Source organism: Pristiophorus japonicus, chromosome 15 (genome assembly GCF_044704955.1).
Source record: "Pristiophorus japonicus isolate sPriJap1 chromosome 15, sPriJap1.hap1, whole genome shotgun sequence".
In the NCBI taxonomy this organism is placed as follows: Eukaryota; Metazoa; Chordata; class Chondrichthyes; family Pristiophoridae; genus Pristiophorus; species Pristiophorus japonicus.
The window spans coordinates 36,124,064-37,277,496 of NC_091991.1; the positions used below are offsets into that span (position 1 = coordinate 36,124,064).

The following is a 1,153,433-nucleotide window of genomic DNA, read 5'->3' on the forward strand; positions in this document are numbered from 1 at the left end:
CTGCAGCCAAGGTTGAGGGGAAAAGTGTCTGGGTTCACCTGCACCACTGCAAGCTCATCACCATTTAAACAAATTTTGCTGGTTAGTCTAATTCCTGTTTCTGTTCCAGATCTCCTCCTCCCTATAGCTGAACAAGGCAGTTGAAGGAGGATCAGTTTGACCAAATACACTGACGGAGACCTGAAGGGAAACGTGAAAACAGAACTCTTTTTATCAGCTAAATAATTGGACTATTTATAAGATGAGATTGTGTCTGTATGCTACTGTCTGCATAATAGTGTTGATATATGACAGTTTTGGTGCACGGGAAGGAAGACAAAGGCGAGAGCTCCATGTAAACACCTTTTTGTATATGTCTTACGTTTATGCGGAAAAAGGGCACTTCACTAGATGCTGGGTGTGTTCACATATCCCTATACATTCCAAAGGGGGAATTCCTTTGCGCACCGTTCCCCTGACCCTAACTGAGACTGTTAGATGGATTCAAAGAAACGATATTGGAACAGGTAGCTCACCGCACTGCTGAGGCTCTGGAGGGCATCACAGCTGAAATGGTAGCGATAAGGACCGTAGCATTACAAAACCGAATGGCCCTCGATTACCTGTTAGCTGAGAAAGGGGGAACGTGTGCCCTGATAGGATCTGAATGTTGCACTTACATTCCTGATAGTTCAGAAAACATAACCCACCTTGCCGATCACATAAGGAGGGAGGTGAAAAAGTTATCCACACCAGCAAAAGAACTTAGCAGGTTTGATTGGTTTCTGGGTGGATCTTGGAGATCCTATCTAATACATGGGGCAATTGTTCTCATCATAATAATTACCTGCTGTTTGATTGTTGGTTGCCTTAACCTCTGCTGTAAAGCAATGACAAGGTTAGCAGACCCTCTTGTGGTCAAGGGTTCCCGGGTTATGATCCAACAAACTAGAGAACTACTCAACAATGCAATACTCATAGAATGATCCTAAATGTTATCATAGAATGATAAAAGGGGGGATGTGGATATCTGAACGGAATATATGGAATTAAGGACAGTAAAGTAAACGGGATATATGAAAATGTATAAGCCATGGAAGAATAGCTGGGAGAATGTCAGATTGCAAATAGTGCAACATCAGCATAGCTAACAGTCTGTCTCAAGGCTTCAAGTCACTAATCCTGCCAATAATATATAATTGTAACATGAAATACATCTGCAGAATTGCAAGGTCTCAGTAAATAGTCACACCATTAGATTGAAACATTTGGAGGCAATACTTGAGCTTTCAAGAAGAACATCTCATATAGATTGACTAATGAGTGGCTGAGTTAGACTGTCAATCCATTTGTATTTTGTTATCTGATTTCAAAACTGTATAACTGTTAACGCTTTACGATGTAACTTCACCTATCCGTAGGGAGTGTGTACGCTCTATCCAGAGAGTATACCTTCTGTCTGATAGGTCTTACTGGCCGGTAATAAAGACTGCTTTGTTCAAAGCACAAGAGGTATTCGACTCAGTAATTTTACTGAACCAGATTGAAGTAAAAGAATCCAGGAATTAACACGTGGAGTGGACGGAGCAAGCCCCTGGTCCATCTCCCTGTTCCAAAAATCAATTTAATATTTGGTCCCCAGATAGGGGACATATCAGATATTAAACTAACAAGAACAGATTTAAAAAAATTTTTTTTTTTAATTCATAGCCAATCGTTCCAATTCTTTGTCAAATCACAAACGCCAGAGGTCACCTTGCACACATCAAGGATCACTCTGCGCCAATGCTCTTAGCCAAAAGGCCTAGAGCCACTGCACCGTTCCTGGAAGTACTGCAATACCAGGTTCGTGCCATGGAGGTGGATGGGTCAGGCCCCCCACACACCTCGTGGAGGTGGATGGGTCAAGCCACCCCATCCACATCCTATTTCCAAAAAAGCAAGCATATACCTTCCTGATCCAGGGAGAACCACCTTGGGGTTATGGTGGTTACTCCCCTGTCAGGTCAGTTACGCATGATCTTAGCCAAAAGGCCGAGAACCTCACGATTCACAGAATAGAATGCCTTTACCAGGCCAACAAAAACCACACAGAGATTCTGATACTCCTCCTTACACGTTTCCTGGATTTGGCGGGCTGAGAAAATCATGTCAGATGTTACGCAAAATAAAAGCTTTTGACATCGGAAGCAAAATAGACAGCAATGCTGATCACATTTATTTTTGTAAGAATAATCTAATCGTCATTATATTTGAACTGCTTTGTGACATTTCTGAGAGGCTTGATAAAGCAACATGCAAATGTGAGTCTTAATTGCTTTGTTGATTGGTCGGTTTAATCGACAGCCAGACCTTTCTCCCTGTTGATGCAATAAGCTGCAAGTTGTCATTTTGACTTTAATTAAACACTGATAATAAAATCAACTTATAACTGGTATTTGAACATTAAGTATGCTGTACGATTTACACAGAAATCTGCAGTAAAAACATTTAATAGTAGAAATGATATTTCCCTGTTTCAGGTTTCTTCTCAAAACTGAAGCAGATAAAATAAAAGAAGCTCAAGTGCTCCCTCTACCAGCCTCATGGCTCACAGCACCATTGTTCCCTGTGCAGTACAGGTATTAACATTTAGAACTAAGTAACATGTTACAGCAGTGACCCGCATGATTCAACATACAATCTTGTTTACTCCTCGAATCCATATGGTGATGTGGTAAATAGTATACAAAATGTCTTCGCTGTAAATTCACTGAAGATTTTCTGTTATTGAGGTAAATTACATTGAAAACACAACATTGTCAGTTAAATATGATGTCCATGTCATTTGCAATTTTATTAGAGCAATTCAGTATTTGCCAAGAATCCACAGATTGATGAGCTGTTTAGTTATTGAATGTGGTGCAAGTCAGTAGATTAGAAATTGAAATTACAAAGCATGATGTATGGAATAATTGCATTTAGCCTAGTGTAAAACTTGTCAGAAGTATTCGCCTAATTGAAAGACACCAAGGGACCGAAATTGCCCCCCACTGGAAGCAGGGCGCGCGCGGGGCCGTTTCTGTTCTTTTCACCACCACAGTGGATGAGGTGGCCTCTTGAGCAAAATTATGCTCTTTGTGGCTTTATTTTCCGGCGCTCATAATGGGGGTGGTTGTGCAACGGAGAGCACACTTGAGGGACTGAAGTTGGGAGGTGGTGGGGGGGGGGGGGGGAAGGGGGGGGGTGGAGTTGCTGCCACTGTCAGTCATCAGCACAGTGCCGATAATGTCATCACGGCACCGCATCACCACGGCTCTCCCCTTCACTTAAAGGGGAGAGCCTGCACGCTTTTTATAGTCTGGTCCACTGGGCCACCAGGGAGGGTTTTGGCTGGGTCAGCGGCCTGGCACCCAATAAGGGGTGCTAGGCTGCCTGTTGGCGCCCCGGCCGAACCCGGGGCATAATTGTCGGCCCGACATGGCAGTCGGCCGACAAGAAAAACATGGTGGCAGTGGCAGTGCGTCCTCCCCTTTAATAGGAGCCGCACCGCCATTTTAGAAGGCCACAGCCTCACTGCACCATCTCAAAAAAGCAGGTTTTGACACCGCCCGGCAGGAGAAAGATTTTCTCGGCGGAATTTCGCCATTGGCGAGGGGGGGGGGACATCGGCAGTGTGCACGCTGATGACGCACTTAGAACGGCTCGGCAGCAACGGAGCGGGATGAGGGAGTGGTGTGGGGGGGGGAGGGGTGGGTGGGGGCGGGTCACTGCCGGGATACCACAGGAGCGGAATTTTGATAATGGCGGCCATTACACGAAAAATTGTCGGCCATCGCACTCTGCAGCATGGCCGCTGATTTCCGGTGTTAACAAGCCTAAAGGGAAGGGGCAATTTCAGCCCCCAAATGAGTTAAATTATTATATTTGAGGATTGGCAGCTATATGGATGAAAATATTAATTATAATCATGTTTCCTATTCCCTTCTAGATAGAGATAATGGCTTTAAAATTCCAGCCTCCCCAGGTCCGCACGGAGTGTGTACGGACCTGGGAAGGCATTGCAAAAAACGATTTACGGCGTGCGATGCGCATGTGCCGAAAGCAGGCTTTTCCAATCTATTAAGTTTCTGGCTTGACAGATCCAACGCATCTCGGGGAGAAGGACATTCCCACGGCAGAGATTGCGCTATTTTCCCATGTCTTGCCCAGCGAATGTCCTTGCGCCTGGTAAAAGCAGGTGAAGTGCATAGCCTACTTTTTATCAGCGTAAGAGTTTTAAAACATATCAAAAACATAAAAATAAAATTTTAAAATACATATTTATGTTAAAAACCCTGCCCACTCAGGTAATTTTATTTTAAACCATAAATAAAACTTTTTTTTTAAATCGCCAAATATTTTTTCAAAAACATTTCTATCAACTTTAATTTCTATAATGTATTTATGTGAGGTGTTTAAAAAAAAAATATATGTAGTGTTTGGGTGTTTGGGGGTGCTTCTCATCATAGTAATAGGAGTTTCAGACTATGAATGAGAAAATACTTTACCGTGATTGGGTGTCCAGGCCTATGTGACTCCTACGGACGTCCCAACGTGAACGTGCTCCGTTGCGCAAGAAGAGGAGGCCTCAAGTCCGGAATCTCTGGTGAGCGTTCGACCAAAAGGTAGGTGCGCATCTTCTCTCCTATTTTTAGTTGAACGCCTGCGGGAAGAAGAAACCGGGATTTCAGGCCCAATAATATGATCTGCTCATAAAGCATGATTAGTTACAAATGTGCAGTATTATTGAGTGGTAGGATGAAATTCAGCACCAGAATTCCCTTCACAGCATTTCTGATTCCCTACAGGAAGAAGGGAAAACTTAAGGACTGTTTGCATGTATTTCCTAATATGGTCTTGGCAGAGGGTTGTGAACAAGTTGCCTATGCATCATCTTGGTATGTTGTATGTTGTACAGGAATAGCTTAAAGAATGGAAGAAAATAAAAGTAAATAAATACAATTATACAAATATAATTATTTGTTAAGCCGCCTCCACGTCAGTGCATCGTTTATTGGTCTTCCCAATGTTTAATTGGAGTAAATGTCCGCTCATCCAGTACTGGATGTCGCACAAGCAGCCCAAGAACACAATGACAATGGAAAGGTTGAAAGAGGTGGTAATGAGGTAGAGCTGAGTGTCGTCAGATTATTTGTGGAACTTGAAATTGTGTTTTCGGATGATGTCGCCAGGGGATAGCATGTTGATGAAATATAGGAGGGGGCCAAGGATACATCCTTGGGGCCTCCAAAAGAAATGGTGCCAGAGCAGGGAGAGTGCATAATCAGCTTCCTTTGTGCCATGTATGACTCCAGCCACTGGAGAATTTTCCACCTGATCCTCATTGACTTCAGATTTACTAAGGCCCCTAGGTGCACACTGGGTTGAATTCAGCCTTTATGCCAATGACAGTCAATCTCACCTCACCTCTGGAATTCAGCTTTTGTGTCTGTGTTTGGACTCATTCATTCATAGGCAGTCCCTCGAATCGAGGAAGACTTGCTTCCACTCTGTAAGTGAGTTCTCAGGTGACTGAACAGTCCAATTCTGGAATTACAGTCTCTATCGGAGGTGGAACAGACCTCCGGAGGAAAGGGTGGGTGGTGAGGCTGGTTTGCCGCACGTTCCTTCTGCTACCTGCGCTTGTTTTCTGCATGCTCTCGGCATCGAGACCCGAGGTGCTCAGCGCCCTCCCGGATGCTCTTCCTCCAATTATGGTGGTCTTTGGCCAAGGATTCCCAGGTGTCAGCGAGGGTGGTGCACTTTATCAAGGAGGCTTTGAGGGTGTCCTTGAAACATTTTCTCTGCCAACCTGGGGCCCGCTTGTTGTGTAGGAGTTCCGATTGGAGCGCTTGCTTTGGGAGTCTTGTGTCCGGCATGCGGACGATGTGGCCCGCCCAACGGAGCTGGTCGAATGTGATCAGTGCTTCGATGCTGGGGATTTTGGCCTGATCGAGAAAAATGGTGCGTTTGGACTAAGGCTGTATTGAGGCCTGGAGTCGAGTAACCTTGGCAGAACCCAATCTGAGTATAAGTGAGAAGGTTATTGGTGAGCAAGTGTTGTTTGATAGCACCTTTGACAACTCCTTCCATCACTTTGCTAATAATTGAGTGTAGGTCAATAGAGTGGTACTTGAATTTGTCCTGCCTTTTATGGACAAGACATTCCTGGGCAATTTTCGGGTAGATGCTAATGTTACATAAGAACATTAGAAATAGGAGTAGGAGTAGGCCATTTCACCCCTCAAGCCTGCTCTGCCATTCAATAAGATCATGGAAGATCTGATCTTGGGCTTAGCTCCACTTCCCTGCCCGCTCCCCATAACTGTTCACTCCCTTATCGCTCAGAAATCTGTCTCTCTCCATCTTAAATATGTTCCTCCACAGCTCACTGGGGCAGAGAAGTCCACAGATTTACAACCCTCTGAGAGAAGAAATTCCTCCTCATCTCAGTTTTAAATGGCTGATGGTGGTTTTTGCGACTGGAGGGATGTTTCCAGTGGGTTTCTGCAGGGCTCAGTACTAGGTCCCTTGCTTTTTCTGATAAACATCAATGATCTAGACTTAAATATAGGGGGTATGATTAAGAAGTTTACAGATGATACTAAAATCGGCTGTGTGGTTGATAATGAAGAAGAAAGCTGCAGAATGCAGGATATATCAATCAATTAGTCAGGTGGGCAGAACAGTGGTAAATGGAATTTAATCCAGAGAAGCGTGAGGTAATGCATTTGGGGAGGGCTAACAAGGAAAGGGAATACACATTAAATGGTAGGATACTGAGAAGTGACTAGGAACAAAGGGACTTTGGAGTGCATGCCAACAGATCCCTGAAAGTAGCAGGCCAGGTAGATAAGGTGGTTAAGGCGGCATACGGAATGCTTGCCTTTATTAACAGAGGCATAGAATACAAGAGCAGTGAGGTTATGCTTGAACTGTATAAAACACTGGTTAGGCCACAGCTAGAGTACTGTGGCAGTTCTGGTCACCGCATTACAGGAGGGACATGATTGCACTGGAGAGGGTACAGAGGAGATTTACGAGGATGTTGCCAGGAGTGCAGAATCTAAGCTATGAGGACAGATTGGAAAGAGGAGGCTGAGGGGAGACCTCATTGAGGTGTATAAAATTATGAGGGGCCTAGATATCCTAGATAGAAAGGGCCTATTTCCCTTAGCAGAGGGTCAACAATCAGGTGGCATAAATTTAACGTAATTGGTAGAAGGTTTAGAGGGGATTTGAGGGTAAATTTATTTATGCAGAAGGCTGTGGGGGTCTGGAACTCACTGCTTGAAAGGGTGGTAGAGGTAGAAACCCTCACCACATTTAAAAAGTACTTGGATGTGCATCTGAAGTGCTGTAACCTACAGGGTTATGGACCTAGAGCTGGAAAGTGGGATTAGGCTGGATAGCCTCTTGTTGGCTGGCATGGAGACAATGGGCCGAAATGGCCTCCTTCCGTATTATAAACTTCTATGATTCTATGCTTCTATGAACCCCTTATTCTGAAACTACGCCCCTAGTTCTAGATTCCGTTAGAGGGGAAGCATCCTCTCTGCATCCACCTTGTCAAGCCTCCTCTGTATCTTATATGTTTCAATAAGATCACCTCCCATTCTTCGAAACTCCAATGAGTATAGGCCCAGCCTACTCAATTTTTCCTCATGTCAACCCCTTCATCTCAGGAATCAACTTAGTGAATCTTCTCTGAACTGCCTCCAATGCAAGTATAACCTTCCTTAAATAAGGAGCCCAAAACTGTATGCAGTACTCTAGGTGTGGCCTCACCAATACCCTGTACAGTTGTAGCAGGACTTCTTTGCTTTTATACTCCATTGCCCTTGCAATAAAGGCTAACATTCCCTTTGCCTTCCTGATTACTTGCTGTACCTGCATGCTAACTTTTTGTGTTTCATGCACAAGGATCCCCAGGTCCCTCTGTACTGCAGCATTTTGTAATTTCTCTCCATTTAAATAATAATTTGCTTTTTTATTTTTCCTGCCAAAGTGGATAACCTCACATTTTCCCACATTATATTCCATCTGCCAAATGTTTGCCCACTCACTTAGTCTGTCAATATCCCTTTGAAGATTTTTTGTGTCCTCACAACTTGCTTGTATCATCAGCAATGTTTGTATCATCAGCAAACTTGGCTACATTACACTCGGCCCATGTTGTAGCTGTACTGGTACAATGTGGCTAGAGGCACAGCTAGTTCTGGAGCACAAGTCTTCATCACTGCAGCTGAGATGTTGCTGGGACGCATAGCCTTCGTGTTTCCATTGCACTCAGCCATTTTTTGAAGTTACGTGGAGTGAACTGAATTGACCAAAGACTGGCATCTGTGATTTGGGGAATTCAGGAGGATGCCAAGAAGGACCAATTACTCAGCACTTCTGTACTCACATATAGGACAGAAGATTGTGAGGGGTGTGGCTATGATTTCTCAATAAGCACTTCCAGCATGGAAGGCTCCATGTTGGGAAAATGCATTCAGAAAATAGTCCCTCTTGAATATTGTGTCCAGTTTTGATCATTGAAACACAAAGGGAATAAGTTTGTAGTATGAGCAGGTAGTTGAGGAAAATTGCTTCAAATTAAACTGCAGGCGTAGGAAATAAATGGAAAATGTAGAACTGACATCTTAATACGAAGACTGAAGAATGGACTTCCAGGTAAAGTAGTGGAGGCAGAAACCCCGGAATAATTTAAGAAACTATTAAATGCCATGAGGGCGGGAGACTGTAAGATCGTCTTGGATAGATGAGCTAAGGTGGCTTATTTCATCTTGTGATCTGTAAGATGGTTTTCTGTATGAAAGAAGGCATTCCAGATGTTACAGATTGCTGTTTTTAGCCTGTTCTTAAAATCTCACAGACTTAAAAAAATTTCCTAAAATCTACATTGGGCCAAAAATTGCAGTCGGAGGCTCCCTGCCGGCGGACGCCTCCTACCACAAAAAAACCTGAAAGTACCTGGTGGTCCCACTCCAACGAAGACTTTGGGTCTCAGGCCTAACTGCGCAGCCCAGTGCAGAGGCCCACATATCCTGGGAGCGTAAGCGTTTCTTGGGATCACGTGTGCCTGGACCACCAATGAAAATGTAGTATTCTCATTCATAACAATGGGAGCTCCAAGCTCCCATTGCTATGAATGGGGAGACCCCTAAAAACAAATAAAACACAAACATTAATTTAATAAACACTTCACTTTTTAAAAATTGATAAAAATTGAATTAAATGTTTTAGAGAAAAATGTATTTTTTTGAAATTTAAAAAAAATATTTTAGTAGTGTTAAACATAAACTTACCTTCATGGGCAGGGTTTTTACCAGGCGTAAGCGTTTGAAGGACATTCGCTAGACAAGAGTTGAGCAAATAGCCCAAATCTCCGCCCACGAAAGCCCTTCTCCCAGGGATGCGTGCAATCTGTCAAAACACATTTTGACAGATCGCAAGTGCTAGGTTTAGTTGCATGGACACGGAATTTGGGGGCCTCTTTGGGCACATGCACACGTTGTACACACCTAGAGAGGCCGCAATTTACGGGCCATTATTTGATGCTTGAATGTGCAGCCTTGTTATAAATTTGTACTTTCTATTGTACTTAAAATTGTATCAAATGCAGCAGCTTCACCATACAAACCATTCAGTAAGACACATAGGCAAGAACATAATTTTTTGTCATGTGAGGAGCAAGGTGCCATCACTTGGAAAGTCTATTGTCCTTGTTCAATGGATTTGCATGTAGAAATTATAGTGATACTTTATTTATACAGGATGTTCAATCTTTACTTAAAGCTAACCTGCACCTCTTAAAGGCAGTCTGCACTTCTTAAAGGCGAGTTGCCTTCTGGTGATGAAAAATGTTAAAAGTGCTTCAGCACTAACCCAAATGGGAAAAGGCATCCAGGGTCTTGGATGCAGCACTCGGAGCCTTTGTGCAGGGGACCTTCCAGAAAGAAGGAAGATGGACCAGATCGCCAAGGCAGTCTCTGCCACCAATGTCATGCCAGGATCTAACTCCAGTGTCCAATGAAGTTTCATGACCTCAGATCAGTGGCCAAGGTCAGTGAATGCATCTTCAAAAGCTGTCTCCTACCAACTGCACCACTAGCCTCACACACTGCTCAATACAGGACTCACCCTATCAGTCATCTAACAACAATCTCTACCAAACACGAGGCACACATCACATTCTTAGCTTCACCTCACCCCCTTGGAGGAGACGGTGCTGGCCATTCTTGACAGGGGCTACCTCACATTCTCAGCTTCACCTCACTCCATTGGAGGAGACGGTGATGGCCATTCTTGACAGAAGCATGGCTGAGCCCTTGGCCAGCAGCGGGGCTGAAAGAAAAGAAAGAAAGACTTGGATTTATATAGTACCTTTCACGGCCACCTCAAAGCGCTTTACAGCCAACGGAGTGTAGTCACTGATTGTAATGTCGGAAATGCGGCAGCCTATTTGCGCACAAGCTAGCTCCCACAAATACCAATGTGATAATGACCAGATAATCTGTTTTGGTTATGTTGATTGAGGGATAAGTATTGGCTGAGACACTACAGATTACTCCCCTGCTCTTTTTTGAAACAGTGCCATGGGATCTTTTATGTCCACTTGAAACAGCAGACGGGGCCTCGGTTTAACGTCTCATCCGAAAGACGGCACCTCCGACAGGAATCAGTCTGGTGAACCTTTGTTGCATTCTCTCTATGACAAGTATATCATTCCATACGTAAGGAGACCAAAACTGTACACAATACTCCAGGTGTGGTCTCACCAGGGCCCTATACCTCAAGTCGCTGGAGAAATACCATCAACGATGTCTCCGCAAGATCCTGCAAATCCTCTGGGAGGACAGACGCACCAACGTTATCATCCTCGATCAGGCCAACATCCCCAGCATTGAAGCACTGACCAAACTTGATCAGCTCCTCTGACAGGCCACATAGTTCACATGCCAGACACGAGACTCCCAAAGCAAGCAATCTACTCGAAACTCCTTCACGGCAAATGAGCCAAAGGTGGGCAGAGGAAACATTACAAGGACACCCTCAAAGCCTCCATGATAAAATGCAACATCCCCACTGACACCTGGGACACCCTGGCCAAAGACCGCCCTAAGTGGAGGAAGTGCATCCAGGAGGGCGCCAAGCACCTTGAGTTTCATCGCCGAGATCATGCAGAAATAAAGCGCAGGCAGCGGAAAGAGCGTGCGGCAAACCAGTCCCACCCACCCCTTCCTTCAACGACTATCTGCCCCACCTGTGACAGGGACTGTGGTTCTCATATTGGACTGTTCAGCCACCTAAGGACTCATGTTTAGAGTGGAAGCAAGTCTTCCTTGATTCCGAGGAACTGCCTATGATGATACAATTGCAGTATCAGCTTAAATCTTTTGTACTCAACTCCCTGGGGTGGTACTTGAACCCACAATCTTCTGACTGAAGCGAATGTGCTACCCACTGAGCCACAGCTGACACACAAGAATACAAGCTGCCAGTATCCTCATACATTAACCTCTTTCTCACATCCCACTTCCCACTCATTCTACAATATCTTCTGATTTACAAGTTGCATATGGTGTAAGCATGCACCTTTTCCTTTACCCTGCCTCCCGTCACCACAACCCTAACCTTGTGCCTTCCTCATTTCAGGCACCCAAGAAATCCAGCCTGCCCAGCCAGTGGTTGACCAAGAAGAGGGAGAGGAGACTGATGAAGGAAAAGAAGAAACACCATCACTCAATTTCACACTCCCAGCCAACAGCTCCTCAAGTTTGTCCTGCAAGGTCATCTGCAGTGGCCCCCACTGAAAGTCAGAAACCTTCCACCAGCCATGCTGCAGCCACTGGGGGAGCACTGCTAAGTGCAGTGGAACATAAGAACGTAAGAATTAGGAGCAAGAGTATGCCATTCGGACCCTCGAGCCTGCTCCGCCATTCTACCTCAACTCCACTTTTCTGTACTTCCCCATATCCCTTGATTCCTTAATAGTCAAAAACCTATCGATCTCTGTCTTGAATATCCTCAATGACTGAACCTCCACAGCCTTCTGGGGTAGAGAATTCCAAAGATACGCCACCCTCTGAATGAATACATTTCTTCTCGTCTCAGTCCTAAATGGCTGACCCCATATTCTGAGACTGTGACCCCTGGTTCTAGACTCCCTAGCCAGGGGAAACATTCTCCCTGCAACTACCCTATAAAGACCTGTAAGAATATTGTATGTTTCAATGAGATCACCACTCATTCGTCTAAACTCTAGAGAATATAGACCAAGTCTCACCTCATAGGACACCTCATCGGACAAACCCCCATCCCAGGAATCAGTCTGGTGAACCTTTGTTGCACTCCCTCTATGACAAGTATATCATTCCATAGGTAAGGAGACCAAAACTGTACACAATACTCCAGGTGTGGTCTCACCAGGGCCCTATATAATTTCAGTCAGACATCTTTGCTCATTCTCAAATCCTCTTGTAATAAATGCCAACATATCATTTGCTTTCTTAATTGCTTGCTGTACCTGTATGTTAACTTTCAGTGATTCGTGTTCAAGGACACCCAGATTCCTCTGAACATCAACATTTCCCAATCTCTCACCATTTAAAAAATACTTTGTTTATCTAGTTTTACTACCAAAGTGGATAACTTCACATCACTCCACATTATATTCCATGTGCCATGTTCTTTCCCATTCAATTAGCCTGTATATATCCCCCTGAAGTCTCTTTGCATTGTCCTCACAACTTACATTCCCACCTAGCTTTGTATCATCGACAAACTTGGATATATTACATTTGGTCCCCTCATCCAAATCTTTGATATAGGTGGTGAATAGCTGAGGCCCAAGCACTGATCCTTGTGGTACCCCACTAGTTACAGTCTGCCAACCCAAAAATGATCCGTTTATTCCTACTCTCTGTTTTCTGTCAGTTAACCAATCCTCAATCCATACGAGTATATTACCCCCAATCCCATGAGCCCTAATTTTATTTAATAAACTCTTATGTGGCATCTTATCGAATGCCTTCTGAATATCCAAATACACCACATCCACTGGTTCTCCCTGAACTCTTCTGCTAGTTACAACCTGAAAAAACTGTAGCAGATTCGTAAAACATGATTTCCCTTTCATGGGTGACTTTAATCTACATATTGATTGGGCTAACCAAACTGGTAGCAATGCAGTGGAGGAGGATTTCCTGGAGTGTATTAGGGATGGTTTTCTGGACTAATATATCAAGGAACTAACTAGGGAGCTGGCCATCCTAGACTGGGTGATGTGTAATGAGAAAGGACTAATTAGCAATCTTGTTGTGCGAGGCCCCTTGGGGAAGAGTGACCATAACATTCTTTATTTGGATGGAGAGTGACACAGTTAATTCAGAGACTAGGGTCCTGAATTTAAGGAAAGGTAACTTCGATGGTTTGAGGCGTGAATTGGCTAGAATAGACTGGCAAATGATACTTAAAGGGTTGACGGTGGATAGACAATGGCAAACATTTAAAGATCACATGGATGAACTTCAGCAATTGTACATTCCTGTCTGGAGTAAACATAAAACGGGGAAGGTGGCTCCACCGTGGCTAACAAGGGAAATTAAGGATAGTGTTAAATTCAAGGAAGAGGCATATAAATTGGCCAGAAAAAGAAACAAACCTGAGGACTGGGAGAATTTTATAATTCAGCACAGTAGGACAAAGGATTTAATTAAGAGGGGGAAAATAGAGTACGAGAAGAAGCTTGCCGGGAACATAAAAACTGACTGCAAAAGCTTCTATAGCTATGTGAAGAGAAAAAGATTAGTGAAGACAAACGTAGGTCCCTTGCAGTCAGATTCAGATGAATTTATAATGAGGAACAAAAAAATGGCAGACCGATTGAACAAATACTTTGCTTCTGTCTTCATGAAGGAAGACACAAATAGCCTTCCGGAAGTACTAGGGGACCGAGGGTCTAGTGAGAAGGAGGAACTGAAGGATATCCTTATTAGGCGGGAAATTGTGTTAGGGAAATTGATGGGATTGAAGGCCGATATATCCACGGGGCCTGATAGTCTGCATCCCAGAGTACTTAAGGAAGTGGCCCTAGAAATAGTGGATGCATTGGTGATCATTTTCCAACAGTCTATCGACTCTGGATCAGTTTCTATGGACTGGACGGTAGCTAATGTAACACCACTTTTTAAAAAGGGAGGGAGAGAGAAAGCGGGTAATTATAGACTGGTTAGCTTGACATCAGTAGTGGGGAAAATGTTGGAATCAATTATTAAGGATGAAATAGCAGCGCATTTGGAAAGCAGTAACAGGATCGGTCCAAGTCAGCATGGATTTATGAAGGGGAAATCATGCTTGACAAATCTTCTGGAATTTTTTGAGGATGTAACTAGTAGAGTGGACAAGGGAGAACCAGTGGATGTGGTGTATTTGGACTTTCAAAAGGCTTTTGACAAGGTCCCACACAAGAGATTGGTGTGCAAAATCAAAGCACATGGTATTGGGAGTAATATACTGACGTAGATAGAGAACTGGTTGGCAGATAGGAAGCAGAGAGTCAGGATAAACGGGTCCTTTTCAGAACGGCAGGCAGTGACTAGTGGAGTGCTGCAAGGCTCAGTGCTGGGACCTCAGCTCTTTACAATATACATCAATGATTTGGATGAAGGAATTGAGTGTAATATCTTCAAGTTTGCAGATGACACTAAACTGGGTGGCAGTGTAAGCTGTGAGGGGGACGCTAGGAGGCTGCAGGGTGACTTGGACAGGTTAGGTGAGTGGACAAATGCATGGCAGATGCAGTATAATGTGGATAAATGTGAGGTTATCCACTTTGGGGGCAAAAACGCAAAGACAGAATATTATCTGAATAGCGGCAGATTAGGAAAAGGGGAGGTGCAACGAGACCTGGGTGTCATGGTTCATCAGTCACTGAAACTTGGCATACAGGTACAGCAGGCGGTGAAGAAGGCAAATGGTATGTTGGCCGTAATAGCTAGGGGATTTGAGTATAGGAGCGGGGAGGTCTTACTGCAGTTGTACAGGGCCTTGGTGAGGCCTCACCTGGAATATTGTGTTCAGTTTTGGTCTCCTAATCTGAGGAAAGATGTTCTTGCTATTGAGGGAGCGAAGGTTCACCAGACTGATTCCCGGGATGGCTGGACTGACATATGAGGAGAAACTGGATCAACTGGGCCTTTATACATTGGAGTTTAGAAGGATGAGAGGGGATCTCATAGAAACATATAAGATTCTGACGGGACGGGACAGGTTACATGCGGGTAGAATGTTCCCGATGTTGGGGAAGTCCAGAACTAGGGGAGTCTTAGAATAAGGGGTCGGCATTTAGGACTGAGATGAGGAGAAACTTCTTCACTCAGAGAGTTGTTAACCTGTGGAATTCCCTGCCGCAGAGAGTTGTTGATGCCAGTTCGTTGGATATATTCAAGAGGGAGTTAGATATGGCCCTTACGGCTAAGGGGATCAAGGGGTATGGAGAGAAAGCAGGAAAGGGGTACTGAGGGAATGATCAGCCATGATCTTATTGAATGGTGGTGCAAGTTCGAAGGGCCGAATGGCCGACTCCTGCACCTATTTTCTATGTTTCTATTTTTCTAAATCCGTGTTGACTCTGTACAATCCTATTATTATTTTCTAAGTGCCCTGTTATCATGTCTTTAATAATAGATTCTAGCATTTTCCCTACTATTGATGTCAGGCTAACTGATCAGTAGTTCCCCGTTTTCTCTCTCATTCCTTTCTTAAATAGCGGGGTTACATTTGCTCCCTTCGAATCCACGGGAATCTTTCTAGAATTAATGGAATTTTGGAAGATGACAACCAATGCATCCACTATCTCTATAGCCACCTCTTTCAAAACCCTAGGATATAGGCAGCCGGTCCAGGGGATTTATCGGCTTTCAGTCCCATTAATTACTCCAGTACTATTTTTTTGGTAATAATAATTTATTTCAATTCATCATTCTCGCTAGATCTTGGTTCTCCACGATTTCGGGGAGGTTTTTTGCATGGTTGGACCATTTTTCCAGTGGTGTTTTTATTCCTTAAGGGAATGTATATTCTTCCATGAAGACAGACACAAAGTATTTGTTTAATTTCTCTGCCATTTTTTTATTACCCCTCTCCAGAACCCTCAGATAGAAGCCGAGTATCGCTATAATGAGAGCCATGCAGCCACACGCAACATTGTCGAACAAACAATTGGAGCGCTTCCGATGTCTGGACCACTGTGGAGGCTGCCTCGAATACTCCCCTCAGCAGGTTTATGAGTTCATTGTGGTGTGCTGCATGCTACACAACTTAGACATCATGAGAGGACAGGACTTGCCAATGGGGATTGCAGGACAATCTCAGGTGGGGGAGGGGGGGGGAGGAGGAGGAGGAGGAGGAAGACGAGGAAGAGGAATCTGGCGAGGAACCCATGCCATTACTCCCACCACAGCCACAGAGAAGAAATGTCGCCGCTGCAAAAGCCTTACGTCAGCAGTTCATAATTGAACGCTTTGCTTGTAGAGTGAATGTCACGTTTGATCATTGCCTGGCCACTTTATCCCACCATGTTGACTATTCCCCCTTTTAATATGCAAATAAGACTCTACACAGGAATGGTTAAGGTGAACAAAAGAATTTATGAAACATTGTAAACTTTGTCAACTTTGTAAACTTTGTGAACTTTAATAAAATAACAAATTAGCTGCATCCAGCAGTGTGATAATTCATCATCAACAACAACATTATGAACAACATAAATCAGAACATAACAATAAAACATAAAACATAGCCTGCATCCAGCATCAACAACATAAATGCAGCAATCACTGCCACATTATCTTTTACCACTGGCTTTTGCCCCCGTTCCCCTTATCACCCTTCCTTGCTTGCTACTCCTAACCAAAGTGGCACCAAAATGGCGTGCAGCAATGTTGCCAGAGCGCTGCTGTGTTGGGGGGAGAGACAATGGAGACGCCGCATGGGTCACACTGGACCAGCTCGTGGCGTTGAAGGCCCGGCTTGTGACTAGCGAACCTCTTCATTGGTGACGCCAGTCACAGGTGGTTTTGGTTTGGATGGGCAATGCAGAGGGTATGGCGGGAGCGTTTATGGACTGCATCACCTGCCCAAGCTGAAGCAGAGCTTGTGCCTGTGATGCGCCACATTCCGCAAGGCTTCGCGCCACACTCTCCGGGACTCCATTGTCACTGCTGGAGGCCACCAGCCTCGTGTGGGTATCACGGCTAGCACTGACAATCTGCAACCCTACCTCCATAATAGTCGCACTGAAACTCTCGATGGTCGCGGAAATTCTACCCAAGACAGGTGAGGTGGATGCTCTCCCCGGACAGTCCCGCCATGTCCAGTTCCACGTTTGCCTGTCTGTCAGCGGATCAACTTTACCGACTCACCCTCCGGAGAGATGACATAGAGGATTTGAGCCCAGAACTGCGTTGCTGCACGCCACTTGTCCCAGGAGCCTCAGAGTTGTCGAACCCCGAGAAAGTCAGGTCATCGTCCTCAGACGAGGTGAGTGCCGGTAAAACAGGGGTGGATTGCATCTGCCCTGGAGTCGGCTGATCTGTAAATTCGTCCTCTTCTTCCTCTTCTTCCACATGATGGCCTGACGTGGAGTGTTGTATTGAGGGATGCGGCGCCTGTGTCTGGTCATCTGGAAATAGAAAGCAACAGACGAGTGGTTAGCAGCATGGGAGGGGGCAGGGTGACATGAGTAAGGTCGCATAGTACAGGCTCATTTGAAGGACCTCCGCTACTCCATTATATCTAGTCCACTGACACTGCATTATATTGCCCCAACCCTAGTCCACAGACACTGCAGTCCACAGTCCACAGATATTGCCCCACACAGTCCACAGATCTTGCCCCAATCCAGCCAAGGGAGGGTGCAGGACTTACCCTCAGTATCCGAGCAGGGGTCAGCGCCCCCAGTGGCAGTTGCCCAATCTCAGACACCGATGAGGCCTGCCACTCGCTCCTCAATGTCCGTGAGTGGCAGGGTCTGAGGCGGACCGCTGCCTGTCCGCACCTGCTCACACCGATTATGAGACTTCTTTGCCTGCAAAGATGAAAATGGGAATGCTTACAAGAGGGTCCATCTGCTCTTGTGGCACACACAGATAGCCACAAAAGCACCTTTACCATATTGTGTGAATGTAATACAGTCCTCTGTTTAATGGCCTTGGAAGTTACACGTCAAGAGGACATCGAAGTGCGGAGACATCTTATGAGATCTCAGAAAACAATCTTAATAATGTGTAAAGATCATTCATGGCAAATAGGGTGCCTAACTAAGCCTACCTATGTGTCATGCATTTTAGGAGACAACCCACAGAGTGCTGAGAGGCACCAACACCATGAGAACAAATAGTCAGATTTATAATTCAAGTAATGAAGGAGTGCATGAATGAAAATTGTACTCTGACCACTCTTGTCAGATTATTAAAAAAAATTCTGCACTGTGTTCCAGTCCCCACAACAGTTACCATTAATGTTGTGTGTGAATTTGTATTAGGATTTAGGTAACAAATTTAGAATGGTGCACTCTGTCCAAATTCTGTTGAATGTCCCCATCCCATGCCCACTAGCAAATCCATTTCTTGGAGGAATCAGGCATGATCCGTTGTTAAAAAAATGAATTCTTACATTAAAATGTTGTATTCAATATATTGTTAATACAATTTTTCATTCCACATTAATATGTTTTTGCAACCTTTTAGATTAAAATATATTTGGGTTTATCCATGTTCAGCAAACCAACCAAACCATCACTTCCCAAAAGTCACTTTCCCTGTTCTTGGAGGCTCACCCCTCCCATTCAGAGAAGAACTCTTCCCTCTATTCCCTCAAGTGACAGAAACAGTCTTACCCCATCCCCACTAGTTCACAGAACATGCTCCCTTTTTAACTCCTGCAGTTCAGAGAGATACTCCCCCTCTAACGAACCATGTTCCAGTTCACAAAGCCTCTATTCCTCGATTTCCTCCTACCAGGTCACAGAAATACTCTCCACTTCTAACATCCAATTTTCTCCTCTGCTTCCGCCACCACCCCCCCCCCCCTCCCCCCACCCCAGCCCAATTCACAACTACACACTCTTTCAACTCCTCCTGTTCAGACAGACACTGCACCTCTAACAACCCACCCCCTCCAATTCTTAGGGCATTGTTCCGCTCCAACTCCTAATAGTTCACTATTACTGTTCCCTTCTAATCTTCAATTGTCTCCTCTTCCAATCATCACCCTTTCATTTGCAGAAGCATTCTCCCTCCTTGGTGACATTCACACTGGTTATGGTTGCAGCTTCCAGATGCTGCTTTATCATTTCAGAAACAGACTGTGTGCAGTAGTAGGGATGGGCAATAAATGCTGGCCTTCCAGTGATGCCCACATCCCGTGAATGAATAAATAAAAGTAGGAATTCCTAACTGACTGCAGGACCAAGTTTTCCCACCTGCAACCTGCAGCACATGATCTATCCCTGGAGCAATGAAAAAACAGCAGCTGGGACCAGCAATGAGGAGCAGAACTACAGCGGCCTTTTGGCCAGATCCCTTGGAGCAGCTGCCCTGGCAACATAAAGTCTGCATGTTGGTATACATTGGGTAGGCCCCTGATTTTCACTTGTATTTATACAAGAGACAAACAGCAAATTATGAGCACATGATAAAAAAAATTACAGTGCACAGGAAAAGTGTGATCTAAGTGTAACATGCCCGCATCACCTGTAAAATTAAAAAAGGTCACCTTTCACTAGTATTGATGGGACCATGAAAATGCAAACGCAGAGGCCAAGGCTAAACAACGGAGAGTTTTAGGTGGATAGATATTGTGGCATTTACTGGACGACTGTGAGGAATTACGGTGTGTTCCCCCAAACGTTGAGATGACGGCTAAGTCCAGGGTGTGGCAGAGCCGCCCATTCCCCGAGTGCAGGTAAAATACCGCATTCTGGAGGGCAGCCGTCACACTGCAGACCTGGCGAGAGCCCTGTGCTCGGGGGCGTGGATCCAACCACAGGGCGCCTGCGCAGAGTGAGGGCGATCCTGCTGTCAAAGTGCTCGAGAACTGAGGAGAGATTGTGTGCACGACGAGGGCACCGCTTTTGGGCGAGTATTTGTTCAGAAAGCAAAAAGTGCAAGGATCGGAAGGCACAATACAGAAAAAAAGAGCTGCTGGGAGCTCGCAGAGTGAATGTAACACGGCGCTGCAATCTTCCTGCCCAGACAGAGGAGACGCCGCTAGGTACACCCACTTCCCAGATCCAGTAAGTTGCAACTTTGAGCTTTTCGCAAAGTTTTTATTGAGTTTTGCAACTTCTAAGGATCAGCTGGGAAGATTCGCATTTAAGGCATAATTTTTTTGTTTAATTTGGTGACTGGCATTGTGAGATTGCACCTGTGGTATTGAGTGTGTCTATGGTATTGTTAGAGTGTCTGTGGTATTCTGGGTGTCTGTGGTATATTGTTAGTGTGTCTGTGGCATTGTGAGTGTGACTGTAGTATTGTGAGTGTGTGTCTGTGTCTGTGATAATGTGAGTGTGCACGGTATTGTGAGTGTGTGTTTGTGGTAGTGTGAGTGATTGTCTGGTATTGTGAGTGTGTCTGTGGTAGTATGACTGTATTTGGCAGTGTGAGTATGTGCCTATGTTATTGTGTGTCTGTGATATTGTGAGTGTGTGTCTGGTATTGTGAGTGTGTGTCTGTGGTGGTGTGAGTGTGTGTCTATGTTATTGTGAGTGTGTGGCTGTGGCATTGTGAGTTTGTACCTTAAGTGAGTTACGATATTGATTAAATGCAACAAAGCAAACAGGTAGGCATTTTCTGATTTCTGCATCCCGATAGTAAATTGGGAGGTGAGGCATGGAGCTGGTAAATGAGTAACGGGCTGTTCGGGAGGACGGTTGCTGAGATTATTCATTGCCAGGCATTCTGGGTTAGGGTTAATCATCCTGCCGAGATTTACAGAGCAACTGAACCACTCGACCAGTGACAAGGTTTTTTTTCAATCGGGAAAGTTAGCAGAGGATTTCAGGCATTTAGAATTAGATATTTGTTCAGAAAGCAAAAAGTGCAAGGATCGGAAGGCACAATACAGAAGAAAAGAGCTGATGGGAGCTTGCAGAGTGAATGTAACACGGCGCTGCAATCTTCCTGCCCAGACAGGGGAGACGCCGCTCGGTACACCCACTTCCCACATCCAGTAAGTTGCAACTTTGAGTTTTTCGCAACGTTTTTATTAAGTTTTGCAACTTCTAAGGATCAGCTGGGAAGATTCTCCTTTAGGGCATAATTTTTTTTAATTTGGTGACTGGCATTGTGAGATTGCACCTGTGGTATTGTGAGTGTGCCTGTTGTATTGTTAGAGTGTCTGTGGTATTCTAGGTGTCTGTGGCATTGTGAGTGTGACTGTGGTATTGTGAGTGTGTGTCTGTGGTATTGAGTGTATGTCTGTGGTATTCTGGGTGTCTGTGGTATATTGTTAGTGTGTCTGTGGTATTCTGGGTGTCTGTGGTATATTGTTAGTGTGTCTGTGGCATTGTGAGTGTGACTGGTATTCTGAGTGTGTGTGTGGGATTGTGTGTGTGCGGTATTCTGGGTGTCTGTGGTATTGTGAGTGTGTGTCTGTGTCTGTGATAATGAGTGTGTCTACGGTTTTGTGAGTGTGTGCGGTATTGTGAGTGTGTCCACGGTATTGTGAGTGTGTGCCTGTGGTATTGTGAGTGTGTGTTTGTGGTAGTGTGAGTGATTGTCTGGTATTGTGAGTGTCTGTGGTAGTATGATTGTGTATTTGGTAGTGTGAGTATGTGTCTATGTTATTGTGAGTGTGTGTCTGGTATTGTGAATGTGTCCACGGTATTGTGAGTGTGTGTCTGTGATGGTGTGAGTGTGAGTCTGTGGTATTGTGAGTGTGTGTGTGTGTCATTGTGAGTTTGTACCTTTAGTGAGTTACGATATTGATTAAATGCAACAAAGCAAACAGGTAGGTATTTTCTGATTTCTGCATCCCGATAGTAAATTGGGAGGTGAGGCATGGAGCTGGTAAATGAGTAACGGGCTGTTCGGGAGGACGGTTGCTGAGATTATTCATTGCCAGGCATTCTGGATTAGGGTTAATCATCCTGCCGAGATTTACAGAGCAACTGAACCACTCGACCAGTGACAAGGTTTTTTTTCAATCGGGAAAGTTAGCAGAGGATTTCAGGTATTTAGAATTAGATAACTGTGAGCATAATAGAACAGCTCGGCAGAAATACGGTGGATACGTGAAACGGAAGGATACTTGAGCAAACTGGTGAGTTTCCAACTTTGTTTTTAAATGTAGCGATGTCCCAATTAACTGAGAAAAGCACTTCGTGACTTTCTATTGTATTAACAGTTTCTTAGTTTACATGTAAAATATAACTTTAGAGGCTGTTTAAAACGTCGATAGTTTGTTACTTGTTAACCCAGTGACACTATTTGAGAATCTGTTGTACCGTGGAAAGTTGTGTCGAACGAAACTAACCAACTTGCTGTTAACTCTTACTGAAGCGGTTGTTAGAAAACAAGGTTAACGCTAATATTAACTCTAACCCTAACTTTGACTGCCTCAAATAAGAATATTCCATAACTATAAAGCGAGATAGCGTTTCTAAATTGTACCGTCAAATTATTATGGAAGAAACCACATAAATACTCACTTCATTTCATTCCTATTTGTGTATTTAGAAAAACCGAGAGCTGAGCTATTGGATCAAGAATATATTTTAGAGTTTGACTTTTAATTGAAAATAATCTGAAATCAGCTATCAGCGAATGTTATGTGGTATCGTTTGATCATTTTGTGATCTTTTTCAGGTGACTGGGGAGGGATGGTCTGGTTGTGAAACAGAATGATGGGGTCAACCCTTGAGCTTCTTTCAGAATGGCCAGAGAAGATTCGGTTAAATGTCTGCGCTGCTCGCTTTATGCTTTGAACTTTCTTTTCTGGGTGAGTACGATTAAAAGGAACCAGATTCCTCTACGTCTGCACACAGCACACAGACAGCAATTACCAAAGGGCTCTGCAAGCTGTGGGTCTCTGGAAAATTGAGTACATTTTGGTAAGATTTACAACACCGCTCCTGCTATCTTTTCCACCACTGTGGAATCGATTTCCACCTGAACTTTGGATGTTGCTGAGGGGAAATGTTTGTTTGCGATAGTTTTAAATTAGCTGTTGATAGATATCCCATCAATGTGCTTAGACAGAATGCTCTTGTTTTTATTTACTTTGTGGTTAATTTTTGTAGTATACTGATACCATTGGTCAATAATTCTTAATATTTTACATAATTTGGAACAAATGGTATGTGCAATTCAAAGTTAGTTCATATTAGAGCAACATTTACCAGGTGCACCAAAAGATCCTATTACAAAAACTAAGATTTGAATTAATTAAATTTGAGTTGATTGGACCAGCAATGTTTCCGAAGGATATTGGGGCATTTCTATCAGGAAGATATTTTCATAATTTGATGCAGAATCTCAAGATTCTGAATCAAAAAGTAATGTAATTTTGCAGATTGAATCACACTGTAGAAATGTTCTCGTTTGATTTATACATTTTTAAAATTGAGTATTTTTGTTAATCATCTGCAATCTGAGAATAGATGCCTTTAAGGGGAAGCTAGTTAAACATATGAGGGAGAAAGGAATCGAAGGTTGTGCTGATAGGGTTAGATGAAGAGTGATGGGAGGAGGCTTGTGTGGAGCATAAACATCAGCATAGACCATTTGGGCTGAATGGCCTGTTTCTGTGCTGTACATTCTATGCAATTCTATGTAATTGAATAGGACTTTTTCTTGTGCCTTTTTATACATAGAAATCCATAAAAATGAATTGAGAATGTATAGCCATTCTGAAGTTTAGTTTCTTCACTGACAAACATTTTTCTTTAATACCTCACAATGTGCTCTGGAATTCTGAGTTATTGTTGGTAGTAAATAGATTGTAAATCTAGAATGTCTGTAATTATTTTTGTTACAAAACGTAACACAATTTCATGAGTGGTTTGCCTTTCTGATTTTGCAGACTGAGATCCTAAACAAAGTTGTATCATTGTGGGAAGAGGAAAATTGAAATAGGTGTTCGTCATTCAGTCTCCCCTTTCCCCCTTTCCCCCAAATCAATAGACATAACTTTGTCCACATCTGATCCTAACTGCAAAATCATATAACACAATTTTCAGCAGCTTAATTTGTTTAAGAAGATGAAAAAATCCATCTCTAGGCGTTGCAATGAAATACACTCATTTTCTTTTTTAAAAAGCACTAAACTACAGTACTGATACCTATGTCTGCATTTTAGTAAAACAGAGACGTTTGTGGCTGAAAGCCGATAAGCAATAATAATGGGAAACTAGTTGAGCAAAAGCAAATTACTGCACAGTTTTAAATATTTGCCTACAGAATAGTAAATAAAAGACATGCATATTTTACAGCTGATGTCAGTCTGTGTTCTGGGTGTGTCTGCATGGATGAGAGATTACCTGAATAATGTACTTGTATTAACAACAGAAACCAGGTATGTATAAACTAAGTACTAGATACATTCTATAAATGCAGTTATTTATTTAGTCTGTCAAACATGAATTGTAAGTGCATATTTAGAATGTGGAAGATGCCATGTAGAATCAACTCCCGAAAAGAGAAGCTTCTGCATTATATCTAATTCTTGTCGATACACGATTTCCTTTCACAATAGTGTTTTTATTATAAATATCATCCAGTATTTAAAATCAAAACTCCCAACCTGTAGTTTTATAGTAATTTGAGTACATTTCCTGCTCTCCTTCCTCTAGTTCAGGTTGCTTTTGTTAAAAGTTGACCATCAAATGGAATCCTTCAGTGTAACAAAAATGTATTAATACATCAGATTGTTTTTTGCTATTTAGATGAGTAGCAAACCTCAGTTTTGATACAACTTTCATTGCCAGTCTTATATTTTTGAGGTGCTGTTTGAAAATGTAAAATGCTCACAGCAACTGATGATACTCCGTTATAACATTACTCTAACATATTCTTTTTAAACTTGGTTCTAAACATGGTATTATTTGGTGCCAACAGAAAAAATGGTTTAAGTTGTTGCATGTCTAGTTTGTTTAAAAAAAGAACCTACACAGTCCTTGAACTAATTTTCAGAAAGTTTTTGGGCAAGTTGTACTGTGGGTTTTTGCATTATTTTTGAAGTTAAAATGAAAATATTTCTGGTTTGTGCCATAAGTTCAGCATCAAACTTTCATAAATGGTCTCCAATCACACCAGAAGCAACACTATACTATAATTTACACATTGCATCCAATATGTCAGGTGTGGTTAGATAACCTTAGGGAAAATCTTTGCAAATGGCTTGTTATGGAATTCACATTATAACTCAATACCTGGTCCTGTAGAGGCACAGCTTTTGGCAGCTAACAAAGTAGCTTTGGTGATAGCTGTGGGGAATTCGCCACTGGCTGGAACAAGTATCGTAGTTGAAGCAGTCATGAGTTTTAGACCTGAAGTGGAGAACCAAATTAGTTTTTCTTTTTTTTTTAAGTATTTTCAATCTCTTATTAGGTCTCCCTATACCATTCACCAGCCTAGTGTAGGAGCAATTGTCCAGCTTCCTGCCCACTGTCATTACTGCTCTTGAGCTGACACTTATGTGGCAATCTGAAGTGACAAAGCTCCAGATTTCTGCCTTGTGCTGAGGGTTAGATACTTAGCCTGTGCACAGTGATCTGAGACTGCACAGGTGAGATTGGAAACTTGGGGCATAGGAGAAATATATAGAACGTTTTTAAAGTATAGAGCTGAGTCATTGGCACAATTACCCCTTTTATAATGAGATTAGTTTTTAAAAATGTTTGAAAAAAGAACATTGTGGACAATCAGATATTTTTGTTCACTGTTGACATTGGTCACCAATGGTTATTGTGACCTATATTTTTGTAAGCATACATTGAAAATAAAAATATTATTCTAATTGTCATCAAGGAGGGAAGCCTCATTATCACAATACAGAATTGTGAAGTAAAGAACTATGATTAACATTAACATGTTTCTGTTCTCTCCATTCAATCTCAATGAATATTTTTTTTGTTTAAAGAATGATTGCTCGTTGCATCATTGGGAGTACTAGACTAATTTATTTCCTCTATCCGTTCTGAAATCAGGCAGGATAGCAACTGAAACATGGTGGTTCGGGGGAGGGTGGTGGGGTGTTGGGACAGTGAGGCCTACCTCCATATCCCCATCCCAACCTTGATTTCCTTCCTGTTGGGACCATTGCTAGTTTCCCTTCCCCACCCACATGTAAATGCTGCAGGGGAGAATGGCAGGTCCCAGGTTCCCAGAGGATTTCTTTCCCCAGAAGAGCGTTTGCCCCAGAGTAGCAGTGGGAAGGCCCTGGTGTCTGTTAATAGAAGGAGAGTGCTTGGTACAGGTCTCCTCTCCCTTTTGTTTGGCCCTAGCATTTATCTTTCTCGGTCTCTGCTTCAGCCTACGCAGCTGGGAGTTTCCTTGATTTTTGGGTCTTCTGCCTTTTTAAGGTGCTCATCTAGGATTTTCCAGTCTCGCAGCAACGAGTTTCCTCTTAGCAGTAGGAAGCTTGCTGAGAGTGCATCTGTATGCTTAATGACCCTGACCCAGGAAAATGGGTTGGGATAAGGGCCGAGTTGGAAGGGTGTGTGGAAGCTCTAACCTGCCGCTACTCCGCTTCCAAGCCGAAAATCCAACCAATTGAGTCTAATAGTATGGGACGTAAATGCACATTACTTCGATACAGACATAAATTAGGGATGATTTAGAGTCAAATATGCATAAGATGAACTGATGGCGATAGTCCCTCTTTTAATACGCAGTAGGTTATTTCTCAGTTTGTGCTGATCTCAACTAGAGCAGTCCTGCAGTTGCTACAATTGGCTGAAAAATCTCTGAATTGAGAAGGGGAAAATTGTCCATGGTTCCCTCTCCTGGTTGCCATACAGTACTCCCTGCTCAAGGTGTGTGTGTGAACCATAGATGAGGACGGCTTTAGGCCCAACTGTGGTGCCCTTCATGGTGAATTACCAGCTGACACTCACTATTTAGATTGAGAGATTAAAAATAGCCACTTACACAAGGTACTAAGGTGCACCAAGAGCCACCGGAACTGTAATCCAGCAAGAAGTCAATGCCCTCAGCAGAGGAGAAAGGGAGGGGAGAAAATTGGCAGAAAAATGAGGACGAAAATAAATATATTATTGGAATAATAGGTAGTTAAGACTAGACGAGGTACTTTGTAAACCTGAGAAATAAAAGATTAATATGTTGCTTTAATATTGGCCACGTCAGTTAAAGCCAGAGTCAGAACCATTGGGCCTAATATCAATTCTACCCCCAGTGTTAGTGCACTTCCACTAGATATCTATGTTAAATTGTATTAGTTTGTTAGCCCTTCTGAAGAGAGTCTTCAGCCCTCTCATCTGCAAAATCTTGCCTTCATTTCTTTAAACTTTATACCATTAAGTAGAATACTATAGACCGAGAATGTGTCAAAAATGCCAACACTTCAACAAACTTGTATAAATAGGATTGTGATTACAGAATATTACCACAACTCCACTTTCCTGCACTATCCTCATATCCCTTGATTCTCTTAATATTCAAAAATCTATCAATCTCTGTCCTGAATGTACTCAACAACTGAGCATCCACAGCCCTCTGGGGTAGAGAATTCCAGAGATTCACCACCCTCTGAGTGAATAAATTTCTCTTCATCTCAGTCCTAAATGGCCGACTCATTATTCTGTGACTGTGACCCCTGGTTCTAGACTCCCAGCCAGGGGAAACATCCTCCTTGCATCTACCCTGTCAAGCCCTGTAAGAATTTTATATGTTTCAATGCGATCACCTCTCAATCTTCTAAACTCTAGAGAAAATAGGTCTAATCTACTCAATCTCCCCGTCATAGGACAATACCCTCATCCCAGGAATCAGTCTGGTGAATCTTTGTTGCACTCCCTCTATGGCAAGTATATCCTTCCTTAGGTAAGGAGACCAAAACTGTACACAATACTCCAGGTGTGGTCTCACCAGGGCCCTATATAATTGCAGTGACATCTTTACTCTTATACTCAAATCCTCTTGTAATAAAGGCCAACATACGATTTGCTTTCTTAATTGCTTGCTGTACCGCATGTTAATTTTCAGTGATTTGTATAAAGGACACCCAGGTCCCTCTGAACACTAATATTTCCCAATCTCTCACCGTTTAAAAAATACTGTTTTTCTATTCTTCCTACCAAAGTGGATAACTTCACATTTCTCCGCATTATATTCCATTTGCCATGTTCTTGCCCACTCACATATCCTGTCTATATCCTCTTGAAGTCTCTTTGCATCTTCCTCACAACTTACATTCATCCTAGCTTTGTATCATCAGCAAACTTAGATATATAACATTTGGTCCCCTCATCCAAATCATTGATACAGATGGTGAATAGCTGAGACCGAAGCACTGAATGTTGTGGTACACCACTATTTACAGTCTGCCAACCCAAAAATGACCTGTTTATTCCTATTCTCTGTTTTCTGTCCATTAACCAATCCTCAATCCATGCTAGTATATTACCCCCAATCCCATGAGCCCTAATTTTGTTTAATAACCTCTTGTGTGGCACCTTATCAAATGCCTTCTGAAAATCCAAATACATCACATCCACTGGTTCCCCCTTCTCTATTCTGCTAGTTACAACCTCAAAACACTCTAACAGATTTGTCACCTTAAATAATTACATTGTCTAATAATCAGCCATTTTTCATGATTATGTTTGTGAGACTTATTCCATTATTGTTGATCATTGGAAATGCAATGCACCAAAGCAGCCATGTTCAGATATTAATATAGAAACTTCTGTTTTCATTATTATTGATTTTAATGCATATAATGTCTTTTGGATACCATTAACACAGATTTCATGTTCTTTTGCAGGCTGGAAGAAGCATTCATTCTGACATATTTTCCAGTGATCCACCCCATAATGATTGCTGTGTGCTGTTTTTTAATAATAGTTGGAATGTTAGGTTGCTGTGGAACGGTAAAAGGAAATCCACTGCTCCTTGCTTGGGTATGTATGCTTTCAGTAAAGAATAGTCTGCAATTTAGATAAATGAATACTCAAATGCCACATGCCTGATACATTATCTTCACATTTAATATTTGATACACAGTTTGTGTAGAATAAGTAATGGCCCAGATTTTGCTGGAGCAGGCTTGTTGCGTAGATATGTTTCTGCAACGTTTAGGGTTTCAAATTATTTGCCCACAAAGTTGCTGAAAGTGCAAGCTGATAACTGCAGCATGGGCAGTTGAACAACGGGGCAAACATTGTACTTCCTTAAATTGAAATTAAAGGATTGAGAAATAAACAGAGGAAGGACTTAGAAGGAGGATGAATTAGAGTCAACTCGGGTACAGAGAGAGAAATAAAGAGAGGGAAAGAAAGATTGGATTAAGAGTGGAAGAGAGAAAAGAGACAGAAAGGAAAAGTAAGAAAGAAATTACAAAAATTTTATATTTGACATTTTTTAAATTTCTAACAACAATTCACAACCTGAACGAATGAAACTCCACACTTTATGGGCCCAAGTTTCCACACGATAAAAAACGGGCGCCCCTCCGAGCTGGGCGCCCGTTTTTCGCGCCGAAAACGCGCCGGAAAAAAAACGCGTGATTCTGGAGCGCCCTGCAGCTCCATGTCTGCTTGGCGCGGCGCCCAGGGGGCGGAGCCTACCACTCGCGCCGATTTTGTAAGTGGGAGGTGGCGGGTACCATTTAAATTAGTGTTTTTCCTGCCGGCAACCCTGCGCGTGCGCGTTGGAGCGTTCGCACACGCGCAGTGTGAAAGAAACATTGGCACTCGGCCATTTTTGTAGTTCTTTGTAGCTGTTTAATTTTTGAACATTTTTTAATAAAAGCACATTGCCATCAGCACATCAGCACTGAGGCTTCTTGCAGCAGTGAGAAGGCTGCAGGAAGCCTCAGAAAGTTGAGGCAGCCCTTTCCCTCCCCCCCCCCCCCCCCACCAGCCCGCCGTCGGGAACAGCTTCCTCCTTCCCCCCGCGGGAACGAACGGCTGCCTCCCCCCCCCCCCCCCCCCGCGGGAACGAATGGCTGCCTCCCCCCCCCCGTAGGAATGAACGGCTGCCTCCTCTCCCCCCCCCCCCCCCCCCGCGGAAACGAACGGCTTCCTCCTCCCCCCCCCCCCCCCCGCGGGAATGAACGGCTGCCTCCTTCCCCCCCCCCCCCCCCCCCCGCGGGAACGAATGGCTGCCTCCCCCCCCCCCGTGGGAACGAACGGTTGCCTCCTCTCCCCCCCCCCCCCCCCCCCGCGGGAACGAACGGCTTCCTCCTCCTCAACTTGTGAGGCTTCCTGCAGCATTCTCCCTGGCTGAAGCACTTTCACACAGGTAGGAAGATAGTTTATTTAATCTTTTCTTTGCTTATAAATTTTTATTCAGGTTGGATTTATTTGTATAATATTTGTAGAAGTATAAATAAGGATTTATTATAGAATTTAATGACTCCACCCCCCCTCACCTCGTTCTGGACGCCTAATTTGTAACCTACGCCTGATTTTTTAATGTGTAGACAAGGTTTTTTCAGTTCTACAAAAATCTTCACTTGCTCCATTCTAAGTTAGTTTGGATTACGTTTTCACTGTGGAAACTTTCAAATCAGGCGTCGGTGGCCGGACACGCCCCCTTTTGAAGAAAAAATTCTGTTCCAAAGTGAAACTGTTCTACCTGACTAGAACTGCAGAAAAAAAAATGTGGAGAATTGCGATTTCTAAGATAGTCCGTTCTCCACCAGTTGCTTCTAAAAATCAGGCACAAATCATGTGGAAACTTGGGCCCATTCAATTACCACATTTGTTCAATTTCTGGGCAAGAAAGGTTGATTGGCAGTCATTAACAATTATCACATTGTTAAAAGGGTATACATGTTATTAATTACTACATATCTTTCTGTGGCGAGTTTAATGGCAATGAATGTGCAAATGCAGCAACTTCATGAAACTCAGGCAGAGGTTAAGGGCAAGATGCCGTTTTCGCAAAGCAAATCATCCATCAACTTGTGGCGATTCGCCATTCACGGGGTATTTTTTCTTCGCCACAAGTTGCTGGCTGATTTGCACATTAATAATGGCATGCATCGTTCAGATTGTAGCAAAATCTGGGCCAATGGCTTTTTAGTGTAATATATCTAAATATATTTTGCTTTGTGAATGAACGTTCTTTACTCACTTTGGTTAGGATTTAAAAATAACAAATGCTGATTTACATACCAAGATAATACTGAATCATAAGTGATACTGCAAGAGGTGAAAGACTCCCTGACTAATTGCTATGCAAATAGTTTGCAAAATCCTTTGGAACTAGAATCAGCTTCATGGCTCTTCTCTGCACCATCTCCATGGCTTCAATGTTTCCCTTATGACTTGGTGACCAAAATGGAACACATTACTTTTTCCAGCATTTTCTGTTTTTACTTTTTAAGTACTTGATGTGGGGTCTGACCAGGGCACTACACAGATTTAGCATGATTTATATTCAGCTGACCGAACAATATAACTATGCATTCTGATTGCTGTGTTTATTGCTGCTCTTTAGTGATTAGATAACTTAATACCAAATCCACCTCAGACCTCTTCCCACTTCACACTTAGCTATTTCTGTATTATTCATGTTAGACTTGTGGTATCCACTTTTCCACAAGTCTGCTAGCTTCCTGAGTGTGGGGTTTGTATACTAAAGAGTGCAATCAATAGGATTTAAGTGCACTGGTCTCTCTGTTGGTTAGACTCCTGTAATATAAAAGCTTATTCAGACTATTATTTTGTTCAGTATCAGAATACAAGAAAAAGAGGAATGATTGGGCCTCTCAGTTTAAAAAAAATCATACTTAAGGAACAAAACTAATCTGAATGAAACTTTATTTGTGATAAAATCATTTGCTTTATATGTTATGAATATGAGAGAAAGCTAACCAGTGACATGATTGTATGCATAATTGATTAGTACAAAAATAATAAGATTCAGAAAAATAAACTACCCTTGTGCAAGAAAAGCTGCTGATACTTTAGCTGAGTTGCCTCCACCAACCATTTCAGTACCATTGTTTATATGGAGAAATTAAAGCTCATTTAAACATTTTATTTTAAGCACTATTGCAAGCTCAGTGCTTGTGTCAAGGTGCAGGCTGTTAGTTACAGGTGTCAAAATACTTAGGTGTGGTGCTTCCATATAGTGAAATAACTTTAAGGTTTTGGGTTTAGATCCTGCTTATGTAAGGGGTGAGGTCAAATGGATAATAATATGTCTTCGAAGAAAATAAAAATAAATTGAAATATAGAAACAGAAACATAGAAAATAGGTGCAGGAGTAGGCCATTCGGCCCTTCGAGCCTGCACCATCATTCAATAAGATCATGGCTGATCATTCCCTCAGTATCTCTTTCCTGCTTTCTCTCCATACCCCTTGATCCCCTTAGCCGTAAGGGCCATATCTAACTCCCTCTTGAATATATCCAATGAACTGGCATCAACAACGCTCTGCGGCAGGGAATTCCACAGGTTAACAACTCTCTGAGTGAAGAAGTTTCTCCTCATCTCAGTCCTAAATGGCCTACCCCTTATCCTAAGACTGTGTCCCCTGATTCTGGACTTCCCCAACATCGGGAACATTCTACCCGCATCTAACCTATCCCGTCCCGTCAGAATCTTATATGTTTCTATGAGATCCCCTCTCATCCTTCTAAATTCCAATGTATAAAGACCCAATTGATCCAGTCTCTCCTCATATGTCAGTCCAGCCATCCCGGGAATCAGTCTGGTGAACATCGCTGCACTCCCTCAATAGCAAGAACGTCCTTCCTCAGATTAGGAGACCAAAACTGAACACAATATTCCAGGTGAGGCCTCACCAAGGCCCTGTACAACTGCACTAAGACCTCCCTGCTCCTATACTCAAATCCCCTAGCTATGAAGGCCAACATACCATTTGCCTTCTTCACTGCCTGCTGTACCTGTATGCCATCTTTCAATGACTGATGAACCATGACGCCCAGGTCTCGTTGCACCTCCCCTTTTCAGATAATATTCTGTTCCCTAACACAATTTCCTGACTAATAAGGATTTCCTTCAGTTCCTCCTTCTCACTAGACCCTTGGTCCCCAAGTACTTCCGGAAGGTTATTTGTGTCTTCCTTTGTGAAGACAGAACCAAAGTATTTGTTCATATGGTCTGCCATTTCTTTGATCTCAATTGGTCTGCCATTTCTTTGGCATTTTTGACTTAAGGAGAATTTACGCCTCTTGCACTGTGTCCGAAAGCGGATCAACCCCTAATTTGTTTTTGTTCTGAATGAACAAATCTGATGAGCTGCTCTGTGGTGTATTTTCTACAGCTTTGGTGGCTTGCACATCCACAGCGATAGCTGGCTACCTATTAGTCTACCAAAGCAATGTTACAATAATATAGAACATTGGTAGATTTAGATGAATTTCTTTGCAAAATCTAACAAGTCTGCCATTTTAGATTCTGTTTAGTTATGATACTTGATAACACATACTTTTCTGGACAGTATAGGGTTTTAATGTCAAAATAGACTCTCATGTCAGTCCTGTTGTATGCATCTTCCAACACAATGCGATGGGTGATGCACTAGATTTTCTATATGGAAGTACAGGTACATCAATAGGTTTAAAAAGACATGTTCCTTAACTTTATATTCAACTAGTACAAGTTACTAATTCTAGAGGTGGTGGGTCCTGAAGTCTGAGATTTTGGGGAGAGGGGGCAAAAGTGGTTTAGTCCTGGTGTGGGAGACTGGAATTCGGGTCATAAAAGCCAGTTACACCTAATCTAAAATACATGTTAAATTCTGGTAGATGTGGCTGCTCGTAGAAGATGCGCCCACTCCCGCAGTGAAGCATATTTGTAAATGACAGAATAATTAGGGCTAAAGCTGCAGCAACAGAAATTGGGTGGGGGGCGGGGGTCATCTCTGGAGTGGATGGAAGTCCCACCCTGTTGGAAATGGCCCCCAATCGGAAAGCTTAGACATGTTTGTCTGTATTTAATCCTTATTGGATGGTATGATTTTGATAATTGTCTGCCCCTTTCTGGTATTTTGTTTTGTGTCTTGCTTCAATTAATAAAACCTGAATGGCAAATTGAGTGAAGATGCCTGGTAATAAACTGTAGGGATTGAAATATAAAATAGCTCACAGGAATTTCTACTGATTAGTTCATACAATGTTTTAAGCTCATTCCATGTAATAGTTTGCAATAACAGATATGTGACTCAAGATATTTAGCAAATTAATTCAAAACAATATTTGCCACACAAAAAAGATCCGTATTGTCCTTTTGCAGTATTTTGGTATCCTGCTGGTAATCTTCTGTGTGGAACTAGCCTGTGGAGTATGGAGCTACGATCAGGATTATTTGGTGAGTTCCAATTAGCTGTTCTAAAATAATATTTATATTACATACTTTCATTTTAATAGAGCAGTTTGCACCCCTATGGTTTATACAATTTTACAATCCTATTAATTTTATTTTATGACTACTTTTGCATCTGTTGTTAGTACTGAGGATATGTATAATTTTCCAATGAAATATTTTAGGAATGTGGTAGGAGATGTGCAACAAAATATAATATATTTTTATTTGGCTGATGCTGTAACTTTGAAAATATTTTGTGTTTTCCTTTATCTTTATCTTTCTCTAATTCTATTACATTTTAGATTCAGCATTACAACAGAAAGTTTTCAGATATTTTCAATGCTAATAAGCTACAAGAACTAACAGCTAAAGAACAATTTTTGTTATTATAATACAGTTATTGTTGGTCACCTGTCTTTTTACAAGAAAATTGTTTCTGAAGATTTGAATACTTTCTGTCTATTAACTGCCCCTGTCTCTACCCTGCTGCTTCTGTCTGTCTTTCTTTTCTCTTCTGCTTCTCTTCCGAACTATGTTTGCTTCTCCATCTTTCCTCTTCTAGGTTTCTCTTTGTATTTTTCTTTCTTTTCAGGTGGGAGGTGATGTTAGTGTGGTGGGTCAAGAAACCCTGATGATCACAGGCTGCATATTCTGGTGGTGGTCAGGATGAAAATGTGACTTGAAGACCTCAGTGGCGCCCTTCCCATTCTCTCCCTCCATCACTCATGCTACTTCCTGCCCCTTAACTCCTATCGTTATCCATTCTTCTTCCCTTTTACATTACTCACTCAACCCATAATCCTTCCCTCCCCTTCACTCACTTAACCCTTTGCTCTCCATCCACTATTAATCCACTCCTGCTTGCTTCACCCAAGGGTGAGAAGTTTGAGACCCCCTTATTCTCAGTCTAAACCTGCTTCCCTCCGGTTCTCCCCCTCCTCCCCTTCCCTCTAATTGAATTCTCTCAAGCAGGCTTTGTTTGCTTTCAAAATTTAACAATGTCAAAAATAACTCAAATTAGGATGAAGAAACACACTTGAGACAAATTTCAACTTTGCTGTTTGGATGGTATCCTGGCAGAACAAATCACCCACTCTATTTTCATTTAATTAAAATCACTTACTGAAATTGGGTAGAATCTATAAAGGGCAGTAATGCTCTCCACTAGATTATCGCCCAGGCAGTCAAATTAAACATTACTTCCGCTATCTATTTGCCTTTCTCTATCTGAATCTCTTTCTCAGTTTTTTAAATCTCTTTCTGTGTCCCTGCCGCCCAGTCTCACAGGTGTCAGTAATTAGAAAGTTTATATTTTCGAGCTGTCAACGAAGCACGGGTGGTAATAAGAGGCTTTCTGCTTTTAGCTTCAGAATTCAACTTGTATTTGAGAGAGAGAGAAAGAGAGAGAGAGAAAGAGAATGAAAATGGCTTAAATTTCCGCACGGGCTCCTTCAATTTTCCATATTAATTGCCTTGATTTTGCCAACCGTGGCGGGTCCAGGGCGGCCGGGGTTGGTGACGGATTGCAACCCCGCTCCTGGCTCCAGCCTGTACTGTGAAAAGAATCTTCCATTGATGGGGCTTGTTAAACTCACCCTAAGATGTTCCCGGCCAATTAAAAGGAAGCGGGTCTGATGATGTCATTCGATGACGTCATTTGATGACATGTCATCAGTTGGTTTCCTTAAAGGGACCATGGTCACATTGATTTTGACAGTTGTCTGCAAACACTTACAAACACTGCACAAAGGTGCACGGCTGCACCCAGGCTCTCCCATGACTCCCTCCAGATGTTTATGAAGGGAGTCACTGCACACAGGGAGGTTCTTTTCCCTTTCAATGAGCGGAAGAGACCACATTAGGACATCAATGCAGCCTGGTTGCACATTGCACAGGAGGACACAAGCAGGGCTGTCATCAGGAGGAGCTGGTTGCAGTGGTGCAAACCTTTCGATGATCTCAGTAGAGCACGAAACGTTACTGCAAAGCCACACTCAATCTCATCCTGCTGTGCCACTCATCACATCCCCATTACTCTGCCTTCACTACCCTACTCCTGCACATCGTATCTCACACCTACTTACCTTGCACCTCCACCCATCCCTCTCTCTCTATCTACATTTTCACATCCCCATCTCACTAGCCACACCTCACACTCACCCTCATCCTTGTCCAATCATACCAACTAACAACACACAAGGGTAGGCACTTGCATATTTTAGCCAATGTTCATGTAGAGTTTCTGCTACTGTGTTGTCAAACATTTAAATATTTATCTTGAACACTATGCCATCTTGGACAGATTTGTGTGCACTTGTGGAAGTGGCTTAGTGAGTTGTAGTGAATGGTGAGATATAAGGGTACCCCCTGTTAGTGTTAGTGTTTGTCAGAAGAATCACTCAACACTCAGAGTCGGTTCCAATGCCAGTGCGGCCTTTATTTACGCCAGCGGGGAGGAAATCACAAGACTGAGTCCAGGCTTCTCTCCGCTGAACAAAGGTTTTCATGGATCTTTATATGCTTTACAACAGTTTACTACAGTTACATACAACAGTTTACTACAGTTACATTAGACCAATAGCGTTAGTCTCTAAACGTAAAGTGGCTCATGTGTTGCCAAGAGATGTGTTGCTAAGGAGTGTGTTGCTAGGGATGACTCATGTGTCTTGTAACATGGCCTGGGCCTCTCTTATCTTACTGTCCTTGGATGCTGGCATTGGGTAGCCTCCTTATCTCCATCCTGCTACAGAGCCATATTGTTACTAGAACATTTGGTCCTGAGGCCTAGCTGATTAGAGACACCTGCAGAGCTTGCTTGCTGGTCCTGTGTGTGGGAAACAACAAGTATCAGTCTCCAGGAATGCGGTCTATTTCAGCTAACATAAATCCCTTGAGGCTTCACTGGTAGCCATTTTATGGTACAAGTTACATATTTAATTCTAACCTTATCCTACAGGTGCCGTTGCCCTAGGGTGCCTAATACTTACAACAATTCCCTTCTTTCGGTAAGGGGACTAGTCCTAGTCCCCCTTTAACCGACTGCCCTACTTATGTTAGATTTTGTGCACGGCCCGGTACTCCCTGCCTCAACGTGCTGGCCAGTCACGCGGTTTCAGGAGTCCCGGTTGCTTAGATCAAATTAACTAAGGTCAAATCCTCCTTCTCCTTTATTAGATAGGCTTGTTTATTATTTGGGGACCGGTCATGGGTGCCTCTTCGTTGTGCATGGTGCCTGCATGCCTGGCAGGCCATTATGCCCCATGTTATTGTTAAGATGTGTGAAATTATACGAATCCAAGGATGGATGTTCACATTTATACCCCAGTCCCAGACCTTTCTCCACCAACTCTGACTTTGTAAGTCTATTTCGATATCTTCTTCCAGTAATTTGATTTTAGTTTGCAGTTGGTGGTAGAGCTTTACGGATTGACCCACCCTGAGCCTCAATAGGGACCTGATCTGGCTTATCATAATCCTGCAAATGATCGTGGAGCTGATCGGTTACATCAATAGCTTCAGGCTTCCGGCGCCTAACCTGGGTGATATGCGCTTTAACGATCGCGACAGGTCGTAGTGGCGTAAAGCAAAAGTTTGGCTGTGGTATAGGGCACTGCAGGTTATTATACTGGTATGAACACTCTGTGTTAGAGACGCAGTATCTTCCTTTTCCTCCATAACCTGACCTCGCGAAGTGCCTATGTGCGGGCACTGTTTCGAGTACACACCCGTCGGTTCGGTTAAACCCGCACTCGTCTAGCTCCCCTCGGTCTACCGGGTGAGGGCATCTCCCCCCTTTGCTTGCAATCTGTTAGGGAAATCCCGGTAAGTATGTTGTTTCGACGAACGGCGGAGGTGGTGGTCAGATAGTAACGCATGGAGACATTTTCCCGTATTACTCCGATATTCTCTAGTTGGTACAGGGGGAACGGCCCTGAGTCCGGCGTGGCTATAGGGATCATCAGGACTATCCCTATCCCAGTATTCCTACCCATCTGCAATCTGGAATTGCTGGGTATACTCGGGTCAGTCCCTTCAGAGTACAATTATCCAGTGTCTCCCTCTGGTTAGACAACTGAGCCAGATGTGAACGGTCTATCCAATCGGGTACTTCCCCGCGTTGGATCTGGTCGAGATTGTGGCGGATCTGTCCCACCATCCACAGACCATAAGCGTGACAGAGTTGCCCCTGTCTTTGCTTTCCTGTATCTTCTTTTTCTCTATCAATGAGGTGATTGATGGTTTTGGCGTGAGCTTCCAGGACTGAGATGCCATCCAACTGGATTTCGGCACCCGCCTTTCCTAGGTTGGCTTGGTCTTCCTGGTTTTGCTCCACCCTCTCTAATAACCCCTTCATCATCCCTCTAAGCTGTTCCACCCTCTCATTTAATCCTTGTATGTCTATCGAGTTTACTACGGAGGTCCCTGTATTGAAAACGGTAGCAATATCGTTAATTAGTTCCCTCTTTGTCCTGGGGGCTGACCCCTGTCCTCGGAATCTACTGGCACCCATTGCATCGGCAGCCTGTTGCATTACAACTTTACTTAATACATTGTACATTTTCCTTGACTGTTCTGTATAGTATTCCGGCATCTGGATGCCTGAAATATTGATCAGAACAGGCACAATTTCATGTTTAACATTATCATACAATAATTCCCCTTCGTTGTATATTACAATCCCATTTTCTGGTCCCTTAGTAGTCATGGGACAAGGCAGTTCCTCGTGCAATGTAGTGGTTCTTATGGGGCGCGGTGTCGGAGGGGGTGAGAAGCATACATACAATGATATTGCAGCCGCCCCCACCTCCTCGTAGTACCCACACAGCCCCACTCCCTTTTTGCGGATGACTGATTGCTGGGATTGTCCCGGAGGCGCGCAAATTATGCCGAAAGTACATTCATCGGGCCCTTTGACATCCCTCCGTTTAATGCAGCTGCTCCTTATACCCGTGGAGCACTGTACACAGACTCTTCTTCTTATTAGGAAAATAAGTCCTGTCCTTGCTCCAGTCCTTGGCTGCTGGGATGCACATTCCATCCGTTAAATTTCCTGAGTGCGCTGCAATCCGTCGGTGTCGTCCAGGGTACGCGCCTGTCGCAGGGCTATCCATATTACGAGGAGTGCCGTTCGTATTCCCATTCTGGTAGGTATTATCTGTAATTTTAAACAGACAGCCTGGTCGTCACCAGGGGTTAGGTTTTGCTCTACGAGTATCCCTGTCACCCTGCGAAATCAGAAGCACAAGGTTATAATCGAACCATTTCGAGTTGAATCTGTGGGGCGTGCGCCCGTGTCTTTACCCACTTAAATATTACCCAAACTCCTATTTTGACCAAGGCCAAAGCTATTCCTCCAAACATCGTTGTCTGCTTTACCGTTAGGTTGGGTTTGTGGACTACACCTACCCACCGTGGGGTACATTGGCTCTCTTGCCATAGGTGATGGTGCTATGGCTGCGCACTGCACTAACCGTCTAGTCCTATTATCTCTTCCAGCCTGTTTATCTTAGCTTTTAACTCTTCAATTTGTTTTATTGAGTATCTATTTCTTTATTGTATTAGGCAAGTATTATTACATAAGCTAGTTCTGTTTTTATTTCACGTTTCCTCTGTTAGGTGAATCTTTTTTTTCTATTAAGAAATCCAAACTAATAATGTTCAGTATCTTAAACGGCTGTCAATGGAAAGGGTTAACTCCTTTCCAGGTTCGTAAGAAGACCTGATGTCATTACGTGACTTCACGTAATTATCTGAAAAAAAAAGTCTTTGTGCCTTCAAAACTGGCTTAGAAATTAAGAATCCGTTAAACAGCATAAATCATTAGAGTAAACTCCAATGTTTTCTTAACTTCTAATTCAAGTACTTGCCAAAGAAATTTTTTTTAAAAAATTGATTTAAAACGAAACCACACATACAATAGCAATTTTGTTTACTGAAATTCAATTTTGTTTTTTTTTAAGTTTCTCTCTTTCTCCTTGTTATCTTCAAAACCCTCCTGCTTGTTTAGACTGTTCGGGACTTTTCTTGATAAACACTGTCCATTTTGGAAATCTTTTCAAACTGCATTGAAACTTTCTCATAATTTAAAATCATTATCAATGTTGAGTGTTTTTTACCTCTTCCAAATTTTTTTTCTTTTTCTAATTAAACCAATATCTTTTTCACAGCAAACATCAACTAGTATTTAGTAAGTTATGTCTTTTTCCATCACAAACACATTTTGTTTACTTTCAAAGTGGCGTCTTTATCTTTTTCTTTTTTTTTTCATAACTGGAATGGAGTCCAGCTTTGAGGGTTTGAGGGCTGCTTTTCGTTATTTTTCAAAAGTCCCTTTTACACCTTCGCAGATAGCTTGCCACTCGCCCAGGAGTTTGACCTGATCAGATTTAATTTAATAATTTTTTTTTAATCCACCTCAGTATTTTCTGTGCCTTCTCTGAATATCTCAAAATCCCAATTCAAACTTTGTAATTTCAATCTTTATTTAAAACCTTTTTTTTTGTGTTAGAAGCTCTTTTTTTTAAAAAGCATTCTTTATCTCATTCCGAGACTAAATTTATGTCTTTCAACCCAATCAATCATTGCATGTTTTCTTTCGACAAGTAAATTCTTTTTTTTAACCACCGAGACCATGTATTTTTTATCTTTTGCTCAACATCCTTTGTACATTTCCTAGCTCCGTAACTTATCATCCGAATCATCCGAATAAATCCACACCTGCGTTTCTAACTTAAAATGTCTTAAAACTTCCCACATACAGGACAACACTACAAAGGGTTAGCTAAAATAAACAGACACTTGCATTCCTCTTCCAACCAGGCTTTCAGAAACATGACAACATAAAAATTAATTCCGCAGTCACAAAATCACACAGGCACTTCTCATTTAAGACAGACGTTCACAAAAGTCTCTCTTCTTTCCTATTAATCTTTTTTTTTTTGGCCGGCTCTATTCCCCTTCCATACTTCACTTAAGACAATCACCGTCAGTTTTTTAAAATCTTAGCTTCCTATGTTAATTTACATGGGCTCGCAGTATCAAGACCACAGCCTTTTTTTTCTTTTTGACTTTCCGTTCCTTCTCCCACCATTCCCGTTGCTTTGCTGGTAGTTCCTGAGGATTCCACCCTGCTCTAGATTAGTTTCTTTTGCTTTTCCGCCAGATGGCGGGTAAGGGACCCTTTTGATCCCCACTCGAGTTTACTTGCTTTCATGGCCATTCCTGGGTAGGACTAGATCCGTTAGGTATCTACTCTCAGAGGTCCGCTTTCTACCTAGCGTAACTTATAGTAAACCGTCTCCTAGCTACTGTCAGGTCACAAGTTCTGCTGTTACACAGACTTATACAATTCTTAAAATGCGTTTAAGCAATTCCCGCAGTGCTTACGTTAACCTTAACGACTACCTACCACCGCTCTTGCCCGTTGGTCCGACCCTGTTCACAGGTTTGGATTCCGTTAGCCGCTGTACACTGCTTGGTTCTACCCCGGGGTATATTTCAAATTACACTGCTGGGTCCGGAAGATGCCTTTCAGTATCACGATCCCACGGTCCAAGTGTGTTCCCGGCACTGACTTAATTCCTGGCCGTCACGTGGGACTAAAGTCCTCTTAATTCAGGCTCAGGCTAGGTGTTTGAGATATTGGACCGTCTCCTCGTGTCGATCAACCAGCATCCACCTTCTGCACCCTTTATAATTAAAAATCGTTTTGTACAACACTCAGAGTCGGTTCCAACGCCAGTGCGGCCTTTATTTACGCCAGCGGGGAGGAAATCACAAGACTGAGTCCAGGCTTCTCTCCGCTGAACAAAGGGTTTCATGGATCTTTATATGTTTTACAACAGTTTACTACAGTTACATACAACAGTTTACTACAGTTACATTAGACCAATAGCGTTAGTCTCTAAATGTAAAGTGGCTCATGTGTTGCCAAGAGATGTGTTGCTAAGGGGTGTGTTGCTAGGGATGACTCATGTGTCTTGTAACATGGCCTGGGCCTCTCTTATCTTACTGTCCTTGGATGCTGGCATTGGGTAGCCTCCTTATCTCCATCCTGCTACAGAGCCGTATTGTTACTAGAACATTTGGTCCTGAGGCCTAGCTGATTAGAGACACCTGCAGAGCTTGCTTGCTGGTCCTGTGTGTGGGAAACAACAAGTATCAGTCTCCAGGAATGCGGTCTATTTCAGCTAACATAAATCCCTTGAGGCTTCACTGGTAGCCATTTTATGGTACAAGTTACATATTTAATTCTAACCTTATCCTACAGGTGCCGTTGCCCTAGGGTGCCTAATACCTACAACACCCCCCATAATGGTGATGAGTGTGAAAGCAATGACTTGGGAATTGTAGGGATGCTTTATGGTGCTAGTGTGTGATGGTGCCAACCTGGTACATCATGTGGCAGCCAGGGTGTACAGCATCACGTGAAGCAAATCTGGCTATGGTGAGGCCATCCCTGGCGTCCCGGGCAGCAATGTGGTCAGGTGCTGATGCCCTGTGTCCTGTGCAGAGAAGGTTGGTGTTGTTGTTTAGTGATGTTGGTGGTTGGAGCTGATCATGGTGGGATTCTGAAGAACAAGGTGATATTTTTTCAAGGCCCCCGATGCTGATGGAATAGATAGCAGTTGAAGTTTACATGACAGAAGCGATCTGTCAATGGTGAGAGCGGTTGCTCCAAGGATGTGAGAATGGATAGAGAGTTCACTGCAATCACTTCCAAACTGCATACAGCTCAAAAGTGTCTTCCAAACCCTGAAGGCTTCAGCTTCTGAGATTGGAAAGTGAACAGCTGTGAAATGGTAGTTTTTCTACCACCTCTGCAGCTATCAACTAATCAAAGCAATGGAGAGTCATTGAGAACCCAACACACTTACCTGACATGTTCCCTGAGAGACATGAACCTCGTAAGAAACTTGGAAAAATGGTAAGTACTTGGTAAAATTCTTTTAAAATACCTTTAAAGTACCTCCTAATGCTGTTAATTGGCTGGCCCGCTGCTTGGTGTCGTGTCTGTGAACCGCAGCCAGACCTGGCACTTTGGAAACTTACAAGGAGGCGGGTTCAGAGTGGACTTCCACCCCACTGTCAATCACAGCCATTTTGACAGCAGATTCACCTCCAAGCCCTCACTTGCAGGGCTGGTAAGATTCAAGCCTAACTGTGGTGGATGATCAGCAGTGGAATTTCTGGAGAAACGGCATAAACATCCATTTACACCATTTCTCTGGAGTTCCATAGAGTAGTTTTAGCAATGGAGGAAATGTGAGAGTTCTACTTGAGGTCAGCAGAGATATTGAAAATAAAAAAAGAAAGAACAATTTCCATTTATATATCACCTTTCATGACCTCAGGTCGTCCCAAAGCGCTTCAAAGCTAATAAAGTACTTTTGAAATGTAATCACTGTTATATTGTAGTGAGACTATGAATGTCGGTGGATAAAGAAAGCTTAAGGGTAAAGCTATTGAAAGCAAGAGGTAGTCGCTGTTGGTTAGATGTTGTTTTGGATCAATAATAATAGACCCAGGTTCGGGATCAGGATGAATGTTAAATAAGAGACAAGACAAATGAAGTAAAGAATAAGACACCATTTACTGAGAGAAAAGAAACATTAATAATACAGTTTACGAAGAAAAGAGAAGATGCAACAACGCTCACAGCCTTCCGCCCGTCGGGAACTCCACAAGCGACGGCTGGTTTGGAGCACTGGGGGTCCCGGCACCGCTCGCGAATTACGGTCCGAGGTGAAGTTCGAAGAGCTACAGGACACTGCCGCTTCTTTATACTATCAAACAAACATGGGTGCATGTGGCTTATGGCCAACTCCTAATCTGTAAGGCCCTAGGCGCTCGTCCACAAAGCATGAGATCTCGAGCCGGGGACCGTCTCATAACAAGCTGGTGTGCGTCCCAAGGTCGCTTTCTCTCTATATATAGCAACAACAATCCACGAAGCATGGAACAGAGACACATTGTGAATGACTAAATATCATAATTACCCCTATGTGATTAACTCCATACAATCCACCCTTGATATTTAGACATTCTAAGTAATATAATCAAGTTGAAGGCGTAATGCATCAGTTACACGTTGAGTATGCGCAAGCAACGCCCGCAATCTACACCTAAGAATACATACAAGCAGTAATAACGTGACGAGTAAAACAGCGATAGGATGTATTAACAGCTTCAAAGCGGCGGATGTTTTTTGGGGACCATCCGTAAAAGATGTCCCACCAATACAATCCACCCTTGATTGTCTTGAGCACTATCGGTGTTAGCTAACCGCCACCCTGTACGGCCATCCCATGCTGTGTTTGAGGATGGAAGTAGCACAGTCACAGATAACGAGGCACAGAGACTTGCCAGCACGAGTTGGTAAGTCGCCATTTTTTGGCAGAATTCCTGTGGGAGGAAGCATAAGCATATTAATTTCAGCCTCGTTTAGTCAATTTACCATTGTCAACACAGAGAGGAATATCTTGACCAGTCAGGAGCACCCAATAAGTGTTTCCTTCTCCTTTTGCTAAGATTTCCCCTGCTTGTAAGGGTTTCTGGGGGTACTGCACCCACACTTTTCCGCCTTCACAAACTGTCCTGAGTCTGATTTTTTTTTTCAATAGTAGGGACACTAACTTTGCCTAACATGTGGTTTATGGGAGTTTCCCCCCACAATGGTCAGTGATTCAGATTGCGCACTGCTTGTGATAAGACCTTTAACCACCCTTAGTGGTTAGTGGGAGTTAATATTTTAATCTGTTGCTGAAGTAGTCCATTCATACGTTCTATTAACCCTGCAGCTTGCGGATAGTAAGGTATGTGGAACATCCAATAGATCCCATTGTCTACCGCCTGCTGTTGCACTGTTTGACCTGTGAAGTGTGACCCATTACTTCTGCTGGCTCACCGTAGTATGTGATTAAATTCTTCAGTCCTTTAATCGTACTTTGTTGATTCGCTTTAGTCACTGGATAAGCTATCAAAAGTCCAGAATAGGTATCAACAGCAGTGAGCAAATATTGGAACCGTTGTTGCAATGGTAAAGGTCCTACATAATCAACTTGCCATATTTGTGCTGGTTGAGTCCCTCTCTTAATATGGGCACCGGTTTGTCGTTGTAGGGGAAAATGCTTCACCTTTTGATAAATTTCACAGGTGTTTATGACCTGTTTAACACCGTCCGTAGTCAAGTGTAACCCTGTATTTCGTGCCCATTGTATTGTACCCTGAATGCCCAAATGTCCAGATTTGTGGTCGGCCCACTTGCCTATGCCATATTCTTCCTCTTCTGTCTCTTTGACAGCCCGTACCTGGGCTATATTATCAATGGGGTTATTATATTCAGAGGTCTTTGAAGTGTTTTTCATGTGAGCGTCCACGTGATATACAGTTATTTTCATCTTCTGGGCTTTGGACCATATTTGTTCCCATAGGTGCTTTCCCCACGAGTTTTTCCCAGTTATTTGCCAGTTATGTTCATGCCAGTTTCGCATCCAGCTCGCCATACCTTTGGCTACTGCCCTTGAGTCAGTATATATGTGTACTTGTTGCTGTTCCTCTTCTAATGCAAGGACTACAGCTGCTAGTTCTGCTAGCTGGCTGGAGCCTCCCACGCCCTCATCATGCACAATTGTCTGGGTTTTTGAATTGAAGGCAGTGGCTCGCCATCGCCGAAAGCCATTTCGCCAGACCGCTGAGCCATCTGTGAACCAGGCATGGCTACGTTCTTCAGGTGTTAACTGTTCAAAAGACACACCCCAGGAGATCAGTGACTCTTGGGTTAAACTGACAGACGACTGCGCAAGTTCACTCTCAGCTGTTTGTGGGTATTCAGCCACATGCTCATGTAATCATGTGATTCCTTCTTTTCCTTTACTTGCTCTGTCTGCGATATACAATTTCCAGCGCACTATGGAGCTTTGCTGCGCTCGCCCGACCTTGTGTGTCTCATTTTCTGAGAGAACCCAGGATAATATGGGTAGGTCTGGTCTTAAACTAACTTTGTCGTCCCCTGTCTGTCTTTCTGGTTCTGTTAGGGCCCAATAACATGCTAATAATTGTTTCTCTAATGGAGTGTAACGAGTAGCAGCATCTGTCAATTTTCTAGACCAGAACCCTAAGGGTATACGAGTGCCATATTGAACCTGCCACAAACTCCATACTGCAGTATCATTGGTAACAGATACCTGTAGCTCAAAAGGCTGCCCAGGCACTCACGAGGCTAGGGGTAAAGCTTGAGCTACGGCTTCTTTGGCTGCATCAAAGGCCACCTGTTGTTCCTTTCCCCACTCGAAGTGTGCCTTTTTTCATGTTATGGCATACAGCGGTTTTAATAGCATCATGAGGTGAGGTATGTGCCTCCTCCAGTAACCCAATAGTCCCACGAACCGTTGTGTCTCAGTTTTATTCGTGGGGGTGGCCATTTCTTGAATTTTATTCTTCACAGGCTCGGGTATGATGTGCTCCCCCTGAGACCATTGGATCCCCAGAAACTGGATAATCTGGCTAGTGCCCTGCACCTTCTTTGGATTTATCTCCCAGCTCCTGTCTCGCATTTGTTGGACTAAAGTAGCTCGGGCTTCTGACATCACTGCCTCGGTGGGACCCCTTATTAGTACATCATCGATGTAGTGTGCCAGTGAGACAATAGGAGCCAACGTGCACATGTCCAGGTCCCGGGCCACCAATCCGTGGCATAGGGTAGGACTATGTAGGTAACCTTGAGGTAGGCGTTTAAACGTGTATTGCCTCCCTTCCCAAGTGAATGCAAACTGGTCCTGGGATTCTTCCGCTATTGGAATGGAGAAAAAGGCATTGGCCAGGTCGATTACCGTATACCACTCCGCACCTTCTTCAGACAGCTGCTCTGTTATAGTTACTACATCTGGGACAGCGGTTGCCAGGGAAAGGGCAAATTTGTTCAGTTGTCGGTAGTCCACAGTCATCCTCCAACTTTTGTCTGGTTTCTGCGCAGGCCAAACAGGGCTATTGTAGAGGGACACCGCATGTCTAATGATACACGCCCCCAAGAGCCCTTGTATGGTTTCCCCTGTAAGGTTCACACTTTCTGAAGACTTCCCACATACAGGACAACACTACAAATGGTTAAAAAAAAAAACCTTCACTCTGTTTGAAAAAGTGGGTGAAGCTAAAACAAACAGGCAGCTCCACTATTTTTCCAAACAGGCTTTCAGACACATGAAAAATTCATTCCGCAGTCAAAAAAAAATCACAAAAGCGCTTTCATTCACAGACAGACATTCACAAAGTCTTTCTTCATTCAACAAAGCTTATTATGGTTACTCCCCTGCCAGGTAAGTAATCGGAATGTGTGGCCTCAGATCCCCAGGAGCGTGAGTTGATGTGGTTCTAATGGGGGGGGGGATGCTCCCGGATCCTGGCCACAACCCTAGTCGAGGGGATCTTCTACATCCTCTAACTGTCCTAACAATAGGCAGGCGTGCCCCACCCGCTGCCCTTGGGCTGGTCCCAATAATGTGAGTAGCGCATCCCTCATTATAGGAGGGCCACTCTTCATCAGGCTGCTCCGCATTCCTGCCGTAAAGAGCTCCTGATCTGGCCCCCCAAGATTGTTGGTGATATATTCCTCCCTGTGTTGCCATGTTGCGCAACTGTATCGCACCCTCCGCCATAGTATTCCAAGGTTTTACCTCCCCTTTCCAATCAACGGCAGAGTGATATTTTTGCCAGACCCTGATAGTAACCATAGCGAACCTGTGCCCTGGACATTCCGTAGCACTGTTGTGATATGGTGGTCCGTAGTTACATTCCCCATTTTTGTTAACTCTTCGGGGTTAAGTATTTCTTGCAGCTCACTAGTGATGAAGTCACGCACCCCTCCAATGGTTACCGGCTTTTCCCTATCTTGCTGTTTCGTCTTATTTGTCATAAAGGGTCTAGCTTCCGTGCTCAGAGTGTATGGGGGAGGGTTTTTAATTTCCTCCCGTTCTCCCCCCTCTCCATTTTTTCCAGCTTGTATACATTCCCCACATGATTTTGCATTGGCTTTTAAATACTCACTGGGATCTAATTGAGCAAGCCCATACCACATGCAGCAGCAAATACAAAAGATATATTTCAAATCCAGCTGTAATTTCCGTCGTCTAGCTTTCTTTTTATTTTGTACTGTCGCCAGACAGCATATTAAAGTTTCTGATTGTTCATTGACCTTGTCCACCTACTCTTGTGCATTGCGGACCGCTTCAGTCAGGGTCGAGTTTTGAATTTCCAAAACCTTAACAGTTGTTTTTAACTGTAGGTTTTCTGCCTCACTTTCCTGAAGTTGTTTACACATCACCCTTAAGGCTGTCAACAAAACCCATCCCATTTGTGGGAAGCTCGCTTCCTCCAGGAGAGACCGTACCGCGTGGGGTACGGTTCTATCTTTGTTCTGTTCCAATAGCTGCGTATCCCAATGTTGCGGGGGTCCAAACCGGGCTAGCACATTGGCAAGAGAGCCAAAACCCTCATCCCTCGTGCTCCACCCTGGTAGTTTATACTTCTCTTCCGCAGGAGGAAACTGCTTCTTGTCTTTTCTCTTAAACATTTTACCAGATCCTGTTCGTGACGCCAAAATGTTTTGGATCAATAATAATAGACCCAGGTTCGGGATCTGGATGAATGTTAAATAAGAGACAAGACAAATGAAGTAAAATAAAACACCGTTTACTGAGAGAAAAGAAACATGAATAATACAGTTTATGAAGAAAAGAGAAGTATGATAAGATGCAACAACGCTCACGGCCTTCCGCCCGTTGGGAACTCCACAAGCGACGGCTGGTCTGGAGCATTGGGGGTCCCGGCACCGCTCGCGAATCACGGTCCAAGGTGAAGATCAAAGTGTCATGTATTCAACCAGCATTGTAACCCATGTATAATCTGACCTAAGTTGTACACTGTGAGAACAATGACCACTAGGTGGTGAACTTGTGGGAGACACTCCTAACCTGGACCTTCAGATATAAAAGGGGAAGCTCCAACCACTTCCATCACTTGAGTGCTATGGAATAAAGGATAGGTCACAGACTGACCTTCCCTCAAGCATGGGCCTCGTGTGCATTTATACTGTATAGTAAGGACGTATCAATGGCGACGAGAAACTGGGAGTTAAACCACACTAGCAAGGCCACGAGCAGAACAGACGAGAGGTACTGTATTAAGGAATGGTTGGGACAGAGATTCAACATTGTTAAAGCAGCACGCAGTTCTCCAAGCAGACAAGGGCAGTCGGGCATGCCCCGACATGTAGTCGAACCCAGAGGGGGAGTTCGACAGAGACAATAGCAAGCTGAACGGCGGTTCACGCCATTGCAAGAGACAATGCGGCCAGTAATGGGGCCATCAACACCTGTTAATGGCGCACTCAAAGACAATAACAGGGGCAGTCAGGGACGATCGATTGGCAAGGGACCTTTTGTTTCAAACAGCAGCTCATGTTGGAGGCGTGGAGGCACACACTCAGCCGGAGTTTGCAGAGATGAGCAAAATACCTGCAGAAATTGCAGAAATGAACGCTGGGGGAAATCGCTGGAAGCTGAAGTTCATCGAGTTCATGTGGAGCACGTATACAGTTCATACACCAGGACGCCACCGATAATGATGAAGGTGCTCCTCAATGGCATCCCAGTATCAATGGAGCTAGACACGGGGGTAATGCAGTCCCTGATGGGTATCAAACAGTTCGAAAAGTTGTGGGCGTCCAATGCCAGGAGGCCAAAATTATCGCCGATTGACACAGAGCTACGGACTTACACAAAGCAGATCATTCCGGTGCTAGGCAGCGCCACGGTAGTCGTGACCCACAAAGATTCGGAGAATAGGTTGCCACTTTGGGTTGTCCCGGGGGACGGTCCCGCACTACTGGGGGGGAGTTGGCTTGCTGTCATGAACTGGAAATGGGGCGATGTCAATGCAATTTCCTCTGTGGAGCGAGTATCATGCTCACAGATCTTGGACAAATTTGACTCATTATTTCAACACGGCATTGGCACTTTCATGGGGGCCAAGGTAGTGATTCACATAAACGCGGACGCCAGGCCAGTACACCACAAGGCCAGAGCGGTGCCGTACGTGATGCGGGAAAAGATAGAAGGCGAATTGGACCGCCTGCTGAGGGAAGGCATCATCTCGCCAGTCGAATTCAGTGACTGGGCGAGCCCGATTGTGCCGGTGCTCAAGGCGGATGGGTCGGTCAGGATTTGTGGCGATTCCAAGGCCACCATCAATCGGGTGTCACTCCAAGACCAGTACCCGCTACCGAGAGCGGAGGACCTCTTTGCGACGCTATCCGGTGGCAAACTTTTTTCAAAATTGGACCTGACCTCAGCTTACATAACCCAGGAGCTGGCGAGTGAGCCGAAGAAGCTGACCACCATCACGACACACAAGGGGTTGTTTGAGTACAACAGATGTCCGTTCGGGATTCGCTCGGCCGCCGCGATCTTCCAACGAAATATGGAAAGCCTCCTCAAGTCGATTCCAGGGACGGTGGTTTTTCAGGACGACATCCTCATCACGGGTTACGATTCTGAAGAACACCTTCACAACCTGGAGGAGGTGCTACGCAGACTGGACCGGGTAGGGCTGCGACTGAAAAAGGCGAAGTGCGTCTTCCTAGCTCCAGAGATAGAATTCCTGGGAATGAGGGTAGCAGCAGATGGGATCAACCCTACTGCGTCCAAGATGGAAGCGATCCAGAGAGCACCCAGATCCCGTAACACGACGGAGCTGCGTTCATTCCTGGGGCTCCTGAACTATTTTGGTAACTTCCCAAATTGAGCACGCTGCTAGAGCCGCTACACGTGCTCGTACGCAAAGATCGCGATTGGATCTCGGGGGACAGCCAGGAAAGGGCTTTTAATAAAGCACGCAATTTGTTATGTTCCAACAATCTGTTAACGCTATATGACTCATGTAAGAAACTTGTTTTAATGTGCGATGCTTCGTCCTATGGTGTCGGGTGTGTGTTGCAGCATGTCAGTGCCAAGGGTCAGTTACAGCCGATAGCTTATGCCTCCAGAAGTCTGTCCCAGGCAGAAAGAGGCTACGGGATGGTAGAAAAGGAGGCGCTTGCATGTGTATATGCGGTAAAGAAAATGCACCAGTACCTGTTTGGCAGGAAATTTGAGCTGGAGACTGATCACAAACCCCTAACGTCCCTTTTGGCCGACAACAAGGCCATAAATGCAAACGCACATCGGCCCGCATACAGAGGTGGGCACTCATGTTAGCCGCCTATGACTACACAATTCGGCACAGACTGGGCACCGAAAACTGCGCCGATGCACTCAGCCACTTAGGGGGCTACCGAGCATGCTGCTGAGATGGTCATGGCTGTTGAAGCTTTCGAAAGCGAAGGCTCACCCGTGATAGCCCGTCAGATTAAAGTCTGGACAAATAGAGATCCGCTATTGTCTCTAGTCAAGAAATGTGTCCTGAATGGGGACTGGGTAGCCACGTACAGGGCATGCCCTGAGGAATTTAAACCATTTCACAGGCGCAGAGATGAACTCTCGATTCAGGCTGATTGCCTACTGTGGGGAAACCGTGTAGTCATGCCCCAGATGGGCAGAGAGGTGTTCATCAGAGAACTCCACAAGGAGCACCCGGGCATTGTCACGATGAAGGCAATTGCCAGGTCACACGATTGGTGGCCAGGGATAGACACAGATCTGGAACTTTGTGTTCGCAGGTGCAACACGTGTGCCCAGCTGGGCAATGCGCCCAGGGAAGCCCCCCTTAGCCCCTGGCCATGGCCCGCCAAGCCTTGGTCACGCATCCATGTGGACTACGCAGGTCCTTTCATGGGAAAAATGTTTTTGGTTGTAGTAGACGCCGACTCCAAATAGATCAAGTGTGACATTTTAAATTCAAGTACATCGTCTGCCACGGTAGAAAGTCTACGGGCAATGTTCGCCGCCCACGGTTTACCGGACATCTTGGTCAGCGACAATGGCCCGTGCTTCTCAAGCACTGAATTCCAGGACTTCATGGCAGGCAATGGAATTAACCATGTCAGAACGGCATCGTTCAAGCCGGCCTCAAACGGCCAGGCAGAACGAGCAGTGCAGATAATCAAACAGGGGATGCTCAGAATCCAAGGGGGTTCCCTACAATGCCGTTTATCACGCCTACAGATCCCGACCACACTCGCTCACAGGGGTTCCACCCGCATAGCTGCTAATGAAAAGGTTGCTCAAAACCCGGTTATCCCTTATACACCCCACCATGAAAGAAATTGTCGAGAGCAGGCGCCAGTCACAATATGACAACCATGACAGGAATGCGAGGGCGCGATGTATTGATGTAAATGACCCTGTTTTTGTCCTCAACTACGCTGCAGGGCCCAAATGGCTCGCAGGCACTGTGGTTGCCAAAGAGGGAAATAGGATTCTGGTAATTAAACTTACCAATGGACAAATCTTCTGCAAACACGTGGATCAAACAAAAAGGAGGTTCAGCAACCCCACAGAAGAAGCAGAAGAAGAACACGATATAGAGTTCACTCCTCCACAGGTGACCGAACACAGGAACCAAAGGGAGGAGAGCCCATTCACTGTGGGCAGTCTGGACAGGCCTGAGGCACCGCAAACAGCAGACACTCAAGCCAGTGCCCAACAACCGGAGCCCCAACTCAGGCGCTCTACAAGAGAGCGTAAACCACCAGAGAGACTCAACCTGTGATCCCAATAAGACTTTGGGGAGGGAGGTGATGTCATGTATTCAACCAGCATTGTAACCCATGTATAATCTGACTTAAGTTGTACACTGTGAGAACAATGACCACTAGGTGGTGAACTTGTGGGAGACACTCCTAACCTAGACCTTCAGATATAAAAAGGGGAAGCTCCACCCACTTCCATCACTTGAGTGCTATGGAATAAAGGACAGGTCACAGACTGATCGTCTCTCAAGCATGGGCCCCATGTGCATTTATACTGTATAGTATGGACGTATCACAAAGAACTAAGGGACAGTTCTGTACCTTTATACTATCAAACAAACATGGGTGCATGTGGCTTATGGCCAACTCCTAATCTGTAAGGCCCCAGGTGCTCATCCACAAAGCATGAGATCTCAAGCCGCAGACCGTCTCATAACAAGCTGGTGTGCGTCCCAAGTTCGCTTTCTCTTTCACTATATATAGCAACAACAATCCACGAAGCATTGCGCAGAGACACACTGTGAATGACTAAATATCATAATTAACATTTATGTGATTAACCCCATACAATACAGATGTATATGAAGAAACTGGACCCAAAATTCCCAAGGATCTCTGGCCACCTGGACATAAAGATATGTATCCAGTCCCAAATTGCAGGGATTGGGTCATTGCTGTAAATAGAGTGGGTGGTCTGCACCTGTACAGGTGCAACAGAGGCACCAGTCCCATCTACTAGCTGAAAATTAGAACAATACCATGTTACACAGATGGCAAAATGTAAGGCACAATCAGAGCCAAAGAGGAAGACCGTGGGGGCCGAAATTGCCCCGCTGTCTCAGGCACTCCACCTCATTCGTGGGGTGCTCCTGAGGCATCAGCGCTGCGCGGAAGAGATCAGCACTCCGCGGAAGCTCACACTGATGCGTCACAATGCCCCTCCCCTTCAGTTAAAGTGGAGGGTTGCTGCGGACTCTGCAGGCCCTTTGATGGTCACCACTGGGCCACCAGGGACAATATTGACCAGGCCAGTGGCCCGGCACCCAAAGAGGAGTGCTGGGCTGCATGATTGTGGCCCGCCCAGGGCGCCCCTTAAAGGGGAGGCAAGTGTGCCCCGGGCCGCCATTGTTGGGCCAACGGATGAGTCAGCTGACAAAAAAAAATGCCAGCCTTGGGCGCATACAGCCTTCCCTTTAAGGGGCGCCTGGGCAGATATCCGTACCCCGTGCCAACTTCACTTCCCCCGGGGCAATTTCCCCTGTGGGGCGCAAAGGAATCGGCGCGCACTGCGATGATGTCACAGCTATTTTGACAGTGGGTTCACCTCCAAACCCGCACTTGCAGGGCTGGTAAAATTCCAGCCGAAATGTGGTAGATGATCAGCAGTGAAATTTCTGGAGAAATGACATAAACATCCATTTACACCACTTCTCTGGAGTTCCACGATCCATTATGGAGTAGTTTTAGCAATGGAGGAAATGTGAGAGTTCTACTTGAGGTCAGCAGAGATATTGAAAATAAAAAAAGAAAGAACAACTTGCATTTATATATCGCCTTTCATGACCTCAGGACGTCCAAAGCGCTTTAAAGCCAATAAAGTACTTTTGAAATGTAATCACTGTTATATTGTAGTGAGACCCATGATTGGCGGTAGAAAAAGAAAGTTTAAGAGTAAAGCTATTGAAAGCAAGAGATAGCCGGGTGCACGCCAGCCCGGGAGCTAACTTCAAATCGCCCGCAAAATCTCGGGGGCAATTTCGCACCAGGTGCGACTGCTGCCCGCCTCCAGGCGAAAAGGCAATTGTGCCCCATTAGCACCTCCCAGCAGCACTAACATAGTGCCAAAAAGGGGCAATTTCGGCTCCAGCTTTTTAAATAACTTTCCCTGAAGGGAAACTTTGCAATAAAATTTAAGGCAACTGATCCTTTATGGGATCAATTACTTATCCCAGAATGTCCTCAGACAAACTCCCAAAGCAGTCTTTGGATTTAAGGCGCAGGTAGGACTCACTTTCTCCTCCATCCCCCCACCCCTTCACAGGTAAATTATACACAACAGAAAGTTGGATTCAGGTCTACCCCAAATTGCTGCCCTCCTGTGAGCTATCCTCTTGCTTTGTGCACTCCAATCCTACCGAAACTTTGAGCCCTGTGTCTAATAAGGATTGAAAGAAATGATAATTTAATTTCCACATTGAAGGGCATGAAACATATCTAAATGTAGTGATTTAGCTGTTGCATTGCGAGGGGACTGAAGGTTGTTTGTGCTGAGAGCATGTTCACTATGATTAGCACCCTCTTACCTTGGTGAACATATAATGATTCAGGAAAATAATGTCCCTTTTCTAATCTTGAAATAAAATAATGGCTGTACAATATTAAATACATCTTGTGATGTGAACTCTCCCACCCAAAAAAAATAAAATGTTTATTTTCAAAGGACTTGTGACATTCGCAACAATTTGACTAAGTAATATGAAAATCCATGTAAATACATAGAAATGCTTGAGTAAGCAACCCCCCAGGGTGGCACAAGGTCAAGTTATCAGAAGAACATGTCATTTTGACAGAACAATTCCTCAAATAAACCATATAATGAAATACAATTGCCACATTCTGCAGAATATCTACTACAAGCATTGTACATTTAATATCAGAGTGTACATGTATTGTTTAATGAGACTCAACAATTTGAATTCCTTGTGGCAGAAGTAAGGAAATTGGAATATCAAACTAGTTCAATGTACAGCAAATTAAAAGAAAAAAATAGTTTTTTTGTATTTCAAACACACTTGTTTTTAAAATAATAATTGTTCATTATTAGAGTTTTCTGAGAATGTAACTAGCAGGGTAGATAAGGGGGAACCAGTGGATGTTGTATATTTGTATTTTTAAAATGCATTTGATATGGTGCCACACCAGAGATTGTTACACAAGATTAAGGGTCATCCGATTGGGGTATTAGCTTGGATTGAGGATTGGTTAACGGACAGAAAACAGAATAGGAATAAATGGGTTATTTTCGGGTTGGTAGATTGTAACTAGTGGGATGCCGCAAGGATCAGTGCTTGGACCCCAGCTATTTACAATCTATAACAATGACTTAGATGAAGGGACCAAGTAGAAACATAGAAACATAGAAAATAGGTGCAGGAGTAGGCCATTCGGCCCTTCTAGCCTGCACCGCCATTCAATGAGTTCATGGCTGAACATGCAACTTCAGTACCCCACTCATGTATCCAAATTTTCTGATGATACAAAGTTAGGTGGGAAAGTAAGCTGTGAGGAGGACACAAAGTGGCTGCAAATGGATATAGACAGGCTAAGTGAATGGGCAAGAAGGTGACAGATATTGTGATGGAAATGTGAAATTATCCACTTTGGTAGGCAGAACAGAAAAGTAGAATATCTTTTAAGAGGTGAGAGACTAATAAATGTTGGTATGCAGAGAGATTTGGGTATCCTCATACAGGAAACATAGAATTAGCATGCAGGTTCAGCAAGAAATTAGGACGTCTAATGGTATGTTAGCCTTTAGTGCTAACTGATCTACTTATCTACTGATATTAATTACTTCAGGTTCCTTACTCTTATTAGCCCCTTGAGAATGAGAGATGATCTAATTGAAAAGCGTAAAATTCTTAGAGGGCTTAACAAGATAAATGCTGAGAGGCTGTTTCCCCTGGCTGGAGAGTCTAAAACTCTCATGATAAGGGGTCAGCCATTTTAGGACTGAGATTAAGGTTGTGAATCACTCAGAGGGTTGTGAATCCTTGGAATTCTCTACCCCAGGGGACTGTGGATGCTCAGTCATTGAGTATTCTCAAGACTAAGATCAATAGATTTTTGGTCACTGAGAATCAAGGGATATGGGGATAGTGCAGGAAAGTGGAATTGAGGTGGAAGATCAGCCATGTGCTTATTGAATGGGAGAACAGGCTCAAGGGGCAAATTGGCCTATTCCTGCTCCTAATTCTTATACTTATAATTATTATATGTTGAAACAAAGCAGAAAGAGAAAAATGTATTATAGTTTTGCTAATGTGCTGTACACAGAGCCACAGGTTTTGTTCTCACTGGAGAAGTTACTTTGCTAGCAATTCCTAATGATTCAATATTGAAAAACCATTTCTATAGTACTTAAAAATTATTACCTGTTCCTTCAATTGTTGGAGGTTGTTTTTGCAAACATTAATGCATTTACTGATTATTTATCAAGATATTAACTGGGATATTCCTTTACTCCAATATTTCAATTGTTCTACCATTATATCTCAATAGCTTGGAAAACTTGTGTACTGTATGCATTTATCTATAAAATTCCCAGTAACACCAATGAATTTTAAACATAATAATTTGAGATTCCACTGAGCAGTAATAGAATATTTAAAATGTTACTGATTTTTTCAAATTATGAAGTAAAATCTTTGGGGGGTCGAAGTGCTGGAGACTGTCCCCAGTGGTACCCGTCTGCGGCCTTCTATTGCTGGCTTTACCTCCCGACCACCGGCCAGCCTCTCAAAAAAATACTAATGAGGTCCTGCTGTTAAACTCGTCAGGATCATTACATTCCCAGCATTTCTGGGTTACACCCCCCCTGATCTTGCTCATCTCGTGATCTCTCCCTTCCCCAGTCCCTGCTCCCTCTCCACCTCCCCGTAAATATCGGGGCCCTTGAGATAAATTACAGTTACGTGAAATATTGAAGTAGTATTACAACTTTTGTAATAGCAAAAGTACTTGGAGCAACAATATGTTCTTTCAGGTAACATAATCCAGTTGTTTTTACATAATGAAGATAATTTTGCGAGTCGACACTACTGGTGAGTTCCTCACCCACCTGAAGTACAGATTGGAAATTCTCTGACTAAAGGAACAATGCAAGCCCGAGTATGGATTTGCACTGCCAGAAGGCAAGGCTTCCCGCTAATGTGCATTTGTAAATTTAACCCCATTATGTAATTAGGGAGTCTGCGGGCCCGAAATTAATGAAGGCTCCCGCCCACGTGCCGCCCAAAGGACCGCTGATGGCCGCCGAAGTACCTGATGGTTCTTTGGGCGGGATTTTCATCACCAAGGTCCCTCGAAGGTCGACGGGCGGCAAATGAGGGACTTCCGTCGCCAATCTGGGTGGTAGCCGGCGGGAGCTCTCATTCTCGGCGGCAGAGGCACTTACTTCCAAAGTGCCGCCAAGGATGGAGTTGGCCCCATGGAGGATCGAAGATCTAAAAAATTTAAAAACCTTCAGGGGATCCTATCAAGGTAAGTTGCTGTGGAAAAAACAAATAAAACATGTTCACTAACCTTTTCTCCACGATCTTCCTACTTACTGTCGGGGACAGACCAGCCTTCAGCTAGCGGTCCACTCCCATTCTCCCGCCGACTCCCACCCACATGAATATCGCATCTTGGCAGGCGGGAGTCCACTTACGCTATTCGGCTGTCTGCTGACATCGGCGGGCACTTCCCGGCAGCTCTCCCCTCCCGCCCGCTCCAGGCCACATCGAAAGTGTCACTGGGCGGATGTTGCAGAGGAATGTCAGCGGCAGTGGGCGGTAAGTTCAGCAATTTCGGGCCCAGCATGTATAATGATTAAGTCTGAATTAGCAGTTTATGAAATTGATGAGAACTCTAATTAGCCAGATTCTGAACTTTAACTACTGCGCTATATTTTCTGTCCAAAAGTAGAAGTTCGGTAATTGGAATAATTAAAGGTAGGTCATGACACATATCTTTATTTTATATGTGGTACAACCTTGTGCAAGTAGGGTGAAATATTGAATCCTGGCCAATTTCTAACAGTGTATAGCTAACACCCAAAATGGGAAAATTGCTTGTTACCTCAACTGTGTCTGTAGTGTTTGTCTAGAATGATGTCCTAGCTCCATGCTTCCTTTAATGGAACTGTCAATGTTTGCTTTTGCCTCCTTGAAAGTGCTGATTCGAAACACATTTGCACTTCAAAGTTAATGCAGAAACCATTTATAAATGCAGTGGTGACTGTAACAGACATTCATCTTTGTTGCAAGCTTCTCGATTGTGCCTTTTGATCTATGCAAGATGTGGCTAAAACTATATGCAATACATAATTCTCATAATTTTACTGAAATTTCTAGCGGACTAGATGGTGGAACAAGTTCGCATACTATCCTTTCAATTCTGAGACTGGGGTTCAAATCCAACCCACATTGATGGAATTGAAACCTTGTACTGTTCTGGCTGTAAGTGACCTTCTCAAGGGAAACTAGGGATGGACAATAAATGCTGGCACTGCTAGCAATGACCATAATCCCAAGAACAAATAAAAAAAATATAGTTTGGACAATCTCAAGACTATTGCTAATGGGAGTGAGCCCACAGCAGAAAAGAATAAAAATGAGCAATCTCACTTGCAAGGGCCTGTGTGGAAAGTAGAAAGAATTCATACTGGAGCAGCAGGAGGCATTTTTCTCAGGTTGGGATGACGGTATTTTTCAAGTGTCACCTTGACTCTGGTAGCTCTCGTGCCTTTAAGTCAGAAGGTCATAGGTTTTAGTCCTATTGAAGGTGCTAGAGTACAAAATCTAGGCTGCCACTTCTGTGCAGTACCGAGAGAGTGCTACATTGTCAGGGTGCAGATGAGCTGTTAAACCATTTGCCTGTTTCAGGTGGATGTAAAAAGATCCCTTAGTAATATGTAAAGGACAAAAGAGTTTCTCCTGGTGTTCTGGCCAACATCTATCCCTCAACCAACACCAAAAAAAGGCCTGACTTTAACCCCACTCTACCTAGCGGGAATGGTGTGGGCAGGGGGTTAAGGTGGCATAGTGTGGGGGGGGGCGTGTGGTTTCACCGTGTTCCCAACACTTTCCCCATTCCCCCCCCCCCCCACCACCCTCCATCTTAAAGTCCTTGAATTCACTTGAAGTGTCATAACCTACAAGGTTACAGATCAAGAGCTGGAAGGTGGGATTAAGTGGACAGCTCTTTTTCGGCCGACGCAGACACAATGGGTCGAATGGCCTCCTGTGCCGTAAATTTCTATGATTCTATGATAATTGCTGCACCACTTTTATTTAAAAGGAATTTTGGGCTGTAATAAATGCTACAATTAAAGTCAAAATCTTCAATAAATGTCACAACTTCTTTGCCAGAAAATGCAATGCTGGAATTGGCAGAGAAATTTCCGTAAATACAGTTGACAAATACTTTTCATCAAAATCCATTTAATTATTCATACAATTGAACCTTAAAATAAAAATTCACAAAAACATTTTTCATAAAAGGGATTAGATTTCTAAAATCTGCTTCTAGGTGCCGTAATTATGCAGTACATAGATACAGCAACGTGCAGTTACACTGCATGACTTTGTACAGTGATTTCTTACACAGTAACCTTCTGTTCTCATTTATGCCATCTGGTGGAGTTGTTGAGCAGATGCCAAGCCAAGGTGGCATATCAAACAAATCACCTCAGCATCTAGATGAACAACTCAAAAGCAGCATTTATTTTTACTTTTCTGTTATATTCTCCCTGTTATTTTCATGGGCAGGGAGACAGGCAATCAGCCTTTTCTCGGGTCTCTGCCAGGACTGTATTTGAATTGATCACAATGAGATTGAGACATGCCAGCACGGCAAGGGGACTCACCTGTCCATTAACTCTTCTTCGGCAGCTCCCTCTGATGTCTCACAGAGATTGAATACTTCCTGTATGGAGAATCTGGACATAAATACAAATACTGCCAATTCAATCCTTGACATTGTTTTTACTCTCTGACCCGAAACATTTGAATGCTTGAATGCATCATTTGTTCATTGTCGATTTCAGAATATAGCTCGAGATGGTGTTAACTTGTGCTTCAATTAAATAAAATGTTGGGCATTTGCTAACACAAGTCATGCTGTACATGATCATTTTAATGTCAATCAGGACCAGCAAACAAAAGGATGAAAGGAGTTACTATTTAAAAAATAGTGTTCGTGAAATCCAACAATCGAGGCTTATATTTGGGAACAATGATAGACTAGATTGTAGGAAAAGACACGTACAGTTGATCTACAGATCAGCAATTGCAAATTAACTGCAGGAGCTGTGATATGCAGGGCATTCTTTGATTCTTAGAGATACTGGAAGGATAACATTGGCTGGATATTATTTCGTTGTAATAAGAAGTTAATTTCGATATATTTAACTTTCTGTCATTTAGAATAATGAATGTTGTTAAGGATAAACTAATTGATCGGTGCTCTTAAACTAGTGCCTGTTTTGAACCGAGTGATTACGTAATATATATATCTGGTTCATATATAGCATAATAATCTGTTGCAGACATCATTGAACTATTATAAAGATGTTGGTATGTGGTATGTGGTCGATATTTTGCACTTTGCCATACTGGCCCTAAAAGTCGCAGTTTAATTATAATGATGTCACTAAGAGGTCGTTCTTTGTTTCAGGTCTCCATACAAAGATCTGATATGCTTGGGTTGAAAACCAGAATGTCTTATTATGGTATGGCCAGGTACCAGTGGTTAACCCATGCCTGGAATTTCTTTCAGAGAGAGGTAGATTTTACAACTTCTCATTAATTCTACGAGTATGACTGTTAAGTTTGCTTCTGCTGTGGAGATGAGCAGAGCTTCACTAAATGGGAATGCATGTCAGAGAATTGGGGCCACTAATGTTACAACAACAAATTGCATTTACATATCACCTTTAATTTTCAAAAATGACCTGAAGAGCTTCACAAAGGAGAAAAGGGTGAGCACTGAGCCTTTGCAGGAGGGTTGGAAAGAGTAACCAAAATCTTGGTTGAGGAGATGTTTTTTAGGAAGTCTTTTAAATGTTGTGAGGCAGTTAGAGAGGCAGAGGCAGTTGGGCAAGGAGTTCCAAATGCAGATGCTGGAAATCTGAAATAAAAACGGAAAATGCTGGAAACATCAGACAAAGGGTCATAGACCTGAAACATTAACCCTACGTTCCTTCCTACAAAGAGGCTGCTTGATGTGCTGAATGTTTATAGCATTATCTGTTTTTATTCCAAACATACACCAAGGCAGCTCAAGGCTCTGCCACCAAAGAGTGATGAAGGAGTTCAGAATATTCAGGTATCCCGGATGACAGTTTAAGGAACCCTTAGAGAAATTAGGTAATGCTGAACGGAGCAAGCATTGGGCCTGCTCCAGTCGGGATTTGCATTGTTTGCTGCAGTCTACCCAATGGCGGTCAACAAACAGGCAAGTTAAAAAAAAACTTACTTTAATCTGGAGCTGTAAGGAGCAATACTGCTCTTCCTGGTTCTACAGCACTACTGTGAGTCACTGCGAGTCTTTACTAGCACCCCACCCCACCCCACCCACCCCCCCAACAAGGACTTACATAAGGGTCGCTGCAATCAAGGCAAGCAGCCCAAATTGGATCCTGGTACACTGCCGATTTACAATGAGGCCCAAGGCACAATTTCTGTTGCATCTTGGGCCTCCAAATTCATGTCCGCGCTGGAAATGCAGCAACAGTTATGTGCCAGGAAACTGATTTTTTTTACCCCATTGAGCCTACAAGATGTAGGTAAGGGTTTTGGCGGCAGTGAGAGTGAGGTAGAGTTGGAGGAGAGCAAGGTTGCGAAGGTGGAAGTGAGCATAATAGGATATAGGATTTGAAGCTTAGCTTTGGATCAAACAGAGCGCTAAGATTGTGTGCCTGAGTGAGTGGCCAGGGAAAGGGATGGAGTCAATTGCAAAGCTGCAGAGCTTATGGTAGCGCAAAAAACAATGGCTTCATTTTTCCTGCAGTTCAAATTGGAAGAAATTCTATCTCAACCACAACTTAATATCAGACAGTCAGTGGTGGAGAGGCAGAGGTGGTGAAATTGCCCCTTTTAGAGGTCCATTAGCACCTCCGGGGGGCGGTTAATGGGGCGGACGAGACTTTTCGTCTGTGGGAGGGGGTGCTACCGCCTCCCGGGAGTTTGCGGAGGCGCTACCACGGCAGCCGCACGACCTGCAGTTAGCGCCCCAGGCCGTCACACAACTGGCGATGACGTCATCACTGTGCGCGCCAACCCCTCATCGCTCCGTGCCGACGTCTCACCGCCCCGTGGGGCAAATTGCCCTGCAGGCCACGAGGCTGGTGCAAGCAGATGTCAATGCCAGCTTCGCGGGTCGCAAAGCTGGCCGGCATCTGCTCTCGGGCGCAAGTTAAAGGCCCCAGGCAGCCATATTTTTTGGATTACCGACTCTTGGGTCGTCTCCTAGGTGGCGACCCTATCGTGGTCTGGGCCACCATCATACAACCTGACACTCCATTCTGGGTGCCAGGCTGCACTCCTGGTCCCACGCTGCCCTGGTGACCTAGTGGAGGCCATCAGTATGGAGTGGTCTTCCCCTTTATGTGAAGAGGAGGGAGCCGCGTAGCGCTTGAATCACTGCCCCAGCAGTGCCCCGGGAACCGTCCCCAAAGTAAGTGGAGCGCGCGAGATTGCACTCCGCTTTCTTTGAGGGGCAGTAAGCCCAATTCAACGGCGGGGGTGGGACATCTGTACCGGGCGCAGGAAGTCCCAGCCCCAGATGGTTACCGCCCCCAATCGGGGCGCAGGGCAATTTCGCCCCCTGAGTGTTTTCAGTCGACATGTGGAAGCTGACAGGTGATGTTACTGAGGGGCAGCGTACAGATGAGGCAGTGAAAGGAATGAAGTCTGGACCTTTTTCAACTCTAGAAATGGTCATGTAAGAGCTAAGGAGAAATTATTATTGAAGATGTGCCAGCTTCATTGGGACAGGTAGAACTGGAGGGGACTGACCCACAGAGCAGAAGCAATAGAAAAGGATGGCATGATTGAGTGTGTCAAATTCTGTACAGAGGTTAAGAAGGACAAGAATAAAAGGAAATTAATGGACTTTTGGGAAAGAAGAGTAAATAGTCATGAGCCAATGACATATTCAAGGACCTTGGACAAGAAGGGGAGATGAAATGTTGGGGAGCAGTTGAAGAGAACTGATGGATTACACGTGGGCTTGTTGAGGAGGTAGTGGGTGACGATGATAATTGTGAAACAAAGAAAACCAACAACAATGTTCATAAGGCCTGGAAAAGCGTCTGGAGAATCAGGGATGGGAAGAGGATCAAGGGAGCAGAAATTAGGTCTCAGAAGAGAGAGCTTGGATAGAGGGCAGTGGAAGATGAGAGAAAACAGCAATGGTCTGGGCACAGGCCAACATGGACATGCAGATGATTTAGAGGAAAATCTTAGATTACATAAATAAGAAAGAAAGAACTTGCATTTATATAGAGCCTTTCACAATCTCAGGATGTTCCAAAGCGCTTTACAGCCAATAAATTACTTTTGAAGTGTGCTCACTTTTGCAATTTAGGAAACTGCGGTGTGCAATTTGCACACGGCAAGGTTCCACAAACACCAACATGATAAATAAGCAGATCACTTATTTTAGTGGTGTTGGTTCAAGAATAAAATGTTGGCCGGGACACCAGGAACTCCCTGCTCTTCTTTGAATAGTGCCATGAGACCTTCAGCATCCATATGAGAGGGTAAAAGGGGCCTTGTTTTAATGTCTCATTTGAAAGACAACACCTCCAACAGTGTAGTACCCCCTCAGTGCTGCACTGAAGTGTCAGCCTAGATTATGTGCTCAAGTTTCTGGAGTGGGACTAGAACCCAGGACCTTTTGACAGAGGTGAGAATGCTACCACAGAGCCAAACCTGACACCTTAGTTGGACATAATAAGGAAATCTGTAGAATAAGGGATGATGACTGGAGGTAATCAGTCCAGTGATTAATGAAGGCTCAGTTAGATAGGACAGAGAAGTTGAGAGTCTATGAAAGAGGGTGAAGAAAACTTACCTCCAACTCACACTTCTGTCAAATGGGGCCGCATTGGGGAACACAGGTTTACTACATAAGAACATAAGAAATAGAAGCAGGAGTAGGCCATACGGCCCCTCGAGCCTGCTCCGCCATTTAATACAATCTTGGCTGATCCGATCATGGACTTAGGTCCATTTTCCTGCCTGCTCCCCATAACCCCTTATTCCCTTATCGGCTAAGAAACTGTCTATCTCTGTCTTAAGTTTATTCAATGTCCCAGCTTCCACAGCTCTCTGAAGCAGCGAATTCCACAGATCCACAACCTTCTGAGAAAAGAAATTTCTCATATCAGTTTTAAATGGGCGGCCCCTTCTAAGATTATGCCCCCTAGTTCTAATCTCCTGCATCAGTGGAAACATTTTCTCTGCATCCACCTTGTCAAGCTCCCTCATAATCTTATACGTTTCAATAAGATCACCTCTCATTCTTCTGAATTCCAATGAATAAAGGCCCAACCTACTCAACCTTTCCTCATAAGTCAACCCCCTCATCCCCGGAATCAACCTAGTGAACCTTCTCTGAATTTGTTGAATTTGTCCTTATGTGGTACACTTTAACTTCTTATTCTAAAATACACCTCCTGCCTTAGTGACTTACAAAGGTTATTTCCAATATTAGAATATTGGTGAGCTTATCTGCCGCTTGATATGAACTGCTATTCCAGAAAATGCAAACGATTTAGCAATTGACAGGTTTATTTTAGGTGAAATTAGATGTATAACTTTTTATTTTATTTAGTAAAAGATCATTGAGTGTAGCTTAAGTTAGTAAAATTTCATGAAGCTTAAAATGCTGTCAATTTTATTTTTTCCAGTTCAAGTGCTGTGGAGTGGTATACTTTACAGATTGGTTAGAAATGGCAGAAATGGATTGGCCTCCTGACTCCTGCTGCATCAGAGAATTTCCAGGCTGCTCTAAACAAGCCCACAATGGAGATCTTATTGATATTTATCAAGAGGTAAGTGGGCCTATTCTTTCTAATGTTTAGTAAATAAATAGTAATATGTGGTTAACCAATGTGGTTTACAAATGGTTGGAAATGGGTGCAAATCTCATTTGAAGCAACGTGCACTCTTCCTACACAACTTTTTCATGGACAGTTCATTATCATAATTACGCATAACTCTAAATGCAGATTTGGATAGATGCTGGGAGCGGAAAATTATCTGTAGGTGACATTTAAAAGGAATGTGGACAAGTAAAGGGAAGTGTCTGAATAGAGAAACAAAAATATTTACAGCTTGGGAAAAGCTCATCGGGCATCTCATCCCATTGGCAGACTTTGCCAAGGCTGTAAAAGGAGGGGAGAAAGAAATATTACAAAAATATGAAGCAAAAGGAAATACAATGTGTGCAAGTGATGGAGCAGCCCAGCATTTGTCCCATTTGATGGCTGCTAAAATGGTGGACCATGGCCCTGTTTGCCACTCCGCTGCACCATCCCAGTAGTTTAACATTGTAGCATGTCTGGAAGAAGATGGCAGCACGTTTGAGGTCACAGCTGACTGGAGTGGTCACTGGCTGTTCCAGACATATGCTTCATGTTATCTCCGGGTGTATTTGCAACAGATGGTGTAGCTCTGCACCTGACTATCTGCTGATACAAAGCCTGTTAAGACAATTCCCTTATGGTCTTTGCCAGGTAGGCGTGCCAGGACCTGCAGATATGATGAGTGGTATCTCAGCAGATGCAGCCAATTAGGCAATGCTGGCTATTGATCACCCTGGCAAGCTTGCTTTCATATATACCCCTTAAAGTATGACTGCAATTGGATGCTTCTGAATAAGCATCCAGCAATACTAGTCAAGCCTTTACAGATCATATCTTGAGGTCCTCCAAAACTCTGCCGCCCGTATGCTAATTCGCACCAACTCCCATTCACCCATCTCTCCTGTGCTCGCTGACCTACATTGCCTCCTAGTTAAGCAATGCCTCAATTTTAAAATTCTCACCCTTGTTTTCAAATCCCTCCATAGCCTCACCCCTCCTTATCTCTGTAATCTGCTTTAGCCCTATAATCCTCCTAGACCTCTGCGCTATGCCTATCCTGGCCTTTTGAACATCCCTGATTCTAATGCTCCTCCATTAGTGGTCGTGCCTTCAGCTGCCTAGGTCCTAAGCTCTGGACCCTCCATAAATCTCTCTGTCTCTCCACTTCTCTTTCTTCCTTTAAGACGCTTCTTAAAACCTACCTCTTCGACCAAGCTTTTGGTCATCTACCCAAACATCTCCTTATATGGCTTGGTGTCAATTTATTTTTTGATAACACTCCTGTGAAGCAGCTTGGAACGTCTTTAAATTTCTTCTGTAGGTTTGCTGCCCACAGCTAGCCTGATTGACAGGCTAGAGGCCTGTCGGGCGGGAAATCCTACAGCACAAGGCCGCAGCCAAGCTGGCCTGAGAGCAGGTAGGTCTAATGGGATGATGGAAGAGATCACGAGGGTGGGGGGTGTCCATTCACGAGTGAGTTCCAATTGGGGGAGGGGCTTATGATCGCAAGGGGGAAGGGGTATCCGATGTTGGTTGGGTGGGTCCGATCGCAGATAGGAGGGGCAGATGGTGATTGGGGGGATCCGATGTTGGTCGGAGGGTGCCCAATGGTGGTTGGGGTAGGGGGAGGGAGGACAATGTGCTTAGGGGAGTTCGATGGTGGTCGGTGAGGGGGAAGCAGACAGATCGTGGTTGGGGAGGGTGTGCAGGGTTTATTGGGTAGCTTGTTGTGTCAGGAGGAAACACTCCTGCCCCTCCTGGCCCACAAGCAGGGCTGTAAAGGTACTTCTCGCCTCCTTTCATCTGCCGGGTATCCCGAGGCCTGGGGAAACCCAGCCAACGTGAGTTAAAAATAGAATGACTGTTAAAATGAAGTCACGCAGCCTTAATATAATATTTAAATGACCAGTCCGCCTCCTGCGAGCGATTGGTCGCCCAACCCTCATTGCGGCTCCGTTAAAACTGGAAGTGGATGGGTTCAATGTTGGTTGGGTTCCTGTTTCAGATTTTTGGAATTTTAACCTCTGACCTACCTCCAACCTGTTGTATATACAGACTATGGATGTACTCTCTGTGTAGTCACTGTGTGGTTGTATAAGATGGAGACTTGTTTACCTGCTGTACTATCAATACTGTGTATATACATGCTGGCACCACCAGAGGGTGCAACTGGTGGAGACCGGAGGTTTCCTGCCTTGGTGGTAGGGCCCAGTATGAAAGGCTGCACACCATGCTTGTGCCTCACTCTGGAGTTTGGAATAAAGGACCAAGGTCACTACAGTTTGAGTACAACACATTGCCTCGTGGAGTCATTCATAAGTACATTACAGACATAATAACTGGCAACGAGAATAAGGACTTCCACGCGATCATGGCTACCTTTGCCACACTAAAAGACTTCACAGAGGGTGATGATTGGGATGCCTTCACAGAAAGGCTCGAGCAATATTTTGTGGCAAACAACCTGGCAGGAGAGACGGACACATTGGCGAAGCGCAAGGCTATACTGCTGACCAGTTGTGGGTCCGAGGTCTACCGCCTCAGGGAGTTGCTGGCACCCATGAAGGTCAAGGATAAGACATACGATGAGCTGATTGAACTAATTCGTGACCAACTAAAGCCAAAAGAGAGCATCCTCACGGCCAGGTACAGATTCTACACTCACCGCAGACCTGAGGGCCAGGAGATTGCAAAATATGCTGCCAACCTCAGGAGACTTGCGGCACCATGTGATTATGGCACGCACCTAAACGAAGCATTGCGAGACATCTTCATTATGGGAATTGACTACCAGGGCCTCCTTCACAAGCTATTATCTGCCGACACCACAGTCAACCTGCAGAAGGCCATCAGCATCAGTCAGGTGTTCATGACCGTGACATGCAGCACCAAGAAAATCATTCATCCTGTGGACTCAAACCCAGCAAGTACTGTACATAGAATGGTGCCTTTCACAGGCAAGACTGTAGAATGTGGCTCTGCCCAGGGCAGAGAGCACAGACCTCAGGGTTCCAGAACTCAGAGACCACCAAAAGGTGCTAATCAAGTAGCACCATGCTGGCGTTGCGGAGGAAACCATAGGGCTCACCAGTGTTGGTTTGCTGAGTATGTATGCAAAGCCTGTAACACGAAGGGCCACCTCCAGCGTATGTGTAAAAGAAATGCGACTCACCGTCTAGCAGAGGAGTCGGTCGATGACTTTGAATCCAGCGGGGAGTATGATGATTTGGCCAGAGAGGCAGCTCAGTCCCAAGAAGTGCATGGAGTGTATACCTGCACCACCGATTGTCCTCCAGTGAAGATGGAATTCGAGATAAACACGTTCCAGTTTTCATGGAAGTGGACCTGGGAGCGAACCAGTCAGTGATGAGCCAGGATGCCTTTGAGAGGCTATGGAACGAAAAATGACCCGAGCTGGTTTCAGTACAGGAAAAGTTGCGTACCTACACCAAGGAACTGATCCCAGTCCTTGGTAGTGTGGATGTAAGTGTAATCCATAATGGCATGGTGCACAAGTTACCTCTGTGGATTGTTGCAGGTGATGGTCCAACACTACTTGGAAGAAGGTGGATGGGGAAGATCCAGTGGAAATGAGAAGACCTCTTCACTCCAGCAATCGATGTCCCCCGTGCTCAGAGGCAGAGCAAAACCTCACCATCGCTTGAGCCAGGCACCAGAGAACAGACAAGCGCAGCACCTGAGGCACAGACTGTCCATCGTGACTGCATGGCAATGATCCGACCGGAACGACCAAAAAGTACCCTCCCGGCTCCAGTGGCAGGACTCCTGGGGAAGAATATCAAATTCATAGGCATTCTTCCAGCTTTTCTGGCAGAATTGCGGGAGAGAAGAATCAAGGCAGTCGACCTCGAGGACAAGAGGCAAGATGGCATCCCTGCTGCAGCGAGGGGCAGCGTGGCTGAAAAAAAAGATGGCCGTGGCAATATCACGAGGTAATACAACCCACTGTTGTTGGAAGTTAAGATTCAGCCCATTGTGTCAGCTATGAGGAATACTAGCATTTATATATATGATCTGGCGCTGATGGTCATAGATGAGTTGAGATGAGTCAGTGAAATTCTTTCCGATTTATGTAGGTAATGACATTGTGTAAATGGACCACATAGGGCCAAGTGGAAGCAATTGGTAGTCTCTGCACTTTTGAAAATCCTGCCACTCTACAATGGCAGAGCCCTCTCAGGCAGCTCTCAGTTGTCCATGTGGAAGATGAACTGTGATGCTTGAGCAAATAATGCATTTGTGACCTACAAAAGGGCAGAAAAAAACCCAGCTGATCCATCAAGCCTGCCCCACACGCATGATGACTGGAGCATAGTCTAATGTTGAGCTGTTGCACTGTGAATGGCTTAGCCAGTCACATGATGTTGACAAGACTCAATAAAACCCCAATTCATTGAGTTCAGGATCTCCACGATGAGGTATGCAGTTGTGAGCCTGGTGGATGAACTGGTAGTGTTCAGGTTGATTGTTAAACCTTTGCTAAACCAGTTAGTTCTTTACAGCAAATGTGTAGCTATGAATTCTTAAGTAAGGAACCCATGAAGCAAATACACTACACATGATGACTAGACTGGCTTCACATGATTGGCTGACATATTTTATACTCCCAATGGCAGCTTGAAACAACCTAATGCATAACAATTGAGTCTAGGTGTGAATATCATAGCCAATAGCAATGTCCTTCCAGTGGGAGAGTTAGGCCCAGGTCTGCTTGCAGTATGTGGCATATCTGTGTTGCCTTCCCTGGTGTATTAAAATCTCTGAAGGCAAGTAGAATATGTGCACCTCTCCTGTCTGTATATTCCAGTGTAGTGCTACTAGTGCATGGTTGCAGAGTTCCCAGGGTGCAGATTGGCCTGTTTGACATCCTTCTGTGTAGATGAAGGTGAATTCTTGGTGGGAAACCCACTGTAACATTATGGCAGCAGGAGTAAAAAGAAAGAGGGTAACACAGTGCTAGCCACAAAGGTTTAACAAACACCTCAGTGACAAAAATGCAAGAAAAAACATCAGCAATGGACGGGTAATGTTCAAATCTTCATATTGATCTCTTGAAATGATTTCAGTACAGAGCAACCCTGAATGCCCAGTTTATATGGTTGGGTAAAGGAAACAGCACAAAATGGACAGAAATGATGGAAAATAAGATATAAGAGGTCATTAATTCATTGTGCGCTAACTTACATTTATCCACCACAAACTGGCAGGTCCACTTGCATCAAGTGTAATCCTGATGGTAGAATTGCAACAGAGGCAAAATGAGCAGAGATCTGATGTGATAGATTTCCACCCAATTTTCCAATCGGGAATACCCATTTGACGCTCAAATAATAATCATTCCCAATAGGAAGAGATAGGCTACTCTTCTTTCACTCCTTTTTGCCCTACTTAGGCATCTAACTTTTACTCAGTTCTGACGAAAGGTCATCGACCTGAAATGTTAGCTCTGTTTTTCTTTCCACAGACGCTGCCTGACCTGCTGAGTATTTCCAGCAATTTTTGTTTTAGTTTCAGATTCCAGCATCCGCAGTATTTTGCTTTTGGAACTTTCACTCATCCTCTTTCAGTGGTGCCCATCAATGCCAATACCTCTTCATTTTAGCCAATAGCAGACTTGCTAGGTACGGAATGACCTGGGACCGGATCAGCTTTTTCTTCTCATAGAAACATAGAAACATAGAAAATAGGTGCAGGAGTAGGCCATTCGGCCCTTCGAGCCTGCACCGCCATTCAACAAGATCATGGCTGATCACCCACCCTAGCACCTCTCCCCCCCACGCCCCCTCCACACCCTCCCGACCTCCCCAGCCGCAAGGACCACATCCAACTCCCTCCCGAACACATCCAATGAACTGGCATCAACAACTCTCCGCGGCAGGGAACCCCACAGGCCAACAACTCCCCCGAGTGAAGAAGTCTCTCCCAATCCCAGCCCCAAACAGCCCACCCCGCCCATCCCAAGAGCGTGTCCCCCCCCCCAGCTCCGGACCCACCCAACACCGGGAACATTCCCCCCGCACCCAACTTTCTCGCTTTGTCATCTGCCCTAATTTCTCCTTAAATGGCTCGGTGTCAAATTTGTTGTCTTATAATACTCATGTGAAACACCTTCAGATGTTTTACTGTGTTAAAGGTGCCATATTGTTGTTGCTGTACAAGTTGTTGTTGTATAGCAGCAAATGTGATGCAATGCTTTTGTGTGGTATCGCAACCAAGAACCTTATCATGTGTATGATGGGATTATTCAGATATGAAGTAGCGTAGGATCTCAAATGTATGACCTCAGGGAGATGAAGGTATTATTTTATCAGCTGCAACAGCTCACATTGAAATAGCCCTTTTTGGAAGAAACAATTACATGATCCAGAAGTGGAAGACCAAGTATAATTAACAGAAAGCTGTCCTTTCATGAGGTGGATACAGACTCACTGAATTCCTTCAAGCAAAAGCTGGATTTGTTTCTGCCTGTGGCAGAAATTAACTCTTACAGAAGGTAGGTACTGCAGGGAATTTGGCCAGAGTGATCTCCTGGACTAGTTTCAATCACCTAGATGGGTCGGAGAGGAATTTCCCAGATTTTTTTCCCCAAATTGGCCTGGGATTTTTATCTTTTTCTGCCTCTCTCAGGAGATTACGTGGTTTTGAGTGGGGTGGAGTGTACAAGTTGTAGGCTTGATGGACCTGTCCATCATTTTTCGTATGTTCGTAGAACTGCGCACCATAATTCTCCTAATAGTGACGTTTGCTTCTTACATTCATTATGTATCTCCCATGCAACTTAAGGCTAGAGTTATTGTCTTCAGTATCTGATGGAGCAGATCACCCATCCATTGTAAAACCTGCCTGACTTTCATTCCACTAAAAGTAATGGAATAAAAATCAGGCAAGTTTCGTAATGTGTAGACGATCCACTCCTCCAGATTACCGCCCAGGCAGCGAAGGCAAACGTTGACCTTGTGGACTCTCCCCTCCAGTACCCCACTGTGCTGAAATCATTTCATACTCTCAACTCCCGTTCTTTTCTAACTTTCCTTAAGTCTTTCCATCCTTCGACAACTTTCAGACTTTCAAAACCTAAGCTTAATATCACCTGGTCACTACTTCCCACTTTACTTTTTTCAGCATTGGTTCTGTCTTGATGGTTTTGCAATAAAAAAAAGCCTGCAGGTATTAGTGGCAGCAGTGTGAAGACCTGAAACCTGGCTCAAGTAATTCACTTTGCAGTAATATGATCATGAATGGGGTGTATTTCAATGAAGCTTTTTGTTAACTGGAAAGAAGTAAATCATCCACAACTTGTCAACAAATAAATGCCACTTGCCAAAGGAGGTCTCTTAGGCATTTCACAGTTGATGTAGAAGTGATTTCTGCCAGGAAATAATGAACTAAGCTTTTACATTTCCTTTTCCCTTTTCTCATCTTGTTTACATCAAGCATTGGTTAGTGTTCAGATTATACGTGTGAAATTTCCCACTGCAGCAGCATAAATACACAGTGGCAAATCAGAATTCACATCTTTGTAGTTCTTTTTCTTCCGCATATGACACATTTAAACTAATATGGAATATATACATTTTCCCAAATTTTTTTAGAAGACAACAATATTAAACTGGTACCAATCAATTATGTTGTTGATCTTATTGAAAAATACAAGGTTCAAAGGGGACTTGACAGGGTAGATGCAGAGAGGATGTTTCCCCCTCGTGGGGGAATCTAGAACTAGGGGTCGTTCATTTAAAACGGAAATGAGGAATTTCTTCTCTCAGAGGGATGTAAATCTTTGGAATTCTCTACCTCAGAGAACTGTGGAGGCTGGGTCATTGAATGTATTTAAGATGGAGATAGACAGATTTTTGAAAGATAAGGGAGTCAAGGGTCATGCGGAGCAGGTGGGAAAGTGGAGTTGAGGCCAGGATTGGATCATCCATGAACTTATTGAAAGGTGGAGCAGGCTCGAGGGGCCAAATGGCCTACTCCTGCTCCTATTTCTTATGTTTTTATGTTCTTATATGTGTGGAGCAGTGTAAACAGAAATATATTTTATACTGTGTCATAAATGTACTTTTATTTTTACAGCTATTCAAGCATTAGGGGCTCTATTTTTGCCGCCATTCTGCGCCGTTTTTTAGGCGTCCGCTGTTTTTTTTTGGAGCAGACCTAAATTTGCAAGTTTCGCCAAGGTTTCTGCACCATCCTAAACTACTTACGGACGATTTTTTTAATTCCCAATTTTTTGATGTTACTGGGGGTGCCAGCTGCCGGCAGTGCCATTTCTAGCCAGTTAAGCAAGTTTGGTCAAGTAGAACTTTTTCAAAAATGGTGTAGTGCACCGTTCTGAAAAACCTTACCTACACTTAAGAAAATCGGCGCAGAGAAGATGCCATTGTTTTAGCTGAGCTGAGTTAGGTTTTGGAGGGAGGGAAGTCTTTTTGCAGAGGGATAGGAGCGGCACCAGCACTGGGGGCGAGGGGGGCCTTTTGGCCCGGGATAGCCAGAGACACTGACACCAGGGGGGCGGGAGGCCTTTTGGCCCGGGATAGCCACCGGCACCGGGTGCGGGAGGCCTTTCGGCCTGGGATAGCACCAGCACCGGGGGCGGGGTGCCTTTCGGCCCGGGATAGGAGCAGCATATGTTTCACTTTCCAGTCTCAGCCCTTCAGTGTGTCCCTCGTTACCCTGGCAACCTCAGTTTTTGGCGCAAACCTTAAGCTCCACCCACAGAGCTTAAGGACAATCTGCGCCGCTCCAAAATGAAAGTTTATTCCGGCGAAATTTGCAACATTATTTGGCGCAGTCAGCCACTAAAAAATCAGATGTACCTCTACAAGTGTGCCAAAAATCGACCATGTGGAAAATTAGCCCCAAGATTTTTAAAGCAGTAACTTAACGGACACATAAACGTGGGAGTAAATTCGAAATGCGTAGAGGTTTTAAAGCTTGCATTATAAATGCTCATATTTCAAATTATGTTTAAAATGTAAATAACATTTTAAGTGAATATATGGCCCTTAAATTCCGATCGAGCTCTTCCCACGGGCAAACGACAGAAAAAGAGAAAAAAGATGCGCACTTACCTGTTGCTGCTGCATCTGTTGGAACTTCCGAGCCTGAGGCCTCCCGTGTCTGCGCGACACAGCGCAGGCCGGGAGCTGGAGACAGCAGCCAATCAGGTGTAGTATAGATTCTCCTTCATAGTAATAGGAGTTGCATAAGTCCGGAACTCCTATTACTATGAACGAGAAACTCTCCACAAACACCCAAAACACAATAAAAAATAGAAAATAAACTACATATTTAACATTCATTTAAATTAAAGTTGTTATGAAAAAATATATTTTCCCGACAATTAAAATTTTTTTTTAAATTAAGCCTTAAAATAAACTTACCATAGTTGGGACAGTTTTTAAACAATAAAATGTGCATTTATAACTTTATTTTAAAATGTTTTTGTGTATTTTTAAACACTTGCACCTGTAAAAGTAGGCTTTTTCAGGTGCAAGATTTTAAAGGACATTTGAAGGCAAGATATTTGTAAATATTAGAAATCTTGCCCTGCAAGTATCCTCGCTCCCGAGATACGGAGGATCTGTCAAGCCAGAAACTTGACAGATCGGAAAAGCCGGTTTTCAGCGCGTGCGACTGAAACCTGGCTTTTCTGATGTCTTTCTGGGTCCGTAGGAACATCGTACGGACCCAGGACATTGGAATTTTGATAATTTTTTTTCACAAGCATTTCAAGATGGAGTGCATCAGTATCATTCTCCCTGGATGGGGCATTTTTTCAGATTTTGGCTGAGAGTCTGATACTGAAAAATCCTTAATAATGCAGCAATATTGCTGGTACTGTTTAGATGCCCACAGTAGTTTTATCTCTAGATTACTAAAATAATACTTTAGTTGCTTAAAGGTATAAAGCCTGCTCTGGAAATATTTTCCCCTTATTCCTGTTGCTCCCTATTCTCTTTTTCTACCATTTTATTTCAACTTTATTATATTACTTTTCATTATTTTCTATGCACTATATTTTAACTTTTCTTTTCTTATTGAAGTTCAAGTATCAGTGTTGTGTGCTTCCCCTATCTTGCCATTTAGTTTTACCTGAGATCCACATAAATAAAATTTGCTTCTTGACTGGCTAAAACTGCCATTGGACTGAACCTGTCAATCCTTGACCTAATTTGCAGACCAACATTTGATAAAAGAGTCTGTTAACATAATGGATCACTACCACATGGAGCTGAGGGCCACAAACACAAAATGATTCAGTTGGTAGCTTTCAAGTTGTTAATTTACTGTGAATATTTCTGAGGTAGTGACTTATATACTATAGAATATTACTTTTTGTCAAACCCTGGTTATATTAATTGAAGTCTGTCAAGCAAAAAATGATACCCAAAGATATTATGAAAGTGAATCCTTTGGGAAATAGATCCAGGTGTCTAAAAGGCTATTCAAGAGACAAGTATGTTAGCACCACAGAAATCATCCCATCAGAGGTGAATCCAAATGCTCCCAGTGTATTTATTGTGTATTGAAGGGTATCACTAACCTTGAATATGTTTACACAGTGAGTGCTGCCAGCTAATAAAAACGTAAGGTCATTTGTTAGAAAAATGTACTTGCAAATGTGTGTCTTTGGGCAAGATATAGGCACATATTTATGATCCACGTTGTTTCTTATAGGGAACTCAAATATGTAGACCTACATTGTATTCAATTTATTTCACAGGAAAAGTGCATTTACATTAGATTTTGCAGTTTTTGCATATTTCAGATGATGATGTCATGTTGCATTTAACTTGCAGTATGGCACGGAGGAGGCAGTACTCATGTGATATCTGAGTTGCCCTCATTATTATCTTGTGCTGTTAAATGGATAATGTACAATTGCAGCAGACACGTCTTAAGCTCACTGGCAGTGACACATCAGAATGAAAGGAAGTAACCTCAGACAGCGTCTATGATCTGACATTTCATGAGTCCCAAAAACTGTCATGGAAAGTAGAGAAATATGAGAGCCTCTTTCCTATTTGACCTTCGGTGGGACCTACAGGGAGCAGAAACCTATTGCCAAAGGAAGGCCAGAAAATTATCACTCGTAGGTTTCAGGTGTCTGTATAAGGTCATCATCTTCATAGGCAGTCCTAGAAATCGAGGAAGTCTTGCTTCCACTTTAAACGTGAGTCTTCAGGTGACTGTACAGTCCAATACGGAAATTACAGTCTCCGTCACAGGTGGGACAGACAATGGTTGAAGGAAAGGGTGGGTGGGGAGTCTGGTTTTCCGCACACTCCTTCCGCTGTTTGCGTTTGGTTTCTGCATGCTCTCAGCGACGAGATTCAAGGTGCTCAGCGCCCTCCCAGATGCTCTTCCTCCACTTTGGGCAGTCTTGGACCAGGGATTCCCAGGTGCCGGTGGGCATGTTGCACTTTATCAAGGAGACTTTGAGGGTGTCCTTGAAACGTTTTCTCTGCCCACCTGGGGCTCGCTTGCCATGTAGGAGTTCCGAGTAGAGCCCTTGCTTTGGGAGTCTCGTGTCAGGCATGCGGAAGATGTGGCCCGCCCAGCGTAGCTGGTTGAGTGTGGTCAGTGCTTCGGTGCTGGGAATGTTTGCCTGATCAAGAACACTAACATTGGTTCGTCTATTCTCCCATTGGATTTGCAGGATCTTGCAGAGGCAGAGCTGGTGGTATTTCTCCAGCGCTTTGAGGTGTCTACTGTATATGGTCCACATCTCTGAGCCATATAAAAGGGTGGGTATCACTACTGTCCTGTAGACCATAACATTCGTGCCAGATTTGAGGTCCTGGTCTTCAAACACTCCCTTCCTCAGATGACCAAAGGCTGCACTGGCACACTGGAGGCGGTGTTGGACCTCGTTATCGATGTCTGCTCTTGCTGATAATAGGCTCCTGAGGTATGGAAAATGCTCCACGTTGTCCAAGGCTGCGCCGTGGATTTTGATGACTGGGGGGGCAGTGCTGTGAGACGGGGTCAGGTTGGTGGAGGACCTTTGTCTTACGGATGTTTAATATAAAGCTTCTGCTTTCGTACACGTCGGTGAAGATGTTGACGATGGCTTGGAGTTCGGCCTCTGAATGTGCGCAGACACGAGCGTTGTCCGCGTACTGTAGTTCGATGTCAGAGGATGGGATGACCTTGGATCTAGCTTGGAGGCGCTAAAGGTTGAACAGGTTCCCATTGGTTCTGTAGTTTAGTTCCACTCCAGCGGGGAGCTTGTTGAGAGTGAGATGGAGCATTGCAGTGAGGAAGATTGAGAAGAGCGTTGGCGCGATGATGCAGCTCTGCTTGACCCCGGTCCAGACGTGGATTGGTTCTGTGGTGAATCCGTTGGTCAGGATCACGGCTTGCATGTCGTCGTGGAGATAAGGCGGAGGATGGTGTCAAACTTTTGGGGGCAGCCGAAAGGGAGGAGGATGCTCCATAGTCTCTCACGGTTGACAGTGTCAACGGTCTTTGTGAGGTCAAAGAAGGCCATGTACAAGGGTTAGTGCTGTTCCTTGCATTTCTCTCTGTATGTGTCTCTCAGCACCTTATTGGCAATATAAAACTATCTTACCTGGTTCATTTATCTTTCTAAGGCAGTACACTTACTGTGACCATGATGCTTTGTAAAGATTGGAGTATTCATGGCACATACAAACTTTATTCAAATGTCATATGTGAGTCATGGAGCAGGTCCTCAACAAATATTTTTTTCAATTCTCTGGGCTAGAACCCCCACTTTTGTGGTCATTGCCCAAAAATGGCGTTATTTCTGGCCTGGGCGGTAAAAAAGGGTTTTCAGATCGCTGGCTTCTCGCCATTCTCAAACACCTAGTTTACATTTTTGAAAATGGCCGTTACCGCGAGCGATGTCAAATGGACGGTAGTGTTAAATTTTTCTGACCTTCTGCTGTAAAGTGTGGCCGTCCTTAGCAACGGCATGGCAACGCTTGATTCCCGTAATTCTGGAGGTCAAGGGTCAACATGACATGCGCAGAAGAGGAGACAGCGAGAGAGGGAGCTCAGAGGGACTGAAGGTGTGTCTGGGTGTGGTGTGACTGTTTTGGGAGGAAGGAGGGAGACTTTAGAGCTTCACAGCAAGTAGGCAAACAAAAAGTAGCTGTTACCAGCCACATATTTGACTGAATTTGCCCTATAATGGAGAGAGGAGGAGGCATCACAGCACGTTGTGGAGACTGACGCTGGAGAGAGCAGTGAGGTGGGAGAGGAGCACATTGGAGGCCGCAAAAGAGCCAGGAGGTTCTCGGACGAGGCAAATGCCTCCCTCCTGCAGGAGGTCGAGTTACGCTGGGGTGATTTGACACAGGGAGGGTGTGGGAAGCCCACCCCAAAGGCCTACCAGAAGATATGGACCGAGATAGCAGAGGTGGTCTCGTCAGCGACCAACGAGGTGCGTGAGGGCAACCAATGCCGCAAACGATGGAAGACCTTGTGGGATCCGCATGAGTATTACATTGATTTACATGTACTTATGTATTTTTATAATTTGATTTGTAACAGTCATGAGTGACTATCAGCAGATGTGAGGTCTTGCACTTTTACCTGGAATGTTTTACTCAAAGCCTGCGGTCACGGTGCACGTCTTTAGGTAAAGAATGATAATTATCATAATAATCATGATTACATCTGTCGGTTATGTCTTGTATCAGTGTCTGTGACAGTACCAAGCAATGATATTACGCAATGATCTCATACCATGTCGTCCGGGTACCTTTTTCAGAAGAAGCTATCGACGATGAGGTCCGAGCAGAGGCGAACGGTTGGGGGGGGCGGGGGGCACCAGTCCCCAGCGACATCACTGAGGTTGAGGAGCGGTTGCTCGCACTCATGGAGAAGCACCCCCGGACAGCCACGGACGCATCTGCAGACCCTTAAGTGATGCCACGTGAGTAAAGCTTACACCACTGCGTGATCTAAAGTCAATAGATGCCACACCCACTCATATCCAAACAATCATATATGATAGATGATTTCTAAAAGTGTCATAAATAATGCTCGCCTCATGAAAATCATTGCAATGCACAATGTGTTGATAGTCATGAAATGTGATGATTTTGAGAGCAGTGGTGCTTTTGTCGTACATATGCTATGTGTAGCACTGGACTCAACTTGTCACCCTAGCACCTCTAATAACCTCATTTGTGTTTTGCAGCTCAGCTAGTGGAACGGCCCCAGGTAAGGCCACAGATGGGAGCACGGGGCAGGAGTCGGCGGACGATCCTACTACATCTGGTGCTGAGGAGCTCCGATTGTTGCCTGTCAATCCGCTGGGTCTGTTCTCGACGGATGAGAGCGCGGACTTCGAAGAACCTGAATAGCCACGTTCCAGAAGCCATTCCACCCCAAGGCCATCTAGTGGTCCTCCGATCATTCCTGCCTCCATTCTGGAGGTGCCGGTCCGAAGCACCTCGCCACAGGGCACCCCATTTGTCCCCAGGACAGCGCCGACCCCGCGGAGGCCTCGTGGACATGGCAGATCTGTTCCACGAGCGCGACATGACAGTGGAGGGATGGTACAGTTGTCCAGAGGACTGTAGACATTGGTGACCAGCTCATCGGAGTTTTGGGAGGCATATCCCAACACCTGGCCACCATGACCGAGTACATTCTGCGCATGGCGGAGTCCCTGGATGTGATAACCAGGAACACTGCTGCCACAGGCCTCCCAGTGGTCTCCGAGCGCGGCACTCCACCCCTAGGTTCCGTCCCATTACTGCGAACGACAGATGAGAGCAAGGACCAAGATCCTGCTTCTGCATCAGAGAATGTTGCCCCCTCGGCAGCCCCCGCTCCTGTACCCGTGCAACCACCACAGCTGCATTCATCCCCCCAATGAGGCACGCCTGAGAAGCTCCTCAGCCAAGCGCCGTGGAGCGAGGAGGGGAAGGGGTAGAGGTGGGGAGAAGGAGGAGTGGGGGGAAGGAAAGTGAGGTGCATGTCCGCAGGTGATGGTTGTGTTATATCTCCATCTGGGTGTATGCAATTTATTGCAGTGTATGGGGGCTGGGGACCATGCTCCTGCTTTGCCTTTGTATTCTGTGTTGGTGGACATGTTGAACATGTGACTTATGTCAATGGTGGAAAAAGTGGGGTGTGGGCGGGGGTTAGGTGTTATTGGCTGTAACACTTATGATTTCAGACCATTGTTGCTATTAAACTTTTGTTATTGAACATAACCTTGTTGTGCATTGTCTCAGATAGCTGGACCATTACACACTGGTGATTCCTTACCATGAAAGGGTTAAATACAACTTAACATCAATCAACGTAAACTTTAACTGGCACCAAGGTGTTCGGCACCATTGATGTCTGAGCTGCACATGCAAAGCAGTGTTGTCACTCAAATCAGCGCTCTTTCAGGCAAATCTTTCAGATATCAGCTCTTCACGTAAGTGGGATTTAACAAATGCCAGCCACACCGCTGGTGTCCATCCCGGTTACTTCCACTATTTGTGGCCGTTTTTTTGAGCGGGCGATACTCTGGGCGATATGTGTACGAGGTGGTGAAATTGACGGTGGGCGATCTCCATGGCATTAAGCATGCAAAAAAAGTGGGTGTTCCAGCCCTCTGTCTTTAAAAAAAAAGATGGTTTCTTCCACTTGCAAGTTTCAAGTATTGTGTTCCTACACTCTCCCACGCATTCACAAAGAATGGCCTTGCCAATGGGTATACCGTGGTTCTGCATGGAAAAGGAAAGGAGCAAGAGAGACAAGATGTTCTTGGTAGTGAATCACCACAGCAGCAGACAGCAATCCACTCGCTATTACCCCCATTGGTGGTGCTGCATTTGTGCTTGTTTTACACTGGCTTTTTATGTTCTGATCTAGGCAAATGAGCTCGCAGGAAATTTAGCTGTAAGTTGCCGTCAGCAAGATTGGCAGAGAAACCGCTGTAAATTTCAACATAATTTTAATGTAAATATGATTGAGGAAATGCTAGGCCAAGGTGACTAATTTAAGATAGTTAAGATCTTGCTTAATAAGGGAGTATGTGAGCCTGTAAGCTTTGCATTCCCATGCATAAGGTTTATTTTTGTTCTCAACTGTTTCTGATTCCTGTTATGTTGATGGCCGCCTCAGCTGACACCTAAAGTTATGAAGGTTGGGTACCACTGTCTCAAAGGATTCACTTCACAAGTAAAAGACTTTTCATCAACACATAATACTGACCTGTTATGAATGAGTTAACCTGAACTTACTGACATAGTGTTCCATTTTTCTTGATAAAAATATTAAATTAAAAAGGACAGAAATTGAATTAATGGTTTCCAAGTAAAAAAAACATTAGCACAGAATTTTATGGAGGTGAGCATCTTGCAGCATACCCCGTTAGTTAGACATTTTCCCTCACCCTTCAGCTCGAAATTTTTTTGCACGGAAAATTGATGGAAGTGCGAGCTGATAATGGCGTGGCAAGGGGAACGGGGTATCTGGGAGCTTGGTGAATGATGGGACCACCAGTCTGTCTCCTTAAGCAATGAGAATTAAAGATTGAGAAAGAAACAGAGGAACAACGAAGAAGGAAATAGGGTGAATTAGAGTCAAATCAGGTACAGAAAGATAAAGAGAGGGAAAGAAAGATTGGATTAAGAGAGAAAGAGAATAAAAAGACAGAAAGGAAAAGTAAGAAAAAAAAGGTAATTAAAAATGTTAAATTCAAAAGCTCTCTAAGATCAATTTACTACCTGCAGGAATGAAATGCCACTGTTTTAATTGTTCCCTTTCTGGGCAGGAGAGGTTGAGTGGCATTGCAGGAACATAACTCGCGTCATAAAAAGAATCATAATGCTGTTAAGTACCAGTCATAATTTTCTGCAGCAAATTTAATTGATAATTAATGCGAAAATGCAGCAATTTCTTGAAACTCGTGGGGAGGTTGACGGCAAGCTGCTGTTTTTGCGAGACTAATCTTAGAGCAGCGCAAATTGTCCAGCAACTTGTGGAGATTCACAAATTATGGAATATCTCTTCCTTGGCACAAATTGTTGGACAATTTATACACTAATAATGGCATGCGCATTAAACTCTCTGTTATTTTGTCAGCAAATTCTGGCTCCTTGTTTAGAATGTATAAAAACAGTAATTGGGTTTAATTTTCTGAGTTTCACCCATAGCAAGGCACCTTGCATGCCAAGAATGTACATTGGAAAAATGAAGGTAGTGGGAAACGATCCCACTGTGAGTGAGGACTCAGAAAATGTGGTTGTGTTGATGCCAACAACTTTAGTGTTCTACAGTGAAAAAATATATCTTTAATGCAGGATTTTTTTATGGCTATTTTTTTGTTTTTGATACAGGGTTGTGGACTGAAAATGTACAGTTTCTTGCGTGGCACAAAACAATTACAAGTGTTGCGGTTTCTTGGGATTTCCATTGGAGTAACACAGCTACTGGCCATGATACTCACTATTACATTGCTTTGGGCCTTATACTATGACAAAAAGGAGCCAAGGACTGGTCAAATGATGGGTCAAAAAAAGACCACTTCTCAACACCTTGCCTGTCATTCAGTAGAACTAATGAAGCATGTCCCGAGGAACTGTGAACTGAGGCAGGCAGGTGCAACAAACAACTTCTGCACACACTTTGAAATAGAGGAATTGTAGCTGGAGTTGATCAAATCAGCTGACTGCTGGAAATATTGCACAAGAATTCCTTTTACCTTTGCACACAAATGTTACTATAGGATTTCTGAATTCTGTATGACAGCATCGTTCCAAGCATAGGGATAAGAGGCTGAGGAAAAAAGCTTTTCAGCGAAGATAATTGGAAAAGGGTTTACTTCGATTAAGGCACTTTTACATTGCTGCTACAGAAGACCTGCACTCTCTTGAGTACCCATCTCCCTTTTGGCTATCTTTATTTGTTGTCATTCTCTCAATGGAGGCCTCTTATCTTTGCCTCTGACTTCCATTCCAGGACCCCAAAAAGTTGGTTTCCCGGCATTGGTGTTTACCCACTTTAATGCTAAAGAGTACAAATGACAGCAGGAGTACTATGCATCTGTTGTCAATACCACTCTGATCAATGTAAAAGTACCTTAATTAAACATATTTTTCAGGTCTTTTAACAGGGTTGTAGCATACTGAAGCTACTGTAATGGATCAGGAGATTTGGCTTGGCAATAATCCTTGACAGAAAAGATTGATTACTGTGTTTTGAAAAAAAATCAGAAATATTGTTTTGATCAAAGCTGTTAACTATGTTTACATTCTGTGTTAATAGATATGGTGCCATTGATTCAATCGATGTACTGCTTTGTGTTATTTACTGATTTGTACAGTAATTACCTTTTTGATTCTTGGTCTTTGGAAATAGCTCCTTTATAATTTTTCTGACACCATGTCACAAATCTCCTTACTCCTATTAAAACAATAGATATGTGTATGGCCTGTTTATCTTCTGATTACAAAAATCCGATTTGTAATCACATTGATATTTATGGATTAGTATTTTTCAGCAGTGTGACTATTTGCACTGCACTTTTTTGACAGACATGTGTCTGTCAAGCCCCACAGCCCTCCCCCCCCCCCCCCGTCAAGTTCCGCCCCCCCCCCCCCCCCCCCCCGGGCCCCGAATCATTCCCTCCACGTGGTGCCGAAAAGCAGGACCTGAGGCTCTGACTCTCTTTGCCCGCTCAGGCCCTGAGCCTCTCCCCCCCCCCCCCCCCCAACCGACGATCCCCCTCCCCAACTCTCCCACCCCCGACTCCTGCTCTGACCCCGACCCCTCTCGGGGGGCCAAGAGCGGCAGGCCTGAGGCTGAGAGGGGCCGAGAGCGGCGGCGGCGGGCGTGGGCGACGGCAGCAAGCAGAGAAGTGGTGAGGGGCTGAGAGGGAGAGAGAGACTGGGGGGGGAGGGAGATAAACTGGGGGAGAGAGCCTGTGGGGAGGGAGAGAGGCTGGGAAGAGAGAGAGAGAGAGACTGGGGGAGAGAGAGGCTGGGAGGGGGGAGAGGGAGAGAACGGGGGAGCGAGAGAGATTGGGGGAAGGAGAGAGACTGGGGGAGAGAAGGAGTGTGGGAGAGAGAGAGACTGGGGGAGGGAGAGAGAGAGTCGGGGAGAGAGAGACTGGGGAGAGTGAGCGACTGGGGGACGGAGAGAGAGTGGGGAGGGAGAGAGACTGGGGGGGGCAGAGAGAGATTGGAGTGAGTGACTGGGAGAGAGAGAGACTGGGGGGGGGAAGAGAGAAGTTTGGGTGAGAGACTGGGGGAAAGAGAGTAGAGGGGGAGAGGCGGAGGCTGGGGGGGAGAGAGCTGGGGGAGAGAGAGAGGCTGGGGGAGAGAGAGACGGGGGGGGGTTAAGACATGGATGGTGGGGAGGAGAGACATGGGTGGGGGTGAGAGAGAGAGACATGGGGAGGGAAGTAGAATGGGGGCAGAAGCAAAAGATAGAAAGAAGAAAAGTAAAAGTGGAGGGCAGAGAAACCCAAAGCAAAAAGGGCCACATTACAGCAAAATTCTAAAGGGGCAAAGTGTGTTAAAAAGACAAGTCTGAAGGCTCTGTGCCTCAATGCGAGGAGTATTCGTAATAAGATGGATGAATTAACTGCACAGATAGCTGTTAACGGATATGATGTAATTGACATCACAGAGACATGGCTCCAGGGTGACCAAGGCTGGGAACTCAACATCCAGAGGTATTCAACATTCAGGAACGATAGACAGAAAGGAAAAGGAGGTGGGGTGGCGTTGCTGGTTAAAGAGGAAATTAACGCAATAGTAAGGAAGGCCATTAGCTTGGATGATGTGGAATCGGTATGGGTGGAGCTACGGAATACCAAAGGGCAGAAAACGCTAGTAGGAGTTGTGTACAGACCACCAAACAGTAGTAGTGAGGTTTGGGACAGCATCAAACAAGAAATTAGGGTTGCGATCAATAAAGGTACAGCAGTTATCATGGGCGACTTTAATCTACATATTGATTGGGCTAACCAAACTGGTGGCAATGCGGTGGAGGAGGATTTCCTGCAGGTATGGTTTTCTAGACCAATATGTCGAGGAACCAACTAGAGGGCTGGCAGTCCTAGACTGGGTGATGTGTAATGAGAAAGGACTAATTAGCAATCTTGTTGTGTGAGGCCCCTTGGGGAAGAGTGACCATAATATGGTAGAATTTTTTATTAAGATGGAGAGTGACGCAGTTAATTCAGAGACCAGAGTCCTGAACTTAAAGAAAGGTAACTTCGATGGTATGAGACGTGAACTGGCTAGAATGATACTTAAAGGGTTGACGGTGGATAGGCAATGGCAAACATTTAAAGATCACATGGATGAACTTCAACAATTGTACATCCCTATCTGGAGTAAAAATAAAATGTGGAAGGTGGCTCAACCGTGGCTAACAAGGGAAATTAAGGATAGTGTTAAATCCAAGGAAGAGGCATATAAATTGGCCAGAAAAAGCAGCAAACCTAAGGACTGGGAGAATTTTATAATTCAGCAGAGGAAGACAAAGTGTTTAATTAGGAGGGGGAAAATAGAGTATGAGAGGAAGCTTGCTGGGAACATAAAAACTGACTGCAAAAGCATCTCTAGACATGTGAAGAGAAAAAGATTAGTGAAGACAAACATAGGTCCCTTGCAGACAGATTCAGGTGAATTTATAATGGGGACAAAGAAATGGTGGATCAGTTGAACAAATACTTTGGTTCTGCCTTCACTAAGGAAGATACAAATAACCTGGAAATACTAGGGGACCGAGGGTCTAGTGAGAAGGAGGAACTGAAGGAAATCCTTATTAGGTGGGAAATTATGTTAGGGAAATTGATGGGATTGAAGGCCGATAAATCCCCGGGGCCTGATAGTCTGCATCCCAGAGTACTTAAGGAAGTGGCCCTAGAAATAGTGGATGCATTGGTGATCATTTTCCAACAGTCTATCGACTCTGTATCAGTTCCTATGGACTGGAGGGTAGCTAATGTAACACCACTTTTTAAGAAAGAGAGAGGGAAAACTGGTAATTATAGACTGGTTAGCCTGACATCAGTAGTGGGGAAAATGTTGGAATCAATTGTTGAAAGATGAAATAGCAGCACATTTGGAAAGCAGTAACAGGATCGGTCCAAGTCAGCATGGATTTATGAAAGGGAAATCATGCTTTACAAATCTTCTCGAATTTTTTGAGGATGTACCTGGTAGAGTGGACAAGGGAGAACTAGTGGATGTGGTGTATTTGAATTTTCAAAAGATTTTTGACAAGGTCCCACACAAGAGATTGGTGTGCAAAATTAAAGCACATGGTATTGGGGGTAATGTACTGACGTGGATAGAGAATTGGTTGGCAGATAGGAAGCAGAGAGTCGGGATAAACGGGTCCCTTTCAAAATGGCAGGCAGTGACTAGTGGGGTACCGCAGGGCTCAGTGCTGGGACGCCAGCTATTTACAATATACATTAATGATTTAGATGAAGGAATTAAGTGTAATAGCTCCAAGTTTGCAGATGATATTAAGCTGGATGGCGGTGTGAGCTGTGAGGAGGATGCTAAGAGGCTGCAGGGTGACTTGGACAGGTTAATTGAGTGGGCAAACGCATGGCAGATGCAGTATAATGTGGATAAATGTGAGGTTATCCACTTTGGTGGCAAAAACACGAAGGCAGAATATTATGCTGAATGGCGGAAGATTAGGAAAAGGGGAGGTGCAACGAGACCTGGGTGTCATGGTACATCAGTCATTGAAAGTTGGCAGGCGGTGAAGAAGGCAAATGGTATGTCAGCCTTCATAGCTAGGGGATTTGAGTATAGGAGCAGGGAGATCTTACTGCAGTTGTACAGGGCCTTAGTGAGGCCTCACCTGGAATATTGTGTTCAGTTTTTGTCTCCTAATCTGAGGAAGGACGTTCTTGCTATTATGGGAGTGCAGCGAAGGTTCACCAGACTGATTCCCAGGATGGCAGGACTGACATATGAGGAGAGACTGGATCGATTGGGCCTGTATTCATTGGAGTTTGGAAGGATGAGAGGGGATCTCATCGAACCATATAAAATTCTGACGGGACTGGACAGGTTAGATACAAGAAAAATGTTCCCGATTGGGGAAGTCCAGAACCAGGGGACATAGTCTAAGGATAAGGGGTAAGCCATTTAGGACTGAGATGAGGAGAAACTTCTTCACTCAGAGAGTTGTTAACCTGTGGAATTCCCTACCGCAGAGAGTTGTTGATGCTAGTTCATTGGATATATTCAAGAGGGAGTTAGATATGGTCCTTACGGCTAAGGGGATCAAGGGGTATAGAGAGAAAGCAGGAAGGGGTACTGAGGGAATGATCAGCCATGATCTTATTGAATGGTGGTGCAGACTCGAAGGGCCGAATGGCCTACTCCTGCACCTATTTTCTATGTTTCTATGACACTCTATTCATTTCATACCCAATAAACCTGCCTGCCCATCTATGATGTGGGGGGCTGGGGTAGGGAAGGATGCACTTGCGCTGCGGCAAGACACTTTAGCTGGGAGAGGCATGCACTTGGATTGGGGTAAGGCACTTCGACTGGAAGAGGGATGTACTTGGACTGGGGTAAGGCACTTTGGCTGGCCTTTGCTGTCTTCTCGGGAGCTCTGTCCTCTATCACTTCAGGAAGTCAAAGTGGATCGAGTTACAAATTGCAAAGTCAGTGAAATCTTGGCATGGGCGGTTCCAGTTACACATTCCTGTGAAACTTCAGGGTGTGGCTTATCCTCCAAGGGGACCAATCATAGACAAAGTGTGGAGCATGGTGGTCATTTTTGCTGTGCAAATAAGCACATCTATTTTTGAGTAATTTATTAAAATATTGCAGAGCAGTTGCATCGAAATGCTACACTAATTACAGTTTTTGCCTTTCAAGGAGGTACTGAAATAGGCTGCAAACAGAGGAGTTAGCGAGGAAAGCAATGTTCCCGCTAAGCTGCATGTCTTTTCTAGAGGAGAGTTTGCGTATGCACAAAATTGTGAATGGGTCACACAGCCCGTTAAAGGGACCACGCACCCTAATGGGAATGCTATAATTCATTTACTATTTTATTTTGAGAGTTAATAGAAACAGGTATTTTGAATTCATAATACAAACAGAAAATGCTGGAAATGTCAGTGGGTCAGGCAACATCTGTGGAATGAAACAGAGTTAACATTTCGGGTCTGTGACCCTTCATCAAAAACAATAGATTATTGTTGTTGGAGATTTAAAAAAATTAAATGGAAATTCTTTGTCTCCTTTTTTCTCTCTTAATCCAATCTTTCTTACCCTCTCTTTATCCCTCTTTTTGTACCTGATTTGATATTGAATTCACGATTTTAACATGTACTTCCTTCTCAGTCCTTGTGTTAATTTCACAATGCCTCATTCTGATTGGTTAAGGAGATAAAACGTTGCTTGCCGTGTAGAGGGCACCCCGCCGTTTCCATCTCTACATCCAGAAACTTGCAACGTAAAAGATCGTCGGCATTAAACAGGCAAGGACAAGTCTAACTAACAGCATTCGTTGCCCTGCCACAGGAAATTTTGGGTCATTATCTCAAATCAACATCCCTATCGGTAACCCGTTGAGATAAATTAATGAGAACAGCATGCCGCCCTTTATTAATTAAATTCTTCATACTTGTTCAGCAGGGTATTATGACTTACAATCCACACCCACCTTAACACTTTATTACAGCACGAAATGACTTGATTGTAATTGGTGTGCATTGATGATTACTCCCATCTCTGAATTACAAATAATACTTCAATATTGAAACGGGCAAAAAAAATACACATGTGCTATTAAATTGTTATTCCAAAAAATCCCTAGTGTTGGAGAGGAAACTCTGTAACCTATGGTTCTGACAATTAAATTGCAGCTTAATTGAACACAGGTATTTAGCATTAATGTTCATTTACACACCTGTCAACCAACTGAGCACTCTGCCCTTACAATATATTGCTGACTGAAAGTGAAAGTGAATTCCAATCATTAAATTTGCTATCATATATGACTTGCGTTTTCTCTGTTAATTAGGGTGTTCATTTCATTTAGATGTTGGGAACCCACTCAACAGCACCAGGGGACACCAATTTCAGTTTTGTTTCAGTGACCCAAATTAAAAATGTATCAAACCTTTTCAGAACTGATGTGTTTGTCAGAGGCTTCCGAGCATTCTGGGGGTGTTTTGTGTGGTATGAATTAATCATTGCTGAATACTGATAATTGTTCAATTATTGCCTCAAGTAAAGCCTGGTTGAATTTTCGTCAAGGTGTAACCCGAATAAGAAGTCAGTGCTGCTTAACGGCAAGAAGAAACAGGTGTGGCGGTTCACGCTCAATCTGTCCAACCCAGTAGAAGATGGCATCCTCGACTCTGGCAACTTTGAGCAGTTCCTGCCGGAGAAAGTGAAGGTCAGGGGGAAGGCCGGAAACCTGGGCAACGTGGTCCAGATCAAGCATCTGAAAAACAAGATCACAGTCACCTTGGCCAAACAATTCTCCAAGAGATACCTGAAGTACCTGACCAAAAAGTACCTGAAGAAGAACAACCTGCGAGACTGGCTGCGAGTTGTCGCCTCCGACAAGGAAAGCTACGAACTCCGCTACTTCCAAATCAGCCAGGACGAAGAGGAATCCGAAGCCGAGGATTGAGGGGGCACCGAGGCTGGCGGACCTGGACTCTCTTTTGTATAAAAAAAAGTGCGCGGTTTTCAGAGAACATCTATATAGAAAGTTATTAAATTATTCATAAATCGCTATTCACTGAAAAGCCAAAAAAAAAAGGAAGTACACTACCCGACTGCCTGCCTCTCTTCCGCGGTTATATCCGAGCCAGGGTATCCACCGGTACGCTCGCGGCCTTCCGCGAGAGGTGGGCGCCGGAGGGACTGGAGTGCATCATCACCCCCGGCAACCAAATTTAAATTTGATTTATGTCTAAAGTTTAATTTGTTTAATTTGCCGGTTTTAGTGCCCCCACCACCCACTTTTAGCCAGGGGGCACTTGTATAATTTCTGTTTTTAGTGCGCTAAAAAAAAACAAAAAAAGGAAAAAAAAGGGGGGCACTGGAAAAAAAATTATTTTGGAGTGTGACCCCCCTTGCAGAGGGGCATTTGTTTAAAGTTCACAACTAACATAGTTGAACTGGTATTGTGCAGTGTAATTGTTAAACCTTTGTTAATAAACCAACTAGTTCTTTAAAGAAAAGGAAGTACATTTTGGATGTAGTTATACTGAAGCCGTTTGATATATCAAATGAATTGAGCCATTTACCAGGTTCAGCAAAGTTTCACGAAGTGAAGTTTCACGAGATATGGCACATTTTCTGATTAAGCCCTTGATACATATTGGGCTCCAGTTGGAGCAGTAAAATGAGAACACCTTAACGTATTGATGATCTGTCACCATTATGAGACATTTGGTGATGTCCCCAAGTGATAAAGCTGGCACAAGGATGATTGCATTGTCACCTAGAACTTACTGTGGCATAGCCTGATGTATATTTGAGATGTGTACATTCTTCTAAAGCAGTTTGAAAAATAATTGACAGTGTTCTTTTCGTCTTTAAAGTTAAAAATAGATTGAAATACTCATGACATTTTGTGAGCCACAAGGTTGTTGCAGTAAAAGAGCAAAATCTTTCTGTCTAAAGAATACTATTTCTGATAATCATGACCTTGGGGAAAGCCACACAAGAGGACTGAGGACAATTTTGGGTAAAGAAGAGCAAAGAGCATATTTAATTAACATATTTATATTACATATAAAAAGTTAATTACACAAGCCTATTGGTTTGGACACCTCAAAATCAATCTCTTACTGGATTCAGTACTGAAAAATGTGAGGCTGACATGCCTATGTAACTGATGTCATTGTGAAGTGATAACAGCTAACATCTCTTCCTTCGATTACTTTACAGGTCCTGCATTGCTTTTCCCTTGGAATGATGCTTTTTTTGATGGAATACTTGTTCCTCTTTCTAAACTGAATTTTTCTCCTGGGCCATATATTAAGTTCAACAAAGAGGCCAAACAATTGCTCTCGTTGACTGCCCGAAAGTGCTCGAATGGCCCAGCTATGACTCCCAGATCCAGTGTATGACTTTCTTTTTATAATAAAACCTTAATTGTTTTCATCAAATATTATGGAATCCTAAATGTAAGTTTTTTTGGTTATTTCAGTTTGATGAATTAGGCCTAATCATACAAATCTGAATGAAAGCATAATAGGAGTTCAAAGATTATTAAAAAAATTATTATTCATTCTCAGGATGTGGGCATTGGTGGAAGGCTGCCGAATGTTGCCCATCCCTAGTTGCCCTGCAAAGGTCATGGGGGGTCTCCTTCTTGAACAGTTGTGTGTGTGGTGAAAGTGCCCCCACAATGCTGCTGGGTAGGGAGTTCCCGGATTTTGACCCAGTGGCGATGAAGTAATGGTGATATATGTCCATGTCAGAATGGTGTGTGACGGAGAACTTGGAAGTGATGATGCACCTCCTCCCCATATAATTCTAGTTGGTGGATTTGGGAGGTGCTGCTGAAGAAGGCTTAATGGGTTGCTGCAGTGCATCCTGTAATAATACATGTTGTAATCATGGCCGCTGTTGATGGATGGCAGTAGCAGAGGTAGGTTTGGTTGACGGGGGCGGGGTCATAGAGACATAGAAATTAGGTGCAGGAGTAGGCCATTCGGCCCTTCGAGCCTGCACCACCATTCAATATGATCATTGCTGATCATGCACTTCAGTATCCCATTCCTGCTTTCTCTCCATACCCCTTGATCCCTTTAGCCGTAAGGGCCACATCTAACTCCCTTTTGAATATATCTAACGAAGTGGCCTCAACAACTTTCCATGGTAGAGAATTCCACATGCTCACAATTCTCTTGAGATTTGGCTGACTTAGCAGGAAGGGGGCAGAGTTGAGAACTGGGAAATGCCAACTTGGGACCCACAGTCTTGCAAGCCAAACCTGGAGGGTGACAGAGATTCCTCAGAGCAAAATGGAGGTTGTATTCTAAAGCAATGTTAGTCAACCTTAAAATTCTTGCGGCTCTTCATAATGCCCCCACTCTCACTGGGGGAGGGGATGAATGTTTAGGTTAGTGAATGAGAAGTGCTTTGTCTTGGATGGTGTCAAGCCTCTTGAGTGTGATTGTTGCTACATCCATCTAGACAAGTGGAGAGTATCTGTTACATTCCTGATGTGCCTTGTAGGTAGTGGAGAGGCTATGGGGAGTCAGGGGTGAGTCACTCACCACAGAATACCTAGCCTTTGACCTGCTCTAGTAGCCAGGGCATTTACTTGGCTGGTCCAGTTGAGTTTCTGGACAATGATGACTCCTAGGATGTTGATGATAGTGGACTCGGCAATGGTAATGACATTGAATGGCAAGGTGCAATATCTAGGCTCTCTCTTGTCGGTGATGGTCATTGGTTGGCACTCGTGTGACACAAATGTTACTTGTCACATATCAGCCCAAGCCTGGATGTTGTCCAGGTCTTGCTGCATGCGGGCATGGACTGCTTCATTATGTGAGGAATTGCTCATGGCACGGAACACTGCAGCCATCAGCGAACAACCCTACTTGTGACCTTATGATTAAGATGAAGTAGCTGAAGATGGTTGATGCTGCCCTGAATATTTTTAGCTAATTCTTTAACAAAAATGTAATTTTTGTGAATAGTTATAAACACAACTCGTATGGGTTGAGATGGAATATTATAAATTATTACATCACTTCAAGAGTACCATTTTACATAGAAAACAATCTGAGTAGTCTGTTCCAGTTCTCTTTATATTTTTCCAGTTATTATAATTATAAAAATGCACTAACAGAGCAATTGAAAAAATGATGGAATGCTGGGATATATATAACCATAACAGGAAAAGTATAGAAATTACAAAATGGTATCCATAAAGCAAACCCAAATTATTATTTCAAAAACACCAATAAAGTAGAATCAGAGAATATAAATGAAAATGAGTGAAAAGTAGTTAGGAACAGGTATCATGAAAAAGACTTCTTTGCTCAAAAGAGTGATAAATATTTGGAATAATCTACCAAGCAAGATAATAAAGGCAAAATTGTTGGGGTTACTCAAAATATAATTGGATGCCATGATGGGGGAGAATTAGTGTACTGGAAGAATGGGCTTTGATGGGTCAAATTATGTTTTCTTGGAGTTTTAGCAGTATTGCATAAATGATATTCTTGTTAGTAATTCTAAATATATATGGTTTTACCTGGACCAAGTTATTATATGAAGCAGGCCTCTATTTCCAATTCGTCAAGGGTAGTTTTCTTTTTAAAAATAATTTCTCGACAAATGTCGCTCCTTCCCTTCTGGCATTGCTTTCTTGCAAGGTACAGCTCCATTGAGGTTGGGGACTCTTTATAACCCATTCAAGTGGACCATCTTTAAGTGTGACCCAAAGACAGTAAATATAACCAAGTTGTTTGACAGTGAGCAGCTTAACTGTTGAGCTTTATCTCGTCCTAACCTGATATCCACACTTCCATTTCTAGCAGGGATACTGAATAGCAATCAGGAGAGAGATCCGTGGTTGATTTTTCCCTTCCTTATCCCAGGGGCACTGAGGCCAATTGTAAGATCTCGAGCTGTTTGTTTGGCTGTTATACTAATTCAGCATAGACCTGGAATCAAACCTGGAACTTTCTTGATCTTTCGGGTGAGACGTTAAACCGAGGCCCTATTGACTCAGGTGGAAGTAAAAGATCACATGGCACTATTTTGAAGAACAGCAGGGGAGTTATCCCCGGTGTCTTGGCCAATATTTATCCTTCAACCAACATCACTAAAACAGATTCTCTGGTCATTATCACATTGCTATTTGTGGGAACTTGCTGTTTGCAAATTGGCTGCCGCGTTTCCTACATTACAACTGTGACTGCAAAATTACTTCAATGGCTGTAAAGTGCTTTGGGACTTTAGAGCTCAGCTAATACTGCCTTAATTAGCTGAACAGTCAGGAAGCCAAAGAGAGTCTTTTCATATAAAATTCTTATAATTATTAAATTTGAGGACTGTGAGGACTGGGAGCCAGTGAAAAGAATGAGAACCGGGGTGATGGGGAGTGGGATTGGGTACAGGCAGCAGAATTTTGGATGAGCTGAAGTTTACACAGGGTACAGGTTGGGTGGCTGGCCAGAAGAGCATTGGAACAGTCAAGTCTGGGAGTGACAAAGGCACGGATGAGGGTTTCAGTGGCAAATGGGATGAGGTAGGAGCAGGGATGAGCAATGTTACAGAGGTGGAAGTACAGCTAACATTGTGAAGTTTGTTTCAGCCTGATATTGTTGCTAAGGAGGGGAATGGAATTGGTGGTGAGGGTACAGAGTTTGTGGCTAAAGATGATAGCTTTGGTCTTCTCTATGGATAACTGGAGGAAATGGCGCTCATCTAAGACTGGACATCAGGCAAGCATCCTTACAGCAGAGTGGCAATGAAGGGATTGAGAGAGGTGGTAGAGAGGTAAGGCTGGGAGTCATCAGCTTAGTCAAGATATTACTTACATTAGGATTGGATATGATTGAGTTTTACGCTGTTGCAGGATGTAACTGTGATAGACCTTTCAAACAAATGGATCATACAGTGCATATACAAACAGTTAAAGAACCAGGATGCTTTCATTTTCTGATATTTTAATAAATAACTTCTTCGTTATTTTGTGGGGAACAACTGGCTCCAATTGAATACGGTTAATTGCATTACAGAGGTGACAGAAAACACACATGGCCAAAAATTAAAACACTTTAATCTCAACTTTTGTACATGGGAATCATTTTCTGTAACATGTGTCTCCAATGTGCCTTTGTTTTTTAAAATTATGTAAAATTCAGAATTTTTGATCCCTCATTCTATCGAATATTTGCATTTTAACAACACATCTTGCCATGTATATTTTACAGTTAAAGATGTTCAGCTCAAATATTCTCTGTATCTATTAAATGCATTCTATTTTCCAGTTGCACATTTTGTCTGCAAAAATACTTCATTGTTATCTCACATCATTCTTACACTATTTGCCCCATACAATTTATCTATGGATAGTTTTAGAAGACTTAACCTTTTCGTAGTTAAGAAAATGAATGCTGTTGATTTATCAAGCATTACTTCTAGTTACAATACCAACTCTTCCATTAAGCATGCAGAAACTTTATTTTTAGATGTCTAGTTATCCAGCATAATAGGTGGCAAATTATGCTGCTTCACGAAAATGGAACTTATGAAAGCTGTTTAAATACAAAACAGCAAAGTTAACAAAATCATATGATACACTACAAAACTACAACTAGTTTACAGCACAGATTGCACACTCCAACAGTCATTTTACAACCCAAGTCTGACAGAGGTTTTTGAGTCACCCTTAGAGCACAATCTTAAGGACACTATTATATAAAAAAATGTTCAGAAATGCAGAGAAAGAAAACCAAAAGGAAACTTTTGCATAAGTGATACTTAAGTGTACATGGGAAAGTTCCAGATGCAACTTCTGCTATCCTTTACTGTAAAAGTATGAAGCAAATAATTTTATATTTGCAACCAGGTATTTGTTAGATCTTTAAAGAAGTATTGCTGTATTACTTTGCAGTGCTTCAGCCAGAGACCAATCTATGAAAACCGTTGAACAAAAATGCAACATATTTTTATTTTGCTTTCCAAGCACCCTACCCCATTTAACAGCACGTCAACAATTTTCACATTTGTAAACTAGATATATTAGTCTAAATACAACAGCATTACAAAAAGAAAAAAAATATAGTGGAAGGTCCACTGCCTTGCCACAGAAATATCAATCATGCAAGCTTGAAGACTCTGTCCTTCTAACCTCTGTTTGAAGCACTGTATCATTCAAATATTTTGCTTTCCTCAGGGGTGAGGGGGCTAAATAGGTTTACTCTATTGAAACGCGCTCTGTCTACTGAGCATTGTCCAATGAGAGCAGATTATGGTTCTCTTTCCTTTGAGCTGTGGCTGAGAGTAAAGGACACTCTGTTACTCCATAATACCTTCCAGTGTGATTTTAAGGAAAATGGTTTATCCAAAGTCTAAATCATTTAAATATTACCACACCTTAAATCCCCAATTAAAAAAAAATTGCATTAATACTGCAATTCAGTACATTTAAAGATACTGACTCAAAAATATACATATATTTATAGCAGGAAGAACAACTTCCACAGCTACAGATGATAGGAGCACTTAGCTTGCTGAATAACCATCCACTAAATCCCATATAAATCTGGGAGTCCATGCAGAAAGAACAGTCTGTTAGTCTTGCTACAGCTGCAATGAAGAAGGATAAAATCTGTAATACACATCAATTGCAGTTCACTCATTCAAGTGCTTGCCTGAAAATTGTTCACACTCATTAGAAGCATTATAGTACAAGTTTGTACAGGAAAAAAAGTCTGGATAGAAATTTGGATTCTGCTCTGTTGCTGTGTCAGTCTCAGTACAACATTTTTAATTTGAGGCTTAATATTTGCAAGGTTTCATTGTAGTGTAAACGGTTAATATAAACAAATGACCAAAACTCATTACTGCAATCATTTTTTCCATCTTGTATCAACTAAACAGTCTTTTAGTGACTAATGACCAACTAGCAAAGGTTCTAAGGTAGCCTATACATAGTCCTCCGATAACAAACAGGTCCTGATCTTGGTAAAATATTTTACGTGCCCATTGCATTGAAAAACAAAGAATGTTAGGTAATGCCTCAAGGAAAATTTAACATGCATTTTTGTGGTCTTTGTTTAATTTAAAATACATCAGTCTTCAATGCAATATTTACAATTACTTCTGTCTAACTTAAACAAGATCATTTTATTTTTGCTGAATTCATTGTTGTTGCAAACAAAAAAATTCCAAATTCTATTTTGAAAAGTTGTTTTCGTTTTCTTTCCCCCCATGCACACTTTTCCAGTTCATGTGTACTTTTATAATAAAATGAGCCTTCAGGGCAGGAAATGTAGCATAAGTGGAAATATCTCATTGTGCTCAACTGCAAAGTAATCATTGCAGAGCTTTTTTCAAGCTTAATGGTACCTCCTTTTGCTCATCTCACTGTCAATGTTACATAACTTTGATGTCAAGCTTCACTGATAAATATCTTCAGTGCGATGATCATGGTTATCATGAACTGCACAATGCAAAACTATCTGGGAAAGCACTTATGTTCTCCTCTTGCTCTCCAATCTGTGATGTTCTTTTCTATTTCTTCAATAGCAGGAACATAACACAGGTGGTCAGATGACTTTCTAGGCTCACATTTGATGTGGTAAGATTTTTTACAGTGCTGACACTTTTACAATGTTGCGTTCTGCATGGCTTGGAGAGTCAGGCCTGTCGTCTTCTTCGGGTGATGTAACAGGAGGGCTGGGCATGCTTATTACTGCTGTTGTTATATATGATTGCTCACAATTTAGTTTGACACTTTCCTCCAACTTTGCATTCAAACTGGATCGGCTGGAAGAATGAACACAAATTGTTATAGCCTGTAAGGTACTGACAAAGCAAAAAGCCACCATAAGTTGAGCTATTTGTACAATGTTTCACAAAGAACTGAAAACAAATGTGATAAAGTCAGCTTTTGCATCAAAACGCTCATTAAAATAGATCAAGTATTGGTTCACTAAACCCTGTAATTTTTGATTTATTGTTAAAATGACTAGCAGAAGAAATAGTTAACTTGATTCACATTCTTTATTTTAAAAGGCCATGTCGTCAAGAATACTACTTTTTTTTTAAAAAAGGTTAGAATCGCTTCCCAATGATCACACCTGTAATCTTTTCTTTAATATAAATGATGCTTGAAGCTTGAAATGAGTCAACTGAATTTAAAGAAATGAAAAGATGAAAAGAAACTCAGAAATAATTCAACAAAAGAAATGATGGCGTAGATTTTGGTCTGGGTTCGTTTCCAGAGCAAGCACCCGCCTGAATCAAGAGGCCCAAGGATTGAGAGCAATTGGCCTTCAGGCCTCATCTACATATTTGGAACGAGCTGCCGGTGCCCGTCGCCACTCCACAGCCAGCTTGCTCAATGAAAAAAAACAATTTTGGGCTACCTGTCTTCCCAGCAGTGGTCCTCAGGTGAGTTCTGGGAGGGGGTTAAAGAGTGCAAGGGGCTGGGGGGGGGTGGGACAGATACGATTGGCAGGACTATGGAGTTGCGGGGAGCACTCCTACTCCTACTCCTTGTCTCTACAAAAAGATTTATTTAAAAAAAAATTAAATCTTCCCTTTAGTTGGTGGCTGCAGGGGTCACTGCAGAATTCTGAGCGGGAAGGCTATGGTGCCTGCTCTGCTCATTGGGACCAAATTTTACACAGAGGTCCTTCAACATTAAAGCCTTTCAGTATGAAACCTATTCTAGGATGCTGCCTCCCACTGGTTTGAATATGTCCCAAGTGCAGCTTAACACTCAGGCCACGATATTCCTCTTTGTAGCACCAGTGAAATGCCTGAAGAATTCCAGGGCTACCCCAAAGAAGTGGACTTGGGCCTGTGTCTAATAAGGTAGAGAAGGATGTTGCTGGCCCTCCTATCAAAGTTTCCTCTTGTAGCAAAAGAGCAGTGCCCATTCTGAGGGGTGCCTGAAAAAGCTGGCTCTGGGCCTTGCGCATGGGACCCGCTCAGGTTGAGGGGTCTATGTGCCCCAGGCAAAAAGGCAGAGGAGGGCTTCTGTTGCAGCCTCACCACAGATCTTCAGGTAGCAGCCAGAGGGCTCAAGGCCGGTGGCCAGCCCCACTCTTGTGGGCATCTTAGCCTTGCAAGTGCATTTATGCTCTAGCACACTGTTTTCCAGTTCAAGGCCAAGGGTGTGACTGAGTCATGCAAATGACCTGGCCCACTAAGTTTGTGAACTCTCTCGCAGCACAGCTTATTTCAAAGTTGATGGTGACCTTTTCACTTAATTGATATGGTCTTAGTTTCTATAATTTATAAATAATGCACATTTTTATCTTTACTTATTAAGTTAAAGAATTAGGTTATTAATCTTTGAAATAGTTACCTATTGGAGAGCGTACTCTGCTGCACACATCGAATCTGAATAGTACTAAGCTCCTGTACACTTCCAGGGTGACTGCAAGAAATATTGGAATTTGGGAGCTGGAAAGGCTTTTTGCTGCGTCTTGAGCAACATGTTCCAGTTAAACCATGTTGAGAGGAGAGAGAAGGGCTGTGTGAATTTGGTCGATTTCTTGTAGATCCGGCTAGACAATTCTCTTTGTATGTTTGTTCATCCACAAAGTCGTGATTCTAATTCAAAGAAAAGAAAGGGGCAGAAAAAGAAAAATATTTTATATATCAGCTTTAAGAAAACTTTGTCACTTCACCTCTTTTTAGAATAATATGTCAACAGGAAGAATCAGGGACTGACTGTCTAGACTCACTGCAAGTTCACGAATATGGATTGAAACTTGAGCGCGCGAGCTGTCACTTGCTGTTGAATGCCAATCTTGTTTCTGGCTGTCGAAGCTAATGTCAGAGGCTGAAAATAGCAAACCAAGTTTTCCAGATTTTGACAGTGCATTTCCTTCCTATCTGTGTTTAATATACTAACTCCGATTACATATTTTATTTTTCCTACTTTTTAGCTGAGATGATAAAGGTGTGAAATAAGGTTTTAGTAGCTCCTATACTAAGTAGCACTTAGTAAGTAGCCTGTCAGCACCACGAGTTGCTGAGCAGGTTTTTCACGAGTCAGGTGCTGGAGCAAACCAATTTCACAAAAGGGTTCTACAACAAGCATAGGATTACAAAATTTGATCAACAAACATGGAACTTCACGTGTCAGCAGCGCACATTGGGAGTGTGGGCACAGAAGTCAGTACGTGCCACAGAAAAGTTTGGATGTGAAATCCTGTTGGGTGTACTGATCACTGCACCCAATTCCTGATATGTGCTCCAGGGGGAATCATACTCTACACAGCTGCAGGAAAATGCAAGGAACAGTGCCAGCCTTATACATGGCCTTCTTCGACCTTACAAAGGCCTTTGACACTGTCAACCGCGAGAGTCTATGGAGCGTCCTCCTCCATTTCGGATGCCCCCAAAAGTTCGTCACCATCCTCCGCCTGCTCCACAGCGAATGCAGGCCATGATCCTTACCAACGGATTCATCACAGACCCAATCCACGTCCAGACCAGGGCCAAACAGGGCTGTGTCATCGCACCAGCCCTCTTCTCAATCTTTCTTGTCACCATGCTCCACCTCACAGTCGACAAGCTCCCTGCTGGAGTGGAACTAAACTACAGAACCAATGGGAACCTGTTCAACCTCTGCCGTCTCCAGGACAGGTCCAAGACCACCCCAACCTCTGTCGTTGAGCTACAGTATGCGGACGATGCCTGCGTCTGCGCACATACTGAGGCTGAACTCCAGGACATAGTCGATGTATTTACTGAGACATACGAAAGCATGGGCCTTACGCTAAACATCAGCAAGACAAAGGTCCTCCACCAGCCTGTCCTTACCACATAGCACTGTCCCCCAGTCATCAAGATCCATGGTGCGGCCCTGGACAATGTGAACCACTTCGCATATCTCCTACCAACAAGAGCAGGCATTGACAATGAGATCCAACACCGTCTCCAGTGCGCCAGCGCAGCCTTCGACCGTCTGAGGAAACGAGTGTTTGAAGACCAGGCCCTCAAAACAAGCTCATGATCTACAGGGCTGCAGTGATACCCTCCCTCTTGTATGGCTCAGAAACATGGACCATGGACCTCAAGTCGCTGGAGAAATATCACCAACGATGCCTCCGCAAGATCCTACAAATTCCCTGGGAGAACAGATGCACCAACATTAGCGTCCTCGCCCAGGCCAACATACCCAGCATCAAAACACTGACCACACTTGATCAGCTCCGCTGGGCAGGCCACATAGTTCGCATACCAGACACGAGACTCCCAAAGCAAGCGCTCTACTCTGAACTCCTTCACGGCAAACGAGCCAAAGGTGGGCAGCGGAAACATTACAAGAACATCCTCAAAGCCTCCCTGATAAAGTGCAACATCCCCACTGACACCTGGGAGAACTTGGTCAAAAACCGCCCTAAATGGAGGAAGCGCATCAGGGAGGGTGGTGAGCATCTCGAGTCTTATCGTCGAGAGCGTTCAGAAATCAAGCGCAAGCAGCGACAAGAGCGCGCGGAAAACCCACCCCTACCCTCAACGATTATCTGCCCCACCTGTGACAGAGACTGTGGTTCTCGTATTGGACTGTAAAGCCACCTAAGAACTCATGTTAAGAGTGGAAGCAAGTCTTCCTCAACTCCGAGGGACTGCCTATGATGATGATGATGATGCTCTACACTGGAGCGTGAATTTGTAAAATCTACTCTGTAGTACTTGAATGGTGATGGGTGGAAAATGACAACAAAATAGAAGGCACATAAGAGATTGTTGGGTAAAATTAGGCGGTGTGACGTTTGCTATTCTAATGAACAGTTTAACCTATTCAAAATAACTGGGTAAGCATTAATTCTTAAAATAGCTCACAAACGTATTTTATATCATTATGTTTGTACATTAATAGTGCACGATACAATTTCACCCACAAATCAGTGAAATCAAATTACTTGTTTCAGTGAAGCAGTACCACTGTTTTCAACATATTCTTTTGGTAGAAACATGGCATTCTCTACTGAAGTCCACCAACACATCTGGGCAATCATGATCAGAAAAGTCAATGAAGTTTCTGGAGTTGTCAGAAATATAGATGACTGCAGAAAACATGAATGATTTGAACTATATGTCCAAATTTAAAATAGTTAATAAAATAAAATATATTCTACACTGGACACACACAGATATGTGGCTCCAAAATAACCTTACCGAGGGAATCATTGCAAACTTGGAATTTTCCAATTTTAACAGGCATTATTAGACGCTACTTTTCTCCACTTAGTCATCGATAAGAAATGTGATAGGAGTTGCTCATAAAGTTTTCTTGTAATAGACTTCATCATATTTTATAAAGTCTTACAGGTCAAAGGTATAATGCTTCCATTGTTTACTGTGCACCAAACCACTAAATTAACCCTTCGACTGGCTGCAGCTCAGGAATTCCACATTTCAGGTCATGCATCATGATGCTGAAGCTAGTGCTACAATTACAGTGATAACATTATTCAAATTTCAGGCATATTAACCTATTGCAAGTAAATAAACACTTAAAAACAATAAACACATGTTGCCAGTCCTTCTATTATTTTTCTCATTTTAACTTTTCTTTTATTTGATTTCTGATTAATCTATCCTATTCTAACTTTTCTTTACTGTTTATCTGATTTTTAATTGTTTGATTATCTCTGCTTATCTCTGAGGTCCATTTTGGAGATGGGATATATATCCTGAAAACTGGCCTCAAATTGACAGGCAACTGATCCCAAGGCCCCGATATTTACTGGGGTGGGGTTTTGGAGAGGTGAAGGAGAGCAGTTATGGCCGGTAATCCCGAAAGTGCAGGATTTTCCGAAACACCATGGAGTTTTAACTCCACGACGAGTGTGCTTTTTTTGCAGGTTCCCCGCCCGAAAACCAGCCTGATTGACAGGCTTGGCTGCTTATCAGGCGAGGAAGGCTCCTGAAAAGGCCGCAGTCGAGGAGCAGGTATATTTAGTGGTGGGGGGGGGGGCGGGTTTGGGGGCTGGGTGGAGCATGGTTGGGACAGATGGGGGAGTGAAAGATCATGGAAGTGGGGAGAGATCGTGGGGGAGGGGCGGTCTTCAGGGTTAGCTTGTTGGGCTTAGGGGAAACACTCCTGCCCCTCCTGGCCCTCAAGTCGAGCTGTAATGGAACTTACCTTATGCATCCAGCCCTCCTCACCTCCTTTAACTTGCTGGGATTCCCGAGGCCTGGGAAACCCGAACGACAGCAGAAAAAAATACAAAGCTTGCTAAAATGGAGGCATGCACCCCCCCTTCAAAGATTTCAATGATCAACCCACCTCCTGAGTGCGGATTGGCCGCCTACCTCTCATCCCACCTCCGTCAAAATTAGTGGGTTCGAGGCAGCTTGGGTTCCTCTTTGAAATTTAACATTTTTTTTACTTCCGAACTGACCCAAACCCATCCGTTAAAATTACCCCCCAATGGTCAGTTTATCAGCCAGTTAAGGCTGAGGGGTGTAAAGATTGGCACGGTTACACTGCAAACATGATAACTAGTTCCTTCTTTGAGTCATGTTAACAATGCAAGCCATTTAGTTTCTGCAACCACAGTATAAGTTAAATAAACTGGCCATGAAACAATAATGACTGTGATAACACAGTAAAACAAAAGACCGTAGCAAGTAATTTTAACCTGGAACCAGAAAACAAAATAAACAGGAAAATAATTAATGATATCCCTCAATATTATAGTTATTCAAATCCAACATATGAAAATTAGACAAACTAGTTCTGTATTTAGAATAAATACTTTGCACATTATTTTCATGACAAAATCACTAGTGGTTACACAGTCCACTGTATTGAGATAAAATGCTGAGAAGCATGGACACTGTTAGATGCCCATTAAAAACACTGGTCCCAAAAATTGTTAAGGTAAGATCCCGGTGCAACCAGATTGCACGCACCTGTGGCCTCCAGTACAAATCATGGCAGAATTTGCAGGGTCAGTGGGAGGGTATGTAATCGGCATTGGGCAGGTGGGTGCAGGCACTACTGCAGATCCATCTCTGGCACCCATCTCTCCCATGCAGTCATAAGCTCTGGTATCTGCCTGACATGGGGGTGGATTGCTGAGACCCCTCTTCCAGATTCCAGTTATGTTCACCTCGGTCCTCTGAGCAAAGGTACGGATCAAGAATTTTTTTTTAAACTTCACTTTCTGTTGTCTAGTGCACTTTCTGGATTGGACATTCACTGGTGGGACCCATTTTAGCCCATCTGGAGGACAGTAGGCCCCCACCTCACTGGGTGTACCAGGCTCCAGTACTATATTGGATCCCAACTTAATTCCCATTGTAAAAAGTCCCCACTCCTGATGATATTTGCCTTGCAAGGGCCAAGTAGAGGTTCCACCCCGTACAAGGCATGCTGGAAATTCCCATAACAGTGGAGACCCAGCACAACCAGATCCCTGCTGTTGTACAATAGGTTTTGCTACTATCCTGCTAGAGTTACAGCAGAAGACTGGCAGGACCCCAGGGATTTTTGGAACCATTAAATTTGCCAAAAGATTTCATGATTAAATTAAAATTTATATATATCAATAAATGCAAATGGTATATTGAAAAGACATTAGAATTTTTCTTGGATCTGGCATAAGTTTATCCAGAAACCACTGTCCACAAGTTTTTGTAAATATACTTATTTTCCTCATTACTTTTTAATGTATTCTCATCAACTTTAAACTTTTACTGTGCAAAGTTTAATGTTAGGAATCATTTGCACTAACTTCCCACCATTCCTCCATCAGAAATAAATAATTGAATTTTTATAACATTCAGAGTGAAAAGATATGCGAAATTCGAGGTCATAAAACCCATGGATATACTACATGTACGTTGCATATTATTACCTGCTATCTTGTATTTGCCATTATTATTGCCTCATACATTTATCAAATGCTGGGCATTAATGCTAAGCTGAGCAATACTTTTTAGAAAGAATGACACACAAAATGTGGAGAATACTGAACCCATTAAGACAGCAAAACAAGTAACCAGCAGAAAAGCTTTTGCACAATCACGGAATAACAGCAAACAACACAAACATCTTCAGACTGTCGAAGCACTAACAGCTGCAGCACAAATACCATAAAATGCAGAGTTACAGACACTTAAATTCAGATAATTCTGACACGAACAATCAAACTGGTACCTTAATGGACGCTGAAGACCGAATTGATAAGAGGGGATCATCCACAAGATAGGACAATCCCTATATGGTAACATGCCAACAAAAAAGAAACAATGACTAATGCATCTTAACAGTTTAAAATGAGTATATTCAAATATCTGAACAAAACACCAGCATCCCTCTGACAGCTTCATTATCTGGGAGTAATACACAGTTAATCAATATATAAGATCTATGTTTACTTGATAGAAAAATTTCAAATATATTTAATAAGAAATCATAGGTAGGAGGATTTTTTAATGATTTTCTTAACAAGTTGCTTTAGGAAAATAAGACCTAAAAATAAATAGGCTATCATGAAGACAATAATCATCTTTAAAGAGCAAATTTAAGTATATATTATATATGGTTTGAAAGTCTCCTGTTTCATTAATGTATTGGGAGATGATTGCACTATATCTACTCTTTCCCAAGTAATATCTTTAGAGTTAGCCACGGAATGAAAAAGTAATTAAAAAGATTTCAATAGCTACTGTACTGAATGCCAAGCTTGTAAGTTACTTTTTTGGCATTTAGCTGACAATGAGATCTTGAGAAATAATTAAACGACACTGGAAAACAATGTCCTGATCAAAAAAGGCTATGTTACATTTCAGTTGTCTGCAGTGACAGTCCCCTGATGAGGGGAGCAATAGGCTAATCTGTTAAAGACTTTCAAGAATATCGCAAGAAACTTTCTTCAGATTTCAGTTGAACATTCGAGAAGCAAGGTAGGCTAAGTATATTTATTTCCATTCTGTGAGAAGTTTTTAACATAAATAAGGAATGCGTTGTGTGATATAGTTTCTGAGTTTGAACGTATGTTTGTATTAGGTGACTGAGTGGCATAGTGGGCTAGCACAGTAATCTTTCAGCTCTGGGTCTGACTGCAATGGCCCAATGTAAAATGAGCTTGGGCATTGTTAATTCTGTTTTTAGTAAATATGCATCCATGGCCAAAAATTGGTACTAAATTAGCAACTGTACTCAGAGACGCTATAAAGATGACTCAGGTGGAAAATAAAAAAAGTTACTGTGGTGCAGTAGGGAGATGTTAGGTTAACATTTAAGGCTCTTTGTTGAAACAGAGTAGAGCAGCCATCTAACAACCTTCTCATATCTGACTTGGAACTGATTGGTGCTGAAATTAGGTGCCTAAAATGGGAAATGTTATTCATTGTATCCATTTTCCATTACTAACATCTGTTACCTTAATAGACAGATACATATAAATAAAAATAACATCAGTGTTAGAGAGATACTATGCAGACAACAAAAAACTGCAGACACAGTACTACAAATAATAACAAAGATTCCTTTCACATTTCATCAGAAATCATTCCAAGACATGCAAGTCTTGCAACTTCAGACTCTGGTTGGCACAATGCTGACCTATAGATGTGAACACAGAGAATGTATAAAACGGACTGTTGGCTTATGCAAAATAATGTGATTCAGGGTGCATACCTCATGAGGAGGTTGAAATTTCTCTGTGCTATTTTTAACACTAGTTGATGTGTTTACAGGAATTTCCTGAATGCGCCATTTTAACAAAGTTCTTAGTTTATTTCTCATTAAATGTTTATTTCCCATTGTTTATTCTGTTCACATGGTATGATACTTTGGAAAGTGTTTTCTTTTAGCCAGTATTCAAGACTATTGCCAGACTGAAGTGAAACCAGTGTATGAAGTCCTGTAAGGTGACTGTGATAGTGTAACACAAAGAGCTCACTGCTCCAGCAGTCTGTGCATTGGTTGCAAATTACTGCTGCAACATCACCCGTCACATGCGCTTTTTTCTTTCTGAATTCAGTTACGGAAAGTTATGAAGTGGAAAACCGAAAGAGGTAAATCTCCATATTGAGTAACACAACTGTTGTTTGTGCACAGTACAAGATATTTGCATTTGCACACAAGGTAAATCATCTCAATTACCACCACCAACTAAAATCATGAACTGAAACTCATTCATGCCAGCTCTGATGATGGAGTGCCTCAAGAAAGGATAATGATCGGAAAGATTTCTGTTGCTATGAGCCCATGTGAAACTATGTATTTATTCTACGGGAATGATTGCTAGTTTTACTGCCTCCATGATTGATAATTCAAAAACTGATATTTTACTGAGCGTGAAATTCTATTTTCAATGTTTGACAGCAGTGAAGATGTAATTAAGCTGCTACTAGAAGCCACGTTCCTTTACAACAAACAGAACTGTCATGCTGGGGAGGTCCTGAAATTGTTTCATTCAAGCAAAATATGGGCGCAGCTCATTAGCACCCAGCTATGGATTTGTTACCCTTATGAAAGAAATGTGATAAGTTATTGTCATTGACAAGGTGGCTAGTTTATCATTCAATGACATCGCTAGGTAAATATCTGTCTTGGTTTGGTACCTAACAATAGAACTATAAATGCTTTTTTTTTAAACCCTTTGAGAACTAAGTTATTTTGCAGATTTCATAGTACTTTTTCAAATTTCCTTATTCAAAAATATTTTTAAACTTCTTCCTTTAGTTCCCTGTTTTATGTACAGTTCCTCAGCTGGAGATGTACAGTTGACCCGCTCCCAGTCCATTGCCAATGCTGCAGTAAACTGAGTTTCCATAATCTATCTACCTAGCCGAGGTAGGGCTCATTCATTCTTCAATTGTCTTCTTCCCTCCTTGTGAGGAACCACTTGGTCTCTGTTCTGTGGCTTCCCTTATGCCATGGCAAAAATTAGGAACTTTCCAAATAATTTACAATTTATAACATTTAGCCAAACTCTTCCCCCTAAAATATCTCCAGTTTTCTGGGTTTATCTTGGTTCCTGTTACTGAAATATTCCATCCATGGTTTAAAAATAGTTGAAATACCCAGGACATATTGTGTAAATAAAGTGATTATTTTTAAGCATGATAAAATTATTGGACCCTATAGTGCAGGAAGACTTTCCAACAAATGTAAATTATTTTTATGCAAAAAATATTTTTTTTTACAAATTTCTAAACAGAAGATAATACAGTCAAATCCAGTTAATGCTGAATTATTGCCAAAATTTAAATACAATCTTTTGCATTTTATGTCCTGGAGCAAAAAAGGATCTTCAAAGGGCTCATTTTTTGTCAGATTATTTCAGACATAACTAGATCTTATTAAATATTATGTTGAACATTCTTGTTTTGACTTATCCTTGTTCCCTATAAATATTCCCACAGGAGGTGATGACGGTGAAGCAAGAATGATATGTCCTGGGTATTTCAACTATTTTTAAACCATGGATGGAATATTTCAGTAACAGGAACCAAGATACACCCAGAAATCTTAGGATTAACTTTTTGTGCTTTCAGTGAATGAGCAGTATGTTTTTCTGCAAAACATACTTCATCATTTTAGGACAATCAGTTTTCAAACAAAAATGTTATAAATACAAAAAGCAAATTCTAAGAAGGTCAACTCATTTTAATTCCAAGTTCTGGTGAAGGCTCAGATGTAATTTCTTACCGTAGTTTTCTCCAAACAGTGCAAGAGATGGTGATGTTGCCTCTGAAACGTAGACCCTGACTTGCTAACTAGGGCTTGTTCTTCATCATTCGACAGCTGGAAAAATCAAGAGACAATGAATCAAAAATACTGTAGCCGATTAATGAATAGATTCCAAACTCCAGTTCAACGTAAAATGGATCCTACATTTTGAAGGATAAGGTGAAGTGCGAGAAGCTACCTGTGGCTTGTGAGGAGCAATAGGAGGTGGGCGGGGCGTGTTAGAGGGGCGTCAAAGAAAAGGGGTGAAGGAGGCTTTTAGAATACTGTTCCAAAAGCCTGCTGTGAAGGCAAGAGAGGGATTCAGTGAGGGAGAAATGACGGGGCGAAGGTGTAGAAAGAATAGGAAGGTAAGAAATAAGCAGAGCAAGGCAGGGAGGAGGAAAGCATAGAGATTGGAAAGCTCTAGTAAGGCCCAACAGCCACTTTGAAGGCTTGAGGGAACAGAAACAAATTAAATTACATCAGAGTAGAAAATCATGGAAAAGGAAACAACAACAGTAGGGCAATAATAATAGCAATAAGTAAAAAGCAGATGGGGAGCTGGCTGTTGGTCAGATGCTGGAAAATCAGGCTTCTTAGTAATAAAAATACCTACAGGAAAGACCATTTTATTGATTTTAATGTTCTTACATTGAGCCTTGGGACACAATATCCTCTAGAAATTCATATGTTCAGAGATACAGACATCTAACTGTTCAAAATGCTTCTGCTTCTTTCAAGTTTATTTAACTGGATATCTGATTGTTGATTTGATTTCTTTATTCTCTCTCCATCTTCATTGCTCTTATCTCTCCTGCAGTTCTTTTCCTCTCACTGATAGCTTTTTTTTTGCTGCAGTATCCTTCCTCTGCAGTGATTTTTTTTCTCCACGAAGGATTTTTTTAAAGTCCACTCTCTGCTCCAGTTTTTCCCCTCTCTTTCTACTTTGTTTACCTTTATTCTCCTCTTTTCTTTCTTTTGTAGTCTGCGCCTGTCTCCAGTTTGGTTTGTTTCCTTCTTGCACTATTGCACTACCTCATGACGGTGGGTGGCTGGGTTGGGGGGGGGGGGGGGGGCGGGAATGAGTGCTGGTGGCAATATCGAGGGGGGGGGTGGAGAATGACAGGATTGGGAGGGCTCAGGAAGGAGAACAAGGGCTGCTGGAACCGTTGGAGCTTTCACCACCAGGCACTGACAATAAACAAATGATACAAAAAATGTATATCTAAGGAAAAAGGTTGCTGATTTCCGGGTGCTGGAAGCAATGGGACAATTCATGTTGCAGAGTTGGTGCCTGGGAGTGTGTGGGTTCACCACCATTGTGCATAGGAATAAAGCTGTTGCTAATACTATTAAGAATTAATTATTTCCCAGTATTACTTATTTAGTCAAAAATGCAAGTTGGATTAACTTCCACTGAAAATGGCCCCAATATTAACAGGGGGCTGTGGGGGAGCCTGTTAATGGGCGAAGAACCCAGCAAGGCCGGCGATGTGGAGGCCCAGGCGAACTTAACAGCAGGACCTCATTTGAATAATTTTGGGCAGACTCCTGCCTGGCAGCCAGCCAGCGGGCGGTAAGTAGCGGCAGGAGGCCACAGCCAGGGGTAATCCCCAGTGGGTGGGGGGAAAGAGGGGCGGCTCCAGGCTGCAATCAGGGCTGGAAGAGGGTGGGGGGAGGGCGAGGATGTTGGGTGTTGACAGGCAGAAGCTCCGGTTTATGATGGTGGTGATGAAAGATTCCCTGCGATGCCCGGAGGTGGGGAGGTGGAGGGGAGCTCACCTGCTCCTCTTGGCCCGCAAGAAGTGCTGAAAGGAACTGATCCACAGTATTTACCTTAGGCAGTTGCTCCTCCAGCCTCCGATCTGCTGCTGGGCAGCCGACTGCGCAGGTCATCCCCTGACCTAGCGTTAAGTTTAATTCTCGCCAGTGATTATGTCATCGGGCGGTTGCATTTGAATGTTAAATAGGCCCCCACCTATCGTTTATGGGAGCTTTCTTGGATTGGGTTTGTAAAAATTTGCCAAAGGTCCATGTAACTCATGTTTAATGCTGATGGCAAAGGAATATATTTTGTACTTTAAGTTGTTCTTCGATTACATTGAGCATTTTTGAATGGATTTGAATTATTTGATATGTCCTTTTATTTATCTTTTTAAAAAAAGAATTGCGAAGTGACCAGGATTAACTGGGCGGCGAGTTTCTTTGGGCATTCTCCCGCTCACTGCTCTAACTTCAGCACAAGTTCAGTGGACATCTCGCTTGCTCTCGTAAATAGCATCTCCACCTAACTTCTGCGGAAGTTATGGTGGTGGAGCGGGATAAGCTGCATAATCACCAGTTGATCTCCTGCGTCCTTGTTTACGGATAGTCTGGGGTATTGGAGCTGGGCTGTGATGTTTAGTTGCTAATCTGGCCTGTCTCTTTTAAGCTCCTATTCTGAGAAGGAGGTGGTCTAACAAGGCACATCTTGAGTACCATTATAGGCTAATTACCGTTGCTGGTTGAAGTGTCTCCAGATTGCTTGGCTCCTTTCCTTGATGACAAGCTACTTCATCTCAAGCACAAAAAAACCTGATAGAAATAACTGGCCTTCTCTTTTTGTGTATAATTTTACACCAATGCACCAAACTCCTGTGGAAGTTATGACAGCAAAGCAGGAGAAGAAATTCATCTCTGTTAATCCTGGTCACTTATCAATCATTTTTTAAAATGATAGACAAAACAACATGGAAAATATTTCAAATCGATTCTAAAATCCACATCATAATTAAAGAACAACTTCAGGTACAGCATATATTTGATCTCCAAAAGGCCTTGATTTGGAGCATCACATGGAAACCATTGGTCTCCACATTTCCAGAACCCCCAACTCAAATGCAGCATTGCCTTAATAAAGCATATTGCTTTGTAACATGAATTAATGAAAGTCTTCAGGTCCTGCTCTGGGTGATGGGAGATCGTTGAAATGTTTCGAATGACCATTTTAATTCCTAAATTCTTACCGTTTTAATCGGCCATCTGTGGTATGCCCTAATTAATCCAGCCTTCCTCCTTCAGCAAGCCCAAATTGGTCAGTGAATGCTGCCCTTTATTTGTGCTGTTTATGCTTTGATATGCCGATTTCTAGTGGCTGGATTATGCCTGACTTTATGGGACAATGTGACAGCAGGAAACAAAAGGAAATGTTCCTAGAAATTCGATTCGGGCGGAGGCGCAAGCAGGTGTATCGGATCGGCTGCCCGTTATACACAGCGTTATATTCAGTTCCATTGACTGCAATGGTGACTGCAATGGTGCTGAGTATCGGGTGCTGTGTATGACGGGCAACCAATCCGTCACCGCCTGTTTTGTGCCACCGCTGAGACGGATTTCTAGGCCATGCTCTTATCACTAGTCTTTTCCATTTGATACAAAACGTATCTAAAACCCAGTGCAGCTACTGCCAGCTCATACCAATCTGGAACTGCTGCTATTAGATCCTGCTGTGCTCGTAACCTGTGCAGCTTGATGCTGCTCAATGGCTTTCTCTGATGTAACCCTCAGCGATTACCATGCATCCGTCACATATTGCCAGCTTGTAGTGAATCCTAGCTAGAACTTTCAAAAGATATGCAAATCAAAGGGTCAAGTTTTCAATCCTATCAGAAAACACACAATACACTCAAACAGCATATTCAGGTACAAGAATTCAGTTTCAGTGAAGGCAGTCTCTCTATGAACATGTAACTGAAAGACAACAAAATATCAGCAAACATATGTAGCTTTGGGTAATAACAGCGGAATTATTTTTGGCTCGATTCTGTTTCCTGCAGAAAAGAGAATAAAATGCAACACTGAGCTCTCAGCAGCCCATTACCTGCTCCAATGAGTCACTTAGTAAGCCATTGTGCTTGCTCTGCATATAAGCATTTGCACTCCCAATCTTTGACACGCGGATTCTTGCAAGTCTGGCTTTCTGTACAAACAAAAACATAGAAACCTATTAATAATTTATCCATGAATTTTCCTTCCTCATTAAATTTTGCATTAACAATAGAACACTCATATTGAAAACTCCTTACCAATGAATGAGATTTACAAGAGGAAATGATTTATTATTGATCATAATTTCAGAAGAGTAAATATTCACTCGTGGAAATTTTAGTCTAATGTGCTGCATTAATTTTAAAAAGTCCGGTTTATACACCAGGCAGCTGATAAACTCATTTTGACTTATTTTTACTTACCTACTGAATTGCTGAAAGTGTCCAGATCCTGCCCTGGAACAGGACCTGGGTGACGGAGATCGTTGGAATGTTTTGAATGACCATTTAATTCTTAAATTCTTAGCGTTTTAATTGGTCATCTGTGGTATGGCCTAATTAACCCAGCCTCCCTCCTTCAGCAAGCCCAAATGTCCCTGGCAATTGGTCAGTGAATGCTGCCCTTTCTTTCTGGTTTTTCAGTGGCTTTTTTTACATTGATAAAATCCGTTACAATACACACACTCATGCAAACCCTTACATCTACTGCTCTATTAATAAATGCACACACATAATCACATTCGGTCACCATTTCAACCCTCACTAACATTTACTGAATAACCAGGCAGCATGTTGAAAACAAACATATAGGTACTCACCCCTCCACAACAAATATAATTATATTGCACTGTATGAGACATTTTTAGACTGAACATGTAGATTACCTAAAATGATGGAATGATTTTCATAGGCTCCGTTAGGTGAAAACAGTACGGTACCGCCCTACTGCCCGAACTCTACTCCCAAACTTGAAACCATCATCTTCACAGGGGCCATCTGCTGAGTGGCTGGAATGCCTCCGGCTGTCTTATATTGCACCAGCCCAGAGCTGGTGAGCTATAGCTTGTCGACAACATGGTATTGAAGTCTGGCCTTCAAAAAGGATTGGACCACCCACCAGCATTATTGGGCAGCTTCGCCATAGATAGGACCCCAATATCCTCTGCTGTGCATGCTCTGCCCAGATTTTCCTGAAGGTACAGCCAAAGAGGACCAGAAACGGTATATTTCAAATTATTTTTGTGAGGCCAGTGGGAGCAGAGGTGTTCCTTCAGGCCCCACAGGAATAATCTGGGCCACTGCCACGCTGGGCTTTCACTCCCTTCAATTTCCCTTTGCCCTGCCCCGCCCCAAGATCTATCTTGCTGTAAGCGGGATCGGCCTCCGGCTATCTGATATTGCACCATCCCGGAGCTGGTGAGCTATAGCCTGCTGACAGCACGGTATTGAGGCCTGGCCTTCAAAAAGGATCGGATCACCCACCAGCACTATTGGGCAGCTTCGCCATAGTTAAAATCTACCCCAGTGTTTAACATAATACCCTGTTAAAAATACAAACCAGAAGATATAACTTGCTTTAATTTACTTGAGTTACATGATAAAAATAAGCAGCTTAAAGCTACAGATTAGCATGGTCACGTGCAAATTAAAGTCTCTGTGCTGGATCTTCTGCTTTGCCCATTTCAGGACGGTAATGGCGGCAAAGTTTGCGCCCGTGAAAAATTTGCGCCTCAGTCAGCAAAATTGGGCAGCAGGGCCCTGAGTGTGGGGTGGAGCGCTAAGGGAGGTGTTGTACACTTCTCTTTGGGCGTTTGCCGGCTGAGCACGCAAAAATCCCGAGCTAAACAGCCGGCCTTGGAGCGCTCTAAGAGAGGCCTGGGGAGAAAAAAAACCCTGAAAAAAACCCAGCAAAAACATTCCCAATAAATAACTCAGGCCACCACAACATGAATCGCAAAAAAAAACAATCACACTTACCTGAGGTCGACATTACTTACCTCACTGCAGCCGCTACAGTTTGGACCGCCCGCTTTCACAGGTGGTCCCAACACGGCGCTCTACGGAGTGCTATGGATCGGGCGGGAACCCAAAATTGAGCCATTGTCACAACCAGGGACAATGCACACCGGCTCGCCTGTATCTTCCGGGCGGTAATGCTCCACGCCCCATTGAAACTGGCACCAAAAACACCGGCAGGGTGCTGGAAGCTGGCTGCCCGCCCGGAAGAGTTCACTGCTGCCATTGCTGTCCCTCCGAGGCGGAACCAGAGGTGGCAACGAGCTGAAAATCCAGCCCTTTTTTTTATGGTACTTTCCTTTGCTAACTTACATAGAATGAAACAGCACAGAAACAGGCCACTCGGCCCAATAGGTCTATGCCGATGTCTATGCTCCATACGAGCCTCCTCCCACCCTATTCATCTCACCCTATCAACATGGCCCTGAAATTGCGGTCGGAGGCTTCCCGCGGGCAGATGCCTCCGACCGCAAAAATATTTACGAATACAGCTGGTGGTCCCGGAGGAATGAACACTTGCGCTACGAGGCCTCCATTTGCAGCCCAGCGCAGAGGCCCAAGTATCCCAGGAGCATATGTGCATCCTGGGATCACGTGGGGCCAGCCCAACCAACGAAAATGGCGTATTCCCATTCACAGTAATGGTGAGTTCCATTTGTATGGAGATCACCATTTCTATGAATACCCCCAAAAACATATAAACATTTAAAATAAATAAGAAAAACACTTCACATATTTAAAATTAATTGAAATTAAATGTTTTAGACAAAAAATTATTTTTTGAATTTTTTAAAATATGTTTTAATAGGAGTAAAAATAAACTTTCTTAATGGACAGGATTTTTAATATAAAAATTATTGATAACATTTTATTTTTCTATCTTTTAAAACTCTTGCGCTGGTAAAAGCAGGCCTTTTGTTTGTTTTTACCAGGTATAACGTTTTTAAGTACATTCGCTGGGCAAGAGTTGGGAATCCACCTGCGAAAGCCCTTCTCCCGTGGATGCATTGGAACTGTCAAAAGAAATTTTGATAGTTTGCAAGTACCGGATTTCGGCGCATGCACTTTGCATGCCTAACCCAGAACTTGCGAGGCCTCTTCGGGCACGTGCGCATATCTTACGGAGAGGCCGCAATTTCAGGGCCCGTATCTTTGTATTCCTTTCTCCCTCATTACTTATCCAGCTTCCCCTTAAATGCATCTGCTATTCGCCTCAACCCCTCCATATGGTAGCGAGTTCCACATTCTTACCAATCTCTGAGTAAGGAAGTTTCTCCTGAATTCCTTACTGGATTTATTAGTAACCAAGTGGCCCCTAGTTTTGGACTGTAATAAAGCTTCATGTTTTTCAGCTGCCACACCTGTGCTGAATAAAAACCTGAAGCTGCACTTACCTCAACTGGTTACTTATATCACACAGACAATTCAAATAAAATATGGGAAATTCAGATTTAGAAATAGCTTGGGAAGGTATGATTACATAACAGAAAAAAATCTACATGCATATTTTAAAACTGAATTACATTTGCTTTCTAAAGATAATAAAGCATTTTGTGTTTAAAATTAAATACATCTGTAAGCACATACTTATTTAGTATTCTAATCACTGCCCTGTAGACTCGAGGATGCAGGCGACACCTGCAATGCTGTTACCTTGGGCACTGTATTTGATCAAACATTTTGGCAAAGAATTTTAACAGATGGTTCCTGTTTATCTTGTCTTACTGTGTAACTAAAACTTAATATAAATTTTTTTATGTATTCACATAAATAACCAAAGGGAAAATAAGGCCAGTCAATTGAACACTGCTGCATAGTTTGTACTTCGATATGTGTGCGCACTAGGTCAGTGCAGCAGAGCTGGTCTCCGGTTGTCTTGGTTAATCCTTGCCACTGGACCAAGACCTGGCTCTGTCAAACCTGTGTGGTGGCTGGTGTGCAACAGCCACCACACGGAGGCATCTTCCACCCTTCAAGATGTAGTTCGGGACCTGGAATATCAGGTCCTTCATTGAAACACCTGCGAACTCATCCCTTTTTGGCGTGGAAGCAAGTCATCCTCGATACAAGGGACCGCCTAAGAGAGAGACTGCATAGTTTAGCAAAGGATTTATCTTGATATGAAGCCAATTAAGACAATGTTCTGTAGAACGTTGTCCCTCATATGTTACCGGTTAATAAAGTAACATAGTCTTTCAATCACACACTCAGCTTTATTTAATATTTCATGTTTTGTTCCTCCTGTGATAAGCATGTAGCACCACTGGACAGTTACAATTTTTCTGCTGCCAATGGCGAGTTTTAGTTTTCACTCAAGACAAACATCACACGATATATAGGGCAAAAAGTTCAAATACTTTATAAGGTAACAAAACCATTAGAAAGATGTGATCTTATTCCATAATACATCGCATTAGATGAAAGCAATGTTATTAGATTGAACGTGACAAAGCACCGTGAAAGATGATGAAGAAATTCATGGTATTTATATAGACTCGGCTAATATAAAATTGAATACGTTGGTGAAGCAATGCAAGTAACCTGTGCTTGGACATAGAATCATCATGGAAATGTACAGCATAGAAGGAGACCATTCAGCCCGTCATGCCTGTGCTGGCTCTTTGAAAGAGCAGCTGTGCCGAGTCCCCTCCAGCCCCCTGCATTTTGTTCGTAACCCTGTAAGTTTGTCATCCTCAAGTTCCTGTCCAACATCTTTTTAAAATTATTTACGGAATCAGCTTCCACCACCTTTTCAAGTAGCATGTCCCAGATTCCGACAACTCTGAGTGCAAATACTTCTCCTCATCTCCCCTCGAGATCTTTTCCCAATGATTTTAAATCTATGACCCCTGGTTATTGACCTCCTCGTCAGATGGAATAGATTTTCCCTATCACTTCTATCAAAATCTCTCATCATCTTGAAAACCTCGATTAGTTCACCTCTTAACCTTCGCTGTTCCTTGGAGAACAATCCTAACCTTTCCAACCTACGCTCATAACTGAAGTCCTTCATCCCTGCTAACATTCTGGTAAACCTCTTCTGTATCCTTTCAAAGGCCTTTACATCTTTCCTGAAGTGTAAATGCCCAGAATTGTCCACAATATTCCAGCTAAGGCCCAACCAGTGATTTACTGTAATTACTTTCCTAACTGCTTGACATTTTGTTCACACTGACTGGTGTCAGCAATATTCTTGCACCTGTAATGAAGTATAATTGAAGAAATCTATTCTATCCACTCTAAACTTTTCCTGCTTCATAGAGCATTCTAGGACAACTGTGATATTATAGACAGGAATTCAAAATTCAAGTGGAACATAAGAAATAGGAGCAAGAGTAGGCCTCAATAGATTCTGAAAACAATTCATGGAAAGAGTGGATAGACACAATATTTTCTAGTGCCTGAGACAAGGGCCCAAGTTTCGGCTTCAGTTGGTCCTATTTTTTTGGAGCAACTAGTTTAGTATGGAGTAGCTTAGAAATCGCAATTCTCGGCATTTAGTTTGCACCAGTTCCACTTAGTTAGAATAGTTTCGTTTTCGTACAGTTTTTTTTTCAAAAGGGGGCGTTACCAGCCACTTACGCTTGTTTTGCAAGTTTAGGCAGCGAAAAGTTACTTCAAACTAACTTAGAATGGAGTAAGTGTCGATTTTTGTACGTTCAGAAAAACCTTGCCTACACTTTAGAAATTAGGCGCAGGTAGCGAAAGATAGTGGGGGGGAAGGGAAGTTAGAGGGAAGTTAGGGGATTTTACAAAGCATTAAACACTTCACATTTACCAATAAAGAGCCATCATCAATAATAAATGATAAATAAATCAATAAATCAACCAATAAATCAATAAATCAAACAAAAAAAACATAAAAAATCAATCATTAAAGAAAAAATTTAAAGTTTTTACTCACCTACTGCAGCACCGGGAGCCCTCCAACAGCCTGCCGAAGAGCTGGTTGGGTGGACCCCGACACCGACGAAGTGTTCGGGCGGGGCCCGCAACCGAAGAGGTGCTCGGGTGGGCCCCACCACTGAGGAGGTGTTCGGGCGGGTTCCGCCGCCGAAGAGGTGCTCGGGTGGGTTCCGCCGCCAAAGAGGTGCTCGGGCGGGGCCTGCCACCGAAGAGGTGCTCAGGCGGGGCCCGCAACCGAAGAGGTGCTCAGGCGGGTTCCGCCGCCGAAGAGGTGCAGTTCGGGCGGACCCCACCACCGAGGAGCTGCAGTTTGGGCGGGACCCGCCACTGGGGAGGAGTTTGGGTGGGCCCTGCCGCCGAAGAGCTGCTGGTCGGGCGGGCCCCGCCACTGAGGAGGTGTTTAGGCCGGGCCCTCCACCAAAGAGGTAAGGGCAGTGGCGACGAGGCGAGGTGAGAGACGGTGAGGCAGGCAGGCCTCTCAGCCCGGGATAGGGGCGACGTCCCTTCGGCCAGGGATAGGGTCGCCCGGAGACAGGATGCGTTGGGAGGGCCAGGAGCTACTGCGCATGCGCGCAGATGCTGGCACTCGTTTTGGTGCAGGGCTGTAGCTCCACCCCCAGCTGCTTGTGTTGCGTTGCGTTGACCGTGAAACAGGCCTGCTGGACTTGGCGAATCGCAAGGTAAGTTTCAGGCTCCTTTTGTATTCTAACAAATTCTAAAAAATAGGCCCTCGGCCCGTACGAAGTTTCTACGGACCCGGGAATGCATCGGAAAAGCCGGTTTGCAGCGCGCATTGCGCTGTCAAGTTTCTGGTCCATTAAATACACTTAACTTCTACTCATTGTCAAACCACCTAATTGCAAATTAAAAAATATATGGTCCTAAAAGGATAAAGGTCAGGTTTCATAATAAAGCTGGTGTCAAATTAACTGTCTACCAATTTATAATGATCAATATTTGTCACAACTCTCTGTGTAAATAAGTTTTGTCTGCTCTTTGTTCTAAACTTCTTACATTTAATATTTTATCCATGGTCCACAGCACAGAGCTTGTTGTATTTTGTAACCAAACTCCACCACCTCACACTTACTGACATTGGTCATAGGACCCTAATGCAAATGCTTATTTTTTAAGCTTTTCTTTTATTCTACTACAGAATGTTAAATACTGGTGTGAAAATTGAAATTATAGAAACATTAATAGATATCCTGTGGCAATGCTCAATGTGAGCTGGAGATGGGGTGTTGGAGTGAGGATGTGTTGTACATTTCCACTGAAATGATTGAGAAAGGAGTCTGTGTGAAGATGCTCAGAGACAGTGAAGTAAGTATTTTTAATGGGTTTCTGAAAAATAAACAACTCGAGGTTGAATTCACAGCAGATGGACTGGAGAATTCCAACAGGAATTCAATCCCAGTGCTCAACTTACTCACTGAATATAGAAGAAAAAATTGTTCCCCTCACATTTTTTTTATTTGTTTCAGGACGTGAGCATTGCTGGCAACCCCAGCATTTATTGCCCATCCCTAATTGCCCTTGAGAAGATGGTAGTGAGCCGTCTTCTTGAACTGCTGCAGTCCTTGTGGTGAAGGTACTCTCATAGTGTTATAAGGGAGGGAGTTCCATGATTTTGACCGAGCGACAATAAAGGAACAGCGATATATTTCCATGTCAGGATGGTGTGTAACTTGGAGGGGAACTTGCAGGTGATGGTGCTCCCATGCGCCAGCTGCCCTTGGCCTTCGAAGTGGTAGAGGTCATGGGCTTGGGAGGTACTGCCGAAGAACCCTTGGCGAGTTGCTGCAGTGCATCTTGTAGATGGTACACACTGCAGCTATAGTGCGCCGGTGGTGGAGGGAGTGAAGTTTGAAGGTGGTGGATGGGGTGCCAATCAAGCAGTCTGCTTTGTCCTGGTGTTGAGCTTGAGTTTTGTTGGAGCTGCACTCATCCAGGCAAGTAGAGAGTATTCCATCACACTCCTAACTTGTGCCTTGTAGATGGTGGAAAGGCTTTGGGGAGTCAAGAGGTGAGACACTTGCCACAGAATACCCAGCCTCTGACTCGCTCTTGTTGCCACAGTATTTATGTGGCTGGTCCAGTTAAGTCTCTGGTAAATGGTGACTCCCAGGATGTTGATCGTGGGGGAATTGGCGATGGCAATGCCGTTGAATATCAAGGGGAGGTGGTTAGACTCTCGCTTGTTGGAGATGGTCATTGCCTGATGTTACTTGCCACTTATTAGCCCAAGCCTGAATGTCGTCCAGTTCTTGCTGCATGTGGGCATGGACTGGTTCATTCTCTGAGGAGTTGCGAATGGAACTAAACACTATGCAATCATCAGCGAACATCCCAACTTCTGAGCTTATGATGGAGGGAAGGTCATTGATGAAGCAGCTGAAGATGGTTGGGCTTAGGGCACTGCCCTGAGGAACTCCTGTAACGCTGTCCAGGGGCTGGGATGATTGACCTCCAACAATTACAGCTTCCTTTGTGCAAGGTATGCCTCCAGCCAGTGGAGAGTTTTCCTCATTATTCCCAATGACTTTGATTTTACTCTGGCACCAAGGGCTCCTTGGCACCAGACGTGGTCAAATGCTGCCTTGATGTTGAGGGCAGTCACTCTCACCTCACCTCTGGAATTCAGCTCTTTTGTCCATGTTTGGACCAAGACTATAATGAGGTCTGGAGCTGAGTGGTCCTGGTGGAACACAAACTGAGCACACCAGGATTACATCATAACAACAACTTGCATCTATATAGTGCCTTTAAGGTAGTAAAACGTCCCAAAATGCTTCATAGGCTGCACTCATGAAAAACCAGCTCTACTGAATGCCTGTCAACCTAATATGTCCTTACTATACGGTATAAATGCACACGAGGCCCATACTTCAGAGAAGGTCACTCTGTGACCAGTAACCTTTATTAGCCAGCACTGAATTGAAGAAGGTGGGTGGAGCTTCCCCTTTTATACCTGAGAGTCCAGGTTAGGAGAGTCTCCCACAAGTTCACCCCCTGTGGTCAGTGTTCTCAAGCTGTACAACTTAGGTCAATTTATACATGGGTTACAATGACAGTTGAATACATGACATCACCTCCCCCCCAAAGTCTTATTGGGATCACAGGTTAAGTCTCTCTGGTGGTTTACGCTCCCTTGTAGAGCGCCTGAGTTGGGGCTCCGGTTGTTGGGCGCAGGCCTGAGTGTCTGCTGTTTGCGGTGCCTCAGGCCTGTCCGGACTGCCCACAGTGACTGGGCTCTCTTCTACTTGGTTCCGGTGTTCGGTCATCTGTGGTGGAGTGAACTCCACATCATGTTCTTCCTCTGCTTCTTTGATGGGGTTGTTGAACCTCCTTTTTGTTTGATTCAGGTGTTTGCGGCAGATTTGTCCATTGGTAAGTTTAACTACCAGAATCCTATTCCCCTCTTTGGCAATCACAGCCATTTGGGCCCTGCAGCGTAGTTGAGGACAAAGACAGGGTCATTGACATCAATACATCGCGCTCTCGTATTTCCATCATGGTAGTCACATTGTGACCGACGCCTGCTCTCAACAATTTCTTTCATGGTGGGGTGTATAAGGGATAACCTGGTTTTGAGCATCCTTTTCATTAGCAGCTCTGCAGGTGGAACACCTGTGAGCGAGCGTGGTTGGGATCTATTGGCCAACAGGAGGCGTGATATGCGGCTTTGTAGGGAACCTCCTTGGATTCTGAGCATGCCCTGTTTGATTATCTGCACTGCGCGTTCCGCCTGGCCATTTGAGGCCGGCTTGAACGGTGCCGTTCTGACATGGTTGATACCATTGCCTGCCATGAAGTCCTGGAATTCAATGCTTGTAAAGCACAGGCCATTGTCGCTGACCAAGACGTCCAGTAGACCATGGGCGGCGAACACTACCCGTAGACTTTCTACCGTGGCAGAGGATGTGCTTGAATTAAGAATGTCACACTCAATCCATTTGGAGTAGGCGTCTACGACAACCAAAAACATTTTTCCCATGAAAGGACCTGCGTAGTCCACATGGATCCGTGACCATGGCTTGGCGGGCCAGGACCAGAGGCTAAGGGGGGATTCCCTGGGCCCATTGCCCAGCTGGGCACACGTGTTGCACCTGCGAACACAAAGTTCCAGGTCTGCATCTATCTCTGGCCACCAAACATGTGACCTGGCAATTGCCTTCATCATGACAATGCCCGGGTGCTCATTGTGGAGTTCTCTGATGAACACCTCTCTGCCCATCTGGGGCATGACTACTCGGTTCCCCTATAGTAGGCAATCAGCCTTAATCAAGAGTTCATCCTTGCGCCTGTGAAATGGTTTAAATTTCTCAGGGCATGACCTGTACGTGGCTGCCCAGTCCTCATTCAGGACACATTTCTTGACTAAAGACAGTAGCGGGTCTCTATTTGTCCAGACTTTGATCTGACGGGCTGTCACGGGTGAGCCTTCGCTTTCGAAAGCTTCAACAGCCATGACCATCTCAGCAGCATGCTCGGTTGCCCCCTTGGTGATGGCTAGTGGGAGCCTGCTAAGTGCATCGGCGCAGTTTTCAGTGCCTGGTCTGTGACGAATTGTGTAGTCATCGGAGGCTAACGTGAGTGCCCACCTCTGTCTGTGGGCCGACACATTTGCATTTATGGCCTTGTTGTCGGCCAAAAGGGATGTTAGGGGTTTGTGATCTGTCTCCAGCTCAAATTTCCTGCCAAACAGGTACTGGTGCATTTTTTTTTACTGCAAGTGCTTCCTTTTCTACCATCCCGTAGCCCCTTTCTGCCTGGGGCAGACTTCTGGAGGCATAAGCTACCGGCTGTAACTGACCCTTGGCATTAACATGCTGCAACACACACCCGACACCATAGGACGACGCATCACACGTTAAAACAAGTTTTTTTACATGGGTCATATAGCGTTAACAGATTGTTGGAGCATAACAAATTGCGTGCTCTATCAAAAGCCCTTTCCTGGCTGTCCCCCCAGACCCATTCGCGACCTTTGCGTGCTCAATTTGGGAAGAAAGTTACCAAAATAGTTCAGGAGCCCCAGGAACGAACGCGGCTAGGTGCTCTCTAGATCGCTTCCATTTTGGACGCAGTAGGTCTGATCCCGTCTGCTGCTACCCTCATTTCCAGGAATTCTACTTCTGGAGCTAAGAAGACGCACTTTGCCTTTTTCAGTCGCAGATCTACCCGGTCCAGTCTGCGTAGCATCTTCTCCAGGTTGTGGAGGTGATCTTCAGTATTGCAACCCGTGATGAGGATGTCATCTTGAAAAATCACCGTCCTTGAAATCGACTTGAGGAGGCTTTCCATATTTTGTTGAAAGATCGCGGCGGCCGAGCGAATCCTGAACGGACATCTGTTGTACTCAAACAACCCCTTGTGTGTCGTGATGGTGATCAGCTTCTTCGACTCACTCGCCAGCTCCTGGGTCATGTAAGCTGAGGTCAAGTCCAATTTTGAAAAAAGTTTGTCACCGGATAGCGTCGCAAAGAGGTCCTCCGCTCTCAGTAGCGGGTACTGGTCTTGGAGTGACATCCGATTGATGGTGGCCTTGTAATCGCCACATATCCTGACCGACCCATCCGCCTTGAGCACCGGCACAATCGGGCTCGCCCAGTCACTGAATTCGACTGGCGAGATGATGCCTTCCCTCAGCAGGCGGTCCAATTCTCATTCTATCTTTTCCTGCATCATGTACGGCACCGCTCTGTCCTTGTGGTGTACTGGCCTGGCGCCCGGGTTTATGTGAATCACTACCTTGGTCCCCATGAAAGTGCCAATGCTGGGTTGAAATAGTGAGTCAAATTTGTCCAGGATCTGTGAGCATGATATTCGCTCCACAGAAGAAATTGCATTGACATCGCCCCTTTTCCAGTTCATGACAGCAAGCCAACTCCTCCCCAGTAGTGTGAGACTGTCCCCCGGGACAATCCAGAGTGGCAACCTGTTCTCCGAATCTTTGTGGGTCACGACGACCATGGCGCTGCCTAGCACCGGAATGATCTCCTTTGTATATGCCCGTAGCTGTGCGCCAATCGGCAATAATTTTGGCCTCCTGGCCTTGGACGCCCACAACTTGTCGAACTGTTTGATACTCATCAGGGACTGGCTGGCCCCCGTGTCTAGCTCCATTGATACTGGGATGCCATTGAGGAGCACTTTCATCATTATCGGTGACGTCCTGGTGTATGAACTATATATGTGCTCCACATGAACTCGCTGAACTTCAGCTTCCAGCGATTTCCCCCAGTGTCCATTTGGCCTTGTAGGGCTTACATTGGGCCCATCCTCCTCGTACATCAACCTGACTGCAGGCTTCCTGCACATACACGCCAAATGACCGCTGATGTTGCATTTTCTGCAGGTATATTGCTGATACCTGCAAGCTCTGGCTGTGTGTTTGCCTCCACACCTCCAACATGAGCCATTTTTGGAAACAAAAGGTCCATTACCAGTCGATCATCTCTGACTGTCTCTGTAACTGTCCTTAAGCGCCCCATTACTGGCCGCATTGTCCCTTGCAATGGCATGAATCGCCGTTCAGCTTGCCATTGTCTCTATTGAATTCCCCCTTTGGGTACGACTACATGCTCGGGCATGTCCGATTGCCACTGTCTGCCTGGAGAACTGTGCGCTGCATTAGCAATGTTGGCTCCCTGTCCATTTGCTGCATTTAAACCAAGATTTTTGTCAAACATCATTCTGGTCTCTTCCTCCCCTGAGATAAATGTCTGGGCCATCAAAGCCGCCGTTTCCAGGGTCAAGTCTTTGGTCTCAATCAGTTTCCTGAAAACCCCAGCGTGCCCGATGCCCTCAATAAAAAAGTCTCACAGCATCTCCGCTCTGCATGCATCTGGGAACGTACATAGGCTCGCCAGTCGCCGGAGGTCTGCCACGAAGTCTGGAACGCTTCGCCATTCTCGCTGCTGGTGCGTGTAAAACCGGTGTCTCGCCATGTGCATGCTGCTCGCCGGTTTAAAGTGTTCCCCGATCAACTTACTGAGCTCTTCAAAAGTCTTGCCCGCCGTCTTCTCTGGCGCTAGAAGGTCCTTCATCGGGGAGTACGTCCTGGATCTACAAACCGTCAGGAGATGAGCTCTGCGTTTGTCGGCCGAATCCTGTCCCAGCCATTCCTTAGTGACGAAACTTTGCTGTAGTCTCTCAATAAAATCATCCCAATCATCACCAACACAGTACCTCCCGTCTGTGCTGTTAGTGGCCATGCTCGCGTGGTTTAAATCCCAGTTTCTCGTCGCCAATAATATGTCCTTACAATACGGTATAAATGCACACGAGGCCCATACTTGAGAAGCGGTCACTCTGTGACCAGTTACCTTTGTTAGCCAGCACTGAAGTGATGAAGGTGGGTGGAGCTTCCCCTTTTATACCTGAGAGTACAGGTTAGGAGTATCTCCCACAAGTTCACCCCCTTGTGGTCAGTGTTCTCATGGTGTACAACTTAGGTCAATTTATACATGGGTTACAATGACAGTTGAATACATGACAGTACCTAAATGTGGAGCCGGTAGGAGCAGGTATGCTCTTATTGAGCTTATCAGGGAGATCCAAAGCATTTGCAACTAAAAACAGGCATCAAAGCCAACTCAATAATTGGAAAAAAAGAAAAAAATACTTGCATTTATGTAATGCCTTTCACAACCTCGGGATGTTCTAAAGCGCTTTACAACCAATGAAGTACTTTTGTAACCAGTCACTGTTGTAATGTAGGAAATGTGCCTGCCAATTTTGTGCACAACAAGCCTCCACAAACAGCAATGTGATAGTGATCAGATAATCTGTTTTAGTGATGTTGATTGAAGGATAAATATTAGCTAGGACTCCAGGGAGAACTCCCCTGCTATTCTTCGAATTAGTGTCATGGGATCGTTTACATCCACCCGAGAGGCCTTGGATTAACACCTCATCCAAGAGATGGCACCTCTGACTATGCAGCACTCCCTCAGTACTGCATTGGATTGTCAGCCTAGATTTTTGAACCTCCAGGCAAGTACTCCAGTGAGCCTCAGGCTCGTGACACAGGAGTAGGCCTTTGCAAGCAAATACTTCTTGGGATTTACCCTGTACAGGCAGCTCTATGAGTAAAAAGAAACGTTTTACTCTTTTAATTTAAGTTTAATTTTTTATGGATTTTTTATGAAGATACTTTCGCCTGCATGTGACTGGACCAATAAAACAAATATACTGGCAGTCTCAGAAATTACTCTGACATAAATTAAGTAGGAAATTAGGAATTCTGAAAGGTGAGTTTTTACGGTCTAAGAATACCTGGACAGAGAAATACTGAACTGGATAAATTTGTGGTGCAGATGTTAAGGAACACCTAAACAGAAAACTACTGACCAATACATAACCAATTCTTTCCTTAAAATACCTATGTTATTTGTTACTTGCTATCAATCAGAACAAAGAATATTAGCAAGTTTACATCTCAAATGCTTGCTTGGCCTTGAGTTCCAGGTAATGGATCAAAACAGTTTGAAAACAATTTGGGTATTATTAAAAACATAAAAGGGGCTCCTATCTTCAAAGATCAGGTTGCACCTCCCTAGAACAAGAATGCGATTCAGTTCCAAAAGGAGTTAAAAGCAGTTTATCTGAGATTGCCTCAATTTATTTCTCATAGGACCCTTACAGCACACAAAGATGAGAATTTAATCTCATCATTCTGGGCTGAGTGTGATGTTAAAAATAAATAAATGATGTATAAGTAACTTCTTTCACTATATGGGTAAAAGGAAAATCACAAAAACTGTAAATCTGAAATAAAAGCAGAAAATGTGCTAGAAATGCACAGAAGGTGGATCAGGATCTGAAAAAAGATAGGTTAATGGCATGGGTGCAACTCTTCATCAGAACTGCCGCAGTCAGGTTGAAGAACTGTATAATAGAGGGTTGTCCAGTATGTCTATGGTAATTCTGCTGAAGGATATATCCAAAACTGTTTCCTTATGAGCGGCAGTCGGGAGTGGGAGATCGAGGATCGAGGCCTATAAAAGGCCAGCAGCAGCAGTTCGGGAGCGGCAGTCGGGAGCGGGAGGTCGAGGATCGAGGCCTATAAAAGGCCAGCAGCAGCAGTTCGGGAGCGGCAGCTAGTGCAGGGACAAAAGTAAACAAAGAAGTAAAAAGAAATCGAAGTGTGACGACACAGCCAAGAGGGTAAGTGACTGGCTGGTGGATTGGTGAGTATTTTATCTTTTTCTTTTCTTATCAGTAAGAAACCTTTGGCACTACTATGTGTGCAGGAAGTGTGTCCAGCTGCAGCTCCTGTCAGACCGCATTGCGACACTGGAGCTGCACATGGATTCACTCTGGAGCATCCGTGATGCTGAGGATGTCATGTATAGCACGTTTAGTGAGTTGGTCACACCGCAGGTAAAGGTTGCAAAGGCAGATAGTGAATGAGTGACCATCAGTCAGAGCAGGAGTAGGAAGGTAGTGCAGGAGTCCCTTGCGGTCATCTCCCTCCAAAACAGATATACCGCTTTGGATACTGTTGGGGGGAGATGGCTCATCAGGGGAAGGCATCAGCAGTCAAGTTCATGGCACCATGGGTGGCATTGCTGCACAGGAGGGCAGGAAAAAGAGTGGGAGAGCTATAGTGGTAGGAGATTCTATTGTAAGGGGAAGAGATAGGCGTTTCTGCGGCCGCAATCGAGACTCCAGGATGGTATGTTGCCTTCCTGGTGCAAGGGTCAAGGATGTCTCGGAGTGGCTGCAGGGCATTCTGGAGGGGGAGGGTGAACAACCAGTTGTCGTGGTGCATATAGGTACCAATGATATAGGTAAAAAATGGGATGAGGTCCTACAGGTTGAATTTAGGGAGCTAGGAGTTAGATTAAAAAGTAGTACCTCAAAGGTAGCAATCTCAGGATTGCTACCAGTGTCATGTGCTAGACAGAGTAGAAATAGCAGGATAATTAAGATGAATACGTGGCTTGAGGAATGGTGCAAGAGGGAGGGATTCAAATTCCTGGGACATTGGAACCGGTTCTGGGGAAGGTGGGACCAGTACAAACCGGATGGTCTGCACCTGGGCAAGACCGGAACCGATGTCCTAGGGGAAGTGTTTGCTAGTGCTGTTGGGCAGGGTTTCAACTAATACGGCAGGGGGATGGGAATCTATGCAGGGAGACAGAAGCAAAAGGTAGAAAGGAGATAAGGAAAAGTGGAGGGCAGAGAAATCAAAGGCAAAAATCAAAAAGGGCCACATCACAACATAATTCTAAATGGACAAAGAATGTTAAAAAAACAAGCCTGAAGGCTCTGTGTCTCAATGCGAGGATCATTCATAATAAGGTGGATGAATTAACTGCGCAGACAGTTGTTAACAGATATGATGTAATTGAGATTACAGAGACATGGCTCCACAGTGATCAAGGCTGGGAACTCAACATCCAGGAGTATTCAATATTCAGGAAGGATAGACAGAAAGGAAAAGGAGGTGGGGTAGCGCTGTTGGTTAAAGAGGAGACTAACGCAATAGTAAGGAAGGACACTTAGCTTGGATGATGTGGAATCTATATGGGTAGAGCTGCGAAACACCAAAGGGCAGAAAACGCTAGTGGGAGTTGTGTACAGACAACATAACAGTAGTAGTGAGGTTGGGGATGGCATCAAACAGAAAATTAGGGATGCGTGCAATAAAGGTACAGCAGTTATCATGGGTGACTTTAATCTACATATAGATTGGGCTAACCAAACTGGTAGCAATACGGTGGAGGAGGATTTCCAGGAGTGTATAAGGGATGGTTTTCTAGACCAATATGTCGAGGAACCAACTAGAGAGCTGGCCATCCTGGACTGGGTGTTGTGTAATGAGAGAGGATTAATTAGCAATCTTGTGTGCGAGGCCCCTTGGGGAAGAGTGACCATAATATGGTAGAATTCTACATTAAGATGGAGAGTGACACAGTTAATTCAGAGACTAGAGTCCTGAACTTAAAGAAAGGTAACTTCAATGGTATGAAATGTGAATTGGCTAGGATAGATTGGCGAATGATACTTAAAGAGTTGATGGTGGATAGGCAATGGCAGACATTTAAAGATCACACAGATGAACTTCAACAATTGTACATCTCTGTCTGGCATAAAAATAAAACGGGAAGGTGGCTCAACCATGGCTAACAAGGGAAATTAGGGATAGTGTTAAATCCAAGGACGAGGCATATAAATTGGCCAGAAAAAGCAGCAAACCTGAGGACTGGGAGAAATTTAGAATTCAGCAGAGGAGGACAAAGGGTTTAATTAGGAAGGGGAAAATAGAGAATGAGAGTAAGCTTGCAGGGAACATAAAAACTGACTGCAAAAGCTTCTATAGATATGTGAAGAGAAAAAGATTAGTGAAGACAAATGTAGGTCCCTTGCAGTCAGAATCAGATGAATTTATAATGGGGAAGAAAGAAATGGCAGACCAATTGAACAAATACTTTGGTTCTGTCTTCACTAAGGAAGACACAAATAATCTTCCGGAAATACTAGGGGACCGAGGGTCTAGCGAGAAGGAGGAACTGAAGGAAATCCTTATTAGTCAGGAAATTGTATTAGGGAAATTGATGGGATTGAAGGCCGATAAATCCCCAGGGGCTGATAGTCTGCATCCCAGAGTACTTAAGGAAGTGGCCCTAGAAAAAGTGGATGCATTGGAGGTCATTTTCCAACATTCTATAGACTCTGGATCAGTTCCTATGGATTGGAGGGTAGCTAATGTAACCCCATTTTTTAAAAAAGGAGGGAGAGAGAAAACAGGGAATTATAGACTGGTTAGCCTGACATCGGTAGTGGGGAAAATGTTGGAATCAATTATTAAAGATGTAATAGCAGCGCATTTAGAAAGCAGTGATAGGATCGGGCCAAGTCAGCATGGATTTATGAAAGGGAAATCATGCTTGACAAATCTTCTACAATTTTTTGAGGATGTAACTAATAGAGTGGACAAGGGAGAACCAGCGGGTGTGGTGTATTTAGACTTTCAAAAGGCTTTTGACAAGGTCCCACACAAGAGATTAGTGTGCAAAATTAAAGCACATGGTATTGGGGGTAATGTATTGACATGGATAGAGAACTGGTTGGCAGACAGGAAGCAAAGAGTAGGAATAAACGGGTCCTTTTCAGAATGGCAGGCAGTGACTAGTGGGGTACCGCAAGGTTCAGTGCTGGGACCCCAGCTATTTGCAATATACATTTATGATTTAGACGAAGGAATTGAATGTAATATCTCCAAGTTTACAGATGACACTAAGCTGGGTGGCAGTGTGAGCTGTGAGGAGGATGCTAGGAGGCTGCAGGGTGACTTGGACAGGTTAAGTGAGTGGGCAAATGCATGGCAGATGCAGTACAATGTAGATAAATGTGAGGTTATCCACTTTGGTGGCAAAAACAGGAAGGCAGAATATTATCTGAATGGTGACAGATTAGGAAAAGGGGAGGTGCAACAAGACCTGGGTGTCATGGTACATCAGTCATTGAAAGTTGGCATACAGGTACAGCAGGCGGTGAAGAAGGAAAATGGCATGTTGGCCTTCATAGCGAGAGGATTTGAGTATAGGAGCAGGGAGGTTTTACTGCAGTTGTACAGGGCCTTGGTGAAGCCACAGCTTGAATATTGTGTTCAGTTTTGGTCTCCTAATCTGAGGAAGGACATTCTTGCTATTGAGGGAGTGCAGCGAAGGTTCACCAGACTGATTCCTGGGATGGCAGGACTGACATATGAAGAAAGACTGGATCGACTAGGCTTATATTCACTAGAATTTAGAAGAATGAGAGGGGATCTCATAGAAACATATAAAATTGTGACGGGATTGGACAGGTTAGATGCAGGAAGAATGTTCCTGCTGTTGGGGAAGTCCAGAACCAGGGGTCACAGTCTAAGGATAAAGGGTTAGCCATTTAGGACTGAGATGAGGAGAAACTTCTTCACTCAGAGAATTGTGAACCTGTGGAATTGTCTACCACAGAAAGTTGTTGAGGCCAGTTCGTTAGATATATTCAAAAGGGAGTTAGATGTGGCCCTTACAGCTAAAGGGATCAAGGGGTATGGAGAGAAAGCAGGAATGGGGTACTGAAGTTGCAATGATCAGCCATGATCACATACTGAATGGTGGTGCAGGCTCGAAGGGCCAAATGGCCTACTCCTGCACCTATTTTCTATGTTTCTATGATCTATTGCAGCTTTACATGCATTCCTGAGTCCTCAACTATTGCTATAAATAACCAAAATAAAATATTGAAGGTAAAACTTCAAACAAATCTGTCACTGGTAGCTCAGTGAGTGAGTGCTCTGCGTGCTAGGAACCATGCGGACCAAGAAATTCCCAGGTTGATCTTTGGTCTCTGCTGAATTCACTCATCTCAGCTGGCTTGGCACAGCTGGTGGGACCTTACAATTGACCTCAATGTCTCCAGGCTAGAGCCGGAAAAAATAGATCGGGTTTCTGTTCCTGCTCACAATCCAGTGATTTATTCTGAAAAGTGGTGAGTATATGCACCTGTGTTGCAGTGCTCCCTTGGGAATTTCCTGGTCTGTATGACTCAGCATGCAATGCTTTCACTCACTGAGCTACTAGTGACAGATTTATCATTTTACCTTTTACATTTTACCTTCAATATATCACTCTACCAGCTGAAGTTTCAGTTAAACAATGTGTAACGAGCTCCTGAATTTTGTCACTTACAATTCTGTTACAGACTGAATGAAAACAGATATGACCAACCCAACCTATCCTCTCTAAAAATGGATGAAAGTGGCACGTATACTTTGCTTCATAATATATTATGTCTGTATCTTTCTCTTTTGAGTCTACTCCATCAACGGCCTCCACTGAGCACAGCAGAAACAGAAAATCCTTCCAAAATGAATTTTTTTTCAATTCTTTGCATTAATAACTATATGTGCTAACCTCTGGTTAAATTAGATTTTGAAGGCAGCACAAATAAATATTGAACTTGTAAGAAAGGCTGAAATACTATGAGCTATTCAATTAATTATGTTTGCAATTGCTACAGAACTGCACTCACTTTGAGAGTTTTTATAGCACCAAGCTTCAATGTGATCTTCCATGAAAATAGCACCTTAGTAATAGCCTGGCAAGAGGAATTGATACGAACTCTGAGACTACAATGCTTGAATATTGATATGCGTGACCTAAAACTCAGAGCTATAATGGGAAGAAAAGGAAATCTCGATGCCTAATTTTAATGTCTCTCCCCCACCTCTCCCCACCTCAACCCCGCAGGAACATGCCGTGAATCTCCCCCCCCAGTTAAAATAGCAGGGGGGGGCGGGGGGAGATTCACGGCATGTATCTGATGCAGTCCCACCATCCCACACCTTAACTTCCTTGAACAGGGACAGAAAGGCCACCTGCTCCAGAGAACTGGGGCTCTAATTTAAATGGCAAAGTTGTGTCCCAATTATGTAATTGGGAAGCACATGCCATTTTAGTAGCCTAGGATTAAAAGCCGGAAAGTCTTTGACCCACCAGCAAGAGCTGTCAGTAGGCAGCATCCTGGCCACTGGAGGCCCAGGTAAGTCCATTTTGTTTTACTTGTTAAAGGTTCCTTGTGGACCTCCCCTGCTCCAAGCATCTCTCACTGATTGTGGATTTTCCCGATCCATCCCCCATTCCTGATTTACTTTGCTGGGGACTATTTCCGTGCAAACAGAAATATTGGTCTGGTGCTTCAAATAGTAATATTTTACTGCATTACAATAATTACAATTTTCTAATATATAAAATTTTCATCCATGAACAATCTAAACAAAGCTGGAGTTTTGAACGAGATATGATAGCCAGTTAATTTCAACAATATTTGTATTATGAATTAAGAAATCCTAAAAAAAGGGAGTTGCCCTGATAACTCAGTGAATAAGTACATTGCATAGTCGTATGGCATTGATTCACATGGACAAGGATAGTTAGAATACTGCGTCCAGTTTTAAGTGCCCTACTTTAGTAAGAATGTCAATATCTTGGAAACAGTATAGAAAGGATTTACTAAGGTAATATCAAGGATGGGAGAATTTAGTTATCAGAGGTGGCTAGAGGAACTGAGGCTCTTTTTTGTATTAAATCAGAGAAGGTTAAGAGGAGATCTGATAGAGATGTTCAAAATTATGAAAGGTTTTGATAAGGTAAATAGGATAAAATAGTACTGTACTTCCAACTGATAGCCCAATGGCCTTGAGAAACCTAAAAAAGAGGTGGATGAAAAAACAAGGCAGGAAGCTCTAAAGCTATTTTGCAACATTAAGTATCAGGACCTTTCAATTTCAACTGTAAGGACCACTGGGTGGTGTGTATAACAAGCAGCCAATCCACTACTGCCCGTTTTATGTCCCCCTGGAGGTGAAAGTTCTGCTCCTGAAATTAGAAAGTATTACGTGGTGGATGACATACACTTTTTAAAGATCCAAAAGACATTCAATACTCAAAGGATTAAACTAGTTTTCCTCTAGTTGGGACCACCACATGTAAATCGGGGTCCTGAGCCACAACTACCAATAGCGAGAGGACAGTCATTCGTCTTGGTTAATCCTTGCCACTGGACCAAGACCTAGCTCTGTCAAGCCCATGTGGTGGCTGGTGTGCAATGGCCATCACACATTAAAAAATCCACGCACAGGCATCTTCCACCCTTCAAGATTTAGTTTCTTATATTAGGTCCTTCATTGAAACACCTGTGAACTTTTTGGTGTGGAAGCAAGTCATCCCAAGTCATCCTCGATACGAGGGACTGCCAATGATGATGATGAGTCATTCGTTTTCCAATTGATAACAGTTCCAAAATAATTGAAAATATTACTACTATTTTCATGGGCTCCTTTCATTTGATTAAATGGAGTTGTTACTCATATTCATAAACATTTTTTTTGAGACACTGTACTCACAAAGCTCGCTACTTACCTCACCCCAAAAAATAAAGTGGTGAAGCACTTTACTGTTGTTGATGGGATTAAACTATTATAACAGTTGGTGGTGTACTTATTGGCAGAAAAATATATTTGTGTCAGTAACTAGTACAAACAAGAGCGACCAGAAACACATCATAAATAAGTCTCGGGGCATTATTCGTATGTACATTGACCAGAAGAGAACTAAGCAACACAGTACCTTCTGCGCCTTGCGTTTATCTGCCCGTTGGTTCTGATGGTAGATGCGGCTGAAGTTTGAGACAATCACAGGGACTGGTAAGGCAATAACCAACACACCACTCAAAGAGCAGATAGAACCAAAAATCTTCCCAGCAATGGTCTTTGGTACCATGTCACCATACCTGCATCAAAAACAAATCGTCAGGTTTTAATAAGATATCTACCAGACTTTTAGAACAGATGTTTATAAATAAAAGATACACAGTGGGTTACAGCAGGATAACCATTTTGTTCTAGAGTGGGGAGAAACATTTACAATGTGAGTATCAGGATTACAAAAATCAAGTCCTATTTCAGGTTTAACTTTAAAGTATTTTTCCCATGCTCTGATTCTATCAAAATCTGACCAGCATGCCAAACAATGCGCACTTCCTTTCATTCTGTTTCTTAGGAAGTCGTAAAGGAGTTTTGCAAAAATAATATGACAAATTTATCAAAAAAAACCTGAAAAGTAAGAAGTTATTCTTCTATTCAATCCTGCCAACTTTTTACTGTATGGACCCGCAATATCCACTCCTTCAGATAATGGCCGCAGCACAAGAGGCACATTAGTGTACACATGTTTAAGCCAGCTTCCTTTTGGACACAGCAGGAGCTTTTGCCTTTCTTATGGAAATTGTTTCCTCATCCCAAACAATCCAGACTGTCTTGATAACACAGTTCAAAGTTCACTCTCTTTTCCAATTTTTCAGGAGGGAGAATCTCAATTCCAAATTCACAATAATTCAGTCTGAAGCATGTTTCAAGACAGCAATGCATCTTAGGATTGAGAGCTCAATAATAACCTGGAAGAATGGTGTAATCTGAACATTTCTCTGTGTTAGTGTGCATTATCCTTTACTAAAAGCTACACTTTAGCAACTTCCACCTTGCGTTGTATCAGATCATTTTAAAGAACAGTTTTGTGGTGCAATATAAATGAATTTACATTAAAAGGCCATTACTGATCTAGTAAAATAGTTGGCATATCATTTTACACAGTGCTTTTAAATAGAGATGTGTGGATAGAACTGGTGGCAGTACATAATTATAATATAATTTGTGTAAGGCTCCTAAAATAGCATGACACACTCCTGACTATGGTCATATGATTTTCCTACATGTGTATTGTTTCAGATACAATGCCATTTTTATTGAAGAGATGACACATTATTGACAATTATCCAGTTGCCCAGGTATAACCGGGAATATCATTACTGAATAATACATTAGCCTCAATCAAACTTACCTACAGTGATAGAGATAATCTCCTGCACCATCCATCGAATAAATACAGTAATTACCTACATATCTGATTTCTTCATAGAAAGGTTTTAATTCTGATGCTGCAGTTTAGCATTTATTTCCCCTTATATAGCCAGTTAACATTCCTAATGTACCATACAACAGAAAACATTTTCTGTGAAGTGTCTAAATAGAAAATATAAACAAGAAAAGTCAATTGCAGTAGCTAATAGCTTCCACAGGAGGGTACATGACCTGCATTTTAAGATGATTTTATAACCAGGAATAAGCACTGCTATTGCAAGTCAATCTAACTGAGATTAGTTTAGTACACAATACAGTATTTATCTTTACACTTAAATAGCTGATGCGTTAATTCTCAAAAACAAGTCATCTCTTCCTAGGCATACAAACTATCTCGAATTTTATTAGGGGCAATATAGTATGGCACATGATGGCCATGAGTCATCCCTGTTTGAATTTTCAACATAAATGGCACAACATTTGAACTGACAGATATATGCACTTCTGTTCCTCCTGGCCCACCAAAATACCTGCTGGGCACCCCTTGGGCTGGCCTATCAGCTGATATGGGCAGAGCGAGCATGGCGAGAGCACCGGCCACGACTGTCCTAACTGGAGTCCTGTGTATATCATAGGACCTCGATTTTAGTTTATTAAAAGGAGCTATAGCCTGACACAGGCAGCTTGGCCCTGCGGATGAGAGGGATAGCCGCACCTACGGCAGGATGGGGTGCCAAGTCATGCCCACCATTTTCGGGATGCTACAGCCCATTTGCGCCAGGTTGGAGGATTCAAAATCTACCCCAATGGCTGGAACTTCCAACTTTGGTGGGGAAGTAAAATGGGTGGTAGCAGATGGAATGCTTGTTTTACACCCATGCCTGATTTTCCTTTCAATGCTGTATAACGGGTGGCTGATTCGTTACCGCCCGATTCATACCCATGTCGGAGCTGAAAACTCCGCCCAATAATTCAGCATTGTGTATAAAATTTAACGTATATCAGCTGAGAAGATACAAAAGTCATTTGAAATATTGTACGTTGATTCCCATAAGTCCAGTGGTTGCCTCAAAACTTTGAACACAATGAAAAATTGAATTTTGTACTTCGGAATGTCGAGGTGCAGTGAAACATTAAGACCATTCATTTTGAGGTGTAGTCATTGAATAAATAGAGGATATATTCTGGAAATGATTAGGGAAATAATTTAGTGCTAGGAACATAAGAAATAGGAGCAGGAGTAGGCCATTTGACTCCTCGAGCCTGCTCTGCCATTTAATAAGATCATGACTGATCTGATCATGGACTCAGCTCCACTTCCCTGCCCGCTCCCATAACCCTTTATTCTTTTATCGCTCAAAAATCTGTCTATCTCCACCTTAAATATATTCAATGACTCAGCCTCCACAGCTCTCTGGGCAGAGAATTCCACAGATTTACAACCCTCAGAGAGAGGAAATCCCTCCTCATCTCAGTTTTAAATGGGTGGCCCCTTATTCTGAGACTATGTCTCCTAGTTTTAGTTTCCCTTATGAGCGGAAATATCCTCTCTGCATCCACCTTGTCCAGCCCCTTCATTATCTTATATGTTTCGATAAGATCACCTCTCATTCTTCTGAACTCCAATGAGTATAGGCCCAACCTACTCAACCTATCTTCATAAGTCAACCCCCTCAACTCTGGAATCAACCTAGTTAACCTTCTCTGAACATACACCAATGCATGTATATCCTTCCTTAAATACAGAGACAAAAACTGTACGCAGTACTCTAGGTGTGGCCTCACCAATGCCCTGTACAGTTGTAGCAGGACTTCTCTGCTTTTATACTCCATCCCCCTTTGCAATAAAGGCCAACATTCCATTTGCCTTCCTGATTACTTGCTGTACCTGCATTCTAACCTTTTGTGTTTCCTGCACAAGGACCCCCAGGTCCCTCTACAATGCAGCACTTTTGCAATTTTTCTCCATTTAAATTATAATTTGCTTTTCTATTTTTTCTGGCAAAGTGGATAACCTCAGTTTCGCACATTGTATTCCATCTGCCAAATATTTGCCCTCTCACTTAGCCTGTCTATATCCCTTTGCAAATTTTTTGTGTCCTCCTCACAATTTTCTTTCCCACCCATCTTTGTATCATCAGCAAACTTGGCTATATTATACTTGGTCCCTTCATCCAAATCATTAATATATATATTGTAAATAGTTGAGGCCCCAGCACTGATCCCTGCGGCATTCCACTAGTTACTGTTTGCCAACTGGAAAATGACCCATTTATCCCGACTCTCTGTTTTCTGTTAGTTAGCCAATCCTCTATCCATGCTAATATATTACCACCAATCCCGTGAACTTTTGTCTTGTGCAGTAACCTTCTATGTGGCACCTTATCGAATGCCTTCTGGAAATCCAAATACACCATATTCACTGGTTCGTCATTACCGCCCTGCTTGTTATTTCCTCAAAGAACTCCAGCAAATTTGTCAAACACGATTTCTCTTTCATAAAACCATGCTGACTCCAATTGATTGAATTATGCTTTTCCAAATGTCCTGCTACTGCTTCCTTAATAATGGAATCCAGCATTTTCCCAAGGACAGATCTTAGGCTAACCGATCTATAATTTCCTGCTTTCTGTCTGCCTCCGTTTTTAAATAAGGGCGTTACATGTGCAGTTTTCCAATCCGCTGGGACCTCCCCAGAATCCTGGGAATTTTGGTAGATTACAACCAATGCATCCACTATCTCTGCAGCCACTTCTTTTAGGACCCTAGGATGTAAGCCATCAGATCCAGAGGACTTGTCCGCCTTTAGTCCCATTATTTTACCGAGCACTACTTCTTTAGTTCCTCCCTCCCTATAGCCCCTTGATTATCCACTATTGGGATGTTTTTAGTATCTTCTACCGTGAAGATCGATACAAAATATTTGTTCACCTTCTCTGCCATTTCCCTGTTCCCCATTATTAATTCCCCAGTCTCATCCTGTAGGGGACCAACGTTTACTTTAGCCACTCTTTTCCTTTTTATGTACCTGGAGAAACTCTTGCTATCTGTTTTTATATTTCGTACTTGTTTACTTTCATAATTTATCTTCCCTCTTTTTATTATTTTTTTAGTCGTTTTTTGCTAGTGTGATATACACGATATCCCACAGCCTATAACCATAAAATCTGTTTATTGCGTGTATTTGGCAACAAATTAAAATGATAAAAATTAGTCTGAAATATTGGTCCGTAATTTGCGGCCCCTGCTGGTGCGTACGAGGTGCGCATGTGCCCGTAGAGGCCACGCAGGTTCCGGGTTTTGGCATTCGCTGTGCATGCGCTGCAACCCGGAACTTGCGATCTCTCTTGACATATCATCCGCATCCACTGGAAAACCGCCTCCACTGGTGGAGAGGTGGGCTATTTGCCCAACTTCTGCCCAACAAATGCCCGTGGAATTCTTACGCCTGGCAGTGTAATTGTTTAAAAAAAACATTAAAATTAAACGTTATCAATCATTTATACATTAAAAACCCTGTGCAATAATGTAAGTTTATTTTAAGCCCGTTAAAAATTTTTTTTTTTTTTTAATTTAATTTTAATTTTAAATATTTAATTAAATGCCATTTTAATTAATTTTAAATATGTAATTTTTTTATTTATTTGCTGTCTAGATGTATTTTTTGGGTATTCTCAGTCATACTTATGGGGTTTCCATATATATGGAACCTCCATAAGCACGAAAAGGGATCATCTTCTTTAATTGGTTGGGCCAGCTCACGTGATCCCGGGGCGCTCTTGAACTGCATGTGTCCCTGGGATACGCGGCCCTCTACGCAGGCCTACCCATAGAGGCCCAGGTGCGCAAGTCTCCGTGGATCCCAAGGCAGATGGTAAGTGCATAGATTTTTTGCTGGCGGGAGCCCCATTAATTTAAAAATGTCAATATGCTGACATGCATATTGTGGATGAATTCCAGTAATGGCAGGATGAAGTGTTGCCTCTGCTTCTCAGCTGCCATGTCATACCCAGAAAATATGAAAAATATCTCATGGAAATCATATCATATGTGCCATAAATATCTGATATCAATCTCTGATTTACGTGATTTATTTTGGTGCAATGACTTAGAACTAATTTCCAATCTTTACTGAGTCTCCTGAACAAGCCCAATTATTCATTTAATGCTTTGAAACAAGAGTGTATTTTAATAATGTCTCACTGTTTGTCTCAAATATCTCTCATTGTAAGTATAAATACATGTTGCAAACTAAATAATTTGGAAAAGATCTGAACCACATAGGTGGTGGCAAATGGCAATGCCACTAGCTTCACCAATAACTTTGTTACAAATATTCTTGAAATATTTAGAGTGCTGGAAGGTCAAAGAGCCACAAACTTAAACTAGCTTCATGACAAATGATTAAAACATGATTAAGGCTATGCATGCCCATAATTCTAACCTCTTGATCGTAGATAATTTCATTATCCAGCCTCAACTCCGAGCACCACCTCCACAGTTCATTGCTTACCTTGAGGTGGGTGGGAGAGTGAGGGATGTCACAATTCTGCGTAGGTTTTAAAATGCAGAGAAGGTTAAAGCTCCAATCAGAATGATAGTCACCTCTTGGTTCCGTCAAAAGCACATTTTTTTAAATCCACAAATGGAATGCATTTTTCAAACACTTGAGCACTGCTAGATTATATCTTGAATATCCCTTCAAACAAATGTATGATTTTATGATGTCGAAACAATAGATTTATGAAAACTCTCCCTGCCGACTACTAACATGACATGAATGTCAATAAATAACAAAATTATGCAGTTGTACTTTTAACATTAAAACTTGAATGTGGAGCATAAAGTAGAATTTTGAATGCTGGTGAAAATTCATGAGGCATAAAATATTTCACTGTTAACCTCCATTTACTTCCCATTTTTAAACACAATAGCTATGCACATAAAACTAACAGGATGTAACACAGATACAGATTTATTGCAGGGACTTGCCTATAACTCATTGCACTAAAACCTCAGATTAACGGGCCGGAATTCAATAACGTCCTGGCCAAAATTGGGGTTACCTCCCCCGAGAGGAAGTGGAGCGCAATGTCGGGCACTCCACTTCCTCTCGGTGGTGGGACCAGGGCGGTAAGCGCATAAATTTTCCAGCGCTCCATGGAGCACTGGCGGGAGCACAGGGTCCTCCCCTTCCGTTGCAGTGGGGCGAGGGGCCACCACTTCTCGACCGGGCAGTGCGGTGCCATGGCAGCAGCCTGGCATTTAAGTGGAGTGCCGGGCTGCAACATGGTGGCACAGACCCCGCAAAATTGACAATGAAAGGCCGTATAAAAAAATGGCACCATGCACCTCCCCTTTACTTTTTGCACCGCAAGCGGAGTGGGGCCCGATTTGCAACCCCGCGAGGCTGGCACGAACATCGCCCGCGGTGGCGGCTTCACAGAGTACTACAGAATTTCTGCCACGGGGCAAAATGGGGTCGCTGCGCACTCCGATGATGTCATTATCACCAGCGCAATAGACTGGGGCGCTGCGGTTTTGTGTCTCCTCTATCTTCCATGAAATTTCGCGGGAGGCGATTGTGGCCCCCCCACCCCGGGCAGGAAATCATTTTCACTATTGTTTCCATTCGCGCCCCCCCCCCTCCCCCTCATCCGGGCGCTAATGGAACGAGCAAACTATGTGAATTTCTTCCCCTAAGTGCCGTAATTAAGTGATATTTATATATTTTATATATATAACAAGCAGGCATGCACATAGCTTGGAATTGAAACATACAGTATTCCATTACATATAATGCAACACATTTGCATTTCATATTGTAGAAACTATCACAAAGAGAAATAGACATTTTACAAGGAAGCTACTGCAAAAAATTGACCTCCTTAGATCCATAAAGTATTACAGGAGGTACATGCAGTTCAGATTAATCTTCTAGACAAGATAGTAAGAATAAGGTACTTGGAGCACTCAAAATTCAGTTGGTGGTAGATGGGAGAATTTTAGACCTTTGAGGGCCTCTTCCTGACCTTTTATGTTGTATGCTAGCCTGAAACCATCTCAAATACTTCCCTGGCCAACCATAATTTTACACATACAGGATAATAGACACCAGTGTTTTGTAACAGAACGTTATAGAAGCATACTGAAAAACAAACGCAAGACATAATCCGAAAATAAAGGTGACCTTAAAAAATTAACAGCAGCAGTTGTTCTTCCCAGAATAATTTCACAATCTAACTGTTTCACTGCAGTAAGTATTCTTTCAACAGTTACTAGCAGGTCTGCCATGACATTCCTCATGGCTAATCTCAGGTCTGGAGTCAGTCAGTCAGTCATAGGCAGTCCCTCGAACCGAGGATGACTTGCTTCCACGTCAAAAAGTTCACAGATGTTTCAATGATGGACCTGAAATTCCAGGTCCCAAACTAAATCTTGAAGGGTGGAAGATGCCTGTGCTTGGATTTTTTTAACGTGTAGTGACCGTTGCACACCAACCACCACACGGGCTTGACAGAGCTAGGTCTTGGTCCAGTAGCAAGGATTAACCAAGATGACTGGAGACCTGCTCTGCTGCACGGACCTAGTGCGCACACATATTGCAGTGTGGGCTGGCCTGTGCTGCCCCTGGGCCCTCACCTCTTCTGGGCCCCGAACTCGCGCCTCTCCTAGGCCCTGATCACGTCCTTCTACAGACTCTCGCCGCTACTTCGCCTCGTCCCCGCCGCTCGTGCTCTATCTGCTCATGCTCCAATCACCGACCTGGACCTTGATGATGTCACTCTTCACTGCTGTTACTCTCCTGCTCCCTGGAGTTGGAGGCTGCCACGATGCTCCTTCCGCTCCCCGGCCTGCTCCGATGGTGCTCGCAGGCCGGGGGCCACGCAGAATGCTGGGCTAGGCTGCCCCGTGTGATGTAAAGCTGCTAACCTCGCCTGTGCCCCTAAATGAGCAAATCCAGGTCATTGGCCCGGAAATCCTGGCCTCCCCGGGTCCGTACGGAGTGTGTACGGACCCGGGAAGGCAACGCAAAAGCCGGTTTTCGGTGCGCGATGCGCCAAAAGCCGCCTTTTCTGATCTGTCAACTTTTATCTCGGCAGCCAGGACATTTGCATGGGCAAGATTGCGGTATTTGCCCATCTCTTGCCCTGCGAATGTCCTTAAAATTCTTGCGCCTGGTAAAAGCAGGTGCATAGCCTACTTTTACCAGCTTAAGAGTTTTAAAACATACAAAAACGTGTAAAATAAAATTTTAAAAACATATGTTAATATTAAAAACCCTGCCCGCTAAGGTAAGCTTATTTTAAACCATAATTAAAAACCTTTTTTTTTAATCGGAAAAATATATATTTTTTCTAAGACATTTATTAACTTTAATTCAAATTAATGTTACATACGTGTTGTTTTTTTCCTATTTTTTATTGGTGTTTTGGTGTTGGGGGATGTTTCTCAATCATAATAATGAGAAGTCCGACTTACAGAGTTCCCATTATTATGAATGAGAAAATACTTTACCTGGATTGGCTGCCCAATGTCATGTGACTCCAGCTCCAACAGACGTTCGTCCAGACGTGCACATGCTCCGATGCGTAAAAAGAGGAGGCCTCAGAACCGGATCTCTGGTGGGTGCAGCAGCAAAGGTAAGTGCACATTTTTTCTCTAGAATTGAGTCAAACACCCGCGGGAAGAAGGAACCAGGATTTCAGGGCCATTATTTCAGGGCGCTTATAAACTGCTCATGTCAATCACAGGGCAATCGTTAGCTATTTGTAAACGCGGCCCCCAGCTCAATGATAGGCGTTCTTTTTTTTAAAGATTGCTTGCATCTGTATCAAAGTGTGACATCTACCCCTGTGACAAACAGACACCAGACAACAACAACTTGTATTTATATAGCGCCTTTAACGTAGTGAAACGTCCAAGGCACTTCACAGGAGTATTACGAGATAAAAAATTTGACACCGAGCCGCTTAAGTAGAAATTAGCGCAGGTGACCAAAAGCTTGGTCAAAAAGGTAGGTTTTAAGGAGCGTCTAAGGAGGAAAGAGAGGTAGAGAGGCGGAGAGGTTTAGGTAGGGAGTTCCAGAGCTTCGGAACTAGGCAACAGAAGGCACGGCCACCAATGATTGAGCAATTATAATAAGGGACGCTCAAGAGGGCAGAATTAGAGGAGCACAGACATCTTGGGGGGTTGTGGGGCTGCAGGAGATTACAGAGATAGGGAGGGGTGAGGCCATAGAGGAATTTGAAAATAAGGATGAGAATTTGCTTAACTGGAAGCCATTGTAGGTCAGCGAGCACAGGGGTGATGGTTGAGCGGGACTTAGGTGCGAGTTAGGACATGGGCAGTCGAGTTTTGGATCAACTCCAATTTACATAGGGTAGAATGTGGGAGGCCGGTCAGGAGAGTGCTTTGGTATAGTCAAGTCTAGAGGTAACAAGGGCATGGATGAGGGTTTCAGCAGCGGATGAGCTGAGGCAAGGGCAGAGATGGGTGATGTTATGGAGGTGGAAATATGCGGTCGTAGTTATGCTGCAGATATGTTGACGAAAGCTCATTTCCGGGTCAAATATGACACCAAGGTTGCGAACAGTCTGGTTCAGCCTCAGACAGAAGTTGGGGAGAGGGATGGTGTCAGTGGCGAGGGAATGGAGTTTGTGGCGGGGACCAAAAACAATGGCTTCGATCTTCCCAATATTCAATTGCAGAAAATTTCTTTTCATCCAGAACTGGATGTCGGACAAACAGTCTGACAATTTAGAGACCGTGGAGGGGTCGAGAGAAGTGGTGGTGAGGTCTCCAGTCGTGCTGCTTATGAAAGGTCAGAGATGCCAGAAGTTTAAACTGTGACGATGATGTGAAATGGCCACCTGTTGTAAGCATTGCCCATTGAAGTCAATGGAAAGGAAAATTGTGTGGTGTGTACATTGGACGACCGATCAGGTTTATGTATGTTCTTATGTTATTCCCCCACATTCCATCCAGAATGTGTTGTCTATAAGGTCAGGAACATTATACGTATAAACCATATGATGTGTTGTTTGTTTAGGACTAGAAATTCTAAACTTTTAAGTGAACACTGGACTTCCACAGAATTCAACTAAGACTGTTAAGCAAACACTGAATGATTTCATACAGGTAACAACTAAGTGACTGCAGACATTGTGGCTCTGGTATGTTCTGTTCCTGAGTAGTTCATTTATTTCTTTATAGCTAGTTTAAAATCTGACACTTGAAGCACAGTCCCCACCGCTTATTGCAGGCGCAGTGGTGATTTGCCTGCTATGAACAGTAGGGACTGTTCATCTAGCATTCTTTTGTCTGAGTAATTGAGTGAGCTACCAAAGGTTTCATCAAAGAATTTGTGTTCTTAGATCAGTTCACTGACTCAAATTTCAAGATACCTGCTATAACGAGATAATGTATAGCGCCCTCTAGCTAGGAGGTATAGGGAGCTGTATTGAGAGAGAGCGTCTGTGAAGGAACGCCATCTTAAGCTCCACATGGCTGTCTGAGATCTTACAAATAAATAGAGTTAAGTTGAACTAAGAGTGTTCATGAGACTATAAAATACATGGTGTCAGAAGCGGAGACTGCCAATCTTTCGTCGAACGCATCTACGACCAAAATATTGGAACTGTAAGACTTTTTTGAGCCCATCAAAATCGACGTTAAGCAGTGCAGTGCAGAGCGTGTTTCCTACACGTCGCGCGTGAATCCGTGAAGGGCGATAAATAGTCATAAGCTTGTAAAATAATCCAGAGACATTAGTAAAGTAAACTTAAAGTGGCATAAGTTATTGTAAAGCCTCGATTGAAAAAGTATTTCTGCAATTTCATGGCCACGATATTTTACTATTAGACTTGTTCTAGTCCTCTAGGTATTTGAACTGTATACATGTATGTGACAAACTCAAAGTTCTAAACTGTAGCGAGCTATGATGACCACCACAGTGCCAACTCCCGCGTACATTCCTCTCCCACCTCCATTGCAGGTGACTAGCGATTTGAAAGCCAACTGGAAAAAATTCAAACAGCTGTGGGACAGCAATGAAATTATCACGAATATTGTGGAAAAACCAGATAGAGTTAGGGTTGCAATGTTGATCACTGCCATTGGCAGCGATGCCCTAGATATCCACAATAATCTTCCCTACAAATCAGAGGAAAACAAACAGGAAATTGAGATTATTTTGAAGCTTTGCGAAGGGCACTGTAAGGGTAAAAACCAATATAGAAACATAGAAAATAGGTGCAGGAGTGGGCCATTCGGCCCTTCGAGCCTGCATCACCATTCAATAAGATCATGGCTGATCATCTATGAACGATACCAGTTTAACAACTGTGTATAAGGGGACGAGCGGTTTGACAGATATCTCGTGAAAGTGAGAGCTAGCTTCGTTATGTGATTTCGGCAAATTGAGGGATGATTTCATCAGAGACCACATAGTCTGCGGAATATCTGATAACACTCTGCATAAGAGGCTGTTGCAAGAATCAAGCCTAACACTCGATAAATGTGTGATGCTCTGTAAAGCCACAGAGGCCACAATTGCACAAATGAAATCCATGATGCTCACTAAAACAGACTCTTAAGATGTCAAAGCTGTCAGACAGGAACCCCGACCCACAAAGAAAGAATTCAGAGACAAAGAGTTTACGAACAATTGCAGATATTGTGGCAAAAGACATGAGCTGTCAAAAACTAAATGCCCAGCCTATGGGAATACCTGCACAAGTTGCGGCAAACTAAATCACTTTTCTCAAAAGTGCAGACAAAGTGGATCGAGGCAGAAGTCTACACATAACCCTAAATATAAGGGCAAGTCAAAAGTTCATGCACTATATGAAGAGAGTTATGATTCTGATTTTGAAGTCATGACTGTAAAGATGCTTGGTAAAGTTAGTTTCACAATCAAGGACAAAGCTGACAGAAAGTATCCTGACAAGATTATGGCTGCCTTCTCCATTAAAGGTCAAATGGTAAAAATGCAAATAGATTGTGGGGCCACCTGCAAAGTGCTACCTCTTAAATGCTTACCTAAAGGATTAAAGATACAAGAATCTAAGACAATAATGTTACTATATGACAACCATGCAACCATTCCACTTGTAATGTGCCACTGGAAAATATAAAGAACAAGCAAAAGTACGTTGTGCCCTTTGTGATCATTGAGGGCCAAAGTGCACCACTGATTGGCTCAAATATTACTCAACAGCTACAACTGATAAAAGTGCAGCAACAAAATATCGTGGTAGTAAATGAACCACGCAAATCGCAAACTATGAACATGGCAAACGTCTCTCTAGCATCAAAAACTGATGTCAACAATGCATATCCGGATGTGTTTAAGGGACTTGGATACATGCCAGGGTCAGTTCACCTTGAACTTAATGAATCAGCGACACCAGCTGTAATGCCACCCAGACAGGTGCCAATAGCGATCAAACAAATGCTAAAAGAGGAATTCGATCTTTTGGAAAAATGACGAAAGTGGTTGAACCGGTGGACTGGGTATCCAGTCTAGTGACTGTACAAAAACAAAATGGAAAGATACGAGTATATATTGACCCTCAACATCTGAACAATGCCCTGAAACGTGGACAGTATCCACTTCCTGTGATCGATGACATCTTGCCAGATGTCAAATGTAAAGGTCTTCACTAAAGTAGACTGCAAGGAGGGTTTCTTGCAATGTGAACTATACACAGAGTCCTCCTACCTCACGACCTTCCAGACTCCATGGGGTCGATATCGATATAATAGAATGCCATTTGGCATCAGTCCTGCCCCGGAAATCTTCCAGCAGAAGCTAGACCAGAACCTCAAGGGTCTAGATGGAATCTACAAGATTGCAGATATTATCTTGATTACTGGACGTGGTGAGACACTTAAAGAGACCAATCACAATCATGATGCAAACTTACACAAATTAATGCAGAGATGTAGAGAGCGAAATATCAAACTAAACTTTGATAAGTTCGAATAGAAGACTCCCAAGTGAAATACATGGGACACATAGTGAGGGACTCAAAGCTGACCCAAGCAAAGTGGTCGTAATCAACGAAATGTAGAAGCGTGGGGTGTTGCAGGTGTACAACGATTTGTTGGCATGACAAAGTACCTCACAAAATTCTTGCCAGATCTTTCAGACCTCAGTGAGCATCTGCGATGGCTTACTCATAAAGACACGGTCTGGAAATGAACTGAAGAACAAGACAAAGCATTTGAAGCTATCAAACAACATGTGACAGATTCTCCGGTGCTCAGGTACTTTGACCACAAAACTTGCAACCGAAGGTCAAGGAGATGCTTCGAGCAAGGGCCTTGGGTCCATCCTTCTGCAACAGGGACAACCAATTGCATACGCAAGACAAGCGCTCACTCCAGCAGAAATGCGATACTCTCAAATCAAAAAGGAGCAGTTTGCTCAAGTCGTCAGAATGGAACAAAACCATCAATATGTATATAGTCAAAAGATCACGCAATGGACAGACCATCATCATCATAGGCAGTCCCTCGGAATTGAGGAATACTTGCTTCCACTCTTAGCATGAGTTCTTAGGTGGCTGTACAGTCCAATACGAGAACCACAGTCTCTGTCACAGGTGGGACAGACAGTGGTTGAAGGAAAGAGTGGGCAGGGAGTCTGGTTTGCCGCACGATCCTTCCGCTGCCTGCACTTGATTTCTGCATGCTCTCGACGACGAGACTCGAGGAGCTCAGTGCCCTCCCGGATGCACCTCCACCACTCAGGGCGGTCTTTGGCCAGGGACTCCCAGGTGTCAGTGGGGATGTTGCACTTTATCAGGGAGGCTTTGAGGATGTCCTTGTAACGTTTCCGCTGCCCACCTTTGGCTCGTTGCCGTGGACGAGTTCCGAGTAGAGCGCTTGCTTTGGGAGTCTCGTGTCTGGCATGCGAACTATGTGGCCTGCGCAGCGGAGCTGATCAAGTGTGGTCAGTGCTTCAATGCTGGGGATGTTGGCCTGGTCTTCAAACACTCTTTTCCTCAGTCGGCCGAAGGTGTTGGATCGCGTCATCAATGCCTGTTCTTGTTGATAGGAGGCTCCCGAGATAAGGGAATTGGTCCACGTTGTCCCGTGGATCTTGATGTCTGGGGGGCAGCGCTGTTCAGCGAGGACAGCGAGGACCATAAGCCTTTGGTTGCTATACGACGCAAGCCGTTATCTGCAGCACCCAAGAGTCTACAACGTCTGCTCATTCGTCTCAACCAATATGACGTCGAAATAAAGTATCAACCAGGAAAAGAAATGTACCTAGCAGACACCCTCTCGCACGCATACCTCGAAAACATGAAGTGATCACTGACAGAAATTGCAGTGGAATGCATCCACATGGTGGACTTTCTCCCACTCTTCAAACAAGGACTGACTACCATACAACACGCAACTGCAAGCGACTCCACACTACAACTGGTCATACAACAAATCACAACGGGATGGCCAGAAACGACACATGGATGCCCACCTGAAACGCATGCATACTTCTAAGTTCGTGACGAGCTCACAACACAGGATGGCAAAGTCTTCAAAGGCTAGCGCTGTGTCATACCAAAATCCCTGAGATCCGACATTCGGCAGCGACTTCATGCCAGAGAATCCGTTTACTGAACAGTGACATAAAAGACTATGTTTCAAAGTGTGAAACGTGTAACACCTATTAATCGAGCCAACTAAAGGAACCATTGATAAGTCACGACCTTCCTCAGAGACCGTGGGAAAAGATTGGTTGTGACATATTCACACTCGATGGCAAAGACTATTTATGCACAGTGGACTACTACTCGGACTATTTCAAGATAGACAATCTGCATGGAAAGAAAGATGCCACTGTCATCATCAAATTCCTCAAGAAATACTTCTCTAACCACGGTATTCCAGGCAAAGTTCCATCCGACAATGGATCGCCCTTCAATTCACATGAATTCACAAACTTTGCCACAGAATATGGATTCAATCACACGACAAGCTCACCAGAATATCCACAAAGCAACGGAAAGGTTGAGAACGTGGTTGATCTCACAAAGCGGTTAATCAAGAAGACAAAGAAAGACTGTGGTGACTTTTACATGAACCTTCTCATCTGGCAAAAGACAACAACTGAAGGCCTTGATAGTTCACCAGCGCAACGCTTATTCGTTCGCTGCACAAAGAAAAACATCCCAATCGCAAATGAACTACTCAAACCAAGGATCATACACGACGTCATCGTCAACAACGGAAGGAACTATGCCAAACAAGCACACTGCTACAACAAAGGTGCTACAGCACTTCTTACATTGCAGGAAGGAGAAACAGTGAGACTCAAACAAATGCGAGAAAGCAAAGAGAGGCAAAAAGCTCAGATTCAAAAACAAGTTGGCATTTGATCATATCAGGTCATTACAGAAGATGGCCATGAGTATCGCAGAAATAGGAAACATCTGAGAAAGAGCACTGAGACATTCATCGAAACTCCAGAGATCTCAATGACACCCACACGTGATCCGCTGACTACACAGCCAACTAACACGCGAAACAGCACTTCAACAACAACACATGAAAACAGGGATATGTTGCCTGATATTTCCCCTCAGAGCACTGATAAAGGGACTAAAGTGATCTGTACACAGAACACCACTGAAACAACCTGTTTGAGGTGAAGCAACAGAATCCACACAACACCAAAATACCTGGAACACTATGTACAGACATAAGAAATCATGGACACTAGACACTTGGATAAAGAATTAATAAGACAAGAGTTTGTTGTTGTTTGTTAAACTTGTAGTTGTTTAATACATGTATTCATAAGAAGTTAACTACCCGTTTATATTGAAGCTAACTTTAATTCATTTTTGTTTCTTATGAAAGGAAAGGTGTAATTAGATAATGTATAGCGCCCTCTAGCTAGGAGGTATCGATATAATGTATAGCACCCTCTAGCTAGGAGGTATAGGGAGCTGTATTGAGAGGGGCTGTGAAGCGACATATTGAGCGCCACATGGCTGACTGAGATTTCCCAAATAAATAGAATTAAGTTGAACTAAGAGTGTCACGAGACTATAAAAAGTCAAGAGACTATAAAATACACTAGCCTAGCCACATTAGTATCTGACTCCCATCGCTATACCTTCCTCAGTGTTATAAACCACTTTCTTAATGGTTAAACTGTTTTTATTAATTGAATACTATTTCGTTTCTGTTCGTGAAATTTTGAGGAAACTGGTAGTGTTTATAATATTTAAAGTCTCCAATGAATTTACTGGTATTGGCAGTTCTACTAAAAATAATGGGGAAAAAACATTAAAATCGGACTAATCCAGATTTGGAAATGGCTGTCACTTTCAGTGAAATTGTGCTCTCGAAAATAAGAAACAAAGGATTGATGGTGCTAATTCTAATTGGGCAGCTGTGGCCAAGAGAGAAACCCAATGCTCCCAGGACCTCTGCTGCTCAAAATTTCACAGCAATTGTAATCTCTAAATGTAACAATGGCTGGAATTTTCTGTACCTGGGCCGTGGCAGGTCGCCACTCCGTTCCTGATTCCATGCCTCTCCTCAGAGCGACTTTGCATTGATGGGCCTATTAAAGCCGCCCTGCGCATTACCCGGCCCAATTAAATGATGCGATGGCGACTGTAGGCTCTTCCATGGATAGGATGGCCACCTGCATGGAGCAGCTAATGCACCACTCACAGGAGCACATGGTCTCTATGGAGAATAGATGGCTATCTATGGAGACTGTCAAAGTTCTCCCCTGTTACCACCCACTCGGTCAGAGCCCCAGATGCCTCCCCAGATAACGATGGCTGAGTCTACCCTGCACAATCACAGGAGGAGCAAACTTTGGCGGAGCCATCAGAGGCTCCAAAACCCAGAGGACATCCGCCAAAACTGTCTAAGCAGTTGCAGCAAGAAAGTGAGCAAGTGCCTCTACTCTGCTGAAGCCACAGGGGTAGCATGTGTAAGAGAAAGATAAAACACAAGTAGATTCACAAGCATAGCCACTTGGATGTTTTGTTAAATCATTCGGTAAAGTTTCACAATGTCACACATAATAATCTTTATTTTCACCACTTTCCAGTAATGGACAAATTTGTGGTTTTGTGAGTTGGAGTGAATGGTTAGACATAAAGGCATGTCCACCCACTCCTCTGGGCTGCAAGTCTTGCTCCAGCAATGTGCAAATGTCTTCCTCTTTCCCTTATACACCAAGCCAAACCATCCTGACATTCTAATCCTGCCTGCCAGCCAGCTACCACCTCTCACTGGCTTTGAGAAGGGCAATTGATGATGCTCGGGAGTTAAAATCACCGAGGCCTTAAACTGTCATGGTCAGGAGGGTTTGCCGCCTGTTTTGGTCTCGGCACCCCCCAATTCCCACCCAAGTTATAATCGGGGCTATGTATTTATTTCGAAGTTACTTCAACTGGGAAAAATCCTGCTTAGATCTCCCTGGATGGCTAAGAACACAATGATTTATGCATTTATCAAATTGACATGCTATCACTTAAAACCTGCTGATCAATTTAGTCAATGAATCCTATTCATGGTGCATGGATGGATAGCACTTTAATGCACAATGACTCTTGCAACATTAATTACTAACACATCCTTGGAGGAAATAGTCTGCTTTAGCTTTCTGGAGACATGCAGTGCTAATGGAGCGCTGGCCCGGAATTTCTTCATCATTTTTGTCGCAACAACAGCATTAGAGCACTGTTTGTTTCAGAGCAAATTTGCATGTAAGTCATGTACTTTGGGTTTCTCCCAAAATCTTGTCACATGTGAATTTCTTCAATCATTTGGGCCGGATCAGAGTTACAGCTGCTGAAACTCTTCTTATCTCATTTACAAGCTCCACCCTCCATGCAAACCGACCCTAGAACGTACCATTTCTGTATTTACACCAGTTCTGAACGGACATAAGTTTACGCCCAAAACTTTAAGGGCAACATGACCCAAAATGATGCAACTGAGATTTCTGGAGTTTGATAGCGATTTCTGTTGCAATTCTTTTTTGGAAATGTTCTTACTGAGAACTGCTCTGTACTTAGCCAAAGCGATGACATTAATACAAAAGCAAAATACTGCGGATGCTGGAACCTGAAATAAAAACAGAAAATGCAAGAAATCTCAGCAGGTCAGGCAGCATTTGTGGAGAGAAAAACAGAGTTAACGTTTCAGAGTCGATGACCCTTCGTCAGAACTGCTGAATGTTCGAAAGTCGATTCTTAAGGAGCACTGAAAGGGGGAGGAAAGAGAGAACAAAATGGAAGGTCTATGATAGGGTGGAAGGCAGGAGAGATTAGAGAGACTAAAGGGATGATGGGCCGAATTGAAATGGTAATGGCAGAAGTTAGAAAAAGGTAGTCTAGATAGGGTGTGAATGGCGGAATAATGACCAGCTGCTATTCGAGACAAAGAGAAAAAACACATAAGATTGGGGGGCGAGGGAGCTAAAAATGGGCTGAGGTTATGTTGAGTCCAGAAGGCTGTAAAGTGCCGAAACGAAAGATGAAGTGTTGTTCCTCGAGCTTGCGTTGAGCTTCATTGGAACAGTGTAGGAAGACGAGGATGGAGATGTCGGATTGGGAGTGGAGCGGGGAATTAAAGTGACAGGTGACCGGAAGTTCAGGGTCACACTTAAGGAGTGAATGGAGGTGCTCTACAAAGCGGTCACCCAATCTGCGTTTGGTCTCCCCAATGTAGAGGAGATCACGTCATGAGCAGCGAATACAGTATACTAAATTGAAAGAAGTACAAGTAAATCCATGTTTCACCTGGAAGGAGTATTTGGGCACTGGATAGTGGGAAGGGAGGAAATAAAAGGGCAGGTGTTGCATCTCCTGTGCTTGCACGGGAGGGTGCCGTGGGAAGGGGAGGAGGTGACTGTGGAATGAGCCAGGGTGTCACGGAGGGAACGGTCCCTTCGGAATGCTGAGAGGGGAGGGGAGGGGAAGCTGTGATTGGTGGTGGGTTCACGCTGGAGGTGGTGGAAATGGCGGAGGATGATCCATTGAACGTAGAGGCTGGTGGGGTAAAAGGTGAGGACAAGGGGAACCCTGTCGTGGTTCTGAGAGAGAGGAGAAAGGGTGAGGTTAGAGGTGCGGGGAATAGAATGAACATGGTTGAGGGCCATGTTAACCATGGCGGAGGGAAATCCTCAGTTGAGGAAAAAGGAAGACATGTCAGAGGCACTAGTGTGAAAAGTGGCGTCATCAGAGCAGATGCGACGGAGACGGAGAAACTGGGAGAATGGAATGGAGTCCTTACAGGATGCGGGGTGGGAGGAAGTGTAGTCCAGATACCTGTGGGAGTCAGTGGGCTTATAATGGATACTGCCGATAGCCTATCCCCAGAAATGGAGACAGAGAAGTTGAGGAAGGGAGGGGAAGAGTCGGAGATGGACCATGTGAAGCTGAGGGAAGGGTGGAAATTGGATGCAAAGTGAATGAAATTTTCAAGTTCAGGGCAAGAACAGGAAACGGCACCGATACAGTCATCAATGTACCGGCAAAAGAGGTGAGGGAGGGAACCCGAGTAGGACTGGAACAAAGAATGTTCCACATATCCCACAGCAACACATTTAATTTGGAGAAAGTGAGTGGAGTTAAAGAAGAAGTTGTGTAATGTGAGAACAAGTTCAGCCAGGTGGAGGAGGGTGGTGGATGAGGACTGGTTGGGCCTCTGCTCGAGGAAGAAGTGGCGTGCCCTCAGGCCATCCTGGTGGGGGTTGGAAGTGTAGAGGGATTGGACATCCATGGTGAAAAGGAGACAGGAATCTGGAAACTGTTAAAGTGGCGGAGGGCGTTGGAGGAGTCGCGGATGTAGAGATGGCAAGAGAGTGGACAAGGGGAGTAAAAATAGAGTCAAGATAAGAAGAAATAAGTTCAGTGGGGCAAGAACAGGCTGAAACGATGGGTCTACCGGGGCAGTCCTGTTTGTGGAAGTTTTTTGGACCCTAACACCCACTCTGCACGGATTCAGAAGGACTAAGCAGCTGGAATGGCCTTCGCAATGGGTATACTCTTCTGGATAATAATAGAAGAGGAGCAGCAGAGGCAAGAGTCTCTGAGAGTGAGGCACCTTGGCAGAAGACCACGCACTTCTTTTTACACTTGAGTTATTACCCATATTGGTGGAGCTGTATTTGCGTTTGTTGAAGCCAGTTTTCATGTTCTGACATTAGGAAATGAGCTCCGTAGGATCGGAGTAGAAACCAATGTAAATTTTGGTGCAATTTTGTCATAAATGGGATCAAGGAAATTCCATGCCTATTAATTATCTGACATATATAGTTGCACAGGAACTCTATCAATTCTGTGTATGATAAATTCAGATTATATAACTGTTTCAATCCCTCATTAGTACAAACATCTGCAAATGCAAATAAAATGAACATTGTCAACTCATACACAAGCTCGTTTGCATTGTACATAAAATTGCAGCACAAAGGGCTCAATTTTCCCCAGGTATCTGCGCTGTTTCTTTGGCGCGCGCCGCTTTTTTTGGCGTTTCTCCAAAGTTTCTGTACCAGCGTAACTCAGTTACTATTTTTTTAGGTTAGTATTTTTTTGCGCCATAGGGGGTGTAACCGGATGCCTGCACCGGTTTTTCAGATTTAAGCAAGTTTGGCCAACATACATTTTTCCTAGGACGACATATATGACCACTTCCGATAAACCTTCTGGGCAGTTAAGAAAAACCAGCGAAAATTAAAAAATCGGCGCAGAAAGACGCCATTGCTTTTAGGCGAAGTTTTGGAGGGAGTCAAGAAGGCAAAGAATATGTATCGTGAAGCTTAATTGTTTCAAAGTCAAAAGGGAGAAAATGGAAGTCTAATGCAATTCTTTAATTTTTGATTTTTTCAAAGTACCACGCCACCACTGAACGACTCCTCACTGGGCTCGAACGTTGGCTGGCAGAATCGCTCCCTCGCCCGGACATAGTGGCTCAAGTTCAAAAGAAGACCGGGGTGGGGAGAGTGGAAGCTGAACTGAGATGAGACCGTAGACAAACAGCAGCTTCAAAAGAAAAGCCCGGGGTTGGGGCGGGGGGGCGGGCAGCGCGGGGGGGAGGGCTGGATGCTGAGCCTCTGTGTCCGGGCAAGGTCCTGCCACTTCTTTTCGCACTGGCCTCTAGACCTCGGGGTGGTCACCATTGCACAGTAATCTTCTTCAAGTTGGTTCCAGCATTTCTTCATTTCTTTTGGCGAAATTTTTATGTGACCTCTCCTGGTGTCCAGCTCGTGCCATCTGGCCTCAATTACAATAACTAGTGCCTCCACTTCGTCCTGTGAGAAATTCTTGGTCCTTGAGCCGCGTTGCATATTGCAGCTCCGATTTTTCCACTGAGAATTAAAATTCTCACACACAACTCGCTCTTTAAAAATGGCCGAATGCAGACCGGGAGGTGTATGGGCATGCGCATCCATAGCAGTCACGTAAAAAACGTCTTTTTGTTTTCGCGCATGCGCAGAAGGGGGGAGGCATCGTTTTTTCGGCGCAGACATTAGGCTGCACTCCCCCGAAGCTAAAGGACAGGCTGCGTGGTGCCAATTTCAAAAATTAGAATGGGGAAACTTGCAAGCTATTTTCTTGGAGTAGTCGGGGCCAAAAAAAACGGCGTAACTCTTGTAATACACCAAAAAACGGCATTGGGGAAAATTGAGCCCAAAGTACATACCTTACTTTAGAAGCTCAAACTACGGTTAATGATACTTTTTTTTAAATAAAAGGAAACCAATGCATGAAAAGCAAATGTATTATAGAACAACATTCATTGATAGAATAAAATTCTTTTTAATTATGGCAGCAGGAAAGGGGATTGAAATTAGTGCTGAGACGACAGGATCACTAAATTTAACGCAAATTAGAGGCACTAATATTACTATGCCAGAATCTATGGTATAAAGTAAATCTTAAATCATCTCTAAGATATATATTAATCTGAGTGTGAATTTCTTACAGTGAAAATGTTCAATATTGTACAAGGCATCTTAACCCAAGCCCATAGATTCAGGTTCAATAGAACATTCTGCTCATCCCTAGCTGGAATTATATTTTAAATGCAATTTTCAAGTTATGTTCCACCTTTTAATTTGTAACATCCATCAAAAAATATTAAGATAAAATCATTACAAAATTGGACATTAGCCATTTCATGGTTTTCCTCATTTGCTACATATCAAAATAATAATGGAGGTTTCTAGAGAAGTATGTTTATCTAATGAGTTAACATTACAGGATGCTACCATGGGATAAAGCTACAAATACCATTTTCCAAACAAGGAGGTTGCAGTGTAATGCTCAGAGAGTTTAAAAATCCATTTGTTAGCGATTTTAACAAATGCATTACTATAGTTCTCAATAGTCAGACTTTGATAGCACAGAGAAGATGGATCTATTTAGAAATAGATTAAAGATGAACTCTTTTGTCTATATCTGCTATTTAAAATTGAACCTCCATACATTGCATTCTCCTAACACACATAAAAGTACATGTTTTGGATTCAAACCATCTTTGACAATATGTTCAAGACTATGCCTTCATTCACATTTACATTTTTATCACCAGTCCCATGGCGAACCTTTTATAAATATAATCCTACTCCAAGGGTCTGTTCATTACCATTGAGAAAGGGATATGTGCAAAATGTTCTTAATTTCTTCTAAAGGCTAATAGAGTGTTCTTAAAACAGAATTCTCATCAACCGCACACTTTTAAAATAAAATTAGAGAGAACTATTATTAAATAGAACACTCTTTCCTATTTTATGTCTATTTTCTTTGATTTGTTTTGAATTGAACTGCTAGTGTTGGTGACATCATCAGGATCCTGCTTTGGAAGAATTGCTGAGCCTGACAGCATGAAGGAGTTGAATTAACAGCAGTGGGTGCAATTATTAACCCAGGGAGCATCAGCAATCTGGTTGTGGGTGTTAATTCAGCTGCTCAGTCACACTGCTGGGATGAATAATTGTGCCCGGCAAGTTTCCCAGATGATGTCATCAGCACAGTGTTTAGGTCATGAATATGTAAAAGACAACAGAAATAGAACAACTCCACCACTGATGCTAAAGTTAATCAGTCTTTTTAACCATTTACTTTGATTTTTTTTCAGGTTACTTGGAAAACAAAATGGGTGCATGGCATGCTGGCAGAGGAGAATGTTAGAACATGAGTTCGGAATGAGGATTTACACTGAAATAGTCACTTGTCTTTTCACTTTTGACATACCGATTGACCTTTTGTGAATTTCCCATACGTTTTGTTTTTATATCCGATTTTGATCATTTGCAGCTTTTTCTTTATTCGAGTGTTAGAAAACGTGTTCAGAGCCAGAATTTCCCATGTCACCGCTGTACTGTGCAGAGGGAAGCCTGAGAACTTATTTGTACCGCCTCAATGTGAGGAGCATTCATAATAAGATGGATGAATTAACTGCGCAGACAGCTGTTAATGGATATGATGTAATTGGGATTACAGAGACATGGCTCCAGGGTGACCAAGGCTGGGAACTCAACATCCAAGGGTATTCAATATTCAGGAAAGATAGACTGAGAGGAAAAGGAGGTGGGGTAGCGTTGCTGGTTAAAGAGGTGATTAACGCAATAGTAAGGAAGGATATTAGCGTGGATGAGGTGGAATCTGTATGGGTAGACCTGCGGAACATCAAAGGCCAGAAAACGCTAGTGGGAGTTGTGTACAGACCACCAAACAGTCATAGTGAGGTTGGGGATGGCATCATACAGGAAATTAGGGATGCGTGATATAAAGGTACAGCAGTCATTATGGGTGATCTTAATCTACATATAGATTAGGCTAAACAAACTGGTAGCAATACGGTGGAGAAGGATTTCCTGGAGTGTATAAGGGATGGTTTTCTAGACCAATATGTCGAGCAAACAACTAGAGAGCTGGCCATCCTAGACTGTGTTTTGTGTAATGAGAAGGGATTAATTAGCAACCTTGTTGTGCGAGGCCCCTTGGGGAAGAGTGACCATAATATGGTAGAATTCTTCATTAAGATGGAGAGTGACACAGTTAATTCAGAGACTAGAGCCCTGAACTTAAAGAAAGGTAACTTCGACGGTATGAGACTTGATTTGGCTAGGATAGACTGGCGAATGATACTTAAAGGGTTGATGGTGGATAGGCAATGGCAGACATTTAAAGATCACACGGATGAACTTCAACAATTGTACATCCTTGTCTGGCGTAAAAATAAAACGGGAAAGGTGGCTCAACCGTGGCTTTCAGGGGAAGTTAGGGATAGTGTTAAATCCAAGGAGGATTCATATAAATTGGCCAAAAATAGCAACAAACCTGAGGACTGGGAGAAATTTAGAATTCAGCAAAGGAGGACAAAGGGGCTAATTATGAGGGGGAAAATAGAATATGAGAGTAAGCTTGCAGGGAACATAAAAACTGACTGCAAAAGCTTCTACAGACACGTGAAGAGAAAAAGATTAGTGAAGACAAATGTAGGTCCCTTACAGTCAGAATCAGGTGAATTCATAATGGGGAACAAAGAAAAGGCAGACCAATTGAACAAATACTTTGGTTCTGTCTTCACTAAGGAAGACACAAATAACCTTCCAGAAATACTAGGGGACCGAGAGTCTAGCGAGAAGGAGGAACAAAAGGAAATCCTTATTAGTCAGCAAATTGTGTTAGGAAAATGGATGGGATTGAAGGCTGATAAATCCGCAGAGCCTGATAGTCTGCATCCCAGAGTATTTAAGGAAGTGGCCCTAGAAATAGTGGATGCATTGGTGGTCATTTTCCAACAGTCGATAGACTCTGGATCAGTTCCTATGGACTGGAGGGTAGCTAATGTAACCCCACTTTTTAAAAAAGGAGGTAGAGAGAAAACAGGGAATTATAGACCGGTCAGCCTAACATCGGTGGTGGGGAAAATGTTGGAATCAATTATTAAAGATATAATAGCAGCGCATATGGAAAGCAGTGATAGGATCGGGCCAAATCAGCATGGATTTATGAAAGGGAAATCATGCTTGACAAATCTTCTAGAATTTTTTGAGGATGTAACTAGTAGAGTGGACAATGGGGAGCCAGTGGATGTGGTGTATTTAGACTTTTAAAAGGCTTTTGACAAGGTCCTACACAAGAGATTAGTGTGCAAAATTGAAGCACATGGTATTGGGGGTGATGTATTGACGTGGATAGAGAACTGGTTGGTAGACAGGAAGCCAAGAGTAGGTATAAATGGGTCATTTTCAGAATGGCAGGCAGTGACTAGTGGGGTACCGCAAGGTTCAGTGCTGGAACCCAACTATTTACAATATACATTAATGATTTAGACAAAGGAATTGAATGTAATATCTCCAAGTTTGCAGATGACACTAAGCTGGGTGGCAGTGTGAGCTGTGAGGAGGATGCTAAGAGACTGCAGGGTGACTTGGACAGGTTAGGTGCATGGGCAAATACATGGCAGATGCAGTATAATGTAGATAAATGTGAGGTTATCCACTTCGGTGGTAAAAACAGGAAGGCAGATTATTATCTAAATGGTGACCAATTAGGAAAGGGGGAGATGCAATGAGACCTGAGTGTCATGGTACATCAGTCACTGAAAGTTGGCATACAGATACAGCAGGCGGTGAAGAAGGCAAATGGCATGTTGGCCTTCATAGCGAGAGGATTTGAGTATAGGAGCAGGGAGGTCTTACTACAGTTGTACAGGGCCTTGGTGAAGCCACACCTTGAATATTGTGTTCAGTTTTGGTCTCCTAATCTGAGGAAGGACATTCCAGCTATTGAGGGAGTGCAGCGAAGGTTCACCAGACTAGGTGACAGGACTGACATATGAAGAAAGACTGGATCGACTAGGCTCATATTCACTGGAATTTAGAAGAATGAGAGGGGATCTCATTGAAACATATAAAATTCTGACAGGATTGGACAGGTTAGATGCAGGAAGAATGTTCCTGATGTTGGGGAAGTCCAGAACCAGGGGTCACAGTCTAAAGCTAAGGGGTAAGCCATTTAGGACCGAGATGAGGAGAAACTTCTTCACTCAGAGTTGTGAGCATGTGGAATTCTCTACCACAGAAAGTTGTTGAGGCAAGTTCGTTAGATATATTCAAATGGGAGTTAGATGTGGCCCTTACGGCTAAAGGGATTAAGGGGTATGGAGAGAAAGCAGGAATGGGGTACTGAAGTGTATGATCAGCCATGATCATATTGAATGGTGGTGCAGGCTCGAAGGGCCGAATGACCAATTCCTGCACCTATTTTCAAAGTTTCTATGTTTCTATGTTATAGTGGGGAGGGGCTGTAGGAGAAGAGGAGTATGAGAAACAAGTTTATCTCTTAGTCAGGGATAAATGTGTAGCATGCAGTGAGGAAGCTGGAAGAACAATAAAAGTATCTTATTGCTAAGAATCCTTATTTAAAACTGACTGTAATATTACTTGACTCAGTCAGGTCACATTGTACGCTTAAGCATTTTTATTATTTGACCACAATAATGTGTTAAAATTGTTAGTTATCATATTACCAGAACTTGGGGCCGAAATTGCCCCTTTTTGTAATGGCTGTTTCTGTCTCTAAGAGGCAGTAATGGTTTGGTAAGGCCTTACCGACCGGGGGTAGGCAAAGGGTCCGACGCATCTGCAATTACCCCAAGGCTGGGGGCATCCCGCCCGGCTCTCCGAACCATCGTCAGCTGCATGAGGTGATGGCCACCGCCCAGCTCCCGATCTGAACCCGCTTAAAGAGCCAATTCCCTCTGCCTCTTCCCTCCGACTCCTGCCGGGCGGTAATACTTTGAGTAATTAAAATTATCCGCCCAAAATGGGGTGGAGGGTAATTCCCCTCTCCATCCCCGCTCCCCTGCCCCCTTTGATGCTTTAAGATATTATCTGTGCAAAACAAATCAGGTCTGAACATCTTAATGACATTTAAGAATAAATCTGATAGCTATATAAAAATGTCATTGCAGTCGATGATCATACTTCAGATGGAAGTATGGAAATCATGTCAATTTCATGCTAGAATACATAATTTTAATGAAATAGAGTGAATAAATGATATGACCTGAGGGCTAACTCAATATTAATTTCTTTACATGGTAACATCAAAGAGAAACCAGACTGGGCGTAAAGACTGAAATAGATTTTATACCTTGTACTTTTATAGCATCATGTACAACATATAGATTATCACCGCAGAACAGCAGAAACAAGGTGCAAGATGACTAGATTAGCCCCATTTATAATAGTACCAGATTGCTGTTCCATTTGGCATTGCTCAGAGGTAAAGAATGCCAAAGATTCACGACCCTCTGAGAGAAGAAATTCCTCCTCAACTCCGTTTTAAATGGGCAATCCCATATTCTGAAATCATGCCCCCTAGTTCTAGATTCTCGCACGAGGGGAAACATCCTCTCTGCATCTACCCTGTCAAACCCCCTCAGAATCTTATATGTTTCAATAAGATTCTTCTAAACTCCAATGAGTATAGGCCCGACTTGCTCAACCTTTCTTCATAAGACAACCCCTTCATCTCAGGAATCAACCTAATGAACCTTCTCTGAACTGCCTCTAATGCAAGTATATCCCTCCTTAAATAATGGAGAACCATATGGAACCAAAGAGGCAGAATCATAAGATTATACACAAAAAGTTATTTTTCCACATTATTTCAAACAGAATGTTGAGCACCTCAGGAGTGATGGAAATAATTTGTGAACTTATTCTCACATTGAACAATTTCTCTTTTGACTCCATTCAAATAAAAGGTGTTGCTATGGAACCCTGCCTTTTTGTGGGATATGATGAACATTCTTTATTCCAGTCCTACTCAGGTCCCCCTCACTCACCTCTTTTTCCAATACATGACTGTATTGGTGCCGTTTCCTGCTCTCACCCAAACTGGAAAATGTCATCAACTTTGCTTCCAATTTGCACTTTACCCTCGCCTTCAAATGGTCCATTCTCTGGCTCTTCCCTTCCTCGACTTCTCTGTCTCCATTTCTGGGGATAGGCTATTGACCAATATCCATTATAAGCCCACTGACTCCCACAGCTACCTTGACCACATTTCGTCCCACCCCGCTTCCTGTAAGGACTTTTTCCATTCTCCCAGTTTCTCCGTCTCTGTCGCATTTGTTCTGACGATGTCACCTTCCATACCTGTACTTCTGATATGTCTTCCTATTTCCTCAACCGAGGTTCCATTTCGTGCACATGTGCTCTCACCCCTTTCCATCCCTCCCAGAATCACAACTGGGTTCCTCTTATCCTCACCTTGCACCCTATCAGCCTCCACATTCAACGGATCATCCTCCACCATTTCCATCACCTCCAACATGATACCACCACCAAACACATCTTCCCCTCCCCTTTCAGCATTCCGAAGGGAACGCTCTGTCCGCAATATCCTGCTCCACTCCTCAATCACCCCCAACAGCCCCTCCCCTTCACATGCAATCGCAGAAGATGCAACACTTACTCTTTTATCTCCTCTCTTCTCACCATCCTGGGCCCCAAACACTCCTTCCAGGTAAAACAGCGATTTACTTGTACTACTTTCAAGTTAGTATACTGTATTCACTGCTCATGATGCGGTCTCCTGTACACTGGGGAGACCAAACGCAGATTGGGTGATCGCTTTGCGAACACCTCCGTTCTGTCCGTAAGCGTGACTCCGAGTTTCCGGTTGCCTGTCACTTTAATTCTCCGCTCCACTCCCACTCGGACTTTGGCCTCCTACACTGTTCCAATGAAGGTCAATTTAAGCTCAAGGAGCAGCACCTCATCTTTCGATTAGGCACTTTATAGCCTTCCGGACTCAACAATTAGTTCAACAATTTCAGATCATAACCGCTCCCTCCATTCTTTCAGATAGTAGGTGCTGTTGATGATTCTGCAATTCCCATTTACACCTCTTCTGGATCTATCTTTTGTTTTGTTACTTCTCCCATTACCATCTCCTTTGCTTTGCACCATCATCCCGTTTGTCATTTATGTGCCGAAATTGGGGGTGGTAACCTTTTCGAGGTCAGACATTCTGCGCCCGGCGCAGTGGTCCGACACCAGAAGCGAAATTGGGGTTACCCGGGCGCATCGCGGAGCGCAATGGACACTCTCCACGTGGTGCTGACGGGTTTCAATGCCCTTCCCCTTTCGCTAAAGGGGAGGGACGATGTGAGCTCTGCAGGCCCTTTGATGGCCTCCACTGGGCCACCAGGGATGCAGGGTTCCCTGGCCGCAGCCCGGCAGTGAAAGGAAGTGTCGGGCTGCACGATCGCAGGCCGGACCCTGCGAATGCAACGGCCCGACCGGTAAGTGGATTACATAAAAAGATGGCGGCCTGCGATGCAGCGTCTTCCCCTTTAAGTTTCTCCCCACGATCGATGTGTGGTCCAGCTCGCAACCCGCAAACTGTAAGGGGGATGGTCTCTATGAGGGGGTCAGGTTCCTTTCTGACCAACTTGAGCGGTTCAAATCGCTCCCACTCCCTTGGGTTCTGCACTCTGGATTTATTTGTGGGGGGGGGGGGGGGGGTGTGATAAAAGTGCAAAGGACACTGGTTTGATGCAAAAGAACTTTGGTTTTATTACAGTCAAGGTAATACAAGCTTATTACTCTAGTAAGAAAAATACAAGGCCAAACTTACAATCACTCGAATAAAGAACAATACACTACACATTCAAAGGGGGTTATGGTAAAATTATACCTCCCACCTCTCAATACTGAATTCTAGCTAGGTTGGACTCCAGGGCAGGCAGGGACCATGCTTACCAATCCTTTTTGATAGTTAACGGTAGATCGCGGTTGTTTTTCCCTTGATACCACGTTGACTATGATCGGTTGCTGCTGCGATAGTGATGTTCTTCCTTCCTTCAGGACTTCGAGGCTGGAGAAGTTAGTTTATAACTGTCGCGTTGGTTTCTCTACTTGTCGTGATGACATACTCGCAGTATAGCACCTGGTGAAGTATGGCATCTGAGGTAGTAGCAGCCTTGTAGCTACCTAGCAACCACCTAACCTCTGTTGAAAACAGGGGCCAGTTGTACAATTTCAGTGTTCTAATCTTGCCACCAAATTTCTTCAAAATCCTTTGTATAATTTTGGCGGGCTTGGTTCTTCTTTGTAATATTTTGGTGGGCTCGTTAAAAGTTGTTATGTTTTAGGTGAGTTGATGTTCGAAAACTGTTTCCTGATGGAAATATTAGTTTGGTAATTGCAATGTCCTTTTGTGCTTAGTCTTTCGCATACAGGCTGGATTTGGCCTCTTTTGCGATGTATATGCTGAAATGGTTGTCCAGACCCATGTTGATGGGTAGCTACCTCTGGATGATTTTGTGATGTTAATGTCTCTTGTGGGGGAAGGATTTTCGAATACTCATTCTTCCAGACAGGTTGACTTAGTCCTCACACCCAAGTAGCTTCACTTAATCAGTCTGTCTCTGCTAGTTCCGTCGGTCCGCCCACAGCCTTGAGTTTGTCTTTTAAAATCCAAAATTCTATTAAAGTTCATAGTTTCTTCCATAAGCACTTTAGAGTTCCAAACTTTTCGGTAGATAGTCCCAAATTAAATTTTCTTTTGAATGAGCCCAAACACAGGGAGGAGGGGGGGGTTTCTTGTGAATTTTGCATCCCTTCAAAGCCTGGCACCGGCATCACCCGTGGCGGATACATGGGGCGCTGCCCAATTCCTGCTGCGGGGCGAAAAGGGGTCACCATGTACGGTGATGACGTCATCAGCAGAGGTGCAGCAGCCCGAGTGCTACCAGCGGGGCAAGGCGCTACTGGATTCGTGCATCCGCTAACTCCCGTGCAAGTTCGCGGAAGCCAATAGCACCCTTCCCTCGCCCAGACGAAACACTTTCGTGCCCCCTTACCGCCCCCCAGAGGCACTAATGGGAGGAGCACAGCAGGGGAATTTTGACCCCTTAATCTTTCCTGCCTCCACCCTATCACAGACCTTCCCTTTTGTTCTTTCCTCCACTCCCGCCTTTCCGTGCCTCTGCCCTTGCTTAAAATCTGTTATATCTCTAACTTTTTCCAGTTCCGATGAAAGGTCATCAATTCTTTTGCTTGCTCCACAGATACTCCCTGACCTGCTGAGTTGTTCAAGCATTTTCTGCTTTTACTTCAGATTTCCAGCATCTGCAGTATTTTGCTTTTGAAATAATTTGTGTGGGGATGTCCTACCTCTGTACCGTCCGACTACTTGCCTAATTTACTGTTATGTATGGAGAAAGAGTCAGACTGAACACTGTGAGCTCAAAGTAAAGTGTGACCGTAGTCTTTTATTGCAGGTCTCCAGAAAGCCTCCTTTAATACCTGTGCTCCCAAGGGATTATGGGATCCCTTGGGACTCCAGGGGATGAGCCCTCTGGTGGCTGTGCAGAGTAAATACAAGTTTACATATTTAACACTTACAGTCTTGGATGAGTGGCAATTTCCTCCATCTTTTGATTACAGCTCTGTGAAGTGCTTTAGGATATTGTTTTCTACGTTAAATGTGCTATATAGGTGCACATTGTTGTTGTCCTCACCTTAAATCATGAAGTGGAAATGCTGCTGTGATCACACTGAGCGATGAATGAAAGTGTTGTCTGTCAACTGAGTGTCTGACTAAAGTCGAACACATACATTGGCAATCGAGACATCATCCTTTCCCTGTGGAAAGAATGGGTTGCCTATGCTGACAATGTATATAATTGGTTTTGATATATGTCAAGGATAGTGACACTTTCCCCTTCTTGGAATTCTCTGCTACTTTCTGAGCTTTAAAATGGAAATCTCATCAGCCATCAGAGACTATTCCTCCTATATCCTTTTCCTTCATTCATCCAATGCTCTATTAAATATTCAGTTAATTTGATTAGCATCTAGACAATTAATTCACTATTAAATTGTTAAGGAGCAGGTATTCTGTCATTATTCATTTGTCAAATCCAAAGTTTCTGGATGTTCCTCTTGAACAACATGATGAAGCTTGACAGTTTAGTATAATTTAGCCCACAGTATCACTGGGACAAGGAGGACTTAACGAGCTATATTAGCATATGGTCACAGTCTTAGGTGTACTCTTGTTTCAGGCACAATTCTACCAATATTTGTAGCAATTGGTAGCTGCAGGTAGTTTACACTGAAGAATTACAATTATATTAGGTTTATACCAGCGAAAACAGAGCTTTTGATTCTTTATGATTTATACCTTCAAATCCTTGCATTTGCTTTGATCTGACTCGAAAAACTAAAGCCACCTGTAAAAGGTCAATCATCTCAATTGAAGCTGCCTTGCTGTTGGGGATTTAGACAGTTCAAGCCAAACCTTTCAACAAAGAATCAATAGGATGAGAGGGCACATTTAAACACACATCAAAATATAATATGATCTGTCATCAATGAATCGTTTCAGCACCAAAGCAATTCAGGCTTTGAGTTTTGTAACGTAGATTCAGAGATTCAAACCTCAGCTGTTTTGAACTCAAATTGCTTCCAAAACTCCGCAAACAGTGATATAACTTAAATAGGTCCATGGGGGTGAATTTCCTTGGGGCTCTCCATCCATAACTTCAACAGAAACCCCCGTTTATGTTGTAAATAGGGTTTCTGCTGAACTTTCGCTGAAGTTACACTGACGGAGAAGAGGCCCTGAGGAAATTCATTCCCCATATATGATTTTGACATTTTTGTAGATAAGGTTTTGTCATTGTAACAAAAATACAAGCATCTGATCAAAATGTGTTTATAATCTCCACTAGGTCAGATACTGGGCCTGAAATCAAGTTCCCCAAGGGTGCACATGCCCGTGGGGTCCCCGCAAGTCCCGGGTTTGGGTAACCGAAGAGCATGCGCCTAAACATGCCACATATGATCTGTCAAAAATCCACGCATCCGAAAGAAAAGGGCCTCTGCGGACGGAGAGTTGGGCTATTTGCCCAATTCCTGCCCAGCGAATGTCCTTCAAATTCTTACGCTGGTAAAAACAGGTGTGAGGCCTGCTTTTATCAGCGTAAGAGTTTAAAAAAAATAGAAAAATAAAATGTTATCATTCATTTATATATTAAAAATCCTGTCCATTAAGGTAAGTTTATTTTTAGCCCTGTTAAAACATACACATTTTTTTTCCTCAAAATATATTTTTGTATAAAATATTGAATTAAATTGTATTTTAATTCATTTTAAATACGTAGGCCCCAAGTTTCCACATGATTTGCTCCTGATTTTTAGGAGCAACTGGTGGAGAACGGAGTATCTTAGAAATCGGAATTCTCCACATTTAAGTTTGCTCCAGTTCTAGTCAGGTAGAACAGTTTCACTTTGGAACTGAATTTTTTTTTCAAAAGGGGGCGTGTCCGGCCACTGACGCCATTTGAAAGTTTCCACAGTGAAAACATACTCCAAACTAACTTAGAATGGAGCAAGTGAAGATTTTTGTAGGCCTGAAAAAGCCTTGGCTACACATTAAAAAATCAGGCGCAGGTTACAAATTAGGCGTCGGGAACGAGGTGGGGGGGGCGGGGGGGGGAAGGGAAGGGAAGTCATTACATTCTACAATAAATCCTTAGTTATACTTATACAAATATTATACAAATAATTCCAACCTGAATAAACATTTATAAGCAAAGAAAAGATTAAATAAACCATGTTCCCACCTGTGTGAAAGTGCTTCAGGCAGGGAGAAGGCTGCAGGAAGCCTCAGAAGTTGAGGCAGCCGTTCCCGATGGCAGGAGGGGGAGGCCCCCCTGCCGTCGGTCAGGCCCGTCGGGAAACGGCTGCCTCAACTTCTGAGGCTTCCTGCAGCCTTCTCACTGCTGCAAGAAGCCTCAGTGCTGATCATGGAAGGGCAATGTGGTTTTATTAAAAAATGTTAAAAATTGAACAGCTACAAGGAACTACAAAAATGGCCGAGTGCCAATGTTTCCTTCACACTGCGCATGCGCGAACGCTCCAACGCGCAGGGTTGCCGGCATGAAAAAAAACTCATTTAAATGGTACCCGCCCCCTCCTACTTACAAAATCGGCGCAAGTGGTAGGCTCCGCCTCCTGGGCGCCGCGCCAAGCTGACATCGAGCTGCAAAGCGCTCGAGAATAGCGCGGTTTTTTTCAGGCGCTGTTTTCGGCGCGAAAAACAGGCGCCCAGCTCGGAGGGGCGCCTGTTTTTTCCGCATGTGGAAACTTGGGGCCGTAATGTGGTTTTAAAATTTATTTTCAGTGTTTCTGTGCTTTTTTAGGGTATTCCCATTCATATTTACAGCAGCTCCGTACATATAGAATTACCAAAAGTATGAATGGGGATCCCCTACTCTGATGGGCTGTGCTGGCCTTCACATAGAGCTCCAGGACCGCAAGTCGCTGAACCTCTGAGATCACGAGGTACTTTCATAGAAATTATTGCGGTCAGAGGCATCCGTCCACGGGAAGTCTCTGATCGCAACCTCTGGCCCACTGTCTTTAATGCTCCTAAAACCATTTTGAATGTTCAGCATTAATAACCTTCATCAATTCAAATAATATTTAAAAATGAAGCATTTAAATGCACACATAGTATAAAGACGACCTCGTTTTATGTAGTAGTTTATAATTATTTGGAGATACATAGACCCGGAATTTGCAGTCCAGATGCCGGTGAACTGGCAGCGTTTGCCGTCATTCCGCCTTTGAAACTGACCACAACTTTGGGATTTGGTGAATGTGCAGGTGAGTGCGGAAATCCTGAAGTTGCGGTCTGTTAATCATACCTTCAACACAGGCTGCGTTGTGCCCATCAACCCCCTACCCCACAGAGTCAGATATCAGAGAAATCACTCAAATCCAAGGAAACTGATGAAGGCTTTGTATTCTAACCAGTCTCTGGGTAAAGAAGTTTCTCCTGAATTCTTTATTAGATTTATTAATGACTAGCTTATGTTTATAGCCCCTTGTTCTGGTCTCCCCTACATGGAGACATCTTCTCCATGTCTACCCTATCATATCCCTTTAATTTTAAGGTCATCATCATCATCATAGGCTGTCCCTCGGAATCGAGGAAGACTTGCTTCCACTCTTAGCATGAGTTCTTAGGTGGGACAAACAGTCGTCGAGGGTGGGACGGGATTGCCGTACGCTCTTTCCGCTGCCAGCGCTTGATTTCTGCATGCTCTCGAGGACGAGACTCGAGGTGCTCAGCGCCCTCCCGGATGCACTTCCTCCACTTAGGGTAGTCTTTGGCCAGAGACTCCCAGATGTCAGTGAGGATGTTGCACTTGATCAGCGAGGCTTTGAGGGTGTCCTTGTAACGTTTCCATTGCCCTCCTTTGGCTTGTTTGCCGTGAAGGAGTTCAGAGTAGAGCGCTTGCTTTGGGAGTCTCATATCTGGCATGTGAACAATGTGGCCTGCCCAGCGGAGCTGATCAAGTGTGGTCAGTGCTTTAATGCTGGGGATGTTATGCTGAGGATGTTGGCCTGAACAAGGATGTTAATGTTGGTGCATTTGTCCTCCCAGGGGATTTGTAGGATCTTGCGGAGGCATCGTTGGTGGTATTTCTCCAGTAACTTGAGGTGTCTACTGTACATGGTCCATGTTTCTGAGCCATACAGGAGGGAGGGTATTACTACAGACCTGTAGACCATGAGCTTGGTGGCAGTTTTGAGGGCCTTGTCTTCAAATACTCTTTTCCTCAGGCGGCCGAAGGACCTGGCCTGGAGACGGCAAACGTTGAAAAGGTTCCCAATGGTTCTGTAGTTTAGTTCCACTCCAGCGGGGAGCTTATCGACTGTGAGGTGGAGCATGGCAGCAAATAAGATTGAGAAGAGGGCGATGATGCAGCCCTGCTTGACCCCGGTCCGGACGTGGATTGGGTCTGTGATGGACCCGTTAGTAAGGATCACAGCCTTGCATGTCGTCGTCGAGCAGGCGGAGGATGGTGACGAACTTTTGGGGGCATCCGAAAAGGAGGAGGACGCTCCATAGAGCCTCGCGGTTGACAGTGTCAAAGGCCTTTGAAAGGTCGAAGAAGGCCATGTATAAGGGCTGGCGCTGTTCCCTACATTTTTCCTGCAACTGTCGCTGCAAAAATCATGTCCATTGTGCCCCGTAGGGGATGAAATCCACACTGCGACTCCGGGAGGAGCTCCTCGGCCACAGGGAAAAGACGGTTGAGGAGGACTCTAGCGATGACTTTCCCAGTGGCTGATAGCAGGGAGATTCCTCTGTAGTTACCGCAGTCGGACTTGTCCCCTTTTTTAAAGATGGTCACGATCACTGAGATCTCCCAGCATGCTCTCCTCCTTTCAGATGAGAGAGATGAGGTCATGTATTTGCGCAAACAGTGCCCCTCCGCCATACTTCAGTGCTCAGCAGGGATTCCATTCGCACCCGTAGCCTTGTTGTTTTTACACTGTCTTATGGCATTTTCTACCTCGTGCAGTGTTGAGGTCTCACTGAGGTGGTGGCGGGTAGCATACTGCGGGATGGAGTCGAGAACACTCGGGTCAAAGGCAGTGTCTCGATTGAGAAAATCTTCGAAGTGCTGCTTACAGCGGGCCCTGACTGCCTCGGTGTCCTTGATGAGTGTTTCCCCGTTCTTGGCCAGCAGTGGGGTGGGGCCTTGGGAGTTTGGACCGTAGGTGGTCTTGACTGCGATGAAGAATCCTCATGGCTGTCAGCCAGCTGCTGTATCTCCTGGGCTTTCTCCATCCACCACCTGTTCTTTAGGTCCTGGGTTTTTTGTTGGACCTCAGCCTTGAGCTGGCTGTAATGCTGCTTTGCTGCTCCCGAGTTGGGTTGTTGTTTAAGGCTCAGAAATGCCCTGCGCTTGCGATCTATTAGCTCTTGGATCTCCTGATCATTCTCATCAAACCAGTCCTGGTGTTTCCTGGTTGAGTGACCGAGCGTCTCTTTGCAGGCACTGGTTATGGAGGCCTGGAGGGCAGACCAAGCGCTGTGGGCAATTTTAAAGACCTCCATTATGTCACGCCTCAACCTTTTCTTTTCTAGTTATTATTTCATTTTCCCTTTGTTCCAAGTAATGCATATCGTCACTTGCAGTATTTTGTTTACAATAACACTGCTGTATTAAAGGTACTTTCTCCTCTGCACTCACCACACTTCAGAGCCAAGAAAACACAGCAGGAAACACACTGACGTGCTTCATCCAACACCCAATTCTGCTCTCACTAGCAGCTAGGATGTGTGGAAGAGCAGGTCCTCTCCCATAATTGTACTTCTCTTCTTTTGGAAAAGTACCTGCCCCCGCTTGATCTTTCCCCACAAACTTGTAATTCAGCAACTTCCTCTCTGTCCACAATATATTGATAATTGATTATGCTTTGTCACCATTCTAACTTGTGAACCCTGAAATTCCTGGATTGTGGGAGGATGTAAATTGGTAATTATGCTTTTGTGGGGTTCGGAATTATTGACAGGGCTGATGAACTCCTGGGTACTGCTGCAGAAGCACCTTGTCGGAAATTCCATTCAGTTTCAGGGAACAGTAAACTGCCAGAGAGTTGGGCATAACTTGCTCATACTTCATGCTGGTGAATTATGTGCTGATGTTATTCAGTGATTATTTTTCAGTAAATCACTGGATTTCATTCTATATCTTCCACCTATTTTTTATGTATGTATTGGATGATACTTGAACAATAAAATACAGTGCATTTGTTGTCTCGATGGTCCAAATGATTGAAAAGATTACCATGTTAACGCCCTCTATTAAAGCAAAGCAGTTTTCTTTTATTTAAATGACACATTCCATGTCAAAAGAAAAAGTGAAATGTCAAACAGTTCTATTTTAGGTTATAGTATTTTAAAGAGGATGACATTTTCCAAAGGTAGCAAATGACTTGGATCAGGTTGAATGGACAGCCCTATTATAAGAATATAAGAACATAAAAAATAGGAACATGAGTAGGCCATACGGCCTCTTGAGCCTGCTCTGCCATTCAATAAGATCATGGCTGATCTGATCAAGGACTCAGCTCCACTTCCCTGCCCGCTCCCCATAACCCCTTATCCCCTTATCGTTTACGAAACTGTCTATTTCTGTCTTAAATTTATTCAATGTCCCAGCTTCCACAGCTCTCTGAGGCAGCGAATTCCACAGATTTACAACCCTCTGAGAGAAGAAATTTCTCCTCATCTCAGTTTTAAATGGATGGCCCCTTATTCTAAGTTCATGCCCCCTATTTCTAGTCTCCCCCATCAGTGGAAACATCCTCTCTGTATCCACCTTGTCAAGCCCCCTCATAATCTTATACGTTTCGATAAGATCACCTCTCATTCTTCTGAATTCCAATGAGTAGAGGCCCAACCTGCTCAACCTTTCCTCATAAGTCAACCCCCTCATCTCCAGAATCAACCTCGTGAACCTTCTCTGAACTGCCTCCAAAGCAAGTATATCCTTTAGTAAATATGGAAACCAAAACTGCATGCAGTATTCCAGGTGTGGCCTCACCAATACCCTGTATAGCTGTAGCAAGACTTCCCTGCTTTTATACTCGATCCCCTTTGCAATAAAGGCCAAGATTCCATTGGCCTTCCTGATCACTTGCTGTACCTACATACTATCCTTTTGTGTTTCATGCACAAGTACCCCCAGGTCCCGCTGTACTGTAGCATTTTGCAATCTTTCTCCATTTAAAAAATAACTTGCTCTTTGATTTTTTTCTGACAAAGTGCATGATCTCACACTTTCCAACTTTATACTCTATCTGCCAAATTTTTTCCCACTCACTTAGCCTGTCTATGTTCTTTTGCAGATTTTTTGTGTCTTCCTCACACATTGCTTTTCCTCCCATCTTTGTATCGTCAGCAAACTTGGCTACATTACACTCAGTCCCTTCTTCCAAGTTGTTAATTTAAATTGTAAATAGTTTGGGTCCCAGCACTGATCCCTGCGGCAACATAGAAGAAAAATGGAATACCATCAAAAACATCCTAATGCAAAACAAATCTGTGTAAGTCCCCATAGTTAAAAGAAAGGCACAGAGTGAAACAAATTGTTGAATGGCACTTCTAAGGGCAAATCAGACTCGAGCAAAAATATTTTTACTGATTTAAAGAAAAAAGTTCTCAGGATTAGCAGAATAGGTATCAATCTCAGCTACAGGCAACACAACAACAGTAGAGAAAAGGATTGTGGATAGCACTGGTAGCAATGGGAAAGTCCCTTTCAGCTATGTTAAGAATCAAAGGGCCATTGAAGATTCCTCAGGCCAGATTAAAGTGGAATCTCAGGATATGGCCATGATTTTAAATGACTACTCTGCATCAGTCTTCACCACCGAAAAAAATGCTGATATACAATTAATATATCATATGGTTGACGTTAAGTTGAAAATATCAGAGTGAACGTGGATGTTGTCCTGTTTAGAATATGGGGTCTCAAAGCAGACGGTGCTGCTGGTCCTAACGACATTCACCCAAGGATGATCAAAGCAATGGCAGCTCTGCCAGCCCCTTGCTTATATATTTAATAGCTCAGTAGGGTCTGAGTTAATTCCCATGGACTGGAGGGAGGCCGTTGTGGTGCCAATATTCAAAATGGGCAACAAGTCACATCCCGGGGAAGTTCAGACCCATTAGCTTGACTGTGCTTATATCAAGTTTCCAGAAGGGATCATTAAAGATACAATGTAGGAAAATCTTGATAGAGACTCTAAACATGGCTTCTCAAAGGTCATGTCTCACCAAGCGATGTGAATTTTTTGAGGAGGTTACCAGGTTGGTGGAATTAAGTAGCCTGGTTGACATTAGATGTTTTCATTTTAAAATAGCTTTTGACAAGGTGCTACACAATGGGCTAATTAATAAGACAGAGTTCTGTGAGATCAGTGTGCAAATTTTGGGTTGGATAAGGAATTGGTTTCACTCTCATAGGCATAAGGTTTTTAGTCATGTCGGTGGTTCTGTGTGAGGATCTATTGCTTATGGTGTCCCACAGGGATCAATGTTAGGATCATTGCTCTTCACTATCTTGATCAATGAACTGGATGAAAATGTTCACAGATGATACAAAGCTTTTTGCAGGTGTTAGGACCTTAGTTGAGAAAATTGAATTACAAACACATCTGGATATGATGAGGGAATGGGCCCCACATCTGGCAGATGTCATTTAATATAGATAAATATAGTGTTATACAGGTGGGTCGGGCTACCACCAAGCATGTGTACACCATTCAGGGTTGCAAACTTACAGCTGTTAAGCAAGAGGAAGACCTGGTTGTCACAGTACATGAATCTCTGAAGGTTCACGACCAGGGCTGCAAAACCTTTGCAAAAGCAAATAGAGCACTAGAATGTATTGCCAGGATGATCAAATACAAAACAGTAAAATTCTATACTGTCCTTGTATAAGTCATTGGTTGGGTCTCATGTAGAACACTGTGTCAAGTTTTGGTCCTCACACATGGTGGGTGATAGGCAGTCCCTGAAAAAGATTTAGAAGAGGCCATTAGATGATACCTAGTTTAAAGGCCCTTAGTTATTAAAATAGGATTAGAGAATTGGGGCTTTTTACTTTAGAAAAGCAAAAGACTTTGAAGAAATTTGATTGTATTCTTAAGAATAATGAAAGGATTAGATGAGGTGCATGTGAATCGGATATTTAAGTTAGATAGGTTAGCGAGGACTGGGAGCATGAGTATAAATTACAAAAGCAGAGACCAAGATTAAAAAGAAATACCTTCTGACATTTAAAGAGACTTGTCGACTTATGGAACAAATTGCTGGCTTGTGCAGTGAGTGAGGATTTGCTGCAAATATTAAAAAGGGAGCTGGACGAATTTTTGACTGTGATCAACTGCATACAGAAGATGGGTATTGGGGGATGTGTTGCCTGGTTTCTATGGTCTCCTGAAACTTGTTTGATCATCTTCAGAGGTCACAGAGGAATTTCCCAGAGTTTCTTCCTCCTGACTGACCTGAGATTTTTTCTCTTTTTTGTTTTGCTTTTTCCAGGAGATTGTGTGGCTGACTTTTGGAGTGTGTGGGGGGTGGGGGCAGGATTAGATGGGGGTCCTGGTGTGTATAAGTTGCACCATGACACTATGGGACAGGCTTTATGGACCAACTGGTCTTTTTCTGTCTGTTGTTTTCATATGTTTGTATGCTCATATTTGAGTGATAGGTATAGTTAACATGCACAAATTCAAATGAAGCTGAACTATATTGTAGCGAGACAGAAAAGGTGTGCTGCAACTATAAAGCGCATGTTATGAAATGGAGCCCAAGCTCAACCACAGCCTCGATTATTTGAAGTAATCAATTTAAATGGCATTTAAGAAAAAATTACAAATGCTTGACAAATTAATGGTTATGTTCTCTGATGGGAAAAATGATTTAAAATAGATCACACTAAAGTAATTAATGTGTTTTCAATGATATATAAACAGTTCTAAGTAACATCACCATCTGCTATTTTAATATCCATTTAGAATGACTACTAAAAAATTATAGCAACAACATTCACATATTGCGCTACAAATTACTTACATCAAGTGCTTTGGCTTCAAATCCAAACAAGGAAAAGGCTTATAGTTCCTTCCTTAATACTTAAGTTTATTTTGAAATACTACTGTATTCGAACTCATCATCATTTACTGGAGCATCCAATGGGATTCTACTCTATTAGATTTACAATCATCTGCATACAAAAAGATAAAAGGCCAGAATGTAAAATAACACACAAATCTGTTACCATGGCAAATGCATGCATCACCATTGCCACTTGGGGTCTTTGTTATTGATCAGAATACAAGTTATTTTTAGTTACTAATACAAAGATGCATGTGGTCCGCAATGGCAGTAAAATAAGGCTTATTTTCCTTTTAGTAAGCTTCTTTCGAACTGTACTCTCTACAGTGTGATCAGGGTAAAAATAAGCAGATTAAAAATATATTTCATCGATATAATAATCTTCCACATAGCTATATTACACTACGGCTGTCTCAAACTGTGATATGAAACAGAAGGCAAATGTAAATTAGAAACAGAGAAAACACACATACAGCACATGAGATCACCTCCTATTAGCGTCCATTCATTCACACTTCTGTCATGATTTTATTTCTTTAAAAAGCTTGTTTTGACAATTCTGGCAACAGTTTCCGAAGCTTGAAATGCCCCACAAAATAGCTGCAGTGGCTGTTTGTGTTATTGCTACAGGAGCGGATGGAATCCCTGCTGAGGCACTGAAGTATGGCGGAGAGGCACTGCTGGCGCGAATCATCTGGAGGGAGGAGAGCATGCCGGGAGATCTTAAAGATGCAGTGACCGTGACCATCTTTAAAAAAGGGGACAAGTTCGACTGCGGCAACTACAGAGGAATCTCCCTGTTATCAGCCACTGAGATAGTCGTCGCTAGAGTCCTCCTCAACCCTCTTCCCCCCGTGGCCGAGGAGCTCCTCCCGGAGTCGCAGTGCGGATTTTGTCCCCTCAGGGGCACAAAGGACATGATCTTTGCAGCGTGACAGCTTCAGGAAAAATGCAGGGAACAGCGCCAGCCCTTATACAATGGCCTTCTTCGACTTCCAAAGGCCTTTGACACTGTCAACTGCGAGGGTCTATGGAGCATCCTCCTCCATTTCGGATGCCCCCAAAAGTACGTCACCATCCTCCGCCTGCTCCACGACGACATGCAGGCCATGATACTTACCAATGGATCCATCACAGACCCAATCCACGTCCGAACCGGAGTCAAGCAGGGCTGCGTCATCGCCCCAATCCTCTTCTCAATCTTCCTCGCTGCCATGCTCTACCTCACAGTTGACAAGCTCCGCGCTGGAGTGGAACTAAACTACAGAACCAGTGGGAAGCTGTTCAACCTTCGCTGTCTCCAGGCCAGGTCCAACGCCAATCCAATCTCTGTCGTCGAGCTACAGTATGCGGACGACGTCTGCGTCTGTGCACACACACAGACTGAACTCCAGTACATAGTCGATGTATTTACAGAGGCGTATGAAAGCATGGGCCTTACGCTAAACATCAGTAAGACAAAGGTCCTCCACCAGCCTGTCCTCGCCGCACAGCACTGCCCCCCAGACATCAAGATTCACGGCGCGGCCCTGGACAACATGACTATTTCCCTTATCTCGGGAGCCTCCTATCAACAAGAACAGGCATTGACGACGAGATCCAACACCGCCTCCAGTGCACCAGTGCAGCCTTCGGCCGCCTGAGGAAAAGAGTGTTTGAAGACCAGGCCCTCAAAATTGTCACCAAGTTCATGGTCTACAGGGCCGAAGTAATATCCGCCCTCCTGTATGGCTCAGAGACGTGGACCATGTACAGTAGACACCTCAAGTCGCTGGAGAGATACCACCAACGATGTCTCCACAAGATCCTACAAATCACTTGGGAGGACAGATGCACCAACATTAGCGTCCTCGTCCAGGCAACCATCCCCAGCATTGAAGCACTGACCACACTTGATCAGCTCCGCTGGGCAGGCCACATAGTTCGCATGCCAGACACGAGACTCCCAAAGCAAGCGCTCTACTCGGAACTCGTCCACGGCAAACGAGCCAAAGGTGGGCAGAGGAAACGTTACAAGGACACCCTCAAAGCCTCCCTGATAAAGTGCGACATCCCCACTGACACCTGGGAGTCCCTGGCCAAAGACTGCCCTAAATGGAGGAAGTGCCTCCGGGAGGGCGCTGGGCTCCTCGAGTATCGTCACCGAGAGCATGCAGAAATCAGGCGCAGGCAGCGGCAGGAGCGTGCAGCAAACCAGGCTCCCCGCCCACCCTTTCCCTCAACCACTGTCAGTCCCACCTGTGACAGAGACTGTGGCTCTCGTCTTGGACTGTACAGCCACCTAAGAACTCATGCTAAGAGTGGATGCAAGTCTTCCTCGATTCCGAGGGACTGCCTATGATGATGATGATATTGCTCTGCTGACATTATTGTGCCTAAAAAATCAGTGTGGCATGGATGAGATCCATAACAAATTCTGAACCTGAGCAATTTGGATTATTGCAGGACAGTCTATTCTTCTACAAAATAGCATTTGCACTGTGACACGGAGGGGGTGGCTGCGATTTTAACTGCTAGCGGGTTTTCAGTGATTTCAGTTAGTTTCCCGCTTGCCTGCAGCAGTGGTGATTTTAAATGCTGGGTGTTACACTGATAATAAATGGTGAGACTGAGTACTGTGTGCAATGAGCAAGTGTGACCTTAGCTCCTTTATTAAGGTTCCAGAGTGCAGATACCTCGTGGGTGGCCTGCTTATATACTGTGCTCCCAAGGGATGCTGGGATCCCTTGGGACTCCAACAAGTGGGCCCTCTGGTGGTCAGGTGTGATGCAGGTTACAAGGGGTTAAATACGTAACATCACTCCCCCGTGAAGTCAATACTACACTTATTTACAAGATGAGACGATCTGGAGCTTTGCGCTCCCTTGTCGATCGTCTCGGTACAAATGCTGGTGTGAGTGGGTTGGTCAGTTCTTCACTGGGGTGTTGGGCAGCCGGCCTTGCCGGGCTGCTGGGGATAATGAGTTCAGTTTCGTGATCAACTATGATGTCAGTTGCCACTTGTGAGTGTGTTGGAAGATCAAAGTTGGTGGTGTCCTCTTTGGGTTGTTCGTAGCTGTTGGTGAATTGCAATTTGATTTGGTCCAAATGCATTCTGTGCGTTTGTCCATTGGTCAGTTTGACCTGAAACACCCTGCTCCCCTCTTTGGCTGTGACCGTGCCAGCGAGCCATTTGGGACCATGTCCATAATTGAGCACAAACATAGGATCATTGATCTCAATATTGCGTGACAAATTTGCGCGGTCATGGTACACACTTTGTTGATGCCGCTTGCCCTCCACGTGATCATGGAGATCAGGGTGGACAAGAGAGCGCCCTTTTCATGAGCAGCTCAGCTGGGGGAATCCCGGTGAGTGAGTGGGGTCTGGTGCGGTAACTGAGCAGCACTCGGGACAACCGGGTCTACAGGGAGCCTTCCGACACACGTTTCAAGCTTTGCTTGATGTTCTGCCTGGCCGTTGGATGCGGGCTTGAACGGGGCAGATGTGACATGTTTGATCCCGTCGCGGGTCATGAATTCCTTGAATTCAACACTGGTGATGCACGGCTGACTGGGACATCAGGCAGGCTGTGCATGGCAAACATGGCTCGTAGGCTTTCAATGGTGGCCGTGGATGTGCTTACAGACATTACTGCACATTCAATCAAGTTTGAGTAAGCGTCCACGACAACCAAAAATCTTTTTCCGAGGAATGGGCCAGCGTTGTCTACATGGATCCTCGACCACGGTTTGGATGGCCATAACCACAAACTTAGCGGTGCCTCTCTGGGTGCATTGCTCAACTGAGAGCAAGTGTTGAACTGGCGCACACATGACTCCAAATCTGAGTCGATGCCAGGCCACCACACGTGAGACCTGGCTATGGCTTTCATCATTACGATGCCTGGGTGGGTGTTGTGCAGTTCGCAAATAAATGTCTCTCTGCCTTTCTTGGACAAGACTGCGCGATTGCCCCACAAAAGACAGTCCGCCTGCAGGGACAACTCGTCTTTGTGTCTGTGGAACGGCTTAATCGCTTCCTGCATCGCCACTGGGACACTGGACCAGCTCCCATGGAGGACACAGTTTTTTACAAGGGACAGTAAAGGATCCTGGCTGGTCCAGGTCCTGATCTGGCGGGCCGTAACGGGGGACTTCTCGTTCTCAAATGCCTCCATGACCATGAGCAAGACCGCTGGCTGTGCCATTTCCATCCCGGTGGTGGGCAATGGTAGCCGACTGAGAGCATCAGCGCAGTTCTCTGTGCCCGGTCTGTGGCGGATTACATAGTTGTATGCCGACAGCGTGAGCGCCCATCTTTGGATGCGGGCAGAGGCATTGGTGTTAATCCCTCTGCTCTCAGAGAATAGCGATATGAGCAGTTTGAAGCTCGAACTTGCGGCCAAATAAGTACTGGTGCATTTTTTTTTTACCCTGTAAACGCACGCCAGAGCATCTTTTTCAACCATGCTGTAGGCCCTTTCGGCCTTGGACAAAATACTGGATGCAAACGCAACCGGTTGCAAAATCCCCGATTCATTAGCCTGTTGTAACACATACCCGACCCCATATGACGACGCATCGCAAGCTAACACTAATCGTTTACATGGGTTATACAGGACAAGCAGTTTGTTAGAACACAATAAATTTATGGCTTTTTTTAAAGGCAGCCTCTTGTGAATTCCCCCATACCCAGTCGTCTCCCTTGCGCAGTAGTGCATGTAGGGGTTCTAGCAGGGTGCTTAACCCAGAAAGGAAATTACCAAAATAGTTAAGGAGTCCCAGGAACGACCGCAGCTCCGTCACGTTCTGTGATCGCGGCGTATTCTTGATGGCCTCCGTCTTAGCGTCGGTGGTCTGATGCCGTCTGCTGCGATTCTCCTTCCTAAGAATTCGACGTCCTGTGTCAGGAAAACACACTTCGAGCGTTTCAACCTGAGCCCTACGCGATCCAACCGACTAAGAACCTCCTCCAGATTCTTCAAGTGCTCCATGGTGTCCCGACCTGTAATCAATATGTCGTCCTGGAAGACCACTGTGCAAGGAACCGACTTTAGCAGGCTCTCCATGTTCCGCTGGAAGATTGCTGCGGCCGACCGAATCCTGAACAGGCACCGGTTGTAGATAAACAGACCTTTGTGCGTGTTGATGCAGGTGAGGCCTTTCGAAGACTCCTCCAGCTCCTGCGTCATGTAGGCCGAGGTCAGGTCCAGCTTGGTACACGTCTTCCCTCCAGCCAGGGTCGCAAACAGGTCGTCTGCCTTGGGTAGCGGGTACTGGTCCTGCAGTGAAAAACGGTTAATCGTTACTTTATAGTCCCCGCAAATTCTAACCGTACCGTCCTCCTTGAGTAGCGGGACAATTGGACTGGCCCAGTCGTTGAATTCCACCGGCGCGATGATGCCTTCACGTTGCAGCCTATCCAGCTCGATTTCCACTTTTTCACACATCATGTATGGTACCGCCCGAGCCTTGTGGTGGATGGGTCGCGTACCGGAAACCAAATGGATCTGCACTTTCGTCCCCGAGAAGCTTCCTTAGTAAATGAGGTGTTGTCAACAGATGAAAGCGCTCGGATGTCGTCCCAGTTCCAGCGGATTTTCCCCAGCCAGCTTCTGCCAAACAACGTGAGGAGATCCCCTGGCACAATCCACAGCAGGAGTTTATGTACTGCTCCATCATAGGAGACTTTGACTTCAGCACTGCCAATTACAGGGATTAGTTCCTTGGTGTAGGTCCTTAGTTTGGTGTGAATGGGGCTGAGCTTGGGCCTGTGTGCCTTCTTTCCCCACAGCCTATCAAAGGCCCTTTTACTGGCTTGCCCCCATGTCCAGCTCCATAGATACTGGAATGCCGTTCAGTTCAACTTTCAACATTATTGGTGGGCATTTCGTCGTAAACGTGTGTACCCTGTACAATTCTGCCTCCTCAGTACGAGTTTCCAATTCAGTCTGATCCACTGTGGATCGATCTTCCTCTGCAACGTGGTGGTTTACAGGGTTTGCAGCTGTGCAGCTTCCTGCACATTTGCTGGAGGTGTCCCATTGTTCTGCAACCATTGCACGCATAGTGCTTAAAGCGGCATTGATGGGGCCGATGATCACCTCTGCAGCGCCAACAGGGTGTTAACTGCCTCGCATTAACAGATGATGGCGGACTCTGGGTCAATTGAGGTCGGGCCACAGCAGCCGGTGTGTACGTTCTGCCATGTACATTTCTGCTCAAAACCGGCAAAACTTCTTTGTTCTGCGAAATCTGCTTGGTGTTGTCGCTGGTGGACATAAATGCCTGGGCTATTATTATGGCTTTACTCAGATTCGGAGTTTCTACAGTCAACAGTTTGCGAAGGATTGTCTCATGTCCGATGCCCAGTACAAAAAAGTCTCTTGAGCATTTGTTCTAGAAATCCCTCAAACTCACAATGTCCTGCGAGGCGCCTTAGTTCGGTGACATAGCTCGCCACTTCCTGGCCCTCTGATAGTTGACATGTGTAGAACCGATATCTTGCCATCAAAACGCTTTCCTTAGGATTTAGGTGCTCCTGGACCAGTGTACACAATTCTCTTTTGGTTTTGCTGGGGCCAGGAGATTCTTCATGAGGCCATAGGTTGTTGCCCCGCAGACACTTAGGAGGATCGCCCTTCGTTTGGTGGCGTTCTCGTCCCCTTTGAGCTCGTTGACCACAAAGTATTGGTCGAGTCTCTCCACGAAGGCCTCCCAATCGTCCCCTTCTGAGAACTTCTCCAGGATGCCGACTGTTCTTTGCATTTTCGCGCGGTTGTTTGTTACCTCGTCTTCAATTGTCACATTCATAATAAATGGTGAGACTGAGTAGTGTGTGCAGTGAGCAAGTGTGACCTTAGTTCCTTTGTTAAGGTTCCAGAGTGCAGGTACCTCGTGGGTGGCCTGCTTATATACTGTACTCCCAAGGGATGCTGGGGTCCCTTGGGCCCTCTGGTGATCAGGTGTGATGCAGGTTACAAGGGGTTAAATACATAACATCAGGCCTCATTAACATGCTGCTGGCCTCCAAAAAATTGGGCTGTTGCACTCAGGCAAGTGTGGGGAAGGGGATGTTGGTGAGACTCGTGACAGATCAAGGAGAGGTGGGAGGAGTCCAGGGCAGGGGGCACCTAAACTTTTCTTGTGGGGTGAGGAGGTGCACTTCTGCTCCTCTTGGTCCCACAAAGGAAAGTAAAAACTTACCTGGAGGACGACTTCTTCTTGATCCTCCTCACGCTGGCCTCCATCTGACGGGAACACCGTGGCGGCCGAAGATAAAATCGCTGTTGAGGCCCGGTGAGTCCTGGGACCCCAATTAGCAAATGTGAATTAGGTCCCTGCCGACTTTGGGTGGGCGGCTTAGCCACCTGTCCAGAAGCGCACGTTAAAATCGGAAAGTGGCGGGTCCCAGATGGCTTTTGGCGGGTAAGTAACTGGGGAATTTTAACCGCCTTCGGCCAGTAGGATTAAAATCCCCCCCACAATATTTGTTGTGTGTATCTATGTATTTGTTTGCACATTCTGCTATAACATTTCCAACTGTAATTGTTTGTGGCAAATGAGGGACTGCCATCTGTGCCTGGAGCAACAACAACGAGGGTGTACTGAATAATCCTCCAGAACTGGGATCACTTGAAGCATTACAGCTTCAAAAAGGACATCAGTGTGAAAAAGTGAGAGAGATAATTATTTATAAATGGTGCAAAATACAAATGTTAAACTTCAGCAAAATATTTGACATCTTTTCCACTCCAATGTCAAACCTGCAGTATAATGCTGCTGGTTTTCCAGTGATTATAATCTACCTTTGGTAGTGGGTCCATTTGAAAATGGTTTTGCATCATTAGTATGGTGCTATTGTGTGTTGATGGGATGAGTCTGGCAGCGTTTCAACTTTTAAATTCAATAAAACTCTGAAAGCCCAATTACTCAATCTTATATGTCTCAAAAAAGCTGACTATTCCATCATCTCTTTTCTATGATTAGAAACATCAGCAGTAGGTGGAGGTAGGTGTATTTGAGAACGCATAAATAGAGTCATTCCTTTCCCCACTCAAGAGGAATGTGAGTGGGCAATATAACAAGAGCTATTGATTGTTCATAACGCTGGTTAAATGCAGCAGCAACTGGTGCACTATATGACTCTGGTGTAAATTACAGTATAAGAGTCGTGGGTGTATAATGCACTTGCAAATCTGCTTGGCTATGAAATTATCTAATAGGATGTATATTGTAACACATATAAAAGCATCTTGTGGTACTGTAGTGGGGTGGTATGGTGCTATGAAACACTTGCTGTCACAGAATGAAGGGATGCAGGTTTGATCATCTGCTGTGAGTCATACTATTGCGGAAAGCTGCTAAGCAGAAACCAGACATCTCACTGCAAGGGAGGGAGAAGGAGATGCCTGATCCCCATTGGACTAGTCAACTACAAGTGGCATTGCCAATAACCCAGGAGCAGACCAACTACTTTGTTTTCTTGGCCACACCAGTTACAGCACAGGGGACAATGAGAAGAAAATAAATGGGGTGAATGCATACAATGTTCACAAAATTAATGAATTGCTCACTGATTACAATTATCTCCCTCGAAGAAAAAAAACACCTGCTTGATGTTCCTTCAGACTACTTGACTGAGATGTGGAATGTAGCCTATAAAATTTGTGTTATGTATGTCATGGATCTCACACCACTGTCTATAACTGTATCTTACCATGCTATACATGACTGTAACTATATATGACCTGTAACCACAAGCTTACCTTACCACCAGGGGTGCACTTGCAGGAGACACTGCACACCTGTCCCACACAGGTATATAAAGGCAGGTCTCAGGCAAGTGCAGCATTCCAGAGCTGTGAAATAAAGGTGCAGGGACTTCAGCATGTGCCTCATGTAAGTCTGTACTGCAGTGGCGACCAGTTACGGGATAACAAAATCCACAGAATGGCTACCAACGGCTCAGATGAGAAATACAATGCTGGAGATAATTGGGAGGACTTTATGGAAAGGCTCCAGCAAAGCTTTGTAACCAAAGACTGGTTGGGCGACGATAAGGCAGACAAGAGAAGAGCCCATCTTTTGACCAGCTGTGGCTCGAAAACATACGCCTTAATGAAGGACCTGCTGGCACCCGAGAAACCAGCAAGCAAGTCGTTTGAAGAGTTGAGCACACTGCTGAGAGACCACCTGAAGCCAGCGAGCAGCCTACACATGGCCAGACACAGGTTCTATAACTACAGACGCTGTGTGGGCCAGAGCATACCCGACTTTGTGGCGGAACTTTGGAGGCTAGCTGGTTTATGTGAGTTCTCCGATGAACTAAGGAGAGAAGTACTGAGAGACTTTTTTATTGAAGGAATAGGCCACGCAGGCATATTCCGAAAACTCATAGAGACCAAGAACTTGACCCTAGAGGCAGCAGCACTGGTCGCACAGACATTCTTGGCAGGAGAAAAAGAAACGAGGTTGATCTACACTGTGGGTATGACAGCTAACGAAACTTTGGAACAAGGGGTTCACAGCGTGAAACAAGCCTCTACCCCCACACACAGACAAAGGCAGGAGAGCAGGCTTTCAACAGCAGGCAGTGGCGCCAGAAGCCATCAAGGGCCACATGAACGGCCATTCACACCTCATCAACCCACAATGCAAGCAATCAACTACAAACTGAGAGAAGCTCAAGAGAGATCAGCCAGACGCAGCTCATCCTTCGGAAACAATGGAAGCGGTCTGTGCTGGAGATGTGGGGGAAGGCACTCATCAAGGGGGTGTCGATTTCAGCATGCCGTTTGCAGAAACTGCAACTATACAGGGCATCTGGCCCGCATTTGCAGAAAAACAGCAGCTCGGCTGGTATACGAATCGGAAGGGTCGGAAAGCGGACCAGAAGACGGTGGGGACAGTGCCCGGGACACCGAGGGACAGCGGGTCAACACGATCAATGTCCACTGTTCTTACAACAAGATGCCTCCAATAATGATGAGGGTCCAACTCAACGGGATACCCGTCAACATGGAACTGGACACGGGAGCGAGTCAATCTCTCATGAGCGTTCAACAATTTGAACAGCTGTGACCGCACAAAAGCAACAGACCAAAACTCACAAGGGTCGACATCAAACAAAGGACCTATACCAAAGAAATCGTCCCAGTCCTTGGCAGCGCCATGCTCTCAGTCACACACAAAGGGACAGTGAACTGACTTCCCCTGTGGATTGTCCCCGGAGATCTCCCAGCACTGTTGGGGAGAAGCTGGCTGGCAAAACTAAATTGGAAATGGGATGATGTTCATGCCATGTCGTCAGAGGAACGGACCTCCTGCTCAACAGTTCTAAGTCGATTGCACATCTCTTTCAGCCAGGTGTGGGCGCCTTCAAAGGGGCTAAAGTTAAAATCTACATCACACACGATGCTAGACCAGTCCATCACAAGGCTAGAGCTGTGCCTTATGTGATGAGGGAAAAGATTGAACATGAACTGGACCGGCTTCTGCGTGCAGGCATTATCTCACCCATGGAATTTAGCGACTGGGCAAGTCCCATTGTCCCTGTCATGAAGCCTGATGGATCCGTACCAATCTGTGGGGATTACAAATCTACCATAAACAGAGTCTCCCTACAGGACCAATACCCGCTGCCCAGAGCAGAGGACCTATTTGCCACATTGGCTGGAGGAAAACTTTTCTTGCAACTAGATCTCACATCTGCGTATATGACGCAAACTGACTGAAGAGTCTAAGCTACTCACCACCATCAACACAGATCGAGGCCTTGTCATGTACAATCGATGCCCATTCGGCATCAGGTCGGCAGCTGCTATATTCCAGCGCAACATGGAGAGTGTGCTTAAGTCCATCCCGGGGATGGTTGTGTTTCAGACGACATACTTATCACGGGCAGGGACACCGACTCCCATTTCCACAATTTGGAGGAAGTACTAAAGCGACTGGATCGGGTAGGCATAAGAGTTAAGAAATCCAAGTGTCTGTTTCTCGCGCCCGAGGTTGAATTTTTGGGCAGAAGGATTGCCGCTGATGGAATCCGCCCAACAGAATCCAAAACCGAAGCAATTCGTCTGGCACCCAGGCTCCGGAATGTCACGGAACTGCGCGCCTTTCTCGGGCTACTCAATTACTTTGGGAACTTTATGCAAAACTTGAGCACGCTGCTGGAGCCTCTCCACGTGCTACTCAGAAAGGGGTGCGATTGGTTTTGGGGGGGGACGCCCAAGAACGCGCCTTCAATAAGGTACGCAACCTTCTATGTTCCAACAGTGTTTTGACTTTTTTTGACCCAGGTAAAAAGCTAGTTCTTACATGTGATGCGTCAGCGTACGGGGTCGGGTGCGTTTTACAGCATGTCAATGGTGTGGGTAAATTACAACCCATTGCTTATGCCTCCAGGTCACTTTCGCGGGCGGAGCGCGGGTACGGTATGGTGGAGAAGGAGGCGCTCGCGTGTGTGTACGGTGTCAAAAAGATGCACCAATACCTTTTCGGGGCCAAGTTCGCGTTAGAAACCGACCACAAACCCCTCACGTCCCTGCTGTCCGAGAGCAAGGCAATAAACGCCAATGCCTTGGCGCGCATTCAACAGTGGGCACTCATGCTGGCGTCTTATGACTACACAATAAGGCACAGACCTGGCACAGACAACTGTGCCGACGCGCTTAGCAGGCTATCCCTGGCGACCACGGAAGGGTCCGACGAACAGGACTGTGAGATGGTCATGGCAATCAATGCTTTTGAGTCCACAGGTTCGCCCATGATGGCTCGCCAAATCAGAGCCTGGACGACCAGCGACCCCACATTATCCTTAGTCAAAAGATGTGTTTTAACTGGTGACTGGGCAGAGGCTCGCGATGCCTGCCCCGAGGAGATCAAACCTTTCCATAGGCGCATGCATGTACTATCACTACAGGCAGACTGCCTGATGTGGGGCAGCCGAGTAGTCATGCCTTTGCGAGGCAGAGAGGCGTTTATCCGGGAACTCCACGGCGAGCACCCGGGGATCATTCTCATGAAGACCATAGCCAGATCCCATGTCTGGTGACCTAGCATTGACGCAGACTTGGAGCTCTGCGTCCGACGGTGCACCATTTGTGCCCAACTCAGCAATGCCCCCAGGGAGGCCCCCCTGAGCCCCTGGCCCACCAAACCGTGGTCGCGGGTCCACGTAGACTGTGCGGGCCCATTCATGGGCAAAATGTTCCTCGTAGTCGTCGATGCATTTTCAAAGTGGATCGAATGCACCATTTTAAACTCGAGCACCACCTCCACCACTGTGGAGAGCCTTAGAACCATGTTTGCAACGCACGTAATTACTGACATATTGGTCAGTGATAATGGTCCGTGCTTCACCAGCGCAGAATTCCAAGATTTTATAGTTGACCACGGCATAAATCACGTTAAGACGGCACCGTTCAAGCCGGCCTCCAATGGGCAGGCGGAGCGAGCCGTGCAAAATCCAAGGTCCCACACTGCAGGGCCGCCTGTCGCGACTGCTGCTGGCATACAGATCTCGTCCGCATTCATTGACTGGGGTTCCCCCCGCGCAACTATTGATGAAACGGACCTTAAAGACTAGGCTCTCGTTAATCCTCCCAGACATGTATGAAATTGTTGAGGCAAAGCGCCGGAAGCTAACTGAGTACCATGACCGAAATTCCAGGGGGAGGTGGAATGAGATAGGGAACAAAGTGTTTGTGCTAAACTATGGCAGGGGTCCCAAATGGCTTGCAGGGACAGTAACAGGCAAGGAAGGAAACAGGCTACTGGTTGTACAAATGGACAATGGCCAAACCTGCCGGAGGCATGTAGACCAAGTAAAAAGTAGATTCAGCAACAACACTGCAGAACCAGAGGCAGACTACAATGTGGAACTCACACCACACCTGGGGGACAGACAGGGGGATCAACCTGAGGAAAGGGCAGTCTCAACAGACAGCCCAGGCGAGACACCAGCAATCACACCGAATGAAACAGACAGCCCAGGCGAGATACCAGCAATCACACCGAAAGAAAAACAGGCACCAAGGCAAACAACTGAACCACAACTAAGACGCTCCACGCGAGAGCGTAGACCACCTGAGAGACTGAATCTATAAAGACAATAAGACCTTGGGGGAGGGTGATGTCATGTATCTCACACCACTGTATATAACTATATCTTACCATGCTATACATGACTGTAACTAGATATAACCTGTAACCACAAGCATACTTTACCACCAGGGGTGCACTTGCAGGAGACACTGCACACCTGTCCCACACAGGTATATAAGGACAGGTCTCAGGCATGTGCAGCATTCCAGAGCTGTGAAATAAAGGTGCAGGTCCTGAGTGACCTTGACTTCAGAATGTGCCTCGTGTAAGTCTGTACTGCAGGGTCAGGACTTTACAATATATATGTGAGGAGGGAGCAGGTTTACATCCAATGTTCAGTGCCTTAATAAATCAATGTGATGCCTCACCAGGCTGTTTCACCAGGTTTCACTCAACAACAGCTTGTATTTATATAGCGCCTTTAACGTACTGAAAAGTCCCAAGGCGCTTCACAGGAGTATTATGAGATAAAAATTTGACACCGAGCCGCAAAAGTGGAAATTAGCGCAGGTGACCAAAAGCTTGGTCAAAGAGGCATGTTTTAACGAGCGTCTTGAAGGAAGAAAGAGAGATAGAGAGGTGGAGAGGTTTAGGCAGGGAGTTCCAGAGCTTGGGGTCTAGGCAACAGAAGGCATGGCCACCAATGGTTAAGCGATTATAATCAGGGATGCTCAAGAGGGCAGAATTAGAAGAGTGCAGACATCTCACGGGTTGTGGGGATGGAGGAGATTACAGAGCTAGGGAGGGGCGAGGCCATGGAGGGAATGTGAAATAAGGATGAGAATTTTGAAATCAAGGTGCTGCTTAACCAGAAGCCAATGTAGGTTAGCGAGCACAGGGGTAATGGGTGAACAGGACTTGGTGCGAGTTAGGACTTGGGCAACCAAGTTTTGGATCACCTCTAGTTTACATAGAATAGAATGTGGGAGGCCAGCCAGGAGTGCGTTGGAATAGTGAAGTCTAGAGGTAACAAAGACATGGATGAGGGGTTCAGCAGCAGATGAGCTAAGTAATGGGGGAAAGCGGGAAGAGTTGGTTCACTAACATAAGAATCACTGCACTTTCAAATAATAAATTGTATGTGAAGGGGTTTGAGATATTTCTGAAAGATGTTATAAAGTGCAATATAAATGCACATCTTTCTTCCCCTTTCACATCAATGCTGATATTGTTCTGTATGAGCAATATATTGTCACCCCCCAGTGAGTGAAACAACTCATAGGCAATGCTGTTTCATTCACACGTTGCACACCACTGCTAATATGCTTTGAGCTTTGCGTTAAATGCAAAGCATTACTGCTGCATATATTCAGTGAATCATCGATTTTCAGATGAAACAAGGAGTGCACAGCAAAGATGGCTTGCTTCCTTTTGCCACACACACACACGAACATCATTACTGGTGAAAATCTGCTGACTCCGTTGTGCTGGTAATGTGGTTTCGGCTGCCCCCAAAAGTTTGTCACCATCCTCCGCCTGCTCCATGATGACATGCAAGCCGTGATCCTGACCAACAGATCCATCACAGACCCAATCTACGTCCGGACCGGGGTCCGTGCCAACCCTCTTCTCGATCTTCCTCGCTGCAATGCTCCACCTCACACTCAACAAGCTCCCCGCTGGAGTGGAACTAAACAACAGACCAGTGGGAACTTGTTCAACCTTCGACGTGTCCAGACCAGATCCAAGACTGTCCCAACCTCTATCGTCGAACGACAATACGCAGACGACGCTTGCATCTGCGCACATTAGAGACTGAACTTCAAGTCATAGTCAACATCTTCACTGAGCTGTACGAAAGCATGGGCCTTACATAGAAACATAGAAAATAGGAGCAGTAGTAGGCCATTCGGCCCTTCGAGTCTGCACCGCCATTCAATATGATCATGGCTGATCCTCTGTCTCAACACCATAATTCTTGCTTTTTCCCCAATTTACACGAAACATCCGTAAGACAAAGGTCCTCCACCAACCTGACCCCGCCACACAGCACTGCACCCCAGTCATCAAGATCCACGGCGCGGCCCTGGACAACGTGGGCCACTTTCCATACCTCGGGAGCCTATTATCAGCAAGGGCAGACATCGACGACGAGGTTCAACGCCACCTCCAGTGTGCCAGGGCAGCCTTCAGCCGCTTGAGGAAAAGAGTGTTCAAAGGTCAGGCCCTCAAATCTGCCACCAAGCTCATGGTCTACAGGGCTGTAATGATACCCATCCTCCTGTATGGCTCAGAGACGTGGACCACATGCACTAGGCACCTCAAATTGCATGCAGAAAACAGGTGCAGGCAGCGGAAGGAGCATGTGGCAAACCAGACTCCCCACCCACCCTTTCCTTCAACCACTGTCTGTCCCACCTGTGACTTTTCAGTCCCCTAAGAACTCACTGTTAGAGTGGAAGCAAGTCTTCCTCGATTTCGAGGGACTGCCTATGATGATGATGAATGTGGTTGACCGGACTTTGTTCACACTGTATCAGCTCTTACCCTGTGTCAGACACGTGTGGGTCTGACAAAAAGCAAAGCGGGCATCGAATTCAGACGAATTATTGCACAGTGTTGCACTGCCAATTTGGAGCTGGATTTTCATTGAAATTCGATTAATTCAGTACAAAATTGTCAGCACAACACCAGCATTATACGATCATTCACCACATTTGTTGAGCTAACTACATGGCATGTTGTTAATGAAAACCCAAGGGAAAAACTGGGTGCAGTTTAATTACATAGAAATTAAATCATGGAAACAAGTTGTTCAGCCCAACTAGTCCACGTTGGTGTTTATCCTCCACACGAGCAGTAGTCCTAATTGCATTGTTTAGTATGTAGGGATTAAGTACTAAACAGTGGGCAGGAATTTCCTCGGAAATGCTCCCGCTCCGTCGCCATAACTTCATCGGAAGAGCAAACGGGATTTCCGCTGCAATTCTGGTGGCGGAGAGAGAGCGCTCCGAGGAAATTCTCGGCCATTGAGATAGTAACATGCCAAAATTTATTGCTATCAGCAGAAACAGCCTTGAGTTGGGGCTTTTTTATTTGGAACGGAAGAGATTGATTTGAAAGAGGTGTTCAAAATGATAAAACAGACTGTTTCCAGTAATTGAGGGGTTTTGAACAGGAGACATACAAGGGGCTGGAGTTTTGTTCTGATGCCGCCTCTGTTCGCGCCCCAGAGGGTAATGGCTGTGGAAGTGAGTACTATCTGGGCAGCCAGCTTCCAGTGCCCCGCTGGGACATTTGGTGCTGGTTTTGCGGATGGACAATAATTGCGAAGGCCAGCAATTATTGCCCATCCCGAATTGCCCTTGAAAAGATGGTGGTAAGCCGCTTTCTTGAACCGCTGCAGTCCGTGTGGTGAAGGTATTCCACAGTGCTGTTAGGGAGGGTGTTCCAGGATTTTGACCCAGTGACGATGAAGGAACGGCAAAATACTTCCAAGTCAGGATGGCGTGTGACTTAGAGGGGAACTTGGAGATGGTGATGTTCCAATGCGCCTGCTGCCTTTGTCCTTCTAGGTGGTATAGGTCTCGGGTTTGGGAGGTGCTGCCGAAGAAGCCTTGGTGAGTTGCTGCAGTGCATCTTGTAGCTGTTACACACTGCAGCCACGATACATCAGTGGTGGAGGGAGTGAATGTTTAAGGTGGTGGATGGGCTGCCAATCAAGCAGGCTGCTTTGTCCTGGATGGTGTCGAGCTTCTTGAGTGTTGTTGGTGCTGCTCTCATCCAGGCAAGTGGAGAGTATTCCATCACATTCCTGACTTGTGCCTTGTAGATGGTGGAAAGGCTTTGGGGAGTCAGGAGGTGAGACACCCGCCACAGAATACCCAGCCTCTGACCCACTCTTGTTGCCACAGTGTTTATGTGGCTAGTCCAGTTAAGTTTCTTGTCAATGGTGACCTCCATCATCATCATCATCATAGGCAGTCCCTCGGAATCGAGGAAGACTTTTTCCACTCCTAAAGTGAGTTCTTTGGTGGCTGGACAGTCCAATACGGGAGCCACAGACCCTGTCACAGGTGGGACAGATATTCGTCGGGGGAAGTGCGGCGGGGGGGGGGGCGCGGTGGGACTGATTTACCACAAGCTTCTTCTGCTGCCTGCGCCTGAACTCTTCATGCTCGCGGCGATGAGACTTGAGGTGCTCAGCGCCCTCCCGGATGCACTTTCTCCACCTAGGACAGTCTTTAGCCAGGGACGCCCAGGTGTCAATGGTGATGTCGCACTTCACCAGGGAGGCTTTAAGGATGTCCTTATAACGTTTCCGCTGCCCACCTTTGGCTCGTTTGCCATGAAGGAGCTCCGCATAGAGCAATTGCTTAGGGAGTCTCATGTCTGGCATGCGAACTATGTGGCCTGCCCAGCAGAGCTGATCGAGTGTGGTCAGTGCTTCAATGCTGGGGATGTTAGCTTGGACAAGGACACTTAACCTCCAGGATGTTAATGGTGGGGGATTCGGCGATGGTAATGCCGTTGAATGTCAAGGGGTGGTGGTTAGACTCTCGCTTGTTGGAGATAGTCATTGCCTGGCACTTGTGTGGCGTGAATGTGACTTGCCTGAATGTTGTTCAGGTCTTGTTGCATATGGGCATGGACTGTTCCATTATCTGAGGAGCTGCGAATGGCACTGAACATGTGCAGTCATCAGCGAACATCCCCACTTCAGACCTTAGAGCTAACAAAGGTATGGATGAGGGCTTCAGCAGCAGATGAGCTGAGGCAAGGGCAGAGATGGATGATGTTACCGAGGTGGAAATATGCGGTTTCAGTTATGCTGCAGATATGTGGTCGAAAGCTCATTTCAGGGTCAAATATGATACCAAGGTTGTGAACAGTCTGGTTCAGCCTCAGACAGAAGTTAAGGAGAGGGATGGAGTCAGTGGCTAGGGAATGGAGTTTGTGGTGGGGACCAAAAACAATGGCTTCGATCTTCCCAATATTCAATTGGAGAAAGTTTCTGCTCATCCAGAACTGGATGTCGGACAAGCAGTCTGACAATTTAGAATGAAAAATAGGCATCCTGGGCATTAAATCACTGATTGGAGTCACTTGGATTAATGACACTGAACTCTGCTTTTACCCAGAATCAAATATTTTAGTGTCTTTTCCGAACATACAAGTATAAATAGAAATGTAAATAATAACATAAACAGCAGAAGTACAAGAGCAGGATAGATACATGGATTTGACTGTCTTTAGATACCTTCACAATGAAAATGGTATAAGATTTTTAAAAATTGAAAATTATAATGTAGGGGTACATAAAGATGAATTAGCAGATGTTCTTTTTGAGATGAAACGTGGCAATATACTTTCACCTGTCTTGGGTTCAAAAGTTTCCAAATAAAATGTATCCAATCAAATACAACTTGTCCAAAAGGGGGCACTAAACTCCAAGCAAGGACAGGTTGACTGTCGAGCTGAACTTGTTCTCTGTAGCTGGTGATTTTTTTCGATAACTAGGTACTGAAAAAGGAGGATTTTCAACTCGCCGAACCATTTAATGGGTTCAAATCTCATAGATTTGGAGGTTTTTAACACAAAGGACCTTTCATTCTGTGAGGACTAGACAAACTTCCCAGTTCATTCAGAGACGGTTTCAAATCTGTAAGGCCTCATTTGCTACTGCATCAGCTTTGTGGCAATGTTGTTTTGCCGGGAAAAAGAAAATCTGTTGGCCCCATGGAACCATTAAACAGAGATATTGGACCGAAAGCCCAGTGATGGTCAATTTTAAATTAACAGTACAGCATGGCAGAGTGATAGTTTCCTTCAACACATCCAGAAGGTCTTTTACCTCGAAAAAAAACTTGGCAATATCATTTAAAACAAATCGCTTAAACAGTTCTGCAAACTAGGACATGGCTGACCCAATGATACTTGTCATAGATAATTATGAGAACTGTCTGTGACATGGAACAGAAAACAAATAGTGGACATTAAAGTTTAAACAGTCCAGGAAGAAAGTCAGCTGCAATCTCAAAGATTAAAGCAAGTAAATGCTGCAACCTAAAAACATTTGGTTTCTATGGGGCCAGGTTTCCACCGACCCTCAGAACAGAGCAGCTCTGTGAGGTCCGCTGACTTTCTGGAACAAAAAGCGCGCCTAATCCCTCCCGTGGTATTCTCCACGCTCATCAGGCCTCCTTCGGACTCGGTGAAACGCAGCAGAACCAGCGGGGGGCGGAGCCAGGTACCGGCGCTGAAAACAGTGCCAGGACCTCTGCACATGCGCACTAGAGCGTGCGCGCATGCGCAGTAGCTCCTCGTCCCCAGATTCTGTGTGTGTGTGCTGCAGGCTGTGTGGGAGGGGCCCGAAGCACGCTGCCCCTAGCCCTGGCTGAGTGGGCTCCCCACCGCGACCTGCGAGGGAACAAACGGCAATGTCCGTCATCGGAGACTGGAGATCCCGGGAACAGAAAGCCAAACAAGAAAGGGAGAAGGAGCTGGCAAAAGTGACTATCAAGAAGGAAGATGACTGAGGCCATCGAGTGTTCCTTGGGACTGTCTCAGAGATGTTCGGCGGGGCGCGGAGGTAGCAAGAAAGCAAAGAGATTGGGGGCAAGATGTGAGTAGGATGGGACCTGGGCAGCTCGTATGTTTAACGTTGTCCCCCCTCCCCCCTTCCTCCCTCCCCACCTCCTCCCTCCCCTTCTCTCCCCCCCTGCTCTCTCCCATCTCCTCTCTTCCCCCCCTGGCCTCCTCTCGCCCCTCCCTCCTCCCCTTCCCCCCCCTCCTCTCCCTCCCCTCTCCCTCATCGGCGGCCCACTGCCTTCCCTTCACATAAAGGTAAGACTTCTAATTTTTATTTGTTACTGATTGATTGATTGTTTATTACTTTAGTCTTGGTGCTTTAGGTGCAGGGTTCCTTCTATTTTTTATTTGTTAATTAATTGCTTATTACTTTTTGTGCTTTGTTTAGTACTTTGTAAGTCTTGCTGCTTTCCTTGTATTTTTTATTTGTTATTGAATGCTTATTTTTGTGCTTTGTTTAGTGCTTAATGCTTTAAATGTACTTATGCTTCTTTAATGTTGTTGTGAAGGTGTTTAGTGCTTTGGAAAATCCTCTAACTTTCCTCCCCGCCCCCCCATCTCTGGCTACCTGATATCTAAAGTGTCCGCAAGGTTTTTCTGAACGTACAAAAGTGGACACATACGCTGGCCTAAGTTACTTTGGAGTAACTATTGGCTGACTAAACTTGTTTAAATGGCCAAAACAGGCGTAAGTGGCTGGTAACGCCCCCTTTTGAAAAAAAAATTGAACTAATAAGAAACTGAACTAACTCACTGAAACTGGAGCAAACTAAATGTGGAGAATTGCGATTTTTAAGATACACCAAAAAAAACTAGTTGCTCCAAAAAAATAGGAGTAACTCCTGTGGAAACTTGGCCCCTGTGTTTCTATTATTTTATTACTTAGAATATGTTAGTGTAGCATTAGATAATTATAGAAACTGTTCATTTGTTTCTATATAGAAAACATGCATTGCAGTACTAGATCCACCACTAATATGAAATCTATTACGATAAATCATATCAGTAGTTTTTGTGCAGTGAACATAAGGATTTCTCCAAAAGCAACACCCGCAGTCTCTAAAGCAGCATTCACTATGTACTGCATGGCAACGAGAGACTAGAAACAGAGTTGACAAGAGGTTTAACCAATTGCCCATCTTAATATCTTGTGGCAACAGCCTTATCAGAGAGAGTTTGTGCTGCACAGATATTCCCACTTCACTGTGATTCATAATGCTGCTGTATTCAAATAGTAAAAAATATTTATAAAAATATTTTTGTAATCTTGATATTCCTTATATGTACGTACAATGACTGATGGGATTTTAAAAAAATATCTTGGTGAGAAAACTGCTTTGGCCTATTCTGGTACAATAACTGGTTTTTATTATTAGATAGCTTAACAGAGCAAAGCTGGAGGCAACTGTACGAAAGCTCGATATCTCATAAATTTGAACCTTGTGGTTGCTGGGAACACAAAGAATAAGAAGCATCGTACTAGAGTGCTGTCCTAATGCCTGCTCCACCCTGGTTCAGCAAGCAATGATTAACTCTGCGTCTAGAATTCTGTATCAAGGAACATAGTTCCAGGCAACAGCACTGAGAGAATGTTTCACAGGCAGGGTAAGCAGTATGTGAAGTTTTGCTGCTGGCATACTTTGTAGGCTTTTTGTATTGATATAGTATTCAGCAGAGCTATCAACATTGAGAAAATTCTTGAGTGAGATTTCTGTCTGTATGCGCCAGGTGAGGTATCTGTGTAGTCACTGTAAATCTCTCTCTTTGAAGATGTGTACTGTTTCACAGGGCAGCTCTGTGTTCTCTCTGCTTGCTGCTCCACATTGGCACCTTGCATCAAGCCCCTTCGTCATGGCAACACATAGACCTGCTCCCGAGTCTCGCTCTCTGAAACACGCAGTACTTTAACTTGATATTTAACGGTTGATTCAGCGATCCTGGTGAAGTGGTGCTGGCAGCAGGCAATAACTTGACAGGGATGCACAGTTCAGGTACAGTTAACTGTAATGGAGGGCATGGTATTGTCCACAATAGGATAGGAATGGTTGTGTAGGGTCTGCATGCGGATTTAGGGGACTACCCTGTTAATCAATGATTGACGCTTGAGGTGATTCACACCGTTACCAATCTGCTTCTGGCAGCTCGTCTGCGACTAGATGTCCCTTCTATCTCATGATCATAAAATGCACTTAACTTCAAGAACCATATTATGCTGTACATACAGTACCGCGATCTATTGCAATCTACCTTAAGGATTTGTGAAAGCTCCATGATCCCATTACAACAAATGACTGCATTATAAAGTGCCACAGATTAAAGAACTATTGTTAATGCTCAATTTATTTCCTACAGGTTTTTACAGTATCATGCACATTGTTGCAGCTTCTGTATTGTGTTAAATGATTAATTCCTATTTAACCTCTGCACCTGAGCCGAAATTTCAATGAATCATTACATTTGTGCAAAATAAATGATATCAAAGATTTTCCCACACTTACAGATAAATAACGACAACTTGCATTTATATAGCGCCTTTAACATAATAAAACGTCCCAAGGCATTTCACAGGAGCGTTAGCAAACAAAATTTGACACTGAGCCACGTAAGGAGGTATTAGGGCAGATGACCAAAAACTTAAAGGAGCGTATTATAGGAGGAGAGAGAGATCGAGAGATGGAGAGGTTTAGGGAAGGAATTCCAGAGCTTGAGCCTTGGCAGCTGAAGGGCGTCAATGATGGAGCGTTTAAAACTAGGGATGCACAAGAAGCCTGAATTGGAGAAGGGCAGAGATCTCAAAGGGTGGCAGGGCAGGAGGAGGTTACAGAGAAAGGGAGGGCCGAGGCCATGGAGGGATTTGAAGACAAGGATGAGAATTATAACTGATGTATTGCTGGACCAGGAGCCAATGTAGGTCAGTGAGCAAAGAGTTGATGGGTGAACGGGATTTGGTGCGAGTTAGGATATGGGCAGCAGAAATTTGGATGAGCTCAAGTTTATGTAAGGTGACAGATGGGAGGCCGAGCGGGAGAGCATTGGAATACTCAAGGCTAGAGGTAGCAAATGAGGGTTTCAGCAGCAGATGAGTTGGGGCAGAGGCGGAGTCGGGCGATATCACAGAGGTGGAAGTAGGCGGTCTTGGTGTTGAGCAGATGTGTGTTTGGAAGCTCATCTTGGGGTCAAATAAGACACCAAGGTTGCGAATAGTCTGGTTCAGCCTCAGCCTTGCCAGGGAGAGGGATGGAATCAGTGGCTCGGGAACTGAGTTAGTGGCGAGGTCAAAGACAATGACTTCACTCTTAATATTTAGTTGAGGAAATTTCTGCTCATCCAGTACTAGATGTCTGACAAGCAGTGTGACAAATCAGAGACTGTGGCAAGGTCGCGAGAGGTGGAGATCAGATAGAGCAGGGTGACGTCACTGTACACATGGAACCTGACATCGTGGTTTTGGATGATATCGCCAAGGAGCAGCATAAAGGGAGGGGGCCAAGAATAGATCCTTGGGGGACTCCAGAGGTAATGGTGCGAGAACGGAAAGAGAAGCCATTGCAGGTGATTGTCTGGATAATACTGGATACATTATAATGGAACCAGGTGACGGCTGTCCCACTCAGCTGGACGACGGAGAAGTTCTGGAGAAGGATGGTGTGGTCAACTGTGTCAAAGGCTGCAGAGAGTTCGAGAAGGATGAGGAAGAATAGTTTACCATGGTCACAGTATTGTGGCAGGGGCGGAAACCTGATTGGAGGGATTCAAAGATGGGTTTGCGGGAAAGATGGGCACGGATTTGGGAGGCAATAACACACTCATTTGGAGAGGAAAGAGAGGTTGGAGACGGGGCGGTAGTTTGCAAGGACAGAGAGGTCAAGGGTGGATTTTTTGAGGAGTGGGGTGAAGACGGCAGATTTGAAGGGGAGGAGGACAGTACCCGAAGAGAGGGATCGGTTAACAATATCAGCTCATTTGGGGCCAGGAAGGGAAGTTGGGTGGTCAGCAGTTTGGTGGGAATAGGGTCGAGGGAGAAGGAGATGGGTCTCATGGACAAGATGAGCTTGGAGAGGGCATGATAGGAAATAGGAGAGAAACTAGAGAAAGGTGTGAATTCAAGGCCAGGAAAGGGGGAAACCTCAGGGGAAGTTTGGCCTGGTGGGGAATGGAGGGAAGCGGCAGGGGCAGTGGACACCATTGTCTCAATCTTTGTGACAAAGAAGTCAAAAAGCTCCTCACACGCTGTTGGATGTGAGGGTGGAGGAGGCAGGGTAGAGGGGTTTAAGAACACAGTTTGTACTGGTAAAAAGCCAGCTGTTACCTTTGCATTCCAGGATGATCTTGGAGTAGCGAGCAATTTTGGCAGATGAGAGCAAAACCCAATAGTACTTTATGTTGTCCAGCCAGATTTTTCCGCCACAGATGTTCAAGTCTGCGCCTGCTGGACTTCAGGGAGCGGAGATGAGGGCCAAACCAGGGAAACAACCAGGGTAAGAGAGAGTAATGGTTTTAATGGGGACAAGGGCATCAAAGATGGAGGTGAGGGTGTGATTGAGCAGATCGGTAGCTGCAGAAATATCGTGGGGAATGGAGGGCCAAAGGCTGGACAGTTAGACATTTGAAAGTGCATTTCTAAGTGGGAGTGTTTTTTTCTAAGGACATAGAAGGCAGTGGGGTTGGAAGGGCGAAGGTCGATGTGGGCGGAGAGGGAGACAAGGAGGTGATCAGAGATGGCCTTATCTGTAACTGACACGATGGGAGTAGTGAGGCCACATGAGATGGCCATGTTGAGGGGGTGACTGTGAATGTGGTTAGGGGAGTTTATATGGAAAGAGAGATTTAGGGAGGATAGGATGAGAATGAGAAATCGCTTGGCTCAAGGGTTGAGGGAGGAAAGCAGTGATGTTATCTCAGCGAGAAAAATGTTATGGTGCTTGGGTGGACGGTGGAGAACGAGGATTTTAAATGAGAGGTGAGAGGGGTGGAACAAGGCGAGGTGCTCAAAGGAGAAGCTATCTGAGGAGTGGGGGGGCGGGCAGACCAAGGTGTGATTTGATGATAAGAACCACACTGGCACCACAATGGTTTGGGCAGGGAAAATGGTGGAAGGTATAGCCAGACGGGGAAGCTTCATTAAGGAGGAAAGTGTCATCACCCCTCAGCCAGGTTTCCGTCAAGACCACGATGTTGATGCAATCATCCACAATAAGCTTAATAAAATAGAGAATTAAATGTTAAGAAATACGTTCTGTGATCAACCAGGTAGCCGTTAACAACTTCATAAGAACAGAAGAACATAAGAAATAGGAACAGGAGTAGGCCATACGGCCCCTCGAGCCTGCTCCGCTATTTAATATCATGGCTAATCTGATCATGGACTCAGTTCCACATCCCCGTCCGCTCCCCAAAACCCCTTAACCCCTTATCGTTTAAAAAACAGTCTATTTCTGTCTTAAATTTATTCAATGTCCCAGCTTCCACAGCTCTCTGAGGCAGCGAATTCCACAGATTTACAACCCTCCAAGAGAAGAAATTTCTCCTCATCTCAGTTTTAAATGGGTGGCCCCTTATTCTAAGATCATACCCTCTTGTTCTAGTCTCCCCCATCAGTGGAAACATCCTCTCTGCATCCACCTTGTCAAGCCCCCTCATAATCTTATACGTTTTGATAAGATCAACTCTCATTCTTCTGAATTCCAATGAATAGAGGCCCAACCTACTCAACCTTTCCTCATAAGTCAACCTCCTCATCTCCAGAATCAACCTAGTGAACCTTCTCTGAACTGCCTCCAAAGCAAGTATATCCTTTCGTAAATATGGAAACCAAAACCGCATGCGGTAAACCGCATGTGGCCTCACCAATACCCTGTATATCTGCAGCAAGACTTCCCTGCTTTTATACTCCAGCCCCTTTGCAATAAAGGCCAAGATTCCATCACTTGCTGATCACTTGCTGTACCTGCATATACTGCAGCACTTTGCAATCTTTCTCCATTTAAATAATAACTTGCTCTTTGATTTTTTTGCTGCCAAAGTGCATGACCTCACACTTTCCAACATTATACTCCATCTGCCAAATTTTTGCCCACTCACCTAGCCTGTCTATGTCCTCTTGCAGATTTTTTTGTGTCCTCCTTACACATTGCTTTCCCTCCCATCTTTGTATCGTCAGCAAACTTGGCTACGTTATACTCAGTCCCTTCTTCCAAGTTGTTAATATAGATTGTAAATAGTTGGGGTCCCAGCACTGATCTCTGCGGCACCCCACTAGTTACTGGTTGCCAACCAGAGAATGAACCACTTATCCCGACTCTCTGTTTTCTCTTAGTTAACCAATCCTCTATCCATGCTAATATATTACCCCCAACCCCGTGATCTTTTATCTTGTGCAGTAACCGTTTATGTGGCAAATGCCTTCTGGAAGTCCAAATACACAACATCCACTGGTTCCCCTTTATCCACCCTGTTCGTTACATCCTCAAAGAATTCCAGCAAATTTGTCAAACATGACTGCCCCTTCATAAATCCATGCTGACTCTGCCTGTCCGAATTTTGCTTTTCCAAATGTCCTGCTACTGCTTCTTTAATAATGGACTCCAACATTTTCCCAACCACAGTTTCCTGCTTTTTGTCTGCCTCCTTTTTTAAATAGGGGCGTTACATTTGCAGTTTTCCAATCTGGGACCGCCCCAGAATCCAGAGAATTTTGGTACAACCACTGCATCCACAATCCCTGCCGCTCCTTCTCTTAAGACCCTAGGATGCAAGCCATCAGGTCCAGGGAATTTATTTGCCAGGAGCACAAGAAACTCCATGGTAAAGCCATTATTAATGTGGCACAGCCTTTGTATTTTTTATAATGTTTACAATGATGTTTGTACCATCTTGATTTGATTAGATATTTTTGAAATGTTATTAATATTTGAGAAAAAATTGGGATCTTTTCACTCCTTAAGATAAGTTTCCTTTACAGTGATTCAAATATAGTACTCTAATCCATGGTTGAAGTGGGACAGAAAGAAAGGACCCATGCCAGGAAAGTTAGTAGACACCAAAATATATCTGTAAGCCATGGTACATAAACTATCCAATAACTGAAGACAACTGCTTCATTTTGCTCAGAGCATTGTCATCTGCAACCTGCAGCCAACCTCCAACATTGTTACAGTACTAATAGGGGACAACGGACATGATTTTTGCAGCGCGACAGCTACAGGAAAAATGCAGGGAACAGTGCCAGCCCTATACATGCCCTTCATCGACCTTACAAAGGCCTTTGACACTGTCAACCGCGAGGGTCTATGGAGCGTCCTCCTCCGTTTCGGATGCTCCCAAAAGTTATTCACCATCCTCCGTTTGCTCCACGACGACATGCAGACAGTGATCCTTACCAACGGATCCACCACAGACCCAATCCACGTCTGGACCGGGGTCAAACAGGGCTGCATGGCATCATCGCCCCAACCCTCTTCTCAATCTTTCTCGCCACCATGCTCCACCTCACAGTCAACAAGCTCCCTGCTGGAGTGGAACTAAACTACAGAACCATTGGGAACCTGTTCAACCTGCAGTGTCTCCAGGCCAGATCCAAGACCACCCCAACCTCGGTCGTCGAGCTACAGTACGCAGACGACGCCTGCATCTGCGCACATACAGAGGCTGATCTCCAGGACATAGTCGACATATTTACTGAGGCGTACAAAAGCATGGGCCTTACGCTAAACATGCGTAAGACAAAGGTCCTCAAGCAGCCTGTCCTCACTGCACAGCACTGCGCCCCAGTCATCAAGATCCACGGCGCGGCCCTGGACACCGTGGACCACTTCCCATATCTCGGGAGACTCCTATCAACAAGAGTAGGCATCGACGACGAGATCCAACACCACCTCCAGTGCGCCAGTGCAGCCTTCGGCCGGCTGAGGAAAAGAGTGTTTGAAGACCAGGCCCTCAAAACTGCCACCAAGCTCATGGTCTATAGGGCTGTAGTAATACCTGCCCTCCTGTATGGCTCACAGACATGGACCATGTACAGTAGACACCTCAAGTTGCTGGAGAAATATCACCAACGATGTCTCCACAAGATCCTACAAATCCCATGGGAGGATAGGCGCACCAACATTAGCGTTCTCATTCAGGCTAACATCCCCAGCATTGAAGCACTGACCACACTCGATCAGCTCCGCTGGGCAGACCACATAGTTCGCATGCCAGACACGAGACTCCCACAGCAGGCGCTCTACTCGGAGCTCCTTCACGGCAAACGAGCCAAAGGTGGGCAGCGGAAATGCTACAAGGACACCCTCAAAGCCTCCCTGATAAGTGCGACATTCCCACTGACACCTGGGAGTCCCTGGCCCAAGACCGCCCTAAGTGGAGGAAGTGCATCCGAGAGGGCACTGAGCACCTCGAGTCTCAACGCCGAGAGCATGCAGAAATCAAGTGCAGGCAGCGGAAAGAACATGCGTCAAACCAGTCCCACCCACCCCTTCCCTCAACGACCCTATCTGTCCCACCAGTGACAGAGTCTGTGGCTCTCGTATTGGACTGCTCAGCCACCAAAGAACTCACTTCAGGAGTGGAAGCAAGTCTTCCTCGATTCCGAGGGACTGCCTATGATGATTATGACTAATAGTAGTGGTCAATCACCACTATCCTCAACGGTTAAGCCGACAGCTCATTCCTGGCTAACACTGCAGCTAATGGACTGCTCACATAACAGACAATTGAGCAATATGTCAAACAATGGCCAGCACCTCTGTCTCATTCCCTACTGAATAACTTGGTACTACTGACCAATGCCACTACAATGCTGCATTTCCCAAAGTACGATGGCACAGATATGCCATCATCTTGGGTACTAGCAAGTGACCATGTTTATGTTACAAATAATATATGCCAAGGCTTTCAATTGTGAGTTACAGCTTAATGTGCACCCTGTTGAAGTGTTAGTGTACACGTGATGCAAGGAAAGAACTGTGAAGGTTACATGAGGGCCTGGCATGGCCAATCAATAAATAAAGTTGACAGGTAGTATTTTTGTGTCATTGAAACTTGTCACATGAGACTGTGCCAGTCTCCTTAAAGTATCTCGGGGCGGAAATTTGTTAGCTTAGCGCCCCTGAAAAGGGTCGGAACAGGGCGCTAAAGGGGTTCGGAGCTGCGAGAGCCGGCATTCGCGCCACTCAGCACATTCAATGTGCTGGCGCCGGTGGTGCTGACCAATACTGCTCGTAGGCGTCGAGCCGGTGTGCAACGCCCCAGTTTCGATATCGCAAGGATTTTTGTTTGCCGCTGACCCTGTAGCGGCGCGCCCTGGTGGGATCGCCTGAAAAATCAGGCTGTCAGAGCTGTTCCAGCTGCAGTGAGGGAAGGAATGAATACATTAGGTCAGTGTGATTCGCTTTTTTATTTTTGCGATTTATGTTTATGTGGGGTGAGCAAGGTATTGGGAATGTATTTGGTGTTTTTGGGCCGATTTTTTTTTCCAGAGGGAAGCCCCTCTGAGGCCACTCCGAAGTCGGCTCTTTAGCTCGGGATTTTCAGTTGCTCAGCCGGCCTAGCGCCCTAAGAGAGGTATGGAACATCTCCCTTAGCACTCCGCTCCACACTCGGGGCCCAGCTGATGAATTTTGTGGTTGCAGACACAAACCATTTCCTGGCACAAAATTTACCGTCCCACTGCCATTAGTGTCCTAATTCGTCTCAAAACGAATTTCCACCGCCTAATCTTTAATTGCATCAGTTTTCAGGTACTGGAGATAATCTACACAGCATTGAACTAGACTTATATACCCCTCAGACCATAGCAGAACTTGTTGCAGGGAGCGACATACGCCTGTGACAGTCTGCCTGAAAAAGCACAGCCTCGTTATGCATGGTCCTCAGAGAAGTGCAGGTATGCAATTACGGAACTTAAGGAACAGGAGCAGGAGTAGGCCATTTGGCCCCTTGAGCATACACTGCCATTCAACAAGATAATGTCTGATCATCTACCTCAACTCCACTTTCCTGCACTATCCATTGATTCCCTTAATATCCAAAAATGTATCGATCTATGTCTTGAATATACTCAATGACTGAGCCTCCACAGCCCTCTGGGGTACAGAATTCCAAAGATTCACCACCGTCTGAGTGAAGAAATTTCTCCTCATCTCAGTCCTAAATGGCCGACCCCCTTCTTCTGTGACCCCTGGTTCTGGACTCCCCATCCAGGGGAAACATCCTCCCTGCATCTACCCTGTCAAGCCCTGTAAGAATTTTGTATGTTTCAATGCGATCATCTCTAGAGAATATAGGCCTAGTCTACTCAATCTCTCCTCATAGAACAATCCCTCCCGTCCAGGAATCAGTCTGGTGAACTTTGTTGCACTACCTCTATGGCAAGTATATCCTTCCTTAGGTAAGGAGACCAGGGCAGAGAAATTGGGGTCATTTGTGCCTCCTGATAGTGCCCCGGGGCAAACGACATTTCGCCCGGGCGTGGCTCTGCTAACGACTCCGCGGGAGTTTAGCGGCGGCGGTAACCGATGGCGCACCCCTCCGCTGGCGATGACAACATCATCAATGTGCGCAGCAACCCGTTTTTGCCCCCGTGCAGAAATTCGGCATCGCCCCCGAAGCTGCGCCAGGCAGTGACAGCAACAGCTTCAGGGGGTGCATACCAGGCTGCAGTCCACATGCGGGGCACCAGTTAAAGGGGAGGTGACGTGCGCAAAAAGAAATCGTCCAACTTACGTGTCTCGGCCCGTTGCATCCTTCTACGCAGGGTCTATGCTGCGACCTGGCAGACTGGCACTCAAGCTTGATGGCACAAGCACCTGTTTCCCGGTGGTCCAGATAGGGACCCGCAGAGCCTGCAGCTTGGCCCTCCCCTTTAATGAAGGGGAGGGCCCCTTCTACGCGCCGGTGCTATGCGTCCCTTCGCGAAGCGCTGCGCCCCTCTCCCTGTTCTTCCACTCCCTTAGCGCGCCACAGAGGAAGTGGAGTGCGTTATTTTGCACTCCACTTCCTCTCGGGGGCGGTAACCCCAATATCACAAACGGGGCGGCACTTCCGCACCTGGCGCAGGAACACCCGCCTCGCGGCAGTTACAGCTCCCAAACGGGATGCTACGCAATTTCCCCCCCAAAACTGTACACAATACTCCAGGTGTGATCTCACCAGAGCTCTATATAAAAAGATGTCTTTACTCTTATACTCAAACCCTCATGTAATAAAGGCCAACATACCATTTGCTTTTTTAATTGCTTGCTGTACCTACATGCTCATTTTCAGTGTTTCATGTACAAGGACACCTAGGTCTCTCTGAACAATATTTCCCAAACTCTCACTATTTAAAATTTTATCTATTTTTCCATCCATCTTGTATATGGCTCCTGGGCTGGAAGCTCCTTTCTGACCTGCTCTTCTCTTCAACTGTATCCGTGGTCATCCTTTGCCCTTTGTTCCCCAAATCTACTTTCTTCCATTGCTTACGATACCCTGTCTCTGATAGTGAAGGCATTTCAGCCCAAACTACAAGTTCAACCTACAAGTTTAAAGCTACGTTCAAATCCTGCAGAGCCCACTGCCCATCCCCCGGCGTGCCTTTATTCTCGATTCTGGCTGAGCTCTTCAACTGCTAGATCTCTGAAGAAACTTGATTTCCATCACTCGCAAACAGGACTTCGTTGCTCTACGGACTACATGGTTTGACTCATTGGCTGTGGCTTTACTCTGCTTTCAGTTGATCAAGTCTCTGTTGCAGAATTCTTTTGTCAAATTGGTTTCCGGTCTCCTGGACTTCTCTGGACACCGAGACTTCATTTCTGCTTTGAACTACACTAGATTACATCACTACATTCCTGCACTAGACTACACTGGATTATACTGTAAGACTACCTGTTGTTTCTCCATCTTTGCTGATAAAGTTTATTTTGCCTTTTAACTGTGTTTGTGTCTTTGCTGAACTGGTCCCACTGGTTTTTCAGCTCTGCTGGCTTCTAGCTCGCAGTTGCTGCTTCACTTCTTCTAGCGGTTTTCAACTTTACTGGTCGCTGGCTGTGGTTTTACTTTTTCTCCGCTGCTTTGATCTACGGTGACCTTGCATCAACTTCGCCATCATCTTTCTGCACCACTACCGACTCTCCTTCCTATGGCACAACCGCGAATTCTCTACACTTCAGATGGCTTCTGGACTTCACTCGTCTGCTTTGGACAGCTCCATGCCGGCCCCATCCTGCTTATATCCGCTTTGTCCTTCCATGGGTCCTCTGACTTTGACCCTGGTCTCCCTACTATATCCCATTAACTACTACATTTAAAAAGGCCTATGTAACCTGAGCTTTTCCCGTGTGTCCATTCCTGTGCGCACCTTGGCTGTCGCTCCGGACCTGAGCCATTCAATATTTTCCACTTTTTCCCCCCTCTTTCCTTTTTTCTTTATCCCTCCCTAACTGCTCTCTCCTGTTGTCGTGCCTCCTTTCATCTCTCTTCTCTCGGATACTCTGCCCTCCCAAATCCCTACCTCAATCCTTCATTACTCTTCGACCTTCCTACTCTCCTGCCACAGTGCCAGGCTTAACTCCCTCTTAGATAAGCTTACAGCTTCCCTCTGTGCCTCTCTTGGCATCCTACGAAGGGCCCATCATCAAGACACTTGTCGCTGCCTCCTTACGAACAGAAACCCCAACTGTCCCATCCCAGTCTCTCGCCGATCCTCCCACCCAGCATGCCCACTACAGGCTAATTTTGCCAATCTCCTCCCCATCCAACTCACCCCCCAGCACTGACCCTATGGATGCTAGAGTGGGGCAGCCGTCAGCGACCGTCTCTGCATCTCCCTCCAGAACATCCGTTCACTTGGTGAACAAGGCCCTTCCCATCCATGGACGATGGCTTGACATCATGGCCCTGACGGAGGGGCGATGACACCTTACACTTAAATAAAGCCTCCCCGCCTGGCTATACCTTCCACCACTTGCTCCGCTCAGACCGTCATGGTGGTGGTGTGGCTCTCATCAGCAAATCACACCTTGGTCGATCCCCCTGCTCGTCTGGCACTTTCTCCTCCTTTGAGCATCTCACCTTATTCCACCCCTCTTGCCTCTCATTTAAAATTCTCGTTCTCTATCGCCCACCCAAGTACCATAATAATTTTATTACCAATATTTCTTCACTGCTTTCCTCCCTCAGCCGAGACTTCTTATTCTCGGTGATTTCAACCTCCATCTCAATTCATCATGCTTTCTCTCCTCAGAGTTCACCAGCCTCCTATCCTCCCTTAATCTCTCCCGCCATGAAAACTCCCCAACCCATATTCACGGCCACTCCCTCAACCTTGCCATCTCTCGTGGTCGCGTTACTCCCATCGTGTCAATCGCAGATAAGACCATCTCTGATCACTTCCTCGTATCGCTCTCCACCCACATCCCCCTATCAGAACCCGGGGACACAGTCTAAGTATAAGGGGTAAGCCATTTAGGACTGCGATGAAGAGAAACTTCTTCACTCAGAGTTGTTAACCTGTGGAATTCCCTACTGCAGAGAGTTGTTGAGGCCAGTTCATTGGATATATTCAAGAGGGAGTTAGATATGGCCCATACGGCTAAAGGGATCAAGGGGTATGGAGAGAAAGCAGGAAAGGGGTACTGAGGTGAATGATCAGCCATGATCTTATTGAATGGTGTTGCAGGCTCGAAGGGCCGAATGGCCTAATCCTGCACCTATTTTCTATGTTTCTATGTTTCTATGTTTTTTGCCACCCCTCCCCCTTCCCTACCTTACCTCCTCCTTTTTCCGCCCCTGGAAAAAACTCTCTCTCGACTCTCTTACAACTGCACTTATGAACTCCCAACTGTCCAGCCCTTTTGGCCCTCCATTCACCATGACACTTCTGCAGCTACCGATCTGCTCAATCACACCCTCACCACCATTTTTGATGCCCTAGTCGCTATTAAAACAATGACTCTCTTTCACCTTGGCCATTCCCCCGGTACAGCCCTCAGCTTTGCTCCCTTAAATCCAAGGGACACATACTTGAACGGATATGGTGGACAACGGTTTAGCCATTCACCGCCAGATCTGGCTGGACCACATAAAGTATTCTCGGGTCCTGCTCTCGTCTGCCAAAATTGCTCACTATTCCATAATCATTCTGAAAAGCTAAAGATAAACCCCAGCTTCTATTCTCCACTGCTAACCGTCTTCTTAAACCACTCTCCCCAGTCTCCACCCTCACCTCCGGCAATAAGTGCGAGGAGCTCATGGACTTTGTAAACTGCTGAGCACCTAACTTCCTTTTCTGGTTCCTGGGTTAGTTGACATTGTTAAAGATTCTCTCTCCTCAGGTACTGTCCCCCTCTCCCGCAAATCTGTCCTCATCACCCCTCTGCGCAAAAAAATAACCTTTGACCCCTCCGTCCTTGCAGACTACTGCCCCATCTCCAACCTCCTTGAACGTGTTGTCGCCTCTCAAAATCCATGCCCATTTTTCCCACAACTCCATGTTTGAGTTTCTCCGCTGTCACAGTACAGAAACAGCTCTCATCAAAGTCATAAATGGCATCCTCTGTGACTGTGACAAAGGGCAAACTATCCCCCTTCCTCCTTCTTGACTTGGCTACAGCCTTTGACATGGTTGACCACTCTATCCTCCTCCAAAGCCTCTCCACCGTCATTCAGCTGGGTGGGACTGCACTTGCCTGGTTCCATTCTTATCTATCTAATCGTAGCCAGAGAATCATCTGCAATGTCTTCTCTTCCTATCCTCACACAGTTACCTCTGGTGTCCCTCAAGGATCTATACTTAGCCCCTCCTATTTCTCATCTGCATGTTTTCCCTTGGCGACATCATCTGAAAACACAGCGTTAGATTCCACATGTACGCTGATGACACTCAGCACTACCTCACAATCACTTCTTTCGACCCCTCCACGGTCTCTAATTTGTCAGACTGCTTGTCCATTATCCAGTTCCGGATGAGCAGAAATTTTCTCCAATTAAATATTGGGAGGACTGAAGCCATTGTTTTCAGTCACCACCACAAACTCCGTTCCTTAGCCACTGACTCCAACCCTCTCCCCAACTTCTGTCTGAGGATGAACCACATTGGTGTCATATTTGACCCTGAAATGAGTTTTCGACCACATATCCACGAAATAACTAAGACCGCATATTTCCACCTCCGCAACATCGCCCGTCTCCGCTCTTGCCTCAGCTCATCCGCTGAAACCCTCATCCATGCCTTTGTTACCTCTAGGACTTGACTATTCCAATGCACTCCTGGCTGGCCTCTCACATTCTACCCTACGTAAACTTAAGGTGATCAAAAACTCGGCTGCCCGTGTAATAACCCGTACCAAATCCCGCTCACCCATCATCCCTAATGCTCGCTGATCTATACTGGCTCCCGATTACGCAACGCCTCGATTTCAATATTTTCATCCTTGTTTTCAAATCCCTACATGGCTTCGCCCCTCCCTATCTTTGTAATCTCCTCCAGCCTCACAACCCTCCACGAGATATCTGTGCTCCCCCAATTCTGCCTTCTTGAGCATCCCTGATTATAATTGCTCAACCATTGGTGGCCGTGCCTTCTGCTGCCTAGGCCCTAAGCTCTGGAATTCCCTGCCTAAACCTCTCCGCCTCTTTAACTCTCTTTCCTCCTTTAAGGCACTCCTTGTAACCTACCTTTTGACCAAGCTTTTGGTCACCTGTCCTAATTTCTCCTCATGGGGCTCGGTGTCAAATTTCTTGTCTCATAATACTCATGTGAAGCGCCATGGGACGTTTTACTATGTTAAAGGTGGTACTAAAGTGGATAACTTCACATTTCTCCATATTATATTCCATTTGCCATGAATCTTACCCACGCACTTAACCCATCTATATCTCTTTGAAGCCACATCCTTTCCCCGTAGTCCTGAATGTTTTTCTCCTTCAGATACTCATCCGAGTCCCTTTTGAAAGCCATGATTGAGTCTGCCTCCTCCACCCTTTCAGGCAGTGCATTCCAGATCCGAACCATTCTCTGTGTAAAAAGGTTTTCCTAATATGTCCTTACTATACAGTATAAATGCACACGAGGCCCATACTTGAGAGAAGATCACTCTGCGACCAGTTACCTTTATTACCAAAACCTCAAGTGATGAAGGTGGGTGGAGCTTCCCCTTTTATACCGGAAAGTCCAGGTTAGGAGTGTCTCCCACAAGTTCGCCCCTGTGGTCAGTGTTCTCAAGGTGAACAACTTAGGTCAGCTTATACATGGGTTACAATGACAGTTGAATACATGACATCACCTCCCCCCCAAAGTCTTATTGGGATCACAGGTTAAGTCTCTCTGGTGGTTTACGCTCCCTTGTAGAGTGCCTGAGTTGGGGCTCCGGTTGTTGGGCACTGGCCTGAGTGTCTGCTGTTTGCGGTGCCTCAGGCCTGTCCGGACTGCCCACAGCAACTGGGCTCTCCTCCACTTGGTTCCGGTGTTCGGTCACCCGTGGTGGAATAAACTCTACGTCGTGTTCTTCCTCTGCTTCTTCTATGGGGTTGCTGAACCTCCTTTTAGTTTGATCCACGTGTTTGCAGCAGATTTGTCCATTGGTAAGTTTAACTACCAAAACCCTATTCCTCTCTTTGGCAATCATAGTGCCTGCAAGCCATTTGGGCCCTGCAGCGTAAGTAAGGACAAAAACAGGATCATTGACATCAATACATCGCGCCCTCGCATTCCTGTCATGGTAGTCACATTGTGACTGACGCCTGCTCTCAACAATTTCTTTCATAGTAGGGTGTATAAGGGATAACCTGATTTTGAGTGTCCTTTTCATTAGCAGCTCTGCAGGTGGAACTCCTGTGAGCGAGTGTGGTCGGGATCTATTGGCCAACAGGAGGCGTGATAAGCAGCTTTGTAGGGAACCCCCTTGGATTATGAGCATCCCCTGTTTGATTATCTGCACTGCTCGTTCCGCCTGGCCGTTTGAGGCCGGCTTGAACGGTGCTGTTCTGACATGGTTGATTCCATTGCCTGCCATGAAGTCCTGGAATTCAGTGCTTGTGAAGCATGGGCCATTGTCGCTGACCAAGATGCCCGGTAGACCATGGGCGCCGAACATTGCCCGTAGTACTTTCTACCGTGGCAGAGGATGTGCTTGAATTTAAAATGGCAACTCAATCCATTTGGAGTAGGTGTCTACTACAATCAAAAACATTTTTCCCATGAAAGGACCTGCGTAGTCCACATGGATGCGTGACCATGGCTTGGCGGGCCAGGACCAGGGGCTAAGGGGGGCTTCCCTGAGTGCGTTGCCTAGCTGAGCACGTGTTGCACCTGCGAACACAAAGTTCCAGGTCTGTATCTATCCCTGGTCACCAAATGTGTGACCTGGCAATTGCCTTCATCATGACAATGCCCAGGTGCTCATTGTGAAGTTCTCTGATAAACACCTCTCTGCCCTTCTGGGGTATGACTACTCGGTTTCCCCACAGTAGGCAATCGGCCTGAATCGAGAGTTCATCCTTGCGCCTATGAAACAGTTTAAACTCCTCAGGGCATGCCCCGTACGTGGCTGCCCAGTCCCCATTCAGGACACATTTCTTAACTAAAGACAGTAGCGGGTCTTTATTTGTCCAGACTTTAATCTGATGGGCTGTCATAGGTGAGCCTTCGCTTTCGAAAGCTTCAACAGCCATGATCATCTCAGCAGCATGCTCAGCTGCCTCCTCAGTGGTGGCTAGTGGTAGCCTGCTGAGTGCATCGGCACAGTTTTCAGTGCCCGGTCTGTGACGAATTATGTAGTCATAGGCGGCTAACGTAAGTGCCCACCTCTGTATGCGGGCCGATGCATTCGCATTTATGGCCTTGTTGTCGGCCAAAAGGGACATTAGGGGTTTGTGATCTGTCTCCAGCTCAAATTTCCTGCCAAACAGGTACTGGTGCATTTTTTTTACCGCATATACACATGCTAGCGCTTCCTTTTCTACCATCCCCTAGCCCCTTTCTGCCCGGGACAGACTCCTGGAGGCATAAGCTACCGGTTGTAACTGACCATTGGCATTCACATGCTGCAACACACACCCGACCCCATAGGATGATGCATCACACGTCAAAACAAGTTTCTTATACGGGTCATATAACGTTAACAGTTTGTTGGAGCATAATAAATTGCATGCTTTATCAAAAGCCCTTTCCTGGCTGTCCCCCCGGACCCAATCGCAACCTTTGCGTAGGAGCACGTGTAGCGGCTCTAACAGTGTGCTCAATTTGGGAAGAAAGTTGCCAAAATAGTTCAGGAGCCCCAGGAACGAACGCAGCTCCGTTGTGTTACAAGGTCTGGGTGCTCTTTGGATCGCTTCCGTTTTGGACGCAGTAGGTCTGATCCCGTCTGCTCATACCCTCCTTCCCAGGAATTCTACCTCTGGAGTTAAGAAGACGCACTTCGCCGTTTTCAGTCGCAGCCCTACCTGGTCCAGTCTGCATAGTACCTCCTCCAGGTTGTGGAGGTGTTCTTCAGTATTGCGACCCGTGATGAGGATGTCGTCTTGAAAAACCACCGTCCTTGGAATCGACTTGAGGAGGCTTTCCATATTTCGCTGAAAGATCGCGGAGGCCGAACGAATCCCGAACGGACATCTGTTATACTCAAACAACCCCATGTGTGTCGTGATGGTGGTCAGCTTCTTCGACTCACTCGCCAGCTCCTGAGTCATGTAAGCTGAGGTCAGGTCCAATTTTAAAAAACGTTTGCACTGGATAGCGTCGCAAAGAGGTCCTCCGCTCTCGGTCGCAGGTACTGGTCTTGGAGTGACACCCGATTGATGGTGGCCTTGTAATCGCCACATATCCGGACCGACCCATCCGCCTTGAGCACCGGCACGATCGGGCTCACCCAGTCACTGAATTCGAGTGGCGAGATGATGCCTTCCCTCAGCAGGTGGTCCAATTCGCATTCTGTCTTTTCCCGCATCACCTACGGCACCGCTCTGGCCTTGTGCTGTACTAGCCTGGCGTCCGGGTTTATGTGAATCACTATCTTGGTCCCCATGAAAGTGCCGATGCCGGGTTGAAATAATGAGTCAAATTTGTCCAGGACCTGTGAGCATGATACTCGCTCCACAGAAGAAATTGCATTGACATCACCCCATTTCCAGTTAATGACGGCAAGCCAACTCCTCCCCAGCAGTGCGGGACTGTCCCCCGGGACAATCCAGAGTGGCAACCTGTTCTTCGAATCTTTGTGGATCACGACTACCGTGGTGCTGCCTAGCACCGGAATGATCTCCTTTGTATATGTCCGTAGCTGTGCGTCAATCGGCAATAATTTTGGCCTCCTGGCCTTGGACACCCACAACCTTTCGAACTGTTTGATACTCATCAGGGACTGGCTGGCTCCCGTGACCAGTTCCATTAATACTGGGATACCATTGAGGAGCACTTTCATCATTATCGGTGGCGTCCTAGTATATGAACTGTATATGTGCTCCACATGAACTCGCTGAACTTCAGCTTCCAGCGATTTCCCCCAGTATTCATTTGGCCTCGTAGGGCTTACATCGGGCCCGTCTTCCTCGTACATCAACCTGGCTGCAGGCTTCCTGCACATACACCGAAGTGACCGCTGACGTTGCAGTTTCTGCAGGTATATTGCTGATACCTGCAAGCTCTGGCTGGGTGTTTGCCTCCACACCTCCAGCATGAGCTAGATGCCCCATTGTTGGAAACAAAAGGTCCATTACCAGTCGATCGTCTCTGACTGTCTCTGTAACTGTCCTTAAACGCACCATTAACAGGTGTTGATGGCCCCATTACTGACCGCATTGTCCATTGCGATGGCATGAATCGCCGTTCAGCTAGCCATTATCTCTGTTGAATTCCCCCTTTGGGTTCGACTACATGCTGGGGCATGTCTGATTGCCCTTGTCTGCCTAGAGAACTGTGTGTCGCATTAACAATGTTGACTCCCTGTCCATTTGCCGCATTTGAGTCAAGATTTTTGCCATAAATCATTGTGGTCCCTTCCTCCCCTGAGATAATTGTCTGGGCTATCAGAGCCGCCGCTTCCAAGGTTAAGTCTTTGGTCTCAATCAGTTTCCTGAAAACCCCAGCGTGCCCGATGCCCTCAATAAAAAAGTCTTGCAGCATCTCCGCTCTGCATGCATCTGGGAACCTACATAGGCTCGCCAGTCGCCGGAGATCTGCCACGAAGTCTGGAACGCTTTGCCCTTCTCGCCGCCGGTGCGTGTAAAACCGGTGTCTCGCCATGTGCATGCTGCTCGCCAGTTAAAGGTGTTCCCTGATCAATTTACTGAGCTCTTCGAATGTCTTGTCCGCCGTCTTCTCTGGAGCTAGAAGGTCCTTCATCAGGGAGTACGTTCTGGATCCACAAACTGTCAGATGAGCCCTGCGTTTGTCGGCCGAATCCTGTCCGAACCATTCCTTAGTGACAAAACTTTGCTATAGTCTCTCAATAAAGTCGTCCCAATCATCACCAACACAGTACCTCTCTTCTGTGCTGCTAGTGGCCATGCTCGCGTGGTTTAAATCCCAGTTCCTTGTCGCCAATAATATGTCCTTACTTAACAGTATAAATTCACACGAGGCCCATACTTGAGAGAAGATCACTCTGTGACCAGTTACCTTTATTACCAAGACCTCAAGAGAGAGACGGTGGGTGGAGCTTCTCCTTTTATACCGGAAAGTCCAGGTTAGGAGTGTCTCCCACAAGTTCACCCCCTTTGGTCAGTGTTCTCAAGGCGTACAACTTAGGTCAGCTTATACATGGGTTACAATGACAGTTGAATACATGACATTTCCTTCATGTCGCTTTTGGTTCTTTTGCCAATCACCTTAGATCTCTTCTCTGGTTCTCAACCCTTCTGCCAATGGGAACAATTTCTCTCTATCTACTCTGTCTAGACCCATCATGATTTTGCACACCTCTGTCAAATCTCTTCTCAACCTTCTCTGTTCCAAGGAGAACAACCCCAGCTTCTTTAGTCTTTCAACGAAACTAAAGTCCCTCATCCCTGGAACCATTATCGTAAATGGTTTCTGCACCCTCTCTAAGGCCTTCACATCCTTCCTAAAGTGCAGTGCCCAGAATTGGACACAATACTCCAGTTGAGGCCAAACCAGTGTTTTATGAAGGTTCATCATAACCTCCTTGCTTTTGTACTCTATGGGGCCGAAATTCAGGATCGCCAGAAAGGTGGCGGACCTACCTTTTTCTTGAAGTTTTTTCCGCCGGGATCGTTGAGGCAGCCTTTCCATTTTGATTTACGGCACTTCGTTTTTTTTTACGTTGGACAGGAAGACGGTCATAGTGGGGGCGGAAGTATGGTGATAAGTGAGGCTGAGGAGCGGAAGTTGCGACGGGATCAGGACTCCGCCGATGTCACTCAGCGGCGGAGCGGTGGTGACATCACAGCACGGATGTGTCACCACACTCTCTCCCCTCTATTAAAGGGGAGAGAATCGGGCATTTTTTATCTTCAGTGACTGGGCCATCAGGGAGGGTTTCAGACAGGCCACCCAAGAGGGGGTGCCAAGCTGCCTGTTGGCAGCCCGGCTGAACTCATGGGCACTATTTTGCCGGCTGATCAGGAAGTCGGACGGCAAAAATAAAGTCATGGCAGCCGCGGCAGTGGGCCCTCCCCTTGAAGGGCTGCCGCTCCGCACACAGTGAGAATAAGGTGCACCATGAGAAAGCTGTTGAGGGCACCGCGCGGCGGGGGAATGATTTTTTCCACTAAATTTGGGGCGCAGTGTTCTGCAGATGCGGGACAGCGGCGGTGCGCGTTTTGATGATGTGCTTGTGCTGGTCATCAGCAGTGGGGCGGAATTGGGGACAGGCTGAAAAATCCCCGACCTGAATTTGGGTCGGGGTGGCCATTGGACTGCAACACGGCGGCCACTCGATTGCGCTGCATGGCTGTCACTAAACGGTGGAAACAGGCCTTATACAGACACTGAATTTTGGCCCCCATGTCTCTATTTATGAAGCTCAGGATCCTGTCTGCTTTTTTAACCACTTTCTCAATCTGCCCTGTCACCTTCAACAATTTGTGCACACATACCCGCCCGCCTCCCCCCCCCCCCAGGTCTCTCTGGTCATACACCACCTTTACAATTGTGCCCTTTAGTTTATATTACTTCTCCTCATTCTCCCTAACAAATTGTATCACTTGGCACTTTTCTGCATTAAATTGCATCTGCCACGTGTCTGCCCATTTCACCAGTTTGTCTATGTCTTCTTGAAGTCTATCACTATCTTCCTCACTGTTCACTATACTTCCAAGATTTTTGTGTAATCTGCAAATTTTGACATTGTGTCCTGTACATCCAAGTCCATGTCATTAATATAGATCAAGATAAGCAGTGGTCCTGGTATGGACCCCTGGGGAATACCACTGTATACCTTCCTCCAGTCCATAAAATAACAGTTCACCACTACTCTCGATTTCCTGTTACTTAGCCAATTTTGCATAAATGCTGCCACTGTCCCTTTTATTCCATGGACTTTAACTTTGCTGGCAAGCCTATTATGTGGCACTTTATCAAACAGCTTTTGGAAGTCTATGTAAACCACGTCAACCACATTGCCCTTGTCAAACATCTCTGTTACCTCATCAAAAAACTCAATCAAGTTAGTTAAACACAATTTGCCTTTAACAAATCCGTGCTGGTTTTTCTTGATTAATCCACACTTGTCCAAGTGATTGTTAGTTTTGTCCTTGATTATCATTTCTAAAAGCTTCCCTACGACCGAGGTTAAACTGACTGGCCTGTAGTTACTGGGTTTATCCTTACACCCTTTTTGAACAAAGTGTAACATTTGCAATCCTGCAGCCCTCTGGCATCAGTCCTGTATCTAAGGAGGATTGGAAAATTATGGCCAGTACCACACTGATTTCCACCTTAACTTCCCTCAGCATCCTAGGATACATTTCACCTGATCCTGGTGACTAATCTACTTTAAGAACAGCCAGTCTTTCTAGTACCTCCTCTTTATCAATTTTTATCCCATCCAGTATCTCCACTACCTCCTCTTTCACTATGACTTGGCAGCATCTTCTTCCCTGGTAAAGACAGATGCAAAGTACTCATTTAGTACCTCAGCCATGCCCTCTGCCTCCCTGCGTAGGTCTCCTTTTTGGTCCCTAATCGGCCCCACCCCTCCTCTTACTTCCAGTTTACTATTTATATACCCAGAGAAGACGTCTGAATTCTCTTTTATGTCAGCTGCCAATCTACTCTCATGCTCTCTCTTTGCCCCTCTTATTTCCTTTTTCACTTCCCCTTTGAACTTTCGATATTCAGCCTGATTCTCATGTATACTCAATCTGACATCTGTCATGTGCCCCCTTTTTCTGCTTCATCTCACTCTCTATCTTTTTTGTCAGCCAGGGTTGCACTACCTTTCCCCCGAGTAGGAATGTACCTCAACTATGCCCAATCCATCTCCTCTTTAAAAGGCAGCCCATTGTTCTAATTTTTTGTTTGCAATTTACTCAGGCTAGATCCGTTCTCAACTCACTGAAATTGGCCATCCTCCAAGTAAGTGTTGTTATTCTAGATTTCTCCCTGTCCTTTTCCGTAGCTAATCTAAACACTATGGCCCCAAGTTTCCACATGATTTGCTCCTGATTTTTAGGAGCAACTGGTGTAGAACGGAGTATCTTAGAAATCGGTATTCTCCACATTGAGTGTGCTCCAGTTCTAGTCAGTTAGAACAGTTTCACTTTTGAACAGAATTTTTTTTTCAAAAGGGGGCGTGTCCGGCCACTTATGCCTGTTTTCAAAGTATCCACAGTGAAAACTTACTCCAAACTAACTTAGAATGGAGTAAGTGAAGATTTTTGTACGCTGGAAAAAACCTTGTCTACACTTTAGAAAATCAGGCGTAGGTTACAAATTAGGCGTAGGGAACGAGGTGGGGGGGTGGGGGGGGAAGGGAAGTCATTAAATTGTACAATCAATCCTTAGTTATACTTATACAAATATTATACAAATAAATCAAACCTGAATAAAAATGTATAAGCAAAGAAAATATTAACTAAACCATCTTCCTACCTGTGTGAAACAGCAGCAGCTGCTGTGCTTCAGGCAGGCCTTTCATGTTGGAGACAGGCAGGAGTGTGGCGTCAGTGTCTCGTCTCGACGGCAGCGGCAGGCAGCAAGCAGCCTTCGAGCTGAGCTGCGGTGCTTGAGGCAGGCCTTCATTCCCCGCGAAGATGCAGCACCCGGACTGACTTGAAGCCATTCGGCCATGGGATTGCAGCGGCGTCAGTGGCTGGCCGGGAGCCGAAGAATGAACACAGGACACACGCAGCTGCAGATTTAAACATTTTTAGGCCGTTCGGCCACGCTTATGGGGCGGCGTCAGTGGCTCGAAGGCAGCCGAAGAATCAGGAGCGGACGTGAGGCCATTCTGCCATGGGATTGCAGCGGCGTCAGTGGCTGGTCGGGAGCCGAAGAAAGAACAGCAGCAGCCTTCGAGCTGTGAGGGGGACTGACTGAGGCCATTTGGACAGGGAGAGGCAGCTACATCGACATCTTTATATTTAAATTTGCAGAATGGGTGCTGCATTGTCAACACCACATATTATGCAATGGTTTGCTTCCTCATGCAAGAAATTCTTTGTTCTTGGTGGACGTTGATCCATTGCAAAGTTGAATTGGCACTTTTATTTCTCCAAACACACAGTCCTTAATTTGCAGGCACCGGTTCTGCAAGTTTAGCAGTGAAAAGCTGAACTCACTGATTTCAGCAGGTGATTTATTCAGCAGTGCTGCTAAAAGCACTCCCTCACACACAGAAATATCAAGAAAATTAAAATACAAGCCTTTGCAGGGGTCCAAGAAACAAATCTTCACTTTTTCTGCAGCACTTTTAAAAATGGCCGAGTGCCAATGTTTACTTCAGACTGCGCATGCGCGAACGCTCCAACGTGCACACGCAGGGTTGCTGGCACCAAGAAGCCTCATTTCAATTGTACCCGCCCCCTCCTACTTACAAAATCAGCGCGAGTGGTAGGCTCCGCCCCCTGTGCACCGCGCCAAGCAGACATCGAGCTCCTTGAATATTGCACTTTTTTTCCGGCGCCATTTTCGGCGCGATAAACAGGCGCCCAGCTCTGAGGTTTCCTTTTTCGCCGCGTGTGGAAACTTGGGGCCAATGATACTATCATCACTGTTCTCTAAATGTTTCCCTATTGACACTTGCTCCACTTGCCCCAGCTCATTCCCCAGAACCAGATCCAGCAATGCCTCCTTCCTCGTTGGGCCGAAAATGTACTGATGTCTATCAAACATTCGTAGTGATTTAAATGAGAGCAGGTAAGGACCCTTTAACTAACACTGGAAATGGCCACCTTCCACCCTGTGACAGCCATGATTTATGGGTGGGTTGAAGAAGGTAGCGCTGATTTACACAAAAGTGAGATTTGAATCCTATGAATGTTATAGGAGCCGCAACTGAAAATATCCACCTGTTTCCTGCAGGAGTGCTGGCTACCTACTTTGAAGTTTGCCTGAAAAACAGAATGGATGCATCTCCGACAGTAAGTCAGCAATTTTCTTTTTCAATTACTATCCCACTGCTGCCCGATTCACACTGAAAAATGTGGTGGTAGGCAGACAAAAATTGGCCCCTCTGTCTTCTACATTCTGATTCAGGCTTCATCTTTCTCGCAACCCCTAGCCTATAACTCTCTTGATGACAGTGAATTAGGACTTAACCCAATTTCATCTGAATACACTGTTTATGTCTATGCAATAATGTAAGCCTATAGTAATTAGGTGATCATTCAGAATTCTATAATTGCAACCTCTGTTTAAAGTTGCAAGAAAGAAATTCTACATTGCAGTTGTCTGTCTCAACACAGCTTCCTGTGACATCAGTAGGATTATGATCACCTATACTTGTCACCAAATAGGTCACCAGTATGGTACTGGAATTCGGTACAGGGTATTGCAAATGGGTGATATTTTTAGTATTTTATCAGCCTATATGTGTCACCACATTGTGCCACCTCTCCCACTCTCCAATCTTATGTTCAGAGATTTTTCTGAGTTTCTTTTTACAGTACACTAGCCAAGATTACAATCAAACAAGAATCTTCCAACTGGCATTTTCCAGATCTTCATTGTGGGCTATTGAGACAATTATTTAATTTTATTAGGCAGCGAGATTTCAGGCACAGGGCTGAGTTGTCAATATAAAAAAAAACATGGCTAATTTCAAACTTTCCGCACAGTGAAAAATATAAAATGGAATGTGTTGTGTCCTAGGATGCTCTGATAATGACTCCACGAGGCAATATGTTGTACTTGAACTGTAGTGACCTTAGTCCTTTATTGATAACTCCAGGGTGAGGATCACACCTGGTGGCCTGTCTTTCATACTAGGCCAGGCACACCTGTACAGGTAACCTACAAGTCTCACACTGTTGTGCCCTCTGGTGGCACACCTTGTGATAGTACAAACAGTAGCCATGTAGGATACATGACATCACTCTCCCCCAAGCCTTTAGTGCAAATCGCCTCTGCATTGACTGTGCTCTGGGCTTAGCTCTATCTGGTTGACCCTTAGTGGGTCGTTTCAATCTTGGGTGAGTGGTTGGTGTTTTGTTGGCAGTAGAGTGCTGGTGGTTGCTGTTTGTGTGTGTCCCTGACCACTCCATTCTCTCCCCCCACCCTCCCCCCCGCCACATATATATTATGCCGGAGGCTCATTGCATTCATATACGTTCAAGTCCAGAAAAACAAGTTTGCATTACATTTGTGGTTCAGTTATGAGACAAGTACATTAGGCTGGTGAGATGCATTATCGATACATACTGGGGATCGGTGACCGGTGTGTAAGGACAAGCTAGTTCCAGAACTGCTGGATGGTGCCTGGGCAATCTGGTGGCAGCGCGGTGCCCAGTGCTGGCAGTGGGAACCCGGTTGGCTCAAGTTGCCTGTTCTCGGGGCTATTGCCATTGCTCCTAGCGTCGGGCAGGTTCACAGATGACTGTGACCTCTCTGTCCTTTTTTAGCGCCCTGGGTCGCTGCTGCTCTCTGAGGAGCTGTCGTCTATCGATGCACAGGGAACTACTGACTCGCTAGCCTGGGCGTTGTTTGGTTGGGGATCCTGGCTAGTCCCGGTCCCCTTTGGGAGAACTGTTGCGGATGACCCTTCGTTCCTCGGTATGGCCTTGGTGGTGATGGGGTCTGGGGACTGCGCCTTAGCACAGTTTGCTCTTTCAGGCTCGTGGTGGTTGGTATCATCGGGTGCCTGAGAGACGAAGCCGATCGGGGGCAGGGTATCGATACAGGTGCTGTTGCCCTCCTGAGATCGCTTGCTCTGCAGCTTGTGTGTATTGGCTGCTTATGGCCACACTCCATGGTGCATAACTCTGGTCCCAGGGACGCAGGGCACAGCGTTGGGTAGCTCGCTGGACCTGTGCGCACCCGATGGGTGTTTGCCCGCTGCACTGGCTGTATGCAGTTGATATCCTACATCGCACAATGTTTCATTACTTATTGTGAATACCCTGTAGCTCCAATCAAGATCGCACGACTTTTCCTTGCTCGTTGCATGTATGCAACTCTGATCATCACTTACACATTTTATCTCTAACTCACAGTTGCTATTACATCACTTGAGTGTGTGGAACTGTTCCTTTAAGTGTGATGGGATGCAGGCCTGCTTTAAGAGAGCCTTGCTTTCTTTACCCCAATCCTCTTCTTCATTTGGTGCCACGTGTTGCTCCATCAGCACTGCATCTCGTGGTCTGGCCGCCGCCATCTTTTTCTTCAGCGCATCACCTCGTGGTTCGGGTACCATCTTTCCTCCATCCATGATGTTGACTGCGGTGATCTTATTCTCCCTGGGTTCTGCCACCGAAGTTGAGGAGTTGCCTTTGGATCCGATTTTCTTCCTCCGGAGTCCTGCCCCTGGAGCCTGGAAGGTGCACTCGGGTCGTCCCAGCTGGATCATCTCCACGCAGTTGTGCTGAGTGGTCTGTGCCTCGGGTGCTGTGCTGGTCTGCTCTCTGGTGCCGGATCCAACCTGAGGTGAGGGCTTGCTTTGCCTCTGAACGTAGAGGACGGCAATCGCTGGAGGGGTGAAGGCTTCCCACTTCCAATGGATCTTCTCCATCCACCTTCTTCCGTGTAGCGTTGGTCCATCATCTGCAACAATCCACAGAGGTAACTTGTGCACCGCGCCATCATGGAGTACCTTTACATCCGCACTACCAACGACTGAGATAAGTTCATCGGTGTAGGTGCGCAGCTTTGCCTGAACTGGGAACAACTTGGGTCATTCAGCTTGATTGTCCCACAGCCTCTCAAAGGCTTCTTGATTCATTACTGACTGGCGCGCCCCCGTGTCCATTTCCATGAAGATTGCAACACTCAGGATTGCTACCAGTGCCACGTGCTAGTCAGAGTAGAAATCGCAGGATAGCTCAGATGAATACGTGGCTTGAGGAGCGGTGCAGAAGGGAGGGATTCAAATTCCTGGGACATTGCAACCGATTCTGGGGGAGGTGGGACCAGTACAAACTGGACAGACTGCACCTGGGCAGGACTGGAACCAATGTCCGAGGGGGAGTGTTTGCTAGTGCTGTTAGGGAGGAGTTAAACTAATATGGCAGGGGGATGGGAACCTATACAGGGAGACAGAGGGAAATAAAATGGAGGCAGAAGCAAAAGATAGAAAGGAGAAAAGTAAAATTGGAGGGCAGAGAAATGCAAGGCAAAAAACAAAAAGGGTCACATTACAGCAAAATTCTAAAGCGCCAAAGTGTGTTAAAAAGACAAGCCCTGAAGGCTCCGTGCGTCAATGCGAGGAGTATTCGGAATAAGGTGGACGAATTAACTGCGCAGATAGCAGTTAACGGATATGATATAATTGGCATCACTGAGACATAGAAACATAGAAACATAGAAAATAGGTGCAGGAGTAGGCCATTCAGCCCTTTTAGCCTGCACCGCCATTCAATGAGTTCATGGCTGAACATGCAACTTCAGTACCCCATTCCTGCTTTCTCGCCATACCCCTTGATCCCCCTAGTAGTAAGGACTTCATCTAACTCCTTTTTGAATATATTTAGTGAATTGGCCTCAACAACTTTCTGTGGTAGAGAATTCCACAGGTTCACCGCTCTCTGGGTGAAGAAATTCCTCCTCATCTCGGTCCTAAATGGCTTACCCCTTATCCTTAGACTATGTTCCCTGGTTCTGGACTTCCCCAACATTGGGAACATTCTTCCTGCATCTAACCTATCTAACCCCGTCAGAATTTTAAACGTTTCTATGAGGTCCCCTCTCATTCTTCTGAACTCCAGTGAATACAAGCCCAGTTGATCCAGTCTTTCTTGATAGGTCAGTCCCGCCATCCCGGGAATCAGTCTGGTGAACCTTCGCTGCACTCCCTCAACGGCAAGAATGTCCTTCCTCAGGTTAGGAGACCAAAACTGTACACAATACTCCAGGTGTGGCCTCACCAAGGCCCTGTACAACTGTAGCAACACCTCTCTGCCCCTGTACTCAAATCCCCTCGCTATGAAGGCCAACATGCCATTTGCCTTCTTAACCGCCTGCTGTACCTGCATGCCAACCTTCAATGACTGATGTACCATGACACCCAGGTCTCTTTGCACCTCCCCTTTTCCTAATCTGTCACCATTCAGATAATAGTCTTTCTCTCTGTTTTTACCACCAAAGTGGATAACCTCACATTTATCCACATTATACTTCATCTGCCATGCATTTGCCCACTCACCTAACCTATCCAAGTCGCTCTGCAGCCTCATAGCATCCTCCTCGCAGCTCACACTGCCACCCAACTTAGTGTCATCCGCAAATTTGGAGATACTACATTTAATCCCCTCGTCTAAATCATTAATGGCTCCATGATGACCAAGGCTGGGAACTCAACATCCAGGGGTATTCAACATTTAGGAAGGATAGACAGAAAGGAAAAGGAGGCGGGGTGGCGTTGCTGGGTAAAGAGGAAATTAATGCAATAGTAAGGAGGGACATTAGCTTGGATGATGTGGAATCGTTATGGGTGGAGCTGCGGAATACCAAAGGGCAGAAAACATCAGTGGGAGTTGTGTACAGACCACCAAACAGTAGTAGTGAGGTTTGGGACAGCATCAAACAAGAAATAAGGGATGTGTGCAATAAAGGTACAGCAGTTATCACGGGTGACTTTAATCTACATCTTGACTGGGCTAACCAAACTGGTAGCAATGTGGTGGAGGATGATTTCCTGGAGTGTATTAGGGATGGTTTTCTCGACTAATATGTCGAGGAACCAACTGGAGAGCTGGCCATCCTAGACTGGGTGATGTGTAATGAGAAGGGACTAATTAGCAATCTTGTTGTGCGAGGGCCCTTGGGGAAGAGTGACCGTAATATGGTAGAATTCTTTATTAAGATGGAGATTGACACAGTTAATTCAGAAACTAGGGTCCTGACCTTAAGGAAATTAACTTCGACGGTATGAGGCGTGAATTGGCTAGAATAGACTGGCAAATGATACTTAAAGGGTTGATGGTGGATAGGCAATGGCAAACATTTAAGGATCACATGGATGAACTTCAACAATTGTACATCCCTGTCTGGAGTAAAAGTAAAACAGGGAATGTGGCTCAACCGTGGCTAACAAGGGAAATTAAAGATCGTGTTAAATCCAAGGAAGAGGCATATAAATTGGCCAGAAAAAGCAGCAAACCTGAGGACTGGGAGAAATTTAGAATTCAGCAGAGGAGGACTAAGGGTTTAATTAAGAGGAGGAAAATAGAGTATGAGAGGAAGCTTGCCGGACACATAAAAACTGACTGCAAAAGCTTCTATAGATATGTGGAGAGAAAAAGATTAGTGAAGACAAACGTAGGTCCCTTGCAGTCGGATTCAGGTGAATTTATAATGGGGAACAAAGAAATGGCAGAGCAATTGAACAAATACTTTGGTTCTGTCGTCACGAAGGAAGACACAAATAATCTTCCGGATGTACTAGGGGACCGAGGGTCTAGTGAGAAGGAGCAACTGAAGGATATCCTTATTAGACGGGAAATTGTGTTAGGGAAATTGATGGGATTGAAAGCCGATAAAGCCTGATAGTCTGCATTCCAGAGTACATAAGGAAATGTCCTTAGAAATAGTGGACGCATTGGTGATCATTTTCCAACAGTCTATCGACTCTGGATCAGTTCCTATGGACTGGAGGGTAGCTAATGTAACACCACTTTAAAAAAAAGAGGGAGAGAGAAAACGGGTAATTATAGACCGGTTAGCTTGACATCAGTAGTGGGGGAAATGTTGGAATCAATCATTAAGGATGAAATAGCAACGCATTTGAAAAGCAGTGACAGGATCGATCCAAGTCAGCATGGATTTATGAAAGGGAAATCTTGCTTGATGAATCTTCTGGAATTTTTTGAGGATGTAACTAGCAGAGTGGACAAGGGAGAACCAGTGGATGTGGTGTATTTGGACTTTCAAAAGCCTTTTGACAAGGTCCCATACAAGAGATTTGTGTGCAAAATCAAAGCACATGGTATTGGGGGTAATGTACTGAACGTGGATAGAGAACTGGTTGGCAGACTGGAAGCAGAGAGTTGGGATAAACAGGTCCTTTTCAGAATGGCAGGCAGTGACTAGTGGGGTGCCGCAGGGTTCAGTGCTGGGACCCCAGCTCTTTACAATATACATTAATGATTTAGATGAAGGAATTGAGTGTAGTATCTCCAAGTTTGCAGATGATACTAAACTGGGTGAGCTGTGAGGAGGACGCTAAGAGGCTGCAGGGTGACTTGGACAGGTGAGGTGAGTGGGCAAAAGCATGGCAGATGCAGTATAATGTGGATAAATGTGAGGTTATCCACTTTGGTGGCAAAAACACGAAGGCAGAATATTATCTGAATGGCGGCAGATTAGGAAAAGGGGAGGTGCAACGTGACCTGGGTGTCATGGTACATCAGTCATTGAAAGTTGGCATACAGGTACAGCAGGCGGTGAAGAAGGCAAATGATATGTTGGCCTTCATAGCTAGGGGATTTGAGTATAGGAGCAGGGAGGTCTTACTACAGTTGTACAGGGCCTTGGTTGAGACCTCACCTGGAATATTGTGTTCAGTTTTGGTCTCCTAATCTGAGGAAGGACGTACTTGCTATTGAGGGAGTGCAGCGAAGATTCACCAGACTGATTCCAGGGATGGCTGGACTGACATATCAGGAGAGACTGGATCAACTGGGCCTTTATACACTGGAGTTTAGAAGGATGAGAGGGGATCTCATAGAAACGTCGAAGATTCTGTCGGGACTGGACAAGTTAGATGCGGGAAGAATGTTTCCGATGTTGGGGAAGTCCAGAATCGGGGGACACAGTCTTAGAATAAGGGGTAGGCCATTTAGGACTGAGATGAGGAGAAACTTCTTCACTCAGAGAGTTGTTAACCTGTGGAATTCCCTGCCGCAGAGAGTTGTTGATGCCAGTTCATTGGATATATTCAAAAGGGAGTTAGATATGGCTCTTACGGCTAAAGGGATCAAGGGGTAATGGAGAGAAAGCAGGAAAGGGGTACTAAGGGAATGATCAGCCATGATCTTATTGAATGGTGGTGCAGGCTCGAAGGGCCAAATGGCCTACTCCTGCACCTATTTTCTATGTTTCTATCTATTTAGACTTCCATCCTCAACGGGGAACATTCGGTGGTACAGGTAAACATGCTGTATACCTCATCGTGGGGCTGAGCTGCCTCTCTGCCTACCATTTCATAATTTGCGCTGGATTTATGGCCATCTGCAGACTCTTCATCGACACAGTGAGTCATATTTCTCTTACACATTCGCTGGAGGTGGCTCTTTGTGCTGCAGCCGTTGCATAAATAGTCTTTAAAACGGCACTGGTGAGCCCTGTGATTCCCTCCACAACGCCAGCGTGGTGCTACTGAGTTACGCCCCCTCGGCGGACTCTGAGTTAAGGGACTCGGGGGCCTGTTCTCTCTTCCTTGAGAGGGTTTGCGTTCTACAGTCCAGCCTCTAAAAGGCGCCACTCTGTGCACAGTACTTGCCGGGTTTGAGTCCTGAGGATGAGTCATCTGCCTGGAACCACAGAACGAGGTCATGAATGCCTGGCTCACAGAGATGGCCTTCTGCAGTGTGACTATGAAGAAAGCCCACATGGCCGATTCCAATGACAAAAATGTTCCGCAGCACTTCGGTGAGGTGGTTGCCGAAATCACATGGTGCCGCCAGCCTTCTGAGGTCTGCAACGAATTTCGCGATTTCCTGGCCTTTGGGCCGTCGGTGGGTGCAGAACCGGTGTCTGGCTGCGAGGATGCTCTCCTTGGGCTTGAGTTGCTCATGGATTAGGGTTACGAGCTCCTCGTATGTCTTGGTCGTTGTCTTTGCTGGTGCCAGCAAGTCCCTGACGAGGCCATGGATGGTGGGCCCACAACTGATTAGCAGGTTAGCTCTGCACTTGCCAGCCAGTGTTGCCGAGTTGTCTCTGTCATGTATCTTACATTATTATATATAACTGTATCCTAACATGCTATACATGACTGTAATAAGATATGACCTGTAGCCACCAGCATATCTTACCACCAGGGGTGCACTTGCAGGAGACACTGGGATACCTGTCCCAGACAGGTATATAAGGACAGGTTTCAGGCAAGTACAGCATTCCAGAGCTGTGAAATAAAGGTGCAGGTCCAGAGTGACCTTGACTTCACTACATGCCTCGTGTGAATCTGTACTGAGGGGACAGGACTTTACAGTGGTGACGAGTTACGAAATTACAGAATCCACAGAATGGTGAACAACGGATCAGATGAAAAGTACAATGCTGGAGACAATTGGGAGGGCTTTATAGAAAGGCTCTAGCAAAGCTTTGTAACCAAAGACTGGTTAGGAGACGACAAAGCAGACAAGAGAAGAGCCCATCTCTTGACCAGCTGTGGCTCGAAAACATACGCTTTAATGAAGGAGCTGCTGGCACCCGAGAAACCAGCAAGCAAGTGGTTTGAGCACACTGGTAAGAGACCACCTAAAGCCAGTGAGCAACCTACACATGGCCAGACACAGGTTCTACAACTACAGACGCTGTGTGGGCCAGAGCATACCTGACTTTGTGGCGGAACTTCGGAGGTTGGCTAGTTTATGTGAGTTCTCCGATGAGCTGAGGAGAGAAATGCTGAGAGACTTTTTCATTGAAGGAATAAGCCACGCAGGCATATTCCGAAAGCTCATAGGGACCAAGAACCTGGCCTTAGAGACAGCAGCACTGGTTGCACAGGCATTCTTGGCAGGGGAAGAAGAAACGAGGTTGATTTACAATGCAGGTACGACAACAAATGAAATATCGGAACAAGGTGTTCACAGCGTGAAACAAGTTGCTACCCTCACACAGACAAAAGCGGGAGAGCAGGCCCTCGACAGCAGGCAGTGGTGCCAGAAGCCATCAAGGGCCACAGGAACGGCCGTTCACACCTCATCAACCCACAATGCGAGCAATCAACTACAAACTGAGAGAAGCTCAAGAGAGATCAGCCAGAAGCAGCTCATTCTTTGGAAACAATGGAAGCGGTCTGTGCTGGAGGTATGGCGGTGGGCACTCGTCAAGGGGATGTTGATTTCAACAGGCTGTTTGCAGGAACTGTGAATATACAGGGCATCCGGCCCGCATGTGCAAATAAAATGGCAGCTCGGCTGGTATACGAATCGGATGGGTCGGAAAGCGGACCAGAAGACGGTGGGGACAGTACCCGGGACACCGATGTACAGCGGGTCAACATGATCAATGGCCGCTGCTCCTACAACAAGACGCCTCCTGTAATGATGAGGGTCCTACTCAATGGGATACCTGTCAACATGGAGCTGGATACGGGAGCGAGTCAATCTCTCATGGGCGCTCAACATTTTGAACAACTGTGGTCGCATAAAAGAGACAGACCAAAACTCACAAGGGTCAACACCAAACTAAGGACCTATACCAAAGAAATCGTACCAGTCCTCGGCAGCGCCATGCTCTCCGTCACACACAAAGGGACAGTGAACCGACTTCCCCTGTGGATTGTCCCCTGAGACCCCCCAGCACTGCTGGGGAGAAGCTGGCTGGCAAAACTAAACTGGAATTGGGATGATGTTCATGCCATGTCATTAGAGGAACGGATCTCCTGCTCAACAGTTATAAAGCGATTTGAACATCTCTTTCACCCAGGTGTGGGCACTTTCAAAGGGGCCAAAGTCAAAATCTACATCACACAGGATGCTAGATCGGTCCATCACAAGGCCAGAGCTGTACCTTATGTGATGAGAGAAAAGATTGAAGATGAACTAGACAGGCTTCTGCAGGAAGGCATTATATCACCTGTGGAATTCAGCGACTGGGCAAGTCCCATCGTCCCAGTCATGAAGCCTGATGGATCCGTACGAATCTGTGGGGATTACAAATCTACCATAAACAGAGTCTCCCTACAGGACCAGTACCCGCTGCCCAGAGCGGAGGGCTTATTTGCCACATTGGCTGGAGGTAAACTTTTCTCAAAACTAGACCTCACATCTGCGTATATGATGCAAGAATTGACCTAGGAATTCAAGCTACTCACCATCATCAACACACATCGAGGCCTTTTCATGTACAATTGATGCCCATTCGGCATCAGGTCGGCAGCTGCCATATTCCAGCGCAACATGGAGACTCTGCTCAAGTCCATCCCGGGGACGGTTGTGTTTCAAGACAACATACTTATCACGGGCAGGGACACCGACTCCCATCTCCGTAATTTGGAGGAAGTACTAAAGCGGTTGGATCGGGTAGGCATACAAGTTAAGAAATCCAAGTGCCTGTTTCTCGCACCCGAGGTTGAATTTTTGGGCAGAAGGATTGCCGCTGATGGAATCCGCCCAACAGAGTCCAAAACAGAAGCAATTCGCCTGGCACCCAGGCCCCAGAATGTCTCGGAACTGCGCGCCTTTCTCAGGCTACTCAATTACTTTGGGAACCTTATGCAGAACTTAAGGACGCTGCTGGAGCCCCTCCACGTGCTACTCAGGAAGGGGTGCGATTGGTTTTGGGGGGACGCCCAGGAACGCGCCTTCAATAAGGCACTCAACCTTCTGTGTTCCAACAGTGTTTTGACTTTCTTTGATCCAGGTAAAAAGCTAGTTCTCACATGTGATGCGTCAGCGTATGGGGTCGGGTGCGTTTTACAACATGTCAATAGCGCGGGCAAATTACAACCCATAGCTTATACCTCCAGGTCACTTTCGCGGGCGGAGCGCAGGTACGGAATGGTAGAGAAGGAGGCGCTCGCGTGCGTGTACGGTGTCAAAAAGATGCACTAATACCTTTTCAGGGCCAAGTTTGCGTTAGAAACCGACCACAAGCCCCTCATGTCCCTCTTATCCGAGAACAAGGAAATAAATGCCAACGCCTCGGCGCGAATTCAACGGTGGGCACTCATGCTGGCGTCCTACAACTATACCATAAGGCACAGACCTGGCCCAGACAACTGTGCCGACGCGCTTACCCCTGGCGACCACGGAAGAGTCTGATGAACAGGACTGAGAGATAGTCATGGCAATCAATGCCTTAGAGTCCACAGGTTCGCCCATGACGGCTCGCCAAATCAGAGTCTGGACGGCCAGCAACCCCACGTTATCCTTAGGAAAAAGATGTGTCCTAACCGGTGACTGGGCAGAGGATCACGATGTCTGCCCCGAGGAAATCAAACCCTTTCACAGGCGCATGCATGAGTTATCACTACAAGCGGACTGCCTGATGTGGGGCAGCCGAGTAGTCATGCCTCTGCGAGGCAGAGAGGCATTTGTCCGGGAGCTCCTCCGTGAGCACCCGGGGATCGTTCTCATGAAGGCCATAGCCAGATCCCACGTCTGGTGGCATGGTATTGACGCGGACTTGGAACTCTGCGTCCGACGGTGCACCATTTGTGCCCAACTCAGCAATGCCCCCAGGAAAGCTCCCCTGAGCCCCTGGCCCTGGCCTACCAAACCGTGGTCGCGGGTGCACGTAGAGTATGCGGGCCCATTCATGGGCAAAATGTTCCTCGTAGTTGTGGATGCATTTTCAAAGTGGATTGAATGCACCATTTTAAACTCGAGTACAACCTCCACCACTGTGGAGAGCCTCGCAACCATGTTTGCAACGCATGGAATACCTGACATATTGGTCAGTGACAATGGTCCGTGCTTCACCAGTGCAGAATTCCAAGATTTTATAATTGACCACGGCATAAATCACGTCAAGATGGCACTGTTCATGCCAGCCTCCAACGGGCAGGCGGAGAGAGCAGTGCAAATCATTAAACAAGGTAACAAGGCATGCTTAAAATCCAAGGTCCCACGCTGCAGTGTCGACTGTCGCGACTGCTGCTGGCATACAGATCTCGTCCGCACTCATTGACTGGGACTCCCCCCGCGCAACTGTTGATGAAAAGGACCTTGAAAACAAGGCTCTCATTAATCCTCCCAGACATGCACAAAATCGTTGAGGCAAAGTGCCATAAGCTGACAGAGCACTATGACAGAAATTCGAGGGGGAGATGGAATGAGATAGGGGACAAAGTGTTTGTACTAAACTATGGTAGGGGTCCCAAATGGCTTGCAGGGATAATAACGGGCAAGGAAGGAAACAGGCTACTGGTAGTACAAATGGACAATGGCAAAACCTGCCGGAGGCATGTAGACCAAGTCAAAAGCAGATTTACCAACAACACTGCGGAACCAGAGGCAGACTACAATGTGGAACTCGCACCACACCTGGTGGACTGACAGAGGGAACAACCTAAGGAAAGGGGAAACAAAACAGACAGCCCAGGCGAGATACCAGCAACCACACCCAAAGAAAAACAGACACCAAGGCAAACAACTGAACTACAACTCAGACGCTCCACGCGAGAGCGTAGACCACCTGAGAGATTGAACCTATAAAAACAATAAGACCTTGGGGGATGTCATGTATCTTACATTATTATATATAACTGTATCCTAACATGCTATACATGACTGTAATAAGATATGACCTGTAACCACCAGCATACCTTACCACCAGGGGTGCACTTGCAGGAGCCACTGGGATACCTGTCCCAGACAGGTACATAAGGACAGGTCTCAGGCAAGTGCAGCATTCCAGAGCTGTGAAATAAAGGTGCAGGTCCAGAGTGACCTTGACTTCACTACATAGAAACATAGAAACTAGGTGCAGGAGTAGGCCATTCGGCCCTTCTAGCCTGCACCGCCATTCAATGAGTTCATGGCTGAACATGCAACTTCAGTACCCCATTCCTGCTTTCTCACCATACCCCTTGATTCCCCTAGTAGTAAGGACTTCATCTAACTCCTTTTTGAATATATTTAGTGAATTGGCCTCAACAACTTTCTGTGGTAGAGAATTCCACAGGTTCACCACTCTCTGAGTGAAGAAATTTCTCCTCATCTCGGTCCTAAATGGCTTCCCCCTTATCCTTAGACTGTGTCCCCTGGTTCTGGACTTCCCCAACATTGGGAACATTCTTCCTGCATCTAACCTGTCTAACCCCGTCAGAATTTTAAACGTTTCTGTGAGGTCCCCTCTCATTCTTCTGAACTCCAGTGAATACAAGCCCAGTTGATCCAGTCTTTCTTGATAGGTCAGTCCCGCCATCCCGGGAATCAGTCTGGTGAACCTTCGCTGCACTCCCTCAATAGCAAGAATGTCCTTCCTCAGGTTAGGAGACCAAAACTGTACACAATACTCCAGGTGTGGCCTCACCAAGGCCCTGTACAATTGTAGCAACACCTCCCTGCCCCTGTACTCAAATCCCCTCGCTATGAAGGCCAACATGCCATTTGCTTTCTTAACCGCCTGCTGTACCTGCATGCCAACCTTCAATGACTGATGTACCATGACACCCAGGTCTCTTTGCACCTGCCCTTTTCCTAATCTGTCACCATTCAGATAATAGTCTGTCTCTCTGTTTTTACCACCAAAGTGGATAACCTCACATTTATCCACATTTTACTTCATCTGCCATGCATTTGCCCACTCACCTAACCTATCCAAGTCGCTCTGCAGCCTCATAGCATCCTCCTCGCAGCTCACACTGCCACCCAACTTAGTGTCATCCGCAAATTTGGAGATACTACATTTAATCCCCTCGTCTAAATCATTAATGTACAGTGTAAACAGCTGGGGCCCCAGCACAGAACCTTGCGGTACCCCACTAGTCACTGCCTGCCATTCTGAAAAGTCCCCATTTACTCCTACTCTTTGCTTCCTGTCTGACAACCAGTTCTCAATCAGCACACTACCCCCAATCCCATGTGCTTTAACTTTGCACATTAATCTCTTGTGTGGGACCTTGTCGAAAGCCTTCTGAAAGTCCAAATATACCACATCAACTGGTTCTCCCTTGTCCACTCGACTGGAAACATCCTCAAAAAATTCCAGAAGATGTCAAGCATGATTTCCCTTTCACAAATCCATGCTGACTTGGACCTATCATATCACCTCTTTCCAAATGCACTGCTATGATATCCTTAATAATTGATTCCATCATTTTACCCACTACCGATGTCAGGCTGACCGGTCTATAATTCCCTGTTTTCTCTCTCCCTCCTTTTTTAAAAAGTGGGGTTACATTGGCTACCCTCCACTCCATAGGAACTGATCCAGAGTCAATGGAATGTTGGAAAATGACTGTCAATGCATCCACAATTTCCAAGGCCACCTCCTTAAGTACTCTGGGATGCAGTCCATCAGGCCCTGGGGATTTATCGGCCTTCAATCCCATCAATTTCCCCAACACAATTTCCCGACTAATAAGGATTTCCCTCAGTTCCTCCTCCTTACTAGACCCTCCGACCCCTTTTATATCCGGAAGGTTGTTTGTGTCCTCCTCAGTGAATACCGAACCAAAGTACTTGTTCAATTGGTCCGCCATTTCTTTGTTCCCCGTTATGACTTCCCCTGATTCTGACTGCAGGGGACCGACGTTTGTCTTTACTAACCTTTTTCTCTTTACATATCTATAGAAACTTTTGCAATCCGTCTTAATGTTCCCTGCAAGCTTCTTCTCGTACTCCATTTTCCCTGCCCTAATCAAACCCTTTGTCCTCCTCTGCTGAGTTCTAAATTTCTCCCAGTCCCCGGGTTCACTGCTATATCTGGCCAATTTGTATGCCACTTCCTTGGCTTTAATGCTATCCCTGATTTCCCTTGATAGCCACGGTTGAGCCACCTTCCCTTTTTTATTTTTACGCCAGACAGGAATGTACAATTGTTGTAGTTCATCCATGCGGTCTCTAAATGTCTGCCATTGCCCATCCACAGTCAACCCCTTCAGTATCATTCGCCAATCTATCCTAGCCAATTCACGCCTCATACCTTCAAAGTTACCCTTCTTTAAGTTCTGGACCATGGTCTCTGAATTAACTGTTTCATTCTCCATCCTAATGCAGAATTCCACCATATTATGGTCACTCTTCCCCAAGGGGCCTCGCACAACGAGATTGCTAATTAATCCTCTCTCATTACACAACACCCAGTCTAAGATGGCCTCCCCGCTAGTTGGTTCCTCGACATATTGGTCTAAAAAACCATCCCTTATGCACTCCAGGAAATCCTCCTCCACCGTATTGCTTCCAGTTTGGTTCACCCAATCTATGTGCATATTAAAGTCACCCATTATAACTGCTGCACCTTTATTGCACGCACCCCTAATTTCATGTTTGATGCCCTCCCCAACATCACTACTACTGTTTGGAGGTCTGTACACAACTCCCACTAACGTTTTTTGCCCTTTGGTATTCTGCAGCTCTACCCATATAGATTCCACATCATCCAAGCTAATGTCCCTCCGAACTATTGCCTTAATTTGCTCCTTAACCAGCAATGCTACCCCACCACCTTTTCCTTTTATTCTATCTTTCCTGAATGTTGAATACCCCTGGATGTTGAGTTCCCAGCCCTGATCATCCTGGAGCCACGTCTCCGTAATCCCAATCACATCATATTTGTTAACATCTATTTGCACAGTTAATTCATCCACCTTATTGCGGATACTCCTTGCATTAAGACACAAAGCCTTCAGGCTTGTTTTTTTAACACCCTTTGCCCTTTTAGAATTTTGCTGTACAGTGGCCCTTTTTGTTCTTTGCCTTGGGTTTCTCTGCCCTCCACTTTTCCTCATCTCCTTTCTGTCTTTTGCTTTTGCCTCCTTTTTGTTTCCCTCTGTCTCCCTGCATTGGTTCCCATCCCCCTGCCATATTAGTTTAAATCCTCCCCAACAGCACTAGCAAACACTCCCCCTAGGACATTGGTTCCGGTCCTGCCCAGGTGCAGACCGTCCGGTTTGTACTGGTCCCACCTCCCCCAGAACCGGTTCCAATGCCCCAGGAATTTGAATCCCTCCCTGCTGCACCACTGCTCAAGCCACGTATTCATCTGCGCTATCCTGCGATTCCTACTCTGACTATCACGTGGCACTGGTAGCAATCCCGAGATTACTACTTTTGAGGTCCTACTTTTTAATTTAGCTCCTAGCTCCTTAAATTCTTTTCGTAGGACCTCATCCCTTTTTTTACCTATGTCGTTGGTACCAATGTGCACCACGACAACTGGCTGTTCTCCCTCCCTTTTTAGAATGTCCTGCACCCGCTCCGAGACATCCTTGACCCTTGCACCAGGGAGGCAACATACCATCCTGGAGTCTCGGTTGCGGCCGCAGAAACGCCTATCTATTCCCCTCACCATTGAATCCCCAATCACTATTGCTCTCCCACTCTTTTTTCTGCCCTCCTGTGCAGCAGAGCCAGCCATGGTGCCATGAACTTGGCTGCTGCTGCCCTCCCCTGATGAGTAATCCCCCTCAACAGTACCCAAAGCAGTGTATCTGTTTTGCAGGGGGATGACCACATGGGACTCCTGCACTACCTTCCTTGCACTGCTCTTCCTGCTGGTCTTCCATTCCCTATCTGGCTGTGGACCCTTTCCCTGCGGTACGACCAACTCGCTACACGTGATACTCACGTCATTCTCAGCATCGTGGATGCTCCAGAGTGAATCCACCCTCAGCTCCAACTCCGCAACGCGGACCGTCAGGAGCTTGAGGTGGATACACTTCCTGCAGACATGCCTCGTGTGAATCTGTACTGAGGGGACAGAACTTTACAGTCTCCTGCCAGGTCATTTGCTGTGAAGAAATGGTCGAGCCTCTCCACAAAGGCGTCCCAATCATCACCATCGGTGAACTGCTGCAACGTACCAAGGGTAGCCATTTTCGCGTGAAAGTCCGTAATCTCGTCGCCAATTGTTGTGTCCTAGGATGCTCTGATAATGACACCACGAGGCAATGTGTTGTATTTGAACTGTCGTGACCGTAGTCCTTTATTGATAATTCCAGAGTCTCCCAGTAAAGTCAATGGAACCACGGTGAAGGATTTGTATCAACACAGAGACACAGGGGTTCAAATAAATAATTCGCTGAAAGTGCGAATGTAGGTAGATGAAACCATAAAAAAGGCCAACAGCATTTTAGATTTTCTAGCAAGGGGCATGGAGCACAAGAGTAAAGATGTTATACTAAATTAAAACAAGACATTGGTTAGGCCACAATCAGAGTACTGTGTGCAGTTGTTGGCACTCCATTATAGAAAGGACATTAATATCTACGATGATGTCATAGAAAATATACTGCATAGATTTACCAGGATGGGGCCAGGAATGGGAAACTATAGTAATGAGGAGAGACTTGTGATACTGCTATTATTTCCACTGCAGAAGGTTAAGGAGATTCAACTGAGATTTTTTAAATGATGAAGGGTTTTGATACAGTGAACTGGGAAAACTATTTCCTCTGATGAGGATTTGGTGATGAGGGATCCTCAATTTAAATTGTCACTAAGTAAGTGAGGAGAGAGATTAGGAGATTTTTTTTTTACGTTACGGATTATTGGAGTATGCATTGCTTTTCCACAGTCAGAGACCATTACATTTTCTGAAGGAAAGCTGGATGACTACTTGAAGGAAACAAAGATAGAGGGTTATGGAGAACAAGTAGGGAATTGGAATTAGTTTTGGATTGCTCGAGCAAAGAGCTGACTGTAAAGTCCTGTCCCTGCAGTACAGACTCACACGTGGCACATGCTGAAGTCAAGGTCACTCAGGACCTGCACCTTTATTTCACAGTTCTGGAATGCTGCACTTGCCTGAGACCTGCCTTGAAATACCTGTGTGGGACAGGTGTGCAGTGTCTCCTGCAAGTGCACCCCTGGTGGTAAAGTATGCTTGTGGTTACAGGTCATATCTAGTTACAGTCATGTATAGGATCAAAGTGTAATAAAAAGGCAAGCCTGAAAGCTCGGTGCCTCAATGCGAGGAGTATTCGGAACCCAGGAGAGGGCTCTGAGCTAGTTAGGGTGGGTGAGAGCTCAGATGAACAGGACCCCAAGAAAGAATGCAAAAGGCAGGAGGCAACAGAGCAGCGTAGCACTGGGGTAAGTGTAAACCCAAGGTGATAAGAAGGGACAATATGTATGAATATAAAGGGACTGCAGGAGGGGTCAAAACTAAAAATCATGGTTTAAAAACTCGGATTAAAACACTCTACCTAAACGCACGCAGCATTCGAAATAAAGTAAATGAGTTGACGGCACAAATCATTACAAATGGGTATGATTTGCTGGCCATTACAGAAACGTGGTTGCAGGGTGGCCAAGACTGGGAATTAAACATACAGGGGTATCTGACAATTCGGAAAGATAGACAAGAAGGGAAAGGAGGTGGGGTAGCTCTGTTAATAAAGGATGATATCAGGGCAGTTGTGAGAGACCATATTGGCTCTAATGAACAAAATGTTGAATCATTGTGGGTGGAGATTAGAGATAGTAAGGGGAAAAAAGCACTGGTGGGCGTAGTTTATAGGCCCCCAAATAATAACTTCACTGTGGGGTGGGCAATAATCAAGGGAATAATAGAGGCATGTGTAAAAGGAATGGCAGTAATCATGGGGGATTTTAACCGACATATCGATTGGTCAAATCAAATCGCACGGGGTAGCCTGGAGGAGGAATTCATAGAATGCATACGGGATTGTTTCTTAGAACAGTATGTTACAGAACCTATAAGGGAGCAAGCTATCTTAGATCTGGTCCTGTGCAATGAGACAGGAATAATAAACGATCTCCTTGTAAAAAATCCTCTCGGAATGAGTGATCACAGTATGGTTGAATTTGTAATACAGATTGAGGGTGAGGAAGTAGTGTCTCAAATGAGCATACTATGCTTAAACAAAGGGGACTACAGTGGGATGAGGGCAGAGTTGGCTAAAGTAGACTGGGAACACAGACTAAACGGTGGCACAATTGAGGAACAGTGGAGGACTTTTAAGGAGCTCTTTCAAAGTGCACATCAAAAATATATTCCAGTGAAAAAGAAGTGCGGTAAGAGACGGGATAACCAGCCGTGGATAACCAAGGAAATAAAGGAGAGTATCAAATTAAAAACCAATGCGTATAAGGTGGCCAAGGTTAGTAGGAAAATAGAAGATTGGGAAAATTTTAAACGACAGCAAAGAATGACTAAGAAAGCGATAAAGAAAGGAAAGATAGATTACAAAAGTAAAATTGCGCAAAACATAAAAACAGATAGTAACAGCTTTTACTGATATATAAAACGGAAGAGAGTGACTAAAGTAAATGTTGGTCCCTTAGAAGATGAGAAGGGGAATTTAATAATGGTAAATGTGGAAATGGCTGAGACCTTAAACAATTATTTTGCTTCGGTCTTCACAGTGGAAGACACAAAAACCATGCCAAAAATTGCTGGTCACGGGAATGTGGGAAGGGAGGACCTTGAGATAATCACTATCACTAGCGGGGCAGTGCTGGACAGGCTAATGGGACTCAAGGTAGACAAGTCCCCTGGTCCTGATGAAATGCATCCCAGGGTATTAAAAGAGATTGCGGAAGTTATAGCAGATGCATTCGTTATAATCTACCAAAATACTCTGGACTCTGGGGAGGTACCAGCGGATTGGAAAGCAGCTAATGTAACGCCTCTGTTTAAAAAAGGGGGCAGGCAAAAGGCAGGTAACTATAGGCCGGTTGGTTTAACATCTGTAGTGGGGAAAATGATTGAAACTATCATTAAGGAAGAAATAGCGGGACATCTCGCTAGGAATAGTGCAATCAAGCAGACACAACATGCATTCATGAAGGGGAAATCATGTTTAACTAATTTACTGGAATTCTTTGAGGATATAATGAGCATGGTGGATAGAGGTGTACCGATGGATGTGGTGTATTTAGATTTTCAAAAGGCATTCGATAAGGTGCCACACAAAAGGTTACTGCAGAAGATAAAGGTGCGCGGAGTCAGGGGAAATGTATTAGCATGGATCAAGAATTGTCTGGCTAACAGAAAGCAGAGAGTCGGGATAAATGGGTTCTTTTCGGGTTGGAAATCGGTGGTTAGTGGTGTGCCACAGGGATCGGTGCTGGGACCACAGCTGTTTACAATATACATAGATGACCTGGAAGAGGGGACAGAGTGTAGTGTAACAAAATTTGCAGATGACACAAAGATTAGTGGGAAAGCGTGTTGTGTTGAGGACACAGAGAGGCTGCAAAGAGATTTAGATAGGTTAAGCGAATGGGCTAAGGTTTGGCAGATGGAATACAATGTCGGAAAATGTGAGGTCATCCACCTTGCAAAAAAGAACAGTAAAAGGAAATATTATTTGAATGGGGAGAAATTACAACATGCTGCAGTGCAGAGGGACCTGGGGGTCCTTGTGCATGAATCCCAAAAAGTTAGTTTGCAGGTGCAGCAGGTAATCAGGAAGGCGAATGGAATGTTGGCCTTCATTGCGAGAGGGATGGAGTACAAAAGCAGTGAGGTCCTGCTGCAACTGTATAGGGTATTGGTGAGGCCACACCTGGAGTACTGCGTGCAGTTTTGGTCATCTTACTTAAGGAAGGATATACTAGGTTTGGAGGGGGTACAGAAACGATTCACTAGGCTGATTCCGGAGATGAGGGGGTTACCTGATGATGATAGATTGAGTAGACTGGGTCTTTACTCGTTGGAGTTCAGAAGGGTGAGGGGTGATCTTATAGAAACATTTAAAATAATGAAAGGGATAGACAAGATAGAGGCAGAGAGGTTGTTTCCACTGGTCGGGGAGACTAGAACTAGGGGGCACAGCCTCAAAATACGGGGGAGCCAATTTAAAACCGAGTTGAGAAGGTATTTCTTCTCCCAGAGGGTTGTGAATCTGTGGAATTCTCTGCCCAAGGAAGCAGTTGAGCCTAGCTCATTGAATGTATTCAAATCATAGATAGATAGATTTTTAACCAATAAGGGAATTCAGGGTTATGGGGAGCGGGCGAGTAAATGGAGCTGAGTCCACGGCCAGATCAGCCATGATCTTGTTGAATGGCGGAGCAGGCTCGAGGGGCTAAATGGCCTACTCCTGTTCCTAATTCTTATGTTCTTATGTTTAGCATGATAAGATACAGTTGTATACAGTGGTGTGAGATACATGACATCACCCTCCCCCAAAGTCTTATTGTCTTTATAGATTCAGTCTCTCAGTTGGTCTACGCTCTCGCATGGAGTGTCTGAGTTGTGGTTCAGTTGTTTGCCTTGGTGCCTGTTTTTCTTTCGGTGTGATTGCTGGTATCTCGCCTCGGCTGTCTGTTGAGACTGCTCTTTCCTCAGGTTGTTCCCCCTGTCTGTCCACCAGGTGTGGTGTGAGTTCCACATTGTAGTCTGCCTCTGGTTCTGCAGTGTTGTTGGTGAATCTACTTTTTACTTGGTCTACATGCCTCCGGCAGGTTTGGCCATTGTCCATTTGTACCACCAGTAGCCTGTTTCCTTCCTTGCCTGTTACTGTCGCTGCAAGCCACTTGCGACCCCTGCCATAGTTTAGCACAAACACTTTGTCCCCTTTCTCATTCCATCTCCCCCTCAGAATTTCGGCAATGGTACTCAGTAAGCTTACGGCGCTTTGCCTCAACAATTTCATGCATGTCTGGGAGGATTAACGAGAGCCTTGTCTTTAAGGTCCGTTTCATCAATAGTTGCGCGGGGGGAACCCCAGTCAATGAATGCGGACATGATCTGTATGCCAGCAGCAGTCGCGACAGGCGGCTCTGCAGCGTGGGACCTTGGATTTTAAGCATGCCTTGTTTAATGATTTGCACTGTTCGCTCCGTCTGGCCATTGGAGGCCGGCTTGAACGGTGCCGTCTTAACGTGATTTATGCCGTGGTCAACTATAAAATCTTGGAATTCTGCGCTGGTGAAGCACGGACCATTATCACTGACCAATATGTCAGGAATTCTGTGCGTTGCAAACATGGTTCCAAGGCTCTCCACAGTAGTGGAGGTGGTGCTCGAGTTTAAAATGGTGCATTCAATCCACTTTGAAAATGCATCGACGATACGAGGAACATTTTGCCCATGAATGGGCCCGCATAGTCTACATGCACCCACGACCACGGTTTGGTGGGCCAGGGGCTCAGGGGGGTTTCCCTGGGGGCATTACTGAGTTGGGCACAAATGGTGCACCGTCGGACGCAGAGCTCCAAGTCCGCGTAAATGCCAGGCCACCAGACGTGGGATCTGGCTATGGCCTTCACCTTCATGAGAACGATCCCCGGGTGCTCGCGGTGGAGCTCCCGGACAAATGCCTCTCTGCCTCGCAGAGGCATAACTACTCGGCTGCCCCACATCAGACAGTCTGCCTATCGTGATAGTTCATGCATGCGGCCATGGAAAGGTTTGATCTCCTCGGGGCAGGCAGCGCGAGCCTCTGCCCAGTCACCAGTTAAGACACATCATTTGACTAAGGATAATGTGGGGTCGCTGGTCATCCAGGCTCTGATTTGGCGAGCCGTTATGGGCGAACCTGTGGACTCAAATGCATTGATTGCCATGACTATCTCACAGTCCTGTTCATCAGACCCTTCTGTGGTCGCCAGGGGTAGCCTGCTAAGCGCGTCGGCACAGTTGTCAGTGCCTGGTCTGTGCCTTATTGTGTCGTCATAAGACGCCAGCATGAGTGCCCAAAGTTGAATGCGCGCCGAGGCGTTGGCGTTTATTGCCTTGCTCTTGGATGGCACAGACGTGAGGGGCTTGTGGTCGGTTTCTAACTCGTACTTGACCCCGAAAAGGTATTGGTGCATCTTTTTGACACCGTACACGCACGCGAGCGCCTCCTTCTCCACCATACCGTACCCGCGCTCCGCCCGCGAAAGTGACCTGGAGGCATAAGCTATGGGTTGTAATTTACCCGCACCATTGACATGCTGTAAAATGCACACGACCCCGTACGCTGATGCATCACATGTAAGAACTAGCTTTTTACCTGGATCAAAAAAAGCCAAAACACTGTTGGAACATAGAAGGTTGCGTGCCTTGTTGAAGGCGCGTTCCTGGGCGTCCCCCCAAAACCAATCGCACCCCTTTCTGAGTAACACGTGGAGGGGCTCCAGCAGCGTGCTTAAGTTCTGCATAAAGTTCCCAAAGTAATTGAGTAGCCCGAGAAAGGCGCGCAGTTCCGAGACATTCCGGGGCCTGGGTGCCAGACAAATCGCTTCGGTTTTGGATTCTGTTGGGCGGATTCCATCAGCGGCAATCCTTCTGCCCAAAAATTCAAACTCGGGCGCGAGAAACAAACACTTGGATTTCTTAACTCTTAGGGCTACCCGATCGAATCGCTTTAGTACCTCCTCCAAATTGCGGAGATGGGAGTCGGTGGCCCTGCCCATGATAAGTATGTCGTCTTGAAACACAACCGTCCCCGGGATGGACTTGAGCAGACTCTCCATGTTGCGCTGGAATATAGCAGCTGCCGACCTGATGCCGAATGGGCATCGATTGTACATGTGTGTTGATGGTGGTGAGTAGCTCAGACTCTTCGGTCAGTTCTTGCGTCATGTACGCAGATGTGAGGTCCAGTTGCAGGAAAAGTTTTCCTCCAGCCAATGTGGCAAATAGGTCCTCCGCTCTAGGCAGCGGGTATTGGTCCTGTAGGGAGACTCTGTTTATGGTATATTTGTAGTCCCCACAGATTTGTACGGATCCATCAGGCTTCATGACGGGGACGATGGGACTTGCCCAGTCGCTAAATTCCACGGGTGAGATAATGCCTTTCCGCAAAAGCCTGTCCAGTTCATGTTCAATCTTTTCCCTCATCACATAGGGCACAGCTCTAGCCTTGTGATGGACCGGTCTAGCATCCTGTGTGATGCAGATTTTAACTTTAGCCCCTTTGAAGGTGCCCACACCTGGCTGAAAGAGATGTTCAAATCGACTTAGAACTGTTGAGCAGGAGGTCCGTTCCTCTGATGACATGGCGTGAACATCATCCCATTTCCAATTTAGTTTTGCCAGCCAGCTTCTCCCCAGCAGTGCTGGGAGATCTCCGGGGACAATCCACAGGGGAAGTCGGTTCACTGTCCCTTTGTGTGTGACTGAGAGCATGGCGCTGCCAAGGACTGGGACGATTTCTTTGGTATAGGTCCTTAGTTTGGTTTCGACACTTGTGAGTTTTGGTCTGTTGCTTTTGTGCGGCCACAGCTGTTCAAATTGTTGAGCGCTCATGAGAGATTGACTCGCTCCTGTATCCAGCTCCATGTTGACGGCTATCCCGTTGAGTAGGACCCTCATCATTATTGGAGGCGTCTTGTTGTAAGAACAGTGGCCATTGATCGTGTTGACCCCCTGTACCTCGGTGTCCCGGGCACTGTCTCCACCGTCTTCTGGTCCGCTTTCCAACCCTTCTGATTCGTAAACCAGCCGAGCTGCTGTTTTTCTGCACATGCGGGCCAGATGCCCTGTATGGTTGCAGTTTCTGCAAATGGCATGCTGAAATCGACACCCCCTTGATGAGTGCCTTTCCCCACATCTCCAGCACAGACCGCTTCCATTGTTTCTGAAGGATGAGCTGCGTCTGGCTGATCTCTCTTGAGCTTCTTTCAGTTTGTAGTTGATTGCTCACATTGTGGATTGATGAGATGTGAACGGCCGTTCATGTGGCCCTTGATGGCTTCTGGTGCTACTGCCTGCTGTTGAGGGCCTGCTCTCCTGCCTTTGTCTGTGTGTGGGGGTAGCGGCTTGTTTCACGCTGTGAACCCCTTGTTCCGATGTCTCATTAGTTGTCGTACCTGCATTGTAAATCAACCTCGTTTATTTTTCTCCTGCCAAGAATGTTTGTGCAACCAGTGCTGCTGCCTCTAGGGTCAAGTTCTTAGTCTCTATGAGCTTTCGGAATATGCCTGCATGGGCTATTCCTTCAATAAAAAAGTCTCTCAGTACTTCTCTCCTTAGTTCAGCGGAGAACTCAAATAAGCTAGCCAGCCTCCGAAGTTCCGTCACAAAGTCAGGTATGCTCTGGCCCACACAGCGTCTGTAGTTGTAGAACCTGTGTCTGGCCATGTGTAGGCTGCTCGCTGGCTTCAGGTGGTCTCTTACCAGTGTGCTCAACTCTTCAAATGACTTGCTTGCTGGTTTCTCGGGTGCCAGCAGGTCCTTTATTAAGGCGTATGTTTTCGAGCCACAGCTGGTTAAGAGATGGGCTCTTCTCTTGTCTGCCTTATCGTCGCCTAACCAGTCTTTGGTTACAAAGCTTTGCTGGAGCCTTTCTATAAAGTTCTCCCAACTATCTCCAGCATTATATTTTTCATCTGAGCCGTTGGTCGCCATTCTGTGGATTCTGTGATCCCGTAACTCGTCGCCATTGTAAAGTCCTGTGCCTGCAGTACAGACTTACACGAGGCACATGCTGAAGTCAAGGTCACTCAGGGCCTGCACCTTTATTTCACAGCTCTCGAATGCCACACTTGCCTGAGACCTGTTTTTATATACCTGTGTGGAACAGGTATGCAGTGTCTCCTGCAAGTGCACCACTAGTGGTAAGGTATGCTTGTGGTTACAGCTCATAATTAGTTATAGCCATGTATAGCATGGTAAGATACAGTTATGTACAGTAATGTGAGATACATGACACTGACATAGACATAATATAGTTAAAATGGTGGCTTCCTCTGCTGTAAATTGTTATGGTTCTAAGAACTCTACTTTTTGTTACTTTGCTCTTTTTACTTTTTTTTAAACTTTGAGTGGCTGCATAGCACCTCAATTGTATTGCTGATGTATAATTGCATGCTAAAATCAGAGTAGAATAGCTAACTTCTGTAGCAACACGAGATATGTACATTAGCCATATTAGTGCAGGCCAGTAGAAAACATAGATATGCAGACAACAGTATCATAACTGTAGAATTACTGAGTAAATTCTAATACAATGTTAGTCTACTGAAAGAATCTTTATAATCATAGACTTTTACAGCACAGATGGAGGCCATTTGACCTGCTGTGCCTGTGCCAACTGTTTGTTATTCATTATCACCTGTTATAATATGTAAGTCTCCTGTCCAGAAAAATAGGTTGTGATTCACCACTTTTTTTCAGCAATGGTGTGGGCAGAGAGCTCTGTGACTATGAAGAACAACCACTCTTAATCAAATGGGATCAGCCCACGGAAATAATAATATTTTCAAACCTTTTGAAACTGTTAGCAATTAGAAGAGAAATGGAAGAAATACATGATTGTCATCTTGCTATTGGACCGATTTGGTGGTTCCAACTAGAGGAAAACAAGTTTAATCCTTTGAGTACAGAGTGTTCTTTTGAGCTTTCAAAGCATGTACGTCATCTGTCACTTAACATCAATATATTCTTTTCAAAGAATCTTCACAGTTTTTGATATTTAATATTATGAGACAGCATTGTCATCTATCAACTTTAGGTTTCTCAAGGCCATGTTGCTATTCCTGCCAAAAGGATAGAAAGGAGATCTCTACTGTCAATAGAACTCTTGAGCTAGGAGAAACCTGGGCTGATTTCTGCCCCCCACCCACTTCACATTGCCCAGGGATGCTGAAGTTAACTGTAACACCCTCACTAAGATTAACACATTTAGTATAGACCAAGGATTAAAACAAGGCATTTTCATAGATCATAGAGTTTTACAGCATGGAAGGAAGTCCTTCATGCCTACAGTGGTTTTCTGAAATAGCCACCAACTTAATAGCACTGCCATGCCTATTTCCCATACGCTTTTCATTTTTCTTTGTCAAATAGTAATCCACCTCTCTTAAAAGCGAGCACGGATTATGCCTCCATCACTGTTTATGCTAGGACATTCTATGTCTCTGCAAAAAATATCTTCTAATCTCTTTTGTGATGTTCTTAAATTTATGCCCTCTAGTTACCAACTCACTGAACAGTGGAAATAGTTTTTTTTTCCTATTTATCTTATCAAAGCCCTTCATAATCTTGAACAGCTCTGCCAGATCTGCGTCTCTGTTGCAATGAAAATTACTCAGTTTCTTTAGATTCTCCTCGTAACTAAAGCCTCTCATCCCTGGTACCATCACAGTCTCTCTCATCTCTACTCTCTCAGTGGATTTGTATGGATTTAGCATTATCCTCGCTTTAGTACTCAATGCCCTTATTTATAGAGCCTAGGATCCCATGTACATTATTTCCAGCTGTCCCGTCGCTTTTCAAGATTTCTTTAAAGATATTACTTCCATAGTTCAAATGAATGACTATTACAGAAATTGATATGATGTTGGGATTCAAGTTAATTACAATTTATTTAACCAACCAAAATGTTTAGAAACTTACAGATAGACAGCGCTGACATTTCTAGTCCAAGTTTCCATTGTATCCCTTAGTAACTACAGGTTGAACCTCACTTATCTGGCACCCTCGGGACCTGGCCTGTTCCGAATGAGGGATATTTCTGGATAAGGGGAGGTCACGTGTTTTCAGTATGTGTGTGCGCCGATTGACTGGAACGACTGTCAGTCAGACAGTAAGTCAGTCTCAGCTCATATTGGAGACCAAACTATTCTAGAGTTCTAGAGTTGGGATATTCTCAAAATCTATGGAATGGTTAGCTGATCCAAAATATTAAAAAGGTAAGTACTTTGAAAACATTTTCTGAACAATTTTTATTGGAATTTCCATCAGTGTAGTGTTGGCAGGCCGTCGGGACCCGAGTTGTCAGAGGGACGTCGGGCCCCGAGGTGTCGGGAGGGCCATTGGGCCCCGAGGTGTCGGAGGGCCATCGGGCCCCGAGCTGTCAGAGGGCCAAGCGGGCCCCGAGGTGTTCTAGGTTGAGGGTGCTTCTGCTACTGCTGATCACTTTCTTTCTAGTAAGTGTGTGGATTTTTGGTTCAAGTGAATGATTTAATTAAATAATAATGGAAAGGTATCACCGTTGTGCCTAAAAAGGGAATGGGAAACCTGGGGGGTTGGGTCGGAGTTCTGCGCATGTGCCACCTGGCGGCTGGGAATGGTGCCGGATGAGGGGTGGTGCCGGATAAGGGATTCCCGGATAAGAGAGGTTTAACTTGCAATGCCATTTACACTGCTTAGAATGATTTGTAAGGACACACTGCAGGAAACTCATTTTTTCTCTCCAAGGAAGACAAAATAAAATTTCTGAGCTCAAACGTTACTTATTTGCCGAATTCCGATTAAGAGAGAGTTTTCAGGTAGGGCCGGCTGCCAGAATAGCTTGCTCTGATTTTCAGACTTCTCTGTAATAACATCGCATCAACTGCCATGTTTGTGCTGCAGCAAAAGATGTTAGCCATAGGCGCTAATCAGACTTCTATTCTTCCAGTTGCTCCATTTGGTGCAGGGTTTAGAATGTGTTGTCACTTTATTCTGTACCACCTTCTAAATTAGTCTCAGTACCAACATTTTCTCAATTACTAAATGGGTGTTTTTGTTTTATGCTGGAAACAACTTATGCTGCATTCATATTAGAAACCCGTTTCTTCAAGTGGTGTTTCAAAATTGCCTCCCAGTCCTGCTGCTGCGGAAACTGTGTTTATGCTGCTGCCAGAAATCCAAAACCATCTATTTTGGTGGTCTACATTTCCTGCAATGGCTGGAATGCCACTTTGTTTACTAATGAGTTTGAGTACGCCACTGACAAGTGAGCTATCAAAATGCAGTAGCAGTGCAGTTTATACTGCTATTATCTTCAACAGCTGTGCAGGCAGATAGCCTCACACTTGAAACATTAACCTTTCTTTCTCTTTTAGGTGCTGTCAAGCTGCTATACATTTTCTGTGATGTCATTGTTGTATCTAAGGTGCGGTGTGGAGGCAGCAGTCCATCTATGTGCACGCAAATAAATGCATCGACAATGAAAGATGAAATTTAATGTAAAATACTGCACATAGGAAGGAAAAATGGGCAACACACGCACCCCAGTAATGGCAATGAAATGGCTAAGAATAAAATTGAAAAAGATCCAGAAGTCTTAGTAGACTCAATGCTCCACATGTCCAAATAATGCAAAGCAGCAAGCAATAAAAAATATTGAATTGCATAGCTAAAACAGTAAAATACAAGTCAGAAGTCACGATCAAACTGTATATTAGTCTGATCAGACCACACCTTGAAAGGATTTCTGGATAGAGCAGTGGAGGTAAAAACAATTGGATCCTGCAATGAAGGATTAAGGTGGGCTGAATGTCATCCTCATCTGTAATTATCTTGTCAGCTATCACTATTGGTGAGATTTCAAATCAAAGAAAAGGTGCCAATGGGATAGTTTGCTACTTTTGATCATTGGAAATGAAAAGCTGGTTTAGTGGGCCACCTTAGATTTACCTAAAGCCTATGGGGTAGATTTTAAACTTTGACTGGTGAATAGTATACTCAGTGTTGCTGATTAGCCATCCATTATACACCTTGCCTGGTTTCCTATCCATTCACTACACAAACTGCGAGTGCAGAGGTACAAAAAAATAATCAAATGGCTAGGTCTTTATTTCAAGAGGATTGAGAGTTCCAGACTTGTACTATCCTTTGTGTGAAAAAGTGAGGAAGTGATCCCTCAGTGCTACAGAACCTTGGCCAGATTCCATCTAGAGTACTGTGTTCAGTTTAGGGCACTGTATCTCAGGAAGGATATATTGGCCTTAAAAGGGTACAGTGCAGATTCACCAGGATGATGCCGAATCTTTGGAAGGGTTACACTATCAGGACAGGTTGCATAAATTTAAAATGATAAAGGGTTCTATCGGGTAGATACAGAGAAACAATTTCCTTTGGTGGGGCATCCAGACAAGAGAGCATAATCTTAAAATTAGAGTTAGGCTAGTTAGGAGTGAAATCAGGGAGCAATTTTGCAAACAAAGTACTGTAATAGAAATCTGGAATTCTCTCCCCCAAAAGGATGTGGATGCTGGGTCAACTGAAATCTTCAAGACTGCAAACAATAGATTTTTGTTAGGTAAGGATATCAAAGGAGATAGAACAAAAGTGAGTAAATGGAGTACAGATCAGTCATAATTTAATAGAATGGCAGAACTGGCTCAATGGGCTAAACTGCCTACTCTTGTTCCTATGCTTCCTATGTTTGTTCCCTGGACTCTGTTTATGGCCAGGACATGTCTCCCCTAATCTCTACCCAGCCTATTTAATTGGAATCTCTTCTGTAACCACTCAGATGTGCATTTTGGCAGCCTCTCCAGACCCGAGCCCATTACTTCTATCCACTTTTTTTCCTCTTGGTCCCTCTCATAAGAACATTAAGTATATAAGAACATAAGAAATAGGAGCAGGAGTAGGCCCCTTGAGCCTGCTCCGCCATTTAATAAGATCATTTTCATCTGATCATGGACTCAGCTCCACTTCCCTGCCCGCTCCACATAACCCATTATTCCCGTATCGCTCAAAAAGCTGTCTATCTCCGCCTTAAATATATTCAATGACCCAGCCTCCACAACTCTCTGGGGCAGAGAATTGCATAGACTTACAACCCTCTGAAAAAAGAAATTCCTCCTCATCTCAGTTTTAAATGGGCGGCCCCTTATTCTGAGACTATGTCCCCTAGTTTTAGTTTCCCCTATGAGTGGAAATATCCTCTCTGCATCCACCTTGTTGAGCCCCCTCATTATCTTATATGTTTCGATAAGATCACCTCTCATTCTTCTGAACTCCAATGAGTTTAGGCTATCTTCCTATCAACCTATCTTCATAAATCAACCCCCTCATCTTGTGAATCAACCTAGTGAACCTTCTCTGAACAGCCTCCAATGCAAGTCTACCCTTCCTCAAATACGGAGACCACAACTGTACACAGTACTCTAGGTGTGGCCTCACCAATACCCTGTACAGTTGTAGCAAGACTTCTCTGCTTTTATACTCTATCCCCCTTGCAATAAAGGCCAAAATTCCATTTGCCTTCCTGATTACTTGCTGTACCTGCAAACTAACTTTTAGTGCTTCATGCACAGGGACCCCCAGGTCCCTCTATACTGCAGCACTTTGTAGTTTTTCTCCATTTAAATTATAATTTGCTTTTCTATTTTTTTCTGCCAAAATGGGTAACCTCACATTTTCCCACATTATACTCCATCTGCCAAATGTTTGCCCACTCACGTCGCCTGTCTATATCCCTTTGCAGATTTTTTGTGTCCTCCTCACAATTTGCTTTCCTACCCATCTTTGTATCATCAGCAAACTTGGCTACATTATACTTGGTCCCTTCATCCAAATCATTAATATAGATTTTAATCAATAAGGGAATTAAGGGTTATGGGGAGCGGGTGGGTAAGTGGAGCTGAGTCCACGGCCAGATCAGCCATTATCTTGTTGAATGGTGGAGCAGGCTCGAGGGGCTAGATGGCCTACTCCTGTTCCTAATTCTTATGTTCTTATGTTCTTATAGATTGTAAATAGTTGAGGACCCAGCACTGATCCCTGCGGCACCCCACTAGTCACTGTTTGCCAACCAGAAAATGACCCATTTATTCCTACACTCAGTTTTCTGTCAGTTAGCCAATCCTCTATCCATGCTAATATATTACCCCCAACCCCGTGAACTTTTATCTTCTACAGTAACCTTTTATGTGGCACCTTATCGAATGCCTTCTGGAAATCCAAATACACCACATCCACTGGTTCCCCCTTACCCACCCTGCTCGTTACATCCTCAAAGAACTCCAGCAAATTTGTCAAACATGATTTCCCTTTCATAAAACCATGCTGACTCTGCTTGATTGAATTATGCGTTTCCAAATGTCCCGCTATTGCTTCCTTAATAATGGATTCCAGCATTTTCCCAACGACAGTTAGGCTAACTGGTCTAGTTTCCTGCTTTTTGTCGGTCTTTCAGAAGGCTTTCGACAAGGTCTCACACAAGAGATTAATGTGCAAAGTTAAAGCACATGGGATTGGAGGTAGTGTGCTGACGTGGATTGAGAACTGGTTGGCAGACAGGAAGCCAAGAGTAGGAGTAAATGGGTACTTTTCAGAATGGCAGGTAGTGATTAGTGGGGTACCGCAAGGTTCTGTGCTGGGGCCCCAGCTGCTTACATTGTACATTAATGATTTAGACGAGGGGATTAAATGTAGTATCTCCAAATTTGCGGATGACACTAAGTTGGGTGGCAGTGTGAGCTATGAGGAGGATGCTATGAGGCTGCAGAGTGACTTGGATAGGTTAGGTGAGTGGGCAAATGCATGGCAGATGAAGTATAATGTGGATAAATGTGAGGTTATCCACTTTGGTGGTAAAAACAGAGAGACAGACTATTATCTGAATGGTGACAGATTAGGAAAAGGGGAGGTGCAACGAGACCTGGGTGTCATGGTACATCAGTCATTGAAGGTTGGCATGCAGGTACAGCAGGCGGTTAGGAAAGCAAATGGCATGTTGGCCTTCATAGCGAGGGGATTTGAGTACAGGGCAGGGAGCTGTTACTACAGCTGTACAGGGCCTTGGTGAGGCCACACCTGGAGTATTGTGTACAGTTTTGGTCTCCTAACTTGAGGAAGGACATTCTTGCTATTGAGGGAGTGCAGCGAAGGTTCACCAGACTGATTCCCGGGATGGCGGGACTGACATATCAAGAAAGACTGGATCAACTGGGCTTGTATTCACTGGAGTTCAGAAGAATGAGAGGGGATCTCATAGAAATGTTTAAAACTCTGACGGGTTTAGACAGGTTAGATGCAGGAAGAATGTTCCCAATGTTGGGGAAGTCCAGAACCAGAGGTCACAGTCTAAGGATAAGGAGTAAGCCATTTAGGACCGAGATGAGGAGAAACTTCTTCACCCAGAGAGTGGTGAACCTATGGAATTCTCTACCACAGAAAGTTGTTGAGGCCAATTCACTAAATATATTCAAAAAGGAGTTAGATGTAGTCCTTACTACTAGGGGGATCAAGGGGTATGGCGAGAAAGCAGGAATGGGGTACTGAAGTTGCATGTTCAGCCATGAACTCATTGAATGGCAGTGCAGGCTCGAAGGGCCGAATGGCATACTCCTGCACCTATTTTCTATGTTTCTATGTCTGCCTCCTTTTTTAAATAGGGGCGTTACATTTGCGGTTTCCTAATCCGTTGGGGTTGGCCCAAAATCCAGAAAATCTCAGACCCTTCTCTTCTGTCCCCTCCCCCCTTTCCTGTCACCCAGTCATTCCACCTTTCATTTCTCTTCTCTGGAGTACTTTGCCCACCCCAAATCCCTACCCTAGCCCTTCACTACTCCTCTACCTTCCTACTCTCCTGTCACTTTCAGCTTTCCATAGTCCTTTCTTACCTGTGCACAATGATTCTCATATTATTTAGCTTTAGGAACCTAAAGTCAGTAAAAGAGCTCAAAATTTGATTAGATAAACCTGGTTAAGAACTACTTTGCTAGTTGCCATGAGTTTGTACTAATCAGGTTTGACTTCAATGGGGAGAAAGTCACCTGATTTGCACCTCCCGTTATCGTCTGCGGGGACGGTAACGGGCCGCTAAGGGGTTACTGACCAGGTGTGACGAATTCATCGACGCCCACGAACTTCCCTGGCAGTTTTGCGCTGGCGTTACCACTTACCACCTCGCTCTCTTGCGGCCATAGATCATGACACCATCATGTGATATTCACTCCCGCCCCCTGCAGCATTGCCGGGCGACAACAACGGCAGCTGCAGTAGGCGTTGTCAAACCTTGGCTGGCCACTTGGGGAGCGATATTTAAAGGCACTGGTGGTCAGGTAGGGCAAAATTTATTTCTCTCCCCATTCTGGTGTCTCCTGATTTATTTTGCCCTCGCGATTGCTCAGCCCTGCACTCTCTCAGAGTGCTTGAGGCTGCTATGCATGTAGCGCAGGTGCTGTGGCCCAACAGAGACAGCATGAAGATTCATTCAACCCATCATTGGCCCTACCCTTTAAGCGAGGGAAGGAGCCTGTAAAGATGGCAGCGCTGCACTGAACATTGCTTAGCGCTCTGGCAGTACCGCTCCTCTCAATCACTTTAGCGCTCTAAGAGAAGCGGTAGTGCTTGATTTAGCGCTCCACTTCCCTTTTGGAGCGCTAAAGTGGAAGTTCCCGGCAGCAGCAAATCTTTCTCGTCCGCCGATACTTTTGCGCTCCTTCAAAAGTTATCGCCCCAAACGGGGTGCTACGCAATTTCTAGCCCTATGTATTATCTTACCTATTCCACATTGCCTTTGTTAGCCCATTCGGTACAGCTTTGGATCCATTGGTTACATCTGCATAATTATAGTAGACACTATCTTCCCACAAATAGACAGCACGACAGAATGACAATAAATGACACCTTCAGCAGGAAATGAGTGAAGTCTACCTTTATTATTTTTGTTCCCAACAGTTATTTATTTCAATAACTACCATGGGTTTTGATGTTATGTAAGTGAAATATGTGATATTTTCACTGCCACGATCATATGAAAATTCTAACAAGCACTATTTTCAAAATGAGATGTATTTTTCATATTCAGATTTAATAAGTTCAGCTTATGCTGACTGACCCGATTGTGCTAGCTTTTTTCATTTTGCTGGTTATACGACTATATTTTATCATTAGTTACCAAATGACAGTGCTCGTTTCATGCAAATAATGCTTCATATTCTGCCCCATCCAAATTGTGGTTATGCACGAGGTTTACACCACACATTTAAGGAGACATTTGAGGTATTCAAACGAGGCCGAGGGTTTGAGGTAATATTAACTTGGATCTAAAGATGGCATCATTGCAATTTATTGATATATTCAGGTCCCAGCTGATCTCCACCATTTAAGTCACATGCCTGTAGCACACTGTTATGAATTAAGTAATTATGAAAAAAATAAAGATTTATTGACTACCCATGATCCTATCAGGAAGAAAATAACCTCAAACAGACAGTAGGAACAACCAAACGGTTTCTCCCTCAGTCGGCAAAGTCAGATTTAAAAGGCAGACACCGAGGCCACTGGGAGCATCAATCCAAAAGTATTAGCTGTTTATTTTAATGTTGGGATTATCTCTGGTGGTTTGGCACAGTAAAATAAAAGCTTGCTGAACATTATGTAAATTAAACAATTAATATGCACTCGAGGTGCTCAGTAAAATATTAATATAAGGAATCACATGCATGTGCATTGATCCTCCTCTCCCTACATAAAACATATTTTTAAAGATCCTAGCCATAATGAGACAGAAATCTATTCTGTGCACACTATAGTTACTGTACATTTTGCTTAGCATTTCAAGTGCAAACATATGTTCCTGTGACATAAGTCAGATCATAGTCTGCTCCCCCCTTCCCATTTGCTACAGTGCATTAAGTTTATGTTGCATCAGTAAAGAGGGGACAGGAACAGTATTTCTTATTTTTAGGTGTAAATATGAGAAGCCATTTGGTATTCTGATGAAATTCTATCATACTGATATGAAAATGCACTGCAAAGAGATTATAATGATCTCATCAATATTTATTTGTCTATCAAATAAAACAGCAGTCTCTGTGCACTGATGCACTGAAATACAAGGTATTGACAAAAGTAGGAACAGATGGATCAGATTAAATAAACCACATACTGATTATTTTAAAGGACAAGATACAGATAGGTATAAATAGAATTTGGTATGGGTGGAACATATAAAACTGATTTATTCCCTGTTGATTTATTAATATAATTCATTTGCTACATCATTGTTCATCATATAATTAGCCATAATATTCAATTTATTTGTTTCTCTTCCCACATATTGCACTCTATTATTCAGATTCATTTTTCTGTTTATCCATGAGTAATAGTTCCCATTCTAGAATTAGAAGTTCAGACTAGAACAATGCAATGCATTTCATGTGGCAGTCCCAAAGTTAGCTTGTATATTTTTTTCCTTAAATGTTCTCCGTTTCTGTTGAACAATGCTCAGATATGGTTCCAAGGGTGTTGGGGTAAACCTCTAGTACTTTACTTAAACAGTCATTTTTCATGTGCGAGCCTGTGTCAATTGGTTATTGAACTATCGAAGGCAGCATAGCTGAGTCTGATCCTGTCCTTTGCTGTTGTCCGCAGATGTGCACTTGCCCCCAAAAAATACACCAATCAGGTGCAGGAGCCTGAATTTTCTACCTACTAGCCCAGGGACACTGACATTAATTCATGCAACACTGACCAGAGATTGCATTTGGGGAGTTCCTGGTCTATATGACACTGTGTAATGCATTTACTCACTGAGCAATCAGGGAAAAATATGTTTAATAATAAAGGAATGCTTAAATTGCTTTGGGGAAATTGGATCAATTGCACAGTTAACATCGTTTTTTGTTTTCTGTTCTATGCTCTTAAGAATATATTTATGAAAAAGGAATCAGAAGAAACAGTTAGAAGTGAATGTGTTCAACTTAGAAAAAAACAGGACAACACAAAATTGGCTGTCATCATATCTTTTTTTTCAGCACAGCTCATCAGGAAACTGCCAGTGATGAACTACGTTGACAAGCCAGGATGAAGAAACTGTTGGGTTCTGGACCAGTGCACAATGAGTACATGATTTGCAAATATTCAGCAAGCTTTAGACTATCCCAATTTTGCATACTCATTGCACAACATGAAAATTCACCCCCCCCCCCCCCCCGGCATTTAAGTTTAACATATTCTGCAGTAGTTTTCTCACTAGATAGGATTTTATGAGGATACAAAAGGAGCAATACATTTTTTCTATTTCAATCCTCCCAATTTACATTCAACTGTTCCATAACAGTAAAAAATGTCAATTGGAATTTCTCTCCACATAACTTCAAAGAATTGGACAGATCAGAATAATGACATGGCAGAATGATGGGATGGAAATCTCATCTCTCTCTGAAGGGTGTAAGGTTGGTTTGAAGTGAAATGAATTGAACAGTTTCAACGTGGTGCCCAGTGGGCATGAACCAGCACACATAAGTGCCCATCATCTGGTGTGAAATTGATTGTTACATCCAGAGAGGCCACAATAATGACGAGCATTGCATATGGACACATATTCACTGGTCGATTATGAGATGATCTCCAAAGGTTAGGATTAAGGATCCTGAAAGTAAGTCCAGTTCCTTTGACAGGCCGTCCTTCAAAATATCCTCCTTAAAAAACCTAGCTAATGATGTAATATTGGAGGACTTGCATTCAATTCTGAATTACTTCTATGTTACAGCCCATTCAAATATCTTTCATGACACATTCAAACAATTGCAAATTCGTAGTTCAGAGGTTAGATAGAAAGTGTGGTTCAGGAGGTTAGCACATTCTTCCATCTGTGGAACCTATAGAACTGTATATGTTTACAGCACAGAAAGAGGTCATTTGACTCTTGTGTCTGTGCCAGCTTTCTGTTATGGTATCAAAATTAATCGGAACATAGCAATGTACCGCAACAGACAATTGGGCTGGTCCCAGCAATGCAACTATCCTGCTCTCTCCCTATAGGCCTATATTACCTTTTGTTTCAAATATTTACCAGTAATATGTTAAAAATTCAATGTGCGCATGCACTTCCTGTCTGCAGCATTTGACTTCTGGTTTCCTTGGTTTTGTCACAGTTTTGTGTCAACTTTTTTGCATTGTAAATTCCTATGGACACAATTAAAATGTGTATTGTGTCCAGGGTGTCTCTCATGTTTCCCTATATTACAATACTGACTAAAATTAAAAAGTATTTAATTTGCTGTAAAACGCTTTGGGCATTCTGACGTTGTGAATGGTGCTTTATAAATGCAAATTCTAGCTTTCTAAACTCAAGGGATTACAAGCCAAGTTTATGAAACCTGTCTGCAAAATTTAAACCTTTAAGCCCTGGTTTGTGCTATTAGATCTCAGTCGCCTGAGTTCAGACAGGCTAGAATTACGGTCACTACAACTGGGTTCAGCAATTCTGGTTTAGGGAATGGAAAATTAGTCAAGATTTTCACACCTGATTACTATCCTGCGACCCCTGCTGAAAGTACACCTACGTTGCTGCTTCGTAAGCTTAGCATTGGACTTGGTGGTTGTGTCACCCCTGCCGTTCCTTACAATATCAATAGGTCCATGGAAAGAAACCCTTACAAGGGGCCATGGGATCCAGGGCAAAATGGCAAGTTGGATCCAAAATTGGCTGAGACAGGAAGCAAAGAGTAATGGTTGATAGGTGCTTTTGAAACTGGAAGGATGTTTCCAGTGGGGTTCCGCAGGGCTCAGTATTAGGTCCCTTGCTTTTTGTGATATACATCAATGATCTAGACTTAAATAGGGGGTATGATTAAGAAGTTTGTAGGTGATACCAAAATCGGCTGTGTGGTTGATAATGAAGAAGAAAGCTGTGGACTGCAGGAAGATATCAATCAACTGGTCAGGTGGGCAGAACAGTGGCAAATAGAATTCAATCCAGAGAAGTGTGAGGTAATGCATTTGGGGAGGGCTAACAAGGAAAGGGAATACACATTAAATGGTAGGATACTGAGAAGTATAGAGAAACAAAGGGACCTTGGAGTGCATGTCCACAGATTCCTGAAGGTAGCAGGCTAGGTAGATAAGATAGTTTAGAAGGCATACGGAATGCTTGCCTTTATTAGCTGAGGCATAGAATATAAGAGCAGTGGGGTTATGCTTGAACTGTATAAAACACTGGTTAGGCCACAGCTGGAGTACTGTGTGCAGTTCTGGTTACCGCATTACAGAAAGATGTGATTGCAGTGGAGAGGGTATAGAGGAGATTTACGAGGATGTTGCCAGGAGTGGAGAATCTAGCTATGAGGACAGATTAAATAGGCTGGATTTGTTTTCACTGGAACAGAGGAGGCTGAAGGGAGACTTCATTGAGGTGTATAAAATTATGAGGGGGCCTAGATCATCATCATCATCATCATAGGCAGTCCCTCGGAATTGAGGAGGGCTTGCTTCCAGCCTTAAAATGAGTTCTTAGGTGGCTGAACAGTTCAATACAAGAACCACAGATTCTGTCACAGGTGGGGCAGATAGTCGTTGAGGGAAGGAGTGGGTGGGACTGGTTTGCCGCACGCTCTTTCCGCCGCCTGCGCTTGTTTTCTGCACGCTCTCGGCGTTGAGACTCGAGGTGCTCAGCGCCCTCCCGGACGCATTTCCTCCACTTAGGACGGTCTTTGGCCAGGGACCCCCATGTGTCAGTGGGGATGTTGCACTTTATCAGGGAGACTTTGAGGGTGTCCTTGTAATGTTTCCTCTGCCCACCTTTGGCTTGTTTGCCGTGAAGGAGTTCCAAGTAGAACGCTTGCTTTGGGAATCTTGTGTCAGGCATGCGAACAATGTGGCCTGCCCAGCAGAGCTGATCAAGTGTGTTCAGTGCTTCAGTGCTGGGGATGTTGGCCTGGTCGAGGATGTTGGTGTGTCTGTCCTCCCAGGGGATTTGTAGGTTCTTGTGGAGACATCGTTGGTGGTATCTCTCCAGCGACTTGAGGAGTCTACTGTACATGGTCCATGTCTCTGAGCCATACAGGAATGCGGGTATTACTACAGCCCTGTAGACCATGAGCTTGGTGACAGTTTTGAGGGACTGATCTTCAAACACTCTTTTCCTCAGACGGCCGAAGACTGCACTGGCGCACTGGAGGCGGTGTTGAATCTCGTCGTCAATGCCTGCTCTTATTGATAAGAGGCTCCCGAGGTATGGGAAATGGTCCACGTTGTCCAGGGCCACGCCGTGGATCTTGATGACTGAGGGGGCAGTGCTGTGCGGCGAGGACAGGCTGGTGGAGGACCTTTGTCTTACGGATGTTTAGCGTAAGGCCCATGCTTTCGTATGCCTCAGTAAATGCGTTGACTATATCCTGGAGTTCAGCCTCTGTATGTGTCCACGACGACATGCAAGCCATGATCCTTACCAACGGGTCCATTACAGACCCACTCCACGTCCGGACCAGTGTCAAACAGGGCTGCGTCATTGCCCCAACCCTCTTCTCAATCTTCCTTGCTGCAATGCTCCATCTCACAGCCAACAAGCTCACTGCTGGAGTGGAACTAAACTACAGAACCAGTGGGAAACTGTTCAACCTTCGCCATCTCCAGGCCAGGTCCAAGACCACCCCAACCTCTGTCAGCAAGTTACAGTACGCGGATGATGCCTACGTCTGCGCACATACAGAGGCTGAACTCCAGGACATGGGGCCTAGATATAGTGGATAGAAAGGACCTATTTCCCTTAGCAAAGGGGTCAACAATTAGGTGGCATAACTTTAAAGTAATTGGTAGCAGGTATAGAGGGGATTGAGGGGAAATTTCTTCACGCAGAAGGTTGTGGGGGTCTGTGCAGGGTTACGGACCTAGAGCTGGAAAGTGTGATTAAGCTGGATAGCCTCTTGTTGGCCGGCATGGACACAATGGGCCAAAATGGCCTCCTTCCGTGCTGTAAACTTCTACGATTCTATGTCTCATGGAGTAGAGAAAATTGACAGAGAAAATTAATGAGAATAAAATAGGAAAAATGCGGGCCCCAATACTTACGAGGAGCCGGGGAGGGAGCAGGCCAGAAAACCTGGAAATATGGGAAAGGTGAAGATTGTGATGGATGTAACGGCAGGACCTCATTACAATTTTTGTACTCAGTTTCCTCCTGGCAGCCAGCCAGATTGAGAGGATGGCCACTGCCAGAAGAGAGAGCCTGCGATACAAGGACACAGCCAAGAATGGAGAGAACGTACGGGGGTCTGCAGATCCGATTGCATTGGGGGCGTCTGCAGATCAGATTGCGGCAGGGAGATCGGGGGGGGTGAGGTCTGCAGATCGGATCTACAGGTTAGATCACCAGATATGACTTGACCACGCTAAGGACTACCATGTCTTACTTTCCTCAGCCAGATCTTCCTACTATTCCAGGATCAATCTAAAGCCGTAGTTTTTTTTTGCCATGATGAATTACCTCTTCAAACAAATTTCCTCGCCCCACCATTGTGCAAAGAACTTAAAGATTCTTTTATCTCTAAGTCAGAGAACACGGGAGTAATTTTACCCTAACTCGCATGGCAGGAAACTGAGGGATTGGATCGGTTGCCCGTTTTACACCCAGCCTGATTTTAGTTGCCACTAACTTTAGCTTCCCACCAGGCAGATTAGGTTCAAATTTGCCCCGATGTGAGCAGCTGTCTTTGCCGTTACTTCGTTCTCCACTCACCTGCTGCACCAGAACTTCCCCCAATCTCTCAATGTTTCCCCATCACTCTGGAGTTACTCTTCTATCGCCCCCTGCCTTCGGCAAGTTTGATCTTTTTTTCATGAGACTCACCTCGTACTCTCTGATCTCCTCCCCACGTAATTACTGATCACGCAGCTACTCCTCCAGGATGCTAAGCTTGTTGACATTGTAAATGGCTCTCTTTGTTCATATATAGTCCACCTCCTATCAAAACTGCTGCCATGAACCCACTCCTCAAAAAACCTACACTTGACCTATCTGTTCTCTCCAACTGAAGCCCCATCTCACTTTCCTCTTTGAGGTCCCAGCCCTCTGTAAACTTCTGGGGACCGTAATTGCCCCTTTCTATAAAGCCTCTGGCCACCTGAAAGTGGTGGCCATGGGTCGATGCGGACTGGCCGCTGAGTCTCCATGGAGGGGCAGGCATTAAAAAAATTGCCCTTCCTCAAATTTGGAGCAGTATAAGGGACCGCTCCGCCCGTTTTCCCGCCACGGCATGCACGCACCGACCCCTTACCAAATGTTGGGGATCTCTTTCTGAAATTGCCCCTCAGGAAATTGCCCCTTTCCCGGAATTGCCAGATTGGGCCGACAATTATGGTCGTGGGTTCGGCCGAAACCCTCCCTGGTGGTCCAGTGTTTGACACTAAAGTGGCTGCAGAGTTCGCAGCGGCTCTCCCCTGCTACCTGTGGACCCCTTCAAAAATCTATCCTTGGCCCTCCTCACTTCATCATCTACCAACTGTCCTTTGGTGACATCATACACAAGCACGGAGTCAGCTTCCATGTATGCTGATAACACCCAGCTCTACCTCTCTCCTTCTTCTTAGGCAGTCCCTTGGAGTTGAGGATGACTTGCTTTCACACTAATATGAGTTTTCAGGTGACTGACGAGTCCAATGCGGGACCTACAATCTCTGTCGCAGGTAGGGCAGACGGTGGTTGGAAGGACGGGTGGGTGGGGTGCTTGAGTTGTTTGGGCCATTAATTACAGAGAAACTGAACTAATGTTACATATTAGCCCCACGGTACTAATTATAGGATATCATTTTAATAGAATGTTGCACCATCTGTGACTGCTTACCTAATGTTCCTTTTCTAATTCTTCCACACTACCTCTCTACCATTTCTCTCACCAACCTCAGTGCTAACAAACTGCCTATCTGACATCATGCCATGGATGAGCCAAAATTTCCTCCAAATGAACATTTGAAAGACCTGAGCCATAACTTTTGATCCCCATCATAAGCTCTGTTGCCTTGCTGCTAATTCTATCCCCATCCTTGGATGTTAACTCGGTGTCCTGTATTAGCCAGAGCTGAGCTTCAAACTATACATTCTATCTATCTTCAAAACTGCTTACTTCCATCTGTGAAATATTACCTGTCTCTGCTCCCATACCTCACAGCCGCTGAAACCCTTCTCCATGCTTCAGTCACCTTGAAACTTGATTTCTTCAATGTCTGCCCTTAATCCCTCCATAAACTACAACATGCTTAAATTTTAACTGCCTGTCCTGTTTGTCAATCACTCTTGTCATCGCTGACCTACATTGGCTCTCTGTCTCCCAATACATTAACTTTAAAATTTTAGTCGTTGTCTTCAAATTCCTTAATGACCTTACAACCCTATCTCTAAAGCTCCTCAAGCCGTTGGTCCTCCAACTTTGGCATTTTGTGCAGTCTTTCTCCTAACAGATAACTCTAGTGACAGAACTACCCGAGTGAAAAGAACCTCAACAATTTGGACACCATCCGATCACCCCAGGAATATGAGAAAATGTCTCCAGATCACTAAGAATTCTTCATCACAGTAAACTTCTCCCAAACTGATCATTCTGTCGTATATAAGCTTTGTTGCTTGAATTGGTTGCCCTTCTGCAGGAACCTGGGAATCGGGATGTTGCAGAAGAACTCACTTAGGAACAGTGAGCTGCATTGTGGGATGCAGTAGTCTGAATGTTTATTTGCAGCACCATGTGTAAAAGGACATGAAGCCACTGGACGTTTTTGGCCTGCTAACAAAGCTAGACCCCTTGAGGAACTGCAAGGAAAAATTAGACGTATTCTATTTGGCTTCAGTGTTGAACTTTCCGTGGACTCCCATGTGAGAAAACCCGCTGGAATCCTGTTAACTACAGATTGAAATGTGTTCCTGGGCTAGTGATGACACTCTGTAAAATGTCACGGGTAATGGTTGTTCTGCTTAGAATAAACCAGTTATTTAAATATGATTGTCCTATGTGCACTATAGATTGGTGAGCATGATTTAAAGGTAACATGAATAATTATCAGGGCGGAGCAGCAGCTATGGTGTGATGGAAATCAGAAGATACAAGATAAAATTAAAGTGGGAAACTGTCACAAACATTACCGTGGTGCAGATCTGTGGGAGTCAAAGGAGGTGACCTTATGCCATGCTGTAACCATGGTCTAAACAATGATCTGTGTGTAGAACTAGTGGGCCCGAAAATCCACTGGCTTAAGTGTGGCTGAGAACCGCTGCTGGAGTATCCAGGGTCAGCTAATTAGAATAAAGTCAGTGGGCGCTGCAGGAAGGGGTGGGAATTGGGGTGCTGGATGGCTGATCGTGAGGAGCCACTGGCAGTTACCACCAGAATTTCAGGCAGACAAGTGGACACGAGGAGGAAGCTCACAACAAAAATTTCTAGTAGTCTCCCAGGCTGTGACCCTGACCTGGAGACCCTGGTGAGCTCCAGTTCTGCCAGGTCAATGACCTGTAGGCCAGGAGCATCTACCTCCGACGTCAGGGGCTATGTTTAGGGCAGATGGAAATTTTCTCCCGCTCCCCCAGGATATTTGGATCTTGCCTAATTTTATTCAGCTGCTTTGCACTCGTGCCCAACTTACGCCAGGAGTGTGCCTTAAGCCTTAAAGAAATTTGGAGCCATAATTTGTCAAATTAATGGTTTCAAAAATGAGGAATTGCCTGTACTATAATACAAAGGTTGTCACATCCTTATTACCTGCAAAGCATATTTATTCTAATTCTTACATTTATGTAATACGTTACCATGGTGTTGAAATATTTCAAAGGGCTTTTTACAAATAATTAGTTTTGAATTGCAGTGAATGTTATGTAGGTAAAACTAAAAAAGCTCACTGATATTATCCTTTGCCTTCAGCACATATTTAATTGGGTTCTGATAGCAACAGACACTTGAATATATGAAAGGGTTACAGACTTTATTTTCCATATAAAATGTTATAGATATAACTTTGAGTGTATTATACAGGTAGGTCATCACTATCACTTCATTGGGTTTCTCATTAACTTGTTTTTGTTAACTGAGAACAATGCAATCAAATCAAAATATAAAAATTTATAAAGAAACTGTTTAATAAAATAATTACATATGTATTGTCATTCCAAAAAAAATACAAGTTGAAAATACAATTTTTCCTTAAAATTACTAAAGGTTAAATAGTAAGTAAGTGCCTCAAATTTATTATTGAAATTAAAGTCATTTTAGATTGATAAGTCATGTTGGTATCTGGTAATTACTTTACTATTCAGAGAAATCAGATTCAAGAATTTAATCAAGTGCTTCTTCTCATGACTCCTGAATGTAATTTGTGCTTTTAGTAATTCTGTTAACTAGAACAGCTGAGCCAAGACTTCTATTTCAAAGCATCAATTGCTATACGAAATGCAAGAGACCATACACTTTCTCCTAATATAGCATGCTGTTATTGTGAAAGTCTAATGTGCGAATGTGTGCTGGCACAATATGTGTGCCAGCACTTCATGTTGTTAAATGCTACTTTGCTCATGTAGGATAATAGATGGATGGCAGCGAGTTGCAAGGCAGTAATTTAATTGAACCGTAATGATGACAAAGCCTAAGTGATTTATGAACGTCAGCAAAAACCCATGACAAAATTATGGTCTTGAGCTCACACGCAGGCATTTGCTATTCTTCATAATATACATTTCATTTTATAATCTGTTGATTTGTACTTTTTTAACTACTCTGTAGTTTTTAGCCTGTTAGAGTAATAAAGGACAACAGTGATATAGGTGGTGAAGGTAAAGGTTATTACAGAGCTACTATTTATAGCATAATGCAAGCTACTAAAGATGCTTTTCTAGTAGACTAATATACACTGCATTCTAATTTATTCATTTGCAATGTTGGTACACTAAATTCTGATTAATATATAATATAGATAATTCTATTAGAAACATTTACTGAATTGTATCTGTTGCAAGCATTCTTCATTCACAGATTGATACATTTGAAGGTATTCGCATCCATTAAGCAAAAAGACAGCTAGCATCACAGAACAGCTGCTTCAAGTCGATTAATGTTATCCTTGTGGCAGTTTGTTTAAACCAATACATAGACATTGGCTAACAGAAGGGTTAAATATGTTGCTGTTTAATTTTCAAATATTTAATGACCTTTTTGGAACATTGTACATTTACATTCAGTTATATGTAACAATCTTATAGGCTGTGCCTTGTGGGAACAAATTGAATGCTTAACATATTTACTCAGAGGTCATCCGGCAGACTAGGAGAGCTGTAAACAGCAACAAAGGAACACAAAAGAATTGATAAGAGGTGCAAAAAGGGAACATGAAAAAAAAGTTGCAAGGGGTCTCAAAGCTGACAGCAAAGGTTTTCATAACAATATTAAGAGAAAGAGAGCGGTAAAGGGGACTATAAAAGGCAGGTGAGGCTTAAATGGATAAGGAAATGGCAGACTTGTTAAATATGAGTATTTTATATCTGTTTTCATAGTAGAGGAAGAGAACAAAATGCCAGCGGAAACCTAAAAATGTGAAGGGGAGAAACTTAGTGAATTTAATATAAGTAAACAATATGGTAATGGAGAAAATAATGGGACAGTAATAATGGGACTTAAGATAGACAAATTTCCAGGACCATTTGGGACTTAAGATAGACAAATTTCCAGGACCAGGCTATTAAAAGAAATTAGAGGAAATTTTCAAGTACATTAGTTATAGCTTTTCAAAGCTCTATAGTGTCAGTAATTGTGCCTTTGGATAGGAACATTGCAAATGTCACTCCATTATTTAAGAAGGGAGGGAAAAAACAGGTAACAGCAGACCTATTAGTTTTACATCAATTGTATGAAAGTTACAGGGATCTGTTATCAAAGACAGAGGACTCATTAATGACAGAGGTAGGGGAGAGTTTTGGTTGGGAACTGTGGAGTTTTGTACGTCTTTCTTTTTCAGAAGGTCCCCACCCAGAAACCAGCCTGATTGACAGGCTTGGTTCCCTATTAGGCAGGGAACACTCTGGTGGAAGCTACCGTTGCAAGAGGTGAGGAACCTGTTGCTGCGTTAGTGGAAGCGTGGAGGTCCGGATCTTTGGGAGGGTGGGGGATTCGATCCCCGATTGGGGATGGTTGAAATTAAAACAACCTGTTGTTGGTGGTTCAAATTACATCCAAAATGACTGAGCATTTAGATAAATATCAGCTGATCAAAGAAAGTCAGCACGTAAAGGGTGTCTGACTAATCTAATTGAATTCTTTGAGGGCGTCACTAGCATGGTGATAGGGGATGTCTATGGATGTTGTCTATAGTGACTTTCAGAAGACATTTGCAAAAGGTGCTACACAAGAGATTATTAGCAAATATGAGAGCACATGGAACTGGAGGTAACCTTGTGATATGGACCAGTAATTGGTTGGGAGGCATGAGATAGAGAGTGGGGATAAAGGATACGTTCTCTAATTGGTGGGATGTGGCAATTATTGTTCCCAGAGTTCTGTACTAGGACCTTAGATTTTCACCATATTTATTAATGAGTTGGATGAAGGAATAAAGTGTTGGATATCCAAATTGGCAGATGACCCTAAATTACAGGCACAGTAAGTTATGTGGATGGGAGCAGCAAGTTACAAAGGAACATAGACAGAATAAGTGAATGGGCAAAAATATGGCAGATGGAGTTCAATAACGGGAAGTATGAAGTCATCTATCAGGGTAGATACAGAGAAACTATTTCATCTGCTGGAGTAATCCAGCACTTAATCTTAAAATTAGAGCTAGGCCATTAAGGAGAGAAATCAGGAAGCACTTTTTCCACCCAAAGGGTAGCGGAACTCTGAAACTCGCTCCCCCAAAATGCTGTGGATGCTGAAATTTTCAAGTCTGAGATTGACAAGAGTTTTGTTGAGTAAGGGTATCGAGAGGTATGGAGCAAAGGCGGGTAAATGGAATTGAGGTACAGATCAACCATGATCTAACTGAATGGTGGAACGGGCTTTACTCCTGTACCTATGATATTTGCTTACATCCTCCTTCACTCTTCACCATAGGTTTAGTTGGGTGTATTGCCAACATTTATTGGACGTTAACCTGTTTTAAGAAACCTTTCTACAAAGCAAAACAGTTTTCTATGATGGCATTCTGCTTAGAGCCAATTTAAGATATTTAATAGTTGCTATTTCAGACTGTAAGTTTGAATGTACTATATCTGCTTAACGTTAAGAACTATAAGATGTTTGAGCCATATCTATAAGAATTTAACAAATCTTGATTTTATCTTGGGGCGTTTGCAAGGGTTGCTGTGAACTGTAACCAGAAAATCGCAGCAAGCTGGTTAAACACAAAGTCAAGACTGAACAGAAGCAGCAATGTTTTCAACTCCATTGGATGTTGCCTTCTAGTTTTATAGGTATTTCTTCTTGTATCTATGTATTTACAGCAGCTTTTTATTAGACTAGTAATTAGAACAACATTTGATCTTTTCACTGAATTCATGTTGCAGTACATTTATCTTGAACTTTCAGAACAACTGGGAATAGTCCAAGCAAAGATTCACTCAGGGAACATCTTTTATAATGAAATTATATTTGTCATTAATCAGAAAGCAATAAACCTTTCCAAGTACATTTTCATTTTGCTTTAAATATGACTATGAAAGAAGGTGCAGTGCAATGTTGTGAAAGCAAAGGACTGATGACAAAGAACAGAAGATTATTAAAAAAATAAACACAATGATGCCAGTCAGTATGTGGCCATAGTTAAATGTTCTAATTACTAGTCTAATGAAAAGCTGCTGTAAATACATAGATACAAGAAATACTTATAAAACTAGAAGGCAACATCCAACGGAGTTGAAAACATTGCTGCTTCTGTGCAGTCTTGAATTTGTGTTTAACCAGCTTGCTGTGATTTTCTGCAGAAGTCTATTAAACAGTTATAGTTCTTAACTTGATATTTTTTCCCCCAGTCAATCAACTCTCACTTATATCATGCTCACATGTAAGTGAGGTCATGAGTTGGCACATTAATTACTTGCTAGTAGAAAACAAATATAAATAGACATTTTACAACCAACATAGTGAAAACGGTTTCTTCCGATCCATCTTGCCTCAATTTTAACTTGGGTCCCATCATAAAAAGGATAGCATTTTAACCCACTGTAATATCTGGTTGCTTTCTGTAGCACCATAACCACTAATGTGTTGCATTAAATTCTACAGTGGATCACTTCGCAAAATATGGAATAAGTTATTCTAATAAAATTCTGCCATAATCAAAAGGATTATTTGGAACCAGCACAAAATGGTTATTTTCTTTTTCTGGAACTTTTGAACCACAGAGTTCAACTGGCGCTTTAGAGCTCTTGCCAGAGGAAGAAGAATATCACTTCCATCATTTAGCCAAGTACCTAGGTGTTGCATCCAAGTTTCAAAGGGAAGTATTTCCATCCTCAGCTCTGCCAGATGGACTTTGGGTAGAGAGCTGCTCTGTGCTCATTTAAGAAGTTTGGACTTGATTTTGGCTTTGCACCTTCTAATAGTTTTGCATGGATGGGTTTCCATAATACAACTTGATAAGAGGGCACTCCTGGTGATATAAATTGGACTTGGCTGAAGGGTTGCATTTGATTAAATGTTACCATTTTACTTGAATCATTTCCTATGAAGGCCTGTTTAAATATAGCTCGCTCTATAATTCAGAAACATCTGTTTGGAAATTCAGCAAGTGCTTTAGAATTAATAACAGGAAATTGCTTTAACTGCGCTTATTTACTTTTTCACTGTTTTAATTCAGCGAGTATATAGTAGCCCTATTGGGCACAACTGTTATCTGCTAAATGCCACTGTGCTCAATCTGTGGCTCTAGAAATATATTGGCAATATACATCAGCTAATTAAAATACAGCAGTTTTAATGAAACCCCCAAGACTTATACAGTGAAATGCTGCCAAAATCCCATCCATCAATAAATTTCAGAGACCTCAACTAGCTTCAAGCTAATCATGTCGGCTAGTGGCTTGTCATTTTTTTACAGACTGATTAGCCACAGTGACTAAAATCCTTTCACTGGCCAGATGTGTTTCTGCAACACCACGTGTGTGATGCATTTTGATAGCCGATGCACAAGGAGGTGCAACGAGAAGCCAGGACCATTATGAGGGCTGGACCTTATTTAAATAGAACCAGAGAGCTACCCGTCCCAAATAGTCGTCCTTGCTCCTCCTGGCTGCACAAAAATAATTTTTTCATCTACCTTTGAGGGCAGCTTGGCCAACAGGTTCTATAGGGTGGAGTGTTCATGATGGATGGTCCGTCCTGTAGACCATAAAAATAGCTTTGGGGTCCTATCTTGGTAACTGGGCCTTGATTTAAATGTATTCCTGAGACTTCCACTTGAGTCATTCGGGGTGGAAAGTCTACCGCTTTGATTTGAACTTCCATACTGCCCAGTTTCCGCTAGGTGAAGGGAGTTAAAATCCACCCAACATATCTTTAAACTTTACTTGTGGGTGTTTATTACCAATAATTACTTTACAATATATCAATATAACTTTCTGTGTCTGTTGACTCATGCATTAACTTACTTATTGGTTAGTTATGCTCATTTTTCAGTTTTTTGATTGGTTCAGTGAAAAACTGTGAAAACACCCAGATCCAGGCAAAAAAAAAATTAAATGGCTTTTTAATCAACTTGACTGGATCCTGTTACCATCTTGACTAAACCTCTAACTGGTCTTGTTTCCTTGCTTCAAACTTAACTAGCTCCCCCGCCCCACCATCCATCACTCTCCATTGCTCCAAGTCTCGTCCTGTGACTCCTCAGCAACAGGCCCCACCTTCTTGCTGCTTTCTACACCTGTTCCGCAGCCCTCCCGTTAACACAATAATTTAATGTATTCAGACATGGATATTGTTCCATGTATTTGTATACATTTCCAATTTTTATCTATTTACTAGTTCTAATATTTACACGCAGTTTCCTTTCTTGTATACTATCTATGCTTCTGATTCTCAATTATTCTATTTTTACTTGTAATATAACAAAGCACCCAGGAGGCTCAGAATCACATATTTATCTATTTTTCTAACTGCAATCTATAACCATCAGTGATTTATTTCTTTATCTAACCATGTTGTGCGATGAAAGACACATAATCCATAACTAAGATACAAAAGACCCATTATAATTTCTCAATAAATCCAATGTAACAATTTGTATCCAGACTGGCCAAGTTTACATCCATTGACTTGAACCAAAAATCCGCCTGCACTTTTCAGCTCTACTGGCCACACGTATTCCAAATCACCTTTGAGCACTTGAGGAGATCTACTGCTTTACTTAAAATATTCATTCAACTGCATCTTTATTGTTTTTCATTCATAGAATAACAGGTACATTGGTAAGGTTATCATTTAAACAGGATGCAAAATGGATTAATTTTATAATCACGCTGGAAAGAATAGTTTCTGCCTATCCTTATGAAATGGCAAATCCCCCTGAATATTCAGTTCCCATCCTTGGTCACCTTGCAACCACATCTCTGTAATGGCAATCAGATCATACCATTTATTTCTACTTGTGCCGTTAACTCATCTATCTTGTTACGAATGCTGCGTGCGTTCAGATAAAGAGCTTTTTGTCTTTTGTGTATATGCTGTGTCGCTTCCTGTCACACTCTGGTTATCATTACCCCTATTGCTACCCTGCACTTTTGCCTTCTCCTTTCACATTTCTGCTCATCGGAACCCTCCCCCCCACTATTTAGTTTATCAGGGATTCCAAGATAGCTTGTTGGGGATGGTGCCACCGCCTGCCCCAAACATGGCTATTGGATAAGCGCAGAGCAAAGAATTGAGCACTCGTTATGCCAACGGTTCCTACTTTCTCGGTCCTCAGTGGCACTGGGCGTAGGGTTGGTCGAGGTATGCCTGGTGAGTCCTGGCACAGCATGCTGATGAGGAGTGGAAGTGGGGCCTATCTATAAAGAGGAAAACCATTTAAAAGCATTGTCTTCTTACAAAGGGGCTGCTGGGGCCAGTTTTGTCTTGTTTTTGGAGAGGGGAACTGACACAGCCTCTCCCGGCCTGGTACCTCTGCTGGTTTTTCTGGAGACTTCATTATAGTCAATGGCCTAGAGATGCCCATAGTGCCACGGGCACCCACCATTGCAATGTAAGGCAGGGAACCTCGTCCTGACTATAGTAAGTCTGGCAGGATTTGTGCTGAAGGTTCCCAGCAGGTGCATCTAGGTACTTAGGCAGGATTTGCCCTCACATGGATTTTTGGGGCCATTACTTTCACTGGCATCATGATGTATACTGCCTTGGCAGCATTTGAAATAGTTCCACAGGAGGGAGAGGCTGCCATCTCTTCTGACTGAGCAGCTTAGTGCATCTATACAGGCCAGGAAAGTCATTTGCACTAGTTGACTAGTAAGAACCTTCTTCAGCCTTTGGGGAAGGTAATGTGGCAGAAAATAAAGTTGCAAAACCAATACTCATGCATAAGTTTACAAACATTCTGTTCTTTTATTGATCCAAAGCTGTGGATACAGCCTTGCAAATAAGGCTAATTCCATTATAATAAAGACCCAGAATGCCAGTGACAAACAGCATAAAATGGTACAAAAGAATAGATCATTTTTGTAATTAAGAATAATGCATTATAAAATTGGTGGGAAGAATCACTGCTACACAAATCTGGTCTGAGGCTAGTGCAGGTTTTTGTAAATGACAGAATTGTGCTGGGGAATGGAGAAGACAATTTCAAATGCTACATTACTGAAAATTTCCTGCCTTCAGTTGCTTCATAGTGCCACTAAAATCCAATACTAATATTAATGGAAAACTAGAATAAGGTGCCTATGTTGCGTGCTGCTGCCAAATACTATCAATTTAACCCAAAAGTAACAATATAAATAGAAAAAAATTAAACATGGGTGAAATTCAACCTCAGCGAGTGTGCAGAATGGGCAGTAGCGAATCATGGCCCATGTACACGCCACACAATTTTCCTTTCCATTGACTTCATTTTATGGCTGACATTTGGTTTCAACATCAATATAGATTCAAACTGGTGACTGGGGTCCAAAAGTAGTATTTGTTTTGGCTTTCTTGATGCAGAGACTGTGGTGTCACACTTGGCTAAATCAGAAAGCTTCCAAGTTCAATTCATGGGGCCCAACTTTGCCCAACCTCTTTTCTCGGCGCACTTGCCTTAAGTGCGCCGACTTTGCGCGCTGGAAAGGACGCTGGAAAAAAGGGGCCCCATCCTGGCCGCTCTTCAGAGTCCCCGGAGTCCCGGCGTTGCGTGCATTCTGAAGTGGGGGGCGGAGCAACAGGCCAGCGCCAAAAACAGTGCCGGCACCTGCGCGAATGCGCAGTTAAGTCTGCGCGCATGCTCCTGCCCACCCAGCGTGTCCTGCGGGCTGTGAGCAGGACCCGATGCTCGCAGCCCCTATCCCCAGCCGAAGGGACGCCCCGATCTTGCCGCACCCTATCCCCAGCCGAGTGGCCTCCCGCACCGGCCGGCCTGCCCACTGAGTTCCCGGGCGAGGTAGGACTTCGGTTTTATTTATTTTTTATTGGTTGTGCTTGAGATTTTTGATTGGGGATGGGGGGGGGGGGGGAAGGAAGAGAGTTTTGCGGGGGGGAGGGGAGAGAAAGAGTGTATTGGGGGGGGAGGGGAGGAGAGTTTTTGGTGGGGGGGAGACAAAGATTGTATTGGGGGGGAGAAGAGTGTTTTTGGGTGGCGGGGGGTGGGGGGAGAAAGAGTGTTTTGTATACCAGCATCTCTCTCTCTTTCTCTCTCTCTGGCTACTCCCCTCACCCCCGTGACATCGCGGCCAGCAGCTCGCATTTCTCAGGTAGGATTTACTTCATTTTTATTAGTATTTTAATTGCTTGAGCTTTTCCTTGCAATGTTTGGTGCTTGGTTGTCGAGGTCCTCTCCAGTTCCCTTCCCTCCTCTATCCCTGCCCTAATGTCTGCTAAATGTGCACTGCTTTTTCTTCACTGCCCGCAAGGTTTTTCAGAGCTGGCCACATACGCTGACCTAAGTCGATTTGGAGTAAGTTTTTCTGGCCAAAGTGGCATAACTGGCCAAAACAGGCGTGTCTGGGAACGCCCCCTTTTGAAAAAAAAAACTGACCTAAAAAAAAATCGTACCTAACTGACTTACTCCAGAAAAACCAACTTACTCCAAAAGAATTGATGCAAGTCAGGCCAAAATTGGCCCCCTAGACTGAACTGATTAGCTGATCTCAGTCAGGCCAGCAGCTGGTGTGTTACAACTGGTTTCAGTATCTCAGAGAGAGTCGAAATGTCAGTCAAGGTTCCTGCTGCTAATTACTATTCAGTGAATACTGCTAGAAGTGCAATGGATGTACATGAACATAAGGCATAGACAGGATAAGGTTCATTTGTAGCCTGCCAACTTTTATTATCATGGATTCATGGCAAGGCTTCCAGCATCCATGAAACCATACCTCAATATGAATCACCTCTTTCAGGAGAGGTGGGTCGCAAAATTCGATAGCCCCTGAAAACGGGGTCGGGCATTGCGATGCGGGATTAACCCACATACATTGAGTCCGATGCAGGCAACACACCACCTTTGTGCTGCCTGCTCATTAAATGATTTTAGTATCCAGCCAGCACTAACCGTGCTATTCATTGGCTGGACACATCAGTAGGGGGCCAATATCGTGAAAGGCTAGCACCAGTTAAAGCTAGCCTGCTTTGCTTAAATCTAGCCTGCACCTCTTAAAGGGGAGATGCATTGTGGCCGCATCAGGTGCTGGAAGTCATGGTTGATGAGATTCCAACCTGGGAAAGAGTGAGGCATAGCACAACAGGGGTCAGAGTGGGCTCCAAAGTTCTCGGGCGCTGCTCTGGAGGTCTTGGTGAAGGAGGTTGAAAGGAGGAGAGATGTCATGTATCCGCAGGCCTGGGCGGGGAGGAGGCACACGGTCAGAAGGCAGTGGGAACAGTTAGACATGGAGGTCAATGCTAGTAGTCATGCCCCAAGAACACGGATGCAGTATTGCAATGCATTCACTGATCTTGAACACACAAGTGGTCAACGTCAGTGAATGCTTCTTCAAAGCTATATCCTACCAACTGCACCACTAGCCTCAAACACCACTCAAATCACCACACCCCCATCACTCGTCTACCAACAATCTCTATCAATCAGGCTTGGTACCTAGCATTCATCATACTTTCACACACTTAGAAATACTGCAAGCCTCACACTCACATCTCATAACTTGCACACACTGCCGGCTATTCAATCATGACAGCCACATCACCCAAATAGACTGCACGACACTTACTGACACACTTCCCTCTCTCTTGCAAGAGAAGGTGGCACACAACTGGAAGTAGCATGGGCGCACCTGCATGTCCTAACCCCCATTGAGTGCTGGCCATTACTGGGATGGATAATACTGAGCCCATGGCCAGTGGCAGGACTGAATCAATTGAAGATGACGGTATCCTAATATCTAATCCTTCTTCTCACATCCCACTTCCTCCTCATACCACAATCTTTTCTGACTTATAAGCTGCAGATGGTGTAAGCATGCACCTCTTATTTTCGTCCTCTCCCCTCATCACAATTTTATTGATACTGGCATTGCGTGTAATTTAGAGGATAGCATAGAGATGGGATTTGCGAGGGGTGAGACACCGGGCACGAGTGGCTTGCAGCCAGGGCAGGGATCAAGAATAACGCTGGTGCCAGCTTGCCGGAGGCAAGGTCACACTCGTGTTCTGCTGAAGAGGACTCAGATGAGGACTTCAATAGTGCAGGATGCAGAAAAAGGCTGATGGGTACGCACAATGAAATGCTTGGCACATTGGGATGCTACCCAGAAACCTTGTGTTCAAAGTTAAGGAGCATGGGGGAGTCCGGCACCAACTTGGCACAGGGCTTTGCCCAGAGCTTGGAGCGCATCCTTTCCGGCATGGAAGTGATGGCCAACTCCATTAGCACACTTGTGGACCCAACCATGGAGCAGCGTCTGATGGCCAACGTCTCAGCTTCCACTGCAGCACAAACAGCTTCCACCAAAAGTCTGAGTGCTGCATTAGAAGCTCAGATTGAAGTCATGCAAAGTCAGCTTGCTGCCATGCAAGCTCAGACTGCTGCCAGTGTTCAAAGGGGCTTGCAGACTGTCACAGCAATCTGTCCTCCAGCAGGTTATTAAGATTGATGAGGTGCCATCCCAGGGGTGTGGCAGTGGCTCCATGGAGCACAAACCTTCTGTCCTGTCTCAGGATGACAGCATTCATCCTCCCATCACTGCCACTCCGGCCAGTGTCCTTGCTGTTGCCTGTCAGCCAGCCAGCCCAAACTGCTGCTGCTCATGCCGAGTTGGAGCAGTCCGCAGCCGGGCAATCTGGACCCAGAGCTGCTTGAGGCCATCCTCCAAGGCCATCTGCAGTCTCCTCCAAAGAAACTCAGCCTTCCACCAGCCATGCTGCAGTCACTGGGATAGCACTGCGTAGGAACATTAGCACAGGCAAAGGCAGAGGGAAGACAGGCACTAAGAGTGATTAGTTGATTTTTGTATGCAATATGGCATGATTTCAATTATAAATTTGGTTTGGAATATTTATTTTGTGATGGCTTTTATTTTTGCATTGTGACCAAGATGAAGCTGTAATGATCAGTGACAGAGGGAGGCAAACATTTGGCAGATAGAGTACAATGTAGGAAAATGTGAGGTTATCCACTTTGGCAGAAATAATAGAAAAAAAAATTATAATTTAAATGATGAAAAATTGCAAAGTGCTGCAGTACAGAGAGACCTGGGGGTCCTTGTGCATGAAACACAAAGTTAGTATGAAGGTACAGCAAGTAATCAGGAAAGCAAATGGAATGTTGACCTTTATTGCAAGGGGATAGTGTATAAAAGCAGAGAAGTCCTGCTACAACTGTACAGGGTATTGGCGAGGCCACACCTGGAGTACTGTGTACAGTTTTGATCTCCGTATTTAAGGAAGGATATACTTGCATTGGAGGCTGTTCAGAGAAGGTTCACTAGGTTGATTCCAGAGATGAGGGGGTTGACTTTTGAAGATAGGTGGAGTAGGTTAGGCCTATACACATTGGCGTTCAGAAGAATGAGAGGTGATCTTTTGAAACTTATAATGAGAGGGCTTAACAAGGTGGATGCAGAGGATGTTTCCACTGATAGGGGAAACTAAAACTAGGGGACATAGTCTTAGAATAAGGGGCCGCCATTTAAAACTAAGATAAGGAGAAGTTTCTTCTCTCAGAGGGTTATAAATCTATGGAATTCTCTGCCCTAGAGAGCTGTGGAGGCTGGGTCATTGAATATATTTAAGGCGGAGATAGACAGATTTTTGAGTGATAAGGGAGTAAAGGTTTATGGGGAGCGGGCAGGGAAGTGGAGCTGAATCTCTGATTAGATCAGCCATGATCTTATTGAATGGCAGAAGCAGGCTCGAGGGGCCAAATGGCCTACTCCGGCTCCTATTTCTTATGTTCTTAGATTTTAAACCTGCTCACCAAAACTTAGTTTAGGTTTCACCAGAACCACTTGGCTCCAGACCTTATTACAGCCTTGGTCCAAACATGGACAAAAGAGCTGAATTCCAGAGGTGTGGTGAGAGTGACTGCCCTCGACATCAAGGCAGCATTTGACCGAGTGTGGCATCAAGGAGCCCTAGTAAAACTGAAGTCAATGGGAATTGGAGGGAAAACGCTCCACTGGCTGGAGGCATACCTAGTACAAAGGAAGATGGTTGTGGTTGTTGGAGATCAATCATCCCAGCCCCAGGACATCGCTGCAGGAGTTTCTCAGGGCACTGTCCTAGGCCCAACCATCGTCACCTGCTTCATCAATGTTCTTCCCTCCATCATAAGGTCAGAAGTGGGGATGTTCGCTGATGATTGCACAGTTTTCAGTGCCATTCGCAACTCCTCGGAAAATGGAGCAGTCCATGCCCGCATGCAGAAGACCTGGACGACATTCAGACTTGGGCTGACAAGTAGCAAGTAACATTTGCGCCACACAAGTGCCAGGCAATGACCATCTCCAACAAGCGAGAGTCTAATCACCGCCTCCTGATATTCAATGACATTACCATCACCGAATCCCCCACCATCAACATCTTGGGGGTCACTATTGACTTAACTGGACCAGCAACATAAATACCATGGCTGGGTATTCTGCAGCGAGTGTCTCACCTCCTGACTCTCCAAAGCCTTTCCACCATTTACAAGGCACAAGTTAGGAGTGTGATGAAATACTCTCCACTTGCCTGGATGAGTACAGCTCCAACAACACTCAAAAAGCTCGACACCATCGAGAACAAAGCAGCCCACTTGATTGGCACCCCATCCACCACCTTCAACATTCACTCCCTCCACCACCGGCGCACCGTGGCTGCGGTGTGTACCATCTACAAGATGCACTGTAGCAACTTGCCAAAATTTCTTCGGCAGCACCTCCCAAAACCGTGACCTCTACCACCTAGGGCAGCAGGCGCATGGAAGCCCCATCACCTGCAAATTCCCCTCCAAGTTACACACTATCCTGACTGGGAAATATATCACCATTCCTTCATCGTCGCTGGGTCAAAATCCTGGAACTCCCTCCTTAACAGCACATCATGATCTGTCTACCCTGCATATTTCCAATGGAAGTTCACTGCGCAAACTAATGCCCTTACCAATATGACGTCCGGGCAATTCGGACGCCATTTTGGAGCCAAAACGGCGCACACAGCGCGGGATAAAATCGGCGCTAAGGATCTGAATGTTGAACCTAAGGAGAGAAGAGCACTTTAATAAAGAAATTTGCTTTTGGTAAATAATTAAAAATATTGTATTGTAATTATGCTGTCATTTTTATCACTTTTATTGTCTAACTTCATTGGTAATGCGAGGCTATTTATTATGACTAATGCTTTTCAGCAGTTAATGAAATGTCATGGATGATAGCCCTACCGTAATAAGTGGACACTCTTTTTCTCTGCTAAGGTACAAAATTTGCAATGGGCCAGATATTGCGGCCTCACTGGGTGTGTACGATGTGCGCACACACCCAAAGAGGCCTCACAAATGCCGAGAACTGTTTTTTCCGATCTAGCTATTTGCTCAACTCTTGCCCTTCAAACTCTTATGCTTGATAAAAACAGGTGTGTAGCCTACTTTTACCAGCGTAAGTATTTTACAACATAGAAAAACTAAGTTTAATCACTCATTATTATATTAAAAACCCTGTCCATCGAGGCAAGTTTATTTTTAATTCGATTAAAACACACTCAAAAAAATATTTTTCTCTCTAAAACATTTAATTCCATTCAATTTCAATTAATTTTAAATATGTGAGTTTTACATTTTTTTAAATTGTGTTGGGTTTCTTGTTTTGGGGGGTATTCTCATTGATCGTAATGAGATCTCATAAAAACTGAGTTCCCATTATTATCAAGGAGAATACTGGATGTTCATTGGTGGTCCAGGACAACGTGATTCCAGGATACAAATACGTACCTGGAGGACATGTTCCCATACACTGCACAGCAAATGGAGGCCTCTGACTGGAATCCTACGTTCCTCCGGAACCACCAGGTATTTTCGTAAATATTTTCTGGGTCGGTGGCATTCGTCCGAAGGAAGCCTCCGATCGCAATTTTCCCCCCAATATTTTGCTTTGTACAAAGAGTTAACCATAGAAACATAGAAAATAGGTGCAGGAGTAGGCCATTCGTCCCTTCGAGCCCGCACCACCATTCAATATGATCATGGCTGATCATGCAACTTCAGTACCCCATTCCTGCTTTCTCTCCGTATCCCTTTAGCCGTAAGGGCCACATCTAACTCCCTTTTGAATCGAGCTGCTGAGAACCTGCTTTAATGTTAGTAATCAAGAGGATGTCAGGGCGATTTATAACTTACTTCTGAAATGGACATGAAGTCTGAGGAACAGCCACACGGCCTACCTAATGCGGGTGTTGCGACGCCTGAACCACTTTCAGGTTTGGGCCTCATCTGAATCTGACGGTGATCTGCGGCCACCAAGTGACCACTCCACAGCAGCTCACTGATTGCGGGAGGTTGGGAAATCGTCTGGTTCCTATGCTGAGCTGTCTGGTAGGTCAGGCATTATTGGAGGCGGGAGGAAGCTGATCCTAGAGGGGATAGGGCATATGCTGGCAGCGGCCCGCAGTATTTTTGTGGAGTCAGGAGCAACATTCCCTCTAAACTGCGCAGACACGTAGTTGTCTGCCGGTCCCGCGCAGATCGGGAACTGCTTTTCTAACATGAAATTTCAAACTTTGAATGGCCGTACAGCCAAAAAAAAAGTAGGGGAAATAATGGTCAGGAGGAGCACTCCACATTTCTGCTCTTTAGGGACCAGTGGACCCTTAGGCATCAGTGGGATGGCTGGGATGCCTATCCCCGATTTTCAACTGTTGGCTGACCATTTTTGAGGTGAGAAGCAGTTGAAAATCACCCCCCCCACCCCCCCCATATCATGAATAATAATTTTTAAAAATCAGTGGTTTTTTTGAGTAAACTGGCCTACTTTTAGTTTTTAAGACTTGTTTGGGTTTAACTTTATTAATTTGCATTTCTGAATGCAGTAGAAAAGAACTTGAATAATTTGCAGTTTCCTCGAAACTGTGAGCAGATAATGAGTTTCACTTAATTTATTTTGGTTCAGTTCAGTTGCGGACTCTTGATATAGATACCATGTTTAACATAACCTCTTATTGACTCTGTCTGCAAATACAATTAAAGCAAAGAGATGCTTCAGAGTTTACAACAGTCATCAGATACCAGATACATTACATTGACCTTACAATCCATCTTCAATCCTGCCTCATGAAACAAAAGCTCGAGAACATTCAATCAGATGCAATGATAGCTCTTTAGATATCCTAACACATGACTTGTAGTCACCAGTCGCACCATGTGACCATGATTCATTGTGGAGTAATATCTGACCTAAATTGGACTTTGTTTGTATTGAAAATAGTTTACAAATAGTATTATTTACCATGACAGGTCAATATTGTCCGAGACAATTATATCCCCAAAAGGCCACCATCAGTTAAAACAAAGCCAAATAATCCAAACAATCGCGCATTAAATTTATCAATTTATACACTGCCACTACAACAAGCTTTTTTCACTTTGCTAATTTGTCTAATAAATCTACGGCAACCTTGAATGCTTTGACTTGAACAGGCTGTACAAAGTGATGAGTCTGACCGTATTGCAGCTCACTAACCTGCACTTCAGCACCATGGAAATCTCAGCAATTTTCTTTTCCTGCAATGTACAACGCAAAAGGGAACACTGGTATCGTATAATATTTTGACATATTTTCCATATATTACACACAATGAATGTTTGCAAGACATGCTATGTTTATGGGAAGCATTTGGATGTTGACCCACGCGAGAGATTCGATTGATAAATGTAGATGCATCCAACACAGCAGGCAAGATTTTCTGCAGGAGTAACACTGGCTCTAGAGTTGTGCAGCCGAACATTCTTTATGAGCTGCTCTGCTGGCTCCATGCTAATCTCCACCACTTCTGACATTTTTTTACCACAAATAATCTTGGCCGTATATTAAACCTGTTCAAATACGGGAGGGTGTATTATTCCCACTATTTCGGGCGAGTTATATGCCACAATACTGGGAGTTCTCATATATCCAGCTCTCAGAGGTGCTCTGCATAGGATTCGAGGTGATACACCTGGTGAGACCAGGCATATGGATCTGTCAAATAGTAGTAGTGGAGTTACAGTACTACAGGCCGGGATTGTGGCCCTGGCCCTCAAAAATAAAGGAGTAAGTTTTTCTTTTAAATTTTAAAATCCAGCTCCTTTGCAGAGGGGCACTTAAGTTCTTTCTGGGGGTCTAGGAAAGGGTCGGGCATCACCAGAAATGTGCTCCCAATCCCAAAGTATTTAAACCAAGCAACCTCCCCCATAAGCCTGCAAATTACATTGGGACGTGTCCTCATTTCGCCCACAGATTTCCCTCCCCAGTCTTAATACAAGTTTTATCCAGGATTTACTCAATAATTTTGAAATGATCTACAATACTTAATATATTTTACATTTCTCTTTATATAGCGGTCTGTAAAATTAGTAAAATCTATTCTTAACGATAATTGTGCAGCGTTGTTTGCAATGAAGTCTCAGCTGTGCTTTTTAACCCACACCATCAAGACAGATTATCTGGTAATTTATCTTATTGGTGCTTCTGAGGCTTTGCTGTGCACAAGTTAGCTGCCTCATTTGTCTACACTTCAAATCTATTTCATTGGCTGTGAAGTGATTTGGAATGGCCTGAGGTTGTGAAAGGCGCTATGTTAATCAAAGTTTTTTTTTTTCTCTTTCTCCTTCCCTCTTTTACTTTCTTTCATTGCTTTTGTAGTGCATTAAGATATTTGGTCAGTTTTAATATTTTATTTGTAGTGACATAGGGCTCAATTTTCCCCAGTGATTTGTGCCGTTTTTTTTGAGCAGGTTGCTCTTTTTAGCCTATGTTAAAAAAACAGAATTTCCCCAATCAATTTGCACCAGTGTCACTCAGTTAGTTACGATTTTTTTAGGTCAGTTTTTTTTTCAGCCAAAGGGGCGTAACCAGCCACCCGTGCCAATTCTGGGCATTTAGGCAAGTTTGGCCAGTTGAGAGTTACTCCTGTTGTGCTTAGGCCAGTGCATGTGGCCTCTGCAGAAAAACCTTCCGGAGAGTTAAAGAAATCGGCACAGGTAAGGAAATTGGCGCAGGTAAGTGCAGCAGATGCCCGAACAGCAGCAGCAGGAAAGGTAAGAAAGAGGGGAAGAGAGAGGTGGGGGGAAGCCTATCGGGTGTAGTTAGATGCTTGGGCCGAGAGGGAGGAGACCATTAGGCCTGGGATGCGGTGAGGGAGCGGACCGGGAGGCCACTCGGACAGGGCTAGGGGCGGGAGAGCAGACCGGGAGATGACACGGCCTGGGCTAGGGGCGGGAGTGCAGACCGGTGAACGACTCGCCAGGGCTAGGGGCGGGAGTGCAGATGAGGAGACGACTCACCAGGGCTAAGGGCGTGAGAGTGCACCGGGAGACCACTCGGCCAGGACTAGGGGCGGGAGAGATGACCGGGAGACGACTCGGCCTGGGCTAGGGACAGGAGAGCAGAACGGGAGACAACTCGCCAGGGCTAGGTGTGTGAGAGTGCACCGAGAGACGACTCGGCCAGGGCTAGGGGTGGGAGAGCAGACCGAGAGACGACTCGGCCTGGGCTAGGGGTGGGAGAGCAGAACGGGAGACAACTCGCCAGGGCTAGGTGTGTGAGAGTGCACCGGGAGACCACTCGGCCAGGGCTAGGGGTGGGAGAGCAGACCGAGAGACGACTCGGCCTGGGCTAGGGGTGGGAGAGCAGAACGGGAGACAACTCGCCAGGGCTAGGTGTGTGAGAGTGCACCGGGAGACCACTCGGCCAGGGCTAGGGGTGGGAGAGCAGACCGAGAGACGACTCGGCCTGGGCTAGGGGTAGGAGAGCAGACCGAGAGACAACTCGGCCTGGGATAGGGACAGGAGAGCAGAACGGGAGACAACTCGCCAGGGCAAGGGGCGGGAGAGTGCATCGGGAGACCACTCGGCCAGGGCTAGGGATGGGAGAGCAGACAGGGAGACCACTCGGCCAGAGCTAGGGGCGGGAGAGCAGACCCGGAGACAATTCGGCCTGGGCTAGGGGCGGGAGAGTGCACCGGGAGATGATTCGGCCAGGGCTAGGGGCGGGAGAGCAGACCGAAAGACAATTCGGCCAGGGGTAGGGGCAGGAGAGCAGACCAGGAGACCACTCGGCCTGGGCTAGGGGCGGGAGAGTGCACCGGCAAGCCCTTTGGCCAGCTAGAGAGAGAGAGAGAGATCGGAGAATCGAACCGGTGGAGACCAAGAACGGGACCGGACCGGCAAGCCCTTCCGGCAGGATTGGAGGTAAATTGCTGTTCTGTGTTTTTTAATTCTTTTAATGTGTTGAGAGCTGGCTGTATGCTTCACTTTGCAGCCTCAGCTCGCATTGTGTCCCTGGTTACCATGGCAGCCCGATCTTTTTGGCGTAGATCAAGGCTCCACCCCCAAAACTAAAGGTCGGGTTACGCCAGGCCAAAATAAAGAAATCCAACGGGGAAACTTAGAATATTTTTTTTTGGTGTACTTGGGCCCCCCAAAAAAATCAGGCATAACTCTTTTAAGTACGCCAAAAAAATGTCTTGGGGAAAATTGAGCCCAATATATGGCACCAATGCACATTTTAAGTGCTATGCACTTGCCCATGTTCTAATATACAACATAATATATATTTGTGGTGTAGTTTTTCAGTGTATTCTGTGTCTATCAATCACTGGTCTAATGGAACTGTGTTAAATTAAAAACTCTAATCATCCGTTATAAAAGGTTGCCTTTGGCAGTGGAATCTCATAAAAAAAGTATACAGACATGAAAGGGAAAGATACAGAAGTGCAATAAAAATGTTTCTTCTCATTCTCAATTATGCTAGTGTTCTGTCACAGGCTTTCAGTAAAAGTATTAGACATGCTGTGTGCCCCATTTCATTTGGCAAAATTATTATACTTTATCTGTTATTTCAGTGATGCTATTCTTCTGATAGCATCTAGGTAAATCATGAATGAAGTTTGCTTTTATTTTTATTTTTTCCCAGTTTAACCTAGCTAAATGATCACACAGAAACCTTCAGAAGCTCCAAGTCTGTTTATGAGCATTAGGGATTCCTGAATAGGGCTGATTTTCCTCTCCTGTGCCTGAAGATTATTCAATTCCTGGGCACAGGAGATAATCCAGGTGTCCACATCCTTTCGGTTGGCTAGGAATTTCCTAGGGAGGGGTGTGGTGGTGTGCCAAGAGAGGCATAACCCACTTTATTGTCCTCTTCTGAAGCCAGAAGGGTTACCTAAAGTGGGTCTTAGCCCCTGTGCCCACAATACTGTGCTCAGAAAAAGACAAGTACCTTTTCTTGGCATTCTTGGATTGGGAGCCTCCTGGCTGCTAATTTTGAACAGCAACCAGAATGCCCTGCAGCTGTCACCCATTAACTTTCTGGTCTGGACTGAACTTTGACTTTGGATTCCAGGTACATGTCCTTGCCAAGGGCTACGTCTTTGCCAGGAAGGGTCTGCCTTAGGATAATCATCTAAACTCAGAAATTCCAGTGGGTTGTGTTTGGTCAGGCGGAAAGCATTTTGGGTGTGTTGCGCCTCACTCAAACGCCCAGGCTATTTGCCTTTGCGATAAGCAGTGAGTGAGGAGCTAATAAGTGGCAGTATTAAAAAGCAATGATTCAAAATGAAGAAATCACAGAATATACTCTTCATGGTATATTTTCCTCTGTGTGTCAATTTTGATGAAAAGATAGGTGTCAGTGCAATTGGGAGAGAATGCTATGATTAATATTGGGTTAGTATCAACACTACAGTTAGTGAATATAGTAGCTTACATTGGCTATACAATTTAGGTTGTCTACATCCTTCTGTGAGGTTGAATTAACTTTGCAAATGTGCAAAACCCATGGGTTATATTTTACATAATTACCTTGTGGCCATACAGCTACTTTTCGATCCTCAGTGAGACTCTCAGAATCATCTGCCTAAACCTCTAATAAGCAAAAAAACAATAAACACTTCCTTGATACTGTATAATGGCATTCAAAACCCCACTTAATATACAACAGATGAAAATGTTATTTAGCTCATTTGTTTTGAAATGTTACACCAAGGAAAATGTTTTATTCAGCCATCATTTGGTCTCTTGTGTATATGTTTCAAAAACAAATCTGTAACATGTTCGCGGCAGATTCATTTTCTAGCTTGAGACTGTCCAGCTCTGGAAATTCAAACTAAGTGCCACTGAGCAGCTAGCTAAAGACTAACTTCTGCATTCCACAGAATAGTTGACATGCAATGGCTTTCCAGGTGGAATACAAAAGGGCCAACGCATTACTCTGTTAGCCTCTTGCACCTGCAGCTAATTGCTGAATTCATTTGACCAGCTGTCTTACTGTGCCATTTAATCTAATAACAGGGATTGCATACCATGTTGTAAGAAAGTGTCCTCATAGTCTAGATGTTATTTTCAACAGTTCCTCATTCCAAATACAGGAACAACTTTATTTCTTGATTAGAAGCTGCACAATCTTGAGGTCAACTAGAATATAAGTCCAGTTAAATAATTATTTCCATTATAGAAGATATGTTAGATTTCATAAGTGATATTGATTATTCTTCACTATAACTCATAGGTCAAGCATTAATGTTACCATCTTGTGGCTGGACTTGTCCAATGCTATCCTAGCCAGTCTACATGCATCCACCACCCATAAAGAGCAAGTCAGCAAAAATGCCATGGTTCATGTTCTCACCTGCATGAAAGCCCACAGCCCCATCACACCTGTCTGTCCCAAGCTCCATTAACTTACCGGGGCTGAAATTCAGGCCCACCATAAAGCTGGCGCACTTACGATTTTTTTAAGTGTTTTTACCGCCATCTCGGAAGAGGTCGACTCTTGATTGATATTCAGGTCTTTGTGTTTTTTTTCAAGCAGTCAGTCATAATAGGGGCGGATGTGTGGCGGTAAGTGCTGGTGAGGGGCGGAAGTTGGGGCGGGACAGTCTCCATCGTTGTCACTCAGCGGCATGGCGGTGGTGACGTCAGTGCGCGTCACCACGTCTCTCCCCTCATTTAACGGGGAGAGAAGCAGTGATTTTTTAGATACGGCCACTGGGCCACTAGGGAGGGTTTCGGTCCGGCCAGCTGCCTGGCACCCTAGAGGCGGTGCCACCGAACCCAGTGCCATAATTGTCCAGCCAAACCGCTGTGAAAGTTGATCGGCAAAAAAAAACATGCCGGCTGCGGCAGTGTGCCCTCCCCTCGAAGGGGATCAAAGATTTTTTGAGGTAAATTTTGCGCAGAGTGGGATGGAGGTGCGGGAGATCGACAGTGTGCGCTTTGATAATGTGCTTGGGGCAGTCGGCAGCTGCGGGACGGAAGTTGGGACAACCCAAAAAATCCCCGGGATGAATTTGGATCGTGGTGGCCAATCGACTGCATGGCCGCCGCAAAACAGTAGACCCTGAATTTCGACCCTACCGTCCTCCCTTTCAAATCCCTCACTTCATCCCTGCCTACCTATTCAGACTCCTGGACCATTGTGTCCATGCATACACCCACTGCTCCTCCAGGTCACTTGATTGTTGTTCCTTCACCCACTGTGTATCTGTCCTTTGGAACTTTCTCAGCATCTCCATCTTCACATCTCCCTCCTAGCTTTCAAAAGCCTCTTCAAGACTCTCCTTTTTGACTGCTTTTGCTCACTCTTGTCCCTCTTTCCTTTCTCCCTCTTGCTCAGGGTCCTCTTGTTATCCATTGCCCTATGAAATGTTAAGAAATTTCTCTCTGTATAGATAAGTGCTGTAGAAGTGAAGTTTTGGTAAAACTGAAAGCCCTTAGTGTTATATATGTAAACTTGTATTTACGCTGTACAGCCACCAGAGGGCTCATCCCCTGGAGTCCCAAGGGATCCCATAATCCCTTGGGAGCACAGGTATTTAAGGAAGTCTCACAGGTTGGAGAGGCATTCTGGAGACCTGCAATAAAAGACTACGGTCACACTTTACTTTGAGCTCACAGTGTTCAGTCTGACTCTTTCTCCATACATAACAACTGGTGACGAGATACAGATAGCGAACCCAAAGATGCAGAGAACAGTAGGCATCCTGGAGAAATTCTCGGAGGGAGATGATTGGGAAACTTTTGTGGAGCGCCTTGATCAATACATCATGGCCAATGAGCTAGATAAGAACATAAGAACATAAGAATTAGGAACAGGAGTAGGCCATCTAGCCCCTCGAGCCTGCTCCGCCATTCAATAAGATCATGGCTGATCTGGTCGTGGACTCGGCTCCACTTACCCGCCCTCTCCCCGTAACTCTTAATTCCCTTATTGCTTAAAAATCTATCTATCTTTGACTTGAAAACATTCAATGAGCCAGCCTCAACTGCTTCTTTGGGCAGAGAATTCCACAGATTCACAACCCTCTGGGAGAAGAAATTCTTTCTCAACTCGGTTTAAAATTGGGGAAGAGAACGCTGCCAAACGAAGGGCGATCCTCCTCGCCGTCTGTGGGGCACCAACGTATGGCCTTGTGAAGAATCTTCTCACTCCTGCGATACCCACGGAGAAATTGTACGATGATTTGTGCACACTGGTCCGAGAGCATTTGAACCTGAAGGAAAGCGTTCTGATGGTGAGGTACCGGTTCTACACCTACAAAAGGTCTGAAGGCCAGGAAGTGGTGAGTTATGTTGCCGAGCTAAGACGCCTTGCAGGACATTGTGAATTTGAAGGACATTTGGAGCACATGCTCAGAGACTTTTTCATACTTGGCATTGGCCACGAAACCATATTTCGCAAACTCTTGATGGTAGAGACCCCAACCTTGAGTAAGGCCATAGTGATAGCCCAGGCGTTCATTGCCACCAGTGACAATACTAAGCAAATCTCACAGCACACAAGTGCTGCTACAAGTACTGTGAACAAAGTGATGTTGTTTTCGAATCGCAACGTACAGGGCAGGTCACACATGCCTGCAGCTGCACGTCTCAAAGTCCACCATCAAGGGTGATGGATGCAAGGCCATTAACACCTTGTTCACGCTGCGGGGGTGATCACCGTTTTCATTCATGCCAATTCAAAGGGTATGTTTGCAAGGGCTGTGGAACAATGGGACACCTCTAACGTATGTGCAGGCGAGCTGCTAATCCTGTTAAATCTGCAAACCACCATGTTGCACAGGAGGACAGATCCACGGAGGATCACGATGAACCAGAGCCTCAGACTGAGGAGGCAGAGGTACATGGGGTGCACACATTCACCACGAATTGTCCCCCGATAATGCTGAATGTTGAACTAAATGGACTCCCGGTGTCAATGGAGCTGGACACGGGCACGAGCCAGTCCATCGTGGGCAAAAAGACTTTCAAAAAACTGTGGTGCAACAAAGCCTCAAGGCCAGTCTTAACTCCAATTCGTGCGAAACTAAGAACTTACACGAAAGAACTGATTGGCAGTGCTATCGCAAAGGTCTCTTACGATGGAGCGGTGCACAAGCTACCACTCTGGGTGGTACCAGGCGATGGTCTCATGTTGCTCAGCAGGAGCTGGCTGGGAAAGATACGCTGGAACTGGGACGACGTCCGACCGCTATCGCCCGCTGACGACACTTCGTGTGCCCAGGTCTTAAACAAGTTCCCTTCTCTGTTCAAACCAGGCATTGGGAAATTCCAAGGAGCAAAAGTGAAGATCTACCTAATTCCGGGGGTGCGACCCATCCATCACAAGGCGAGAGCAGTACTGTACATGATGAAAGAAAGGGTAGAGATTGAGCTGGACCGGCTGCAACGAGAGGGCATCATTTCCCCAATCGAGTTCAGTGAGTGGGCCAGCCTGATCGTTCCTGTCCTCAAAGGAGACGGCACCGTCAGAATCTGTGGCGATTACAAAGTAACTATCAATCGTTTCTCCCTGCAGGACCAATACCCACTACCAAAGGCCTACCACCTCTTTGCAACATTGGCGGGAGGAAAGACTTTCACAAAGCTGGATCTGACTTCAGCCTACATGACACAGGAACTGGAGGAATCAGCAAAGGGCCTCACCTGCATCAACACGCACAAAGGTCTTTTTATTTATAACAGATGCCCGTTTGGAATTCTATCAACGGCAGCGATATTCCAGAGAAACATGGAAAGCTTACTGAAGTCGGTCCTGCACACCGTGGTCTTCCAGGACGACATCTTGGTCACAGGTCGGAACACAGCTGAGCAGTTGCAGAACCTGGAGTAGGTTCTTAGTTGACTCAACCGCGTGGGGCTCAGGTTAAAATGCTTGAAGTGCGTTTTCCTGGCGCCTGAAGTGGAGTTTCTGGGAAGGAGGATTGCGGCGGATGGCACCAACGCGAAGACGGAGGCAATTGAGAATGCATCGAGGCCACAGAACGTGACGGAGCTGTGGTCGTTTCGGGGACTCCTGAATACTTTGGTAACTTCTTACTGGGTCTCAGCACACTTTTAGAACCACTGCATGAATTACTACAAAAAAGGGTTCAGATGGGTTTGGGGCAAAAGCCAAGAAAATGCCTTTGTAAAAGCGAGAAAATTGTTATGCTCAAACAAATTGCTTGTGTTGTATGATCCATGTAAGCGTTTGGTACTGGCATGTAATGCGTCGTCATATGGCGTCGGGTGTATTGCAGCAAGCTAATGATTTTGGGAAACTGCAACCGGTTGCTTAAGCATCCAGGAGTCTGTCTAAGGCTGAGAGAGCCTACAGCATGATTGAAAAAGAAGCGTTAGCGTGTGTCTATGGGGTAAAGAAAATGCATCATACCTGTTTGGGCTAAAATTCGAATTGGAAACTGACCATAAGCCACTCATATCCCTGTTCGCCGAGAGTAAAGGGATAAATACCAACGCATCGGCCCGCATCCAGAGATGGGCGCTCACGTTGTCCGCATACAATTACGCCATCCGCCACAGGCCAGGCACAGAAAACTACGCCGATGCTCCCAGTAGACTGCCATTGCCCACCACGGGGGTGGAAATGGCACAGCCTGCAGATTGAGCCATGGTTATGGAAGCATTTGAGAGTGAGCAATCGCCCGTCACTGCCCGGCAGATCAAAACCTGGACGAGCCAGGACCCCTTATTATCTGTAGTCAAAAGCTCTGTGCTTCACTGGAGCTGGTCCAGTGTCCCAGTGGAAATGCAGGAAGAGATAAAGCCGTTCCAGCAGGCAGACTGCCTTCTGTGGGCAATCGTGTAGTAGTTCTCAAGAAGGGCAGGCACCTTCATCAATGACCTCCACAGTACCCAGCCAAGCGATAGCCAGATCCCATGTGGTGGCCCAGTAGCGATGCGGAGTTAGAGTCCTGCGTTCACAGATGTAATACATGCTCGCAGTTAAGCAATGTACCCAGGGAGGCGCCGCTAAGTTTATGGTCTTGGCCCTCCAAACCGTGGTCTAGGGTACACGTCGACTGTGCAGGCCCGTTCTTGGCTAAAATGTTCCTTGAGGTTGTAGATGCGTACTCCAAGTGGATTGAATGTGAGATAATGTCGGCTAGCACGTCCGCTGCCACTACTGAAAGACTGCAGGCCATGTTTGCCACACATGGCCTACCTGATGTCCTGGTGAGTGACAACGGGCCATGTTTTCCCAGTGCTGAGTTCAAAGAATTCATGACCCGTAACGGGATCAAACAGGTCACATCTGCCCCGTTTAAACCAGCGTCCAATGGTCAGGCAGAGAGAGCAGTGCAAACCATCAAGCAAGGCTTGAAGAGGGTAACTGAAGGTTCGCTGCAGACTCACCTATCCAGAGTCCTGCTTAGCTACCGCACGAGACCCCACTCGCTCATTGGGATCCCACCTGCTGAACTGCTCATGAAAAGAGCACTTAAGACAAGGTTCTTATTAGTTCACCTTGATCTACATGAACAGGTAGAGAGCAGGCGGCTTCAACAAAGTACATACCATGATAGCGCAAATGTGTCACATGAGATTGAAATCAATGATCCTGTATTTGTATTGAATTATGGACAAGGTCACAAGTGGCTTTACGGCACTGTCGTGGCCAACGAGGGGAGCAGGGTGTTTCGGGTCAAACTTTCAAATGGACTCATTCACCGGAAACACTTGGACCAAATCAAACTCAGATTCATGGACTATCCTGAGCAACTCACCTTGGACCCTACCTTTTGTGACCCCCCAATATACACACCAGTAGCGGCTGGCACCACGGTTGACCACGAAGCAGAACCCATCATCCAAAGCAGCCCAGCAGAACCCAACACACCAGGCAGCCCAGCAAGGCCAGCTGCACAGCAGCCCAGCGAGGGCCCAACAAATGATTCCACAACACCAGCTTTCACACCGAGACGATCAATCAGGGCAAAAAGGCCCCAGATCGACTCACATTGTAAATAGTTACACTCTTGACTTTGGGGGGTGGGGTAAGTGTTGTTATATATGTAAACTTGTATTTACTCTGTACAGCCACCAGAGGGCTCATCCCCTGGAGTCCCAAGGGATCCCATAATCCCTTGGGAGCACAGGTATTTAAGGAGGCCTCACAGGTTGGAGAGGCACTCTGGAAACCTGCAATAAAAGACTAAGGTCACACTTTACTTTGAGCTCACAGTGTTCAGTCTGACTCTTTCTCCATACATAACACTTAGTAAATCTCAAATTCTTCATTTATGTGTTTTTTATTTAAAGAGTTCAAGCGAAGGTAGATTAAGTGTTTCTTTGACTAAAGGCTACTGTATGAATGTTACTACCGATAATAGGGCACATAGCGAACCTACCACCATAATACCATTTATTCTTTTCAGATATATTTTGGCTGGTACACAACGATCTTCTCCCTCATATACTGTATGACTTTCCCTGGGTTCCAGTTTCAGTCCTTTTCAAGGAGCACATTTCAAGTACATCATGATAACAAGCTTGCACAGTAACAAAATGAATGGGGTATTCAGTTAAATTATTTACAAAGAAAACTAAACAAAGGGTATTATTAATAACTGTATTCAATGCCAAGGAAAACATTCAATGTGATGCTAAGTTGGATTGGGGGAAGCACTTGGGTTAAGACCTCCTCAATTTTTGTGGCCAGATTACTTTCAAAGAAGTGGGAACAGAAGGTTGTTAGAGTAAATTTGTACCGAAGAGGACACAGCCGTCATGGCATTGGATCTTTTTAAACAAAAAATCTTTGATAACATTTGTTAAATCATCAGAATGATTTATTATAATTGCTAAATACAGTAGTTTTTAAATTTTGAAGTTAGATTCTAACACTGACCAATTAAATTTGATTTAAAATATTTCGTTAAAATTGAAATGTGCTGTGATGAAAAAAGCATAATTCACAAGATCTTGGGTGTGAAAAAAATCCTACATTTTATCTAGAAGATTTCCCTTACTCAAACAAGCAACACCAATGCTACTGATGCTAACAGGAGAAAAAGAACCAAAGATTACCACTTGAGGGCTCCCTATATAGGGCAAAGGGAAGAGACTCGACTAGTTTAAGTTAGAATAGGCTGGCATAATGTGTCAATTCTCTCATCAATCTGCCCAATTTACTTATGAGATCTGCAGGATAATGAAGGAAGAAGAACTACAGCTTCCCCTTAATCCTAGAGATTATTCCAGTCACATCTTTTTATCTTGCTTTCTGCTTTGCCAAACGCATTCATCAGAAATCTGTGCCAGAAGCCATTTTAAAATGCATTCATAAGATTATCATTAAGAACAAATTAAGCCAGTAAATCATTTTGATGCTATATATTCAAGTGATTCTCGAATCTGAGCCTCACAAATAGCTCTTCACTAGTTGAAAAAAGTTATACAATTGAACTAATGTTGCAGTAAGCATACTAAATGAAACCGAATATTTCAGTTTCATGCAAATCATTTTTAAATTATTTGTATCAAACCTGATTTACATTATTTTGCAAAACTGATCACATGGGTACACTACACCATAAATACTTTTGTATAGATGTTGAAAAGTGTAATGTAAGACAAGGCACCAACCTGCAGATGCTCTTTTCTCTTCTTTGTTGGTTGTGACATGTGTAGTTAGAGGTTGCTATCTGTTGATTATATGCAAGCGCAGATAAGTAAAAATCAGGCAACTCAGCAACACTGCGCTGCAAATATAATTTATCTATTGCACTTTTCACTATCACACATAATCAGGTAATAAATCTTACATGGGAGCAGGAGCTGGGTTTATTTCTATTTTAGTCTTCCACTCATTTTCATCTTTCACTCTCCATAAACTTGAGCTCATCCAAAAACTCTGCTGCCCATGCTCTAACATGCACCAAGTCCCATCCAGCCATCAACCATGTGCTCACTGATCTACATTGGCTCACAGTCCGGCAAAGCCTCAATTTAAAAATTCTCATCCTTGTTTTCAAATTCCTCCATGGCCTCGTCCCTCCCCATTTGTTTAACCTCCTCCAGCCCAACGACCCTCTGAAATCTTTATGCTCCTCCAATTCTGGCCTCTTGCACATCCCTGATTTTAATCACTCCACCACTGGCGGCTGTGCCTTCAACCGCTTAGGCCCTCAGGTCTGGAATTCCCTCCCTAAACCTCTCCTCCTCTCTACCTTTATCTCCTTCCTTAAGACACTCCATAAAACCTACCTCTTTGACTAAGCTTTTGGTCATCTGTCCTAATATCTCCTTGTTCTGTATGCTATAACCAGCATTCTACCGCCACCAGAGGGGGCATCTGTTGGAGTCCCAAGGGATCCCAGCATCCCTTGGGAGCACTGTATATAAGCAGGCCTCCCATGCTGTACCAACATTCTGGAGTTAGAGTAAAGAGACTATGGTCACACTTACTCTACATCACTCAATCACATTACTTTATTCTGGATATAACAACTGGCAACGAGATAACGAACCACCACATGAAAATGCAGAAAACTGTTGGTATCCTGGAGAAATTCTCAGAAGGGGACTTTTGGGAGGCCTCCGTGGAGTGACTCGACCAATACTTCGTGGCCAAAGAGCTGGAAGGGAGTGTGAATGCTGCCAAACGAAGGGCGATCCTCCTCACCGTCTGCGGGGCAACAACCTATGGCCTCATGCAGAATCTTCTTGCTCCGGTGAAACCAACAACCAAATCGTATGAAGAACTGTGTACACTGGTCCGGGAGCACCTAAATCCGAAGGAAAGCGTTCTGATGGCAAGTTATCGATTTTACACATGTCAACGGTCTGAAGGCCAGGAATTGGCGAGCTATGTTGCCAAACTAAGGCATCTTGCAGGACATTGAGAATTTGATGGATTCCTGGAGCAAATGCTAAGAGACTTTTTTGTGCTTGGCATTGGCCATGAGGTTATCCTTCGCAAACTATTGACTGTTGAAACACCAAACCTGAGCAAAGCCATTACGATAGCCCAGGCATTTATGTCCACCAGCGATAACACCAAACAAATTTCGCAGCATAAAGCTGTTTCGGCAAGTACTGTACACACAGTAACGTCGTTTTCAGGCAGGAATGCATATGGCAGAATGTATACGCCTGCAGCTGCACAACCTCAGATGACCCAGAATCCGCCATCAAGCGTTAATGCAAGCCAATTAACACCTTGTTGGCGCTGCGGAGGTGATCTTCGAGCCCATCAATGCCACTTCAGACACTATGCATGCAAAAGCTGTGGAACAATGGGACACTTCCAGCGAATGTACAGATGAGCTGCAAACCCTGCAAATCACCACGTTGCAGAGGAAGACCAATCCATGGCGGGTCAGGCTGAACTAGAGACTCAAACCGAGGAGGCAGAAGTGTACGGGGTACACACCTTCACCACCAAATGTTCACCAATCATGTTAAAAGTCAAATTGAACGGAATTCCGGTATCCATGGAACTGGACACGGGTGCGAGTCAGTCTATCATGAGCAAAAAGGCCTTCGACAGGCTGTGATGCAACAAGGCACACAGGCCCAAGCTGAGCCCTATTCATACCAAGCTGAGAACTTACACTAAAGAGCTGATCCCTGTAATTGGCAGCACAGCAGTAAAAGTCTCCTATGGTGGAGCAGTGCACGAAATCCCACTATGGATTGTACCAGGAGATGGCCCCACACTGCTCGGCAGAAGCTGGCTGGGAAAAATCCGCTTGAACTGGGATGACATCCGAGCACTTTCGTCCGTCGTCGACGTCTCATGTGCCCAAGTTCTGAGCAAGTTTCTGTCGTTGTTTGAGCCAGGCATCGGAAGCTTCTCGGGGGTGAAGATGCAGATCCACTTGGTTCTGGTACATGACCCATCCACCACAAGGCACGGGAGGTGCCATATATGATGCGAGAGAAAGTGGGGATCGAGCTGGACAAGCTGCAACGAGAGGGCATCGTCACGTCGGTGGTGTTCAACGAGTGGGCCAGTCCGATTGTTCTGGTCCTCAAGGACAATGGGCGGTCAGAATTTGCGGGGTCTATAAAGTAACGATTAACCGTTTTTCGATACAGGACCAGTACTCGCTACCCAAGGCAGACGACCTACTGGCGGTGCTGGCAGGAGGAAAGACGTTCACCAAGTTGGACCTGACCTCAGCCTACATGACGCAGAAGCTGGTGGAATCTTCGAAAGGCCTCACCTGCATCAACACGCACAAAGGTCTGTTCATCGACAATAGATGCCCGTTTGGGATTCGATCGGCCACGGCTATTTTTCAAAGGAACACAGAGAGCCTGCTAAAGTCAGTTCCGCGCACCGTGGATTTCCAGGACGACATATTGATCACAGGTCGGGACACCATCGAACATTTGAAGAACATGGAAGAGGTTCTAAGTCGGCTAGATCGCGTGAAACTCGGGTTGAAACGCTCGAAGTGTGTTTTCCTGATGCCAGAGGTCAAGTTCTTAGGGAGATGGCATCAGACCCACCGACGCCAAGACGGAGGCCATCAAGAACGCGCCGAGACCACAGAACGTGACGGAGCTGCGGTCGTTCCTGGGACTCCTCAATTTTGGTCATTTCCTACCCGGGTTAAGCACCTTGCTAGAACCTCTACATGTGTTGCTACGCAAGGGAGCTGACTGGGTATGGGGGAAATCACGAGAGGCTGCTTTTGAGAAAGCTAGAAATCTGTTATGTTCCAACAAACTGCTTGTTCTGTATGACCCATGTAAACGTTTAGTGCTAGCTTCGATGTGTCTTCGTACGGGATCGGGTGTGTGTTACAACAAGCAAACGAATCGGGAACATTGCAACCGGTCGCTTATGCGTCCAGGAGTTTGTCCAAGGCCAAAAGGGCCGACAGCATGATTGAAAAAGAAGCTCTGGCCTGCATTTACGGGTTAAAAAAAATGCACCAGTATCTGTTTGGGCTCAAGTTCGAGTAAGAAACTAACCATAAGCCGCTCATATCGCTATTCTCAGAGAGCAAAGGTATTGATACCAATGTCTCTGCTCGCATCCAAAGATGGCGCTCACATTGTCTGCATATAATTATGTAATGCGCCACAGACCTGCCACACAGAACTACGCTGATGCTCTCAGTTAACTACCATTGCCCACCACTGGGGTGGAAATGGCACAACCTGCAGACTTGCTCTTGGCGATGGATGCATTTGAAAACGAAAAGTCACCCGTTATGGCCTACCAGATCAGGACCTGGACTAGCCAGGATCCTTTACTGTCCCTTGTAAAAAACTCCATGGGAGCTGGTCCAGCATCCCAGCGGAAATGCATGAAGAGATCAAGCCGTTCCAGTGGTGCAAAGACGAAATGTCCATACAGGCGGACTGTCTTTTGTGGGGTAATCGCGTGATTTTACCTAAAAAAGGCAGGGAAATGTTCATACGCGACCTACGCAGTACCCACCCAGGCATAGTAATGATGAAAGCTACAGCCAGATCCCATGTGTGGTGGCCCGGCATCGACTCAGATTTGGAGTCTTATGTGCATCAATGCAACATTTGCTCTCAACTGAGCAATGCACCCAGGGAGGCACCGCTAAGTTTGTGGTCATGACCCTCCAAACCATGGTCTAGGATCCACGTTGACTTTGCTGGCCCATTTCTAGGCAAAATGTTTTTGGTTGTTGTGGATGCTTATTCAAAATGGATTGAGTGTCTGTAGGCACTTCCACTGCCACCATCGAAAGCCTACGAGCTATGTTTGCCACGCATGGCCTGCCTGATGTCCTTGTCAGCGACAATGGGCCATGCTTCACCAGCGCTGAATTCAAGGAATTCATGACCCGCAATGGGATCAAGCACGTCACATCTGCCCCGTTCAAGCCCGCATCTAACGGCCAGGCAGAACGGGCAGTCCAAACCATCAAGCAAAGCTTGCAACGCGTGTCGGAAGGCTCTCTGCAGACCCGCCTGTAACTTGCAAATAGACTAACTTGCAGAAAGCATTTGGACCAAACCAAACTGCTATTCAGACTGTCACGAGCAATCTGAAGAGGACACCACCAGCTTCGACCCTCCGACACACACACACAAGTGGCAACCGACATCACGGTTGACCACGAAGCTGAACTCATCACCCCCAGCAGCCCAGCAAGGCCAAACCAACTCACCTGCACCTGCATTTGTACCGAGACGATCGACTAGGGAGCGGAAAGCCCCAGATCGCCTCACACTGTAAACTAGTGTACTATTGACTTTGGGAGGGAGTGATGTTATGTATGCAACACTATGTAACCAGCATTCTACCGCCACCAGAGGGCACATCTATTGGAGTCCCAAGGGATCTCAGCATCCCTTGGGAGCACTGTATATAAGCAGGTCTCCCATGCTGTACCAACACTCTGGAGTTAGAACAAAGAGACTAAGGTCACACATACTCACGTCTACAGCACTGAATCACATTACTTTATTCTGGATATAACACTCCTAAAGTGACTCGGTACCACATTTTTTTTTGATAGCTCTCCTGTGAAGCGCTTTGAGACGCTTTACTATGCTAAAGGTGCTGTATAAAGGCTAGTTGTTGCTGTTCAAATACAATCTCACATTCAACCTGTGTTGCGCCATGACACAGACTGCTCTGCCTTCCCTAAAAAAAACCTCATCTTTGCCTTGCTCATGCCTATACCATGATTTGAACAATAATTTTGCAATAAATTAGAAAACTGAACCAATTTGAAATACATTTATGGTATATATTTAAGGTGTCAGCTGTGGCTCCGTGGGTAGCACTCTCGCCTCTGAATCAGAAGGTTGTGGGTTCAAGTCCCATTCCAGTGACTTGAACATAAAAATCTAGGCTGACACTCCAGTGCAGTGCTGAGGGAGTGCTGCACTGTCGGAAGCACCGTCTTTCGGATGAGATGTTAAACCGAGGCTGCTCTCTCAAGTGGTCGTAAAAGATCCCATGGCACTATTTCGAAGAAGAGCAGGGGAGTTATCCCCGGTGTCCTGGCCAATATCTATCCCTCAATCAACATAATAAAAACAGATTATCTGGTCATTACAACAGTGACTTCACTCCAAAAGTACTTCATTGGCTGTAAAGTGCTTTGAGACGTCAGGTGGTCGTGAAAGGCGCTATATAAATCAAAGTCTTTCTTTCTTTTCTAAGTATAATACTCCATTGAAACATTGTGCATTGAAAGCCATAAGTGTTAATGAACTGTAATGAATTATTTATTTCAGTGCAGTAAATGATCACATCACATGATAGTGAATATGCTAAATGTCCACAAGATAAAAAAACAATGTTTCCATTGATCACTGTATATATGGGTAGATGTGGAAATGGGAGTTATGAGTGAGTGCTTCTTATTACTATAAAATGAACAATATGAGGTATCAGTATATTTTTATTTGTTATAAGTTACCAATTAGTACTATATAGGCTTGGTTATATATCATTTGTACTATGTTCCTCAAGTGTTGCAATGACCATATTTAGGAGTACTTTAACAAGAGTGAAACAAAACCTTTCACTCATCCTCCCCCAAAAATAAAAGTGTTATCGTAGACAGCAATGTTGAATAATAATTTTATAAAATGCACAGGATACAGTAACTTCAGCAGTTTCAATAGGTGGAAATGGTTTAGGTTTTAATGTACACTGTGCCTGCCAAAATAAAGAATATAAAAACTTAAGAAAGAGCACATTCTGACTGTTTGAAGCCAGTGTTAGCATCAAAGCACGCTAGGTCAGGTATAACATAGGTTAGAGGCACAGTGGCACTTTTGTGTTCTGCTGAACTATTCTCGTAACCGGTCTGAAAAAGACTGCCAATTACCGCTAAATTATGGGTTGTTTTATCATTTCTTTCAAGGCATTTCAAGCCTGCAGGGAAAGAAGGAAGTTTCAGTATACCACTCCAAGCTAGATCACTCGCCACAGGAGAACTAAATTTTGGACACGGAAGCTCCATAGTAAACCTTTCAGATGGGCTGCAAGATGCTGGAGCAATGTGGAAGAACAATGCTGATTTTATACCAGTATGATGAGCAGATTGACTGGCGTGATAATCTCCCCTGGTATCTGTAGCTAATCCAAATGCATAATATTACGTATTGCGGCCAGGTTGGCATCTGCATACAACCAGATTCTGCACGCTGTTATAGGTATCGCTAATGGTTTAATGAAGCAGTACCTTTTTTTAAACCAAGCTCCCGGATAGAGGTGAATGTGTTGAAAGACCAGCATCTATCATTTGTGATTGATGTTTAACCTGCCCTGTTATTGAAAACCTTGCTAAAAATGATGCATCAGGAGAAGATCTTGTGGAGGACTGAGTGACTGGTGATGAGTCTTCCTGCTGATCAGTAACACAGTGGACTCTTGTTCCCTGGGTGGTATAGTTTCAGTAGCTGAACATTGGTTTCTCCCTGCACAAAGATTTTAAATTCTCTTGTGCCTCGTCACTGCCCTCTTTTGAGATGATTATGGCCTCGGGGATAGAGGCAGTGAAGTTTTCTAAAGATAACACCACTGTAATTGCTCTTGCTGGTTTCATGGCAAAGAAAGCATCTTTAAATTTAATTAACTGCATGAATACGATTCTGCTGCAATATGTGGTTGTTTTTACTATTTCTATTCTGTGTTTCTACCACTGCCAGCACATCATGTTTTGTTAAGTTCATTATTGTTTTTATACATTCTACTTTGTTGGGATGGTTGATTTGAATTATTCCAACTAATTGTGTGTCCTAAACATATCAGCGTTGATAAGTTAGATGTAGCAAATTGGAATCTGCAGTATTCTTGCTTGGACTTACCCCTGTATAATTGTATAAGGTGTATTAACACCTGCAAGTAAGGATTTTGCTACTTTATACATCAATTGTGACTTCATGATAAATTTGCAGAAGGATGCTAATTTCTGCTACTCTTCAATTCTTCTGAGGGCACAACAGGAGTTACAGCCACTTAAAAAAATTACCATTTTCACTCAATCTTTTCTTCATATCTCTGACATTTTAAGGTTCCACTTATTTTTCTAGTTTACAGCTTCAAACAGGGACCTCAGACAAGATCTAGAGCAAATCTATTTTTTTCCTTGGGTCAACAAACTGTGTTAAGGCAGAACATTGAGTGGTTCAGTGTTGCTATGACAACAGTTTCTATTCATCTGTCACTGTCTCATTGCAATTTTTGAATGTTATGAGTTGAACTTAAGTTGAAATAACATAACTTGTAAATTATATTGTTAAAAAGCAACATATGGAGTAAAAGGTCATTAATAAGATGTTTCAATTAAGAAGAATGTTATGGTGTTACAGTGCAACTATCTCATGGGGAATGATTTATGTATCTCTGGATGCTCCATTTACGCTGTGAAACAGGGTGATAGGCGAGCAATTTTTATTTGAAAAAGAGACCTACCTCCTGGCCGCTTGAGGCCTGCCAACTTAATTTTCAAGTGGATCTCAAAATGCCAGCCACCGCAAGATCAAGCGGGATCCTATTTCAAATGGGGTCCTACACTTGTCACAGCAACTCGACGCAATATTTGTGGACCAATAAACTGGCTAGGGAAGGGAGTGAGAGGGGAGAATGGGTTTGGGTTTTACAGTGTGTACAAGGCTCCTTTTTAACCCAATACGTAACAAGCCCCATAAGGGATGAAGTGCTGTTAGCTCTATTAATGGCAAATGAACCAGAGCAGATAAGAGAAGTATGTGTGGGAGGGTATCTAGGAAATAGTGATTACAATATAAAAAGGTGCAAGATGATCATTGAGAGAGGTATAGATAGGAGAAAGACCAAAGCAATAGTTTGGGAAAAAAGGCAACTATGAGGGAACGAGGATGGAGCTAAGGAAGGTAAACTGGAGAAAAATATTGACAAAGAAGTAGACAGTGGACAATGTTTAAAGTAGAAATTAAGAGTTCAGAAGAAATATATTCCACTGAAATATAAGAATAAAACAGCCGAGAATGAGGTGCCATTGATAAATAAAGAAGTGAGGATAGAATTGAATCTAAAGAAAAAGGCATATCGAAAGTCATCATCTTCCTCATCATAGACAGTCCCTCAGAACCGAGGAAGACTTGCTTCCACTCTTAGCATGAGTTCTTAGGTGACTGTACAGTTCAATACGAGAACCACAGTCTCTGTCACAGGTGGGACAGATAGTCGTTGAGGGAAAGGGTGGGCAGGGAGCATGGTTTGCCGCACGCTCCTTCCGCTGCCTGCGCTTGATTTCTGCATGCTCTCGGCGACGATACGCGAGGAGCTCAGCGCCCTCCCGAATGCACTTCCTCCACTTAAGACGGTCTATGGTCAAGGTGTCAGTGGGGATGTCATACTTTATCAGGGAGGTTTTGAGGGTGTCCTTGTAACGTTTCCTCTGCCCGCCTTTGGCTCGTTTGCCGTGCACGAGTTCCGAGTAGAGCGCTTGCTTTGGGAGTCTCGTGTCTGGCATGTGAACTATGTGGCCTGCCCAGCGGAGCTGATCAAGTGTGATCAGTGCTTCAATGCCAGGGATGTTGGCCTGGACGAGGACGCTAATGTTTGTGAGTCTGTCCTCCCAGGGGATTTGCAGGATCTTGCGGAGACATCGCTGGTGGTATTTCTCCAGTGACTTGAGGTGTCGACTGTACATGGTCCACGTCTCTGAGCCATACAAGAGGGCGGGTATTACTACTGACCTGTAGACCATGAACTTGGTGACAGTTTTGAGGGACTGATCTTCAAACACTCTTTTCCTCAGACGGCCGAAGGATGCACTGGCGCACTGGAAACGGTGTTGGATCTCATCATCAATGCCTGCTCTTGTTGATAGGAGGCTCCCGAGATAGGGGAAGTGGTCCACGTTGTCCAGGGCTACGCCATGGATCTTGATGTCTGGGGGGCAATGCTGTGCGGTGAGGACAGACTGGTGGAGGACCTTTGTCTTACTAATGTTTAGCGTAAGGCCCATGCTTTCATATGCCTTGGTAAATACGTCAACTATGTCCTGGAGTTCAGCCTGTGTATGTGCACAGACGCAGGCGTCGTCCGCGTACTGTAGCTCGATGACAGAGGTTTGAGTAGTCTCGGACCTGGCCTGGAGACGACGAAGGTTGAACAGCTTCCCACTGGTTCTGTAGTTTAGCTCCACTCCAGCAGGGAGCTTATCAACTGTGAGGTGGAGTATGGCAGCGAGGAAGATTGAGAAGAGGGTTTTGGCGATGACACAGCCCTGCTTGACCCCGGTCCGGACATGAATTGGGTCTGTGATGGATCCGTTGGTAAGGATCACGGCTTCATGTCGTCGTGAAGCAGGCGGAGTATGGTGACATACTTTTGGGGGCATCCGAAACAGAGGAGGACGCTCCATAGACCCTCGCGGTTGACAGTGTCAAAGGCTTTTGTAAGGTCGTAGAAGGCCATTGTATAAGGGCTGGCACTGTTCCCTGCATTTTTCCTGCAGCTGTCGCGCTGCAAAAATCATATCCGTTGTGCCCCGGAGGGGACGAAATCCGCACTGTGACTCGGGAGGAGTTCCTCAGCCACGGGGAGAATACGGTTAAGGAGAACTCTAGCGACGACTTTCCCAGTGGTTGATAGCAGCGAGATTCCTCTGTAGTTGCCGCAGTCGGACTTGTCCCTTTTTTTAAAGATGGTCACGATCACTGCATCTCTAAGATCTCCCGGCATGCTCTCCTCCCTCCAGATGAGAGAGATGAGGTTGTGTATTCGCGCCAGTAATGCCTCTCTGCCATACTTCAGTGCCTCAGCAGGGATTCCATTCGCTCCCATAGCCTTGTTGTTTTTTAGCTGTCTTATGGCCTTTTTTACCTCATGGATGGTTGGGGTCTCACTGAGGTGGTGGCGGGCAGCATGCTGCGGAAAGGAGTTGAGAACACTCGAGTCAAAGGCAGAGTCTCGGTTGAGGAGATCTTCGAAGTGTTCCTTCCAGTGGGCCCTGACTGCCTCGGTATCCTTGATGAGTGTTTCCCTGTTTTTGGCCAGGAGTGGGGTGGGGCCTTGGGAGTTTGGTCCGTATGTGGCCTTGACTGCGGCGAAGAATCCTCGCACATCATGGCTGTCGGCCAGCTGTTGTATCTCCTGCGCTTTCTCCATCCACCACCTGTTCTTTAGGTCCCGGGTTTTTTGTTGGACCTTAGCCTTTAGCCATCTGTAATGCTGCTTTGCTGCTCCCGAGTTGGGTTGCTGTTTAAGGCTTAGAAACGCCCTGCGCTTGCAGTCTATTAGTTCTTGAATCTCCTGATCATTCTCATCAAACCAGTACTGGTGTTTCCTGGTTGAGTGACCGAGCATCTCCTTGCAAACACTGACTATGGAGGCCTGGAGGGCAGACCAAGAGCTGTGGACATTCTGCATCTCGGGGTCATCAAGGCACGCCAGGTTAGCTGTGAGGCGCTGACTGTAAAGGGCTCTGTTAGCTGGGTCCTTAAGTGCCCCAGCATTGACTTTTTTACGACACTGCTTCTGCTGCCCCCTTCACTTTGTGGCTATGTTGATGTCAATCATGGATTGGATTAGGCGGTGGTCCGTCCTGCAGTCATCAGCTCCTGTCATGAACCGGATGATGCGCACATCCTTACGATCCCTGGCTTGGACGATGAAATAGTCGTGCAGGTGCCAATGCTTGGAGCAAGGGTGTTGCCACGATGCCTTATATTTGTCTCTCTGGCGGAACAAGGTGTTGGTGATGAGTTCATGTTCTAGACATTTTGTCAGGAGTAGGGTACCGCTGGAGTTGGCTTTCCCTACCCACTCTCTGCCAATCACGCCTCTCCAGAGGTCTGTGTCCCTGCCGACCCTGACGTTGAAGTCACCAAGGAGGATCAGTTTGTCGCCCGCGGGGACGCAAGTCAAGGATTTTTTGAGGTTAGAGTAAAAACCCTCTTTGGCCTCATCTGTTGCATCGAGTGTTGGGGCGTAAGCACTGATGACTGTGGCGCACTGGTTCTGGGATAGGGTGAGTCGAAGTGTCATGAGGTGTTTGTTAGCCCCGCAGGGAGAGTCTTTGAGGCGGTCGGCCAGCTCATTTTTGATGGCGAAGCCGACTCCGCGGAGGCAGCGTTCTGCCTCTGGTTTCCCTTTTCAGAAGAAGGTGTAACCTCCACCATGTTCCTTCAGTTGGCCTTCCCCTGCCCGCCGGGTCTTGCTTAGGGCTGCGATGTCGATATCAAAGCGTCTAAGTTTCCGGGCAACTATGGCGGTCCGGCCTGTCGCTGTTGGGGTTGTCCATGAGGGTCCTGACGTTCCAGGTCCCGAACTTCATGTTAGAGGAGTGGAAGATGCCTGTGCGTGATTTCTTTTCACATGGGGTGATTGTTGCACGCCGGCTACCACACTGGCTTAGCTGAGCGAGGTCTTGGTCCAGTGGCAAGGGGGTCCAGGACGACTGGAGATCAGGCACTGCTATATGGGCCTAATTGCCTACAGCGAGGTATTGGCCGCAGGCTCGGCACCGGGTAGCACCCTTGATGATAGGTGGTCCAAGGTTTGTTTGGGGGCAGGCATTGGGGGGGCCAGCGGTGCACTGAAGTTCAGAATGGGGGGGCGGGGGGGGGGGCTCACAGCCATTGTACTCATCACGTGCTGGAGGAGGAGAGGAGACCAGGCCATCAGTGGGGAAAGAGAGGTCCAGATGGGGGGAGGGGAGGAAGCGGAGGCCCGATAGCCAGGTCCAGCCACCCAGGTGCCACAGGAGGTCCAGCCGGGAGGTCCAGGACGCATCGAGTTGTCCAACCGCCGCAGGAGGTCCAGCTGGAAGGCCCAAGTTGCGTCGGGTCGCTGCAGGAGGTCCAGCTAGGAGGTCCAGGTCGTGTCGAGTCGCCGCAGGTGGTCTAGCCGGGAAACGCCGATGTGCGGTGTGGCAGGAGGCCTACGGTAGGCCCGAACTTTTGGGAATCGCGGGGTTGGGGTTAGGGTGGGGATTGAATTCTTTAAGACCCTCTATTGGGGTCTATTAGGGCTAGGGCTGGGACTTGGGAAAGTTTAGACAGTGGGAGGGGGGAGGTTGAGGGCCGAGGAGCTGTTTAGCAGGGGAGCTCCCTGGGGAGCTGCTACCCCGTGTAGTCAGCAGATACCGAAAGTACATAAGCAATAAAGGAGAGAATGAGATATGGGACTACAATGAGCTTAGGAAAGGTTAATTTGACAAATGCTTTGAAATTATGAAAGAATATAAAAAGAAATAAAGTATTCTATGCCCACATATGTAACAAAATGAGAAATAAGATACAGATAGGTCCACTATGAGCAATATAAACTCACAAGATAAGATACTGAAATAGCAGGAATGCTGAATAGATTCTTTGCCTTAGTTTTCACTGAAAAAGCCATCAAAGATGAAATTATAACATTAGATGAAGTCAAGAGCAATATTACAACAGTTAGCCAAACTTAAGGAGGACAAGACTGGGTCCAGATGGATTTTACTTATGGATACTGAAAAAAACTAGGGAGGAGATAGCAGAGGCACCAGTATACATATAGAAACATCCAATCGCAAAAGGGAATAGTGCCAAAGGACTAGCATACAGCAATTATAATTCTTATCTTCAAAAAGGGAGATAGAACTAATTCAGGGATCTATGCATCAGTTAGCTTAACATTGAGTGGGATAGATATTGGAATCTTGTTAAAAGTTCAGATAACAAAACATGGAGAACACAATAAAAAAAAAAGTCAGCCTGGATTTCTAAAAAGGTCATGTTTAAACAACCATATTGAATTATTTGAAGAAATAATAAATAACAAGGGCAATACAGTGGATGTGGTATACGTGGACTTTCAAAAGGCCTTCGATAAGGTGTTAATAGACTCATGACAAAGGTCAGGGCATACGGAGTTAGGGGCTAGGTATCAGAATGGACTGAAAGATGGCTACAAAACAGGAAACTGAGGTTTGGAGCTAAGGGAAGAAAGTGGGAAATGGTGTTCCGCAGGGATCTGGGATCACTGTTTTTATGTTTGTTTTCTGAATAATTATACAAATCAGGTAGATGAGCTAAATGTGGGTGACCACCTTTGGTGTAGTGACCACAATATGATAAGGTTTAAGCTCCTTAAGATTAGAAAGGGAAAAGTCAATACAAGAACTGGATAAAGATAGATTTCAGAAAGATGAGTGAGCTAGCTGCAGTAAGGTGGAAGGAAAAATTGGGCCACAAGACTCTAGAGCAACAATGGGGTATTTGTTTTTAAAAAGATTGCAAAGTTACAGATAGTATACTGGTGCAGTGCCCCGAATCCAGAACCTTCGGGATCGAGGTCGTTCCGGATTTTGCATTTTGCCAGATTTTGGAACATCTTTCTGACGTAACAAATCCGGAAACACCTGAGCCCAGGTTCGGGTATTTCTGGATTTCGGAACGTTGGCGGGGGGGCTCAGCGGGCGATGAGGTCGTCGGGTGGGGCCTGCCACCGGGGAAGAGTTCGGGCGGACCCCGTCGCAGGGGAAGAGTTCGGGTGCGCCCCACCGAGGAGGAGCTGGTCGGGTGGGGCCCGCTGAAGATGTGGTCGGGCGACCCCATCGCGGAAGTGGTGTTCGGGCGGGCCGGCGAGGAGGCCTCGAGGTAAGGACAGTGGCGACGAGGCGAGGGACGGTGAGGCGAGGCCTGAGGTCGGGCAGCGGCGAGGCGAGGCCTGAGGTCGGGCAGCGGCGAGGCAAGGCCCGAGGTCGGGCAGCGGAGGGGCAATGAGGCAGGGATCAAGGTCGAGCAGTGGCGGGACCTCGAGGTCGGCAGGTTCGGTGGGTACGGATTCCGGAACATTTTACAGATTCCGGACGACCCTGCCACCAATCGGTCTGGAGTCCGGAACATTCCGGAACTCCGGATTTTGGACGCTCAACCTGTATTCCATTAAAAAAGGAAACTATTAGTAGTTTTACAATGCCACTGATAAATTAGAAACCATTTAAACTAAAACTACCAATTAACCGCTGTTCTGCATAAGCTTGCTATTTTGGGGTTGAAATAGAGATTTCAATAGACCTTACTGCTACAATAAAACATGCAATTACTCAATGAAAATAAACCAAATAGATGAAATACAGCACTAACAAGCCTCAACATTTCGACTTCTACATGTTTTACTGTGATTGTAAAAAGTGAAGCAGTTTAATTAAAATTACAATTCTGCATATATGATTACATTTTTAAAAAATCAAGTCCATATGAAGAAAAATTAATATCGGCATTATTGGTTCTCTTCTGTAAAACTGGCCTCTGTAATGCCCTAGCAAGCCACTCAGTTGTACCAAACTGCTACAACAAAGTATAATAAGAACAAAACCAGAAGGACCACCAGGCATCAGACTTGGACACAACAAATGCACACCAAGCCCAGTCGACTCTGCAAAGTCCTCCTCACTAACGTCTGGGGATTGTGCCAAGATTGGGAGAGCTGTCCCACAGACAAGTCAAGCAACAGCCTGAAATAATCATACTCACAGAATCATACCTTTCAGCCAACATCCCAGACTTCTCCCACCGGTAGGACAGACCCACCAGAGGTGTCGGAACAGTGGTATATAGTCAGAAGGAGTGGCCTTAGGAGTCCTCAACACTGTCTCCGGACCCCATGAAATCTCATGGCTTCAGGTCAAGCATGGGCAAGGAAACCTCCTGCTGCTTACCACCTACTGCCCTCCCTCAACTGATGAATCAGTACTCCTCCATGTTGAACCCCAGTCAGAAGATGCATCATCATAGGCAGTCCCTTGAAATCGAGGAAGACTTGCTTCCACTCCAAAAGTGAGTTCTCAGGTGACTGAACAGTCCAATTCGGGAATTAGTCTCTGTCGCCAGTGAGACAGACAGTTGTTGAAGGAAAGGGTGGGTGGGGAGTCTGGTTTGCCACAACCTCCTTCTGCTGCGTGCGCTTGCTTTCTGCATGCTCTCGGCGATGAGACATCAAGGTGCTCAGCGCCCTCCCGGATGTTCTTATCCACTTAGGGCGGTCTTTGGCCAGGGACTCCCAGATGTCGGTGGGGATGTTGCACTTTATCAAGGAGGCTTTGAGGGTGGGCTTGAAACGTTTCCTCTGCCCACCTGGGGCTCGATTGCCGTGTAGGAGTTCCGAGCAGAGCGTTTGCTCAGAAGAAGCAGCGAGGGTAGCAAGGCTACAGAATGTAATCTGGGTGGGGGATTTCAAAGTCCATCATCAAGAGTGGCTCGGGAGCACCACTACTGACCAAGCTGGCCGAGTCCTGAAGGAAATAGCTGCGTGACTGGGCCTGCAGCAGGTAGTGAGAGCACCAACACGATGGAAAAACCTACCTGACCTCATCCTCACCAATCTACCCGTTACAGATGCATCTGTCCATGATGGTATTGGTAGGAGTGACCACCGCATCTTGTGGAGACGAAGATCCGTCTTCACACTGAGAACACACTTCATTGTGTTGTGTGGCATTACCACCATGCTGAATGGCATAGATGCAGAACAGACCTAGCAGCTCAAAACTGGGCATCCATGTGGCGCTGTGGGCCATCAGCAGCAGCAGAACTGTATTCCACCTCAATCTGTACCCTCATTGGTCAGTATTTCCCTCATTCTACCATTACCATCAAGCCAGGGGACCAACCCCGGTTCACTGAGTATAGAAGAGCATGCCAGGAACAGCAACAGGTGTACCTAAAAATGAAGTGCCATTCGCTGGAGTCATACCTAGCACAAAGGAAAATGGTTGTGATTGTTGGAGGCCAATCACATCAGCCTCAGGACATCACTGCAGGAATTACTCAGGGCAGTGTCAACCACCAGGACAACCACCTTCAGCTGCTTCATCAATGACCTTCCCGCCATCATAAGGTTAGAAGTGGGTATGTTCACTGATGATTGCACAGTGTTCAGTACCATTCGCAACTCCTCAGATAATGAAGCAGTCGCATGCAGCAAGGCCTGGACAACATTCAGGCTTGGGCTGATAAATGGCAAGTGTAATGTATGTACATAAGGTCTGCTCACCACCAGGGGGCACTACATTTGGAGGTCCTAGGGTCATAGGTACACTCGTGCTGGGCCCGGTATATAACCTGAACTTCACCTTTGTATCTTCACTTCTGGAAGCCATTAAAGACTGACCAGGTTGCTGGCTCACAGTACGGAGTTCATTGTAACATTTCATACACTACAACTGTCGACGAGGAAAATACAAACCCACGCAAAAGTATGGCGAGCACAGCACGATCGAGTACTGTTGGAATTCTCGAGAGATTCAATGAGGGAGAAGATTGGGGAGATTTCACGGATCATCTTAACCAGTACTTCGTGGTAAATGACTTAAACAAAGATGAGGATGCAGAGAAGCGCAGGGCAGTTCTTCTCACCGTCTGTGGCCCCACGAGCTATGCACTCATCAAGAATCTGCTCTCACCCACTCTTCTTACAGAAAAGGATTACAAAGAACTGTTTGCTCTAGATCGGGAACACACATCCAGATATCGCTTCCATACGCACGTTCGTCCAGAAGGCCAGGACGTAGCGGCATTTGTTGCCAATCCAAGATGTTTTGCAGGGCCTTGCAAATTTGGGCCTGCGTTGGAAGACATGCTACGTGACTTTTTCGTGATCGGGGTCAACCACGAGGCAATCTTAAGTAAGCTGCTGACTGCAGAGACGCCGGACCTCAGCAAAGTCATCACCATCGCCCAGGCTTGCATGTCCATGCAGAAAAGCACGAAGCAGATATCGCGACAAAACAGGAACTCCACGGCAAGTACTGTGTACAAAATTGTATCAACGGCCGGCAGAGCTGCACATGGCAAGGCCTATTCGACTGCATATGCAAGAACGGGAGCCGCTCAAAGCCCACCATCGGGCGCCAATCTCAGCTCAACGTGTTGGCGTTGCGGTGGCAATCACCGACCCCATCAGTGTCTCTTCAGGCAGTATGTATGCAGAGGATGTACGAAGATGGGGCATCTTCAGCGGACATGTCCACAGCGGAGCAAGCGAACTGCAGCACACCACATGGATGATGATTAAGTCAGCATGGATCTGGCAATGCAGCCTGCAACATTTGAGAGCTCCGAGGAGGAAGTGTATAGCGTACGTGTGTTCCTAACAAAGAGCCAACCGATAATGACGGAGGTAAAATTAAACGGCGTGTCGGTATCCATGGAATTAGACACGGGTGCGAGTCAATCGATAATGAGCCTGAGGACCTTCGAAAAGCTGTGGGAGACCAAGACAGAGAGACCCAAGCTGAGTCCGATAAATGCAAAAGTTGCGTCCCTACACCAAAGAGCACATACCAGTGATCGGTAGTGCAGCAGTAAGAATGTCGTTTGAGGGAGCAGTTCATGACCTACCGTTATGGATTATCCCGGGCAATGGCCCATTGTTATTCGGCAGGAGTTGGCTCGAGAAAATAAAATGGAAATGGTACGATATCAAAGCTTTGTCATCAGCGGATGATGATTTGTGTGCTCAAGTGCTGAGCAAATTTCCCTCACTGTTTGAACCGAGAATTGGCAGCTTCAAGCAAGCCAAGGTGCAGATTCACCTAGGCCCAGACGCAAGGCCCATCCATCACAAAGCCAGGGCAGTCCCGCACATGATGAGAGAAAAGGTCGAGCTCGAATTGGACAAGCTACAATGCAAGGGGGTCATCTCACCGATCGAATTTAATGAATGGGCCAGTCCCATTGTTTTGGTTTTAAAGAGCGACGGCACGGTCAGGATTTGTGGAGACTACAAGGTCACGATCAACCAAGTTTCGAAACAAGATCAGTACCCACTACCGAAAGCTGATGACCTGTTTGCAAAGATAGCCGGGGGAAAATCGTTCACCAAATTCGATCTAACATCGGCCTACGTGTCACAGGAACTGGTTGAATCATCAAAGAACTGTTTATTTACAACAGGTGCCCTTTTGGCATCCGTTTGGTGGAGTCTTATTTCAGAGAAACACGGAGAACCTATTGAAATCGGTCCCCAGGACCACGGTATTCCAAGACGACATCCTAGTCACAGGTCGTGACACCGCCGAGCACCTGCACAATCTGGAAGAGGTTCTGTGTCGTCTTGACAAAGTGGGACTCGGGCTGAAACGTTTGAAGTACGTTTTCATGGCACCAGAGGTCAAATTCCTTGGATGAAAGATTGCTGCAGACGGAATCAGGCCTACAGACGCGAAAACAGAGGCCATCAAAAATACACCCAGGCCCCAGAATGTGAAGGAGCTGCGTTCGTTCCTGGGTCTTCTCAACTACTTCGGTAACTTCTTACCCAAATTGAGCACAGTATTAGAGCCTTTGCACAAGCTGCTCAGGAAAAGAGATGACTGGGTGTGGGGTGAACTTCAAGACAGAGCCTTTGAGAAGGCTAGAAATCTGTTGTGTTCCCACAAGCTACTGGTACTGTATGACTCATGCAAGCATCTAGTTTTGATCTGTGATGCATCGTCCTATGGGGTTGGCTGCCTACTCCAGCAAGTCAATGAGACAGGCAAGCTACAACCAGTTGCATACGTGTCTCGAAGCCTGTCCAAGGTGGAAAGAGCCTACGGCATGGTAGAGAAAGAGGCTTTAGCATGTGTTCATGGGGTAAAAAAATGCACCGGTACCTGTTTGGGCTTCGTTTCGAGCTGGAAACCGATCACCAAGCCGCTTATATCATTGTTCTCGGAACGTAAAGATATCAATAATAACGCGTCGTCCCGCATCCAGAGGTGGCCGCTGACATTATCTGCCTATGATTATGCCACTCGCCATAGACCAGGCACCGACAACTGCACTGATGCATTGAGCCGGTTACCATTGTCCACACTGGAGGTGGAAACGCCAATGCCCGCAGAGCTGCTCATGGTCATGGATGCCTTTCAGAGTGATGGGTCGCCTGTCACTGCTCAACAAGTTAAGACCTGGACCAACCAGGATCCGACCTTATTGGTTATAAAACGTTGTGTTCTTAACGGGGACTGGTCGACCATCCCCAAGGAAATGGGTGATGAAACCAAACCGTACAGCCATTGCAAAGATGAGCTTTCCATCCAGGCCAACTGTTTACTGTGGGGTAATCGTGTTGTAATGACCAAGAAAGGCAGGACGAGATTTGTACGGAAGTTACATAGTATGCATCCCAGTATTGTCATGATGAAGACCATCGCCAGGTCCCATGTTTGGTGGCCTGGCATTGACTCAGCCTTAGAGAGTCATGCGTGCATCAGTGCAGCACTTGCATGCAGTTAAGCAATGCCCCAAAGGAAGCTCCGCTCAGTTTGTGGTCATGGCCATCCAAATCGTAGTCTAGAATCCATATTGACTTTGAGGGCCCCTTCCTCGGAAAAATGTTTTTTGGTGGTGGATACATACTCCAAATGCATAGAATGTGTGATCATGTCATCCAGTACTTCCACTGGCACCATTGAGAACCTGAGAGCCATGTTTGTCACACATGGTCTGCCAGACATCGTTGTCAGCGACAACGGACCGTGTTTCACGAACCTGGAGTTTCAAGAGTTCATGAAATGCAACGGCATAAAACACATGAGGTCAGCCCCCTTCAAACCCGCATCCAATAGTCAAGCAGAGCGGGCAGTTCAAACCATCAAGCAGAGTCTGAAATGAGTAACTCACGGTTCCTTGCAGACACGGCTGTCACGCATACTGCTCAGTTACAGGACAAGGCCATACACGCTCACCGGGGTCCCACCTGCGGAACTATTGATGAAGAGAGGTCTCAAAACCAGGTTCTCTCTTGTCCATCCTGACCTTAACGATCATGTCGAAACCCGACATCAACGCCAGCAGTGGTATCACGACTGCGCCGCATGTCACGCAACATATCTGTAAATAACCCAGAGTATGTACTTAACCATTGTCAAGGGCCCAAGTGGCTCCCGGGCAATGTTTGGGATAAGGAGGGTAACCGGGTGTATATGGTTAAACTGAAGAATGGGCAGATGTGCAGGAAACACATTGATCAAATCAAGCTAAGACACACTGACGAACGGGAACAGTTGGAAGAAGACACCGCGAGCTTAGACGACCAACCAACTCATGTCCAGCCATCAGAAGAACCCACTGTGGTCAACGCCCAGCTTCAAGTCATGAGAGACTCGGAAAGCACTGGGATTGTACTGAGACGGTCAACCAGGGAGCGAAGGGCTCCGGACCGTCTGAACTTGTAATATGGACTTGTGCCAAGAACTGGGGGAGGAAATGATGTAATGTATGTACACAAGGTCTGCCCACCACCAGGGGGCACTACCTTCAGAGGTCCTAGGGTCATTGGTACACTCGTGCTGGGCCCGGTATATAACCTGAACTTCATCTTTGTATCTTCACTTTTGGAAGCCATTAAAGACTGACCGGGTTACACCTAGTCACTGGCTCACAGTACGGAGTTCATTGTATCATTTCATACACTACAGCAAGAACATGAGCACCACTATAGTACCAGGCAATGACCATCTCCAACAAGAGTCTAACTACCTCCCCTTGACATTCAACGATATTAGCATCATCGAATCCTCCACCATCAACATCCTGGGGGTCATCATTGACCAAAAATGTGACGAGCCAACCTTTGGACTCTAGGGGAATCAACGGCTATGGAGATTGGGTGGGAAAGTGGAGTTGAAGTCGAAGATCAGCCATGATCTTATTGAATGGCAGAGCAGGTTCGAGCCTACTCCTGCTCCAAATTCTTATGATCTTATAAATACTGTGGCTACAAGAGGCTGCGTATTCTGTGACAAGTGACTCACCTCCTGACTCCCCAAAGCCTTTGCATCATCTATCTGGCACAAGACAGGAGTATAATGGAATACTCCCCACTTGCCTGGATGAGTGCAGCTCCAACAACACTCAAGAAGCTCGATATCATCCAGGACAAAGCAGCCCGCTTGATCGGCACCACCTTAAACATTCACAGCCTCCATCACCAGCACACCGTGTCTGCAGTGTGTATCATCTACAAGATGCACTGTAGCAACTCACCAAAGCTTCTTCAACAACACTTCCTAAACTCATAGCCTCTACCACTTAGAAGGACAAGGGCAGCAAATACATGGGAACACTATCACCTCCAAGTCAAACAGCATTCTGATTTGGAAATATATCACCGTTCCTTCATCGTCGCAGGGTCAAAATCCTGGAACATCCTACTCAACAGAACTGTAGGAGTACCTTCAGCACACAGACTGCAGTTGTTCAAGAAAGCGGCTCACCACTTCTCAAGGGCAATTAGGGATGGGTAGCGTTGCCAGCGATGCTCACATCACGTGAATGAAAACAAAAATCTTCACTGATTGTATAATTAGTTATAGTTTTCTACTTTTCTTTTGAAGCAGTAAATCTCAATATATAGTTAGGTATAGATCGGGGATATTAAATAGTGTTCTGAATGGGTTATTAGGCGACACACACTTCTTCCAAACTGTAATTCCATTCTTGTGAGCACAGCAGAATATTCAGGTATGAAATGCCCAAGTAGGTTTGTAATTAAATGTGTTTTTAATTTATTTTAGTATTTATTAACTGTCGGGCAGTGAAATACTGTTGGCTTACTTGCCTTTTCCTTAGCTACAGATAAAAATATATAATATGCTGGGGTCCCATCGATTCATCTATGCATGGTAAGAACGATCAAAGTTTGACATTATTTACATTTAAACGGTTTCATTATACTTGCAGTGTTAACAGGATAGTATCTACAACAAGATTTGCTTATAACTATGGGTAAATAGAAAAGTATCTCAATCAATCTCTGCGAATAGTCACAGGAAGAGTTCATGTGAGAGACAAAACAATGTCGACCCTCTCGACCTGCATCCCAGAGTACTTAAGGAAGTGCCCTAAAATAGTGGATGCATTGATGATCATTTTCCAACAGTCTATCGACTCTGGATCAGTTCCTATGGACTGGAGGGTAGCTAATGTAACACCACTTTTTAAAAAGGGAGGGAGAGAGAAAACAGGTAATTAGAGGCCGGTTAGCCTGACATCAGTAGTGGGGAAAATGTTGGAATCAATTATTAAGGATGAAATAGCAGCGCATTTGGAAAGCAGTGACAGGATCGGTCCAAGTCAGCATGGATTTATGAAAGGGAAATCATGCTTGACAAATCTTCTGGAATTTTTTGAGGATGTAACTAGTAGAGTGGACAAAGGAGAACCAGTGGATGTGGTGTATTTGGACTTTCAAAAGGCTTTTGACAAAGTTCCACACAAGAGATTGGTGTGCAAAATCAAAGCACATGGTATTGGAGGTAACGTACTGATGTGGATAGAGAACTGATTGGCAGACAGGAAGCAGAGAGTCGGGATAAACGGGTCCTTTTCAGAATGGCAGACAGTGACTAGTGGAGTGCCGCAGACCTCAATGCTGGGATCCCAGCTATTTACAATATACATTAATGATTTAGATGAAGGAATTGAGTGTAGTATCTCCAAGTTTGCAGATGACACTAAACTGGGTGGTGATGTGAGCTGTGAGGAGGACGCTAAGAGGCTGCAGGGTGACTTGGACAGATTAGGTGAGTGGGCAAATGCATGGCAGATGCAGTATAATGTGGATAAATGTGAGGTTATCCACTTTGGGGGCAAAAACACGAAGGCAGAATATTATCTGAATGGCAGCAAATTAGGAAAAGGGGAGGTGCAATGAGACCTGGGTGTCATGGTTCATCAGTCTTTGAAAGTTGGCATGCAGGTACAGCAGGCGATGAAGAAGGCAAATGGTATGTTGGCCTTCATAGCTAGGGGATTTGAGTATAGGAGCAGGGAGATCTTACTGCAGTTGTACAGGGCCTTGGTGAGGCCTCACCTGGAATACTGTGTTCAGTTTTGGTCTCCTAACCTGAGGAAGGGAGTTCTTGCTATTGAGGGAGTGCAGCGGAGGTTCACCAGACTGATTCCCGGGATGGCTGGACTGACATATGAGGAGAGACTGGATCACCTGGGCCTTTATACACTGGAGTTTAGAAGGATGAGAGGGGATCTCATAAAAACATATAAGATTCTGACAGGACTGGACAAGTTAGATGCGGGAAGAATGTTCCCGAATTTGGGGAAGTCCGGAACCAGGGGACAAAGACTTAGGATAAGGGGTGGGCCATTCAGGACTGAGATGAGGAGAAACTTCTTCACTCAGAGAGTTGTTAGCCTGTGGAATTCCCTGCCAGAGAGAGTTGTTGATGCCAGTTCATTGGATATATTCAAGAGGGAGTTAGATATGGCCCTTACGGCTAGGGGGATCAAGGGGTATGGAGAAAGAGCAGGAAAGGGGTACTGAGGGAATGATGAGCCATGATCTTATTGAATGGTGGTGCAGGCTCGAAGGGCCTAATGGCCTACTCCTGCACCTATTTTCTCTGTTTCTATGTCTGCAGTCTTGGACATGGTTGACCACACCATCCTCCTCCAATGCCTCCCGTCATCCAGCTGGGTGTGACTGCACTCGCCTAGTTCCATTCCTATCTATCCAGTCACAGCCAGAGAATCATGTGCTATGGCTTCGCTTCCCGCTCCTGCACCATTACCTCTGGTGTCCTCCAAGGATCTATCCTTGGCCCCCTCCTATTTCTCATCAACATGCTGCCCCTCGACGCTATCATCTGAAAACACAGTGCCAGTTTTGATTAGTACACTGATGACATCCAGCTCTACCTCACCATCACCCTTCTCAACCACTCCACTGCCTCTAAATTGTCACACTGCTTATCCGACATTCAGTACTGGATAAGCAGAAATTTTCAACAACTAAATATTGCGAAGACCAAAGCCATTGTCTTCGGTGCCTGCCACAAATTCCGTTCTCTAGCTATTGACTCCATCCCTCTCCTTGGCAACCATTTGAGGCTAAACCAGACGGTTCACAACCTTGGTGTCATAACTGATTTCGAGATGAGCTTTTGACCAAATATCCACGCCATCACAAAGACCGCCTATTTCCACCTCTGTTACATCGCCCGACTCCACCCCTGCCTCAGCTCATCTGCTGCTGAAACCCTCATCCTCGCCTTTGTTACCTCTCGACTTGAGTATTCTAACACACTCCTGGCCAGGCTCCCATTTTCTGCTGCCCGTGTCCTAACTCGCACCAAGTCCCGTTCACCCATCAACCCTGTGCTTGCTGACTTACATTGAGCTATTGATTAATCAGGAGCCAATGTTAAAATTCTTATTCTTGTTTTCAAATCCCTCCAGAGCTACCCCTCCCTATCTCTGTCATTTCCTCCAGCTTTACAACCCTCTGAGATATCTGTGCTCCTCAAATTCTAGCCTCTTGAGCATCCCTGATTTTAATCGCTCCACCATTGGCAGCTGTGTCTTCAGCTGCCTAGACCCTCAGCTCCGAAATTTCCTCCCTGAACCTCTTTGCCTCTTTGCCTCTTTACCTCTCTTTCCTCCTTTTAAGACGCTCCTTAAAACCTACCTCCATCTGCCCTAACATCTCCTTATGTGGCTCGGTGTCGTTTTGTTTGATAATGTTCCTGTGAAGTTGTTGCTGTTGATGAAGGACAACTGGAGACTGGAATAAAGGCATATTTCATAGCAGATAACAGGGAACTTTACCCATGTTATATTAAACATGGATTACTTACTTTTTCAGTTTGACATTGCTTATAGTGGGCAGGTTAGTCTTTCCACTATGGGCCCAAGTTTGCCCCGACGCTTAGAACGGCGCACCTACGTGAGGTGCACCGACTTTCTGGAACAAAAAGTGTGCCTAAAACTTACCGAGGAATTCTCTCCGCTCCTCAGGGCGTCTTCCGGCTCGGCGTAGCACACCACATCCAGTGGGCGGGCGGGGGGGGAGGGCGGAACCAGGTCCCGGCGCTGAAAACAGTGCTGGGACCTCTGCAAATGCGCGCTAAAGTGTGCGCACATGTGCAGTCGCTCCTCGCCTCCGAATCTTTGCAGGCTATGTGGGAGGGGCCCAAAGCACGCCGTCCCTAGCCCTGGCTGAATGGGCTCCCTAAAGAAGGAACTAGGTAAGAAGTGACTCCAGGCAGTGGGATAGAAAATCAAGCTGCAAGGGAGCGATCAGAGCAGCGGAATGGAAAATCAATCAAAGAGGGAGTAATTGAAGATAACAGGGGCCAGCCTACACATCAATTTAAATTTCCCAGTTGCATTGTGAAATTTTCCTGCGAATATCACGATACACGCATTCAAACAAACAACTGGATGATTTTACAATGGCCTCCGACGCATCTCCCCTGGCTGTTGGGTGGATAGGCCTCCCTGCACCCCCCCTCTCCTTCTTCTCCCCTTCCCTCCTTTCCCCTTCACCACCCCCAACCACCACTACCGATGCCGCATTGAGCGTAAGCTCCCGGTGTGCATCTTACCGCCCCTAGCCCTGGTCAAATGGGCTCCCTCATCAGTGGCTCCCTGCCTTTCCTTCACATAAAGGTAGGACTTCTATTTTCTTATTTGTTATTGATTGATTACTTATTACTTTCATCTTGGTGCTTTAGGTGCGGGGTTCCTTCTATTTTTTATTTGTTAATTAATTGTTTATTACTTTTTGTGCTTTGTTTAGTGCTTTGTAAGTCTTGGTGTTTTAGGTGCAGGGTTCCTTCTATTTTTTTATGTTAATTAATTGCTTATTACTTTTTGTGCTTTGTTTAGTGCATGGTGCTTTAAATGTACTTATGCTTCTTTAATGTTATTGTGAAGGCGATTAGTGTTTTAGAAAACTTCCCTTACCACCCCCATCTCTGGCTACCTGCGCTGAAAACTTAAGTCTCCGCAAGATTTTTCTGAGCATACAAAAGTGGACACATACGCTGGCCTAAGTTAGTTTGGAGTAACTTTTCGCTGGCTAAACTTGCTTAAATGGCCAAAACAGGCATAAGTGGCTGGTAACGCCCCCTTTTGAAAAAAAAACTGAACTAAAAAGAAACTGAACTAATTCACTTAAACTGGAGCAAATTAAATGGGGAGGATTACGATTTTTAAGATACTCTTTAAAAAAAACTAATTGCTTCAAAAAAATAGGAGCAACTCCTGGGGAAACTTGAGCCCTATATGCGGTAAAACCAAAAAGGTAGGTAATCACATATTTTATTAAAACAGAAATCTCACTTAGCAGCTGCATCTCCTACTTGTTAGCAGTTGCATCCAGAATCTCATCACCAAAGTATTCGCACTTTAACGAGGTGTGAACAGCTAAGTGAAACTCCTTGAAGACCCGATAAATCGCTAAGTACAGGGTAAGAAATAGTTGGCCCGCTTGAGGAGGACACAAAAAATCTGCAAAAGGATATAGACATGCTAAAGTGAGTGGGCAAAAATTTGGCAGATGGAGTATAATGTTGGAAAGTGTGAGGTCTTGACAAGGTGAATGCAGAGAGAATGTTTCCACTGATTGGGGAGACTAGAACTAGAGGGCATGATCTTAGAATAAGGGGCCGCCCATTTAAAACAGAGATGAGGAGAAATTTTTTCTCTCAGAGGTTTGTAAATCTGTGGAATTCACTGCCTCAGAGAGCTGTGGAAGTTGGGACATTGAATACATTTAAGACGGAAATAGACAGTTTCTTAAACGACAAGGGGATAAGGGGATATGGGGAGTGGGCGGGGAAGTGGAACTGAGTCCATGATCAGATCAGCCATGATCTTATTGAATGGCGGAGCAGGCTCGAGGGGCCTTATGGCCTACTCCTGTCCCTATTTATTATGTTCTTAATGTGTTGTAAGCGCCAGCTTTTGGCTAGCACCACTTGCTTGATTATGGGGGCTGTTTGTGCTAAGCATGGACGATGTAAGTGGTGGATACTGTACTAAATACTGATGTTCAGTGAAAAAAGTGCAAAAATAATTATAATATTGATCAGTGCCTTAACATAAAAATAAATAAATCAGGTAAGTGATTGGTGAGTATTTCTCTCTATTTCTCTAAAACTGGGATATTGGTGTAAATTAAGAGCTGTGATTATAGATTAGAAACTGTAAATAGATAATTGAGTGATATTTCAAAATTAAAAAAAATAGTTAAATAAAATACAATGCGGTGGAGCAGAGCAGCAGGAAAAAAGAGCGCGGAGAGCTTGAACGACTCAACAGAGTCAAAAATCAAAAGTGTGACGTCAGAGTGACGTCGGCTCAAGGGAACCAGCTGATTGGTGAGTAGCCAGTGAGTGAGAGAAAAAGAGTGGCTAGAGTAAATATTGGTCCCTTGGTTGACCAGTCCGGGGAATTAGTAATGGGGAACATGGAGATGGCAGAAACTCTGAACAAATATTTTGTATCAGTCTTTACGGTTGAGGACACTAACAATATTCCAACAGTGGCTAGTCAAAGGGCTATGGCGGGGGGGGGAGGAACTTAACACAATCACAATCACTAAGGAGGTGGTACTCAGTAAGATAATGGGACTAAAGGCGGATAAATCCCCTGGACCTGATGGCTTGCATCCTAAGGTCTGAAGAGAAGTAGCGGCAGGGATTGTGGATTCATTGGTTGTAATTTACGAAAATTCCCCGGATTCTGGGGAGGTCCCACCAGATTGGAAAACTGCAAATATAACGTTCCTATTTTAAAAAGAAGGCAGACAAAAAGCAGGAAACTAGACCAGTTAGCCTAACATCTGTGGTTGGGAAGATATTGGAGTCTATTATTAAAGAAGCAGTAGCTAGACATTTGGGAAAGCAAAATTCGGTCAGGCAGAGTCAGCATGGATTTATGAAGGGAAAAACATGTTTGACAAATTTGCTAGAATTCTTTGTGGATGTAATGAACAGGGTGGATAAAGGGGAACCAGTGGATGTAGTGTATTTGGACTTCCAGAAGGCATTTGACCACATAAAAGGTTACTGCACAAGATAAAAGATCACGGGGTTGGGGGTAATATATTAGCATGGATAGAGGATTGGCTAACGAACAGAAAACAGAGACTGGGGATAAATGGTTCATTCTCGGGTTGGCAATCAGTAACCAGTGGGGTGCCCCAGGGATCAGTGCTGGGACCCCAACTATTTACAATCTATATTAACGACTTGGAGGAATAGACTGAGTGTAACGTAGCCAAATTTGCCGACGATACAAAGATGGGAGGAAAAGCAATGTGTGAGGACACACAAAATCTGCAAAAGGACATAGACAGGCTAAGTGAGTGGGCAAAAAATTGGCAGATGGAGTATAATGTTGGAAAGTGTGAGGTCATGCACTTTGGCAGAAAAAAATCAAAGAGCAAGTTATTATTTAAATGGGGAAAGATTGCAAAGTGCTGCAGTACAGCGGTACTTAGGGGTACTTATGCATGAAACACAAGTTATATTGCAAAGGGGATGGAGTATAAAAGCAGGGAAGTCTTACTACAGCTATATAAGGTATTGGTGAGGCCACACCTGGAATACTGCAGTTTTGGTTTCCATATTTACGGAAGGATATATTTGCTTTGGAGGCAGTTCACAAGGTTGATTCCAGAGATGAGGGGGTTGACTTTTGAGGAAAGGTTGAGTAGGTTGGGCCTCTACTCACTGGAATTCAGAAGAATAAGAGGTGATCTTATCAAAACATGTAAGATTATGAGGGGGCTTGACAAGGTGGATGCAGAGAGGACGTTTCCGCTAATAGGGGAGACTAGAACTAGAGGGATAATCTTAGAATAAGGGGCCGCCCATTTAGAACTGAGATGAGGAGAAATTTCTTCACTCAGAGGGTTGTGGATCGGCTGCCTCAGAGAGCTGTGGAAGCTGGGACATTGAATAAATTTAAGACGGAAATAGACAGTTTCTTAACCGATAAGGGAATAAGGGGTTAAGGGGAGTGGGCATGGAAGTGGACCGGAGTCCATGATCGGATCAGCCATGATCGTATTAAATGGCGGAGCAGGCTCGAGGGGCCGTGTGGCCTTCTCCTGCTCCTATTTCTTATGTTCTTATGTCTTCTAGTTTTAAATTTATTTCACAGTCAAATAGTTCATAGTTTATAGTTTAGTTCATTATCACATAACTAGAGGCATGGCAGGGCAGCTCAGTTCCGTGGAATCCTGTGCAATGTTGGAAGTCCTGGACACTTGGCGTAGCCTGGACGACCACATGTGCCGGAAGTGTCACCAGCTACAGCAACTCGAGCTCCGGGTTAAGAGTGTTCAGGCAGAGAGGAAGTGGGTGACCACCAGACATAAGAGGAGGACCAGGCAGGTGGTTTAGGAGTCCCCTGAGTGCATCTTGCTCTGCAACCAGTATTCTGTTCTGAGTACTGGTGGGGGCAATGGTTCCTCTGGGGAGTGCAACCAGAGCCAGAACTATGGGTGGCTCAGCTGCACAGGGGGGGTAGGAAGAAGAGAGGAAGAGCAATTGTGGTAGAGGATTCGATAGTTAGGGGAGCAGACAGGTGTTTCTGCGGCTGCAGACATGACTCCAGGATGGTGAGTTGCCTGCCTTGCCAGGGTCAAGGATGTCACCGAGCGGCTGCAGGGCATTCTGGGGGGGGGGGAGAGGGTGAACAGCCAGAGGTCGTGGTCAATATCAGTACCAATGACATAGGTAGAGAGAGGGATCAGGTCCTGCAGGCAGATTTTAAGGAGCTAGGAGAACATGACCTCAAAAGGTCGTAATCGCCGGATTACTCCCAATGCCACGTGCTAGTGAGTACAGAAATAAGAGGATAGGACAGATGAATGCATGGCTGGAAGGATGGTACAGGAGGTATGGTTTTTAATGAATACTTTGCGTCTGTTTTCACAAAAGAGAGGGACGATGCAGACATTGCAATCAAGGAGGAGTATGAAATATTAGATGAGAAAACATAGTATTAAGGGGTCTAGCAGCTTTGAAAGTGGATAAATCCCCATTCATTTAGAAAGACACGGATTAATCGAGGACAGTCGTGTCTGACTAACTTGAATAAATTTTTTGAGAAGGTAACAAGGAGGGTTGATGAGTAGTGCATTTGATATAGTGTGTATGGATTTTAGCAAAGCTTTTGATAAGGTCCCACATGGCAGACTGGTCACGAATGTAAAGGCCCATGGGATCCAGGGCAAAGTGCCAAGTTGGATCCAAAATTGGCTCAGAGGCAGGAAGGTAATGGTTAATGGGTTGTTTTTTGTGACTGGAAGGCTGTTTCCAGTGGGGTTCTGCAGGGCTCAGTACTCGGTCCCTTGCTTTTTGTAGCATATATCAATGATTTAGACTTGAATGTAGGGGGTTTGATTAAGAAGTTTGCAGATGATACTAAAATCTGCAGTGTGGTTAATAATGAAGAAGAAAACTGAGACTACAGGAAGATATTAATCAACTGGTTAGTTGGGAAAAACAGTGACAAATGGAATTCAATCCAGAGGAGTGTGAGGGAATACATTTGGGGAGGGCTAACAAGGCCAAGGAATTCACATAAAATGGTAGGACACTGAGAAGTGTAGAGGAACAAAGGGACCTCTTGGAGTGCATGTCTGCAGATCCCTGAAGGTAGCAGGCCAGGTAGATAATGTGGTTAAGGTGGCATATGAAATACTTGTCTTTATTAGCCGAGGCATAGAATACAAGAACAGAAAGGTTATGCTTGAACTGTACAAAACACTAGATAGGCCACAGCTAGAGTACTGCATGCAGTTCTGATCACCACATTACAAGAAAGATGTGATTGCACTGGAGAGGGTGCAGAGGAGATTCATGAGGATGTTGCCTGGACTGGAGAATTTTAGCTATGAGGAAAGTTTGAATAGGCTGGGTTAGTTTTCTTTGGAACAGAGGAGGACGAGGGGAGACCTTCTTGAAATTATAAGAGGCCTAGATAGAGTGGATAGCAAGGACCTAATTTCCTTAGCAGAGGGTCAACAACAAGGGAGCGTAGATTTAAAGTAATTGGTAGAAGGTTTGGAGGGGATTTGAGGGGAAACTTTTTCACTCATAGGGTGGTGAGGGTATGGAATTCACTACCTGAAAGGGTGGTAGAGACAGAAACCCTCACCACTTTTTAAAAGTACTTGGATGTGCATGTGAAGTGCTGTAACCTACAGAGCTACGGACCAAGAGCTGGAAAGTGGGATTTGGCTGGATAGCTCTTTGTTGGCCGCCGCGGACACAATGGGCCGAAATGGCCTGCTTCTGTGTTGTAAATTTCTATGATTCTATGAAATAGTATGGCGTGCATCATTCATAATTCTGTCTCAGACACTGTATAAAATAATGTCCCAATAATATCCTATTCACCAAAGCATAGTATGACTCCAAAAGATAACATTTTATAGACAGCACATGACATTTGAAATACAGATTTCCACGAAATAAAAACTAAAACACATGCATTGTTAGTTTAACTTCTTTTACTTTTAGTTGTCCGTGAACTGTTGTACATTTTTGACACTGACATTAAGTGGAGCGAGTTTATGGTGTAAACTTGTGGTCATTCAAAACTGCTGCCCATGTCTAACGTGCACCAAGTTCTGTTCACCTCGTGTGCTCACTGACTTACATTGGCTCCCGGGGAGGGGGGCGAGGGTAGAGACTGGGTTAGCAGTGGGAGACACGACTTTCCGTCTACTTCATCTGCTCCGAGTATTTTTAGAATTTGAGTACAATTATTTCAATTCGTTATTTTAATTCATCATAAGCCATGAATGAAAAATTAGGGTCATTACAATTATGCCACTGCGTGGAATCAGCAACATTTATGCAAAGGAAGAGACAGATATTAAATGAAACCATTAACAATGATTTTGTATACGCTTGTCTCTAAATAATTATCAGTTTTGAAAATTATCTGTATATTGATTTTGAGTTGTACATTATGCAGCACATTGCATAATGCATTATTGAACGTAGTGCATCTCAGTGGAGATAAGGCTATGTTTAATAGCATATTGACTAAGCAGCCAGTGGAAATTGAAGTTCTGAGTTACTTTGTAAAATGAAAAGAAGATGACAGCAACAGACTGTGCAGAGAGTGGCCTATCAGTGTAGCACAGTGTGCTGTGAATACAGAGTCACAGTGCCAGCTGGTCTGTGTACAGATCACTGGGATACTGCACTTATCAAACTTCTTTTTAAAAAGTACAGTAACAGCTAATGTACAATTGTGAGATCTGCATATTGTTACCTATTTGGGCATTTACTAATAACAAATGGAAAAAAAAATTCATTATTCAAATTATGCATGTCCCAGATACAATTAAAAGTATGCCAGACATGCAAAAACAGAACAAATTCCCAACAGGCTAAATTTCAGAATGAGAAAGAAAGCTTTGCAACAATAGCCTTGATTATGTTCTTTTCTTTTATGGCATGAGATAAACAATACAGGCATTGGGCCAAATTCCAAACAATGTGCATCTGTTTACACATTGATGTTTCTTATTAAAAGAAGATAAATCAGTGGTACTTAGTAACCGATTCTAAGTGTGTTGTAATCCAACATACAAACTATACAGGCATGTCCTAGTCATATATAAACTAGTTGAAGTATACAGATGGGCAAATATCAATAGAATCTACATCAATTCCTATCCTCAGAGATTTATTTATTGTGTTAACGATAGAGGCAGGTACAAGTGAGTAATATGGTAAAATTGTTTCATTTTCTCCCCTGCTCTATTTATGTTTCCACAGGCACTGACAGCCTTCCCATAACTCAACAAATGGCCAATCTTCAAGTGTGGACCTGGATATTTGACTATGCAAATGAGGACCTAATAGCCACAGCTAATTCTGACATTCACATACGTGTTCTTTGGGCAATAAACAGAAGAATCCCTCCCTAGCTCAGGGGCACTGATGTGACTTGTAGCACTGCTACCCATTTAAAATGAATGAATTTAGCACAAGTCAAGGGTCAAGCATGGGAGGTTCCCAGTCCGCATGGCTCATACCAAACAAGTGTCTTGAAACTGGACTCTTCAAATGTTAACATATATGAATTCTTTTGAAATTCCTTTTTGTCTAGTATTTCAATAGAGGCCCTAACCCATTTAAATAAATGGATTAAAATTGCTGTCAAAATAACACAAAGAAATTTCATGAAATCATTGGGCCCAAGTTTGATGAAGGCCTCCGCCCGCCCAAGTGCTGCCCAAAGCATCGCCGATGGCTGCCGAGGTACCCAACGGTACTTTGGGCGGGGTTTTCATTAACAAGGTCCCTTGAAGGTTGGTGGGCGGCAAATGAGAGACTTACACCGCCAATCTGGGCGGTAGCTCCCAATCTCGGCAGCATTCGAGCTCAGGCGACCCCATACAGGTGAGTCTCTGTAAAGAAAAAAATTTAAAACTGTTTACTCACCTTTTTTTTCCAGATCTTCATACCTGCCGAAGGGGGCAGACCAGCTTCCTTGCAGGAGTCCACCCCCGTTCTGGCGCCGACTCCCATCCGCAACAATCTGGCATCTCGCCGGGCGGGAATCCACTTACGCCACTCAGCCGTCCACTGAAGTCAGCAGGCGGTCCCTGGCGGCTCTCCCCTCCTGCCCGAGACCAGATCGAAACTGGCACTGGGCAGAACCCGAGGAGGAATGGCGGTGGCAGTGGGCGGTGAGTGCAGCAATTTCGGGCTCATTGAATTGAACCTAGAAGGATGCCATTCAGCCAATCGTGTCTGTGCTCATGTTAGTTCCACATGCAAGCTGCCTACTATTAAGCTTTTCTCTTGCTATTACCTTTAATAACTTCAAGTGTTCAACTAATTCCTTCTTAAATGTCATGATCGACACAGCTTCAATAGCTTCTTGAGGTAATGTTTCCCATTTTCAAAGTTATTTGTGTGAAAATAAATCTTTTTTATACTTCTAGTACTAATGTTTATTTTCTAAAAGAATTTCACATACAAACACAATAAATACTTGTGCACTAACATTCGAAGAGACCAATTTCATTGTATATATCTCCTTGGTGATCACAACATTAAAGCTTTCAGTACTAATAGACTTATTCAGCATTCTATACTGCATATGATTTTTCATAAAACAAGCACAAGTGACTGAAATATTTCAATAAAACAATATCATGCAGAATTAAAGAAATATAAAACAAAAACAAAAATCACAATATTGTTGGACTGAATTTAAAAAAAAATATATAATTTTATTGCAGATATTCCAATGCAGTTCTCCAAGTATTCTCAAATATTGACTGGTGCAATTTAGTCATAGGGATAGCACACAATGGGATCAAATACAAAGGTTAGTAGCCAAGGTTACAGTGACATTCATGGGTTAGCACATTCAGCTAAGCATATGGATACTTGATTATCTAAAACACAATTTGGCCAGGATTATAAATAGAATTGTACATGTCCCCAGGATGGAGTGCATCAAGGGCATTACCACATAATTTGCAGCAGCATGCTGTTCTGACCATATCGCCTCTGACATTCTGGTGATTATCCAACATATTTTTATGGCTGGATGCTCCCTCTCAAGCAGGAAAAAACTGTCAGACAGGTAAACAAGACATCTGCACATGCTCCTGGACCCCTGTAAAAACAATTCTACACACCAGTCACAGTAACTAACATCATTTTAATTATCTTATTTCTTTAGGTTTTTTTTCAGTAACATGGTAGGATGTATTTATATTTGGGACAATATTACATTGATTAGATTTTTGCTTTGAGTGTGTAAATGTTAAACAATTGAAGGTTTTCTAAAACTATTTTCTAAATTGTTTCACAACATTCCTCTGTGATCCAGAAATTGCAGCCCTGATTTTAACTTGGGACGTGTTTGGGGCGGGCGAGGCAGGTTGGAGTCACACACAGGCTCCTCGGTTCTTGAACTCCCAGGCCTCATTTAAACAGCTTAAGGCTGGCAGAAAGGACATCAAGGCCAACGGCCTGGAGCAGGAATTGGGGCAGGAGCTGGACACGCTGGGAATTGAAGAGAACAGTCCTGCTATAAGATAAGTGCTACGGGTGAGGTTGCAGAGCTGATGCCAGTCGGGGGAGGAAGCTGCTTTTTCACGCCGGGGTTTCACGCAGTTTTGGCACTGTCCGGTCCTCCCGAGATTTTAAGTTAAAATTGTGTTGTGGTGCCTATGTTGTGATTTTCAAATTAGGCCCCGCCTCCACACTGGGGAGAAGTATAGAAGCAAAACACGAAGGCAGAATATTATCTGAATGGCGGCAGATTAGGAAAAGGGGAGGTGCAGCGAGACCTGGGTGTCATGGTACGTCAGTCATTGAAAGTTGGCATGCAGGGTCAGCAGGCGGTGAAGAAGGCAAATGGTATGTTGGCCTTCATAGCTAGGGGATTCGAGTATAGGAGCAGGGAGGTCTTACTGCAGTTGTACAGGGCCTTAGTGAGGCCCCACTTGGAATATTGTGTTCAGTTTTGGTCTCCTAATCTGAGGAAGGATGTTCTTGCTATTGAGGGAGTGCAGCAAAGGTTCACCAGACTGATTCCCGGGTTGGCAGGACTGACATATGAGGAGAGACTGGATCGACTGGGCCTATATTCATTGGAGTTTAAAAGGAGGAGAGGGGATCTCATAGAAACATATAAAATTCTGACGGGACTGGACAGGTTAGATGCAGGAAGAATGTTCCCGATGTTGGGGAAGTCCAAAACCAGGGGACATAGTCTAAGGATAAGAGGTAAGCCATTTAGGACTGAGATGAGGAGAAACTTCTTCACTCAGAGAGTTGTTAACCTGTGGAATTCCCTACCGCAGAGAGTTGTTGATGCCAGTTCATTGGATATATTCAAGGGGGAGTTAGATATGGCCCTTACGGCTAAAGGGATCAAGGGATATGGAGAGAAAGCAGGAAAAGGGTACTGAGGTGAATGATCAGCCATGATCTTATTGAATGGTGGTGCAGGCTTGAAGAGCCGAATAGCCTACTCCTGCACCTATTTTCTATGTTTCTATCCCTCAGAACTACTACCTGCAGGAGCATGTGTGAATGTCAGGTTAAGATAATGGGCCAAAGATCGCAGTCTCTACGGGCGTGTACAATGTGCGTACACACTCGTAGAGGCCCCACAAGTGCCAGTTTTAGCCGTGCGATGTGCATGCGCCTAAAACCGGCACTTCCAGTCTGACAGATTGCACGCATCTCCAGAAGGGCCTTTGCGGGTAGAGATTTGGGCTATTTGTCCAACTCTTGCCCAGCAAATGTCCTTCAAACTCTTACGTCAGGTAAAAGCAGGCGTAAACACAGAAACATTGAAAATAGGTGCAGGAGTAGGCCATTTGACCCTTCGAGCCTGCACTACCATTCACTATGATCATGGCTGATCATGCAACTTCAGTACCCCATTCCTGCTTTCACTCCATACCCCTTGATCGTTTAGCTGTAAAGGCCACATCTAACTCCCTTTTGAATATATCTAACGAACTGGCCTCAACAACTTTCTGTGGTAGAGAATTCCACAGATTCACAATTCTCTGAGTGAAGAAGTTTCTCCTCATCTCGGTCCTAAATGGCTTACCCCTTATCCTTCGACTGTGACCCCTGGTTCACTTGCATCAGAGTTTTAATAGATAGAAAAAATCTTACTTATTTTTATATTGCCTATGAAGGTAAGTTTATTTTTAACACTATTAAAACATTTTTTTAAATTCAAAAAATAATTTTTTCTCTAAAACATTTAATTTAATGCAATTTCTATTAATTTTTAAAAAGTGAAGTATTTTTTTTAAATGTATGTTTGTATTTTATTTGATTTTAGGGGTATTCTCATAGATAGTAATGGGAGATTGGAGCTCCCATTACTATGAATGAGAATACTACATTGTGATTAGTGGTCCAGGCCCACATGATCCCAGGATACACATACCCTCTGGGAATACATGGGCCCCTGCACTGGGCTGTGCAACTAGGCCTCGGAACACAAGTCTACATTCCTCCGGGACCACCAGCTAGTTTTGTAATTTTTTTTCCGGCCTCCGACTGCAATTTTTGGCCCAATACATTAATTATACTGCACGCCTCACCTAGTCCAGAAATTCCACCCCTCTCTCGGAGACAAACGTAGGACGCCTGTAACCAGAAGGATGTACTGCTGACCTTTCAGGGCAACGATTTGGAAGGCAACACAGAGTTATAATCCTTGCTGATCTGAGCCTGCTTGGCCTACCCACTAAGGAGAAAATTCACCCTGCAAAACATAGGCTAGTCAAAGTGTTGTTGCTACCTGCAAGGCAATGAATCCTAACTGCGATGATTCACAACCCTCTGCATTAACACATGGATGAAACACTGTTGGGAAGTATACCAGTCAGAGAGGGTGATGTAACGAACTCATGAAATATGAGGCAATCTGGAGTTCATTCCTGCCATCCTATTTCAATCACTCATAACCTACACACACTTGATCCATCCCCAATAAATTCAGAACAAAGTCACAAACTAACAATCCTTTCTGAACTGCTCCACAAAAGACAAAAGCCGAGATTTTCCTGTCCACTGTTATTTCCTCCTACGTATTGCCCGCTTCTGCGGCGTCAGCTGACGAGAATGTTCCTTAAAAATTATTTTAAATCCCCCGCATTGCCTACTGCAATAGATCGCTAGGCAAGGCAACCATTTCATTTCTGAAACCCTCCTCTGTTGCATTAGCAGTGCTGGATGCAACAAACAAAACAACATTCCTGATCCCCAGCATTGAAGTTATCAATGACAGGAAGTTAATGTCAGATGTTGTTTTCTCATCGTTAATCTATTATTTGCATTGGCCCACCCTAAAGTGTGCATGTGTTTTCAATGACTGCCATCACTTCCACAAGAGGTTGGGAACTTGGTGGAATGGCTCCCTGACATATTTCCTGCTCCAGGCCATCCAGAAACATGCCAAACATGGGCAGTGAAAATGCAGAATATCTCACTAAATGTCACAACACAACAGGGCTATCTGGAAGATCTTTGATACCCCTGAACAAGACAAATCCCAGGAACCACCGCCAAATTAGCCTGATCCTAAGTCTTGGGTAGTCTGTCGTATCCAACAAAGACGTTGATGTGCTAATCATCAATGGCATATGTCTTCAAGTGGCTGTATAGGCCAATTCTGGATGCACATAGTCTCTTGCATGTCGGACAAGGGAAGTTCGATGTGCCTGATGCTGACAATACTGCCACCTGATGTCGTCTATCTCTAGTGTCCCGCAGGCGTTGACATCAGCTGTCTTCAAAGGTCTGGCAGGCAGTCCTCGTGAGGGTTCGCCACTGGATTTTATTAGCTGCTGTATTCAAGATCCTTTGGTCGGATGCCACAGTGCTGGAGGTTAGCCTTGATGCAATCTTTGTAGTGCTTGCGGGGGTGCCCCTGGTGCCTTCGACCTTCACAGAAGCTGACGAGGGATCCTTGACTCATCCATGCGGATGACATGTCCAGCCCACCGGAACTGGGCTCGCATGATCATCACCTCGATGCTAGTTGATTGTGCTCTCTCCAGAACCTCAAGGTTTGACACCCGGTCCTGCCAGCATATGTGAAGTATAGATCTGAGACTGCGCATATGGAAAGCTTCCAACTTTTTGATGTGATGCCTGTAGGGTGTCCAGGTCTCACATCCATAAAGGAGAGATGAGAGAACGACTCTCTATACACCAACAGTTTAGTTGACAGTCAGATGTGGTGGTGACTCAACACCTTAGTGCGCAAGCGACCAAGTGCCTGGCTGGCTTTGCAGATCCTTGCTTCAATCTCCTTGTCCAAGGACCCATCACTTGATCACTTGATAAGTACGGTGTTATAAATTGTACAGCAACATTGTAAGATATATTTAGGTTAAAAGAATTCAAAATAAAAGAAATTTGAAAAAAAGAAAAACACCTTTGTTGGCATTTAGGACAACCTTCGTCATAAATTCATAAAACTTTATAGAGAGAACATTTCTATATTTTTCACATTAAAAGTATCAAATGGGACCAGTTTTCACCTTCAGGTGCAAGTCTGTTCTAATTTAGTTTGTACTGTCTTAAAACTGCCTGAACTACAAGTCTAAACCTATTTGCATAATTACTCACATCTCCTGCTGCATACTCAGATGGGTCAAGGGATTATGCTACTGGCATGAGAGGAATATCCTTTGCAAATCAAGTTTAAAGAGAAGTGGACAATTAAAGGAAAGGAATAAAAATTCAGAAAGACAAACGATGGCACAGCCCAGTGCCTGTCCTCCTCTTTGAGGGCTGTTGAATTCTAAGTGGCGTGACATGAGATGCTCCCAAGGAGGGTTCCCTCAGTACCACTCTACAACACTATCCCATTAGTCAGCACTGCAGCATGCCTGCAAGTAGGTGTAGCCAGTCTTCAGGCCACAGCTTACCATTGCTGTCCCTGTACATATGCAAGATTTATGCTGCATGGTAGCCACAAGTATTGTTACAGCAGATGGCACAGCTCAACATATGCCCCTTTGATGACCCAGACTGTGAGAAGGCAGGTTGTCATGGTAATTCCCAGGTTGTTTTCTAGGGCCTGCAGAAATGATTGATGGCAGGTGTGATGTATTTGCTTCATGGGTTCTTTGTTTAAGAATTCATAGCGACACATTGTTTTTAAGAACTAGTTGGTTTATTAACAAAGGTTTAACAATCACTCGACACATTGCCAGTTCATCCACTAGGCTCACAACTGCATGCCTCATCATGGATGACCCTAGACCCAACTGACTGGGGTTTTATTGAGTCTTGTGAACATCACATGACTGGCTAAGCCACTCACAATGCAACAGCTCCACAACTATTTTATGTAAAATATAAAATCAAATGCCCCCTTTTGGCAAGGGCACTAGAACCCACAAATTAATAAACTTTGGAAACTCAAATCAAAATTAAAATTTGGTTGCCGGGGGTGATGATGCACTCCAGTCCCTCTGGTGTCCACCTCTCGTGGAAGGCTGCAAGCATACCGGTGGACACTGTGTGCTCCATCTCCAGGAACACCCTGGCTCGAATGTAACCGCGGAAGAGAGGCAGGCAGTCGGGCTGAACAATCCTCTTGACCGTCCGCTGCCTGGACCGGTTAATGGCCACCTTGGCCAGGTCCAGGAGCAGTCCTACGAGGAGGCCTTCCGACCTGCCCGCTCCCCTCTGCACAGGATGTCCAAAGATCAGGAGCGTGGGACTGAAGTGGAACCAGAATTTGAGGAGCAACCCCTTTAAATAATGGCAACTGCTCTACAACTATTTTAGTTGAACCTGTAAATCAAATGCCCCCTTATTAAAGGGGCATCAAAACTGACAAATGAACAAATTAAACTCTAGACATTAAACAGATCAAATTAAAATTTGGTTGCCGGGGATGATGATGCACTCCAGTCCCTCTGGTGCCCACCTCTCATGGAAGGCTGCAAGCGAACCGGTGGAGGCAACTGCTCTACAAACTTGTGAGCACATTACAGCAGGTATGGCCAAGCAGGTAACACTGGCTCCTGAACACCATGGCAAGGCTTCCTTTAGGAAGCAATATATAAAGGATGGCATGCTGTGATTGGAAGCTTCTGAAGAACCTTCCAGCGTAACAGTTAGTGAGACATTCATGTCTTGAGGTGAAGCCACTGTGGGAGGTCTGCTAGCACAGTCTTCTATGGGAAGAAAAGCCCCAACCAGCACAATGTCTGTTGAAGCAAGGCATGTTAACCTCTCTTTGCAAATGTGGTGGTGTAGATGTAGATGGGAAGGCATGCAGCCTAAGATGCCTGGTACCCTCTGTAGATCCTATTCTTCATCTGAGTGTATCACTATTGGCAAACTCTCTGGTGCCAATAGAGCGGGGTGGTGGGGGAATAAATAAATAATGACAACTTGCACAAAGACTCAGGGAAACCTAGGTGCTCGCAGTAAAAAAAGCACAAGAAAGATCTTTAAAAGACCTGAAAAACAAGGCCCACCCACCTATTGGTCTACCAATTTTCACAGGCATGCTAGGAGCTCGGAGTCTGGCATCCCTACAGGCTGGAAAATGGGTGGTGCTCTTCCCTGCCCCCCTTTCAATATGTAACGGGAGGCCCCATCTGTTTCAGAGGGGTGTTCTGGCCACCTGGAAATCTCTCCCCTACCCCAACCCCCACCGTCCCCTCATCTCTGGGCAATCTGGGTTGGGTCAAATCACATATCTGAGCAAAAACAGGGTGTAATAATAAGCCAAAAATTCCCTGCAGCATGTTTACAATATTAATATTCTGCAGATTTTGAAACATAGATATAATTTCACATCATTAATTCAGAAAAACACAGAAGTTGGATGAGGCACTGTAGGAGCTAATCAGGAATACAAGCTCAAATTGAAGACTAATTGGTTTACTAAAAATGCCACGGTTCTGTAAACTAGGCTCACATTATAAGTAGGGTTGTCAATTATTCTCAGTTAATTTCTGCAATTATCATGTTAATATTTTGTGGCGATTAATTTTTTAAACGCCCATTAATGGTGGGAGTTACACGAAGAGTGCTACTGACTAATAAATATGAGTTGAAATAGTGGAGTTCTATTATATTTTGAACATACTGTAATTATTGGGAATGGTAGCATAGTGGTTACCTAACTGGATGAGTAATCAAGAGGCCTGGAATAATAAGTCGGAGGCGTGAGTCCTAATCCCACTATGGCAGCTGTGGAATTTAAATTCAGTTCATTAAATAAATCTGGACTAAAAAGCTAGTGTCAGTAATGGTGACCATGAAACTGTCGTAACAACCCATCTGTTTACTCATGTCCTTTAGGGACATTTACCTGGTCTGGCCTATATGTGACTCCAAATCCACAGCAATGTGGCTGACTCTGAACTGTCCTCTGAAACTGCCTAGCAAGCCACTCAGTTGTAATAAACTGCTACAAGAAACAGCAATAATAAAGAATAAAACCGGATGGAACACCTGGCATCGACCTCGGCACGACAACAGCACACCCAGCGCAGTCCTGCAAGTCCTCCTCACTAACATCTGGGGACTTGTGCCAAAATTGGGAGAGCTGTCCCAAAGACTAGTCAAGCAACAGCTTGACATAGTCATACTCACAGAACCAAAGCTTTCAGCCAATGTCCCAGACCCTTCCATCACCATCCCTGGGTATGTCCTGTCCCACCGGCAGGACAGACCCACCCGAGATGGCGGCACAGTGGTATATAGTCGGGAGGGACTGGCCCTGGGAATCTTCAACATTGACTCTGGACACCATGAAGGCTCATGGCTTCAGATCAAACATGTGCAAGGAAGCCTCCTGATGATTACCACCTACTGCCCTCCCTCAGCTGATGAATCAGTACTCCTCCATCTTGAACACCACTTGGAAGAAGCACTGAGGGTAGCAAGGGCACAGAATGTACTCTGGGTGTGGGACTTCAATGTCCATCACCAAGAGTGGCTCGGTAGCACCATTACTGACTGAGCTGGCCGAGTCCTGAAGGACATAGCTGCCAGCCTGGGCCTGCGTAAGGTGGTGAGAGAACCAACGTGAGGAAAAATCCTACTTGACCTCGTCCTCACCAATCTACCTGTCTCAGATGCATCTGTCCATGACAGCATTGGTAGCAGTGATCACAGTATAGGCATTGTGGCGACAAAGTACCGTCTTCACACAAGACACCCTCCATCGTGCTGTGTGGCACTACCACTGTGCTAAACGGGATAGATTCAGAACAGATACAGCAGCTGAAAACTGGGCATCCATGAGGCGCTGTGGGCCATCAGCAGCAGCAGAATTGTATTCCACCATAATCTGTAACCTCATGGCCCAGCATATCTTTCATTAGCATCAAGCTAGCATCCCAACCCTGGTTCAATGAAGAGTGTAGAAGAACATGCCAGGAGCAGCACCAGCCATACCTAAAAATGAGGTACCAACCTGGGGAAGCTGCAACACAGGATTACATGCATGTTAAGCAGTGGAAGCAGCATGCTATAAATAGAGCTGAGCCATCCCACAACCAACGGATCAGATCACAGCTTTGCAGTCCAGCCACATCCAGTTGTAAATGGTGGTGGACAATTAAAGAATTAACGGGAGGAGAAGGCTCCATGTATATCCACATCTTCAATGATGGCAGAGCCCAGCAAGCAAGTACAAAAGACAAGGCTGAAGCGTTTGCAACCACCTTCAGCCAGAAGTGCAGAGTGGATGATCCAAATCGGCCTCCTCCCGAAGTCCCTACCATCACAGAATCCAGTCTTCAGCCAATTCGATTCATTCCACGTGATATCAAGAAGCGGCTGAGCGCACTGGATACAGCAAAGGCTATGGGCCCTGACAACATTCCGGCTGTCGTGCTGAGGACTTGTGCTCCAGAACTAGCTGCACCTCTAGCCAAGCTGTTCCAGTACAGCTACAACACTGGCATTTTCCCAACAATGTGGAAAACTGCCTAGGTATGCCCTGTCCACAAAAAGCAGGACAAATCCAATCTGGCCAATTACAGCCCCATCAGTCTACTCTCAATTATCAGCAAAGTGATGGAAGGTGGCGTCAACAGGGCTATCAAGCGGCACTTACTCACCAATAACCTACTCACTGATGCTTAGTTTGGGTTCCGCGAGGACCACTTGGCTCCACACCTTATTACAGCCTTGGTCCAAACATGGACAAAAGAGCTGAATTCCACAGGTGAGGTGAGAGTGTCTGCCCTTGACATCAAGGTAGCAGTTGACTGACTGTGGCATCAAGGAGCCCTAGTAAAATTGAAGTCAATGGGAATCAGGAGGAAAACTCCCCACTGGCTGGAGTCATAGCCAGCACAAAGGAAGATGGTTGTGGTTGTCGGAGGTCATTCATCCCAGCCCTAGGACTTCGCTGCAGAAGTTCCTCAGGGCACTGTTTTAGGCCCTACCACCATCAGCTGCTTCATCAATGAACTTCCCTCCAGGATAAGGTCAGAAGTGGGGATGTTCGCTGAAGATTAGTGTTCAGTTCCATTTGCAATTCCTCAGAAAATGAAGCAGTCCACGCCTGCATGCTGCAAGACCTGGATGACATGCAGGCTTGGGATGGTAAGTGGCAAGTAACATTCGTGTAACACTAATGCCAGGCAATGACTATCTCCAACAAGAGAGAGTCTAACCAACTCCCCATGAAATTCAATGGCATTACCATCGCCGAATCCCCCACCATCAACATCCTGAGGGTCACCATTGACCTGAAACTTAACTGGACCAGCCACATAAATACTGTGGCTACAAAAGCAGGTCAGAAGCTGGGTATTCTGCAGCATTTGATTCATCTCCTGACTCCCCAAAGCTTTTACTACTTCTCCACTTGCCTGGATGAATGAAGCTCCAACAACACTGAAGAGCTCAATATGATCTAGGACAAAGCAGCCCACCAGATTGGCACCCCATCCACCACCTTAAACATTCACTTCTTCCATCACCAGTGCACTGTTTGTGCAAAGTGCACCATCCACAAGATGCACTGAAGCAACTCGCCAAGGCTTCTTCAACAGCACCTCCCAAACCAACAACCTCCAGTATCTAAAAGGGCAACGGCAGCAGGCGCATGGGAACCTCCAAGTTCCCCTCCAATCACACACCAGTTTGACTTGAAAATATATCGCCGTTCCTTCATTGTCACTGGGTCAAAATCCTGGAACTTCCTCCCTAATAGCATTGTGGAAGTACCTTCACCACACGGACTGCAGCGGTTCAAGAAAGCGACTCACCACCACCTTCTCAAAGGCCATTAGGGATGGGCAATAAATGCTGGCCTTGCCAGCGTCGCCCACATCTCATGAATGAATTTTTAAAAATCCCCCTACACTCTATTTTACATTGCATAATGTTACATGTTTTATTTGCAGATAAATTTGGTTAAACCCCATCTGAATCAATGTATAATTCCATGTAAATAAATATGAAACTATAAAGAGGGACCAACAATGCGAATCTAAAAATAAGAACACAAGATTTTTATGCTGAGTTGTTTTTTTAGATAATAATAGCATCAGTAATAAAATAAACTTGAATGAGATGGATGCATTAATTGCATCAATTAAATACAGTATGTGATTAAAACCAAGATGAGGTGAAATTAAAAAACTTGCAGCCCTTGTGTATCACAACTCCCTTTCTCCCACTATTGGTGGTTGTGCCTTCTGCTGCTTAGGCTTCTGCTTCTCCACCCCTCTCTCTTCCTTTAAAATCCTCCTTAGAACTCATCACTTCGACCAAGATTTTGCATTCCCCTCCTAATATCTCCTTCTTTGGATTGGAGTCCATTTTTTTTACTTAAGCCTCTGTGAAGCACCTTGGGATGCTTTTCTACATTAAAGGCATGATATAATTGCAGCTTGTTGCTCAGTCCGGCAAACTTGATAGTGGTGGCTTCCACAGCTGAAAAGTTCACTGGCCCCCATTGTAGAGTGTCACTTCGATGACTATGAATAGCCATCTGAGTGAAGAACTGAGAAGCGGAAAGAACCATCAATGGCTTAGAAATATCATGCAGTGGCAGTATGCAGGTTTGTACTAATTATTGTCGATGCAACAAATTCCAGCTCTTGATCTGTCGAAAGCCACGAAATAGAAGTCAGGTAATCTAGGTGGAAGTCTAGAAATCGAAGCAGAGTCACCTTGCTCTCCTGCGTCTTTAGCACATCGGCACTGCAGCAGCAGTGGAAGTAGTTTGGCTACTCATCCTCACAATTGAGGGGTAATACATGACATGGGAGGACCCCCAAAGGCAGGGGAAAGAATTAACTTTCAAAAAAAGGGCTCAAAAACATTTGAAATCCTGAAATGTTTTCAATTTACATCATTAAAAAAAGATAAATATTACACAGACGTACAACTGACATAAACATGCAACAAGCTTAATATTCTGTCTGGTTGTTCAAGCTATAAAGTAAGGAAAAATCTAGATTTCAAATTTCACTCAAAGTACAAATCAAACTAGGGAGCACTTCAAACAAGGCAATGTTCAAAGAGGGTGTGTTTTTCATTCCTCTGTTTATCATGTTCTGTTTGCAGTTGCTTTCAAATACATTGTACTCATGATACAGATCTAAGTAGTATATTCTGTAGTGGAAAATATTGTGTATGAATAGTGCAAATCAGTAATGGTTTTTCTTAAATTAGTCTCTCCTTACTAAAAATATGGTGTTTCAGTGAGGCAGTAATGTGAAAACAGGAAATGTAATACAACTTTTAAACTCTGTAAACTGCAATGTGTGTTGAAAACATCTGCACCCCTTATTGTGAAACACATTTCTGAGGTTATCAAAGCTAGTCTAATCATATTTTGTATGTTTTAAAAAGGTACCATAGATGGGAAATTGGATGTTTCTTAAAATTTGATATGCATTTTACTACACTTATAGATCTACATAATGATACTTGAAATTGCTTTTCATTTTTTGAGTTTCATTTTTTGAGTTTCATTTTTTTTTAACATTCTGATTTTTTTTTAAATTTAAAGTTTGTACATATTACAGAACTCTAATCTGGTATTCTACTTATTTTTTGTGCACCTTCATAGATGCTGTTATCTTATTTGTTCAGCTTTGCATCAATGGAGGATGATTTCCACAGTTCCTTATTTATAATGAAACCATAAATGCTTGTTTTTGCTATAAATAATTGAACATTATTATACAAAATATTTTACCATAACTTTACAGAATAGCCAGCTGTATTTGTTGTAATTTTCCTGTGTGGTTTCAATTTTTGTTAACATGTTCAAGAAACTTTGTTATAAAATTGCAGTCCATTATTTGTCCCTAATGCTATTATCGACGTTACAGTATATTATAATGGCATGACTATCTTAGTATTTTATATTACTTTACATGACCGCTGTTTCTAGCTTATTTTAATTATGCAATATATTTTAAAACGTAATTTCTGCCATATTACCAAGACCGATCACAATCAATAATGCCCAAAGTTCCTTCCTCATAATTTGATTTCAAACTTTTTATAAAGAAACAAATTTTAAAAGTACATTATTTTTTTTCCGTTGCTCTTTTTGTTCAGTGAGTGATTTTTGTTTGGATAGCAGAGCAACTGTGGCACCAAATCATTTTGGAATACTTCTAAAAATTATAAATGAAACAGCTATACGTCCTCGAAAGCCTTAAAGCCTGCAGTTCCTGCACAGGAATAATACAGGTGCAGCGTCGAGAATCTGGAACCCTCGGGACCGAGGCCGTTCCGGTTCCGGGCTTTTTTGGACTTTCGATCATCTTTCTGACGTCACAAATCTGGAAAAACCTGAACCCAGGTTTGGGTATTTCCGGATTTCGGAACATCAGAGGAGAGAGAGGCAGGGCCCCACCGAGCACAGAGGGTCCGGGCGGCCGGGGCCCCGCCAAGGATGTGTTCGGGCCGGCCGGCGAGGAAGCCCCGAGGCAAGGTCAGCGGGGCGAGGCGAGCGGCAGCGAGGCGAGGCCTGAGGTCGGGCAGCAGCGTGGCCCTGAGGTCGGCAGGGTTGGCGGGTCCGGATTCCGAAACATTTTACGGATTCCGGATGACCCTGCCACCAATCGTCCCGGAGTCCGGAACTCCGGATTTTCAACGCTGCACCTATAATCAAATACAGGTGGCTCAACCGTGGCTATCAAGGGAAATCAGGGATAGTATTAAAGCCAAGGAAGTGGCATACAAATTGGCCAGAAATAGCAGCGAACCCGGGGACTGGGAGAAATTTAGAACTCAGCAGAGGAGGACAAAGGGTTTGATTAGGGCAGGGAAAATGGAGTACGAGAAGAAGCTTGCAGGGAACATTAAGACGGATTGCAAAAGTTTCTATAGATATGTAAAGAGAAAAAGGTTAGTAAAGACAAACGTAGGTCCCCTGCAGTCAGAATCAGGGGAAGTCATAACGGGGAACAAAGAAATGGCGGACCAATTGAACAAGTACTTTGGTTCGGTATTCACTGAGGAGGACACAAACAACCTTCCGGATATAAGAAGGGTCGGAGGGTCTAGTAAGGAGGAGGAACTGAGGGAAATCCTTATTAGTCGGGAAATTGTGTTGGGGAAATTGATGGGATTGAAGGCCGATAAATCCCCAGGGCCTGATGGACTGTATCCCAGAGTACTTAAGGAGGTGGCCTTGGAAATAGTGGATGCATTGACAGTCATTTTCCAACATTCCATTGACTCTGGATCAGTTCCTATGGAGTGGAGGGTAGCCAATGTAACCCCACTTTTTAAAAAAGGAGGGAGAGAAAGCAGGGAATTATAGACCGGTCAGCCTGACATCGGTAGTGGGTAAAATGATGGAATCAATTATTAAGGATGTCATAGCAGTGCATTTGGAAAGAGGTAATATGATAGGTCCAAGTCAGCATGGATTTGTGAAAGGGAAATCATGCTTGACAAATCTTCTGGAATTTTTTGAGGATGTTTCCAGTAGAGTGGACAAGGGAGAACCAGTTGATGTGGTATATTTGGACTTTCAGAAGGCTTTCGACAAGGTCCCACACAAGAGATTAATGTGCAAAGTTAAAGCACATGGGATTGGGGGTAGTGTGCTGACATGGATTGAGAACTGGTTGTCAGACAGGAAGCAAAGAGTAGGAGTAAATGGGGACTTTTCAGAATGGCAGGCAGTGACTAGTGGGGTACCGCAAGGTTCTGTGCTGGGGCCCCAGCTGTTTACATTGTACATTAATGATTTAGACGAGGGGATTAAATGTAGTATCTCCAAATTTGCGGATGACACTAAGTTGGGTGGCAGTGTGAGCTGCGAGGAGGATGCTATGAGGCTGCAGAGCGACTTGGATAGGTTAGGTGAGTGGGCAAATGCATGGCAGATGAAGTATAATGTGGATAAATGTGAGGTTATCCACTTTGGTGGTAAAAACAGAGAGACAGACTATTATCTGAATGGTGACAGATTAGGAAAAGGGGAGGTGCAAAGAGACCTGGGTGTCATGGTACATCAGTCATTGAAGGTTGGCATGCAGGTACAGCAGGCGGTTAAGAAAGCAAATAGCATGTTGGCCTTCATAGCGAGGGGATTTGAGTACAGGGGCAGGGAGGTGTTGCTACAGTTGTACAGGGCCTTGGTGAGGCCACACCTGGAGTATTGTGTACAGTTTTGGTCTCCTAACCTGAGGAAGGACATTCTTGCTATTGAGGGAGTGCAGCGAAGGTTCACCAGACTGATTCCCGGGATGGCGGGACTGACCTATCAAGAAAGACTGGATCAACTGGGCTTGTATTCACTGGAGTTCAGAAGAATGAGAGGGGACCTCATAGAAGCGTTTAAAATTCTGACGGGGTTAGACAGGTTAGATGCAGGAAGAATGTTCCCAATGTTGGGGTAGTCCAGAACCAGGGGACACAGTCTAAGGATAAGGGGTAAGCCATTTAGGACCGAGATGAGGAGGAATTTCTTCACCCAGAGAGTGGTGAACCTGTGGAATTCTCTACCACAGAAAGTTGTTGAGGCCAATTCACTAAATATATTCAAAAAGGAGTTAGATGAAGTCCTTACTACTAGGGGGATCAAGGGGTATGGTGAGAAAGCAGGAATGGGGTACTGAAGTTGCATGTTCAGCCATGAACTCATTGAATAGCGGTGCAGGCTAGAAGGGCCGAATGGCCTACTCCTGCACCTATTTTCTATGTTTCTCAACATGACGTGCAATATTATGGATTACCGATGATGTAAAATCTAAAATAAAATCAATTTGTTTTAATACTTTGGAATTTGTGTCAATTTAGTGCAGGAAACTCCTGTTTTGAAAAAAAAATTAAGAATGTTATATTATCCTAAAAAAAATTCTTAAAGTTTGTTTCACCACTGTAACATAGCTATAGTATCCATAATCTTGTATTTGCAATATTGTATGTTAGTGTGTCTGTAGTTAGCCTAAGTTGTTGATGACTGATCCATGACATTGGACCAAATAGAACCCCACAAAACATCTTTTCTATTTTTATTATTTAAGTTTCTATTTCTAAGTTGATTTTTGCGCCCTTCCCTTTTCATCATTTTGTTTTACTCCTGCATACCCATGCCCTAACTTCCTCGACCCATCTTGAATCTGCTCTCCCCTCTATCCATGAGCAACACCATGGGAAATCAACTAGTATTGATTTACTTTTGTAATGACAAGTAATCTGTTCTATCCACAAAGAACAAGTAGAAGCAAGATCTGTATGTCAGAATCACAGTCCCAAGGATCAGAATTATACTCCTTATATTTCTCGTCAGGTAACGCTTCAGTATGATGGAGATTAAAAGTTTTATGGGTGACTGAAGTTGAATGGCAGGTCAGCAGTCATGTTGGACCAAAAATAATACAAGGACCCCTGAGATTACTTTACAACATTTAGCAGATGCCTTCTTTGAAAACTAATAACTCACTGCCAGACTATAAATTTTCGTTCAGCTACCATGCACTTAAGCTGATATATACTTGCACAGCAGGCTTTTCTGTAGTGATTTATTTCCATTGATGTCTCATCTCATAAGTTCCAAATCACGATCAGCTTTTCATTATTGTTTTTTTACATTTGGCACATCAAGTTCTTCCTATTTTCATAATGTTTGTTGAATACACCTCTGGAAAGCTATATTTGTTTTTTCCTTCTACAGTTTTGACCAAAAAGTAGCTAGTGAACAAAATGCTCAACATTTCATGTCCTACAATATGGAAAGCATAATGGAACACATGCAATTTATTTTACTGATAATTTTATAAATTTTAGATCATGGTGTACTATCAATTAACTTTTAACTTAACCCTTAGCTTACCATAGTATCATAGATTCGTGCAACACAGATGGCGGCTATTCAGCCCATCATGCCGGCTCTCTGAAAGAACTATCCAATTAGTCGCATTTCCCTGTTCTTTCCCCATAGCCCTGCAAATTTTCCTTTTTTAGTATTTATCCAATTCCCCTTTGAAAGTTACTACTTAATCTGCTTCCACCACCCTTTCAGGCAGTGTATTCCAGATCATTAAAAAAATCTCCTCATCTCCCCTCTGGCTCTTTTGCCTCTGGTAATTAACCCTCCTGCCAGTGGAAACAGTTTCTCCCGATAAACTCTATCAAAACCCTTCATAATTCTGAACACAGTTTCAGTTCTTATATTTTGCAGGTCAGATCATAGGATTTTCCAGACTAATTTTGGTTCTGCAGATGAAGCATAAAACAAGAGGAATAATTGTGACAAATGTTACGAATCTTACCAGTTTCAGCGATTTGGGTCCATGCCACCAGTGACTTAATTTCACTCATAAAAGGCTTAAAGATAAATGGTATTGAAAATAAAAATGTCATAATGGCAACAGATCAGGAAGGTTCCGGTTTGAACCTATATCATACTCAACCGAGAAGAGCTTTGTCTTGCGACTAGGAAAATATTGTAAAATCCCTCAAAATTACCATCCTTCAATACAATGATATAAAAATTCTCACAAACAAAAATTTAAATAAGACTGCAATTATGTTTAAAATAGAAGACCTGATAAAAATTGAACTTTATGGTTTTTGAATGCCATTTGTTTCTGCAGTGTGGTTTTATTTAATTTTAACTTTCATGTTTTCAGCATCACATATTGAATTAAAATCACTTTTGTTCTCATTAAAATGATAGATGCAGTGCTACATTTTCTACTTTGTGTTATTGCTGTGTGCTTGTGCAGTAGTTTAGGTGCAATGGAAATCAGCTGCTCTGTCCATCCCCCACTGCAGCAAAGCATTTTACACTAAATAAAGCCACAGTATCACTCGAAAACAGTCTATTTCAGAGTTGTGACTGTTAATCAAAATACTGAACCAAAACAGAAAATGCTGGAAACACTCAGCAGGCCAGGCACATCCGTGGAGAGAGAAACAAAGTTAATGCTTCAGGTCTGAGACCCTTCGTCAAAACTGGAAAACAAAATACTGAATTAGAAATAAATTATGTCGATGACTTGTACACATCACCAAGTTGATTGACACTGGCAGTTATTTCCCTTTTTAAAAATTTGACAGCAGTTTCTAGGGCTGGAATTTTCCGGGGTGGTAGTAGGAGAGATTGGTGGCGGGCAGGAAAGTTGTTATTTTTGACAGCAGGTTGGGAACCTGCTGTCATCTCGCTCCCACGCACCTTTCCTCCGACGCATCTGTTATCGCAGTGCTGACCCAATCAGCAGCGGCGGGGGACCCAATTGAAATGATTATCAGGTAGTTTTCAGGCATATAAGAGCCTTTTTTCACTTACTTTTTAAATTTCCCTGCATGGCCACGTGAATCACACAGCTCGGGAAGCACCTCTGTCAACCTGAGGCAGGAGTTCCGTGGCCATTACTTCAGCTGATTACTTGACAGCATGAAATGTACAGTAAAAGCTCCCACCTGACAGATGATCACTTTCCTCAAGCAGAAGCTGTTGCTCAGTCCATTTCCAGCAAAGTCTCCATCCAGTCTCACCTCATTGAAAGAACTCACTCACCATTAACAGAATGCTACTGTCATCTGTACTTCACCTGCCATCTATTCCATCAACATGGGTGCCATTTATACTGTCTCACCTTGGTCCTCAGAATCAGACAATGATGAGCCCCAACACCAGCAGCACCAATACCACCACCAACCTTACCCGTAATCAACTGATGCTGTACATGACACAGGGCATCAGCACCTGAGCACATTGCATCATGGCCAGATTTAGTTAACTTTACATAGTACAATCATATGGCTGTCATATGATGCACCAGGTTGGCTCCACCCCACATCAACATCATAAAACATCCTTACAATGACCAAGCCATTCCTTTCACACTCATCATCATTGTGGGGGGGTGCCATTGTGTTTCACCATTCACTGCAACTCAATAAGCCACTTCCCAAGGTACAAACAGAGCTATCCAAGAATGCAAAATATCACGTTGCACATGCTGTGCAGGAAGCCTCATGCGGGATGCTGAAGGGCTGCTGACTACCTGTGAATCACTGCCATTTTTTTGTAACTACAGTGTTGACTTAAGCCTTCCTCAGGAATTGGCCATTCGGAGGCCAAAAACGAGGCAGAAAGGAAATGTGAAGTGGCCTTAGTTTTGCAGAGCCAAGAAGAGCATTCCTGCTCCTTCCAACTTCACAAAAACAAAGGCCCTGAAATTGCGGTCGGAGGCTTCCCAAGGGCAATTGCCTCCGACCTGAAATATTTCTATGAAATTACCTGGTGGTCCGGGAGGAGTGTGGGATTCCGGTGGGGAGGCCTTCTCTTCAGCCAATCAGGTACAGTATTCCACAGCTTTTTCATTAATAGCAATGAGAAAAAAAAGACACTAAACACATGTAATAAAAAATAAAAAACACACCTCACATAATTAAAATTTATTGAAATTAAAGTTAACAAATATCTGAAATAATTTTTTTCCCGAAGTTTTTAAGAAGTTTTTTAAATCATGGTTACAAATAAATGTGACGTGGTGAGCAGGGTTTTTAAAAATAATTTAAAAAAAAATGTAATTTAATTATATTTTTGTATGGTTTTAAACTCTTACACCTATAAAAGTAGGCTATGTGTCTGCTTTTATCAGGTGCAAGAATTTTGAGGATATTTGCTGGGCAAGATACGGGTAAATTCCACAATCTTGCCCTTGCAAATGTCCTCACTCCTGATATGCGTGAGATCTGTCAAGCTCCAGCTTGACAGATCGGAAAAGCCGGTTTTCAGCGCATGCGCATTGTGCGCTGAAAACCGGCTTTTCCGATGCCTTCCCGGGTCCGTACAAACTCTGTATGGACTCGGGGAGGCCGGAATTTCAGGGCCAACATCTCGGAAGTTTTGCAGCCTTTTTTTTGAGTGGCCTCCAGTGGTTCCTTTAAGGCCCGCTAGTTGGGTAATTCAACGCCCAGAAATATTAGTCATACTTCGACTAGTCCCAACGATCTTAGCCATAGCTGCCAAAAAAAAAGCCCCTGCCAATTTAGCAGTGGCTTGAACTCCCCTGCAGATTGAGTGCAGGCCTCAGCAGTACTATATTGGTTATCACTGCACTCATTTTATGCTCATAAAATGAGCGCAGAAATATTGAATTTGGCCTCTGTATGTTCCATGACAAATTAGACTAGTTGAAATGTACAGTATAGCACACATTCCCTCAGCAGTAAGAAAGCTATCCAACACAAAAATGCCAATTTAGCTGTGAGCTTATCATTCAGTAAGAGAGCCTTTGCTTCTGGCAATATTGAACTCATCACAGAGGTCCAGCATTGTTTGCTTGAGATACTTGTGTCAGTGTAAAATTTGGTACATCAATAGCCTGCTGAGAACTGAAAGAACTCAGCATGTTAGCCACTGGATTACTAAAAAACAGATTGTTTGTATTTTAAAACCACTATACAAATTCTGAGGTCGACTGTCTTCTGATTTTAGCTGGTAATGTTACTCAGGCATTGAAGCCATATTGGGCTATAGGTTTTCATATTGAACATTTAGATGGTGTGAAAATTTGTATGTCTTTTGCAATTAATGATATCAATGTGGAAAATTGCCCAGGTACATCCTGTCCACAAAAAGTAGGACAAATTCAATGCGGCCAATTACCACCCCATCAGTCTACTCTCAATCATCAGAAAAGTGATGGAAGATGCTGTCGACAGTGCTATCAAGCAGCACTTACTCACCTATAACCTGCTCACCGATGCTAAGTTTGGGTTTCGCCAGGACCACTCAGCTCCAGACCTCATTATAGCCTTGGTCCAAACATGGACAAAAGAGCTGAATTCCAGACAGAAGGAGAGAGTGACTGCATCAAGGCAGCATTTGACTAAACATGGCATCAAGGAACCCGAGTAAAATTTAAGTCAATGGGAATCAGGGGGAAAACTCTCCACTGGATGGAGTCATACCTAGCACAAAGGAAGATGGTTGTGGTTGTTGGCGGCCAATCATCTCAGCCTCAGGACATCACTGCAGGAGCTCCTCAGGGCAGTGTCCTAGGCTCAGCCATCTTCAGCTGCTTCATCAATGACCTTCCCGCCATCATAAAGTTAGAAGTCGGTGTGGAAGCGAAAGTCCGTATTACCCAAATACCTCGCTGATTCGATTTTGCACAGATTGTGAAATCAACACATGCTGGGTTAAAAGTTCAAGCAGCTTTCCTATGAGCATGGGTTGTAAACTGGGTACAAGATTAAAGCAGAGGTTGTCTTCACAGGAAAGAAGATACTAAAAGGCGAGAGAGTAATTCAGCTATATTTGATGTGTCAATTTGGTCACCTGTGTGTTATAGTAATAAAATCTATGGCAAGAGTCGATTGTGGCAATAAAGCAATTTGAGGAGAGTTCAGTGGCTGGTTCTTTAGTTTATATTATCATTCTGTTAGTATTTGTACCTTTGATGTACCAAGATAGCATGCATGGAATATAGAGATCAAAGACCTAAATTTGTCGAAGAAATGTGAGTGAATACTGTTATAGCAGCATGCACTGGAATTGAAGTGTGTCTCTCAGGAGCTTTAATACTGGTTTTGTGTAGTATGATGTTTCAATAAAGACCTGACCCTGCCATTACTATAACTGAATGTGTGTGTAATCTGACAGTTGGAATATTCACTGATGATTACAGTGTTCAGTTCCATTTGCAACTTCTCAGATTCAGAAGCAGTCCGTGCCCACTTGCAGCAAAACATGAACAACATTCAGGCTTGGCCTGATAAGTGGTAAGTAATATTCCCGCCACAGAAGTGCCAGGCAACAAGAGTCTAACCATCGCCCCTTGACATTCAACAGCATTACCATCATCAAATCCCCCACTGTCAAGATCCTGGTAGTTACCATTGACCAGAAACGTACCTGCAATAGCCACATAAATACTGTAGCTACAAGAGCAGGTGAGAGGATGGGTATTCTGCGGCGAGTGTCTCACCTACAAGGCACAAGTCAGGAGTGTAATGGAATACCCTCCACTGGCTTGGATGAGTGCAGCTCCAACAACACTGAAGATGATTGACACCATCCAGGACAAAGCAGCCTGCTTGATTGGCACCCCATCCATCACCTTAAATATTCCCTCCCTCTATCTGAGGACAGACCCACCAGAGGTAGCGGCACAGTGGTACACAGTCGGGAGGGAGTAGCCCTGGGAGTCCTCAACATTGACTCACAACATGAAGTCTCATGGCATCAGGTCAAACATGGGCAAGGAAACCTCCTGCTGATTACCACCTACTGCCCTCCCTTAGCTGATGAATCAGTACTCCATGTTGAACACCACTTGGAAGAAGCACTAAAGGTAGCAAGGGCACAGAATGTACTCTTGGTGGTGTACTTCAATGTCCATCACCAAAAGTAACTTGGTAGCACCACTACTGACTGAGCAGGATGAGTCCTGAAGGACATAGCTGCCAGACTTGGCCTGCGGCAGGTGGTGAGAGAATCAACACGAGGGATCTCGTCCTCACCAATCTACCTGTCGCAGATGCATCCGTCCAGGACAGCATTGGCAGCAGTGACCACCGCACAGTCATTGTGGAGACTGAGGACACCCTCCATTGTGTTTCGTCTTATTTTTTTCTATGATGTGTGAAGCACCTTGGAACGTTTTACTACATTAAAATGTGTTATACAAATACATATATAAATACAAGTTGTAGTTGTTGTGTGGCACTACCATATACAGTTGCTTGCCCTGTTCATTCTATTCAGGTCTCAGCTGCACTGGCCAGAATGAATGCCTCAAGCCGTTCATTACACTTACACTTACCCACCGACTTTCTATGTGTTTTTCCGAAACAGTGCAGCACACTCTAAAGGGGATCAGGGACCTGTATGATCAGGACAAGTAATGGTGTGCCTCCTTAACCAATCAGACTGAAGAATCATTAATGAGCAGTGCAGAGTCTGAAACAGGAAGTGTCAATTAGAATAGCTAATTCAATGCCAAATCATGTTCAGAAAGCGAAATCGAGAGGGACGGAAAGATGGGAGAGAGAAAAGAGACGGAAAGAAAAAGTAAAATAAAAAAATACATTTTTTTAAATCTCCAACAATAATTAAAATCTGAAGGAATGAGATTCTAAACTTGTAAAAGTGAATTTTCATTGCCAGAGAGCTTGTTTGGCAGTAATTAAGACTTATCATGCCGTTAAAAATTAATTTCACTTGAATGGAAAAGCCCTAACTTTTTCTGGTGAGTTTAATGGGTATCTATCACGCAAGTACCCCAATTTCACGACCTTTATCTGTTTCAATTCTGAGTCTTCCAGCAACATACTGTTATGGAGAAGCTTCTGAAGGTGAAGGGCAACTCAGAGAGCAACTTCTTGATTTCTACGTTCAACTATGCATGTGTGGGCGCTAGAAGTTGCTGTCCAATTCACTCTTTAATAATGGTGAGCGCTTTAGCTTCACTATTATTTTTACCACAAAGTCCGGGTCCATGTTTTCCTCGCTGCAATGTTATCAACTTGCACTTTCAGGAACTTGCCAGCAAAAAAATTAAAAAGCTAAAGATGCAAGGGGGCTGTTAAATGCCTTGCTACAGCAAATTCATTAGAAGAGGTAATTCATTAGAACAAGATGTAGTGCCAGAGAACTGGCGGATAGCTAACATAATACCTATATTTAAGAAGGGAGATAATACATGTCCAGGGAACTATAGACCAGTCAGCTTAACATCGGTGGTAGGAAAAATAATGGAATACCTACTAAAAGAGAAAATAGAAGAACATCGATAAGCCAAAAATATAATAATTAATAGTCAGCATGGATTTCAAAAGGGAAAATCTTGCTTGACCAACCTCAAGAATTTTTTGAAGAGGTAATAGAGAGAATAGACAAGTGTAATGCAGTAGATGTAATTTATCTAGATTTTCAAAAGGCCTTTGATAAGGTACTACATACTAGACTAATGAACAAGGTCAGAGAATGCAGAGTCAGGAGACTAGTAGCAGAATGGATAGATAGCTGGCTTCAACACAGAAAGCAGAGAGTAGAAGTAAAGGGTAACTATTGACAGTGGCAGAAGGTAGGTAGTTCTACAAGGGTCAGTGTTGGGACCACTGTTGTTCAAAATTTATATTAATGATTTAGACTTTAGAATCAAAAACACAATTTCTGAATTTGCGGATGACACCAAATTGGGGGTGGAGGAGGGGGGGTTGTGGGGAGGAGGACTGCAACAAATTACAGGAGACCATTAATAAACTTGCAGAATGGGCATATAATTCACAAATGAAATTCAACACAGATAAATGTGAGGTATTACATTTTGGTAGGAAGAATAGGGAGATCACTTATTACTTGGAGGGTGTGAATCTGGGTGGGGTAGAGGAGCAAAGGGATCTCAGTGTACAAATACACAAATCACTAAAAGTTGCGACGCAGGTTCACAAAGCCATAAAAAAGCAAACTTGTCACTTGGGTTTATTTCTAGAAGAATAAAATTGAAAACTAGTGAAGTTATGCTAAACTTGTATCGAACCTTGGTTGGACCACACTTGGAGTATTGGGTACAATTCTGGTCATCATATTATAAAAAGGATAGAGAGGCATTGGAAAGGGTGCAGCGAAGATTTACAAGGATGATACCAGAAATGCGAGGGTATACCTATCAGGAAAGGATGAACAGGCTGGGTCTTTGTTCGCTTAAAAAAAGGTTGAGGGGTGACCTAACTGAGGTCTTTAAAATTATGAAAGGTTTTGATAGAGAGGATGCAGAGAGAATGTTTCCACTTATGAGGATGAGCATAATTAGAGGCCATCAATATAATATAGTCACCAAGAAATCCAATAGGGAATTCAGAAGAAACTTCTTTACCCAGAGAGTGGTGAGAATGTGGAACTCGCAACCACAGGGAGTAGTTAAGGCAAATAGTATAGATGCATTTAAGGGTAGGCTAGATAAGCATATGAGGGAGAAGGGAATAGAGGTATATGCTGACAAAGTTAGATGAGGAAAGATGGAAGGAGGCTCAAGTGGAGCATAAATGCTGGCATGGACTGGTTGGGATAGAATGGCCTGTTTCTGTGCCGTAAATTCTATGTAATCCTATGTAAATTATGGCTCAATGAGACATTTTGGTTTAAATTATAGATATCTCGTGACAGTGTGTTCTTTGGCAGCATCCTTTCTGAAATACATTTCACACTATGTTTGTAGGTTCTTGTCATTTCCATGATGCTTTTAAAACTAAATAACAATTGAGTTGAAGTTAAAATTAGACCGTAGTGTTTTTGGTATATAAGAAATACAATTAGAAATCAGCTTAATCTTTCCATATATAAATATCAACATGCATTAGTTTTGTTATTGAGCATATTTCAGAATTATAATTTAACTTGCTAAAAGATAATTTTATAGATGTCTGCTTTGAAATTAACTGGCAAATAATAGCCCTTAATTCATTGAGAAGTCTAATATTGGGGAAATGGTATGACAAAATTGTTCAAGAACTCTGACCATTAATTTTGACATTCATTCAAAATTCCCAATACTGCAGTTGTAAGTGTACTGTCAGTGAGTAAAACAATACCCCAGCACCATTCTTTAATGGTCTAAGTGGCAGCGGTGATCAAAGTAACATTAATTCAGCAAACCTGTGATGGCCATCGATTTTAATGGGGCTGGAGCAATTAAAATAAACTGTTCACTGTTTCAACAAGGGAAACAGCGGAGCAGCACATAAGTCCCAGGAAATCATGGAGTGGCATAAGTTATGGCATAAGCCACTTACACCATAATTTCCTGGGACTTTTCTGCCGTAAATCAGGCCCCATAACAAGTCTCTAAGAGATTTTGGGCACTTGGTTTAACAAGAACAGTATTTGAACATAGTTAGGCACTGAAATTCATATGGAAAGAGTGGTGGAATGTCAGGAAAAAGCAACAATTATAATTTTTCGGTGTTTAGTACTGCTCTAGGAATTTCTACCCCTCCAAAACAATACAAAAGATTGTTAAAGTATGATGAAGACATCTTTAATTTCCTGGAAGCCTTTTAAAAAGATCTTAATGAGGAACTTGTATTGTAATTCAAAGCTGCAGAATTACTTGGAAAAATTATTTTATTCCTGGTCAACCTTAAAGTTTGTGCATTTAACAAAGGAGAAGGTTTTGCTTCCTCATATGAAGCCATCATGACATGTGTTTTGTTATTTGCAAAACCTTGTTATTTCTTCTTCTAATACCATACAAGCTACACCCTTTGTAACATTTTCCTTGCTTGTATATCAGTTTCTGAATCATTTACAGTACTCTCCTTTTAAGCTGTGCACCTCCTTCTAGATCCTCCACTAGGTCTTTCAGATCCAAGAAACAATATTGACGCTGTACATTATCGATTGCACTGCTTCTTACCTTTTGGCATGTTTTTACTTTGGCTTCAACAATGTGTTTGCATTGTTTCTTATTGCCATTAAAAAAAGGAATGCCCCTGCAGTTGTACTAGTAGTTTGTTAACGCCAGATAAAAGTATGTTTTTTTTCCAATTTTTAATGAAAAGAGGAATGTTCGGCTTGAAGTATTTGAGGTTGATCTTTGACTTCCAGTCAAAACAGGCACAAAGTTAGTGGTGCGGCCTTACCGCCTGCCCTGTCGACATTGGGAGGCTTCAATCATTTTTGGTTCAGGTCTCATTTGACTGTCTCTAGTGAGCTGCAGGTATCAAACACGCACCCACTGCAACTTGGCAGTTGTGAGAGGAGCGGAAATCGGCCTGTTCCCATGTAGCAGTCGGCGCAGACCCCATGGATTTTTAGATATACCCTTATTAAAAACTGGACAGACTATTTGGGGGAAGCAATGGAAAAACACTCAAGCTGCAGGTATCTGACGTAACCAAGTTGCATTCATATGGTAACGGGCTGTTCTTGGGAACAATGGCCCGAGAGGCCCACTCCCAAGGCATGGATAACGATGCTAGCGACTCACTGTTTCTGAGATGAGTTTGTTCAGCTAAATCGGCTGGGAGATCGAAGCCATCACCGACCATTAAGGATATTAAAACATATTAAAACTTAGACCATTAAAACAGAGACATGGACGATGTACAGTAGACACCTCAAGTCGCTGGAGAAATACCACCAATGATGTCTCCGCAAGATCCTACAAATCCCCTGGGAGGACAGACGCACCAACATTAGCGTCCGCGACCAGACCAACATCCCCAGCATTGAAGCACTGACTACACTTGATCAGCTCCGCTGGGCAGGCCACATAGTTCGCATGCCAGACACGGGACTCCCAAACCAAGCGCTCTACTCGGAACTCCTTCACGGCAAACGAGTCAAAGGTGGGCAGAGGAAACGTTACAAGGACACCCTCAAAGCCTTCCTGATAAAGTGCAACATCCTCACTGACACCTGGGAGTCCCTGGCCAAAGACCACCCTAAGTGGAGGAAGTGCATCTGGGAGGGTGCTGAGCACCTCGAGTCTCATCACCGAGAGCATGCAGAAATCAAGCGCAGGCAGCAGAAAGAGCGTGCGGCAAACCTGTCCCACCCACCCTTTCCCTCAACGACCATCTATCCCACCTGTGACAGGGTCTGTGGTTCTCGTATTGGATTGTTCAGCCACCGAAGGACTCATTTTAAGAATGGAAGCAAGTCTTCCTCGATTCTGAGGGACTGACTATGATGATGATAAAACATATCAAGAGGACATCAAACCTGAATCACCTTTTGTTACCACGGAGGCCTAGCCCCGGAAGGCGGGAAGAGGCCACAAAGGACTCGAGTGGATGACGCATCCAAACCTGGGAGGAAGTCTGGAAACCATGTCCTGAGGCCCTGCGTCCATTAAAACACAGATAATGGTCTGTGTATTGGCGGGGGGGGGCGGGGCGGGGAGAGGGCGTATATCAGTGAGCCTTTTTGGATAGCTCTCTCTCTCTCCTGCTCTCACCACAACGGAACGTCAAGAGGAGCTGAGCCTTGCTCTTCCAACCAAGACGGACTTCGATTCAGAATGGGACTCGCATACCGCAAGGCCGGTACGGAACCAGGTAGCCGAGACGTATTGGAAGAAGCGCAAGCAAGATCAAGGGCAATCTAGTTGAGCATTGCCAAGTCTACACCTCCACAAAATCATTTAACTGTGAAAGGGGGTGCCTGTATTTTCTTACCAAACCAGAGGGGGTTTAGTGTTGGAAGGGTCCGGTGATAGTTTAGTTTCGAGGGTGTCTTTAGGTCGTGGTAAGTCAGCACGACAGGGGCTTGTTGGACAAGCTAGGGTTGTACTGTTTTAAACTGTACTGTTGTGTACACACCGCTTGTACAGTATACGAGTGAGCTGGTTTTGTTAACCTTAATAAACAATGTACTGGTGAACCCGAAAACGCTGTCCGTGTTGAAGTCTGTCCTCAGTAATCCCTAGCGTCCAGAAATTGTAGTAAGGGTGTTAGCATGGTCGCAATGGGCGGGGCGAAACCACTTACAATAACCGGCGATTGCGGTGGGGCCTATTGGTTACCGCAAAGACCGGTTACACCCATGAAGAGCTAGTCAGCAGGTTGGGCCTAGCCTATTTCTACCTGGAAATTGCAGTCAGGGTCTTTAAACTTGCAAATATCTCAATTTGCATATTTAAGCAGACTCGTGCTTGTTACAAGAGCAAAATACTGCGCATGCTGGAAATCTGAAATAAAAACAGAAAATGGTGGAAGTACTCAGCACCTGTGGAGAGAGAAACAGAGTTAATGTTTCAGGTCGATGATCTTTCATCAGAACTGTAAAAGGTTAGAGATGTAACAGATTTTAAGCAAGTGCAGGAGCTGGGAAAGCGGGGAGGGGAGGAAAGAACAAAAGGGAAGGTCTGTGATAGGGTGGAAGGCAGGAGTGATTAAAAGCCAAAAGGGATGATGGGGCAAGGCATAAGGAGATGGGAATGGGACAAGTTAAGAAACAAAAGATGAGTCTAGATGAGGTGTAAATGGGAATGGCAGAATTATCAACAGCTGCAATGTGAAAAATTAGGGGCAGAGGTTATGGTCTGAAATTGTCACGCTTGTTACAACAAGTGGACAGGTTTCCTGCCAATTACAGGCTGACTGAAGACTGTATCAGGTAGGCCTTGGGCATGAATAGCACAGCCAAGGACCCCACCCCACCCGCTGATATATAACTGCTGGCATCCCATTTTTCAGGTGAGAAATCGTCAGTCAGCATTTGAAAATCGTCCACTTGGCATTTCAATTCAATCCAGTAACATATATTTTTCCTTTCTATAGGTTTCATTTTTGCCCTTTCCTAAGTACCCATCCAGCCACAAATTTCTCCAGCTAGGAGAATAAGCAGATCAGAAGGCCATGTCTTTCACAACTGTCTCAGTCAACAGGAATTGTGCTCCCAAAAGAGTGACAACATTAATTTTACATATGATGCAATAACCTAAATTGACCCTGAAGAGAACAGACTGACCTGATCATCTGGACTGGCAGTGAGGGATGAGTACTAACATTCAGCAGAACTTACACTTAGGGAATTATACTCAGAGAACATGTTTGAAGGTCTGTGGAATGCAAGTCCCAAAAATGGGCTGATGTTATACCTCATGGGCAACAAAGCTAAACTGAGTTAAAGGCTGAGCCGTGGGTGGAATATAAAGCAGATCTCATTGATCTTTATAACGTAATCTATTTACAATGCAGATTAAAATTTAATTGCATAAAGAATCAAGTATAATTCATTAGGTAAAGTAGTTGATAAAGCAGTTAAAAAGTTGGGCTTAATAATAAAGCATATTCCTTTGTGGTTTGGTTCTCATGCAGCTGGAGGCAGAACAAATGCTAAATAGGATATTATTGGGTGGTGTGGGTGCGAAATGTTTATGCTTTGAATATTTTCCATTTGGATAGATGTTATTATTTTATACATGTAGGTGCATCATGTATTTAAAGCAGCATTGTAATGGCTTCCAAATTCACGATACACTTAACGACTGCATGCATTGTATGCGCCTCAGATCAGATACCCAATACTTCAACTACCATTATGAATATGCTTCCTACAAAACTCCATATGTAAATTTTAGCAAAATTATTGTCGAAAGTGAGATTGATGAATAGTAAGATAGTAAACATAGTGCTCTCTAGTTTCCTGGTGTGCCAAGTTGAAAATTTTGTTTAATCTAACCAATTATACAAGCAATAGATGTGTGTGGGGAGGGGGTTGAAATTGCACTGTTTTTCAAATCTGAGTTTAAACCATTATATCCTAGACATTTATAAACTGTATTTTAACTACTTCAGGCTTAATTAACTGCATCGGAAAATAATACATCAGGACATGCATCACTCCCGTTAGGTTGTCCATTTTAGTGTGTCATGTTTAATAAATTAATTTGACAAATACCTTACAGGCTGACAGAAAAAAAATCAGCTGGAGATTAAACTAACTACTTATTGTTCCTTTCCGGAAAAAAAATGAATGGTTCGATTCTAACCCAACCAGCTCAGCAGAAACAGGGCGGGTAGCCAGTTAAAATTGACTAGGTGACTTAATCGATGATGTCCCGCTTGGATCCCGCCATCTTCAATTTAAATCTGCTCCACCAAGCAGGCAGCAAAAGCACTCGTCTAAAGCCAGTGGGATCCTTCTTTAAATATGCAGATTGGGGTCCAACCTAATGCGGCCTGCGTGGGGATGCCACTGAGGCTTTCCCGCCTGGTAAAGTCAAGTGAAAAGAGGATCGGAAAAAGAGGTCATTCAAGGTCAGTTTTTAAAACAACTTTGTTTGCTCTTCTGGGACCCAGAAAGGAAGTTAAAGCCACCACTGCCACCAACTCCCTCTCCCCACCTTCTGTGATCCCACCCTTCCCCAGTTGCGGAACGGGTGGGAAGCCTGCCGACAGCATGTTAATGAGGCCCGGTGATTAAAATTGCCCTAACCTTATTCTGCCGCGGGAATCTAACTGAAACCAGTGGGCTCCTGCCGGCAAACTGCTAGCAGTTAAAATCCTGCCCATGTCTTTAAAATTACTTGCTCAACTTTTCACTTTAAAGGTAATTAAAGTGTTAGTTTTACTTCAGTTTTTGATCTTGCTACTTCTACCTTTTTTTATTATACTGAGCCAGTCCTATTGCATTTATTCATGGTAATCAGACTTTCAACTTCGGCGGGGACGTGTAATGGGCATGAATGAAGTCACTGCCTTTGATGCATCACACTCGATTAATGGATCAGGCAAGGTATAAACCGAGCGGCCAATTCAATCCAGTTAGTCTCCTGCCAAATGGATTAGGTTAAAATGACCCCCATAGTGTGAGCTAAATGTACTTTACTTATTTTTTTCTTCCCCTTCTGTAAAGTGCCTTGGAACATTTTCTACATTAAAGACAGTATATCATTTTTAATTATTCATTCTTGGGTTGTTGGAGTGACTGACAATCTCTAGTTTCCTGAGAAAGTGGTGGTGAGATTTTCTTCTTGAACCGCTGCAGTCTGTGTTCATAGCAGTTTAATACAACCGAGTGGCTTGCTAGCCCACCAGCAGTTGAGTCAACAATGTTGGTGTGGGACTGGAGTCACACATAGGTCAAATCGGGTAAGGACGCCAGGTTTCCATCTCTAAAGGCCATTAACGAACGAATTGGGGTTTTACAACATTCCTACAGCTTCCTGGTCACTCTTATTGATCCCAGCTTTTTATTTCCATATTATTTCATGATCATTTTCAGAAATATATACTATCCCCTGGAATTTCTGCGAGAATTCCTCAATCCTGATGTAATTGCATAAGGCATGGAAAAATTACTGTAATGCAAAATATTATGTCCTATTGCTAATAAATCAACATATCACAAACCACTATTTGTTAAGTGAATAAAGCAGATTGGCTCAAATATACAATTGACTAGAAAACAAACCAATATCACTACAGCTCTTCCAAAAATTTCTAATAAATCGTTGCAAATGTTTCAACAAACTCCATTACACAGCTATATTAAATCATGTCCCCCCACTACATAGCTCTCTGAATGTGTGAACTAAGACCTGGCTCTTCCATAGGGAGTTCTGCCTTAAATAAAATCTGGCACAACCCAAGGAGGGATGTGACTGCAGAGTTGAAATCATAGAAATTTACTGCACAGAAGAAGGCCATTCAGCTCATCGTGTCTGTGCCGGCCAACAAAGAGCTATCCAGTCTAATCCCATTTTCCAGCTCTTGGTCCATAGCCTTGTATTACAGCACCAAATGCATATCCAAGTACTTTTTAAAGGCTATGAGGGTTTCTGTCTCTACCACCCTTTCAGGCAGTGAGTTCCAGACTCCCACCACCACCTGGGTGAAAAAGATTCTCCTTTAAATCCTCTCAATCTCCTACCAGTTACTTTAAATCTATGCCACCTGGTTATTGGCCCCTCTGCTAAGGGAAATAGGTCCTTCCTATCCACTCTATCGAGGCCCCTCATAATTTTATATGTCTTAATTAGGTCTCCCCTCAGCCTCCTCTGCTCCAAAGAAAATCACCCCAGGCTATTCAATTTTTCCTCATAGCTGAAATTCTCCAAAATCCTCGTAAATCTCCTCTGCACTAAAGAGGGTACAATCACATATTTCCTGTAATGTGGTGACTAGAACTGCATGCAGTACTCTAGCTGTGGCCTAACTAGTGGTTTATATAGTTCAAACATAACCTCCCTGCACTTGTATTCTATGCCTCGGCTAATGAAGGCAAGTATCCCGTATGACTTCCTAACCACCTTATCTACCTGTCCTGTTACCTTCAGGGATCTGTGGACATGCACTTCAAGGTCCCTCTGTTCCTCTATACTTCTCAGTGTCCTACCATTTATTGTGTATTCCCTTACCTTGTTAGCCCTCCCCAAATGCATTACCTCTTCAGATTGAATTCCATCTACCACTGTTCTGCCCACCTGACCAGTCCATTGATGCCTTCCTGCAGTCTACAGCTTTATTTGTTCAGCTTTGTTCCATTTATATTAAGCAAGCAGCTGACAGATATAGAGATCCTACTGCATGTGGAAATATCTGAGCTTGAAGAATGCATGAATCTGAGCTCCACTGATCAAACCTGGAAGAAGCAAGTGGGTCAGTATAAACAGGGAGCGGAGGTAATATGAATCATAATGCTACCAGTGGTGCACACCAACTGGGCCAGTAGATATTCAACTTCTAGCGGGGAGAACTGTCTCTTCAACAACCCCTTTCACCCTCAACTCTCTCACCCATTCGATGTGCTGTGAGCAAGGGACCAGTCTCTTTTTCTTAAATTCATTGAGGGTGTAACTGCTTCTTTTGATAAGCTTTTTGGTTTTTAATAACTGTAGCTGACTGCCTCAAAAACATGAAGTAAGATTACCTTTCTAGCAGTGAAGGGAGAATGTTTCTTGATTTACAGGAACAGTTTCTTTCACAAGAGTATTCCCATGAAAGACCAGAATCTGAATCTTATGAATTTTAAGTCCTGAAAAGTTTCCTCTGGGCTTTCTCCATGTTTATCATCTGCCCTAATTATTTTAACATGTATGTTGTCATAAGAGCTCTCCTCACTAAGGCTGGAATTTTGCCAGCGCTCAGAGGGTGGGTCCATTGTCAAAATATAAAATATTGACAGCGGGTCGACAGCCCGCTGTCAACCCACCTCCATGTCAGCTTCCTAAATGCCAGGTCTACCTGCGCTTTACAGACTCGACTCCCGAGTGGTAGGTAAGCCAATTGAAATCATTATAAGCTTGTCAAAAGGTACTTAAACAGCATTTTACTAGGTACTTATCATTTTTCTAGCTTTTTCACGAGGTTCTCAGCGCTCAGAGATCACGTCAGGTAAGTAGCTTGGGTTTTCAATTACTTTCCATTCTTTTGAATAGTTGACAGCTGCAAAAGTGGTATAAAAACTACCATTTCACAGCTGTTCACTTTCCAATGTTAGAAGCTGGAACCTTCAAGGTTTGGAAGACACTTTTGAGCTTTATGCAGTTTGGAAGTGCTCGGAGTAAACTCTCTATCCACTGTCATTTCCTTGGTACAACCTATCTCACCATCGACAGATCGCTTCTGTCTTCTCAACTTCAGCCATCTCAACTTCAGCTGTCATTTATTCCATCAGCATCGGTGCCCTTGAACAAAATCTCACCTTGGTCCTCAGAATCCTACCACGATCAGCCCCCAGCACTAATATCACCAGGCACACCAGCATCATCAACAACAACACCAACCTTCTCCACAATCACCTGGTGCTGCACAGGACAACAGCACCCGGCCACATTTCTGCCCGAGGCCAGGGATGTCCTCTCCATGGCCACATTTGCTTAACTTTATGCTGTACATCCTGGCTGCCACAATGCCCAACCCATTCCTTTCACACTCATTGCCATTGCACGTGGGGAGGGATTGGTAATCGTTATGTCTCATCATTCACTACAACTCACTAAGTCATTTTCAAAGGTGCATACAAATTCATCCAAGAAGGCAAAGGGTTGAAAATAAAGATTTCAATGTTTGACAACACATTAATAGAAACTTTACATGAACATTGGTTAAGAGACCCAAGTACCTACCCTTGTGTATTGTTAGTTGGTATGATTGGATGAGGGCAAGTGTGAGGGGTGGCTAGAGAGAGGGGGAAGTGGTAATGTAGATAGCATGGGTGGAGGTGCAAGATAAGTTGGTGTGAGTAAGGATGTGCAGCAGTAGAGCAGGGAAGACAGAGTGATGGGGATGTGATGAGTGGCACAGCAAGATGAGATTGAGTAACATTTTGTGATTTACTGAAATCATTGAAACATTTGCGCCACTGCAGCCAAGTCCTCCTGACGACATCCCTGCTTGTGCCCACCTGTGCAATTTGCAACCAGGCTTTGTTGATTTTGCGGGGAAGTCTCTGCCTCCCAATTGAAAGGGAAGAGTGCATGCTGTGACTCTCTCTATAAGCATCTGGATGGAGTCATGGGAGAGTCTGGGTGCAGCCATGCACCCTTGTGCTAGTCAGTGTTTGCAGCACCTCAATGCTGCAGAACATTGACAGCACAACTGTCAAAATGAATGTGGGCATGGTCCCTTTTTAGGCAACCGGCTGATGACTCGTCATCAAATGACGTCATGAGACCCGCTTCCTTTCAATTGGCTTGGAACTTCACAGGACGGGCTTAACAAACCCCATCAACGGAAAATTCTTTTCACAGAGCGGGCTGGAGCCGGGAGCGGGGTCGCTACCTCGGCTGCACTGAGCCCACTGGTGAAATCGTGGCCTCAGGCCACGTACACAAAACTCTTAGAAACATATGTGAGCAGTTAATCACAGATAAGTACCTGTACTTGGGGCTATAAATTTGGTTCTCGGCGAAAACGGTATATTTTTGCTTCGCTATCACTATCAGGCTGGAAATTCAACCTTTTAATTTGCGCAGCGGTAAAAATCGGCGTTGCACAACAATCGTGATCCTCGCCAACTTTAGTCCGAGGCGGATACCGCTGCGAGTTGGGCTTTGGGAGGGCAGAAAAACACCAAAAAATAAATTAGAAAAAACAAACACAAAAAATTCACACAACGTTTACAAGACACTTATCTATCGAATCGCTGAAAAAGAATGAAAAAAATAAAAACTTTAACTTAACTTTTTGCAGATCTTCATACTTATCGCTGCTGGCAGGGCTGCTATGAAGGGTTTTTTCCCTGTCGGTATTCTGGGCGCAGAATACGGTTGTGGAGCGAGTCAAATTTTAGGCGCAAACTCTATTTCGGATCTTGCATGGCGTCGCCCCTCTGCCCAGCGGTATGTGGAAAGCACCGCCACAAAATGTCACTGAATTTCCCGCCAACTGGGTTTTCGCCAAAAAGGGTGAAATAACTGCAAAAACCCGTTTGCAAAATCGCCGAATTTCTAGCCCAAGGTATTTAAACTGTTTAGTGCACAAGTAATTTAAGGCAGACATCGAATAAATGGAGGTGGGAGTTTAATGTTAATGTATTAAAAAAAGAAAATTGGCAGTATATTGAGATGGCAGTTGATAATAGACCTTGGAACTGAGGCTAAATTAATTGTGGAACACCCTCACACAAGCCTGGTAATAATTAAATAATATCTCTTCAACACAAGTATAATTTAATTTTCCTCTTCTGTAACTAACTCTCTTTAAAAATAACTTCTGATGACTCATAATGCCCTATATTACACTGAAATTAACACACTTTATAAATATGTCCCTTTCAAATAGGGAGCCTACTTGCATTTATGCAGCTCAGATTAACTTGCTGCTTGAATGATAGTAGCATACTTTTGCCAGTATGGCAGAATCAATGTTCGTTAAAATACTAACTGTGGTTGTCAGATAACACTTGACCTCTGAGATAATAGTCAAACGTATCCACCAGGTACATTTTGACCGTGACACTGCTATCTAAGCTACTTATTTTCCATTATGCAGAACTTTCAACATCCAATTACAAAGACTTCCTACTTCCACCTCCCTAACATTGTTTGTCTCTGCCCCAGCCTCAGCCCAGCTCCACTGTAGCCCTCATTCATGCCTGTGTCCCCTCCAGACTTGACTATTCCAATGCTCTTTTAGTTTCCCATTCTACACTCTCTATGTAAACATCAGTGTATCTAAAATTCTGTTGGTCATATCCTATCCTAAACAAAGTCCTGCTCCATGTCCTTGCTGACTACATTGGCTCCCAGTCCCCCAAAGCCTCAAATTAAAAATTATTTCCTTATCTTTAAATCACATTCATTGCCTCTCTAACCTCTTCCAGTCCCATATGCACCCTCAAATTCTCCATTCCTCTTAGTCTGACCTTTGTGCATCATTCCCCTTTCTCTCTACCATTGGTGGCCATGCTTTCAACTATGTAAGTCCCAATAACAAATGTAAAAAAACTAAGGGGCCAAATTGGGTTGCACCCTGTTTGGGGGCGGTAACCAATTCGGGGCGGGACTTCCTGCGCCCGGTGTGGAAGTCACGACCCAGCTGCGAAATTCGGGGTACCACCCCTCATGGGAAGTAGAGTGCAATGTCGCGAGCTCCACTTCCTGTTGGGACGGTGTCCACTATGTGGGCAGGATCGGCAGCACTATGCAGCTTCTGGGGCGGAGGTTAAAGGGGAGTCGCGCAATGCTGCGTGCCGCCATTTTTTTCTCGACCAACTCACCGGTCGGCCCCTGTTCCAGGGAGGGCCGCTGCAAACTCTGCAGGCCCTTTGATGGTCTCTGCTGGGCCACCAGGGCTGCATGGTGCCGTGGCCCAGACCATGTGATATCGCTGGAACAGGGGCTGACCGGTGAGTTGGTCGGAAAGAAAAGGGCGGCACGCAGCATAGCGCAACTCCCCTTTAAGCTCCGTCCCAGGAGCGGAGTTTGGCCCAGTCCGCGAGACTGGCGGGGGCATCACGGGGCGTTAGGCAATTTCCATCGCGGAGCGAAAAGGGGTCGGCGCATACGCCGATGATGTCATTGCCGGAGGCGCAGCGACCAGGGGCACTACCAGTTGGGCGCGACGCTACTGTGTTCGTGCCTCTGTTAACTCCCGCGCAATTTCGTGGGAGCCAGTAGCGCCCCACCCATCGGGGCGAAAACAATTTTGCGCCTCATTAACGCTTCTCTGGAGGCGCTAATGGGAGGCGCAGACCAAAGCAATTTCGGCCCCTAAATGTGTCTCAACAAATTAATATGCAGCGTGTAAAACCCTACAATCTTTTAATAAGGACAATGAGTACTATTGCCAATCTGCTGTATTTCTTACAGAAAAGGCCATTAAAAGTATACCACAGAATTTAGGTTGTAACGGTGTTGCGCTATGTATGCATGGCAAAAACATCGAAGTTAAACAATTTCTAGCAAAACTGAATATAAAAACATGATTTTTTAGCCTCCATTTACTTAAGTAAAATGATTTTATGTCACACCTAAATTGAATTAACTATTTTACACCCTTCTAAATTTGGAACACAGCAACATATAACTAAGTGCGATTTCTTTCTAAATACATGCATTACAAATGTAATAAAACTAAAGTGCATTATAACTGTACACATCGTTCCATTACAGCATGTATTCCTAATGAAATGCTCAAGTGGTTCATGTTTGGGAAGTGCTTGTGATTATACAATTTAGAATGGAAATTTATTGTGGGAATATCACATGCATGCTATTACCCTGTACAGTCAAAACACAATCTTAATACAGACCACTCACCACAACCCGTGTTTTAGCATTTACGTTTGATACTCTACTCAGGTCTGAAAAAAAATTACCCGTCTTTTCATAGTTTTAAATGTTTAAAGAATATTACTATAGATGGGAAAATACTCTCTGGTAATATTTCCACCTTTTTTAGGTCTCCTACAAAAATTGCATAAAAGAACAAGATGTACCCTGAACTCTGCAAATTAACGTCGATATTTGGACACTGGATTCCTGCTGTTCTGTTGTTACTGAGGTAGCTTTTTTTCCTTACAACCTGCTATTCTAGTGGGTGACATCTCATTCCTGACAGTCCAGTCTATGCTTTATATGGTCTTGGGAGAAGAGCTTTGACTCTGATGCTTACCTGTCCTGCAGTCAGAAAGTATTTATGTTCTCAAAAGATTCCACGGCACTATTCGAAGAAGAGCAGGAGAGTTCTCCCGGTGTCCTGGCCAATATTTATCCCTCAACCAACACTCAAGACAGATTATCTGGTCATTATCACATTGCTGTATGCAAATTAGCTGTCGCATTTCTGACATTACAGCAATGACAACGCTTCAAAAGTATTTAATTAGCCAATTAAATATCTGCGTTCTCGTACCTTCTCGTATCTGGTTAGGATCAAGCATTGGCTTTATAATTTATCTGAAATGTAAGTCTCCAAAGGCAAAGCTATCATGCCTCAAAAAAGCACACACTCATTCCTCTTTTCCAGGAATTTCTTTTGCACTTCTAATTTGATTTTCAGTTCAAAACAATGAAGTGGGAAACTCTGAATCAGTCTACTGTCCTAATCACCCGGATTTTAACTCTGGACCAGTTTTTGGCAGGCGAGTACCAGTGTGAGTTAGAAACTCACCCACTGCTCTAGAAAAGAGGTCCAAGGTATTTTAATTCCCAGGCCTCATTTAAATCCTGCTGGATAACTCCTTACATAAGAACATAAGAACATAAGAATTAGGAACAGGAGTAGGCCATCTAGCCCCTCGAGCCTGCTCCGCTGATCTGGTCGTGGACTCAGCTCCACTTACCCGCCCTCTCCCCGTAACCCTTAATTCCCTTATTGGTTAAAAATGTATCTATCTTTGACTTGAAAACATTCAATGAGCTAGCCTCAACTGCTTCCTTGGGCAGAGAATTCCACAGATTCACAACCCTCTGGGAGAAGAAATTCTTTCTCAACTCGGTTTTAAATTGGCTCCTCCGTATTTTGAGGCTGTGCCCCCTAGTTCTAGTCTCCCCCACCAATGGAAACAACCTCTCTGTCTCCATCTTGTCTATCCCTTTCATGATTTTAAATGTTTCTATAAGATCACCCCTCATCCTTCTGAACTCCAAGGAGTAAAGACCCAGTCTACTCAATCTATCATCATAAGGTAACCCCCTCATTTCTGGAATCAGCCTAGTGAATCATCTCTGTACCCCTTCCAAAGCTAGTATATCCTTCCTTAAGTAAGGTGACCAAAATTTGCATGCAGTACTCCAGGTGCGGCCTTACCAATACCTTATACAGTTGCAGCAAGACCTCCCTGCTTTTGTACTCCATCCCTCTCGCAATGAAGGCCAACATTCCATTTGCCTTCCTGATTACCTGCTGCACCTGCAAACTAACCTTTTGGGATTCATGCACAAGGACCCCCAGGTCCCTCTGCACCACAGCATGTTGTAATTTCTCGCCATTCAAATAATATTCCCTTTTACTGTTTTTTTTCCCAAAGTGGATGACCTCACCCTTTCCGACATTGTATTCCATCTGCCAAACCTTAGCCCATTCGCTTAACCTATCCAAATCTCCTTGCAGCCTCTCTGAGTCCTCTACACAACCCGCTTTCCCACTAATCTTTGTGTCATCTGCAAATTTTGTTGCACTACACTCTGTCCCCTCTTCTAGGTCATCTATGTATATTGTAAACAGTTGTGGTCCCAGCACTGATCCCTGTGGCACACCACTAACCACTGATTTCCAACCGGAAAAGGACCCATTTATCCCGACTCTCCGCTTTCTGTTCGCCAGCCAATTCTCTATCCATGCTAATACATTTCCTCTGACTCTGCGTACCTTTATCTTCTGCAGTAACCTTTTGTGTGGCACCTTATCGAATGCCTTTTGGAAATCTAAATACACCATATCCATCGGTACACCTCTATCCACCATGCTCGTTATATCCTCAAAGAATTCCAGTAAGTTAGTTAAACATGATTTCCCTTTCATGAATCCATGCTGCGTCTGCTTGATTGCACTATTCCTATCTAGATGTCCCGCTATTTCTTCCTTAAGGATAGTTTCAAGCATTTTCCCCACTACAGATGTTAAACTAACCGGCCGATAGTTACCGGCCTTTTGCCTGCCTCCTTTTTTAAACAGAGGCGTTACATTAGCTGCTTTCCAATCCGCTGGTACCTCCCCAGAGTCCAGAGAATTTTGGCAGATTATAACGAATGCATCTGCTATAACTTCCGCCATCTTTTTTAATACCCTGGGATGCATTTCATCAGGACCAGGGGACTTGTCTACCTTCAGTCCCATTAGCCTGTCCAGCACTACCCCCCTAGTGATAGTGATTGTCTCAAGGTCCTCCCTTCCCACATTCCTGTGGCCTGCAAATTTTGGCATGGTTTTTGTGTCTTCCACTGTGAAGACGGAAGAAACATAATTGTTTAAGGTCTCAGCCATTTCCACATTTCCCATTATTAAATCCCCCTTTTCATCTTCTAACGGACCAACATTTACTTTAGTCACTCTTTTCCGTTTTATATATCTGTAAAAGCTTTTACTATCTGTTTTTATGTTTTGCGCAAGTTTACCTTCGTAATCTATCTTCCTTTTCTTTATTGCTTTTTTAGTCATTCTTTGCTTTTGCTAAAAATTTTCCCAATCCTCTAGTTTCCCACTAACCTTGGCCACCTTATACGCATTGGTCTTTGATTTGATACTTTCCTTTATTTCCTTGGTTATCCACGGCTGGTTATCCCTTCTCTTGCCGCCCTTCTTTTTCACTGGAATATATTTTTGTTGCGCACTATGAAAGAGCTCCTTAAAAGTCCTCCACTGTTCCTCAATTGTGCCACCGTTTAGTCCTTGTTTCCAGTCTACTTTAGCCAACTCTGCCCTCATCCCACTATAGTCCCCTTTGTTTAAGCATAGTACGCTCGTTTCTGACACAACTTCCTCATCCTCAATCTGTATTACAAATTCAACCATATTGTGATCACTCATTCCGAGAGGATCTTTTACGAGGAGATCGTTTATTTTTCCTGTCTCATTACACAGGACCAGATCTAAGATGGCTTGCTCCCTTGTAGGTTCTGTTACATACTGTTCAAAGAAACAATTCCGTATGCATTCTATGAATTCCTCCTCCAGGCTATCCCATGCGATTTGATTTGACCAATCGATATGTAGGTTAAAATCCCCCATGACTACTGCCGTTCCTTTTTCACATGCCTCCATTATTCCCTTGATTATTGCCCGCCCCACCGTGAAGTTATTATTTGGGGGCCCATAAACTACGCCGACCAGTGACTTTTTCCCCTTACTATCTCTAATCTCCACCCACAATGATTCAACATTTTGTTCATTGGAGCCAATATCATCCCTCGCAACTGCCCTGATATCATCTTTTATTAACAGAGCTACCCCACCTCCTTTCCCTTCTTGCCTATCTTTCTGAATCGTCAGATACCCCTGTATGTTTAATTCCCAGTCTTGGCCACCTTGCAACCATGTTTCTGTAATCGCCACCAAATCATACCCATTTGTAATGATTTGTGCCGTCAACTCATTTACTTTATTTCGAATGCTGCGTGCATTTAGGTAGAGTGTTTTCATCATAGTTTTTAAACCATGATTTTTAGTTTTGACCCCTCCTGCAGCCCTTTTATATTCAGTGGCCCTTTTTGTTTCTTGCCTTTGGTTTCTCTGCCCTCCACTTTTACTTATCTCTTTTCTGTCTTTTGTTTTTGTCTCCTTTTTGTTTCCCTCTGTCTCCCTGTATTGGTTCCCATCCCCCTGCCATATTAGTTTAACTCCTCACCAACAGCACTAGCAAACACTCCCCCTAGGACATTGGTTCCGGTCCTGCCTAAGTGCAGACCGTCCAGTTTGTACTGGTCCCACCTCCCCCAGAACGAATTTGAATCCCTCCCTACTGCACCACTGCTCAAGCCACGTATTCATCTGTGCTATCCTGCGATTCCTACTCTGACTAGCACGTGGCACTGGTAGCAATCCCGAGATTACTACTGTTGAGGTCCTACTTTTTAATTTAGCTTCTAGCTCCTTAAATTCGTCTCGTAGGACCTCATCCCTTTTTTTACCTATGTCGTTGGTACCAATGTGCACCACGACAACTGGCTGTTCTCCCTCCCTTTTTAGAATGTCTTGCACTCGCTCGGAGACATCCTTGACCCTTGCACCAGGGAGGCAACATACCATCCTGGAGTCTCGATTGCGGCCGCAGAAACGCCTATCTATTCCCCTTATGATTGAATCCCCTATCACTATCGCTCTCCCACTCTTTTTTATGCCCTCCTGTACAACAGAGCCAGCCACGGTGCCATGAACTTGGCTGCTGATGCTCTCCCCTGATGAGTCATCTCCCTCAACAGCACTCAAAGCAGTGTATCTGTTTTTCAGGGGGATGACCAGATGGGACCCCTGCACTACCTTCTTTGTACTACTCTTCCTGCTGGTCTTCCATTCCCTAGCTGGTTGTGGATCCTTCTCATGCGGTAAGACCAACTCACTACACATGCCACTTATGTCATTCTCAGCATCGTGGATGCTCCAGAGTGAATCCACCCTCAGTTCCAATTCCGCAACACGGTCCGTCAGGAGATGGAGGCGGATACACTTCTCACACATGTAGTCGTCAGGGACACCGGAAGTGTCCCTGAGTTCCCACATGGTACAGGAGGAGCATATCACGTGACCGAGCTCTCCTGCCATGCCTTAACCCTTAGATACACTTAAATTGGTAATAACAATGTTACAGTTTACTTACTGATATAAAAATAAAAAGAAAAGCTACTCACCAATCACCAGCCAATCACTTACCCCCTTGGCTGTGACGTCACCTTTTGATTCCTTTCTACTTCTTTTTTGCTTTCTCTCCCGCTGTAGCTGCACAAGTCACGCCTTTATAGGCCGCTCCGACACTGCTCCCGCCTCTCACCAACTACCTGTTCTGGCTGGGAAATCATACCACCCGGAAGACGCCCGTCAAGTAAGTAACTTGGGCAAATTTACCTGCCCACCTACCCAGTTTCGCCAGGTAGGGAGGGTCAAAATGGCTGCAATGTCTTGCCACAAGAGATGTTGTAGTGAGATAACCATTTGGAATGATCGAATTGTGTGAATGATGTGCACTGCACAAGATGTTTGGATACTAATCAATCTATATTGCTCCACAACACAAGGAAAGGTTGCCATATTGAGTTTCCCATACCACTTATAAATGGCATTTGTACCTGTCGTTACTTTGCTCAGAAACAACTCCAATGAGAAAGGGAATCAATGCTCTTAATTGTTCTCCAAATGGCACAAGTTCAAAGTACAAAACTACTGGGAAATTTGTCTTAATTTGTAATATTTACAATACAAGTCAATTAAAAACCAATTATACCAGTCAATTGGAAAACATGTATTACAGAAGTACATACAATTGCAGGAAATCTAAAATGAAATAGAAACATCAGATCTGTGAACATTCGTAAAGACAGAATAATGTTTTCCATGTTAGCCCTTAATCAGAACTGCGAAATGGGAGATTAGGAAGCCCCTTTTATAGCACTGAACTAAACAAAAAGAGAGGTACGATAATTAATATTACATATAGAAGAACTCCACGAGGCTGAGTACTGTGAGCTAAACTTAGTGTGACCGTAGTCGTCTTTATTACAACTCCAGAGTGCCTAAACAACATGGCAGCCAACCTTTTATACTGGCCCTGCATGTGTGTGCAGGTGACCATTAGGACTCCAACAGTCGCGCCCTCTGGTGAAAAGTATTACATAGTTGCATACAGAACATCACTCGCCCCCACCCCGCCCCAAGGCGATCCGGAGCCCTTCGCTCCCTGGTTGATCGTCTAAGTTCAAACCCTGGTGTGTGTGAGTTGGCCGGACCACTGCTGCACTGCACCGGGGCTGGTCTGACCGGACTGTCAGGAATGATGGGTTCATCCTCGTGATTGACAGTGAGGTCGACTGCTGGTTGGGTGTGTGTTGGTGGATCGTTGATGGTGATGTCTTCTTCAAGTCGTTCCTGGTTGTCAGTAAATCGCAACTTGGTCTGATCTAAATGCTTTCTGCATGTTTAGCCATTTAACAGTTTGATTATAAACACCCTATTCCCTTCCTTGGCCAAAACAGTGCCAGCAACCCACTTGGGACCATGACCGTAATTCAGGACAAACACAAGGTCGTTAACATCAATGTCACGTGAAACAGCCGCGCGATCGTGGTACATGTTCTGCTGGTGTCGCCGGGTTTCCATGTGATCATTAAGATGCGGGTAGACTAGGGAGAGTCTGGTTTTGAGGGCTCTCTTCATTAACAATTCTGCCGGGGGAACCCCGGTAAGCGACTGGAGTCGTGTCCGGTAACTGAGCAGAATGCAAGACAAGTGGGTCTGCAGGGAGCTGTCTGTCACGTGTTTCATGCTCTGCTTGATTGTTTGGATTGCCTGCTCCTCTTGACCGTTGGGCTTAAACGGAGCAGACCTGACATGCTTGATGCCGTTGCGGTTCATAAACTCGTTTAATTCCGAGCTGGTGAAACACAGTCCATTGTCGCTAACAAGGATGTTGGGCAAGCCATGGGTGTCGATCATGGCCTGGAGGCTTTCAATGGTGGCTGTGGACGTGCTGAATTACATGATTATGCATTCAATCCATTTGAAGTAAGCGTCCACTACTACTAAAAACACCTTTCCTAGAAAGGGGCTGGCAAAATCTACATTGATCCTGGACCACGGTTTGGAGGGCCATGACCACAGACTCAGTGGAGCCTCCCTTGGTGCATTGCTCAGTTGCGAGCAAGTGTTGCACTGATGCACGCATGACTCCAAGTCCGAGTCAATGCCGGGCCACCAAACATGCGATCTGGTAATTGCCTTCATCATTACAATGCCTGGGTGGGTACTGTGTAGGTCACGCATAAACGTTTCCCTGCCTTTTTTTGGCAAAACCACGCGATTACCCTATAAGAGACAATCCAACTGGATGGACATTTCATCTTTGCGTTGGTGAAACGGCTTAATTTCATCTTGCATTTTGCTGGGAACAGCCGACCAGTTCTCATTTAGGATGCAACTCTTTACCAACGATAGCACAGGATCCTGGCTGGTCCAGGTCCTGATCTGGCGAGCCGTGACGGGTGACCCCTCGCTCTTAAAAGCATCCATGACCAGTAGCAAGTTTGCAGGCTGTGCCATTTCAACCCCAGTGGTCGGTAATGGTAGCCGGCTGAGCGCATCGGCACAGTTTTCAGTGCCTGGTCTGTGGCGGATAACATAGTCATAAGCGGATAATGTTAGCGCCCGTCTTTGGATGCGGGACGAAGCATTGGTGTTTATACCTTTTGCTCTCTGAAAACAGCGAAATGAGCAGTTTGTGGTCAGTTTCAAGCTCAAACCGAATTCCAAATAGATATTGGTGCATTTTCTTAACCCCATATACACATGCTAACGCCTCTTTCTCGACCATACTATTGGCTCTCTCAGCCTTAGACAGACTTCTAGATGTGTATGCAACCGGTTGGAGGTTGCCCGCTACATTGGCTTGCTGGAACACACCCATACGATGAGGCGTCACAAGCTAACACTAAACGTTTACATGGGTCATAGTGCACAAGTAACATATTTGAACATAGCAGGTTCCTGGCCTTCTCAAAGGCTGCGTCTTGAGATTTGCCCCAAACCCAGTCGTCACCCTTATGTAGCAACATGTGCAAAGGCTCTAACAACGTGTTCGACCCGGGTAGAAAGTTACTCCCTGGAACGAACTCAGCTCCGTCACATTCTGTGGTCTGGGTGCATTCTTGATGGCCTCTGTCTTTGAATCCGTGGGCCTGATGCCATCTGCTGCAATCTTTCTCCCCAAATTTCAACTTCTGGCGCCAGGAAAACACACTTGGAGCATTTAAGCCTGAGTCCCACTCTGTCTAGGCGACTTAGATCCTCTTCCAGGTTGTGCAATGGTGTCATGACCGGTGATCAGGATGTTGTCTTGAAACACAACGGTGCGCGGAACAGATTTCAGCAAACTCTCCATGTTTCTCTGGAAAATGGCTGCAGCCGAACGAATCCCGAAAGGGCACCTGTGGTATATAAATAGCCCTTTGAGTGTATTGATGCACATCAGTCTTTTCGAAGATTCAGCCAGCTCCTGTGTCATGTAGGTAGAGCTTAGGTTCAACTTGGTGAACGACTTCCCCTCTTTCCACCCACCCCCCCGGCTAATGTTGTGAACAGGTCATCCGCCTTGGGCACCAGGTACTGGTCCTGTAGTGAGACTCGGTTAATCGTTACCTTGTAGTCTCCGCAGATTCTGCCTGTGCCATCGCTTTTCAACACGGGAACAATTGGACTGGCCCATTCGTTGAACTCAACTGGCGTTGTGATTCCTTCGCGTTGGAGTCTGTCCAATTCGATCTCTACTTTCTCCTTCATCATGTACGGAACCGTCCGAGCCTTGTGATGGACAGGCTGTGCATCGGGGCCTAGATGGATGTGTATCTTGGTACCTGTGAAGTTGCCGATGCTTGGTTCGAATAGCGAGGGAAACCTGCTCAGCACTTGAGCACATGAGGCATCATTCACTGAAGATAGTGCTTTGATGTCATTCCAATTCCATCTAATCTTTTCTAGCCAGCTTCTGCTGAATAGCGTTGGGCCATTGCCTGGAACAATCCACAATGATAGGTCATGCACAGCTCCATCATACGATATCTTCACTGCCACGCTTCCAATGACTGATATGAGCTCTTTGGTGTAGGTACGCAGCTTTGCATTAATTGGGCTCAGTTTGGGCTTTTGTGCCTTATTGCCCCACAGTTTCTCGAAAGCCTTCTGGCTCATTATTGACTGACTCGCAGCCGTGTCCAACTCCATGAATACAGGAACTCCATTTAATTTGACTTTCAGCATTATAGGAGGGCTCTTGGTGATGAAGATCTTTACCCCATACAGTTCTTCCTCTGGTTGAGTTGCCTGTGCTGTGTGATCCGCGCCGGATCGATCAACCTCTGCCACATGGTATGTCGCAGCACGTTTGCACATTCGCTGGATGTGCCCCATTGTTGCGCAGCTTTTGCACACGTAGTGCTTGAATCGACATTGATGGGCCCGATGATTACCCCCGCAGCACCAACACTGTGCTAATGGATTCACATTCACTTCTGTTAGCGGACTCTGAGTCATCACAGGTCTTGCAGCCGCAGACGTATAGACCCTGTCATATGCAGTTCGGCCTTCTAACCTCATTTTATGCACAGTACTTGCTGGTGAGCTTCGATGTTAAGATATCTGTTTGGTGTTATCGTCCGTGGCCATGCATGCCTGGGCGATCGCGATGGCCCTGCTCGGGTCTAGGGTTTTGGCAGCCAGCAGCTTTCGAAGAATGACCTCGTGGCATATTCTAAGCACGCAGTCCGCAGCCTTTCCCCCCAACGCAGCTCCAAAATCGCAAGGTCCCGCAAGGCATCTCAGGTCGGCGACATAATCCGCCACGTACTGGCCCTCGGAGCGATGGTGCGTGTAAAAATGATACCTGGCCATGAGGATACTCTCCTTCGGCTTGAGGTGGTCCCAAACCAGCGTGCACAACTCTGTATATTCCTTCTCCGTTGGTTTTGTTGGTGCGAGCAGATTCTTGATGAGTCCGTATATTTTAGACCGACAGAGGGTGAGGAGAACCGCCCTGCGCTTGACTGCGCTAGTGTCTCCTTCCAGCTTGTTGGCCACGAAATACTGGTCGAGACACTCGACGAATGCTTCCTAATCATCACCCTCTACGAATCTCTCTAATATTCCAACGGTAGCCATGGTTGCGTGAATGTTTGTATTCTGTTACTCGTCGCCAATTATCATGTATAAAAGAACTTCGAGGCTGAGTACTGTGAGCTAAACTTAGTGTGACCTTAGTCTTCTTTATTACAACTCCAGAGTGCCTGAACAACATGGTAGCCAAGCTTTTATACTGGCCTTGCACTTGTGTGCAGGTGACCATCATGACTCTAACAGTCGTGTCCTCTGGTGGCAAGTATTACATAGTTGCATACATAACAATTGTTATCACAAAATAGCAGTCAATGGGGGAGAAATTGGACCTGCGCCTAAAATGGACAGCAAGTTGATAGAGCAATTGCTGACCTGAGGCCCGAGCTAATTTCAGCATTTAGCCTTATTTGAATGAAGCCAGTGAGTTGCAGATGCCAATCAGGCGTTCCAATGCAGCTCGCCAGTTAGGGCCCCAACAGAGCTGGCTTCAACACTTCGCTAATCTGCAGGTTGGTCCTGCGTGGGGGATGGGAGGGAGTAGCAAAGCAGAGGGAGGAGCAGAGTGAGCCCTGGCCATCAGCGGCCCGCAGCATTTTTGTGGAACCAGAAGGAATACTCCTGCTTCACAGAAATGTAATTTTTTTAAAGTTTTGTGGCCATTTCTTGAGTGGCCTCCAGTGTTCTTTTAGGATTATTGGTTAGGGCATTCAACCAGTTTGTATCAGGGTCCTAGAACTTGCATTCGGACCAAATTTGCAGATGTAAGAAGACTTTTTTGCCTGATTCAGGCTGGCACCTTGGAAGGTGTTTAATATAGCAACCGGCAAATTTGATCAGATTAGACACCGGAGGATGTCACACAAAATTTGCAACCACGTTGCGCCCAAGAAATGGGTGAAGGCAAGTTAAATTTCTCTCTCAATGTATTTAATAGCTTGTGAATAGTTTTTAAAAAAATCAAATGGTACGTAGACTTATTAGCTGTTTTTATGCCATGCTTTAGACGGTGCTGGGGCCACCGGCTTCCAACGCATCAGTCCCAACAGCCAACGGCAGCCTCAGAGTAAACTTGGCAGATTCACTGAAGAAGGCCATTTTTTATTGATAAATCGGACCTTTCAGGCGGCCAGTTTGGGAGGTCTATAACTATTACTTGGGGATTTCTGCTGGTTCACGAGGATCATTATGTAGATAACTGGTGCCCTTAGAAAATCTTTAAGCACAGTACAAATGCAGTTTTATTTCACAGGAGTTAGCTATGCACTTGTGTGTTACAAGTTGAGCAGCTTTTGTTAGCTTAAGATTGCTGAGGAAATAAAATGTTAAATCCCTCGTTTCTGTGTTTGTTCTTTGCTAGAAATTGCTTAACTCTTTGTCTACACTAAAAAGAACCTAGTAAATTCACACAGACTTAAAAATAAGCAAATAAATATTACCAACAATATACAAACTCCAATCCCCCAGGTCTCGGTTTTACTATTTGCCTCGTGCTATTAGTCCTGCTGGCCGAGTCCTGTGGACATTTAGCAGCTCTAATTGCAATAAGTTTTTCAAGTTCTCAGCTCCATAGCGTGAAAAAATATTTGGGAATGAATGCAAGCACTTTCTGCCTTTTGGTTCATAAAACATTATTGAAGCAGTGAGGGAGTCAGCAATACCTTCACTACTGCAGTAGCCTGCAGGATCATTAAAGGGATAAAAATATACAGCAACAAGCGAGAAGGAATAGAATGGAGATTGAAAAATGAGTGAAAAAGGGCACATTTTCACGCATTAGTTTGTGAAATATCACTGTCAGCAATCTGTTGTATTAACTGTCCAATCTTGTCTGCAAATGATAGGAAAGATAATTATTCCTGCCAGGAACTAAATGAGCCTATAGCACCCTTTTGTATGTATTTTCAGCATTTCGCTAGCAGATGCAGCATCGCACATATTGTAGATTCAGTTGGCAACAGAAAAAAACAAAGGGGGTGAAATTCGGCAGCACTGCGTTTTATATGATTGACCATTTAGCACCCGGTGAGATGGGCTGCAAAATTGTGGAAAATTGAGCACTTTTTCCTGAGAAATGCAGCGAGGCGGTATTTGAGGCACCTGGTCTCCTGGAACACTGCTGGGGCACTATTACTGGGGCTGCAGCCAATTTCAGCTGACTTTTATTCACTGGTAATGAGGCTGCTGTTCATTCCAGTTCTTAAAGGGGATGTCGCTTCAGGCAGCACCTGGTCATTCTCATAATTTCTTGAGTTGACTGAGCTGCAAGGAAGGTGTGCAATGGCTGCTTAGAAAAGCTCATACAAGGGCCACTCAATTCAACAATCTGGCATTGAGAGACATTGATGGGGGCAGTCAAGAGAAGGAGGGAGGCATTGTTCTCTCCCATCTGGGAGAAGACCAACTCCAGAGGTTTTTAGGGCCATGTGGTCAGAGGTGGCTGTGGAGGTTTTGGCCAGCACAGTAGTGGATAGAACCCCTACACAGTGTTTCCACAACTCTTACATACCAGCCTCTGAGCCTCTGTCTGTGCACACCCTGCAAACCAGCATGCAACCACCAACCATCTGTGCCTACTCACAGTCACAGCCTCATTTCACACCTTGCTTACGTTCACAGCTATTTAACCAAGGCAGGCATATCTTCCACACACACAACTGGACTCTTACTCACAAAGCTTCCTTTGTTTTGCAGGCCAAGATGGCACAAAACTGGATGGAGCAGAAGCAGGCTGGCGGGGGGTGGGAAGGGGACAGCTGAACTACGCCAGCTTTCCGAACTGGAGGAGCAAGTACTGCGGCTCATTGGCACATAGGTGGTGGACCCTGTGGCCATGACGTGTCGAGCCCGTTGGGGGCAACAATGGTATCTTTATCCCCTCTTCTCAACTCATTTGTCCCTTAAACCAGAAGGCCTTATTACTTTCCACCTCCTCATTCTGTCTGCCTTCCGAGCTCCATTCCTGCCCCCCTGCCCTCAACGCGACTGTTATACCATTCATGCTTTCAGATAATCAGCCAGCAAATGTTTCCCATTGCTGTTGTTTGCCAATATTACTGCCCATTTCATGTCCCCAAGTTCTATTCTCAGCCCCTCAAAATCTGCTTTTCTCCAATCCATTAACATGGATTCATCATACTTATGTCCTTCTCAATTATCATCTTATAAAGCGTATTGGCCGACAGAGGCATGCCGGGCCGAATGCCCTCCTTCTATGCTGTAAGATTCTAAGTACAGACGCAGGTCTAGGAGTAGCAAACACCAGGAATATAGCACAGTTATCACCACCTGGGAGTGGGCCACAACCCGTGCCCGTGTTTGTGGCAGAGATGCTAAAGGAGAGAGGGCCAGAAAGCAGCAAATCAAGAAACATAACTTGAGTGGTAGATAGATACTCTGGCTTTAATGGTGTAGGGTAGCATTACGGCCTACTTTATGTATTCTTCAGCAGCTAGGTTGGAGGAATACAAGGTAAGGAAGGAAGGATGTATGCATGGGCTGCGTTGGCTCTTGGGAATTTTAGTTTAATTGTTTGGCACAACTCCTGGGGCTTGCAACATGCTTTAATATTACATGTGCTGAAGGAGCTGAGCTGTGTACAGTCAGTGCTGAGATGCAAGATTGAGGTTTTTTGTGAGCCCCAGAAGCACTGAAATCACAAACTAACAGTTATCACCATCTTCCTGCTCAAGGTCCGCTCACTGCCATTTTGTAGTGGGCCTTGATGTAGTGGTTCAACATTTCAATAGGAAATAGATGAGAGTTTTAGTTCATGATTCAGTCAGGACCACAATGCCATTTTAGTCTGGGAATGTATGGCACACTTGCAGTGTACAACTTACCCACTGCCTCCAAGCAGAAAGTGGACACAACCAGTGGGAGGCCACGCTGGGAAAGTTAAAAGATGGGTGTGGCAAGGATTTTTGGCAAGAGGATGTGCATCATTGCTCTTCCTGTGCCTCTCTAAATATCCTTCCAAACATTACGGTGCCTCACCCCACTCGACCCGGCCTTCCTCTTTATTCTTTACTCGATTACGGGCAACTTTGAAGTAGAGCAGACTGTTATGCTGTTATGCTCATAATAAAGTAATGCAACTGAGTACTGCAGACAGTGAGTAAGTGTGATCTTAGCTCTTTTATTTAAACTCCAGAGTGTCGGTACAGCATGGGAGGCCTGCTAATATACAGTGCTCCCAAGGGATGCTGGGATTCCTTGGGACTCCAACAGGTAGGCCCTCTGGTGGTGGTATGATACAGGTTGCCTAGGGTTACATCCATAACATCACTCCCTTACAGGGTGAGACGATCTGGGGCTTTTCGCTCCTTTGTCGATCGTCTCGGTACAAATGCAGGTGTGGGTGAATTGGTTGGTTCTTCGCTGGGCTGCTGGCCTTGCTGGGCTGCTAGGGATAGTGAGTTCAGCTTCGTGGTCAACCGTGATGTTGGTTGCCACGTGTGTGTGTGTCAGAGGGTCGAAGTTGGTGGTGTTCTCTTCGGTTTGCTCGTGGCTATTTGTGAATCGCAGTTTGATTTGGGATTCTTCTCCCTAAGAACTCGACCTTTGATGCCAGGAAAACACAATTTGAGCATTTCAACCTGAGTCCCACGCGATCTAGCTGACTTAGAACCTCTTCCAGGTTCTGCAAGTGTTCGATGGTGTCCCGACCTGTTACCAGTATGTCGTCCTGGAAAATCACGGTGTGCGGAACTGACTTTAGCAGGCTCTCCATGTTCTTTTGGAAAATTGCTGTGGCTGATTGAATCCCAAACGGGCATCAATTGTAGATAAACAGACCTTTGTGTGTGTTGATGCAGGTAAGGCCTTTCGATGATTCCTCCAGCTCCTGCGTCATGTTGGCCGAGGTCAGGTCCAACTTGGTGAATGTCTTTCCTCCAGCCAGGGTCGCAAATAGGTCATTTGCCTTGGGTAGCAGGTACTGATCTTATAGTGAAAAACGGTTAATCGTTACCTTATAGTCCCCACAAATTTTGCCGTCGCCTTTGAGAACCGGAACAATCGGACTGGCCCACTCGTTGAACTCCACCAGCGCGATGATGCATTCTTGCTGTAGTCTGTCCAGCTCAATTTCCATTTTCTCTCGCATCATGTATGGCCCGTGCCTTGTGGTGGCTGGGTCGTATACCGGGAACCAAGTGGATCTGCACCTTTGCCCCCGAGAAACTTCTAATGCCTGGCTCAAACAATGACGGGAACTTGCTCAGAACCTGGGCATATGAGGCGTCGTCGACAGACGAGAGCGCTCGGATGTCGTCCCAGTTCCAGTGGATTTTTCCCAGCCAGCTTCTGCGGAACAGTGTGGGGCCACCTTATGGTACAATACATAGTGGGAGTTCATGCACTGCTCCATCATCGGAGACTTTTACTTCTGCGCTGCCAATAACAAGGATCAGCTCTTTGGTGTAAATTCTTAGCTTGGTGTGAATGGGGCTAAGCTTGGGCCTGTATGCCTTGTTGCACCAAAGCCTGTCGAAGGCCTTTTTGCTCATGATAGACTGACTCGCACCATTGTCCAGTTCCGTGGATACTGGAATTCCGTTCAGTGCAACTTTTAACATGTTGGTGGACATTTCGTGATGAAGGTGTATATCCCGTACATTTCTGCCTCCTCGGTTCAAGTCTCTAGTTCAGCCTGATCCACTATGGATCGATCTTCCTCTGCAACGTGGTGGTTTGCAGCTCGTCTGCACATTTGCTGGAGGTGTCCCATTGTTCCATAGCCTTTGCATGCATAGTGTTTGAAGCGGCATTGATGGGCTCGATGATCACCTCCACAGCGCCAAGGTGTTAACTGCCTCGCATTAACGTTTGATGGTGGACTCTGGATCATCTGAGGTCATTCAGCTGCCGGCATGTACGATCTGCCATATGCATTCCTGCCTGAAAACAACGTTACTTTGTGTACAGTACTAGCCTGCTGCGAAATTTGTTTGGTGTTATCACTGGTGGACATAAATGCCTGGGCTATCGTTATGGCTTTGCTCAGATTCGGTGTTTCAATAGTCAATAGTTTGCGAAGGATAATCTCATGGCCAATGCCGAGCACAAAAAAGTCTCTGAGCATTTGCTCCAGGAATCCATCGAATTCGCAATGTCCTGCATGGTGCCTCAGTTCGGCGATGTAGCTCGCCACTTCCTAGCCTTCAGACCGTTGATATGTGTAGAATCGATACCTTGCCATCAAAATGCTTTCCTTCGGATTTAGGTTTTCCCGGACCAGCGTACACAGTTCTTCATAGGATTTGGTTGTTGGTTTCACCGGAGCGAGAAGATTCTTCATGAGGCTATCGGTTGTTGCCCCACAGATGGTAAGTAGGATCGCCCTTCGTTTGGCAGGGTTCTCCAGCTCGTTGGCCACAAAGTATTGGTCGAGTCGCTCCACGGAGGCCTCTCAATCGTCCCCTTCTGAGAATTTCTCCAGGATACCTACAGTTCTTTGCATTTTCGAGTGGTTGTTCGTTATCTTGTCGCCAATTGTTATGCTCATAATAAAGTAATGCAACTGAGTACTGCAGACAGTGAGTAAGTGTGATCTTAGCTCCTTTATTTAAACTCCAGAGTGTCGGTACAGCATGGGAGGCCTGCTTATATACAGTGCTCCCAAGGGATGCTGGGATCCCTTAGGACTCCAACAGGTAGGCCCTCTGGTGGCGGTATGATACAGGTTGCCTAGGGTTACATACATAATACATACAATATGGTTCTGCAAATGAAGTGGCAGATTTCCTGCCCTCTGCCAGAAGAACAAGTTGTCTTATCAGCGCTCAGATTGGGCTGACTGCGGTGTCAAATTTTGTTTGATAATGTTCCTGTGAAGCGCCTTGGGACATTTTACTACTTTAAAGGGTCTATATAAATACAAGTTGTTGTTGCTGTTGTGGACAGCTCATTGTTTCTGTGAAAATGAGGCCCAGCCATCAAAACTGTTTGGGGCTCTGACTAAGCTACACCTCCTATCCGTACGCTGCACATCAAGGCTGCCTGCAGCAATTTTATTTCTAAACAGAAAATATTTTTTGATAGTCAATGGTTCATTTAATTCAATCAGCATGTTTTGATAGATTCATTTTATTTTTATTCTTCTATTATGTGCACTTTCACTGCATTAGAATCGATGACTTGCACGAGTGAGACATGTCAAAGACAAAAGGGCAAAATGATAATAGTCACGCTGTAGCCACTAACATAAGGCACCACATGATTGATATACTAATACCAGGTTTCTTTTCATATACTATACACAGTAAATATATAGGATTATATAGGACATACGACACAGAAACAGGCCGTTCGGTCCAACCAGTCCATGTGGGCGTTTATGCTCCACTTAAGCCTCCTCCCGTCTTACCTGATCTAAATCTATCAGCATAACCCTCTATTCCCTACTCCCTCATATGCTTGTCTAACCGCTGCTTAAGTGCATCTATATTATGCGCTTCAAACACTCCCTGTGGTAGCACGTTCCATATTCTCACCACTCTTTGGGTAAAGAAGTTTCTTCTAAATTCCCAATTTGATTTCTTGGTAACTATCTTATATTGGTGGCCGATAGTCATGCTCTTCCCCCACAAGTGGAAACATTCTCTATCAAAAATTTTTCATAATTTTAAAGACCTCTATTAGGTTACCCCTCAGCTTTCTTTTTTCAAGAGAAAAGAGACCCAGCCTGTTCATCCTTTCTTGATATGTATATCCTTGCATTTCTCGTATCATCCTTGTAAATCTTCTCTGCTCCCTCCACTGCCGCCATATCCTTTTTATAATATGGCGACCAGAACTATATGCAGAACTCTAAGTGTGGTCTAACCAAGGTTCAATACAGGTTTAGCATAAACTTACTACTTTTCAATTATATACCTCTAGAAATAAACCCTTGTGTTTGGTTTGCTTTTTTAAGGCCTGAGTCGCAACTCACTACAAATACTTACTACAATTTGTGCACTCAAATGTTTTGAAATACGAACATTATAGAACAGAACGTTACCTGTTAAGTAATTTGATGGTAAATTAAGTAGATTATATATTTGCTTCAAACTTTTTTAAGATATTTGGCTTCAGATATTTTTCATACTGCTATTCCTGATACCATGATTCTCCTTGTGATCTCCCTATTTACACTGGAGAAACTGGTAAACATCTTGGGGACATATTCAGAGAGCTTGGGGCTAACAGGGATGGAGGGAAGGAAAGGAAAGGAAGAAAGACAGACTTGCATTTAGCGCCTTTCACAACCATCAGACGTCTCAAAGCGCTATAAGAACATAATAATTAGGAGCAGGAGTAGGCCATTAGGCCCCCCGAGCCTTCTCCGCTATTCATGGCTGATCTTCAGGAGATACAGCAGCTGGCCGACAGCCATGATGTGTGAGGATTCTTCATCGCAGTCAAGGCCACCTACGATCCAAACTCCCAAGGCTCCACCCCACTGCTGGCCAAGAACGGGGAAACACTCATCAAGGACACCGAGGCAGTCAGGACCCGTTGGAAGGAGCACTTAGAAGATCTCCTCAATCGAGACTCTGCCTTTGACGAGAGTGTTCTCAACTCCATCCCGCAGCATGCTATCCGCCACCACCTCAGCAAAACCACAACACTACATGAGGTAGAAAAAGACAGCTCAAGAATAACAAGGCTATGGGAACGGATGGAATCACTGCTGAGGCACTAAAGTATGGCGGAGAGGCACTGTTGGCGCGAATACATGACCTCATCTCTCTCTCATCTGGAGGGAGGAGAGCATGCCGGGAGATCTGAGATGTAGTGATCGTGACCATCTTTAAAAAAGGAGACTGCAGCAATTACAGAGGAATCTCCCTGCTATCAGCCACTGGGAAAGTTGTCACTAGAGTCCTCTTCAACCGTCTTCTCCCTGTTGCTGAGGAGCTCCTCCCGGAGTCACAGTGCAGATTTCGTCCCCTACGGGGCACAACGGACATGAATTTTGCAGCGCGACAGCTGCAGGAAAAATGCAGGAAACAGCGCCAGCCCTTATACCTGGCCGCCTTCGACCTTACAAAGGCCTTTGACACTGTCAACCGCGAGGATCTATGGAGCGTCCTCCTCCATTTCGGATGACTCCAAAAGTTCGTCAACATCCTCCGCCTGCTCCACGACGACATGCCGGCCGTGATCCTTACCAACGGATCCATTACAGACCCAATCCACATCCGGACCGGGGTCAAACAGGGCTGCATCATCGCCCCAACCCTCTTCTCAATCTTCTTCGCTGCCATGGTCCACCTCACAGTCAACAAGCTCCCTGCTGGAATGGAACTAAACTACAGAACCATTGGGAACCTGTTCAACCTTCGCCATCTCCAGGCCAGGTCCAGGACCACCCCAACCTCTGTCGTCGAGCTACAGTACTTGGACGATGCCTGCGTCTGTGCGCATACAGAGGCTGAACTCCAGGACATAGTCGACGTATTTACTGAGGTGTATGAAAGCATGGGTTGGACACTAAACGTCTGTAAGGCAAAGGTCTTACACCAGCCTGTCATTGCCGCACAGCACTGTCCCCCCTGCCCCCCCCCCCCTCCCCGCAAGCCATCAAGATCCACGGTGCGGCCCTGGACAATGGACCAATTCCCATATGTCGGAGCCTCTTATTAACAAGAGCAGACATTGATGACGAGATTCAACACCGCCTCTAGTGTGCCAGTGCAGCCTTCGGCCGCCTGAGGAAAAGAGTGTTTGAAGACCAGGCCCTCAAATCTGCCACTAAGCTCATGGTCTACAGGGCTGTAATAATACCCGCCCTCCTGTATGGCTCAGAGACATAGACCATGTACAGTAGACACCTCAAGTCGCTGGAGGGATACCACCAGCGATGTCTCCACTAGATCCTACAAATCCCCTGGGAGGACAGACGCACCAACATTAGTATCCTCGACCAAGCCAACATCCCAGCATTGAAGCACTGACCACACTTGATCAGCTCCGCTGGGCAGGCCACATTGTCCGCATGTCAGGCATGTAACTCCCAAAGCAAGCGTTCTACTTGGAACTCCTTCACGGAAAACGAGCCAAAGGTGGGCAGAGGAAATGTTATAAGGACACTCTCAAAGCCTCCCTGAAAAAGTGCAACATCCCCACCAACACCTGGGAGTCCCTGGCCAAAGACTGCTCTAAGTGGAGGAAGCGCATCCGGGAGAGCGCTGAGCATCTTGAGTCTCAACGTCGAGAGCATGCAGAAATCAAGCGCAGGCAGCAGAAAGAGTGCGGCAAATCTGTCCCACCCACCCCTTTCCTCAACGACTATCTGTCCCACCTGTGACAGGGACTGTGGTAGCTGAACAGTCCAATACGAGAGCCAAAGAACTCACTTCTGGAGTGGGAGCAAGTCTTCCTCGATTCCGAAGGACTGCCTATGATGATGATGATGATGATGGCTGATCTTCTACTTCAACTCCTTTCCTGCACTATCCCCATATCCCTTGATTCCCTTAATATTCAAAAATCTATCGATTTCCGTCTTGAATATACGCAATGACTGAGCATCCACAGCCCTCGAGGGTAGAGAATTCCAGAGATTCATCACCCTGAGTGAAGACATTTCTCCTCAGTCCTAAATGGCCAACTCCTTATTCTGAGATTGTGACCACTGGTTCTAGACTCCCTAGCCAGAGGAAACAACCTCCCTGCATCTACCCTGTCAAGCCCTGGTAAGAATTTTGTATGTTTCAATAAGATCACCTCGCATTCTTCTAAACTTGAGAGAATATAGGCCTAGTCTACTCAATCTCTCCTCATGGGGCAATCCCCCCCCCACCCTCCCCATTCCAGAAATCAGTCTGGTGAATCTTTGTTGCACTCCCACTATGGCAAGTATATCCTTCCTTAGGTAAGGAGATCAAAACTGTACACAATACTCCAGGTGCGGTCTCACCAGGGCACTATATAATTGCAGTAAGACATCTTTACTCTTGTACTCAAATCCTCTTGCAATAAAAACTACATTTGCTTTCTTAATTGCCTGCTGTATCTGCATGTTCACGTTCCATGATTCGTGTACAAGGACACCCAGGTCCCTCTGAACTCCATTTTAAAAAAATACTGTTTTTCTATTTTCCTACCAAAGTGGATAACTTCACATTTCTCCACATTATATTCCATTTGCTATGTTCTTGCCCACTCACTTAGCCTGTCTATATCCCCTTGAAGTCTCTGCATCCTCCTCACCTTTTACATTCCCACCTAGCTTTGTATCATCAGCAAACTTGGATATATTACATATAAGTCTCCTCATCCAAATCATTTATGCCAATGAAGTACATTTTGAAGTGTAGTCACTGTTGTAATGTAAGAAAGAAAGCCTTGCATTTATATAGTGCATTTCACGACCATCAGATGTTTCAAAGCACTTTACAGCCAATGAAGTACTTTTGCAGTGTAGTCACTGTTGTAATGTGGGAAACATGGCAGCCAATTTGCAAACAGCATTGTGATAATGACCAGGTAATCTGTTTTGTTATGTTGATTTGAGGGATAAATATTGGCTAGGGCACTGGGGATAACTTCCCTTGCTCTTCTTTGAAACACTGCCATGGGATCTTTTACATCCACCTGAGAGAACAGACAGGGCCTCAGTTTAACATCTCAATAAAGACGGCACTTCCGACAGTGCAGCACTCCCTCAGCACTGCACTGTGAGTGTCAGCCTAGCTTTATGTGCTCAAGTCCCTGGAGTGGGACTTGAACCCACAATCTGACTCAGAGGCAAGTGTGCTACTCATTGCTCCACAGCTGACATAATAGCTTTTAAAACCATTATTTTACATTTTACCACATTTCTCTTGCTTGTAATTCCTGCATCCTATGAAGCACTTTTACACTGCAGCATAGTTTCGAGAGATTAGCCCTTTACTTGTACCTGGTGGTACTTTCTCCCATTTACTTCAGGCAGAGCAACCCAATCCAGTGAGCAGCTCACAAGACCCACAAAAATGTTAGAACTGTGTTTGACCTTTAGCTGCAGTTTCTAAAAGTAAAAGCAGCTACTGTCCATTCTCTTATTTTCTTTCTCATTCCTCCGCCCCCCCACCCCCCTCACCCACCCCCATTTAGTCCTACCACACTTCTCTGTGTTCTTTAGTAGCTCATCTCTCCCCATTATTCCCTCACATAACTGATCTGAATTATTCATTCTAGTTCACACATGATTATTAGTTGTAGGCAGCCTCTTCTCCCAATACCCTATGAATAACATATTACTTCAGATATCAGCTCATTTTTCCTTTACTCACAGGTCCTGTCTGAAGCCCCTATGTCTAAAGTATTTTTTCCCAGCTTTTTTCTTTCTCACTCTTACTAAAACAACCTCTCTTCCCTATTAAATGATGTATGTGAGCTCATCATATTAATTCCGTGTTGTTGACTAACTATTACCATTGTATAAAGGAACAATCTCATGAGAATGCATAACATCATGCAGTGATGTCCGCAGCAAGACTGAATTCTTAGTTTTCGTTATTTAAATGATGCATCATTTCACACTCGATTAGCTAGTCATGTACTTTTGAATACCATTAAGAGAGAAAGCAGGGTTTCTTAATGTTTTTTTTATATGTATGAAATCAGTAATCAAAAGGCAGTGGAAACATCTCATTTTGGATAATCTTTTTACAATTTGTTTTAGGACAGTAAAACTTTTCTTTTACAATTAATTGAAACAAATAAAAATATTCAGTCCCATTGTTATGCATTTCCATAAACTTTAAGCATCTAAGAACATTAAACATTGAAGGATAAGTAATGCATTTGAATAAAAAATACCGTCGGTCCATAGTTCAGACTTTTACCTACTTCCCTAATTTTTAACTATTTACTTTTATTCTTGGCACAGTCGCCCACTCCACTCTCTCCCTCTCCTCTGAATGAGGCTACAGAATGAAGACTATGGGGCCAAAATTGCCCCATTTTATAGCAATGGCGTTTTCGCCCAGAGGAGGGCTAGCACCTCCGAGGAAATTGCCCCAGAGGTTTGGGAGGTGCTGACCTGGGCAGTGCCACGTCACACGATTAGCACCCCGGGCCAGCGCACAAGCGGCGATGATGTCATCGCCGTGCACGCCGACCCCTCACCGCCTCATGGGGGAAACTGACCCGCGGAGCTGGCGGGGGCAAATGTCAAATTTAAAAGGGAGGCCTTTAGTGCCCCGGGCCGCCATTTAAATTTGTCAGTCACCTCTTGCGTTGGCCCGATAATGGCGGCCCGCACATTGACCGGGCCACCATCATGCAGCCTGGCACTCCGTTTTGTGTGCCGAGTTGCTGACCCACTCGATTGCATCCCTGGTGGCCCAGTGACTGGGCAGCAGCCTCTCCTTTAATTGAAGGGGAGGGGCTTTGTAGCCTGTTAGCGACATGCAGATGCTCCACTTAGCACTGGCCTCCTCAGCGCTGCGCTACTGCCACGGGAGTGCCCCTCAAAGGTTACCACCCCCAATCGGAGCAAGGTGCAATTTCACCCCCTATAAATTTAAATCAAGCGAATGCAAAAATCAAACGCAAGGAAAATGGGTCCATAATCATCCAATGAGGAACTACAAAGTAGCGAATGCTGTTATTAATGCATAAAAAGCCCAGCAATTTGTGGAAAGGAAGAGATACGATGTGAGTTGCGAATCACCACAAATTGCTGGACGATTTGTGCAACTTCAACATGAACCTTGCAAAAACCGGAGCTTGCCGTCAACCTCCCCAAGAGTTTCAAGATATTGCTGTATTTGTGCTGTAAAAACAAATTAAACACGCTACAGAAAGTTAGCGCACAACCAGGATGCAAGTTAAACTGGGAAAATTATAAAAGTAAATCCTTAAAGAAAAACATGCATGAGGGAATACATCCAAATGATGGAACTAAAAGTCCTCTCCATTGTGGATTGCAGTGACAAGAAGCCATAATGCATGATTACAGATACAGACAATGGGCACAACCCTTGCTCTCATCCATGCAGAGTTCTTGTCAGATCATCGAATGACTACAGAAAACTGTGGCCCTCTTTTAATATTGCTCTTTTAAATTCATGCCCTGAATTCAATAGCTTAGTAACTGAAGTAACTTCTCCTGTAGGGTCATCACTATCTGATCCTTCTCACTCATCTGAGGTATAATAATCCAGTATACCCTCCTGTAGGTTACTATCAAAATCTTGCACTCTGTGGCTATCGTGCTTGTATGCGACAGGAATGATTGAGTGACTCAGGATGCTGTAAACAGCTATCTTTTTGGGAGGCACTAACACCTGGCATTGCTTCCTGTGGCATAACTACTGAAAGTGAAAGTGTGTGTATTTTGGACACTACTTCAAATATTAATTACATAAAAATAAACTTTTGTCACATTCTGCTTGAGAATAACTATGGTCCAGTGATTCATTCAGTCATCATCATAAGCAGTCCCTCGAAATCAAGGAAATATAGAAACATAGAAAATAGGTGCAGGAGTAGGCCATTCGGCCCTTCTAGCCTGCACCGCCATTCAATGAGTTCATGGCTGAACATGCAACTTCAGTACCCCCTTCCTGCTTTCTCGCCATACCCCTTGATCCCCCTAGTAGTAAGGACTTCATCTAACTCCTTTTTGAATATATTTAGTGAATTGGCCTCAACAACTTTCTGTGGTAGAGAATTCCACAGGTTCACCACTCTCTGGGTGAAGAAGTTTCTCCTCATCTCGGTCCTAAATGGCTTACCCCTTATCCTTAGACTGTGACCCCTGGTTCTGGACTTCCCCAACATTGGGAACATTCTTCCTGCATCTAACCTGTCTAAACCCGTCAGAATTTTAAACGTTTCTATGAGGTCCCCTCTCATTCTTCTGAACTCCAGTGAATACAAGCCCAGTTGATCCAGTCTTTCTTGATAGGTCAGTCCCACCATCCCGGGAATCAGTCTGGTGAACCTTCGCTGCACTCCCTCAATAGCAAGAATGTCCTTCCTCAAGTTAGGAGACCAAAACTGTACACAATACTCCAGGTGTGGCCTCACCAAGGCCCTGTACAACTGTAGCAACACCTCCCTGCCCCTGTACTCAAATCCCCTTGCTATGAAGGCCAACATGCCATTAGCTTTCTTAACCGCCGGCTGTACCTGCATGCCAACCTTCAATGACTGATGTACCATGACACCCAGGTCTCGTTGCACCTCCCCTTTTCCTAATCTGTCACCATTCAGATAATAGTCTGTCTCTCTGTTTTTACCACCAAAGTGGATAGCCTCACATTTATCCACATTATACTTAATCTGCCATGCTTTTGCCCACTCACCTAACCTATCCAAGTCACTCTGCAGCCTCATAGCATCCTCCTCACAGCTCACACTGCCACCCAACTTAGTGTCATCCGCAAATTTGGAGATACTACATTTAATCCCCTCGTCTAAATCATTAATGTACAGTGTAAACAGCTGGGGCCCCAGCACAGAACCTTGCAGTACCCCACTTGCACTGCCTGCCATTCTGAAAAGTACCCATTTACTCCTACTCTTTGCTTCCTGTCTGCCAACCAGTTCTCAATCCATGTCAGCACACTACCCGCAATCCCATGTGCTTTAACTTTGCACATTAATCTCTTGTGTGGGACCTTGTCGAAAGCCTTCTGAAAGTCCAAATCTACCACATCAACTGGTTCTCCCTTGTCCACTCTACTGGAAACATCCTCAAAAAATTCCAGAAGATTTGTCAAGCATGATTTCCCTTTCACAAATCCATGCTGACTTGGACCTATCATGTCACCTCTTTCCAAATGCGCTGCTATGACATCCTTAATAATTGATTCCATCATTTTACCCACTACTGAGGTCAGGCTGACCGGTCTATAATTCCCTGTTTTCTCTCTCCCTCCTTTTTTAAAAAGTGGGGTTACATTGGCTACCCTCCACTCCATAGGAACTGATCCAGAGTCAATGGAATGTTGGAAAATGACTGTCAATGCATCCGCTATTTCCAAGGTCACCTCCTTAAGTACTCTGGGATGCAGTCCATCAGGCCCTGGGGATTTATCGACCTTCAATCCCATCAATTTCCCCAACACAATTTCCCGACTAATAAGGATTTCCCTCAGTTCCTCCTCCTTACTAGACCCTCTGACCCCTTTTATATCCGGAAGGTTGTTTGTGTCCTCCTTAGTGAATACTTAGTGAAGACTTGCTTCCACTCTAAAAGTGAGTTCTCCGGTGACTGTACAGTCCAATGTGGGAATTACAGTCTGTGTAACAGGTGGTGCAGACAGTGGTTGAAGGAAAGGATGGGTGGGGAGTCTGGCTTGCTGCATGCTCCTTCTGCTGTCTGCGCTTGACTTCTGCATGCTCTCGGGGACGAGACTCGAGGTACTCAGCGCCCTGTTGATGGTCTTCCTCCACTTTGGGTGGTCGTGGGCCAGTCCTCCATTTTGGGCGGTTATAGGCCAGGGATTCCCAGGTGCCGGTGGGAATGTTGCACTTTATCCAGGAGGCTTTGAGGGTGTCCTTGAAATGTTTCATCTGCTTGCCGTGTAGGAGTTCCGAATAGAGTGCTTGCTTAGGGAGTCTCATGTCGGGCATGTGGACGATGTGGCCCGCCCAATGGAGCTGGTTGAGTGTGGTCAGTGCTTTGATGTTGGTCTGAGCGAGAACACTGATGTTGGTGCGTCTATCCTCCCAGTGGATTTGCAGGATCTTGCGGAGGCAGCGCTGGTGGTACTTCTCCAGCGTTTGAGATGTCTACTGTATATAGTCTCTGAGCCATATAGGCGGTTGCTTGAGTCGGTGTGTGAGTAGGGTGAGCAGGAAGAACATGGAGGGATGGTTATGGTGTGTCATTTTAACTGTGTTTTTGGACTCTCCCAGGAGAATACATGACTGCTGGAGGGTGGAGAGTATTGGAGGTTGTGTTGCTTAATTGCAACATGGGACAGACCTAATGGACGAGCTGGTCTTTTTCTTTCTGTCTGTCTTTTGTATGTAAGTTTGTATGTTCGTACTGTGAACCAGGGGAAGGCCTCCATCTTTTCCACCCCCATTCCATCCATGTCCTCTGGCTTAATAATGTGCAAGCTGACATCTAAAAATGCTTTTAAAGGCTTGATCATGTTTAGGCCTCCTCTAGTCCATGTCTGCTTTCTCTTAACCAGTACAGAAAGAAGCTGAATTGGCAGGCTCAGGCCTCTTCCATTCCAGAGAATCCAAACTGCTCCATTCCATCTACCCCAGGAAATTCCCTTTACAATCATTTTAGAGGAGTCTCAAGAAAGGATGACTTTATCAAAATAGGGAAAAAATGAAGATAAAAATATTTTAATCCAAGAAAAAGTATGCCAAGTGTTTAGATTTACCAAAGAAAGCTGGGAGATGATGAAAGTAAGGAATCTGTGTGATGGGCTAATATCCTGTTGCTTTAATAGTCACACTAAATTATTTGCCAAAGCAAAGTGATTAACAAAAACATCTATGTTTGTTTAAGAAGTAATCTAACCTCCCTGCTGAGTAATTACTGCACCTGAGGCAGCAGCAATTTACTTCTCCTGCAGAGATTGTCACTGTTTAAAATTAAGGACATTCTATGGATCTATTTTACTCTACCAGCAGTAATTCTCACGAAATTAGACGAAGGATTCTCTGTGGATCCAAAACATGTTCTGAACAAGTCATGAGAATTTCCCTGCAAGCAAACAGGATCTTCATATGACTTTCCAATTGGCAAAATACCCTATAGGAAGCTACATTATTGAAACAAATCCAAGTGATTCATCTCCACTCAGATGTCAAAGCAGCATAACAAAAGATTTATCATTACATGCATTTCTTTCAAAAATGCATTCAGTTGTATATTATTTTAATTTAAGATTTTAAGAGATTAAAATATGGAAAATTAAGTCAGTTGCACTTCCAATTACATCCTAAGTGAATTTTACATGAAAGCATCCTGAATTATTCTTTTAAGAGGACATACTCCAATTGAGAACCTTAAAGGCAATGGGTTCAATTTTATTACAATGTGGCTCTGTTGCAAAAGCCTGATTTATGGCTTGGGGCCTTTAATCCTGCTTTTAATAATAATTTTGGCACTGTGCATGGTAAGACTAAACTACTGTACCTTGCAAATGCGGTGTATTTGCAGCTAGCAGTGTGCTGCTCCTTGTACCAGTGCTGAGGAAGAATGGCTTTGAGCAGCCTGGTTTAATAAAATGGGTGCTGGTTAAGTGTTCAGACCCTCCAAAGTTATCAATATTCGTAACTTTTTATTACCAAAATGGACTTAACGGTTGTACTCCTGTTCGGCAAGGTTTGGTATTTTCAGAGTCCAGTCTCTTAACAACAATATTGCATATACTTTTTCAAAACATAAAGTGGTTATATAGCTGCGATTATACTGCTCAACGTTTGCTTTAATTTATGATCGGGAAAAAGTCCATCTTCATGAAAACTTTGTCAATAAAATTGTTATTTCAGTTGCTTTATGCAACTCTCTGCCATGCATCAAGCTGGTACAGTAGCTGCTGTCATTAGCATAAAGAACAAAACCATGTTTATCTTTTCTCAGGAAGAGGGAAGGAATAGAGGTAGGACTAAAGGATATCCTAGTACTGTTGTCAACAGACTCTTAACCCTCAACAAGTCTGACTTGAAAGAACAAGAATCCGCAGTTAAAAGTCTCGGGCACAAGCTGAGTCAAACTCAATTTGACACTACAGTAGTTACTGGAAATAGATCAAATAATTACTTTAATGTAATCTCTTTAGAGTTTCTGAAGATGAATATGATCGAAAGCAGAATACATAGGATAACTTTACATAAAGTTCTCCCTTCCAACTGCAACATAAGACTTTGGACAACTCGATCAAAAACAAATAGAGAAAATGTACAATTTAATGCCCATCAGGATTGAATTTCCATGAGGGTTCTCCTAATCCTCCTCAAAATGTCAGCAGAAGATCTGCGTAAAGCCCAGAGAAATGGTGTAAATAGTGTGTACAGTTTCTTTAGGTTTTCATGGATCATCCAGTGAAGTTATGCCAGGCGATTAGGCGAATCCTTGTGGAAATTTGACCTCATTAGTTATAAATTATTATTTTAGATATTAGTGTTGAAATATTTGACACATTTACATGACATATTTCCATCTTCTATTTTAGTGGGTTAATGCTTCCATTACAACAGTGGCTAAAAGATGGAAAGACTTTAAGAAAAGGGAGAACCATCCATGGCTAGCTAAGGAAGTAAAGGATGGTATGAAATTGTAACCAAGATTAGTGAGAGGCCAGATGATTGGAAATTTTTTTAAAACCAGCAAAGGACGACTAAAAAAATGAGAAGAAGATGGATTATGAGAGTAAACTAGCAAGAAATATAAAAACAGTAGTAAGAGCTTCTACAGGTGTATAAAAAGGAAGAGAGTAGCTAAAGTCAACGTTGGACCCCTAGAGGATGAGACTCGGGAATTAATAATGGGGAACAGGGAAATGACAGAGACTTTGAACAAATATTTTGTATTGCATCTTCACGGCAGAAAACACTAAAAACATCCCAATAATAGATAATCAAGAGGCGATCGGGAGGGGGGGAACGTAATACAATCACTATCACTAAAGAAAAAGTATTCAGTAAAATAATGTAACTAAAGGTGGACAAGTCCCCTGGACCTGATGGCCTGCATCCTAGGGTCTTAAAAGTGGCTGCAGAGATAGTGGATGCATTGGTTACAATCTACCAAAAATTCCCTGGAGTCTGGAGAGGTCCCAGCAGATTGGAAAACTGCAAATGTAACGCCCCTATTTAAAAAAAGGAGAGAGACAGAAAGCAGGAAACTATAGACCAGTTAGCCTAACATCTGTCATTGGGAAAATGCTGGAGTCCATTCATCATCATAGGTGGTCCCTCATATGAGGATGACTTGCTTCCACGCCAAAAAGAGATGAGTTCACAGGTGTTTCAATGAAGGACCTAATATTCCAGGTCCTGAACTACATGTTGAAGGGTGGAAGATGCCTGTGGATTTTTTGAATGGTGGTGGCCGTTGCACACCAGCCACACACTGGCAAGGATTAACCAAGATGACTGGAGGCCAGCTCTGCTGCACGGACCTAGTGCGCACACATATTGCAGTGTGGGCTGGCCTGTGCTGGCCCTGGGCCCTCGCCTCTTCTGGGTCCTGAAGTCACGCCTCTCCTGGGCCCCGATCACATCGTGCCACGATCACTCGCCGCTCCTGCGCCCCAACCTCGCCGCGTCTGCTGTACCTGCCCACGCTCCAATCAGCGACCTGGACCTTGGTAACGTCCAATCCAGTCGCCCTTTTCACAGCCATCGCTCACCAGCACGCGCTGTACCTTGAAGCTCCTTTGAAGGCCCAGACCTGCTGATGGTCCTTGCAGGTTGGGGCCGCCGCACCGAATACCAGTTCGGGCCATGCGTTGCTCCTTTGAAGGCCCCGATCTGCTGATGTGTCTTGCGGAACTAAAAGGGTCAACACACCCCAAAAGCATCATGGAGTCCGTTATTAAGGAAGCGATAGCAGGATATTTGGAAAATCATAATACAGTCAAGCAGAGTCAGCATGTTTGACAAACTTGCTGGAGTTCTTTGAGGATGAAAAGGTTAAGTCATGGCAGAAGAGCTCGGTCGCGTTATGCTCCTCCTGTACCATGTGGGAACTCAGAGACGACTCCAGTGTCCCTGACGACTACATGTGCGGGAAGTGTATCCACCTCCAGCTCCTGACGGTCCGCGTTGCGGAGTTGGAGCTGAGGGTGAATTCACTCTGGAGCATCCACGATGCTGAGTAGCACGTGTAGCGAGTTGGTAATACCACAGGAGAAGGGTCCACAGCCAGATAGGGAATGGAAGACCAGCAGGAAGAGCAGTGCAAAGAAGGTAGTGCAAGGGTCCCCTGTGGTCATCCCCCTGCAAAACAGATACACTGCTTTGAGTACTGTTGAGGGAGATGACTCATTAGGGGAGGGAAGCAGCAGCCAAGTTCATGGCACCGTGGCTGGCTCTGTTGCACAGGAGGACAGGAAAAAGAGTGGGAGAGCGATAGTGATAGGGGATTCAATTGTTAGGGGAATAGATAGGCATTTCTGCGGCCGCAACCGAGACTCCAGGATAGTATGTTGCCTCCCTGGTGCAAAGGTCAAGGATGTCTCGGAGCGGGTGCAGGACATTCTAAAAAGGGAGGGAGAACAGCCAGTTGTAGTGGTGCACATTGGTACCAACGACATAGGTAAAAAAAAGGATGAGGTCCTACGAAATTAATTTAAGGAGCTAGGAGCTAAATTAAAAAGTAGGACCTCAAAAGTAGTAATCTCGGGATTGCTATCAGTACCACATGCTAGTCAGAGTAGGAATCGCAGGATAGCGCAGATGAATACGTGGCTTGAGCAGTGGTGCAGCAGGGAGGGATTCAAATTCCTGGGGCATTGGAACCGGTTCTGGGGGAGGTGGGACCAGTACAAATCGGACGGTCTGCACCTGGGCAGGACCGGAACCAATGTCCTAGGGGGAGTGTTTGCTAGTGCTGTTGGGGAGGAGTTAAACTAATATGGCAGGGGAATGGGAACCAATGGAGGGAGACAGAGGGAAACAAAAAGGAGACAAAAGCAAAAAACAGAAAGGAGATGAGAAAAAGTGGAGGGCAGAGAAACGCAAGACAAAGAACAAAAAGGGCCACTGTACAACAAAATTCTAAAAGGACAAAGGGTGTTAAAAAAACAAGCCTGAAGGCTTTGTGTCTTCATGCAAGGAGTATCCGTAATAAGGTGGATGAATTAACTGTGCAAATAGATGTTAACAAATATGATGTGATTGGGATTACGGAGACATGGCTCCAGGATGATCAGGGCTGGGAACTCAACATCCAGGGGTATTCAACATTCAGGAAGGATAGAATAAAAGGAAAAGGAGGTGGGGTAGCATTGCTGGTTAAAGAGGAGATTAATACAATAGTTAGGAATGACATTAGCTTGAATGATGTGGAATCTATATGGATAGAGCTGCAGAACACCAAAGGGCAAAAAATGTTAGTGGGAGTTGTGTATAGACCTCCAAACAGTAGTAGTGATGTTGGGGAGGGCATCAAACAACAAATTATGGGTGCATGCAATAAGAGTGCAGCAGTTATAATGGGTGACTTTAATATGCACATAGATTGGGCTAACCAAACTGGAAGCAATACGGTGGAGGAGGATTTCCTGGAGTGCATAAGAGATGGTTTTCTAGACCAATATGTCGAGGAACCAACTAGGGGAGAGGCCATCTTGGACTGGGTGTTGTGTAATGAGAGAGGATTAATTAGCAATCTCGTTGTGCGAGGCCCCTTGGGGAAGAGTGATCATAATATGGTGGAATTCTGCATTAAGATGGAGAATGAAACAGTTAATTCAGAGACCAGGTCCAGAACTTAAAGAAGGGTAACTTTGAAGGTATGAGGCGTGAATTAGCTAGGATTGATTGGCGAATGATACTTGAGGTGTTGACTGTGGATGGGCAATGGCAGACATTTAGAGACCGCATGGATGAACTACAACAATTGTACATTCCTGTCTGGCATAAAAATGAAAAAGCGAAGGTGGGTCAACCGTGGCTATCAAGGGAAATCAGGGATAGTATTAAAGCCAAGGAAGTGGCATACAAATTGGCCAGAAATAGCAGCGAACCCAGAGACTGGGAGAAATTTAGAACTCAGCAGAGGAGGACAAAGGGTTTGATTAGGGCAGGGAAAATGGAGTACGAGAAGAAGCTTGCAGGGAACATTAAGACGGATTACAAAAGTTTCTATAGATATGTAAAGAGAAAAAGATTAGTAAAGACAAATGTAGGTCCCCTACAGTCAGAATCAGGGGAAGTCATAACGGGGAACAAAGAAATGGCGGACCAATTGAACAAGTACTTTGGTTTGGTATTCACTAAGGAGGACACTAACAACATTCCGGATATAAGAAGGGTCAGAGGGTCTAGTAAGGAGGAGGAACTGAGGGAAATCCTTATTAGTCGGGAAATTGTGTTGGGGAAATTGATGGGATTGAAGGCCGATAAATCCCCAGGGCCTGATGGACTGCATCCCAGAGTACTTAAGGAGGTGGCCTTGGAAATAGCGGATGCATTGACAGTCATTTTCCAACATTCCATTGACTCTGGATCAGTTCCTATGGAGTGGAGGGTAGCCAATGTAACCCCACTTTTTAAAAAAGGAGGGAGAGAAAACAGGGAATTATAGACCGGTCAGCCTGACATCGGTAGTGGGTAAGATGATGGAATCAATTATTAAGGATGTCATAGCAGCGCATTTGGAAAGAGGTGACATGATAGGTCCAAGTCAGCATGGATTTGTGAAAGGGAAATCATGCTTGACAAATCTTCTGGAATTTTTTGAGGATGTTTCCAGTAGAGTGGACAAGGGAGAACCAGTTGATGTGGTATATTTGGACTTTCAGAAGGCTTTCGACAAGGTCCCACACAAGAGATTAATGTGCAAAGTTAAAGCACATGGGATTGGGGATAGTGTACTGACATGGATTGAGAACTGGTTGGCAGACAGGAAGCAAAGAGTAGGAGTAAATGGGTACTTTTCAGAATGGCAGGCAGTGACTAGTGGGGTACCGCAAGGTTCTGTGCTGGGGCCCCAGCTGTTTACATTGTACATTAATGATTTAGACGAGGGGATTAAATGTAGTATCTCCAAATTTGCGGATGACACTAAGTTAGGTGGCAGTTTGAGCTGCGAGGAGGATGCTATGAGGCTGCAGAGCGACTTGGATAGGTTAGGTGAGTGGGCAAAAGCATGGCAGATGAAGTATAATGTGGATAAATGTGAGGTTATCCACTTTGGTGGTAAAAACAAAGAGATAGACTATTATCTGAATGGTGACAGATTAGGAAAAGGGGAGGTGCAACGAGACCTGGGTGTCATGGTACATCAGTCATTGAAGGTTGGCATGCAGGTACAGCAGGCGGTTAGGAACGCGAATGGCATGGTGGCCTTCATAGCGAGGGGATTTGAGTACAGGGGCAGGGAGGTGTTGCTACAGTTGTACAGGGCCTTGGTGAGGCCACACCTGGAGTATTGTGTACAGTTTTGGTCTCCTAACCTGAGGAAGGACATTCTTGTTATTGAGGGAGTGCAGCGAAGGTTCACCAGACTGATTCCCGGGATGGCGGGACTGACCTATCAAGAAAGACTAAATCAACTGGGCTTGTATTCACTGGAGTTTAGAAGAATGAGAGGGGACCTCATAGAAACGTTTAAAATTCTGATGGGTTTAGACAGGTTGGATGCAGGAATGTTGGGGAAGTCCAGAACCAGGGGTCACAGTCTAAGGATAAGGGGTCAGCCATTTAGGACCGAGATGAGGAGAAACTTCTTCACCCAGAGAGTGGTGAACCTGTGGAATTCTCTACCACAGAAAGTTGTTGAGGCCAATTCACTAAATATATTCAAAAAGGAGTTAGATGTAGTCCTTACTACTCGGGGGATCAAGGGGTATGGCAAGAAAGCAGGAATGGGGTATTGAAGTTGCATGTTCAGCCATGAATTCATTGAATGGCGGTGCAGGCTAGAAGGGCCGAATGGCCTACTCCTGCACCTATTTTCTATGTTTCTATGATGTAACAAGCAGGGTGGATAAGGGGGAACCAGTGTGTAGTGTATGAATAAAGAGTCTGACCAGATACTGTGAACTCAAAGTAATGTGTGACCTTAGACTTTTAATGCAGGTCTCCAGAGTGCCTCTCCAGGCTGTGAGGTCTCCTTAAGTACAGGTGCTCCCAAGGGATTGTGAGATCCCTTGGGACTCCAGGGGATGAGCTCTCTGGTGGTTAAACAAGGTATTTACAGGTTCACATATATAACACAGTGGATGTGGTGTATTTGGATTTCCAGATGGCATTCGATAAGGTGCTATATAAAAGGTTACTACAAAAGCTAAGAGCTCATGGGGTGGGGGTAATATATTAGCATGGATAGAAGATTGGCTAACTAACAGAAAACAGAGAGTCGGGATAAATAGGTCATTTTCCAGTTGGCAAATGGTAACTAGTGGGGTGCCACAGGGATGGGTGCTGAGGCCTCAACTATTTACAATCTATATTAATGACTTGGATGAAGGGGCTGAGTGTAATGTAGCCAAGTTTTCTGATGATACAAAGATGGGTGGGAAAGCAAGTTGTGAGGAGGACACAAAGAATCTGCAAAGGGATATAGACAGGCTAAGTGAGTGGGCAAACATTTGGCAGATGATGTGGGAAAGTGTGAGGTTATCCACTTTGGCAGGAAACATAAAAAAGCAAATTATTATTTAAATGGAGAGATTACAAAATGCTGCAGTACGGGTCCTGGGAGGTCCTTGTGCATGAAACACAAAAAGTTAGTATGCAGTTACAGCAAGTAACCATGACACAAATGGAATGTTGGCCTTTATTGTAAGGTGGATGGAGTATAAAAGCAGGGTAGTCCTGCTACAACTGTACAGGGTATTGGTGAGACCACACCTAGAGTACTGCGTAGTGCAGTTTTGCTCTCCTTGTTTAACGAGGGATATACTGCATTGTAGGCAGTTCAGAGAAGGTTCGGTTGATTCCTGAGATGAAGGGGTTGATTTATGAAGAAAGGTTGAGCCTATACTTAGTGGAGTTTCGAAGAATGAGAGGTGGTTTTATTGAAATATATAAGATACTGAGGAGGCTCGACAAGGTAGATGCAGATGATGTTTCCACTCGTGGGGGAATCTAGAACTAGGGGGTTTAGGGCCCAAATTTGGCCCTCCCGTTTTTTCGCCACATTCATGTGAGATGCGCTGACTTCCTATGATCCAAATGGTGCCAAAAAGATGTCACGGGATTCTGGCCCCTCTGCCGACTCTCCCGGGGCTTGGCGCGGCGTGGCAAGTCCATTGCGGGGGGGGGGGTGGGGGGCGGAGCTAGGGCCCTGCACCTAAGAGTGCCGGCAGCTGTCCGCATGTGCAGTAGAGCGTTCGCGCATGCGCAGTAGCTCCTCCCATGATTGTGATGATGCGTGCCTGCAGCGTGGGACCCAATGCGTCCCACCCCATCCCGGGCCGAGTGGCCTGCCACACAGGCTGGCCACTGTCTTCCCTCGGAGAGAAGTCCCGTCCCTCAGCCGTAGGTCCCTCGGAGAAGTGCAGTGCAGTCCCTCGGAAAGTCGTCGGAGAGTCCTCGGGAGAGTCGGAGTCGGTGAGAGAGTCGGAGTCAGCCTGCTGACTTCCCGGGCCGAGTCATGAAGGTAGGACTTAAGTTTTATTTTTTATTTATTTATTTTTTATTATAGATGGTTTTTATGCTTCTTGGATGTTGCTGAGAAGGTGTTTAGTGCTTTGCAATGTCCTCTCCGCTTCCCTTTCCACCGCCACCCCCCCCCCACCCTATATCTCTGGCTACCTGCGATCATTTCTTAACTCTCCAAGGGTTTTCTGTGCAGCCACAAGTGGCCACATACACTGGCCTAAGTTAGTTTGGAGCAACTATTAATTGTCCAAACAAGCTTAAATGGCTAAAATGGGCGTAGGTGGCTGATGTTTGAAAAAAAAGTAAACGAAAAAAATCCTAACTAACTCACTTATACTGGCGCAAATTAAATGTGCAGAATGGGGATTTTTAAGAATCAAGTTTCTCCAAAAAAAACAGCAACTCCTGGGCAAATTTGGGCCCATAGTTTCAGATTAAGGAGTCGCCCATTTTAGAGCTGAGATGAGGAGGAATTTCTTCTCTGAGGGTCATAAATCTGTGGAATTCTCTGCCCTAGAGAGCTGTGGAGACTGGGTCATTGAATATATTTAAGGTAGAGATAGACAGATTTTTGAACGATAAGAGAGTGAAGGGTTATGAGGAACGGGCAAGGAAGTGGAGCTGAATCCAAGATCAGATCAGCCACAATCTTATTAATTGGTGGAGCAGGTTCGAGGGGCCAAAATGGCCTACTGCTGCTCCTATTTCTTATGTTCTAATATAATAGGAAAATATCAAAGGGGCTAAATTGGATAGGGCCCAAAAACGGGCATGGGGATTGCGATGCGGGATTAACCCATGCCCATTGCTTCTTGCTTCCAATGCAAGCAGCATGCCAACTTCATGCTGCCTGCTAATTTACCTGATTGCAGCGTGCAGCCAAACTAAACCCGCTGTTGAGTTGTAGCACACCTCTGCAGGGAGTGCAAAATTCTGAGTGGCTAGCGCCACTGAAAGCTAGCCTGCAATAATTAAAGCCAGCCTACACCTCTTAAAGGGGAGGTGTATTCTGGCTGGAGCAGGTGCTGGAAATCGTTGTGGAAGATATTCTGACCTGGAAGGCGGCGTAATAGTGGCACAGCAGGGGAAAAACAGGCTTCAAGTTTTTCTGATACTGCACTGGAGGAGGTGGACAGGAGGAGAGATGTGGTCTATCCACAGGGGACCAGGAGGCCCTTGAGAAATTTTAGAAGGACACGGAAAATTACACTATCTTTTCAAATGATTTTAACTCATTGTATTAAATGTACCTTCTCCCCATACCCGCCAGCCTGGCTTTCTCTCTCCAACGTCAAAACATGTCTCTTCAACCATGCCTGGAGTAATCCTTCACAACTTTTCTACTGCTGTTGATTTGCTTCATTATTAATGCAGTGTGTAAACATTCTAAGGGCCAATTTTTCATAGAATTTTACTATAGATTGGTGGTAAAAAATTGATTATCGACCATTTTGAAGCGGTAACATCGCCTGGGCACTAATTCTGGCGCCGGGCGACAATTAGCGCCAGCGATCGGGAAATTGCTTTTTACCGCTCTAAGAGGGGATTGCAGTGCTAAATCAAGCACTACACACTTCTCTTAGGGTGACAGTGTCGCCAAGCGCAGTGCTACCCTTAGCACTAATCAATTTCAGCTGTGCTCATGTCCGCACTCATCAGACATGCTGACTCCAACTGGATCTTTAAGGGGAGGGGCTATGATACCACACAGCCTCAAACTCTCCATTTTATCTCTGCTGTTGGTGTTGAAGGAGCAACATGGCTGCTCAGGGACCAAGATTGTGCGTCGTGCGCTTTAGCGACGATGTCCTTCAAGCTCTTGTGGAACGGCGACGGGCCACCATGTTTCCTGAGACTAGCAGGAGGCCAATGCCAGCCGCCTACAGGTGCCTATGGAGGGAGGTAGTGCAATATGCGTCTGGCAGGAGCGTGCTGGACAGAACAGCGAAGCATTGTCGACAGAATTTCAATGACCTCACTCGGGTGGTCAGAGTGAGTACATGCGTCCACAACCTCTGCATGCCACAATGTCAAGACAATTATTTGCAGACACTCTTTAAAAAGTGCCGCATCCCAGCACTCACACAATGTGTCCACCAACTAACCGTCACATCCACATCTCAGCACTTGCATACATTAATGGCTATTCCACTACGGTATGCACATGTGACAACCACATAGCTGCACAGTTACCTAAAGGCTTTTTTTTCTCTTGCAGGCCAAACTGGCGCATAATAGACAGGAGCAAGAAAGGACAGGAGGCAGACCTGAGGCCCCTCACTGACCTAGAACAAAGAGTTCAGGAGATCATCGGATCACAAGTGGTAGGAGCTGCAGCACGCGGCCACGCCGACCCTATGGGGACAGTACTGGTATGTTCCTCACCTCTCTGTCTTCCCTCATGCAACTTCCCCCTCAAACAACAAGCCTTTCCCATTTTGCATTAAAGTGTAGTGTCTCCATTAGTTGCTCCCTTCATGCCCCCCTCCCCTGAACTTAACCACACTCTTGTGCCTCTATGCTTTCAGATGATGAGTCAGCACAGCAGCAGTGTGTCCCTCAGCCTCCCAGTGAGAGTGACGAGGGACTTGAGGACGAAAGACAGGTGACCCCAGCTCAGACACAGTCACCTCAGCAAGCTGTCCCCGACTCTGGGGAAGCGACGTCGGTGGAGGAGGCAATGATGAGGGTGATGCTCCGGGACCCAGCGACATGCAGCAGCGCGACCGGGCAAGGGAAGCTCGAGGGCCTGCTCCCTGGAGGGTGAGTTTGCGTGCGAGTTCTGCTCAGCAGGACTCCGATGAAAACCTCAACGTGGAGGCTATGGCCAGACGATCGGCGGTCATGCGCAACGAGCTTTTGGGTGCTATGGCAAGAGTGCCCGAGAGCATGGACGCACTTGCTAGGAGTTTGGAGGAATCCACCTCCAGCAATGCGCGCATCTCCCAGCTTCCAAAGGATGGTAGACTAGCAGAGAGACGGTGGGGACACGGATCTCATGCCGCGTGTCATGGATGAGGTGGCAGCAGCTATTTCAGCACAGGCCGAAGCCATGTAACAACTTGCTACTTACAACGGTGGCATCCAATCTCAGTCTGCTCTCGTGCACTCTTTCTGCTCTGATGCAGACTCAGATTGATGCCACGCAAGCACTAATTGCTGCCATCGTTCCTGGGTTCCCGCAGTCCAACGGGGATCTCACAGTACCGCAGAAGGCCAGCAATCTGTTCTCCAGCAGATTGCTTCAGATGCTGAGACACTGCCCTGGGGGAGTGGCAGTGTGTCAGTTAAAATGGAAGGTGCTATCTTCTCTCAGGATGACAGTATTTGGCTCCTACCACTGCCACTTCGCAATTGCATTTGGCACTGTCTGCACCCCAGCCATCTGAGACTGCTGCCGCCCAGCCTGAGGTCGTGCAGTCTGCAGCCGGGCCTTCCAGGCCCAGAGCTGGTCGAGAATGTCCTGCAAGGCCCTCTGCAGTCTCTGTCGCATGAGAGCAGCCTGCTACTAGCCTTGCTGCATGCACTGAGGCGCATTAAGGAGGAGCAGTAGGGCGGAGTAACTAACCCACTTTTGTTGATGTGGCCAGATGATTACTTTGTAAATTATATTCCTGATGCTGGTTGTGGATTATTATTTTTGATTAGCAAACGGTTGTTTCGACAAATTTATTGTTGTTGTTGGTTGTAGGTATTTATGGGTGATGTTGGAGGTTGTAATAAATGGGTCATTTTGAAGTTCATATTTGGTCGTGGTTTTCATTTGCCATATGCAGGGTGATAGGCTCTGCGCTGTGCACATAGCCCTTTGTTGCTGCTGCCCAATCACCATGTGATATGTGTTTTAGTGGAAACGCTGCATAATGAGGTGTTGGCGCACCACTCTTGCAGGAGCAACATCGGCATGCTCCCTCCTCCGTTGCTGCCCCTCCTCCTCCTCCTCATCCTCCTCCTGAGGCAGACCTGAATTCTCTGGGAGCAATGGCTGGGCCCTCTCAATGGCCGGGTTGTGCAGCATGCAGCACACAACGACAAAAAGGGAGACTCGATCAGGGGAGTACAGCAGGGCTCCACCCAGAGCAGTCAAGGCATCGGAACCATTGTTTGAGCATCCAGATAGTCTGTTTGATGAGGTTCCTGGTGACTGCATGGCTCTCATTATATGAGTGCTCAGCAGGAGTGTTGGGGTTGCGGAGCGGTGTCATCAACCAAGTGGCAAGTGCATAATCCCTGTCCGCGAGCTCCATGTGGTGGTTGGAAGAGTCGTGGGACAGTTGTCTGTCGCAGGAGGAATGAACCGTGGGTTTAGCCAGGATAGCGGGCATTGAGGGCAAGGATGGGCTGCCTGTGGTCGCACACCAACTGAACATTCAGAGGGTGCTAGCCTTTGCGGTTACGGAACACCTCTGTGTTGTGATAAGGTGCTCGCAATGCCACGTGGGTGCAGTCATTGGCACCCTGAACCATGGGGAATCCCGCTATCCTTGCAAATCCACATGTGCGTTCCTGCTGCTTCTCTCTGGACATGCTTCATGAGATGTAGTCCCTTTTCCTGCTGTACAGAACGTCTGTTACATCCCGGATATAGCAATGCACTGCAAACTGTGAAATCCCCTGCTGTAGCCTGGAAGGAGCCGCCAGCGTAGAAATTGAGACCAACTGTGACCTTGACTATCACTGATAGCGAAGTGATCCTCCTGATATGGGGCTCGAGGTCTTAGTGCAACAGGTGGCACAGCTCTGTGACCACCTCCTTACTGAAGCAAAGCCTTCTAAGGCACTGCCCTTCTGACAGGTGAATGTACGCGAACTGCTCCTGGAAAACCCTTCGAGGGTAAGGCCTCTTGTTGAGACGCCTGCGGGCCCTCCCCCTGCCTCTGGGCCCATTGGGCATGATATGCCTCTGGAGCTGCTGCCTTAAAAGTATATGCCGGATGCCAAGGTGCATTGCCAGGACAGCCCCCATGACTGAGTGAAAGCAGCATGTCCAAAAGTTGTGAGAAACGGTAATTAACAAACTGTAACACCAGAAACAAAGCAACTATGTTCACAATCTGAAAGCATTCAAAACAATCTCTGGGAAGATAGCAATCAATCTGACCTCCCAAAGACCTGGTTACTCATTGCCTTATTTATCGCTGCGGTGGCGCCAATACCATTTGTGAGCGCTTGGTTTTGCTGCCGTGATTAGCGCTAAGCGGTAAATGCAGCGAAAACAATCAATATTGTAATTGGGACGCTAGCGGGGCGTTGCACGCTCATTCATGTCACAGTCTCATTGGCGCAGTATTCCCTGGCACTAAGTTTTTGCACCGCCGCTAAAACACTAAGTTGTTGAGTGGCGCTAATATCGCTGCACCCGGGCGATAAGCCTTTAGTGCCCCAGTAGTGTCCTTCGTCAGCACTAACAAGTGGCGCTAATCTATTCAATTTCTCGCCCATTGTGTTTTAATGGAATCGTAGGATGGGGAGAGAGAGGATGTGTGCGGTGTGCGGGGGGGCCCCAAAAATAATCCGGCTCTGATCTTTTATAGGCCTCAGTCTAATCTACTTTGGGGCACTTCCACCCCCTTTAAGTTCCTAGCCATTTCTTCAAGCGGTGGGGTTCCGCTTGCTGATGGAAATTCCAGGTGGAAGTACAACCTGCATCAGAAATGATTTGGGCTAGTGGTGGTCTCCAGAGTTGCTGAAAGTAGCAAAAAGCCAGCTTAAGAAGAAAGAAGCCACAAGCAAAGACCCTCAACTACAAGAGGCCCATGGTAAATGCAGTAATATTTTCAAATAGTTAGTAAATGTCACATGATCAAAGCTTCAGGGATAAATTCGCCAGAGTTGGCAACCCTAGACAAGTCTCCTGAGCAATGATTCTCAATTGGTAGCTGTTTTGTCCAGCTCACACTACAGTTCTACAAGAGGGCAATGCCAGAGATTGTGCTGATAACTGTACACTAAGGACTAAAAAAAAGATTAAAGACCAGATGATCATGGTATGCCGCAAATTAACCATAGATATGAAGATTAACCATAGGTGTTATGTTAACCATATATGTGAAGATTCAGTTTTATTTCCTTTTTAAAAGCTATACTGTATATGGAATATCTAAACAATGGGATTTTGTTTCAGCAAACTGCTGGACCAACTGTGCCTTTCCTTGCAGTAAAGGACATTTACAGCACTTTAAAACATTTGAATTATGGGTCTTGGCGAGGAGAGCACACAAGCTGATGCAAATGCAGCTCTAGAGGCTATTGTAAAAGGGTTTGTGGACTTGCATATTATCCTTGTAAACTTCTTCTGGCCATGTATGGCCATATCGGAGGCTCCTGTACTTGTCATATTCGTTAACTGCTGATTTACGGCACCACATTTATACAGCAATTTGCTGTCAGTAACTTTACAAATCAGTGTGTTATGTTCAGAATAATTCCACAAGACTATATTGTAAGCTCAAACTGTTGTGACCTTGGTCTCTTTAATTTAACTCCAGAGTGCAGAAGCAGCATGGTAGACTGCCTTTTATACCTGCTTGCCCAGCGTGTGCAGGTGACCTTTGGGTCCCCCATAGGTGCGCCCCCTGGAGGCAAGTCTTGCACACTGATAAAGTTTACATACATAACATCACTCCCCCCGCTCAAAATCTTGGATACAGGTTATTTACTTGAGGCGATCAGGGGCTCTGCGTTCCCGGGTTGATCGCCTGAGTTGAAGTCCTGGCATGGGTGAGTCGGTCGGATCATTGCTGCACTGCGGCGCGGCTGGTTTGATCGGACTGTCGGGCATGGTGGATTCATCCTCGTGGTTGACCGCAAGGTCGATTGCTGGTTGGGTGTGTGTAGGTGGATCAATGATGGTAATGTCCTCTTCAAACTGTTCTTGGTTGTCAGTGAATCACAGTTTGGTCTGATCCAAGTGCTTTCTGCATGTTTGTCCATTCAAAAGTTTGACAACAAACACTCTGTTCCCCTCCTTGGCTAAAACAGTGCCAGCAACCCATTTGGTACCATGACCATAATTAAGAGCAAACACAGGGTCATTAACCTCAATGTCGCGTGATACAGCCGCGCGATCGTGGTACACATTATGCCGGTGACGCCAAGTTCCTACTGTTGAGACCTTGGTCTCTTTAATGTAACTCCAGAGTGCAGAAGCAGCATGGTAGACTGCCTTTTATACCTGCTTTCCCAGGGTGTGCAGATGACCCTTGGGTCTCCCACAGGTGCGTCCCCTGGTGGCAAGTCTTACACAGTGTATGGCTCTACTTTAGACATTTTGAAAAGGAAAATTAGCTTCCTGGCTTGGACTCCTCACATGCGGAATTTCCTAGCCCCAGCACTGTACAGGCCTAGCACACCCAAAGTGTCCTGCACCTGTCCGAGCCGAGCTGTATCTTAATTTAGTGAGCTGGGTTCTAACGTAGCTTGTTCGTACCCCGAGTGTAGGCCTGACAACTAGCAGGGCTTTGTGCCAGGATGTAGAGGCAGAAAGAGGAGTGCAGCTGTAGGCCTGGCTGTTGGCTGCAGGGCATTGGAACACAGCAGCCACAAAGCCGTCACAAAGCCACCAAGCTCTCAAAATCCAGGTTACTGTAAAAGAGGTGTTCACAAACCTTTAAGGTCATCTTGGCCCTGCTGTCAGGCCCCCTCAGATCATTCTTGGGCCTCCCTATGTCTGGGTGCCGCTGGATGACAAGCACTGGAAATTGAGGTGGGAGGCAGTAAATTAATACCTCCTGCTGCCTCATTACCGTTTGAAGGGCGAGCCTATGTGTGTTGCAGGCCCAGCCCCTGTTTTGACCCTCCAGGGGAAACCCTGAGCTAACATAAGGAGGCGAAGATCTGGCAGACAGTAAATTCCCTGACTATTCTCTCTGACCTGGAGGTGTTTGCAAGACTGATAGGTGCATATAATAAAGAACATGTTTTTGAATGCTCAAGCCTTTTCTAGTTGTTACCAACAGAATACAAACACTGCATCTGCCCCAAATTATAAAAATAAAATAGTACCAAGATCAATTTCCTATTGATCTTGTAATCAGCTCCAAGTTACAGTAAGGATATATCAAAATAATTAAACAATGTCAGTTTATCTACTGTGAATAGGACTTTTAATGTTGCAAACCTACTATATCCACACCACGAGAAACAGCATAATTCATCTGGTCATGGATCTTTTTACCGCTGTCTTTACCTGATGGGAAACCTAAACCTGCTCAGGCCACTGGTTAAAATTGTAGTCAATGCCCAATGACTTCATCTGCATATTTAAAGGATCCCGCTGGCTTCGGGCAGGAGTCTATTCTAGATAGTGGGATTAGTGCAGGACGTCAGCGGTTAAGTCACTCGGCCATTTTTAACTTCCTGCCTATTTGATTTTTGGGTTAAACTTGCCCCATTATATTCATTTTCTTAAGCCATCTTTCCCGACCCAACACCTCTTTCTCTTTAATCACATTTTACATCTAACATTGGTCTTGCTATTTCAACTTCAGGAGGTAAAACAATCTTTTTTCAAATCATAGCTGGAATAAATCTTCAATAGGTGCTGAGACTGTCGATTACATAAGTCCAGAAAGAGGCATTACATTATATGTATGGAACTCTACCAACTCCACAAATTAATGCAAGCTGTCAGGGCCTTTGACACAGAGATGCTACTTATGGATAACATCATCACCATTAAAAGTAATGAGATTGAATGAGTTTAGTGTAGCATAACACATTGACTAATGAATTGCTACAGGATTAACACACCTTTATTGTGTGAGTTAAATATTTATCGTAACTCAAAGGAAGACTACTAATTAGGATAAAAATGCTAATGGGTGAGTGGGCAAATGCATGGCAGATGCAGTATAATGTGGATAAATGTGAGGTTATCCACTTTGGTGGCAGAAACACAACGGCAGAGTATTATCTGAATGGTGGCAGATTAGGAAAAGGGGAGGTGCAATGAGACCTGGGTGTCATGGTTCATCAGTCATTGAAAGTTGTCATGCAGGTGCAGCAGGCGGTGAAGAAGGCAAATGGCATGTTGGCCTTCATAGCTAGGGGATTTGAGTATGGGAGCAGGGAGGTCTTACTGCAATTGTACAGGGCCTTGGTGAGGCCTCACCTGAAATATTGTGTTCAGTTTTGGTCTCCTAATCTGAGGAAGAATGTTCTTGCAATTGAGGGAGGGCAGCGAAGGTTCACCAGACTGATTCCAGGGATGGCTAGACTGACATATGAGGAGAGACTGGATCAACTAGGCCTTTATACACTGGAGTTTAGAAGGATGAGAGGGGGTCTCATAGAAACGTATAAGATTCTGACGTGACGGGACAGGTTAGATGTGGGAAGAATGTTCCGAAGTTGGGGAAGTCCAGAACCAGGGGACACAGTCTTAGAATAAGGGGTAGGCCATTTAGGACGGAGATGAGGAGGAACTTCTTCACTCAGAGAGTTGTTAACTTGTGGAATTCCCTACCGCAGAGAGTCGTTGATGCCAGTTCATTAGATATATTTAAGAGGGAGTTAGATATGGCCCTTACGGCTAAAGGGATCAAGGGGTATGGAGAGAAAGCGGGAAAGGGGTACTGAGGTGAATGATCAGCCATGATCATATTGAATGGTGGTGCAGGCTCGAAGGGCCGAATGGCCTACTCCTGCACCTATTTTCTATGTTTCTAATAAAAACTAAGCATCAACAATTCAAAACAATGATTATTTCCCAATATGAATTCTTGTCTGTTCACTTTTGTTATAGTCACATAAACCACATGCAATTGCTCTTTGAACGTATATGCAATGATAGAATATTTCACAAATGTTTCACACTGTTTCAGAATAATGATTATGATGTATTTTGATGCCGCTTGGAGTGTTCAGAATTTTTTTTTAAATTCCCATGAAGATAGTTCATCTTTAATGTATACCTGTGGTATACAAAAAAAATCTTAATATAAGCTGAGATAAAATATAGTCACATTTGCAACTTCAATTTTGGTAAAGGATCATTTTGATTTTTCAAAAGATTAATGTTTTACACTACTATTAAAATGTAAAGAAATATGATATGGATATTATCCGACATGGTAGGCTGCATTTTATCCAATCTCCATCAGTAAACTGATCAGAACAGTCACAAGTGCCGAGACCATCTCATCACACAACTTGCCATGACGACATATCCTTCATTTGTAAAGTTTAAATGAATTTAGTAATTTGTTGTCAGTTGTGAATTAAACCATCAGCCTCATTTGTAGAGATATTTATCGTGTTGCACTAATGGTCATGATATATCCCATAATATGCTTATAGTTTTTCTCACCAGAATTCAACATTTATTCCAATGGCAATATTAATTAAGATGCTGTAATAAGAGACTCTGGAAGTTTTGGCATGTTTGGTAATACATAACAGAAATTGGTATATATGTACCTTTTCTTTACTGTTTGTGTACTAACACACAAAAAATGTTTAGTTTGAATAAATTTACAATTAACATTGAAAAGATTAAGAAGCACTTTCCAGGGCACAGGAATGTTGGATTATGGAGCTGCTATTTTTGAACAGCAATTAGTTTTATTGAATTCTGTCCCATTTTGTAGCAGACATAGGATTCTTGTAACAATGTAGTACCCAAGTTTAGCAAGGAACAGAATGATAAGTTCTCCTTGATGTCAAAATGTGCCAGTGCTTGTAATTCCGCTTCCACAATTCAAAGTCTTGTGCCACCACACAAATCAACAGGGGACCCATTATAAATAGGATCAATAATCAAATGGTGCACACTGAGTAAATGCTGCCAATTCACTGACATCTGTTCCTAATGCTCATTTCAGGGTTACAACCTAAACTATGTGCTGTAAACTGATGTATGCATCATTGTAAAGAAATCAATATTTGATAGCAAGACAAGCTATGGATAGTAATTGAGGAGTCTTTACTCATTTATCTACCATTTCAAATAGGGAGCTTTCCAAGTGGTGCACATCTCCTGCATAAATGATGCATGCCTCTAGAATAAATGTATACAACTGCTGTATAGTATGTGCATCAATATTAGCTTTCATGTAGTGTATATTGTATGGTGAAAAGATTCAGAAATTCTTTGTGATGCAATATGAGAGATAGTTAAATATACTTGGAACAGATAAAATGAGAGCAAATAAGCACAGCATTTTAGGGTTCCTCTGTCAAACCTCTAAGGAATATTTATTTCCAACAACTGACCATTTCACTTTTTCATTGCTAGCTGCTCTAGTATGCTATTTAAATAGGTGAGTAAAGTCTCATGAAGAAAATTCTCCCTTAATTCTTTTCATAAAGTGTTTGGCAAGACCTTTTCTCATTTATTTACAAATACAACAACAACAACTTGCATTTATATAGCGCCTTTAACGTAGTAAAACATCCCAAGGTACTTCACAGGAGCGTAATCAGACAAAAATGGACATTGACCAAAAGAAGGCGACATTAGGAGAGGTAGGTTTTAAAGATGGTCTTAAAGGAAGAAAGAGAAGTGAGAGAGGGAGAGGTTTAGGGAGTGAACTCCAGAGTTTGGTGTCTAGACAGCTGAAGGAACGATCGCCAATGGTGGGGTGAGGGAAGTGGGAAATGAACAAGAAGCTAGAGTTGGAAGAATGCAGAGTTCTTGGAGGATTTTAGTGCTGGAATGACTGATACACTTTATAACTTATAACTAGAATTTTGATTAAAAATGGTGCAAGCTTCTTTTGTTTTTACTCCCACCAAACAAAAAAGGTTTATCAAAATATTTGTTACACCAACACTGTCCCCTTGAAGATTCCCAGCTAGAATATTGCCCACTAAACCAGAACAATACTACAGCAACAATGGGGTGAAAGTGACATTTTACTAAAATTTGGGAAGACAGAAATTTTACTCCCAAGATATATCTAAATAATGATGAAATGAAAGAACCATTTTTTGGAGATTATAGATTACCATCTCCAATATAATAAGTGATAAGGGAGTTGTGAAAATGAAGTAATGATATACGCTACACTGTATAGTGTTTTATTTTATCTTTGTGGACTTAATTCACATCATAATTTGATTTCTATACAATTTAAAATGCTCCCAAAGTGTGTAATTGCCAACTAAAAACAAATTATCTATCTATCTAAATAATCAATAAATTCTAAACAAGGGCAATTGACTGTTAAAGGTTTAGACTACTGGCCTATCTTTGCCTTTCGGTGATATTACCTTACTGTTCTGCACTTGCACCAATAGTTACAAAATAACTAGAAACACTTTTTAGAAGTTTAATTTTTCTGTGAGGATGCAAATCTATCTTCATGTTCTTTTCTTCTTGTCTCCAGGCTATGCACCCAGAAGAGGTGAGTAGGGCCTGGACTCCCAAGCATCTAACAATATAGCCGTGAAACGTGCTTGGATTACAGCACATGTCAGGGATGCTAATAATTTGCTCCCGTTTCAACTCAATTCAATATTTCCCCATAACAACACACAAACTTTGCATCTTTACAGTTGTATAATGTTTGACAGAACTGCACAAAAACAGTTATTGTGGTTTTGCCTATGTTTGAAAGTGTTACATTGAACTAGACATTTTATAAAAATTACACCGCAATAAAAAATCACACTGCAATTATCTGTTGCACATTAGCACATTCCCCAAGACAAGGAATTAAAAATAAATGTTTTTAAATGACAGGTTACAATTATTTTTATGCCAGGTTGTGTTTTTCTGTTTAGTGCCATATATTTACCACTTTCATCACAGCATAAAATGCTGTTTTCAAATTAATCAATCAATCATAGGCAGTCCTTCGAAATCGAGGAAGACTTGCTTCCACTCCTAAAGTGAATTCTTTGGTGGCTGAACAGTCCAACACGAGAGCCACAGACCCTGTCACAAGTGGGACAAATATTTGTCGGGGGAAGAGGGGGGGGGTGGCACTGATTTACCACACGCTCCTTCTGCTGCCTGTGCCTGACCTATTCACGCTCGCAGCGTTGAGATTCGAGGAGCTCAACGCCCTACTGGATGTAAACATAGAAACATAGAAAATAGGTGCAGGAATAGGCCATTCGGCCCTTCGTGCCTGCACCGCCATTCAATGAGTTCATGGCTGAACACGCAACTTCAGTACCCCATTCCTGCTTTCTCGCCATACCCCTTGATCCCCCTAGTAGTAAGGACTACATCTAACTCCTTTTTGAATATATTTAGTGAATTGGCTGCAACAACTTTCTGTGGTAGAGAATTCCACAGGTTCACCACTCTCTGGGTGAAGAAGTTTCTCCTCATCTCAGTCCTAAATGGCTTACCCCTGATCCTTAGACTGTGACTCCTGGTTCTGGACTTCCCCAACATTGGGAACATTCTTCCTGCATCTAACCTGTCGAAACCCATCAGAATTTTAAACGTTTCTCTGAGATCCCCTCTCATTCTTCTGAACTCCAGTGAATACAAGCCCAGTTGATCCAGTCTTTCTTGATATGTCAGTCCCGCCATCCCGGGAATCAGTCTGGTGAACCTTCGCTGCACTCCCTCAATAGCAAGAATGTCCTTCCTCAAGTTAGGAGACCAAAACTGTACATAATACTCCAGGTGTGGCCTCACCAAGGCCCTGTACAACTGTAGTAAGACCTCCCTGCCCTTGTACTCAAATCCCCTCGCTATGAAGGCCAACATGCCATTTGCTTTCTTAACTGCCTGCTGTACCTGCGTTCCAACCTTCAATGACTGATGTACCATGACACCCAGGTCTCGTTGCACCTCCCCTTTTCCTAATCTGCCACCATTCAGATAATAGTCTGTCTCTCTGTTTTTACCACCAAAGTGGATAACCTCACATTTATCCACATTATAATTCATCTGCCATGCATTTGCCCACTCACCTAACCTATCCAAGTCACTCTGCAGCCTCAAAGAATCCTCCTCGCAGCTCACACTGCCACCCAACAAATCCGCAAATTTGGAGATACTACATTTAATCCCCTCGTCTAAATCATTAATGTACTTTCTCCACTTAGGGCGATCTTCGGCCATCCAGGTGTCAGTGTTGATGTCGCACTTCATCAGGGAGGCTTTAAGGGTGTCCTTGTAACGTTTCCGCTGCCCACCTTTGGCTCGGTTGCCATGAAGGAGCTCCGCGTAGAGCAATTGCTTAGGGAGTTTCATGTCTGGCATGCGAACTAAGTGGCCTGCCCAGCGGAGCTGATCGAGAGTGGTTGTTGCTTCAATGCTGGGGATGTTGGCCTGGGCGAGGACACTGACGTTGGTGCGTCTGTCCTCCCAGGGTATTTGCAGGATCTTGCGGAGACATCGTTGGTGGTATATCTCCAGTGACTTGATGTGTCTGCTGTACATGGTCTATGCCTCTGATCCATACAGGAGGACGGGTATTACTACAGCCCTGTAGACCACGAGCTTGGTGGTAGGTTTGAGGGCCTGATCTTCGAACACTCTTTTCCTCAGGCAGCCGAAGGGCGCACTGGAGGCGATGTTGAATCTCCGCATCAATGTCTGTCTTTGTTGACAAGAGGCTCCCGAGGTATGGGAAGTGGTCCATGCTGTCGAGGGCCGTGCCGTGAATCTCGATGACTGGGGGGGCAGTGCTGTGCAGCAAGGCCAGGCTGGTGGAGGATCTTTGTCTTATGGATGTTAAACGTGAGGCCCATGCTTTCATATCCCTCGGTGAATACATTGACTATATCCTGGAGTCCAGCCTCAGAACGTGCACAGACGCAGGCGTCGTCCGCATACTGCAGTTCAACGATCGAGGTTTGGATGATCTTGGACCTGCTCTGGAGATGGCGGAGGTTAAACAGCTTCCCACTGGTTCTATAGTTTATTCCATTCCAGCGGGGACCTTGTCGACAGTGAGATGGAGCATGGCAGCGATGACGCGGCCCTGTTTGACCCTGGTCGGGACGTGGAATGGGTCTGTAATGGATCTGCTGGTCAGGATCATGACCTGCATGTTATCGTGGAGCAGGCAAAGGATATTGACAAACTTTCGGGGGCATCCAAAACGGAGGAGGACGCTCCATAAGCCCTCACGGTTGACAGTGTTTTCAAATACAATACCAACAACTTGTTTTCAAAATTCAGTACAAGCATTAAACATTAAATGGCCTTATCCATGGGTTAACAAATACAGTTATTTCTATTTTTTTCCCCTTTTATAATGAGCAATTATGTTTTTGAAAATAAACAATGCACAATGGCTGGCCTTCTGATTGGGGCTGTCACTTGAATTTATAGGACTACCTTTGCTCCCAACACTATACACTGTTAGTTGGTGTAAGCTATCTTTCATAAGGACATAAGAAATAGGAGCAGGAGTAGGCCATTTGGCACCTCGAGCCTGATCTGCCATTAAATAAGATCATGGCTGATCTGATTTTGGGCTCAGCTCCACTTCCCTGCCCACTCCCCATAACCCTTCATTCCCTTATCATTCAAAAATCTCTCTATCTCCACTTTAAATATATTCAATGACCCAGCCTCCACAGCTCGCTGGGGTAGAGAATTTCAAAGATTCACAACCCTCTGAGAGAAGAAATTCCTCATTTCTGTTTTAAATGGGCGACCCTTATTCTGAAACTATGCCCCCTAGTTCTAGATTCCACCATGAGGGGAAACATCCTCTCTGCATCTACCCTGTCAAGCATCCTCAGAATCTAAGATGTTTCAATAAGATCATCTCTCATTCTTCTAAACTCCAATGAGTATAGGCCCAACTTTTCTTCATATGACAATCCCTTCATCTCCGGAATCAACCTTGTGAACCTTCTTTGAACTGCCTGCAATGCAAGTATATCCTTCCTTAAATAAGGAGACCAAAACTGTGTGCAGTACTCCAGGTGTAGTCTTACCAATGCCCTGTACAGTTGAAGCAGGACTTCCCTACTTTTATACTCCATCGCTTTGCAATAAAGGCCAATATTCCATTTGTCTTCCTGATTACTTGCTGTACCTGCATGCTAATTTTTTGTGTTTCATGTACAAGAACCCCCAGATCCCTCTGTACTTCAGCATTTTGTAATTGCTCCCCATGTAAATAATAATTTGCTTTTTTATTTTTCCTACCAAAGTGGATCACCTCACATTTTCCCACATTATACTCCATCTGCCAAATTTTTTACCACCCACTGGGCCTATCTATATCCCTTTGTAGATTATTTGCATCCTCCTCACAATTTGCTTTCCCACCCATCTTTGTATCATCAGCAAATTTGGCTGCATTACATTCGGTCCCTTTATCCAAGTCATTTATATAAATTGTAAATAGTTGAGGTCCCAGCATTGATCCCTGTAGCACCCCACTAACTACAGTTTGCAAACCTGAAAATGACCCATTTATCGGAATCTCTGTTTTCTGTTAGTTAGCCAATCTTCTATTCATGCTAATATATTACCCCAACCCCATGAGCTCTTATCTTGTGCAGAAACCTTTTGTGTGGCATCTTATCGAATGCTTATTGGGAATCCAAATACACAAAATCAACTGGTTCCCCTTTATCCACTCTGCTCGTTACATCCTCAAAGAACTCCAGCAAATTTGTCAAACATGATTTACATAACATCAGAAATAGGAGCAGGAGTAGGCCATACGGCCCCTCGAGCCTGCTCCGCCATTTAATACGATCATGGTTGATCTAATCATGGACTCAGGTCCACTTCCCTGCCCACTCCCCATAACCCCTTAATCCCTTATCGGTTAAGAAACTGTCTATCTCTGTCTTAAATTTATTCAATGTCCTGGCTTCCATAGCTTTCTTAGGCAGCGAATTCCACAGATTTCCCTTTCATAAAAGCATGCTGACTCTGCTTGACTGCATTATGATGATCTAAATGTCCTGTTACTACTTCCTTAATGATGGACTCAAGCATTTTCCCAATGACAGATGTTAGGATAACTGGTCTATAGTTTCCTGCTTTTTGTTTCCCTCCTTTCTTAAATAGGTGTGTTACATTTGCGGTTTTCCAATCTGCTGGGACCTCTGCAGAATTCAGGGATTTTGGTAATTACAACCAATGCATCCACTATCTCTACAGCCATTTCTTTTAAGACCCTAGGATACAGGTCATCAGGTCTAGGAGGCTTGTCCACCTTTAGTCCCATTAATTTGCCTAGTACTTTATCTCTAATGATAGTGATTGTTTTAAGACCCCTCCCCATTCCACCCCCCACCCCCCCGCCCCAATAGCTCCTTGATTATCAATTATTGGGATGTTTTTACTGGCCTCTACCATGAAGATCGATACAAAATATTTGTTCAAAGTCTCTGCCATTTCCTTATTTCCCATTATTAATTCTCCAGTCTCATCTAAGGAACCAACATTTACTTAGACTAACTGGTAGCTAGTAGCTAAACATCTGTCATTAGGGAAAATGCTGGAGTCCATTATTAAGGAAGCAGTAGCGGGACATTTGGAAAAGCATGATTCAATCAAACAGTTAGTATGGTTTTATGAAAGGGAAATTATATTTGACAAATTTGCTGGAGTTCTTTGAGGATGTAACGAGCAGGGTGGCTAAGGGTGAACCAGTGGATGTGGTGTATTTGGATTTCCAGAAGGCATTCGATAAGGTGCCACATAAAAGGTCACTGCACAAAATAAAAGTTTTTAAGGGGATTGGGGGTAATATATTAGCATGGATAGAGGATTGGCTAACTAACAGAAAACAGAGAGTTGGGATAAATGGGTCATTTTCTGGTTGGCAAACAGTAACTAGTGGGGTGCCGCAGGGATCGGTGCTGGGTCCTCAACTATTTACCATCTATATTGATAACTTGGATGAAGGGACCGAGTGTAATGTAGCTGATGATACATGATGGGTGGGAAAGAAAATTGTGAGGAAAGAATCTACAAAGGGATGTAGATAAGCTCAGTGAATGGGAAAACATTTGGCAGATGGAGTATAATGTGGGAAAATGTGAGGTCATCCACTTTGGCAGAAAAAATAGAAAAGCAAATTATAATTTAAATGGAGAAAAATTGCAAAGTGCTGCAGTACAGAGGGACCTGGGAGTCCTTGTGCATGAAACACAAAAGGTTAGTTTGCAGGTACAGCAAGTAAACCGGAAGGCAAATGGAATGTTGGCCATTATTGCAAAGGGGATAGAGTATAAAAACAGAGAAGTCCTGCTACAACTGTACAGGGTATTGGTGAGGCCACACCTGGAGTACTGTATACAGTTCTGGTCTCTGTATTTAAGGAAGGATATACTTGCATTGGAGGCTGCTCAGAGAAGGTTTACTTGGTTGATTCCAGAGATGAGGGGGTTGACTAATTAAGACAGAATTAGTAGGTTGGGGCAGTACACATTGGAGTTCAAAAGAATGAGAGGTGATCTTATCGAAACATGTAAGATAATGAGGGGGCTCGACAAGGTGGATGCAGAGAGGATATTTCCACTCATAGGGGAAACTAAAACTAGGGGACATAGTCTCAGAAAAAGGGGCCGCCCATTGAAAACTGAGATGAGGAGGAATTTCTTCTCTCAGAGGGTTGTAAATCTATGGAATTCTCTGTCCCAGAGAGCTGGGTCATTGAATATATTTAAGGGGGAGATAGACAAATTTTTGAGCGATAAGGGAATAAAGGGTTATGGGGAGTGGGCAGGGAAGTGGAGCTGGTTCCATGATCAGATCAGCCATGATCTTGTTAAATGGCAGAGCAGGCTCGAGGGGCCAGGTGGCCTACTCCTGCTCCTATTTCTTATGTTCCTTTTTATATACTTGTAGAAGCTCTTACTGTCTGTTTTTATATTTCTTGCTAGTTTACTCATATGCTATCTTCTCTGTCTTTATCATTTTTTTAGTCGTCCTTTGCTGGTTTCTAAAACTGTCCCAATTCTCTGGACTTCCACTGTCCTTCGCAACATTGTATGCTTTTGTTTTCAATTTGATACCATTGTTTACTTCCTTAGTTAGCCAGGGTTGGTTCATCCTTCTCTTAGCATCTTTATTTCTCACTGGAATAAACCTTTGCTGAGAGTTATGAAATATCTCTTTAAATGATTGCCTCTGCTTTTCTACAGTCTTACTCTTTAAAATAATTTTCCAGTCCACTTTAACCAACTCTGCCTTCATACCTTTGTAATTACCTTTAATTAAGTTCAAGACACTAGTTTGGACCTAGCTTTCTCACCCTCAAACTGAATTTGAAATTCTACCATGCTATGATCACTCTTCCCCAGAGGATCCTTCACTGCAAGATCATTAATTAATCCAGACTCGTTACACATTACCAGATCTAAAATAGTCTGCTCCCTGGTTGGCTTCACAACATATTGTTCCAAGAAACCATCCCACATACACTCTATGAACTCTTCCTCAAGGCTACCTTTGCCAATTTGATTTGTCCAATCAATATGAAGATTAAAATCGCCCATGATTATTGCTGTACCTTTCTTACAAGCCTCTGTTATTTCTTGATTTATACTCTGTGCTACAGAGTGGCTACTGTTTGGGGGCCTGTAGACCACTCCCACCAGTGATGTTTTTCCCTTGTTAGTTCTTATCTCCACCCAAACTAATTCTACATCTTGAACTTCTGAGTCAAAATCATTTCTCACTATTGCACTGATCTCATCCTTTATTAACAGAGCTACCTTTCACCGTAATAAGCGACATCTAAATCTATTAGAAGAGGATATGGTGTGGGAGGTGTTGAATGCTATGAGGTGCTATGAATAGTCAATGTGATGCTGTTCATTGTCTTCCTCTTCTCTGCACTCCATGGTGATGTATTGTTGCGGAGTATGTAGCATACTATGATGAAGCATGAGAATTTGGCTAGCTTGTCCTGCACAATGTTTTCTGATCTGACCAGATACCTGAATCTCTATTGGCATGTCTATGATGACTTCATTGCATATACTTCATTATATGTGCTCAGCAAGTGCACGGTGAATGCAGTTGAGGTAGCGTGATCTAGGGAAGAGAATTACAAAAAAGACATCATAATTGCTTCCTGGGAAGAACACATTGCTGTGTGATCTTTGTGGTTCATGAATGTGCACGTGCACATTGACAACATACAGTACCCACTCATACTGCTGCTCATCATCCATGGGAAAGGTGATGGAAGTTGCTTGCACTGGAAAATACAGTCAGCTGCTTATTCAGTTTGACTGATGTTGCTGATGTCCCCTGTCATAACCTGGAATGAGCCTGAGGGAAGCTTAGAGTTGAAGTGACTTAGACAGTCATTGGCAGTGACGTGCCAGGCTCAGAGTTTGGCTGCAGATCTGTTTGCACCATGTGGTACAATTCGGTCACTATAATATTCCTGGCTAATCTGAGCATAGGCATACTCTTCTTTTGAAAAGCCCATGTAAACCTATCTTTGTCTTTACATTTGGTTGGGAAGTTAATGGCAATGCCAAAGATGGAAAGAAATGTAAGTTTTTCTTTTTTTTAGTATTTAAAGGAGTTTTGCATCCAATTTATGAATGCCTCAAAGATGTTGTTTTTACTGCTTTCAGCTCCAGTTCAATTTTAATATTGAAACAATTGGGGTAATTTTCACCTTCACTGCTTGGGTGATAACCTGGCGGAGCACATCACCCTCCTGATTTTAATTTCCATTGTATTCAATGGAAATTCAATTTGGGCGGGTTCTATAACGGGTGAGCAATCCGCTCCATTCTGCCAAATCACTGCCCCAGCGATGAAGGTGAAAATGACCCAAATAGGATATGCTGCTCAGAGCTAGCATTGTGACAATAATGAATAATATGAAAAGCAAAGTGCATCAAAAATGACAACAAAACACTATGTTGAACTGAATGGAGATGATTTAAAAAAGAAAATAACAAAAAAATGGAGAAAAATCCATAAAAACTAACATATTCTTTTCATAATGGTGCAAAGGGAGGTCACAACTATTATAAGAAAATCAATCATCATTAATCCATTGTACCATGCACTGATAAGGGGATAAGGCTACAGGGAATGTGCAGGGAACTACACCTAAAACTAGTTCTATTGACTGATCTACATTTCACATAATTAGATTTCTTTATTTGGTAGAATAGTGGTATTATCAAAACTACTACGTACCAAACAATGCCAAATTTAAGAATATACCTCCCATTCATTCACAGGTCCCATTAAATTACTTACCAGAGGATCAGGACCTGTTGCAAGTGAATCAGGCAGGAAAGTAAGGTGTTTTTTGGGGGGCAATTTTGCAACATGCAAAATAGTTTCAGGTGAGCAGCAACTAAAAAGTATAACTCACGAGTTCGGTCACTATTTGACTGACTCTTGTGCACATCACAATATGTGCAAAATCACCTGTGGAAAATTGCAGTGGGTGGGGTACAACTCCCGCCCAGCTCAGAACTGCATGTTAAAAATGCTCAGATGATGCATTGGATTTCAGACAATTATTTTCTAACATTTCTAGTGCTCTGAAAAAACAGACACTCCACCCGTTCTTGTCTAAAATTAAAAATTAGCCATCTGGGGAACAAGCTAAATATGGTGCGATGTGCAGCTGGCTGCGTAACTTGGATCTGTCAGCTCAGCATCTGAAACTGGTAGCTGCAGTGTAACTCCATCACTCGAAATTTTGTTATTGGTGTACTCTTATTCACTGCAATGATGTTACTACATCTACTGGTTTCAAGAAGTGACATATCTTGCTTTTTTAAAAGAAACTTTCACTTAACCTGAAAAAACATCTGACCATCATCGTCCATCTATTAACGAATTTGTCCAATGAAAACTCAAGCCAGCGCAATACATGGTTTTTGCTTCCTGTTACTAGCCAATGTGAAAGCTCAGTAGTTAGTAAAAACTGCGAGTAACACAAATATTTACTGCACATCACAATATGTGCAAAATCACCTGTGGAAAATTGCAGTGGGTGTGGTACAACTCTCCTGAATTGCAGCAATTGTTAATTTAGGTACCTTAATGTGATTCAATATATCATTATCATAGGCAAGCCCTTGGAATCGAAGAAGATTTGCTTCCACTCTTAGAATGAGTTCTTAGGTGGCCCTACAGTCCAATACGAGAATCACAGACTCTGTCACAGGTGGGACAGATAGTTGTTGAGGGTAAGGGTGGGTGGGACTGGATTGCTGCACGCTCTTTCTGCTGCCTGCGCTTGATTTCTGCATGCTCTCGGCAACAAGACTTGAGGTGCTCAGCGCCCTCCCGGATGCACTTCCTCCACTTAGGGCGGTCTTTGGCCAAGGACTCCCAGAGGATGTTGCACTTTAGCAGGGAGGCTTTCAGGGTGTCCTTGTAACGTTTCCACTGCCCCCCTTTGGCTCGTTTTCCGTGAGGGAGCTCCGAGTGGAGCGCTTGCTTTGGGAGTCTCGTGTCTGGCATGCGAACGATGTGGCCTGCCCAACGGAGCTGATCAAGTGTGGTCAGTGCTTCAATGCTGGGGATGTTGGCCTGGTCGAGGACGCTAACGTTGGTGCGTCTGTCTTCCCAGGGGATTTGTAGGATCTTGTGGAGACATCGTTGGTGGTATTTCTCCAGCGACTTGAGGTGTCTACTGTACATGGTCCATGTTTCTGAGCCATACAGGAGGGTGGGTATTACTACAGCCCTGTAGACCATGAGTTTGGTGGCAATTTTGAGGGCCTGGTCTTCAAACACTCTTTTCCTCAGGTGGCCTCAGACTGCACTGGCGCACTGGAGGCGGTGTTGGATCTTGTCGTCAATGCCTTCTCTTGTTGATTGGCTCTCAGGAGCCTCCTATCAGGATTAAATATATCATCATCATAGGCAGACTCTCGAAACGAGGATGACTTGCTTCCACGCGAAAAAAGGATGAGTTCACAGTGTTTCGAATGAAGAACCCGAAATACATCCTCAAGGGTGGAAGATGCCTGTGTGTGGATTTTTTTAACGTGTAGTGGCCGTTGCACACCAGCCACTACATGGGCTTGACAGAGTTATGTCTTTGTCCAGTGGCAAGGATTACCCAAGAAAACTGGAGACCTACTCTGCTGCACACATATCGCAGTGTGCGCTGGCCCGTGCTGCCCCTGAGCCCCTGGCCCCGAGTTCAGGCCTCCCCTGGGCCCATTGCTGCTGGCTATGCAAGTCATAAAGCACAATGAATTGAATAGTTATCAGCAATTGTGCAAGCCTGTCATTCATATATTGTGTTATTCCATTGAGACAAGAAAAAATAAATTAAAATGTTTGATTCTTATTGTATGAACAGCTCAGATAGTGTTATAGTTCTTGTTATATGTGTAAACCTGTAAATAACATGTTTAACCACCAGCGGGCTCAACCCCTGGAGTTCCAAGGTATCCCACAATCCCTTGGGAGTACCTGTACATAAGGAGGCCTCACAGGCTGAAGAGGCACTCTGGAAAACTGTAATAAAGGACTACGGTCACACATTACTTTGAGCTTACAGTATCTGGTCAGATTCTTTATTCAAGACATAACAGTTCTCAGGGTAGAATTATCAATGCAACAAAAAGTTTATCTGCAAACTTCTGTTTTTTGCGTCTAGCAAAGTCAATAACTCGATAAATTACACATCAAGAATGAGCAACCTCAGCATCAGAGGTTTAATAGCGAATTCTGAGAAATTACCAGTTGAAAGGAAATTGGTAATAAGAAATTGAATAGTGCACATTTGCCTGAATGTTATTCTTACTAGCACTGTTGTTAGCTCCAATACTAATTTAGGCTTTGCAGTGATATTAAAAAAATAAAAACTTATTTAGTGGCATGATATGGAATGATTTTCCACTAGTACTCTCTTCACTGGGAGCGTAAAATCGGAGAATTGGCCCTAAAATCCTCCCTGGCAACATTCCGGAATCAACAACAAAAGTAAGAAGTATTAGAAAACAGCATGTGTGCCATTCAAGACCCCCGAGAGCCAATCAGGAGTCTTAATGCTATTTATTTTTAATTTGTTGACTGTTTCGAAGGTTGGAAACAGCAGCATAGTTTCACCAGTAAGCAATTCCATTGTGGTTTTGAAATATTGATAGATGTGCTTGCTGCACCATAGTAACGTAGCTGTATCCCCCTACTCCATAGTATAGTGGTGTGGATAATGCAGATGGAAATGCATTGTTGAACCATGTTAGCACCACGTTACATTCAACAGCAACACAACTCTATGCATAGATCCACAAGAACCTGAATGTAGTTTAATATTGATCATCTTTGCTTTGAATTAATGAGTTCACCCACACAAGCATATTGTTCTCTATCATCTATTTATTACCCATTAACCTGACATTATTAAGGGCTCATATTTTCCTGGGTCATTTGCGCCGTTTTCTCTGGCGTAATTATTTAATTCAAAGTTTCCCCCTGGAATCTGCGCCAGCGTAACTGGTTTAGTTACTATTTTTCTAGGTGAAGATCTTTTGACGTCATAGGATTTCATGACGTTCCCTCACGTCTGCGCCAGTTTTTAGCATTTTTCACAGTTTTCCCCTAATTTTTTTATCCTAGGTTAGCGTATCTGGCCACTCCCAAAAAACTTTCTGGTGAGTTAACAGAAAGCAACGCACATTGAAAAATCGGCGCTAAAAGACGCCATTGTTTATCATTGAAGTTTTTGGAGGGAGTCTCTAACGCTTGAAATATCCATAATAAACCTCAACTTTTTTTACCATTCAATGGAGTACATGGAAGTTTCTTGGATTCCTGAAGTTTTGATTTTTTTTACTTACACACCACCACCAAACATCTTCAAGTAGGGCTGGAGGGGGGTCGTAGCATCGACCATCGAAATCGACCCCACGCCCGGACACGGGCTCGGCTGGAAAACAAGTCGGGCGGGGAGTAGGGAAGGTGGCGATCGGAAGGCTGCTGCACTAGGCACAAGACTGTAATGAGTTTTGGAGGGGGGGGCGGGGGAAAGAGGGAGAAGTCACAAGATCTGGGTGTACTCCATCCATACATACCTTGGGGAAAGAGAACAAAGAACCTATCCTGCCTGCCTACCTGCCGTTTTGAGCTTGTTGCAAAGGTAAAATTTAACTATGGGGCGCAATACTGACAATGCCATACCTTGTGCGAGCCTTCTGCATGATGGTGCTATGCAGGAGACAATTGATTTAACCTCATCGCATGAGGAACATCAGGGCAGGAGGCCCTACCCACGTCGGGTATATCGAGACAGGCGTTCGTACTTGGACCTGAGTGATGCATATTGTCTGAAGGCTGCGTTTCCGCAAAGTTGTTGTAACTGAGATCTGTGACTTGGTGAAAGCGTTGGTAGGAGCGTCAGGAGGACTGCTTTGTTAGTTGAAGTGAAGGTTACAGCTGCACTTTTGTTCTATGTCTCCGGATCGTTTCAAGCTACAACTGGGGATGTGTGCGCCATCTCTCAATGCATGTCTGCATTTGGCAGGTGACAGCTGCAGTATATGTACGGAGGAATGACTACATAAAGTTCCCCATGACTGCCCAAGCAATACGTGAGATGGCTTTGGGATTCTCCAGGATTGCTGGCTTCCCAAAGGTACAGGACTGCATTGATTGTACCCACATTACCTTGAGAGCACCTTTGGAGGATTCCGAGATGTATAGGAACAGAAAGGGCTTCCACTGTAGAGCTCGTGTGTGACGACATGCATCGCATCATGTCAGTCGATGCAAGATACCCTGGGAGCACCCATGATGCGTGCATCCTACGCGAAAGCGTTATATCTGTTGTGTTTCAGCAACAGCCAGAAGGGCAGAGCTGGCTACTGGGAGACAAAGGGTACGGCCTCGCCACCTGGCTCATGATGCCCCTACGTGTAACCCGGATGGAAGCTGACTGGGATTACAATATGTTGCATATCGCGACATGCAGCATCATAGAGAGGACTACTGGCCTCTTGAAACTGCGTTTCTGATGTTTCGACCATTTTGGAGACTATTTGCTGTACTCCCCTGAGACTGTTGCTCAGTTCACTGTATTGTGCTGCATGCTGCATAACTTAGCCATCATGAGGCAGCTGCAGCTGGTAGGAGAAGACCCACCTGCGGTGAGAGTGGCTGATGATAATGATGAGGAAGATGCAGATGACGAGTAGGAGGACGAGGATGAGGAAGCCATGCAAGTACCTGAACCCGAAGCACGACGGCAGAGGAGGGCAGGCCATAGTACTCCTTTAACGATTGCTTGAGCCTTTCGCCAGAAGCTCACCCGTGAATGCTTTGCTGCCTGAAGGCTCAGCGACAACTATTCCACATGGATTGATGTTTGTTGTTTGGACCTGTTCCGTAATGTTGTGCTGTGTTAATGGAACAAATGATGGAAATTATTCTTGTTTACTTCAAAAGTTATTTTAATAATCGAACAAATAATGGAAATGATTCAGATTTAATGTAAAATATATTTTATTCGAAAGTTTAACAAACAGTTCTTTGTACTTAACTTAACTTTAATAAAATTAACTTACAAAAATCTTTTAATTTGAGAACAGTTACAACAGTAACACTAATAAAAACAATAACGGCTGCAGCAACAAAGAAAGGTTGCACCCATCTCTCCTCCACCTTAGTCTAAGACTGCCCGCCGCGCTTGTTCTTGGTGATGGCGCAGTGTTTCTGGGGTTGGTACCAAGCTTATTCTTTCTAAGATCTCGGGTAGTGTGCACCTGTTGAGAGGGGTGGCAGCAGGTGGCAATGTGGAGGGCCCGGCTTGGGGCTCTTCAGAGGCTCGTGTTGGGATTGGAGTGGGAGTGGCAGTTGATTCTGTCAATGGACGCGGGGTACAGGCGTGTTCCTTTATTGCAGCAGCTAACTCCAACATGCCGTCCCTCATGCGCCCTGACAGTGTCTCAATGACCTGCAACATTCCCTCCCTCATGTTCACTTCACATTAGCTGCCTGTGACATTCCCTCCCTCATGGTCACTGACATGGTTTCAGTTGACTGAGATATTCCCTCACTCATGGTCCTGGACATCGTTCCCATTTCTCGTGAGAGTGCTGTTACTTCTCCCGACAGTCCCGCTACCTCATCACCCACCCCACTGATGGTGTCCAGGAGTGATCGCGTAAGGTCAAAGCTCTCTGCACTCATTGCCGCCATCTGAACCATATCTGTTTGATCCTGCACCTCAGGAGAACGCTGTAGAGCTCTCCTTCCCCTCCTCAGCCTGGGTGTGCCTCGCTGCACCCCACCACTGGGACCTGCAGCCTCAGAAGGTGGAGCCCTGGGTGTGCCTCGCAGCACCACACCACTGGGACCCGCACGGACGGTAGGAAATCATGGAATGTCCCAATAACACTCAAACCACGAGTAACGGAAGGGGCTGGCACCTCAATGGACGGCACCTGCACACCTCCAAAATCAGTAAAGCAGTGGGGGCTTCATCCATCTCCATCCTCCCCGCTCCCTCCTGATCTTGATCTGGAGGGTGGGATCGGAAGATGTTCTCCTCTTCAGTCTCATCCTCAGCTGAATCTTCTTCTGCAGAGTCAGGGTTGGCCTCAAGTTCTGCAAAATATAACAGAACACAGACAAATGATTAGCAGCAGAGGAGAGGGCAGGATGAGTGGCACGAGTAGGCTCACACATCGCAGGCTGCAGGCTGATTTGAAGGACCATGATGAATGATAGCACGTTGTATCAACCGAAGCATAGCTCACGGAGACATCCCCAGGAACCAAAGCATGGCTAGCCCGCGCAATACTTAACATTTAGCAAAGCCAGACTGTGGAATTTGCAGGACTTACCCTCTCCCTCGAGTGTGGGCCCAGCTTGTGCAGTGGTGGTTGCTTTTCTGCAGGCAGGACCCATCAAAGTAGCGACCCTCTCTTCCAAGGGTGTCAGTGGGTGCAGATTTGCCGGGCCTCTTCCTGTTCGAGTTCTTTTCCCTTTTATTATGTGCCACCTTCCTCTGCAAGGATGAAAATGTAATTTTTAGAGAGGGTTTCTTTCTGCTGGATGGGACATATACAGCTGGTCACATTTACAATTGCAATTTCATTGAATAAATGAAAATATTACTTACATTAACTACTTGACCAAGATCCTGCCACTTCCTTTTTACACTGGCCTCCAGATCACGTGGTGGTCACCATTGCACAGTAATCTTCTGCAACTTGGTTCCAGCGTTTCTTCATTTCTTTGGGTGGAACTTTTATGTGACCTCTGCTGGTGTCCAGCTCCTGCCATCTGTTCTCAATCACAGTAACTAGTGCCTCCATTTCATCCTGCAAGAAATTCTTGGTCCTTGCACCGCGTTGCAGCTTGTATTGCTGCAGATCCAATTTTTCCAATGCTCTCACACAGCACTCCTTCTCACACACACAACTGGCTCTTTAAAAATGGCCGATTGCCAAGCCGGAGCTGTACTGCGCATGCGCGTCTATTGAAATAACGTCAAAATGTCATTTTTTTTGTTGTGCATGCGCAGAAGATGTGCCATCATTTTTTCGGCGCAGACAGCAGGCTCCATCCCCCGAGGCGACTGGACATGCTGCGTGACGCTAAATTTGAATTACACATCGGGGAAACTTTTGCAAATTATTTCTGGTGCATTTCTGGCCTAGAAAAATGGGCGTAACTCTGGCAATATGCCAGAAAACGGTCTTGGGCAAAATTGAGCCCTAAGTTACAGTACGTGACGCTATTGTCTTTGTTGGTTCCCTTTTTCAATTCGGTGTCAAAATTGACAATGATACAGCTTGGGGTTAGTCTTATAATTGTGAATTGACTGTACACACTTTAATTATTTCACGACACAACAGATATCCGAAACTCAATGGGAAAACAACTTTTATTAAAGGATCTTTTATTAAAGGATGGTTGTGCATCTCAGGTGACTTTTAACTCCATAGAATACACTTAATTTTTAAATCTAAACATCTTCACCAGATCTATTTTCCACTTTAAGTTATGTTTATTGTTGGCTATGCTAGTGAAAATATTTTGCTTTGTTGCTGAATAGTATTGTTATATCAATCAATTAATTCTGCATGATACTGCGGTGGCCCAGAGGTTTACAGCAATACGAGGGATCCTAATCCAATGTTGGCATGACTACATCGACAAAAATATGCATTTTTATTTTCGTTCATGGGATGTGGATGTAATTGGCAATGCCAGCACTTGCCCTGAAGAAGGTGGCGGTGAGCCGCCTTCTTGAACTGCTGCAGTTTGTGTCCTACTGTTTGTGTGTTTGGTGAAACTCAGAGGGCAGTTAAGAGTCAACCACATTGCTGTGGATCTGGAGTCACATATAGGCCAGACCGGGTAAGAATGGCAGATTTCCTTCCCTTAGTAAACCAGATGGGTTTTTACGATATTCTGGTCGTTTCGTGGTCATCTTACGGATACAAGCTTTTTATTCCAGATTTATTTAATTAACTGAATTTAAATTCCCCAGCTGCATAGTGGGATTTGAACTCATGTCTCCGGATCATTAGTCCAGGCCTCTGGATTACTAGCCCAGTAACATAACCACAATTCCCAATGCCTTTATATAATGCTTTTACCATAGCAAAACTTCACAAGGTTCACAGAGGCGAAAAGAAGGGGGTGCTGAACCTTTGCAGAAGAGCTAATCGAAAGCTTGGTCAATAATATGCTTTGAGAAGGGAAGAGTGGTTGGGGAAATAGAGAAGAGCAGAAGTTTGGTGAGGCAATTCCAAAGAGTTGCGGGTTGAGGCAGCTAAAGACTTTGTCACTGAAGTTGGAATGCCAGCATCAGAGGGCCAGGGGAGGCAAGTCCTGGCATATGGCTTAAGAATGTTGCAAAGGGAGGGCTGAGGACATGATGGATTTGTAGATGAGGACAAGGATTTTAAATTTGATCTGTTGGGGAACAGGAAGCTAGTGTAGGTGAGTGAGGATGCGAGTAATGGACAAGCAGGAATTACTGCAGGACAGGATGCAAGCATTGGAGTTTACGATGATTTGAAGTTTATGGAAGATGGAGGTTGAGAGGCTGGCAAGGAGGGATCTGAATTCGTCAAGACCAGAAGTGACAAAAGTGTGGATAAGGTTTCAGCAGCATTTGGGGTAAAATAGAAATAGAGAAGAGGATTCTGTGGAGGTGGAAGTGATTGGTCTTGGTAGTAGATAGGATAGAACTTGAGGTTGCATGCAATTTGGCTTAGCTTCTGTGAACAGCCAGAAAAGAGGATGGAGTCAATGGCAGGGATGTAGAATTTTTGGTGGGGTTAAAAACAGCTGGGTGATTTCATCAGAATTTGTGCATGGGGGGCCGAGGCTAGCGACATACTTGCATATCGGCGCTGAACGAGGCCTGGAGAGATTTTAGCTCCTGGATCTCAGTTCCATAAGTGGGTCGGACCCCTACCCGAACCAAGCTGGAATCACTGCCAGGCCAGCGGTGGGAGCGGTATTCAGGTGACAGGAGGCCACCATTGGGTATCCAATGGAATGGTCCCCGGCAATTAGGTAAGTCGATTGATGGGGGTGGGGAGTGGCCTGTGATCACAGTTGGAGGAGGGGAAGCCCGAGGTCTGGAGATGCACTCCTGTTCCTCCTGGCCGACAAGGACACCTTTTATTAATTAAAAAATGTAAAATTACTCTGCTCTCTTCACCCAAAAAGGTGGCGATGGGCTGCCTTCTTGAATCGCTGCAGGCTTTAGGGAGATGGTGCACCCACGTTGGTGTTATGGGGGTGAACAATTGTCACTTATCCTGCTTTAACATATTGGCACCAACATACTATCGGAAAAATAGTGCTTAAGTCAATATACTTCATTGCTGTGCTAATATATTGGTGCTGTAGTACTCTTCTGGCCATTGATCCAGTTCCCAGCGGGTTTGGTCTAGCGGGGAAGCCACTAGTGATACCCTGCTCAGGCCTTAGGTAAATATTGTATTTGGGCCCCAATGACGATCTGTATATTTAAAGAAGGACCATACCAGCTTTAGGCTGGTATCCTTGCTGTCTGCAATTTAAAATTTCAGTCAGCCAAATCGAGGTGGGAAGGCAGTTGGGCAAGTCTACCGTTCCATTTTAACTTGCCCCGTCCGGAGGTTAAAATCCCCCCCAATGGCTTTGGTCTTCACAATGTTCAGTTGTAAGAAATTCTTCCTTACCATCATTTAACATCAAACTACGATTTCAGTAAAGCATTTAGTGGGGCATGTGAAATTTATACACTGTCCACTTAAGCTGTGAAGTACACCAGCAGTTCAATAAAAATGATGTCCTTCAAAATGTGGACTTTGTCTGGAGAGCATTTTTAAGCTATATAACACCAAGGTAAAGTATAATTCTGTCACTGGTGGTGGCAATGAAGGCAGCAATTTACAATGACAGACGAAGAGTATAACACCACCAATATATTTGCACAGCATTAACGTATATTGGTTTACGCACTACCTTCCCTATAGCATGTTGGTGCTAATACACTAAAGGGCAGTGACAATTGTTCATCCCCCATAACATCATCGTGGGAGCACTGTCACCATAAGACCTGCAGCGGTTCAAGAAGGAAGCCCATCACCACCACCTCAGGACAACTACGGGTGGGCAATAAATGGGACCTTGATAGCATTGCGCACAACCCAATGCGCAAATTTAAAAAAATCTTTCACAGTGAGTTCATAATCTGAGCTGTGTTGATGTGGGGAGGTACCGAACAGAGGGAACACATTTCTCCATTGACAGGAAGAGAAAATTGGAAGAAGCAGCACTTTGTGCACGTCTAGCATCACTTTCAAAGCAACATTAGTCTAGGCCTGGGGACTTTTTCTCATGGCACGAAGCACGTAGGTCAGTTAAATCGGAGAAAACAAATGTTAAAGAAAATAAATAGAAAGCAATATTTTTAAATCACACAAAAACATTCTGCATTTCAGAGTACTTATATGGATCTTGGAAGCAATGATCTACATTGTATTAATTCTTCATTTTTAATCTAAATTTTAACTCATTTTGAACTGCTACTAAATCAGAGCTGTGAATGTTTGCGAGCTGCTTGGCTAAAATGAAGCCATGTGTGGTGCTGAAACAACCTTAATGGTGTGACCTAAAGTAGGGTTTCAATATCATGACTGAATTACATGAAGATGCATCTAAAATGACTATGGGGAGGATTCAAAGTATATGCTTTTTAAACATATTCAAGAATAACCCGTGGTTATAAATTGAATACTCGGCAGATAACTGTGGAAAGCTATTTATATCCCAATTGTAAGGTACACCTTCACAAATCACTTGTAACTTTGCCACTTGTGAGTTAAGAGGTCTTCTTCATTTCTAGGATAAAAATAATATCCCACAATTCCCATGGAGTTTCCTCTGCCACATTGGCAAGGATTGATTTGTTTTGTCATTATTAGTGGTCAAATCATAATACTGCATACAATACTTCTTGACAATCAGTAACGCATCAATATTATGTGTCAGGGCAGTAATTTAATGTCAAAGCCGACATGCATGTTAATAAGCAATCAGGACTCAAGAGGTTCATTATTGTGATCAAATGTAGCTTATTGCTCTAAAGACCTCTTAATGGCTGCCCAAAAGAGAACAAGAGCTTCCAGAGCAGCCTTTTAGTTATTGCCATTAGTTGAATAAATGGACAATAATTAACAAAATCAAGACGGCTGCCAAACCAAAAGCTCATTAAATGCAAGAGAAATTCGACATTGGTGCACCTGTTTTTCAAAGGTGCAATGGGATCTAAAATCATGTTGCGATCTTCTGCTAAAAGCTACATGATGGCCAGGACTCATGGGATTGGGGGTAATATATTAGCATGGATTGAGGATTGTTAACAGACAGAAAACAAAGAGCAGGACTAAACAGATCATTTTTGGGTTGGAAGGTTGAAACTTGTGGAGTGCCACAAGGATCAGTGCTTGGGCCTCAGCTATTTAAATCCATATCAATGACTTAGATGAGGGGGACCGAGTGTAATGTATCCACGTTTACTGATGATACAAAGCTAGGTGGGAAAGCAAGCTGTGAGGAGGATGTAAAGAAGCTGCAAAGAGATATAGACCAGTTAAGTGATGGGCAAGAGGTAGGTGGTAGATGGAGTATATTGTGGGTAAATGTGAAAGTTTTTTTTTCTTTATATTCACTAAGGAGGACACAAACAACCTTCCGGATATAAAAGGGGTCAGAGGATCTAGTAAGAAGGAGGAACTGAGGGAAATCCTTATTAGTCGGGAAATTGTGTTGGGGAAATTGATGGGATTGAAGGCCGATAAATCCCCTAACTCTGATGGACTGCATCCCAGAGTACTTAAGGAGGTGGCCTTGGAAATAGCAGATGCATTGACAGTCATTTTCCAACATTCCATAGACTCTGGATCAGTTCCTATGAAGTGGAGGGTAGCTAATGTAATTCCACATTTTAAAAAAGGAGGGAGAGAGAAAACAGGGAATTATAGACCGGTCAGCCTGACATCGGTGGTGGGTAAAATGATGGAATCAATTATTAAGGATGTCATAGCAGCGCATTTGGAAAGAGGTGACATGATAGGTCCAAGTCAGCATGGATTTGTGAAAGGGAAATCATGCTTGACAAATCTTCTGGAATTTTTTGAGGATGTTTCCAGTAGAGTGGACAAGGGAGAACCAGTTGATGTGGTGTATTTGGACTTTCAGAAGGCTTTCGACAAGGTCCCACACAAGCGATTAATGTGCAAAGTTAAAGCACATGGGATTGGGGGTAGTGTGCTGATGTGGATTGAGAACTGGGGCAGACAGGAAGCAAAGAGTAGGAGTAAATGGGTACTTTTCAGAATGGCAGGCAGTGACTAGTGGGGTACCGCAAGGTTCTGTGCTGGGGCCCTAGCTGTTTACATTGTACATTAATGATTTAGACGAGGGGATTAAATGTAGTATCTCCAAATTTGTGGATGACACTAAGTTGGTTGGCAGTGTGAGCTGCGAGGAGGATGTTATGAGGCTGCAGAGTGACTTGGATAGGTTAGGTGAGTGGGCAAATGCATGGCAGATGAAGTATAATGTGGATAAATGTGAGGTTATCCACTTTGGTGGTAAAAACAGAGAGACAGACTATTATCTGAATGGTGACAGATTAGGAAAAGGGGAGGTGCAACGAGATCTGGGTGTCATGGTACATCAGTCATTGAAGGTTGGCATGCAGGTACAGCAGGCGGTTAAGAAAGCAAATGGCATGTTGGCCTTCATAGCGAGGGGATTTGAGTACAGGGGCAGGGAGGTGTTACTACAGTTGTACAGGGCCTTGGTGAGGCCACACCTGGAGTATTGTGTACAGTTTTAGTCTCCTAACTTGAGGAAGGACATTCTTGCTATTGAGGGAGTGCAGCGAAGGTTCACCAGACTGATTCCCGGGATGGCGGGACTGACATATCAAGAAAGACTGGATCAACTGGGCTTGTATTCACTGGAATTCAGAAGAATGAGAGGGGATCTCATAGAAACGTTTAAAATTCTGACGAGTTTAGACAGGTTAGATGCAGGAAGAATGTTCCCAATGTTGGGGAAGTCCAGAACCAGGCTTCACAGTCTAAGGATAAGGGGTAAGCCATTTAGGACCGAGATGAGGAGAAACTTCTTCACCCAGAGAGTGGTGAACCTGTGGAATTCTCTAGCACAGAAAGTTGTTGAGGCCAATTCACTAAATATATTCAAAAAGAGTTAGATGTAGTGCTTACTACTAGGGGATCAAGGGGTATGGCGAGAAAGCAGGAATGGGGTACTGAAGTTGCATGTTCAGCCATGAACTCATTGAATGGTGGTGCAGGCTCGAAGGGCCGAATGGCCTACTCCTGCACCTATTTTCTATGTTTCTATGTCCACAGATTCTTGAAGGTAGATAAGGTGGTTAAGAAGGCATATGGAATACTTGTCTTTATTAGCCGAGGCATAGAATACAAGAGCAGGGAGGTTATGCTTGAACTGTACAAAACACTAGTTAGGCCACAGCTAGAGTACTGTGTGCCGTTCTGGTCACCACATTACAGGAAAGATGTGATTGCACTAGAGAGGATACAGAGGAGATTTACAAGGATGTTGCCTGGACTGGAGAACTTTAGCTATGAGGAAAGGTTGGATAGGCTGGGTTTGTTTTCTTTGGAAGAGGGGGCTGAAGGGAGACCTTATTGAGGTGTATAAAATTATGAGGGGCCTAGATAGAGTGGACAGGACAGGACTATTTCTCTTAGCAGTGGGGTCGACAACCAGGGGGCATAGATTTAAAGTAATGCGGGGAGGTTTAAAGGGGATTTGAGGGGAAATTTCTTCACCCAGAGGGTGGTGGGAGTCTGGAACTCACAGCCTGAAAGGATAGTAGAGGCAGAAACCCTCACCACATTTAAAAAGTACTTGGATGTGCACTTGAAGTGCCGTGACCTACAAGGCTACGGACCAAGAGCTGGAAAATGGGATTTGGCTAGATAGCACTTTGTGTCCACACCAGCCAGCAATGGGTTGAAATGGTCTCCTTCTGTGCTGTAAATTTCTATGATTCTATGCTGAGAGGCTGCAGAGTACAGAACTTGGGGTCATAGCCTCAGGATAAGGGATAGGCCATTTAAGACTGAGATGAGGAGACATTTCTTCACTCAGATGGTTATGAATCTTTGGAATTCTCTAGCTAAGGGGACTGTGGATGGTCAGACGTTGAATATATTCAAGACTGAGATGAATAGATTTTTGGACACGAAGGGAATCATGGGATTTGGGGATAGGGCGGGAAAGTAGAATTGATGTCGAGAGATCAGCCATGATTTTATTGAATGGAAGAGCAGGCTCGAGGGGCCGTATAGTCTACTACTCCTCCTATTTCTTATGTTCTTATGTGGGACATCAAGAGAACTCCCCCACTCTTCTTCAAATGATGCCTTGGGATCCTTTACATCCACTCGGGAGATCAGATGGGGCTTCAGTTTAACACCTCATCTGGAAGATGGCCCTTCTAACGGTGCAGCAGTCCCACAGTACTGCACTGAGGTGTGATCCTAGAGTCTCTGGAGTGGGGCTTTAAACCCACAAAATTCGGACTCTAAAGTGAGAGCGCTACCACTAACCCCAGGCTGACAGCCAATTAATGTTAATTTGTTCTTTTAATTAGTTTGGAATCAAATAACCCGAGAGAGTTTCTACACAGTCATTAACTTTTTACTGAGGCCAAGGGCCACATTCACTAAACTTCTGCCTTTAAACTAAATGGACATTTTTATTTTTGGCACCACATCGCTCCAATTTTCTTTAACTTTTTGTGCAATCTCCTATTTATAATTAACTAAATTAATTCTCCGCTATTTTACCTGTTTTTTCTGTTACAGCATCTTAACGCTGAATAAAACCATCTCCAACAAGTATTCATGAAAGGCATTGATCAGCAAAGGGAATTGTAATTGATCTTGCACTGCAATGTTGGTTGCCACTAAATAGGTAACCAGACATCAGTACTGAATTCTGGTGCCTAGAACTTAATTCCTGTCCTCCTAAGGCCAGCTTACATTCCCACATTTTCATATCTACTTTGGAAATTGCATAATGCCCAGGTGATCCAATGTTGTTTTTTTTTTAATTTACTTACTCACCAAGCCATTTCATTAAGTAGATTTTGGTAATGTAATAAAATAGACAGCTTTGATTTCATTTCTGTAAATAGAGCCAGGATTATTAAACCAACAATCAAAACTTCCAACTACTGTAATTAGTGAAAGTACCTTGAAATAGTTTTGATCTTATGCAATTTTGAATGTTTTTTCTATGTGTGCAATTAAAGATTGCGGGGATAAAATTGGATAGCCCCCAAAAATGGGCGTGGGGATCAAGATGTGCGATTAACCCGCACACATTGATCGATTTGTAGGCAGCATGGCAACTTTGTGCTTGTTATATATGTAAACCTGTAAATACCATGTTTAACCACCAGAGTACTCATCCCCTGGAGTCCCAAGGGATCCCACAATCCCTTGGGAGCATCTGTACATGAGGAGGCCTCACAACCTGGAGAGGCACTCTGGAGACCTGCAGTAAAAGTCTAAGGTCACACATTACTTTGAGTTCACAGTATCTGGTCAGACTCTTTATTCATACACTACACACTGGTTCCCCCTTATCCACCCTGCTTGTTACATCATAGAAACATAGAAAATAGGTGCAGGAGTAGCATGATTGGGAGATGATTGGGAAACCTTCGTGGAGCGACTCGCCCAATACTTCGTGGCCAACGAGCTGGAAGGAAAAGCGAACGCTGCCAATCAAAGGATGATCCTCCTCACCGTTTACGGGGCACCAACGTATGGCCTTATGAAAAATCTGCTCGCTCCAGCAAAACCCATAGAGAAGTCATACGATGATTTGTGCACATTGGTCCAGGAGCATCTAAACCCGAAGGAAAGCGTTCTGACGGCGAGGTACCGGTTCTACACCTACAAGAGATCTGAAGGCCAGGAAGTGGCGAGCTATGTTGCTGAGCTAAAGCGCCTTGCAGGACATTGCGAATTTGATGGGACACTTGGAGCACATGCTCAGGGACTTTTTTGTACTTGGCATTGGCCATGAAGTAATACTTCGCAAACTTTTGACTGTAGAGACCCCAACTTTGAGTAAAGCCATAACGATAGCCCAGGCGTTCATCGTCACCAGTGACAATACCAAACAAATCTCTCAGCACACGAGTGCTGCTGCAAGTACTGTGAACAAAGTAATGTTGTTTTCGAATCATAACGTACAGGGCAGGACTCACATGCCTGCAGCTGCACGTCCGCAGATGTCTCAGAGTCCACCATCAAGGGTGGTGAATGCAAGGCCATTAACACCTTGTTGGTGCTGCGGAGGTGATCATCGCTTCCATTCATGCCATTTCAAAGGATACATTTGCAAGGGCTGTGGAACAATGGGACACCTCCAACGTATGTGCAGGCGAGCTGCAAACCCTGCTAATCCTGCAAACCACCATGTTGCAGAGGAGGCCAAATCCACGGTGGATCATGACAAACCAGAGCCTCAGACTGAGGAGGCAGAGGTATATGGGGTGCACACATTTACCACAAAGTGTCCCCCAATAATGCTGAAGGTTGAATTAAATGGACTCCCGGTGTCAATGGAGCTGGACACGCGCGCGAGCCAGTCCATAATGAGCAAAAAGACTTTCGATAAATTGTGGTGCAGGAAGGCCTCAAGGCCAGTCCTGACTCCCATTCGTACTAAACTGAGTACGTACACAAAGGAACTGATTCCCGTAATCGGCAGTGCTACCGTAAAGATCTCCTACGATGGAGCGGTGCACAGTTTACCACTCTGGGTGGTACCGGGCGATGGCCCCATGCTAGGAAAGATACGCTGGAACTGGGACAATGTCAGAGCGCTCTCGTCCGTCGACAACACTTCATGTGCCCAAGTCCTAAACAAGCTCCCCTCGCTGTTTGAACCGGGGATTGGGACGTTCCAAGGAGCAAAAGTGCAGAACCACTTGATTCCAGGGGCGCCACCTATCCATCGCAAGGCGAGAGCGGTACTGTACATGATGAGAGAGAGGGTGAAAATCGAGCTGGACCGGCTGCAACGAGAGGACACCATTTCACCGATCGAATTCAACGAGTGAGCCAGTCCGATTGTTCCAGTCCTCAAGGAAGACGGCACTGTCAGAAACTGGTGATTACAAAGTAACTATCAATTGTTTCTCCCTGCAGGATCAATATCCACTACCAAAGGCAGACGACCTATTTGCAACGTTGGCGGGAGGAAAAACTTTCACGAAGCTGGACTTGACCTTGGCCTACTGGAGGAATCACCGAAGTGCCTCACCTGCATCAACACGCACAAAGGTCTCTTCATTTACGACAGATGCCCATTTGGGATTCGGTCAGCCGCGGCAATATTACAGAGGAACATGGAAAGCTTGCTGAAGTCGGTCCCGTGCACCGTGGTCTTCCAGGACGACATCTTGGTTAGAGATTGAGACACCGTTGAGCACCTGCAGAACCTGGAGGAGGTTCTTAGTCAGCTTAATCATGTGGGGCTCAGGTTAAAACGCTCGAAGTGCGCTTTCCTGGCGCTTGAAGTGGAGTTCCTGGGGAGAAGAATCGCGGTGGATAGCATCAGGCCCACCGATTTGAAGACGGAGGCAATCAAGAACGCACTGAGACCACAGAACGTGACGGAGCTGCGGTCGTTTCCAGGATTCCTGAACTACTTTGGTAACTTCTTCCCGGGTCTTAGCACATTGTTAGAACCACTGCCTGGTGAATGGGTATGGGGTAAAAGCCAAGAAAATGCCTTTGAGAAAGCTAGGAAACTGTTATGCTCAAACAAATTGCTTGTGTTGTATGATCCATGTAAGCGTTTGGTACTAGCATGTGATGCGTCGTCATATGGTGTCGGGTGTGTATTGCAACAAGCTAATGAATTTGGGAAATTGCAACCGGTTGCTTATGCATCCAGAAGTCTGTCTGAGGCTGAGAGGGCCTACAGCTTGATCGAAAAAGAAGCGTTCGCATGTGTTTATGAGGTAAAGAAAATGCATCAATATCTGTTTGGGCTAAAAGTTGAATTGGAAACTGACCATAAGCCACTTATATCCCTCTTTTCTGAAAGTAAGGGGATAAATACGAATGCATCGGCCCGCATCCAGAGATGGCCGCTTACGCTGTCCGCATACAACTACGCCATCCGCCACAGGCCAGGCACAGAAAACTGTGCCGATGCTCTCAGTAAATTGTCATTGCCCACCACAGGGATGGAGATGGCACAGCCGGCAGATTTAGTTCTGGTAATGGAAGCATTTGAGAGTGAGCAATCACCTGTTACCGCCCGACAGATTAGAACCTGGACGAGCCAGGACCCCTTAATGTCTTTAGTAAAAAACTGTGTGCTCCACGGGAGTTGGTCTAGTGTCTTGTTAGAGATGCAGGAACAAATAAAGCCGTACCAGCGGCGCAGAGATGAAATGTCTATACATTCAGACTGCCTCCTATAGGGTAATCGGGTCATTGTGCCAAAAAGGTGCAGGGACACCTTCATTAGTGACCTCCACAGCATCCACCCATGATGAAAGTGATAGCAAGATCCCACATGTGGTGGCCCGGTATCAATGTGGACTTACGCGAGTCCTGCGTGCACAAATGTAAAACATGTTCACAGTTAAGCAATGCACCCAGGGAGGCGCCACTAAGTTTATGATCCTGGTCCTCCAAACCGTGGTCCAGAGTCCATGTCGACTATGCAGGCCCATTCTTGGGAAAAATGTTCCTAGTGGTTGTAGATGCGTACTCCAAATGGATTGAATGTGTGATAATGTTGGCAAGCATGTCCGCTGCCAACATTGAAAGCCTGCGGGCCATGTTTGCCACGTCCTGCCTGCCTGACGTCCTTGCGAGTGACAATGGGCCGTGCTTCACCAGTGCGGAGTTCAAAGAATTCATGACCCGCAGTGGGATCAAACATGTCACATCTGCCCCGTTTAAACCAGCGTCCAACGGTCAGGCAGAGCGAGCAGTGCAAACAATCAAGCAGAGCTTGAAGAGGGTAACTGAAGGCTCACTGCAGACTCGCCTATCCCGAGTCCTGCCTAGTTACAGCACAAGACCCCACTTGCTCACTGGGTTTCCCCCGCTGAACTGCTCATGAAAAGGGCACTTAAGACAAGGCTCTCGTTAGTCCACCCTGATATACACGAACAGGTAGAGAGCAGGCGGCTTCAACAGAATACATATCATGATCGCACAAATGTGTCACGCGAAATCGAGAGTTTAATGATCCTGTATTTGTGTTGAACTATGGACAAGGTCCCAAGTGGCTTCCCGGCGCTGTCGTGGCCAAAGAGGGGAGTAGGGTGTTTCAGGTCAAACTTTCAAATGGACTCACCTGCAGGAAACACTTGGACCAACCTAAACTCAGATTCACGGACTATCCAGAACAACCCACAATAGACTCTACCTTTTTTGACCCTCCAGCACACACACAAGTGGCAACCGACCCAGCGGTTGACCACGAAGCAGAACCCATCACCTGTAGCAGTCCAGCAGGACTCACCACGCCCAGCAGCCCAGCAAGGCCAGCTGCGCAGCAGCCCAGCAAGGGCCCAACAAACGACTCACCAAAACTCATCGAAACGATCAATCAGGGAAAGGAAGGCCCCAGATCGACTCTCATTGTAAATAGTTACATTATTGACTTTGGGGGAGGGAGTGTTGTTATATATGTAAACTTGTAAATACCATGTTTAACCATCAGAGTGCTCATCCCCTGGAGTCCCAAGGGATCCCACAATCCCTTGGGAGCATCTGTACATGAGGAGGCCTCACAAGCTGGAGAGGCACTTTGAGATCTGTAATAAAGGACTACGGTCACACCTTAATTTGAGCTTACAGTATCTGGTCAGATTCTGTATTCAAGACGTAACAGTGCTGCCTACTTAACTGAATGATCTCTGCCTCCAGCCAGCGCTACCTACATTGCTCAATGGCTGAATGCATCAGCAGGGGCCCAATATCTTCAGAGGTTGGCACCTTAAATGCTAGCCTGCACCTCTTAATGGGGAGGTGCAGTGTGGCTGCAGCAGGTGCTGGGAGACGTGGTTGAAGAGATTCTGACCTGTGAAAAAGTGAGGAATGTCACAGCAGCGGAGAGAGCAGGCTCCAAGCTTTTCCAACACTGCACTGGAGGTCTTGGTGGAGGAGGTGGAAAGGAGGAGCTATATCCTGTATTCACAGGGGTGCGGGAAGAGGGATCGGGGGAAAGAAGGCCCTCCAGACAGTCAAAAGACAGTTTGAGCAGATAGCCGTGGAGGTCAATGCCAAGAATCAAGCCTCGAGGACCTTGATGAAGTGCCGCAAGGTGTTCAATATCCTCACACAAGTGATTAAGAGCAGCGAATACATCTTCAAATACCATATCCTACCAGCTACACCAGCTGCTCAAATCACCACACCCCATCACTCACCTGCCAATAATCTCTATCAATCAAGCCTCATACCCAACATTCATTTGCTTCACCTCACCCTTATACACTTAGCACTGTTACAAGCCTCATATCCACATCTCACAGCTTGCGCACCCTGCTAGATATTCAACCATGACAGCCACATCAGCCAAACAGATTGCATGACACGCACCGATACACCTTCCTCTCTCTTGCAGGACAAGGTGGCGCACAACTGGAAGCAGCAGGAGCTAACCGGAGGGGGACAGGCGCGCTTGCATATCCTACCCCTCATGCAGGAGATGGCGCTGGCCATTTTTGGGATGGCCATTGCTGAGACCATGGCCAGCAGCGGGGCATAAACGATCAAAGCTATCTAATTCTTCTTCTCAAATCCCACTTCCCTCTCATCCCATACTCTCTTTTGATTTACAAGCTGCAAATGGTGTAAGCATGCACCTCTTACTTACCCCCCACCTCCTGATCCCGCACCACAACTTAACCTTGAGCCTTTTTTCTTTCAGATACCCAAGAGTTGCAACCGGGACGAGGCAGTGGACGGACACCAAGAACAGATGATGAAGACACAGCACCGTCACTTGATTTCACACTCGCTAGCAGTTCAGATACCGACACTGTGCATGTCTTAGAGGATAGATTAGAGGTAGGATCTCCACTTGGAGAGACTCCGGGCACGTGTGCGCTGCAGCCAGGGCAGGGGAGGGGAAAAGGATAGCGTAGATGCCAGCTTGCCAGCGGGCACGGTCACAGACGCGTTCTGCTGCAGAGGATTCAGATGAGGACTTCGATGGGGCAGCCTACAAAAGAACACTGATGGGTATGCACAACAAAATATTTGGTGCATTGGAAAGTCTGCCAGAAAGCCTGCAGTCAATTTCAAGGAGCATGGAGGAGTCCAGCAACAACTTGGCACAGGGCTTTGCACACAGCTTGGAGCACATCCTTTCTGGGCATGAAAGTGGTGGCCAACTCCGTTCACTCACTTGTGAACCCAGCATCTGATAACTGATGTCAAGCTTCCATTGCAACACAAGCAGCAGCCACCCAATGTCTGAGTGCTGCAGTGGAGGCTCAGACTGCTGTCAAACAACATGAGCTTGCTGCAATGCAAGCATAGACTGCTGCCATCATGGTAATGGATTACAGTGTTCTAAGAGGCTTGCAGGGTGTCACAGCAGTTCAGCAATTTATCCTCCATCAGATTACTAGGATTGTTGAGGCACCCGCCGCCCCTCCCCCCCTCCCGCCCCCAGGTGTGGCAATGGCGCATAGGAGCACAAACTTGCTGTCTCCCAGGAAGACAGCATGCATCCTCCCACCCATGCCACTCCGCCAGTGCCCTTGCTGTTGCTTGTCAGCCAACCAGCCCAGACTGCTGCTGTCCATGCTGAAGTGGTGCAGTCTGCAGCCGGGCTTTCGAGGCCCAGAGCTGCTTGAGGTTTTCTCCAAGACCATTTGCAATCTTGTCTACTCCACTGCAAGTTAGCAGCCTTCCACCAGCCATGCTGCAGTCACTGTGATAGCACTGTGTAGCAGCACCAGAACAGGCAAAGGCACACGGAAGACAGGCACTAAGGGAATGTATAAGGGTGATTAGTTTCCGTTTGTATGCAATATGGCATGCTTTAATTTATAAATTTGGTTTGGAATCGTTATTTTGTGGTGGCATTTAGTTTTGCATTGTGACCAAGCGGACATTGTGATGATTCAGTGACAGAGGGAAGGTAAGGCTTGGGACTGTTGGTGAAAGGTGAATTGGGGTTGTGGTTACTGATATCACACTTGGATAAGCTCCTGCTCCTGAGCTGCTCGCAGTATAGCTGGTGGCAAGGGCTGTGCCCTCAGGATGTGGAGCATGTAGCAGACCACCTGAACGTCGACACTCGCTCTGCTGAGTACTGCAGGGCTCCTGCAGTGTGCTCCAGGCAACAGAAGCATTATTTCAGCACACCAGTGATCTGCTCTATTACATTTTGTGTGTCAGCATGGCTTTCATTGTATGCATGCTGTGCACTTGTGCATGGGTTGCGCACCGGCTGAATGAGCCATATCGTCAGCAGATAGAACTTGCCCCCCAGTAGCCACCCTTTGGTTTGCTGCAGTGGTTCACACGCATCTGGTACAGCGGACTGCCGTAGAATAAGGGCATCAAGACTGCTGACAAATGACCTGCATAATTTGCTGGTCATTGACCTGCATAATTCTATGATCACACACCAACTGGACACTGAGGGACTGGAGTCTTCTTCGGTTCTAATACTTCCCCTGTCCAGCACCCTCGGGACCTGGCCTGTACCGAACAAGGGATTTGGCTGGATGAGCAGAGGTCACGTGTTTGGGTGGACTGCGCCTTTAAGTGCTGTTGCTGGGGTAAGTAAGTGTGTGTAATGCGCCGAATGGCTGGACCGACAGTCAGTCAGTCAGCCAATCAGTGTGCAGGGGGCTGAGAAGAGTTGGTGGGCCCCGGTGGACCTCGAAGAGTTGGCAGGCCGGCGAGCCCAAAAGAGTCGGTGGGCTCTGCCGGGCCCAGAAGAGCCAGCGGGCCCCGAAGAGATAGCGAGCCTCGAAGAGTAGGCGGGCCCCAAAGAGCCGGCAGTCATGAAGAGTCGGCGGGCCCCGGCAGGCCCAGAAGAGCCAGTGGGCTGTGAACAGTCGGCGGGCCCAGCAGAGTTGGCCCGACCCCCCCCAGAGGGAGCACTGTGGGGAGGAGTGGCCGGCCCGAGGACTGTGGCTGCAGGAGTTCCAGCAGGGCGACAAGGAGGAGGCAGCCGATCGAGGAGAAAGGTGAGTAGGATTTTGACCGACCACGCGGCACCCGATGGCCGGGAATGGTGCCGGACAAGGGGTGGTGCTGGATAAGGGAGTCCTGGATAAGAGGGATTCAACCTGTATAGGGCAGAGTTGACATGTGGTGCCCGCAAAGTGATGTGCAAGCAGTCAGTGGCACCCTGCATCATGGGGAAGCCTGCAATCCTATCGAAGCCGCTTGCTCGCTCCGCCTGCTTGCCTCTGGCAAGAGAGAATGAAATGTAGTTAGCTCTCTGAGAATCTCAGTGACCTCCCTTACACAAGAGTGGACGGCAAACTGCAAAATGTTGCAAATATCTGCAGCTCCAGCCTGGAAGGAGCCAGACGCATAAAAGTTCATCGCCACAGTCACCATCACAGCCACTGGCGATGCGGTCCTTGCTCTGCTCTGAGGTTGCAGTTGTGGCTGCAGCAGGTAGCAGATTTCAGGTGAGAACGTCTTTATTGAAACAACGATGTCTCACCTTGTTCCTTGCTGAGGTTCAGGTAGGAGAATTGCTCACTAAACACCCAGGGCAGATATGGCCTTTTGCTGAGAGCCCTTTACCCCCTCCTATTTCAGCAGCTTGTCCTGCTCTGCGTGGCCTCTGTTTATTCTCCAAATCATGCTGTACTCCAAGGGGAATGCTTTCTAGTGCACCCGTGTTTGGGATGAGCCGGTTTGTGCAGAAGCCTTGAAGTCAGCAAAGAGTCCTTCAGCACCTGCCACGCCATTCACTGCAGACTTTTGCAACTTGAAACAATTACAGAAAGCACCGAACACTTGTAGAATCATAGCAATAGCCAGAAGAAATGAACCAGCAACTAACCTGTAAGTAGTTGATGTTCCCTTAAAATAGCGCTGGTGGGGGTTCCGGTCTCCTGCTGAATGCGTGTTCAGCTGTGCGAGCTTAAGAAAGAGCATTGGCTGGAGTGTTGAGTTCCAAAATGGCACCACTGGCATCAAATCAGCACTACATGCTGATCAAGGTCATGATTTGCCTGCTCTGCATACCTCCGGCAGATGCAATAATGCCTGCACTAATATGGTGACTGGCGCGATTCGCCCCACAAGTGTATGCACGCTGTGGATGCCATTTTGGAGCTCTAAAGATACAAGTAGCAACCAAAACAAGGGCACCAACAAGTCCAATTTCTCGCACAGAAGAGAAATTTTGTGCAATGTCTTGTGCAAAACATAACTATGCATTTACCAAATGCTCTTAGTTTTCCTCCTTAATGTGCTTTGAGAATTAATCCATTTTCTCCAATCTGTAGGTGGTGCCATGTCTCACATAAGAGGTAATTCCTGGTACATGAGCCTTGACGGTGAGTGCCACCACACACATTTAAGAATAATATATGTCGCTGTCATAATTTTTCAGTAGGGGCCACGGAATAGCAAACTAGTGTGTATGATCCTTAGCTGGCATTCGACTTGCCTAACAAAGCAATTCTGAGGTCAATTGGAGTGCCTCATTACCATTCCATCTAAGATTAGCTAACACAATGTTGACCAGAGATTGTAAACACCTGGGGGGAGAAATTCTCTTGCGCCCCGATTGGGGGAGGTAACCGACTAGTGGTAGGACTTACTTCTCCTGGCGCAGAAGTTAAAGGGGAGGGCCGCTGCGCACTCTGCCGGGCCTCTGATGGCCTCCTCTGGGTCACCAGAGCAGTGTGGTGCCGAGGCCACAGCCTGGCACCCAAAATGGAGTGCTGGGCTGCATGATGGTGGCCCGGACCACACATCCAAGCAAGAAGTCAGGCTGACCAGTGAGTCGGCCAAACAGTTAAGATGGCGGTGCGAAGCGCTCCCAACCTCCCCTTTAATTTCCGCCCCATGAGCAAATGTTGTCCCGGTTTGCGACCCACGAGGCTGACGCTGACACCGCTCGTGGGCAATTTCCGCATCGGGGAGGGAAAAGGTTGGCATGTGGCGCTAAGGGGTCGCCGCACATGGCAATATAATTGCTGGTTGTGCGGCAGCCCGGGGCGATACTGGCAGGGCGTGGCACTACCATGGCAGCGCCTCTGCTAAATCCCGTGCAATTTCGTGGGAGTCGGTAGAACCCCCGCCCCGGGCAAAATCTGTTTTGCGTCCCGTTAGCACCCCCTGGAGACCCTAATGGGCATCGCAAAAAGGGGCAATTTCGACCCCCTGGTCTGTATGTGTCAGATATTGTACTAACACAAATGAGCTATTGTGGAGCTCTAACATTCTCTCTTACTACTCAAGCAGTGGGCTTATCGTTCTTTTCCCGCCCAGAGAGAATGAGAGAGAGACTCTTTCATTCCATTAGTCTAGGCTGGCTTTAAACCCATATCACAGAGGTGAAAGCACAGCATGTTGTCAGATAGTGTTGCCCAGTCTTGAGATTTACCTTTCATCCAAATGTACATTTCTTCCAATGCATCCTACAATGTAATAATTCATAAAAGTGAAATAAAGCAGGTTCCGTTAAGTTGGAGAATTTCATCTCTGAATCAATAGCAGCAGCAGAAAACTCAAAAATACACAAGTTGGTGTTTCATATACTATATTGATCAAGGAAAAATTCACTTTTTGATAACATTGCATTACGTGCAGTGGGTATGTACTTTGGCAGTAAGAAGTTATAGATTTTGAGCCCTATTTTACACGAGAGGCTGCACTGTTCATGACACAGGATAATAATCACATTTTTACACAACTCCTCTTTGCAGGGGCAGGGGAGATCTAATCTCGCCAACCTCCCTCACGTCTTGCTCACTCATCCCACCACTGATCCCCTGGACTCTGCTAGCGGATCAACAATCACTGCCCCTTTCCGCATCTTCTTCCAAAATGTCTGTTCACGTGCAAACAAGACCTTTTCCAACCATGACCTTGATCTACCCCGCTTGCTTTCCCTTCAAAATCTTTAGTTCTCTGCCGCCATTCAAGCCTCACCCTGGGTTTTTCATCAGAATATCCTCACTCCTTTCCCAGCCACGAACATCGTTCTCTCTGCCGCCCATCCAGGCCCCACCCCGAGCTTTTCCACCAGGATATCATCATCCTTACCCAGCCATGAAATTCGTTCTCTAGCAAGCTATTCCATCCCCCTTCAGAGCCACCGTCTCAGGCTGAGCCAGACTGTTCGCAATCTCGGCATCATATTTGATCGAGCTGAGCTTCCGACGCCATGGCCCCGAAATTCACAGTCCCGGGAAGGACCGTTACTGCTCGTTTGTGGCGGCCATTTGTCAAAATCGAATGGCCGCGGCTTTGGGCTCAACTGGCCACCCCAACACAGATTCAGCCCGGGAGGTCTTGTAGTGGTGTGAGCCACCGCCGACTCTCATGGCAGTGTGGAGCTTCGGCAGTAGTGATGCGCTAAAAGTGCGCACCACTGCCGCTCCGCCCCCGGAACCATTTTCAGTGTGAAAAAGCAGTCCCTTTAGCTGATGGTGACCCCGTCAGCTTTTAGGGCCATTACAGAGTGGCAGAGATCTCGGAGCCATGGGACCGGAGAGAGACAAGGTAGTAAGATCCAAACCCGAGGATATGTCGGAAGCTCTCCGGAGTCCTCGAAGTAATAGCAGCTGAGTCGGTCTCACAGAGAAGTCCGGTAAGAGATCATCTGGGGGAGATCACAAGCTCCGGATGGGATGAGATCCTGGAGCCAGCTCCGTATTGCTCAGCAACAAGTCCAGGAACCTCTTCAATGGACCGGAGGAGTTCAGCACAGAATCTGCACTCAAGGAGAGAGGGAGAGGGAAAGCGAGAGGGGGAGAGCTAGGGAGGGAGAGAGGGAGGGAGAGGAAAAGAGAGAGGGCGAGGGAGAAGGTGAGAGAGGGAGAGGGAGAGAGGGGGGGGGAAGGGAGCAAAAGAGAAAGGAGAAAGATAGAAGTGAGGAAAGGGAATGAGAAACAGAATGAGAAAATTATATTGGGAGAGAGAGAGAGAGAAATAGGAATAGAGAAAGAGAAAAGGGGGAAGAAAACTAGAAAGAGAGAGAAATAGAGATTCTGTGATTCAGAGAGAAAACTGAAATCTCAATCCAGGGGATCAGACTGGAAACGTCGCCCCAGCTCTGCATTCTGAGCGGTAACAAATGGGAATCTGTTCCACCTCCGCCACCTCCAGGCTAGATCCAAGGTCGTCCATTCCTCTGTTATCGAACTATAGCTTGCAGACGACACTTGTGTCTGCATACACTCAGAGGCCAAACTCCAAGCCATTGTCAACACCTTCACTGAGGCGTATGAAAGCATAGGCCTTACACTAAACATCCATATGACAAAGGTCCTCCACCAACCTGACCCCGCCACGCAGCACTGCCCCCCGGTTATCAAAATCCACGGTGAGGCCTTGGACAACATGGACTATTTTCCATACCTCGGGAGCCTACTGTCAGCAATGGCAGACATCGATGACGATGTCCAACACCGCCTTCAGTGTGCTAGCGCAGCCTTCAGTCGCCTGAGGAAGAGAGCTTTTGAAGGCCAGGACCTCAAATCTGGCACCAAGCTTATGGTCTACAGGGCAGTAGTGATACCTGCCCTCCTATATGGCTCAGAGACGTAGACTATTTCCAGCAGACACCTCAAAGCACTGGAGAAGTACCACCAGCGTTGCCTCCGCAGGATCCTGCAAATCCATTGGGAGTACAGACGCATCAACGTCAGTGTTGTTGATCAGGCCAACATCCCCAGCATCGAAGCACTAACCACGCTCGATCAGCTCCGCTGGGCGGGCCACATCGCCCGCATGCCTGACACGAGGCTCCCAAAGCAAGTGCTCTTCTTGGAGCCTCGACATGGCAAGCAAGCCGCAGGTGGGCAGAGGAAATGCTTCAAGGACACCCTCAAAGCCTCCTTGATAAAGTGCAACATCCCCACCGGCACCTGGGAATCCCTGGCCCAAGACCGCTCTAAGTGGAAGAAGAGCATCCAGGAGGGCGCTGAGCACCTCGAGTCTCATCGCCGAGAGCATGCAGATACCAAGCGCAGACAGCGGAAGGAACATGCGGCAATCTAAACTCCCCACCCACCCTTTCTTTCAACCTGTCTGCCCCACCTGTGACAGAGACTGTAGCTCCTGCATTGGACTGTTCAGCCACCTGAGAACTCACTTTTAGAGTGGAAGCAAGTGATCCTCGACTTCAAAGGACTGCCTATGATGATCTTACGCGTGCCTAGCCTGCGACTTCGCCTCAGAGTCTCCCCTGTGGCCGCCTCATGGGTCTGGGAAGGCTGCTGTGTTCCTTGTGAGGAAGCTGCAGATGTCCTTCCAGGATGCCCTCGAGCAGCTTTGAGCCTGGAAGGGCTCAGTCTGGGAGGATTCAGTCTGTCTTGGCTCGGATGAGGCCATCCGTAGAGGCACTGGCGGAGTGACAGGTCTGGGGCCAGGAATGCTGCGAGCCAGAGGAAGCACATCATCCGTATCCTGGCCCGAGGAGCCTGAATAACTCACCAGGCGCAGCACAATACCACCACCACCAATCTGAGGGAGCTCAGGTCGGGGCTGTGGCACCACACCGGAAGGTCCCCCGTGGCCCGTGGTGGACCCAGCTGCGAAAGCAACACTGAGGTCTCAGGGGGCATCCAGCTGAGACTGCATGCGAGCAACTAGTCTGAAAGCCACCAGATATGATAGCACTTAGACGCAGCCATCGTCTCTAATGCAGCACCAATACGCTCGTTCCCTCGCGCCTGTGCTACAATGGCAGCTGCCACATCATCCTGAGGATGAATTTCCCGTGGGAATAACACCCCAATTAAGACTGCAAACTTTCAAGTTTGAAGGGCTAATAAGACTGGAACACTTTTTTTGTGGCCAAAAAGCTGAACTTGGATCCAATGGCTGCCGCAAACTTTGCGGCGCTAATTGGGGGAAAAAGGCCTCAGCACCACCAACTTTCTGGCTGCACTGAATTTCGGCCCCCATATCTCCATCACTAAGACCACCTACTTCCACCTCCATAATATCGCTCGTCCCTGCTCCACCTCAGCCCAACCGCTGCTGGAGCCCTCAACCATGCTTTTGTTATATTGAGACGAGACGAGCTTCCCATCTTCCACTCTCCACAAACTTGCTCATTGAAAACTATGCTACCTCTATCCTCACCCAGCACCCCTGTGCTCGCTAACCTACATTGGCTCCTGGACTACCAACATGTCAAATTTGGAATTCTTATCCTTGTGTTAAAATCACTCCATGAACTCACCCTTTCCCATTTATGTAAGCTCCTCCAGCCCTACAACCCTCTGAGAACTCTGTATTCCTCCAACTTTGCCCACTAACACATCCCGTACTCCCATTGGATTGTAATGGAATCTGGATGAGTGCAGCTTTAATAACACTCAAGAAGCTCGACACTATCCAGGAGAAAGCAGCCCGCTTGATTCGCACCCCATCCATCGCCTTAAACATTTACTCCCTCCACCACCAGCTCACTGTGGCGGCAGTGCGCACCATCTACAAGATGCACTGCAGCAACTCACCAAAGCTTCATCGACAGCACTTCCAAAACCTGCAACCTCTCCCACGTAGAAAAACAAGGGCAGCAGGCGCATGGGAACACCACCACCTCCAAGTTCTCCTCCTAGTCACATACCATCTTGACTCCATCGTCGCTGGCTCAAAATCCTGAAACTCCCTCTCTAACAGCACTGTGGGAATATCTTCACCTCAGGGACTGCAGCAGTTCAAGAAGGCGCCTCACTATCACCTTCTCAAGGGTAATTAGGGATGGGCAATAAATGCTGGCCTTGCCAGCTACACCCACAAGCCATGAATGAATAAAATACAAAAATTGGTGGTCGTGCCTTCAGGTACCTGGGCCCTAAGTTCTGAAATACCCTCCCTGAATCTCTCCTCCTTTGAACGGCTCCTGAAAACCTCCTTCTTTGGCTAGGTGAAGCACCATGGGATATTTTCCTGTGTTAAAGAAAGATGCTATATAAATGCAAGTTGTTGTTTCAGTTCTTATGTGGTAATGATATTGCAAGTACCTTTATTCATTAAAAGCTTGGGTAAAACTCACTTTCAAACTGAAAAAACAGAAATATAGGAACTGGAAGAGGCCATTCAGCCCCTCTAACCTGTTCCATCATTCAATTAGATCATGGCTGATCATATCTCAACTCTTTAACAAAAGCAGAAAACAGCTAATTAAATTGTACTGAAAACTCTGGTTACCTGATGTTGTGACTAGCATAACTCAAAAAGCCTAATTTTATCTATCTTCTTCATTTGCAGGTCACCTGGTTGGCAGGTTGCGTACTCCATTTTTCAAATTGTTGTTTTCATTTATATCCATGATATAAACGGAACACATTCTGGTGTGAGAATTTTGCATTTCATGACATCATTCACAAACAAATCCATCACTCTTGTATAATCAGGAAGGTCTACCGATTGGATCAGTACCTCATGCAACAGGTCCATGTATATATATATATTTATTGTTGTAGTAACTGTTGCACAGTGTTGTCACAATCCTCTATTAAAAAATACATTTTTAGTTCGGATCTTGAGTTGTAACTATTTTGGGTAGAGGAATGGGAAGGAGAGAAAATGTGAATGTGAATGCATTGGTGCCCAAAGACCAATTTTATATTTTTTAAAGTTGATGTAAAAGTATTTTTACACCAAGGTAACTCAAACCATATTCTGAAAGTCTATTGCTTCTTTTGAAAATGCTGAAAGGAGCAAACTATGATTAGTGAGTTCATAGGTGCAACAGCAAAGTGCAAGTAAATGTACAAAGAAGGCAAAGACTGCCTTGTGTGTGAGCACATAAGCTTCTAGATTATATGGAAGAAAATGTTACCTATTAACTTTACAGGTAGTAGCAATCCTTTCACTGTGAAAGCTCCCAGCCCCCACTTTCTCCTGAGACTTACCCATAGGAAAAATTACTAATGTTCAAGCAATATCAATCGCATTCTCATCAATCATTACTGGTCTTGTTTTCCATAATCACATAAACTGTTGAGCACGACATGGTAATTCTTCCAGACAGACCTCCTTAGTCATGACAAGCTCATGGTATCAAATTCATGAGCATCAGTAAGGCAATCTATGTGTGTTTAAACATAATTACTTGCATCTGGCATCACGTCGATGGAACCGTTCCAACAACAGCTGCGCTTGTACTGCATTTTAAAAGCCGTTTCTTGCATCAAAAATTCTGAATTCAGCAAAATCATGTACAAAGAGAATACTTCATAATTTTACAAATGCAAAAGCCTAAATGAGTGTCCTCATCTAAATGTTTCAATAAGTAACTCATTTGTAAGCTACAGCTGACCTCACCTTTCTGTTTGACAAATGGCCCATGGTTTCTTCAAGCTTTGGAAAATATGTACTGCACAAATATTGAATTTGATGAATAAATTAGCTGTCTATTTAGCAAATAAAATATAATAAAAGGCATAAAATAACACAATTATCCCGATTTTGCTGTTAAAAAAAACAATAAGGCTAACGGTACTCGCCGTTAAGGCGTAAATTGGACAGCAACTTCCAGTGACGCACATGCACAGTTAAATGTGGATATCAGGACGTAGTTGTTCAAGATGCCCTACTCCTCCAGAAGCTGTGTAATAACAACTTTTTAAAACCTTTTTCTGTCTCTTTAATTATCTCTCTCTTCATCTCATCTTCCTTTCCCTCTCTTTATTTCGCTTTCGGTACCTGATTTGGCATTGAATTAAATATTCAGGTTCAGACTCTGCTTTGCTCATTAGCGATTCTTCAACCTGATTGGTTAAGGAGATACAGTTGCCCTGTTCACACAGATCCCACATGCCCTCGAGAGGGTGCTGCATGTTTTTGATAGTTGGCTTACAAAAACTTTCGGTGCAAAAGCTCATAAAAAGTCTGGGCAAGTGCAAGTGTAACGAACAGTGTCACCGCTGACTGCAATACGCGTCTCAATGTAACATCTGAAGTCATTAGTTAACAACTGATATTTATTAACACTAACAGTCATACACGAAAAACAAATAATTTGTAGTAGAGTGTTAAATTAAAGTTAGGGTATATGAGATATGGAGAAAGAGCAGGGGAGTAAAACTTATTTAATAGCTCTACCAAAGAGCCAGTACAGGAACAATGGGCTGAACGGCCTCCTTCTGTGCAGCATCATTCTATATGTGGAAACTGACATAAACCATGACATGATTCACTGTGAACTGATCACTGTATATCTGTTATAGTAAAATGGATTTACATTGTAATGGTTTCAAATCAAACCAATCACTTGAAAAAAAAATACTGCATTGTCAAAAAGAAACTCGCCTGAAATTTCTGCAGGGGTTCTCTGGTGAAATATCGGCAAATAGCCTGGAGAAACACTAGGAACACGTAAAAATGGCATTTATGCTGCTTCTCCAGGGGCCTGTTGATCTCCCACTGAAGGTATGGTTAAAAACTCCATGGAAATCATGGCGCCCGTTCTTAAAACATAATTGTAAATTACTATCTTAAGCACTTAGGGGCTGAAATTGACCTGGAGCTGGTTTGGGGGCGGTAACCTTCCCGGGCCAGGACTTTTACCACCTGGCCCAGAAGTACTGCCCTGTGGTTGAATTCAGCTTTGCGCCCTTGAAACAAGGCGGAGCGCTGTCTCGGGCCGTGTTGTTGGAGGGGCGCTCCCGAGGCGTCATCACTGCGCTGAAGAGGTCAGGGACGTGCCACAACGCCTTCATTTAAAGGGGAGGGCCACTGCGGACTCTGCATGGCCCTTTGGTGGCTACCATGGACAATCTCGACTGTATCAGCGGCCCAACACGCAAAAAGGAGTGCCGGGCTGCATGATGGCGGTCCGGTTGACATGAGGGTTGCCATTGTCGGGGCCGACGGAAAAGTCTGCCGACAAAAAAAAAGGCAGACAGCTTCCCCTAAAAGGGGCACCCCGACGGCCGATGTCCAGTAGCTTCGCACCCCATGAAACTGTCACAGACATCGCCCCGCACCAGCCTCGCGCCCAGCGGGACATTTTCCCCCAAGGGGCGCAAAGGGGTCGGTGAGAGGTTGCCGCGCACGCCAATGGCCTCATCGCTGAGTGCTCGCCAGCCTGGGGCACTAATCACGGGGCGGGGCGCTACAAAAAAGGGCAATTTCACCCCCTGAATTTCTAATACGTGCTCTCAGTATGCAGACCTTTACATGCATATCAGACATTCAGGTGAATGCCCTCCATGATTTTAAGTCTAGTAATTTTAATAGTTGGAAAATTGTGGGTGGCGCATAGCCAAATTCCTGTATGTGCTTCAAGTGCATAAAGCTCTGAGTCTCAAGGGCTAAAGATGAGAATTTACTCAATAATGTATTTTCATTATCAATCTTTTCTCATCCTTGACTTTTCTTCGGTACCTGGCTTCTAGGAGGTGAGTTAGGAACGACTTTGAATTTCCTCTCAGCAGCATAGCTTCTAACTTTGGCTTGATATCTTTTCTCAACAGCATGGACCGTGAAATGGCAAGTGATAATATAAACGGAATGTGTACAGACCCGGGAAGGCATTGCAAAAGCGGTTTTCGGTGCACAATGCTGAAAAGTGGCTTTTCTGATCTGTCAAGCCCGTATCGCCACAGCCAGGACATTCACATGGGCAAGATTGCGGTATTTACCCATATCCTGCCCAGCAGATGTCCTGAAAACTCTTGCGCCTAGTAAAAGCAGACACATAGCGTACTTTTACAGGCTTAAGAGTTTTAAAATATACAAAAATATAGTAAAATAAAATTAAAAAACACATTTTAATGTTAAAAACCCTGCCCACTAAGGTAAGTTTATTTTAAACCATAATTAAAAAACTTTTTTAAAAAATCGGAAAAATATATATTTTTTATAAGACATTTATTAACTTTAATTTAAATTAATCTTAACTATGTGGTGTATTTTTTCTATTTTTTATTTGTATTTGGGTGTTGGGGGGGGGGGGTATTTCTGTACTTGGATTGGCTGCCCAGTGCCATGTGACTCCAGCTCCAGCATACGGATATCCCGACGTGCACACGCTCCGATGCGCAGGGAGAGGAGGCCTCAGGACTGGGATTGCTGGTGGGTGCAGCAGGATAAGGTAACTTCACATCTTTTTTACCTTTTTCTGTCGAGCGTCCGCGGGAAGGAGAGGACTGGATTTCTAGGCCATTATGTCCTCAGAAAGTTAGGCACGGTATAGGTTAGATATCTGGTAAAGTTACCCCTACATAGTCTTTATGGCCTTAAATTCTATCCTATCTTGTTTCCAACATTAAGATGAATTCAATCTAATCTGTTGCAAAAAGAGATGAACCAAAACAGTGCCTTATTACAACAGTGTCAGAAGTTTGTGGTGTTCCTGTTGTTCTCCAATATGTCAAGAGGTAAATCTGTTTGACACCAGCTAATGGTCTAGTAGGTAAATATAATGTACCAAACCTTGCAGAGTAGAAGGTCTCCAGTTCAATTCCCAGTTCATGCCTAGTTAATCAATCTGAGGTAACTAAGTAGTTGAAAGGCTACAAATGACCCAACAGCAAGGTGGTGTTTGAGTCAGTGGAAGCCCAGCCAGGAATCCCACTCCTGGATGCTATTAAATGTTAAATGTAGATTTCTGTCAGGAATAGAATCGAGCTTGGCTATGATGCCCTCCATGATTAAATGGGCTTCACTACCTAGGCGCTAATCTATTGAAGTGGACTGCCCACCCAATTTGCATTAGATTGAAATCGATGGAATGAAAATTGGATATCTTCAACAATGGACAGGCAATCCGCTCTGCAGGTGGTGAAGACAAAAATTGACCACCTACTGTCTCGGCTAACAGGTGAAAGTGGCTATATGGGTAAGATACTAGAAGGCAAGTAGCTATGGAACTTAGCTACAAATACACGGGGCGGTAGTGGTACAACGCTGCAAAATGGCCCGTGTAGTGCTGCCGCGTTCCGAGGCTCCTTCCCTCCCTTAAAAGGGAACGGCCATCACAGCAGGCTCTGCATTGGAACCAGTTAGCTGGTCCCCGACGGCAACTGAAAGCTGGCTCGATCAGCTCCATGCGCTCCAGAAGTGTCGGGCTGATCAATCGCGGCCCATGGAGAACTAAAAATGTTTTAAAAATACCATTTGAGAAATGCTGGTACCTACCTTGGCAACCTCCCCTTTAACTTTTGCCCCCGGCCTTCCGATCAACACCTCCTACAGCTGTCAGTGTTTTCGCCCGGCGATGCTGCAGGAGGCAGAACCGAAGTTCGGGTCTACCGGGGCGATGCGCACGGAAACGATGTCACGATCTCCAGATGAAGGAGATTGGGGCGCAATGTCTTACTGCCGCTGAAAACCTCTCGCCGATGTTAATGGGAGTTGATCATCTCGCCGCGCCCAGTAAGTCGGAGGCGATAACAGGAGATGCTAAGGAGGCCAATTTCCAGGCCAAAACATGTTGAGTCAATCGTCAGGTTTCATTATGGAAAGAAGTGGACATAGTAAATAGGTTGAACAATGCTGCAATACATATTGTATGTGAATATCTCTTATTTTTAAATATAATCTCGACATCTTACCCTAAAGGCAGAACAAACTTGCATTTACACAACACCTCATCACAGCTCCCAGCAACAACCCAAATTACTTCTAAGTGCAGTCACTATTGTTTACTAGGTGAACACAACTGCAATTTTGCTCACAGCAATATCCCACAAACAGCAAAAAAAAACAATTTTGGTTGAGAGGAGAATGTTGGCCTGACTTCAGGAGATCTTGCTGCTCCTCTTTGAATAGTGGGACCTTTAGCATTACCTAAGCCACAGGAATATGCAGACACCGCTTTAGTTTATTGCTTCATCCGTAGGACAGCACTTGCGACAATACAACACCCCCTCAGTACTGCATTGGAATGGGGTATGAATGCTCAAAGCCTGGAACAAGGCTTGAATCCACAATCTTCGGACTCAGACGAGAATGCTACCACCTGAGCTGACACTCTGGACGTCTTTAATCTCACCTTCTACATTGTAGATGCAGCATACAATATCTTCAGGCAGTGTCAAATATGACCATCTTATTGATGGTTTTATTTGAATAAATGAAAATGAATAGTCATTTCTGGAAACCAGAGAAGTTTGTCATAATTATACAATGGTAAATTTTGTTTTCAGAAAATTTGAATTTGTTATTCTGTTGGCTTGTAATTCTCACTGACTCAGAATGTGCATGTGTTAAACATGAAGAACTACACCATTTTGAGCTATATTTATCCCATAGTTTACTGATAAATTATCATTATTCACATATGGGGGAGTTTGCGAGGGGTGCTAAGAATTTTGTAAATAGCTCACCACAGGGGATGCTAGTTAAAATAAATTGGTCGAAGTGCTATAAAGGCATTTTATTAAATGATCCCTGGTAGTGCTGCATCTTTAATGTATTCTTTGATGTGCAACAAACAGCAGTGCTTTCAGTTATTTTAAAACAATTGATTTTACATAAAATCTTTAGGCAAATTACACTTGTGAATTCAGATGACAACAGAACATAAAGTACATTTATAAATGTGAACTGAATGATTTTCAGGTATAATACACTCCAGCGAAAGCTATGCACCTCTTCCTATTTTCACTATTCACAGATCCTCATACAAGGCCACATTGGCAATGGCCTATTCCCAAGGCACTGCCAACTCCACTGTTAGCAAGCTGCTTGAAGATGAACAATAATGTTCAGTTGTGGGAACCCCAACACTGATAATCTACTGGCTATGATCCCAGCAGTTATGTTGGGATTGTACCCACCAGTGTCCTTCAGCGCTGATCTGGCAGTTTTGTGTGGTCAATGGCGAGGGGGCGGGGGGAACCATCTAATTTGCATGAGGCAGGTGAGTGCAAGCACCACAGCGTATGCATTTGGTGCTGACTTACTATGGGGAGCGGGCGAGGGGTGGTGGGAATCGCCTGATCTCAGCCATATCGCCTTTGGTCTAGTGTGGAAAGTATCCGATCCAGATATTTAAAGAGATTTACCATTCTTCAAGGTTGCTTGCTTGGCCTGTACCAACCCCCCACCCCCCCACCCACCCATGATGGTGCCTACTTATGCCCTTCTGACTACCAATATGCATCATCTCACTGAGCGAACTGGTCTCCACTACTACTTCAGGTCCCAACTGAGCTGGTAAAAGGGCAATTCCTGGTGTAAAGAGTCCCTGCCTCTTGCTCCATTACGTGACAATAATAAATATAAGGCGTGGGAGATGGCTAGAAATCTCAGAAAACATAGACAGTCAGCTGTACAGGGCCCTGACGTTTCCAGTGAGTTCCATTGGTTACAGTGTGAGACTGGCATAACCCCTGTAGATTTTTAGGGCCTCCATCCAATATTCTCTTCTCATTGCAGGGACATCTCAGAGAGTGTAGAAACTGAATGGAATAAGACCTTTTCTCTGTACTCTGTAGAATTATGCACAAGTATTTCAAGGTCTAACACTAGTTTTGCCTTGAAAAATGTGAATTGTCCGGTTTTAAAAAGTTGCTCATGCTCAACTTCTTTATATCATTCATATTTTGTTTGAAACAACTTATCACAAGAAAGCCTTTCTCTTAGGTTAACTATATTCAAACCTGCCTGTGGTAAATTTAGCTACGCATTAATCATTTCTGTGATTAATTAATGATCTGTTCATCAACTACCGCCTTTTATTCCACATTTAATTTGTTGCACGCTCAGCTTAATCCATATTGACCACACTTTTGTGAATACCACCTTCCAGTTCTATGGCAGCCAATCTTATTTACTGTAGTTCTTTTAAGTAAAAGCACACATCCACATTGCATCAAACTAACCAATCTAAAACCACAGCAGTGTCCCCTTTAGAGATTTGTGCCTTTCGCTAAAGATATATGCTTCACTGGCTGGGAGATTTATTGGGTTCTCATCAATAATACACTCTCTCACTGTAACATTACAACAGCAGAAAACGAAGCATCCAAAAAATCTCTCTAGATACAAAGTGGCTTCTAATTAATCAATTAATTGGTAGGATTTATATTTATACAAAGATTTTAATCATTTTCTGCTCTATAATTTTAAATTGTTTAATTATTGTTGGAAAAACAGAAATAAATATTACTTGTGCATTGGATATATAAAACCTCTCAGGACAGCTTATATGGGATCAAGTGTGCTTCTTTCTATCACTGGAAGATTCATCTATTGGTTAAAAATGTACAACGTAGTTTTATACCAAACTCGTTCATGCTGCAATAAACATTATGGGGTAATTTAGCAATCCTATCAAGGAGCCAAGCTCATTGGGAGCGTGGGTTGGAGAATCGGGGCCGCATCTCTGACTCACTTGCCCTGTGAGCATGGCTGCCCATTAGAATTACAGAATTCATGATTCTCCTGGCCCCACAAAAATCATTCATAAAGCTTTCTGCTTCCATCTTTGGACTGGTCTCCAGTGATTCCTTTAAGGACCTCTGGTTACGACACTCTGGGGCCGAAATTCACCCTGCCAGAAACGGGTCACACCTACTGTTTTTGTAGTGTTTTGGCCATCGCAATGGATGCAGCCCATCTTGAAAAATTCACTCTTTGTTGTCTTTTTTTCGAGTGGAGCGGAAGTCGGTCATAATGGGGGCGGGAACGGAGTGACCGCCGCGTGGCCGCTGCTTTCCAGCAGCCAGAAGCCTTATCGGGAGGCTGAATTTTGGTCCCTTTATATTCAGTTCGACTGGGCAGATTGCATGTACTGCTTGCTCAGTGTTGTGGAAAACTAAAATTACATTGGGGTCTTTAATACATCATTGCATCCAAAATTAAAGATATTCCCGAGGCTCCCACCTGTTTCGGCCAGGAGCACTAGCTGCATATTTCAAGGCTCCCTCTGAAATTGTATCGGGCACAAAGTGGGCGGGAAGTTTTACTTTTACAATTTTTGTCCCATCAAAAAACTGGCAGCAGCAACACTAAACTCAGCACCATTATCCCTTTCAGGTAGAACACGTACACGGCTAGTTCTACAATTTCTCAGCTGAGACACTTTCAAATTAGTCTTCATGTCAATCTATTTGTGTCAACTCCCGTAGATAAAGAATAAACTTGTATTTATATTGCTCCTTTCACATCCTCAGGATATCTTCAATGCATCATAGCCAAATAATTACTGTTGAAATGAAATCACTGTTTTGTAGGCAAATGTGGCAATCAATTTGCATACAGCAAGATCCCATAAGCTGTACAGAGATACATGACCAGTTAATCTGTTTTGGAATGCTGATTATGGGATAAATGCTCGTCAAGACACTGAAAACGCTGCTGCTTGTCCTCAAATAGTCCTATCGAATCATTCATATTCACCTGAATAGGCAGACAGGGCCTCGGTCTCATTTGAAAGATTGCATCTCTGACAATACAGCCCTCCCTCAGCGTCAGCCTAAAATGATGTACTGCAAACCCTGGAATTGTACTTGAATTGTTTTATTAGAATGCTCATGGGCTTTCTCTGCACTGTATGCTACTTGGAATGTGAACATAGAGTCAAAATGATTTCAGCACCAGGGAGGTTACAGGACCATCTTCAATTTGGAATGTGGAATTTTATTCTTGTATCTCCAGATCAGACATTCTTTGCAGGTAATTCTCCTGTTTGTGTAAGTCACAGCTCCAATAACTTAATGGGCTGGATTTTCGGTTTTTCGTGTTTCCGGGTGCAATTCGCAGCGGAGCACAAAATTTAGTGCCGGGATAACGTTAGCGCCAGAGCTTGGAACTTGCGCCGAATGAAAGCTCCCGAGGAGCGTTAGCGTTAAGTCCGGTGTTGCACCACAGACTTTTTGCGCCGGAGCCAAAAGTTCCGGCGTTGATGCAATCTGCCGTTTTGCGCATGCGCTTTTTTTCCCGCGCTTACACCTTCTGGTTTCCGTTTCTGTCGCAAACGCTAATGTAGGGCACTGCCACTTCCTGCACGCATGCGCATCCGGAGCAGTTCAACCATTTCTGAAGAGGTGATGGAGAAGGAGGAAGGAAGATAGCGTGCCAGGCGTTTCAGCCAGGAGGCAAGTGATGCTTTAGTGGGGGCAACGGATCGGAGATGGCAGAATTTGCATCTTCGGGGTGGTTCAAGACCACTGCCCACTATCTTTAAAAGGATTTTGAGGGAGATAGCAGAGGAAGTCTCTGCCTCGAACACAGTAGCCAGGGCTGGCACATAGTGCCATAGTGCCGAAAGAAATTGAACGATCTGACAAGGGCCGTCAGAGTAGAATTTTAATTCATGCACTCCTTCATTACTTCAATTATAAATCTGACACACAATTTGTTCTCATGCTGTTGGTGCCTCGCAACACTCTGTGGGTTGCCTCCTACAATGCATGACACATAGGTAGGCTTAATTCAGCATCCTATTTGTCATGTATGATCTTTACACATTATTATCACTTTTTGAAAGATCTCATAAGATGGCTCCCTACTTCGATGTCCTCCTAATGAACCACATGCAACATCCAAGGCCATTAAACAGAGGACTCTAGTACATTCAGACATAAAGTGCTTTGGTGGCCATCTGTACCACAAGAGCAGATGGACTCTCGTGTAACCATTCCCATTTTCATGTTTTCAGGCAAAGAAGTCACACAATCGGCATGAGCAGCTGCGGACAGGCGGCAGACCACCTTAGACCCTGCCACTAACGGACGTGGAGGAGAGAGTGGCAGGCCTCATCGGCGCCACAGGATGAACAGTTGCCGGGGGCGGTGCTGTGCCCCCTTCCGATACTGAGGGTAAGAAAATGGATCGTGCCATTCAAAACACTATATTGGGAGATGTAATGGAGTAGCGGCGGACCTTCAAATGGGCCTATGCTATGCAACCTTCCTCATTTCATCCTGCCCCCTCCCCTCCCCTGCTGCCAACCACTCGTCTGTTGCTTTCTACTTCAAGATCACCAGCCACAGCCGCCACATCCCTCAAGGGACCCCTCCACGTCAGGGCATCGTCTAGGGGGCTAGGGGCAACTCCGTCGGCAACAGAGTGGCTCCAGGGATATGGGAGGTGGTGTCATTCCTCCGGATGACAGCATTTAGTCTGCCCCCACTCACTCACCAAGAAAACATCATCGACGGTTATCACCCAAACCACCTGTGATGCCAAGGAAGAGGCTAGCCAGTCGGTAGCCGGGCCATCTATGCCACGAGCTATTCCAGTGCGTCCATAGATGCCATCTCCATTGTCTCTCCCCCCAAGACAGCAGCACTCTGGCAGCCATCCTGCACACCCTGGTGCCAATTTTAAGAGGAGTAGCAGGCATAGGAGGGGGAATGAAGGGAAAGGGGGCAAAAGACGGTGGCAAACAATAGTGGGGCAGGATGCAGCTTATTATTTCCTTTGTCATACTGCAGGTTGCAGCTTTTTAATTTGTTAAAGTGTCACACTGCAGGATGCAGTTTATTATTTCCTTTAAGTGTCACAATGCAGAATGCATATGATTATTGTGTGTATTTATCACAATGAAGGTGTCATGTATTCAACTATTATTGTAACCTATGTATAAGCTGACCTAAGTTGTACACCTTGAGAACATTGACCACTGGGGTGAACTTGTGGGAGACACTCCTAACCTGGACTCTCAGGTATAAAAGGGGAAGCTCCACCCACCTTCATCACTTGAGGTCTTGGTAATAAAGGTAACTGGTCACAGAGTGACCTTCTCTCAAGTATGGGCCTCGTGTGCATTTATATCAGATGATTATTTTCATTAAGTTTCACAATCAAGGGTACAGATGCAGATTTATATCTATTTTATTTATGACAATTCAGATGCAATGTTACAATGTTGAATACATTTTTGCTTCACCTTAACCATTCCTGTCTAGTGTCTCATTTGCAGAATAAGAGGGGGAATAGTCAACATGGCAGGATAGAGTGGCCAGGCAACGCGCAAACCTGCTGTTCAGTCATCAAGTAAAGCATTCAATTTTGAGCTGCTAACATAAGGCTTTTGCAGCGGCCAAATCCCCACGATGCCTCCCCTGTGTTTGTGGTGGTAGTGGTGGCATGGGTTGCTCGCCAGTCTCCTCTTCCTCCTCTTTCTCCTGAGGTGGTCCTGCAACCCCCACTGGCAATTCCTGTCCCCTCATGGTGGCTAAGTTGTGTAGCATGCAGCACACCACAATGAACTCAGAGACCTGCTGAGGGGAGGATTGTAGGTAGCCTCCAAAGTGGTCCAGACATCGGAAGTGCTGCACTCCAGTTGTCTGTTCAATGATGTTGCAGGTGGCTTCATGGCTCTCATTATAGTGATGCTCGGCTTCTGTCTGAAGGTTACAGAGGGATCATGAACCAAGTGGCGAGGCCGTAATCTTTGTCCCCGATCAGCCAATTATGACCTTGTGCTTGACGCTGAAACATGCGCGAGACACTGCTCACATGCAAGATGAAAGCATCATGGATGCTCCCTGGATATCGGGCATTGACTGCCATGATGTGCTGAGTGTGGTCGCAGACAATCTGAACGTTCAGTGAGTGGAATCCCTTTTGGTTTTGGAAAACCTCTGGATTCCGTATGGGTTCAGGGTGCCATTGACATGCAGGGCGATGTGCGTATAGTCAACGGCACCCTGAACCTTGGGAAGCCAGTAAATCGTCCAAAGCCTATAGCCATCTCATTTTGGGTCTCCCTGGTCATTGGGAAGTTTATGAAGTCCATCCTGCGTGTGTACAGTGCATTAGTCATCTGGCAAATGCAGCAATGTGTAGTGTGCTGCAAGATGGAGCATGTCCCCCCCGCTGATGCCTGGAAAGAGCCGGAGGCATAGAAGGCAAATCACCTTCACCTCGACGGGCAGTGCAGTTCTGTTGCCGTTGGTAGGCTGTAGGTCTGCCAGTAGGAGCTGGCACATCTCTGTGACCACTTCTATTCTAAAGCACAACCTTCCAATGCACTACGCATCAGAAATGTGTAGGTAGGACTGATGTTCCCTGTAAACCCATGGGGGTTAAGGCCTTCTGCCCAAATGCGACCTCTTCCGATTCCGTTGCAAACGATCAACAATAAGCCGCCTTCCAAGTTGAAGCCATATGGCAATAGCAGCCAGCATGAACGGCTCTCGACCTAGCATGATCCCCATTCTATTACCTTAATTACCTTTAAAACAAATTAGAAACTAGAAACTCACATAAGAGTTCACAATCAAGTATGCAGTAACGCAGGGTTCTTCTCCCAACCGTCGCAGTCATTCACAACTTCGACTTCCAACATCACTTTAAAGATGGCGCCTAGTGCATTCAGGCAATGCTAAATCAGGCAAAATGCACAAAAGTTCCTCCCGGGGCACTAGTGTGGCAATGCACAATGATTTAAGTCATCCTAACGGTCAAGACGGCAGCAGAGCGGTAAGTTTAGCATCGCCGCAAAACCATTGGCGAAAGTTCCGCCCAGGCGGAAAATCTTGTGCGCCTCGTTTGATGCCCAAAAACACCTTTTTGTGCCCCACAGAGGCGCTAAATGGGGCGCAATTTAACTGAAAATCCAGCCCAAAACCTTTAAGTTTGCTCTTCTTGGAAATAATTTTTGTTCTCCATTTCAGTTTTTGTGAGATTGAGCTCTCCTAATGGCTCAATGAGTTTAAAAGTAAGTAGTAAGCCATATGGACCAGGTTAGCTTTGACTGTGCTGAGTTAGTTGATTTCAGTTGGGGCAATGGTAGGTGCATTCCAATTGGTTGTAGTACCCCTGGGACAGGGAGGGAAAATTGACAAAGGCTAACACTCCTGATTGCTATGCTATTGCTAACCTGGAGGTGCGTGGTTATGCTAGGCAAAGACAGAATCAGGTCTCACAAACAATGACCTTGGAAGCATAAACAGCAAAGAATTAGTCGAAGAAGAAGACAGAAAATTGTCAAGAAAGAAAAAAAGTTACAATTTCAGTGAATTTTATGAATACCTGTTCTCGTGAGCAGGCATTGAGAAATGGGTCCTATCAAGGACTGCGAGGATATTCTGTTTATATTCTTTTGCACAATGACATAAGGAAGGACCAACTAAAAATTCTATTCTGTGAGTATTATATCTTAGTTGTCTGTATGTCTTGGTATCATTAGAGGGTTAGGACCGGAGTAGGCCATTTAGCCCCTTGAGCCCATTCCATCATTCAATGAGATCACAACAGATCTGTAACCTAACTCCATATACCCACCTTTGCGCCACAGCCCTTAATACCTTTGGTTAACAAAATTGCAGAGTAATTGAAAAGTTTTCTCATGCTTTCCATTCATTGGTCCAATATTACTGGATGACTATTGCTAAGTCAACAATATTTAATTCAGGCAATTATTAGTTTCTCTGCACAAAATGATTGATGGCAATATTTAATAATGAACCTGAAAATTGGCCAAGATGTTTAGCTCGACACACAAGGAACTGAATGGAAAGTGAAAAACACAGGTTGATGATGAAGCGGAGACAGAGAGAGTAGACAGATATGCCACAGTTTAAATGCTAAATGATTCTATTGAACACAACTCTTGCAACGGAATGCGATGTTTGTACTCTGAGTTTTGATTGCGGAAACTTAAAAATAACTAACAGTATGAAAACAAAAGTATTGAATAATGTCCAGTATTGGTGATTTTTTAATCCTCATCGAAGTTACCACACTGCCCTGGTGGCCTAGTGGAGGCCATCAGAGGCCTTGCATAGTGTACAGCGGCCCTCCGCTTTAATTGAAGGGGAGGGGCGTTGATGCACGTCAGTGCTACGTGGAACATCCGCGTAGTGCTTCTTTCAGTGTCCCAGTAGCGGCCCGGTTACTGCCCCCAAGGGAAGTGGAGCGCCTAAGATTGCACTCCGCTTCCTTTGAGGGGCGGTAAGGACAATGCTGTATTAGGGGCGGGACTTCTGCCCTGGGCACTAAAAGTCCCGGCTCTAGAAGGTTACCGCCTCCAATCGGAGCACTGTGCAATTTTGACGCCTTTCTGTTTTTGCATCTAATGACTCTGGGATTCCCATGGCAATCAAATGAAGAGTAAAACTCCCTTTGCTCTCTTGTAACAATAATCCCCATTCTGCACATTTAATTTGCGCCAGTGTAAGTGAGTTAATTAGGATTTTTTTTAGCTTAGTTTTTTTTTCAAAAGGGGGCCACCTACGCCTGTTTTGGCAGCTAATAGTTGCTCCAAACTAACTTAGGCCAGCGTATGTGGCCACGTGGCCCGCACAGAAAACCCTTGCGGACAGTTAAGAAATCAGCGCAGGTAGCCTCCAAATGACAGTGTTATGATAGGAATGCTAGTTTTTTTTTAAATCCCAAGCAGCGAGGCTGGACAGGGTGCTATCAGCCTGATTAAACTGAGTATGGAGTTTTTCCAAGAATAAAAATGATCTTGTAATGAAGGCTGAAGAATAGGGGCCACTTATGCAAGGGGAGGGTTTTCTTTGTAAATAATAAATCAAGAGCACCAACGCTCTCGCCTAATGGATATGAGTGCGGCATCACACCGCATTGGATTTTGACTTCTGCAGCACTAAAGAATTGCCCTGACTAGGTTTAGAAATTTAAAACATTAGACTTAACAAAAAAAATGTCAAAATGTAAACTTAAATTTTGGTGTGCAGCATTGCATAGTGTGACTCTGATAATTAGTAATATTTTAGAATTCTATGCAGTAGTGGGTGAGCTGTAAGATACAGCAGATAGGGAATTTTTAGTAAAGATAGCTAGATATTAAAGTACTGGAAAATCTTTGAAGATTCTTTCTCTCCTCCGCACCCCCCCCCACCCCCGATCAAAACTCTTTCCCCTCCCGATCAAAACTCTTCCCCCCACCCCCCCCACCCCCGATTAAAACTCTCCCCCCTGATCAAATCTCTTCCCCCCCACCAACCTGTTTCTTATAGCCCTCAGCGCGGGAAGGCAGCGGCCGGACTGTGTGGCAGGCCAATCGGCCCGGGATAGGGGCGGGACGTGTTGGGTCCCATGCTGCAGGCATCATCATCATCATGGGAGGAGCTACTGCACATGCGCGGACGCTCTATTGCGCATGCGGACAGCTGCCGGCACTGTTTTCGGCGCAGGGCTGTAGCTCCGCCCCCCCACTCCATGAAAAACGCCGAGCCAGGACCAGGACACACGGCAGAGCGGGCAGAATTGTTGGTAAGTTTTTTGGTGCCGTTTTGAGTGCACAGAGTCGGCACATCTTGGGAGAGTGTGCCGGAACAAGGGGACATTTGGGCCCAATATGCCTTAACCCCAACTTCAGCAGACCCATCACATCAGTGTGAGTTTCTATTTCCCACATCAGCCTTTTGCAAGTGAGATCCTTGTCAAGCTTGTGAAAAGCATGCTCAGTATTCCTTGTGGACCTGCAATATGTACCCAGTAGGAAGCAGAATTAATTTCACATAGTACCTTCACAGCCAGCAAAGATTAGAGGCTTTTAGCCCACTTTTCTAGGCTGAATTGAAACCCAAATCCTTGAGGTGAAATGCCTGTCCAACTCTCTGTACCACTCAGCCATCTTGTGTGTTTATTTTTAATTTAGGCAGACATTCAGGCATGTAAACATAAACAATTGATCAAAAGGCATATGCTTAGCTTAGTAGAGCGAACAGATTTTGAAAACTGGCAAATGTGATAAACATAGGCATTTGAGAATATGTCTCAAATAATATGTCATTTTCAGTTTTTTAAAAATGAGTACCAATGGTGAGACAATACACTATAGTTTTTTATGGCTGGCATTGTAAATCTATAATGAGAAAATATACTTCAGCTACATGGGCTGATGTATTCAGAGCTAATAAGCCAACTGAGCTCAAAGACATTTGTTTTATCCAAATCTTTTGTCTGCTGCTCACCTTTTTCCTCCTCCAAATCTGCAGGAATATTTCCCTTCTACAAAGTCTGCTTTGAACAATTAACTGGACATCTGTGTACTCAAACCTATTAATTGTTAGCTATTTTCACTAAGTAATGTTTAGCTCGCTTTACTTTTGATTACTACAACAATCTTTAAATTCAATGCCACAAATTCAGTACTGGATAGTGCAATAAATGAAGCTAGCTTATCGCAGGTTTCTCTTGAATACTTTTGAATTTATATGCCAGTCAGTCAGGTAAGTAAGCCTAATACAAAAGCAAAATACTGCAGATGCTGGTATCTTTATGTTAGGTAAGTAAGGCTTGTGTGCATCAAAAATAAATATTTTGCCATCAATCCTTTTGTGCAGGGAAACGAATAATTACCTGAATTACACACTCAAGATCCTCTATATAGTAAGTTATTGCACTGTGCAGTGGCAGGAAGAAGGGGCATTATTAGAAGGAGATATGGAAAATTGGAGGAAGAGCCCATTTGGCCGCTCTAGAATCAATCCTAGTTTGAGAACAGCATTGCAAGGAAGCCTGGGAGCAGAATATGTAACAGTCTCTCTGCCTAGAATGCAGTGTGCCACAGAAACAGGATATTAATATATAAATACTTGACAAATTCATCTGAAATTCCTCTCTCTCTATTTTAACAGAGGAGGAACCAATTTAAAATAAATTTGCTGCTCACTCTGCTAAAATGAGGAATTTTACACAAACATGCTAAACATTCATTCGTTATTTCACGGTGTGATTTCAGGGCCCCCAATTCTCACGCTCAAGGGGACAAAATCTGGAACTACAGCAAGCAGACGAAAGACTGTTTTGAAAAACCATATGAATTACCTTAAGGGACGTCAGCACAAGGCAGGGACAGGTCAGCATTCCCCAGTTCTTCTAGTATATTTGCCATAATTGTTTCACCACTGTTTTACTCTCCAATTTCATGGAAGAGTTCTTGCCAGTTATGCTGACAAGTCACATTGTCCTTGTGAATTGGAAGTTTCATACAAACTTCATGACATCACACATCACAATACATGACAACCAGCGATGTATTTTAGCTGATAAATCTTTAAATCATGGAACATAAATAGCACCAAATTAAAGCAACTGAACCTCTATAATCAAAAACAGCTGCATGATGTGAGGTGTAGAAAATATCAGACAATGAAGCAAGACCACACAATGATAATAAAGACTAAACCATAAAATCAGAGTACAAAATATATTTATACATTAATAGAATGTAATATATGTATTAATGGTCATTAATTAAAATTCAAAGCAGATGATGTCTGGAAGGACAATAAAAATACAAGACTTGGGCATTTAAAAAAAACACTGTAACTTCTACGGATGTCTACTGCACAAGGATGATTTAGAAATGTTGAGTGACAATTATCTAGTAGCCAGCAAGACCTGATATTGCTTTGAGACTAGGTTTTGGAGGTGGGCTCTTTTTTTTAAGCACTGCAACAACAACAACAAATTACATTTATATAGCGCCTTTAATGTAGTAAAACATCCCAACTAACTCCACAGGCATGTTATCAAACAAAATTTAACACCGAGCCACATAAGAAAATATTAGGGCAGATGATCAAAAGCTTGGTCAAAGAGGTACATTTTAAGGAGTGTCTTAAAGGAGGAGAGAGAGAGAGGGAGGGAAGTCCACAGCTTAGGGCCGAGGCAGTTGAGAGCATGGCCACTGTAATCAGATAATGTAAAATGTTCTCTAGCTATGAGGTATCGATATAATGTATAGCGCCCTCTAGCTAGGAGATATAGGGAGCTGTATTGAGAAAGAGGGTCGGTGAAGGAACGCCATCTTAAGCTCCTCAAGGCTGTCTGAGATCTCCCAAATAAATAGAGTTAAGCTGAACTAAGAGTGTTCAAGAGACCATAAAATACATGGTGTCAGAAGCGGAGACGTCCGATCTTTCGTCGAACACATCTACAACCGAAATATTGGAACTGTAAGACTTTTTCAAGCCGATCGAAATCGACGTTGTGCAGTGCAGAGCGTACTTCCTGCATACCGTGCGTAGATCTGTGAAGGGCGATAAATAGTCATAAGCTTGTAAAATAATCAAGAAGCATTAGTAAAGTAAACTTAAAGTGGCATAAGCTATTGTAGAGCCTCGATTGCAAAAGTATTTCTACCAATACATGGCCACGATATTTTACTATTAGACTTGTTCTAGTCCTCTGGGTATTTGAATTGTATACATGTATGTAACAAACTCAAAGTCTTAAACTGTAGCGAGCTATCATGACCACCACGGTGCCAACTCCCGCGCACATTCCTATCCCACCTCCATTGCGGGTGACTGGTGATTTGAAAGCCAACTGGAAAAAATTCAAAAAGCTGTGGGACAGCTATGAAATTATCAAGAATATTGTGTACAAACCAGATAGAGTTAGGGTTGCAATGTTTATCACTGCCATCGGCAGCGATGCCCTAGATATCCACAATAATCTTCCCTACAAATCAGAGAAAGACCTGCAGGAAAGTAAGATTATTTTGAAGCTCTGGGAAGAACACTGTAGAGGTAAAACCAACATCATTTATGAATGGTACCCGTTTAACAACTGTGTACAAGGGTACGAGCGGTTTGACAGATATCTTGTGAAAATGAGAGAGCTAGCATCGTCATGTGATTTTGGCAATTTGAGGGATGATTTAATCAGAGACCGCATAGACTGCGGAATATCTGATAACACTCTGCGTAAGAGGCTGTTGCAAGAATCAAGCCTGACACCCGATAAATGTGTGATGCTCTGTAAAGCTACAGAGGCCACAGTTGCGCAAATAAAATCCATGAAGCTCATTAAAACAGACTCTGATGTCAAAGCTGGCAGACAGAAACTCTACCCACAGAGAAAGAATTCACAGACAAAGAGTTCACGAACAATTGCAGTTATTGTGGCAAAATACATGAGCTGTCAAAAACTAAATGCCCAGCATATGGAAGAGCTGCACAAATTGCAGCAAACAAAATCACTTTTCTCAAAAATGCAGAGTGGATCAAGGAGGAAGTCGACACATAACCCTAAATATAAGGGCAAGCCAAAAGTTCATGCACTATATGAAGAGAGTTATGATTCTGATAGTGAAGTTAAGACTGTAAGGATGCTTGGTGAAGTTGATCGCGCAATCAAGGACAAAGCGGATAGAAAGTATCCTAACAAGATTATGGCTACCTTCTCCATTAAAGGTCAAATGGTAAAAATGCAAATAGATTGTGGGACCACATGCAATGTGCTACCTCTTAGATTCTTTTATCTTTAAGCCTTTAGGTAAGAATCTAAGACAATACTGTCACTATATGACAACCATTCCAGTGGTAGGGACTTGTAATGTGCCACTGGAAAATACAAAGAACAAGCAAAAGTACGTTGTGCTCTTTGTGATCAATGAGAGCCAAAGTGCACCATTGATTGGCTCAAATATTGCTCAACAGCTACAACTGATAAAAGTGCAGCAGTAGAATATCGCAATGGTAAATGAACCACACGATTCGCAAACTACGAACAAGGCAAACGTCTCGCTAGCGTCAAAAATTGATGTCAACCATGCGTATTCGGATGTGTTGAAGGGACTTGGATACATGCCAGGGACAGTTCACCTTGGACTTGATGAATCAGCGACACCAGCTATAATGCCACCCAGACAGGTGCCAATAGCGATCAAACAAACGCTAAAAGAGGAACTCGATCTTTTGGAAAAATCATCACAAAAGTGGTTGAACCGACAGACTGGGTATCCAGTTTAGTGACTGTGCAAAAACCAAATGTTAAGGTACGAGTATGTATCGACCGTTAACATCTGAACAATGCCCTGAAACGTGGACACTATCTACTTCCTGTGATCGATGACATCTTGCCACAGATGTCAAATTTAAAGGTCTTCACTAAAGCAGACTTGCAATGTGAACTATACACAGAGTCCTCCTACCTCACGACCTTCCAAACTCCACACGGATGATATTGATATAATAGAATGCCATTTGGCACCATTTGCCATGGAAGTCTTCCAGCAGAAGCTAGACCAGAACCTCAAGGGTATAGATGGAGTCTACAAGATTGCAGATGATATCTTGATCACCAGACGTGGTGAGACACTTAAAAAGGCCAATCACGATCATGACGCAAACTTACACAAATTCATACAGAGATGCAGGGAGCGAAACATCAAACAAAACTTCAATAAGTTCGAATACAAGAGCTCCCAAGTGAAACACATGGAACACAATGTCTAGTGATGGACTCAAACTCAAAGCCGATCCAAGCAAAGTGGTCACAATCAACAAAATGCAGAAACCGCAGGATGTCACAGGTGTACAACGATTTGTTGGCATGACAAAGTATCTCGCAAAATTCTTGCCAGATCTTTCAGACCTCAGTGAGCCTCTGCGATGGCTTACTCATAAAGACATAGGCCCCAAGTTTCCACATGATTTGCTCCTGATTTTTAGGAGCAACTGGTGTAGAACGGAGTATCTTAGAAATCGGAATTCTCCACATTTAGTTTGCTCCAGTTCTAGTCAGTTAGAACAGTTTTACTTTGGAACTGAATTTTTTTTTCAAAAGGGGGCGTGTCCGGCCACTTACGCCTGATTTCAAAGTTTTGTGAGTGAAAACTTACTCCAAACTAACTTAGAATGGAGTAAGTGAAGATTTTTGTACGCACGAAAAAACCTTGTCTACACTTTAGAAAATCAGGCGTAGGTTACAAATTAGGCGTAGGGAATAGTGGGGTGGAGGGGGGGGAAGGGAAGTCATTAAATCCTTAGTTATACTTATACAAATATTATACAAATAAATCCAACCTGAATAAAAATTTATAAGCAAAGAAAAGATTAAATAAACCATGTTCCTACCTGTGTGAAAGTGCTTCAGGCGGGCCTTTCATGTTGGAGACAGACAGCGGTGTGGCGTCAGTGTCTCGACGGCAGCGGCAGCAAACTTCGAGCTGAGATGCAGTGCTTGAGGCAGGCCTTCATTCTCTTCATGGCTGGCCGCGAAGAAGCAGCACCGGACGGACCCGAGGCCATTCGGCCATGAGATATCAGCGGCGTCAGTGGCTGGCCGGCAGCCGAAGAATCAGCGGACCGATGTGAGGCCATTCGGCCATGAGATAGCAGCGGCGTCAGTGGCTGGCCGGCAGTCAAAGAATCAACGCAGGACACACGCAGCTCATTAAGGTTCTTGAGGCCATTCGGTCACGCTTTAGGGGCGGCGTCAGTGGCTGGCCGGCAGCCAAAGAATCAGCAGCGGACGGATGTGAGGCCATTTGGCCATAGGATATCAGCGGCATCAGTGGCTGGCCGGCAGCCGAAGATACAGCAGCAGCTTTCGAGCTGTGAGGGAGACTGAGGCCATTTGGACAGGGAGAGGCAGCCACATCGACAGTTTTATATTTAAATTTATGGGTGCTGCATTATCAACACCACGTATTATTGCAAAGTTGAATTGGCACTCTTATTTCTCCAAACACACAGTCCTTAATTTGCATGCACCAATGCAGCACCGGTTCTGCAAGTTTAGCAGTGAAAAGCTGAACTCACTGATTTCAGCAGGTGATTTATTCAGCAGTGCTGCTAAAAGCACTCCCTCACACACAGAAATATCAAAAAAAATTAAATGACAAGCCTTTGCAGGGGTCCAAGAAACAAATCTTCACTTTTTCTGCAGTATTTTTAAAAATGGCCGAGTGCCAATGTTTGTGTGAGACTGCGCGTGCGCGCACGCTCCAACGTGTAAGCGCAGGGTTACCGGCACCACGAAGGCTAATTTAAATTGTACTCGCCCCCTGCTACTTAGAAAATCGGCACGAGTGTTAGGCTCCGCCCCCTGCTGCGAAGAGCGCGCCGTGCCAAGGAGACATCGAGCTCTATCGGACTTTTTTTTAGGCGCAGTTTTCGGCGCGAAAAACAGGCGCCCAGCTCGGAGGTGCGCCGTTTTCGCCGCGGCACGAAACTTGGGGCCACTGTCTGGAAATTGACTGAAGAGCAAGACAAAGCGTTTGAAGCTATCAAACATGCGTGACAGATTTTCCGTGCTCAAGTACTTTGACCAAAAAACTTGCAACCGAAGGTCAAGGAGATGCCTCGAGCAAGGTTCTTGGGTTCGTCTTTCTGCAACAGGGACAACCAATTGCATACACCAGCCGAGCGCTCACTCCAGCAGAAACGCAATACTCTCAAATCAAAAAGGAGCTGCTTGCTCAAGTCTTCGGAACTGAACAAAACCATCAGTATGTATATGGTCGCAAGATCACCCTATGGTCAGACCATAAGCCTTTAGTTGCTATACGACTCAAGCCATTATCTGCAACACCCAAGCGACTACAACATCTGCTCATTTGGCTCAACCAATAGGACGTTGAAATAAAGTATCAACCAGGAAAAGAAATGTACCTAGCAGACACCCTCAAAAATGTGGAGAGATCACCGACAGAAATTGCAGTGGAATGCATCCACGTGGTGGACTTTCTCCCACTCTCCAAACAAGGACTGACTACCATACAACACGCAACTGCAAGCGACTCCACACTACAACTGGTCATACAACAAGTCACAACGGGATGGCCAGAAATGACACATGAATGCCCGCTTGAAACGCATGCATACTTCAAAGTTCGTGATGAACTCAACACAGGATGGCATAGTCTTCAAAGGCTATCGCTGTGTCATACCAAAATCCCTGAGATCCGACATTGGTCAGCGACTTCATGCTGCTCACACTGGTATCGAGAGCACTCTTCGACGTGCCAGAGAAGCCGTCTACTGGCCAGGACTGAAGAGTGACATTAAAGACTATGTTTCAAAGTGTGAAACATGTAACACCTATCAATCGAGCCAACTAAAGGAACCATTGATAAGTCACGATCTCCCTCAGAGCCCGTGCTAAAAGATTGGTTGTGACATATTCACACTCGATGGCAAAGACTACTTATGCACAGTGGACTACTACACGGATTATTTCGAGATAGAGACAATCTGCATGGAAAAAAAAATGCCACTGTCATCATCAAACACCTCAAGAAACACTTCTCTAACCACGGTATTCCAGACAAGGTTCAATCCGACAATGGATCGCCCTTCAACTCACAACAGTTCACAAACTTTGCCACAGAATATGGATCGATCACGCGACAAGCTCACCAGAATATCCACAAAGCAACGGAAAGGTTGAGAACGTGGTTGATCTCACAAAGCGGTTAATCAAGAAGACAAAGAAAGACTGTGATGACTTTTACATGAACCTTCTCATTTGGCGAAACACATCAACTGAAGGCCTTGATAGTTTGCCAGCGCAATGCTTACTCGGTCGCCGCACAAAGACAAACATCCCAATCGCAAATGAACGACGTCATCGTCAACAAAGGAAGGAACCATGCCAAACAAGCACACTGCTACAACAAAGGTGCTACAGCACTTCTTACACTGCAGGAAGGAGAAACAGTTAGACTCAAATAAATGCGAGAAAGCATAGAGTGGCAAAAAGCTCAGGTTCAGAAACAAATCGGCATTCGTTCATATCAGGTCATTACAGAAGATGGCCGTATCGCAGAAATAGGAAACATTTAAGAGCGCTGAGACATTCATCGAAACTCCAGAAATCTCAGTGACACCCACACACGATCCGCTGCCAACACAGCCAACTAACACGCGAAATAGCACTTCAACAACTACACATGAAAACAGGGATATTTTGCCTGATATTTCCCCTCAGAGCACTGATAAAGGGACTAAAGCGATCTGTGCACAGAACACCACTGAAACAACCAGTTTGAGGCGAAGCAACAGAATCCGCACAACACCAAAATACCTAGAACACTATGTACAGACATAAGAAATCATGGACACTGGACACTTGGATAAAGAATTAATAAGACAAGAGTTTTGTTGTTGTTTGTTAAATTTGTAGTTGTTTAATACATGTACAAATGCAGCATCCCAAATCCAGAACCCTTGGGACTGAGGCTGATCCGGATTTTGCGTTTTGCCGGATTTTGGAACGCTTTTCTGACGTCACGAATCTGGAAACACCCGAGCCCAGGTTCGGGTATTTCCGGATTTCGGAACGCCAGAAAGGAGGGGGGGAGGGGGTGGGCTCGCTGAAGAGCTGTTCGGGTCGCCGGGGGATGAGGTGTTCAGGCGAGCCCCGCAGCCGTGGAGTTGTTCGGGTGGGACCCTGCCAAAGAGGAGCTGGTTGTGCAGGGCCCCGATCCCGAGGAAGTGCTCGGGCGGGGCCCCGCCGCCGGGGAAGAGCTCGGCGGGCCCTGCCGCTGAGGAGGTGTTCGGGCGGGCCCCGCCACCGGAGGAGCTGGTTGGGTGGGCCCATCGCGGAACAGGTGTTCAGGCGGGCTGGCGAGGAGGCCTCGAGGTAAGGGCAGTGGCGAGGCGAGGGGAGGTGAGGCAAGGCCCAAGGTCGGGTGGCAGCGGGGGGTGATAAGGCGAGGCCCGAGGTTGGGCAGCGGCGCGACCGAGGTCGGCAAGTTCGGATTCCGGAACATTTTACGTTGTTATTTGGTGGCATTCTCTTTCAGTGAAATGAAATGACAATGGCCTGCTGAAGCAGCTGAATAAGAACATGCTTGCCTTACTGTTTTGCAGATACTGAAAGAATAGTGGGTTGAGTGAACCAATACACTTTGTTAAGGAATATTCATCAAAGAAAACCAAACAAATCCTTAACAGCTGTATAAATATTCCAATTACTGGTTTCAAATTATTTGCCATGGAAAGTCTGATTTTTTTTTAAACTCACTGCTTTGTAATTCTTAAGTGCTTATTTTAAACTTTGATTCTTGGTGTTTCAGACATCTCACATTCATTATAACGAGCTTTTTAGAGTAGGTAGATCAGAGCAAATTAATCCACGCACTCGGGTCCATTGTGCCTGTCTTGTGCATTCAGCTGCAAAATGTAATGACAAACACCGACAAAGCTTCAATGCACCTGCAGTCCCACCGCATGCTTCACATTAACCAATAAAAGATCAGTCAGTCCAAGGCCAATAAAATAACGTCAGTAAAAAAAAGGGGATATAAAATTAGGTAGTACAAATCCAAGGCAGAATAATCACTGAATGGGTCTGCTTCAATGCATCCTGTACTAAATAGGGTTATCACATTGCACAATTTAGTAGTACAATAATGCTGACTGAAGGAAAACCTTGACAATTGCAGCTGTCCTATTGCTCAGGGCAAAACAAATGAATTTACCAGCAATTACTGTTTTATATTTGCTTGTCTAATTGGTTAATTCTGCAGGCTTTAACATTCAACATTTTAAACCATTTAATGTTCTAATTCTCCCTTTTCATCCCCACACAATTTTCATTGATCATCCAGACAAGGTAAAATAGTAGAATCTCTAGGTTTTTACATAACACAATTTTGTTTTAAACAAAAACTAGGTAGTTTGGATATGGAACTGGGGAAATGGTATAAGAATTAGCAAATGAATCTGAATATTGGAAATAAAAGATTTATGGGCCCGAAATTCATTGCAATACTGCTCACTACCATGGTGAATTGGACTAGTCGTTACCAGTTATGAATGTACAGTGGAAAGAGAGGGCAGAACAGGATTACTGCAGTGATAATTGACAGATAAATTAAACCACTTCTGCAATGTAATGAAGCAATTAAGAGGGTGACTAAAAGATATGAGCCACTCTGCTTCCATGACTGGAGGGATTGAAGTGCATCATCACCCCAGGGAATAGTATTTTAATTTAAGTTTCCTTTTAATTTTTGGTTAAATTCCTGTCTTTATTGGTTGTGCCCCTTTAGATAGGGGGCTTATGCTTAACTTTAAATTGGCAATTGCCAACAAGAAGAGTGAGCCCACACTGCTCGCATGTGAGACTTCCCAGCAGCAGTACAGACTTGTAAGATAATCCCTATAAATGGCACTCTTTTCAAACTAAAAGCAGTTACGATGGCTTCAGAGCTTCAGAGATGAAGGAATTGAGTGTAATATCTCCAAGTTTGCGGATGACACTAAACTGGGTGGCGGTGTGAGCTGTGAGGAGGACGCTAACAGGCTGCAGGGTGACTTGGACAGGTTAGGTGAGTGGGCAAATGCATGCCAGATGCAGTATAATGTGGATAAATGTGAGGTTATACATTTTGGGGGAAAAAACACAAAGGCAGAATATTAACTGAATGGCAGCAGATTAGGAAAAGGGGAGGTGCAACGAGACTTGGGTGTCATGGTACATCAGTCACTGAAAGTGGGCATGCAGGTACAGCAGACGGTAAAGAAGACAAATGGTATGTTGGCCTTCATAGCTAGGGGATTTGAGTATAGCAGCAGGGAGGTCTTACTGCAGTTGTACAGGGCCTTAGTGAGGCCTCACCTGGAATATTGTGTTCAGTTTTGGTCTCCTAATCTGAGGAAGGACATTCTTGCTATTGAGGGAGTGCAGTGAAGGTTCACCAGACTGATTCCAGGGATGGCTGGACTGTCATATGAGGAGAGACTGGATCAACTGGGCTTTTATTCACTGGAGTTTAGAAGGATGAGAGGGGATCTCATAGAAACGTATAAGATTCTGATGGGATTGGGCAGGTTAGATGTGGGAAGAATGTTCCCAATGTTGGGGAAGTCCAGAACCAGGATACATAGTCTTAGGATAAGGGGTAGGCCATTTAGGACTGAGATGAGGAGAAACCTCTTCACTCAGAGAGTTGTTAACCTGTGGAATTCCCTGCCGCAGAGAGTTGTTGATGCCAGTTCATTGGATATATTCAAGAGGGAGTTAGATATGGCCCTTACAGCTAAGGGGATCAAGGGGTATGGAGAGAAAGCAGGAAAGGGGTACTGAGGGAATGATCAGCCATGATCTTATTGAAGGGCGGTGCAGGCTCGAAGGGCCGAATGGCCTACTCCTGCACCTATTTTCTATGTTTCTATGTAATGTGCCACTATTCGAATTGGTGTACGTATAAAATTAATCTTCATTGATGCAAAGTGGCAGATCGACTGTACCCTTAGACCACACTTGGAATGTTATACAGGTACCCAGTTTTGGTCAGTGTACTTGTATACAGATATAAGCACTGATTTTCTGAACATATGTAGCTGGTGCGAAACCTTGCCTGCTGGGAACACATATTGGTAAATTGCAGGTGTGCACCCAGCAATTTTCCACTCAGTTAATGACCCTATAATATATCTGAATTGGAAAGAATGGCGAAAAGAGAAACAAGAATCATCACTGTGGTAATATCTAAAAGCAACAAGGATGGATTCAATGAATTAAGATAATTTTTCTTTCAGCAATGAAGATTAAGTGGTGCATACAATAAAGCAATTAAAATATTCAAAAGAACTAACAAAATAGAAATGCGCAGATATTTCATACAGCATAGAACAAGAGGGCAGGCTAGCAAGATTTGGAAGAAAAGTATATGAGTTGTAATACCGACTCTCTGAGGAGAGTAGATTTAAGTACATGACATGGTCACCTAAAGTAATTAACACAATAATGGTAGGCCAATTTAAAAAGGAATTAAGAACGTAAAAGCATTGGACATCAGAATCCTCCTGCTGCTGGAATATGGCTGACGCATATTTCATCCCTAAGGGCATGACAGTAAAGTCATATAATCCTGTGGGTGTAATAAACACAGAACACACTTGGGTTTGGTGCTTAAATATCCTTTGCTGAGGTTAAGAGTTGTGAGATACATAGAAACACCTTGTTGCATAAGGATTTCTGCTGTGTGAGACATGGAGAATGCATGAGTTGCCATTAGATTATTTTATTTTCTGCAAAGAAGCATGTAAACCCATCCTTCTTGGGACTGAATGTTCTGGGAAACTCATTGAAGGACACATTACCCACAAATCTAGCATCTCCTGTACTCTACTACGTTCCTGTAAAGTACTCATTAGAGGTGCTGATATACCAGTCATGATGCTGCTCTCTATCCTCCATAGGAAAGGCAACACATAATTAACTTAGCTTGAAAACAGTAGCTGAAAATTGTTCACTAACTCTACTGGTTCTGTTTAGATGACAGCTGTTCATCCAAATCAATTTTGCTGCTGAGAAATTCTATTTACTCACAGCTCAGTAAATTTATATCACCCTTCTCCTGGGCAGACAAGAAACAATAACTTGCATTTATACAGCACCTTTAATGTAGAAAAACATCCCAAGGTGCTTCATACATGCACAATGAGATTTTTAAAAATCACTGCCTGAAACAATAACATGTATTTGTATAGCGTCTTTAACGTAGTAAAACATCCCAAGGCACTTCACACGAGCATTATCAAACAAAATTTTAAACTGAGCCACATAAGGAGATATTAGGGTAGATGATTAAATGCTTGGTCAAAGAGGTAGGTTTTTCAGGAACATCTTAAAGGAGGAAAGGGAGGTAGTGAGGCAGAGAGGTTTACGGCGGGAATTCCAGAGGTTGGCAACTGAAGGCACAGCCAAAAATGGTGCAACGATTAAACTGGGGGATGTGCAAGAGGCCAGAACTGTAGGAGCACAGATATCTCGGAGGGTTGTAGGGCTGGAGGAGCACAGATATCTGAGGGTTGTAGGGCTGGAGGAGCGGAGATATCTCGGAGGGTTGTAGGACTGGAGGAGCGCAGATATCTCAGTGGGTTGTAGGGCTGGAGGAGCGCAGATATCTCGGAGGGTTGTAGGGCTGGAGGAGGAGATATCTCGGAGGGTTGTAGGGCTGGAGGAGGAGATATCTTGGAGGGTTGTAGGGCTGGAGAAGGAGATATCTCGGAGGGGTGTAGGGCTGGAGGAGGAGATATTGGGAGGGGTGACTTAAAAGCTTGGTCAAAGGGATGGGTTTTAAGGAGGATCTTCAAAAAGAAGGCAGTCGAGAGGTTTAGGGAGGGAATTTCTAAGCGTAGGGCCTAGAAGACTGAAGGCATGCCGCTCGGGCAAAGGGAGCGGAGGATGCACAAGAGACCATAGTTGTTGGAATGCGGAGTTCTTGAAGGATTGTCGGGCTGGAGAAGGTTATAGAGATTGGGAGCGGTAATACTATGAAGGGATTTAAATAGAAGAACTTTAAATTTGAAGCACTGGAGGACTGGGAGCCAATGTCGGTGAGTGAACAAGAGTTTATGCAGAATAGGATATGGGCATCGAAGTTTTAGATAAAATGAAGTTTATGGAGGGTGGAGGATGGGAGGTATGACCAGGAGAGCATTGGAATAATCAAGTCTATAGGTGACAAAGAAATGGATACATAGGTTTCAGCAAAAACAGGCTGAGGCAGGGGTGGAGTTGGATAATCTTATGGAGGTGGAAGTAGACGGTTTTGGTGGAGAGTATATGGTGTCGGAAGCTAAGCTCAGGATCAAATAGGACACTTGGGTTGCAAACAGTCAGGTTCAACCTGAGACAGTGTCCAGGGATAGGGTTGGAATTTGTGGTGAGGGTAAAGAATTTGCACTGGGAGCCAAAGACCAAAGATGGCTTTGATGTTCCCAATGGTTAACTGGAGGAACTTGCAACTCATCCAGGACTGGATATCGAACAAGCAGTCTGAAAGCACAGAGGCAGTGGAGGGGTCGTGAAAAGTAGAAGAGAAATGTAGCTTGGATGCAATCTGCGTACATGTTACACCTGATGGCAGTAAGGGGCAGCATATAGTTCAGGAAGAGAAGGTGGTCAAGGATTGATCCTTGAGCTCTCCAGAGGTAATGGTGCGGTAGCACGAAGAGAAGCCAATGTTGTATATACTCTGGCTATGATTGGATAAGTAAGAGTAGAGCCAAGCAAAGGCAGTCCCACTGAGTTGGAGGAGGATGTGGTGGTCGACCATGTCACAGGATACAAAGACACTGAGGAGGACGACAGAGAATGCAATTTGTGACTTGATTAGGGCCATTTCAGTGCTGTGGTGGGATGGAAACCTGATTGGAGAAATTCAAACATGGAGTTGCAGGAAAGATGGGCATGGATTTGGGAGACAATGGGGGGGAAATTGCGGTTGGAGGCTTCCTGCGGGCGAATGCCTCCGACCAAATTTGTTTTTAACGAATCTGCCTGGTGGTCCCAGACAAATGTAGGATTGCGCTCCAAGGCCTAGATGCGCAGTCCAGCGTACGGGAACACGTCTTCCAGGATCGTATGCGTATCCTGGGATCACGTGGGCCTGGACCACCTCTCACAATGTAGTATTCTCATTCATGGTAATGGGAGCTCCGAGCTTCCATTACTATCAATGAGAATACACCTAAAACCAAATAAAACACAAACATAAATAAAAGAAACACTTCACTTTTTTAAAATTAATAGAAATTGCATTAAATTAAATGTTTTAGAGAAAAAATATGTTTGAAATTAAAAAATGTTATAATAGTGTTAAAAATAAACTTACCTTCAAAGACGGGTTTTTAATATAAAAATAAGTAGTAACATTTAATTTTTCTATGTTTTAAAACTCTTATGCTGGTAAAAGTAGGCTATATATCTGCTTTTACCAGCCGTAAACGTCTGAAGGACATTCACTGGGCAAGAGTTGGGCAAATAGCCCAAATCTCCGCCCGCGAATGTCCTTCTCCCAGGGATGTGTGCGAAATTTTGACAGATTGCAAAAGCCGGTTCTCGGCACATGTGCATCGCGCGTCGAGAACCTGTATTTGTGAGGCCTCTTCGGGTGCGTGCGCACATTGTACGGACCCGGAGAGGCCGCAATTTTCGGACCAATATGTTCAATGATCTGGTGAGGAAATGGAAGTTGGAGATGAGGTGGTAGTTGGTAAAGACAGAGGAATCAAGGGTGTTTTTTTGAGGAGGGGTGATGACGCCAGTTTCAAAAGAGAGCACAATATCAGAGGAAAGCAAACCATTTACAATGTCAGCTAGCACAGGGTCCAGGAGTGGAAAGTGGGTGGTCAGCAGTTTAGTGGAATGGGGTCAAGGGAGCAGGAGGTAGGTCTCATTGACATAATATAAGAAATAGGAGCAGGAGTAGGCCATTTGGCCCCTCATGCTTGCTTCACCATTCAATAAGATCATGGCTGATCTGACAAGATAATCTTGGAGAGGGCATGAGAAAAGATAGGAAAGAAATGAGAGAAAGAGATAGGTTCAGGTCTAAGCCAGATGTAAGCCTTGTGTAAGTTTGACTTGGTTGACAAAGAGAAAGGAAGATGCGGTAGAGTCAACTTAATGGATCATCGCAATCTTAGCGACAAAGAAATCATGACTTCCTCATAGTTGTTTGTTGTTGAAGGTGAACTTGGGGAGGGCAGGGTTTAAGGAAACCGTTGTTTGTGAAGAAAAGAAGTCGGGGGTTCCCTTTGCTGTCCAGTATTATCCTGGAGCAATTGCTCCAGATATGCTCAATTCTTCATCCCTTGAACCTGATGGATAAAAAATGGCGACCATACCACAGTGAACAAACAGGGTGAGAGAAAGGGTTTTACTGAGGACAAGGGTATGAAAGGTGGAGATGAAGGAGTGGTTGAGTTCAACAGTATGCAGATAGGATGGAAATCCATGTGCCTTTAACATGTTACTATCATAAATACAATGCTTCCGCCCCGGAGACGATATCTCAATCACATAACATATATCATCACATTTGTCTACCAGAGTATGAAGGTCCTTTAATTTATGTTGTTTCAATGAATGTAGAAATAGCACTCTTTGTCCCATCTGGCACTTTTGGATCCATATATTATGGCAAATTTTGATTTTGTTTCTAATCTCAATCATGCTCCCATGCAGAATTGATGGATGAAGGCCAGATGCTTCTCCAAAAAGTATGGGGGGGCGGGAACCAAAGGGCCAGTCACCTTATGCCATGCTCAACTGTTTAATTTCATAATATGTAATACTCCAGCCATTCTATGGGAAACTTAAAAAAAAATTTGGCCAGATTATTGTACAAAAGGTGATGTAAATGTTTTTGGCAATACCAAATCCATGATTGGATTATGTTACACCTGCTTACACTGCTTCACTTCAAGCAATAGGGGTTCTAGGGCTCATTAATACCTAATATTTCCATATCCTTTTTATTAACTACCTTAAATGTAAGGTGAAAACAGCATGAAATGTGCAATGTTACATTCCACTTATTTTTTTTAAGAAATGTGGAATGTATTGTTGATAACATTCTAATTACAATAGTTATGCTGTTCAAAAAAACTTTGATAAAGATGTGTTATTTTATAGTTATATTTTTATAGCTAAATTATGAAATAACAAAAAATATTGAGCTAGTTTAAATCAGAGACCTGCTAAAAGAATATGAACTGAAACTAACTATTTACACTTCAGGGGTGATTCTGTGATCCCATGCTCAAATCAAGGAGGTCAGGCCAGAGGTAGGACTACAAGATGGCAACCCCAATGACTCTGGCTCTGGCCAAGACCTGAAGGACATAGCTGCCAGACTGGGTATATGCCAGCATGTGAGAATAACCTTCTTGACCTCATCCTCACGAATCTACCTGTCACAGGTATGTCTGTCCCATCATCATCATCATCATAGGCAGTCCCTTAAATCGAGGATGACTTGCTTCCACGTCAAAAAGTTCACAGGTGTTTCAATGATGGACCTAAAATTCCAGATCCGAACTAAATCTTGAAGGGTGGAAGATGCCTGTGCTTGGATTTTTTTTTAATATGTGGTGACCGTTGCACACCAGCCATCACACGGGCTTGACAGAGCTAGGTCTTGGTCCAGTAGCAAGGATTAACCAAGACGACTGGAGACCTGCTCTGTTGCATGGACCTAGTGCGCGCACATATCGCAGTGTGGGCTGGCCCATGCTGCTCCTGGGCCCTCGCCTCTTCTAGGCCCCGAACTTGCGCCTCTCCTGGGCCCTGATCATGTCCCTCTGCAATCTCTTGCCGCTCCTTTGCCCAACCTCGCCACTCCTGCTGTACCTGCCCACGCACCAATCACCAACTTGGACCTTGGTGACGTCCCTTTTCACTGCCGTTGCTCTCCTGCTCCAGCACGTGCTGCTCCCTGGAGTGGTATGCCTCCAGCCTGCTCCTTCTGCTCCCTGGCCTGCTTCGATGGTGGTCGCAGGCCGGTGGCCACTCAGACTGCTGGGCTAGGCTGCCATGCTGCTCCTTCCGCTCCCCAGCCTGCTCCGATGGTGCTCGTAGGTTGGGGGCCGCGCAGGTTGCTGGGCCAGGCCGCCATGCTGTTCCTTCCGCTCCCCGGCCTGCTCCGATGTCCATGGCAGCATTGGCAGGAGTGACCAATGCATAGTCCTTGTGGAGATCACGTCCCGTCTTCACACAGAGGACAGCCTCCATCATGTTGTGTGGCACTACCAGCGTGTTAAATGGGATAGATTGAGAACCGATCTAGCAGCTCAACCGTGGGTATCAGCAGCAGCAAAAATGTTTACCATCACAATCTGTAGCCTCCTGGCTTGACATATTCCCTCAGTTCTCTAGTCAGATTACCAACCCTGGTTCACTGAAGAGTGTAGACTAGCAAGCTACACCAAAAAATGAGGTGTCAACTTGTTGAAGCTACAGGACTGCATGCAAGTTAAAAAGCGAACGCAGCGTGCTACAGACAGAGCTAAGCAATCCCACAACCAAGGCACCTCCAATCGTGGTGTAAAATTAAATAACTAACAGAAGGAGGAGGCTCCATAGAACATCACCATCCTCAGCAATGGTGGAGCCCAGCACGAGTGCAAAAGACAAGGATGAAGCATTTGCACCATCTTCAGCTAAGTGCCGAGTAGATGATCCTTTTTGGCTTCTTCCGAAAGTGCCCCCCATCACATAGAAACATAGAAAATAGGTGCAGGAGTAGGCCATTCGGCCCTTCGAGCCTGCACCACCATTCAATAAGATCATGGCTGATCATCACCTCAGTACACCTTTCCTGCTTTCTCTCCATACCCCTTGATCCCTTTAACCGTAAGGGCCATATCTATCTCCCTCTTAAATATATCCAACGAACTGGCATCAACAACTCTCTGCGGTAGACAATTCCACAGGTTAACTACTCTCCGAGTGAAGAAGTTTCTCCTCATCTCAGTCCTAAATGGCCTACCCCTTATCCTTAGACTGTGTCCCCTGGTTCTGGACTTCCCCAACATCGGAAACATTCTTCCTGCACCTAACCTATCCAGTCCCGTCAGAATCTTACATGTTTCTATGAGATCCCCTCTCATCCTTTTAAACTCCAGTGAATATAGGCCCAGTCGATCCAGTCTCTCCTCATATGTCAGTCCTGCCATCCCGGGAATCAGTGTGGTGAACCTTCGCTGCACTCCCTCAATAGCAAGAAAGTCCTTCCTTAGATTAGGAGACCAAAACTGAACACAATATTCCAGGTGAGGCCTCACCAAGTCTGTACAACTGCAGTAAGACCTCCCTGCTCCTATACTCAAATCCTCTAGCTATGGAGGCCAACATGCCATTTGCCTTCTTCACCACCTGCTGTACCTGCATGCCAGCTTTCAATGACTGATGTACCATGACACCCAGGTCTCGTTGCACCTCCCCTTTTCCTAATCTGTCGCCATTCAGATAATATTCTGCCTTCATGTTTTTGCCACCAAAGTGGATAACCTCACATTTATCCACATTATGCTGCATCTGCCATGCATTTGCCCACTCACCTAACCTGTCCAAGTCACCCTGCAGCCTCTTAGCATCCTCCTCACAGCTCACACCGCCACCCAGCTTAGTGTCATCTGCAAACTTGGAGATATTACACTCAATTCCATCTAAATCATTTATATATTGTAAATAGCTGGGGTCCCAGCACTGAGCCCTGTGGCACCCCACTAGTCACTGCCTGCCGTTCTGAAAAGGACCCGCTTATCCCGACTCTCTGCTTCTTATCTGCCAACCAGTTCTCTATCCACATCAATACATTACCTCCAATACCATGTGCTTTAATTTTGCACACCAATCTCTTGTGTGGGACCTTGTCAAAAGCCTTTTGAAAGTCCAAATACACCACATCCATTGGTTCTCCCTTGTCCACTTACTAGTTACATCCTCAAAAAATTCTAGATGATTTGTCAAGAATGATTTCCCTTTCATAAATCCATGCTGACTTGGACCGATCCTGTCACTGCTTTCCAAATGCACTGATATTTCATCTTTAATAATTGATTCCGACATTTTCCCCACTACTGATGTCAGGCTAACCGGTCTATAATTACCTGCTTTCTCTCTCCCTCCCTTTTTAAAAAGTGGTGTTACATTAGCTACCCTCCAGTCCATAGGAACTGATCCAGAGTTGATAGACTGCTGGAAAATGATCACCAATGCATTCACTATTTCTAGGGCCACTTCATTAAGTACTCTGGGATGCAGACTATCAGGCCCTGGGGATTTATCGGCCTTCAATTCCATCAATTTCCCTAACCCAATTTCCTGACTAATAAGGATTTTCTTCAGTTCCTCCTTCTCACTAGACCCTCGGTCTTCTAGTATTTCCGGAAGGTTATTTGTGTCTTCCTTCGTGAAGGCAGAACCAAAGTATTTGTTCAATTCGTCTGCCATTTCTTTGTTCCCTATTATAAATTCACCTGATTTTGACTGCAGGGGGCCTACGTTTGTCTTCACTAATCTTTTTCTCTTCACATATCTATAGAAGCTTTTGCAGTCAGTTTTTATGCTCCCAGCAAGCTTCCTCTCATACTCTATTTTCCCCTCCTAATTAAACCCTTTGTCCTCCTCTGCTGAATTCTAAATTTCTACTAGTCCTCAGGTTTGCTGCTTTTCTGGCCAATTTATATGCCTCTTCCTTGGATTTAGCACTATCCTTAATTTCCCTTAGCCACGGTTGAGCCACCTTCCCCGTTTTATTTTTACTCCAGACCGGAATGTACAATTGTTGAAGTTCATCCATTGATCTTTAAAGACAATCCAGACTTGGACATATATCACCATTGCTTCATCATTGCTGGGTCAAAATACCTAGAACTTGCTAGCTAACAGCACTGTGAGAGCACCTTCACCATAGTACTGCAACAGTTCAACAAAGAAGCTACGCCACCACCGTCATGGACAAGTAAGGATGGGCAATAAATGCCGGCCTTGCAAGTGATGGTCACATCCGAAGAATGAATTTTTAAAAACATTGAACTCTGTGTACAATTCCACACTGAGAACACGGATTTGTAAAATCACTCTATAAACTCAATTTCCAAAACAATACTCCTACACGGCTTGAGGGGATGAATGGTTGGGAATTTGATGTATAAGTTAACAGTAGGCAAATTATTCTCGAGATAATTACTGAAGAAAAACAACTGAATGCTATTAGGGACCAAGGAATCTGTCCTTATAACTCATAGATTGGAGAGGTACCAACTGTCTTTTGCTTGTTTCCCGCCAAAACCAGCAGACGAGAAAATGAAGTTAGGTGTAATAGATGGATCACTACAGGGTATAAAAAGTGAGCACATTCTGGAGTAAGGGTGCTGCTTGGATTTAGAACACTAGAGATCTACCTCAGGCCATCTAAGATTCCATCCAGCGGGTTGATCTGATTTAAGTAATGTGGACACATGGGACTTGCATGTTTACCATGATTGATATATCAATACAAGATAACGCAGAAGCCAATTCTTGTATTTCTTAAGTAGACTCTCCGGCCTATTAATGAATAAGATAAGCTGGAGTGGCTAAAATCTGAACGTCGACTCCATTTAACCCTTAGCTGAAGTCTCCTGCCACAAAGCAACTCTACAAATAGTGTAGACACAGTTTTTGGCTTCTTGGAAGCCCCATCCTCTTGAGACATGCAGTAGTTTTACAACAATTCATGTTGCCTGAACCTTCTGATCTTCAGAGTGGCAAGACTGAAATACCTTTTTCCTCTTAAAAACGGGTAAATACTGCTATAGAATGACAGCTTCAAAGTACCTTGTGGAGAGATCAGATGGGTAACAACGATGAGTGTGAAGATCAATAACAGACATAAGCGAATGCCCAAAGAATTCCCAGTTAGTAACTGCTCACTCTTCTGCTGCATTTCTTATAGGGACAGAGTTGTGTTTACTTCAATGGTGGGGGTGCAGATAATATGTCACTGATGTGATGTTTTGGCTCACTACTGCCTCTCCAGTGTCGGATCGGAGGATAGTGCTGCATTTATGGGGATAGATTTTGGACCTTACTACATCCGTTTCTTGGATATGGAATGGGGCTAAAAAGCACCAATTTTGTGTTATTTTTGGTGCCCCAAGGATCCCTGAAATAAGTCTGACCACAAATTTGGTCAGATGATTTTTCGGGTGGCCGCCTAAAACATTAGGCTCCTTACTTATGTAAATGAGCGGTCTAAGGCCAGCTTTAAGATCTCTTTCCTAAATTGGATGAGAAGAGTGGAGCAGTCCCTAGGCCTAATCCACTTAGGATTCCTCAACGGTCGGTACAGCTAAGCATCGGCCATCAACAAAAAAGTAAAGTTTGATGTGGAGCCAGCATGAACAGAAGTACTTCTCACAGCACTCAAGTTGGTGATAAAAATCACTATTTTGTAATTGGGCAATATTATGGTTACTGTGTGGTTATGGCACCTATTATACTTGTACTGGTTTCTCCATCTTAGATGCCGTAGTTTTTTGAGGCTTATAAATTTGCCCTATAAAATGTTTCAATATTAATTGCATTTTAAGGTTTTAAAATTTATTAGTAAATTGCTCATGCAATTGCCCAGTCAGTTGATGGATTTCTTTTATTTTTTATATATATATTATATATATATATGTGTGTATATGTATACACACACACTGGATGACAACCAAGTCAGGAGAGACTCTTCAGAAAATCACTCCACAAAACCGCCTAATGACCAGAGCTTGAAACCATATTATGACAGTTCACATAGCAATATTTAATCAGAATTGATGGCACAGCAATTTACATTGATAAATGTTGACAGAAAAATGTGACCAAAAATCGTGACAATAAGAAAAATTTGCGGACAGAAAGTATATAACCTATGCAAGATTTTTTACATATAGATAGCGTTTGATGAATATTGTGCTCATCATTGGTGGAGAATGCACAAAGGTTAAGCTCATGTTTATATAATGAAGATAATGTTGTTTGTCAGAGCAGTGGAATCTGTAATTGATGAATTCTGTAAATAACCTACTTGCATCACACACAAATACATGCTGGCTAGTTAGCTATTACATTCAATTCTCTACACCAGCTGCTCAGTTTTGTGACAATGAGATTTCCTGATTTTTATAATGAATTATTACAGCAGCTTTCTGTTTATTTCATTGGTAAGCAATTTTGTTTGGTCAGTTTGGACGATTTATTGCTTAATGTTGACAGTAACATAAACTGTACTAAACCAATGATGCAAACTGAAAGAAATATTAGAAAAGGATATTAAATGAAATAGATAACATGCATAAAAATGACAAAGTATTTATTTTAGATTATTGAACAAGTATGTCAGAAAAGTTATGAGCTATTCCTAGCAGCAGGAGGCGCGTCATAAATAAAATGCACATAATGTAATAGCCTCTGCTAGATTAACTGATTTACAAGGTTCGATAAAGGTTTTAGATGAGTGAGGGGAGCTGCATATAGTTCTGAAGAGAAGTTGACATAGTAACAAGTTCATGTATTATAAAATGTGTTGGCTAAGCCAAAGTTAGAGGAGCTATCCTGTGTAATAATCACGGGCCACATCCTTGACAGCAATCAGTGCAGCCTAGCAAAAAGACACTTGCCACCTGGTCAGACTTTCCACCACCTGCTCTTCACCAAAATGAGCAAAATTGTTGTTACAAATCATACAATTTTGTTGGATGACTATTTGGATGTTTAGATTTAGTGTGTTCCAGGAATATCTAAAATCAAAGGAGGTTTGGACTAGCACCACAAGCAGTCGTCTCATCAGTTAAAATAAAACAACATGAGTATCTGCCATAAAGAGTACATTTGAACAAAAAAACAATACAACACAATAGAAGCGATTTTAACCCGATTAGGCTAGCGAAAACTGATGGATAGCAATGTCCCCCGTAAGCCGCACTGCTTGCTGTGCCTCCTGCCTCCCGAATGCGCAGTCCCCCCCCATTCAAATATTTGCACATGTGTGGTAACTACAATGTAAAAGCCAGTGATTGGCCTGCACGGTACCTTGCAGATGACTGCGCACAGCTTAGCGGGAACATTGGTGGATAGGCAGTTAAAATTGGCCGCATGACTTAACTGCTGACATCCTGTATTGATCCCACTGTCTGAAATTTTAACCTGCTCTTTTTAGCAGTTGGCAGGGACACTGCCTGAAGCCAGCTGGATACTTCTTTAAATATACAGATCAGGATCCGATGATGTCATCAGGCCCCGACTGCAATTTAAATGTTGGTCTTAGCGGGAATGCCATTGTGAAGATAACAGGAAGAGGTTCCGGGACCCGAAGAGGCACAGACAGGTACTTAAAAAAAAATATTCCTTGTGAGCCAATAAGAGCAGGAGTGCTCCTCTGGGGCCATCCGTCCCCCTTTCTGAATTTGAGACCCTCCTGAAACCTCCCCGAGTCCCGGCGATCGTTCCTTCGGTGCCAACCGGCAGCCTCCAGTGCCTGCAATTCCGAAATCTCCCCAGCCAGATTCCACTTCCCACCCAGTTCAGGCTGACGGCTTATCAGGAACAGCTTACCAGATGAGGCCTAGGAGTTAAAATTACCCGGACCTCAGACTACCGAGGTCAAAGGGGATTTCAGTTTGCCTCGCTCCCCCTCCCCCTCCCTCACAAACTGGTGAAGAGCAATTGTGACATGTTTCCCCTTTCACAATGTGGCAATCGACTTTTGCAAGCCGTGCTGAACCACAAAGAAGAACATCTGCCTGACTGAGGTGGTGTCGAGTGCCTACAGCTGCTGCACGGAGAGGTTTAGGCTTGTTTAATTTAAACATTTTCTTGATTTAATCAAAAACACTTTTTTTCTGTTTTCTTTGCTCCTAAAATGTTAAATCCCTTGAGAGTGTTGAGTAGTTGCTGTAATTTTTACAGCACTCTGTAGTAAATGTAGCATGAGCTGCAGTATTTTGAAAATTAAGGCTGTCATTATTCAGATTTTATTAGTGAGGTACTTACCTTCAGATCAAGTAATAATTCACTTAACTGCAATTCATAAATATGGAACAGCTTAAATCAATTATACTATGTGCTAACAGAAATCATGCACAATGATAATATCTTCCTGTTGCAAAATATAAACACCACCCTCTATTATCAAATTTCCTGCACACAAAGTAAATTCCCCTCTGTATCAATGTATTATAACTTGCACAGATACCAGTCTGTGAATGAATGACTCTAAATTAACTTTGCTTCCAACCACTCTTTTTCTGATGCAAATAGCCTAGATGTTCATTCCATTTAAACTGCCAGGTCTATTTGCTCAGACAATATAAACATGTATTCAGCTTTCGCGTGTCATCATCATAGGCAGGCAGTCCCTCGAGATCGGGGAAAACCTGCTTCCATTCTTAGCATGAGTTCTTAGGTGTCTGTACAGTCCAATACGAGAACCACATTTTCTGTCACAGGTGGGACAGTCGTTGAGGGAAAGGATGGGCAGGGAGCCTGATTTACCGCACGCTCCTTCCGCTGCCTGCGCTTGATTTCTGCATGCTCTCGGCGACGATACTCGAGGAGCTCAGCGCCCTCCCAAATGCACTTCCTCCACTTAGAGCGGTCTATGGCCAAGGACTCCCAGGTGTCAGTGGGGATGTCGCACTTCATCAGGGAGGCTTTGAGGGTGTCCTTGTAACATTTCCTCTGCCCGCCTTTGGCTCGTTTGCTGTGGACGAGTTCCGAGTAGAGCGCTTGCTTTGGGAGTCTCGTGTCTGGCATGCAAACTATGTGGCCTGCCCAGCGGAGCTGATCAAGTGTGGTCAGTGATTCAATGCTGGGGATGTTGGCCTGGATGATGACGCTAATGTTTGTGCGTCTGTCCTCCCAGGGGATTTGCAGGATCTTGTGGAGACATCGCTGGTGGTATTTCTCCAGCGACTTGAAGTGTCTACTGTACATGGTCCACATCTCGGAGTCATACAGGAGGGCGGGTATTACTACGGCCCTGTAATCATGAGCTTGGTGACAGTTTTGAGGGACTGATCTTCATGGTCAATGAATGCCGATAGCAAAACAGGCATGGAAATTTTAAGTAAAATAGTCGACATATATAAAGCTGATAACAATACGTGAAACACTATATTGGAATTTAGAACAATAAATACATTTCTCAAGAATCGCAATGACATGGCAAAGCACATGTGGTAGCACCAGAAAAACTGGTTTTCTAAAGCTTGAAAAGGCACAAAATATTGTATACTACAGCTGCATTCGTAATCTATTACCTGTCTTGCACAATTAGTCACATGACAACACGCAAGCAGAGACTCTAGCTGCTAGCTGTCAGCTGGTCCTCGACCTTGGTGTTGTACCATGTACTTCTGGCTTCAATTCATTTGATTCTGTCAAAATTCAGGGAGGTAGTGTGTGTGACAGAACAATTATCTTAGCAACTTTGTCAAGTACAGAACAATGGATTTATAGCAATGTTTTGCTGTGCATGCTAAAAGCAATTGCATGATTTTTATTGGTCTTACTTGGACTGCTGTGTCACTTGCAGAAACACATTTTTAAAATCTCTTTTAGATTTCATTAGACAAGATAGACACTTGACACAACAGAGAAGTAAACCTGAAATAATACTTTCAGATATGCCAGGACACAGGTTCAGGGTTGTGAAGGGCAAATTTAGGAATGGCATCAGGCAGTAGTTCTTCAGACAATGGGTGATCAACTGTTGGAATGGATTGCCAGGATGGATGGTTGAAGTCAGCTCATTGGAACAGCTATAAACTGTAATGGGAAGATGGTAGAGTTGCCATTCTTAAATGATGAGATTATAGGAGAGAAAGGTCACTTTTATCCAAAGCTTTGTTGTAATGTAACATCAACAAATATTAATCAACGCTGTCAAAAATGCTTGTGTTAAGTACAGTTTGGCACGTTATCGTCTCTCAGTGGTCAATTTGAAAGTAAAGTATTCCTGAGTTAGTCGTCATCATCATCATCATAGGCAGCCCCTCGAAATGAGGATGACTTGCTTCCACGACAAAAGAATGAGTTCACGGGTTTTTCAATGAAGGATCTAATATTCCAAGTTCTGAACTACATCCTGAAGGGTGGAAGATGCCTGTGCGTGGATTTTTTTAACGTGTGGTAGCCATTGCACGGTGACAGAGCTAGGTCTTGGTCCAGTGGCAAAGGTTATCCAAGACGACTGAAGACCTGCTCTGCTGCACAGACCTAGTGCGCACACATATCGCAGTGTGGGCTGGCCCGTGCTGCCCTCCGGCCCCTGGCCCTGAACTCGCGCCTCTCCTGGGCCCCGATCACATCCCTCCACAGTCTCTCGCCGCTCGTGCTATAATCTACTATTCCTTTCTCTCGCATGTGTTTATCTAGCTTCCCTGAGTTAGTGATGTTATTTGGAATCACAACTTTGTATGAGGATAGCTTACATAGAAAAGAAAGTCATTTTATTTTAAGCAGAACTGATTAGAACTAAGCAATGATAAACATGTTCTGTTACAAACAGTTCAGAAGCTTTATAGCATCGTTTTATAACATAATTTATTAAGCATGAACAAAAGTTGCACGAAGACGAGACTGTTGAACCAATAGCTGACAGAAGATACCACGTTACAGCCTGTAAATTGAGAATGTGCTTACAATGCCTTAGACAAAATCTGCTGGAGGCAATTTTTAAAATGCCTGCCCGAAGAAATTGGTACTGAAGAGCATTTCCAGGTCCAGGTTCATCAGACCAGTACGATTCCTGCTTCATTGCAAAATGTATCTGACTAGCATAACTGAGCAATGTTATTTTAAGGTCTATGTATTTGTTAACAACGTTCTTGCCTACTAATTGCTTTGGTAGATGCTTGTCACATCATTTAATTCCATCTTCTGTGTTTATCATTGCATAATAATTGTCAGTTTAAATTAGATTGCAGGTCTAACCATCGGGCGTACTACACACATAATGTGCATACATTATCTTGTAACTTACCTCAGGAAATCAAACAGAAATAGAATCAGAATCATATAAAGTATAAAGTATTCAATACTATAATGGCAAGACTAACAACTGGAATCAATGATTATATACAAGTAACATTGCTGTCTTAATACATCCTGTTTAGTTCCTGTCAGGAACTCTGTAGGTTAGCTTTCTCAGATGAACAGTGTCCCATGTGACCCCGAGCTGAGCTTCACACCCCACAACCAGTTTGTTGCCAAGATTGCTTACTTCCTCCTCTGTACCATTACCTGCTTTTAACCCACCACTGAAACCCTTATCTACTACACCTTTGTCACCTCCAGGCTGAACATCTCCATTGCTCTCCTCTCTGATGCCCACATCCTATCCTACATTAAAACCAATTTTCCCACCACCTCTATCCTTGCTGGTCTCCACTGGCTCCCAGCAAATAGATTTCAAAATCGTAATTCTCATCTACAAATTTCTTATTGACCTGCCAACCCCCTTCAGCCTCAACCAAATACGTTTCCTCTGCTCCTCAAATTGGGATCTACTGTCCATTATGTCAGTGGTGGGGGAAGTTGAGGTGTCTCAGGGCTCAATGTTGGGATGATTACTGTTGCTAAATTATTTCGACGTCTTGGATTCAGATACTCGATGCAAGTTGGCCAATTCTGCCGATGTTATGCAACTCGGAAGTGCAATGGAATTTGAGCAAATAGCTCAGAAATCACAGTATAAGTTAGGCAAAGTATGTATGTGAGCAGAACAATGGCAACTAAATGTAAAGTAATATACATAGGAAGCAATAATGGATGGTACATATATTCCATTATAAAAACAGAAAATGCTGGAAATCTCAGGTCAGGCAGCATCTGTGGAGAGAAACCGAGTTAACGTTTCAGGTCTGTGACCCTTCATCCGAACTGGAAAAGCTCGAGATGTAACAGATTTTTAAGGAAGTGCAGGGGCAGTGAAAGAGGGAGGGGAGGAAAGAACAAAAGAGGTCTGTGATAGGGTGGAAGGCAGAAGAGATTTAAGAGACAAAAGGGATGATGGGCATAATTGAGATGGTAATGGCACAAGATAAGAAATAAAAGATACCATCTCATGTTATGGGGTGCAAGTAGGTAATCTTTGTGATGCTGAAGATATGGGGTCAGTAGCTCAGGGTCAAATAGTACAGTGAGGTTGCAAACAGTCTGGCTCTGCCTGAGACAGTGGCCAGGAGGGGGGATGAGATTGGTAGTGAGGAAATTAAGTTTGTGGTGGGGGCTGAAGATAATGGGCTGAATTATAACAGCCAAAAGCAGGTGGGTTGGGGTCGGGACAGATGTTAAAATTGTAAAACTCAGAACTCCAACCCCCAACCCGCCTACTTCCGGGTTTAATGGTGGCGCAACAAAAGGTGGACAGCCAACCCACTTCCAGGAGGCGGTTGGCAATTTAAATATTTTAATGAGGCTGGTAGCCTCTGACTTAAGTGGGAGGCCAGGTTTTCCAGGCCTCAGGAAACCCGGCAGTTGAAGGGAAGCAAGGACAGCTTTGGGGAGAAGGTAAGTGCCTTACAGCACTGTTTATGGGCCGGGGGAGAAGATGTGCTTCCCCCTGGCCCCCATGCAAAGATCCTGAATTGGATCTACCTAATCCTGAGGCCTGCACTGGAATTCTCCTTGCCTGACTGGAAGCCAAGCCTGTCAATCAGGCTGATTTCCGGGCGGGGAACCTGTCAATGACAAAAGACCCACAGCATGCTGCTTGTCTGCCATTCAGTGCTGGATGAGCAGAAATTTCCGCCAACGACATTCCCGCCAACGGGAACCCGGACTTCCAGCTTTCCCGTCTGAAACTATGTCCCCACTGTCTACTTAGCCCTCCCCTGTTAATATCGAGGCCAATGACTTTGGTCTTCCCAATGATTAACGGAAATTGCTTCTCAACCAGGACTGGATGTAAGACAAGCAGTCTGACAACATCGAGGCAGTGGAGGGGTTGGGAGAGGTGGTAGCAAGGAAACGGAGCTTGTGGCAGGAACCGAAGACAATGGCATTGGTCTTCCCAATATGTCGTTGGCGGAAATTTCTGCTCATCCAGCACTGAATGGCAGACAAGCAGCATGATAAATCAGAGACAGTGGAGGGGCCGAGATAGGTGGTGGTGAGGTAGTGAGGTGGTGAGGGTGTCGTCAACATACATGTGGAAACTGAAATCATGTCTTCGGATAATGTTGCCGAAGGGCAGCATGCAGATGAGAACTAGAAGGGGGTCAAGGATAGATATTTGGAGATAATGGTGTGGAGGCAGGAAGAGAAGCTGTTACAGGTGATTCTCTGGCTATGGCTGTATAGGTAAGACTGGAACTAGACGAGGGTAGTAACACACTGGTGGACTATGTAGGAGAGGCGTTGGAGGAGAATGGCATAGTTGACCATATTAAAGGCTACAGAGAGATCGAGACTGAGCAAATCGATAGCTGTAGAAGTATCGTGGCGAATGGAGGACCAAAGGCTAGACGTTTGGGAGTCTGACCGGTTCTGTTGTAAGAGACTTGGGGAAGAGCTTTTTCCAGGGGCAGATGCAGAAGGTAGGGAGAAGGGGATGTGGGTGATAAGGGATAGCAGGAAGTGATCAGAGATTTCCTTGTCTGTAATTGATACAATGGAATGGAGAAGTCACAAGATGGCAAAGTGGGATCTGAACTCGCATTATCTGGTTTATTAGTCCAGGCCTCTGGATTTCTAACCCAATAACATAACCATTATGTTACCATACCCATTTAATGTTATTCGAAGAGCAGTGAGTTTCCCTGGTATCCTTGTTAACATCATTCCTTAAGTAATACTGTCAGCAACAGATTAATTGGTCACTTATATCATTTGTTGCTTGTGGGATCTCTTTGTGGGCAACATTAGCTGCTACATTTGCCTACATAGCAACAATAATTACAACTTAAAAAATAATTATTTGGCAGTGTCCTTAGAATGAGACAAGGTCCTATACAAAAGGAAATCTTTCTTTCTGCACCTGCATCTGTCTGCTCTGCCACCTGGTTCATTGCTGTCAGTTGAAGCCATAGTTAAATACGGACACTGCCATTTCAGTGGAGCTGAAGGTCAGTAACTGCTATTTTCTAGACATCCACAAGAGACATATCAGAATAAGATGTTGCAAGATTTATTGTTGCATTAAGAATGTGACTGCAACACTGCTTTGCCCACAGAGAGGTAATATAAAATTAGTAGCCAGCACAGGCTACAGAGACAGCTATAGTTTTGTCTGCTTGCAAGCTTTCCTAAGGTGCAGGAATAATTGACTGCTCTTATTTAGCACTGTCAATTGAAAGAGCTATCATTCTTTGAATCTGCAAATTCCAGCATGAAAATAATTCATATGAATGCAAGGCTTTCAGGCAGTACATATGATTCATTCATTTTACAATAATTCACTGTGACCCACCTCTTTGAAGGGGAAGCGTAATTAAGGAATTGTTTCCTGAAGACTTCGAACCCCTGTCGAGAGACTCACAGACTGCACAATTAGCCACATCTAAGCACGCTGTCAATACACAGCAGATGGCAGGGGGGGGGGGGGGGGGGGGCGGGGTGAATTAAAGAACTGTATTAAAAATGAAATAAATGCCATTTGATCTATACTACATGAAATTGCCACTGACAGAAGCTTCACAATAGACTACAGTAGTAGCAAGCAGCAGCTACAAGACATGGATAAGCAGGATGATGAACTGTCGGAGTTTTTTGGTACAGGGGAATGTCGCATCTATTTCTAGATAGGCGGGTATACGGACAGTTTTTAGAACAGTTATGACATATATATGCACCAATGTTTGATTTACCTTAACTTTCTTGCATACCAGATGTCATTTGGCAGATACAAGAGGGTAAATTTTTATCTTCACCCCGGGCAGTAGTCCATCACACCACCGCCCCCCACCCTCCCGCCCATTATAGAACATATTCAATTGTTATTCCACAATAAAATGCCTTGCCCTATAATAGGCACTCAATCCACTCCGCCAGATTACCACTTAGGAAATGAAGATGAACATTTACCCGAAGATTCCGTTTTGTTGAACACTGCCAACAAAGACGGTATAGTGAGTATTATGTGAACATATTTTCATTGCATGTGTTTGATACTATACCTAAAGCATATGTGGGCAGTTGGTGCATGTTGTGTGCCTTTTCAATGTTTCTCCCTATTGTTCTCATCTACGAAATGCATGATTTTGCATAATGTGTGTAGCTACAGTATGTGGTACTTCTATGTTATTCATTAGATGAGTAGTTGACATCTCGCCACGTGGCGGCCCCGACCTGCGAGAGACCATCAACAGCAGGTCGGGGCCATAAAAGGAGCAGCGAGCAAGCGGCCCCTGGAGCAGCGTGGCGGCATACCACTGCAAGGTACAGCGCGAGCTGGTGCAGGAGGGCGACAGCAGCGAAGAGGGCAACTGGATTGGACGTCATCAAGGTCTAGGTCGGTGATTGGAGCGTGGGTAGGTACAGCAGGAGCAGCGAGGTCGGGGCGAAGGAGCAGCGAGTGTTCATGGAGCGACGCGATCGGGGCCCAAGAGAGGCATGAGTTTAGGGCCAGAAGAGGCGTGGGCCCAGGGGCTGCATGGGCCAGCCCACACTGCGATTGTGTGTGCACTAGGTCCATGCAGCAGAGCTGGTCTCCAGTCGTCTTGGTTAATCCTTGCCACTGAACCAAGACCTAGCTCTGTCAAGCCCGTGTGGTGGCTGGTGTGCAACGGCCACCACATGTTAAAAAAATCCACACACAGGCATCTTCCACCTTCAGGATGTTGTTCAGGACATGGAATATTAGGTCCTTCATTGAAACACCTGTAACTCATCCCTTTTTGGCATGGCAGCAAGTCATCCTCGATACGAGAGACCACCTATGATGATGATGATGATGAGTTGACATCTCCTCAGCCAAAGGCTAGGTGCACCAGGTATAGTATTAGGCGGTCCCTCATGTCGAGGATGACCCGCTTTCACACCAAAAAACGATGAGTTCACAGGTGTTTCCATGAGGGACCTGACATTCCAGGTCCCCAACTACATCTTGAAGGGTGGAAGCTGCCGGTGCATGAATTATTTTAACGTGGGGTGGCCATTGCATACCAGCCACCACACAGGCTTGACAGAGCAAGGTCTTGGTCCAGTGCCAAGGGTTAACCAAGACGACTGGAGACCAAGCTTCGCTGCACGGGCTTAATACGCACACATACTCCTACTGTCCTTGGAATTCATAGGTCGCAGTGTGGACCTCACGGCTTTGCTGCTGGCCCGTGCTGCACCTTCCCTGGGCCCCGACCCCGCTGTTATATGCTGCGCCACTCCTGGACCACGACCTCACTGCTCCTGGGCCCCGATCTCTCTCCACTTCTGGGTTCCGACCTCACTGCTTCTTGACCCCGACCTCACCGGATATCCCCGCCTGCCGCCGATGGTCTTCTCTCGCAGGTCACGGAGCGCCGCGCAGGGTCCTGGGGCCGCACTTGCTTATATCCCCGCCTGCCGCCGATGGTGTTCTCTCGCAGGTCGGGGGCGCTTTACATGAGCAACTACTCCTGTGCTTTTCTCAGTGCCAGGAGTTTCCGGAGTTACTGGTGTCTCCATGCCAATGTAGGAGAGAAAAACATGGCCTTATAGATTTTAGAAGAGGGTGAAATGAAAATCGGTTTGAGTTCCACAATGGCCAAGGGATCCACTCTGCCAGATTATCACCCAGGTAGTGAAGATAAAAATTTATCCAAGTGGCTTTCAAAATTTCAATTGTCTGACAGACGTCAATGTATAACATGAGTTAAAAGTGCCGTATAGCTTAAATAGGTCACAAAACTCATTCAAATTTTATACAGTAACATTCTTTAGAAAGTATAACCTAAAAATGACACTGTATAATATTAGCATACAAATACTTAACAGATTTGTATGAAATTACCTTGTTCGTTATTTTGTTGGGGGAAGGGGGAGTTCATGCTATTCATTTAAAATAGGTGAATGCTTCTTTTAATGTGATCGACAAAGTATGAAAATGTTCAGCACTGATATGCTAATATTCCACAGCATAATTTCTACTCATAGGTTAAATTGATGCTTTTAAATCTAACAAAAGGTATTAAAACCATTTTGTAGACTTTTGAGTGGTAAAGTAGCTTTATGTGACAAATTCCTTAAATTTTGTTTAGTGAAAATTGTATTGCCATTCTGAGATAAGCTAAACTTACAGATTCCTGTCCAGCCCATTGTGGTTTAAATGTTAAATCACTGCAGTGCTAATTACACACAAATGCAGTCAAATCTTCAGTATTGCCAGGATTTCAGATTGCTCAAAGTGTTTGCAGCATTTTGTTCAAAGGCAAAAACATTTAAAATCACAACTTTATCAAATGTTTAAGAATATATTTATCAAAATACTTTTTGTTCTTATAACTGCATTGAATAATTATCTGGAATCATCACTCATTCTATTTCATTTTGTCAATTTAATGAGAAATTGCAATGATTCCCATGCCATACAATTATTCTGTGAACATAGCAACAGATTTAGTGGGTTGATTTATTTAGGGATTTATTCTTATTTTAAGATTCATGAGTAATGACTATTGAAAATTCAGTGGCAAGGGAAGATGCAGCACCTGGATTCTGAGGGCCCAAGTTTCGAGCCGCGTCTAGAACGGCGCAGTCCCGACCTGGACGCCCGTTTTTCGCGCCACAAAGTGCGCCTAAAAAAAACTCCAGATTCTCCACCTCCCTGCAGGTCCTCTGGCCCTCAGCGCAGCGCAGCAGGAGCTGTAGGGGGCGGAGCCAGGTCCCTGCGCCGAAAACAGTGTCGAGACCTCTGCACATGCGCGCTACAGTGTCAGAAACACAGACACTGACAGACAGAGAATGAGAGACACACAGACAGACAGAGAGATAGAGACACTGACAGAGACACACTGAGGGGGGCATCCCAGCACGCTGTTGGAGGGCTCCCGGTGCTGCAGTCGGTAAGTAGAAAATGTTTTATTTATTTATTTATTTTTAAAAATTATTTCTTCTTAATTTTTTTTGATTTATTGGTTGATTTATTGATGTATTTATCATTTATTATTGATGATGGCTCTTTATTTGTAAAACTGAAGTATTTAATGTTTGTAAACTTCCCTTTAAACACCCCCCCCCCCCACCATTCCCTACGCCTGATTTGTAACCTACGCCTGATTTTCTAAAGTGTAGACAAGGTTTTTTCGAGCGTACAAAAATCTTCACTTACTCCATTCTAAGTTAGTTTGGAGTAAGTTTTCACTGCCGAAACTTTGAAAACAGGCGTAAGTGGCCGGACACGCCCCCTTTTGAAAAAAAAATTCTGTTCCAAAGTGAAACTGTTCTAACTGACTAGAAATGGAGCAAACTAAATGACGAGAATTCCGATTTCTAAGATACTCCGTTCTACACCAGTTGCTCCTAAAAATCAGGAGCAAATCATGTGGAAACTTGGGGCCCATATGACTAGCAATATCTTGAAACAGGAATTTCTAAGCTATTTGTGGGCTGCTTAGCTGCCTACCACAGAGCTTTGTGGGCCAAAGTAAAGTTTAAATCAATGTTTGCATTAATTTGTTAAAATCTGAAGCTGCAGATACCAACAGAGCATGATGCTCTGATTAGGATTTATTTATCAATGAAGACACAACACTAAGAACAAATATTCTAAACCAGAAAGAACCGAGTTACCTGGGTTCATAAGACAGGAGACAGCAGGAAGAAGAGAGTGAGGAAAAAAACTATAAGGGGCAATTTTACTCAGCAAACGGAAACTGATTGGGCAGCAGTTCGAATCGGCTGGGGACTTAATCACCGATGTCCCACACCGATTCCACTGGCTTCTATTGAAATCCTGTTCTTCTGGGTGGATCCAAGAAACAGCAAGGGGTAGAAAACATTGGTGGGAGTTGTTCATAGGCCTCCAAACAGTAGTTGTAATGGGCTCAACTTTGGCCAGGAGTTGCTCTGTTTTTTTGGAGTAACTTGGTTTTTCTGGCGTAACTTAAAAATTCCCATTTTCGCCAATCAATTTGCACCAGTGTAACTGAATTAGTTCCGATTTTTTTAGGTTCGTTTTTCTTTTCTCAAAAGGGGGCATTACCAGCCACCTACGCCAGTTCTGCCCATTTAGGCAACTTTGGCCAGCTAATAGTTACTCCATTTATACTTAGGCCAGCGTATGTGGCCACTTCAGAAAACCCTTGCAGAGAGTTAAAGAAATCAGCGCAGGTAGGTACATCAGAGGCCATTCGGCCTGGGATAGGGGCGGGAAGGGAAGTGGAGAGGACCTGCACCTAAACCACCAAGCCTTACAAACCACCAAACCTTGCAAACAAAAAGTTCTAAGAATTCAATAAGAAATAAAAAATTGAAGTAAGTCCTACCTTCATCTTCAAACTCAGCCCAAGAAGGCAGCAGGCCAGCCGGTGTGACAGGCCACTCGGCCAGGGCTAGGGGCGGGACAACGCACCGAGAGGCCACTCGGCCAGGGCTAGGACAACGCACCGAGAGGCCACTCGGCCAGGGCTAGGGGCGGGTGGACAGGAGAACTGATAGAAATCATCGGCAGGTAGGAGCACTAACAGTTCTCCTACCCGCTCCTAGCCCAACAAAGGAGGAAGAATAAGTGAAGAGAACTTTACCTGAAGGAGCCCATCGCCACGCTCTGAAAGTGAGAGACCTATCTTGTTGCAGACTCGCAGCACTACTGCTCATGCGCAGACATCACCAGCGGACTCCACTGCGCATGTCTCGGCAGTTTTTGGCGCAGAACGCTGGCTCCACCCCCGACTCGACTGGCCAAGCTGCTCAATTGCAGTGAAGAGGCCGGATAGCGGCCAAAGTGGCAACAACATTTTTCGGCGCACCTCAGAACGCAGATAAGCGGTGCAACTCCGGTAAATGCGCCGAAAAATGGGCTCGGCCAAAATTGAGGCCAATGTAGGACAGAGTGCAAATCAGGAAGTTAGAGGCGCATGTAACAAGCGTAATACAGTAATCATGGGAGACTTTAATCTACATATAGACTGCACAAACCAAATTTGCAGTAATAATGTGGAGGACGAGTTGATGGAATGTATTACAAGATAATTTTCTAGATCAGTATGCTGAGGAACCAACTAGGTGTCAGGCTATTTTAGATCTAGTATTGTGCAATGAGAAAGGGTTAATTAATAACCTTGCAGTAAAGGGACCTTTAGGGAAGTGTTCATAATAGAATTTTATATTGAGTTTGAAACTAGGGTCTTAAATCTAAACAAAGCAAACTATGTAGGTATGAGGGGCGAGTTGGCTAAGGTAGACTGGAAAACTACATTAAAAAATATGACGGTAGACAAACAATGGCTAGCATTTAAAGAATTAATACATAATTTACAACAAATATACATTTCTTTAAGGCACAAAAATCCCACAGGAAAAGTGGTTCAACCGTAGCTAACAAGAGAAGTTAAAGATAGTATTAGATCAAAGGAAGAGGCTTATAATGCCAAAAACCTGAGATTGGGAGGATTTTAGAATTCCACAAAGGAGGCCCAAGAAATTAATAAGGAAGGAGAAAAAAGAATATGAGAGTAAATTAGCAAGAGACATAAAAACAGGATGTAAACGTTTATATAGGTATGTAAAAAGGAAGAGATTGGTGAAGGTAAACATGGACCCATTAGAGGCAGAGACAGGAGAAATTCTAATGGGTAATAAGGAAATGACAGAGACATTAAACAAATATTTTGTACAGGTTGAACCTCCTTTATCCGGCACCCTCTGGACCTGGCCTGTGCCGGATGAGGGATTTTGCCGGATATGGGGAGGTCGGCGGGGAGGAGAGGTTGCCCGAAGTTGGGGGGGGCAGTGGTCGCCCGAGGTTGGGGGGGGGGGGGGGGGGGGTTGGCGGCCCGAGCGTGCCCCCGAAGAGTTGGTGGGCCCAGAAGAGTTGGCCCGACCCCCCCGAAGGGAGCGCTGTGGGGAGAAGCGGCTGGCCCGAGGACTGTGGCTGCAGGAGTTCCAGCAGGGCGACGAGGAGGAGGAGGCAGCCGATCGAGGAGAAAGTTTATATTGGTGAGTAATTATTTTTTGACCGGCCGCGTTCTGCGTATGTGCCACCCGGCGCTGGGAATGGTGCCGGATAAGGAAGTCCGGGTAAGAGTGATTCAATCTATATATGTCTTCACGGTAGAAGGCACAAAAAACATTCTGGAAATAATGGGGAACCAAGGGTCTAGAGAGAATGAGGAACTTAAAGAAATACAAGTATAAGTAAAGACATAGGACTGGAATTTCATCAGCCGTTTTTCGGTGGTATTTCTTCATTTTGGGTGGAAAAAAACCTGGTGGGAAATTCATGGAAAGTGTTCTGCCGGCGGTTTTGAAATACCGCTGGGGAGCAGACCGCTGGCGTGCAACACTTGAGAAATCGCTTCCGCCAGAGTTTGGTCACAGCGGTGACTCCGTAGATGCAAGAAAAAAAAACGCCAGGGAAAAACTGGTTGGAGCAGCCCATGGACCGGCGGTAGGTATGAAACCCTGCAAAAAAGATAAGTTAAAGTTTAAAAAAAAATTTGTTTGTAGTGATTCAGTCTTGTTTTGCGATTAAAAAAAAATTTTTTTTTGTAAAAATGTGTGTGTTTTTCCCCCCTTCCTGGGCCCAACTCGCAGCCTCGGACTAAAGTTAACGAGGATCGCATTTTCCGCTGCGAATCGTCGTACAACACCGATTTTTTCCGCCGGGCGGATTTTTTCCCCATTTTTTCATGAATTTTCCGCCGTTCCTAATAGCAGGAGTCATAGCGTTTTTTGGGCTGCAGACCGGTGGTGACGGTCTTTGATCAAATTCCAGCTCAAAGTGCTGATGAAATTAGTGGGACTAAGTGACAACAAATCCCTGGACCTGACGACCTGCATCCAAAGGTTTTAAAAAGAGGTATCTGCAGAGATATTGGATGCACTGGTATTTATCTTCCAGAATTCCCTAGATTCTAGAACAATCTCTTAAGGATTGGAAGGTAGCAAACATAACCCCGCTATTTAAGAAAGGAGGAAGCAAAAAAATGGGGAACTGTATGTCAAATTAGCCTGACATCAGCAGTAGGCAAAATGCAAGAATCTATTATTAGGGACGTGGTAACGTGGCACTTAGAAAATTGTAGTATGATTCGGCAGAGTCAACATGTTTTTGTGGAAGGGAAATAATGTTTGATAAATTTATTAGAGTTTTTTGAAGATATATATAGTAGGATGGATAAGGGGGGAACCAGTGGATGTAGTGATTTGGATTTTCAAAAAGCATTCAATAAGGTGCCACACAAGAGGTTATTACACAAAATTAAGACTCATGGGATTTGTGGTAATATATTAGCATGGATTGAGGATTGGTTAATGGACAGAAAACAGAGAGTAGGAATAAACTGGACTTTTTTGGGTTGGCTGACTGTAACTAGCAGGTACCGCAAAGAGCAGTGTTTGGGCCTCAGGTATTTACAACCTATATTAATGACTTAGATGAAGGGACTGAATGTGGTGGCTCTGCTGCAAAGGAGGGCAGGAAAAAGAGTGGGAGCGCGATAGTGATAGGGGATTCGATGGTGAGGGGAATAGATAGGCGTTTCTGCGGACGCAACCGAGACTCCAGGATGGTATGTTGCCTCCCTGGTGCAAGGGTCAAGGATGTCTCGGAGCGGGTGCAGGACATTCTGAAATGGGAGGGAGAACAGCCAGTTGTCGTGGTGCACATTGGTACCAACGACATAGGTAAAAAAAGGGATGAGGTCCTACGAAAAGAATTTAAGGAGCTAGGAGCTAAATTAAAAAGTAGGACCTCAAAAGTAGTAATCTCCGGATTGCTACCAGTGCCACGTGCTAGTCAGAGTAGGAATCGCAGGATAGCGCAGATGAATACATGGCTTGAGCAGTGGTGCAGCAGGGAGGGATTCAAATTTTTGGGGCATTGGAACCGGTTCTGGGGGAGGTGGGACCAGTACAAACCGGACGGTCTGCACCTGGGCAGGTCCGGAACCAATGTCCTAGGGGGAGTGTTTGCTAGTGCTGTTGGGGAGGAGTTAAACTAATATTGCAGGGGGATGGGAACCTATACAGGGAGACAGAGGGAGACAAAAAGGAGGCAAAAGCAAAAGACAGAAAGGAGATGAGGAAAAGTGGAGGGCAGAGAAACCCAAGGCAAAGAACAAAAAGGGCCACTGTACAGCAAAATTCTAAAAGGACAAAGGGTGTTAAAAAAGCAAGCCTGAAGGCTTTGTGTCTTAATGCAAGGAGTATCCGCAATAAGGTGGATGAATTAATTGTGCAAATAGATGTTAACAAATATGATGTGATTGGGATTACGGAGACGTGGCTCCAGGATGATCAGGGCTGGGAACTCAACATCCAGGGGTATTCAACATTCAGGAAGGATAGAATAAAAGGAAAAGGAGGTGGGGTAGCATTGCTGGTTAAAGAGGAGATTAATGCAATAGTTAGGAAAGACATTAGCTTGGATGATGTGGAATCTATATGGGTAGAGCTGCAGAACACTAAAGGGCAAAAATCGTTAATGGGAGTTGTGTACAGACCTCCAAACAGTAGTAGTGATGTTGGGGAGGGCATCAAACAGGAAATTAGGAGTGCATGCAATAAAGGTGCAGCAGTTATAATGGGTGACTTTAATATGCACATAGATTGGGCTAGCCAAACTGGAAGCAATACGGTGGAGGAGGATTTCCTGGAATGCATAAGGGATGGTTTTCTAGACCAATATGTCGAGGAACCAACTAGGGGGGAGGCCATCTTAGACTGGGTGTTGTGTAATGAGAGAGGATTAATTAGCAATCTCATTGTGCGAGGCCCCTTGGGGAAGAGTGACCATAATATGGTGGAATTCTGCATTAGGATGGAGAATGAAACAGTTAATTCAGAGACCATGGTCCAGAACTTAAAGAAGGGTAACTTTGAAGGTATGAGGCATGAATTGGCTAAGATAGATTGGCTAATGATACTTAAGGGGTTGACTGTGGATGGGCAATGGCAGACATTTAGAGAACGCATGGATGAATTACAACAATTGTACATTCCTGTCTGGCGTAAAAATAAAAAAGGGAAGGTGGCTCAACCGTGGCTATCAAGGGAAATCAGGGATAGTATTAAAGCCAAGGAAGTGGCATACAAATTGGCCAGAAATAGCAGCGAACCTGGGGACTGGGAGAAATTTAGAACTCAGCAGAGGAGGACAAAGGGTTTGATTAGGGTAGGGAAAATGGAGTACGAGAAGAAGCTTGCAGGGAACATTAAGGCGGATTGCAAAAGTTTCTATAGGTATGTAAAGAGAAAGAGGTTAGTAAAGACAAACGTAGGTCCCCTGCAGTCAGAATCAGGGGAAGTCATAACGGGGAACAAAGAAATGGCAGACCAATTGAACAAGTACTTTGGTTCAGTATTCACTAAGGAGGACACAAACAACCTTCCGGATATAAAAGTGGTCAGAGGGTCTATTAAGGAGGAGGAACTGAGGGAAATCTTTATTAGTCGGGAAATTGTGTTGGGGAAATTGATGGGATTGAAGGCCGATAAATCCCCAGGGCCTGATGGACTGCATCCCAGAGTACTTAAGGAGGTGGCCTTGGAAATAGCGGATGCATTGACAGTCATTTTCCAACATTCCATTGACTCTGGATCAGTTCCTATCGAGTGGAGGGTAGCCAATGTAACCCCACTTTTTAAAAAAGGAGGGAGAGAGAAAGCAGGGAATTATAGACCGGTCAGCCTGACCTCAGTAGTGGGTAAAATGATGGAATCAATTATTAAGGATGTCATAGCAGCGCATTTGGAAAATGGTGACATGATAGGTCCAAGTCAGCATGGATTTGTAAAAGGGAGATCATGCTTGACAAATCTTCTGGAATTTTTTGAGGATGTTTCCAATAAAGTGGACAAAGGAGTACCAGTTGATGTGGTATATTTGGACTTTCAGAAGGCTTTCGACAAGGTCCCACACAGGAGATTAATGTGCAAAGTTAAAGCACATGGGATTGGGGGTAGTGTGCTGACGTGGATTGAGAACTGGTTGTCAGACAGGAAGCAAAGAGTAGGAGTAAATGGGTACTTTTCAGAATGGCAGGCAGTGACTAGTGGGGTACCGCAGGGTTCTGTGCTGGGGCCCCAGCTGTTTACATTGTACATTAATGATTTAGACGAGAGGATTAAATGTAGTATCTCCAAATTTGCGGATGACACTAAGTTGGGTGGCAGTGTGAGCTGCGAGGAGGATGCTATGAGGCTACAGAGTGACTTGGATAGATTAGGTGAGTGGGCAAATGCGTGGCAGATGAAGTATAATGTGGATAAATGTGAGGTTATCCACTTTGGTGGTAAAAACAGAGAGACAGACTATTATCTGAATGGTGACAGATTAGGAAAAGGGAAGGTGCAACGAGACCTGGGTGTCATGGTACATCAGTCATTGAAGGTTGGCATGCAGGTACAGCAGGCGGTTAAGAAAGCAAATGACATGTTGGCCTTCATAGCGAGGGGATTTGAGTACAGGGGCAGGGAGGTGTTGCTACAGTTGTACAGGGCCTTGGTGAGGCCACACCTGGAGTATTGTGTACAGTTTTGGTCTCCTAACTTGAGGAAGGACATACTTGCTGTTGAGGGAGTGCAGCGAAGATTCACCAGACTGATTCCCGGGATGGTGGGACTGACCTATCAAGAAAGACTGAATCAACTGGGCTTGTATTCACTGGAGTTCAGAAGAGTGAGAGGGGACCTCATAGAAACGTTTAAAATTCTGACGGGTTTGGACAGGTTGGATGCAGGAAGAATGTTCCCAATGTTGGGGAAGTCCAGAACCAGGGGTCACAGTCTAAGGATAAGGGGTAAGCCATTTAGGACCGAGATAAGGAGAAACTTCTTCACCCAGAGAGTGGTGAACCTGTGGAATTCTCTACCACAGGAAGTAGTTGAGGCCAATTCACTAAATATATTCAAAAGGGAGTTAGATGAAGTCCTTACTACTCGGGGGATCAAGGGGTATGGCGTGAAAGCAGGAAGTGGGTACTGAAGTTTCATGTTCAGCCATGAACGCGGTGCAGGCTAGAAGGGCTGAATGGCCTGCTCCTGCACCTATTTTCTATGTTTCTATGTTTCTATGTAACGTATCCAAGTTTGCTGATGATTCCAAGTTAGGTGGAAAATTAAGCTGCGAGGAGGACGCAACGAGGCTGCAGAGAGATATAGACAGGTAGACTGAGTGGGCAAGAATATGGCAAATGGTATACAATGTGGGGAAGTGTGAAGTTATCCACTTTGGTAGGAAAAATAAAAAAGCAGTATATTTTTTGAATGGTGAGAGACTGGGAAACGTTTGTATTCAGAGGGACCTGGGTGTCCTTGTACATGAATCACAGAAAGTTAACATGCAGGTACTGCAAGTAATTAGGAAAGCAAATGTTTTGTTAACTTTTGTTACAAAGGGATTGGAGTCGAAGAGTAATGAAGTCTTACTACAATTATACAGGGCATTGGTGAGGCAGCAATTGGAGTACTGAGTCCAATTCTGGTCTCCTTACCTAAGGAAAGACATGCTTGCCTTAGAGGGAGTACAACGAAGGTTCACTAGACTGGTTCCTGGGATGAGAGGATTGCCCTACAAGGAGAGATTGAATAGATTGGGATTATATATTCCCTAGAGTTTAGAAGAATGAGGGGTTATTTAATTAAAACATATAAAATTCTTAAGGAGCTTGACAGGGTTAATACTGAGAAAATATTTTCCCTGGCTGGGGAATGTAGAACACGGATTCAGTCTCAGAATAAGAGGTCAGCCATTTAGCATTGAAATTAGGAGAAATTTCTTCACTCAAAGGATTGTGAATCTTTGGAATTCTCTACTCCAGAGAGCTGTGAATGCTCAGTCGTTGAGTATATTTAAGACTGAGGTCGGTAAATTTTGGGGAATTAAGGGATATGGGGGTAGTGTGGGAAGGCAGAGAAGATCAGCCATGATCTTGATGATTGGCGGAGCAGGCTCGAAGGGCCAAATGGCATACTCCTGCTCCTTTTTCTTATGTTCCTATGTTCTTAGCAGGCAGCAGGAACATTCATTTGAGGCCGGTGGGGTCCTTTTTGAACTATGCAGGTGACATAATCTGTCCCCGTCTGCAATTTCGCTGGTGGCCTGAGCAGGGAAGCTATTGTAGCTTTCCTGCCAGATGATCTCAGTGGGAGGAGGATCCAGGGCCAAGAGGTCAAAAATTTTACTTTCCTCATGGGTCCAGGAGGAGCAGGGGTGCTCCTTCTCTTCACAAACTATACTGACCCGTTCAAAAATGTTGTAATCATCCCACATTAAAAAAAAGCTCTTTATTTATCTGTCCTCTCCAACCATTTCTCCATCCTTTAAAAGACTCTCAAACATGTTGTCAGCTCCCAGTTCCTTGCCTATCTCCTGGACTATCGAGATTCAAACAGGGAGTTTTCAATGCTGTGCGAAGGGTGGAAACTGGACAATATGAATTCAAACAGGGAGTTTTGTGGGTCACATCAGATTATTCACAACCTTGGCTACCTACTTGATTTTAAAGTGACCTTTGAACCCCACATCCTATCTATCACCAAAAGTGCTTATTTCCACCTTCACAACATTGTCTGCTTCTGCCTCAGACCACTCTACCATTTAAACCCTTATTTCCAAACTTGACTAACGCTCCACTTGCTAGCTGCCCATCTGCCACCTTGCATAACTCCAAATTGTCCAAAACGTTGCCACAAATATCCTGTCCTGCATTAAGCTCCCTCTCCTATCCTCATTAGTGTCCAATCCTCTACATTAAGATTAAAATCCTGGTTCTCATCTTTAAATCCCTTCATGGCTTTCTCTGTAACCCCACCCTTTCTCTGTATATTCCTCCAAAACACTCCATGCCTCTGGCTTTGGCCATCTGTGCATCCCTACATCTGTAGAGAGAAAGTACAAATTATAATAATTAATAAACTGATGAAAGGTACACACCTTAAATATCAGTATTGGTATTTTCTCTTTACATATTCTGACTGATCTGCTGTGTATTTCCAGTAATATTACAAATGTAGGTTCACCACAATGTGTGGGGAAAAATCACCAGAGTCTGGAGATATTTTGAAATTCTTTCTCGTGACAACAATGTAACTTTTTTTATTTTTAAGAGGATCTTCCCGGTCTCGCTAACTTACATATTGTTAGCTCTTTGTTAAGTCTGTGGAATTTCAGTTCAGAAGTGCTATCTTAACAGAGTAAAACCCAGACAAAAACTGAAACAGTTCAATTCTGTAGCCAGCTGCAATGGCTGCCTGTATGCACCATACTCTCTCTCTCTCTCTCTTCTCCTTAGGTGGTCCCTCGTTTCGAGAATTACTTGCTTCCACACCAAAAGGGATGAGTTCACAGGTGTTTTAATGAAGGACCTGATATTCCAGGTCCCGAACTATATCCTGAAGGGTGGAAGATGCCTGTGCATTGATTTTTTTAATGTGTGGTGGCCGTTGCATACCAGCCACCACACCGGCTTGACAGAGCTTGGTCGTGGTCCAGTGGCAAAGATTAACCAAGATGACTGGAGACCAGCTTTGCTGCACGGACCTAGTGTGCACACATATCGCAGTGTGGGCTGGCCTGTACTGCCCCAGAGCCCTCGCCTCTGCTGGGACCAGCGGCAGGTCGGGGCCATAAAAGGCGAGCGGCCCCTGGACAGTGTGGCGGCATACCATTTCAAAGAGCAGCGCGAGCTGGTTCAAGAGGGCGACGGCAATGAAGAGGGCAATTGGATTGGACGTCACCAAGGTCCAGGTCGGTGATTGGTGCGTGGGCAGGTACAGCAGGAGCGGTGAGGTCGGGGTGAAGGAGCGGCGAATGATCGTGGAGCGACGTGATCGGGGCCCAGGAGAGGTGTGAGTTCGGGGCACCATACTGAACGCTTAATGATGCCATTCACAGGATTACATTTTCTGATATCATTACTACAGATTATGCAAAAATTCATATCCCTTCAGTTATGAATTAACTGCAATCAGAAGTGGTCCGTGATAAATATACTAAATACTGTATTTGCTAGAAAAGGGTAACTATCTTTGATAATACCACACTCAAGTAAAGAACCACAACCAGATATAAATATATGTTGATTTATCCTGTCAAACAGCTTCCCTTTTTTCTCTGACTTTCTCAGTGACTATTTGAAGTTGCAATATGCTTTAGCATTGATATTCTCAGGCCAGTTTTATTCATCTGTGGATCTATTATAAAATCTCTGGTTTAGTTTCATGACATATTATCACCAGTCTTTTCCACTTCATGCACAGTAGCTAAAAAGAAATCACACAAAAGGTACTGCACAGTTTTTTCAAGGTTATTAGAAATTGCACAGTATAAATATGTTCTGCATTTTCTTACAACAGAAAAAAACTTCACAGCAAACATAGCAGATAATAATAAAAAGGAAATTGTTAAGATTTATTGCCGTTTTTTTATTGAGTGTAGGCGGGACAGCAGAAAAGTAAAGTGCAATTTTAAACACTGTGAAGTTCTGACATCACTGGCAGCATTATCCAAATAGGCGGCTGCAGGTTGCCATTGTAGGTGACCTCCCGACTATTCCTGCTGCCTCTGATTGAAAAGTCTGATTGAGCTTGGTTCCCTGACAGTGATGCACTTGAAACATGGTATAACAGTTGGGATTTGGAGGAAGGACATGATCTATCAAAGAGCTTAAGAGAGACTAGTGCCCCGATTTTATCCTAACCTGCCGGGAACAGGTCGGACGGCCATTTAAAACGCCATTTAAATCCTGCTGGGTGGATTAGGTTAAAATCTGGGTTTACTTGTATGAAACCTAGGTTACCTAAAATGATCCTACAAAATTAGTAACATGACAGGAATAAAATATATTAAACTGCTCACAATCACTAACCTCCACTGTTGGATTCAAAATAAGCTTCACATACATTGTGAAATGAATGCTTTTGTTTTGTGAAGTACAATTAGTTTAAAATTAATGGAGCCCCAGAAGGAGTGAGAATTATTCAATGTGATGAGAACTGATCCCACTATAATTTATAGTGTCAGCCTCAGACTAATTCCAGGGGCCTGAATTTGCAGTCAGAGGCTTTCCGCGGGGAAATGCCTCCGATCCGCAATTCAAATCCGCACCTATCTGGATCCACGGGGACTCGCGCTCCTGGGCCTCTATGCGTAGAGCCTCATTTATCCCTGGGAAGCAGGCGGTTCACAAGAAGCCCTGGGATCACGTGGGCCAACCAAACCAATGAAATAATGGGATCACATAAAAAACACATTTACATACCAAATAAATAAAAAAAAAATTATATTTAAAATTAATTAAAATACCATTTAACTAAACATTTAAAACAAAAATGTCATTTTTTGAAAAATAAATGTAAATGTTGAAAAGGAGCTAAAAATAATGAACTTATTTTACAGGTGTTTTAATGTATAAATATTTTTTTTTAATTATTTTTTAATTAATTTAAACTTTTACGCTCATATAAGCAGGCCTTGCGCTAGCTTTCACCAGGCATAAGAATTTCACGGACAATTGCTGGGCAAATAGCTCTCCGCCCGTGGATGTCGTTTTCCCAGATCGCAAGTTCCGGGTTTTCGCAATGCCCTTACGGGTGTGTACGTACCGTGTATGTACTCGTATGCCCCGGAAAATATGGAGCCAGGTGTGGGAAATGTCTCTAATTGGAAGCTTGCTTATTTGGCATCAGGATAGCGCATGCTGCTGCAGGCTTTACATGCCTAAAGGAGCAGGAATTATCTGAATCTCCTCCAGCCCCACAACCCTCAGATATCTGCGCTCCTCTAATTCTAGCCTATTGAACATCCCTGATTTTAATTGCTAAACCAGTGGTGACCAAGCTTTCAGCTGCCAAGGCCCCAAGCTCTGGAATTCCCTCCCTAAACCGTACCACCTCTCTTTCATCCTATAAGATGCTCCTTAAAACCGACCTCTTCATCTGCCCTAATTTCTCCTTATGTGGCTCGGTGTCAAATTTTGTTTTATAACACTCCTATGAAGCGCATTGGAACATTTTACTACGTTAAAGGCGCTATATAAATACAAGTTGCTGTTGTTGAAGACTTCCTGCTAGTGACTGTGACAAAAATAAAACAATTTTTGTTTAATGTTATCTTGGTATAGATTTCTTTAATTTAGCCACAGTGTACAAGGGGTTAAAAGCCAGCTTAACCCACAAAATCATGTCCCAGTTTAATAATCAGCTGTTGCTGAACAGGTTGCTTGATGGAGATGCTAAGTCACTCAATACAAATACAAAAATGCTGGGGTAGAATTTCTACAGGTCTTTGAGCTCCTTCTGTAACTTTGATGGAAACTCCAGAGAAACAACGTAAATGGCTGTTTACACCATTTACACAGGATTACATAGGATATACAACACAGAAACAGGCCATTCAGGCCAACCAGTCCATGCCAGCGTTTATGCTCCATTCGAACTTCTTCCCGTCTCCTCTTCTAACTCTATCAGCATAACTCTCGATTCCCTTCTCCCTCATACCCAGCCTCCCCTTAAATGCATCTATACTATTTGCCTCAACTACTCCCTGTGGCAACGAGTTCCATATTTTCACCACCCTCTGGGTAAAGAGGTTTCTTCTGAATTCCTTATTTGATTTCTTGATGGCTAGCTTATATTGACAACTTCTAGTTATGATCTTCCCCACAAGTGGAAACGTTCTCTGTATCAACTCTATCAAAACTGTAAGGGGGTAAAAATACACAGACTGTATGTAAAACTCGCTTATAAATGATAGGAAATGGCCGTATAACATAAAATGAAAATTTTAGATATTCAAGATTTTGAGGGAATGACAGAATCACGCTAAAGGCTTGCGTGCTTATCTTGTAAAGAATGCAGAACAGGCTGAAAAGGCCAGAGCAAGGTCAAAATTGTAGAAACAACACATTCCAAAAGGCTGAGATCGGTTCCTTATGGAAAATGGAGAGGTTGCAGGCCACTCAGCAGCCAGTCTGATAAGGGCTAATGAATTAATGTCGCTCCAATGATTAGTTGTAGACCAATCGGTGGTCATAGTCTAGTGTTCACGAGGCCACCATGCTTCGAAAACTGTATAACTGTGTATGGAACCTTTGTTCTTTGAAGATCCTGTCTTAGGCTGCTAGGACTGAGAGCTTCCCCTGCATCTGTTGGAATAAAGATCATTTCGAACCTATCTCTGGAGTCTGTCATCAATCGGGCGTCAATCCTCTATTTCAGTGGGTCCACTCAGGAGAAAGGAAGATTTCTCCACAGCAATTGGGGTAGTTTTGGCAGGATCCTGCGGCATCCGAGTGTAGCCAGCAGAGGCGAACCAAAAGGGGTGAGTATTTTAAGTTACCACCCAATAGTTAGGGTTCAACCCAATGCTAGTTGCCTGGTAAGACCGAGGTATCCAAACAAATTTGAGACAGCCCCAGGAGAAAGTGCGATCGGGATGGAACATACTTGTAAAGCTGCGTAACTATAGAGCGAACCACAGAGTCAGATCTATTAACGAGCAGAAAAACAAGCCGCGCATGAACTACCAGAAAGCAGTGGTAGGGATGGCTGAAACAGCCATAGATTGGGGACCTGAGGGGTCGATTACTAAGTTCTTAGCCAAGAAAGATAAGAAAAAAAGAGAAAGATATGAAAGTGTGTGCGTTTGTGTGGAAGTTTTCTTGACTGTGGAATGTTTGGGGTTGGAGTTAATGAATTTTTCATTTATGTGAAAAAGCCTGTCTTTTTAAAAGAAAGAAGAATCTGTATGTTTGTTTTAGCTCCCCCACTTTTCAGATATGGAGCTGAAAGCTTTTTTAACCCTTTGTAATATTGTACTGGATCTGGGAAAGTATGAATAAATGTTCATTATGTACTAGAATTGAACTAGATTTTAAGTTAGAAACGCAGGTGCAGATTTATTTTGATTATGATTTATGGAGCCAGGAAATGCACAAAAGACGGGTTGTTTAACAAAATATAAAACTTTAGCTTTGAAGTTACAGTTGATAAAAGAAAAACAAATTGAATGTTTTAATTGGATTACCAAAAACAAAATTGTGTGGTCTTGTTTTAAATCAATTTGAATCGTAACAAAGCACTGTCTTTTCAATTTGGTTATTACAAGCAAATCAATTTGAACGTTTAAAAAGCACCGTCTTCTTTAGTGTCCCTTTTTTTTAAAAGCTTGCATAAATTTCTCTAAGCTACAGGCTAAGGGAAGCTCCACCCTCTTCTCTTTTTTGTGTAAAATGTGTGAAGTTTATTAAATATAAAAACAAATTCAGTATTTTTACATTTTAGTGGAAAGAGATCTGAAGAAAGAATATGGAAACTGACGTCAAATTTTATCTGCTCTGTATTGTGTTTAGTTAATAACATATTGGCTATGGAAAAAAAAATCTTGGTCTGAATTTAATTGGAATTATTAAGGTTAATTAATTAACCAATGAAAACCGTACTTTCATTGTGGTCAAGGTGAAATTCTGGTTATTTCGAAATGTGAATGTCCCTAGTTCCAAGTATGAAACTTTCATCACATTGGAAAAAGAGATAAAGAACACTATGTTGATAATGATTTTTGCTCGGAAAAATAAAAGTTGCCGTTTGGTTGTTTGGAAAATTTTATTTTAAATTGCGGGAAAGTTTCTAGTTCAGTCAAAGAAATTTATATTTCGGGTTTGGAAATCTTTTTAAAATGGATGATACTGGACAGTTTGGAAATAATGCTAGAAAGTTTAGAGGCAATCTGAAATGCCGTATTCTCTGATGACAGACAGTCGTGCTCGAGGTAGGAGATCGAGATGAATTGTGAGCACTTGTTTCTCATATCAGGGAAGGTTTTAAAAAAAAGAATTACGCTAAGTCACATAATGATGTCATGCCTTCTTACAAACCTGCAAAGGAGTTAACCTTTTCTGCTGACAGCTGTTTTATTTAGTTCACCAAACAACTTCAGCATCGCTGCATGAAATTTTAAAAATATTGGACATTATTAATTTAAGTTTCTTAATTGGAAATGAATGTTTTCCCATGTGCCAGAAGGAAAATAAATAGTAACGGATATAAAGATTTTTTTTTAAATGTGTTATGACTGGGACCAAGTTAGAACGTTTGATCTACGTTTTCTATCTTTAATGGGATGTGTAAAATGGAGAGAGGAAGTAAACGTGCTTAAGGTACAGGGAGAAGCCACTCCACAGGAAAAGGAGCGGTGGAAGCAAAGGGGATGGGCGGTAGTAGATAATGAAGGAAAGGTTCACGCTGAAGGGCAGTTGCCAGGAGAATGCTTGGCACAGGTGGCCGAGCTTACAGCGCTAACGGAAACCCTAAAAATAGCAAGGAAACAGAGAGTAAATATTTATTCGGACAGTCGCTATGCCTTTGGCATAGTACATGATTATATGGCTGCCTGGAACAGGAGAGGATATATTACATCCTCCGGAGGACATATCCAGCTTGAGGAATTAGTTAGGGGATTGGTAGAGGCCGCAGGGCTCCCCACAGTGGCCGCAGCAATAAAAATAAAAGCGCACCGCAAGGTAGAATCCCCGGAATAGTTAGGGAATCAAAGAGCTGATGAAGCTGCCAAATTGGCAGCTGAATCAGAGAAGTTAGAAGAAACAGTTCCCATAGCCAGTTGTGCTATTGCACGGAGGAAGTAAATATAATAGAATTGCACAAAGAAACACCCAGAGAAGAAGTACAGGAATGGAAAAATAAGGGTGCATACAAAAGGGGCAAGAGGGAATTGTCCTGTGCATAAAGCAGGAACAGTGCCCACAACCACCAGGCATAACGGTGGTAACAAGGAACAAGTCTACCACCCCATCTCCAACAACCACGTCACAGGCAGCTGAGCTAGATACACAGTCAGTGCCCGATAGGCGGGTTCAGTACCCAGAACACACACCTGGGCCACAAAATGGATTAGTGTTCGTAAAACATGAAGAGATATTATATGATAATGTACACCATGATTTGGTATCCACTGTGTTAAATTTGACTAACCTGGAACTCCCTGAATGGTGTTCTAAAAGAACGCAGCAGTTGTACCGAAGCTTGGTACAACAAATCCTCAGACAAAGTAACTATGCCAATGGGGGGGGGGGGGGCAATTAGGTCCCGTTCTCATAGACAACATAAACGAGGCCTGCTAAATGATGCAGCTACGGTCTTTAACACCGGAACCTCGGTGGCAAATACCATTGATTTGGCAACTTTGGATAATCAAGTACAAGATTTAGCTTCTCATATTAAGGAAATTTTGCGTGAATAAAATCAGAATCAAGATTCACAGTTAACACAGGACCAAGTGCTGACAATTAGATTACAGGACATAGCAATGGTCCTCGAGGCCCATGCACGGACCATTAATAAGCTAATCAAGGAAGAGCATGTAGTCTCTGACCAAGCAGCTAAGAATGATGCCTGCAGTACATTCAGGACCTGGGAAATTTGGCACAGACCCACAGAGGGGAGGTTCCCTTGTGGATCAGCAATGACCAATTGGTCAATTGGACCATGCACTCAAAAGAAATACAAGGATGCCAACTCAGTGGGATGATACGCGTATATCCCACACGAGTGGAATGCAATAATGATAAAGGGGGGGCTAGTACGATTGGTACTGGTCAATCCAATAATTATGGAAGGAGATAACTCAAAAGAAGTGTATGAAGTCACGAGATGCTATCATATGCTGTAACTTACGGAGATGGTTTGATAAGAACAAAATTAGAAGGATGTGTTACTCATCAGGGCACCACGATATGCCCTCACAAAATTAGTTATGACATAGAAACATGGATCCTGAGGCGGCTTGCGGATTTAATATTACTACTACGCAGGTAAATTGCACCATGGAAACCGTGGGCACACAATGGGGAAAGACACACGTGGCGTATGTAAGCAATGGAGTATACTGTGTACCGATTAATCAGATATCCTTTAAGTACAATCAGCAAGAATGCCAGATCTCCACTGTTACATTCTGCTTTGTTCCGGAAATACCTGTGAGAATCGGAAAGGAGGAATTGGTAGACATACATCAATGAGAGTCAACATCGACATAGGTGTCAGAAGGAGCTCGCCAAGTACGTGAACATGTTTGAGTATGAGGTGCCCCATTACCAGAACACCTCGTCAAACTGCGAGAAACTGTTGCCAAGAGTCAGAGAGTCTACCGCACTCTCAGGCAGAACAATCAGGACATTTGGGAGGATATCGAGGACATTAAGGTCACCACATGGTGGGATGACATATGGAACTGGAGACTGAACATTCAAATTCTTCCTTGGATAAGGATAATAAGGATAATATCCCATGTGCTTATCGTGATTCAATTACTGATTGTGCTATATTTGTTGTGTTTGCAATGTGCTGCAGCAAGAAAACGGAAGGCCCGATTACTGGTAAGGACAATTAAGGCTAGGTCAACCTCGGGGCAGGAAAATCTTTGAGCAGAGGATGGACAAGGGGCACACTGTTTGAGGTTTGGAGAGACAGTGATGGTACTCCAGGCTAGATGGCCACTGGTCAAGGAAAACCGGAGGGTGTTCTTTAACAAATCTCAATGGTATGGCCTGCTTGTGTATAGCCAAGGACCATAAGGAGGGGGATTGTAAAGGGGCAAAAAAATACAGACGATTGTATGTAAAACTGACTTATAAATGATAGAAAATGGCCATATAACATAAAATGAAAACTTTAGATATTCAAGATTTTGAGGAAACGACATATAAGATAATGAGGGGACTCGACAAGGTGGATGCAGAAAGGATATTTCCACTCACAGAGGAAACTAAAACTAAGGGACATACACTCAGACTAAAGGGCCCCCCATTTAAAACTAAGATGAGGAGGAATTTCTTCTCTCAAGAGTGTTATAAATCTATGGAATTCTCTGCCCCAGTGAGCTGTGGAGGCTGGGTCTTTGAATATATTTAAGGCGGAAATAGACAGATTTTTGAGTGATAAGGGAGTAAAGGGTTATGGGGAGCGGGTAGGGAAGTGGAACTGAGTCCATGATCAGATCAGCCATGATCTTATTGAATGGCGGAGCAGGCTCGAGGGGCCAAATGGCCTAATCCTGCTCCTATTTCTTATGTCCACCTGTTCTATCTCCCTGGCAAATACTTAAGCAAAGTAATTATTTAATATTTCTGTCATCTCTCTATCATTACTTGTGGTATTATCCTGTCTATCCCTTAGTGGCCCTATTCCCATCCCAACCTTCCTTTTTAAAAAATGTATGTGCCTGTAAAATATTTTACTATTTTGTTTTATGTTCCTCGATAATTTAATTTCACAGTTCCTCTTTGCCTTCCTAATTTTTGTTTTTACTCTTTTCTCCTAATCTCTTCGTATTCTCCCATTTCATGCTCTCCCCTGATGTCCATGTAAATGTATGCCTCTTTCCTTACACTCAATTTTTTCCTTCTGGATTTATTCATCCATAGTGTCTCATTAGTGTTTAGTTTTTTTTTTAAGCGGAATAGTTTCCTTGGACTCTGTTAAACACCGTTTTAAATATTTTCCATTGCTGTTCTACATCACTGTTTGCCAATATTGTTGTCCATTTTATTTTCCCAAGTTCTATTCTTGTAAGGGGATAAAAAACGGTCACTAGAGTGGAGACAAACTGATGGACACGCTGATGGTCACAAATGGAGATACTGAAGGTAGTGAATTGATCTGACACGTAAAATGGTCCAGATTAAAAGACCTTATCAGTGTTAGGAGATTTTGAGGAATCAGGGGGTTCTTCTATCTTACGATATGGATTGTAATATTGACCGGTTATGTATAACCCGCTTATGTATGTAAAGCGTGCTTATACACTCGCTTACATTGGGCTAATAAGAAGGGAATAGCGAAGCTTAATGGGTAATGAACCATCCGTTATTAACCTTAGGACAGAGTCATGGAAGCGTACATATTCAGGTCAGAACAAGAACACAAATGTTTGGGAACATAGATTATAGCAGCAGGGGAACTGGTAGTTTTGACTAGAGTTCTTGGGAGAGGATAAGGAGGCACCACCCTGGAAAACAAAGTTAATCAATACGTCATGAGAAACTGAGGCAAAGTGTTGACACCACTCAATAACACATTCCAGAAGGGTGACATGTGATGGGAGATGGACAGGTGGGGGAGAACCACTCAGAGTTAGTCTGATAAGAGTCAACAAATCAATGTAGCTTCGCTGATAGCAGTAAGCCAATCGGTGGTTTTGTAGGAGGGTCGCACAAATCAAAAAATCGTATATCTGTGCTTGTAGAACTCTTGTACTTTGAAGTGTTCGTCCGGAACATTTCCTGAGCATGTTCGAATAAAAACCGGTGAACCGAAGGTTTCGTTTGTTTGATTCCATGGTCGTTATACGGGCGGGGATGTCGATTCCTTATATCAAGAGTCCACCTTTAAAGAGAGAAGTCTTCTTTCTACCCCAACAATTCTCATCCCCTCAAAATCAGCTTTTCTCCAATCTACTACTCTGATCCTGATCATACTTATGTCCTTCTTAATTATCTTAAAAGTATATTATATTATGATTACTATTGCCTAGATGTTCCTCTTTAACCTCTCTTATCTGCTTTGGTCCATTCCCCATCACGAGATCCAATAGCGAATTCTCCCTTGTTGGGCTTTTTATATATTGGGTTTGAAAGGAGTCCTGTACACATTGTAGGAACTCCATTCGCTTATCTCCTTTACCTACCAGTTTTGTCCAATTAATATCGGAGTAGTTGAAATCCTCCATGATTATTATTCTATGTTTTTTACTAATTTCCCTAATTTGTCTGCATATTTCTTCCTCCACCTCCCTTCTACTATTAGGTAGTCTGTTACCCCCATTAGTGTGATTGATCCTTTGTTATCTTTTATCTCTATCCACATGGATTCTATTTCAGAATTGTTGATAGCTGTCACATTTTATCTACTGCCAATATGTTATCCCTAATAAGTACAGCTATTCCACCTCCCCTTTTGCCTTCTCTCTCTATTCTAAATATGTTATACCCCACAATGTTTAATTCGCAGTCCTGATTTTTCTGTAGCCATGTCTCAGTAATCCCTATTATGTCTGGCTCCTTGCAACACATGATTGAGTCCAGCTTTCCTGTTTCATTACAGACACTCTGTGCATTGCTGTACAGACAGGCCTCCCTTCTTCCAACGATGACCGGGCCTCCCTTCTTCCGACGACGACCGGACCTCTCTTCATCCATCGACGACCGGGCCTCCCTTCTTCCATCGACGACCGGGCCTCCTTTCTTCCATCGACGACCAGGCCTCACTTCCTCCAGCGACGCTCTGGAATCAAGCATGTGGTGTGTATAATGGCTGTGGTCACTCTGCCCTCTCTTCCTTCCAGTAAATGGACCCTCCCAATGCCTGCCCCCAGCCAGGTCTCAGATCGCTTACCATCTCACCAAAGGGCGCTGCTCAGCGCCGGGCTTAGGGCCGGCATCACGCCATAGGCGATTAGGCTCATACAGCAGTGCCTGATCTCCAGTCATCTTGGACCCCCTTGCCACTGGACCAAGACCTTGCTCAGCTAAGCCCGTGTAGTAGCCGATGTGCAACGGCCACCCCACGTTAAAATAACTCATGCACAGGCATCTTCCACCCTTCAATATGAAGTTTGGGATCTGGAAAGTCAGGACCCTCATGGATGATGACAGTTCAACTCTGGGGCTTCTGCTGATCTTCTGCCACAGTTACGGTGGGAGATCAGATGAACGTCTGCAGATATTTCAGGCGGCTGTGTGATTTGTTAAGGTATGTGTCTGATTGGCAGCTTTATGAATTACAGTTATTTAAATTCTGCTTGGTGCCAGTTACTGTTTCAGAGGAATTTATCACCCTGCCTTTTTCAAATCATCGGGAGTAATTTTTGTTCTGAGTACAGGTGGAAAACTGGCAGTTGAAGCTTGGCTGCCTGTTATACATCCCACTTGATTTTCCATTCAATTGAAAGCAACTGCCTTGTTTTACAATTCACTTTTTCTATCAGAATTTGATAAATTCTGTAATTGAAGTCTAAAACAAGGCTTAGTGCTGTGTCATTCTGCTGCCTTCCTAACACAATGATCCTGTGGCGAAATTGGATAGAATGTTTTTCTTGTTCAATATACTAGAAATGTGATGAAACGTCAACAGATTTCAGAGCAAGTAAAAACATTCTCAAGGACAAAAAGCTAAGGCTCACCTATGAAAGTAGTTTGAAAAACAGAACCCAAACTATATAACATGAAAAAGAACCCAAAATAATTACAATGACTACAACAAATATTTATACTTTTTACAATGTCTGAAACATGTGCTGCATGGCACAAAGCTCCCTGATTTGATGCTGAAGATGTGGAACCATGCTTTCAGTTCAGGGATAGGAGGGAGGTACTCTTTGAAATAGTAAAATAGAAGATCATTTTATCCCTAATGTTCATGTTAAATTCTATGGGCCCAAGTTTCCACAAGAAAAAAAACGGGCGCCCCTCCGGGCTGGGCGCCCGTTTTTCGCGCCTAAAATGGCGCCTAAAAAAATCCTCGGTATTCTCCACCTACCTGTAGGTCCTCTGGCCCTCGGCGCAGCCAGCACGAGCTGTGGGGGGGCGGAGCCAGGTCCCTGCGCTGAAAACAGTGCCGGAACCTCTGCACATGCGCGCTACAGTCGGCACGCAAGTGCAGTAGCTCCAGGCGCCGAACTGTGTGGGAGGGGTCCGAAGCACGCAGCCCCTAGCCCTGGCTTAATGGCCTCACTGGGGCTGCGTGAATAAGGCTCCTCCCAAGGCCAGCTCCTGCTCCCCCCCCCCCCGACCAGACCCGACACCCACCCCGCCCCTGACTGGACCCAACCCGACCCGCGCTCCCGCTCCCGGACTGGATCCGATCTGACCTCCCCCTCCCTCCTCCCCCCCCTCTCTCTCCCCCCCCTCTCTCTCTCTCCCCCCCTCCCCTCTCTCCCTCGCCCTCTCTCTCTCTCTCTCTCCCTCCCTCCCCCTCTCTCTCTCTCTCTCCCTCCCTCCCCCTCTCTCTCTCCCCCTCTCGCTCAGCGGCACGAACGGCTTTCTTCCCCCGACCCCCCCCCTCCTCCCGCTCAGCGACACGAACGGCTTTCTCCACCCCCCCCCCTCCCGCTCAGCGGCACGAACGGCTGCAGAATTCTCCCTGGCTGAAGCACTTTCACACAGGTAGGAAGATGGTTTATTTAATCTTTTCTTGGCTTATAAATGTTTATTCAGGTTGGATTTATTTGTATAATATTTGTAGAAGTATAAATAAGAATTTATTGTAGAATTTAATGAGTTCCACTCCCTCCCCTCCCCCTCGTTCTGGACGCCTAATTTGTAACCTGCGCCTGATTTTTTAATGTGTAGAACAGGTTTTTTCAGTTCTACAAAAATCTTCACTGGCTCCATTCTACTTTAGTTTGGAGTACGTTTTCACTGTGGAAACTTTGAAATCAGGCGTCAGTGGCCGGACACGCCCCCTTTTGAAGAAAAAATTCTGTTCCAAAGTAGAACTGTTCTACCTGACTAGAACTGCAGAAAAAAAAATGTGGAGAATTGCGATTTCTCAGATAGTCCGTTCTCCACCAGTTGCTCCTAAAAATCAGGCGCAAATCATGTGGAAACTTGGGCCCTATGAGGGCAGCTCAGGGCCAGTGGAAGATGTAGCCAGATCAGTCAATGGAAACACCATGACCCTATACACTGCCTCTCAGTGCAGGAAGATATTTAATGACCTTAAAAGGTCAAGCAAGTCAGTCCTAACTTCGAATAAACCATTGTACTAAACATGTTTGTCACTTACTGTCACACTGTGTTAAAGTCCTTTGTTTGTTTACCACCAATGCCCAGGAGACAGTGCCTTCAAATCAAAGTGTTGCTTCATTCACTTGGGTAGGTCTGTTTCAATATATAAATAGGGGTCGATTTTAATATGCAAATATACAACTGACATCTTGAATTGGAAATGGTTGGAGTGTGTGCCCTGCACGCCCCGATCATTTCCACCAGTGCTGAAGCAGAACACCCAGCCAGGGTAAAGTCAATATTGGCCGAGAATTTGCTGGCAAAATAAGAACGAGTTTAACACGCATCATTATCTGTATGCAAATCGTCCAGCAATTTGTGGCGAGGAAGAAATACCCCGTGAATTGCGAATCACCACAAATTGCTGGATGATTTGCTCCACTCCGCCACCAGCCTCGTGAAAACGACAGCTCGCCCTCAACTGACCCAAGAGTTTCAAGAAATTGTTGCATTTGTGCAGTAAATACGAATTAAACCTGCCACAGAAAGTTAGGTCTGGTACTTAACAGTGTAAGGATCCTTTTAATGACGAGATTTATGTTCCTACAATGCCACTCAACTTCTCCAGCCTAGAACCGGAACAATTGAAACTGTGGAGCCTCATTTCTACAGGTAGTAAATTGTTCTTGGAATGTAATTTTTTTATCTCTCTTTTTTTCCTGCTCTTTATTTCTCTTTCTGTATCTAATTTGACTCTATATCATTCTCTGTTATTTCTGTTTCTTTCTTTACCCTTAAATTTCATTGGTTAAGGAGATAGACTGTTGATGCTGTCATTCACCAAGGTCCCAGATACCCTGTTGACCTTGCCACGCTGCTCGCACTTCCAGCAATTTACATGCAAACATTTTCCGAGTTGAAGGATGAGGAAAAAATCTAACTGGGCACGCTGCTCTAGCAGATTCTGGGCCATTATTTTTTTGAGAGCCAGAGGAGCACATTTACCTTGATGGCGGCCAAGTCAGCCTGACACTGGCCACCTGTAATCCAGCAAGTTGCATCAGGATGTCTGTTTGGCACCTCTATTGGAGACTGTAAGGATAAGGAGAGACCAACACAGATTCTCAAACATTCCATAGGTGCTTTTCCATGATTGGTCTACAGCCAGCAGCAGTTTTTTGACTCTTCCTCCATCAGCTGCATTCCAGTGTTAGTGACCTAGCATTCAGGGAGGGAGGTGCTAGACTGTGGACCAGCAGCTGTTGTCATGTAAATGCTGCCTTTTCAAGACAAGTAAAAGACATGAAGTCAGTCCCACACATCTGTAATGTATAGCATAACTCAGCAAGATTAAAGAGATCACTTCCCGATGTAAAAATTAACAGGGGGAAGCGCAATGAATTAAGATTGGTCTCCCCAAACATAAACTGAACAAACCAATGTAAAAGTGTTTTCTGGAGTATGATGGCTATCGTGGTGCTGGGACGATGAATGCATCATCATCATCATAAGCAGTTCCTTGGAATCGAGGAAGACTTGCTTCCATTCCTGAAGTGAGTTCTTTGGTGGCTGAACAGTCCAATACGAGAGCCACAGACTCTGTCACAGGTGGGACAGATAGTCGTTGAGGGAAGGGGTGGGTGCAACTGATTTGCCACACGCTCTGCGCTTGATTTCTGCATTCTCTCGGCGGTGAGTTAGTCATCTGTGGAATGCAACTAGTCAGAGTTGAATCGTGTGGGTTATAAGATCTGATTCATATCCAGGAGTTTCACTGGATTACATTCAAGACAAAGGGTTTTGCAGAGTGTTATCTTCTTGCAGCTTTCATCTGTCTTTTGTTGCCTTCCTCAGGAGATTGAGTGAGTTGGATAGAATCCATAATAGGGCAAATTGTACAAGGCTGTTGAGTGAACAGGTTTAAAAGCCTTTTCTTGTTCCATACTTATGTTTTGGCACGCTATTAGCCACAAGTCAGGTTGCACAACCAAGCTGATGCTTGTGGGGAAATTTTATATGAAGTGCAATTGAAAGGCCATCAGAGGCATGAAATGAAATAAAGGCAAAGTAATGATCAATATAGTCAGTGCATCAACCTACATAGAAAATGTTTTTTGTAATCATAACTAAGAAATCATCTGGACTGTTACAATGTATTACTTTTTGACCATAAAAGTATGAATACCAACAGGAAATTCTTAAGTCAGCAGTAGTTTTCATTTAAAAGTGCGAAAATAATCCAAAGGAAGGTACAACGAAAGTGGTAAGAGCTACAAAATGGGAATGTGACAAAAATCTTGCGAGGGATATCAAGGACAACATAGAAACAGAGAAAATAGGTGCAGGAGTAGGCCATTCGGCCCTTCGAGTCTGCACCACCATTCGATAAGATCATGGCTGATCATTCCCTCAGTACCCCTTTCCTGCTTTCTCTCCATACCCCTTGATCCCCTTCGCCGTAAGGGCCATATCCAACTCCCTCTTGAATATATCCAATGAACTGGCATCAACAACTCTCTGCGGCAGTGAATTCCACAGGCTAACAACTCTCTTGAGTGAAGAAGTTTCTCCTCATCTCAGTCCTAAATGGCCTATCCCTTATCCTAAGACTATGTACCCTGGTTCTGGACTTCCCCAACATCGGGAACATTCTTCCTGCTTCTAACCTGTCCAGCCCCGTCAGAATCTTATACGTTTCTATGAGATCCCCCCTCATCCCTCTAAACTCCAGTGAATAAAGGCCCAGTTGATCCAGTCTCTCCTCATATGACAGTCCAGCCATCCCTGGAATCAGTCTGGTGAACCTTCGCTGCACTCCCTCAATAGCAAGAACGTCCTTCCTCAGATTAGGAGACCAAAATTTAACAGAATATTCCAGGTGAGGCCTCACCAAGGCCCTGTACAACTGCAGTAAAACATCCCTGTTGCTATACTCAAATCCCCTAGCTATGAAGGCCAACATACCATTTGCCTTCTTTACCGCCTACTGTACCTGTATGCCAACTTTCAAAGACTGATGAACCATGACATCCAGGTCTCCCTGCACCTCCCCTTTTCCTAATCTGCCACCATTCAGATAATATTTTGTCTTCGTGTTTTTGCCCCTAAAGTGGATAACCTCACATTTATCCACATTATACTGCATCTGCCATGCATTTGTCCACTTACCTAACCTGTCCAAGTCACCCTACAGCCTCTTAGCCTCCCCCTCACAGCGCCACCCAGTTTAGTGTCATCTGCAAACTTGGAGATATTACACTCAATTCCTTCATCCAAATCATTGATGTATATTGTAAAGAGCTGGGGTCCCAGCACTGAGCTCTGCGGCACTCCACTAGTCACTGCCTGCCATGCCGTTTATTCCGACTCTCTGCTTCCTGGCTGCCAACCAGTTCTCTATCCACGTCAGTATATTACCCCCAATGCCATGTACTTTGATTTTGCACACAAATCTCTTGTGTGGGACCTTGTCAAAAGCCTTTTGAAAGTCCAAATACAACACATCCACTGGTTCTCCCTTGTTCACTCTACTAGTTACATCCTCAAAAAATTCCAGAAGATTTGTCAAGCATGATTTCCCCTTCATAAATCCATGCTGATGTGGACCGATCCTGTCACTGCTTTCTAAATGCACTGCTATTTCATCCTTAATAATTGATTCCAATATTTTCCCCACCACAGGTGTCAGGCTAACCAGTGTATAATTACCCGCTTTCGCTCTCCCTCCCTTTTTAAAAAGTGGTGTTACATTAGCTACCCTCCAGTCCATAGGAACTGATCCAGAGTCGATTGACTGTTGGAAAATGATAACCAATGCATCCACTATTTCTAGGGCCACTTCCTTAAGTACTCTGGGATGCAGACTATCAGGCCCCGGGGATTTATTGGCCTTCAATCCCATCAATTTCCCCAACACAATTTCCTGACTAATAAGGATATCCTTCAGTTCCCCCTTCTCACCAGACCCTCGGTCCCCTAGTACTTTCGGAAGGTTATTTGTGTCTTCCTTCGTGAAGACAGAACCAAAGTATTTGCTCAATTGGTCTGCCATTTCTTTGTTCCCCATTATAAATTCACCTGAATCCGACTCCAAGGGACCTACGTTTGTCTTCACTAATCTTTTTCTCTTCACATATCTTTAGAAGCTTTTGCAGTCGGTTTTTATGTTCCCGACAAGCTTCTTCTCGTACTTTATTTTCCCCCTCTTAATTAAACCCTTTGTCCTCCTCTACTGAATTCTAAATTTCTCCCAGTCCTCAGGTTTGCTGCTTTTTCTCGCCAATTTATATGCCTCTTCCTTGGATTTAACACTATCCTCAATTTCCCTTGTTAGCCACGGTTGAGCCACCTTCCCCATTTTATTTTTACTCCAGACAGGGATGTACAATTGCTGAAGTTCATCCATGTGATCTTTAACTGTTTGCCATTACCTATCCACCGTCAACCCTTTAAGTATTATTTGCCAGTCTACTCTAGCCAATTCACACCTCAAACCATCGAAGTTACCTTTCCTTAAGTTCAGGACCCTAGTTTCTGAATTAACTGTGTCACTCTCCATCCTAATAAAGAATTCTACCATGTTATGGTCACTCTTCCCCAAGGGGTCTCGCACAACAAGATTGCTAATTAGTCCTTTCTCATTACACATCACCCAGTCTAGGATGGCCAGCTCCCTGGTTGGTTCCTCGATATATTGGTCTAGAAAACTATCCCTAATACACTCCAGGAAATCCTCCTCCAACGCATTGCTACCAATTTGGTTAGCCCAATCAATATGTAGATTAAAGTCACCCATGATAACTGCTGTACCTTTATTGCATGCATCCCTTATTTCTTGTTTGATGCTGTCCCGTTTGGTGGTCTGTACACAACTCCCACTAGAGTTTTCTGCCCCTTGGTATTCCGCAGCTCCACCCATACCGATTCCACATCATCCAAGCTAATGTCCTTTCTTACTATTGCATTAATTTCCTCTTTAACCAGCAATGCCACCCCGCCTCCTTTTCCTTTCTGTCTATCCTTCCTAAATGTTGAATACCCTTGGATATTGAGTTCCCAGCCTTGGTCACCCTGGAGCCATGTCTCCGTGATGCCAATTACATCATACCCGTTAACTGCTATCTCACCTTATTCCGAATATTCCTCGCATTGAGGCACAGAGCCTTCAGGCTTGTCTTTCTAACACACTTTGCCCCTTTAGAATTTGCTGTAATGTGGCTCTTTTTGCTTTTTGCTTTAGATTTCTCTGCCATCCACTTTTACTTTTCTTCTTTCTATCTTTTGCTTCTGCCCCCATTCTACTTCCCTGTGTCTCCTTGCATAGGTTCCCATCCCCCTGCCGTATTAGTTTAACTCTTCTCCAGCAGCATTAGCAAACACTCCCCCGGGACATTGGTTCCGATCCTGCCCAGGTGCAGATCGTCCGGTTTGTGCTGGTCCCACCTCCCCCAGAACCGGTTCCAATGTCGCAGGAATTTGAATCCCTCCCTGCTGAACCACTCCTCAAGCCACATATTCATGAGTTATCCTTCGATTCCTACTCTGACTAGCACGTGGCACTGGTAGCAATCCTGAGATTACTACTTTTGAGGTCCTATTTTTTAATTTAGCTCCTAGCTCCCTAAGTTCGTCTTGTAGGTCCTCATCCCTTTTTTTACCGATATCGTTGGTACCTATATGCAACACGACAACAGGCTGTTCACCCTCTCTTTTCAGAATGCCCTACACCCGCTCCGAGACATCCTTGACCCTTACATCAGGGAGGCAACATACCATCCTGGAGTCTCGGTTACGGCCGCAGAAACGTCTGTCTATTCCCCTTACAAGTGAATCCCCTATCACTGTAGCTCTCCCACTCTTTTTCCTGCCCTCCTGTGCAGCAGAACCATCCACGGTGCCATGAACTTAGCTGCTGCTGCCCTCCCCTGGTAAGCCATCCCCCTCAACAGTACCCAAAGCGGTGTATCTGTTTTGCAGGGGGATGACTGCAGGGGACCCCTGCACTATCTTCCTTCCACTGCTCATCCTGTTGGGTCATCCATTCCCTATCTGCCTGAGTAACCTTTTCCTGTGGTAAGACCATCTCACGAAACGGGCTATTCACATCATTCTCAGCATCGTGCATGCTCCAGAGTGAATCCACCCGCAGCTCCAATGCCGCAATGCGGTGTGTCAAGATTTTACAAATATACGAAGAGAAAAGAAGGTGGCTAAAAGTAATGTGGGTCCCCTGCCACAGATGCAGGTAATATTGTTATCGGAAATCAGGAAATGAAATAGCTACTTGGTATAGAAACATAGAAACATAGAAAATAGGTGCAGGAGTAGGCCATTCGGCCCTTCTAGCCTGCACCGCCATTCAATGAGTTCATGGCTGAACATTCAACTTCAGTACCCCATTCCTGCTTTCTCGCCATACCCCTTGATCCCCCTAGCAATAAGGACCTCATCTAACTCCTTTTTGAATATATTTAGTGAATTGGCCTCAACAACTTTCTGTGGTAGAGAATTCCACAGGTTCACCACTCTCTGGGTGAAGAAGTTCCTCCGCATCTCGGTCCTAAATGGCTTACCCCTTATCCTTAGACTGTGACCCCTGGTTCTGGACTTCCCCAACATTGGGAACATTCTTCCTGCATCTAACCTGTCTAACCCCGTCAGAATTTTATATGTTTCTATGAGGTCCCCTCTCATTCTTCTGAACTCCAGTGAATACAAGCCCAGTTGATCCAGTCTTTCTTGATAGGTCAGTCCCGCCATCCCGGGAATCAGTCTGGTGAACCTTCGCTGCACTCCCTCAATAGCAAGAATGTCCTTCCTCAGGTTAGGAGACCAAAACTGTACACAATACTCCAGGTGTGGCCTCACCAATGCCCTGTACAACTGTAGCAACACCTCCCTGCCCCTGTACTCAAATCCCCTTGCTATGAAGGCCAACATGCCATTTGCTTTCTTAACCGCCTGCTGCACCTGCATGCCAACCTTTAATGACTGATGTACCATGACACCCAGGTCTCTTTGCACCTCCCCTTTTCCTAATCTGTCACCATTCAGATAATAGTCTGTCTCTCTGTTTTTACCACCAAAGTGGATAACCTCACATTTATCCACATTATACTTCATCTGCCATGCATTTGCCCACTCACCTAACCTATCCAAGTCGCTCTGCAGCCTCACAGCATCCTCCTCGCAGCTCACACTGCCACCCAACTTAGTGTCATCCGCAAATTTGGAGATACTACATTTAATCCCCTCATCTAAATCATTAATGTACAGTGTAAACAGCTGGGGCCCCAGCACAGAACCTTGCGGTACCCCACTAGTCACTGCCTGCCATTCTGAAAAGTACCCATGTACTCCTACTCTTTGCTTCCTGTCTGACAACCAGTTCTCAATCCATGTCAGTACACTAGCCCCAATCCCATGTGCTCTAACTTTGCACATCAATCTCTTGTGTGGGACCTTGTCGAACGCCTTCTGAAAGTCCAAATATACCACATCAACTGGTTCTCCCTTATCCACTCTACTGGAAACATCCTCAAAAAATTCCAGAAGATTTGTCAAGCATGATTTCCCTTTCACAAATCCATGCTGACTTGGACCTATCATGTCACCTCTTTCCAAATGCACTGCTATGACATCCTTAATAATTGATTCCATCATTTTACCCACTACCGATGTCAGGCTGACCGGTCTATAATTCCCTGCTTTCTCTCTCCCTCCTTTTTTAAAAAGTGGGGTTACATTGGCTACCCTCCACTCCATAGGAACTGATCCAGAGTCAATGGAATGTTGGAAAATGACTGTCAACGCATCCACTATTTCCAAGGCCACCTCCTTAAGTACTCTGGGATGCAGTCCATCAGGCCCTGGGGATTTATCGGCCTTCAATCCCATTGGTCTTCACAGTACAGCATGAGGATAAAGTACCAGGGATCAAGGAAAAACAACAATAAATCAAGGGGAGGAGCTAATGGAGAAACTATTGAGATAAAAGATAGACAACTCTCCAGGACCCGATAGTTTCCACCCCAGGATATTAAAAGAAGTAAGTGAGGAAATTGTTAATGCGTTAGTCATGATGTTCCAAAATTCTCTTGATTAAGGAAATGACCCCTTGGATTTAAAAACTGTCACTCCATTATTTAAGAAGAGGTAAAATGTGCAATTTTAAGCCTTTTGGTCTGACGTCAGTTTGGGGAAGTGACTAGAATCTGTTATTAGGGACAGAGTGACTCAGCAGTTGGACAAGTATGAGCTGATCAGAGAGTCAGCATGGATTTGTAAAGGGCAAGACCTGTCTAATGAACCTAGTTACATTTTTTGAGGAGGTAATAAACTTGGTAGATAAGGGAATGCCAGTGGATATTATTTACATGGACTTCCAGAGGCATTCGACAAGGTTCCGCATATGAAGGTATTAATAAAATGAGAGCAAATGGAACTGGTGGTAACCTTGGATAGGGAATTGGTTCGGAGGTAGGAGCGGGAGTAAGGATAATGGGTATGACTCAAATTGGAAGGATGTGACTAGTGGTGTTCCCCAAAGATCTGTACTGGGTGGTCAGCTATATTTATAAATAACTTGGATGAAGGAATAGGAACAGGAGTAAACCAGTTAGCCCCTCGAGCCTGTTCCACCATTCAATGAGATCATGGCTGGTCTGTGACCAACTCCAAAGACCCACCTTTGCTCCATATCCCTTTATACCTATGGTTAACACAAATCTATCCACCTTAGATTTTAAATTAACAATTAACCCAGCATTAACTGCCATTTGCGGAAGAGAGTTCAAAATTTCTACCACCCTTTGTGTGTAGAGGTGTTTCCTAACTTCACTCCTGAATAATCTCTCTCTCATTCTTAGGCTGTGCCCCCTAGTGCTAGACTCCCCAACCATTGGAAATAGTTTCTCTCTATCTTATCAGTTCCCCTTAATATATTGAAAACTTTGATCAAATCACCCCTTAATCATCCAGGGATTACAATCCTAGATTATGGTGCCCAGAAGTGAACACCGTACTCCAGGTGTGGTCTAACCAGAGCTTTGCAAAATATTTTCCAAATGGTGAGAAGCTAAGAACTGTGAATGAGCAGAGAAATTTAGTTGTCTAAGTACAGAAATCGCTTAAAGTTCATGGACAGGTACAAAATATAATTTAACAGGTTAATGGAGTGTTGGCCTTTATCTCAAGAGAGCTGGAATACAAAGAGGTGGAAATTCTGTTACAGCTCTACAGAGCTGTGGTTAGACCCCATCTGGAGTATTGCATTCAGTTCCAGGCACCGCACCTAATGAAGGATACCTTGAACTTGGAGGGGATGCAGCACAGATTCACCAAAACGCTACTGGGGCTAAAAGTGTTCAAATTATGAGGACAAGTTGCATAGACTAGGTTTATATTCCCTTGAATATAGAGGATTAAGGGGTGATCTAATTGAGTTGTTTAAGATTATCAAAGGAGTTGATAGGATAGAGAGAAGCTATTTCCTTTGGTGGGGGGAGTCCAGAACAAAGGGTCGTAATCTTAAAATTAAGAGTTACACTGTTCAGGAGTGATGTCAGAAAGCATTTATCTCACAGAGGGTAGTGGAAATCTGGAACTTTTTTTCCCCAAAAGCTGGTGAGGCTAAGTTAATTGAAAATGTCAAATCTGAGATTGATAGATTTTAGTTACGCAAGGGTATGAAGATCTACAGAATCAAGGCGGGTATATGGAGTTAAGATACAGATCAGCCATGATCTAATTGAATGGCAATCAAGCTTGAAGCACTGAATGGCCTACTCCTGTTTCTATGGGCTGTAAATTCATCAACTTTCCGCCGGGTTTTTCGGCGGTATTTCGTCATTTGGGCGGAAAACGGTGCGGTGGAAAATTCATTGAAGTCTTCCGGCAGCGGTTTTGAAATACTGCTGGGGAGCCAGCGTGCAACACTGAAAAAAGTGCTTCCGCCCGAGTTTGGTGACCCGTAGATGGGGGGAAAAAAATGCCGAGAAAAAACCTGTCGGAACAGCCCTTGGAACGGTGGTAGGTATGAAACCCTGCAAAAAAGGTTAAGTTAAAGTTTATTTTTAAATTATTTTGCAGCGATTCACTAGAAAAGGGTCTTGTGAATGTTTTGTAATTCTTTTGATTTTTTAGAAAAATATTGTGTGTGTTTCCCCCCTCCCTAGGCCCAACTCGCAGCGGTAATTGGCCTCGGATTAAAGTTGACGAGGATCGCGGTTTCCGCCACGAATCCTCGTGCAATGCCGATTTTTCCCGCTGGTCAGATTTTCCCCCCATTTTTTCATGAATTTTCCGCGGAGAATTCTTAGCGGAGTCATAGCATTTTTTTGCCGGCAAACCAGTGGTGGCGGTTTTTGATAAATTTCCAGCCCTATATTCCTTCCTATGAGCTCAATTTTCCCCAGTGATTTGTACCTTTTTTTTGGAGCAGGTTGCTTTTTTTGGCCTAAGTTTAAAAATCCAGTTTCCCCAATCAATTTGCACCGGTGTAACTCAGTTAGTTATGATTTTTTTTTAAGTAAGTTTTTTTTTCCAGTCAAAGGGGGCGTAACCAGCCACCTACGCCAATTCTGGCCATTTAGGGAACTTTGGCCAGCTGAGAGTTACTCCAGTTCTGCTTAGGCCAACATATGTGGCCTCTCCAGAAAAACCTTGTGGAGAGTTAAAGAAATCGGAGGAGGCTCTTCGGCCTGGGCTAGGGGCGGGGAGCGGACCGGGAGTGCACTTGGGGCCAGGTTCAGTGGGGGAGCGGATTGGCAAGCCCTTCGGCCTGGGCTAGGATCGGGCAGCGGACTGGGAGTGCACTCCGAGCCAGGGTCGGGCGGGGAAGCGGATCGGCAAGCCCTTCGGCCTGGGCTAGGGACGGAAGTGGACCGGGAGGGCACTTGGGGCCAGGGTCGGGTGGGGGAGCGGATTGGCAAGCCCTTCGGCCTGGGCTAGGGTCGGGCAGCGCTGGTGCAACCCCTTCCTCACCACAACAAAATCCCCATCCCCACCCCCCCTGGACGCCCTTGCACGGCACCGCCTTGATGCCACTACAAAAGAAACCTCTGACCCCCCGCCCCCCCCACCAACCTCAACCCACACCCTTCCCTTAGCCCTATTGACATAAGTTTAAAAACAGCACCGAAAACATGCCCTCCTTCCCGGCTACGGACACTGATGCAACCCCATTGGCAGGCTTAAATTACCACCACAAATCACCCCTCCCAGCCACCCCTGCACGGCACCATCTTCATACCTTCACAATAAAACCTCTGACCCCCGCACAACAAGCTCGGCTCACACCCTCACCTCAGCTCTATCGACATTGCCAAATTCGAACTGTACTGAGTATGCACGTCCATTGGAGCGACATTAAAAACGTAAGTTTTCCCCATGCATATGCAGAAGGCCTGGCTTTGTTTGTCAGCGTAGACAGCAGGCTCCCCCCCCCCCCCCCCCCGAGGCGACTGGACACGCTGCACGGCTCTGAATTCTATTTACAGATCGGGGAAAGTTTGGACAAATATTTATGCCACATTTCTAGCGCTAAAATCCCGGCGTAAATATGGGCTTGGGCAAAATTGAGCCCGAAGTGATTAAATGGAAATACAACTGTATATGCAAAGCTAAAACATGGAGAGATAAGTAAAGATAATATTGTATAAAATAGATTACAATCAATTATTTATATTTGATTTTATTACAAATATAGGTAACCTCCACAGGGTTATACTGATGATGTAATTATATAACAGGCATCGTGCAACAAATGAGCCACCATTGAGCAGAAACTTAACTGGACCAGCCACATAAATGCCGTGGCAACAAGAGCAGGTCAGAGGCTGGGTATTCTGTGGCAAATGTCTCACCTCCTGATTCCCCAAAGCCCTTCGACCATCTGCAAGGCACAAGTCAGGAGTGTGATGGAATACTCTCCACTTGTCTGGATGAGTGCAGCTCCAACAACACTCAAGAAGCTCGACACCATCCAGAACAAAGCAGCACGCTTGATTTCCAACCCATCCACCACCTTAAACATTCACTCCCTCCATCACCGACATACCGTGGCTGCAGTGTGTACCACCAACTCGCCAAGGCTTCTTCGACAGCACCTTCCAAACCTGTGACCTCACCTAAAAGAACAAGAGCAGCAGGCACATGGGAACACCATCACCTCCAAGTTCCCCTCCAAGTTACACACCATCCCGACATGGAAATATATCGCTGTTCCTTCATTGTCACTGGGTCAAAATCCTGGAACTCCCTCCCTAACAGCACTGTGGAAATACTTTCTCTACTTAACAACAATGACTTTACAGATACTTCAAAAGTAATCAATTGGCTGTGAAGCAATTTGGGATGGCCTGAGGGCATGCAAGGCACAAAGTAAATGCAAGTTCTTTCTTTCTTAAGGATATAGATTTGAAAGAATGATATGTGTAACTGTGAGTACAAGAGTTTTGTTTAATGCATGTTTGACATTGTATAAACTAAAATGCTATATCATGACCAAAACCAAAGCAAAACAGAATGTTGTACATGAAGTAGGACTGCATGAATTTATGTAGAAGTAAATGATTATTTCAACATGCTTGGAAGGATTTACATAAATACTAACACTGCAACAGTTATCAGAATTGATGGAATCAGGGGAAGTGTCAGTTTCATATTTCACAAAATGGATTATGAGGCCTGCCCCTTTATGTGGTATCGATTTATAGGCATATCAAGAGTTGTACTGTAGCTCTTCTTTTAAAAAGAAAAGCAATTTTTTTGATCAGGGACATCAGACACGAGACTCCCAAAGCAAGCGCTCTACTCGGAACTCCTTCACGGCAAACGAGCCAGGGTGGACAGAGGAAATGTTACAAGGACACCCTCAAAGCCTCCCTGATAAAGTGCAACATCCCCACTGACACCTGGGAGTCCCTGGCCAAAGACCGCCCTAATTGGAGGAAGTGCATCCGGGAGGGCGCTGAGCACCTCGAGTCTCATCGCCGAGAGCATGCAGAAATCAAGCGCAGGCAACGGAAAGAGCTTGCGGCAAACCTGTCCCACCCACCTTTTCTGTCAACGACTATCTGTCCCACCTGTGACAGGGGCTGTGGTTCTGGTGTTGGACTGTTCAGCCACCCAAGGACTCATTTTTAGAGTGGAAGCAAGTCTTCCTCGATTCCGAGGGACTGACTATGATGATGTAGCTCTTCTTTTAAAAATAAATTTTGATCAGGGACATGTTGCAAGTCAGTGAATGACTTTCACTTGAGCAACTTATGAAATCTTACTGACTTTGTCAATCATGTTTCAACTAGGTTGATAGCCCTCAATAGCAGACATTTTGCTTGTTGTGCCTATACATTGCAGCTCTCTGTCCTATTTCCCTCGTGTTAACACCCCAGAAAACTGGTACCTACAAGTTTAGGATGAGGAAAGTCGGTCGCCATGAATCCATTGCAACTCAATGTCAGAGAATTTTTATGTTTTGTTTAACGTTTTATATGGAGTCTGCAGCAGCAAAGTGAAATGGGCAATACTAACAGTAACTATTAAAATCTTTCTTTTCAGATCTTGCTCTAAGAAAATGTTCTCTTTCGAGGCAATTTTCTGAATGACTGTAACTGTCAATCAGATGCCAATATGAATGACATTTTAAAAGGCAAAATTCAGGAAATAGTGTGTATTTATTTTGCTTATATATATATATATATATATATTAGTTTTGGTAATTAAAACAATCTGGTTAAAATGTTTGCTGAGGTACATCTTTTTTTAAACTCCATCTATAGCACTACACAATTGAGCATTACAGTTCGGCAGAAAATTAATAAAGTATTGTACTCTGGTATAGGAGGCCAATACAGCACAAAATGGTTTTGTGTAGTTCAAGAATAATTCAGTGATTTCTGGAAAGCTCACCAACTTCTGTGTGATTCACCAATTTTGATAAATCAATGCTGAAGATGGAAGTTGAATTGCCACATTCAGTCTAAATAGCTCATTTACAATTTAAAGACCAAATATGGTCATTATAAATTACATTTATAAATGCAATATTCTATGGAGAGAAAAAGAATTATGCTTGATGTTGTGTTTTTCTCTCCAGTAAGTACATTACTAGACTGCCATATATTTGCATGCAGCATATAGACTATGACCGCAGTATCATGGGTAACAAGCAACAATATTAGACACAAATGATTCTAAACACAAATACTGCACCTGGTGCAAATTTAAATCATATTAAAGCATAGAGATTAAAAGTTACGTTTTAATACAGTTGTTATATTATAAATGTCTTCAGAATGGCAGATAAGTAATAATAATAACTTTTATTTATATAGCACCTTTAATGTAGTAAAATGTCCCAAGGCGCTTCCCAACAATTTTACACATTAGATATTAACCATTGAGGGAAAGAGAGAAAAAGCGTGAGAAAGAAATGTAAAAAGAGTTTAAAGGCTCGGGTCCGAACACACACAAATTTTTTTTTAATTCAAATTACATTGTAAATAATACAATAAGGAGCTTACAATAGTAAAATTAGTATAATAAAAAATTATAATTAAGCAAAATTAAATTATACTATAATTATAAATGGTTAAAATTAGAAAATCAGCAATTGAAGCAAATTAAATCAGTTATTAGCTTTCTTTGAGATTCATTCCCTGTCCAGTGATTCAATTAATCTGGAAGAACCAATCACTGTCCTCCATCCTTGTGATGTCATAATTTATTAACTTTTTATTTCTCATTTTGTCCTTTTGATGGGACCTGTAATCGCTCCGGGCTCTAAGTAAGGGAGCAGTGCTGTAATAGCTCTTGGGCACATTAATTTGAATGTTTTGAATAATTCATAGCAATTGTAGAAATTTCAGTAAAGTAAAAATAAATGAGTGTTTAGACTAGAAATTATAATTAAAAGCTTGTTCGGGAATTTGACCTCAGTCTCATTAAGGGATTCCATTCTATTTCTTTGCGAAACTGATAGGTTGCTCCTAAATGTCAGTTTCAGTTCACAAGCATTTTATGATGGCGACAAAGTACCTTGTGGGGAGGAAAATTCAGGTGTAGCCCCAATAAATAAATCTACAATTATACTGTAATTACTGGTGTCAGACAGGTATGTTTGGAGTGCAATATCAGAAAGCAAACCAGAGTTAGACTGGCCACATGTACCCCTCTGGGTCACAAAATCAAAAGTCAAATATGTATGAGGAGACCCATATTAGTAATCCATCCAAAAAGACTCCATCGTCCCCTAAACTGTAGTATCCAATGTTTCTTAAATAATTCCAGGGCTTTCACTTTCACTACTCCATGGGATACAGGGCCCAAGTTTCAGCCTCAGTTGCTCCTGATTTTTTGGAACAACTGGTGTAGAACGGATATCTTAGAAATTCAAATTCTCGGCATTTAGTTTGCTCCAGTTCCAGTCAGTTAGAACAGTTTCACTTTGGAACAGAATTTTTTTTTCCAAAAGGGGGCGTGTCCGGTCACTTATGCCTGTTTTCAAAGTTTCGGCAGTGAAAACTTACTCCAAACTAACTTAGAATGGAGTAAGTGAAGATTTTTATACGCTCAAAAAAACCTTGTCTACACTTTAGAAAATCAGGCGTAGGTTACAAATTAGGCGTAGGGAACGAGGTGGGGGGGGGGGGGGAAGGGAAGTCATTAAATTCTACAATCAATCCTTAGTTATACCCATACAAATATTATGCAAATAAATCCAACCTGAATAAAAATTTATAAGCAAAGAAAAGATTAAATAAACCATGTTCCTACCTGTGTGAAAGTGCTTCAGGCAGGCCTTTCATGTTGGAGACAGGCAGGGGTGTGGCGTCAGTGTCTTGATGGCAGCCCCAACAGCGGCAGCAAGCAGCCTTCGAGCTGAGCTGCTGTGCTGCAGGCAGGCCTCATTCTCTTAGTGGCTGGCCGGCAGCCGAAGGATCAACACCGGAGGCACGCAGCTTTTCAAGGGGGCTGAGGCCATTCGGCCATGGGATAGGAGCGGCGTCAGTGGCTGGCCGGCAGCCGAAGGATCAACACCAGACGCACGCAGCTTTTCAAGGGGGTTGAGGCCATTCGGCCATGGGATAGGAGCGGCGTCAGTAGCTGGCCGGCAGCCGAAGGATCAACACCAGACGCACGCAGCTTTTCAAGGGGGTTGAGGCCATTCGGCCATGGGATAGGAGCGGCGTCAGTGGCTGGCCGGCAGCCGAAGGATCAACACCAGACGCACGCAGCTTTTCAAGGGGGTTGAGGCCATTCGGCCACGCTTAAGGGGCGACATCAGTGGCTCGATGGCAGCTGAGTCCTTTTAAAAATGGCCGAGTGCCAATGTTTGTTTGACACTGCGCACGCGCAGGGTTGCCGGCACCACGTTGGCTCATTTAAATTGGACCCGCCCCCCACTACTTACAGAATCGGCGCGAGTGTTTGGCTCCGCCCCCGGCTGTGAAGACCACGCCGCGCCAAGCTGAGATCGAGCTCCAAGGAGCCGGAGAATATCGACGTTTTTTTCTAGCGCACTTTTAGGCGCGAAGAACAGGCGTTCAGCTCGGAGGTGCGCCGTTTTCGGCGCGGGCCGAAACTTGGGACCACAGTTTCCACTTTGAGCGCAATCGGGGATCCGGGTAAAAGTTATGCTCAAAATTGCACTAGTTTTCTAAATTGAATTTTTTGTTCAAGTTTCTGCTAACTCATTTGCATATTGCCAAACATAAAAACTCCCATGAACCAACACAATCGGACAGCATTTTGAGAACCTAATTTATTTTAAAAATTGCCTTAAAAAATATTCTTTGATCTATTTCAGAGTAGTAACCTGGTGTAGTTTTATTAATACAGCTCAAAATGGGTTTATCTCAAAATATATACATTTTAATCAGTATCCAGTCCACCATCTGTGAATAACCCAATTTTAAATAACAGAAAATGACTTTAATAAACCATTTACTAGTTTCATTGGTGTAGTCAGTTTAAAAAGCTTTTAAAAGATACCTAATAGTGCCTTTGAAAAAAAAAGCTTAGTGTTAAGAGCCTCCTCGAACGCCCGCAAACGGGGGCAATTAGCAGAAACTCGCCATGGTGATTAATTTGATCTGGAGGCGTGGCCAGTTTTGTGAGTGGGGCCGGTTCCAGCACGATATTTTTTTAAACTAGCACAAAAGATCACGGAAACTCGATTTGTGCTGGATGTAATTTGCGCTCCAAATTCGTCAATCTTTGGCACAGGTTTGGCCGATTTTGAGCAAATTCAGTGGAAACTCTACCCCCATGTGTTTATTACTTTGTATGAAGGATTATGTGCTGTAAATTTTATGTAATACTTTTTTTTAAAGTAAAGGGCCGATTTTAATTCTCTTTCCCCCCCTCCCCCAGCAACTTGTGTGATAATGCTTGCGGGCTAGAGGGTAAGATGGCATGGGGGGGTTTTGAGAACCAAGGGTCATCGACCTGAAGCATTAACTCTGTTTCTCTCAGATGTTGCCTGACCTGCTGAGTATTTCCAGCATTTTCTGTTTTAATTTCAAATTTCCAGCATCCACAGTATTTTGCTTTTGTATTAGTCAACAGTAACTTACTGATGAAAATTGCCTCGGTTATAGATTGTGTAAAGCAACTGGAAAGGATCATTTAAAAATATGAATTAAGAAACATAAGAACTAGGAGCAGGAATAGGCCATACAGCCCCTAGAGCCTGCTCCGGCATTCAATAGGATCATGGCTGATCTTCTACTTCAACTCACCCTTCCCATCCTATCCCCATATCCCATTATTCTATAGAAAGATGTCACTAGGAATGCCAGCATTTATTGCCCATCCTTAGCTGCCCTTGATGATCCGCCTTCTTGAACCGCTACAGTCCATGTGATGAAAGTACAGTAGTCCCACAGTGCTGTTCGGTAGGGAGTTCAAGGATTTTAAACCCAGCAATAACTAAGTAAATTTTTAATATCACATAACAATCAAAGATATCAATTTGGAATAAGTTGCAAAGAAACTGATAATTAAAATAGGGTGAATTAAGAACTTGGAATAATACAAAAGCAAAATACTGCTAGTGCTGGAATCTGAAATAAGAACAGAAAATGCTGGCAATCTCAGCAGGTCAAGCAGCATCTGTGGAGAGAAACAGAGTTAATGTTTTAGATCTGTGATCCTTCGTCAGAACTGGAAAAGTTTGAGATTCTTAAGGAAGTTCAGGGCCAGTGAAAAGGGGAGGGGAGGAAAGAACAAAAGGGAAGGCCTGTGATAGGGAAGGCAGGAGACAAAAGGGATGATGGGCAAAAAAGAGATGGCAATGAAACAAGTTATGAAACAAAAGATGAGTCTAGATGGGATGTGAATGGCAGAGCCATCACCAGCTGCCATGGGAAAGAGAAAAAAAGGGAGAGGGGGCGGCTGTAAAAATAGGGAAAAAATATGGGCAGAGGTTACGGTCTGAAATTGTTGAGCCCGATGTTGAGTCTAGAAGGCTCAATAATTCAATAATAAACTAAGAGTACCGCTCATGGATATTCAGAGCTGCACAGCGAGTGTTGTTCAGAGGCCGCTGCCAGACAATCTTCATTCTCCCCTGCTGCGTTTGCTCTGCCCTCACTTTGAGGAGTTCTGTTAGAGCCCTACCTCCTCTTGGCAGAATAAATTGAAAGCTATACATTAAAGCTCAGTATTCGGTCAGTGTGTTGGCACACCCATATGCTTAAAAAATTCTGTATTTCATCTCAGCGTCAAGAGCAAACTAATTAAAGTCAATACTTGTTTAAATCATTAAAGTTGGAATGTCCAGGAGTGGTAAAATAACAGGCGATGTCATTTTGTTTGCCACCACAAGTTCAACTATGAAGCTCAGCACCTATCCCTCCGAGTGGGAATATCCGAATAAATAAAATTCATCAAAAAGGTAAATTAGTCTGTTCTGAATACATAAAATTTGCAAAATTTATCATCACAAACAGCAGGTACAGCAAGTAATCAGGGGATAGAGTATAAAAGCAGAGAAGTCCTGCTACAACTGTACAGGTTATTGGTAAGGCCACACCGAGAGTACTGCGTACAGTTTTGGTCTCCGTATTTAAAGAAGGATATACTTGCATTGGAGACTGTTCAAAGAAGGTTCACTAGGTTGATTCCGGAAATAAGCAGGTTGACTTATGAAGATAGGTTGAGCCTATACACATTGGAGTTCAGAAGAATGAGAGGTGATCTTATTGAAACTTATAAGATAATGAGGGGGCTTGACAAGGTGGATGCAGAGAGGATATTTCCACTCATAGGAGAAACTAAAACTAGGGGACATAGTCTCAGAATAAGGGGCCGCCCGTTTAAAACTGAGATGAGGAGGAATTTTTCTCTCAGACGATTGCAAATCTATGGAATTCTCTTCCTCAGGGAGCTGTGGAGGCTGGGTCATTGAATATATTTAATGCGGAGACAGACAGACTTTTGAGCGATAAAGGAGTAAAGGGTTATGGGGAGCGGTCAGGGAAGTGGAACTGAGTCCTTGATCAGATCAGCCATGATCTTATTGAATGGCGGAGCAGGCTCAAGGGGCCAAATGGCCTACTCCTGCTCCTATTTCTTATGTTCTTATGAATATTATATTTCTCCAGCGCTTCAGTAATCATTTGTGGCTATAAATAAGGCAGAAGAGACTACGATCATTTTAATATTACCCTCTGCCAGATGAGTAAAAATCATCGTCTGCGTGACAGAGGCAGTAACAATCTTAGTTCAGACAGAATTTATTGTTTAAATCTTATCTCTCAATTTCAGGGCTCTCATTTTAAAATGAGTGCAAAGAACATGCAATTCCCACTATTGGCAGAAAAATACTCTTATGTGAGCACTTAATTCCAATATGCAATTTCCAATTACCTCCCATTGTAGAACATTCTCAATGCAAGCAAAACACTTATACATAAACCTTAAAACCACGAGCAGAAAATGTTTTCTAGTTATTTGTCATGATGAAGGCAAAAATTGCCAGGTCACACGTTTGGTGGCCAGGGATAGATGCAGACCTGGAACTTTGTGTTCGCAGGTGCAACACGTGTGCTCAGCTGGGCAATGTACCCAGGGAAGTCCCCCTTAGCCCCTGGTCCTGGCCCGCCAAGCCATGGTCACGCATCCATGTGGACTACGCAGGTCCTTTCATGGGAAACATGTTTTTGGTTGTAGTAGATGCCTACTCCAAATGGATTGAGTGTGCCATTTTAAATTCAAGCACATCCTCTGCCACGATAAAAAGTCTACGGGCAATGTTTGCCACCCATGGTCTACCGGATGTCTTGGTCAGTGACAATGGCCCGTGCTTCACAAGCACTGAATTCCAGGACTTCATGGCAGGCAATGGAATTAACCATGTCAGAATGGCACCGTTCAAGCTGGCCTCAAATGGCCAGGCAGAACGAGCAGTGCAGATAATCAAACAGCGGATGCTCAGAATCCAAGGGGGTTCTCTACAAAGCCGCTTATCACGCCTCCTGTTGGCCTATAGATCCCGACCGCACTCGCTCACAGGGGTTCCATCCGCTGCTAATGAAAAGGACGCTCAAAACCAGGTTATCCCTTATACACCCTACTATGAAAGAAACTGTTGAGAGCAGGCTTCAGTCACAATGTGACTACCATGACGGGAATGCGAGGGCGCGATGTATTGATGTCAATGACCCTGTCTTTGTCCTTAATTATGCTGCAGGGCCAAAATGGCTTGCAGGCACTGATTGCCAAAGAGGGGCATAGGGTTTTGGTCGTTAAACTTACCAATGGACAAATCTGCCGCAAACACGTGGATCAAACTAAAAGGAGGTTCAGCAACCCCATAGAAGAAGCAGAGGAAGAACACGACGTAGAGTTTACTCCACCACAGGGGACCGAACACCGGAACCAAGTGGAGGAGAGACCGGTCACTGTGGGCAGTCCGGACAGGCCTGAGGCACCGCAAACAGCAGACACTCAGGCCAGCACCCAACAAGTGGAGCCCCAACTCAGGCGCTCTATAAGGGAGCGTAAACCACCAGAGAGACTTAACCTGTGATCCCAATAAGACTTTGGGGGGGAGGTGATGTCATGTATTCAACTGTCATTGTAACCCATGTATAAGCTGACCTAAGTTGGAAACCTTGAGAACACTGACCACAGGGGGCGAACTTGTGGGAGACACGCCTAACCAGGACTTTCCGGTATAAAAGGGGAAGCTCCACCCACCGTCTTGGTAAAAGGTAACTGGTCACAGAGTGATCTTTTCTCAAGTATGGACCTCGTGTGCATTTATACTGTATAGTAAGGACATATTATTATTGGTCTCCGAATGTTCAGTACCGCTACTAAATCACACCGAGAGACTGAAATTTATTTTTACAATTCTAATCACTTTTGGTATATGTTCCTGTAGTGTTTCTATTAAGTTTTGTTTGGATTGAATTGCTGAATGATTTAGTTAATGAGCTGTGGCACAGCTCATTAACTTATCCATTCAGCAATTCAATGCAATTTTGGCTCTTTTTATATTCAGTTTACAGAAGTTCGGATCCAAGCATAATGCTTCTTGGCTAAGTAGTCACACATTTTATTGTGTTCCTAACACAGATGAGACTGCACACAAGGAGGTTAAAGTAACAGTGACCTCAGTCTTTATTAAGACACTCCAGAGTGAGAAACAGACCTTAGGGGCCGGCTTATATACAGTGCTCAGGGAATGCACTCCCTGGTGGCGGAACATGGGAGTGCATGCTTTACAAATACACAACATCACTCCTCCCCCCACCAAAGTCAAAGTGAAAACTATTTACAAGGTGAGGCGGTCGGGAGCCTTTCTTTCCATGGTGGACCACCTCGGTACAACTGTCTGTTCTAGTGTGTTGGCTATGCCCTCGCTGCGCTGGTGTGTTGTTGGCCCTGCAGGGCTGCTCAGTGAGCCTGGCCTTGCTGGAAAGTTGGGCGTGATGGGTTCAATTTCCTGGTCCGGCGTGGTGTCGTTGATCCTTTGGGTGTGTGTTGTGGGCTCAAAAAAGATGGTGTCTGCTGTGGGTTATTCAGGGCAGTCTGTGAACCGCAGCCTCGTTTAGTCCAGGTGCCTTCTGCAAATTTGTGCATTGTCTAGTTTGACTACAAACACCCTATTCCCTTCTTTAGCTATCACCGTACCCGCGATCCACTTGGCACCATGTCCATAGTTTAGCACATACACAGGGTCATTCAGATCAATTTCCTGTGACACAGTGGCACGGCCATCGTTTACATTTTGTTGCTGCTGCTTGCTCTCTACCTGGTCATGCAGGTTGGGGTGAACCAGCGAGAGTCTGGTTTTAAGTGTCCTTTTCATGAGTAGCTCAGCCGGGGGCACCCCTGTGAGCGAGTGGGGTCTCGTGCGGTAGCTGAGCAATACTCGGGACAGGTGAGGTTGGAGTGAGCCTTCTGTGACTCGTTTAAGGCTCTGTTTGATGGTTTGTACTGCCCGCTCTGCTTACCCATTGGAGGCTGGTTTAAATGGGGCCGAGGTGACATGTTTGATCCCATTGCGGGTCATGAATTCTTTAAATTCGGCACTGGTGAAACATGGCCCGCTGTCACTGACCAGTATGTCAGGCAGGCCATGGGTGCAAACATGGCCCTCAGGCTTTCAATGGTGGCGGTGGCGGTGCTTCCCGACATTATTTCACATTCAATCCATTTTGAAAAACCATCCACCACCACCAGGAACATTTTACCGAGAAACGGGTCCGCATAGTCGACATGGATCCTCGACCATGGTCTGGAGGGCCAGTACCACAAACTTAGTGGTGCCTCTCTGGGCACGTTACTCAACTGAGCACACACGCTGCATTGCCGTACACAGGACTCTAAGTCAGAGTCGATACTGGGCCACCACACGTGGGATCTGGCTATGGCTTTCATCATTACAATACCTGGGTGTGTGCTGTAGAGATCCGAAATGTACTTCTCCCTGCCCTTTTTGGGTAGCACTACGCGGTTACCCCACAACCGGCAGTCTGCCTGAATGGACAGCTCGTCCTTTGTCCGTTGGAACGGCTTGATTAGCTCTTGCATTTCAACGGGGATGCTGGCCCAGCTCCCATGCAGTACATAGTTTTTTTTACTCGGGACAGCAGAGGATCTTGGCTGGTCCAAGTCCTAATCTGGCGGGCCATGACAGGTGATTTGTCATTTTCAAACGCTTCCATGACCATCAACAAGTCTGCGGGCTGCGCCACCATCAACAAGTTTGCAGGCTGCGCCATTTCCACCCCCGTGGTGGGTAATGGTAGCCGACTGAGTGCATCCGCACAGTTCTCGGTGCCTGGCCTGTGGCGGATGGTATAGTTATACGCTGATAGCGCGAGTGCCCACCTTTGTATGCGGGCTGAGGCATTAGTAGTTATCCCCTTGTTTTCAGCAAACAGGGATATGAGGGGTTTGTGATCGGTTTCCAGCTCAAATTTGAGGCCAAACAGGTACTGATGCATTTTCTTTACCCCGAACACACACGCTAATGCCTCTTTCTCAATCATGCTGTAGACCCTCTCGGCCTTAGACAAGCTCCTGGAGGCATAGGCAACAGGTTGCAACTTCCCCGCAACGTTAGCTTGTTGTAATACACACTCGACTCCGTACGATGACGCATCACATGCTAGCACAAGTCTTTTACACGGGTTATACAATACAAGCAGCTTGTTGGAGCATAAAATGTTTCTGGCTTTCTCAAAAGCAATTACTTGGTTTTTTCCCATACCCAGTTTTCACCTTTACGCAATAACACATGTAGGGGCTCTAAGAGGGTGCTTAACCCTGGTAAGAAGTTACCAAAATAGTTGAGGAATCCAGGAACAACCGCAGCTCCGTGACGTTCTGTGGCCTGCGCGCGTTCCTGATAGCCTCTGTCTTGGCGTCTGTGGGCCGAATGCCATCCGCCGCGATCTTTCTCCCCAAAAACTCCACTTCTGTTGCCATGAAGACGCATTTCGACCTCTTCAGCCGCAACCCTACGTGATCCAGTCGCTGGAGGACCTCCTCCAGGTTTTGCAGGTGCTCGACGGTGTCCGACCCGTAACCAATATGTCGTCCTGAAAAACCACCGTGCGTGGTACCGACTTGAGTCGGCTCTCCATGTTTCTCTGGAAGATCGCTGCAGCCGACCGAATTCCAAACAGGCATCTGTTGTAGATGAACAGTCCCTTGTGCGTGTTGATGCAGGTGAGGCTCTTAGAAGACTCCTCCAGCTCCTGCGTCACGTCGGCTGAAGTCAGGTCGAGCTTGGTGAAGGTCTTGCCTCCTGCCAGCGTCACAAATAGATCGTCTGCCTTAGGTAGCGGCTATTGGTCCTGTAGCGAGAAACGATTAATAGTTACTTTATAATCGCCGCAAATCCCTGCCGTATCATCACTTCTGAGTACTGGAACAATCGGGCTGGCCCACTCATTGAATCCCACTAGGAAGATGATGCCCTCGCGTTGCAGCCTGTCCGGCTCGATTTCCACTCTCTCCCTCATCATGTGAGGTACTGTTTGCACCTTGTGGTGAATGGGTCGTGCCTCTGGCACCAAGTGGATCCGCACCTTCGCCCCGGAAAAGTTTCCAATGCCTGGCTCAAAAAGGGAAGGAAATTTGTTGAGAACCTGGGTACATGAGGCCTCATCGACATGTGATTGCGCTCGGATGTCATCCCAGTTCCAGCAGATTTTGTCCAGCCAGCTCCTTCCAATCAATGTGGAGCCATCGCCCGGGACAATCCAGAGTGGCAGTTCGTGCACCGTGCCCTCGTAGGTGACCTTGACCATGGCGCTGCCCAGGACAGTGATGAGCTCTTTAGTGTATGTTCTCAGTTTCGTGTGGATGGGGCTCAGGGCTGATCTGAGTGCCTTGTTGCACCACAGTCTCTCAAACATCTTTTTACTCATGATGGATTGGCTAGCGCCAGTGTCCAGTTCCATGGCTACGGGTAAGCCATTCAATTTTACATTTAGCATTGTAGGTGGACATTTCGTCGAAAATGTGTGCACCCCGTGTACTTCAGCGTCTGCCTCCTCTCTCTGAGGCTCGAAATTTCTTTGATCCACCATGGACCGATCTTCCTCTGCCACGTGGTGGTTGGCAGGTTTTGCAGAGCTTGCAGCTCGTCTGCAAGCTCGTTGGAGATGCCCCATTGTTCCACAGCTCTTGCAAACATACCCTTTGAAGTGGCATGAATCGGCTGAATGGAAGCCTCCACAACGCCAACAATGTGTGAATTGCCTTGCATTCCTCCTTTGTTGCGGACTTTGGGTCATCTGGGTCACCTGAGGCCTGCTGGCAGTTGCAGACTCGTGGTTTCTGCCCTGTACATTTCTGCTCGCAAACACAGTTCCAGTTAATTTATGAACATTGCTAGCACTTGTGTGCTGAGAGATTTGTTTGGTGTTATCACTAGTGGACATAAACGCCTGTGCTATCGCAATGGCCTTACTGAGGGTCGGTGTCTCTACAGTCAAATGTTTTCGTAGGATGGTCTCGTGGCCAATGCCCAGTACAAAAAAGTCTCTGAGCATCTGCTCCAGGTAGCCATCAAACTCACGTTGTCCTGCAAGTCGCCTTAGCTCAGCGATGTAGCTTGCCACTTCCTGATCTTCAGATCGCTGGCACGTGTAGAACCGATACCTCGCCTTCAGCACGCTTTCCCTCGGGTTACGATGCTCCCGAACCAGTGTACACAGCTCCTCATACGACTTATCTGTGGGTTTCACCGGAGCCAGAAGATTCTTCGTGAGGCTGTAGGTTGGTGCCCCGCAGACCGTGAGGAGGACCGCTCTCCTTTTGCACTGCTTCCTTCTCCGTCCAGCTCGTTGGCTACAAAGTACTGGTCTAGCCGTTTGACATAGGCTTCCCAGTCCTCACCGTTCGACATAGGCTTCCCAGTCCTCACCCTCCGAGAACTTCTCCAGGATGCCCACAGTTTGTTGCATCTTTGCGTTGGACTCGTATACACGTCGCCAGTTATTGTGTTGCTAACACAGATGAGACTGCATACAGGGAGGTTAAAGTAACAGTGACCTCAGTCTTTATTAAGACACTCCAGAGTGAGGAACAGGCCTTTGGGGCCGGCTTTTATACAGAGCTCCCAAGGGATGCTGGGATCTCTTGGGACTTCAGGGGATGCACTCCCTGGTGGCGGAACATGGGAGTGCATGCTTTACAGATACACAACACATTTATCAGGAATTAACTGCACACCCAAGTGTTTACATGTCATGTATCCTACATGGCTACTGTTGGTACTATCACAAGGTGTGCCACCAGAGGGCACAGCAGTGGGAAACTTGTAGGTTACCTTTACAAGTGTGCCAGGCCTAGTATAAAAGGCAGGCCACCAGGTGTGATCCTCACTCTGGAGTTAACTAATAAAGGACTAAGGTCACTACAGTTCAAGTACAACACATTGCCTCGTGGAGTCATTACTAGAGCATCTCAGGACACAACAATTGGTGACGAGATTACAAACTTTCACACGGAAATGGCTACCCTTGGTACGTTACAACAGTTCGCCGATGGTGATGATTGGGACGCCTTTGTGGAGAGTCTAGAACATTTCTTCACAGCAAACGACCTGGCAGGAGACGACTCAGCCACACTGGCTGATAAGCGCCAAGCTATTGCTGACCAGTTGTGGGCCCACCATCTATGGCCTTGTCAGGGACTTGCTGGCACCAGCGAAGACAATGACCAAGTCATACAAGGAGCTCGTAACCCTGATCCATGAGCAACTCAAGCCCAAGGAGAGCATCCTCACAGCCAGACACCGGTTCTGCACCCACCGACGGCCCGAAGGCGAGGAAGTCGCGAAGTACACCGCAGATCTCAGGAGGCTGGCAATACCGTGCGAATTCGGCAACCACCTCAACGAAGCGCTGCGGGACATTTTCGTCATTGGAATTGACCATGAGGGTCTTCTTCCCAAGCTACTGTTGGCGGATACCATAGTCACACTGCAGAAGGCCATCTTCTATGAGCCTGCGATTCTAGGCAGATGACTCACTCTTCGGAATCAAACCTGGCAGGTACTGTGCACAGAGTGGCGCCGTTTAGAGGCTGGACTGTAGAGTGCGAACCCTCTCGGAAAGAGAGAACAGGCCCCCAGGTCCCTTAACACAGCGTCCGCCGCGGGGGGCTAATCGAGTAGCACATGCTGGCATTGCAGAGGGAATCACAGGGCTCACCAGTGCCGTTTTAAAAACTATGTATGCAAAAACTGCAGCACAAAGGGCCACCTCCAGCGAATGTATAAGAGAAATGTGACTCACTGTGTCGATGAAGAGTCTGCAGATGGACATGAATCCAGCGTGGATTATGAATCAATCGGCAGAGAAGCAGCCCCGTCCCACACCACCGAGTGTTCCCTGCTGAAGATGGAAGTCGAGATAGAGGAAGTTTCAGTCTTCATGGAAGTGGACACGGGGACAAGCCAGTCAGTGATGAATCAAGGAGCCTTTGAGAGGCTATGGGACAATCAGGCTGAACGACCCGAGTTGGTTCCGGTTCAGGCAAAGCTGCGCACCTACACCATTAAAATTATCCCAGTCATTGGTAGCACGAATGTAAAGGTACTCCATGATGGCGCGGTGCACAAGTTAGTTCTGTGGATTGTTGCAGGTGATGGACCAACGCTGCTCGGCAGAAGGTGGATGGAAAAGATCCATTGGAAATGGGAAGACTTCACCCCTCCAGCGATCGAAGCCCTCTGTGCTCAGAGGCAAAGCAAGCCCTCACCTGAGGTTGGATCTGTTACCAGACAGCAGACCAGCACGGCACCCGAGACACAGACCGCTCAGCACGACTGCGTGGAGATGATCCAGCTGAGACGACCCGAACGCACCTTCCAGGTTCCAGTGGCAGGACTCCGGAGGAAGAAAACTGGATCCAAAGGCGACTTCCCAGCTTCGGAGGCAGAACCCGGGGAGAAGAGGATCACCGCAGTCGGCATCATGGATGGAGGAAAGATGGCGCCCAAACCACGAGGTGAGGCGCTGAAGACAAAGATGGCCGCGGCCAGACCACGAGGTGCAGCGCTGATGGAGCATCACATGGCATCAAACGGAGAATCGGATTGGAGTAAAGAAAGCAAGGCTCTCTTAAAGGAGGCACCACTGAACCACAAAAATAATGCAAAACCCACTTTCCTGAACGTGAATGTACATGAATGCTAGGAGCCCCTGCCATAATCAATGTCGTGGGGGGAGGGAGAATGGAGTGGTCAGGGACACACACATACACAAACAGCAACCACCAGCACGCTACTGCACCAACCACTCACCCAAGATTGAAGTGCCTTGCCAAGAGTCAACCAGATAGAGCCCACATAGAGCGAAGCCCAGAGCACAGTCAATGCAGAGGCGATTTGCACTAAAGGCTCAGGGGAAAGTGATGTCATGTATCCTACATGGCTACTGTTGGTACTATCACAAGGTGTGCCACCAAAGGGCACAGCAGTGGGAAACTTGTAGGTTACCTGTACAGGTGTGCCTGGCCTAGTATAAAAGGCAGGCCACCAGGTGTGATCCTCACTCTGGTGTTAACTAATAAAGGACTAAGGTCACTACAGTTCAAGTACAACACAGTGCCTCGTGGAGTCATTACTAGAGCATCTAAGGACACAACATTACATACCAGGCTAATGTGATTTTATGCAATTTCTTAAAGTAGACTAAGTTCATGAAATTCATGATATTTTCAGTTATAGTGGATTATGAAAGATATTACATGAAAATCTTAAATCTTATCAAGTTCCAGACCATTGTGCATTATAATGTCCCTTACACACAGATGTTGTTGAAACTACAATCCACTTTGAGCTAATTTTAGTTTTTCTTTAACCTGTCAAAAAAAAATTGAGAATTATCCTGCCATGTTTCACATCATTAAAGCCCCAATTGGGCCGGCTTAGGTTGGACACCTAATTTACACTAATGGATTTTTAACATGAAATTGGCAAAGTTGTAAATCGGGCATCTGAAGTAAACCCACCTCGTTTTCAGGGGGAGCCGCTAGATTAAAATCGGGGCTTCAATTTCCTTTATTTAAGTAACATATTTTCACAAAGTAATTAAGGACAGACATTCTGACTGAAGCCAACGACAGATTGCAGGTATACAGGAAAACATATTTCATTATACATTTCAATGTTTTAAAATATGAAATTCTGTGTCATCATCACAACTACGGTGGAGCGGAAATCCTGCCCTGCCGATGAACGGGAGCCTGACTCTCCAGAGTCAGTCAATTAGCATAAAAACAGGTGACACTCACGTCATCATTGGTGTTGCCTGGGCGCCCACTGAGGTGAACAAAGTGCAATGCTGAGGGGTTGGGGGGAGCTGGTATGTCCAGCAAAATCCAGTTTTGCTGAGGCATAATTTTCTCCACTGGAGTGTTCGTGGCTGTGACCGTGCCCTGGAGCACTTGTGTGCGCCCCACTTAAGCTATTGTACTGTACTGAACATAACTACCTTGTCAGCGCCCATTGCATTAGGGGTAAAGAAGGCCAGACCAGCAGGAAATCCAGCCTCCGATCTCCCCTTTGCTCCGGACCCCAATCTTCATCCGACCCCGACCTCTCCGGTCTCCCCCACCCCCCCACCCCACCCTTCCAATCTCCTCCCCCCTCCCCCAACCCTTCCAATCTTCCCTCTGACCTCCAATCTCTACTCCGGGTTCTGATCTAACACCAACCTCTGCTTCCAATCTCCCCTCTGGCCTCCAATCTATTCTCCTTCTCCCACCCCACCAGCCTTTCTGATCCCTCCTCTCCGCTCCCCGGCAGCGAGCCAGTCTCTCAATCTGGATGGCTGCAGCCGGAAACGAAGACAATAAATAGTAATCAGGTTCTGCCACTAAATTCGTCAGGACCTGAGGGAAACCCGTTCTTCCAGGGACCAAAAAAAACTCAAAGCATTTTAAGAGAATTGTGAGAACCCAGTGAGCAGATTGCACAACCACAGAGTTAAGTTTATATATAAATGTTCCATTATAAATACCGTCATGCTGAGCATGGTTGCTTAACTACAGAAGTGGACCTTTTGCCTTTTAGGGGTACATACTGATCTTGTATTGTACCAAATACTCCTTTGTCCATATAAATACAAGTTGTTGTTGTTTGAATACCTCCCAGTGTTTATCTGTAGATTTACCCGTTAACAGTTCATCCCAGGTTAATGTGGTCAATTTATTTCTCTTCTCCTCGAAGTTTGCCTTACTTAAATTTATACCCTTGATTTAAACCCTTGACTCTCTCTTCTCCCTTTCATACCTAGTATCAAATTCAATCATATTATGGTCACTATTTGCAAGATGTTCCCTGACAGCCAGATTGTTAACTAATTCTGGTTTGTTACTCATCGCTATATTTGGTATGGTCTTATTCCTTGTCTGTTCTAAAACATATATATTTTGTTCCAAAAAACTATTCTGAATACATTCTAGAAATTAATTGCCTTTACTACTTGAGCTATTCTGCTTCTCCCAGTCTTTGTGAAAATTAAAATCTCCCATTATAACCATGTTGTTTCTGCATATTGTAAGATAATACAATATGCAGAATTATTTTTGGCTGTTCGTATATAACTATAATATAATCATGCCTAACCTAATACTATTTTATTTTTTTAAGGTTTAAATAATAGAAATCTGTAAGTAGCTGACAAACATCCTATAATGTTCTCACTTGACAATTGTTAACAATTCTAACTCACTGGGAAGCCATATTTCTGCACCTCTATTCTGTCTAAATATAGCATGGTTTATTTATATGGGGGCACAGTTTGGAGATTGAACTGTGTACTATTATTCCAGTAACAGCCAACTTCCATTAGATAATGTCACTGAGAATAGTAACAAGTTCTCAATCACCCATCTGTGACGGTTTAATTACATTATATGTTCCCATGACTAAATTTACTTACATATTATTTCATTTTACAAGATTAAAATTGCATAACATTTACACAGAATGGCCTCAGAGCTTACCTTGAACACATCTAATGTATTACATTGATTATAGCTCCTCTTACTTTTGAAACACCCAATTCATCTTATAAATGAGAATTATTTTGAAAGACTCAAAGTCTGATATAGTACATCAATGGCCCCTAAAGCTTTTTGACAAATGTATCATATGCATATTAAACTTCCTGTTTTTATTTTTATACATGCTTGAAGGCAAATTTCAAATCACCATCACATTATTTTAAATAATGTTGAATGAAAAATATATGATACTTGCTAAAATGTAAGTGTAGAACAATTTAACATTTAAAATGTTTCCATTACTTCTAACTTTTAAAAGAAAAGATCAACTATCATACAGGTAGCTTAATTCAAAAATGGGGCTTTATCTGGGCTAGGGATTATGAGAGAGTACATTGAAGCTGTGGGGTTTGCACAAGAGAGGTGCAAATGTCAAGTCTACAAGAGATAATCACCAGAGTTCAATGTCACCAGTCTCTTCCATAAGCAGACCTCACATCCCCTATGACCAGGAGTTTTATCTTAACTGCTCAAGATCCGGCCATACAATAGCACAACCTGATGGGGAGTTACAAACATATGAGCAATGACGGACAGGGAAAGACCATCCGGTCCATCGAGTCTGTCCCACACAATTGTGATACACTCCACCCCATCAGAAACCATGTGATCTCCTGGGAGAGACAAAAAAAAGATTAAAAAACATTTGGAGAAAAAAAATCTGGGAAATTTCTCTCCAATCCATCTTGGCAATCGAAACTAGTCCAGGAGATCACTCTGGCCATTAAATTCCCTGCAGTACCTACCTTCTGTAAGAAGTGATCTCCGCCGCAGCCAGAAACAAATCCAGCTTTTGTTTGAAGGAATTCAGTGAGTCTGCATCCACTGTATGAAATGGCAGCTTGTTCCAGAGGTCTACTATTCTCTGGGAAAAGAACTACCTCCTGGCGTCTAACCTAGATCTATCCCTATACAACTTACATTTGTGACTCCTGGTCCTGCCTAACCTATTTAATTGAAATAAACTGTCAGCTGGAACCATCTACTCCCTTCATTATCTTATAAACCTCAATCATATCCACCCAAATCTATGCTGCTCTAAGATTATAGAGTCCCAACTGTTTTAACCTATCTTGATAACTAAGATGTTTTAGACTTGGCATTAGTCTATTGGCCTTCTTCTGCACCCTTTCCAGGGCCTCAATATCAGCCACCATGTGAGGAGACCAAAACTGGACACAGTATTCCAAGTGCGGGCTGACTAAGGTCTTGTACAAGGACAAAAAATATGCCGCGTCTTATACTCAATTGTCCTATGAATACACCCCATCACCCTATTTTGCTCCAGCTATCGCAGTACGGCATTGCTCATGTACCTTCAAGGATGTATGCTCTAGAATGCCCAATTCTCTTTCTATCTCCACCATCTTTAATGCCTTTCCCTGGAGGGTGTACGAATATTGAGCATTTGCCCTGCCCACATGCATAATGCTGCACTTATCTAAGTTATATATAATGTTCCAGTCTTGAGCCCAATCTCCCAACACATTATGATCTGCCTGAAGCAGACAAGCATATTCTACAATTCTAATACTCGTAACAAAACCCCTCGTTATGTGAATTGGATACTGTAATCTTGCATGTGCCCTAACTTGCATTTCTCCTTTCTTCCAAAAGGCAGAATAATAAACAGTTTAGTGAGATGAGACTATTTGTAAACAAACAAGTGATTTTTTAACTCTTTCAGAATGCTCCTTGTAACAAATAAAACAACAAAGCATGCCACATCATCTCTGTTAAGGAGCAAAATACTATTTTCTGACTCTGAAGCCTGTTGCTAGGATCTGTTGTCTCTTTTAAAAATTCATATCGGATTGCAAGAAAATATCAAAAAGTGTCTGATTTCCATTCCTGATTTCTCAACTGTCTGCCACTTTATCCCAGCTGGACAGGACACCAAAGACTTGCCTTCTGGCCCTCATCCAGCTCGCCGTGTCTGCGATTGGCCAGTTCAACTGTCAATTAAATTGGTTACTGCCTTGCCAGCTGGGGGCTCTCCTAGCATCTGTCAGCCACTGAAGTTCAATATCAATGAAGGAAATCAAACATTACACCCAGTTTTCTATCTAGAAATGTCATTATCACAAACTGATATGGTATGCAAAGAACTGCATCATGGATAGGTACGTGGACTGGCCCTATTTTCCTAGCATGTGTTTTCGATGGATTTAATCCCTAGTGACCTAAATATAACTTAATAGTAACATCTTTAAAAAATTCCTCCGTGAGCAAAAAGTCAAAAATCCCGAAATGTGACAAGGAGCTTGGGTTGTAAGTGTTGGAAATGTTCGGGAGATTGGAGTTAAGATGAATTGTTTTCTTTGAATCTATGGCATAGTCATTGGTTTTAAATCTATAGGAAGTGGTCAGTTATTAAGCAGAAAAAGTTGTATGGAGCCATCAATCTATGTGATGTGAAGTGATGAGCATCCTCGGACATGGATCAAAATGGCCCCAGCGTTTCTACTTGGTAGGTATAGTCCAGCCACTTTGTAAAGGAGTGCATAGTGCAACGCGTCAGATTGAAAGAAAATACAGAAGCAAAGCACTGCAGGTGCTGGAAATACTCAGCAGGTCAGGCAACATCTGTGGCGAGAGAACAGAGAACTGACGAAAGGTCATCCACCTTAAACATTAATTCTGTTTTTCTCTCCACAGATGCAAATTTAAAAAAAATGTTGCTTTACTAAGTCTTGGAGCAATCTATTCTTTGAGTTTGTGTTTGAGGACCATCAAGGGAAGTGCTATTGTGCTGGAAACAAGTGTAGAGGAAAGGTACAATGCAGGTCCGGGCTTAAGGTTAGTAGAATGGAATCCAAAAGGAGGTTGGAGTTGGAAAAACGTTACAACTGTAAAAATGGAAGAACTGTGGGTAAGAGGCAAAGTAGCAGCAGGGCTGGATAGTTGGGACAACAACTGCAGCCGAGGAAGAGCGAGAGTGTGGTACCCAAGCATGGAAGCAAATATGTCTCATGCATGTACCAATTGATCCCAATCATTGTATGCATGAATCAGAAAGTTTAACCCATTGCACCATGCAGAGACTTGGAAATCATTTAATTTAGATTCAAAGGGCCCAATTTTCCCCAACCCTTTTGTCAGCGCACTTACCTTAAATGCACCGACTTTGCGTGCTGCAAACGGCGCCAAAAAAAAGGGGCCCCATCCTACCCGTCTCCGGTGTCCCAGCATGGCGTAGATAGTGAAGTGGGGGGCAGTGCAACAGGCCAGTGCAGAAAGCACTGCCGGCAGTGAAGTCTGCGCGCATGCTCCTCGCCCTCTCAGCGTGTCCTGCAGGCTGTGAGCAGGACCCGATGCTCGCAGCCCCTATCCCCGGCCGAAGGGATGCCCCGATCTTCGCCGCGCCCTATTCCCGACCGAGTGGCCTCCCGCACTGGACAGCCGGCCCGCTGACTTCCTGGGCTGAGGTAGGACTTCAGTTTTATCTTTTATTTATTGATGGTTGTGCTTGAGAGTTTTGATTAGGGGGGCGGGGGACGAGAAGAGTTTGGGTGGGGAGGGAGGAAAGAGTGTTTTGATGAGGGTGGGGGGGACTTTAAAAAAAACGATTCTGGGATAAAGGTAGGACTTCTATTTTTTATTTGTTATTGATTGATTGCTTATTACTTTTTGTGCTTTGTTTAGTGCTTTGTAAGTCTTGGTGCTTTAAATGTACTAACCTGCTCCGAATTCTTAACTGCCCGCAATGTTTTTCAGAGCTGGCCACATACGCTGACCTAAGTCGATTTGGAGTAAGTTTTAGCTGGCCAAAGTGGCATAAATGGCCAAAACTGGCGTAAGTGTCTGGGAACGCCCCCTTTTGAAAACAAAAATGAACTAAAAAAAATCGTACCGAACTGACTTACTCTGGAGCAAATTTCGGGGGCAAAATGGCATTTTTTAAACTTACACCAGAAAAAACTTACTCCAAAAAAAATTGATGCAAGTCATGGCCAAAATTGGGCCCAAATATAGTACATATGGGGGCCGAATTTGGTCAAGACCACTGCCCGCCCAAGTGCGGCCCAAAGTGCTGCCGATGGCCGCTGAGGTACCGGACAGTACTTTCAGCGGGGTTTTCATTGTCGAGGTCCCCTGAAGGTCAGCGGGCGGCAAATCCATGACGTAAGCCGCCAATCTGGGCGGCAGCGGGCGGGAGGTCTCATTCTCGGGGGCAGAGGCACTTGCCGCCCAAGTGCCATCGAGGATTGAGTCGAGCCCACGAAGGGTCAAACAGCTGAAAATAAAAATCATCAGGAAAAACATTTGAAAACTATCGGAAGACCTTCAGGGGACCTCATCCAGGTAAGTCGCTGTGTAAAAAAAAATGTTCACTACCTTTTATTCAGAATCTTCAGACTTACTGTTGGGGACAGACCAGCCTCCAGTTAGTGGTCCAGCCCTGTTCTGGCGCCAACTCCCGCCCGCATGAATATGGGAGCTCGGCGGGCAGGAGGTCAGTTGCGCCACTCAGCCGTCCGCAGATGTCAGCAGTCGGTTCCCGGCGGCTCTCCCCTCCCGCCCGCTCCAGCCCACCTCGAAAGTGACAATGGGTGGATTTTGCAGAGGAATGTCAGCAGCAGTGGGCGGTAAGTTGATCAATTTCAGCCCCTGTCATGTATTCAACTATCTTTGTAACCCATGTATAAACTGACCTCAGTTGTACACCGTGAGAACATTGACCACAAGGGGGTGAACTTGTGGGAGACACTCCTAACCTGGACTCTCAGGTATAAAAGGGGAAGCTCCACCCACCTTCAACACTTGAGGTCATCGCAATAAAGGTAACCGGTCAAAGAGTGACCTTCTCTTAAGTATGGGCCTTGTGTGCATTTATACTGTATAGTAAGGACATATCATTGGCGATGAGAAACTGGGATTTAAACCACACCAGCATGGCCACTAGCAGCACAGAAGAGAGGTACTGTGTTGGTGATGATTGGGACGACTTTATTGAGAGACGACAGCAAAGTTTTGTCACAAACGAATGGTTGAGACAGGATTCGGCCGACAAACGCAGGGCTCATCTCTGACGGTTTGTGGATCCAGGACGTACTCCCTGATGAAGGACCTTCTAGCGTCAGAGAAGCCGGTGGACAAGACTTTTGAAGAGCTCAGTAAGTTGATCGAGGAACACTTTAAACCGGCGAGCAGCATGCACATGGCGAGACACTGGTTTTACATGCGCCGGCGGCGAGAAGGGCAAAGCGTTCCAGACTTCGTGGCAGACCTCCGGCGACTGGCGAGCCTATGTAAGTTCCCAGATGCATGCAGAGCGGAGATGCTGCGAGACTTTTTTATTAAGGGCATCGGGCACGCTGGGGTTTTCAGGAAACTGATTGAGACCAAAGACTTGACCCTGGAAACGGCGGCTTTGATGGCCCAGACATTTATCTCAGGGGAGGAAGAGACCAGAATGATGTATGACAAAAATCTTGGCTCAAATGCGACAAACGACCAGGGAGTCAACATTGTTAACGCGGCACACAGTTCTCTAGGCAGACAGTGGCAATCGGACATGCCCCAGCATGTAGTCAAACCCAAAGGGGGAATTCAACAGAGATAATGGCTAGCTGAACGGCGATTCATGCCATCGCAATGGACAATGCAGCCAGTAATGGGGCCATCAACACCTGTTTAATGGTGCGCTTAAGGACAGTTACAGAGACAGTCAGAGACAATCGACTGGTAATGGACCTTTTGTTTCCAACAACGGGGCCTACAGCTCATGCTGGAGGTGTGGAGGCAAACACCCAGCCAGAACTTGCAGGTATCAGCGATATACCTGCAGAAACTGCAACGTCAGCGGTCACTTGGCGCATATGTGCAGGAAGCCTGTAGCCAGGTTGATGTACGAGGAGGACTGGCCCGATGTAAGCCCTACGAGGCCAAATGAATGCTGGGGGAAATCGCTGGAAGCTGAAGTTCAGCGAGTTCATATGGAGCACATATACAGTTCATATACCAGGACGCCACCGATAATGATGAAAGTGCTCCTCAATGGCATCCCAGCTAGACACAGGGGCCAGCCAGTCCCTGATGAGTATCAAACAGTTCGAAAGGTTGTGGGTGTTCAAGGCCAGAAGGCCAAAATTATCGCCGATTGATGCACAGCTACGAACTTACACAAAGGAGATCATTCCGGTGCTAGGCAGCGCCACGGTAGTTGTCACCCACAAAGATTCGGAGAACAGGTTGCCACTCTGGATTGTCCCAGGGGACGGTCCCGCACTACTGGGGAGGAGTTGGCTTGCTGTCATGAACTGGAAATGGGGCGATGTCAATGCAATTTCTTCTGTGGAGCGAGTATCATGCTTACAGGTCCTGGACAAATTTGACTCATTATTTCAACCCGGAATCGGCACCTTCATGGGGACCAAGATAGTGATTCACATAAACCCGGACGCCAAGCTTGTACACCATAAGGCCAGAGCGGTGCCGTACGTGATGCGGGAAAAGACAGAATGCGAATTGGATCGCCTGCTGAGGGAAGGCATCATCTCGCCAGTCGAATTCAGTGACTGGGTGAGCCCGATCGTGACGGTGCTCAAGGCGAATGGGTTGGTCAGGATATGTGGCGATTACAAGGCCACCATCAATCGGGTGTCACTCCAAGTCCAGTACCCGCTACCGAGAGCGGAGGACCTCTTTGCGATGCTATCCGGTGGCTAACCTTTTTCAAAATAGGACCTGACCTCAGCTTACATGACCCAAGAGCTGGCGAGTGAGTCGAAGAAGCTGACCACCATCACGACACACAAGGGGTTGTTTGAGTATAACAGATGTCCGTTCGGGATTCGTTCGGCCGCCGCGATCTTTCAGCAAAATATGGAATGCCTCCTCAAGTTGATTCCAAGGATGGTGGGTTTTCAAGACGACATCCTCATCACGGGTCACGATACTGAAGACCACCTCCACAACCTGGAGGAGGTGCTACGCAGACTGGACCGGGTAGGGCTGCGACTGAAAAAGGCAAAGTGCGTCTTCTTAGCTCCAGAGGTAGAATTCCTGGGGAGGAGGGTAGCAGCAGACGGGATCAGACCTACTGCGTCCAAAACTGAAGCGATCCAGAGAGCACCCAGACCCGTAACACAGCAGAGCTACGTTCGTTCCTGGGGCTCCTGAACTATTTTGGTAACTTTCTTCCCAAATTGAGCACGCTGTTAGAGCCGCTACATGTGCTCCTACGCAAAGGTCGCGAGTGGGTCCGGGGGACAGTCAGGAAAGGGCTTTTGATAGAGCACGCAATTTGTTATGCTCCAACAAACTATTAACGTTATATAACCCATGTAAGAAACTTGTTTTAACGTGTGATGCGTCATCCTATGGGGTCGGGTGTGTGTTGCAGCATGTGAATGCCAATGGTCAGTTACAGCCGGTAGCTTATGCCTCCAGAAGTCTGTCCCGGGAAGAAAGGGGCTACGGGATGGTAGAAAAGGAAGCGCTAGCATGTGTATATGCAGTAAAAAAAATGCACCAGTACCTGTTTGGCAGGAAATTTGAGCTGGAGACCGATCACAAACCCCTAACGTCCCTTTTGGCCGACAACAAGGCCATATATGCAAATGCATCGGCCCGCATACAGAGGTGGGCACTCACGTTAGCCGCTTATGACTATACAATCCGGCACAGACCGGGCACTGAAAACTGCACCGATGCACTCAGCAGGCTCCCCCGAACCACCACCGAGGGGGCAACTGAGCATGCTGCTGAGATGGTCATGACTGGTGAAGCTTTCGAAAGCGAAGGCTCACCCGTGACAGCCCGTCAGATTAAAGTCTGGACAAATAGAGACCTGCTGCTGTCCTTAGTCAAGAAATATGTCCTGAATGGGGACTGGGCAGCCACATACGGGGCATGCCCTGAGGAATTTAAACCGTTTCATAGGCGCAAGGATGAACTCTCGATTCAGGCCGATTGCCTACTGTGGGGAAACCGAGTAGTCATGCCCCAGAAGGGCAGAGAGGTGTTTATCAGAGAACTTCACAATGAGCACCTGAGCATTGTCATGATGAAGTTAATTGCCAGGTCACACGTTTGGTGGCCAGGGATAGATGCAGACCTGGAACTTTGTGTTCGCAGGTGCAACACGTGTGCTCAGCTGGGCAATGCACCCTGGGAAGGCCCCCTTAGCCCCTGGTCCTGGCTCGCCAAGCCATGGTCACACATCCATGTGGACTACGCAGGTCCTTTCATGGGAAAAATGTTTTTGCTTGTAGTAGACGCCTACTCCAAATGAATTGAGTGTGCCATTTTAAATTCAAGCACATCCTCTGCCACGGTAGAAAGTACTACGGGCAATGTTCGCCACCCATGGTCTACCGGATGTCTTGGTCAGCGACAATGGCCCGTGCTTCACAAGCACTGAATTCCAGTACTTCATGGCAGGCAATGGAATCAGCCATGTCAGAACGGCACCGTTCAAGCCGGCCTCAAACGGCCAGGTGGAACGAGCAGTGCAGATAATCAAACAGGGGATGCTCAGAATCCAAGGGGGTTCCCTACAAAGCCGCTTATCATGCCTCCTGTTGGCCAATAGATCCCGACCACACTCGCTCACAGGGGTTCCACTCGCAGAACATCTAATGAAAAGGATGCTCAAAACCAGGTTATCCCTTATACACCCTACTATGAAAGAAATTGTTGAGAGCAGGCATCAGTCACAATGTGACTACCATGACAGGAATGCGAGGGCACGATGTATTGATGTCAATGACCCTGTTTTTGTCCTTAATTACGCTGCAGGGCCCAAATGGCTTGCAGGCACTGTGATTGCCAAAGAGGGGAATAGGGTTTTGGTAGTTAAACTTACCAATGGACAAATCTGCCGCAAACACGTGGATCAAACTAAAAGGAGGTTCAGCAACCTCATAGAAGAAGCAGAGGAAGAACACGACGTAGAGTTTACTCCACCACAGGTGGCCGAACACCGGAACCAAGTGGAGGAGAGCCCAGTCACTGTGGGCAGTCCGGACAGGCCTGAGGCACCGCAAACAGCAGGCACTCAGGCCAGCGCCCAACAACCGGAGCCCCAACTCAGGCGCTCTACAAGGGAGCGTAAACCACCAGAGAGAGTCGCCAAATGATATGTCCTTACTATACAGTATAAATGCACACGAGGCCCATACTTGAGAGAAGGTCACTCTGTGACCAGTTACCTTTATTGCCAAGACCTCAAGTGATGAAGGTGGGTGGAGCTTCCCCTTTTATACCTGAAAGTCCAGGTTAGGAGTGTCTCCCACAAGTTCACCCCCTTGTGGTCAATGTTCTCGAGGTGTACAACTTAGGTCAACTTATACATGGGTTACAATGATAGTTGAATACATGACAGCCCCCATGTCTTTGAGACATATGTTGTATAAGGCAAGGACATGTTTTTTTGTTTCAATTACCAGTTGCTATATGAAAGATTTTCTTCACTAAAATAAGTCTTAGCTCACTATTTACATACTGCGGGGAATTTTGTCTTTGTGTGATAGTGTAAAATGGGTGATATCAAATCGACAGCCCATTTTACATCTCATGATTTTTATTTCTATTGACTTCAACGGAAATAAAAATCTGAAGAGATATAAACTCGGCTGCCAACTCGCTACCACCTATTTTACACTGTCGCACAAAGTCATGATCTATCCCATGCTCTTTCAAAACACATCCAAATGGAATCGAGTTTCTTTGGCAGGAAATTAGAGGACAGATTTTGACGTTTGGGCAGGTGACAAGGGACTGCACCAGACTGTTTCAGCGGTGGAGAGGCTGCTGTGATTTTGAGGCCCGGGCCTCATTTGATTCCAAATGGCATGTTGCGAGCACCAAACAGGCATCCTGAGCCAGGTGCCGGTTTTGGGTCACAGGAATGTCAGTCGGCTGCGATGTCCTGGGGGCAGGGAGAATGGGTGAGGTCAAGGGGGGGCGCAAGCCTAGATTTGCAGCAACCTGCAATATTTTTGGATTCCTGCTCCTCCTCGCCCTATAAAAATAAACACAGGCTTACCTATGGGATCCTCTTTGGCTGGAACACCAGCTGATACTGGAAAGAACGTGCTGATATTTTATAGAACGCCCCACCCAGTACGCTCCTAAAGTGGTATTCAGGGTTCTATGTATGCCATAGGACCTCATTTGCATTTAAAATGGGCCTAGTCTTTTGCAGCATTAGGAGGGTACACTGGCTGACCAGCAGCACAGTGACAGCGGGAACGAAGCAGTAAGTCATTCTTTGCCCCCCCCCCACCACACCCACTCCCAATTTTCAGGGCGCTATCGCCGCAGTTCTGTCTGACGGGAGGTTTCAAAGTTCACCCTCTTGTTTCAAAACTCAAACAACAGCAACAACATGAATATGTCTCTAGAATATCAATTTACCACAATTGCATAAAGATTGCCTTATTTTTCCAGTGTAAATAGCTCATCCCTCCCTGAATGATGTACAAAGGACCCCATGTCGCAGATGGTAGATAGCTCCTCAGAAAGTATACATTTATTTTATCTCTCCAGACCGAAAAACACTTATTGCAGAACTGGTGCATAATAGTGTTAGAAGAATTGTCCATATCCCTTCAGAGAAAGACAATAAATGGAGGAAGATAAAGCATACTTCAAACATTCTAACAACTAAATGCAATTTGGAAAGCCAATGATTGCTTTAGTGGTTTAGTTCTCCACTGTTCATTTTAGATTAGAGTGCTGAGGGATGTGGGTTCGAACATTACATCTGGTACACACATGAATGTCACATTTTCATTTCTAAATGGAACTACGGTAAGAAATGTGTTTGTTACTTGAAACCAACAAATTGAATACCTATCCACTGAGAATTGTGGAATAACGTTACTTTCCTTTGGGGCCTTTTCATTCAGAAAGAAAAAAAGTGGTGTATGCAGGATAATCTGATAAGCATTAGTCTTCTTTGGTGAAACAGTGAGGAAACTTTTTATATGATAAATGTGTTTCATTTTCCTGAAGTAAATTTCCTTTTATCAACTGTATGCCATCCTTAGTGTTACTGCACCATTTGTGCTTTTCCCTTACATAACTGGTATTCACTGCTAACTAGCAACAGCAATCAGTCCAATTATGCAAAGACTGTAATAAATGGACAAATCTACTTTCCTGAAGCAATGCATCACGGAAATCAATAAAGAAACTGAAACATTTCCATTAGTTTGGGCCTGCAATCAAGATGTTCTTCACGCAGAGAGCGATCAACACTTGGAATGGACTTCTGAGCAGAGCAGTGGAGGTGAAAACTTTGGAATCATTTAAGAAAAAATTAGATGCAGCAAATGGGGAAAATACGGTTGTTTTTCATGCATGTATTATGACAGGTCGAATGGCCTTCCTCATCCAGAAGTATCTTGAGATCTTGTGATTTACTATGTGGTTAGGATTAGAAAGATTTTAAACGGATTCTGCTTACATCACACGAGAGGGAGCGGTCTTGGATTTAGTTTTGGGGAATGAAGCTGGGCAGGTGGAAGGGGTATTAGTGGGAGAGCACTTGGGTGCGGTGACCATAATTCAGTCAGATTCAAGTTAGTTATGGATAAGGACAAGGATAGACCAGGAATAAAAGTCCTAAATTGGGGAAAAGCTAACTTTGCTAAGTTGAGGAGTGATTTGAAGGTAAATCAGTGTCGGAACAGTGGGAGGCATTCAAGGAGGCGATCCGGAAGGCTCAGGCCAAACATGTGTCCTTAAAGAAAAAGGGTGGGAATAACAATTCTCAAACCCCCTGGATGTCTAGGGACTTATAAGGAAGGATAAAGAAAAAAAAGGGAAGCTTATGTCATGTACCGACGGCTAAATACTGTAGAATCTTTGGAAGAATATAGAAAGTTAAGAGGTAAAATTAAAAAGGATGTTAGGAATGCTAAGAGAGAGCATGAAAAATTCTTGGCTAGTAAGATGTTCTGTAAATATATTAAGAGCAAGAGGATAACTAAAGAAAGGGTAGGGCCTATTAGAGACCATGAGGGTAATCTTTGTGTGGAGGCAGAAGATGTTGGTATGATTCTTAATGAATACTTTGAGTCTGTTTTCACAAAGGAAAGGGGCAATGCAGATACTGATATCAAGGAGGAGTATGAAATTCTGGATGAAATAAACATAGTGCGAGAGGAGATATTAAGGGGTTTAGCAGCTTTGAAAGTAGGTAAGTCCCCAGGCCCAGATGAAATGCAGCCCAGACTGTTGAGCAAAGTAAAAAGAAATAGCAGAAGCCTTGACCATCAGTTTCCAGTTCTCTTTGGATTTGAGCATGGTCCCGGAGGATTGCTAATGTGGTACCTTTGTTTAAGGGAGAAAGGGATAGACCGAGTAATTACAGGCCTGTCAGCCTAACCTTAGTGGTGGGAAAATTATTGGAAAAAATCCTGAAAGACAGGATAAATCTACATTTGGAAAGACAAGGATTAATTCGGGACAGTCAGCAAGGATTTGTTAAGGGAAGATTGTATTTGACTGACCTGATTGAATCTTTTGAGGAGGTAGTTTTTGAGGAGGTAACCAGGAGGGTCGATGAGGGTAGTGCGTACGATGTAGTATATATGGACTTTAGCAAAGCTTCTGATAAGGTCCCACATGGTAGACTAGTCACAAAGGTTAAAGCCCATGGGATGTAGCCCAAAGTGGCAAGTTGGTTCCAAAATTGGCTTAGAGGCAGGAAACAAAGAGTAATGGTTGATGGATGTTTTTGTGACTGGAAGTATGTTCCCAGTGGGTTCCGCAGGGCTCAGTACTGGGTCCCTTGCTTTTTGTGGTATGCATCAATGATCTAAAAATGAATATAGGGAGTATGATTAAGAAGTTTGCAGATGACACTAAAATTGGCTGTGGCAAATGGAATTTAATTCAGAGAAGTGTGAGATAATGCATTTTGGGAGGGCTAATAAGGAAAGGGTATACATACACATTAAGCGGTAGGCCACTTAAAAGTGTAGATGAACAAAGGGACCTTGGAGTGCTTGTCCACAGATCCCTGAAAGTAGCAGGCCAGGTGGATAAGGTGGTTAAGAAGGCATACGGAATGCTTGCCTTTATTGGCAGAGGCATAGAATACAAGAGCAGGGAGGTTGTGCTTAAATTGTATAATACTCTGGTTAGGCCACAACTGGAGTACTACGTGCAGTTCTGGTCGCCGTATTATAGGAAGATCGTATTTGCACTAGAGAGAGTGCAGAGGAGATTTACTAGGATACTGCTGGAATGGAGAATCTTAGCTATGAGGACAGATTGGATAGGCTGGGTTTGTTCTCATTGGAACAGAGGAGGCTGAGAGGAGACCTCATTGAGGTGTACAACATTTTGAGGGGCCTGGATATACTGGATAGCAGTGTGGATATCTGAACGGAATTTATGGAATTAAGGACAGTAAAGTAAACGGGATATATGAAAATGTATAAGCCATGGAAGAATAGCTGGGAGAATGTCAGATTGCAAATAGTGCAACATCAGCATAGCTAACAGTCTGTCTCAAGGTTTCAAGTCACTAATCCTGCCAATAATATATAATTGTAACATGAAATACATCTGCAGAATTGCAAGGTCTCAGTAAATAGTCACACCATTAGATTGAAACATTTGGAGGCAATACTTGAGCTTTCAAGAAGAACATCTCATATAGATTGACTAATGAGTGGCTGAGTTAGACTGTCAATCCATTTGTATTTTGTTATCTGATTTCAAAACTGTATAACTGTTAACGCTTTACGATGTAACTTCACCTATCCGTAGGGAGTGTGTACGCTCTATCCAGAGAGTATATCTTCTGTCTGATAGGTCTTACTGGCCGGTAATAAAGACTGCTTTGTTCAAAGCACAAGAGGTATTCGACTCAGTAATTTTACTGAACCAGATTGAGGTAAAAGAATCCAGGAATTAACATTTGGTGTCAGAAGTGGGATCTCAACGGACGACTGCCGAAAACTTGCGAATTAAGAGCCAGACTAGCCTTGGACGAGACGAGGGGAAAATGGCCACTGGAGTGAGTATGATTTCAATACTGCTCCAGTTTCCCCCGGTTTCAAAAGTCTGAGGAAAGTTTAGCCACTCACTGGTTCTCAGGTAGTGTCTGAACGAGATCCAGGACAATCTGGTGAATACCTTTCAAACTTAGAATAGGGATAGAGATAGGGAAATTGCGCGATGATGCAAACCAAGCGGCGACTTGGAAAGATAGTTAGAGCTAGATAGGGATAGATGATCAATCATGGATCCAAAAAAAATTAATAGGAAAGAAAAGAGACTCTTGTGAATGTCTGTTTAAATGAGAAATGCTTCTGTGACTTTTACTGTAAAAAAAAAAGCCGGGGAGTTGTGGTTTGTTTTATCTCAAACAGAATGAAAGTTTGTTTTAACCCTTCGTAGTGTTGTCCTGTATGTGGGAAGTTTAAGAGTGTGAACCTTATTGAATTACGTATATTCGGATGATAAGTTGCGGAGCCAGGAAATGCCCAAAGGATAGATTTGTTAAAAAAGAAAAAATTACATGGTCCCGGTGGTTAAAAAAAAAAGAAAAACTTGTTGAAAGCAAACATTCAGAGAAGGCACAGCAAAACAACTGAGATGGATTCAAAAGGATTTAAAAAAAAAAAAAATTATATTAAATAACACGACCTTGAGGCTGGAACAATTGAGATAACGAAAAGCAGTCCACAGCCTACGTGCCAGACTTCTCTCTAGTTATAAAAAAAAGTAACATACTAAATAGGTGCCGAAAGAAAAAAAAATGTTCTGAGATTTTAAATTATGAAAAATATAAAATCACTCCTGTCCAATTGGCAGAAAAACTCCATTAAATTAGGGCTTTCATTGACTGATTGGATTTAAACTGCGCAGTAACGCGAAAGGATAGGGAAATTTGGAGACTGAAAGAAATTAATTGAGGCTCATAAGAAATCAAAATTAGAAAATTAGGCTCACAGGGAATAAAATGGGGATTTAAATAGAGGATAGGTGTTCAACTCAGGTACGACGTCGACCTTGTATATCACTTGGCCCGTCTAGGCTCTGATTGAATTAAAAAAAAAACCCCGCAGCAACTCGGAAGGTAGGGCCGACGCGAACGCGCGGCCGAGAGGAGAAGGGCCGAAGCGAACGCGCAGTGACGTAAACGCGCAGTGAAGTCAACGCGCAGTGACGTAGACGCGCAGTGACGTAAACGCGCAGTGACGCCGACGCGTAGTGACGCAGAGGCGCAGCAACGCGAATCGCGAAAGTCAGTGCTAATGGCAGTAAGTCTGTAAGTCTTAAAGTGTGTAGAGTTTTAAGTAAAGTTTTAAGTATTGAAATCGCGCGGCGACGCAAACCGCGCGGCGACGCGGGTAAGTGTTAGAAGTCTTTGTCTATTTTGTAAATCGCGCGGCGACGCGAACCGCGCGGCGACGCGGGTAAGTGTTAGAAGTCCTTGTTTATCTTTTAAAGTTTAAAGTATCTTAACTCGCGCGGCGACGCGAGCCACGGGTCGACGCGGATTGCGCGGCGACGTGAACTGCGAGGCAACGCGGATTGCGCGGCGACGTGAACTGCGAGGCGACGTGGTAGTTTAGTATTGAAATCGCGCGGCGACGCGGGTAAGTGTTAGCATTAGTAAAGTTTGGTTATTTGGAGTTAGTTAAAGTCAGTGTTAGTTCTGTAAAGTCTGTGTCTATTTTTTAAGTTTGTTTAAATTGCATGACGACACGAACGCGTAGCGACACAGTAATACGAGGGGCAGTGTGAAAATGGGTAATCAGTTAGATAAAACCACGGATGCGGATAGTCCGCTACAAAAGCTATGTGAGGAATTCCCTGAAAGAGCTGAAGACTTTAGAAAATTATCAGGAGCCCTGAACAAATTATTAGGGGATGACCAGTGGCCTCTAAGTGACACTAGAAGCGTAGAGGTAAAAAAAAAGCACAGGGATTAATTTGGAGAAGGGGACGAGGAAAAGGGGATAAAAAAATTTAATTGCAACCTGGCGACATTATTGTCAGAAATTAAAAGATGCATTACTTCTATCGAGTTGGCAAACAAATGCTATTAAATTAGGACTTGCATTGACAGAGGGAACACATGTTAAAACTGTAGACGTCTTTAAAAAAAAAGAATGAATGTGCGCACGAGAAACTTGCTAAGAGATCCTCTGGGACCTCTGAGAAAGGTATTGATCAACTACAAGTTAAAATGGCTGGCTTTGTGTTAACCGAGGCTGATGATGAAATTGATGAGTGGCCACTGACTCAGCGCCCAACGGCGCCTCCCGCACCCCCTGGCCTCTTGCTCCAGTCCTCTTCCCAACACCCTCCACCTAACACTCCGGTAAAAAGAGTTAGGAACAACCACGTATCACCAAAGCAACAAACCCAAACTGACTCCTCATCCTCTGATAGCGATTCGGATCCCCAGTTCACAGGCAATATAGCCGAAAGGACCAGATCTCACACTCGAAAGGGCAGAACTATATCTCAACATCACAAACAGTCCCATAAATCTTCTAGTCAACCTACCAGTCCAAGTTGTGAAAGACATAGCAAACACCCCCGCCGATCGAGACGCAGAACTGTCAAGCAGTCAGACAGCTCTGAAACATCCTCCGGCCTAGAAATGATTTCCAAGATCCCAAAGTCCCGACACCAATTCCCTGTCAGACCAATGCCAAACCCTGATGCACAACAAGCTGCAGACCACCTCTCTATAGATGTCTGTGATCTTCAAACAACTATTTGATTGCTCACGCTATCCGGACAGATGGAAAGGGCAGTTAGATATTATTGGCAGAAAAAGAAAGGGGAGGGGGGAGGTGCACCCTCAACCCAGGTCAAGACTGAATACGTGACTAGAAAGGAAGAGCCATCTCGGGAGGAAGGATCAATAGAACCGTAGTGTGGCATACAGGATTGGATGGATAAGCAAGGATACGGTTATACTAAACAACCAAACGGCCCGAGCCCTGCTAATAAACCTCCCTATTGTCCCCGGCATGGTATGGGAAGAGGCCGGGACTGGGTAAGAGGAATTGACTGTTTTAATTGTGGGCAGGAAGGACATTGGAATAAAAATTGCCCCTACCGTCAGCATGGAAAAGGAAGAGGAGGAAGAGGAGGGGGGCAAGGGGGGAGAGGAGGATCTTACACTAACTTCTCCCAGAACAACCCCTTTGGTCAATTGTCCCCCGATTGACTACGCAGCTTGATTGTACAGGGATCCTCCCCGGACGACGAACCCATTCTGAATGAGTGGCAACCGTTTTTGATAGATACGGGAGCCTTCATGTCTTCTGTACAATCAAAGCTTAAACTCCCTGCTTCTACTGAAACACAGGAACTTTCAGGATTCCTGGGACAAATCTCGACATTCCCAGTGTCAGAACCGGTTAAAATGGGTTACCAGGAAGAATCGGTGGAAAGTCGAGTTGTTATCACAACCAATCTGGACTGTAACTTGATGGCTAGAGACCTCCTTTGCAAATTCCAGTTGCATTTGGAGTGTGGAGATGATGGGATTATTGTAAAACAGGAAACCCTTAAGCGGCAGTATTATACCACTAGAACCCCTCAGTGATGGTCTCTGGACCTGCCGCAGGCACCCTATCACGTGACCCTAGCATACGATCCCAGTGGAAAGAATCAGGACCTGCAGAACTTTTATCAGGATCACGAAGGGGAAGTGAAGGGAATTCTATTAAGGGCTAGAGTGACTGGACTGGAAAGAGAGGCAGATTTTGTGGAAGTGGATAAGAATCTGTGGAAACAGCCCCTAACAATGGCACTGTATATTGCTCGTGAAGTATTAGCCCCTCACCATGCTAAAGATTTGGGAGTTATGGTACGCAAGGCCATAGATGAGGCTGACCCTACCAGCCGGGATGTGCAAATCGTAAAACATGGCCGAACAGTCCAATTTCATGGGGACCCCGAGAAGGTCTTAACGACTCTACAGCATCATACTGGCTCGGACATACCTGACTATGTGGATCCTCATGTGTGGGCAGAGGACCCCTTCCAAGTGGGTTATACTCCCATTAATTGAGATCCCAGTGCAGGGCAATGTGGACTGGCCCTCTATCCGACAGAACCCAGTCATGATTGCTTATCTTTAATTTAAGAGGCCACATCAGTCAGGGAAGATTTAGTTGATGGAAGATCCAGACTGTATTCTTACTGAGCCACCCCAAGATGAGGAAGAACCCAGTCATGATTGTTTATGTATGTTGACGGAAGTACTTCTATTAATCCAGAAGATACACGAATCTCAGGATACGCCATAGTAAACCAGGAGAATCAGGTCTTGGAATCTGCTGCTTTGAAACCGCCTAATCTGCTCAACAAGCTGAACTATTCGCCTTCACCCGAGCCTGTATCCTGGCTAAAGATCTCAAAGTCGATATCTATACCGACTCTAGGTATGCCTTTGGGGTGGCCCATGATTTCGGACAATTATGGAAAAATAGGGGATTTCTAACCTCACAGGTTGAGATATCTCATAAACAGTTAGTATCTGATTTGTTGCAAGCCCTCATGTTCCCCAAACGCATTGCCATTGTCAAATGTACCGCCCATACTACCGGAAATTCTCTGGTTGATATAGGGAATCGTTGTCCTGACCAAGAGGCCAAACAGGCCTCTCGTGACCAACAGATGGTAGTGCCCAAAATTATGAGTCAGACTAAAAATCCTGCAAAGGATAAGTTAGCCTCGGAAAAACCAATGCCAACCATCCAAGATGTTATAAAAGCACAGGGGGACGCTCCTGAAAAAGATAAACTGTTGTGGAAATATTATGCATGTACTTATGACAATGTTTCTAAACTCTGGACCACTCCCGCGGAACAGACTTGCATGTCTGACGAGTTGGCTTCATGGGTTATAGAATGTCTGCATTTTGCTACTCATTGTGGAGCAAGGGCAACAAGTGATACGCTTTTGGCTACTTGGTGGCACCCTAGACTCCAGGCGCTCACCCAGAACATCAGTAGTCGTTGCCTGGTTGGCCAGCAACATAATCCAGGGAAGGGAGTCCCCTGTGATTGGGGTAAAACGCCCCTACCCGAAGGTCCCTTTGAGACATTTCAGTTGGACTACATTGAGTTGCAAAAAGTTCAGTGTTACAGATATGTGTTAGTAATAATAGATGTGTTTAGCAGATGGATTGAAGCCTACCCTAACCTGGACAATAAGACTCAGACTGTTGTTAAGGTGTTAATGAGGGAAATTGTTCCTAGATATGAGATCTCAGCTAGACTGATGACCACCTATGTTCTTTCTCTGACTCAGGCTCTGCGACTAGTTCACAACCAGGTTCAAGATGCTCACCTCGACCTCCCAGTTTTACCCGAATTGTCCCTCGTGGCACCAGGGAAGTATGGATTCGGAAGGGATTAGAGCCACAATAGGAGGGGCCTTTTTAGGTGTCACTCACTACCCCCACTGCAGCCAAGGTTGAGGGGAAAAGTGCCTGGGTTCACCTGCACCACTGCAAGCTCATCACCATTTAAACAAATTTTGCTGGTTAGTCTAATTCCTGTTTCTGTTCCAGATCTCCTCCTCCCTATAGCTGAACAAGGCAGTTGAAGGAGGATCAGTTTGAACTCTTACCTGTCAGACAGCCAAATACACTGACGGAGACCTGAAGGGAAATGTGAAAACAGAACTCTTTTTATCAGCTAAATAATTGGACTATTTATAAGATGAGACTGTGTCTGTATGCTACTGTCTGCATAATAGTGTTGATATATGACAGTTTTAGTGCACGGGAAGGAAGACAAAGGCGAGAGCTCCATGTAAACACCTTTTTGTATATGTCTTACGTTTATGCGGAAAAAGGGCACTTCACTAGATGCTGGGTGTGTTCACATATCCCTATACATTCCAAAGGGGGAATTCCTTTGCGCACCGTTCCCCTGACCCTAACTGAGACTGTTAGATGGATTCAAAGAAACGATATTGGAACAGGTAGCTAACCGCACTGCTGAGGCTCTGGAGGGCATCACAGCTGAAATGGTAGCGATAAGGACCGTAGCATTACAAAACCGAATGGCCCTCGATTACCTGTTAGCTGAGAAAGGGGGAACGTGTGCCCTGATAGGATCTGAATGTTGCACTTACATTCCTGATAGTTCAGAAAACATAACCCACCTTGCCGATCACATAAGGAGGGAGGTGAAAAAGTTATCCACACCAGCAAAAGAACTTAGCAGGTTTGATTGGTTTCTGGGTGGATCTTGGAGATCCTATCTAATACATGGGGCAATTGTTCTCCTCATAATAATTACCTGCTGTTTGATTGTTGGTTGCCTTAACCTCTGCTGTAAAGCAATGACAAGGTTAGCAGACCCTCTTGTGGTCAAGGGTTCCCGGGTTATGATCCAACAAACTAGAGAACTACTCAACAATGCAATACTCATAGAATGATCCTAAATGTTATCATAGAATGATAAAAGGGGGGATGTGGATATCTGAACAGAATATATGGAATTAAGGACAGTAAAGTAAACGGGATATATGAAAATGTATAAGCCATGGAAGAATAGCTGGGAGAATGTCAGATTGCAAATAGTGCAACATCAGCATAGCTAACAGTCTGTCTCAAGGTTTCAAGTCACTAATCCTGCCAATAATATATAATTGTAACATGAAATACATCTGCAGAATTGCAAGGTCTCAGTAAATAGTCACACCATTAGATTGAAACATTTGGAGGCAATACTTGAGCTTTCAAGAAGAACATCTCATATAGATTGACTAATGAGTGGCTGAGTTAGACTGTCAATCCATTTGTATTTTGTTATCTGATTTCAAAACTGTATAACTGTTAACGCTTTACGATGTAACTTCACCTATCCGTAGGGAGTGTGTACGCTCTATCCAGAGAGTATATCTTCTGTCTGATAGGTCTTACTGGCCGGTAATAAAGACTGCTTTGTTCAAAGCACAAGAGGTATTCGACTCAGTAATTTTACTGAACCAGATTGAGGTAAAAGAATCCAGGAATTAACAGCAGGGGCCTATTTCCATTGGTGAAGGGGTCTATTACAAGGGGGCATAATTTTAAGGTGGTTGGTGGAAGGTTCAGAGGAGATTTATGGGGAAGTTTCTTCACGCAGAGGGTTCTGGGGGTCTAGAACTCACTGCCTGGAAGGGTGGTGGATGCAGAAACCCTCACCACATTTAAAAGGTGCTTGGATGGGCATCTGAAGTGCCATAACCTGCAGGGTTACGGACCTAGAGCTGGTAAGTGGGATTAGACTGGATAACCTCTTGTTGGCTGGCGCAATGGTAAGTACTGCAGGGAATTGATCTCCTAAGCTAGTTTTGATCACCTGGATGGGTCAGAGAGGAATTTTCCCAGATTTTTTCCCCCCAATTGGCCTGGGTTTTTAATCTGGTTTTTGTCTCTCCCAGGAGATCACATAGCTCCGGTTGGGTTGGAGTGTAGAATGTTTCGGTGCATGGAGTGTCGCAGTTGAGTGGGTCAGACTGGTTGGGTCGGGTGCTCTTTGCCTTTCTGCCATTGTTCATAGGTTTATATGTAACCTTCAGGGCTGCTGACTGAGGGCCGTGTGGCTCTTTGTCGGTCGGCGCAGACACAACGGGACAAAATGGCCTCCTTCTGCGCTGTATGTTTCTTTCTATATTTCTGTCTTACAAACCAGACTTCTCTGTAAATAGGTACCTACTTTGGGAATTAAATTGCTCAATGCTAGTAGAGCAAAACAGGCTGACAGTGAATCGGCAATCCGTTTTACGCTGAGCACAATTTTATTTTCAATTGAAGTTAATGGAAAAGGAAATCAGTCATGATGTTTAAATGGGCTGCTGATTTGTTATTCACCCATTTTGTGCCACTGACGTTGATCAATTTCACCCACTTTATGCACAAAGGCAGCACGTTACCCAAATGAATACAACAAATAGTTGAGCCATAAAGTCTAGTGTGTCCTAGTTTCAATCCCTGTCTGTGCCAAGATAACTGATCTCAGCCACAGTGCAGGGTGGTGGGGGAATAGATGCTATAATGGTCTTGGTGCCTCTGAGTAAGAGAGAAAAGATTAGCCAGCGTTTCCACATCTGATGACTATCCAGTGACCTCTGCTGGAAAGGGTGTGTGCATGTGGACATCTTTTAAGGGCAGGTTCAGACTCAGCTGATACCACAAGATTGAATAGCCAATTGATAATCACCATCAAGGCTGACATGTGAATAATGACAAATGAGGACAGGGTCGGGGAGGGGAGGCAGCTGGTGGCTGTGGAACCAAATCTCAGCAAAATATCAATATCTTCAGCAAAGTAAAAGAGGAGGGAATGAAAAATGGTGGAAAAAAATTAAATTTAATAATAAATGCTGTCAGTAAACACATTGGTCAAAGTGTTTTACGAGAACTATCACAACTTTGTGGTAGATAAACTTAATATACCCTGAAACAAAAACATTTTCTGTTTTTGTTTCAGATTTCCAACATCTGTACTATTTTGCTTAATATCTGATATCCTGATAGTATAAAACACACCAGCAATCATCACTTAGCAAACATTTTTAAGCTTTCTAGAACTGGAAATGAAATATCTGCTGAGCAGAAATTTATATCCAAATTGTAATTCATTAATTCCTTGGTTGAACATATGTGCCATGTTCTGGGGAAACTAAGTAGCACGCGATATTTTATTTTGTGTAATGAATTGTGATTTACAGCACGAAAGCTGGAAGGATTTTTAATTTAGTTTAACACTTCCAACTGCAATATATTATAAATTTTATTTAATAGTTTTCTCAAAGGATTATTGTACTAAATTCAAGTCAGTAAAACAATTATAGATTTTTCAACACAATATATTGTAGTTTATTGGGCGAACAAACATGGTGCTGCTTAAATTATTTAACTTTTGCTTGATTCTCCATATAGGAACATGAAATGAATTCTGGTCATTTGCAGTTTGGAATAAGCTGACATCTTTCCTACCAGCTGGGTCGGCCTCTGCGCCACCCAATATTGCACTGGCCCAGAACTAGCCAGCTGCAGTGGATACCCATTTGGCAGCAGAAGCCTGTTGATGGCATACTAATGAGTGCAAGCCCTTAAAATGGACCAGGATCAGGCACCTGGCCCATGTGCTCCATTGGTCAATTTCCCGATAGTTCAATCGCTATGTCTTTTCTTCTGCATTCATGTGTCAAACCAGTTTAGTTTAGTCCAGATGGCGAGCATATAGAAAATTTCACTCTAACTTTACTTAGTATGCAAACATTGTTCACTTCAAAGTTCTGACAAGCAGAACAGAGTCAAGTACATTGGATCTCCCTATTATGCAAGAGACAGGTGTAATCATATATGAAATGCATATTTTAGAATGTTTTTTTTAACCAAATGATTAAAAAAATATTTCAATATATTATTAAATTGACATGAAATGTTACATTTGATGAAGTAGAGATAAAATGTCTAGTAAAGTAATATTATGTTGAATGAATCTTATTTCACTCATATTACATTCAACAGCCAACAAATATGTATCAATTGTTCAGGTGACGATCCAAAATTCATTTAAGTGTGTGTTGTCTTGTTTACAATGCAAGTGCTCATATGTAGAATAATTGATCAAATTGGCATACAATGAAGGGGGAAGGCTAGTCTAAGAGAAATGTTTGCGGTCTAAACCACTAACTGCTATGTAACTCCTATATTCTGAGTTATAAAACTTGTTGTAGTGTTTATTCTCATAGTAAGAAAATCTTACCCACGGTTGATAGGAAAGTCTTTTTGAAGGAGAAACTAAAAACCTGGAATAACATGCAGTATTGGCTTGAAAGTGGCTTGTCAGGAAGCACTGCATTCTTGTAAATTGGGAGCTTACTTTCACACTTCGAACTGGGGATCCACCTCCTTCACAAAGATCATCTAATCTCGTGGCTGAAAAGCAGCTATTTGCTGAGCAATATACTTGAAAAAGGTAAGAGAATAATAGAAACTCTAAAATGATTACAAGGCAATGAAGGACCTTGGATAGCATAAGTTTGAGCAGGTTACACTCAAATTAAAAACAAATGTGATTATAGATTTGAAATCACTTCCAAGTACATCATTTTTATGATACTGCGGTTCATGAAATGGTTTTATTTTAATTGAGTATTTTGGTTATTTTTGCTGTTAATGAATGTCATGGCAGACATTGGTATGCAGTGTAAATCACATGGTTGTTGCATAATGACATCCATTCCAGGAAATCTAAAAAAGGCCCCCACAAATTTAGCAGCGGGACCAGTTTGGGCACAGGCTTTCCCATTAATAAATTGGCATGCTTTGTGCCTGCTTTACTCCTAAAACTGCCCCTTTGCATTTAGAACCCTCATTCCTGACTGAAGGACAATGATTCCAAGCTTGTCTCTCTTGCATTTCCAACAATTGCCGAAATCAAATGTTACTTAAAATGCGAACATGATGGGTTTTTAATCATTAAAAATGACTACTTTTGGCATAGTCTATATTTGAAAGAGAAAAAAAAACACCCATCTGAAATTTAGATGGAAATTTTGATTCTTGTTAGTCTAATGAACATTACATATATGTATTCAATTAAAATATAAGTCTCGATACAATGTATCTACTAATACGTAATGTGGGAATATAAACTGGAATAAATTTATTTCATTAAACATTCTATTGAGCATTCAAAATCATACAGAAAATAGGAATCAGCAGCTAAATGATTAGAAAAATGGAATACTTAAGCATTTTTAAATAACAAACAAGGATGGAAAACAATAATAATAAAACAATTGAGAAATTGTGGAATTAGGGGTGGCTACAAATTTGAAGAATTAATTTGAGAAACAGCACCTAAAGTATAGTGCCCAGAATTGGAAATACTCCTCCAGTTGAGGCCGAACCAGTGTTTTATACATGTTCATCATAATTTCCACACTTTTGTACTTCATGGGCTGGATTTTCGGGTTTTAACGATTTTGCTCGTTCTCGGGTGATAATCGCAGAGAAATTTTATTTTTACCGCCGAGTTAGCGTTAGTGCCAGAGCACGCAACTTTCGGCAAAAGGTAAAGATCGTTAGCATTAGTGCTAATTCCGGTGTTGCACAACAGAATTTGTGCGGCGGAGCCGAAAGTTGCAACCATCATAAAACAATATGGACCTTCTGCGCATGCGCGATTTTTTGGAGCCAAATAGCAGAGGAAGTCTCTGCCTCTGACACTGTGCAAAGGACTTCGACACAGTGCTAGAAGAGATTCAATGATCATTCAAGGGTCGTTATAGAGTGAGTACAATTTTTATTGATGCAATCCTTCATTACTTAAATTATAAATCTGACACACTATTTGTTCTCATGCTGTTGGCATAGTGTGGCAGCCTATTTGCTATGAATGATCTTTACACATTATTAAGATTGCTTTCTGAGATCTCAAAAGATGTTTCTGCACTTCGATGTCCTCCTAATGAACCACATGCAACTTCCAGGGCCATTAAACAGAGGACTGTATTATATTCACACAGTATGGTATAAGTGCTTTGGTGGCTATCTCTGTGTGCCACAAGAGCAGATGGACCCTCTGGTAACTATTCCCATTTTCATCTTTGCAGGCAAAGAAGTCCCATAACCGCAGGGAGCAGCAGCGGACAGGTGGCGGTCCGCAGGCAAAGAAGACCCTGCCATTAGCCGACCTGGAGGAGCGAATGGCCAGTCTGATCAGTGCCTAAGGGAGGGCAACTGCCCTTGGGGATGTTGACCCCCTGTTGGATACTGACGGTAAGTCCTACACACTCACTGGGCTGGGTTGGGGTAATGTGATGCAGTGTCAGTGGACTAGGGTTGGGACAATGTCGAGGTTGGAATGAAGGAAGGCAATCAGATGGTGGTAGTATGGGCAGCGGTGATAAGGATTGTGGAAATGCTGGTGTGTTGAGGTTGGGTGAGATGTTTCAGGTGAAGTGCAGTGTCCGTGGATTAGGGTTGGGGCAATGTCATGTAGTGTCTCTGGACTACATATAATGGAATAGCGGCAGTCCTTCAAAGGAGCCTGTGCTATAGAACCTTACTCATGTCACCTTGCCCCCTGCCCTGCTGCTAACCACTTGTCTGTTGTTTTCTACTTCCAGATGAAGAGTCGCAGGCGCCAAATCCGTCACTCCACCTCAGGCCATCATGTGAGGGAGGAGGAGGAGGATGAGGAATTTGAGGGAGAGGAGCTGACGGAGCAGCCTAATCTGGGGGGGGGGTGGGGGGTGGGAGCCAAATGCACTCGACACCTATTTTGCCACCAATCAACACGTCATCAGCGGATGAAACATTCCCGGGCTTTGAGACCTCTGAGGTTCCTGGGACTAGTGGCGTGCAGCAACCCACTTCTGGGGTCAAATCCCGTATGCCGTCTCTCCAGGGGGTGATTCAGCAAAGTTGGTCTGCTGACAGACGGGCAGACACACAACTAGACATGGTGAGACTGTCCAGAGAGAGCATCAAGCTCACCCGACAGCTCCTCGATGTCCTGGGTAGGATTCCCGCGAGCATCAAGACACTCACTGCGACCATCATTGAGGTCAGGTCGCAGATTATCGGTGCGAGCCGCGAAACCTGCGAGGCCGTCCATGCTCACGCGTTACTGATGGCCTCCTTACCAATGGATCCATCACAGACCCAATCCACATCCGGACCGGGGTCAAACAGGGCTGCGTCATCGCCCCAACCCTCTTCTCAATCTTTCTCGCCACCATGCTCCACCTCACAGTCAACAAGCTCCCCGCTGGAGTGGAACTAAACTACCGGACCAGTGGAAACCTGTTCAACCTGCGCCATCTCCAGGCCAGGCCCAAGACTACCCCAACCTCCGTAGTTGAGCTACAGTACGCGGACGACACCTGCGTCTGCGCACATACGGAGGCTGAACTCCAGGAAATAGTCGACGTATTTACTGAGGCGTAGGAAAGCATGGGCCTCACGCTAAACATCAGTAAGACAAAGGTCCTCCACCAGCCTGTCCTCACCGCAAAGCACTGCCCCCCAGTCATCAAGATCCACAGCGCGGCCCTGGACACCGTGGACCACTTCCCATATCTTGGGAGCCTCCTATCAACAAGAGCAGACATCGACGACGAGATCCAACACCGCCTCCAGTGCGCCAGTGCAGCCTTCGGCCGCCTGAGGAAAAGAAGACCAAGCGCTCAAAACTGCCACCAAGCTCATGGTCTACAGGGCTGTAGTAATACCTGTCCTCCTGTATGGCTCAGAGACATGGACCATGTACAGCAGACACCTCAGGTTGCTGGAGAAATATCACCAAAGATGTCTCCTGCAAGATCTTACAAAGCCCCTGGGAGGACAGGCGCACCAACCTCAGCGTGCTCATCCAGGCTAACGACCCAAGCATTGAAGCACTGACCACACTCGATCAGCTTCGCTGGGCAGGCCACATAGTCCGCATGCCAGACACAAGACTCCCAAAGCAAGTGCTCTACTCGGAGCTCCTTCACAGCAAACAAGCCAAAGGTGGGCAGCGGAAACGCTACAAGGACACCCTCAAAGCCTCCCTGATAAAGTGCAATATCCCCACTGACACCTGGGAGTCCCTGGCCCAAGACCGCCCTAAGTGGAGGAAGTGCATCCGAGAGGGTACTGAGCACATCGAGTCTCAATGCCGAGAGCATGCAGAAATCAAGCGTAGACAGCGGAAAGAGCATGCGGCAAACCAGTTCCACCCACCCGTTCCTTCAACGACTATCTGTCCCATTCGTGACAGAGTCTGTAGCTCACATATTGGACTGTTCTGCCACCAAAGAACTCACTTCAGGAGTGGAAGCAGGTCTTCCTTGACTCTGAGGAACTGCCTATGATGATGATGACTGATGGCCTCCACTAGTGACACTGGAGGCCCCAGTGTCATATCCAGACCCAAACCACCTGTGACTGGCTATGCCAAGCAAGAGGCTCGCCAGTCAGAAGCCAGGCCTTCCATACCCCGAGCTTCTCCAGTTGATCCCCACATGGCGTCTCCAATGTCTCTCTCCCCAATACAGCAGGACTCTGGCCGCCTTGCTGCACGAACTCTTGGTAGGGGCATGACACAAGGGAGGGGGCTGAGGGTGATGGAGGCGGGCGGGGGGGGGGGGGAGGCGGGGGGGAAGAGCCGATGGTAAAAGACAGTTGGGGCAGGGGTTGTTGTCTTGTTATTTTATGAAAGTTTTCAAATTCTGTTCAAGTTCACGTTTGATAAATTTTATTTAAGTTTCAAAATTATGTTTAAGAAGTTTACAATGTTTATTAAATTCTTTTGTTCACCTTAACCATTCCTGTGCCGTGTCTCATTTGCAGAATAAGAGGGGAAATATTCAACATGATGGGATAGAGTGGCCAGGCAAAGGTCAAACATGCCGTTCACTCTTCAAGCAAAGCGTTGAATTATGAGCTGCTGCCGTAAGGCTTTTGCAATGGCGAAAGCGCCACAAGGCCTCCCCTGTGGTTGTGGTGGTGGCATGGGTTCCTCGCCAGGCTCCGCTTCCTCGTCTTCCTCCTCCTCCCATCTCCCGAGGTGCTCCTGCAATCCCCATTGGTAAATCCTGTCCCCTCATGATGGCTAAGTTGTGCACCATGCAGCACACCACAATGAACTCAGCAACCTGCTGAGGGGTATATTGCAGGCAGCCTCCAGAGTGGTCCAGGCAGCGGAAGCGCTGCTTGAGCACTCCAACTGTCTGTTGGACAATGTTGCATGTGACTGCATGGCTCTCATTATAGCGATGCTCGGCTTCTGTCTGAGGGTTCCGTCGTTGATGCTCGAACAGGCCTGAGACAGTGCTCTCACGCAAGATGAAAGCATCATGGGTGCTCCCTGGATATTGGGCATTGACTGCCATGATGTGCTGAATATGGTCGCAGACGATCTGTACGTTCATGGAGTGGAATCCCTTTCAGTTTCGGTAAACCTCTGGATTGAGTAAAGGTGCTCGCAGGGCAATGTGCATACAATCAATGGCACCCTGAACCTTGGGGAATCCAGCAAATCATCCAAAACCTACTGCTCTCTCATTCTGGGTCTCCTTGGTCATTGGGAAGTTTATGAAGTCCATCCTGCGTGCGTAGTACCCTGGCGAATGCTTCAATGTGTAGCGTGCTGCGAGATGGAAGATAATGCTACAGTCACCTTCACCTCGACGGACAATGCAGTCCTGTTGCCGCTGGTAGGCTGTAGGTCTGCCTTTATGAGCTGGCATATCTCTGTCAGCACTTCCTTTCGGAAGCGCAGCCTTCTAAGGTACTGTGCCTCAGAGAGCTGCAGGTATGAGCGCTGTCCCCTGTAAACTCATTGGGGGTAAGGCCTCTTCCCCATACGTCTGTGACCTGTACGATTACATTCAAAACGCAGTATAAATATAACAGCGAGGAATAATGGCTGACATACTATATCTTTTAAAATGTCCATAATTCTCTGGTAAAACAAACTATAAACTCACATAAAGCTTCACTGTGAAAAATGCAGCTTTCTTCTCCCAATCCTTTTATGCACTGAACTTTAGTTCTGTTTTAAGATGGCGACATTAGCGCTGGGTGCGCCCTGGGTCGAACTGCTTTGTCTTAGCGGGTTCCTGGGCGGACGGTAAATAGGGTGATATGCTCAAAGGTTCCGCCCGGGTTGCCAGCGCAGCACTGCACAACGATTGACATTATCCAAACGGTGAAAACATTGGGCAGATGCTAAGTATTAGCCCCGCCATAAAACCACTGCCAAAAGTTCTGCCCGGGCACAAATGCGCCTCGATAAACCCCAAAAAGAGTCATTTTTTTCACTTTGTCTAGGCGCTAAACTGGTCGCAAACCCCTCAAAAACCCAGCGCTATACCTCAATTCATGAAGCTCAGGATTATAGAATCATAGAAATTTACAGCACAGAAGGGGGCCATTTCAGCCCATCATGTCTGCACCAGCCGATCAAGAGCTATCCAGCCTAATACCACTTTCCAGCTTTTGGTCGTAGCCCACTTTAAGTGCACATCCAAGTATTTTTTAAATGTGGTAAGGGTTTCTGTCTCGATAACTTTTTCCAGACTCCCACCACTCTCTGGGTGAAGAAATTTCCCCTCATATATCCTCCAAACCTCCCCCCAATTACTTTAAATCTATGCCCCCTGGTTGTTGACCACTCTGCCAAGGGAATCCACTCTATCCAGACCCCTCATAATTTTATACACCTCAATGAGATCTCCCCTCAGCCTCCTCTGTTCCAAAGAAAACAGACCCAGCATCTCCAATCTTTCCTCATAGCCAAAATTTTCCAGTCCAGGCAACGTTCTTGTAAATCTCCTCTGCATCCTTTTCAGTGCAATTACATCTTTCCTGTAATGTGGTGACCAGAACTGTATACACTACTCCAGCTGTGGCCTAACCAGTGTTCTATACAGTTCAAGTACAACCTCCTTGCTCTTGTATTCCATGCCTTGACTAATAAAGGCAAGTATTCCATATGCCTTCTTAACTACCTTATTTACCTTGCCTGCTACCTTCAGGGATCTGTGGATCTGCACTCCAAAGTCCCTTTGTTCCTCTACACTTTTAAGTGTCGTAACATTTAATGCGTATTCCCTTGCCTTGTTAGATCTCCCCAAATCCACTTATCCAGATTAAATTTCATTTGCCATTGTTCTGCCCACCTGACCCAATACATTGATATCTTTCTGCAGTCCGCAGCTTTCTTCTTCATTGCCAACCACACAGCCTATTTTAGTGTCATCTGCAAACATCTTAATCATAATGTAGCGAAAATGTTACAAAGACACCCTCAAAGCCTCCCTGATAAAGTGCGACATCCCCACTGACACCTGGGAGTCCCTGACCAAAGACCGCCCTAAGTGGAGGAAGTGCATCCAGGAGGGTGCTGAGCACCTCGAGTCTCATCGCCGAGAGCATGCAGAAATCAAGCGCAGGCAGCGGAAAGAGCATGCGGCAAACCAGTCCCACCCACCCCTTCCCTCAACAACTATCTTTTCCACCTGTGACAGAATCTGTGGCTCTCATATTGGACTGTTCAGCCACCAAAGAACTCACTTCAGGAGTGGAAGCAAATTTTCCTCGATTCCGAGGGACTGCCTATGATGATGAATCATAACCCCAACATTCAAGTCCAAGTCATTGATATATACCACAAAAGGTACGGGACCTAGCACTGAGCCCTGCGGAACCCCACTGGATACAGCCTTCCAGTCACAAAAACACCCATCAACCATTACCCTTTGCTTCCTGCTTCTGGGCCTATTTTGGGTCCAACTTGCCACTTTGCCCTGGATCCCATGGGCTTTTACTTTCGTGACCAGTCTGCCTCATCAAAAGCTTTGCTAAAATCCATAATACACTACATCATACGCACTGCCCTCATCGACCATCCTGGTTACCTCCTAGAAAAATTAAATCAACTTAGTCAGACACGACCTTCCCTTAAGAAATCCATGCTAACTATCCTTGATTAATCCATGTCCTTCCAATTAAGATTTATCCTGTCCCTCAGGATATTTTTCAATAATTTTCCCACTACCGAGGTTAGGCTGACTCATCTGTAATTACTCGGTCTATCCCTTTCTCCCTTTTTAAACAAGGATACATAGAAACATAGAAATTAGGTGCAGGAGTAGGCCATTTGGCTCTTCGAGCCCGCACTGCCATTCAATAAGATCATGGTTGATTATTCAACCTCAGTACCCCTTTCCTGCTTTCTCTTCATACCCCTTGATCCCTTTAGCAGTAAGGGTCATATCTAACTCCCTTTTGAATATATCTAACAAACTGGCCTCAACAACTCTCTGTGGTAGAGAATTTCACAGATTCACAACTCTCTGAGTGAAGAAGTTTCTCCTCATCTCGGTTCCAAATGGTTTACCCTTTATCCTTAGACTGTGACCCCTGGTTCTGGACTTACCCAACATCGGGAACATTCTTCCTGCATCTAACCTGTCCAATCCCATCAGAATTTTATGTTTCTATGAGTTCCCTTCTCATTCTTCTAAACTCCAGTGAATACAAGCTCAGTCGATCCAGTCTCTCCTCATATGTCAGTCCTGCCATCCTGGAAATCAGTCTGGTGAACCTTCGCTGCACTCCCTCAATAGCAAGAATGTCCTTCCTCAGATTAGGAGACCAAAGCTGAACGCAATATTCCAGGTATGGCCTCACCAAGGCCCTGTACAACTGCAGTAAAACCTCCCTGCTCCTATACTCAAATCCTCTAGCTATGAAGGCCAACATGCCATTTGCCGTCTTCACCGCCTGCTGTACAATGTTAGCAGTCCTCTGGCACCACACCTGTAGCCAGAGAGGACTGGAAAATGATGGTCAGAGCATCTGCTGTTTCCTCCCTTAGCATCTCTTAACAGCCTGGGATACATTTCATCCGGGCCTGGGGATTTATTCAATTTCAAAGCTGCTAAGCCCCTTAATACTTCCTCTCTCACTATGTTTATCTCAGCTAATATTTCACACTCCTCCTCCCTCAATGCAAAGTCTGTATCGCTCCCTCTTTTGAGAAAACAGATGCAAAGTATGAATTAAGAATCATACCCACATCTTCTGCCTCCGCACACAGATTTCCTTTATGGTCTCTAATAGGCCCCACTCTTTCCCTCGTTATCCTCTTGCTCTTAAAGGCCGGATTTTCGCCTTTCGGGGGTTTTCAGCGAAAATGGTAGTGATACGTGAAACTAACCATTTTCTCTGTGCTACAGAGGCTGAACCTTCGGCCTTTTTCACAGGGTGCATCGGTAAGGAAGGCGTTGCACAAGCATTCGCGGCGCAAAACGCGAGTATCGGCAACTTTAGCCCAGGGCCGGGAGCGCTACGAGAGAGGCCTTGGCGGGGTGGGGGGGGAATTCCAAAAAACATTCCAAAAACATTTACAAGACTCTTAACTATCTAATCGCTGCAAAAAAAATTTAAAAATTAAAATTGTAAATTATCTTTTTTGCAGGTTTTCGTACTTACCGCTGCTGGTAGCACTGCACAGGCAGGTTTGACCTGTCGCTATTCTGGACGCGATGTACAGGTCGGGAGAGTGCGGAAACTCAGACGCAAACACAATCCGAGTCGTGGCACATCAGCGCACCTCTCCCTGGCGGTACTTGGAAGTGCCGCCACAAACAGGTACCCGTGGATCCCGCCCGGGCTTTGCAAGCAGGTTTTCATCGCAGGGGGTCAAATCGTGACAAACCTGCCGAAAATCTGGCCCAATGTATTTATAAAACATCTTCGGGTTTTCCCTGATTTTACTTGACAACATTCTTTCATGCTCTCTCTTTGCTTTCCTGATACCTTTTTTAATTGCACCCCTGCACTTCTTATACTCCTCTAGAGTTTCTGCAGTATTGAGTTCTCAGTATCTGTTATAAGCTTCCATTTTTTTTTTCGTTATCTTATCCTGTATGTCCCTTGACGTCCAGGGGGCTCTAGATTTGTTAGCTCCACCCTTTTTCTTTCGGGGACCATACTTCCTCTGTACCCTCAGGATCTCCTCTGTGAATGCCTCCCACTGCTCTGACACTGATTTACCATCAAGCAGCCATTTCCAGTCCAATTTGGCCAAATTCCATCTCAGCTCAGCAAAATTGGCATTACCTCAATTGAGAACTTTTGTTCCTGGTCCACCTTTATCCTTCTCCATAACTACCCTAAATCCTACTGAATTATGATCACTAGCACCAAAATGCTCTCCCACTGAAACCCTTTCCACCTGCCCCTCTTCATTCCCCAAAACCAAGACCAAAACTGCCCCCTCCCTTGCTGGACATTACATACAAGCTAAAGAAGTTCTCCTGAATGCATTTTAGAAATTCCACAACCTCTGTACCATTCACACTACTTTTTCCCCAGTTAATATTAGGGTAGTTGAAATCCCCCACGATTACAGCTCTATAGTTTTTGCACTTCGCAGCAATCTCCCTCTGACTATTTGGGGATCGATAGTATACTCCCAGTAGTGTGATCGGCCCTTTTTTGTTCTTCAATTCAACCCATATGGCCTCGTTTGATGACCCTTCTAACATACCATCCCTTCTCACAGCTGTAATTGTTTCTTTAATTAATACTTCGACCCCCCTCTCCTTTTATACCACCCTCTCTATCTCGTCTGAAAAACCTGTAAGCAGGAATGTTGAGCTGCCATACCTGCCCTTCTTTCAGCCATGTCTCAGTAATAGCTATAATATTGTACTCCCAAGTGTCTAGCTGTGCTCTCAGCTCATCTGCCTTATTCCCCATATTCCCCATACAGTGGGGAGAGAAGCTCCCACTGAATCTATTCCCACCCCTCTGCCAAGCTAGTTGAAACCCTCCCCAGCAGCACTAGCAAACCCTTCCACGAGGATATTGGTCCCGGCTCTGTTGAGGTGCAACCCGTTCACCTTGTACAGGTCCCACTTCCCGCAGAAACGGTCCCAATGCCTCATGAATCTAAAGCCCTCCCGCCTGCACCATCTCTCCAGCCACGCATTCATCTTCTCTATCCCGCAAGCTTTTTTTAAACTGCTGACTCAACCTGCCCTGCCACCTTCAACGATTTGTACACATATACGCATATATGTGTTCAAGTTGGTTAAACACAATTTGCTCTTAACAAATCCATACTGGCTTTTCATAATTAATCCACACTTGTCTAAGTCGCACTTAATTTTGTCCCTGATTATTGTTTCTAAAAAATTCTCTACTACCGAGGTTTAACTGACTGGCCTTTGGTTGCAGGGTTTATCTTTACAACCCTTTTTGAACAAGGTATAACATTTGCAATTCTCCAGTCCTCTGGCACCACCCCTGCTTCTAAGGAGGATTGGAAGGTTATGGCCATTACCTCTACGATTTTCTTCCTTCACTTCCCTCAGCATCCTAGGATGCATCACATCCGGTCCTGGTGACTTATCTACTTTAAGTACAGCCAGCCTTTTTAGTACCTTGCCTTTATCAATTCTTATCCCATCCACTATCTTCTCTACCTCCTCCTTCACTATATCTATGGCAGCATCTTCTTCCTTGGTGAAGACAGACGCAAAGTACTCATTTAGTACCTCAGCCATACCATCCGCCCCCATTCATAGGACCCCTTTTTGGTCCCTAATCGGCCCCACCCCTCCTCTTACTACACGTTTACTATTTATATGCCTATTGAAGACTTTTGGATTCGCTTTTATGTTAGTTGCCAATCTATTCTCATACCTTCTCTTTGCTCCTCTTATTTTCTTTTTCACTTCACCTCTGAACATTCTATATTTAGCCTGATTCTCAGATGTATTTTTGACGTAACGTCTGTCATATGAAGCTCTTTTTCCACTTCATCTTACTCTCTATCTCTTTCGTCATCCAGGGAGCTCCGACTTTAGTTGCCCAACCTTTCCCCCGAGTAGTAATGTACTTTGACTGTACCTGAACGATTTCCTCTCTAAAGGCAGCCATTCCACTACAGTTTTGCCTGCCATTCTTTGATTCCAATTTACCTGGGCCAGATCCATTCTCATCCCACGAAAATTTACCTTCTTACAATTAAGTATTTTTACTTCAGATTGCTCCCTGTCCTTTTCCATAGCTAATCTAAACCTTATGCTACTATGATCACTGTTCCCCAAATATTCACCTACTGATACTTGTTCCACTTGACCTACCTCATTCTCCAAAATCAGATCCAGCAACGCCTCCCTCCTCGTTGGGCCGGAAACATACTGATCAAGAAACTTTTCCTGAACACAACTTCAGAAATTCTTCCCCCTCTCTGCCCTTTATACTATTACTATCCCAATCTATATTAGGATAGTTGAAGTCCCCCATTATGACAACTCTATAGTTCTTGCATCTCTTTGTAATTTCGCTGCAAATTTACTCCTCCATATTTTTCCCACTAGTTGGTAGCCTATAGAATACACCTAGTGGTGTAATGACACCTTTATTATTTCTTAACTCTAGCCATATAGATTCTGTCCTTGACCCTTCCAGGACATCCTCTCTCTCCAGCATTGTAAAGTTCTCCTTAACCAATACTAACACACCACCTCCTATCTTTCCTGATACCCTATATCCAGAAATATTTAATACCTAATCCTGCCCTTTTTTAAGCTAGGTCTCAGTTATTGCCACAACATCATATTCCCATGTGGCTATTTACGCCTGCAGCTCACCAACCTTGTTTACTATGCTTCGTTTGTCCACATACATATAATGTAAACCTATCTTAGACCATCCTGTGTTCTCTCAGTCTGAGTGCTATCTGTCAATCCCAATCCTTTGTGCCCTTTGTTTCTCCTTTCTAATGCTACATCCCCCTGCCAACTTAGTTTAAACCATCCCCAACAGCACTAGCAAACCTCTCCATGAGGATATTGGTACCGGCTCTGTTAAGGTGCAACCACTTCCAGCTTGTACAGGTATCATCTCCCCCAGAACTGGCCCCAATGCCCCAGGAATCTAAACCCTCCCTCCTGCTCCATCTCTCCAGCCACACATTTATCTGCTCTACCCTCCTATTTCTATACTCACTCTCGCGTGGCACCAGGAGTAATCCAGAGATTACTACCTTTGAGGTCCTGCTTTTTAATCTCTTTCCTAGCTCCAAAAAATCTGCCTGCAGGACCTTATCCCTCTTTCTACCCATGTCTTTGATACCGATATAGACCACGACATCTGGCTGTTCATCTTCCCCCATCAGAATGTTCTGCAGCTTCTCAGTCACATCCTTAACCCTGGCACCAGATAGGCAATATACCATCCTGGAGTCATGTCTGCGGCTGCAGAAACACCTGCGTGCTCCTCTAACTATCGAATCCCCTACCACTATTGCTTTCCCTATTTTCCTGCTCCCCCCAACCACGCGATCCGTGGTGCCATGGATTTGGCTCTGGTTGTACTCCCCAGAGGAACCATCGCCCTCAACCAGTACTCAGAAGAGAATACTGGTTGGAGAGCGAGGTGCACTCAGGGGACTCCTGCACTATCTGCCTGGTCCTTCTCTTCTGTCTGGCGATCACCCATTCCCTTTCAGCCTAAGCATTCCTTAGCTGCGGGGCGACCACCTCCCGAAACGTGCTATCCATGTAGCTCTCAGCCTCACAGATGCACCACTGTGACACCAGCTGCTGCTCAAGCTCCGAAACCCGGAGCTTGAGCTCCTCCAGTGATGACATCTCCTGCACACGTAGTGGTCCAGGACACAGGAAGAGTCCTGAAGTTCCCACATGGCACAGGATGTGCATTCCGTTGGACCGAGCTGCCCTGCCATGCCTTTATTTATTCGACTATTAACTACATTTACAGAAATTTAAGACTAAGATGTATCTAATTCAATATAATATAGTACTACAGTTACTAATTTAATATAGTATTAACAGTTACTAATCTGTAAGCTTCTGCTTAATCTCTAACCAGCTATTTAACCCTGGCACCTAACTTGAAAAGCAAAAAAAACCTACTGTGACCTTTACCAACTAACCTGTGATGTCACTCCTAGATTTTTTTTCTCTCTCCTCTCCGTCCCCGACCAGGTCCGCTCTCACCGCTGCTCTCGGTGATTTTCTGAGCATTCATATTCGTGGTCAGAAATTCACAGGCAGTGTACCCCCTTATTTCCTGAAGGCACTATCCACCAGCAAGTATCCCCACCCACAGTGCGGACTCATAAAATCAGTCACGGTATGCCTCGGAACCATACACGCCAGTGCCTGCTTCCCTAGAAGTTCTTTCAAAGCTTACCTTTGAATGCAATCATCTATGCCATCTTTATTTGAAGGGAAAAGAAAAGTGGAAAGTTGGCTCCAAAGACACCAACTTCTATGTAATTGTGGTTCATGATATCTATGCACCAACTATGGATAGAAGCAAAGCGCAAATGCAACAAAACACGTGCTACAATAAGAATAATACAACACAACATTGGCATCCTGAAGCAGTTGTTCAAAGGGCCAATTAAGCAATCCCATTAAAAAGCCACCAGGATTACTGCATGAGGCCTGAGGTGCACAATTTCAGAGTGATGATCTAGCTTCACTGGACAGCTCATAAATCTAATATATATATATATATATGTGTGCAACTTGAACTTCATGCAAGGAGCAAAATGAAATAGGATCCTTTACAGAATATCATGAGCGTTGACATTGGGCAGCACATTATCCAATATTGAAGTGCTACCAGGGATTGTGCCATAAACATAAATGTTGAGGTCAATGGTGACCTTGTCAACCATCAACAGTACTTGCCTGTTGCAAGTTAGCTGCAGGTGGCCTTGCTGCAGATGGCAAAGCTCTAACGTTCTGACGCAGAGCAAGCTGAGGCAGTTGTCTCCAATTCATCATTGGTAGGTAGGTGTGTCAAGGCCTGCAGATGGTTTGGGACCTGCTGAACTCCCTGGTATGCTTTCCTTAACTTGTACCACCTCAAACACAAAATGCTAAATTTAAAGCACTTTAAAAACAAACTTAATGTGAAAAAATAACTGACCCAAAAATGCTTTAGAAAAATAATAAGAAAGTGTACTAAAAAGATGCTGTAAACAAAAAAATTACAAAGACTATTTAAGAAGTGCCCCATGCCTCGATTTCAAAATAGGGTCATAAGGGAAAGAGAGAAAATCAGGCACAAATCTCAGATTGTGTACTTGTGCCTCAAATCTGGGGCTACTGTACAAAACAATTGCATACGTCAATGCAGAAGTGGATTGAATTGCAGCCAAGAAAGAAATTGGCCAGGGCCTGTTCCCCCAATTCAGTGTTCCCTCTGTGCCGGTTATACACCTGCTCTTCAGGCACACAGAATAACTGAATAGACCCTTGCATGTCTGGACGGATTGGTGGTATCCGTACAGTCCAATCATTCCACTGCCCCAGCATTCCCCCCTCCTCTCCCCAGGATTTCTAGAATAATTGTTTGCTGCATGTTTGCTTTATAACTTTGGCTTGAAAAGAAGCTTCCACACTCAGCTCAATGACCAGATAGCAATTCCATAGCAGAGGAAGTGGATTAAAAACCCAATTAAGTATTGGCAGCAGCATCAGCAATGCTGCAAGGAAGACTGATGGATTCCAAATACATTCACAGGATTGCCACAGTTAAACCATTTCACAATGAGACAAACCACATCTGTAATTATCCATGCCCAACCACCATGTTGTACACTTTTATGCTCAGTTCTTCAAATAGCATCAATTGCTATCTTATTGTGGCTTCTTCCATTTGTTCCATATTTCTGTTTCAGTGTATGATACATAACCTATTATTCCTGCCAATGTAATGTTCCTTGAGAAACAGCGGTACTGGCTGGATTCGGGGTTTCACTGACAGCTCGCTGCCATATACTTAATTGGGATGTGCAAAAACCCAGCATATAAATCAGTCGCATCTTGCCCGTTTTAAGCTACTTCTTCCCAAGCCTAGTGCAGTGGAGCATGGAGAGATGGGAGGGGGAAGTATAATCAATTGTGTGTCACCAGTCCCTGACTCCCTCACCTCTGAGTCAAAAGGTTGTGGGTTCAAGTCCCATTCCAGAGACGTAAGCACAAAAATCTAGGCTGGCACTCCAGGGCAGTACTGAGGGAGTGCTGCACTGTTGGAGGTGCCGTCTTTCAGATGAAATGTTAAACCGAGGCCCCGTCTGCTCTCTCAGGTGGACGTAAAGGTCCTATGGCACTATTTCAAAGAAGAGCAGTGGAGTTATCCCCGGTGTCCTGGCCAATATTTATCCTAGAATCAACATCATTAAAACAGATTATCTAGTTGCTATCACATTGCTGTTTGTGGGAGCTTGCTCTGCGCAAATTGGCTGCCGCGTGTCCTTTATTACAACAGTGACTATACTTCAAAAGTACTTCAGTGGCTGTATAGCGTTTGGGGTGTCCGGTGACGTGAAAGGTGCTATTTAAATGCAAGTCTTTTTTTTATTCATGCAGTAGGGATTAACATTCTTGACTTTGCAACCCCAAATATTACAGCAATGTTTCAAAGTAAACAGCCACATTTCAAGTGCTTAACTCCCTTCCAATTACAGTTCCACAGCTAACACGATTAGTGCTTCCTGCTTGGAAATTGCCCATCCCACTGTGTGGAAGAATAACCTATATTTTAGCCCACATGTTGAAAACAGCAATATTAAGAATAAACCAGCAGGGGTAAATTCTCCCAGAATCTTTTATTAACTCACACTTTATCACTCAATAGTACATCAACATCAGTTTATAGACTTAAGAAGCTTTCGCAGAATCATAGTTACAGGATTGCATCTCTTTTGGTCATTGCACTTATGAAGAGACACACCTGCTGTAATGAACTGTCAGCAGCCTGTATCACAGAGAAGTGATGCAAAGAATGGAGTGGCCAATTACCTTGAAGGTGGGAGAAAGGTTGAGGAGGACGAGTAAGGGCAGCAAGCCATCGTAGAGTCACACAGGATGTTAGGCAAGGCAAAACCTGGATCAGGGGATTTCAACAGGAGGTGGTAAGAGAGAAGAGCCTTGAAAATCAGATGCCTTCAAGGACCTTAGCAAGAAGGAATAGTTTAGAAAATGGGTGGTAGTTAGAGATAAGTGACTGACCCAATATGTGATTTTAAAGGAGAGAAGGGTGGTAATGGTATTAGCACCAACTGATGTGGAAATGCAAGGATAGAGATTAAAAAATAGAAAGTTCAGAAGTCAGGAGCTCAATCGGCAAAGGATTCAAGGAAGCAGCTATTGACTTTTGTACCAAAACCGAGTCTGATTGTGACTTAGGGGACGGTGGGGGATGGGGAAAGAAGCTCCACAGTTTAGTGAGGTGTAGCAGAGTTTTGAGGAAGGCTAGGAGGGATGGAAGCAGGAGAAAGAGGGGAGGGGTGGAGGAAGCCACGTGGACAGCCTCGATTTGAGACGCAAAGAAATTCATCAGCTCCTCACGTTTAGTATAAGGAGGACTCAAAAGACAGTTGGTGATGGAGCATGGATTTTGGGATTGTTTTTCCGATTTAGAATGATCCTGAAGTAGTGGGAGGATTTGGTTGCAGAGAAGGAGCAATGGTGGTACTTCAGGTGATTATGCCAGATCAGCCCGTGTTTGGTCAGGTTGGTGAAATGCCATTATTTCCTTGATTCTGCACCCTGTGGATTTATGTTTATGGAAGTGGCTGTTAAGCAGGAGGAGTGCTGGAGTTAACAGCTTTGCTGAGATTTGGTGGGCACATGGGTGTTGAATGTGCAGGCAAGGTAATTGTGGAACAAAAGAAAAATGTTGCGGAAGCTGGAAATTTGAAATAAAAACAGAAAATGCTGGAAGATACTCAGCAGCTCAGGGAGCATCTTTGGAGAGAGAAACAGAGTTACCGTTTCAGGTCGATGAACTTTCTTCAGAAGGTCATCGACCTGAAACGTTAACTCTGTTTCTGTCTCCACAGATAATGCCTAATCAACTGAGCATTTCCAGCACTTTTGTGATTATGGAACGGATTGACGAATCTACCGAGGTAATGAATTGTAGTAAGGGAGGTTGTAAAGGATGAAAGAGGTAGCTTTTTTCAACAGTTAGAAGGAATCTGTAGAGAGAGACAGGGTAATGTGCAAAGCGAAAGCGATAAGGAGGTACAGTAATACGAACAGCGCTGTTGGCAATGGAGACATTTGAGGTGGTGAAGACTCACATATTGACAAGGTTGAGGGAAGGACCATCGACGTGAGTGGAGGAAAGTTTATGTGCATATGGCTGAGACAAGTAATTTTTACATTCAAATACAATACCAGTATATTGTGCTTTCATGTGGGAGGTGGAAGGAAACTGATTTTTATTACCGTGGTTGTAAAAGTGATTTTACTGCAGGGATAGCACTGGTTCTATCTGATTGTCACAAGGAAAATAACTTGGGATGTACAAATCTACAGTGTGCTATCAAAATGCTAAAATAGTAATAATTAGTGTCAGTTGTGAAACTGGAATATGCAGAGAGTATATTATTTTTCCTCAATATTTCATATTTTGTAATATAGTTGCATTTAATACTAAATCACTTTTTTCTACTACATCACAAAATACCCTTAATTGTTAAGCGTATTTTCTTCTGTTCAAGTCAAATTTGTCGGAGTAAGGTACCGTAACTGCACAAAAGACCTCTATGCCCAGTATGAAATAAATAAAATAAAACCATCATCTACTTTTGCAATATAAAACTAAGACAGAATTCATACTCTCAGTATACATTACAATCCAACAGATCAAAAAAATGAACAGTTAAGAAAACAGATCAAAATTAAGATTATTATATGGAATGATATTGCACTCCATCTGGTGCTCCTGCCAAAACGGTTATCACTCTGGAAGAATTTGTTGAATTAATCTAATTCTGGTGCTTAAGATACAATTTATGAATAATATTTAACCTTTCAGGGATGTTGCATGACACAGAGAAAGCTAGGAAAAAAGAGAAGCAGAGAATTTATTTTCTCACTCTGCTTATTGATAAATATCCTATTAGTGGCTGCTCTGAATGTCCAGTGGATAAATACATTGCATGTGCAGACCAGGAAGGTCTCAATGTTCAGTCTGTACTGAATTAACTGATCTCAGCTAGGCCATGGTGACATAGGCAGCCATCTCTGATAACTTCCTTGTATCCCTCACCACTCACATCCCCCTTCCAATCCCATATCCTTCTGCGCTCACCTCTGAAAATAAACTCCCCGCAAGTCACTCACAACGGCACTTTCAAACTACCAAATGGTCAGCCTTTGGCCCTCTATTTGCCACAATGCTTTTGCAGCTTTGGATCTGCTCTATCACACCCTCACCACTGCCTCTGCTGCCCTTATCTCCAGTAAAGCCCTTACCACCCCGCACCCTGGCCGTTCCCCCTGATGCAGCCCCCATTTTCACTCCCTTAAGTTCAAGGGGGCAGACTTAAAAGTATATGATGCACAAATGGTTTGGCCATTCATTGCTAGATCTGTTTGGACCAACAAGTGAGAAGAGCCTATGGAATTCTTTGTCACTAACATTAGAACATAAGAAATAGGAGCAGGAGTAGGCCATACGGCCCCTCGAGCCTGCCTGATAATACGATCATCACTGATCCGATCATGAACTCAGGTCCACTTCCCTGCCTGCTCTCCATAACCCCTTATCCCTTTATCGTTTAAGAAACTATTTCTGTCTTAAATTTATTCAATGTCCCAGCTTCCACAGCTCTCTGAGGCAGCGAATTCCACAGATCCACAACCCTCAGAGAAGAAATTTCTCCTCATCTCAGTTTTAAATGGTCGGCCCCTTATTCTAAAGGCCCTCTAGTTCTAGTCTCCCCTATCAGTGGAAACATCCTCTCTGCATCCACCGTGTCAAGCCCCCTCATAATCTTATACGTTTCGATAAGATCACCTCTCATTCTTCTGAATTCCAATGAGTAGAGGCCCAACCTACTCAACCTTTCCTCATAAGTCAACCCCCTCATCTCTGGAATCAACCTAGTGAACTTTCTCTGAACTGCCTCCAAAGCAAGTATATCCTTTTGTAAATATGGAAACCAAAATTGCACACAGTATTCCAGGTGTGGCCTCACCAATACCCTATATAGCTGTAGCAATTAATATAACTGTAAGATTCAGACCATCCGTCCAGCTACCTTTGCCATATCCCTCCCTTCTCTTTACCCACCCTCCTGCCCTAGCCCTGAACTCACATCTTTCTCTAGTTCCTCTACTATTTCTCCACATACCCTCTCGGAGCTCATCTTCTCCTGCTCGCTTGACCCTATTCCTAATAAACAGCTGACCACCCAACTTCCCTGTTAGGCTCCCACGCTAGCTAATATTGTAAGCAGTTCCTTCTCTGCAGTACTGTACCCCTCCCTCTCAAATATGCCGTCATGACCCCCTCCGCAAAAATCTCAACCTTGAGCCTTCACTTTGAAAACTATCACCCTATTTCCAACCTTCTTTTCCTCCCCAAAGTCCATGAATATGTTGTCACCTCCCAATTGCGTACCCATCTTTCCCGCAACTCGACGTTTGAATCTCTCCAATCAGGTTTCCAACCCTGATACAGCACTGAAACGGCTCTGATCAAAGTCACAAATGACATCCGCTCTGACTGTGACCCTAGTGCACCATCCTTCTTGATCTCGCTGCAGTCTTTGATACGGTTGACCACACCATCCACCTCTAACACCTCTCCTTCGTTGTCCAGTTGAGTGGGACTGCCCGTGCTTTATTCCAATCTTACCTATCCAGTCATAACCAGAGAATCTCCTTCAACGGTTTCTCTTTCCGCCCCATATCGTTACTACTCGAGTCCCTCAAGGATCTATGCTTGTTCCCCTACTTTGTATCTACAAGCTGCACCTCGACGATATCATCCGAAGTCAGGTTCCACATAGAAACATAGAAAATAGATGCAGGAGTAGGCCATTCGGCCCTTCGAGCCTGCACCACCATTCAATAAGATCATGGCTGATCATTCCCTCAGTACCCCTTTCCTGCTTTCTCTCCATACCCCTTGATCCCTTTAGCCGCAAGGGCCATATCTAATTCCCTCTTCCCTCTTGAATATATCCAATGAACTGGCATCAACAACTCTCTGCGGCAGGGAATTCCACAGGTTAACAACTCTCCGAGTGAAGAAGTTTCTCCTCATCTTAGTCCTAAATGGCCTACCCCTTATCCTAAGACTGTGTCCCCTGGTTCTGGACTTCCTCATCATCAGGAGCATTCTTCCCGCATGTATGCTGCTAACATATAGCCCTATTTCACTTCCACCTCTGTCAACCACTCCACTGCCTCTGTGTTGTCAGACGGCTAATCCCACATCCAGTCCTTGGTGAACCGCAATTTCCTCCAATTAAACATTGGCAAGATCAAGGCCATTGGCTTCGGGTCCCCACCACAAACTTCATTTCGAGCCACCTATTCCATCGCCGCCCCCCCCCCCCCCCCGGTCATTTCTCAGGTTGAACCAAAGTGTTCACATCCTCAGTGTCAGATTTGACCTGAAGCCGAGATGCAACCCCCTATCCTCTCCGTAACAAAGACCGCCTACTTCCACCTCTGTAACATCGCCTGTCTCCAACCCTGCCGTAAGCTTATCTGCTGCTGAAATTCTTATCCACGCTTTTGTACCTCCAGACTTTCCTGGCTAGTATTCCCATCTTCCACCCTCTATAATCTTGAGCTAATCCAAATTTCTGCTCTTCGTATCCTAACTTGTGCTAATTCCTCCTCACCCTCCAACCTTTTACTCAATGACCTACTTCCAGTTCACCAATGCATTGATTTTCAATTTTTCATTCTTATGTTCAAATGCCTCACCCTCCCTATCTCTGTGACCTCCTCCAGCCCTACAACCCTCCAAGAATTCTGTATTCCACCAACACTGGCCTCTTGTGCATCAGCCACGCACTTTGCCCTAATATTGGCAGTCATGCCTGCAGCCATATAACTCTAAGCTCTAGAATTCCCTCCCTAAATCTCTCCACCTCTCTCCTCTTTTGATCCTCCTCTATCTATTTTAAATCAAGCCTTGAAGCTCAGATCTTTGGGAAAAACCCATTTCGGCTAATGTTCCACCCATTTTGGCTAATATTCCACCCATTTATCTTCCTGTTAAAATTTGCAATCTGGGTGGGAGAAGGTATCTCCTACATCTGCACCTTCACTGATACACATGCATATATATACCTGCATATTTCAATTTTATTTCTGTTGTAGGGAGCTACTGAGCTGCCAGAGTGAGGGCATCTCTAGTCACTAGTACATTTTGCATTCACACGGAGAGAAATACTATTGAGAAGCATGGGTTTCCCCATGGGAATTCTCATTTTTGCTAACTTGATTGAGGAGGCAAACAGAAAGGAAATAAAGAGAGTGAGGCATCAGGATATAAGAAGGTTGAGGGTAGCCTGTTATTACATCCACAATAATTTTGTAGGTCCCAGAGATCTTGGGCGTTTGAGTGAGGAGCTTTGCCATCAGCAACTTCGATTCACGAAGGAAGCTCTGGTCGTCACCTTCTGCATAATGACTGGCAGCGCCAAACAAGTAACTGAACAGCTCTGTCCATGGCTGTTAAAAGTCAGCACAGCCCTCAAACTTGATGCTATGGGCACCTTTCAAGTTGCAACGGGAGACTTCTGCAACATCAGTCAGGGAGCTGTTCAATCTTACAATAGCTAAGTCATCACTACCATCTTCACGGGCGGCTGCAAGATACTCTGGGGGAGAGGGAGAACAGCCTGAGGTTGTGGTCCATCTCGGTACCAATGACATAGGTAGAAAGAGGGATGATGTCCTGCAGGCAGAGTTTAAGGAGCTAGGAAAGAGATTAAAAAGCAGGACCTCAAAGGTAGTAATCTTCGGGTTACTGCCGGTGCCACGTGCTAGTGAGTACAGAAATAGGAGGATAGAGCAGTTCAATGCATGGCTGGAGAGATGGTGCAGGCGGGAGGGCTTTAGATTCTTGAGGCATTGGGACCGTTTCTGGGGGAGGTGGAACCCGTACAAGCTGGATGGGTTGCACCTCAATAGAGCCGGGACCAGTATTCTTACGGAGGGTTTGCTACTGCTGTTGGGGGGGGGTTTAAATTAGTTTGGCAGGGGGATGGGAACTGGAGAATAGATTCAGTTGGGAGAGAAGCAAAGCTGGAGTTAAGCAGCAGAAAAGTAGAAAGTGACTTTCAAAGACAGAGGTAAATAGACAACACGGGAGTTTGGCACCACTAAATGGTATATAGTTCTTTGCAAGGAGTATAGGGAATGAGGCAGATGAGCTGAGAGCACAGATAGACACTTGGGAGTACAATATTATAGCTATTACTGAGACATGGTTGAAAGAAGGGCAGGTATGACAGCTCAACATTCCTAGTTACAGGGTTTTCAGACGGAATAGAGAGGTGATTAAAAAAAGAAGGCGGGGAGGTCGAAATATTAATTAAAGAAACACTTACAGCTGTGAGAAGGGATGATATGTTAGAGGGGTTATCAAACGAGGCCATATGGGTTGACTTGAACAAAAAAGGGGCAATCACACTACTGGGAGTGTACTATAGATCCCCAAACAGTCAAAGGGAGATAGAAGAACAAATACGTGGGCAAATTGCTGCGAAGTGCAAAAACTATAGAGCTGTAATAGTGGGGGATTTCAACTACCCTAATATTAACTGGGGAAAAAAGTAGTGTGAATGGTAGAGAGGGTGCGGAATTCCTAAAATGTATTCAGGAGAATTTCTTTAGCCTGTGTGTAACAAGCCCAACAAGGGAGGGGGCACTTCTGGACTTGGTTTGGGGGAATGAAGAGGGGCAGGTGGAAAGGGTATCAGTGGGAGAACATTTTGGTGCAAGTGATCAAAATTCAGTAGGATTTAGGGTAGTCATGGAAAAGGACAAAGGTGGACCAGGAAAAAAAGTTCTCAATTGAGGTAAAGCCAATTTTGCTGAGCTGAGATGGGATTTAGCCAAAGTGGATTGGAAACGGCTAAATCAATTGATGATAAATCAGTGTCAGAGCAGTGGGAGGCAATCATAAGAACATAAGCATTAGGAACAGAAGTAGGCCATCTAGCCTCTCGAGCCTGCTCTGCCATTCAACAAGATCATGGCTGATCTGGCCGTGGACTCAGCTCCACTTACCCGCCCGCTCCCCATAACCCTTAATTCCCTTATTGGTTAAAAATCTATCTATCTGTGACTTGAATACATTCAATGAACTAGCCTCAACTGCTTCCTTGGGCAGAGAATTACAAAGATTCACAGCCCTCTGGGAGAAGAAATTCCTTCTCAACTCGGTTTTAAATTGGCTCCCCCGTATTTTGAGGCTGTGCCCCCTAGTTCTAGTCTCCCCGACCAGTGGAAACAACCTCTCCGCCTCTATCTTGTCTATCCCTTTCATTATTTTAAATGTTTCTATAAGATCACTCCTCATCCTTCTGAACTCCAACGAGTAAAGACCCAGTCTACTCAATCTATCATCATAAGGTAACCCCCTCCTCATCTCCGGAATCAGCCTAGTGAATCGTCTCTGTACCCCCTCCAAAGCTAGTATGTCCTTCCTTTTGTAAGGTGACCAAAACTGCACGCAGTACTCCAGGTGCGACCTCACCAATACCCTATACAGTTGCAGAAGGACCTCCCTGCTTTTGTACTCCATCCCTCTCGCAATAAAGGCCAACATTCCATTCGCCTTCCTGATTACCTGCTGCACCTGCAAACTAACTTTTTGGGATTCATGCACAAGGACCCCCAGGTCCCTCTGCACCGCAGCATGTTGTAATTTCGCCCCATTCAAATAATTAAAAGGAATTTCTTCTCTCTGAGGGTTGTAAATCTATGGAATTCACTGCCCCAGAGAGCACAATCAAGGTGGAGATCTGGAGGGTACAGAGCAGGTATGTTCCTTTAAAGAAAAAGGGTGGGGCTAACAAATCTAAAGTCCCCTGGATGTCAAGAGACATACAGGGTAAGAAAAAGAAAAAAAGGGAAGCTTATGACAGATACCGAGAACTCAACACTGCAGAATCTCTAGAGGAGTATAAAAAGTGCAGGGTGCAATTAAAAAAGATATCAGGAAAGCAAAGAGAGAGCATGAAAGAATGTTGTCAAATAAAATCAGGGAAAATGAAAAGATGTTTTATAAATACATTAAGAGCAAGAGGATAACTAGAGAAAAAGTGGGGACTATTAGAGACCATAAAGGAAATCTGTGTGTGGAGGAAGAAGATGTGGGTATGATTCTCAATTAATACTTTGCATCTGTTTTCACAAAAGAGAGGGGTGATGCAGACTTTGCAATGAGGGAGGAGGAGTGTGTAAAATTAGACGTAATAAACATAGTGAGAGAGGCAGCATTAAGGGGATTAAGCTTTGAAAGTGGATAAATCCCCAGGCCCGGATGAAATGTATCCTCGGCTGTTAAGAGACACAAAAGGAGGAAATAGCAGATGCTCTGACCATCATTTTCCAGTCCTCTCTGGCTCCAGATGTGGTACCAGAGGACCGGAGCATTGCTAATGTTGTACCTTTATTTAAAAAGGGAGAAAGGAATAGACCGAGTAATTACAGGCCAGTCAGCCTAACCTCAGTGGTGGGAAAACAGCATAGATTTGTTAAGGGAAGGAGGGTCGATGAGGGCAGTGCGTATGATGTAGTGTATATGGATTTTAACAAAGCTTTTGATAAGGTCCCACATGGCAGACTTGTCACGTAAGTAAATGCCCATGGGATCCAGGGCAAAGTGGCAAATTGGATCCAAAACTGGCTTGGAGGCAGGAAGCAAAGGGTAATGATTGATGGGTGTTTTTGTGACTGGAAGGCTGTATTCAGTGGGATTCCGCAGGACTCAGTGCTGGGTCCCTTGCTTTTTGTGGTACATATCTATAACTTGGACTTGAATGTTGGGGTTATGATTAAGATGTTTGCAGATGACACTAAAATAGGCTGTGTGGTTTATAATGAAGAAGAAAGCTGCGGACTGCAGGAAGATATCAATGTACTGGTCAGGTGGGCAGAACAGTGGCAAATGGAAATCAATCTAGATAAGTGTAAGTTAATGCATTTGGGGAGGTCTAACAAGGCAAGGGAATACACATTAAGTTGTATGACACTGAAAAGTGTAGAGGAACAAAGGGACCTTGAGGTAGCAGGCCAGATAGATAAGGTGGTTACAAAGGCGTATGGAATACTTGCCTTTATTAATCAAGGCGTGGAATACAAGAGCAAGGAGGTTATGCTTGAACTGTATAAAACACTGGTTAGACTGCAGTTGGAGTACTGTGTGCAGTTCAGATCACCAGATTCCAGGAAAGATGTGATTGTACTGGAAAGAGTGCAGAGGAGATTTACAAGAATGTTGCCTGGACTGGAGAATTTTGGCTATGAGGAAAGATTGGAGATGCTGGGTCTGGTTTTTTTTGGAACAGAGGAGGCTGAGGAAGATCTTATTGAGGTGTATAAAATTATGAGGGGCTTGGATAGAGAGGTCAACAACCAGGGGCATAGATTTAAAGTAATCGGGGAGAAGTTTAGGAGAGATAGGAGGGGAAATTTCTTCATCCAGAGGGTGGTGGAGTCTGGAACTCACTGCCTGAAAGGGTGGTCGAGGCAGAAACTCTGACCACATTTTTTAAAAATTGGATGTCCACTGAAAGTGCTGTAATCTACAGGGCTACAGGCCAAGAGCTGGAAAGTGGAATTAGGCTGGATAGCTCTTGGTCGGTCGGCGCGGACATGATGGGTCGAAATGGCCTCGTTCCATGCTGTAAATTTCTTAATATATTAAATTTGGTACGTGGGTTGAGTTTTTCATTGAAAACTTTCACGTGAATCTTGCTCTTATGGAAAAACCCATTATATTACCTACAGTATCAGTTATAGCTGTAGGTGGCACTGTGATAGGAGTTTTCAATGTAAATGAGTGTCACTCCTTGCCTGTCACAGATTCACTCAGCTTGGTGTTGTATATAGCAGCTCCTATTTGCATATGGGCTGGAAATCCCGGCCTCCCCGGGTCCGTACTGAGTGTCTACGGACCCGAGAAGGCATCGCACAATGTGCATGCGCTGAAAACCAGCTTTCCCGATCAGCCTGACAGATCCAACGCATATCGGGTGTGAGGACATTTGCAAGGGCAAGATTGCAGTTTTTATCCATATCTTGCCTAGCAAATATCCTCAAAATTCTTGCGCCTGATAAAAGCAGGCGTATAGCCTACTTTTACAGGCGTAAGAGTTTAAAAACATGCAAAAATATAATTTAATTACATTTTAAAAACACATTATTTTTAAAAATCCTGCCCACTACGTTACATTTATTTTTAACCATAATTTTAAAATCTTTTTAAAAACTCGACATGAAAAAAATGTTCTCCAAGATATTTATTAACTTTAATTTCAATTAATTTTAATTATGTGAGGTGTGTTTTTTATTTTTAATATATGTGTTTAGTGTGTTTGGGTTTTTCTTCTCATTAATAGCAATGAGAACTCGTGGATACGGAGTTCTCATTGCTATTAATGAGAAAGCTGTGGAATACTGTACCTGATTGGTTGAGCAGTCACATGTGACTGCACCTTCTGCGTGGGAACGAGGAGGACGGGAGCGCGCTTCGCAGTGCGGGAAGAGACGGCCTCCCCACCAGAATCCCACACTCCTCCCGGACCACCAGGTAATTTCATAGAAATGTTTCAAGTCGGAGGCAATTGCCCGGGGGAAGCCTCCGACCGCAATTTCAGCCCCAATATGTGGTCAGATTGTTGAATTGCCGTTACTTTCTATTGGTTTTTTGATTTTTAGTTGTAAATTAGTAAGAACTTTCACTTCAAATGTGAAATTTTTTCTTTAAATATACCTTTTCATTAAATCAAGCTTGGCTTTCACCTCTCAATTTCTATGATTGCAATACTTTTTCAAAACATTTTTCCATGTCTTCATTCCTGTTTATGTAGAAATGTAATAAATATTTGTTAACAATCTGGATCAGGGAATAGATAGTCCAATTATTAAATTTGTAGATTATACCATTGTGCCACAGAGTCAGGACCTTAGAAGGAAAGTGATTACAACTGGATTTGGATAGAATGGGATAGTGAACCCAAGATTGGAAAATGTTTTTCAATATCATGGGTGGGTGTAGATTAAAGGAGACATTGACCACTCACTAAAGTTCAAGCTCAGTGTTGCGGCCCTTAGGCCTTACTGAACAGGGCCTGGGCTCTAATACTTGAACTGTTCAGCGTAAAATGACAGCCACAATAATAGGGTTATACAAGGCTTTGGTAAGACCACATATGTGCAATTGTGTGCCCTTCTGAACACCACCCCCCTGCCCCGCCGCACCTTAAGGAGGACATTTTGGTTCTGGAGATGGTGCAGGGAAAGACATTAAGGAAATTCCTTGGCTTGATATCATTAAACTGTGGAGATAGACTTGGTCCTTTGAAAGTGGATTCACTGGAAAGGTGAAGACTTAGAGGGAATCTTATTCAGGACGATTAAGGACATTGATAAATTACTGGTGGATACATTGTTTGAGGTGATGCGGGTGGGTAGAACCAGGGCCCATTTAAATTGAGGAAGCTGGGAGTGAGGTTGAATGTACGGAAGCTTTCTTTTTTTCAGGGATGATTCACCGCAACTGACTCCTGCAGTCCTTCAATTAGGTGTTAGATGCAGTTCTGGCATTGGAGAAGAAAGGTACGATTTTGGGTAATAACGATGGATTGAGGCCTCCTGTGGTTGTCAATAACATTATTATACTGTTTTAAAGCATTTTCTAGTCTCAGCATAGTAGTCACAACACTACATAATTGTCCTGATGTTTAAATGCAATTTTACAGCTCCATTAACTTATTCTTTAATATGAATAAATACATTAATCATTTATTTGAAAGCCTTGAAATTGGATGTGACAAATTTGGCCAGATTAAAAATCATCCATGCCCTAATTTAACTAGGAGGACTCAATACAGGCATTTATTTTCCCCTGCCTGTTGATAGAATTGGTTATGCTTGTTGTAAACATAGAAAATAGGTGCAGGAGTAGGCCATTCGGCCCTTCGAGCCTACACCACCATTCAATAAGATCATTGCTGATCATTCACCTCAGTACCCCTTTCCCGCTTTCTCTCCATACCCCTTGATCACTTTAGCCGTAAGGGCCATATCTAACTCCCTCTTGAATATATCCAATGAAATGACATGAACAACTTTCTGCGGCAGGGAATTCCACAGGTTAACAACTCTCTGAGTGAAGAAGTTTCTCCTCATCTCAGTCCTAAGTGGCCTACCCCTTATCCTAAGACTGAGTCCCCTGGTTCTGGACTTCCCCAACATCGGGAACATTCTTCCCGCATCTAACCTGTCCCGTCCCGTCAGAATCTTATACGTTTCTATGAGATCCCCTCTCATCCTTCTAAAACATTCTGTGTAAGGGCAACAAGTGAATTATCTGAAGTGTGTCCAGGGATATGACCACCATTACTTTAATAAGTAATAAATGGGGCATCAGATAGTCATAACATGTTCTACTAGCATCTCATCGACGAGTATTTGTTCATATCCTTCCTATAATCATCCTGCTTGAGCTAAAAGTATGAGTAGATGATGTATCCTCAATTAAGATCCCTTCATTGACCCACTTGGTATTCTTTTGCATAACCCCATTATTTTACGTTAATATGAACCTAATAATGGCAGATCCTACATATACATTATGTGAACAAATTTGTTATAATGAGTTCAGAATGATAATCTATCATTGCTGTCAGTTCTCTGTGGACTCTCACTGTTTGAAAACTGAGATCCTACTGTAAACTAACACAACAGTGTCAGGGGAAATGTTAGTTCCCAGGAAAGCAACACTATTGAATTAATCTTTGAAAGCTCTGAATTATAAGGTGGTTCTTCTATATTTAGACTTTTGTTAACATCTGAAATGTAAACACATGCCAGTTCCAATAAACATTTCCCCATCACAAAGCAGCACAGTCTCAGTGTGCTTCATTATGACTACTAAGCTATTACTAATAGAATAATTATTCTTGTATAACTATGGGCCCAAGTTTAGGGACGTGCCTAAAACGGCGCAACCCGCACCTGGACGCCTGTTTTTCGTGCCAGAAAGTGCGCCTAAAAAAAACTTCCAGATTCTCCGGCTCCCTGCAGGTCTTCTGCAGCCGGGCACAGCGCAACACGAGCTGTGGGGGGCGGAGCCAGGTCCCTGCGCCGAAAACAGTGCCGGGACCCCTGCGCATGCGCGCTACAGTGGGCGTGCATGTGCAGTAGCTCCAGGCGCCCAAAACTGTGTGAGAGGGGCCCGAAGCACGCAGCCCCTAGCCCTGGCCGAATGGCCTCACTGGGGCTGCGTGCATAAGGCTGCCTCCCACGCCCAGCTCCTGCATCCTCCCGACCCGACTCGACTCCCGCTTCCCCCTCCCCCCGGCGACCTGACCTCCGCGACTCTCTCTCTCCCCTCCCCCACCACCCCCCCGGACCTCCGCGACTCTCTCTCCTCCCGCCCCCCCGGACCTTCGCGACCGCCGCTCCCCCCTCCCCCCCTCCCCAAGACCCGACGCCACCTACCTGTAAATCTAGCTCGAGGTCTTGGGCCCGGCCGTTCAGCCTCCTTCTCTCCCCACCCCCCACTCTCCTTCCACCCCCCTCTCTCTTTCCCTCCCTCTCTCCTTCCCTCCCTCCCCCCTCTCTCCTTCCCTCCCTCCCCCCTCTCTCCTTTCCTCCCTCCCCTCTCTCCTTCCCCTTCCTCCCCTCTCTCCTTCCCCTCCCTCCTCTCTCCTTCCCCTCCCTCCCTACATCCTCTCTTCTTCTCCCCCCCCCACGCTGTTGAAGGACTCCCGGTGCTGCAGTCGGTAAGTAGAAAATGTTTTATTTATTGATTTTTTACATTTTTTTATTTTTTATTAATTTTTTTTGATTGATTTATTGGTTGATTTATTGATGTATTTATCATTTATTATTGATGATGGCTCTTTATTTGTAAAACTGAAGTGTTTAATGTTTGTAAACTTCCCTTTAAACCCCCACCCCTCCCCAAATTCCCTACGCCTAATTTGTAACCTACGCCTGATTTTCTAAAGTGTAGACAAGGTTTTTTCGAACGTACAAAAATCTTCACTTATTCCATTCTAAGTTAGTATGGAGTAAGTTTTCACTGCCGAAACTTTGAAAACAGGCGTAAGTGGCCGGACACGCCCCCTTTTGAAAAAAAATTCTGTTCCAAAGTGAAACTGTTCTAACTGACTAGAACTGGAGCAAACTAAATGCCAAGAATTTGAATTTCTAAGATACTCCGTTCTACACCAGTTGCTCCAAAAAATCAGGAGCAACTGAGGCTGAAACTTGGGCCCTATATAACTACATGATTTTATCAATAAGCCAATCAGAAACAGACATTTTGTAAGACAAAAGTATCAAGATGCAACTTTTTATCTTCCAGAATAAGTACACGGCTACTCAATCCAACCCTGCCCTCAGCATCCAGATTAAATAATTTGCAAATGAATAGTCTACTTGATACATACCTATATCATGATGGATCAAGAATCATGTAATGCAAATACCTAACCTGTGTCAAAAATATTCTGCTCACCACCTGTTAAAATAAATATTTCTGTTCAATATCTGATTCACTACTCATAAATGAAATAATAAAAAACTGCTGAATTAATGACTGTGTAAATATTATGGATTGATCAAATTATTCAGTAGGTAGAACTCTTTTTTGTCACTATACAATTTTAGAGTCAGTTTGGCTGCTGTATTATATACTGGATATTTTAATACTTGCAAAACACCTCAATTATCACTTGTTAACTCCTGCTATGATACTGCCTCTTCAAGTTAATAGCACAGAGGAGTCTGGGCTGTCAACCTCTCCACAGTTGCTATCAATGAGCACAAAAACTGGTTAAAAGTATATACTTTGATAGCCCATTTTGTCCGGTCATCTAACGCTCCATGTGTGGGCACGGTTAAGACCTGGAAACGTTCACCCAATGAGGCAAGATAAGTTTGAGCATCCATTCAGGCTGAGACAAAATCTAGTTTCCATCGGGGTAGGAATCAAACACAATGATCTTTGAAAAAAAATAATTTTATCAAAATAATTGCCCTGATTGATAGCCAATCATTTACGAACAACTCATGTAGGAATCAAATGCAATGGTCTTTAAAAGGAAACCCATTTTATCAAAATAATTGTCCGAGTTGATAGCCAATCATTTACTAGCAATTCATGCATGTTCTTTTCTCCTACTCTTCTTTCACCTCAAATGGAACTCCCAAATTTTCTCCATCGTTAATACTGCCTCCAAGAGGTTTAGACCTGGATCTTTAAATGCCAGTGTGTTTCTGACAGGAAACTGTGTTGGCGAGTTAATTTCCTGTCCAGAATAAGGCCCGACCTATTTTAATTGCTAGGCCTCATTTAAATCTTGCCTGCTGAGACCAGCAAAGTGGCAGGATTAGTTGCTGGGACCGTCCAGCAAAGGGTCTCGCGATTGGGAGGGGAGGAAGCGAGTCCGCGGCAAGGGAGGCCTAAACTTTTCTTGTGATGCCTGGAGCTTTCCTGCTACATCTGGCCCCATAAGGAAAGTTAAAGAAAATTGAAAAACCTACCTTTTTGGCCTTTTCTGGCCCCTATCCTCTTCCACACTAAGTGGGCCGGGCAGAAAACTCACTGCAGCTTCCCACTCAGAGCCCCGAGTTAATTTTGCAGTAGTTTTCTGATAGCGTCAGGAGGACTGGGGGAAGGTGAGGAAACAGCAGAAGATGGAGAGCCACCTCAACGTCTTTCAACAAGAAATGTGAGGGATCAGCTGACCTCGTTTCCCTGATAACTTACACAAAGCTCCTCTATTTTAACACTCCTTGTTACATCCTTCACCACCTCCTTCAATGCTGAAGTTGTCATGTATCTTACATTATTATATATAACTGTATCCTAACATGCTATACATAACTGTAATAAGATATGACCTGTAACCACCAGCATACCTTACCACCAGGGGTGCACTTGCAAGAGACAGGTATATAAGCACAGGTCTCAGGCAAGTGCAGCATTCCAGAGCTGTGAAATAAAGGTGCAGGTCCAGAGTGACCTTGACTTCACTACATGCCTCATGTGAATCTGTACTGAGGGGACAGGACTTTACAGTGGCGACGAGTTACGGGATTACAGAATCCACAGAATGGCGAACAACGGATCAGATGAAAAGTACAATGCTGGAGACAATTGGGAGGACTTTATAGAAAGGCTCCAGCAAAGCTTTGTAACTAAAGTCTGGTTAGGAGGCGACAAAGCAGACAAGAGAAGAGCCCATCTCTTGACCAGCTGTGCCTCGAAAACATACGCTTTAATGAAGGATCTGCTGGCACCCGAGAAATCAGCAAGCAAGTCGTTTGAAGAATTGAGCACACTGGTAAGAGACCACCTGAAGCCAGCGAGCAGCCTACACATGGCCAGACACAGGTTCTACAACTACAGACGCTGTGTGGACCAAAGCATACCCGACTTCGTGGCGGAACTTCGGAGGTTGGCTAGTCTATGTGAGTTCTCCGATGAACTGAGGAGAGAAATGCTGAGAGACTTTTTCATTGAAGGAATAGGCCACGCAGGCATATTCCAAAAGCTCATAGAGTCCAAGAACCTGACCTTAGAGGCAGCAGCACTGGTTGCACAGACATTCTTGGTAGGGAAAGAAGAAACGAGGTTGATTTACAATGCAGGTACGACAACTAAAGAAATATCGGAACAAGAAGTTATAGCATTAAACAAGCTGCTACCCCCACACACAGACAAAACCTGGAGAACAGGCTCTCAACAGCAGGCAGTGGCGCCAGAAGCCATCAAGGGCCACAGGAACGGCCGTTCACACCTCATCAACCCACAATGCGAGCAATCAACTACAAACTGAGAGCGCTCAAGAGAGATCAACCAGACACAGCTCATTCTTTGGGAACAATGGAAGCAGTCTGTGCTGGCGGTGTGGGGGTGGGCACTCGTCAAGGGGATGTCGATTTCAGCAGGCTGTTTGCAGGAACTGTGACTACACAGGGCATTTTGCCCGCATGTGCAAAAAAACGGCAGCTCGGCTGGTATACGAATCGGATGGGTCGGAAAGCAGACCAGAAGACGGTGGGGACAATACCCGGGGCACCGATGTACAGCGGGTCAACACGATCAATGGCCGCTGCTCCTACAACAGGATGCCTCCTATAATGATGATGGTCCTACTCAACGGGATACCTGTCAACATGGAGCTGGATACGGGAGCGAGGCAATCTCTCATGGGCGCTCAACAATTTGAACAACTGTGGCCGCATAAAAGAGACAGACCAAAACTCACAAGGGTCGACACCAAACTAAGGACCTATACCAAAGAAATCGTACCAGTCCTCGGCAGCGCCATGCTCTCTGCCACACACAAAGGGACAGTGAACCGACTTCCCCTGTGGATTGTCCCCGGAGACCCCCAAGCTAGCTGGCAAAACTAAACTGGAAATGGGATGATGTCCATGCCATGTCATTAGAGGAACGGACCTCCTGCTCAACAGTTATAAAGCGATTTGAACATCTCTTTTAGCCAGGTGTGGGCACTTTCAAAGGGGCCAAAGTCAAAATCTACATCACACAGGATGCTAGACCGGTCCATCACAAGGCCAGAGCTGTACCCTATGTGATGAGGGAAAAGATTTAACACGAACTAGACAGGCTTCTGCGGGAAGGCATTATATCACCTGTGGAATTTAGCGACTGGGCAAGTCCCATCATCCCAGTCATGAAGCCTGATGGATCCGTACGAATCTGTGGGGACTACAAATCTACCATAAACAGAGTCTCTCTACAGGACCAGTACCCGCTGCCCAGAGCGGAGGACTTATTTGCCACATTGGCTGGAGGTAAACTTTTCTCAAAACTAGACCTCACATCTGCGTATATGACACAAGAATTGACCGAGGAATCCAAGCTACTCACCACCATCAACACACATCGAGGCCTTTTCATGTACAATCGATGCCCATTCGGCATCAGGTCGGCAGCTGCCATATTCCAGCGCAACATGGAGAGTCTGCTCAAGTCCATCCCGGGGACGGTTGTATTTCAAAACAACATACTTATCACGGGCAGGGACACCGACTCCGGGCAGGGACACCGACTCCCATTTCTGTAATTTGGAGGAAGTACTAAAGCGGTTGGATCAGGTAGGCCTACGAGTCAAGAAGTCCAAGTGCCTGTTTCTCGCACCCGAGGTTACATTTTTGGGCAGAAGGATTGCCACTGATGGAATCCGCCCAACAGAGTCCAAAACAGAAGCAATTCGCCTGGCACCCAGGCCCCGGAATGTCTCAGAACTGCACGCCTTTCTCGGGCTACTCAATTACTTTGGGAACTTTATGCAGAACTTAAGCACACTGCTGGAGCCTCTCCGTGCTACTCAGGAAGAGGTGCGATTGGCTTTGGGGGGATGCCCAGGAACACGCCTTCAATAAGGCATGCAACCTTCTGTGTTCCAACAGTGTTTTGACTTTCTTTGATCCAGGTAAAAAGCTAGTTCTCACATGCGATGCGTCAGCGTATGGGGTCGGGTGCGTTTTGCAACATGTCAATAGTGCGGGCAAATTACAACCCATAGCTTATGCCTCCAGGCCACTTTCGCGGGCGGAGCGCGGGTACGGAATGGTAGAGAAGGAGGCGCTCGCGTGCGTGTACGGTGTCAAAAAGATGCACCAATACCTTTTCGGGGCCAAGTTCGTGTTAGAAACCGACCACAAGCCCCTCACGTCCCTCCTATCCAAGAGCAAGGCAATAAATGCCAACGCCTCGGCGCGAATTCAACGGTGGGCACTCATGCTGGCGTCCTACGACTATACCATAAGGCACAGACCAGGCACAGACAACTGTGCCGACGCGCTCAGCAGGCTACCCCTGGCGACCACGGAAGAGTCTGACGAACAGGACTGTGAGATCGTCATGGCAATCAATGCCTTTGAGTCCACAGGTTCGCCCATGGCGGCTCGCCAAATCAGAGCCTGGACGGCCAGCGACCCCACGTTATCCTTAGTAAAAAGATGTGTCCTAACCGGTGACTGGGCAGAGGCTCGCGATGCCTGCCCCGAGGAATTAAAACCCTTTCACAGGCGCATACATGAGCTATCACTACAAGCAGACTGCCTGATGTGGGGCAGCCAAGTAGTCATGCCTCTGCGAGGCAGAGAGGCATTTGTCCGGGAGCTCCACCGCGAGCACCCGTGGATCGTTCTCATGAAGGCCATAGCCAGATCCCACGTCTGGTGGCCTGGTATTGAAGCGGACTTGGAGCTCTGCGTCCGAAGGTGCACCATTTGTGCCCAACTCAGCAATGCCCCCAGGGAGGCTCCCCTGAGCCCCTGGCCCTGGCCTACCAAACCGTGGTCGCGGGTGCACGTAGACTATGTGGGCCAATTCATGGGCAAAAATGTTTCTCGTAGTTGTAGATGCATTTTCAAAGTGGATCGAATGCACTATTTTAAACTCGAGCACAACCTCCACCACTGTGGAGAGCATCGCAACCATGTTTGCAACGCACGGAATCCCTGACAGATTGTTCAGTGACAATTGGTCCGTGCTTCACCAGCGCAGAATTCCAAGATTTTATAATTGACCACGGCATAAATCACGTCAAGGCGGCACCGTTTAAGCCAGCCTCCAACAGCCAGGCGGAGAGAGCAATGCAAATCATTAAACAAGGCATGCTTAAAATCCAAGGTCCCACGCCTGTCGCGACTGCTGCTGGCATACAGATCTCGTCCGCACTCATTGACTGGGATCCCCCCCGCGCAACTGTTGATGAAAAGGACTTTAAAAATAAGGCTCTCATTAATCCTCCCAGACATGCACGAAATCGTTGAGGCAAAGCGCTGTAAGCTGACTGAGTACCATGACAGAAATTTGAGGGGGAGATGGAATGAGATAGGGGATAAAGTGTTTGTACTAAACTATGGCAGGGGTCCCAAATGGCTTGCAGGGACAATAATGGGCAAGGAAGGAAACAGGCTACTGGTAGTACAAATGGACAATGGCAAAACCTGCTGGAGGCATGTAGACCAAGTCAAAAGCAGATTTACCAACAACACTGCGGAACCAGAGGCAGTCTACAATGTGGAACTCGCACCATACCTGGTGGACAGACAGAGGGAACAACCTGAGGAAAGGGCAATCCCAACAGACAGCCCAGGCGAGTCAACAACAATCGCACCAATCGAAACAGACAGCCCAGGCGAGATACCAGCAACCACACCCAAAGAAAAACAGACACCAAGGCAAACAACTGAACCACAACTCAGACGCTCCACGCGAGAGCGTAGACCACCTGAGAGACTGAACCTATAAAGACAATAAGACCTTGGGGGAGGGTGATGTCATGTATCTTACATTATTATATATAACTGTATCCTAACATGCTATACATGACTGTAATAAGATTGACCTGTAACCACCAGCATACCTTATCACCAGAGGTGCACTTGCAAGAGACAGGTATATAAGGACAGGTCTCAGGCAAGTGCAGCATTCCAGAGCTGTGAAATAAAGGTGCAGGTCCAGAGTGACCTTGACTTCACTACATGCCTCGTGTGAATCTGTACTGAGGGGACAGGACTTTACAGAAGTGAAGAACTTTGAAACCATTCAGACAATTTCTGCATCAATGACAATCTGACAATGGAAATTAAGAAGCTGCTATTAAACCACAATGCAGACCAAAACTGCAAATGCGAAAAAGGTGATTCATTTAATGGCAAACTTAATAATTGCCTTACATTCATTTCTCACCCATGATCAACCCATACAGCGTTTCTTAAAGAAGGTTTACTAACTGTATTATTTCTATGAGTTCCTCTGCTAGTGGCCTCAGCAAAGCTTGTGGAAAGCTGCTGTTCCTCACATTGGGACCCTTGAGATGCTTATGGCTGATGACACCTAGATGTTCTAGCCTGTGAGGGACCAGCTGGAGACTGCTGCACTTTGGCGGTTGCCGGGGCACTCACGCCTAGTTGACCTGCTGGCGTCATGGCCGGTATTGGTTGAGGGGTGAAAAAGGAGCAGATGTGCTGATATCCTAATAGAAGAAAACACATATGGCTCTTAGTGCCACTCCCACTCCTGTGGGGCTGGGGCTCATTACTTGCACTGATCTGTGGGAGAGCAGACTGCAGAAGATGAGTGACTCCTTGAAAGCCCCTATCCATTTGCTCTACTAATCTGCTCACGGTGGACATCTACTCTGCCTCTCCAAAGCAGAGCACAGGTTTCAGCTTCCACCAAAGCTGCAAAGGCTGGTGACATTGGCTCCTTTTGTAAGGGCCCAGCTGCAGCATTCCTGGAGGTGGCCACACTCTCCATAGTAGACTGTAGAGTGCTAATGTCATGCGAGGTGACAACACACAGGCTGGAAGCGGACTTCTCCATATTTTCAACCATAGTGCTGAAACTCCTCAACAGGTCTTCCAATATCTGGTACAGCAGCTTGTATCAGACCAGCGGTTTTGTTTTTATGGCTGGGTTCCTTATCTCCTCATCCCTTTCCTACTCAGTAAAGCTGGGACACAACCTTGCCCTCCAGCAAGCTCTCTCTTGGGATGTTCCAGCCACCAGTACCTGCTGCTGCTCACTTATGCTGGGTATTTCACCATGTGCAGATCCCTCTGGCTCACTATCTAACTCACGTGGAGTGCCAATGTCTGAGCTGGTGCCTGGGAAGGATGGAGTGCCTGAGAGTGCATCCACTCTGAAGTGGCTTCTGCAGTATCCTTTTGCTGCCAAGCTGGACCTAGAAGAAAGTGAAAAAGAACAAGTTAGGATGGCAGATAGAATCTGGATATTTGTAAACGACAGTCTTGAGAATGCAGCTTGAAATTGTGAAGCATGTTGCGTATTTGCTGAGATGAATGAAGGGTTACAAGTAATATGCAGACACCCTGCTCTGCTAAGCCGCTAGCCTTACCTTCCCTAATGCTCAAGGGTCTGCCTGGGTCATTGATTCCGGAGCTTCTTGCTCAGCTTGGGTCAGGGCAATGATGTTTGCAAATCCATCCCTTGGTCCTCTTCCTCGCATTATGTACTGTCTTGTTCTGTAGAAAGGTGAGAGTTAGTGAGTGGATGTTGTAAATGTTTTGACCTCTGTTCCTCTTGTCTCTACTCCATGTGCCAAATGACAGCATTCCTAAACTTGAGTGACTCTGCTGCTCCCTGTCCGTGCCTTCTGCCCTCTCTTCACCTCCGCCACACCTCTTCCCCATGTCTGCCACTCATAAATTTCACCGATCAACTTCTCCTGACCCACCTTGTTCTCAGTGCCACTCACCAGCAGTACATAACCACTTAGCCTCTATCCATCTGGCACCCAGGCTCTCAGCCCTGCTACAAAAACAGAAAATTATGTCATGCCTGAAACACCCACATTTTTCCTATCTTTACAGATGCTGCCTGAAGCTGATGTGCTGAGTTTATCCAGCATTTTCTATTTTTGGTTCAGATTTTGTGGTGATTCTTTCTCCTCCTTTCACCGAGCCTTCAGCCATCATATATTTCTGAAATTTCCACGTGAGTCACTCGCTTGCTAACAAACCTTCTCCATCCATGGCACTGCATATCAACATCTGCCCAATGATAGTGACTCCTTCGCCTCACTAAGGCCTCCTTTCCAGCTTCAAATGCCATCACATTCCCTGCGCTAACCACAACAGTGGCAATATAGTGCTCATCTCCAAATCTTACATTAGCCTCTTCATTTGCTCCTTCTCCACATACAAACACTTCACCCTTTCCCACCCTTTGCACCTCTTTCAAGATCCGCCTCTTCTTCTTCCCTCTAGGTGCCTTCCGCACCGACTTCTCCTCCTTTCTCTCTGACCTCAGTCTCTGCACCGAAAAACTCCGTAATTTCAGTTTATATTTTAAGTCCTCCAATTTCCTTGTCCTCTTTGCCTCCCCAACATCACCGTACATACTGACTCCCCCAATCACGTAGCCAAGACGGCCAACCCCTAATTATAATCCAGCGATCACTGGTCAAGATCAAGTTTAACTATAATGACACTTTAGTCAAATAGTCTCACAATGTTGACTGTCTATGCTTACATCTGAAGAAGGATCCTCAGGTGAAGTACGAGACTTGATGGCATCCAAGGTACCATGTTGCGGCATGCTTTCAGAAAAGAGAAAATTGAAAAAAAAATGCATATTTCACAATGTTTCCTTCTCCCCAATTGAACAGCTACTTTACCAGCTACATGCGTGGTGTGGTGATTTTAAAATCCTTTAAACAGTGATAATAAATTAAGCTGATGGGGCTTCCTAGTCAAAAATAGAATATTAAATAGCAATGAGTTATTGAACTAAGATGAGGTGTTAGCACGGTTACTCACTATAAACATAATACGTAAAATATATATTTTTTAAAATGTCATCTGCTATGCAAAAAAATCCCGAATTCAATCTTTAATCCTGTAGAAATTAAATTTAACTGCATATGTTAAAATTTGTCAAGTGGTAGCGCAAAGCGACAGTATGGCACAGTTGCCTGTTATACGCACCTCATACCGAGATCCAGTGACTGCAATGGAACTGAATATTGGGCGAGGTGTACAAAAGGCGGCCGATGCGACACTGCCTGTTTTGTAATACTGACCAAGAAAAATTTCTACCCCTACTTTTCTGTTTTAATTAAAGCATAAAGCTAAAACTTAAATCAGACTTCATGTCTCACAACTGGAATATGTTGCGACAGCCCCACAAATGAAATTCCTTATTGTCTTTAAGGCTGTTATATCGCTGCTACCAGTCTCAGACTGGTATCCATGAAGCATGATGTCCAACTGGCTCCAAGAGTTATACTGCCAGTTATACTACCGCAGGCTGCAAAAAGACGAGCTACAAAAGATTTCTATTCATACATGATTGGATGTATGTGCGGAGCTCTGCCCTGCCATTTCCTCATAACATCAAACGGATCTGATACAAACTTTCAAAATGTGGCTTCACACTGGGGTGGAGTTATATTTCAGCCAAGCAAATTCAACCTGGTGTGAGTTAGACTATGGCCGGAATTTCCCAGCCCTGCACGTGCAGGTTTGGAGGTGGGCCCGCTGTCAAAATGGCCCTGATTGACAGTGGGTCGAAATCCCACTCTGAACCCGTCTCCATGACAGTTTCTCAGCTGTCAGATGTGTGTTCGGATGACTTAAATGTGAGTTAAGAGACTAAAAAGTAGGCACTTACAATTTTACCAATCTTTTGACAAGTATGCCGTCTCTCGGGGAACATGTCAGGTAAGTGGAGTCGGACTGCAGTGACTCTCTATCGCTTTAGCTAGTTGACAACTGCAGTAGTAGTATAAAAGCTACCATTTCACAGCTATTCACTTTCCAATGTCAGAAGCTGAAGCCTTCAGGCTTGAATGAGCCTTTTGAGCTGTATACACTTTGAAAGTGTTTGCAGTGAACTCTCTATTCACTGTCATCTTCTTGGAGCAACCTCTCTCAATTGACAGGGCGCTTCAGTCATCTCAACCTCACCTGCCATCTATTCCAGCAGCATCAGTGCCCTTGAAAAAAATCTCATCTTGATCCTTAGAATCCCACCACGATCAGCCCCAACACCATCAACACCACCACCAGCCTTCTCCGCAATCTCCTGATGCCACACAGGACACAGGGCATCAGCAACCCGACCACATTGCTGCCTGGGAGGCCAGTGATGGCCTCATCATGGCCACATTTACTTCACTTCACGCTGTCACATGATGCGCCAATTTGGAACCACCCCACACCAACTCCATAAAGCATCCCTGCAATGTCCAACCCATTTCTTTCACATTCATCACCATTGTGGGGGGTACCATTATGTCTCACCATTCACTACAACTCACTAAGCCACTTCCAAAGGAGCCTACATATCTGTTCAAGTACGCAAAGTGCTGAAAATAAAGATTTAAATGTTTGACAACACATCAGCATTAACTATACATGTACATTGGCTGAAAGACCCAAGTGACTACCCTTGTGTGTTGTTAGTTGGTATGCTTGGACAAGGACGAGGGTGTGCGAGGGGGGTGGCTAATGAAATGGGGAACTGATAATGTAGATAGTGAGAAAGATGGGTGGAGATGCAAGGTAAGTTGGTGTGAGTAAGGATGTGCAGGGGTAGAGTAGGGAAGGCAGAGTGATGGGAATGTGATGAGTGGCACAGCAGGGTGAGGTTGAGTGTGGCTTTGCAGTAACGTTTCATGATCTACTGAGATCATTGAATGGTTTGCGCCACTGCAGCCTGGTCCTCCTGACGACATCCCTGCTTGTCCCTCCTATGCAATGTGCATCCAGGCTGCGATGGTGTCTGGGGAGGTCTCTTCCATCCTTGGAAAGGGAAGAGGACCTTCCTCAATGCTGTGATTCCCTCCATAAGCATCTGGATGGAGGCATGGGAGAGTCTGGGTGCAGTCGTGCACCTCTGTGCAGTGCTTGTCAGTGTTTACAGCACCTCAATGCTGCAGAACACTGACAGACGAACTGTTGAAAGCAATGTAGGCATGGTCCTTTTAAGGAAACCGGCTGATGAAGCGTCATCAAATGACATCATTAGACCGGCTTCCTCTTGATTGGCCGGGAAGCCCGCAGGGCGGGCTTAACAAGCACAATCATCAGAAGATTCGAAACAGAGGGCGGACTCGAGTCGGGAGCGGGCTTACCACATGCCACCAACCCAGCCGCATTGATCCCGCCGCGGGTGGTGAAATCGCGACCCATTAGTGGAGAGTTTTGCATTGGATTAGTGCCCTCAGGCATCAAATTTAGACCCAACAACCAAGTTAAACTGCCAGTGTTGTGTTGTGCACTCAAAACTGTTCACTTAAATGTGAATGTTGCAGTATAACCACACCCTAAGATGTTTCAAGATTTCAAATTACCACTCACTTTTGGAAAGGGGCAATTAAAGAGTATTAAAAGGTGGTGATATTATAGTTAAATGAAAAGGTAAATCATCATATAGTTTTGTACAAGCATAATGCAGCAGAAAAGGTGATTTGCAGTGAACTATATTCCATTTATGAAGTTGACGTATGGAGTGTATAATATTAATTTCAACTGAGTATTTCTAAAAGTTGCTAAAAGATATATAAAACTAGAATCTTGAATTCCCAACTAAGAGGCCACACTTAAAAATCCTAATTTTGATTGATAGTTGCAGGCCAACTATATTGGAGGGCCAATTTTACAAATGTGCACTTGTGGTGGGGAACCTTACCAGCCAGTGACACACATCAGGCAATCACTGACACACTGCGCATGATTTACCATACATAATGGATAAAAAATCATAGCCAGCACAGCCACCATTTCCCAGTATGCACAGTTGGAGCTTTCTGCTGGTAATGTATATTGATAAAATCTCCCCGTGGTGTTCACCTTTTCCGAGAAGTTGAAATTGACTATCTTCATGGGCTTGTCTGTGGGTGAAGGGAAGCGAAAGAAGGGTTAACTGAATGCTCATGATGCCGCCTCAGAAATGAACCACGGATGACGCCTATGGAATGTCATTCCAACTCTCTAGCTGAGCAAAGCATGGATAAAGCATGAAAGAAAATCCAGAAAAATAAAAGGAAGGTGGAAATAAAATCATTAAAAACTAAATTGTGGAATCTCAAAAATGACTTTGATGTATTGTACTTAAACCAGGTACAATGGAAAAAGAAATTCAAAATTAATATTTTAATATATTTCTGGAAATTCACTTGCAGCATTATGAACAAATTCTCTATATTTGAAGACAATTGTTGAATTAAGATAGATTTAGTAAGAATGAAATAGGAATGTGCAAATTCACAAATGCACTTACAAAAAGCATATTTAAAATTACTGGACCTGAAATTGCGGTCGGAGGCTTCCCGCAGACAAATGCCTCCAAACCGCAAGTAAAATCCATACTTATCTGATGGCCCAAGACCTACAAAGACTCATGTTCCTGTGCCTGTGTAAAGGCCCATGTATCGTAGGGGCATATGTGGTTCGCAAGCGTCTGAGACCATGTGGGCCGGCCCAACCAATCAAAAAGGCGGATTCCCATTATGCTTATGGGAATTCTATTTACATACGGAATCCCCATAAAAATAGGAATCAGATAAAAAATACATTTTCATATAACCTAAATAAAAATAAATAATCATTGTTTAAAATTAATTAAAATACAATTTAATTAAATGTTTAAAAAAATTAATTTTTTTGAAAAATAAATTTAAACATTTTTAAAGGGGCTAAAAATAACCTAAACTAATTTTAAAGATTTTTGAATGCTTAAATGATTTTAAAAACTATTTTAATATTTATTTAAACCCTTACGCTGGTAAAAGGCCTTATGCCTGCTTTTACCAGGCTTAAGAGTTTTGTGGGCATTCGCTGGGCAGTAGTTGCCTAGCTCTCCACCAGTGAATGTCCATTTCCTTCGGATCTGTATGATCGGTCAAGCTGAAACCTGACAGAGCACAAGTTCCAGGTTTTCGCGCATGCACATCGCATGCGGAAACCCGGAACTTGCGGGGCACATACAATGGCGTGGAATGCGTATGCGGTTGTATTTTACAACACAGAAGGAGGCCATTAGCTTGTGACAGCTCTCTGAAAGTGTTATTCCCCTGCCCTTTCCTTTATACTATTTCCAATTTTTATCTATTATATATCTATTTCAATTTTAAAAGCTATTATGAATTCTGCTTGTTTCAGCTAAAGGCGTTCTAATTTCCTTACAATCTTCTATATAAAAAAAATTCTCCTAACCCCTCACTTTGATTTTCTGATGATCTTAAATTTACATTCACTAGTTGCCAACTCACTCGAACATGAAAACTGTTTAATCCCAATTTATGTCGTCAATACCCTTAATAATTCTGAATAACTATCATATCTCCTCTCATCTTTCTTTGATGTAATGAAAAGAATCAAAATTAAAACCTCTCATCATTGGTATCATCTTAGTAATTTTTTATGAACCCTCTCTACAACCTTGATATACTTCCTAAAATAGGGCATCCTCTGTGGATACTACAGCTCGGCCCTCACATCACGAGTCGATATGAATAAGTGCAGGATGAGTTGAATAAAAAATATATGTGGGCAGAGCAATCGTATATGAAAGTTAAAGGAAGCAAATGCAAAGTACTGCACATAAAGAAAAGTAGACAACACTTTACTCCATGGTGTTGAAATAGCAAAGGAAGAATCTGAGAGTCAGGAGTCTTAGTAGATTTGATGCTAAACATGTCCAACCAATGCACAGTAGCAGTCAATGCAGCCAACAGAATGTTGAACTATATAGCCAAAAGAGTAGAATATAAGTTAGAGGAAGTAGTGATCAAATTGTAGTGATCTGCTCAGAGAATATCTTGAATACTGCATCTAGTTCCCAGTCGCCAGGACACACGGGATAGTGTGGCATTGGACACAGTGCAAAGAAGAGCCATAAGGCGGATCCCTAGTATCAAAGCTCTGAGTTATTAGGAAAGACTGGAGAAAATTGGGCTTTTCAGCCTAGAAAGGGGGCATTTGAGATATAATCCTGTAGAGGTATCTATACTCTACAATATTTAAGGGAATAGAAAATGTAAATCCAGGGAATGGAAATTATAAATTGAGAATATTATCATGGTAGATGCTGCCACCTTCTCCATAGATGGAAGATTAAAACAGCCCCATCATGCGACTGTGGAGCTACTTACCAGACCACATCATTGAGCACTGCCCTCAGAGGAAATTCACAGGCAACCAACAAGATATCCACGCTGTTACACAGGAAGCTTTGGCCTGGATATCCAACTTAGATATTGACATTTGAATTACTTTGCTACTACCATACGAAAGACGAAGAAGAAGATTTTAAATGAAATTGCAAGAGTAGGCTAAGAGGATACAGGTTCAAACTAATAAAAAGGTAAATTTAGGACTGATATGAGAAATGTCTTCTTCACACAAAGAGTGACCAGCACTTGGAATAGACTTCCAGATAGAGTACTGGAAACAAAAGTTTTTAGAGTCATATAAGAAATAATTGGATGCTGCAAATGGCAGACTTTAGGATCTTCTTGGATGGATGAATTTAGATGGCTGAATGGCCTTCCTTATCATAGCTATCTTGTGATCAGTGGACATGCTCAGGGAATGTCCAGCAGCCGGTGATGAAAATGGTACCTCTCAAGACAACATCCCACATGCCTCCTCCAGCGTCTTCCCACCATCACACCCCCCACCCCACCCCACCCCAATGATAGAAGATGTGGACCAGACAGCCACCGCACCCTTGAATATGGCGGATCCAACTGCAGGAACATCTCATGGCCCAGCAAACAGAGACATAAGGCACCCAAACTGCAAGAGTCCCCAACTCAGACATAATGACCAGCTAACCCACTTACTCTTAACTCATGGGAAAACACAGAGAAGGAGCAGCAGATTAGGAACTGGATGCTCATATTGTAAATCATAATTTTAACAAATAAAAAAAAAATCTGACCCACAATTCTTCGTCCAAAACCTCAAAAAAAACCCGAAACAAAAATATTCACTTAAACTGCTGATTCAATTTACAGCAACTCAAAATTACCATCTCTCTTTAAATGCTGATTTTCTGTCTGCTCAGAATAATCCTTGCGATGCCTATTTTCTACTGGCGACGGTAACATATAATGGGCCATAATTTGTGCACGCGCCCATAGGGGCCGCGCAAGTTCCAGGTTTAGGCATGCGATGCGCTAAAACTTGGAACTTGCGATCTGTCAACAATCTTCTTGACAGATCGCATGCATTCCCAGAAAAAGAACATCTGCTGGGGCGGAGAGTTGCAGTATTTGCTCAACTTCTGTCCAGGGAATGCTCGTAAAATTCAAGGCCTGCTTTTATCAGCGTAAGACTTTTAAAGAACATAAAAATAGATTTTTTAAATTAATTTAAACATTAAAACACATGTAAAATAAGGTAAGTTTATTTTTAGACGCTTTAAAATATGTACATTTATTTTTCAAAAATTAAATTTTTGTTTTAAATATTTAATTAAATGCCATTTTGATTCATTTTAAATATGTGGTTTTTAAATATATATATTTTAATGTGTATGCATATTTTTGGGGATATTCCCATTCATATTTATGGGGGTTCTATACCCCCTTCTTTCATTGGTTGGGCCGGCCAATGTGATCTCAGGGGCGTTTGTGAACCATCTGCGTCCCTGGGATACGTGGCCCTTTATGCAGGCCTACGTGTAGAGGCTCAGGAACTCAAGAGTCTGAACCTGCAGGACCATCAGGTAGGTTCGTAGATTTTTTGCAGGTCGGAGGCATTCACCCACGGGAAGCCTCCAACTGCAATTTTGGGCCTAATGTGTATCTAGAAAGAATCACGGGAAATTGGTCTTTTGGTGGTAGTGGTATTTTTTCGGCATTTTTCGCAAAAAATCACACTGCTGTTTTTTAAAGGCCTAAAATAGGCAAAAAATGCTTCGCGGCGGAAACTGCGGTCCTTGCCAACTTTAGACCGAGGCCGATTACTGCTAAATGACAGGCCCTGGGAGGGAGGAAATCACAAGAAAAAGCAAAAAAAAAGTTTTTTAAAAAATCACAAAACAGTTACAAGACCCTTAACTAAGTAATCGCTGAAAAAAATTTAAAAATAAAAACTTTAACTTACCTTTTTTGCAGGTCTTCTTAGGTACCGCCGTTTTTGGGGCTACAACACAGGCTTTTCTCAGGCGTTTTTTCCCTCCCAGAATAAGGGTGCGCCGAACGGCCAATTTAAAGCAATAGTGCTTTTTTTCGCTGCTTTTCAGCGGTATTTCAAAACCACCGGCGCAAGACTTTGCCCAATTTATCTGATCACCTTTTCCTGACAAAAACGCCAAAATATCGCCAAAAAACAGGCGCAAGGCTGGCTAATTTCTAGCCCCTATGTGTGCTGATTTGTGTACCATTATCTCACCTGTTTCTGCAGAGCTTCATCCATCTGCATTACGTTCCCCACCACACAAAAAAAAACTGTCTGGCAAATTACAACCAGAAACCCAGCAATTGGGACTCCACTTGATTTCATGACTAACCGTTCTAAACAGCCATCATCTCAAAGTGGTGAAGACGCAGAGCTAAAAGTGTCATCAATGTGTGGAAGCTGACCACACGTACGTGGATGATGCCACTCAGGAGATGAAGAAGAGAAGGAGGGCAAAGATAGATCTTTGGAGAACTCCACAGAGAGCATGCAAGGGCAGAATAAGAAGCCATTGCAGAAGATGAAAATGCTGGAGCTATACTGGCTGCATTGGAATAGGGAGGAATGAAACCATGGGAGGAGGAAGAGGTGGTGGCTGAGGCCTGTGCGGATGGTCTCAATCTTTGAGATCTAGAACTCCATGAGCTCCTTGCACTTGGATTAGAGGTGAGAATGTAGGAAGCAGGTTAAGTGGGTTTGAACATACTTTCACAAATATGATTAATTTGGGGAACAGGAGTTAAATGGAACTGCATCAGAGATTATTACATCCAGCATGAAAAGACCAGGGAGCAGAGGTGAAATGGGACTGGATTAAATCGAGAATGTTAGTTACCTTTTATTTTATAAACACTCACACCAAAAAGAGGGAGATAAATAAAGTACTTAGTATGTAACAATATATCCTCTGCATCATTATGACTATTGCCATGGGGGATCTGCTAGTTGCTAATTAATTGTGCATAGCAGATTATTTGAAAAACAATCTTCGTGATTCCTTCTCTTAAAGCATAATAAATCCAAGGTTCATTTTGACATTTATTGACTTTTCCAGAAAATATTTAATTTGAAATTGGTCCACTTTATATTGTTTTCCATGAATTAATCCCATCAAGTATCCTGCGAGAATCAGGCAACTGTATACTGTTAATATCTCTTACATAAAAACCATGAAAAATTGAAGTTCATTCAGACATAATTAGAATGCCACATTTAAATAATACAAGTCAGCATTCGTTTATCTTTGCTTAACATTTATTGGGGACATTTAACAGTCTCAGTAGCACAATGGGCTTACAGTCCACCTTCCATAATACCAAGACAAGTATTTTTACATTAGCCAGGGTTGTGGGAGTTTTGAACTGACAAGGCAGAATCTAAGCTATATAAATGATTATAAAGCAAGGACAACAGAATATATTTTTGATAAGTAAAATAGTGAACAGTAAAATGTAGCTTAAAAAAATGAAATATAGGGTAGCAGGGCAGCCATATACTGAAGATATAGTGATAATCCATTCTTTTATATAGAAATAACATCTCCAAATTTTATCATCGCTATTTCAGAATGTTCTACATACATCTGAATAGGGTACATTTTCATCAATATCCCAAATAGTACTGCAGCAGATGGTTAATAGCAAGAGTATTTCTGAGACTGGTGCAAGCTGGCAGCCGTAAGTATACTGCCTATTTGCATCAGTGCATATACACTCAATTGTACGTACCAAGTTCTGTTCACTAGCCTCTGGCTGCTCGTGAAATATCCAGTGAAAGAAATAACGGAATAGCTACCAATTTTATGTAATTGGAAATTTAAAAGCTGTGCTGGAGACTAGTTAAAAAAGTTGCTGTATCACAAGCGGTCAGCAATCATGATACAGGGTACAACCAGATGAGTTCGGTGAAGTGAACCATATAATAATACACTTTAGCTTCAGTGAGGCACATCAAAAAGATATCACTCAAACAACTGGGAAATATTCCAAAACATTTAGTTAAGTTAAGGAAATGCCATTTAGTCTGAAGGAAATTCAGATATATATCGAGTAATTTTGTTGTTAATTGCATGTCGAAAGAGACTTTTTTTTAGGTACTGAATAGTAGGCTTTTCCCATCTAAAGGAGACAAATAACTCATGAGACTTGTCAGTGCAAGTTTGTATACATCCTCCTCACAGGTGAATTTAAAAATATACACCATGGTGCATTATTTGAATACTGAATTATAAATGCCTGTCTGTTCCATAACATGAACACTTGCCCACTGCAAGCTGTTTCGAACAGCTAAAATATAATTCGTTCGTCATGAAAAATGAGTATTTATTATATAGAGACAGAATCATGAAATGTTTAACTGTTCAATATTAAGGCTTGTGAGGAGGGGGAAACCAGCTGGCATCACATGTGCCTTTAAAGAAATAAGGGATGTGTGCAATAAAGGTACAGCAGTAATCATGGGCGACTTTAATCTACATATAGATTGGGTTAACCTAACTGGTAGCAATGCGGTGGAGGAGGATTTCCTGGAGTGTATTAGGGATGGTTTTCTAGACCAGTATGTCGAGGAACCAACCAGGGAGCTGGCCATCCTGACTGGGTGATGTGTAATGAGAAGGGACTAATTGGCAATCTTGTTGTGTAAGGCCCCTTGGGGAAAAGTAACCATAATATGGTAGAATTCTTTATTAAGATGGAGAGTGACAAAGTTAATTCGGAAACTAGGGTCCTGAATTTAAGGAAAGGTAACTTCGACGGTATGAGGCGTGAATTGGCTAGAATAGACTGGCAGAGGATACTTAAAGGGTTGATGGTGGATAAGCAATGGCAAACATTTAAAGATCACATGGATGAACTTCAGCAATTGTACATCCCTGTCTGGAGTAAAAATAAAACGGGGAAGGTGGCTCAACCATGGCTAACAAGGGAAATTAAGGATACTGTTAAAACCAAGGAATAGGCATAAAAATTGGCTAGAAAAAGCAACAAACCGGAGGACTGGGAGAAATTTAGAATTCAACAGAGGAGGACTAAAGGTTTAATTAAGAGGGGGAAAATAGAGTATGAGAGGAAGCTTGCAGGGAACATAAAAACTGACTGCAAAAGCTTCTATAAATATGTGAAGAGAAAGATTAGTAAAGACAAACGTAGGTCCCTTGCAGTGGGATTCAGGTGAATTTATAATGGGGAACAAAGAAATGGCAGACCAACTGAACCAATACTTCGGTTCTGTCTTCACAAAGGAAGATACAAATAACCTTCCGAATGTACTAGGGGACAATGGGTCGAGTGAGAAGGAGGAACTGAAAGATATCCTTATTAGGCGGGAAATTGTGTTAGGGAAATTGATGGGTATAAAGGCCGATAAATCCCCGGGGCCTGATAGTCTGCATCCCAGAGTACTTAAGGAAGTGGCCCTAGAAATAGTGGATGCATTGATGATCATTTTCCAACAGTCTATCGACTCTGGATCAGTTCCTATGGACTGGAGGGTAGCTAATGTAACACCACTTTTAAAAAAAGGAGGGAGAGAGAAAGGCCGATAAATCCCCGGGGCCTGACAGTCTGCATCCCAGAGTACTTAAGGAAGTGGCCCTTGAAATAGTGGATGCATTAGTGATCATTTTCCAACAGTCTATCGACTCTGGATCAGTTCCTATGGACTGGAGGGTAGCTAATGTAACACCACTTTTAAAAAAAGGAGGGAGAAAGAAAACGGGTAATTATAGACTGGTTAGCCTGACATCAGTAGTGGGGAAAATATTGGAATCAATCATTAAGGATGAAATAGCAGCACATTTGGAAAGCAGTGACATGATCGGACCAAGTCAGCATGGATTTATGAAAGGGAAATCATGCTTGACGAATCTTCTGGAATTATTTGAGGATGTAACTAGCAGAGTGGACAAGGAAGAACCAGTGGATGTGGTATATTTGGACTTTCAAAAGGCTTTTGACAAGGTCCCGCACAAGAGATTGGTGTGCAAAATCAAAGCGCATGGTATTGGGGGTAATGTACTGGCGTGGATAGAGAACTGGTTGGCAGACAGGAAGCAGAGAGTCGGGATAAACGAGTCCTTTTCAGGATAGCAGGCAGTGACTAATGGGGTGCCGCAGGGCTCAGTGCTGGGACCCCAGCACTTTACAATATATATTAACGATTTGGATGAAGGAATAGAGTGTAATATCTCCAAGTTTGCGGATGACACTAAACTGGGTAGCGGTGTGAGCTGTGAGGAGGACGTTAAGAGGCTGCAGGGTGAATTGGACAGGTTAGGTGAGTGGGCAAATGTATGGCAGATGCAGTATAATGTGGATAAATGTGAGGTTATCCATTTTGGGGGCAAAAACACGAAGGCAGAATATTATCTGAATGGCGACAGATTAGGAAAAGTGGAGGTGCAAGGAGACCTGGGTGTCATGGTTCATCAGTCACTGAAAGTGGGCACGCAGGTACAGCAGGCGGTAAAGAAGGCAAATGTTATGTTGGCCTTCATAGCTAGGGGATTTGAATATAGGAGTAGGGAGATCTTAATGCAGCTGTACAGGGCCTCAGTGAGGCCTCACCTGGAATATTGTGTTCAGTTTTGGTCTCCTAGTCTGAGGAAGGACGTTCTTGCTATTGAGGGAGTGCAGCGAAAGTTCACCAGACTGATTCCAGGGATGGCTGGGCAGGCATATGAGGAGAGACTGGATCAACTGGGCCTTCATACACTGGCGTTTAGAAGAATGAGAGGGGATCTCATAGAAACATATAAGATTCTGACGGGACTGGATAGGTTAGATGCGGGAAGAATGTTCCCGATGTTGGGGAAGTCCAGAACCAGGGGACATAGTCTTAGGATAAGGGTTAGGCCATTTAGGACTGAGATGAGGAGAAACCTCTTCACTCAGAGAGTTGTTAACCTGTGGAATTCCCTGCCGCAGAGAGTTGTTGATGCCAGTTCATTGGATATATTCAAGACAGAGTTAGATATGGCCCTTGCGGTTGGGGGGATAAAGGAGTATGGCGAGAATGCGGGAAAGGGGTACTGAGGGAGTGATCAGCCATGATCTTGTTGAATGGCGGTGCAGGCTCGAAGGGCCGAATGGCCTACTCCTGCACCTATTTTCTATGTTTCTATGTTTAGCAATCAGATTATTTGGTTCCAATTTATGGATTAACTTATAAATTATATCCTTTTTTTTCTTGGGCTAAGGGGAATGAGAAAGACTTCCAGTTCTCAATTTAGCTGGTGTATAATTTCTTACATTTTATGATGCAAAAGTCCCCAAATTGAGGGAAAGGGACTTGTTCAAAATAATACATACAGTAGGTGCTAAATGTGCAGAAGGAAAGTACGTATAATGGTATTAGAGTTCAGCTGCTGGAGACAGTACATTTGTTGTTGACATCTCAGTGATTTATTCCAGAAGCCTGTAAAAAAAAAGCTGTTCTGCTGATGTCCTGCTTTTCTTTGACATGAAGCACCACCAGATTTATTACTGTATTTATACTTCTTGTTTTCACTCTGCCCAACACTGGCTTTGCTGTTGGGAATCTGTCACCTTCTCTAACTTTCATTAATAGGTGCAAATATCGTTTTCTACATCAGTTGCTTTAATGGAAGTGTTGAATATGCTTAGATTAAATGGTTTCCAGAATACTGCAGTTTAAGCACTAAAATGGAATCTCTATCTCGATAATTTTGCAGGGTTGCCATTTTTACTAATATTTGAAAGTGAAAAGCAATCCCATTTAGCATGTATATCCTGCATTTAAATAGCTCTCTTGAAACTTAGCAAAAGTATAAAAATTAAGTAATTTTCATTCATAATTCTGAGATTGATATGAAGTGGTGTCCTAAATTAGTACTTTATATTTAAATACACATTTCCACCATAATCTGTAACCTCATGGCCTGGCATATCCCTCGCTCTACCATTACCATCAAGCCAGGGGGCCAACCCTGGTTTAGTGAGGAGTGCTGAAGAACATGCCAGGAGCAGCACCAGGCATACCTAAAAATGGGGAAGCTGCAACTCAGGACTACATACATGCTAACCAGCAGAAGCAGCATGCTACAGACAGAGCTAAGCCATCCTACAACCAACAGATCAGATCAAAGCCTTGCAGTCCTACCACATCCAGTCATGAATGGTAATGAGCAATTAAACAACTAATGAGAGGAGGAGGCTCATCCTCATGCCCATCCTCATGATGGCGAAACCCAGCATGCAAGTGCAAAAGCCAAGGCTGAAGCAACCATCTTCGGTCAGAAATGCTGAGTGGATGATCCATCTCGGCCTCCTCCTGTGGTCCCCACCATCACAGAAGCCAGTCTTTAGCCAATTCGATTCACTCCACGTGATATCAAGAAGCGGCTGAGCGCACTGCATACAGCAAAGGCTATGGGCCCCGACAACATTCCAGGTGTGATGCTGGAAGCACAAGACTTGTGCTCCAGAATTAACCGCGCCTCTAGCCAAGCTGTTCCAGTACAGCTATAACACTGGCATCTACCCAACAATGTGGAAAACTGCACAGGTATGTCCTGTCCACAAAAAAACAGGATAAATCCAATCCAGCCTGGAAAATTACCGCCCCATAAGCCTACTCTCAATTGTCAGCAAGGTGATGGAAGGTGTCGTCCACAGTGCTATCAAGTGGCATTTACTCACCAATTACCTGCTCACCGATGCTCAGTTTGGGTTCCGCCAGGACCACTCGGCTCCAGACCTCATTACATCCTTGGTCCAAACATGGACAAAAGAGCTGAAGTTCAGAGGTGAGGTGAGGCGAGAGTGACTGCCCTTGACACCAAGGCTGCATTTGACAGAGTGTGGCATCAAGGGGCCCTGGTAAAATTGAAGTCAGAGGCTCAAAAAATTAAGCTTTTTTTTTTACACGCTTTTGAATATAATTGTTTTTTATTTACTAAGAAACTGACTACTGTACCCCAATATAACTAGCAAATCGGTCAGTATTCTTTTAAAGTTATTTTCAGTTATTTAAAGCCGGGTTACTCACAGGTAGTGGACTAGGCACTCTGATTAGAATGTTTATTTTTTGTGATAAATCCATTTTCAGCTGTATTAATCAACCTGCACCAAGTTACCACTCTTAAATATATCAAGACGTATTTTTTTAAAGCAAAATATATGTAGGGCTCAATTTTCCCCAATTATCTGTGCCGTTTTTTTGGCGTGCACCTTTTTTTGGAGTAAATTAAAATCTCCATGTTTCCCCAAAGTTTCTGTGCCAGCGTAATTCACTTAGGTACGATTTTTTTTAGACTACATTTTTATTACCTCATTGGGGGTGTTACCTGCCACCCGTGCCAATTCTGGCCATTTAAGCAAGTTTGGCCAACTACGATTCTTTTTTTAGATGGTATATGTGACCGCTCTGAAAAATCTGCCGGGCAGTTAACAAAATCAGCACAGGTAAGGGAATCAGCGCAGAAAATCCAGTTCCACAGTCGGAACAGCAGTGGCCAAGGTGGGGTGGGGGGGGGCAATCGGTCCGGGCTACCGGCTCCGGGGGGAGGGGAGGCCTTTCAGCCTGAGCTAGGAGCGGCTCCGCGCACCGGCAGGGGAGGGGGGCCTTTCCAATTCTTGCAGTTTACAGGATAGACTTTTGGCACAAAGACTCTTTAATATTTTCATGTTGGTAAGCTGCTGCCTTAAATAGCTGCAATGTGCAAGGTGCTTGTGCAGGTGGCTGTGAGTTGGCCAGAATGTGTTGTATGTTTCACTTTCCAGCCTCAGCCCGCAGTGTGTCCCTCGTTACCCTGGTAACCCGATCTTTTTGGTGCAGATCTTCGGCTCCACCCACAGAGCTCAAGGACAATCTGCGTCGGGGACATTCACAAGTTAAAACGGGGAAACTTGCAACATTTTTTTTGGTGTAGTTGAGCACAAAACAATCGGCCGTAACTCTTCAACTACGCCAAAAATCTGCAATGTGGAAAACTGAGCCCATATTTTTTAATTACATTCTAAAACGCTGCCCGATTGCACTGGTTCATGGCACATCTTACGTTTGACGATCTGCAAATGAGTTTGGGCGGAAACACGAGGTTTAAAAAACACTTCTCAAAACTAGCATAATTTTGGGCACAATTTGCGCCCGTATCGACGATTGCAGCCAAAGCGGAAACTCTATCCCAACAAGTACAGTAAATCCTTAGTACTGTAATCACACTTAACAAAGTTAAATTCTATCCACTGTAAAAGAATAACTGTGAAGGACCTTGGAAGAAATGGAATAATCAAATCCAGAATTACTCATGTTTTACATAGAAACATAGAAAATAGGTGCAGGAGTAGGCCATTCGGCCCTTCTAGCCTGCACCGCCATTCAATGAGTTCATGGCTGAACATTCAACTTCAGTACCCCATTCCTGCTTTCTCGCCATACCCCTTGATCCCCCTAGTAGTAAGGACCTCATCTAACTCCTTTTTGAATATATTTAGTGAATTGGCCTCAACAACTTTCTGTGGTAGAGAATTCCACAGGTTCACCACTCTCTGGGTGAAGAAGTTCCTCCGCATCTCGGTCCTAAATGGCTTACCCCTTATCCTTAGACTGTGACCTCTGGTTCTGGACTTCCCCAACATTGGGAACATTCTTCCTGCATCTAACCTGTCTAACCCCATCAGAATTTTAAATGTTTCTATGAGGTCCCCTCTCATTCTTCTGAACTCCAGTGAATACAAGCCCAGTTGATCCAGTCTTTCTTGATAGGTCAGTCCCGCCATCCCGGGAATCAGTCTGGTGAACCTTCGCTGCACTCCCTCAATAGCAAGAATGCCCTTCCTCAGGTTAGGAGACCAAAACTGTACACAATACTCCAGGTGTGGCCTCACCAATGCCCTGTACAACTGTAGCAACACCTCCCTGCCCCTGTACTCAAATCCCCTTGCTATGAAGGCCAACATGCCATTTGCTTTCTTAACCGCCTGCTGCACCTGCATGCCAACCTTCAATGACTGATGTACCATGACACCCAGGTCTCTTTGCACCTCCCCTTTTCCTAATCTGTCACCATTCAGATAATAGTCTGTCTCTCTGTTTTTACCACCAAAGTGGATAACCTCACATTTATCCACATTATACTTCATCTGCCATGCATTTGCCCACTCACCTAACCTATCCAAGTCGCTCTGCAGCCTCACAGCATCCTCCTCGCAGCTCACACTGCCACCCAACTTAGTGTCATCCGCAAATTTGGAGATACTACATTTAATCCCCTCATCTAAATCATTAATGTACAGTGTAAACAGCTGGGGCCCCAGCACAGAACCTTGCGGTACCCCACTAGTCACTGCCTGCCATTCTGAAAAGTACCCATTTACTCCTACTCTTTGCTTCCTGTCTGACAACCAGTTCTCAATCCATGTCAGTACACTACCCCCAATCCCATGTGCTCTAACTTTGCACATCAATCTCTTGTGTGGGACCTTGTCGAACGCCTTCTGAAAGTCCAAATATACCACATCAACTGGTTCTCCCTTATCCACTCTACTGGAAACATCCTCAAAAAATTCCAGAAGATTTGTCAAGCATGATTTCCCTTTCACAAATCCATGCTGACTTGGACCTATCATGTCACCTCTTTCCAAATGCACTGCTATGACATCCTTAATAATTGATTCCATCATTTTACCCACTACCGATGTCAGGCTGACCGGTCTATAATTCCCTGTTTTCTCTCTCCCTCCTTTTTTAAAAAGTGGGGTTACATTGGCTACCCTCCACTCCATAGGAACTGATCCAGAGTCAATGGAATGTTGGAAAATGACTGTCAACGCATCCACTATTTCCAAGGCCACCTCCTTAAGTACTCTGGGATGCAGTCCATCAGGCCCTGGGGATTTATCGGCCTTCAATCCCATCAATTTCCCCAACACAATTTCCCGGCTAATAAGGATTTCCCTCAGTTCCTCCTCCTTACTAGACCCCCCGACCCCTTTTATAACCGGAAGGTTGTTCGTGTCCTCCTTCGTGAATACCGAACCAAAGTACTTGTTCAATTGGTCCGCCATTTCTTTGTTCCCCGTTATGACTTCCCCTGATTCTGACTGCAGGGGACCTACGTTTGTCTTTACTAACCTTTTTCTCTTTACATATCTATAGAAACTTTTGCAATCCGTCTTAATGTTCCCTGCAAGCTTCTTCTCATACTCCATTTTCCCTGCCCTAATCAAACCCTTTGTCCTCCTCTGCTGAGTTCTAAATTTCTCCCAGTCCCCAGGTTCGCTGCTATTTCTGGCCAATTTGTATGCCACTTCCTTGGCTTTAATACTATCCCTGATTTCCCTTGATAGCCACGGTTGAGCCACCTTCCCTTTTTTATTTCTATGCCAGACAGGAATGTACAATTGTTGTAGTTCATCCATGCGGTCTCTAAATGTCTGCCATTGCCCATCCACAGTCAACCCCTTAAGTATCATTCGCCAATCCATCCCAGCCAATTCACGCCTCATACCTTCAAAGTTAGCCTTCTTTAAGTTCTGGACCATGGTCTCTGAATTAACTGTTTCATTCTCCATCCCAATGCAGAATTCCACCATATTATGGTCACTCTTCCCCAAGGGGCCTCGCACAACGAGATTGCTAATTAATCCTCTCTCATTACATAACACCCAGTCTAAGATGGCCTCCCCCCTAGTTGGTTTTAGATTGCACTCTCTTCCCCTACACCGCCTCCCCTCCCCCCCCCCCCCCCCACATTGAGCTGTATATACAAAAGCATTACACCCGAGGGTCACAGGTGAGCAATGTTCCTTGTAAGCTGTGCACAGCGCCCGGAGATTCTGCACAGACGGACTTTCACTGCAAAAACTGCGCATGTCCAGTGTTTTGAATGGCCCGCGCAGTCCCTTAAAGGAGCCACATGACACCAAAAAGAATTTACAGGGAACATTGCAGGTGAGGTGGGATACAATTATACAATTATCCCAGGCCTGTAGTAAGGGTACCACTCATCTAGTTTATCACAATATCCTCCATAGGCAATATCATTAGTACGGACTTGAAAAGGTCCTGGAATATTTTGATTCCCAATATCATGTCCCCTATAAAGGAAACATTCCCATTAACCATTATCAACAGCAAGATTTCCTAGGCAATCTTCGGACAGCCCGAAGTGCTCAGTGAGTGGGCAGAGAATTGGAAACTAATCATCTAGATACACTCTCAAATAGGGATTGGTGCGTGATATGGGGGATATAAAAAAAGGCAGAAGAAAAATAAATTTTAAAACACTCCATCATTCATTTGATCAATTCCATGTTGCTAAAAGCAAAATTTGCAACTGCTATTTACAGACTTTGAATACATGTTATGTAAAATACTCGGCTGTCGGCATGAACTAGGTACCACAGAGATGTAAACGCCGCAGTCCGTTATCATAACATTCCATCTTGACATGAAACTAGAATTCTATTGCAAATATATCTCTGATTTAAATTGGTTCAAGAAATTATGAAGACAATTAAATTAATTTAGCCTTTTTTTAAATGCACAAGGAGATACAGACTGGACTATTAAACACTGTCAAAAAGATAACATTGCTGAATAGGACAGCTATGTGTGCAGCTGCCTTGAGGTATGTTACAAAATTCTGTTAACATACTGGTGACAGTGCAGTTTAAGAGTAAAAAAACAAGTTGCAATTCTTTCTTGTTCATTGCATAGCTTTAAGCTGATTTTGAGATAAAGGTAAAATTTCATCAACTTTGGCTGCCATTAAATGCTGGCATATTCCTATTTCATTTATTTTACAGACTCATAAAAATCAACATTGCAGATGGACCAAATAAAGATGGACTACTGCACCAGTATCAAACTGTGATTGTTTTTCAATTTTAGGTTTCAACCTAATATTGTCTTGCATTACTGAAAGAAAGGTGCACTTTATTAGATGGAAAACAATGTTGAACAAGCAAAATCTCACTGTAACATGCCACCACAGCAGGATTGTGGTGTGCATTGTTAAAAATGCTTCTGTTAAGTGAAATGTAGCTCTCAGGAGGTTAAATTCACAGAACATCAGGACTGGGAAAAGTAGATTAGAATTCAGATGTGGCATCTGCAGCAGAGTGTGTTGCACAATAAAACTTTGTTTATTGGGGTGGAAATTTATTTGGGCCTTTTTTTGGACTCCGAATCGGCGCACGCGAGCCTGCAGACCCGATGCTGGCCCAGTATGTTTGGTGAGCGGACAGTCTCTCGTTCCCCCATAGACAGCTCGCCCATTTCAAGATTTTAAATTTCAGACTGCTTGTCTCGGCGGCACTGGCTCCAACGTAACTCCCAGGGAGTAGGGTTGCATCAGCAACAGTGCTATACTGTAGAGTGGTGGAAAATTCCTGTCCTAGCTCCAGAGTTACAATTTTTGTACCCATTCCCGTCCTGTGAATAGTGAGTAAGGGGTGGGTGTAGGAGGGAAGAGACACTTGGACAGTCAATCAAGCATACGGCCATTCCTAGGGTTAGGACCCCCACTTTTGAGCTTATCGCCCAAAAATGGGCGTTATTTCCGGCGTGGGTGGTAATAAAGGGTTTTCAGATCACCGGCTTCTCGCCCATTCTCAAAACACCTAGTTTACATTTTTGAAAACGGGCGTTACTGCGAGCGATATCAAATGGGCGGTAGCGTTAAATTTTTCTGACCTTCTGCCGTAAAGTGTGGCCGTCCTTAGCAACGGCATGGCAACGCTCGATTATCGCGATTCAGGAGGTCAAGGGTCATCATGATATGCGCAGAAGAGGAGACAGAGAGAGAGGGAGCTCAGAGGCACTGAAAGCGTGTGTGGCTGTGGTGTGTGCTTGTTTAGCTGTTGTGGGAGGAACGACGGAGATTCACCAGCAGAAAAAAGCCCACTAAGCACCAAGAACATAGTTGTCACCGAGTTTTTGTCCAACAAATAACATATAAAATGAAAGGGATGGAGGAGGCCCTGGAGCTGGTAACCAGGAACACTGGCTCCAGTTAAAGAGTTTGCAACAGCATAGCACAATGGCCAACTGGCCTTCAGTGCTGTTATTTTAGAATTTTATAATAAAGAAATTGATCCTTTAACAAAAATCAATGAACTTTTATCATTTAAATTTGCTTAAAACAAGTTAATACATTATAAATAAATGTGTGAGACAAAAAGGATATTGAAAATAGAATTTCTTAGCACTTGCTTAGAGAATGGGGTCACTAACTCTTAAAGATGACAATTCCCACTCATTTTCCAGTTTTAGCACCTACTTTGTGCAATCATCGCTATAAATTTGGAAAAGTTAGATTATTCATAAATTAGGAGACGAACTAGAACATTGAGCAATATAAATCACACTAAAATTAGGCAACAGAGTCAGACATTTATGGGCTATAATGGTTTTGAAATACTGTACATAAATTCCACTCTAGTCAATTTTGAAAGCTATGACCTTGTCCTCACATTACCCAGCTTTTTTTCAAAACCAAATTCTGCACTAGAATTCTTATCTTTATGTCAAAAGATATGAAAAAAAAGAAATTGTTTAGGGTTAGATTACAACAGAAGCAAAAATAAAGGTCAGAAACCAAATGACCCAGGTCAATTTAATGGACACACAATTAAGAAGAAAAATATTTTAAAATTTATAATTAGGTGGCAATACAAAAGGCTCCAGTGTGTTATTCCTACATTTTTCTGCATGGACTTTTATGATCATTGACAGTATGCCAAGAGAGATAATCAAATATTGTTGTTGCTGACGAGTTAAGCAAGCGCTCTACTCGGAACTCCTACATGGCAAGTGAGCCCCAGGTGTGCAGAGGAAATGCTTCAAGGACACTCTCAAAGACTCCTTGATAAAGTGCAACATCCCCACCGACACCTGGGAATCCCTGGCCCAAGACCGCCCTAAATGGAGGAAGAGCATCTGGGAGGGCTTTGAGCACCTCAAGTCCCATTGTCGAGTGCATTCAGAAATCAAGCACAGACAGCGGAAGGATCGTGCGGCAAAGCAGACTCCCCACCCACCCCTTCCTTCAACCACTGTCTGGTCCCACCTGTGACAGAGACTGTAATTCCCGTATTGGACTGAGAACTCACTTTTAGAGTGGAAGCAAGTCTTCCTCGATTTCGAGGGACTGCCTATGATGATGAAATGGTCCCACACTAAATAGATTTACTATAATAGCAGTTGCAAGTCAAAATCATGAACAGGAAAGCCTACGGAGCAGATTTGGTGCTTTCAACAGGATGGCTCCTGACCACAGCATCCCAACATTCCTATCGATTCAAATTTTCACCCATTTCCTATGATGCTGAATTAGGGGCAGAATGTATTACACTGCAGCAACAATTGTTTCATAACATCTTTCACGCTGCAGATCGGGCCGATTTTAACTCCCGGCCAGGAGTCGTATGGGCAGGGGCCGAGGCAGACGTTCTGCAATAGGACGCTTGAGAGATTTTAACTCCCAGGCCTCATCTGCATTGGGCCAACAGTCTCCTGCCCGAAACCAGCAGGAAGCTCCAGTTGACCAACAAGTGGGAACAGGATTTTTGGCTGCAGTAGGCTGTCGTCGGGAACCAGAAGGAACAGTCCCCGTGGATGGGAGAGGTGTCGGAAAGTCATCGCAGTCAGGGAAAGGATAGGGAAGGCCCAAGGTTTCCTTCTGGGGCCTGTTGGAGCACTCTTGGCCTAAAAGGAAACAAAGAAGAAATTAAATTGATTCATCTTCTGGGATTCTTCTAGCCCCAGTTTCTCTTGCCATTGGGTTGACCAGGTGGGAAAGCCACAATAGCTTTCTCGTACATGTCTCGGGTTAAAATTGCATTTGGACCCTGATAGCATAATTGGAGCTTGACTTGCATATTTAAAGAAGGACACCACTGCCTTCCGGGATGTGTCGCTCTAAAAGGTTAAGAATGCAGCCTGCAGGAATTGGTGGGGGTAAATTGCTATGGCCATTTTAATTTTCCCTCTCCGAGTTTACACTGGGTGGGGCAGGGTTAATAACGGCCTTATTCTGTGCTGTGCAAATATTACCTCTGATTTCCCCTTTCTTCATTGGAAGCACAGGATGTGCGCGTCATCCCATTAAGGCATAGGGTGAGGCAGTATAAATGAACTAGCACCAAAATTAGAATAGGTTTTAGTGGATGCACTAGACTGATTTTATTACCCCTCGACATTAAGCCACTGGGTCACTACATGTTCATTAAATAGATGCTAATCCTGACTTAAAGAAACCTTAGTACACTCTTTATGTTACTTTTATTTGAAACTGTTACTCCACTAAATTAAAAAATAAATAACGTAGCTATTTTTTGAGACCCCAACAAAATTTTGTTAAATCATGCATTTTTATCTGACAATGCAAATGGCACTCTGCAGTGCAAAATACAGAGAATGAAAGTCGCCAGTATAAAATGCCACAGTGCAGTGCTGAATAAAATGCTGGACTAAGAGAAATAGCATACAAAGCAAATCAGGATGATCACGGACATACTGAAAAACAAAATGGAATTCTGCCCAATCTGTTAAATTTAATTAATTGGAACTAACTACAGCATAAACAATTTGAAATCTTGAGACCAGCTCAGCCTTTCTTGGTTTCACATAAAAGCATTAAGCAGAGTTTCTAATTCCTTGAATGCTAACTGTTGACCTGTCATTGGCAATGGTTCACAGTATATGGCAAATTTGTAAAAATATTCGCTGGCTCAATGCTTACTTTTCAGGACACACTAACCATGTTAATTCTTTACTTTGGATCTGCATCTCCAGGTGCAAATTATACAGTCTCTGGCTCTAATAAACATAGCACCCAAAAATTAAATAGGAAATCCCAAATATTTCAGCCCTTGGCTCAGTTCCAACAAATTCAGTGGTATCTGGAAATGAAGAAATTCCCTACATAACAGTGATGGAAACAAGAGCATAAATGATTATGATACTAACAGAATCTTTATAATGGCTAAAACAAAATGCATTTTTTCTGAGAATTGCATCAAATCCAAATTACACGCACTTTCTTACACTTGTTTTCATACCACATTTTAAGCTTGTAGGTTTGCATATAACTCTTCTGACAATGTTCTCACAGGGATAAAGCCCAGGACCTGTAGAAAATATGTGCATGAAACACAAGTGCCTCAGTACTAGCTTTCTACCACAGAGGGAGCTCTGTTATTTGTATAGCTCATTGTAGTCTTCAGTTCAGAGAAGTCCCATACTGAAGCTTTGCCATATACATCCCCATGCAAAATTCCAGGGGATTTTGGGACTAAAAACTCGGGGGCTTTACACCACCTGTTGCCAGCAAAAAATAGTAAAACGAGGGTGGCCGCTGCTCTTTCACCAGCTGGTGGCAGGTCCCGCGGCATCCTTCATTTTTCCAGGCCCAGCAGCACTGCTGGTAAGGTACAATGCCCTGCAAATTAAAATGAGGGAGAGGTGACGTCACACGTCGACTTAACATCATCGCGGTGAACTTGGAGCTTTGCGCTGAGTTCAGCGCTGGGTCTTAAGCTCGCCATGTAAACCCAGCATGCAAGCAGACTCAGAGAGGTGCTGTCAGCATACACCATCTTTCAGATAACGTAGCATTCAAGCTTTTGGACTGTTTTTTAAATTTTACTGAAGTCATGGCTTGCTGCAATAGATATTTAAAGTTTTAAAAAATTGTGTAGGGAGTACTGCTGTATGCTTGCAAGGCCTCGATTAGTAAAAGAAGGCCTCTGAGAAACAGAAAATACTGCAAATGGCCTTGCTGGTCGACCTTGAGGATCTGGTGGCTGGGAGTGTCAAATTCAATGACTGTGTTTCTTCTTCACTCTCCTCCCCCTCTTTTTTGGCCAACCACTGGCTGGGCAGGCTGCATTTCCTGGGTGTGTGAAATGAGGAAGGCACAAGGGTGGAGTTGTAGTGAGGGAAGGGCAGAAAAGCAAGACGTATAACGTTTGAGGATACCAGCATCTTGTATCCTTTCTACCCCGCTGCTGGCCAAGAGCTCCTGCCAAGAATAGCCTGCACCATTGCCTCTAAGGTGATGAGTTGAGGCTAGGAATGGGAAATGTGCCTTGTGATTGGTACAGATTGTAGGTAGGTGAGTAATGAGGGGGCGGGGGGGTAGGGGAAGAGTCGTGCATTGAGCAGTGTGTGAGGCTGGTGGTACAATTGGTAGCTGATGGCTTTTTAAGATACATTCACTGACCTTGACCACTGGTTTGAAGTCTTGGAGCTTCTTTGAGAACTGGAGCCAGGTGGTGGGAGTGACACTGCTGGCAGCGACGACCTCGGTAATGTGGTCCCACATCATTTAAGAACATAAGAAATAGGAGCAGGACTAGGCCATTTGGTCCCTCGAGCCTGCTCCGCCATTCAATAAGATCATGGCTGATCTGATCATGGATTCAGCTCCACTTCCCTGCCCGCTCCCCATAATCCTTTACTCCCTTATCACTCAAAAATCTGTCTATCTCAGCCTTAAATTTATTCAATGACCCAGCCACCACAGCTCTCTAGGGCAGAGAATTCCATAGATTTACAACCTTCAGAGAATAAATTTCTCCTCATCTTAGTTTTAAATGGGCGGCCCCTTATTCTAAGACTATGTCCCCTAGTTTTAGTTTCTCCTATGAGTGGAAATATCCTCTCTGCATCCACCTTGTCGAGCCCCCTCATTATCTTATCTGTTTCAATAAGATCACCTCTCATTCTTCTGAACTCCAATGTGTATAGGCTCAATCTACTCAACCTATCTTCAGCTTTAAGTACTGAAGACTCCCATTTCCTTTAAAGGCAGTAAAGGCTGAAAACTGCATTTTCACATCTCTTTAGCATCCTCCCAGGCCCAAAAGTTTTGGGACATTTGTTCTCTGCTCTTTGCTTTCTTCAGTCCTATAACTACCCTCACTTAGTTATCAGTTCTGATGAAACTCCTACACTTGAATCATTTCTCTTTACAGATGCTGCGTATTCCAACATTGTCTGCTTTGTTTTTCAAACGATAACCTGTACTTATGCAATAATATAATAAAGCAGGATCATTTCAGTTTCCTGGCGAGGGACACTACTTATGTGGAAATTTGTACATTTTATAAACATGCACAGAAATAAATTGGCATCAATATCTTTGAAGAACATGAAAAGGTCAATGCCTCTTTTGTTTGGTCATTTTATAATTTTTCAAGTCTCTTGAGTGAGTTCCCCAGATACCTAACTTCTCTGAATAAGTCTCCAGGCTTGCTTAAATAATCAGGGAAACAGAGAGCCTATTTGAGCTCTCTTATGGCTTCACAGTTCAACAGGCCTCTTGGCTGCTGCCCCAGTTTCTCTCAAAGGTCTCCAGATCACTTCTCTGTTGCCAGTTGTTAAAAGATTCCAGTCATGATATTGTAAAGATTATGGGCCCAAGTTTCCACATGATTTGCACCTGATTTTTAGGAGCAACTGGTGGAGAACGGACTATCTTAGAAATCGCAATTCTCCACATTTTCTTTTCTGCAGTTCTAGTCAGGTAGAACAGTTCTACTTTGGAACAGAATTTTTTCTTCAAAAGGGGGCGTGTCCGGCCACTGACGCCTGATTTCAAAGTTTCCACAGTGAAAACGTACTCCAAACTAAGTTAGAATGGAGCAAGTGAAGATTTTTGTAGAACTGAAAAAACCTGTTCTACACATTAAAAAATCAGGCGCAGGTTACAAATTAGGCGTCCAGAACGAGGTGGGGGGAGGGGGGGGGGGGGGGGGGAAGGGAACTCATTAAATTCTACAATAAATCCTTATTTATACTTCTACAAATATTATACAAATAAATCCAACCTGAATAAACATTTATAAGCAAAGAAAAGATTAAATAAACCATCTTCCTACCTGTGTGAAAGTGCTTCAGGCACGGAGAATGCTGCAGGCGTTCGTTCCCGCGGAGGGGAGGGGGGAAGGGAACAGCCTTCAGTGAGAAGGCTGCAAGTGCTGATGTGCTGATGGCAATGTGCTTTTATTAAAAAATGTTCAAAAATTAAACAGCTACAAAGAACTACAAAAATGGCCGAGTGCCAATGTTTCCTTCACACTGAGCATGCGCGTACGCTCCAACGCGCACGCGCAGCCTTGCCGGCAGGAAAAAATCTAATTTAAATAGTACCCGCCCCCTCCCACTTACAAAATCGGCGCGAGTGTAGGCTCCGCCCCCCTGGGCGCCGCGCCAGGCAGACAAGGAGCTGCAGAATGCTCCAGAATTGCGAGTTTATTTTTAGGCGCCGTTTTAGGCGCGAAAAACGGGCGCCCAGCTCAGAGGGGCGCCCGTTTTTTATCATGTGGAAACTTGGGCCCTAAAAGAGGAAAGTAAAAAGGATGGTTATTCCTAACTCTTAAATGGATGATTGTTTTCTTGCTCACATTTGTAAACTGTTTGTAATAAGCTCTTAGAAAAATAGAATCATAGAAAATAGGTGCAGGAGTAGGCCATTCGGCCCTTCGAGCCTGCACCACCATTCAATAAGATCATGGCTGATCATTCCCTCAGTACCCCTTTCCTGCTTTTATGTGTTTCTATGAGATGCCCTCTCATCCTTTGGATCCGTATATGTTGTGGTTTTATACCTGAAACAAGTTGTTTAAAAAAGCAGGAAGGATAAAAGCAGAAAAAATCAAAGCAGATTATAAAGAAAAAGTGAAAATTAATAACAGAAAAGGTTAATTAAAAAAATATTAGATAAAAAAATTTTTTTTTACACAAATTTTATATCTCATTTTTAACATTTGGTGAAACAAGTATACAAAATATCATAATCTTATTGCTCAAATTGCTCAGTGATACACCAATGGGAAAAAATTAGATGCATTAGTGCCTCCTGTTAGTGCCAGCAGGTGGAGCATTATTGCCGGGGCGAGGCAATTCCAGTGCCGCTCTGCAAATCTCCTCCCCCAACCCCCACCCTCGCAGTGTCGCCGCGAAGAGTTATCGCTGGGAGCCTCAACGCCAGGTGGATCGTGACATCAGTGAGTGTTAGAAATTGATTGTCGCCACCTACATTAGTGCCTGGAGGAAACAGCAACAGGGAGAGTTGGCATGTTGTACCAGGAAGCTGGCTCCAGGGACGTTATTTAAAGGGGTTCCTCAGCAATGAGTCGCAGCTACAGATTTGTGGAGTTTCAGTGCTTTCTTGTCAGTTTCACATAGTGCAACAGTCCCATTCTGTGATTTCAATGTTATTTAGTGTCAGGAGTGATGTGGCAATTAAAAAGTAGCTACATTTATTCTTTAAAAAAAATCTAACTGCTACACTTGGTTACATTAATGGGGGCTGTACTGGCAGTCGACCTTGGCCTCCAGTATCGACAGCAGAGAGAGCGAAGGCTGCAAGAAAGACTAGAACATGTGGCCAGAGGGATGGCGGGGGCCATCAGGGCTCTCAACAGGAGGCCTTACCCTCCAAGGATGTTCAGAGAGCACTTCTCCTAACTACAATTAAGCAAGGAGCATTTGATTAGAAGGCTCCGTTACACCAATGAGGTGGTCACAGAACTCTGCCACCTCCTGCAACGAGACCTCCAGCCTCAGACCAGGGTGATCACGGCTCTCTCAGCAGCAGTCAAGGTCACCATCGCACTCAATTTCTTTGCCAATGGATCCTTTCGGTCTGCTACCATCTCGCAGTCTGTCGCTACATCAGGAAGGTCACAGAGGCACCCTACAATAGAAGGGACGACATTTCCTTCCCCATCACCAGAGAGAAGTAGCACGAGCGTGCATGGGCTTTGCCAGGATAGCGGGATTCCCCACAGTGCAGAGCGCCACTGATTGCACCCACGTAGCTTTGCGGACACCACATCACAATCCTGAGATCTTCCGTAACCACCAAAGGCTACCACTCATTTAATGTGCAGTTGATGTGTGACCACAGACAGCAAATCCTCAATGTCAATGTCCGCTACCCTGGCAGCAGCCACGGTGCCTTCATTCTGCACCAGAGTGCTAGCACACTTCCAGTCACCATGTTAAGCTTACCACTGGTTGGTCAGAGACAAAGGCTATCCACTCGCCACCTGCCTCATGACCGCCCCCCTCCTGCCCAGCACTCATATAATGAGCCATGCTGCCACCAGGAACATTATCAAGCAGACTATCGGGGTGGTCAAGCGATGGTTCAGCTGCCTTGACCACTCAGGAGGAGCCCTCCAGTGCTCAGCTGAGTGGGTGTCCCATTTCATGGTGGTCTGCTGCATGCTCCACAACTTGGTCGTCATGAGGGCCCAGCCCTTGTCACCAGGGATTGCGGGACCACCTCTGGAGGAGGGAGAGGAGGAGGAGGAAGAGGAGGATGAGGAAGATGAGGAGGATGAGGAAGGGGAGGAAGAGGAGTCAGGGAGGAGGCAGGCACTCAATCGGCCTTTTGGAAGAGCGATCCATGACCACTTCATCAGTCTGCGGTTCGAATGAATTAAACCCCAGATTCCCGTTGCTCACCACATCCCCATCATTCCATTCCTGTCACAGGCCATATCACAGCACAAAGCTGAAATGAGAGACACCACAAAAGAATCCAAACTGAATTAATACATTTATAAATAACAGTGAACACATATTTACAACAAAAATATTGACTATTCACCCTTGTGCAATCCCTCAGTGCCTCTCATTACTGTGTCTTTGCCTATTCTACTGCTCCTACGAATAGTTGGCCCAGTGGCTGCAGCAGGGCTGGTGGAAATCTGTTGAGTGTCCATGCGGGAAACTTCAGCTCTGAGCCTGGAAGGCCCGGCTGTGGACTGCACTGCCTCAACATGGGCAGCAGCAGTCTGGGCTGGCTGGATGAAAGGCAGCGACAAGGACAATGGCAGAGTGGATGCAGTGGGAGCAGGAATGGTGTCATACTGAGAGAGGACAGCAGGTTTCTGCTTCACTGAACCACTGCCACTCCCCCAGGGAATCACCTCAGCATCCCTAGCAATCTGTTGGGAGCACAGATTGCTGGCTTGCTGAGACACTGTGAAAGCCCAGGCCGATAGTAGTAGACCCAGCCATGATGGCAGCAGTCAGAGCTTGCGTGGCATCAAGCTGAGATTGCACGAGAGAATTCTGATTTTGGGTGTCATCAACCATCAACTGCATTACAACACTAAGACGTCGCGTTGCTTCCGCTTGTGCTGTAATGGAAGCTGCCAGATCGCGCATCACATGTGGCAGCAGGTCTGGGTCACCAAGGTCTCTCTGGGAGTCTACTGTCCTTTGCAGACTGGAAATGATGGGCTCCTTGGTTTGCGAAGATTTTGTGCAATGTTGGAGTCGGACTCCTCCACGCTCCGTATCATTGCCGAGAGGCTCTCAGGCACGCCTCTCCATCGAGGTCCTCATCCGAGTCCTGTGCTGCAGAACTCGCGCATGATCTCGCCCTCCAGGGAGCTGGTCCCCGAGCTACCCTTTTCTCCTGTCCTTGCTGAAGCCCACTCGTCCCCAGTGCCTCACTCTCTGCAGATCCCGTTACTATACTAGCCTCTAAAGAATACACAGTGCCAGTGTCTGAGCTGGTGCCTATGGGCGAGACATGCAGTGATGCGGTGTGTTCTTTCTTCTCCTTGCTCTTTACGGTGCCCTCAGGCACAGGCTGCTCAGGTGCTTGCTCATTATCTGAAAGCATAAAGGCACCAAAGTTGGGTTAAGGCACCAGAGTCGGGGAGGGGGGCAGGAAGGGAGGAATGCATGCATACAGCATGATTAGCTGAAAAGTGCGAAACGCTTGTGGGGTGAGGGGGAAGTGGGATATGAGAAGGAGTAGGTTGAATATACTGTTGTTGTCCCCAAGGGGGTCATTGTCGCCGGTGGCCACCACCTGGCATCCAATAATCTGCAGCACTCTATTTTCCAGCGCAGACAGTGGTTGGGTGTCAGCTTGACCCCCTCCTGTGCGCTCCTGCTCCCTCCTGTTGTGAGCCAACTTGGCCTGCAAGAGAAAGGAAAGTGTGTGTGTGGAGCAATGTGTTTGGATAATGTGCCTGCCATAGTTGAATAGCTGTCATTGTCTGCAAGGTGAGATGTGGGTGTGAGTTTTGGTCGGTAGAGAATGTTGGTGGGTGAGTTCTGGAAGTGTGGTGCTTTGGGCAGTGTATGAAAACTGTGGTTCAGATGGTGGTACATAGCATTTATAGAAGCATTCACTCACCCTGACCACCCAAGTGAGGTCGTTAAATTTCGTCCTACATTGTGTGGATATCCTGGGGACCACAGTGCTTCCTGTGATGTGCTGCGCTACCTCCCTCCACAAGGTGTGGAAGACTTGTGGTGAGGGCCTTCTACCACTTGCTGGATAGAGCACAGTCCTCAATCTTTCCACAGCGATCACCAACACCGCCAATGTTTGATCGCAGAATCTGCGGGCTCTCCCTGGATCTGCCTGGATCTGCCATGAGTACAGCTGCTTCAGTTCTCCAGCTCCGTTTCCTTGGCCTGCTGAGGCAGCTGTACAGACAGCAATGCCGAGAATAAGGTTCTACAGCATCAATGAACCTCCCCTTTAAGAACTGGAAAAAGCCTATGGCAATGACATGCGATTAGAGTGCACTTGATATTGGTCCACCCTTTGAGTGTTACGCCAATGAGTTTGGGCTTAAAGACTTGAATTAAGATTCCAATAATTTCCTTGAGCAGTGAGCACACATTTTGCGTGCAGTCTGTGCGCCTAGCGCTAATTCGCCAACCTTTTAAATTATACTACGCATTCCCAGACTATAATGAATTTCTAGCCCCAAATCTTTGAAAACCAGGTCATCAGTAAGTGCCCGCAGGGATTTTAAAAATGAAATGCTAAAGACATACTTTTTCTTATTGGTGGGGGGAGGGGCGGGGAATGATAGTTGACAGGTTCAATCAACTCCTCACATTTCTTTTCACTCAAAAAGAAATTTTACACTGTGCAGCCTGGCAGACACCTGGTTCTTTCTGTCAGTTGCATTCCATGAAGATGCTGAGGTTCAGTGAGTCAATTACACTGCGGGCTCTTCATTCGAAACACCTGCGAACTCATCCTTTTCTTTGGCGTGGAAGCAAGTCATCCTTGTTTCGAGGGACTGCCTTTGATGATGATGATGATGATGATGATGATGAGACCCCTGCAAATGTGGGACTCTGAATGTTACATCAAATTAAAGAGACCAATTTCTAAGAAATAAATGTTGGAAAATGGTCGCTACATCTACAATTAGACGACAGAGACCACCTCTGAACATGCAACCTAAAAGTAGGAGCATTGTCAACAGGAGTTGCTGTCTCAAAACCGGATTCTGGAACAATGTGCTGTTCCTTATTAGTCTGATATAAACAAGGTTGCACACAGGAAAGGCAGCAGGACTAGCAACTATTAAAACATAAATTACAAGTGAGTGGGCAAAAATTTGGCAGATGGAGTATAATGTTGGAAAGTGTGAGGTCATGCACTTTGGCAGAAAAAAATCAAAGAGCAAGTTATTATTTAAATGGAGAAAGATTGCAAAGTGCTGCAGTACAGTGGGACCTGGGGGTACTTGTGCATGAAACACAAAAGGTTAGTATGCAGGTACAGCAAGTGAACAGGAAGGCCAATGGAATTTTGGCCTTTATTGCAAAGGGGTTGGAGTATAAAAGCAGGGCAATCTTGCTACAGTTATACAGGGTATTGGTGAGGCCACACCTGGAATACTGCGTACAGTTTTGGTTTCCATATTTACGAAAGGATATACTTGCTTTGGAAGCAGTTCAGAGAAGGTTCATTGGGTTGATTCCGGAGATGAGAGGGTTGACCTATGAGGAAAGGTTGAGTAGGTTGGGCATCAACTCATTGAAGTTCAGAAGAATGAGAGGTGATCTTAGCAAAATGTATAAGATTATGAGGGGGCTTGACAAGGTGGATGCAGAGAGAATGGGGTCAAGTTTCAGGCCACGCCTAGAATGGCGCAGCGCCAACCTGGACGCCCGTTTTTCGCGCCTAAAAGTGCGACAGAAAAATGCCTCTTAATTCTCCGGCTCCTTGCTGGTCCCTGGGAGCTCGGTGCGGCGCGCAGACAGCAGCAGAGGGCGGAGCCACAGAGTCACGCCGATTCTGCAAGTGGAGGGGGCTAAGTTAAATGAGGCAACGTCGTGCCGGCAGCCCTGTGCATGCGCGTTGGAGCGCGCGCACACGCGCATTAGCCCAGAAACATTGGCACTCGACCATTTTTAAAGGGACTTAAAGAAAAGTGTTGATTTGTCTCGTGGACCCCTGGAAAGGCTTGGGATTGAATTTTGGTGATTTTTTTATGTCTGAAGGAGTGCTTTTAGCAGCAGTGTTGAATAAATCACCTGTTGAAATCAGTGAGTGCTGCTTTTCGCTGCTAAACGTTCAGAACAGGTGCTGCATTGGTGCATGCAAAATAAAGACTGTGTTTTGAAAAATCAGAGTGTCAATTCAATACAGCAATGGAACAACGTCCACCAAGAACAAAGAATTTCTTGCATGAGGAAGTGATGACATTAGTTAACATCATTGAGCAGAGATGGCAGGAGCTGGATACCAGCAACAGAGGTCGCATAAAAGTGCCACCTAAAAAAATGAAGAAACGCTAGAACCAAGTTGCAGAAGATTACTGCGCAGTGGTGCATACCATGAGATCCAAGAAATGGCACGACCTTGGTCAAGTAGTTAGTGTAAGTAATATTTTCCATTTTTAATGTAATCGTAATGTGACTATTTGTATGTCTCACCCTGCAGAAAGACGCACTCTGTAAAAAGTTATATTTTACTCTTTGCAGAAGAAATTGGCCCACAACAAAAGGGAAGCAACTCGAACAGGAGGAGGCGTGCCCAATCTGCATCCACTGACACCCTTGGAACAGAGGGTAGCTGCCATGATGAGTCGTACATGGAGAAAAGCAATCAGTACAGCATAAGCTGGGCCCGCACGCGAGGAAGAGGGTAAGTCCTTAAAATGCATCATGGCTCTTCAAATCAACCTGCTGCCTGGCCTGCTATGTGAGAGTACTCATGTCACCCATCCTGCCCCCTCCCTTGCTGTTAAACATTTGACTGTTCTAATGTATTTTGCAGAACATGATGATGATGAAGATGCTGCCAACCCTGAGGATCCTGAAGATACAGAACAAGAACCAGTACAACCAGATGCAGACGATCCAGACTGGATGATGGCGGCGATGACTGAAATGTCTACAGAGGAGAGCTTCCAAATTAATGTTTATGAGCCCCCATTAAGGGGCATCAGAGTTTCAACCCGTTGCATAGGTTCTGGTTCCACCTTCCATGGTTTTGATTTGGATGTTGCGGGTCCCAGTGGTGCTGCTGGTGTAATGCAGCAGTTTACAGCCAGTGCACCACCGTCCGAGCCTGCGCCTCCCACTTGCATAGGTTCTGGTTCCACCTTCCATGGGTTTTGATTCCGACATTGCGGGTCCCAGTGGTGCTGGTGATATAATGGAGCAGTTTACACCCATTCACCCACCATCCCAGCCCACGGCTCGCACTCGAATGCTGTTGTCTGGAACACCGAGCGCCCCATCGTCCCAGCCCATGCCTCTCTCTCTAGTGCTGCCGTCTGGAGCACAGAGCGTCCCACCATCCCAGCCCGTGCCTCTCTCTCTAGTACTGCCGTCTGGAACACAGAGCGTCCCACTGTCCAAGCCCATGCCTCCCTGTGTAGTGGTGCTGTTTGGAACACCGAGCGTCCCACCGTCCGTGCCCGCGCCTCCCAGTGTAGTGGTGCCAAGAGGCAGACCCAGGCAGAGGAGAAGGAGATTGGAGGCACGCTCTCCTGAGGTTGTGGCATTGGGTATGGAGACCAATGAGCTTACCCGATCACTCATCGGTAGCATCAGTGCAGTGGGTGAAGAGTTGACGGTCCTGACGGGAGAAATAGCAGTAATAACACGGGAAATTAGGGAGGGAATGTCCGAGGGAGTGCAATCGACGGCACAGGCCGTCAGGGAGGGCATGCAAGTGGCAGCACAGGCCGTCATGGAGGTAGCTGTTGCAATAAAGGCACACAGCCCAGCCAATCAAATGACACCCCCATGAAGAAGTGAACATTCACTGAGATGTGGATGAGAGATGGTTGCAGCCTTTCTTTGCTGATTTTGTTCTTGTTCTTGATGTAGCTGAAGTAGCGTTTTTCAAATTGAAATTGTTTTGTAAGTTTTGTAACTTTACAACTTATAAGTGATCTTAGGGTTTTTAAGTGATCTTATAGTGTAAATGCTCTCACATTTTGTATCTTATTTAATTTTGCACCTAAAAAGTGATCCTGAAGTCTAAGTGATCCAAATAGTGTAAGATTTTTCACATTGAAATTGTTTTGTAACTTTTGTAACTTTACAAGTTTTTAAGTGATCTTAAAGTTTTTAAGTGATCTTCAAGAGTCATATTAAAAAGTAAAGTTTGATACAACAAATATTTTATTAGTGACGTTAACTTTTCAATAAAATATTTTTCATTAAAACTGATTCATCTTCCATTAACACAACACAACGTAGGAACAACTGCAAAGAATAAACATGTCCATGCGCAACAGTGATCGCAGAGCCCTCAGGCATCAGTAATTGAAGCGTTCACGGATGAGCTGCTGGCGCAGGGCTCGAGCAATCGTTAAAGGAGCACGATGGACGGCCCTCCTCCAACCTTGTGCTCCGGCATCAGTCACTTGCATGCTTTCCTGATCGTCGTCATCATCCACATCCTGCTCTTCCGTAATACTATCATCATGCAGTGGACCCTCACGTGGGTCTTCTAGTTCCACTACCAGCTCCTGCTGCCACATGATGGCTAAGTTATGGAGCATGCAGCACACAACAATGAAGTGACCAACAATCTGAAGAGAGTATTACAAGTGGCCTCCGGAATGGTTCAGGCATCGGAAACACTGTCTCAATATGCCAATGGTCCTCTCAATGATGCTGCGCGTCGCAATGTGCGCCATGTTGTATTGACGGTCAGCTTCTGTCCGTGTCACGCGAAGGGGCATCATGAGCCAGGTGGTCAGGCCGTACCCTTTGTCTCCCAGTAGCCAGCTCTGCCCTTCTAGCTGCTGCTCAAACATGTCAGATAGAACGCTGTCGCGTAGGATGAACGCATCATGGGTGCTGCCAGGGTATCTCGCATTGACTGACATGATGCGCTGCTTGTCGTCACACACGAGCTGCACATTGATGGAGTGGAAAACTTTTCTATTCCTGTACTGCTCGGAATCCTCCACAGGTGCTCGCAAGGCTATGTGGGTACAATCAATGCAGCCCTGTATCTTTGGGAAGCCGGCAATCCTGAAGAAGCCCACAGACCGCTTGTGCGGTCATTGGGAAATTGAAGTCATTCCTCCGCGCATACAGTGCAGCCGTGACCTGATAAACGCAGACATGTATTGCACGTTGAGAGATGGTGCACACATCTCCAGTTGTAGCCTGAAACGATCCCGAGGCATAGAAGGCAAGTGCAGCTGCGACATTCACTTCAACAGACAAGGTAGTTGGGCGTTCTGCTTCTGGGCTGCAAATCTGCTCTCAGCATATCACAGATCTCAGCGACAACTTCTCTGCGGAAACGCAGCCTTTTGACACAATCAGCCTCGATCATGTCCAGGTACAAGCGCCTGACTCGATATTGCCGACGTGGGTAAGGTCTCCTGCCCATCAGCCTACGGGCTATGACATTCCTGGTGCGGTGAGCTCTAATCAATTTTCTCCTATGCAGTGAATTGCTGGCAAACCATTGCATAATACATGGTGTTGACAATGCAGCACCCATTCTGCAAATTTAAGTTTCAAACTGGCTATCTCGCTGCCTCTCTCTGTCCCTGGCCGAATGGCCTCAGTCTCCCTCGCAGCTCGAAGGCTGCTTGATGTGTCTTCAGACGCCGTCAGCCACTGCCGCTGCCCCTATCCCGTGGCCGATTGGCCTCAGCTTCCCTCGCAGCTCGAAGGCTGCTTGCTGTGTCTTTGGTCGCCTTCAGCCACTGCTGCTGTCCCTATCCCGTGGCCGAATGGCCTCAGCTTCCCTCGCAGCTCGAAGGCTGCTTGCTTGCTGTGTCTTTGGCTGCCGTCGAGCCACTGACGCCGCCCCTGTCTCCTACAGGGAAGGAAGGCCTGCCTGAAGCACCGCAGCTCGAAGGCTGCTGCTGCTTCACACAGGTAGGATTCAATATTTTGTATTTGTTTTGTTTATAATTTTTTATTCAGGATGGCTCTTTATTTGTATAATTAAGACTGTTGAATGCTTGTAGAATTTAATTACTTCCTTCCCCACCTCCCCCCCCCCCACCCCCGTCCCTACACCTGATTTGTAACCTACGCCTGATTTGTAAAGTGTAGGCAAGGTTTTTCTGAGTGTACAGAAATCTAGACATACTCCATTCTAAGTTAGTTTGGAGTAAGTTTTCACTGGCCGGACACGCCCCCTTTTGAAAAAAAAAATCTGTTCCAAAATGAAACTGTTGCCGAGAATTGCAATTTCTAAGATACTCCATTCTAAACCAGTTGTTCCAAAAAAATAGGAGCAACTCAGGCCGAAACTTGACCCCATTGTTTCCACTGATGGGGGAGACTAGAACTAGGGGGCATAATCTTCGAATAAGGGGCCGCCCATTTAAAACTGAGAGCAGAAATTTCTTTTCTCAGAGGGTTGTAAATCTGTGGAATTCGCTGCCTCACAGAGCTGTGGAAGCTGGGACATTGAATACATTTAAGACAGAGACAGACAGTTTCTTAACCGATAAGGGAATAAGGGGTTATGGGGAGCGGGCAGGGAAGCTGACCTGAGTCCATGAACAGATCAGCCAAAATCATATTAAATGATGGAGCAGGCTCAAGCAGCCGTATGGCCTACTCCTGCTCCTATTTCTTATATTCTTATAAGAAATCAGTCGAATTTAATGTTAAACTACAAGAGGAATAGGATTACAGGACTCATTCTGCAAAACAGATAAAATAGAGCTTCCCTTAAAAAAAAGATGTTCTGGTTTCCATTCCAACTTGAAAAGTATTTACAAGTGGAAATCAATTTTGCAGATTTGGAATTAATGTTAAAATAGTAGACTTAAATATGTGTATTTATTATATTTAAGATTCTAGACTTTGGTTTTTAAACCGCTCCACCAGAATATTTGCTCTCTTCACTATCGGCACTGCAACAGGTTTACTAATTGTATATCTGTACTAATTTTACTGACCATTAAAGCCAACTGCACTATCAAATTCACTACAGTATTTAAATTATTATAGGCAACATTGATTTTTCTACAACACACTAACATTCATGTGGTGATTTATACAGTGAAATGCCTATGATAAATGTTAAACTGTACAGGTAATCCCCAAATCTTAGAATGTTTGTTAAATGTCAGACTTTAGTGACAAAATGAAGTGCCTCCGGAGTATAGCTGGTTAATGGATTGGAACAAAGAGGCAGTTGAATAGTTTAAGAAGCCAAAAATAAACACTGAGTAAATGTGTTGCTTACAGAGTATGTACCTCCCAGCAATTCCTTTTTGTGCAAGTCAATAAATTGTTCTGCCCAGCCCTTATGTATCCTTTTAATAATTCAATAGCTGAGAATCTCCTATGCAGACATAAAAATCAACATTTAAAATATGCTAACAGTGGCTGGGCTTTGTGAATCACCTACAATTCTAATACACAAAATACTAGTCACTCTTCCTCTTATTTCAACTGTCATATAATTTACAGATTAATTTATACGGAATACATCTGCTGAACTACCCCAAGCTCATTCCATAGGTCTGTTATTCAGTCTTTAAATGTAACCTTGGGATGAGTGTCACTTTGTTTTTGGTTTTACAGTGAAGTAAATGTACGTACATCTCATGTTAGATCGTAATGAGATATTAATAAATGATGTATGCATTGAATAGGGGCAATATTCAATTTAGAAGAGTACTCTCGCATATTACAAGTGAAGAGTCACACTGGCTACACAAACAATTTGGTTACTGTACATTTTTGATAGTTTTAGCTGAGTGAATGGGAAGGTTTATTTAACTTTAGAAATGGATGTCTGGTGGTAGAGCATGGTACTTTTATTCTCTTCTTTTCTTCTCCGTATGTCTATTGCATACTGTTTAGAAATATTCTACCTAGAAACTTCCAGTGATTTTAATCCTACCCATCTGTCAGAAACCAGACGGATGGGCAGTTAAAATTGTCCTACAGCTGCCGGGAGCAGACAGCTTCCGATTTTCACATGCTCTCCTTAGTAGGAGGCAAGAGCACCCACCCAAAGCCAGCAACGTCCTTTTTAACATATGCATGTATGGTCCCAATGACATCATGAAGGCCTGACTGGAATTTTTAGTAGGTGGGCTTAACAAAAAGTAGCTTTGAGTTATCCACCAGGTCAACCCAGTGAAAAAGGTCCGTTTAATTTTTTTTTAATTCAACTTGTTTTTCAATTAACCATGGCCCAGAAAGCAGGAGTGCTTCCTCTGGGCTCCACAAGGTTCGGACACCTCTACCATGAACCTGACCCCTGCTCTTGATCATGGGGCAAACACGAGAAAACTTGCAAGCCGTTTCCATCACTTAACTAATAGAATCAAGAATGGTAGAATGGTTACAGCACAGAAGTAGGCCATTCAGCTCGTAGAACCCGTGCCTGCTCTCTGCAAGAGCACTTTACCGAGTTCCATTCCTCTGCCCTTTCCCCGTAGTCCTGCAAATTTTTTCTCTTCAGGTACTTATCCAATTCCCTTTCAAAAGCCACGATTCAATCTGCCTCCACCACCCTTTCAAGCAATGCCTAACCACTTGCTGCGTAAAAAAGTTTTTCCTCATGTCGCCTTTGGTTCTTTTACTAATCACCTGAAATCAGTATCCTCAAGTTAAGACCTTTCCTGAAGGGGAACAGTTTCTCTCTATCTACTCTGTCTAGACCCATTATGATTTGGAACACCTCTACCAAACCTCCTCTCAACCTTTTCTACTTGAAGGAGAACAACCCCAGTTTCTCCATAACAACATAAGAAATAGGAGCAGGAGTGTGCTTTTTGGCCCCTCGAACCTGGCTGATCTGATCTTGGCCTCAACTTGCTCACTTTCTTTTTTATTTTTTCTACAAAAGTGGATAACCTCACATTTTCTGCCAAGTTTTTTGCCCACTCACTTAGCCCATCTATATCGCTTTGCAGATTCTTTGTGTCCTCTTCACAACTTGCTTTCCCACCTATCTTTGTATCATCAGCAAATTTGGCTACATTACACTCAGTCCCTTCATCCAAATCATTAATATAGACTGTAAATAGTTGAGGCCCCATCACTGATCCCTGTGGCACCCCGCTAGTTACCTGAAAATGACCCATTTATCCCAACTCTCTGTTTTCTATTAGTTAGCCAATCCTCTATCCATGCTAATATATTACCCGCAACCCCATGAGATCTTGTGCAGTAACCTTTTATGTGGCATCTTATCGAATGCCTTCTGGAAATATAAGTACACTACATCTATTGGTTCCCCTTTCTGCTATAGTTTCCTGCTTTCTATCTCCCTCCTTTCTTAAATAAGGGTGTTACATTTGCGGCTTTCCAATCCGCTGGGACCTCTCCAAAATCCAGTGAATTTTGGTAGATTACAACCAATGCATCCACTATCTCTGTAGCCACTTCTTTTAAGACCTTAGGATGCAGGCCATCAGGTCCAGGGGACTTGTTCACCTTTAGTCCCATTAGTTTGCCTAGTACTTTTTCTCTAGTGATTGTGATTGTTTTAAGTTTGCCCCCCCTCCATATAGCCCTTTGATTTATATTATTGGGATTCTTTTAGTGTCTTCTATCCTGAAGATTGATACAAAATATTTGTTCAATGTCTCTGCCATTTCCCATTATTAATTCCAGAGTCTCATCCTCTAAGGGATCAACGTTTACTTTAGCTACTCTCTTCTATTTTACATACCTGTAGAAGCTCTACTGTCTGTTCTTATATTTCTTGCAAGTTTACTCTCATAAACTTAGTCCTTTGCTGGTTCCTAAAAATTTCCCAATCCTCTGGCCTACCACTAATCTTCGCAACATTGTATGCCTTTGTTTTCAAATTGAGACCATGATTTACTTCCTTAGTTGGCTACGGATGGTTCATTCTTCTCTTAGAGTCTTTCTTTCTCACTGGAATATATCTTTGCTGGGAGTTATGAAATATCTCCATAAATGTCTGCCACTGCTTATCTACCATCTTACCCTTTAATCTATTGTCCCATCCCAGTCCACTTTAGCCAAATCGGTCTTCACTAGTTTGGGACCCAAGTATCTCACCCTCGAACTGAATTTGAAATTCTAACATGTTATGATCACTCTTCCCTAGAGGATCCTTTACTATGAGATCTTGAATTAATCCTATGTCGTTACACATTACCAGATCTAAAATAGCCTGCTCCCTAGTTGGTTCCACAATGTATTGTTCTAAAAAGCCATCCCGAATACACTCTGTGAACTCTTCCTCAAGGCTACCTTTGCCAATTTGATTTGTCCAATCTATATGAAGATTAAAATCGCCCATGAGCAATAATCCTGCAAAGGTCCCACAGAGTCTTCAGAGTCTGCAGCTTGTCCCTCCCTTTTAATGAAGGAGAGGGCCCCTTCTACGTGGCAGCGCTATGCTTCCCAGTGCGCAGCGCTGCACCCCTCTCCCTGTGCTTCCACCCCCTTAGCGCCCCACAGAGGAAGTGGAGCGCGTTATTTTGCACTCCACTTCCTCTCGGGGGCGGTGACCCCAATAATCGCAAGCGGGGTGGGACTTCCGCACCTGGCGCAGGAACTCCCGCCTCGTGGCTGTTACAGCGCCCAAACAGGGCACTACGCAATTTCCCCCCCCATGCCTCTATTTATGAAGTCTAGGGTCCCATATGGTTTATTAAGTACTTTCTCAACCTGCCCTGTCACTTTTAACAATTTGTGCACATATATCCCCAAGTCTCTCTGTTCATGCACCCTCTTTAGAATTGCATCCTTTAGTTTATATTGTCTCTCCTCGTTCTTTCTACCAAAATATATTACTTCATACTTTTCTGCGTTAAATTTCATCTGCCATGTGTCCGGCCATTATACCAGCCTGTCTATGTCCTCTTGACGTCTATCACTATCCTCCTCACTGTTCACTATACTTCCAAGTTTTGTGTCATCTGCAAATTTTGAAATTGTACCCTGTACACCCAAGTCCAAGTCATTTATATCAAGAAAAGCCGTGGTCTGAGAACCGACCCCTGGGGAATACCACTGTATACCTTCCTCCAGTCCGAAAAACAACCGTTCACCACTACTCTCTGTTTCCTGTCACTTAGCCAATTTCGTATCCATGCTGCCTCTGTCCCTTTTATTCCAGATGCTTCAACTTTGCTGGCAAGCTATTATGTGGCACCTTATCAAACGCCTTTTGGAAGTCCATGTGCACCATATCAACTGCATTGCCCTCATCAACTCTTCCTGTTACCTCATCAAAAGACTCGATCAAGTTAGTTTAACAAATCCGTGCTGGCTTTCCTTAATTAATCAACACTTGTGCAAGTGACTAATTTTGTCCTGGATTATCGTTTCTAAAAATGTCCCCACTACAGAGGTTAAACTGACTGGCCTGTAGTTGCTAGGTTTATCCTTACACCCTTTTTTGAACAAGGGTGTAACATTTACAGTTCTCCAGTCTTCTGGCTCCACACCCGTAATCCAAGGAGGATTGGAAGATTATGGCCAGTACCTCCACAATTCTCCACCGTTACTTCCCGTAGCATCCTAGGATGCATCCCATCTGGTCCTGGTGATTGATCTACTTTAAGTACAGCCAGCCTTTCTAGTACTTCTTCTTTATCAATTGTAACCCCATCCATTATCTCAACTACCTCCCCTTTAACTAAAAGAAAAGAAAGACTTGCATTTATATAGCGCCTTTCATGATCACCGGATGTCCCAAAGCACTTTACAGCCACTAGAGTGTAGTCACTGTTGTAATGTAGGAAACACGGCAGTCAATTTGCACACAAGCAAGCTCCTTAGGGCCCTAGGGAGCTCCCCCGCTCCAAATAACTCCCACCAGATCTCGGCAACTTTCCTCCCGCACAACCTCCCCCACCACCCCCCCACCACCCCGCTGTCTAAAACTCCCCTAACCAAATCGACCGCAATAGGGGGTCTAAGCAGATAAACCCAAACCCTTACCTCTCATCCTAGTCCTACCTCAGGCTTCCTACCACATCGCCCATCGATGTTCGCCAGCAACCTCCAACGCCTCCCGGCCGACCTCCAACGTCTCCCAGCGACCTCCGATGACCTCCGGCGTCCCCCGGCGACCTCCGATGTCCCCCAGCGACCTCCGACGACCCGCAACGAGTTCAGGCCATCCAGGCCTATCATAGGCCTCCCATCACCTACCTCCGATGTCCCCCGGCGACGGCGCCCACGACCTGGACCTCGGGCCTCCACCGCCCCCTGGAGCGACGATCGGAACACCTTCTGCGACAGATGACCTCCTCCTCAACGACGACTGGGTCCTCCTCTCCCACATCGGCGACTGGCCGCCCCTCCTCCATCAGCGACGACTGGAGCTCTCCTTCCCGACCGGCGGCCTGGCATCTTCTCCACCTCCAACACGTGGTGAGCACCATGGCTGTGACCCCTCTGCTCTCCCACCCTGAACCCCAATGGGACACTGACCCTCCCAATGCCTGCCCCCAACCAGGCCATGGACCACCTCCCACCAAGGGCGCTACCCAGCGCCGAGCCTGCAGCTAACATCTTGCCGCAGGCAACTAGGTCCATATAGCAGTGCCTGGTCTCCAGTCGTCTTGGACCTTCTTGCTACTGAATCTAGACCTCGCTCAACTAAGCCCGTGTGGTAGCCGGTGTGCAATGACCACCCCACGTTAAAAGAACTCACGCACAGGCATCTCCCACTCCGTTAACATGAAGTTCGGGACCTGGAACGCCGGGACCCTCATGGACAACCCCAATAGTGACAGGCCGGAACACTGCACCGCCATAGTTACCCAGGAACTTAGACGCTTCGATATTGACATCGCTGCCCTAAGCGAGACCCGGCGGGCAGGGGAAGGCCAGCTCAAGGAACAAGGTGGAGGTTTCTTCAGTAAAGGGAAACCAGAAGAAGAACGACGCCTCCAGTGATTCGGCTTCACCATCAAAAACGAGCTGGTTGACCTCCTCAGACTCCCCCTGCGGGACTAACGAACGCCACATGACTCTTCGACTCACCCTATCCCAGAACCAGTGCGCCACAGTCATCGGTGCGTACGCCCCGACATTTGATGCAACAGATGAGGCCAAAGAGGGATTTTACGCCAACCTTGAAAAATCTGTGTCCCCGTGGGCGACAAACTGATCCTCCTCAGTGATTTCAATGCCGGGGTTGGCAAGGACACAGACCTCTGGGGGGGGGGCGTGATTGGCAGAGAGGGGGTAGGGAAAGCCAACACCAGTGGTACCCTACTCCTGACAAAATGTCTAGAGCAGGAACTTGTCATCACCAACACCTTGTTCCGCCAAAGGGACAAATACAAGGCATCGTGGCAACACCCTCGCTGCTTGACTATGTCATCGTACGATCCAAGGATCGCAAGGATGTGCGCATCACCCGCACCATGACAGGAGCCGACGACTGCTGGACGGACCACCGCCTAATCCAATCAATCATCAACATCAACATAGCCCCAAAGCGGAGGGGGCAGCAGAAACAGTGCCGCAAAAAAGTCAATGCCGGAGCACTTAGGGACACAATTAAGAGAGCCAGCCAGCCAGCCAGCGCCAGCGCCTCACAACTAACCTGGCATGCCTTGACAACCCCGAGACGCAGAATGCCCAAGTGCTTGGTCTGCCCTCCAGGCCTCCATAGCTAGTGCCTGCAAAGAGACACTCGGTTACTCAACCAGGAAACACCAGGACTGGTTTGATGAGAATGATCAGGAGATCCAAGAGCTAATAGATTGCAAGCGCAGGGCGTTTGAGCTTTAAACAACAACCCAATGTGGAAACAGCAAAACAGCATTACAGACGGCTCAAGGCTGAGGTCTAACAAAAAACCCGGACCTAAAGAACAGGTGGTGATGAAGAAAGCACAGGAGATACAGCAGCTGGCCGACAACCATGATGTGCGAGGATTCTTTATCAGTCAAGGCCACCTACGGGCCAAACACCCAAGGCCCCAACCCACTGCTGGCCAGGAATGGGGAAGCGCTCATCAAGGACACCGAAGCAGTCAGGGCCCACTGGAAGGAGCACATCAAAGATCTACTCAATCGAGACTCTGCCTTTGACTCGAGTGTTCTTGACTCCATCCCGCAGCATGCTACCCGCCACCACCTCAGTGAGACCCCAACGCTGCACGAGGAAGAAAAAGCCATAAGACAGCTCAAAAAGAACAAGGCTCTAGGTGCGGACGGAATCCCTGCCGAGGTATTGAAGTATGGCGGAGAGGCACTGCTGGCATGAATACACGATCTCATCTCTATCATCTGGAGGGAGGAGAGCATGCAGGGGGATCTCAGAGATGCAGTAATCATGACCACCTTTAAAAAAGGGGACAAGTCTGACTGCGGCAACTACAGAGGAATCTCCCTGCTAACAGACACTGGGAAAGTCGTCGCTAGAGTCCTCCTCAACCGTCTTCTCCCCGTGGCCAAGGAGCTACTCCCGGAGTCACAGTGCGGATTTCGTCCCCTACGGGGCACAATGGACATGATTTTTGTAGCGCGACAGCTACAGGATACATGGCCTTCTTCGACCTTACAAAGGCCTTTGACATTGTCAACCGCAAGGGTCTATGGAGCGTCCTCCTCCGTTTCGGATGCCCCAAAAATTCGTCACCATCCTCCACCTGCTCCACGACGACATGCAGGCCGTAATCCTTACCAACGGATCCATCACAGACCCAATTCAAGTCCGGACTGGGGTCAAACAGAGCTGCGTTATCGGTCCCAACCCTCTTCTCAATCTTTCTCGCCGCCATGCTCCACCTCACAGTCAACAAGCTCCCCGCTGGAGTGGAATTAAACTACAGAACCAGTAGGAACCTGTTCAACCTGCGCCGTCTCCAGGCCAGATCCAAGACTACCCCAACCTCTGTCGTCGAGCTATAGTACGCGGACGACGCCTGCGCCTGCGCACATACAGAGGCCGCACTCCAGGACATAGTCGATATATTTACTGAGGCGTACGAAAGCATGGGCCTTACGCTAAACATCCGTAAGACAAAGGTCCTCCACCAGCCTGCCTTCACCACACAGCACTGCCCCCCAGTCATCAAGATCCACGGCGCAGCCCTGGACACCGTGGACCACTTCCCATATCTCGGAGCCTCCTATCAACAAGCGCAGGCATCGACGACGAGATCCAACACCGCCTCCAGTGCGCCAGTGCAGCTTTCGGTCGCCTGAGGAAAAGAGTGTTTGAAGACCTGACCCTCCAAACTACCACCAAGCTCATGGTCTACAGGGCTGTAGTAATACCTGCCCTCCTGTATGGCTCAGAGACACGGACCATGTACAGTAGACACCTCAAGTTGCTGGAGAAATATCACCAAAGATGTCTCCGCAAGATCCTACAAATCCCCTGGGAGGACAGGCGCACCAACATCAGTGTCCTCACTCAGGCTAACATCCCCAGCATTGAAGCACTGACCACACTCGATCAGCTCCGCTGGGCAGGCCACATAGTCCGCATGCCAGACACGAGACTCCTTCGGAGCTCCTTCATGGCAAACGAGGCAAAAGTGGGCAGCGAAAATGCCTCAAGGATACCCTCAAAGCCTCCCTGATAAAGTGCAACATCCCCACTGACACCTGGGAGTCCCTGGCCCAAGACCGCCCTAAGTGGAGGAAGTGCATCCGAGAGGGCGCTGAGCACCTCGAGTCTCAATGCCGAGAGCATGCAGAAATCAAGCGCAGTCAGCAGAAAGAGCGTGCGGCGAACCAGTCCCACCCACCCCTTCCCTCAACGACTATCTGCCCCACCTGTGACAGAGTCTGTGGCTCTCATCCACCAAAGAACTCACTTCAGGAGTGGAAGCAAGTCTTCCTCGATTCCGAGGGACTGCCTATGACTGACTGAAGCACAAACAGAAATGTGATAATGACTAGATAATCTGTTTTTTTGTTATGTTGATTGAGGGATAAATATTGGCCAGGATACCGGGGATAACTCCCCTGCTCTTCTTCGAAATAGTGCCATGGGATCTTTTACATCCACTTGAGAGAGCAGATGGGGCCTTGGTTTAACGTCTCATCCAAAAGATGGCACCCATAACAGTGCACTGGAGTGTCAGCCTAGATTTCTTTCGTGCTCAAGTCCCTGGAGTGGGACTTGAACCCACACCCTTCTGACTCAGTGGCGAGAGTGCTCGCCTGAGCCACAGCTGACACGGACCTTCGCAGCATCTTCTTCCTTAATAAAGATAGATGCAAAGTACTCATTTAGTACCTCAGCCATGCCCACTGCCTCCATGCATAGGTCTCCTTTTTGATCTCTAATCAACCCCACCCTCCTCTTACTATATTTATATTCCTACAGAATACTTTTGGATTCCCTTTTATGTTAGCTGCCAATCTATTCTCATACTTTCTCTTTTCCGCTCTTATTTCCTTTTTCACTTCCCCTCTGAACTTTCTATATTCAGCCTGGTTCTCACTTGTATTCCCAACATGACATCTGTCATATGCCCCCTTTGTCTGCTTCATCTTACTCGCCATCTCTTTTGTCATCCAGGGAGCTTTGACTTTGGTTGCCCTAACTTTCCCCCTCATGGGAATGTACCTTGACTATACCCGAACTATCTCCTCTTTAAAGGCAGTCCATTGTTCGATTACAGTTTTGCCTGCCAATCTTTGATTCCAATTTACCCGGGCCAGATCCATTCTCAAACCACAGAAATTCGCCTTCCTCCAATTAAATATTTTTACTCTAGATTGCTTCTCCTCCTTTTCCATAGCTAATCTAAACCTTATGATACCGTGATTACTGATCGTGACTGACATTTGCTCCACGTGACCCACTTAATTCCCCAGAACCAATGCCTCCTTCCTTGTTGGGCCAGAAACATACGGATCAAGAAGGTTCTCCTGAACACACTTCAGAAATTCTTCCCCCTCTCTACCCTTCACACTATTACTATCCCAATCTCTATTAGGATAGTTGAAGTCCTCCATTATCATTACTCTATATTTCTTGTACCTCTCTCTAATTTCCCTGAAAATTTGCTCCTCTATATCCTTCGCACTACGTGGTAGCCTACAGAATACACCTAGTAGTGTAATAGCACCTCTATTGTATCTTAACTTTCACCAAATAGATTGTGTCCTTGACCCCTCCAGGACATCCTCTCTCGCCAGTACTATAATATTAACTTAATCAATACTACACCACAGCTCCTTTCTTTCCTTCCCTATCTTTCCTGAACACCTTTTCCAGGAATATTTAGTACCCAATCCTGCCCTTTTTTGAGTCAGGTCTCCATTATCGCCACATCATATTCCCATGTGGCTATTTGTGCCTGCAGCTCACCAATCTTATTTACCACGCTTCGTGAGTTTACACACATGCACTGTAAACCTATCTGAGACTTTCTTGTATTCTCTCTTAGTCTGACCCCACCCAATACTGCACTATTTCTTATTCTGACAGAAAACAGAGAGTCGGGATAAATGGTTCATTCTCAGGTTGGCAATCAGTAACTAGTGGGGTGCCGCAGGGATCAGTGCTGGGACCCTAACTATTTACAATCTATATTAATGACTTGGAAGAAGGGACCGAGTGTAACGTAGCCAAGTTTGCTGAAGATACAAAGATGGGAGGAAAAGCGTGTGAGGAAGACACAAAAAAATCTGCAAAAGGACATAGACGGGCTAAGTGAGTGGGCAAAAATTTGGCAGATGGAGTATAATGTTGGAAAGTGTGAGGTCATGCACTTTGACAGAAAAAAAATCAAAGAGCAAGCTATTATTTAAATGGAGAAAGATTGCAAAGTGCTGCAGTACAGCGGCACCTGGGGGTACTTGTGCATGAAACACAAAAGGTTAGTATGCAGGTACAGTAAGTGATCAGGAAGGCCAATGGTATCTTGGCCTTTATTGCAAAGGGGATGGAGTATAAAATCAGGGAAGTCTTGCTACAGTTATGCAGGGTATTGGTGAGGCCACAGCTGGAATACTGCATTCAGTTTTGGTATCCATATTTACGAAAGGATATACTTGCTTTGGAGGCAGTTCAGAGAAGGTTCACTAGGTTGATTCCTGAGATGAAGTGATTGTCTTATGAAGAAAGGTTGAGCCTTTACTCATTGGAATTCAGAAGAATGAGAGGTGATCTAATCGAAATGTATAAGATTATGAGGGGGCTTGACAAGGTGGATGCAGAGAAGATGTTTCCACTGATAGGGAAGAGTAGAACTAGAGGGCATAATCTTGGAATAAGGGGCCACCCATTTAAAACTGAGATGAGGAGAAATTTCTTCTCTGAGGGTTGCAAATCTGTGGAATTCGCTGCCTCAGAGAGCCGTGGAAGCTGGGACATTTAATAAATTTAAGACAGAAATAGACAGTTTTTTAAACGAGGGGTTATGGGGAGCGGGCAGGGAAGTGGACCTGAGTCCATGATCGGATCAGCCATGATCGTATTAAATGGCGGAGCAAGCTCGAGGGGCCGTATGGCATACTCCTGCTCCTATTTCTTATGTTCTTATGTTAGTGCTATTTGTCTCTCCCAATCCTTTGTGCACCTTGTTTCTCCTTTATAATGCTACATCTTGGTGCCCATCCCCTTGCCAAATTACTTGAAACCCTCCCCAACAGCACTAACAACCACACTCCCCCCAGCCCCCCCACCCACGAGGATATTGGTCCCGGCTCTGTCTCAGGAATCTAAAGCCCTCTCTCCTGCACCATCTCTTGAGCCATGTATTCATCTGCTCTACCCTCCTATTTTTCTACTCACTAGCTAGTGACACGGGACTAATCCGGATATTACTGCCTTTGAGGGCCTGCTTTTTCATTTCTTTCCTACCTCCCTGAAATCTGCCTGGAGGACCTCATTCCTTTTTTTTACATATGTTGTTGATACCAATATGGACCACAACCTCTGGCTGTTCTCCCTCCCCCCTCAGAATGTCCTGCAGCCGCTCAGTGACCATCCTTGACCCTTGCACCAGGGACGCAACTTACCATCCTGAAATCACGTCTGCAACTACAGAAACATCTGTTTCCCCCAAACTATCGAATCCCCTATCACTATTGCTTTCCCGATCTTCCTCCTCCCCCACTGTACAGCTTAGCAACCCGTGGTGCTATTGACTTGGCTCTGGCTGTACTCCCCAGAGGAACCATCGCCCTCACCAGTATTCAGCACTGGGAAAGTACCACCAACGCTGCCTCCGTAAAATCCTGCAAATTCATTGGCAGAATAGGCACACCAATGTCAGCGTCCTCTCTCAGGCCAATATCCCCAGCATCGAGGCATTGACCACGCTCGATCAGCTCTGATGGACGAGCCACATTGTCCGCTTGCCCTATATTAGACTCCCGAAACAAGCACTCTACTTACTCCGAGCTACGTCACGACAGGCAAGCCTCAGGAGGGCAGAGAAAATGCTTCAAGGACACCCTCAAAGCCTCCTTGAAAAACTGCAACATCCCACCGACTCTTGGCCCAAGGTCGCTCAAAGTGGAGGAGAAGCATCTGAGAATGTGCCGAACACTTCCGAGTCTCTTCGCCGGGAGCACGCGGAAGCCAAGTACAAACAGCGGAAGGAGCGTATGACAAATCAAGTACCCCGCCCACCTGTCCCTCCAACCACCATCTGCCCCACCTGTGACAGAGGCTGTAGATCCTGCATTGATCTCATCAGTCACCTTAGAATTAATTTTAGTGTGGAAGCAAGTCATCCTCGACTTCGGGGGACTGCCTAAGAAGGGAGAAGAAGAATTCAGTACAATACCGGTTAGAGAGTGAGATGCACTCAGGGGACTCCTCTGTTTTTTAAGGAGGCTTTGAGGGTGTCCTTGAAGTGTTTTCTCTGTCTGTCTGGTGGTCACCCATTCCCTCACTGCCTGTACACAATACAGAAGCATAATTTCTGTACAATTTCACTATAGATTTCTATTGCATACTGTTTAGAATATCTTCTACATAGAAACATTAGGGTCAATTTTAACTCACGGCGCGAATCAGAGGTATCAAAGTGGGTGGCAAATGGTCCAGTCTCCCTCACTTACATGTTTTGACATTGACCCCCTCCCGAAGCTGGCGGGAATTATATCACTACGAGCAGACGGAAATCAAAATTGGTTGGTAGTCACGGAAATGGCCCCCGACAAGGTAAATAAGGATTTGAGGAGGGCGGCTGAGCAAATCCACGATCGGTGAAAGAAGTCCTGAACAGGGGAGAACCAAGGTATCATTGTGGGTCCAGTAACAGCACTACCAGTCCTCCTGGTCCACAAGCAACCTTTAAAAATATTATTTTGAATAGACTGCCTGGGCATCCTGTGGCCTGGATCCTTACCAGCTTTTTTGGTGGGATGGAGACTGTGCGGGTCTGAGTCAGGCTCGCGGTTAAAATGATGTGCACATCCTGTGACATCATTGAGACATAATTCCATCATTTAAATTCACGGCCTGAATTCAGGCAAGTAAAAATGATGGAGTGAGGGGAGGGAAGGCCGGGAGAGGGGGGGGAATCGGGAGCACATCGGGAATGCAGTGCAGACCTTCCTGCCCGCCAGAATGCTGCAGTTAAAAGCGGCCCTTTTGTTTAAATGTCAGTCGTGGCTCAGTGGCTAGCACTCTCATCGGAGTCAGAAGGTTGAGGGTTCAAGTCCCACTCCAGACACTTGAGTACAAAAATCTAGGCTGACACTGCAGTGTGGTGCTGAGCGAGTGCTGCACTGTCGGAGGTGCTGTCTTTCAAATGAGACATTAAACGAAAGCCCCATCTTCTCTCTCAGGTGAATGTAAAAGATCCCCTGGCACTATTTCAAAGAAGAGCAGGGGAATTATCCCCAGTGTCCTGGCCAATATTTATCCCTCAATCAACATAATAAAAACAGGTTATAAAATCTTTTATCACATAGCTGCTTTGCGCAAATTGGCTGCCGCCTCTCCTACATTACAACTGTGACTATACTTCAAAAGTACTTCACTGGCTGTAAAGTGCTTTGGGACATCCTGAGGTTATGAAAGGTGCTATATAAATGCAAGTCTTTCTTTCTCAAATTGATTATGGCCTAGAAAGCAATTAGTTACACAGAAGAACACCATTACTGTACAATTTGACTGTTTCAATCAAGTTATCAAAGCAAACACATTTACCAGATAATTGCAGGAATGAAATGTAACATAACAATTAAAATAAATACTAGTCTTAAACAAATATGGATTTCTATATCAAGCAAAACAAAAATACTCATCCTTGAGACCTATTATCAGTAGATAACGTACTATCACCAGAAATGAAGCCACACTGCACATGGTCAGACTAGTCAACTCTCACGACAATAAACTGAACATATTTCTACTAACATTTAAAATCCATTTTAAAAAATGTTAAACTTTCAAACAAATGATCTGACGAGGAAAAAATTGAATTCTATTACTGATCAAGATTTAGCAATCAATTGTCATTTTAACATAATTCCAACTCTGTATTTTAAATGAAATGAACAATGAAAATGTGACATGAATCATTGTAATGCTAACTTTGTCTTAAATTAAACTAATAGTATTAAGTTATGAACTGAGAGTTCCTCCGGCATAGTTGTCCGGTTGTTAGCTAGTTCCTCTCTTAACTTCAAGCACAATGGTCCAGATCACTGATGAAGCTGAGTCAGTGTAATTTATTGTTCAGCCCCAACAATGAACTCTGTCTGAAATAACATTCTTGAGTGAAACAATTTTCATTCTATTTGGTTATTTCCCCAAAAACAATAATTTCTAAAAGTTGGGTGATGAATTATAAAATGAGAAAAATTCTTTAGCAATGTGTCTCCAAAAGTGGAGTAACAGATTATATCAGAATACATTATATACGAGTCCACTTACTCCTCTCCATATCAATTTTCGCTTTTTATCCGCTATTCAGCTGGGAACAGCCAACAGCGAGTTGTCCTTCTGTACTTCGTCCAAGTGAACATTCTTCATGGTAACCCTGAACAGCAATTGTTGGCACTCAATCAACCATGGAGGACATAACAGCCAAGGCTGCTCCTATCCTCAACTGATTACTGTACATGCACACCATCCTGCAAGGGTTAATGGATACAATTCAAAATCAGGAAGCCTGGGCAAATTTTCCCCCACCCGAGCCTAGGCACATGGATACCATAGAATCATTGCATTGTACAGCACAGGAGATCATTTGGCTCATTCAGAGAGCTGATGCAGGCAAAGAGCTCTCCGCTTAGTACTACTCCCCAACCCTTTTCTTATTCATTTTTAATCTATTAATTTCCAAATATTTATTCACTTCCATTTTCAGGCTTATCTGCCCCAACCATATACAACCAACTGCATTAGTGTTGTATCGTCTCCCATTTCTCCCCAACCATCCCGCATCAGTTTCTATCCTCATTAGCAGAGCCAGAATTTAAAAAGATACCAACTTGAGCTTCATGCCCTCCCGTATATCACGACATATGGCTTCTGACCCCTCTGGCTTTCACAAGAAATAGGAGCAGGAGTAGACCATTTGGCCCCACGAGCCTGCTCCGCCATTCAATAAGATCATGGCTGATCTGATCTTGGTCTCAACTCCATTTCCCTGCCCGCTCCCCATAACTCTCGACTCCCTTATTGTTCAAAAATTTATCTAACTCCAGCTTAAATATCTTCAAAGACCCAGCCTCCACAGCTCTCTGGGGTAGAGAATTCCACAGATTCATGACCCTCAAGAGAAGAAATTCCTCCTCATCTCCATTTTAAATGGGCGATCCCTTCTTCTGAAACTATGCCTCCTAGTTCTAGATTCCCCCACGAGGGGAAACAGCCTTTCTGCATCTACCCTGTCGAGCCCCCTCATAATCTTATATATTTCAATAAGATCACCTCTCATTCTTCTAAACTCCAATGAGTATAGGCCCAACCTGCTCAACCTTTCTTCATAAGACAATCACTTCATCTCAGGAATCAACCTAGTGAACCTCCTCTGAACTGCCTCCAATGCAAGTATATCCCTCCTTAAATCGAGACCAAATCTGTATGCAGTACTCCAGATGTGGTCTCATCAACGCCCTGTACAGTTGTAGCAAGACTTCCCTACTTTTATACACCATCCCCGTTGCAATAAAGGCCAACATTCCATTTGCCTTCCTAATTACTTGCTGTACCTGCATGCTAACACAAGAACCCCCAGATCCCTCTGTACCGCAGCATTTGTAATCTCTCTCCATTTAAATAATAACTTGCTTTTTTATTTTTCCTACCAAAGTGTATAACCTCACACTTTCCCACATTATACTCCATCTGACAAATGTTTGCCCACTCACTTAGCCTGTCTATATCCCGTTATAGATTCTGTGTGTCCTCCTCACAACTTACTTTTCCACCTATATTTGCATCATTAGCAAATTTGGCTACATTACACTCGGTCCCTTCATCCAAGTCATTAATATAGATTGTAAATAGTAGAGGCCCCAGCACTGATCCCTGTGGCATGCCACTAGTTACAGTTTGCCAACCTGAAAATGACCCATTTATTACAACTCTGTTTTCTGTTAGATAGCCAATCCTCCATGCTAATATATTACCCCCAACCCCTTGAGCTCTCATCTTGTGCAGTAACCTTTTATGTGACATCTTATCAAATGCCTTCTGGAAATCTAAATGCACTACATCTACTGGTTCACCTTTATCCACCCTGCTCATTGCATCCTCAAAGAATTCTAGCAAATTTGTCAAACATAATTTCCCTTTCAAAAACCATGCTGACTCTGCTTGACTGTATTATGATTTTCTAAATGTCCTGCTACTACTTCCTTAATAATGGACTTCAGCATTTTCCCAATGACAGATGTTAGGCTAACTGGTCTATAGTTTCCTGCTTTGTGTCTCCCTCCTTTCTTAAATAAGAGTGCTAAATTTGAGGTTTTCCAATCCGCTGGGACCTCTCCAGAATCCAGGGAATTTTGGTAGATTACAAACAATGCATCCACTATCTCTGTAGCCACTTCTTTTAAGACCCGAGGATTCAGGCCATCAGGTCCCTAGTACTTTTTCTTTAGTGAAAGTTTTAAGCTCCCCTTTCCCTATAGCCATTTGATTATCTATTATTGGGATGCTTTTAGTGTCTTCAATTGTGAAGACCTATACAAAATATTTGTTCAAAGTCTTTCTTTGCCTGTTTCCCATCATTAATTCCCGAGTCTCATCCTCCAGGTACCAATGTTCACTGTAGCTACTCTCTTCCTTTTTATATACCTGTAGAAGCTCTTACTGTCTGTTTTTATATTTCTTACGAGTTTATTTTCATAATCTATCTTCTCTCTATTATTTTTTAGTCGTCCTTTGTTGGTTTCTAAAAATGTCCCGATCCTCTGGCCTACCACTAATCTTCGCAACATTGTATGCCTTTGTTTTGAATTTGGTACCAGCCTTTACTTCCTTAGTTCACCACAGATGGTTCATTCTTCTCAGAGTCTTTCTTTCTTACTGGAATACGTCTTTGCTGAGAGTTAAGAAATATCTCCTTAAATGTCTGCCACTGCTTATCTACTGTCTTACCCTTTAATCTATTTTCCCAGTTCACTTTAGCCAACTCTGTCTTCATACCTTTGTAATTGCCTTTATTTAAGTTCAGGACACTAGTTTGAGACCCAAGTTTCTCACCTTCAAACTGAATTTGAAATTCTAACATGCTGTGAGCACTCTTCTCTACAGGATCCATTATTATGAGATCATTAATTAATCCTATCTCATTACACATTACCAGATCTAAAATAGCCTGCTCCCTGGTTGGTTCCACAACATATTCTAAGATGTCATCCAAAATACATTCTACGAACTCTTCCTCAAAGCTACCTTTGTCAATTTGATTTGACCAATCTAAATGAAGATTAAAATCGCCCATGATTATTGCAGTACCTTTCTGGCAAGCCTCCATTATGTCTTGATTTATACTCTGTGCTACAGTGTAGCTACTGTTAAGGGGCCTATAGACTACTCCCACCTGTGACTTCTTTCCTTACTGTTTCTTATCTTCACCCAAACTGATTCTACATCTTGATCTTCTGAGCCAATATCATTTCTCACTACTGCTCTGATCTCATCCTTTATTAACCGAGCTTCCCCACCTCCTTTTCCTTTCTGCCTATCCTTCCGAAATGTCAAATATCCCTGAATATTCAGTTAGTTCCCCACCTTGGTCACCTTGCAATCATGTCTCTGTAATGGCTTTTAGATCATACCCATTTATTTCTATTTGTTCCGTTAACTCATCTTTCAAGCCATGAGGGGCACTATGGAGAAGGGCTTTAAGAGCCTTCACTCCTGCACTCTGTTCTTATGCAGATCTGTGAGCCTGCTGAGGCTCGGTCCCATGAGAGTAGCTGTGGCGCCGTTGGGGGAGCTACATGCTATCTTTCAGCATGGCAGCATGCCTGCGATACCTTTGGCCTCTCAATCAGGGCCTTTGTTAGTGTTAAAGAGCCAGCTGGACCAGACTGACCTGGCTGCTACTAGATGCATTATAATCTGCAGCTGGGCCCTCTGTGCCCAAAGTTCCTCAAGGTCGCCCACCATGGCCATCGCAAGTGTCCCCAGTGGAAGATCAGCAGTCTTCTATTTCCCAAGCTTCATCCACCGGTAAATCACTTCATAGAGGCACCAGAACAGAGAAAAGATCACACAAGTCAGGCACCAGAAAATTATACTCGGGTGATTTTTAATTGCCTATTGTTAATTTAGTGGAATAATTAAATTAAGAATATCTCATCTTGCTGTTTTGGTCTTTTGTTAATTGTACTGCTCATTTAACTTTCACAGTGAGTCCCAAGAAGATTTACACTTTGAAGGCATGAATGTGGTGGCATGGGAGAAAGGAATGTTGGTACATTAGAGGGGAAGGATTCTGCAGCTGAATCTCTCCTTAATTAATTGCTGCTTCATAGCTCTGGCAGCAGGCGCAATTGGTTGTCCCTGCTCTTCCTCATCATCCTCATCTTCATAATCTTCCTCAGGCTCCTACACTTCTTCCTCCTCAGGTGTTTCCAAAGGTTGTTTCCTTTGGAAGGCAGAGTAATGATACATGCAGCTGATGTCCATGAATTTAGAGACTCTGTCCTCTGTACCGCAAAACTCCATAACGCGAAAGCTCTGCTTGAGAAGGCCAATGTGTTGTTTGATCAGAGCTGTGGTGAAAGTATAGCTCTGATTATAGTGCTCCTCAGGATCTGTGCTCAGGTTTCTGACAGGAGTCATGAACATTGTGCTCAAAGAATACCACCCTGTCCCCAAGCAGCTAGCCTGACCACCTGTAGTCTAGATGGAGTTAAGTCTGAAGCGGGATGAAGACATCATGACCACTGCCAGGAAACTGGGTGCAGACCTACATGATGTGCTTCCTGTCATTACAAATCGGCTGTATATTCATGGAGTGGAATCCCTTCCTGTTCATATACATTCCTGGGTCTTCACGCGGAGCACATGGTAATTTGGATGCAGTCAATTATTCCTTGAACACTCGGGAAGACTGCTATCCTCGCAGTGCTACTAGCTCTTTCATCCTGTTTCAATAGCTCCATGGGGAAGGAGATTAAGTTGTTCCTTTTGCAGTACTGAGCTTCGATTACATTCCTGATATATCCCAGTATGCTAAGCACTGCTGTATCACTGATGTCAGGTGTTGCAGCCTGGAACGACCAATGTTGCATAGAAATTCAAGGCTATGGTGACCTTGGCAGTCATATTCAGTGCAATCCCTGCCCTAGTTTGGGGCTCCAGTTGATACTGCAACAGGTGACACAGCTCTGTGACCATTTTCCTTCTGAAGCGGAGGAGACTGATGCACTGCCCTTCAGTGTGGTTGAGGTACCACATTCGATTCCTGAACACCCATGTGGTGTAGGGCCTCCTGCCCTCCCCTCCTCTTGCAGCAACTGCAGGTCTGTGAACTGTAGACCTTGCTGGTGCTGCTGCTCCTCATCCTCCAGCCTCAATGACAGTACCAACACAACACCCATGACAGCAGCAACTGTGTAGAATTGTTAAGACAGAAAACCTGCTGCACCTCCAAAAGATACGTAGAAGATCTTTTTTAGCACGATTATTGAAGCTAAGAAAACTAAAATCAGCTACACAGGCAGCCTGGCAGCTTTTTTTAAACATTCATTCATGTCATGTGAACATCACTGGCAAGGTCAGCATTTACTGCACATCCCTAATTGTCCTCGAGAAGGTGGGGTGAGACAACTTCTTGAACCGCAGCAGTCCATGTGGTGAATGTACTCGTGCAATACTGTTAGGTAGAGAGTCCCAGGATTTTGAAACGACGACAACAAAGGAACAATGATATATTTTCAAGACAGGATGGTGTGTGACTGGGATAGGAACTTGGAGGTGATGGTCTTTCCCTGCGCCTGCTGCTCTTGTCCTTCTTGGTGATAGAGGTCACGGGTTTGGGAGCTGCTGTCGAAGAAGCCTTGGCGAGTTGCTACAGTGCATCTTGTAGATGGTACACTCTGCAGCCAGTAGTGAAGGGAGTGAATGGATAAGATAGTGGATGGGGTGCCAATCAAGTGGCTGCTTTGTCCTGGATACTGTTGTCGGAGCTACACCCATCCAAGTAAATGAAGAGTATTCCATCACACTCCTGACTTACATGAGAACATAAGAAACAGGAGCAGGAGTAGGCCATTCGGCCCCTCGAGCCTGCTCTGCATTCAATAAGTTCATGGCTGATCTGATCCTGGGCTCAACTCCACTTCCCCACCCGCTCCCATGCATTGTGTCTTGTAGGTGGTGGAAAGACTTTTGGGAGTCAGGTGAGTCACTTGCCTCAGAATCCCTAGCCTCTGATCTGCTCCAGTAGCCATCGTATTTATGTGGCTGGTCCAATTAAATTTCTGGTCAATGGTGAGTACCCCACCCACCCCCACCTGGCACTTGTGTGATGCAAATGTTACTTTCCACTTATCAGCCAAAGCCTGGATATTGTCTTGCTGCACATGGGCAAGGACTGCTTCATTATTTGAGGAATTGCAAATGGAACTGAACACTGTGCAATCATCAGCGAACATCTCCACTTCTGACCTTATGATGGAGGGAAGGTCATTGATGAAGCAGCTGAAGATGGATGGCCTAGGACACTGCCCTGAAGAACTCCTGCAGCAATGTCTAAAATGACTAACCAGAGACTTAACTTAATTGAGCTTAGGATCCCTTTAAATTGCACTTCTGAAGGCTGCTTCCTGACTGTTCCCACCATGATTTACTAGGCGGGCTTAAGAACTGCACTTCTAAGTGCTGCGCTCTTAACGAGAGTTATTGATTGTGGGTTCAAGTCCCACTCCAGAGACCTGAGCACATAAGGTATGCTGTCACTTTAGTGCAGTACTGAGGGAGTGCTGCAGTGTCGGAAGTGCCTTCTTTCGGATGAGACATTAAACCGACAAAGTGATTATCTGCACAAACATTTTTGTGTCTTTCTGCACATGCGCGCAGTCGGTCCCTGCCCTTTTTGTACATGTGCATTCCATCCCCTTTTGCGCAGGCGACCTAGCACCGAGGTCTGGTCGCACATGCGCACACCCCACAGTGCAGCGCAGCGTTGGGCCGAGTTTTGTTCAGCTCCATGGATCTAGATCCCAGCAAAGCTTGGATCGAAAGGGGGGAGATGGGGAGAGATGGAAAGAGAAAAAGGATCGGAGGGAGAGAGAGAGGGAGACGGGACGAGAGAGAGAGATGAGGAAGAAAGGAATAGGAGGATATAGTCCTCCAGGGGGCGCTAGCAGGGCACAATGAAGCTTTCGCTCGGGCGAGGGGTGGTGATAGCACCTCTCAGGAAATTGCCCTGGAGGTTTGAGGAACACTGTACTGGTAGCGCTGCGATTAGTGCCCCGGGTCAGCGCATGCCCGGCGGTGACATCATTGCCATGCGCGCCGACCCCTTAAAAGGGTGGCTTTTAGCACCCCGGGCCGCCATTTTATTTTGTCAGCCGGCTCTTGCGTCAGCTTGACAATGGTAGCCCTCGCATCGACCGGGCCGCCATCATGCAGCTTGGCACTCCATAATGGGTGCCGGGCCGCTGGCCCGGTCGATCACGTCCCTGGTGGACACTAAAGGGCCTGCAGAGTGCTCAGCAGTCCTCCCCTTTAAATGAAGGGGAGGGACGGTGCAGCGCTACATGCAACTGAGGGTGCAGCTGCACTCAGTGCCATGCTCCCACCTCAGGAGCGCCTCTCCAAGGAAGCAGCGCGCTAGGGACAGCGCTCCGTTTCCTTGGAGGGGTGCATGTGCCCAATTCCGCGTCGGGGGAGTGACTTCCGGGCCGGGTAATAAAAGTCCCGGCCCAGAAGGTTACCGCCCCTGATCGGGCTGCGGGGCAATTTCGGCCTTCAAGTTTTTCTTTTTTGATAACACACACACAGTTTTCCACAAGAAATGTGCAAAACTAAATAAAGTGATTTGCAATCATAAAGTATTTCACAGAAGGATAGAAATTATTCTATTATTTCTAAATCAGCAGCTTATTAAAAATTGTCGACTGTATAATAAGCAGCTTAAGGAATGACTTTGGTTAATCTTTATAAATAAGTGGCCTCAATAAAAGGTTTAAATCTGATTTAATTATCACAAACTGACGCTCCATATTTGACTGGCATTTAAAGAGGTTTCACTGCCAAAAATAACTATTTCCTTATCTTTTCAAATGTTACAGCAATTTTGATTCTGAAGTCAGTGAAATGGGGCATGATATTTTGTCTTGATTTCATTAAGAATCCAAATGTAGGTGATGAATACAATGTGTACAATATGTTGAAAGATTTTCTTTTTTCATTTTCAAATATTGTAATATTTAAGTTGGCATGAATATCTAATGTTCTTCAATACACTAAAGTCGCAAACTCTACTGACGGACCAAAAAACTATTCTTTCACAATGGAGGACTAAATCAACATGAAAATGATCTGAAAATATGGCTTCATTGTTCTGCTTTGTGCACTGGGGAGTTTTAAAATGTGTTTTTTACAATTGTTAAGACATTGCTGCAATCTTTTTCCTTCAGGGTTAGGAATTCATTTGAAAGTAAATTGGTAAAATAAAAGTGTGGCATAGCACCAAGGCTATGCAACTGAATTCCTACATTTATTAACACTGACACACACACTCTCTCAAAAAAAAATTCAAATATCCTTTTTGCCAGCCGTCAGCAAATATTAGTCTCACATGGGCCTCTTGAATGTTGTAATGGACATGAAGCAAACATCATTAATAAAACATTACATTTATTTCTACATGACTGTAAAAACAGAGCCATGCTTGTGTCTCACGTTAAAAATAATAAGCTAGAAGAAGGAATTTGATGGGATACAAAATTGGCTTTGTTGTCAACAAAGTATGGTTGAATTTGTAATACAGATTGAGGGTGAGGAAGTTGTGTCAGAAACGAGCGTACTATGCTTAAACAAAGGGGACTACAGTGGGATGAGGGCAGAGTTAGCTAAAGTAGACTGGAAACACAGACTAAACGGTGGCACAATTGAGGAACAGTGGAGGACTTTTAAGGAGCTCTTTCATAGTGCTCAACAAAAATATATTCCAGTGAAAAAGGGTGGTAAGAGAAGGGATAACCAGCCGTGGATAACCAAGGAAATAAAGGAGAGTATCAAATCAAAGACCAATGCGTATAAGGTGGCCAAGATTAGTGGGAAACTAGAAGATTGGGAAAATTTTAAACAACAGCAAAGAATGACTAAAAAAGCAATAAAGAAAGGAAAGATAGATTACGAAGGTAAACTTGCGCAAAACATAAAAACCGATAGTAAAAGCTTTTACAGATATATAAAACGGAAAAGAGTGACTAAAGTAAATGTTGGTCCCTTAGAAGATGAGAAGGGGGATTTAATAATGGGAAATTTGGAAATGGCTGAGACTTTAAATAATTATTTTGCTTCGGTCTTCACAGTGGAAGACACAAAAACCATGCCAAAAATTGCTGGTCACGGGAATGTGGGAAGGGAGGACCTTGAGACAATCACTATCACTAGGGGGGTAGTGCTGGACAGGCGAATGGGACTCAAGGTAGACAAGTCCCCTGGTCCTGATGAAATGCATCCCAGGGTATTAAAAGAGATGGCGGAAGTTATAGCAGATGCATTCGTTATAATCTACCAAAATTCTCTGGACTCTGGGGAGGTACCAGCAGATTGGAAAGCAGCTAATGTAACGCCTCTGTTTAAAAAAGGGGGCAGACAAAAGGCAGGTAACTATAGGCCGGTTAGTTTAACATCTGTAGTGGGGAAAATGCTTCAAACTATCATTAAGGAAGAAATAGCAGGACATCTAGATAGGAATAGTGCAATCAAGCAGACGCAGCATGGATTCATGAAGGGGAAATCATGTTTAACTAATTTACTGGAATTCTTTGAGGATATAACGAGCATGGTGGATAGAGGTATACCGATGGATGTGGTGTATTTAGATTTCCAAAAGGCATTCGATAAGGTGCCACACAAAAGGTTACTGCAGAAGATAGAGGTACGCGGAGTCAGAGGAAATGTATTAGCATGGATAGAGAATTGTCTGGCGAACAGAAAGCAGAGAGTCGGGATAAATGGGTCCTTTTCGGGTTGGAAATCGGTGGTTAGTGGTGTGCCACAGGGATCGGTGCTGGGACCACAACTGTTTACAATATACATAGATGACCTGGAAGAGGGGACAGAGTGTAGTGTAACAAAATTTGTAGATGACACAAAGATTAGTGGGAAAGCGGGTTGTATAGAGGACACAGAGAAGCTGCAAAGAGATTTGGATAGGTTAAGCGAATGGGCTAAGGTTTGGCAGATGGAATACAATGTCGGAAAGTGTGAGGTCATCCACCTTGAGAAAAAAAACGGTAAAAGGGAATATTATTTGAATGGGGAGAAATTACAACATGCTGCGGTGCAGAGGGACCTGGGGGTCCTTGTGCATGAATCCCAAAAAGTTAGTTTGCCGGTGCAGCAGGTAATCAGGAAGGCGAATGGAATGTTGGCCTTCATTGCGAGAGGGAAGGAGTACAAAAGCAGGGAGGTCCTGCTGCAACTGTATAGGGTATTGGTAAGGCCGCACCTGGAGTACTGCGTGCAGTTTTGGTCACCTTACTTAAGGAAGGATATACTGGCTTTGGAGGGGGTACAGAGACGATTCACTAGGCTGATTCCGGAGATGAGGGGGTTACCTTATGATGATAGATTGAGTAGGCTGGGTCTTTACTCATTGGAGTTCAGAAGGATGAGGGGTGATCTTATAGAAACATTTAAAATAATGAAAGGGATGGACAAGATAGAGGCGGAGAGGTTGTTTCCACTGGTCGGGGAGACTAGAACTAGGGGGCACAGCCTCAAAATACGGGGGAGCCAATTTAAAACCGAGTTGAGAAGGAATTTCTTCTCCCAGAGGGTTGTGAATCTGTGGAATTCTCTGCCCAAAGAAGCAGTTGAGGCTAGCTCATTGAATGTATTCAAGTCACGGATAGATAGATTTTTAACCAATAAGGAATTAAGGGTTACGGGGAGCGGGCGGGTAAGTGGAGCTGAGTCCACGGCCAGATCAGCCATGATCTTACTGAATGGCGGAGCAGGCTCGAAGGGCTAGATGGCCTACTCCTGTTCCTAACTCTTATGTTCTTATGTTCTAAACCGTTATGGGACATACTTCTGCTTCGGATTTATTTTTTTTCCTGTGTCCCCTTCAATACAAATACATATTTGTGTTAAGTGATTTGTCCTATTCCCTCCCTTATTGTGAAAAGATTTGGGAACAGATGCTGGCCGCGAAATTCGGCACCTTAGCGTTGGTAGTTAAGGCCAGTTTTGAAAACAAAATGGCGTCCGCCTTTCTTCCACCCACACTGTTTACCATCTTGGTGAGGCTAATAGCACGATCGGGACGTGCGTGTGCCGACAATATGTAGGGTAGGCAGATCATGACATCAATCAACATATAACGCTGATTTGACGCATGACCTGCCATTTTGGACATCGCCGTTCCATTCAAAGCCCTCTCCTAAACACACACAGCTGAACGTGCATTCAGCTGCATGAGAAACCCCCCCCCCCCACCAGCGCTATTTAAAGGGAAACATCCAACTTGCAGGTAAGTTGATTATTTCTCTGTACCGGCTCTTGCAGAGTTTGTATGAATACTGGGTTGATGTAAGACATTTATAAAGTTGTTAAAGTGTGCAGGGAATGCTGCTGGATGTTGGGAAGGTGTTGGCTGCTACTGGAAGGCCTCGGAGTACACCACTTGCTTCCAGTCATGGGGGCTCTACTTGCAGTCCCCCTTGTGCAGCAGCATGACACGGAGATGGAGCAGAAGCAGCAACAAGCTGCTCACAGAGGGAGGAGGAGGAGGGCTCTCAGCAGGAGGCCTTAACCACCGAGGGTCTTCAGGGAGCAGTTCTCCTAACTGCACCTAAGCCAGGAGCTCATGGCCACCGCTCGCCGCTCCTTTTATGGCCCCGACCTGCCGCTGAACAGCCACTGCAAGGTACATCACGAGCCAGTCCGGGAGGGCAACGTCTATGAAGAGGGAGACTGGATTAGACATCACCAAAATCCAGGTCGCTGATCGGAGCGTGGGCAGGTACGGCAGGAGCGGTGAGAGATTGTAGAGTGACGTGATCGGGGCCCAGAAGAGGCGTGAGTTCTGGGCCCAGAAGAGGCAAGGGCCCAGGGGCAGCATGGGCCAGCCCACACTGCGATTGTGTGCGCACTAGGTCTGTGCAGCAGAGCTGGTCTCCAGTCGTCTTGGTTAATCCTTGCCACTGGAACAAGACCAAGCTCTGTCAAGCCCGTGCGTGGCTAGTGTGCAACGGCCACCACACGTTAAAAAAATCCACGCACAGGTATCTTCCATCCGTCAATATGCAGTTCGGGACCTGGAATATTAGGTCTTCATTGAAACACCTGTGAACTCATCCCTTTTTGGCATGGAAGCAAGTCATTCTCGATTCGAGGGACCGCCTAAGAAGAAGTCAGGAGCAGTGTGTTCGGCAGCTCCGCTTCACCAAGCAGGTGGTCACAATGAGTGGATTAATTAAAGAAAGCCAGCACATATTTGTTAAAGCCAAATCATGTTTAACTAACTTGAGCGAGTTTTTTAATGAGGTAACAGAGAGGGTTGATGAGGGTAATGCGGTTGACGTAATGTCCATGGATTTCCAAAAGATGTTTTTAAAAAAGTGCTACATAATAGGCTTGCCAGCAAAGTCGAGGCCCATGGAATAAAAGGGACAGAGGCAGCCTGGATATGAAATTGGCCAAGTGACAGGAAACAGAGAGTAGTGGTGAACGGTTGTTTTTTGGACTGCAGGAAGGTACACAGTGGTGTTCGCCTGGGGTTGGTTCTAGGACTTTTCTTGATATATATTAATGACTTGGATGTGGGAGTACAGAGCACAATTTCAAAATTTGCAGATGATACAAAACTTGGAAGTATAGTGAACAGTGAGGAGGAGAGTGATAGACTTCAGGAAGACATAGACAGGCTGGTGAAATGGGCAGGCACGTGGCAGATGAAATTTAACACAGAAAAGTGTGAAGTGATGCATTTTGTAGAAAGAATGAAATGAGGACATATAAACTAAATGGTACAATCCTAAAAGGGGTGCACGAACAGAGATATGGGGGTATGTGTGTTTAAATCATTGAAGGTGGCAGGAAAGGTTGAGAATGCAGTTAAAAAGACTTACCGGATCCTGGGCTTCATAAATAGAGGTATTGTGTACAAAAGTGTGGAAATTATGATGAACCTGTATAAAACACTAGTTTGGTCCCAACTGGAGTATAGTTTCCAATTCTGGGCACCATACTTTAGGAAGGAAATAAAGGCCTTAGAGAAGGTGCAAAAAAGACTTACGAGAATGTATCATGTATTTAACTGTCATTGTAACCCATGTATAAACTGTGACTAGTTGTACACTGTGAGAACATTGACTACTAGGTGGTGAACTTGTGGGAGACACTCCTAAACTGGTCTTTCAGGTATAAAAGGGGAAGCTCCACCCACCTTCATCACTTCAGTGCTGGCTAATAAAGGTTACTGGTCACAGAGTGAACTTCTCTCAAGTATGGGCCTCGTGTGCATTTATACTGTATAGTAAGGACATATTATTGCCGACGAGAAACTGGGATTTAAACCACGTGAGCATGGCCACTAGCAACACAAACGAGAGGTACTGTGTTGGTGATGATTGGGACGACTTTATTGAGAGACGACAGCAAAGTTTCGTCACTAAGGAATGGCTGGGACAGGATTCGGCCGACAAACGCAGGGCTCATCTCCTGAAGGTTTGTGGGTCCAGGACGTACTCTCTGATGAAGGACCTTCTAGCACCAGAGAAGCCAGCAGACAAGACTTTTGAAGAGCTCAGTAAATTGATCGAGAAACACTTTAAACCGGCGAGCAGCATGCACATGGCGAGACTGGTTTTACACGCACCGACGGCGAGAAGGGCAAAGCGTTCCAGACTTCGTGGCAGATCTCCGGCGACTGGCGAGCCTATGTAAGTTCTCAGATGCATGCAGAGCGGAGGTGCTGTGAAACTTTTTTATTGAGGGCATCGGGCACGCTGGGGTTTTTAGGAAACTGATTTGAGACCAAAGACTTGACCCTGGAAACGGCGGCTTTGATGGCCCAGACATTTATCTCAGGGGAGGAAGAGACCAGAATGATGTTTGACAAAAATCTTGGTTTAAATGCAGCAAATGGACAGGGAGTCAACATTGTTAACGCGGCACACAGTTCCCCAGGCAGACAGTGGCAATCGGACATGCCCCAGCATGTAGTCGAATCCAAAGGGGGAATTCAACAGAGACAGTGGCTAGCTGAACGGCGATTCACGCCAACGCAAGGGACAATGCGGCCAGTAATGGAGCCACCAACACCTGTTAATGGTGTGCTTAAAAACAGTTATACAGAGAGTCGGAGACGATCGACTGGTAATGGACATTTTGTTTCAAACAATGGCTCATGTTGGAGGTGTGGAGGCAAACACACAGCCAGAGCTTGCAGGTATCAGCAATATACCTGCAGAAACTGCAACGTCAGCGGTCACTTGGCGCGTATGTGCAGGAAGCCTTCGGCCAGGTTGATGTACGAGGAGGATAGGGACGATGTAAGCCCTACAAGGCCAAATGGACACTAGGGGAACACGCGGGAAGCTGAAGTTCAGCGAGTTCATGTGGAGCACATATACAGTTCATACACCAGTACGCCACCGATAATGATGAAAGTGCTCCTCAATGGCATCCCAGTATCAATGGAGCTAGATACAGGGGCCAGCCAGTCCCTGATGAGTATCAAACAGTTCGACAAGTTGTGGGCATCCAAGGCCAGAAGGCCAAAATTATTGCCAATTGACGCACAGCTACGGACATACACAATGGCGATCATTCCGGTGCTAGGCAGCGCCACAGTCGTCGTGACCCACAAAGACTCGGAGAACAGGTTGCCACTCTTGATTGTCCCGGGGACGGTCCCGCACTACTGGGGAGGAGTTGGCTTGCTGTCATGAACTGGAAATAGGGCGATTTCAATGCAATTTCTTCTGTGGAACGAATATCATGCTCACAGGTCCTGGACAGATTTGACTCACTATTTCAGCCTGGCACTAGCACTTTCATGGGGACCAAGATAGTGATTCACATAAACCCGGACGCCAGGCCAGTACATCACAAGGCCAGAGCGGTGCCGTACGTGATGCGGGAAAAGATAGAAGGCGAATTGGACCGCCTGCTGAGGGAAGGCATCATCTCGCCAGTCGAATTCAGTGACTGGGCGAGACCAATTGTGCCGGTCGGTGCTCAAGGCGGATGGGTCGGTCAGGATATGTGGTGATTACAAGGCCACCATCAATCGTGTGTCACTCCAAGACCAGTACTCGCTACCGAGAGCGGAGGACCTCTTTGCGACGCTATCCGGTGGCAAACTTTTTTCAAAATTGGAGCTAACCTCAGCTTGCATGACCCACCATCACAACACACAAGGGGTTGTTTGAGTACAACAGATGTCCGTTTGGGATTCGCTCGGCCGCCGCGATCTTTCAACGCAATATGGAAAGCCTCCTCAAGCCGATTCCAAGGACAGTGGTTTTTCAAGATGACATCCTCATCACGGGTTGTGATACTGAAGAACACCTTTGCAACCTGGAGGAGGTGCTACGCAGACTGGACCAGGTAGGTCTGCGACTGAAAAAGGCAAAGTGCGCCTTTCTAGCTCCAGAGGTAGAATTCCTGGGGATGAGGGTAGCAGCAGACGGGATCAGACCCACCGCGTCCAAAACAGAAGCGATCCAGAGAGCACCCAGACCCAGTAAAACAACGGAGCTGCGTTCGTTCCTGGGGCTCCTGAACTATTTTGGTAACTTTCTTCCCAAATTGAGCACGCTGAGAGCCGCTACACGTGCTCCTACGTAAAGGTCGCGAATGGGTCAGGGGTGACAGCCAGGAAAGGGCTTTTGATAGAGCACGAAATTTGTTATGCTCCAACAATCTGTTAACGCGATATGACCCATGTAAGAAACTTGTTTTAACGTGCGACGCGTCGTCCTATGGGGTCGGGTGTGTGTTGTAGCATGTTAATGCCAATGGTCAGTTACAGCTGGTAGCTTATGTCTCCAGAAGTCTGTCTCAGGCAGAACGGGGCTATGGGATGGTAGAAAAGGAAGCGCTTGCATGTGTATATGCTGTAAAAAAAATGCACGAGTACCTGTTTGGCAGGAAATTTGAGCTGGAGACAGATAACAAACCCCTAACGACCCTTTTGGCCGACAACAAGGCCATAAATGTGCCTGCATACAGAGGTGGGCACTCACGTTAGTCGCCTATGACTATACAATCCGGCACAGACGGGCACTGAGAACTGCGCCGATGCACTCAGCAGGCTCCCCCTAGCCACCACCAAGGGGGCAACCGAACATGCTGCTGAGATGGTCATGGCTGCTGAAGCTTTCGAAAGCCCGTCAGATTAAAGTCTGGACAAATAGAGACCTGCTGCTGTCCTTAGTCAAGAAATATGTCCTGAATGGGGGCTGTGCAGCCACGTACGGGGCATGTCCTGAGGAATTCAAACCATTTCACAGGCGCAAGGATGAACTCTCGATTCAGGCCGATTGCCTACAATGGGGAAACTGAGTAGTCATGCCCCAGATGGGCAGAGCGATGTTCATCAGAGAACTCCACAATGAGCATCCGGGCATTGTCATGATGAAGGAAATTGCCAGGTCACACGTTTGGTGGCCAGGGATAGATGCAGACTTGGAAATTTGTGTTTGCAGGTGCAACACATGCGCGCAGCTGGACAATGCGCCCAGGGAAGCCCCCCTTAGCCCCTGGTCCTGGCCCGCCAAGCCATGGTCACGCATCCATGTGGACTACGCAGGTCCTTTCATGGGAAAAATGTTTTTGGTTTTGTAGACGCCTACTCCAAATGGATTGAGTCAGCCATTTTAAATTCAAACACATCCTCTGCCATGGTAGAAAGTCTACGGGCAATGTTCGCCACCCATGGTCTACCGGACGTCTTGGTCAGCGATAATGGCCCATGCTTTACAAGCATTGAATTCCAGGACATCATGGCAGGAAATGGTATCAACCATGTCAGAACGGCACCATTCAAGCCGGCCTCAAACGGCCAGGCAGAACAAGCAGTGCAGATAATCAAACAGAGGATGCTCAGAATCCAAAGGGGTTCCCTACAAAGCCGCTTATCACGCCTCCTGTTGGTCAATAGATCCCGACCACACTCGTTCACAGGGGTCCCATCCGCAGAGCTGCTAATGAAAAGGACGCTCAAAACCAGGTTATCCCTTATACACCCCACCATGAAAGAAATTATTGAGAGCAGGCGCCAGTCACAATGTGACTACCACGACGGGAATGGGAGGGCACAATGTCAATGACCCTGTTTTTGTTCTCAACTACGCTGCAGGGCCCAAATGGCTCGCAGGCACTGTGATTGCCAAAGAGGGGAATAGGATTCTGGTAGTTAAACTTACCAATGGACAAATCTGTCGCAAACACATGGATCAAACAAAGAGGTTCAGCAACTCCATAAAAGAAGCAGAGGAAGAACACGACGTAGAGTTTATTCCACCACAGGTGACCAAACACCGGAACCAAGTGGAGGAGAGCCCAGTCACTGTGGGCAGTCCAGACAGGCCTGAGGCACCGCAAACAGCAGACACTCAGACCAGCGCCCAACAACCGGAGTCCAAACTCAGGCGCTCCAGAAGGGAGCGTAAACCACCAGAGAGACTTAACCTGCGATCCCAGTAAGACTTTGGGGGGGAGGTGATGTCATGTATTTAACTGTCATTGTAACCCATGTATAAACTGACTCGTTGTATACTGTGAGAATAGTGACCACTAGGTGGTGAACTTGTGGGAGACACTCCTAACCTGGTCTTTCAGGAATAAAAGGGGAAGCTCCACCCACCTTCATCACTTCAGTGCTGGCTAATAAAGGTTACTGGTCACAGAGTGACCTTCGCTCAAGTATGGGCCTCACGTGCATTTATACTGTATAGTAAGGACATATTAGAATGATTCCAGGAATTAGGTAGTTGATAAACTGGAGAAGCTAGGGTTGTTCTCCTTGGAGCAGAGAAGATTGAGAGGAGATTTGATAGAGGTATTCAAAATCATATGGGGTCTGGACAGGGTAGATAGAGGGAAACTATTCCCATTAGAAGAAGATTCGAGAACCGAAGGACACAGATTTAAGGTGATTGGCAAAAGAACCAAAGACAACACAAGAAAAAAATATTTATACAGCGAGTGGTTAAGATCTGGAATGCACTGCTTGAAAGGGTAGTGGAGACGGACTCAATTTTATCTTTCAAATGAGAGTAGGATGAATATCTGAAGAAAAAAAATTCAGGGCTACAGGGAAAGGGCAGGGGAGTTGGACTAGCTGAGAGTCAGCACGGGCTCAATGGGCCGAATGGCCTCCTTCCGTGTTGTAAATATTCTATGATTCTAACTCCGCCACCTCTTGGAACCAGCTATGCAACCTCAGATCAGGCCGACGACAGCGCTGCCAGTAACCCACAAGATGACAGTGGTTGTGAACTTTTTTCGGCAGCGAATCCTTCCAAACTGGAGCAGGCGACACAGCAAACATCTCGCAGTTCACTGTCCATCGCTGCATCCGAGAGGCTCTGTAGTCTAGAAGAGATTTCTTTGTCTTCTCTGTAAACAGGAGGAGCATGCAAGTAGCTTTGCCAGAATATCACGCTTCCGGTGCAGGGAGCCATTGAATGCACACACATGGCTTTGCGGGCACAAACACAGGCAGAATGGAAAAAGAGGGGGTGGTAGCCCTAATAATAAAGGATAACAGAAGGACAGTAGAGATCATGGCTCGGAAGAACAGGAAGTAGAATCAGCATGGATAGAGATAAGGAATAACAAGGGCAGAAAATACTGGTGGGAGTAGTATATAGGCCTCCTAACAGTAGCTAAACAATTGGACCGAATATTAATCAAGAAATAGTAGGCGCATGTAACAAAGATAATGCAATAATCATGGGGGACTTTAATCTTCATATAGACTGAACAAATCAAATTGGCAAAGGTAGTCTGGAGGACAAGTTCATGGAATGCAACAAGAACAGTTTCCTAGAACAATATGTCACAAAATCAACCTGGGAACAGGCTATTTTAGATCTTGTATTGTGTAATGAGACAGAGTTAATTAGCAATCTCATAATAAGGTATCCTCTGGGGCAGAGTGATGATAATATGATGGACTTTCACATTATGTTTGAGAGTGACTTGCCGAAGTCTAAAACTAGAGCCTTAAACTTAAATAAAGCCAATTACATAGGTATGAAGGGAGATTTGGCTAAGCTGGATTGGAAAAATAGATTAAAAGTTATGGCAGTTAATAATCAGTGTTTAACATTTAAAGAAATATTTCATAATTCTCAACAAAAATACATTCCACTGAGAAACAAAAGCTCCACGGAAAAAGTGATCCATCCGTGGCTAACTAAAGTTAAGGATATTATTAGATTCGAAGAACAAGCTTATAATGTTGCGAAGAATAGTAGTAAGCCTGAGAATTGGGAAAGTTTCAGAAATCAGCAAAGGATGACCAAAAATTTGATAAAAAGGGAAAAAATAGAATATGAGAGAAAACTAGCAAGAAATATAAAAGCAGATTGTAAGAGCTTCTACAAGTATGTAAAAAGGAAGAGAGTAGCAAACGTAAACATTAATCCCTTAAAGGCTGAGACAGGGGAAGTTATTATGCGGAATAAGGAAATGGCAGAAATGAAAATGGTGGAGAACCAAGCGTCTAATGAGGGCGAGGAACTCATTGTAATTAATATAAGTTGAGAAAAAGTACTAGAGAAACTAATGGGATTAAAAGCAGACAAATTCCCTGGACCTGATGGCCTACAACCTAGGGTTCTAAAAGAGGTGGCTGCAGAGATAGTGGATGCATTGGTTTTGATCTTCCAAAATTCCCTAGATTCTAAAATGGTCCCAGTGGATTGGAAGGTAGCAAATGTAACACTACTATTCAAGAAAGGAGGGAGAGAGAACACAGGGAACTACAGGCCACTTAGCCTGACATAAGAACATAAAAAATAGAAGCAGGAGTAGGCCATTTGGCCCCTCGAGCCTGCTCCGCCATTTAATAAGATCATGGCTGATCTGATCTTGGGCTCAGCTCCACTTTCCTGCCTGCTCCCCATAACCCTTCACTCCCTTATTGCTCAAAGATCTGTCTATCTCAAATATATTCAATGACCCAGCCTCTGAGGCAGAGAATTCCACAGATTTACAGTCCTCAGAGAAGAAATTCCTCCTCACCTCAGTTCTAAATGGGCGACCCTTTATTCTGAAACAATGCCCCATAGTTTTAGATTCCCCCACGAGGGGAAACATTCTCTCTGCATCTATCTTGTCGAGCCCCCTCAGTATCTTATAAGTTTCAGTAAGATCACCTCTCATTCTTCTAAACTCCAATGAGTATAGGCCCAACCTGCTCGACCTTTCTTCATATGACAACCCCTTCATCTCAGGAATCAACCTAGTGAACCTTTCTGAACTGCCTCCAATATCTCTCCTTAAATAAGGAGACCAAAACTGTACATAGTACTCTAGGTGTGGCCTCACCAATACCCTATACAGTTGTAGCAAGACTTTCCTACTTTTATACTCCATCCCCTTTGCAATAATGGCCAACATTCCATTTACCTTCCTGATTACTTGCTGTACCTGTATACTAATTTTTGTGTTTTATGCACAAGGACCCCCAGGTCTCTCTGTACTGCAGCATTTTGTAATTTCTCTCCATTTAAATAATAATTTGCTTTTTTATTTTTCATGCCAAAGTTTCGGACATGGTAGTTTTCTGTGTTTCTTGCACACTTTCGGACATTATACTCCACAAGTCGTGGAAATACTGGAATGCATTGTTAAGGAAGTATAACATGATTAAACAGAGTCAACATGCTTTTATTAAAAGGAAATTGTGTTTGACAAATTTATTAGAGCTTTTTGAGAATGTAAATTGCAGGGTCGATAAAGGGGAACCAGTGGATGTAGTATATTTGGATTTCCAAAAGGCATTCGATAAGGTGTCATATAAAAGGTTATTACACAAGATAAGGGATCATAGGATTGGAGGTAATGTATTAGCATGAATAGAGGATTGGTTAACGGACAGGAAACAGAGAGTAGGGATAAACGGGTCTTTTTCAGGTTGGCAGGCTGTAACTAGTGCTGGGGCCTCAGCTATTTACAATCTATATTGACCTAGATGAAGGGACCAAGTGAAATGTCTCTCCAAGTTTGCTGACAATACAAAGCTAGGTGGGACAGGGTATGAGGAGAACACAAAGAGTCTGCAAAGGGATATAGATAGACTAAGTGAGTGGGCAGTAAGTTGGCAGATGGAGTATAATGTAGGGAAATGTGAGATTCTTCACTTTGGTTGGAAGAATAGAAAAATATAATTTTTTTTTAAATGGTGAGAAGCTTTTAAATGTTGGGTGTTCAGAGAGATTTGGGTGTCCTCGTGCAAGAAACACAGAAAACTACCATGCAGGTACGGCAACCAATAAGGAAGGTAAATGGAATGCTGGCCTTTACTGCAAGGGATTTGGATTACAAGAGTAAGGAAGTCTTGCTACAATTGTACAGGGCCTTAGTGAGACCACACCTGGAGTACTGTGCACCGTTTTGGTCTCCTTATCTAAGGAAGGATATACTTGTCTTGGAGGCTTTGCAACAAAGGTTCAATAGATTGATTCCTGGGATGAAAGGGCTATCTTATGATGAGAGATTGTGTAGAATGGGCCTGTATTCCCTGGAGTTTAGAAGAATGAGAGGTGATCTCATTGAAACATACAAGATTCTGAAGAGGATTTGACAGGGTAGATGCTGAGAGGTTGTTTCCCCTGGCTGGAGTGTCTAGAACTAGGGGGTACAGTCTCAGGATAAGGGGAAGGCCATTTAAGACAGAGATAAGGAGGAATTTCTTCACTCAGAGGATTGCGAATCTTTGGAATTCTCTGCCCCAGAGGGCTGTGGATGGTGAGTCTTTGAGTATATTCAAGGCCGAGATAGATAGATGTTTGGACTCTAGGGGAATCAAGGGATATGGAGTTGGGGTCGATGAATAGCCATGATCTTATTAAATGGCGGAGGGGGCCGTATGGCCTAATCCTGCTATTTCTTATGATCTTCAAAGGGTACCACTCATTTAATGTGCAGTTGCCATGTGACCACGCCCAGCACGTCATGATGAATGCCCGATGTCCTGGCAGCAGTCATGATGCCTTCATCCTACGCCAGTCTGCTGTGCCAGCAATCTTCTAGCCACCACATCGAACCCCAGGGTGACTGAAGGTGACAAGGACTACCCGCTCTACACCTGGCTGATGACTCCCCTCGAAACCTCACCACTCGTGGCCAGAAATCATACAATGAGAGCCATGCTGCCACAAGGAACATCATCAAGCATACTATTGGGGTGCTCAAGCTATGGCTCTGCTGCCTTGACTGCTCGGAAAGAGCTCTCCATTACTCAATGGAGTGGGTGTCCCAATTCGTGGTGGTCTGCTGCATCCTTCACAACTTGGCTATCATGAGGGTGTAGTCCTTGCCACCACGAGTTCCGCGACCACCTCAGGAGGAGGAAGAGGAGGAGACAATCTGCAAAACCCCATTCTGGATGGGCTGTCCACGAGCGCATCATCAGACTCTGGTTCCCCTGAATGAAACCCCAGATCCCTGTTGCTCAACACCTCCCCACAGAACATCACAGCGTCCTTCACAACGCTGAAATGAAAGCCACCACAAAAGATATATTTCAAATGTAATTTATAAATGATTAATTCCAAAACTACATAACAAAGTCAACTAATCACCCTTGTGCATTCCATTAGTGCCCGTCTTTCATGTGCCTTTGCCTATCCTAATGCTCCCACGTCATCATCATCATCATAGGCGATCCCTCGAACGAGGATGATTTGCTTCCACATGAGTTCACAGATGTTTCAATGAAGGACCCGATATTCCAGTCCTGAACTCCAATTGAAAAGGTGGAAGATGCCTGTGTGTGGATTTTTTTTTAAACGTGTGGTGACCGTTGCACATCAGCCACCACACGGGCTTGACAGAACTAGGCCTTTATCCAGTGGCAAGGGTTAACCAGGACGATTGGAGACCTGCTCTGCTGCATGGACCTAGTGCGCACTGCCGCTGCACGCTGCTCCCTCTAATGGCTCCGGCCTGCTGATGGTCTTGTACAAGGGTATTAGGACAACATTAAATCATGTTGGCTTAATTGTGCTTGGTCTTGTGTGATACCAATAAACCTAAGAAGTGCTACCCCAGTGGCTACAGCATGGCTGGTGGAAGGCTGCTAAGTTTCAGTGAGCAAGACTGCAGATGGCTTTGGAGGATGACAACGAACTCTGGGCCTAGAAGACCCAGCTGTAGACTGCATCACCTCAGTATGGGCAGCAGCAATCTGGGCCGGCTGGCTGATACGTACCAGCAAGGGCACTGGCGGAGTGGCAGTGATGGAAGTACGAATACCATCATCCTGAGATAGGATAGCAGTTAGTGCTCCACAGAGCTACTGCCACTCCAAGGGTCGATGCCTCAGCAATCCTAGTAATCTATTGGGAGCACAGATTGCTGGATTGCTTTGAAATCCTGCAAGACCCTTTCCACACTGGTAAACGCAGCTACAATGGCAGATGTCTGAGCTTGCGTGGCAGCAAGCTAAGCCTGCATGAGTGCATTCTGAGCTTGCATGATAGAAGTCTGAGCTTCCACTGCAGCACTCGGATGCCGGGTCGCTTCCGCTTGTGCTGCAATGAAAGATGAGACATTGTCCATCAGACCCTGCATCATTGGGTCCACAAGTGCTCTAATGGAGTTGCCCATCACTTCCATCCTGGAAACCATGGGCTCCAAGCTCTGCGCATAGCCCTGTGTAATGTTGGAGCCGGACTCCTCCATGCTCCTCAACACTGATAAGAGGCTCTCTGGCAGGCCTGCCAATGCACCAACCATTTCTGTGTGCATGCCCATCACCCTGCCTCTGAAGGCCGCCCTATCAAATCTTCATCTGACTCCTCTGCTGCAGAACTAGCTGGCATCTGCCCTACCATTTCCATCTGCCTTGGCTGCAGGCCACTCATGCCCAGTGACTCACCACATGCAGATCCCGCCTCTGTACTACTCTCTAAAGTACGTGCAGTCATTTTTTGAGCTGCTGCCTGCGAGTGACAGTGAGCAACTGCCTGTTGTTTGCTTACTTTTCTGCAACAATTTTCTTCTGCTGATACAGTGTTGGTTTTGACGTGTGTGACATACACTTTACAGAAAATTTCCAGGCTCCGCGATCTTTGACAACATTTTCTCAGTATGTTGGATGAATATCATACTCTTTGTCTTTATTTCAGGTTATCCTTGAAGTGTTTTGTCTGACTTCTTGCTGTACATTTTCTTGTCAATACCTGGCTTTTGGAAGCAGTTTGTCTGACATGCAGGCAACATGTCCAATCCACCAGAGCTGAATGGTGTCTGTATAACTATGAATTTGATTGCACGCATGTTGGTTCACCGTAGCACTTCAGCCACCGCTGTATCCTCCCACTGCATTTTCATGAGACATTTAAAGTGCCTTTCGTGGAATCAATCTCACTGCTTCACATGCTGATTTCAAAGAATCCATATTTCATATCCATATGAAGTGTAGTAAGCATACCTGCACTGAACACCTAAACATTGTCTTTAACTGCAGGCCATATGGTCTATATCAGTGGCAGGTCGGGCCATAAAAGGCGAGCGGTAGCCCCTGGAGCAGCGTGGTGGCGTACCACTGCAAGGTACAGCGCGAGCTGGTGCAGGAGGGCAACTGGATTGGACGTCACCAAGGTTCAGGTCGGTGATTGGGGCGTGGGCAGGTACAGCAGGAGCGGCGAGGTCAGGGCGAAGGAGCGCCAAGTCATTGTGGAGCAACGCGATCGGGGCCCAGGAGAGGCGTGAATTCGGGGTCCAGAAGAGGCGAAGGCCTAGGGGCAGCAGAGGCCAACCCACACTACGATTGTGTGCGCACTGGGTCCGTGCAGCAGAGCTGGTCTCCAGTTGACTTGGCTAATCCTTGCCACTGGACCAAGACCTTGCTCTGTCAAGCTTATATGATGGCTGGTGTGCAATTGCCACCACACGTTAAAAAAATACCGCACAGGCATCTTCCACCCTTCAGGATGTAGTTTGGGTCCTAGAATATTAGGTCCTTCATTGAAACACCTGTGAACTCATCCCTTTTTGGTGTGGAAGCAAGTCATCCTCGATACGAGGGACCGCTTATGATGATGATATGGTCTCCAAACAATTTTGTACAACTGGGCGCATGCTACACTAGCTTTTCTAATGCAACTGTTGATCTTGTGGTCCAACTACACATCACATTGGAGTATTCTGCCGAGGCATATAAATTTGTCCACTGCCTTTAGTTTTATGTTCCCTGTCATGTTTGTTGTAAGATTAGCCTATGGCAGCCTGGTGCATAACTTCAGCCTTTTGTTTTACTGATCCAACATAACTGATCGGCTTAAGGACGGACAAATGAAATGCAATTCATCAATGCCTAAAAGTTCATGGATAACATGTTGCTTTATCTTAGTTTTGGCTCAGTTGAGAATGTGAAAAAGGATTGTGAAAGTGGTAGATGGCTAGAGAAGGTAGCAAAAGGATGGAGATAGGGAATCATGGGAAAATGGCTAAAAGAAAATGTCAAGCTGCAATATTTGCCCTGTCGACACAAACAAAGGATTACTCAGAGTTGTGGTCAAACACGAGTTACGCGAAAAAGCAAAAGTTAGACATGAGTCAGACAAGGGGCTGCTATATCCAGCCATGAAATAGGGAAATGCTGGTAAGATCGAAATTGTAAACATATCCATAGGGCCCGCCCTATGTCAAAGAGTTGTTAGCCTGCAATTGGGTATGCTATGGGGGAAATCGACCAATGATTGTATAAACTGAGTGTCACTCAAACGTGTTCTGCTGTAACAATGTATAAGTGTTGAGCTTTTGTACTGTTACGTAGCTTGTCAGGACAGAGGTGGACAAACTCGACTCAAGTGGGTTCCCCTTTATCTTAACAGGTCCCGGCCGGGAGATTCTCTAATTCTCTAATAAAGGTCTTATGTTGCTAAGACTAAAAGTGTTCGTGAGTCAGTGAATTCGCTGAAACAGATTGAAGGGAAAAGAATCCAGTATCAACATTTGGTGTCAGAAGTGGGATCTCAACGGACGACTGCCGAAAACTTGCTAATTAAGAGCTAGACTAGCCTTGGACGAGACGAGAGGGAAATGGCCACTGGAGTAAGTATAATTTCAATACTGCTCCAGTTTCCTCCGGTTTCAAAAGTCTGAGGAAAGTTTAGCCACTCGCTGGTTCTCAAGTGGTGTCTGAACGAGATCCAAGTCAATCTGGCGAACACGTTTTAAATTTAGTAAATAAGTGTCCAAGTCAGGTGTGACGTCGACCTTGTATATCACTTGGCCCGTCTAGGCACTGATTGGATTTAAATCGGGAACCTAGAAAGATTGTCGTGCGGCGTCACGAACAGGCTGTGTGGGTTCGAGGCCCAAGTAAATTAAGTAAGGATTGTCGTGCGGCGTCACGAACAGGCTGTGTGGGTTCGAGGCCCAAGTAAATAGAGAATCGCGCGAACCGCGTAGAGAAACGCGGAGGTTAGGGAATTACATAAAATTAAGCTGCGGGACTACGCGGGACTGTGTAAATTTTAAATTGTACTTACGCCAGGTGCGGTGTTGATCCTGTATATCACTTGGTCCACCTAGGCTCTGGATAAGCTAAACTGAGATCACCACTGGGCGACGTGGGGGACGATTCGGATTAATTAGGACCCCGATCCAACGTGCGGCGACACAAGGATGGGTAATTTAGGTAAAACTACGAATTCCCTGAAAGGTCATGGATCCAAAAAAAAAAGACTCTTGTGAACGTCTGTTTTAAATGCTTGTATGATTTTTACTGTGGATGAGAAAGCTTGTGTTGGGGAAACCGGGGAGTTGTGGTTTGCTTTAGTTCCACCCACTTTTTCAAACAGTGAAAGTTTTTTAACCCTTCGTAGTGTTGTCCTGTATGTGGGAAGTTTAAGAGTGTGAACCTTATTGAATTACATATAGTCGGATGATAAGTTACGGAGCCAGGAAATGCACAAAGGATAGGTTTGTTGAGTAAAAACAAAATATATGGTCCCGGTGGTTAAAAAAGGGATAAGGATTTAATAGCCAAATGGAGACAGTACTGTCAAAAGCTGAAAGATGAGTCCCTTCTGTCAAGCTGGCAGGAAAACGCCACTAAATTAGGGCTGTCCTTGACAGAGGGAGGACATGTTAAAACTGTAGAGTGCGCGCACGAGAAACGTACTAAGAGTTCCCCTGGGACCTCTGAGAAGGGTACAGATAGACTACGTAGTCGAATGGTTGGTTTTGCGTTGACCGAGGCTGATGATGAAATTGATGAATGGACACAGCCGCGCCCAACGGCGCCTCCTGCAGCCTCTGACCCTTTGTCACAGCCTCTTTCCCATCCCCCTCCATCTTACACTCCAGCGAAAGGAGTTAAAGATAAATATTATTGGCAGCAGAAGAAAGGAGGGGAAGGAGGAGGCGCACCCCTGACCCGGGTCAAAACCGAATGTGACTAGAAAGGAAGAACCCCCATGGAGAGGACCCTGGTCCGACCCGAGGGGATACCAGATGGAACGACAGTACTGTGTAAAGGGTTGGGTGGATAACCAAGGATACGGATATACCCAACACCCGAATGGCCCGGGCCTGCTAATTACGGACCACCCTATTGTCCCCGGCCCGGTATGGGAAGAGGCCGAGGATGGGAGAGACGAGATGGATGCTTTAATTGTGGGCAAGAAGGAAATTGGAGTAGAGAGTGTCCCTCCCGTCGGCACGAAAGAGGAAGAGGAGGAAGAGGAGGGGGCAAGCGGGGAGAGGACGGGGATCTTACACTAACTTCTCCCAGAACAACCCCTTTGGCCAACCGTCCCCCGATTACGTAGCTTGATTGTACAGAGAACCTCCCCGGATGACGAACCAATTTGCCAGTTTCCAGTCCCTAGCACGGCTAAACAGATGCGGCAGTGGTGGGGGATGATCAATTACTGTAGATCCTGGATCCCTAACGTTGCCCTGATGACTAAGCACCTCACACCATACACAAATAAAGAAGGCAGCTTTGAAATAGAAGCCACAGACGTTCAAGCCTTTAAGGAACTAAAGACAGCCCTGCTGCAAGCTCCGGTTTTGGGCCGGCCCCTCTATGACCGGCCCTTTCAACTGTATTGTACAATCCTGAAAGACTGTGCTACCGTTATCTTAACACCTCCCACTCCGTAGCCGCCCTCCTGGGCCAACTGCAGACTCAACACCTTACCATGGCCAGTCAAAGCAGATATGAGATCTACCTACTGAATAATCCTAAGCTGACCTTTCAGCACTGTACTGCCATTAATCCAGCCTGTTTTCTTACTGAGCCACCCCAAGATGAGGAAGAACCCAGTCATGATTGTTTATCTTTAATTCAGGAGGCCTAATCGGTCAGGGAAGATTTAGTTGACGTACCAATGGAAGACCCAGACTGTATTATGTATGTTGACGGAAGTTCTTCTATTAATCCAGGATTAATAGAATCTCAGGATACGCCATAGTAAACCAGGAAAATCAGGTCTTGGAATCTGCTGCCTTTGAAACCGCCTATTCTGCCCAACAAGCTGAACTATTCGCCCTCACCCGAGCCTGTATCTTGGCCAAAGACCTCAAAGTCAGTATCTATACAGACGCTAGGTATGCCTTTGGGGTAGCCCATGATTTCGGACAGTTATGGAAAAATAGGGGATTCCTGACCTCACAGGGAAACAAGATATCTCATAGGCAACTAGTATCAGATTTGTTGCAAGCCCTCATGCTCCCTAAATGTATTGCTATTGTTAAGTGCATTGCCCACACTACCGGAAACTCTCCGGTCAATATAGGAAGCCGCCGTGCTGACCGAGAGTCTAAAAAGGCCTCTCGTGGACAACAAATGGTGGTGCCTAGAATGATGAGTCAAACTAAAAGTCCTGCCAAGGATAAGTTAGCCTCGGAAAAACCAATGCCAACCATCCAAGATGTCATTAAAGCACAGGAGGTCGCTCCTGAAAAAGATAAACTGTTGTGGAAAGATTATGGATGTACTTATGACAATGTTTCTAAACTCTGGACCACTCCCGCGGAACAGACTTGCATGTCTGACGAGTTGGCTCTATGGGTTATTGAATGTATGCATTTTTGCTACTCATTGTGGAGCAAGGACAACAAGTGACACGCTTTTGGCCACTTGGTGGCACCCTAGACTCCAGATGCGAGCCCAGAACATCAGTAGTCGTTGCCTTGTTTGCCAACAGCATAATCCAGGGAAGGGAGTCCCCTGTAATTGGGGTAAGACGCCCCTACCAGAGGGCCCCTTTGAGACCTTGCAGTTGGACTACATTGAGTTGCAAAAAGTTCAGTGTTACAAATATGTGTTAGTAATAGTTGATGTGTTTAGTAAATGGATCGAAGCCTACCCTACCCTGGACAATAAGGCTCAAACTGTTGTTAAGGTGATAATAAGGGAAATTGTTCCTCGATATGGTATCCCAGCTCGACTGATGACCACCTATGTTCTTTCTCTGACTCAGGCTCTGCGACTAGCTCACAACCAGGTTCGAGAGGCTCACCTCGACCTCCCAGTGTTACCCGAATCATCTCTCGTGGCACCAGGGAAGTATGTCCTGATGGATTCGAAAGGGACTAGAGCCACGATGGGAGGGGCCTTTTCAGGTGTTACTCACTACCCCCACTGCAGTTAAGGTTGAAGGGAGAAGTGCCTGGGTTCACCTGCACCACTGTAAACTTATTACTTCATAATGAGCCTCTCATTGGTCCTAACCCTTGTTTCTGTTCCAGACTTCCTCTCCTCCATAGCTGAATAAACCACATCCTTGGGGCAGGAAGAAAAACGCCAAGAACACGGTAAGAGAATGGAACAAGCAGACTTAGCTGTTTTCTGATCTATCCTTATCCTATTGTTAACTAATGTATAGTATCGTCTAAAATTATTTAACCATGTGTAAGCTAGCAGGTATAATTGTGCTATCTTGTGCTATCCTAGCAGAACTAGAAGGGCTACAGGATAACTTATTTTATCAGACCCATACCCGATTGCATGGCAATCGAACTGTGTGTTACCCACTAGCCCAATCAGTAGAGGCCCTGTTCGTGGCTACCCCTGGGTGGACCCCCCGCGACTTATATACGGCAGATACCTCGGATGCACCCTGTGAGGGACAAACGGGTGAATATAGAAAGGGTATACCGGGAAGATGTGTGGAATTAATAGACTCCATGAATCCTGAGTGCAGGGGATCCCAGGGAAAGAGCGGAGCGGTATGCTCGGACATTGCAAGCTACCCGCTTTGCTTCTCAGGACAAGGGTGGGGTTGTGTATATGCCCTGGTCCCCGGGAACGCCACCTGTGTGCAGACGCAGTGTGCCCGTCAGCACTGTCGAGTGTGTAAGGGCCAGTTTACTTGTACCTGTAACGAGCAAAGATGCCTGAATGTGACCGCAGGAAGGCAAGTTGTCTGCGGTCAGTGTAACGGAACTCATGTCAGCTCAGAAACATGGGCATACCCGTTTGATGCTTACCAATTGGTAGGATCAGGCTCAAATTCAAGGGAACCTAGCAATTGGTGGTATAAGCAGTTCACGAGTGTTAGCAACACTAACGTAAAGTGTTATAGAGCTAAGAAAGGATTTGTGTTCCTCCTTAATGGTACCTTTAAGACAGCCACACCGACCCTCCCGGTCCTCTTTGCAGTAGGAACTATAGGACCACTTACTGTCCCATGCCTCAAAAGGGGGCATACCCAGAGAAGGATAGTAACACGGGCCATCAGCAAGGAGTTCTGTGCCGATTGGGAGGATCCTATCACGCTGGGATCATCACTCGGCTACGGGTTCCTCGGGGCCCTATCTGTAGGGTGGATCGGCAGGGGTAATTAGTGCCAAAAATAGGAACTACCTTATTTGCGGATTGACCATTTTGGGAAATAGCATGTCTAAGGGACTGGATGCCATCAACAGAGAGCTGTCTGAACTAAGATTGTATACACAGCAAACCCGCTATGCCGTGGATTATCAGCTGGCCCAACAAGAAGGAGTGTGCACAATTATAGGGGACAAATGTATAACACATGTCACGGACAAATCGTACAATATCACCCAGGCCATTGATGCCATAAAAAAGCAGCTGGATGAGTTTAGGCAGGGCCCAAAGAAAGGAGATGGTTGGTTAGATTGGTTACTCGGAGGATCATGGGGATCCTATTTACTCGAGAATCAAGAAGAGTATGAGAAACAAGAATGCGAACGGCTGAATGCGATACTCCTGGAATAATCACCAGGGTTATCATAGAATGATAAAAGGGGGGAATGAGAATGTGAAAAAGGATTGCGAAAGTGGTAGATGGCTAGAGAAGGTAGCAAAAGGATGGAGATAGGGAATCATGGGAAAATGGCTAAAAGAAAATGTCAAGCTGCGATATTTGCCCTGTCGACACAAACAAAGGATTACTCAGAGTTGTGGTCAAACACGAGTTACGCGAAAAAGCAAAAGTTAGACATGAGTCAGACAAGGGGCTGCTATATCCAGCCATGAAATAGGGAAATGCTGGTAAGACCGAAATTGTAAACATATCCATAGGGCCCGCCCTATGTCAAAGAGTTGTTAGCCTGCAATTGGGTATGCTATGGGGGAAATCGACCAATGATTGTATAAACTGAGTGTCACTCAAATGTGTTCTGCTGTAACAATGTATAAGTGTTGAGCTTTTGTACTGTTACGTAGCTTGTCAGGACAGAGGTGGACAAACTCGACTCGAGTGGGTTCCCCTTTATCTTAACAGGTCCCGGCTGGGAGATTCTCTAATTCTCTAATAAAGGTCTTATGTTGCTAAGACTAAAAGTGTTCGTGTGTCGGTGAATTCGCTAAAACAGATTGAAGGGAAAAGAATCCAGTATCAACACAGTCTGCTGAGGTCAAATTATATGCCCTTCTTAAAGTCTCTTGTTGCATGGTTCAGTCCTGCTGTAGAAAAGGTTTGTAGCAAGTATAGAATCTCAAACCATTTGTTATGAGGGATACATAATTATCAGCAATCCATGCTGTTGCAGAGTTGCCCTTCAGTATTAATGATCTGATCAAAACAGCCAAACTTGCTCAGCATGTTCCAGAGCTGTTCTTATAAAGGCCTCCATAACATTAATTAAAATTAAAGGATTGTCATTGTTCCAGATACTGACATCATCTGCTGTGATTTCTGCAGATTGGAGATGGCTTGCTTTTTTTGGAAATCTCCTTATGCTTCAAATGCGAGATTTGGAATTTTGTTTTGCCCATCTTTACTTTGACTCACTGGACGGAACTTTTAACTTTGACGGGGGCCATAAATTGGCTAGTAACGGATCGGCCACTTGTTATACACGAGGCCATGTATGTTCCTTTCCATTGATGTCACGCACTCCACCCATCCCAAGCACCAGCAGAAAGATTGGTGGTTTTGAGAGTGAGTTAGAGGAGTCTGCATTTGGTGAAGCACCCAGTATGAGTGAGCAAAAATAGGGACTAGTGGAAAGGATTGCCCAGGATGTGGCTCGCTGGAGGGAAAGCTTGGCTCCAAGCTCTGTTGTGGAAAACTTCAGGGTTCCAGCTTCAAAGGAAAACTGATTTTGGCATACATGCAATTGTGCAATGTACTTGAAAGCTGTTTACAGACCTTCACCTGCACCACCGGGACCTCCACAGCTGCACTGCCTTAACTAGGAGCCCTTGCAGGAGCTGTCTATCATAGAACATTCCAAACACCGTACTAAAAATATTTTCAAATTTAATGCACACCTCGCTTTAAGAGGTTAATAATCATGTTAATTAGGCGTTTGCTCTGCTCAAAATCACACCCCCCAAAGTGGGGAGCTGCTAATTAACGTTACTAGCATGTGGTCAGCTCGCCTATGCGATATAAATAAGGCCTGACTATCAAGGCGATTCAGATCTCTGACATTGAGCAGGCATCCGATTGCCTTGCCCACTGCCTGCTCGGTGTAAATTGGCCTAATGATGCGGATAGATGTTTATTTTCACTGTCTGTGCGTTAAACTGCCGGAGTGCATTGCCTGCCCATTGTAGAACCCACTCGATTTTCATTCCGTTGAAATCACTGGAATGAAAATGAGGTCGATGCTACAACAAGCGACAATTCACTCCAGCAGATTACCGCCCAGGCCATAAAGATAAAAATCTATCTCCATGAATTTTTCTAGCAATTTGCTGTGTAGATGTGAAATTGTTTTTCTCACTGATGGTTCCCAATTGGATTAGAATCTCGGTAGCTGCAGTACAAAGGAGACTGGCTGATGTGTTATGTTAAAGTGAACTTTTAGTAACTGTTCCAGTTTTTAGCATTCATATGGACAACTGATTGCATTTCCTGAATAGCATGATCATATTATCCATTCTATCATAGGCCTTTCTTATTTTTTTTAAATCAACACGGAGCTTACTTTTAAACTGCTATTACACTTTTCTACTGAAAATTTGGAGAATTTTAACCCCTTGATCACATGATACTTATTCACAATTTGCAAATGATATTGTAAAGGTTGAGTTTGCTGTAGTTGAGTGTCTTTGCTCATGGTTTTCTGCCAACAGTTGTCGTGGAAGAAGTTCTGAGCAACATGAGGCCACGTGCGAACATTTGTGATGGAAAGACTTGCTGCTTTGTTCCCACTCAATTCCCACATATTAATAAGCACACATCGTTTTTAGGCATTTTAGATGCCCAGCAGAAGCAGGTGGGAGCTACATGACTGCATGCAAATCAGGATCTTGTGATGTCATTAGGACCCCGCTTCACTTTTAACACGTCTGAAGCTGCTCAGAAAAACCTTGCAGAATTGGTTTCAGAGGGACATTAGAAGCAGTATTTAAAGGGCAATCACTCAGCGCATAAGGAACTGTTTGCAGTTGCTTTTTGGGGGATTTCCACAGGATGGTTTGCTTCGGAGACTGATTTTTTTTCCTGCATTTATTCTGCCTACACAATCTCAATATTCATATGGCTCAAGATGGGTGCCCTCCTTGTCACTTTAATCTGGTTGCAAGAAGAGGAGGAAGAGGAGCAGCAACAGCAACAGCAGGGTGCCCAACCACACCAAGCACTGAGCATACTATCGGGCTGCCTGAAGTCCTTTATAGATTTGGGGCTCACTTTAATACAGTCCATAGATAGTCTCATGCATTGTAGTAGTGTGCTGCATGTTTCACTCTCACAATACAAAAAGGATTGCACATGGCGGAGGAACAGTAAGAGGAATACTCATCATCTGACGAAGAGGATTTAGGTGAAGGCGAGAAAGTCACTATTGTGCTTATTATTTAATTTATCATTTGTTAACATGGTTAAACTGTAACAGTTTGATGCAAAAATGTTGTTGTCTGCAAAGTGTTTCTGCAGCAGCTATGGACTCGGCAAAGCCAAGAGTCATATATATGAATGATGGTCAGTGGGACGGAAGTTTTTTTACTGAACCGTAGATTGACTGGTTCAGATGACGTTCTGAGCAGAAAAAGGAATGTGTAGTGGGGTGGGGGAGAGTAGTAATCTAGGATAAGCGAATGTCAATGTGTTCCTGGTATATAGCTTGCAGGCTGATGTTGCAGGAAAGCAGAATATACTGCCTCTTGCATTGCCGTGATACTTTATTTTCAATTAGAAGCAAACAGAATGTCAACACAAGCAGTAGTATCATTTTTTTTTAAATGCGTGGTGTGTTAGCAGTGAGCACAAAGGACAATGTGGGACCATCTCTTGAAAGTGCTCTCAAGCTGGTTCAATTGAGGTCAGACTGATACTAAATGTAACTTTTTGAGACTGGTATGAAAATTGTATAAATATATCAAGCCCAAAAGTGCACTATAGATGGGATGCAAGAATCCATCGGAAAGAAATGTAACTTGCGCCAAAAACAGGTGCAAAATTGGTGTATTGGCCGATATGCGCAGCCGATGATGTTGAGAGAGGTACGAAACAAATTGGTGCTTGAGCCTCATTTGATGATGACTGGCAAGCTTCCAGTACTGCTCGAGCGGTTTATTGGCAGTTTGCCAATTGGAGGGGGTGAGAAATTGAGTGACACCATTGAAAGGCAGCCTGCACCTCTGAAAGAGGAGGTGCACTTTGGCTGTTTTAAAATCATAGTCTCAGTCATTGCTGTAAAGTAATGAGGTCAGGAGAAATTCTGGAAGGGCTCCAAGATTTTCAGACACTGTTCTGGAGGCCATTGTGGAGCAGGAGGAAGATGCTCTTTCCAGTGGACTGGAGAAGAATGCCAAGGTAAATAGCCTGGCAACAGTGAGCTGAAGTGACAGCGCAGTTGAATGCAAGGAGCACTGCACCCAGGAACTGCCAGTAATGCCAAAAGAAATTCAACGATCCGACCAGAGCTGCTAATATAAAACTCCTACTCTCATCTCCCTTACTCTCTGCTTAGCCCTATGCCACCTGTAGCCCCAGCACTCACAATCCTTCCATCCTCCACTTCCCCATCTCTCCCACATTCACAGTAGCACACTTCACTGCACCTTCTTCTACTGCTACTTGCACTCTGTACCTATCAATGTCCTCTGTTACTTCCCTCACTATCCACACTATTCTATACTGACACGCACATCTTCACAACCTTTCGGCAGGCCAACTAGTAACACATTCCTTTTCTACTTGCAGGACAAGTTGGCACATAATACCATGGAGCTGCTGGAAACAGGAGGAGGGCCACCAACCCTACTAGTCCTCTGTCCATCAGGAACATCGAAACTGGTAGGGCTGAAGGATATGCCGTGCAGGTTTTTGGCCATCTTACCCTCCTTTTCTCTTCTCACTGAAATGTCTTCCTCGTACACGCTGCATGACAAAGTGATGGTGCTTTGAGCTACCACTCATCTGTCGCTGCTCACCCCTGCCACTAACTAATGCATGTCCCTCTCTTCTCTTTCCAAGTCCATTACAAGTAATGGGCCCAGTTGCAGCAGGGGAATAGAAGGACAATTCACCTGATCACATACTTTACTCAACCTTAGCCTCGCAGGCACCAGCTGAGAAACTTGCAATGGAATAAATATGCCACTGCATTATTTTGAGGACAAATCACACAAGCATGTAATCACCAGTAAATATATCTTTCTTCTGCCTTTTAATGAATAGTCCAGCATCACACTCAAAAATTATATCCTCAGAATATCTTGATGAGATTAACATTATAATTACTTCCCGTCATTCATTATTCTACTACAAAAGTGAAAGGGAACTACGTAACTTGGTTGTGACTTTATCACTCTTGAGTTATTTGCTTTCTCTCATTAAATGAATAAATTACACAGCAGTGTCACAACACTGGTTATACTCACTGGAAATAAAAATGTCGGGGCAATACGACTGAAGTATGTGAAAAGGTCATACAATGTAGAGGCAAGAGTGCACGGAGACCTTATAATTCATTCCAAACTGCATGGCTGGAAAGTGATCAATCACTAATTGCCTACAGAGCAAAGATAAGTGTATTGTATTTATTCTACTCACACGGAAGATTAACTCCCTTATTCAGTGTCAGGTTTCAGCAATACTATAACCAAAAGTCAAAGCTGAAGAGTTATAGGTCCCTGACAGTACAATAGTAATCATTATTCTTTCCAAGAGGATCAGTAATAGCTTAAATGTTAACAATGGCTGGTGTTTTACCCTGTCAGTAAGTGAGGAATAATTTTACTACCAACATGTTTGTGATTCCTGAACTGTAGTGGAGCCAATGCTTAATTTCAGATATTTCTCCTCTCTAATCTCAGCAGTTAGGAGTTACAAGCAAAGTTTGATGAAGAAGTCAGATAGCCCAATAAGCTTGACAAACTACGGCACAGTCATTCGATTATTCTTTCGATGTTAGTAATATCAGCAGCAGTGACTAAACCAAATACAGACTCCCAGCATATTGGGCCCAAGTTTCGGCCTCAGTTGCTCATGATTTTTTGGAGCAACTGGTGTAGAACGGAGTATCTTAGAAATTCAAATTCTCGGCATTTAGTTTGTTCCAGTTCTAATCAGTTAGAACAGTTTCACTTTGGAACAGAATTTTTTTTTCAAAAGGGGGCGTGTCCGGCCACTTACGCCTGTTTTCAAAGTTTCGGCAGTGAAAACTTACTCCTAACTAACTTAGAATGGAGTAAGTGAAGATTTTTGTACGCTCGAAAAAACCTTGTCTACACTTTAGAAAATCAGGCGTAGGTTACAAATCAGGCGTAGGGAATGGGGGGGGGGGGGTTTAAAGGGAAATTTACAAACATTAAACACTTCAGTTTTACAAATAAAGAGCCATCACCAATAATAAATGATAAAAACATCAATAAATCAACCAATAAATCAATCAAAAAAAATTAATAAGAATTTTTTTTTTAAATCAATAAATAAAACATTTTCTACTTACCGACTGCAGCACCGGGAGCCCTCCAACAGCGTGCTGGGATGCCCCCCACGCCCCCCCACCCCCCACCCCAGTGTGTCTCTGTCAGTGTCTCTATCTCTCTGTCTGTCTTGTCTGTCTGTGTGTGTCTCTCACTCTCTGTCTGTCAGTGTCTGTGTTTCTGACAGCGAGGGGAGGGGGAGGAGGGGAGTAGAGGGAGAGAGGGGGGGGCAGGGGTAGGGGAGGGAGGCAGAGGGGGAGGGAGGGAAGGGGGAGGGATGGGAGAGAAGGGGAGGGAAGGGGGAGAAGGGGGGGAGGAGAAGGGGAAGGGGGGGAGGAGAAGGGGAAGGGGGGGAGGAGGTGAAAGGGGGGGAGAAGAGATGGGGAAAGGGGGGGAGAGGAGAAGGGGAAAGGGGGGAGAGAGAAGGGGAAAGAAAAGGGGGGGAGAAGAGGAAAGAGAAGGGGGGAGAAGGAGGAGAGGTGGGAAAGGAGATGGGGGGAAAAGGAGAAGGGGATAAAGGAGAAGGGGGGGAAAGGAAAAGAGGGGGGAAAGGAGAATGGGGGGGAGGAGAAGGGGGAGGGAGGCTGAACTGGCAGGGCTCGGCCGGGCGCAAGACTTCGGGCAGGGCCCGTCCCCAGCACCAGATTTACAGGTAGGTGGCGTTGGGTCAGGTCGGGTCCGGGGTCCGGAGCGCGGTTCGGGTCGGGGGGAGCGCGGGTCGGGGTCGGGAGCGTGGGTCGGGGTCGGGGTGGTGGTGGGAGGGAGGTCGGTTCGGTTCGGCGGGGGGGAGGGAGAGGGAGGTCAGGTCGGGTGGGGGGGCGGGGGGAGCGCGGGTCGGGTCGGGTCCGGGGGCAGGGGCGGGGGAGCGGGAGTCGAGTCAGGTCGGGAGGAAGCAGGAGCTGGGGGTGGGAGGCAGCCTTATGCACGCAGCCCCAGTGAGGCCCTTCGGCCAGGGCTGGGGGCTGTGTGCTTCGGGCCCCTCCCACACAGTTTTGGGCGCCTGGAGCTACTGCACATGCGCGCCCACTGTAACGCGCATGTGCAGAGGTCCCGGCACTGTTTTCAGCACAGGGACCTAGCTCCCCCCCCGACATCTCGTGCTGCGCCGCGCCCGACTGCAGAGGACCAGCAGGGAGCCGGAGAATCTGTAAGTTTTTTTTAGGCGCACTTTGTGGCGCGAAAAATGGGCGTCCAGGTCGGGGCTGCGCCGTTCTAGGCGTGGCCCAAAACTTGGGCCCATTGTTAGGGCACCATCGGGCATAACTGAAGTCTTGTCTTTGTTGCCTGCAATTGACTACTGATAAAAAACATCCAGTTACTGATCAGTTCATCATCTGAACAGTGATAGGCCAATATTAATCAGAATTTTACCTACACAGGAAAAAAAAATCTCTCATTTCTAAATATCTAAAGCAAAATGCAGTAACAAAGCAAAAAGTAACTGTCCAAAGTGTGTTTATTGGCTCAACTACAAGCTGAAGTTCCATTGTCCATTTAAACAATGAAGGAGAGTTAAAAGCCCAAAAGAGCACACCCATTTCTGGGAGATATTTGTACCTGAGAGAAAGTCTGTTTCAAAGTCTGGGGAAGAAAACACTGATATAGAACTACATATCTATTTAAATATCACAACATAAATGTTCCTACTAGAAATGGAAATTTTAGCTATTAATAATGTATCAATAAACATTGAGGGTGAAATTCGATAAGGCCCGAAACGAGCGAGGTAAGCCTGCAGCCATTTAGAAAGTGCAGGCAGCACGTCCATTTGGTGCTGCCTGCTACTTTATATGATAGGCGCGCACAACCTAGTAACTATCATGCTGCTGACAGGCTGTGCACTCAGCAGGGGGCCCAAGTTGACATCGCTGGAGAGAGGCTGCCTTTCTTTAAAGCTAGCCTGTTCCTTTTCAAGGCAGTCGCTAGCCCTTAAAGCCGAACTGCCTGCTGCAAATAAAATTTTAAAATCCTCCAGAAGTAGGCAGTCTGCAGCTCTTAAAGTTCTTAAAAATGCTCAAAGTGCTTCAGCACTAACACAAATAGTTCAACAGGCCAGGGAAAGAACACCCAGGGTGTCACATACAGCATTACAGCTTTGTGCAGGTGGTCAACACTGCAAGAAAGGCCCTCTACCCACAGGGGGCCAGGAGGCCCTCCTGAAAGCACAATGTGGGACCAGATTACCGAGGCAGTCACTGCCAGCAGTGTTGGCTCCAGTGCCCAAAAAAGTTTCATGATCTCAGATGAGTGGTCAACGTCAATGAATGCATCTTCAAAAGCCATCTCCCACCAACTGCATCACTAGCCTCACACACTGCTCAATGCACAACCCTCCCCCTCAATCACTCACCTACCAACAATCTCTACCAAACACAAGGCACACCTCATATTCCTAGCTTCACTTCACCCCCGAGGAGACGGTGCTGGTCATTCTTGTCAGGGGCATGGTTGAGCTTGAATCCAAGATGATGGTATCCTCATACGTTATCCTCCTGCTCACATTCCACAATCTCTTCTGATTTACAAGCTGCACGTGGTGTAAGCATGCACCACTTGCTTTCCCACCCTTCCCTCACCACAACCCCACCCTTGTGCCTTCCTCATTTCACACACCCAAGAAGAGGGAGAGGAAAGGGAAGAAGAAGAAATACCGTCACTCGATTTCACACTCCCAACTCCTCCAGCTCGCCCTGCAAAACTATCTGCAGTGTTCCCCAATGAAAATCAGCAGCCTTCCACCAGCCATGCTGCAGCCAATGGGGGTAGCATTGCATAACTTCACTAGGACAGGCAAAGGCACACGCAAGATAGTCACTAAGGGAATGCACAAGGGTGATTAGTTGATTTTTTTTTTGATGTAATATTGGATGATGTATGGATAAAGTTGGATTGGAAAGTTGGCTTTGTGGTGGCTTTTATTTCAACATTGTGTCCAAGAGGGCACCGTGATGGCCAATAACAGAGGGAAGGTAAAATGTGGGACGAATGTTGAAAGGGGAATTGGGGTTGTGGACACTGGTACCAGAGGCACATGATTCAATCCCCTATATCCTGGCCAGAAAGGTGCTGTCTGGCTTGCCTCCTTCCTCCTCTTCAGCTTCCTCCTCTTCCCTCTGCGAACAACTTGTCCCCTTTGCTGCCTCTGCTTCATCTCCTTGTGATGTTGCAGCCCAGGGGGAACTGCAACTAGAGCCCCCAGGACTGTGAGCAAGTAGCCTTCCTTTAACATAGTTTCAGAATAAGGAGTCGCCCACTTAAGATGGAGATGAGGAGGAATTTCTTATCTGAGGGTCGTGAATCTTTGGAATTCTCTACCCCAGAAAGCTGTGGAAGCTGAGTCATTGAATATATTCAAGGCTGAGATGGACAGATTCTTGAACTATAGGGGAGTCAAGGGTTATGGGGAACAGGCAGTAAAGTGGAGTTGAGGCCAAGATCAGATCAGCCATTATCTTGTTGAATGGCAGAGCAGGCTCGAAGGGGACATGGCATACTCCTGCTCCTATTTCTTATGTTTTTATGTTCTAACATCCAAACACTTGCAAGCATCCAGCAGCACTCCCTGCTCATTTTAACAACTTTTTAAAATGTATTATACCAAGTCACTATTTCAATAAAATCTAAAAAAAAGTCCAAAAGCTAAAATCTAAACTTGAAAGATGTGTGTGTCCTTTTAAGAAGTGTGGCAGCGTCTCTTTAGTACTGCGACATGTACGTTCTTCCGTGCATGGTTTGCAGAGGGCGCTATCCAGAGTGGCGACGTCCAAAATCACAGATGTGCGTCAATTCAGACGTTGCACGCCGAGTGACGTCACGATCTGCATAATTTAAATGTGGGCGGCGAGCACAGGTGACGTCAGCGCTACCAACTTCCCCAAAATGACGGCCATCTCGTTCCGTGCCACAAGCTAGGCGGCTGCCATTTTTTCAGCAAAGCCAGCCTTAATGGCCAGCGCTAGACCTCCAAATTTCGCGGCCATCATGTTTTTACTTTATTGCAATCGTGTTTACAAGCAGCTCGATATTAAAACACAAGGCTAACAAAGTTTCAACAGCCTCATCCTTGAAATGAAAATGGCCCTAAAACCATTATAAGCACAGATCAAAGAATGTAATTTGTGTTAGAATTGAAAGCAGAAAAATCACTTAAACAGGCAACTGGTCAAAACAGATCATTTTTAAATGCATAAAGGTCAACAGTCTGAAACTAGCAGCTATAACAATTAAGAAGGCAGGGGACTGAAAATTCACAGGGAGGTGCATCCTGACATCAGTGCGCCTGCCCAGAACCACTGCTGCTGATACCACCAAAGTCTGTGGGGCCATAGGGAGGTCTCTTCACTTGAATGACTATGGTAGGTGTATACACAACTTGGGACGCATCTCAGGCACCTGCCCAGCAAAGAGATCCGTGGATGGCCAAGGGAGAGGGAGGAGCTGTTACAATCATCCTCTCCGGAAAGAACTGAGGATTACCCCCTGTATTCACCTTTGTAAGGGAAATGCATTTTAAAAACAAATTACTTCATCTTTGGCGGTCCAGACCATGATGCCAGCCTTAACACTGAGGCGGGGCCCACAACTGCTTTTTGACCTGGTATGCCACCACCACCACCAAGGTCCTTCTGAGAGCCAGGGACACAAGAACTCCCAGCGTGAAAGGGCCTTGCCCCAGCTCCGCCCCAAGGTTCAGTTTGGGGATTGGATCTGTTCAGGGCCCCTGACTATGCAATTGCACAGGCTGTACAGCCCAAACTGTGCCGATGATGGGAAAGATCCATATAGGCCAATCGTGTACGTTACTCACAGTCTGCCTGCACTGACTAATGCTGCCGCCAGCAGTTTATGAGGACCGAATCCGCTCGGGCCCCCTGACTGGCTCAGGGCCCTATGCAATTGCACCAGATTAATGCGCTTAACGCTGCCCATGCCCGCCTCCTCTTACACTGCTGGCCTTGTGGGGGAGGGGGGGGCGTGGGTAAAACTTCTGGGGAAAAGTTCTGTTGCACCCCACTTGGGGGCCGTAACATTCGTGAGGCGCGCGACTTTGTGCTAGGCGCAGAATCTCGCCTCTCATGTAAAATTGGGGTTATGGCTCCCAGCAAAATAACATGCTCCACTTCCTTTCTGGGGTGGTAGTGTGGCGAACGCTGTTGGGAGCAGAAAACAACATTATGCACTGGGCTACATGGTGCTGCTGCGTATGAGGGGCTCGTTCCTTAATTAAAGGGAAGGCCCAAGCTGCAAATTCTGCATTTTAAAAATGGGCCTACCTGGACCGGTAGTGCGAACCGGGCGCAGGATAAAAATGCCATAATTTTTTTTAAATAAAAGGCCCACACCTCCCCTTTAACTAGCGCCCCGCGAGTGGCCGGCAGCCTGGCCATGTCACTGGCATCGCCTGGTGCAGTTTCCAGGGCGATACCCAATTTAGAGTCCGGGGCACTGCACACGGTGATGATGTCATCATCGCCGGTGCAGCGGAGCGAGGCACCACGGGTCGCCGTCGCTGCTAAACTCCCGCAGAATTTAGCGGGAGCTGTTAGCGGTGCCGTGCCCCGGTGAAAAGTCCTCCCCCGGGGACGCTAAGAGGAGGCACAAATGACCCGAATTTCTAGGCCTTAGAGACCACCTCTTCAAAAGCTTGCAGGGTTCTGGCCTAATTTCCAGCATTTTCAGCTCATTACTCCAGAGTCCGGAAAGACTATAGATTTCAGCCATGTTTGAATTCTGACATTGACAGACATACATAGATAACCTAAATTTACCAAAAACCAGGTAATCTGAGAGCGGAATCCTGTGCCTTATAGCTCAAGCACAAACATCTCCTGGTGAACAAAAGAAAGCATCAACAGTGGACAACATTCAGATGTCAAATAGGAGGACTATCCCACCACCATGATCAACAAAGGGTATATGTGTGTAAAAAAACAAGAGCGAGAAAGAAAACAGACAGGGACAAGAGTGCTGGGGAGAAGGGGCAACAGGAAAAAGTAAACACACTTCAAATGGTTCAGCAAGTTCATCTTCAAAAGAAAAACAAATGTATTGTGGAGACACCCAGCCACAGTTGGAAAACAAAAACCTTTTCTTTACATAGATCTGAATAAAGAATCCCAGTTCAGCTCATTTGATCTCATACTTCCAGAATATCAATCCTAGTCTTCCCATTCCAGCTTCAACATCCAGGCAGATAGGATCTCAGTTTAATGTCTTAAACAAGGATATCACCCAACAATGCAGCACTCCTTCTGTGGAAGTACAGGCCATACGGTTACTGGTCTGGGCAGACAAAGCGGAGCCAATTTCCCCCAACACAAAGAACGAGTCAGCAGGAAAGAAGTTAATTGCCTTAGACTTACTGACCTAATCATTTCAGACTTACTGGCACCAACTCAACAGCAGGAAAGACCCTGATCACCTCAGACTTACTGGCACCAACTCGATTAGTTAGTCATGAAAAGCAGGGTATAAAGAGAGATAGGTTCAGACAGTCCATAACGAGGACCTAAGTGTAACAGGCGAAAGAAGTAGACACCAGGGAAGAGACCCTCGACGGGAACAGTGTTAGGACGGACTGATCATCCAGGGATCTTTTGGGTAACTATAAAGTATAAGTGGTGAGTCTTGTACTTCTTCTGTATTAAACGAACATCAACGGTATCGCCATTGTCTATAGTGTGTCATTTGGTATTTAACTCAAGAACTGTCGCAGGCAACTACTAGTCACACGACTAGCGAAATTGTTGTTCAAGCAACAGTGGCGACCTAGATGGGTCGATTCTGAGTTAAAACTATAGGAAAGACATAGGAGAAATGGCAGGAAAAGGTGGAATCTCCCAGTCATGGGAAGAGCAGTTTAACCAGTTCAGGGGATAGCTTGAAACAATGAGCTCACCCGGATTTCCTGGAAGAGACTCATTCTTCGACAAAACTAAAAAGGAAAAGAAAAGGAAGGAGTCCAAATGTGTCTTACTGGCAGCATGTTATGCAGAATTACTTAAGCAGAGAGACCTCAACAAAACGTCACAAAACCAATGTGAGCACGAAAAATCAGGATGTCAGACAGATGTAGCAAAATTGACAGACGAAGTTAAGAAATTGAGGCTCAAATTGGCAGAGCTAGCCAATCAAATTGAGACTCTCCAAAACGATAAAAAAAACTCCATACGTTGCATCTGGCACTAGTATGACTATGGCAGATAATAGCAAATAAAATTAGGAGAAAATGAGTAAAAGTGCACAGAGGCTCAAGACCAAGTAGCTAAGTTGGAAAATAAATGTCACGAATTAGCAGCCGGCCTTAGATTCCTTCAAGCGGCTTACATAACCGATAGGGAAAACAGAACAGACCATACTCAGTGCAAGAAAACTATCAAAGAATTAGAAAGCCAACTGATCATGCAAAAGGGTGTTATGCATGCTTTTGGGGAAGACGACCCCCAAGTGCTCTGACAAAATAGGGAAAACCAGGGAGGGACATGTAAATGTGACCTCTGCGGCGGTGATTGTAGCTCAGATATGGACCGCTGGGAGTATCGTCCACCCCCACAGGCACCTGGCCATGACCCACCCCCATACCCAGGACCCCCGAGGAGCAATCCTATCCCCATGCACCCCGTAACTACTACCCGTACTCCTGGAGCAGATGCCAATGCACCCACCACATATGTAACCCCCTTCACCATAACCCAGTTGCAGGATTTAGCTTAGGAAGTGACCCCGTTCGACGGGAAGAACTACCACTTATGGAGAGCAGCTGTAGACCAGACCGCAGTAACGGGCGGTTTAGATGAATTGGAGATGGTTAAATTTATACGCCTATGTGTGGGGCCCATTATTTTCGGAGCTCCCCGAGAACAACAGCGAGGCACAGGCACCCTAACTGACATGGGTAGCCGTGGAGGCAGCCGCTGGAGTAGATAGTAAAAACCCAGTAGACGAAATGGCTCAATTTAAACAGGGAGACCAGGAACACTGTCGCCTATGCAGGAAGATTGTGGGTTGTATTTAAAACTGTCTTTGGGGCAGGTTTAGATAGAACAACCTTGACAGATGCCCTAAGTTCACAGTGGCGGAAAACCTTATGTTCCCACGCCAATGCTCATGGTAAAGCATCGGTAAAGCATTTTGAAGCCTCTGATGAGACCCACACAGAAGCATGGATCATTAGGCACATAACTAGTGCATGGAGAGAGTACCAGGAAAACCCCAAACTCACAGTCCAAAAGGGATGAGTGCAAGCATATCAGATAGCCCCCGGATATGGGCAAGGGTGGAGGAAAGCTGGACTCAAAAACTCCGATGTTTCAGTGTGAATGGTAAAGTTAAAAGCATATGGATGGTTTTTAACTTGTCTTTAAGTGTGTGTGTGTGTGTCTCTATAATTTTTTTCAACTGGCACTCATTAGTTTGAAATTGGTTTGAATTAATTTGGGGTTAGAGGTTAATTAACCTGTGAAAACCAAACTTTCATTATGGCCATGGTGGAATTTGGTTGGTTTAAATTGTGTGAAAAACCTCGAGTTCCGGATATGAGGCAATCACATATATTTGGTATTTTAAAATAAAAATTTTCAGACCGATTCAAGAATGCGAACCAGTGGAGAAAAGGGTGTGTACTGCTATTATGCATGAAAGAGAGAACGATTGTAATGTGTAAGCTATTGGTATGCGTGGTACCATGTATTAGTATGTGTGTTTGTCGAACTGATAAAATGCCGGAAAAAAAGATAACACTCTGTACAAGCAGAAAGTAACACCGTGTCAAGAGTCAAATAATGCGGGTCAATCCCAAGAGTGTTATAACTGTGGGAATTTGGGACACTGGAGCAGGGATTGTAGGCTCCCGAAAGGAGGGAAGCCAGGTTGCGAGGGTGAGGAGGCAAAACAGAGCCACAGGAAGGCAGCCGACGACCCAATACAGATTTTAGTGGCTGCATTACAGCAGGTTATGGAACACGGGAGGATCTAGAACCTGCCTCAGTAGTAAACACCAATTAACACACGACGAAATGAGTGACCAGTAAATCTTACTTAGTGGCTTTACTGGCCATGGCCTAATGGCAACGCTCACTAAGCCATTAGAGATAGGATTGGGACACTATTTCTTTCAACATTCATGCCTATCTACTCTACCTGTCATGGGAGAGACATATTATAGGAATTGATTTCATGAGAATTTATAATTTAACCTATGACCCGGCCAATAGATGTATATGGAAAATGTCAGACTTAATGCAGCAATTTGAGGTACCCACTGGAACGTATGATGCGCGGATATGTTGCATGAAAACTTTCACTTTTAACTCTTCAGAGATGACCCCCCTCCCCCGAACTACAGGATCAATGAGCATCAGGGAATAGATAGGACTGCGGCCAGATTGATGGAGCTATGCTGGTGGCCTGGAATACAGCAAAAAGTGGAAGGGTATGTCAAAACTGTCTGATATGTGCCCAGAACAATCCGACACAGGGCAAGGGCCCTTGGACTTCAACTTGGACTCAACTGTGTAGGACCTTTACCCACCTGTCCTGGTGGTAAGAAATACGTCCTAGTAGGGGTGGACGTATTCTCCAAATGGATCAAAGCATTTCCAACTAACAATAACTCGGCCGCCACAACTGCAAAAATACTTATGGAAGAAGTGTTCTCCAGATGGGGATTGCCAGAGGACATCGATTCTGACCAGGGAACACATTTCACGGGACAATATATGCAGCAGGTCATGCAATTGGCAGGGGTAAAACAGAAATTCCATATCGCCTACCACCCGGAATCAAGCGGAGTGGTAGAGCGCATGAATTGGACATTAAAAACAATGTTACGAAAATTAGTACAGCAGAACCACATGTTCTGAAACAAGGTCCTCCCTTATGTATTAATGGCCATCCGAAACACAGTGGTAGCCTCAACAGGCTATTCACCCTACGAGCTAATGACTGGAACAGTCATGAAAGGTGTCCAAGCTTTCATGGGATTAGATTTGAACAAGATCCAGAAAACTTCCCTGTTCTCAGAGAAATACATGTCAGACTTGATCAAATATTTGAAAGTTGCTAGAATGGCTGCCGCAGTGAAATTGGGAAACAAAAATATGCCGGACCATTTAATGGAAAAGTCTAGCACCTCAGTGTTCAAGGTCATGGATGGCCAAGGGAAGTATAAGTGGCACCACGTTAGCCAGCTAAAACCCTTCGGGAAAATAAACAGCCACATGTACCACGTCATGTTAGATTCAGAAGCGACCGGGCTCGCCCCACCTGACCCAGCAGCTAACCCACTCCCAACCCAAGGTATAATACCCGTCTTGCCGTCTATCCAAAATTTAGAGGCCGCAAATAGTTCAGTGGAAGCCACCAAAGAAGAAGATAATGATTCAGAAGATAATCAGGTACCCGCCCCAAGGATATCTGATTATGCCTGTGCCCCCAACGATGAGACGACACCAAGTCCGACGGACGGTTTGTAACGGAGTTACGAAGCTATGTCTCACACCTCGAGTCACCCCACCCTGGCCAGGAGAAGGAAGTGAGAACGACGGTTCCCAGAGAGAGAAAGGAACACAGTCGCATGGTCTAGAAACCATCCAATACCTTTGCCTGGCTCTGCCCTGGGTTCGAGGAGATTGAGAAGACCTACTCCGTAAGGAGAGCAACTGATGCTGTGTTTTATTATCCTGGCATTATAGGTGGACATTTCTCGAAAATGTGTGCACCCCGTCTACTTCAGCATCTGCCTCCTCTCTCTGAGGCTCGAAATTGCTTTGATCCACCATGGACCGATCTTCCTCTGCCACATGGTGGTTAGCAGGTTTTGCAGAGCTTGCAGCTCGTCTGCAAGCTCGTTGGAGGTGCCCCATTGTTCCACAGTTCTTGCAAACATACCCTTTGAAGCAGCATGAATAGGCTGAATGGAAGCCTCCACAACGCCAACAAGGTGTGGATTGCCTTGCATTCATCCTTTGTTGCGGACTCTGAGTCATCTGGGTCACCTGAGGCTTGCTGGCAGTTGCAGACTCATGGTTTCTGCCCTGTACATTTCTGCTCGCAAACACAGTTCCAGTTAATTTATGAACATTGCTAGCACTTGTGTGCTGAGAGATTTGTTTGGTGTTATCACTGGTGGACATAAACGCCTGTGCTATCGCAATGGCCTTACTGAGGGTCGGTGTCTCTACAGTCAAAAGTTTTCGTAGGATGGTCTCGTGGCCAATGCCCAGTACAAAAAAGTCTCTGAGCATTTGCTCCAGGTAGCCATCAAACTCACACTGTCCTGCAAGTCGCCTTAGCTCGGCGACATAGCTCGCCACTTCCTGATCTTCAGATCGCTGTCACGCGTAGAACCGATACCTCGCCATCAGCACGCTCATCCTCGGGTTAAGATGCTCCTGAACCAGTGTACACAGCTCCTCATATGACTTATCTGTGGGTTTCACCGGGGCCAGAAGATTCTTCATGAGGCTGTCGGTCGGTGCCCCGCAGACCGCGAGGAGGACCGCTTTCCTTTTTGCAGCGCTTACTTCTCCGCCCAGCTCGTTGGCTACAAAGTACTGTCTGGCCGTTCGACATAGGCTTCCCAGTCCTCAGCCTCCAGGAACTTCTCCAGGATGCCCACAGTTTTCTGCATCTTTGCGTTGGATTCGTATACTCTTTGCCACAGATGAGACTGCACACAGGGAGGTTAAAGTAACAGTGACCTCAGTCTTTATTAAGACACTCCAGAGTGAGGAACAGGCCTTAGGGGCCGGCTTATATACAGTGCTCCCAAGGGATGCTGGGATCCCTTGGGACTTCAGGGGATGCACTCCCTCGTGGCAGAACATGCGAGTGCATGCTTTACAGATCCAGAACAATGACAATGTAGAGTATGAGTTGATACCTGTTGTACTTAATATAATTAATATTCGTTGCCCAACTGGTACCCGGACAATTTAAGGACATTCTATCAGGATCTGACTTCACTACTGTTGAGACAAGAAATAGGACCGAATAAAATGGAAAGAGTCGACAGAAAAGACGCATTGCAAATGACATGGGTACAGAGTACGGGGCAGGAATGGCCACAGTCAATACCTGAGATATTACTAATCTAAATGCCAAGATAAAGGGATTGACCGGACAAATAAAGCAGGTTTTAAATAGTTTAAATAATAATCAGAGACAGGTAACGGAGGCAGGAAAAATTGACGGTAAGCTGGAGAAAAGAATGGTCACCATATTGGAAAGTCACGCTCAGACTATCAACCAATGAATCAATGTTGCCAAGAAAGCAGAGAACCAAACTCAGGTGCAAGTTACGGAAACTGGATGATCGAATAATTATGGGAAAACCTGCAGGAAACCAGAGGGTAGAGTTTCCACCTCGATCATTAATACCCAAATTCAGAGTCTGACCTCGAACAAGGAACCCCATCCTCTAGATGGATGCCAGCTGCGAAAACGCTGCAAAGTGTGGTTTCAAGAACAGCACCGCCAAGAACTGTACTCTGACCATGTTGAATCTGAAGGCCCAAACATTTGTCAGGAGTACTAATTTGGGAAATGCGACTTATTGTTTCACCGCCACCAAAAGGATCTACCATTACGGAACACAAATTTGCCTGATACCCAAACCAAGCTTCTGCACTCACCCGTTGAAACCTATGAGAATTGGAAACGAAGAAATTATTAATATCAAAAGAAGAGGACAAGTACAAATAGGACCCCGTATCGAAGCCAAAACCCTACTGTGACCAAATAATTATATATATATATATGATGATTGATCAAAGGGAGGAATGTGGAAGTACAGGCCATAAGGTCACTGGTCTGGGCAGACAAAGCGGAGCCAATTTCCCCCCAACACAAAGAATGAGTCAGCAGGAAAGAAGCTAATTACGTCAGACTTACTGACCTAATCACCTCAGACTTACTGGCACCAACTCGATAGCAGGAAAGACCCTGATCACCTCAGACTTACTGACACCAACTCGACTAGTTAGGCATGAAAAGCAGTGTAGAAAGTTTCGGACAGTCCATAGCGAGAACCGAGGATCAACACTCGGCAGAAGTAGGCAGCAGGGAAGAGACCCTTGACGAAACAGTGTTAGGACGGACTGATCATCCAGGGACCTATTGGGTAACTATAAAGTATAAGTGGTGAGTCTTGTACTTCTTCTGTATTAAACGAACATTAACGGCACCGCCATTGTCTAGTGTGTCATTTGGTATTTAACTCAAGAACCGTCGCAGGCAACTACTAGTCACATGCCTAGCGAAATTGCCGTTTGAGCAACACATTCAGTACTGCCATGGAGCACAAATCTAGATTACGCACTCAAGTCCTGGTACAGGGCATTAACCTATAACCTGAACTAGAAGCAAGAGTGCCATCACTGAGCCAAGTTACCACGCTTTGTTACACATTTACTTACAAGTCCACGCTGTTACAATAATCTAACAGTGTTGCGTAATGACTATAGCCTTTATCTTCCCATGGGCCATTTATTAAGTGGAATGTTTTAGTCTGTAAAGTAGAAACAGATCCCATAAAACTTTATAAAAATACAGTTGGCACTCAATGAAAAAACAATATTAACATTCTGGGGAGGTCCCAGCAGATTGGAAAACTACAAAGATCACACCCCTATTTAAAAAAGGAGGCAGACAAAAAGCAAGAAACTATAGACCAGTTAGCCTAACATCTGTGGTTGGGAAAATGTTGGAGTCCATTATTAAAGAAGCAGTAGCAGAACATTTGGAAAAGCATTATTCGGTCAGGCAGAGTCAGCATGGATTTATGAAGGAGAAGTCATGTTTGACAAATTTGCTGGAATTCTTTGAGGATGTAACGAACAGGGTGGATAAAGGGGAACAGTGAATGTGGTGTATTTGAACTTCCAGAAGGCATTTGACAAGGTGCCACATAAAAGATTACTTGTACAAGATAAAAGTTCATGGGGTTGGGGGCAATATATTAGCATGGATAGAGGATTGGCTAACTAACAGAAAACAGAGAGTCAGGATAAATGGTTAATTCTGGGGTTGGCAATCAGTAACTAGTGGGGTGCCACAGGGATCAGTGCTGGGACCCCAACTATTTACAATCTATATTAATGACTTGGAAGAAAGGACCGAGTGCAATGTAGCCAAGTTTGCTTTTCCTCCCACCTTTGTATCATCAGCAATGTGTGAGGAGGACACAAAAAATCTGCAAAAGGACATAGACAGGCTAAGTGAGTGGATAAAAATTTGGCAGATGGAGTATAATGTTGGAAAGTGTGAGGTCATGCACTTTGGCAGAAATAAATCAAAGAGCAAGTAATTATTTAAATGGAGAAAGATTGCAAAGTGCTGCAGTACAGCGGGACCTGGGGGGACTTGTGCATGAAACACAAAAGGTTAGTATGCAGGTACAGCAAGTGATCAGAAAGGCCAATTGAATCTTGGTCTTTATTGCAAAAGGGATGGAGTATAAAAGCAGGGAAGTCTTGCTACACAAGGTATTAGTGAGACTGTTGTGTATGGAGAAAGAATCTGACTGAACACTATCTCAAAGTAAAGTGTGATCTTAGTCTTTTATTGCAAGTCTCCAGAGTGCCTCTCCAACCTGTGAAGCCTACTTAAATACCTGTGCTCCCAAGGGATTATGGGATCCCTTGGGATTCCAGGGGATGAGCCCTCTGGTGGCTGTACAGAGTAAATACAAGTCCACATATATAACAGAGGCGACACCTGGAATACTACATACAGTTTTGGTTTCCATACTTACGAAAGGATATACTTGCTTTGGGGCAGTTCAGAGAAGGTTCACAAGGTTGATTCCGGAAATGAGGGGGTTGACTTATGAGGAAAGGTTGATGAGGTTGGGCCTCTACTCATTGGAATTCAGAAGAATGAGAGGTGATCTTATCAAACGTATAAGATTATGGGGCCAAGTTTCGGCCTGAGTTGCTCCTGTTTTTTTGGAGCAACTGGTTTAGAATGGAGTATCTTAGAAATTTGAATTCTTGGCATTTAGTTTGCTCCAGTTCTAGTCAGTTAGAACAGTTTCACTTTGGAACAGATTTTTTTTCAAAAGGGGGCGTGTCCGGCTACTTACGCCTGTTTTCAAAGTTTAGGCAGTGAAAACTTACTCCAAACTAACTTAGAATGGAGTAAGTGAATATTTTTGTACGTTCGAAAAAACCTTGTCTACACTTTAGAAAATCAGGCGTAGGTTACAAATTAGGCGTAGGGAATGGGGGGGTGGGGGGGGGGGGAGTTTAAAGGGAAGTTTACAAACATTAAACACTTCAGTTTTACAAATACATAAATAATAAATGATAAATACATCAATAAATCAACCAATAAATCAATCAAAAAAAATAAAAAATAATTTTTTAAAAAATCAATAAATAAAACATTTTCTGCTTACCGACTGCAGCACCGGGAGTCCTCCAACAGCGTGCTGGGACGGTCCCCCCAGTGTGTCTCTGTCAGTGTCTCTATCTCTCTGTCTGTGTGTGTGTCTCTCACTCTCTGTCTGTCAATGTCTGTGTTTCTGACAGCTAGGGGAGGGGGAGAAGGGGGGTGGGAGGGGGAGAAGGTGGGTGGGAGGGGGAGGGGGAGAAGGGGGGTGGGGGGGGAGGAGGAGGGGGAGCAGGAGATGGGGGGGATGGGGTTAGTGGGGGAGGAGGGTGTTGGGGGCGGGAGGACGAGAGGAGGGGCGAGGAGATGGGGGGAAGAGGGGGAAGGAGGAAGGGAAGAGGGAGGGAGAGGAGAGAGGAGGGAGGGAGAGAGGAAAGGAGAGAGGAGGGAGGGAAGGGGGTGGGGGGGGGAGAGGGAAGGGGGGGTGGAGAGGGAGAGAAGGAGGCTGAACGGCCGGGCCCACTTGGGCTGGATTTAAGGGTAGGTGGAGTCGGGTCTCGGGGTGGGGAAGAGTCGCGAAGGTCCGGGGGAGGCGGGAGTTGCGGAGGTCGGGGTGGAAGAGTCGGGGGCAGGTCACTGAGCTCCGGGGGGGGACAGAGGTCGAGTCCCCGGGGGGGGGGGGGGGCGGCGGGGGGGAGCAGGGGTCGGGTCCAGTCGGGTGGGAGGAGCCTTATCCAAGCAGCTCCAGTGAGGCCATTCGGCCAGGGCTAGGGGCTGCGTGCTTCGGGCCCCTCCCACAGTTTTGGGCACCTGGAGCTACTGCACATGCGCGCCCACTGTAGCGCGCATGTGCAGAGGTCCCGGCACTGTTTTCAGCGCAGGGACCTGGTTCCGCCCCCCACAGCTCGTGCTGCGCCACGCCCAGCTCCAGAGGACCTGCAGGGAGTGGAGAATAGATAAGTTTTTTTTAGGCGCACTTAGTGGCGCGAAAAACGGGCGTCCAGGTCCGGGCTGCGCCGTTTTAGGCACGGCCCGAAACTTGGGCCCTATGAGGGAGCTTGACGAGGTGGATACAGAGAGGATGTTTCCACTGATAGGGGAGACTAGAACTAGAGGGCATAATCTTAGATTAAGGGGCTGCCCATTTAAAAATGAGATGAGGAGGAATTTCTGCTCTCAGGGTTGAAAATCTGTGCAATTCGCTGCCTCAGAGAGCTGTGGAAGCCGGGACATTGAATAAATTTAAGACAGAGATAGACAGTTTCTTAGCCGATAAGGGATTAAGGGGTATGGGGAGTGGGCAGGGAAGTGGACCCGAGTCCATAATCGGATCAGCCATGATTGTATTAAATGGTGGAGCGTCTCGAGGGGCTGTATGGCCTACTCCTGCTCCTATTTCTTATGTTCTTATTTTACAAACTAAGGAATGATCATAATAATGTGAGCACCATTGGGAATTCTAGTGGAGTAAAATTCCCAACAGTCACAATGTTGTTGAGTCATTCAACCACACAGAAATTAATATTATCATTTCCGCCCAGACAAAACAAGAACACATGAAGAGCTTTATGCAGTGACAGAAAATTACAAATATACATGGTTGTACCTGTATTTAATTTTAACAGTGATCTGCAACATGTTCTTTGTTAGCCCTCAATGTACAGTGCCATTTCGGTCTTGTGTTTATTTGTCAATAGGATGTGAGGCTGATGAACTAAACTCCACACTTTCTGGGTGAAAGCATCAGAGTTTAAAATCTTGATTTTTTTTTACAGTCACAAAATAATACATATTTAGTGACAAATGAACACTAAACATCATTTCATATGTAGTATATTAATACTATTTTTTTTTAATCGAGCAAACAGATGATGAGGCAATCAGGCCGAGGTACTTCTCTGGCATTGGAGGCATCTTAGTAGGGTCAGCAGCAATGAATGTACCGGATAACCCCACTTTCTTAATAACCATCCATCTAGTTTTCCAACTCCTTGAAAATGTACAGACTGCATGAAATGCCACACATTAATGGCATCATGACTGCTTCCGGGATAGCGGTCACTCACATGATTAGGTGTCACAGGAATTGTAATTGAGTGCAAACCCTTTCTGTTGATATGGGATTGATATGAAGATGTCTGATGCTTACATGGGTAGCATTTATGGCATCTTGCACTTGAAGGAACCCTACCGCGCATTGAAAGATATGTGTTCCGTCCAACTAATGCCTACTTTCCACAGGAAAAGTGATTTAAGTTGTTGCTGCGTACAAACTATATGTCACTTGCTTGGTACGTGTGTGCACTATAAACTGTTTGATGTGGCAGATGTTTCCTGCAATGGTTTAAAAGGAAGCACGAAAGCTCCCTGCAGTGGTAACCTTCACTTCTACAGTACGAGCCTCCTCTTCAGCGGGTCATTGTGCAGCAGGTGACACAATTCTATGGCAACCTGTCTTGTGATGAGGAGGCAGTGAAGTCAAGTCTCCTCTGACATAATCAGGTATGTCGAGAGGTATTTTTTTGGCGGAGGTCCCAGAGTAATGACAGGTGGAGTCAAAATGCCGCAGGGATTCTTAAGCCTGCAATTCTGGCCCCCTCATCTTAATTGTGCAGAACCCCTAAAGGAATATTACTGCCTCATCCGATTTCAAAGCCTGCAGCAAACAAGAATATCAAAGCTAAGTATCGCTGAGGAAAACTGCAAAAATAAACACCAACCAGCAAAGCCAACTGATACATGGAACAAACAGCAGCAAGAGGGAATAAAAAAATCTGAGAGAGAAACCACCATTAACTTTTAAGAGGTACGCCAGAGCAAGCCAGGTTCTGGGGCATGGGAGAAACTCATGTTGTGGGCAGAACCTACCCAACGATGTGAAATTCAGGGAGAGACTTTGAAATGGGGAGATTAAAATATTGAAATGATTGAGAGAAAATTAATCCATAAAATCCCAGTTATCTGGTCATTTGTTTTTTTCTGATCAATTTCCCAGTATTGAGAGTAATAATAAAGCATTGTAAAAATAAATCTACCTTGATCCGCTTGCTACTATTCTCTAAAGTCATCAAGTTTTTTGTAAACAGTCCAGTTTCACTTACACAGTGGATTGTCTGTCTGCCTGGTGTCTGTGACAGTCATTCTTCATTTCTAATCTCATGTCACAAACTCCCTATGTCCTTTTGTCCTCACAGGTTATCCAGTTTTTCTGCATCAATGAGGCCAAAATGATCTCAGAGAAATAAGACAAGACATGATACAGCAAGGTATTTACTGGTGTGAGAGAATCATCCACAACCACTGAGCACTTACCACCACCCTCTCTACCCCCACCGCCTCCGCTCTCCCCATTTCAGTCTTTAGTTCCATTACGTACACACCTGCGACTCTTCAGCATGGTGGCTATTCACCCTCATGGATGCAATTATAATGTTTCTGGAATCTTCAGTCTAATGTGACACTCTTTTATTCTGAGCCCTGCTTATAGTCATGTCACGAATGTTCTAAATTTTGCCAGTTCCAACAGAATCCTTTCTTCCTTCTATATGTATACTGCAATTGCATGCATGCCTGATATGTGCATTCAGAAGAATACATTAACATAATATTATGCACAGAGAAATTATATGCATATCAACGAGAGAAAATGAGCAAGATTAATGCACAATGCCTCCACATATCAGAGTTCTACAACTTGCTCATTTTTATTAAAATATTTTGAACAATTACAAAAAAATTAACTTCAATTGTACTGACTTCACACCAGCAGCATAGATTATAGGCTTATAGCTTGAATAGAGTATTCCGCATAACTATTCAGAATTTTCAGTATGCCCACAGTGAATCAAGATCCAACCTTCAACAACTGGTTCAATTAATGTACTTCACTGGCATTAAAGATTTATTGTCATGCTAAATCCATGCTAGCATTTGCAAATTGATACAAGTTCCATCTAAACTTTAATTTTCTGTACATCAGTGAGTTGATTATCCTCTTCTCCATGGGTTGTAAACAGTTTAGACTTTTGCATGAAATTCACATTTGCTATTTGAAGATAACAAAGATGAGACTGCATTAAATCATTAAAGTTCTGCATTAAGTTATCTTAAATACTTGCTTTAGTCAATGATGGTGCTGTGCACGTATTTACTTCATTTGGATAATTACTAAGCTGCTTATCACACTGTTAGTTGTGTTTTATTGATTCTGAGTTAGCCAGTTTGATGAATGCCTCACAAATTGGCAGAGGTGGGAGGGGAAGGAGAGGAATACCAACAATCCTCTGTTTTGTCTCAGTCTCATGTAACTTCAGTATTATTGGACAGGCAAGAAAAATAATAAATTAATTTGATTTGATATGAATTTCCCAGATGTGTATGTACTCTTACATTTAAATTAGTTTCATAACATAATAATATAAATGTTTCCTACATCACACAATGTTCAATCAAAGTGCTCCAAAAATAAATCCCTACAGCTTGAATTATTTAACCCAAACTCAAATCCAAATCAAAGCCAGTGCAAACAGCAATAATTGCATAATGCAAACAATAAGCCATCATAATTCTGAAAAGAATGCTTAAAATAAAATATACATATTTCTTTACCAATGCACATAAATAGTGGGTTGGATCTTTCTTGATGGACACTGAGACTATTCTGTTTTCTGTTTATTTGTTGATTTAAAACTGAAGTGGACTGCTACCCAAATAAATCCCAAATTATTAAAGATTTGATTGCAGATCAGGGGTAGCTGATATTCAAGTCGGAAACACTGATGATCTGATGACTCACTTTGAATACAAAACATAAAAACAGGACACTTTATGAGCATGGAATAAGACAAATGCCTGTAGGCGACATCCTTCTACCAATATCTTGGATGATGACTGATGAGCAGGAGCAATCGCAGATGGCTAAGTTAGCAAAACAAAAATCTAAATGCGGGACAAGCATATTAAAACCGGGAAGGGGGGTGCGGGGTGGTAAATTCTGCATAACCCGCCCAGCAGGAAACTGTCGGGATCGGATCAGATCCGCCGCCCGTTTTGCACCCCGCCCGATTTTACTTTTCGCTGACTTCAATGGAAATATTGGGCCCAAATTTCGGCCTCAGTTGCTCCTGATTTTTTGGAGCAACTGGTGTAGAACGGAGTATCTTAGAAATTCAAATTCTCGGCATTTAGTTTGCTCCAGTTCTAGTCAGTTAGAACAGTTTCACTTTGGAACAGAATTTTTTTTCAAAAGGGGGCGTGTCCGGCTACTTACGCCTATTTTCAAAGTTTCGGCAGTGAAAACTTACTCCAAACTAACTTAGAATGGAGTAAGTGAAGATTTTTGTACGCTCGAAAAAACCTTGTCTACACTTTAGAAAATCAGGCGTAGGGAATGGAGGGGGAGGGGACGGTTTAAAGGGAAGTTTACAAACATTAAACATTTCAGTTTTACAAATAAAGAGCCATCATCAATAATAAATGATAAAAACATCAATAAATCAACCAATAAATCAATCCAAAAAAATTAATAAGAAATAATTTTTTTTTTAAATCAATAAAACATTTTCTACTTACCGACTGCAGCACCGGCAGCCCTCCAACAGCGTGCTGGGATGCCCCCCCTCCCCACAGTGTGTCTCTGTCAGTGTCTCTATCTCTCTGTCTGTCTGTCTGTGCATGTCTCTCACTCTCTGTCTGTCAGTGTCTGTGTTTCTGACAGTGAGGGGAGGGGGAGGAGGGGGGGGTAGAGGGAGAGAGGGGGGGCAGTGAGAGAGGGGAGGCAGGGAAGGGGGGTTGAAGGGGGGAGAAGGGGAAGGGAGAGGAGGAGAAGGGGGGAAAGGGGGAGGAGAAGGAGAAGGGGGGGAGGAGGGGTGGGGGGGGAGGCTGAACGGGTCGGGAGCGCGGGTCGGGTCCGGGTGGGGGGCGGGTCGGGAGCGCGGGTCGGGTCAGGGTGGTGGTGGGAGGGAGGGAGGGAGGTTCGGGGGGGCGGGCGCGGGTCCGGTCCGGTCCGGGGGTGGGGGGGGGGGGAGGGAGCGAGAGTCGGGTCGGTGTCGCGGTCGGGTCCGGTCCGGGGGGGGAGAAGAGTCGGGTCGGGAAGCAGGAGCTGGGCGTGGGAGGCAGCCTTATGCACGCAGCCCAGCGAGGCCATTCGGCCAGGGCTAGGGGCTGCATGCTTCGGGCCCCTCTCACAGTGTTGGGTGCCTGGAGCTACTGCACATGCGCGCCCACTGTAGCGCACATGTGCAGAGGTCCCGGCACTGTTTTCAGCGCAGGGATCTAGCTCCGCCCCCTACAGCTTGTGCTGCGCCGCGCTGTGGGGCAGAGGACCAGCAGGGAGCCGGAGAATCTGGAAGTTTTTTTTAGGCGCACTTTGTGGCGTGAAAAACGGGCATCCAGGTCGGGGCTGCGCCGTTCTAGGCGCGGCCCAAAACTTGGGCCCATTAAATGAGATGGGTGTAAAATGGGTGGCAGATCAGATCCCGTCTGTTTCACGGCAAACGGGTTAGCTGAAAAATTACCTCAGGGTCTTAAAACTGCAACAAATTAGGTTGATAACATGATAAGCCAAATTCTTAAATAAGCTAGAGAGATGACATTAATCAAGTTATGGTTACTTTTTAAAGAGGAAGACTTACCCTTAGACCAAATCAAATTATTTTCTAGTTTTATCCACTTTGTGAATGAATTTAAAATGTAAATATATAGACTTTTTTTAACTCTAGAAAGTGGCCGTTTTTTGCCCTTTAGTCTGCTTATGCCCCTTATGAGGGCAGATTTTACATAATTCCTTTTCTCTGTCTTCTCCCTAAAATAATCCCATTTTACTGTTTTTTTCCCCCATACTATTTTATATCCTCCTTCTTCTAAATGCCAGCCAGTCACCCGATAGTGCCAGCGGGAGGCCTGGCTCATTTTGATGGCACGGCCTCATTAACATTGGGCCAGCAGGCGGAAAACAAGCACTCTGGAGCAGCCCACTGGCTTCAGGCCCCAGTCATAATGTGCAGCCTCCAGGCCGAGAAAAAGATAAATCCGGGAGGGGAGTCCACTCTCGGGTGGGAGGGACCCGGTGTGGCAGCGGCCTGGACTGTTTTTGTGAAACCCAAAGGAACACTCCTCCCGGCCGCACGAAAATAAATTAAAACTTACCCCTTGGGATCGCCTTTGGCTGGACCGCCTGTTGAAACTGGTCGGAATGTGCACTTCAGTCCATCTGGTCCTAAAATGGCAATTGGGCTTCTATGTGTGTCATAGGACCTGGATTTGCCTACCACCTGACCCAGGTGGGCACTCTGACCACCTAGCATTAGGCCCTTGGGCAAATAGCGTCGGTGGGAACGGAGCGGTAAGTCATACCCCATCATTTCCTCATTCCCATCAGGTGGGCAGCCTGAAATTCTCCCCTACTATGTTGAAAGAAAGGGGAAAAAACTTGCAATTACATAACACCTTTCATATCCTCAGGTTGGCAAAAAGTACTTCACAGCGAATGAAATACTTTTTGAAGTCTGGTCACTATTGTTATATAAGTAAACATAGTAGCCAATTTGCACATTGCATGGTTCCCCAAATGACCAGTTAACCCGTTTTGATGATGTTGGTTGAGGGAAGGAAATGTTGACCAGGGCACCAGTGGAACTTCTTGGTCATCTTTAACTGGTGCCATGGGATCTCGGTTTAATGACTACTTGAAAGATGGCACTTTCGCCAACATAAGGGTCCCTCAGTACTGCAATGAAATGTCAGCCTAGATTATGTGCTCAAGTCTTGGGAGTGGAACTTGAACCTACAACCTTTTACTCAGAGGCAGGAGTGTCAAAACTGAGCCAAGCTGAATATTGTTGTCCCGTCTCAATCAAAATCACGCATCATTCCTAAAAGTCTCTACTGAAAAGAATAGATAAACAGAAGAACGAAGGTATACTGACCGTTTGTTTACCTTTTGGTGAATTGTTGTCCTCATCAAGGTGAAGGAACCCCATCGTAGGAATGGAACAATCTTTAATTTCAGTGTCAGCTTCAAAACACTCCCAGATTAGTCAGTGCACAGCCAGATACAGAATAAACCCTCATCTCCTTTACCCCAACAGTATTTTTCTATCCATAACTTCATATGGGGTGTGCTACTACACTACTGTGTGCTTATTTCCTTTTACCACATACAATTTGAAATCTCTCTCTAGGCAAGATTGCCAGTGTATGATAAATCATGGGAAATCTGCATTCATTGCCTAGACCCATTAAGAACTGGGTTGAGACTGTCCAAACTCATTTCATGTTGGACTCTTATTGCTCGAAGACATAGGAAATTTTCATCCCAATATCTGGATTTAATGAATTGTGGAGATGGAAGAACAGTGTGCTCACCTATTGTACCATTCAGAACCACGACATTAACATTTTTGGTGAAACCATCTCTGCATGGATGTGGCGAGCTCCAAATAGCAACATCTACATTGACAAGGCATTAAAATGTATTCTATTGTTGGTACAGCAACACAATGTACGAATCCAAGCAGGTTGTGTGACATACCAATTTTCAAACTTTGATTTTGAATAATGACCTACAGTAGAGAAACATCTTGTCTTTTAGAAATTGGAAAAGTCTAATCATGGTAAATTTGACAGCTGAGTCCACAAATGTTCAGCTCAAAGTTTCGACTATTTAATTTAGAGCGGTGTCTTAAAGTTAAAGTCTATTTTTGCCTCAATTTTTCATAGAAAAAAGCATCGATACATACAGAACTTGTACATGAAAATATCAGTCTGTCACATCTCAATGCACATACTATCTTTCCATCATATTATTTTTGACTTTATAATGATACCAGTTATTTCCCATTATCTTTTCAATAAATAAGTAAAGTGCGGCATGTTGCAGAACTACAATTCATTAATGAGATGGGCTACAAAATCGTCAGTTATCTACCCTCAAAAGCTTGCACAGCATCTATCTATTAGATTTCGCCTCAGTGCTGAAGAGTAATTGGATTCCTTTCCAATGATGTTTTGCAACCTGACAATTTGGGCAGATTTTTGAACAGAAATACCAAAAGCCCTTGAAGATATTCACTGATGGTTTTCCCCTTATAATAATGAAATCCAAAATGTTATAATTTTTTTTTAAACTGCCAACTACTTGCCACTTTCAGCATTTACCACCTAAACTGGCTAACACAAAATTACAGATGTACCCAGGTTTTCACAACATCATACAGGTTGAACCTCCCTAATCTGGAACCCTCGGGACCTAGCATGTTCTGGATAAGGGATTTTTCCGGACGAGAGGTGGTCACGTTAAGTTGAATGGTACAGGTACTGAGCAAGGGGATATCGGGGCTGGTTGGCTTGGGGCTGGGAGTGCGGCAGAGAGATCATGTGGGGGGGGGGGGGGGCGTGGATCTCGGGGTCAGGCCAGCAATTGCAGGAATCGGCAGTGAGGAAAGACTTCAATTTTGTTCATGTCTGAGTCTTGCACATGCGCCACCCGGTGGCCAGGAATGGTTCCAGACGAGAGGTGGTTTAACGTGTACTATTGTAATAAAACAGATAGATGCAAATAACACATATTACTTCCTAACAAACCACCACAAGGTTATGTATACTGTTCCAGTACATTAAAAGCTATTGCCATTATGATACCATAAAAGCTATTTTTTTCCTCAGTGCACAGCTGCAAAAGGGAAGCAATTCATGACTTTGAATGGATACACCTGCCTGTGCAAAGCCAGATGCAGGGTAGAATCTGAAACAGAAATAGGGTATATTTAATTACCACAAACCACCAAAAGTAGTGATGATTTATGCCTCAATTTCCAACAAGAAACTTGGGAACAGTCAAAATACTAGGTGGTACAACGTTCTAATAATAAACATGGATTAATAGAAGTACTCTTCAACTATGCGTCATTAATAATGGCATAGCTGTACTATAATTCAGGTTATTTTTACCTCCAACCTATAGTGAAACACGAAAACTGCATATTTAAGTCTTCTACCTTTTCTATTTTAAACAGCAGTTAATGATTTAACATTTTATCTGTATGCCTATCATGATGAATTCTAAGGACAATGATCATTTGATAAGCCACTCTATTACTGCATTTTTTTCCCCTGCATACCTATGTATTCTGTCGTGTACAGAATGAACTAAGAGATTAAATGGTATCTTTTCCTCTGTTCACTATGTCTAGAGACAAAGTAGATGCAAGTACAAAGCAGGAAATACAAAAAGCAAAATACTGCAGATGCTGGAATCTGAAATAAAAACAGAAATACTCAGCAGGTCAGGCAGCATCTGTGGAGAGAGAAACAGAGTTAACGTTTCAGGTCGATGATCCTTCATCAGCAGCTTCAGCCGCATACAATTAATAATAGCAATGGTCCTATTTAGATTAAAGACAAGGCTAGAAATTCGGTGATTTTGTGACTGGGTTTTTCACCTTTTTTTGGCAAAAACCCGGTAGGCAGGAAAGTCAGTGAGCTTTGTGAGACGGCGCTTTCCACGTACCGCCAGGAGAGGAGCGCCGCCGTGCAACAGTCGAAATAGCGGTTTCGCCTAAAATTTGGCTCCCTCTGCACCCGTATTCTGCGCTCAGAATACAGACAGGGAAAAACCTTTCGGAACAGGCCTGCCAGCAGCGCTAAGTATGAAGACCTGCAAAAAGCTAAGTTAAGATTTTTATTTTTTCATTCTTTTGCAGCGATTCGATAGATAAGTGTCTTGTAAATGTTTTGTGAATTTTTTTTCCCAATTTTTTTGGGGTGTTTTTCCGCCCTCCCAAGGCCTCTCTTGCAGCGGTATCAGCCTCGGACTAAAGTTGCTGAAATTCGCAGTTTGCACCACGAATCCTCATGCAACGCCGATTTTTACCACTGTGCAAATTAAAGCTTGAATTTACGGCCTGATAGTGATAGCAAAAACGGTAATTTTGGCAAAAAAATACCGTTTTCGCTAAAACACAAATTTCTAGCCCATGGGGTCTTTGGTCTGATGAACCTGAAACGTTAATCCTGTTTCTCTCTCCACAGATGCTGCCTGACCTGCTGAATATTTCCAGCATTTTCTACAAAGCAAGAAAGACCAATGCAGAGGAAAATATACTTACAAGCTTATGAACCATCTAATCTGAAACCTATGCTTAGAACTATCATGTTTTGTCATCTCAAGAAATAAACTGTTAAACTTGAAATACCTCTCATTATTTGGTTATTTAGGCAACCAGTATATCCAGCTATATATCATTACCTTGGTAACTAGCTAAGTGAACCTTCTGACAAGTTCACAATCCTTGCAGATAACATAAAAACATTTATTAAATGTCATTAACTTTAGAGAAAATTATTATTTTTACAAGTGCGGAACAGAAAAATCACTTTGTAAATCTGGCATTTACTAACAAGTAAATTATTCTGGAATAATGCACTTTGCTGTATACTACAACTGGCCTCAGTAACCCTAGACCAGTAGAGAGAGGGAATCAGTCAAATTTTCTGCTCCTGATCACTATTTAGTGACATTTCTGGAAAGTATACATTCAGTAAAGGTAGGATCTGGTAGAGTCAGAAAGGCCCCCATGGGGAATAGCCATCCAATCTGCAGTACAAAGGCTCACACATAAAGAATGGCCACTAAGGTGAGGTACTAGAGCGCAGTTGTCACTCATATACCCCAGCATGAGTCCGCACCTGGAGAGTCAATTACAAAAAATCCAGTATTAAATGATGATGCGACCTTCTTTGAAAAATATTGATGACTGTTTGGTTCATGCAAAAGACTTTTTAAAAATTCATGTCGGTTACAGGGAACTATGTTGAAACATTCACCTTATCATAGCTTTCTAACACTGTGCCTTCAGAGTCAAGCCAGCTGTGGAGCTTATCTTCGAGATTAAGATCTACCTTCACATACATGTCAATTAACCACCCAACATTATGTTGGATGTGCCCATCAAGTCCCTTTTTATACTTCCCATAGCGAAACAGCACATTCATCCCACTCACAACCTGTGCTTGTTTCATCTAAACTGCATAATGTTTTGTGAAATTACTTAGTGGTTTTTATGTTATATATACACATACATGCGTTTTGTTTACAAAACAGAACTAATAGTTTATAACTATTGCTACAAATTTGGCTTACTGCAACATATGCACCGAACTACAGTAGAATCTCCATTATCTGCATTCTAATTGTGTACTATCCTAATTATCATCAGAACTTTTGCAGCACCAAGTCTTGTGTAAGACGTCATCATCTCAGTGCAAGGTCGACTAACATCTATCTCCTCCTGTCTACTACATAAATGAATCTCACAACCCGAGAAAGATAAAATTCAATTAATGTAATTAGCATTGTACTTGTCTTCATTCCCATGTCTATGGTTTTGCTAGACCAAAATTTCTGATTCCCATCATCCACTGGGGAAGATGTCTATTCTGTTCCATCAGACCAGATAGAGGTTCAGAGGTTCCATTGTATGGTTTAACTGACAGAGGATGACATTATTTAGCACAATAGTAGTGCTTGGTGCTCCAAGATACCTCATGTTTTACATTTGCTGAGTTGGAAGTATGCAATGCAGCTTAAACCAAATGACTGCACAGAACAGATGCTAGAAAAAAATGGATGTAACTTTGCATACCAACATTTCAAAAGTACTGTGCTTCTCTCAAACCTTTCTTTCCCAGTAGAATCTGAAGCTCCGTGGCAACAGTGATGTGGGTCTAAATAAATCAATGCTTATTTAATTTAATTTCCAAAAACCACTTACAAAGTTAGAATAGTTATTACAATGCATTGCTGAACTGTGGGCACAGATCAGCCCTGTAGAGAAACTGTGTGTTGATGGATGGGGAAACGCGACAAGATCCAAACTTTCCAAAATGTTGTCTAAAAAACAGGATGAAATCATAAAAACTTCAAATAGTGTGCTACAAGCTACCCTTATTTTATGCATATACTGGTGTGTGCAGATGGACTCTTCGCTGCTTGCACATTATTGGGTTAGTTGTGATTAGAATTAATTTCACACCTCCACAAATAATACATCAATACACAGGCCTCCCTCCAATATAAGAACGTTGAAAGTCCAAGCCAAGGCTGGCTTTCTCCATGAGGGTTTGCTCCAACATAATTCAAAGAACATCAACACCTTCTGGATGACAATAATCCCTACTTGTTGAAACCATCGAAACAGTGGTACTCAGATCAAAGCGTTCCATTCAAAAATAAACACAGGGCGGGCAAGACCCGCAACTGGGAGTGCGCAAACTTGCACCAGCCAGAGTTACAGGGAAACTCAAGCACTTACCCCAAAGTTGTCATGGTGACGATGGTGTACCAAAAAGCCGCCGGGATGCTGGTGAACTTGGTGGCGGTGGAGCCTTTCTCGGCGTAAAACATGACGGTGGCGAAGATGATGATGGCCATGGTGAGGGAGAAGAGGAGGAAGCCGAGCTCGGAGGCGCAGCTCTTGAGGGTGTAGCCCAGGATGCGCAGGCCCTGCGAGTGGCGGGAGAACTTGAATATCCGGAAGACCCTGAAGACCCGCAGGGTGACGAAGGCGCCGCTCACGTCCTCGTTGTCGGTCATGATGAGGCCGATGTAGTAGGGCATGATGGCCACCACGTCGATGATGCTCATGACGCTGCGCACGAAGCGGTAGCGGCTGGGGGCCGCCATGAGGCGCAGCAGGTACTCGACGGTGAAGATCATAACGCACGCCGTGTCCAGGCAGAAGAAGGCCAGAGCGTAGCGCTCGCCGCACGGCAACTCGGTGACGCCGCCCGGCAGGGCGCCGCACGGCACCGTCTCCGCCACGTTGGCCATCACCGAGACGGCGATGAAGAAGCCGGTGACGTAGTAGAGCACCAGCGCCAAGGTGCTGGTGTGCGGGTTCTCGAAAGCCCGCCAAACCTTCTGGCGCGCCGTCATGGACGGCAGGCAGTTCTCGCTGTTCAGCTCGTCCTCGGCGTCGTCCATGATCCGCTCCACGTTTTCGCGCTTTCGGTCCTTGTACTCTTCGTAGCAGCAGTCGCCAATGATCTCGGGGATGATGCCGAAGAAAGACAGCTCTTCGTCGTAAGCCGAGATGCACTCGTGCCTCGGATAGTGCAGCTTGCCGGTCCGGTAAAAATTCAAAATGTTCCTGAAGATGTCGGGGTCGCGGTCGAAGAAGTACTCGCGGATCTCCTCGTTGTAGAAGAACTCTTTCTCCGTGCTGCCCAGCAAGGTGTCCGGGTAGCGCTCCAAGGTGCTCCGCCACGTCTGGAAGCGCCTGCCGCTCACGTTGAGGATGACCAGCCCGTCCTGCGGCCGCTTTCTGTCGCTGGGGGCGGCGGGCATGGGGTGGCTGGCCACCGGCATCCATCCGATCGCGGCCGCCCGGGCAAAGGGGAGCCAGGCTGCTACCCCCGCTGCCATACCGAAGCTGGCTTACTGCGAGCTGACAAGAGGCTGGGTGGTTGGGTGGGGGAAGAGAGAGAGAAACAGGTCGCTCCCGATTCAAAATCACGCTTGGTGTTGTACGCCTGACATCTAGAAAGATGAAAAAAAAGACAACGGAATGTAATTTGCACTCGCATAAAATAAAACAAAAACGAACTCCCAACAGCAACCCATTGCCCCGGCTCCGAGTATTTATTTTGCAGCATTCTCCGTCTCTTTTTGACATATATATATATATATCACACACATATGCATATGCAGTTGTGCTCCTACTGGCATCAACTTCATCGGCATACCCAAATTTACCAGGTGTTATCAAAAGAACATTTTAACTATTTGTTGTCGTACCTCTAATAAAAGTCGGCCACTTGTCGGATGCATGGAGACTTCGGTCCTGTATCTGTGCAATCCACTATATAATATATATTTCTATAAGCGAATTTATATTATGTATAGAAAATGCGAAGAACCTGTACCGGATCACTGTCAGGAGAATCCCTCAATAGAGCTTTCAGTCCACCAGCAACAAGTTCAGGAAACGTAATCACGCTCGACGATTCAGTAGGCGATACGAGACCTGAACATATTCCACTTCTCCACTCTGTTTGCAGTACAGTACCTCTAAAAGAAGGCGAGATCGTTTGCATATACATTTATGTACAGAATATAAGGAGCCATTCGCAAGACTGAGGGCGCAGTTGGACTTCCTTGCTCGGAGATCGTGTGGGTGGTTCATAACCATCAGCTACTGTGTATTCAAGGGGACCTCGATGTAAGATCAAGACCTACGGTTTTTTTTATTTTACAGATTAGGGGAGGGGGGAATGCTACTAAAGCCAGAACTTGCGTAAAATAAAATCGACTGCTGAAACGAGAATCTCTAGAAAAATGTAACGTTCTTACAGAAATTAATGACCAGAGTTCATTCCAATGTCCAGTGACTGTCGTTTAGAGTAACTGCTGTGCTCTTTCGCTTTTGCCGTCCAATCCGTTTTCTGTATCGTTTACAAACAGATAATGCAGAGACGACCCAGGACTGAGAGATCGTTTCGTGCACTCCAAGACGTGTTCCGGCTCTCCTCTCAATTCGTCCGACTGTTTAATTCTGTTTCCCCTGCTACAAGCCCATGGCAGCGAGTTCCACCTGCAGAGGGCGATAAGATTCAGTATAGGCGCTGATCTAAACTGAAACTTGTGGCGCTGATCTACCTGAGGATGGCAATCGTAATCAAAACGGCTGCATGTAATATAAGCGATTAAAGAGATTATGAAAGAGGGGAGTGAGGTCTTAACGTATTTCGACACGGCGCCGTTTTTAATTTCATAAATGCTGTCAAGATTTCGATTAATTTGATGGAATTTTTTAGTTAAGAAAAACACTTGCATTTAAATAGCGCCTTTCACGACCAATTTGCGTGTTTTACAGCCAATGTAGGAAACGTAGCAGCCAACATGTGCATAGCAAGATCCCACAAACAGCACTGTTGAGGGATAAATATTTGCTATGACACCCCATATGTACCCCATGGTAGTGAGCAACATTGCAAACACTGAAATAGGTGACATATGAAACATTAAACATTTTATATATTTTTTAACTATGAAAGGACACCTACAAGTCGCAATACAGTAACAAATATCAGATGTTACACTGTTAAGCATCAAATGGCATTGAAATTAACTGACTCGGTAAAGCATACCTGAGGGAGGAAAATCAACAACATGTGGTCACTAAAAGGATGTTTCTATGTTAACATTTCTAGATATGCCACAGACTTTCAATATTTAGACAACTTGGACGAAAAGGTACATTTAATCGACCAGAGTTTGTAAACATTTCTGTTCTGACCAAAGGTCATCGACCTGAAACGTTAACTCTCTTTCTCTCTCGACAGATGCTGCCTGGCCTGCTGAGTATTTCCAGCGTTTTCTGTTTTTACTATTGAAACCATTTGATTGTTCTCAGAAGAGATCCGGCTAAAGTACTTTGAAATGAGCATTAAAACAATTTTGAAACAGTGTAGTGAAACAAATGATCTTTCCCCAAACAACAGGTACTTCAAAAGAGCCCGTTTTACAATCGAATGTTTAATCTCGATTCCGATTTAACTATCATTAAATCCCAGCCACGAGAAAACATGTGGCAACGTAATGTTGAATAAGTTATTTCCAGACTAAAAAGTTGGATGAAAGTATTTTATTTCTATTGAGTTGCTTTTTCTTGTAACTGACTTCCGAAGTACAGCGAAACACATTTTAAAACGAGATTGATTTATTCCAAATTGGTAATTATGTGTTGGCAAAACTTTTACACCACGTGTACAATGAGAAATGTAAACCAATGAATAGTTCAGATGCATTTACCATCAATTTGGATCGTATGACGTAAACTAACCATTTTGCAAAATATACAGTGGAAGATTATAGTTTTCATAACGAGAACATTTAATTTTGTATTGGAGCAGGTAATACATAATTTTGATTTTTTTTTCTGTGAATGAGTATAACACCTAAATGGGTTTATCAATGTTTTCCAATAAAACAGCTTCTCTCATCTTGATCGAAAGTCTTCCTGCGTTTGATATACTTTTAAACGGCTTAATTTGAACGAGGTTGTGGATATACCAACATATAAAATTGTATCCACGTGCAATTATCTTGAAAGGAAAATAATATTTTACTTGACAGTTACATTTTCCTTGATGAGAATTGCCCAGTAAAGTTGGACACTGCTGTATGTTGTATCAAATAAATTCAGTAAATGATAATCAATGTTGCAGCATATTGATTAAAAAGTTGCAGTATACGCACAATCAGGTACTCGTGTTACCGATACACAAAATTCAGGAGTAAGGGTTACATTTTACATAGTAACTTGAAACGTCATTTGCGAGGTGTTGTGTTTATTCTTTTAGACTCATTTCCACAATTAAAGCTAAAATATCAAAGACAACTACAGATTGCGTCTCCATGGTTACCACAGTACACCAAGTGTCAGCCTTGGCAATAGTGTTTTTTATCAATATAAACAGTTTCTCCTAACAGAAAACAACAAGGAAGCGGACAAATCTGACACATGACTTAGATAAAGAATTGCAGCTCCTAACGAGATGCGCTTTAATTAAATAACTCGAAATTGTTTCAGAAGTTGATGGAAGGTAAATAACAGTCCATTACGGACCTCATAACTCAGCACTCCAAGCAAACAAAATAAAACCTTCATGGAGAATAAAACAGGCGTTTACCTACATCAGTTTGTAAACGGACATGTTACAAATGTCTTCAAAAGCAAAATACTGCTGACGCTGGAATTCTGAAATAAAAACAGAAAATGCAATACTCAGCAGGTCAGGCAGTATCTGTGGAGAGAGAAACCGAGTTAACGGCCGAATTTTACGGCGCTGAGAGGAGGCGGGTTGGTGTGAAATTTGAAATGATTAACAGCCGGTGGGACCCACTGTCAACTCGCTCCAGACTCGTCTCCTAGGTGTCAGGTCTGTCAACGGTGAATAGACCGATACCAAGCGGTGGGGAGACAATTTAGATTATTAGAAACTATTTAAGCTCACCTTTCGATTTTAAGAGTTCGACAACAGTGTCCTCGCTGCTCGGGGATCACTCAGGTAAGAAGGTCGGGTGTTGTGACAGCATGGGATGATTTCTTAACTTTGTCTATAAAAGCTCCTATTCCATAGGTGTTCACGTTCCAAGGTTAGAAGCTGTTGCTTACTGCATTTGGAAGACAGATGTAGCTTGCAAGTGTTTAGAGCAAACTCTCTATCCATCTCAACCTTGAAAAAAATCTCACCTTGTTCTTCAGAGTCCCACCACAATTAGCCCCAATACCAGTATCACCAAGTCAACCATCATAATCATAGGCGGTCCCTCATATCGAGGATGACTTGCTTCCACGCCAAAACGGGATGAGTTCACAAGGTGCTTCAATGAAGGATCGAATATTCCAGGTCCTGAACTACATGTTGAAGGGTGGAAGATGCCTGTGTGTGAATGTTTTTAACTTGTGGTGGCTGTTGCACACCAGCCACCACGTGGGCTTGACAGAGCTAGGTCTTGGTCCAGTGGCAAGAATTAACCAATATGACTGTCAACCAGTTGAAGTATAGATGACAGAAGCAATCTGTCAATGGTGAGAGAGTTCTTCCAATGAGGTGAAACTGGATGGAGACTTTGCTGGAAAGACTTGCAGCCTGCAAAATCTGTACTGGAAATGGACTGAGCAACAGCTTCTGCTTGAGGAAAGTAATCATCTGTCAGGTGGGTGCTTTTACTGTACATTTGGTGCTGTCAAGTAATCAGCTAGAGCAATGGCCACGGAACTGCTGCCTCAACTTGACAGTCATGATTCCCGAACTGCCTGAATCCCGTGGCCATGCAGGGAAATTTAAAATGTGGGGTGGGCAAAGGGCTCTTAAGTGCCTGTAAACTACTTAATGATTTCAATTAGGTTGCCTGCTGCTGCCGGTTGGGTTCGCTCTGTAATGATAGACATGCCTGGGGAAAGGCTGTGTGGGGGCGGAATGACCGTGGGTTCCTGACTGATTCCAAAATACACTACAAACAAGTGGTGTGATATCCACAGGAGGCCATCTTATAGTTTACGTGATGTTTAGTCCAAGCAGTCTTATTTCAGTGTGCTATGAATCTGAGTTTAAAAATTTGGAGCTTCTACAGCTTTAGTAAACCTACTGAAGAATTGTTTTAATGTTTTGAAGAAGCAGATGCTCCTGCTTACTCCCTACTCACACTTTCCCAACATTAAAAAATAGCCACCAGGTAAGTAGAACAAACACCTATGTAAGCATGCATGCAGGGAGCTATTGACTCCTGGCAGTCAATGTTTGATTCTCATCTGATGAATGTAACTCTCATGGTATTGACTGTGCTTCATACTCGAACACCGCTCTTCGATAGGTAGTGCCATACAAGTTCAGCTTTAGTCAGATCATTTCTCAAATTGCAACTCCTTATTTTTCATAACTTCTACTTATAAACTTCAAGGAAGAACAGTATTGATTTACTGAGCCATGGAAAGATTATTACAAGAGAGGAGTCCCCATCCAAAAACTTCTACTTATATCATCTTGCCGATCGACTATCTGACATAGAATTATTCATTATTGAAGTTGAAGGTCATACCTTCCTTTTTCTACCTTACTTAACCACAGGAAGCATGCCACTGACACATTTCCCATTAATTGGTCAAAACTCTACCATGATGCTTCAATAACTAAGTGGACAAAGCATATTAGTTTTCATATCTATTAATGTTATTAATCTATCGAGTTTAATGAAACTTCATTGATTTTTTTTTAAAGGCATTAGATGGGCCTTCTATTTTAGAGCTGAGTTCTATTTCAAAAACTTTGGTCCTATATCTAACACTGAAACATGAAGAGCATTGGCTAAAACCTGTTGATTGATTGTTCCCAAAAGGCTGTTGGATGTCATTATTCCATACTATAAATCCTCACTTTTATTTACAGTCCAGCAAGCCTGGAAAATCTTTTGCAGTTGACGCTGTCAGAACACCATTCTCTATCATCCATTCCACCACGGAAAATATGATCCATTTCTTCAATGGTGTTTCTTGAAAACAAAAAGTGTTACCATATTAAGGTGCAATCAGTCTTTATCCTCTTATCCCAGGCAATCCAAAGGTAAACATATTTATGCAACAGTTTGTTTCTAGGCAGCTATGCTGCTGTACTCCACATGATACTCCTCACATAAAAATGGTGCTCCTCGTGGCTATTGCCTTAGCATACAAGATTTTCAAGCTGAACATGGTTCTCATCTTGTAAGCCAGCTACCAATTTCTCAATGGCTAGGTAATCCACACTTCTGATTTCCTCCACTTTCCATTTTAGTAGTGTGGTTATTCATCCTATCTTGTCTCCTTTCCCTCAAGCTTCTTAAAGTTTTATTCATTTGGATGTTATTTGAATGTAATAGATATTTATAAGAAAGAATAGTTTCTCCGTTCAGAGGTGTGTTGTTTAGTTATTCGAAAGAAAGGAGAAAAGCCCTCAGGATACAAAAACAGGCTGACTCCACATGAAAAAAATTCTTAAGCAGTACTCTATATATTTTGCTTTTTTGTAGCTCAAAAAAAAAATCTCCCTTTGGATCAGGGTAGATTAATGCAAAGATATTCAACTTCCTGAGCAGTTCATTATGAGGCCTCTTAAGTTTATGCAGAGCAGTGATATGGAAGTTTTTGCATACTTCAGTCGAGGATAAAATGGATCTACAGCCTCAATAGTTGTAGCTTTTGAGCATAAATAACATCAAGCCCTTGTGTCGGTTTGTCCATTGCTCTTTTTTTCTCTCCCAGTCTCCATTTATCCCTGCTTTCTTACATCCATAAGAAAGAAATCCATATGCTCCAATGAATTACTACAGGCCTTTAAGGGAAGATCAAAGGTCACAAGTCTTTTACCAAGTAAGTAAATATTTCTTAACTTTTTGTATTAATATTTAAATCAAACCAAAATTATTCAACATTTGCAAGCTATAATTAATGATTGGAAAGTATATGGTTTCATAATTCAATAAAGGAAGATCGTGCTTGACAAAGCTAATAAGAGTTCTTTGAGGAAGAGGCTGATATAATAAATAGCAGAATTGCAGTGGATGTGGTGTACATGGACTATTGGAAAGCTTTTGACAAGGTACCACACAGGAGACTATTGGAGAAGATTCAGGGACAGGAGAGAAAATTGTATTTAAAAACTGGTTAGAAGGAAGGAGTTAAGGGCAGCTTCTCAGTGGTTGGAAGTGCGCAGTGGTTTATAAAGGGTTCTAATCTGAGATTGCTTCTGGTTGCTGTGTAAATCAGTGATTTAGAAATAGGGCTAAAGGGAATGGTGTCCAAATTTGCAGATGTTACTAAAATAGGAGGCATTGTAAATAATTCTCAGGACCAAAGGAAGCTGCAAAGTGATATTGATAGGGTGGTACAATTGAAAAATAAAGTGGCAGATGGAATTCAATGTTGGTCAATGTGTTGGGTATCTGTAAAGCATGCACTCCCATGTTCCGCCACCAGGGAGTGCATCCCCTGAAGTCGCAAGGGATCCCAGCATCCCTTGGGAGCACTGTATATAAGCCGGCCCCGAAGGCCTGTTCCTCACTCTGGAGTGTCTTATTAAAGACTGAGGTCACTGTTACTTTAACCTCCCTGTGTGCAGTCTCATCTGTGTTCGGAACACAACAACTGGCGATGAGTACACAAATCCAATGCAAAGATGCAGCAATCTGTGGGCATCCTGGAGAAGTTCTCGGAGGGTGAGGACTGGGCGGTCTATGTCGAACGGTTAGACCAGTACTTTGCAGCCAACGAGCTGGATGGAGAAGGAAGCACTGCAAAAAGAAGACCAGTCCTCCTCACGGTCTGCGGGGCACCGACCTACAGCCTCGTGAAGAATCTTCTGGCTCCGGTGAAACCCACAGATAAGTCGTAAGGGGAGCTGTGTGCACTGGTTCAGGAGCATTTTAACTCGAGGGAGAGCGTGCTGATGGTGAGGTATCGGTTCTATACGTACCAGCGATCTAAAGGTCAGGACGTGGCGAGATATGTCGCCGAGCTAAGGTGACTTGCAGGACAATGTGAGTTTGATGGCGACCTGGAGCAAATGCTCAAAGACTTTTTTGTACTGGGCATTGGCCACGACACCATCCTACGAAAACTTTTGAGTGTAGAGACACCGAACCTCAGTAAGGCCATTGCGATAGCACAGGCGTTTATGTCCACCAGTGATAACACCAAACAAATCTCGCAGCACACAAGTTCTAGCAACGTTCATAAATTAACTGGAACTGTGTTTGCGAGCAGAAATGTACAGGGCAGAAACCACGAGTCTGCAACTGCCAGCAGGCCTCAGGTGACCCAGATGACTCAGAGTCCGCAACAAAGGATGAATGCAAGGCAATTCACACCTTGTTGGTGTTGTGGAGGCTTCCATTCAGCCTATTCATGCCACTTCAAAGGGTATGTTTGCAAGAGCTGTGGAACAATGGGGCACCTCCAACGAGCTTGCAGATGAGCTGCAAGCTCTGCAAAACCTGCTAACCACCACATGGCAGAGGAAGATCGGTCCATGGTGGATCAAAGCAATTTCGAGCCTCAGAGGGAGGAGGCAGATGCTGAAGTACATGGGTGCACACATTTTCGACGAAATGTCCACCTATAATGTTAAACGTAAAATTGAATGGCTTACCTGTAGCCATGGAACTGGATACTGGCACTAGCCAATCCATCATGAGTAAAAAGATGTTTGAGAGACTGTGGTGCAACAAGGCACTCGGACCAGCCCTGAGCCCCATCCACACAAAACTGAGAATGTACACTAAGGAGCTTATCAATGTCCTAGGCAGCACCATGGTCAAGGTCACCTACGAGGGCACGGTGCATGAACTGCCACTCTGGATTGCCCCGGGCGATGGCCCCACACTGATTGGAAGGAGCTGGCTGAGCAAAAGCCGCTGGAACTGGGATGACATCCGAGTGCTATCACATCGATGAGGCCTCATGTACCCAGGTTCTTAATAAATTTCCTTCCCTTTTTGAGCCAGGCATTGGAAACTTTTTCAGGGCGAAGGTGCGGATCCACTTAGTCCCAGAGGCATGACCCATTCACCACAAGGCGCGAGCGGTACCTCCTATGATGAGGGAGAGAGTGGAAATCGAGCTGGACAGGCCGCAACGCGAGGGCATCATCTCCCCAGTGGAATTCAGCGATTGATCCAGACCTACTGTTCCAGTACTCAAAAGTGATGGCACGGTCAGGATTTGCGGCAATTATAAAGTAACTATTAATCGTTTCTCGCTACAGGGCCAATACCCGCTACCTAAGTTAGACGACCTATTTGCGACGCTGGCAGGAGGCAAGACGTTCACCAAGCTCGACCTGACTTCGGCCTACGTGACGCAGGAGCTGGAGGAGTCTTCAAAGGGCCTCACGTGCATCAACACGCACAAGGGACTATTCATCTACAACAGATGCCTATTTGGAATTTGGTCGGCTGCAGCGATCTTCAAGAGAAACATGGAGAGCCTACTCAAGTCGGTACCACGCATGGTGGTTTTTCAGGACGACATATTGGTCACATGTCGGGACACCTACAAAACCTGGAGGAGGTCCTCCAGCGACTGGATCGCGTAGGGCTGCAGCTGAAGAGGTCGAAATGCGTCTTCATGGCAACAGAAGTGGAGTTTTTGGGGAGAAAGATCGCGGCAGATCGCATTCGGCCCACAGACGCCAAGACAGAGGCTATCAGGAATGCGCCCAGGCCACAGAACATCACGGAGCTGCGGTTGTTCCTGGGACTCCTCAACTATTTTGGTAACTTCCTACCGGGTTTAAGCACCCTCTTAGAGCCCCTACATGTGTTATTGTGTAAAGGTGAGAACTGGGTATGTGGAAAAAAAACAAGTAATTGCTTTTGAGAAAGCCAGAAACATTTTATGCTCCAACAAGCTGCTTGTATTGTATAACCCGTGCAAAAGACTTGTGCTAGCGTGTGATGTGTCATCGTATGGAGTCAGGTGTGTATTACTACAAGTTAACGTTCCGGGGAAGTTGCAACCTGTCGCCTATGCTTCCAGGAGCTTGTCTAAGGCCAAGAGGGCCTACAGCATGATTGAGAAAGAGGCATTAGCGTGTGTGTTCGGGGTAAAGAAAATGCATCAGTACCTGTTTGGCCTCAAATTTGAACTGGAAACCGATCACAAGCCCCTCAGATCCCTGTTCGCTGAAAACAAGGGGATAAATACTAATGCCTCAGTGCGAGTGCCCACCTTTGTATGCGGGCTATCAGCATATAACTATACCATCCACCACAGGCCAGGCACCGAGAACTGTGCGGATGCTCTCAGTCGGCTACCATTGCCCACCACAGGGTGGAAATGGCGCAGCCTTCAAACTTGTTGATGGTGGCGCAGCCCGCAGACTTGTTGATGGTCATGGAAGCGTTTGAAAATGATAAATCACCTGTCACGGCCTGCCAGATCAGGACTTGGACCAGCCAAGATCCTCTGCTGTCCCTAGTAAAAAACTGTGTACTTCATGGGAGCTGGGCCAGCATCCCCGTTGAAATGCAAGAGCTAATCAAGCCATTCGAGCGGCAAAAGGATGAGCTGTCCATTCAGGCACACTGCCTGTTGTGGGGTGACCGCGTAGTGCTACCCCAAAAAGGGCAGGGAGACATTCATCTTGGATCTCCACAGCACATACCCAGGTATCGTAATGATGAAAGCGATAGCCAGATCCCACGTGTGGCGGCCCAGTATTGACTCTGACTTAGAGTCCTGTGTATGGCAATGCAGCGTGTGTGCTTAGTTGAGCAACGTGCCCAGAGAGGCACCACTAAGTTTGTGGTCCTGGCCATGGTCGATGATCCATGTCGACTATGCGGGCCCGCTTCTCGGTAAAATGTTCCTGGTGGTGGTGGATGCTTTTTCAAACCCCAACCTGCATGATCAGGTAGAGAGCAGGCGGCAGCAGCAAAATGTAAACGATGGTCGCGCCACTGTGTCACGAGAAATTGATCTGAATGACCCTGTGTATGTGCTAAACTATGGACATTGTCCCAAGTGGATTGCGGGCATGGTGATAGCTAAAGAAGGGAGTAGGGTGTTTGTAGTCAAACTAGACAATGGACAAATTTGCAGAAAGCACCTGGACCAAACGAGGCTGTGGTTCACAGACTGCCCTGAACAACCCACAGCAGACACCACCTTTTTCAAGTCCACAACACACCCAAAGGATCAACGACACCACGCCGGACCAGGAAATCAAACCCATCACGCCCAACAGCCCAGCAAGGCCAGGCTCACCCAGCAGCCCTGCAGGGCTAACAACATGCCAGACCAGCAAGGGCACAGCCAACACACCAGAACAGACATTTCACCAGGGAAAGTTAGGCTCCCGACTGCCTCACCTTGTAAATAGTTTTCATTTTGACTTTGGCGGGAGGAGTGATTGTGAAAGCATGCACTGCCATGTTTTGCCACCAGGGAGCTCATCCCCTGAAGTCCCAAGGGATCCCAGCATCCCTTGGGAGCACTGTATGTAAGCTGGCCCCTAAGGCCTGTTACTCTGGAGTGTCTTAATAAAGACTGAGGTCACTGTTACTTTAACCACCCTGTGTGCAGTCTCCTCTGTGTTAGGAACACAACACAATGTAAGGTGGTACATTTTTATTATAAAAGTGAAAGTATAATTATTACCTTTAATGAGGAAAAGTTGGGTGGAAGAGCAAAGGAATTTAGATTTTCAGTGTCACGACATTAAAAGCAGCACCTCAAGTGGAAAAGAGCATAAGGAAAGCTAATGAAATACTAGCTATAGAATAAGGAAGTAAATAATTAATGATTAATCTATATAAAACCTTAGTAAGACTACAGCTTGAGTACTGTGTGCAGTTTTGCTTTCCATGTTATTGGAAAGATAATGGAGGCTCTAGAGAGGGTAGAGCATAGATTCACTAGTATGTGGAAATACAAACATGAAGACTTGAATAATTGTGGTTAGTTTAATTAGAACAGAGGAGGTTAAGGGGCAATTTGACAATGGTGTTTAAAGTTATGAAGCGATTGGACAGAGTAGATAGAAACCGACTGTTTCTAGTTGATGCGTCTAGAACAAGAGCCATGGATATTAGATTAAATGTAAGAGATTTAGGAAGAACCTTTTTACACACAGGGTTGTGAGGCTGTGAAATGTATTATCATAGTTAACGATTGAAGCAGGGACAATGTTAACTTTTAAGAATAGTTCAGATAGGTGATTGAGGAAAGGGATGTGGAACTGAGCAGGCATATATGATTTAGGACTACTTACATGGAGGATAAACACCAATATGGACTGGTTGGCTGAATGACCTGGTTCCATGTTATATTTACTATGTCATTCAATGCAAAGGCACAAGTTAAGTATATTCTAATAATATCATAAAAATGTTACATCCAGCATGCAATTTTATCCCACTTCCTATAACACCTGTGTCACCTTTTAATATGCAAATATCTTTTATTCAAATTCTTGTAGTGCAAATTGGTAGATATTTAAATTGTTCCAGTTAATTTGTTCAAACTCAATGCAAATTTTGCTATCTGACTAGCCAATATAACTTTATTAATTGTGATTTAAATTTATTTCGGTCATGTGTAACCAACTGAGACAATTTAATTGTTCAAATCTTTTTTTTTGAAAAAACATCTTCCCCCATAATTTTTCTCCTTAGCCAACATAATAAAAACATAAAAATTTAAACATTTCACAATAATATGATAAAACTTATCTGTATATTATCTTTTTGTGTCTTTGAGAGCCTTTATTTCTCAACTCCAAAAACCTCCATCATTCAAAGCCTGACCTTGGATTTGAAATCTTTCCTCAGAGCTTTGAATCCGTTAGCTGAAGAGAATTCTTAGAATTTGAACTTGAGCATTGTGCCCAATTTCCCAGGACACTTTAGAAGGATTTTCATTCTAACTGGAATACTATTTCTTTTCAGTCTGTTTGTTTTTTTTAACATTATTTGATGAAAAGCTAAAAGACTAATATCAAGCATTTTTTTCGGAAGAGAAGAGGTTTGTTATGTTGTTTTACCCTTTTTTCAGCAGATAGTTTGGGGTTCCATGTTGCAAACTGCGCTCATTAATGAACCCTAGCTTCTTCTGTCTTTGAGAGTCTTTGCACTTGTCCTGATATCTAGTTAAAATTCAATGTGCAGCCAGGATAATGAACCAAATTTATTTTTTAATTGTTCAGCTAGTGGTACTGTCCTGTGCCTCCACGGAATCCTCTTTGTCTTTGAAAGCAGCAGAGTTACACGACAACAGACTTGTTTCGGGCTTCAACTTCAAAACTAATATACCGAGCAGTAATAGATCATGCAGACAATAGAAACATAACATGAATATTTATAGCATTGTTACACTCTGGTAGCTCCTCTGCAAGATTTCAAATGTACTTTTATCTGTCACAAGGACCATAACTTTGGCTCCTCTCCCTACCTTCGTGGAATTTTTCCAGCCAGTTCATGATGTCCTCCAACATTGCACCAGGGAGGCAACATACCATTCAGGCCTCCTGGTCATGACTGCCAAAAAGGCTATCTATTTTCCTGACTGTAGAATTACCTTTGCGCATTAGGAGTCAGTCACAGCTAGTTTCAATCAGTTTTGGAACCTTGCAGCCAACAAGATAGCTGAGGCAGGATAGCTGAGGTCAATTTAAAAAATGGAAGTTTGTCTGCACGATAAGAAGTAAATGTATATTTTAAAATCTAAGGGGGAGAAATTCGGCTGGTCGTTGGTGTTATATATGGAGAAAGAGTCAGACTGAGCGCAAAGTAAAGTGTGACTTTAGCCTTTTATTGCAGGTCTCCAGAGTGCTTCTCCAACCTGTGAGGGCTCCTTAAATACCTGTGCTCCCAAGGGATTATGGGATCCCTTGGGACTCCATGGGGATGAGCCCTCTGGTGGCTGTATAGAGTAAATACAAGTTTACGCATATAACAACACTTCCGCCATGACCACCCCCCACCCCTCGACACCCCCCCCCCACACCGCAAAGTCAATAGTGTAACTATTTACAATGTGAGTCGATCTGGGGCCCTTCTTGCCCAGATTGATCGTCTCAGTGTGAAAGCTGGTATTGTTGAATCATTTGTTGGGCCCTCGCTGGGCTGCTGTGCAACGGGCCTTGCTGGGCTGTCTGGTGTGTTGGGCCTTGCTGGGCTGCTGTGGATGATGGGTTCTGCTTCGTGGTCAACCGTGGTGCCAGTTGCCACTGGTGTGTATGTTGGGGGATCAAAAAAGGTAGGGTCCAAAGTGGGTTGCTCAGGATAGTCTGTGAATCTGAGTTTGATTTGGTCCAAGTGTTTCCGGTGAATGAGTCCATTTGAAAGTTTGACCCGAAACACCCAGCTCCCCTCTTTGGCAACAACAGTGCCGGGAAGCTATTTGGGACCTTGTCCATAATTTAAAACAAATATAGGATCATTGATTTCAATCTCGCGTGACACATTTGCGCTATCATGGTATGCACTTTGTTGAAGCCGCCTGCTCTCTACTTGTTCATGTAGATCAGGGTGAACTAACGAGAGCCTTGTCTTAAGTGCTCTTTTCATGAGCAGTTCAGCGGGTGGAATCCCAGTGAGTGAGTAGGGTCTCGTGCGGTAACTAAGCAGAACTCGGGATAGGCGAGTCTGCAGTGAGCCTTCAGTTACCCTCTTCAAGCCTTGCTTGATGGTTTGCACTGCTCTCTCTGCCTGACCATTGGACGCTGGTTTAAACTGGGCAGATGTGAAATATTTGATACCGTTACGGGTCATGAATTCTTGAACTCAGCACTAGTAAAACATGGCTCGTTGTCACTCACCAGGACATCGGGTAAGCTGTGAGTGGCAAACATGGCCCGCAGCCTTTCAGTAGTGGTAGCGGAAGTGCTAGCCGACATTATCTCACATTCAATCCACTTGGAATATGCGTCTACAACCACAAGGAACATTTTGCCCAAGAACGGGCCTGCATAGTCGACGTGTACCCTGGACCACGGTTTGGAGGGCCAAGACCATAAACTTAGCGGCGCCCCCCCTGGGTACATTGCTTAACTGCGAACATATATTACATCTGTGAACGCAGGACTCTAAGTCCGCATCGATACCGGACCACCACACGTGGATTCTGGCTATTGCTTTCATCATTATGATGCCTGGGTGGGTACTGTGGAGGTCATTGATGAAGGTGTCACTGCCCTTCTTGGGGACCACTACTCGATTGCCCCACAGAAGGCAGTCTGCCTGTATAGACACTTCATCTTTGCGTCGCTGGAACGGCTTCATCTCTTCCTGCATTTCCACTGGGACACTGGACCAGCTCTCGTGAAGCACACAGCTTTTGATTAGAGATAATAAGGGGTCCTGGCTTTCCAGGTTTTGATCTGCCGGGCAGTGACGGATGATTGTTTTCTCAAATGCTTCCACAACCAAGGCTAGATCTGCGGGCTGTGCCATTTTCACCCCCGTGGTGGGCAATGGCAACCTGCTGAGAGCATCGGCGCAGTTTTCTGCGCCTGGCCTGTGACAGATGGCATAGTTGTATGCGGACAACGTGAGCGCCCATCTCTGGATGCGGGCCGATGCGTTGGTATTTATCACTTTACTCTCGGAAAACAGGGATATAAGTGGCTTATGGTCAGTTTCCAATTTGAATTTTAGCCCAAACAGGTATTGATGCATTTTCTTTACCCCATAGACACATGCTAATGCTTCTTTTTCAATCATGCTGTAGGCTCTCTCCACCTTAGACAAACTCCTGGATATATAAGCACTGGTTTCAGTTTCCCGAAATCATTAGCTTGTTGCAATACACACCCAACGCCATATGACGATGCATCACATGCTAGTACCAAATGCTTACATGGATCATACAACACGAGCAATTTGTTTGAGCATAACAATTTTCTCACTTTTACAAAGGCATTTTCTTGGCTTTTGCCCCAAACCGATTCGTCCCCTTTTCGTAGTAAGACATGCAGTGGTTCTAAGTATGCCGAGACCTGGTAAGAAGTTACCAAAGTAGTTCAGACGTCCCAGAAATGACCGTAGCTCTGTCACATTCTGTGGTTTCGGTGCGTTCTCGATTGCCTCCATCTTCGCGTTGGTGGGCCTGATGCCATCCGCCACAATCCTCCTTCCCAAGAACTCAACTTCAGGTGCCAGGAAAACAGAATGTTTTAATCTGAGCCCTATGCGGTTGAGTCGAATAAGAACCTCTTCCAGGTTCTGCAGATGCTCGACTGTGTTCCGACCTATGATGAAGATGCCATCCTGGAAGACCACGGTGTGGGGGACTGACTTCAGTAAGCTTTCCATGTTTCTCTAGAATATCGGCGTCACTGATTGGATTCTGTTATAAACAAAAAGACCTTTGTGCGTGTTGATGCAGGTGAGAGCCTTGGATGATTCCTCCAGTTCCTGTGTCATGTAGGCTGAAGTCAGATCCAGCTTCGTGAACGTCTTTCCTCCCGCCAGTGTTACAAAGAGGCCGTCGGCCTTTGGTAGTGGGTATTGGTCCTGCAGGGAGAAACGATTGATAGTTACTTTGTAATCGCCACAGATTCTGACGGTGCTGTCTCCCTTGAGGACTGGGATGATAGGACTGGCCCAATCCTTGAACTCGATCGGGGAAATGATGCCCTCTCTTTGCAGCCGGTCTAGCTCAATCTCTACCCTTTCTCTCATGTACGGTACTGCTCTCGCCTTGTGATGGATGGGTCGCGCCCCCGGAATTAGGTGGATCTGCACTTTTGCTCCTTGAAATTTCCCGATGCCTGGTTTGAACAGCGAAGGAAATTTGTTTAAGACTTGGGCACATGAAGTGTTGTCAGTGGGCAATAGCGCTCGGATGTCGTCCCAGTTCCAGCGTATCTTTCTCAGCCAGCTCGTGCTGAACAGCGTGGGACCATTGCCCGGTACCACCCAGAGTGGTAACTTGTGCACCACTCCGTCATAGGAGACCTTTTCGGTAGCACTGCCGATTACAGGAATCAGTTCTTTTGTGTAAGATCTTAGTTTCGTGTATAGAATACGTAGAATATAGGTGCAGGAGTCGGCCATTTGGTCCTTCGAGCCTGCACCACCATTCAATAAGATCACAGCTCACACCGTCACCCAGTTTAGTGTCATCTGCTAACTTGGAGATATTACACTCAATTCCTTCATCTAAATCATTGATGTATATTGTAAAGAGCTGGGGTCCCAGCACTGAGCTCTGCGGCACTCCACTCGTCACTGCCTGCCATTCTGAAAAGGACCCGTTTATCCCGACTTTCTGCTTCCTGTCTGCCAACCAGTTCTCTATCCACGTCAGTATATTACTCCCAATACCATGTGCTTTGATTTTGCACACCAATCTCTTGTGTGGGAACTTGTCAAAAGCCTTATGAAAGTCCAAAAACACCACATCCACTGGTTCTCCCTTGTCCACTCTACTAGTTACATCCTCAAAAAATTCCAGAAGATTTGTCAAGCATGACTTTCCCTTCATAAATCCATGCTGACTTGGACCGATCCTATCACTGCTTTCCAAATGTGTTGCTATTGCATCCTTAATAACTGATTCCAACATTTTCCCCACTACTGATGTCAGGCTAACCGGTATATAATTAGCCGCTTTCTCTCTCCCTCCCTTTTTAAAAAGTGGTGTTACATTAGTTACCCTCCAGTCCATAGGAACTGATCCAGAGATGATAGACTGTTGGAAAATGATCACCAATGCATCCACTATTTCTTGGCCACTTGCTTAAGTTCTCTGGGATGCAGACTATCAGGCCCTGGGGATTTATTGGCCTTCAATCCCATCAATTTCCCTAACACAATTTCCTGCCTAATAAGGATATCCTTCAGTTCCTCCTTCTCACTAGACCCTCGGTCGCCTAATAATTCCAGAAGGTTATTTGTGTCTTCCTTCGTGAAGACAGAACAAAGTATTTGTTCAATTGGTCTGCTATTTCCTTGTTCCCCATTATAAATTCACCTGAATCCAACTGCAAGGGACCTACGTTTGTCTTCACTAAACCTTTCCTCTTCACATATCTACAGAAGCTTTTGCAGTCAGTTTTTATATTCCCGGCAAGCTTCTTCTCGAATTCTCTTTTCCCCCTCTTAATTAAACCTTTTGTCCTCCTCTGCTGAATTCCAAATTTCTCCCAGTCCTCAGGTTTGCTGCTTTTTCTGACCAATTTATATGCCTCTTCCTTGGATTTAACACTATCCTTAATTACCCTTGTTAGCCATGGTTTATTTTTACTCCAGATAGGGAAGTACAATTGCTGAAGTTCATCCATCTGATCTTTAAATGTTTGCCATTGCCTATCCACTGTCAACCCTTTAAGAATCATTTGCCAGTCAATTCTAGCCAATTCATGCCTCAAACCATCAAAGTTACCTTTTCTTAAGTTCAGGACCTTAGTTTCTGTATTAACTGTCACTCTCCATCTTAATAAAGAATTCTACCATGTCATGGTCACTCTTCACCAAGGGGCCTCGCACAACAAAATTGCTAATTAGTCCTTTCTCATTACACATCACCCAGTCTAGGATGGCCAGCTCCCTAGTTGGTTCCTCGACATATTTGGTCTAGAAAACCATCCCTAATACACTCCAGGAAATCCTCCTCCACCGCATTGCTACCAGTTTGGTTAGCCCAATCAATATGTAGATTAAAGTCACCCATGCTAACTGCTGTACCTTTATTGCATGCATCCCTAATTTTTTGTTTGATGGTGTCCCCAATCTCATTACTACTGTTTGGTGGTCTGTACACAACTCCCACTAGTATTCTGTAGCTCCACCCATACCGATTCCACATCATCCAAGCTAATGTCCTTTCTTATTATTGCATTAATTTCCTCTTTAACCAGCAATGCCACGCCACCTCCTTTTCATTTCTGTCTATCCTTCCTAAATGTGGAATATCCCTGGATGTTGAGTTCCCAGCCTTGGTCAACCTGGAGCCATTTCTCCGTGATGCCAATTACATCATATCCATTAACTGCAATCTGCGCAGTTAATTTGTCCACCTTATTCTGAATACTCCTCGCATTGAGGCACAGAGCCTTCAGGCTTCTCTTTCTGACACACTTTGCCCCTTTAGAATTTTGCAGTATTGTAGCCCTTTTTGCTTTTTGCCTTAGGTTTCTCTGCCCTCCACTTTTACTTTTCTTCTTTCTATCTTTTGCTTCTGCCCCCATTCTACTTCCCTCTGTCTCCCTGCATAGGTTCCCATCCCCCTGTCATATTAGTTTAACTCCTCCCCAACAGCACTAGCAAACACTTCCCCCTAGGACATTGGTTCTGGTCCTGCCCAGGTGCAGACCATCCGGTTTGTACTGGTCCCACCTCCCCCAGAACCGGTTCCAATTTCCCAGGAGTTAAGACTGGCCTTGAGGCCTTGTTGCACCATAGTCTTTCAAAAGTCTTTTTGCCCATGATGGAATAGGTCGTGCCCATGTCCAGCTCCATTGACACACGGATTCCATTTAGTTCAGCATTATTGGAGGACAATTCGTGGTGAATATGTGCACCCCATGTACCTCTGCCTCCTCAGTCTGAGGTTCTGGTTCATCGTGATCCTCCGTGGATCTGTCCTTCTCTGCAACATGGTAGTTTGCAGGTTTAACAGGATTTGCAGCTCACCTGCGCACTCGTTGGAGGTGTCACATTATTCCACAGCCCTTGCAAACGTACCCTTTGATTCGGCATGAATGGAAATGATGATCACCCCTGCAGCGCCAACATGGTGTTAATGGCCTTGCATTCATCACACTTGATGATGGACTCTGAGACATCTACGGACATGCAGCTGCAGATGTGTGTGACCTGCCCTGTACATTATGATTCGAAAGCAACATCACTTTGTTCATAGAGCTTGTAGCAGCATTTGTGTGCTGAGAGATTTGCTTCGTTTGTCACTGGTGGCAATGAACGCCTGGGCTATAGCTATGGCCTTACTCAAGGTTGGGGTCTCCACAGTCAAAAGTTTGTGAAGTATGGTTTCGTGGCCAATGCCAAGTATGAAAAAGTCTCTGAGCATGTGCTCCAAATGTCCTTCAAATTCGCAATGTCCTGCAAGGCGTCTTAGCTTGGCGACATAACTCGCCACTTCTGGCCTTCAGACCTTTTGTAGGTATAGAACCGGTACCTCGCCATCAGAACGCTTTCCTTTGGGTTCAAATACCCTCGGACCAGTGTGCACAAATCATCGTACAATTTCTCCGTGGGTTTCGCTGGAGTGAGCAGATTCTTCGTGAGGCCATATGTTGGTGCCCCACAGATGGTGAGGAGGATCACCCTTCATTTGGCAGTGTTGCCACGAAGTATTGGTCGAGTCGCTCCACAAAAGTTTCCCAATCATCTCCCTCTGAGAATTTCTCCAGGATGCCCACTGTTCTCTGCATCTTTGGGTTCGCTATCTGTATCTCGTCGCCAGTTGTTATGTATGGAGAAAGAGTCAGACTGAACACTGTGAGCTCCAAGTAAAGTGTGACCTTAGTCTTTTATTGCAGGTCTCCAGAGTGCCTCTCCAACCTGTGAGGCCTCCTTAAATACCTGTGCTCCAAGGCATTATGGGATCCCTTGGGACTTCAGGGGATGAGCCCTCTTCTGGCTCTACAGAGTAAGTACAATTTTACATATATAATAGTTGGCGCCTGCAGGGGGCGGTAATGGGGCACTAAGGGTCACTGACGCTTGCAAACTTCCTTGGCTGTTTTGCACTGGCACTAAAACTTACTGCCTTGCTCTCTTGCACCTCATAGATTGTGACATCATCTGGTGCGCAGCGCTCCATTAGCGCCCTGGATGTGATATTCATTCCCAAGTCCTGCAGCATCACCGGGCATCAACAACGGTAGCTGCAGGAGGCGTTGTTGCATCACCTGGCTGCTTGGGGGAGTGATATTTAAAGGCAGTGGTGGTTAGGTAGGGCAAACCTTATTACTCTCCCTAGTCTGGTGCCTTTTGATTTCTTTTGACCTCGCGATTCCTCCACTCTGCACTCTCTTAGAATGCTTGGGGCTGTTATACACGTTGCACAGTTTCTGTGGCTGAACAGAGATAGTATGAAGATTGATTGAACCCGTCATTTGCCCTTCCCTTTATGCGAGGGAAGGAGTCTCCAAAGGTAACAGCCCTGCATTGAACATTGTTCAGTGCTCTGCTGCTACCACCCCTCTCACTCACTTTAGCGCTCTAAGGGAAGTGATAGCACTTGATTTAGCGCTCCACTTCCCTCTTGGAGCGCTAAAGCTGAAATTCCTGGGAGCAGCAAATCATTTTCACCTGCCGATAATTTTGCGTTCCTTTTTAAAAGTTAGAATTTCTAGCCGTAAGGGTCATCCACATTGGATTAGGATTAGAGTGAATTATAGTTCAGACTGGGTAAGGATAGCAGGTTTTCTTCCCTAAAAGATATTACTGAAACAGCTGGGGTTTTTACAACAACCCAACAACTTTACTGATACCAGCTTCTAATTTCCAGATTTTTATAAACTGAATTTGAATTCTCAGACTGCCAGGGTGGGATTTGAACACTCATTCTCTAGATTATTAATCAGTTCTCAGGATTGCTAGTCCAGTAACATAGCTATAGTATTATCGTACCCATTTAATGATATTTAAATGGAGAATGTTAGTTAAAGACAAGCATGATTATTGCTGTCCATCACATTAGGGGTATCTAGCATTTATGTTTATATTCTATTGTCATTATAAATCATGCTGATAAATAAATGTTAATGCTTTAATCTTTAAAATAATCATGTCACCAAAAATTATTTTAAGAACTTTTTTTTTCCCATGGCAATTTTTTCTCTTGTTTTCTCTCCACCCCTTCCCTCCTCTCTTAAATGCACCATTCCTTACTAAGGTACAGTTCTGTGGGTACCAACCACTCACTGGCACCTTGTCCAAATAGCTATTGGTCTGAAGTTTAAACTTGCTTCTTGACAATAAGGAACATCACAGTTATGCTTGATTCTTCCCTTGCCTAATCTACATTCTCACAGACACAAAAGCTTTCATCAGGTTTCACTGCATACGAATCAGGTGGGAACTCTGGATGAATTCTCTCCTCCTAAATGTAAAGGGGTCAATTTTATCTTGCTCCAGCAGCTGCACACCGTGCAGTAGCTACCTGAAGGTTAAGCGCCAACATAACTGCCCCATTTGCACTCCCAATGGGCCTTCCACCACCTTGGGCAGGGTTTTGAGATGGGCAGCATCGGTATCTGCCTATTTCCAATGAGACCGTCATTATAATATACAAATCAGGATCCTATGGAATACATAGGACCCTTAAAGGGACTGCTCCAGTACAGTCGGGAAAGGGTACGTTTTTCAATGTTTTATATTTTTGTGGGGCCAGGAGGAGTAAGAAAACTTGCCCTGGCCTCCAAAAAATTCTTCCAGCTCCTGCCTCCCCCTCCTCCCGCGATTACCTCTAAAATAACCATCTCGGCTCTGCTGACTACCAGCTTAAAAGCCAATGGTACTGTTCTGATTGTGATTTCTGTTTACATTAAGAACAATAATAATATGAAGGAAAGACTTGCATTTACATAGTGCCTTTCACAACCATGTCCCAAAGTGCTTTACAGTCACCGTAGCTGCAGTGACTGCAACTTGCCAAGGTTTCTTCGGCAGCACCTCCCAAACCCACGACCTCTCCCACCTAGAAGGACAAGAGCAGCAGGCGCATGGGAATACCATCACCTGCAAGTTCCCCTTCAAGTTACACACCATCCTGACTTGGAAGTATATCGCCATTCCTTCATCGTCACTGGGTCAAAATCCTGGAACTCACTCCGTAACAGCACTGTGGGAATACCTTCACCACACGGACTGCAGCGGTTCAAGAAGGCGACCACCACATTCTTAAGGGCAATTAGGGATGGGCAATAAACGCTGACCTTGCCAGTAATGGCCACATTCCATGAATGAATTTAAATAAACTACTTTTTGAAGTGTAGTCACTGTTGCAATGCAGGAAACGTGGCAACCAATTTGCACACAGCAAACTCCCACAAACAGCAATGTGATGTAAGATTCGGCGAAAACAAGCTTTTTGGGCGTTTTGGACATTACTATTCACTGTACAGCAGAAGAGCTAACCTGGACTAGTCCAAACATGTTTTAACTTGAATACACATCAGCTGGGCAGGAATGAGAAGGGCTGAAAGCAGGAATATCATGGTTAATTGAGCGCCTTTAGTCATAGAATGGGTCTCTCTCTCTCTCTCTCTCTTTTTCTTTTTCTCTTTTTCTTTTTCTCTTTCTCTTTCTCTTTCTCCAACACACAAGGACTGAACACTCCATCTGGGACGGAGAGAAGAAACCACCATCTATGAGCCAAGAGAGCCTTGCTACTTCGACTGGGAAGTTGATTTTGAGACAGGACTTGAATACCACAGTTTGGTACGGACTCAGAAGGTACGGACTCAGAAGATACGCCTCATCGGGACAAGCAGCGAGTAAGCCAGAGGGTTAATTGGTGAGCATTTATCCTAGCCCACGGATCTTTAAGACCACCTCAGTGTGAAAGGGTGTCGTGGGTCCCAACCAAGCTTTAGAGGTTTTAGTGGAGAGTTTTTGCAAGGATCATAAGCATACGCACATTTCTGTTGGACAGATTCAGTGGTGCAATTTTGAATCCGAGCAGGGGTGTTTTAGACGTGGGTACTTCGCGTTAGGGGCCTGTTTAGACAGGCCAGAATGTGTGTTGTTCTCTGTTTGTTTGTATTACACTAGTGGGTGTGTTTTTACTGGGAGCAAGTGTGCTTTCACTTGAATAAAACATTGCGACAGTTGAAACCGAAATGATCTGTCTATGACTGTATATTACTGTTCACGACGATAATTCCAGAGTCTAGAACTATTGTAAGAGTGGTGATTCAAAACCACCAGGAGCAAAACCACTTGATGACCAGATAATCTGTTTTAGTGATGTTGATTGAGGGATAAGTATTGGATAGGACACAGGGGATAACTCCCCTGCTCTTCTTTGAAATAGTGCCCATGGGATCTTTTACATCCACCTGAGGGAGCAGACTGGGCCTCGGTTTTAACGTCTCATCTGAAAGATGGCACCTCCGACAGCGCAGCATTCCCTCAGCTCTGTGCTGGAATATCAGCTTAGCTTTTTGTGCTCAGGTTTCTGGAGTGGGACTTAAACCTACAACCTTGTGACTCCGAGGCGAGGGTGCTACCAATTGAGCAACAGCTGACTGTACCTGTGTCCCTATGGAAGCAGCTTTGTGTCTGTTTGATAAGAATGGTATCTCATAAAATCTGGTTGCTCAGAGCACATAAAGACCAAGGAACCTGTGCAAAATTTGCATAGCTGAACTCGATGCTGGAAAAAGGGCAGGAGAGGATGGCATACCCATTATGGAATCTGCCCAATTCACTGTCCGTTGACAGAAATGGATGTTAATTTGGATGCACTCTGTTATAGGTATGCAATCCTTCTTGCCTGACTTTCCTCTGTGCACTCTCCTGGGGATGCTTTAAGCCCAAATGCAAAAGAGGAAAATTTGGCTCTTTGTACGTAATACAAACTTTTTGGACTGATATGTAATCCTGAGGTCTAACAGCAACTACTGCAACAATACAAAAGCAAAATACAGCATGTGCTGGAAATCTGAAATAAAATCAGAAAATGCTGGAAAAACTCAGCAGGTCAAACATAAGAACAGAAGAAATAGGAACAGGAGTAGGCCACTTGGCCTATCGAGCCAGCTCTGACATTCAATAAGATCATGACTGATCTGATCCTGGCCTCAACTCCACTTCCCCACCCGCTCCCCATAACCCTTGACTCCCTTATCATTCAAAAATCTGTCTATCTCCACGTTAAATATATTCAATGACCCAGCCTCCACAGCTGTCTGGGGTAGAGAATTCCAAAGATTCATGCCTTTCAGAGAAGAAATTCCTCCTCATTTCTGTTTTAAATGGATGACCACTTATTCTGAGACTATGCCCCCTAGTTCTAGATTCTGCCATGAGGGGAAACATCCTCTCTGTATCTACCCTGTCAAGCACCCTCAGAATCTTATGTTTCAATAAGATCACCTCTCATTCTTCTAAACATCAATGAGCATAGGTCCAACTTGTTCAACCATTCTTCATATGACAAACACTTCATCTCAGGAATCAACCTTATGAACCTTCTCTGAATTGCCTCCAATGCAAGTATATCCTTCCTTAATTAAGGAGACCAAAACTGTATGCAGTGCTCCAGGTGTGGCCTCAACAATACCCTGTACTGTTGTAGCAAGACTTCCCTACTTTTACACTCCATCCCCCCTTGCAATAAAAGCCAACATTCCATTTGCATTCCTGATTACTTGCTGTAACTGCATGCTAACTTTTTGTGGTTCATGTACAAGAACCCCCAGATCCCTCTGTACTGCAGCATTTTGTAATCGCTCTCCATTTAAAAAATAATTTACTATTTTATTTTTCCTACCAAAGTGGATAACCTCTCATTTTTCCACTTACAGTCCATGTGCCAAATGTTTTCCCACTCACTGAGCCTATCTATAACCTCCCAGACCTGCGAGAAAACAGCATCGGCAGGTGGGGTATAAGTAGGAGAGCTAGCTACTGCAGCAAGCAGTGCGAGCCGACTCAGGAGTGCGACCACTTCTGGAAGGGCGACTGGACTGACGTCACTGGAGTCCAGGCAGCCCATTGCAGCGGTGTCCGAGCCCAGCGGGGGGCTGGGATCTGGGCCCAGCAGGTGCGGAGGTCGAGCCCAGCGAGGGGCAGCACAGCATTTAATATTGGTGGGTTTGAGACTAAAAACCAGGCCAATTGGGGAAAAAAACTCTGGAAAAATTCCTCTCCCACTCATCCAGGCGATCGAAACTAGTCCAGGAGATCACACTGGCCATATTCGACTCCCTGCAGTACTTACCATCGTATCAATGCCAGCCAACAAGAGGTTATCCAGTATAATCCCACTTACCAGCTCTAGGTTCGTAACACTGCAGGTTACGGCACTTCAAGTGCCCATCCAAGCACCTTTTAAATGTAGTTAGGATTTCTGCATCAACCACCCTTCCAGGCAGTGAGTTCCAGTCCCCCATAAACCTCCTCCTAAATCTTCTTAACCACCTTATCCACCTGGCCTGCTACTTTCAGGGATCTGTGGACAAGTACTCCAAGGGTCCCTTTGTTTATCTACACTTTTAAGTGGCCTACCGTTTAATGTATATACCCTTTCCTTATTAGCCCTCCCAAAGCGCATTACCTCACACTTCTCCTAATTAATTTCCATTTGCCATTGTTCTGCTCACCTGACTAGTAGCTTGATATCCTCCTGCAGTCCATGACTTTCCTCTTCATTATCAACCACACATCCAATTTTAGTGTTATCTGCAAACTTCTTAATCATACTTCCTATATTCAAATCTAGATCATTGATGTACACCACAAAAAGCAAGGGACCCAGTACTGAGCCCTGCGGAACCCCACTGGAAACATACTTCCAGTCACAAAAACATCCATCAACCATTACCCTTTGCTTCCTACCTCGAAGCCAATTTTGGATCCAACTTGCCACTTTGCCCTGTATCCCATGGGCTTTAACCTTCGTGACCAATCTATCATATGGGACCTTATCAAAAGCTTTGCTAAAGTCCATATACACTACATCATACGCACTACCCTCATCGACCCTCCTGGTTACCTCCTCAAAAAATTCAATCAGGTTAGTCAAACACTATCTTCCCTTAACAAATCCGTGCTAACTGTCCCTAATTAATCTTTGCCTTTCTAAATGTAGATTTATCCTGTCTTTCAGGATTTTTTCCAATAATTTTTCCACCATTGAGGTTAGACTAACAGGACTGTATTTACTCGGACTATCCCTTTCTCCTTTCTTAAAGAAGGGTACCACATTAGCAGTCCTCCGGCACCATGCCCAGATCCAAAGAGGACTAAAAAATGATGGTCAAGGCCTCTGCTATTTCAAAAGCCTGGGATGCATTTCATCTGGGCCTGGGGATTTATCTACTTTCAAAGCTGCTAAACCCCTTAGTACCTCCTCTCTCTCTATGTTTATTTCATCCAGAATTTCACACTCTTCCTCGATATAAATTGTAAATAGTTGAGGCCCCAGCACTGATCCCTGTGGCATCCCACTAGTTACAGTTTGCCAACCTGAAAATGACCCATTTATCCCCACTCTCTGTTTTCTGTTAGTTAGCCAATCCGCTATCCACACTAATATATTACTCTCAACCCTGTGCGCTCTTATCGTATGCCGTAACCTTTTATGTGGCACCTTATCGACTGCTTTCTGGAAATCAAAATACATGACTTCTACTGGTTCCTCTTTATCCACTCTGCTCGTGACAACTATTTTAGTTGAACCAATAATCAAGTGCTCCTTGATTAAAGGGAGCACTAAAACCGACAAATTAAACAAATTAAACTTTTAATATTAAATGGTTCAAATAAAAATGTGGTTGCCGGGGATGATGGTGCACTGCAGTCCCTCCAGTGCCCACCTATCATGGAAGGCTACGAGCATACCGGTGGACACCATGTGCTCCATCTCCAGGGATACCCTGGTTCGTTACATCCTCAAAGAACTCGAGTAAATTTGTCGAACATGATTTCCCTTTCATAAAACCATGCCGACTCTGCTTGACTGCATTATGATTTTCTAAATGTCCTGCTATTACTTCCTTAATGATGGAATCCAGCATTTTCCCAATGACAGATGTTAGGCTAACTGGTCTATAGTTTCCTGCTTTCTGTCTCCCTCCTTTCTTAAATAGTGGCGGAACATTTTCAGTCCACTGGGATCACTCCAGAATCCAGGGAATTTTGGTAACTTACAACCAATGCATCCACTATCTCTACAGCCACTTCTTTTAAGACCCTAGAATGTGGGCCATAAGGCCATAAGGTCCAGGGGATATGTCCATCACTAATCCCATTAGTTTGCCGAATACTATATCTCTAGTGATAGTTTTGTGTTCCCCCCGCCACCACCCCCCCCAAACATCAATAGCTCATTATCAATTATTGGGATGTTTTTAGTGTTTTCTACCATGAAGAATGATAAGTCTCTGCCATTTCCCTGTTTACCATTATTAATTCCCCAGTCTCATCCTCTAAGACACCAATGTTTACTTTAACTACTCGCTTCCTTTTTATTTACCTGTAGAACCTCTTACTATCTGTTTTTATGTTTCTTGCTAGTTTACTCTCCTATGCTATCTTCTCTGTCTTTTTATCATTTTTTTAGTTGTCCTTTGCTGGTTTTTAAAAATTTCCCAATCCTCTGGCCTTTCACTGTTCTTTGCAAAATTGTATGCCTTTGTTTTCAATTTGATACCATCCTTTACTTCCTTAGTGAGCCACGGATGGTTCATCCTTCTCTTAGAGTCTTTGTTTCTCAGGTCAGGCAGCATCTGTGAAGAGAGAAGCAGAGTTGGCCTGGACTTTGACGACACTCAGAGGGCAGGTTCGGAGGCGAGCCCTACAGATTGACAGCGGATCGACAGCCCACTGTGAACAACAACAACTTGTATTTATATAGTGCCTTTTAATGTAGTGAAGTGTCCCAAGGTGCTTCACAGGAGTATTATGAGATAAAACACGCCTCCGTGTCAGTTTCCCAAGTGCCGGGTTTGTCTGCAATTTACAGACCCGACAGTAAGCGTCGGGTGAGCCAATTGAAATAGTTAAGATGTTTCTAAAATGTCCTTAATCAGCATCTTGCCATTTTTTTGTGCTTTTTCACCAGGTCCCCAGCGCTTGGGGATCACATCAGGTAAGTAGATTGGGTTTTCAATGACTCTCCCTTCTTCTGAAAAGTTGACAGCTGCAAAAGTAGTATAAAAAAAGCTACCATTTCACAGCTGTTCACTTTCCAATCTTAGAAGCTGGAGCCTTCAAGATTTGGAAGACACTTTTGAGCTATATGCAGTTTGGAAGTGTTTGGAGTAAACTCTCTATCCACGTCATCTCTTTGGAACAATCTATCCCACCATTGACAGATCGCTTCTGTCATCTCAACTTCACCTGCTATCTATTCTATCAGCATCGGTGCCCTTCAAAAAATCTCACCTTGGTCCTCAGAATCCTACCATGATTAGCCCAACACCATCATCACCATGCACACCATCATCATAGAAACATAGAAAATAGGTGCAGGAGTAGACCATTCAGCCCTTCGAGCCTGCACCGCCATTTATTGAGTTCATGGATGAACATGCAACTTCAGTACCCCATTCCTGATTTCTCGCCATACCCCTTGATCCCCCTAGTAGTAAGGACTACATCTAACTCCTTTTTGAATATATTTAGTGAATTGGGCTCAACAACTTTCTGTGGTAGAGAATTCCACAGGTTCACCACTCTCTGGGTGAAGAAGTTTCTCCTCATCTCGGTCCTAAATGGCTTACCACTTATCCTTAGACTGTGACCCCTGATTCTGGACTTCCCCAACAATGGGAACATTCTTCCTGTATCTAACCTGTCTAAACCCATCAGAATTTTAAACATTTCTATGAGATCCCCTCTCATTCATCTGATCACCAGGCAGACCAGCAGCACCAACAACACCAACCTTCTCCATAATCAACTGATGCTACACAGGACAAAGGACATCAGCACCTGACCACATTGCTGCCCGGGAGGCCAGGGATGGCCTCACTGCTGCCACATTTACTTCATTTGATGCTGCACACCCTGGCTGCCACATGATGTGCCAGGTTGGCACCACCCCACACCAGCATCATAAAGCATCCATGCAATGCCCACGCCATTTCTTTCACACTCATTACCATTGCAAGGGGTAGCCTTATGACTTACCATTTACTGCAACTCACTAAGCCACTTCCAAGGGTAGAAATTGGTTCTCGTTGTACCTGTTTTCCTGGAAGAAAATGAAGGTGAGAAGAGCCTGTGATGTATGTAGCAGTCAAATCACTGACTCCACGCAGTCTGGTGTTGTCGTAAGTGCTGTGACCTTGGTCCTTTATTGTGTAACTCCAGAGTGCCCATCAGGTGTGGTGGGCAGCCTTTTATACTCTGTCTCGCAGGTCCTTTCAGGTCTCCCACCACAGTGCCCCTTGTGGCGCCCCATTGTATCTATACATTTAATGTACATGGACAATACATAACATCGCCCGCCCCCCAGTTCCAAATTCCAAAAGCAAATTGCCAGTAACCTCAGCCTTGTTCGTCCTGGTTGATTTGTGAGTGTGAGTCCATGACCATCCACTTCCGCTTTCCCCCCCGCCATGTAGAGATTATGCTTGCGATCTGGTGCAAGCATGTGGTATTTGCAGTCCTTACATGGGTGATACAAGTACACAAACATAATCTCCAGTAGAAAGCAGGTACACATAGACAGTACATTTGTATGATACATATAGATGCGTTGAAGATTTATATCAAAAGATTGCAGGTACACTGAACAGTTATTAAATCCCAGCTCCACTGGGTGAGGTATGGTGGTGGCATACTGCCCCTTTTTGCCCGAGGTAATGGGCTGCGCTGAGGCAGGGTATCGTAACTAGTGCATTGCCTCCATTCTCAGAAAATAGTTGCCTTTGCGGCTTGTCTGCAGCCGCTGAACAATTGCTGAAATCACATAAAATCAGAAATCTCATTAATCCATTAGTCATGTTAGTCACATCCATTAACCCTTTTAACTATGCATTGTGATATTACCTCTTTTCATCAATCATATCAATCATTTTAATCACAGTAATCATTTTAGCATCAAAATATTAACTCTTGTCATAAATCACGTCATCATACAAATCACAGTAATCATTTAGACTCACCCTTGCCCTTACAAAAGTCTCTTTGTGGGGACCGCCAATGGTCTAAGACTTCTTTAAGACTCCCGGGTACATTTCCCTTTTAAGACACCATTTTGTTTTTCCCACGAGGTTTCTACTGGGCGCCACCATTTTAGGTGCTCTGCTGGTGCCTGCCTGCCTCTCTCTGCAGAACTCTGCTGCCATGAGGCTCGCCACCATCTTGAACTCGCCGTGCTGCTGCCTGCTCTCCCTCTCTCTCTCTCAAGAGAGAGAGCCACCACACTCTGAATGCACCCGGGAGCCGCAACGCACCGGCCCCCGCACCGCTGCATCCTCCGAAGGACCCCATGCAGCTGACCTTTTTGCCCGGGAGCCGCCACACACATACGTCCTCCGGAGCCGCCCTCCTCACAGCCGCAGCCGATCCTGGACGAGCCCTGCTCCTCGGAGCACCGGCCCTCACGACGTCGCCGAGCGAGTCCCGCTCCCGAAACTGCTGATTCGCCGCTCCTCCCGCTGCAAGCCCCGCGACTGGCAAGCCTCTGCCTGCGGGCCGACGGTGCCCGCTGGACCAGCCCATTGAAGCCCTTCTCTCCTCCAGCTCGGTCGGCGCTGCTGCTGGTTCCAGCGCCTCTTTCTCACTCTCAGACTTTGCAGGGGAGAGTTGACGGCCGCCGCTGCTCTGCCCAACCCCACACACGCTTCCTTTGCTGCTATCCCATCCAAAGATGGAGGCCTGCTCTGCCTGTGAACACGGGGGACAGCGATCTGTGGGGGAATGAAGTCTTTCCAGCACCCACGGACCTTCCCCATCCATCTCCTGCTGAGTAGCGTCGGCCCATCGCCTGCAATGATCCACAAAGGTAAACCATGCGTCTCGCCACCGTGAGATACCTGCACATCCGCTCTGCCAAGAACAGGTATCAGTTCCTTGGTGTTGGTGTGCAGTTTTGCTGTGACCGGGACCAGCTTGGGTCGTGCAGCCGGGTTGATCCACAGTTTATCAAAAGTTTCCTGACTCATCAGTGACTGACCCGACCCCGTGTCCACTTCCATCCGTTAATCTTGACTTCCATAATCACTGGGGCCGAATCATTGGTACGTATATAGATTCCAAACGCATCATCTTCTTCTACCTGGGGCTGGGATGCCCGTCAAGCCAAACTACAATGCTCCTCGCTGCATAGCAGATCATCTACCATCTCCTCAGCCACACGGTGAGTCGTGTTTCTTTTGCACATATGCTGAAGGTGGCCTTTCATGTGGCAGGTATTGCACGTATACTCCGCAAACCTGCACCGGTGAGCCCCATGGCTTCCTCCGCAGCGCCAGCATGGTGCTATTCGATTAGCCCCCCTTGGCAGACTCTGAGTTCCAGGACCCTGAGGTCAGTGCTCTCTGCCCTGGGCAAAGCCACGTTCTGCAGTTTTATCCGTGACGGGCGCTATCCTGTGAATAGTACCTGCCGGGTTCGAGACCGTGTGGATCATCTGCTTGGTGCTGCAAGTCGAGGTCATAAATGCCCGGCTGATGTTGATGGCTTGCTGCAGGCTGACTGTAGGTTCAGTGGCTAGCAGCTTGTGAAGGAGGCCCTCATGGCTAATCCCCATAACAAAGACGTCTCGCAATGCCTCGTTAAGGTGTGTGCCAAAATCGCATAGCGCCGCAAATCTCCTGATGTCCGCAGCATATTTTGTGACATCCTGGCCCTCAGGTCTGCAGTGGTGGTAGAATTTGTGCTTGGCCGTGAGGATGCTCTCCTTCGGTTTCAGTTGGTTATGAATGAGTTCAATCAGCTGCTCATATGACTTATCCTTGGCGCTCGCGGGTGCCAGCAAATCCCTGACGAGACGGTAAACCTCATCGCCACACTGGACAGCAATATCACCTTACGCTTCTCTATCCGTGCATTCATGTTCCCTGTCAGGTCGTTTGCTATAAAATAGTACTCGAGCCTTTCCGTAAAGGCATCCCAGTCATTACCCTCTGTGAAATCCTTTAGCGTGCCCAAAGTAGCCATGGTTGCGTGAAGAACTCGTCCGTGTCCTCGTCGCCAATTTGTGTTGTATGTAGCACTCAAATCACTGACTCCACACAGTCTGGTGTTGTAGTAACTGCTGTGGCCTTGGTCCTTTATTGTGTAACTCCAGAGTACCCCTCAGGTGTGGTGGGCAGCCTTTTATTCTCTGTCTCGCAGATATTTCTGGGTCTCCCACCACAGTGCCCCTTGTGGCACACCATTGTAACTATATATTTAATGTACATGGACAATACATAACAGAGCCAATCTTAGTGTACAATATCCCATGCCCAATATGTGCTTCAGTTATGGGAGTCGCCATATTGTTAAAGGTGGCTTAGTAGATGTCCTAGGCAGCTGCCTAAAACAGGTGTTAGGCTCCTTGCATATATTAATGAGAGACTGAATGCCTGCTTTAGGACCCCTCTTCCAAATTGGGTTGCCCTGAACGGAGCCCGTGTTGCCCAGCTCCGGTTTTCTTGTCATGGTTGTGGCCCAGCAAGCGAGCACCACCAAAAAGGTGTTGAATGTCCCCAAAAAACTGTTTTCAAACTGTAGAAGTTGCTACAAACACATTATTAGCCAGTACCTTTTAGCAGGCTTGGTAAAGCTATAATTGTCTAATTAGAAAAAAAATGGTTTCGTGGTTAGGATGAACAATTCGGTATTAAGATCCACACAGCTAACGAGAAGAGGACAGTCATGTACACTCAGTAGGGCTGATTTTCTCTGCCGAATGTTCTGTGTGTGCCAGTTTCCAAAGCATTTGGCAGAGACACATAACATTGCAGAGTGTCTGCTTCTTTTGCACATGATATACATTTTCTTCCAGTATCTGTTTGTTTGGTCTCAAGTTTGAGCTAGAAACTGACCATAAGCCACTCATATCGTATTCTTAGAGAGAAAAGGGATTAACACCAATGCCTCTGCCCGCTTCCAAAGATGGGCGCTCATGCTGACGGCATACAACTATGTAATCCGCCACAGACCAGGCACAGAGAACTGCACTGATGCTCTCAGTCAGCTACCATTGCCTACCACCTAGGTGGAAATGGCACAGCCTGCAGACTTGCTCTTGGTGATGGATGCATTAGAAAATGAAAAGTCACCTATTACGGCCTGCCAAATCAGGACCTGGACCAGCCAGGATCCTTTACTGTCCCTGGTAAAAAAAACTGTGTCCTCCATAGGAGCTGGTCCAGCGTCCCAGCGGAGATGCAGGAGGAGATTAAACCGTTCCAGAGGTGCAAAAATGAAATATCCTTACAGGTGGACTGTCTTTTGTGGGGTAATAGCTTGGCCTTGCCCAACAAAGGTAGAGAAACATTCATACTCGACCTACACAGTACCCAACCAGGCATAGTAATGATGAAAGCCATAGCCAGATCCCATGTGTGGTGGCCCGGCATCGACTCAGATTTAGAGTCATGCATGCACCAGTGCAACACTTGCTCTCAACTGAGCAATGCACCCAGGGAGGCACCACTAAGTTTGTGGTCATGGCCCTCCAAAACGTGGTCTAGGATCCACGTTGACTTTGCGGGCCCATTTCCAGGCAAAATGTTCTTGGTTGTTGTGGATGCTTATTCAAAATGGATTGAATGTGTAATAATGTCTGTAAGCACGTCCACCGCCACCATTGAAAGATTACGAGCCATGTTTGCCACACACAGCCTGCTTGATGTCCTTGTCAGTGACAATGGGCCATGTTTCACCAGTGCTGAATTCAAGGAATTCATGATCCGCAATGGGATCAAGCACGTCACATCTGCCCCGTTCAAGCTTGCATCTAAGGGCCAGGCAGAACGGGTAGTTCAAACCATCAAGTAAAACTTGAAACGTGTGTCGGAAGGCTCCCTGCAAACCCGACTGTCCCGAGTCCTGCTCAGCTACCGCACCAGACCCCAGCTACATACCGGGTTCCCCCGGCTGAGCTGCTCATGAAAAGGGCACTCAAAACAAGGTTCTCTCTTGTCCATGGGCAGGCGGCATCAGCAAAGCTTGTACCATGATCGTGCAAACTTGTCACGCAATTTTGAGGTCAATGACCGTGTATTTGCACTTAATTATGGACATGGTCCCAAATGGCTTGCTGGCACGGTCATAGCCAACGAAGGGAGTAAGGTGTTTCAGGTCAAATTGGCCAATGGACTAACGTGCAGAAAGCATTTGGACCAAACCAAATTGCGGTTCACTAACAGTTACAAGCAACCCGAAGAGGACGCCACCAACTTCGACTCTCTAACACACAAGTGGCAACTGACATCACGGTTGACCACGAAGCCGAACTCATCATCCCCAGCAGCCCAGCAAGGCCAGCTGCACAGCAACGCAGTGAAGAACCAACCAACTCACCCACACTTGCATTTGTACCGAGACGATCGACAAGGGATCGAAAAGCCCCAGATCGTCTCACCCTGTAAATAAGTGTACTAGTGACTTTGGAAGGGAGTGATGTTATGTATGTAACCCTTGGCAACCTGTATCACACCACCACCAGATGGCCTACTGGTTGGAGTCCCAAGGGATCCCAGCATTATTATGAGCATAACACACTTAATGTACAGTTGGTATGCAATCACACACAGCAAATCCTCACCGTCAATGTCCGCTATCCTGGCAGCAGTCATGATGCATTCATCCTGTGCCAGACCGGTGTGCCAGCATTCTTCCAGACACCACATGAAGCTCACGACTGGCTGCTGGGAGACAAGAGCTATCCGCTCTCCACCTGGCTTATGACTCCCCTCCGCAACCCCAACACTCGTGCCCAGCACTCATACAATGTGAGCCATGCCGCCACTAGGAACATCATTGAGCAGACCATCGGAGTGCTGAAACAACGGTTCTGCTGCCTTGACCATTCGGGAGGAGTCCTGCAGTACTTGACTGAGCGGGTGTCCATTTTTGTCGTCATCTGCTACATACTGCTCAACTTGGTAATCATAAGGGAGAAACCATTGCCACCAGGCATAGCCGCACCACCTCAGGGGGAGGAAGAGGAAGAGGACGAGGAAGAGGATGAGGAAAAAAAGGAACAGGAGCACAAATCAGCAGTAAGGGAGGAGGCAGCCACTCAATTGGCCTTGTGGAAGGGCGGTCCGTGATCGCCTCATCAAACTTTGGTTCCAATGATTCCGAGGCCACTTCCAATTGCTCAGCACGTCCCCATCATTCCATGAATTGCTCATTCCATATCGCAGCGCAAAGCTGAAATGAGTCACAGCACCAAATCTGCCACATTGCATTAATAAATGTATCCAAATTCAGTAACGACTTTTATATTGCAATAATATTAACTAATCACCCTTGTGCAAACCCTTACCTCCACTCTTTACAGTGCCTTTTGCTAATCTATTGCTCCTACGTAGTGTCTCCCCAGTGGCTGCAGCAGGGCTGGTGGAAGGCTGCTGAGCATCGGTGCCAGAGACTACAGATGGTCTTGCAGGCCTCCCACAACCAGCTCTGGGCCTGGAAGGCCCGGCTGTACATTGCACCACCTCAGGCTGGGTGGCGGTAGTGTGGGCTGGCTGGGTGACAGAGGCAGTGATAAGTGCAATGGCGGAGTGGCAGTGGTGGCATCAGGAATGCTGTCATCCTGAGAGAGAACAGCAGGTTCCTGATCGACTAACCCACTGCCACTCCCCCGGACAGCAACTCAGCATCCCGACCAATCTATCCCTATCACCCTACTCGGCTGGAGCACAGATTGGTGGGCTGCTGCGACATAGTCAGAACCCTGATGGACTGTGTTGGACCCAGTGACAATGGCAGCAATTGGAGCTTGGGTAACATCAAGCTGAGACTGCATGAGAGCAGTCTGAGATTCGATGCCATTGACTGCAAGATGTTGCATGGCTGTTGCCTGTGCTGCAATGGATGCTGATACATGGTGTGAGGGGGAAGTGGGTTGAGAGAAGGAGAGGGGATGCAGATACCGTTGTTGCCCCCAACAGGGTAGTCATCACTGACTGTCATGGCGCCCAGCACCTGCTGCCAATGAGTCACAGCACTCGCTCCTCAAGGTCTGTAAGCTGCTGGAGCTGTGCAGCACCCCCGCCTGTTCTCTGCTGCTCCCTCCTAATGTGGGCCATCTTGGCCTACAAGAGCAACGAATGTGTGTGAGTTAGAGTGCAGCTATGTGTTTGGGAGATGTGCCTGCCATAGTTGAATAGCTGTAATTGTAGGCATGGTGTGAGATGTGGATGTGAGGTGGCGATGCTTGGTGGGTGAGTGGTGAGGGTGTGGTGGTTTTTGCAGTGTGTACAGACTGAGGTTCAGATGCTGGTTTGTAGGACCTGTTGAAACACGTACTCATCCTGACCTGCCAAGTTAGGTTATTTAATTTCTTCTGGCACTATATCAGTCTCATCACAACCACACTATTGGCAGAGACCTTCTGAGCCACTTCCCTCCACATTGCCCTGAAGACCTGGGGCGATGGTCTCCTTCTACTGGCCGGGAATAGCAGTCCCTCCTTCGTTCCACTCACGCGACCAACGTCTCTGGTTGCTGAAACGGCGAGCTCTCTCCCTGAAACTGGATAAGCCATGAGAATTACTAGATTCCATTGCTTGCAGGTTGCCTTCACAGGCAGCAATGCTGATAATGAGGATCTGCACAATGATGCAACCTCCCCTTTAAGAGCTGGAAGGAGCCAGTGTGAATGGTCATTCCGATTGCATTGCACCTGAAATTCATTATTGCTCTGCTGGTACTGCTCCTGTAGCGCCCTAGTAGAGGTGGGCACCGGAGGGACGGGAGTGCATCGTCACCCCCGATAACCAAATTTTAATTTGAACCACATGTCCAAAATTTAATTTGTCTGAGTTTGCCGGTTCTAGTGCCCCTCCCCCACCCTTTTAGCCAGGGCGCACTTGTATAATTTGTGTTTTTGGTGCCCTCAAAAAAAAAACAAGGGGGCACTTGACAAGTTTTTGGAGTGTGCCCCCCCCCCTCCCTTTAATCAGGGGGCACATTTAATGTTTACAACAAAAATAGTTGTAGCTCCCTAGTGAGGTCATTAGCATTTGATTTAGCACTCCAGTTCTTTCTTGGAGTGCTAACAGGCAATTTGGTGGAAGCTCAGAGTCATTAGTGCCTGGCACTAATTTTTCAACATTTCAAAAATTAGCGCCCCACGAATTTCTAGCCCTTTCTGCTAAAGTGTAACCTAATGCACTCAGGGTGGGATAAGGACAAAGACTAAGCTCATTATTCAGTCACATTTGTCAGTTTATTTTATGAAAGAAAACCAACATTTTGAACACAGACTGACAGAGGCAGTGTCAGCTTTAAGGGAGTGGGGGAAGAATCTGGGGCAATGGCTACATACCCCTTAGTAATGCTAACCGATCTGACTTTACTCCTTTGGTATTCATGACCTGATGCAACTCTCACTGGCAGCCCTCACCCAACAAAGCTCCCGCTGGCAGTCGTCACCGAATTCACTCTTGCTCCCGACTTGCACTGCTGTGCTCTAAGTTTTTCTATTTCAGTGTGGGTTGAGCTCACTGTTATTCTTAATATGGAGAGGAGTGACATATATGGTAGATTAAGTGCTAAGTCCATTTTTAAAGATATGGATGGAACAACTAAATTAGTCACAGGCTCAAATGAATGTAAATTGATTACAGTAAGATGTTTGAATCTTTTAATTTATTTCATTGAGTTTGTTAAAAATAATATTTATAATCACTCTTCCCCATTTATGTCCATTCTGTCCAGTTAAATTGGCAGACTTGTCAGCAGAAGGTTCATTCATCTGAGTACATAAACTGCCAGTGAGTTTGGTGAGTCAGTGCTGCTGCTGCAATATTGGATGACTCAGGAATGCCATCAGGAGTCAGGTTAGAAAGGGGCATACAGTCACATTCCTTCTAACTTCTCACTGCTTGCTGCCATGTTTGAATTGGGCTCTCTCACGGGACCTGTATGTCCTAGTCTGTAATTCACTAATGTCTTATGTGAAGATATGTGAAGAGAAAAAGATTAGTGAAGACTAATGTAGATCCCTTGCAGTAAGAATAAGGTGAATTCATAATGCGGAACAAGGAAATGGTAGACCAATTGAACAAATACTTTGGTTCTGTCTTCACTAAGGAAGATACGAATAACCTTCCTAAAATAATAGGGGACCGAGGGTCGAGCGAGAAGGAGGAACTGAAGGAAATCCTTATTGTCATGTATCTCACACTACTGTATATAACTGTATCTTATCATGCTATACATAACTGTGACTAGAGATGACCTGTAACCACAAGCTTACCTTACCACCAGGGATGCACTGGATACCTGTCCCAGACAGGTATATAAGGACAGGTCTCAGGCAAGTGTGGCATTCGAGAGCTGTGTAATACAGGTGCGTGTCCCGAGTGACCTTGACTTCAGCATGTGCCTCGTGTGAGTCTGCACTGCGGGGACAGGGCTTTACAGTGGCGACGAGTTACAGGATTACAGAATCCACAGAATGGCGACCAACGGCTCAGATGAAAAATACAATGCTGGAGATAATTGGGAGGACTTTATAGAAAGGCTCCAGCAAAGCTATGTAACCAAAGACTGGTTAGGTGATTATAAGGCAGACAAGAGAAGAGCCCATCTTTTGACCAGCTGTGGCTCGAAAACATACGCCTTAATGAAGGACCTGCTGGCACCCGAGAAACCAGCAAGCAAGTCGTTTGAAGAGTTGAGCACACTGGTAAGAGACCACCTGAAGCCAGCGAGCAGCCTACACAGGTTCTACAACTACAGATGCTGCGTGGGCCAGAGCATACCCGACTTTGTGGCAGAACTTAGGAGGTTGGCTAGCTTATGTGAGTTCTCTGATGAACAAAGGAGAGAAGTACTGAGAGACTTTTTTATTGAAGGAGTAGGCCACGCAGGCATATTCCGAAAGCTCATAGAGACCAAGAACTTGACCCTAGAGGCAGCAGCACTGATTGCACAGATATTCTTGGCAGGAGAAGAAGAAACGAGGTTGATCTACACTGCGGGTACGACAACTAACGAAACATCGGAACAAGGGGTTCACAGCGTGAAACAAGCCGTTACCCCCACACACAGACAAAAGCAGGAGAGCAGGCCCTCAACAGTGGCGCCAGAAGCCATCAAGGGCCACATGAATGGCCGTTCACAACTCATCAACCCACGATGCGAGCAATCAACTACAAACTGAGAGAAGCTCAAGAGAGATCAGCCAGACTCAGCTCATCCTTTGGAAAAAATGGAAGCGGTCTGTGCTGGAGATGTGGGGGAAGGCACTCATTAAGGGGGTGTCGATTTCAGCATGCCGTTTGCAGAAACTGCGACAATACAGGGCATCTGGCCCGCATGTACAGAAAAACAGCAGCTCGGCTGGTATACGGATCGGAAGGGTCGGAAAGCGGACCAGAAGACGGTGGGGACAGTACCCAGGACACCGAGGTACAGTGGGTCAACACGATCAATGGCCACTGCTCTTACAACAATACGCCTCCAATAATGATGAGGGTCCTACTCAACCCGTCAACATGGAGCTGGATACGGGAGCGAGTCAATCTCTCATGAGCGCTCAACAATTTGAACAGCTGTGGCTGCACAAAAGAGACAGACTAAAGCTCACAAGGGTCGACACCAAACTAAGGACCTATACCAAAGAAATCGTACCAGTCCTCGGCAGCGCCATGCTCTCAGTCACACACAAAGGGACAGTGAACCGACTTCCCCTGTGGATTGTCCCCGGAGATTCCCCAGCACTGCTGGCGAGAAGCTGGCTGGCAAAACTAAACTCGAAATGGGATGATGTTCACGCCATGTCGTCAGAGGAACAGACCTCCTGCTCAACAGTTCTAAGTTGATTTGAACATCTCTTTCAGCCAGGTGTGGGCACCTTCAAAGGGGCTAAAGTCAAAATCTACATAACACAGGATGCTATACCGGTCCATCACAAGGCTAGAACTGTGCCCTATGTGATGAGGGAAAAGATTGAACATGAACTGGACAGGCTTCTGTGGGAAGACATTATCTCACCTGTGGAATTTAGCGACTGGGCAAGTCCCATCGTCCCAGTCATGAAGCCTGATGGATCCGTATGAATCTGTGGGGACTACAAATCTACCATAAACAGAGACTCCCTACAGGACCAATACCTGCTGCCCAGAGCGGAGGACTTATTTGCCACATTGGCTGGAGGAAAACTTTTCTCAAAACTAGATCTCACATCTGCGTATATGACGCAAGAATTGACCGATGAGTCGAAGCTGTTCACCACCATCAACACACAGAGGCCTTTTCATGTACAATCAATGCCCATTCGGCATCAGGTCGGCAGCTGCTATATTCCAGCGCAACATGGAGAGTCTGCTCAAGTCCATCCCGGGGACGGTTGTGTTTCAAGACGACATACTTTTCACGGGCAGGGCCGCTGACTCCCATCTCCGCAATTTGGAGGAAGTACTAAAGCGATTGGATCGGGTAGGCCTAAGAGAAGAGTTAAGAAATCCAAGTGCCTGTTTCTCGCGCCCGAGGTTGAATTTTTGGGCAGAAGGATTGCCGCTGATGGAATCCGCCCAACAGAGTCCAAAACCGAAGCAATTTGCCTGGCACCCAGGCCCCGGAATGTCTCAGAACTGCGCGCCTTTCTCGGGCTACTCAATTACTTTGGGAACTTTATGCAGAATTTAAGCACGCTGCTGGAGCATCTCCATGTGCTACTCAGAAAAGGGTGCGATTGGTTTTGGGTGGACGCCCAGGAACGCGACTTCAACAAGGCACGCAACCTTCTGTGTTCCAACAGTGTTTTGACTTTCTTTGATCCAGATAAAAAGCTAGTTCTTACATGTGATCCATCAGTGTACGGGGTCGGGTGCGTTTTACAACATGTCAATAGTGCGGGTAAATTACAACCCATAGCTTATGCCTCCAGGTCATTTTTGCGGGCGGAGCGCGGGTACGGAATGGTGGAGAAGGAGGCGCTCGCGTGCGTGTACCGTGTCAAAAAGATGCACCAATACCTTTTCGGGGCCAAGTTCGCATTAGAAACCGACCACAAGCCCTTCATGTCCCTACTATCCAAGAGCAAGGCAATAAACGCCAACGCCTCGGCGCGCATTCAATGGTGGGCACTTATGCTGGCCTCTTACGATTACACCATAAGACACAGACCAGGCTCAGACAACTGTGCCGACACGCTTAGCAGGCCACCCCTGGCGACCATGGAAGGGTCTGATGAACAGGACTGTGAGATAGTCATGGCAATCAATGCCTTTGAGTCCACAGGTTCACCATGACGGCTCGCCAAATCAGAGCTTGGACGACCAGCGACCCCACGTTATCCCTAGTAAAAAGATGTGTCATAACTGGTGACTGGGCAGAGGCTCGCGATGCCTGCCCTGAGGAGATCAAACCTTTCCATAGGTGCATGCATGAGCTGTCACTACAAGCCGACTGCCTGATGTGGGGCAGCCGAGTAGTTATGCCTCTGCGAGGCAGAGAGGCATTTGTCCGGGAGCTCCATCGCGAGCACCCAGGGATCATTCTCACGAAGGCCATAGCCAGATGCGACATCTGGTGGCCTGGCATTGACGCGGACTTGCAGCTCTGCGTCCGACGGTGCACCATTTGTGCCCAACTCAGTAATGCCCCAAGGGAGGCCCCCCTGAGCCCCTGGCCCACCAAACCATGGTCGCGGGTGCACGTAGACTACGTGGGCCCATTCATGGGCAAAATGTTCCTCGTAGTTGTAGATGCATTTTCAAAGTGGATTGAATGCACCATTTTAAACTTGAGCACCACCTCCACCATGGTGGAGAGCCTTGGAACCATGTTCGCAACGCACGGCATTCCTGACATATTGGTCAGTGATAATGGTCCGTGCTTCACCAGCGCAGAATTCCAAGATTTTATGAGTGACCACGGTATAACTCACGTTAGGACGGCACCGTTCAAGCTGGCCTCCAACGGCCAGGCGGAGCGAACAGTGCAGAGCATTAAACAAGGCATGCTCAAAATCCAAGGTCCCACGTTGCAGGGCCGCCTGTCGTGACTGCTGCTGGCATACAGATCCTGACCGCATTCATTGACTGGAGTTCCCCCCGCGCAAGTATTGATGAAACGGACTTTAAAGACCAGGCTCTCATTAATCCTCCCAGACCTGCATGAAATCATTGAGACAAAGCGCCGTAAGCTAACTGAGTTCCATGAACGAAATTCGAGGGGGAGGTGGAATGAGATAGGGGACAAAGTGTTTGTGCTAAACTATGGCAGGGGTCCCAAATGGCTTGCAGGGACAGTAACAGGCAAGGAAGGAAACAGGCTACTAGTGATACAAATGGACAATGGCCAAACCTGCCGGAAGCATGTAGACCAAGTCAAAAGTAGATTTACCAACAACACTGCTGAACCAGAAGCAGACTACAATGTGGAACTCACACCACACCTGGTGGACAGACAGAGGGAACAACCTGAGGAAAGGACAATCCCAACAGACAGCCCAGGCGAGATACCAGCAATCACACCGAAAGAAAAACAGGTACCAAGGCAAACAACTGAACCACAACCAAGACGCTCCACGCGAGAGCGTAGACCACCTGAGACTGAACCTATAAAGACAATAAGACCTTGGGGGAGGGTGATGTCATGTATCTCACACTACTGTACATAACTATATCTTACCATGCTATACATGACTGTAACTAGAGAGGACCTGTAACCACAAGCTTACCTTACCACCATGGGTGCACTTGCAAGAGACACTGAATACCTGTCCCAGACAGGTATATAAGGACAGGTCTCAGGCAAGTGTGGCATTCGAGAGCTGTGTAATAAAAGTGCAGGTCCTAAGTGACCTTGACTTCAGCATGTGCCTCGTGTGAGTCTGTACTGCAGGGACAGGACTTTACACTTATTAGTCAGGAAATTGTGTTAGGGAAATTGATGGGATTGAAGCCGATAAATCCCCAGGGCCTGATAGTCTGCATCCCAGAGTACTTAATGAAGTGGCCTGAGAAATAGTAGATGCATTGCTGGTCATTTTCCAGCATTCTATAGACTTTGGATCAGTTCCTATGGATTGGAGGGTAGCTAATGTAACCCCACTTTTTTTTAAAAAGGAGGGAGAGAGAAAACAGGGAATTATAGACCAGTTAGCCTGATATCGGTCGTGGGGAAAATGTTAGAATCAATTATTAAAGATGTAATAGCAGCGGATTTGGAAAGCAGTGACAGGATCAGTCCAAGTCAGCATGGATTTATGAAAGGGAAATCATGCTTGACAAATCTTCTCGAATTTTTTGAGGATGTAACTAGTAGAGTGGACAACGGAAAACCAGTGGATGTGGTGTATTTGGACTTCCAAAAGGCTTTTGACAAGGGCCCACACAAGAGATTAGTGTGCAAAATTAAAGCACATGGTATTGGCGGTAATGCATTGATGTGGATAGAGAACTGGTTGGCAGACAGGAAGCAAAGAGTAAGAATAAACGGGTCTTTTTTGAATGGTAGGCAGTGACTAGTGAGGTACTGCAAGGTTCAATGCTGGGACCCCAGCTCTTTACAATATACATTAATGATTTAGACAAAGGAATTGAATGTAATATCTCCAAGTTTGCAGATGACAGTAAGCTGGGTGGCAGTGTGAGCTGTGAGGAGGATGCTAAGAGGCTGCAGGGTGACTTGGACAGGTTAGGTGAGTGGGCAAATACATGGCAGATGCAGTATAATGTAGATAAATGTGAGGTTATCCACTTTGGTGGCAAAAACCGGAAGGCAGAATATTATCTGAATGGTGACAGATTAGGAAAAAGGGAGGTGCAATGAGATCTTGGCCTTCATAGCAAGAGGATTTGAGTATAGGAGCAGAGAGGTCTTATTGAAGGTGTACAGGGTCTTGGTGAGGCCACACCTTGAATATTGTGTACTGTTTTGCTCTCCTAATATGAGAAAGGACATTCTTGCTATTGAGGGAGTGCAGCAAAGGTTCTCCAGACTGATTCCCGGGATGGCAGAACTGATATATGAAGAAGGACTGGATCGACTAGGCTTATATTCACTGGAATTTAGAAGAATGAGAGGGGATATCTCATAGAAACATATAAAATTCTGACAGGATTGCACAGGTTAGATGCAGGACGAATGTTCCCGATGTTGGGGAAGTCCAGAACCAGGGGTCACAGTCTAAGGATAAGGGGTAAGCCATTTATGACCGATGAGGAGAACCTTCTTCACTCAGAGAATTGTGAACCTGTGGAATTCATTATCACAGAAAGTAGTTGAGGCCAGTTCGTTAGATATATTCAAAAGGGAGTTTGATGTGACCGTTACGATGAAAGATATCAAGGGGTATGGAGAGAAAGCAGGAATGGGGTACTGAAGTTGCATGATCAGCCATGATCATATTGAATGGTGGTGCAGGCTAAAGGGCCGAATGGCCTGCTTCTGCACTTATTTTCTATGTTTCTATGTTTTGAGTATATCACCTTCCTTTTTACTCTACTACCTCTGGCGGGGAAATCCAAAACAAGGGGACATCATTTTAAAATTAGAGCTATATCATTAAGGAATTAAATCAAGCAACCCTTTTTGACACAAAGGGTAGTGGAAATATGAAACTATCTCTCCAAAAAGCTGTGCATGTTGGGTGAATTAAAATTTTCAAGACTGAAATTGAAAGATTTTTGTTAGATAAGCATATCATGGTAAATGGAACTAAGGCAGGTAAATGGAACTAAAATACAATCAGCCACAAGCTGATTGAATGGTGGAATAGGCTTGAGGGGCTGAATGGCCTATTTCTGTTTCTACATTTTTTCTGAGCCATTTTGGCTGAGGTATCTGCATTCCACTGTTGGGCAAATCAGGTATTCACTACTTTTGCAGATTATGTGCAAATTTAGACACTGAGAAGTATGACTGTATTTCTCTTTCTAACCTGACTCCTATGTTAATACTGCTTGGTCCTAATGATATGTTAGTATTTAACAGAATGGATCATAGAATCATAGAAATTTACAGCATGGAAGGAGGCCATTTTGGCCCATCGTGTCCGTGCCGGCCAACAAGAAGCTATCCAGCCTAATCCCACTTTCCAGCTCGAGGTCCGTAGCCCTGCAGGTTACAGCACTTTAAAAAAAAACTTCAAGTGCACATTTAAGTACTTTTTAAATGTGATGAGGGTTTCTGCCTCTACCACCCTATCGGGCAGTGAGTTCCAGACCTCCACGATCCTCTGGGTGAAGAAATTTCCCCTCAAATCCCCTCTAAATCATTATTTTAAATTTATGCCCCCTGGTTGTTGACCCCTCTGCTAAGGAAAATAGCCACTTTCTATCCACTATATCTAGGCCCCTCATAATTTTAATTGAGATCTCCCCTCAGCCTCCTCTGTTCCAAGGAAAACAAACCCAACCTATCCAATTTGTCCTCATAGCTAAGATTCTCCACTCCCGGCAACATCCTCCTAAATCTTCTCTGTACCCTCTCCAGTGCAATCACATCCTTCCTGTAATGTGGTGACCAGAACTACACACAGTACTCTAGCTGTGGCCTAACCAGTGTTTTATACAGTTCAAACATAACCCCCACCCCCCTGCTCTTGTATTCTATGCCTTGGCTAATAAAGGCAAGCATTCTGTATGCCTTCTTAACCTCCTTATCTACCTGGCCTGCTACCTTCAGGGATCTGTGGACATGCACTCCAAGGTCCCTTTGTTCCTCTACACTTTTCAGTATCCTACCACTTAATGTATATTCCCTTTCCTTGTTAGCCCTCCCCAAATGCATTACCTCACACTTCTCCAGATTAAATTCAATTTGCCACTGTTCTGCCCACCTGACCAGCTGATTGATTATCTTCCTGCAGTCTATAGCTTTCTTCTTCATTATCAACCACACAGAATGGTTTAAAATGGAACACAAAGTGAAAACTAAGTGATACATAACCACCATTTTGATCTGAGTTTGATCTATTATACAGTATAAGGGCAATCCCTCCATTTATTAATCTAAAGAGCAAAATATACCCCATAATAATATGACAAAATGCCTTATTATTGCTATGCAAGTTGAAAATTTCAAAAGTAAAACATTTTATCAGAGCTCTTCCTGTCATATGATGCAAAGTCACACAGCAAAACATGACAACTATTGTGGAAGCAGAAATGAAAGTTACAAATACCAGTAACAAAACTTAATGGTCAAGAGCTAGGAGATGTCGGGGAGGGAGGTGGTGGGGAGGAACAGAAAACTGTATTTCCAGGAAAATAGCTGGGAGCATGCTCAAGACTTTGTAAACCACTTAAGTTCACCAGTCATGTAGTTTTACAGTTCACATTTTCACTTAAATCCCTCAAGCAGTATAACATATTATCAGTCGTTTTAGCCAATATATGCAAAGGAAATTTCATGGGTGAGATCCATAAAATTAAAAAAACACTTACAATTTTTGATTAAAAAATATCATTTTGCTTACTTCTGTTTTTCTGTTTAATTTTAAACATTATTTGAGCAGTTCATGCTGAGAACATCAGAAAACAGCTTGGAGGAACCAATGAGCTAAAACAAACTATTGCAGATAAGGAAGATAAATATAAAACTGATTTTTTTTAAAACTTAGAGGTTAATAATTATATGTTCAAACACTGATCATTTCCAATTAACATTGCTTTCTGGCAATATTTCTTATTAATATATTTCATCGAATTACACATCTGAACAATGATTGCTTGAAGCAATATAACTTTAGAATAAGAAACATCAGAACACTATTGGGCTGGTAGATTGAAAGGATTAATTATATTTAATTAATATATTCAAGAGTCTTGTATCTCTGAATAAAAAAAGCATAAAGCTTTATCTGTTCAAATAGCCTGCGAAAATTATTTGACATCATGGTCATAAATAGGATGCCATATTAGAACTGCAGTATGTATTCAGTGTTGATGGAAAAGCGTGAATGGAAATAATTAAAAAGTATAGACATTAAGATCTATATAATATGAGTGACAGCATGGGGGAGCTGATTTAACATCTTTGATCAAATGCCCTGGGTTAATGAAAACCAATCAGCTGCAATAGGTTGACTGAGTGAGGTGCTGATGGAGTGAGTTTTTGCTGAGAGAATATTAAAAAACAAAGTTTTGCCATCAACTGGAGTTTGACACTGAGACAGAAGAGTTGAATCTGCAAGACCAGGTAGGTGCATGTTGACTGCATAGTCTTAAGAGGATTTAAGTAGATTGTACAAATGAGAGGCAATCAAGTTGCAAGAGGACATCAGAGTGAGATCAGCCATGATCTGATTAAATGGCGGAAAAGGCTCGAGGGACTGAATGGCCAAATCCTGTTCCTATGAGAAATTGATGAAGGTCCCTGCCCGCCCAAGTGCCGCCCAAAGGGCCGCCGATGGTTGCCGAGGTACCTGACGGTTCTTTGGGAGGGATATTCATCAACAAAGTCCCTTGAAGGTCGGCTGGCGGCAAATGAGGGACTTACGCCGCCAATCTGGACGGCAGCTGGCGGGAGCTCCCATTCTCGGCAGCAAAGGCACTTGCCGCCCAAGTGCCGCCAAGGATGGAGTTAGGCCCACGGAGGGTCAAACAGCTGAAAATAAAAATCAGCAGGAAAAAATTTTAAAAACTATCGGAAGATCTTCAGGGGAGCCCATCCAGGTAAGTGGCTGAGGAAAAAAAAAAATTCACTAACCTTTTTTTCATGATCTTCATACATATCGTCGGGGACAGACCAGCCTCCAGCCAACGGTCCACCCCCGTTCTGGCGGCGACTCCCACCAACATGAATATGGGAGCTCGACGGTCCGCTGACGACAGCGGGTGGTTCCCGGCAGTTCTCCCCTCCTGCCCGCTCCAGCCCACCTTGAAAGTGGCACTGGGCGGATCTTGCAGAGAAAAATGGGCGGCAGTGGACGGTAAGTTGATCAAATTCGGGCCCAGAGAGTTTGGCCTGAACTTACGTTTGGCATTGAAGTCGAATTGAATTGAAACAACTTTTCGTTATTTGAATGGCAAAGTCCTTTGAGTTCATTTATTATGGCAGGACAGTGGAAACTTGATATGTGTACATGATATGTGACTTTCTGGAAACTACGACAGTCCAGGAAAACCACAGGTGTAAGAAATGTCTACAAGGCGACTCATTTTACTGAGCTTGAGAAACTACTGTAGACAGTACACATTTCAGGAGGTGGTCAATCCACATCGAGAGAAGAATAGTGAGGCAGAGGAAAGGAAGTCATTGATCACCCTCAGACGAAGAGGGGTGCAGGGGTGGGGGAGGGGGGGGGTGGTGGGAAGGAGGATTCAGGTAGAAGCAGTGTAGAAAACTCCTGGAGGTGTTCTGAAGCTATCTGATAGGCAAATTATGCTGGATATCCATGATGATGATGAGAATACCATCTCAGGGGGTGGAAATCATGAGCACTATGGAGCAAAGTGGTTATTAAGGAGGAAGAAGTAATTACAGCACTACAGTAGTAGTGGGAAATTCAGCACAATGTTGCTTCTACAATTATAAATGTGAGTCCTAAATGGTGTGTTACCTCCAAAGTTCCAGGATAAGGGATATAACCGAGATGGTGCAGAAGCTCTTTGAAGTGGAGGGGGAGCAGCAGAATGTCAAGCTTCATGTCCTTGTAAAGCCAAGGGAATCCAAATAAAAATGTATGTATATTAATACACAGAATATAGAAACAAAATTATGGAATTAGAGTCATTGATTTAAAATAGAAAATTAAGACAGAATGGTACTAAAAATCTGTGGGCCTCCCAGTGCATTCCTGTTGTAGATCAAGTAGGAGAATGGTGGACAGCCCATGAATTAGTCTGAGAACCAGATACGTTGAATCCCAATTACAATACCAGCATTCGTGAGGTCTTCATTGGGATGGAACTTCTGCCCGCCTCAAACGTAGTTCAATATGCCAAAGGAGATATGGCTGGTAGGATGGGAATCCCAAGCTGGGAATTTCATTGGGCTTGGTCTGGGTTCCACCAGGTGGCCAGTATGCTAGGCGAAAGGAGGAATATGAGCCTCCTGATTGGAAAAGTAGGGAACACCACAGAGTCCAGGATGTCCTCATGTTGGCCTCGGTCCCAAGAAACGGCCCCCACTCCATCCTCCCACCTTTAGCGGTTAGAACAAAAGAACATAAGAATTAAGAGCAGGTGCAGGCCATCTAGCCCCTCGAGCCTGTTCCGCCATTCAACAAGATCATGGCTGATCTGGCCGTGGACTCAGCTCCACTTACCCGCCCGCTCCCTGTAACCCTTAATGGTTAAAAATCTATCTATCTGTGACTTGAATACATTCAATGAGCTAGCCTCAACTGCTTCCTTGGGCAGACAATTCCACAGATTCACAACCCTCTGGGAGAAGAAATTCCTTCTCAACTCGGTTTTAAATTGGCTCCCCCATATTTTGAGGCTGTGCCCCCTAGTTCTAGTCTCCCCGACCAGTGGAAACAACCTCTCTGCCTCTATCTTGTCTATCCCTTTCATTATTTTAAATGTTTCTATAAGATCACCCCTCATCCTTCTGAACTCCAACGAGTAAAGACCCAGTCTACTCAATCTATCATCATAACGTAGCCCCCTCATCTCTGGAATCAGCCTAGTGAATCGTCTCTGTACCCCCTCCAAAGCTAGTATATCCTTCCTTAAGTAAGGTGACCAAAACTGCACGCAGTACTCCAGGTGCGGCCTCACCAATACCCTATACAGATGCAGAAGGACCTCCCTGCTTTTGTACTCCATCCCTCTCGCAATGAAGGCCAACATTCCATTCGCCTTCCTGATTACCTGCTGCACCTGCAAACTAACCTTTTGGGATTCATGCACAAGGACCCCCAGGTCCCTCTGCACCTCAGCATGTTGTAATTTCTCCCCATTCAAATAATATTCTCTTTTACTGTTTTTTTCCCCCCAAGGTGGATGACCTCACACTTTCCGACATTGTATTCCATCTGCCAAACCTTAGCCCATTCGCTTAACCTATCCAAATCTCTTTGCAGCCTCTCTGTGTCCTCTACACAACCCGCTTTCCCACTAATCTTAGTGTCATCTGAAAATGTTGTTACACTACACTCTGTCCCCTCTTCCAGGTCATCTATGTATATTGTAAACAGTTGTGGTCCCAGCACCGATCCCTGTGGCACACCACTAACCACCGATTTCCAACCCGAAAAGGACCCATTTATCCTGACTCTCTGCTTTCTGTTCGCCAGCCAGTTCTCTATCCATGCTAATACATTTCCTCTGACTCCGCATACCTCTATCTTCTGCAGTAACCTTTTGTGTGGCACCTTATCGAATGCCTTTTGGAAATCTAAATACACCAGATCCATCGGTACACCTCTATCCACCATGCTCGTTATATCCTCAAAGAATTCCAGTAAATTAGTTAAACATGATTTCCCCTTCATGAATCCATGCTGCGTCTGCCTGATTGCACTATTCCTATCTAGATGTCCCGCTGTTTCTTCCTTAAGGATAGTTTCAAGCATTTTCCCCACTACAGATGTTAAACTAACCGGCCTATAGTTACCTGCCTTTTGTCTGCCCCCTTTTTTAAACAGAGGCGTTACATTAGCTGCTTTCCAATCTGCTGGCACCTCCCCAGAGTCCAGAGAATTTTGGTACATTATAACGAATGCATCTGCTCTAACTTCCGCCATCTCTTTTAATACCCTGGGATGCATTTCATCAGGACCAGGGGACTTGTCTACCTTGATTCCCATTAGCCTGTCCAGCACTACCCCCCGAGTGATAGTGATTGTCTCAAGGTCCTCCCTTCCCACATACCTGTGACCAGCAATTTTTGGCATGGTTTTTGTGTCTTCCACTGTGAAGACCGAAGCAAAATAATTGTTTAAGGTCTCAGCCATTTCCACATTTCCCATTATTAAATCCCCCTTCTCATCTTCTAAGGGACCAACATTTACTTTAGTCACTCTTTTCCGTTTTATATATCTGTAAAAGCTTTTACTATCTGTTTTTATGTTTTGCGCAAGTTTACCTTCGTAATCTATCTTTCCTTTCTTTATTGCTTTCTTAGTCATTCTTTGCTGTCGTTTAAAATTTACCCAATCTTCTATTTTCCCACTAACCTTGGCCACCTTATACGCATTGGTTTTTAATTTGATACTCTCCTTTATTTCCTTGGTTATCCATGGCTGGTTATCCCTTCTCTTACCGCCCTTCTTTTTCACTGGAATATATTTTTGTTGAGCACTATGAAAGAGCTCCTTAAAAGTCCTCCACTGTTCCTCAATTGTGCCACCGTTTAGTCTGTGTTTCCAGTCTACTTTAGCCAACTCTGCCCTCATCCCACTGTAGTCCCCTTTGTTTAAGCATAGTACGCTCATTTGAGACAGTACTTCCTCACCCTCAATCTGTATTACAAATGCAACCATACTGTGATCAATCATTCCGAGAGGATCTTTTACTCGGAGATCGTTTATTATTCCTGTCTCATTACGCAGGACCAAATCTAAGATAGCTTGCTCCCTTGTAGGTTCTGTAACATACTGTTCTAAGAAACAATCCCGTATGCATTCTATGAATTCCTCCTCCAGGCTACCCCGTGCGATTTGATTTGACCAATCGATATGTAGGTTAAAATTACCCATGATTACTGACGTTCCTTTTTCACATGCCTCCATTATTCCCTTGATTATTGCCCGCCCCACCGTGAAGTTATTATTTGGGGGCCTATAAACTACACCCACCAGTGACTTTTTCCCCCTTACTATCTCTAATCTCCACCCACAATGATTCAACATTTTGTTCATTAGAGCCAATATCGTCTCTCACAACTGCCCTGATATCATCCTTTATTAACAGAGCTACCCCACCTCCTTTCCCTTCTTGTCTATCTTTCCGAATCATCAGATACCCCTGTATGTTTAATTCCCAGTCTTGGCCACCCTGCAATCACGTTTCTGTAATGGTCACCAAATTATACCCATTTGTAATGATTTGTGCCGTCAACTCATTTACTTTATTTCGAATGCTGCATGCATTTAGGTAGAGTGTTTTAATCCTAGTTTTTAAACCATGATTTTTAGTTTTGACCCCTCCTGCAGCCCCTTTATATTCAGTGGCCCTTTTTGTTTTTTGCCTTGGGTTTCTCTGCCCTCCACTTTTACTCATCTCCTTTCTGTCTTTTGCTTTTGTTTCCTTTTTGTTTCCCTCTGTCTCTCTGCATTGGTTCCCATCCCCCTGCCATATTAGTTTAACTTCTCCCCAACAGCACTAGCAAACACTCCCCCTAGGACATTGGTTCCAGTCCTGCCCAGGTGCAGACCGTCCAGTTTGTACTGGTCCCACCTCCCCCAGAACCGGTTCCAATGTCCCAAGAATTTGAATCCCTGCCTGCTGCACCACTGCTCAAGCCACGTATTCATCTGAGCTATCCTGCGATTCCTACTCTGACTAGCACGTGGCACTGGTAGCAATCCTGAGATTACTACTTTTGAGGTCCTACATTTTAATTTAGCTCCTAGCTCTTAAATTCATCTCGTAGGACCTCATCCCTTTTTTTACCTATATCGTTGGTACCAATGTGCACCACGACAACTGGCTGTTCACTCTCCCTTTTCAGGTTGCCTGAGGTGGCTGTATAGTGGTACAATGGCCTGAAGAATTATTAAAATAGGGAACTTCCACCTTATCCTGAATATTCCAGCAGGCCCACCAGCATAGGTTCATTGTTGGCTGATCCTGACATCTACAGGGATCATCAGACCCAACAGCAGTAAATGAAACCTGAATGCAAATCGGTTAACATTGACAACTAAATATATCTTTTGTATAAAACTGTTAGGAGGGATGGAAAGGGTCGAAAGGAAGGAGCAATGTGTATTAAATGGAGGCAAATTCATAGCGCTAGGGCATGAGGATGTAATTATTCAAAAACAGACTGGGAAGAGAAAATGTTTGTGATGAGAAAGGGAAGATTTTCTTGCTGTGTGTTCTGAACTGCTTTCTCAGTCAATATGTTGCTATTCCAATGAAGAAGCAAACATCTTTTGATCTGATTCTAGCTCGTGAAGGGGAGCAGGTAGGTTACCTAAAAATAGGGGAAGATTTAGAAAGAAATGATCAAAATAATAATTGCTTCTGTTTAAGAATAGAAAAGGAAAAGTCAAGGACAAAGGTGTTTGAACAGAGAAAAAGTAAATTAAAGGGAGATAAAGGGGAACCGTCCCAGTTTAAATGGAGGACACAAAGTGGCAAATAGAACTCTAGATCAGTAATGGGAAATATTTAAAACAGGAGATGAAAAAGGTACAAATTAGGTATATTCCAGTCAGAAAATATAATTAGAGGTAAATTTTCATCTTACCTCCTAGGCAACCATCTGGTGGAGTGGATTACCCACTCATTATAGAACCAGTGAAATCAATGCAATGAAAATTTAGTGGATTGTACAATGGGTGCACTCTTCTAGATTACTGCCCAAATGGTGAAGTTGAAAATTTACATGGATGAATAGGGAAATCAGAATAGATTTGTTACTAGAAAAAGCATTTAGTAATTACAAGACAGATAATTAAAAAAAAAGCCAGGACCATTATAACATGTAGAAAAGCAACAAAAAGGAATATGAACGAAAATTACAAATAACAAAGAGCAATTAAAAAGTTTTTTTATAGGCGCATTGGGGAGAAATTCAACTTACGGCCACCCCATTGTGCAGGTGAAAAACTGACTGCCAGCATTGGAAATTGGGGGTCACTTCATCCATGCCTTGATGCCTAAAGTCCACCTGAGGCAATATTCAGGCAGGCTTGTAAATGGACTTGCAGCCCGACCAGGCATAAGGTTGCTTAAGTATGCCAATAGGAGTCTAATGCCAGCATGTTGTCTTCCACAGGTGAGAGGGTGCGCAGGTGAACTCCGCCTTCTCCATTGGAGGCCTCCTGGTGCAGGTAGTGCAGGTCCTTCTCTGGAGCTGGGTGCTAGATTTTTCAAATTTTAACCCCTCTCATGCACATTTCTCACTTGCCGAGCTGGGTTACAATCCTGTTTATCTCTTGACTAAGTGATAATCATCGTTTGCAGATACGTTTGTCATATACTTCTACAGCTCTGTGCTTTTGTTTTCACTGACAAAAGAAAATTAAGCATTTAGAAAGTAAATTACAAGAAAGTAACATTTTAAATTGATTGACAAGTCTTGTCTTTTTTATCTCATTGATATTCCAAAGTTGTAACAACACCTATATTTGAAGTGAAACTATTAATTTTTGTGTGAGCCTTGCCGGTAGGTGCTGGCAGGCTGTTTGGTAGATTAGTGCAGAAATAATTTGCAAACATCATTTTCAATCTTGTGCATTTCCTATGGCTCAGGGTTATTCATAAATATGCAATACAATGCAGAGACCATAAAACGAAAGGGGTAATTTTAATCTATCCCCCCCGGATGAAATCTGTGGGATGGGACCGTTGCCCATTTTATAAACTGCCCGATCCTACTTTCCATTGATTTCTGGAGGGTTTGATCGGACAGGGTGTAAAACCGTCAGCTGACCCTATCTCATCAGTTAGGTTAAAAAGACCCATTTAGGTTTACAGCTTCTAATACCACCAATACTGTAATTCCTTGCTTTAAAATCAACAATTGCTTTTGTTTTATTTTGATACTACTGCTTCATTTATGGATTCATATTTACATATTAGTTAAAATATGACAAGTGGGGCTTCACAGTATAAATTACATAGGATTATGCAACCTACCTGCCTAAAGATGTGGAGAGTAAATCCCATTATGTTCTTAATTGCCTGCCTGCAGCATCTTCCATTTTAAAGTAGTGCATTTGTAATACTTTGTAAACACTTATATCAAATTGCAATTGCTCTTTCATGCATATCCCAGCAAGTATTTATTTTACTGCCTGAATTTTTATTTGTAATTTTCTCAGTGGTGATAACCAACATTTACATCATGGTAGAAGTAGGAAAATGCCAATACTGGCACAAGTATTGGTACCTTTTAAGAATTGGGGAGGGGACAGGATACTCAAAAAGGAGGTATAACTAGTGATACTTTGAAAGGGTTATCTGATTTGCTTTTATTTGTTGTACTAGTGGAGTTAAGGTCAATGGAAACTGGTTTATTGGAAAAGTATGGGAACTGGATTTGCTGATTCCTAAGCCAACCTAGTAATTCTTGATACCAACAACAGTCAGGAAGCAGGGTGCATCAGTGTTAGTTCAAGGGATTGTCAGCTGCATTCAGCTAAGTCCCTGGTTAGACTTTCTAGGTTGCTAGTAGGCTTTTTGTTGGTGGTATTGACTGTTAAAGCTGTGTTGAAAATTTCCAGACTGTGAACTTATGGAGGTGCAGCCCTCTCTCTCTTGTTCTGGGAGCTTCAGCTCATTAACAGTGAAATTATGGATGTGTTGCTCAGTCTGCCATTGGGGCTGGAGGATGAGGAGAAAAAGGAGGAGCATACAGGCACCTTTCAGTATTAAGGAGAATAACATTTGTGGCAGGGGGAGGGGAGGGAGGTTGCAGGGAAATTGGGGAAAAAGGAGAGGTTAAAGGGAAAGTGGGAGAGACTACTATGAGTTGGAATCCTTTTATCTGCAGTAACAACAGTGTCTCCTGTGCTGCACAATTTCAGTAAAAAAATTACAATAGCTGTATAATAATTAGTTGCAACCTTCGATAACACGCAGTGAGATGCTATAAGGTAAAACAGGTAATTTTGCTCTATTTCATAACCTTAGGCCCGATTTTCGTTGCTGTCCCGCCGGAGCTGCTGAGGTCTTGCCAGAAATGGCCGTCTTCTGGGCAATTACTCCGGAACCGCCCAACTGCTGCCGAGGTTCCGCCCGGCGGGAACCTGGTGTGGAAGGGTTCCGCCCCCGGTCACATCGTCCCGCCCGCCCATGCCGGATGTCTGTGAACGGCCATTTTGGTGATTTTTCCTGGCCTCCCGTCAACCCGCCGCCCGCCAGAAGGACCACTCTGGAAAAGCAGATCTGAGCTGGGCAGCAGTCGGCCAGCAATCTTACATCGGGCGGGAGAGAGAGAGATGGAGTGCAATGGGGTGGCAGTCGCAGATCGGGTGGGAGAGAAGAAGGGAGAGATGGAGTGCAATAGGACAGCACTCGCAGATCAGGTAGGAGGGAGGGAGCCAGCGGTGGAGTGCAATGGGACAGCTCTGGCACATCGGCTGGGAGGGAGTGCTGGTGGCCATCACATCACAGCAGCCAGTCGGATTCTGCACCATATCAGTGGGACTGCTGGAAAGAAGTTAGGTCAATGTCGCATTACTTTCTTGCTGATGGTGATGTTTAAATTGGATGTCATAAAATCTATTGTGTTCCGAACACAGATAAGACTGCACACAGGGAGGTTAAAATAACAGTGACCTCAGTCTTTATTAAGACACTCCAGAGTGAGGAACAGGCCTTATATATAGTGCTCCCAAGGGATGCTGGGATCCCTTGGGACTTCAGGGGATGCGCTCCCTGGTGGCGGAACATGGGAGTGCATGTTTTACAGATACACAACATCACTCCCCGCCAAAGTCAGTGTGAAAATTATTTACAAGGTGAGGTCGGGAGCCTTTCTTTCCTTGGTGGACCGCCTCGGTACAAATGTCTGTTCTGGTGTGTTGGCTGTACCCTCGCTGGTCTGGGGTGTTGTTGGCCCTGCAGGGCTGCTGGGTGAGCCTGGCCTTGCTAGGTTGTTGGTCGTGCTGGGTTCGATTTCCTGGTCCAGGGTAGTGTCATTGATCCGTTGGATGTGTGTTGTGGGCTCGAAAAAGGTGGTGTCTGCTGTGAGTTGTTCAGAGCAGTCTGTGAACCACAGCCTCATTTGGTCCAGGTGCTTTCTGCAAATTTGTCCATTGTCTAGTTTGACTACAAACACCCTACTCCCTTCTTTAGCTATCACCGTGCCCGTGATTCACTTGGGACCATGTCCATAGTTTAGCACATACACAGGGTCATTCAGATCAATTTCCCATGACACAGTGGCCAACAATCGTTTATATTTTGTTGCTGCCGCCTGCTCTCTACCTGATCATGCAGGTTGGGGCGAACCAGCAAGAGTCTGGTTTGAAGTGTCCTTTTCATGAGTAGCTCAGCCAGGGGCACCCCTGTGAGCGAGTGGGGTCTCGTGCGGTAGCTGAGCAGAACTTGGGACAGGCGGGTTTGGAGTGAGCCTTCTGTGACTCGGTTAAGACTCTGTTTGATTGTTTGTACTGCCCGCTCTGCCTGCCCATTGGAGGCTGGTTTAAACGGGGCCAAGATGACATGTTTGTTCCCATTGCGGGTCATGAATTCTTTAAATTCGGCACTGGTGAAACATGGCCCGTTGCCACTGACCAGTATGTCAGGCAGGCCGTGGGTGGCAAACCCATGGCCTCAGGCTTTCAATGGTGACGGTGGCAGTGCTTCCCAACATTATTTCACATTCAATCCATTTTGAAAAAGCATCCACCACCACCAGGAACATTTTACCGAGAAACGGGCCCGCATAGTCGATATGGATCCTCGACCATGGTCTGGAGGGCCAGGACCACAAACTTAGTGGTGCCTCTCTGGGTGCGTTGCTGCACACACACTGCATTGCCATACACAGGACTCTAAGTCAGAGTCGATACTGAGCCACCACACGTGGGATCTGGCTATCGCTTTCATCATTACTATACCTGGATGTGTGCTGTGGAGATCCGAGATGAACGTCTCCCTGCCCTTTTTGGGTAGCACTACGCGGTTACCCCACAACAGGCAGTGTGCCTGAATGGACAGCTCATCTTTTCGCCACTGAAATGGCTTGATTAGCTCTTGCATTTCAATGGGGATGCTGGCCCAGCTCCCATGCAGTACACAGTTTTTTTTTACCAGGGACAGCAGAGGATCTTGGCTGGTCCAAGTCCTAATCTGGCGGGCCGTGACAGGTGATTTATCATTTTCAAACGCTTCCATGACCATCAACAAGGCTGCGGGCTGCGCCACCATCAACAAGTTTGCAAGCTGCGCCATTTCCACCCCCGGGGTGGGCAATGGTAACCGACTGAGAGCATCCGCACAGTTCTCGGTGCCTGGCCTATGACGGATGGTGTAGTTATACGCTGATAGCACGAGTGCCCACCTTTGTATGTGGGCTGAGGCATTAGTATTTATCCCCTTGTTTTCAGCGCACAGGGATATGAGGGGCTTGTGATCGGTTTCCAGCTCAAATTTGAGGCCAAACAGGTACTGATGCATTTTCTTTACCCCAAACACACACGCTAATGCCTCTTTCTCAATCATGCTGTAGGCCCTCGGCCTTAGACAAGCTCCTGGAGGCATAGGCGACAGGTTGCAACTTCCCCGCAACGTTAGCTTGTTGTAATACACACCCGACTCCATACGACGACGCATCACATGCTAGCACGAGTTTTTTACACGGGTTATACAATACAAGCAGCTTGTTGGAGTATAAAATGTTTCTGGCTTTCTCAAAAGCAATTACTTGTTTTTTTCCCCATACCCAGTTCTCACCTTTACGCAATAACACATGTAGGGGCTCTAAGAGGGTGCTTAACCCCGGTAGGAAGTTTCCAAAATAGTTGAGGAGTCCCAGGAACGACCGCAGCTCTGTGACGTTCTGTGGCCTGGGCACGTTCCTGATAGCCTCTGTCTTGGCGTCTGTGGGCCGAATGCCGTCCGCCGCGATCTTTCTCCCCAAAAACTCCACTTCTGTTGCCATGAAGACGCATTTCGACCTCTTCAGCTGCAGCCCTATGCGATCCAGTCGCTGGAGGACCTCCTCCAGGTTTTGTCGGTGCTCGACGGTGTTCCGAGCTGTGACCAATATGTCGTCCTGAAAAACCACCGTGCGTGGTACTGACTTGAGTAGGCTCCCCATGTTTCTCTGGAAGATCGCTGCAGCCAACCGAATTTCAAACAGGCATCTGTTGTAGATGAACAGTCCCTTGTGCGTGTTGATGCAGGTGAGGCCCTTCGAAAACTCCTCCAGCTCCTGCGTCGTGTAGGCCAGGTCAGGTGTGTTATGTATTGTCCATGTACATTAAATGAATAGTTACAATGGTGCGCCACAAGGGGCACTGTGGTGGGAGACCCGAAAGTACCTGCGAGAGAGTGGAAAAGGCTGCCCACCACACCTGAGGGGCACTCTGGAGTTACACAATAAAGGACCAAGGTCACAGCAGTTACTACAACACCAGACTGTGTGGAGTCAGTGATTTGAGTGCTACATACATCACAAATTGGCGACGAGGACACGGACGAGTTCTTCACGCAACCATGGCTACTTTGGGCACGCTAAAGGATTTCACAGAAGGTAATGACTGGGATGCCTTTACGGAAAGGCTCGAGTACTATTTTATAGCAAACGACCTGACAGAAAATACGAATGCACTGATAAAGAAGCGTAAGGCGATATTGCTGTCCAGTTGTGGCGATGAGGTTTACCATCTCATCAGGGATTTGCTGGCATTCACGAGCGCCAAGGACAAGTCATATGAGCAGCTGATTGAACTCATTCGTAACCAACTGAAACCGAAGGATAGCATCCTCATGGCCAGACACAAATTCTACCACCACTGCAGGCCTGAGGGCCAGGATGTCACAAAATATGCTGCGGACATCAGGAGACTTGCGGCGCCGTGCGATTTTGGCACACATCTTAATGAGGCATTGCGAGACGTCTTTGTTATGGAGATTGGTCATGAGGGTTAGCTTCACAAGCTGCTATCTACTGAACCTACAGTCAGCCTGCAGCAAGCCATCAACATCAGCCGGGCATTTATGACCTCGACTTCCAGCATCAAGCAAATTGCTGGTAACCTCGGCCTTGTTCGTCCTGGTTGATTTGTGAGTGTGAGTCCGTGACCAAAAGAAACACGACTCACCGTGTGGCTGAGGAGATGGTAGATGATCTACTATCCAGCGAGGAGCATTGCAGTTTGGCTCGACGGACATCCCAGCCCCAGGTAGAAGAAGATGATGCGTTTGGACTGTATACGTTTACCGACGATTTGGCCCCAGTGATTATGGAAGTCAAGATTAACGGAGTCCCAGTGAGTATGGAAGTGGACACGGGGTCGGGTCAGTCGCTGATGAATCAGAAAATTTTTGGTAAACTGTGGATCAACCCAGCTGCACAACCCAAGCTGGTCCCGGTCACGGCGAAGCTGCGCACCTACACCAAGGAACTGATACCTGTTCTTGGCAGAGCGGATGTGCAGGTATCTCACAGTGGTGAGATGCACGGTTTACCTTTGTGGATCATTGCAGGCGATGGGCCAGCGCTATTCAGCAGGAGATGGATGGGGAAGGTCCGTGGGAGCTGGGAAGACTTCATTCCTCCCCAGACCGTTGTCCCCCGTGTTCACAGGCAGAGCAGGCCTCCACCTTCGGATGGGATGGCAGCGAAGGAAGCGTGTGTGGGGTTGGGCAGAGCAGCGGTGGCTGTCGACTCTCCCCTGCAAAGTCTGAGAGTGAGAAAGAGGCGCTGGAACCAGCAGCAGCGCCGACCGAGCTGGAGGAGAGAAAGACTTCAACGGGCTGCTCCAGCAGACACCGTCAGCCCGCAGGCAAAGGCGGCCGTTCACGGGGCTTGCAGCGGGAGGAGCGGCAAATTGGCAGTTTCGGGAGCGGGACTCGCTCGGCGACGTCGTGAGGGCCGGTGCTCCGAGGAGCGGGGCTCGTCCAGGATCGGCTGTGGCAGTGAGCAGGGCGGCTCCGGAGGACGTATGTGTGTGGCGGCTCCCGGGCAAAAAGGTCAGCTGCATGGGGTGCTCCGGAGGATGCGGTGGTGCGGGGGCCGGTGCGTTGCGGCTCTCGGGTGCACTCAGAGTGTGGCGATTGTCTCTCAAGAGGGAGAGCAGGCAGCAGCACAGTGAGTTCAAGATGGCGGTGAGCCTCGTGGCAGCAGAGTTCTGCAGAGAGAGGCAGGCAGGCACCAGCAGAGCACCTAAAATGGTGGCGCCCAGTAGAAACCTCGTGGGAAAAACAAAATGGTGTCTTAAAAGGGAAATGTACCCGGGAGTCTTAAAGGGGCCTTACACCATTGGCAGTCCCCACAAAGAGACTTTTGTAAGGGCAAGAGTGAGTCAAAATGATAACTGTGATTTGTATGATGACGTGATTTATGACAAGAGTTAATATTTTGATGCTAAAATGATCACTGTGATTAAAATGATTGATATGATTGATGAAAAGAGGTAATATCACAATGCACATTTAAAAGGGTTAATGGATCTGTGACTAATATGACTAATGGATTAATGCGATATGTGATTTCAGCAATTGTTCAGCGGCTGCAGACAAGCTGCAAAGGCAACTATTTTCTGAGAACGGAGGGAACGCACTAGTTGCCATACCCTGTCTCAGCGCAGCCCATTACCTCGGGCAAAAAGGGGCAGTATGCCACCATCATACTTCACCCAGTGGAGCTGGGATTTAATAACTGTTCAGTGTACCTGCAATCTTTTGATATAACTCTTCAACGCATCTATATATATCATACAAATGTACTGTCTATGTGTACCTGCTTTCTACTGGTAATTATGTTTGTGTACTTGCATCACCCATGTAAGGACTGCAAATACCATATGCTTGCACCAGATCACAAGCATAATCTCTACATGGGGGGGGGGGGCGGGGGGGAAGAGGGAAGTGGATGGTCACAGACTCACACTCACAAATCAACCAGGACGAACAAGGCCGAGGTTTCCAAGCAATTTGATTTTGGAACTGGGGTGGGGGGAATGAAATGTTATGTATTGTCCATGTACATTAAATGTACAGTTACAATGGTGCGCCACAAGGGGCACTGTGGTGGGAGACCCGAAAGTACCTGTGAGACAGAGTATAAAAGGCTGCCCACCACACCTGAGGGGCACTCTGGAGTTACACAATAAAGAACCAAGGTCACAGCAGTTACTACAACACCAGACTGTGTGAAGTCAGTGATTTGACATCACAAAGTCGAGCTTGGTGAACGTCTTGCCTCCTGCCAGCGTCGCAAATAGATCGTCTGCCTTAGGTAAGCAGGTATTGGTCCTGTAGTGAGAAACGATTAATAGTTACTTTATAATCGCTGCAAATCCTGACCGTGCCATCACTTTTGAGTACTGGAACAATTGGGCTGGCCCACTTGCTGAATTCCACTGGGGAGATGATGCCCTCGCGTTGCAGCCTGTCCAGCTCGATTTCTACTCTCTCCCTCATCATGTGAGGTACCGCTCGCGCCTTGTGGTGAATGGGTCGTGCCTCTGGACCAAGTGGATCCGCACCTTCGCCCCGGAAAAGTTTCCAATGCCTGGCTCAAAAAGGGAAGGAAATTTGTTAAGAACCTGGGTCGACGAGGCCTCATGTACATGTGATAGCGCTCGGATGTCATCCCAGTTTCAGCGGATTTTGCCCAGCCAGCTCCTTCCAATCAGTGTGGGGCCTTCGCCCGGGACAATCCAGAGTGGCAGTTCGTGCACCGTGCCCTCGTAGGTGACCTTGACCATGGCGCTGCCCAGGACAGTGATGAGCTCTTTGGTGTATGTTTTCAGTTTCGTGTGGATGGGGCTCAGGGCTGGTCTGAGTGCCTTGCTGCACCACAGTCTCGCAAACATCTTTTTACTCATGATGGATTGGCTAGCGCCAGTGTCCAGTTCCATGGCTATGGGTAAGCCATTCAATTGTACATTTAGCATTATAGGTCAAAAATGTGTGCACCCAGTGTACTTCAGCATCTGCCTCCTCTCTCTTATGGCCTCAATGTTTTCTGTTGTGCTCTCCAACACTGTCAGGAGGTGCTCCATCCTTTGATCATGCTGCTGGGTAAATGTGGTGATGCTGCTAGCTATCCCAGTCATGGTCTGCAGCATCTCACGACCTACCTCCACGCTGGTGATTGATAACTGCACCATCTGGTTCATTAGAGCGAACCGTCCTGCATTCGCAGGTGGTTCCTCGCTGCTGCTGGGTGCTGGGGCCTTGCTTCCCTTTGAGCCACGGACTCTGCGCTTGCTTGAGCTTACTTGAATTGAGTCTGCTGGAAACCCCAGGAAATCTGAGCGTGATGCCGAGGTTCTGCGGACACTTGGCCGACTTGGCAGGAGGCTGATGTTAGCCGCTTCCAGCTCCTCCACGTGAAGGAGCACAAATATGGGCCCTTCTCCATTTTCTCTCTCTTCTTCCTGGCCTTGGGTGGTGGAGGTGGGAGCGGTGGACATGGGTAATGTGGGCTGGGGGTGCAGGAAGGATCCGGTGTCATCGGGTGTGGAAAACGTCGGGGTGGGAGATATTGGGGTGTGACAGCTTCAGTGAAGTCCAGAGATCAATGGTCTCTCCAGATCCGTGGTGTCCGACTCAGTATCTGCAAGTAGAGGACAAAATTTCAATCTGTAGTGGGGGGTTGAAAGTGAGATGTGAGCCATTCCATCTCACATTATGCCAGCAAGGAGTCCCATCCCTACATGTCCACAACAATAATGGCCGACAAAATGTGCGTTCAACTGCGAGTGCCTTAACATTGCACGTACTTTCATGCCATGACCATCATTGACACCAGAGATGAGTGTAGCCCTGCCCTGCGTTAGCACCAGATCTGCATAAACTTTTGTGGTTGGAATGCGCCAATGTCCCACCAATGCCAACACACGCTCTTCCAGCCTGGTCAATACCACCACATCTTGTGGGCCCCCTCTGGTCGCACTCAGGCTTGTCTGTTTGTGCAGAGAAAACAAGCAGCCAAAGAAACATTGTAGTCTTTACCACCTTTGCTCATGCCCCGCCCCTCTGACACACACACACACACACACACACATCTGATGCACAACCTTTTTGCCTTGGACAGGACGGATAAATTTGTGCTCACTTTAGCTGCTGCCACCAAATCGTTCCACCGTTTACAGCATTGGTCCCCATCCTGCTCCACGTTGCACATTGCACTGACCATCTGACCTATGTCCATCCAACGATGTCGGTATTGGGCTGGTGCAGGCTTGCCACGTCCATCCCGGGTGAGTTCGCTGTACCTGTGCTCCAGCTCTGTCACTAGCTCCTCCAAATCCTGCTCATTGAACCACAGAGCTCTGGGCCTGGTTCTGGCAGTCTTCATTGATGATTTCTGCCCACTCATTCTCTGTGATGAGAGGAATGGCTGCTCAACAATCTGGGTATAAATTTGTCACACTGCCCCCTCTACAACTCAGACTGGCCCCTCTCCAATTCCACCTCTGCTCTCTAACCTCCCTCTCTCGCCTCTCTTTTCTGTCTCCTCTCTCCTCGCAGGTGCAATTAAGTGCTATCTTTTTGTGACCATGAGCACTTCCTCAATTAGCCTGCAAGGACTATAGGTTCCTTCAACAAAACTACAAAAAAAACCCCGCCGAAACCCCGCGCATGCACAGTGAGGCCCTCCGAGAATACCCGAGTGGAGGGGCTTCCACCTGACGCACTCGAATGACGTTTTCCGCCGAGTCCCGTTCCCGCCCACTGACTGCCACCGACTGCCGATCCCGCTGCCACCCACACAACGGCGATGAAATCGGCTTCCAACGGGATCCAGTGGCAGCAGGTGCCAAAAACGGACCTCCCACCCGGTGGCCGCCGAGAAATGGGCGCCACCAAAGTCGGCCCCCTTGTGTTAATACCTCGAGCCTGTCTCAATTTTCTTCTCAACAAAATAATTAATTAACAAATGTCAATCCTGTGGACTATTCGTTCTAGTAAATGTGACTAATTTTGTGGATTTTTTTGGCAAGAAATTATGAAGATCTTTTTAACCCACTATCAGCACATTACAGCAAAAGATGTCCTTTTCATCATCTGTCGAACTCCTATTTTATTGTGTTGAGATTGCATATATGGCACTGCCGTTGAAAGTAACCTGTAAGAAGGTATAACAGAACAATGATCCAGTCCCACAGGCATTTTAAATCAGCTGCTGTCTAATTTAATTTGTAATACATTGATAGAATAGACAGCGAACATATTGCTTATTACCATCATTACAGACAGCCTTCATTATTCTAACACACTGCAGCAGAAAAAGCAATGGATTGAGGAATGAATTCAATTGGTATTTGTCAACTTAGACACAACATTACAAGATTATGTGAGTGCGTTGCATTTTGCATCCAAAATATAAACATCTCTGTTTATTTTTGGAACTGTGGAACAAGGATTCTGGTTTTGGTTTAGCTGTGGTATGGATTTATGGGTTACTGTTTGATTGGGTTTAGAGTGTTAAGGACACACTGTGTGATCAGTATTTTTGTACCTCACACCTCTTGGCTTTTGGCAGTTCACTGCAAATCATTTTGTAATGTCAGGATCCCTGGAGTGCATCGAATAGCTTTACATATATACAAGGTGTATCATCTTTCTTGTTAACTGTCATGATTACTTCAATAACATAACTGTTAAAACATAGTAATGGTTTTATATAATTTTAAAGTGCTTTCATATGTGTAAAATGAATACTGCTGTCATTTGGCTGCCATTTTCACTATTTGGAGACATCACTTATTTCTGCTTTTGATCTAAAAACCCACACTGTGTAACATTTAAATGAATAATAAATGAATATGACTAATGCTTCTATTACATGTCTGTCACTTCTAGAGAAGGTGACTTTGGCCAGAAAAAATAGCTCATGGCATCTTCAGCTCTCTCTAATCACAAGGATTTTGAAAATCCACAGTCCTAAGGATGACAATGGAGTGTTTTCTGGGCAGGCGAGAATTGATTTTAGGGGAGATCCAGTTAGGCCGTGTCCTCTCCCCTTTTTCCATTCATCAGATATTCCAGTCATGGTGGGGTTGATGCATAGTGAACCTGCCCACAAATGAGCAGATGTACTACAAGTCCATGCAAATAAGGGAAATACATCATATGATGTCATTTCCTCCATTTGCACTTTAGCAACACTGGGTGCAAGAGACACCTGTGAATTCCCGGTGTCCAGCTATGCAAAGGTCATCAGACTATTCACAGTTTAAAGGGCTAGTTTTGGCAATGTAATCAATTGCTAACCGTAAAGTTGAATTATGTTTTTATTGCATTATCCAGATACCACCACAAATTCTGAAAATCCATCCACAATGCACACTATTCACAGCCCCTGAATTTTGGGGCCATGCTCTCATTATTTGATTAACCACTGGCCTGTTCGATTTGTTACAAATTCCTTACGTTGATAAAGAACTTAATTGATCATCTCTCAAAGCAAATTTTAAATCAGATGCATTTTAATAGAACATACTCAACTAGACAACAGAACTGACAATCTTAAACAAAATGGAATCACATTTCTACCATAATGGGCCCGAAATTGGTGGACATACCTCCCGCGGACCGCCGACATACCACCCAAAATTGCGAAATTGATCGAAAAATACCAACATACCGGCCACATACCGCCCGGTGGGAAATTCATCAGCGACATACCGCCGGGCAGTATGCATACCGTCCGCCCATGCACACCGCTGACATACCGCCCAAAATTGCCAAATTGATGACTTACCACCGACATACCGCCAACCCTACAGACCGCCCTGGAAAAGGTGGTTTTAAGTCGATCTTCAGTCGACAGTGTGCATCGTCACCTGTGAAAATATTTTTATCTGTCACCCTCCCAGTCTCGGTCACTCCCAGTCTCGCTCACCCCCAGTCTCTCCGCCCCCCCCCCCACCTGCCCCCACAGCGATCTGTTCTCGCTCACCCTCAAGTAACGATCTCACCCTCAAGTAGCGATCTCCCTCCAAGAGGCAATCTTCCCCCGCCCACCCCCCCCCTACAAGAAGCAATCTCCCCGCAAGAAGCAACCGCCCCCTCCCACACCCCAACTTACCTGCACATCGCTCTCAGGCTGGCGGTCTGTGTCGATTCTAGTCTGTGTCTCTTGGGGGGGGCGGAGCTTCGCAGCAGCATGCGTGTGTGCAGAACTCAGGACCCGAAAATTCCCGAGTGAAAAGGACACACCATTCGCACTCCACCCTACCTGCTGCATTTCGCTCGGCATACCGCCGAGAAAAAACTGATGAAAATCGTGCACACTCCGTCCCACCGGAACCCGGCAGTATGAAATGACATACCACCGGCCTACTGCCGAAAAATGGGTGGACGATCAATTTCGGCCCCAATATGTTGAGTGCATTGTGTTACTTAAAACATTTATGCTACTTTGACCATGTAGAGAGGTGTGTTCACTTATGGTTTATAGTAAGAGATTCTAGACAGATTGCAGAAGCCTAATAAAAATAAACTTGTGAAACACTCTCAAAGAGACTGTGAATACTGTAAGTGCAAACAAATGTTTTACAGTTTTACTTGTTGAAATGTTAAACGATTCCCAATATCACAAAGAAAGCAAAGGTAAGGAATAAATAATCTTGTAATGGAATAGCTTTTTCTTGAGGAATTTCTTCTAATTTTATTGCAATTGTTGAAGGTCCATGGCACCTTAAATCTTTATAAATCTGTAGTGATTACTCAAAAGTAATTTAATCAAACGTGCCGTGAAACATAGATATAAAACCTGGGGACATTGTAACCATGAGTTCACAGATCACTGTAATGTTTCTGCTTTTATTGAATAATAGGGCATCAATGGGGAAATTTTATTTTTTGATTTTGTGGTCAACATTAGCGGGTGGGACATCCCATCTAGGTACAATTTATGAAAGAAAAATAAATCTTTGATCTTCTCTGTTGACATCAATTACTGACCAAAGTCAGATATACATTCCTCAAATAATTTAATGGTTGTTATCAGATAAATATAACATTTCCTATCTTAAAACTTTTTACTCTATAGATGATATAAGTAAATAATGCTAGAAACTAATTCTTAGAGGTACATTAAAATACAAAGGCTGAGAAATTTGGGTGTTTTTTCCCACCTGTTAGCGACATGAAATGGCGAAAAAAATGCCTCTCTTCCGCCAGCTGGTGGTGGCTATCACGGTGGTCACCATATTCGGCAGGTCTGGCAGCTTTCCGGGAGACCTACAGTGTTTGTGGGCAGCAAATCAATGGGTGAACTCCATTGCAACAATTGAAAATGGTCTGTGATAAAATCTGTTTTATCTGCATTCATGACAAAAACAAACAGAAAAAATCGATAAACATTGGGTGACAGCTAATATTTTAGGAGCACGTACGATAACTGCTTAGGTCGCTCATTTCTTCCCCGCTCATCTATACTGCGAGCTGGAGACAGAGGCGACTTTTGGCCTTTTTCTGAGATTAGCGCTGTAAACAGCACGTTGCACGAGCAAATCACTGCCATGCTGATGTTAATGAGCAGGCAATACCAAAATACCTCTCTTGGCTGGCGGCCGTTATCATTGGACAATGTTATCGGCAGGTTTCCAGCGTCCCCCAATCTCAAGGCCAAAATGTTTGAAGCTTAGATCATGAATTGATGCCCAGCAATAGGGGGCTGTGAAAGGGAGGCTTGGTTGCTTGCAGGACTGCTTTGTGTTAATGGCATTGGTGTAGGTGGGGGTGGGGGACCAAAGTGGCTTTTGCATGTGGTTGTTAGATGGGTGCACTGGTGAAACCTAAATAAACCTCGCAATAATGAGGGCATCTCGGGCAGCGTGCATTACCCTTATCGCCTTCCGCCTCCCCCTCGTCTTCCTCCCTCTCGTCTTCCTCCTCCTCCTCCTCGGAATCTTCCGAAGAGGCTCTGTGCTCTGCGTCTTTGTTCCGCCTCCAGGTCCAAACCTCGCTGCTGCACAATGTTGTGCAGGCCACAGCACACCACGTTGATTCTGGAGACCCTGGCTGGTGCGTACTGAAGAGTGCCTCCAAATCTGTCAAGGCACCTTCAGCATGCCAATGGCTAGTTCAATTACACATCTGGTGGTCATATGGCATTTATTGTATCGCCCCTGTGCCTCATTCCTCAGGTTTCTGAGAGGTGTCATCTGCCATGTTTTAAGTGGGTATCCCTTGTCTCCGAGCAGCCAGCAGGTGCGAAGAGATCAGGTTGGGTGGACTGCCACAGGATGAAAGCATCATGGCAGCTATCTGGAAATCTTGTGCACACCTGCATGAACATCTTTTTGTGGTTGCACACCAGCTGCACATTGATGGAGTGGAAGCGCTTGTGGTTGACGAACACTCCTGGATGATCTCATGGTGCGCGGATTACCACGTGTGCAGTCGATGACGCCCTGCACCTGTGGGAAGCCAGCCAGAGCCAGAAACCCATGTGCCCGCTCATTCTGACTGGCATCATCGCAGGTGAAGTTCACATATTTGCTGGCCCCTGGCAAAGAAGCAATCTGTCACCCATTTTATGGATTTGTGCACTGCCAACTGTGAGATACTGAAAATGTCTCTGGCAGAGCCCAGAGCCAAAAAAGTTAAGGGTGGTGGTGACTTTGACAGCCACTGGTAAAGTGTGGCCACCGTCCAGTTGGCAGCAGGTCTAGTTCCAGTGGGCTGCAAATGTCTGCCACCACCTGACGTGACACTCTGAGCCTCCTGAAACACTGGTGTTCCGTCATGTCGAGGAAGCTTATCCTCTGCCTGTAGACCCTGTTTTCCGGATATGGCCTTAAGCAAGCTGCATCTCTCTGCTGCTACCCTCACTCTTGTGGAGCTGCAGGTCTGTGAGCAACAGGCTGTTGCTGGTGCAAGTCCTTCTGCTGCTGGTACGCCTGCAGCTGCTGGTGGTCATCTTGGTCCTCATCTGAGTTCCAAAAAATACAGCATAAGCCACACCCAAGCTAATCTGATAGATCAGAGCTCCAAACCTCAAGTGTGTAAATTAACATCTGCAAGGGGTGGTTTTCAGGGGGTCAGCTTTTCCTTCTGACCTTATATGAGCGGTTCCGAATCGCTCCCACACCCTTGGTTCTAGACACTGGAATTATGAAGGGACTGTGACAGACTTGGACAGACAATCGGTTTCAAGGTAGGAAGCAGGTATGACTTTATTGTGTCTAAAAATAAATAAAAGGCACACCTTTAATAACACACACAGCATAGTAATATCAATACACACTGAGGGGTACAACACATTGAATAAAATGTCAAAATACAGCCTGTGGGGAAAAGAATGCAGCTCAAACTCTAAACGGGGTAAAGAAGAGAAGTTATCCCAGCCTCCCCCTTCCAATTCCCCTAACTAACTAAGTTATAGCTCTGGGGGTTCAGGGGCTATGCTCACCAATCCCTTTAGGCAGTTGCCGGTGAATCACAGTTTCGGGGTTCGCTGCACTTGGCCTTCTAGGTGAGCTGTACCCCGGACGGAGGAGAGGACTTCGGACTGCATAGTTTTCGGTTGAGGTGCGTCCGTTGATGCGGTAAGTGGCGTTTTGGATGTATGGGGTAAGTACCCACTTTCTTTGGTTAGGAATAGTTTTAGTTAGTCCTTTTTGGTAATTTCTCACCCGTTGGGTTGTTCAGAAGTAGATTGTAGAGTGGTTGTCAATTTGGTTGCTGACAACTTTCCGTTTTGTGGGCCTCGTGCTCGGTCGGTCCTTGATGATTTCTTGTAGTTTCCTTCACTATTCCATTTCTTCACTCCCCAGCTCCGGCTGCTTGTGTCTGTCTGTGTTCGAGTCTGTGTATTTTCCTGGTAAAACTGGGAATAGACATACCCTAAAAAGACTTCCTTATCTCCCACCAAATCTGGCCCAGCCCTTTGTTTCCCAGCCCAGCTAACTGAAACTTGATTTAGTGGTTTTAATCTGGCGTTAATAGGCGTTTCGAAATTGATGAGCTCTCGTCCATTGTGCTAGTCTGGCTTGAGCCAGATATTTCTATGCCTGTTGAAAAGGTGTTGGAATATGTATGTGACATTTGGGTCCTCTGGGTGGGGTGATAGTGTTTCTTCCATGGTCAATTGTTTGAATGCTAATGTTTTCTAAGGGCAAGTTTCGAGGGTACACAGTTCCCAGACAATTTGATTAGCTCCAATGTCCAAACTGGCCCTTTAGAGATTAACCCCACCTCTTTCCTTGCAGACCCAACATTCACCTTTTAAAAATCCCAAATTTGATTAAAGTTCGTAGTTTCTTCCATGTGCACTTTAGGATTTCAAACTTTCTGGTAGATAGTTCCAAATTAAATTCCCTTTCCTATGAGTCCAAACACTGGGGTCTCCATGAATGCATCCCCTTTTATCCCCGGCAGGCCTCGTCTCCCCCTTTAAAACTCATTTGTGTCCCGAAGTTTTTCCTTCCATTTTAAAAGTCCAGAAAGGGATTCTTCTCCTCTGCAGGGAAAAGGTACCAGGAATCTTTGTGAAATATTGGTAAATTCTACACGTCATAGCACAAGTACTGTGAACAAACCCTTTCACACAAGCAGGAAAGAAAGCAGCTGTGAGTACTGATTACTGGTTGGCATATTTCTCTGTCATGTCTTCAGCCCCTTCAATTGCCCCTTTCTTCGCTGGTGAGTTCCAGGAAACCCAAGGACCCAAAGTTAAACCCACGTTAACATCGCAGTAATTGAGCAATTAACATCTTGAAATTGATAACCAACCTCTCCCGAGAGTATTGCTCGGGCGCAGCCTAACGCGCTGCAGTTAACTTCGGAAGTTGGTGGGAAAGAGCCGGCTTCTCGATGTGCTCGCATTTTTCCGGGATTTCACCCCCATCCACACTCAGGTACACGCGCTCACACATATTAAAATTGCTCCCAATTTACTACATGAGAAGAGATCAGCAAAAATAATTAAATTTGCCTGATTAAAAGACCAGAAACCTGCCTGATTAACCAATTAGCTGACAATAGCAGGAACGAATGGAAGGAGTGTTTGCACTCGTTCTGTTCCTTGTGACCTGCTTTAAAAAAAAACTGTTATTAAAAGCAGCAGAAGAGCCTTGCACCGAGCATATGGGGTTGCATTTAAGTTCCAATGTGCTGTCCCACCATAATGGCCTTGCACTAGGTTAACGCTTAATTTATTTAGGTAGTCTCAGTTTTTTAAAGGCAACAATGGCCCTCAATGGGTTCTGGGTGAATGGGTCGCAGAGTGAGTTCGAATCTCGCCCACTGCACCAGAAAACAGGCGCAAAATATTTTAACTCTCTGGCCTCATTGGAATCTGACAGGTGGGCTTCCCATCTGATTCGCTGGCACAACGGGAACTCCACCCACTTTCGGAGCGCAATTTCTGACGGATCAGCCAGAGATCACTTTAAAGTGGGAATGCAACTCTTAAAGCACGGTTGCATTCTCTTCTGCAAGATTGCATTTTGGAGTGGTGGAGGAAGATACTGCTTCAGCATGATTTGCTGGAAAGCTCCTAGGTTCTTCAAAGCCTCCCTGGAGGTCCTGCTGGAAGAGGTCAGTGTGGAAACATAGAAACATAGAAATTTACAGCGCAGAAGGAGGCCACTTCGGTCCATCGTGTCCGCACCGGCCGTCAAAGATCTGCACGGCCCTTGGTCAACAGCCCTAAAGGTTACATATAAACCTATGAACAATGACGGAAAGGCAAAGAGCATCCAGCCCAACCAGTCCGCCTCACACAACTGCGACGCCCCTTATACTGAAACATTCTACACTCCACCCCAACCGGAGCCATGTGATCTCCTGGGAGAGGTAAAAAGCAGATAAAAACCCAGGCCAATTTAGGTAGAAAAAAATCTGGGAAAATTCCTCTCCGGCCCATCCAGGCGATCGAGATAACCCTGGCCGTATTCTATTTCCTGCAGTACTTACCATTATATCCAGTCTAATCCCAATTACCAGCTCTAGGTCCGTAACCCTGCAGGTTACTGCACTTCAAGTGCCCATCCAATCATCTCTTAAAAGTGGTGAGGGTTTCTGCATCCACCACTCTTCCAGGCAGCGAATTCCATATCCCCATAACCCATTGCGTAAAGAAACCACCCCCATCAAATCCCCTCTAAACCTTCCACCAACCACCTTAAAACAATGCCCCCTCATAATAGACCCCTCCACCAATAGAAATAGATCCTTACTATCCACTATGTCCAGGCCCCTTAATATTTTATACACCTCAATGAGGTCTCCGCTCAACCTCCTCGGTTCCAATGAGAACAAACCAACTTATCCAATTTGACCTCATAACTAAGATTCTCCATTCCAGGCAACATCCTCATAAATCTCCGCTGCAGCCTCTCTAGTGCAATCACGTCCTTCCTATAATACGGCAACCAGAACTGCAAGCAGTACTCCAGCTGTGGCCTAACCAAAGTATTATACAATTTAAGCATAACCTCCCTGCTCTTATATTCTATGCCTCGGCCAATAAAGGCAAGCATGCCGTATGCCGCCTTAACCACTTTATCTGGCCTGCTACTTTCAGGGATCTGTGGACAAGCACTCCAAGGTCCCTTTATTCATCTACACTATTAAGTGGCCTATGGCTTAATGTGTATACCCTTTCATTATTAGCCCTCCCAAACTGTATCACCTCACACTTCTCTGAATTAAATTCCATTTGCCACTGCTCTGTCCACCTAACCAGTAATTGATATCCTCCTGCAGCCCATGACTTTCCTCTTCATCACTAACCACACAGCCAATTTTAGTGTCGTCTACAAACTTCTTAATCATACTCCCTATATTCAAATCTAGATCGTTGATATATACCACAAAAAACAAGGGACCCAGTACTGAACTCCGCAGAACCCCACTGGAAACATTCTTCCAGTCACAAAAACATCCATCAATCATTACCCTTTGCTTCCTACCTGCAAGCCAATTTTGGATCCAACTTGCCACTTTGCCCTGTATCCCATGAGCTTTAACCTTCATGACCAGTCTACCATGGGGGACCTTATCAAAAGTCTTTCTAAAGTCCATATATACTGCATCGTATGTACTACCATCATCGACCCTCTTGGTTACCTCCTCAAAAAATTCAATCAGGTTAGTCAAACACGCTCTTCCCCTAATAAATCCGTGCTGACTGTCCCTAATTAATCCTTGCCTTTCCAAATGCAGGTTTATCCTGTCTTTCAGGATTTTTTCCAATAATTTTCCCACCACTGAGGTTAGACTGACAGGCCTGTAATTATTCGGCCTATCCCTTTCTCCCTTCTTAAACAAGGATACTACATTAGCAGTCCTCCAATCCTCCGGCACCATGCCCAGATCCAAAGAGGACTGGAAAATGATCGCTCAACAGCCTGGGATGCATTTCATCTGGGCTTGGGGACTAAATGGCCTACCCCTTATCCGAAGACTGTGTCCCCTGGATCTGGACTTCCCCAACATCGGGAATAATCTACCCGCATCGAGCCTGTTCCGTCCTGTCAGAATCTTGTATGTTTCTATGAGATCACCTCTCATCCTTCTAAACTCCAATGTATAAAGGCCCACTTGATCCACTCTTTCCTCATATGTCAGTCCGGCCATCTCGGGAATCAGTCTGGTGAACCTTCGCTGCACTTCCTCAATAGTAAGAAAGTCTTTCCTCAGATTAGGAGACCAAAATTGAACACAATATTCCAGGTGAGGCCTCACCAAGGCCCTGTACAACTGCAGTAAGACCTCCCTGCTCCTATACTCAAATCCCCTAGCTATGAAGGCCAACATACCATTTGCCTTCTTTACCGCCTGCTGCACCTGTATGCCAACTTTCAATGATAGATGAACCATGACACCCAGGTCTCGTTGCACCTCTACTTGTTCCCCTTTATCCACTCTGCTCGTTACATCCTCGAAGAACTCCAGGAAATTTGTCAAACATGGTTTCCCTTTCAATAAACCATGCTGACTCGCTTGACTGTATTATGGTTTTCTAAATGTTCTGCTACTACTTCCTGAATAATGGACTCCAGCATTTTCGCAATGACAGATGTTAGGCCAACTGGTCTGTAGTTTCCTGTTTTCCATCTCCCTCCTTTCTTTAATAGAGGTGTTATATTTAGGTTTTCCAATCCGCTGGGACCTCTCCAGAATCCAGGGAATTTACAACCAACTAGATTAGAACCAATGCATCCACTATCTCTGCAGCCACTTCTTTTAAGACCCTAGGATGTAGGCCATGAGGTCCAGGGGACTTGTTCACCTTTAGTCCGATTAGTTTGCCTTGTACTTTTTCTCTAGTGATAGTGATTGTTTTATGTTTCCCCCTGCAGAATAGCCCCTTGATTATCAATTGTTAGAATGTTTTCAGTGTCTTCTACCATGAAGACCGATACAAAATATTTATTAAATTTCTCTACCATTTCCCTGTTTCCCATTATTAATTCCCCAGTCTCATCCTCTAAGGGACGAATGTTTACTTTAGCTACTCCCTTTTTATATACCTGTAGAAGCTCTTACTGTCTGTTTTTATATTTCTTGCTAATTTACTCTCATAAACCATTTTCTCTCCTCTCTTTATTATTTTTTTAGTTGTCCTTTGCTGGTTTCTAAAAATTTCCGTATCCTCTAGCCTTCCACTATTCTTTGCAACATTGTATGCCTTTGTTTTCAATTTGATACCATCCTCTATTTCCATAGTTAGCCATGGTTGGTTCATCCTTCTCTTAGAGTCTTTCTTTCTCACTGGAATATATCTTTGCTAAGCGTTATGAAATATCTCCTTAAATGTTTGCCACTGCTCAACTACTGTCTTACCCTTTAATCGATTTTCCCAGTCCACTTTAGCCAACTCTGTCTTCATACCTTTTTAATTGACTTTATTTAAGTTCAGGACACTAGTTTCAGACAAGCTTTCTCATCCTCAAACTGAATTTGAAATTCTACCATGTTATAGAAACATAGAAAGATAGAAAATAGGTGCAGGAGTAGGCCATTCGGCCCTTCGAGCTTGCACCACCATTCAATAAGATCATGGCTGATCATTCACCTCCTTACCCCTTTCCTGCTTTCTCTCCATACCCCTTGATCCCTTTAACCATAAGGGTCATATCTAACTCCCTCTTGAATATATCTAACGAACTGGCATCAACAACTCTCTGCGGTAGGGAATTCCACAGGTTCACAACTCTCTGAGTGAAGAAGTTTCTCCTCATCTCGGTCCTAAATGGCTTACCCCTTATCTTTAGACTGTGACCCTTAGTTCTGGACTGCCCCAACATCAGGAACATTCTTCCTGCATCTAGCCTGTCCAGTCCCGTCAAAATGTTAAATGTTTCCATGAGATCCCCTCTCATTCTTCTAAACTCAGGTGAATACAGGCCCAGTCGATCCAGTCTCTCCTCATATGTCAGTCCTGCCATCCCGGGAATCAGTCTGGTGAACCTTTGCTGCACTCCCTCAATAGCAAGAATGTCCTTCCTCAGATTAGGAGACCAAAACTGAACACAATATTCCAGGTGAGGCCTCACCAAGGCCCTGTACAACTGCAGTAAGACCTCCTTGCTCCTATACTCAAATCCCCTAGCTATGAAGGCCAACATGCCATTTGTCTTCTTCACCGCCTGCTGTAACTGCATGCCAACTTTCAATGACTGATGTACCAGGTCTCATTGCACCTCCTCTTTTCCTAATCTTCCGCCATTCAGATAATATTCTGCCTTCACGTTTTTGCCACCAAAGTGGATAACCTCACATTTATCCACATTATACTGCGTCTGCCATGCATTTGCCCACTCACCTGTCCAAGTCACCCTGCAGCCTCACAGCTCACACTGCCACCCAGCTTAGTGTCACCTGCAAACTTGGAGATATTACACTCAATTCCTTCATCTAAATCATTGATGTATATTGTAAATAGCTGTGGTCCCAGCACTGAGCCTTGCGGCACAACACTAGTCACTGCCTGCCATTCTGAAAAGGACCCATTTATCCGACTCTCTGCTTCCTGTCTGTCAACCAGTTCTCTATCCATGTCAATGCATTAACCCCAATACCATGTGCTTTAATTTTACACACCAATCTCTTGTATGGGACCTTGTCAAAAGCTTTTTGAAAGTCCAAAGACACCACATTCACTGTTTCTCCCTTGTCCACTCTACTAGTTACATCCCCAAAAGATTCTAGAAGATTTGTCAAGCATGATTTCCCTTTCATAAATCCATGCTCACTTGGACCGATCCTGTCACTGCTTTCCAAATGCGCTGCTACTTCATCTTTAATAATTGATTCCAACATTTTCCCCACTACCGATGTCAGGCTAACTGGCCTATAATTCCCCGTTTTCTCTCTCCTCCTTTTTTAAAAAGTGGTGTTATATTAGCTACCCTCCAGTCCATAGGAACTGATCCAGAGTCAATAGACTGTTGGAAAATGATCACCAATGCATCCACTATTTCTAGGGCCACATCCTTAAGTACCCTGGGGATTTATTGGCCTTCAATCCCATCAATCTCCCTAACACAATTTCCTGACTAAAAAGGATTTCCTTCAGTTCCTCCTTCTCGCTAGAACCTCTGTCCCCTCGTATTTTCGGAAGGTTATTTGTGTCTTGCATCGTGAAGACAGAGTCGAAGTATTTGTTCAATTGGTCTGCCATTTCTCTGTTCCCCATTATAAATTCACCTGATTCTGACTGCAAGGGACCTACGTTTGTCTTCACTAATCTCTTTCTCTTCACATATCTATAGAAGCTTTTGCAGTCAGTTTTATATTCCCAGCAAGCTTCCTCTCGTTCACTATTTTCCCTCTCCTAATTAAACACTTTGTCCTCCTTTGCTGGATTCTAAATTTCTCCGAGTCCTCAGGTTTGCTGCTTTTTCTGGCCAATTTATATGCCTCTTCCTTGGATTTAACACTATCCTTAATTTCCCTTGTTAGCCACGGTTGAGCCACCTTCCCCGTTTTATATATTACTCCAGACAGGGATGTACAATTGTTGAAGTTCATTCATGTGATATTTAAATGTCTGCCATTGCTTATCCACTATCAACCCTTTAAGTATCATTCGGCAATCTAATCTAGTCAATTCACGTCTCATACCATCAAAGTTACCTTTCCTTAATTTCAGGACCCTAGTCTCTGAATTAACTGTGTCACTCACCATCTTAATAAAGAATTCAACCATATTATGGTCACTCTTCCACAAGGAGCCTCACACAACAAGATTACTAATTAGTCCTTTCTCATTCCACATCACCCAGTCTAGGATGGCCAGCCCTCTAGTTGGTTCCTCGACATATTGGTCTAGAAAATCATCCCCAATACACTCCAGGAAATCCTCCTCCACCGTATTGCTACCAGTTTGGTTAGCCGAATCTATATGTAGATTTAAGTCGTCCATGATGACTGCTGTACCTTTATTGCACGCATCCCTAATTTCTTGTTTGATGCTGTCCCCAACCTCACTACTACTGTTTGGTGGTCTGTATACAACTCCCACTATTGTTTTCTGCCCTTGGGTATTCCGCAGCTCTACCCATAAAGATTCCACATCATCCAAGCTAATGTCCTTCCTTACTATTGCGTTAATTTCCTCTTTAACCAGCAACGCTACCCCACCTACTTTTCCTTTCTGTCTATCCTTCCTGAATGTTGAATACCCCTGGATGTTGAGTTCCCAGCCTTGGTCACCCTGTCTCCTTAATCCCAATGATATCATATTCATTAATAGCTGCCTGTGCAGTTAATTCGTCCACCTTATTATGAATACTCCTCGCATTGAGTCACCGAGCCTTCAGGCTTGTCTTTTTAACACACTTTTTCCCTTTAGAATTTTGCTGTAATGTGGCCCTTTTTGATTTTTGCCCTGGGTTTCTCTGCCCTCCACTTTTACTTTTCTTCTTTCTATCTTTTGCTTCTGCTCCCATTTTACTTCACTCTGTCTCCCTGCATAGATTCCAATCCCCCTGCCATATTAGTTTAACCCCTCCCCAACAGTACTCGCAAACACTCCCCCTAGGACATTGGTTCCAGTCCTGCTCAGGTGCAGACCTTACGGTTTGTACTGGTTCCACCTTCCCCAGAACCAGTTCCAATGTTCCAGGAATTTGAATCCCTCTCTCCTGCACCATTCCTCAAGCCACGTATTCATCTTAGCTATCCTGCTATTTCTACTCTGACTAGCACATGGCACTGGTAACAATCCTGAGATTGCTACCTTTGAGGTCCTGCTTTTTAATATAACTCCTAGCTCCCTAAATTCAGTTATTTGGACCTCATCCCATTTTTTACTTATATCGTTGGTACCTATATGCACCACAACAACTGGCTGTTCACCCTTCCCCTCCAAAATGTCCTGCAGCCGCTCTGAGACATCCTTGACCCTTGCACCAGGGAGGCAACATACCATCCTGGAGTCTCGGTTGCAACCGCAGAAACACCTATTTATTCCCCTTACAATAGAATCCCCTACTACTATAGCTCTCCCACTCTTTTTCCTGCCCTCCTGTGCAGCAGAGCCACCCATGATGCCATGAACTTGGCTGATGCTGCCCTCCCCTGATGAGTCATCCCGCCCAACAGTACCGAAAACGGTGTATTTGCTTTGCAGGGGGATGACCGCAGGGGACCCCTGCACCACCGTCCTTCCATTGCTCTTCCTGCTGGTCACCCATTCCCTCTTTGCCTTTGTAACCTTTGCCTTTCGTGTGACCAACTCACGAACCATGCTATTCACGATATCCTCAGCATCGCGGATGCTCCAGAGTGAATCCATGTGCAGCTCCAGTTGCAATGCCATCTGCCAGGAGCTGCAGCTGGATACACTTCCTGCACATGTTGTCATTAGGGACACTGGAAGCGTTCTGAGTTCCCACATAGCACAGGAGGAGCATGACATGTGTCTGGGCTCTCCTACCATGACTTAACCCTTAAATTAACTTAATTTGGCAACAATGATAAAGGTTACCTACTGATAAAGGAAAAGAAAAAGACGAAAAACTGCTCACCAATCATTTACCCGCTTGGCTGTGACGTCACCCTTCGATTTCTTTCTACTTCTTTTTTGCCTTCTCTCCCTGCTGCAGCTGCACCAGCTGGCTTCTCCTCTGACACTGACACTCCCCAACTGTTGGGCCTTTTATAGGCCTCCCGACTCACCACACTTCCTCCTCAATGCTGCCGCTCCCTGACTGTTGGGCCTTTTATAGGCCTCCTGACTCACCACACTTCCTCCTCGATGCTGCCACTCCCCGACTGTTGGGCCTTTTATAGGCCTTCTGACTCACCGCGCCTCCTCCTCGTCCCAAGAGGATCCTTTACTATGAGATCATTAGTTAATCCAGTTCCATTACACATTACTAGATCTAAAATAGTCTGCTCCCTGATTGGTTCCAGAACATATTGTTCCGATAAACCATTCCGAATATACTCTGGGGCTCTTTCTCAAGGCTACCTTTGCCAATTTGATTTATAAAATTGGCCTGAATCTCAAGACTGCATTGCATATGAATGCAGATTGTGTACAAAAAACCTAACGCATGTTCTTGCTTAAATTTTATAGTGTAACACTGAACCTGACACAATATATGAAAATAAATTATGTTAACTATTTTGTTCTTGGTTTTGGTTCTGGAGAGTTTTTGAATTTTTAGCACTTGATAATCTTTAAATGCTGTCAAATGTTGAGTTATGTATACACAATCTGCAATGAATGAAAGCTAGCCCAAGTAGACTATTTAGTCCAGACATAATCTTCATATTTAAAGCTCTCAGTGGGTTTTGCCTAGCTTTCAAGTCTCAACCTGCAGAGGATAATCAAACTGGCAATTAGTAAAGCAGTAATTTCTATAAACATATTTTACACTTTTGTTTTGTATTCCATTTTTACAGAAAGATATATAGAGATATTTTCCCGGGTCTGTGCCCAGGCGCACTATATCTCCTGGGTTCTGACGTGCTTGAGTATAGAAATACATAGAAGTTACAACACGAAAACAGGCACTTTTGCTCAAACCAGTCCCTGTAGCCATTTACTCTCCATGCTACAGAGATAGTGGGTGTATTGGTTGTAATCTACCAAAATTCCCTGGATCTTGGGGAGGTCCCAGCGGATTGGAAAACCGCAAATGTAATGTCCCTATTTAAAAAAGGAGGCAGAGAAAAAGCAGGAAACTATAAACCAGTTAGTCTAACATCAGTCATGGGGAAAATGCTGGAATCCATTATGAAGAAAGCAGTAGCAGGATATTTGGAAAAGTATAATTTAATCCAACAGAGCCATCATGGTTTTGTGAAAGGGAAATCATGTTTGACAAATTTGCTGGAGTTCTTTGAGGATGAAACGAGCAGAGTGGATAAGTGAGAAACCAGTAGATTTCCAGAAGGCATTTGATAAGGTGCCACATAAAAGGTTACCGCACAAGATAAAAGTTCACGGTAATATATTAGCATGGATAGAGAATTGGCTAACTAACAGAAAACAGAGAGTCGGGATAAATGGCTCATTTTCCGGTTGGCAAACAGTGACTAGTGGGGTGCCGCAGGGATCAGTGCTGCAGCCTCAACTATTTACAATCTATATTAATGACTTGAATGAAGGGACCGAGTGGAATGTAGCCAAGTTTGCTGATGATACAAAGATAGGTGGGAAAGCAAGTTGTGAGGAGGACACAAAAAATATGAAAAGGGATATAGGACTAGACTTTCTACTTTTTTTGCTTCGATACCACCCACTTAACGTCCAGCAGTACTTTTGGCATGATGAGGTATAACGACCAGATATCACCCATTTAGACACAAAATGGAAAATAATGCCCACTTATTGGCCAGCATTACTTTTGGCATGTGCTTAATGCCGAGAATTAATAATAACACCCACCCACTTTTTTTTTGCGTAAAGATCAGAATGGGCAAAACTAACGCCCAAAATATCTCCGAGCGTTACTTTCGGCATGTAATTAATGCTGAGAAATAATAATACCGCACGCCCACTTTTTTTTGTCGTAAAGATCTGAATTGCGAAACTAACGCCCAAAATATCGGCGAGCATTACTTTCGGTACCTCGCACACATATTGCCGAAAATACTGCTCGCTGAAAAAACCGCTGTGAAAAAGTTGCTCTCACCTGACCTAATCACAGTAGTATGGACGTTATTTTGTAAATTGCAGGTCACTTCATTTAAAAGGCTGCTTCAACTTCTAAGGTGATTTGAACATCTGAACAAACATCTGATCATACTGTGGATGATTGGAATTTATTTTAGGTGTCTTTGGTAAAAATTATTGTTTGTGAACAATACGTATAATACTGATAGTTATTGGAATGGGGCCTGTCATTTCTCAGCCTGTCTTTATGACCACGCACATGCTGCAGACTAGAGATGGCAGAAGGTATATTCAACAGTATTATGTGCCCAATCTAAGTCATGCCAGACTGCTGAGGAGGACGAGACCTTACACCCCACGCACTTACAGGGAGAAACGGTCATACCAGAACTTGTCCGATAACTCTTCCTCAAGGCTACCTTTGCCAATTTGATTTATAAAATTGGCCTGAATCTCAAGACTGCATTGTATATGAATGCAGATTGTGTACAAAAAACCTAATGCATGTTCTTGCTTAAATTTTATAGTGTGACACTGAACCTGACACAATATATGAAAATAGATTATGTTAACTATTTTGTTCTTGGTTTTGGTTTTGGAGAGTTTTTGAATTTTTAGCACTTGATAACTTTTAAATGCTGTCAAATGTTGAGTTATGTATATACAATCTGCAATGAATGAAAGCTAGCCCAAGTAGACTATTTAGTCCAAACACAATCTTCATATTTAAAGCTCTCAGTGGGTTTTGCCTAGCTTTCAAGTCTCAACCTGCAGAGGATAATCAAACTGGCAATTATTTATGGTTAGTAAAGCAGTAATTTCTATAAGCATATTTTACACTTTTGTTTTGTATTCCATTTTTACAGAAAGATATATAGAGATATTTTCCCGGGTCTGTGCCCAGGCGCACTATATCTCCTGGGTTCTGACGTGCTTGAGTATAGAAATACATAGAAGTTACAACACGAAAACAGGCACTTTTGCTCAAACCAGTCCCTGTAGCCATTTACTCTCCATGCTGCAGAGATAGTGGGTGTATTGGTTGTAATCTACCAAAATTCCCTGGATCTTGGGGAGGTCCCAGCGGATTGGAAAACCACAAATGTAATGTCCCTATTTAAAAAAGGAGGCAGAGAAAAAGCAGGAAACTATAAACCAGTTAGTCTAACATCAGTCGTGGGGAAAATGCTGGAGTCCATTATGAAGGAAGCAGTAGCAGGATATTTGGAAAAGTATAATTTAATCCAACAGAGCCATCATGGTTTTGTGAAAGGGAAATCATGTTTGACAAATTTGCTGGAGTTCTTTGAGGATGTAACGAGCAGAGTGGATAAGCGGGAAACCAGTAGATTTCCAGAAGGCATTAGATAAGGTGCCACATAAAAGGTTACCGCACAAGATAAAAGTTCACGGTAATATATTAGCATGGATGGAGGATTGGCTAACTAACAGAAAACAGAGAATCGGGATAAATGGCTCATTTTCCGGTTGGCAAACAGTGACAAGTGGGTTGCGCAAGGATCAGTGCTGCGGCCTCAACTATTTACAATCTATATTAATGACTTGAATGAAGGGACCGAGTGGAATGTAGCCAAGTTTGCTGATGATACAAAGATAGGTGGGAAAGCAAGTTGTGAGGAGGACACAAAAAATATGAAAAGGGATATAGGACTAGACTTTCCACTTTTTTTGCATCGATACCACCCACTTAACGTCCAGCAGTACTTTTGGCATGATGAGGTATAATAGCCAGATATCACCCATTTAGACACAAAATGGAAAATAATGCCCACTTATTGGCCAGCATTACTTTTGGCATGTGCTTAATGCCGAGAATTAATAATAACACCCACCCACTTTTTTTTTGCGTAAAGATCAGAATGGGCTAAACTAACGCCCAAAATATCTCCCAGTGTTACTTTCGGCATGTAATTAATGCCGAGAAATAATAATACTTTTTTTTGTCGTAAAGATCTGAATTGCGAAACAAACGGCCAAAATATCGCCGAGCATTACTTTCGGTACCTCGCACGCCTATCGCCGAAAATACTGCTCGCTGAAAAAACCGCTGTGAAAAAGTTGCTCTCACCTGACCTAATCACAGCGGTATGGACGTTATTTTGTAAATTGCAGGTCGCTTCATTTAAAAGGCTGCTTCAACTTCTAAGGTGATTTGAACATCTGAACAAACATCTTATCATACTGTGGATGATTGGAATTTAGTTTAGGTGTCTTAGAGGTAAAAAACACCCAGACAGAAGCCAGGAAGTGATAAAACGAGAGCCACAGAGTGACACACAATATCGTCGAGAAAACCATTGGAGTGCTTAAGCAGTGCTTTAGATGCCTGGACCACTCAGGAGGCGAGCTACAATGCCACCCTGAGCAGGTAGCTCAATTCGTGGTGGTGTGCTCCATGCTGCACAACTTGGCTATCAGGAGGGGACAAGAATTGCCAGAAGGGACTGCCGGTCCATCTCAGGAAAGAGAGAAAGAGGAGGATGGGGAGGTGGACGCTGACATCGGGCCAGACAATCAGGCTGATGCAGAAACCATGCCCCCGCCCCGCTCTAGACCGCAGGAAAGGGCCCGTGGTGGCTACATAGCTGCAAGACTCTTACGTCAGCAGTTCATAAATGAACGCTTTGCTTGAGATAATGTTGTTGGTATTTACAAAGCTGCAACAGTGCTGTGTCTGCAGCTCACACGTCAATGGTGTGCATCACCTTGGTGACAGTTCAACTTTAAGTTGATTAGTGTTAAGTTTAATTATCCCCTTTCATGTTAAGGAATCACCAGTGTTTAACGGTGCAGCTATCTGAGACAATGCGCAACAGGGTTATGTTAAATAAAAAATATTTAATGAGAACATTTGTATGAAATCATAATTATAACTGTAAAAAACACCCCACCACACAACAAATTTGTAACATTGAGATCAATCAAATGATCAACATTTCCAACAACACAGAACACAAATGCAAAACAACAAGGTAGCCCCCTTCCCCCTTCCCCCAAACCTCGCAACAAAATAGCACCAACAACACAAAAATATGACCAAGACCACACCTGCATCCATGCACCTCACTTTCCTTCCCCCCCCCCCCCGCCCCTCGCTTCTCCTCCCCACCTCTACCCCTTCCCCTCTCCTCCTGACTCCAAACCGCCTAGCCGAGGAGCTCCTCAGGCGCTGCTTCATTGGGGGGGATGATGGCAGAACCGCTGGTTGGACAGGTATGGGAGAGGACGGCCCAAGGTGAGAACATGCTCTGAGACAGAAGAAAGATCTTCCTCCTGGCTCTCATGTGTCGTTGGCAATGCGGGTGCAGAAGCTTGGGGTGCAGCGCTGCGCTCGAGGACCACTGGGTGATCTCTGCCACCAGTGTTCCTAGCTTTCACCTCCAGGACCTCCGCCATGGTGGCTGACATGCTGGCCAGCTGTTGGGATATGCCCCCCATTGTCTGTAGGATCAGCTGACCTATGTTAACACTCCTCCTGGACAACTCTACCATATCCCCACTCAGATCTGCCACTCGTGGATCAGACCTGCCACATCGAACCAACCTCCGCTTGGTTGCGCCATCCTGGAGACACCTCAGGTGCCCTGTGGCAAGGTGCTTGGGCCTGGCATCTCCACAGTGGAGGTGGGAATGGCCGCAGGAGCACTAGATGTTTTTGGTGTGGACTGCATTATGGAGCTTGGCAATGTAGGTTCCTCAAAGTCAGCACTGTCCTCCATGGAGAAGGGTCCTTGCAGATCCATGGGCGATAATCGGGGCTCCTCAGCACCAAATGGAGGATCGTCTGGCGAATCCAGCCCCACACCCCCACCTTCTGGGCTCGGTGGTCTTGCATGGGGCCACGCTGCTGGCTGAGCTACAAAACACAAATTAGGTTATTAAAGGAGAAGTGGGTGCTAGGGTCACAAGGTGATTCCAGCGCTACACACAGCATATGCATGACAAAAGCACCACCGCTATCAAAATTATCACAGACATCTCATTTCATGACCATCATCAAATTCTGCATTGCAATGATTCTCATGAGGCCATCATTATTTAGAGAACACTCTTATCATTCATCTTCATATATTATTGGTTGGATATGAGTGGGTGCTGTCATCTAATGACTTTATATGATGCAATGGTGTATACTTTACTCATGTGGCATCACATCAAGCTCTGCAGCTGCATGCGTGGCCGACCGGGGGTGACTCCCCACAAGTGCCAGCACCCGCTCCTCAATGTCGGTGAGGTCGCTGATGACTGATGACCCACCACCCGTTCGCCTCTGCTCGGCCCTATTCCTCGAAAGCGTCTTCTGTAAAAGGTAACACCAGCACGACATGGCATGAGACCATTGCATGAGATCATTGCTAGGTACTGTCACAGAGACTGATACAACACATAACCGACAGATGTAATCATGATTATTATGAAAATTATCATTCTTTACCTAAAGACGTACACTGTGAACGCAGGCTTTGAGTAAAAAATTCCCGGTATAAGTGCAAGACATCACATTTGATTTTAATCACTCATTACACTTACAATTCAAATTATATAAATATATAAGTACATGTAAATAAATGTAATATTTACTCTGGCGGATCCGACAAGGTCGTTCCAGCGCTTGCTGCACTGGTTGCCCACATGCACCTCACTGGTCTCCGACGAGATCACCTCGGTTATGTCGGCCCATATCCTCTGGTACACCTTTGGGTTGGGCTTCCCACGCCCACCCTGGGTCAATTGACCCCAGTGTGACTCGACCTCCTGCCTCGTCCGAGAATCTCCTCACTCTTTATCGTCCTCCCAATTGTTCCCCTCCCACCTTACTGCTTTCGCCAGCATGCTGTGTCGCCTCCTCCATCCCTTCCATTGTAAAAAAAAAAATTCCGCAAAAAACTCGGTGGGAACAACGCTATTTGTGCTCTGAATTCTTTTTGCTGCTGGAAAATCTCCCTCCTACCTCCCAAAACAGCCAAACAAGCACACACCACATCCACACATACTTTAAGTTCCTCTCTGCTCCCTCTCTCTCTCTCTCTCTCCTCTTCTGCGCATGTAATGATGACCCCCTGACCTCCTGAAACACGGGAAACGACTGTTACCATGATGTTGCTATGGACGCCGACATTTTAGGGCAGAAGGTCAAAAAATTTAATGCTATCCCCCATTTCAGATCGCTCGTGTTAATGCCCATTTTATAAAATGGAAAGTTGGGGTTTTGAAAATGGCCGATAATCCGGCAATCTCAAAACCCATATTGACTGTCAATGCTGGAAATAATGCCCATTGGGCGATCTGCACAACAAAGGAAAGTCTAGCCCATAGACAGGCTAAGTGAGTGGGCAAATAATTGGCAGATGGAGTATAATGTGGGAAAATGTGAGGTTATCCACTATGGCAGAAAAAATAGAAAAGCAAATTATAATTTAAATGGAGAAAAATTGCAAAGTGCTGCAGATCAGAAAGACCTAGGGGTCCTTGTGCATGAAACACAAAGTTAGTATGCAGGTACAGCAAGTAATCAGGAAGGCAAATGGACTGTTGGCCTTTATTGCAAAGGGAATAGTGTATAAAAGCAGAGAAGTCCTACTACAACTGTACAGGCTATTGGTGTGGCCACACCTAGAGTACTGCATACAGTTTTGGTCTCCGTATTTAAGGAAGGATATACTTGCAATGAAGGTTGTTGAGAGAAGGTTCACTAGGTTGATTCTGGAGATGAGGGAGTTGTCTTATGAAGATAGGTTGAGAAGGTTGGGCCTATACTCATTTGAGCTCACAAGAATGAGAGGTAATCTTATTGAAACATATAAGATAATGAGAGGGCTCGACAAGGTGGATGCAGAGAGGATATTTCCACTCATCGGGGCAACTAAAACTAGGGGACATAGTCTCAGAATAAGGGGCGGCCCATTTAAAACTGAAATGAAGAGGAATTTCTTGTCTCAGAGGGTTGTAAATCTATAGAATTCTCTGCCCCAGAGAGCTGTGGAGACTGGGTCATTCAATATATTTAAGACGGAGATAGATTTTTGAGCGATAACGGAATAAAGGGCTATGGAGAGCGGGCATGGAAGTGGAGCTGAGTCCATGATCAGATCACCATGATCTTATTAAATGGCGGAGTGGGCTCGAGGGGCCAAATGGCCTACTCCTGCTCCTAGTTCTTATGTTCTAAGTATTACCTCACTAAAGAAATTATTCAATGTGTGTGAGCCCAGACAGTCAGTACCAACAGGCTATATAACAGTGGACGGCAGAGTAGAATCACAGCCAGGCCCAATGATGTCCTCACCCAAAGCAGCCTACACATGTGCTCTTTCATCAGAGATCACTGGATAGCAACTAGGAGCTGGAACCATGGCTGTTTTTTTCTCTTTTAAAGGTACTGCCCAATTGTTGCATGAGCTGGGACCAACCAACCTAGTTTAGCCAAGGATTAAATATTGAATTAAAACTACAAAAACTTAATATATATCTAAAATATATAAACCCTTTACTTCTGCTTACCCAGCCTGCTTTCCATCATATTTCCCCTTCTATTTTAACTTGACTTTTCTTATCCACGGCAATTTAATTTATATATTCTTGCCTTTTTCTCCTTAAAAAATTGAACTCCTTTTATTTAACCATTTCTTCCCCTGGGTTCAACATGTCCATTTTGGAGGTAGAACAACTTCCAAAAAACTGGTGTTTGGCTGGAAACGAATCCCAGAGATTGCTTTTTCAGTCAATTAAATGCAAAAAGTGTAAAGGTTGACATGGTCAGAAGGGGCTAAGAATCCGAAAGATCAGTCACCAGATGAGTTTTCCAGTTGCCAGTTCTCGGAACCCAATCATGCATTGGCGAAATAGCTCATCCACAGCACTGAAAGAGAACTTTACCAAATCCTTCACAGTGCATTCTGACCATGCTTTAGTGTGTGATGGGGGGATACTGGCTTGAATAGTTTTGTCTTTGAACCACAGGAAAGAAGCCATTTAATTTCTTCATTCAGGAGAACCTGTTAAAAAATAGCATAACTGCAGGCTGCGCATACTTTGTATCCACGCTTTAAAACAGTCCAGATAAATTATGGCTCATGAATAAAAATTGCTAAAATTAACTTTTCCTGAAACAAAATCCAGCATATATACAATTATATAATTCTAAGGAACCCTTCCAAGAATGAATGGATAAGAAGGAAGCAATAGTGTCTTGCTGGTGGTGATGAGTGTAATATTGCAAGCTATATTTTACCATTGCACAGCAGCACGTAATTCAGAACTCTTGGCAGACAATTTTGAGCATTAGCACACTTGAAATGAAAATTAAAATTAGAAAAAGGCTATCCGAAGTTACGCGTGCAAAAAGCCTAGCTGAAGTGTGTTACATTTCAGATTGAGGTGACATTATAAATTGCTCAAGGTTGTCAGCATCAACTTAACCCTGAAATAGATTGCATCCCGAAAGCAGAAACTGCATTTGAGCTGTGTTGTTCCATATAATGTGTACAGGTGAGGTCTATAGGCTCCGTTTACTCAGATTCCAATAAGCGTTTTCTTTGCAGCTTAGTGCTATTACCAACAAAGGTAATCATGGACAGGAATGCAACAAGTTGAAACACTCACGGCAATAATTTTCTCAGGAATTTTCCCGATCTCCTGCTGCAAATTTGGTGAAAACTCCAGAGAAATGGCAGTTTACGCTCATTTTCCGGAGTTTTTGGTGATCCTCCATGGTTACAACAGGATACCCATTTAAATTTTTCTTCGATAGCTCTTCGTGAAGTGATATTTTAAATGCAATCTTGCATATCCTATGTTAAAAACGCATACATGATGCATTGGGAGCATTTCAGAGAACCAACCCACTTTTAATTCTGAGGAGCCGATTTTAAGGCGGTGGGAATCGGACGGGCGGAATGGAGGTGAGCACGAACACCCTACACTCAGCAACGTGAGGCCTGGGAGATTTTAAGCCCAGGAGACTGCCGGCCGAGACTGAAGGGCATGGCCCTGGCACTGAGGTAAGTTGCATAGAGAAGGTTTTGGGAAGATCTCGTGATTGGGAAGGAGCAAAGGTGGAGGGGCAGGGGGAAGCGGGGGAGCAGGGCAGGGGACACCTAAGCTTTCCTTGTGGGTCCCGGAGGAGCACTCCCTGCTTCTCCTGGCCCTATAAGAAAAAAAAATCTTACTTCTTTGAGCCTGTTCTGGCCCTGACTCCTCTTCTTTTTAGCTTCAGCTGGTGGAAAAACCACAACAGTTTCCCTGCTCTGACCATCAGTTAAAATAGCAGTTGGGCGTAATGATGTCATCGGACCCCCATCTGCATGCTGAAAGAAAGATGTTGCTGGTTTCAGGTGGGTGAAGGGGGATCCTGCGTGATTTTCCTCTCCCTAGCCCAAAGTGTAAGGCCAGCAATCACACCCGTGCAGTTGCTGAAAGCTCAACACAGATCAGGAATTGAACGTGGATCCTTCTTGGTCTATTGTGACCATCTTTTAAAAAGGGGACAAGCTCAATTGCGGCAACTACAGAGGAATCTCCCTGTTATCAACCACTGGGAAAGGCATTGCTAAAATCCTCCTCAACCGTCTTCTCCCTGTGGCTGAGGAGCTCCTCCCAGAGTCACAGTGCGGATTTTGTCCACTATGGGGTACAACAGACATGATCTTTACGGCGCAACAGCTGCAAGAAAAATGCAGGGAACAGCACCAACCCTTGTACACGGCCTTCTTTGACCTTACAAAGGCCTTTGATACTGTCAACCGCAAGCGACTGTGGAGCGTCCTTCTCCGTTTCGGCTGCCCCCAAAAGTTTGTTGCCATCCTCTGCCTGCTCCACGACGGCATGCAGGCCGTGATCCTGACCAACGGATCCACCACAGAACCAATCCACGTCTGGACCGGGGTCAAGCAGGGCTGCGTCATTGCGCCAACGCTCTTCTTGATCTTCCTCGTTGCAATGCTCCACCTCACAGTCAACAAGTTCCCCGCTGGAGTAGAACTAAACTACAGAACCAGTGGGAACCTGTTCAACCTTTGTCGTCTCCAGGCCAGATCCAAGACTGCCCAACCTCTGTCATTGAACTACAGTACGCGGACAATGCTTGCGTCTGCGCACATTCAGAGACTGAGCTCCAATTCATAGTCAGCATCTTCACTGAAGCATACGAAAACATGGGCCTTACACTAAACATCCGTAAGACAAAGGTACTCCACCAACCTGACTGCGCCACACAGCACTGCTCTCCAGTCATCAAGATCCACGGCGTGGCCCTGGACAATGAAGACCACTTTCCATACCTCGGGAGTCTATTATCAGCAAAGGCAGACATCGACAACGAGGTTCAACATTGCCTCCTGCGCTAGCGCAGCCTTTGGCTGCCTGAGGAAGAGAGTGTTCAAAGATCAGGCCCTCAAATCTGCCACCAAGCTCATGGTCTACAGAGCTGTAGTGATACCCGCCCTCCTGTATGGCTCAGAGACGTGGACCATATATAGTAGACACCTCAAATCGCTGGAGAAATACCACCAACGATGTCTCCGCAAATCCCCTGGGAGGACAGACGCATCAACGTTAGCGTCCTCGATCAGGCCAACAACCCCAGCATCGAAGCACTGACCACACTCGACCAGCTTCGTTGGGTGGGCTGCATTGTTCGCATGCCTGACACAAGACTCCCAAAGCAAGCGCTCTACTCGGAGCTCCTACATGGCAAGCCCCAGGTGGACAGAGGAAACGTTTCAAGGACACCCTCAAGGCCTCCTTGATAAAAATGCAACATCCCCACCGACATCTGGGAGTCCCTGGACAAAGACCGCCCTAAGTGGAGGAAGACCATCAGGGAGGGCGTTAAGCACCTCGAGTCTCGTCACCGAGAACAGGCAGAAAACAAGCGCAGGCAGCGGAAGGAGCTTGCAGCAAACCAGTCCCACCCACCCTTCCCTTCAATGACTGTCTGTCCCACCTATGACAAGGACTATAATTCCCGTATTGGACAGTAATTCCTGTATTGGACTGTTAGTCACCTAAGAACTCACTTTTAGAGTGGAAGCAAGCCTTCCTCGATTTTGAGGGGTGACTGCCTATGATGATGATGTGGATAAACAGTGATTTTTATTCTGAAATGCATGTGCAAAGCTACACGTTGCATAGGGGTGGATTATGTCCATTCAGAATGGAGCTACAAGACCATTTCACCAAGAGTAGTAAAATGCATAATAGGTGTTCATATTCTATTGCAAAAACAAAATACTGCGGATGCTAGAAATCTGAAATAAAAATAGAAAATGCTGGAAATACTCAGCAGGTCAGGCAGCATCTGTGGAGAGAGAAACAAAATGAACATTTCAGGTCGAAGACCTTTCATCAGAGCTGGAAAAAGTTAAATATATTACAGGTTTTAAGCAAATACAGAGGCAGGGAAAGGGAGGAGGGGAGGAAAGAACAAAAGGGAAGGTCTGTGAAAGGATGGAAAGCACCTTCCATGCCAATGCTTCTGATATGTCTTCCTCCTCCGTGGTTGACAGGGCCCTCGACCGTGTCCGTCCTATTTCCCGCACTTCTGCTCTCACCCTTTCCCCTCCCTCCTAGAACCACGAGAGGTTCCCAATGTTCTCACCTTTCACCATACCAGCCTGCACATTCAACGGATCATCCTCCGCCATTTCCGCCACCTCCAGCATGATGCCAAAACCAAGCACATCTCCCCCTCCCCTTTCAGCATTCTGAAGAGACCGATTCCTCTGCGACACTCTGCTCCACTCCTCAATCACCCCCAACACCCCTTCCCCTTCCCACAGCACTTTCCCGTGCAAGCACAGGAGATGCAACACCTGCCCTTTAATATCTTCCCTGCCCACCGTCCAGGGCCCTAAACATTCCTTCCAGGTGAAACAGCAATTTACTTGTACTTCTTTCAATTTCGTATACTGTATTTGTTGCTCACGATGTGGTCTCCTCTACATTCGGGAGACCAAATGCAGATTAAGTGACCGCTTTGAGGAACACCGCCGTTCAGTGCACAAACATGATTCTGAGCTTCCAGTCGCCATCATTTTAACTCTCCGCCTCACTCCCACTCTAACCTCTCTGTCCTTGGCCTCCTACACTGTTCCAATGAAGCTCAATGTAAGCTCAAGGAACAGCACCTCATCTTTCGATTGGGCACTTTACAGTCTTCTGGGCGCAACATTGAGTTCAACAATTTCAGATCATACCCACTGCTCCCATTTTTCCGGATAGCTGCTGTTGATAATGATTCTGCTATTGCCATTTAGAGTTCCTCCAGACCCAGCTTCTGTTTTTTTACTTAACCCTATTACCACTCCCTTTTGAGTTGCACCATCATCCCATTTGTCTTTTAATCTTTCCTGCATTCCACCCTACCACAGACTTTTCCTTTTGTTCTTTCCTCCCCTCTCCTCTTTCCCTGCCCCTACACTTGCTTAAAATCTGTTACATCTCTAAATTTTTCTAGTTCTGATGAAAGAACATAAGAACATAAGAACATAAGAATTAGGAACAGGAGTAGGCCATCTAGCCCCTCGAGCCTGCTCCGCCATTCAACAAGATCATGGCTGATCTGGCCGTGGACTCAGCTCCACTTACCCAACCGCTCCCCATAACCCTTAATTCCCTTATTGGTTAAAAATCTATCTATCTGTGATTTGAATACATTCAATGAGCTAGCCTCAACTGCTTCCTTGAGCAGAGAATTCCACAGATTCACAACCCTCTGGGAGAAGAAATTCCTTCTCAACTCGGTTTTAAATTGGCTCCCCCGTATTTTGAGGCTGTGCCCCCTAGTTTACATTGTACATTAATGATTTAGACGAGGGGATTAAATGCAGTATCTCCAAATTTGCGGATGATACTAAGTTGGGTGGCAGTGTGAGCTGCGAGGAGGATGCTATTAGGCTGCAGAGTGACTTGGATAGGTTAGGTGAGTGGGCAAATGCATGGCAGATGAAGTATAATGTGGATAAATGTGAGGTTATCCACTTTGGTGGTAAAAACAGAGAGACAGACTATTATCTGAATGGTGACAGATTAGGAAAAGGGAAGGTGCAACGAGACCTGGGTGTCATGGTACATCAGTCATTGAAGGTTGGCATGCAGGTACAGCAGGCGGTTAAGAAAGCAAATGGCATGTTGGCCTTCATAGCGAGGGGATTTGAATACAGGGGCAGGGAGGTGTTGCTACAGTTGTACAGGGCCTTGGTGAGGCCACACCTGGAGTATTGTGTACAGTTTTGGTCTCCTAACTTGAGGAAGGACATTCTTGCTATTGAGGGAGTGCAGCGAAGGTTCACCAGACTGATTCCCGGGATGGCGGGACTGACCTATCAAGAAAGATTGGATCAATTGGGCTTGTATTCACTGGAGTTCAGAAGAATGAGAGGGGACCTCATAGAAACGTTTAAAATTCTGACGGGTTTAGACAGGTTAGATGCAGAAAGAATGTTCCCAATGTTGGGGAAGTCCATAACCAGGGGTCACAGTCTGAGGATAAGGGGTAAGCCATTTAGGACCGAGATGAGGAGAAACTTCTTCACCCAGAGAGTGGTGAACCTGTGGAATTCTCTACCACAGAAAGTAGTTGAGGCCAATTCACTAAATATATTCAAAAGGGAGTTAGATGAAGTCCTTACTACTCGGGGGATCAAGGGTTATGGCGAGAAAGCAGGAAGGGGGTACTGAAGTTTCATGTTCAGCCATGAACTCATTGAATGGCGGTGCAGGCTAGAAGGGCTGAATGGCCTGCTCCTGCACCTATTTTCTATGTTTTCTATGTTTCTATGTTTCTAGTCTCCCCGACCAGTGGAAACAATCATTCTGCCTCTATCTTGTCTATCCCTTTCATTATTTTAAATGTTTCTATAAGATCACCCCTCATCCTTCTGAACTCCAACGAGTAAAGACCCAGTCTACTCAATCTATCATCATAAGGTAACCCCCTCATCTCCGGTATCAGCCTAGTGAATTGTCTCTGTAGCCCCTCCAAAGCTAGTATATCCTTCGTTAAGTAAGGTGACCAAAACTGCACACAGTACTCCAAGTGCTGCCTCACCAATACCCTGTACAGTTGCAGCAGGACCTCCATGCTTTTGTACTCCATCCCTCTCACAATGAAGCCAACATTCCATTCACCTTCCTGATTACCTGCTGCACCTGCAAACTAACTTCTTGGGATTCATGCACAAGGACCCCCAGGTCCCTCTGCACCGCAGCATGTTGTAATTTCTCCCCATTCAAATAATATTCCCTTTTACTGTTTTTTTTCCCAAGGTGGATGACCTCACATTTTCCGACATTGTATTCCATCTGCCAAACCTTAGCCCATTCGCTTAACCTATCTAAATCTCTTTGCAGCCTCTCTGTGTCCTCTACACAACCCGCTTTCCCACTAATCTTTGTGTCATCTGCAAATTTTGTTACACTACACTCTGTCCCCTCTTCCAGGTCATCTATGTATATTGTAAGCAGTTGTGGTCCCAGCACCGATCCCTGTGGCACACCACTAACCACCGATTTCCAACCCAAAAAGGACCCATTTATCCCGACTCTCTGCTTTCTGTTAGCCAGCCAATTCTCGATCCATGTTAATACATTTCCTCTGACTCCGCGTACCTTTATCTTCTGCAGTAACCTTTTGTGTGGCACCTTATCGAATGCCTTTTGGAAATCTAAATACACCACATCCATCACACCACATGATAGGTCCAAGTCAGCATGGATTTGTGAAAGGGAAATCATGCTTGACAAATCTTCTGGAATTTTTTGAGGATGTTTCCAGTAGAGTGGATAAGGGAGAACCAGTTGATGTGGTATATTTGGACTTTCAGAAGGCGTTCGACAAGGTCCCACACAAGAGATTGATGTGCAAAGTTAGAGCACATGGGATTGGGGGTAGTGTACTGACATGGATTGAGAACTGGTTGTCAGACAGGAAGCAAAGAGTAGGAGTAAATGGGTACTTTTCAGAATGGCAGGCAGTGACTAGTGGGGTACCGCAAGGTTCTGTGCTGGGGCCCCAGCTGTTTACACTGTACATTAATGATTTAGATGAGGGGATTAAATGTAGTATCTCCAAATTTGCGGATGACACTAAGTTGGGTGGCTGTGTGAGCTGCGAGGAGGATGCTGTGAGGCTGCAGAGCGACTTGGATAGGTTAGGTGAGTGGGCAAATGCATGGCAGATGAAGTATAATGTGGATAAATGTGAGGTTATCCACTTTGGTGGTAAAAACAGAGAGACAGACTATTATCTGAATGGTGACAGATTAGGAAAAGGGGAGGTGCAAAGAGACCTGGGTGTCATGGTACATCAGTCATTGAAGGTTGGCATGCAGGTGCAGCAGGCGGTTAAGAAAGCAAATGGCATGTTGGCCTTCATAGCAAGGAGATTTGAGTACAGGGGCAGGGAGGTGTTGCTACAGTTGTACAGGGCATTGGTGAGGCCACACCTGGAGTATTGTGTACAGTTTTGGTCTCCTAACCTGAGGAAGGACATTCTTGCTATTGAGGGAGTGCAGCGAAGGTTCACCAGACTGATTCCCGGGATGGCGGGACTGACCTATCAAGAAAGACTGGATCAACTGGGCTTGTATTCACTGGAGTTCAGAAGAATGAGAGGGGACCTCATAGAAACATATAAAATTCTGACGGGGTTAGACAGGTTAGATGCAGGAAGAATGTTCCCAATGTTGGGGAAGTCCAGAACCAGGGGTCACAGTCTAAGGATAAGGGGTAAGCCATTTAGGACCGAGATGCGGAGGAACTTCTTCACCCAGAGAGTGGTGAACCTGTGGAATTCTCTACCACAGAAAGTTGTTGAGGCCAATTCACTAAATATATTCAAAAAGGAGTTAGATGAGGTCCTTACTGCTAGGGGGATCAAGGGGTATGGCGAGAAAGCAGGAATGGGGTACTGAAGTGGAATGTTCAGCCATGAACTCATTGAATGGCGGTGCAGGCTAGAAGGGCCGAATGGCCTACTCCTGCACCTATTTTCTATGTTTCTATGTTTCTATGTTTCTATGGTACACCTCTATCCACTCTGCTCGTTATATCCTCAAAGAATTCCAGTAAATTAGTTAAATATGATTTCCCCTTCATGAATCCATGTTGCGTCTGCTTGATTGCAGTATTCCTATCTAGATGTCCCGCTATTTCTTCCTTAATGATAGCTTCAAGCATTTTCCCCACTACAAATGTTAAACTAACTGACCTATAGTTACCTGCCTTTTGTCTGCCCCCTTTTTTAAACAGAGGCGTTACATTAGCTGCTTTCCAATCCACTGGTACCTCCCCAGAGTCCAGAGAATTTTGGTAGATTATAACGAATGCATCTGCACTAACTTCCGCCATCTCTTTTAATACCCTAGGATGCATTTCATCAGGACCAGGGGACTTGTCTACCTTGAGTCCCATTAGCCTATCCAGCACTACCCCCCTAGTGATAGTGATTATCTCAAGTTCTTCCCTTCCCACATTCCCGTGACCAGCAATTTTTGGCATGGTTTTTGTGTCTTCCACTGTGAAGACCGAAGCAAAATAATTGTTTACGGTCTTAGCCATTTCCACATTTCCCATTATTAAATCCCCCTTCTCATCTTCTAAGGGACCAACATTTACTTTAGTCACTCTTTTCCGTTTTATATATCGGTAAAAGCTTTTACTATCTGTTTTTATGTTTTGCGCAAGTTTACTTTTGTAATCTATCTTTCCTTTCTTTATTGCTTTCTTAGTCATTCTTTGCTGTCATTTAAAATTTTCCCAATCTTCTAGTTTCCCACTATCCTTGGCCACCTTATATGCATTGGTTTTTAATTTGATACTCTCCTTTATTTCCTTGGTTATCCCTTCTCTTACCGCCCTTCTTTTTCACTGGAATATATTTTTGTTGAGCACTATGAAAAAGCTCCTTAAAAATCCTCCACTGTTCCTCAATTGTGCCACCGTTTAGTCTGTGTTCCCAGTCTACTTTAGCCAACTCTGCCCTAATCCGACTGTAGTCCCCTTTGTTTAAGCATAGTACGCGCGTTTGAGACACTACTTTCTCACCCTCAATCTGTATTACAAATTCAACCATACTGTGATCACTCATTCCGAGAGGATGTTTTACTAGGAGATCGTTTATTATTCCTGTCTCATTACACAGGACCAGATCTAAGATAGCTTGCTCCCTTGTAGGTTCTGTAACATACTGTTCTAAGAAACAATCCCGTATGCATTCTATGAATTCCTCCTCAAGGCTACCCCATGCGATTTGATTTGACCAATCGATATGTAGGTTAAAATCCCCCATGATTACTACTGTTCCTTTTTCACATGCCTCCATTATTCCCTTGATTATTGTCCGCCCCATCTACCTGAAACGTTAACTTTGTTTCTCTCTCCACAGATGCTGCCTGACCTGCTGAGTATTTCCAGCATTTTTCTATTTTCTATTTTTAGTTCATATTCTATTCAGAAAATAGATGGTCACATATAGCCTACCATCCTGGATATATATATATATATATATATATATATATATATATAAATATATATAAATATATATACAGCTACAAAGACTACTACATTTGGACCTGACCACCATCTGAATACATTGGCTATTCACTGTGTAAGCTGCTGAAATTTAATTTAGAACCTAAAACCATGCTTTCCCAGTCTCTCTTAAATTCAATGCAACGTTGATCTTTTATGCCAGAGGGACATTTGTCTCCAGCTGGAGAGGCTGTGGAAATTTGTCAATTCTTTATTTTGAAATGTGCCAATGAGGTAACAGATGCATTAGCCAAGCGCTTGGTGAGGTTCATTTATTTTTCCAACTCTCCATAGAACATGTCAAACCAAAATGGATTTTCACAGTCGCTAGCTTTTCCAAATATAATCGGGACAATGAATTGTGGCACAAATGTATTCATGCTCTACTCAGTAAATCAAATGATTTACAGGAACAGGAAACAAAATAATTTATTAATATCCAGGTAATCTCTGATGGCAATAGTATTATGATCAATGCAGTGGCTAAATATGTTACTAATTACCATAAATCTTATATTATTGAACATTTGGCTTTTATACATTAATTTTAAAGCATCAAGTATGAAATATGTAGGGAATTGTTTTTGAGTATGTTCTAGATATCTCACATCGAAGTACTGTAATAATTTATGGGGTGGTACCTGTGTGAAGAGATATTGACTATTTTTCTGATATTCACATTTGACAATGGCTTCAAGCAAAAAATCAGATTCAAAATAAACACCCAGCAACTGAACAAAAAGAAAAAATATAACACTACATGCTTTGCAACTCCTTGTATGTATCTCTTGGGAGACTTGGTGGCACAGTGAGTTAAAAACTGTTTTGCCTCAAAGATCTGAATTCAGCCCAGATTGATGGAGTCAAGTTTCACTGTTCTGAAAATGATGAGTTTTATGTGCAACTACTTATCACACACAAAGTACTTCCTAGTCTGTAACTTAGCACGAAGTAGCCTTCTGACTCAGAGAAGGATAGATTGTGTGAAAAATGGAGATTCACATCGATGAAGTTGGGGTCAACACATTGCAGCAGTGGTGGTGAAGGAACTTTATCATATATCCAACCTATGTTATACCTGAATTAGGAATATTTGGTACAAACATTGGGTGCAGTAACACAGAAAAATTGTTAATTCCAGTTCCAATATCCCCCAGCTTGATGAGGTATAAATTCACTCCCATCCACAAAATAAAATGATTGTCCTAGAATAAAAGTGCTGATGCTAAACTGTAAATTTATGCCTGGAAAATTGTGTAAGCTAATTCTAACCTGCTGTACATTGCATACACAAATATACCTCCGCCTTCATCATTGCATGGAAATGCATTTAAGTACAAGTACTGTTATATATGTAAATTTGTATTTACTCTGTACAGCCACCAGAGGGCTCATTCCCTGGAGTCCCAAGGGATCCCATAATCCCTTGAGAGCACAGGTATTTAAGGAGGCTTCACAGGTTAGAGAGGCACTCTGGAGACCTGCAATAAAAGACTAAGGTCACACTTTACTTTGAGCTCACAGTGTTCAATCATTCTCTTTCTCCATACACAACAACTGGCGACGAGATACAGATAGCGAACTCAAAGATGCAGAGAACAGTGGGCATCCTGGAGAAATTCTCAGAGGGAGATGATTGAGAAACTTTTGTGGAGCGACTCGACCAATACTTCGTGGCCAGCGAGCTAGATGGGGAAGAGAGCACTGCCAAATGAAGGGCGATCCTCCTCACCGTCTGTGGGGCACCAACATATGGCCTCATGAAGAATCTGCTCACTCCAGGGAAACCCACGGAGAAATCGTCTGATGATTTGTGCAAACTGATATGAGAGTATTTGAACCCGAAGGAAAGCGTTCTGATGGCGAGGTACACCTACAAAAGATCTGAAGGCCAGGAAGTGGTGAGTTATGTCGCCGAGCTCAGGCGCCTTGCAGGACATTGCGAATTTGAAGGACATTTGGAGCACATGCTCAGAGACTTTTTCATACTTGCCATTGGCCATGAAACCATACTTCACCAACTTTTGACTGTAGAGACCCCAACTTTGAGTAAGGCCATAGCGATAGCTCAGGCGTTCATTGCCACCAGTGAGAATACGAAGCAAATCTTTCAGCACACAAGTGCTACTACAAGTACTGTGAACAAAGTGATGTTGTTTTCAAATCATAAAGTACAGGGCAGGACACACATACCTGCAGCTAACGTCTGCAGATGTCTCAGAGTCCAACATCAAGGGTGATGAACACAAGGCCATTAACACCTTGTTGGCGCTGCGGGGGTGATCATCGTTTCCATTCATGCCGATTCAAAGAGTACGTTTGCAAAGGCGGTGGAACAATGGGACACCTCCAACGAGTATGCAGGCAAGCTGCAAAGCCTGTTAAACCTGCAAACCACCATGTTGCAGAGGAGAACAGATCCATGGAGGATCACGGTGAACCAGAGCCTCAGATCGAGGAGGCAGAGGTACATGGGGTGCACACATTCACCATGAATTTTCTCCCGATAATGCTGAATGTTGAACTAAATGGACTCCCGGTGCCAATGGAGCTGGACACGGGCGTGAGCCAGTCCACCATGGGCAAAAAGACTTTCAAACGATTGTGGTGCAATAAGGCCTCAAGGCCAGTCTTAACTCCAGTTCGCACAAAACTAAGAACTTACACGAAAGAACTGATGCCTGTAATCGGCAGTGCTACCGTAAAGGTCTCCTACGATGGAGCGGTGCACAAATGACCACTCTGGGTGGTACCGGGCGATGGTCCCACACTGCTCGGCAGGAGCTGGCTGGGAAAGATACGCTGGAACTGGGACGATGTTCGAGCGCTATCGCCCGCTGACGACACTTCGTGTGCCCAGGTCTTAAACAAATTTTCTTCGCTGTTCAAACCAGGCATCGGGAGATTCCAAGGAGCAAAAGTGCAGATCCACCTAATTCCAGGGGCGCGACCCATCCATCACAAGGCGAGAGCAGTACCGTCCATGATGAGTAAAGGGTAGAGATCGAGCTAGACCGGCTGCAAAGAGAGGACATCATTTCCCCGAGCGAGTTTAACAAGTGGGCCAGTCCTATCGTCCCAGTCCTCAAGGGAGATGGCACTGTCAGAATCTGTGGTGATTACAAAGTAACTATCAATCATTTCTCCCTGGAGCACCAATACCCACTACCAAAGGCCGACGATCTCTTTGCAACGCTGGCGGGAGGAAAGACGTTCATGAAGCTGGATCTGACTTCAACCAACATGAGGCAGGAACTGGAGGAATCATCGAAGGCCCTCACCTGCATCAACACGCACAAAGGTCTTTTTGTTTATAACAGATGCCTGTTTGGAATCCGATTGGCGGAGGCGATATTCCAGAGAAACATGGAAAGCTTACTGAAGTCGGTCCCGCACAACGTGGTCTTCCAGGATGACATCTTGGTCACAGGCTGGAACACAGTTGAGCATCTGCAGAACCTGGAGGAGGTTCTTAGTCGACTCAACCGCGTAGGGCTCAAGTTAAAACGCTCGAAGTGCGTTTTCCTGGCACCTGAAGTGGAGTTCTTGGGAAGGAGGATTCCGGCGGACGGCATCAGGCCCACCAATGCGAAGATGGAGGCAATGGAGAACGCACCGAGGCCACAGAATGTGACGGAGCTGCGGTCGTTCTGGGACTCCTGAACTACTTTGGTAACTTCTTACCGCGTCTCAGCACACTGTTAGAACTACTACATGTCTTACTACGAAAAGAGGACAAATGGTTTTGGGGCAAAAGCCAAGAAAATGCCTTTGTAAAAGCAAGAAAATTGTTATGCTCAAACAAATTGCTTGTGTTGTATGATCCATGTAAGCGTTTGGTACTAGCATGTAATGCGTCATCATATGGCATCGGGTGTGTATTGCAACAAGCTAATGATTTCGGGAAACTGCAACCGGTTGTCTATGCATCAAGGAATCTGTATAAGCCTGAGAGAGTCTACAGCATGATTGAGAAAGAAGCGTTAGCATGTGTCTATGGGGTAAAGAAAATGCATCAATACCTGTTTGGGCTAAAATTCGAATTGGAAACTGACCATAAGCCACTTACATCTTTGTTTTCCAAGAGTAAAGGGATAAATACCAACGCATCGGCCCGCATCCAAAGATGGGCGCTCACATTGTCCGTATACAACTACGCCATTCGCCACAGGCCAGGCACAGAAAACTGCACCGATGCTCTCAGTAGGCTGCCATTGCCCACCATGGGGGTGGAAATGGCGCAGCCCGCAGATCTAGCCATGATTATGGAAGCATTTGAGAGTGAGCAATCACCCGTCACTGCCCGGCAGATCAAAACCTGGACAAGCCAGGACCCCTTATTAACTCTAGTCAAAAGCTGTGTGCTTCATGGGAGCTGGTCCAGTGTCCCAGTGGAAATGCCGGAAGAGAAAAAGCCATTCCAGTGGCGCTAAGATGTAATGTCTATACGGGCAGACTGCCTTCTGTGGGGCAATCGAGTAGTGGTCCCCAAGAAGGGCAGAGACACCTTCATCAATGACTTCCACAGTACCCACCCAGGCATAGTAATGATGAAAGTGATAGCCAGATCCCACGTGTGGTGGCCCGGTATCGATGCGGACTTAGAGTCCTACATTCACAGATGTAAGACATGCTTGCAGTTAAGCTATGTACCCAGGGAGGCGGCGCTAAGTTTATGGTCTTGATAGAGAGCAGGCGGCTTCAACAAAGTGCGTACCATGATAGCGCAAATGTGTCACGCAAGATTGAAATCAATGATCGTGTATTTGTATTAAATTACGGACAAGGTCCCAAGTGGCTTCCCGGCACTGTCGTGGCCAAAGAGGGGAGCAGGTTTCGGGTCAAACTTTCAAATGGACTCATTCACCGGAAACACTTGGACCAAATCAAACTCAGATTCATGGACTACCCTGAGCAACCCACCTTGGACCCTACCTTTTTTGATTCCCCAACATACACACCAGTGACAACCGGCACCATGGTTGACCACGAAGCAGAACTCATCATCCACAGCAGCCCAGCAGGGCCCAACACACCAGGCAGTCCAGCAAGGTGAGCTGCACAGCAGCCCAGTGAGGGCCCAACAAATGATTCAACAACACCAGCTTTCACACCGAGATAATCAACCAGGGCAAGAAGGGCCCCAGATCGACTCACATTGTAAATAGTTACATATTTGTGTTATATATGTAAACTTGTATTTACTATGTACAGCCACCAGAGGGCTCATCCCCTGGAGTCCCAAGGGATCCCATAATCCCTTGGGAGCACAGGTATTTAAGGAGGCTTCACAGGTTGGAGAGGCACTCTGGAGACCTGCAATAAAAGACTAAGGTCACACTTTACTTTGAGCTCACAGTATTCAGTCTGACTTTTTCGCGATACACAACAAGTACTGTTTGTGATTTCTGGTAGAACAGAAATCTATGTAATGACGATATATCTAGAGCTGGTATGAAATGAAGCGCAGTGACTTTGTTTTTATCTTGCTATAGGTTCAGACCATTGTTTAAACTGCAGCTGTATTTGTGTAAAACAAATATTTCAGCCCGAGTTACGAAAACAAAGGTTTCCACCATCTGAATAAATTTCTACGCTGTATTTAATCTATTATAAGGTTTCCAATATAAACATCATTATTTGTCTTGCATTAGCATTGGCACCAGTGTGTTTGCTGTAGCTCTGCCAGTCTTACTTTGTATTTTTTTCCTATCTTCCTTAACTATTATCATCATCCATGTGTACATTAATGTCATGTTCTGGCAGGATGCCCAACCTGAGTAAAGCAAATAGTACACAGAATAAATGTTATAAGGCAGCCTGCAAATTCATGGGATGCTGTGCTAAAAGTTAAATCACAGAATTGGAAGCAGTTATGCACATTCGTGCATTTCAAGTACAATATGTGACAGTTTACATTATTGCACAGGGATTTTTAAAACAATTTTGTAAATTATTATTACCTTCATCTTTCCAAGGAGACAGGATGTTGTAGAAGATGGTTGAAAACATATTAGTTTTGAAAAATATGTATTGTTTAGGATGATTTCAGTTGACAAATGCTCACAAGTTTGTTAAAGTCTACAGGATTTAAAAATTCTGAAACTCAGGGTGATTCTGAGCAGCAGGGATATAGATATTGCAATTGCTATTCTCAAGTTCATTAATTTAGTATCTGTAATTGAAATGTTAATGAGCTATTACTAATAAGGACTATTTTTGTCAGCGCGGCACACCTTTTATCATATTGTGACTAGGTATTGTATTAGTGCTATATCAGTGCTAGGAAAGAGCATCAATAGTTAAAGGTCCAGTGTTTGGGGCAAGTAATTACCAATGATTTATGACTCTCTTTGCCTCAAGTGAGTTTCTGCTTCAATGTCTTTAATGCCTGCTACTTAAATGAGAAGTCAGAAAGATGACTCAAACATCTTTCATGTAATCTAAGTTGTCCGACAGACCTTAAAACTAAGTGACCCATTTATTGAACTGTGACATGTGTATGTGTGTGTGATGGGATGGAGGTGGGGTGGAAAGGAGAAGAGGTAGGGAGGTGGGGGTGTGACATTGTGAAGTTTACAAGATCATTTGATCATGGATGATTTTTTTTTCTACATTTTGGCCCAGAATTTTGTCAAAATGAGTTACTTTGGCCCCAAGTTTCGACATGATTTGCTCTTGATTTTTAGGAGCAACTGGTGTAGAACGGAGTATCTTAGAAATTGAAATTCTCGCCGTTTAGTTTGCTCTAGTTCTAGTCAGTTAGAACAGTTTCACTTTGGAACAGAATTTTTTTTTCAAAAGGGCCACTTACGCCTGTTTTCAAAGTTTCATCAGTGAAAACTTACTCCAAACTAACTTAGAATGGAGTAAGTGAAGATTTTTGTAAGCTCGAAAAAACCTTGTCTACACTTTAGAAAATCAGGCGTAGGTTACAAATCAGGCGTAGGGAATGCGGGGGGGCGGGGGGTTAAAGGGAAGTTTACAAACATTAAACACTTCAGTTTTACAAATAAAGAGCCATCATCAATAATAAATGATAAAAACATCAATAAATCAACCAATAAATCAATCAAAAAAAATTAATAAGAAATAATTTTTTAAAAAATCAATAAATAAAACATTTTCTACTTACCGACTGCAGCACCGGGAGCCCTCCAACAGCGTGCTGGGATGCCCACCCCCCAGTGTGTCTCTATCAGTGTCTCTATCTCTCTGTCTGTCTGTGTGTGTGTGTCTCTCATTCTCTGTCTGTCAGTGTCTGTGTTTCTGACAGTGGGGGGAGGGGGAGGAGGGGTGTAGAGGGAGAGAGGGGTGGAGCAGAGGGAGGGAAGAGGGAGAGAGGGGGGGAGCAGAGGGAGGGAAGGGGGAGGGATGGGGGAGAGGGGGGAGAAGGGGAGGGGGGGAGAGGGGGGGAGAGGGGGGGAGAGGGGGGATGGGGAGAAGGGGGAGGGGGAGAGGAGAAGGGGGGAGAAGGAGGGGAGGAGGAGAAGGGGGGGAGGAGGAGAAGGGGGGGAGGGGGGAAAGGAGATGGGGGGGAATGGAGATGGGGGGGGAAGGAGATGGGGGTGGGGGGGGAGAGGAGAAGGGGGATGGAGGCTGAACGGGCCGGGCCGGGCCCGAGACTTCGGGCAGGGCCCGTCCCCAGCACCAGATTTACAGGTAGGTGGCGTTGGGTCGGGTCGGGTCGGGTCGGGGGGAGCGCGGGTCGGTGGGGGTGGTGGGAGGGAGGTCGGTTCGGTTCAGGTCGGGGGGAGGGAAGGAGCGGGAGGTCAGGTCGGGTCCAGTCGGGGGGGGGGAGGGGGCGGGGAAGCGGGAGTCGGGTCGGTGTCAGGTCCGGTCCGGAGTCGGTGGGGGGGGGAAGCGGGAGTCGGGTCCAGTCCGGGGGGTCGGGTCCGGTCCGGCCCGGGGGCGTTGGGGGGGGGGGGGGGCAAGCGTGAGTCGGGTCGGTGACGGGGTCGGGGTCGGGTCCGGTCCAGGGGGGATGGGGGGAAGCGGGAGTCGGGTCCGGTCCGGAGGCGGGGGGTGGGAAGCGGGTGTCGAGTTGGGTCAGGAGGAAGCAGGAGCTGGGCGTGGGAGGAGCCTTATTCACGCAGCCCCAGTGAGGCCATTCAGCCAGGGCTAGGGGCTGCGTGCTTCGGCCCCTCCCACACAGTTTCGGGCGCCTGGAGCTACTGCATATGTGCGCCCACTGTAGCGCGCATGTGCAGAGGTCCCGCTACTGTTTTCAGCGACGGGACCTAGCTCCACCCCCTACAGCTCCTGCTGCACTGCGCCGAGCTGCAAACGACCTGCAGGGAGCTGGAGAATCTGGAATTTTTTTAGGCGCACTTTGTGGCGCGTAAAACAGGCGTCCAGGTCGGGACTGCTCCGTTCAAGGCGCGGCTCGAAACTTGGGCCCATTGCTACTTTAATAAAAAAAATGGCACCCACTGGTAGCCTGCAGAGGGAATTACATGTGGGTTTCCTGGATCTGCTCATTTACATTCCACCGATTCAGTCATTTGTGTAAAACCGTGTAAAACATGTGTTAACAACTAAACTGCCTGGAAATGTCTGTGCAACAGGCTGGAAGACAAATGGGTAAGAAAGGAACAGTGCTTGACTCTTTCACTTCACTAATAACGTCACTGCATGTCTTAGCAATATCTTCTATCTGCCTGAGACCTCTTTGCTTCAGTCTGTCATGATGCTCCCCATCCATGTTATTGGCATTCAAGAGTATGTCCATAGGGAATACCATATCTGCTCCTGGTTTTAGGGTGATGGGATGGAAGGGTTTTGAATATCTGTCAGTGGTCTGACCCTGTAAGAAGGAGTCAGCAGAAGTACAGGTGCCTGTAGGTTGAATGCCAAAACAAAATGCTTTAAAAGGCATTTCCCAGCTGCATAAATCTGTATTCAAACATCTCCAGACTTCTGTGTCAGGAACTCCACACCTCTGCCTGCATCACCTCATATAACTCGAGTGAATCAGCATTGTAAAACCAGGAAACTCAGAGATGCTGTGTCACTAACTCTCACTTTGACATATGCAAACAAAGCCAGTGGTGACTTGACGGGCAAATTCTGGGAAGGCTCAAAAAGCACAAGGAAATGCCGGGAAAGCATTTTAAAGGTTGAAATCAGATGGAAATGGCTTCCACTTGAATTTCCTCACTAAAAATATTTCCTGTGCCATTGCTTCTTGGGTAAGTATGCCAAAAACAGTGAGGAAATTTACCCCTTTCTCTTTACTTCTATTTTTACCTTTCAAAATAAACATCAAACATTCAGCTATATTACTGCACTACCTGACATCACTAATGAACTATATATTACAAACGAAAGCCTGCTCTCTCAACCTCTTCACAAATCAGCTCCTGAACACTCAAATGTAATTTGCTAGCCCAGTGCTTTCTGCCATTTTAAACAGCTCCTTTTGCACAGGCACTCTTGCCTGTTCCTGTTCAGAAGATCTATCATTGCTAAGGTTTCTGTCATGTATCTTACATTATTATATATAACTGTATTCTAACATGCTATACATGACTGTAATAAGATATGACCTGTAACCACCAGCATACCTTACCACCAGGGGTGCACTTGCAAGAGACAGGTATATAAGGACAGGTCTCAGGCAAGCGCAGCATTCCAGAGCTGTGAAATAAAGGTGCAGGTCCAGAGTGACCTTGACTTCACTACATGCCTCGTGTGAATCTGTACTGAGGGGCAGGGCTTTACAGTTTCATCCTTGGCCCCTTCCTGTTCCTTGTCCACATGCTGCCAATTAGCTGGCATCCTGATCTCTATCTTACATAAACTTCAACTTGTCCGCAACTCCAGTCCCATATCTTATCCCTCAAAAAAGTCCTGCTTACCTATTGCCCTCGTCCATACTGACCACCATTGATTCTGTTGTGTAGGCATGCCTGTTCACTGTGTGATGTCTGTAACACTGTCATGCAACATTGAATGTACCCTTGTACTGTACACACCTTACTGGTACACTAGAGGGTGCTGTTGCTGGAGACCCAGGGGGTTGCCTGCAAACGGCAGGTAACCCAGTATAAAAAGGAACACACAGCTTGTTGTCAGTACTCAGGAGCTGCTAATAAACGACTGCAGGTCTGCACAGTTTAAATACCATACCCTGCCTCGTGGAGTCATTACTAAAGGTGCCTACGTACTCTACAGATTCCTCATCGCTTTACTCAATGCAGGGAATTCAGAATCTTTCCCATTGTTTATAAATCCTTCCATGTACTCATCCACTGTCAGTGGCCCACAGGTAGATCCTCGGGGGAGGGGTGGGGGAGTTAGGCGATTGGGAGAGAGATGGCATCAGCCCTCAGGAATGCTGTGGAGCTCCTCCCGGCTCCACATTATGGTAGGTATATTTTTAAATACTTATCTTTTTGGTGGTGGACTCCAGTGGTCCCTTTAAGGATCGTTGGTTAGATTGCACATAGACCAAGTAATCCTGAGCAGCACAGGCTCAACATCTGCTCCACTCAGGGCAAACCAATTTTCTGAATGGTTCCTAAAACAACTGTTAGGTCCTTGATTAGCATATTCTTAGCTGATACCAGGGAGCTACTTCTAGAATACCTGAACTATTATAGTGTCAGATGTGTCCCCTTAAATTGAAACGTTTTTTTTCCGGAAAATAGGTACAATGAGGTTCAGTTTCAGCCTCCCCAATATTGATAGCCTGGAATAGTCAGGTTGTTTTGGCTAGTGCCATGACTTTATAAAACCACACTCAGTACTATAAGGTCATTGTGCAGATAAAGTCAAAGACTAAATGCTGATTATCAATCATAATGCTATTGTGTCAGTTGTGTTCTTAGTGCTAATGTGACATTGGCATTTTAATGTGGAACAGCCGCAAATTCAGCACATAACAGAATTAACAGCTGCTACCAAAATGAAACAAATGTTAGCTGGTCACTACTTATTGTGCCACTGAATCCAACATTAGAGACATTTTCTGTGCAAGCTATTCATTCTTTAAGTACAGCCATTTGACCCGGGATTGCAGCGGGCCAAGGCGTTCGGGCCCCCAGCGACGTCCAGACCTCTCCCCAGCGGCGTCCAGGTGTTCGGGCCCCCTTCGGAGATGATTGGACCTCTACTTCCCCATAGTGCTCCAGGTGGGGTCTAGCCAGGGCTTTGTGCAGCTGCAGAGGGCTGGCAGCGCCCATGGAATAGCACCAAGGGAGGTAGCTTACAACTGACTTTCATTTTAAACTTTTAATCAACTTGGGAAACTTTTAAACAACTTGGGAAAACTTTTAAAACTTCGGGAGAAACTTTTGAACAACTTGGAGAAACTGTTTAAACCTCTGAAGAAACTTTTAAATAACTTGGGAAAACTTTTTTAAAACTCCGGGAGAAACTTTTAAAACTTCTGGAGAAACTTTTAAACAACGTGGAGGAACTTTCAAGAATTATTTTCTTTAAAAAGAATGTTATTAAGGAATTGAACACTGTACCCCAGTCTAATGAGAAAATAGTTTGGTGTGTTTTATTAGCATCATTTTCAGTCATTTGAAACCGGGTTACTCACGACGATGCCCGGTGAGCAGGTGTGCCTCCGACCAGGCGACCGGGACATCACCCAACCCCCTCCACCAGCAAAGCAACATTACAGGCAACTCAAGGCTGAGGTCCAACAAAAAACCCGGGACCTAAAGAACAGGTGGTGAATGGAGAAAGCACAGGAAATACAACAACTGGCCGACAGCCATGATGTACGAGGATTCTTCGTCGCAGTCAAGGCCACCTATGGTCCAAATTCCCGAGGCCCCACCCCACTGCTGGCTAAGAACGGGGAAACACTCATCAAGGACACCGAGGCAGTCAGGGTCCACTGGAAGGAGCACTTTGAAGATCTCCTCAATCGAGACTCTGCCTTTGACTCGAGTGTTCTCGACTCCAACCCACAGCATGCGACCCGCCACTACCTCAGTGAAACTCCAATGTTGCATGTGATAGGAAAAGCCATAAGACAGCTCAAGAACAAAAAGGCTACGGGAGCGGATGGAATCCCTGCTGAGGCACTAAATTATGGCAGAGAGGCGCTGTTGGTGCGGATACATGACCTCATCTCTCTCATCTGGAGGGAGGAGAACATGCCGGGAGATCTCAGAGATGCAGTGATTGTGATCATCTTTAAAAAAGGGGACAAGTCCGAGTGCGGCAATTGCAAGGGAATCTCCCTGCTATCAGCCACTGGGAAAGCTGTCGCTAGAGTCCTTCTCAACAATCTTCTCTCTGTGGCTGAGGAGTTCCCATCGCAGTCACAGTGTGAATTTCGTCCCCTACGGGGCACAACGGACATGATCTTTGCAGCGCAACAGCTGCAGGAAAAATGCAGGGAGCAGCGCCAATCCTTATACATGGCTTTTTTCGACCTTACAAAGGCCTTTGACACTGTCAACCGCGAGAATCTATGGAGCGTCCTCCTCTGTTTTGGATGCTCCCAAAAGTTTGTCCACGTCCTTCGCCTGCTCCACGACGACATGCAGACCATGATCCTTACCAGAGGATCCATTACAGACCCAATCCATGTCCGGACCGGGGTCAAACAAGGCTGCCTCATTGCTCCAACCCTCTTCTCAATCTTCCTCGCTGCTATGCTCCATCTCACAGTCAACAAGCCCCCTGCTGGAGTGGAACTAAACTACAGAAGCTATTTAACCTTCGCCGCCTCCAGGCCAGGTCCAAGATCACCCCAACCTCTGTCGTTGAGCTGCAGTATGCAGACGGTGCCTGCGTCTGCGCACATTCTGAGGCTGAACTCCAGGACATAGTCGACGTATTTACTGAGGCATACGAAAGCATGGGCCTTACGCTAAACATCCGTAAGACAAAGGTCCTCCACCAGCCTGTCCTCGCTGTACAGCACTGCCCCCCCAGTCATCAAGATCCACGGTGCGGCCCTCGACAACGTGGACCATTTCCCATACCTCGGGAGCCTCTTATCAACAAAGCAGACATTGATGCGGAGATTCAACACCACCTCCAGTACGCCAGTGCAGCGTTCTGCCGCCTGAGGAAAAGAATGTTCGAAGACCAAGCCCTCAAATCTACCACCAAGCTTATGGTCTACAGAGCTGTAGTAATACCTGACCTTCTGTATGGCTCAGAAGCATGGACCATGTACAGTAGACACCTCAAGTCGCTGGAGACATATCACCAACAATGTCTCCGCAAGATCCTACAAATCCCCTGGGAGGACAGGCGCACCAACATCAGTGTCCTCGTCCAGGCTAACATCCACAGCATTGAAGCACTGACCACACTCGATCAGCTCCGCTGGGCAGGCCACATAGTTCGCATGCCAGTCATGAGACTCCCAAAGCAAGTGCTCTATGCGAAGCTCCTTCACGGCAAATGAGCCAAAGGTGGGCAGTGGAAACGTTACGAGGACATCCTCAAAGCCTCCCTGATAAAGTGCGACATTCCCACTGACACCTGGGAGTCCCTGGCCAAAGACCGCCCTAAGTGGAGAAAGTGCATCTGGGAGGGCGCTGAGCACCTCGAGTCTCAATGCCGAGAGCATGCAGAAATCAAGCACAGACAGCGGAAAAAGCATGCGGCAAATCAATCCCACCCACCCCTTCCCTCAACGACTATATGCGCCACTTGTGACAGAGTCTGTGGCTCTCGTATTGGACTGTTCAGCCACCAAAGAACTCACTTCAGGAGTGGAAGCAAAACTTCCTCGATTCCAAGGGACTGCCTATGATGATGATGATGATGACAGCATATCTGTCTTCAGCTTTTTTTTAATTCAATCCTGGGATTTGGGTTTCACTGGTAAAGCCAGCATTTATTGCCCATCCCAAATCTCCCTCGAGAAAGTGGTGGTGAGCTGCCTTCTTGAACTGCTAAAGTCTGTTTGGTGAAGGTACTCCCACAGTACTGTTAAGGTGGAAATTCCAAGATTGTGAACCAGCGACTATGAAGGAACGACGATATATTTCCAAGTTGGGATAGTGTGTGACTTGGAGGGGAACTTGGAGGTGATGGTGTTCCCATGGGCCTGCTGTCCTTGTGCTTCTAGCTATATACTATATTTTCCATTGAATAAACTGTACATTACCCTAGCCCTTCTGAAACAGGCTTTATATGGTTAACAGGAACAGTAGCATAGTGGTAACGCCAGTGGATTAGTAATTCAGAGGCCTGGACGAATGATCAGAGACAGGAGTTCAAAGCCCACCATGGCAGCTGGGGAATTTAAATTCAGTTAATTACATGGAAAAAAAAAAAATCTGGAATTAAAAGCTAGTATCAGTAATGGTAACCATGAAATTACCGGATTGTTGTGAAAGAACAAATGCTTCATCATGTCTTTTATGGAAGGAAATTTGCTGTCCTTACCCACTCTGGCCTATATGAGACTCCAGACCCCAGTGTGGTTGATTTCTAACTGCCCTCTGAAATGGCCTAGCGAGCCATTCAGTTGTACACAATTGCTACGAAAAACAATAATAAGAATAAATCTGGACGGACCACCCGACATCGACTTCGGCACCAGCTACGGACACGACAACGGCATGCCCAGTCGACCCTGCAAAGTCCTCCTCACCAACATATGAGGACGTGCCAAAATTGGGAGAGCTGTCCCACAGATCAGTCAAGCAACAGCCTGACATAGTCATACTCACAGAATCATACCTTTCAGCCAATGTCCCAGACACCTCCATCACCAAACCTGGGTATCTCCAGTCCCACTGACAGGACAGACCCACCAGGGGTGACGGCACAGTGGTATACATTTGGGAGGGAGTGTCCATGGGAGTACTCAACATTGACTCTGGACCCCATGTGAAGTCTCATGGCTTCAAGTCAAGCATGGGCAAGGAAACCTCCTGCTGATTACCACCTACCACTGTCCCTCACTGATGAATCAGTACTCCTCCATACTGAACACTATTTGGAAGAAGCACTGAGAGTAGCAAGGGCACAGAACATACTCTAAATGGGGGACTTCAATGTCCATCATCAAGACTGGCTCGGTAGCACTACTACTGAGCGAGCTGGCTGAGTCCTGAAGGACATAGCTGCCAGACTGGGCCTGTAGCAGGTAGTGGGAGAACCAACATGAAGGAAAAACCCATTTGACCTCGTCCTCACCAATCTACCTGTCGCAGATGCATCTGTCCATGACAGCATTGATAGCAGTGAGCACCGCATAGTCATTGTGGAGACGAAGTCCTGTCTTCACACTGAGGACACCATCGATCATGTTGTTTGGCACTACCACCATGCTAAATGGAATAGATTCAGCATAGATCAAGCAGCTCAAAACTGGGCATCCAAGGGGTGCTGTGAGCCATCAGCAGCAGCAGAATTGTATTCAACCACAATGTGTAACCTCATGGCCTGGCATATCCCTCACTTTACCATTACCATCAAGCCAACGGACCAACCCTGGTTCAACGAAGAGTGTAGAAAAGCTTATCAGGAGCTTCACCAGCCTTACCTAAAAATGAGGTGCCAATCTGGGGAAGCTGCGGCACAGGACTACATGCATGCTAAAAGGCGGAGGCAGCAAGCTATAGACAAGGCTAAGCGATCCCACAATCAACGGATCAGATTACAGCTCTGTAGCCCTGCCACATCCGGTCGTGAATGGTGGTGGACCATTAAACAACTAACAGGAAGAGGAGGCTCCATGAATAGCCCCATCCTCAATGATGGCGGAGCCCAGCATGTGAGTGCAAAAGAAAATGCTGAAGCCTTTACAGTCATCTTCAGCCAAAAGTGATCCATATCAGCCTCCTTCTGAGGTTCCCACCTTCACAGAAGCCAGTCTTCAGCCAATTCGATTCACTCCACGTGACATTAAGAAACGGCTGAGTGCACTGGATACAGCAAAGGCTATAGGCCCCGACAACATCCCTACTGTTGTGCTGAAGACTTGTGCTCCAGAACTAGCTGCGCCTCTAGCCAAATTGTTCCAGTACAGCTATAATACTGGCATCTATCCGACAATGTGGAAAACTGCCCAGGTATGTCCTGTCCACAAAAAGCTGGACAAATCCAAACCGGCCAATTACTGCCCCATCAGTCTACTTCTCAATCATCAGCAAAGTGATGGAAGGTGTTGTCAACAGTGCTATCAAGCGGCACTTACTCACCAATAACCTGCTCACCGATGCCCAGTTTGGGTTCCGCCAGGACCACTTGGCTCCAGACCTCATTACAGTTTTAGTCCAAACATGGACAAAAGAGCTGAATTCCAGAGGTGAAGTGAGAGTGACTGCTCTTGATATCGAGTCCGCATTTGACCGAGTGTGGCATCAAGGAGCCCTAGTAAAACTGAAGTCAATGGGAATCAGGGGGAAAACATTCCACTGGCTGGAGTCACACCGAGCACAAAGGAAGATGGTTGTGGTTGTTGGAGGTCAATCATCACAGCCCCATGATATCACTGCAGGAACTCCTCAGGGCATTGTCCTAGGCCCAACCATTTTCAGCTGCTTCATCAATGACCTTCCCTCCATCATAAGGTCAGAAGTGGGGATGTTTGCTGATGACTGCACAGTGTTCAGTGCCATTTGCAACTCCTCAGATAATGGAGCAATCCATGCCCGCATGCAGCAAGACCTGAACGACATTCAGGTTTGGGCTGATAATTGGCAAGTAATATTCGCGCCACATAAATGGCAGGCAATGTGTATCTCCAAAAAGCGAGAGTCTAACCACCGTTCCTTGATATTCAACGGCTTTACCATCGCCAAATCCCCCACCGTCAACACCCTGGGAGTTACCATTGACTAGAATCTTAACTGGACCAGCCACATAAATACTGTGGCAACAAGGGCAGGTCAGAGGGTAGGTATTCTGCGATGGGTGTCTCACCTCCTGACTCCCCAAAGCTTTTCCACCATCTACAAGGCACAAGTCAGGAGTGTGATGCAATACTCTCCACTTGCCTGGATGAGTGCAGCTCCAACACTCAAGAAGCTTGACACCATTCAGGACAAAGTAGCCCGCTTGATTGGCACCCCATTCAGCACTTTAAACATTCACTCCCTTCATCACCAACATACCGTGGCTGCAGTGTGTGCCGTCTACAAGATGCACTGCAGCAACTCACCAAGGCTTCGTCGGCAGCACCTCCCAAACCTGCGACCTCTACCACCTAGAAGGACAAGGGCAGCAGACACATGGGAACACCACCACCTCCACGTTGCCCTCCACGTCACACACCATCCTGACTTGGAAATCTATCGCCATTCCTTCATCGTCACTGGGTCAAAATCCTCCCAAACAGCACTGTGGGAGTACCTTCAGTACAATGACAGCAGCAGTTCAAGAAAACGGCTCACCACCAGCTTCTTGAGGGCAATTAGGGATAGGCAATAAACGTTGGCCTTGCCAATGACGCCCACATCCCAGGAATGAATAATAATAATTTAAAAAAAATTCCAGTCCTTTATCTATAAAATGTAAGTGATATACAAGTTCATCTTTTATGTGATTACTATTTCAAAATTATTTTGGCTCGGCTTTTGTGGTGCGTGCCATTCATTACACATATTCTTTGCCCACTGACTGTGGGCTTTTTCACTGTGATTAAAGTGCTGAAATAGCACAGCGCGCTCTAAAGGGGATCTGAGACTGCGTGAACAGGGCAACAAAAGGGATCTCCAGAACCAATCAGATTGAAGAAACCTTACTGAGCCACATGTGTCAAATCAGGAAGAGTCAGTTAGAATATTTAATTCAATATAAAATCATATACAGAAAGTGAAATAAAGGGCCCAAGTTTCCACATGACGCCTGATTTTTAGGAGCAACTGGTGGAGAACGGATTATCTTAGAAATCGCAATTCTCCACATTTTTTTTTCTGCAGTTCTAGTCAGGTAGAACAGTTCTACTTTGGAACAGAATTTTTTCTTCAAAAGGGGGTGTGTCCGGCCACTGACGCCTGATTTGAAAGTTTCCACAGTGAAAACATACTCCAAACTAAAGTAGAATGGAGCAAGTGAAGATTTTTGTAGAACTGAAAAAACCTGTTCTACACATTAAAAAATCAGGCACAGGTTACAAATTAGGCGTCCAGAACGAGGTGGGGGGGGGGGGGGTGAAGGGAAGTCATTAAATTCTATAATAAATCCTTATTTATACTTATACAAATATTATACAAATAAATCCAACCTGAATAAACATTTATAAGCAAAGAAAAGATTAAATAAACCATCTTCCTACCTGTGTGAAAATGCTTCAGGCAGGCCTTTCGGGACCGAAGGCTGAACGGGCTGGCCCAAGACTTCGGGCAGGGCCCGTCCCCAGCACCAGATTTACAGGTAGGCGGCGTTGGGTTGGGTCGGGGAGGTTCGGTTCGGTCGGGGGGGTGAGGGAGAGAGGGAGGGAGGGAGAGGGAGGGAGGGAGAGGGAGAGAGGGAGGGAAAGGGAGAGAGGGAGGGAGAGGGAGGGAGGGAGGGAGAGAGGGGGAGGGAGGGAGGGGGAGAGAGGGAGGGAGGGAGAGAGAGGGAGGGAGAGGGGGGGAGGTCAGGTCGGATCCAGTCCGGGAGTCCGGTCGGGTCCAGTGGGGGGGGAGGGGTTGGGTCGGGTCGGGGGGCGGGAGCGCAGGTCGGGTCGGGTCCAGTCGGGGGGGCGGGGAGTGTGAACAGGAGCGCGGGTCGGGTCGGGTCGGGTCCGGGCGGGGAGCGGGAACAGGAGCGCTGGTCGGGTCCAGTCCGGGGGGGCGGGGAGCGGGAACAGGAGCGCGGTTCAGGTCGGGTCGGGTCTGGTCAAGTCGGGGAGGCGGGGAGCAGGAACAGGAGCGCGGGTCGGGTCGGGTCGGGTCGGGTCCAGTCGGGGAGGCGGGGAGTGGGAACAGGAGTGCGGGTCGGGTCGGGTCGGGTCAGTCGGGGGGGCGGAGGGAGCGGGTGTCGGGTCTGGTCCGGAGGCAGGGCGGGGGGGGAGCGGGTGTCGGGTCTGGTCCGGAGGCAGGGGGGTGGTGGGGAGCGGGTGTCAGGTCTGGTCGGGGGGGGGGGGAAGCAGGAGCTGGCCGTGGGAGGAGCCTTATTCATGCAGCCCCAGTGAGGCCATTCGGCCAGGGCTAGGGGCTGCGTGCTTCGGGCCCCTCCCACACAGTTCGGCGCCTGGAGCTACTGCACTTGCGTGCCCACTATAGCGCTCATGTGCAGAGGTCCCGGCACTGTTTTCAGCGCAGGGACCTGGCTCCGCCCCCCCACAGCTCGTGCTGTGCTGCGCCGAGGGCCAGAGGACCTGCAGGGAGGTGGAGAATACCAAGGATTTTTTTAGGCGCACTTTGTGGCGTGAAAAACGGGCGTCCAGGTCGGGACTGCGCCGTTCTAGGTGCGTGTGGAAACTTGGGCCCAAAGAGAGGGAAAGAAAGATGAAATTAAGAGAGCGTGATAAAAGAGACAGAAAGAAAAAGTAAAAACATTTTTTTAATTTGTTAATTTTTTAAAATCTCCAACAATAATTAGGTTCTAAGGAAATGAGACTCTACACTTGTAAAAGTAAAGTTTCAGTGCCAGAGAGGTTGTTGGGCAGAAATTAAGACTTACCACGCCATTAAAAATTAAATTACACTAGAATGGACAAGCCCTAACTTTTTCTGCTATGTTTAGTGTGTATCTAGTGGGTAAGTACCACCACTTCATGCCATTGCATGTTTGTGAATGCCGAGTCTCTGGGTGAGGTACCGGTGTAGCGAAGCTTGTGGAGGAGCAGGGAAACCCAGAGAGGAACTTCCTGATTGCAGCGTTTAACTGTGCATGTGATGCCAGAAGTTGCTGTCTGATTTATTCCTTAATAACGGTGAGCTCTGATAGCCTCATCGTTATTCTGAGCGTAAAATCCGGGCTAATAAATTCTTGTGCACCAAATTCCTCCTTTATGCAAGTTTTATGACCCCAAATATAGAGTATAATGCGAGAAATTCTTTGCCGCTTTGTTTAAAACTCACAGGTATGATTCACACATCAATGCAATGTATACACTGTTTCTCACAGTACGGATTATTCTGTTTCAGTCTTTCATTTTATAAATTACATACTTGGAGTTTTTTCTTCCTCTGATTGTTGGGTCCTCCTTTCCTACTGTTTTCAGAATTTATGTGACACATCTGCAGGGTTTGCATTTCCAAGTTGTAGCCAAAGCAGATACATGTGTCAGGAGATCAGCAGCTACAGTATTAGGGAGAACGTTCTAATTTTCAGATGACAACCATTGATAACTCTAGAGAGAGGCACATCAGAGCTGGAAAATCATGATTCTTACACGAAGAATAATCATCCCAAAACACAATAGGCAAGAAATAACTGGAGATTAAATACCTATTTTATTATAACATATATTCAAACCATATTTACAAACTGCATATCAGGATAATACCTTTCAACTAAGATATAGTACTACTTGTGGCACTATTTAGTAGATTCTCCATTCACTATTAAGAATCCTGCTTTGTGATTTCAGGTGAACCTCCAGTATGGGCTCAATTTTCCCCAATGCCGTTTTTTTGCGTATTACCAGAGTTCAGCCCATTTTTTTTTAGCTCCGACTACTCCAAAAAAATAAGTAGCAAGTTTCCACGTTCTATTTTTTGAAATTGGCGCCGTGCAGCCTGTCCTTTAGCTTCGGGGGTTGGAGCCTAATGTTTGCGCCGAAAAAATGATGTCCCTTCTTCTGCGCATGCATGAAAAAAATGACGTTTTTGACGTGATTGCTATGGGCGCGCATGTCCAGTACAGCTTCCGGTCTGCATTTGGCCATTTTTAAAGAGCCAGTTGTGTGTGAGAACTTGAATTCTCATTGGAAAAATCGGAGCTGCAATACAAGATGCAACACGGCTCAAGCACCAGGAATTTCTTACAGGTGAAGTGGCGGCACTGGTTACTGTAATTGAGGCCAGATGGCATGAGCTGGACACCAGCAGAGGTCACATAAAAGTTTCAGCTCAAGAAATGTTGAAACGCTGGAACCAACTTGCAGAAGATTACTGTGCAATGGTGACCACCCTGAAGTTTGGAGACCAGTGCAAAAAGAAGTGGCAGGAATTTGGTCAAGTAGTTAGTATAAGTAATATTTTCAATTATTCAATGCAATTGCAATTGTAAATGTGACCAACTGTATATGTCCCACCCAACATCTATGTAGAGGAAGGTGGCACACAACAAAAGAGAGAGAACTCAAACAGGAGGAGACTCGGCAAATCTGCACCCACTAACACTCTTGAAAGTCAGGGTCGCTGCTTTGATGGGTCCTGCCTGGAGAAAAGCAACCACCACTGCACAAGCTGGGCCCACACTCGAGGGAGAGGGTAAGTCCTGCAAATTCCACATTCTGGCTTTGCTAAATGTTAAGTACTGCGCGGGCTAGCCATGCTTCGGTTCATGGGGATGTCTCCGCCAGTTACGCTTCGTTTGATGCAATGTGCTATCATTCATCGTGGTCCTTCAAATGAACCTGCTGCCTGCATTGTGTGTGCCTACTCATGCCACTCACCCTGCCCCCTCCCCTGCTGCTAACCATTTGTCTGTTCTGTGATATTTTGCAGAACTTGAGGCCAACCCTGACGATGCAGAAGAAGTTTCAGACGAGGACGAGCCTGAAGAGAAGAACATCTTCCAATCCCACCTTCCAGACCAAGAGCATGGGGATGAGGGGGAGGAGGAGGGGGAGGTGGAAGTGATGGATGAAGTCCCCACTGTTGTACTCACTCTGGAGGAGGTGCAGCTGCCGCCCATTGAGGTGACAGACCCTTTCCTGAGTGGTACGAGTGTTGCTGGGACATACCATGGCTTCCCACAGTCTGAGGCACACCCAGGGCGAGGAGGGGAAGGAGAGCTCGACAGCACTCCCCTGAGGTGCAGGATCTAACAGATGTGGTTCAGATGATGGCAATGAGTGCGGAGAGCATTGAACTTAAGCGATCACTCCTGGACACCATTAGTGGGGTGGGTGATGAGGCATCGGGACTGTCGGGAGAAGTAACAACACTCTCATGAGAAATGGGAACACTGTCCGGGAACATGAGGAGGGAATGTCTCAGGCAGCGGATACAATGTTGGTGTACATGAGGGAGGGAATGTCACAGGTAGCTGATGTGCTGTCAGTGAACATGAGGGAGGGACTGTTGCATGTAGTTGATACACTGTTGCTCAAAATGAAGGAGGGCATGCTACAGGTAGCTGAGACACTGTCTGCGAACATGAGGGAGGGAATGTTGGAGGTTGTTGAGACACTCTCAGGACACATGAGGGACGGATTGTCAGAGTTAGCTGCTGCAATAAGGGAACACACCCAGACCCCACGCAGATTGACAGAATTAACTGCCACTCTCACTCCAATCTCCAGACCAGCTTCTGAATAGGCCCAAGCTGGGCCTTCCACATTACCGCTTGCCCCCTCCCCACCCCCCATCAAAAAGTGAGCATTACCCGATATGTTCGAAAAAATAAGCTTGGTACCAACCCAAGAAATGCTGTCCCACCGCCTGCGGGCAGGGTTGGAGTCAACAAGACCAAGTGCAGCAGCGGTCTTAGAATAAGATGGAGTGAGCCTTTCTTTGCTGCTGTTGTTGTTGTTATTATTGTTGTTACTGTTGTAACTGTTCTCAAATTTAAAGTTCTTTGTAAGTTATGTAAATTTACAAGTTTAAAAGTTTGTAAGTGATCCTAAAGTTTTTAAGTGTACTGTATTCTAAGTGATCTTAAAGTTTGTAAGTGATCTTAACTGACAACTTTAAAGTTTGATACAAGAATATTTTTATTAAAGTTAAGTTAAGTACAAACAAGTGTTTGTTAAACTTTTGACTAAAATATATTTTAAACTATAACTGAATAATTTCCATTATTTGTTCCATTATTAACACCACCTTTTGAACTAAAGAAGAATTATTTTCATTATTTGTTCCATTAACACAACACACATTATGGAACAGGTCCAAACAGTAAACATGGTCCATTTGGAATAGTTGCCGCTGAGCCTTCAGGCAGCAAAGCATTCACGGGTGAGCTGCTGGCGCAAGGCTCGAGCAATCGTTAAAGGGGCACGATGGCTCGCCCTCCTCTGCCGTCGTGCTTCGGGTTCAGGTAGTTGCATTGCTTCCTCGTCCTCGTCCTCGTCCTCGTCATCTGCATCTTCCTCCTCATTATCAGCCACTATCACCTCAGGTGGGTCTTTTATTACCAGCTGCTGCTGCCTCATGATGGCTAAGTTGTGCAGCATTTAGCAGACAACAATGAACTGACCGACAATCTCAGGGGAGTATAGCAAGTAGCCTCCGGAATGGTCCAGGCAACGGAAACGCTGTTTCAAGACGCCAATGGTCCTCTCTATTATGCTGCGTGTCTCAATGTGCGACATTTTGTATACCTAGTCAGCTTCTGTCCAGGTTATGGGTAGGGGCGTCATGAGCCAGGTGGCAAGGCTGTGTTTCCTAATAGCCAGCTTTGCTGAAACATGGCAGACACATAAGAACATTAGAACATAAGAAATAGGAGCAGGAGTCGGCCATTTGGCCCCTCGAGCCTGCTCCGCCATTCAATAAGATCATGTCTGATCTGATCATGGATGCAGCACCACTTCCCTGCCTGCTCCCCATAACCCTTTATTCCCTTATCGCTCACAAATCTTCCTATCTCCACCTTAAATATATTCAATGACCCAGCCGCTACAGCTCTCTGGGGTAGAGAATTCCATGGGCTAGAACCTCCACTTTTGTGCTTATTGCCCCAAAATGGGTGTTATTTCCATTGTGGGCGGTAAAAAAGGGTTTTCAGATTGCTGGCTTCTCGCCCATTCTCAAAACACCTAGGGCAGGGAAAATGGAGTACGAGATGAAGCTTGCAGGGAACATTAAGGCGGATTGCAAAAGTTTCTATCGGTATGTAAAGAGAAAAAGGTTAGTAAAGACAAACGTAGGTCCCCTGCAGTCAGAATCAGGGGAAGTCATAACGGGGAACAAAGAAATGGCAGACCAATTGAACAAGTACTTTGATTCAGTATTCACTAAGGAGGACACAAACAACCTTCCAGATATAAAAGGGGTCAGAGGGTCTAGTAAGGAGGAGGAACTGAGGGAAATCTTTATTAGTCAGGAAATTGTGTTGGGGAAATTGATGAGATTGAAGGCCGATAAATCCCCAGGGCCTGATGGACTGCATCCCAGAGTACTTAAGCAGGTGGCCTTGGAAATAGTGGATGCATTGACAGTCATTTTCCAACATTCCATTGACTCTGGATCAGTTCCTATCGAGTGGAGGGTAGCCAATGTAACCCCACTTTTTAAAAAAGGAGGGAGAGAGAAAGCAGGGAATTATAGACCGGTCAGCCTGACCTCAGTAGTGGGTAAAATGATGAAATCAATTATTAAGGATGTCATAGCAGCGCATTTGGAAAATGGTGACATGATAGGTCCAAGTCAGCATGGATTTGTGAAAGGGAGATCATGCTTGACAAATCTTCTGGAATTTTTTGAGGATGTTTCCAGTAAAGTGGACAAAGGAGAACCAGTTGATGTGGTATATTTGGACTTTCAGAAGGCTTTCGACAAGGTCCCACACAAGAGATTAATGTGCAAAGTTAAAGCACATGGGATTGGGGGTAGTGTGCTGACGTGCATTGAGAACTGGTTGTCAGACAGGAAGCAAAGAGTAGGAGTAAATGGGTACTTTTCAGAATGGCAGGCAGTGACTAGTGGGGTACCGCAAGGTTCTGTGCTGGGGCCCCAGCTGTTTATATTGTACATTAATGATTTAGACGAGGGGATTAAACGTAGTATCTCCAAATTTGCGGATGACACTAAGTTGGGTGGCAGTGTGAGCTGCGAGGAGGATGCTATGAGGCTGCAGAGTGACTTGGATAGGTTAGGTGAGTGGGCAAATGCGTGGCAGATGAAGTATAATGTGGATAAATGTGAGGTTATCCACTTTGGTGGTAAAAACAGAGAGACAGACTATTATCTGAATGGTGACAGATTAGGAAGGGGGAAGGTGCAGCGAGACCTGGGTGCCATGGTACATCAGTCATTGAAGGTTGGCATGCAGGTACAGCAGGCGGTTAAGAAAGCAAATGGCATGTTGGCCTTCATAGCGAGGGGATTTGAGTACAGGGGCAGGGAGGTGTTGCTACAGTTGTACAGGGCCTTGGTGAGGCCACACCTGGAGTATTGTGTACAGTTTTGGTCTCCTAACTTGAGGAAGGACGTTCTTGCTATTGAGGGAGTGCAGCGAAGATTCACCAGACTGATTCCCGGGATGGTGGGACTGACATATCAAGAAAGACTGGATCAACTGGGCTTGTATTCACTGGAGTTCAGAAGAGTGAGAGGGGACCTCATAGAAACGTTTAAAATTCTGACGGGTTTGGACAGGTTGGATGCAGGAAGAATGTTCCCAATGTTGGGGAAGTCCAGAAGCAGGGGTCACAATCTAAGGATAAGGGGTAAGCCATTTAGGACTGAGATGAGGAGAAACTTCTTCACCCAGAGAGTGGTGAACCTGTGGAATTCTCTACCACAGAAAGTACTTGAGGCTAATTCACTAAATATATTCAAAAGGGAGTTAGATGAAGTCCTTACTACTCGGGGGATCAAGGGGTATGGCGAGAAAGCAGGAAGGGGGTACTGAAGTTTCATGTTCAGCCATGAACTCATTGAATGGCGGTGCAGGCTAGAAGGGCTGAATGGCCTGCTCCTGCACCTATTTTCTATGTTTCTATGTTTCTATGTTTCTCCATTTTTGAAAACGGGCATTACCGCGAGCGATATGAAATGAGCGGTAGCGTTAAATATTTTTGACCTTCTGTTGTAAAGTGTGGCCGTCCTTAGCAACGGCATGGCAACGCTCGATTCATGCGATTCAGGAGGTCAAGAGTCATCATGACATGCGCAGAAGAGGAGACAGAGAGAGAGGGAGCTCAGAGGCACTGAAAGCGTGTGTGGCTGTGGTGTGTGCTTGTCTGGCTGTTGTGGGAGGCACGACGGAGATTCACCAGTAGCAAAAAGCCTACTAAGCACCAAGAACATAGTTGGCACTGAGTGTTTGTCCAACAAATAAGATATAACATGGAGGAGGCCCTGGAGCTGGTAGCCAGGGACACTGTTGGCAGAGGGCTCCCAGTGGTCCTGGAGCGCGGCACTGCATCCCAAGGTGCTACACCCCCATTACCAACCACACATGAGAGCTAGCAGCAACATCTTGCTTCTGGTTCAGAGCATATTCCCACCTCAGGACCATCCTCTCCCGTATCCGTCCAAGCAGCATTTCGGCCATCACCACACCAGCCCCCCCGCCAATGAAGCATTGCCTGAGGAGATCCTCGGCCAGGCGGCTTGGAGTCAGGAGGGGAAGGGGAAGGGGTAGAGGTGGGGAGGAGAAGCGGGGGGAAGTGGGGGGGAAAGAGTTGGTTTGTACAGAAATACTGATGATTTCAGACTAATGTTTGGTTTAAATGTGTTTTATTTAACAAAACCTTGTAGCGTATTGGCTCAGATAGCTGCACCGTTACATGCTGGTGATTCCTTAACATCAAAAGGTATAATGAGACTTAACTACAATCAACTTAAACTTTAACTGTCACCAAGGTGATGCCCACCATTGATGTATGATCTGCACACCGAGCAGTGTGTCAGCCTTGTAAATAACACCAACGTTCTTTCAGGCAAAGTGCTCATTGATGAGCTCCTGACATAAAGCTCTTGCAGCTATCATGCCACCATGGGCCCTTTCATGCAGTCTACAGGGGGACGGGGGCATGGCTTCAGCATCACCTGATTATCTGGGCCGATGTCAGCGTCCACCTCCTCCTCCTCTTCTTCTCTCTGGTGAGGTGGACTGTCAGACTCATCAGGCAATTCTTGTCCCCTCCTGATAGCCAAGTTGAGCAGAATGGAACACACCACCATGAATTGAGCTACCTGCTCAGGGTGGTATTGGAGCTCGCCTCCTTAGTCGCCCAGGCATCTAAAGCACTGCTTAAGCACTCCAATGGTTTTCTCCATGATATTGCGAATTGCTCGGTGGCTCTCGTTGTATCGCCTTTCGGCTTTGGTTTGGGTGTCATGCAGGGGGATCATCAGCCAGGTGGCGAGGCCATATCCTTTGTCACCAAGCATCCAGCATTGACCTTGTGGCTCATTGTTAAATAAGTCAGATACAGTGCTCTCACACAGGATGTGAGCATCACGGATGCTGCCCGGAAATTGAGCATTCACTGCCAATATAATTTGCTGATGGTCGACAAGGAGTTGGACATTCAGGGAGTGGAATCCCTTGCAGTTCCTGAAAACCTCTGCATCCTGAAAAGGTGCCCGCGTCGTGATGTGTGTACAGTCTATTGCTCCCTGCACCTTGGGGAAGTTTGCAATTCTGGAGAATTCTAGAGTCCTCTCACTCTGTGCCTCCTTGGTCATAGGGAAGCTGATCAAGTCCCTCCTGCGTGCATACAAGATTTCAGTGACCTGTCTAATGCAGTGATGTGTGGCATGCTGAGAAAGACTATAAATGTCTCCAGCTGTGGCCTGTAAAGAACCCGAGGCGTAGAACGACAGTGTCGCGGTCAGTGCAGTACTGATGGTGCTGGCATGCTGCAGATCTCCCCTTATCAGCTGGCATACCTCAGTGATAATCTCTTTGTGGAAGCGCAGTCTCCGAAGGCAGGCGGTGTCGGGCAAGTCGAGATAAGAATGCTTCCCCTTGTACTTGCGGGGGGTGCAATGTCTGGTCCTCCTCATCAGTCTGTCACGTCGTACATTGGGCACATAATGCAGTGGGGCGTTCTTTCGGCGATGTCAAGTCTGCTGCATGTAATTGGTCACCAAGAGAGGGTGAGAAAGGCCAGGCCCCATTGCAATCGCTTTCTGTTTTCCACCGATTGGTCACAAACAAGGAATGTACCGATGAAGACACCTATTCAATCCTATCGGTCACTGTATGGTCAAGATGTTTGTAGAGATGTTCACATCAACTCCAACGACCTGCAGAGTACATCCGAACTCTGCCGAGGTTGAAGCACAGCAGCCTTTTAAAGGATGCGACATGTGATCTAGAACATGGTGTCCATAACGCTGTGATTAGTTCCAGTTCCACTTTTTCTGGGCGGTTTTTTGGGCGAGCAATAATGTAGGGGATATGTGTGCAAGGTGGTGAAATTGAAGCAGGGCCGCTAGTTTCGGTAAATATGCTCTTTACGACAAAAAACAATGGGCGGGCATTAATATTGAATCTTGGTGTTAAATCAGTGCAGAAAGTAACGCTGGGCGATGTTGCTTCTCTGGTGCCAGGGTCAAGGGTGTCTCGGAGTGGTTGCAGGACATTTTGGAGGGAGAGGGTGAACAGCCAGTTGTCGTGGTGCATATAGGTACCAACAATATAGATATAAAATGGGATGAGGTCCTAATAGCTGAATTTAGGGAACTAAGAGTTAAATTAAACAGTAGGACCTCAAAGGTAGTAATCTCAGGATTGCTACCAGTGCCACGTGCTAGTCAGAATAGGAATCGCAGGATAGCTCAGATGAATACATGGCTTGAGGAGTGGTGCAGAAGGGAGGGATTCAAATTCGTGGGACATTGGAACCAGTTCTGGGGGAGTTGGGACCAGTACAAACCGGACGGTCTGCACCTGGGCAGGACCGGAACCTATGTCCTAGGGGAAGTGTTTGTTCATGCTGTTGGGGAGGGGTTAAACTAATATGGCAGGGGGGTGGGAACCTCTGTAAGGAGACAGAGGGAAGTAGAATGGGGGCAGAAGCAAAAGATAGAAAGAAGAAAAGTAAAAGTCAAAAATCAAAAAGAGCCACATTACAGCAAAATTCTAAAAGGGCAAAGTGTGTTAAAAAGACAAACCTGAAGGCTCTGTGCCTTAATGCGAGGAGTATTCGTAATAAGGTGGACGAATTAACTGCACAGGCAGCTATTAATGAATATGATATAATTGGCATCACGATCACGGAGACATGGCTCCAGGGTGACCAGGGCTGGGAACTCAACATCCAGGGGTATTCAACATTCAGGAAGGATAGACAGAAAGGAAAAGGAGGTGGGGTAGCGTTGCTGGTTAAAGAGGAAATTAACGCAATATTAAGGAAGGACATTAGCTTGGATGATGTGGAATCTGTATGGGTGGAGCTGCGGAATACCAAAGGGCAGAAAATGCTAGTGGGAGTTGTGTACAAACCACCAAACAGTAGTAGTGAGGTTGGGGACAGCATCAAACAAGAAATTAGGGATGCGTGCAATAAAGGTATAGCAGTTATCATGGGCGACTTTAATCTACCTATAGATTGGGCTAACCAAACTGGTAGCAATACGGTGGAGGAGGACTTCCTGGAGTGTATTAGGGTTGGTTTTCTAGACCAATATGTCGAGGAACCAACTAGAGGGCTGGCCATCCTAGACTGGGTGATGTGTAATGAGAAAGGACTAATTAGCAATCTTGTCGTGTGAGGCCCCTTGTGGAAGAGTGACCATAATATGGTAGAATTCTTTATTAAGACAGAGAGTGACATAGTTAATTCAGAGACTAGGGTCCTGAACTTAAGGAAAGGTAACTTCGATGGTATGAGACGTGAATTGGCTAGAATAGACTGGCAAATAATACTTAAAAGGTTGATGGTGGATAGGTAATGGCAAACATTTAAAGATCACATGGATGAACTTCAATAATTGTACATCCGTGTCTGGAGTAAAAATAAAATGGGGAGGGTGGCTCAACCGTGGCTAACAAGGGAAATTAAGGATAGTGTTAAATCCAAGGAAGAGGCATATAAATTGGCCAGAAAAAGCAGCAAACCTGAGGACTGGGAGAAATTTAGAATTCAGCAGAGGAGGACAAAGGGTTTAATTAGGAGGGGGAAAATAGAGTATGAAAGGATGCTTGCCGGGAATATAAAAACTGACTGCAAAAGCTTCTATAGATATGTGAAGAGAAAAAGATTAGTGAAGATAAACATAGGTCCCTTGCAGTCAGATTCAGGTGAATTTATAATGTGGAATAAAGAAATGGCAGACCAATTGAACAAATACTTTGGCTCTATCTTCACGATGGAAGACACAAATAACCTTCCAGAAATACTAGGGGACAGAGGTTCTAGCGAGAAGGAGGAACTGAAGGAAATCCTTATTATTCAGGAAATTGTGTTAGGGAAATTGATGGATTAAAGGCCAATAAATCCCCAGAGCTTGATAGTCTGCATCCCAAAGTACTTAAGGAAGTGGCCCTAGAAATAGTAGATGCATTGGTGATCATTTTCCAACAGTCTATTGACTCTGGATCAGTTCCTATGGACTGGAGGGTAGCGAATGTAACACCACTTTTTAAAAAGGAGGGAGAGAGAAAACGGGTAATTATAGACCGGTTAACCTGACATTAGTAGTGGGGAAAATGTTGGAATCAATTATTAAGGATGTAATAACAGCGCATTTGGAAAGCAGAGACAGGATCGGTCCAAGTCAGCATGGATTTATGAAAGGGAAATCATGCTTGACAAATCTGGAATTTTTGGAGGATGTAAGTTGTCAGGGGAGAACCAGTGGATGTGGTGTATTTGGACTTTCAAAAGGCTTTTGACAAGGTCCCACACAAGAGATTGGTGTGCAAAATTAAAGCACATGGTATTGGGGGTAATATACTGATGTGGATAGAGAACTGGTTGGCAGACAGGAAGCAAAGAGTCAGAATAAACGTGTCCTTTTCAGAATGGCAGGCAGTGACTAGTCGGGTGCTGCAGGGCTCAGTGCTGGGACCCCAGCTATTTACAATATACATTAATGATTTAGATGAAGCAATTGAGTGTAATATCTCCAAGTTTGCAGATGACGCTAAGCTGGGTGGCGGTGTGAACTGTGAGGAGGATGTTAAGAGGCTGCAGGGTGACTTGGACAGGTTAGGTGAGTGGGCAAATGCATGGCAGATGCAGTATAATGTGAGGTTATCCACTTTGGTGGCAAAAACACGAAGGCAGAATATTATCTGAATGGCGGTAGATTAGGAAAAGGGGAGGTGCAACGAGACCTGGGTGTCATGGTTCATGAGTCATTGAAAGTTGGCATGCATGTACAGCAGGCGGTGAGGAAGACAAATGGTATGTTGGCCTTCATAGCAAGAGGATTTGAGTATAGGAGCAGGAAGGTCTTATGGCAGTTGTTCAGGGCCTTGGTGAAGCCTCACCTGGAATATTATGTTCAGTTTTGGTCTCCTAATCTGAGGAAGGATGTTCTTGCTATTGAGGGAGTGCAGCGATGTTCAGCAGACTGATTCCCGGGATGGCTGGACTGACATATGAGGAGAGATTTGATTGACTGGGCCTGTATTCACTGGAGTTTAGAAGAATGAGAGGGGATCTCATAGAAACATATAGAATTCTGACGGGACTGGACAGGTTAGATGCAGGAAGAATGTTCCCGATGTTGGGGAAGTCCAGAACCAGGGGACACAGTCTAAGGCTAAGGGGTAAGCCATTTAGGACTGAGTTGAGGAGAAACTTCTTCACACAGCGAGTTGTTAACCTGTGGAATTCCCTACTGCAGAGAGTTGTTGATGCCTGTTCATTGGATGTATTCAAGGGGGAGTTAGATATGGCCCTTACGGCTAAAGGGATCAAGGGGTATTGAGAGAAAGCAGGAGGGGGTACTGAGGTGAATGATCAGCCATGATCTTATTGAATGGTGATGCAGGCTCGAAGGGCCATATGGCCTACCCCTGCACTTATTTTCTATGTTTCTATGTTTCTATTTTGGGCATTGATTTTGCCCATTCTGATGATTACTTCCCCAAAAATTGGGCAGGCGGTAATATTTTTCGCTGGCGTTAAGCACATGGGGAAAGTAACGCTCAGCAATAAGTTTCTGAAAAATGCCTGTCAGTTTCCATTTTGTGCTAAAATGGGCGATATATGGGCGTTGTACTTCATTTCAACGGTAAAATGGGCGTTAAGTGGGCATTAAGGATGCAAAGAATGTGGAGATTCTAGCCCCATAGATTTACAACTTCTGAGAGAAGAAATTTCTCCTCATCTCAGTTTTAAATGGGCGGTCCCTTATTCAAAGGCTGTTTTAGTATGAGTGGAAATATCCTCGCTGCATTTACCTTGTCGAGCCCCTCATTATCTTATAAGTTTCAATAAGATCATCTCATTCTCTGAACTCCAATGTGTATAGGCCCAACCTACTCAACATATCTTCATAAGTCAACCCCTCATCTCTGGAATCAATCTAGTAAATCTTCTCTGAACAGCCTCCAATGCAAGTGTATCCTTACTTAAATACGGAGACCAAAATTATACGCAGTACTCTGGTGTGGCCTCACCAATATCCTGTAAAGTTATAGCAGATCTTCTCTGCTTTTATAATCTATCCCCCTTGCAATAAAGGCCAAAATTCCATTTGCTTTCCTGATTACTCGCTGTACCTGCATACTAACTTTTTGTGTTTCATGTACAAGGACCCCCAGGTCTCTCTCTACTGCAGAACTTTGCAATTTTTCTCTATTAAATTATAATTTGCTTTTCTATTATTTCTGCCAAAGTGGATAACCTCACATATTCCCACATTATACTCCATTTGCCAAATTTTTGCCCACTCACTTAGCCTGTTTATATCCCTTTGCAGTTTTTCTGTGTCCTCCTCACAATTTGCTTTCCCACCCATTTTTGTATCATCAGCAAACTTGGCTACATTACATTTGGCTACATTACACTTGGATACATTACATGATTTCCTGTGAGTCATTAATATCGATTGTAAATAGTTGAGGACCCAGCACCGATCTCTGCGGCACCCCACTAGTCACTGTTTGCCAACTGGAAAATGACCCATTTATCCCGACTCTCTGTTTTCTGTTAGTTCGCCAATCCTCTATCCATGCTAAAAAATACCCCCAACCCTGTGAACTTTTATCTTGTGAAGTAACCTCTTATGTGGCACCTTATCGAATGCCTTCTGGAAATCCAAATACACCACATCCACTGGCTCCCCCTTATCCACCCTGCTAATTACATCCTCAAAGAACTCCAGCAAATTTGTCAAACATGATTTCCCTTTCATGAAACCATGCTGACTCTGCTTGATTGAATCATGCTTTTCCAAATGTCCCGCTATTGTTTCCTTAATAATGGACTCCAGCATTTTCCCAACGACAGATGTTAGGCTAACTGGTCTGTAGTTTCCTGCTTTTTGTCTGCCTCTCATTAGAGATATAGCGCTCTTGCATAGGATGAACGCATCATAGGTACTCCCAGGGTATCTTGCATCAACTGACATGATGCGATGCATGTCGTCGCACACGAGCCGCACATTCACGGAGTGGAAGCCTTTTCTGTTCCTGTACATCTGGGAATCCTCCAAAGGTGGATGTGGGTACAATCAATGCAGCCCTGTACATTTGGTAAGCCAGCAATCCTGGAGAAGCCCACAGCCCTTTCACGCATTGCCTGGGCAGTCATAGGGAACTTTATATAGTCATTCCTTCAGGCATATCGTGCAGCACTCATCTGCCGAATGTAGATTTGTGTTGCATGTTGAGAAATGGCGCACATATCTCCAGTTGTGGCCTGGAACGATCCAGGCGCATAGAATGAAAGTGCAGCTGTAACTTTCATTTCAACTGACAAAGCAATTCTCCTTATGCTTCTAGGTTGCAGGTCTGCTTTTACTAACTCACAGATTTTGGTTACAACTTTTTTGCACAAACGTAGCCTTCTGACACAGTCTGCGTCACTCAGGTGCAGGTACGAATGCCTGTCTCGATATACCCGAGGTGGGTAAGGCCTCCTGCCTATCATCCTATGTGCTCAGAGGTTCCTCATGCGATGACATCGAATCAATTGTCTCCTCCGAAGCACCATCATGCAGAAGGCTTGCATGAGGTATGGCATTGTTAGTATTGCCCCCGTGATTAAATTGTACCTTTGCAAGAAGCTCCAAACAGCAGGCAGGAAAAGCTTCTATGTTGTCTCTCTCCCCAAGGTCGACGCCCTAGTATGGACCACACCAGGTCTGAGCATGCGCAATAGGCATGCTTAGATCGGGAAAAACCCCTCACAGGCTTCATTTGATGCTGCTTGCTGCATAGCGCAAGGCTTCTCTTGCCTTCAGTTCGGCTTTCACACCCCCCCCTCCCCCACTCCCCCGGGATTTTTTGAAGCCGAGACCAGAACCCCTGTGTCTGGGCGAGGGACCGATTCTGCCGGCCAATGCTCCGACCCTCGAGCCCGGTTTGGTGACCTTTGAAGGTGGCGTGGCACTTTTTAAAAAATACTAAATTAAAGAATTGCATGAAACTTCCATTTTCTGCATTTTCAGTTGGAAAAATTAAACTTCATGATGCATATATATGTGTTCTTGACTCCCTCTTCGCCTAAAAACAATGGCGTCTTTCTCTGCCGATTTTTAAATTTGCGCTGGTTTTTCTTAAGTGCCCAGAAGGTTTTTTGGGAGTGGTCACATACGCCGTCCGAGGAAAAATATAAGTTGGCCAAACTTGCATAAATGTGAAAAGCTGGCGCAGACATCGGGCCCCCATAATGGAAACAAAACTAAGCAAAAAGAAATCACAGTATGTAACAGAGCCTACAAGGGAGCAAGCCATTTTGGATCTGGTCCTGTGTAACGAGACAGGAAAAATAAACGATCTCCTCGTAAAAGATCCTCTCGGAATGAGTGATCACAATATGGTTGAATTTGTAATACAGATTGAGGATGAGGAAGTTGTGTCAGAAACGAGAGTACTATGCTTAAACAAAGGGGACTACAGTGGGATGAGGGCAGAGTTGGCTAAAGTAGACTGGAAACAGGGACTAAACGGTGGCACAATTGAGGAACAGTGGAGGACTTTTAAGGAGCTCTTTCATAATGCGCAACAAAAATATATTCCAGTGAAAAAGAAGGGCGGCAAGAGAAGAGATAACCAGCCGTGGATAACCAAGGAAATAAAGGAAAGTATCAAATCAAAGACCAATGCGTATAAGGTGGCCAAGGTTAGTGGGATACTAGAGGATTGGGAAGATTTTAAGCAACAGCAAAGAATGACTAAAAAAGCAATAAAGAAAGGGAAGATAGATTACGAAGGTAAACTTGCACAAAACATAAAAACATATAGTAAAAGCTTTTACAGTTATATAAAACGGAAAAGAGTGACTAAAGTAAATGTTGGTCCCTTAGAAGATGAAAAGGGGGATTTAATAATGGGAAATGTGGAAATGGCTGAGACCTTAAACAATTATTTTGCTTCCGTCTTCACAGTGGAAGACACAAAAACCATGTCAAAAATTGCTGGTCACGGGAATGTGGGAAGGGAGGACCTTGAGATGATCACTATCACTAGGGAGGTAGTGCTGGACAGACTAATGGGATTGAAGGTAGACAAGTCCCCTGGTCCTGATGAAATGCATCCCAGGGTATTAAAAGAGATGGCGGAAGTTATAGCAGATGCATTTGTTATAATCTACCAAAATTCTCTGGACTCTGGGGAGGTACCAGCGGATTGGAGAGCAGCTAATGTAACGCCTCTGTTTAAAAAAGGAGGCAGGCAAAAGGCAGGTAACTATAGGCCGGTTAGTTTAACATCTGTAGTGGGGAAAATGTTTGAAACTATCATTAAGGAAGAAATAGCGGGACATCTGGATAGGAATAGTGCAATCAAGCAGACGCAGCATGGATTCATGAAAGGGAAATCATGTTTAACTAACTTACTGGAATTCTTTGAGGATATAACGAGCATGGTGGATAGAGGTGTACCGATGTATGTGGTGTATTTAGATTTCCAAAAGGCATTCGATAAGGTGCCACACAAAAGGTTACTGCAGAAGATAAAGGTACACGGAGTCAGAGGAAATGTATTAGCATGGATAGAGAATTGGCTGGCGAACAGAAAGCAGAGAGTCGGGATAAATTGGTCCTTTTCCGGTTGGAAATCAGTGGTTAGTGGTGTGCCACAGGGATCAGTGCTGGGACCACAACTGTTTACAATATACATAGATGACCTAGAGGAGGGGACAGAGTGTAGTGCAACAAAATTTGCAGATGACACTAAGATTAGTGGGAAAGCGGGTTGTGTAGAGGACTCAGAGAGGCTACAAGGAGATTTGGATAGGTTAAGCGAATGGGCTAAGGTTTGGCAGATGGAATACAATGTCGGAAAGTGTGAGGTCATCCACCTTGGGAAAAAAAACAGTAAAAGGGAATATTATTTGAATGGGGAGAAATTACAACATGCTGTGGTGCAGAGGGACCTGGGGGTCCTTGTGCATGAAACTCTTTTGGAGTTTACCTGAAAAAACATAAACATTAAACCGTGCCACCCGCCCTGGATGACACACCAGACATTTACAAGGCCCTTTTTTTTCTTTTTTGTGTTTTTCTTGGTTAAATTGTGAAATGGAATGAAACATGCTGAGAATCGTAGCCGGCAGGATTCGAACCTGCGCGGGATAACCCAATGGATTTCTAGTCCGTCGCCTTAACCACTCGGCCACGATTACTGATACTTGTGCATGAATCCCAAAAGGTTAGTTTGCAGGTGCAGCAGGTAATCAGGAAGGCAAATGGAATGTTGGCCTTCATTGCGAAAGGGATGGAGTACAAAAGCAGGGAGGTGTTGCTGCAACTGTATAAGGTATTGCTAAGGCCGCACCTGGAGTACTGCGTGCAGTTTTGGTCACCTTACTTAAGGAAGGATATACTAGCTTTGGAAGGGGTACAGAGACGATTCACTAGGCTGATTCGAGAAATAAGGGGGTTAACTTATGATGATAGATTGAGTAGACTGGGTCTTTACTCCTTGGAGTTCAGAAGGATGAGGGGTGATCTTATAGAAACATTTAAAATCATGAAAGGGATAGACAAGATAGAGGCAGAGGGGTTGTTTCCATTGGTGGGGGAGACTAGAACTAGGGGGCACAGCCTCAAAATACGGAGGAGCCAATTTAAAACCGAGTTGAGAAGGAATTTCTTCTCCCAGAGGGTTGTGAATCTGTGGAATTATCTGCCCAAGGAAGCAGTTGAGGCTGGCTCATTGAATGTTTTCAAGTCAAAGATAGATAGATTTTTAAGCAATAAGGGAATTAAGGGTTACGGGGACAGGGCGGGTAAGTGGAGCTGAGTCCACGACCAGATCAGCCATGATCTTATTGAATGGTGGAGCAGGTTCAAGGGGCTAGATGGTCCACTCCTGTTCCTAATTCTTATGTTCTTATGTTCTTATAACTAACTGAGTTATGCTGGCGCACAATCTTTGGGGAAACTTGGATTTTAAAATTTAGGCCAAAAAAAGCGGCGCGCGCCAATAAAACGACGCAAATCACTGGGGAAAATTGAGCCCAATATCTCTCCGTTCCTGGGGACATAGGGCAACCTTTCTGCCTGAGTTACATAAGCTGAGGAATTTGATAGCATAGGGCCCGCTTGAGAAATGAGCACTGAAGAATCCAATATGCCTTGTGGCCAGTGTGCCCTCGGTTCTTGCTGGAAGTGCATGGCCGCCATATTGGTTAGGGTGCCCTGCAGTTGTCCAGGGCTTCTGTCTGAAACAGGGGTTATTTCCATTGCCTATGCAAATCAGGTGGTGAATGCGTGTGCCAGGTTTTTATGTCAAATTGGATGCAGACCATTTGGCATACATGCTGCGATCAGTTTTCTTGGGCATGCTGCAGCCAAACCAACGATCCCTAAAGGGACTGCTACAGGTTGCCAAAAAATAGGCAAGTACAAATGTTATACTTACCTGAATGTGGAGCCAGGAAGAGCTCATTAAAACTGCGAGCCATTACTGGCCCGTACTCTCTCCCTCCTCCCAATTGCAGGATATACGTGCTGACCTCGGCTGGCATCCCAGCCAGACGATTTTGCGCCCTATCACCCCACCCGTCGCATTGTCTCTGCGGGTATCATCATCATAGGCAGTCCCTCGAAATCGAGGAAGACTTGCTTCCACCCTAAAAATTAGTCCTGAGCAGTCCAATACGACAGCCACAGTCCCTGTCACAGGTGGGACAGATAGTCATTGAGGGAAAGGGTGAGTAGGACAGGTTTGCCGCATGCTCTTTCCGCTGCCTGCGCTTGATTTCTGCATACTCTTGGCGATGAGACTCGAGGTGCTCAGCGCCCTCCCTGATGCACTTCTTCCACTTCGGGTGATCTTTGGCCAGGGACTCCCATGTGTCGGTGGGGATGTTGTACTTTACCAGGGAGGCTTTGAGGGTGTCCTTGTAACGTTTCCTCTGCCCGCCTTTGGCTCGTTTGCCGTGAAGGAGTTCCAGGGAACAGCACCAGCACTTGTACATGGCCTTCTTCGACCTTACAAAGGCCTTTGACACTGTCAACCTCAAGGGTCTATGGAGCGTCCTCCTCCGTTTCGGATGCCCCCAAAAGTTCATCACCATCCTTCACCTGCTCCATGAAGACACGCAGGCCGTGATCCTTACCAACGGATCCATTACAGACCCAATCCACGTCCGGAACGGGGTCAAGCAGGGCTCCGTGGCCCCGTTGTTTTGGTGTTTGAGTGTGGTTTTGGTTCCAAAATGGTGTCTGTGGTGCCAACCCTCATCTCAATCTTCCTCGCTGCCATGCTCCACCTCACAATCACCAAGCTCCTTGCTGGAGTGGAACTATCTGGGGGTAAGGCTGCCGCTTACAGCTCAATAAAGGAATGAGGCCAGCAGACCAATTTAGTGCAGTCTCACTGCCGTGTCTTTGGGCGCGTGCAATGGCTGCTGCAACCATATCGTGCCCGAATTCGGGTGCGACCCAATTTCTAGGCCGAGCTATTTAAAGTGATAATTATTGCCTCATTAATGTGCTCTATATTTGATGATGAGATTGTTCATCTAAATCACATTTTAAATGTTTTTATTCTGATTCACCTTTCTGCTGGTCTCCATGTGTCATCCTAGTGGAGAAGGTGGTGCAGAATTAATCTGTGACCAGACTCCGCTACAACCACTCTTTAATCTATCACAAGAGTGACCCCTGGGGATCATTCCTCTCTGTGGAACAGTTTATAGCTGCTGCTCAGCATTTCTCCGTGATTGCATGGTTGAGCTTGCTAACACGGCATGAAGGAAATTGTTACTGCAAAACTGGGCTTCCTTGGAACTCCAATGTATTGTGAAATGTTCTAAAAGCAATACAGTAGTATTATCTTTCAAATGAACACAAACATTAAAGAAAACTATCGTACAGGTTCTAAAGAGTGTTTATGAGCAATACAATGTAATCAAAGTCCCATATCTGTATCGATTTGTTCTGACTTTTCTGTAACAAAATGATCAGCTTCTGCACCAGGATCCCTGCAATCTTAGCTTTGATTGGCAGTCAAACAACTTAAAAGACTTGGCTTTTGATCTCAATCTCTGAACAGATAGTAATTTTGTAAGCAAATCAGCAGACAAAATCAACATTGACAGTAATGTAATTCCTAAATGGAAGAAAAAGGTCTTTCGAATAAAATAGTTACTTTGAAAACTAAAAACAATTGATTTGACTATTCCTTTTTATTTAACATTCCAAACAGCTTTATAATGATTCCGTTATATAATGCCACTTGAGCACAACAAGATTAGATTAATAAAATTGCCTTTTCATTCGTTCAATGTTCTGTCGATTTGTTCTAAAGAGCAGATTTCCAATCCTGGCAGCGTCACTCCTGAACTAAAGCAGATTTTGTGACATATTGGCCGCAAAGTCCGGCTCCGTGGCCCTGTTGTTTTGGTGTTTGACTGTGGTTTTGGTTCCAAAATGGTGTCTGTGGTGCGCATGCACACTTCTGGTGCGGGCTGCGCCCGACGCCATCTTGAGTAGGGCGATAGCACAGACACAGGGAGCGTGCGCTGGAAGTATGCAGAATAGTGACGTCAATCAGTGTGTAAAGCTGATTTAACGCCAACGCTGTCATTTTGGAGCTCAATGCTCCAGCTAACATGCTCTCTTAAGCTCACACAGCTGAACATGCATTAAGCAGCAGGAAGGACCCTACCAACGCTCTTCAAAGGGATCATCAACTACTTCCAGATAGCTGATTGATTTCTACTGGCTCTTGCTGCGCTTATAGAAGTGTTTGGCGGTGTCTAGAATTATTTAAAGTTGTTAAAGTCTACAGGGAGTGGTGTGGCAGGTGCTGAAGATGTATATGATGTACATGGAGAGCAGCTCTGAAGTCAGAAAACTCACTGCTGGTTAACCAAAGTGACAGTGTCTGAAGGACAAGAGAATGCAGTTCAGTACAGACCATCATCAATTAAAGTCCTATCTTAAAGTCCTATGGCGGTTGACTGATGGCAAAACTACAGCCATGTTGTTGCTAGCAGTCGGAACTGTGAATCTGAATGCAGGTGATTTGGTGGTTGGTCAATATTGAACGTCGAAGGCAGTCATTCCGCAATACCCTAGATGGCTAAGAAGCTCTATTCAGAATTGCATTTCTTCCTTTTACTTTTATGGGGTGGAAAGGGTGCCTTGTGCATTCTCTGCTTCCATTAGTTGGATCATTATACATTGACCAAGTGTCAGCCGTGGCTCAGTGGGTAGCACACTCGCCTCTGAAAGAAGGTTGTGGGTTCAAGTCCCATTCCAGGGAATTGAGCACAAAAATCTAGGCTGACATTCTAGTGCAGTACTGAGGGAGTGCTGCACTGTTGGAGGTGCTGATTTTCGAATGAGACATTAAACTGAGGCCCTGTCTGCTTTCTCAAATGGATGTAAAAGATCCCATGGCACTATTTTGAAGAAGATTAGGGGAGTTATCCCAGTATTCTGGCCAATATTTATCCTTCAATCAACATAACAAAAAAAAAGATTATTTGGTCATTATCATATTGCTGTTTGTGGGAGCTTGCTTGTCTGCAAATTGGCTGCCATGTTTCCTACATTACAACAATGAATACACTCCAAAAGTACTTCATTGGCTGTAAAGTGCTTTGAGACATCCAGTGATTGTCAATCCAAGTCTTTCTTTCTTTACTATAGTAATTACTCCCAATTGTGGTTAACAGTGCTAAAAAGAACATTTGAGAATGGTATCATGAAACATTAGAATGGTTTAGGATCATCCACAAGCTCTGAGCAAAGGATGGCACTGTTGGCCAAAGAACTGTTTTGGTACAATAGAGGTCTGTAAAATTATGAAATGTTGTGATAGAGTGGACACACAGAGAGAATGTTTCCACTTGTGGGGAAGAGCAAAGCTGAAGGCCATCAATATAAGATAGTCACCAAGAAATCAAATAGGGAATTCAGAAGAAACTTATTTACAAAGAGAGTGGTGAGATGTGGAACTCACTACCACAGGGAATAGTTGAGGTGAACAGTATAGATGCATTTAAGTGGAAGCTAGATAACTTTATGCGGGAGAAGGGAATTGAGGGTTATGCTGATAAATTTAGCTGAGGGAGGAGGGGAGGAGGCTCGACTGGTTGGGTTGAATGGCCTGTTTCTGTGCTGTAATTCTATGTATGGTTGGAATATTGCTGCAATGAATGAAACATTAGTAGCTAGCAAAGCTGAGATCACAAAATCAAAGGCACAAGATCACAAGATAATTACGGATAAAGAAAACCATTTGGCAATCTCAATTCATTCATCACTATTTTTGTAATGTAGTGGGAGATGAGAGGAGGCAGACATACTCATAGGACAATGTAGAGGGAGCTACCCCAAGCTGTGCCCGACCTGTTCATGCATGCCAATCTAGAAAACTGGCAAATGATAACCAGCATCGCAAAAAAGCTGATACAGCTCCTAAAAGCTAATCATTATTTTTCCTTGATGAGCAGATTAGGATATTCCTCAATTGCCTTCTTTACAACATTGCATGAAATACACCTCTGGAAACATAAAGCAATGAATAGCACAATTGGTGATTGATTCTTCTCATAAATCAAATGAAAATATATAGAGAAAACATAACCTCCACCCAGTCTGCATTGAGATTATAAAGGAATTGACACAGTTAGCAGACTTGGGGGGGATAAATTTGATCGCCCCCGAAAACAGGCACGGGGATTTCGATGTGCGATTCACCCACATCCGTTGTTTCCGATGGAGGCAACACGTCAACTTTGTGCTGTCTGCTGATTAACATGATTGCAGCATGCAACCAGCACTAACCACGCTGTTCATTGGCTGCATACCTGAGCATGGGGCTCAACATCGTAACTTGCTGCTACTACTTAAAGCTTGCCTGCCCCTCTTAAAGGGGAGCTGCATTGTGGCTGGAGCATGTGCTGGGAGTAATGGTTGAAGAGATTTTGACCTGGGAAAGTGTGAGGAATGGCACAACATGGGAGAGAGTGGGCTCCGAGGTGTTCTGACGCTGCACAGAGGTCTTGATGGAGGAGGTGGAAAGCAGGAGAGATGTGCTGTATGCACAGGGGGCTAGGGGGGGCCATCCAGACACACACTCAGAAGGCAATGGGAGCAGATAGTCATGGCGATCAAGCCCCAAGGACCTGGGTGCAGTGCTGTAAGAATTTCAATGACCTCCTACTTGCCAAGGTCAGTGATTGCATCTTCAAATGCCATAATCCCACCAACTGCACCACTAGCCTCAGCCACTGCTCAGTGCACCACACCCTTGTCACTCACCTACCAACAATCTCTCTAAATCAGGACTCATACCTAACTTTCATAGCTTCAGGTTACCCTCCTTGATGCAAGCTTCACACCCGCATCTCACAGCTGTACACACTGCCAGTTATTCAGCCATGACATCCACATCAACCAAACAGATTGCATGACATTCACTGATGCGCTTCCCTCTCTCTTGCAAGACAAGGTGGTGATCAACCAGAGGCAGCAGGACCTAACCGGCGTGGGATAGGCGTGCCTGCATGTCCTTACCCCCCCAGAGGAGAAGTTGCTCGCCATCATTGGAGCGGCCATCGTTGAGGATGTGGCCAGCAGCGGGGCTGAAACCATAGTAGGTAACGCTATCCTCATAACTAATCCTCCTCTCACATCCCACTTCCCCTCTTCCCATAATCTCTTCTGATTTACAAGCTGCAGATGGTGTAAGCATTGCTATTTATCCCCTCCCCTCACCATAGTCTTACCCTTGTGCTTTTCTGCTTTCCGATACCCAAGAACTGCCACCTGGCCAGGCAGTGGTGGAAGAGCAACAGGTAGAAGTGCAACAAGACACTGATGATGAAGAAACACTGTCACTCAATTTTACAGTCGCACCCAACAGCTCAGATACTGACTCTGCGTGTAATTTAGAGGATAGCATAGGCAGGATCTGTACGTTGTGAGACACTGGTCATGTGGCCTGCAGCCAGGGCAGGGGGCAAGATTGTGCAAGTGCCAGCTAGCTGGAGGGCGAGGTTGCACACAAGTTCTGCTGCAAAGGACTCAGGAGAGCACTTCAATGGGCCAGGCTACAGAAGAACGCTGATGGATATGCACACAGAAATGAGAGGTGTATTGGCAGGCCTGCCAGAAAGCTTGTGTGCAATGTCACGGAGCATGGAGGAGTGCGGCACCAACTTTGCACAGGCCGTGGCACAGAGCTTGGAGCCCATCCTTTCCAACATGGAAGTGGTGGCCAACTTCATTAGCACCCTAGTGGACCCAACCATGATGCAGCTTCTGATGGTCGATGTCTCAGCTTCCATTGCAGCACCAGCAGAAGCCACCCAACGTTTGGGTGCTGCAGTGGAGCTCAGACTTCTGTCATGCAAGCTCAGTTTGCTGCTGTGCAAGCTCAGACTGTTGCCATCATGGCTGTGGATACCAGTGTTCAAAGGGACTTACAGGGTTGTCACAACAGTCCAGCAATCTGTCCGCCAACAGATTACTAGGATTTCTAAGGTGCCGCCCTGGGTGAGTGGCAGTGGCTCCGTGGAGCACGAACCTGCTGTCCTCTCTCAGGATGACAGCATTCATCCTCCCACCTCTGGCACTCCACCAGTGCCCTTGCTGCTGCCGTCAGCCAGCCTGTCCTGACTGCTGCCGTTCATGCTGAGATGGTGAAGTCCGAAGCCGGGCCTTCTAGGCCCAGAGCTGCTCGAGGTCATCCTTCAAGGCCAACTGCAGTCTTCCCCACTGAAAGTCAGCAGCCTCCCACCAGCCATCCTGCAGCCACTGGGGTAGCACTGCATCGGAGCACTCGGACAAGCAAAGGCACACGGAAGACAGGCACTAAGGGAATGTACAAGGGTGATTAGTTTATGTTTATATGCAATATGATAAGCTTTGATTTATAAATTTGGTTTGGAATGTTTATTTTGTGTTGGCTGTGATGGTCAGTGACAGAGAGAATGTAAGGTGTGAGACTGATGGTGAATGGGGAATTGGGGTTGCGTTTACTGGTATCGCAGTTGGATGAGTCATTCACTGACCAGAAAGTGGCTATCTGGGTTGCCTCCTCCCTTCCTCTTCTTGTACCTTTTCCTCTTCCTCCTTCTGCTCCTTATCTGCTCACTGTACAGTCGGTGCCAAGGGCTGTGCCCTCATGATGGTGAGGTTGTGCAGCATGCAGCAGACCACCGTGAAACTCGACACCTGCCAAGTTCTGTAGGGCTCTTCCAGAGCGGTCCAGGCAGCAGAAGCGTTGTTTCAGCACACCAATCGTCCACTCTATCACATTTTGTGTGGCAGTGTGGCTTTCATTGTATGCATGCTGCCCATGTGTGCGTGGGTTGTGCATCGGAGTCATGAGCCATGTCGTCAGCGGATAACACTTGTCACCCAGAAGTCATACTCTATTTTATTGTGGTGGCTCAAATGTGGATGGCACAGTGGACTGCCGCAGAAAGAAGGCATCATGACTGCTGTCAGGATACCAGGCGTTGACCTGAATGATTCGTGAAGTATGGTTGCACACCAGCTGAACGTTGGTGGAATAGAATCTCTTTCAGTTGTATCTCCAAACTACATGCAGTTAATGGCATCTTGCACCATGGGGAAGCCTGCAATCTTCGTGAAGTTGCTTGTTCAGTTCACCTGTTGCTCTCTGTAGTCGGCTCTCTTTGCATGGCGAGGCCCTTACGCAAGCTGCGAGGTGTTGCAAATATCTCCAGCTCCAGCCTGGAAGGAGCCCGACGCATAAAAATTCATGGATACGGTCACCTTCACAGCCACTGGCAATGTGGTTCTTGCCATGCTGTGAGTTTGGAGTTGTGGCTGCTGCAGGTGGCAGATTTCAGTGAGGATGTCGGGGGAAGTGCAGGCTTCTCACATACTGTTCCTCGCTGAGATTCAGGTAGGAGTATTGCTCCCTGAACATCCTGGGCGGATATGGCCTCCTGCTGAATGCCCTTCTCCCCCTCCTCTTCCTCTGCTCATTCTCCCATTCATGCTGTATTCCAAGTGGAATGCCTACTACTACCCCATGTCTGGGAGCAAATACTTTGTGCAGAATCCTTAATGAAGAACAAAGTCCTTCAGCACCTGCCACACCACTCCCTGTCGGCTTCAGCAACTCAGATACCTCTAGAAAGCACCAAACACTTGTACAATTGTAGCCTGTAGAAATCAATCAGCAACTAATCTGTAAGTAGTTGATGATCCGTTTAAATAGCGCTGGCCGGGAGTCCTTCCTACTGCTGAATGTTCAGCTTTACGAGCTTAAGAGAGGGAGTTAGCTGGAGCGTTGAGCTCCAAATGGCAGCACCCCTCTGTCTACTCTGCATACTTCTGTTGGATGCTCAGTGCGTGCGCGGTAATGCGCTCACCAATATGGCGATCAGTGCAACTCGCATCTGAAGTGTGCGTGTGCATGCCCCATTTTGGACCTCGAAGGGCACTCGTAGCATCCAAATAACAGGCACTACAGATCTGAATTTTTTGCCCATATTGTCTCACCCATGCGTCCATTGTCTCTTAGGGGCCTGCGATAAGATTTCAAGAGATCCACCAAAATAGCGCTGTCCCAAGTTAAATGAATCATATTTCTCATTGCTTCTTCTGAAACCAATCGAAATCCAGATGTAACCTTTTGTCAATCAACGAAAAGGCAGACAGCTGCTTGTGTGTACACTCCCAGAAGGAGACAAAAAACTATAGCGAAGGAATGGGGAAACAGAGAGCCAACAGCTCACAGTGATGGCAAGAATGAGCTCATGTTTCTGATGGATGCCACGTGATCATAGAATGAATTTAAAGAAAGCACAGCCGTTGTTTGGAGTGGAAAAACCTGCAGGGGTTGAACCAATAGCTCCAGGAATTATATTCCATCCACAGTTGGATCACTTAATTAGAGGTCTAATACTTTCAATGTGTGGGGCGTTGTTTTTTTGGACTAATTTTGTAAAATGAATTTTTATCTCCACTCACTTTCTTTTTACACGGGCAGGACATTTTAGTTGGCATGAGTTGGGTGAGATCCTGATTGTATTTATTTTTGGCTCATTTTGATGGGTTGGAAATTTCTGAAAATGTTCTTTAGGCGAAGGAAACATAAGATGAAAAGTGGAAGCTGTACTTTTTATGCCTTTATCATATTCTCCTTTTTACATGCGCTTTAAATAGTTGAAAGGGGGGAAAGTTGCAAGGCTACGGGGAAAGAGCAGGGGAGTGGGACTAATTGGATAACTCTTTCAAGGAGCCGACGCAGGCACAGGCCGATTGGCCTCATTCTGTGCTAATTAACTAATCAGATTCTTCTTTTGCTCCAAAGTCTGAGCCAAATGAAACCCCTGTTTAATCCGTCGTCTCAATCCACCGCCCTCCTGGCCAATAATCTTTGCCTAACTCACACTTCTGGGTTAGGTGTGGCCAATCTGGTTGTTTTGGTTTATTCAGCACATTGAATGGGTGATGCAAAGCCAATCAGCGCAACGGTGACAGGTGGGGTGGGGTTGGGGGAGCGTGGTTATGGTTCAGACATGGTGGGGCAGAGCGATCTGGTGCAGAGAGAAATACAGCAGGACTGGGTCAACAGGCAGGACATTGGGATTATCACCATCAATAACAACAGAGTCACCAAAGGAGAGCTTCCTCTTTACACCCACTCACTCCAGTGGGTGGCAGTCATGCTGGGGTTTAGGGCCTGGATCAGGTCATAACCTGTGTTAGTTTGCCTCTGACTTGACGGCAGTAGAAAAATAAAATTGCATCAAATTTACAGTTATCGATTAAAGGGGGTGGGGATTAATATATGATTGGAATTTCTCTTTCTAATAAGTTACATTAAGTAAGTAAAACAAAAATAATAATAAATATATATGTTTAATTGTATAACTAACTTTTTAACGGAAAAAATACTCGTGTTATGTTACGGGGGGGTTCGTGGAATTTTTATTACACGGGAGAGGGGCCTCTGAAGCCCTAGTCTAAATGGCCCCTGTCTAAACGCCTTCGGAATGTGTGGAAAAATATGTTCAGGTTATTTGCCAACCAGATAATAGCATGTTAAGCAGAATATGTATGAGGGTTTACTTTCTATTTAACATTTCCACTCGGGTCAGAAGAGTTGTGATCTTGCATGGAGCAGTTATCAATGATGTCAAAAAAGATTTAACTGGAGATATGGTACATTAGTTTTCCTCCATCTGGCAAACTCTTCAACCTGAGCAGCCTACTCACTTCGACCAAGGTCAGTGGTGAACACATTTGTAAACTCCTGTTTGCCCTTTTACTTTGAAGCACACCCAAGATCATTTGTAGCCAATTAACAGATCTGCAGCAGTACAAAAGAAATACGGGTTTTATGTCAATCTAAAAATTAAGGTAGTGTACCAATCTGCATCCAATAAATAGTATTATATGCCACTTATCACCATCAATGGTGCTGAACTGAATGCTCCACCCAACCGAGAAGCATGCTGTCAAATGTTGCTCCTTTTGATCAGGGAGTGATTGCTTGCAACAAAACGGCCAGATGCTCCTTTGTTTTACTAAAGCAGTAAGTACAAGTAAATTCAAAACTTATCTTGCAGCTATGATCATGAGTTGACTCTGTGGTTTTGAAGCCGAATAATATTACTGCTGTCACGTCAAAGGGTTCAACAAATTTCACCTGCACTACCTCAGATCCATCATACATGTGTAGAACCATATCCCCAATTGTGATGTGCTAAAACATGGAAAATCAATCAACATTGAACCAGGTAGTAGGACAGATAGATAAGGTGGCTAATAAGGCATACAGGATACTTTTCTTTATTAGCCGAGGCATAGGATATAAGAGCAGGGAAGTTATGCTTGAACTGTATAAAACATTAGTTAGGCCACAGCTAGACTACTGCGTGCAGTTCTGGTCATCACATTACAGGAAATATGTGATTGCACTAACGAGGGTACAGAGGAGATTTATAAGGATGTTGCCAGGACTGGAGCAATTCGCAGCCAATTTGCAGCCAAGCTCTTTTAGTCTCCTGGGGAGGTTCCTTCCGCCCAGTAGCAGAGAAGAGGACTCCCTGCATGCTCTGACTCCCTCCACAAGAATATATAGGTAGTCATCTGAGAACCTGGGTGCAGCCGGCTGTCTTTGTGAAGCCATGTGTGCATGGCTCAGCAATAACCAGATGGTGATATGTATTGCCTACACACTTCTAGATGAGCTTTCAAATTGCCAAACTTGATAATGTTGCCACGGCTGTTTTAAATATCCAGCTGCGAATCAATTATTGATGACATCATCAGACCCGCACCATTTAATAGGGCTGGGTAATGCGCAGGCCTGCCTTAATAGGCTCCATTAAGGGACAGTCGCTCTGACGAGCAGCATGAAAAGCCGAGCCACCACGCAGATCGCCCGCACCCGATGCACCCTGGGAATCAAAATTCCGGCCTCAATGTGCAAAGCCCTCAATTGGAAGACACAGCCACAAGAAGTTTTCGCAATCACAACACATAATCACAACACACAACAGACTTTTAAGGAGCCCTACACCTGAGTCTTTGGCAATTATTCTAGTCTGCGACTTTTGACAGCTAATATATGCACAGTGGATCAAATTCAAGCACAGGCAAAATAAATGCACAAAATAAGCCAGTTAAGGTTAAGTGTGGATGACTCGTTGCAGAAAAATGTTTTAGAAGCTAAGATCTGTAAATTAGTCATATTTATTCAAAGTATTTACTAATTTTAGTCTACAGCAAAATTACAGACAAAAACTGCGCTCACTGAGGCATTTCTCTCTTAATCATTCCGCAACTTCTGGTAGGAGGCTACAAAGATCTAATCACTCTAAAATACTATCTTTGTGAAATTATTGATCACTAATGTCAAGAAAACAGAATCGAGGTTGATAAATCATTGGTGAAGGTTACCTCTTCTTCCATGCTCTTTCTGATCTGGCTGTTATCTCAATAAAGATTTCAAAATACTTTAGCTGTAATGTTGTTTTGCCATATCAATCAACCATCTATGTGGCTTGTATATGCACATGACCTAGAAAAGAAGTGCTGTTAATGTTTCTAATTAATGCTAGTTCTGCCAACCAATTAATTGAGAGAATTGCTCCATTGCTCACTGCTCACTATTTCTGTAACCTCCTTCAGCTTTACAACCCCCTGAACTCTTTGTTCCTCTGACCCCAGCCTTTGTGAATCCCCTCTCCTTTCACCCCACTTTTGGCTTTCAGCTACCTAGCTCTCTGAAATTCCTTCACCAAGTGCTTTGAGCTCTCTGTCTCCCTCTCTTCCTTTAAAACTCTTCCTAATACCCAATTCTTTGGCCAAACTTTTGGTCACCATTCTTAATCTCTCATCCTCTGGCTTGCCATCCATTTTTCCTCATGCCTCTGTGAAGTCCCTTCAGTCTTCTCTTGTATATTTACGTTGCAATATAAATGCAAGTTGTTGCTGGTGTTGACATTTGGATGAGTGGTAAGGTGTGTCTTTGGATAAATTTACTATTGTATTGTTGCACTGCCTGTTGATGCAGGCACAAAACTATTTCATACACAGAACCCGTTGCAAAGAGTGAGCCTTACATGTACATTTCTTTTATTGGGAAATCATCTGTTGAAAGAAAAATCAATGGATAGGATTTTGGAAACAATTACTAATAATGCCTGAAAGCAATGATTATATCTATAGTTTACAATCAACTGAGTAATGTATACCTGTATTTGTAAATCTTACACAAAAAAATTCTCAGCTATGGAATTGTTATAAGCAGACTATTCTTTGAATCCAGCTTTGCAATGTTAAAAATGTTTAACTGTTTTTAAAAAAGGATAGATTAAGTAACCTGCCAGAATTTTTGCAAACTTGTAACATAAGTGAAAAATTGGAATCCATAAGGGTGATTGGGCATATGTTTAAGCAGGCTAAGTTGAATTGGAAGCAAGTGTCTTGAGTGTGAAGTGAGAGAATTGGTGATTCAGCAAACGCTACCAAGTGAGAGGAAAATGGTGCTAGAGGCAGCTGTGAAGGGATCAAGGAAGAGGTGAGTGTGTGTTTGTAATGAGAATGAATGGTGTTGTAGTGTGGCTTTACGCTGGGTAATGATGGAGGGGAGATGATTGTTGATATTGCTGAGGGGGGCAGGGAAGGAATTTACATTTTTTTATTCATTCACAGGATGTGGGCATCGCTGGCAAGGCCAGTATTTATTGCCCATCCTTAATTCTGCTGGAGAAGGTGGTGGTGTGCCACCTTTTTGAACTGCTGCCGTCCGTGTGGTGTAGGTACTCCCAGAGTGCTGTTATTTAGGGATTTCCAGGACTTTGACCAAGTGATAACGAAAGAAAGGCGATATATTTCCATGGTGTGTGACTTGGAGGGCAACTTGGAGGTGGTGGTGTTCCCATGTGCCAGCTGCTCTTGTCCTTCTTACACAGAAGGCAGAAGATTCGATTCAAGTTGATTAGTAATCCACATACTGGAGACGTTAACAACACAGAAAAAACATTGACTACCTTCAAAACCATCTTTGTTTTATTCGTTCCTGGGATGTGGGCACGCTGGCAAGGCCAACATTTATTGCCCATCTCTAATTGTCCCGGAGAAGGTGGTGACGAGCCACCTTTTTGAGCCGCTGCAGTCCTTGTGGGCATTCAACCTCTGAAGCACTATATCTAATACGTCTAGATTTCCTTTCTCAGTGCTTGTTGCGATCATCACATTTGTTTTGATTGTATAAGCACTTTGGAACTCCTTTCAAAATCTTATCCATCGTAGCCTGGAAGATTTTGAAGGAGAACTTTACACTATACGGCAGCTTGGTGTGTATTGATAGTGAGAAACTGTTGACTCGCTTTGTCAACATTCAGCTGAGCGTAAGCGTGTGACAGGTCAAGCTTGGAGAAAACCTTTGACCCCGAGTGTGCTGCATGCAAATCTTGTGATGTAGGTAATGGGTACTGCTCATCGTCAACTGCTTGGTTGATAGTAACTTGGTAGTCAACGCACAAGCTTACAGTTTTCTCTGCTTTGGGCACTACCACCATCAGGGTAGCCCATTTACTTTTGTCAGTTTTTACGAGCACTCCATTCTCTCTCAGCTTTGCTAGCTCTTTCTCCACCTGACTTTTCAACGCATAGGGGACTGGCCTTGTCTTACAATAGTTGGACTTGATGCGGATGTGTGAGTCATAACCAGTGATACCCTCATAACTGTCTATGAACATGCTTTCGTACTTGTTCGTCATTGTGTCGAGTCGCTTTTTTGAAGCGTATAAACTGAAGACGTTTTTCTCTAATTTCAACTTTCTCAACCAGTCTTTGCCCATGAGAGTTGGCCTGTTATAGCTCGCTAGACTAAGAGGCAGCTTTACTGACTGGCCATTGTGTTGAACTGTACATTCCATTTGTCCACATTGTTATATATGTACACTTGTATTTATTCTGTACAGCCACCAGAGGGCTCATCCCCTGGAGTCCCAAGGGATCCCATAATCCCTTGGGATCACAGGTATTTAAGGAGGCTTCACAGGTTGGAGAGGCACTCTGGAGACCTGCAATAAAAGACTAAAGTCACACTTTACTTTGAGCTCACAGTGTTCAATCTGACTCTTTCTCCATACACAACAACTGGTGACGAGATACAGAGAGTGAACCCAAAGATGCAGAGAACAGTGGGCATCCTGGAGAAACTTTTGGAGGGAGATGATTGAGAAACGTTTGTGGAGCGACTTGACCAATACCAACGAGCTAAATGGGGAAGAGCGTGCTGCCAAACGAAGGGCGATCCTCCTCACCGTCTGTGGGGTATCAACATATGGCCTCATGAAGAATCTGCTAACTCCAATGAAACCCACGGAGAAATCGTACAATGATTTGTGCACACTGGTCCGAGAGCATTTGAACCCGAAGGAAAGCGTTCTGATGGCGAGATACCGGTTCTACACCTACAAAAGGTCTGAAGGCCAGGAAGTGGCGAGTTATGTCGCTGAGCTAAGACGCCTTGCAGGACATTGCAAATTTGAAGGATATTTGGAGCACATGCTCAGAGACTTTTTCGTACTTGGCATTGGCCATGAAACCATACTTCGCAAACTTTTAACTGTAGGGACCCCAACTTTGAAGCCATAGCGATAGCCCAGGCGTTCATTGCCACTGTAAAGTCCTTACTCTACAGTATGAAGCCACACGAGGCACATTCTGGGGTCAAGGTCATTCTATGACCTGCTCTTTATTCACAGGACTCCAAAAGTGATGACCCTGCGAGGGACCTCCCCTTATATACCTGGATGATCAGGTATGGGCAGTCTCCCACAAGCTAACCCCTTGTGGTCAAGGTGTGCATCTAGGTTGAGTGTGTACAGTAATACAGTGGTGTTACATTGTGGTTACATACATGACATCACCTCCCCCCGCAAAGTCTTATTAGGATCATAGGTTTAGTCTCTCAGGTGGTCTATGCTCCCTCGTGAAGCGCCGCAGTTGGGGCTCTGGTTGTTGGACACTGACATGAGTGTCTGTCACCTGTGATGATTCCGGCCTGTCCGGGCTGACCGCAGGAACTGTGCATTCTTCTGATTGCTCTTGTTGCTCGTTCACTGGCGGTGGTGTGAGCTCCATCTCATGGTCTTCTTCAGGTTCCTCCGTGCCATTGCTGAACCTTTTTTTTACTTGGTCGGATGCTTAAGGCATATCTGACCATTGTTGAGTTTTACCACGATGAACCTATTCCCCTCTTTGTCAATTACAGTACCCTCAAGCCATTTGGGCCCCATGGGTGTGATTGAGGACGAATACAGGATAATTTATTTCTATACATCTTCCCCTCGAATTATGGTCATGGTACTTGTTTTGGAACTGGCGCTTGCCCTCAACTGTGTCGGTCAGGACTGGGTGAATGAGGGACAACTGAGTTTTGAGTGTCCGTTTCATTAGTAGCTCTGCGGGCGGGACCCCCGTGAGCGAGTGCGGTTGGGATCTGTAGGCCAGCAGGAGGTGCGATAGGCGGCATTGTAGGGAGGGTCTTTGAATCCTGAGCATACCTTGCTTGATGATTTGGATCGCACGTTCCGCCTGGCCATTGGAGGCCGGCTTGAACGGTGCAGTCCTGATGTGGTTGATGCCATTGCCTGACATAAGCTCCCAGAATTCGTAGCTTGTGAAGCATGGGTCATTATCACTAACCAGGATGTCCGGCAAGTCATGGGTTGCAAAGATCGCAGGTAGGCTTTCCACAATGATGGATGTCGTGCAAGAATTCAGAATGATGCACTCGATCCATTTCGAGTACGCATCTACCACAATAAGGAACATCTTTCTCATGAACGGGCCCGCGTAGTCACCATGAATGCGTGACCATGGCCTGTTGGACAAGGGCCACGGGCTGAGCGGGGCCTCCCTGGGGGCATTACCCAGCTGGGCACAGGTCGTGCACCTGCGAACACAGTGTTCCAGGTCTGAATCAATTCCAGGCCACCAAACATGTGACCGGGCAATGGCCTTCACCAGCACAACACCTGGGTGCTCGCTGTGGAGTTCCCTGATGAATGCCTCCCTGCCCTTCTGGGGCATAACTACCCGGCTTTCCCATAGTAGGCAGTCGGCTTGGATGGAGAGCTCATCCATCCATCTGTGGAACGGTCTGACCTCCTCAGGGCATGCTCCATGTGCAGGCGCCCAATCCCCAGTCAGGACATATTTCTTAATCAGGGATAGGAGGGGATCTCTGTTTATCCAGATTTTGATCTGGCAGGCTGTGATGGGGGAGCCTGCGCTGTCAAAGGCATCGACAGCCATGACCATCTCAGCGCTTTGCTCCGCTGCCCCCTCAGTGGTGGCCAGTGGAAGCCTGCTGAGCGCGTCAGCGCAATTTTCAGTGCCGGGCCGGTGCCGGATGGAGTAGTCGTAAGCAGCCAGTGTGAGAGCCCACCGCTGTATGCGAGCTGATGCATTGGCATTGACAGCCTTGCTGTCTGACAACAGGGATGTTAATGGCTTGTGGTCCGTCTCTAATTCAAACTTCCTACCAAAGAGGTACTGATGTATTTTTTTTTACACCATAGACACATGCAAGCGCTTCCTTCTCGACCATCCCATATCCCCGTTCTGCTTGAGAGAGCGACCTACAGGCATAAGCCACAGGTTGTAGTTGACCTTCAGAATTACCCTGCTGCAACACGCACCCAACCCCATAGGACGATGCATCACATGTCAGAACCAATTTTTTACAGGGGTCGTACAGGGTCAACAACTTGTTTGAACAAAGTAGGTTTCGCGCCCGATCGAAAGCCCGTTCCTGACTGTCCCCCCAAAACCAATCACAACCCTTACGCAGGAGCACGTGTAGCAGCTCCAACAACATGCTCAAGTTCGGCAGAAAGTTCCCAAAATAGTTCAACAGTCCCAGGAATGAACGCAACTCCGATGTGTTGCAGGGCCTGGGTGCTCGTTGAATCCCCTCTGTTTTGGATTCGGTGGGCTGGATCCCATCTGCAGCAACCCTCTTGCCCAGAAACTCAACCTCAGGAGGTAGGTACACACATTTGGACTTCTTGAGTCGCAGGCCTACCCGGTCCAGTCGGCGTAGCACCCCCTCTAGATTGTGGAGGTGTTCCTCGACCCGTGATCCGTGATGAGGATGTCGTCCTGGAATACGATCGTTCCCGGAATAGATTTGAGCAGGCTTTCCATATTTCTTTGAAAAATCGCGGCCGCTGATCAAATGCCAAACGGGCACCTGTTATAAACGAACAGTCCCTTGTGCGTGGTGATGGTGGTCAGTAGTTTAAACTCGTCGGCCAGTTCCTGGGTCATATAGGCTGAAGTGAGGTCCAACTTGGTGAACAGCTTGCCACCTGTCAGCGTGGCGAAGAGGTCCTCCGCTCTCCGGAACGAGTATTGATCTTGTCGGGACACCCGATTGATGGTGGCCTTGTAGTCGCCACAGATCCTGACAGAGCCATCCGCTTTTAGGACGGGAATGATGGGGCTCGCCCAGTCGCTGAATTCAACGGGCGAGATGATACCCTCTCTCAACTGCCGGTCCAATTCGCTCTCGATTTTTTTCCCGCATCACATACGGCACCGCTCTGGCTTTGTGGTGCACTGGCCTGGCGTCCGGGGTGATGTGTATCACTACTTTAGTGCCTTTGAAAGTTCCGATGCCGGGTTGGAATAGTGAATTGTTGTAGGACTTGTGAGCATGAACTTCGCTCCACAGACGACATTGCATGAACATCCCCCCCATTTCCAGTTCATCTCGGCTAACCAGCTCCTCCCCAACAGTGTGGGACCATTGCCCGGGACAATCCAGAGCGGTAGCCGATTCACTAACCCATTGTGTGTGACAGCCAACTGCCTAGCACCAGAATGATTTCTTTGGTGTAAGTCCGTAATTGTGTCTCAATACCTGCTAATTTGGGTCTGCTGGCTTTAAGTGGCCATAGCTTCTCTAATTGCTGAACGCTCATGAGTGACTGACTGGCCCCCGTGTCCAGCCCCATGCGTACTGGGATACCGTTTAATAAAAGCCTCATCATCATTGGTGGCGTTTTGGTGTAAGAACTGTGAATGTTCGTCACATGGACCCGCCGAACCTCGGTGTCCATCGATTTGCCCTAAAAGTCACCCTGCCTCAAAGAACCCTCTTCTGGTCCATCCACCTCATATATTAGTCTGGTTGCAGGCTTCCTGCACATTTGAGCTAAGTGGCCACAGAGATTGCAGTTCCTGCAGACAAACTGTTGAAATCTGCAAGATCGAGTTGAGTGTTTTCCCCCACACCTCCAGCATGAGTTAAAGTTTCCATTGTTGGGGACAAAGGGACTATGGCCAGGCATTCCGCGGGGACTGTCCCTTTGACTGCTCTTGAGTGCCCTATTAGTGGGTGTCAATGGCCCCATCCCGGGCCGCATTGTCCACTGTGATGGTGTAAATGTCCGTTCAGCCTGCCATTGTCTCTGTTGAAGTCCTACTCTGGGGTCTGTTGCTGCCTGGGGAGTGTTGGACTGCCCCTGCCTGCCTGCAGGGCTCTGAGTCGCCTTGATGATATTGATTCCCTGATCCATCGCCGCATTAGAGGCAGAATTGCGCGTGTATATTATTTTCGTTTCTTCCTCCCCCGCCTTGAAAGTTTGAGCTAACAACGCTGCCGCTTCCAAGGTCAAATCCTTGGTCTCAATTAATTTGCGGAAAATTCCCACATGACCGATGCCCTCGATAAAGAAGTCCCTTAGCATCTCCCCCTTGCAGGCGTCTGTGAACTTACAAAGGCTGGCCAAATGCCGGAAGTCCGCTACGAAGTCCGGTAAGCTCTGTCCTTCACGACGTCGGTGGGTGTAGAATCTGTGTTGGGCCGTATGTATGTTACTCACCGGTTTGAGGTGCTCCCCGATCAATTTGCTAAGTTCTTCAAAGGTTTTGTCCACCGGCTTTTCGGGTGCTCGTAAGTCCTTCATGAGCGCGTAAGTCTTTGGTCCGCAGCTGGTCAAAAGATGAACCCTTCGCTTGTCGGTCGATGCATCCCCCAGCCATTTTTCGTAACGAAGCTTTGCTGAAGCCTCTCGATAAAATCATCCCAGTCTTCCCCAACACAGTACCGTTCCTCAGTGCTACCGGTGGCCATTCTCGTGGGGCGTGAATTCCCGTTTTTCGTTGCCAATGTAAAGTCCTTACTCTACAGTATGAAGCCACATGAGGCACATTCTGGGGACAAAGTCACTCTATGACCTGCTCTTTATTCACAGGACTCCAAAAGTGATGACCCTGTGTGGGACCTCCCCTTATATACCTGGATGATCAGGTAAGGAGTGTCTCCCACAAGTTCACCCCTTGTGGTCAAGGTGTGCATCTAGGTTGAGTGTGTACAATAATACAGTAGTGTTACATTGTGGTTACATACATGACAGCCACCAGTGACAATGCAAAGCAAATCTCTCAGCACACAAATGCTGCTACAAGTACTGTGAATTTTTTGAGGATGTAACTAGTAGAGTGGACAAGGGAGAACCAGTGGATGTGGTGTATTTGGACTTTCAAAAGGCTTTTGACAAGGTCCCACACAAGAGATTAGTGTGCAATATTAAAGCACATGGTATTGTGGGTAATGTATTGATGTGTATAGAGAACTGGTTGGCAGGCAGGAAGCAGAGAGTCGGGATAAACGGGTCCTTCTCAGAATGGCAGGCAGTGACTAGTGGAGTGCCGCAGGGCTCAGTGCTGGGACCCCAGCTATTTACAATATACATTAATGATTTAGATGGAATTGAGTGTAATATCTCCAAGTTTGCAGATGGCAAGAAGCTGGGTGGCAGTGTGAGCTGTAAGGAGGATGCTAAGAGGCTGCAGGGTGACTTGGACAGGTTAGATGAATGGGCAAATGCATGGCAGATGCAGTATAATGTGGATAAATGTGAGGCTATCCACTTTGGGGGCAAAAACACGAAAGCAGAATATTATCTGAATGGCGGCAGATTAGGAAAAGGGGAGGTCAACGAAATCTGGGTGTCATGGTACATCAGTCATTGAAAGTTGGCATGCTGGTACAGCAGGCGGTGAAGAAGGCAAATGGCATGTTGGCCTTCATAGCTAGGGGATTTGCGTATAGGATCAGGGAGGTCTTACTGCAGTTGTTCAGGGCCTTGATGAGGCCTCACCTGGAATATTGTGTTCAGTTTTGGTCTCCTAATCTGAGGAAGGACTTTCTTGCTATTGAGGGAGTGCAGCGAAGATTCACCAGATTGATTCCCGGGATGGCAGGACTGACATATGAGGAGAGACTGGATCGACTGGCCCTGTATTCACTGGAGTTTAGAAGGATGAGAGGGGATCTCATAGAAACATATAAAATTCTGACAAGACTGGACAGGTTAGATGCAGGAAGAATGTTCCCGATGTTGGGGAAGTCCAGAACCAGGGGACACAGTCTAAGGATAAGGGGTGAGCCATTTAGGACCGAGATGAGGAGAAACTTCTTCACTCAGAGAGTTGTTAACCTGTGGAATTCTCTACTGCATAGAGTTGCTGTTGCCAGTTCATTGGATATATTCAAGAGTGGGTTAGATATGGCCCTTATGGCTAAAGGGATCAAGGGGTATGGAGAGAAAGCAGGAAAGGGGTACTGAGGTGAATGATTAGCCATGATCCTATTGAATGGTGGTGCAGGCTCAAAGGGCCAAATGGCCTACTCCTGCACCTATTTTCTATATTTCTATGTTTATGGGCTCAATTTTGCCCAACCCCTTTTGCGCCGACTTTGCGTGCTGGATACGGCGCCGGAAAATATTTGCCCCATCCTGGCCGCTCTTCCGAGTCCCCGGAATCCCAGCGTGGCGTACATTGTGAAGTGGAGAGCGGAACAACAGGCCAGGGCCGAAAATAATGCCGCACCTGCGCGCAAGCTCCTCGCCCTCCCAGCGTGTCCTGCGGGCTGTGAGCAGGACCCGATGCTCGCAGCCCCTATCCCCGGCCGAAGGGATGCCCCGGTCTTGCCGCACCCTATCCTCGGCCGAGTGGCCTCCCGCACTGGCCAGCTGGCCCGCTGAGTTTCCGGGCCGAGGTAGGACTTCAGTTTTATTTTTTATTCATTGATGGTTGTGCTTGAGAGTTTTGATTGCTGGGGCAGGGGAGGAGGAGAGTTTTGTGGGAGGGGAGGAAAGAGTGTTTTGGGGGGGAGAAAGAGTGTTTGCGGGGGTGGGGGAGAAAGAGTGTTTGTGGGGGTGGGGGAGAAAGAGTGTTTTTACGGGGGGGGGGAAGTGAAAGAATGTTTTTATGGGCGGGGGGGACTTTAGAAAAAAAGCTTGATTCTGGCATAAAGGTAGGACTTCTAATTTTTATTTGTTGTTGATTGATTGCTTATTGCTTTTTGTGGTTTGTTTAGTGCTTTGTAAGTCTTGGTACTTTAAATGTACTAACCTATGCCGATTTGTTAACTGCTCGCAAGGTTTTTCAGAGCTGGCCACATACGCTGACCTAAGTCGATTTGGAGTAAATTTTATCTGGCCAAAGTGGCATAAATGACCAAAACTGGCGTAAGTGTCTGGGAACGCCCCCTTTTGAAAACAAAACTAAACTAAAAAATATCGTACCTAACTGACTTACTCTGGAGCAAATTTTGGGGGGAAAATGGCATTTTTTAACTTACGCCAGAAAAAAACAACTTACTCCAAAAAAATGATGCAAGTCATGGCCAAAATTGGGTCCTATAAGCGGTGCTTGATTAAACTTACTCTCTTATGTGTCCTTACTTATGTTAGCGCAGTCCACTGCCGTGTCGATACACATATCAATATATTGCTCGTTGATCAAAAGTTTTGTAAAAGTCTTTCTCACGACTGCTGTAGATGTCTAGTTCTTCAACATCAGATGTGTTCACTTCAATATTGTGAAATACTCCCTTTTGTGTAGCTGCTTTGCATTGCCACTAGAATGGTTCTTACTTCCTGCTTTAGATCTAGCCCTGCAAACTGTTGAAATATGCCCTTGCTTCTGGCAGTGAAAACAATTTGCATTTCTGTATTGCCAGGATTGTGGTGAGTGATTTCCATTGCAGAGACAACAATTCACTGACCTGCTCTCACTGACATGCTTTTGACTCGGTCTTAGAGCTTATGGTTGGTTGTTGGCTTTGTGACTGTAGACCTCAGCTGCATGAGTCACTTGAGTTGGATGGAGCTGCTTAGTATTCTGAGACACCTTTTCCATAGATAGGGAAATTTTGCAAGTTATGTCAAACGTTAGGTTTGGAGTGTTCAGCAACTTTGACTGTGTGCGCTCATCCACCAGTCCACACACAAGCTTATCTTACATCGCAAAATCCATAATTGTGCCGAGGTTACAATGCAAAGGTTCTTAAGAGCTACAATGTACTCACTGATGGTTTCACTTTGTTTTTAGTTTCTGTTACCAAGCTTATAGCTCTCAGCTTTGGGTTGAAATGGTCCTCGAATTTCTCGACAATGTCTTCAAATGATGTATCCTTCGCTTTTTCTGGCGTGAGTAGGTTTGTCAATGTTCCGTAGATATTTGGGTTGAAATTCAGTACCGCTGGAAAGCTGGTGCTCCCCCCATCTTTTTGTGGCCATTGGCGCCAACATTTTTTCGTGGCTGGGCCGCCCCATATTCAGCTCCAAAATTGAACAAATGGGTTCCAGAGCTAATGAACCCCTCCAAAGTGGATTTTTCAGCAGTGTGGTTGTCTTAATTTGAGTGTTATCACCACTTAGAAATTCAGCATGCAGGTAAGGGTTTCTAATGACCCAGCAGCTTCCTGGCCTTTTTAAAGGCCAGAGTTTGCAGCAAGGTCTTGAGTCGGGAAGGAGTTTTGGAAGGAGTCTGGAAGGATGGCTGGTGTAAGAGATGCAAGGAGAGCCAACAGGTTCACTGATATGGAGCGTGTGGAGGACAGAAGAAGAATACTGTTTCCTGACATGAGGAGACCTGGCAGACCACCAGTACATAATGCATGGAGGGAGATTGCAGGGGAGGTGTCAGGCACCTCCATATATGTCAGGAGGGTGCTGGCCAGTCTGCACCCGGCCCTTCCAGGTTGGCGATGGATCGTCGCCTCCTAGCTCTGGGGGACAGGGATCCTCCTCCTCCTCCTCATGCGCCGCCTCCTCCTCCTGCGCCATCTCCTCCTCCTCCTGCACCTCTTCCTTCTCCTCAGGTGGTACTGCTGGCTCGACCTCCAGCAGCTGTCCCCTCATGACAGCCAGGTTGTGAAACATGCAGTAGACCATGACGATGATGGAGACCCTTCAGGCGAGTACTGCAAGGTGCCACCAGAGTGGTCCAGGCACTGGAACCTCTGCTTAAGGAAGCCTATGTACTGCTCGATGATGCACCTGGTGGCACAGTCAGCATAATTGTATGCATGTTCTGGCACTGTCCTGGGGTTCCGCAGTGGAGTGAGCAGCCAAGTGGACAGGGGATATCCCTTGTCCCCAAGCAGCCAACCGCAATCCTGATTCGGGCCGGTGAAGATGGCGGGCACACTGGTCTGGCACAGAATTAACAAATCATGGCTGCTGCCTCCCTTGCCCGCTGCTGTCTGCATGGTGCTGACAGCAACACCTTCTCCTGCGTGCCACCCTGCTTCTGACCAGGTGTACCAGGTGTCGCCCTCCCAACACTCCTCTCATCCTCAGAGTGAACCCTGCCAAGCAGATCTCTGTAACCCACAGGACTCCATTAAAGAATCAGACCTGAAAGTTGTACAAAAGTATGTGCAAACCTCTGAGCAGCATTCAGCAGGTTGAATGGAGCCAAAGCAATTAATAAAACTATTAAAAGATAAATACAGTAGATGCTGTAATTGTTATATATGTGTGGACTTGTATTTACTCTGTACAGCCATCAGAGGGCTCATCCTCTGGAGTCCCAAGGGATCCCATATTCCCTTGGGAGCACAGGTATTTAAGGAGGTTTCACAGGTTGGAGAGGCACTCTGGAGACCTGCAATAAAAGACTAAGGTCATACTTTACTTTGAGCTCACAGTGTTCAATCTGACTCTTTCTCCATACACAACAACTGGCGACGAGATACAGATAGTGAACCCAAAGATGCAGAGAACAGTGGGCAGACTGGAAAAATTTTCGGAGGGAGATGATTGAGAAACTTTTGTGGAGCGACTCGACCAATACTTCGTGGCCAACGAGCTAGATGGGGAAGAGAACGCTGCCAAATGAAGGGCGATCCTCCTCACCATCTGTTGGGCACCAACATATGGCCTCATGAAAATCTGCTCACTCCAGCGAAATCCATGGAGAAATCGTACGACGATTTGTGCACACTGAGAGCATTTGAACCCGAAGGAAAGCGTTCTGATGGCAAGGTACCGGTTCTACACCGACAAAAGATCTGAAGGCCAGGAAGTGGCGAGTTATGTCGCCAAGCTAAGATGTCTTTCAGGACATTGCGAATTTGAAGGACATTTGGAGCACATGCTCAGAGACTTTTTCGTACTTGGCATTGGCCACGAAACCATACTTCGCAAACTTTTGACTGTAGAGACCCAACCTTGAGTAATGCCATAGCGATAGCCCAGGTGTTCATTGCCACCAGTGACAATACAAAGCAAATCTCTCAGCACACAAGTACTGTGTACAAAGTGATGTTGTTTTCAAATCGTAACGTACAGGGCAAGTCACACATACCTGCAGCTGCACGTCCGCAGATGACTCAGAGTTCACCATCAAGGGCGATGAATACAAGGCCATTAACACCTTGTTGGCACTGCGGGGGTGATCATCATTTCAATTCATGCCGATTCAAAGTGTACAATTGCAAGGTCTGTGGAACAATGGCACCAACGAGTGTGCAGGCGAGCTGCAAATCCTGTTAAACCTGAAAACCACCATGTTGCAGAGGAGGACATATCCATGGAGTATTATGATGAACCAGAACCTCGGATCGAGGAGGCAGAGTTACATGGGGTCCACACATTCACCATGAATTATCCGCCGATAATGCTGAATGTTGAACGAAATGGACTCCCGGTGTCAATGGAGCTGGACACGGGCACGAGCCAGTCCATCATGGGCAAAAAGACTTTTAAAAGGCTGTGGTGCAACAAGGCCTCAAGGCCAGTCTTAACACCAGTTCGCACGAAACTAAGAACTTACACGATAGAGCTGATTCCTGTAATTGGCAGTGCGACCGTCAAGGTCTCCTACGATGTAACGGTGCACAAGCTACCACTCTGGATGGTACCGGGTGATGGTCCCACGCTGCTCGGCAGGAACTGGCTGGGAAAGATACGCTGGAACTGGGACGACGTCCGAGCGCTATCGCCCACTGACGACACTTCGTGTGCTCAGGTCTTAAACAAATTTCCTTCGCTGTTGGAACCAGGCATCGGGAAATTCCAAGGAGCAAAAGTGCAGATCCACCTAATTCCGGGGGTGCGACCCATCCATCACAAGGCGAGAGCAGTACCGTACATGATGAGAGAAAGGGTAGAGATCGAGCTAGACCGGCTGCAATGAGAGGGCATCATTTCACCGATCGAGTTCAGCAAATGGGCCAGTCCTATTGTCTCAGTCCTCAAGGGAGACGGCACCGTCAGAATCTGTGACAATTACAAAATAACTATCAATCGTTTCTACCTGCAGAACCAATGCCCACTACCAAAGGCCGACGACCTCTTTGCAACGCTGGCGGGAGGAAAGACGTTCACGAAACTGAATCTGACTTCAGCCTACATGACGCAGGAACTGGAGGAATCTTCGAAGGCCCTCACCTGCACCAACACGCACAAAGATCTTTTTGTTTATATCAGATGTCCGTTTGGAATCCGATCAGCGGCGGCGATATTCCAGAGAAACATAGAAAGTTTACTGAAGTCAGTCCCGCACACCGTTGTCTTCCAGGGCGACATCTTGGCCACAGGTTGGAACACAGTCGAGCACCTGCAGAACCTGGAAGAGGTTCCTAGTCGACTCAACCGCGTGGGGCTCAGGTTAAAACGCTTGAATTGCATTTTCCTGGCACCTGAAGTGGAGTTCTTGGGAAGGAGGATTGCGGAGTACGGCATCAGGCCCACCAAAGCGAAGATGGAGGCAATCGAGAAAGCACCAAGGCCACAGAACGTGACAGAGCTGCAGTCGTTTCTGGGACTCTTGAACTACTTTGGTAACTTCTTATCGGGTCTCAGCACCCTGCTAGAAGCATTACATGTCTTACCACAAAAAGGGGGTGAATGGGTTTGGAGCAAAAATCAAGAAAATGCCTTTGTAAAAGCTAGAAAATTGTTATGCTCAAACAAATTGCTTGTGTTGTATGATCCATGTAAGCGTTTGTTACTGGCATGTGATGCATCGTCATATGGCGTCGGGTGTGTATTGCAACAAGCTAATGATTTTGGGAAACTGCAACAGGTTGCTTATGCATCCAGGAGTCTGTCTAAGGCTGAGAGAACCTACAGCATGATTGAAAAAGAAGCGTTAGCGTGTGTCTATGGGGTAAAGAGAATACCTGTTTGGGCTAAAATTTGAATTGGAAACTGACCATAAGCCACTTACATCTCTGTTTTCCAAGAGTAAAGGGATAAATACCAACGCATCGGCCCACATCCAGAGATGGGCGCTCACGTTGTTCGCATACAACTACGCCATCCGCCATAGGCCAGGTACAAAAAACTGCACCGATGCTCTCAGTAGGTTGCCATTTCCCACCACGGGGGTGAAAATGGTACAGCCTGCAGATCTAGCCATGGTTATGGAAGCATTTGAGAGTGAGCAATCACCCGTCACTGTCCGGCAGATCAAAACCTGGATAAGCCAGGACCCCTTATTATCTCTAGTCAAAAGCTGTGTGCTTCATGGGAGCTGGTCCAGTGTCCCAGTAGAAATGCAGGAAGAGATAAAGCCGTTCCAGCGGCGCAAAGATGAAATATCTATACAGGCAGACTGCCTTTTGTGGGGCAATCGAGTAGTGGTCCCCAAGAAGGGCAGAGACACCTTCATCAATGACCTCCACAGTACCCACCCAGGCATCGTAATGATGAAAGTGATAGCTAGATCCCACGTGTGGTGGCCCAGTACCGATGAGGACTTAGAGTCCTGTGTTCACAGATGTAATACATGCTCGCAGTTAAGCAATGTACCTAGGGAGGCGCCACTAAGTTTATAGTCTTGGCCCTCCAAATCGTGGTCTAGGGTACACATCGACTATGCAGGCCCGTCCTTGGGTAAAATGTTCCTCATGGTTTTAGACGCATACTCCAAGTGGATTGAATGTGATATAATGTCGGCTAGCATGTTTGCTGCCACTACTGAAAGCCTGCGGGCCATGTTTGCCACACATGGCCTACCCGATGTCCTGGTGAACGACAACAGGCCATGTTTTACCAGTGCTGAGTTCAAAGAATTCATGACCCGTAACGGGATCAGACATGTCACATCTGCCCCATTTAAACCAGTGTCCAATGGTCAGGCAGAGAGAGCAGTGCAAACCATCAAGCAAGGCTTGAAGAGGGTAACTGAAGGCTCACTGCAGACTCGCTTATCCCGAGTCCTGCTTAGCTACCGCACGAGACCACACTCACTCACTGGGATTCCACCTGCTGAACTGCTCATGAAAAGAGCACTTAAGACAAGGCTCTCGTTAGTTCACCCTGATGTACATGAACAGGTAGAGAGCAGGCGGCTTCAACAAAGTGCATACCATAATAGCGCAAATGTGTCACGTGAGATTGAAATCAATGATCCTGTATTTGTATTAAATTATGGACAAGGTCCCAAGTGGCTTCCTGGCACCATCGTGGCCAAAGAGGCGAGCAGGGTATTTCGGGTCAAACTTTCAAATGGGCTCATTCACTGGAAACACTTGGACCAAATCAAACTCAGATTCATGGACTATCCTGAGCAACCCACCTTGGACCCTACCTTTTTTGATCCCCCAACATACACACCAGTGGCAACCGACACCACGGTTGACAACGAAGCAGAACCCATCATCCACAGCAGCCCTGCAGGGCCCAACACACCAGGCAGTCCAGCAAGGCCAGCTGCACAGCAGCCCAGCGAGGGCCCAACAAATGATTCAACAACACCAGCTTTCACACCGAGGTGATCAACCAGAGCAAGAAGGGCCCCAGATCGACTCACATTGTAAATAGTTACACTCTTGACTTTGGCGGGGGAGTGTTGTTATATATGTGGACTTGTATTTACTCTGTACAGCCACCAGAGCGCTCATCCCCTGGAGTCCCAAGGGATCCCATAATCCCTTGGGAGCACAGGTATTTAAGGAGGCTTCACAGGTTGGAGAGGCATTCTGGAGACCTGCAATAAAAGACTAAGGTCACGCTTTACTTTGAGCTCACAGTGTTCAGTCTGACTCTTTCTCCATACACAACAGTAATCTTAAATAAAAATACTAAAATTAATAAAATTATTTCCCGACCAAAGGGCCTCGATTGCAGCAACACTGCAGCGGTGTCCAGTTCGAGCACCGACTCGACTACCTTGGGAGGGCACTGCTGGGAAAAGTCTTATCTTTTTGCAGCTGAAAATCCCTGTCCTGGTGGCTTTCCAGGGTCCGCAAGCTGCAGAGCTCATCGCTGGAATGTCACCTTTATAGCGGCTTCACTGCGCCGTTTCTGGCGGAAGTGCACACTGCTCAAATCCCCCCTGAGTTGAGTATGGCTTGTGGAGGGAAAATCAACCGACCGCAGCAACCGATCAATATTTTCGGTCGACCGCCCAAACTCCATGGTAGCCGTCCCTTCGGGGACGGTGGATTTCGGCTCCCTGGCCCGATCATTGTTAAAAAAATGTCTTTCTTCCATTTATCAATTCTTTTATTTTGAGCTTGAACATTGTCATCTGCACCTTGGTTCTCAATAATGTTATTGGCCCTAAAAAACATCTCCATCCACTCAATGTAAGAACTGAATGGTTTGCGAGGTTGGTCATAGATGCCGAGGCTTCCGGTGAATGCCTTAGGCGTGCCCATGATTGTCCCGATCCTGTCGAACAATGTCTCAGCACGCTACCTGTGTACATGTGAGAATCAACGCCGCTGTTGCTGTGTATACAGACATGCGAAGTCAAAGTACAGACTATTCTGCATGAGCATTAATGGTAAAACATCGCAAAAGTTCAGTTTAGGTGTCACAAATTCACCTTAAACGTCCACTCGAAGGTTAAACACTGTGTCCTTCCATGATCCCTAAAATGGCTTTGGCATCTTGCCCTTGGTACCAAAATCTAATATATGTGAGTGGAACAAATGAAGGACAGAGATACGATGAGTTTCTAGTCCTTGTGCTTGCTTTATTAGGCCAGAGGGAACTGAGCATGCTCATACTAAACCATGTGATAATACATTACAAAGGCCATAGACAAATTCCTAGAAGGGCTCATTAAAGATACACTCTATGACCACCTTGACATCGATCAGCTTATTAGAGACTCTCAGCATGGCTCCTGGAAACGAAGGTCATGTCTCATCAACTTGGTTGATATTTTTGAGTAATTTATTAGGTTGGTGGATGTAAGTAGTCCAGTTGACATTCTATACCTTGATTTTGAAAAAGCCTTTGATAAGCTGCCAAACAATAGATTACTTAATAAAATAAAGCGCTGTGGGTAAATCTTGGGTTGGGTAAGGAATAGGTTCTATTCTCACAGGCAGAAGTTTTCTATTAATGAAGTAGTTCTGCGTGGAGGCCTCTTACTAGTGATTTCCTGCAGGAATCAGTGTTGTGACCATTGCTCTTCCCATCTTTATCAGTGATCTGGATAAAGGCATTGGGAGTACCATCAGCAAGTTCACCGATGATACAAAGATTTATGTGGGTGTTAGTACCTTAGATAATTAAAATAGATTACAAGCAGATCTGGAGGCGATGAAGCTCGGGTCTGGCAGATGTCATTTAATATAATAAATGTAGAATTATGTATGTGGATATTGATTCATGGAGTGAGTGTGGATTTGCTGCAAACAAGTTTACAACACTCTTCCTGATGCCAGCTCTTTTATTTCCAGCTTTAAAAGAAAACATTAATTCAAACTCTTAAACAGCCATGGTGGGACTTGAACTGACATTTTCTGGATTATTAATCCAATAACACTACCATACTTGTAGGCTGTAATGAAGTGAAGGACTGCAAAAACAGATCAGTCAGCTATTGATTTTTCTCTCCTTCCCTCATAGTCAGAAAGTGCCTATATATCGCTCTCTGAAGAGCTGGCTGAATGTGAACGTGGATATGTGGAACACGATAGGCACCTTATAATACAGGTCTATGGTGTAAGTTCAGACTAGCCATGTCTATTGCTGAGATTGCACTGTCACACAAAACAAGATAAAATAGGAACAATACATCCAAACATATTTATATATGTCATGCAAAACTGGGAGTTGAGGTAACTGGAATCAACGGACTTGCTTGTCCAGATTATTTTGCTAAAGCGTAAGTAGTGAACCAATCAGTTTAAAAGTGAATCTTTACAGACCCAGTTGAATCAAGGAAGCCTTAGAACATATTGTATAACTTGATACTCAGATCAAGATTTGGAAAGGTGCATTTATTAATAGTTAGAGGCCAGATAAGGTTTCTGTTTCAGGTGACCCACAGTTAATTGAAAGCTGTATTGTACCAATGATCCAGAAATCAATCCCTTAATATTTAAGGTGAGCACTCAGGATTTTGCACAGGCTAATATGATCACCGTAAATCTGGAAAGACATGGCAAACAGTAGCTGATTTTTCACTCCAGAAATTGTAAGGACTCCTAAAATATCCTTGTTACCATATTCAACAATGTTTTAACTGAGTGTAGTTAAGTGCAGGGTATTATTAAGTGTCTGGTTTACAAGCATAGTTACAACTAGACACAATCTGAAAATGCAGACTGCCATCCAAACTATGGTCCATGTTTTGATGAACGCCTCATGGCCTGGAGTTTCCTCGAAACATGCACTGAAACAACGGCGTAAGTGCGGAGTTACTGAATCTAGGTGTAATTCAGTCGCTCCAGGCCTAGAAGGGTTGTAGAACTTTCCAGGCTTCTCTGCTGAAGCTGAATTAAATTTCTGGGCCATTTCTTTGGCTGTTTTTGTTATATATGCAAACCTGTAAATATATTGTTTAACCACCAGAGGGCTTATCCCCTGGAGTTCCAAGAGAAGCCACAATCCCTTGGGAGCACCTGTACTTAAGGAGGCCTCACAGGCTGGAGAGGCACTCTGGAGACCTGCAATAAAAGACTACGGTCACACTTTACTTTGAGCGCACAGTATATGGTCAGACTCTTTATTCATACACTACAACTGGCGATGAGATACAGATATCGAAACCCACCGCAACGATGCAGAGAACTGTGAGCACCCTGGAGAAATTTTCAGAGGGAGATGATTGGGAAACCTTCGTGGAGCGACTCGACCAATACTTCGTGGCCAACGAGCTGGAAGAAGAAGTGAACGCTGCCAAACGAAGGACAGTTCTCCTCACCGTTTGCAGGGCACCAACGTATGGCTTCATGAAAAATCTGCTTGCTCCAGCGAAATCCACAGAGAAATCGTATGTTGATTTGTACACACTGGTCCGCGAACATCTTAACCTGAAGGAAAGCGTTCTGATGGCGAGGTACCGGTTCTACAAGTACAAGAGATCTGAAGGCCAGGATGTGGCGAGCTATGTCGCCGAGCTAAGACGCCTTGCAGGACATTGCGAATTTGAAGGACATTTAGAGCACATGCTCAGGGACTTCTTTGTACTTGGCATTGGCCATGAAGTAATATTTCGCAAACTTTTGACTGTAGAGACCCCAACCTTGAATAAAGCCATAGCGATAGCCCAGGCATTCATCGCCACCAGTGACAATACCAAGCAAATCTCTCAGCACACGAGTGCTGCTACAAGTACTGTGAACAAAGTAATGTTGTTTTCGAATTGTAGCGTACAGGGCAGGCCTCATGTGCCTGCAGCTGCATGTCTGCAGTTGTCTCAGAGTCCACCATCAAGGGTGATGAATGCTAGATCATTAACACCTTGTTGGAGCTGCGGGGGTGATCATCGTTTCCATTCATGCCGCTTCAAAGGATACGTTTGCAAGGGCTGTGGAACAATGGGACATCTCCAATGTATGTGCAGGCGAGCTGCAAATCCTGCTAATCCTGCAAACCCACCATGTTACAGAGGAGGACAGATCCACGGAGGATCACGATGAACCAGAGCCTTAGACTGAGGAGGCAGAGGTATATGGGGTGCATACATTTACCACAAAGTGTCCCCTGATAATGCTGAAGGTTGAATTAAATGGACTCCCAGTGTCAATGGAGCTGGACACTGGCATGAGCCAGCCCATTATGAGCAAAAAGACTTTCGATAAATTGTGGTGCAGCAAGGTCTCAAGGCCAGTCCTGACTCCCATTCACACTAAACTGAGAACTTACACAAAGGAACTGATTCCCGTAATCGGCAGTGCTACTCTAAAGGTCTCCTACTAAGGAGCGGTGCACAGTTTACCACTCTGGGTGGTACCGGGCGATGGCCCCACGCTGCTCGGCAGGAGCTGGCTGGGGAAGATACGCTGGAACTGGGACGACGTCCGGGTGCTCTCGCCCGTCGACAACACTTCGTGTGCCCAGGCCCTAAATAAGTTCCCCTCGCTGTTCGAACCAGGCATCAGGAAGTTCCAAGGAGTAAAAGTGCACATCCACCTAATTCTGCGGGCGCGGCCTATCCATCACAAGGCAAGAACAGTACCGTACATGATGAGAGAGAGGGTGGAGATCGAGCTGAACCGGCTGCAATGAGAGGGCATCATTTTGCCGATCGAATTCAATGAGTGGGCCAGTCCGATTGTTCCTGTCCTCACGGGAGACGGCACCGTCAGAATCTGTGGTGATTACAAAGTAACTATCAATCGTTTCTCCCTGCAGGATCAACAGAGAAACATAGAAACATAGAAAATAGGTGCAGGAGTAGGCCATTCGGCCCTTCGACCCTGGACCGCCATTCAATGAGTTCATGGCTGAACATGCAACATCAGTACCCAATTCCTGCTTTTTCGCCTTACCCCTTGATCCCCCTAGTAGTAAGGACTAAATCTAACTCCTTTTTGAATATATTTAGTGAATTGGCCTCAACAACTTTCTGTGGTAGAGAATTCCACAGGTTCACCACTTTCTGGGTGAAGAAGTTTCTCCTCATCTCGGTCCTAAATGGCTTACCCCTTATCCTTAGACTGTGACCCCTGGTTCTGGACTTCCCCAACATTGGGAACATTCTTCCTGCATCCAACCTGTCCAAACCCGTCAGAATTTTAAACGTTTCTATGAGGTCCCCTCTCATTCTTCTGAACTCCAGTGAATACAAGCCCAGTTGATCCAGTCTTTCTTGATATGTCAGTCCCGCCATCCCGGAAATCAGTCTGGTGAACCTTCGCTGCACTCCCTCAATAGCAAGAATGTCCTTCCTCAAGTTAGGAGACCAAAACTGTACACAATACTCCAGGTGTGGCCTCACCAAGGCCCTGTACAACTGTAGTAACATCTCCCTGCCCCTGTACTCAAATCCCCTCGCTATGAAGGCCAACATGCCATTTGCTTTCTTAACCGCCTGCTGTACCTGCATGCCAACCTTCAATGACTGATGTACCATGACACCCAGGTCTCGTTGCACCTCCCCTTTTCCTAATCTGTCACCATTCAGATAATAGTCTGTCTCTCTGTTTTTACCACCAAAGTGGATAACCTCACATTTATCCACATTATACGTCATCTGCCATCCGTTTGCCTACTCACCTAACCTATCCAAGTCACTCTGCAGCCTCATAGATCCTCTTCGCAGCTCACACTGCCATCCAACTTAGTATCATCTGCAAATTTAGAGATACTACATTTAATCCCCTTGTCTAAATCATTAATGTACAGTGTAAACAGCTGGGGCCCCAGCACAGAACCTTGCGGTACCCCACGAGTCACTGCCTGCCATTCTGAAAAGTACCCATTTACTCCTACTCTTTGCTTCCTGTCTGCCAACCAGTTCTCAATCCATGTCAGCACACTACCCCCAATCCCATGTGCTTTAACTTTGCACATTAATCTCTTGTGTGGAAGCTTGTTGAAGGCCTTCTGAAATTCCAAATACACCACATCAACTGGTTCTCCCTTGTCCACTCTACTGGAAACATCCTCAAAAAATTCCAGAAGATTTGTCAAGCATGATTTCCCTTTCACAAATCCATGCTGACTTGGATCTATCATGTCACCTCTTTCCAAATGCGCTGCTATGACATCCTTAATAATTGATTTCATCACATTTTACCCACTACCGATGTCAGGCTGACCGGTCTATAATTCCCTGTTTTCTCTCTTCCTCCTTTTTTAAAAAGTGGGGTTACGTTGGCTACCCTCCACTCTATAGGAACTGATCCAGAGTCTATGGAATGTTGGAAAATGACTGTCAACACATCCGCTATTTCCAAGGCCACCTCCTTAAGTACTCTGGGATGCAGACCATCAGGCCCTGGGGATTTATCGGCCTTCAATCCCATCAATTTCCCCAACACAATGTCCCGAATAATAAGGATTTCCCTCAATTCCTCCTTCTTACTATACCCTCTGACCCCTTTTATATCCGGAAGGTTGTTTGTGTCCTCCTTAGTGAATACCGAACCAAAGTACTTGTTCAATTGGTCTGCCATTTCTTTGTTCCCCGTTATGACTTCCCCTGATTCTGACTGCAGGGGACCTACGTTTGTCTTTGCTAACCTTTTTCTCTTTACATATCTATAGAAGCTTTTGCAGTCCGTTTTAATGTTCCCTGCAAGCTTCCTCTCGTACTCTATTTTCCCTGCCCTAATCAAACCCTTTGTCCTCCTCTGCTGAGTTCTAAATTTCTCCCAGTCCCCGGGTTCACTGCTATTTCTGGCCAATTTGTATGCCACTTCCTTGGCTTTAATACTATCCCTGATTTCCCTTGATAGCCACGGTTGAGCCACCTTCCCTTTTTTATTTTTATGCCAGACAGGGATGTACAATTGTTGTAGTTCATCCATGCGGTCTCTAAATGTCTACCATTGCCCATCCACAGTCAACCCCTTAAGTATCATTCGCCAATCTATCCGAGCCAATTCACGCCTCATACCTTCAAAGTTACCCTTCTTTAAGTTCTGGACCATGGTCTCTGTATTAACTGTTTCATTCTCCATCCTAATGTAGAATTCCACCACATTATGGTCACTCTTCCCCAAGGAGCCTTGCACAATGAGATTGCTAATTAATCCTCTCTCATTACACAACACCCAGTCTAAGATGGCCTCCCCCTAGTTGGTTCCTCGACATATTGGTCTAGAAAACCATCCCTTATGCACTCCAGGAAATCCTCCTCCACCGTATTGCCTCCAGTTTGGTTAGCCCAATCTATGTGCATATTAAAGTCACCCATGTTAACTGCTGCACCGTTATTGCATGCATCCCTAATTTCCTGTTTGATGCCCTCCCCAACATCACTACTACTGTTTGGAGGTCTGTACACAACTCCCACTAACGTCTTTTGCCCTTTGGTGTTCTGCAGCTCTATCCATATAGATTCCACATCATCCAAGCTAATGTCCTTCCTAACTATTGCATTAAACTCCTCTTTAACCAGCAATGCTACCCCACCTCCTTTTCCTTTTAGTCTATCCATCAATACCCACGACCAAAGACAGACGATCTTTTTGCGACGCTGGCGGGAGTAAAGATGTTGACGAAGCTGGACTTGACCTCGGCCTACATGACGCAGGAACTGGAGGAATCATCGAAAGGCCTCATCTGCATCAACATGCACAAAGGTCTCTTCATTTACAACAGATGCCCGTTTGGGATTCGATCAGCCGCGGCGATATTCCAGAGAAACATGGAAAGCTTACTGAAGTCGGTCCCGCGCACTATGGTCTTTCAGAACGACATCTTGGTTACAGGTCGGGACACAGTTGAGCATCTGCAGAACCTGGCTTAATCGCATGGGGCTCAGGTTAAAACGCTCGAAGTGCATTTTCCTGATGCCTGAAGTGGAGTTCCTGGGGAGAAGAATCACGGCGGACGACATCAGGCCTAACGATTCGAAGATGGAGGCAATCGAGAACACACCGAGGCCACAGAACGTGACAGAGTTACAGTCGTTTCTAGGACTCCTGAACTACTTTGGTAACTTCTTGCCGGGTCTCAGCACGCTGTTAGAACCATTGCACACCTTACTGAGTAAAGGAGACGAATGGGTATGAGGTAAACGCCAAGAAAATGCCTTTGTAAAAGCTAGAAAATTGTTATGCTCAAACAAATTGCTTGTGTTGTATGATCCATGTAAGCGTTTGGTACTAGCATGTGATGCGTCGTCATACGGTGTTGGGTGTGTATTGCAACAAGCTAATGAATCTGGGAAATTGCAACCAGTTGCTTATGCATTCAGAAGTCTGTCTAAGGCTAAGAGGGCCTACAACATGATTGAAAAAGAAGCGTTAGCGTGTGTTTATGGGGTAAAGAAAATGCATCAATATCTGTTTGCGCTCAAATTTGAATTGGAAACTGACCATAAGCCACTGATATCCCTTTTTTCTGAAAGTAGGGGGATAAATACGAATGCATCGGCCCGCATCCAGAGATGGGCGCTCACGTTGTCCGCATACAACTACGCCATCTGCCACAGGCCAGGCACAGAAAACTGTGCCGATGCTCTCAGTCGGCTGCCATTGCCCACCACAGGGGTGGAAATGGCACAGCCGGCAGATTTAGTTATGGTAATGGAAGCATTCGAGAGTGAGCAATCACCTGTTACCGCCCGACAGATTAGAACCTGGACGAGCCAGGACCCCTTACTGTCTTTCGTAAAAAACTGTGTTCTTCACGGGAGGTGGTCCAGTGTCCCATTAGAAATGCAGGAAGAAATAAAGCTGTACCAAGATGAAATGTCTATACAGGCAGACTGCCTCCTGTGGGATAATCGGGTATTGATCTCCACAGTACCCATCCAGGCATTGTAATGATGAAAGCAATAGCCAGATCCCACGGTATCGATGCGGACTTAGAATCCTGCGTGCACAAATGTAACACATGTTCACAGTTAAGCAATGCACCCAGGGAGGCGCCGCTAAGTCTATGGTCTTGGCCCTCCAAACCGTGGTCTAGTGTCCATGTCGACTATGCAGGCCCGTTCTTGGGAAAAATGTTCCTAGTGGTTGTAGATGCGTACTCCAAATGGATTGAATGTGAGATAATGTCGGCAAGCACGTCCACTGCCACCACTGAAAGCCTGCGGGCCATGTTTGCCACGCACGGCCTGCCTGATTTCCTAGTGAGTGACAACGGGCCGTGTTTCACCAGTGACGAGTTCAAAGAATTCATCACCCGCAATGGGATGAAACATGTCACATCTGCTCCGTTCAAACCAGCATCCAATGGTCAGGCAGAGAGAGCAGTGCAAACAATCAAGCAGAGCTTGAAGAGGGTAACTGAAGGCTCACTGCAGACTCGCCTATCCCGAGTCCTGCTTAGTTACCGCACGAGACCCCACTCGCTCACTGGGATTCCACCCGCTGAACTGTTCATGAAAAGGGCACTTAAGACAAGGCTCTCGTTAGTTCACCCTGATCTACACGAACAGGTAGCGAGCAGGGGGCTTCAACAAAGTACATATCATGATAGCGCAAATGTGTCACGCGAAATTGAGATTAATGATCCTGTATTTGTGTTGAACTATGGACAAGGTCCCAAGTGGCTTCCTGGGAGTAGGGTGTTTTGGGTCAAACTTTCAAATGGACTCATCTACAGGAAACACTTGGACCAAACCAAACTCAGATTCACGGACTATCCAGAGCAATCCACATTAGACCCTACTTTTTTTGACCCCCCAACACACACACAAGTGGCAACCGACACAGCGGTTGACCACGAAGCAGAACCCATCACCCGCAGCAGCCCAGCAGGACTCACCACACCAGGCAGCCCAGCAAGGCCAGCTGCACAGCAGCCCAGCGAAGGCCCAACAAACGATTCACCAAAACCAGCATTTGCACCGAGACGATCAACCAGGGAAAGAAAGGCCCCAGATTGACTCACCTTGTAAATAGTTACACTATTGACTCTGCGGGGTGAGTGTTGTTATATATGTAAACCTGTAAATACCTTGTTTAACCACCAGAGGGCTCATCCCTTGGAATCCCAAGGGATCCCACAATCCCTTGGGAGCACCTGTACTTAAGGAGACCTCACAGGCTGGAGAGGCACTCTAGAGACCTGCAATAAAAGACTACGGTCACACTTTATTTTGAGCTCACAGTATCTGGTCAGACTCTTTATTCATACACTACAGTTTTCATCCAGAGACCTGCACTACATTCTGATTAGTATTGTAAATTCTGCGAGGTCAAGATCTTAAGGAGCCCTTAAGCAAACCTTCTCTAGGAGCAACCAGCAGAAATCGTGTTATTAGTGGGGATATCACTCTTCAACATCATAATAGAAGAGGAAAAGGTGATGCAGAGGCAGGATGTATTCAGAATAAGCCGTCATGCATGGAGACACCAGCCCACATGGTATTACACCCACCTCCCACTCCCCAGAGAGTGCACTGGCCACGCATGACTTTTGAAGAAATGTCCGATCAACTCTACTTTCAGAGACTAAATTTCACCAAGCATGCCATGTGTTGTCTCTCCAAAGTTCTTCACATTGACCTGCAGCCATGATCTAGATCCCGCAGGACATTGACCATGGACGTGAAAATCATCGTGGCCTTGAGGTTCTACGGCTCAGTTTCCTTCCAGTCAGCAAGGGGAACCTCATTCTCCCATTCCCAGTCTTCCTCATCCCTGGAACTGTCCAATTCGTCTGGAGAGCTTACCTGGCTGCGCGCCTGGCTGTAGGGGCATATATTAGCACTAGTGCTTGGATCAGGTGAGCTGGGTGGCACTGCGGCTGTTTCAGTGATTTTGAGATTAAAGTGCACTACCAGCGAGGAGGGATGGAGGGGGTTCCAGTTGTTCATGTTCTGCCTGGGAGTCAATGAAAATGACTATCTCTCCTTCCTCCTCTTCCTCCAGATGTTGCTCCTCCTTCTCTTGCTCCTCCATTTCCTTCACCTCCTCCTGCTTCTCTGCTTCCACCTCCACGTCCTCCCACTCGTCCTTCTCTTCCTCAGCACCCTTCCTGGGCTGCAGTGGACCAGTGTCAAGAAAAAGCCTGAGGTTAAAATGGTTGAGCGTGTTGTCCTTGGGCTGCAGTCTCCATGGACAGGCGGGTGAAAGGTTGGCTGAAAACAGAGTCTCAGGTATTGAGCTGCACTGCTGCCGCCCACCAAGGCCACTGCCACTGCTGCAGCATGATTGTATTACTTGTTGTATAAATGTGTGTTGTTCGTTATTATTTTAGTTCATTAGACTTCTTTGTCTTGATCCTCACAAATTCTCAAGAAATACCAACTTAGTCTTATAATTCAGATCAGTTCTCTCTACCGAATTCAGCTTAAAGCCCCTGCTTTATGTCAGTCATTTTAAGCAGGTACAGAATATCATGAACAATTTGGACTAGTCAGACTGGTATCCAGTCATCATCATCATAGGCAGTCCCTCGGAATCGAGCAAGACTTGCTTCCACTCTTAGCATGAGTTCTTAGGTGGCTGTACAGTCCAATACGAGAACCACAGTCTCTGTCACAGGTGGGACAGACAGTGGTTGAGGGAAAGGGTGGGCGGGGAGTCTGGTTTGCCGCACGCTCCTTCCACTGCCTGCACTTGATTTCTGCATGCTCTCGGCGACGAGACTCAAGGAGCTCAGCGCCCTCCCGGATGCACTTCCTCCACTTAGGGTGGTCTTTGGCCAGGGACTCCCAGGTGTCAGTGGGGATGTTGCACTTTATCAGGGAGGCTTTGAGGGTGTTCCTGTAACGTTTCCACTGCCCACCTTTGGCTTGTTTGCCGTGGACGAATTCTGTTAAAAGAGCGCTTGCTTTGGGAGTCTCGTGTCTGGCATGCGAACTATGTGGCCTGCCCAGCGGAGCTGATCAAGTGTAGTCAGTGCTTCAATGCTGGGGATGTTGGCCTGGACGAGGATGCTAACGTTGGTGCATCTGTCCTCCCAGGAAATTTGTAGGATCTTGCGGAGACATCATTGGTGGTATTTCTCCAGCGACTTGAGGTGTCTACTGTACATGGTCCACGTCTCTGAGCCATACAGGAGGGTGGGTATTACTACGGCCGTGTAGACCATGAGCTTCCATGAATTAGTATATCATTTCCAGTAATTAGTATATAATGGCAGCATCAAAATAATATCAAAACATCATAGGCCCCTCTGATTGTACACAGAAGCAGACATGATAATGTTGATGCTGTCATCTTGCCAGACTATTCAGAGTTGCCTTTATTGTTACTTGCAAGCTGTTTTAAATAATTGGTCGCTAAGACAGCGTGATTTCCGGTAGAAATAATTTTCACCTAATTTGTAAACTCGAGTAAATTCAGAAAATGTATAGTGTAGCCTATATAAAGCTAAAGGTTCCTGCCCTATTATCTCCTTATATGTTTCAGTGTTAAATTTTGTGTGGTATCTGTGAAACACCTTGGGATATTTTATTATGTTAAAAGCGCTATATAAATGCAAGTTATTGTTGTTGCTATAAAGACGCAAATGACAAGTTATTGTCATTTACGATCATTTAGGGAAGCAATTCATCATCATCATCGTAGGCAGTCCCTCGGAATTGAGGAAGACTTGCTTCCACTCTTAGCATGAGTTCTTAGGTGGCTGTACAGTCCAATACGAGAACCACAGTCTCTGTCACAGGTGGGACAGATAATCATTGAGGGAAAGGATGGGCAGGGAGCCTGGCTTGCTGTGCGCTCCTTCCGCTGCCTGCGCTTGATTTCTGCATGCTCTCGGAGACGATACTCGAGGAGCTCAGCGCCCTCCCAAATGCACTTCCTCCACTTAGGGCGGTCTATGGCCAGGGACTCCCAGGTGTCAGTGGGGATGTCGCACTTTATCAGGGAAACTTTGAGGGTGTTCTTGTAACGTTTCCGCTGCCCACCTTTGGCTTGTTTGCCGTGGACGAGTTCTGAGTAGAGCGCTTGCTTTGGGAGTCTCGTGTCTGGCATGCAAACTATGTGGCCTGCCCAGCGGAGCTGATCAAGTGTGGTTAGTGCTTCAATGCTGGGGATGTTGGCCTGGACAAGGACGCTAATGTTTGTGCGTCTGTCCTCCCAGGGGATATGCAGGATCTTGCGGAGACATCGCTGGTGGTATTTCTACAGTGACTTGAGGTGTCTGCTGTACATGATCCACGTCTCTGAGCCATACAGGAAGGCGGGTATTACTACGGCCCTGTAGACCATGAGCTTGGTGACAGTTTTGAGGGACTGGTCTTCAAACACTCTTTTCCTCAGGCGGCCGAAGGCTGCACTGGCGCACTGGAGGCAGTGTTGGATCTCGTCGTCAATGCCTGCTCTTGTTGATAGGCCAGTCCTTACTAGACAGGAAAGGAGACTTTCTTTATTGTCTGAGCTGGATTTAAACCCAGATTCCAAAACTGAAATGTCATACAGGCATACATGCATGGCACACAGTATTTTGGCACATCACCTCTGTTAGAAGGCATTCCTTACGTTTACCATTCAAACACACTCTTTTTCTTAGGAATTGCCAAGACACAGAGCCAGGCCCAAGTGCTTGTGAACAAGCTAGCACTTTACACTAGCCTCTGTCATTTACTTGTCATAGTAAAAGAAGAGGTAGTTAAGATACTGGATGGGATAAAATTGATAAAGAGAAGTTAGTAGAAAGGCTGGCTGTACTTAAAGTAGGTAAGTCACCAGGACCGGATAGGATGCATCCTCGGATTGCGGAGGTACTGGCCATAATCTTCCAATCCTCCTTAGATACGGAGGTGGTGCCAGAGGACTGGAGAATTGCAAATGTTACACTCTTGTTCAAAAAAGGGTGCAAGGATAAACCCAGAAACTATAGGCCAGTCAGTTTAACCTCAGTCGTGCTGAAGCTTTTAGAAACAATAATCCGGGACAAAATGAACAGTCACTTGGACAAGTGTGGATTAATATAAGGAAAGCCAGCATGGATTTGTTAACTTGATTGACTTTATGATGAGTTAACAGAAAGGGTTGATGAGAGCAATGCGGCTGATGTGCTGTACATGGACTTCCAAAATGATTTTGATAAAGTGCCACATAATAGGCTTGCCAGCAAAGTTGAAGCCCATGGAATTAAAGGGACAGAGGCAGCATGGATACGAAAGTGAATAAGTGACAGGAAACAGAGAGCAGTGATGAACTGTTGTTTATCGGACTGAAGGAAGCTACACAGTGGTGTTCCCCAGGGGTTGGTACTATGCTCATTGCTTTTTTTGATATATATTAATGATTTGGACTTGGGTGTACAGGGCACAATTTCAGAATTTGCAGATAGTCCAAGACTTGGAAGTATATATAGTGAACAATGAGGAGGATAGTGATAGACTTCAAGAAGACATAGACAGGCTGATGTAATGGGCGGACACATGGCAGATGAAATTTAACACAGAAAAGTGCAAAGTGATACATTTTGGTAGGGAAAAATGAGGAGAGGCAATATAAACTAAAGGGTACAATTCTAACGAGGGTACAAGCACAGAGAGACCTGCACAAATCATTGAAGTTGGCAGGGCAGGTTGAGAAAAGTTAGAAAAGCATATGGAATCCTGGGCTTCATAAATAGAGGCGTAGAGTACAAAGGCAAGAAAGTTATGATGAACCTTTATAAAACATGGTTTGGCCTCAACTGGAGTATGGTGTCCAATTCTGTGTACAACACTCTAGGAAGGATGTGAAGGCCTTAGAGAGGGTGCAGAAAAGATTTCAAAGAATGGTTCCAGGGATAAGGGACTTCAGTTACATGGATAGACTGGAGAAGCTGGGTTATTCTCCTTAGAGCAGAGATGTTTGAGAAGAGATTTGATAGAGGTGTTCAAAATCATGAGAGGTTTACACAGAGTAGATAGAGAAAAACTGTTTCCAGTGGTGGAAGGGTCGAGAACCAGAGGACACAGATTTAAGGTGATTGGCAGAAGAACCAAAGGCGACATGAGGAAAAACATTTTTATGCAGCGAGTAGTTTGAATTGGAATGCACTGCCTGAAAGGGTGGTGGATGCAGATTCAATCATGCTTTCTAAAGGGAATTTGGTAAATACCTAAAGGAAGTACCTACTAGCTGAAGTGCTCTTGCAGAGAGCTGGCAACGGCTCGATGGGCCAAATGGCCTCCCTCTGTGCTGTAACGATTCTATGATTCTATGATTCTGTGTAAGAACCAGCACAGCAGCATCCATTTCAACTGTGGGGGATATATGGGATTGAGGAGGGTTGACGCACAGCGTTGAGCATGAGTTAAGAGGTGCTAGAGGAGGGGGCAGCAAAGAAGTAGAACCTGAACCAGCTGGTTGGAGGGATGGTTTGAGTCCTTTGCTCAGCTGCTGAGGCCAAGGTTTGGTACTTCTCTGGGCCTGCATATAAAGTAAAGCTGCAATTTGAGCATCAGTGCTTTGTGAGGCCATTTGATAATGTTCAAGGCACCCTGCTGGTGTGTGGATACATTCACTGCCAACATCTTGGGCTCCAATATACATTAAAGGCCTGGCAGTCCTATTCCCAGTCTTTGAGATGAGGCTGTCACGAATAATACTGCAGCTGACAGCAGTAGACTGGTTGGCAAAAAAGGTATCAAAGAAACAAAAGAACATTTTGAAAAAGGCTCACCCAAAGCAAAATGGAAAACAACAGTCAGAATACCGATAAACTGCTTGAAAAAGTGTTACTAGCTTCTAATCAGCAACAAAAGTAGCACAACATATCTTGAAGACAAGACTGTGTCTTAGCTCCAGGTGCCTATTTTTATGGGCTCACAATGCTGGAAAGTGTGGAAATTTGTCTATGATAGCTATTTAAATAATTCCACATGATAGTCACCCCTTTAATTAGTCTCATCCCACACATTATGTGACAACTCAAATTGCACATTTGTAAGCCCTGCCAAAACGATTGCGAGATCAGAAGAGGGCGAGATTCAGATGTATTGCCTGCTTTCCTTCCTCCTCCCCAAGGTCTGTTGTGCTTCTATGTAACATATGCTTACTATTGGAATTTCTACACTAATGTACTGATTTATCGTAACATCCAGTCACCGATGAAACTCTAATAACTTTTTTTCATTAAATAATGAAAAAAGCCATTAGCTGAAATGAGGGAAGTCCTATGCTTCCTTGCATCTGACATATATGTGTATAAATTATACAGCACAGCTCCTAACAATCCGTCCATTTTCAGTCATATAACTTTATGGGAAATGCCTCTTAAAATTACCATCAATGAAATTAAATATCATTGTCAAGTGCAGTATCACCCCGTTCAAAAATGCAACAACGTTACGACCTTTAGAACAATTCTCTTCGCTGAACTGGATTTGTTATACACTATTATGAGGGTATCAGGGAAAATGTGGTATTGCAGACTGAAGGTGACATTTTAGCTTGCTTGATTCTATTAATATGGAACTACTTTGACTATTTTTATCCATAGACTTGTCCTTATTTTACTTCTTGTCATGTATGTAAGCTCTATGTAGCACCACTGCAATACTGTATATACTTAAGCAATGCACACCTTGACCACAGGGGGGGGAACTTGTGGGAGACACTCCTTACCTGGTCATCCATATAAAGGGAGGTCCCACGCAGGGTCATCACTTCTTGGTCCTGTGAATAAAGGTTCAGGTCATAGAGTGACCTTGTCCATAGAATGTGCCTCGTGTGGGTTTTGTACCATTGAGTAAGGACTTTACATTGGTGACGAGAAACGGGAATCAACGACCCACGAGAATGGCCACCGGTAGCACAGAGGAACAGTACTGTGTTGGTGAGAACTGGGACGATTTCATTGAGAGGCTCCAGAAAAGCTTTGTCACGAAAGAATGGCTGAGAGATGCAGTGGCCGACAAGCGAAGGGCCCATCTGCTGACCAGCTGTGGACCTAAGACTTACGCGCTCATGAAGGACCTACTAGCACCCGAAAAGCTGGTGGACAAAACCTTTGAAGAGCTCAGCAAACGAATCGGTGAGCACCTCAAACCAGCGAGCAGCATACACATGGCCCGACACAGATTCTATACCCACCGACGTCATGAAGGACAGAGCATACTGGACTTCGTTGCGGACCTCCGGCGGTTGACCAGCCTCTGTAAGTTCACAGACGCCTGCAGGGGGAAGATGTTAAGGGATTTCTTTATTGAGGGCATCGGTCATGCGGGGATTTTCCAAAAGTTAATCGAGACCAAACACTTGACTTTGGAAGTGGCGGTGTTGGTGGCTCAGACTTTCATGGCGGGGGAGGAGGAAACCAAAATAATATACACGCGCAATTCTGCCTCCAACACGGTGGGAGATCAGGAAGTCAATATCATAAACACGACTCAGAGCCCCGCAGGCAGGCAAGGGCAGTTCGACACACCACAGGCAGCAATAGACCCCAGAGCAGGTTTTCAACAGAGACAATGGCAGGCTGAAAGGACATTTACGCCATCACAGTGGACAATGCGGTCCGGGATGGGGCCATTGACACCCACTAACAGGCTACTCAAGGGCAGTCAAAGGGACAATCAGCGAGGAATGTCGGGTCATAGCTCCTTTGTTCACAACAATGGGAATCTCAGCTCATGCTGGAGGTGTGGGGGCAAACACTCTGCCAAAACTTGCAGGTTTCAACAATTTGTCTGCAGAAATTGCAACCTCAGTGGCCATTTAGCTCGAATGTGCAGGAAGCCTGTAACTAGGCTAATTTATGAGGCGGATGGACCAGAAGAGCGGTCTGTGATGCAGGATGACTCTTGGGGCAAATCAATGGACGCTGAGGTTCAGGGGTTCATGTGGCAAACATTCACAGCTCATATACCAAAACACCACCAATGATGATGAAGGTTTTATTAAACGGCATCCCTATACGCATGGAGCTGGACACGGGGGTCAGCCGGTCACTCATGAGCGTTCAACAATTCGAAAAGCTATGGCCACTCAAAGCCAGTAGACCCAAACTAGAACGCATTGAAACACAGCTACGGACGTATACCAAAGAAATCATTCCAGTACTAGGCAGTGCAATGTTGACGGTCACACACAATGGATCAGTGAACCGGCTGCTGCTCTGGATTGTACCGGGCCTTGGTCCTGCACTGTTGGGAAGGAGCTGGTTAGCTGAGATGAACTGGAAATGGGGGGTATGTGCACGCAATGTCATCTGTGGAGCGAAGTTCGTGCTCATAAGTCCTACAACAATTTGAGTCACTATCCCAACCTGGCGTCGGGACGTTCAAAGATACCAAAGTAGTGATACGCATCACCCCAGACGCCAGACCAGTGCACCACAAAGCCAGAGCGGTGCCGTATGTGATGCGGGAGAAAATTGAGAGCGAATTGGACCGTTTGCTGAGAGGGGGCATCATCTCACCCGTTGAATTCAGCGACTGGGTGAGCCCCATCGTTCCCGTCCTAAAAGCGGATGGTTCTGTCAGGATCTGTGGTGACTACAAGGCCACTATCAATCGGGTGTCCCTACAAGACCAATACCCGCTCCCGAGAGCAGAGGATCTTTTCGCCACGCTGGCAGGCGGCAAGCTGTTTACCAAGTTGGATCTCACTTCAGCCTATATGACCCAAGAACTGGCCGACGAATCTAAACTACTGACCACCATCACTACGCACAAGGGACTGTTCGTTTACAACAGGTGCCCGTTTGGCATTCAATCAGCGGCCGCGATTTTTCAAACAAACATGGAAAGCCCATTCAAATCCATTCCGGGAACTATCGTATTTCAGGACGACATCCTCATCACGGGTCGTGACACCGAGGAACATCTCAACAACTTGGAGGAGGTGCTATGCCGACTGGACCGGGTAGGCCTGCAACTCAAGAAGTCTAAATGTGTGTGTTTGGCTCCTGAGGTTGAGTTGAGGAGGGTTGCTGCAGATGGGATTCGGCCCACTGAATCCAAAACAAAGGCGATTCGAAGAGCACCCAGGCCCGGCAACACATCGGAGTTGCGTTCATTTCTGGGACTCTTGAACTATTTTGGGAACTTTCTGCCGAACTTAAGCACGTTGTTGGAGCCGCTTCACGTGCTCCTGCGTAAGGGTTGTGATTGGTTTTGGGGGGACTGTCAAGAACGGGCTTTCAATCAGGCACGGAACCTACTTTGTTCAAATAAGTTATTGACCCTGTACGACCCCCGTAAGAAATTGGTTCTGACATGTGATGCATCGTCCTATGGGGTTTGCTGCGTGTTGCAGCAGAGTAATGCTGAGGGCCAACTACAAACTGTGGCTTATGCATCCAAGTCACTCTCTCAAGCAGACTGGAGATATGGGATGGTTGAGAAGGAGGCACTCACGTGTGTCTATGGTGTAAAAAAACTGCATCAGTACCTTTTTGGCAGGAGGTTCGAATTAGAAACGGACCACAAGCCATTAACATCCTGTTGTCAGACAGCTAGGTTGTCAATGCCAATGCATCAGCTTGCATACAGCAGTGGGCTCTCACGCTAGCAGCTTATGACTACTCCATCCGGCACCGGCCCGGCATTGAAAACTGCGCTAACGCGCTCAGCAGGCTCCCACTGGCCACCACCGAGGGGGCAGCTGAGCAAAGCGCTGAGATGGTCATGGCCATTGATGCCTTTGACAGCGTAGGCTCCCCCATCACAGCCCGCCAGATCAAAATCTGAACAAACAGAGATCCCCTCCTATCTCTGATTAAGAAATGTGTCCTGACTGGGGATTGGGCGCCCGCACATGGAGCATGCCCTAAGGAGGTCAGACCGTTTCACAGGCGGATGGATGAGCTCTCCATCCAAGCTGACTGCCTACTGTGGGGCAGCTGGGTAGTCATGCCCCAGAGGGACAGGGAGGCATTCATTAGGGAACTCCACAGTGAGCATCCAAGCATCGTTCTGATGAAGGCCATTGCCCGGTCACATGTTTGGTGGCCAAGAATTGATTCAGACCTGGAACACTGTGTTCGCAGGTGCACGACGTGTGCTAAGCTGGATAATGCCCCCAGGGAGGCCCCACTCAGCTCGTGGCCCTGGCCCACCAGGCCATGGTCACGCATTCATGTAGACTACACGAGCCCGTTCATGGGAAAAATGTTTCTCATTGTGGTAGATGCATACTCGAAATGGATCAAGTGCATCATTTTGAATTCGTGCATGACATCCACCACTGTGGAGAGTCTACGTGCGGTCTTTGCAACCCACGGCTTGCCGGACATCCTTGTTAGTGATAATGGCCCATGTTTCACGGGCTACGAATTCCGGGAGTTCATGTTGGGCAATGGCATCAACCATGTCAGGACAGCACCGTTCAAGCCGGCCTCCAATGGCCAGGTGGAATGTGCGGTCCAAATCATTAAACAAGGCATGCTCAGGATTCAAGGACCCTCCCTTCAATGCCACCTATCGCGCCTCCTGCTGGCCTATAGGTCCCGACCGCACTCGCTCACGGGGCTCCCGCCCACTGAGCTACTTATGAAACGAACACTCAAAACTCGGTTGTCCCTTATTCACCTAGTCCTGACTGACATAGTTGAGGGCAAGCGCCAGTCTCAAAACGAGTACCATGACCCAAATTCAAGGGGGAGATGTATAGAAATAAATGACCCTGTACTCATCCTCAATCACGCCGTGGGGCCCAAATGGCTTGATGGTACGTAATAGACAAAGAGAGGAACAGGGTCATATTGGTTAAACTTAACAATGGGAAGATATGCCGTAAGCATCTGGACCAAGTAAAAAAAAGGTTCAGCATAGACACTGAGGAATCCGAGGAAGAGCATGAGATGGTGCTCACACCACCGCCAGTGAACAAGCAACAAGAACATTCAGCAGCATGCACAGTCCCTTTGGTCAGCCTGGACAGGCTGGAATCACCACAAGTGACAGACACCCACACCAAGCTCAACAACCAGAGCCCCAACTGCGGCGCTCTATGAGGGAGCGTAGACCAGCTAACAGACTTAACCTATGATCCCAATAAGACTTTGGGGGGAGGTGATGTCATGTATGTAACCTCTATGTAACACCACTGCAATACTGTATATACCTAAGCAATGCACACCTTGACCACAGGTGGTGAACTTGTGGGAGACACTCCTTACCTGGTCATCCAGATATATAAAGGGAGGTCCCATGCAGGGTCATCACTTCTTGGTCCTGTGAATAGAGGTTCAGGTCATAGAGTGACCTTGTCCATAGAATGTGCCTCGTGTGGGTTTTGTGCCATTGAGTAAGGACTTTACACTTCTGCCTTGACCCTCCTTCAGCTGGTGAAAACAAGCACTTCAATTTCGGCTAAGATGGTGTCGTGTCTCGTAAGTTGTGTGCATTGATGTGTAAAGCATGTGTGAAATGAAATTTATTGCGAATATTCCTGCGCAATGAATAAAATATTTTGGAATTCAGGTTACTGATCTGTGTGTGTATGTGTCTATACGAGTTTGAATGCATTTGCTCCAAATTTCCTTGATCGCACTCCAAGAGGAAGAAGTGATGCCATATGGGGGAACAGTCAACAAGCCTGGTTTCAAAGGGCATTAATCAATGGTACCTCAGCTCCCTTTCTAAAATGGCTGATTTCAAATTTAAATAGTGCTATCTAGCGCTAGCTTTTCTCTGGTCATGGGGAAGGAAATGTAGTCCCTTCTCCTACTGTAGAGAGCATCTGTGACCTCGTGGATGGAGCAATGGTTGACAAACTGGGAAATGTTGGGGATGTCTCCTGTTGCACACTGAAAGGTACCATTGGCGTAGAAATTGAGAGAGATGGTGACCTTGATTGCCACTGAGAGAGCCTAATCTGAAGCTCAACGTCTGGTTTCAGGAGATGGCAGAGCTCTGTGACCATATTCTTGCTGAAGCGCAGTCTTCGAACACACTGCTCCTCAATGAAATTGGTGTAGGCGAACTGCTGCTGGAATACTCTGGGAGAATAAGGTCTCCTGTTGCCAGCCCTATTGCGCCTTCTCCCTCTGGCCACATCTTGCTGTCCTTGGACCTGTCTTTTTCCCTCTCTCTTTGCGTTTCTCCTGTCTTTCTTCCTCTCTCTCTCTCTATGCCTTTCTCCCTTTCTCTTTCTGTGCCTTTCTCTCTGTCTCTCTCTTTGCCTTTCTCTTTGTATTGCTGCATCTCTTACTCTTTGCCTTTCTCTCTGCCTTTTGTAAGATTTAGGATCACAGGTCACACACAGATACCCAAAGGATCTTGGGAGTTATAAGACATTTTATTAAGGGAGCAATAGTGCAAATATAGTCAAACACAACACTCAATCAGGATAGACATAGTCGACATACGACCGTGACAAGTAGCTGTTATCAGTTCCAATCAGACAGACGGCTGGTGGTATGAATAGTTCTTTTTATGTATGTAATAACTCGATAGACTGAATACTGTAAACTAACACAGGTACAAACCTGGCTCTGCTTTATTCGGGCCCAAAGTGAATACATTACATGATGGCTTGCCTTTTATACCTGGACCGCACACATGTGTGTACAGCCCAATGACCTCCGACAGTCGCACCACCTGCTGGCTAGTAACCCCAAGCATACATACATGACAGTTCTTATCTTCACCGTCTGCCCTGAAACGCCTTCTGGGTCTTTCTTTTATTCTCTTTTTAGGGGTGGGCCTGGTGTAGGATATTGGCATGACCATTTAACCTATGATATGTCGGGTTCTTTATCTCATCTCTTAGGTGAAATCCTCCTCTTCACATCCTTCCAAGGTTAGAGTCAGACATGCCATTGGTGGCCTTCAGATGTTTGGAGGTGCCTATTATCAGTTATTTATGTTCACGCTGTACAAGTCGCTTTTGCTATTGTACCATGGAATGAATCCTTTAATTCTAACACCAGACTGAAGAGACATTTTAGTCTCAAGTTATTTCTTCCAATTCACGATTTCTTACATTTTGTCTTCGCATTTGTCTCCGTCTAAGTAACCTCCGACGGTAACATTACAGCAGGAGGTCAAGTGCCAACACAGCCTCAATGAAACTAGATAAATATTGCAGTCAAATCTGCCCTGAATTAAACAAAACAATGTTTAAGAGCCAGAACAGTCCTTGAGATGAAAATCACTACAATACTTGCAATAGGTAGTCTGCCTATCTGTCAGCAAGCTGCAAATAATAATAGCCGACAGAAAAGGTTTCGACAAGATGGCGCCTTTAAATAGTGCTTCTCCAGCCGCCTCCTGCCTGCAACTCGACAGCTGAAATTTTCATTGTCAGCGCCAGGCAGTACCTGAGGGGGAGAGGCTGAATTTATTGGGGGGGCCGTAATGAGGTGTTGCGCACGGCGATGATGTCATCATTGCCGGGCGCACCTGAGCAGGGCACTACCGGCAGGAGCGGGGTGATACCTGGTAGCATCTCCAAAACACCCGGGGTGGGGGGGGTGAAAACTGATTTGTGCCCTGTTAGCCCCCCCCCACCCCCGACCGTGATGCTAATGGGAGGCTCAGATGAGGCCAATTATGGCCCTGTGAGCTTTGACTGAACCAATTTCGATCAAACTTAGGAATCTGAGACATTTGTTTTCTGCTTTTATCATCTACAACAGTTTTAACCTGAAATCCTTCCCTGATTGATGGCACAATCATTGATTCTGAAAAATCTCCACTAACTGCGCTGTTGGGCGGCTGCACGCCTCAGCAGGGGGTCGATAACTGTGAGACGATAGCACCAGCTAAAAGTAGCCTGCAGTTTTTAAAGCCAGCCTCCACCTCTTAAAGGGGAAGTGCATTTTACCTGGAGCAGATGGTGGAAGTCATTGTGGAATTCATTCTAACATGGAAAAACATGTAATAATGTACAACATGGGAGTGAGTGGGTTCCAAGATTTTTCCAATGCTGAACTGGAAGCCTTGATGGAGGAGATGGAGAAGAAGAGAGAGGTCTTCTATCCACATTGGAGTGGCCATTGCTGAGGCCGTGGCCAGCGGCGGGGCTGAATTGATAGAAGATGATGGTATCCTTATACCTAATCCTTTTTTTTCTTCTTACACATTAATTGACATCATAATCTGCCTACTCTGCATGCTTCCTGCAGATGCTCACTGCATGCGCAATAATGCCCTTACCAATATTGCGTCTGATGCAAGTCACACCAGAAGTCTGCATGGACAGCATTTCGACCTCTAAGGGTGCTCGTTGCGCCCCCCAAAAATGGGCGCTATGGATCCGAATTTTGCACCCGCAGAGTCACACCAATGATTTTAGGAAATCTTACATCTTTGATGCTTTATGCGATTTTTAGACTCACAACACCTTTGATGATTTTGGGGAATCTTCATGGATCGATCATCTGTCTCAGAATGGATCAAGCTCAGGACAAAACTTATCCATAGCACTCTAATGTCTCACCATATGGTGCATATACTGACTGAGAGATTGGGAGTTGGAGATTGGTAAATACCCAATGCAGTCGCCCTGCTAGCTTAGAGAGTTAAGAAAGTACTGGGTGTTGTGCTCAACCACACAGACCAGAAGATCCGAGGTTTGATTCCTAATCCTCATTGAGTTAGTTGATTTTATTTGGAGCAATGGTGGGAATAATTAGTTTCAATCAGTTGAGCTGAGAAGGAGGGGAAAAAAGTCTGCCAAATTTATCTCTTCTACAGGTTATCCCTGCTGGAAGGTAGATGTGTTTCTACACATGTGCGTGCACACAGACATCGAGGAAGAGCAGGATTGTGCTTCAACATGATGCTTGTTGTCTAGACTTACCTGTAAGATAGTAGAGTAGCAGAGGGCTCAAAGATCCACGGAACCGTACCTCAGCAAAAATCAGTGCCTTCAGTACAAGAGGGATGGAAGCTGGAATTAAGTCAATGTCAGCTTACAATGCAAATCAGGTTGCTGTTTTATTTGAGCCCTATGAGGATGCAAAGCAGAGGAACAAGTTCCACACACAGCTTATGTGTCATTGTCCTTCAATAAATTGTCATTGAACTGAAACTCAAAATAATTAAAAATATTTGGAAAGCTATTGCTGTTAGCTGTTGAATGATGAGGGATGTGTGTCCATGGTGAGCAATTTGATGAGGATCCTTTTGTTCTAGTTACATTTATATTCTCTGAAGGAAAGGAAAAAATCAGAAGATTGTTTACATTCAACCAATTTTCAGTTTATAAGCAAATGAGATTTATAGATCTGGGACCTTTATTGTGGTATCAAACAAATAAAATAATTGTGATGCTCTTTCTCCCCAGGTTCATTTATAATGATCTGTTGACAGTTAGGGGTCTTTTTCCGTCTTTTTAATCTCTGCAGTAGACTACACAAAAAAACACATCATCAGTCAGTTCAAGTTATAATAAATTATTAAATGCTGCTATCCACTGAGCTCCATGTGTGTATACTAATACCTGACTGGGAGCAGTCAGACAATACTGTTAGGGTTAACTAGAATGAATGAAGCAGTACAATGCAAAGACATTTAACACCATTGAACAAAACCAACAACACACTGCATCAGAATATTCACTTTCAACTGGAAAGAATCTCACTTTCATTGTAAACTAAACTGATTATTGTGAAGAAAATGTGACCAGTGTAGGAGAGATAAAAAATTAATGCAATTTTACTCAATCTTTGCATTCAGTTATTGCCCTTTTTGATTATAGTGAAATCATTTACTTTGATCACATTTTTGCTTGAAGATGACTAGACTAAAGGAAAGGGTAGAATGACAATATGTATGGGAAAAGCAGCAATGTGGAGAATGGAATAGCAAGGACTGGCTTTTGAAGGGATGATAAACTCATATAATGTGATATGTTTTTCATTTCTTTTGATCAGCCGAAGTCTGACAAGTGGAAATCCATCATCATATTTAAGCATCTCCAAACCAAGCTACTTAGAAATTCACAAAGATAAATATTTTGTTTGCCTGGTATGGAATGCACACTCTCTCCCTCATGAGACACGCCCCACTTATCCATGCCCACAGATCTTTGTTACAAATTCACAAAGACAAAGCTTAGCAACCCCCAAATGGGCACAGGGTACTGCTGAAGTTTAAGCAACAAAACCTGTGCAGCCGATCAAGGCAGAGAACTGGCACTCGTATGCTTTCCACTGCTTGTCCAGTCGGGACCTGATAGGGCATTGGCATGTAGTGTTACCTTGAGATGAGCAGGAAGAAACTCACCCCAAGTGATCGACGTATCCCTGCAGGTTCCATAAAACAACCAGATTGGCGGGTCTATCATTACCTGCTGGACTCAAGGGGTAAGCTCCCTGACTCTGCCACAGAAGACTGGCTTGGTTCTGAACTTCCTTTGCCAGATGTGTCACCTTGGACCGCAAGCTTAATCTGGGACAAATAAAAGACAAGAAAGACAAAGTGTCCCTTTTTCTTCTCAGCACAATCCTGCAAGTCTATGTCCAGGCTGAATTGGCATCAAACAAGGATCGTATGGATCATTGCTGTGAGTCTGGAGTCACATATAATCATAAGCTAGACCAGGGAAGGACGGCAGATTTCCTTCCAGTGAACCTGATGGATTTTACAACAATCCGGTAGACACATGGTCACCATTACTGATGCTAGCATTTTATTCCAGGTTTATTTGAACTGATTTTAAATTCTCCAGCTGCTATTGTGGGATTTGAACTCTTGGTTTGGAAATTGCGGTCAGAGACTTCCCGCAGGCAAATGCCTCCAAACCGCAAGTAAACTCCACCCCTAACTGGCGCCTCCCTACCGTCAAAACCTCGTGCTCTTGGGCTTGCAGGCTTACGCCTGATTAAAGGTCCACGTATCCCAGGGTGCATGCGGGTTCGCAAACATTCCTAGGATCGTGTGGGCCGGCCCAACCTATCACAAAGGGGGATTCCCATTATGCTTATGCGGATTCCATTTACGAATAAGCATAATAGGAATCATATAAAAAATACACTATCACAGCACTGAAATAAAAATAAATCATCACATAGTCAAAATTAACTAAAATACAATTTAATTAAACATTTACAACAAAAATGTTATTTTTTGATAAATAATTTTAAACATTTTTCAAGGGACCAAAAGTAACCTAAACTAATTTTAAAGCTTTTTGCATAATTAAATCAATAAAAAAGAATGATTTTAATATTTATTTAAACCCTTACGCAAGTAAAAGAAGGCCTTACACCTGCTTTTACCCAGTGTAAGGGTTTTGTGGGAATTCGCTGGGCAGTACCCTGCACCAGTAAATGTCCATTTCCTGCGGATTTATACAATTTGTCAAGCTGAAACTTGACAGATCGCAAGTTCCGAGTTTTCGCTCATGCACGTCACATGCAGAAACCCGGAACTTATTGGGCACTTACGACTGCGATGCTGTGCATACGCAGTCATAGGCTACGGAAAATCTGGGCACTTGTCTCCAGATCATTAGTCCATGCCTCTGGATTACAGGTCCAGTAACATTACCACTATGCTACTGCTATAGGTGCTTTATAAATGCCTGAAATGCATTAGAAGATTCCAAAACTATTATCTCGATTTTAACCAATCTACCTGGCAAGAATGGGAACGTGAGTGATTAAAATCACGAAAATCGATTCAGCACACTGTTCCCGCCGACCACCATTTTCACTGTGGAGCTGCCTCAGGTCACAATTTTGCAGCCGGTAGCAGGCGGTATATACATATACCTTATGTATAAATTCAAATAGGAGTCTGATGATGCGATTTTAACTGGCGGGTCAGAAGTCCTGCTATATAAAAGGATTGACTTCACAAACTGACTGACATTAGTGGAAGTTGAATTTCAGGCACTTAGGTCCTTAGGATTTGTGTGCCATTGTGAGTAGTGCATGTCCAGAGCAGGCTCAAGTTCGCCATCTGTTACGGATCTGTGTAGCTTCCGGCAGCAGGAGCTGCTGCTTACTGGATCAAGACAACCATGCTTTGTAAGAGGCTCGCAAAATCACCACTGCCCTTAACTTTTTTGCCACAGGTTTCCTCCAGGCTGCTGCAGGGGAGACTTGCCATAACTCCCAGTCTGCAATGCACAGGTAATCAAACAGATCACCAGTGCCTTCCTTGCCAGAGCAAACCAATAATTACTATCGTGATGGTCGCCAATAGCCAGATTTGCAGCAGTGGCTGGTTTCCCTCGTGTCCCGAACATAATAGACTCATGTAACTATCAGGATGCCAGAAGATCAGCCAGCAGAAGCTTATATGGACAAGAATGGAGTCCACTCCATCAATGTTCAACTGGCATGTGATCATCGCAGAAGGATAATGTAAGTGTGCATCAGTTTCATTGGCAGTTGCCATAAGACCTTCATACTGCGACACTCATCCACCCCCTCCAACCCCCCTCCCCCCCTCATACACACTTTTCCACCCATCCAGGAATGTCAGCGGATGATGCTAACGGACGACGGATACCATGTCCGCACATAGCTGATGACACCCCTCTGCAATCCCATTTCTGAGAAGTGCAACAACTATAGGGCAGTAATAGTAGGGGATTTCAACTATCCTAATCTTAACTGGGACAAAATGAGTGTGAAGGGTATAGAGGGTGCGGAATTCCTAAAATGCATTAGGAGAACTCTTTAAGCCAGTATGTAACAAGCCCAACACGGGAGGGAGCGGTTCTGGATTTAGTTTTAGGGAATGAAACTGGGCAGGTGAAAGGGGTATCAGTGGGAGAACATTTAGGTGATAGTCACCATAATTCAGTTAGATTTAAGGTAGTTATGGAAAAGGACAAGGATTGACCAGGAATAAAAGTTCTAAATTGTGGAAAAGCCAACTTTGCTAAGCTGAGAGGTGATTTGGCCATAGTGAACTGGAAAATAGCTACTTGAAGGTAAATCAGTGTCAGAGCAGTGGGAGGCATTCAAGGAGGAGATCCAGAGGGTTCAGGCCAAGGGTGGGACTAACAAATCTAGAGCCCCCTCGATGTCTAGGGCCATACAGGGTAGGATAAATAAAAAAAGGGAGGCTTATGACAGATATCGACGGCTAAATATTGCAGAATCACAAGAGGAGTATAGAAAGTGCATGGGGTGAAACTAAAAAGGATATTAGGAAAGCAAAGAGAGAGCATGAAAAATTCTTGGCAAGTAAAATCAAGGAAAACCCAAAGATGTTTTATAAATATATTAAGAGCAAGAGGATAACTAAAGAAAGGGTAGGCCCTATTAGAGACCATGAGAATAATCTGTGTGTGGAGGCGGAAGATTTATGGTTCTTAATGAATACTTTGCATCTGTTTTCACAAAAGAGAGGGGCGATGCAGACATTGCTATCAAAGAGGAGTGTGAAATATTAGAAGAAATAAACATGGTGAGAGAGGAGGTATTAAGGGGTTTAGCAGCTTTGAAAGGGGGTAAATCCCCAGGCCCGGATGAAATGTATCCCAGGCTGTTAAACGAAGCAAAGGAGAAAATAGCAGAGGCTTTGACCATCAGTTTTCAATCCTCTCTGGCTTCAGGTGTGGTGCCAGAGGACTGCTAATGTGGTACCTTTGTTTAAGAAGGGAGAAAGAGATAGACCGAGTAATTACAGGCCAGTCAGCCTAACCTCGGTGGTGGGAAAATTACTGGAACAAATCCTGAAGGACAGGATAAATCTTCATTAATCAAGGGCAGTCAGCACGGATTTGTTAAGGGAAGGTCGTGTCTGACTAACTTGATTGAATTTTTCGAGGAGGTAACCAGAAGAGTCGATGAGGGCAGTGCGTATGATACAGTGTATATGGATTTTAGCAAAGCTTTTGATAATGTCCCACAAGGCAAACTGGTCACGAAAATAAATTGGATCCAGGGCAAAGTGGCAAGTTGGATCCAAAATTGGCTCAGAGGCAGGAAGCAAAGGGTAATGGCTTATGGGTGTTTTTGTGGCTAGAAGGATGTTTCTAGTGGGGTTCCGCAGGGCTCAGTACTAGGTCCCTTGCTTTTTGTGATATACATCAATGATCTAGACTTGAATATAGGGGGTATGATTAAGTAGTTTGCAGATGATACTAAAATTAGCTGTGTGGTTGATAATGAAGAAGAAAGCTGCAGACTGCAGGAAGATATCAATCAACTGGTCAGCTGGGCAGAACAGCAGCAAATGGAGTTTAATCCAGAGAAGTGTGAGGTAATGAATTTGTGGAGGGCTAACAAAAAAAGGGAATACACAGTAAATGGTAGGACACTGAGAAGTGTAGAGGAACAAAGGGATCTTGGAGTGCATGTCCACAGATTCCTGAAAGTAGCAGGCCATAGAAACATAGAAAATAGGTGCAGGAGTAGGCCATTCGGCCCTTCGAGCCTGCACCACCATTCAATAAGATCATGGCTGATCATTCCCTCAGTACCCCTTTCCTGCTTTTTCTCCATACCCCTTGATCCCCTTAGCCGTAAGGCCCATATCTAACTCTCTCTTGAATATATCCAATGAACTGGCATCAACAACTCTCTGGGGCAGGGAATTCCACAGGTTAACAACTCTCTGAGTGAAGAAGTTTCTCCTCATCTCAGTCCTAAATGGCCTACACCTTATCCTAAGAGTGTGTCCCCTGCTTCTGGACTTCCCCAACATCGAGAACATTCTACCTGCATCTAACCTGTCCCGTTCAGTCAGAATTTTATATGTTTCTATGAGATCCCCTCTCATCCTTCTAAACTCCAATGTATAAAGGCCCAGTTGATCCAGTCTCTCCTCATATGTCAGTCCTGCCATCCCAGGAATCAGTCCGTTGAACCTTTGCTGCACTCCCTCAATAGCAAGAACATCCTTCCTCAGATTAGGAGACCAAAACTGAACACAATATTCCAGGTGAGGCCTCACCAAGGCCCTACACAACTGCAGTAAGACTTCCCTGCTCCTATATTCAAATCCCCTAGCTATGAAGGCCAACATACCATTTGCCTTCTTCACCGCCTGCTGTACCTGTATGCCAACTTTCAATGACTGATGAACCATGACACCCAGGTCTCGTTGCACCACCCCTTTTCCTAATCTGCCGCCATTCAGATAATATTCTGTCTTCGTGTTTTTGCTCCCAAAGTGGATAACCTCACATTTATCCACATTATACTGCATCTGCCATGCATTTGCCCACTCACCTAACCTGTTCAAGTCACCCTGCAGCCTCCTAGTGCCCCCCCTCACAGCTCACACTGCCACCCAGTTTGGTGTCATCTGCAAACTTGGAGATATTACACTCAATTCCTTCATCCAAATCATTGATTTATATTGTAAAGAGCTGGGGTCCCAGCACTGAGCCTTGCAGCACTCCACTAGTCACTGCCTGTCATTCTGAAAAGGACCTGTTTATCCCGCCTCTCTGCTTCCTGTCTGCCAACTAGTTCTCTATCCACATCAGCATACTACCCCCAATACCATGTGCTTTGATTTTGCACACCAATCTCTTGTATGGGACCTTGTCAAAAATCTTTTGAAAATCCAAATACACCACATCCACTGGTTCTCCCTTGTCCACTCTACTAGTTACATCTTCAAAAAATTCCAGAAGATTTGTCAAGCATGATTTTCCCTTCATAAATCCATGCTGACTTGGACCGATCCTGTCACTGCTTTCCAAATGTGCTGCTATTTCATCCTTAATAATTGATTCCAACATTTTCCCCACTACTGATGTCAGGCTAACCGGTCTATAATTACTCACTTTCTCTCTCCCTCCCTTTTTAAAAAGTGGTGTTACATTAGCTACCCTCCAGTCCATAGGAAGTGATCCAGAGTCGATAGACAATTGGAAAATGATCACCAATGCATCCACTATTTCTAAGGCCACTTCCCGAAGTACTCTGGGATGCAGATTATCAGGCCCTGGGGATTTACGGCTTTCAATCCCATCAATTTCCCAAACACAATTTCCCGCCTTAATAAGGATATCCTTCAGTTCCTCCTCACTAGACCCTTGGTCCCCTAGTACTTCCGGAAGGTTATTTTTGTCTTCCTTCGTGAAGACAGAACCAAAGTATTTGTTCAATTGGTCTGCCATTTCCTTGTTCCCCATTATAAAATTACCTGAATCCGACTGCAAGGGACCTACGTTTGTGTTCACTAATCTTTTTCTCTTCACATATCTATAGAAGCTTTTGCAGTCAGTTTTTATATTCCCGGCAAATTTCTTCTCGTACTCTATTTTCCCCCTCTTAATTAAACCCTTTGTCCTCCTCTGCTGAATTCTAAATTTCTCCCAGCCCTCAGATTTGTTGCTCTTTCTGGTCAATTTATATGCCTCTTCCTTGGATTTAACACTATCCTTAATTTCCCTTGTTAGCCACGGTTGAGCCACCTTCCCCGTTTTATGTTTACTCCAGACAGGGATGTACAATTGCTGAAGTTCATCCATGTGATCTTTAAATGTTTGCCATTGCCTATCCACCGTCAACCCTTTAAGTATCATTTGCCAGTCTATTCTAGCCAATTGACGCCTCAAACCATTTAAGTTACGTTTCCTTAAGTTCAGGACCCTAGTTTCTGAATTAACTGTGGCACTCTCCACCTTAATAAAGAATTCTACCATATTATGGTCACTCTTCCCCAAGGAGCCTCGCACAACATGATTAGATTGCTAATTAGTCCTTTCTCATTACACATCACCCAGTCTAGGATGGCTAGGATGGCTAACTCCCTAGTTCCTCGACATATTAGTCTAGAAAACCATCCCTAACACACTCCAGGAAATCCTCCTCCACCGCATTGCTACCAGTTTGGTTAGCCCAATCAATATGTAGATTAAAGTCACCCATGATAACTGCTGTACCTTTATTGCATGCATCCCTAATTTCTTGTTTACTACTACTGTTTGGTCTGTACACAACTCCCACTAGCGTTTTCTGCCTCTTGGTATTCCGTAGCTCCACCCATACCGATTCCACATCATCCAAGCTAATGTCCTTTCTTGCTATTGCATTAATTTCCTCTTTAACCAGCAACGCCACCCGGCCTCCTTTTCCTTTCTGTCTATCCTTCCTAAATGTTGAATACCCCTGGATGTTGAGTTCCCAGCCTTGGTCACCCTGGAGCCATGTCTCTGTGATGCCAATTACATCATACCCATTAACTGCTATCTGCGCAGTTAATTCGCCCACCTTATTGCGAATACTCCTCGCATTGAGGCGCAGAGCCTTCAGGCTTGTCTTTCTAACACACTTTGCCCCTTTAGAATTTTGGTGGGATGTGGCCCTTTTTGCTTTTTGTCTTCGGTTCCTCTGCCCTCCACTTTTACTTTTCTTCTTTCTATCTTTTGCTTCTGCCCCCATTCTACTTCCCTCTGTCTCCCTGCATAGGTTCGCATCTCCCTGCCATATTAGTTTAACTCCTCCCCAACAGCACTAGCAAACACTCTCCCTAGGACATTGGTTCCGATCCTGCCCAGGTGTAGACCGTCCGGTTTGTACTGGTCCACCTCCCCCAGAACCAGTTCCAATGTCGAAGTGCCAGATTGGCATTCGACGTATTTCAGAGGCCTTTAGGGTGTGGGAAATAGCACCATGAAATTGATGCTTGCTTTGCCCAAGGAATGGGTGGAGCAGGATTGAATTTCCCAGGGGAATTCAGGGGAGACGAGTGAGGAGAGCATTTGAGAAATCGATCCCCGAGGTGATGAAGACATGGATCTGGTTTAAGCAGTGGAGGGAGTAAGTTTGAAGCATGTGGGCAATGTTCTGGAGGTGGAAAACCAGATATGGATTTGAAAATTCTGCTCAAGGCCAAACAGTTGACCTTGACTTGTTTCGTGTCAGTGGGTTGAATCTAAGTTCGCAGCTAGGGTAGTTAAAGGAGTTGAAGCCAAAGGCATGTAGATATCAAACTGTGCTGCTTCAGGTTTTCCAGCACTGAGCTGTGAGAAGTTAAAACCGCTAAAAATGAGAATATAAAAATGCACTTTTTCAACAGCATCTTTAGAAAAAACAGTTAAGGTCAAGTGGAATGTGGTTTGATAAATTAAGTCATGCCTTGCACGGTGCAATCAGTATGGCTTATTAATGCCTGAAGCAGGTTAAAATTCCTCCAGTTCACCTAAAACAGCAGGACATTTGCTATACCTGAGGTAGCACCGTCTGGTTTGGATATCATGATTATATAAATAATTTGCTGTGTGCTCCAACTATGGTGTGGGGGAGGAGCTGGTGGTGGAAAGAGAGATGCTTTTGAATAGCAATTAAGATATGTTCAAAGCAAAGTATCACAATAGAATGGCAAGTAAGATTATGAAAACGTAGCATGGAGTGAGTCTCAATGCTAGGAGACTCACATTTAGTTTCAAAAATTCAAACAATTGTGGATTCCACAAAAATATTTTTATTAGCAACGTTTTTTTAACTGAAATGCTTTAGTGGATGATGGTGGTGAGTACAGAAAAAGTAGGATTTTCTGCCGCTTGATGCAGTGGCATAATGCAAATGGCTGGTAGAGGAAAAACACAAGTTCTGACCCTCTAGAAATCTGCCATTTTGCATCATTGTGTAGTTTCCAGGTGATGGTGGGGTGTGGGAAGAGGGAGCGGGGGTAACAACATAGGTATTATATATGTGGACTTGTATTTACTCTGTACAGCCACCAGAGGGCTCATTCCCAGAGTCTCAAGGGATCCCATAATCCCTTGGGAACACAGGTATTTAAAAAGGCTTCACAGGTTGGAGAGGCACTCTGGAGACCTGCAATAAAAGACTAAGGTCGCACTTTACTTTGAGCTCACAGTGTTCAATCTGACTCTTTATCCATACACAACAACTGGTGACGAGATACAGAGAGTGAACCCAAAGATGCAGAGAACAGTGGGCATCCTGGAGAAATTTTCGGAGGTAGATGATTGGGAAACTTTTGTGGAGCGACTCGACCAATACTTCGTGGCCAACGAGCTAGATGGGGAAGAGAGCTGTGCCAAATGAAGGGCGATCCCCCTCATTGTCTGTGGGGCACCAACGTATGGCCTGATGAAGAATCTGCTCACTCCAGCGTAACCCACAGAGAAATCGTACGATGATTTGTGCACATTGGTCTGAGAGCATTTGGACCCTTTAGAATTTTGGTGGGATGTGGCCCTTTTTGCTTTTTGCCTTAGGTTCCTCTGCCCTCCACTTTTACTTTTCTTCTTTCTATCTTTTGCTTCTGCCCCCATTCTACTTCCCTCTGTCTCCCTGCATAGGTTCCCATCCCCCTGCCATATTAGTTTAACTCCTCCCCAACAGCACTAGCAAACACTTCCCCTAGGACATTGGTTCCGATCCTGCCCAGGTGCAGACCATCCGGTTTGTACTGGTCCACCTCCCCCAGAACCAGTTCCAATGTCCCAGGAATTTGAATCCCTCCCTTCTGCACCACTCCTCAAGCCATGTATTCATCTGAGCTATCCTGCGATTCTTACTCTGACTAGCATGTGGCACTGGTAGCAATCGTGAGATTACTACTTTTGAGGTCCTACTTTTTAATTTAGTTCCTAGTTCCCTAAATTCGTCCCGTCGGACCTCATCCCGTTTTTTACCTGGCCAGGTAGATAAGGTGGTTAAGAAGGCATACTTATTGCTTGCCTTTATTAGACGAGACATAGAATACAAGAGCTGGGGCGGTGGGGTGGGGGTGGGCGGGGGGAGGTTATGCTTGAACTGTATAAAACACTGGTTAGGTCACAGCTGGAGTACTGTGTGCAGTTCTGGTCACCGCATTACAGGAAGGATGTGATTGCACTGGAGAGGGTACAGAGGAGATTTACGAGGATGTTGCCGGGAGTGGAGAATCTTAGCTATGAGGACAGATAGGATAGGCTGGATTTGTTTTCCTTGGAACAGACGAGGCTGAGGGGAGACCTTATTGAGGTGTATAAAATTATGAGTGGCCTAGACATTCCCTCAGCAGAGGGATCAACAATCAGGGGGCATACATTTAAAGTAATTGGTAGAAGGTTTCGAGAGGATTTGAGGGGAAATTTCTTCATGCAGAGGGTTGTGGGGGTCTGGAACTCGCTGCCTGAAAGTGTGGTAGAGGCAGAAATCCTCACCAGATTTTAAAAGTACTTGGATGTGCGCTTGAAGTTCCGTAACGTGCAGGGTTACGGAGCTAGAGCTGGAAAGTGGGATTAGGCTGGATAGCCTCTTGTTGGCTGGCACGGACATGATGGGCCGAAATGGCCTCCTTCCGTTCTGTAAACTTCTATGATTCTATGATAACAACACAGGTACAATAAAAGCCATAGAACCGCCTGGAACATCATAAAGCATACCAAATGGCATTTTGAAACTAAGTTTCAGGTGTCTTGATGACTCAGAGGGCTCCCTACAGTATGGCCAGGACAAAGTGGGCCACCTCATTATAGTTTGCTGGATTCTGTACAACCTGGCAATTCAAAGATGCTTGGAGTTGAATTTTGTGCCTGTAGGGGACCCTTGTAGCTGGTGACTTATGGCAGCTCAAGCCTCTGGGGACCGGCTGTGGATGGCAGCACTCTGGCCCAGCTGGCTTCCTGGCAACGTGGTTGGTATTGGTTGAGTGGGTGCTGCCATCCTGATAGAGGGCAACATGTGCCACTGCCTCTCCTATGGGCTGTGATTCAGGGCCTCTCCTCTTGTACTCATCTGCGGGAGAGCAGAGTACAAAGATTAATGATACATTAAAACCCCCAATTTGTTTACTCTGTCAATCTCAGGTTTCAGTCCAAAGTCTGTATCATAGCCATTTGAGCTTCCACCAAAGCTGCAAACACTGTGATCATTGGCTCCTGTTGTGAGGGCCTGGCTGCAGCATCCCTGGAGGGGGCCACACTCTCCAAGGTAAAACTGCAGAGTACTGATGCCCTGGGAGATGACACCACACAGACTGGAGGCTGGCTCCTCCACACTTTTAGCTATAGTGGTGAAACTCGGTGGCAGACCATACAAATTCTTAAATAAATAAATGTGAGGTAATAGTTTTCTTCTCACTGCTCGACCCCTGAAGTTGTATCTCCGTCCTCTTCAGCAGCGCTGGAAGAGGACATTGTCCTCTAGCGAGCTCTCTCCTTGTCTTTTCCTGGCACCAATACCTGCTGTTGCTCACTATTGCTGGATACTCTCAGGTGTTGACCCCTTTAGCTCAGTCTCTTACCCAGCCAAAGTGCCAGATTGGCATTAGACGTATTTCAGGGGTCTTTAGGGTGTGGGAAATAGCACCATGAAATTGATGCTTGTTTTGTCCAAGGAATGGGTGGAGCAGGATTGAATTTCCCAGGGGAATTCAGGGGAGACGAGTGAGGAGAGCATTTCAGAAATCGATCCCTGAGGTGATGAAGCAGTGGAGGGAGTCAGTTTGAAGCATATGGGCAATGTTCTGAAGGTGGAAAACCAGATATGGATTTGAAAATTCTGCTCAAGGCCAAACAGTTGACCTTGACTTGTTTCGTGTCAGTGGGTTGAATCTAAGTTCGCAGCTAGGGTAGTTAAAGGAGTTGAAGCCAAAGGCATGTAGATATCAAACTGTGCTGCTTCAGGTTTTCCAGCACTGAGCTGTGAGAAGTTAAAACCGCTAAAAATGAGAATATAAAAATGCACTTTTTCAACAGCATCTTTAGAAAAAACATGAAAAGAGCACTTAAGACAAGGCTCTTATTAGTTCACCCTGATCTACATGAACAGGTAGAGAGCAGGCGGCTTCAACAAAGTGCATACCATGATAGCGCAATTGTGTCACGCAAGATTGAAGTTAGTAATCCTGTATTTGTATTAAATTATGGACTAGGTCCTCCCAAGTGGCTTCCAGGCACTGTCATGGTCAAAGAGGGGAGCAGGGTGTTTCAGGTCAAACTTTTATATGGACTCATTCACCGGAAACATTTGGACCAAATCAAACTCAGATTCACGGACTACGCTCAGCAACCCACCTTGGACCCTACCTTTTTTGATCCCCCAACACACGCAGCAATGGCACCCGACACCATGGTTGACCACGAAGCAGAACCCATCATCCACAGCAGCCCAGCAGGGCCCAACACACCAGGCAGCCCAGCAAGACCAGCTGCAGAGCAGCCCAACGAGGGCCCAGCAAATGATTCAACAACACCAGCTTTCACACCGAGATGATCAACCAGGGCAAGAAGGGCCCCAGATCGACTCACATTGTAAATAGTTACACTATTGAGTTTGGGGGGGGGGAATGTTGTTATATATGTAGGCTTATATTTACTCTGTACAGCCACCAGAGGGCTCATTCCCCGGAGCCCCAAGGTATTTAAGAAGGCTTCACAGGTTGGAGAGGCACTCTGGAGACCTGCAATAAAAGACTACGGTCACACTTTACTTTGAGCTCACAGTGTTCAGTCTGACTCTTTCTCCATACACAATAATAGGTAGTGCCCACCTCAAACAGGCGGATGCTTCATTTTATATATTCATGGGGGTGGGCATTACCCTCCAGCATGCCATTTCCCAATGCAAGAGGTTAATTCTAAAAGCGGGTTGAGAAATTGCATAGCGCCCCATTTCATGCGATATCGTTTACGGCAGCAATTCTAGTGGATACGAACCTCCATTTTACCGCTCCAGGAGGGAAGTGGAGCATTAAATCAAGCGCTACTACTTCCCTCGGGAGCCTACTGTCAGCAAGAGCAGACATTGGCGATATGGTCCAATACTGCCTTCGGTGCACCAGCGCAGGCTTCGGTCGCCTGAGGAAGAGAATGTTTGAAGACCAGAACCTCAAATCCGGCACCAAGCTCATGGTCTACAGGGCAGTAGTGATACCTGCCCTCCTATATTTCTCAGAAACATGGACAATATGCAGCAGACACTTCAAAGTGCTGGGGAAGTTCCACCAGAGCTGCCTCCGCAAGATCCTGCAAATCCATTGGCAGGAGAGACGCACCAACATCAATGTTCTCGCTTAGACCAACATCCCCAGCATCGAAGCTTTGACCACGTTCAACCAGCTCCATTGGGTTGGCCACATCCACCACATACCCGACACAAGACTCCCAAAGCAAACGTTCTACACGGAGCTTCGACACGGCAAGCAAGCCCCAGGTGGGCAGAGGAAACGCTTCAAGGACACCCTCAAAGCCTCCCTAACAAAATGCAACATCCCCACCGACTCCTGGGAATCCCTGGCCCACGACTGCTCAAAGTGGAGGAACAGCATCGGGTGGGGGCTGAGCACCTCGGGTCCCATCGCCGAGAACAAGCAGAAACCAAGCGTAGACAGCGGAAGGAGTGTGTGTCAACCCAGGCTCCCCGACCACCCTTTCCTTCAACCACTGTCTGCCCCACCCGTGACAGAGACTGTAATTTCTGCATTGGACTCCTCAGGCACCTGAGAACTCACTTTTAGAGTGGAGGTAAGTCATGCTCGACTCCAAGGTACTGCCGATGATGATGATGATGATGGAGCACTAAACCAGGCAAGAGGGGCGGACCAGCAGAGTGTTGCAGCGTTGCCGAGATCAGAGGCTCCTTCCCTCCCTTATTGAGAAGCGCCATTGCTGCAGGCCTTGCAAGAAAACGAATCCCTTGCTCGGCAATGGCACCTGTGATCCACAACGATCAGCCCCAAGCAATCAAACAGAGTACAGGGCTGACCAATCGCAGCAGACGAAAACTTGAAAGTAATGACCTGAGGGATGAATAAAAAATGAATCCCTACCTCATTGGCGGTCCCTTTAACTGTTGTTCCCCAAGCGGCCGGCCTAGCTTACAACCCCTCCTGCAGCTGCCAATGTTGATGCCCAGCGATGCTGCAAGGGGCGGAAGCGAAGTTCGCACCCGGGGCGCTGCGCATTGGATAAGAACATAAGAACTAGGAGCAGGAGTGGGTCACCTGGCCCCTCGAGCCTGCTCTGCCATTCCTTAAGAGCATGGCTGATCTGATCATGGGCTCAGCTTCACTTCCCTGCCCGCTCCCCGTAACCCTTCACTCCCTCATTGCTCAAAAATCTGACATCATGATCTCCGGGGCGCAGGGGATCATGGAGTTAGGGTTTACGGCCACCGCTAACCTGCACGGGAAGTTTGCGGGCGTCGGTATTCTCGCCGTGCCCGCTCACAGAGCCGGTAGTGCACCATTATCGCCCCCTGGACATGCTAATGGGAGACACAAAGGGGGCCAATTTCTCCCCCTGGTTTGTGAAATAGGCATCCAACATTGATAGGTATTTAGTCTGGATGTAGCTAATTTAAAAGGTACAGGTAAGTAACTTTGTTCCTTCATATTTTAGTTATTTGTTGACCATTTCTTTTCCTGCTGGACTTAGGTAGTCATGAGCCTCTGTACCAATTTTCTTTTTGACCCTGGCACCGTTACTGGTACCAGCAGATTTTCCTGCAGGAATCCCCCTATTTGAGGGGTTAGGAAGAAGAGGAGGATATACAGATAGATGGCAGGCAGCTCCGGCCGTACAAGAAGTGTCCTGTGCCCACCTGCTGGGACCCTCACAACTGCAGACAAAGGAAACAAGACCTTGCCTGGCAGAAAATGGGTGCGTGCCATGGTTCCTCTTCTCAAAGGACGTTGTGACAGCTGGCCCGATGGGTGTTTTTTGGGGCGCCGCCCACAAGAGTATATCATGTCTTCATTGGTACTGCATGAAAGAATCATAGAATGGTTACAGAATCATAGAAGACATAGAAGCACGGAAGAAGGCCATTTGGCCCCTCGAGCCCGTGCCGGCATACCAGAGCGACATCCAGAAGACGTACCAGAGTAACTAACAGTTAATGCTCCATGATTGGCCACATCTACCAAGATGCAACGCTATCTGCAGGCTCTAGCATTCCTATCTGACGATATCTATATAAAGCTGGGTCTGGTGGAGCTGAGAGGCAATGCAGAGTTGTGCTATCTGCTGCAAGAACACCTACAGCCATAATGCAGCAAAGGGCTGGCACACCCAGTGACAGTAACACTTGACAAAACCTGGCTCCACTTATTTGCAGGTATTCTGCAATGCTAATCTATGGAGATGGTGTCATGGTGTGGCACAGAGGGTCTGCCTCAGAAGCACCTCATGCAGCCATCAAACAGGGGACTGCTTTAGTCAGTTGCCTGTAGTTTGCATCTGCACTTTGAATTCCCTACTGCTTCTTAGCCTCCCCCTCCTGACTTTAACCTTGGAAAAGGTTGATAATGGGTTGAGAGAGCTTCTGCGTCTTTTCAAAGGCTTTTAAAATTTTAGGTGTAGCAGAAAACAAAGTAATTTTTCTGCTGTTTTATAATGATTTAAAAACATTTATTCTACACTATATTTTCTGTATCAGTACGTGCATTTTTATGACCTTAGTATCAGTCACATTAAAAATGGGCCCAGAAATCCTGGTTTCTCCTTCCCGCAGGCGTTCGACTGAATTTTGGAAAAAAGATGCGCACTTACCTTATCCTGCTGCGCCCACGTGAGTTCCCGGTCCTGAGGCCTCCACTGACTGCCCATCGCAGCACGTGCACGTCAGGACGTGCGCAGGGCTGGAGCTGCAGTAACATGGCTCTGGGCAGCCAATCACGGTAAAGTATATAATCATTCATAATAACGGGAACTCCGTAAGTTCGAGTTCCCATTATTATGAATGAGAAACCCCTCCCAAACACACAAAACATTAATAAAAAATAGAAAAAATACGCTACATATTTAACATTAATTTAAATTAAAGTTATTTATGTATTTTAAATAAAAAATTCTGATTTAAAAAAAAAGTTTTAATTATGCTTTAAAATAAATTGAATGTAATGGGCAGGGTTTTAAAAAATAAAATGTATTTTTTAAATTTTATTTTTTATGTTTTAAGTGTGTTTTAAAACTCTTACGCTTGTAAAGGTAGACATTGCGCTTGCTTTTATCAGGCGCAAGAGTTTTGGGGACATTTGCTGGGCAAGCTATCGGTAAATACCGCAATCTTGCCCTTGCAAATGTCATCGTTCCCGATATGCGTTGGATCTGTCAAGCTCCAGCTTGACAGATCGGAAAAGAATTGTGCGCTGTAAATTGGCTTTTACAATGTCTTCCCAGGTCCGTACACACTCCGGGCCATGGTGTTCCTAATGCACATGAATGATAGTTCGATAGCTTGAAACTTCAGACTTAAGGAAGGAATATATAGTGTGAGTTTGCTGCTTTCCTCGGGCCTCAATTACTTACGCTGATTTCCGCTTATTTACAGCTATTTTTATGTCTGGCGTATAATAAGATTTACAGGAAATTTGGGTTTCAATTGATATCAGGAAAATGGGCGCACCAATAGGTGTACTTTTGGGTACACTTTCCAATATCACCCCACAGGAAATTCGAAGAGGTTATTTTTTACTGTAAACATCCTGTCTAGTGTTCCTACTGCTTCACTTGATCTGTGTCAGTGCTACAACTTTTACTTGGAGCCATATTCTTCACATCTGTTCATCCTTTGAAGCAGTTTTTTGGGAGACCAGTGGGGCACATAAATGTTAGTTTAATGATACAAAAAAATATTATGCAGCATAACAATGATTTGGCCAGCCGTGAAAATGTAAGTATATTTTAGGATTCATGTTAAAATGAAAGTGGATTCTGCCCAACAAGGAAGCGGGTCTTCAGAGGAGTGTTGAAAATGGCATTCCATCTGCTTTGCTTGGTGGACTTGCCTTCTGGCTATTTAGCAAAGAGTAGGGCAATGAACCAAGAGAAACATTGTTGGCCTTGATTTTAATGTACAGCGGGGGGTGGGGTCTGATAATGCACATCACCCCAACCCCCTCACTCTGCCTTCTCAAGCCTATGCCAGCACATCACTCCTCACACCAACTTGCTTTGCAGGTACACCCATCCCTCTCTATCTACACACTTCCTCATATCCCCACCTGTCCATCCACCACTGACATTCACCCTCATCCTTATGCAATGTCATGCCTTTTCCACGTAGTCCCCTCAACAAATGCTCTCTGTCCATCCATTCATCACATGCCATTAGACTCACTCATAGGTCTTTTCATTCCATCTTTGCAAGAGAAGAGAGCACAAACATCAGGGAGAGGCAGAGAACTGGAAATGGCCCTCCAGCCATCTCACAGCTAACAAGTGCAGAGGAGCAGGTACCAGAAATCAATGGAGTTTCAGCGTGCAAGGCCATCGGAGATGGGGAGATGGGATCCTCCCAGCTTCCTGGTGACAGAATTAAATATCAGATAGCCACATGGAATACAACACTCACTCATGTTGACTTGATGTCAATAGTGAGTGAAATATGATCATGTGCACAATGATAACTTCAAGCATTCGTGCCGTAACAGTACTCATTCATGTCTTTTGTTTCCCACAGGCCTTCACAGGTCCAGCAGAAGGTGGTCCAGGTCACCGCTGCCACCATCGTTTCCTCATAGGAGCTCATTCCCTCTGAGGGAGCACCGTCTCAGGACTCATGCAGATCCTGCAGCAGCTGAGATATTCACACTTCGGTGGAACCAGTAAGGCAGAAAGTTGGGTTTTCACCTGGTGACTCATACATCACTTGTGAGCAAGAGCAGATGGTGGAGTCAGGGGCAGCAGTGGAGAGTTCTCATCAGAGGCCGCAGGATGCTCTACGCTCTGCTGTCAACGAACAGGATACTTCTGGAGCAGCAGCAGAGAATGTGCAATGTACTGGCAGGCGTTCCAGATGCACTGTGCACGATTGCAGAGAGATTCGAGAGTCTGTCTCAAGCATGAGTGGCATGATGTCGCAAGCCTTTGTGATGATGTCTTCATCGATGGAAAGAGTGGCTAACTGCATGGAGCATCAAATATGGCAATCAGACGAGTGCTTGGAGGCCTTCACCAATGACCTGCACTATGAATGCCACTGTAAATAGGATGAATGATACCCTAGCCTTGGCCTTTCATTGCCCCACTGATCTGCAGCAAAGTGTTCTACAGCACATTGCTAGCAGGGAAGTGCGGCTGGGCCATGAGAGGGATGATGGGGACATGGAAGTGGGGTCTCAGCTCAAAGTGCTTCCACTTCTTACCTGTTGCGCTCCCCCCCCAGTCAATACCCCACATGCTGCCTCATTTTCCGATGGCTGCGTCTGCCCTGCACAGATGGAGCAGTTTTTGACAGTATGTCACGGGCTCCAAAACCCAGAGGACGTCGGTCAGGAGCTTCTCAGCTGCCAGAGCAAGGATCTGAGCAGCCTGCCTCTGCTGAAACCACAGGGGTTGCAACACATAGGAATGCTAGGAAAAGGAATAGTAAAGATTTGTAGTTGCCCATGGGTCTGTTACACATTGTTAGAACGTTAAGTTTCTGTTTTAGATGTGAGCCATATAAATATTATTTGTTTGCACCACTTTCATGTCTTGCCCATTCTTGGTTGCTGGCTAGCAACTAGCCTTTCAGTTGTGTGATGATCAACGGGAAGACATGAATTGATGCCGAGCAATGGAAAGGGAGGTTTGGTTGTTTGTAGGACTGCTTTGTATTAGTGGCATTGGCGGTCATGGGGTGGGGGGCTGGGGGGATCTTTGTATGTGGTTGTTAGATGGGTGTACAGTGGAAACTAAATTAATCTTGCAATAATGAGGGCAAGCCAGAAAGAAGTGTGCATCGTTGGTGGTGCATTGCCTGCTTCACCTTCTGCCTCCTCTTCCCTCTCCCCCTCCTCCTCCCCTGCCTCCTCATCTTCCTCTTCCTCTTCAGAATCGTCTGAAGAGGCCCTGTGTTCTGCGCCTTGTTCCTCCTGTAGGTCCATACTTTGCTGCTGTGCAATGTTGTGCAGAGCACAGCACACCATGACCATTCTGGAGACCCTGGCTGGTGTGTACTGAAAGGCCAGACACCTGAAGCACATCTTCAGCATGGTGATGGCTTGTTCAATGACACATCTGGTGGTCATAAGGCATTGATTGTATCACTCCTGGGCCGCATTCCTTGGGTTTCTGAGCGGTGTCATCAGCCACGTTTTAAGTGAGTATCTCTTGTCTCCGAGCAGCCTGTAGGTAACTCTGCTTCCAGGTGAGAAGAAGTTTGGGAGCTTGGACTGCTGCAGGATGAAAGCATCATAGCAGCTGCCCGGGAATCTTGTGCACACCTGCATAAAGATATTTTTGTGGTTGCCCACAAGCTGCACATTGATGGAGTGGAAGCCCTTGCGGTTGACGAACAGTTCTGGGTAATCTCATAGTGCGTGGATTGCCACGTGTGCAGTCGATGACGCCCTGCACCTGTGGAAAGCCAGCCAGAGCCCGCTGATTCTGACTGGCGTCATCGCAGGTGCAGTTGAAATAACTGCTGGATCTAGCAAAGAAGCCATCAGTCACCTGTCTTGTGCATATGTGGGCTGTCAACGGCGAGATCCTGCAAATATCTCTGGCGGAGCCCTGGAAGGATCCAGAGGCAAAAACGTTGAAGGCAATGGTGACTTTGACAGCCACTGGTAAAGTGTGGTCACCAAGTCCAGTTGGCAGCAGGTCTTGTTCCAGCAGATTGCAAATATCTGCCAGCACCTCATGCGACACCCTGAACTTATTGAGCATGTCGAGGAAGCTTATCCTCTGCAGATCTGTGTGCCTCATTTGGCCAGCTGCGAGCTGCACCTCTCTGCTGATGCCCTCTCTCCTGTGGAGTTGCAGGTCTGTGAGCAGCAGACTGTTGCATGTCCTGCTGCTCTTGCTGGTGCTGCTGGTCATCATTTTGCTCTTCATCCACGGTCCAAAGTAACACAATGTAAGTGGCATTCATGTTGATCTGTTAGATCATAAGAACATAAGAAATAGGAGCAGGAGTAGGTCATACGGCCCCTCGAGCCTGCTCCGCCATTCAATAAGATCATGGCTGATTCACTTTCCCGCCCGATCTCCATATCCCTTGATTCCCCTGGAGTGCAAAAATCTATCTATCTCAGCCTTGAATATACTCAAGCATCCACAGCCCTCTGGGGCAGAGAATTCCAAAGAATTACAACCCTCTGAGTGAAGAAATTCCTCCTCATCTCTGTCTTAAATGGCCTACCCCTTATCCTGAAACTGTGTCCCCTCGTTCTAGACACTCCAGCCAGGGGAAACAACCTGTCAATCCCCTTCAGAATTTTGTATGCTTCAATGAGATAACCTCTCATTCTTCTAAACTCCAGAGTTTATAGGCCTATTTTACACAATATCTCATCATAAGACAGCCCTCTCATCCCAGGAATCAATCTAGTGAACCTTCATTGCATCGCCTCCAAGGCATGTATATCCTTCCTTAGATAAGGAGACCAAAACTGGCACAGGTGTGGTATCACCAAGGCCCTGTACAATTGTAGCAAGACTTCCTTACTCTTATACTCCAACCCCCTTGCAATAAAGGACAACATGCCATTTGCCTCCCTTATTATTTGCTGTACCTGTATGCTAGCTTTCTATGTTTCTTGCACGAGGACACCCACATCTCTCTGAACACCAACATTTAAAAGTCTCTCACCATTTAAAAAATATTATTTTTTTCTATTCTTCCTACCAAAGTGAATAACCTCACATTTTCCTACATTATACTCCATCTGCCACCTTACTGCCAACTCACTCAGTTTATCTTTATCCCTTTGCAGATGTTTTGTGTTCGCCTCACAGCTTACTGACCCACCTAGCTTTGCATCGTCAACAAACTTGGATACATTACACTCAGTCCCTTCATCTAGGTCATTAATATAGATTGTAAATAGCTGAGGCCCCAGCACTGATCCTTGCAGCACTCCACTAGTTACAGCCTGCCAACTTGAAACAGACCTGTTTATCCCTACTCTCTATTTTCTGTCCATTAATCAATCCTCTATCCATGCTAATACATTACATCCAATCCCATGATCCCTTATCTTATGTAATAACCTTTCATGTGGCACCTTTTCAAATGCCTTTTGGAAATCCAAATCTACTACATCCACTAGTTCCCCTTTATCTACCCTGCTAGTTACATCCTCAAATTTCCATTTCACAAAACGATGTTGACTCTGCCTAATGATGTTATGATTTTCTAAGTGCCCTGATACCACTTCCTGAACAATGGATTCCAGTATTTTCCTGATGACCGATGTCAGGCTAATTGACCTGTAGTTCCCTGTTTTCTCTTGCCCTCCTTTCTTGAATAGCGGAGTTACATTTGCTACCTTCCAATCTGCTGGGACCATTCTAAAATCTAGGGAATTTTGAAAGATCAAAACCAATACATCCACTATTTCTGCAGCCACGGCTTTCAGAACCCCAGGATGTAGGCTGTTAGTTTCACTCATACTTTTTCTCTACTTATATTAATTATATTAAGTTCCTCACCCTCATTAGACCCTTGGTTCCCCATTATTTTAGATATACATTTTTCGTCTTCTAATGTGAAGACAGTATTTGTTAAACGTTTCTGCCATTTCCTTATTCCCCATAATAAATTCTCCTGCCTCAGCCTCTAAGGAACCAACATTTACTTTTGCTACTCTCTTCCTTTTTACATATTTGTAGAAGCTCTTACAATCTGTTTTTATATTTCTTGCTAAATTTCTCATTCTATTTTTTCCCTTTTAATCAATTTTTTGGTCATCCTTTGCTGGTTTCTGAAATTCTCCCAATCCTCAGGTGTACTACAATTTTTCACAACGTTATAAGCTTCTTCTTTCAATCTAATGCCACCCTTAACTTCTTTTGATAGCCATGGATGGATCATTTTTCCCGTGGAGTTTTAGAGAAAATATAGTAATGAATAGTCAGGGATTTCAAATGGGAAAGTCCTGCTTGACCAACCTCTTTGAATTTTTTGAAGAGAGAATAGACAATGATGGGCTCAGTGCTGGGACCCCAGCTATTTACAATATACATCAATAATTTAGATGAAGGAATTGAGTGTAATATCTCCAAGTTTGCAGATGACACTAAGCTGGGTGGCAGTGTGAGCTGTGAGGAGGATGCTAAGGGGCTACAGGGTGACTTGGACAGGTTAGGTGAGTGGGCAAATGCATGGCAGATGCAGTATAATGTGGATAAATGTGAGGTTATCCACTTTGGTGGCAAAAACATGAAGGCAGAATATTATCTTAATGGCGGCAGATTAGGAAAAGGGGAGGTGCAACGAGACCTAGATGTCATGGTACATCAGTCATTGAAAGTTGGCTTGCAGGTACAGCAGGCGGTGAAGAAGGCAAATGGCATGTTGGTCTTCATAGCGAGGGGATTTGAGTATAGGAGCAGGGAGGTCTTACTGCAGTTGTACAGGGCTTTGGTAAGGCCTCATCTGGAATATTGTGTTCAATTTTGGTCTCCTAATCTGAGGAAGGACGTTCTTGCTGTTCACCAGACTGATTCCCGGGATGGCAGGACTGACATATGAGGAGAGACTGGATCGACTGGGCCTATATTCACTGGAGTTTAGAAGAATGAGAGGGGATCTCATAGAAACATATAAAAATCTGACGGGATTGGACAGGTTAGATGCAAGAAGAATGTTCCCGATGTTGGGGAAGTCCAAGACCAGGGATCACAGTCTAAGGATAAGGGGTAAGCCATTTAGGACCGAGATGAGGAGAAATTTCTTCACTCAGAGAAATGTGAACTTGTGGAATTCTCTACCACAGAGAGTTGTTGATGCCAGTTTGGTAGATATAGTCAAGAGGGAGTTAGATATGGCCCTTACGGCTAAAGGGATCAAGGGGTATGGAGAGAAAGCAGGAATGGAGTACTGAGGTGAATGATCAGCCATGATCTTATTGAATGGTGGTGCAGGCTCGAAGGGTTGAATGGCCGACTCCTGCACCTATTTTCGATGTTTCGATGTTTCTATAATACAGTAGATGTAATTTATCTCGATTTTTAAAAGGCCTTTGATAAGGTACCCATAATAGATTGATGAACAAGGTCATAGAATGTAGAGTCAGGGGACAAGTTGCAGAATGGATAGCTAGCTGGCTTCAAGACAGAAAGCAGACAGTAGGAGTAAAGGGTAGCTATTCACAGTGGCAGAAGATGGGTAGTGGTGTTGTATAAGGATCAGTGCCGGGACGACTATTGTCCACAATTTATATTAAAGATTTAGACTTTGGAATCAAAAACACAATTTCTAAATTTGCAGATTACATCAAATTAGGTGGGATAGTCAAAACTGAGTACTGGAACAAATTACAGGAGGACATTAATAAACTTGCAGAATGGGCATATAAATGGCAAATGAAGTTCAACACAGATAAATGTGAGGTATTACATTTTGGTAGGAAGAATAGAGAGGTCCGTTATTACGTGGAGGGGGCGAGTCTAGGTGGAGTAGAGGAAAAAAAGGGATCTCGGAATACAAATACACAAATCACTAAAAGTTGTGACACAGGTTAGCAAGGCCATAAAAAAAGCAAACAAAGCAAACAAAGCACTAGGGTTTATTTCTAGAGGTATAGAATTGAAAAGAAGGGAAGCTATGCTGAACCTTGGTATCGAACCTTGGTACACTTTTGATCACCATATTATAAAAAGGATTTGGAAGGCACTGGAGAGGGCGCAGAAAAGATTTACAAGGATGATACCAGAAATGCGAGGATATACATATCAGGAAAAGATAAACAGGCTGGGTCTCTTTTCTCTTGAAAAAAGAAGGCTGAGGAGTGATAGAGTGGATAGAGAGAGAATATTTCCACTTGTGGGGAAGAGTATAACTAGAGGCCAGAAATATAAGATAGTCATCAAGAAATCCAATAGGGAATTCTGTCATGTATGTACTTTTGGGATCACTAGCCACTAGATGGTGTCACTGTTGGAGGCCATTGGGCTGCGCACATGTGTGTGCAGCCCAAGTATAAAAGGCCAGCCATTTTGTATATTAGTTACTTTGGGCCTTAATAAAGCAGAGCCGAGGTTATACCTCTTGGAGTTAAACAGTATTCAGTCTAACAGTTATTGCATACACAACATTTGGCGACGAGGCAACAAAAACCTTTACATGCAAAAATGAGCACAATTGGATTGTTGGAGCAATTTGTGGAAGGAGAAGGTTGGGCACACTTTGTGAGCCATTTGAGCCAGTTCTTCATAGCCAACAAAATGGAGGAGGTCGGTGACGCAGATTGGCGCCAGGCGGTGTTCCTCACGGTTTGCGGTCCAAAAATTTATGGTCTGATAAAGAATCTACTCCTGCCTGTGAGTCCAACAGAGAAGACGAATGAAGAATTGTGTACACTGGTAGATGAAGGCATCAACATCTCGAGATACAGATTTTACACGCCCGTTCGCTCAGAGGGCCAGAATGCGACGGAATTCGTTGCCGACCTGAGACGTCTAGCGGGACCGTGTAAGTTCGGGGCTGTGTTGGCAGAAATGCTGCGGGACTTCTTTGTAATCGGCATCAACCATGAGGTGATCCTGCGTAAACTACTGGCGGTGGAGACGTTGGACTTGAACAGGGCCATCACGATCGCTCAGTCATGCATGACGACGGATAGAAGTCTAAAGCAGATAACAGTGAAAAATCTAAACTTGGCAAATACTGTAAATATGATTGATTCGATGTTCGGCAGAGCGGCACATGGCAGGGCCTACCCGACTGCGTACGCGAAATCTGTGGATGCCCAAAGTCTGCCAATGGAAATGCATCCGATTTCTCCGTGTTGGCGTTGTCGGAGAAATCACCAACACCAGCAGTGCCGATTTAAGCAATATAGTTGCAAAGGCTGTCTGAGAGTGGGGCATCTCCAGTGCAAGTGTCCGCAGATGAGCAAGTGTGCTGCGACACACCACATGGAGGATGATGGTCAGACTAGCGTGGATCCGGATACGCAATCTGAGATATCAGAGGAGGAAGTGTAATTAAGAGTAAACCGATAATGATCAATGTGAAATTTACTAGGGTGCCAGTATCGATGGAATTGGACACGGGGGCGAGTCAATTGATAATGAGTCAGAGGGCATTCGACAAGCTGTGGAATATCAAGGCTGTGAGGCCCAGGCTGAGTCCAGTCAATGTCAAGATGCGCACGTATACCAAAGAACTCATAATGCTGATTGGCAGTGCCACAATTAAAGTGTATGATGGTGCGGTTCATGAGTTACCGCTATGGATTGTCCCAGGCAATGGCCCAATGATGTTCGGCAAGAACTGGCTTGAAAAAATCAGATGTGATTGGAACGACATCAAGGCATTGTCGTCGGAGAAAGATACATGTGCCCAAGTACTGGGCAAGTTCCCCTCGCTGTTCAAATCAGGCATCAGCAACTTCTGGGGAGCCAAGGTGCAGATCCACGTGAACTCAGATGCAAGACCCGCCCATCATAAAGCTCGGGCAGTTCTTTACATGATGAGGGAGAAGGTCGAAATCGAACTGGACAGACTCCAGTGTGAAGGGATCATATTACCAGTTGAATTTAATGAATGGGCCAGCCCCATTGTTCCTGTGCTGAAAAGTGATGGCACAATCAGAATCTGTGGAGACTACAAGGCTACGATCAACAGGGTTTCGAAACATGATCAGTACCCGTTACCGAAGGCTGATGACTTGTTTGCAACGCTAGCCGGGGGGAAGCCGTTCAACAAACTGGACTTGACATTGGCCTACATGACACAGGAGCTGGTCGAGACGTCGAAGAGACTTACATGCATTAACACGCATAAAGGACTGTTTATTTATCACAGGTGCCCTTTTGGAATTCGCTCGGCTGCAGCAATATTTCAGAGAAACATGGAGAGTTTACTGAAGTCCGTTCCCAGAACCGTCGTGTTCCAAGATGACATCCTGATCACAGGTCGTGATGCCGAGGAACATCTGAACAACCTGGAAGAGGTTCTACATTGTCTGGACAAAGTGGGACTCAGACTGAAACGCTCGAAGTGCGTCGTCATGGCACCAGAGGTTGAATTTCTGGGGAGGAAAATTGCTGCTGATGGCATCAGGCCCACGGACACGAAAACCAAGGCCATCAAGAATGCATCCAAGCCGCAGAATGTGACGGAGCTGCGTTCGTTCCTGGGTCTACTCAATTACTTCGGTAACTTCCTACCTAAATTGAGCACCTTATTAGAACCACTGCACATGGTGCTAAGAAAAGGTGATAATTGGGTGAGGGGTGCGTCTCAAGACAGAACTTTTGAGAAAGCTACTAATCTGCTTTGCTCTAACAAGCTGCTGGTACATTATGACCCATGTAAACATTTAGTTTTGGCCTGTGATGCTTCATCATATGGAATTGATTGTGTACTCCAACAAGCTAATCTGTCAGGTAAACTTCAACCAGTCACGTATGCTTCAAAAAGTTTGTCTAAAGTGGAAAGAGCCTACAGCATGGCAGAGAAAGAAGCACTAGCCTGTGTGTATGGGGTTAAAAAGATGCATCAGTACCTGTTTGGCCTTCAGTTTGAACTGGAGACAGATCACAAGTCGCTCATTTCACTGTTCTCTGAAAACAAAGGTATCTATACCAATGCTTCATCCCGCATCCAGAGGTAGGCACTGACATTATCCGCTTATGATTATGTCATTCGCCATCGACCTGGCACCGAGAATTGTGCCGATGCTTTGAGCCGTCTGCTGTTGCCCACACTGGAGGTGAAAACGCCACAACCGGCGGACCTATTGTTAGTTATGGATGCTTTTGAGAGTGAAGGAACCCCTGCCACGGATCAACAAGTTAAGACCTGGACCAGCCAGGACCCGATTTTATCGGTGGTGAAGATGCATCGGTGGTGCATCCTCAAAGGTGATTGGTCTGCCATGCCCAAGCAAATGTGCGAGGAGACCAAACCTTACATTTGTCGCAAAGACAAACTGTCTATTCAGTCGGATTATATACTGTGGGGCAACCGTGTTGTTATGCCCAAGAAAGGGAGAGAGAAATTTGTATGTGAGCTACATAGCACACATCCCGGCAATGTAATGATGAAAGCCATCGCCAGGTCTCATGTATGGTGGCCACGAATTGACTCTGAGCTGGAATCATGTGTGCATCAGTGCAACACTCGCATGCAGCTCAGCAAAGCACCAGCGGAATCGCCACTGAGTCTGTTGTCGTGGCAGTCCAAACCATGGTCCAGGATCCGCATAGACTTTGTAGGTCCCTTCCTGGGGAATATGTTTTTAGTTGTGGTGGGTGCATATTCGAAGTGGATAGAGTATATAACCATGTCATCCAGAACATCCACAGCTATCACTGAGAATCTCAGTGTCATGTTTGCGACACTTAGTCTGCCTGACATCGTTGTTAGCGACAATGGATCATGCTTCACGAGTCAGGAGTTTCAAGAATTCATGAAATTCAATGGTATCAAACATGTAAGGTCAGCACTGTTCAAACCTGCATCCAAAGGGCAAGCTGTCCAAATCATAAAGCAGAATATGAAGCGAGTAACCCAAGGGTCACTGCAGACCCGCCTGTCTTGCATACTGCTTAGTTACAGGACAAGACTACGCACGTCTCGCTGGTACTGTCATGGCCAAGGAGGCCAAAGAGGGCAACAGAGTATTTATTGTCAAGCTCAAAAATGGGCAAGCATGCAGGAAACATATGGATCAGACAAAGCTGCAGCACACACACGAACCAGAACAGTCAGAGGAAGAGACAATCGACGACCAACCAACCTACCCCCAGTCATCAGAGGACTCAGTGGTCATCAGTGAATTGGGACTTTCAATCACTGATATGTTCAATGAAAATGGACTTTCAATTCCTGACATGGCCACTGCCACGCCCACCAGGTCAGCCACCCAGCCACCAGTGACAACAGACTCTGAACACTCACCCAAGGCTGGAGTTGAACTGAGACGGTCAACCCGGGAGCGTAAAACACCAGACCATCTCAATTTGTAAAAGACTGTTAATATCTCAGAGGAGGGTATTGTCATGTATGTACTTTTGGGATCACTAGCCATTAGATGGCGTCACTGTTGGAGGCCATTGGGCTGCACGCACGTGTGTGCAGCCCAAATATAAAAGGCCAGCCATTTTGTACATTAGTCACTTTGGGCCTTAGAGCTAAGGTCATACCTCTTGGAGTTAAACAGCACTCTGTCTAACAGTTGCTGCATACACAACAAATTCAGAAGAAACTTCTTTACCCAAGGAGTGATGAGAATGTGGAACTTGCTACCACAGGGATTGGTTGAAGCGAATATCATTTAAGGAGAAGCTAGACAAGCATATGAGGGAGAAGGGAAGGGAATAGTAGGGTTATGTGGATAGATTTAGATGAGGAAAGACGGGAGGAGGCTCGAGTAGAGCATAAACGCTGGCATGGACTAGTTGGGCCGAATGGTCTGTTTCTGTGCCGTATATCCTACATAATCCTATGGGCTAGACTTTCCCGAGAGCCCCTCAATGCCTGATTGCCCTCCCAGAAAAACCGCTAACGTTTTGGCAACTAATGCTGGTGAAAATTTCCATTATTAAATTAAAAATAATCGTCCGTGAGAAAATGGATCTTGCAGCATTATTCTCAGCAATTTCTAGGCGGTTAAAGAAGAAACTAAGTAAAACGGGCGGCTCTTAAATTTTAAAATAAAATTTAGTCTGAGACTACGGTTGGGCCAAGGGACCATGGAAAACTTTAAAAATAAATTTTCACAAAAAAAAAGTAAAAAAACATTCCCAAGGCACTTTTAAGCTAATCGCCATTTTACAATTAAAAATAAATAAATAAAGAACCTTTAACTTACCTTTCTTTGCAGAGTACTCACCTTCTGCCCTGTTTAAGCAGCTTTCACAGGGCGGTTCCCTCGGCGATCTGGGTGGGGTTCCATTGAAGCCAAACTTAAGCCCTGGCGATTTTCTCGGCGGTGCACATCAGCAGTCTGGTTTCAGCGGGCGTTTTGAGATTTGGGCGATACCGTTAAAAAACTAAGGGGGAAGTTTTCATCTTGTGGTTTCTCTAACAAAAACAGCTGTACTGCCGAGAAAATCGGCGAAAACCCGTCGAAAATGAAGGTGAAAGTTTAGCCCATGTAATTCCCTTTTGAAAGCCATGATTGAACCTGCCTCCACCACCCTCTCAGGCAGTTCATTCCAGATCATAAAAGTTTTTCCTCATGTCGCCTTTTGATCTTCTGCCAGCTTAAATCTGTATCCTCTGGTTCTCGACCCTTCTGCCAATGGGAACAGTCTCTCTCTAGCTACTCTGTCTCGGCCCCTCATGATTTTGAACATATCTATGAAATCTCCTCTCAATCTTCTCTGCTCTAAGGAGAACAAACCCAGCTTCTCCAGTCTATCCACATAACTGAAGTCCCTCATCCCTGGAACCATTCTCGTAAATCTTTTTTGCACCATCTCTAAAACCTTCACACCCTTCCTAAAGTGCAGTGCCCAGAGTTGGACACAATACTCCAGTTGAGGCTGAGCCAGTGTTATATAAATGTTCATCATAACTTCCTTGCTTTTGTACTCTATGTCTCTATTTATAAAGCCCAAGATTCAGTAAGCTTTTTTAATCGCTTTCTCAACCTGCCCTGCCACCTTCAATGATTTGTGCACATATATCCCCAGGTCCCTATGTTCATGCACCCACTTTAGAATTGTACCCTTTAGTTCATATTGCCTCTCCTTATTCTTGCTACCTGTCTGATGAGGCACTCATGGACAGCCAATCTGGAACGGGGATCTGGTGCCTGCCTTCTCCCTTCCTCCTCCTCTTCCTCTTCTTTCTCCTTCTCCTACTCCTCCTCCTGAGGTGGTCGCAGAACTCGTGGTGGCAAGGGCTGCACCCTCATAATGGCCAAGTTTTGGGGGATGTAGCAGACCACCATGAAATGGGACACCTGCGTGAGTACTGGAGGGCTCCTCCCAAATAGTCAAGGCAGCAGAACCTTTGCTTTAGCACCCTGAATGTCTGCTCGATAAGGTTTCTCATGGCAGCATGGCTGTCATTATATCATTGCTAGAACGAGTGGTAGGGTTGCGGAGATGAGTCATCAGCCCTTGTCTCCGAGCAGCCACGTAGTGGCTGGAAGATTGCGGACTGGCACAGGATGTAACATGACTGCTGACAGGCTAGCGGGCATTCATCATCATCATGTGCTGGCCTTGGTTGCACACCAACTGCACATTAAGTGAGCGGTAGCCTTTGTGGTTGCGGAACATCTCAGGATTGATATGCGGTACCTGAAAAGCCACGTGTGCAGTCGATAGCACCCTGTGCCATGAGGATCTGTCTCATTAGCATTCTTCTGGCAATCGCAGACATCAATTGTGTTACCGGCCTGCCCAAAATGGCAACTACCTCGGCCCATGCCAGAAGTGGCCGGAAGCAAAGCAGCCGCCATTTTCTGCCAAGATCGGCCTTAAATGCTGGCGCGAAGCGGGGGAATTTCGTGGCCACTTTTTCTCTTTGCAATACTGGCTAGGTTTGTTAAAAGTTTTATAAACTGAAATTCAACTGCCCAGCAATGCTCTGCATTTTCAGAATACTGAAGCAAATTTTCAATGTTATCTTATTGAATTAATTTGGGTTAGACGTCATGTGAAAGTAATTCTCCAGCAGGTTATGCTCTGTTCTGTTAAAGCAGTTGAACTTATGCTGGCAGTACATGAGCAGAAGAACCCTGCTGAGGAAAATAAAAAGAGTCACTGGGAGAGGAAAAACAGAAACCACAACAAACTGAATAGTGAAAGAAACAGAGGCTAAAGAAATTAGAGTCAAAATGACAGACAGACATGGCTAGGTATAAGAGACTGGAGAAAAAAGAGGCAAGTAAATCAGAGTTGAGCAAGAGAAGTAAAACAGGCTGTAAAATTTGTACAAAAGAGTAATAGAACAATTTAATTATTTGCTCTTGCTAATAATTCTTAATTATTCTGTTCAAACCATAGTGAAGCTAAAAAAAAGATCCTTATTAAGGGCAGCAGCAGTTTTGCGGTCTTTCTCTCAGAGCACTTAGCATTAAAATGCACAGGAGCAGCTCACTGCCCTATTTTAGAGATCAAGAGAATAGATTATGCATAATTCACCAGCAGATACACCCCAAACAATTCCTTTGGCATATTGAAGAATCTTGGCCAAATAAGGGAAATTTCCAAAGTAACCTGTATTTTCAAGATGTCACCTTTCTAAAGCATGGCTCCCAACTCTTGGTAATTTAAAAAAAAATCAGAATGTTTCTGTCATGTATGTAAACACAATGTAACACCACTGTATTACTGTATACACTCAACCTACATGCACACCTTGACCACAAGGGGTGAACTTGTGGGAGACAATCCTCACCTGATCACACAGGTATTTAAAGGGAGGTCCCACGCAGGGTCATGGTCTTTGGAGTCCTGTGAATAAAGAGTTAAGGTCACAGAGTGACCTTGTCCCCAGAATGTGCCTCATGTGATTTCATACTGTAGAGTAAGGACTTTACATTGGCGACGAGAAACGGGAATTCATGACACACGAGAATGGCCACGGGTAGCACAGAGGAACGGTACTGTGTTGGGGAAGACTGGGATGATTTTGTTGAGAGGCTTCAGCAAAGCTTCATTACGAAAGAATGGCTGGGGGATGCAGCGGCCGACAAGCGAAGGGCTCATCTTTTGACCAGCTGCGGACCAAAGACTTAGGCGCTCATGAAGGACTTACTAGCACCCGAAAAGCCGGCGGACAAAACGTTTGAAGAACTTAGCAAATTGATCGGGGAGCACCTCAAACCGGCGAGTAGCATACACATGGCCCGACACAGGTTCTACACCCACCGACATCGTGAAGGACAGAGCATACCGGACTTCGTAGCAGACCTCCGGCGTTGGGCCGGCCTCTGTAAGTTCACAGACGCCCAGGGGGGAGATGCTAAGGGACTTCTTTATCGAGGGCATTGGTCATGCGGGAATTTTCCGCAAATTAATTGAGACCAAGGATTTGACCTTGGAAGCGGCGGCGTTGATAGCTCAAACTTTCATGGCGGGGGAGGAAGAGACGAAAATAATATACGCGCACAATTCTGCTTCTAACGCGGCGATGGATCAGGGAGTCAACATCATCGATGCGACTCAGAGCCCTGCAGGCAGGCAGGGGCAGTCCGACACTCCCCAGGCAACAATAGACCCCAGAGTAGGAATTCAACAGAGACAATGGCAGGCTGAACGGATATTCACGCCATCACAGTGGACAATGCGGTGCAGGATGGGGCCATTGACACCCACTTATGTTCTTATGTTCTTATGTTCACTAATAGGGTGATTAAGAGCAGTCAAAGGGACAGTCAGCGTGGAATGCCTGGCCATAGTCCCTTTGTTCCCAACAATGGAAACTTTAACTCATGCTGGAGGTGTGGGGGAAAGCACTAAGCTAGATCTGTCAGATTTCAACAGTTTGTCTGCAGGACTGCAATCTCAGTGGCCACTTAGCTCGAATGTGCAGGAAGTCTGCAACCAGACTAAATATGAAGCGGATGGACCAGTAGAGGGTTCTTTGAGGCAGGATGACTTTTGGGGAAAATCGATGGACGCCGAGGTTCAGCGGGTCCATGTGGCGAATATTCACAGTTCATACACCAAAACGTCACCAATGATGATGAGGGTTTTATTAAATGGTATCCCTGTACACATGGAGCTGGACACTGGGGCCAGCCAGTCACTCATGGGCGTTCAGCAATTTGAGAAGCTATGGCCACTTAAAGCCAGTAGACCCAAATTAGCACGTATTGAGACACAATTACGGACTTCCACTAAAGAAATCATTCCGGTGCTAGGCAGTGCAATGTTGGCTGTCACACACAATGGGTTAGTGAATCGGCTGCTGCTCTGGATTGTCCCGGGTAATGGTCCCGCACTGTTGGGGAGGAGCTGATGAGCCGAGATGAACTGGAAATGGGGGGATGGTCACGCAATATCATCTATGGAGCGAAGTTCGTGCTCACAAGTCCTACAACAATTCGATTCACTATTCCAACCTGGCGTCGGGACTTTCAAAGGCACTAAAGCAGTGATACACATCATCCCGGACGCCAGGCCAGTGCACCACAAAGCCAGAGCGGTGCTGTATGTGATGCGGGAAAAGATCGAGAGTGAATTGGACCGGTTGTTGAGAGAGGGCATCATCTCGCCTGTTGAATTCAGCGACTGGGCGAGCCCCATCATTCCCATCCTAAAAGCGGATGGCTCTGTCAGGATCTGTGCCGACTACAAGGCCACCATCAATCGGGTGTCCCTACAAGATCAATACCCGCTCCCAAGAGCGGAGGGCCTCTTCGTCACGCTGGCAGGCGGCAAGCTGTTCACCAAGTTGGACCTCACTTCAGCCTATATGACCCAGGAACTGGCCGACGAATCTAAACTACTGACCACCATCACCACGCACAAGGGACTGTTCGTTTATAACAGGTGCCCGTTTGGCATTCGATCAGCGGCCGCGATTTTTCAACAAAACATGGAAAGCCTGCTTAAATCCATTCCGGGAACGATCGTATTCCAGGAAGACATCCTCATCACGGGTCGAGACACCAAGGAACACCTCCACAACCTGGAGGAGGTGCTACGCCAACTGGACTGGGTAGGCCTGTGACTCAAGAAGTCTAAATGTGTGTTCTTAGCTCCTGAGGTTGAGTTTCTGGGCAGGAGGGTGGCTGCAGCTGGGATTCGGCCCACCGAATCCAAAACAGAGGCGATTCGACGAGCACCCAGGCCCTGCAAGACATCGGAGCTGCATTCATTCCTGGGACTGTTGAACTATTTCGAGAACTTTCTGCCGAACTTGAGCATGTTGTTGGAGCTGCTACACGTGCTCCTGCATAAGAGTTGCGATTGGTTTTGGGGGGACTGTCAGGGCTTTTGATTGGGCGCGAAACCTACTTTGTTCAAACAAGTTGTTGGCTCTGTACGACCCCTGTAAACGTTTAGTTCTGACATGTGATGCATCGTTCTATGGGGTTGGGTGCGTGTTGCAGCAGGGTAATGCTGAGGGTCAGCTGCAACCTCTGGCTTATGCCTCCAGGTCACTCTCTCAAGCAGAACGGGGATATGGCATGGTCGAGAAGGAAGTGCTTGCATGTGTCTATGGTGTAAAAAAAATGCATCAGTACCTCTTCCGTAGGAAGTTTGAATTAGAGACGGACCACAAGCCACTCACATCCCTGTTGTCAGACAGCAAGGCTGTCAATGCCAATGCATCAGCTCGCATACAGCGGTGGGCTCTCACGCTAGCTGCTTATGACTACTCCATCCGGCACCGGCCCGGCACTGAAAACTGCGCTGATGTGCTCAGCAGGCTCCCACTGGCCACCACCGAGGGGACAGCTGAGCAACGCGCTGAGATGATCATGGCTGTCAATGCCTTTGACAGTGCAGGCTCCCCTATCACAGCCCGCCAGATCAAAATCTGGATAAACAGAGATCCCTTCCTATCCTTGATTAAGAAATGTGTCCTGACTGGTGATTGGGCGCCCGCACACGGAGCATGCCCTGAGGAGGTCAGACCGTTCCACAGGCGGATGGATGAGCTCTCCATCCAAGCCGACTGCCTACTATGGGGCAGCTGGGTAGTCATGCCCCAGAAGGGCAGGGAGGCATTCATCAGGGAACTCCACAGCGAGCAACCAGGCATTGTGATGATGATGGCCATTGCCCGGTCACACGTTTGGTGGCCTGGAATTGATGCAGACCTGGAACACTGTGTTCGCAGGTGCACCATCTGTGCCCAGCTGGATAATGCCCCCATGGAGGTCCCGCTCAGCCCATGGCCCTGGCCCACCAAGCCAGGGTCACGCATTCACGTTGCCTACATGGGCCCGTTCATGGGGAAGATGTTCCTCATTGTAGCAGATGCGTACTCGAAATGGATCGAGTGCATCATCCTGAATTCATGCACGTCATCCACCACCATGGAAAAGCCTACGTGAGATCTTTGCAACCCATGGCTTGCCGAACATCCTGGTTAGTGACAATGGCCCGTGTTTCATGAGCAATGGCATCAACCACATTAGGACTGCACCGTCCAAGCCGGCCTCTAATGGCCAGGCGGAACGGGCAGTCCAAATCATTAAGCAAAATATGCTCAGGATTCAAGGACCCTCTCTACAATGCCGCCTATCGCGCTCCTACTGGCCTATAGATCCCGCCCGCACTCGCTCACGGGGGTCCCACCCGCAGAGCTACTCATGAAATGGACACTCAAAACTTGGTTGTCCCTCATACACCCAGTCCTGACCGACATAGTTGATGGCAAACGCAAGTCACAAAACGAGTACCATGACCATAATTCGAGGGGGAGATGTGCAGAAATAATTGATCCTGTATTCGTCCTCAATCACGCCATGAGGTCCAAATGGCTTGAGGATACTGTAATTGGCAAAGAGGAGAATAGGGTCATCGTGGTAAAACTCAACAATGGCCAGATATGCCGTAAGCATCTGGACCAAGTAAAAAAAAGGTTCAGCATGGACACGGAGGAACCTGAAGAAGACCATGAGATGGAGCTCACAACACCGCCAGTGAACGTGCAGCAAGAGCAACCAGAGCCCCAACTGCGGCGCTCCACGAGGGAGCGCAGATCACCTGAAAGACTAAACCTATGATCCCAGTAAGACTTTGGCGGGGAGGAAGGTGATGTCATGTTTGTAACTACAATGTAACACCACTGTATTACTGTATACACTCAACTTAGATGCACACCTTGACCACAGGGGGTGAACTTGTGGGAGACACTCCTTATCTGATCACACAGGTATATAAAGGGAGGTCCCACGCAGGGTCATCACTTCTGGAGTCCTGAATAAAGAGTTAAGGTCACAGAGTGGCCTTGTCCCTGGAATGTGCCTCGTGTGGTTTCATGCTGTAGAGTAAGGACTTTACAGAAGGAACCCCATGGAATTCTACTCCCTCACTATTGATTGCTTTTAGAAATCACAGCAGTTTGTGCCGTATATTCTTAGTTGAAAGGTGCATATGAGGTGGGAAGCAAAGCTGGGGGAATCTTTGCTGGTTACTTTCTCAAATGTGCAGGATTGGTTTTGTTTGGAATATGCAGCACTGAATCTGTTACGCAGAATAGTGGATTTACTGACATAAAATTCTGATGGGACTGGACAGGTTAGATGCAGGAAGAATGTTCCCGATGTTGGGGAAGTCCAGAACCAGGGGACACAGTCTAAGGATAAGGGGTAAGCCATTTAGGACCGAGATGAGGAGAAACTTCTTCACTCAGAGAGTTGTTAACCTGTGGAATTCCCTGCCGCAGAGAGTTGTTGATGCAATTTTGTTGGATATATTCAAGAGGGAGTTAGATATGTCCCTTACGGCTAAAGGGATCAAGGGGTATGGAGAGAAAGCAGGAGGGGGTACTGAGATGAATGATCAGCCATGATCTTATTGAATGGCGGTGCAGGGCCAAATGGCCCACTCCTGCACCTATTTTCTATGTTTCTACGTTTCTATCTAACACAAATTTCTTTACCACTGAAACATATTCAACGAATAGAAGCATGGCAGCTCAGCGGAACAAGTGGTCTGCGTGCAGGCCTGTGCTGGGATCGGCGCCAGGCCTTACCTGCCTTCAACCAGCGAGCAATGGATGCCGATTGAGCGTCTCATGGCAGCTCGATGGTTTGGAGGTCACTAATTTGGACCGACTCTGACACCGGCAGCCATCCTTTGGTGGGGGGCAGATGAACTGGGGCAAATGAACGGGCGGGGTGGGGGCGGACGAACAGAGGTGAATGGCGGTGTGAGGGGGCATATGGGGGAGGCAAATGGAGCAGAGGCGGAAAATAGGGGTTGGGGGGGAGGCGAACTTGGGGGGCGGGGGGGAGGGGGAGGCGAATGGGGAGAGCTTGAGTGCAGGCCGGCAGCAGCCCATAATAATGCTGTGAAGCCAGACCAGTTAGAGGAGTGTGAGCAGCACTGGGCTTCATGCCGAGTCTTTGGAGAGGATACAATGCAGATTCACTCGGCTGCAGCCTGTTATGAGGAAATACAAATATGGAAAAAGAAGTGAAAAATGTACCCTTTTTTCACTGGAGCAATACAGCATACAGGGCGATACGATAGAAGTGTTTAATATTATGAAAGGACGGGATAGAATAGAAATTGGTGAAGATCTACTGAGGGTAATTTTCAACTTAGCTGCCTACCTGGTAACCTAAAGAATGGACCACCTGCCTGTTGTAGAATCTGTGAAATCAATGGAAATAAAGGGTGAGCACTCCACTCGGCCAGGTTACCGGCTGGGCAGCGGTTGAAAATGACCGTTGACGTGTCTGTTGATGATTTCTTGAACTGTGTAAATAGCTGCCACTTGTTGCTTCTAACATCATCTGGCATTTGCATCTTCCACTAAGTTTTTCATCATGTTTAGAAAAAACGACAAACATTTAAAATATTTAGGTAGCTCTATTAAGTATCACGATCAACATCCTTGTAGTTCAGGGCAACTAGAGTAAACTCATCCCCAACACTTTCGAATTATAGAATCATAGAATGGTTACAGCATAGACGAAGGCCATTCAGTCCGTCGACTCTATGCTGGCTCTCTGCAAGAGCACCTCAGCTCGTCCCATCCCCCGCATTTTCCCCATAGCCCTGCAAATTTTTTTCTTTCATGTACTTATCCAACTCCTTTTTGAAAGCTGTGATTGAATCTGCCTCCACCACCCTTTCAGGCAGTGCATTCCAGATCCTAACCCCTCGCTGCGTAAAAACGTTTTTTTCTTACGTTGACTTTGGTTCTTTTGCCAATCACCTTAAATCTGTGTCCTCTGGTTCTCGACCTTGCCGACAGTGAGAACAGTATCTCCCTCTGTCCAGATCCCTCATGATTTTGAACACTTCTATCAAATCTCCTCTCAACCTTTCTTGTTCCCTCTACCACTTGAAGCTGTTATAACTTTTCCTGCAAATAAACACTTTCTACCTTAAATTGCAATTGTTCATTGCCAATCTTTTAAAAACATTTAAACATCAAAATTCAGTGATTGAACACAGGAACATTTTGTTCGAGCTTGCTTCATTTCCTTCTACAGATAACAGCATCTGGGAACAGCACGATTAAAGTGAGAGATCGAATTCTACATGAACAGTAGTCATATCTACACACCTTAATGTTTCAAAAGTACTGGAATAACAGAAAATGAATGAAAAATTATGCGCCTTTTTTAACTGACATCTTAAATAAATGGATGTTTGAGAGTTGCAGGTGATCGTGGCACTAGCACTAACTGCATGATGTTCCGCAGATAATGTGTAAAGAATTTTACCCTTTAAACTTTGTATTTTAGCCTATAATTGATACAAATCAAAATTCTAGAAAGGCTGGCCAGTGCCATTCTATGGTAATTAGGCTTTCTCTACAGGTAATATTTATTGTATCATGGAAACATATCCTTGTGATTACAGCAGGAATATTTTTAACAGAAGGACAATTTACATTTTGTGCCTTTAATATAATAAAACAAGCCAAAATGCTTTACAGAGATGGGATTGGACACCGAGCAGTGATAAAGGAGTTATAAGAAGTGACTCAAGATATAGTCAGAGACTGGTTTTGAGGAGACTTTAAAAGGAGGAAAGAAAGATTTTGAAAGAGAGTTCGAGAATGTGGGGTTGAAGACAACTGAAAGTTGTAACTGAAGGTGGATGGAGAGAGGGAGGGAGCAAAGTGGTGGCAGCATTTGGGACAGCTAAGAATTTAACCAAGGGAAAGCAATGGCATGGAGGTGCACCAATGAGGAGAGACGATGGAGGAGAATGCTGTGGTCGACCATATTGAATCCAGTGAAGGTGTGGAGGAGCAGGAAGAAAAGCAAAAGGCAAAGAGGGAGGTAGCACACTCCAGTTGTAGTCACAAAGAATGTTGTTGATGACTTTAACCTTGGAAGTCTTAGTACTTTGGGCAAGGTGGAAACCAGGCTGCAGGGATTTGAACAGGAAGTGATGGCGGGCATGTAATCAAGAATAATTACATTTAAAAAGAAAATATGAAACTATTTGTCTGTTCTCTGCACATATACTGATTGACTTGCTATGTGTTTACAGAGCTTCTGTGTTTGTTTTAGATTTCCAGCATTCTCAAGATGAGGGTTGTCATTGCTGAGGGACACAGCACTTACTCATTTATGCACTCAGTGTCAGCACCAAGGATTTGTAAGCAGTCAGATTAACTCCAGTATTAAGCTTCATAAGTATCTCAGAAAAGCAATCCCACTGTATCAATGTAACTTTTTCCCATTTTCCACATTAGCCCTTCTTTGTGAAATTACGCATTCAGTACTAAATTCCGGGTGGCTCTTTACTATGAATCTGTACCCATTAGGAACTAATTCATTGAGTACAGAGTAGACTTCCACCACACCAGTCTGGAGTGCAATAAAATTAGGAGCTGAAGGTGAAAGAATACCGTCATATATAACCTAGAGCCCTTGAAATGTAATTTTGTTTGATCACAGGAGTATTGGATATAACTGTGGCAAAGTATAATTACGGGAAGCTATTACTGATAAAAATAGCTTCAAGACTTACTTAAAAATACAGTTAGATAAAGACCTGCTCAACTATACATATTTATATCAGGAACTAAGGCATCTTAATACTTGTTCTAAAGTTGTCGTTGATAATTTATTAATTTCAAATGAACTACATCAGTAATTCTAATCAATATTTAAACTTATTTTTGCAAATGTGCATACTTCCATTTCTGATATGAGGGATATAGTGGCGTGTTCATTAAACCGATTTTTTAAGTAACTGCTTATTTAAAGATATGATACACTGAATTAAAAATAAATTATGGTTAAAAGATTAAATGGAAAACCTGCAGAAAAATCATTCACACGGGGGAGACAGGGAACAGGGAATTGTAGAGAAGGAAGTAGAGGGGAGGGAAAGTCAGAGCGTGGAAGGAGAGGGGAGACAGGTGGAGAGGAAAGAGAAGAGGGTCAAAATTGCCCCTCTGAGAAAGGCTCGTTTGCACCTCAATCCGACGGCCACGTTGCGGAGTCCAGTGGCGGCCAAGTTTTCGTGAAATGGCCACCGCGATAGATATTGCCTTGACATGGCTTAGCCACAGTCTGCAGATCTGCACCTCTCCCCACCCCCATTTCCGCAGTGGTGATTGGCAGCACTTTTAAGTGCGTCAATACTCCGCGCACTGCCGAGGTCCCGGACCAGAAGCACTATTCCCCTGAAGAAGTCATCTGGCTGCTCGGCGGTGCCAAGAGTAGGATTTCTCAAGTGGAGCATCGTTGGAGATTCGGACCGCCGGAGTGGCTTAAGGGGTTGGTGATTTAGTTCGATTTATTGTCGGTGACTTTGTTGCATTATTTAAGTAGCAGTGCAAGGCTTCAGTGTGCATTACTTTGCCAGTGCTGGAGGCGCCTTCCACTTGCAGAGCAGGGAGGCCACTTCGAGGAGGCTGAGCTTGTGGTTGATTTGAAGATGGGAGCAGTGCTTGCCGGCCAACGCCTCCTGCGCATTGTGTGTGATGCCGAGGCATGGAGGAGAAAGCCGCGCCAGGGGCAAGGGATGCAGAGGGAGCGGGCAAGGGCAAGGGCATCATAGTGGAGTATGATGGAGAGGGCCAGGGAGATGGCCACACAGGGCAAGCAAGAGAGCTGGCACACAAAGCCCCCCAGCAAGGCCCTCCCCCAAGGAGGAGAGTCAGGTTCGCCGACCCACTCCAGCAGATAATGGGCGAGCAGCCCAGGGGCAGCCTGCAGCGGAGCCAGATGCTGGGCAGCACCAGCCTACAGCTGACTATTTCCATGGCCTAACCTGTGAGCCCTCTCACACATCATTCCCGCACACTGTCAGGAGAGACCTGATCACAAATTCCAAACACTAAATAAACATTTATTAAAACCCAAACAATGGGTCTCAAAAACACTTACATTATCCATTATCATCCTTGTCCAACCCCTTCTTACACCTCTTACGCAGATTTATTGTTACAGTATGCCGCAGTGTCTCCCCTTTGTCTGCCTCATGGCTTTGGGAAGGCGGCTGTGTGTGTGTCGAGGAAGCTGCAGATGTCCTTCTTGGAAGCCCCTGACCAGCTCTGGCCCTGGAAGGGCCGGCTGAAGAATGGGCTGCATCCTCCTGTGTACCTTCAGTCGGAAGTGGCTGAGGCAATGCCATGCTTGGCAGCGATTGAACAGTGGCATCTATCAGCTCGGGGCTGGTGTGAACTGGAGAGGCATCATCAGTATCCTGGTCCGAGGAGCCATAGCCACCCCCCCGGGGCAGCACCCCACCTCCCCCACCAATCTGCTGGACCACAGGTCGATGGGCTGTGGTGGAACCTTAGGCCCCCGGTGGACCGTCGTGGACACAGCCGCAATGGCAGCAGTCAGATGTTGCTTAGCCTCCAGCTAACACTGCATGGCAGCAGCTACACTCTGGAAGCCTTCAGAGACAAAAGCAGTCAGAGGGCTCAGTGCCCTGTTGCCCAGAGTGCATGAGAGCATTCTGAGCTTCCAGGGCAGCGGCCATCCTGTGCAAAGAAAGCTCAAGAGGAACTGAAGACACGGCTGCAAAACCTGCCCTTTAAGCAGGCCAGGGAGCAGCTGCATTGTAAGCGTGATGGTTTTGCATCAGCTGGCTAAAGGGGGAATTTCTCAGTGCAAACTCCACACCACTGAAAACAGCCATTACCACTGGAAATTAAGACTCCGCTCTGTTTATGACAAAAAAAAGGGCAATTTTGATCTTATTACCACCACAATCATATCGGTGATAACGGACGGCCAACAGTGGTGTGACCACCCTGTTTCGGGCGGAGGGCATTTTCGGTCCCAAGAAGTGTTAAATAGATGAGGGGCAGGAGGCATTGGACATGTACACTTCATATTAGGGGTCAATGAAGTCACATAAGTCGCGTGCCCTCACTTTACATACCCTCACTACCCGAAGTGGGCTCGGCATCACCCCTGGCCACTGTCCGAACTGAGGTGCCCATGAGTGCCGATACTCGCTGCTCCACATCAGTGAGCTCCAGCAGCTCAGGGTGTCCTCTGCCGGTATGCCATTGTTCCCGTTTGTTGTGGGCGAGCTTGGCCTGCAATCAAAACAATAAGAAGGGTTCAGTAACGATCCACCTCCTGTTGTGCCACATATGTCTTCCATAGTTCAATAGCTGCCTCTGTGTGGATGTGCAAACGTCTTCACCTCAATCTGTGTGGCTGTTGAGTGAGGTTTTTGAAAGATTGGGAGTAGGTGCGAGGCAGGTAGCTTAGTGGCTCAGGGTGATGTTAATGAAACGTATATCAGCAGTGGGAGTGGAGTGCAAGAAGGCTTGACAGTCGGGAGGATACAAGAGGATAGGTGCATCCTGAATGCAGAGGCAATGGCTGGAGATGAGCCCTTAGCTTTCTGCAGCATTCTACAATCCACACCCTGGCCTGCAACACATTGAGAAGGGGTAGTTCCATCAAAGACTTAACATTGTGTGAGACATTGATCTTGGAAGCATGGCAGGCCTACATAAATGTGAAGGGTACTCACCCTGATGATCCTCATGAGGTCGTTGAACTTCTTGAGGCATTGTGTGCTAGTTCTGGCCACCGTGTCTGCCACTGACACCTCCTGCGCAATATCCCACCACATTCTCTTAAAAATGCTGGGCAACGGCCTCCCTCCTCCAACCAGGTGGAGTGCAGACCACCTCCTTTCAATGGCCTGCACTAAGGCCTCAGCAGCCTCTGCAGAGAATCTTCTGGCACACTGCCTGCCCTCTTGCTGTGCCATCTCTGCCAAAGTCTCAGAAGCGAGCCGGGTCATCTGCGCATGCACGCAGGAAACCCCCGCGCCGTAAAGTCCAGACTGCGCCCGGGAAAATTGAAACGTGTCTGCACATGCGCAAAATGGTGACCTTTTATAACGCCCCAATTTTTGGCTGGGGCGCACAAAGTTCCTTGTGTAACGCCTGATTTAGCGCCCCCGATTTTGGAACCTCATTTTTTGCCGAAATTTGCAGACGAGGGCGCAAACATTTTCCAGACAGTATCAGGACCGCCCCGTCGCCATTATCATCCCAAAATCTCAAAAGCCAAAAATCTAGCCCTAGGAGTAAAGTCAAAAAAACAATTAGGAAGGCAAAGAGGAACTATGATATTAAATTATCAAGGAACATAAAACAAAATAGTTAAATATTTTACAGGCACATAAAAGGAGAGTTGGGATGGAAATAGGCTGATTAAAAGATAGAAAGGATAATACCACAGGTAACGAGAGAGAGATGGCAGAAATATTAAATAATTATTTTGCTTCAATATTTACCAGGGAGATAGAACAGGTGGACATGACATTGGATGATGAATTTAGTAATGAGATAGGTGCATTTAAAATAAAAAGAGGGGATATATTAAATGAACTAATCATACTTAACGAGTGGTCCGGATGGATTGCATTTCAAAAGGCCTTCGATAAGGTACCCCATAATAAATTGATGAACAAGGTCAGAGAATGCAGAGTCATGGGATAAGTAGTAGAATGGATAGTCAGCTGGCTTCAAGACAGAAAGGAAAGAGTAGGAGTAAAGGTTAGCTATTCACAATGGTAGAAGATGGATAGTGGTGTTCCACAAGGATCAGTGCTGGGACCACTGCTGTACATAATTTACATTAACGAGTTAGACGTTGGAATCAAAAACATAATTTCTAAATTTGTGGATGACACCAAATTGAGGGGGATAGTCAATACTGAGGAGGACTGCTACAAATTACAAGAGAACAGTAATAAACTTGCAGAATGCGCATATAATTGGAAAATGAAATTCAACCCAGATAAATGTGAGGTTTTACATTTTGGTAGGAAGAATAGGGAGGTCACTTATTACTTGGAGGATGCAAGTCTAAGTGGGGTAGATGAACAAAGGGATCTCATTGAATATATTTAAGGTGGAGATAGACAGATTTTTGAACGGTAAGGGAGTGAAGGGTTATGGGGAGCGGGCAGGGAGATGGAGTTGAACCCAAGATCAAATCAGCCATGATCTTATTAAATGGCGGAGTAGGCCCAAGGGGCCAATGGCCTATGTCGGCTCTTATTTCTTATGTTATTTTGCCATATAGATACACAAATCACTAAAGGTTGCAACACAGGTTAGCAAGACCATAAAGAAAGCAAACCATGCACTATGGTTTATTTCTAGGGGGATAGAATTGAAAAGTAGGAAGGTTATGCTAAACCTGTATTGAACCTTGGCTAGACTTAGAGTACAGCATGCAGTTCTGGTCGTCATATTATAAAAAGGATATAGAAGCACTGGAGAGGTTGCAGAGAAGATTTACAAGGATTGTACCAGAAATGCGAGAGTATACATATCAGGATAGGATGAACATGCTGGGTCTCCTTTCTCTTGAAAAATGAAGGGTGAGGGGTGACCTAATAGAGGTCTTTAAAATTATGAAAGGTTTTGATAGAGTGGATACAGAAGGAACGTTTCCGCTTGTGGGAAAGAGCATAACAAGAGGCCATCAATATAAGATAGTCACCAAGAAATCCAATAGGGAATTCAGAAGAAACTTCTTTATGGAAAGAGTGATGAGAATGTGGAACTCGCTACCACAGGGAATGGTTGAAGCGAATAGTATAGATGCATTTAAGAGGAGGCTAGACAAGCATATGCGGGAGAAGGGAATAAAGGTTTATGCTGATAGATTTAGATGAGGAAAGACGGGAGGATGCTCGAGTGGAATATAAACACCAGCATGGACTGTTTCTGTGCTTTAGGAAGATGATTGTGGTTGTTGGAGGTCAAACATTGCAGCCCCAGGATATCGTTGTTGGAGGTCCTCAGGGCAGTGTCCTCGGCCAAACCATCCTCAGCTGCTTCAGCAATGACCTTCCCTCCATCATAAGGTCAGAAGTGGGCATGTTCGCTGATGACTGCACAGTGTTCAGTTCCATTCACAACTCCTCAGGAAATGAAGCAGTCCATGCCTGCATGCAGCAAGACCTGGACGACATTTCGACTTGGGCTGATAAGTGGTAAATAACATTTGCAACATACAAGTGCCAGGCAATGACCATCTCCAACAAGCGAGAATCTAACCACCGTCCCTTGATATTCAACGGCATTACCATCGCTGAATCTCCGACTATCAACATCCTGGGTGTCATCATTGACCAGAAACTTAACTGGACCAGCCACATAAATACCGTGGCAACAAGAGCGGATCAGAGGCTGGGTATTCTGTGTCGAGTTTCTCACTTCCTGACTCACCAAAGCCTTTCCACCACCTACAAGGCACAAGTCAGGAATGTGATGGAATACTCTCCACTTTCCTGGATGAGTGCAGCTCCAACAACACTCAAGAAGCTTGACACCATCCAAGTCAATGCAGCCTGCTTGATTGGCACCCCATCCCCCACCTTAAACATTCACTCCCTCCACCAGAGGTGCACCATGGCTGCAGTGTGCACCATCTGTAAGATGCACTGCAGCAACTCACCATGGCTTCTTCGGCAGAATCTCCTAAATCTGCGACCTCTACCACCGAGGTCAAGGGCAGAAGTTGCATGGGAACACCATCACCTGCAAATTCTCCTCCAAGTTACACACCATCCTGACTTGGAAATATGTTGCCATTCCTTCATCGTCGCTGGGTCAAAATCCTGGAACTCCCTCGCTAACAGCACTGTGGGAATACCTTCACCACAAGGACTGTAGCAGTTCAAGAAGACGGCTGACCACCACCTTCTCAAGAGGAATTAGGGATGGCAATAAATGTTGATCTTGCCAGCGACGCCCACATTGCAGAACAAATATTTTTTTTTAAATTCAACCAACCTCTGTATCAGTGACAGTCTGACAATGCAGACTAACAAGCTGCAAAGAAAAGAAACTATAGAGCAAAGTCCCCCCAAAAATAAAGGTGATCATTTTATTTCCAAGCACAATATTGTAGTGAATTATTTTGCCACGCAAGTGAGCAACCCATAGGGGCCGAAATTGGCCCTTTCATTAAGACCTGCCAATACCGGAAAGCGGCGGCCACTCTGTGGGGTACAATGGCCGCCAACTTTTCGGAGAATGGCCACTATTATCAAAATTCCGCTCCCGTGTTTTCCTGGCGGTGCCCCGATTACCCCCCCTTACCGGTCCGCTGCTGCCAATCCGTGCTAAGTGCATCATCACAGAGCACGCCGCCGATCTACACCCCCCAAAGGTAAAATTCCACCGTGAAAATCTTTGGCCCACCCGGTGGTGCCAAAACAAGCTTTTCCCCTGTGGTCCAGTGAGGCTGCGGCTTTCTGCAGTGGCAGTGCGGCTCCCCTTAAAGGGGAGGACCTACTAACGCTGCCGCCATGTTTTTTTTTGTAGGCCGACTGTCATGTCAGCCCAGCAATTATGCCCCCAGGTTCGGCGGGGCCGCCAACAGACAGCCTGGCACCCCCTCTTGGGTGCCGGGCCGTTGGCCTGGCTGAAAACCTCCCTGGTAGCGAACTGAAACCTGAGAGGGCCCCATTACAGATGGATGCACTTCAACTGCTGCTGGATCAGTCTGACCCGGCTGGCTTTCTGGCACTGCGATTGATATTGACGGAGGAAGCAGATATTCTGACATCCTGAGAGAGACCATCTCGTGCCAATCCTATAATGCCACTGCCACTCCCATTACTTCCACTGATCTGTAGCAGAGCAGACTGCAGAAAGTGAGTCACTCCTTGGAAGGCCATATCTATTTGGCCCATCAATCTCTCCAAGGTGGACACCTGTCCCTCCAACGTGTAACCCAGAGCCTGGTTGGCAGCCGTTTCAGTTTCCACTAAAGCTGCAAAGGCTGGTGACATTGGCTGCTTTTGTGAGGGCTGATCTGCAGTATCCCTGGTGGTGGCCACACTCTCCAAAGTAGATAGCGGACTGCGAATACCATGAGTGATAGTAGTACACAGGCTGGCAGTGGGATCCTCCAAGCTTTCAGACACAGTGCGAGACTCCTTTGCAAGCCTTTCAATACATAATATAATTGCTTATGGGAGGCAAGCAGTTTTTGTCTCATAGTTGTGCCCCTGAAGTCTTCATTTCTGTCCAGCTGAACAATGCTGGGACAGGACCTCACCCTTTGGTGAGCTGTCTCCTGCACTGTCCCTGCCACTGTACCTTTTGCTGCTCATTTGTGTTGGATATTTCACCACATGCACTACCTCTACCTCGCTGCTAACCCAGTCGAGATGCCAATCACTGTGCTGGCTCATTGGGGGCGGGGAGATGAAGCACTCTATGAGGTGTCTTCTTCTGTGGGCTGTGGCTGCTGAGAAGGACATAGACAAAAGAGAAAAGGGACAAGAGTTAGGATGGCTGAGAGGCTGGACAATAGAAGATGTTAGGCATCCCAATGTAGCTTGATTCAGGCAAGCTGTGTGATTATGAGTTCACCTGAGGTTCATGAGTCTAAGGGCTCTATTTTCCTCTTTGCCGATTTTTGGCACCCAGGAGGATGTACGGCTGATTTTTTTGTGCTCGATTGCGCCGGAAAAAAAAATACAACTTTCGCCAAAGGAAAATTTTACTTTGATGTTGCGGTACCCAAAGTTAAATCTGGGGGTGGAGCTTCAAGTGTGCACCGAAAAGTAAGTGAGCAGCGCTGGAATAAAAAAACTTTTTCTGCGTGACAGGTGTTTTCGCGCATCCACAGCGAACTTCCTGGTCTGGATCAACAGCTTGTGCGAACACATTGTGCTCGGAGCTGGATCTGGACATTTACATTTTAGCTGTAGAAAATGGATCCAAGGGAAGGGGAAGGAGAAGGAGAAGGGGATGGAGACAGGGAAGGGTCAAGAGATTTCGAGCAGAAGAAATTGAGCCCCTGGCAGACATCATTGAGAGGAGATGGGATCTACTGGAGAACAAAGAGAGAATGGGACAAAAGAAACTGAAACCCTCTCTATCAGCAAAACTTTGGGAACAAGTTGCAGAAGAGTTTAATGCAGTGGCCATGACCCCGAGAAGCAGCATGCAGATCAAAAAGAAGTGGCAGGAACTTAGCCAAGCAGTTACTGTAAGTAATATTTTTATTTATGCACTGCAATTACAATTGTAGATGTGACTAATGTGTGTGTGCGTGTGTGTGGCCACCACAGCAGAAGGACCCTTTCTTAATAAGTTATATTTTCATCTTTGCAGAGGGAGGTGTCACTGATCAACCGAGAAAGGTCAAAAACTGGAGGAGGTGCACCAAGTAAGCTGCAACTAACAGCCGTGGAACAGAGGATCGCTGATACGATTCAATCTCGTAAGAGAAGATCAACCACCAATGTGGAGGCTGGACCTAGGTTACCGAGAGAGGGTAAGTCCTGCAAATTGCACAGTCTGGGTTGGCATCGTGGTCTTTGAAAAGAACCTGCGCTGTGTCACCCTGCCCCCTCTGCCCCCTCCCCTGCTGCTAACCAAACATCTGCTCTGTTATGTTTTGCAGATGTTGCACATCAGGAAGAGACAGAAGCTGAAGCAGAAGATCAGGAAGCCGTCAGTCCAGATATTCAGGATGAGGATGAGCTGGAGAATGAAGGGCAGCAGGAAGACCCCAGTGATGAGATGGTTACATTGCAATTGGAGCCAGTGAACCCCCTGAGGACGCCAAGCCCTTTGCTGAGCAATACAACTGACGTAACATTTCGTGGAGTAGAGTCTGAGGCTGCGGGTCCCAGTGGGCTGCAGCAAGCCACACCTGGGAGAAGGCCGAGGAGGGTGGGAAGGAGAGCTCAGCCTGAAATGCAGGATGCAGGGGACATAGGACAGCTCATGGGAATGAGTAGGGAGAGCATTGAGCTAACGAGATCGCTCCTGGACAACATGGGTGGGGTGAGGGGAGAATTAGCGGGACTGTCAGTAGAAGTAGCAACACTGTGGAGGAATGGGAGCAGTGTCGGGACAGATGAGGGAGGGGATGTCGGAGATTAGGGAGGGAATGTCGGAGATTAGGGAGGGAATGTCGGAGGCAGCTGATGCAGTGTCGGGACAGATTAAGGAGGGAATGTCGGAGAAAGCTGCTGCAATAAGTGGACATACCCAGGCTGTCATTGGCCAACAGCAATTGCCAGCATCAACTCACTTTCCAATCCCCAGACTAACCTCGGGTAGTGTGCTGCGGGTTGATCCACAGACTGAAGAAGAGTCCGAAGAGGAACCCGGGCCTTTCACAATGCTGTCTGCTAGGTCTGTCCCTGTCCAACCCGACCAACAACAAATGAGCCTTCGCGTAGAAAGCAGAAAAAACCTTGTGGTCAGGGTGAGGAAGCAGAAGTCTGAGACAATGAGCACGGGTAGGGGTAGGGGCAACAACAGGGGCAAGAGGGGCGCACAGCGTTAAGGTCTTTGAATAAGGTGGGAGGAGAGATGGATACAGCTAGAGTTTGTTTGTTTGTTTGTTGCTGCTACTTGTTGTTTTCTTCATTGAAAGGTTTACAGTTTGATACAAAATGTTTTATTAAAGTTTTTGAATTAAAGCAACATAAACCAACACAACATTATGTACACTATTATTTTTTCACACTAACAGATGCAGAGTCAACATTGTCGGGCTATTTAGCCTTCAGGCAGCAAAGCGATCACGGATTAGCCACTGACGCAAGTCTCTAGCTATGGCTATAGGTGCACGAGGCCGCCTCCTCCGCCGTCGTCCTGCGGGTTGAGGTGGCGGCATGGGTTCATCCTCCTCCTCCTGCTGCTGGTCTGCCTCCTTCTCCTCCTCCTCGTCCTCGTTGTCAGCCTCCCCTCAGGAGAATCTTCAATGTGCAGTGCCTGGCACCTCATGAAGACCAAGTTGTGCAGCATGCAGCACATGATAGTGAACTGACCGACGTGGTGAGGGATGTACTGCAGGTAGTCTCCAGAGTGGTCCAGGCATCGGAACTGCTGCTTCAGTATGCCAATTGTCCGCTCTATGATGCTCTATGTCGCTCTATGTGCGGCATAGAAACATAAAAACATAGAAAATAGGTGCAAGAGTAGGCCATTCGGCCCTTCGAGCCTGCACCGCCATTCAATGAATTCATGGCTGAACATGGAACTTCAGTACCCCATTCCAGCTTTCTCGCTATACCCCTTGATTCCCCTAGTAGTAAGGACTACATCTAACTCCTTTTTGAATATATTTAGTGAATTGGCCTCAACAACTTTCTGTGGTAGAGAATTCCACAGGTTCACCACTCTCTGGGTGAAGAAGTTTCTCCTCATCTCGGTCCTAAATGGCTTACCCCTTATCCTTAGTCTGTGACATGTTGTACTGATGCTCTGGCTCAGTGCGGGGATTGTGTAGGGGAGTCATAAGCCAGGTGGCGAGCCGGTACCCTTTGTCCCTGAGCAATCAGCTCTGCCCTTCTGGCAGCTCCTGAAACATCGTAGATATAACGCTCTCACTTAGGATGAAAGCATCATGGATGCTACCTGCATATTTGGCAGCCACTGCCATGATCCGATGTAGATTGTCGCAGACGAGCTGCACATTTAGGGAATGGAACCCTTTTCTGTTGTGATAAATCCGGAGTCGTCCAAAGGTGCTCTCAAGGCGATGTGGGTACAGCCGATCACACCCTGTACTTTTGGGAAGCCAGCAATTCTGGAGAATCCAACAGCCCTGTCTCACATTGCCTGCGTGGTCATAGGGAAATTGATGAACTGGACTCTTTTGGCATACAGTGCAGCAGTCACCTGTTGAATACAGCAATGTGTGGCGTGCTGCGAGATGCAACACATGTCCCCAGATGCTGCTTGAAATGAGCCAGAAGCATAGAAGGCAAGTGCTGCAGTGACCTTCACTCCCACAGGTAGAGCAGTTTTCCTGCCACTTCTTGGCTGTATGGCTGACCTGACTAGCTGGCAGATCTTAGTGATGACCTCCTTTCTAAATTGCAGCCTGCGAATGCAGTCTGTCTCACTCAGGTGTAGGTATGAGCACCTGTCCCTATGGATTCGACCAGGGTATAGCCTCCTCCCCATTAATGCCCGAGCGATCTGGTTTCTAGATGGTGGCCTCCTATTATCTGTTGCCTTTGCATGGCATGCATGTAAACCAATCTTACTACATGAGGCATAGTAAAATGTGCACCCATAATCATTATTCTTAATTTTTTGTATTTTTGTTATTGTGAGACAGTACTTACTGAAGCACAGCACACACACCTTTTCTGGGTGACGCTCTAGTAGAATGGACCACACCCTGACCTGCGCGCATGCGCAACACTAAGCTCTGTCTCTGGAGATGCGACGCACAGTGATTTATGGCACGAAGAGCTTTTGTCAAAATGCGTAAGTTTGCTGCTGTGTTGTGCCATCTCCGATGCACAGTTCGGAGTGCATGCCAGCAGGATCGCTTCCTCGTCCGGACAAAATACATGAGCTCGGCGCTTGTATTCCACCCCCCGCCCCCCCAGGCTTCTTTACAAGCTGAGCCCGGGTGGGGCGGGGTGGAATCCAAGAGCTGAGCTCCTGTGCTTGCGCCGGCCAAGGGAGCGATCCTGCCGCCGGTTGGCTGGCACTCCTCCGACCCGTGCCTGGAGACTCGTGAGCAGAGATTCTGTGGTGGGCAATTTTCCTTCTCACATAACATGGAAAAAATTACAATTCTAACATTCTGTGGGAAAAATTAACTTTCCGAGTTATTTTCCAAGTTCCCGCTGCAAAAATGATCATGAATTTATGTTTTAAATTGTCTTCTTCCCTCGTTCCAAAAGCTCAGAAATATACTTAGCGCTGATTTCCTTAAGTTAACATAAGGTTTTTCTGATCGCTACTTAAGGCCACTATGCGCCATCCTGAAAAAAATTGGTGTTGGCGAAAATCGGTTAAATGGCCAAAAATGGCCAAAAACGGCGCAGAAATCAGTTATCAACCAGACCTGCGGCAAAAAATTTGGGGTACAAAAAATCCGGTGCTGACTGTCGCCACTGGCGTACAAACTTTGAGGAAAGTTGCAAAGTCAAGATTGCTCAAAAAAAATCAGCAGACGCCAAAAGAACTGCCGCCAATGGTGGCGAAAATAAAGTCCTAAGTAATAGTTGGGGACTCTGTTCATAAAAGCCCTTTTGTACAAATCTGACAGTTCTAGAGGGGCCACTGATTCCAAGCTCACAATAAGTTTGGCTGGCCCTGCCCCGCTTTTACTCCTTTCCCTTGTGTTATTCTGCAGAAGGAGAGGGCCAGAGTTAGTGAGCGTCTCCTGTAAAGGGAAGTGCAGATATCATAGAAACATAGAAAATAGGTGCAGGAGTAGGCCATTCGGCCCTTCGAGCCTGCACCACCATTCAATATGATCATGGCTGATTATGCAACTTCAGTACCCCATTCCTGCTTTCTCGCCATACCCCTTGATCGCTTTAGCCAAAAGGGCCACATCTAACTCCCTTTTGAATATATCTAACAAACTGGCCTCACCAACTTTCCGTGGTAGACAATTCAACAGGTTCACAATTCTCTGAGTGAAGAAGTTTCTCTTCATCTCGGTCCTAAATGGCTTATCCCTTATCCTTAGACTGTGACCCCTGGTTCTGGACTTCCCCAACATCGGGAACATTCCATCTAACCTGTCCAATCCCGTCAGAATTTTATATGTTTCTATGAGATCCCCTCTCATTCTTCTAAATTCCAGTGAATATAAGCCTAGTCGATCCAGTCTTTCTTCATATGTCAGTCCTGCCATCCCGGGAATCAGTCTGTTGAACCTTCACTGCACTCCCTCAACAGCAAGAATGTCCTTCCTCAGTTTAGGAGACCAAAACAGTACACGATATTCAAGGTGTGGCCTCACCAAGGCCCTGTACAACTGCAGTAAGACCTCCCTGCTCTTATACTCAAATCCTCTAGCAATGAAGGCCAACATGCCATTGCCTTCTTCACCACCTGCTGTACTTGCATGTTAACTTTCAATGACTGATGTACCATGACATCCAGGTCTCGTTGCACCTCCCCTTTTCCTAATCTGTCACCATTCAGATAATATTCTGCCTTCGTGTTTTTGCCACCAAAGTGGATAACCTCACATTTATCTATATTGTACTGCATCTGGCATGCATTTGCTCACTCATCTAACCTGTCCAAGTCAACCTGCAGCCTCTTAGCATCCTCCTCACAGCTCGTCTGCAAACTTGGAGATATTACATTCAATTCCTTCATCTAAATCATTAATGTATATTGTAACTATAGCTGGGGTCTCAGCACTGAACCTTGTGGTACCGCACTAGTCACTGCCTGCCATTCTGAAAAGGACCCATTTATTCTTACTCTTTGCTTCCTGTCTGGGGTTTCTGCTTGTTATGCATATGCTGAGAGGGAGCAGGAAACAAGTAGGCTGGAGAGATGTTAAATGGAGTGTGACAACAACGCTAAAGGGGTGGCCACTGATGGTCGAGCACTTAAAATCAGGCTTGCTCAAGAGGGCAGATTTAGAGGAGTGCATATATCTTGGGGGTTTGTGGGGCTTGAGGAGATTACAGAGATAGGGAGGTCATAGAGGGATTTGAAAACAAGGATGAGAATTTTAAAATTGAGGCGTTGCTTAACTGGGAGCCAATGTAGGTCAGCGAGCACAGGGGAGATGGGTGAACGGGATTTGGTGCAAGTTACGACACAGGCTGTTAAGTTTTGGATGACCTCAAGTTTACGTAGGGTAGAACGTGGGAATATAAAGAAGTGCAAAAGTAGACATGAGACAAGTTGCTGATTCTACAAACGCTGAAAAGAGAATGGTGCTGGTGACTGCTGTGAAATTGAGGCACGTGAGTTAAAATAGCCTCTATTAAAATGGTCTCAAATTTCCTGCAGTGGGTGAGTTTCACACTCAGCTCTCGACCCATGTGCCAAAAACCTGTCCGTTATTAAAATCGGGGCCAATCAGTCAAATCTTCACTAATGTAGCCATCAACTATGTACAAATATTTGTCTATAAATATAGATATGTATTGTGACCATTCTTTTTATTGACCCTACTCACTGGCAGGTAAACTCTGCACTTTGCACTCTCAGCAGGTAGTAGGACAGGAATGGAATGTGGTTTGGAGAATCAGGGCTACATCGTGCTATAGGCCTCTCTCAGAGCTGCATTCACTTTCAGATCATTTCTCTGTTAGTAGCACCAGAAAGGTGAATTTACATTTCAGAGTCAGCAGGCTATTCAACTATGGCCTCCATCACAGTCAAGCTTAACCATTTTGTAATATTCGCATGCCATGTCACTGTTATGTACTGTGCGAAATCATGAAAATTAAAAAATATTGGGGTGATTTTCGATTAGCATGTAAATTGGGTGGGTGGTGCCTGCTACACCCATCTGATCATGTCATTCCAATAATATCAGCGAGCTGCCAGTGCTGAACAAGCATTGACAGGCAGCTCACTAATTGGGGGCGGGAAATCCAACGGTTTCTCCGCAGAGCCTAACCAAAAACATTAAAGATGAGGAATCAATCCCAGAAGTGGAAAGACTTTTATGGGGCCAAGAGGGACATTCATGCCAGCTGCAGACCCTTTAAGGACCAACAGCCTGGCCCCCTCAACGCTCGGTTCCACCGGGTACAAGACCAAAAGACTTAAATATGACGTAGAACCCTGATTGTAAGTTGAATTTCATTTTTAGGTGGGAGTGCTGCTTGCCTGTGTCCTGGCCTGCTCTGAAAATCGTGAAGAGGAATATCGATGGGAAGAGGCCATTAAGTACCGTGCTGTAATCTTTTGCCCATTACTGCCCATTCAATCCCTTAAAATGAGAATGAAGATTGCTCTCATTATGAATATGCATATAAGCTTTCAGGATATTACTAATCTTAAGAGGCACTTGCTTTGTATGACAATGTAAAATTTGCCAATTCTCAGAAGAGTCCTTCTGAGGCATGGGAAGTGATTTTCTCTGTGCAATTTACAAAAGGTACTGACCTGATCATAAAGCCATAGAAATTACAGCACAGATGGAGGACATTATCCTTATTAGAGCTATTTCCTGTAATTCAGTTTTCCTGTCATTTTTTAAATATTCTTTTATTATCTTCCATTTGAAATACTTATCCAAATTTTGTTTGAATTATGATATATTCGCTCCCTCATTAGACATTTTCCATGATCCAATAAACTGCTGTGTGAAAAAAAATTTGAACTTCCCCCTTCGTTCTTCTAGTGATATTCCTGATTTATGTTCCCCTGTTCATAGAAACATAGAAATTAGGTGCAGGAGTAGGCCATTCAACCCTTCGAGCCTGCACTGCCATTCAATAAGATCATGGCTGATCATTCAACCTCAGTACCCCTTTCCTGCTTTCTCTCCATCCCCTTGATCCCTTTGGCCGTAAGGGCCATATCTAACTCTCTTTTGAATATATCTAATGAACTGGCCTCAACAACTTTCTGCGGCAGAGAATTCCACAAGTTAACCACTCTCTGAGTTAAGAAGTTTCTCCTCATCTCAGTCCTAAATGGCTTACCTCTTATTCTTAGACTGTGACCCCTGGTTCTGGAACTCCCCAGCAATGGGAACATTCTTCCTGCTTCTAACCTGTCCAATCCCGTCAGAACTTTATATGTTTCTATGAGATCCCCTCTCATTCTTCTAAACTCCAGTGGATACAAGGCCAGTTGATCCAGTCTCTCCTCATATGTCAGTCCTGCCATCCCGGGAATCAATCTGGTGAACCTTCGCTGTACTCCCTCAATAGCAAGAGCATCCTTCCTCAAATTAGGAGACCAAAACGGAACACAATATTCCAGTTGTGGCCTCACCAAGGCTCTGTACAACTGCAGTAAAACCTCCCTGCTCCTATACTCAAATCCCCTGGCTATCAAGGCCAACATGCCATTTGCCTTCTTCACCGCCTGCTATACCTGCTTGCCAAACTTCAATGACTGATGTACCATGACACCCAGGTCTCATTGCACCTCCCCTTTTCCTAATCTGTCATCATTCAGATAATATTCTGTCTTCCTGTTTTTGCCACCAAAGTGGATAACCTCACATTTATCCATATTATACTGCATCTGCCATGCATTTGCCCACTCATCTAACCTGTCCAAGTCACCCTGCAGCCTCTTAGCATCCTCCTCACAGCTCACACTGCCACCCAGCTTAGTGTCATCTGCAAACTTGGAGATATTACATTCAATTCCTTCATCTAAATCATTGATGTATATTGTAAATAGCTGGGGTCCCAGCACTGAACCCTGCGGCACCCCATTGGTCACTGCCTGCCGTTCTGAAAAGGACCCATTTATTCCGACTCTCTGCTTCCTGTCTGCCAACCAGTTCTCTATCCACATCAGTATATTACCCCCAATACCATGTGCTTTAATTTTGCACACCAATCTTTTGTGTGGGACCTTGTCAAAAGACTTTTGAATGTCCAAAATTACCACAGCCACTGGTTCTCCATTGTCCACTCTATTACTTACTTCCTCAAAAAAAGATTTGTCAAGCATGATTTCCCTTTCATAAATCCATGCTGACTAGGACTGATCCTGTCACCGCTTTTCAAATGCGCTGCTGCTATTTCATCTTTAATAATTGATTCCAACATTTTCCCCGCCACCGATGTAAGGCTAACCGGTCTATAATTCCCTGTTTTCTCTCTCCCTCCTTTTTTAAAAAGTTCCCGTTTTCATTTTGAAAACATCTATCTTAATCTTCTTTGTTCCAATAAAAAGAACCTCAATTTCTGAGTCTTTCTTCATAACTTTAACCTTTCATTCCTGATGACAAACGAGTGAATTTTTCTGTTTCATAAGAATATAAGAACATGAGAACATAAGAAATAAAAGCAGGAGTAAGCATATGGTCCCTCGAGCCATTTAATAAGATCATGGCTGATCCGATCATGTACTCAGGTCCATTTCCCTGCTCGCTCCCCATAACCCCTTAATCCCTTATCGATTAAGAAACTGTCTGTCTCTGTCTTAAATGTATCAATGTCCCGGCTTCCGCAGCTCTCTGAGGCAGTGAATTCCACAGATTTGCAACCCTCTGAGAGAAGAAATTTCTCCTCATCTCAGTTTTAAATGGGCAACCCCTTAATCTAAGATTATGTCCATTAGTTCTAGTCTCCCCCATCAGTTGGAACATCCTCTCTGCATCCACCTTGTCAAGCCCCCTCATAATTTTATATGTTTCGATAAGATCACCTCTCATTCTTCTGAATTCCAATGAGTAGAGGCCCAACCTACTCAACCTTTCCTCGTAAGTAAACCCCCTCATCTCTGGATTCAACCTAGTGAACCTTGTCTGACTGCCTCCAAAGTAAATATATCCTTTTGTAAATATGGAAACCAAAACTACACGCAGTATTCCAGGTGTGGCCTCACCAATACCCTGTATAACTGTTGCAAGACTTCCCTGCTTTTATACTCCATCCCTTTTGCAATAAAGGCCAAGATTCCATTGGCCTTCCTGATCACTTGCTGTACCTGAATACTAACCTTTTGCACTTCATGCACAAGTACCCCCAGGTCCCACTGTACTGTGGCAGTTTGCAATCTTTCTCCATTTAAATAATAACTTGCTCTTTGATTTTTTTCTTCCAAAGTGCATGACCTCACACTTTCCAACATTATACTCTATCTGCCAAATTTTTGCCCACTCACTTAGCCTGTCTATGTCCTTTTGCAGATTTTATGTGTCCTCCTCACATATTGCTTTTCCTCCCATCTTTATATCGTCAACAAACTTGACTACGTTACACTCGGTCCTTTCTTCCAAGTCGTTAATATAGATTGTAAATAGTTGGGGTCCCAACACTGATCCCTGCAGCACCCCACTAGTTACTGATTGCCAACCCGAGAATGAACCATTTATCCCGACTCTCTGTTTTCTGTTAGTTAGCCAATGCTCTATCCATGCTAATATATTACCCCCAACCCTGTGAACTTTTATCTTGTACAGTAACCTTTTATGTGGCACCTTGTCAAATGCCTTCTGGAAGTCCAAATACACCACATCCATGGTGTCCACCCTGTTCGTTACATCCTCAAAGAATTCCAGCAAATTTGTCAAACATGACTTCCCCTTCATAAATCCATGCTGACTCTGCCTGACTGAATTATACTTTTCCATATGTCCTGCTACTGCTTCTTTAGTAATGGACTCCAACATTTTCCCAACCACAGATGTTAGGCTACCTGGTCTATAGTTTCCTGCTTTTTGTCTGCCTCCTTTTTTAAATAGGGGCGTTACATTTGCAGTTTTCCAATCTGCTTGGACCTCCCCAGAATACAGGGAATTTTGGTAAATTACAACCAATGCATCCACTATCCCTGCCGCTACTTCTCTTAAGACCCTAGGATGCACGCCATCAGGTCCAGGGGATTTATCTGCCTTTAGTTCCATTATCTTACTGAGTACCACCTCCTTAGTGATTGTGATTGTGTTAAGTTCCTCCCCCCTGTAGTCCTTCGTCTATCTACTGTTGGGATATTGTTTGTTTCCTCTGCTGTAAAGACTGATACAAAATATTTGTTCAGAGTTTCTGCCAACTCCATGTTCCCCATTACTAATTCCTCGGTCTCGTCCTCTAAGGGACCAACATTTACTTTAGCCACTCTTTTCCTTTTTATATACCTATAGAAACTCTTGCTATCTGTTTTTATATTTCATGCTAGTTTACTTTCTTAGGCCTCAATTTTGGCCCAGCCCGTTTTTCAGCGCACTTACCGGATTTGTGCGGATTTTCTCCGTTCCGAAGCGTGCTGAAAAATTTCCTTCCCACTTTGGCCGCTGTCCGGCCTCTTCCCTGTGGGCGCGCAGCGTGGCCAGTCGAGTTGGGGGTTGAGCCAGTGTCCTGTGCCGAAAACAGTGCCGGGACGTCTGCACATGCGCAGTGGAGTGTTCGCGCACGCGCAGTAGCTCCTCGCCCCCAGCCTCTCCGTGTGCTTGCTGCAGTCGCTATGTGGGACCCGAGTAGGGGTATGGAGTGGCAAGTGCATGGACTGCTTAGTTCCATTGATCTACGTGAAACAGTGCTGCCTGAAGCATATGAGCCAGACTGTGTCAAATTGCTCGCTGAAGAGGTTGGCAGGTGGCAGTGTGTTTGATAAAATGCAAATGTATGGGGGAAGAGGGTAGAGGAGAAACATTACGTGAAGTTTTAATAATTTGGTTGGAAAATGCCTATTTATGGACTTAAATTGGAAAATACATTGCTTATTGGGGAGCTGTGTGTGCATTAACAGGTGATGCAGTCAGTTTAAGCAGAATGTTTCTTTAGATAACCTACTTTGGTAAATGCATCGATTTGAAGCTTTAATCACTTTAATCTTAGAAAACGCACAGGGAGGCCACTCAGAAATCATCGGCAGGCAGGAGCACCATCAATTCTTCTGCCCGCCCCTAGCCCTGGCTGAGTGGCCTCCCACACCGGCCAGCCCGCTGCCTTCCCAGGCTGAGTTTGAAGATGAAGGTCGGACTTACTTCAATTTTTTAATTCTTATTAAATTCTTAGAACTTTTTGTTTACAAGGTTTGGTGGTTTGTAAGGCTTGGTGGTTTAGGTGCAGGTCCTCTCCGCTTCCTGCCTCTATCCCAGGCCGAATTGCCTCCTTTTGAGAGAAAAACAACTAAACTAAAGAAACTGTAACTAACTCAGCTACACTGGTGCAAATTGATTGGGGAAAATGGGGATTTTTTAAGTTACGCTGGAAAAACCAAGTTACTCCCAAAAATATGGAGTAACTCCTGGCCAAAATTGAGCCCATAGTTTATCTTCCCTTTCTTAATCATTTTTTTAGTCATTCTTTGCTGGCTTTTAAAAGCTCCCCAATCTTCTTTCCTGCCACTCATTTTGGCCACTTTGTATCTCCTTGTTTTTAATTGGATACCATCCTTTATTTCTTTAGTTAGCCATGGATGGCTATCTTTTCTTTTACACACCTTTTCTCCTCACTGTAATATATTTTTCTTGAGGGTTGTGAAATATCTTCTTAAATGTATGCTGCTGTTCATCAACCATTCTACACTTTAATCTATTTTCTCAGTCCACTTTAGCCAACTCTTCCCTCATACTTTCATAGTCTCCTTTATTTAACTTAGTATGCTGGTTTGAGATCCAACTTTCTCACCCTCCATCTGAATTTGAAATTCAACCATGCTATGATCACTCATTCCAAGGGGATCCTTTACTAGGAGATTGTTTATTAATCCTGTCTCATTACACAGGACAGATCTAAGATAGCCTGCCCCCGGTTGGTTCCGTTACATACTGCTCAAGGAACCCGTCTCTTATGCACTCTATGAACTCTTCCTCAAGGCTACCCTGACCAATTTGATTTGTCCAATCAATATGGAGGTTAAAATCACGCATGATTACTGCTTTCCCTTTTTACAATCCCCCACTATTTCCTGGTTTATACTCCGACCAACAGCATTGCTACTGCTCGGGGGCCTATACACTACGCCCACCAATTTCCTTTCCGTGACTCAAATATCCTCCCTGTCATGGTATGTCCAAAAGTGTACGCAATTCCTCAGGCGTGATCTAACTAATGTGCTGTCCAAATTTAGCATCACTTCCTTGCCTTTTGTATTCAATGAGTTTTTATATAAAGCCCCCCAGAAAATTAGCATTTTTCATAGTAATTTTCAATCTGCATTCTCACCTTTAACAATGTATGTATCCTATACCTCTAGATTCCTCCTTTCTACCTCTCTGGTTAGAGTATGTTGGAGTAAAAAGAAGACTTCTCTTTCTCAAGGTGGACTCCCTGATATAAGGAATTGACACCTGCCCGTATTGTATAGCGACCACGGAATCACGCAGACGAAACCTCGGTTAACCGGTTTTATTCGAACATTGCTCGGGAAATGTTCCGATGAACCAGAGACGTGGAACTCATTGCGGAATCTTGTGCGTTTGTCCTCACATTACAACATTACATTATAGTTACCTACAGTACAACAGTGACTACACTCCAAAAGTACATAATTAACTGCAAAACGCATTCAGACATCCAGTGATTGTGAAAGTTAGTTCGTTCCTTCCTTCCTTCCTTCCTTCCTTCCTTCCTTCCTTCCTTCCTTCCTTCCTTCCTCTCCTTCCTTCCTCTTCTTCCTTCCTCTCCTTCCTCTCCTTCCTTCCTCCCCTTCCTCCCCTTCCTCTCCTTCCTCCCCTTCCTCTCCTTCCTCCCCTTGCCTTCCTTCCTCTCCTTCCTCCACTTCCTCTCCTTCCTTCCTTCCTCTCCTTCCTCTCCTTCCTTCCTTCCTTCCTCTCCTTCCTCTCCTGCCTCTCCTTCCTTCCTCCCCTTCCTCCCCTTCCCTTCCTTCCTCTCCTTCCTCCCCTTCCTCCCCTTCCTTCCTCCCCTTCCCTTCCCTTCCTCCCCTTCCTTCCTCCCCTTCCTCCCCTTCCTTCCTCCCCTTCCTCCCCTCCCCCCCCCCCCACATTGATATCATCAGTGAATTTCAATAACGAGCTTAAACTGTGTGGCTTCTTTGTAACAATTGTCCTATACATTCTCAAGAATCAAATTAATTAACATGGGTCCAGATTTTGCTGTCAGCGGGAAAAGAAGCACGCTCACCGTTCACCTCACTAACAGTTGTACACAGAGTTTTCGTGGGCTTGTCAGCGAAGATTTCCTTTAATCCAGTGTCTGTTTCAGCGCAGCGCCCTCTACAGAGATCTATGGCATGTGTAAGCAGGTCAAGTAATAGCGAGACTTTTCAGCCAATCAGATTGAATAATCCTCACTGAGACATGCAGAGTTCAAACCAGGAAGTATAAAGCAGATAATATAAATTAGATTTAAATGATGTACAGAAAGTGAAATAAAGATTGGGAAATGCAGAAGGGATTAAAGGAGAGAGATAAAAGAGGCAGACAGATAAACTTAAAAATAATGTTTATTTTTTAAAATCCTCGAACATTAATTTTCTTCTGAGGGAATGGGACTCCACACTTATAAAACTGTACTCTATCAGTAAGACATTTGTTGTTTTGACACAACTGAGAACTTAACAAATGTGACATAACTTAGATGGTAGTTTATAAGATGTTAATTTTATGCAGAAGCCCCAGCCATATGGGAATGGCAGTGGTGCTCTGGGAGCAGCACATATTGTCATCTCTCAGGATATCAGCACATCTCCTCCTTCAGCACTCTATGGTGCTAGCAAGTCAGCTGGGCTGGGTTGCCCTGGCAGCTGCTCACAGGCTTGAGCACCCGGAAATCACCAGCATTTTAAGGGCCCCAATGTGAGGAACAGTAGCCTTCGGCCAGCTTTGCAGGAGCCACCATGGCACCATCTCCCGGGATTAGTAGAGTTAGTAAATCTTTTTAAAGAAAATCAGTATGGGTTGATCACTTGGATGAGCAATGAATTGAAGGTAATTATTATGTTTGCCATTAAATCAATCACCTTTATCACATTTGACAGTTTGGTCTGCAGTGTGCTTTAAAAGTAGCTTTTGAATTTGCATTGTCAGTATGTCTGATCTCGAAGTTATCTGAACAGTTTGAACGTTCTTTAATGCAGGACGAAAGGAGTGGTTAAGGATGTAACAAGCGGGTAGATATTGACTTTGTGCAGTACTGTAAAATAAATGATAGCGAGCAGTCCATTTTACACCACTACCGATTTTTATTTCCATTGACTTTTATTCTCTGCTAATGGAGTTGTGATTTGTTGCCATTTTGTGGCTATAAAATTTGAGTTATTCAGGTGCAGATGTGACACAGACTTTACATATCACAAATGTAGTGCTCGAAGTATGGAGGACAAAACTTGAGTAAGACATAACATAATTCTATATTCTCACATACACACTTCTCCAGATAGTTAGATAATCTTGACTGTAAAGTCCTTACTCTACAATATGAAATCACACGAGGCACATTCTGGGAACAAGGTCACTCTGTGACCTTAACTCTTTATTCACAGGACCTCAAGTGATGATGCTGCGTGGGACCTCTCTTTTTATACCTGTGTGATCAGATAAGGAGTGTCTCCCACAAGTTCATCCGGCATTTAGGTTGAGTGTATACAGTAATACAGTGGTGTTACATTGTGGTTACATACATGACATCACCTTCCCCCCCACAAAGTCTTATTGGGATCATAGGTTTAGTCTTTCAGGTGGTCTACGCTCCCTCGTGGAGCGCCGCAGTTGGGGCTCTGGTTGTTGGACACTGACATGAGTGTCTGTCACCTGTGGTGATTCCGGCCTGTCCGGGCTGACCGCAGGGACTGTGCATTCTTCTGATTGCTCTTGTTGCTCTTTCACTGGCGGTGTTGTGAGCTCCATCTCATGGTCTTCTTCAGGTACTTCTGAGTCGATGCTGAACCTTTTTTTTTACCTGGTCCAGATGTTTTACCACGATGATCCTATTCCCCTCTTTGTCAATTACAGTGCCCTCAAACCATTTGGGCCCCATGGTGTGATTGAGGACGAATACAGGATCATTTATTTCTATACATCTCTCCCTCGCATTACGGTCATGGTACTCGTTTTGTGACTTGCGCTTGACTTCAACTATGTCGGTCACGACTGGGTGAATGAGGGACAACTGAGTTTTGAGTGTACGTTTCATTGGAAGTTCTGCGGGTGGGACCCCCGTGAGCGAGTGCGGTCGGGATCTATAGGCCAGCAGGAGGCGCGATAGGCGGCATTGTAGGGAGGGTCCTTGAATCCTGAGCATACCTTGCTTAATGATTTGAACCGCACGTTCCGCCTGGCCATTGGAGGCCGTCTTGAACGGTGCAGTCCTGACGTGGTTGATGCCATTACCCGACATAAACTTTCGGAATTTGTAGCTTGTGAAACATGGGCCATTATCACTAACCAGGATATCCGGCAAGCCATGGGTTGCAAAGATCGCACGGAGGCTTTCCACGGTGGTGGATGACGTGCATGAATTCAGAATGATGCACTCGATCCATTTCGAGTACGCATCTACCATGATAAGGATCATCTTACCCATGAACGGGCCCGCGTAGTCAACATGAATGCGTGACCATGGCCTGGTGGGCCAGGGCTATGGGCTGAGCGGGGCCTCCCTAGGGGCATTACTCAGCTGGGCACAGGTCGTGCACCTGCGAACACAGTGTTCCAGGTCTGAATTAATTCCAGCCACCAAACATGTGACCGGGCAATGGCCTTCATCAGCACAATACCTGGGTGCTCGCTGTGGAGTTCCCCGATGAATGCCTCCCTGCCCTTCTGGAGCATAACTACCTGGCTGCCCCATAGTAGGCAGTTGGCTTGGATGGAGAGCTCATCCATCCGTCTGTGGAACGGTCTGACCTCCTCAGGGTATGTTCCGTGTGCGGCGCCCAATCCCCAGTCAGGACACATTTCTTAATCAGGGATCTCTGTTTATCCAGATTTTGATCTGGCGGGCTGTGATGGGGGAGCCTGTGCTGTCAAAGGCATCAACAGCCATGACCATCTCAGCGCTTTGCTCCGCTGCCCCCTCGGTGGTGGCCAGTGGAAGCCTGCTGAGCGCGTCAGCGCAATTTTCAGTGCCGGGCCAGTGCCGGATGGAGTAGTCATAAGCAGCCAGCGTGAGAGCCCATCGTTGTATGCGAGCTGATGCGTTGGCATTGACAGCTTTGCTGTCTGATAACAGAGATGTTAATGGCTTGTGGTCCGTCTCTAATTCAAACTTCTTGCCAAAGAGGTACTGATGCATTTTTTTTACACCGTAGACACATGCAAACGCTTCCTTCTCGACCATCCCATATCCCCGTTCTGCTTGAGAGAGCGACCAGGAGGCATAAGCCACAGGTTGTAGTTGACCCTCAGCATTGCCCTGCTGCAACACGCACCCAACCCCATAGGACGATGCATCACATGTCAGAACCAATTTTTTACAGAGGTCGTACAGGGTCAACAACTGGTTTGAACAAAGTAGGTTTCGCACCCGATCAAAAGCCTGTTCCTGACAGTCCCCCCAAAAACAATCGCAACCCTTACACAGGAGCACATGTAGCGGCTCCAACAACATGCTCAAGTTCGGCAGAAAGTTCCCAAAATAGTTCAACAGTCCCAGGAATGAACGCAACTCCGATGTGTTGCAGGGCCTGGGTGCACGTCGAATCGCCTCTGTTTTGGATTCGGTGGGCCGAATCCCAGCTGCAGCAACCCTCCTGCCCAAAAAACTCAACCTCAGGAGCTAAGAACACACATTTAAACTTCTTGAGTCGCAGGTCTACCCGGTCCAGTCGGCGTAGCACCTCCTCCAGGTTGTGGAGGTGTTCCTCGGTGTCTCAACCCGTGATGAGGATGTCGTCCTGGAATACGATCGTTCCAGGAATGGATTTAAGCAGGCTTTCCATGTTCCTTTGAAAAATCGCAGCCGCTGATCGAATGCCAAACGGGCACCTGTTATAAACGAACAGTCCCTTGTGCGTGGTGATGGTGGTCAGTAGTTTAGATTCGTCGGCCAGTTCCTGGGTCATATAGGCTGAAGTGAGGTCCAACTTGGTGAACAACTTGTCGCCTGCCAGCGTGGTGCAAAGGTCCTCCACTCTCGGGAGCGGGTATTGATCTTGTAGGGACACCCGATTGATGGTGGCCTTGTAGTCGCCACAGATTCTGACGGAGCCATCCGCTTTTAGGACAGGAACAATAGGGCTCGCCCAGTTGCTGAATTCAACAGGCGAGATGATGCCCTCTCTCAACAGCCGGTCTAATTCGCTCTCGATCTTTTCCCGCATCACATACGGCACCGCTCTGGCTTTGTGGTGCACTGGCCTGGCATCCGGGGTGATGTGTATCACTACTTTAATGCCTTTGAAAGTCCCGACGCCAGGTTGGAATAGTGAATCGAATTGTTGCAGAACTTGTGAGCACGAACCTCGTCCACAGATGACATTGCATGTACATCCCCCCATTTCCAGTTAATCTCGGCTAACCAGCCCCTCCCCAACAGTCCGGGACCATTGCCCGGGACAATTCAGAGCGGCAGCCGATTCACTACCCCGCTGTGTGTAACAGCCAACATTGCACTGCCTAGCACCGGAATGATTTTTTTAGTGTAAGTCCGTAATTGTGTCTCAACACGTGCTAATTTTGGTCTACTGGCTTTAAATGGCCATAGCTTCTCAAATTGCTGAACGCCCATGAGTGACTGGCTGGCCCTAGTGTCTAGCTCCATGCGTACAGGGATAGCATTTAACAAAACCCTCATCATCATTGGTGGCGTTTTGGTGTATGAACTGTGAATATTCGCCACATGGACCCGCTGAACCTCGGCGTCCATCGATTCGCCCCAAAAGTCATCCTGCCTCAAAGAACCCTCTTCTGGTCCATCCGCCTCATATATTAGTCTGGTTGCAGACTTCCTGCACATTCGAGCTAAATGGCCATTGAGATTGCAGTCCTGCAGACAAACTGTTGAAATCTGCAAGATCTAGCTGAGTATTTTCCCGTACACCTCCAGCATGAGTTAAAGCTTCCATTGTTGGGAACAAAGGGACTATGGGGAGGCATTCCGCGCTGACTGTCCCTTGGACTGCTCTTAAGTACCCTATTAGTGGGTGTCAATAGCCCCATCCCGGGCCGCATTGTCCACTGTGATGGTGAGAAGGTCCGTTCAGCCTGCCATTGTCTCTGTTGAATTCCTACTCTGGGGTCTATTGCTGCCTGGGGAGTGTCGAACTGTCCCTGCCTGCCTGCGGAGCTCTGAGTCGCATTGATGATGTTGACTCCCTGATCCCTCGCCGCGTTAGAGGCAGAATTGTAGCGTATATTATTTTCGTCTGTTCCGCCCCCGCCATGAAAGTTTGAGCTAGCAACACCGCCGCTTCCAAGGTCAAATCCTTGGTCTCAATTAATTTGCGAAAAATCCTCGCATGACCAATGCCCTCGATAAAGAAGTCCCTTAGCATCTCCCCCTGCAGGCATCTGTGAACTTACAAAGGCTGGCGAAACGCCGGAGGTCCGCTACAAAGTCCGGTATACTCTGTCCTTCCTGGCGTTGGTGGGTGTAGAATCTGTGTCGGGCCATATGTATGCTACTCGCTGGTTTGAGGTGCTCCCCGACCAATTTGATAAGTTCTTCAAAGGTTTTGTCCGCTGGCTTTTCGGGTGCTAGTAAGTCCTTCATGAATGCGTAAGTCTTTGGTCCGCAGCTGGTCAAAAGATGAACCCTTCGCTTGTTGGCCGCTGCATCCCCCAGCCATTCTTTCATAATGAAGCTTTACTGAAGCCTCTCGACAAAATCGTCCCAGTCTTCCCCAGCACAGCACCGTTCCTCTGTGCTACCGGTGGCCATTCTTGTGGGTCGTGAATTCCCGTTTCTCATCGCCAGTGTAAAGTCCTTACTCTACAATATGAAACCACACGAGGGGCATTCTGGGAACAAGATCACTCTGTGACCTTAACTCTTTATTCACAGGACCTCAAGTGATGACCCTGCGTGGGACCTCCCTTTTTATACCTGTGTGATCAGATAAGGAGTGTCTCCTTGTGGTCAAGGTGTGTGTTTAGGTTGAGTGTATACAGTAATACAGTGGTGTTACATTGTGGTTACATACATGACATTGACTTCAGAATTTAGGGTTAATAAAACCCTCAGAAACAATCACATGTTGTAATTCAAGTGACGAAATCAGGTCAGAGCTGCTCACAATTGACTGGCTGTAAAGGCAGCATTAACATGGAAAGATAATTCGAACAGCCTTCAATAGAATTGAATATGGGGCATTAAATAATTAAGCCAGCTAGTTGCAACACTGAAGCTGGCACAACACAAAGTCATGACAAAACAAACACTTCCAGATACAGCATATGTTTGTTGACACAAGCAAGTATTGGACAGCACCCATACCATTTAAATATACTTTTGATTCTGGGTTATTGCAGATGAAACTACACATATGGTAAACAAAGTGCAATTATATATCATTTTGGCTGCTATCACCATAGCACGCATGCATTGCAAATCCATCACTTTCATTTAGTTTTGTTTCCACTGACATCAACAAGTTAAAATATGACCGTGTGGCTTTCATCCTACTTTTGGCTCCAGATTTGGTAGTGGAATCAGATGTTAGTGCATGTCTAGAAAATAGAAGGCTTTACCATCGTATCGGCTAATGGTCTGAAATGGAATAGTAATTTTGTGACTAACAGAAATAATTTTGCTAGCTTTGCTTGACTCTCATGAAATGCCATTACAAATTATTTTTACTCAGTTGCAGTGATGCTCTTCAGGTGTTCAAATTATTGCAATAGAACAAAAACATTTTGCATATTTGTTTGAAACTGCAATTAACATTCTGGAATTGGTGTAAATTATATTAATTAAGAAAACAGCTGACAAATGTCATTATTACTGCCAAAAAGTACCAACAGCCCCCAGTTTCAACTTACTGACAATTAAGGATTTGTAGCCAAGGATGAAATAAATTGGGTACAATGAGAAATGTCACTGGGGGAATTTGCTTAACACCAAGCTTTATTATTTCTAATCAATTTCATATGCATTACAATACTTCTACTCGGCAAAAGTGTAATCCAAATAGGCAATTACTGTGACAACCTATCAACGTTTAATTTGCTTATACAAATATATACTTTTAAAAGTCCAAATAGCATAACTCAGTTAGAAACATACCGTGCAGAAGGAGGCCATTTCAGCCCATCGTGTCCGCGCTGGCCGACAAAGAGCCACACGGCCCTTGGTCAGCAGCCATAAAGGTTACATATAAACCTATGAACAATGAACAATGGCAGAAAGGTAAAGAGCACCCAGCCTAACCAGTCTGGCCCACACAACCAAAACATTCTACACACCATCCCAACCGGAGCCATGTGATCTCCGGGGCGAGGCAAAAAAACAGATAAAAACCGAGGCCAATTGGGGAAAAGAAAATCTGGGAAAATTCCAGTTATTTAGCAAATATTTTAATCAAATGCAAATTATTCACTTGATATTAAAAATGTAGTTAGTTGATATTTAGCTTTATTTTGTAGACACATCAACCTAAGCTTCCAATATGTCAGGCAGGAAGTACATGCTCTTTGTGAGCTGCAACTGCATAATGCTTTTCTAAATAGTTGCAATAAATCACTGAAATATTTGATGTCGACCATTTCCTATACCTCGGGAGCCTCTTTTCAACAAGAGAAGACATTAACGATGAGATGCAACACCGCTTCCAGTGCGCCAGTGCAGCCTTCGGCCACCTGAGGAAAAGAGTGTTTGAAGACCTGGCCCTCAAAACTGCCACCAAGCTTATGGTCTACAGGGCTGTAGTAATACCCGCCCTCCTGTATGGCTCAGAGACATGTACCATGTACAGTAGACACCTCAAGTCGCTGGAGAAATACCACCAATGATTCCTCCGCAAGATCCTACAAATCCCTTGGGAGGACAGACGTACCAACATTAGTGTCCTCGACCAGGCCAATATCCCCACCATTGAAGCACTGACCACACTTGATCAGCTCCGCTGGGCAGGCCACATTGTTCACATGCCAGACACGAGACTCCCAAAGCAAGCGCTCTACTGGGAACTCCTTCACAGCAAACGACCAAAGATGGGGAAAGGAAACGTTAATGAGACACCCTCAAAGCCTCGCTGAAAAAGTGCGACATCCCCACTGACACCTGGGAGGCCCTGGCCAAAGATCGCCCGAGGTGGAGGAAGTGCATCTGGGAGGGCACTGAGCACCTCGAGTCTCATCGCTGATAGCATGCAGAAATCAAGCGTAGGCAGCGGCAAACCTGTCCCACCCATCCCTTCCCTCGATCACTATCAGCCCCACCTGTGACAGGGACTGTGGTTCTCGTATTGGACTGTTCAGCCACCTAAGGACTCATTTTAAAAGTGGAAGCATGTCTTCCTCGATTCCGAGGAACTGCCTATGATGATTTGATGTAAAGACGACTTGATATTACAATGGGAACAGCTAATGTGTTGATGTTGAGGCTCAGGGTTAGGATGTGATAGCTCTCTGTGAGGAACAAAGATTTCACTTATCATAGAGATCTTGGTCAGTAGAGCTTTGATGGGCTGAGACTTAGAAACATAGAAACACAGAAAATAGGTGCAGGAGTAGGCCATTCGGCCCTTCGAGCCTGCACCACCATTCAATATGATCATGGTTGATCATTTTTGCAACTTCAGCACTCCATTCCTGCTTTCTCTCCATACCCCTTGATCCCTTTAGCCATAAGGGCAACATCTAACTCTCTTTTGAATATATCTAACGAACTGGCCTCAACAGCTTTCTGTGGTAGAGAATTCCACAGGTTCACAATTCTCTGAGTGAATAAGTTTCCCCTCATCTCAGTCCTAAATGGCTTACCCCTTATCCTTAGACTGTGATCCTTGGTTCTTGACTTCCCTAACATCGGGAACATTCTTTCTGCATCTAACCTGTCCAATCCCGTCAGAATTTTATATGTTTCTAGAGATCCCCTCTCATTCTTCTAAATTCCAGTGAATATAAGCCTGGTCAATCCAGACTTTCTTCATATGTCATTCCTGCCATCCTGGGAATCAGTCTGGTAAACCTTTGCTGCACTCCCTCAATAGCAAGAATGTCCTTTCTCAGATTAGGAGACCAAAACAGTACACAATATTCAAGGTGTGGCCTCACCAAGGCCCTGTACAACTGCAGTAAGACCTCCCTGCTCCTATACTCAAATCCTCTCGCTATGAAGGCCAACATGCTATTTTCCTTCTTCACCGCCTGCTGTACCTGCATGCCACCATTCAATGGCTGATGTACCATGACACCTAGGTCTCGTTGCACCTCCCCTTTTCCTAATCTGTCAATATTCAGGTAATATTCTGCCTTCGTGTTTTTGCCACCAAAGTGGATAACCTCACATTCATCTACATTATACTGCATCTGGCATGCATTTGCTCACTCATCTAACCTATCCAAGTCACCCTGCAGCCTCTTAGCATCCTCCTCACAGCTCACACTGCCACCCAGCTTAGTGTCGTCTGCAAACTTGGAGATATTACACTCAATTCCTTCATCTAAATCATTAATATATATTGTAAATAGCTGGGGTCCCAGCACTGATCCTTGTGGTACCCCACTAGTCACTGCCTGCCGTTCTGAAAAGGACCCTTTATTCCGACTCTTTGCATCCTGAATGCCAACCAGTTCTTTATCCACGTCAATACATTACCCCCCAATACCATGTATTTTAATTTTGCACATTAATCACTTGTTTGGGACCTTGTCAAAAGCTTTTTGAAATTCCAAATACACCACATCCACTGGTTCTCCCTTGTCCACTCTAATAGTTACATCCTCAAAAAATTCTAGAAGATTTGTCAAGCATGATTTCCCTTTCATAAATCCATGCTGACTTGGACCGATCCTGTCACTGCTTTCCAAATGTGCTGCTACTTCATCTTTAATAATTGATTCCAACATTTTCCCCACTACCGATGTCAGGCTAACCGATCTATAAGTCCCTGTTTTCTCTCTCCCTCCTTTTTTAAAAATTGGGGTTACATCAGCTACCCTCCAGTCCATAGGAACTGATCCAGAGTCTATCAAATGTTGAAAAATGATCACCAATGCATCCACTATTTCTAGGGCCACTTCCTTAAGTACTCTGGGAGGCAGACTATCAGGCCCTGGGGATTTATCAGCCTTCAATCCCATCAATTTCCCTAACACAATTTCCTGACTAATAAGGATTTCCTTCAGTTCCTCCATCTCGCTAGACCCTCGGTCCCCTAGTACTTCCGGAAGGTTATTTGTGTCTTCCTTAGTGAAGACAGTGCTCTATTCATCTGTGAAGTTGTGTCGAATGACCCTGTCTTTCAGCTGTCAAACAGCTATTGGCACTGCACCTGATTCCTGTTTTTCATGGGCTGGGTCTTCAGCATCAGCAGTGTCATCATCAGACTCTCTGACATCCTTTGGAACATCTAGCAATAGTCCTTTCCTGATTGCAAAGTTGCAAAATGCTACCATAGTTCATGAGATGGGTGTATATTGCAAGGCATCTTCGGGCCTATCCAGACACCAGAATCTTCCTTTGACCATTCCAATGGCTTGCTCAATTTTAATCCTTGGCTTTATGCGCGCTTCATTGTAACGCACTTCTGCAACCATGCTGGTCCTACAGAGACATCATGGCCCATATGAGTAGCGGGCATCCCTTGTCACCCAGCAGTCATCCTGGTCCCTGCTGTTGAAGTAGATCTATGGCCCTGGATTGACAAAATAAAAAATGACAGCTGTAAATCCATGTGCAAGTAGGTGTGCATATCACTGCAAATGAGCTGCACATTCATGGAATGGAAACCTTTATGGTTCATATAAATATGGAGGTTCGCATTTGGAACATGTAATGCCATGGAAAAAGCAAATTATTATTTAAATGGGGAAAGATTACAAAATGCTGTGGTCCAGAGAGATTTTGGGGGTCCTTGTACATGAAACGTTTAAAATTCTGATAGGTTTAGACAGGTTAGATGCAGGAAGAATGTTCCCAATGTTGGGGAAGTCCAGAACCAGGGGTCACAGTCTAAGGATAAGGGGTAAGCCATTTAGAACCGAGATGAGGAGAAACTTCTTCACCCAGAGAGTGGTGAACCTGTGGAATTCTCTACCACAGAAAGTTGTTGAGGCCAATTCACTAAATATATTCAAAAAGGAGTTAGATGTAGTCCTTACTACTAGGGGGATCAAGGGGTATGGCGAGAAAGCAGGAATGGGGTACTGAAGTTGCATGTTCAGCCATGAATTCATTGAATGGCGTTGCAGGCTCGAAGGGCCGAATGGTCTACTCCTGCACCTATTTTCTATGTTTCTATGTTTCTAAACACAAAAAGTTAGCATGCAGGTACAGCAAGTAATCAGAAAGGCAAATGGAATGTTGTCCTTTATTGCAAGGGGGATAGAGTATAAAAGTAGGGAAGTCCTGCTACAGCTGTACAGGGCATTTGTAAGACCACACCTGGAGTACTACGTACAGTTTTGGTCTCCTTATTTAAGGAAGGATATACTTGCATTGGAGGCAGATCAGAGAAGATTCACGAGGTTGATTCCTGAGATGAATAGCAGAGGCTCTGACCATTATTTTCCAGTCCTCTCTGGGTACAGGTGTGATGCCAGAGGACTGGAGGACTGCTAATGTTGTACCTTTGTTTAAAAAGGGAGAAAGGGATAGACTGAGTAATTGCAGTCCTCAGTGGTGGGAAAATTATTGGAAAAATTCCTGAGAGACAGAATAAATCTTAATTTGGAAAGACATAGATTAATCAAGGACAATCAGCATGGATTTGTTAAGGCAAGGTCGTGTCTGACTAACTTGATTGAATTTTTCGAGGAGATAACAAGGGGGGTCAATGAGGGCAGTGCGTATGATGTAGTGTAGATGGATTTTAGCAAAGCTTTTGATAAGGTCCCACATGCAGACTGGTCACGAAAGTAAAAGCCCATGGGATCCAGGGCAAAGTGGCAAGTTGGACCCAAAATAGGCTCAGAGGGCGGAAGCAAAGGGTAAAGGTTGATAGGTATTTTTGGGACTGGAAGGCTGTATCCAGTGGGGATCCGCAGGGCTCAGTGGTGGGTCCGTTGCTTTTTGTGGTGTATAATCAATGATTTGGACTTGAATGTTGAGGGTATAATTAAGAAGTTTGCAGATGACACTAAAATAGGCTGTGTGGTTGATAATGAAGAAGAAAGCTGCGGATTGCCGGAAGATATCAAGGTACTGGTCAGGTGGGCAGAAAAGGGGCAACTGGAATTCACTCCAGAGAAGTGTGAGGCAATGCATTCAGGGAGGTCTAACAAGGAAATGGAATACACATTAAATGGTACAACACTGAAAAGTGTAGAGGAACAAAGGGACCTTGGAGTGCAGGTCCACAGATCCCTAAAGGTAGCAGGCCGGGTAGATAAGGTGGTTAAGAAGGCATATGGAATACTTGCTTTTATTAGTCGAGGCATGGACTACAAGAGCAAGGAAGTTATGCTTGAACTGTATAGAACACTGGTTAGGCTGCAGCTGGTGTAGTGTATGCAGTTCTGGTCAACACATTACAGGAAAAATGTGATTGCACTGGAAAGGATGCAGAAGAGATTTTCAAGAATGTTGCCTGGATTGGAGAATTTTGGCTATGAAGAAAGATTGGATAGGCTGGGTCTGTTTTCTTTGGAACAGAGGAGACTGAGAGGAGACCTGATTGAGGTGTGTAAAATTATAAGGGGCCTGGATAGAGTGGATAGGAAGGACCTATTTCCCTTGGCAGAGGGTCAACAACCAGGGGGCATAGATTTAAAGTAATTGGGGGAAGGTTTAGAGGAGATATGAGGGGAAATTTCTTCACCCAGAGGGTAGTGGGAGTCTGGAACTCACTGCCTGAAAGGGTGGTTGAGGCAGAAACACTCACCACATTTAAAAAATACTTGGATGTGCACTTAATGTGCTGTAACCTACAGGGCTATGGACCAAGAGCTGGAAAGTAGGATTAGTCTGGATAGTTCTTGGTCGGCCGGCGCAGATACTTGGGCTGAAATGGCCTCCTTCCGTGCTGTAAATTTCCATGGGCTAGAACCTCCACATTTTTTGCATGCTTAACGCCCACTTAATGCCCATTTTACCGCTGAAATGACGTATAATTCCTAGATAGCGCCCATTTTGGCACAAAATGGAAACTGATGGGCATTTTTAAGAAACTTATTGCCGAGCATTACTTTCCCCATGTGCTTAATGCCGGGAAAAAATATTACCGCCTGCCCACTTTTTTTGGGTGGAATCATCAGAATGGGCGAAATCAACGCCCGTAATATCACCCAGCGTTACTTTCCGCACTGATTTAACGCCGAGATTCAATATTAACGTCCGCCCATTTTTTTCTGTTGTAAGGAGCATGTTTACTGAAACTAGCTGCCATGAAATCGCCCAGCGTCAATTTCACCACGTCGTACACATATCGCCCACAATATTGCTCGCCCAAAAAAACGCTCAGAAAAAGTGGAACTAACCGGAACTAATCACAGCGTTATGGACGCCATATACTAGATCACATGTCGCGTCCTTTAAAAGGCTTCTGTGCTTCAACCTCGGCGGAGCTCGGATGTAATCTGCAGGTCATTGGAGTTGATGTGAACATCTCTAAAAACATCTTGATCATACATTGACCGATTGGAATTGAATAGGTGTCTTTGTCGGGATATACTCAGGGTGGAATCGTGGAAAACAGAGAGCTACTGCAATGAGGCCTTTCTTATCCTCTCTTGGTGACCAATTACATGCAGCAGACTCGACATCACCAAAGGAATGCTCCACTGCATTATGTGCCCAATGTAAGATGTGACAGACTGATGAGGAGGATCAGACGTTACACCCCCCGCAAGTACAAGGAGAAGCATTCTTCCCTCAACTTGCCCGACACCACCTGCCTTCAGAGACTGCGCTTCCACAAAGAGGTTATCACTGAGGTATGCCAGCTGATAAGGGGAGATCTGCAGCCTGCCAGCACCATTAGTACTGCACTGTCCGTCGAGGTCAAAGTCACCGTGGCACTGTCGTTCTATGCCTTGGGTTCTTTTCAGGCCATAGCTGGAGACATTTGCGGACTTTCTCAGTATTCCACACATCGCTGCATTAGACAGGTCACTGAAGCCCTGTACGCCATGCAGGAGGGACTTGATCAACTTCCCTATGACCAGGGAGGCACAGAGTGGGAGGGCTCAAGGATTCTCCAGAATTGCAAACTTCCCCAAGGTGCAGGGAGCAATAGACTGTACGCACATCGCGATGCGGGCACCTTTTCAGGAAGCAAAAGTTTTCAGGAACCGTAAGGGATTCCACTCCCTGAATGTCCAACTGGTTGTCGACCACCAGCAAATTATACTGGCAGTAAATGCTCAATTTGTGGGCAGCATCCATGATGCTCACATCCTGCATGAAGCACTGTATCTGACTTGTTTAACAATGAGCCACAAGATCAAGGCTGGATGCTTGGTGACAAAGGATATGGCCTCGCCATCTGGCTGATGAGCACCCTGCGTGACACCCACACCGAAGCCAAGAGGCGATACGAGAGCCACAGAGCAACTCGTAATATCGTGGAGAAAACCATTGGAGTGCTGAAGCAGTGCTTTAGATGCCTGAACCACTCAGGAGGCGAGCTCCAATACCACCCTGAGCAGGTAGCTCAATTCATGGTGGTGTGCTCCATGCTGCACAACTTGGCTATCAGAAGGGGACAAGAATTGCCTGATGAGTCTGACAGTCCACCTCACCAGAGAGAGGAAGAGGACGACAAGTAGGCGGAAGCTGACATCGGCCGACACAATCAGGCTGACGCTGAAGCCATGCCCCCGAACCCCTGTATGAAAGGGCCCGTGGTGGCATGATAGCTGCAAGAGCCTTATGTCAGGATCTCATCAATGAGCGCTTTGCCTGAAAGAACAGTGGTGTTATTTACAAAGCTGACACACTGCTGAATGTGCAGATCATACATCAATGGTGGGCAAGTTTAAGTTGATTGAAGTTAAGTGTCATTTTACCCTTTGATGTTAAGAATTCACCAGCGTGTAATGGTGTAGCTATCTGACCCAATGCGCTACAAGGTTTTTAAAATAAAAAATGTTTAATCCGAACATTAGTCTGAAATCATCAGTATTTCTGTACAAACCAACCCTCCCCCCCCCACCCCCCCGCTTCTCCTCCCCACCTTTACCCCTTCCCCTTCCCCTCCTGACTCCAAACTGCCTGGCCAAGGAGCTCCTCAGGTGATGCTTCATGCGGGGGGAGGAGGCGTGAGTGATGGCTGAAACGCTGCTTGGACGGATACAGGAGAGGACGGTCCCGAGGTGGGAATGTGCTTCGAGCCAGAAACAAGATGTTGCTGCTGGCTCCTATTTGTGGTTGGCAATGGGGGTGTGGCTCCTTGGGGTGCAGTGCTGCGCTCCGGGACCACTGGGAGACCTCTGCCACCAATGTTCCTGGCTACCAGCTCCAGGGCCTCCTCCATCCCTTCCATGTTATATCTTATTTGTTGGACAAAAACTTGTTGTCAACTATGTTCTTGGTGCTTAGTAGGCTTTTTGCTACTGCTGAATCTCCGTCGTGCCTCCCACAACAGCCAGACAAGCACACACCAAAGCCACACACGCTTTCAGTGCCTCTGAGCTCCCTCTCTCTCTGTTTCCTCTTCTGCGCATGTCATGATGACCCTTGACCTCCTGAATCGCATGAATCGAGTGTTGCCATGTCGTTGCTAAGGACGGCCACACTTTACGGCAGAAGTTCAAAAAAATTTAACGCTACCGCCCATTTCATATCGCTTGCGGTAACGCCCATTTAAAAAAATGGAGACTAGGTGCTTTGAGAATGGGTGAGAAGCCGGCGATCTGAAAACCCGTTTTTACCGCCCACGCCAGAAATAAAGGCCATTTTTGGGCAATAAGCACAAAAGTGGAGGTTCTAGTCCCATGATACTATGATTCTACGAAGGGGTTGTCATATGAGGAAAGGTTGAGCAGGTTGGGCCTATACCCATTGGAGTTTAGAAGACTGAGTGGTGATCTTATTGAAGCTTATAAGATTCTGAGGGGGCTTGACTGGGTAGATGCAGAGAGGACGTTTCCCCTCATGGGGAATCTAGAAGTAGGGGGCATAGTTTCAGAATAAGATGTCACCTATTTAAAATGGAAATGAGGAGGAATTTCTTCTCTCAGAGGGTCGTAAATCTTTAGAATTCTCTGCCCCAGAAAACTGTGGAGGCTGGGGCACTGAATGTATTTAAGGTCGAGATAGACAGATTTTTGAATGACAAGGGAGTCAAGGGTTAATGGGAACGGGAGGGAAAGTGGAGTTGAGGCTAAGATCAGATCAGCCATGATCTTATTGAATAGCGGAGCAGGCTCGAGGGGCCAAATGGCCTACTCCTGCTCCTATTTCTTATGTTCTTATGTATGCAATCAACAACTCCAACACCGTTGGGGAATTGAGCAATTCTGAAAATTGTGATGTCCCTCTCAATCATCTGGGTGGGAGCACAGTCGAATTGTATAAATTGAGCTACCCTGTCAAAGAGGTCATTAGTGGGAGACGAGTGAGGATAGTGATAGACTTCAAGAGGACATAGACAGGCTGGTGGAATAACAGACACGTGGCAGATGAAATTTAACGCAGAAAAGTGTGAAGTGATACATTTTGGTAGAAAGAATGAGGAGAGGAAATATACAATAAAGAGTATAATCCTAAAGGGGTGCATCAACAGAAAGATCTAGGGATAGATGTGCACAAATCGATGAAGGTAGCAGGGCAGGTTAAGAAAGCAGATAATAAAAGCTTTCCGGTCCTGGGCTTCATGAATGGAGATATAAAGTGCAAAAGCATGGAAATTATGATGAACCTGTATAAAACACTGGTTCGGCCTCAACTGGATTATTATGTCCAATTCTGGGCACCGCATTTTAGGAAGGATGTGAAAGCCTTGGAGAGGGTGTGGAAAAGATTTACAAGAATGGTTCCAAGGATGAGGGACTTCAGTTAAGTGGATAGACTGGAGAAACTGGGGTTGTTCTCCTTAGAGCAGAGAAGAGTGAGAGTAGATTTGATAGAGGTGTTCAAAATCATGAGGGGTCTGGACAGAATAGATAGAGAGAAGTTGTTCCTATTCGAAGAAGGGTCGAGAAACAGAGGACACAGATTTAAGGTGATTGGCAAAAGAGCCAAAGGTGACATAAGAAAAAACTTTTTTAAGCAGCGAGTGGTTAGTGTCTGGAATGCACTGCCTGAAAGGGTTGTGGATGCAGACTCAATCACGGCTTTCAAGAGGGAGTTGGATTAGTAGCTGAAAGAAAGTTTTTTGCAGGGCTACAGGGTAGGGTCGGGGGAGTGGGACTAGCTGAAATGCTCTTGCAGAGAGCTGGCACGGGCTCAACGGGCCAAATGGCCTTCTTCCATGCTGTAACCATTCTATGATTCTATAATATGATTCTAGTGACCTGCATTATAGAGAACTGCACAGCAAATTGGCTGATCTCTCAGAAGTCCTCTTTGACTCTATAGAATGAGCCTGTGGCATAAACATTGAGTGCTGTGATCACTTTCCATGCCACGAGAAGAGTTGTGTCGACTGTGAACCTTGGTTACAGATCTGGCTGCAGCTATGAACAGCTCTAAGGCTTCATAAGTGAAGTGCAGAATCTTGAGACAGAGCTCCTGGAAAAGGTCTTGGGAAATATGCTTGCTGGATGTTCTGGCTCTCCTCTGATTCTGGCTGATTAATCTGGCTTCCCTTACAGTCTCCTTCTGCTCCGCTCCCTCCAGAAAATACATCTTATAAGGTGGGAATGCCACTGGGAGGAACATTATGCAACTCTAAGATCTTAGTCAGCAATTGTGTTGAAACAGAAAGGCTTCCTGAGTATAAAAGTAAAATCTTGCAATGCCTGCAATGAATCCCAAAGTATTATTAAAAGTCTCTACAAGCAATCTCAAATGAGCAGTATCCCTTTAACCAAGTGCTTCCACCTCGATGAACGGGGCCTGGCAAACAGTAGTGTTGCACATTCTCCCGGTGGAAAGGAACTGAAATTAGGACACGTGATGCCATCTCAACCTAACTCCATCATTTGCATGTGGCTGCCACTGGGAGAACGGGCGCTTCTTCAGCGCATCCTGAAACGGAACAGGAGTCATGGCAGGCCACTTCTCCAATGCGATCCCAAGTGTATATTGGCCCCATGGCAAACCATTGGCATGGCAAGGCATAATTAATTACTTACGCCAGAATTATGAGGCCAAAGCATCTTACAAATGCTTGGCACTGCACCTCCATGACTTAATTTGTGAAAACCAAAAGTCATGGACTGGAATTTTCCCGCTGCTGTGGGTGCGGGATTGGAGGCGGTTTGGGAGTGAAAGTTGAAATAAATTGGAGCGGGTCAGGAACCCGCCGTCATCCCGCCTCCTCGCGCCTTTCACTTGGATGCAATTGCCAACGCGGCCACGACCCAAACGGCAGAAGCGACTGAGCTAATTTACATCATTCTTCGGTAGTTGTCAGACCTTTAAGCTTCTTTTTAATCCCACCTTTCCAATTTCACTGCATGACCATGGGAATCACGCAGCTCGGGAACAACGTCTGTGAACCTGAGGCGGAAGTTCGGTGGCCATTGATCCAGCTCATTAGTGCACAGTATGGAAAGCACAATAAATACTCCTACCTGACACCTGGTAACTTTCCTAAGGCAGATGCTGCTGCTGAGTGCATTGTCAGCACAGATTTAGGTTTCTAGAGATTGCAAGTTTTTTCATCAAATTTGCAAACAACTGTCACCTCATTGGCACAATCTATCACACCATTGACAGCTTGCTTCTCTCATCGCTACTTGACCTGCCATCTATTACATGCCATTTACACTGTCTCACCTTAGTCCTCAGAATCAAACCACGATGAGCCCCAACACCAGCAGCACCAACCAACAGCATCACCAACCTTCTCCTCAACCACATGATGCTGCACAGGACAGAGGGCATCAGCGCAGGGCTGCACCACACCAGAGGCGATACCCCCTACATAGGGTATACAGGCAGAGGATGGGCTTCCTCAACATGACTGGGCAGCAGTGCCAAAGGAGGCTCAGGCTATCGCGCCAGGTCATCGCAGACATTTGCACATTGCTGGAGCAAGACCTGCAGCCCAGAGGAACGGGTGAACACTCCTTACCAGTGGCTGTCAAAGTCACCAGCGCCCTCAACTTCTTCGCCTCAGGCTCCTTCCACAGATCTACAGCAAATATTTGCGGCATCTCATAGTTTGCTACCCACAGATGCATCACACAGATCACCGATGCACTGTTTGACAAGTCAGCCAATTATATCAGCTTTGCCACTGATGAAGCCAGTGTTACTGAGTGGGCGCTCAGTTTTGCCACTATGGCTGGTTTCCCATGGGTGCTGGGCATTATCGACTGCACGTATGTGGCCATCAGGGCACACCATCATCACCTAAGAATCTTTGTCAAACAAAGCAGTTGATCTGCAACCATAGGAAGATTATTATGCATGTTTGTGCCAAATTCCTTGGCAGCTGCCATGGTTCTTTCATCCTGTGCCAGTCCACCACCCCTCAGCTCTTCACTTCTCCAAACAGACTTATCGGCTGGCTGCTTGGAGACAAAGGCTATCCACTGAAGATGTGGCTCATGACCCCCTTGAGAAAGCCAAGTACTGAGGCCAAGGAGAGATATAATGAAAGCCACATGTCCACCAGATGTGTCATACAGCAGAAAATAGGCATGCTGAAAATGTGCTTCAGATGTCGTGACTGATCTAGAGGAGCACTTCAGTACACACTAGCCAGGGTCTCCAGAAACATTGTGGTCTGCTGTGCCCTGCATAACACAGCGCAGCAGTGAGAATTAGCGATGCATAAGGAGCAAGGCTTTGAGCACACAACCACTTCCGTGGAGGAGGAGCATCAGCCGATAGACGAGGAGGAGGAGTAGCACGAGGAACCTTCGGTCCAGATCCCACCAGCACCCAATCACATTTCTGCCCAGGAGGCCAGGTATGGGCTCATCATTGTCAGATTTACTTAACTTCATTATACTCATATGGCTGCCATATGCTGCACCAGGTTGCCATCACCCCACAGCAACACCATAAAGTATCCCTACAATGACCAAGCCATTCCTTTCACACTTTCTGAGGTAACATTATGTCTCATCATTCACTCTAACTCACTAAACCACTTCCAAAGTTGCAGACAAAATTGGCCATATCTGGAAATTATTGAAAAAAAATAGTTCAGTATGTGACATCAGATTAACGGAAGCTTAACACAAGCAATTATTAAAACACCCACATGCTTATCCTTGTGCATCTACTTGTGTTTCATCTTCCTCTTACCCATGCTTCAATGAGGTGCACCCCCTGTGGCTTCAGCAGAGGTATAGGCTGCCTGCTCACTGCCCTGCTGTGACTGCACAGACGTCCTCTGGGTCTTGGAGCCTGTGAGAGCCCCGCCAAAGTCTGCTCCTTCTGCGACTGTGCAGGGGCAGACTCAGTCATTGCGATCAGAGGAGGCATGTGGAGTCTGACTGAGGGGTATGCAACGGGGGATCAGTATGAGCACCTTGAGAGGAGCTCCCAATCCATGTCCCCTCTCACCATCATCCCTCTCATGGGCCACCCGCACTTCCTTGCCAGCAAGGAGCTGAACCTTGCGGCACAGCAGTGTGGACATGAAGACCCAAGTCTACATTAACATCCCTCCAAGAGAGGAGGTTGATGAGCCTCTGCCATCTATACTCCATAGATAGCGTGAGCTTATAGGATTGCTGCATTAGCTACTCCATGCAGGTGGCCATCCTTTCCATGGAAGAGCCTACAGTCACCAACACCTGTGCCACGGTGGTGCTCATGTTGCAGATGGACTCTTTTATTCTCTGCACATTTGCAGACATTGTGGTTGCTGTTCTAGCGGAAAGATTTTCCCCTAGGGCAACTGCACCTGTAGCATAAGGTTAGAACTAAATATGTAACTCTAGTATTATAAAAATGGCTGCCCGTGATTTAGCAAAGCCTCAAGGGATTTTCTGTTAGCTGAAAGAGAATGCATTCCTGGAAACTGATAACTGTTGCTTCTCACACACAGGAATAACAAGCAAGCTTTGCAGATGTCTCTAATCAGCCAGGCCTCAGACAAGATGTTCTGGTTCATGTTAGGACAATACGACTCTGTAACAGGACTACCCAAAGACAGCACCCAAGAACAGTAAGATAAGGGACGCCTGGACCATGTCACAAGATACATGAGTAATTCTGAGCAACACATCCCTTAGCAACACATGAGGCAATCACGCAGTCACCTAATGTTTAGAGACTACTTCTATTAGTCTAATTGAATCTATATGTAATCTACAATCAATATGATTGGATAATGTCCGGCTGAAATGGGCTGATGTAACTGTAGTAAACTGTTGTAAAACATATAAAAATCCATGAAATCCTTTGTTCGGCGGAGAGAGGTACTTGGACTCACCAGTTGCTTCATCTCACTGCCGGCGTAATAAACGTTTTGATGTATGGACCAACCCTGAGCAACGAATGATTCTTGGAAGGGTACATTCGCGCTAACAATGGCGTCACGAACAGGATATTGCAGAGGCCGTTGGGACACCCCTGGAGAATCCGGATGAGTATGGGCAATAAATCCCGGGGGAAAGGGACCAGGTGGTGTCCGGAGGCCGACGCAATATCCGCCTGTAAGGAGGGTCGGACCAACAGGCAAAACGGTGATAGCTAGTCGTTAAAGGGGGAATAGGGCACTGCGGGAATTGCTTAGAACGTGTTAAGGAATTGCGCGGGTTTGTGCAATAGCAGATTCGTAACCTGACAGTGTATAGAAAAAGCCTACAAGTCACACTGGTGCAGGAGGACTGCTGAGAGTTAGATCTCTAATTATTCCCAATCCTTAACGAGCTATCACTAAATTTAATAGCTAGAAAAAGCCTGCTCCACATTGCGTCAGGGGAGGTGGACCTCTAGGGCAGGGTGGTCTACTACAAGTCACGCTGGTGCAGACGGACCGCTGAGAGTTTAAAGACCTCTAACTACTTTAAGTATTATGGCCAATATAACACCAGAACTCGAGTGGGGACCCGAAGGGTCCCTTACCCGCCACTTGGCGGAAAAAAACACAAAAAGCTGATAAGTCTGATGATTACATCAGGTTGGAAACCCCACGACTCACCGGAGGATCAGCGAAAGTGGTGGAAACAGGAAAGACACACTTACCTGAACTATGGGATCTTGTTTAATTTAACTGACGGAATATGTATCCCAGCAGCCAAGGACTTGAGCACGGACAGAACTTATTTTAACACATAATGTTAAGCATGGAATTGTGCCTGTTCTGATCAGTAGTTCAGGCATACGAATGCTGGAGTATTGTACAGAACAGGCAAGGAAGATGTATAGTGTATTAAGTAAGGTTGTAATGCAGCAGGCTGCCGATGCAATGGGTGCCAGTAGGTTCCGAGGACAAGAGCAGGTGCACAGGAATAAGAGGGGAATAATCAATGATGCTGCTACCGGCTTTAATACCGGGACCTCCATCGTAAACTTACTGGATATACAAGGGCTGAATGAAAAGGTGGAACAACTTAAAGAGATAATGAGGGAACTGTTAGAGCGGGCAGAGCAGAATCAGAAAGACCAAGCCGACTTAGGAAGGGAAGGCACAGAGATATAATTAGATGAAATTTCAGTAATCGAGACACGTGCCAAAACAATTAATCGTCTAATTGACAGAGAAAAGGAAGATGCCGGAAAGCTCCGACAAGGGCAACTCTGTCACGCTTATGGTCTGTGGATGGTGGGACAGACACGACACAACCTCGATCAGATCCAAAGGGGGGAGGTACCAGACTGGATAGACAGCTCACATCTGACTCAGCTCGCCAAGCTGAAGGGGACACTGGATAACTGCACTCGAAAGGGACTAACCAGGGTATACCCAGTGATCCCAAACTGCCAAATGGGCACAGCCGCGGGAGTGGGGATTGTCTTGATGATCCCTATAGTCACACCAGACTCAGGTCCATTTCCCCTTTATCAACTGGAGAATATTGGGGTTGTGCGGGACAATGCCTCCCTCCATTACTACTTAACCGCAGTCTCCGCTATCCGTAGAGACAACACACTATACAGCGTCTCCCTGACAGGGTGCAAACAGAGGGGCGAGATCACAGTGTGCCCCCACCCGGTGGGACAGGGAGAATTAGATGAGTGCGGTTTTAATCGAACGGATGGATGCGTTTTGGAAATAGTACCTGCCCCTACATATTTTGCTCGGGGGGCCGAGTATGGAGGAAAGGGGAGATACTGTGTCTCCACCACGGAACACTCATATCAGTATAACGGCTTGCAATGCTAGATCCTGCAACCAAACTTCTGCTTTACACCTCTACGACCCATTACTATAGGGCAAGCCCGCATTATCCAATGTTAGACAGCGAGGTACCGAAATCATTGACGCCACTGATCAACTACATGATCACTTGCAGGACTATGACGAGCCAGAACAGGTCCCTATTTCCCATTTAGCAGAGGTACTAAGGGAATTAAAACTTAGAGTCGGACAATCTCTACCACCAACTGCGGACAAAGATTGAGATACTGGAGAAAGGACACCGATACAGAGCTGCAGGGTGAGAGTTGGTGGAGACGGGTTTGGAACTGGGCGATGAATGTTAACATCCACCCCTGGATTCGAATTCTATCACACATACTGGTCGGAGTACAGCTAGTTTTAGCATTGACATGGGGCGTCATGGCTTGCCGGTCTTGCAGACATTATGCACAACAACGGAGGTTTAACACCAAAGCTCAGATAAGCAAGGAAATTCGCGTAATAGGCGAAAGGGATAATTCGAACGATATTGATTTGATCTAAAAACAACTGGGACTCCTGAAATCGCGTGACTGGCCAGCACGTCAAAGCAGGGAGTACCGGATGATACAAAACTATAACAGAATATAAATTAGTGTCAGTTTCAGGGGGCTAGGACTAGCCCCTTGACCGAAAGGGGGGATTGTTATAGCAGAAAGATATTCCCCTAGGGCAACGGCACCTGTAGCATAAGGTTAGAACTAAATATGTAACTCTAATATTATAAAAATGGCTGCCCGTGATTTAGCAAAGCCTCAAGGGATTTTCTGTTAGCTGAAAGAGACTGCATTCCTGGAAACTGATAACTGTTGCTTCTCACACATAGGAATAACAAGCAAGCTTTGCAGATGTCTCTAATCAGCCAGGCCTCAGACAAGATGCTCTGATGCATGTTCGGACAATACGACTCTGTAACAGGACTAAGATAAGGAGGCTACCCAAAGACAGCACCCAAGGACAGTAAGATAAGGGACGCCTGGATCATGTCACAAGATACATGAGTAATTATTAGCAACACATCCCTTAGCAACACATGAGGCAATCACGCAGTCACCTAATGTTTAGAGACTATTTCTATTGGTCTAATTGAATCTATATGTAATCTACAATCAATAGGCCGAAATTGGCTGATGTAACTGTAGTAAACTGTTGTAAAACATATAAAAATCCATGAAATCCTTTGTTCGGTGGAGAGAGGTACCTGGACCCACCAGTTGCTCCATCTCCCCGCCGGCGTAATAAACCATTTTGATGTATGGACCGACCATGAGAGACAAGTGATTCTTGGAAGGGTACATTCGCGCTAACAGTTGCAAAACCTGTCTGAGCCCCCTGCACTTCTTCCTGCACCTCCAGGATCACCCTCTTTCTGGATGGCCCCCGAGGCTCAGCGTCTGCATGCAGCTGAGCAGAGCTGGGAGCATCCAGCGCCCTCCAGCAAGGAGTCGCCACTGCTGTCCCTGTCTCCACCATCTCCTCTTGCTCACTTGTGAGTTGTGACACACCAGGTGATAACACTCTCGTGGGACCTACAGAGGTGTGCGTATCTGTGCTGGTGCTGGGTGTGCTTATATCTGCTGACAGTGCACCCACAGAGGCTGGAGGCTCCACTGAGGAGTCATAAGAAAATAAGAAATAGTAGCAGTAGTATGCCATTTAGCCCTTTGAGCCAGCTCTACCATTCAACATGATGATGGCTGATCTTCTACCTCAACTCCACCTTCCTGGACTATCCCCATGTCCCTTAATTCACCTAGTTCCCCAAAATTCTTCTTCCTTTTCCTGCTGGACTGTTGGGGGGGGGGGTGTCTTTTGATGAACCTGTAGGACAGTCATGAGATGACTTAGAAATGTCATATCAAGAATAGGTAATGATACCATTGTGCACATGATGAACATTCATTAGCTGCTGACATCAGTCCCCATATGAGTGACTGATGTATGCCATGTGGCTGTAAGATGTAATTCTGTCACCAGGTTGCTGAGATGTCCCCCTCTCTCTATCTCCCACCTCCAGCTGCGCTGTGACTCTTGACCTTTCCAGGATGACCTCCTCTACTGCAGTTAATGTCGCCACTGATGAGGGGCCACCTATGGTTCTCTCCCTCTCCCTCATATTGTGGGCTCTCTTCTATTGCAAGGAGGGAAAGAAGAGAAGTTTGAGTGAGAGTGATGGAATGAGTGTAAGGAACGGATAGATTAAATAGTTAGAGGAAGACTATGATGTAGTGGGGTGCCAATGGCATATGCTCTCCTTGTGTGTTGTTAGTTGGTATGATTGCATTAGGATGAGGGTGAGTGTGAGAGGTGTTTAGTCAGATGGGGATGTGATAATGTAGATAGAGAGAGAGGGATGGGTGGACATGCAAGGTATGTTGGTGTGAGTAATGATGTGCAGGAGCAGGCTTGGGAAGGCAGAGTGAGGTGGATGTGATTAGAGGCACAGCAGGATGAAGTTGAGTGTAGCTTTGTACTCACCTTTCCTGATCTAATGAGATAATTGAAGTGTTTCCGGCACTGCACCCAAGCTCTCCGGACAACATCCCTGCTGTTCACCTCCTCTGTTATCTCCAGCCAAGCTTATTTTGTCTTCTGGGGAGGTCTCTTCCACCCATCAGCAGGGAAGAGGACCTTCCTGCAGGCTCCCACTCGCTCCACAAGCTTATGGAGGGAGTTAGTGAGAACCTGGGTGCAGCCCTCTGCCTCTGTGCAGCCATGTTTCCAAGGTTTAGCAACAGTCAATTGCTCCAATACAGTGCCTGCACAATCCTAGATGAACCTTCAAATGCAATGTGGCCAATGCTCCTTTAAATATCCCATCTGAAAATGAGTCATCGATGAAGTCATCAGACCCGCACCATTTAATAGGGCGGGGTAACGCGCAGGGCAGTCCTAATAGGCGCCATCAAGGGAAAGTCATTCTGGGGAGTGTCATGCAAACAGGAACGGGGTCGCGACCTGCCACGGTGACTGCCCGCAGCCGACCCACCCAGGTGAACAAAATTCCGGCCACGATGCAGCAAACATTGTGGAAGGGCTGTTGAAAATGTATACGTATAATGGGTGGGTTGTCACTTCAGTAGCTAATATACAGGTAGGAAACTTTGGGCTAGAAATTCCACATTGAAAAATAGCTCTGTTTTTTGGCACTATTTCCAATTAACGGCCCGTTTTTTAATGCCGAAAAAGCACCAAAAAAATGCCTAAGTTTTGCCAAAAGTTTTAAAAATGTTGGCATAGAGCTAAAATACCTCCATTTTTAAGAATGGAGCTAAATTTTTGGGGGTTAAAAATAACGCCTGTACTGTGCATGCGCAAAAAAAAAAAATCGCCCGTTTTTCATGTGGTGAGTGTGCCCGCGCATGCGCAGTAGACTTCCTGGTCTGGATCAGCCATTTTTAAAGACCATTGTAACTTGCAGGAGATTTCTGAATACTTCCACACAGGAGCTGCAAAATGAAAAATGGAGTCTGATTCAGAAAGGAAAAGGGCCAGGAAGTTCAACCAAGATGCCAATGAGGCCCTGGGAGGCGCTGTGGAGAGAGGATGGTGCCAGATTGGCAAGAAGGGTCCTGGTAAACTTAAACCAGCAGCAATAGCTCAAGCCTGGGAATGCATTGCTGAACAGGTCTCCTCAGTTGGGTCCATCAGGAAGACTGGCCAGCAGTGCCAAGTAGATAGAGTAAGTAATGTTTTTATTTATGAACAACAGTTACTTGAATTGTGACTATCTGTGTGTGCCACGATAGTAGAAGTCCCCTCTCTTAAAAATTTCTATTGCCATCTTTGCAGAAGAAGGTGTCCGACATCAACCGAGAGTGGACGAAAACTGGTGGAGGTCCGCCAAGAGTGCACCCACTAACAGCCTTGGAAAATAGAATCGCAGATATTATCGGTGGGTGCCAAAGATGGACCACCTGTGCGGATGCTGGGCCCAGGTTGCAGAGAGAGGATAAGTCCTACAAAATCCAGTCTGGGTTGGCACAAGTGGGCTACACTTTGGTTTGTGCGATGTACTCTCCATTGGCTGCGCTTCGGTTTATGCGATGGTACTATCATTCGTCGTGGTCCTTCAAATGAGCCTGCGCTATTTGAGTCTACTCCTGTCACCCTGCCCCTCCCCTGCTGCTAACCATTTGTCTGTTCTGTTATATTTTGCAGATGTTGCACAGACATCCAATAATGAATGACAAGACCCCACCACATTCCAAGAAACAGAAGTATATGAGCACAACGAGCGCGGCCATACTGAACAACTTCCACAGAGCGATCAGGAGGAGGACAAGGAGGAGAATGAGGAGGAGCATGAGCCCAACAATATTTTTATAGAGGTGGGGGGAGGGGGGGTGGGTGGAGGAGGAGGAGGCTGATCAGACGGTGACATTGCAATTGGAGGAGTTGCAGGCCACGGCTGTACTGAGCGTTTTCAACAGCTCTACGCATGAGGGTAGATATGTGGGTTATCCACCCTACGAGGCGCGGGTCCCAGGGCACACCCAGGCCAGTAGCAGGCCCGTCTGTACAGAGGAGGAGGAGACCTGAACAGTGTTCTCCTGAAATACAGGCTCCACGGGAGGTGGTAGAGCTCATGGGAATGAGTGGGGAGAGCGTTCAGCATACAAAATCACTCCTTGAGGCCATGGGTGAGATGAAGGAAGAAATAGCAGCACTATCTGTTGACATTAAGGAGGGCATGGCGGGAGGAATAGCAGCATTATTTGCAGACATGCCAGAGATAGTCGCTGCAACGTGGGAACACACCCAGGCTATCATTGCCCAGCGGCAATTGATGGTAGCAAGTGATACCATTCCTACTCCAATCCCGCAGGTTGATCCACAGGCTGAAGAGGCCGAACCTGGGCCTTCCGGATTGCCGTCTGCTGGGTCTGTCCCCCAACAAGCAGAGCGCCGTACCCGAGACACGAACAAAAACCTTGGGTTCACCAGGAGTTGTGCTAAGCTTGTGGTAATGGCCACGGTTAATGCCAAGGGCAAGGGCAAGAGGGGCAAGTGGTTTGGCGGTCTTTAAATAAGGGGGTGGGGAGGGAGGTGGCTGCAACTGAAGTTTGTTTGCTCTTGTTGTTGTTGTTTTGCTGTTCTTTTGTACTTCTTTTATTGTTATTTAAGTGATGTTAATTTAAACGTTTAAAGTTTAATATATTTTTTTGCTAAAGTTAAGTACAAGTGTACAAATGTTTAATAAACTGCAAATTATTTTTTCAACTAAACCAAACTTATGGTAGTGTCTGATTCGTAGAATAGCAGGTGGAAATAGTCAACATGGTGGGAGACAATGATGGAACGTGCCGTTCAGCCTTCACGCAAAGTGCTGAAGTATCAGTTGCTGACACAAGGCTCTTGCAATGGCGTAACGTCCATGAGGCCTCCACCTCCGTCGTCCTGTGGGTTGTAGTGGTGCCATGGGTTCCTCGTCCTCCTCGTCCTCCTCCTCCTCCCCCCCCAGCCATCCTTGCCTGAGCTGGTTCTGCAATGTTCTCCAATGGGAGCATCAGTTCCCTCGTGATGGCTAAGTTGTGTAGCATGCAGCACACCACAATGAAGTCAGCAACCGGCTGAGGGGAGTATTGCAGGTAGCCTCCAGAGTGGTCTGGGCATCGGAAGTATTGCTTTAGCACTCCAATTGTCTTCTCGATAATGTTGCGTGTGGCTATGTGGCACATATTGTAGCAACGCTCGCCTCTGTCTGTGTTTTGTGGAGGGGGCGGGGTCATGAGCCAGGTGGCGAGCCTGTAACTTTTGTCCCCCAGCATCCAGCTCTGCCCTTCTGGCTGCTGCTCAAACAGCTGAGAAAACGCTCTCATGCAAGATGAAAGCATCATGGATGCTCCCTGGATATTTTGTATCTACTGTCATGATATGCTGCGTATGGTCGCAAATGATCTGCACGTTCAGGGAGTGGAATCCCTTTTGGTTTCGGTAAACCTCTGGTTCCTCTAAAGGTGCTCGCAGGGTGATGTGCGTACAGTCAATGGCATCCTGTACCTTAGGAAAGCCAGCAATTCATGCAAAGCCTCTCATTCTGTGCCTCTTTTGTCATTGGGAAGTTAATAAAGTCGTCCCTGCGTGCAAACAGTGCAGCAGTCACCTGGCGAATGCAGCTACGTGTAGCCTGCTGCGTGATGTAGCATACGTTCCCAGTTGATGCCTGAAAGGAGCCGGAGGCATTGAAGGCACGTGCCGCAGTTACCTTGACCTCGACGGGCTGTGCAGTCCTCCTTCCGCTTCTGCCTTGATGAGCTGGCATATCTCTGCGACCACCTCTTTTCGAAAGCGCAGCCTTCTAATGCACTGTCCCTCAGTCAGGTGCAAGTATGAGCGCCTCTCCCTGTAAACTCGTTTGGGGTAAGGCCTCCTCCCCATAAGTATGCGACCTCTTTGATTACACTGATAATGCTGCCATAATCTTCTTCGATGAAAAGCCAGGAGAGCATAAACACGCACCACATATGGCAAAGATAGAATAGCCCCCATTCTTTAAATGTCTTTAAATGTCCTTAAAAACAAATTATAAACTCACAAAAAGCTCAATCTGTAAACGCAGCCTTCCCTCCAAAAGCTTTAACTCAGCTCCGTTTTTGTAGATGGCACCGTTGACGTTTTACAACTTTCAAAAACTTTTCACACAAAACCCATATCAACACCCAACCTGCAAAGGGTGCTGATCTATACTGACTTTCTGAAATCACAGTTGTACCTGTTCTTTTTGGAACAGCCTGGTGTTTGAAAAGAGGAACATTGCTGCTTTGAAATTGCAGAGAATTAAAAATAGTTTCCCGTAAAATAAAGTTATTATTTTCTTCAAAGTGGCAATTAACAGAAATACCAGCTAATTCGGAGTGTGAGCACACGAGCTAGCTTCAGCGGACCTACTGTAAACAAATCAGTGATTGGATTTATGTTGAAGAGAACCCAAGATGGTGCCATTATCGTGGATTTCCATCCAATTCCCCAATGTAAGGCAAGCTTTATAAAAGCAGAATTTAGCACTGTCCTTAAAAATTTCTGTCATGTATTCAACCAGCATTGTAACCCATGTATAAACTGACCTAAGTTGTACACCATTAGAACACTGACCACTAGGTGGTGAACTTGTGGGAGATACTCCTAACCTAGACCTTCAGATATAAAAGGGGAAGCTCCACCCACTTCCTGCACTTGAGTGCTAAGGAATAAAGGACAGGTCACAGACTGACCTTCTCTCAAGCATGGGCCTCGTGTGCATTTATACTGTATAGTAAGGACGTATCAATATCCTTATTGGCGAAACTCGCAAAAAATAGCGTTATCGTTGGGTTTGACCACAAATGACATCACAAAAATGGTACTCAAAAAAATCGGCCCTTATTTTTTAAGGATGCTGTAACACCACTGGCAAAACTAGCAAAATAGCCCTAAATTTACTTAGCTCCTAAAAAAAACTTTTAGCTCGATCGTTATGGTAGCGAATTTCTGGCCCTATGTCTCATTTAAAAGTGCAACTCAGTATTTACAGAACAAATGCAAGCAACATTTCTGTGCAAGACAAAATGATTTTTACACATTGTGAAACAAATGCACTACAATCTCTATTTTCTGAATTAACACATCAGTTAGCTTGTCATTATGAGATAATCATCATTATTATGTCGAATAGTTCATCATGCGTCACCTCTCTTTCTTTTCACTTAGCATTATCGATTTCTATCTTTTCCTCTCAACAAATCCATCTAGTTAGCATAATAGCCTCTCACTAGAACACTGTCTGATAAACTAAAGCTTGAAATATAATAAGATATTATTGATAGATACTTTTGGTTCCATATCATTAAAAAAAATCCCTCTCTGCAACATGCTTCTTGCTACAATTGCCAAAATCAGTACTAAATAAAAGGTCTACTGTACTTAGAGTTGGGTCAACCAACCTCTACAAAAAGTTCATTCTAAGCAGGAATTTTATTTCTAGTTGACATTTTTATGATGCAGGTCTTCCTAATAACATTTTGCTAAGAGTGTTGAGAGTTTGGTACAGGGTCATGAATATTTTTTACATTACCATGTAGTTCAGCCAATTTAAATTTAGACAACACATTAGCAAATCATTGGGCCGCCTATTGTAGAACACCTGGAAAGAGAGGCAAACAGTAGAAATCCATCGACCCATTTGAGTCATGTTGTCCTTTAACTACACAACCAAACTACACACTTTATATTACTCTTTCATGAAAGATGGATGATAATAGCAATCATCTTCCAGTATATCGGATAAAGTAGTTTGCAGTCTCTGTTATACATATTTCATCGCTTCTTGATGATTGTTATCCTGATAAAACATTGTTAGCTTTTCCTGTGTGTTCTGTGATTCAATGAAAAAAACACAGGACGAAAAGAGGATGTAAGCAAATGGTAACAAACGATCGATGCCTCCTGCTCACTAAGGCTACAGAGAACACAATAAACACACATAACCTTGCTGCATTAAACAACTTGCTACTTGGATAGTGCACATCTTTAAGAATGTTAAACAAAATCTTAAGAGTTATCTGTGTAGTTAAAAGACATTTGTGGGGGGAGGGGAAGAGGTGATGAAGTCCAGTAAAATACTATGGAAGAATACTCATTAGATGTTGTTTATATGAATTTTCAGAAGAATCTTGATAAGGTCCCACATAAGATACTAGTTACAAAAATTAAGACACACTCCTGAAATTCTGTGGGGGTTCGACTAGCTTCCCATTGGAGTTACGGCTTGAGACCAGTAGACCTCCCATGGAATTCCAGGGGCATGGTTATAAAGGGAGTGTTACCACATGGATAGATACAGAAAAACAATTTGCTCTAGTGGGTGAATCTAGAACAAGAGAGCAGAATTTAAAATTAGTGCTGGGCCATTTAGGAGTGAAAACATGAAACACAAAGGCTTTGAAAATCTGGAACTTGCTCCCCAAACAGCAGTGGATGCTGTGTCAATACAAATTTTCAAGACTGAAATCGCTAGATTGTTGTTAGGTAAGGGCGTCAAGGAATATGGAACAAAGCTGGGTGAATGGAGTTGAGGTACAGATCCGAGCTGACCAGTGGAACAGGCTTGAGGGGCAGAATGGCCGACTCCTACTCCTATGGATAGAAAGACAGCTGGGTGCAGAAAGCAAAGATTAGGGCTAAATGGGTGTTTTGTGAATTAGCAGGTTATGGTGTGCTCCAATGATACATGGTGGAACTTTTACTGTTTTCCATTAATATAAACAATATGGATATAGGCACAAAGATTTGCTGATGATACCAAATTAGTAGGCATGGGAAAATGACAGGATAAACACAGGCAGATGCAGGTCTATTAGTCTTACTTCAGTTCCATGTAATTTAATTAAAGTGATTTATCAAGATTACACTCGCAGATTAGCTGTGCAACAATACCCTAATAAACTGTAGTCAAGGTGGCTTTAGAACGGGGTGGGTCATCACTGGATCGCCCTACCTAACAGCACTGTGGTAGTACCATCATCACATGGACTGCAGAGGTTCAATAAGAAGGTTCACCACTACGTTTTCAAGAGCAACAAGGGTGGTTAATAAATGCTGACCTTGCCAGCAACACCATATCCCAAGAAGATATTGTAAAACAGGCAATATCAGATGAGCTGCCTGTTTGGATATTAAAGGAATCAAAGATATGGGGATCGGGCAGCAAAGTGGTGTTGAGGTAGAAGATCAGCCATGATCTCCTTGAATGGCGGAGCAGGCTCAAGGGGCCGATTGGCCTACTCGTGCTCTTAATTGTTATGTTTTTATGTTCTTATACATCTTTCCCAATTTTCATTTCTATTGATTGCATGTCAATTGTTTGAGCTTCCACCAGAGCTGCAAAGGCTGGTGAGGGCCCAGCTGCAACATCCTCGGAGGTGGCCAAACTCTCCGAGGTAGACTGCAGAGTGCTGATGCCAAGTGAGATGACACCAGACAGGCTGTAAGCAGACACCTCCATACTTTCAGCTATAGTGCAGGCCTTTCAGTATTTAATATAACAGTTTGTGAGATGCAAGCAGTTTTGTTTTCACGGCTGGGATCCTGAAATCCTCAACTCTGTCCTGCTCCACATTGTTTCTAATTTGTCTCCACATAGTAATATAAATGAATGAACATGCTACACTTTCCCATACCAATGGATCACCTTGCTTGAATTAAATAAAACAACTTCTAATTATCTTCCTGCATCTTATATTTCTGATTTTGGATGAAAGATTGCCCCAGCAGCTTTCTATTTAAAAACATGACTGACAGTGTGTTTATGTACAGTAGGATAGTGGATATGTTGCTGGATTAATGATCCAGAGAGGTGAAATCAAATCCCACCATGGCAGCTGGGAATTTAAATTCAGTTAATTAAAAAAAATCTGGCATAAAAAGCTAGTGATAGTAATGGTGACCATGAAACTACCGGTTGTCATAAAAACTCGTCTGGTTCACTAATGCCCTTTAGGGAAGGAAATCTGCCGTCCTTCCCCAGTCTGGCCTATATATGACTCCAGACCCACAGCAATGTGGTTGACTCTTAACTGCTCTCTGAAATGGCGACTCATCACCACCTTCTCAAGTGCAATTAGGAATGGGCAATAAATGCTGGTCTTGTCAGCAACGCCCATACCCCATGAACAAATAAAAAAAAGGACCTATTTTCTTCCTGGGTTCACAATAGAGTGGATGCCCTATTTCAGACAGCCTCTCCCAACCACCACAACTTTTCAACTCAATGCTTTTTTAAAAAATAGATGAATACCACCGTTTTTAAAAAAAAACAATATTGAAATATAGCTCTTCTCTAACATCCTTTCCATTTAAAAGAAATCAAAAATCTCAAAACGTGACAAGATGACAAGATTTGAAAAATGAATAATTTCTGCAAAAGAACTAAAGCTTTACGAAAGGTAACAAATAGAAATTGATAATCCAAGATGGACTCCACTGTGACATGCAGGCACATTAAAAAGTATAAGAGTGGAAAAGACTGCAGTCTATTTAACCGATCCCCAAACTTTACCTCCCAATCACCCATTCCCTCAAATATCAATACATTTCTCTCAAATTTTCCGCAGTATCTGCCTCCACAGCTTTTCAGGGCAGTTCATTCCACGCGTTCACTATCCCGTGTGTGAAATGGGCTGTTGGTGTAACTTCCCTAAACTGTTGGTGCAACTTCCCTTTTTCTCAGTATGAGCCCATGTCCCCAAATTTCCACCAAATCCACGTGTTTAAGACTGGATTATATGTTATTTCTTAATAACAATGAAAGATTATATTAAAAATAGTTTATTCTAGAGTTTGCAGCAATCTTAAAATTATTGAGGTTCAATTTATCTATTCCCTTAAGAGTCTTGAATAATATCTCCCTTAAGCCTGCTTTTCTGCAGAGAAAACAGTCCCAGACTCTTCAACTATTGTGTAATGAGACAGGGTTAATTAGCAATCTCATAGTAAAGGATCCTCTGGGGCAGAGTGATCATAATACAATAGAATTTCACATTACGTTTGAGAGTGACTTGCCTAAGTCCGAAACTAGAATCTTAAACTTAAATAAAGCCAATTACATAGGTATGAAGGGTGAGTTGGCTAAAGTAGATTGGAAAAATAGATTAAAAGAAATGGCAGTAGATAAGCAGTGACTATCATTTAAAGAAATATTTCATAATTCTCAACAAAAATAATTCCATTGTGAAACAAAAACTCCACAGGAAAAGTGATCCATCCGTGGCTAACTAAAGAAGTTAAGGATAGAATTAGATTGAAAGAAGAAGCTTATAATGTTGCGAAGAATAGTAGTAAGCCTGAGGATTGGGAGTTTCAGAAATCAGCAAAGGATGACCAAAAATTGATAAAAAGGAAATAAATAGACAATGAGAGAAAACTAGCAAGAAATATAAAAACAGATTGTAAAAGCTTCTACAAGTATGTAAAAAGGAAGAGAGTAACACAAGTAAACATTGGTCTCTTAGATGCTGAGGCAGGAGAAATTATTATGGGAATAAGGGAATGGCAGAAATGTTAAACAAATATTTTGTATCTGCCTTCATAGTAGAAGATGCAAAAAGCATACCAAAAATGGTGGGGAACCAATGGTCTAATGAAGGTGAGGAACTTAATGTAATTAATATAAGTAGAAAAAAAGTACGAGAGAAACTATTAGGACTAAAAGACAACAAATTCCCTGGACCTGATGGCCTATATCCTAGGGTTCTAAAAGAGGTGGCTGCAGAGATAGTAAATGCATTGGTTTTGATCTTTCAAAATTCCCTAGACTCTAGAATGGTCCCAGCGGATTGGAAGGTAGCAAATGTAACACCGCTATTCAAGAAAGGAGGGAGAGAGAAAACAGGGAACTATAGGCCAGTTAGCCTAATATCAGTCTTCAGGAAACTGTTGGAATCCATTGTTAAGGAAGTGGTATCAGGGCACTTAGGAATTCATACCATGATAAGGCAGTGTCAACATGTCTTTATGAAATGGAAATTGTGCTTAACAAATTTATTAGAGTTTTTTGAGAATGTTATTAATAGGGTAGATAAAGGGATGTAGTATATTTGGATGTAGTATATTTGGATTTCCAAAAGGCATTCGGTAAGATGTCAAATAAAAGCTTATTACACAAGATAAGGATCATGGATTGGAGGTAATGTATTAGCATGGATAGGGGATTGGTTAATGGATAGAAGACAGAGAGTAGGGATAAACGGGTCTTTTTCAGTTTGGCAGGCTGCAACTAGTGGGGTGCTGCAAGGATCAATGCTGGGGCCTCAGCTAATTACAATCTATATTAATGACCTAGATGAAGGGACCGAGTGTAATGTATCCAAATTTGCTGACGATACAAAGCTGGTGGGACAGTAATCTGTGAGGAGAACACAAAGCGTCTACAAAGGGATAAAGATAGACTACGTGAGTTGGCAGTAAGGTGGCAGATGCAGTATAATGTAGGAAAATGTGAGGTTATCACTTTGGTAGGAAGAATAAAAAAACAGAATATTTTTTAAATGGTGAGAGACTTTTAAATATTGGTGTTGAGAGAGATTTGCATGCCCTTGTGCAAGAAACACAGAAAGCTAGCATACAGGTACAACAAGCAATAAGGAAAGCAAATGGCATGTTGCCCTTTATTGCAAGGGGGTGGGAGTATACGAGTAAGGAAGTCTTGCTACAATTGTAGTACTACAATGGAGTACTGTGCACAGTTTTGGTCTCCTTATTTAAGGAAGGATATACTTGCCTTGAAGGCGCTGCAATGAAGATTCACTAGATTGATTCCTGGGATGAGAGGGCTGTCTTATGATGAGAAATATGTAGAATGTGTCTATACTCTCTGAAGTTTAAAAGAATGAGAGGTGATCTCATTGAAACATACAAAATTCTGAAGGGGATTGACAGGGTAGATGCTGAGAGGTTGTTTTCCCTGGCTGGAGCGTCTAGAACTAGAGGCACAGTGTTAGGTTAAGAGTTAGGCCATTAAAAACAGAGATGAGGAAGACTTTCTTCACTCAGAGGGTTGTGAATCTTTGGAATTCTCTGCCCCATAGGGCTGTGGATGCTGAATCTCTGAATATATTCAAGGCTGAGATAGATAGATTTTTGGAGTCTCGGGGAATCAAGGGATATGGAGATCGGGCAGGAAAGTGAAGTTGAGATCGATGATCAGCCATGATCTTATTGAATTGCGGAGCAGACTCGACAGGCTGTATGGCCTACTCCTACTCCTATTTCTTATGTTGTTATAGTCTTATTTTTTTCTCACAGCTCAATGCCCTAAGATGGGCTTCAGTAGGTTAAGCATGTATAGTTTAACAGGGGATACCATTAGGTTGTTAAAATGGGTGTATAATAATAGTGCTGTCAGAAAGGCACCATTATTTTTAGATCATATCCCAAAAATAAAGAATGAACATTATAGTTACTGTGCAACTTTTTGGAAATGTTTTAAATAAAAACTAATTGATCATTGTTATTAATAATAATGTTATTCCTTTTTTGTATGTGTTTTTTATCTCAAAAATTACAGTTGTGCACACATCTGTTTAATTGGAATTCATAGGATGAAATGTGTTTCTGGGCACACAGCCCAATCTTGCATCATGTATCATGGTGCCCGCGAGATAAATACAATACACAGGGAATGCATAATGTATAGTTGTCACAGAAATGGAAGAGAAATGATGAAATGATCCTTCCAGGAACTAAAATAATATGGAACTGAAGAACAAGCCTAGGATATGGTTACCAGTGTGGTGGTCATGCCAAAGGGAAGAGGGGTTTAAACTTGATCCATACCTATTAATAAAACCCTGTACAAATTTCTACTGAGCCCATAGGGATAATTTTAACTTTCATTGATGGTGTAAAATGGGTGATAATGGATTATATACCACGCCGATTTTCCTTTCCATTGACTTCAATGGAAAGTAAAGTTAGTTGGGTTATACATTGGGCAGCGATCTGCTATCACACATTTTATGCCATCAGCAAAAGTTAAAATGATCCCAATCACTGTACAAAACTGTAAGATTATATTCAAAAAGCTTTAAAATGTTTTGTTTCTGTAAAGTATAAAGCTTGATTACATGCTAATTGAGTATTGTGTCCACAAGCACTGGCTGCATTGCAATGCATTCGGAATTAGTTGCAAGGCTATGTGTGAACTGTTTAGGAGTGATGGGCAAGTTTTTGTGCTCAATTAATTTTGATCCTTGTTCAATTTTGTATTGACTAGTTGGACTAATGGTTCTTGCTTTGCTGTTGTGTTTTGGCTGAGATCTCTTTGTAAAGAGTACAACCTAATAGTTTGGGTGTCAGCAAAATTAGTTAACTGGTCAAAATAATTGCTCTGTTTCATAAGATGAACATTCCTGTAAAATGTGGTATATAGGTCATTCCTTTATAGCTCAAAAAATTGAAGAAGAAAAATGATTTATATACGGGCATACAAGATATAGGTGGAGAAATTGGGGTAATTTGTGCCTCCCGGTGGTGCTAACGGGGTGCAAATGACTTTGTGTCCAGGCACAGTGCTGCTAACAACTCCCGCTAAATTCGGTGGGAGTTTAGCAGTGGAATTACGGTGTTGCACCCCGATCTCCTGCATCCGGAGATCGTGACATCATCACTGCGTGCATTGCCCCATTAGTGCCCCGGACCCTAAATTGGGTATCACCCCCTGAAGCTGTGCCGGGCGATGACAGGGACAGCTTTAGGGGATGCGTAGCGGACGGATGGCCGCTACCAGGCTGAAATTTAAAGGGGAGGTGGCAGGCTGCTGCTGACAAAAATCTCCAGTTTTCCTTTCCGCTTTGTGCCGCTTTACTTGTGAGGTCGCTGCCCTGATCGCTCAGCCTGGCACCCTGCTTGAGTGCTGGGCTGGTCGCGTAGCACCCCTGGTCTCCCGGTGGTCCAGGTAGGTAGGTTCCCAATATGCAGAGTATCCAGATTGGGCCCTTTCCTTTAATTCAGGGAAGAGACCCTTGTATAAGGCAGCACTACGCAGCCCAGTGCATAGCGCTGCTGAGCAGTGCGCCCCGCTCCCACCCCAGAAAGGAAGTGGAGCGCTTGATTTAGCGTTGAACTTCCTTTCGGGGCGGTAACCCCAGTTTATCGCCGTAACCCCAATTACCGCCCAAACAGGGAGGTAGCGAATTTCTAGGCCAAACTCTTTACCCTGATGTTATGAGGCTTTGCTGGTGGTTCCAGCAATGTCAGAGGAGACCTGACTTCCCTGTTCTTGCTTCAACAAACAATCTGTCATCTCGACATCTCAGTGTTGTCCGACACTTCTCTGTACATCTGTCATGCCATCTGTTTCTACTTACTCTTCTGTATGCCTCTCTGACATGTTCATTTACTGTGTTTCGATAAACATGTAGTAAACTAGCAGTGAACATGCATAAGGTCAGAGATGGGTATTGAGCCCTGTGGGGCAGGGGGGCGGGGGGCGGCGGGAGGGGGATGGGAGGGGGGTAGGTAAAAAGAGGCCATGATGGGGCTGTTGTAACATACACAGATGCCAGAATTCAGAGACAGATTGGAGAGTTTTCAAACTGGAAGGGAGCCCTGGTTTGTTTTAGGGCTCAGAAAACACCTGTATTCTGAAGCAGGATGATCCCCTTGTTGTTGTTGTTGTTGTTGGTCTGGAACTGCACTCCTGACTAGAAGTGGCTCGTGGGAACGAGGGAAAGAAATGTGAGAAAGATATCGGACCGTGCGCTCAGACAGTAATAATCACTAGTTCTTGTAGTGGGAAGGCTGCAGAGCAGGAAATGGGAGGGGGGGGGGGGAAATGGGGGGGACAAGGGTAGCCAGAATATTGCAAGGTGGAACCCAAAGCCCCAGAACTGGAGTGGGGAACTTGGGGGAAGGGGTGGGGGCCAGTGTGTGTGTGTGGGGTGGAGGGGGAGGGGATGGGGGGGAGAAGTTGTTCTGATGGATTTTGTACCAGTGAAACATTGCTGGCATGGAGGGGGCATCAGAATGCAGTGCAGAACATGTACATCAACATTAACTGGGACACAGCTTCATTCAACATCGGGCCAGGGGCTGCAGCAGCGGAAAAGACAAAGGGCCAAACTTTCCATAAAGGCCCTCAACACCCGAGTGCCCGCTGAGAAGGATTGCTCAGTGAAAAAAGCGGGCGAGAATTTCCATTTTGAGGGTAAAGGTTTGTGGAACTGATCGCCCGGCGAAAAAAGTTGGCGGTGCACACTCTTTCTCGATGGTCTCTCGGCGGATAAGTGGAAAGTTAACCAAGTGGGCGGTCATTACCGGAATAGACGGTAAGTACAAAAATTTAGGCTGCGGTTGGTTCTACGGAAGGGGGAAAAACCTAAAGAAAAAATTATCATGATAAAAAAAAACACATACAAAGCATTCCCAAGACCGGTTTAAGCCTAATCGGCGTGGTAACATTTTAAATAAATAATTATATAACCTTTCACTTACCCTACTTTGCAGGGTCACCCCCTCAGCGATCTGGACACTGGCGGTTGAGCCCCAACTTATGCCCTGGCGGTTATTCTCGGCATTGCACTTGGGCGGTTTGGTCCCTGGGGACGACTGCTGTTGTGGGCGCTACCAAGGAAAAAATTTGCGTGCAAACTCTCGCCAGGCAAAAATACAGCTGTCACGCCGAGAAAATCGGCGACAATGAAGCCGAAAGTCTGGCCCATAAAGTCAGCACTCCCATCTGCCAACCAATGTTATTTTGCTTCCCTGGCCCATGGGAAGTAGGGAAGACGACTCATAGACTCCGGTTTTCATGAGCTGCAAGGCCCACCCATTTGACGCCCAAAGGACCGCCGATGGCCGCCGAGAGACCGGGCGGTACTTTGCCTGAAAGATTCCTCTGAAAGAGGTGGCGGTACTGCCTGGCGGCAAAACAACGGCTTACGCCCTCAATCTGGACGGCAGCGGACGGGAGCGCTCAATCTCAACGGCAAATAAGCTTGCTGCCCAAGTGCCGCCGAGGATAGAGTTGGGCCCAGGGAGGGGGAACTCTGAAAAGTAAAAAACATTACCAAAAAATAAACACCGGAACACCTTCAGGGGACCCCATCCAGGTAAGTCGATGTAAAAATTGTTTTTTAAAGATATTCACTAACCTTTTCTTTCATGTCTTCATACCTACAGTCGGGGAAAGAACAGCCTCCACACAGTGGTCCTTCCCCCTGCTGGCGCCTACTCCCGCCTGCACCAATCTGGCATCTCGGCCGGTGGGAGGCCACTTACATGACTTGGCCAACAATGATGTTAGCAGGCTCTCCTCCCGCCCGCTCCAGCCCAAGTGGAAACTGGGAGAGAGAGGAAAACAGCAGCAGAACTCGGCGGCAGTCGGCGGCAGTAAGGCCACCAATTTCGGGGCCTATATACACTTTCAGCACATCTTATTCACTTGTTGTAGTATAGCGAGGGACTGCACAATCAGAGCAATCAATCTGTTTTCTTGTAAATTAAACAACAGGATCAGTAAACAATGCTGAAAGTGTTATACCAAGAGATAAAGTTTGGGCAAAGTCCTCCAGCTGTATCCTCAGGCCCCACAAAAGTTCCGTTAAGAAGGATGAAAATATTTGATGCAGGAATATGTACAATATTTATTATTTACCATTTTCTTTTACTTTACCTCAGCTCCCTTGATGTTTGACTTTTTCCTTTCTGCTGTTTCTCTTGGGATTCTAACAACCTGCAGAATTTCCATCTTAATGATTTCCTCATCACCTTGGGCCTGAGATAACCAGCATTCAAGTTTCGGAAAAAAAATAGCCACACTATCTTGTCAAGAATCTGGCAACTTTTTCTCATCGAATCTCAGTGAATATTTATAGAGTTTGCTTGGCATTGGAAAGAACCAGGGCAATAGGCACTCCCGTGTACTTCCTAGCTGAATCTGATTTTCAGCCTGAGATCCCATACATCACAAATATCCCCTCCTGCACTGGCGAGATTGGCATCGTACACCATAAATGCTGCTGTCTGGTGCGCCGATCTCACTGTTGATGACTTCCTTCTGATTTTCCTGCATTTTAGTTAGAATACACTGCAGCGAGCTGGGCGACGAATTGGGAATGGCATGGCCATTGTCTCCAGCAGCCTCACGAACACATTTGATGCAAAGTATTTTACCTTTATGGTTCGCAGGGAGTTGTTGCTAGATAGGAATCTTCCAAAGCATCTTCATCTTCAAAATTAATGATAAATTAAAATATACCATTCTTCTTGATACAAATCTTTTCATAGTCATATTCAGTAATGTGGAAAATTCCAGTTGTGGGTCAATCTATTCCTTGGGGATGGCATCAAACAGGAAATTAGGGATGCGTGCAATAAAGGTACAGCAGTTATCACGGGTGACTTTAATCTACATATAGATTGGGCTAAACAAACTGGTAGCAATATGGTGGAGGAGGATTTCCTGGAGTGTATAAGAGATGGTTTTCTAGACCAATATGTCGAGGAACCAACTAGGGAGCTGGCCATCCTAGACTAGGTGTTGTGTAATAAGAGAGGATTAATTAGCAATCTTGTAGTGTGAGGCCCCTTGGGGAAGAGTGACCATAATATGGTAGAATTCTTCATTAAGATGGAGAGTGACACAGTTAATTCAGAGACTAGAGTCCTGAACTGAAAGAAAGGTAACTTCAACAGTATGAGACGTGAATTGGCTAGGCTAGACTGGCGAGTGATACTTAAAGGGTTGATGGTGGATAGGCAATGGCAGACATTTAAAGATCACATGGATGAACTTCAACCAGTGTACATGCCTGTCTGGCATAAAAATAAAATGGGGAAGGTGGCTCAACCGTGGCTAACAAGGGAAATTAGGGATAGTGTTAAATCCAAGGAAGAGGCATATAAAGTGGCCAAAAAAAAGCAGCAAACCTGAAGACTGGGAGAAATTTAGAATTCAGCAGAGGAGGACAAAGTGTTTAATTAGGAGGGGAAAAATAGAATATGAGATTAAGCTTGCAGGGAACATAAAAACTGACTGCAAAAGCTTCTACAGATATGTGAAGAGAAAAAGATTAGTGAAGACAAATGTGAGTCCCTTACAGTCAGAATCAGGTGAATTTATAATGGGGAACAAAGAAATGGCAGACCAGTTGAACAAATACTTTGGTTCTGTCTTCACTGAGGAAGATACAAAAAACCTTCCGGAAATACTAGGGGACCTAGGGTCTAGCGAGAAGGAGGAACTAAAGGAAATCCTTATTAGTCAGCAAATTGTGTTAGGAAAATTGATGGGACTGAAGGCCGATAAATCCCCAGGGCCTGACAGTCAGCATCCCAGAGTACATAAGGAAGTGGCTTTAGAAATAGTGGATGCATTGGTGGTCATTTTCCAACATTCAATAGACTCTGGATCAGTTCCTATGGACTGGAGGGTAGCTAATGTAACCCCACTTTTTAAAAAAGGAGGGAGAGAGAAAACAGGGAATTATAGACCGGTCAGCCTGACATCGGTGGTGGGAAAAATGTTGGAATCAATTATTAAAGATGTAATAGCAGCGCATTTGGAAAGCAGTGACAGGATTGTTCCAAGTCAGCATGGATTTATGAAAGGGAAATCATGCTTGAAAAATCTACTAGAATTTTTTGAGGATGTAACTAGTAGAGTGGACAAGGGGGAGCCAGTGGATGTGGTGTATTTAGACTTTCAAAAGACTTTTGACAAGGTCCCACACAAGAGATTAATGTGCAAAATTAAAGCACATTGTATTGGGGGTAATGTACTGATGTGGATAGAGAACTGGGTGGCAGACAGGAAGCAAAGAGTAGGAATAAACGGGTCCTTTTCAGAATGGCAGGCAGTGACTAGTGGGGTACTGCAAGGTTCAGTGCTGGGATCCCAGCTATTTACAATATACATTAATGATTTAGACGAAGGAATTGAATGTAATATCTTCAAGTTTGCAGATGACACTAAACTGGGTGGCATTGTGAGCTGTGAGGAGGATGCTAAGAGGCTGCAGGGTGACTTGGACAGGTTAGGTGAGTGGGCAAATCCATGGCAGATGCAGTATAATGTAGAGAACTGTGAGGTTATCCACTTTGGTGGTAAAAACAGGGAGGCAGATTATTATCTGAATGATGACAGATTAGTAAAAGGGGAGGTGCAACGAGACCTGGGTGTCATGGTACATCAGTCATTGAAAGTTGGCATGCAGGTACAGCAGCCGGTGAAGAAGGCAAATAGCATGTTGGCCGTCTTAGCGAAAGGATTTGAGTACAGGAGCAGGGAAGTCTTACTACAGTTGTACAGGGCCTTGGTGAGGCCACACCTTGAATATTGTGTACAGTTTTGATCTCCTAACCTGAGGAAGGACATTCTTGCTATTGAGGGTGTGCAGCGAAGGTTCACCAGACTGAATCCCAGGATGACAGGATGAAGAAAGACTGGATCGACTAGGCTTATAGTCAATGGAATTTAGAAGAATGAGAGGGGATCTCATAGAAACATATAAAATTGTGACGGGATTGGACAGGTTAAATTCAGGAAGAATGTTCCCGATGTTGTGGAAGTCCAGAACCAGGGTTCACAGTCTAAGGATAAGGGGTAAGCCATTTAGGACTGAGGTGAATAGCTGGGGTCCCAGCACTGAGTCCTGCGGCACCCCACTAGTCACTGCCTGCCATTCTGAAAAGGACCCGTTTATCCCGACTCTCTGCTGCCTGTCTGCCAACCAGTTCTCTATCCACGTCAATACATTACCCCTAATACCCTGTGCTTTAATTTTGCACACCAATCTCTTGTGTGAGACCTTGTCAAAAGCCTTTTGAAAGTCCAAATGCACCACATCCACTGGTTATCCCTTGTCCACTCTAGTTACATCCTCAAAAAATTCTAGAAGATTTGTCAAGCATGATTTCCCTTTCATAAATCCATGCTGACTTGGACCGATCCTGTCACTGCTTTCCAAATGCGCTGCTATTTCATGTTTAATAATTTATTCCAATATTTTCCCCACTACTGATATCAGGCTGACCGGTCTATAATTACCCATTTTCTCCCTCCCTCCTTTTTCAAAAAAGTGGTGTTATATCAGCTACCCTCCAGTCCATAGGAACTGATCCAGAGTTGATAGATCATAGTTGGAAAATGATCACCAATGCATCCACTATTTCTAGGAGAGTTGTGAGCATGTAGAATTCTCTACCACAGAAAGTTGTTGAGGCCAGTTCGTTAGATATATTCAATAGGGAGTTAGATATAGCCCTTACGGCTAAAGGGATCAAGGGGTATGGAGAGAAAGCAGGAATGGGGTACTGAAGTGCATGATCAGCCATGATCATATTGAATGGTGTTGCAAGCTCGAAGGGCCAAATGGCCTACTTTTCTCTGTTTTACAATAAGCCTGCTCCTCTACTACATGACTGTTGCACATAAAAATTAACCAAATGTGTATGTTTTTATTGCTGGTATTCAATATGTAAGCGCCCAGGGCTGCTTCCCCAATAACTGATATCTTCAATATTTTAGTATTCCTTCAGCTAGAATTTCCCTTTGATTTTAGTATTCTTAGTTTTAGTGCTGCTCATTTAATTTTTTAAATTTTGTTTCAGTTTTCTTCCTTTATTTTCTTCTTTTTGTTTTCATTCCTATTTTCGTTTGCAATATTTTGTTTTTCAGCTTCATCTGTTTTTTTATCCTTCTTTCCATGATTTATTGTTTAGGCTTTCATTCCCTTAATTTTCTTTTTCTAATTTTTAAACCCTTCTCTGTTTTTGTTTGTTTTTTGCACTTACTTTTGATCAATTTTCCACACACAGCATGCCTTGCTATTCAATTACAATCCTTAGTCCTCCTTGCTGTTATGTAAATGTAATTAGTACCGCATTTATAGATGTAAATGGAAATTGAATTGTCAAAAGTAAAATGGGTGATTTGGCAGGGAACTGGTGGAGCGCAATGAAATAATTAGTGCCAATATCTAAGAATGATTCAACAATGCCGTGTTACCTGGAGCAGGCAGTAGCACCACAAACATCGGATGACACTAAGTTGGGTGGCAGTGTGAGCTGTGAGGAGGATGCTATGAGGCTGGATAGGTTAGGTGAGTGGGCAAATGCATGGCAGATGAAGTATAATGTGGATAAATGTGAGGTTATCCACTTTGGTGGTAAAAACAGAGAGACAGACTATTATCTGAATGGTGACAGATTAGGAAAAGGGGAGGTGCAACGAGACCTGGGTGTCATGGTACATCAGTCACTGAAGGTTGGCATGCAGGTACAGCAGGCGGTTAAGAAAGCAAATGGCATGTTGGCCTTCATAGCGAGGGGATTTGAGTACAGGGACAGGGAGGTGTTGCTACAGTTGTACAGGGCCTTGGTGAGGCCACACCTGGAGTATTGTGTACAGTTTTGGTCTCCTAACCTGAGGAAGGACATTCTTGCTATTGAGGGAGTGCAGCGAAGGTTCACCAGATTGATTCCCGGGATGGCGGGACTGACCTATCAAGAAAGACTGGATCAACTGGGCTTGTATTCACTGGAGTTCAGAAGAATGAGCGGGGACCTCATAGAAACGTTTAAAATTCTGATGGGTTTAGACAGGTTAGATGCAGGAAGAATGTTCCCAATGTTGGGGAAGTCCAGAACCAGGGGTCACAGTCTAAGGATAAGGGGTAAGCCATTTAGGACCGAGATGAGGAGAAACTTCTTCACCCAGAGAGTGGTGAACCTGTGGAATTCTCTATCACAGAAAGTTGTTGAGGCCAATTCATTAAATATATTCAAAAAGGAGTTAGATCCCCCTTACTACTAGGGGGATCAAGGGGTATGGCGAGAAAGCAGGAATGGGGTACTGAAGTTGCATGTTCAGCCATGAACTCATTGAATGGCGGTGCAGGCTAGAAGGGCCGAATGGCCTGCTCCTGCACCTAGTTTCTATGTTTCTATGTTTCTATCTACATTGACCTCCGCCAACAGAGAGGGCTCAAGACCAGTCACTGCCTCCAAAGTGGTGCTCTTGCAGATTATTTGAATAGAATGATGGAAAGCAGTTTCTGAGAGCATTACATAGAAACATAGAAAGATAGAAATTTACAGCGCAGAAGGAGGCCATTCCGGCCCATCGTGTCTGTGCCGGCCGACACAGAACCGCCAATTTAGGGAAAAAAACAATCTGGGAAAATTCCGACCGCATCCACGCAATCATAACTCATCCAGGAGATCACCCTGGCCGTATTCTATTTCCTGCAGTACTTACCATTATATCTGCGCCATCCAACAAAAGGTCATCTAATCTAATCCCAATTACCAGCTCTAGGTCCGTAACCCTGCAGGTTATGGCACTTTAAGTGCCCATCCAACCATTTCTCAAAAGTGGTGAGGGTTTCTGCATCCATCACTCTTTCAGGCAGCGAGTTCCAGATCCCCACAACCCTCTGCGTAAAGAAGCCCCTCCTCAAATCCCCTCTCAACCTTCCAACAACCACCTTAAAACTATGCCCCCTCGTAATAGCCCCCTCCACCAATGGAAATAGACCCTTACTATCCACTATGTCCAGGCCCCTCAATACTTTGTACTCCTCGATGAGGTCTCCTCTCAACCACCTCTGTTCCAATGAGAACAAACCCAGCCTATCCAATCTGTCCTCATAACTAATATTCTCCATTCCAGGCAGCATCCTAGTAAATCTTCTCTGCACCCTTTCTAGTGCAATCACGCATTTCCTATAATACGGCGACCAGAACTGCACACAGTACTCCAGCTGTGGCCTAACCAAAGTATTATACAATTTAAGCATAGTCTCCCTGCTCTTATATTCTATGCCTCGGCCAATAAAGGCAAGCATTCCGTATGCCTCCTTAACCACCTTATCCACCTGACCTGCTACTTTCAGGGATCTATGGACAAGCACTCCAAGGTCTTTGTTCATCTACACTATTAAGTTGCCTACCGTTTAATGTGTATACCCTTTCCTTATTAGTCCTCCAAAAGTGCATCACCTCACACTTCTCTGAATTAAATTTCATTTGCCACTGTTCTACCCATATGACCAGCAGATTGAGATCCTCCTGCAGCCCATGACTTTCCTCTTCATTATCAACCACACAGCCAATTTTAGTGTCTTTTATAAACTTCTTAATCATATTCCCTATATTAAAATGTAAATCGTTGATATATACCACAAAAAGCAAGAGACCCAGTACTGAGCCCTGTGGAACCCCACTGGAAACTTCCTTCCAGTCACAAAAGCATCCATCAATCTTTACCCTTTGCTTCCTATCTCCAAGCCAATTCTGGATCCAACTTGCCACTTTGCCCTGGATCCCATGGGCTTTAACCTTCATGACCAGTCTACCATGTGGGACCTGAGCAAAAGCCTTGCTAAAGTCCATTTATGCCGTATCGTATGCACTACCCTCATCGACCCTCTTGGTTACCTCCTCAAAAAATTCAATCAGGTTAGTCAAACATGATCTTCCCTTAACAAATCCATGCTGACTGTTCCTAATTAATCCTTGCCTATCGAAATGCAGATTTATCCTGTCTTTCAGGATTTTTACCAATAATTTTCCCACCACTGAGGTTAGGCTGACAGGCCTGTAATTACTCGACCTATCCCTTCTTCCCTTCTTAAACAAGGGTACCACATTAGCAGTCCTCCAATCCTCTGGCACCATGCCCTTATCCAAAGTGGACTGGAAAATGATGGTCAAGGCCTCTGCTATTTCCTCTTTTACTTCGCTCAACAGCCTGGGATGCATTTCATCTGGGCCTGGGGACTTATCTACTTTCAAAGCTGCTAAACCCCTTAATACTTCCTCTCTCACTATAGTTATTTATCCAGAATATCACACTCCTCCTCTATAGCAGTATCTGCATTACCTCTTTCCTTTGTGAAAACAGATGCAATGTATTCGTTAAGAACCCTACCAAGATCTTCCGCCTCCAAACAAAGAGTACCCTTTCCTTAGTTACCCTCTTACTCTTAATATATTTGTAGAACATCTTAGGGTTTTCCTTAATTTTACTGGCCAAGAATTTCTCCTGCTCTCTCCTAGCATTCCTAATATCGGGCCCAAATTTCCCCAAGAGATGCCATGTTTTTTTTGGACTAAGTAGCTTTTTTTGGAGTAACTTAAAAATTGCAAATGTCCTCATTTAACTTGCTCCAGTGTAAGTCAGTTAGTTAGGATATTTTTGAGTTTATTTTTTTCTTCAAAAGGGGGCGTGACCAGCCACTTATGCATCTTCTGGCCATAGAAGCAAATTTGTCCAGCTGAAAGTTACTCCAAACTAACTTAGGCCAGTGTATGTGGCTACTTTTGTATGCATAGAAAAACCTTACCTACATTTAAGAAATCAGCGCAGGTAGCCAGAGATAGGGTGTGTGTGGGGGTGGGGGAGGTGAGTTAGAGGATTCCAAAGCACTAAAGACCTTCACAACATTAGCACGACATTACAACATCTTCAGCACAACAGCTGCCCAAATCATCAAAAATAAATGAAAGATAAATCAGCTACTTAAAATAGAGCAGTCCTACCTTGCCGACTGCAGAACGCACTGGCTAGCTCTCCCACCAGGGCGAGGGGCGGAAGGCACGCATGAGTGTAGGGGTGACCTTGACAGTTGACCCTAAATGTTGTGTGGTTCTAATGGAGGATTATTCAGGTTAGATGCAAAATATATTTTATTGTAAATTTTACAGTGCACTTCAACGATACCGACAACAACAACAACAGCAACAACAGGAAAGAAAGTCTGCACTCATCCCTCACCCACATCTCGGGGAAAGTGCACTTCCTCATAGGGTCGGTGATAGTGGTTGGGGGGGGTTGGGGGCCCGGCTTGGGTCTGACCGGTGGCTGGTGTGTGGAGTGAAGTGGGAGTGGCATTTGAGTCTCTGTCCTTTGTGCCCTTATTGCAGAAGCCAGCTCCCTCATGGCATCTGCCATCGTCCGTCTGCAGATCCTCTGAAATGCCCGCCCTGACTTCCTGTCTTCGTTCAGAGATCTCAGCCGACAGTGTCGCGACCTCATCACGGCCGCGACGAGTGCTCTTGTGAGGGCATAGGTCTCCTCACCCAATGAAACAACCTGATTAACCTCTGCTGAAGGCTGCCTCTCAGGAGAGACTGGTCGGCTTCTCCTTCCCCTCACTGTGGGTCTGCCTAGTGGCACGCCTCCAGTGTGAGGCGCAGGCTTGAATGGTGGGGGACTGGATGTCCCACGATGCATTTCCCGACCGCCACTCGGACCCACGACCTCGGAACGTGTGAACCCATGGAAGGTTGCCGAGGAGCTAATGGCGGGTTCTGGCAGTGTGATTCACTGTGATATGTCCTGATCCCTATCGCGGTCTGCATTCTCCTGAGTACACATTTCCATGGACCCCTCCTCCCCCCACCTACCTTGGTCTGGAGCGCACACGTCTGGATGCTCAGGATCTTGAGGTGTGTCTTCTTCTTCTGCAAAAGACAACACAACAGTCAAATGGTTAGCAGCACAGGAGGGGGCAGGATGGGTGGCATAAGTAGTCTCATGTGTAGCAGGCCAGTCAGCAGGTTGATTTGAAGGGCGACTGTGCATTTTAATGACTCACCCTCACCCTCGTGTGTGGGCCCAGCTTGTGCAGAGCTGATTCTTTTTTTGCCGGTGCGAGTCAGCAAGGCAGCAACCCTCTGTTCCAGGGGTGCTGGTTGGTGCAGATTTGGCGGACCTCCTCCTGTTCTAGTTCTCTCCCTCTTGTTGTGGACCAATTTCTTCTGCAAAGATGAAAATATTAATTGTCAGACATGGTGCGCTTCTGATGGGTGGGACACATACAGATGCTCACATTTTTCACTGCAATTCAATTTAAAGATGAAGATATTACTTACACTCACTACTTGACCAATGTCCTGCCATTTCTTCTTGCACTGGCTTCCAGATCTTCCAGTGTTGACCCCAGCGAAGAATTCTTCTGCAACGAGGTTCCATCTTTTTCTCATTTCCTTGGGAAGACCTTTGATGGACCACTCTTGCTGATATCTAGCTCCAACCATTTCTCCTCAATCATACTCATTAATTTCTCCACTTCCTCATGGAGGAAATTCTTGGTTCATCTTGCACGCTGTTGCGCCATTCGTCTATTGCACTCAAACGCAGGTAATGTTCAAAGATCACACTTACACCTCTCTTACACCTATCCAGCACTCTTTTCCACTCCCTCAGCCACACAAAAATCAATATTCAGACCTCACCTTTATATATGCTCCATAACCAATTATTCTGAGGACGTTCTTCCTTTAATTGGCTATTGCCAAGCTTCCTGTTGCACTGCGCATGCGCACAAATGGAAACGCCCATTGCGCATGCGCGCACGCTCAAACGCTCATGCGTGCCCCTGCCAGCACTCCACAAAACGCTAGGCCCAAGCCCCACTCCCCCTCCTGGCTGCGCTAAGCAAACGCGGCCGAAGCTTCGCGCCACCCCGCCCCCCCCCCCCCCGCTCCACCCCCCCAACCCCCCAGGCTCTGCTGCGCGCGCCGATGGAGCCGGACGACGAGGGAGCGGCCAAATTCAAAGGTAGATTTTTGCCGCTTTTTTTCCCCCAGCAAGGTGGCGCACCACATCGAAATACGCCGCTCTAAGCGGCTCAGGAAATTTGGGGCCATCCTTTTTAATTTTGCTTCTTAACTTTCTATATTCCTCTAAAGATTCTAAAGTATTTAGCCATTGATATGTGACATAAGCTTCCCTTTTTTTCTTAAACCTCCCCTGTAAGTCCCTAGACATCCTGGAGGCTCTAGAATTATTTTTCCCAGCCTTTTTCTTTAAGGGCACATGTTTGGCCTGAACCTTCTGGATCTCCTCCTTGAATGCCTCCCACTGTTCCGACACTGATTTACCCACAAGTAGCTGTTTCCAGTCTATTAAGGCCACTTCTCTCAGGATCGGTAAGATGAAACTGATATACCATCAGGTCTGCCCTACTGGTCATCAGTTCCAGCATCCAGCTCAATTTGTGTTGCTAGAATCTGTCTTTGTGATGTCATTCTATCTCCTGCTGTCAATTTGTATCACCTTTCTCACTCCCTGCTCTCAGATCCCTGTTTACGTAAAGGGTCAGGATACAGGACCAGACTGCTTATGGACTTGCAGTGGCAATGCAGTCTCCTGAGAAGCCCGGCAAGGACTGAGAAGCCCTAAGATGAAAGTCATCTGAGTTCCAAAAAGACTCACGATACCACAGCAGAGGCAAGTACCACTGTACACTCTGGTCGATGTGTACCTCCTAGTTGGTCTTCTTCCTTGGTGTAGTATTACCCTGAGTGCTTCTGTATTTTCCTAGTTATCCTGCACCTGTTCTACCTCCATTATAGGATGATATGTCGGAAGGTACACAGTGAGCCCCACAGTCATGGCTCCATCATAGAAACGTGGGAGGGAAAAGCTTTCCCTACCTGAAACTCCTGAACAACAGCTGGCAGAATTTATTCTTAGTTGTACACTGAGAAAAATGTTTACATTTCTATTCAGATGCTAAGGGAACTATAGGGTAATTTCAGAAATTCTGTACTTCGAGATGGGAGTTATGCTTGAAAAGAGCGTGGGCCAAAGAAAGCATTGCTGAATTTACCCTTATCAGTACAAGTACAATGTAATTTAAAATAGTGTCTATCTTAATTAAGAATTGATCAGTTGTACTGTGTAATTTTGTACAACATACCAAACAGTATCAAAATAAATATACTTTCATTTTCTGACAAGACTATCAGAAATTCTGTTGCAAAAGCCAAAAGCAGTTCATGTTCAGATCGACTGGATTTTGGGGTCAGATCCATAATCATTCCAAAAAAATCATCGCATTAAATCAATAGACTAAAAATTAACATTAACAATTGATTTTTCAGCCTAATAATTGCTTATTATGTTATTGATAAATGTTCCTTTATCGCTTGAATTTAGCTATGGTCTAAATTGCATTATAAAAGACAGAAATAAAGGGCTCGAAATTCATTATAGCCCAGGAATGGGTGGTATCATTATGAAAGTTGGAGAATTAGTGCCAGGTGGTAATGCTTTAGACTGCATGGAAAATTTATTCCCACTGCTCAAAGAAATGATTGGAGCACTAATTCAAGTCTTAAATGCAAAGCTCATTGGCGTTACACTTAAAGGTAGACCAATATCGGGTGCAATCTAATCACAACGCATCATTGCCACAGGCTCTTCCCAATACTTAAAGTGAAGATTTATCAATACTGCAGCATCTCAGTCTCAGCATTGATGGTGTGCAGCTGCCTCAGCAAGGAAAAGCACAACAAGGAGAAGGAGAAGGAGAAGGAGAAGGAGAAGGAGAAGGAGAAGGAGAAGGAGAAGGAGAAGGAGAAGGAGAAGGAGAAGGAGAAGGAGAAGGAGAAGGAGAAGGAGAAGGAGAAGGAGAAGGAGAAGGAGAAGGAGAAGGAGAAGGAGAAGGAGAAGGAGAAGGAGAAGGAGAAGGAGAAGGAGAAGGAGAAGTGAAGCAGGAGAAGTGAAGCAGGAGAAGTGAAGCAGGAGAAGTGAAGCAGGAGAAGTGAAGCAGGAGGAGTGAAGCAGGAGGAGTGAAGCAGGTGTGCTCATGGCAGATCTAGCTCAATCGTGTGATTCGGGTGATTGAATGCTCCAATAAATGCTACATACCACCATCTGTACCACAAGCTTCACACTGCCCAAAGCACCACACCCCCAGCACTCACTCAACAACAATCTCTATCTGCAAACCCTCACACCCACATCTCACACCTTGTACACAATGACAGCTATTCAACTATGGCAGGCACAAGGGTCATTAGTTATTAGAATGAATGTGATATGTGTGATATATTTATGCCTAATTTATTAATGGAGTTTGCAATATTTTGTGGTCTCTAATTTCACCCTTGTGCCCAGGAGGACGTTGTGATATGGCATGACATAGGGTAGATATGATGGGGATGTGGTGAGAAAAAGGGATCTGGGGTTTAAGTCATCATGGTGTGAGGCTGGAAATCTGTTTGGAAACATAGAAACATAGAAAATAGGTGCAGGAGTAGGCCAATAGGCCCTTCGAGCCTGCACCACCATTCAATAAGATCATGGCTGATCATTCACCTCCGTACCCCTTTCCTGCTTTCTCTCCATATCCCTTGATCCCTTTAGCCATAAGGACCATATCCAACTCCATCTTGAATATATCTAATGAACTGGCATTAACAACGCTCTGCAGAAGAGAATTCCACAGGTTAACAACTCTCTGAGTGAAGAAGTTTCTCCTCATCTCGGTCCTAAACGGCTTACCCCTTATCCTTAGACTGTGACCCCTGGTTCTGGACTCCCCCAACATCGGGAACATTCTTCCTGCATCTAAACTGTCCAGTCCCATCAGAATTTTATATGTTTCTATGAGATCCCCTCTCATTCTTCTAAACTCCAGTGAATACAAGCCCAGTCGATCCAGTCTCTTCTCATATGTCAGTCCTGCCATCCCGGGAATCAGTCTGGTGAACCTTCGCTGCACTCCCTCAATAGCAAGAACGTCCTTCCTCAGATTAGGAGACCAAAACTGAACACAATATTCCAGGCAGACTTCTGTGACCATCACCTTGGTGATGCAGAGTCATCTAATACACTGATTGTCACTTAATTCAAGTTGAAGAAGTACTGTTGGAATACCCTCTGAGGATAAGGTCTCCTGGTGTGAGCCCTGATGTCCCTCCTCAGCCCTCTGTGCACATGTTCCCATATTTCTCGCTGCCTATGCTCCCTCTGCCATAGATCCTGGATGGTGAGGTCGACTGCTAGTGCAGACCCCATTAATGTTGCCAAGTGTAGCAGTTTGAAATTTTGAATAATAAATGTAGCTACTTCGTTGTGTGAATGTAGCTACTTTGTAGTTGCCAGAAGACTGCTGATACAAATGAAGCTTGTACACATAGGAACTGCTCTAGTGGGTGAAACTGACAACAAACCACTGAAGCGAACCTGCCCTGATAGCTGGGAGTGATTAATGCTGATGCCTTTAAATAACATCGCTGGAGCCAGCTTCCTGGAGCTACACACCAGCTCTCCCTGTCACAGTCTGGGTGAGGTGCTAAGGTAAGTGGCGACAATGAATTTTCCAGATCGGGCGGCCAGCGAGCGCGCAATGGCAGGGGGGGGGGGGGGACGGGGTAGAGTTCGGATTTGCCATGTGTCGCTGGATTCGCCTTGCTCTGACACGACTGCATTAGCACCCAGGTAGCGTCATCTGCTGTCGCTAACGGGAGGTGCTGAGATACTGAATTTTTCTCCATTGGTGTTTTAAAATGAAAATAGCATATTTAAAAGAATCAAGTGAAGTAGGCATTGGATTGTTGCTCTTCCACCTCAGGGACTGAGTCTCTCTCTAGTATATCCTTATAGAATTAAAATTTATCTCTCTGCTTTCACCCAAGGGTATGGAAAATTAATCCTAGATTTTTTGTCCAACTTCACATCAACACACATATCTATATCTAGATAGAACTTGCTTGAAATTCTGCATGAAAAATTCTAGCCTTGGGGGATATGAAGAAGCATAAAAAGAAACATATTCCATCCAGTTCCTCTGCTGTTCAATGTTTCATCAAACTGACAAAATCACTGGCTCTGAAGACTACTTGATGTTTCTCGGTGATGCCATTAGATTCTTAATAAAGAATTGGAATTGGAAAGGTCGTGTGATTTTCTTCAAACACACACATAGGCTGGAATTTTACCGGCACTGAGAATGGGATTGGAGCCGGGTCTGCTGTGAAATTTGAAATGATTGACAGTAGGTTAGGGCCCACCTTCACGCTAACCTCCCAGGTATCGGGTCTGTCAGCGCTGAACAGACCCGACACCAAGCGGTGGGGGAGGCAATTTTATTAAGAGCTTGTTAACAGGCACTTAAAAACTATTTTAAGTTCACCTTTAGATTTTAAGAGTTTGCCAATGGTTTCCCTGCTGGGATGATTTCTTAATTTGACTGCTGCAAATAGTCTATAAAAGCTCCCATTACATAGGTGTTCAATTTCCACCATTAGAAGCTGTTGCTTATTGCATTTGGAAGATAGATTATGCAGCTAGCAAGTGTTTGGAGCAAACTCTCTATCCAGTATCACCTCATTGGAAAAATCTCTCTCACCATTGACAGATCGCTTCTGTCATCTCAACACCATCAGCCATCTATTCCATCACCTTGGTCCTCAGAATCCCACCATTATCAACCCCAACACCAACACAATCAGGCACACCAGCTTCACCAACAACACTACCAAACCTCTCTCCAATGAACTGATGTTGCACAGGACAGATTGCATCAGCACTCGACCACATTGCTGCCCGGGGCACCAGGGATGGCATCACCATGGCCAGATTTACTTCACTTAACGCTGTACACCCTGCTGCCACTTGATGTGCCAGGTTGGCATCATCCCACACCAACACCATAAAGCATCTTTACAGTGCCCAAGCCATTGCTTTCACACTCATCACCATTGCAGGGGGTGGGAGATATTGTTATGTCTCTCCTTTCACTGCAACTCACTAAGTCACTTCCAAAGGTGCACACAAATCTGTCAAAGAAGGCAAAGTGTTCAAAATAAAGATTTCAATGTTTGACAACACATTAACAGAAACTTTACATGAACATTGGCAAAAACACCCAAGTGTGTTGTCAGTTGCATGGTTTGGATTACGATGAGGGTGAGTGGGAGGGGTGGCTAGTGAGATGGGGAAGTGATAATGTAGCTAGTGAGAGAGGAATGGGTGGAGGTGCAAGGTAAGTTGGTGTGAGTAAGGATGTGCAGGAGTAGGGTCAGAAAGGCAGAATGATGGAGATTTGCTGAATGGCACAGCAGGAGGAGTTTGAGTGTGGCTTTGCAGTAACGTTTTGTGATCGACTGAGATCACTGAAAGGCTTGCGCCACTGCAGCCAATATCCCTGCTTGTGCCCTCCTATGCAATGTGCAACCAGGCTGCATTGTGTCCTGGGGATATCTTTTCCGCCCATTGGAATAGAAGGGAACCTCTCTGTGTGCTGTGACTGCTCCTAAGCATATGGAGGGAGTCATAGGAGAGACTGGGTGCAGCTGGGCACCTTTGTGCAGGACTTCACTACAGACCCCAGCCACAGCGAACCCGCCTCGGTCGACAAAATCACGGCCTTAGATTCTCTTCAAACTCACACATTCTGTAATACAGGTTGTGCCAATCTCTTCAACCGCACACATACTGTAATAGAGGTCATGCAATTCTCTTCAATTCCCTTTCATATACTTCACATTTCCTTTACTGTGCTCCGCACAACCACTGTGTAATCTTCTTGTAAGAATAGGTAAAACCTTTGCTCATTCAATTTATGATGTTATTTAAACTGTTCAGTTGAATTAGTCTCTTGTAACTCAATTCTAGGTAAGTATTAGCTACATATAGAAACATAGAAAAAACATAGAAAATAGGTGCAGGAGTAGGCCATTCAGTCCATCGAGCCTGCACCACCATTCAATATGATCATGGCTGATCAATCAACTTCAGTACCCCATTCCTGCTTGCTCTCCATACCCCTTGATCCCTTTAGCCATAAGGGCCATATCTAACTCCCTTTTGAATATATCTAATGAACTGGCCTCAACAACTTTCTGTGGTAAAGAATTCCACAGGTTCACAATTCTCTAAGTGAAGAAGTTTCTCCTCATTTCGGTCCTAAATGGCTTACCCCTTATCCTTACACTGTGACCCCTGATTCTGGACTTCCCCAACATTGGAAACATTCTTCCTGTATCTAACCTGTCCAATCCCATCAGAATTTTATATGTTTCTATGAAATCCTTCTCAATCTTCTAAATTCCAGTGAATATAAGTCCAGTCAATCCAATCTTTCTTCATATGTCAGTCCTGCCATGTTGGGAATCAGTCTGGTGAACCTTCGCTGCCCTCCCTCAATAGCAAGAATGTCCTTCTGCAGATTAGGAGACCAAAACTGTACACAAAATTCAAGGTGTGGCCACACCAGGGCCATTTACAACTGCAGTAAGACCTCCCTGCTCCTATACTCAAATCCCCTAGCTATGAAGGCCAATATGCCATTTGCCTTCTTCACTGCCTGCTGTGCCTGCATGCCAACTTTCAATGACTGATGTACCATGGCATCCAGGTCTTGTTGCACCTCCCCATTTCCTAATCTGTCACCATACAGATAATATTCTGCCTTCCTGTTTTTGCCACCAAAGTGGATAACCTCACATTTATCTACATTATACTACATCTGCCATGCATTTGCCCACTCACCTAACCTGTGCAAGTCACACTGCAGCCTCTTAGCATCCTCCTCATAGCTCACACTGCCACCCAGCTTAGTGTTGTTGTGTATGGAGAAAGAGTCAGACTGAACGTTGTGAGCTCAAAGTAAAGTGTGACCTCAGTCTTTTATTGCAGGTTTCAAGAGTGCCTCTCCAACCTGTGAAGCCTTCTTAAATACCTGTGCTCCCAAGGGATTATGGGATCCCTTGGGACTCCAGGGAATGAGTCTCTGGTGGCTGTACAGAGTAAATACAAGCCTATATATATATATAACAACATTCCCCCGCAAAGTCAATAGTGTAACTATTTACAATGTGAGTCGATCTGGGGCCCTTCTTGCTCTGGTTGATCGTCTCGGTGTGAAAGCTAGTGTTGCTGAATCATTTGTTGGGCCCTCACTGGGCTGCTGTGCAGCTGGCCTTGCTGGGCTGCCTGGTGTGTTGGACCCTGCAGGGCTGCTGTAATGATGGGTTCTGCTTCGTGGTCAACCGTGGTGTCGGTTGCCACTGGTGTGTGTGTTGGGGCATCAAAAAAGGTAGGGTCCAAGGTGGGTTGCTCAGGGTAGTCTTTGAATGCAGCACTGGTAAAACATGGCCCGTTGGTGCTCACCAGGACATCAGCTAAGCAGTGTGTGGCAAACATGGCCCGCAGGCTTTCAGTGGTGGCAGCGGACAAGCTGGCCGACATTATCTCACATTCAATCCACTTGGAGTACGCGTCTACAACCACAAGGAACATTTTACCCAAGAATGGGCCTGCATAGTCGACGTGTACCCAAGACCACGGTTTGGAGGGCCAAGACCATAAACTTAGCGGCGCCTCCCTGGGCACATTGATTAACTGCGAGATGTATTACATCTGTGAACGCAGGACTCTAAGTCCGCATCGCTACCGGGCCACCACAAGTGGGATCTGGCTATCGCTTTCATCATTACGATGCCTGGGTGGGTACTGTAGAGGTCATCGGTGAAGGTGTCTGCCCTTCTTGGGGACCACTACTCGATTGCCCCACAGAAGGCAGTCTGCCTGTATAGACATTTCATCTTTGTGCCGCTGGAACGGCTTTATCTCTTCCTGTACTTCCACTGGGATACTGGACCAGCTCCCATGAAGCACACAGCTTTTGACTAGAGATAATAAGGGGTCCTGGTTTGTCCAGGTTTTGATCTGCCGGGCAGTGACGGGTGATTGCTCACTCTCAAATGCTTCCATAACCATGGCTAGATCTGCGGGCTGCGCCATTTCCACCCCTGTGGTGGGCAATGGCAGCCTACTGAGAGCATCGGTGCAGTTTTCTGTGCCTGGCCTGTGGCGGATGGCGTAGTTGTATGCGGACAACGTGAGCACCCATCTCTGGATGCGGGCCGATGCGTTGGTATTTATCCCTTTACTCTCGGAAAACAGGGATATAAGTGGCTTATGGTCAGTTTCCAATTTGAATTTTAGCCCAAACAGGTATTGATACATTTTCCTTAGCCCATAGACACGCTAACGCTTCTTTTTCAATCATGCTGTAGGCTCTCTCAGCCTTAGACAGACTCCTGGATGCATAAGCAACCGTTTGCCGTTTCCCGAAATTATTAGCTTGTTGCAATATACACCCGACGCCATATGACGACGCATCACATGCTAGTACCAAACCCTTACATGGATCATACAACACAAGCAATTTGTTTGAGCATAACAATTTTCTCGCTTTTACAAAGGCATTTTCTTGGCTTTTGCCCCAAACCCATTCACCCCCTTTTCATAGTAAGACATGCAGTGGTTGTAGCAGGGTGCTGAGACCCAGTAAGAAGTTACCAAAGTAGTTCAAGAGTCCCAGAAACGACCGCAGCTCCATCACGTTCTGCGGCCTCGGTGCGTTCTCGATTGCCTCCGTCTTCACGTTGGTGGGCCTGATGTTGTCCGCCACAATCCTCCTTCCCAGGAACTGCACTTCAGGTGCCAGGAAAATGCACTTCGAGCGTTTTAACCTGAGCCCCACGTGGTTGAGTCGACTAAGAACCTCCTCCAGATTCTGCAGGTGCTTGACTGTGTTCCGACATGTGACTAAGATGTCGTCCTGGAAGACCACGGTGTGCGGGACCGACTTCAGTAAACTTTCCATGTTTCTCTGGAATATCGCCGCTGCTGATTGGATTCCAACGGGCATCTATTATAAACAAAAAGACCTTTTTGCGTGTTGATGCAGGTGAGGGCCTTCGATGATTCCTCCAGTTCCTGCGTCATGCAGGCTGAAGTCAGATCCAGCTTCGTAAACGTCTTTCCTCCCGCCAGCGTTGCAAAGAGGTCGTCGGCTTTTGGTAGTGGGTATTGGTCCTGCAGGGAGAAACGATTGATAGTTACTTTCTAATCACCACAGATTCTGACGGTGCCGTCTCCCTTGAGCACTGAGACAATAGGCCTACTCGCTGAACCCAATCAGTGAAATGATGCCCTCTCATTGCAGCCGGTGTAGCTCGATCTCTACCCTTTCTCTCATCATGTACGGTACTGCTCTCGTCTTGTGATGGATGGGTCGCATTCCTGGAATGAGGTGGATCTACACTTTTATTCCTTGGGATTTCCTGATGCCTGGTTTGAACAGCGAAGGAAATTTGTTTAAGACCTGGGCACACGAAGTGTCGTCAGCGAGCGATAGCGCTCGGATGTCGTCGCAGTTCCAGCGTATCTTTCCCAGCCAGCTCCTGCTGAGCAGCGTGGGACCATCGCCCGGTACCATCCAGAGTGGTAGCTTGTGCACCGTTCCATTGTAGGAGACCTTTACGGTAGTACTGCCGATTACAGGAATCAGTTCTTTTGTGTAAGTTCTTAGTCTCGTGCGAACTGGAGTTAAGACTGACCTTGAGGCCGTGTTGCACCACAACCTTTCGAAAGTCTTTTTGCCCATGATGGACTGGCTCGCGCCCGTGTCCAGCTCCATTGACACCGGGAGTCCATTTAGTTCAACATTTAGCATTATCAGGGGACAATTCGTGGTGAATGTGTGCACCCCATGTACCTCTGCCTCCTCTATCTGAGGCTCTGGTCCGTAGTGATCCTCCGTGGATCTGTCCTCTTCTGCAACATGGTTGTTTTCAGGTTTAACAGGCTTTGCAGCTTGCCTGCACACTCGTTGGAGATGTCCCTTTGTTCCACAGCCCTTGCAAATGTATCCTTTGAATCGGCATGAATGGAAACGATGATCACCCCCGCAATGCCAACAAGGTGTTAATGGCCTTGCCTTCATTACCTTTGATGGTGGACTGAGAAATCTGCGGACGTGTAGCTGCAGGTATGTGTGACCTGTCCTGTACTTTACGATTTGAAAACAACATCACTTTGTTCACAGTACTTTTAGCAGCACTTGTGTGCTGAGAGATTTGCTTAGTATTAACATTGGTGGCAATGAACGCCTGGGCTATCGCTATGGCCTTCCTCAAGGTTGGGGTCTCTACAGTCAAAAGCTTGCAAAGTATGGTTTCGTGGCCAATGCTAAGTACGAAAAAGTCTTTGAGCATGTGCTCCAAATGTCCTTCAAATTCGCAATGTTCTGCAAGGTGCCTCAGCTCGATGACATAACTCGCCACTTCCTGGCCTTCAGACCTTTTGTAGGTGTAGAGCGGTACCTCGCCATCAGAATGCTTTCCTTCGGGTTCAAATGCTTTTGGACCAGTGTGTACAAGTCATCGTATGATTTCTCCATGGCTTTCGCTGGAGTGAGCAGATTCTTCATGAGGCCATACATAGAAACATAGAAACATAGAAAATAGGTGCAGGAGTAGGCCATTCGGCCCTTCTAGCCTGCACCGCCATTCAAAGAGTTCATGGCTGAACATGCAACTTCAGTACCCCATTCCTGCTTTCTCACCATACCCCTTGATTCCCCTAGTAGTAAGGACTTCATCTAACTCCTTTTTGAATATATTTAGTGAATTGGCCTCAACAACTTTCTGTGGTAGAGAATTCCACAGGTTCACCACTCTCTGGGTGAAGAAATTCCTCCTCATCTCGGTCCTAAATGGCTTCCCCCTTATCCTTAGACTGTGACCCCTGGTTCTGGACTTCCCCAACATTGGGAACATTCTTCCTGCATCTAACCTGTCTAACCCCGTCAGAATTTTAAACGTTTCTATGAGGTCCTCTCTCATCCTTCTGAACTCCAGTGAATACAAGCCCAGTTGATCCAGTCTTTCTTGATAGGTCAGTCCCGCCATCCCGGGAATCAGTCTGGTGAACGTTCGCTGCACTCCCTCAATAGCAAGAATGTCCTTCCTCAGGTTAGGAGACCAAAACTGTACACAATACTCCAGGTGTGGCCTCACCAAGGCCCTGTACAATTGTAGCAACACCTCCCTGCCCTTGTACTCAAATCCCCTCACTATGAAGGCCAACATGCCATTTGCTTTCTTAACCGCCTGCTGTACCTGCATGCCAACCTTCAATGACTGATGTACCATGACACCCAGGTCTCTTTGCACCTCCCCTTTTCCTAATCTGTCACCATTCAGATAATAGTCTGTCTCTTTGTTTTTACCACCAAAGTGGATAACCTCACATTTATCCACATTATACTTCATCTGCCATGCATTTGCCCACTCACCTAACCTATCCAAGTCGCTCTGCAGCCTCATAGAATCCTCCTTGCAGCTCACACTGCCACCCAACTTAGTGTCATCCGCAAATTTGGAGATACTACATTTAATCCCCTCGTCTAAATCATTAATGTACAGTGTAAACAGCTGGGGCCCCAGCACAGAACCTTGCGGTACCCCACTAGTCACTGCCTGCCATTCTGAAAAGTCCCCATTTACTCCTACTCTTTGCTTCTTGTCTGACAACCAGTTCTCAATCCATGTCAGCACACTACCCCCAATCCCATGTGCTTTAACTTTGCACATTAATCTCTTGTGTGGGACCTTGTCGAAAGCCTTCTGAAAGTCCAAATATACCACATCAACTGGTTCTCCCTTGTCCACTCTACTGGAAACATCCTCAAAAAATTCCAGAAGATTTGTCAAGCATGATTTCCCTTTCACAAATCCATGCTGACTTGGACCTATCATATTACCTCTTTCCAAATGCACTGCTATGACATCCTTAATAATTGATTCCATCATTTTACCCACTACCGATGTCAGGCTGACCGGTCTATAATTCCCTGTTTTCTCTCTCCCTCCTTTTTTAAAAAGTGGGGTTACATTGGCTACCCTCCACTCCATAGGAACTGATCCAGAGTCAATGGAATGTTGGAAAATGACTGTCAATGCATCCACTATTTCCAAGGCCACCTCCTTAAGTACTCTGGGATGCAGTCCATCAGGCCCTGGGGATTTATCGGCCTTCAATCCCATCAATTTCCCCAACACAATTTCCCGACTAATAAGGATTTCCCTCAGTTCCTCCTCCTTACTAGACCCTCCGACCTCTTTTATATCCGGAAGGTCGTTTGTGTCCTCCTCAGTGAATACCGAACCAAAGTACTTGTTCAATTGGTCCGCCATTTCTTTGTTCCCCGTTATGACTTCCCCTGATTCTGACTGCAGGGGACCTACGTTTGTCTTTACTAATCTTTTTCTCTTTACATATCTATAGAAACTTTTGCAATCCGTCTTAATGTTCCCTGCAAGTTTCTTCTCGTACTCCATTTTCCCTGCCCTAATCAAACCCTTTGTCCTCCTCTGCTGAGTTCTAAATTTCTCCCAGTCCCCGGGTTCGCTGCTATTTCTGGCCAATTTGTATGCCACTTCCTTGGCTTTAATGCTATCCCTGATTTCCCTTGATAGCCACGGTTGAGCCACCTTCCCTTTTTTATTTTTACGCCAGACAGGAATGTACAATTGTTGTAGTTCATCCATGCGGTCTCTAAATGTCTGCCATTGCCCATCCACAGTCAACCCCTTCAGTATTATTCGCCAATCTATCCTAGCCAATTCACGCCTCATACCTTCAAAGTTACCCTTCTTTAAGTTCTGGACCATGGTCTCTGAATTAACTATTTCATTCTCCATCCTAATGCAGAATTCCACCATATTATGGTCACTCTTCCCCAAGGGGCCTCGCACAACGAGATTGCTAATTAATCCTCTCTCATTACACAACACCCAGTCTAAGATGGCCTCCCCCCTAGTTGGTTCCTCGACATATTGGTCTAAAAAACCATCCCTTATGCACTCCAGGAAATCCTCCTCTACCGTATTGCTTCCAGTTTGGTTAACCCAATCTATGTGCATATTAAAGTCACCCATTATAACTGCTGCACCTTTATTGCACGCACCCCTAATTTCATGTTTGATGCCCTCCCCAACATCACTACTACTGTTTGGAGGTCTGTACACAACTCCCACTAACGTTTTTTGTCCTTTGGTATTCTGCAGCTCTACCCATATAGATTCCACATCATCCAAGCTAATGTCCTTCCGAACTATTGCCTTAATTTGCTCCTTAACCAGCAATGCTACCCCACCTCCTTTTCCTTTTATTCTATCTTTCCTGAATGTTGAATACCCCTGGATGTTGAGTTCCCAGCCCTGATCATCCTGGAGCCACGTCTCCGTAATCCCAATCACATCATATTTGTTAACATCTATTTGCACAGTTAATTCATCCACTTTATTGCGGATACTCCTTGCATTAAGACACAAAGCCTTCAGGCTTGTTCTTTTAACACCCTTTGTCCTTTTAGAATTTTGCTGTACAGTGGCCCTTTTTGTTCTTTGCCTTGGGTTTCTCTGCCCTCCACTTTTCCTCATCTCCTTTCTGTCTTTTGCTTTTGCCTCCTTTTTGTTTCCCTCTGTCTCCCTGCATTGGTTCCCATCCCCCTGCCATATCAGTTTAAATCCTCCCCAACAGCACTAGCAAACACTCCCCCTAGGACATTGGTTCCGGTCCTGCCCAGGTGCAGACCGTCCGGTTTGTACTGGTCCCACCTCCCCCAGAACCGGTTCCAATGCCCCAGGAATTTGAATCCCTCCCTGTTGCACCACTGCTCAAGCCACGTATTCATCTGCGCTATCCTGCGATTCCTACTCTGACTATCATGTGGCACTGGTAGCAATCCCGAGATTACTACTTTTGAGGTCCTACTTTTTAATTTAGCTCCTAGCTCCTTAAATTCATTTCGTAGAACCTCATCCCTTTTGTTACCTATGTCGTTGGTACCAATGTGCACCACGACAACTGGCTGTTCTCCCTCCCTTTTTAGAATGTCCTGCACCCGCTCCGAGACATCCTTGACCCTTGCACCAGGGAGGCAGCATACCATCCTGGAGTCTCGGTTTCGACTGCAGAAACGCCTATATATTCCCCTCACCATTGAATCCCCAATCACTATTGCTCTCCCACTCTTTTTCCTGCCCTCCTGTGCAGCAGAGCCAGCCATGGTGCCATGAACTTGGCTGCTGCTGCCCTCCCCTGATGAGTCATCCCCCTCAACAGTACCCAAAGCAGTGTATCTGTTTTGCAGGGGGATGACCACAGGGGACTCCTGCACTACCTTCCTTGCACTGCTCTTCCTGTTGGTCTTCCATTCCCTATCTGGCTGTGAACCCTTTCCCTGCGGTACGACCAACTCGCTACACGTGATACTCACGACATTCTCAGCATCGTGGATGCTCCAGAGTGAATCCACCCTCAGCTCCAACTCCGCAACGCGGACCGTCAGGAGCTTGAGGTGGATACACTTCCCGCAGATGTAGTCGTCAGGGACACTGGTGTCGTCTCCGAGTTCCCACATGGTACAGGAGGAGCATAACGCCCGACCGAGCTCTCCTGCCATGACTTAACCCTTAGATACACTTAAATTGGCAACAACAATGTTAAAAGTTACTCACTGATATAGAAGAGAAAAAAGAAAAACTACTCACCAATCACCAGCCAATCACTTACCCTCTTGGCTGTGACGTCACCTTTTGATTTCTTTCTACTTCTTTTTTGCCTTCTCCCTGTAGCTGCACAAGTCCCGCCTTTTATAGGCCTCTCCACGCACCTCCTCGACGCTGCTCCCGACTGCCGCCGACGCTAGCCCCGGACTCCCTGCTGTGCCTTTTATAGGCCTCTCCACGCATCTCCTCGACGCTGCTCCCGACTGCCGCCGACGCTAGCCCCGGACTCCCTGCTGTGCCTTTTATAGGCCTCTCCACGCACCTCCTCGACGCTGCTCCCGACTGCCGCCGACGCTGGGCCCCGGACTCCCTGCTGTGCCTTTTATAGGCCTCTCCACGCACCTCCTCGACGCTGCTCCCGACTGCCGCCGACGCTAGCCCCGGACTCCCTGCTGTGCTTTTTATAGGCCTCTCCACGCACCTCCTCGACGCTGCTCCCGACTGCCGCCGTTGGTGCCCCACAGATAGTGAGGAGGATCGCTCTATGTTTGGCAGCGCTCTCTTCCCCATTTAGCTCGTTGGCCGCAAAATATTTGTCGAGTTGCTCCACAAAAGTTTCCCAATCATCTCCCTCCAAAAATTTCTCCAGGATGCCCACTGTTCTCTGCATCTTTGGGTTCGCTATCTGTATCTCGTCGCTAGTTGTTGTGTATGGAGAAAGAGTCAGACTGAACACTGTGAGCTCAAAGTAAATTGTGACCTCAGTCTTTTATTGCAGGTCTCCAAAGTGCCTCTCCAACCAGTGAAGCCTTCTTAAATACCTGTGCTCCCAAGGGATTATGGGATCCCTTGCAACTCCGGGGAATGAGCCCTCTGGTGGCTGTACAGAGTAAATACAAGTCCACATACATAACAAGTGTCATCTTCAAACTTGGAGATATTAAATTCAATTCCTTTGTTCAAATCATTAATGTATATTGTAAATAGCGGTACCCCACTAGTCACTGCCTGCCATTCTAAAAAGGACCCATTTATTCCCACTCTTTGCTTTCTGTCTGCAAACCAGTTCTCTACCCACATCAATACATTACCCACAATACCATGTGCTCTAATTTTGCATACTTATCTCTTGTGTGGGACATTGTCAAAAGCCTTTTGAAATTCCAAATACACCACATCCACTGGTTCTCCCTTGCCCACTCTACTAGTTACATCCTCAAAAAATTCTAGAAGATTTGTCAAGCATGATTTCCCTTTCATAAATCCATGGTGACTTGGACTGATCCTGTCACTGCTTTGCAAATGCACTGCTATTATATCTTTAATAATTGATTCCAACATTTTCCCCGCTACCGATATCAGGCTAACTGATCCATAATTCCTTGTTTTCTCTTTCCCTCCTTTTTAAAAAAGTGGGATTACATTAGCTACCCTCCAATCCATAGGAACTGATCCAGAGTCTATAGAATGTTGGAAAATGACCACCAATGTATCCAGTATTTCTGGGGTCACTTCCTTAAATACTTTGGGATGCAGACTATCAGGCCCGAGGGATTTATCGGCCTTCAATCCCATCAATTTCCCTAACACAATTTCCTGACTAATAAGGCTTTCCTTCAGTTCCTCCTTCTCGCTAGACCCTTGCTCCCCTAGTATTTCTGGAAGGTTATTTGTGTCTTCCTTCGTGAAGACAGAACCAAAGTATTTGTTCAATTGGTCTGCCATTTCTTTGTTCCCCATTATAAATTCATTTGATTCTGCCTGCAAGGGACCTACATTTGTCTTCACTAACCTTTTTCTCTTCACATATTTATAGAAGCTTTTGCAGTCAGGTTTTATGTTCCCTGCAAGCTTCCTCTCATACTCTATTTTCCCCCTCCTAATTAAACCTTTTGTTCTCCTCTGCTGAATTCTAAATTTCTTCTAGTCCTCAGATTTGCTGCTTTTTCTGGGCACTTTATATGCCTCTTCCTTGGATTTAACACTATCCCTAATTTCCCTTGTTAGCCACGGTTGAGCCACCTTCCCCGTTTTATTTTTATGCCAGACAGGGATTTACAATTGTTGAAGTTCATCCATGTGATCTTTAAATGTCTGCCATTGCCTATCCACCGTGAACTCTTTCAGTATCATTCGTCAATCTATCGTAGCCAATTCACGTCTCATACCATCGAAGTTACCTTTCTTTAAGTTCAGGACCCTAGTCTCTGAATTAACTGTGTCATTCTCCATCTTAATGAAGAATTCTAGCATATTATGGTCACTCTTCCCCAAGGGATCTCGCACAACAAGATTGCTAATTAATCCTCTCTCGTTACACAACACCCAGTCTAGGATGGCCAGCTCTCTAGTTGGTTCCTCGACATATTGGTCTAGAAAACTATCCCTAATACACTCCAGGAAATCCTCTTCCACCGTATTGCTGCCAGTTTGGTTAATGCAATCTATATGTAGATTAAAATCACCCAAGATAACTGCTGTACCTTTATTGCACGCATCCCTAATTTCCTGTTTGATGCCATCCCCAACCTCACTACCACTGTTTGGTGGTCTGTACACAACTCCCACTAGCGTTTTCTGCCCTTTGGTATTCCGCAGCTCTACCCATATAGATTCCACAACATCGAAGCTAATGTCCTTCCTTACTTTTGCATTAATCTCCTCTTTAACCAGCTCCTTTTCCTTTCTGTCTATCCTTCCTGAACATTGAATACCCCTGGATGTTGAGTTCCCAGCCTTGGCCACCCTGGAGCCATATCTCCGTAATCCCAATTACATCATATCCGTTAACAGCTATCTGCACAGTTAATTCATTCACCTTATTACGAATGCTCCTCGCATTGAGACACAGAGCCTTCAGGCTTGTTTTTTTTTAACACTTTTTGTCCTTTTAAAATTATGTTGTAGTGTGGCCCTTTTCGATTTTTGCCTTTGATTTCTCTGTCCTCCACCTTTCCTGATCTCCTTTCTACCTTTTGCTTCTGCCGCCATTTTACTTCCATCTGTCTCCCAGCATAGACTCCCATCCCTCTGCCATATTAGTTTAAACCCTCCCCAACAGCACTAGCAACCACTCCCCCTAGGACATTGGTTCAGGTCCTGCCCAGGTGCAGACCGTTCGGTTTGTACTGGTCCCACCTCCTCCAGAATCGGTTCCAATGTCCCAGGAATTTGAATCCCTCCCTCTTGCACCATTCCTCAAGCAACGTATTCATCTTAACTATCCTGCTATTTCTACTCTGAATAGCACATGGCACTGGTAGCAATCCTGAGATTACTACCTTTGAGGTCCTATTTTTTAATTTAACTCCTAGCTCCCTAAATTCAGCTTGTAGGACCTCATCCTGTTTTGTTACCTATATCGTTGGTACCTATATGCACCACAACAACTGGTTGTTCACCCTCCCCCTCCAGAATGCCCTGCAGCTGCTCTGAGACATCCTTGAGCCTTGCACCAGGGAGGCAACATACCTTCCTGGAGTCTAGATTGCGGCTGTAGAAACGCCTATCTATTCCCCTTACAATAGAATCCCCTACCACTATAGCTCTCTCACTCTTTTTCCTGCCCTCCTGTGCAGCAGAGCCACCCATGGTGCCATGAACTTGGCTGCTGCTGCCTTCCCCTGATGACTCATCTCCCCCAACATTACCCAAAACGGTATATCTGTTTTGGAGGGAGATGACTGCAGGGGACTCCTGCACTACCTTCCTTCCACTGCTCTGCCTGATGGTCACCCATTTCCTATCTGCCTGTGTAACCTTTACCAGCGGTGTGACCAACTCACTAAACGTGCTGTTCACGACATCCTCAGCATCGCGAATGCTCTAGAGTGAATCCATGCGCAGCTCCAGTGCCACAATGCGGTCTGTCAGGAGTGCAGCTGGACACATTTCCTGCACACATAATAGTCAGGGAAGTGTCCCTGACTTCCCATATAGCACATGAGGAGCATGACATGGGCCTGGGCTCTCCTGCCATGTCACAACCCTTAAATTAACTTAATTTGGCAACAATGCCAAAGGTTACCTATTGATAAGGAAATAAAAAGAAAAAGAAAAAAATTAATTACTCACCAATCCACCAGCCAATCACTTACCCGCTTGGCTGTGATGTCACACTTCGATTTCTTTTTACTTCTTTGTTTACCTTCTGCCTCTGCACCAGCTGGCTCCTCTGACTGCTGGGCCTCCTTTTATGGGCCTCGCTGCTCCCGACCTGCTCCGTTCTGACCTCCACTGCCATCATCCTATAATTGTATTGATGTTCGATCTACGAGATCAAGTATGAAGCTTTACATTGAGAACAATTTCTGTAATGCTTTTGCATATGTGCAACCAATTTTTTATGGTTCTTTAGAGGGTTTTGGTTTCAAACATTTCTTTGTTGTGTTACTTTTTGAGTGAGTATTGTTTTGCAATTTATGTAAAGCTTGAAAGCATTGCAACAATATTGTTTCTGTCTGTAGCAGTATGTCTATTATAACCTTGCAGGGATTGAGAAATAAATTCAACATGATAGATATTTTAGTAAACATTAAATGGTAATAACTGCAAGGCTCGGTAGTGATTTTCACCATTGTCAAGGCACATCATAGTTTTACATTTTAAAAACACGTCGCTTTGCACACAGTGAAGGGAATTTTAACATCAAAGAGTGAGTGAGGTTGGGAACGGGTGGGTAGTAAAACGCTCCAACCCGCCGACTTTTGCATTTCACTGGAGCGTGTTCTGCAGCGTGCGAGAAAGCCTCTCTGGAGAGGCCGGTTACCAATTGAAAACAGTTAAGAGGTAGTTAAGAGTAGTTAACAGGTTTTTAACTGCGGGTCCAGGGATTCCTGACCATCCTGGACTTCGTCAGAGAAAGCAAGGTGAGAGCATAGCAGCAACTGAGGGGGCTTAACAAGCGCCAGGCAAAACATCGCCTAAGTACTGAGACCTCACACCTGCTTCCTTGCCTATGTGAAAGGCTTTTGCTCACAGCACTTGTGCTGAGAATTTGCTTTCAGTACTTTGCAGGTGATTTCTACAACTTTGGAGGTCACTCTCACTACATTGAAGGTTTGTGCATCTGATTTCCACTTTAAATCTTTCATATATTAGATCAGCATGGGTGCTGCCTATGCTGTTTTATCTTGTACCTTAGATGAGGATCAAAATGAACAGCAGCATCAAAAGCACCAGCAGCAGCGCATATTGCTGCCCGGGATAGACTCCTCATGACATGTTTTAGTTGCTTCACTGTGCCCATCTGGCAGCCACATGCTGAACACCCCGTCCCCAGCACAATGCAGTCCTGCAATCAACAAAGCATCCCTTTCACAGACACTCATTGCTCAGATTTAAGTCAACAGAACTCAGAAGTTGCCAGGCTGCAGGCAAAAATGGTCGAGACTGGAAAGTGATGCAAAGGATTAATTTTATATGTGGATCAAAACTTATATTTTAACTTATTACTGTGATATATCGAACACACTAATATTCTTTCATCTTTCTTTTCCGATAACTCCCACAACGTGAAACCCCTATGGCTTCAGCAGATGTAGAAGCAGGCTGTTCACATCCCTGCTCTGACTGCTCAGATGCTCTTGACCAATATCCTCTGGGTTTCGGGCCCCATGAGGGCCCCGCCAAAGACTATACCACCTGCATCTGTGCAGGGCAGATTTGGTCATCGGGAGATGAGGCAGCTTGTGGCGCACTGACTGAGGGTGGGGCAACAGTTGAGAAGTGGAGGCGGTCTGAGCAGAGTTCCCACTACTGTGTCCCCTTTTGCCATCATCCCTCTCATTGCCCACCCACACTTCCCTGCGAGCAATGAGCTGGAGAGCACATTGCTGCACATCAGTGGGGCGTTGAATGGCCAAGGCTAGGTTTTGATCTTAGTTAAGGAGGCATTCAGAGAGTGCACTCGTTTTCCTATCGCATTTGATGCCCTATGCAGGTGGCCACTCTATACATGGACGAACACATCATGCCAGTCAGGCTTGAGATGGACTCCTCCATTCTCTCTGCAAGTGTGCACATTGCAGGTGGAAATCCTGGCAGAGCCTCATGCATTTTTTGCTGGTCCTCAAGAATCATCCTCTTCGTCATAAATCCAAAGTTCAGCATTTGTGTCCAGCTGAGCAGAGCTTGGAGCGTCCTGCACCCTCTGCTGTCCCTGTCTCCATCACCTGCTCTTGCTCACATGTGATCTGCGAGACACCAGGTGACAACACAATTATCTGTTTTGATGGTCCCACCAACATGTGTGTATCAGTGCACATCCATGCCTTTGTTACCTCTAGACTTGACTATTCCAACGCACTCCTGGCTGGCCTCCCATGTTCGATCCGGCATAAACTTGAGGTCATCCAAAACTTGGCTGCCCGTGTCCTAAGTCACACTAAGTCCCTTTTATCCATCACCTTTATGCTCGTTGACCTTCATTGGCTCCTGGTTAAGCACCGCCTCGATTTCAAAATTCTCATCCTCGTTTTCAAATCTTGGCCTCCTCCAGGCCAACAACCCCCGAAGATATCTCCACTCCTCTAATTCTGCCATCTTGAGTATCCCTGATTATAATTGCTCATTGGTAGCTGTGCTTTCAGTTGCCTAGATCCTAAGCTCTAGCTTATTTGGCTTAGTGTCAAATGTTTTTCTTATAACACTCCTGTGAAGTGCCTTGGGACATTTTACTCAGTTAAAGACACAATATAAATACAAGTTGTTGTTGTTGATGGTGTGCATACATCCTGGTCTTTGTGCATGAAACTCTTTTTGGAGTTTACCTGCAAAACATAAACATTAAAACCATGCCACCCGCCTGGGTGACACAGCAGACATTTTCAAGGCCCCTTTTTTTTTCTTTTTTTTTTTGGTTTTTTTTTGGGGCGCTAAAATCAAATTTTTCCAGTGCCCCCTATAAAAGGGGAGGGGGACACTAAAAGTACCGGCAATGAAAACAAATTAAACTTTAAAACGTAAAATCAAATTAAAATTTGGTTGCCGGGCGTGATGATGCACTCCAGTCCCTCCGGTGCCCACCTCTCGCGGAAGGCCGCGAGCGTACCGGTGGACACCGCGTGCTCCATCTCCAAGGACACCCTGGACCGGATGTAAGAGCGGAAGAGAGGCAGGCAGTCAGGTTGAACGACCCCCTCGACCGCCCGCTGCCTGGACCGGCTGATGGCACCCTTGGCCGTGCACAGGAGCAGTCCTACGAGGAGGCCTTCGGACCTACCCGCTCCCCTCCGCACAGGGTGCCCAAAGATCAGGAGAGTGGGACTGAAGTGCAGCCAGAATTTCAGGAGCAGCCCCTTCAAATAATAAAACAGGGGCTGCAACCTTGTGCATTCCATAAAAACATGGAACACGGACTCTTCCAGACCGCAGAAATTGCAGGCGGCCTGGGAGTCCGTGAACCGGCTTAAAAATTTGTTGCACGGCACTGCTCCGTGCACCACCCTCCAGGCCAAGTCCCCGTTGAATAGTGGGAGGACCCCTGCGTAGAGTGCCCTCCATCGGGGACCCCCGTCTCCTCCGGACGGCAAGATGGTACGCCATGGCGTGTCCGGACGGCCGGCGAGGATGGCAAAGTTGAGGGTGTGCAGGAGCAGCCCGTACAGGAAACCCCTCCGCGCGGAACTGAAAGGCACGGAGGGGATTTCCCCGAGGCGGCTCAAGTTGTGAGGTGCCTGCTCTTTGTGCATGAAACACAAAAAGTGAGTATGCAGCTACAAGTAATCAGGAAGGCCAATGGAATGTTGGCCTTTATTGCAAGGGGGATAGAGTATAAAAGCAGAGAAGTCTTGCTATAAATGTACAGGATATTGGTGAGGCCACACCTGGAGTATTGCGTACAGTTTTGATCTCCGTATTTAAGGAAATATATACTTGCATTGGAGGCTGTTCAAAGAAGGTTCACGAGATGAGGGGGTTGATTTATGAAGAAAGATTGAGTAGGTTGGGCTGACACACATTGGAGTTCAGAAGAATGAGAGATGATCTTATCGAAATATGTAAGATAATGAGGGAGCTCGACAAGGTGAATGCAGTGAGGATATTTCCACTCATAGGGGAAACTAAAACTAGGGGACATAGTCTGAGAATAAGGGGCCGCCCATTTAAAACTGAGGTGAGGAGGTATTTCTTCTCTCAGAGGGTTGTAAATCTATGGAATTCTCTGCCCCAGAGAGCTGTGGAGGCTGGGTCATTGAATATATTTAAGGCAGGGATAGACAGATTTTTGAGTGATAAGGGAATAAAGGGTTATGGGGAGTGGATACGGAAATGTAGCTGAGTCCATGATCAGATCAGCCATGATATTAAATGGCGGAGCAGGCTCGAGAGGCCAAATGGGCTACCCCTGCTCCTATTTTGGATGTTCTTATGACGGTGCACCCCCAGAGTTCGTGACCTCCTCTGAGGAATAATCTTCCTCCTCCAGCTCCACCATCTGGGTGAGACTTGATGGGTCTACAGGAGATTAAAGACATGAATTAGAACTGGCATGGTAAAAATGTTTTAAGTTAACATCATGCGCATTATCATATTTTACTGGCTGCTGCTATCAAGTCACCATGAGTGTGCCATGTGGCTGTTTGATATTTAATTCTGCCACCAAATAACTGGGAGCTCCCCATCTCTCACTGCCAGGCACGCTGACACTCTGCTTATTTCAAGTGCATCTTCCTCTGCAGCTGTGAGCATGGTGATGATGGAGGCTTTTCTGCTTCTCCCTGGTATACTGTGTTTTCTTCTTCTGCAAGGAGGGAAACAAGAGATCTTTGAGTGAGAGTCATGGAATGAGTGGAATGGAAGGATGGATAACCTCTGTTGAGGGTGACTATGAGCCAGAGGCATGACATGCATTAAGATGAGGGTGAGCATTAGTGGTGTAGTGTATGTTCAGATGGGGATGTGAGGAGGTGCATAGACAGAGAGGGAAGGGTGCATCTGCAAGATACATTGGTGTATGGAGTAATATGCAGGAGTAGGCTTGGGAAGGTAGAGTGAGGGGGTGGGGGCAATACGCACATGATGATGTAGCTGAGTGTGGCATTGTACTCACCTTTCCTGCCCTCTGAGGTCATTAAATCACTTCCTGCATTGTATCCTGGAACGTGGCACCACATTCCTGCTGCTGACCTCCTCTGCTATCTCCAGCCATATCTTCTTCATCAGTGAGGCGGGCTTCTTCCTCCTGCCAGCAGGGAATAAGAGCAGGCCCTTACACCTCGCAGCATGAGGTCCAGGGAGGCATCACTAAAGCAAGGGGCAGTTTTGTAACTGTTATATATGCAGACTATAGATATACTCTTTGTGTAGTCACTGTATAGTTGCATAAGATGGAGACTTGTTACCTGATATATTATCAATAAGGTTTACACTGTGTATTTACTAGGCTGTCCACCAGAGGGCACTGCAGTGGGAGACCTGAGGGTCACCTGCATAGGTGTGCAGGGCCCGGTATAAAAGGCTGCTCACCAAGCTTGTGCCCCACTCTGGCGTTATGAATAAAGGATCAAGATCACTACAGTTTGAGTACAACACATTGCCTCGCGGAGTCATTCATAAGTGCATTACAGACATAACAGTAATGTTTCCCCTGTGGGGCAGTAAAGGGTTGGTGTGGGGCGGTGAGGGGTCGCCGTGCACGGCAATGATGTCATTGCCGGTTGTGCAGCGGCCCGGAGCACTATCTGTGGGGCACGGCGCTGCCTTGGCAGCACTTCTGCAAACTCCTGGGCAATTTCCTGGGAGATGGTGGAAGCAGTGGTGGTATCACAAGCGGTAGCACCCTTCTCCCTGGGTGAAAACTGTCTTGCCCTCCGGAGGCGCTAGGTCTGTAAAAAGGGGCAATTTCACCCCCGGAGAATATGGTTTCTCTATGGAGTACTCATGCTCCTCCTGGATCCACATTAAGGTAAGTTAAACAAAACTTATTTGCCAGTTTCTTCCACATCCTTCTATCATCTCTGTAAGGGCTGCTTGTTAGGCCACTGTAGTACCTGCAAAAGTAGTAACAAGCTCTGACTATTTTAAACAAATTTTGCAAATGCTGAATTTTGCAGTAACCCAGGCATACTTGCCAATTGGGGGCAGGCATTCCTGCTGTTAATTTGTTTTTGTTCTGTCTGTTTTATGGGCATTGAATTTAAGCCCCATAGTATCCAAGGCTTTGATACAATCTTACAATTTATGCACTGTAGTCCAGTTTTATCCAAAATCTATCCTATAGAGTATAGCTTCAGAGCAATTTAGCTGATAGTGCCACAGTTTGTGCTGATCTCACATTTTGTTGTACTGTATCTACTGTTTCCCACATTACAACAGTGGCTACACTCCAAGAATATAAAAATTAGGAGCAGGAGTAGGCCATTCGGCTCCTCGAGTCAGCTCCACCATTCAATAAGATCATGGCTGATCTTCTACCTCAATTCCACTTTCCTGCACTGTCCCCATATCCCTTGATTCCCTTAATATTCAAAAATCTATCGATCTCTGTCTTGAATATACTCAAAGACTGAGCCACCACAGTGTACTCCAAAAGTACTTCATTGGCTGTAAAGTGCTTTGAGACCTCCGGTGGTTGTGAAAGATGTTATATAAATGCAAGTCTTTCTTTCTCTTTCTTTGTATGGACTTGATGTGACAGGTTGAATTCTAGTCCATTTGGGTTGGTGCACATCTCTGTCTGATGTCTTTGAACACCTGTAGGTATAATCTGACAAGTCTTTATTCAGTTACGATAACTCTATAGTATTATAAAAGGCTTCATGCTGGGATGGGGTTACCTTTCTCTGAAAGACATTCTGACAGGACCACTAGAGGAATTGTGGCAGGCTGAGGTGCACTGTTTCGGTAAAGTATAGAGGAGCCAATCAATTTGAGAAAATTGAAATGATTATTTTTTTACATCAATTAAAACTATAAGAAAGCTATTTTGTTGTGGAAATGAACAAGAATCCAATAAGTAACCTTGTGTGGCTGTTTATGTTTTATTAAAAGGATCTGATACATTGGTAAATGTTTTATTAGTGTTATAAATAATAGGAACTTTCATATTGATGGACACAATGTAAAAACATAAATTTATCATGCTGCTAATGGGTTGAGCTTTATGAAATGTGCAATGTAGAAAAGAAAGATACATTTATTTATGGACAACAATATCTGATAGATTTATTTATATGACAGCAAATGACAGGATCAACAGTGCACGAGTCAATCAAATGATGATGTTTTCTCTATTTGACCTTTTTACCTCAAAATTGAAGAGCCTATATTTAGTAACATGGCAATCCCTTCTGTGTAGGTTCAGGCCACAAAAATAAGTGTTCTGTGCTCCATTTTAAGAAAGTAAATTTGTGTTTGCAAAGTAGGATGGTATCTCTTCTAAGCTAATCCTCTTTATCCGTGTTAGCCCTGACTTCTTTTCTCCAACTGCTTCCTTAAACCTTTCTCCCTTCCCCCTGTCTGCACTCATCTTCAACAACAAGTGCGAGGAGTTCATGGACATCTTTGCCACTCAGATTGAGACCATCCGCTTAGCTCCTTCTGCTGCTTTCCCACCATCTCCTTGCCCAACATACCATAGCTCCCTCCATACTCTTTCTGCTCGAGCCCTGATCCCCTGTCTTTTTCTAGTACCTCTATAATCCCTCATGCCTTCTTCATAATCCCTTGTGCCTTCTCCAAGCTTAGCTTGTCCATGAGACTAACGTCCTGCTCCCTTGACCCAATTTCCACTAAACAGATGACCATCCAACTTCCCTTCCTGACCCCCATGCTAGCTGACATTGTAATTGGTTCCCTCTCCTCAGGTACTGACCCCCTCCCTTTCAAAACCATCATTATCCCCTTCTTCAAAAAACAGCCACGATCCTTCCTCGATTACAAACTACCACCCAATATCTAAACGCCCTTTGAATGTGTCACCTACTAATCCATGCCTATCTTTCCCACAACTCTATGTTTGAATCTCTCCAATTAGGTTTCCAACCCTGGCTCAGCACTAAAATGGCCAAATCAAAGTCACAAATACAATTGCCGGTGACTGTGACAATGGTGCGCTTTCTCTCCTCATCTCAACTTCACTGTGGTCTTTGACAAGGTACACCACACCATCCTCCTCCAACATCTCTCAGTGAGAATGCCCACACTTGGTTCCATTCTTACCTACACAATTGTAGCTAGACCATCTTCAGCAATGGCTTCTCTTCCCGCCCCACACCATTACCTCAGGAGTCCCCAAGGATTTATCTGAGATGTTTCCTGATTTTTTTCACTCAATTAGCATAGGGTATTTAAGTTGGAAGGTACACTGGGAGTCCTGAGCATGATGATCAGGCCCTGCCTACCCTTTCAGGTGAATGTAAAAAATCCCATGGCAGTTTTTCAAAGAAGAGCGATTAACATCACTAAAACAGATAATCTGGTCATTATCACATTACTGTTTGTGGGACCTTGCTGTGTGCAGATTGCCTGCTGCACTTCCTACATTACAACAGTGACTACACTCCAAAAGTACTTCATTGGCTGTAAAGTGCTTTGGGATGTCTTGAGGTCATGAAAGGTGCTATATAAATGCAAGTCTTTCTTTCTTAGTTATGTCATGACTGTTTGGGACAGGCATAAGGAACCAGCTTGCCTTTTGCTGTCTATCTTTTTGTATTTCTATAGGTTTGTATGCACTTGAACATTTAGAAGTAAATGCTATAGACTACAATAAATCATTCTTAAGGGTAAAATAACAGTATGTCATAATTGGTATCAAGTTGTGAATGTTTGCCTGACAAAAAGTTACCCATCCTGTGCTCTAAAAGCCATAGCATGTGCATGACTTGGCATATAACTGAGATTCATGGTTGACTACTAAAGCTTTAGTGAAAAAAATAAAGCTTTCTATTACATAAATCACAAAGCAAATAATAAATGAGAGAGGATTTGGTCAAATGCAAATTACCCACCTGCAGTGTGTTCACCCAAACAGTCACTGCCAATGTCTCATCCAAACAGTGACTAATCCATCCAGTGAGTCTCTCATTTGTAGGACATCATCCACATAGTCACCCAGTTCCCACCCACATAGTTATCCAATCTTCCAGATCCTCACTCATCCAATCACCCAGAGTTTGTCATTGAACGCGTCACTTCTTTTTCTCTGATTTTTTTTCCCCTTGTTCTAGTAACATAAGAAAGTATGGCAAGAAAACAAACAATTCAGCGAACAGGCCCACTCCTTGCACAGTCATGTAAATATACCCTATTATACATTCTAGCCAAATCCATTTAGCATTCCATGGGAAAGCTTTGTGTAAATATTCTCTAATCCTCTGAGGTTAATTAGGATAAAGTTTAGTATAAACCTCCAGCCCCAAATTAGTGTTGTTTTGTGGGCTCAAAAGTGGGAGCTTGCACATAGCACTGCTATTTTTCAAGTTACATATTGAAATTAGTTAGATCGAGAGGTCTCTCCGAATGAAAGGTGATAGAAAGAGGAATCGTTTTTGTTACTTTGATTAAAATCACAACAATCCATTACTTGGCTTTTCGCAGGTAAGTAGACAGTATTTGACTGGGTAAGCCAGCAATGGCAGGTCATTGAGATGGCCATTCTATCCTCCTCTAATGGCTCCCTCTGTTATCCAGCTCAATGGGACTGCTTTTACTTGCTTCACTGTCCAATCATTGTTAGATAATCTCTACCATTGAAGTCAATGGAAATAAAAATCAGGAGAGATGTGAAATGGGCTGCTGACTCGCTATCACCCGTTTTACACTATCGCACAAAGACTAGATAGACCCCAGTGACTCTATCAGCATCTGCAAGAGAAGAGATAAATGTTTGGGTGGAGACCCATTTTACATTTTCATTTCAGATTCATAGCTTTTTTTAAATTAAAGTAATACCGCCTGCCATATGCTGAAATGCAGAAATGTTTAGTGAGGGAACCTGGAACATTCTTCAGAAATACTGTCATTTCTTTTTAAAAGTAAAAGGTTATCTAAATCCAGACTGGGCTAAAATTGGATTCTTCCAGTAATCCTTATATTTCAAATGAATGATTCAGATCTCTACTTTAAACATGAGTCAAGAAAATTCAAGAGCAATCTAAAAATGACAAAAGAGCCAGAAGTTCCCACGCCTGTTCATGTCACATCTGAAAGCTATAATATGCCTGTGTTCATAAAGATGATATTTAACGTTTTCCAACAGTACTCTTAGTTGTGTTCTATTAGCAGAGTTTCTTTTAGTTTATAGGGCACTGCACTTGACTCAAAAGCAAACCACATCAGGCTAAATTGAATCATGGAATACTATATAACAGATGGAGGGCATTCGGCCTATTTTGCCTATGCTGGCTCTTTGAAAGAGCTGTCCAATTTATGGATGCGTTTATTTGTACTACTAAAATGGCTGCATTGTCTCTGATTTGCTCTCCATTACCACATGACATATTGCTGATTGGTACCCTTGGAGGATAAGCCACACCCTGAAGTTTCTCTGGAATGTGTAACTGGAACTGCCCAGCCAAAATTCTGACTGATTTTGCAAATTGTAATTCGATCCATTCTGACTTCAGAAGCCAGAGAGGACAGATCTCCAACAACTCAGCAAAAGCAGAAGTCCTTACCCCGCCCCACCCCACCCATAGATGGGGCATTGTGTACGGATTGTTAACAGGTTTATGGGGTATGAAGTGAATTGTGATAGTGTCGTGACTTCTGGATTTCATCAACCCCAATGATATCCCCTGTAACACATGCACCAAGCTTTCCGAGAAATCGGGTGTGGGTGTAAAGGGGGTTGGAAGAATGTGATCCGTCATCCCTAAGTTCCCTCTCTCCCCTCCGATCCCTCCCACCCCGTGTCTCTCTCTTCCCCCCTCTCTCTTCCCTCCCCCGGCCGCCCGCCACCTCTCTCCCTCGGCAGCCCATCACCTCTCTCCCCCCACTGCTGCCTCTCTTCCCTGGCCAACTGCCACCCCTCTCCCCTAACTGCCTGCCGCCTCTCTCTCTCCCCTGACCGCCCGCCACCTCTCTCTCTCTCTCCCCTGGCCGCCTGCCTCCTCTCTCCCCCCACCGCCTGTCTCCCCCAGGCACCCGCCGCCTCTCTCCCCCCTGGCCGCCTGCCTCCTTTCTCCCCCCCGACCACCCGCTGCCTCACTGCCCCACCGCCTCTCTCCCCCGGCTGCCTCTCTCCCCCAGCTCTCTCTCTCTCCCCCATCCACCGCCTCTCTCCCCCGGCTCTCTCGCTCTCAACCGCCCGCTGCCTCTCTCCCCCACCACCCGCAGACTTGGAGGGACAATGTGGTCAATTGCGGGGCCCCACTTCCGGTTCCAGTTTTGGGCGGCAGGCGTCAGGGGCGGAGTCCAGAGGACACAGGCTCAGAAAGAACAGAAAAGGAGTAGTACAAATAGTCACTCTGCCAATTTATTCTCACACTCTAGCTTGTTCCCCATAACTCTGCAAATTAGACCTCTTCAAGTATATGTCCAATTGCCTTTTGAAAGTTCCACCTCCCTTTCAGGTAGTACATCCAGATTTTAACAACGCTATGTGTGAAGAAAAAAAATCTCCTCAGTTCCCCTCTAATTCTTTTGCCAATTATTTTAAATCTATGACCTTTGGTTACTGACCTACTTGCCAGAGGAAATAATTTCTCCCTATTTGCTCTAACAAAACCCCTCATTATCCCCTTAACCTTCTCTGCTCGAAAGAGAACAATCCCAGCTTCTCCAATATCTTGACAGGCCTCATAAAGCTTGGTGCCCAGAATTGTACACAATACTCCAGCTGAGGCCTAACCAGTGATTTGTAAAGGTTCAGCATGACTTCCTTGCTTTTGTATTCAATGCCCGCATTAACAAAGCCAGGTATCCTAGATGCTTTCTTAACCTCATTATCAATTTCTCCTGCCACCTTCAAAGATTTGTGAATCTGTACCCCCAGATCCCTCAACTCTTACACCTCTCTCAAATTAGTACCATTTAGATGGTATGGCCTCTCCATGTTGATCCTCCCAAAGTGCATCACTTCACAATCTACATTAAATTGCAATTGTCATGTGTCTGCACATTTCAACACTATGTCCTACTGAAATCTGCTACTATCCTCTTTACTATTTACTACGTTGCCAAGTTTTATAATATCTGCAAATTTCCAAATTGTGCTCCTTATAATCTAGTCCAGATCATTTATATATAACAAGAAAAGTAATGGTCCCACTATCATTTCCTGGGGAAACCCACTGCATGTTTCTCTCTAATCAGAAAAACATCCATGCCCCTTTCATCTCTGCCTCCTATTCCTTAGCCAATTATGTACCCAAGTTGCCAATGTCTCTTTAATACCATGTGCTTCTATTTTCTGAATAAGTCTTTTATCAAATGCTCTTTGAAAGTCCATATGTACAACCTCTACTGCATTACCCTCATCAAACCTCTACGTTACTGCATCAAAGAACTCAATCAGGTTAGTCAGACACGATTTGCCTTTAACAAATCCGTCTTGGTTGTCCATTATTAACCCATGCTTCTCCAAGTGAGAATTAATTTTGTCGTTGACAATGGTCTCTAGTAGTTTTCCCACCACTCATCATCATTATCGACCTTGGATCTGGCCTGGAGGCGGCGGAGGATGAACAGATTCCCATCCGTTCTATAATTTAGCTCCACTCCGGCGGGAGCTTGCTAAGGATGAGATGCAGCATTGCAGCAAGAAAGATCGAAAAGAGCATTGGTGTGATGACGCAGCCTTGCTTGACCCCAGTCCGCATGTGGATTGGGTCAGTGGTGGATTCATTGGTCAGGATCATGGCTTGCATGTCATCATGGAACAGACGGAGGATGGTGACAAACTTTTGAGAGTAGCCGAAATGGAGGAGGATGCTCCATAACTCCTCACGGTTGACAGTGGTTGACACTGAACTTAGACTGACTGGCCTGCAGTTACCAGGTTTTGCCCTCTCCCCTTGAAGAAAGGATAACTAAATTACAATGGACAATTGAAACAATTAGAGGAATGGAATTAAAATTTGTAAAATGTCAAAGAGCAGGATGGGGTAGATTTTGATTTTATGCGATAATGTAAAATGGGTGTCAATAGAAATAAGAGATATAAAATGGCTGCCAATTTGATATCACCTATTTTGCACTATCACACAAAGTCCAAATCTACCCTGATGATATTTTTTGTGAAACGCTAGCTTTTATAATCTAAGATAAAACTGATTATTTTCTAATTGTACAAGCAACAATGGCTTATGATTGCAAATAATTTAAACAGGACAACACATTTCTCCTGCTATTGTGTTTGAGCTGCCTGGATCAAACAGTTCATAGATGAACTTTGTTTTATCAGGAAATTGTTTGGTGTAGAGTAAAATTAAACATTAAAATACAATGGCTATAGACATTTGTTGACAAAGGCATTGTAGGCAGCAGACAAACAGCATCAGAAATTGATTGACGGCTTCTGTGTCTGAACTGCAGCACTGGGATAATCATCTTGTGCTGGCCACAATGATGTTCATCCTATCTGCTTTCCAATTGTTGCGTTGCATTAACAGAAATTCATCCTCATCTTCAGATATCCCTTGTGTTTACTGAACAGGCATAGGCAATATGATGGCTGGGAAATTCCTCGGAGCTTCTGCTTTTCCAGCGGTGTTACTTCACAGGAATTGTGCGGGATGCCCCCTTTATGCATATAATCAGGGTTTGCACCACACTCCTGGCAAAGTAATGCCAACGGAATGGGAGCAGCTGGGACACATTTGCAGCCGATGCTTTAATTAGTGATAACATTTAACACAAAATAACTGCACATCTGTATGCCATAAATATCTCTATAGGTTTAGTAGCATTTGGCCTAGAAATTGGTCCGCGCAGTACCTGTTTTTTGGGCGGTACTCGGACGACTAAGGTCCCAATATGGCGGGCTGGAATTGTGCACATAATTCCGGCCAGAGTTGCACCACCTACCATATTAGATAAGGACAAAAAATATGTGTCCTTTACTCATGCCTGAAGCAGGCGTTAGGTCCTTTTCAAATGCCAAAGATCCTTACTCCAAGACTGGTTTGGCCTGAGGCAGCCTGAACCGGGCAACCAGGCCTAGGGGTCGTCTACTAGGCCCAACCAAGAAGGTAAATAATTTAAAAACAAAAGCAAAATACTGTGGATGCTGGAAATCTGAAATAAAAACAGAAAATGCTGGAAATATTCAGGTCAGTTAACATCTGTGGAGGGAGAAACAGAGTTAATGGGTGTGATAGGTCGTAGCAATGAGATGAGAATGGCTTCTAAATTTGCAGTAAAGACTTGCAAACTGTAGACACCTAAATCGCTGCTCAAAATGCATTCAGCAAGAGTCTTTCTGTTAGGCAAGTAAGCAGGTATCACGTGGCCGTATTTATTGGGCTTTCCAGGCTCTGCAGCAATGACCTCGGTCAATGATCCAAAAGCAAAATGCTGCAGATGCTGTAAATCCGAAATAAAAACAGAAAATGCTGGAAATCCTCAGCTGGTTCAACAGCATCTGTGGAGAGAGAAACAGAGTTAACGTTTCAGGTCAATAATCTTTTGTCAGAATGGGAAAAGTTGGAGATGTAACAGGTTTTAAGCAAGTACAGAGGCGGGGAAAGAGGGGAGAGAAAAGAATAAAGGGAAGGACTGTGATAGGGTGGAAGGCAGGAGAGATTAAATGACAAAAGGGATGATGGGGCAAGGTGAAAGGAGATGGTAATGGGACAGGTAAAGAAACAAAAGATGGGTCTACAGGAGGTGTAAATTGGAAGATCAGAATCATCAGCAACAGCTGCCATCCGAAAAATTGGGGGCAATGGTTATGGTCTGAAATTGTTGAACTCAATGTTGAGACCGGAAGGCCGTGCCTAATAGAAAGATGAGGCACTGTTCCTCGAGCTTATGTTGAGCTTCATTGGAACAGCGTAAGAGGCCATGTACAGAGAGGTCCGAGTGAGATGGAGCGGAGAATTAAAGTGACAGGAAACCAGAAGCTCGGGGTCACGCTTACAGACTGAACAGAGGTGCTCCTCAAAATGATCACCCAATCGGCATTTGGTCTCCCCAATGTAGAGGAGACCGCATCGTGAGCTGCAAATACAGTATAGTAAATTAAAGGAAGTACAAGTAAATCGCTGTTTCACCTGGACGGAGGAAAGGAAGGAGGTTAAAGGTAAATAATTTAACTGAACATTGAGTCGGGAGAAGCAACAGTAGGAACCTACTACCCCTACCTGGTCTGGCTTACCCATGATTCCAGTTCCACACTATGTGGTTGACTATTAATATGCTTAGGGCAATAAGGGATGTACAATAAATACTGCCAGTTACCAGTACCACCTATGTCCTAAGAACAATTTAAATTACTGTTCATGTGGTTCTTATATTCAGCCTCAGATCAGGGGACGAGCAGGAGTCAGGACTTTTGGTCTGGGAAACTAGCAGGAGTTGTTCTTCCAGTACTTTTTTCAAGAATATTTTATTTTTTTAATTGAAATATGTGGATTCTGTCTGCATAGGGGAAGTCGATTGCCTGCTAATTTCCATTATAATTCTGGGCCTTCCCTCCATTTTGATGGATAATTGAACTTCCACTATGATCTTCAAATTTATTTTAACCAGATACTTATCCAGTTCCTTTTAATAGAAGTTAATTAATTTTTCATTAGTTGCCTCTGAAAGGGATCGACTTCACATTTCCATTCCCCCTAATACTCCCTGAGAAAAGATATCTTCCATCTCACTTGAGAATCACTAATTTTATTCTTCCACAAGAATTTATTCTCTGCCCACAAATTAAATAATCTACTTATATATAAATTATCTGTCACTTTTAGCAAGTTCAAGATCTAGATCATCTGGCCTCTAAAAACAACAATCTCAAAAGTAATTAGAATGTACAGCATAGAAACAGACCATTCGGCCGAACTAGACTGTGCTGGTGTTTATATGCTGCACGAGTCTCCTCCCGTTCCATCTAGCTCATTTCAGCCTTTCAGCATATCTTTCTATTCTCTTTACTCTCATGTAGTTCTTCTCCTGCAGTTCTTCTCCTGCAGTCTCTCCCACCTGTCAGGCAGCCAGGCTGGCTGGCGGACGGGAGACCTGGAGAAAAATTTTAAGAGACGTCCTGCAGTTAAAACTAGGGGTGGAATGGGGTCAGGTTTGAGATTTTTTAAAGTTTTAAAGAAAGACTTGCATTTATATAGCACCTTTCACAACCATCGAATGTCTTAAAGCACTTTACAGCCAGTGAAGTGTAGTCATGTGTTGTAATGTAGGAAATGCAACAGCCAATTTTGGCACAGCAAGCTCTCACAAACAGCAATGTAATATTGACCAGATCATCTGTTTTTAGTGATGTTGATTGAGGGATAAATAATGGCCAGTACACTGGGGATAACTCACCTGTTCTTCGAAATAATGCCGCGGGATCTTTTACGTCTACCTGAGAGAGCAGATGGGACCTCGGTTTAACATCTCTTCCAAAAGACGCACCTCTGAGAGTGCAGCACTCCCTCAGTACTGAACTACAGTGTCAGCCTAGATTTTTGTGCTCTAGAGTGGGACTTGAACTCACAACTTTCTGAGTCAGAGGCGAGAGTGCTACCCATTGAGCCACAGCCAACATCTGATCTGATCCCAACCCACCCGTTTTTGGAAACAAAGATTCAGCAATTATTTTCCAAGGTCTAGCTGATGTTTATGATTTTCCTACCAAAGTACATCACCTTTCTTTTGTCTATGTTAAAATTACAGGCAGTTTATCCTGTGAGCAAAATGAATTTCAGTCCACCGGCCTATGTAATTTGCAGGAGGGGGGTTGGATCAGGGAACAGGGTGTGGGGGGCTGATCGCTGGGACTGTAGACTTGGGGGAACACTCCTGCCTGGGATGCCTAATAAGTGGTCCCAACGAATTTAGCAGTAGGACTTTCGCCTGTGCAGATTGAGTGCAGGTCATCCCACTGCTAAATTGGTATGCTTCGTGCCTGTTTTATGCCGAAAAACAGGCGCAACGCATCGCAATTTCTACCCCTACTCCTCGGCCCTCTGCAGTGCCAGGCAGTGAAGATGCTAATCTAACCCTATATTTCAAATTGGTGCTAAAGAGAGCAACCATAGAATGGTGCTTTAAATGTGATTGCAAGCCAGCTAAAATGAATTGACAGCACTTGGTGTTTGTATTAATATTATTTGAAGTTTTCTGCTGTTTTCAAACAGTGAACATTAATGAAAAATCTGCAAAAAGACACATTTGCTTTGTTGATGATATACAACAAGAAATTAGTGACTTTTATCCAATGGTAAAATAATGACCAGGCAGGAATTGATTTCACACAAACCAAGGACTTTAGCAAAAAGAGACCAATTTAAGTTACCTGTGAATATGTCAACAATGGCAGTAGATTGAGCCTATCGGTATAGATTTTACTGAACAGTTACAGGGATCACAAACTACTAATTCCTTTATGTATTTTTATTGTCTGACTGTGGTGCTTTTTTGCTTATGTAGGTGTGTGTGGTGGTGGAAGTAGAGTTCACCAGGTTAGTTACCACCTCCTAAAGTGTCTTCTGATGGACCAGCTCTTTGCTGGAGCAATCCAAAACTAATTCCACTATGGTGTGCCGACCAGAAGCCTTCTTGCACATTGTGACATCAACAACCTGATCCATGGGTCCTGTTATCAAAATGTGCTTTGCTACTGCTTTGCTGAGCCATAATTCCTGTAGAATTGCAAAGTATGCAGCTGGTTGTATGACCCTAGACCATTATTTTCAATGATTAAGTGGCCAAGAACCACTTCGGATATGCTAAAATGGGATTATGTTAAGTGCATCATGATTGTTCAGAGTCATGGCATTTCCAATAATAAATTCCTTTTTCATGAACTTACTGTAGGAAAGCAAGAAATGAGTCACCATTTTATTGTTTCTGCTGAATACAATAAAAGATGATGAGCTTAGCACTCCCATTTCTAAAACTGGAAATAATCATCAGAAATGTTTTTAATACATCTCTCATGGTGTTGCTCACAGTAAGTCAGAGGATACATTCATTTTAGCTGGCTTGCAATCACTTTTAAAGTACTATTCTATGGTTGCTCTCTTTAGCACTAATTTGAAATATAGGGTTAGATTAGCATCTTCACTGCCTGGCACTGCAGATGGCCCAGGAGTAGGGGTAGAAATTCTCTTACTTGTCTCTGTTGGATTCATGCTAATGTATCTCTCTTCGGTCCCGAAATTGATGACCGGTAAGGCCCGTCCAGTTTTCAGCAGTCCCCGGGCAGCACCTATCTTTTTGCACCCGCTGCCGCCGGGTCCCGTAGGGAGCCAGTTTCGGCGAGGTTGTTTGGGTGTCAGCGGCAGGCAGCAGGCAGCAGGAGCGGGAGCGGGTGGGCATCAGTGGGCGGTGGCATCAGTGGGCGGCAGGTGCACGCCTCTCGAATCGGAGAACTGCGGAGGCCCTGCAACGTGCATGCGCGAGATTTGTTTTTTTTTGTAGTCTTTTCACCCACCTTACGTCAGTTTGGACGCATTTGAGGCTCATGGGACATCTGCGCATGCGCTTAAAGGCACAGCACTCTCTTGCACCTGCGAGTTCAGAGGGGAGAGTGTTGTAAATTGAGAGCCACAAAGTCTTCAGCAGCCATTCCTTTAATCATTGAGGATGAGTGCGAAAAAAGCTTCAATGAAGACTGTCAAAACCAGGCTCCCTGGTTTAATGAAGAGGAATTGGAGGAGCTATTATCAGTAGTGGAGCGCAGGTATATAGACCTCACCCGGAATGGTCGTGGAAAGCCTCCATCACCCCAATACAGACGCATTTGGAGGGAGATTGGTGAGGCTGTGTCCTCAACAGGCAACATTGTGTGGGATGGGGACCAATGCAGGCAACGTTGGAACGATTTAGTGGCGTCAACAAGAGTGAGTACAAATTTAGTGCACCCGTCCTGTCCAACTCCAAAAAGGTTCTGCACCAGATGTGTGTGGGGGCATCAACAAAGGGGCTAAAGGCTGCAACGTTTCTTTGTGCAGAAGAAAAATACATCCAAGGCAGCAAGCCTGCCTGCCACGGGAGTGGGCCCAGCAGAGCTGATAGAATTGAGCAGTCTGGAGGAGCTTGCGTTGGCATTGGTGGGTGATCACCACCGTGCAACCACAAAGGGTGATGCAGATCCAGTGCTATGGCATGGTAAGGTTATACTAATCTCCGGTGTGAGCAATGCTCATGGCATGAAAGGTCATGCAATGGTGAGGCAATCGTGGTTTTACGCACACTTTGTGGGCCATTATTGGTGTGCCCATGTAGAGATGGAACTCCTTGCTGGCACAATGTGAGGCGGCATGGCTCACCTGTCAGCTTGACCACCCCAACCCCTACAGACTGCAATGCTGTCCTCTGCAGATGATGAATCGGACATCACGGATCAATGCACACCATCCTCCTCAGGCATTCAAAGGAGCCTTCAGACCCCAATGTCTCCCACCCCGACATTGTCCCCAGCGGAAGACAGCGGCTTCTTCCCCCACCCCCCCCCCCCAGATCACCCATATCCACTGCTCCCAACTCCGCCAGCCAGAGCCATGAAGAAGACGAGAGAGAGGAGGGAGAATGGTCCGTGTTTGAATCCCTTGAGCTCGAGGAGCTGGGAGAGGATGACACCAGCCTCCTGCCATGTGTGCCAACTGTCCAGAGAACTTCGGGGTCAGGCTCCGAGTTCATGGGGTTTGAAACGGACTCCACATGAGCAAATGCTTCCAAGTGCAGAGGCCGTGGCCCGAAGGCAACCACGGCACCTGAACCCACCAGGACCGAGCAATCAGCTGAGGGTGCAGGACGGCTCGCTATTATTCAGGAGATGGTCCAGCTATCCAGGACGAGCATGGACATAGGTTGCGATGTGCTCCAGACCATGGCTGGGATAGCTGCCAGCTTCGCGATCTTCACTCAGCACCATGGTGACAGGATGGACCGGCTTATTAGTGTGTCAGAGCGCACAGCTTTGTTGAGGCGATGAGACAAGCGATGGCTTCTGGGCACATCATGCAAGCCCCCGAGCCCACACCCTCAAGGCAGACAGATCTGGAGGAGCAGGAGATCCCGGCGCCTTCATTCACGCCCCCTACCTTCTCGCCAAGACGCACACATCTGCAGAGATCCGGCTGCCCTCCTGCACAACCTCATCAAGCAGAGGCAGTGAGGGGCAGGGGAGCGGCACGCCGTGGTGAAGAAGAGGAGTGTGGGCCTCGATTCAAGGGAGGGGAAAGAGAGGTGGTGGCGGGTAGAGGAGTGGGTATTGGTGGTGGAAATGTTCCTAAATGTTACAATGTTATGTCACCTTTGTAACTCTGCGCTTGTAAATACACTCACATTGTTCCCCCTCTCCTGTCAGTGTCACATTGTTCCCCCTCTCCTGGTCAGTGTCAAGTTGTTCACCCTCTCCTGGTCTGTGTCACATTGTTTACCCTCTCCTGGTCAGTGTCACATTGTTCACCCTCTCCTGGTCAGTGTCACATTGTTCACCCTCTTCTGGTCAGTGTCACATTGTTCCCCCTCTCCTGGTCCATGTCACATTGTTCCCCCTCTCCTGGTCAGTGTCACATTGTTCCCCCTCTCCTGGTCCATGTCTCATTGTTCACCCTCTCCTGGTCAGTGTCACATTGTTCACCCTCTCCTGGTCCGTGTCACATTGTTCCCCCTCTCCTGGTCAGTGTCACATTGTTCCCCGTCTCCTGGTCCATGTCTCATTGTTCCTCCTCTCCTGGTCCGTGTCACGTTGTTCCCCCTCTCCTAGTCAGTGTCTCATTGTTCCCCCTCTCCTGGTCAGTGTCACATTGTTCCCCCTCTCCTGGTCAGTGTCTCATTTTGATGTCATATGTGGTGCCTTGTGAGAAACACACATCTGTCCCTCGGGTAATCTGTTTATCACAAATATCTTGCCATCCACATATGACTGCACTGTATAATGGGTCCTGTCATCAGGCCATTGCGACACGACAAGGAAGGGTGAGCAATGCAGGAAGGCTGCCATCTTTCACTACTCATTGCCGCTTCCTCTACCACACCTTGCCTTCAACGGAGTCATATGGAGTAACATATCTGAACTCTTTCTGTGTGGAGTTAAGGTCCACCACATTACTCTTTATGTGCTGTGAAGTTTATTCAATCTGTCAAATTTATTACATCTCTCAGAATAGACTTATGTCCATGACACAACAAAGCATGCTGGGTACAGGTATTTTGTGATTAAGCAGAACAGATTTTATGAAGTAGTTTCCTTGCAGTACAAATAAATACTCACGAACTACTTGCAAAGCAGACCTTAAGGCTTGCACTTCAATCCACTTTTTCCGAGGCCAAACATGGCGGAGCGCCATCAATGAGGTGACATGTTAATCAGTTACATTGCAGTCCATTCAATGTATTTTCCTGTCTTCGATACCTCATATAATGCTCTTCTGAGTATCAGTTGCAGCGATGTGCCACATCTTTACATCCCTTAACTTTTGCTTATTCACCCTGACATAATCCCATACCATCTGCACAGTCACAATATGTCCCTAAATATGTCCCGCATTAAATGGTCTCAAAACTCTTGGAGAGCATCTCCAATAAGCCTTTACCATCTTTCGCTTCCTTTATTCATTGTCGCTTCCTCTACCACACCTTGCCTTCAATGGAGTCATATGGAGTAACTGAACTCTTTCTGTGCAGAGTTAAGGTCCACCACATTACTCTTTATGTGCTGTGAAGTTTATTCAATCTGTCAGCTTTATTACATCTCTCAGAATAGACTTACGTCCGTGACACAACAATGCATGCTGGGTACAGGTATTTTGTGATTAAGCAGAACAGATTTTATTAAGTAGTTTCCTTGCAGTACAAATAAATAATACTTACCAAAGCGATAGTGACAGTCTCTTCGTTGAAACCTCAACGGTAAGCCACTGAGTCACTGTGACGCTTGTCTCTTGCTGTGTTCTGTCGATCGTAGTCCTTCCTCAGATTCCTCTGCATTAGCGCTGCCCCCAAAGTCAAATATCTGTAACTTTATACCCTTTCCCTCCCATACAAATGTTGTGAGAATCTGCAGCTGTCTCAGGGTTACAATAGATCATTCTAAGTCTGTCCCTTGACCTATGTTATCTCTGGTTCTTCTCTGAGAACTTTTACAAGGACTGTGTCACAGAATTAATGAATGAGCTTGGCTTTACAAAATGTGACATGCTGTATACTTTTCTGTTATTGATCATTATTTGGCCTTGGCCATTTTGGTTTTAAATGAAAGTGTTTCAGCAAGGTTAAAAAACATGGTTACCATAAGCTTGCACACATTTTAGTTGCTTTTATCAGATACCACTTAAAGAAAAGCATTATCAATAAAATAAAACAACATCCAGTAAAGTTTTTTCTAACAGTGCCACTGATAATGCTGCAGCATCTGCACGATACCTGCGATGTGCAGCGATGCAGCAATCTGAGCCATTCTCCCAGCCGCCTGACTCGCAGCCAGCTCACACCCGCTTTTTGCCAGCGGTCCTTCTGGCGGGCAACAGGTCGATCTGAGTCCATCTTCCCTGAGGAAAAAGCTGGATTTCCAGCTTCCGGGCGGCAGGACGTGAAGCTGGCGGAACCTCCGCGACCAATCTCCCACCGGGTGGAACATGGACGGCAGATGGACGGTTCCAGAGGAATCGACCAAAAAAACGACATTTCCGGCAGAACCTCGGCGGCTTCGGGCGCAACTTCCACCAATTTCGACCCCTTTGTCTCTTTTGCTTTTGTGTGTTTCTTTTTCATTTTCTCACTTTTGATTTTCGCTTTTTTCTGCTTCTCTCTCTTTATCTTCTTTTCCTCTTTCCTTCTGGATGGGAGATGATGGGTGACATTGCAGGGAAGGCAACTGACAAGGGCTACAGATCACATTTCCCAGTGCCAGATATGGTGAAAATGTGGCTCCTTCCTACTGTCTTCCTTACTACTTACCCTTCCCACCACCTCTCCATTACTTTTTCCCTTTCCCACCACACTTACTCCTATCAAAATCAAATGCCTTCTGCCTCACAGTGTGCCCTCACACTCCCTATCCACTCATATCCATTGGTGCCTAATCCCTCTTCCTTCTGCTCATCTGTCCATTATTTGCTCCTCAATAACCATCCCCATACCTCACGCCCAGCATCTATACTCTCCCTTCCTCCAATTCCCTGCTCTCCCATCCCCATCTGCTCCACCCCACTCACCTGTCTTCCTCATGCCCTCCCCTCCCTCCTCAGCCCCATTCCCTCACCTTCTCTCCCTCAGCCCAAATTGCCCTTCTCCCCCTCTCCACCTCAGCCCAAATCCACAAATGTCTCTCCTTTACCACCTGTAATGTCTGTAAGCTTGTAATGTTTGTAGCACCACACTGTGGATGTGGACGTTTTGTGTACTGCAATGACAGAGTTAATAATAAACAGAAGTAGGCGGTTCCGGAGACTTCTGAAAGCTGCCTGCCATCTTAGAAAACTGTGTTGTGTGCTGTGCTCTGTGAATATACCACATTTAGCAGTGAGATGGGATTTTTCGGATGATTTAAAGCTGAAATTTTGTTGGTGAAGGATTCAGCCAGCTGACAGAGACACTTTGGAAGCTTCTCTGCCTTTGAAAATAGCTACAAAATCTGAGGTAAAAAAACGAGCACGCTAGTTTAAACTACAGAGTTAATAGCAAACAGAAGCAGGAGGTTCCGGAGACTTCCGAGAACTGCCTGCCAAGTTAGAAAGCTGTGTTGTGTGTTATGCTTTGTGAATATACCACACCACCCATTCTTTTGCCTCTCATCCTCCTCACCTCCCATCATCTCCCCACCAGCCTGATGCCAAACTACTATTGGGTGGACTATTAATATCACATTGTTTGGTGCCTCTCACTCACTATATTTCAAATAACATTTACTTTATTACTATCTTCCCTACTTAGAACTTTATTTCCTAATTATATTTCAGTTCTTTCTGATGACTCTGTACTGTTCCGGTACATTTGGGAGAGGAGAATTTTAATCTTCAAAAACAGGTGGGTTTGGGTTGGGCGGGATGTGAAAATTGTTTAAATCGCAAACCCAAGCCCTCCACTTCCAGTTTTACTGGGGGAGGGATGGGAAACGGGTGGCTCATTTAAATATTTTAATGAGGCTGCATGCCTCAGGTTTCATTTCTCTGCCAGGTTTGACCCTGGCCGGTCAGCTGAAGGGAGGTGATGGCTGCTACATGGAAGAGGTAAGTGCCTTTCCAGTGCTGCTTGTGGGCGAGAAGGAGCAGGAGCGCTTTCTCTCAGACCCCAAGCTAACCTGCTGCCTTCTCTGCGATTGGACCGCCAACACCCTGATCAAACCCTTCCCCACAATCGCACCCCCTGCGATGGGCTCCATGATAATTCCGATTCCATTGCGATCAACGACCCCCCCCCCCCCCCCCAACTATCACCAACTCCATCCCCATGGTCACCGATCCTCCCGTCCGATTCATTCCTCCTCCCCCGATCACCAACCCTCCCCCATCTCTGCCCCCGATCTATTCCCGACCTGGTCCTGTGTCCGGCCTCTGCTGGAGTGTTTCCCGCCCGACAGGGAGCCAAGCCTGTCAAGCCTGGCATCCGGGCAGGGATCATTTGAAAAAAAAACACGCACGTGGTGGAATCAAAACTCCACAGCATTCACCAAACAGATCCCCCCCCCAAGTTCGGAGCCTAGTTCTGATGAAACCCATGAAGTAGTGCTTTTGGTTTTGAAAAACCTTGTCAAAGATCCCAAGGTATAAGCAACCACATTAAAGGAGATACTTCTTAAAGAGCAAAGTCAGATCTCATCCTCAGATATTTTCAAAATTCCTTCTCAAACACAAATACATAAAATCAATTTTGTATGAAACTTTCAATTCTTCAAAACATATTGTCAAATGCAGAGATTTCAATCGGCACAATGTGCTGGTGAATAAGCTCATTTGTTTTTAGAATAAGATAAGATAAAGATCCTAATAAAAGTTCTTAGTGTATTGATTCTTAATGTGATAATTAAGCTGGTGAGACCACTGTAACGTTTCAATAAATCTGCATTTTTTCCAACTCATTTGAAGTATGATGCTGACATGCATTAGGATGTCAGAGTCAAGGCGAGCTTATAATGTAACAATGTCAAAGAGCATCCATGATGACTATTCCATCTGAAACAATCCTGAAATTTGTCGGTGAACTATTTCTCCTCCTTTTATAATGCATGCATTTTGCTTGATTATGCTAAATACCACAAAAAAAATTTATGAATAGCTGGATCCTAACTCGCTAGTGTTATTTTACATGGCTTTGCTGGCAGTACAGCGCCTTGCTGATGGCCAAAATATTAGGTGCCTAATCTCAGATACACTATTATGCACTGAATTTCTTGAGGGGCGATTTTGTGTGCCAACGGCAACAGAGCTATTAGCAAGTGGAACTCTACTGTCAATCTAATCATTATCTTTAGCATAATCCTTACAGCAAGCTGGGAGGCTGCATTAAATTGTTCTGGAACCTCCTCTCACTAGCCTGAACCTCCTTTAATGTGTGGGTGGCTTTCAGCTCCAAAGAGGGCTCTCTTTTGTTCGACCTCCTGCAGAGGGCCTCCTTGGAATCAATCTTCCCCACAGCCTCGATGGCGCACATTTTGTCAATGAAATAATTGTACACCTCTTCACAGCAAGTATGCTCCCCCGTGGTAATGCAGAAAGCTAAAGAACTTCCCTTTAATGGTGAGCATCAGCCCTTTAAGGGCTACTGCCTTGTCCACTGTTGCAACCCCCAGCCAGTAAGCATACATGTTTTCCATGCACAGGCAGCATATTGAAATTAAGACTAACCTTCTCGGTAGACAATAAAGGCAAGTGCAGTCCAGATTTTACTGTTCTTGAAAATTCAGGGTTATTGTGTAGTACTTATGTAACTTATCACATTAGGGACTTAGTTCAGCTGCTGTGTAACAAATCCTTTAGTTTATGATGAATCTTCCACATATTCAAAGGTAAGTGTATTGCAGCCAGTTTAACTGTAACTATTTTGTCAGTGCTTTGCATATTTAAGAGTGTATCATTCGGTGGGTGCCCTTACACAAACTAGAAACTGCATGCCTTCTGTAAGGATTATAACTGTATCAACTTGTGAGTATTTCAAACAGGACTGTCAGATAAAGACAGTAACATGAGTACTGCTTGGCCAGTACTTTATTCTTTGTAGCGTCTATTCAAAAGGATAGATTTTCCTTTTGTCAAGGATCACAATTCCAATTCCAAATGAAACAGCTTCCAAATGACATAGGCAGACAAATTAGCTGCTCGTATCACCCAATAAATCCCAGTCACAGATTGCATAAGGTGTCCTACCTTCAGTCTCACATGTCTGGGAGGCAAAGCATAATGAGGATCATGTGAACAAATTAGAAGAGTGGTGAAAAATAAGGATTAAAAATTTAGTATGTCACTGCTAAGTTATTCAATCATTAAACCATGCAAACTTTTTTGCTTCACTTGCTCTAAAATACTTTAAATGCCAGTGACATTGTCTGTTGTACCAACAATTGCCTTACATAAGTTCAAAGAACAAAAGCCATTTGCAAGTAACTTACTGAAGACTGCTTTATCTTTCCTAATTTGATAGTCCATCATGAATGACAGTGCCCATTAGAGGGTGTGCTGCTGCATATGGCTATAGAAGATATTTCTTGAATTACACTTTTTGCAGCAGTACAGGTAGGCAAATGTTCCGAAGGTCTGTGCTTGCAGTCACTGCTTCCATTCCATCCACTGGTGTATGCATTGAGTACTCATTGGATTTGTAATTAGCAATGCTGGCTGTGACTGTGCTCTGCCATCTTGGGTGATCTGTTCCTGCTACGTTATATTTGTCTTCTGGTATTTTGCAGCACTACAATGTTTTTACTTACCATTGTGGCTATACATGCAATTCCAAGGTTTTCAATACAAAACACATGTTGACAACCTCATGTTGTTGATTCCAAAGAAGTCCCTTAACTAAAACTCAGTACAATGCTGAAAATGTTGGTTCATCTGAGCACTTTTATGTGATCTTGCTATCAGACTCACAGCAATAATCTAAGATGGTTCTCATGGAACCTTTAAGTTCCAAAATTCGGTGGTTACCGCCTGCTGATATCGCCCTGGAGAGGCGGTACCACAGCGCTAGCGGCTTAGCACCCATGTTCGGCAATGTCACCACCTGCTGAAACCTTTGGTTGAGTTTTTGCAGTGGTGCAAAGAAGTACCGCCTTGCCTTCTACCGCCAGTGAAATCATGATGTCAGTACACGTGCAACGCCTTGCTAGCGCAGTGCCGCAAACTTCAGTTTTTGAGCCTCAGTTACCTGTTGGCAGTGAACTCGCCACAGAAAGCTGGGGTTCACAACTCAGGGTTGAGATGCCGGGTTGGTGTATAAAGGGAATAGCAACTGGGGCACAGAGGTCGCGGTGAGTGCTATGTATTCTCCTAGCAGAGTATATAGGTGTTAGCGTGCTGCGGCTGCTGAGTAGTTACCTTGACAACTACCATTTCGGATCCATTAATGAATACCATCTTGCTCTTAGCTTCAGCAGTTTGATGGGGGGAGCGATGGAACACCACGTCATGCTGCAGCGATTGCTTTGAAGGCGTGGCTGCAGGCTCTGGCTACACAGACAGGATATGGGCAATGTGGGTCCCACCTGAGGAGAGGCCATAGACGTCTGGTCAGGAGGCCTTACCGCCCCCCACCCCCAGGGTTTACCGTGCGCATTGTTCGTATCCTGATATGTCCAAGGAGCAGTGCATAAGAGGTTTGTGGTTCCGCAAGGAAGTGGTCATGGAAATCTGCCCCCTCCTGCACTCAGACCTCAAAGCTGAAATCGGCACCAGGACTTCGCTGTCAGTGCCAGGTGAAAGTGACAGTAGCGCTGATCTTCTACGCTACTGGGTCCTTCCTGGCTCCTCCTGTAGGCGATATATGCAACACTTTGCAGTTTGCAGTACATTGTTGCATTCGCCAGGTGACCAATGCTCTCTACAGCTGATGAAGGGACGACATACAGTTCAGCATGTCCAGAGAGAATCAGGAGGAGCGCTCCTGTGGCTTCTCCAGGAGAGCGGGCTTCCCCATGGTTCAGGGAGCCATTGATTGCATGCATGTGGCATTGCGGGCGCCACCCTATAACGGAGAGGTGTTTCGCAATCACAAGGGCTACCACTCCCTCAATGTCCAGTTGGTGTGTGACCACAGACAGATGATCCTCGCTGTGAATGCCTGCTATCCTGGCAGCTGCCACGATATCTTCATCCTGCGGGAGAGCGCTGTGCCACGACTGTTCCAGCCACCGCATGAAGGGTGCGGCTGGCTGCTCGGCAACAAAGTATATGGTCTAGCCACCTGGCTGATGACTCCCCTACGCAACCTCACCGCCCCTGCTGAGCAGCGCTACATCCACAGCCATGCCGCAACCAGGACCATAATAAAGCAAACTATTGGGGTTCTAAAGCAGCGTTTCCGCTGCCTTGACTGCTCTGGAGGGACAATTCAGTACACCCTTGAAAGAATGTCCTTTTTCATCATTGTGTGCTGCATGCTGCACAACCTGGCCATCGTGAAGGGCCAGACATTGCCACCAGGGAAGGCAGCTGCACCTCAGGAGGAAGAGGACGATGAGGAAGATGAGAAGCATCAGCCACGGAGTTGACTGTTGCCGCTGCCAGGGCTGCTCGTCAGAGACTCATTGCGCAGCTATTCACCTGGCGATGTGCTGAAGGCATCGCGCCCACCTGCCAAGCCTCCGTGTATATAAATCACACCACAATAATTAAGGTCGCAAATTCACCTTTATTAGTATCAACAAGAGCGTGCTGTAAACAAGCAAAACACAGAGCCATCAACAGCAGCAAATTATGAAACAACATCCCTGCAAACATAATCACCCAGAGGCAAGTGCAACCATATACATCCTTTAATATTCAAATAAGGTCACCAGCTATGGCCATGATGCTATCAGTCCTTAGTGGGACTTCCGCAAAGATTTCCCACCCCATCCCTTTTCCTCACTCCCACGCCTATTGTTCCTCCTCAATGGGGTCTCATCACCTGCAGCAGGGCTGGAGGAATGTTGCTCTGTCGGTGCCGTAGTCCCTGGCCAAAGACCGCCCTAAGTGGAGGAAGAGCATCCGGGAGGGCGCTGAGCACCTCGAGTCTCATTGCTGAGAGCATGCAGAAAGCAGGCGCAGGCAGCGGACGGAGCGTGCGGCAAACCAGACTCCCCACCTACTCTTTCCTTCAATGACTGTCTGTCCCACTTGTGACAGAGACTGTAATTCCCGTATTGGACTGTTCAGTCACCTGAGAACTCACTTTTAGAGTGGAATCAAGTTTTGATTTCGAGGGACTGCCCATGATGATGATGAGACACTACTGATGGCCTAGCAGCACATTCCCGACCAGCTCAGGCCCTGGAAGGCCCGGCTGCAGACTGCACCACCTCAGAATTGGCGGCAGCAGTCTCCGCTGGATAGGTTGCACACAGCGACAGGTGCAAAGGTGGAAGGCAGAATGTTGTCGTCCTGAGAGAGGTCCATCTTGACCGACACACTGCCACTTCCCTGGGGCAGAACCTCAGCATCCAGAGCAATCTGGTGGAGCACAGATTGCTGGCCTGCTTCAGCACTGTTAGCTCCCTGGTGTACTGATGGGAACCCAGATGCAATGGCAGCAGTCAGTGCTTGCATGGCATCAAGTTGACTCTGCATCAGAGCAGTTTGACTCTGCATCAGAGCAGAGTGAGTCTGAATCAGAGCAGAGTGAGCCTGCAACAAAGCAGACAACATATTGATGCCACCACACACTGAAAATGTGGCAGAATGCAGGTCTTGCATGGCTTTGGCCTGGTGTTCAGTGGCTACCGTCATATTAGCCATGGCTGCGCCATCATGTCTGGGACCCCATGGTCACTTGTAGCTTCCAACATCCGTTGGTATCTACCAAGGATGGGCTTGATGGGCAGCTGAGACGCAAGTGCAAATGTTGAGGCGGAAGGCGGACTCCTCCATCCTCACAGCAAGTGCATTGCGTCTTGCGGGCCCCCTTGCCAATGCACCCAACAGATCATTGTGCATCCGCAACGATTGTCTTGCTACAATTTCTAGCTTGGGGTCCTCATCAGAGTGCTGCTGAGCATCACTCAAACGCGTACTCACCTTCCGCGAAGCTGGCCTCCATGTTTCCCCTCCCCCTTGGCATTGCTGCAGGCCACTGGGTCCCGGAGCATCACCCACCTCCAACTCCCCGACCATGCCATCCTCGACTGAGGTGGTGTCTCCGCTCGCTGAAGCCACTGGGAGAGAGCTCTCCTCTGCCTTTTCATCATCTCCACCCTCGCCGGCACTGGACGGCTCATGTACAGGTTCCTGGACCCTTGGTTCATCATCTAAAAGCACAAAGTCAGAAAAGAGTGGTTATCTGCAGGGAGGGGGTCAGGAATGGAAAAGTCGTTCTGAAATGCCAGTTTCATGGAAAGTGGAGAAGGATTGTGATGTCAGGCTTAAGTGGTCTGATAGAAGATGCAGAGGTCCTCAACATACCGACACTGTCCCCAGATGACTCGCCCTCACACGCCGCGACTGCACCCACTTATGCGCCCTTGAGTGCGGAAATATGTCCCTCCACCTTGCCGAGGCCCTGGAGGTCAGGGTCCCCTTCTCCTGTCCAAATTTCTCACTCCGGTTATGCGCTAGCTTGGCGTGCAATAAGAAACAGAACCGTCTGAGTTAGTATGCTTCTAACCATCTGTCCGAAGTGCCTTGCATAGTTGAGTAGATGTTGCTGTATTGGCATCTTCATATGTCAATGTCACTTGGAATAGCTCCGCGCACTGGAATTTGGGGGTCAGCACCTAACAGTTAAAGTGAGGCTACTGTCTTTCACATGCATCTGAAGACTGAGGAGGTAACAAGATTGGGGTGGGTCTCAACAACGAGCAGGAAGGTTAACTGCGCAGGGTGTAGCTGAGGCTGCAAATGGTTTACATTGCATCTGTGCTCGCCTATGAAGAGCATGGGGCCCTACACAGACTGATTGAGGAGAGACTGCGCACACTATACATTGAGGTCAGTGTTATGTCTGTGATGTACCTATGAATGACTCCACAAGGCAATGCGTTGTACTCAAACTGTAGTGACCTTGGTCTTTTATTCGTAACTCCAGAGTATACAGCCCCTGCCACCGGGGCAGGAAACCCCGGTCTCCACCAGTTACACCCTCTAGTGGTGCCAGCATAGTATATGCACAGTGTAAACCTTATTGACAGTACATCAGGTAAACAAGTCTCCATCTTATGCAACTATAGTGACTACACAGAAAGTATGTTTATAGACTGCATATATAACATCACTCTCCCCCAAGTCCTTTGTGTCAATGACCTTTGCACTATGTGCTCTGGCTTAGCTTTCCCCAGATTTAAGTGCCAATAGCCCTTGCACCTTGGTTGTGCTTTGGCTTGACTCTCTCCCTCTTAATGCCCAAGTCCTTTTGCCACAATGTTGGGTAGTGGTTACCAGTTTGGATAGTTCGATGATGCAGTGCAGGTTCCAGTGGTTTCTGGGTGTGATCCATTTTTGTGTCCATGGCTACATACATCCATTCACCCACCTCCCCCCTCCCCGACAGCAAGATCATGCAGCTGGCCCGTTACATTAACATACAGGATCAGACACAAGTACAATGAAAGGAAGAAAAAAAACAGTTTGTATCGTGACACCTTGGTTCAGTGACTTACATTCGTTACATTTTACAGTCGTGTGCCAGGATTGGGTAGATTGCATTCATGGTTCAGTCATGGTCAGTACTGAGGTGGCAGCACAGGTATGCAAGGATGCAGGTTCCAGAGCAACTGGACGGGGTCCTAATTGTCTGATGGCGGCGCTGCGCCCCTGCTAGTGGGGTAGGCTTGATTCGCTCACCTTGCCAGGACAGGGTCTTTGCCATTGCCTGGTGGTGGGCAGAGCCACAGATGTGTGTGGCCTCCTTGTCTTCCTTTGAGGGCTGCAGAATCTTCTGCCTGCTCTCTAATGGTGTTGGGAACCTGGCTGTTCCAGGTCCTGTTTGGGGAACTCGTTAGTTCTGACCTTTTGCTCCCGGACCTGGCCGAGGTAGTGTCTGGGTCTAGGGGCTGCGCTGTCTCCACCCGGGTGGTGGGCAGTGGCGGCCGACTGCGAATTTTGGCGCCGTTTTCGTTTCCAGGTCCGTGGCGAATAGTGCCATTAGGTGCCTGCAGCGTGGGATAGACCTGGGGCAGGGTATCAGGGTCAGTACCTTCACCCTCCTGAGGTCGCTGGCCTATAAATTGTGGGGACACCTGGGGCAGGGCATCAGGATCAGCACCTTCACCCTCCTGAATTCGCTTGCTTGCTACTTTTGGGGACTCTCTATTCCCGACATCTCGCAACAACATTTTGTTCTTTACATTGGGAATAATGTTGACATCTCGCAACAACATTTTATTCACAATCTTAATCGGTTTGTTACATTGATTGCAATGCATACAATGTCTCTTTTTAAGTTCAGTTGGTTGCAGGTCTCCTTTAAGAGAACCCTGCTGGCTTTACCCTAATCAAATCCTTTGTTAGACACCACGTGTTGGTCTCTCAGCATTGCACCTCGTGGTTTTGCCACAGCCATCTTTTGTTTTAGCCTGCTGCACCTCGCTGCAGAGGGATGCCATCTTGCCTCTGTCCTCGAGGTCAACTGCCTTGATCCTTCTCTCCCGCAATTCTGCCACAAAAGCTGGAAGAGTGCCTGTGAATTCGATCTTCCTCCCCAGGAGTCCTGCCACTGGAGCCAGGAAGGTACTTTTAGGTCGTTCCGTTGGATGATTTTTATTTGCAGGTCTTCCACCTTCTCTGGGCCCGACTCCATCCTCGGCGACTCTTGGTGGCAAGAGCCTTTGCCGCCGAGATTGAGAGCTCCCGCCCGCTGCTGCCCAGATTGATGGCATAAGCCATTGTTTGGCTGCCGGGTGGTACTGCCACCTCTTTTGGAGGAATCTTCCAGGCAAAGTACCTCCCAGTCTCTCGCCGGCCATCGGCAGTACTTTGGGCAGCACTTGGGTGGGCCTTGGCCAATTTCGGCCCCTTAGTCTTATAAACCTGCAGAAGAATGGTAAGCTGCACAGCTTGATTCATCTTCATCTTTACTTTCAGTTTCAGATCATATTCTTCAAATATTCTATCCATCGATCTTCTGAATGCAATGCCTGTCCTTCTCACATAATTCATTAACTCCTTACCAATGGTACCATCAACTGTGATGATTCTGCTGATAAATAAACTGCTGGATTATCTTCAAATGCTAGTTTTTGGCCCAGATGTCAAGGTCCTTGTGCTGAATGTCAGGAGTATCACATCTGTTTTGTTAAGGTTGACAATAAGGCCTCAGCATTTAGATAGCAATGCATAATGATCTATATTGAAATGGAGGTTATACTCTAACTGATCCATTAGGAATCAAATGTGTGGGTCAATCACATTGAAAACATGGCTAGTTTCACTCCAGTGATCATGAAGAATGCTTCTGAACATCTGAAAATATCCTAATAATGAGTATCCCATCATAGAGCTTTCTGGCAGTGCTGATCAACTTTTAGGATCTTTCACGATGCTGTTCATTTCACTTTTGTTGCATCAAGAACAGGTTTTGGTTCCGTTTTGTGATCTTTTGCTGTAGCTGAAGATCATGTTAGTGATGTCACAGTTGGATGCTTTACCTATCCTATAATATCCAATTAATTAGCCTCTGAAAATAAATTGTTCTGGGAGCTGTTGCAAATTATTTTTGTAAGTGTAACGTTCAGTATTTTGGTGACATTGATTTAAAAGCAATTTCAAATATTGGTCTCAATTCTCCTCTGAGTTATCACCCATTTTGTGGCAGCTTTAAGGTGGTAAACAGAGGAGAAAACACATTCAAATCTACAGGAAAAAAACTGCAACCGTATTCCCATCCCCCCAAAATCACTCGTTCCCTTTAATGCCGACCAGAAGCCTATTCTGCCACATTTAAATGGGGCAAAGGGATATGGCTAACCACTCCATCCCGTTCCTACCTCAAATCTACCCCAACATCAATGGCAGTAAGAGCTGCTCAGGGCTTTTGTTACTACTTTTACTCAGCTCAGTTTGAAGTACAGCATTCTAAAAATGGATTTCTCTATGGCAATACCTTTATTTTGATGTTATGAAGCGGAAGAGGATGAACACATGGAAGAGGTTCACCTTTACCTATCTTCTCTTGTCAATGCAGCTCCACCCTCACCCTCTCCTATCTATTTGCCGACTATATCTAAGGCCTCCTCTTCCTGTGGACTCAGGTTTTCCGTGATGATGGTCCTCCCCCAGTTTGCTTTCGGTAGCACGGTTTGTATGTCTTCACCTTTATATCATTGAAGCTCCTCTAGCACTGTTTGACAGTTTGTGGGGCGGTGGAGATTACACACACTGGCCGGAATCTTACCGGCGCTGTGAGTGCGAGTTTGAAGGCGGGTCCGTTGTCAAAATATTAATTTCTTCTGCCTCCTTGTTAATTTCCCAAGTGCCGGCTCGGCCTGCAGTTTGCAGACCCAACACTAAGCAACGGGTCAGGCATTTGAGAAACTTAAGAAGCTGCTTAAAGGTATTTAAGCAGCATTTTACCAGGTCCTAACAATTTCTCCAAGTTTTTTACGAAGTTCCCGGCACTTGGGGATCACGTCAGATAAGTGTGTTGGGTTCTCAAGGACGCTCCATTGCTGTGAATAGTTATTAGCTGCAAAAGTGGTATAAAAGCTACCATTTCACAGCTGTTCAATTTTTAATCTTAAAAGCTAGAGTCTTCAGGATTTGGAATACACTCTTCAGCTTTATGGAGGTTTGAAGTTTTTTTCAGTGAACTTTCTATCCAGTGTCACCTCCTTGGAGCAACCTCTCTCGCCATTGACAGATCTCAACTTCAGCTGCCATCTATTCCATCAGCATCGATGCCCTTGAAAAAATCTCACCTTGGTCCTCAGAATCCCACCATGATCGGCCCCAACACCAGCATCACCAGGCACACCAGCAGTACCAACAACAACACCAACCTTCTCCACAATCATCTGATTCTGCACAGGACAGAGGGCATCAGCACCCGACCACATAACTGCCCGGGATGGAGCATGGTCAGATTTACTTCACTTGATGCTGTACACCCTGGCTGCTACATGATGCGCAAGGTTGGTACCACCCCACACCAACATCATAAAGCATCCCTACATTCCCAAGCAATTCCCTTCACATTCATCACCATTGGGTGGGGGGGTTACCGTTATGTCTCACCATTCACTGCAACTCACTAAGCCACTTCCAAAGGTGCACATAGATCAAGAGGCAAAGTGTTGAAAATAAAGATTTCAATGTTTGACAACACATTAACAGAAACTTTACATGAACATTGGTGATAACACCCAATAGTCTATCCTTGTATGTTTTTAGTTGGTATGATTGGACAAGGATAAGGGTGAGTAAGGGGTGGCTAGTGAGATGGGGAAGCGATAATGTAGATAGAGATGGGTGGAGGTGCAAGGTAAGTTGATGTGAGTAAGGAGGTGCAGGAGTAGGGTAGGGAAGGCAGAATGATGGCGATGTGATGAGGGGCACAGCAGAATGAGGTTGAGTGTGGCTTTGCAGTAACGTTTTGTGATCTACTGAGATCACTGACAGGCTTGTGCCACTGCAGCCAGGTCCTCCTCACAACATCCCTGCTTGTGCCCTCCTGTGCAATGTGCAACAAGGCTGTGTTGGTGTATATGGGAGGTCTCTTTTGCCCATTGGGCGTGCTGTGACTCCCTCCATAAGCCTATGAAGGGAGTCATGGGAGAGCTTGGGTGCAGCCATGCACCTTTGTGCAGTGCTGGTCAGTGTTTGCAGCACCTCAACGCTGCAGAACATTGACAGTAAAACTAACTGTCAAAATGAATGTGGACATAGTCCCTTTTACAAAACCAGCTGATGACGTGTCATCAGATGACTTAATCAGACCCACTTCCTTTTAATTGGCCGGGAACCTCGCAGGGCAGGCTTAACAATTGTCATCAACATAAAATTACTTGGACAGAGGCAGATGAAGACAGGAGTGGGGTTCCAGTGTGCACCCGAAGTCGCCTGCCTTGCTGCAATCTGGTAGGACAAATGTGGCCACTGCTTCTATCACCTCCCACCAGACAGTCTCTTAATGGGCTTCCTGTTCTCAGTGCCCATCACATGGTCCCTCTTGATTCCCACTTCTGCCAGTAACACTTCCACTGACTCATTGACAAATCTGGGGGCCTGTTCCAGCTGAGGCTGCAACCGCCTTCTGAGATCCTGCTGAGAATTGATGCTGCATACATGGGAGCATTATGGGAACACCTTCACGGCATAGACTGCAGCCATTTAACAAGAAGGCTCACCCCCACCTTCTCAGAGCAACTAGAGATGGGCAACAGATGCCCGTATTGCCAGCAATGGCCACTTCCTGAGAATGAACCCCAAATAACTGGCTGCAATCTTTTTAAAACAGTGCTGTATTCTCTACCCTCACAGGAGCGGCAAGCCAATGAAGGGCAGTTGTATGACCTCCAAATTGCCCTGCATGGCTAACCAAGGTTTTTGGAGGAAATTGCAGTGATTTAGAGGTGGCTTCACATCGGCAGGTGTTAGGACCACCCTGCAGCAAAACTGCCCCCAAGAGGAGAATTCAGGACATTCCATCTTGCTGTTTTATATATAGATAATAAACATGCTTGGCTTTACTAAATAATCAAAGAACAAGTTAAAATAAGTGCATCAAGTTAATTAAATCAGAAATGTCCTCATCTTGAAAGGTTAAATACATGAAAATCTTCCAGATGCCTGCTGCTTGCTATTGGAATGTTCTTAGAACTCAAGCTAATCAAATTATTGATCCTTTGAGGGACAGTGGATATTTTAGTTCTCTTAGGTTCTCATGAGCCTTTGTGCCAATTAATGAATGTAATTCTTTTTTTCCCCTGCACCACTATTGACGTGTCTGGAAGAAGAGCAGGAAATCAACTGCATCATCACTTGCCAGCAGGTTCATGCCTGTATCTTAGGTTTTATTTTCCTGCATTTGTATCTATCACTTCTTAGTTCCCTACTCTTTAGCCTTGCCATAGACTGCTAATGGCTCCATTTTGAGGCTTTCCAAAGGTTTTCAATTTTTTTTCTTCCTACCCCACTTTAATCTTAATTTATACTTTATTTTCCTGTCGCACCACTAGTCTGCTTTCAGATCAATCCAAAATTACACTCGAAGTTGTGATAATGACCTGACAGAGGAAAATTGGGTGTAAACAGTTTGTTTTTATTTCAGTCTGTCTAAAACCTGCCAATAACCATTCTGGCAGAAACGACAACAACAATAATAACTTGTATTTATATAGCGCCTTTAATGTAGTGAAACATCCCAAGGCGCTTCGCAGAAGTATTATGAGATAAAACATTTGACACCGAGCCACATAAGGAGAAATCAGGGAAGGTGACCAAAAGCTTGGTCAAAGAGGTAGGTTTTAAGGAGCATCTTGAAGGAGGAAAGAGAGTAGCGAGGTGGAGAGGTTGAGGCAGGAAATTCCAGAGCTTAGGACCTAGGCAACAAAAGGTACAGCCACCAATGGTGGAGCGACTATAATCAGGGATGCTCAAGAGGACAGAATTAGATGGGTGGGGGGGGGGGTGTTGTGGAGGAGATTACAGGGAGGGGGCAAGGCCATGGAGGGATTTGAAAACAAGGATGAGAATTTTGAAATCAAGGCATTGCTTAAAGGGAGCCAATGCAGGTCAGCAAGCACAGGGATGATGGGTGAGCAGGACTTGGTGCAAAAATAGGTAAATCTAAGCTTTAAAGTCTCCAGTTTAAGACTTGTGACGTACATGCACCATAGTAATAGACATCATTAGTCCAGTTTTCAAGTTCAGTGTCCAGTTTCAACCTTGGGTTTTTACAAACACTTAGAATCTGTTTCGTGGGCAAGAATATTGCCTCACCTATGCACAAGCATTGTATCAGGAAGTCCAGAAAAATCTGTGTCCTCTTAAAGTCTTGCAAATTGTGAAACTGTATAAAATATGCTCTGAAGAAGATATTTAAACTCTTGTGGACTGATTCAAGTGTTATTGTTGTCTAAGTAATTTTACTGCGTGTTTCTTCCTTTAGTATATTGCTTCTGTGTGATTATAATTCCTGTAAATAAATAGCAATGGTTATTTAAGGCTGACAGCATGGGCTTTTCAGGCTTTTCAGTGGATGTGAGTGCATGGCTGACAGCCTATGCAATCTTAGTGTGAACTACTGCAATAAAAGAGTACTCCAGTTTGAAATATTGCAGTAAAAGAGTAATTGTTAATTCTGTGGCACTCTGCATCAATTTATGGCATGCACAAAGGTGTAAATTTGAGATCATTCAGTTTCCTCCTATGGGAGTTGCCGTTTTGCTGAGAACATGAATAAAGAGAGTTTGGAGAGAGCTAGAATTGTAACAATGATGCATAGCCAGTAGAACAGAGTTATACTATTTGCTGAGCTCAGTGTTCCTTGGCCAGTTAAATTTTTTTATGTTAGAAGAACAGTGATAATACTGTTCATTCAAAGTTTAATGGAGTGCCTGGGCAGTTTTTAATCTTGGCTTTGTGCTAAGGCTGGAATTATATACAACCAGATTGAATCCCAAGCAGTGTGAGACTACCCACGAGCCACCTCTTATTTTCAGTGGAGTCAGGAATCAGATTTCTGGCCTGACTTCCCAACTTATACTGCCACTTTCATATCAATGCACATCAGAAACTACTAAGCACTGATAGTAGTATAGCAGTATGGTAAAAATTTTCCAAAACATTACAATTGTGACTACACTCCAAAAATACTTCATTGGCTGTAAAGCGCTTTGAGATGTCCGGTGGTTGAGAAAGGCGCTATATAAATCCAAGTCTTTCAAAAAACTCAAAGCAAGTTGAACTAACCTCAAGGTCTTGTTGACGATATATTGCTATTCTGAATGAATCTGACTGGAACTATATTTGTCATGAGAAATGTAGTTTTGCAGTAGAGATTAGAGATATGCACTGAATTGGAAGGTCACTTCAAATTTAGCTACATATATTTCAATAGCAGCTGCTCCTTCTATATATATATATAGGTTTGGTTTTGCAATGTACTCTGGTTAAACTGAAATAATGCAATATGGTATGTATGCCTAAAGTTGACATACTCATCTCACATACAAGTAGTGTATTGTCAAATTGCCTTGACACAAATTTCAACAATGTAAATATTTTATACATCCAGATCTATCTGTCAGCTGACAACTGACTATGCAGTGTAAGTCATCATCATAGGCAATCCCTTGGAATCGAGGAAGACTTGCTTCCAATCTTAAAATGAGTCCTTAGGTGGCTGAACAGTCCAATACGAGAACCACAGTCCTTGTCACAATTGGGACAGATAGTTGTTGAAGTAAGGGAGGGTGGGACAGATTTGCCCCACACTCTTTCCGCTGCCTGCGCTTGATTTCTGTATGCTCCCACCGATGAGACTCGAGGTGCTCAGCGCCCTCCCGGATGCATTTCCTCCACTTAGGGCGATCTTTGGCTAGGGATTCCCAGGTGTCGGTGGGGATGTTGCACTTTATCAGGGAGGCTTTGAGGGTGTCCTTGTAACGTTTCCTCTTCCCACTTTTGCTCGGTTGCCGTGAAGGAGTTCCGAGTAGAGTGCTGGCTTTGGGAGTCTCGTGTCAGGCATGTGAACAATGTGGCCTGCCCAGCGGAGCTGATCAAGTGTGGTCAGTGCTTCAATGGTGGGGATGTTGGCATGGTCGAGGATGCTAATGTTGGTGTGTCTGTCCTCCCAGCGGATTTGTAGGATGTTGCGGAGACATCATTGGTGGTATTTCTCCAGCGACTTGAGGTGTCTACTGTACATGGTCCATGTCTCTGAGCCATACAGGAGGGCAGGTATTATTACAGCCCTGTAGACCATGAGCTTGGTGGCAGATTTGAGGGGCTGGTCTTCGAACATTCTTTTCCTCAGGCGGCCGAAGGCTGCACTGGCGCACTGGAGGTGGTGTTGAATCTCGTCATCAATGTCTGCTCTTGTTGATAAGAGGCTCCTGAGGTATGGGAAATGGTCCACATTGTCCAGGGCCGCACCATGGATCTTGATGACTGGGGGGGCAGTGCTATGCGGCGAGGCCAGGCTGGTGGAGGACCTTTGTCTTACGGATGTTTAGGGTAAGGCCCGTGCTTTCATACATCTCAGTAAATACGTCAACTATGTCCTGAGTTTAGCCAGTGTAAGTACTTTGGACTAGAACCTCCACTTTTTTTTGCATGCTTAATGCCCACTTAATACCCACTTTACCGCTGAAATGATGTATAACGACCCTATATCGCCCATTTTGGCACAAAATGGAAACTGGCGAGCATTTTTCAGAAACCTATCGCCGAGCCTTACTTTCCCCATGTGCTTAATGGCGGGAGAAAATATTATCGCCTGCCCATTTATTTGGGGCGGAATCAGCAGAATCGGCGAATTCAACGCCCATAATATCGTCCAGCGTTACTTTCCGCACAGATTTAACGCCGAGATTCAATATTAATGCCCGGCCACTTTTTTTTGTTGTAAAGAGCGTATTTACCGAAACTAGCTGCCATGAAATGGTCCTGCATCAATTTCACCACCTCGCACACATATCGCCCACAATATTGCTCACCCAAAAAAACGCCTAGGAAAAGTGGAACTAACCGGAACTAATCACAGCGTTATGGACGCCATGTTCTCGATCACATGTCGCGTCCTTTTAAAAGGCTGCTGCGCTTCAACCTCGGTGGAGTTCGGATGTGCTCTGCAGGTCGTTGGAGTTGATGTGAACATCTGTAAAAACATCTTGACCATACTGTGACCAATTGGAATTGAAGAGGTGTATTCGTCGGGGCATTCCTTGTTTGTGACCAATCGGTGCAAATCAGAGAGCTACTGCAATGGAGCCTATCCTTTCTCACCCTCTCTTGGTGACCAATTACATGCAGCAGATTTGACATCGCCGAAGGAATGCTCTACTGCATTTTGTGCCCAATGTAAGACGTGACAGACAGATGAGGAGGACCAGACATTACACCCCCTGCAAGTACAAGATGAAGCATTCTTACCTCAACTTGCCCGACACCGCCTGCCTTCGGAGACTGCGCTTCCACAAAGAGGTTATCACTGAGGTGTGCCAGCTGATAAGGACAGATCTGCAGCCTGCCAGCACCATCATTACTGCACTGTCCGTCAAGGTCAAAGTCACCGCGGCACTGTCGTTCTATGCCTCGGGTTCTTTTCAGGCCACAGCTGGAGACATTTGCAGACTTTCTCAGCATGCCAGACATCGCTGCATTAGACAGGTTACTGAAGCCCTGTACGCATGCAGGAGGGACTTGATCAGCTTCCCTATGACCAGGGAGGCACAGAGTGAGAGGGCTGTAGGATTCTCCAGAATTGCAAACTTCCCCAAGGTGCAGGGAGCAATAGACTGTATGCACATGGTGATGCGGGCACCTTTTCAGGATGCTGAGGTTTTAAGGAACTGCAAGGGATTCCACTCCCTGAATGTCCAACTGGTTGTCGACCACCAGCAAATTATACTGGCAGTGAATGCTCAATTTGCGGGCAGCATCCATGATGCATCAGAGCACTGTATCTGACCTGTTTAACAATGAGCCACAAGGTCAATGCTGGATGCTTGGTGACAAAGGATATAGTCTTGCCACCTGGCTGGTGACCCCCCCGCATGACTCCCACACCGAAGCCGAGAGGCGATACAACGAGAGTCACAGAGCAACTCGTAATATCGTGGAGAAAACCATTGGAGTACCGAAGCAGCGCTTTAGATGCCTGGACCACTCAGGAGGCGAGCTCCAATACCACCCTGAGCAGGTAGCTAAATTCATGGTGGTGTGCTCCATGCTGCACAACTTGGCTATCAGGAGGGGACAAGAATTGTCTGATGAGTCTGACAGTCCACCTCACCAGAGAGAGGAAGAGGAGGACGAGGAGGCGGACGCTGACATCGGCCCAAACAATCAGGCTGATGCTGAAACCATGCCCCCACCCCCTTGTAGACAGCATGAAAGGGCCCATGGTGGCATGATAGCTGCAAGAGCCTTATGTCAGGAGCTCATCAATGATCGCTTTGCCTGAAAGAACGTTGGTGTTATTTACAAGGCTGACACACTGCTCGGTGTGCAGTTCATTCATCAATGGTGGGCATCACCTTGGTGACAGTTAAAGTTTAAGTTGATTGAAGTTAAGTGTGATTATACCCTTTGATGTAAAGGAATCATCAGCGTGTAATGGTGCTGCTATCTGAGCCAATGCGCAACAAGGTTTTGTTAAATAAAAAACATTTAAACTGAACATTTGTCTGAAATCATCAGTATTTCTGTACAAACCAACCCTTCCCCCATCCCGCCCCCTCCCCCAGCTTCTCCTCCCCACCTCTACCCCTTCCCCTCCTGACTCCAAGCCACCTGTCAGAGGAGGTCCTCAGGCGATGCTTCATTGGGGGGGCGGGGTGGGGCGGTGACGGCCGAAGCGCTGCTGGACGAAGACGGGAGAGGACGGTCCCGAGGTGGGAACGTGCTCCGAGCCAGAAGCAAGGTGTTGCTGCTGCCCTTCGTGTGTGGTTGTCAATGGGGTGCGACACCTTGGGGTGCGGTGTGGCGCTCCAGGACCACTGGGAGCCCTCTGCCACCAGTGTTCCTGGCTACCAGCTCCAGGGTCTCCTCCATCCCTTCCATGTTATATATTATTTGTTGGACAAAATCTCAGTGCCAACTATGTTCTTGGTGCACTGGTGGTGGTGGGTGTGGATATTGAGTCCAGTGGCAGACACCAAACCAGCAAATACTCTCTCCTGGATGGGATTAAGCTTCTTGAGTGCTATTGCACCCACCCAGGCAATTGGTGAGTATTCTATCAAACTCCTGACTTTATCCTTGTAGAAGGTGGAGAAGTTCAAGAGGTGAGCCATTTGTGACACCCCTACCCTGTTGTTGTAGCCAATTAAAGGTGACCTTCAAGATGTTGGTGTAGTGCGACTCCGTGACAGTGGTGCCATTGAAAATCAGGGTAGATGGTTGGACTTTATCTTGTTCGAGATGGTTATTACCTGCCATGTATGTGACAAGTAAAACTTCATCTACCCTACCAAATTGTGGCCTCTCGGTGCATACGATGTGCTCACACGCCTGAAGAGGCCCGGCAAGTTCTGGGTTTAGGCGCGCGAAGCGCATGTGCCTAAACCCGGCACTTGCGATCTGTCAAAATTGCTTTTGACAGATCGTGTGCCTCCCCGGGAGAAGGGCCTTCTTGGGCGGAGATTTGGGCTACCCAACTTCTGCCCAGCAAATGCCCTTAAAACTCTTATGCCTAGCTTTTACCAGTGTAAGAGTTTTAAAGATAGAAAACAACATTTTTATTACTTATTTTTATATTAAAAACACTGCCCATAAAGGTAAGTTTATGTTTAACACTATTAAAACACTTAAAAAAAATTCAAAAATATATTTTTTTTAATAAAACATTGAATTTAATGTAATTTCTATTACTTTAAAAAAAAATGAAGTGTTCTTTTTATTTATGTGTGCATTTTCTTTGTTATTAGGGATATTCTCATTGATGGTAATGGGAGCTCGGAGCTCCCTATACTATGAATGAGAATATTACATTGTGATTGGTGGTCTGGCCCACGTGATCCCAGGAAGCGCTTAAGCTCTTGGGATGCATGGGCCTCTACGCTGGGCTGCGCATCTAGGCCTCGGACCACAAGTGTTCATTCCTTCGGGACCACCAGGTACTTTCGTAGAAAAAAATTCGGTCAGAGGCATGCGCCCATCGGAAACCTCGGACCACAATATTTTTCCCGATATTTCCATTTTCACCACAAATATCCTAATAAAAATTGATAACATTTTACTGTTGAATAATTGGCATCTTCATGCTGTGGGTCATGCACACTGGGCATTGGATTAAAACTATCCAAACTTATTTCATGTAGCACTCTCCATTTAGAAATAAGCCGACAGAGCCCAGAGGAAAACAGACTTTCAAACCATGAACCTGATATGGATTTGACTACAGGTTTCAGCGATGGTAGGACAGCATTCAAATGTTTCTATGTGTGGGAACTCTTCAAATAGTGATTTACTCCCAATGACTCAGTCGTAACCTAACTTCTGAAAGACAGATACAGCCAACCTAGGAAAACAATGGTATCATTGCAAAACATGTTTTTTTTATTATCAGTATAGAGGAACAGAAATAATTTGCAAAAAAATGAACAAATGCAGAAAGGTATAGAATACGGAAACCTCAAGACATTGTACTCATGAGTTATGGTATGCCTGCCTCAGACAGGCAGAGATTTCATGACCTTGCAGGTGCACTTGTATACCTTCACAGGGACCCTGTAATCCATGGATACCAGTTTGAAATACCTGTGTTTCAATGCAACTAAATCCTGAGAGATATATTTTTCAACAATCATAAACAAGTGTATGCTGTAAGGTTGTACTAATTCAAAAGAAAGTAAGTAAAAAATAACTGGCCGTGATAGTTTATGCAAAGGCCTGGTTTATTGAAAAAACCACATAGAATAAATGGGGTAATTCGAACTTTTATCACCGGTCAATAAATGGATAATAGCAAATTGACAGCCCAATGTCTTATTCCTACTACTGTTTTGTCTGTGTGAAGAAACTCATATATTATAAAGGGTTCTTTATTAGCTATTAAAGAGCAATCATGCAAGGATGAAGACAGAATCCATTAAAAGGAAAAGAATAATTTACATCAATAGGGCCAGAATTCAGTAGGTTCTGATACATTTGGGTGCTCGCAGAGTGTTGATAACTGAACGTCCACCATGAACACATCTAAGAGATATTTGGGGGTCGAAATTGGGTTAGGCTCTGTTTGGTGGCGGTAACCGAGGGGAGGCGGGACTTCCTGCATCTGACGCAGAAGTCCCGCCCCACCTCAACATTGCGGTCACCAACCTTTGCAGGAAGTGGAATGCTATGTTGCACGCTCCTCTTCCTGTTGGGGTGGTGTCAGGGGCACTACTTGGACAGGTTTAGCAGCGCTACGTGGCTTCTCGGTGTAGTGCTGATGCGTTTCAACGCCTCTCCCCTTCATCAAGGCGCGGGATGCTGCAAACTCTGCACGGCCATTTCAAGACCTGCACTGGGTCACCAGGGTGGCCATAGCCCGGCACCGAAATGGAGTGCCGGGCTGCAAGGTGGTAGCCTGGACCATGTCAGAGCAAAGCAGAGTGGGCCGACTGGTGAGTCGGTTGAAGAAAAAAAATGGCGGCGCACGGCACAGCGTACCTCCCCTTTAACTTCTGCCCCTGGAGCGGAGGTCGGCCTGGTTCGCGACCCGTGTGGCAGGCGGTGGTATCATCCACAGCAGCCTTGTGGGGCGTTGGTTGATTTTCACCACAGGGCGGGAAGGGGTCGCCACGCATGGCGATGACGGCATTGCCGGAGGTGCAACAGCCCGGGGCGCGCCGCTATTGTGTTCGCGCCTCCGCTAACTTCTCTGCAACTTCACGGGAGCCGGTAGTGCCCTTCCCCCAGGCGAAAACAGTTTAGCACGCCCCAGAGGTGCTAACGGGAGGCGCAGAACAGGGGAATTTCGGCCCCCTGATGCTTATTACAATGTAGCATTTCCCCTGACGCTTTCCACTTTATGGGCCCAAGTTTCCACATGATTTGCGCCTGATTTTTAGGAGCAACTGGTGGAGAACGGACTATCTTAGAAATTGCAATTCTCCACATTTTTGTTTCTGCAGTTCTAGTCAGGTAGAACAGTTCTACTTTGGAACAGAATTTTTTCTTCAAAAGGGGGCGTGTCCGGCCACTGACGCCTGATTTCAAAGTTTCCACAGTGAAAACGTACTCCAAACTAACTTAGAATGGAGCAAGTGAAGATTTTTGTAGAACTGAAAAAACCTGTTCTACACATTAAAAAATCAGGCGCTGGTTACAAATTAGGCGTCCAGTACGAGGTGGGGGGGGAAGGGAAGTCATTAAATTCTACAATAAATCCTTATTTATACTTCTACAAATATTATACAAATAAATCCAACCTGAATAAACATTTATAAGCAAAGAAAAGATTAAATAAACCATCTTCCTACCTGTGTGAAAGTGCTTCAGCCAGGGAGAATGCTGCAGTCAGCCTGAGGCGCCCGTTCTTCCCGCGGGGGGGGGGGGAGGAGGCGCCCGTTCTTCCCGCGGGGGGGGGCGGGGTGGAGAGGAGGCGCCCGTTCTTTCCCGCGGGGGGGGGGGAGGAGGTGCCCGTTCTTCCCGTGGTGCGGGGGGGGAAGGAGACAGTGAGAAGGCTGCAAGTGCTGATGTGCTGATGGCAATGTGCTTTTATTAAAAAATGTTCAAAAATTAAACAGCTACAAAGAACTACAAAAATGGCTGAGTGCCAATGTTTTTTTTAACACTGCGCGTGCGCAAACGCTCCAATGCGCACGCGCAGCGTTGCCGGCAGGAAAAAAACTAATTTAAATAGTACCCGCCCCCTCCCACTTACAAAATCGGTGCGAGTGTAGGCTCTGCCCCCCTGGGCGCCGCGCCAAGCAGACAAGGAGCTGCAGAATGCTCCAGAATCGAGAGGTTTTTTTTAGGCGCCGTTTTAATCGCGAAAAACGGGCGCCCAGCTCAGAGGGGCACCCGTTTTTTATCGTGTGGAAACTTGGGCCCTATATATCTGTAAGACCAGGGTGATGAAGTGAAGTGCAGAATACTGGCTAGCTGAGTCTATGGATATACTTACAACCCCTCAGGGAAAACATAGGTTGCTGACTGAGAGTGTGATAGATGTACCTTACCAGTGTTAGATTAGTTGCCGAGAAATCCCGGACTCCCCAGGTCCGTATGGAGCGTGTATGGACCTGGGAAGGCATCGCAAATACCGGGAATCAGCGCACAATGCGCATGCGCTGAAAACCGGCTTTTCTGATCGGTCAAGCTGGAGCTTGACAGATCCTCCATATCCCCTCAGCCAGGATATTCACATGGGCAAGATTGCAGTATTTACTGAAAACTTTTGCGCATAGCCTTCTTTTACAGGCGTAAGAGTTTTAAAACATACAAAAACTTAACAAAATAAAATTAAAAAAACATTTTATTATTAAAAACCCTGCCCACTACGATAAGTTTATTTTCAACCATAATTAAAAAACCTTTTTAAAAAAAAAATCGGAAAAACATTTTTTTATTGTACATTAATAACTTTAATTTAAATTAATCTTAAATATGTGGTTTATTTTTTCTATTTTTTATTAGTGTTTTGGGGTTTGGGGGCTGTCCTCAATCTTTATAATGGGAACTCCAACTTACGAAGTTCCCACTATTATGAATGAGAAAATACTGTACAGATCACTCATGATTTTGAACATCTCTATCAAATCTCCTCTAAACCTTCTCTGCTCTAAAGACAACAACCCCAGCTTCTCCAGTCTATCCACATAACTGAAGTCCCTCATCCTCGGAATCATTCTCATCAATTTTTTCTGCAACCTCTCTGAGGCCTTCACATCCTTCCTAAAGTGCGGTGCCCAGAATTGGACACAATACTCCAGTTGATGCCCAGTACAGGTTCATCATAATTTCCACGCTTTTGTACTCTATGGGCTAGATTTTCACTGACATTGCGACCGGGTTTTCACCGCGATTTGACCCTCCGCGGCAAAAATCCAGTCGGCGGGATCGTTGGGCACCATTTTGGGGCGGCCCTTCCACGTACCGCTGGGGAGAGGAGCGCTGACGTGAAACGATGTGCAACGCCGCAGATTGTGTTACCATCGCACCTTTGGCTCGCTCCAGAGCCATACTCTGCGTCCAGAATACCGACAGGGTCAAACCTGTCGGTGCAGCCCTGCTAGCAGTGATAAGAATGATGACCTGCAAAAAAGGTAAGTTACATTTTTTATTTTTAAATTCTTTTTCAGCGATTTAATAGGTAAGGGTTTTGTGAATGTTTTTTGCAAATACCCACCCACCCCTCGCAGCACTACTGGCCCTGGACTAAAGTTGCCGAAACTCGCAGTTTGCGCTGTGAATCCTCGTGCAACGCCAACTTTACCGATGCACCCATGGCACTGACATAAAGGCCGAAGTTCAGCCGAAAAACGGTAGCGTAGTGAAAGCGGTAATTTTGGCGAAATCCTACCGTTTTCGCCGAAATCCGAAAATCTAACCCCAGACCTCCATTCATGAAGCCCAGGATCCCGTAAGCTTTTTTAACCGCTTTCTCAACCTGCCCTGCCACCTTCAATGATTTGTACATACACCCCCAGGTCTCGCTGTTCGTACACCCGCTTTGGGATTGCATCCTTTAGTTTCTATTTCCTCTCCTCATTCACTCTACCAAAATGTATCACTTCATACTTTTAATTCTGCACTTTATTTTTACAATATTTACATTAAAAGTTACAATTAAATGTTTTATTTTACTGTAATAGCAGAGATTTTTTTTTAAATTGGGCAGCCCAATTTCAGAAACGGGTCCTGAAACATGCTTAAATTCCCGCCCTCCTGACCGGTGAGTTGTCTATTGGGAGTGTGTTTCACAATGGCAGCTTGTTGACTCAATTACAATTAGGTTAGGACCCCTATTTGCATATGTAAAAGAGTTAGGAGGCGAAACGCGCGTCGTTTGCGCCTTCTGTTAGCACCCCCGGAGGGCACTAACGGGGCGCGAGTGACTTCTCACCCGGGGTGCAGGGCCACTACCGCAGGAGTTAGCAGAGGAGCAAACTGATAGAGTTACCGGTAGGAGCGGTGTGCTGTCATTGCCGTGTGCAGCGACCCATTTTCGCCCTGGAGCGAAAATTCATTAGTGCCCCGTGAGGCTGCTGCAGGTCGAGGCCGCCGTGGGCAATGCCCGCGCCACTTTGCAGGTCACAAATCGGCCGCACTCTGCTCACGGGGCAGAAATTAAAGCAGAAGTCAGGTGCACACTTTTTTAAAAATGGCTGACTTACCGGTCGCGGTCTTGCCTTGTCCAATTCGTGGGGTCCATGTCGCGATGTTGCAGCCCGGCATTCCGCTTCTGTGCTGGGCTTCTGCCATGGCATCTCGCTCCCCGGCAGAGAAGTGGTGGCACCTTGCCCCACTGCAGAGCTCGCAATGTGCCCTCCCCTTTAGTGGAAGAGGAGGGCACTGTGTTCCTGCCAGCATGCAAAATTCCCACAGTTAGCGCCCCAGTCCTGTCCCCGAGAGGAAGTGGAGCACGCGACATTGTGCTCCATTTCCTCTCTGGGTGCGGTAAACACAATTTCGCTGCTGGGGCAGGACCTCCGCGCCAGGATGTACCGAATTTCGGCCCGTTAATGTCTGTTTCAGGCATTGGCCCAGGACACCTATACTTCAGTCTTCAGCAATATGGCAGGTGGCCCTCTTTCGTGTGGAACATATGTACCCACTCCGCCTGCCAAATTAGATACTTAGGCACCCGCTTTACACCTGTCAAATGCATCAGCAAATTTCTAGGCCATAATGTTTTGGATTTACAATTCATAGAACATTACAGCACAGAAAAAATACATTTGGCCTATAATGTTTGTGCCAGCTCTTTGCTAGAGCAATCCAAAACAAATCTCACCCATCAGGCTCTCTCTTGTAGTCCTGTATCTTTCTTTGCCCCAAATGTTTATCCATGCTTCACTTAAAAGGTGTAATAGTCTCTGACGGAACGACAAAGCATTCTGTGCTATAATTCTCCTAACCTCTTTCCTTACTCTCTTAGCAAACATCCCCTCACACAATACAATCGGGGGTGAGTTTCAAGCCCCTACCACCCCGTTTGCACTTATAAATGGAAAGGTAGCGGAACCAAAATAACGCATGTAACAAGCACCGACTTTCCTCTGCATTCCTACCAGTGTTATTTTAGGTGGACCTCAATCCAGGTGGCCAGAACACCTGCCGGAAATAGGCAATAGTCTCATTAATATGATTAGGCCCCTTTCAGTACCAATGCTATGCAGCATATAACACATGACCGGAGTTCCGAGAGTTCGAGAGGTCGGGAGTTCAAGTTGAGTCCAAGTTCCAGGAGAGTGGGAGAGTCCAAGTTCGGAAGAGTCCGAGAGCGGGAGAGTCCGAGTTCGGCAGGTCGGTGAGTTTGGTAAGCCGCAGAAGTCGGTGATTTGGGAGGCCGCAGAGGTCGGTGGCATCTGGAGACCCCAGAGGTTGGCGAGTCGGTAGGCCCTGTGAGGTTGGCAAGTCGGTAGGCCCTGTGAGGTTGGCGAGTTGGTAGGCCCTGTGAGGTCGGTGAGTCGGTAGGCCCTGTGAGGTTGGCGAGTCGGTAGGCCCTGTGAGGTTGGCGAGTCGGTAGGCCCTGTGAGGTTGGCGAGTTGGTAGGCCCTGTGAGGTCGGTGAGTCGGTAGGCCCTGTGAGGTCGGCGAGTCGGGAGGCCCTGTGAGGTTGGCGAGTCGGGAGGCCCTGTGAGGTTGGCGAGTTGGTAGGCCCTGTGAGGTCGGCGAGTCGGTAGGGCCTGTGAGGTCGGCGAGTCGGTAGGCCCTGTGAGGTCGGTGAGTCGGTAGGCCCTGTGAGGTTGGCGAGTCGGTAGGCCCTGTGAGGTTGGCGAGTCGGTAGGCCCTGTGAGGTTGGCGAGTTGGTAGGCCCTGTGAGGTCGGTGAGTCGGTAGGCCCTGTGAGGTTGGCGAGTCGGTATGCCCTTGAGGTTGGCGAGTCGGTATGCCCTGTGAGGTTGGCGAGTCGGTAGGCCCTGTGAGGTTGGCGAGTCGGTAGGCCCTGTGAGGTCGGCGAGTCGGGAGGCCCTGTGAGGTTGGCGAGTCGGGAGGCCCTGTGAGGTTGGCGAGTTGGTAGGCCCTGTGAGGTCGGCGAGTCGGTAGGCCCTGTGAGGTCGGTGAGTCGGTAGGCCCTGTGAGGTTGGTGAGTCGGGAGGCCCTGTGAGGTCGGCGAGTCGGTAGGCCCTGTGAGGTTGGCGAGTCGGTAGGCCCTGTGAGGTCGGTGAGTCGGGAGGCTCTGTGAGGTTGGCGAGTCGGTATGCCCTGTGAGGTCGGCGAGTCGGTAGGCCCTGTGAGGTTGGCGAGTCGGTAGGCCCTGTGAGGTTGGCGAGTTGGTAGGCCCTGTGAGGTCGGCGAGTCGGTAGGCCCTGTGAGGTCGGCGAGTCGGGAGGCCCTGTGAGGTTGGCGAGTCGGGAGGCCCTGTGAGGTTGGCGAGTTGGTAGGCCCTGTGAGGTCGGCGAGTCGGTAGGCCCTGTGAGGTCGGTGAGTTGGTAGGCCCTGTGAGGTTGGTGAGTCGGGAGGCCCTGTGAGGTCGGCGAGTCGGTAGGCCCTGTGAGGTTGGCGAGTCGGTAGGCCCTGTGAGGTCGGTGAGTCGGGAGGCTCTGTGAGGTTGGCGAGTCGGTATGCCCTGTGAGGTCGGCGAGTCGGTAGGCCCTGTGAGGTTGGCGAGTCGGTAGGCCCTGTGAGGTCGGCGAGTTGGTAGGCCCTGTGAGGTCGGCGAGTCGGTAGGCCCTGTGAGGTCGGCGAGTTGATAGGCCCTGTGAGGTTGGCGAGTTGGTAGGCCCTGTGAGGTCGGCGAGTCGGTAGGCCCTGTGAGGTCGGCGAGTCGGTAGGCCCTGTGAGGTCGGCGAGTCGGTAGGCCCTGTGAGGTCGGTGAGTCGGTAGGCCCTGTGAGGTTGGCGAGTCGGTAGGCCCTGTGAGGTCGGCGAGTCGGTAGGCTCTGTGAGGTTGGCGAGTCGGTAGGCCCTGTGAGATTGGCGAGTCGGTAGGCCCTGTGAGGTTGGCGAGTCGGGAGGCCGGGAGTCGGAGGTTGGTGAGGTGAGTTGGTAAGTAGCTCTTTTCTCTATTTCTTTTTAAATAGGTCAGGAGTTCGGAGGCCGAGAGGTCGGGAGGCCAGAGAGGTCGGTGAGTTCGGGAGGCCACAGAGGTCGGTGAGGTGAGTTGGTAAGTAGCTCTCTTTTCTTTCTTTTAAAGTAGATTTTAAACTAGATAAGGCTAACTAGAGGGATGGCAGTGCAGCTCAGTCCCGTGGAGTGCACATCCTGCGGCATGTGGGAAGTCCTGGACGCTTCGCGCAGCCGAGACAACCATGTGTGCAGGAGGTATCTCCAGCTTCAACTGATCGAGCTCCGTGTTTTGGAGCTGGAGCAGTGGGTGGAGTCAATACAGTGCATCTGCGAGGCTGAGAGCTGCGTGGATAGCATGTTTCAGGAGGTGGTCACCCCGCAGCTTAAAGGCGTGCAAGTAGAGGGGAAGTGGGTGACCACCAGACGTAATAAGTGCGCTAGGCAGGTAGCACAGAAGCCCCCCCGTGAGTCCATCTCGCTTTCAAATCGATATTCACATGAGTATTGGTAAGGACGATGGTGCCTCTGGGGAGTGCAGCCAGAGCCAATTCCAAGGAACCACGGGTGGCTCAGCTGCACAGGGGGGAGCGACTAAGAACAAAAGAGCTCTAGTGATGGGGGATTCTATAGTTAGGGGAACAGACAGGTGATTCTGCGGCCATAGACGTGACTTCGAATGGTTTTGTGCCTCCCTGGTGCCAGGGTCAAGAATGTCACACAGCGAACGCAGGGCATCCTGGGGGGGGAAGGGTAAACAGCTAGAGGTCGTGGTCCATATTGGGACCAACGACATAGGTAAAATGAGGGATGAGGTCCTAAAGGAAGAATTCAGGGAGCTAGGAAGAAAATTAAAGGGTAGGACCTCAAAGGTAGTAATCTCCGGATTACTACCGGTGCCACGTGCTAATGAGTACAAGAATAGAAGAATAGAGAGGATGATCATGTGGCTGGAAAGTTGGTATCGGAGGGCGAGCTTTAAATTCTTGAGACATTGGGACTGCTTCTGTGGGACCTGTACAAACCGGGCGGGTTGCACCTCAACAGCGCCGGGACCAATATCCTCGCGGGGAGTTTTGCTAGTGCTGTTGGGGAGAGTTTAAACTAGCTCGGCAGGGGGATGGGAATCTGAGAACAAATTCAAAAGGGAAGGAAGTAAAGCAGAAATTGGATAGCAAGAATCTAGAAAGCGAATCTGTAAGACAAAGGAAACAGGGCTTAGTATGTAGTAAGCAAGGAGATCTTCCTGTGCTAAATGGTATATACTTTAATGCAAGGAGTATAGCGAATAAGGCGGATGAGCTAAGAGCACAGGTAGACACTTGGGAGTATGACATTATAGCCATTACAGAAACATGGCTGAAAGAGGGGCAGGTTTGGCAGATCAATATTCCTGGCTACAGGTGTTTTAGACAAGATAGAGAGGAGGTTAAAAAGAGGGGTTGGGGGGGGGGGCGTTCGGTACTGATTAAAAAAACTATTACAGTGGTGAGGAGGGATGATATGTTAGAGGGATCATCAAATGAAGCCATATGGGTCGAATTGAAAAATAAAAAAGGGGTGATCACACTGATGGGTGTGTATTATAGACCCCCTAACAGTGGGAGGGAGATAGAGGAACAAATATGCTGCGAAGTCCAAAAACCATAGGGTAGTAATAGTAGTGGATTTTAACTATCCAAATATTGATTGGGACAAATTTAGTGTGAAGGATATAGAGGGTGTGGAATTTGTGAAATGCATTCAAGAGAACTTTTTTAGTCAGTATGTAGCAAGCCCAACACGAGAGGGGGCGGTCTTGGATTTTGTTTTGGGGAATGAAACTGGGCAGGTTGAAGGGGTATTAATGGGAGAGCATTTGGGTGCCAGTGACCATAATTCAGTCAGATTCAAGTTGGTTATCGATGAAGACAAGAATAGACCTGGAATTAAAGTCCTGAATTGGGGAAAAGCTAATTTTAAGTTAAGGAGTGATTTGGCCATGGTGGACTGGAAATTACTACTTGTGTGTAAATCAGTGTCGGAACAGTGGCAGGCATTCAAGGAGGAGATCCAGAAGGCTCAGGCAAAACATGTGCCCTTAAAGAAAAAGGCTTTTCTAAAGTCCCCTGGATGTCTAGGGACTTACAGGGGAGGATTAAGAAAAAAAGGGACGCTTATGTCATATACCAACGGCTAAATACTTTAGAATCTTTAGAGGAATATAGGAAGTTAAGAGGCAAAATTAAAAAGGATATTAGGAATGCTAAGAGAGAGCACGAGAAATTCTTGGCCAGTAAAATTAAGGAAAACCCTAAGATGTTCTATAAATATATTAAGAGTAAGAGGGTAACTGAAGAAAGGGTAGAGCCTATTAGAAACCATGAGAGTAATGTTTGTCTGGAGGCGGAAGATGTTGGTAGCGTTCTTAACGAATACTTTGCATCTGTTTTCACAAAGGAAAGGGGTAATGCAGATACTGCTATCGAGGAGGATTGTGATATTCTGGATGAAATAAATATAGTGAGAGAGGAGGTATTAAGGGATTTAGCAGCTTTGAAAGTATATGAGTTCCCAGGCCCAGATGAAATGCATCCCAGACTGTTGAGCGAAGTAAAAAAGGAAATAGCAGATGTCTTGACCATCATTTTCCAGTCCGCTTTGGATTTGGGCATGGTGCCGGAGGATTGGAGGACTGCTAATGTAGTACCCTTGTTTAAGAAGGGAAAAAGGGATAGGCTGAGTAATTACAGGCCTGTCAGCCTAACCTCAGTGGTGGGAAAATTATTGGAAAAAATCCTGAAAGACAGGATAAATCTGCATTTGGAAAGGCAAGGAATAATTCGGGACAGTCAACACGGATTTGTTCAGGGAAGATCGTGTTCGACTAACCTGATTGAATTTTTTGAGGAGGTAACCAAGAGAGTCAATGCAGATAGTGCATACAATGTAGTATATATATGGACTTTAGCAAGGCTTTTTTGATAAGGTCCCATATGGTATACTGGTCATGAAGGTTAAAGCCCATGGGATCCAGGGCAAAGTGGCAAGTTGGATCCAAAATTGGCTTGCAGGTAGGAAGCAAAAGGTGATGGTTGATGGATGTTTTTGTGACTGGAAGGATATTTCCAGTGGGGTTCCACAGGGCTCAGTACTGGGTCTCTTGCTTTTTGTGGTATAAATGGATTTAGATTTGAATATAGGGAGTATGATTAAGATGTTTGCAGAAGACACTTAAATTGGCTGTGTGGTTGATAATGAAGAGGAAAGTCATGGGCTGCAGGAGGATATCAATCTACTGGTCAGGTGAGCAGAGCAGTGGCAAATGGAATTTAATTCAGAGAAGTGTGAGGTGATGCACTTTGGGAGGGCTAATAAGGAACAGGTATACACATTAAGCGGTAGGCCACTTAATAGTGTAGATGAACAAAGGGACCTTGGAGTGCTTGTCCACAGATCCCTGAAAGTAGCAGGCCAGGTGGATAAGGTGGTTAAGAAGGCATATGGAATGCTTGCCTTTATTGGCCGAGGCATGGAATATAAGAGCAGGGAGGTTATGCTTAAATTGTACGCCACAGCTGGGGTACTGCATGCAGTTCTGGTTACCGTACTATAGGAAGGATGTGATTGCACCGGAGAGGGTGCAGAGGAGATTTACTAGGATGCTGCCTGGAATGGAGAATCTTAGTTATGAGGACAGATTGGATAGGCTGGGTTTGTTCTCATTGGAATAGAGGAGGTTGAGAGGAAACCTCATTGAGATGTACAAAATATTGAGGGGCCTGGACATAGTGGATAGTAAGGATCAATTTCCATTGGTGGAGGGGTCTATTACGAGGGGGCATAGTTTTAAGGTGATTGGTGGAAGGTTTAGAGGGGATTTGAGGGGGGGCTTCTTTATGCAGAGGGTTGTAGAGATTTGGAACTCGCTGCCTGGAAGAGTGGTGGATGCAGTAACCCTCACCACTTTTAAAAGATGGTTGGATGGGCACTTAAAGTCCAGTAACCTGCAGCGTTATGGGCCGAGAGCTGGTAATTGGGATTAGACTGGATGATCTTTTGTTGGACGGAGCAGATATAATGCTAAGTACTGCAGGGACTAGAATACGGCCAGGGTGATCTCCTGGACTAGTTTCGATCACCTGGATGGGTCGGAGAGGAATTTTCCCAGATTTTTTTCTCCCTAAATTGGCCTGGGTTTTTATCTGGTTTTTGCCTCTTCCAGGAGATCACATGGTTCTGGTTGGGGCGGAGTGTAGAATGTTTCAGTATAAGGACTGTCGCAGTTGTGCGAGGCGGACTGGTTGGGCTGGGTGCTCTTTGCCTTTCTGTCATTGTTCATAGGTTTATATGTAACCTTTTGGGCTGCTGACCAAGGGCCGTTCGGCTCTTTGTCGGAAAGCGCGGACACGATGGGCCAAAATGGCCTCCTTCTGCGCTGTAAATTTCTATGTTTCTAATATATGGTAATTGGGGTCAAAATGACATAGTTACAACCTCGGCATCATTTTTGCATTGGAAGTGAAAAATTGCCGTGAGCTCTTTCCTGTTGGTCTCTCAGTACCTCCAGCGCCATAGCAGAGAATCTCTGTATCTCAGTTGGAAGGCATTTTGCTTCATACTGTACAAGCTTGCTGCTTGCTGGCCCCCATGATATAAAGCACCTTTCTTTTAACTAGCGGCTGCCCCGCTGAATTTCCCGCCCTCCTAATCGGTGAGCTGTCTATTGGGAGTGTGTTTCACACTGGCAGCTTGTCAAATTAATTTAAATAAGGCTAGACCAGGAAAGTAGCTTGGGCCCCATGCCAACTCCTTCAGGCAAAATAAAGTCACTTGGCACAATCAAACTCGTCTATAGACAAAAACTGCTTACAGTTGTGGTTTCAATATTACTAAATGAAGCATCAGGCAGCTTGAACATTTTTAATTATAATTGTTTTACTTTTCTTCATAGAAATAATAGTTTGCTGCTGTCAAACAGAATTAATTATATATAGTACATGCAAGTATTTTTGTCATTAGAAAAAAATATTAATAGAGACCTTAATGTTTCAACTTTAATAAACAAGTTGTTCTTATACCACATGGCAAAGTTTTCATTACGTTATGGCAGACTGGTCATTCTACTGGATAATTTTTCTCGATAAACTTTTTTTCTCCCCCATCATCTCTTCATCCTTTGCACCGCCTGACACCACACATCAGCATTTGCAGATGGAACTTGTTATCTGCGAATGTCTATTCAGCTCCACAAACAAATTTCAGTCCTGACTCTTTACTTAGTGCTCAGTATTGATCACATTAATAGTTGCAGCAGCACTTGTAGCAGTGTCAATCCATGCTTAATTATTCTCTTGGTGCTCCTAGAGTTTAGAAATAGAAGAGAAATAAAAAAGCTATTACCATCATCTCAATGGTCACCTTCCTCCTCCACCATGACTGCCCCCATGGGCCTCCTCATGGTCCTCATCATTAGGGGAAGAATATTATCACCTACTGTAAGAGAAATTAGACATTAGGGGAACCAACGGGACAAGGGTTAAAGTGCTGGTTCCTCCACGGACCCATAAGGAGGCAAAAAACCTCTGTTCGGCCTTGTACCAAGGCTCCAGAAGTTATTAATTCAATAATATTCCGACAGGATACAATGTAAGAACCTAAACAGACATTGATAAGACCTTGCGAAGAGGCTCGAGGCTGACTCGCGGGCACCAAGGAGAATCAACAAATTCTGACCTAATGAAGTCATTCTAGTCACGGCCTAAGGTGGTCACGAGGGTCTTGGTCTGTCAATCCAAAGTAGCACTGATAAGGTCATCCAATTAGAGAAGTAGCACTGATAAGATAGTCCAATAAGAGATCGAGGGAGGTCTTACCAGGGAACGGAGGGGTTTTTGAAATGTATAAAAGTTGTATGATTGTGCTGTTCGTGGAGCATCTCCACTCACAGGCGGCTGTGATGAGAGGTGTTCCCGAATGTTTGTAATTAAAGATCGTTGTACCTTGCAATCCGTCTCTGTCTGCTAACTTCGAGAACTGCTACGTAGGTTGGGGCAAGCGTCGACCCTCTATATCAGAGGGCCTGCTCATGGGAGGAGAAGTCTTCCCATTTTCCCCTTACATTTGGCGCTGCGAACAGGGTACGGACTTCCCGAATGGAACAATGACCCAGCTGTTGGGGTGAGTATGTTTTAATTTACCACCTTCAAGTTAGAGCTGTGGCATTGTAAACCGCAACGGAAGGACATCTGTACAAAGAACCATTTGTAGCAAGTCCAGGAGGGATGGAGAGGGAGGACAAGGACGATCTAGGAAGTGGAAGGGAGTCAAAGGTATACCCTAAGTCACGCGCATGTAGATAGAATGGCAGTGCGAGGGTACGACGCAAGGGAAGATATAGGGGAAGGTCTATTGACCCAAAGCGGTATGAGCGCATGGCACAGGGACAAGACATAGTGACCCAAAGCGTGGCAGTACGAGTGTACGGCGCTGAGGGAAGACATATAGATATATAGATTGAGGACATAGAGACGACGCTCCCGCAGAGACGAGCATATTGACCCGAAGCGTGGCAGTACGAGTGTACGGCACCGAGGGAAGACATATAGATATATAGATAACGTCCTGCATACCTAACACGAATTAAAGAGAATGCCCAAGACCCCTACACCTTCCCCAAGGTAAGGTGGGTAACCCAGCTAGTAAAAAGGCGAATAAAACCAATGATTAATTGTAACTTGCGTAACTAAGTAATGCCATAAAAAAGCTGATAGTGACTATCTTAAGTGACATATGGATCCAAAAATAGAGCTGGCCAAACAATAAAAGATCATTGAGTATATTGGGTTGAAAGACATAAATTTAGTCTAGGAATGAGATAAAGAATGCCTTTAAAAAAAAAAGGCCTGCGTGGGTCTCTCGAGGCTGTGGGCTGGGGAAGTACGCTCCCATTTTCCTTTGTGTAAAACCTTGACGCGAAAGCTTCTAGCTCAGTAAAAAAAAGTTTTAAATAAAAGATTGGCATTACAAAATTTGAATTGGGATTTTGAGGTATTAAGAGAAGGCACAGCAAAATACTGAGATAGATTCCCCCCAAAAATATTAAATTAAATCTGATCTCTTTTTAAAAAAAAAAAGGAGGAATAAAACTAAAAGGTTTGGAAACAATCTAGAAATACCTTCAGGGATCAGGTCAAACTCCTGGGCGAGTGGCGAGCTATCTGCGAAGGTGTAAAAGGGACTTTTGAAAAAAAAAATTTAAAACGGCAAGCTTCAGCAGTTTAGAAAAAAGGCCATTGTAACGGCCTTGAAACTGGAACATTTGAGATAACGAAAAGCAGTCCTCAAAGCTTACATGCTAGACTCCGTTCTAGTTATGGAGAAAAGAAAAAAAGATAAAGACGCAACTTTGAAAGAAAACAAATTGAACGAATTTGATAGAAAAAGTGTCTTCGATTATCTGATGATTTTAAATTAACAAATTTACGGAGACACGAGCCCTCCGTGTAAAATACAAAACCTAATTTGAAGAAAGGAGATCTGAAAAAAAAGGCGTAACGTACTAAATAGGTGCTGAAAAAAAAGGGTGTTTGCGATGGAAAAGGACATAACTTACTAAATACTAGTTAATATCGGCTGTGAAATAGATATTGATTTAATTGAAAAAAAAGAATTTGAAGAGGTAAAAGACACTCTCCATTGATAATGATTTTAAATTACGAGAAAGTTTCACTGCAGTTTGAAAGATTTCCAAAATGGATGTTGTTTATCAAGAAAAGTCCCAAACAGTCTAAACAAGCAGGAGGGTTTTGAAAATAACGAGGAGAAAAGATCTAAGCTATGTGAACTCAGCACAGAAAGAAAAAAAACTGGGAATTAGAAAATCTTACTGAATTTTAAAATTGGATTTCAGTAAACAAAATAGCTATTATAAATTTGTGGTCTCGTTTTAAATCAATTTAAAAAAAAAAAATCTTTCGTAAGTACTTGAATTAGAAGTTAAGAAAAAATTTGAGTTGAATCTAAAATGCTGTCTTTCCTGATGAGAAGACTTTTATTATGACGGCTTTACTAATGATTTCTGCTGTTTTAACGGATTCCTAATTTCTAAGCAAGTTTTGAAGGCACAAAGACTTAAAAAAAAATTATTACGCGAAGTCACGTAATGACATCAGGCCTTCTTACAAACCTGTAAAGGAGTTAACCCTTTCCATTGACAGCTGTTTTATACTGGACATTATTAATTTGGATTTCTTAATAGAATAAAAAAGACTCACCTGACAGATAGAGGAAATGGTGAGATAGTTAGAATAAAAATAAAACAGAACTAGCCTATGTAATAATACTCGCCTGATACAAATAAAAGAAAGATACTCAAACAAAATAAATTCAAGAGTTAAAGGCGAAGATAAATAAGCTGGAAGAGATTTTTTAAAAACGGGACCAGATGGATAGTGCAGTGTGCAGCCATAGCACCATCACCTATGGCAATAGAGCCAATGTACCCCATGGTGGGTAAGTGTAGTCCACAAACCCAACCTAACCCTTACCTCCGATTTCACAGGGTGACCTCGACATGCATGGATAAAAGATGAGTAGACCAGAACCTAACACCTGGTGACGACCAGGCTATCTGTTTAAAATTTGCAGATAAAACACTCACCAAGATGGGACCGCAGCGGCTATTTCGACTCTGGAGACTCAGGATACTGGGGACTTTAAGGCCCATGCAAGCACTGGATAATACAGACGGACTACGAGAGATATAGCACACGCAGGAAAGACACAACTACATGAGATGGGGCTTTGTTTAATTTAACTGACGAAATATGCATCCCAGCAGCCAAGGACTGGAGCAAGGACAAAACTTATTTTAACGCATGGCTATGTATAGTGTATTAAGTAAGGTTGTAATGCAGCAGGCTGCCGATGCCAGGGCGGCAGTAGATTCTGAGGACAGGAGCAAGTTCATAGGACCAAAAGGGAAAGGGCGCAGAAATTCAACTGGATGGAATTTCAGTTCTAGAAGCTCATGCCTGGGCGGACCAAGCTGCAAAACAAGCAGCCAAATCCACCCTGCAACAAACAGAAGGATGGGAACAGAACAGAGCAAAAAGGGTGGTGGGACCCCAGGATGTTTAGGGAAAACTGGCCAGTGGGATAAAATGAAGACCAAGGGAGGTCTCTGGAATATAAGGTGTATGTCCCGAAGCGTGACACGGTAATAATACGGAGAAGCGGGTATTGATCATGCGCAGCGCAAACAAGAAGGAATACAACCTAAAAAGGGGGGCGGATGGAGTGTGGAGGAAAGATGACAATGTAGTGGACCCGAAATAAAGGTCCGGCTGGGACACCAAACACGCCCAAAGAAAGTCCTACCGCTGCCCCGACAACCACCCGGGGGACAACAACGCTTCCCAGCACAACCACGCAAGCTCCCCAATAAACCCGTCCATAAAGACTGGAACCAAAGGGGGGCTAGTAATGAAAGAATCTAAAGAAAGGATATAATTTGGGGTGCGTCATCGACTACTTAACCTAAACCTAAAGGAAATATTTCTTCCTAGCTTCTGTAGGAATGAAACAATAAGTCTTTCCCAGAACCTGACACAACGGATCCTCGAAGGCCCAGAATCCACTACCCTGAGATTTAATGTCAGAAAGGGAACAGGACAAGGTCGAACAAAAAAGGGAATACTGGAAACACAAGGCACGGGTTATGCGACAGGGGTTACGATGATGAATTCCATAGATCTGTATACAATAGACGACCGGGTTAACAACTTAACGTAAATCTTAAGGGGTTTACTGGGGACATGGATAACCAAGCCCTACAGGCGCAATACCACAGTATGACTTAACAAAGGGAGGCCCCTTATACCAAACCGACAGTATCGGTGAAGAAACTGAACACAGTTACGTTACCATCACCCCTCCAGACAGGTGATTAAATTAGTATAAAAGGCATTGACATAACCGATTGCTATAAAAATAATCAAGTGATTTTATGTCGAGGTATGCCACGAATGACGAATGATGATTGCAGATTTCACCAAACAAACGGATGCATTCTGAGTATCACTCCTCTCAAACATGACTCCGAAACAATCGCTGCTCCACAAGGGAATGGAGATTGGTGTGTGAGCACAGGAGCAGCCAACCCGACGATTAAGGCCAGGGGAGGAGTCACCCCCGGTGTCATCACCAACTCTATCTTCTGTTTCAGGCCTATGGGAAAAATAGACATAAATGGATACCACATACATCCCGAGACAATGGAAATTATCCACGGAATGTTCATGGATACCTTCCGAGAAGGATACAAGGAGGTGGTATGGGAACCGCAAGAAAAACAGGTACCCGAATTAAGTGAGGAACGATTGGTGCAATGAATCCAAGACCAAAGACGACACTATATCCAGCTGATGGAAGAAATAGACAAACCTACAAAGAGACACTAACGCAATGCTGGCTGATCAGCCCTGGTACTCAAAGCTGTGGGACATTGGACTTAATATTCAAATTCACCCATGGATAAAAATAATATTACATGTACTTGTAGTAATACAAGGCCTGGTTCTGATGGTCATGATGGGATTAACATGTGCACGAATTAAACAGGTCAAATGACATGGTAGAGCACGTGCTATGATTAAGGCCATAAGGGATGAAAATTTAAGCAGTCCTACAGGAAGGACTTACCTTATATAACTGCGGGAAAGGTCTCAGGAGGTCCTGAAGCTTGGGAGATGGCTACCCAGGTGAACGGACCTATCTGGAACTTGTCTACAGGGAGATAGTTATCGGGAAATATGGCCAGCTTGGTGTATAGCCCAGGGCCAAAAGGGGGGAATTGTAAGAGAAATTTGGCATTAGGGGTACCAGCGGGACAAGGGTTAAAGTGCTGGTTCCTGCATCGACCCATAAGAAAGTAAAATGCCTCTCTTCGGCCTTGTACCAAGGCTCCAGAAGTTATTAATTCAATAATATTCCGACAGGATACAATGTGAGAACCTAAACAGACATTGATAAGACCTTGCGAAGAGGCTAGAGGCAGACTCATGGGCACCAAGGAGAATCAACAAATTCTGACCTAATGAAGTCATTCTAGTCACGGCCTAAGGTGGTCACGAGGGTCTTGGTCTGTCAATCCAAAGTAGCACTGATAAGGTCATCCAATTAGAGAAGTAGCACTGATAGGGTAGTCCAATTAGAGATCTAGGGAAGTCTTACCAGGGAACGGAGGGGTTTTTGAAACGTATAAAAGTTGTATGATTGTGCTGTTCGTGGAGCATCTCCACTCACAGGCGGCTGTGATGAGAGGTGTTCCCGGACGTTCATAATTAAAGATCATTGTACCTTGCCATCCGTCTCTGTCTGCTAACTTCGAGAACTGCTATGCGGGTTGGGGTGAGCGGCGACCCTCTATATCAGGGGGCCCGCTCATGGGAGGAGAAGTCTTCCCATTTTCCCCTTACACCTACAGAATTTATAATCATTATCAAAGCATCGCCCTGAAATTCCTCAGGACGTGATCCCAGCGATTACGGCAGGATCATGTCTGCCAGCGCCCTCCGGTGCTGACCCTGCTGGAGTTTGTGGGGGGGCAGTTATTTGTGGATGCAAGTGCGACTGCGGCTGTCAGCTGTGGCTCAGTGGGTAGCACATGCAGGCCGTGATCCATTACAGACCCAATCCACGTCTGGACCGGGGTCAAACAGGGCTGCGTTATCACTCCTACCCTCTTCTCAACCTTCCTTGCCGCCATGCTCCACCTCACAATCAACAAGCTCCCCGCTGGAGTGAAACTAAACTACAGAACCAGTGGGAAGCTGTTTAACCTATGCCGCCTCCAGACCAGGTCCAAGATCACCACAACCTCTGTCGTTGAGCTACAGAATGCGGACGATGCCTGCGTCTGTGCACATTCAGAAGCTGAACTCCAGGATATAGTCAATGTATTGACTGAGGCATATGAAAGCATGGGTCTTATGCTTAACATCTGAAAGACAAAGGTCCTCCACCAGCCTGTCACCGCTGCACAGCACTGCCCTCCAATCATTAAGATCCATGGCGCGGCCCTGGACAACGTGGACCATTTCCCATACCTCGGAGTCTCTTATTAACAAGAGCAAACATTGATGACGAGATTCAACACCGCCTCCAGTGCGCCAGTGCAGCCTTCGGCCTTCTGAGGAAAAGAGTGTTTGAAGACCAGGCCCTCAAATCTACCACCAAACTCATGGTCTACAGGGCTGTAGTAATACCCCACCTCCTGTATGGATCTGAGGCATGGACGATTATAGAAGGCACCTCAAGTCGCTGGAGATATATCACCAATGATGTCTCCGCAAGATCCTGCAAATCCCCTGGGAGGACAGGTGCACCAACATCAGTGTCCTCGACCAGGCTAACATCCCCAGTATTGAAGCATTGACCACACTTGACCAGCTTCGCTGGGCAGGCCACATAGTATGCATGCCAGATACAAGTCTCCCTAAGCAAATGCTTTATGCAGAATTCCTTCATGTAAATGAGCCAAAGGAGGACAGTGGAAACGTTATAGGAATACCTTCAAAGCCTCACTGGTAAAGTGCGACATCACCACTGACACCTGGGAGACCCTGGCCGCAGACCGCCCGAGGTGGAGGAAGTCCATCCGGAAGGCTTTGAGCTCTTCAAGTCTCGGCGCAAAGAGCATGGAGAGGCCAAGCAGAGGCAGCGGAAGGAGTGCACGGCAAACTAGCCCCACCCACCCCTTCCCTCGACGAATGTCTATCCCAGCTGTAACAGGGTCTGTGGCTTCCATATTGGACTGTTCAGCCATCAAAGAACTCACTTTGGGAGTGGAAACAAGTCCTCCTCGATTCCGAGGGACTGCCTATGATGATGATGATGATGGGTAGCACTCTTGCCTCTGAGACAGAAGGTTTGGGTTCAAGTCCCACTCCAGGGACCTGAGTACAAAAAAATCTAGGTTGGTACTCTAGTGCAGTGCTGAGGGAGTGCTGCACTGTTGGAGATGCCGTCTTTCGGATGAGACGTTAAACCGAGGCCCTGTCCGCTCTCTCAAATGGACACAAAAGATCCCATGGCACTATTTTGAATAACAGGAGAGGAGTTATCCCCAGATCCCTGGCCAATATTTATCCCTCAATCAACATAACAATAAAACAGATTGGCCTTGAAATCCCAGCCTCCCCAGATCTATAGGGAGTGTGTACAGACGTGAGAAGGCATCGCAAGAGCTGGTTTTCGGCGCACAACGTGCACGTATCTCGGGGAGAAGAACATTCCCACGGCAGATATTGCGCTATTTGCCCATCTCTTGTCCTGCGAATGTCCTTCAAACTCTTGTGCCTGATAAAAGCAGGTGCATAGCCTACTTTTGCCAGCATAAGACTCTTAAAACATACAAAAACATATAAAAATGAAATGTAAAAAACACATTTTAATGTTAAAAACCCTTCCCACTAAGGTAAGTTTATTTTAAACTATAAGTAAAACTTTTTTTCTTAAATCGGCAAATTTTTTTTTTGAAAAACATTTCTATCAACTTTAATTTCTATAATGAATTTATGTGAGGCGTTTTTAACATTTCTTTTAAGTAGTGTTTGGGTGTTTGGGGATGCTTCTCATTCATAGTAATAGGAGTTTCAGACTTACGAAACTCCTATTACTATGAATGAGAAAATATTTTATCGTGATTGGATGTCCAGGCCCACGTGACTTCTACGGACGTCCCAACGTGAACTCGTCCGTTGTGCAAGATGAGGAGGCCTCAGGACCGGGATCTCTGATGGGCGCAGCAGGATAAGATAGGTGTGGATCTTTTTAGCCATTTTCTGGCGAGCATCCGTGGGGAGCAGAGGACTGGGATTTCAGGGCCATTATCTGGTCTTTATCACATTGCTATTTGTGGGGGCTTGCTTGTGCACAAATTGTCTGCCACGTTTTCTACTTTACAACAGTGACTACACTCCAAAAGTACTTAATTGGCTGTAAAGCTCTTTGAGACGCTTGGTGGTCGTGAAAGGCGCTATATAAATCCAAGTCTTTTTTCGTTCTACGGGCACACCTCCAGTGCCTGAATGCTCCATGCATCTGGAAAAATCCTGTGTCTGCCTGACCAGACGCTACCCCTCCGCCCTCCACCCCCCCGCCCCCGCACCCCCGCAGATCCCAGCCACACCCTGTCAACCCTTCAGGGGTCCACATAATTTCCCTGGCCTGGACCTTAGTGGTGGGTCCCACTTTTGTGAACCTGGAGGCTGGAGCACCTCAACTCAATCAGCCTACTAACATCCTGAGGTACATTGGGCACTGACTGAAGCAAGCTAGCAGGAATTGTGAATGTAAGTAGTCTCTGTTCCTGGTTCTACCCTCCCTTTGCCTCTCGCCCACCCTGGTGACAGCTGCTTTGGAAAGGGTGGGCAGAGATTCCTCCACTGATAAGGCATATTGGAAACTCCAGCAGTAATGGTAGGAGTTCAACAGAGTCCCTAGGGATGGTCGGATCTTATTTCATGAAAAGATTTGCTTTTCCTCACCGGTCAGAAGTAGCAAAATGTCTTCATTTTAGAAATGTAGACCGACAGACCTCCCTCATAGAATTTGTCTAAAAGTATCCATCATAGCCCATGTAAAAACATCATACTAAAATTTCAAAAATGTCGATGGTTTTCTTGGACTAGTTATTGATATTCTCTGTCATACTCAGAGGGGAATTATTAAACATGTTGCATATTCTGCTTTGATGGATAACTCCTATCTTAAAAAACAAAGTCTTGAATCAAACCTGATAAACCTATTGAGGCCATATTGCTTCAACATAGGTATATCTTACTGAATTTGAGCGGTTTCCCCAAATGTATGAAACAAAGCCCCACCACCTCCACTACCACGGGAACGTTCCCACCCCTCACCATCATAACTTACTTGAGAAAAGAATGGAAGGGCTGCCCACCCATGGCAGGTGAAGGCCTACTTTATAGTGAAAAGTTGTGGTTCGATGATGTCACTGGATAATATTTCAAACTGCACTGAGACTAAATCCAATTTAGCAAAAGAGCCTGAAACAGGCATTAGACCCCCAATTTGTACATGGCGGTTTAATGCCTGTTTCAGGCCCTTTTGCCAATTTGGGTCTCATCTAAGTGCAGCCTGCAACATTATCCACCCTTGAACAACAACTCCAGGGCACCCTAACAAATACAGCGTATGATGCACATCTGGCGTGGACTGAATGTGCACATGCCATATTGGACCCTTCAGCGCCCGTTTCTCACCTGGAAAATGGTGCTGCACAATTGAATGTCTCGGCCATAATGAGGTCCGGGATTAAAATACCCCAGCATTGTTTCTGTGCTGCAGCAGGTGAGTTTTGAATTGACACCAAAACTCACCTGCCGAAAACTGGCCCAGAGTTAAAATTGGGGCATTGAGGTAGATTCAAGTCAGGGAATTTGATACTTGAATCCTCCTGTTATTGGAGTTTTGTGAAACGGAAGAAAGCTTTTAAACTGTTTGCAAAATAGCTGTAGCAAAACAAGAAGAGGTTGAGGAGCTAAGTCTGTGTTTTGGGAATTTGGCTGCTAACGAGACAATTGATTTTTTTATTAAGTTGTAATTTTTTTCTTTATTTAAGATGACTACTTTTACCACACTATGCCTTTGTTACAAGTACTTTTTTTCAAATTCACTGAATAGTACTTGCAGATAAAAATTTCTATTTAAAATTGTGTGAGGAAGTTGGATAATTTCTCAATCATTATTTATTCATTAGCATCAACAACAACAACTTGTATTTATATAGCACCTTTAACGTAGTGAAACGTCCCAACAGAAGAAACAATTCCCAAAGATGATGAATTCATGGGGTAAGGCTAATTGTTGCTATGCATGAACCAGACAGTTATTATGGAAGAAGATACTCAAAGGAGGAAAAAAGGGGTAACAATGCAAATATCAAAGAAGGGACTCGTAAGTTTTATATAGCCAGTAAAAAAAAGTAGAACAAAAAATATAGGAAGCTGAAATGAAGAAATTGAAAAGGCTCATTAGTAGCAGAAGAGGTAAAAAGAAAAGAAAAACAAAACAAATGGAAGAAAATATTGTTGGTGCTGTTGAAAATATTTGGGTCAAGAATAACAACTTTATATAGAAATAAGCAATTCAGAGGTCCGTGCTTGGTCTACATAAGGATTAGGAGTGAGGAAGATTACTGTGAAGGGGAGGTAAACAAAATTATTTCTGATCCATGAATCTGTGAGATCAGGAGGTGCTCAGGCTCAAATCCTGCCTATAAGTAAATAATCAAAGAAGGCTTAACAGAATAAGCATGGAGATTGAGATATATATGAGGATGATTAAAATAGATCATAGAAAGATGTTATAAATGAATAAACAGAAATAGTGATGAAGGAAATGAGAAGCAAGATAAGTTTAAGCCAGGTATTATCACACTATTATGAGTGATCATGAGCTGTAAGAGGAAGAAATGGAGAAAGCTGAAGAATAATGGCAGACGTTGAGGCTTCTCAATCAGGTCCAGGCTGTAATCAATAGAGTAGTGAATTACATGACCAATTAATAGATATAGGTAAAGACAAAAAGATTGGTCTAATTCCAACACTCAGTTGGATTGGTCTACATTAACACAGTGTGGTTTAGTTTGCACTTTGCTGTTGTCTGGGATTGAAAGTGCACTTTTGTGATTAAAATTTCTATGAATTTAATTTAAAAAAATAGTGCTGCAACTTTAGACCACAGCAGCATTCCTATTATAGCACCATGATTTCTGATATTATATGCATTGTTTATGCGCTAATATGAAACCTATAAGAGAACATTTGTTATAACATACTTTTTGTATAGTTCCAGAAGCCAGTGTCAGCTGTTGATTGTTTTCTCAGGCACTGGTGCATTCTGTGGTGCACTATAATATTTACCGCCCATATACAAGGCCCTTTCAAACCATTTCTAGCATATTTTAACTTAATCACAGTAGAATTCTGCCATAGTCATCTTGACATGGTAGAAATAGCCATTATCTGTGCATTAAGGAAAGAAGGAAGCCATTTTTGCTGGTCTTCTCTGGACTCCTGGAAGCCATTGTGAACACTTGACACATTGTAATATTGTGCACAACTACAAAAAGAACGTGGAAAAAATTGACCCATTATGCTTGCTCCTTGCTACAACCAAAGACAGGTTCATGATCATGCATTCTAATCAATTCTGTGAGTCACTTGATAGAGGTGAATAACCACAGATAACAAAAGATTTTTTTTCCCATTGCTGAAAGTAATTGAGCAAGACTACAATATCAGTCTGAACAGTTTCCATGTCCATTATTAACCCTGAGTATTTGGCATCCTCTCATCAGAATTCAAACCTTCATTGTTCTGTAGATTATTTGATCATCTATTATTATGCTTATTCCTATAACCATCAATCTCTTTCATAAACAGTTGTGTTGGAGTTTCCAGTTAAAAAATATACTGTTTTTATCACTACATTTCATGTACATAACTTTTGCACAGTTCTTCTGTGACACATTTTGCTAATTCAGCACTTCACTGAAGCATAAAAATAAGCAATCGTCATTATTCAACAGCTACTGCAATCATCATTCAACAATTACTAAACAGCCCAGAGATAAAACTCTTCATATTTGGCAGGATTTACTTTGACATGATTCAACCTACTGCAATATGTACAATTTTTGACTGATTATGATAGTACTAGTTAACATATATATGTCTTACCTATTCTAGTGTTATTCAATTAATCACTTGTAGCCAGAAGTTAGAAATGTATTATCTTGTGCCATACAGCACATTACCATCTGCTGTGTTCCCAAGGGAGGAAAACAAGAGTTCAGACAAGGCAATGAATTTTCTGCCACTGACTTTCAGGTTAAAAGCAATTGGCTAGGAATACACATATGTGATCCATCAGACCTGATAAATGCTAGAATGTCTCAAAAATCATGAGCTTCACAGGATTCAATGCTTTTTGTGCTAGTTATCCTTGCATCACTAGCAGGTAATTGGAGTCTTGAAAATAATAATGATTGCACTGGGATGTGACTTGATGTGATGACATGTCAGAAAATATCAGGATCAACTAATCTTTCTAGTTATGTTGTTCATTAGTTTTAAATTGCCGTTCTGCAAACATGTTGCTTTATGATTTATCTTCCATAAAAAGTCTCACTTCTACTTTTAAATGATCCTTATTTATTTGAGTACAGTCAAATGACAAGAACATAAGAAATAGGAACAGGAGTAGGCCATACGGCCCCTCGAATCTGCTCCGCCATGGCTGATCTGATCATGGACTCAGCTCCACTTCCCTGCCCGCTCCCCATAATCCCTTATTCCCTTATTGTTTAAGAAACTGTCTATTTCTGTCTTAAATTTATTCAATGTCCCAGCTTCCACAGCTGTCTGAGGCAGCGAATTCCACAGATCCACAACCCTCTGAGAGAAGAAATTTCTCTTCACCTCAGTTTTAAATGGTCGACCCCTTATTCTAAGATCATACCCTCTAGTTCTAGTCTCCCCCATCAGTGGAAACATCCTCTCTGCATCCACCTTGTCAAGCCCCCTCATAATCTTATACGTTTCGATAAGATCACCTCTCATTCTTCTGAATTCCAATGAGTAGAGGCCCAACCTACTCAACCTTTCTTCATGTCAACCCCCTCATCTCTGGAATCAACCTAGTGAACCTTCTCTGAACTGCCTCCAAAGCAAGAATATCCTTTCGTAAATATGGAAACCAAAATGGCACGCAGTTTCTAAATAGGAAGTACATTAACAGGTACACAGACAAGTATATTAAACAGTCAGTAAAACATTTAAGTAAGATTTGTTGTAGCACCATTTTATGAAATTGGTCTGCCCCAGTGCCTGACTCGCCATGTGACAAACTTGCTCAGAAACCCGTGATGCTAAGAGGCAGGAAGGTTCCTTCAACAGCGCTATTTATAGGGCTCATACACCATTACAGATTAGTTGATGGTATGTCCTTCTAGGCTGCTGGCTAACTTGGGCATTTTGGGGCTGTTTTCTGAATTATAAACTCCATTCTGACTTCTGAGAAGAGATTTTTGCTGGATTTTGGTTGCCTTCAAAATATTTTCACTGCAGTTATGAGTGGCCTGGTCGGGCTGCTTATCGAAGCAGCAAAGAAGACAGGAGAGAGGAGAAGCTGAGAGAACAGGGAGGAGGAGCACTGTGTGCAGAATGTCATACCAACAATGGGTTTTCAGGGAGCAGGTCTCAAACCTGAACTTAGATGGAAGCTGATGCGAGCAGCAAACTGTACCCAGACTGCTGACTGGTGGACAAGAGCACAATGTTCGGTAGCAAGATGGCACCATCAGAAACCATAGCTACAATCCTCGACATTGAGGAATGTTGTGGGGAAGAGGTTGAGCTGGTGTTCACGATTGGGTGGGGGGAGAGGAAGAAAGTCCAGGGCAGAGAGAGGTCTAAACCTTCATTGAGGGGCCCTGAAGAGCATTCCGGCTACTTCTGGCCTGACTAAGAAAGTAAAACAAAGTAAAAAGGCTGATCTTTTCAGGCCTCCTTTGGTTAGGTTAGCCTGACGAGAAAGTCACAAATGGCTTTTCTGGGCAGGGCTCTGGAAAAAATAGAAACAGAAATTTACAGCACAGAAGGTGGCCATTTCGGCCCATTGTGTCCCTGCCGGCTGACAAAGAGCCACATGGACCTTGGTCAGCAGCCCTGAAGATTACATATAAACCTATGATCAATGACGGAAAGACAAAGAGCACCCAGCCCAACCAGTCCACCTCACACAACTGCAACACCCCTTGTACTGAAACATTCTACACTCCACCCCAACCGGAGCCATGTGATCTCCTGGGAGAGGCAAAAACCAGATAAAAACCCAGGCCAATTTAGGGAGGGAAAAATCTGGGAAAATTCCTCTCCACTCCATCCAGGCGATCGAAACTAGTCCAGGAGATCACCCTGGCCGTATTATAGGAAGGACATGATTGCACCAGTGAGGATGCAGAGGAGATTTACTAGGATGCTGCCTGGAATGCAGAATCTTAGTTATGAGGACAGATTGGATAGGCTGGGTTTGTTCACATTGGAACAGAGGAGGTTGAGAGGAGACCTCATTGAGGTGTACAAAATATTGCCTGGACATAGTGGATAGTAAGAGCCTATTTCCATTGGTGGAGGGGTCCATTACGAGGCAGCATAGTTTTAAGGTGGTTGGTGGAAGGTTTAGAGGGGATTTGAGGGGAGGCTTCTTTACGCAGAGAGTTGTGGGGATCTGGAACTCGCTGCCTGGAAGAATGGTGGATGCAGAAACCGTCACCACTTTTAAGAGATGGTTGGATGGGCACTTGAAGTGCAGTAACCTGCAGGGTTATGGACTTAGAGCTGGTCTAACCAAAGTATTATACAATTTAAGCATAACCTCCCTGCTCTTATATTCTATGCCTCGGCCAATAAAGGCAAGCATTCCATATGCCTTCTTAACCACCTTATCCACCTGGCCTGCTACTTTCAGGGATCTGTGGACAAGCACTCCAAAGTCCCTTTGTTCATCTACACTATTAAGTGACCTACCGCTTAATCTGTATACCCTTTCCTTATTAGCCCTCCCAGAGTGCATCACCTCATATTTCTCTGAATTAAATTCCATTTGCCACCACTCTGCCCACCTGACCAGTAGATATAGCAGAGGGGCTCTCCATTTCTCACTGCATGTTCAACTGCATGGCCTCCAGAAAACACCTTGATGAGGGATATATGACATTCAATCATTGACAAAACCATACTTTATAATCACCATTTTTGTCTTACAAAATACCATTTGACTCAGTTTTTCTATAGTCTGCTGAAAAAACAATGATTAATTTGTAGCAATTGTGACTTTGGTCCAATCAATTATTCTACAACTAATTTAAATAAAAAATATTTCATTATTCATCTGTGACCTTTACAAAAAATTGTGTGATAAAAATGACTGATGTGAGTTGGACTGAGTGTTGAGTGTACTAAGCAAAGGAAAGATGAATAATTGGTGAACATTTTATGCTTGATCATGATTGTAAGTGTAAGTACACCAGGAGCTCTGTAAATTACCATGAATAGGAAGTGATAGGATGCACTGAATGATTGTTTGGATCAGCTATAAATTTATTAGGGGCCAAATTTAATGTGATGGAACGGTGATTACAGAGTAAAGTGCAAGAATGCATTATAATTAGAAATAAACAAGATAAAACATCCAGTTGTCAAATCTAAAAAACACATGTACTTAAATACAACAGCAGGTATTCAATGAAGATAAGAGCTAGATAGATTATGCAAGCAGGTTGTTGCTGGGAATTGCCTGGAAGTTCAGAAAGCATTATCACTCTGTTAGAGTTGAATGCATAAGGTAAAGTTGTAACTTTCTGCTTGAGTGAGTTATTTATGGGAAAATTGTGGTGGAGGCTTCCTTCGTACGAATGCCTCCGACCTGAAAAGAATCTACGAAAGTACTGGGTGATCCTGTAGGAATGTAGGATTCCGGTCGGAGGCCTAGATTTGCTGTGCGGCGCATGTGAAGATTTCTTTCAGGTACGTATGTACAAGCTGGAGTCATATGGGCAGTATTCTCATTGATAAAAATGGGAGCTCTGTTTGTACGGACTCCCATCACTATCAGAGAAAAATACCCTAAAACACCAAAACACAACATTATAGGGCCCAAGTTTCGGCCTCAGTTGCTCCTGATTTTTTGGAGCAACTGGTGTAGAATGGAGTATCTTAAAAATTCAAATTCTCGGCATTTAGTTTGCTCCAGTTCTAGTCAGTTAGGACAGTTTCACTTTGGAACAGAATTTTTTTTTCAAAAGGGGGCGTGTCCGGCCACTTCCGCCTGTTTTCAAAGTTTCGGCAGTGAAAACTTACTCCAAACTAACTTAGAACGGAGTAAGTGAAGATTTTTGTACGCTCGAAAAAACCTTGTCTACACTTTAGAAAATCAGGCGTAGGTTCCAAATTAGGCTTAGGGAATGAGGTGGGGGGGGGGGAAGGGAAGTCATTAAATTCTACAATCAATCCTTAGTTATACTTATACAAATATTATACAAATAAATCCAACCTGAATAAAAATTTATAAGCAAAGAAAAGATTAAATAAACCATGTTCCTACCTGTGTGAAAGTGCTTCAGGCAGGCATTTCATGTTGGAGACAGGCAGGGGTGTGGCGTCAGTGTCTTGATGGCAGCCCCAACAGCGGCAGCAAGCAGCCTTCGAGCTGAGCTGCTGTGCTGCAGGCAGGCCTCATTCTGTTAGTGGCTGGCCGGCAGCTGAAGGATCAACACCGGAGGCACGCAGCTTTTCAAGGGGGTTGAGGCCATTCGGCCATGGGATAGGAGCGGCGTCAGTGGCTGGCCGGCAGCCGAAGGATCAGCACCAGACGCACGCAGCTTTTCAAGGGGGTTGAGGCCATTCGGCCACGCTTAAGGGGTGGCGTCAGTGGCTCGATGGAAGCTGAGTCCTTTTAAAAATGGCCGAGTGCCAATGTTTGTTTGACACTGCGCGCACGCGCACGCGCAGGGTTGCCGGCACCACGTTGGCTCATTTAAATTGGACCCGCCCCCCACTACTTACAGAATTGGCGCGAGTGTTTGGCTCCACCCCCCGCTGTGAAGAGCGCGCCGCGCCAAGCTGAGATCGAGCTCCGAGGAGCCGGAGAATATCGAAGTATTTTTCTAGCGCACTTTTAGGCGCGAAGAACAGGCGTCCAGCTCGGAGGTGCGCCGTTTTCGGCGCGGGCCGAAACTTGGGGCCTATAAATAAATAAAACACCTCGCAAAGTTAAAATTAATTGAAATTTTTAGAGCAAGTGTCAATATGAAGAGTGTCCCTTTCATATGTGCCTTATGAAAACTTCACAAACATTTTTATAATCACCAAACGCACCTTGTAATTTTAGAGCTCTATCTAATTAAACTTGATCACTGCTACTATCAACTTACATTGTTATAATACATTTAAAGTTTCACATTTAGAGTGCACAGTGCTTGTCACTTACCTCCTGTAACATTTTCCCTGTCAGATTTTTCCCCTTACACTTGGCTCAAAGTGACAAAGCACCAAAATAAAACAGAAGAAGTGGGAACATACAAATCTAAAGCAAAGAAAGTGGCTAACAAGCAGCCAATGAGAATTTATGAAAACAACCAATTTTGAATGGCTAGGAAGAATAACTTATCAATAAAAGAAAATAGGTAAATCACAAATCACCTTTTGAAACAAATTCATCGACCATTTTTCTCAGTAATTGAAATTGCTAACTATCCAAAATACAGTTTGTCACATAAAAAACATCACATTAAAAATGTATTTCACAATAAAAATATTAAACTTGACAAAATAGTTGTCCTTTGTGTCTTTTGAGTACTTTCATTAATGTACTTGTTTAAGAAGCATCAGTTCTCTCAAAAGCCTGGATTTGAAATGAATATGATGAGCAGAGCTCTGACTGTTAGCTGAAGACAGATACTGTAGTCAGAGCATGTGTAATGTACAATTTCCCAGGATAGATCAGTTGCACTTTGGTAGACTAAGTGAAAAGATACTTTTTATCGGCCTCTAAGACAATCTGGGTTTTCTTCATCTAGAGGGAAAATATCAAAAACTTTATTGACTGACACACTGAAAAAATATTCACAGTGGAAAAGTCAAATTATGTCTTTAACTATAACTGTGGGCTCAATTTCCCCCAGTGATTTGCACCGTTTTTTTTGAGCAGGCTGCTTTTTTTTGCCTAAGTTTAAAAAAAACACAGTTTCCCCGATCAATTTGCACCAGTGTAACTCAGTTACGTTTTTTTTAGGTAAGTTTATTTTCAGCTAAAGGGTGTAAACTGCCACCCGTGCCAATTCTGGCCATTTAAGCAAGTTTGGCCAGCTGAGGGTTACTCCAGTTCTTCTTAGACCACCGTATGTGGTCTCTGGAAAGTTAGAGAAATCGATTCAGGTAAGGAAGTCGGCGCAGGTAAGTGCAGCAGATGCCCGGACAGCAGCAGCAGGAAAGGTAAGTGAGAGGGGGAGAGAGAGAGCAGGGGGAAGGGAGAGATGGCGGGGGTGGGGGGAAGTCTTTCGGGTGTAGTTAGGTGCGCAGACCGGAAGGGAGGAGGCCATTCAGCCTGGGATAAGGGCAGGGGAGCAGACCGGGAGGCCACTCAGCCTGGGCTAGGGGCGGGACCAGCAAGGCACTCGGGGCATCTAGCGAAGCAGACTGGCAAGGCACTCGGGGCTAGGGTCGGGCGGGGGAAGCAGACCGGGAGGCCCTTCGGCTTGGGATGGGGCGGGGATTGACACTGGCATCGAGAGGGGGGCTGGGGGGGAACTTTAATAATTGGAGGTAAGTTGCTGCAATATATTTTAATGTGTTTTTAAGTTGATACAATGTATTTTAATGTGTTGCGAGCTGACTGTATGTTTCACTTTCCAGCCTCAGCCAGCATTGTGTCCCTGGTTACCGTGGCAACCCGATCTTTTTGGCGCCAATCAAGGGTCCACCCCCAAAACTAAAGGACAGGTTAGGCTGTGCCAAAATGAAGAAATCCAACCGGGAAATTTAGAAAAAAAATGTGGGCGTACTTGGGCCCGAAAAAACGGGCGTAACTTTTCAAGTACGCCAAAAAAAAAGCTTTGGGGAAAATTGAGCCGTGTATTTCAGTTTGTGTGCTTTTGAAAATCAACTTAATATAAACAGCATGGTGAATTTGAATAGGTTTTCAACTGAACTTTTAAAAAGTTTGACTTCAGCAAGTGTGTCAAGCTGAAAGATAGAGAGGGACAGACAGACACAACAATACAGACAGAGTTAGACAGAGAAAGAGACAGACAGAAAGAGAAGGCCAAAGAGAAACAACAAGAGAGCGGCTATGCTAACTATTGGGGAAGCAAAACACAGATTTAATCATGTAATTCTAAAATATATTTCTTTTAATTTCTAAGTTGATTTTGTCTTAAAAGGACAAATGCATAAAATTCCTGTGGGGCAAAAGCAAGCTGGAGATGGATAAGGAATTTTGGATGGAACCGGGCTTCACGCGTTTTGTCACATTTGCTGTTCCTCTTTAAATTCTGGATCTCCTGCCCATCATCAACATCAAGGGTGTTGTTAGCGGATTTTCTGCGGTTATGTTGTCCTGCAACAATAATGTTTGCATTGTTGTCCTGCAACAATAACCTCCATGTCACTCAGAGTCAAGTGGTTTTAAACAACAAGCTTTAATATACAATGACTAATAACAGTATTGTTTTTTATACAACTGTTCTACAGTATTACATTAAATGGTGAGCAATTAATACAACATGTTTCCTCCACGAAGTCCCGTTCAAGCTGATCAGACCTGTTGGGGTAGAAATTCAGGCCCGCCAGAAACCTGGTGCACCTACCGTTTTTAAAGGTTTTTTTCCGCCGCAGAAATTTACCTCTTTATCATTTTTTTCAGGTGGACCAGAGGTCAGTCATAATGGGGGCGGAAGTGGGGTGGTAAGCAGAAGATCGACCATGAGAGGGGCGGAAGTGGAGGCGGGATGGAGTCACCACCGCTGTCAATCATCAGCGGGGCGGTGATGACGTCATGACGTTAAAGGGGAGAGCCTTCGCCATTTTAAAACTTCGGCCCACTGGGCCACCAGGGAGGGTTTTGGCCAGGCCAGCGGCCTGGCACTCAAGAGCGGGTGCCAGGTTGCCTATTGGCAAGGGGCCTAATTGTCGGCCTGACCTGGTAGTTGGCCCATAAAAAAAAATGGCGACCGTGGCAGTGGGCCCTCCCCTTGAATAACCGCCATACTGCCATGTTCCACATACTGAAAGCAAGGTGCATCGCCAGAAAAAGCTGTCGGGGGCACCATGCGGCAGATCTACGAATTCTCAAGATGAATTTCGATGGGGGTACAGAAGATCAGCAATGTGCGCTTTGATTACGGAAAAACCCCTGAGGTGAATTTCACTGGCGGTGGCCATTCGACCCCAAATTGGCGGCCATTTGACTCCGCTGCCTGGCTGCCACTTTCCAACAGTAAGAGGCCTTTTCGGGATGCTGAATTTCGGCCCCTCTATCTGTTATGGTTCACCGTTAAGGACCTCTGACTCTCCGGAGAGCACTCTAACTATTGGAGGGGATAGGGTCTACCCTTACATTATTCAGCTGCCTTGGGCTGTGCGTGAACATAACAATATTCTGCCAAGCTGCTGCCACACTCGAGATGTTTACACCAGATTCTAATCTTGTCAGCCTCCAACGCTGTCCTAGCTTTGTTTATTGCACTGTAATGTATAGACCAATCTTTATCTTTTACAGTGGTGTGTGTTGTCTTAGTCTCATGGCTCAGCTCATTTTGTTCCGACAGAAGAAAAAAGCTTCCCCCTTTCTCCACATTTGACTTGACCATTTCATCTTGTGGATAATCTTTGGTAAGTATTATTTCTCCCGAACCTGTAATTGTCCCAATTTTATTGTTAACTCAAAGGATTTCTACCCTGAATTTTGTAAATCCAAATTTTATGTCCCTCTTTATTTTAACTTAACTTCCTCTGACAGGGACCAGTGTGTTTAACTCCATCCTGATTGCTTCATTAATTAGTCAGTTTCTCTATGGAGTATGTGTCAGTGCCTTGATTTAAAAAGAATTCTCACTCTCCTAAGGCACATTAACCATTTCATGTTGTGCTGTTGTCAAGTAACTGAGCATGTCTGGGACCCGGTCTTCAGTGCATCTTCATCATGCATTTCTGCATGCTAGTTGTCTCACACACAACAAATCACATTTGCACATATACACCGGTATCCCAATATCATGCCACATGTGACATCCGATACAAGCCATTTTGGGGCTTTCAGGTGAATTTATCAACAGATTGTTGGGGTGGGGGTTGTAGGTGGGGTCTGGAGATCCTTGCTCATCTCCCCTTGCATGGTCCCAATGCCTCAGGCAATGGCTAGGCTATCAACTGTGGTTTTCTTATTATTCAGTATAGGCAAGAGAAGTCTATCAATTAATTATTCGTACCTATATTTTTCTGACTTTCACTAGAATGTACATGGTGCCCATGTGATTTATTCCAATTCACCTAAGAAAATGATTTTAGAAAAAAATCTCACTTGGTGGCATAATTTTCCTGTTTTCATTTTCCATCCTCAATCACATCCTTTCATTCAATTTTATACAGCCCATTAATTACCATTCTATATCATTCTTGAGCCCTGGAGGAATTTTACTGTCCAATACTATATTAAAGATAGAAAACATAGATTAAACACTCCCACAAGGTATTAACACATTTTGTGTGTTTATTTTAGAGCACCTTTTGATTCCCAAAATATTCTGCCTGACTCCATTATATCATTTCAAAATTATCCCAAATCCAAATAGCAGTATTATTGGACCGGCAGGACTAGTCAATGTTCAATTTTTTCCCCCAAAGACATTCTTCCTTGATACACATCATTGGGCAAGAACCACCGAGACTGCACTCCTCTCTTCCCTTTAAACTTCAGGTAAATGTTCCCTTCTTGAGTGCTTGAAACAGCAACTCATCAATTTATCATATCAATTCCAATTTCGGAAACAAATAAAGCTCAGACTTGGTGGTTTTACATTAGAGGCACAAGTGCTTGCAATTTTTTTTGGAGATAATTCCCATACTTACCTTCATTTGAGCTCTCTGTTTCAGAAGATACCAAATCATCCGGAATGGATTAAGGCTGAGCCTTGAAAGCCAAAGCCTTTATTCTAAATCATCACCACGCTGTTACATTTGATGGCTGGCGATGTCTGGAGATAAGGGGGATGAAATTACCCACCACCCAAAACGAACGGCCACCTCAATCCGGAGAAATTCAGCACTTTGTGCTTTTTTTGGGAGCGGGGCAGAAGTGGCCTTATCATCGCGGAAGTGGGGGCGGGTCATAGTGGCCTATGCCACAAGTCATCAGCGCTAAGTCCAAAACTGAGGCAGGGCAATTTCTAAAATGGTGGCCCCTCCACAGAGATCCACTCAAATTAAGAAACATAGGGGTTGAAATTCATTATTTCCCCACTTGGGGTTGGTAACTTTTGAAAGCTGGGAAACCTAGTGCCAGGCGCTAATGCTTCCCAGCTTTCAAAATTATTGGCTTTAGCACTCCAGGAAGGAAGTGGAGTGCTAAAGGACGCAGACGGGGCGGAGACCGCAGCAGTGCTGCATCCTGGGCCATGCAATGCTGCCATGTTCTAAGGGCTCTGCCCTCACTTAAAAGGGTCATCGCTGCAGGGTCTGTAATTTAAAAGTCACATGGACCACTAAGGCAGCGATGATCCCGTGCGATCAGCCTGACACTCAAGCAGAGTGCCAGGCTGAACGACCACGAGCAGGAACCTGCGAAGAAAATGGCAACGACAAAGGTATGTTTTTTTTTAAACTTATCTCGGCCACCTCGCCTTTAATCATCGCACTGGTAGCGGCCGGCCGCCTGATCCACACCTCCTGCCATTGCTGGTGTTTCTACCCGGCATTGCTGCAGGGGGCAAAAGTGAATTTCGGGTCCGGGGTGTTAACGGGCCGATGCGTACGGCGATGACGTCATGATCTCCGGCCGCAGGAGATAAGGGCGCAACGCTGTAGTGCTGCTGCTAAACTCACGGCCAATGTGGCGGGAGTCGATGCCAGCGCCGTGCCCGGTCGCAAAGGCATTCGCACATGGGGGTGCTAACGGGAGGCACAAATGCACCCAATTTCTCCTCCTTAGAATTTAATAATGCCCAATATATATATTTACATTCAGCAATAAAAAGTTGTTGCTTGATTAATTAAACAACCATATTCACAGTTTCATGCATCTTAAAAAAATTGATCCAAAGATGAAAATTTTTTAAGTGATATTCCCAGGTTGCAAACTGAAGGAATATTCACAGTTTAAATCAGTTAAAAGCCAAAAACATGATTCAAATTTAGGGGGTGAGTTTAACCCTACCCACTGAGCAGAAACCTGGCGGGTGGGCTGGCTCTTACCTGCCCGAAAGCTGCCATGATTGCAACATCTGCAATGTTAACCTACACTTCTGAGCAGGCAGCAAGGACACGTGCCGAGAGACAACAGGGTCCTTCTTTACATGTACATGTTGCAGGCTGATGATATCATTGCGACTCCACTGTAATTTTAACTCAGACCTGAGCAGCTACACTGTTGGATGGAGTATAAATCAAGAAATAATGGACATTTGTAAAAAAGGAACGGCAATAATCATGGGCGATTTTAATCTTCTTATTGATTGGACAAAGCAAATTGGCCAGGGTAGCCTTGAGGAAGAGTTCATAGAGTGTATCCGGGATAGTTTCCTTGAACAGTATGTTGCGCAACCAACCAAGGAGCAGGCTATCTTAGATCTGGTACTGTGTAATGAGACAGGATTAATAAATGATCTCCGAGTAAAGGATCCTCTCGGAATGAGTGACGATAACATGGTTGAATTTCAAATTCAGTTGGAGGGTGAGAAAGTTGGATCTCAAATCAGTGTCCTAAGATTAAATAAAGGAGACTACAAAAGTATGAAGGCAGAGTTGACTAAAGTGGACTGGAAATAGATTAAAGTATGGGACGGTTGATGAGCAGTGGTGGACATTTAAGGAGATATTTCACAACTCGCAACAAAAATATATCCCAATGAAAAGGAAAGACTGTAAGAGAAGGCATAACCATCTGTGGCTAACTAAGGAAATAAGGGATGGTATCAAAGTGAAAACAAGGGCATACAATGTGGCCAAGTCTAGAGGATTGGGTAACTATTAAAAGCCAGCAAAGAATGACTTAAAAAAATGATAAAGAGAGGAAAGTTAGATTATGAAAGTAAACTAGCACGAAATATAAAAACAGATAGTAAGAGTTTCTACAGGTACATAAAAAGGAAAAGAGCGGCTAAAGTAAATGTTGGTCCGCTAGAGGATCAGACTGGGGAATTAATAATGGAGAACAAGGAAATGGCAGAGACATTGAACAAATATTTTGTCTCAGTCTTCACGGTAGAAGACACTAAACACATCCCAATAGGGGATAATCAAGGGGCTATAGGGAGGGAGGAACTTAATACAATCACTATCACTAAAGAAGTCGTACTCAGTAAAATAATGGGACTAAAGGCAGACAAGTCCCCTGGACCTGATGGCTTACATCCTAGGATCTTAAAAGAAGTGGCTGCAGAGATACTGGATGCATTGATTGCAATCTACGAAAATTCCCTGGATTCTGGACAGGTCCCAGCAGATTCGAAAATTGCAAATGTAACACCCCTATTTAAAAAAGGAGGCAGATAAAAAGCAGGAAATTATAGACCAGTTAGTCTAACATCTGTCGTTGGGAAAATGCTGGAGTCCATTATTAAGGAAGCAGTAGCTGGACATTTGGAAAAGCATGATTCAATCAAGCAGAGTCAGCATGGTTTTATGAAAGGGAAATCATGTTTAACAAATTTGCTGGAGCTCTTTGAGGATGTAACGAGCAGGGTGGATAAGGGGGGAACCAGTGGATGTGATGTATTTGGATTTCCAGAAGGTATTCAATAAGGTGCCACATAAAAGGTTACTGCACAAGATAAAAGTTCACGGGGTTGGGGGTAATACGTTAGCATGGATAGAGGATTGGCTAACTAACAGAAAACAGAGTCGGGGTAAATGGGTCATTTTCTGATTAGCAAATAGTAACTAGTGGGGTGCCGCAGGGATCAATGTTGAGTCTTCAACTATTTACAATCTATATTAATGACTTAGATGAAGGGACTGAGTTTAATGTAGCCAAGTTTGTTGATATACAAAGATGGGTGGTGTTGTGTATGGAGAAAGAGTCAGACTGAACGCTGTGAGCTCAAAGTAAAGTGTGACCGTAGTCTTTTATTCCAGGTCTCCAGAGTGCCTCTCCAACCTGTGAGCCTTCCTAAATACCTGCGCTCCCAAGGGATTATGGGATCCCTTGGGACTCCAGGGGATGAGCCCTCTGGTGGCTGTACAGAGTAAATACAAGTCCACATATATTACAGGTGGGAAAGCAAATTGTGAGGAGGACACAAAAAATTTGCAAAGAGATATAGAAAGGCTAAGTGAGAGGGCAAACATTTTGCAGATGGAGTATAGTGTGGGAAAATTTGAGGTTATCCATTGTGGCAGAAAAAATAGAAAATAAAATTATAATTTAAATGGAGAAAAATTGCAAAATGCTGCAGTACAGAGGGACCTAGGGGTCCTTGTGCATGAAACACAAAAAGTTAAAATGCAGGTACAGCAAGTAATCAGGAAGGCAAATGGAATGTTGGCCTTTATTGCAAGGGGGATAGAGTATAAAAGCAGAACAGTCCTGCTACAACTGTACAGGCTATTGGTGAAGCCACACCTAGAGTACTGCATACAGTTTTATTTGAGGAAGGATACACCTGCATTGGAGGCTGTTCAGAGAAGGTTCACTTGGTTGATTCTGGAGATGAGGGGGATGACTTATGAAGATAGATTGAGTAGGTTGGGCCTATACACATTGGAGTTCAGAAGAATGAGAGGTTATCCTATCGAAACATATAAGATAATGAGGGGGCTCGACAAAATGCATGCAGAGAGGATATTTCCACTCATAGAGGAACCTAAAACTAGGGGACATAGTCTCAGAATAAGGGGTCGCCCATTTAAAACTGAGATGAGGAAGAATTTCTTCTCTGAGGATTGTAAATCTATGGAATTCTCTGCCCCAGAGAGCTGTGGAGGCTGAGTCATTGAATGTATTTAAGGCGGAGATAGACAGATTTTTGAGTGATAAGGGAATAAAGGGTTATAGGGAACAGGCAGGGAAGTGGAGCTGAGTCCATGATCAGATCAGCCATGATCTTATTAAATGACGGAGCAGACTCGAGGGGCAAGGTGGCCTACTCTTGCTCCTATTTCTTATGGTTTTTATATTCTTATGAGTAGTGTATCCGTATCTCAAAAATAATACACATGTGTATGCGTACATAGAGTAAACAATGAACAAACCTAAAATAACATACATTTGTAGAAAATAAATTTATTAAAATACTTAAAATACTTCCAACATCAAATACAAGTCCAGAGAGGGTTTAACAATATATAACTCTGTTAAACATTCACAGGTCAGCAAACTTTCACACATTCACACACACCTTCACACAAGGCGCGCAGGGAATGTCAGAGAACTGTATGTCAGTGCCTGTCGTGTCCTTTTTTTACTACTCATATAGGTCTCATCACCATTTGGGGAGTTTGGTGTATATCATGAGGTCCTGGCTCCGGACCCTGCTCCTTCCTTTCCCTGTTTCAGTCATGCTCATACTGCTTGACAGCCTTTGCTAGTTCGCTAGAGTTTACCTCTTCCCATGAAGAAATATTGCTATTGCTATCTTGTGGGTAAGTGAGGTTAGGGGTTATGGCATGCACCATTCCTTTTGCTTAAAACTTTCCTCCAGCTCCTGAATTTTCTTTTGACAGGTGTATCTGGGTCTGTCCTGTCTCCAGTGCTATGTTGGTTCCCGTGTTGTTGTTTGAGGGCCCTACTTAAGGTACTGGCTAACTCCTTTACCTTTTGTCCCATATTTTATTTAAACTCTCCTGCCCTTCATGCTAGGCTTTACATGTTACTAATTCTCTGGATTTCCTTGAACCTTCGGCTTGGATAATCTACTGACATGGCTGGGGCAGTGCTTTCTTTGTTTTTTTGATCTAATTGGGCTTTTGATGCAATCGCTCTTGGTTTGGGTGGTTTGGTCTAATTGGGTTTTCAAAGTTTTAATGCAACTGCTATCTGCTTTTAATTATTTCTATAGTTTTATAATTTGCTGTCCTTGCCAGAGCACAACCACAGCTTTCCAATTTTCCTTTTTTAAACACTTCTCTTGGCTCCCCTTGCTGTTCTATGTTTTCTGTTTGCTTAATCAAGGGGATGCATTACGCTAATGATTTTCCCAAATATGTATGGATTGCAGAACATAAATTCTCCGGTGCACACGTCATTCTTATTTCTTTCACTGATAGGGTTGGCTACCATCTGTAACTCGGTCACAACCGAAATATCCCCTTCTGATTTATGTTTTCTTACGGGGTTGGCTACTAATATAACTCGGCTAAGTTAATTCTCCCCATAAACCCAGGTTGGAACCAATCAATCACTTGTTATTTTTAAACCTTCAACTTGGGCCCAGGAAATACCATACAGGTATGGAATTCCCTATGGACATACCTTTGTATGCCATTACCACGGAGTGGGGAAAGCAGAAGAAGATGGAGCTACGGAAAGTGAGGCAGCATTTAAGGAGAATTCACTCCACAAGATATTCCCCCAAAATATACAAAGGGGTTGAGATCTAGGAGGTTGGAACAAAAGAACACAGGGGAGGATCTTGATCGAAAGGCTGATGGGTGGATTTGATTTTCACATCCTCTCCCTCTTCATTATTCTCCTGCTCAACATCCTCGTCCTCATAGTCTATGGCAAAGAATTTCCTTTTCTCCTGCTCCTTCTAATCCTCCTCCTCCTCATCATCATTTTCTTCCTCTTTCTCATTGTCTTCCCTCTGTTGCTGTAGTGGATCTGCAGGAAAGGAGGGTAGAAGCTAAGAATGCGTTGGCATAAACCCCTTGGTATGAATGGTGTGGAACGTTGTGGCTGTGTGCTGCTTCACAGGGATGATGCAGCGATTGTGTAGATGTGCAGTCATTAACCTGGCACTGGTTTACCGACATTACCGTCTCCCCCGACTAGATTAGAATGCCTCCTCAGCAGATTCATGGCCTGTTCCTCATAAGATTTGAACTTCGAATGTCGGGCTCCCCTGCCTCTCCCAGACATTGGGCACACATTTCTCCAGCAACATGTGAATTAGATGAAGACTAGCAATTGAGGGTTGTTTCCAAATAGCATTGGACAGTCGATGTAAGAGAATGGTGTTAAAGTAAAGTATGGGGTTTTAAGGTTTTATATGCAAACGAATGCTTTTACAGATGATGATGACATATACTGTAAGGTCCAAAATTAGTGCCCTCTTAACCACAGTGCTGTGTGAATGGTTAGTTGCTCAGCTCTTATTTTTAGAGAGCGAAGAGTATGCTTTTGCTCAAGTTGTCCAGGGTAGAAAAGAGTATGTGGCTGATGTGATACATTACCTACCCTGGTCAGGTCATTGAACATATTGGAGCATTGGTCTGCTGTTCTGGGTGAGAGGGTTGGCATTCAGTGCCAGTGCCACCTCTCTCCACCTGGCAAGAGACACATTGTTTTGTAGCTAACTTCCATTGAGAATCAGCAGTTTCTCTCTCCTTTGTTTGATCTCCTCAATTATGGTTTTGTTTCAGTCTAAATAAAATTGTATGCACTTTTCTTGATTCTCCTTGCAATGCCCTTGTTCTTCCTTTGGCTGTTTGTTCCAGATCCTTCAGTGGAAGATATTCTTGAAAAGTGGGACAAAATCACACAAGAGCATTTCAATGCAGTTACCTGACCATGAACTCAGTGAGTCAAGCACATTCCTTCTTACCTTTTTCTCTCCTACACTGTTGCTGAAATCTGTAGCCAGACTTGGCTTTTATGAAGGCTGCTCCTCTGCTGCTCTGGAGAGCATCACCACCCTCCCAATGGTCCCACACTCTGGAACCAGAGTTCCTTTGTTCATGGAGTTTTCCTTTATACCCACTCTAGGTGGGTGGGCTGAAGATGCCACATGCTTAGGGATTACAGGAAATTGAGCTAAAATAAATTACATGCAAATTAATTTAAATAATGGTGGAGTAGGCTCGAGGGGCCGTATGGACTACTCGTGCTCCTATTTCTTATGTTCTTAAGAAGCTCTCACAGTTTGCTAGCAAAGTTGAAACTTGCAACACTTTCTGGCCCCATAAGTCGGAATGGCATCTACAGAAGTGATTCCTGCGGGTCTATTGTCTCTTTGATCCTTGTAACATTGTATTGGATTGATGGTAAGTTTATGTGGAGAAGACAGGAAATGTATGTAGCCACGTAGTGTTGGTGCAGCTATCTGATTATACCCGCTCTCTATAGTTTACGTGAAATAACTACATTGTTAGCACTAAAGAAGGTGTAGTAAGCAAGTCAAAATGTTGCACACTCTGGCTTTGAGTTTTTGTATGCATAAAATTATTCTGTAGCCAGATGACATGATTTCAATCATAATATCCACTTATGAAGACTTGCTACCATTATGACTATTGTATTGCAGCCTTAAAATGCGGGCTTTGAATATTGCATTAGAACAACAACAATTAGTTTTTATATAGCGCCTTTAATGTAGCAAAATGTCCTAAGGAGCTTCACAGGTGCATTATAAAACAAAATTTGA

General features: G+C 45.0%; 2 protein-coding genes, 2 long non-coding RNA genes and 3 pseudogenes across 4 annotated transcripts; 3 read left to right on the forward strand and 4 right to left on the reverse strand.

The window, feature by feature from the left end:
• Positions 1-1,502: 1,502 nt before the first annotated feature.
• On the reverse strand, positions 1,503-1,674 carry LOC139225973 (U2 spliceosomal RNA; annotated as a pseudogene).
• Positions 1,675-1,787: 113 nt separating this feature from the next.
• Positions 1,788-2,025, reverse strand: LOC139226088 (U2 spliceosomal RNA; annotated as a pseudogene).
• Positions 2,026-16,698: 14,673 nt separating this feature from the next.
• On the reverse strand, positions 16,699-20,035 carry LOC139281452 (uncharacterized). The gene is made up of 3 exons (XR_011596880.1): positions 19,783-20,035; positions 17,935-18,094; positions 16,699-17,689 (listed from the first exon to the last, which is right to left on the reverse strand). It is a non-coding gene; the product is annotated as an uncharacterized lncRNA (long non-coding RNA).
• A 2,845-nt stretch (positions 20,036-22,880) lies between these two features.
• On the forward strand, positions 22,881-83,723 carry tspan12 (tetraspanin 12). The gene is made up of 7 exons (XM_070901615.1): positions 22,881-23,007; positions 24,500-24,582; positions 29,014-29,149; positions 34,460-34,534; positions 61,653-61,760; positions 65,893-66,036; positions 83,415-83,723. The coding sequence occupies exons 1-7, from the start codon at positions 22,942-22,944 to the stop codon at positions 83,721-83,723; spliced, it is 921 nt and encodes a 306-aa protein (XP_070757716.1). The 5' UTR covers positions 22,881-22,941.
• A 5,106-nt stretch (positions 83,724-88,829) lies between these two features.
• On the forward strand, positions 88,830-90,769 carry LOC139281531 (ribosomal protein eL22-like pseudogene; annotated as a pseudogene).
• A 5,067-nt stretch (positions 90,770-95,836) lies between these two features.
• Positions 95,837-744,274, reverse strand: kcnd2 (potassium voltage-gated channel, Shal-related subfamily, member 2). The gene is made up of 6 exons (XM_070900318.1): positions 743,163-744,274; positions 135,302-135,464; positions 113,306-113,404; positions 109,426-109,521; positions 100,102-100,349; positions 95,837-98,552 (listed from the first exon to the last, which is right to left on the reverse strand). The coding sequence occupies exons 1-6, from the start codon at positions 744,272-744,274 to the stop codon at positions 98,375-98,377; spliced, it is 1,896 nt and encodes a 631-aa protein (XP_070756419.1). The 3' UTR covers positions 95,837-98,374.
• LOC139280699 (uncharacterized) lies at positions 575,005-581,925 on the forward strand. The gene is made up of 2 exons (XR_011596746.1): positions 575,005-576,244; positions 580,528-581,925. It is a non-coding gene; the product is annotated as an uncharacterized lncRNA (long non-coding RNA).
• Positions 744,275-1,153,433: the final 409,159 nt, after the last annotated feature.

Excerpts from the sequence above, each read along its gene's own strand:
- tspan12 (XM_070901615.1), top strand. The coding sequence starts at position 22,942 with ATGGCCAGAGAAGATTCGGTTAAATGTCTGCGCTGCTCGCTTTATGCT. Across the intron at positions 29,150-34,459 it reads ATCCACTGCTCCTTGCTTGG|TATTTTGGTATCCTGCTGGT; the intron begins GTATGTATGCTT and ends GTCCTTTTGCAG. Across the intron at positions 66,037-83,414 it reads TTATTGATATTTATCAAGAG|GGTTGTGGACTGAAAATGTA; the intron begins GTAAGTGGGCCT and ends TTTTTGATACAG.
- kcnd2 (XM_070900318.1), bottom strand. The coding sequence starts at position 744,274 with ATGGCAGCGGGGGTAGCAGCCTGGCTCCCCTTTGCCCGGGCGGCCGCG. Across the intron at positions 135,465-743,162 it reads GTCACCATGACAACTTTGGG|GTATGGTGACATGGTACCAA; the intron begins GTAAGTGCTTGA and ends TTTTTGATGCAG. Across the intron at positions 109,522-113,305 it reads TAAGTGACTCATTGGAGCAG|CTGTCGAATGATGAAGAACA; the intron begins GTAATGGGCTGC and ends TGATTTTTCCAG.